Here is a 1,153,433-nt window from a genome sequence, read left to right as displayed (position 1 = left end):
GCCTAATGTGTAAGTGAAAAAAAAAAAAAAAAAAAAAAATTAAATTAATTGTTATTTTACAATATCTTCTAATATGAATAAGAGTACTTTGTATTGGTACGTTTTGTTTTTTGTTTTTTTTTTTTTAAACGGAACTGAACCTAAGTGACCGGCCTGCGGCCGGGCACCCGTCTTATTCATGTTCTAACCTAACCTAACCTATCCAAACCTTTTAAAACTAGTTTGGATTCCTTTAGACCTCAGCCCACCGGCAACTACGACGAACTAAACACTGATCTAGCTATCTGGCTTTCATCAGTGCATCAACAGCAGCATAACTAGTATTAAAATAGTAATGAGTTTTTATTAATGCATATATTCACATTAAATCTTGAATCTAAAGTCTAAAGGTGTCAAAACTAGATTTAGGTTAGGTTAGGTTAGAACATGAATACGAGGGGTGCCCGGCCACAGGCCGGGCACTTGGGTTCAGTTCAGTCGAAAATTATATATTATTTACTATTATTTATATTTGAATGAGAATAAAAAATAGCAATTATTTTGAATAGTTTTCAGAATGAGACAGACGGGTGTGGTAGGGTAAAATCTCCAATTTAAAGTTCCCTTATTGCGTATATGTTATGTGTGTTTGCATAGTAGTTTACTATAATGGTAAGCGGTTCGTGTAACGATCTTGCGCGTCTATATTTACAAGTGTGTGGGCAGTTCGTGTATTGATTATTCGATGACGAGACCTCGTAAGAGTCCCGTATCGTTATTTTTCGTCACTACCTACCCGTACCTCCCCCCCCCCGTGCAGGGAGTGGGTAATTTGCGCGCCTGCTGCCTTACTTGGATGTGGTAGCAGTTTCTCAGGCTCCCTCACCGGAATCGAACCCTGATTCCCCGTTACCCGCGACAAACAATGGTAGTCGCAGAAACTCATTCCGATTACGAGACCTCGTAAGAGTCCCGTATCGTTATTTTTCGTCACTACCTACCCCCCTACCTCCCCCCGTGCGGGGTACAATATTGATATGATATTAAAAAAATACCATTAATAAATAACATAATAAAAGACCACCACTTTTATAGAGACATAACGCCACATAATTATAAAAAGTATAGTGTGTGGATCTAATCAACCACCACTGGCACCAGACCCTCAATGCCCTTAAATTTTACCTCGTTAAAATATTTAAAGTGTACTCATTCCGATTGCGAGACCTCGTAAGAGTCCCGTATCATTATTTTTCGTCACTACCTACCCGTACCTCCCCCCTGTGCGGGGTACAATATTGATATGATATTAAAATAATACCATTAATAAATAACATAATAAAAGACCACCACTTTTATAGAGACATAACGCCACTGTGTGGCGCCGCCATCAGTCTCCTTAGACTCGGTACTTTGTCGTCGCCGTCGACTTCGCACCTTCGCCCCATATAGTAGTGGCGCGGCGCGACGGGCCTAATGTGTAAGTGAAAAAAAAAAAAAAAAAAAAAAATAAATTAATTGTTATTTTACAATATCTTCTAATATGAATAAGAGTACTTTGTATTGGTACGTTTTGTTTTTTGTTTTTTTTTTTTTAAACGGAACTGAACCTAAGTGACCGGCCTGCGGCCGGGCACCCGTCTTATTCATGTTCTAACCTAACCTAACCTATCCAAACCTTTTAAAACTAGTTTGGATTCCTTTAGACCTCAGCCCACCGGCAACTACGACGAACTAAACACTGATCTAGCTATCTGGCTTTCATCAGTGCATCAACAGCAGCATAACTAGTATTAAAATAGTAATGAGTTTTTATTAATGCATATATTCACATTAAATCTTGAATCTAAAGTCTAAAGGTGTCAAAACTAGATTTAGGTTAGGTTAGGTTAGAACATGAATACGAGGGGTGCCCGGCCACAGGCCGGGCACTTGGGTTCAGTTCAGTCGAAAATTATATATTATTTACTATTATTTATATTTGAATGAGAATGAAAAATAGCAATTATTTTGAATAGTTTTCAGAATGAGACAGACGGGTGTGGTAGGGTAAAATCTCCAATTTAAAGTTCCCTTATTGCGTATATGTTATGTGTGTTTGCATAGTAGTTTACTATAATGGTAAGCGGTTCGTGTAACGATCTTGCGCGTCTATATTTACAAGTGTGTGGGCAGTTCGTGTATTGATTATTCGATGACGAGACCTCGTAAGAGTCCCGTATCGTTATTTTTCGTCACTACCTACCCGTACCTCCCCCCCCCCGTGCAGGGAGTGGGTAATTTGCGCGCCTGCTGCCTTCCTTGGATGTGGTAGCAGTTTCTCAGGCTCCCTCACCGGAATCGAACCCTGATTCCCCGTTACCCGCGACAAACAATGGTAGTCGCAGAAACTCATTCCGATTACGAGACCTCGTAAGAGTCCCGTATCGTTATTTTTCGTCACTACCTACCCCCCTACCTCCCCCCGTGCGGGGTACAATATTGATATGATATTAAAAAAATACCATTAATAAATAACATAATGAAAGACCACCACTTTTATAGAGACATAACGCCACATAATTATAAAAAGTATAGTGTGTGGATCTAATCAACCACCACTGGCACCAGACCCTCAATGCCCTTAAATTTTACCTCGTTAAAATATTTAAAGTGTACTCATTCCGATTGCGAGACCTCGTAAGAGTCCCGTATCGTTATTTTTCGTCACTACCTACCCGTACCTCCCCCTGTGCGGGGTACAATATTGATATGATATTAAAATAATACCATTAATAAATAACATAATAAAAGACCACCACTTTTATAGAGACATAACGCCACTGTGTGGCGCCGCCATCAGTCTCCTTAGACTCGGTACTTTGTCGTCGCCGTCGACTTCGCACCTTCGCCCCATATAGTAATGTCGCGGCGCGACGAGGCTAATGTGTAAGTGAAAAAAAAAAAAAAAAAAATAAATTAATTGTTATTTTACAATATCTTCTAATATTATGAATAAGAGTACTTTGTATTGGTACGTTTTGTTTTTTGTTTTTTTTTTTTTTAAACGGAACTGAACCTAAGTGACCGGCCTGCGGCCGGGCACCCGTCTTATTCATGTTCTAACCTAACCTAACCTATCCAAACCTTTTAAAACTAGTTTGGATTCCTTTAGACCTCAGCCCACCGGCAACTACGACTAACTAAACACTGATCTAGCTATCTGGCTTTCATCAGTGCATCAACAGCAGCATAACTAGTATTAAAATAGTAATGAGTTTTTATTAATGCATATATTCACATTAAATCTTGAATCTAAAGTCTAAAGGTGTCAAAACTAGATTTAGGTTAGGTTAGGTTAGAACATGAATACGAGGGGTGCCCGGCCACAGGCCGGGCACTTGGGTTCAGTTCAGTCGAAAATTATATATTATTTACTATTATTTATATTTGAATGAGAATGAAAAATAGCAATTATTTTGAATAGTTTTCAGATTGAGACAGACGGGTGTGGTAGGGTAAAATCTCCAATTTAAAGTTCCCTTATTGCGTATATGTTATGTGTGTTTGCATAGTAGTTTACTATAATGGTAAGCGGTTCGTGTAACGATCTTGCGCGTCTATATTTACAAGTGTGTGGGCAGTTCGTGTATTGATTATTCGATGACGAGACCTCGTAAGAGTCCCGTATCGTTATTTTTCGTCACTACCTACCCGTACCTCCCCCCCCCCCCCCGTGCAGGGAGTGGGTAATTTGCGCGCCTGCTGCCTTCCTTGGATGTGGTAGCAGTTTCTCAGGCTCCCTCACCGGAATCGAACCCTGATTCCCCGTTACCCGCGACAAACAATGGTAGTCGCAGAAACTCATTCCGATTACGAGACCTCGTAAGAGTCCCGTATCGTTATTTTTCGTCACTACCTACCCCCCTACCTCCCCCCGTGCGGGTACAATATTGATATGATATTAAAAAAATACCATTAATAAATAACATAATAAAAGACCACCACTTTTATAGAGACATAACGCCACATAATTATAAAAAGTATAGTGTGTGGATCTTATCAACCACCACTGGCACCAGACCCTCAATGCCCTTAAATTTTACCTCGTTAAAATATTTAAAGTGTACTCATTCCGATTGCGAGACCTCGTAAGAGTCCCGTATCATTATTTTTCGTCACTACCTACCCGTACCTCCCCCCTGTGCGGGGTACAATATTGATATGATATTAAAATAATACCATTAATAAATAACATAATAAAAGACCACCACTTTTATAGAGACATAACGCCACTGTGTGGCGCCGCCATCAGTCTCCTTAGACTCGGTACTTTGTCGTCGCCGTCGACTTCGCACCTTCGCCCCATATAGTAGTGGCGCGGCGCGACGGGCCTAATGTGTAAGTGAAAAAAAAAAAAAAAAAATGAAATTAATTGTTATTTTACAATATCTTCTAATATGAATAAGAGTACTTTGTATTGGTACGTTTTGTTTTTTGTTTTTTTTTTTTTTAAACGGAACTGAACCTAAGTGACCGGCCTGCGGCCGGGCACCCGTCTTATTCATGTTCTAACCTAACCTAACCTATCCAAACCTTTTGAAACTAGTTTGGATTCCTTTAGACCTCAGCCCACCGGCAACTACGACTAACTAAACACTGATCTAGCTATCTGGCTTTCATCAGTGCATCAACAGCAGCATAACTAGTATTAAAATAGTAATGAGTTTTTATTAATGCATATATTCACATTAAATCTTGAATCTAAAGTCTAAAGGTGTCAAAACTAGATTTAGGTTAGGTTAGGTTAGAACATGAATACGAGGGGTGCCCGGCCACAGGCCGGGCACTTGGGTTCAGTTCAGTCGAAAATTATATATTATTTACTATTATTTATATTTGAATGAGAATGAAAAATAGCAATTATTTTGAATAGTTTTCAGAATGAGACAAACGGGTGTGGTAGGGTAAAATCTCCAATTTAAAGTTCCCTTATTGCGTATATGTTATGTGTGTTTGCATAGTAGTTTACTATAATGGTAAGCGGTTCGTGTAACGATCTTGCGCGTCTATATTTACAAGTGTGTGGGCAGTTCGTGTATTGATTATTCGATGACGAGACCTCGTAAGAGTCCCGTATCGTTATTTTTCGTCACTACCTACCCGTACCTCCCCCCCCCCGTGCAGGGAGTGGGTAATTTGCGCGCCTGCTGCCTTCCTTGGATGTGGTAGCAGTTTCTCAGGCTCCCTCACCGGAATCGAACCCTGATTCCCCGTTACCCGCGACAAACAATGGTAGTCGCAGAAACTCATTCCGATTACGAGACCTCGTAAGAGTCCCGTATCGTTATTTTTCGTCACTACCTACCCCCCTACCTCCCCCCGTGCGGGGTACAATATTGATATGATATTAAAAAAATACCATTAATAAATAACATAATAAAAGACCACCACTTTTATAGAGACATAACGCCACATAATTATAAAAAGTATAGTGTGTGGATCTAATCAACCACCACTGGCACCAGACCCTCAATGCCCTTAAATTTTACCTCGTTAAAATATTTAAAGTGTACTCATTCCGATTGCGAGACCTCGTAAGAGTCCCGTATCATTATTTTTCGTCACTACCTACCCGTACCTCCCCCCTGTGCGGGGTACAATATTGATATGATATTAAAATAATACCATTAATAAATAACATAATAAAAGACCACCACTTTTATAGAGACATAACGCCACTGTGTGGCGCCGCCATCAGTCTCCTTAGACTCGGTACTTTGTCGTCGCCGTCGACTTCGCACCTTCGCCCCATATAGTAGTGGCGCGGCGCGACGGGCCTAATGTGTAAGTGAAAAAAAAAAAAAAAAAAAAAATTAAATTAATTGTTATTTTACAATATCTTCTAATATGAATAAGAGTACTTTGTATTGGTACGTTTTGTTTTTTGTTTTTTTTTTTTTTAAACGGAACTGAACCTAAGTGACCGGCCTGCGGCCGGTCACCCGTCTTATTCATGTTCTAACCTAACCTAACCTATCCAAACCTTTTAAAACTAGTTTGGATTCCTTTAGACCTCAGCCCACCGGCAACTACGACTAACTAAACACTGATCTAGCTATCTGGCTTTCATCAGTGCATCAACAGCAGCATAACTAGTATTAAAATAGTAATGAGTTTTTATTAATGCATATATTCACATTAAATCTTGAATCTAAAGTCTAAAGGTGTCAAAACTAGATTTAGGTTAGGTTAGGTTAGAACATGAATACGAGGGGTGCCCGGCCACAGGCCGGGCACTTGGGTTCAGTTCCGTTTAAAAAAAAAAAAAAACAAAAAACAAGTGTGTGGGCAGTTCGTGTATTGATTATTCGATGACGAGACCTCGTAAGAGTCCCGTATCGTTATTTTTCGTCACTACCTACCCGTACCTCCCCCCCCCCGTGCAGGGAGTGGGTAATTTGCGCGCCTGCTGCCTTCCTTGGATGTGGTAGCAGTTTCTCAGGCTCCCTCACCGGAATCGAACCCTGATTCCCCGTTACCCGCGACAAACAATGGTAGTCGCAGAAACTCATTCCGATTACGAGACCTCGTAAGAGTCCCGTATCGTTATTTTTCGTCACTACCTACCCCCCTACCTCCCCCCGTGCGGGGTACAATATTGATATGATATTAAAAAAATACCATTAATAAATAACATAATAAAAGACCACCACTTTTATAGAGACATAACGCCACATAATTATAAAAAGTATAGTGTGTGGATCTAATCAACCACCACTGGCACCAGACCCTCAATGCCCTTAAATTTTACCTCGTTAAAATATTTAAAGTGTACTCATTCCGATTGCGAGACCTCGTAAGAGTCCCGTATCATTATTTTTCGTCACTACCTACCCGTACCTCCCCCCTGTGCGGGGTACAATATTGATATGATATTAAAATAATACCATTAATAAATAACATAATAAAAGACCACCACTTTTATAGAGACATAACGCCACTGTGTGGCGCCGCCATCAGTCTCCTTAGACTCGGTACTTTGTCGTCGCCGTCGACTTCGCACCTTCGCCCCATATAGTAGTGGCGCGACGGGCCTAATGTGTAAGTGAAAAAAAAAAAAAAAAAAAAAATTAAATTAATTGTTATTTTACAATATCTTTTAATATGAATAAGAGTACTTTGTATTGGTACGTTTTGTTTTTTGTTTTTTTTTTTTTTAAACGGAACTGAACCTAAGTGACCGGCCTGCGGCCGGGCACCCGTCTTATTCATGTTCTAACCTAACCTAACCTATCCAAACCTTTTAAAACTAGTTTGGATTCCTTTAGACCTCAGCCCACCGGCAACTACGACGAACTAAACACTGATCTAGCTATCTGGCTTTCATCAGTGCATCAACAGCAGCATAACTAGTATTAAAATAGTAATGAGTTTTTATTAATGCATATATTCACATTAAATCTTGAATCTAAAGTCTAAAGGTGTCAAAACTAGATTTAGGTTAGGTTAGGTTAGAACATGAATACGAGGGGTGCCCGGCCACAGGCCGGGCACTTGGGTTCAGTTCAGTCGAAAATTATATATTATTTACTATTATTTATATTTGAATGAGAATGAAAAATAGCAATTATTTTGAATAGTTTTCAGAATGAGACAGACGGGTGTGGTAGGGTAAAATCTCCAATTTAAAGTTCCCTTATTGCGTATATGTTATGTGTGTTTGCATAGTAGTTTACTATAATGGTAAGCGGTTCGTGTAACGATCTTGCGCGTCTATATTTACAAGTGTGTGGGCAGTTCGTGTATTGATTATTCGATGACGAGACCTCGTAAGAGTCCCGTATCGTTATTTTTCGTCACTACCTACCCGTACCTCCCCCCCCCCCCCCCCCGTGCAGGGAGTGGGTAATTTGCGCGCCTGCTGCCTTCCTTGGATGTGGTAGCAGTTTCTCAGGCTCCCTCACCGGAATCGAACCCTGATTCCCCGTTACCCGCGACAAACAATGGTAGTCGCAGAAACTCATTCCGATTACGAGACCTCGTAAGAGTCCCGTATCGTTATTTTTCGTCACTACCTACCCCCCCTACCTCCCCCCGTGCGGGGTACAATATTGATATGATATTAAAAAAATACCATTAATAAATAACATAATAAAAGACCACCACTTTTATAGAGACATAACGCCACATAATTATAAAAAGTATAGTGTGTGGATCTAATCAACCACCACTGGCACCAGACCCTCAATGCCCTTAAATTTTACCTCGTTAAAATATTTAAAGTGTACTCATTCCGATTGCGAGACCTCGTAAGAGTCCCGTATCGTTATTTTTCGTCACTACCTACCCGTACCTCCCCCCTGTGCGGGGTACAATATTGATATGATATTAAAATAATACCATTAATAAATAACATAATAAAAGACCACCACTTTTATAGAGACATAACGCCACTGTGTGGCGCCGCCATCAGTCTCCTTAGACTCGGTACTTTGTCGTCGCCGTCGACTTCGCACCTTCGCCCCATATAGTAATGTCGCGGCGCGACGAGGCTAATGTGTAAGTGAAAAAAAAAAAAAAAAAAATTAAATTAATTGTTATTTTACAATATCTTCTAATATTATGAATAAGAGTACTTTGTATTGGTACGTTTTGTTTTTTGTTTTTTTTTTTTTTTAAACGGAACTGAACCTAAGTGACCGGCCTGCGGCCGGGCACCCGTCTTATTCATGTTCTAACCTAACCTAACCTATCCAAACCTTTTAAAACTAGTTTGGATTCCTTTAGACCTCAGCCCACCGGCAACTACGACTAACTAAACACTGATCTAGCTATCTGGCTTTCATCAGTGCATCAACAGCAGCATAACTAGTATTAAAATAGTAATGAGTTTTTATTAATGCATATATTCACATTAAATCTTGAATCTAAAGTCTAAAGGTGTCAAAACTAGATTTAGGTTAGGTTAGGTTAGAACATGAATACGAGGGGTGCCCGGCCACAGGCCGGGCACTTGGGTTCAGTTCAGTCGAAAATTATATATTATTTACTATTATTTATATTTGAATGAGAATGAAAAATAGCAATTATTTTGAATAGTTTTCAGAATGAGACAGACGGGTGTGGTAGGGTAAAATCTCCAATTTAAAGTTCCCTTATTGCGTATATGTTATGTGTGTTTGCATAGTAGTTTACTATAATGGTAAGCGGTTCGTGTAACGATCTTGCGCGTCTATATTTACAAGTGTGTGGGCAGTTCGTGTATTGATTATTCGATGACGAGACCTCGTAAGAGTCCCGTATCGTTATTTTTCGTCACTACCTACCCGTACCTCCCCCCCCCCCCCGTGCAGGGAGTGGGTAATTTGCGCGCCTGCTGCCTTCCTTGGATGTGGTAGCAGTTTCTCAGGCTCCCTCACCGGAATCGAACCCTGATTCCCCCTTACCCGCGACAAACAATGGTAGTCGCAGAAACTCATTCCGATTACGAGACCTCGTAAGAGTCCCGTATCGTTATTTTTCGTCACTACCTACCCCCCTACCTCCCCCCGTGCGGGGTACAATATTGATATGATATTAAAAAAATACCATTAATAAATAACATAATAAAAGACCACCACTTTTATAGAGACATAACGCCACATAATTATAAAAAGTATAGTGTGTGGATCTAATCAACCACCACTGGCACCAGACCCTCAATGCCCTTAAATTTTACCTCGTTAAAATATTTAAAGTGTACTCATTCCGATTGCGAGACCTCGTAAGAGTCCCGTATCGTTATTTTTCGTCACTACCTACCCGTACCTCCCCCCTGTGCGGGGTACAATATTGATATGATATTAAAATAATACCATTAATAAATAACATAATAAAAGACCACCACTTTTATAGAGACATAACGCCACTGTGTGGCGCCGCCATCAGTCTCCTTAGACTCGGTACTTTGTCGTCGCCGTCGACTTCGCACCTTCGCCCCATATAGTAATGTCGCGGCGCGACGAGGCTAATGTGTAAGTGAAAAAAAAAAAAAAAAAAATTAAATTAATTGTTATTTTACAATATCTTCTAATATTATGAATAAGAGTACTTTGTATTGGTACGTTTTGTTTTTTGTTTTTTTTTTTTTTTAAACGGAACTGAACCTAAGTGACCGGCCTGCGGCCGGGCACCCGTCTTATTCATGTTCTAACCTAACCTAACCTATCCAAACCTTTTAAAACTAGTTTGGATTCCTTTAGACCTCAGCCCACCGGCAACTACGACTAACTAAACACTGATCTAGCTATCTGGCTTTCATCAGTGCATCAACAGCAGCATAACTAGTATTAAAATAGTAATGAGTTTTTATTAATGCATATATTCACATTAAATCTTGAATCTAAAGTCTAAAGGTGTCAAAACTAGATTTAGGTTAGGTTAGGTTAGAACATGAATACGAGGGGTGCCCGGCCACAGGCCGGGCACTTGGGTTCAGTTCAGTCGAAAATTATATATTATTTACTATTATTTATATTTGAATGAGAATGAAAAATAGCAATTATTTTGAATAGTTTTCAGAATGAGACAGACGGGTGTGGTAGGGTAAAATCTCCAATTTAAAGTTCCCTTATTGCGTATATGTTATGTGTGTTTGCATAGTAGTTTACTATAATGGTAAGCGGTTCGTGTAACGATCTTGCGCGTCTATATTTACAAGTGTGTGGGCAGTTCGTGTATTGATTATTCGATGACGAGACCTCGTAAGAGTCCCGTATCGTTATTTTTCGTCACTACCTACCCGTACCTCCCCCCCCCCGTGCAGGGAGTGGGTAATTTGCGCGCCTGCTGCCTTCCTTGGATGTGGTAGCAGTTTCTCAGGCTCCCTCACCGGAATCGAACCCTGATTCCCCGTTACCCGCGACAAACAATGGTAGTCGCAGAAACTCATTCCGATTACGAGACCTCGTAAGAGTCCCGTATCGTTATTTTTCGTCACTACCTACCCCCCTACCTCCCCCCGTGCGGGGTACAATATTGATATGATATTAAAAAAATACCATTAATAAATAACATAATAAAAGACCACCACTTTTATAGAGACATAACGCCACATAATTATAAAAAGTATAGTGTGTGGATCTAATCAACCACCACTGGCACCAGACCCTCAATGCCCTTAAATTTTACCTCGTTAAAATATTTAAAGTGTACTCATTCCGATTGCGAGACCTCGTGTAACACAACATAATTTGGTATAGTCCACTATACACTATAATTCTGTGTCGGGTACTAGCCATGTTTGTTAGTCTGTGGTTTTTAATGTGAGTCGGGGCCGCCATGTTGAAAAGTTGACGAACGAGACTCTCCGAAGTAAGGTGCGTAAATTGTGAATCTTAATTTAAAACTGTGATTCTTATAATTATGAACTAGATATTATTGATGTAAAAATGTGAGATTATTAATGAAGTGATACGCAACTGTAAATACATAAATATTGAATCTCGTGAATAATTTATGAGAACCATCACTATGTTCGAGTAAATGACTATTTTTCTCATTAAAACCTCATGCCTTTTATTTTGGCTAACCCTTTTGAGATGCTATTACACCTCATAAGTGGGATTCCCTAACAGTTTAAAATTGTTTTTACCAACGCCCAACCGCACATGTTTACCTTCGAACATAGTGTATTTTTTTTTAGTTATTTTAGAAATTCATACGTGCAATGAAAATAAGCAGTAATACCGAAAATACATGTAATATTATTATCGGTTAATCCCATGCACGCTTTAAATATCGCACGATATGTAAGATGCTAACGGATTTCTTAATTTATTTATTGTTATCATTCGTACAATTTGCTGGATTTTCAACAAGATAGTATGCGTTTTAGTTATTTCGTTTTACTTTAATATACCTACGTGCTGATAAGAAAAAAAATAAACATTTTAATTAATTATTTACTTTACATGAAAAAGTTAGTTCATCAGTAGTAAAATTCAAATGGACTTTTGTTTTGTGCTGATTGGATTGATTTACCCGCATATTTCTATAATACAAGGGGTAACTTAGTAGTTAGCCTAGTCACTCGCTAGTACATGTAAAAACACATTGTTGTAAGTTTCAGAAACATGAGTGAGCGTGAACCAGCGATAAACAGGCGAAGTAGCTCGCATCGTTCAGACGGACATGGCCGGGGAAGTGAAGTGTCCCGAAGCCATCGTAGCCATCGAAATGATCACCGCCCACGAACACGGAGGTCTCGGAGTGGCAGCCGTCATCGCAGTATGAGTAAAGGTACTCGTATGAGCAGTGTTCCCACCCTTCGCGAGCGAGAGCGGAGACTATCTCACGAGAGACAAAGGCTGAGAGACTTGGAAAGGGAGGTACGAAGGGAGCGCGAAAAAGTAAGTAGAGGCGACCGTAACGATCCACGGGTTAGGCAGGTAGAAACGCCTAGAACGCCGCCGGGTCCAAGTAATTCTTGCATTATAGACGAGCGCACTGGTCGTGGTCGTTCTTCGTTGACGCCAGCAAAACGGACTGCTCATAGTGATAATGATAATGACCGTAGTGATAGTAAAAAACGTAAAACTATGGCTGCAAACTTATTTGAAGAGTTCTTAAATATTATTAAATTAAACACGGGGGATCGTGAATCGTTTGCGTCTGTAAACAACGTCATTCCTGAATTTGACCCACTGTCAAAAGAACAGACGGTTAATATTTGGTTAGACAAGGTTGACGAATGCTCCGAAATTTATAGTTGGAGTGAAAAGCGAACGATTCACTATGCCCTGCCTAAGCTTACAGGATTAGCAAAGACCTGGTACCAGGGTCTACCCTCCATTAAGCATACCTGGGTAGAATGGAAAGCAATGTTGCGAGAATCTTTTCCAGCAACCGAAAACTATGCTGAACTATTAACAGATATGCTTAATAGGCGGGTTCGTCCTGGCGAGTCCTTTGAACTCTATTATTTCGCTAAAATAAACTTATTGAATAGATGTAAGATATTCGGAAGGCAGGCAGTGGATTGTATTCTATATGGGATTGATGATAAGGGAGTTCGGGTTGGTGCTCAAGCCGCAAAGTTTGATAAACCGGAAGATGTTCTTGAATTCTTTAAGACAATTAAATTCCACCACAAAAATTCAGCAGATTTCCACAAGGATTTTAATAGAGACAAACGCCCTAACACTTTTTCTGTTAACAATTCCACAAGGAACCGGGACAACAATAATTCATCAAAAAATAATAATGTTCAATCCGATATTACATGCTTTAATTGCCGTGGTGTTGGCCACCCCAGTTTTAAGTGCCCTAAGCCGATAGTAAAATGCACCACCTGTAATTTTATCGGTCACGATGCATCAAACTGCGTTAAGGGAACCAAGAACCCTTCAAAAGATAAAGTCGTCCTCGAGGTATTATTGACTGAGCGTAGCAGCGAGAAATACAAAATATTAATAAATATTAACGGAACAGACGTTAAAGCCCAATTAGACTTAGGCAGCGAGGCTACACTCATCCGTAGAAAGGACGCCATGACTATAGGACTAGAGTGGGACAGCGTTGATGGCCCTCATCTGAGGGGATTAGGCAACGTACCATATTTGCCCTTAGGCCGTACTTACGTAAATATAGGAGTACAGGGTATTCTTGAGACTGGTGTTGAGGTTTACATAGTAGACGATAAATTAATAAATTGTAACGTACTACTTGGACATAGTTTTACCGAAAGACCCACAGTAAAGATAATAAAAACGCCGACGGACCTTAAGTTTACACGCATTGGTAACGACAACGGTGACAAGATACTTCTTTATACGATTCGAGATGTCAGAGTTGATGTAGGCAAAATGGTCTCTGTACCGGTTAAATCAAATTTGTCACGGGAAGGTAATATTTATGTTGGTGGGTCCATCAGAGGACCCACAGGACAGGAATATTATCTTTTACCTGGTGAATATCAAATTAATGGCACAGAATGCAACTTGTTAATACAAAACGTTAGTACTTCTGTAATTGCTTTCAAGGAGAATACTTTAGTTACCAGAGCGCAATTTTTAGGCCCGCGTGTTGATGACCTACGTGTTTTACTGGTTCACAATGGTAATTTAACTTGCGATAAACCTGTAATTAAATGCGGAGAGCAACTTTCAGACACGCAAAAGAAACTATGCGAAGATCTTTTGGATAGGTATAAAAATTGTTTTTCTACAGGCATGAACGATTTAGGATTTACTAATATTGCAGAAATGGAGATCCACCTAAAAGATTCCAACCCAGTTGTTTACAGACCATACCGGTTACCTCATTCTGAGCGCAAATTAGTTCAGGACATGATAGGTGATATGATGGACAATGGGATCGTAAGGGAGTCTAATTCACCTTATGCGAGCCCCATCGTTCTTGTTAAAAAGAAATCGGGAGAAAAACGTCTCTGTGTGGACTATCGTGCTTTAAATAGCCGCACCATAAGAGACCATTATCCTCTACCAAGGATCGATGACTTATTAGATCAGTTATCGGGACATACGTTATTTACATCCCTAGACTTGGCTTCCGGCTATCATCAGATAGCTATAGCTGAAAACTCCCGCGAAAAGACTGCATTTGTTACGCCCGATGGGCAGTATGAATACAATCGCGTACCTTTTGGATTGGCAAACGCCCCGGCTGTCTTCCAGAGAGTTGTTCATAAAATTCTAAGCAAATCGAAAGTTGGGTACGTAGTTATATATATGGACGATATCTTGATACCTTCAAAGAGTTTTGAGGAGGGATTGGGACGTCTTGAGGAGGTACTGGGGCTCTTGCGAGGCGCAGGCCTAACACTAAAGATGGAGAAGTGTAGTTTTTTCCAAGAACGCGTTAATTTTCTTGGTTTTGAAATCAATAAGGACGGTATTAAGCCTGGGTCTCAGAAAACTGAAGCAGTATCCAAGTTTCCCACACCTCGAAACCAGCATGAAGTACGGAGGTTTCTGGGTCTCGCCAGTTTTTTCAGAAGATTTGTAAAGGGATTTGCTCTGGTGGCAAGGCCCTTGACCAACCTTTTGAAAAAGAACATTAGCTGGCAATGGGGGCAAGCAGAGGTTCAGTCGTTTGAAACCATTAAAAAACTACTTTCCGATAGACCAATTCTCGCCCTGTACGACCATAATGCTGAGACACAACTGCATACCGATGCGAGTAAGTTAGGCGTCGCAGGTATCTTACTACAACGAAAAGGAACCGATCTTTGGCAACCTGTAGCATACTTCAGTCGCCAAACATCTGCCGACGAAATGAAACTACATTCATTCGAATTAGAAACTTTGGCCGTCATTAGTTCGTTGAATAAGTTTCGGACATATTTAATTGGAGTGAAATTCACTATAGTTACTGATTGTAACGCGCTTCGTACGACATTTACTAAGAAGGATCTCATACCACGTATATCTAGGTGGTGGATCCAATTTCTGGAATTCGATTGTGATATCGAATACCGTCCTGGTGAAAGAATGTCTCACGTTGATGCGCTCAGTAGGGGACCTGTGGAACCACCGGTTACGGAAGATCTACATACTCTGGACATACTCTCTGTCAAAACTGAGGACTGGATTACCACAGTTCAGTCCGCGGATGAGGAGGTGAAACGTATTAAAGAAGTGTTGGAAAATCCTGAAACTTCTAGAATTGCAAATACTTTCAAAGAATACGTTATTAAAAATGGTCGGGTATTTAGAATTCTGGAAAATGGTGACACTAGGTGGGTTGTTCCAAGGGGAGTGCGATGGCATCTCCTGAAAGCCAACCATAATGATGTGGGTCATTTTGGCTTTGAGAAAACACTGGAACGGGTGCGATCTTTGTTCTGGTTCCCTAAGATGCGGAAATTCATAAAGAAATATGTGTCCGCATGCTTAGAATGTGCACACCACAAACTCCCATCAGGGGCTAAAGAGGGGTTACTACACCCAATTCCAAAGGTAGAAGTACCTTTTCATACGCTACATGCAGACCACCTTGGTCCATTCCCACGCAGTAGACGAGGTTATACATACATACTCGTAATAGTTGACTCTTTTACTAAGTACGTGAGTATAACACCTGTCCGCAGCACCAAAACTAAAGAAAGCATTAGAGCCTTCAAGACTCTCTTTAGTTATTTCGGGTCTCCTTCGCGATTAATAACAGACAGAGGTTCAAGTTTTACAAGCAAAAACTTTAAATTGTTCATGCAATCTATTGGAGCCAAACATATCCTTAACTCCGTTGCTACGCCAAGAGCTAATGGGCAGGTTGAGAGGTACAACCGAACGATTCTGGCATCCCTTAGCTCCATGGCCCACGATAAGAATAAAAACTCTTGGGATGAACTTTTGCCTGATGTGCAGTTAGGAATTAATACTACTGTTCACGATGTTACCAAAAAGACTCCTTCAGAGCTTTTATTTGGTAGAATTGCTTCTAATCCAGCTCAAGGTCTATTAAATAATGTAATCGATGATATAGGACAGATAAATGATAAGACGATAGATGAAATAAGATCAGAAGCCGGTGAGAAAATCAAAAAGAATCAGGTGGCTAACAAAAAAAGATTTGATAAACATAGGAAAAAGGTTACAAATTATAAAGAGGGTGATCTGATTAGAATAGTGAGAGCAATAGTATCGGAACCGGGTCAATCAAAAAAATTAGAATCAAAGTGCCAAGGTCCTTATAGAATTAAAAAGATCTTACCGAACGATAGGTTTCTTGTGGAAGACACTCCGTTAACCAGAAGGGGTGCGAGGTATGAAACAATTGTCGCTATCGATAAAATATTTCCTTGGTTGAGTTTTAGCGCCCCTACTTGCTCTTCCGGTGAAGACAGTAATGATGATACAGATAACGATTAGTGGTAGGTCTAAACAAAAAAAAGAAAAAACAAAAAGCTACAATAATATAAGCTAAAGTTATTGTAAATAGTTAATTATCTAAATTTTTATTATCTTCTTGTTAGTTGTTGTTGCTTCTTAAACTTTGAAAGAAAATATTTTTTTTAAGAATATAAGGTAAAATAAATCATAATTTGTAAGTCTACCATGTGTATTGGATTTCAATTTGAAGGACTTTAAAATTGAATTGATGGTACTATAGTGATAATTTTGTTTGCATGATTAGGGACATATGTGATTTAAGTTACTGAATTTAATACCTTGTAGCCAGTAAGGCGATGATTTAATAACATGAATTTTATGGCTACAGAATAGAAGTAGTTGGGTGAGGATGTTCTAAGTCGGGCAGGATTGGCGTATGAACTCGCCGCCCATGAGTGGCTTAGAGCATTGCAGCCGTCTGCAGGGTGTCGGTTTCGGAAATAACCTGAACTCTGTTCGGCTATAGATCGAGTGACGATTTGACGAGTCGGGCAGGATTGGCGTAGGAACTCGCCGCCCATGAGTGGCTCTAAACATGCAGCCATTGACGGTGTCAAAGCGAAGGAAGTAACTTTGATACCGCACGGCTATCGAAAACTATAGTGATGTTGATGAGGGATTTTGAATGAATTGATTATATTACATACATTTTGATTATATAACTTAAGAAAAGATACCTAATAAGTAGTAAGAATAATGATTCACTATTTTGTTATTTAATCGTATTATATTAATGTAAACTCTTGTAATTTAATGTAAGCTCTAATGATTGCTTTGAATTAAACTGATCTAATTGATGAATAGGAACGAAGGGACTCGTTCATGGAGGATGGCCGACTGTAACACAACATAATTTGGTATAGTCCACTATACACTATAATTCTGTGTCGGGTACTAGCCATGTTTGTTAGTCTGTGATTTTTAATGTGAGTCGGGGCCGCCATGTTGAAAAGTTGACGAACGAGACTCTCCGAAGTAAGGTGCGTAAATTGTGAATCTTAATTTAAAACTGTGATTCTTATAATTATGAACTAGATATTATTGATGTAAAAATGTGAGATTATTAATGAAGTGATACGCAACTGTAAATACATAAATATTGAATCTCGTGAATAATTTATGAGAACCATCACTATGTTCGAGTAAATGACTATTTTTCTCATTAAAACCTCATGCCTTTTATTTTGGCTAACCCTTTTGAGATGCTATTACACTCGTAAGAGTCCCGTATCATTATTTTTCGTCACTACCTACCCGTACCTCCCCCCTGTGCGGGGTACAATATTGATATGATATTAAAATAATACCATTAATAAATAACATAATAAAAGACCACCACTTTTATAGAGACATAACGCCACTGTGTGGCGCCGCCATCAGTCTCCTTAGACTCGGTACTTTGTCGTCGCCGTCGACTTCGCACCTTCGCCCCATATAGTAATGTCGCGGCGCGACGAGGCTAATGTGTGAGTGAAAAAAAAAAAAAAAAAATTAAATTAATTGTTATTTTACAATATCTTCTAATATTATGAATAAGAGTACTTTGTATTGGTACGTTTTGTTTTTTGTTTTTTTTTTTTTTTAAACGGAACTGAACCTAAGTGACCGGCCTGCGGCCGGGCACCCGTCTTATTCATGTTCTAACCTAACCTAACCTATCCAAACCTTTTAAAACTAGTTTGGATTCCTTTAGACCTCAGCCCACCGGCAACTACGACTAACTAAACACTGATCTAGCTATCTGGCTTTCATCAGTGCATCAACAGCAGCATAACTAGTATTAAAATAGTAATGAGTTTTTATTAATGCATATATTCACATTAAATCTTGAATCTAAAGTCTAAAGGTGTCAAAACTAGATTTAGGTTAGGTTAGGTTAGAACATGAATACGAGGGGTGCCCGGCCACAGGCCGGGCACTTGGGTTCAGTTCAGTCGAAAATTATATATTATTTACTATTATTTATATTTGAATGAGAATGAAAAATAGCAATTATTTTGAATAGTTTTCAGAATGAGACAGACGGGTGTGGTAGGGTAAAATCTCCAATTTAAAGTTCCCTTATTGCGTATATGTTATGTGTGTTTGCATAGTAGTTTACTATAATGGTAAGCGGTTCGTGTAACGATCTTGCGCGTCTATATTTACAAGTGTGTGGGCAGTTCGTGTATTGATTATTCGATGACGAGACCTCGTAAGAGTCCCGTATCGTTATTTTTCGTCACTACCTACCCGTACCTCCCCCCCCCGTGCAGGGAGTGGGTAATTTGCGCGCCTGCTGCCTTCCTTGGATGTGGTAGCAGTTTCTCAGGCTCCCTCACCGGAATCGAACCCTGATTCCCCGTTACCCGCGACAAACAATGGTAGTCGCAGAAACTCATTCCGATTACGAGACCTCGTAAGAGTCCCGTATCGTTATTTTTCGTCACTACCTACCCCCCTACCTCCCCCCGTGCGGGGTACAATATTGATATGATATTAAAAAAATACCATTAATAAATAACATAATAAAAGACCACCACTTTTATAGAGACATAACGCCACATAATTATAAAAAGTATAGTGTGTGGATCTAATCAACCACCACTGGCACCAGACCCTCAATGCCCTTAAATTTTACCTCGTTAAAATATTTAAAGTGTACTCATTCCGATTGCGAGACCTCGTAAGAGTCCCGTATCGTTATTTTTCGTCACTACCTACCCGTACCTCCCCCCTGTGCGGGGTACAATATTGATATGATATTAAAATAATACCATTAATAAATAACATAATAAAAGACCACCACTTTTATAGAGACATAACGCCACTGTGTGGCGCCGCCATCAGTCTCCTTAGACTCGGTACTTTGTCGTCGCCGTCGACTTCGCACCTTCGCCCCATATAGTAGTGGCGCGGCGCGACGGGCCTAATGTGTAAGTGAAAAAAAAAAAAAAAAAAATTAAATTTATTGTTATTTTACAATATCTTCTAATATGAATAAGAGTACTTTGTATTGGTACGTTTTGTTTTTTGTTTTTTTTTTTTTTAAAACGGAACTGAACCTAAGTGACCGGCCTGCGGCCGGGCACCCGTCTTATTCATGTTCTAACCTAACCTAACCTATCCAAACCTTTTAAAACTAGTTTGGATTCCTTTAGACCTCAGCCCACCGGCAACTACGACTAACTAAACACTGATCTAGCTATCTGGCTTTCATCAGTGCATCAACAGCAGCATAACTAGTATTAAAATAGTAATGAGTTTTTATTAATGCATATATTCACATTAAATCTTGAATCTAAAGTCTAAAGGTGTCAAAACTAGATTTAGGTTAGGTTAGGTTAGAACATGAATACGAGGGGTGCCCGGCCACAGGCCGGGCACTTGGGTTCAGTTCAGTCAAAAATTATATATTATTTACTATTATTTATATTTGAATGAGAATGAAAAATAGCAATTATTTTGAATAGTTTTCAGAATGAGACAGACGGGTGTGGTAGGGTAAAATCTCCAATTTAAAGTTCCCTTATTGCGTATATGTTATGTGTGTTTGCATAGTAGTTTACTATAATGGTAAGCGGTTCGTGTAACGATCTTGCGCGTCTATATTTACAAGTGTGTGGGCAGTTCGTGTATTGATTATTCGATGACGAGACCTCGTAAGAGTCCCGTATCGTTATTTTTCGTCACTACCTTCCCGTACCTCCCCCCCCCCGTGCAGGGAGTGGGTAATTTGCGCGCCTGCTGCCTTCCTTGGATGTGGTAGCAGTTTCTCAGGCTCCCTCACCGGAATCGAACCCTGATTCCCCGTTACCCGCGACAAACAATGGTAGTCGCAGAAACTCATTCCGATTACGAGACCTCGTAAGAGTCCCGTATCGTTATTTTTCGTCACTACCTACCCCCCTACCTCCCCCCGTGCGGGGTACAATATTGATATGATATTAAAAAAATACCATTAATAAATAACATAATAAAAGACCACCACTTTTATAGAGACATAACGCCACATAATTATAAAAAGTATAGTGTGTGGATCTAATCAACCACCACTGGCACCAGACCCTCAATGCCCTTAAATTTTACCTCGTTAAAATATTTAAAGTGTACTCATTCCGATTGCGAGACCTCGTAAGAGTCCCGTATCGTTATTTTTCGTCACTACCTACCCGTACCTCCCCCCTGTGCGGGGTACAATATTGATATGATATTAAAATAATACCATTAATAAATAACATAATAAAAGACCACCACTTTTATAGAGACATAACGCCACTGTGTGGCGCCGCCATCAGTCTCCTTAGACTCGGTACTTTGTCGTCGCCGTCGACTTCGCACCTTCGCCCCATATAGTAATGTCGCGGCGCGACGAGGCTAATGTGTAAGTGAAAAAAAAAAAAAAAAAATTAAATTAATTGTTATTTTACAATATCTTCTAATATTATGAATAAGAGTACTTTGTATTGGTACGTTTTGTTTTTTGTTTTTTTTTTTTTTTAAACGGAACTGAACCTAAGTGACCGGCCTGCGGCCGGGCACCCGTCTTATTCATGTTCTAACCTAACCTAACCTATCCAAACCTTTTAAAACTAGTTTGGATTCCTTTAGACCTCAGCCCACCGGCAACTACGACTAACTAAACACTGATCTAGCTATCTGGCTTTCATCAGTGCATCAACAGCAGCATAACTAGTATTAAAATAGTAATGAGTTTTTATTAATGCATATATTCACATTAAATCTTGAATCTAAAGTCTAAAGGTGTCAAAACTAGATTTAGGTTAGGTTAGGTTAGAACATGAATACGAGGGGTGCCCGGCCACAGGCCGGGCACTTGGGTTCAGTTCAGTCGAAAATTATATATTATTTACTATTATTTATATTTGAATGAGAATGAAAAATAGCAATTATTTTGAATAGTTTTCAGAATGAGACAGACGGGTGTGGTAGGGTAAAATCTCCAATTTAAAGTTCCCTTATTGCGTATATGTTATGTGTGTTTGCATAGTAGTTTACTATAATGGTAAGCGGTTCGTGTAACGATCTTGCGCGTCTATATTTACAAGTGTGTGGGCAGTTCGTGTATTGATTATTCGATGACGAGACCTCGTAAGAGTCCCGTATCGTTATTTTTCGTCACTACCTACCCGTACCTCCCCCCCCCCGTGCAGGGAGTGGGTAATTTGCGCGCCTGCTGCCTTCCTTGGATGTGGTAGCAGTTTCTCAGGCTCCCTCACCGGAATCGAACCCTGATTCCCCGTTACCCGCGACAAACAATGGTAGTCGCAGAAACTCATTCCGATTACGAGACCTCGTAAGAGTCCCGTATCGTTATTTTTCGTCACTACCTACCCCCCTACCTCCCCCCGTGCGGGGTACAATATTGATATGATATTAAAAAAATACCATTAATAAATAACATAATAAAAGACCACCACTTTTATAGAGACATAACGCCACATAATTATAAAAAGTATAGTGTGTGGATCTAATCAACCACCACTGGCACCAGACCCTCAATGCCCTTAAATTTTACCTCGTTAAAATATTTAAAGTGTACTCATTCCGATTGCGAGACCTCGTAAGAGTCCCGTATCGTTATTTTTCGTCACTACCTACCCGTACCTCCCCCCTGTGCGGGGTACAATATTGATATGATATTAAAATAATACCATTAATAAATAACATAATAAAAGACCACCACTTTTATAGAGACATAACGCCACTGTGTGGCGCCGCCATCAGTCTCCTTAGACTCGGTACTTTGTCGTCGCCGTCGACTTCGCACCTTCGCCCCATATAGTAGTGGCGCGGCGCGACGGGCCTAATGTGTAAGTAAAAAAAAAAAAAAAAAAAATTAAATTAATTGTTATTTTACAATATCTTCTAATATTATGAATAAGAGTACTTTGTATTGGTACGTTTTGTTTTTTGTTTTTTTTTTTTTTAAACGGAACTGAACCTAAGTGACCGGCCTGCGGCCGGGCACCCGTCTTATTCATGTTCTAACCTAACCTAACCTATCCAAACCTTTTAAAACTAGTTTGGATTCCTTTAGACCTCAGCCCACCGGCAACTACGACTAACTAAACACTGATCTAGCTATCTGGCTTTCATCAGTGCATCAACAGCAGCATAACTAGTATTAAAATAGTAATGAGTTTTTATTAATGCATATATTCACATTAAATCTTGAATCTAAAGTCTAAAGGTGTCAAAACTAGATTTAGGTTAGGTTAGGTTAGAACATGAATACGAGGGGTGCCCGGCCACAGGCCGGGCACTTGGGTTCAGTTCAGTCGAAAATTATATATTATTTACTATTATTTATATTTGAATGAGAATGAAAAATAGCAATTATTTTGAATAGTTTTCAGAATGAGACAGACGGGTGTGGTAGGGTAAAATCTCCAATTTAAAGTTCCCTTATTGCGTATATGTTATGTGTGTTTGCATAGTAGTTTACTATAATGGTAAGCGGTTCGTGTAACGATCTTGCGCGTCTATATTTACAAGTGTGTGGGCAGTTCGTGTATTGATTATTCGATGACGAGACCTCGTAAGAGTCCCGTATCGTTATTTTTCGTCACTACCTACCCGTACCTCCCCCCCCCCGTGCAGGGAGTGGGTAATTTGCGCGCCTGCTGCCTTCCTTGGATGTGGTAGCAGTTTCTCAGGCTCCCTCACCGGAATCGAACCCTGATTCCCCGTTACCCGCGACAAACAATGGTAGTCGCAGAAACTCATTCCGATTACGAGACCTCGTAAGAGTCCCGTATCGTTATTTTTCGTCACTACCTACCCCCCTACCTCCCCCCGTGCGGGGTACAATATTGATATGATATTAAAAAAATACCATTAATAAATAACATAATAAAAGACCACCACTTTTATAGAGACATAACGCCACATAATTATAAAAAGTATAGTGTGTGGATCTAATCAACCACCACTGGCACCAGACCCTCAATGCCCTTAAATTTTACCTCGTTAAAATATTTAAAGTGTACTCATTCCGATTGCGAGACCTCGTAAGAGTCCCGTATCGTTATTTTTCGTCACTACCTACCCGTACCTCCCCCCTGTGCGGGGTACAATATTGATATGATATTAAAATAATACCATTTATAAATAACATAATAAGAGACCACCACTTTTATAGAGACATAACGCCACTGTGTGGCGCCGCCATCAGTCTCCTTAGACTCGGTACTTTGTCGTCGCCGTCGACTTCGCACCTTCGCCCCATATAGTAGTGGCGCGGCGCGACGGGCCTAATGTGTAAGTGAAAAAAAAAAAAAAAAAAAAAATTAAATTAATTGTTATTTTACAATATCTTCTAATATGAATAAGAGTACTTTGTATTGGTACGTTTTGTTTTTTGTTTTTTTTTTTTTTAAACGGAACTGAACCTAAGTGACCGGCCTGCGGCCGGGCACCCGTCTTATTCATGTTCTAACCTAACCTAACCTATCCAAACCTTTTAAAACTAGTTTGGATTCCTTTAGACCTCAGCCCACCGGCAACTACGACTAACTAAACACTGATCTAGCTATCTGGCTTTCATCAGTGCATCAACAGCAGCATAACTAGTATTAAAATAGTAATGAGTTTTTATTAATGCATATATTCACATTAAATCTTGAATCTAAAGTCTAAAGGTGTCAAAACTAGATTTAGGTTAGGTTAGGTTAGAACATGAATACGAGGGGTGCCCGGCCACAGGCCGGGCACTTGGGTTCAGTTCAGTCGAAAATTATATATTATTTACTATTATTTATATTTGAATGAGAATGAAAAATAGCAATTATTTTGAATAGTTTTCAGAATGAGACAGACGGGTGTGGTAGGGTAAAATCTCCAATTTAAAGTTCCCTTATTGCGTATATGTTATGTGTGTTTGCATAGTAGTTTACTATAATGGTAAGCGGTTCGTGTAACGATCTTGCGCGTCTATATTTACAAGTGTGTGGGCAGTTCGTGTATTGATTATTCGATGACGAGACCTCGTAAGAGTCCCGTATCGTTATTTTTCGTCACTACCTACCCGTACCTCCCCCCCACCCCCGTGCAGGGAGTGGGTAATTTGCGCGCCTGCTGCCTTCCTTGGATGTGGTAGCAGTTTCTCAGGCTCCCTCACCGGAATCGAACCCTGATTCCCCGTTACCCGCGACAAACAATGGTAGTCGCAGAAACTCATTCCGATTACGAGACCTCGTAAGAGTCCCGTATCGTTATTTTTCGTCACTACCTACCCCCCTACCTCCCCCCGTGCGGGGTACAATATTGATATGATATTAAAAAAATACCATTAATAAATAACATAATAAAAGACCACCACTTTTATAGAGACATAACGCCACTGTGTGGCGCCGCCATCAGTCTCCTTAGACTCGGTACTTTGTCGTCGCCGTCGACTTCGCACCTTCGCCCCATATAGTAGTGGCGCGGCGCGACGGGCCTAATGTGTAAGTGAAAAAAAAAAAAAAAAAAATTAAATTAATTGTTATTTTACAATATCTTCTAATATTATGAATAAGAGTACTTTGTATTGGTACGTTTTGTTTTTTGTTTTTTTTTTTTTTTAAACGGAACTGAACCTAAGTGACCGGCCTGCGGCCGGGCACCCGTCTTATTCATGTTCTAACCTAACCTAACCTATCCAAACCTTTTAAAACTAGTTTGGATTCCTTTAGACCTCAGCCCACCGGCAACTACGACTAACTAAACACTGATCTAGCTATCTGGCTTTCATCAGTGCATCAACAGCAGCATAACTAGTATTAAAATAGTAATGAGTTTTTATTAATGCATATATTCACATTAAATCTTGAATCTAAAGTCTAAAGGTGTCAAAACTAGATTTAGGTTAGGTTAGGTTAGAACATGAATACGAGGGGTGCCCGGCCACAGGCCGGGCACTTGGGTTCAGTTCAGTCAAAAATTATATATTATTTACTATTATTTATATTTGAATGAGAATGAAAAATAGCAATTATTTTGAATAGTTTTCAGAATGAGACAGACGGGTGTGGTAGGGTAAAATCTCCAATTTAAAGTTCCCTTATTGCGTATATGTTATGTGTGTTTGCATAGTAGTTTACTATAATGGTAAGCGGTTCGTGTAACGATCTTGCGCGTCTATATTTACAAGTGTGTGGGCAGTTCGTGTATTGATTATTCGATGACGAGACCTCGTAAGAGTCCCGTATCGTTATTTTTCGTCACTACCTACCCGTACCTCCCCCCCCCCCGTGCAGGGAGTGGGTAATTTGCGCGCCTGCTGCCTTCCTTGGATGTGGTAGCAGTTTCTCAGGCTCCCTCACCGGAATCGAACCCTGATTCCCCGTTACCCGCGACAAACAATGGTAGTCGCAGAAACTCATTCCGATTACGAGACCTCGTAAGAGTCCCGTATCGTTATTTTTCGTCACTACCTACCCCCCTACCTCCCCCCGTGCGGGGTACAATATTGATGTGATATTAAAAAAATACCATTAATAAATAACATAATAAAAGACCACCACTTTTATAGAGACATAACGCCACATAATTATAAAAAGTATAGTGTGTGGATCTAATCAACCACCACTGGCACCAGACCCTCAATGCCCTTAAATTTTACCTCGTTAAAATATTTAAAGTGTACTCATTCCGATTGCGAGACCTCGTAAGAGTCCCGTATCGTTATTTTTCGTCACTACCTACCCGTACCTCCCCCCTGTGCGGGGTACAATATTGATATGATATTAAAATAATACCATTAATAAATAACATAATAAAAGACCACCACTTTTATAGAGACATAACGCCACTGTGTGGCGCCGTCATCAGTCTCCTTAGACTCGGTACTTTGTCGTCGCCGTCGACTTCGCACCTTCGCCCCATATAGTAGTGGCGCGGCGCGACGGGCCTAATGTGTAAGTGAAAAAAAAAAAAAAAAAAAATTAAATTAATTGTTATTTTACAATATCTTCTAATATGAATAAGAGTACTTTGTATTGGTACGTTTTGTTTTTTGTTTTTTTTTTTTTTAAACGGAACTGAACCTAAGTGACCGGCCTGCGGCCGGGCACCCGTCTTATTCATGTTCTAACCTAACCTAACCTATCCAAACCTTTTAAAACTAGTTTGGATTCCTTTAGACCTCAGCCCACCGGCAACTACGACTAACTAAACACTGATCTAGCTATCTGGCTTTCATCAGTGCATCAACAGCAGCATAACTAGTATTAAAATAGTAATGAGTTTTTATTAATGCATATATTCACATTAAATCTTGAATCTAAAGTCTAAAGGTGTCAAAACTAGATTTAGGTTAGGTTAGGTTAGAACATGAATACGAGGGGTGCCCGGCCACAGGCCGGGCACTTGGGTTCAGTTCAGTCGAAAATTATATATTATTTACTATTATTTATATTTGAATGAGAATGAAAAATAGCAATTATTTTGAATAGTTTTCAGAATGAGACAGACGGGTGTGGTAGGGTAAAATCTCCAATTTAAAGTTCCCTTATTGCGTATATGTTATGTGTGTTTGCATAGTAGTTTACTATAATGGTAAGCGGTTCGTGTAACGATCTTGCGCGTCTATATTTACAAGTGTGTGGGCAGTTCGTGTATTGATTATTCGATGACGAGACCTCGTAAGAGTCCCGTATCGTTATTTTTCGTCACTACCTACCCGTACCTCCCCCCCCCCCCCGTGCAGGGAGGGGGTAATTTGCGCGCCTGCTGCCTTCCTTGGATGTGGTAGCAGTTTCTCAGGCTCCCTCACCGGAATCGAACCCTGATTCCCCGTTACCCGCGACAAACAATGGTAGTCGCAGAAACTCATTCCGATTACGAGACCTCGTAAGAGTCCCGTATCGTTATTTTTCGTCACTACCTACCCCCCTACCTCCCCCCGTGCGGGGTACAATATTGATATGATATTAAAATAATACCATTAATAAATAACATAATAAAAGACCACCACTTTTATAGAGACATAACGCCACTGTGTGGCGCCGTCATCAGTCTCCTTAGACTCGGTACTTTGTCGTCGCCGTCGACTTCGCACCTTCGCCCCATATAGTAGTGGCGCGGCGCGACGGGCCTAATGTGTAAGTGAAAAAAAAAAAAAAAAAAAATTAAATTAATTGTTATTTTACAATATCTTCTAATATGAATAAGAGTACTTTGTATTGGTACGTTTTGTTTTTTGTTTTTTTTTTTTTTAAACGGAACTGAACCTAAGTGACCGGCCTGCGGCCGGGCACCCGTCTTATTCATGTTCTAACCTAACCTAACCTATCCAAACCTTTTAAAACTAGTTTGGATTCCTTTAGACCTCAGCCCACCGGCAACTACGACTAACTAAACACTGATCTAGCTATCTGGCTTTCATCAGTGCATCAACAGCAGCATAACTAGTATTAAAATAGTAATGAGTTTTTATTAATGCATATATTCACATTAAATCTTGAATCTAAAGTCTAAAGGTGTCAAAACTAGATTTAGGTTAGGTTAGGTTAGAACATGAATACGAGGGGTGCCCGGCCACAGGCCGGGCACTTGGGTTCAGTTCAGTCGAAAATTATATATTATTTACTATTATTTATATTTGAATGAGAATGAAAAATAGCAATTATTTTGAATAGTTTTCAGAATGAGACAGACGGGTGTGGTAGGGTAAAATCTCCAATTTAAAGTTCCCTTATTGCGTATATGTTATGTGTGTTTGCATAGTAGTTTACTATAATGGTAAGCGGTTCGTGTAACGATCTTGCGCGTCTATATTTACAAGTGTGTGGGCAGTTCGTGTATTGATTATTCGATGACGAGACCTCGTAAGAGTCCCGTATCGTTATTTTTCGTCACTACCTACCCGTACCTCCCCCCCCCCCCGTGCAGGGAGTGGGTAATTTGCGCGCCTGCTGCCTTCCTTGGATGTGGTAGCAGTTTCTCAGGCTCCCTCACCGGAATCGAACCCTGATTCCCCGTTACCCGCGACAAACAATGGTAGTCGCAGAAACTCATTCCGATTACGAGACCTCGTAAGAGTCCCGTATCGTTATTTTTCGTCACTACCTACCCCCCTACCTCCCCCCGTGCGGGGTACAATATTGATATGATATTAAAAAAATACCATTAATAAATAACATAATAAAAGACCACCACTTTTATAGAGACATAACGCCACATAATTATAAAAAGTATAGTGTGTGGATCTAATCAACCACCACTGGCACCAGACCCTCAATGCCCTTAAATTTTACCTCGTTAAAATATTTAAAGTGTACTCATTCCGATTGCGAGACCTCGTAAGAGTCCCGTATCGTTATTTTTCGTCACTACCTACCCGTACCTCCCCCCTGTGCGGGGTACAATATTGATATGATATTAAAATAATACCATTTATAAATAACATAATAAGAGACCACCACTTTTATAGAGACATAACGCCACTGTGTGGCGCCGCCATCAGTCTCCTTAGACTCGGTACTTTGTCGTCGCCGTCGACTTCGCACCTTCGCCCCATATAGTAGTGGCGCGGCGCGACGGGCCTAATGTGTAAGTGAAAAAAAAAAAAAAAAAAAAAAATTAAATTAATTGTTATTTTACAATATCTTCTAATATGAATAAGAGTACTTTGTATTGGTACGTTTTGTTTTTTGTTTTTTTTTTTTTTAAACGGAACTGAACCTAAGTGACCGGCCTGCGGCCGGGCACCCGTCTTATTCATGTTCTAACCTAACCTAACCTATCCAAACCTTTTAAAACTAGTTTGGATTCCTTTAGACCTCAGCCCACCGGCAACTACGACTAACTAAACACTGATCTAGCTATCTGGCTTTCATCAGTGCATCAACAGCAGCATAACTAGTATTAAAATAGTAATGAGTTTTTATTAATGCATATATTCACATTAAATCTTGAATCTAAAGTCTAGAGGTGTCAAAACTAGATTTAGGTTAGGTTAGGTTAGAACATGAATACGAGGGGTGCCCGGCCACAGGCCGGGCACTTGGGTTCAGTTCAGTCGAAAATTATATATTATTTACTATTATTTATATTTGAATGAGAATGAAAAATAGCAATTATTTTGAATAGTTTTCAGAATGAGACAGACGGGTGTGGTAGGGTAAAATCTCCAATTTAAAGTTCCCTTATTGCGTATATGTTATGTGTGTTTGCATAGTAGTTTACTATAATGGTAAGCGGTTCGTGTAACGATCTTGCGCGTCTATATTTACAAGTGTGTGGGCAGTTCGTGTATTGATTATTCGATGACGAGACCTCGTAAGAGTCCCGTATCGTTATTTTTCGTCACTACCTACCCGTACCTCCCCCCCCCCCCGTGCAGGGAGTGGGTAATTTGCGCGCCTGCTGCCTTCCTTGGATGTGGTAGCAGTTTCTCAGGCTCCCTCACCGGAATCGAACCCTGATTCCCCGTTACCCGCGACAAACAATGGTAGTCGCAGAAACTCATTCCGATTACGAGACCTCGTAAGAGTCCCGTATCGTTATTTTTCGTCACTACCTACCCCCCTACCTCCCCCCGTGCGGGGTACAATATTGATATGATATTAAAAAAATACCATTAATAAATAACATAATAAAAGACCACCACTTTTATAGAGACATAACGCCACATAATTATAAAAAGTATAGTGTGTGGATCTAATCAACCACCACTGGCACCAGACCCTCAATGCCCTTAAATTTTACCTCGTTAAAATATTTAAAGTGTACTCATTCCGATTGCGAGACCTCGTAAGAGTCCCGTATCGTTATTTTTCGTCACTACCTACCCGTACCTCCCCCCTGTGCGGGGTACAATATTGATATGATATTAAAATAATACCATTTATAAATAACATAACAAGAGACCACCACTTTTATAGAGACATAACGCCACTGTGTGGCGCCGCCATCAGTCTCCTTAGACTCGGTACTTTGTCGTCGCCGTCGACTTCGCACCTTCGCCCCATATAGTAGTGGCGCGGCGCGACGGGCCTAATGTGTAAGTGAAAAAAAAAAAAAAAAAAAAAATTAAATTAATTGTTATTTTACAATATCTTCTAATATGAATAAGAGTACTTTGTATTGGTACGTTTTGTTTTTTGTTTTTTTTTTTTTTAAACGGAACTGAACCTAAGTGACCGGCCTGCGGCCGGGCACCCGTCTTATTCATGTTCTAACCTAACCTAACCTATCCAAACCTTTTAAAACTAGTTTGGATTCCTTTAGACCTCAGCCCACCGGCAACTACGACTAACTAAACACTGATCTAGCTATCTGGCTTTCATCAGTGCATCAACAGCAGCATAACTAGTATTAAAATAGTAATGAGTTTTTATTAATGCATATATTCACATTAAATCTTGAATCTAAAGTCTAAAGGTGTCAAAACTAGATTTAGGTTAGGTTAGGTTAGAACATGAATACGAGGGGTGCCCGGCCACAGGCCGGGCACTTGGGTTCAGTTCAGTCGAAAATTATATATTATTTACTATTATTTATATTTGAATGAGAATGAAAAATAGCAATTATTTTGAATAGTTTTCAGAATGAGACAGACGGGTGTGGTAGGGTAAAATCTCCAATTTAAAGTTCCCTTATTGCGTATATGTTATGTGTGTTTGCATAGTAGTTTACTATAATGGTAAGCGGTTCGTGTAACGATCTTGCGCGTCTATATTTACAAGTGTGTGGGCAGTTCGTGTATTGATTATTCGATGACGAGACCTCGTAAGAGTCCCGTATCGTTATTTTTCGTCACTACCTACCCCCCCCCCCCCCCCCCCCCGTGCAGGGAGTGGGTAATTTGCGCGCCTGCTGCCTTCCTTGGATGTGGTAGCAGTTTCTCAGGCTCCCTCACCGGAATCGAACCCTGATTCCCCGTTACCCGCGACAAACAATGGTAGTCGCAGAAACTCATTCCGATTACGAGACCTCGTAAGAGTCCCGTATCGTTATTTTTCGTCACTACCTACCCCCCTACCTCCCCCCGTGCGGGGTACAATATTGATATGATATTAAAAAAATACCATTAATAAATAACATAATAAAAGACCACCACTTTTATAGAGACATAACGCCACTGTGTGGCGCCGCCATCAGTCTCCTTAGACTCGGTACTTTGTCGTCGCCGTCGACTTCGCACCTTCGCCCCATATAGTAGTGGCGCGGCGCGACGGGCCTAATGTGTAAGTGAAAAAAAAAAAAAAAAAAATTAAATTAATTGTTATTTTACAATATCTTCTAATATTATTAATAAGAGTACTTTGTATTGGTACGTTTTGTTTTTTGTTTTTTTTTTTTTTTAAACGGAACTGAACCTAAGTGACCGGCCTGCGGCCGGGCACCCGTCTTATTCATGTTCTAACCTAACCTAACCTATCCAAACCTTTTAAAACTAGTTTGGATTCCTTTAGACCTCAGCCCACCGGCAACTACGACTAACTAAACACTGATCTAGCTATCTGGCTTTCATCAGTGCATCAACAGCAGCATAACTAGTATTAAAATAGTAATGAGTTTTTATTAATGCATATATTCACATTAAATCTTGAATCTAAAGTCTAAAGGTGTCAAAACTAGATTTAGGTTAGGTTAGGTTAGAACATGAATACGAGGGGTGCCCGGCCACAGGCCGGGCACTTGGGTTCAGTTCAGTCGAAAATTATATATTATTTACTATTATTTATATTTGAATGAGAATGAAAAATAGCAATTATTTTGAATAGTTTTCAGAATGAGACAGACGGGTGTGGTAGGGTAAAATCTCCAATTTAAAGTTCCCTTATTGCGTATATGTTATGTGTGTTTGCATAGTAGTTTACTATAATGGTAAGCGGTTCGTGTAACGATCTTGCGCGTCTATATTTACAAGTGTGTGGGCAGTTCGTGTATTGATTATTCGATGACGAGACCTCGTAAGAGTCCCGTATCGTTATTTTTCGTCACTACCTACCCGTACCTCCCCCCCCCCCGTGCAGGGAGTGGGTAATTTGCGCGCCTGCTGCCTTCCTTGGATGTGGTAGCAGTTTCTCAGGCTCCCTCACCGGAATCGAACCCTGATTCCCCGTTACCCGCGACAAACAATGGTAGTCGCAGAAACTCATTCCGATTACGAGACCTCGTAAGAGTCCCGTATCGTTATTTTTCGTCACTACCTACCCCCCTACCTCCCCCCGTGCGGGGTACAATATTGATATGATATTAAAAAAATACCATTAATAAATAACATAATAAAAGACCACCACTTTTATAGAGACATAACGCCACATAATTATAAAAAGTATAGTGTGTGGATCTAATCAACCACCACTGGCACCAGACCCTCAATGCCCTTAAATTTTACCTCGTTAAAATATTTAAAGTGTACTCATTCCGATTGCGAGACCTCGTAAGAGTCCCGTATCGTTATTTTTCGTCACTACCTACCCGTACCTCCCCCCTGTGCGGGGTACAATATTGATATGATATTAAAATAATACCATTAATAAATAACATAATAAAAGACCACCACTTTTATAGAGACATAACGCCACTGTGTGGCGCCGCCATCAGTCTCCTTAGACTCGGTACTTTGTCGTCGCCGTCGACTTCGCACCTTCGCCCCATATAGTAGTGGCGCGGCGCGACGGGCCTAATGTGTAAGTGAAAAAAAAAAAAAAAAAAAAATTAAATTAATTGTTATTTTACAATATCTTCTAATATGAATAAGAGTACTTTGTATTGGTACGTTTTGTTTTTTGTTTTTTTTTTTTTTAAACGGAACTGAACCTAAGTGACCGGCCTGCGGCCGGGCACCCGTCTTATTCATGTTCTAACCTAACCTAACCTATCCAAACCTTTTAAAACTAGTTTGGATTCCTTTAGACCTCAGCCCACCGGCAACTACGACTAACTAAACACTGATCTAGCTATCTGGCTTTCATCAGTGCATCAACAGCAGCATAACTAGTATTAAAATAGTAATGAGTTTTTATTAATGCATATATTCACATTAAATCTTGAATCTAAAGTCTAAAGGTGTCAAAACTAGATTTAGGTTAGGTGAGGTTAGAACATGAATACGAGGGGTGCCCGGTAACAGGCCGGGCACTTGGGTTCAGTTCAGTCGAAAATTATATATTATTTACTATTATTTATATTTGAATGAGAATGAAAAATAGCAATTATTTTGAATAGTTTTCAGAATGAGACAGACGGGTGTGGTAGGGTAAAATCTCCAATTTAAAGTTCCCTTATTGCGTATATGTTATGTGTGTTTGCATAGTAGTTTACTATAATGGTAAGCGGTTCGTGTAACGATCTTGCGCGTCTATATTTACAAGTAAGTGGGCAGTTCGTGTATTGATTATTCGATGACGAGACCTCGTAAGAGTCCCGTATCGTTATTTTTCGTCACTACCTACCCGTACCTCCCCCCCCCCGTGCAGGGAGTGGGTAATTTGCGCGCCTGCTGCCTTCCTTGGATGTGGTAGCAGTTTCTCATGCTCCCTCACCGGAATCGAACCCTGATTCCCCGTTACCCGCGACAAACAATGGTAGTCGCAGAAACTCATTCCGATTACGAGACCTCGTAAGAGTCCCGTATCGTTATTTTTCGTCACTACCTACCCCCCTACCTCCCCCCGTGCGGGGTACAATATTGATATGATATTAAAAAAATACCATTAATAAATAACATAATAAAAGACCACCACTTTTATAGAGACATAACGCCACATAATTATAAAAAGTATAGTGTGTGGATCTAATCAACCACCACTGGCACCAGACCCTCAATGCCCTTAAATTTTACCTCGTTAAAATATTTAAAGTGTACTCATTCCGATTGCGAGACCTCGTAAGAGTCCCGTATCATTATTTTTCGTCACTACCTACCCGTACCTCCCCCCTGTGCGGGGTACAATATTGATATGATATTAAAATAATACCATTAATAAATAACATAATAAAAGACCACCACTTTTATAGAGACATAACGCCACTGTGTGGCGCCGCCATCAGTCTCCTTAGACTCGGTACTTTGTCGTCGCCGTCGACTTCGCACCTTCGCCCCATATAGTAGTGGCGCGGCGCGACGGGCCTAATGTGTAAGTGAAAAAAAAAAAAAAAAAAATTAAATTAATTGTTATTTTACAATATCTTCTAATATGAATAAGAGTACTTTGTATTGGTACGTTTTGTTTTTTGTTTTTTTTTTTTTTAAACGGAACTGAACCTAAGTGACCGGCCTGCGGCCGGGCACCCGTCTTATTCATGTTCTAACCTAACCTAACCTATCCAAACCTTTTAAAACTAGTTTGGATTCCTTTAGACCTCAGCCCACCGGCAACTACGACTAACTAAACACTGATCTAGCTATCTGGCTTTCATCAGTGCATCAACAGCAGCATAACTAGTATTAAAATAGTAATGAGTTTTTATTAATGCATATATTCACATTAAATCTTGAATCTAAAGTCTAAAGGTGTCAAAACTAGATTTAGGTTAGGTTAGGTTAGAACATGAATACGAGGGGTGCCCGGCCACAGGCCGGGCACTTGGGTTCAGTTCAGTCGAAAATTATATATTATTTACTATTATTTATATTTGAATGAGAATGAAAAATAGCAATTATTTTGAATAGTTTTCAGAATGAGACAGACGGGTGTGGTAGGGTAAAATCTCCAATTTAAAGTTCCCTTATTGCGTATATGTTATGTGTGTTTGCATAGTAGTTTACTATAATGGTAAGCGGTTCGTGTAACGATCTTGCGCGTCTATATTTACAAGTGTGTGGGCAGTTCGTGTATTGATTATTCGATGACGAGACCTCGTAAGAGTCCCGTATCGTTATTTTTCGTCACTACCTACCCGTACCTCCCCCCCCCCCCCGTGCAGGGAGTGGGTAATTTGCGCGCCTGCTGCCTTCCTTGGATGTGGTAGCAGTTTCTCAGGCTCCCTCACCGGAATCGAACCCTGATTCCCCGTTACCCGCGACAAACAATGGTAGTCGCAGAAACTCATTCCGATTACGAGACCTCGTAAGAGTCCCGTATCGTTATTTTTCGTCACTACCTACCCCCCTACCTCCCCCCGTGCGGGGTACAATATTGATATGATATTAAAAAAATACCATTAATAAATAACATAATAAAAGACCACCACTTTTATAGAGACATAACGCCACATAATTATAAAAAGTATAGTGTGTGGATCTAATCAACCACCACTGGCACCAGACCCTCAATGCCCTTAAATTTTACCTCGTTAAAATATTTAAAGTGTACTCATTCCGATTGCGAGACCTCGTAAGAGTCCCGTATCGATATTTTTCGTCACTACCTACCCGTACCTCCCCCCTGTGCGGGGTACAATATTGATATGATATTAAAATAATACCATTAATAAATAACATAATAAAAGACCACCACTTTTATAGAGACATAACGCCACTGTGTGGCGCCGCCATCAGTCTCCTTAGACTCGGTACTTTGTCGTCGCCGTCGACTTCGCACCTTCGCCCCATATAGTAGTGGCGCGGCGCGACGGGCCTAATGTGTAAGTGAAAAAAAAAAAAAAAAAAAATTAAATTAATTGTTATTTTACAATATCTTCTAATATGAATAAGAGTACTTTGTATTGGTACGTTTTGTTTTTTGTTTTTTTTTTTTTTAAACGGAACTGAACCTAAGTGACCGGCCTGCGGCCGGGCACCCGTCTTATTCATGTTCTAACCTAACCTAACCTATCCAAACCTTTTAAAACTAGTTTGGATTCCTTTAGACCTCAGCCCACCGGCAACTACGACTAACTAAACACTGATCTAGCTATCTGGCTTTCATCAGTGCATCAACAGCAGCATAACTAGTATTAAAATAGTAATGAGTTTTTATTAATGCATATATTCACATTAAATCTTGAATCTAAAGTCTAAAGGTGTCAAAACTAGATTTAGGTTAGGTTAGGTTAGAACATGAATACGAGGGGTGCCCGGCCACAGGCCGGGCACTTGGGTTCAGTTCAGTCAAAAATTATATATTATTTACTATTATTTATATTTGAATGAGAATGAAAAATAGCAATTATTTTGAATAGTTTTCAGAATGAGACAGACGGGTGTGGTAGGGTAAAATCTCCAATTTAAAGTTCCCTTATTGCGTATATGTTATGTGTGTTTGCATAGTAGTTTACTATAATGGTAAGCGGTTCGTGTAACGATCTTGCGCGTCTATATTTACAAGTGTGTGGGCAGTTCGTGTATTGATTATTCGATGACGAGACCTCGTAAGAGTCCCGTATCGTTATTTTTCGTCACTACCTACCCGTACCTCCCCCCCCCCCCGTGCAGGGAGTGGGTAATTTTCGCGCCTGCTGCCTTCCTTGGATGTGGTAGCAGTTTCTCAGGCTCCCTCACCGGAATCTAACCCTGATTCCCCGTTACCCGCGACAAACAATGGTAGTCGCAGAAACTCATTCCGATTACGAGACCTCGTAAGAGTCCCGTATCGTTATTTTTCGTCACTACCTACCCCCCTACCTCCCCCCGTGCGGGGTACAATATTGATATGATATTAAAAAAATACCATTAATAAATAACATAATAAAAGACCACCACTTTTATAGAGACATAACGCCACATAATTATAAAAAGTATAGTGTGTGGATCTAATCAACCACCACTGGCACCAGACCCTCAATGCCCTTAAATTTTACCTCGTTAAAATATTTAAAGTGTACTCATTCCGATTGCGAGACCTCGTAAGAGTCCCGTATCGTTATTTTTCGTCACTACCTACCCGTACCTCCCCCCTGTGCGGGGTACAATATTGATATGATATTAAAATAATACCATTTATAAATAACATAATAAGAGACCACCACTTTTATAGAGACATAACGCCACTGTGTGGCGCCGCCATCAGTCTCCTTAGACTCGGTACTTTGTCGTCGCCGTCGACTTCGCACCTTCGCCCCATATAGTAGTGGCGCGGCGCGACGGGCCTAATGTGTAAGTGAAAAAAAAAAAAAAAAAAATAAATTAATTGTTATTTTACAATATCTTCTAATATGAATAAGAGTACTTTGTATTGGTACGTTTTGTTTTTTGTTTTTTTTTTTTTTAAACGGAACTGAACCTAAGTGACCGGCCTGCGGCCGGGCACCCGTCTTATTCATGTTCTAACCTAACCTAACCTATCCAAACCTTTTAAAACTAGTTTGGATTCCTTTAGACCTCAGCCCACCGGCAACTACGACTAACTAAACACTGATCTAGCTATCTGGCTTTCATCAGTGCATCAACAGCAGCATAACTAGTATTAAAATAGTAATGAGTTTTTATTAATGCATATATTCACATTAAATCTTGAATCTAAAGTCTAAAGGTGTCAAAACTAGATTTAGGTTAGGTTAGGTTAGAACATGAATACGAGGGGTGCCCGGCCACAGGCCGGGCACTTGGGTTCAGTTCAGTCGAAAATTATATATTATTTACTATTATTTATATTTGAATGAGAATGAAAAATAGCAATTATTTTGAATAGTTTTCAGAATGAGACAGACGGGTGTGGTAGGGTAAAATCTCCAATTTAAAGTTCCCTTATTGCGTATATGTTATGTGTGTTTGCATAGTAGTTTACTATAATGGTAAGCGGTTCGTGTAACGATCTTGCGCGTCTATATTTACAAGTGTGTGGGCAGTTCGTGTATTGATTATTCGATGACGAGACCTCGTAAGAGTCCCGTATCGTTATTTTTCGTCACTACCTACCCGTACCTCCCCCCCCCCCCCCCGTGCAGGGAGTGGGTAATTTGCGCGCCTGCTGCCTTCCTTGGATGTGGTAGCAGTTTCTCAGGCTCCCTCACCGGAATCGAACCCTGATTCCCCGTTACCCGCGACAAACAATGGTAGTCGCAGAAACTCATTCCGATTACGAGACCTCGTAAGAGTCCCGTATCGTTATTTTTCGTCACTACCTACCCCCCTACCTCCCCCCGTGCGGGGTACAATATTGATATGATATTAAAAAAATACCATTAATAAATAACATAATAAAAGACCACCACTTTTATAGAGACATAACGCCACTGTGTGGCGCCGCCATCAGTCTCCTTAGACTCGGTACTTTGTCGTCGCCGTCGACTTCGCACCTTCGCCCCATAGTGGCGCGGCGCGACGGGCCTAATGTGTAAGTGAAAAAAAAAAAAAAAAAAATTAAATTAATTGTTATTTTACAATATCTTCTAATATTATGAATAAGAGTACTTTGTATTGGTACGTTTTGTTTTTTGTTTTTTTTTTTTTTAAACGGAACTGAACCTAAGTGACCGGCCTGCGGCCGGGCACCCGTCTTATTCATGTTCTAACCTAACCTAACCTATCCAAACCTTTTAAAACTAGTTTGGATTCCTTTAGACCTCAGCCCACCGGCAACTACGACTAACTAAACACTGATCTAGCTATCTGGCTTTCATCAGTGCATCAACAGCAGCATAACTAGTATTAAAATAGTAATGAGTTTTTATTAATGCATATATTCACATTAAATCTTGAATCTAAAGTCTAAAGGTGTCAAAACTAGATTTAGGTTAGGTTAGGTTAGAACATGAATACGAGGGGTGCCCGGCCACAGGCCGGGCACTTGGGTTCAGTTCAGTCGAAAATTATATATTATTTACTATTATTTATATTTGAATGAGAATGAAAAATAGCAATTATTTTGAATAGTTTTCAGAATGAGACAGACGGGTGTGGTAGGGTAAAATCTCCAATTTAAAGTTCCCTTATTGCGTATATGTTATGTGTGTTTGCATAGTAGTTTACTATAATGGTAAGCGGTTCGTGTAACGATCTTGCGCGTCTATATTTACAAGTGTGTGGGCAGTTCGTGTATTGATTATTCGATGACGAGACCTCGTAAGAGTCCCGTATCGTTATTTTTCGTCACTACCTACCCGTACCTCCCCCCCCCCCCGTGCAGGGAGTGGGTAATTTGCGCGCCTGCTGCCTTCCTTGGATGTGGTAGCAGTTTCTCAGGCTCCCTCACCGGAATCGAACCCTGATTCCCCGTTACCCGCGACAAACAATGGTAGTCGCAGAAACTCATTCCGATTACGAGACCTCGTAAGAGTCCCGTATCGTTATTTTTCGTCACTACCTACCCCCCTACCTCCCCCCGTGCGGGGTACAATATTGATATGATATTAAAAAAATACCATTAATAAATAACATAATAAAAGACCACCACTTTTATAGAGACATAACGCCACATAATTATAAAAAGTATAGTGTGTGGATCTAATCAACCACCACTGGCACCAGACCCTCAATGCCCTTAAATTTTACCTCGTTAAAATATTTAAAGTGTACTCATTCCGATTGCGAGACCTCGTAAGAGTCCCGTATCGTTATTTTTCGTCACTACCTACCCGTACCTCCCCCCTGTGCGGGGTACAATATTGATATGATATTAAAATAATACCATTTATAAATAACATAATAAGAGACCACCACTTTTATAGAGACATAACGCCACTGTGTGGCGCCGCCATCAGTCTCCTTAGACTCGGTACTTTGTCGTCGCCGTCGACTTCGCACCTTCGCCCCATATAGTAGTGGCGCGGCGCGACGGGCCTAATGTGTAAGTGAAAAAAAAAAAAAAAAAAATAAATTAATTGTTATTTTACAATATCTTCTAATATGAATAAGAGTACTTTGTATTGGTACGTTTTGTTTTTTGTTTTTTTTTTTTTTAAACGGAACTGAACCTAAGTGACCGGCCTGCGGCCGGGCACCCGTCTTATTCATGTTCTAACCTAACCTAACCTATCCAAACCTTTTAAAACTAGTTTGGATTCCTTTAGACCTCAGCCCACCGGCAACTACGACTAACTAAACACTGATCTAGCTATCTGGCTTTCATCAGTGCATCAACAGCAGCATAACTAGTATTAAAATAGTAATGAGTTTTTATTAATGCATATATTCACATTAAATCTTGAATCTAAAGTCTAAAGGTGTCAAAACTAGATTTAGGTTAGGTTAGGTTAGAACATGAATACGAGGGGTGCCCGGCCACAGGCCGGGCACTTGGGTTCAGTTCAGTCGAAAATTATATATTATTTACTATTATTTATATTTGAATGAGAATGAAAAATAGCAATTATTTTGAATAGTTTTCAGAATGAGACAGACGGGTGTGGTAGGGTAAAATCTCCAATTTAAAGTTCCCTTATTGCGTATATGTTATGTGTGTTTGCATAGTAGTTTACTATAATGGTAAGCGGTTCGTGTAACGATCTTGCGCGTCTATATTTACAAGTGTGTGGGCAGTTCGTGTATTGATTATTCGATGACGAGACCTCGTAAGAGTCCCGTATCGTTATTTTTCGTCACTACCTACCCGTACCTCCCCCCCCCCCCCCCGTGCAGGGAGTGGGTAATTTGCGCGCCTGCTGCCTTCCTTGGATGTGGTAGCAGTTTCTCAGGCTCCCTCACCGGAATCGAACCCTGATTCCCCGTTACCCGCGACAAACAATGGTAGTCGCAGAAACTCATTCCGATTACGAGACCTCGTAAGAGTCCCGTATCGTTATTTTTCGTCACTACCTACCCCCCTACCTCCCCCCGTGCGGGGTACAATATTGATATGATATTAAAAAAATACCATTAATAAATAACATAATAAAAGACCACCACTTTTATAGAGACATAACGCCACTGTGTGGCGCCGCCATCAGTCTCCTTAGACTCGGTACTTTGTCGTCGCCGTCGACTTCGCACCTTCGCCCCATATAGTAGTGGCGCGGCGCGACGGGCCTAATGTGTAAGTGAAAAAAAAAAAAAAAAAAATTAAATTAATTGTTATTTTACAATATCTTCTAATATTATGAATAAGAGTACTTTGTATTGGTACGTTTTGTTTTTTGTTTTTTTTTTTTTTTAAACGGAACTGAACCTAAGTGACCGGCCTGCGGCCGGGCACCCGTCTTATTCATGTTCTAACCTAACCTAACCTATCCAAACCTTTTAAAACTAGTTTGGATTCCTTTAGACCTCAGCCCACCGGCAACTACGACTAACTAAACACTGATCTAGCTATCTGGCTTTCATCAGTGCATCAACAGCAGCATAACTAGTATTAAAATAGTAATGAGTTTTTATTAATGCATATATTCACATTAAATCTTGAATCTAAAGTCTAAAGGTGTCAAAACTAGATTTAGGTTAGGTTAGGTTAGAACATGAATACGAGGGGTGCCCGGCCACAGGCCGGGCACTTGGGTTCAGTTCAGTCGAAAATTATATATTATTTACTATTATTTATATTTGAATGAGAATGAAAAATAGCAATTATTTTGAATAGTTTTCAGAATGAGACAGACGGGTGTGGTAGGGTAAAATCTCCAATTTAAAGTTCCCTTATTGCGTATATGTTATGTGTGTTTGCATAGTAGTTTACTATAATGGTAAGCGGTTCGTGTAACGATCTTGCGCGTCTATATTTACAAGTGTGTGGGCAGTTCGTGTATTGATTATTCGATGACGAGACCTCGTAAGAGTCCCGTATCGTTATTTTTCGTCACTACCTACCCGTACCTCCCCCCCCCCCGTGCAGGGAGTGGGTAATTTGCGCGCCTGCTGCCTTCCTTGGATGTGGTAGCAGTTTCTCAGGCTCCCTCACCGGAATCGAACCCTGATTCCCCGTTACCCGCGACAAACAATGGTAGTCGCAGAAACTCATTCCGATTACGAGACCTCGTAAGAGTCCCGTATCGTTATTTTTCGTCACTACCTACCCCCCTACCTCCCCCCGTGCGGGGTACAATATTGATATGATATTAAAAAAATACCATTAATAAATAACATAATAAAAGACCACCACTTTTATAGAGACATAACGCCACATAATTATAAAAAGTATAGTGTGTGGATCTAATCAACCACCACTGGCACCAGACCCTCAATGCCCTTAAATTTTACCTCGTTAAAATATTTAAAGTGTACTCATTCCGATTGCGAGACCTCGTAAGAGTCCCGTATCGTTATTTTTCGTCACTACCTACCCGTACCTCCCCCCTGTGCGGGGTACAATATTGATATGATATTAAAATAATACCATTAATAAATAACATAATAAAAGACCACCACTTTTATAGAGACATAACGCCACTGTGTGGCGCCGCCATCAGTCTCCTTAGACTCGGTACTTTGTCGTCGCCGTCGACTTCGCACCTTCGCCCCATATAGTAGTGGCGCGGCGCGACGGGCCTAATGTGTAAGTGAAAAAAAAAAAAAAAAAAAAATTAAATTAATTGTTATTTTACAATATCTTCTAATATGAATAAGAGTACTTTGTATTGGTACGTTTTGTTTTTTGTTTTTTTTTTTTTTAAACGGAACTGAACCTAAGTGACCGGCCTGCGGCCGGGCACCCGTCTTATTCATGTTCTAACCTAACCTAACCTATCCAAACCTTTTAAAACTAGTTTGGATTCCTTTAGACCTCAGCCCACCGGCAACTACGACTAACTAAACACTGATCTAGCTATCTGGCTTTCATCAGTGCATCAACAGCAGCATAACTAGTATTAAAATAGTAATGAGTTTTTATTAATGCATATATTCACATTAAATCTTGAATCTAAAGTCTAAAGGTGTCAAAACTAGATTTAGGTTAGGTGAGGTTAGAACATGAATACGAGGGGTGCCCGGTAACAGGCCGGGCACTTGGGTTCAGTTCAGTCGAAAATTATATATTATTTACTATTATTTATATTTGAATGAGAATGAAAAATAGCAATTATTTTGAATAGTTTTCAGAATGAGACAGACGGGTGTGGTAGGGTAAAATCTCCAATTTAAAGTTCCCTTATTGCGTATATGTTATGTGTGTTTGCATAGTAGTTTACTATAATGGTAAGCGGTTCGTGTAACGATCTTGCGCGTCTATATTTACAAGTAAGTGGGCAGTTCGTGTATTGATTATTCGATGACGAGACCTCGTAAGAGTCCCGTATCGTTATTTTTCGTCACTACCTACCCGTACCTCCCCCCCCCCGTGCAGGGAGTGGGTAATTTGCGCGCCTGCTGCCTTCCTTGGATGTGGTAGCAGTTTCTCAGGCTCCCTCACCGGAATCGAACCCTGATTCCCCGTTACCCGCGACAAACAATGGTAGTCGCAGAAACTCATTCCGATTACGAGACCTCGTAAGAGTCCCGTATCGTTATTTTTCGTCACTACCTACCCCCCTACCTCCCCCCGTGCGGGGTACAATATTGATATGATATTAAAAAAATACCATTAATAAATAACATAATAAAAGACCACCACTTTTATAGAGACATAACGCCACATAATTATAAAAAGTATAGTGTGTGGATCTAATCAACCACCACTGGCACCAGACCCTCAATGCCCTTAAATTTTACCTCGTTAAAATATTTAAAGTGTACTCATTCCGATTGCGAGACCTCGTAAGAGTCCCGTATCATTATTTTTCGTCACTACCTACCCGTACCTCCCCCCTGTGCGGGGTACAATATTGATATGATATTAAAATAATACCATTAATAAATAACATAATAAAAGACCACCACTTTTATAGAGACATAACGCCACTGTGTGGCGCCGCCATCAGTCTCCTTAGACTCGGTACTTTGTCGTCGCCGTCGACTTCGCACCTTCGCCCCATATAGTAATGTCGCGGCGCGACGAGGCTAATGTGTAAGAGAAAAAAAAAAAAAAAAAATTAAATTAATTGTTATTTTACAATATCTTCTAATATTATGAATAAGAGTACTTTGTATTGGTACGTTTTGTTTTTTGTTTTTTTTTTTTTTTAAACGGAACTGAACCTAAGTGACCGGCCTGCGGCCGGGCACCCGTCTTATTCATGTTCTAACCTAACCTAACCTATCCAAACCTTTTAAAACTAGTTTGGATTCCTTTAGACCTCAGCCCACCGGCAACTACGACTAACTAAACACTGATCTAGCTATCTGGCTTTCATCAGTGCATCAACAGCAGCATAACTAGTATTAAAATAGTAATGAGTTTTTATTAATGCATATATTCACATTAAATCTTGAATCTAAAGTCTAAAGGTGTCAAAACTAGATTTAGGTTAGGTTAGGTTAGAACATGAATACGAGGGGTGCCCGGCCACAGGCCGGGCACTTGGGTTCAGTTCAGTCGAAAATTATATATTATTTACTATTATTTATATTTGAATGAGAATGAAAAATAGCAATTATTTTGAATAGTTTTCAGAATGAGACAGACGGGTGTGGTAGGGTAAAATCTCCAATTTAAAGTTCCCTTATTGCGTATATGTTATGTGTGTTTGCATAGTAGTTTACTATAATGGTAAGCGGTTCGTGTAACGATCTTGCGCGTCTATATTTACAAGTGTGTGGGCAGTTCGTGTATTGATTATTCGATGACGAGACCTCGTAAGAGTCCCGTATCGTTATTTTTCGTCACTACCTACCCGTACCTCCCCCCCCGTGGGTAGTTTGCGCGCCTGCTGCCTTCCTTGGATGTGGTAGCAGTTTCTCAGGCTCCCTCACCGGAATCGAACCCTGATTCCCCGTTACCCGCGACAAACAATGGTAGTCGCAGAAACTCATTCCGATTACGAGACCTCGTAAGAGTCCCGTATCGTTATTTTTCGTCACTACCTACCCCCCTACCTCCCCCCGTGCGGGGTACAATATTGATATGATATTAAAAAAATACCATTAATAAATAACATAATAAAAGACCACCACTTTTATAGAGACATAACGCCACATAATTATAAAAAGTATAGTGTGTGGATCTAATCAACCACCACTGGCACCAGACCCTCAATGCCCTTAAATTTTACCTCGTTAAAATATTTAAAGTGTACTCATTCCGATTGCGAGACCTCGTAAGAGTCCCGTATCATTATTTTTCGTCACTACCTACCCGTACCTCCCCCCTGTGCGGGGTACAATATTGATATGATATTAAAATAATACCATTAATAAATAACATAATAAAAGACCACCACTTTTATAGAGACATAACGCCACTGTGTGGCGCCGCCATCAGTCTCCTTAGACTCGGTACTTTGTCGTCGCCGTCGACTTCGCACCTTCGCCCCATATAGTAGTGGCGCGGCGCGACGGGCCTAATGTTTAAGTGAAAAAAAAAAAAAAAAAAAAAATTAAATTAATTGTTATTTTACAATATCTTCTAATATGAATAAGAGTACTTTGTATTGGTACGTTTTGGTTTTTGTTTTTTTTTTTTTAAACGGAACTGAACCTAAGTGACCGGCCTGCGGCCGGGCACCCGTCTTATTCATGTTCTAACCTAACCTAACCTATCCAAACCTTTTAAAACTAGTTTGGATTCCTTTAGACCTCAGCCCACCGGCAACTACGACTAACTAAACACTGATCTAGCTATCTGGCTTTCATCAGTGCATCAACAGCAGCATAACTAGTATTAAAATAGTAATGAGTTTTTATTAATGCATATATTCACATTAAATCTTGAATCTAAAGTCTAAAGGTGTCAAAACTAGATTTAGGTTAGGTTAGGTTAGAACATGAATACGAGGGGTGCCCGGCCACAGGCCGGGCACTTGGGTTCAGTTCAGTCGAAAATTATATATTATTTACTATTATTTATATTTGAATGAGAATGAAAAATAGCAATTATTTTGAATAGTTTTCAGAATGAGACAGACGGGTGTGGTAGGGTAAAATCTCCAATTTAAAGTTCCCTTATTGCGTATATGTTATGTGTGTTTGCATAGTAGTTTACTATAATGGTAAGCGGTTCGTGTAACGATCTTGCGCGTCTATATTTACAAGTGTGTGGGCAGTTCGTGTATTGATTATTCGATGACGAGACCTCGTAAGAGTCCCGTATCGTTATTTTTCGTCACTACCTAACCGTACCTCCCCCCCCCCCCCCCGTGCAGGGAGTGGGTAATTTGCGCGCCTGCTGCCTTCCTTGGATGTGGTAGCAGTTTCTCAGGCTCCCTCACCGGAATCGAACCCTGATTCCCCGTTACCCGCGACAAACAATGGTAGTCGCAAAAACTCATTCCGATTACGAGACCTCGTAAGAGTCCCGTATCGTTATTTTTCGTCACTACCTACCCCCCTACCTCCCCCCGTGCGGGGTACAATATTGATATGATATTAAAAAAATACCATTAATAAATAACATAATAAAAGACCACCACTTTTATAGAGACATAACGCCACATAATTATAAAAAGTATAGTGTGTGGATCTAATCAACCACCACTGGCACCAGACCCTCAATGCCCTTAAATTTTACCTCGTTAAAATATTTAAAGTGTACTCATTCCGATTGCGAGACCTCGTAAGAGTCCCGTATCATTATTTTTCGTCACTACCTACCCGTACCTCCCCCCTGTGCGGGGTACAATATTGATATGATATTAAAATAATACCATTAATAAATAACATAATAAAAGACCACCACTTTTATAGAGACATAACGCCACTGTGTGGCGCCGCCATCAGTCTCCTTAGACTCGGTACTTTGTCGTCGCCGTCGACTTCGCACCTTCGCCCCATATAGTAATGTCGCGGCGCGACGAGGCTAATGTGTAAGAGAAAAAAAAAAAAAAAAAATTAAATTAATTGTTATTTTACAATATCTTCTAATATTATGAATAAGAGTACTTTGTATTGGTACGTTTTGTTTTTTGTTTTTTTTTTTTTTTAAAACGGAACTGAACCTAAGTGACCGGCCTGCGGCCGGGCACCCGTCTTATTCATGTTCTAACCTAACCTAACCTATCCAAACCTTTTAAAACTAGTTTGGATTCCTTTAGACCTCAGCCCACCGGCAACTACGACTAACTAAACACTGATCTAGCTATCTGGCTTTCATCAGTGCATCAACAGCAGCATAACTAGTATTAAAATAGTAATGAGTTTTTATTAATGCATATATTCACATTAAATCTTGAATCTAAAGTCTAAAGGTGTCAAAACTAGATTTAGGTTAGGTTAGGTTAGAACATGAATACGAGGGGTGCCCGGCCACAGGCCGGGCACTTGGGTTCAGTTCAGTCGAAAATTATATATTATTTACTATTATTTATATTTGAATGAGAATGAAAAATAGCAATTATTTTGAATAGTTTTCAGAATGAGACAGACGGGTGTGGTAGGGTAAAATCTCCAATTTAAAGTTCCCTTATTGCGTATATGTTATGTGTGTTTGCATAGTAGTTTACTATAATGGTAAGCGGTTCGTGTAACGATCTTGCGCGTCTATATTTACAAGTGTGTGGGCAGTTCGTGTATTGATTATTCGATGACGAGACCTCGTAAGAGTCCCGTATCGTTATTTTTCGTCACTACCTACCCGTACCTCCCCCCCCCCCTGCAGGGAGTGGGTAATTTGCGCGCCTGCTGCCTTCCTTGGATGTGGTAGCAGTTTCTCAGGCTCCCTCACCGGAATCGAACCCTGATTCCCCGTTACCCGCGACAAACAATGGTAGTCGCAGAAACTCATTCCGATTACGAGACCTCGTAAGAGTCCCGTATCGTTATTTTTCGTCACTACCTACCCCCCTACCTCCCCCCGTGCGGGGTACAATATTGATATGATATTAAAAAAATACCATTAATAAATAACATAATAAAAGACCACCACTTTTATAGAGACATAACGCCACTGTGTGGCGCCGCCATCAGTCTCCTTAGACTCGGTACTTTGTCGTCGCCGTCGACTTCGCACCTTCGCCCCATATAGTAGTGGCGCGGCGCGACGGGCCTAATGTGTAAGTGAAAAAAAAAAAAAAAAAATTAAATTAATTGTTATTTTACAATATCTTCTAATATTATGAATAAGAGTACTTTGTATTGGTACGTTTTGTTTTTTGTTTTTTTTTTTTTTAAAACGGAACTGAACCTAAGTGACCGGCCTGCGGCCGGGCACCCGTCTTATTCATGTTCTAACCTAACCTAACCTATCCAAACCTTTTAAAACTAGTTTGGATTCCTTTAGACCTCAGCCCACCGGCAACTACGACGAACTAAACACTGATCTAGCTATCTGGCTTTCATCAGTGCATCAACAGCAGCATAACTAGTATTAAAATAGTAATGAGTTTTTATTAATGCATATATTCACATTAAATCTTGAATCTAAAGTCTAAAGGTGTCAAAACTAGATTTAGGTTAGGTTAGGTTAGAACATGAATACGAGGGGTGCCCGGCCACAGGCCGGGCACTTGGGTTCAGTTCAGTCGAAAATTATATATTATTTACTATTATTTATATTTGAATGAGAATGAAAAATAGCAATTATTTTGAATAGTTTTCAGAATGAGACAGACGGGTGCGGTAGGGTAAAATCTCCAATTTAAAGTTCCCTTATTGCGTATATGTTATGTGTGTTTGCATAGTAGTTTACTATAATGGTAAGCGGTTCGTGTAACGATCTTGCGCGTCTATATTTACAAGTGTGTGGGCAGTTCGTGTATTGATTATTCGATGACGAGACCTCGTAAGAGTCCCGTATCGTTATTTTTCGTCACTACCTACCCGTACCTCCCCCCCCCCGTGCAGGGAGTGGGTAATTTGCGCGCCTGCTGCCTTCCTTGGATGTGGTAGCAGTTTCTCAGGCTCCCTCACCGGAATCGAACCCTGATTCCCCGTTACCCGCGACAAACAATGGTAGTCGCAGAAACTCATTCCGATTACGAGACCTCGTAAGAGTCCCGTATCGTTATTTTTCGTCACTACCTACCCCCCTACCTCCCCCCGTGCGGGGTACAATATTGATATGATATTAAAAAAATACCATTAATAAATAACATAATAAAAGACCACCACTTTTATAGAGACATAACGCCACATAATTATAAAAAGTATAGTGTGTGGATCTAATCAACCACCACTGGCACCAGACCCTCAATGCCCTTAAATTTTACCTCGTTAAAATATTTAAAGTGTACTCATTCCGATTGCGAGACCTCGTAAGAGTCCCGTATCGTTATTTTTCGTCACTACCTACCCGTACCTCCCCCCTGTGCGGGGTACAATATTGATATGATATTAAAATAATACCATTAATAAATAACATAATAAAAGACCACCACTTTTATAGAGACATAACGCCACTGTGTGGCGCCGCCATCAGTCTCCTTAGACTCGGTACTTTGTCGTCGCCGTCGACTTCGCACCTTCGCCCCATATAGTAGTGGCGCGGCGCGACGGGCCTAATGTGTAAGTGAAAAAAAAAAAAAAAAAAAAAAAAAATTAATTGTTATTTTACAATATCTTCTAATATGAATAAGAGTACTTTGTATTGGTACGTTTTGTTTTTTGTTTTTTTTTTTTTTAAACGGAACTGAACCTAAGTGACCGGCCTGCGGCCGGGCACCCGTCTTATTCATGTTCTAACCTAACCTAACCTATCCAAACCTTTTAAAACTAGTTTGGATTCCTTTAGACCTCAGCCCACCGGCAACTACGACTAACTAAACACTGATCTAGCTATCTGGCTTTCATCAGTGCATCAACAGCAGCATAACTAGTATTAAAATAGTAATGAGTTTTTATTAATGCATATATTCACATTAAATCTTGAATCTAAAGTCTAAAGGTGTCAAAACTAGATTTAGGTTAGGTTAGGTTAGAACATGAATACGAGGGGTGCCCGGCCACAGGCCGGGCACTTGGGTTCAGTTCAGTCGAAAATTATATATTATTTACTATTATTTATATTTGAATGAGAATGAAAAATAGCAATTATTTTTCAGAATGAGACAGACGGGTGTGGTAGGGTAAAATCTCCAATTTAAAGTTCCCTTATTGCGTATATGTTATGTGTGTTTGCATAGTAGTTTACTATAATGGTAAGCGGTTCGTGTAACGATCTTGCGCGTCTATATTTACAAGTGTGTGGGCAGTTCGTGTATTGATTATTCGATGACGAGACCTCGTAAGAGTCCCGTATCGTTATTTTTCGTCACTACCTAACCGTACCTCCCCCCCCCGTGCAGGGAGTGGGTAATTTGCGCGCCTGCTGCCTTCCTTGGATGTGGTAGCAGTTTCTCAGGCTCCCTCACCGGAATCGAACCCTGATTCCCCGTTACCCGCGACAAACAATGGTAGTCGCAGAAACTCATTCCGATTACGAGACCTCGTAAGAGTCCCGTATCGTTATTTTTCGTCACTACCTACCCCCCTACCTCCCCCCGTGCGGGGTACAATATTGATATGATATTAAAAAAATACCATTAATAAATAACATAATAAAAGACCACCACTTTTATAGAGACATAACGCCACATAATTATAAAAAGTATAGTGTGTGGATCTAATCAACCACCACTGGCACCAGACCCTCAATGCCCTTAAATTTTACCTCGTTAAAATATTTAAAGTGTACTCATTCCGATTGCGAGACCTCGTAAGAGTCCCGTATCATTATTTTTCGTCACTACCTACCCGTACCTCCCCCCTGTGCGGGGTACAATATTGATATGATATTAAAATAATACCATTAATAAATAACATAATAAAAGACCACCACTTTTATAGAGACATAACGCCACTGTGTGGCGCCGCCATCAGTCTCCTTAGACTCGGTACTTTGTCGTCGCCGTCGACTTCGCACCTTCGCCCCATATAGTAGTGGCGCGGCGCGACGGGCCTAATGTGTAAGTGAAAAAAAAAAAAAAAAAATTAAATTAATTGTTATTTTACAATATCTTCTAATATGAATAAGAGTACTTTGTATTGGTACGTTTTGTTTTTTGTTTTTTTTTTTTTTAAACGGAACTGAACCTAAGTGACCGGCCTGCGGCCGGGCACCCGTCTTATTCATGTTCTAACCTAACCTAACCTATCCAAACCTTTTAAAACTAGTTTGGATTCCTTTAGACCTCAGCCCACCGGCAACTACGACTAACTAAACACTGATCTAGCTATCTGGCTTTCATCAGTGCATCAACAGCAGCATAACTAGTATTAAAATAGTAATGAGTTTTTATTAATGCATATATTCACATTAAATCTTGAATCTAAAGTCTAAAGGTGTCAAAACTAGATTTAGGTTAGGTTAGGTTAGAACATGAATACGAGGGGTGCCCGGCCACAGGCCGGGCACTTGGGTTCAGTTCAGTCGAAAATTATATATTATTTACTATTATTTATATTTGAATGAGAATGAAAAATAGCAATTATTTTGAATAGTTTTCAGAATGAGACAGACGGGTGTGGTAGGGTAAAATCTCCAATTTAAAGTTACCTTATTGCGTATATGTTATGTGTGTTTGCATAGTAGTTTACTATAATGGTAAGCGGTTCGTGTAACGATCTTGCGCGTCTATATTTACAAGTGTGTGGGCAGTTCGTGTATTGATTATTCGATGACGAGACCTCGTAAGAGTCCCGTATCGTTATTTTTCGTCACTACCTACCCGTACCTCCCCCCCCCCCGTGCAGGGAGTGGGTAATTTGCGCGCCTGCTGCCTTCCTTGGATGTGGTAGCAGTTTCTCAGGCTCCCTCACCGGAATCGAACCCTGATTCCCCGTTACCCGCGACAAACAATGGTAGTCGCAGAAACTCATTCCGATTACGAGACCTCGTAAGAGTCCCGTATCGTTATTTTTCGTCACTACCTACCCCCCTACCTCCCCCCGTGCGGGGTACAATATTGATATGATATTAAAAAAATACCATTAATAAATAACATAATAAAAGACCACCACTTTTATAGAGACATAACGCCACATAATTATAAAAAGTATAGTGTGTGGATCTAATCAACCACCACTGGCACCAGACCCTCAATGCCCTTAAATTTTACCTCGTTAAAATATTTAAAGTGTACTCATTCCGATTGCGAGACCTCGTAAGAGTCCCGTATCGTTATTTTTCGTCACTACCTACCCGTACCTCCCCCCTGTGCGGGGTACAATATTGATATGATATTAAAATAATACCATTAATAAATAACATAATAAAAGACCACCACTTTTATAGAGACATAACGCCACTGTGTGGCGCCGCCATCAGTCTCCTTAGACTCGGTACTTTGTCGTCGCCGTCGACTTCGCACCTTCGCCCCATATAGTAGTGGCGCGGCGCGACGGGCCTAATGTGTAAGTGAAAAAAAAAAAAAAAAAATTAAATTAATTGTTATTTTACAATATCTTCTAATATGAATAAGAGTACTTTGTATTGGTACGTTTTGTTTTTTGTTTTTTTTTTTTTTAAACGGAACTGAACCTAAGTGCCCGGCCTGCGGCCGGGCACCCGTCTTATTCATGTTCTAACCTAACCTAACCTATCCAAACCTTTTAAAACTAGTTTGGATTCCTTTAGACCTCAGCCCACCGGCAACTACGACTAACTAAACACTGATCTAGCTATCTGGCTTTCATCAGTGCATCAACAGCAGCATAACTAGTATTAAAATAGTAATGAGTTTTTATTAATGCATATATTCACATTAAATCTTGAATCTAAAGTCTAAAGGTGTCAAAACTAGATTTAGGTTAGGTTAGGTTAGAACATGAATACGAGGGGTGCCCGGCCACAGGCCGGGCACTTGGGTTCAGTTCAGTCGAAAATTATATATTATTTACTATTATTTATATTTGAATGAGAATGAAAAATAGCAATTATTTTGAATAGTTTTCAGAATGAGACAGACGGGTGTGGTAGGGTAAAATCTCCAATTTAAAGTTCCCTTATTGCGTATATGTTATGTGTGTTTGCATAGTAGTTTACTATAATGGTAAGCGGTTCGTGTAACGATCTTGCGCGTCTATATTTACAAGTGTGTGGGCAGTTCGTGTATTGATTATTCGATGACGAGACCTCGTAAGAGTCCCGTATCGTTATTTTTCGTCACTACCTAACCGTACCTCCCCCCCCCGTGCAGGGAGTGGGTAATTTGCGCGCCTGCTGCCTTCCTTGGATGTGGTAGCAGTTTCTCAGGCTCCCTCACCGGAATCGAACCCTGATTCCCCGTTACCCGCGACAAACAATGGTAGTCGCAGAAACTCATTCCGATTACGAGACCTCGTAAGAGTCCCGTATCGTTATTTTTCGTCACTACCTACTCCCCTACCTCCCCCCGTGCGGGGTACAATATTGATATGATATTAAAAAAATACCATTAATAAATAACATAATAAAAGACCACCACTTTTATAGAGACATAACGCCACATAATTATAAAAAGTATAGTGTGTGGATCTAATCAACCACCACTGGCACCAGACCCTCAATGCCCTTAAATTTTACCTCGTTAAAATATTTAAAGTGTACTCATTCCGATTGCGAGACCTCGTAAGAGTCCCGTATCGTTATTTTTCGTCACTACCTACCCGTACCTCCCCCCTGTGCGGGGTACAATATTGATATGATATTAAAATAATACCATTAATAAATAACATAATAAAAGACCACCACTTTTATAGAGACATAACGCCACTGTGTGGCGCCGCCATCAGTCTCCTTAGACTCGGTACTTTGTCGTCGCCGTCGACTTCGCACCTTCGCCCCATATAGTAGTGGCGCGGCGCGACGGGCCTAATGTGTAAGTGAAAAAAAAAAAAAAAAAAATTAAATTAATTGTTATTTTACAATATCTTCTAATATTATGAATAAGAGTACTTTGTATCGGTACGTTTTGTTTTTTGTTTTTTTTTTTTTTTAAACGGAACTGAACCTAAGTGACCGGCCTGCGGCCGGGCACCCGTCTTATTCATGTTCTAACCTAACCTAACCTATCCAAACCTTTTAAAACTAGTTTGGATTCCTTTAGACCTCAGCCCACCGGCAACTACGACTAACTAAACACTGATCTAGCTATCTGGCTTTCATCAGTGCATCAACAGCAGCATAACTAGTATTAAAATAGTAATGAGTTTTTATTAATGCGTATATTCACATTAAATCTTGAATCTAAAGTCTAAAGGTGTCAAAACTAGATTTAGGTTAGGTTAGGTTAGAACATGAATACGAGGGGTGCCCGGCCACAGGCCGGGCACTTGGGTTCAGTTCAGTCGAAAATTATATATTATTTACTATTATTTATATTTGAATGAGAATGAAAAATAGCAATTATTTTGAATAGTTTTCAGAATGAGACAGACGGTTGTGGTAGGGTAAAATCTCCAATTTAAAGTTCCCTTATTGCGTATATGTTATGTGTGTTTGCATAGTAGTTTACTATAATGGTAAGCGGTTCGTGTAACGATCTTGCGCGTCTATATTTACAAGTGTGTGGGCAGTTCGTGTATTGATTATTCGATGACGAGACCTCGTAAGAGTCCCGTATCGTTATTTTTCGTCACTACCTACCCGTACCTCCCCCCCCCCCCGTGCAGGGAGTGGGTAATTTGCGCGCCTGCTGCCTTCCTTGGATGTGGTAGCAGTTTCTCAGGCTCCCTCACCGGAATCGAACCCTGATTCCCCGTTACCCGCGACAAACAATGGTAGTCGCAGAAACTCATTCCGATTACGAGACCTCGTAAGAGTCCCGTATCGTTATTTTTCGTCACTACCTACCCCCCTACCTCCCCCCGTGCGGGGTACAATATTGATATGATATTAAAAAAATACCATTAATAAATAACATAATAAAAGACCACCACTTTTATAGAGACATAACGCCACATAATTATAAAAAGTATAGTGTGTGGATCTAATCAACCACCACTGGCACCAGACCCTCAATGCCCTTAAATTTTACCTCGTTAAAATATTTAAAGTGTACTCATTCCGATTGCGAGACCTCGTAAGAGTCCCGTATCGTTATTTTTCGTCACTACCTACCCGTACCTCCCCCCTGTGCGGGGTACAATATTGATATGATATTAAAATAATACCATTTATAAATAACATAATAAGAGACCACCACTTTTATAGAGACATAACGCCACTGTGTGGCGCCGCCATCAGTCTCCTTAGACTCGGTACTTTGTCGTCGCCGTCGACTTCGCACCTTCGCCCCATATAGTAGTGGCGCGGCGCGACGGGCCTAATGTGTAAGTGAAAAAAAAAAAAAAAAAAAAAATTAAATTAATTGTTATTTTACAATATCTTCTAATATGAATAAGAGTACTTTGTATTGGTACGTTTTGTTTTTTGTTTTTTTTTTTTTTAAACGGAACTGAACCTAAGTGACCGGCCTGCGGCCGGGCACCCGTCTTATTCATGTTCTAACCTAACCTAACCTATCCAAACCTTTTAAAACTAGTTTGGATTCCTTTAGACCTCAGCCCACCGGCAACTACGACTAACTAAACACTGATCTAGCTATCTGGCTTTCATCAGTGCATCAACAGCAGCATAACTAGTATTAAAATAGTAATGAGTTTTTATTAATGCATATATTCACATTAAATCTTGAATCTAAAGTCTAAAGGTGTCAAAACTAGATTTAGGTTAGGTTAGGTTAGAACATGAATACGAGGGGTGCCCGGCCACAGGCCGGGCACTTGGGTTCAGTTCAGTCGAAAATTATATATTATTTACTATTATTTATATTTGAATGAGAATGAAAAATAGCAATTATTTTGAATAGTTTTCAGAATGAGACAGACGGGTGTGGTAGGGTAAAATCTCCAATTTAAAGTTCCCTTATTGCGTATATGTTATGTGTGTTTGCATAGTAGTTTACTATAATGGTAAGCGGTTCGTGTAACGATCTTGCGCGTCTATATTTACAAGTGTGTGGGCAGTTCGTGTATTGATTATTCGATGACGAGACCTCGTAAGAGTCCCGTATCGTTATTTTTCGTCACTACCTACCCGTACCTCCCCCCCCCCGTGCAGGGAGTGGGTAATTTGCGCGCCTGCTGCCTTCCTTGGATGTGGTAGCAGTTTCTCAGGCTCCCTCACCGGAATCGAACCCTGATTCCCCGTTACCCGCGACAAACAATGGTAGTCGCAGAAACTCATTCCGATTACGAGACCTCGTAAGAGTCCCGTATCGTTATTTTTCGTCACTACCTACCCCCCTACCTCCCCCCGTGCGGGGTACAATATTGATATGATATTAAAAAATACCATTAATAAATAACATAATAAAAGACCACCACTTTTATAGAGACATAACGCCACATAATTATAAAAAGTATAGTGTGTGGATCTAATCAACCACCACTGGCACCAGACCCTCAATGCCCTTAAATTTTACCTCGTTAAAATATTTAAAGTGTACTCATTCCGATTGCGAGACCTCGTAAGAGTCCCGTATCGTTATTTTTCGTCACTACCTACCCGTACCTCCCCCCTGTGCGGGGTACAATATTGATATGATATTAAAATAATACCATTAATAAATAACATAATAAAAGACCACCACTTTTATAGAGACATAACGCCACTGTGTGGCGCCGCCATCAGTCTCCTTAGACTCGGTACTTTGTCGTCGCCGTCGACTTCGCACCTTCGCCCCATATAGTAGTGGCGCGGCGCGACGGGCCTAATGTGTAAGTGAAAAAAAAAAAAAAAAAAATTAAATTAATTGTTTTTTTACAATATCTTCTAATATGAATAAGAGTACTTTGTATTGGTACGTTTTGTTTTTTGTTTTTTTTTTTTTTAAACGGAACTGAACCTAAGTGACCGGCCTGCGGCCGGGCACCCGTCTTATTCATGTTCTAACCTAACCTAACCTATCCAAACCTTTTAAAACTAGTTTGGATTCCTTTAGACCTCAGCCCACCGGCAACTACGACTAACTAAACACTGATCTAGCTATCTGGCTTTCATCAGTGCATCAACAGCAGCATAACTAGTATTAAAATAGTAATGAGTTTTTATTAATGCATATATTCACATTAAATCTTGAATCTAAAGTCTAAAGGTGTCAAAACTAGATTTAGGTTAGGTTAGGTTAGAACATGAATACGAGGGGTGCCCGGCCACAGGCCGGGCACTTGGGTTCAGTTCAGTCGAAAATTATATATTATTTACTATTATTTATATTTGAATGAGAATGAAAAATAGCAATTATTTTGAATAGTTTTCAGAATGAGACAGACGGGTGTGGTAGGGTAAAATCTCCAATTTAAAGTTCCCTTATTGCGTATATGTTATGTGTGTTTGCATAGTAGTTTACTATAATGGTAAGCGGTTCGTGTAACGATCTTGCGCGTCTATATTTACAAGTGTGTGGGCAGTTCGTGTATTGATTATTCGATGACGAGACCTCGTAAGAGTCCCGTATCGTTATTTTTCGTCACTACCTAACCGTACCTCCCCCCCCCGTGCAGGGAGTGGGTAATTTGCGCGCCTGCTGCCTTCCTTGGATGTGGTAGCAGTTTCTCAGGCTCCCTCACCGGAATCGAACCCTGATTCCCCGTTACCCGCGACAAACAATGGTAGTCGCAGAAACTCATTCCGATTACGAGACCTCGTAAGAGTCCCGTATCGTTATTTTTCGTCACTACCTACCCCCCTACCTCCCCCCGTGCGGGGTACAATATTGATATGATATTAAAAAAATACCATTAATAAATAACATAATAAAAGACCACCACTTTTATAGAGACATAACGCCACATAATTATAAAAAGTATAGTGTGTGGATCTAATCAACCACCACTGGCACCAGACCCTCAATGCCCTTAAATTTTACCTCGTTAAAATATTTAAAGTGTACTCATTCCGATTGCGAGACCTCGTAAGAGTCCCGTATCATTATTTTTCGTCACTACCTACCCGTACCTCCCCCCTGTGCGGGGTACAATATTGATATGATATTAAAATAATACCATTAATAAATAACATAATAAAAGACCACCACTTTTATAGAGACATAACGCCACTGTGTGGCGCCGCCATCAGTCTCCTTAGACTCGGTACTTTGTCGTCGCCGTCGACTTCGCACCTTCGCCCCATATAGTAGTGGCGCGGCGCGACGGGCCTAATGTGTAAGTGAAAAAAAAAAAAAAAAAAAAAAAATTAAATTAATTGTTATTTTACAATATCTTCTAATATGAATAAGAGTACTTTGTATTGGTACGTTTTGTTTTTTGTTTTTTTTTTTTTTAAACGGAACTGAACCTAAGTGACTGGCCTGCGGCCGGGCACCCGTCTTATTCATGTTCTACCCTAACCTAACCTATCCAAACCTTTTAAAACTAGTTTGGATTCCTTTAGACCTCAGCCCACCGGCAACTACGACTAACTAAACACTGATCTAGCTATCTGGCTTTCATCAGTGCATCAACAGCAGCATAACTAGTATTAAAATAGTAATGAGTTTTTATTAATGCATATATTCACATTAAATCTTGAATCTAAAGTCTAAAGGTGTCAAAACTAGATTTAGGTTAGGTTAGGTTAGAACATGAATACGAGGGGTGCCCGGCCACAGGCCGGGCACTTGGGTTCAGTTCAGTCGAAAATTATATATTATTTACTATTATTTATATTTGAATGAGAATGAAAAATAGCAATTATTTTGAATAGTTTTCAGAATGAGACAGACGGGTGTGGTAGGGTAAAATCTCCAATTTAAAGTTCCCTTATTGCGTATATGTTATGTGTGTTTGCATAGTAGTTTACTATAATGGTAAGCGGTTCGTGTAACGATCTTGCGCGTCTATATTTACAAGTGTGTGGGCAGTTCGTGTATTGATTATTCGATGACGAGACCTCGTAAGAGTCCCGTATCGTTATTTTTCGTCACTACCTACCCGTACCTCCCCCCCCCCCCCGTGCAGGGAGTGGGTAATTTTCGCCCCTGCTGCCTTCCTTGGATGTGGTAGCAGTTTCTCAGGCTCCCTCACCCGAATCCAACCCTGATTCCCCGTTACCCGCGACAAACAATGGTAGTCGCAGAAACTCATTCCGATTACGAGACCTCGTAAGAGTCCCGTATCGTTATTTTTCGTCACTACCTACCCCCCTACCTCCCCCCGTGCGGGGTACAATATTGATATGATATTAAAAAAATACCATTAATAAATAACATAATAAAAGACCACCACTTTTATAGAGACATAACGCCACATAATTATAAAAAGTATAGTGTGTGGATCTAATCAACCACCACTGGCACCAGACCCTCAATGCCCTTAAATTTTACCTCGTTAAAATATTTAAAGTGTACTCATTCCGATTGCGAGACCTCGTAAGAGTCCCGTATCGTTATTTTTCGTCACTACCTACCCGTACCTCCCCCCTGTGCGGGGTACAATATTGATATGATATTAAAATAATACCATTAATAAATAACATAATAAAAGACCACCACTTTTATAGAGACATAACGCCACTGTGTGGCGCCGCCATCAGTCTCCTTAGACTCGGTACTTTGTCGTCGCCGTCGACTTCGCACCTTCGCCCCATATAGTAGTGGCGCGGCGCGACGGGCCTAATGTGTAAGTGAAAAAAAAAAAAAAAAAAATTAAATTAATTGTTATTTTACAATATCTTCTAATATGAATAAGAGTACTTTGTATTGGTACGTTTTGTTTTTTGTTTTTTTTTTTTTTAAACGGAACTGAACCTAAGTGACCGGCCTGCGGCCGGGCACCCGTCTTATTCATGTTCTAACCTAACCTAACCTATCCAAACCTTTTAAAACTAGTTTGGATTCCTTTAGACCTCAGCCCACCGGCAACTACGACTAACTAAACACTGATCTAGCTATCTGGCTTTCATCAGTGCATCAACAGCAGCATAACTAGTATTAAAATAGTAATGAGTTTTTATTAATGCATATATTCACATTAAATCTTGAATCTAAAGTCTAAAGGTGTCAAAACTAGATTTAGGTTAGGTTAGGTTAGAACATGAATACGAGGGGTGCCCGGCCACAGGCCGGGCACTTGGGTTCAGTTCAGTCGAAAATTATATATTATTTACTATTATTTATATTTGAATGAGAATGAAAAATAGCAATTATTTTGAATAGTTTTCAGAATGAGACAGACGGGTGTGGTAGGGTAAAATCTCCAATTTAAAGTTCCCTTATTGCGTATATGTTATGTGTGTTTGCATAGTAGTTTACTATAATGGTAAGCGGTTCGTGTAACGATCTTGCGCGTCTATATTTACAAGTGTGTGGGCAGTTTGTGTATTGATTATTCGATGACGAGACCTCGTAAGAGTCCCGTATCGTTATTTTTCGTCACTACCTAACCGTACCTCCCCCCCCCGTGCAGGGAGTGGGTAATTTGCGCGCCTGCTGCCTTCCTTGGATGTGGTAGCAGTTTCTCAGGCTCCCTCACCGGAATCGAACCCTGATTCCCCGTTACCCGCGACAAACAATGGTAGTCGCAGAAACTCATTCCGATTACGAGACCTCGTAAGAGTCCCGTATCGTTATTTTTCGTCACTACCTACCCCCCTACCTCCCCCCGTGCGGGGTACAATATTGATATGATATTAAAAAAATACCATTAATAAATAACATAATAAAAGACCACCACTTTTATAGAGACATAACGCCACATAATTATAAAAAGTATAGTGTGTGGATCTAATCAACCACCACTGGCACCAGACCCTCAATGCCCTTAAATTTTACCTCGTTAAAATATTTAAAGTGTACTCATTCCGATTGCGAGACCTCGTAAGAGTCCCGTATCGTTATTTTTCGTCACTACCTACCCGTACCTCCCCCCTGTGCGGGGTACAATATTGATATGATATTAAAATAATACCATTAATAAATAACATAATAAAAGACCACCACTTTTATAGAGACATAACGCCACTGTGTGGCGCCGCCATCAGTCTCCTTAGACTCGGTACTTTGTCGTCGCCGTCGACTTCGCACCTTCGCCCCATATAGTAGTGGCGCGGCGCGACGGGCCTAATGTGTAAGTGAAAAAAAAAAAAAAAAAAATTAAATTAATTGTTATTTTACAATATCTTCTAATATTATGAATAAGAGTACTTTGTATTGGTACGTTTTGTTTTTTTTTTTTTTTAAACGGAACTGAACCTAAGTGACCGGCCTGCGGCCGGGCACCCGTCTTATTCATGTTCTAACCTAACCTAACCTATCCAAACCTTTTAAAACTAGTTTGGATTCCTTTAGACCTCAGCCCACCGGCAACTACGACGAACTAAACACTGATCTAGCTATCTGGCTTTCATCAGTGCATCAACAGCAGCATAACTAGTATTAAAATAGTAATGAGTTTTTATTAATGCATATATTCACATTAAATCTTGAATCTAAAGTCTAAAGGTGTCAAAACTAGATTTAGGTTAGGTTAGGTTAGAACATGAATACGAGGGGTGCCCGGCCACAGGCCGGGCACTTGGGTTCAGTTCAGTCGAAAATTATATATTATTTACTATTATTTATATTTGAATGAGAATGAAAAATAGCAATTATTTTGAATAGTTTTCAGAATGAGACAGACGGGTGCGGTAGGGTAAAATCTCCAATTTGAAGTTCCCTTATTGCGTATATGTTATGTGTGTTTGCATAGTAGTTTACTATAATGGTAAGCGGTTCGTGTAACGATCTTGCGCGTCTATATTTACAAGTGTGTGGGCAGTTCGTGTATTGATTATTCGATGACGAGACCTCGTAAGAGTCCCGTATCGTTATTTTTCGTCACTACCTACCCGTACCTCCCCCCCCCCGTGCAGGGAGTGGGTAATTTGCGCGCCTGCTGCCTTCCTTGGATGTGGTAGCAGTTTCTCAGGCTCCCTCACCGGAATCGAACCCTGATTCCCCGTTACCCGCGACAAACAATGGTAGTCGCAGAAACTCATTCCGATTACGAGACCTCGTAAGAGTCCCGTATCGTTATTTTTCGTCACTACCTACCCCCCTACCTCCCCCCGTGCGGGGTACAATATTGATATGATATTAAAAAAATACCATTAATAAATAACATAATAAAAGACCACCACTTTTATAGAGACATAACGCCACATAATTATAAAAAGTATAGTGTGTGGATCTAATCAACCACCACTGGCACCAGACCCTCAATGCCCTTAAATTTTACCTCGTTAAAATATTTAAAGTGTACTCATTCCGATTGCGAGACCTCGTAAGAGTCCCGTATCGTTATTTTTCGTCACTACCTACCCGTACCTCCCCCCTGTGCGGGGTACAATATTGATATGATATTAAAATAATACCATTTATAAATAACATAATAAGAGACCACCACTTTTATAGAGACATAACGCCACTGTGTGGCGCCGCCATCAGTCTCCTTAGACTCGGTACTTTGTCGTCGCCGTCGACTTCGCACCTTCGCCCCATATAGTAGTGGCGCGGCGCGACGGGCCTAATGTGTAAGTGAAAAAAAAAAAAAAAAAAAAAATTAAATTAATTGTTATTTTACAATATCTTCTAATATGAATAAGAGTACTTTGTATTGGTACGTTTTGTTTTTTGTTTTTTTTTTTTTTAAACGGAACTGAACCTAAGTGACCGGCCTGCGGCCGGGCACCCGTCTTATTCATGTTCTAACCTAACCTAACCTATCCAAACCTTTTAAAACTAGTTTGGATTCCTTTAGACCTCAGCCCACCGGCAACTACGACTAACTAAACACTGATCTAGCTATCTGGCTTTCATCAGTGCATCAACAGCAGCATAACTAGTATTAAAATAGTAATGAGTTTTTATTAATGCATATATTCACATTAAATCTTGAATCTAAAGTCTAAAGGTGTCAAAACTAGATTTAGGTTAGGTTAGGTTAGAACATGAATACGAGGGGTGCCCGGCCACAGGCCGGGCACTTGGGTTCAGTTCAGTCGAAAATTATATATTATTTACTATTATTTATATTTGAATGAGAATGAAAAATAGCAATTATTTTGAATAGTTTTCAGAATGAGACAGACGGGTGTGGTAGGGTAAAATCTCCAATTTAAAGTTCCCTTATTGCGTATATGTTATGTGTGTTTGCATAGTAGTTTACTATAATGGTAAGCGGTTCGTGTAACGATCTTGCGCGTCTATATTTACAAGTGTGTGGGCAGTTCGTGTATTGATTATTCGATGACGAGACCTCGTAAGAGTCCCGTATCGTTATTTTTCGTCACTACCTACCCGTACCTCCCCCCCCCCCCTGCAGGGAGTGGGTAATTTGCGCGCCTGCTGCCTTCCTTGGATGTGGTAGCAGTTTCTCAGGCTCCCTCACCGGAATCGAACCCTGATTCCCCGTTACCCGCGACAAACAATGGTAGTCGCAGAAACTCATTCCGATTACGAGACCTCGTAAGAGTCCCGTATCGTTATTTTTCGTCACTACCTACCCCCCTACCTCCCCCCGTGCGGGGTACAATATTGATATGATATTAAAAAAATACCATTAATAAATAACATAATAAAAGACCACCACTTTTATAGAGACATAACGCCACATAATTATAAAAAGTATAGTGTGTGGATCTATTCAACCACCACTGGCACCAGACCCTCAATGCCCTTAAATTTTACCTCGTTAAAATATTTAAAGTGTACTCATTCCGATTGCGAGACCTCGTAAGAGTCCCGTATCGTTATTTTTCGTCACTACCTACCCGTACCTCCCCCCTGTGCGGGGTACAATATTGATATGATATTAAAATAATACCATTAATAAATAACATAATAAAAGACCACCACTTTTATAGAGACATAACGCCACTGTGTGGCGCCGCCATCAGTCTCCTTAGACTCGGTACTTTGTCGTCGCCGTCGACTTCGCACCTTCGCCCCATATAGTAGTGGCGCGGCGCGACGGGCCTAATGTGTAAGTAAAAAAAAAAAAAAAAAATTAAATTAATTGTTATTTTACAATATCTTCTAATATTATGAATAAGAGTACTTTGTATTGGTACGCTTTGTTTTTTGTTTTTTTTTTTTTTTAAACGGAACTGAACCTAAGTGACCGGCCTGCGGCCGGGCACCCGTCTTATTCATGTTCTAACCTCACCTAACCTATCCAAACCTTTTAAAACTAGTTTGGATTCCTTTAGACCTCAGCCCACCGGCAACTACGACGAACTAAACACTGATCTAGCTATCTGGCTTTCATCAGTGCATCAACAGCAGCATAACTAGTATTAAAATAGTAATGAGTTTTTATTAATGCATATATTCACATTAAATCTTGAATCTAAAGTCTAAAGGTGTCAAAACTAGATTTAGGTTAGGTTAGGTTAGAACATGAATACGAGGTGTGCCCGGCCACAGGCCGGGCACTTGGGTTCAGTTCAGTCGAAAATTATATATTATTTACTATTATTTATATTTGAATGAGAATGAAAAATAGCAATTATTTTGAATAGTTTTCAGAATGAGACAGACGGGTGCGGTAGGGTAAAATCTCCAATTTAAAGTTCCCTTATTGCGTATATGTTATGTGTGTTTGCATAGTAGTTTACTATAATGGTAAGCGGTTCGTGTAACGATCTTGCGCGTCTATATTTACAAGTGTGTGGGCAGTTCGTGTATTGATTATTCGATGACGAGACCTCGTAAGAGTCCCGTATCGTTATTTTTCGTCACTACCTACCCGTACCTCCCCCCCCCCCGTGCAGGGAGTGGGTAATTTGCGCGCCTGCTGCCTTCCTTGGATGTGGTAGCAGTTTCTCAGGCTCCCTCACCGGAATCGAACCCTGATTCCCCGTTACCCGCGACAAACAATGGTAGTCGCAGAAACTCATTCCGATTACGAGACCTCGTAAGAGTCCCGTATCGTTATTTTTCGTCACTACCTACCCGTACCTCCCCCCCCCCCGTGCAGGGAGTGGGTAATTTGCGCGCCTGCTGCCTTCCTTGGATGTGGTAGCAGTTTCTCAGGCTCCCTCACCGGAATCGAACCCTGATTCCCCGTTACCCGCGACAAACAATGGTAGTCGCAGAAACTCATTCCGATTACGAGACCTCGTAAGAGTCCCGTATCGTTATTTTTCGTCACTACCTACCCCCCTACCTCCCCCCGTGCGGGGTACAATATTGATATGATATTAAAAAAATACCATTAATAAATAACATAATAAAAGACCACCACTTTTATAGAGACATAACGCCACATAATTATAAAAAGTATAGTGTGTGGATCTAATCAACCACCACTGGCACCAGACCCTCAATGCCCTTAAATTTTACCTCGTTAAAATATTTAAAGTGTACTCATTCCGATTGCGAGACCTCGTAAGAGTCCCGTATCGTTATTTTTCGTCACTACCTACCCGTACCTCCCCCCTGTGCGGGGTACAATATTGATATGATATTAAAATAATACCATTAATAAATAACATAATAAAAGACCACCACTTTTATAGAGACATAACGCCACTGTGTGGCGCCGCCATCAGTCTCCTTAGACTCGGTACTTTGTCGTCGCCGTCGACTTCGCACCTTCGCCCCATATAGTAGTGGCGCGGCGCGACGGGCCTAATGTGTAAGTGAAAAAAAAAAAAAAAAAAATTAAATTAATTGTTATTTTACAATATCTTCTAATATTATGAATAAGAGTACTTTGTATTGGTACGTTTTGTTTTTTGTTTTTTTTTTTTTTTAAACGGAACTGAACCTAAGTGACCGGCCTGCGGCCGGGCACCCGTCTTATTCATGTTCTAACCTCACCTAACCTATCCAAACCTTTTAAAACTAGTTTGGATTCCTTTAGACCTCAGCCCACCGGCAACTACGACTAACTAAACACTGATCTAGCTATCTGGCTTTCATCAGTGCATCAACAGCAGCATAACTAGTATTAAAATAGTAATGAGTTTTTATTAATGCATATATTCACATTAAATCTTGAATCTAAAGTCTAAAGGTGTCAAAACTAGATTTAGGTTAGGTTAGGTTAGAACATGAATACGAGGGGTTCAGTTCAGTCGAAAATTATATATTATTTACTATTATTTATATTTGAATGAGAATGAAAAATAGCAATTATTTTGAATAGTTTTCAGAATGAGACAGACGGGTGTGGTAGGGTAAAATCTCCAATTTAAAGTTCCCTTATTGCGTATATGTTATGTGTGTTTGCATAGTAGTTTACTATAATGGTAAGCGGTTCGTGTAACGATCTTGCGCGTCTATATTTACAAGTGTGTGGGCAGTTCGTGTATTGATTATTCGATGACGAGACCTCGTAAGAGTCCCGTATCGTTATTTTTCGTCACTACCTACCCGTACCTCCCCCCCCCGTGCAGGGAGTGGGTAATTTGCGCGCCTGCTGCCTTCCTTGGATGTGGTAGCAGTTTCTCAGGCTCCCTCACCGGAATCGAACCCTGATTCCCCGTTACCCGCGACAAACAATGGTAGTCGCAGAAACTCATTCCGATTACGAGACCTCGTAAGAGTCCCGTATCGTTATTTTTCGTCACTACCTACCCCCCTACCTCCCCCCGTGCGGGGTACAATATTGATATGATATTAAAAAAATACCATTAATAAATAACATAATAAAAGACCACCACTTTTATAGAGACATAACGCCACTGTGTGGCGCCGCCATCAGTCTCCTTAGACTCGGTACTTTGTCGTCGCCGTCGACTTCGCACCTTCGCCCCATATAGTAGTGGCGCGGCGCGACGGGCCTAATGTGTAAGTGAAAAAAAAAAAAAAAAAATTAAATTAATTGTTATTTTACAATATCTTCTAATATGAATAAGAGTACTTTGTATTGGTACGTTTTGTTTTTTGTTTTTTTTTTTTTTAAACGGAACTGAACCTAAGTGACCGGCCTGCGGCCGGGCACCCGTCTTATTCATGTTCTAACCTAACCTAACCTATCCAAACCTTTTAAAACTAGTTTGGATTCCTTTAGACCTCAGCCCACCGGCAACTACGACTAACTAAACACTGATCTAGCTATCTGGCTTTCATCAGTGCATCAACAGCAGCATAACTAGTATTAAAATAGTAATGAGTTTTTATTAATGCATATATTCACATTAAATCTTGAATCTAAAGTCTAAAGGTGTCAAAACTAGATTTAGGTTAGGTTAGGTTAGAACATGAATACGAGGGGTGCCCGGCCACAGGCCGGGCACTTGGGTTCAGTTCAGTCGAAAATTATATATTATTTACTATTATTTATATTTGAATGAGAATGAAAAATAGCAATTATTTTGAATAGTTTTCAGAATGAGACAGACGGGTGTGGTAGGGTAAAATCTCCAATTTAAAGTTCCCTTATTGCGTATATGTTATGTGTGTTTGCATAGTAGTTTACTATAATGGTAAGCGGTTCGTGTAACGATCTTGCGCGTCTATATTTACAAGTGTGTGGGCAGTTCGTGTATTGATTATTCGATGACGAGACCTCGTAAGAGTCCCGTATCGTTATTTTTCGTCACTACCTAACCGTACCTCCCCCCCCCGTGCAGGGAGTGGGTAATTTGCGCGCCTGCTGCCTTCCTTGGATGTGGTAGCAGTTTCTCAGGCTCCCTCACCGGAATCGAACCCTGATTCCCCGTTACCCGCGACAAACAATGGTAGTCGCAGAAACTCATTCCGATTACGAGACCTCGTAAGAGTCCCGTATCGTTATTTTAGTCACTACCTACCCCCCTACCTCCCCCCGTGCGGGGTACAATATTGATATGATATTAAAAAAATACCATTAATAAATAACATAATAAAAGACCACCACTTTTATAGAGACATAACGCCACATAATTATAAAAAGTATAGTGTGTGGATCTAATCAACCACCACTGGCACCAGACCCTCAATGCCCTTAAATTTTACCTCGTTAAAATATTTAAAGTGTACTCATTCCGATTGCGAGACCTCGTAAGAGTCCCGTATCGTTATTTTTCGTCACTACCTACCCGTACCTCCCCCCTGTGCGGGGTACAATATTGATATGATATTAAAATAATACCATTAATAAATAACATAATAAAAGACCACCACTTTTATAGAGACATAACGCCACTGTGTGGCGCCGCCATCAGTCTCCTTAGACTCGGTACTTTGTCGTCGCCGTCGACTTCGCACCTTCGCCCCATATAGTAGTGGCGCGGCGCGACGGGCCTAATGTGTAAGTGAAAAAAAAAAAAAAAAAAATTAAATTAATTGTTATTTTACAATATCTTCTAATATGAATAAGAGTACTTTGTATTGGTACGTTTTGTTTTTTGTTTTTTTTTTTTTTAAACGGAACTGAACCTAAGTGACCGGCCTGCGGCCGGTCACCCGTCTTATTCATGTTCTAACCTAACCTAACCTATCCAAACCTTTTAAAACTAGTTTGGATTCCTTTAGACCTCAGCCCACCGGCAACTACGACTAACTAAACACTGATCTAGCTATCTGGCTTTCATCAGTGCATCAACAGCAGCATAACTAGTATTAAAATAGTAATGAGTTTTTATTAATGCATATATTCACATTAAATCTTGAATCTAAAGTCTAAAGGTGTCAAAACTAGATTTAGGTTAGGTTAGGTTAGAACATGAATACGAGGGGTGCCCGGCCACAGGCCGGGCACTTGGGTTCAGTTCAGTCGAAAATTATATATTATTTACTATTATTTATATTTGAATGAGAATGAAAAATAGCAATTATTTTGAATAGTTTTCAGAATGAGACAGACGGGTGTGGTAGGGTAAAATCTCCAATTTAAAGTTCCCTTATTGCGTATATGTTATGTGTGTTTGCATAGTAGTTTACTATAATGGTAAGCGGTTCGTGTAACGATCTTGCGCGTCTATATTTACAAGTGTGTGGGCAGTTCGTGTATTGATTATTCGATGACGAGACCTCGTAAGAGTCCCGTATCGTTATTTTTCGTCACTACCTAACCGTACCTCCCCCCCCCGTGCAGGGAGTGGGTAATTTGCGCGCCTGCTGCCTTCCTTGGATGTGGTAGCAGTTTCTCAGGCTCCCTCACCGGAATCGAACCCTGATTCCCCGTTACCCGCGACAAACAATGGTAGTCGCAGAAACTCATTCCGATTACGAGACCTCGTAAGAGTCCCGTATCGTTATTTTAGTCACTACCTACCCCCCTACCTCCCCCCGTGCGGGGTACAATATTGATATGATATTAAAAAAATACCATTAATAAATAACATAATAAAAGACCACCACTTTTATAGAGACATAACGCCACATAATTATAAAAAGTATAGTGTGTGGATCTAATCAACCACCACTGGCACCAGACCCTCAATGCCCTTAAATTTTACCTCGTTAAAATATTTAAAGTGTACTCATTCCGATTGCGAGACCTCGTAAGAGTCCCGTATCGTTATTTTTCGTCACTACCTACCCGTACCTCCCCCCTGTGCGGGGTACAATATTGATATGATATTAAAATAATACCATTAATAAATAACATAATAAAAGACCACCACTTTTATAGAGACATAACGCCACTGTGTGGCGCCGCCATCAGTCTCCTTAGACTCGGTACTTTGTCGTCGCCGTCGACTTCGCACCTTCGCCCCATATAGTAGTGGCGCGGCGCGACGGGCCTAATGTGTAAGTGAAAAAAAAAAAAAAAAAAATTAAATTAATTGTTATTTTACAATATCTTCTAATATGAATAAGAGTACTTTGTATTGGTACGTTTTGTTTTTTGTTTTTTTTTTTTTTAAACGGAACTGAACCTAAGTGACCGGCCTGCGGCCGGGCACCCGTCTTATTCATGTTCTAACCTAACCTAACCTATCCAAACCTTTTAAAACTAGTTTGGATTCCTTTAGACCTCAGCCCACCGGCAACTACGACTAACTAAACACTGATCTAGCTATCTGGCTTTCATCAGTGCATCAACAGCAGCATAACTAGTATTAAAATAGTAATGAGTTTTTATTAATGCATATATTCACATTAAATCTTGAATCTAAAGTCTAAAGGTGTCAAAACTAGATTTAGGTTAGGTTAGGTTAGAACATGAATACGAGGGGTGCCCGGCCACAGGCCGGGCACTTGGGTTCAGTTCAGTCGAAAATTATATATTATTTACTATTATTTATATTTGAATGAGAATGAAAAATAGCAATTATTTTGAATAGTTTTCAGAATGAGACAGACGGGTGTGGTAGGGTAAAATCTCCAATTTAAAGTTCCCTTATTGCGTATATGTTATGTGTGTTTGCATAGTAGTTTACTATAATGGTAAGCGGTTCGTGTAACGATCTTGCGCGTCTATATTTACAAGTGTGTGGGCAGTTCGTGTATTGATTATTCGATGACGAGACCTCGTAAGAGTCCCGTATCGTTATTTTTCGTCACTACCTACCCGTACCTCCCCCCCCCCGTGCAGGGAGTGGGTAATTTGCACGCCTGCTGCCTTCCTTGGATGTGGTAGCAGTTTCTCAGGCTCCCTCACCGGAATCGAACCCTGATTCCCCGTTACCCGCGACAAACAATGGTAGTCGCAGAAACTCATTCCGATTACGAGACCTCGTAAGAGTCCCGTATCGTTATTTTTCGTCACTACCTACCCCCCTACCTCCCCCCGTGCGGGGTACAATATTGATATGATATTAAAAAAATACCATTAATAAATAACATAATAAAAGACCACCACTTTTATAGAGACATAACGCCACTGTGTGGCGCCGCCATCAGTCTCCTTAGACTCGGTACTTTGTCGTCGCCGTCGACTTCGCACCTTCGCCCCATATAGTAGTGGCGCGGCGCGACGGGCCTAATGTGTAAGTGAAAAAAAAAAAAAAAAAATTAAATTAATTGTTATTTTACAATATCTTCTAATATTATGAATAAGAGTACTTTGTATTGGTACGTTTTGTTTTTTGTTTTTTTTTTTTTTTAAACGGAACTAAACCTAAGTGACCGGCCTGCGGCCGGGCACCCGTCTTATTCATGTTCTAACCTAACCTAACCTATCCAAACCTTTTAAAACTAGTTTGGATTCCTTTAGACCTCAGCCCACCGGCAACTACGACTAACTAAACACTGATCTAGCTATCTGGCTTTCATCAGTGCATCAACAGCAGCATAACTAGTATTAAAATAGTAATGAGTTTTTATTAATGCATATATTCACATTAAATCTTGAATCTAAAGTCTAAAGGTGTCAAAACTAGATTTAGGTTAGGTTAGGTTAGAACATGAATACGAGGGGTGCCCGGCCACAGGCCGGGCACTTGGGTTCAGTTCAGTCGAAAATTATATATTATTTACTATTATTTATATTTGAATGAGAATGAAAAATAGCAATTATTTTGAATAGTTTTCAGAATGAGACAGACGGGTGTGGTAGGGTAAAATCTCCAATTTAAAGTTCCCTTATTGCGTATATGTTATGTGTGTTTGCATAGTAGTTTACTATAATGGTAAGCGGTTCGTGTAACGATCTTGCGCGTCTATATTTACAAGTGTGTGGGCAGTTCGTGTATTGATTATTCGATGACGAGACCTCGTAAGAGTCCCGTATCGTTATTTTTCGTCACTACCTACCCGTACCTCCCCCCCCCGTGCAGGGAGTGGGTAATTTGCGCGCCTGCTGCCTTCCTTGGATGTGGTAGCAGTTTCTCAGGCTCCCTCACCGGAATCGAACCCTGATTCCCCGTTACCCGCGACAAACAATGGTAGTCGCAGAAACTCATTCCGATTACGAGACCTCGTAAGAGTCCCGTATCGTTATTTTTCGTCACTACCTACCCCCCTACCTCCCCCCGTGCGGGGTACAATATTGATATGATATTAAAAAAATACCATTAATAAATAACATAATAAAAGACCACCACTTTTATAGAGACATAACGCCACATAATTATAAAAAGTATAGTGTGTGGATCTAATCAACCACCACTGGCACCAGACCCTCAATGCCCTTAAATTTTACCTCGTTAAAATATTTAAAGTGTACTCATTCCGATTGCGAGACCTCGTAAGAGTCCCGTATCGTTATTTTTCGTCACTACCTACCCGTACCTCCCCCCTGTGCGGGGTACAATATTGATATGATATTAAAATAAAACCATTAATAAATAACATAATAAAAGACCACCACTTTTATAGAGACATAACGCCACTGTGTGGCGCCGCCATCAGTCTCCTTAGACTCGGTACTTTGTCGTCGCCGTCGACTTCGCACCTTCGCCCCATATAATAGTGGCGCGGCGCGACGGGCCTAATGTGTAAGTGAAAAAAAAAAAAAAAAAAAAAATTAAATTAATTGTTATTTTACAATATCTTCTAATATGAATAAGAGTACTTTGTATTGGTACGTTTTGTTTTTTGTTTTTTTTTTTTTTAAACGGAACTGAACCTAAGTGACCGGCCTGCGGCCGGGCACCCGTCTTATTCATGTTCTAACCTAACCTAACCTATCCAAACCTTTTAAAACTAGTTTGGATTCCTTTAGACCTCAGCCCACCGGCAACTACGACTAACTAAACACTGATCTAGCTATCTGGCTTTCATCAGTGCATCAACAGCAGCATAACTAGTATTAAAATAGTAATGAGTTTTTATTAATGCATATATTCACATTAAATCTTGAATCTAAAGTCTAAAGGTGTCAAAACTAGATTTAGGTTAGGTTAGGTTAGAACATGAATACGAGGGGTGCCCGGCCACAGGCCGGGCACTTGGGTTCAGTTCAGTCGAAAATTATATATTATTTACTATTATTTATATTTGAATGAGAATGAAAAATAGCAATTATTTTGAATAGTTTTCAGAATGAGACAGACGGGTGTGGTAGGGTAAAATCTCCAATTTAAAGTTCCCTTATTGCGTATATGTTATGTGTGTTTGCATAGTAGTTTACTATAATGGTAAGCGGTTCGTGTAACGATCTTGCGCGTCTATATTTACAAGTGTGTGGGCAGTTCGTGTATTGATTATTCGATGACGAAGCCTCGTAAGAGTCCCGTATCGTTATTTTTCGTCACTACCTACCCGTACCTCCCCCCCCCCCGTGCAGGGAGTGGGTAATTTGCGCGCCTGCTGCCTTCCTTGGATGTGGTAGCAGTTTCTCAGGCTCCCTCACCGGAATCGAACCCTGATTCCCCGTTACCCGCGACAAACAATGGTAGTCGCAGAAACTCATTCCGATTACGAGACCTCGTAAGAGTCCCGTATCGTTATTTTTCGTCACTACCTACCCCCCTACCTCCCCCCGTGCGGGGTACAATATTGATATGATATTAAAATAATACCATTAATAAATAACATAATAAAAGACCACCACTTTTATAGAGACATAACGCCACTGTGTGGCGCCGCCATCAGTCTCCTTAGACTCGGTACTTTGTCGTCGCCGTCGACTTCGCACCTTCGCCCCATATAGTAGTGGCGCGGCGCGACGGGCCTAATGTGTAAGTGAAAAAAAAAAAAAAAAAAAAATTAAATTAATTGTTATTTTACAATATCTTCTAATATGAATAAGAGTACTTTGTATTGGTACGTTTTGTTTTTTGTTTTTTTTTTTTTTAAACGGAACTGAACCTAAGTGACCGGCCTGCGGCCGGGCACCCGTCTTATTCATGTTCTAACCTAACCTAACCTATCCAAACCTTTTAAAACTAGTTTGGATTCCTTTAGACCTCAGCCCACCGGCAACTACGACGAACTAAACACTGATCTAGCTATCTGGCTTTCATCAGTGCATCAACAGCAGCATAACTAGTATTAAAATAGTAATGAGTTTTTATTAATGCATATATTCACATTAAATCTTGAATCTAAAGTCTAAAGGTGTCAAAACTAGATTTAGGTTAGGTTAGGTTAGAACATGAATACGAGGGGTGCCCGGCCACAGGCCGGGCACTTGGGTTCAGTTCAGTCGAAAATTATATATTATTTACTATTATTTATATTTGAATGAGAATGAAAAATAGCAATTATTTTGAATAGTTTTCAGAATGAGACAGACGGGTGTGGTAGGGTAAAATCTCCAATTTAAAGTTCCCTTATTGCGTATATGTTATGTGTGTTTGCATAGTAGTTTACTATAATGGTAAGCGGTTCGTGTAACGATCTTGCGCGTCTATATTTACAAGTGTGTGGGCAGTTCGTGTATTGATTATTCGATGACGAGACCTCGTAAGAGTCCCGTATCGTTATTTTTCGTCACTACCTACCCGTACCTCCCCCCCCCGTGCAGGGAGTGGGTAATTTGCGCGCCTGCTGCCTTCCTTGGATGTGGTAGCAGTTTCTCAGGCTCCCTCACCGGAATCGAACCCTGATTCCCCGTTACCCGCGACAAACAATGGTAGTCGCAGAAACTCATTCCGATTACGAGACCTCGTAAGAGTCCCGTATCGTTATTTTTCGTCACTACCTACCCCCCTACCTCCCCCCGTGCGGGGTACAATATTGATATGATATTAAAAAAATACCATTAATAAATAACATAATAAAAGACCACCACTTTTATAGAGACATAACGCCACATAATTATAAAAAGTATAGTGTGTGGATCTAATCAACCACCACTGGCACCAGACCCTCAATGCCCTTAAATTTTACCTCGTTAAAATATTTAAAGTGTACTCATTCCGATTGCGAGACCTCGTAAGAGTCCCGTATCATTATTTTTCGTCACTACCTACCCGTACCTCCCCCCTGTGCGGGGTACAATATTGATATGATATTAAAATAAAACCATTAATAAATAACATAATAAAAGACCACCACTTTTATAGAGACATAACGCCACTGTGTGGCGCCGCCATCAGTCTCCTTAGACTCGGTACTTTGTCGTCGCCGTCGACTTCGCACCTTCGCCCCATATAGTAGTGGCGCGGCGCGACGGGCCTAATGTGTAAGTGAAAAAAAAAAAAAAAAAAAAAATTAAATTAATTGTTATTTTACAATATCTTCTAATATGAATAAGAGTACTTTGTATTGGTACGTTTTGTTTTTTGTTTTTTTTTTTTTTAAACGGAACTGAACCTAAGTGACCGGCCTGCGGCCGGGCACCCGTCTTATTCATGTTCTAACCTAACCTAACCTATCCAAACCTTTTAAAACTAGTTTGGATTCCTTTAGACCTCAGCCCACCGGCAACTACGACTAACTAAACACTGATCTAGCTATCTGGCTTTCATCAGTGCATCAACAGCAGCATAACTAGTATTAAAATAGTAATGAGTTTTTATTAATGCATATATTCACATTAAATCTTGAATCTAAAGTCTAAAGGTGTCAAAACTAGATTTAGGTTAGGTTAGGTTAGAACATGAATACGAGGGGTGCCCGGCCACAGGCCGGGCACTTGGGTTCAGTTCAGTCGAAAATTATATATTATTTACTATTATTTATATTTGAATGAGAATGAAAAATAGCAATTATTTTGAATAGTTTTCAGAATGAGACAGACGGGTGTGGTAGGGTAAAATCTCCAATTTAAAGTTCCCTTATTGCGTATATGTTATGTGTGTTTGCATAGTAGTTTACTATAATGGTAAGCGGTTCGTGTAACGATCTTGCGCGTCTATATTTACAAGTGTGTGGGCAGTTCGTGTATTGATTATTCGATGACGAAGCCTCGTAAGAGTCCCGTATCGTTATTTTTCGTCACTACCTACCCGTACCTCCCCCCCCCCGTGCAGGGAGTGGGTAATTTGCGCGCCTGCTGCCTTCCTTGGATGTGGTAGCAGTTTCTCAGGCTCCCTCACCGGAATCGAACCCTGATTCCCCGTTACCCGCGACAAACAATGGTAGTCGCAGAAACTCATTCCGATTACGAGACCTCGTAAGAGTCCCGTATCGTTATTTTTCGTCACTACCTACCCCCCTACCTCCCCCCGTGCGGGGTACAATATTGATATGATATTAAAATAATACCATTAATAAATAACATAATAAAAGACCACCACTTTTATAGAGACATAACGCCACTGTGTGGCGCCGCCATCAGTCTCCTTAGACTCGGTACTTTGTCGTCGCCGTCGACTTCGCACCTTCGCCCCATATAGTAGTGGCGCGGCGCGACGGGCCTAATGTGTAAGTGAAAAAAAAAAAAAAAAAAAAAAATTAAATTAATTGTTATTTTACAATATCTTCTAATATGAATAAGAGTACTTTGTATTGGTACGTTTTGTTTTTTGTTTTTTTTGTTTTTAAACGGAACTGAACCTAAGTGACCGGCCTGCGGCCGGGCACCCGTCTTATTCATGTTCTAACCTAACCTAACCTATCCAAACCTTTTAAAACTACTTTGGATTCCTTTAGACCTCAGCCCACCGGCAACTACGACTAACTAAACACTGATCTAGCTATCTGGCTTTCATCAGTGCATCAACAGCAGCATAACTAGTATTAAAATAGTAATGAGTTTTTATTAATGCATATATTCACATTAAATCTTGAATCTAAAGTCTAAAGGTGTCAAAACTAGATTTAGGTTAGGTTAGGTTAGAACATGAATACGAGGGGTGCCCGGCCACAGGCCGGGCACTTGGGTTCAGTTCAGTCGAAAATTATATATTATTTACTATTATTTATATTTGAATGAGAATGAAAAATAGCAATTATTTTGAATAGTTTTCGGAATGAGACAGACGGGTGTGGTAGGGTAAAATCTCCAATTTAAAGTTCCCTTATTGCGTATATGTTATGTGTGTTTGCATAGTAGTTTACTATAATGGTAAGCGGTTCGTGTAACGATCTTGCGCGTCTATATTTACAAGTGTGTGGGCAGTTCGTGTATTGATTATTCGATGACGAGACCTCGTAAGAGTCCCGTATCGTTATTTTTCGTCACTACCTACCCGTACCTCCCCCCCCCCCCGTGCAGGGAGTGGGTAATTTGCGCGCCTGCTGCCTTCCTTGGATGTGGTAGCAGTTTCTCAGGCTCCCTCACCGGAATCGAACCCTGATTCCCCGTTACCCGCGACAAACAATGGTAGTCGCAGAAACTCATTCCGATTACGAGACCTCGTAAGAGTCCCGTATCGTTATTTTTCGTCACTACCTACCCCCCTACCTCCCCCCGTGCGGGGTACAATATTGATATGATATTAAAAAAATACCATTAATAAATAACATAATAAAAGACCACCACTTTTATAGAGACATAACGCCACATAATTATAAAAAGTATAGTGTGTGGATCTAATCAACCACCACTGGAACCAGACCCTCAATGCCCTTAAATTTTACCTCGTTAAAATATTTAAAGTGTACTCATTCCGATTGCGAGACCTCGTAAGAGTCCCGTATCATTATTTTTCGTCACTACCTACCCGTACCTCCCCCCTGTGCGGGGTACAATATTGATATGATATTAAAATAATACCATTAATAAATAACATAATAAAAGACCACCACTTTTATAGAGACATAACGCCACTGTGTGGCGCAGCCATCAGTCTCCTTAGACTCGGTACTTTGTCGTCGCCGTCGACTTCGCACCTTCGCCCCATATAGTAGTGGCGCGGCGCGACGGGCCTAATGTGTAAGTGAAAAAAAAAAAAAAAAAAAAAAATTAAATTAATTGTTATTTTACAATATCTTCTAATATGAATAAGAGTACTTTGTATTGGTACGTTTTGTTTTTTGTTTTTTTTTTTTTTAAACGGAACTGAACCTAAGTGACCGGCCTGCGGCCGGGCACCCGTCTTATTCATGTTCTAACCTAACCTAACCTATCCAAACCTTTTAAAACTAGTTTGGATTCCTTTAGACCTCAGCCCACCGGCAACTACGACGAACTAAACACTGATCTAGCTATCTGGCTTTCATCAGTGCATCAACAGCAGCATAACTAGTATTAAAATAGTAATGAGTTTTTATTAATGCATATATTCACATTAAATCTTGAATCTAAAGTCTAAAGGTGTCAAAACTAGATTTAGGTTAGGTTAGGTTAGAACATGAATACGAGGGGTGCCCGGCCACAGGCCGGGCACTTGGGTTCAGTTCAGTCGAAAATTATATATTATTTACTATTATTTATATTTGAATGAGAATGAAAAATAGCAATTATTTTGAATAGTTTTCAGAATGAGACAGACGGGTGTGGTAGGGTAAAATCTCCAATTTAAAGTTCCCTTATTGCGTATATGTTATGTGTGTTTGCATAGTAGTTTACTATAATGGTAAGCGGTTCGTGTAACGATCTTGCGCGTCTATATTTACAAGTGTGTGGGCAGTTCGTGTATTGATTATTCGATGACGAGACCTCGTAAGAGTCCCGTATCGTTATTTTTCGTCACTACCTACCCGTACCTCCCCCCCCCCGTGCAGGGAGTGGGAAATTTGCGCGCCTGCTGCCTTCCTTGGATGTGGTAGCAGTTGCTCAGGCTCCCTCACCGGAATCGAACCCTGATTCCCCGTTACCCGCGACAAACAATGGTAGTCGCAGAAACTCATTCCGATTACGAGACCTCGTAAGAGTCCCGTATCGTTATTTTTCGTCACTACCTACCCCCCTACCTCCCCCCGTGCGGGGTACAATATTGATATGATATTAAAAAAATACCATTAATAAATAACATAATAAAAGACCACCACTTTTATAGAGACATAACGCCACATAATTATAAAAAGTATAGTGTGTGGATCTAATCAACCACCACTGGCACCAGACCCTCAATGCCCTTAAATTTTACCTCGTTAAAATATTTAAAGTGTACTCATTCCGATTGCGAGACCTCGTAAGAGTCCCGTATCGTTATTTTTCGTCACTACCTACCCGTACCTCCCCCCTGTGCGGGGTACAATATTGATATGATATTAAAATAATACCATTAATAAATAACATAATAAAAGACCACCACTTTTATAGAGACATAACGCCACTGTGTGGCGCCGCCATCAGTCTCCTTAGACTCGGTACTTTGTCGTCGCCGTCGACTTCGCACCTTCGCCCCATATAGTAGTGGCGCGGCGCGACGGGCCTAATGTGTAAGTGAAAAAAAAAAAAAAAAAAAATTAAATTAATTGTTATTTTACAATATCTTCTAATATGAATAAGAGTACTTTGTATTGGTACGTTTTGTTTTTTGTTTTTTTTGTTTTTAAACGGAACTGAACCTAAGTGACCGGCCTGCGGCCGGGCACCCGTTTTATTCATGTTCTAACCTAACCTAACCTATCCAAACCTTTTAAAACTAGTTTGGATTCCTTTAGACCTCAGCCCACCGGCAACTACGACTAACTAAACACTGATCTAGCTATCTGGCTTTCATCAGTGCATCAACAGCAGCATAACTAGTATTAAAATAGTAATGAGTTTTTATTAATGCATATATTCACATTAAATCTTGAATCTAAAGTCTAAAGGTGTCAAAACTAGATTTAGGTTAGGTTAGGTTAGAACATGAATACGAGACTAAATTAATGCGATTTAAACGTGAAATTACTGCGAAAATCCCTGGTATTGCGTGCGAACATTTTCATCCGGACAGTCTTTATAGTGCACTATTTAATACTATAAACAACGAATTTAATAGAGTATTCAACTTTAAGCACATCAATGTCAGTAATAAATTAAAATTTAGTGACTGGGCTACTGTAGGTATATATAAAAGTAGGGAGAAGTTGTATGAGCTGTATGATGAAAAACAATTTAATCATACTCCAACTTTCGTAGAACACGTAAAAAAATACTCTAAAATATTTAAGAATGTTTGCACTAATGCGAAATCGCTACACATTAAATATAGTATAATGAAATCTGATAACAAAATACAAACAACCTGGAAAATAGTTAATTACGAGTCAGGAAAAACTAAATCTCGTGATGTGGATTTTGAACTTATTGTTGATAACAATAAAGTGACGTCTGACAGGGAGGTTGCTAATACTTTCGAAAACTTCTTTCAGAATGTTCCCATTTTGTTAACAGAGTCTCTAAGCTCTTCACCAATAGCAGCTCAGCGTATATTGAGAGATAATGTTAAAGAGTGCAATGTTTTATTTAATTTTAAACATATATCTGCAATAGATATTGTAAAGAATTTCAGGTTATTAAAGTTGAAAAAAACCGGTGATCTGTGGGGTATGTCGGTGATGGTCATTTCTAACATTATTGACGTTATTGCCCCTTATCTAGCTGTAATTTTTAATGAATGTGTTGATATGGGTATTTTTCCGAACCTAATGAAATGTAGTAAATTAATACCCCTTTTTAAATCCGGTCATAAAAATGACCTTAACAATTACAGGCCTATTTCAATCTTGCCAACTCTTAGTAAGGTCTTTGAAAAAATTATACTTTATCAACTTTTAAATCATTTTAATGTAAATAACTTACTTCATCCGGAGCAGTACGGCTTCACTAAAGGTCGTAGTATAACGGATGCAGGCGCAAGACTCATAAAGCATATTTACGATGCCTGGGAACGTTCGCAGAATGCCATTGGTGTTTTCTGTGATCTGTCCAAAGCATTCGATTGCGTTGAACACAAAACGTTGTTATTAAAACTAAGCCACTATGGCATCAAAAACGTTGCACTCAATTTAATTGCCTCTTATCTAAGTGATAGAGTTCAAAGGGTATGCGTAAAAGACATAAAGTCTAAGGGATCATCTGCCTTAATGGGTGTCCCACAAGGCTCAATTTTGGGTCCCTTATTGTTTCTGGTGTATATAAATGATCTGCCACACCATGTCAGGGGCACTTGTGAGATTGTACTGTTTGCAGATGATACATCTCTCATTTTTAAGACTGATAGAAACAAAGATAATTTTGACGACGTAAACCGTGCTTTGTCACATGTGTCAGACTGGTTTACTGTTAATAACTTACTTTTAAATGCAAAAAAAACTAAGTGTTTGGAATTTGTTTTGCCTAACGTAAAAAAAATTGATAAAAACATCATAATAAATGGAGAAACACTTGAAATAGAAAACTCCACTGTTTTTCTAGGAGTGACCTTAGATTGTAAGCTACAGTGGGGTACCCATATAGAAAGCCTAGCGAGTAAACTCAGCTCGGCTGCATATGCAATCAGGAAAATTAGACAGCTTACCGATGTTGAAACAGCTAGGCTTGTTTATTTCGCATACTTTCACAGTATTATGTCCTATGGGATCTTGCTGTGGGGAAAAGCTGCAGATATTGAAAGTATATTTATACTACAGAAAAGAGCCGTACGATCAATATATAAACTTGGATCACGCGAATCGCTTCGTGAAAAATTTAAACAAATAGGTATTCTTACAGTAGCTTCGCAATACATTTATAGTAATATAGTCTTTGTGAGGCAAAATATTACTCTTTATAAATCAAAAGCTGAAATTAACAATCGACTTACCAGAAACGGTCATAAATTAGTGATATCTGCATATCGTCTGCGAAAGGTGCAGAACTCCTTTGTGGGGTTGAGTATACGCTTTTACAACATGATTCCTAAGGAAATTCTTGACCTACCAATGCATACATTTAAAAAATGTGTAAAAACGCATCTAGTACAGCGAGGTTACTATACATTTGATGAATTCCTCAATGACAAGGTAGAATGGAAGCAGCCAGCCTCGCTCTCATCTCCCGCAAGATAGCAAAATGATTGTAAATGTTGATGTTGGAAAAGAGCAACTACTGAGTTTCTTGCCGGCTCTTCTCGGTAGAATCTGCTTTCCGAACCGGTGGTAGAGTCACACAAACATGCATACTTGACGTTTCAAAAGTGCTTATAAAGTAGGCCTACTTGAAATAAATGAATTTGAATTGAATTGAATTGAATTGAATTGAATTGAGGGGTGCCCGGCCACAGGCCGGGCACTTGGGTTCAGTTCAGTCGAAAATTATATATTATTTACTATTATTTATATTTGAATGAGAATGAAAAATAGCAATTATTTTGAATAGTTTTCAGAATGAGACAGACGGGTGTGGTAGGGTAAAATCTCCAATTTAAAGTTCCCTTATTGCGTATATGTTATGTGTGTTTGCATAGTAGTTTACTATAATGGTAAGCGGTTCGTGTAACGATCTTGCGCGTCTATATTTACAAGTGTGTGGGCAGTTCGTGTATTGATTATTCGATGACGAGACCTCGTAAGAGTCCCGTATCGTTATTTTTCGTCACTACCTACCCGTACCTCCCCCCCCCCGTGCAGGGAGTGGGTAATTTGCGCGCCTGCTGCCTTCCTTGGATGTGGTAGCAGTTTCTCAGGCTCCCTCACCGGAATCGAACCCTGATTCCCCGTTACCCGCGACAAACAATGGTAGTCGCAGAAACTCATTCCGATTACGAGACCTCGTAAGAGTCCCGTATCGTTATTTTTCGTCACTACCTACCCCCCTACCTCCCCCCGTGCGGGGTACAATATTGATATGATATTAAAAAAATACCATTAATAAATAACATAATAAAAGACCACCACTTTTATAGAGACATAACGCCACATAATTATAAAAAGTATAGTGTGTGGATCTAATCAACCACCACTGGCACCAGACCCTCAATGCCCTTAAATTTTACCTCGTTAAAATATTTAAAGTGTACTCATTCCGATTGCGAGACCTCGTAAGAGTCCCGTATCGTTATTTTTCGTCACTACCTACCCGTACCTCCCCCCTGTGCGGGGTACAATATTGATATGATATTAAAATAATACCATTAATAAATAACATAATAAAAGACCACCACTTTTATAGAGACATAACGCCACTGTGTGGCGCCGCCATCAGTCTCCTTAGACTCGGTACTTTGTCGTCGCCGTCGACTTCGCACCTTCGCCCCATATAGTAGTGGCGCGGCGCGACGGGCCTAATGTGTAAGTGAAAAAAAAAAAAAAAAAAAAATTAAATTAATTGTTATTTTACAATATCTTCTAATATGAATAAGAGTACTTTGTATTGGTACGTTTTGTTTTTTGTTTTTTTTTTTTTTAAACGGAACTGAACCTAAGTGACCGGCCTGCGGCCGGGCACCCGTCTTATTCATGTTCTAACCTAACCTAACCTATCCAAACCTTTTAAAACTAGTTTGGATTCCTTTAGACCTCAGCCCACCGGCAACTACGACGAACTAAACACTGATCTAGCTATCTGGCTTTCATCAGTGCATCAACAGCAGCATAACTAGTATTAAAATAGTAATGAGTTTTTATTAATGCATATATTCACATTAAATCTTGAATCTAAAGTCTAAAGGTGTCAAAACTAGATTTAGGTTAGGTTAGGTTAGAACATGAATACGAGGGGTGCCCGGCCACAGGCCGGGCACTTGGGTTCAGTTCAGTCGAAAATTATATATTATTTACTATTATTTATATTTGAATGAGAATGAAAAATAGCAATTATTTTGAATAGTTTTCAGAATGAGACAGACGGGTGTGGTAGGGTAAAATCTCCAATTTAAAGTTCCCTTATTGCGTATATGTTATGTGTGTTTGCATAGTAGTTTACTATAATGGTAAGCGGTTCGTGTAACGATCTTGCGCGTCTATATTTACAAGTGTGTGGGCAGTTCGTGTATTGATTATTCGATGACGAGACCTCGTAAGAGTCCCGTATCGTTATTTTTCGTCACTACCTACCCGTACCTCCCCCCCCCCCCGTGCAGGGAGTGGGTAATTTGCGCGCCTGCTGCCTTCCTTGGATGTGGTAGCAGTTTCTCAGGCTCCCTAACCGGAATCAAACCCTGATTCCCCGTTACCCGCGACAAACAATGGTAGTCGCAGAAACTCATTCCGATTACGAGACCTCGTAAGAGTCCCGTATCGTTATTTTTCGTCACTACCTACCCCCCTACCTCCCCCCGTGCGGGGTACAATATTGATATGATATTAAAAAAATACCATTAATAAATAACATAATAAAAGACCACCACTTTTATAGAGACATAACGCCACATAATTATAAAAAGTATAGTGTGTGGATCTAATCAACCACCACTGGCACCAGACCCTCAATGCCCTTAAATTTTACCTCGTTAAAATATTTAAAGTGTACTCATTCCGATTGCGAGACCTCGTAAGAGTCCCGTATCGTTATTTTTCGTCACTACCTACCCGTACCTCCCCCCTGTGCGGGGTACAATATTGATATGATATTAAAATAATACCATTAATAAATAACATAATAAAAGACCACCACTTTTATAGAGACATAACGCCACTGTGTGGCGCCGCCATCAGTCTCCTTAGACTCGGTACTTTGTCGTCGCCGTCGACTTCGCACCTTCGCCCCATATAGTAGTGGCGCGGCGCGACGGGCCTAATGTGTAAGTGAAAAAAAAAAAAAATAAAAAAAATTAAATTAATTGTTATTTTACAATATCTTCTAATATGAATAAGAGTACTTTGTATTGGTACGTTTTGTTTTTTGTTTTTTTTTTTTTTAAACGGAACTGAACCTAAGTGACCGGCCTGCGGCCGGGCACCCGTCTTATTCATGTTCTAACCTAACCTAACCTATCCAAACCTTTTAAAACTAGTTTGGATTCCTTTAGACCTCAGCCCACCGGCAACTACGACGAACTAAACACTGATCTAGCTATCTGGCTTTCATCAGTGCATCAACAGCAGCATAACTAGTATTAAAATAGTAATGAGTTTTTATTAATGCATATATTCACATTAAATCTTGAATCTAAAGTCTAAAGGTGTCAAAACTAGATTTAGGTTAGGTTAGGTTAGAACATGAATACGAGGGGTGCCCGGCCACAGGCCGGGCACTTGGGTTCAGTTCAGTCGAAAATTATATATTATTTACTATTATTTATATTTGAATGAGAATGAAAAATAGCAATTATTTTGAATAGTTTTCAGAAGGAGACAGACGGGTGTGGTAGGGTAAAATCTCCAATTTAAAGTTCCCTTATTGCGTATATGTTATGTGTGTTTGCATAGTAGTTTACTATAATGGTAAGCGGTTCGTGTAACGATCTTGCGCGTCTATATTTACAAGTGTGTGGGCAGTTCGTGTATTGATTATTCGATGACGAGACCTCGTAAGAGTCCCGTATCGTTATTTTTCGTCACTACCTACCCGTACCTCCCCCCCCCCCCGTGCAGGGAGTGGGTAATTTGCGCGCCTGCTGCCTTCCTTGGATGTGGTAGCAGTTTTTCAGGCTCCCTCACCGGAATCGAACCCTGATTCCCCGTTACCCGCGACATACAATGGTAGTCGCAGAAACTCATTCCGATTACGAGACCTCGTAAGAGTCCCGTATCGTTATTTTTCGTCACTACCTACCCCCCTACCTCCCCCCGTGCGGGGTACAATATTGATATGATATTAAAAAAATACCATTAATAAATAACATAATAAAAGACCACCACTTTTATAGAGACATAACGCCACATAATTATAAAAAGTATAGTGTGTGGATCTAATCAACCACCACTGGCACCAGACCCTCAATGCCCTTAAATTTTACCTCGTTAAAATATTTAAAGTGTACTCATTCCGATTGCGAGACCTCGTAAGAGTCCCGTATCGTTATTTTTCGTCACTACCTACCCCCCTACCTCCCCCCGTGCGGGGTACAATATTGATATGATATTAAAAAAATACCATTAATAAATAACATAATAAAAGACCACCACTTTTATAGAGACATAACGCCACATAATTATAAAAAGTATAGTGTGTGGATCTAATCAACCACCACTGGCACCAGACCCTCAATGCCCTTAAATTTTACCTCGTTAAAATATTTAAAGTGTACTCATTCCGATTGCGAGACCTCGTAAGAGTCCCGTATCGTTATTTTTCGTCACTACCTACCCGTACCTCCCCCCTGTGCGGGGTACAATATTGATATGATATTAAAATAATACCATTAATAAATAACATAATAAAAGACCACCACTTTTATAGAGACATAACGCCACTGTGTGGCGCCGCCATCAGTCTCCTTAGACTCGGTACTTTGTCGTCGCCGTCGACTTCGCACCTTCGCCCCATATAGTAGTGGCGCGGCGCGACGGGCCTAATGTTTAAGTGAAAAAAAAAAAAAAAAAAATTAAATTAATTGTTATTTTACAATATCTTCTAATATGAATAAGAGTACTTTGTATTGGTACGTTTTGTTTTTTGTTTTTTTTGTTTTTAAACGGAACTGAACCTAAGTGACCGGCCTGCGGCCGGGCACCCGTCTTATTCATGTTCTAACCTAACCTAACCTATCCAAACCTTTTAAAACTAGTTTGGATTCCTTTAGACCTCAGCCCACCGGCAACTACGACTAACTAAACACTGATCTAGCTATCTGGCTTTCATCAGTGCATCAACAGCAGCATAACTAGTATTAAAATAGTAATGAGTTTTTATTAATGCATATATTCACATTAAATCTTGAATCTAAAGTCTAAAGGTGTCAAAACTAGATTTAGGTTAGGTTAGGTTAGAACATGAATACGAGGGGTGCCCGGCCACAGGCCGGGCACTTGGGTTCAGTTCAGTCAAAAATTATATATTATTTACTATTATTTATATTTGAATGAGAATGAAAAATAGCAATTATTTTGAATAGTTTTCAGAATGAGACAGACGGGTGTGGTAGGGTAAAATCTCCAATTTAAAGTTCCCTTATTGCGTATATGTTATGTGTGTTTGCATAGTAGTTTACTATAATGGTAAGCGGTTCGTGTAACGATCTTGCGCGTCTATATTTACAAGTGTGTGGGCAGTTCGTGTATTGATTATTCGATGACGAGACCTCGTAAGAGTCCCGTATCGTTATTTTTCGTCACTACCTACCCGTACCTCCCCCCCCCCCGTGCAGGGAGTGGGTAATTTGCGCGCCTGCTGCCTTCCTTGGATGTGGTAGCAGTTTCTCAGGCTCCCTCACCGGAATCGAACCCTGATTCGACGTTACGCGCGACAAACAATGGTAGTCGCAGAAACTCATTCCGATTACGAGACCTCGTAAGAGTCCCGTATCGTTATTTTTCGTCACTACCTACCCCCCTACCTCCCCCCGTGCGGGGTACAATATTGATATGATATTAAAAAAATACCATTAATAAATAACATAATAAAAGACCACCACTTTTATAGAGACATAACGCCACATAATTATAAAAAGTATAGTGTGTGGATCTAATCAACCACCACTGGCACCAGACCCTCAATGCCCTTAAATTTTACCTCGTTAAAATATTTAAAGTGTACTCATTCCGATTGCGAGACCTCGTAAGAGTCCCGTATCGTTATTTTTCGTCACTACCTACCCGTACCTCCCCCCTGTGCGGGGTACAATATTGATATGATATTAAAATAATACCATTAATAAATAACATAATAAAAGACCACCACTTTTATAGAGACATAACGCCACTGTGTGGCGCCGCCATCAGTCTCCTTAGACTCGGTACTTTGTCGTCGCCGTCGACTTCGCACCTTCGCCCCATATAGTAGTGGCGCGGCGCGACGGGCCTAATGTGTAAGTGAAAAAAAAAAAAAAAAAAAAATTAAATTAATTGTTATTTTACAATATCTTCTAATATGAATAAGAGTACTTTGTATTGGTACGTTTTGTTTTTTGTTTTTTTTTTTTTTAAACGGAACTGAACCTAAGTGACCGGCCTGCGGCCGGGCACCCGTCTTATTCATGTTCTAACCTAACCTAACCTATCCAAACCTTTTAAAACTAGTTTGGATTCCTTTAGACCTCAGCCCACCGGCAACTACGACGAACTAAACACTGATCTAGCTATCTGGCTTTTATCAGTGCATCAACAGCAGCATAACTAGTATTAAAATAGTAATGAGTTTTTATTAATGCATATATTCACATTAAATCTTGAATCTAAAGTCTAAAGGTGTCAAAACTAGATTTAGGTTAGGTTAGGTTAGAACATGAATACGAGGGGTGCCCGGCCACAGGCCGGGCACTTGGGTTCAGTTCAGTCGAAAATTATATATTATTTACTATTATTTATATTTGAATGAGAATGAAAAATAGCAATTATTTTGAATAGTTTTCAGAATGAGACAGACGGGTGTGGTAGGGTAAAATCTCCAATTTAAAGTTCCCTTATTGCGTATATGTTATGTGTGTTTGCATAGTAGTTTACTATAATGGTAAGCGGTTCGTGTAACGATCTTGCGCGTCTATATTTACAAGTGTGTGGGCAGTTCGTGTATTGATTATTCGATGACGAGACCTCGTAAGAGTCCCGTATCGTTATTTTTCGTCACTACCTACCCGTACCTCCCCCCCCCCCCTGCAGGGAGTGGGTAATTTGCGCGCCTGCTGCCTTCCTTGGATGTGGTAGCAGTTTCTCAGGCTCCCTCACCGGAATCGAACCCTGATTCCCCGTTACCCGCGACAAACAATGGTAGTCGCAGAAACTCATTCCGATTACGAGACCTCGTAAGAGTCCCGTATCGTTATTTTTCGTCACTACCTACCCCCCTACCTCCCCCCGTGCGGGGTACAATATTGATATGATATTAAAAAAATACCATTAATAAATAACATAATAAAAGACCACCACTTTTATAGAGACATAACGCCACATAATTATAAAAAGTATAGTGTGTGGATCTAATCAACCACCACTGGCACCAGACCCTCAATGCCCTTAAATTTTACCTCGTTAAAATATTTAAAGTGTACTCATTCCGATTGCGAGACCTCGTAAGAGTCCCGTATCGTTATTTTTCGTCACTACCTACCCGTACCTCCCCCCTGTGCGGGGTACAATATTGATATGATATTAAAATAATACCATTAATAAATAACATAATAAAAGACCACCACTTTTATAGAGACATAACGCCACTGTGTGGCGCCGCCATCAGTCTCCTTAGACTCGGTACTTTGTCGTCGCCGTCGACTTCGCACCTTCGCCCCATATAGTAGTGGCGCGGCGCGACGGGCCTAATGTGTAAGTGAAAAAAAAAAAAAATAAAAAAAATTAAATTAATTGTTATTTTACAATATCTTCTAATATGAATAAGAGTACTTTGTATTGGTACGTTTTGTTTTTTGTTTTTTTTTTTTTTAAACGGAACTGAACCTAAGTGACCGGCCTGCGGCCGGGCACCCGTCTTATTCATGTTCTAACCTAACCTAACCTATCCAAACCTTTTAAAACTAGTTTGGATTCCTTTAGACCTCAGCCCACCGGCAACTACGACGAACTAAACACTGATCTAGCTATCTGGCTTTCATCAGTGCATCAACAGCAGCATAACTAGTATTAAAATAGTAATGAGTTTTTATTAATGCATATATTCACATTAAATCTTGAATCTAAAGTCTAAAGGTGTCAAAACTAGATTTAGGTTAGGTTAGGTTAGAACATGAATACGAGGGGTGCCCGGCCACAGGCCGGGCACTTGGGTTCAGTTCAGTCGAAAATTATATATTATTTACTATTATTTATATTTGAATGAGAATGAAAAATAGCAATTATTTTGAATAGTTTTCAGAATGAGACAGACGGGTGTGGTAGGGTAAAATCTCCAATTTAAAGTTCCCTTATTGCGTATATGTTATGTGTGTTTGCATAGTAGTTTACTATAATGGTAAGCGGTTCGTGTAACGATCTTGCGCGTCTATATTTACAAGTGTGTGGGCAGTTCCTGTATTGATTATTCGATGACGAGACCTCGTAAGAGTCCCGTATCGTTATTTTTCGTCACTACCTACCCGTACCTCCCCCCCCCCCGTGCAGGGAGTGGGTAATTTGCGCGCCTGCTGCCTTCCTTGGATGTGGTAGCAGTTTCTCAGGCTCCCTCACCGGAATCGAACCCTGATTCCCCGTTACCCGCGACAAACAATGGTAGTCGCAGAAACTCATTCCGATTACGAGACCTCGTAAGAGTCCCGTATCGTTATTTTTCGTCACTACCTACCCCCCTACCTCCCCCCGTGCGGGGTACAATATTGATATGATATTAAAAAAATACCATTAATAAATAACATAATAAAAGACCACCACTTTTATAGAGACATAACGCCACATAATTATAAAAAGTATAGTGTGTGGATCTAATCAACCACCACTGGCACCAGACCCTCAATGCCCTTAAATTTTACCTCGTTAAAATATTTAAAGTGTACTCATTCCGATTGCGAGACCTCGTAAGAGTCCCGTATCGTTATTTTTCGTCACTACCTACCCGTACCTCCCCCCTGTGCGGGGTACAATATTGATATGATATTAAAATAATACCATTAATAAATAACATAATAAAAGACCACCACTTTTATAGAGACATAACGCCACTGTGTGGCGCCGCCATCAGTCTCCTTAGACTCGGTACTTTGTCGTCGCCGTCGACTTCGCACCTTCGCCCCATATAGTAGTGGCGCGGCGCGACGGGCCTAATGTGTAAGTGAAAAAAAAAAAAAAAAAAAAATTAAATTAATTGTTATTTTACAATATCTTCTAATATGAATAAGAGTACTTTGTATTGGTACGTTTTGTTTTTTGTTTTTTTTTTTTTTAAACGGAACTGAACCTAAGTGACCGGCCTGCGGCCGGGCACCCGTCTTATTCATGTTCTAACCTAACCTAACCTATCCAAACCTTTTAAAACTAGTTTGGATTCCTTTAGACCTCAGCCCACCGGCAACTACGACGAACTAAACACTGATCTAGCTATCTGGCTTTCATCAGTGCATCAACAGCAGCATAACTAGTATTAAAATAGTAATGAGTTTTTATTAATGCATATATTCACATTAAATCTTGAATCTAAAGTCTAAAGGTGTCAAAACTAGATTTAGGTTAGGTTAGGTTAGAACATGAATACGAGGGGTGCCCGGCCACAGGCCGGGCACTTGGGTTCAGTTCAGTCAAAAATTATATATTATTTACTATTATTTATATTTGAATGAGAATGAAAAATAGCAATTATTTTGAATAGTTTTCAGAATGAGACAGACGGGTGTGGTAGGGTAAAATCTCCAATTTAAAGTTCCCTTATTGCGTATATGTTATGTGTGTTTGCATAGTAGTTTACTATAATGGTAAGCGGTTCGTGTAACGATCTTGCGCGTCTATATTTACAAGTGTGTGGGCAGTTCGTGTATTGATTATTCGATGACGAGACCTCGTAAGAGTCCCGTATCGTTATTTTTCGTCACTACCTACCCGTACCTCCCCCCCCCCCCGTGCAGGGAGTGGGTAATTTGCGCGCCTGCTGCCTTCCTTGGATGTGGTAGCAGTTTCTCAGGCTCCCTAACCGGAATCAAACCCTGATTCCCCGTTACCCGCGACAAACAATGGTAGTCGCAGAAACTCATTCCGATTACGAGACCTCGTAAGAGTCCCGTATCGTTATTTTTCGTCACTACCTACCCCCCTACCTCCCCCCGTGCGGGGTACAATATTGATATGATATTAAAAAAATACCATTAATAAATAACATAATAAAAGACCACCACTTTTATAGAGACATAACGCCACATAATTATAAAAAGTATAGTGTGTGGATCTAATCAACCACCACTGGCACCAGACCCTCAATGCCCTTAAATTTTACCTCGTTAAAATATTTAAAGTGTACTCATTCCGATTGCGAGACCTCGTAAGAGTCCCGTATCGTTATTTTTCGTCACTACCTACCCGTACCTCCCCCCTGTGCGGGGTACAATATTGATATGATATTAAAATAATACCATTAATAAATAACATAATAAAAGACCACCACTTTTATAGAGACATAACGCCACTGTGTGGCGCCGCCATCAGTCTCCTTAGACTCGGTACTTTGTCGTCGCCGTCGACTTCGCACCTTCGCCCCATATAGTAGTGGCGCGGCGCGACGGGCCTAATGTGTAAGTGAAAAAAAAAAAAAATAAAAAAAATTAAATTAATTGTTATTTTACAATATCTTCTAATATGAATAAGAGTACTTTGTATTGGTACGTTTTGTTTTTTGTTTTTTTTTTTTTTAAACGGAACTGAACCTAAGTGACCGGCCTGCGGCCGGGCACCCGTCTTATTCATGTTCTAACCTAACCTAACCTATCCAAACCTTTTAAAACTAGTTTGGATTCCTTTAGACCTCAGCCCACCGGCAACTACGACGAACTAAACACTGATCTAGCTATCTGGCTTTCATCAGTGCATCAACAGCAGCATAACTAGTATTAAAATAGTAATGAGTTTTTATTAATGCATATATTCACATTAAATCTTGAATCTAAAGTCTAAAGGTGTCAAAACTAGATTTAGGTTAGGTTAGGTTAGAACATGAATACGAGGGGTGCCCGGCCACAGGCCGGGCACTTGGGTTCAGTTCAGTCGAAAATTATATATTATTTACTATTATTTATATTTGAATGAGAATGAAAAATAGCAATTATTTTGAATAGTTTTCAGAAGGAGACAGACGGGTGTGGTAGGGTAAAATCTCCAATTTAAAGTTCCCTTATTGCGTATATGTTATGTGTGTTTGCATAGTAGTTTACTATAATGGTAAGCGGTTCGTGTAACGATCTTGCGCGTCTATATTTACAAGTGTGTGGGCAGTTCGTGTATTGATTATTCGATGACGAGACCTCGTAAGAGTCCCGTATCGTTATTTTTCGTCACTACCTACCCGTACCTCCCCCCCCCCCCGTGCAGGGAGTGGGTAATTTGCGCGCCTGCTGCCTTCCTTGGATGTGGTAGCAGTTTTTCAGGCTCCCTCACCGGAATCGAACCCTGATTCCCCGTTACCCGCGACATACAATGGTAGTCGCAGAAACTCATTCCGATTACGAGACCTCGTAAGAGTCCCGTATCGTTATTTTTCGTCACTACCTACCCCCCTACCTCCCCCCGTGCGGGGTACAATATTGATATGATATTAAAAAAATACCATTAATAAATAACATAATAAAAGACCACCACTTTTATAGAGACATAACGCCACATAATTATAAAAAGTATAGTGTGTGGATCTAATCAACCACCACTGGCACCAGACCCTCAATGCCCTTAAATTTTACCTCGTTAAAATATTTAAAGTGTACTCATTCCGATTGCGAGACCTCGTAAGAGTCCCGTATCGTTATTTTTCGTCACTACCTACCCCCCTACCTCCCCCCGTGCGGGGTACAATATTGATATGATATTAAAAAAATACCATTAATAAATAACATAATAAAAGACCACCACTTTTATAGAGACATAACGCCACATAATTATAAAAAGTATAGTGTGTGGATCTAATCAACCACCACTGGCACCAGACCCTCAATGCCCTTAAATTTTACCTCGTTAAAATATTTAAAGTGTACTCATTCCGATTGCGAGACCTCGTAAGAGTCCCGTATCGTTATTTTTCGTCACTACCTACCCGTACCTCCCCCCTGTGCGGGGTACAATATTGATATGATATTAAAATAATACCATTAATAAATAACATAATAAAAGACCACCACTTTTATAGAGACATAACGCCACTGTGTGGCGCCGCCATCAGTCTCCTTAGACTCGGTACTTTGTCGTCGCCGTCGACTTCGCACCTTCGCCCCATATAGTAGTGGCGCGGCGCGACGGGCCTAATGTTTAAGTGAAAAAAAAAAAAAAAAAAATTAAATTAATTGTTATTTTACAATATCTTCTAATATGAATAAGAGTACTTTGTATTGGTACGTTTTGTTTTTTGTTTTTTTTGTTTTTAAACGGAACTGAACCTAAGTGACCGGCCTGCGGCCGGGCACCCGTCTTATTCATGTTCTAACCTAACCTAACCTATCCAAACCTTTTAAAACTAGTTTGGATTCCTTTAGACCTCAGCCCACCGGCAACTACGACTAACTAAACACTGATCTAGCTATCTGGCTTTCATCAGTGCATCAACAGCAGCATAACTAGTATTAAAATAGTAATGAGTTTTTATTAATGCATATATTCACATTAAATCTTGAATCTAAAGTCTAAAGGTGTCAAAACTAGATTTAGGTTAGGTTAGGTTAGAACATGAATACGAGGGGTGCCCGGCCACAGGCCGGGCACTTGGGTTCAGTTCAGTCGAAAATTATATATTATTTACTATTATTTATATTTGAATGAGAATGAAAAATAGCAATTATTTTGAATAGTTTTCAGAAGGAGACAGACGGGTGTGGTAGGGTAAAATCTCCAATTTAAAGTTCCCTTATTGCGTATATGTTATGTGTGTTTGCATAGTAGTTTACTATAATGGTAAGCGGTTCGTGTAACGATCTTGCGCGTCTATATTTACAAGTGTGTGGGCAGTTCGTGTATTGATTATTCGATGACGAGACCTCGTAAGAGTCCCGTATCGTTATTTTTCGTCACTACCTACCCGTACCTCCCCCCCCCCGTGCAGGGAGTGGGTAATTTGCGCGCCTGCTGCCTTCCTTGGATGTGGTAGCAGTTTCTCAGGCTCCCTCACCGGAATCGAACCCTGATTCGACGTTACGCGCGACAAACAATGGTAGTCGCAGAAACTCATTCCGATTACGAGACCTCGTAAGAGTCCCGTATCGTTATTTTTCGTCACTACCTACCCCCCTACCTCCCCCCGTGCGGGGTACAATATTGATATGATATTAAAAAAATACCATTAATAAATAACATAATAAAAGACCACCACTTTTATAGAGACATAACGCCACATAATTATAAAAAGTATAGTGTGTGGATCTAATCAACCACCACTGGCACCAGACCCTCAATGCCCTTAAATTTTACCTCGTTAAAATATTTAAAGTGTACTCATTCCGATTGCGAGACCTCGTAAGAGTCCCGTATCGTTATTTTTCGTCACTACCTACCCGTACCTCCCCCCTGTGCGGGGTACAATATTGATATGATATTAAAATAATACCATTAATAAATAACATAATAAAAGACCACCACTTTTATAGAGACATAACGCCACTGTGTGGCGCCGCCATCAGTCTCCTTAGACTCGGTACTTTGTCGTCGCCGTCGACTTCGCACCTTCGCCCCATATAGTAGTGGCGCGGCGCGACGGGCCTAATGTGTAAGTGAAAAAAAAAAAAAAAAAAAAATTAAATTAATTGTTATTTTACAATATCTTCTAATATGAATAAGAGTACTTTGTATTGGTACGTTTTGTTTTTTGTTTTTTTTTTTTTTAAACGGAACTGAACCTAAGTGACCGGCCTGCGGCCGGGCACCCGTCTTATTCATGTTCTAACCTAACCTAACCTATCCAAACCTTTTAAAACTAGTTTGGATTCCTTTAGACCTCAGCCCACCGGCAACTACGACGAACTAAACACTGATCTAGCTATCTGGCTTTTATCAGTGCATCAACAGCAGCATAACTAGTATTAAAATAGTAATGAGTTTTTATTAATGCATATATTCACATTAAATCTTGAATCTAAAGTCTAAAGGTGTCAAAACTAGATTTAGGTTAGGTTAGGTTAGAACATGAATACGAGGGGTGCCCGGCCACAGGCCGGGCACTTGGGTTCAGTTCAGTCAAAAATTATATATTATTTACTATTATTTATATTTGAATGAGAATGAAAAATAGCAATTATTTTGAATAGTTTTCAGAATGAGACAGACGGGTGTGGTAGGGTAAAATCTCCAATTTAAAGTTCCCTTATTGCGTATATGTTATGTGTGTTTGCATAGTAGTTTACTATAATGGTAAGCGGTTCGTGTAACGATCTTGCGCGTCTATATTTACAAGTGTGTGGGCAGTTCGTGTATTGATTATTCGATGACGAGACCTCGTAAGAGTCCCGTATCGTTATTTTTCGTCACTACCTACCCGTACCTCCCCCCCCCCCGTGCAGGGAGTGGGTAATTTGCGCGCCTGCTGCCTTCCTTGGATGTGGTAGCAGTTTCTCAGGCTCCCTCACCGGAATCGAACCCTGATTCCCCGTTACCCGCGACAAACAATGGTAGTCGCAGAAACTCATTCCGATTACGAGACCTCGTAAGAGTCCCGTATCGTTATTTTTCGTCACTACCTACCCCCCTACCTCCCCCCGTGCGGGGTACAATATTGATATGATATTAAAAAAATACCATTAATAAATAACATAATAAAAGACCACCACTTTTATAGAGACATAACGCCACATAATTATAAAAAGTATAGTGTGTGGATCTAATCAACCACCACTGGCACCAGACCCTCAATGCCCTTAAATTTTACCTCGTTAAAATATTTAAAGTGTACTCATTCCGATTGCGAGACCTCGTAAGAGTCCCGTATCGTTATTTTTCGTCACTACCTACCCGTACCTCCCCCCTGTGCGGGGTACAATATTGATATGATATTAAAATAATACCATTAATAAATAACATAATAAAAGACCACCACTTTTATAGAGACATAACGCCACTGTGTGGCGCCGCCATCAGTCTCCTTAGACTCGGTACTTTGTCGTCGCCGTCGACTTCGCACCTTCGCCCCATATAGTAGTGGCGCGGCGCGACGGGCCTAATGTGTAAGTGAAAAAAAAAAAAAATAAAAAAAATTAAATTAATTGTTATTTTACAATATCTTCTAATATGAATAAGAGTACTTTGTATTGGTACGTTTTGTTTTTTGTTTTTTTTTTTTTTAAACGGAACTGAACCTAAGTGACCGGCCTGCGGCCGGGCACCCGTCTTATTCATGTTCTAACCTAACCTAACCTATCCAAACCTTTTAAAACTAGTTTGGATTCCTTTAGACCTCAGCCCACCGGCAACTACGACGAACTAAACACTGATCTAGCTATCTGGCTTTCATCAGTGCATCAACAGCAGCATAACTAGTATTAAAATAGTAATGAGTTTTTATTAATGCATATATTCACATTAAATCTTGAATCTAAAGTCTAAAGGTGTCAAAACTAGATTTAGGTTAGGTTAGGTTAGAACATGAATACGAGGGGTGCCCGGCCACAGGCCGGGCACTTGGGTTCAGTTCAGTCGAAAATTATATATTATTTACTATTATTTATATTTGAATGAGAATGAAAAATAGCAATTATTTTGAATAGTTTTCAGAATTAGACAGACGGGTGTGGTAGGGTAAAATCTCCAATTTAAAGTTCCCTTATTGCGTATATGTTATGTGTGTTTGCATAGTAGTTTACTATAATGGTAAGCGGTTCGTGTAACGATCTTGCGCGTCTATATTTACAAGTGTGTGGGCAGTTCGTGTATTGATTATTCGATGACGAGACCTCGTAAGAGTCCCGTATCGTTATTTTTCGTCACTACCTACCCGTACCTCCCCCCCCCCCGTGCAGGGAGTGGGTAATTTGCGCGCCTGCTGCCTTCCTTGGATGTGGTAGCAGTTTCTCAGGCTCCCTCACCGGAATCGAACCCTGATTCCCCGTTACCCGCGACAAACAATGGTAGTCGCAGAAACTCATTCCGATTACGAGACCTCGTAAGAGTCCCGTATCGTTATTTTTCGTCACTACCTACCCCCCTACCTCCCCCCGTGCGGGGTACAATATTGATATGATATTAAAAAAATACCATTAATAAATAACATAATAAAAGACCACCACTTTTATAGAGACATAACGCCACATAATTATAAAAAGTATAGTGTGTGGATCTAATCAACCACCACTGGCACCAGACCCTCAATGCCCTTAAATTTTACCTCGTTAAAATATTTAAAGTGTACTCATTCCGATTGCGAGACCTCGTAAGAGTCCCGTATCGTTATTTTTCGTCACTACCTACCCGTACCTCCCCCCTGTGCGGGGTACAATATTGATATGATATTAAAATAATACCATTAATAAATAACATAATAAAAGACCACCACTTTTATAGAGACATAACGCCACTGTGTGGCGCCGCCATCAGTCTCCTTAGACTCGGTACTTTGTCGTCGCCGTCGACTTCGCACCTTCGCCCCATATAGTAGTGGCGCGGCGCGACGGGCCTAATGTGTAAGTGAAAAAAAAAAAAAAAAAAAAAATTAAATTAATTGTTATTTTACAATATCTTCTAATATGAATAAGAGTACTTTGTATTGGTACGTTTTGTTTTTTGTTTTTTTTTTTTTAAACGGAACTGAACCTAAGTGACCGGCCTGCGGCCGGGCACCCGTCTTATTCATGTTCTAACCTAACCTAACCTATCCAAACCTTTTAAAACTAGTTTGGATTCCTTTAGACCTCAGCCCACCGGCAACTACGACGAACTAAACACTGATCTAGCTATCTGGCTTTCATCAGTGCATCAACAGCAGCATAACTAGTATTAAAATAGTAATGAGTTTTTATTAATGCATATATTCACATTAAATCTTGAATCTAAAGTCTAAAGGTGTCAAAACTAGATTTAGGTTAGGTTAGGTTAGAACATGAATACGAGGGGTGCCCGGCCACAGGCCGGGCACTTGGGTTCAGTTCAGTCGAAAATTATATATTATTTACTATTATTTATATTTGAATGAGAATGAAAAATAGCAATTATTTTGAATAGTTTTCAGAATTAGACAGACGGGTGTGGTAGGGTAAAATCTCCAATTTAAAGTTCCCTTATTGCGTATATGTTATGTGTGTTTGCATAGTAGTTTACTATAATGGTAAGCGGTTCGTGTAACGATCTTGCGCGTCTATATTTACAAGTGTGTGGGCAGTTCGTGTATTGATTATTCGATGACGAGACCTCGTAAGAGTCCCGTATCGTTATTTTTCGTCACTACCTACCCGTACCTCCCCCCCCCCGTGCAGGGAGTGGGTAATTTGCGCGGCTGCTGCCTTACTTGGATGTGGTAGCAGTTTCTCAGGCTCCCTCACCGGAATCGAACCCTGATTCCCCGTTACCCGCGACAAACAATGGTAGTCGCAGAAACTCATTCCGATTACGAGACCTCGTAAGAGTCCCGTATCGTTATTTTTCGTCACTACCTACCCCCCTACCTCCCCCCGTGCGGGGTACAATATTGATATGATATTAAAAAAATACCATTAATAAATAACATAATAAAAGACCACCACTTTTATAGAGACATAACGCCACATAATTATAAAAAGTATAGTGTGTGGATCTAATCAACCACCACTGGCACCAGACCCTCAATGCCCTTAAATTTTACCTCGTTAAAATATTTAAAGTGTACTCATTCCGATTGCGAGACCTCGTAAGAGTCCCGTATCGTTATTTTTCGTCACTACCTACCCGTACCTCCCCCCCCCCTGTGCGAGGTACAATATTGATATGATATTAAAATAATACCATTAATAAATAACATAATAAAAGACCACCACTTTTATAGAGACATAACGCCACTGTGTGGCGCCGCCATCAGTCTCCTTAGACTCGGTACTTTGTCGTCGCCGTCGACTTCGCACCTTCGCCCCATATAGTAGTGGCGCGGCGCGACGGGCCTAATGTGTAAGTGAAAAAAAAAAAAAAAAAAATTAAATTAATTGTTATTTTACAATATCTTCTAATATGAATAAGAGTACTTTGTATTGGTACGTTTTGTTTTTTGTTTTTTTTGTTTTTAAACGGAACTGAACCTAAGTGACCGGCCTGCGGCCGGGCACCCGTCTTATTCATGTTCTAACCTAACCTAACCTATCCAAACCTTTTAAAACTAGTTTGGATTCCTTTAGACCTCAGCCCACCGGCAACTACGACTAACTAAACACTGATCTAGCTATCTGGCTTTCATCAGTGCATCAACAGCAGCATAACTAGTATTAAAATAGTAATGAGTTTTTATTAATGCATATATTCACATTAAATCTTGAATCTAAAGTCTAAAGGTGTCAAAACTAGATTTAGGTTAGGTTAGGTTAGAACATGAATACGAGGGGTGCCCGGCCACAGGCCGGGCACTTGGGTTCAGTTCAGTCGAAAATTATATATTATTTACTATTATTTATATTTGAATGAGAATGAAAAATAGCAATTATTTTGAATAGTTTTCAGAATGAGACAGACGGGTGTGGTAGGGTAAAATCTCCAATTTAAAGTTCCCTTATTGCGTATATGTTATGTGTGTTTGCATAGTAGTTTACTATAATGGTAAGCGGTTCGTGTAACGATCTTGCGCGTCTATATTTACAAGTGTGTGGGCAGTTCGTGTATTGATTATTCGATGACGAGACCTCGTAAGAGTCCCGTATCGTTATTTTTCGTCACTACCTACCCGTACCTCCCCCCCCCCCGGGCAGGGAGTGGGTAATTTGCGCGCCTGCTGCCTTCCTTGGATGTGGTAGCAGTTTCTCAGGCTCCCTCACCGGAATCGAACCCTGATTCCCCGTTACCCGCGACAAACAATGGTAGTCGCAGAAACTCATTCCGATTACGAGACCTCGTAAGAGTCCCGTATCGTTATTTTTCGTCACTACCTACCCCCCTACCTCCCCCCGTGCGGGGTACAATATTGATATGATATTAAAAAAATACCATTAATAAATAACATAATAAAAGACCACCACTTTTATAGAGACATAACGCCACATAATTATAAAAAGTATAGTGTGTGGATCTAATCAACCACCACTGGCACCAGACCCTCAATGCCCTTAAATTTTACCTCGTTAAAATATTTAAAGTGTACTCATTCCGATTGCGAGACCTCGTAAGAGTCCCGTATCGTTATTTTTCGTCACTACCTACCCGTACCTCCCCCCTGTGCGGGATACAATATTGATATGATATTAAAATAATACCATTAATAAATAACATAATAAAAGACCACCACTTTTATAGAGACATAACGCCACTGTGTGGCGCCGCCATCAGTCTCCTTAGACTCGGTACTTTGTCGTCGCCGTCGACTTCGCACCTTCGCCCCATATAGTAGTGGCGCGGCGCGACGGGCCTAATGTGTAAGTGAAAAAAAAAAAAAATAAAAAAAATTAAATTAATTGTTATTTTACAATATCTTCTAATATGAATAAGAGTACTTTGTATTGGTACGTTTTGTTTTTTGTTTTTTTTTTTTTTAAACGGAACTGAACCTAAGTGACCGGCCTGCGGCCGGGCACCCGTCTTATTCATGTTCTAACCTAACCTAACCTATCCAAACCTTTTAAAACTAGTTTGGATTCCTTTAGACCTCAGCCCACCGGCAACTACGACGAACTAAACACTGATCTAGCTATCTGGCTTTCATCAGTGCATCAACAGCAGCATAACTAGTATTAAAATAGTAATGAGTTTTTATTAATGCATATATTCACATTAAATCTTGAATCTAAAGTCTAAAGGTGTCAAAACTAGATTTAGGTTAGGTTAGGTTAGAACATGAATACGAGGGGTGCCCGGCCACAGGCCGGGCACTTGGGTTCAGTTCAGTCAAAAATTATATATTATTTACTATTATTTATATTTGAATGAGAATGAAAAATAGCAATTATTTTGAATAGTTTTCAGAATTAGACAGACGGGTGTGGTAGGGTAAAATCTCCAATTTAAAGTTCCCTTATTGCGTATATGTTATGTGTGTTTGCATAGTAGTTTACTATAATGGTAAGCGGTTCGTGTAACGATCTTGCGCGTCTATATTTACAAGTGTGTGGGCAGTTCGTGTATTGATTATTCGATGACGAGACCTCGTAAGAGTCCCGTATCGTTATTTTTCGTCACTACCTACCCGTACCTCCCCCCCCCCCGTGCAGGGAGTGGGTAATTTGCGCGCCTGCTGCCTTCCTTGGATGTGGTAGCAGTTTCTCAGGCTCCCTCACCGGAATCGAACCCTGATTCCCCGTTACCCGCGACAAACAATGGTAGTCGCAGAAACTCATTCCGATTACGAGACCTCGTAAGAGTCCCGTATCGTTATTTTTCGTCACTACCTACCCCCCTACCTCCCCCCGTGCGGGGTACAATATTGATATGATATTAAAAAAATACCATTAATAAATAACATAATAAAAGACCACCACTTTTATAGAGACATAACGCCACATAATTATAAAAAGTATAGTGTGTGGATCTAATCAACCACCACTGGCACCAGACCCTCAATGCCCTTAAATTTTACCTCGTTAAAATATTTAAAGTGTACTCATTCCGATTGCGAGACCTCGTAAGAGTCCCGTATCGTTATTTTTCGTCACTACCTACCCGTACCTCCCCCCTGTGCGGGGTACAATATTGATATGATATTAAAATAATACCATTAATAAATAACATAATAAAAGACCACCACTTTTATAGAGACATAACGCCACTGTGTGGCGCCGCCATCAGTCTCCTTAGACTCGGTACTTTGTCGTCGCCGTCGACTTCGCACCTTCGCCCCATATAGTAGTGGCGCGGCGCGACGGGCCTAATGTTTAAGTGAAAAAAAAAAAAAAAAAATTAAATTAATTGTTATTTTACAATATCTTCTAATATGAATAAGAGTACTTTGTATTGGTACGTTTTGTTTTTTGTTTTTTTTGTTTTTAAACGGAACTGAACCTAAGTGACCGGCCTGCGGCCGGGCACCCGTCTTATTCATGTTCTAACCTAACCTAACCTATCCAAACCTTTTAAAACTAGTTTGGATTCCTTTAGACCTCAGCCCACCGGCAACTACGACTAACTAAACACTGATCTAGCTATCTGGCTTTCATCAGTGCATCAACAGCAGCATAACTAGTATTAAAATAGTAATGAGTTTTTATTAATGCATATATTCACATTAAATCTTGAATCTAAAGTCTAAAGGTGTCAAAACTAGATTTAGGTTAGGTTAGGTTAGAACATGAATACGAGGGGTGCCCGGCCACACGCCGGGCACTTGGGTTCAGTTCAGTCGAAAATTATATATTATTTACTATTATTTATATTTGAATGAGAATGAAAAATAGCAATTATTTTGAATAGTTTTCAGAATGAGACAGACGGGTGTGGTAGGGTAAAATCTCCAATTTAAAGTTCCCTTATTGCGTATATGTTATGTGTGTTTGCATAGTAGTTTACTATAATGGTAAGCGGTTCGTGTAACGATCTTGCGCGTCTATATTTACAAGTGTGTGGGCAGTTCGTGTATTGATTATTCGATGACGAGACCTCGTAAGAGTCCCGTATCGTTATTTTTCGTCACTACCTACCCGTACCTCCCCCCCCCCCCGTGCAGGGAGTGGGTAATTTGCGCGCCTGCTGCCTTCCTTGGATGTGGTAGCAGTTTCTCAGGCTCCCTCACCGGAATCGAACCCTGATTCGACGTTACCCGCGACAAACAATGGTAGTCGCAGAAACTCATTCCGATAACGAGACCTCGTAAGAGTCCCGTATCGTTATTTTTCGTCACTACCTACCCCCCTACCTCCCCCCGTGCGGGGTACAATATTGATATGATATTAAAAAAATACCATTAATAAATAACATAATAAAAGACCACCACTTTTATAGAGACATAACGCCACATAATTATAAAAAGTATAGTGTGTGGATCTAATCAACCACCACTGGCACCAGACCCTCAATGCCCTTAAATTTTACCTCGTTAAAATATTTAAAGTGTACTCATTCCGATTGCGAGACCTCGTAAGAGTCCCGTATCGTTATTTTTCGTCACTACCTACCCGTACCTCCCCCCTGTGCGGGGTACAATATTGATATGATATTAAAATAATACCATTAATAAATAACATAATAAAAGACCACCACTTTTATAGAGACATAACGCCACTGTGTGGCGCCGCCATCAGTCTCCTTAGACTCGGTACTTTGTCGTCGCCGTCGACTTCGCACCTTCGCCCCATATAGTAGTGGCGCGGCGCGACGGGCCTAATGTGTAAGTGAAAAAAAAAAAAAAAAAAAAATTAAATTAATTGTTATTTTACAATATCTTCTACTATGAATAAGAGTACTTTGTATTGGTACGTTTTGTTTTTTGTTTTTTTTTTTTTTAAACGGAACTGAACCTAAGTGACCGGCCTGCGGCCGGGCACCCGTCTTATTCATGTTCTAACCTAACCTAACCTATCCAAACCTTTTAAAACTAGTTTGGATTCCTTTAGACCTCAGCCCACCGGCAACTACGACGAACTAAACACTGATCTAGCTATCTGGCTTTTATCAGTGCATCAACAGCAGCATAACTAGTATTAAAATAGTAATGAGTTTTTATTAATGCATATATTCACATTAAATCTTGAATCTAAAGTCTAAAGGTGTCAAAACTAGATTTAGGTTAGGTTAGGTTAGAACATGAATACGAGGGGTGCCCGGCCACAGGCCGGGCACTTGGGTTCAGTTCAGTCGAAAATTATATATTATTTACTATTATTTATATTTGAATGAGAATGAAAAATAGCAATTATTTTGAATAGTTTTCAAAATGAGACAGACGGGTGTGGTAGGGTAAAATCTCCAATTTAAAGTTCCCTTATTGCGTATATGTTATGTGTGTTTGCATAGTAGTTTACTATAATGGTAAGCGGTTCGTGTAACGATCTTGCGCGTCTATATTTACAAGTGTGTGGGCAGTTCGTGTATTGATTATTCGATGACGAGACCTCGTAAGAGTCCCGTATCGTTATTTTTCGTCACTACCTACCCGTACCTCCCCCCCCCCGTGCAGGGAGTGGGTAATTTGCGCGCCTGCTGCCTTACTTGGATGTGGTAGCAGTTTCTCAGGCTCCCTCACCGGAATCGAACCCTGATTCCCCGTTACCCGCGACAAACAATGGTAGTCGCAGAAACTCATTCCGATTACGAGACCTCGTAAGAGTCCCGTATCGTTATTTTTCGTCACTACCTACCCCCCTACCTCCCCCCGTGCGGGGTACAATATTGATATGATATTAAAAAAATACCATTAATAAATAACATAATAAAAGACCACCACTTTTATAGAGACATAACGCCACATAATTATAAAAAGTATAGTGTGTGGATCTAATCAACCACCACTGGCACCAGACCCTCAATGCCCTTAAATTTTACCTCGTTAAAATATTTAAAGTGTACTCATTCCGATTGCGAGACCTCGTAAGAGTCCCGTATCGTTATTTTTCGTCACTACCTACCCGTACCTCCCCCCTGTGCGGGGTACAATATTGATATGATATTAAAATAATACCATTAATAAATAACATAATAAAAGACCACCACTTTTATAGAGACATAACGCCACTGTGTGGCGCCGCCATCAGTCTCCTTAGACTCGGTACTTTGTCGTCGCCGTCGACTTCGCACCTTCGCCCCATATAGTAGTGGCGCGGCGCGACGGGCCTAATGTGTAAGTGAAAAAAAAAAAAAATAAAAAAAATTAAATTAATTGTTATTTTACAATATCTTCTAATATGAATAAGAGTACTTTGTATTGGTACGTTTTGTTTTTTGTTTTTTTTTTTTTTAAACGGAACTGAACCTAAGTGACCGGCCTGCGGCCGGGCACCCGTCTTATTCATGTTCTAACCTAACCTAACCTATCCAAACCTTTTAAAACTAGTTTGGATTCCTTTACACCTCAGCCCACCGGCAACTACGACGAACTAAACACTGATCTAGCTATCTGGCTTTCATCAGTGCATCAACAGCAGCATAACTAGTATTAAAATAGTAATGAGTTTTTATTAATGCATATATTCACATTAAATCTTGAATCTAAAGTCTAAAGGTGTCAAAACTAGATTTAGGTTAGGTTAGGTTAGAACATGAATACGAGGGGTGCCCGGCCACAGGCCGGGCACTTGGGTTCAGTTCAGTCGAAAATTATATATTATTTACTATTATTTATATTTGAATGAGAATGAAAAATAGCAATTATTTTGAATAGTTTTCAGAATGAGACAGACGGGTGTGGTAGGGTAAAATCTCCAATTTAAAGTTCCCTTATTGCGTATATGTTATGTGTGTTTGCATAGTAGTTTACTATAATGGTAAGCGGTTCGTGTAACGATCTTGCGCGTCTATATTTACAAGTGTGTGGGCAGTTCGTGTATTGATTATTCGATGACGAGACCTCGTAAGAGTCCCGTATCGTTATTTTTCGTCACTACCTACCCGTACCTCCCCCCCCCCCGTGCAGGGAGTGGGTAATTTGCGCGCCTGCTGCCTTCCTTGGATGTGGTAGCAGTTTCTCAGGCTCCCTCACCGGAATCGAACCCTGATTCCCCGTTACCCGCGACAAACAATGGTAGTCGCAGAAACTCATTCCGATTACGAGACCTCGTAAGAGTCCCGTATCGTTATTTTTCGTCACTACCTACCCCCCTACCTCCCCCCGTGCGGGGTACAATATTGATATGATATTAAAAAAATACCATTAATAAATAACATAATAAAAGACCACCACTTTTATAGAGACATAACGCCACATAATTATAAAAAGTATAGTGTGTGGATCTAATCAACCACCACTGGCACCAGACCCTCAATGCCCTTAAATTTTACCTCGTTAAAATATGTAAAGTGTACTCATTCCGATTGCGAGACCTCGTAAGAGTCCCGTATCGTTATTTTTCGTCACTACCTACCCGTACCTCCCCCCTGTGCGGGGTACAATATTGATATGATATTAAAATAATACCATTAATAAATAACATAATAAAAGACCACCACTTTTATAGAGACATAACGCCACTGTGTGGCGCCGCCATCAGTCTCCTTAGACTCGGTACTTTGTCGTCGCCGTCGACTTCGCACCTTCGCCCCATATAGTAGTGGCGCGGCGCGACGGGCCTCATGTGTAAGTGAAAAAAAAAAAAAAAAAAAAATTAAATTAATTGTTATTTTACAATATCTTCTAATATGAATAAGAGTACTTTGTATTGGTACGTTTTGTTTTTTGTTTTTTTTTTTTTTAAACGGAACTGAACCTAAGTGACCGGCCTGCGGCCGGGCACCCGTCTTATTCATGTTCTAACCTAACCTAACCTATCCAAACCTTTTAAAACTAGTTTGGATTCCTTTAGACCTCAGCCCACCGGCAACTACGACGAACTAAACACTGATCTAGCTATCTGGCTTTCATCAGTGCATCAACAGCAGCATAACTAGTATTAAAATAGTAATGAGTTTTTATTAATGCATATATTCACATTAAATCTTGAATCTAAAGTCTAAAGGTGTCAAAACTAGATTTAGGTTAGGTTAGGTTAGAACATGAATACGAGGGGTGCCCGGCCACAGGCCGGGCACTTGGGTTCAGTTCAGTCGAAAATTATATATTATTTACTATTATTTATATTTGAATGAGAATGAAAAATAGCAATTATTTTGAATAGTTTTCAGAATGAGACAGACGGGTGTGGTAGGGTAAAATCTCCAATTTAAAGTTCCCTTATTGCGTATATGTTATGTGTGTTTGCATAGTAGTTTACTATAATGGTAAGCGGTTCGTGTAACGATCTTGCGCGTCTATATTTACAAGTGTGTGGGCAGTTCGTGTATTGATTATTCGATGACGAGACCTCGTAAGAGTCCCGTATCGTTATTTTTCGTCACTACCTACCCGTACCTCCCCCCCCCGTGCAGGGAGTGGGTAATTTGCGCGCCTGCTGCCTTACTTGGATGTGGTAGCAGTTTCTCAGGCTCCCTCACCGGAATCGAACCCTGATTCCCCGTTACCCGCGACAAACAATGGTAGTCGCAGAAACTCATTCCGATTACGAGACCTCGTAAGAGTCCCGTATCGTTATTTTTCGTCACTACCTACCCCCCTACCTCCCCCCGTGCGGGGTACAATATTGATATGATATTAAAAAAATACCATTAATAAATAACATAATAAAAGACCACCACTTTTATAGAGACATAACGCCACATAATTATAAAAAGTATAGTGTGTGGATCTAATCAACCACCACTGGCACCAGACCCTCAATGCCCTTAAATTTTACCTCGTTAAAATATTTAAAGTGTACTCATTCCGATTGCGAGACCTCGTAAGAGTCCCGTATCGTTATTTTTTGTCACTACCTACCCGTACCTCCCCCCTGTGCGGGGTACAATATTGATATGATATTAAAATAATACCATTAATAAATAACATAATAAAAGACCACCACTTTTATAGAGACATAACGCCACTGTGTGGCGCCGCCATCAGTCTCCTTAGACTCGGTACTTTGTCGTCGCCGTCGACTTCGCACCTTCGCCCCATATAGTAATGTCGCGGCGCGACGAGGCTAATGTGTAAGTGAAAAAAAAAAAAAAAAAAATTAAATTAATTGTTATTTTACAATATCTTCTAATATTATGAATAAGAGTACTTTGTATTGGTACGTTTTGTTTTTTGTTTTTTTTTTTTTTAAACGGAACTGAACCTAAGTGACCGGCCTGCGGCCGGGCACCCGTCTTATTCATGTTCTAACCTAACCTAACCTATCCAAACCTTTTAAAACTAGTTTGGATTCCTTTAGACCTCAGCCCACCGGCAACTACGACTAACTAAACACTGATCTAGCTATCTGGCTTTCATCAGTGCATCAACAGCAGCATAACTAGTATTAAAATAGTAATGAGTTTTTATTAATGCATATATTCACATTAAATCTTGAATCTAAAGTCTAAAGGTGTCAAAACTAGATTTAGGTTAGGTTAGGTTAGAACATGAATACGAGGGGTGCCCGGCCACAGGCCGGGCACTTGGGTTCAGTTCAGTCGAAAATTATATATTATTTACTATTATTTATATTTGAATGAGAATGAAAAATAGCAATTATTTTGAATAGTTTTCAGAATGAGACAAACGGGTGTGGTAGGGTAAAATCTCCAATTTAAAGTTCCCTTATTGCGTATATGTTATGTGTGTTTGCATAGTAGTTTACTATAATGGTAAGCGGTTCGTGTAACGATCTTGCGCGTCTATATTTACAAGTGTGTGGGCAGTTCGTGTATTGATTATTCGATGACGAGACCTCGTAAGAGTCCCGTATCGTTATTTTTCGTCACTACCTACCCGTACCTCCCCCCCCCGTGCAGGGAGTGGGTAATTTGCGCGCCTGCTGCCTTCCTTGGATGTGGTAGCAGTTTCTCAGGCTCCCTCACCGGAATCGAACCCTGATTCCCCGTTACCCGCGACAAACAATGGTAGTCGCAGAAACTCATTCCGATTACGAGACCTCGTAAGAGTCCCGTATCGTTATTTTTCGTCACTACCTACCCCCCTACCTCCCCCCGTGCGGGGTACAATATTGATATGATATTAAAAAAATACCATTAATAAATAACATAATAAAAGACCACCACTTTTATAGAGACATAACGCCACATAATTATAAAAAGTATAGTGTGTGGATCTAATCAACCACCACTGGCACCAGACCCTCAATGCCCTTAAATTTTACCTCGTTAAAATATTTAAAGTGTACTCATTCCGATTGCGAGACCTCGTAAGAGTCCCGTATCGTTATTTTTCGTCACTACCTACCCGTACCTCCCCCCTGTGCGGGGTACAATATTGATATGATATTAAAATAATACCATTAATAAATAACATAATAAAAGACCACCACTTTTATAGAGACATAACGCCACTGGGTGGCGCCGCCATCAGTCTCCTTAGACTCGGTACTTTGTCGTCGCCGTCGACTTCGCACCTTCGCCCCATATAGTAATGTCGCGGCGCGACGAGGCTAATGTGTAAGTGAAAAAAAAAAAAAAAAAAATTAAATTAATTGTTATTTTACAATATCTTCTAATATTATGAATAAGAGTACTTTGTATTGGTACGTTTTGTTTTTTGTTTTTTTTTTTTTTAAACGGAACTGAACCTAAGTGACCGGCCTGCGGCCGGGCACCCGTCTTATTCATGTTCTAACCTAACCTAACCTATCCAAACCTTTTAAAACTAGTTTGGATTCCTTTAGACCTCAGCCCACCGGCAACTACGACTAACTAAACACTGATCTAGCTATCTGGCTTTCATCAGTGCATCAACAGCAGCATAACTAGTATTAAAATAGTAATGAGTTTTTATTAATGCATATATTCACATTAAATCTTGAATCTAAAGTCTAAAGGTGTCAAAACTAGATTTAGGTTAGGTTAGGTTAGAACATGAATACGAGGGGTGCCCGGCCACAGGCCGGGCACTTGGGTTCAGTTCAGTCGAAAATTATATATTATTTACTATTATTTATATTTGAATGAGAATGAAAAATAGCAATTATTTTGAATAGTTTTCAGAATGAGACCGACGGGTGTGGTAGGGTAAAATCTCCAATTTAAAGTTCCCTTATTGCGTATATGTTATGTGTGTTTGCATAGTAGTTTACTATAATGGTAAGCGGTTCGTGTAACGATCTTGCGCGTCTATATTTACAAGTGTGTGGGCAGTTCGTGTATTGATTATTCGATGACGAGACCTCGTAAGAGTCCCGTATCGTTATTTTTCGTCACTACCTACCCGTACCTCCCCCCCCCCCCCCCGTGCAGGGAGTGGGTAATTTGCGCGCCTGCTGCCTTCCTTGGATGTGGTAGCAGTTTCTCAGGCTCCCTCACCGGAATCGAACCCTGATTCCCCGTTACCCGCGACAAACAATGGTAGTCGCAGAAACTCATTCCGATTACGAGACCTCGTAAGAGTCCCGTAACGTTATTTTTCGTCACTACCTACCCCCCTACCTCCCCCCGTGCGGGGTACAATATTGATATGATATTAAAAAAATACCATTAATAAATAACATAATAAAAGACCACCACTTTTATAGAGACATAACGCCACATAATTATAAAAAGTATAGTGTGTGGATCTAATCAACCACCACTGGCACCAGACCCTCAATGCCCTTAAATTTTACCTCGTTAAAATATTTAAAGTGTACTCATTCCGATTGCGAGACCTCGTAAGAGTCCCGTATCGTTATTTTTCGTCACTACCTACCCGTACCTCCCCCCTGTGCGGGGTACAATATTGATATGATATTAAAATAATGCCATTAATAAATAACATAATAAAAGACCACCACTTTTATAGAGACATAACGCCACTGTGTGGCGCCGCCATCAGTCTCCTTAGACTCGGTACTTTGTCGTCGCCGTCGACTTCGCACCTTCGCCCCATATAGTAGTGGCGCGGCGCGACGGGCCTAATGTGTAAGTGAAAAAAAAAAAAAAAAAATTTAATTAATTGTTATTTTACAATATCTTCTAATATGAATAAGAGTACTTTGTATTGGTACGTTTTGTTTTTTGTTTTTTTTTTTTTTAAACGGAACTGAACCTAAGTGACCGGCCTGCGGCCGGGCACCCGTCTTATTCATGTTCTAACCTTTTTTTTTTTTTTTTTTTTTTTTTTTTTTTTTTTTTTCGTGGGGAATCCTCATGGATACCAACACACCCGGGGAGGTGCAATGGTTATGTCGGACTCTTACCGACTAAACCCCACGGTGTTCAAACACTTCGCCTGGTGACTGGGTTACGGGAACGCTTTCGCACACGACCGCGAATTCAAATTCTAACCTAACCTAACCTATCCAAACCTTTTAAAACTAGTTTGGATTCCTTTAGACCTCAGCCCACCGGCAACTACGATGAACTAAACACTGATCTAGCTATCTGGCTTTCATCAGTGCATCAACAGCAGCATAACTAGTATTAAAATAGTAATGAGTTTTTATTAATGCATATATTCACATTAAATCTTGAATCTAAAGTCTAAAGGTGTCAAAACTAGATTTAGGTTAGGTTAGGTTAGAACATGAATACGAGGGGTGCCCGGCCACAGGCCGGGCACTTGGGTTCAGTTCAGTCGAAAATTATATATTATTTACTATTATTTATATTTGAATGAGAATGAAAAATAGCAATTATTTTGAATAGTTTTTAGAATGAGACAGACGGGTGTGGTAGGGTAAAATCTCCAATTTAAAGTTCCCTTATTGCGTATATGTTATGTGTGTTTGCATAGTAGTTTACTATAATGGTAAGCGGTTCGTGTAACGATCTTGCGCGTCTATATTTACAAGTGTGTGGGCAGTTCGTGTATTGATTATTCGATGACGAGACCTCGTAAGAGTCCCGTATCGTTATTTTTCGTCACTACCTACCCGTACCTCCCCCCCCCCCCGTGCAGGGAGTGGGTAATTTGCGCGCCTGCTGCCTTACTTGGATGTGGTAGCAGTTTCTCAGGCTCCCTCACCGGAATCGAACCCTGATTCCCCGTTACCCGCGACAACAAATGGTAGTCGCAGAAACTCATTCCGATGACGAGACCTCGTAAGAGTCCCGTATCGTTATTTTTCGTCACTACCTACCCGTACCTCCCCCCCCCCGTGCAGGGAGTGGGTAATTTGCGCGCCTGCTGCCTTACTTGGATGTGGTAGCAGTTTCTCAGGCTCCCTCACCGGAATCGAACCCTGATTCCCCGTTACCCGCGACAACAAATGGTAGTCGCAGAAACTCATTCCGATTACGAGACCTCGTAAGAGTCCCGTATCGTTATTTTTCGTCACTACCTACCCCCCTACCTCCCCCCGTGCGGGGTACAATATTGATATGATATTAAAAAAATACCATTAATAAATAACATAATAAAAGACCACCACTTTTATAGAGACATAACGCCACATAATTATAAAAAGTATAGTGTGTGGATCTAATCAACCACCACTGGCACCAGACCCTCAATGCCCTTAAATTTTACCTCGTTAAAATATTTAAAGTGTACTCATTCCGATTGCGAGACCTCGTAAGAGTCCCGTATCGTTATTTTTCGTCACTACCTACCCGTACCTCCCCCCTGTGCGGGGTACAATATTGATATGATATTAAAATAATACCATTAATAAATAACATAATAAAAGACCACCACTTTTATAGAGACATAACGCCACTGTGTGGCGCCGCCATCAGTCTCCTTAGACTCGGTACTTTGTCGTCGCCGTCGACTTCGCACCTTCGCCCCATATAGTAGTGGCGCGGCGCGACGGGCCTAATGTGTAAGTGAAAAAAAAAAAAAAAAAAAATTAAATTAATTGTTATTTTACAATATCTTCTAATATGAATAAGAGTACTTTGTATTGGTACGTTTTGTTTTTTGTTTTTTTTTTTTTTAAACGGAACTGAACCTAAGTGACCGGCCTGCGGCCGGGCACCCGTCTTATTCATGTTCTAACCTAACCTAACCTATCCAAACCTTTTAAAACTAGTTTGGATTCCTTTAGACCTCAGCCCACCGGCAACTACGACGAACTAAACACTGATCTAGCTATCTGGCTTTCATCAGTGCATCAACAGCAGCATAACTAGTATTAAAATAGTAATGAGTTTTTATTAATGCATATATTCACATTAAATCTTGAATCTAAAGTCTAAAGGTGTCAAAACTAGATTTAGGTTAGGTTAGGTTAGAACATGAATACGAGGGGTGCCCGGCCACAGGCCGGGCACTTGGGTTCAGTTCAGTCGAAAATTATATATTATTTACTATTATTTATATTTGAATGAGAATGAAAAATAGCAATTATTTTGAATAGTTTTCAGAATGAGACAGACGGGTGTGGTAGGGTAAAATCTCCAATTTAAAGTTCCCTTATTGCGTATATGTTATGTGTGTTTGCATAGTAGTTTACTATAATGGTAAGCGGTTCGTGTAACGATCTTGCGCGTCTATATTTACAAGTGTGTGGGCAGTTCGTGTATTGATTATTCGATGACGAGACCTCGTAAGAGTCCCGTATCGTTATTTTTCGTCACTACCTACCCGTACCTCCCCCCCCCCGTGCAGGGAGTGGGTAATTTGCGCGCCTGCTGCCTTCCTTGGATGTGGTAGCAGTTTCTCAGGCTCCCTCACCGGAATCGAACCCTGATTCCCCGTTACCCGCGACAAACAATGGTAGTCGCAGAAACTCATTCCGATTACGAGACCTCGTAAGAGTCCCGTATCGTTATTTTTCGTCACTACCTACCCCCCTACCTCCCCCCGTGCGGGGTACAATATTGATATGATATTAAAAAAATACCATTAATAAATAACATAATAAAAGACCACCACTTTTATAGAGACATAACGCCACATAATTATAAAAAGTATAGTGTGTGGATCTAATCAACCACCACTGGCACCAGACCCTCAATGCCCTTAAATTTTACCTCGTTAAAATATTTAAAGTGTACTCATTCCGATTGCGAGACCTCGTAAGAGTCCCGTATCGTTATTTTTCGTCACTACCTACCCGTACCTCCCCCCTGTGCGGGGTACAATATTGATATGATATTAAAATAATACCATTAATAAATAACATAATAAAAGACCACCACTTTTATAGAGACATAACGCCACTGTGTGGCGCCGCCATCAGTCTCCTTAGACTCGGTACTTTGTCGTCGCCGTCGACTTCGCACCTTCGCCCCATATAGTAGTGGCGCGGCGCGACGGGCCTAATGTGTAAGTGAAAAAAAAAAAAAAAAAAAATTAAATTAATTGTTATTTTACAATATCTTCTAATATGAATAAGAGTACTTTGTATTGGTACGTTTTGTTTTTTGTTTTTTTTTTTTTTAAACGGAACTGAACCTAAGTGACCGGCCTGCGGCCGGGCACCCGTCTTATTCATGTTCTAACCTAACCTAACCTATCCAAACCTTTTAAAACTAGTTTGGATTCCTTTAGACCTCAGCCCACCGGCAACTACGACGAACTAAACACTGATCTAGCTATCTGGCTTTCATCAGTGCATCAACAGCAGCATAACTAGTATTAAAATAGTAATGAGTTTTTATTAATGCATATATTCACATTAAATCTTGAATCTAAAGTCTAAAGGTGTCAAAACTAGATTTAGGTTAGGTTAGGTTAGAACATGAATACGAGGGGTGCCCGGCCACAGGCCGGGCACTTGGGTTCAGTTCAGTCAAAAATTATATATTATTTACTATTATTTATATTTGAATGAGAATGAAAAATAGCAATTATTTTGAATAGTTTTCAGAATGAGACAGACGGGTGTGGTAGTGTAAAATCTCCAATTTGAAGTTCCCTTATTGCGTATATGTTATGTGTGTTTGCATAGTAGTTTACTATAATGGTAAGCGGTTCGTGTAACGATCTTGCGCGTCTATATTTACAAGTGTGTGGGCAGTTCGTGTATTGATTATTCGATGACGAGACCTCGTAAGAGTCCCGTATCGTTATTTTTCGTCACTACCTACCCGTACCTCCCCCCCCCCGTGCAGGGAGTGGGTAATTTGCGCGCCTGCTGCCTTCCTTGGATGTGGTAGCAGTTTCTCAGGCTCCCTCACCGGAATCGAACCCTGATTCCCCGTTACCCGCGACAAACAATGGTAGTCGCAGAAACTCATTCCGATTACGAGACCTCGTAAGAGTCCCGTATCGTTATTTTTCGTCACTACCTACCCCCCTACCTCCCCCCGTGCGGGGTACAATATTGATATGATATTAAAAAAATACCATTAATAAATAACATAATGAAAGACCACCACTTTTATAGAGACATAACGCCACATAATTATAAAAAGTATAGTGTGTGGATCTAATCAACCACCACTGGCACCAGACCCTCAATGCCCTTAAATTTTACCTCGTTAAAATATTTAAAGTGTACTCATTCCGATTGCGAGACCTCGTAAGAGTCCCGTATCATTATTTTTCGTCACTACCTACCCGTACCTCCCCCCTGTGCGGGGTACAATATTGATATGATATTAAAATAATACCATTAATAAATAACATAATAAAAGACCACCACTTTTATAGAGACATAACGCCACTGTGTGGCGCCGCCATCAGTCTCCTTAGACTCGGTACTTTGTCGTCGCCGTCGACTTCGCACCTTCGCCCCATATAGTAGTGGCGCGGCGCGACGGGCCTAATGTGTAAGTGAAAAAAAAAAAAAAAAAATTTAATTAATTGTTATTTTACAATATCTTCTAATATGAATAAGAGTACTTTGTATTGGTACGTTTTGTTTTTTGTTTTTTTTTTTTTTAAACGGAACTGAACCTAAGTGACCGGCCTGCGGCCGGGCACCCGTCTTATTCATGTTCTAACCTAACCTAACCTATCCAAACCTTTTAAAACTAGTTTGGATTCCTTTAGACCTCAGCCCACCGGCAACTACGACTAACTAAACACTGATCTAGCTATCTGGCTTTCATCAGTGCATCAACAGCAGCATAACTAGTATTAAAATAGTAATGAGTTTTTATTAATGCATATATTCACATTAAATCTTGAATCTAAAGTCTAAAGGTGTCAAAACTAGATTTAGGTTAGGTTAGGTTAGAACATGAATACGAGGGGTGCCCGGCCACAGGCCGGGCACTTGGGTTCAGTTCAGTCGAAAATTATATATTATTTACTATTATTTATATTTGAATGAGAATGAAAAATAGCAATTATTTTGAATAGTTTTCAGAATGAGACAAACGGGTGTGGTAGGGTAAAATCTCCAATTTAAAGTTCCCTTATTGCGTATATGTTATGTGTGTTTGCATAGTAGTTTACTATAATGGTAAGCGGTTCGTGTAACGATCTTGCGCGTCTATATTTACAAGTGTGTGGGCAGTTCGTGTATTGATTATTCGATGACGAGACCTCGTAAGAGTCCCGTATCGTTATTTTTCGTCACTACCTACCCGTACCTCCCCCCCCCCGTGCAGGGAGTGGGTAATTTGCGCGCCAGCTGCCTTCCTTGGATGTGGTAGCAGTTTCTCAGGCTCCCTCACCGGAATCGAACCCTGATTCCCCGTTACCCGCGACAAACAATGGGAGTCGCAGAAACTCATTCCGATTACGAGACCTCGTAAGAGTCCCGTATCGTTATTTTTCGTCACTACCTACCCCCCTACCTCCCCCCGTGCGGGGTACAATATTGATATGATATTAAAAAAATACCATTAATAAATAACATAATAAAAGACCACCACTTTTATAGAGACATAACGCCACATAATTATAAAAAGTATAGTGTGTGGATCTAATCAACCACCACTGGCACCAGACCCTCAATGCCCTTAAATTTTACCTCGTTAAAATATTTAAAGTGTACTCATTCCGATTGCGAGACCTCGTAAGAGTCCCGTATCGTTATTTTTCGTCACTACCTACCCGTACCTCCCCCCTGTGCGGGGTACAATATTGATATGATATTAAAATAATACCATTAATAAATAACATAATAAAAGACCACCACTTTTATAGAGACATAACGCCACTGGGTGGCGCCGCCATCAGTCTCCTTAGACTCGGTACTTTGTCGTCGCCGTCGACTTCGCACCTTCGCCCCATATAGTAATGTCGCGGCGCGACGAGGCTAATGTGTAAGTGAAAAAAAAAAAAAAAAAAATTAAATTAATTGTTATTTTACAATATCTTCTAATATTATGAATAAGAGTACTTTGTATTGGTACGTTTTGTTTTTTGTTTTTTTTTTTTTTAAACGGAACTGAACCTAAGTGACCGGCCTGCGGCCGGGCACCCGTCTTATTCATGTTCTAACCTAACCTAACCTATCCAAACCTTTTAAAACTAGTTTGGATTCCTTTAGACCTCAGCCCACCGGCAACTACGACTAACTAAACACTGATCTAGCTATCTGGCTTTCATCAGTGCATCAACAGCAGCATAACTAGTATTAAAATAGTAATGAGTTTTTATTAATGCATATATTCACATTAAATCTTGAATCTAAAGTCTAAAGGTGTCAAAACTAGATTTAGGTTAGGTTAGGTTAGAACATGAATACGAGGGGTGCCCGGCCACAGGCCGGGCACTTGGGTTCAGTTCAGTCGAAAATTATATATTATTTACTATTATTTATATTTGAATGAGAATGAAAAATAGCAATTATTTTGAATAGTTTTCAGAATGAGACCGACGGGTGTGGTAGGGTAAAATCTCCAATTTAAAGTTCCCTTATTGCGTATATGTTATGTGTGTTTGCATAGTAGTTTACTATAATGGTAAGCGGTTCGTGTAACGATCTTGCGCGTCTATATTTACAAGTGTGTGGGCAGTTCGTGTATTGATTATTCGATGACGAGACCTCGTAAGAGTCCCGTATCGTTATTTTTCGTCACTACCTACCCGTACCTCCCCCCCCCCGTGCAGGGAGTGGGTAATTTGCGCGCCTGCTGCCTTCCTTGGATGTGGTAGCAGTTTCTCAGGCTCCCTCACCGGAATCGAACCCTGATTCCCCGTTACCCGCGACAAACAATGGTAGTCGCAGAAACTCATTCCGATTACGAGACCTCGTAAGAGTCCCGTATCGTTATTTTTCGTCACTACCTACCCCCCTACCTCCCCCCGTGCGGGGTACAATATTGATATGATATTAAAAAAATACCATTAATAAATAACATAATAAAAGACCACCACTTTTATAGAGACATAACGCCACATAATTATAAAAAGTATAGTGTGTGGATCTAATCAACCACCACTGGCACCAGACCCTCAATGCCCTTAAATTTTACCTCGTTAAAATATTTAAAGTGTACTCATTCCGATTGCGAGACCTCGTAAGAGTCCCGTATCGTTATTTTTCGTCACTACCTACCCGTACCTCCCCCCTGTGCGGGGTACAATATTGATATGATATTAAAATAATACCATTAATAAATAACATAATAAAAGACCACCACTTTTATAGAGACATAACGCCACTGGGTGGCGCCGCCATCAGTCTCCTTAGACTCGGTACTTTGTCGTCGCCGTCGACTTCGCACCTTCGCCCCATATAGTAATGTCGCGGCGCGACGAGGCTAATGTGTAAGTGAAAAAAAAAAAAAAAAAAATTAAATTAATTGTTATTTTACAATATCTTCTAATATTATGAATAAGAGTACTTTGTATTGGTACGTTTTGTTTTTTGTTTTTTTTTTTTTTAAACGGAACTGAACCTAAGTGACCGGCCTGCGGCCGGGCACCCGTCTTATTCATGTTCTAACCTAACCTAACCTATCCAAACCTTTTAAAACTAGTTTGGATTCCTTTAGACCTCAGCCCACCGGCAACTACGACTAACTAAACACTGATCTAGCTATCTGGCTTTCATCAGTGCATCAACAGCAGCATAACTAGTATTAAAATAGTAATGAGTTTTTATTAATGCATATATTCACATTAAATCTTGAATCTAAAGTCTAAAGGTGTCAAAACTAGATTTAGGTTAGGTTAGGTTAGAACATGAATACGAGGGGTGCCCGGCCACAGGCCGGGCACTTGGGTTCAGTTCAGTCGAAAATTATATATTATTTACTATTATTTATATTTGAATGAGAATGAAAAATAGCAATTATTTTGAATAGTTTTCAGAATGAGACCGACGGGTGTGGTAGGGTAAAATCTCCAATTTAAAGTTCCCTTATTGCGTATATGTTATGTGTGTTTGCATAGTAGTTTACTATAATGGTAAGCGGTTCGTGTAACGATCTTGCGCGTCTATATTTACAAGTGTGTGGGCAGTTCGTGTATTGATTATTCGATGACGAGACCTCGTAAGAGTCCCGTATCGTTATTTTTCGTCACTACCTACCCGTACCTCCCCCCCCCCCCCCGTGCAGGGAGTGGGTAATTTGCGCGCCTGCTGCCTTCCTTGGATGTGGTAGCAGTTTCTCAGGCTCCCTCACCGGAATCGAACCCTGATTCCCCGTTACCCGCGACAAACAATGGTAGTCGCAGAAACTCATTCCGATTACGAGACCTCGTAAGAGTCCCGTAACGTTATTTTTCGTCACTACCTACCCCCCTACCTCCCCCCGTGCGGGGTACAATATTGATATGATATTAAAAAAATACCATTAATAAATAACATAATAAAAGACCACCACTTTTATAGAGACATAACGCCACATAATTATAAAAAGTATAGTGTGTGGATCTAATCAACCACCACTGGCACCAGACCCTCAATGCCCTTAAATTTTACCTCGTTAAAATATTTAAAGTGTACTCATTCCGATTGCGAGACCTCGTAAGAGTCCCGTATCGTTATTTTTCGTCACTACCTACCCGTACCTCCCCCCTGTGCGGGGTACAATATTGATATGATATTAAAATAATGCCATTAATAAATAACATAATAAAAGACCACCACTTTTATAGAGACATAACGCCACTGTGTGGCGCCGCCATCAGTCTCCTTAGACTCGGTACTTTGTCGTCGCCGTCGACTTCGCACCTTCGCCCCATATAGTAGTGGCGCGGCGCGACGGGCCTAATGTGTAAGTGAAAAAAAAAAAAAAAAAAAAAATTAAATTAATTGTTATTTTACAATATCTTCTAATATGAATAAGAGTACTTTGTATTGGTACGTTTTGTTTTTTGTTTTTTTTTTTTTTAAACGGAACTGAACCTAAGTGACCGGCCTGCGGCCGGGCACCCGTCTTATTCATGTTCTAACCTAACCTAACCTATCCAAACCTTTTAAAACTAGTTTGGATTCCTTTAGACCTCAGCCCACCGGCAACTACGACGAACTAAACACTGATCTAGCTATCTGGCTTTCATCAGTGCATCAACAGCAGCATAACTAGTATTAAAATAGTAATGAGTTTTTATTAATGCATATATTCACATTAAATCTTGAATCTAAAGTCTAAAGGTGTCAAAACTAGATTTAGGTTAGGTTAGGTTAGAACATGAATACGAGGGGTGCCCGGCCACAGGCCGGGCACTTGGGTTCAGTTCAGTCGAAAATTATATATTATTTACTATTATTTATATTTGAATGAGAATGAAAAATAGCAATTATTTTGAATAGTTTTCAGAATGAGACAGACGGGTGTGGTAGTGTAAAATCTCCAATTTAAAGTTCCCTTATTGCGTATATGTTATGTGTGTTTGCATAGTAGTTTACTATAATGGTAAGCGGTTCGTGTAACGATCTTGCGCGTCTATATTTACAAGTGTGTGGGCAGTTCGTGTATTGATTATTCGATGACGAGACCTCGTAAGAGTCCCGTATCGTTATTTTTCGTCACTACCTACCCGTACCTCCCCCCCCCCGTGCAGGGAGTGGGTAATTTGCGCGCCTGCTGCCTTCCTTGGATGTGGTAGCAGTTTCTCAGGCTCCCTCACCGGAATCGAACCCTGATTCCCCGTTACCCGCGACAAACAATGGTAGTCGCAGAAACTCATTCCGATTACGAGACCTCGTAAGAGTCCCGTATCGTTATTTTTCGTCACTACCTACCCCCCTACCTCCCCCCGTGCGGGGTACAATATTGATATGATATTAAAAAAATACCATTAATAAATAACATAATGAAAGACCACCACTTTTATAGAGACATAACGCCACATAATTATAAAAACTATAGTGTGTTGATCTAATCAACCACCACTGGCACCAGACCCTCAATGCCCTTAAATTTTACCTCGTTAAAATATTTAAAGTGTACTCATTCCGATTGCGAGACCTCGTAAGAGTCCCGTATCATTATTTTTCGTCACTACCTACCCGTACCTCCCCCCTGTGCGGGGTACAATATTGATATGATATTAAAATAATACCATTAATAAATAACATAATAAAAGACCACCACTTTTATAGAGACATAACGCCACTGTGTGGCGCCGCCATCAGTCTCCTTAGACTCGGTACTTTGTCGTCGCCGTCGACTTCGCACCTTCGCCCCATATAGTAGTGGCGCGGCGCGACGGGCCTAATGTGTAAGTGAAAAAAAAAAAAAAAAAATTTAATTAATTGTTATTTTACAATATCTTCTAATATGAATAAGAGTACTTTGTATTGGTACGTTTTGTTTTTTGTTTTTTTTTTTTTTAAACGGAACTGAACCTAAGTGACCGGCCTGCGGCCGGGCACCCGTCTTATTCATGTTCTAACCTAACCTAACCTATCCAAACCTTTTAAAACTAGTTTGGATTCCTTTAGACCTCAGCCCACCGGCAACTACGACTAACTAAACACTGATCTAGCTATCTGGCTTTCATCAGTGCATCAACAGCAGCATAACTAGTATTAAAATAGTAATGAGTTTTTATTAATGCATATATTCACATTAAATCTTGAATCTAAAGTCTAAAGGTGTCAAAACTAGATTTAGGTTAGGTTAGGTTAGAACATGAATACGAGGGGTGCCCGGCCACAGGCCGGGCACTTGGGTTCAGTTCAGTCGAAAATTATATATTATTTACTATTATTTATATTTGAATGAGAATGAAAAATAGCAATTATTTTGAATAGTTTTCAGAATGAGACAAACGGGTGTGGTAGGGTAAAATCTCCAATTTAAAGTTCCCTTATTGCGTATATGTTATGTGTGTTTGCATAGTAGTTTACTATAATGGTAAGCGGTTCGTGTAACGATCTTGCGCGTCTATATTTACAAGTGTGTGGGCAGTTCGTGTATTGATTATTCGATGACGAGACCTCGTAAGAGTCCCGTATCGTTATTTTTCGTCACTACCTACCCGTACCTCCCCCCCCCCGTGCAGGGAGTGGGTAATTTGCGCGCCTGCTGCCTTCCTTGGATGTGGTAGCAGTTTCTCAGGCTCCCTCACCGGAATCGAACCCTGATTCCCCGTTACCCGCGACAAACAATGGTAGTCGCAGAAACTCATTCCGATTACGAGACCTCGTAAGAGTCCCGTATCGTTATTTTTCGTCACTACCTACCCCCCTACCTCCCCCCGTGCGGGGTACAATATTGATATGATATTAAAAAAATACCATTAATAAATAACATAATAAAAGACCACCACTTTTATAGAGACATAACGCCACATAATTATAAAAAGTATAGTGTGTGGATCTAATCAACCACCACTGGCACTAGACCCTCAATGCCCTTAAATTTTACCTCGTTAAAATATTTAAAGTGTACTCATTCCGATTGCGAGACCTCGTAAGAGTCCCGTATCATTATTTTTCGTCACTACCTACCCGTACCTCCCCCCTGTGCGGGGTACAATATTGATATGATATTAAAATAATACCATTAATAAATAACATAATAAAAGACCACCACTTTTATAGAGACATAACGCCACTGGGTGGCGCCGCCATCAGTCTCCTTAGACGCGGTACTTTGTCGTCGCCGTCGACTTCGCACCTTCGCCCCATATAGTAATGTCGCGGCGCGACGAGGCTAATGTGTAAGTGAAAAAAAAAAAAAAAAAAAATTAAATTAATTGTTATTTTACAATATCTTCTAATATTATGAATAAGAGTACTTTGTATTGGTACGTTTTGTTTTTTGTTTTTTTTTTTTTTAAACGGAACTGAACCTAAGTGACCGGCCTGCGGCCGGGCACCCGTCTTATTCATGTTCTAACCTAACCTAACCTATCCAAACCTTTTAAAACTAGTTTGGATTCCTTTAGACCTCAGCCCACCGGCAACTACGACTAACTAAACACTGATCTAGCTATCTGGCTTTCATCAGTGCATCAACAGCAGCATAACTAGTATTAAAATAGTAATGAGTTTTTATTAATGCATATATTCACATTAAATCTTGAATCTAAAGTCTAAAGGTGTCAAAACTAGATTTAGGTTAGGTTAGGTTAGAACATGAATACGAGGGGTGCCCGGCCACAGGCCGGGCACTTGGGTTCAGTTCAGTCGAAAATTATATATTATTTACTATTATTTATATTTGAATGAGAATGAAAAATAGCAATTATTTTGAATAGTTTTCAGAATGAGACCGACGGGTGTGGTAGGGTAAAATCTCCAATTTAAAGTTCCCTTATTGCGTATATGTTATGTGTGTTTGCATAGTAGTTTACTATAATGGTAAGCGGTTCGTGTAACGATCTTGCGCGTCTATATTTACAAGTGTGTGGGCAGTTCGTGTATTGATTATTCGATGACGAGACCTCGTAAGAGTCCCGTATCGTTATTTTTCGTCACTACCTACCCGTACCTCCCCCCCCCCCCGTGCAGGGAGTGGGTAATTTGCGCGCCTGCTGCCTTCCTTGGATGTGGTAGCAGTTTCTCAGGCTCCCTCACCGGAATCGAACCCTGATTCCCCGTTACCCGCGACAAACAATGGTAGTCGCAGAAACTCATTCCGATTACGAGACCTCGTAAGAGTCCCGTAACGTTATTTTTCGTCACTACCTACCCCCCTACCTCCCCCCGTGCGGGGTACAATATTGATATGATATTAAAAAAATACCATTAATAAATAACATAATAAAAGACCACCACTTTTATAGAGACATAACGCCACATAATTATAAAAAGTATAGTGTGTGGATCTAATCAACCACCACTGGCACCAGACCCTCAATGCCCTTAAATTTTACCTCGTTAAAATATTTAAAGTGTACTCATTCCGATTGCGAGACCTCGTAAGAGTCCCGTATCGTTATTTTTCGTCACTACCTACCCGTACCTCCCCCCTGTGCGGGGTACAATATTGATATGATATTAAAATAATGCCATTAATAAATAACATAATAAAAGACCACCACTTTTATAGAGACATAACGCCACTGTGTGGCGCCGCCATCAGTCTCCTTAGACTCGGTACTTTGTCGTCGCCGTCGACTTCGCACCTTCGCCCCATATAGTAGTGGCGCGGCGCGACGGGCCTAATGTGTAAGTGAAAAAAAAAAAAAAAAAATTTAATTAATTGTTATTTTACAATATCTTCTAATATGAATAAGAGTACTTTGTATTGGTACGTTTTGTTTTTTGTTTTTTTTTTTTTTAAACGGAACTGAACCTAAGTGACCGGCCTGCGGCCGGGCACCCGTCTTATTCATGTTCTAACCTTTTTTTTTTTTTTTTTTTTTATTTTTTTTTTTTTACGTGGGGAATCCTCATGGATACCAACACACCCGGGGAGGTGCAATGGTTATGTCGGACTCTTACCGACTAAACCCCACGGTGTTCAAACACTTCGCCTGGTGACTGGGTTACGGGAACGCTTTCGCACACGACCGCGAATTCAAATTCTAACCTAACCTAACCTATCCAAACCTTTTAAAACTAGTTTGGATTCCTTTAGACCTCAGCCCACCGGCAACTACGACGAACTAAACACTGATCTAGCTATCTGGCTTTCATCAGTGCATCAACAGCAGCATAACTAGTATTAAAATAGTAATGAGTTTTTATTAATGCATATATTCACATTAAATCTTGAATCTAAAGTCTAAAGGTGTCAAAACTAGATTTAGGTTAGGTTAGGTTAGAACATGAATACGAGGGGTGCCCGGCCACAGGCCGGGCACTTGGGTTCAGTTCAGTCGAAAATTATATATTATTTACTATTATTTATATTTGAATGAGAATGAAAAATAGCAATTATTTTGAATAGTTTTCAGAATGAGACAAACGGGTGTGGTAGGGTAAAATCTCCAATTTAAAGTTCCCTTATTGCGTATATGTTATGTGTGTTTGCATAGTAGTTTACTATAATGGTAAGCGGTTCGTGTAACGATCTTGCGCGTCTATATTTACAAGTGTGTGGGCAGTTCGTGTATTGATTATTCGATGACGAGACCTCGTAAGAGTCCCGTATCGTTATTTTTCGTCACTACCTACCCGTACCTCCCCCCCCCCCCGTGCAGGGAGTGGGTAATTTGCGCGCCTGCTGCCTTACTTGGATGTGGTAGCAGTTTCTCAGGCTCCCTCACCGGAATCGAACCCTGATTCCCCGTTACCCGCGACAACAAATGGTAGTCGCAGAAACTCATTCCGATTACGAGACCTCGTAAGAGTCCCGTATCGTTATTTTTCGTCACTACCTACCCCCCTACCTCCCCCCGTGCGGGGTACAATATTGATATGATATTAAAAAAATACCATTAATAAATAACATAATAAAAGACCACCACTTTTATAGAGACATAACGCCACATAATTATAAAAAGTATAGTGTGTGGATCTAATCAACCACCACTGGCACCAGACCCTCAATGCCCTTAAATTTTACCTCGTTAAAATATTTAAAGTGTACTCATTCCGATTGCGAGACCTCGTAAGAGTCCCGTATCGTTATTTTTCGTCACTACCTACCCGTACCTCCCCCCTGTGCGGGGTACAATATTGATATGATATTAAAATAATACCATTAATAAATAACATAATAAAAGACCACCACTTTTATAGAGACATAACGCCACTGTGTGGCGCCGCCATCAGTCTCCTTAGACTCGGTACTTTGTCGTCGCCGTCGACTTCGCACCTTCGCCCCATATAGTAGTGGCGCGGTTCGACGGGCCTAATGTGTAAGTGAAAAAAAAAAAAAAAAAATTTAATTAATTGTTATTTTACAATATCTTCTAATATGAATAAGAGTACTTTGTATTGGTACGTTTTGTTTTTTGTTTTTTTTTTTTAAACGGAACTGAACCTAAGTGACCGGCCTGCGGCCGGGCACCCGTCTTATTCATGTTCTAACCTTTTTATTTTTTTTTTTTTTTACGTGGGGAATCCTCATGGATACCAACACACCCGGGGAGGTGCAATGGTTATGTCGGACTCTTACCGACTAAACCCCACGGTGTTCAAACACTTCGCCTGGTGACTGGGTTACGGGAACGCTTTCGCACACGACCGCGAATTCAAATTCTAACCTAACCTAACCTATCCAAACCTTTTAAAACTAGTTTGGATTCCTTTTGACCTCAGCCCACCGGCAACTACGACTAACTAAACACTGATCTAGCTATCTGGCTTTCATCAGTGCATCAACAGCAGCATAACTAGAATTAAAATAGTAATGAGTTTTTATTAATGCATATATTCACATTAAATCTTGAATCTAAAGTCTAAAGGTGTCAAAACTAGATTTAGGTTAGGTTAGGTTAGAACATGAATACGAGGGGTGCCCGGCCACAGGCCGGGCACTTGGGTTCAGTTCAGTCGAAAATTATATATTATTTACTATTATTTATATTTGAATGAGAATGAAAAATAGCAATTATTTTGAATAGTTTTCAGAATGAGACAGACGGGTGTGGTAGGGTAAAATCTCCAATTTAAAGTTCCCTTATTGCGTATATGTTATGTGTGTTTGCATAGTAGTTTACTATAATGGTAAGCGGTTCGTGTAACGATCTTGCGCGTCTATATTTACAAGTGTGTGGGCAGTTCGTGTATTGATTATTCGATGACGAGACCTCGTAAGAGTCCCGTATCGTTATTTTTCGTCACTACCTACCCGTACCTCCCCCCCCCCCCCGTGCAGGGAGTGGGTAATTTGCGCGCCTGCTGCCTTCCTTAGATGTGGTAGCAGTTTCTCAGGCTCCCTCACCGGAATCGAACCCTGATTCCCCGTTACCCGCGACAAACAATGGTAGTCGCAGAAACTCATTCCGATTACGAGACCTCGTAAGAGTCCCGTATCGTTATTTTTCGTCACTACCTACCCCCCTACCTCCCCCCGTGCGGGGTACAATATTGATATGATATTAAAAAAATACCATTAATAAATAACATAATAAAAGACCACCACTTTTATAGAGACATAACGCCACATAATTATAAAAAGTATAGTGTGTGGATCTAATCAACCACCACTGGCACCAGACCCTCAATGCCCTTAAATTTTACCTCGTTAAAATATTTAAAGTGTACTCATTCCGATTGCGAGACCTCGTAAGAGTCCCGTATCATTATTTTTCGTCACTACCTACCCGTACCTCCCCCCTGTGCGGGGTACAATATTGATATGATATTAAAATAATACCATTAATAAATAACATAATAAAAGACCACCACTTTTATAGAGACATAACGCCACTGTGTGGCGCCGCCATCAGTCTCCTTAGACTCGGTACTTTGTCGTCGCCGTCGACTTCGCACCTTCGCCCCATATAGTAGTGGCGCGGCGCGACGGGCCTAATGTGTAAGTGAAAAAAAAAAAAAAAAAAAAATTAAATTAATTGTTATTTTACAATATCTTCTAATATGAATAAGAGTACTTTGTATTGGTACGTTTTGTTTTTTGTTTTTTTTTTTTTTAAACGGAACTGAACCTAAGTGACCGGCCTGCGGCCGGGCACCCGTCTTATTCATGTTCTAACCTAACCTAACCTATCCAAACCTTTAAAAAATAGTTTGGATTCCTTTAGACCTCAGCCCACCGGCAACTACGACGAACTAAACACTGATCTAGCTATCTGGCTTTCATCAGTGCATCAACAGCAGCATAACTAGTATTAAAATAGTAATGAGTTTTTATTAATGCATATATTCACATTAAATCTTGAATCTAAAGTCTAAAGGTGTCAAAACTAGATTTAGGTTAGGTTAGGTTAGAACATGAATACGAGGGGTGCCCGGCCACAGGCCGGGCACTTGGGTTCAGTTCAGTCGAAAATTATATATTATTTACTATTATTTATATTTGAATGAGAATGAAAAATAGCAATTATTTTGAATAGTTTTCAGAATGAGACAGACGGGTGTGGTAGGGTAAAATCTCCAATTTAAAGTTCCCTTATTGCGTATATGTTATGTGTGTTTGCATAGTAGTTTACTATAATGGTAAGCGGTTCGTGTAACGATCTTGCGCGTCTATATTTACAAGTGTGTGGGCAGTTCGTGTATTGATTATTCGATGACGAGACCTCGTAAGAGTCCCGTATCGTTATTTTTCGTCACTACCTACCCGTACCTCCCCCCCCCCCCCCCCCGTGCAGGGAGTGGGTAATTTGCGCGCCTGCTGCCTTACTTGGATGTGGTAGCAGTTTCTCAGGCTCCCTCACCGGAATCGAACCCTGATTCCCCGTTACCCGCGACAAACAATGGTAGTCGCAGAAACTCATTCCGATTACGAGACCTCGTAAGAGTCCCGTATCGTTATTTTTCGTCACTACCTACCCCCCTACCTCCCCCCGTGCGGGGTACAATATTGATATGATATTAAAAAAATACCATTAATAAATAACATAATAAAAGACCACCACTTTTATAGAGACATAACGCCACATAATTATAAAAAGTATAGTGTGTGGATCTAATCAACCACCACTGGCACCAGACCCTCAATGCCCTTAAATTTTACCTCGTTAAAATATTTAAAGTGTACTCATTCCGATTGCGAGACCTCGTAAGAGTCCCGTATCATTATTTTTCGTCACTACCTACCCGTACCTCCCCCCTGTGCGGGGTACAATATTGATATGATATTAAAATAATACCATTAATAAATAACATAATAAAAGACCACCACTTTTATAGAGACATAACGCCACTGTGTGGCGCCGCCATCAGTCTCCTTAGACTCGGTACTTTGTCGTCGCCGTCGACTTCGCACCTTCGCCCCATATAGTAGTGGCGCGGCGCGACGGGCCTAATGTGTAAGTGAAAAAAAAAAAAAAAAAAAAAATTAAATTAATTGTTATTGTACAATATCTTCTAATATGAATAAGAGTACTTTGTATTGGTACGTTTTGTTTTTTGTTTTTTTTTTTTTTAAACGGAACTGAACCTAAGTGACCGGCCTGCGGCCGGGCACCCGTCTTATTCATGTTCTAACCTAACCTAACCTATCCAAACCTTTTAAAACTAGTTTGGATTCCTTTAGACCTCAGCCCACCGGCAACTACGACGAACTAAACACTGATCTAGCTATCTGGCTTTCATCAGTGCATCAACAGCAGCATAACTAGTATTAAAATAGTAATGAGTTTTTATTAATGCATATATTCACATTAAATCTTGAATCTAAAGTCTAAAGGTGTCAAAACTAGATTTAGGTTAGGTTAGGTTAGAACATGAATACGAGGGGTGCCCGGCCACAGGCCGGGCACTTGGGTTCAGTTCAGTCGAAAATTATATATTATTTACTATTATTTATATTTGAATGAGAATGAAAAATAGCAATTATTTTGAATAGTTTTTAGAATGAGACAGACGGGTGTGGTAGGGTAAAATCTCCAATTTAAAGTTCCCTTATTGCGTATATGTTATGTGTGTTTGCATAGTAGTTTACTATAATGGTAAGCGGTTCGTGTAACGATCTTGCGCGTCTATATTTACAAGTGTGTGGGCAGTTCGTGTATTGATTATTCGATGACGAGACCTCGTAAGAGTCCCGTATCGTTATTTTTCGTCACTACCTACCCGTACCTCCCCCCCCCCCCGTGCAGGGAGTGGGTAATTTGCGCGCCTGCTGCCTTACTTGGATGTGGTAGCAGTTTCTCAGGCTCCCTCACCGGAATCGAACCCTGATTCCCCGTTACCCGCGACAAACAATGGTAGTCGCAGAAACTCATTCCGATTACGAGACCTCGTAAGAGTCCCGTATCGTTATTTTTCGTCACTACCTACCCCCCTACCTCCCCCCGTGCGGGGTACAATATTGATATGATATTAAAAAAATACCATTAATAAATAACATAATAAAAGACCACCACTTTTATAGAGACATAACGCCACATAATTATAAAAAGTATAGTGTGTGGATCTAATCAACCACCACTGGCACCAGACCCTCAATGCCCTTAAATTTTACCTCGTTAAAATATTTAAAGTGTACTCATTCCGATTGCGAGACCTCGTAAGAGTCCCGTATCATTATTTTTCGTCACTACCTACCCGTACCTCCCCCCTGTGCGGGGTACAATATTGATATGATATTAAAATAATACCATTAATAAATAACATAATAAAAGACCACCACTTTTATAGAGACATAACGCCACTGTGTGGCGCCGCCATCAGTCTCCTTAGACTCGGTACTTTGTCGTCGCCGTCGACTTCGCACCTTCGCCCCATATAGTAGTGGCGCGGCGCGACGGGCCTAATGTGTAAGTGAAAAAAAAAAAAAAAAAAAAATTAAATTAATTGTTATTTTACAATATCTTCTAATATGAATAAGAGTACTTTGTATTGGTACGTTTTGTTTTTTGTTTTTTTTTTTTTTAAACGGAACTGAACCTAAGTGACCGGCCTGCGGCCGGGCACCCGTCTTATTCATGTTCTAACCTAACCTAACCTATCCAAACCTTTAAAAAATAGTTTGGATTCCTTTAGACCTCAGCCCACCGGCAACTACGACGAACTAAACACTGATCTAGCTATCTGGCTTTCATCAGTGCATCAACAGCAGCATAACTAGTATTAAAATAGTAATGAGTTTTTATTAATGCATATATTCACATTAAATCTTGAATCTAAAGTCTAAAGGTGTCAAAACTAGATTTAGGTTAGGTTAGGTTAGAACATGAATACGAGGGGTGCCCGGCCACAGGCCGGGCACTTGGGTTCAGTTCAGTCGAAAATTATATATTATTTACTATTATTTATATTTGAATGAGAATGAAAAATAGCAATTATTTTGAATAGTTTTCAGAATGAGACAGACGGGTGTGGTAGGGTAAAATCTCCAATTTAAAGTTCCCTTATTGCGTATATGTTATGTGTGTTTGCATAGTAGTTTACTATAATGGTCAGCGGTTCGTGTAACGATCTTGCGCGTCTATATTTACAAGTGTGTGGGCAGTTCGTGTATTGATTATTCGATGACGAGACCTCGTAAGAGTCCCGTATCGTTATTTTTCGTCACTACCTACCCGTACCTCCCCCCCCCCCGTGCAGGGAGTGGGTAATTTGCGCGCCTGCTGCCTTACTTGGATGTGGTAGCAGTTTCTCAGGCTCCCTCACCGGAATCGAACCCTGATTCCCCGTTACCCGCGACAAACAATGGTAGTCGCAGAAACTCATTCCGATTACGAGACCTCGTAAGAGTCCCGTATCGTTATTTTTCGTCACTACCTACCCCCCTACCTCCCCCCGTGCGGGGTACAATATTGATATGATATTAAAAAAATACCATTAATAAATAACATAATAAAAGACCACCACTTTTATAGAGACATAACGCCACATAATTATAAAAAGTATAGTGTGTGGATCTAATCAACCACCACTGGCACCAGACCCTCAATGCCCTTAAATTTTACCTCGTTAAAATATTTAAAGTGTACTCATTCCGATTGCGAGACCTCGTAAGAGTCCCGTATCATTATTTTTCGTCACTACCTACCCGTACCTCCCCCCCCCCCCGTGCAGGGAGTGGGTAATTTGCGCGCCTGCTGCCTTCCTTGGATGTGGTAGCAGTCACTACCTACCCGTACCTCCCCCCTGTGCGGGGTACAATATTGATATGATATTAAAATAATACCATTAATAAATAACATAATAAAAGACCACCACTTTTATAGAGACATAACGCCACTGTGTGGCGCCGCCATCAGTCTCCTTAGACTCGGTACTTTGTCGTCGCCGTCGACTTCGCACCTTCGCCCCATATAGTAGTGGCGCGGCGCGACGGGCCTAATGTGTAAGTGAAAAAAAAAAAAAAAAAATTAAATTAATTGTTATTTTACAATATCTTCTAATATGAATAAGAGTACTTTGTATTGGTACGTTTTGTTTTTTGTTTTTTTTTTTTTTAAACGGAACTGAACCTAAGTGACCGGCCTGCGGCCGGGCACCCGTCTTATTCATGTTCTAACCTAACCTAACCTATCCAAACCTTTTAAAACTAGTTTGGATTCCTTTAGACCTCAGCCCACCGGCAACTACGACGAACTAAACACTGATCTAGCTATCTGGCTTTCATCAGTGCATCAACAGCAGCATAACTAGTATTAAAATAGTAATGAGTTTTTATTAATGCATATATTCACATTAAATCTTGAATCTAAAGTCTAAAGGTGTCAAAACTAGATTTAGGTTAGGTTAGGTTAGAACATGAATACGAGGGGTGCCCGGCCACAGGCCGGGCACTTGGGTTCAGTTCAGTCAAAAATTATATATTATTTACTATTATTTATATTTGAATGAGAATGAAAAATAGCAATTATTTTGAATAGTTTTCAGAATGAGACAGACGGGTGTGGTAGGGTAAAATCTCCAATTTAAAGTTCCCTTATTGCGTATATGTTATGTGTGTTTGCATAGTAGTTTACTATAATGGTCAGCGGTTCGTGTAACGATCTTGCGCGTCTATATTTACAAGTGTGTGGGCAGTTCGTGTATTGATTATTCGATGACGAGACCTCGTAAGAGTCCCGTATCGTTATTTTTCGTCACTACCTACCCGTACCTCCCCCCCCCCCCGTGCAGGGAGTGGGTAATTTGCGCGCCTGCTGCCTTACTTGGATGTGGTAGCAGTTTCTCAGGCTCCCTCACCGGAATCGAACCCTGATTCCCCGTTACCCGCGACAAACAATGGTAGTCGCAGAAACTCATTCCGATTACGAGACCTCGTAAGAGTCCCGTATCGTTATTTTTCGTCACTACCTACCCCCCTACCTCCCCCCGTGCGGGGTACAATATTGATATGATATTAAAAAAATACCATTAATAAATAACATAATAAAAGACCACCACTTTTATAGAGACATAACGCCACATAATTATAAAAAGTATAGTGTGTGGATCTAATCAACCACCAATGGCACCAGACCCTCAATGCCCTTAAATTTTACCTCGTTAAAATATTTAAAGTGTACTCATTCCGATTGCGAGACCTCGTAAGAGTCCCGTATCGTTATTTTTCGTCACTACCTACCCGTACCTCCCCCCTGTGCGGGGTACAATATTGATATGATATTAAAATAATACCATTAATAAATAACATAATAAAAGACCACCACTTTTATAGAGACATAACGCCACTGTGTGGCGCCGCCATCAGTCTCCTTAGACTCGGTACTTTGTCGTCGCCGTCGACTTCGCACCTTCGCCCCATATAGTAGTGGCGCGGCGCGACGGGCCTAATGTGTAAGTGAAAAAAAAAAAAAAAAAAATTAAATTAATTGTTATTTTACAATATCTTCTAATATGAATAAGAGTACTTTGTATTGGTACGTTTTGTTTTTTGTTTTTTTTTTTTTTAAACGGAACTGAACCTAAGTGACCGGCCTGCGGCCGGGCACCCGTCTTATTCATGTTCTAACCTAACCTAACCTATCCAAACCTTTTAAAACTAGTTTGGATTCCTTTAGACCTCAGCCCACCGGCAACTACGACGAACTAAACACTGATCTAGCTATCTGGCTTTCATCAGTGCATCAACAGCAGCATAACTAGTATTAAAATAGTAATGAGTTTTTATTAATGCATATATTCACATTAAATCTTGAATCTAAAGTCTAAAGGTGTCAAAACTAGATTTAGGTTAGGTTAGGTTAGAACATGAATACGAGGGGTGCCCGGCCACAGGCCGGGCACTTGGGTTCAGTTCAGTCGAAAATTATATATTATTTACTATTATTTATATTTGAATGAGAATGAAAAATAGCAATTATTTTGAATAGTTTTCAGAATGAGACCGACGGGTGTGGTAGGGTAAAATCTCCAATTTAAAGTTCCCTTATTGCGTATATGTTATGTGTGTTTGCATAGTAGTTTACTATAATGGTAAGCGGTTCGTGTAACGATCTTGCGCGTCTATATTTACAAGTGTGTGGGCAGTTCGTGTATTGATTATTCGATGACGAGACCTCGTAAGAGTCCCGTATCGTTATTTTTCGTCACTACCTACCCGTACCTCCCCCCCCCCGTGCAGGGAGTGGGTAATTTGCGCGCCTGCTGCCTTCCTTGGATGTGGTAGCAGTTTCTCAGGCTCCCTCACCGGAATCGAACCCTGATTCCCCGTTACCCGCGACAAACAATGGTAGTCGCAGAAACTCATTCCGATTACGAGACCTCGTAAGAGTCCCGTATCGTTATTTTTCGTCACTACCTACCCCCCTACCTCCCCCCGTGCGGGGTACAATATTGATATGATATTAAAAAAATACCATTAATAAATAACATAATAAAAGACCACCACTTTTATAGAGACATAACGCCACTGTGTGGCGCCGCCATCAGTCTCCTTAGACTCGGTACTTTGTCGTCGCCGTCGACTTCGCACCTTCGCCCCATATAGTAGTGGCGCGGCGCGACGGGCCTAATGTGTAAGTGAAAAAAAAAAAAAAAAAAAATTAAATTAATTGTTATTTTACAATATCTTCTAATATGAATAAGAGTACTTTGTATTGGTACGTTTTGTTTTTGTTTTTTTTTTTTTTTAACGGAACTGAACCTAAGTGACCGGCCTGCGGCCGGGCACCCGTCTTATTCATGTTCTAACCTAACCTAACCTATCCAAACCTTTTAAAACTAGTTTGGATTCCTTTAGACCTCAGCCCACCGGCAACTACGACTAACTAAACACTGATCTAGCTATCTGGCTTTCATCAGTGCATCAACAGCAGCATAACTAGTATTAAAATAGTAATGAGTTTTTATTAATGCATATATTCACATTAAATCTTGAATCTAAAGTCTAAAGGTGTCAAAACTAGATTTAGATTAGGTTAGGTTAGAACATGAATACGAGGGGTGCCCGGCCACAGGCCGGGCACTTGGGTTCAGTTCAGTCGAAAATTATATATTATTTACTATTATTTATATTTGAATGAGAATGAAAAATAGCAATTATTTTGAATAGTTTTCAGAATGAGACAGACGGGTGTGGTAGGGTAAAATCTCCAATTTAAAGTTCCCTTATTGCGTATATGTTATGTGTGTTTGCATAGTAGTTTACTATAATGGTAAGCGGTTCGTGTAACGATCTTGCGCGTCTATATTTACAAGTGTGTGGGCAGTTCGTGTATTGATTATTCGATGACGAGACCTCGTAAGAGTCCCGTATCGTTATTTTTCGTCACTACCTACCCGTACCTCCCCCCCCCGTGCAGGGAGTGGGTAATTTGCGCGCCTGCTGCCTTCCTTGGATGTGGTAGCAGTTTCTCAGGCTCCCTCACCGGAATCGAACCCTGATTCCCCGTTACCCGCGACAAACAATGGTAGTCGCAGAAACTCATTCCGATTACGAGACCTCGTAAGAGTCCCGTATCGTTATTTTTCGTCACTACCTACCCCCCTACCTCCCCCCGTGCGGGGTACACTATTGATTTGATATTAAAAAAATACCATTAATAAATAACATAATAAAAGACCACCACTTTTATAGAGACATAACGCCACATAATTATAAAAAGTATAGTGTGTGGATCTAATCAACCACCACTGGCACCAGACCCTCAATGCCCGTAAATTTTACCTCGTTAAAATATTTAAAGTGTACTCATTCCGATTGCGAGACCTCGTAAGAGTCCCGTATCGTTATTTTTCGTCACTACCTACCCGTACCTCCCCCCTGTGCGGGGTACAATATTGATATGATATTAAAATAATACCATTAATAAATAACATAATAAAAGACCACCACTTTTATAGAGACATAACGCCACTGTGTGGCGCCGCCATCAGTCTCCTTAGACTCGGTACTTTGTCGTCGCCGTCGACTTCGCACCTTCGCCCCATATAGTAGTAGCGCGGCGTGACGGGCCTAATGTGTAAGTGAAAAAAAAAAAAAAAAAAATTAAATTAATTGTTATTTTACAATATCTTCTAATATGAATAAGAGTACTTTGTATTGGTACGTTTTGTTTTTTGTTTTTTTTTTTTTTAAACGGAACTGAACCTAAGTGACCGGCCTGCGGCCGGGCACCCGTCTTATTCATGTTCTAACCTAACCTAACCTATCCAAACCTTTTAAAACTAGTTTGGATTCCTTTAGACCTCAGCCCACCGGCAACTACGACTAACTAAACACTGATCTAGCTATCTGGCTTTCATCAGTGCATCAACAGCAGCATAACTAGTATTAAAATAGTAATGAGTTTTTATTAATGCATATATTCACATTAAATCTTGAATCTAAAGTCTAAAGGTGTCAAAACTAGATTTAGATTAGGTTAGGTTAGAACATGAATACGAGGGGTGCCCGGCCACAGGCCGGGCACTTGGGTTCAGTTCAGTCGAAAATTATATATTATTTACTATTATTTATATTTGAATGAGAATGAAAAATAGCAATTATTTTGAATAGTTTTCAGAATGAGACAGACGGGTGTGGTAGGGTAAAATCTCCAATTTAAAGTTCCCTTATTGCGTATATGTTATGTGTGTTTGCATAGTAGTTTACTATAATGGTAAGCGGTTCGTGTAACGATCTTGCGCGTCTATATTTACAAGTGTGTGGGCAGTTCGTGTATTGATTATTCGATGACGAGACCTCGTAAGAGTCCCGTATCGTTATTTTTCGTCACTACCTACCCGTACCTCCCCCCCCCCGTGCAGGGAGTGGGTAATTTGCGCGCCTGCTGCCTTCCTTGGATGTGGTAGCAGTTTCTCAGGCTCCCTCACCGGAATCGAACCCTGATTCCCCGTTACCCGCGACAAACAATGGTAGTCGCAGAAACTCATTCCGATTACGAGACCTCGTAAGAGTCCCGTATCGTTATTTTTCGTCACTACCTACCCCCCTACCTCCCCCCGTGCGGGGTACAATATTGATATGATATTAAAAAAATACCATTAATAAATAACATAATAAAAGACCACCACTTTTATAGAGACATAACGCCACATAATTATAAAAAGTATAGTGTGTGGATCTAATCAACCACCACTGGCACCAGACCCTCAATGCCCTTAAATTTTACCTCGTTAAAATATTTAAAGTGTACTCATTCCGATTGCGAGACCTCGTAAGAGTCCCGTATCGTTATTTTTCGTCACTACCTACCCGTACCTCCCCCCTGTGCGGGGTACAATATTGATATGATATTAAAATAATACCATTAATAAATAACATAATAAAAGACCACCACTTTTATAGAGACATAACGCCACTGTGTGGCGCCGCCATCAGTCTCCTTAGACTCGGTACTTTGTCGTCGCCGTCGACTTCGCACCTTCGCCCCATATAGTAGTGGCGCGACGGGCCTAATGTGTAAGTGAAAAAAAAAAAAAAAAAAAAAATTAAATTAATTGTTATTTTACAATATCTTCTAATATGAATAAGAGTACTTTGTATTGGTACGTTTTGTTTTTTGTTTTTTTTTTTTTAAACGGAACTGAACCTAAGTGACCGGCCTGCGGCCGGGCACCCGTCTTATTCATGTTCTAACCTAACCTAACCTATCCAAACCTTTTAAAACTAGTTTGGATTCCTTTAGACCTCAGCCCACCGGCAACTACGACGAACTAAACACTGATCTAGCTATCTGGCTTTCATCAGTGCATCAACAGCAGCATAACTAGTATTAAAATAGTAATGAGTTTTTATTAATGCATATATTCACATTAAATCTTGAATCTAAAGTCTAAAGGTGTCAAAACTAGATTTAAGTTAGGTTAGGTTAGAACATGAATACGAGGGGTGCCCGGCCACAGGCCGGGCACTTGGGTTCAGTTCAGTCGAAAATTATATATTATTTACTATTATTTATATTTGAATGAGAATGAAAAATAGCAATTATTTTGAATAGTTTTCAGAATGAGACAGACGGGTGTGGTAGGGTAAAATCTCCAATTTAAAGTTCCCTTATTGCGTATATGTTATGTGTGTTTGCATAGTAGTTTACTATAATGGTAAGCGGTTCGTGTAACGATCTTGCGCGTCTATATTTACAAGTGTGTGGGCAGTTCGTGTATTGATTATTCGATGACGAGACCTCGTAAGAGTCCCGTATCGTTATTTTTCGTCACTACCTACCCGTACCTCCCCCCCCCGTGCAGGGAGTGGGTAATTTGCGCGCCTGCTGCCTTCCTTGGATGTGGTAGCAGTTTCTCAGGCTCCCTCACCGGAATCGAACCCTGATTCCCCGTTACCCGCGACAAACAATGGTAGTCGCAGAAACTCATTCCGATTACGAGACCTCGTAAGAGTCCCGTATCGTTATTTTTCGTCACTACCTACCCCCCTACCTCCCCCCGTGCGGGGTACACTATTGATATGATATTAAAAAAATACCATTAATAAATAACATAATAAAAGACCACCACTTTTATAGAGACATAACGCCACATAATTATAAAAAGTATAGTGTGTGGATCTAATCAACCACCACTGGCACCAGACCCTCAATGCCCTTAAATTTTACCTCGTTAAAATATTTAAAGTGTACTCATTCCGATTACGAGACCTCGTAAGAGTCCCGTATCGTTATTTTTCGTCACTACCTACCCGTACCTCCCCCCTGTGCGGGGTACAATATTGATATGATATTAAAATAATACCATTAATAAATAACATAATAAAAGACCACCACTTTTATAGAGACATAACGCCACTGTGTGGCGCCGCCATCAGTCTCCTTAGACTCGGTACTTTGTCGTCGCCGTCGACTTCGCACCTTCGCCCCATATAGTAGTGGCGCGGCGCGACGGGCTTAATGTGTAAGTGAAAAAAAAAAAAAAAAAAATTAAATTAATTGTTATTTTACAATATCTTCTAATATGAATAAGAGTACTTTGTATTGGTACGTTTTGTTTTTTGTTTTTTTTTTTTTTAAACGGAACTGAACCTAAGTGACCGGCCTGCGGCCGGGCACCCGTCTTATTCATGTTCTAACCTAACCTAACCTATCCAAACCTTTTAAAACTAGTTTGGATTCCTTTAGACCTCAGCCCACCGGCAACTACGACTAACTAAACACTGATCTAGCTATCTGGCTTTCATCAGTGCATCAACAGCAGCATAACTAGTATTAAAATAGTAATGAGTTTTTATTAATGCATATATTCACATTAAATCTTGAATCTAAAATCTAAAGGTGTCAAAACTAGATTTAGGTTAGGTTAGGTTAGAACATGAATACGAGGGGTGCCCGGCCACAGGCCGGGCACTTGGATTCAGTTCAGTCGAAAATTATATATTATTTACTATTATTTATATTTGAATGAGAATGAAAAATAGCAATTATTTTGAATAGTTTTCAGAATGAGACAGACGGGTGTGGTAGGGTAAAATCTCCAATTTAAAGTTCCCTTATTGCGTATATGTTATGTGTGTTTGCATAGTAGTTTACTATAATGGTAAGCGGTTCGTGTAACGATCTTGCGCGTCTATATTTACAAGTGTGTGGGCAGTTCGTGTATTGATTATTCGATGACGAGACCTCGTAAGAGTCCCGTATCGTTATTTTTCGTCACTACCTACCCGTACCTCCCCCCCCCCGTGCAGGGAGTGGGTAATTTGCGCGCCTGCTGCCTTCCTTGGATGTGGTAGCAGTTTCTCAGGCTCCCTCACCGGAATCGAACCCTGATTCCCCGTTACCCGCGACAAACAATGGTAGTCGCAGAAACTCATTCCGATTACGAGACCTCGTAAGAGTCCCGTATCGTTATTTTTCGTCACTACCTACCCCCCTACCTCCCCCCGTGCGGGGTACAATATTGATATGATATTAAAAAAATACCATTAATAAATAACATAATAAAAGACCACCACTTTTATAGAGACATAACGCCACATAATTATAAAAAGTATAGTGTGTGGATCTAATCAACCACCACTGGCACCAGACCCTCAATGCCCTTAAATTTTACCTCGTTAAAATATTTAAAGTGTACTCATTCCGATTGCGAGACCTCTTAAGAGTCCCGTATCGTTATTTTTCGTCACTACCTACCCGTACCTCCCCCCTGTGCGGGGTACAATATTGATATGATATTAAAATAATACCATTAATAAATAACATAATAAAAGACCACCACTTTTATAGAGACATAACGCCACTGTGTGGCGCCGCCATCAGTCTCCTTAGACTCGGTACTTTGTCGTCGCCGTCGACTTCGCACCTTCGCCCCATATAGTAGTGGCGCGGCGCGACGGGCCTAATGTGTAAGTGAAAAAAAAAAAAAAAAAAAAATTAAATTAATTGTTATTTTACAATATCTTCTAATATGAATAAGAGTACTTTGTATTGGTACGTTTTGTTTTTTGTTTTTTTTTTTTTTAAACGGAACTGAACCTAAGTGACCGGCCTGCGGCCGGGCACCCGTCTTATTCATGTTCTAACCTAACCTAACCTATCCAAACCTTTTAAAACTAGTTTGGATTCCTTTAGACCTCAGCCCACCGGCAACTACGACTAACTAAACACTGATCTAGCTATCTGGCTTTCATCAGTGCATCAACAGCAGCATAACTAGTATTAAAATAGTAATGAGTTTTTATTAATGCATATATTCACATTAAATCTTGAATCTAAAGTCTAAAGGTGTCAAAACTAGATTTAGGTTAGGTTAGGTTAGAACATGAATACGAGGGGTGCCCGGCCACAGGCCGGGCACTTGGGTTCAGTTCAGTCGAAAATTATATATTATTTACTATTATTTATATTTGAATGAGAATGAAAAATAGCAATTATTTTGAATAGTTTTCAGAATGAGACAGACGGGTGTGGTAGGGTAAAATCTCCAATTTAAAGTTCCCTTATTGCGTATATGTTATGTGTGTTTGCATAGTAGTTTACTATAATGGTAAGCGGTTCGTGTAACGATCTTGCGCGTCTATATTTACAAGTGTGTGGGCAGTTCGTGTATTGATTATTCGATGACGAGACCTCGTAAGAGTCCCGTATCGTTATTTTTCGTCACTACCTACCCGTACCTCCCCCCCCCCGTGCAGGGAGTGGGTAATTTGCGCGCCTGCTGCCTTCCTTGGATGTGGTAGCAGTTTCTCAGGCTCCCTCACCGGAATCGAACCCTGATTCCCCGTTACCCGCGACAAACAATGGTAGTCGCAGAAACTCATTCCGATTACGAGACCTCGTAAGAGTCCCGTATCGTTATTTTTCGTCACTACCTACCCCCCTACCTCCCCCCGTGCGGGGTACAATATTGATATGATATTAAAAAAATACCATTAATAAATAACATAATAAAAGACCACCACTTTTATAGAGACATAACGCCACATAATTATAAAAAGTATAGTGTGTGGATCTAATCAACCACCACTGGCACCAGACCCTCAATGCCCTTAAATTTTACCTCGTTAAAATATTTAAAGTGTACTCATTCCGATTGCGAGACCTCGTAAGAGTCCCGTATCGTTATTTTTCGTCACTACCTACCCGTACCTCCCCCCTGTGCGGGGTACAATATTGATATGATATTAAAATAATACCATTAATAAATAACATAATAAAAGACCACCACTTTTATAGAGACATAACGCCACTGTGTGGCGCCGCCATCAGTCTCCTTAGACTCGGTACTTTGTCGTCGCCGTCGACTTCGCACCTTCGCCCCATATAGTAGTGGCGCGGCGCGACGGGCCTAATGTGTAAGTGAAAAAAAAAAAAAAAAAAATTAAATTAATTGTTATTTTACAATATCTTCTAATATGAATAAGAGTACTTTGTATTGGTACGTTTTGTTTTTTGTTTTTTTTTTTTTTAAACGGAACTGAACCTAAGTGACCGGCCTGCGGCCGGGCACCCGTCTTATTCATGTTCTAACCTAACCTAACCTATCCAAACCTTTTAAAACTAGTTTGGATTCCTTTAGACCTCAGCCCACCGGCAACTACGACTAACTAAACACTGATCTAGCTATCTGGCTTTCATCAGTGCATCAACAGCAGCATAACTAGTATTAAAATAGTAATGAGTTTTTATTAATGCATATATTCACATTAAATCTTGAATCTAAAGTCTAAAGGTGTCAAAACTAGATTTAGGTTAGGTTAGGTTAGAACATGAATACGAGGGGTGCCCGGCCACAGGCCGGGCACTTGGGTTCAGTTCAGTCGAAAATTATATATTATTTACTATTATTTATATTTGAATGAGAATGAAAAATAGCAATTATTTTGAATAGTTTTCAGAATGAGACAGACGGGTGTGGTAGAGTAAAATCTCCAATTTAAAGTTCCCTTATTGCGTATATGTTATGTGTGTTTGCATAGTAGTTTACTATAATGGTAAGCGGTTCGTGTAACGATCTTGCGCGTCTATATTTACAAGTGTGTGGGCAGTTCGTGTATTGATTATTCGATGACGAGACCTCGTAAGAGTCCCGTATCGTTATTTTTCGTCACTACCTACCCGTACCTCCCCCCCCCCGTGCAGGGAGTGGGTAATTTGCGCGCCTGCTGCCTTCCTTGGATGTGGTAGCAGTTTCTCAGGCTCCCTCACCGGAATCGAACCCTGATTCCCCGTTACCCGCGACAAACAATGGTAGTCGCAGAAACTCATTCCGATTACGAGACCTCGTAAGAGTCCCGTATCGTTATTTTTCGTCACTACCTACCCCCCTACCTCCCCCCGTGCGGGGTACACTATTGATATGATATTAAAAAAATACCATTAATAAATAACATAATAAAAGACCACCACTTTTATAGAGACATAACGCCACATAATTATAAAAAGTATAGTGTGTGGATCTAATCAACCACCACTGGCACCAGACCCTCAATGCCCTTAAATTTTACCTCGTTAAAATATTTAAAGTGTACTCATTCCGATTGCGAGACCTCGTAAGAGTCCCGTATCGTTATTTTTCGTCACTACCTACCCGTACCTCCCCCCTGTGCGGGGTACAATATTGATATGATATTAAAATAATACCATTAATAAATAACATAATAAAAGACCACCACTTTTATAGAGACATAACGCCACTGTGTGGCGCCGCCATCAGTCTCCTTAGACTCGGTACTTTGTCGTCGCCGTCGACTTCGCACCTTCTCCCCATATAGTAGTGGCGCGGCGCGACGGGCCTAATGTGTAAGTGAAAAAAAAAAAAAAAAAAATTAAATTAATTGTTATTTTACAATATCTTCTAATATGAATAAGAGTACTTTGTATTGGTACGTTTTGTTTTTTGTTTTTTTTTTTTTTAAACGGAACTGAACCTAAGTGACCGGCCTGCGGCCGGGCACCCGTCTTATTCATGTTCTAACCTAACCTAACCTATCCAAACCTTTTAAAACTAGTTTGGATTCCTTTAGACCTCAGCCCACCGGCAACTACGACTAACTAAACACTGATCTAGCTATCTGGCTTTCATCAGTGCATCAACAGCAGCATAACTAGTATTAAAATAGTAATGAGTTTTTATTAATGCATATATTCACATTAAATCTTGAATCTAAAGTCTAAAGGTGTCAAAACTAGATTTAGGTTAGGTTAGGTTAGAACATGAATACGAGGGGTGCCCGGCCACAGGCCGGGCACTTGGGTTCAGTTCAGTCGAAAATTATATATTATTTACTATTATTTATATTTGAATGAGAATGAAAAATAGCAATTATTTTGAATAGTTTTCAGAATGAGACAGACGGGTGTGGTAGGGTAAAATCTCCAATTTAAAGTTCCCTTATTGCGTATATGTTATGTGTGTTTGCATAGTAGTTTACTATAATGGTAAGCGGTTCGTGTAACGATCTTGCGCGTCTATATTTACAAGTGTGTGGGCAGTTCGTGTATTGATTATTCGATGACGAGACCTCGTAAGAGTCCCGTATCGTTATTTTTCGTCACTACCTACCCGTACCTCCCCCCCCCGTGCAGGGAGTGGGTAATTTGCGCGCCTGCTGCCTTCCTTGGATGTGGTAGCAGTTTCTCAGGCTCCCTCACCGGAATCGAACCCTGATTCCCCGTTACCCGCGACAAACAATGGTAGTCGCAGAAACTCATTCCGATTACGAGACCTCGTAAGAGTCCCGTATCGTTATTTTTCGTCACTACCTACCCCCCTACCTCCCCCCGTGCGGGGTACAATATTGATATGATATTAAAAAAATACCATTAATAAATAACATAATAAAAGACCACCACTTTTATAGAGACATAACGCCACATAATTATAAAATGTATAGTGTGTGGATCTAATCAACCACCACTGGCACCAGACCCTCAATGCCCTTAAATTTTACCTCGTTAAAATATTTAAAGTGTACTCATTCCGATTGCGAGACCTCGTAAGAGTCCCGTATCGTTATTTTTCGTCACTACCTACCCGTACCTCCCCCCTGTGCGGGGTACAATATTGATATGATATTAAAATAATACCATTAATAAATAACATAATAAAAGACCACCACTTTTATAGAGACATAACGCCACTGTGTGGCGCCGCCATCAGTCTCCTTAGACTCGGTACTTTGTCGTCGCCGTCGACTTCGCACCTTCGCCCCATATAGTAATGTCGCGGCGCGACGAGGCTAATGTGTAAGTGAAAAAAAAAAAAAAAAAAAATTAAATTAATTGTTATTTTACAATATCTTCTAATATTATGAATAAGAGTACTTTGTATTGGTACGTTTTGTTTTTTGTTTTTTTTTTTTTTTAAACGGAACTGAACCTAAGTGACCGGCCTGCAGCCGGGCACCCGTCTTATTCATGTTCTAACCTAACCTAACCTATCCAAACCTTTTAAAACTAGTTTGCATTCCTTTAGACCTCAGCCCACCGGCAACTACGACTAACTAAACACTGATCTAGCTATCTGGCTTTCATCAGTGCATCAACAGCAGCATAACTAGTATTAAAATAGTAATGAGTTTTTATTAATGCATATATTCACATTAAATCTTGAATCTAAAGTCTAAAGGTGTCAAAACTAGATTTAGGTTAGGTTAGGTTAGAACATGAATACGAGGGGTGCCCGGCCACAGGCCGGGCACTTGGGTTCAGTTCAGTCGAAAATTATATATTATTTACTATTATTTATATTTGAATGAGAATGAAAAATAGCAATTATTTGAATAGTTTTCAGAATGAGACAGACGGGTGTGGTAGGGTAAAATCTCCAATTTAAAGTTCCCTTATTGCGTATATGTTATGTGTGTTTGCATAGTAGTTTACTATAATGGTAAGCGGTTCGTGTAACGATCTTGCGCGTCTATATTTACAAGTGTGTGGGCAGTTCGTGTATTGATTATTCGATGACGAGCCCTCGTAAGAGTCCCGTATCGTTATTTTTCGTCACTACCTACCCGTACCTCCCCCCCCCCCGTGCAGGGAGTGGGTAATTTGCGCGCCTGCTGCCTTCCTTGGATGTGGTAGCAGTTTCTCAGGCTCCCTCACCGGAATCGAACCCTGATTCCCCGTTACCCGCGACAAACAATGGTAGTCGCAGAAACTCATTCCGATTACGAGACCTCGTAAGAGTCCCGTATCGTTATTTTTCGTCACTACCTACCCCCCTACCTCCCCCCGTGCGGGGTACAATATTGATATGATATTAAAAAAATACCATTAATAAATAACATAATAAAAGACCACCACTTTTATAGAGACATAACGCCACATAATTATAAAAAGTATAGTGTGTGGATCTAATCAACCACCACTGGCACCAGACCCTCAATGCCCTTAAATTTTACCTCGTTAAAATATTTAAAGTGTACTCATTCCGATTGCGAGACCTCGTAAGAGTCCCGTATCATTATTTTTCGTCACTACCTACCCGTACCTCCCCCCTGTGCGGGGTACAATATTGATATGATATTAAAATAATACCATTAATAAATAACATAATAAAAGACCACCACTTTTATAGAGACATAACGCCACTGTGTGGCGCCGCCATCAGTCTCCTTAGACTCGGTACTTTGTCGTCGCCGTCGACTTCGCACCTTCGCCCCATATAGTAATGTCGCGGCGCGACGAGGCTAATGTGTAAGTGAAAAAAAAAAAAAAAAAAATTAAATTAATTGTTATTTTACAATATCTTCTAATATTATGAATAAGAGTACTTTGTATTGGTACGTTTTGTTTTTTGTTTTTTTTTTTTTTTAAACGGAACTGAACCTAAGTGACCGGCCTGCAGCCGGGCACCCGTCTTATTCATGTTCTAACCTAACCTAACCTATCCAAACCTTTTAAAACTAGTTTGGATTCCTTTAGACCTCAGCCCACCGGCAACTACGACTAACTAAACACTGATCTAGCTATCTGGCTTTCATCAGTGCATCAACAGCAGCATAACTAGTATTAAAATAGTAATGAGTTTTTATTAATGCATATATTCACATTAAATCTTGAATCTAAAGTCTAAAGGTGTCAAAACTAGATTTAGGTTAGGTTAGGTTAGAACATGAATACGAGGGGTGCCCGGCCACAGGCCGGGCACTTGGGTTCAGTTCAGTCGAAAATTATATATTATTTACTATTATTTATATTTGAATGAGAATGAAAAATAGCAATTATTTTGAATAGTTTTCAGAATGAGACAGACGGGTGTGGTAGGGTAAAATCTCCAATTTAAAGTTCCCTTATTGCGTATATGTTATGTGTGTTTGCATAGTAGTTTACTATAATGGTAAGCGGTTCGTGTAACGATCTTGCGCGTCTATATTTACAAGTGTGTGGGCAGTTCGTGTATTGATTATTCGATGACGAGACCTCGTAAGAGTCCCGTATCGTTATTTTTCGTCACTACCTACCCGTACCTCCCCACCCCCCGTGCAGGGAGTGGGTAATTTGCGCGCCTGCTGCCTTACTTGGATGTGGTAGCAGTTTCTCAGGCTCCCTCACCGGAATCGAACCCTGATTCCCCGTTACCCGCGACAAACAATGGTAGTCGCAGAAACTCATTCCGATTACGAGACCTCGTAAGAGTCCCGTATCGTTATTTTTCGTCACTACCTACCCCCCTACCTCCCCCCGTGCGGGGTACAATATTCATATGATATTAAAAAAATACCATTAATAAATAACATAATAAAAGACCACCACTTTTATAGAGACATAACGCCACATAATTATAAAAAGTATAGTGTGTGGATCTAATCAACCACCACTGGCACCAGACCCTCAATGCCCTTAAATTTTACCTCGTTAAAATATTTAAAGTGTACTCATTCCGATTGCGAGACCTCGTAAGAGTCCCGTATCATTATTTTTCGTCACTACCTACCCGTACCTCCCCCCTGTGCGGGGTACAATATTGATATGATATTAAAATAATACCATTAATAAATAACATAATAAAAGACCACCACTTTTATAGAGACATAACGCCACTGTGTGGCGCCGCCATCAGTCTCCTTAGACTCGGTACTTTGTCGTCGCCGTCGACTTCGCACCTTCGCCCCATATAGTAGTGGCGCGGCGCGACGGGCCTAATGTGTAAGTGAAAAAAAAAAAAAAAAAATTAAATTAATTGTTATTTTACAATATCTTCTAATATGAATAAGAGTACTTTGTATTGGTACGTTTTGTTTTTTGTTTTTTTTTTTTTTAAACGGAACTGAACCTAAGTGACCGGCCTGCGGCCGGGCACCCGTCTTATTCATGTTCTAACCTAACCTAACCTATCCAAACCTTTTAAAACTAGTTTGGATTCCTTTAGACCTCAGCCCACCGGCAACTACGACGAACTAAACACTGATCTAGCTATCTGGCTTTCATCAGTGCATCAACAGCAGCATAACTAGTATTAAAATAGTAATGAGTTTTTATTAATGCATATATTCACATTAAATCTTGAATCTAAAGTCTAAAGGTGTCAAAACTAGATTTAGGTTAGGTTAGGTTAGAACATGAATACGAGGGGTGCCCGGCCACAGGCCGGGCACTTGGGTTCAGTTCAGTCGAAAATTATATATTATTTACTATTATTTATATTTGAATGAGAATGAAAAATAGCAATTATTTTGAATAGTTTTCAGAATGAGACAGACGGGTGTGGTAGGGTAAAATCTCCAATTTAAAGTTCCCTTATTGCGTATATGTTATGTGTGTTTGCATAGTAGTTTACTATAATGGTAAGCGGTTCGTGTAACGATCTTGCGCGTCTATATTTACAAGTGTGTGGGCAGTTCGTGTATTGATTATTCGATGACGAGACCTCGTAAGAGTCCCGTATCGTTATTTTTCGTCACTACCTACCCGTACCTCCCCCCCCCGTGCAGGGAGTGGGTAATTTGCGCGCCTGCTGCCTTCCTTGGATGTGGTAGCAGTTTCTCAGGCTCCCTCACCGGAATCGAACCCTGATTCCCCGTTACCCGCGACAAACAATGGTAGTCGCAGAAACTCATTCCGATTACGAGACCTCGTAAGAGTCCCGTATCGTTATTTTTCGTCACTACCTACCCCCCTACCTCCCCCCGTGCGGGGTACAATATTGATATGATATTAAAAAAATACCATTAATAAATAACATAATAAAAGACCACCACTTTTATAGAGACATAACGCCACATAATTATAAAAAGTATAGTGTGTGGATCTAATAAACCACCACTGGCACCAGACCCTCAATGCCCTTAAATTTTACCTCGTTAAAATATTTAAAGTGTACTCATTCCGATTGCGAGACCTCGTAAGAGTCCCGTATCATTATTTTTCGTCACTACCTACCCGTACCTCCCCCCTGTGCGGGGTACAATATTGATATGATATTAAAATAATACCATTAATAAATAACATAATAAAAGACCACCACTTTTATAGAGACATAACGCCACTGTGTGGCGCCGCCATCAGTCTCCTTAGACTCGGTACTTTGTCGTCGCCGTCGACTTCGCACCTTCGCCCCATATAGTAGTGGCGCGGCGCGACGGGCCTAATGTGTAAGTGAAAAAAAAAAAAAAAAAAAAAATTAAATTAATTGTTATTTTACAATATCTTCTAATATGAATAAGAGTACTTTGTATTGGTACGTTTTGTTTTTTGTTTTTTTTTTTTTTAAACGGAACTGAACCTAAGTGCCCGGCCTGCGGCCGGGCACCCGTCTTATTCATGTTCTAACCTAACCTAACCTATCCAAACCTTTTAAAACTAGTTTGGATTCCTTTAGACCTCAGCCCACCGGCAACTACGACGAACTAAACACTGATCTAGCTATCTGGCTTTCATCAGTGCATCAACAGCAGCATAACTAGTATTAAAATAGTAATGAGTTTTTATTAATGCATATATTCACATTAAATCTTGAATCTAAAGTCTAAAGGTGTCAAAACTAGATTTAGGTTAGGTTAGGTTAGAACATGAATACGAGGGGTGCCCGGCCACAGGCCGGGCACTTGGGTTCAGTTCAGTCGAAAATTATATATTATTTACTATTATTTATATTTGAATGAGAATGAAAAATAGCAATCTTTTTCAATAGTTTTCAGAATGAGACAGACGGGTGTGGTAGGGTAAAATCTCCAATTTAAAGTTCCCTTATTGCGTATATGTTATGTGTGTTTGCATAGTAGTTTACTATAATGGTAAGCGGTTCGTGTAACGATCTTGCGCGTCTATATTTACAAGTGTGTGGGCAGTTCGTGTATTGATTATTCGATGACGAGACCTCGTAAGAGTCCCGTATCGTTATTTTTCGTCACTACCTACCCGTACCTCCCCCCCCCGTGCAGGGAGTGGGTAATTTGCGCGCCTGCTGCCTTCCTTGGATGTGGTAGCAGTTTCTCAGGCTCCCTCACCGGAATCGAACCCTGATTCCCCGTTACCCGCGACAAACAATGGTAGTCGCAGAAACTCATTCCGATTACGAGACCTCGTAAGAGTCCCGTATCGTTATTTTTCGTCACTACCTACCCCCCTACCTCCCCCCGTGCGGGGTACAATATTGATATGATATTAAAAAAATACCATTAATAAATAACATAATAAAAGACCACCACTTTTATAGAGACATAACGCCACATAATTATAAAAAGTATAGTGTGTGGATCTAATCAACCACCACTGGCACCAGACCCTCAATGCCCTTAAATTTTACCTCGTTAAAATATTTAAAGTGTACTCATTCCGATTGCGAGACCTCGTAAGAGTCCCGTATCGTTATTTTTCGTCACTACCTACCCGTACCTCCCCCCTGTGCGGGGTACAATATTTATATGATATTAAAATAATACCATTAATAAATAACATAATAAAAGACCACCACTTTTATAGAGACATAACGCCACTGTGTGGCGCCGCCATCAGTCTCCTTAGACTCGGTACTTTGTCGTCGCCGTCGACTTCGCACCTTCGCCCCATATAGTAGTGGCGCGGCGCGACGGGCCTAATGTGTAAGTGAAAAAAAAAAAAAAAAAAATTAAATTAATTGTTATTTTACAATATCTTCTAATATGAATAAGAGTACTTTGTATTGGTACGTTTTGTTTTTTGTTTTTTTTTTTTTTTAAACGGAACTGAACCTAAGTGACCGGCCTGCGGCCGGGCACCCGTCTTATTCATGTTCTAACCTAACCTAACCTATCCAAACCTTTTAAAACTAGTTTGGATTCCTTTAGACCTCAGCCCACCGGCAACTACGACTAACTAAACACTGATCTAGCTATCTGGCTTTCATCAGTGCATCAACAGCAGCATAACTAGTATTAAAATAGTAATGAGTTTTTATTAATGCATATATTCACATTAAATCTTGAATCTAAAGTCTAAAGGTGTCAAAACTAGATTTAGGTTAGGTTAGGTTAGAACATGAATACGAGGGGTGCCCGGCCACAGGCCGGGCACTTGGGTTCAGTTCAGTCGAAAATTATATATTATTTACTATTATTTATATTTGAATGAGAATGAAAAATAGCAATTATTTTGAATAGTTTTCAGAATGAGACAGACGGGTGTGGTAGGGTAAAATCTCCAATTTAAAGTTCCCTTATTGCGTATATGTTATGTGTGTTTGCATAGTAGTTTACTATAATGGTAAGCGGTTCGTGTAACGATCTTGCGCGTCTATATTTACAAGTGTGTGGGCAGTTCGTGTATTGATTATTCGATGACGAGACCTCGTAAGAGTCCCGTATCGTTATTTTTCGTCACTACCTACCCGTACCTCCCCCCCCCCGTGCAGGGAGTGGGTAATTTTCGCGCCTGCTGCCTTCCTTGGATGTGGTAGCAGTTTCTCAGGCTCCCTCACCGGAATCGAACCCTGATTCCCCGTTACCCGCGACAAACAATGGTAGTCGCAGAAACTCATTCCGATTACGAGACCTCGTAAGAGTCCCGTATCGTTATTTTTCGTCACTACCTACCCCCCTACCTCCCCCCGTGCGGGGTACAATATTGATATGATATTAAAAAAATACCATTAATAAATAACATAATAAAAGACCACCACTTTTATAGAGACATAACGCCACTGTGTGGCGCCGCCATCAGTCTCCTTAGACTCGGTACTTTGTCGTCGCCGTCGACTTCGCACCTTCGCCCCATATAGTAGTGGCGCGGCGCGACGGGCCTAATGTGTAAGTGAAAAAAAAAAAAAAAAAAAATTAAATTAATTGTTATTTTACAATATCTTCTAATATGAATAAGAGTACTTTGTATTGGTACGTTTTGTTTTTTGTTTTTTTTTTTTTTAAACGGAACTGAACCTAAGTGACCGGCCTGCGGCCGGGCACCCGTCTTATTCATGTTCTAACCTAACCTAACCTATCCAAACCTTTTAAAACTAGTTTGGATTCCTTTAGACCTCAGCCCACCGGCAACTACGACTAACTAAACACTGATCTAGCTATCTGGCTTTCATCAGTGCATCAACAGCAGCATAACTAGTATTAAAATAGTAATGAGTTTTTATTAATGCATATATTCACATTAAATCTTGAATCTAAAGTCTAAAGGTGTCAAAACTAGATTTAGGTTAGGTTAGGTTAGAACATGAATACGAGGGGTGCCCGGCCACAGGCCGGGCACTTGGGTTCAGTTCAGTCGAAAATTATATATTATTTACTATTATTTATATTTGAATGAGAATGAAAAATAGCAATTATTTTGAATAGTTTTCAGAATGAGACAGACGGGTGTGGTAGGGTAAAATCTCCAATTTAAAGTTCCCTTATTGCGTATATGTTATGTGTGTTTGCACAGTAGTTTACTATAATGGTAAGCGGTTCGTGTAACGATCTTGCGCGTCTATATTTACAAGTGTGTGGGCAGTTCGTGTATTGATTATTCGATGACGAGACCTCGTAAGAGTCCCGTATCGTTATTTTTCGTCACTACCTACCCGTACCTCCCCCCCCCCGTGCAGGGAGTGGGTAATTTGCGCGCCTGCTGCCTTCCTTGGATGTGGTAGCAGTTTCTCAGGCTCCCTCACCGGAATCGAACCCTGATTCCCCGTTACCCGCGACAAACAATGGTAGTCGCAGAAACTCATTCCGATTACGAGACCTCGTAAGAGTCCCGTATCGTTATTTTTCGTCACTACCTACCCCCCTACCTCCCCCCGTGCGGGGTACAATATTGATATGATATTAAAAAAATACCATTAATAAATAACATAATGAAAGACCACCACTTTTATAGAGACATAACGCCACATAATTATAAAAAGTATAGTGTGTGGATCTAATCAACCACCACTGGCACCAGACCCTCAATGCCCTTAAATTTTACCTCGTTAAAATATTTAAAGTGTACTCATTCCGATTGCGAGACCTCGTAAGAGTCCCGTATCGTTATTTTTCGTCACTACCTACCCGTACCTCCCCCCTGTGCGGGGTACAATATTGATATGATATTAAAATAATACCATTAATAAATAACATAATAAAAGACCACCACTTTTATAGAGACATAACGCCACTGTGTGGCGCCGCCATCAGTCTCCTTAGACTCGGTACTTTGTCGTCGCCGTCGACTTCGCACCTTCGCCCCATATAGTAGTGGCGCGGCGCGACGGGCCTAATGTGTAAGTGAAAAAAAAAAAAAAAAAAATTAAATTAATTGTTATTTTACAATATCTTCTAATATGAATAAGAGTACTTTGTATTGGTACGTTTTGTTTTTTGTTTTTTTTTTTTTTAAACGGAACTGAACCTAAGTGACCGGCCTGCGGCCGGGCACCCGTCTTATTCATGTTCTAACCTAACCTAACCTATCCAAACCTTTTAAAACTAGTTTGGATTCCTTTAGACCTCAGCCCACCGGCAACTACGACGAACTAAACACTGATCTAGCTATCTGGCTTTCATCAGTGCATCAACAGCAGCATAACTAGTATTAAAATAGTAATGAGTTTTTATTAATGCATATATTCACATTAAATCTTGAATCTAAAGTCTAAAGGTGTCAAAACTAGATTTAGGTTAGGTTAGGTTAGAACATGAATACGAGGGGTGCCCGGCCACAGGCCGGGCACTTGGGTTCAGTTCAGTCGAAAATTATATATTATTTACTATTATTTATATTTGAATGAGAATGAAAAATAGCAATTATTTTGAATAGTTTTCAGAATGAGACAGACGGGTGTGGTAGGGTAAAATCTCCAATTTAAAGTTCCCTTATTGCGTATATGTTATGTGTGTTTGCATAGTAGTTTACTATAATGGTAAGCGGTTCGTGTAACGATCTTGCGCGTCTATATTTACAAGTGTGTGGGCAGTTCGTGTATTGATTATTCGATGACGAGCCCTCGTAAGAGTCCCGTATCGTTATTTTTCGTCACTACCTACCCGTACCTCCCCCCCCCCCGTGCAGGGAGTGGGTAATTTGCGCGCCTGCTGCCTTCCTTGGATGTGGTAGCAGTTTCTCAGGCTCCCTCACCGGAATCGAACCCTGATTCCCCGTTACCCGCGACAAACAATGGTAGTCGCAGAAACTCATTCCGATTACGAGACCTCGTAAGAGTCCCGTATCGTTATTTTTCGTCACTACCTACCCCCCTACCTCCCCCCGTGCGGGGTACAATATTGATATGATATTAAAAAAATACCATTAATAAATAACATAATAAAAGACCACCACTTTTATAGAGACATAACGCCACATAATTATAAAAAGTATAGTGTGTGGATCTAATCAACCACCACTGGCACCAGACCCTCAATGCCCTTAAATTTTACCTCGTTAAAATATTTAAAGTGTACTCATTCCGATTGCGAGACCTCGTAAGAGTCCCGTATCATTATTTTTCGTCACTACCTACCCGTACCTCCCCCCTGTGCGGGGTACAATATTGATATGATATTAAAATAATACCATTAATAAATAACATAATAAAAGACCACCACTTTTATAGAGACATAACGCCACTGTGTGGCGCCGCCATCAGTCTCCTTAGACTCGGTACTTTGTCGTCGCCGTCGACTTCGCACCTTCGCCCCATATAGTAGTGGCGCGGCGCGACGGGCCTAATGTGTAAGTGAAAAAAAAAAAAAAAAAAATTAAATTAATTGTTATTTTACAATATCTTCTAATATGAATAAGAGTACTTTGTATTGGTACGTTTTGTTTTTTGTTTTTTTTTTTTTTAAACGGAACTGAACCTAAGTGACCGGCCTGCGGCCGGGCACCCGTCTTATTCATGTTCTAACCTAACCTAACCTATCCAAACCTTTTAAAACTAGTTTGGATTCCTTTAGACCTCAGCCCACCGGCAACTACGACTAACTAAACACTGATCTAGCTATCTGGCTTTCATCAGTGCATCAACAGCAGCATAACTAGTATTAAAATAGTAATGAGTTTTTATTAATGCATATATTCACATTAAATCTTGAATCTAAAGTCTAAAGGTGTCAAAACTAGATTTAGGTTAGGTTAGGTTAGAACATGAATACGAGGGGTGCCCGGCCACAGGCCGGGCACTTGGGTTCAGTTCAGTCAAAAATTATATATTATTTACTATTATTTATATTTGAATGAGAATGAAAAATAGCAATTATTTTGAATAGTTTTCAGAATGAGACAGACGGGTGTGGTAGGGTAAAATCTCCAATTTAAAGTTCCCTTATTGCGTATATGTTATGTGTGTTTGCATAGTAGTTTACTATAATGGTAAGCGGTTCGTGTAACGATCTTGCGCGTCTATATTTACAAGTGTGTGGGCAGTTCGTGTATTGATTATTCGATGACGAGACCTCGTAAGAGTCCCGTATCGTTATTTTTCGTCACTACCTACCCGTACCTCCCCCCCCCCGTGCAGGGAGTGGGTAATTTGCGCGCCTGCTGCCTTCCTTGGATGTGGTAGCAGTTTCTCAGGCTCCCTCACCGGAATCGAACCCTGATTCCCCGTTACCCGCGACAAACAATGGTAGTCGCAGAAACTCATTCCGATTACGAGACCTCGTAAGAGTCCCGTATCGTTATTTTTCGTCACTACCTACCCCCCTACCTCCCCCCGTGCGGGGTACAATATTGATATGATATTAAAAAAATACCATTAATAAATAACATAATAAAAGACCACCACTTTTATAGAGACATAACGCCACATAATTATAAAAAGTATAGTGTGTGGATCTAATCAACCACCACTGGCACCAGACCCTCAATGCCCTTAAATTTTACCTCGTTAAAATATTTAAAGTGTACTCATTCCGATTGCGAGACCTCGTAAGAGTCCCGTATCATTATTTTTCGTCACTACCTACCCGTACCTCCCCCCTGTGCGGGGTACAATATTGATATGATATTAAAATAATACCATTAATAAATAACATAATAAAAGACCACCACTTTTATAGAGACATAACGCCACTGTGTGGCGCCGCCATCAGTCTCCTTAGACTCGGTACTTTGTCGTCGCCGTCGACTTCGCACCTTCGCCCCATATAGTAGTGGCGCGGCGCGACGGGCCTAATGTGTAAGTGAAAAAAAAAAAAAAAAAAAATTAAATTAATTGTTATTTTACAATATCTTCTAATATGAATAAGAGTACTTTGTATTGGTACGTTTTGTTTTTTGTTTTTTTTTTTTTTAAACGGAACTGAACCTAAGTGACCGGCCTGCGGCCGGGCACCCGTCTTATTCATGTTCTAACCTAACCTAACCTATCCAAACCTTTTAAAACTAGTTTGGATTCCTTTAGACCTCAGCCCACCGGCAACTACGACTAACTAAACACTGATCTAGCTATCTGGCTTTCATCAGTGCATCAACAGCAGCATAACTAGTATTAAAATAGTAATGAGTTTTTATTAATGCATATATTCACATTAAATCTTGAATCTAAAGTCTAAAGGTGTCAAAACTAGATTTAGGTTAGGTTAGGTTAGAACATGAATACGAGGGGTGCCCGGCCACAGGCCGGGCACTTGGGTTCAGTTCAGTCGAAAATTATATATTATTTACTATTATTTATATTTGAATGAGAATGAAAAATATCAATTATTTTGAATAGTTTTCAGAATGAGACAGACGGGTGTGGTAGGGTAAAATCTCCAATTTAAAGTTCCCTTATTGCGTATATGTTATGTGTGTTTGCATAGTAGTTTACTATAATGGTAAGCGGTTCGTGTAACGATCTTGCGCGTCTATATTTACAAGTGTGTGGGCAGTTCGTGTATTGATTATTCGATGACGAGACCTCGTAAGAGTCCCGTATCGTTATTTTTCGTCACTACCTACCCGTACCTCCCCCCCCCCGTGCAGGGAGTGGGTAATTTGCGCGCCTGCTGCCTTCCTTGGATGTGGTAGCAGTTTCTCAGGCTCCCTCACCGGAATCGAACCCTGATTCCCCGTTACCCGCGACAAACAATGGTAGTCGCAGAAACTCATTCCGATTACGAGACCTCGTAAGAGTCCCGTATCGTTATTTTTCGTCACTACCTACCCCCCTACCTCCCCCCGTGCGGGGTACAATATTGATATGATATTAAAAAAATACCATTAATAAATAACATAATAAAAGACCACCACTTTTATAGAGACATAACGCCACATAATTATAAAAAGTATAGTGTGTGGATCTAATCAACCACCACTGGCACCAGACCCTCAATGCCCTTAAATTTTACCTCGTTAAAATATTTAAAGTGTACTCATTCCGATTGCGAGACCTCGTAAGAGTCCCGTATCATTATTTTTCGTCACTACCTACCCGTACCTCCCCCCTGTGCGGGGTACAATATTGATATGATATTAAAATAATACCATTAATAAATAACATAATAAAAGACCACCACTTTTATAGAGACATAACGCCACTGTGTGGCGCCGCCATCAGTCTCCTTAGACTCGGTACTTTGTCGTCGCCGTCGACTTCGCACCTTCGCCCCATATAGTAGTGGCGCGGCGCGACGGGCCTAATGTGTAAGTGAAAAAAAAAAAAAAAAAAAATTAAATTAATTGTTATTTTACAATATCTTCTAATATGAATAAGAGTACTTTGTATTGGTACGTTTTGTTTTTTGTTTTTTTTTTTTTTAAACGGAACTGAACCTAAGTGACCGGCCTGCGGCCGGGCACCCGTCTTATTCATGTTCTAACCTAACCTAACCTATCCAAACCTTTTAAAACTAGTTTGGATTCCTTTAGACCTCAGCCCACCGGCAACTACGACTAACTAAACACTGATCTAGCTATCTGGCTTTCATCAGTGCATCAACAGCAGCATAACTAGTATTAAAATAGTAATGAGTTTTTATTAATGCATATATTCACATTAAATCTTGAATCTAAAGTCTAAAGGTGTCAAAACTAGATTTAGGTTAGGTTAGGTTAGAACATGAATACGAGGGGTGCCCGGCCACAGGCCGGGCACTTGGGTTCAGTTCAGTCGAAAATTATATATTATTTACTATTATTTATATTTGAATGAGAATGAAAAATAGCAATTATTTTGAATAGTTTTCAGAATGAGACAGACGGGTGTGGTAGGGTAAAATCTCCAATTTAAAGTTCCCTTATTGCGTATATGTTATGTGTGTTTGCATAGTAGTTTACTATAATGGTAAGCGGTTCGTGTAACGATCTTGCGCGTCTATATTTACAAGTGTGTGGGCAGTTCGTGTATTGATTATTCGATGACGAGACCTCGTAAGAGTCCCGTATCGTTATTTTTCGTCACTACCTACCCGTACCTCCCCCCCCCCGTGCAGGGAGTGGGTAATTTGCGCGCCTGCTGCCTTCCTTGGATGTGGTAGCAGTTTCTCAGGCTCCCTCACCGGAATCGAACCCTGATTCCCCGTTACCCGCGACAAACAATGGTAGTCGCAGAAACTCATTCCGATTACGAGACCTCGTAAGAGTCCCGTATCGTTATTTTTCGTCACTACCTACCCCCCTACCTCCCCCCGTGCGGGGTACAATATTGATATGATATTAAAAAAATACCATTAATAAATAACATAATAAAAGACCACCACTTTTATAGAGACATAACGCCACATAATTATAAAAAGTATAGTGTGTGGATCTAATCAACCACCACTGGCACCAGACCCTCAATGCCCTTAAATTTTACCTCGTTAAAATATTTAAAGTGTACTCATTCCGATTGCGAGACCTCGTAAGAGTCCCGTATCATTATTTTTCGTCACTACCTACCCGTACCTCCCCCCTGTGCGGGGTACAATATTGATATGATATTAAAATAATACCATTAATAAATAACATAATAAAAGACCACCACTTTTATAGAGACATAACGCCACTGTGTGGCGCCGCCATCAGTCTCCTTAGACTCGGTACTTTGTCGTCGCCGTCGACTTCGCACCTTCGCCCCATATAGTAGTGGCGCGGCGCGACGGGCCTAATGTGTAAGTGAAAAAAAAAAAAAAAAAAAATTAAATTAATTGTTATTTTACAATATCTTCTAATATGAATAAGAGTACTTTGTATTGGTACGTTTTGTTTTTTGTTTTTTTTTTTTTTAAACGGAACTGAACCTAAGTGACCGGCCTGCGGCCGGGCACCCGTCTTATTCATGTTCTAACCTAACCTAACCTATCCAAACCTTTTAAAACTAGTTTGGATTCCTTTAGACCTCAGCCCACCGGCAACTACGACTAACTAAACACTGATCTAGCTATCTGGCTTTCATCAGTGCATCAACAGCAGCATAACTAGTATTAAAATAGTAATGAGTTTTTATTAATGCATATATTCACATTAAATCTTGAATCTAAAGTCTAAAGGTGTCAAAACTAGATTTAGGTTAGGTTAGGTTAGAACATGAATACGAGGGGTGCCCGGCCACAGGCCGGGCACTTGGGTTCAGTTCAGTCGAAAATTATATATTATTTACTATTATTTATATTTGAATGAGAATGAAAAATATCAATTATTTTGAATAGTTTTCAGAATGAGACAGACGGGTGTGGTAGGGTAAAATCTCCAATTTAAAGTTCCCTTATTGCGTATATGTTATGTGTGTTTGCATAGTAGTTTACTATAATGGTAAGCGGTTCGTGTAACGATCTTGCGCGTCTATATTTACAAGTGTGTGGGCAGTTCGTGTATTGATTATTCGATGACGAGACCTCGTAAGAGTCCCGTATCGTTATTTTTCGTCACTACCTACCCGTACCTCCCCCCCCCCGTGCAGGGAGTGGGTAATTTGCGCGCCTGCTGCCTTCCTTGGATGTGGTAGCAGTTTCTCAGGCTCCCTCACCGGAATCGAACCCTGATTCCCCGTTACCCGCGACAAACAATGGTAGTCGCAGAAACTCATTCCGATTACGAGACCTCGTAAGAGTCCCGTATCGTTATTTTTCGTCACTACCTACCCCCCTACCTCCCCCCGTGCGGGGTACAATATTGATATGATATTAAAAAAATACCATTAATAAATAACATAATAAAAGACCACCACTTTTATAGAGACATAACGCCACATAATTATAAAAAGTATAGTGTGTGGATCTAATCAACCACCACTGGCACCAGACCCTCAATGCCCTTAAATTTTACCTCGTTAAAATATTTAAAGTGTACTCATTCCGATTGCGAGACCTCGTAAGAGTCCCGTATCATTATTTTTCGTCACTACCTACCCGTACCTCCCCCCTGTGCGGGGTACAATATTGATATGATATTAAAATAATACCATTAATAAATAACATAATAAAAGACCACCACTTTTATAGAGACATAACGCCACTGTGTGGCGCCGCCATCAGTCTCCTTAGACTCGGTACTTTGTCGTCGCCGTCGACTTCGCACCTTCGCCCCATATAGTAGTGGCGCGGCGCGACGGGCCTAATGTGTAAGTGAAAAAAAAAAAAAAACAAAATTAAATTAATTGTTATTTTACAATATCTTCTAATATGAATAAGAGTACTTTGTATTGGTACGTTTTGTTTTTTGTTTTTTTTTTTTTTAAACGGAACTGAACCTAAGTGACCGGCCTGCGGCCGGGCACCCGTCTTATTCATGTTCTAACCTAACCTAACCTATCCAAACCTTTTAAAACTAGTTTGGATTCCTTTAGACCTCAGCCCACCGGCAACTACGACTAACTAAACACTGATCTAGCTATCTGGCTTTCATCAGTGCATCAACAGCAGCATAACTAGTATTAAAATAGTAATGAGTTTTTATTAATGCATATATTCACATTAAATCTTGAATCTAAAGTCTAAAGGTGTCAAAACTAGATTTAGGTTAGGTTAGGTTAGAACATGAATACGAGGGGTGCCCGGCCACAGGCCGGGCACTTGGGTTCAGTTCAGTCGAAAATTATATATTATTTACTATTATTTATATTTGAATGAGAATGAAAAATAGCAATTATTTTGAATAGTTTTCAGAATGAGACAGACGGGTGTGGTAGGGTAAAATCTCCAATTTAAAGTTCCCTTATTGCGTATATGTTATGTGTGTTTGCATAGTAGTTTACTATAATGGTAAGCGGTTCGTGTAACGATCTTGCGCGTCTATATTTACAAGTGTGTGGGCAGTTCGTGTATTGATTATTCGATGACGAGACCTCGTAAGAGTCCCGTATCGTTATTTTTCGTCACTACCTACCCGTACCTCCCCCCCCCCGTGCAGGGAGTGGGTAATTTGCGCGCCTGCTGCCTTCCTTGGATGTGGTAGCAGTTTCTCAGGCTCCCTCACCGGAATCGAACCCTGATTCCCCGTTACCCGCGACAAACAATGGTAGTCGCAGAAACTCATTCCGATTACGAGACCTCGTAAGAGTCCCGTATCGTTATTTTTCGTCACTACCTACCCCCCTACCTCCCCCCGTGCGGGGTACAATATTGATATGATATTAAAAAAATACCATTAATAAATAACATAATGAAAGACCACCACTTTTATAGAGACATAACGCCACATAATTATAAAAAGTATAGTGTGTGGATCTAATCAACCACCACTGGCACCAGACCCTCAATGCCCTTAAATTTTACCTCGTTAAAATATTTAAAGTGTACTCATTCCGATTGCGAGACCTCGTAAGAGTCCCGTATCATTATTTTTCGTCACTACCTACCCGTACCTCCCCCCTGTGCGGGGTACAATATTGATATGATATTAAAATAATACCATTAATAAATAACATAATAAAAGACCACCACTTTTATAGAGACATAACGCCACTGTGTGGCGCCGCCATCAGTCTCCTTAGACTCGGTACTTTGTCGTCGCCGTCGACTTCGCACCTTCGCCCCATATAGTAGTGGCGCGGCGCGACGGGCCTAATGTGTAAGTGAAAAAAAAAAAAAAAAAAAAAAATTAAATTAATTGTTATTTTACAATATCTTCTAATATGAATAAGAGTACTTTGTATTGGTACGTTTTGTTTTTTGTTTTTTTTTTTTTAAACGGAACTGAACCTAAGTGACCGGCCTGCGGCCGGGCACCCGTCTTATTCATGTTCTAACCTAACCTAACCTATCCAAACCTTTTAAAACTAGTTTGGATTCCTTTAGACCTCAGCCCACCGGCAACTACGACGAACTAAACACTGATCTAGCTATCTGGCTTTCATCAGTGCATCAACAGCAGCATAACTAGTATTAAAATAGTAATGAGTTTTTATTAATGCATATATTCACATTAAATCTTGAATCTAAAGTCTAAAGGTGTCAAAACTAGATTTAGGTTAGGTTAGGTTAGAACATGAATACGAGGGGTGCCCGGCCACAGGCCGGGCACTTGGGTTCAGTTCAGTCGAAAATTATATATTATTTACTATTATTTATATTTGAATGAGAATGAAAAATAGCAATTATTTTGAATAGTTTTCAGAATGAGACAGACGGGTGTGGTAGGGTAAAATCTCCAATTTAAAGTTCCCTTATTGCGTATATGTTATGTGTGTTTGCATAGTAGTTTACTATAATGGTAAGCGGTTCGTGTAACGATCTTGCGCGTCTATATTTACAAGTGTGTGGGCAGTTCGTGTATTGATTATTCGATGACGAGACCTCGTAAGAGTCCCGTATCGTTATTTTTCGTCACTACCTACCCGTACCTCCCCCCCCCCGTGCAGGGAGTGGGTAATTTGCGCGCCTGCTGCCTTCCTTGGATGTGGTAGCAGTTTCTCAGGCTCCCTCACCGGAATCGAACCCTGATTCCCCGTTACCCGCGACAAACAATGGTAGTCGCAGAAACTCATTCCGATTACGAGACCTCGTAAGAGTCCCGTATCGTTATTTTTCGTCACTACCTACCCCCCTACCTCCCCCCGTGCGGGGTACAATATTGATATGATATTAAAAAAATACCATTAATAAATAACATAATAAAAGACCACCACTTTTATAGAGACATAACGCCACTGTGTGGCGCCGCCATCAGTCTCCTTAGACTCGGTACTTTGTCGTCGCCGTCGACTTCGCACCTTCGCCCCATATAGTAGTGGCGCGGCGCGACGGGCCTAATGTGTAAGTGAAAAAAAAAAAAAAAAAAAATTAAATTAATTGTTATTTTACAATATCTTCTAATATGAATAAGAGTACTTTGTATTGGTACGTTTTGTTTTTTGTTTTTTTTTTTTTAAACGGAACTGAACCTAAGTGACCGGCCTGCGGCCGGGCACCCGTCTTATTCATGTTCTAACCTAACCTAACCTATCCAAACCTTTTAAAACTAGTTTGGATTCCTTTAGACCTCAGCCCACCGGCAACTACGACTAACTAAACACTGATCTAGCTATCTGGCTTTCATCAGTGCATCAACAGCAGCATAACTAGTATTAGAATAGTAAATAACATAATAAAAGACCACCAGTAGTAGTTTAAATCTGGCAATAAAAACGACATTAACAATTACAGACCCATTTCAATCTTACCAGCTCTTAGTAAGGTCTTTGAAAAAATTATATTAAATCAACTTTTGAATCACTTCAATGTAAATAACTTACTACATCCGGAGCAGTACGGTTTTACTAAAGGTCGTAGCACCACGGATGCAGGCGCTAAACTTTTAAAACATGTGTACGATGCCTGGGAACGTTCGCAGAATGCCATTGGTGTTTTTTGTGATCTATCCAAAGCATTCGATTGTGTCGATCATAAAACCTTGCTTCTTAAACTAGCCCATTATGGTATCAAAAACGTTGCACTAAATTTGGTTGCCTCTTATCTCAGTGACAGAACCCAAAGGGTTTGCATAAAAGACATTAAGTCGCAGGGGTCGGCTACGTCAATGGGTGTCCCACAGGGTTCAATCTTGGGTCCCTTTCTATTTTTGGTGTATATAAATGATCTACCACACCATGTCAGTGAAACCTGTGACATTGTACTGTTTGCTGATGATACATCTCTAATTTTTAAAACTGATAGAGGTAGAGACAACTCTGACGATGTAAGCCGTGCTATGTCGCATGTGTCGCACTGGTTTACTGTCAATAATTTACTTTTAAATGCAAAAAAAACTAAGTGTGTGGAATTTATTTTACCAAATGTAAAGAAAGTTAATAAAAATATAATAATAAATGGAGAATCACTAAAAATGGAAGATTCCACAGTTTTTCTGGGCATGACCTTGGATTGTAAGCTTCAGTGGGGTACCCATATAGATACACTAGCAGGTAAACTAAGCTCGGCTGCCTACGCCGTCAGGAAAATTAGACAGATTACTGACGTAGAAACAGCAAGACTTGTTTACTTCGCGTACTTTCATAGTGTGATGTCTTACGGGATCTTATTATGGGGCAAAGCTGCTGATATTGAAACTATATTCATATTGCAGAAAAGAGCTGTACGGTCAATATATAAACTTAAATCACGTGAATCGCTCCGTGAAAAATTTAAAGAAATTGGTATACTTACGGTAGCCTCACAATACATTTATAACAATATAGTATTTGTAAGACAACATATTAGTCTTTATAAACAAAAAGTGGATATAAACAGTCGACTTACAAGAAATGGTCATAAATTAGTGACATCTGCATATCGTCTGCGAAAGGTGCAGAAGTCATTTGTGGGATTGAGTATACGCTTTTATAATATGATTCCTAAGGTAATTTTGGACCTACCAATCCATAAGTTTAAAGAATGTGTTAAAACACATTTATTACAGCGAGGTTATTATACAATTGATGAGTTTCTTAATGACAAGGTTGCTTGGAAGCACCCGGCTCCGCTTTCATCTCTCACAAGATAGAAAAATGAATGTTAAAATATAAAATGTAAATTTTTGATGTTGGAAAAGAGCAACTGCTGAGTTTCTTGCCGGCTTCTTCTCGGTAGAATCTGCCTTCCGAACCGGTGGTAGAGTCACTACACACGGACAGACTTGACGTTTCAAAAGTGCTTGTATTAGGCCTACTTGAAATAAATGAATTTTGAATTTTGAATTTTGAATTTTGAATGAGTTTTTATTAATGCATATATTCACATTAAATCTTGAATCTAAAGTCTAAAGGTGTCAAAACTAGATTTAGGTTAGGTTAGGTTAGAACATGAATACGAGGGGTGCCCGGCCACAGGCCGGGCACTTGGGTTCAGTTCAGTCAAAAATTATATATTATTTACTATTATTTATATTTGAATGAGAATGAAAAATAGCAATTATTTTGAATAGTTTTCAGAATGAGACAGACGGGTGTGGTAGGGTAAAATCTCCAATTTAAAGTTCCCTTATTGCGTATATGTTATGTGTGTTTGCATAGTAGTTTACTATAATGGTAAGCGGTTCGTGTAACGATCTTGCGCGTCTATATTTACAAGTGTGTGGGCAGTTCGTGTATTGATTATTCGATGACGAGACCTCGTAAGAGTCCCGTATCGTTATTTTTCGTCACTACCTACCCGTACCTCCCCCCCCCCGTGCAGGGAGTGGGTAATTTGCGCGCCTGCTGCCTTCCTTGGATGTGGTAGCAGTTTCTCAGGCTCCCTCACCGGAATCGAACCCTGATTCCCCGTTACCCGCGACAAACAATGGTAGTCGCAGAAACTCATTCCGATTACGAGACCTCGTAAGAGTCCCGTATCGTTATTTTTCGTCACTACCTACCCCCCTACCTCCCCCCGTGCGGGTACAATATTGATATGATATTAAAAAAATACCATTAATAAATAACATAATAAAAGACCACCACTTTTATAGAGACATAACGCCACATAATTATAAAAAGTATAGTGTGTGGATCTAATCAACCACCACTGGCACCAGACCCTCAATGCCCTTAAATTTTACCTCGTTAAAATATTTAAAGTGTACTCATTCCGATTGCGAGACCTCGTAAGAGTCCCGTATCATTATTTTTCGTCACTACCTACCCGTACCTCCGCCCTGTGCGGGGTACAATATTGATATGATATTAAAATAATACCATTAATAAATAACATAATAAAAGACCACCACTTTTATAGAGACATAACGCCACTGTGTGGCGCCGCCATCAGTCTCCTTAGACTCGGTACTTTGTCGTCGCCGTCGACTTCGCACCTTCGCCCCATATAGTAGTGGCGCGGCGCGACGGGCCTAATGTGTAAGTGAAAAAAAAAAAAAATAAAAAAAATTAAATTAATTGTTATTTTACAATATCTTCTAATATGAATAAGAGTACTTTGTATTGGTACGTTTTGTTTTTTGTTTTTTTTTTTTTAAACGGAACTGAACCTAAGTGACCGGCCTGCGGCCGGGCACCCGTCTTATTCATGTTCTAACCTAACCTAACCTATCCAAACCTTTTAAAACTAGTTTGGATTCCTTTAGACCTCAGCCCACCGGCAACTACGACGAACTAAACACTGATCTAGCTATCTGGCTTTCATCAGTGCATCAACAGCAGCATAACTAGTATTAAAATAGTAATGAGTTTTTATTAATGCATATATTCACATTAAATCTTGAATCTAAAGTCTAAAGGTGTCAAAACTAGATTTAGGTTAGGTTAGGTTAGAACATGAATACGAGGGGTGCCCGGCCACAGGCCGGGCACTTGGGTTCAGTTCAGTCGAAAATTATATATTATTTACTATTATTTATATTTGAATGAGAATAAAAAATAGCAATTATTTTGAATAGTTTTCAGAATGAGACAGACGGGTGTGGTAGGGTAAAATCTCCAATTTAAAGTTCCCTTATTGCGTATATGTTATGTGTGTTTGCATAGTAGTTTACTATAATGGTAAGCGGTTCGTGTAACGATCTTGCGCGTCTATATTTACAAGTGTGTGGGCAGTTCGTGTATTGATTATTCGATGACGAGACCTCGTAAGAGTCCCGTATCGTTATTTTTCGTCACTACCTACCCGTACCTCCCCCCCCCCGTGCAGGGAGTGGGTAATTTGCGCGCCTGCTGCCTTACTTGGATGTGGTAGCAGTTTCTCAGGCTCCCTCACCGGAATCGAACCCTGATTCCCCGTTACCCGCGACAAACAATGGTAGTCGCAGAAACTCATTCCGATTACGAGACCTCGTAAGAGTCCCGTATCGTTATTTTTCGTCACTACCTACCCCCCTACCTCCCCCCGTGCGGGGTACAATATTGATATGATATTAAAAAAATACCATTAATAAATAACATAATAAAAGACCACCACTTTTATAGAGACATAACGCCACATAATTATAAAAAGTATAGTGTGTGGATCTAATCAACCACCACTGGCACCAGACCCTCAATGCCCTTAAATTTTACCTCGTTAAAATATTTAAAGTGTACTCATTCCGATTGCGAGACCTCGTAAGAGTCCCGTATCATTATTTTTCGTCACTACCTACCCGTACCTCCCCCCTGTGCGGGGTACAATATTGATATGATATTAAAATAATACCATTAATAAATAACATAATAAAAGACCACCACTTTTATAGAGACATAACGCCACTGTGTGGCGCCGCCATCAGTCTCCTTAGACTCGGTACTTTGTCGTCGCCGTCGACTTCGCACCTTCGCCCCATATAGTAGTGGCGCGGCGCGACGGGCCTAATGTGTAAGTGAAAAAAAAAAAAAAAAAAAAAAAATAAATTAATTGTTATTTTACAATATCTTCTAATATGAATAAGAGTACTTTGTATTGGTACGTTTTGTTTTTTGTTTTTTTTTTTTTTAAACGGAACTGAACCTAAGTGACCGGCCTGCGGCCGGGCACCCGTCTTATTCATGTTCTAACCTAACCTAACCTATCCAAACCTTTTAAAACTAGTTTGGATTCCTTTAGACCTCAGCCCACCGGCAACTACGACGAACTAAACACTGATCTAGCTATCTGGCTTTCATCAGTGCATCAACAGCAGCATAACTAGTATTAAAATAGTAATGAGTTTTTATTAATGCATATATTCACATTAAATCTTGAATCTAAAGTCTAAAGGTGTCAAAACTAGATTTAGGTTAGGTTAGGTTAGAACATGAATACGAGGGGTGCCCGGCCACAGGCCGGGCACTTGGGTTCAGTTCAGTCGAAAATTATATATTATTTACTATTATTTATATTTGAATGAGAATGAAAAATAGCAATTATTTTGAATAGTTTTCAGAATGAGACAGACGGGTGTGGTAGGGTAAAATCTCCAATTTAAAGTTCCCTTATTGCGTATATGTTATGTGTGTTTGCATAGTAGTTTACTATAATGGTAAGCGGTTCGTGTAACGATCTTGCGCGTCTATATTTACAAGTGTGTGGGCAGTTCGTGTATTGATTATTCGATGACGAGACCTCGTAAGAGTCCCGTATCGTTATTTTTCGTCACTACCTACCCGTACCTCCCCCCCCCCGTGCAGGGAGTGGGTAATTTGCGCGCCTGCTGCCTTCCTTGGATGTGGTAGCAGTTTCTCAGGCTCCCTCACCGGAATCGAACCCTGATTCCCCGTTACCCGCGACAAACAATGGTAGTCGCAGAAACTCATTCCGATTACGAGACCTCGTAAGAGTCCCGTATCGTTATTTTTCGTCACTACCTACCCCCCTACCTCCCCCCGTGCGGGGTACAATATTGATATGATATTAAAAAAATACCATTAATAAATAACATAATGAAAGACCACCACTTTTATAGAGACATAACGCCACATAATTATAAAAAGTATAGTGTGTGGATCTAATCAACCACCACTGGCACCAGACCCTCAATGCCCTTAAATTTTACCTCGTTAAAATATTTAAAGTGTACTCATTCCGATTGCGAGACCTCGTAAGAGTCCCGTATCGTTATTTTTCGTCACTACCTACCCGTACCTCCCCCTGTGCGGGGTACAATATTGATATGATATTAAAAAAATACCATTAATAAATAACATAATAAAAGACCACCACTTTTATAGAGACATAACGCCACTGTGTGGCGCCGCCATCAGTCTCCTTAGACTCGGTACTTTGTCGTCGCCGTCGACTTCGCACCTTCGCCCCATATAGTAATGTCGCGGCGCGACGAGGCTAATGTGTAAGTGAAAAAAAAAAAAAAAAAAATTAAATTAATTGTTATTTTACAATATCTTCTAATATTATGAATAAGAGTACTTTGTATTGGTACGTTTTGTTTTTTGTTTTTTTTTTTTTTAAACGGAACTGAACCTAAGTGACCGGCCTGCGGCCGGGCACCCGTCTTATTCATGTTCTAACCTAACCTAACCTATCCAAACCTTTTAAAACTAGTTTGGATTCCTTTAGACCTCAGCCCACCGGCAACTACGACTAACTAAACACTGATCTAGCTATCTGGCTTTCATCAGTGCATCAACAGCAGCATAACTAGTATTAAAATAGTAATGAGTTTTTATTAATGCATATATTCACATTAAATCTTGAATCTAAAGTCTAAAGGTGTCAAAACTAGATTTAGGTTAGGTTAGGTTAGAACATGAATACGAGGGGTGCCCGGCCACAGGCCGGGCACTTGGGTTCAGTTCAGTCAAAAATTATATATTATTTACTATTATTTATATTTGAATGAGAATGAAAAATAGCAATTATTTTGAATAGTTTTCAGAATGAGACAGACGGGTGTGGTAGGGTAAAATCTCCAATTTAAAGTTCCCTTATTGCGTATATGTTATGTGTGTTTGCATAGTAGTTTACTATAATGGTAAGCGGTTCGTGTAACGATCTTGCGCGTCTATATTTACAAGTGTGTGGGCAGTTCGTGTATTGATTATTCGATGACGAGACCTCGTAAGAGTCCCGTATCGTTATTTTTCGTCACTACCTACCCGTACCTCCCCCCCCCCCCGTGCAGGGAGTGGGTAATTTGCGCGCCTGCTGCCTTCCTTGGATGTGGTAGCAGTTTCTCAGGCTCCCTCACCGGAATCGAACCCTGATTCCCCGTTACCCGCGACAAACAATGGTAGTCGCAGAAACTCATTCCGATTACGAGACCTCGTAAGAGTCCCGTATCGTTATTTTTCGTCACTACCTACCCCCCTACCTCCCCCCGTGCGGGTACAATATTGATATGATATTAAAAAAATACCATTAATAAATAACATAATAAAAGACCACCACTTTTATAGAGACATAACGCCACATAATTATAAAAAGTATAGTGTGTGGATCTAATCAACCACCACTGGCACCAGACCCTCAATGCCCTTAAATTTTACCTCGTTAAAATATTTAAAGTGTACTCATTCCGATTGCGAGACCTCGTAAGAGTCCCGTATCATTATTTTTCGTCACTACCTACCCGTACCTCCCCCCTGTGCGGGGTACAATATTGATATGATATTAAAATAATACCATTAATAAATAACATAATAAAAGACCACCACTTTTATAGAGACATAACGCCACTGTGTGGCGCCGCCATCAGTCTCCTTAGACTCGGTACTTTGTCGTCGCCGTCGACTTCGCACCTTCGCCCCATATAGTAGTGGCGCGGCGCGACGGGCCTAATGTGTAAGTGAAAAAAAAAAAAAAAAAATGAAATTAATTGTTATTTTACAATATCTTCTAATATGAATAAGAGTACTTTGTATTGGTACGTTTTGTTTTTTGTTTATTTTTTTTTAAACGGAACTGAACCTAAGTGACCGGCCTGCGGCCGGGCACCCGTCTTATTCATGTTCTAACCTAACCTAACCTATCCAAACCTTTTGAAACTAGTTTGGATTCCTTTAGACCTCAGCCCACCGGCAACTACGACTAACTAAACACTGATCTAGCTATCTGGCTTTCATCAGTGCATCAACAGCAGCATAACTAGTATTAAAATAGTAATGAGTTTTTATTAATGCATATATTCACATTAAATCTTGAATCTAAAGTCTAAAGGTGTCAAAACTAGATTTAGGTTAGGTTAGGTTAGAACATGAATACGAGGGGTGCCCGGCCACAGGCCGGGCACTTGGGTTCAGTTCAGTCGAAAATTATATATTATTTACTATTATTTATATTTGAATGAGAATGAAAAATAGCAATTATTTTGAATAGTTTTCAGAATGAGACAGACGGGTGTGGTAGGGTAAAATCTCCAATTTAAAGTTCCCTTATTGCGTATATGTTATGTGTGTTTGCATAGTAGTTTACTATAATGGTAAGCGGTTCGTGTAACGATCTTGCGCGTCTATATTTACAAGTGTGTGGGCAGTTCGTGTATTGATTATTCGATGACGAGACCTCGTAAGAGTCCCGTATCGTTATTTTTCGTCACTACCTACCCGTACCTCCCCCCCCCCGTGCAGGGAGTGGGTAATTTGCGCGCCTGCTGCCTTCCTTGGATGTGGTAGCAGTTTCTCAGGCTCCCTCACCGGAATCGAACCCTGATTCCCCGTTACCCGCGACAAACAATGGTAGTCGCAGAAACTCATTCCGATTACGAGACCTCGTAAGAGTCCCGTATCGTTATTTTTCGTCACTACCTACCCCCCTACCTCCCCCCGTGCGGGGTACAATATTGATATGATATTAAAAAAATACCATTAATAAATAACATAATAAAAGACCACCACTTTTATAGAGACATAACGCCACATAATTATAAAAAGTATAGTGTGTGGATCTAATCAACCACCACTGGCACCAGACCCTCAATGCCCTTAAATTTTACCTCGTTAAAATATTTAAAGTGTACTCATTCCGATTGCGAGACCTCGTAAGAGTCCCGTATCATTATTTTTCGTCACTACCTACCCGTACCTCCCCCCTGTGCGGGGTACAATATTGATATGATATTAAAATAATACCATTAATAAATAACATAATAAAAGACCACCACTTTTATAGAGACATAACGCCACTGTGTGGCGCCGCCATCAGTCTCCTTAGACTCGGTACTTTGTCGTCGCCGTCGACTTCGCACCTTCGCCCCATATAGTAGTGGCGCGGCGCGACGGGCCTAATGTGTAAGTGAAAAAAAAAAAAAAACAAAATTAAATTAATTGTTATTTTACAATATCTTCTAATATGAATAAGAGTACTTTGTATTGGTACGTTTTGTTTTTTGTTTTTTTTTTTTTTAAACGGAACTGAACCTAAGTGACCGGCCTGCGGCCGGGCACCCGTCTTATTCATGTTCTAACCTAACCTAACCTATCCAAACCTTTTAAAACTAGTTTGGATTCCTTTAGACCTCAGCCCACCGGCAACTACGACTAACTAAACACTGATCTAGCTATCTGGCTTTCATCAGTGCATCAACAGCAGCATAACTAGTATTAAAATAGTAATGAGTTTTTATTAATGCATATATTCACATTAAATCTTGAATCTAAAGTCTAAAGGTGTCAAAACTAGATTTAGGTTAGGTTAGGTTAGAACATGAATACGAGGGGTGCCCGGCCACAGGCCGGGCACTTGGGTTCAGTTCAGTCGAAAATTATATATTATTTACTATTATTTATATTTGAATGAGAATGAAAAATAGCAATTATTTTGAATAGTTTTCAGAATGAGACAGACGGGTGTGGTAGGGTAAAATCTCCAATTTAAAGTTCCCTTATTGCGTATATGTTATGTGTGTTTGCATAGTAGTTTACTATATAATGGTAAGCGGTTCGTGTAACGATCTTGCGCGTCTATATTTACAAGTGTGTGGGCAGTTCGTGTATTGATTATTCGATGACGAGACCTCGTAAGAGTCCCGTATCGTTATTTTTCGTCACTACCTACCCGTACCTCCCCCCCCCCGTGCAGGGAGTGGGTAATTTGCGCGCCTGCTGCCTTCCTTGGATGTGGTAGCAGTTTCTCAGGCTCCCTCACCGGAATCGAACCCTGATTCCCCGTTACCCGCGACAAACAATGGTAGTCGCAGAAACTCATTCCGATTACGAGACCTCGTAAGAGTCCCGTATCGTTATTTTTCGTCACTACCTACCCCCCTACCTCCCCCCGTGCGGGGTACAATATTGATATGATATTAAAAAAATACCATTAATAAATAACATAATAAAAGACCACCACTTTTATAGAGACATAACGCCACATAATTATAAAAAGTATAGTGTGTGGATCTAATCAACCACCACTGGCACCAGACCCTCAATGCCCTTAAATTTTACCTCGTTAAAATATTTAAAGTGTACTCATTCCGATTGCGAGACCTCGTAAGAGTCCCGTATCATTATTTTTCGTCACTACCTACCCGTACCTCCCCCCTGTGCGGGGTACAATATTGATATGATATTAAAATAATACCATTAATAAATAACATAATAAAAGACCACCACTTTTATAGAGACATAACGCCACTGTGTGGCGCCGCCATCAGTCTCCTTAGACTCGGTACTTTGTCGTCGCCGTCGACTTCGCACCTTCGCCCCATATAGTAGTGGCGCGGCGCGACGGGCCTAATGTGTAAGTGAAAAAAAAAAAAAAAAAAAATTAAATTAATTGTTATTTTACAATATCTTCTAATATGAATAAGAGTACTTTGTATTGGTACGTTTTGTTTTTTGTTTTTTTTTTTTTTAAACGGAACTGAACCTAAGTGACCGGCCTGCGGCCGGGCACCCGTCTTATTCATGTTCTAACCTAACCTAACCTATCCAAACCTTTTAAAACTAGTTTGGATTCCTTTAGACCTCAGCCCACCGGCAACTACGACTAACTAAACACTGATCTAGCTATCTGGCTTTCATCAGTGCATCAACAGCAGCATAACTAGTATTAAAATAGTAATGAGTTTTTATTAATGCATATATTCACATTAAATCTTGAATCTAAAGTCTAAAGGTGTCAAAACTAGATTTAGGTTAGGTTAGGTTAGAACATGAATACGAGGGGTGCCCGGCCACAGGCCGGGCACTTGGGTTCAGTTCAGTCAAAAATTATATATTATTTACTATTATTTATATTTGAATGAGAATGAAAAATAGCAATTATTTTGAATAGTTTTCAGAATGAGACAGACGGGTGTGGTAGGGTAAAATCTCCAATTTAAAGTTCCCTTATTGCGTATATGTTATGTGTGTTTGCATAGTAGTTTACTATAATGGTAAGCGGTTCGTGTAACGATCTTGCGCGTCTATATTTACAAGTGTGTGGGCAGTTCGTGTATTGATTATTCGATGACGAGACCTCGTAAGAGTCCCGTATCGTTATTTTTCGTCACTACCTACCCGTACCTCCCCCCCCCCGTGCAGGGAGTGGGTAATTTGCGCGCCTGCTGCCTTCCTTGGATGTGGTAGCAGTTTCTCAGGCTCCCTCACCGGAATCGAACCCTGATTCCCCGTTACCCGCGACAAACAATGGTAGTCGCAGAAACTCATTCCGATTACGAGACCTCGTAAGAGTCCCGTATCGTTATTTTTCGTCACTACCTACCCCCCTACCTCCCCCCGTGCGGGGTACAATATTGATATGATATTAAAAAAATACCATTAATAAATAACATAATAAAAGACCACCACTTTTATAGAGACATAACGCCACATAATTATAAAAAGTATAGTGTGTGGATCTAATCAACCACCACTGGCACCAGACCCTCAATGCCCTTAAATTTTACCTCGTTAAAATATTTAAAGTGTACTCATTCCGATTGCGAGACCTCGTAAGAGTCCCGTATCATTATTTTTCGTCACTACCTACCCGTACCTCCCCCCTGTGCGGGGTACAATATTGATATGATATTAAAATAATACCATTAATAAATAACATAATAAAAGACCACCACTTTTATAGAGACATAACGCCACTGTGTGGCGCCGCCATCAGTCTCCTTAGACTCGGTACTTTGTCGTCGCCGTCGACTTCGCACCTTCGCCCCATATAGTAGTGGCGCGGCGCGACGGGCCTAATGTGTAAGTGAAAAAAAAAAAAAAACAAAATTAAATTAATTGTTATTTTACAATATCTTCTAATATGAATAAGAGTACTTTGTATTGGTACGTTTTGTTTTTTGTTTTTTTTTTTTTTAAACGGAACTGAACCTAAGTGACCGGCCTGCGGCCGGGCACCCGTCTTATTCATGTTCTAACCTAACCTAACCTATCCAAACCTTTTAAAACTAGTTTGGATTCCTTTAGACCTCAGCCCACCGGCAACTACGACTAACTAAACACTGATCTAGCTATCTGGCTTTCATCAGTGCATCAACAGCAGCATAACTAGTATTAAAATAGTAATGAGTTTTTATTAATGCATATATTCACATTAAATCTTGAATCTAAAGTCTAAAGGTGTCAAAACTAGATTTAGGTTAGGTTAGGTTAGAACATGAATACGAGGGGTGCCCGGCCACAGGCCGGGCACTTGGGTTCAGTTCAGTCGAAAATTATATATTATTTACTATTATTTATATTTGAATGAGAATGAAAAATAGCAATTATTTTGAATAGTTTTCAGAATGAGACAGACGGGTGTGGTAGGGTAAAATCTCCAATTTAAAGTTCCCTTATTGCGTATATGTTATGTGTGTTTGCATAGTAGTTTACTATATAATGGTAAGCGGTTCGTGTAACGATCTTGCGCGTCTATATTTACAAGTGTGTGGGCAGTTCGTGTATTGATTATTCGATGACGAGACCTCGTAAGAGTCCCGTATCGTTATTTTTCGTCACTACCTACCCGTACCTCCCCCCCCCCCGTGCAGGGAGTGGGTAATTTGCGCGCCTGCTGCCTTCCTTGGATGTGGTAGCAGTTTCTCAGGCTCCCTCACCGGAATCGAACCCTGATTCCCCGTTACCCGCGACAAACAATGGTAGTCGCAGAAACTCATTCCGATTACGAGACCTCGTAAGAGTCCCGTATCGTTATTTTTCGTCACTACCTACCCCCCTACCTCCCCCCGTGCGGGGTACAATATTGATATGATATTAAAAAAATACCATTAATAAATAACATAATAAAAGACCACCACTTTTATAGAGACATAACGCCACATAATTATAAAAAGTATAGTGTGTGGATCTAATCAACCACCACTGGCACCAGACCCTCAATGCCCTTAAATTTTACCTCGTTAAAATATTTAAAGTGTACTCATTCCGATTGCGAGACCTCGTAAGAGTCCCGTATCATTATTTTTCGTCACTACCTACCCGTACCTCCCCCCTGTGCGGGGTACAATATTGATATGATATTAAAATAATACCATTAATAAATAACATAATAAAAGACCACCACTTTTATAGAGACATAACGCCACTGTGTGGCGCCGCCATCAGTCTCCTTAGACTCGGTACTTTGTCGTCGCCGTCGACTTCGCACCTTCGCCCCATATAGTAGTGGCGCGGCGCGACGGGCCTAATGTGTAAGTGAAAAAAAAAAAAAAAAAAAAAATTAAATTAATTGTTATTTTACAATATCTTCTAATATGAATAAGAGTACTTTGTATTGGTACGTTTTGTTTTTTGTTTTTTTTTTTTTTAAACGGAACTGAACCTAAGTGACCGGCCTGCGGCCGGGCACCCGTCTTATTCATGTTCTAACCTAACCTAACCTATCCAAACCTTTTAAAACTAGTTTGGATTCCTTTAGACCTCAGCCCACCGGCAACTACGACGAACTAAACACTGATCTAGCTATCTGGCTTTCATCAGTGCATCAACAGCAGCATAACTAGTATTAAAATAGTAATGAGTTTTTATTAATGCATATATTCACATTAAATCTTGAATCTAAAGTCTAAAGGTGTCAAAACTAGATTTAGGTTAGGTTAGGTTAGAACATGAATACGAGGGGTGCCCGGCCACAGGCCGGGCACTTGGGTTCAGTTCAGTCGAAAATTATATATTATTTACTATTATTTATATTTGAATGAGAATGAAAAATAGCAATTATTTTGAATAGTTTTCAGAATGAGACAGACGGGTGTGGTAGGGTAAAATCTCCAATTTAAAGTTCCCTTATTGCGTATATGTTATGTGTGTTTGCATAGTAGTTTACTATAATGGTAAGCGGTTCGTGTAACGATCTTGCGCGTCTATATTTACAAGTGTGTGGGCAGTTCGTGTATTGATTATTCGATGACGAGACCTCGTAAGAGTCCCGTATCGTTATTTTTCGTCACTACCTACCCGTACCTCCCCCCCCCCGTGCAGGGAGTGGGTAATTTGCGCGCCTGCTGCCTTCCTTGGATGTGGTAGCAGTTTCTCAGGCTCCCTCACCGGAATCGAACCCTGATTCCCCGTTACCCGCGACAAACAATGGTAGTCGCAGAAACTCATTCCGATTACGAGACCTCGTAAGAGTCCCGTATCGTTATTTTTCGTCACTACCTACCCCCCTACCTCCCCCCGTGCGGGGTACAATATTGATATGATATTAAAAAAATACCATTAATAAATAACATAATGAAAGACCACCACTTTTATAGAGACATAACGCCACATAATTATAAAAAGTATAGTGTGTGGATCTAATCAACCACCACTGGCACCAGACCCTCAATGCCCTTAAATTTTACCTCGTTAAAATATTTAAAGTGTACTCATTCCGATTGCGAGACCTCGTAAGAGTCCCGTATCATTATTTTTCGTCACTACCTACCCGTACCTCCCCCCTGTGCGGGGTACAATATTGATATGATATTAAAATAATACCATTAATAAATAACATAATAAAAGACCACCACTTTTATAGAGACATAACGCCACTGTGTGGCGCCGCCATCAGTCTCCTTAGACTCGGTACTTTGTCGTCGCCGTCGACTTCGCACCTTCGCCCCATATAGTAGTGGCGCGGCGCGACGGGCCTAATGTGTAAGTGAAAAAAAAAAAAAAAAAAAAAAATTAAATTAATTGTTATTTTACAATATCTTCTAATATGAATAAGAGTACTTTGTATTGGTACGTTTTGTTTTTTGTTTTTTTTTTTTTAAACGGAACTGAACCTAAGTGCCCGGCCTGCGGCCGGGCACCCGTCTTATTCATGTTCTAACCTAACCTAACCTATCCAAACCTTTTAAAACTAGTTTGGATTCCTTTAGACCTCAGCCCACCGGCAACTACGACGAACTAAACACTGATCTAGCTATCTGGCTTTCATCAGTGCATCAACAGCAGCATAACTAGTATTAAAATAGTAATGAGTTTTTATTAATGCATATATTCACATTAAATCTTGAATCTAAAGTCTAAAGGTGTCAAAACTAGATTTAGGTTAGGTTAGGTTAGAACATGAATACGAGGGGTGCCCGGCCACAGGCCGGGCACTTGGGTTCAGTTCAGTCGAAAATTATATATTATTTACTATTATTTATATTTGAATGAGAATGAAAAATAGCAATTATTTTGAATAGTTTTCAGAATGAGACAGACGGGTGTGGTAGGGTAAAATCTCCAATTTAAAGTTCCCTTATTGCGTATATGTTATGTGTGTTTGCATAGTAGTTTACTATAATGGTAAGCGGTTCGTGTAACGATCTTGCGCGTCTATATTTACAAGTGTGTGGGCAGTTCGTGTATTGATTATTCGATGACGAGACCTCGTAAGAGTCCCGTATCGTTATTTTTCGTCACTACCTACCCGTACCTCCCCCCCCCGTGCAGGGAGTGGGTAATTTGCGCGCCTGCTGCCTTCCTTGGATGTGGTAGCAGTTTCTCAGGCTCCCTCACCGGAATCGAACCCTGATTCCCCGTTACCCGCGACAAACAATGGTAGTCGCAGAAACTCATTCCGATTACGAGACCTCGTAAGAGTCCCGTATCGTTATTTTTCGTCACTACCTACCCCCCTACCTCCCCCCGTGCGGGGTACAATATTGATATGATATTAAAAAAATACCATTAATAAATAACATAATAAAAGACCACCACTTTTATAGAGACATAACGCCACTGTGTGGCGCCGCCATCAGTCTCCTTAGACTCGGTACTTTGTCGTCGCCGTCGACTTCGCACCTTCGCCCCATATAGTAGTGGCGCGGCGCGACGGGCCTAATGTGTAAGTGAAAAAAAAAAAAAAAAAAAATTAAATTAATTGTTATTTTACAATATCTTCTAATATGAATAAGAGTACTTTGTATTGGTACGTTTTGTTTTTTGTTTTTTTTTTTTTAAACGGAACTGAACCTAAGTGACCGGCCTGCGGCCGGGCACCCGTCTTATTCATGTTCTAACCTAACCTAACCTATCCAAACCTTTTAAAACTAGTTTGGATTCCTTTAGACCTCAGCCCACCGGCAACTACGACTAACTAAACACTGATCTAGCTATCTGGCTTTCATCAGTGCATCAACAGCAGCATAACTAGTATTAGAATAGTAAATAACATAATAAAAGACCACCAGTAGTAGTTTAAATCTGGCAATAAAAACGACATTAACAATTACAGACCCATTTCAATCTTACCAGCTCTTAGTAAGGTCTTTGAAAAAATTATATTAAATCAACTTTTGAATCACTTCAATGTAAATAACTTACTACATCCGGAGCAGTACGGTTTTACTAAAGGTCGTAGCACCACGGATGCAGGCGCTAAACTTTTAAAACATGTGTACGATGCCTGGGAACGTTCGCAGAATGCCATTGGTGTTTTTTGTGATCTATCCAAAGCATTCGATTGTGTCGATCATAAAACCTTGCTTCTTAAACTAGCCCATTATGGTATCAAAAACGTTGCACTAAATTTGGTTGCCTCTTATCTCAGTGACAGAACCCAAAGGGTTTGCATAAAAGACATTAAGTCGCAGGGGTCGGCTACGTCAATGGGTGTCCCACAGGGTTCAATCTTGGGTCCCTTTCTATTTTTGGTGTATATAAATGATCTACCACACCATGTCAGTGAAACCTGTGACATTGTACTGTTTGCTGATGATACATCTCTAATTTTTAAAACTGATAGAGGTAGAGACAACTCTGACGATGTAAGCCGTGCTATGTCGCATGTGTCGCACTGGTTTACTGTCAATAATTTACTTTTAAATGCAAAAAAAACTAAGTGTGTGGAATTTATTTTACCAAATGTAAAGAAAGTTAATAAAAATATAATAATAAATGGAGAATCACTAAAAATGGAAGATTCCACAGTTTTTCTGGGCATGACCTTGGATTGTAAGCTTCAGTGGGGTACCCATATAGATACACTAGCAGGTAAACTAAGCTCGGCTGCCTACGCCGTCAGGAAAATTAGACAGATTACTGACGTAGAAACAGCAAGACTTGTTTACTTCGCGTACTTTCATAGTGTGATGTCTTACGGGATCTTATTATGGGGCAAAGCTGCTGATATTGAAACTATATTCATATTGCAGAAAAGAGCTGTACGGTCAATATATAAACTTAAATCACGTGAATCGCTCCGTGAAAAATTTAAAGAAATTGGTATACTTACGGTAGCCTCACAATACATTTATAACAATATAGTATTTGTAAGACAACATATTAGTCTTTATAAACAAAAAGTGGATATAAACAGTCGACTTACAAGAAATGGTCATAAATTAGTGACATCTGCATATCGTCTGCGAAAGGTGCAGAAGTCATTTGTGGGATTGAGTATACGCTTTTATAATATGATTCCTAAGGTAATTTTGGACCTACCAATCCATAAGTTTAAAGAATGTGTTAAAACACATTTATTACAGCGAGGTTATTATACAATTGATGAGTTTCTTAATGACAAGGTTGCTTGGAAGCACCCGGCTCCGCTTTCATCTCTCACAAGATAGAAAAATGAATGTTAAAATATAAAATGTAAATTTTTGATGTTGGAAAAGAGCAACTGCTGAGTTTCTTGCCGGCTTCTTCTCGGTAGAATCTGCCTTCCGAACCGGTGGTAGAGTCACTACACACGGACAGACTTGACGTTTCAAAAGTGCTTGTATTAGGCCTACTTGAAATAAATGAATTTTGAATTTTGAATTTTGAATTTTGAATGAGTTTTTATTAATGCATATATTCACATTAAATCTTGAATCTAAAGTCTAAAGGTGTCAAAACTAGATTTAGGTTAGGTTAGGTTAGAACATGAATACGAGGGGTGCCCGGCCACAGGCCGGGCACTTGGGTTCAGTTCAGTCGAAAATTATATATTATTTACTATTATTTATATTTGAATGAGAATGAAAAATAGCAATTATTTTGAATAGTTTTCAGAATGAGACAGACGGGTGTGGTAGGGTAAAATCTCCAATTTAAAGTTCCCTTATTGCGTATATGTTATGTGTGTTTGCATAGTAGTTTACTATAATGGTAAGCGGTTCGTGTAACGATCTTGCGCGTCTATATTTACAAGTGTGTGGGCAGTTCGTGTATTGATTATTCGATGACGAGACCTCGTAAGAGTCCCGTATCGTTATTTTTCGTCACTACCTACCCGTACCTCCCCCCCCCCCCCGTGCAGGGAGTGGGTAATTTGCGCGCCTGCTGCCTTCCTTGGATGTGGTAGCAGTTTCTCAGGCTCCCTCACCGGAATCGAACCCTGATTCCCCGTTACCCGCGACAAACAATGGTAGTCGCAGAAACTCATTCCGATTACGAGACCTCGTAAGAGTCCCGTATCGTTATTTTTCGTCACTACCTACCCCCCTACCTCCCCCCGTGCGGGGTACAATATTGATATGATATTAAAAAAATACCATTAATAAATAACATAATAAAAGACCACCACTTTTATAGAGACATAACGCCACATAATTATAAAAAGTATAGTGTGTGGATCTAATCAACCACCACTGGCACCAGACCCTCAATGCCCTTAAATTTTACCTCGTTAAAATATTTAAAGTGTACTCATTCCGATTGCGAGACCTCGTAAGAGTCCCGTATCATTATTTTTCGTCACTACCTACCCGTACCTCCGCCCTGTGCGGGGTACAATATTGATATGATATTAAAATAATACCATTAATAAATAACATAATAAAAGACCACCACTTTTATAGAGACATAACGCCACTGTGTGGCGCCGCCATCAGTCTCCTTAGACTCGGTACTTTGTCGTCGCCGTCGACTTCGCACCTTCGCCCCATATAGTAGTGGCGCGGCGCGACGGGCCTAATGTGTAAGTGAAAAAAAAAAAAAAAAAAAAAAATTAAATTAATTGTTATTTTACAATATCTTCTAATATGAATAAGAGTACTTTGTATTGGTACGTTTTGTTTTTTGTTTTTTTTTTTTTAAACGGAACTGAACCTAAGTGACCGGCCTGCGGCCGGGCACCCGTCTTATTCATGTTCTAACCTAACCTAACCTATCCAAACCTTTTAAAACTAGTTTGGATTCCTTTAGACCTCAGCCCACCGGCAACTACGACGAACTAAACACTGATCTAGCTATCTGGCTTTCATCAGTGCATCAACAGCAGCATAACTAGTATTAAAATAGTAATGAGTTTTTATTAATGCATATATTCACATTAAATCTTGAATCTAAAGTCTAAAGGTGTCAAAACTAGATTTAGGTTAGGTTAGGTTAGAACATGAATACGAGGGGTGCCCGGCCACAGGCCGGGCACTTGGGTTCAGTTCAGTCGAAAATTATATATTATTTACTATTATTTATATTTGAATGAGAATAAAAAATAGCAATTATTTTGAATAGTTTTCAGAATGAGACAGACGGGTGTGGTAGGGTAAAATCTCCAATTTAAAGTTCCCTTATTGCGTATATGTTATGTGTGTTTGCATAGTAGTTTACTATAATGGTAAGCGGTTCGTGTAACGATCTTGCGCGTCTATATTTACAAGTGTGTGGGCAGTTCGTGTATTGATTATTCGATGACGAGACCTCGTAAGAGTCCCGTATCGTTATTTTTCGTCACTACCTACCCGTACCTCCCCCCCCCCGTGCAGGGAGTGGGTAATTTGCGCGCCTGCTGCCTTACTTGGATGTGGTAGCAGTTTCTCAGGCTCCCTCACCGGAATCGAACCCTGATTCCCCGTTACCCGCGACAAACAATGGTAGTCGCAGAAACTCATTCCGATTACGAGACCTCGTAAGAGTCCCGTATCGTTATTTTTCGTCACTACCTACCCCCCTACCTCCCCCCGTGCGGGGTACAATATTGATATGATATTAAAAAAATACCATTAATAAATAACATAATAAAAGACCACCACTTTTATAGAGACATAACGCCACATAATTATAAAAAGTATAGTGTGTGGATCTAATCAACCACCACTGGCACCAGACCCTCAATGCCCTTAAATTTTACCTCGTTAAAATATTTAAAGTGTACTCATTCCGATTGCGAGACCTCGTAAGAGTCCCGTATCATTATTTTTCGTCACTACCTACCCGTACCTCCCCCCTGTGCGGGGTACAATATTGATATGATATTAAAATAATACCATTAATAAATAACATAATAAAAGACCACCACTTTTATAGAGACATAACGCCACTGTGTGGCGCCGCCATCAGTCTCCTTAGACTCGGTACTTTGTCGTCGCCGTCGACTTCGCACCTTCGCCCCATATAGTAGTGGCGCGGCGCGACGGGCCTAATGTGTAAGTGAAAAAAAAAAAAAAAAAAAAAATAAATTAATTGTTATTTTACAATATCTTCTAATATGAATAAGAGTACTTTGTATTGGTACGTTTTGTTTTTTGTTTTTTTTTTTTTTAAACGGAACTGAACCTAAGTGACCGGCCTGCGGCCGGGCACCCGTCTTATTCATGTTCTAACCTAACCTAACCTATCCAAACCTTTTAAAACTAGTTTGGATTCCTTTAGACCTCAGCCCACCGGCAACTACGACGAACTAAACACTGATCTAGCTATCTGGCTTTCATCAGTGCATCAACAGCAGCATAACTAGTATTAAAATAGTAATGAGTTTTTATTAATGCATATATTCACATTAAATCTTGAATCTAAAGTCTAAAGGTGTCAAAACTAGATTTAGGTTAGGTTAGGTTAGAACATGAATACGAGGGGTGCCCGGCCACAGGCCGGGCACTTGGGTTCAGTTCAGTCGAAAATTATATATTATTTACTATTATTTATATTTGAATGAGAATGAAAAATAGCAATTATTTTGAATAGTTTTCAGAATGAGACAGACGGGTGTGGTAGGGTAAAATCTCCAATTTAAAGTTCCCTTATTGCGTATATGTTATGTGTGTTTGCATAGTAGTTTACTATAATGGTAAGCGGTTCGTGTAACGATCTTGCGCGTCTATATTTACAAGTGTGTGGGCAGTTCGTGTATTGATTATTCGATGACGAGACCTCGTAAGAGTCCCGTATCGTTATTTTTCGTCACTACCTACCCGTACCTCCCCCCCCCCGTGCAGGGAGTGGGTAATTTGCGCGCCTGCTGCCTTCCTTGGATGTGGTAGCAGTTTCTCAGGCTCCCTCACCGGAATCGAACCCTGATTCCCCGTTACCCGCGACAAACAATGGTAGTCGCAGAAACTCATTCCGATTACGAGACCTCGTAAGAGTCCCGTATCGTTATTTTTCGTCACTACCTACCCCCCTACCTCCCCCCGTGCGGGGTACAATATTGATATGATATTAAAAAAATACCATTAATAAATAACATAATAAAAGACCACCACTTTTATAGAGACATAACGCCACATAATTATAAAAAGTATAGTGTGTGGATCTAATCAACCACCACTGGCACCAGACCCTCAATGCCCTTAAATTTTACCTCGTTAAAATATTTAAAGTGTACTCATTCCGATTGCGAGACCTCGTAAGAGTCCCGTATCGTTATTTTTCGTCACTACCTACCCGTACCTCCCCCTGTGCGGGGTACAATATTGATATGATATTAAAATAATACCATTAATAAATAACATAATAAAAGACCACCACTTTTATAGAGACATAACGCCACTGTGTGGCGCCGCCATCAGTCTCCTTAGACTCGGTACTTTGTCGTCGCCGTCGACTTCGCACCTTCGCCCCATATAGTAATGTCGCGGCGCGACGAGGCTAATGTGTAAGTGAAAAAAAAAAAAAAAAAAATTAAATTAATTGTTATTTTACAATATCTTCTAATATTATGAATAAGAGTACTTTGTATTGGTACGTTTTGTTTTTTGTTTTTTTTTTTTTTAAACGGAACTGAACCTAAGTGACCGGCCTGCGGCCGGGCACCCGTCTTATTCATGTTCTAACCTAACCTAACCTATCCAAACCTTTTAAAACTAGTTTGGATTCCTTTAGACCTCAGCCCACCGGCAACTACGACTAACTAAACACTGATCTAGCTATCTGGCTTTCATCAGTGCATCAACAGCAGCATAACTAGTATTAAAATAGTAATGAGTTTTTATTAATGCATATATTCACATTAAATCTTGAATCTAAAGTCTAAAGGTGTCAAAACTAGATTTAGGTTAGGTTAGGTTAGAACATGAATACGAGGGGTGCCCGGCCACAGGCCGGGCACTTGGGTTCAGTTCAGTCGAAAATTATATATTATTTACTATTATTTATATTTGAATGAGAATGAAAAATAGCAATTATTTTGAATAGTTTTCAGAATGAGACAGACGGGTGTGGTAGGGTAAAATCTCCAATTTAAAGTTCCCTTATTGCGTATATGTTATGTGTGTTTGCATAGTAGTTTACTATAATGGTAAGCGGTTCGTGTAACGATCTTGCGCGTCTATATTTACAAGTGTGTGGGCAGTTCGTGTATTGATTATTCGATGACGAGACCTCGTAAGAGTCCCGTATCGTTATTTTTCGTCACTACCTACCCGTACCTCCCCCCCCCCCCCGTGCAGGGAGTGGGTAATTTGCGCGCCTGCTGCCTTCCTTGGATGTGGTAGCAGTTTCTCAGGCTCCCTCACCGGAATCGAACCCTGATTCCCCGTTACCCGCGACAAACAATGGTAGTCGCAGAAACTCATTCCGATTACGAGACCTCGTAAGAGTCCCGTATCGTTATTTTTCGTCACTACCTACCCCCCTACCTCCCCCCGTGCGGGTACAATATTGATATGATATTAAAAAAATACCATTAATAAATAACATAATAAAAGACCACCACTTTTATAGAGACATAACGCCACATAATTATAAAAAGTATAGTGTGTGGATCTAATCAACCACCACTGGCACCAGACCCTCAATGCCCTTAAATTTTACCTCGTTAAAATATTTAAAGTGTACTCATTCCGATTGCGAGACCTCGTAAGAGTCCCGTATCATTATTTTTCGTCACTACCTACCCGTACCTCCCCCCTGTGCGGGGTACAATATTGATATGATATTAAAATAATACCATTAATAAATAACATAATAAAAGACCACCACTTTTATAGAGACATAACGCCACTGTGTGGCGCCGCCATCAGTCTCCTTAGACTCGGTACTTTGTCGTCGCCGTCGACTTTGCACCTTCGCCCCATATAGTAGTGGCGCGGCGCGACGGGCCTAATGTGTAAGTGAAAAAATAAAAAAAAAAATGAAATTAATTGTTATTTTACAATATCTTCTAATATGAATAAGAGTACTTTGTATTGGTACGTTTTGTTTTTTGTTTTTTTTTTTTTTAAACGGAACTGAACCTAAGTGACCGGCCTGCGGCCGGGCACCCGTCTTATTCATGTTCTAACCTAACCTAACCTATCCAAACCTTTTGAAACTAGTTTGGATTCCTTTAGACCTCAGCCCACCGGCAACTACGACTAACTAAACACTGATCTAGCTATCTGGCTTTCATCAGTGCATCAACAGCAGCATAACTAGTATTAAAATAGTAATGAGTTTTTATTAATGCATATATTCACATTAAATCTTGAATCTAAAGTCTAAAGGTGTCAAAACTAGATTTAGGTTAGGTTAGGTTAGAACATGAATACGAGGGGTGCCCGGCCACAGGCCGGGCACTTGGGTTCAGTTCAGTCGAAAATTATATATTATTTACTATTATTTATATTTGAATGAGAATGAAAAATAGCAATTATTTTGAATAGTTTTCAGAATGAGACAAACGGGTGTGGTAGGGTAAAATCTCCAATTTAGAGTTCCCTTATTGCGTATATGTTATGTGTGTTTGCATAGTAGTTTACTATAATGGTAAGCGGTTCGTGTAACGATCTTGCGCGTCTATATTTACAAGTGTGTGGGCAGTTCGTGTATTGATTATTCGATGACGAGACCTCGTAAGAGTCCCGTATCGTTATTTTTCGTCACTACCTACCCGTACCTCCCCCCCCCCGTGCAGGGAGTGGGTAATTTGCGCGCCTGCTGCCTTCCTTGGATGTGGTAGCAGTTTCTCAGGCTCCCTCACCGGAATCGAACCCTGATTCCCCGTTACCCGCGACAAACAATGGTAGTCGCAGAAACTCATTCCGATTACGAGACCTCGTAAGAGTCCCGTATCGTTATTTTTCGTCACTACCTACCCCCCTACCTCCCCCCGTGCGGGGTACAATATTGATATGATATTAAAAAAATACCATTAATAAATAACATAATAAAAGACCACCACTTTTATAGAGACATAACGCCACATAATTATAAAAAGTATAGTGTGTGGATCTAATCAACCACCTCTGGCACCAGACCCTCAATGCCCTTAAATTTTACCTCGTTAAAATATTTAAAGTGTACTCATTCCGATTGCGAGACCTCGTAAGAGTCCCGTATCATTATTTTTCGTCACTACCTACCCGTACCTCCCCCCTGTGCGGGGTACAATATTGATATGATATTAAAATAATACCATTAATAAATAACATAATAAAAGACCACCACTTTTATAGAGACATAACGCCACTGTGTGGCGCCGCCATCAGTCTCCTTAGACTCGGTACTTTGTCGTCGCCGTCGACTTCGCACCTTCGCCCCATATAGTAGTGGCGCGGCGCGACGGGCCTAATGTGTAAGTGAAAAAAAAAAAAAAAAAAAAAATTAAATTAATTGTTATTTTACAATATCTTCTAATATGAATAAGAGTACTTTGTATTGGTACGTTTTGTTTTTTGTTTTTTTTTTTTTTAAACGGAACTGAACCTAAGTGACCGGCCTGCGGCCGGGCACCCGTCTTATTCATGTTCTAACCTAACCTAACCTATCCAAACCTTTTAAAACTAGTTTGGATTCCTTTAGACCTCAGCCCACCGGCAACTACGACTAACTAAACACTGATCTAGCTATCTGGCTTTCATCAGTGCATCAACAGCAGCATAACTAGTATTAAAATAGTAATGAGTTTTTATTAATGCATATATTCACATTAAATCTTGAATCTAAAGTCTAAAGGTGTCAAAACTAGATTTAGGTTAGGTTAGGTTAGAACATGAATACGAGGGGTGCCCGGCCACAGGCCGGGCACTTGGGTTCAGTTCCGTTTAAAAAAAAAAAAAAACAAAAAACAAGTGTGTGGGCAGTTCGTGTATTGATTATTCGATGACGAGACCTCGTAAGAGTCCCGTATCGTTATTTTTCGTCACTACCTACCCGTACCTCCCCCCCCCCGTGCAGGGAGTGGGTAATTTGCGCGCCTGCTGCCTTCCTTGGATGTGGTAGCAGTTTCTCAGGCTCCCTCACCGGAATCGAACCCTGATTCCCCGTTACCCGCGACAAACAATGGTAGTCGCAGAAACTCATTCCGATTACGAGACCTCGTAAGAGTCCCGTATCGTTATTTTTCGTCACTACCTACCCCCCTACCTCCCCCCGTGCGGGGTACAATATTGATATGATATTAAAAAAATACCATTAATAAATAACATAATAAAAGACCACCACTTTTATAGAGACATAACGCCACATAATTATAAAAAGTATAGTGTGTGGATCTAATCAACCACCACTGGCACCAGACCCTCAATGCCCTTAAATTTTACCTCGTTAAAATATTTAAAGTGTACTCATTCCGATTGCGAGACCTCGTAAGAGTCCCGTATCATTATTTTTCGTCACTACCTACCCGTACCTCCCCCCTGTGCGGGGTACAATATTGATATGATATTAAAATAATACCATTAATAAATAACATAATAAAAGACCACCACTTTTATAGAGACATAACGCCACTGTGTGGCGCCGCCATCAGTCTCCTTAGACTCGGTACTTTGTCGTCGCCGTCGACTTCGCACCTTCGCCCCATATAGTAGTGGCGCGACGGGCCTAATGTGTAAGTGAAAAAAAAAAAAAAAAAAAAATTAAATTAATTGTTATTTTACAATATCTTCTAATATGAATAAGAGTACTTTGTATTGGTACGTTTTGTTTTTTGTTTTTTTTTTTTTTAAACGGAACTGAACCTAAGTGACCGGCCTGCGGCCGGGCACCCGTCTTATTCATGTTCTAACCTAACCTAACCTATCCAAACCTTTTAAAACTAGTTTGGATTCCTTTAGACCTCAGCCCACCGGCAACTACGACTAACTAAACACTGATCTAGCTATCTGGCTTTCATCAGTGCATCAACAGCAGCATAACTAGTATTAAAATAGTAATGAGTTTTTATTAATGCATATATTCACATTAAATCTTGAATCTAAAGTCTAAAGGTGTCAAAACTAGATTTAGGTTAGGTTAGGTTAGAACATGAATACGAGGGGTGCCCGGCCACAGGCCGGGCACTTGGGTTCAGTTCCGTTTAAAAAAAAAAAAAAACAAAAAACAAGTGTGTGGGCAGTTCGTGTATTGATTATTCGATGACGAGACCTCGTAAGAGTCCCGTATCGTTATTTTTCGTCACTACCTACCCGTACCTCCCCCCCCCCGTGCAGGGAGTGGGTAATTTGCGCGCCTGCTGCCTTCCTTGGATGTGGTAGCAGTTTCTCAGGCTCCCTCACCGGAATCGAACCCTGATTCCCCGTTACCCGCGACAAACAATGGTAGTCGCAGAAACTCATTCCGATTACGAGACCTCGTAAGAGTCCCGTATCGTTATTTTTCGTCACTACCTACCCCCCTACCTCCCCCCGTGCGGGGTACAATATTGATATGATATTAAAAAAATACCATTAATAAATAACATAATAAAAGACCACCACTTTTATAGAGACATAACGCCACATAATTATAAAAAGTATAGTGTGTGGATCTAATCAACCACCACTGGCACCAGACCCTCAATGCCCTTAAATTTTACCTCGTTAAAATATTTAAAGTGTACTCATTCCGATTGCGAGACCTCGTAAGAGTCCCGTATCATTATTTTTCGTCACTACCTACCCGTACCTCCCCCCTGTGCGGGGTACAATATTGATATGATATTAAAATAATACCATTAATAAATAACATAATAAAAGACCACCACTTTTATAGAGACATAACGCCACTGTGTGGCGCCGCCATCAGTCTCCTTAGACTCGGTACTTTGTCGTCGCCGTCGACTTCGCACCTTCGCCCCATATAGTAGTGGCGCGACGGGCCTAATGTGTAAGTGAAAAAAAAAAAAAAAAAAAAAAATTAAATTAATTGTTATTTTACAATATCTTCTAATATGAATAAGAGTACTTTGTATTGGTACGTTTTGTTTTTTGTTTTTTTTTTTTTTAAACGGAACTGAACCTAAGTGACCGGCCTGCGGCCGGGCACCCGTCTTATTCATGTTCTAACCTAACCTAACCTATCCAAACCTTTTAAAACTAGTTTGGATTCCTTTAGACCTCAGCCCACCGGCAACTACGACGAACTAAACACTGATCTAGCTATCTGGCTTTCATCAGTGCATCAACAGCAGCATAACTAGTATTAAAATAGTAATGAGTTTTTATTAATGCATATATTCACATTAAATCTTGAATCTAAAGTCTAAAGGTGTCAAAACTAGATTTAGGTTAGGTTAGGTTAGAACATGAATACGAGGGGTGCCCGGCCACAGGCCGGGCACTTGGGTTCAGTTCAGTCGAAAATTATATTATATTTACTATTATTTATATTTGAATGAGAATGAAAAATAGCAATTATTTTGAATAGTTTTCAGAATGAGACAGACGGGTGTGGTAGTGTAAAATCTCCAATTTAAAGTTCCCTTATTGCGTATATGTTATGTGTGTTTGCATAGTAGTTTACTATAATGGTAAGCGGTTCGTGTAACGATCTTGCGCGTCTATATTTACAAGTGTGTGGGCAGTTCGTGTATTGATTATTCGATGACGAGCCCTCGTAAGAGTCCCGTATCGTTATTTTTCGTCACTACCTACCCGTACCTCCCCCCCCCCCCCCGTGCAGGGAGTGGGTAATTTGCGCGCCTGCTGCCTTCCTTGGATGTGGTAGCAGTTTCTCAGGCTCCCTCACCGGAATCGAACCCTGATTCCCCGTTACCCGCGACAAACAATGGTAGTCGCAGAAACTCATTCCGATTACGAGACCTCGTAAGAGTCCCGTATCGTTATTTTTCGTCACTACCTACCCCCCCTACCTCCCCCCGTGCGGGGTACAATATTGATATGATATTAAAAAAATACCATTAATAAATAACATAATAAAAGACCACCACTTTTATAGAGACATAACGCCACATAATTATAAAAAGTATAGTGTGTGGTGTTGGCCACCCCAGTTTTAAGTGCCCTAAGCCGATAGTAAAATGCACCACCTGTAATTTTATCGGTCACGATGCATCAAACTGCGTTAAGGGAACCAAGAACCCTTCAAAAGATAAAGTCGTCCTCGAGGTATTATTGACTGAGCGTAGCAGCGAGAAATACAAAATATTAATAAATATTAACGGAACAGACGTTAAAGCCCAATTAGACTTAGGCAGCGAGGCTACACTCATCCGTAGAAAGGACGCCATGACTATAGGACTAGAGTGGGACAGCGTTGATGGCCCTCATCTGAGGGGATTAGGCAACGTACCATATTTGCCCTTAGGCCGTACTTACGTAAATATAGGAGTACAGGGTATTCTTGAGACTGGTGTTGAGGTTTACATAGTAGACGATAAATTAATAAATTGTAACGTACTACTTGGACATAGTTTTACCGAAAGACCCACAGTAAAGATAATAAAAACGCCGACGGACCTTAAGTTTACACGCATTGGTAACGACAACGGTGACAAGATACTTCTTTATACGATTCGAGATGTCAGAGTTGATGTAGGCAAAATGGTCTCTGTACCGGTTAAATCAAATTTGTCACGGGAAGGTAATATTTATGTTGGTGGGTCCATCAGAGGACCCACAGGACAGGAATATTATCTTTTACCTGGTGAATATCAAATTAATGGCACAGAATGCAACTTGTTAATACAAAACGTTAGTACTTCTGTAATTGCTTTCAAGGAGAATACTTTAGTTACCAGAGCGCAATTTTTAGGCCCGCGTGTTGATGACCTACGTGTTTTACTGGTTCACAATGGTAATTTAACTTGCGATAAACCTGTAATTAAATGCGGAGAGCAACTTTCAGACACGCAAAAGAAACTATGCGAAGATCTTTTGGATAGGTATAAAAATTGTTTTTCTACAGGCATGAACGATTTAGGATTTACTAATATTGCAGAAATGGAGATCCACCTAAAAGATTCCAACCCAGTTGTTTACAGACCATACCGGTTACCTCATTCTGAGCGCAAATTAGTTCAGGACATGATAGGTGATATGATGGACAATGGGATCGTAAGGGAGTCTAATTCACCTTATGCGAGCCCCATCGTTCTTGTTAAAAAGAAATCGGGAGAAAAACGTCTCTGTGTGGACTATCGTGCTTTAAATAGCCGCACCATAAGAGACCATTATCCTCTACCAAGGATCGATGACTTATTAGATCAGTTATCGGGACATACGTTATTTACATCCCTAGACTTGGCTTCCGGCTATCATCAGATAGCTATAGCTGAAAACTCCCGCGAAAAGACTGCATTTGTTACGCCCGATGGGCAGTATGAATACAATCGCGTACCTTTTGGATTGGCAAACGCCCCGGCTGTCTTCCAGAGAGTTGTTCATAAAATTCTAAGCAAATCGAAAGTTGGGTACGTAGTTATATATATGGACGATATCTTGATACCTTCAAAGAGTTTTGAGGAGGGATTGGGACGTCTTGAGGAGGTACTGGGGCTCTTGCGAGGCGCAGGCCTAACACTAAAGATGGAGAAGTGTAGTTTTTTCCAAGAACGCGTTAATTTTCTTGGTTTTGAAATCAATAAGGACGGTATTAAGCCTGGGTCTCAGAAAACTGAAGCAGTATCCAAGTTTCCCACACCTCGAAACCAGCATGAAGTACGGAGGTTTCTGGGTCTCGCCAGTTTTTTCAGAAGATTTGTAAAGGGATTTGCTCTGGTGGCAAGGCCCTTGACCAACCTTTTGAAAAAGAACATTAGCTGGCAATGGGGGCAAGCAGAGGTTCAGTCGTTTGAAACCATTAAAAAACTACTTTCCGATAGACCAATTCTCGCCCTGTACGACCATAATGCTGAGACACAACTGCATACCGATGCGAGTAAGTTAGGCGTCGCAGGTATCTTACTACAACGAAAAGGAACCGATCTTTGGCAACCTGTAGCATACTTCAGTCGCCAAACATCTGCCGACGAAATGAAACTACATTCATTCGAATTAGAAACTTTGGCCGTCATTAGTTCGTTGAATAAGTTTCGGACATATTTAATTGGAGTGAAATTCACTATAGTTACTGATTGTAACGCGCTTCGTACGACATTTACTAAGAAGGATCTCATACCACGTATATCTAGGTGGTGGATCCAATTTCTGGAATTCGATTGTGATATCGAATACCGTCCTGGTGAAAGAATGTCTCACGTTGATGCGCTCAGTAGGGGACCTGTGGAACCACCGGTTACGGAAGATCTACATACTCTGGACATACTCTCTGTCAAAACTGAGGACTGGATTACCACAGTTCAGTCCGCGGATGAGGAGGTGAAACGTATTAAAGAAGTGTTGGAAAATCCTGAAACTTCTAGAATTGCAAATACTTTCAAAGAATACGTTATTAAAAATGGTCGGGTATTTAGAATTCTGGAAAATGGTGACACTAGGTGGGTTGTTCCAAGGGGAGTGCGATGGCATCTCCTGAAAGCCAACCATAATGATGTGGGTCATTTTGGCTTTGAGAAAACACTGGAACGGGTGCGATCTTTGTTCTGGTTCCCTAAGATGCGGAAATTCATAAAGAAATATGTGTCCGCATGCTTAGAATGTGCACACCACAAACTCCCATCAGGGGCTAAAGAGGGGTTACTACACCCAATTCCAAAGGTAGAAGTACCTTTTCATACGCTACATGCAGACCACCTTGGTCCATTCCCACGCAGTAGACGAGGTTATACATACATACTCGTAATAGTTGACTCTTTTACTAAGTACGTGAGTATAACACCTGTCCGCAGCACCAAAACTAAAGAAAGCATTAGAGCCTTCAAGACTCTCTTTAGTTATTTCGGGTCTCCTTCGCGATTAATAACAGACAGAGGTTCAAGTTTTACAAGCAAAAACTTTAAATTGTTCATGCAATCTATTGGAGCCAAACATATCCTTAACTCCGTTGCTACGCCAAGAGCTAATGGGCAGGTTGAGAGGTACAACCGAACGATTCTGGCATCCCTTAGCTCCATGGCCCACGATAAGAATAAAAACTCTTGGGATGAACTTTTGCCTGATGTGCAGTTAGGAATTAATACTACTGTTCACGATGTTACCAAAAAGACTCCTTCAGAGCTTTTATTTGGTAGAATTGCTTCTAATCCAGCTCAAGGTCTATTAAATAATGTAATCGATGATATAGGACAGATAAATGATAAGACGATAGATGAAATAAGATCAGAAGCCGGTGAGAAAATCAAAAAGAATCAGGTGGCTAACAAAAAAAGATTTGATAAACATAGGAAAAAGGTTACAAATTATAAAGAGGGTGATCTGATTAGAATAGTGAGAGCAATAGTATCGGAACCGGGTCAATCAAAAAAATTAGAATCAAAGTGCCAAGGTCCTTATAGAATTAAAAAGATCTTACCGAACGATAGGTTTCTTGTGGAAGACACTCCGTTAACCAGAAGGGGTGCGAGGTATGAAACAATTGTCGCTATCGATAAAATATTTCCTTGGTTGAGTTTTAGCGCCCCTACTTGCTCTTCCGGTGAAGACAGTAATGATGATACAGATAACGATTAGTGGTAGGTCTAAACAAAAAAAAGAAAAAACAAAAAGCTACAATAATATAAGCTAAAGTTATTGTAAATAGTTAATTATCTAAATTTTTATTATCTTCTTGTTAGTTGTTGTTGCTTCTTAAACTTTGAAAGAAAATATTTTTTTTAAGAATATAAGGTTTAAGAAAATAAATCATAATTTGTAAGTCTACCATGTGTATTGGATTTCAATTTGAAGGACTTTAAAATTGAATTGATGGTACTATAGTGATAATTTTGTTTGCATGATTAGGGACATATGTGATTTAAGTTACTGAATTTAATACCTTGTAGCCAGTAAGGCGATGATTTAATAACATGAATTTTATGGCTACAGAATAGAAGTAGTTGGGTGAGGATGTTCTAAGTCGGGCAGGATTGGCGTATGAACTCGCCGCCCATGAGTGGCTTAGAGCATTGCAGCCGTCTGCAGGGTGTCGGTTTCGGAAATAACCTGAACTCTGTTCGGCTATAGATCGAGTGACGATTTGACGAGTCGGGCAGGATTGGCGTAGGAACTCGCCGCCCATGAGTGGCTCTAAACATGCAGCCATTGACGGTGTCAAAGCGAAGGAAGTAACTTTGATACCGCACGGCTATCGAAAACTATAGTGATGTTGATGAGGGATTTTGAATGAATTGATTATATTACATACATTTTGATTATATAACTTAAGAAAAGATACCTAATAAGTAGTAAGAATAATGATTCACTATTTTGTTATTTAATCGTATTATATTAATGTAAACTCTTGTAATTTAATGTAAGCTCTAATGATTGCTTTGAATTAAACTGATCTAATTGATGAATAGGAACGAAGGGACTCGTTCATGGAGGATGGCCGACTGTAACACAACATAATTTGGTATAGTCCACTATACACTATAATTCTGTGTCGGGTACTAGCCATGTTTGTTAGTCTGTGATTTTTAATGTGAGTCGGGGCCGCCATGTTGAAAAGTTGACGAACGAGACTCTCCGAAGTAAGGTGCGTAAATTGTGAATCTTAATTTAAAACTGTGATTCTTATAATTATGAACTAGATATTATTGATGTAAAAATGTGAGATTATTAATGAAGTGATACGCAACTGTAAATACATAAATATTGAATCTCGTGAATAATTTATGAGAACCATCACTATGTTCGAGTAAATGACTATTTTTCTCATTAAAACCTCATGCCTTTTATTTTGGCTAACCCTTTTGAGATGCTATTACACTCGTAAGAGTCCCGTATCGTTATTTTTCGTCACTACCTACCCGTACCTCCCCCCTGTGCGGGGTACAATATTGATATGATATTAAAATAATACCATTAATAAATAACATAATAAAAGACCACCACTTTTATAGAGACATAACGCCACTGTGTGGCGCCGCCATCAGTCTCCTTAGACTCGGTACTTTGTCGTCGCCGTCGACTTCGCACCTTCGCCCCATATAGTAGTGGCGCGGCGCGACGGGCCTAATGTGTAAGTGAAAAAAAAAAAAAAAAAATTAAATTTATTGTTATTTTACAATATCTTCTAATATGAATAAGAGTACTTTGTATTGGTACGTTTTGTTTTTTGTTTTTTTTTTTTTTAAAACGGAACTGAACCTAAGTGACCGGCCTGCGGCCGGGCACCCGTCTTATTCATGTTCTAACCTAACCTAACCTATCCAAACCTTTTAAAACTAGTTTGGATTCCTTTAGACCTCAGCCCACCGGCAACTACGACGAACTAAACACTGATCTAGCTATCTGGCTTTCATCAGTGCATCAACAGCAGCATAACTAGTATTAAAATAGTAATGAGTTTTTATTAATGCATATATTCACATTAAATCTTGAATCTAAAGTCTAAAGGTGTCAAAACTAGATTTAGGTTAGGTTAGGTTAGAACATGAATACGAGGGGTGCCCGGCCACAGGCCGGGCACTTGGGTTCAGTTCAGTCGAAAATTATATATTATTTACTATTATTTATATTTGAATGAGAATGAAAAATAGCAATTATTTTGAATAGTTTTCAGAATGAGACAGACGGGTGTGGTAGGGTAAAATCTCCAATTTAAAGTTCCCTTATTGCGTATATGTTATGTGTGTTTGCATAGTAGTTTACTATAATGGTAAGCGGTTCGTGTAACGATCTTGCGCGTCTATATTTACAAGTGTGTGGGCAGTTCGTGTATTGATTATTCGATGACGAGACCTCGTAAGAGTCCCGTATCGTTATTTTTCGTCACTACCTTCCCGTACCTCCCCCCCCCGTGCAGGGAGTGGGTAATTTGCGCGCCTGCTGCCTTCCTTGGATGTGGTAGCAGTTTCTCAGGCTCCCTCACCGGAATCGAACCCTGATTCCCCGTTACCCGCGACAAACAATGGTAGTCGCAGAAACTCATTCCGATTACGAGACCTCGTAAGAGTCCCGTATCGTTATTTTTCGTCACTACCTACCCCCCTACCTCCCCCCGTGCGGGGTACAATATTGATATGATATTAAAAAAATACCATTAATAAATAACATAATAAAAGACCACCACTTTTATAGAGACATAACGCCACATAATTATAAAAAGTATAGTGTGTGGATCTAATCAACCACCACTGGCACCAGACCCTCAATGCCCTTAAATTTTACCTCGTTAAAATATTTAAAGTGTACTCATTCCGATTGCGAGACCTCGTAAGAGTCCCGTATCGTTATTTTTCGTCACTACCTACCCGTACCTCCCCCCTGTGCGGGGTACAATATTGATATGATATTAAAATAATACCATTAATAAATAACATAATAAAAGACCACCACTTTTATAGAGACATAACGCCACTGTGTGGCGCCGCCATCAGTCTCCTTAGACTCGGTACTTTGTCGTCGCCGTCGACTTCGCACCTTCGCCCCATAAAGTAATGTCGCGGCGCGACGAGGCTAATGTGTAAGTGAAAAAAAAAAAAAAAAAATTAAATTAATTGTTATTTTACAATATCTTCTAATATTATGAATAAGAGTACTTTGTATTGGTACGTTTTGTTTTTTGTTTTTTTTTTTTTTTAAACGGAACTGAACCTAAGTGACCGGCCTGCGGCCGGGCACCCGTCTTATTCATGTTCTAACCTAACCTAACCTATCCAAACCTTTTAAAACTAGTTTGGATTCCTTTAGACCTCAGCCCACCGGCAACTACGACTAACTAAACACTGATCTAGCTATCTGGCTTTCATCAGTGCATCAACAGCAGCATAACTAGTATTAAAATAGTAATGAGTTTTTATTAATGCATATATTCACATTAAATCTTGAATCTAAAGTCTAAAGGTGTCAAAACTAGATTTAGGTTAGGTTAGGTTAGAACATGAATACGAGGGGTGCCCGGCCACAGGCCGGGCACTTGGGTTCAGTTCAGTCGAAAATTATATATTATTTACTATTATTTATATTTGAATGAGAATGAAAAATAGCAATTATTTTGAATAGTTTTCAGAATGAGACAGACGGGTGTGGTAGGGTAAAATCTCCAATTTAAAGTTCCCTTATTGCGTATATGTTATGTGTGTTTGCATAGTAGTTTACTATAATGGTAAGCGGTTCGTGTAACGATCTTGCGCGTCTATATTTACAAGTGTGTGGGCAGTTCGTGTATTGATTATTCGATGACGAGACCTCGTAAGAGTCCCGTATCGTTATTTTTCGTCACTACCTACCCGTACCTCCCCCCCCCGTGCTGGGAGTGGGTAATTTGCGCGCCTGCTGCCTTCCTTGGATGTGGTAGCAGTTTCTCAGGCTCCCTCACCGGAATCGAACCCTGATTCCCCGTTACCCGCGACAAACAATGGTAGTCGCAGAAACTCATTCCGATTACGAGACCTCGTAAGAGTCCCGTATCGTTATTTTTCGTCACTACCTACCCCCCTACCTCCCCCCGTGCGGGGTACAATATTGATATGATATTAAAAAAATACCATTAATAAATAACATAATAAAAGACCACCACTTTTATAGAGACATAACGCCACATAATTATAAAAAGTATAGTGTGTGGATCTAATCAACCACCACTGGCACCAGACCCTCAATGCCCTTAAATTTTACCTCGTTAAAATATTTAAAGTGTACTCATTCCGATTGCGAGACCTCGTAAGAGTCCCGTATCGTTATTTTTCGTCACTACCTACCCGTACCTCCCCCCTGTGCGGGGTACAATATTGATATGATATTAAAATAATACCATTAATAAATAACATAATAAAAGACCACCACTTTTATAGAGACATAACGCCACTGTGTGGCGCCGCCATCAGTCTCCTTAGACTCGGTACTTTGTCGTCGCCGTCGACTTCGCACCTTCGCCCCATATAGTAGTGGCGCGGCGCGACGGGCCTAATGTGTAAGTGAAAAAAAAAAAAAAAAAATTAAATTTATTGTTATTTTACAATATCTTCTAATATGAATAAGAGTACTTTGTATTGGTACGTTTTGTTTTTTGTTTTTTTTTTTTTTAAAACGGAACTGAACCTAAGTGACCGGCCTGCGGCCGGGCACCCGTCTTATTCATGTTCTAACCTAACCTAACCTATCCAAACCTTTTAAAACTAGTTTGGATTCCTTTAGACCTCAGCCCACCGGCAACTACGACGAACTAAACACTGATCTAGCTATCTGGCTTTCATCAGTGCATCAACAGCAGCATAACTAGTATTAAAATAGTAATGAGTTTTTATTAATGCATATATTCACATTAAATCTTGAATCTAAAGTCTAAAGGTGTCAAAACTAGATTTAGGTTAGGTTAGGTTAGAACATGAATACGAGGGGTGCCCGGCCACAGGCCGGGCACTTGGGTTCAGTTCAGTCAAAAATTATATATTATTTACTATTATTTATATTTGAATGAGAATGAAAAATAGCAATTATTTTGAATAGTTTTCAGAATGAGACAGACGGGTGTGGTAGGGTAAAATCTCCAATTTAAAGTTCCCTTATTGCGTATATGTTATGTGTGTTTGCATAGTAGTTTACTATAATGGTAAGCGGTTCGTGTAACGATCTTGCGCGTCTATATTTACAAGTGTGTGGGCAGTTCGTGTATTGATTATTCGATGACGAGACCTCGTAAGAGTCCCGTATCGTTATTTTTCGTCACTACCTTCCCGTACCTCCCCCCCCCCGTGCAGGGAGTGGGTAATTTGCGCGCCTGCTGCCTTCCTTGGATGTGGTAGCAGTTTCTCAGGCTCCCTCACCGGAATCGAACCCTGATTCCCCGTTACCCGCGACAAACAATGGTAGTCGCAGAAACTCATTCCGATTACGAGACCTCGTAAGAGTCCCGTATCGTTATTTTTCGTCACTACCTACCCCCCTACCTCCCCCCGTGCGGGGTACAATATTGATATGATATTAAAAAAATACCATTAATAAATAACATAATAAAAGACCACCACTTTTATAGAGACATAACGCCACATAATTATAAAAAGTATAGTGTGTGGATCTAATCAACCACCACTGGCACCAGACCCTCAATGCCCTTAAATTTTACCTCGTTAAAATATTTAAAGTGTACTCATTCCGATTGCGAGACCTCGTAAGAGTCCCGTATCGTTATTTTTCGTCACTACCTACCCGTACCTCCCCCCTGTGCGGGGTACAATATTGATATGATATTAAAATAATACCATTAATAAATAACATAATAAAAGACCACCACTTTTATAGAGACATAACGCCACTGTGTGGCGCCGCCATCAGTCTCCTTAGACTCGGTACTTTGTCGTCGCCGTCGACTTCGCACCTTCGCCCCATATAGTAATGTCGCGGCGCGACGAGGCTAATGTGTAAGTGAAAAAAAAAAAAAAAAAATTAAATTAATTGTTATTTTACAATATCTTCTAATATTATGAATAAGAGTACTTTGTATTGGTACGTTTTGTTTTTTGTTTTTTTTTTTTTTTAAACGGAACTGAACCTAAGTGACCGGCCTGCGGCCGGGCACCCGTCTTATTTATGTTCTAACCTAACCTAACCTATCCAAACCTTTTAAAACTAGTTTGGATTCCTTTAGACCTCAGCCCACCGGCAACTACGACTAACTAAACACTGATCTAGCTATCTGGCTTTCATCAGTGCATCAACAGCAGCATAACTAGTATTAAAATAGTAATGAGTTTTTATTAATGCATATATTCACATTAAATCTTGAATCTAAAGTCTAAAGGTGTCAAAACTAGATTTAGGTTAGGTTAGGTTAGAACATGAATACGAGGGGTGCCCGGCCACAGGCCGGGCACTTGGGTTCAGTTCAGTCGAAAATTATATATTATTTACTATTATTTATATTTGAATGAGAATGAAAAATAGCAATTATTTTGAATAGTTTTCAGAATGAGACAGACGGGTGTGGTAGGGTAAAATCTCCAATTTAAAGATCCCTTATTGCGTATATGTTATGTGTGTTTGCATAGTAGTTTACTATAATGGTAAGCGGTTCGTGTAACGATCTTGCGCGTCTATATTTACAAGTGTGTGGGCAGTTCGTGTATTGATTATTCGATGACGAGACCTCGTAAGAGTCCCGTATCGTTATTTTTCGTCACTACCTACCCGTACCTCCCCCCCCCGTGCAGGGAGTGGGTAATTTGCGCGCCTGCTGCCTTCCTTGGATGTGGTAGCAGTTTCTCAGGCTCCCTCACCGGAATCGAACCCTGATTCCCCGTTACCCGCGACAAACAATGGTAGTCGCAGAAACTCATTCCGATTACGAGACCTCGTAAGAGTCCCGTATCGTTATTTTTCGTCACTACCTACCCCCCTACCTCCCCCCGTGCGGGGTACAATATTGATATGATATTAAAAAAATACCATTAATAAATAACATAATAAAAGACCACCACTTTTATAGAGACATAACGCCACATAATTATAAAAAGTATAGTGTGTGGATCTAATCAACCACCACTGGCACCAGACCCTCAATGCCCTTAAATTTTACCTCGTTAAAATATTTAAAGTGTACTCATTCCGATTGCGAGACCTCGTAAGAGTCCCGTATCGTTATTTTTCGTCACTACCTACCCGTACCTCCCCCCTGTGCGGGGTACAATATTGATATGATATTAAAATAATACCATTAATAAATAACATAATAAAAGACCACCACTTTTATAGAGACATAACGCCACTGTGTGGCGCCGCCATCAGTCTCCTTAGACTCGGTACTTTGTCGTCGCCGTCGACTTCGCACCTTCGCCCCATATAGTAGTGGCGCGGCGCGACGGGCCTAATGTGTAAGTGAAAAAAAAAAAAAAAAAATTAAATTTATTGTTATTTTACAATATCTTCTAATATGAATAAGAGTACTTTGTATTGGTACGTTTTGTTTTTTGTTTTTTTTTTTTTTAAAACGGAACTGAACCTAAGTGACCGGCCTGCGGCCGGGCACCCGTCTTATTCATGTTCTAACCTAACCTAACCTATCCAAACCTTTTAAAACTAGTTTGGATTCCTTTAGACCTCAGCCCACCGGCAACTACGACGAACTAAACACTGATCTAGCTATCTGGCTTTCATCAGTGCATCAACAGCAGCATAACTAGTATTAAAATAGTAATGAGTTTTTATTAATGCATATATTCACATTAAATCTTGAATCTAAAGTCTAAAGGTGTCAAAACTAGATTTAGGTTAGGTTAGGTTAGAACATGAATACGAGGGGTGCCCGGCCACAGGCCGGGCACTTGGGTTCAGTTCAGTCAAAAATTATATATTATTTACTATTATTTATATTTGAATGAGAATGAAAAATAGCAATTATTTTGAATAGTTTTCAGAATGAGACAGACGGGTGTGGTAGGGTAAAATCTCCAATTTAAAGTTCCCTTATTGCGTATATGTTATGTGTGTTTGCATAGTAGTTTACTATAATGGTAAGCGGTTCGTGTAACGATCTTGCGCGTCTATATTTACAAGTGTGTGGGCAGTTCGTGTATTGATTATTCGATGACGAGACCTCGTAAGAGTCCCGTATCGTTATTTTTCGTCACTACCTTCCCGTACCTCCCCCCCCCCGTGCAGGGAGTGGGTAATTTGCGCGCCTGCTGCCTTCCTTGGATGTGGTAGCAGTTTCTCAGGCTCCCTCACCGGAATCGAACCCTGATTCCCCGTTACCCGCGACAAACAATGGTAGTCGCAGAAACTCATTCCGATTACGAGACCTCGTAAGAGTCCCGTATCGTTATTTTTCGTCACTACCTACCCCCCTACCTCCCCCCGTGCGGGGTACAATATTGATATGATATTAAAAAAATACCATTAATAAATAACATAATAAAAGACCACCACTTTTATAGAGACATAACGCCACATAATTATAAAAAGTATAGTGTGTGGATCTAATCAACCACCACTGGCACCAGACCCTCAATGCCCTTAAATTTTACCTCGTTAAAATATTTAAAGTGTACTCATTCCGATTGCGAGACCTCGTAAGAGTCCCGTATCGTTATTTTTCGTCACTACCTACCCGTACCTCCCCCCTGTGCGGGGTACAATATTGATATGATATTAAAATAATACCATTAATAAATAACATAATAAAAGACCACCACTTTTATAGAGACATAACGCCACTGTGTGGCGCCGCCATCAGTCTCCTTAGACTCGGTACTTTGTCGTCGCCGTCGACTTCGCACCTTCGCCCCATATAGTAGTGGCGCGGCGCGACGGGCCTAATGTGTAAGTGAAAAAAAAAAAAAAAAAAAAAATTAAATTAATTGTTATTTTACAATATCTTCTAATATGAATAAGAGTACTTTGTATTGGTACGTTTTGTTTTTTGTTTTTTTTTTTTTTAAACGGAACTGAACCTAAGTGACCGGCCTGCGGCCGGGCACCCGTCTTATTCATGTTCTAACCTAACCTAACCTATCCAAACCTTTTAAAACTAGTTTGGATTCCTTTAGACCTCAGCCCACCGGCAACTACGACTAACTAAACACTGATCTAGCTATCTGGCTTTCATCAGTGCATCAACAGCAGCATAACTAGTATTAAAATAGTAATGAGTTTTTATTAATGCATATATTCACATTAAATCTTGAATCTAAAGTCTAAAGGTGTCAAAACTAGATTTAGGTTAGGTTAGGTTAGAACATGAATACGAGGGGTGCCCGGCCACAGGCCGGGCACTTGGGTTCAGTTCAGTCAAAAATTATATATTATTTACTATTATTTATATTTGAATGAGAATGAAAAATAGCAATTATTTTGAATAGTTTTCAGAATGAGACAGACGGGTGTGGTAGGGTAAAATCTCCAATTTAAAGTTCCCTTATTGCGTATATGTTATGTGTGTTTGCATAGTAGTTTACTATAATGGTAAGCGGTTCGTGTAACGATCTTGCGCGTCTATATTTACAAGTGTGTGGGCAGTTCGTGTATTGATTATTCGATGACGAGACCTCGTAAGAGTCCCGTATCGTTATTTTTCGTCACTACCTACCCGTACCTCCCCCCCCCCCCCGTGCAGGGAGTGGGTAATTTGCGCGCCTGCTGCCTTCCTTGGATGTGGTAGCAGTTTCTCAGGCTCCCTCACCGGAATCGAACCCTGATTCCCCGTTACCCGCGACAAACAATGGTAGTCGCAGAAACTCATTCCGATTACGAGACCTCGTAAGAGTCCCGTATCGTTATTTTTCGTCACTACCTACCCCCCTACCTCCCCCCGTGCGGGGTACAATATTGATATGATATTAAAAAAATACCATTAATAAATAACATAATAAAAGACCACCACTTTTATAGAGACATAACGCCACTGTGTGGCGCCGCCATCAGTCTCCTTAGACTCGGTACTTTGTCGTCGCCGTCGACTTCGCACCTTCGCCCCATATAGTAGTGGCGCGGCGCGACGGGCCTAATGTGTAAGTGAAAAAAAAAAAAAAAAAAATTAAATTAATTGTTATTTTACAATATCTTCTAATATTATGAATAAGAGTACTTTGTATTGGTACGTTTTGTTTTTTGTTTTTTTTTTTTTTTAAACGGAACTGAACCTAAGTGACCGGCCTGCGGCCGGGCACCCGTCTTATTCATGTTCTAACCTAACCTAACCTATCCAAACCTTTTAAAACTAGTTTGGATTCCTTTAGACCTCAGCCCACCGGCAACTACGACTAACTAAACACTGATCTAGCTATCTGGCTTTCATCAGTGCATCAACAGCAGCATAACTAGTATTAAAATAGTAATGAGTTTTTATTAATGCATATATTCACATTAAATCTTGAATCTAAAGTCTAAAGGTGTCAAAACTAGATTTAGGTTAGGTTAGGTTAGAACATGAATACGAGGGGTGCCCGGCCACAGGCCGGGCACTTGGGTTCAGTTCAGTCAAAAATTATATATTATTTACTATTATTTATATTTGAATGAGAATGAAAAATAGCAATTATTTTGAATAGTTTTCAGAATGAGACAGACGGGTGTGGTAGGGTAAAATCTCCAATTTAAAGTTCCCTTATTGCGTATATGTTATGTGTGTTTGCATAGTAGTTTACTATAATGGTAAGCGGTTCGTGTAACGATCTTGCGCGTCTATATTTACAAGTGTGTGGGCAGTTCGTGTATTGATTATTCGATGACGAGACCTCGTAAGAGTCCCGTATCGTTATTTTTCGTCACTACCTACCCGTACCTCCCCCCCCCCCGTGCAGGGAGTGGGTAATTTGCGCGCCTGCTGCCTTCCTTGGATGTGGTAGCAGTTTCTCAGGCTCCCTCACCGGAATCGAACCCTGATTCCCCGTTACCCGCGACAAACAATGGTAGTCGCAGAAACTCATTCCGATTACGAGACCTCGTAAGAGTCCCGTATCGTTATTTTTCGTCACTACCTACCCCCCTACCTCCCCCCGTGCGGGGTACAATATTGATATGATATTAAAAAAATACCATTAATAAATAACATAATAAAAGACCACCACTTTTATAGAGACATAACGCCACATAATTATAAAAAGTATAGTGTGTGGATCTAATCAACCACCACTGGCACCAGACCCTCAATGCCCTTAAATTTTACCTCGTTAAAATATTTAAAGTGTACTCATTCCGATTGCGAGACCTCGTAAGAGTCCCGTATCGTTATTTTTCGTCACTACCTACCCGTACCTCCCCCCTGTGCGGGGTACAATATTGATATGATATTAAAATAATACCATTAATAAATAACATAATAAAAGACCACCACTTTTATAGAGACATAACGCCACTGTGTGGCGCCGTCATCAGTCTCCTTAGACTCGGTACTTTGTCGTCGCCGTCGACTTCGCACCTTCGCCCCATATAGTAGTGGCGCGGCGCGACGGGCCTAATGTGTAAGTGAAAAAAAAAAAAAAAAAAAATTAAATTAATTGTTATTTTACAATATCTTCTAATATGAATAAGAGTACTTTGTATTGGTACGTTTTGTTTTTTGTTTTTTTTTTTTTTAAACGGAACTGAACCTAAGTGACCGGCCTGCGGCCGGGCACCCGTCTTATTCATGTTCTAACCTAACCTAACCTATCCAAACCTTTTAAAACTAGTTTGGATTCCTTTAGACCTCAGCCCACCGGCAACTACGACTAACTAAACACTGATCTAGCTATCTGGCTTTCATCAGTGCATCAACAGCAGCATAACTAGTATTAAAATAGTAATGAGTTTTTATTAATGCATATATTCACATTAAATCTTGAATCTAAAGTCTAAAGGTGTCAAAACTAGATTTAGGTTAGGTTAGGTTAGAACATGAATACGAGGGGTGCCCGGCCACAGGCCGGGCACTTGGGTTCAGTTCAGTCAAAAATTATATATTATTTACTATTATTTATATTTGAATGAGAATGAAAAATAGCAATTATTTTGAATAGTTTTCAGAATGAGACAGACGGGTGTGGTAGGGTAAAATCTCCAATTTAAAGTTCCCTTATTGCGTATATGTTATGTGTGTTTGCATAGTAGTTTACTATAATGGTAAGCGGTTCGTGTAACGATCTTGCGCGTCTATATTTACAAGTGTGTGGGCAGTTCGTGTATTGATTATTCGATGACGAGACCTCGTAAGAGTCCCGTATCGTTATTTTTCGTCACTACCTACCCGTACCTCCCCCCCCCCCGTGCAGGGAGTGGGTAATTTGCGCGCCTGCTGCCTTCCTTGGATGTGGTAGCAGTTTCTCAGGCTCCCTCACCGGAATCGAACCCTGATTCCCCGTTACCCGCGACAAACAATGGTAGTCGCAGAAACTCATTCCGATTACGAGACCTCGTAAGAGTCCCGTATCGTTATTTTTCGTCACTACCTACCCCCCTACCTCCCCCCGTGCGGGGTACAATATTGATATGATATTAAAAAAATACCATTAATAAATAACATAATAAAAGACCACCACTTTTATAGAGACATAACGCCACATAATTATAAAAAGTATAGTGTGTGGATCTAATCAACCACCACTGGCACCAGACCCTCAATGCCCTTAAATTTTACCTCGTTAAAATATTTAAAGTGTACTCATTCCGATTGCGAGACCTCGTAAGAGTCCCGTATCGTTATTTTTCGTCACTACCTACCCGTACCTCCCCCCTGTGCGGGGTACAATATTGATATGATATTAAAATAATACCATTTATAAATAACATAATAAGAGACCACCACTTTTATAGAGACATAACGCCACTGTGTGGCGCCGCCATCAGTCTCCTTAGACTCGGTACTTTGTCGTCGCCGTCGACTTCGCACCTTCGCCCCATATAGTAGTGGCGCGGCGCGACGGGCCTAATGTGTAAGTGAAAAAAAAAAAAAAAAAAAAAATTAAATTAATTGTTATTTTACAATATCTTCTAATATGAATAAGAGTACTTTGTATTGGTACGTTTTGTTTTTTGTTTTTTTTTTTTTTAAACGGAACTGAACCTAAGTGACCGGCCTGCGGCCGGGCACCCGTCTTATTCATGTTCTAACCTAACCTAACCTATCCAAACCTTTTAAAACTAGTTTGGATTCCTTTAGACCTCAGCCCACCGGCAACTACGACTAACTAAACACTGATCTAGCTATCTGGCTTTCATCAGTGCATCAACAGCAGCATAACTAGTATTAAAATAGTAATGAGTTTTTATTAATGCATATATTCACATTAAATCTTGAATCTAAAGTCTAAAGGTGTCAAAACTAGATTTAGGTTAGGTTAGGTTAGAACATGAATACGAGGGGTGCCCGGCCACAGGCCGGGCACTTGGGTTCAGTTCAGTCAAAAATTATATATTATTTACTATTATTTATATTTGAATGAGAATGAAAAATAGCAATTATTTTGAATAGTTTTCAGAATGAGACAGACGGGTGTGGTAGGGTAAAATCTCCAATTTAAAGTTCCCTTATTGCGTATATGTTATGTGTGTTTGCATAGTAGTTTACTATAATGGTAAGCGGTTCGTGTAACGATCTTGCGCGTCTATATTTACAAGTGTGTGGGCAGTTCGTGTATTGATTATTCGATGACGAGACCTCGTAAGAGTCCCGTATCGTTATTTTTCGTCACTACCTACCCGTACCTCCCCCCCCCCGTGCAGGGAGTGGGTAATTTGCGCGCCTGCTGCCTTCCTTGGATGTGGTAGCAGTTTCTCAGGCTCCCTCACCGGAATCGAACCCTGATTCCCCGTTACCCGCGACAAACAATGGTAGTCGCAGAAACTCATTCCGATTACGAGACCTCGTAAGAGTCCCGTATCGTTATTTTTCGTCACTACCTACCCCCCTACCTCCCCCCGTGCGGGGTACAATATTGATATGATATTAAAAAAATACCATTAATAAATAACATAATAAAAGACCACCACTTTTATAGAGACATAACGCCACATAATTATAAAAAGTATAGTGTGTGGATCTAATCAACCACCACTGGCACCAGACCCTCAATGCCCTTAAATTTTACCTCGTTAAAATATTTAAAGTGTACTCATTCCGATTGCGAGACCTCGTAAGAGTCCCGTATCGTTATTTTTCGTCACTACCTACCCGTACCTCCCCCCTGTGCGGGGTACAATATTGATATGATATTAAAATAATACCATTTATAAATAACATAATAAGAGACCACCACTTTTATAGAGACATAACGCCACTGTGTGGCGCCGCCATCAGTCTCCTTAGACTCGGTACTTTGTCGTCGCCGTCGACTTCGCACCTTCGCCCCATATAGTAGTGGCGCGGCGCGACGGGCCTAATGTGTAAGTGAAAAAAAAAAAAAAAAAAAAAATTAAATTAATTGTTATTTTACAATATCTTCTAATATGAATAAGAGTACTTTGTATTGGTACGTTTTGTTTTTTGTTTTTTTTTTTTTTAAACGGAACTGAACCTAAGTGACCGGCCTGCGGCCGGGCACCCGTCTTATTCATGTTCTAACCTAACCTAACCTATCCAAACCTTTTAAAACTAGTTTGGATTCCTTTAGACCTCAGCCCACCGGCAACTACGACTAACTAAACACTGATCTAGCTATCTGGCTTTCATCAGTGCATCAACAGCAGCATAACTAGTATTAAAATAGTAATGAGTTTTTATTAATGCATATATTCACATTAAATCTTGAATCTAAAGTCTAAAGGTGTCAAAACTAGATTTAGGTTAGGTTAGGTTAGAACATGAATACGAGGGGTGCCCGGCCACAGGCCGGGCACTTGGGTTCAGTTCAGTCAAAAATTATATATTATTTACTATTATTTATATTTGAATGAGAATGAAAAATAGCAATTATTTTGAATAGTTTTCAGAATGAGACAGACGGGTGTGGTAGGGTAAAATCTCCAATTTAAAGTTCCCTTATTGCGTATATGTTATGTGTGTTTGCATAGTAGTTTACTATAATGGTAAGCGGTTCGTGTAACGATCTTGCGCGTCTATATTTACAAGTGTGTGGGCAGTTCGTGTATTGATTATTCGATGACGAGACCTCGTAAGAGTCCCGTATCGTTATTTTTCGTCACTACCTACCCGTACCTCCCCCCCCCCCCCCGTGCAGGGAGTGGGTAATTTGCGCGCCTGCTGCCTTCCTTGGATGTGGTAGCAGTTTCTCAGGCTCCCTCACCGGAATCGAACCCTGATTCCCCGTTACCCGCGACAAACAATGGTAGTCGCAGAAACTCATTCCGATTACGAGACCTCGTAAGAGTCCCGTATCGTTATTTTTCGTCACTACCTACCCCCCTACCTCCCCCCGTGCGGGGTACAATATTGATATGATATTAAAAAAATACCATTAATAAATAACATAATAAAAGACCACCACTTTTATAGAGACATAACGCCACTGTGTGGCGCCGCCATCAGTCTCCTTAGACTCGGTACTTTGTCGTCGCCGTCGACTTCGCACCTTCGCCCCATATAGTAGTGGCGCGGCGCGACGGGCCTAATGTGTAAGTGAAAAAAAAAAAAAAAAAAATTAAATTAATTGTTATTTTACAATATCTTCTAATATTATGAATAAGAGTACTTTGTATTGGTACGTTTTGTTTTTTGTTTTTTTTTTTTTTTAAACGGAACTGAACCTAAGTGACCGGCCTGCGGCCGGGCACCCGTCTTATTCATGTTCTAACCTAACCTAACCTATCCAAACCTTTTAAAACTAGTTTGGATTCCTTTAGACCTCAGCCCACCGGCAACTACGACTAACTAAACACTGATCTAGCTATCTGGCTTTCATCAGTGCATCAACAGCAGCATAACTAGTATTAAAATAGTAATGAGTTTTTATTAATGCATATATTCACATTAAATCTTGAATCTAAAGTCTAAAGGTGTAAAAACTAGATTTAGGTTAGGTTAGGTTAGAACATGAATACGAGGGGTGCCCGGCCACAGGCCGGGCACTTGGGTTCAGTTCAGTCAAAAATTATATATTATTTACTATTATTTATATTTGAATGAGAATGAAAAATAGCAATTATTTTGAATAGTTTTCAGAATGAGACAGACGGGTGTGGTAGGGTAAAATCTCCAATTTAAAGTTCCCTTATTGCGTATATGTTATGTGTGTTTGCATAGTAGTTTACTATAATGGTAAGCGGTTCGTGTAACGATCTTGCGCGTCTATATTTACAAGTGTGTGGGCAGTTCGTGTATTGATTATTCGATGACGAGACCTCGTAAGAGTCCCGTATCGTTATTTTTCGTCACTACCTACCCGTACCTCCCCCCCCCGTGCAGGGAGTGGGTAATTTGCGCGCCTGCTGCCTTCCTTGGATGTGGTAGCAGTTTCTCAGGCTCCCTCACCGGAATCGAACCCTGATTCCCCGTTACCCGCGACAAACAATGGTAGTCGCAGAAACTCATTCCGATTACGAGACCTCGTAAGAGTCCCGTATCGTTATTTTTCGTCACTACCTACCCCCCTACCTCCCCCCGTGCGGGGTACAATATTGATATGATATTAAAAAAATACCATTAATAAATAACATAATAAAAGACCACCACTTTTATAGAGACATAACGCCACATAATTATAAAAAGTATAGTGTGTGGATCTAATCAACCACCACTGGCACCAGACCCTCAATGCCCTTAAATTTTACCTCGTTAAAATATTTAAAGTGTACTCATTCCGATTGCGAGACCTCGTAAGAGTCCCGTATCGTTATTTTTCGTCACTACCTACCCGTACCTCCCCCCTGTGCGGGGTACAATATTGATATGATATTAAAATAATACCATTAATAAATAACATAATAAAAGACCACCACTTTTATAGAGACATAACGCCACTGTGTGGCGCCGCCATCAGTCTCCTTAGACTCGGTACTTTGTCGTCGCCGTCGACTTCGCACCTTCGCCCCATATAGTAATGTCGCGGCGCGACGAGGCTAATGTGTAAGTGAAAAAAAAAAAAAAAAAATTAAATTAATTGTTATTTTACAATATCTTCTAATATTATGAATAAGAGTACTTTGTATTGGTACGTTTTGTTTTTTGTTTTTTTTTTTTTTTAAACGGAACTGAACCTAAGTGACCGGCCTGCGGCCGGGCACCCGTCTTATTCATGTTCTAACCTAACCTAACCTATCCAAACCTTTTAAAACTAGTTTGGATTCCTTTAGACCTCAGCCCACCGGCAACTACGACTAACTAAACACTGATCTAGCTATCTGGCTTTCATCAGTGCATCAACAGCAGCATAACTAGTATTAAAATAGTAATGAGTTTTTATTAATGCATATATTCACATTAAATCTTGAATCTAAAGTCTAAAGGTGTCAAAACTAGATTTAGGTTAGGTTAGGTTAGAACATGAATACGAGGGGTGCCCGGCCACAGGCCGGGCACTTGGGTTCAGTTCAGTCAAAAATTATATATTATTTACTATTATTTATATTTGAATGAGAATGAAAAATAGCAATTATTTTGAATAGTTTTCAGAATGAGACAGACGGGTGTGGTAGGGTAAAATCTCCAATTTAAAGTTCCCTTATTGCGTATATGTTATGTGTGTTTGCATAGTAGTTTACTATAATGGTAAGCGGTTCGTGTAACGATCTTGCGCGTCTATATTTACAAGTGTGTGGGCAGTTCGTGTATTGATTATTCGATGACGAGACCTCGTAAGAGTCCCGTATCGTTATTTTTCGTCACTACCTACCCGTACCTCCCCCCCCCCGTGCAGGGAGTGGGTAATTTGCGCGCCTGCTGCCTTCCTTGGATGTGGTAGCAGTTTCTCAGGCTCCCTCACCGGAATCGAACCCTGATTCCCCGTTACCCGCGACAAACAATGGTAGTCGCAGAAACTCATTCCGATTACGAGACCTCGTAAGAGTCCCGTATCGTTATTTTTCGTCACTACCTACCCCCCTACCTCCCCCCGTGCGGGGTACAATATTGATATGATATTAAAAAAATACCATTAATAAATAACATAATAAAAGACCACCACTTTTATAGAGACATAACGCCACATAATTATAAAAAGTATAGTGTGTGGATCTAATCAACCACCACTGGCACCAGACCCTCAATGCCCTTAAATTTTACCTCGTTAAAATATTTAAAGTGTACTCATTCCGATTGCGAGACCTCGTAAGAGTCCCGTATCGTTATTTTTCGTCACTACCTACCCGTACCTCCCCCCTGTGCGGGGTACAATATTGATATGATATTAAAATAATACCATTTATAAATAACATAATAAGAGACCACCACTTTTATAGAGACATAACGCCACTGTGTGGCGCCGCCATCAGTCTCCTTAGACTCGGTACTTTGTCGTCGCCGTCGACTTCGCACCTTCGCCCCATATAGTAGTGGCGCGGCGCGACGGGCCTAATGTGTAAGTGAAAAAAAAAAAAAAAAAAAAAATTAAATTAATTGTTATTTTACAATATCTTCTAATATGAATAAGAGTACTTTGTATTGGTACGTTTTGTTTTTTGTTTTTTTTTTTTTTAAACGGAACTGAACCTAAGTGACCGGCCTGCGGCCGGGCACCCGTCTTATTCATGTTCTAACCTAACCTAACCTATCCAAACCTTTTAAAACTAGTTTGGATTCCTTTAGACCTCAGCCCACCGGCAACTACGACTAACTAAACACTGATCTAGCTATCTGGCTTTCATCAGTGCATCAACAGCAGCATAACTAGTATTAAAATAGTAATGAGTTTTTATTAATGCATATATTCACATTAAATCTTGAATCTAAAGTCTAAAGGTGTCAAAACTAGATTTAGGTTAGGTTAGGTTAGAACATGAATACGAGGGGTGCCCGGCCACAGGCCGGGCACTTGGGTTCAGTTCAGTCAAAAATTATATATTATTTACTATTATTTATATTTGAATGAGAATGAAAAATAGCAATTATTTTGAATAGTTTTCAGAATGAGACAGACGGGTGTGGTAGGGTAAAATCTCCAATTTAAAGTTCCCTTATTGCGTATATGTTATGTGTGTTTGCATAGTAGTTTACTATAATGGTAAGCGGTTCGTGTAACGATCTTGCGCGTCTATATTTACAAGTGTGTGGGCAGTTCGTGTATTGATTATTCGATGACGAGACCTCGTAAGAGTCCCGTATCGTTATTTTTCGTCACTACCTACCCGTACCTCCCCCCCCCCGTGCAGGGAGTGGGTAATTTGCGCGCCTGCTGCCTTCCTTGGATGTGGTAGCAGTTTCTCAGGCTCCCTCACCGGAATCGAACCCTGATTCCCCGTTACCCGCGACAAACAATGGTAGTCGCAGAAACTCATTCCGATTACGAGACCTCGTAAGAGTCCCGTATCGTTATTTTTCGTCACTACCTACCCCCCTACCTCCCCCCGTGCGGGGTACAATATTGATATGATATTAAAAAAATACCATTAATAAATAACATAATAAAAGACCACCACTTTTATAGAGACATAACGCCACTGTGTGGCGCCGCCATCAGTCTCCTTAGACTCGGTACTTTGTCGTCGCCGTCGACTTCGCACCTTCGCCCCATATAGTAGTGGCGCGGCGCGACGGGCCTAATGTGTAAGTGAAAAAAAAAAAAAAAAAAATTAAATTAATTGTTATTTTACAATATCTTCTAATATTATGAATAAGAGTACTTTGTATTGGTACGTTTTGTTTTTTGTTTTTTTTTTTTTTTAAACGGAACTGAACCTAAGTGACCGGCCTGCGGCCGGGCACCCGTCTTATTCATGTTCTAACCTAACCTAACCTATCCAAACCTTTTAAAACTAGTTTGGATTCCTTTAGACCTCAGCCCACCGGCAACTACGACTAACTAAACACTGATCTAGCTATCTGGCTTTCATCAGTGCATCAACAGCAGCATAACTAGTATTAAAATAGTAATGAGTTTTTATTAATGCATATATTCACATTAAATCTTGAATCTAAAGTCTAAAGGTGTCAAAACTAGATTTAGGTTAGGTTAGGTTAGAACATGAATACGAGGGGTGCCCGGCCACAGGCCGGGCACTTGGGTTCAGTTCAGTCGAAAATTATATATTATTTACTATTATTTATATTTGAATGAGAATGAAAAATAGCAATTATTTTGAATAGTTTTCAGAATGAGACAGACGGGTGTGGTAGGGTAAAATCTCCAATTTAAAGTTCCCTTATTGCGTATATGTTATGTGTGTTTGCATAGTAGTTTACTATAATGGTAAGCGGTTCGTGTAACGATCTTGCGCGTCTATATTTACAAGTGTGTGGGCAGTTCGTGTATTGATTATTCGATGACGAGACCTCGTAAGAGTCCCGTATCGTTATTTTTCGTCACTACCTACCCGTACCTCCCCCCCCCCCGTGCAGGGAGTGGGTAATTTGCGCGCCTGCTGCCTTCCTTGGATGTGGTAGCAGTTTCTCAGGCTCCCTCACCGGAATTCGAACCCTGATTCCCCGTTACCCGCGACAAACAATGGTAGTCGCAGAAACTCATTCCGATTACGAGACCTCGTAAGAGTCCCGTATCGTTATTTTTCGTCACTACCTACCCCCCTACCTCCCCCCGTGCGGGGTACAATATTGATATGATATTAAAAAAATACCATTAATAAATAACATAATAAAAGACCACCACTTTTATAGAGACATAACGCCACATAATTATAAAAAGTATAGTGTGTGGATCTAATCAACCACCACTGGCACCAGACCCTCAATGCCCTTAAATTTTACCTCGTTAAAATATTTAAAGTGTACTCATTCCGATTGCGAGACCTCGTAAGAGTCCCGTATCGTTATTTTTCGTCACTACCTACCCGTACCTCCCCCCTGTGCGGGGTACAATATTGATATGATATTAAAATAATACCATTAATAAATAACATAATAAAAGACCACCACTTTTATAGAGACATAACGCCACTGTGTGGCGCCGCCATCAGTCTCCTTAGACTCGGTACTTTGTCGTCGCCGTCGACTTCGCACCTTCGCCCCATATAGTAGTGGCGCGGCGCGACGGGCCTAATGTGTAAGTGAAAAAAAAAAAAAAAAAAAAATTAAATTAATTGTTATTTTACAATATCTTCTAATATGAATAAGAGTACTTTGTATTGGTACGTTTTGTTTTTTGTTTTTTTTTTTTTTAAACGGAACTGAACCTAAGTGACCGGCCTGCGGCCGGGCACCCGTCTTATTCATGTTCTAACCTAACCTAACCTATCCAAACCTTTTAAAACTAGTTTGGATTCCTTTAGACCTCAGCCCACCGGCAACTACGACTAACTAAACACTGATCTAGCTATCTGGCTTTCATCAGTGCATCAACAGCAGCATAACTAGTATTAAAATAGTAATGAGTTTTTATTAATGCATATATTCACATTAAATCTTGAATCTAAAGTCTAAAGGTGTCAAAACTAGATTTAGGTTAGGTTAGGTTAGAACATGAATACGAGGGGTGCCCGGCCACAGGCCGGGCACTTGGGTTCAGTTCAGTCGAAAATTATATATTATTTACTATTATTTATATTTGAATGAGAATGAAAAATAGCAATTATTTTGAATAGTTTTCAGAAAGAGACAGACGGGTGTGGTAGGGTAAAATCTCCAATTTAAAGTTCCCTTATTGCGTATATGTTATGTGTGTTTGCATAGTAGTTTACTATAATGGTAAGCGGTTCGTGTAACGATCTTGCGCGTCTATATTTACAAGTGTGTGGGCAGTTCGTGTATTGATTATTCGATGACGAGACCTCGTAAGAGTCCCGTATCGTTATTTTTCGTCACTACCTACCCGTACCTCCCCCCCCCCGTGCAGGGAGTGGGTAATTTGCGCGCCTGCTGCCTTCCTTGGATGTGGTAGCAGTTTCTCAGGCTCCCTCACCGGAATCGAACCCTGATTCCCCGTTACCCGCGACAAACAATGGTAGTCGCAGAAACTATTCCGATTACGAGACCTCGTAAGAGTCCCGTATCGTTATTTTTCGTCACTACCTACCCCCCTACCTCCCCCCGTGCGGGGTACAATATTGATATGATATTAAAAAAATACCATTAATAAATAACATAATAAAAGACCACCACTTTTATAGAGACATAACGCCACATAATTATAAAAAGTATAGTGTGTGGATCTAATCAACCACCACTGGCACCAGACCCTCAATGCCCTTAAATTTTACCTCGTTAAAATATTTAAAGTGTACTCATTCCGATTGCGAGACCTCGTAAGAGTCCCGTATCATTATTTTTCGTCACTACCTACCCGTACCTCCCCCCTGTGCGGGGTACAATATTGATATGATATTAAAATAATACCATTAATAAATAACATAATAAAAGACCACCACTTTTATAGAGACATAACGCCACTGTGTGGCGCCGCCATCAGTCTCCTTAGACTCGGTACTTTGTCGTCGCCGTCGACTTCGCACCTTCGCCCCATATAGTAGTGGCGCGGCGCGACGGGCCTAATGTGTAAGTGAAAAAAAAAAAAAAAAAAAAAATTAAATTAATTGTTATTTTACAATATCTTCTAATATGAATAAGAGTACTTTGTATTGGTACGTTTGGTTTTTTGTTTTTTTTTTTTTTAAACGGAACTGAACCTAAGTGACCGGCCTGCGGCCGGGCACCCGTCTTATTCATGTTCTAACCTAACCTAACCTATCCAAACCTTTTAAAACTAGTTTGGATTCCTTTAGACCTCAGCCCACCGGCAACTACGACTAACTAAACACTGATCTAGCTATCTGGCTTTCATCAGTGCATCAACAGCAGCATAACTAGTATTAAAATAGTAATGAGTTTTTATTAATGCATATATTCACATTAAATCTTGAATCTAAAGTCTAAAGGTGTCAAAACTAGATTTAGGTTAGGTTAGGTTAGAACATGAATACGAGGGGTGCCCGGCCACAGGCCGGGCACTTGGGTTCAGTTCAGTCGAAAATTATATATTATTTACTATTATTTATATTTGAATGAGAATGAAAAATAGCAATTATTTTGAATAGTTTTCAGAATGAGACAGACGGGTGTGGTAGGGTAAAATCTCCAATTTAAAGTTCCCTTATTGCGTATATGTTATGTGTGTTTGCATAGTAGTTTACTATAATGGTAAGCGGTTCGTGTAACGATCTTGCGCGTCTATATTTACAAGTGTGTGGGCAGTTCGTGTATTGATTATTCGATGACGAGACCTCGTAAGAGTCCCGTATCGTTATTTTTCGTCACTACCTACCCCCCTACCTCCCCCCGTGCGGGGTACAATATTGATATGATATTAAAATAATACCATTAATAAATAACATAATAAAAGACCACCACTTTTATAGAGACATAACGCCACTGTGTGGCGCCGCCATCAGTCTCCTTAGACTCGGTACTTTGTCGTCGCCGTCGACTTCGCACCTTCGCCCCATATAGTAATGTCGCGGCGCGACGAGGCTAATGTGTAAGTGAAAAAAAAAAAAAAAAAAATTAAATTAATTGTTATTTTACAATATCTTCTAATATTATGAATAAGAGTACTTTGTATTGGTACGTTTTGTTTTTTGTTTTTTTTTTTTTTTAAACGGAACTGAACCTAAGTGACCGGCCTGCGGCCGGGCACCCGTCTTATTCATGATCTAACCTAACCTAACCTATCCAAACCTTTTAAAACTAGTTTGGATTCCTTTAGACCTCAGCCCACCGGCAACTACGACTAACTAAACACTGATCTAGCTATCTGGCTTTCATCAGTGCATCAACAGCAGCATAACTATTATTAAAATAGTAATGAGTTTTTATTAATGCATATATTCACATTAAATCTTGAATCTAAAGTCTGAAGGAAATTAAAACTAGTTTTTGGTTTAGGTTTTTAGTTAGGTTAGGTTAGGGATATGAATAAGACGGGTTCATCATACTTAGGTTTAGTTCCGTTAAAAAAAAAAGACAAAAGTATTTTCTATTTTGTACTCTTATAAATATATATTATGAAAAATAGCGATTAGATGAAATTCAATAATAATAATTCAATTGTACTTGTACAAGTACAAGTACAAGTACTGTACGTGCCGGGAGTGGGTAATTTGCGCGCCTGCTGCCTTCCTTGCATGTGGTAGCAGTTTCTCAGGCTCCCTCTCCGGAATCGAACCCTGATTCAAACTAAAAAAAAATATATTTAAACATATTTAAATGGTTTATTTTATATTGAAATATGAATATGAAAACTATTGAAACTAGTATATTGTAATGGTACGTTTTATGTTTTTTTTTTCAAACTCTTAAGTTCATTGTAAAACAACTTACCCGGATCAGCATTGAAGTCGCCTAAAATAAACACAGATTCAACTCGCGTGTTTGTCAACAATAGCACTAACGGCACTTAAACCATTTGTGAATTCTTCGAGATTATCGATTGAGTTTGCAGGCAAGTTGTAAACACACGTCACTATTATCCATGAATACAGAAATTTTGAATTTGAAATTGAATTTCTTGGCAAAAGCCTTCTATGACGTGCATTTATACCGCATATAAACCTTCCCTTTCATCACTCTATTGTTGAGAACTGCATTAAAATACGTTGTATTTTAATGCAGTTTGGAGAGACTTCGTTTACTATGTAAAGATGTGCGACTCAAGAATGCTGTCGCTTTCTCTTACAAACGACTATGTTTTTAGTTCTTAAAAACGACGTGTGGAAAATGTAATTTATCACAGTCTTTTAAGTTTAAGTAATAATTATAACTTAGTTTTAGATAAACAGCATTATCTGTGTTACTACTACCACCTGCTGCGATCATGAATCCCCCCAGAACCCCCCGTGGACGAGGCTTTCAGTCCAGCAGCGGGTTATTGATGAAGATTAGATTATAAGTCACCCTGCACGTAAGTCTATTTCACTAAAATGCACTTCTTATTGTGTTGTGTGTATTTTTATTTTATAGCATTCATTAATAGACCAAGCAGATGGCTAGCCTGATGGTAAGTGGCACTACCATCGCCTATAAACAGAGCAACAAGTTGCAGGTCAACCTGAGCCACAGTTTGTAAAACTAATGTATGGTCATAGCACGCTTCAAAATGGTTGGTGGAGAATAGATGATTTGTATTAGAAGCTATATACTTACATTATTGTTGTGTGGTAACGAGAGTCGTTTATATTCGTTATAGAGTTGTGATGAGTTGTTGGTACCTGATGATGCATCAGATCCGGACACATTTATCTATTGAAAACCCTTAGATTAACTAGAGCCCCAAGTTTCATAATAAGGCTCGAACGGTTATTGAGATATTAACGTTTGAAAATCAGAATTTTTTCTATTAACTAACAAACCTTACCTGCTTCCATATGACCTAGAAAGTTGAGTTTGGGCGTACAGCTTGCTAGTTGTGTATGTTCGCAAAAACATATCAAAATTTAAGAGAAACTTGCAGTGCAATACACTAGACTACACAAAATAAGCAATTCATTCAAAGGAAATTGTATACGATTTTGCAATAAATTACCAGATGATATCTTGGGGATGTCTCTAAAAAAGTTCAAAGTTTGTATAAAGAGAAAGCTAATAGAAAAGTCCTATTATTTTAAAATGATGCAAAGGATTACGTAAACAATCAAAAGTTTGGGTGTGGACTATTGCTCTAACAAGGTTGCTTCTTTAATATTTTCAAATGACAATGTGAGATAGTGATAACAAAAAGAACACCTGGCTAAGTTTGTTGTGGGCTTACTCTTAGACTAGGACGAATTTGGAACCCTCGTAGCTTTAGTTAAAAGTGTTCATAAAATACTGCGAAACGAATGCATGTAGGTACACATTTTGTACGTAATGAACGCATCACAAGTGCCATCCACGTTGAATGAAGAAATATTTCACTTTGGTTTGGACTATATTAAAGAAAGTAGTACCTAACTCCAAAATTAGTAATCTGATGTCAAGAATTATTCATAAAAGGCGGATTATTTAGAATAAATTGAAACTTAATATTTAACTTGGTTAGTGTTTACCAGAAAATTTAATTACGACTGAATTATATTTAATAAAGACTAGCCCACCGAATCACAAGCTTGGTTGTCGTAAGCTCATTGATGCTGAACCACAGTTGCTCTTGATTTGCGTTGACATTCACAATGATTGCTCATAAAAAACTTTGAATTAGTAGTAGGTACTCGGTAGTAACTTTCCCGAGGGATTCGATAAGTAGTATTTGTCACCCGTGCACGGCTTCACAACTGAACCGGTTTTGACGAAACTATGCATAGAATTAAAGTCCTCGAGGCGGGTGATTTTTAAAAACAGACAAGGAAAAATGTATGACGTCGCGGTCAACAACTAAGTAACTAGGTTGTCGGACGTAAAATCGAACACAAATTAACAATAAGATTTTCAGTTTTCGCCTCCGCGGGCCCCACAGTCGGCGGCGCCGCGTGGCCGCGCGATCAATCGCTCCGCGCGGCTCCGGCGCGGCGCGCTGCAGTGTGCGGCGTGACGTCACGCGCCGCGGCCCGCATTCGCGTCTCGCGCGCGCTCGCCGGCGGACGTCATGAGCGGCTCTGCGCGTCCCGGCCGGCCGGGCCCTCGCCCGCCGAGCGCGCCCGCGGCGGCCGCGCGGACATGAGCGCGGCGCGGCGCTGGGCCGCGCTGGCGCTGCTGCTGGCGGCGCGCGGCGCGGCGGGCGGCTGCGGCGTGGCGCAGTTCGCGTGCGCCAGCGGCGCGTGCGTGCGGCTGGACGCCTACTGCGACGGCGCGGCGCAGTGCGGCGACGCCAGCGACGAGCCGCCGCACTGCTCCGTGTGCAACCGCACGTACTACGGGCGCGCGGGCGAGGCGTACGCGCTGGCGCTGCGCGGGCCGCCGCGCGCGCCCTTCCTGTGCCACCTCACGTTCACGGCGGGCGGCGGCGCCCACGGCGAGCTGGTGCAGCTGGCCTTCGACGAGTTCCGCGTGGGCCGCTACGCCGCCGGCGCGCTGGACGGCTGCCCCGACGGCTTCATGCAGCTGGCGGAGCTGGGCAGGCCCTTCACGGGCGGCTCGTGGTGCGGCGCGGCCGACGGCGCCGCGCTGTACTACAGCGAGACGGCCACGGTCACGGCCACGGTCAAGCTGTTCCGCGCGCGCCTGGGCGAGCCCTTCGGCTTCCGTCTGCGCTACAAGTTCCTGGCGGCGCGCGACGCCGTGGTGCGCTTCGGCCGCGCCGACGCGCCGCTTGAGCGCGGCGACGTGGCGCCCGGCACCTACTGCACGCGCACCTACGAGGAGTGCCACCGCAAGGCGTGCCGCCTGCAGAGCCCCAACTACCCCGGCATGTACCCCAGGTAGGCCGCGCCGCGCGCGCTCGCCGCGCCGCCCGCGCTCACCGTGCGTGTCCCGCAGGAACGTCACGTGCTACTGGAGCCTGCGCCAGAAGGACATCCCCACGTGCAAGCACGCCATGCTGTCGGTGCGCCAGCAGTTCGCGCACAAGATGCAAATCAAGCGCTCCATCGCCATGGCCAGGTCAGTGCGGGTTAGTGCATGCTAGTGGTAGGCTTAGAAGTAATGCTACCACCGGTGGCGGAAGAGGCTTTAAACTGAAACAACTGTAGGCTACTCCAGCGGCGAAATCTGGGATAGACACTTCCATTTTTTTTACAATAAATATGTAAAAACTAGGCAACAGACCTACCTAAAAAGTTTCATTTATTAATCAAATAATTACGATGGGTTCGTTTCGTTTAAACTTCTACAACAACATCTCATGCAAAGCCTTACTAGATGAGACTACCTATAAATGTCTAAATAAAAGTATCTACACTAATATTCGTTCTAGGATTTTTTTTACAAAAGTGCGTGTAAACTACAGTATTAATATTAATATTATCTAGAAAATCAATGTCTTTTCTGATGCCCCATTGTCCCAGTCATGCGTGAGCCCAATATGGCGTTATTTTGTGGGGAAATAGCACTAATGTGTAGGACCTGCTTAAATTACAAAAAAAAATATACGAATAATAGTTAAAATAAATAAATAGACTCATGCCAATCTTATTTCAAAAAACTAAACATAGAAATCTGAAAATCTGCAAAGAAGAATATACAGTTTTACACTAAAATTAAAGCAAAATAAACAAAAATAAATTAAATGTCCCCTATTTCAAATGAACACTCCACAAGCAAAGTCCATACGCAATTTCTATAAAAATATTTAACCGTCTGCCTGATTTTATTACGATTCCCAATTTAATCGATTTCCCTTCTGTAAGATGTCTTACTTATGTTTTTAAATCCAAAAGTTATTTAACTTTAAAAATTAGCTGCGCTCAAACTGAGTGTAAATGTAACATTATATATTGTGCTGAATAAGTTGAAATTGAAATTAACCTTTATAAACTCAACCGATGCTACGATTGATCAACTTATGCGTATTTTTATGCGAACTACGAGTAGTTTTTTCTCGTCCAAGCTAGTTTTCACCGCACCGTCACTTCCTATTCCCTTTTATTATTGGTTGTGTTAATACATTGATATTATTTGTGAATTCATTACCATTACAAATAGCAGTATAGTAAAATGACATTAATACCAGAGTGACAAAGAACGGGTTTTACTTTTATCAACAAAAGTTTTTCTATTACGTTTTCGATCTGGCGGTCCGGTCCTACTGTTTGTCACAAATACATATATCTATGAATGCGTTCCGTAGAGGTGGATGCACATTTCCTAGATTAACGATTAGCTTAAATTCTAACAATTAGATACGCTAAATTTAGCAGCTGAAGCGTATATACGATAAATTTAGCGTAAATAATAAAAAAATCTAAGGCTGTATAATCATGTTTGTGGTATAGTTCATCGTCAAACAATTAAGTAAAATGGTCTTTTAATAAATGTTCAATGTCACTTGATATATTCCGAGGAAATGTTATTATCAATTCCATAAAGTCTGCAAGAAACGATTCTTGCAAACGTCAAGCGTCGTATTAAACGAGTAATTCCGAATAAAATTCGGCAAGAACCCTTCTCTGAAGCTCCTTCATTTGATTAGTAGATAATTGTACCTACTAATAATGAAGTAAAATTAAGGAGTTATCTCTATAATCAAAGGAGTAACCGACTTGAATTTGCAATTTTAGAATTATATTATATTAAGCAAATCCAGATTAGAACAAGTAACATTGAAATGAAAGAAACTTTGAAAAAAGTTGCGACTAAAATAGTATCGCCGGTTCAATGTTGAAAACTTACTATCAATTAGATTTTTTTTTCAGCAAAGCCACCTTTGAACTTCAGATGGACATAATTAGGTGTTTAATTTCATTTAGTGGTATTGCTAAAAAAAAGTACTGAAGTCGAAAGTATGAGCCGACCTCGAATATGCGTTTCACAATTATAAGCGCCGTCTCGTGCTCTTTGATTGTGATCTTTGTATGTACAGATCATATACTTCGGATTCCTTTTTATATAGTAGCAAGGAAAGTAAACTTGCCCACCTGACTGTTACCTACGCTACCCCAGAAAAATGTTGCGACGTCACTAGAAAATTCATTAGTATAAAATTAATAGTAATAATTTGTTTTATATAATTCGTAATGATGTTTTTTAAATAACTATATTTATGTTAAATAATTTACTGAAAACTAATATTGTAAAAAAATCTTATTGGTTCGTTTTGCTGTCAACGTTGTAAACGGTATCTGCGCCGTACCAAAGTAGAAGCATTGCAGTCTCGAAAATGCATTTGTAACGAATATTGATTAGGGGAGCATGTCCTCTACTATAGTTCAAAGGTATCGTTTACATCGTCAAAAGCTGATTCACGTCGATTGATTATGAAAAGAAGTGATTTTTTATCAGCAAGCCATCTATCATGATTCTCCTTAGACGGCTATTAAACGTCATTAGTGTTAATAATGGTCAGAGAAAGTCTAATGCGGCGTCACACAAGATGGCCGCAGCTCTCCCAAGTTGGTGCAGAGCGAGCTGCTCGCAGTACTCAGCAGCATGTTGTCGCGTTATAAATTAGCAACATCAGTTATGCTGATGGCGAGGTGCCGCCGGGTCCCTCAGTTTGCGCGCTGTCTTATCATTTGCTTGAAGGCCAAACAAATGTTGAGAAGCACTAACTATATATAACTATATAATATAAAGAAAAGCAAATTCACTGTCGTTAAAGTGGGCTGCAGTACAGACTCCTGGTACACAACTTTCTAACAGATGTATGGCGCGTAGCTGGAAAGAGTATGCAAATTCACTTACCTTAGTAAAATTGTTATAAAAAATATGAATCCAGAAATCCTTTAGTACTCGTCTCTTCGAGTCCTTTGGTCTCGTTTGTTACTCTGCGAGCAGATTAGACACGCTGTGATGTCTACATTGCAGTGACTACGTCTGCTATATTGGCGGGAAATAGTTCAAAGAGCACACATATATCAACAAAGTTTATTTCGGCGAAAACTATCTCTTGGCGACCTCGGCTTGCGAAGGCATTTAGAATGAGAAATTTGCAAGGAAATCTATGTAGTTCAGCTATATAGTTTTTCCATTTTATACTTGTAATGATCACAGAAATCCTATAATGTGTACCTAGTGAATTTTATTAAGACTTATTGAACGATTCGTAACGTCACTTTCATTTCATAAAAGTTATTTTAATGGCCTTAGAATGTAGAAAGAAATTTCTTGAATTTTTAAATATTAAGTATTTTCGAGTGCCTTACGTTTAGAATTAATTTGAATAACGAAAGGCTATCTATACTAATATATAAATCTATAGAGTTTTTTTACGGTTGTTCCGTTAAAACTATTAAATTATACATCCATTGAACATTGAAATGAAATTTTGCATCTATGTAGAGGATACATTGACTTAATGGATAGGCTAACTTTTTTATAAGTGTTAAATCTCCGAAGTGTATAGCGGGGGCGTTAATGATTAGAAAAAATCATAAAAAACTAAATTTTGAATTTTAACTCTTTTAGACATGAAATTTGGACAGAATTTTTTTGGGCTACATTACGAGCAAACAAGAATGTATTGAATGAAGTTTAAATCACAAAATCGGTTACGGGGGTGCTAACGAAAAAAAATGAAAATTTTATACTAAAATTCCCACAGACTTAAAATTTAATAAAAGTTTCACCTTTGTTAAATTAAGGTCACTTACTATCAGATTTCGAAAAATTTTAGCCCTAGAGGAGATTGTGGGGGCGTTAAAATTATTTATATAATTATAATTGTTGATAGCATCCTAAATGTTTTTTTATAGTAATAAATGATGGACCAAACTGTGGTAACCTAATGGTTTGTGAAAAACCATAATTTGATACATAAACAGAGGAACACTTTGAATGCCATGGAAGGAACACATCCTATGAAATGACACCCTTCGGACTGGAACGCAGCTTAGCAGCTTAAATAAGCATGGGGGTAGTAGGGACTTCCCTGGACAAGCTTGGCCACAAAATGCTTTAATAGGTACTACTACTAAAACTTTAAGTGCGGAAGAGTCTATGTAAGATTTGCAGTCAATGATTGCAACTATCTATAATTTCCAAATTAAATTGGGGTTGCCTCTGGAAGTAGGAGGGACATCTTTAGTGCTAAAACACATATCTATATATATAAAAATGTTATGTTGGTTTGTGTACGCTTCAAAAACTCAAAAAGTTCTGCAATGATCGGGTTGAAATTTTAGCATGATATATAATACGCATCAAGGATTGTTTTCATCTATTTTTCTCAACCATTCAATCACAATGTGCCACAGCGAAGCGTGGCAGGGTACAACTAGTCTGTCATATAGAAGCGTTCTTAATTACAAGATCACAACCGTCACCCTTCTAATGTGAGACATAATTTCCATCAGACTAAAAAGTTTTGGTATATTTTTGGAAATATATTTGACAACAATGAAACGGTAATGCCTGCAAACACACTGCCAGCACCGACTTGACTCCGATGACTGCACAAGCGGAAGGTTCATATCGTGTGGCATCATTGTTCTATTGGGTTCTATGATGATAATATTATAACTTTTATAATTAATAATAAATAATATATGTATTATGTTGTTATGGTCTAGTGGATACGCAGTGTATTAATTATATATATATTCTTAATTATGTATTTATGTGTGTATATATCATTATTTAGTGTACCACCTAGTATTGCCTGAAAGAGGTCGCTGTGTAGCAATACGATAGCTTAATTGTAACGAAATAGATTGTTAAGATTCGTAGTACTGATGATTTACAGGACCAATTTTCTGTGGAGTACGATAAAGTTGTATTAATTAATTCAATCATTCATTTGGCATGCAGTAAACCTTAATGTTGCTATTGTGTGGTGTACAATAAGTGGACGGCGCATAGTACACTTTAAATAACAATATATCTTTTATAAAATTACATTTCAAACCTCTGTATTGACTCGAGTCGGTGTTGAGTCGACGGAGTAAGCCAAGGCCCACTATTGTTGTATTTATTATTTGAGTTGTCGAATGGTGTAGAAATTTTCACGTCAGTGTTAAGTTTTACATTCATACATTAGTATTATTTCCACCCTAATATTTTACATACTTTATATTCTTAGTAGCTATTTAGCCGTCGAAGCCATCGGTTCCGATTAGTGTATTAACATGATTTATTGTCCCCGCCAACCCGCATTGGAAAAACTAGGTGGGAAACTTAGGCCTGCCCCAGGTTTAAGTTAGGTCATGTTTTAGTCTAAACTAGAACAGTTTGGCACTTTTTCTTCGGTTCAGAGTTTATTGCTTCGATTTGTTAGCCCCAACTCTGGAGCCAAATATTTGAATATCATACTGGCATACCGGTCGTAGATTAAATGCTCTCGTGGGGAAATGTATTTAAAGAGAAAACTGTATCGCTGTAAGTGCATGTCGATTTAAAATAAAAAGGTAAAGAAAGAAATATTTGGTATCAAAGAGTAGCGGAAACTTGCGCAACTAGTAGCCTTGTCGCCCGCACGCTCGCCGAACCCGCCGTCTGTGCAGCCTCAACAAGACGGGGCGCGCCGTGCGCGCGTGGCGCGAGTGCACGGGCGAGCGCGACCGGCTCATCTTCTACGACGGCGCGTCCACCGACGACCCCGTGCTGCTGGAGTACTGCGGCGGCGACTGGCTGCCCGCCGTCACGGCGCGCGGGCCCGACATGCTGGTGGCCTTCCACTCGTCGCCCTACAGCGCGCCGCCGCGCGCCGCGCCGCCGCTGGCGCCCCTGCGCGGCTTCGAGCTGGACGTGGCCGTGGTGTTCGCCGACGCCGACTCGCTGGACTACGCCAGGTGCGTGCGGGGCGGTGCGGGGGCGCGGGGGCGCAGGGCGCGGGGGCGCAGGGCGCGGGGGCGCAGGGCGCGGGGGCTCGCCACTCACGGCTCGGCTGCGCAGGGAGGCGCGGCGCTGCGAGTTCCACGTGAAGGCGTCGTCGTCGGAGGAGGAGCTGGGCGCGGGCGCACCGGCGCGCGGTCGCCGCGGCCGCCTGCGCGCGCCGGCGCACACGCTGGCGCCCAACACCACGTGCACCTGGACCTTCCACGGCCGCCCAGGTACCGCGCGCGCAGCTGCTGATGCGCCTCATTACGATGCTATCTGCGACCAGCTAATTCTGAAACAGTTGCTATCATTAAAACAGCCAGGTAGGTAGTACCTTATAACGTCCAATACTGAGTGTATACAAATAAACCGGAAGCGTCTCTTGTACGGTAGGGCCGCCGATGCGACCCCGCAGGGCCTCTCGATCTAACCGTGCTCATGGAGTAATGAGCGCTGCGCGGCGTTCTGCTACTCCGTTGTTTTAGCCTCCAAACATGCTGTTCACGGAGGACTAGGTTGTGCTTGTTAATCGTGGGTTGAGGTCTGGTAAAGGCTATCCTTCCCTTCGTGCGTTTACTTTCATTTGCGTGAAGCCATGGCTCGAAGTGCGTGGTTTGGGTTTGTTTGTGCAGCCATGTTTTGTATTCGCAGAAGGGTATGGGTATGATTGGTTCCAGTCCTACCACCTTCAATGACGTCGTCTTTTTGGGAAGGAAGATTGGCTTTAAGACCTCGCCAACTGTTTTTTGGTTCTATTTTCGATTTTGTGTCTTTAATAACCATCCTCGATCCACTCGATTCCATTCAATTTTTATTGACACCTTTTTCGCACATGAAATTCCGGATTAATTCTTATACGCTTAGATCTTGCGTATTATTCAACAAACTAAGTAATAAAAATGATAAAATAAATAAATATACTACGACATTACACACATCGCCACCTAGCCCCAAAGAAAGCGTAGCTTGTGTTATGGGTACTAAGATGACTGATGAATATTTCTATGAATATAATACACATAATTACTTATAATATACAGATAATCATCCAGACACTGAAAAACATTCATGTTCATCACACAAACATTTTCCAGTTGTGGGAATCGAACCCACGGCCACGACTCAGAAAGCAGGTTCGCTGCCCACTGCGCCAGTCGGCCGTCAAAAATGGACCTTTTTGTACCAATGCAACCTCTGCGCGTAAAATTACGGCTAATGGATTTTTTGATCTTTTAACTTGCGTTAGTAAATCTGCTGTTCAGGCGTTATCAATAATTTGAAGTACTTTCACAATAGTGTACGTCGCTATAACTTCTCAGTGCTGGTCATTCCTATTTTTAGACTTACACTATTCTGTAATCTTTTAACTTTGTACTATACCGTGTGAGCATTTTCCTTTCTTACTATGTAAATTCTATCTGTGATTGGCTATACTTGATTACTTTACTTTCATTTTTTATTTTTTGTTATAAGCTGTAAGTTTTCCTGTACAATAAAATAAACAATAAAATAAATAAAATAATGAGTTTGCTAATTTTAAAGCGTTATGTCTATTGAGCGATAACTGCCGAAACCCTGTTATGCCATCGCGTCAGTCAATATCGATTTGCATTCCTCCTAGGTGATTTGGTCTGGATCTACTTTTCGAGTTTTACCCAATACTCTCTGGTGGACGTGCGGCGAGCGGAAAGCGGCGAACGCGAGGACGACGCCGCGGTGCCCGCACGAGCGCGACCGGGAGGCGCGGGGGGCGCGGGGGGTTCGGGGGGCGCGTGCGCGGTCGAGCTGCGCATCTGGGACGGCGGCGGCGCGGGCGAGGCGCCGCTGCTTGGCCGCTACTGCGACGCGGCGCCGGCGCTGTGCGCGCGCGCAGCGCTGGCCAACGCCACGCGCGCGCCGCGGCCCTGCGCGCCGCCCGACGGCTACGTGTCGGCCGCGCCGCTGCTGGCGCTGGCCGCGTCGACGCGTCCCGGCACGGCCACGCACCCGCTGGCCTTCGCGCTGCACTACGAGTTCGTGGACGCGCGGCTGGAGGGCGCGCCGCTGCCCATCGCCGAGACGCGCGTGCGCGCCGAGCCGCCGGCCTGCGCGCGCCGCCTCACGCTGCCGGGCGCCTTCGCGTCGCCGCGCAACGCGCTGTGGTTCGGGCGCGGCGGCGCGGCGCGCCTGCGCTGCGTGTACCGCGTGCAGGCGCCCGGCGCGCTGGTGCAGCTGCGCCTGCTGGCCGCGGCCTTCGGGCACGCGCCGCGCTGCGCCACGCGCGCCGACGCGCTCAGCGGCCGCCCGGCCTGCGTGCCCGATGCGCCCGACGCGCCGGACGCGCCCGCCTTCGACGACGACGACGACGACAGCCCGCGCGCGCCGCACCTGCGCCTGTTCGAGGCGCCGTGGCCCGGCTACCGCGTGCCGCTGGGCTGCATCTGCGACAACGCGTCGGCGCCGCTGGCGCTCACGGCCAGCGGCGGCGCGCTGGAGCTGGAGCTGTCGGCGGCGGCGCTGGCGCCGGGCGAGGACCACCGCCACGTGCACTTCAGCGGCGAGTGGCAGCGCGCGCCCGCGCCGCCGCGCTGCGCCGCGCGCCGCCGCCTGGCGCCGCCCGGCCAGCGCCTGGACCTCGTGTTCCCGTACAGGTGCGTACCACCCCGGCCGGGGCGGCGGCCGGGCTAGACCGGAATGCTCGCTGAGTGGTCGTTGTAACTCATGCGGCCCGCAGCGGAGACGCGGCGTCGGAGTGCGGCGAGGCGCCGTTCCTGCTGCGCGCGCGCGGCAACCGCTCCGTGTTCCTGCGCGTGTGGGGCGCCGAGCTTGGCGCCGACGCGGCGTGCGACACGGCCAACCGCGTGCTGGTGTACGAGGCGCACTCGGCGCGCCTGCTGAAGGCCGTGTGCCCGGGCGGCGCGCGCGCCGTGCGCGTGTTCAGCGCCGAGTGGGGCGCGCGCGGCGCGGCGCGCGAGGCGGCGCTGCTGGTGGTGTGGGCGGCGCGCGAGGCGGGCGCGGCGCGGCTGGCGTGGATGGAGGTGTGGCGGCCGGCGGGCGGCAACGCGTCGGCGTGCGCGGCGGCGTGCGGCGCGCTGGGCGCGTGCATGGCGGGCGCGCTGCGCTGCGACGGCTTCGCGGACTGCCCGGGCGGCGCGGACGAGGAGGGCGCGTGCGGCGCGGGCGCGCGCCTGCTGGCGGCGCTGGGCGCGCCGGCGGCGGCGGGCGCGCTGGCGGCGCTGGGCGCGCTGCTGGCGCTGGCGGCGGCGCTGGCGCTGGCGCTGCGGCGGCGGCGCGCGCGGCGGGACAAGCGGCTGCTGGGCGCGCTGGCGGCGGGCCGGCGGCTCACGGAGGAGCTGCTGTACGACGCGTCGCGCGCGTCGTCGGTCGCGTCGTCCTGACGCCGCGAGCGCTCCGTCGAGTACATCCACGTGGACCGCGAGACCACGGTGTGACGGAGCGCCGCCGGGCCAGCGCCCTCTCTGCAGACTGAAACCATCACTGCCGACGAGTTAGCGTAGTATTCGACTCTCGCCGCGATCCCTCCTTCAGTTCCGTAGTGTCCGCGCGGGTTGCGACTGTGACGCCGGTGTGAACCTGTGGTGTAAATATTGTACAGTGAGTGCCGGGCCGCCGCGTTTGCCGCGGCGCGACTGTCGCGTTGCGGGTGTGCTTTAGGCGACTGTCGCGCCACGTGTCTGTGATCCGCCGCCGAACGCGAGTGTCTTCGAGTGTTCGTTTTGTTGTTATTGTTTTTGAAGTGTATATTCTATGAAGTTTTCGATGAACTATCCCGTCCCTCGTTTTAACTTATGTTGTGGATCGCTAATATATAAATATAAATAAGTAAATATATTATAATTCAAGACTTAAAAACTTGAGTTTTATTTTCTCTCCGCTATTTGGTTTTTTAGCAGGATGTTTCTTAATTTGGTAACTATGCTCCTCCCACAGTGACCTTCCCCTTATCAATCAGTGTATCCCGCGAATACCTCGAATACGAACCGCCAAAAAAGTCAAATTTATAAATTTCGTCAAGGAATTGCCACTTCAACTTAATCAATAGAGAACTTTCAGGCTGTGTTTTTTTGTTGTTTATTTGTTACGCGATTGAAGCAGTTTTGATTATTCTTTTTTGTGCTCTAGTGTTTAAGATTCGAAAACGACTCGATTGGGAACGAACTAATTCTCGTAGTCAGGGTTCAGTACCACACAGCAACTCGATTCACCTCGCGCAGTGCTCACGGGCCTGAGCTAGCCATCCGAGTATATAGGTGCTATTTATAATATAATAATAGTACTCTTGAATGCAGACTCAAATTCCATATTTTGTTTGTAACAATATTAACTCAAAACTACGTTAGTAGTTCTTATCTATACTTACTTATAATAAAACAGTAACTGGAAGATTTCTGTACATATAACATATTTTGACAATTTTGATCGGGGGATGCTTTATTATCGATACTGAGTCCAAAACAGATTTTTATTTATTTTTTTTCTGTATCACGTGAAAACTACGGAACGGATTTAAATACAATTTTGTATAGTGGTCAACATATAGGATACTTTTTATCCCAATAAACAATAAGTTTCCTCCGGGAAACGGGATGAAAAACTTTGTCAACATTACTTCATAGCTCCGTTAAATTTGAACCGATTTTTAATATTCTTTTTTTATTTGAAATTAAAATTAATATATTACTAACAAGCATATATTGTCTAATTTTAATGAAGATCTGATAAATATTGTCCGAGATAAAGGACATAACTCTTCACAGACACCAGCAAGTCGCAAGAAATATGGTACAACGATCGAATGCATGCGTACCATCTAACTAATATTATAAATGCGAAAGTTTGTGAAAATATAACGATGTTTTCGAAAGATCCGAGTCATATTGACTTAAGAGTCTTGCTGGCGTACGCCGCGAAAACAATTGATGATACATTAAAATAATGTACTACATGTTAAGAGTAATCATGATTATCTACAAAAGAATCCGCGAGGCTATATGTCTTACTATTATGGTTAAGTCACAAAAACTGATTTTTCTATAATTTTTCGTTCAAAACACAGGTATAGGTATTCGTAAATGGTTGACATTCCTATCATAATATTAATCTTTATCCAAATAAATAGTTTTATAAATATTAATTTTGATGATATGCCTGCAAATTCCTTTTTAAATTCAGATTTTCCGCAGTGAACTCTACGCACGTTTCGCTTCCACCGGAGCGTCCTCAGGAGATATTAACTTCACTTTCTTAGTTATTGTCAATTGTCTCCATCAACAGCTAAAAGTTCATTATATATCGAGGGATATGCTCTTTATTTTATAATAGACTAGCTGCTGCAGACTTGAAAATAAACACAATAACTACTGTGTTCATTTTCTAGTCGTCCGGCTGAAGTCGATCAACTGTTGGAATATAGGAACGAAGGTCATACTAAAATCGTAACAGATTTTAAATTTATTACAAATAGCCATCCAATTATACAACACAAAATGCATATCAGGTGTAGACACGATACTCGTCGCTCGTCATCATTTCCCTTCTCCTCGAGAAATGTCGGCCATATTTTCCACGCAAACAAACATTTGGGGTCACGCTCTAAAACATACATTGCACCGCAGCCCCCGGCCGCGCCGGTTTATATGCACCGCGCCGCACACGCGCCTGAACTGTGGCATGCCTGCGTGCTGGTGTGCCGCTTTACCTGAAGCATGTACTCGTATACCTGAGATCTGTATACGTGCCCGGCGCAGTGGCGCGCCCTTCACTCATAAATATATAGCACAAGTTATAATAAACTCTGAGGAGTCCCTTTTAAACTTGAGTGACCTTTTAGACACGTATTTAGAGAAGAAAAGTTTGTAACCTTTAATTTTTATTAAACCAACTTCATAAAAAATAGAATATGAAACAACACAAACAGACCTTAATTATGAATACTCTTAAGTCGATGATGTTTGGTGCCAGTATAAAGGTTCTGACTCAACTGAATGTTGCGGATACTGATGTAGCCACAACGCGGGTATTCTGGCAGTACGGAGTTAAGATACTCGTAAGTCCTGTACAAATGACATATCTACACTTATAATAAAACTGTAACTGGAAGATTTCTGTACATTCAATATATTGCACGACTCATGATGCGAATCATCAGAGAGTGCTTTACGATCGAAAAATTTTTTCGCCTCATTTCGGCGGCTATTTTTATTATTATAGCCTTATTAGTTCACGGAATCAAGATATTTTGCATACTATTGTCGAGATAATTTAATGGAGATTAATTCCATACTTTTAAAAAATTGATTTACTGCACTAGAATTGGAAATAAACACCAAAATAGGTCAAAAAAAATTCCTGTCCGTCATGTGTGAAACCCGAAAACACTAACTTGTGAAAAAATCCATTATTTGAGTTAATTTTTTTTTTTAATTCTAATCGACGATTGTAGGTTAAATTTGAACCGATTTAAATAATTCTTTTTTTATTTGAAAGTGTATACTATCAAGCATGTGTTGTGTAATTTTAATGAAGATCTGACAAATATTGTTGAAGATAAAGCACATAAATCTTCACAGATAACAGCGAGTCGCAAGGCATATGGGACAACGATCGAATGCATGCGTACCATCTTACTTATATTATAAATGCGAGAGTTTGTGAGTATGTATGTATGAATCTCTACATCCACCTCAATCTCCCGTAGGCTACTTTTCATAAGTTACACTTCCGCCGTGTGTGAATAAATTGCACAGGATTTTTTTATCATTATATTTCGCTAAGTGAACTGAAAGTATTTTGAAATAACTATGGCAGAAAGGGGGGGGGGGGGGGGGGTTTAGATAATATTGCCGGAGCATCTAACAAACACGTGGGTGCAAGATATGTATTTATTAAATATTGCATAATTATCGATGTGGTGTGATGTATTAATACATATTTGAGAACAACACATAAAATTAGATATTTAATCCAATATGAATTATATTTTGTTCGTCATTCACATTTTAGTGCTTCGCCACTGTGCACGTGACATATTTTTTTATTAAAGCAGTGTAACTTAAATATGCCGAAAAGAAAGTGTAGTGAGACGGAATCTTTGGATTATATTAAAAAGAAAATAAAGAAACTAGAAAGAAAGTTATTAAAAAGTAAACGACGTTCTACTTCGGATTCGGAATCATCTGTCGAACTTCAAGGTATTTATTATGTTAATTATTACGGCATACGTCTTAACGATTCGAGTTATTACATACCCTTAACAATAATTAACAAAACATCGTAACAGTTACGATAAGTTCACACACTCGAGTTCACGATGCAACGCTTGAGTTCATCTTACCCGCAGTAACGCGTCCGAACCGCTCTGTAGGTACGAGACACACCGATACCTGTTTAGGTATATCACTTATCAGTTACTCGATCTCGGTTATCGATAAATCTTTTGTTGTTGTCATCGTTCAATTATAGTGACCGATGGTTGTTGTTGAATTACAAAGAAACTCGAATACGAATTATTTAAATAGTTATTAATTGCTCGTAAATGATAATTGTGATTGCGCGGAACAATCGGGAGAAACCGACCTGATTGGGGACCTGCTGTTAGACGACGAACCCAGACCGTCGACTAGCACGTCCCACACAGAGCCCTCACAAAATGCGGAGGTTATCCAACCAACCGAAGATAATCTTGGAGAAGAAGGTCCAGCTGACCCGGATACACAATTGGATGAGTTAACCCTAGAAATATTAGGAGAAAATCCTTCAGTCACTAAAACTATCGGCAAGGATATTCAAAAAGACTTAGCAGTTCGTTTTGAATTTATAGCGACGTCGGGCTCAGCAAAGATCTTCGTAAGCAACTTATCGAGTCTCATTTGCCTCCGGCTAATTGTAAGTTGATTGATTCACCATCACTTAACCCGGAGATTAAAGCAGCTGTCGCAGATCTCGTACAAAAACGTGACAAAGCTATGCAAGTCAAGCTAAAACAGTTGGGTAGCGCAATTTCTTCATTAAGTGAAGCTATTACATTACTTTTTGCAAAAGAATATAAAGACCCCACTGTTTTAAAACTGCTAATGGATACGGGACGCATGTTATGCGACTGTCAATACAATGACTCCGTCACTCGACGTAATTTTATACTCGCCGCTTTGAAGAAGGAACTAAAGAACAGTTACGAGAAACTAAAATTGATCAATTGCTCTTCGGCGAGAAACTCGCTGATACATTAAAAACAGCGAAAGCAATAAATAAGTCAGGAGCTGATTTGAAGACCGCCCAGCCGTATAAAGGCCGTTCAAATATTCAAAAACCACCACCGACACCGCTTAAGAAGAATTTAAACTGGAAAGCTCCTCCCCCGAGCCGCAGGCCGACGGGGAGTGTCCGAGCGATAGAGCCTGCTCCTCAGCGGCAGCAGCACGCGCCCTCATCGAGAGGGTCGCGGCCGACCACCAGTCGCAGCCGCCACTAGTCACGCAGGTAAATTATGCCGGTAGATTGTCTTTGTTTTATGAGCATTGGTGCCAAATTAAATCTGAACAAACAGTGTTGTCTTGGATCAGCGGATATGAAATACTATTTTCACAATATCCCGTACAACACAACATTCCCCAAGCTCCAAATTACACAGACGTCGAAAAAGGTCATATTGATGAGGCTATAAACAGGTTGTTCACAATAGGTGCTACATCTAAATGCAGGCCTTGTACTGATCAATTTATATCCAGTATATTTTTAATACCCAAACCAAATGGCAAAACTCGATTAATTTTGAACTTAAAAAACCTCAATAAATTTATTGAAACTAAACATTTTAAATTAGAAGATTTGCGCACAATAATAAAGTTAATTTTAGAAGGTTGTTTCATGGCAAACATTGATTTGAAAGATGTATATTTGTTAGTAAAGATGCATGAAAATTCAAAAAAGTTCCTAAGGTTTAAATGGAAGAGTAATTTATGAGTTTAATGTTTTGCCATTCGGTCTCAACACGGCACCCTATATATTTACTAAACTAATTAAACCAGTTGTCAAATTGTTAAGATGTACCGGCCATATATCAACTATTTATTTAGATGATATCTGCCTTATATCACGGAATAATATAAATTGTTTAGACAATATTAAAAAAGAAATAATTAAATTCAAAAGTTAAAAAGATGTAAAATTAGAGAATTCGCCCACTTAGTAGGACTATTGGCTTCGGCTTGTCCAGCAATTGAATATGGCTGGCTATATACTAAAGAGTTTGAGAGGTACAAATATTTAAACCTAAAAGGTAATGATAATTACGAAAAGTATATGACAATTACAACAAACCTTTATTCAGATTTTGATTGGTGGATAAAATCTATTGATACCTCAGTATGTAAAATTAAATTTGATGAATATTGCTTAGAAATATACTCTGACGCCTCAACTACGGGGTGGGGTGCAGCTTTCTCCGGGGATACGGCAAGTGGCACTTGGAGTCAACTAGAAAAGATGTGTCATATAAATTATCTCGAGTTATTCTTTAGCTTCTTTCATTGGATTAAAAAAATTCGCAAAAGATTTAACAGATAAACAAATTTTGTTACGTATTGATAATACAACATCAATATCATATATAAACCGAATGGGCGGAATACAGTTCCCTCATTTAACTAAGCTTGCTAAGGATATATGGCAATGGTGTGAGGCGCGGAATCTTTTTGTTTACGCCATGCATATTCCATCGGCAGAAAACAGTTTAGCGGATGCGGAATCAAGACGAGTGCATCCTGATATAGAGTGGGAACTGTCTAACGTGGCATTATACAGAAATTTGATTTGCCTGATTGATATTTTTGCTAGTCGGATCAATAAAAAGTGTCCATTGTACACATCATGGAACAAAGGTACCAGACGCCTATACAGTAAACGCTTTTTCTGTAACTTGGTCAAAGCATTGAGAAAGATAATAAGTGACAAGGCTAAAGGCATACTGGTCGTTCCTGACTGGCCATCACAACCGTGGTTTCCTATAATTCTTTCTTATTCTAGCAACCATCACATACATCAGAGGGTTACCGTGGTTGCCGGGATATTGTGCGGCAGTCGCTATTGAGAAGAAGCATCCCACCTTCAGCCATTAATATTATTCTGGCGTCATTGGCAGATAACTCCGTAAAACAATACGACACATGTTTAAGGAAGTGGTATACATTTTGCGTATCAAATCAGTTAGATATGTATCAGGCTTCAATACCTAATATCATATATTTTTTAACCAATCTTTTTCACTCGGGAGTACAATACGGATCTTTAAATAGTAGTAGATCGGCTCTCTAATTTTAGGAACTAAAATTAGTGAAGATGACCGAATAAAACGGTTTTTCAAAGGGGTTTTTAGAATCCGTCCTCCCTTACCTAAATACGACTCCGCGTGGGATACTTCTTTAGTAATAAATAATTTAGCTGACTGGGTACCTAATGAAAATTTATCACTAGAAAAAATGACCAAAAAGTTGATCTCCTTAATGGCTCTTATCACGGCTCATAAATTCCAAACTCGTTCAAAAATTGATATAAATAACATCAGTACTTCGGCGAATGAGTACAAATGAAAGTAAAATTCCTGATTTGATTAAAACATCTAGGGCAAATACTTTAATTTAGCCACCAATGTTTGTAATCCCTTTTTTTCGCGAAAGACCTGAAATTTGCCCAGTTAAATTATTAGTAGATTTTTTACACTTAACTAGCACTTTGCGTGACAAACACTGTTCACTTTTTATAAGCCTTAAAAAGCCGCATAGAAAGGTTTCAGCCCAAACATTAAGTAGATGGATAAAGGAGACCTTAGGGGCTAGTTTCACAGTTCTCAGCACATAGCACTTGACATGCTAGTACCTCTAAGGCTCATAGACAGGGTATTAGTTTAGAGTTAATTCGGAAAATGGCAGGATGGAGTGGTACTTCAACTGTATTCGCCAAATACTATAAGAGAGATGTAAGACCTGATGCAGAAAATCAATCTTTCGCGAGAAGTATTTTAGATACAAACTATTAGTTGGTTGTGATATGGTAAATTATTACTAAAATTGTATTTGTAGAATTAAAACATGTTATAAAATGTATGTAAGTTACTCATACTTTGTGTTGGTTACAATAAAAAGCCAAAATTAAAATCATGATTTACAATTAAATATTGGTTACTGTGATATTTCCAAACTCTCAAGCTCTACAAGTGTAACATATTTTAATCTCGAGAACGTAGCATCGAAATATAATTAATGATTAAACGAACTTACCTGTAAGTGAAGTTCTATCATAATTATGTGAGATGCTAAGTCCCCCCCTCCCTGTAAATGCTGACCCTTAACTTTTGAAATATCACGACGTGCAAGTAATACTCTCAAATTAATGACGAACAAAGAATATGTCAACCCAAAGGAATCTACCTACCTACATTAATATTTTTATTTTTATTGTTTATTCTTTAAACTAAGGTGCATGGATGGCAACATTGAAAGTGGAACTACAAGTGTAATATATTTTAATCTCTTCGAACGTAGCATCTCACATAATTATGATAGAACTTCACTTACAGGTAATTTCGTTTAATCATTAATTATCAAGCGCATCCACGTAAAATAGACAATTTCTAACCTAACCAAAAATAATTTTTTAAATGTCTATAAATTCCTCCAGGTTATTATGATTTATTTTATGAATAATTTTTAAGTATTAAAATAATTCAAGTCAATAATTCGATAATATTATCTGAAAAATCAAGAATATTTCTTGATTATAATAATGTTTTGACGTGACAACGTCTTATAAATTGGTTTGCCGGGTGACACTTCAAGAAACTGCGTTACGCTCCGCTCACGTTATGCGCTCACAATGAGAGCGAGTGAGAGGCACGCGTCCCTTCCACTCGGGCATGGTTAGCCCGCCTAAGAGCGAGAGAGACAGACATAAAAAGTGAAAGGCACGCGTCCCTTTGTAGTAAACGCTGTTTCATTGTACGCAAATGTATTGCAAGTTATTGTATGTATATTTGTATATAAATACGTATGTATGTGTAAAGGTAAAAATAAAATTTTGTTAATATGAAATTCAGTGCGAGATTCTTTGTATAAATTAATGTTTTAAATATAATTCTTTGTATAAATAAATGTTTTAAATTGTTACTATTATTTCATCCTTCTTCCTATACGAATGAATATTCACATTAAAATTATTTTACCACTCAAAGTCGTTGTCACGTAAAACTTTCGCCCGTATACCGACTTTACAGGCAACCAATTTTTTTTTATAAAATTTTCTTTTTTAAAGTTAGTTTTAGCATACTTTAAAAAAAATATTATGTACTATTTATTATTGTACATAAAAGATTTTGTAACATAATTATCTTTTTATAACCATATTTTGTTAGTTATTTTCATTAATTTGTTAATTTACCCTTTCATATGGTATTAATCTTTTTTCAGTTAAATAAACTCTTTTTGCGTATGACAATCGTAATTAAGGAGTAAACTCCAGTTTGTCTAGCACAACATTAAAAAGCAGGCAAGATAGCGCATTAACTTGTCGTAAACCGTCATTCACCAGAAAGGAGTCCGAAAAGTCGGCTTGGATTTTTATTCCGCAGTCTGTTTTTTCGAGGGTCATTCTTGTCATAGATATCTATTTCGGTGGTATGTTGATATCTTTCATGGCTTGGATTAGGAAGCTTCTATGTACGTCTATGAACAGATGGTGGGTGTCGACATTAAATTTTCGAGTCTTTTCCAGAATCTGCCGCAGGCGGAACAGTTGGTCAGTAGTGGATCTATTTGGCCGGAAGCCACATTGGAATTCCCCTAATAAGGGCTCAGTATACTTTAATAGCTTGTCATACAGAACATTTGCAAAGATCCTAAAAGCTACATTGATAACTGATATATCCTTTTTTGTGTAATGGAGATATGATCGCTGTTTTCCATTCATTAGGTAATCTTTCCGTACTCCATATTTGATCTTTAAGAGTATGAATTTCTTTGTGAAGTCTCAGTCCTCCGTATTTAATTAGCTCGCCTTGTATATTATCAGAACCTGGTGATTTATTGTTTCTAAGGCGCTGGATTGCTCGTTCAACGTCTTCGAGGGTTGGTCTCGGTATCTCATTATTATCGATATTTATGTCAAGTTTGGGAGATGGGTTGGGCTGCCAGGGGTTTAGGACTATTTAAGAGATTATTGAAATGTTTTACCCACCTTTCCAAAATGTCTTCTTTATCATTTAAAAAGTCACCTTGTTGGTTTTTGCATGCAATTTTTTACGTCCCTTATTTATTCTTCCGAAAAAGTTTTTTGTTTCCTTTTGGTTATATTCCCTGCTGAGTTCTAAAAGTTCTTGCTTTTCGAAGGCTTTCTTCTTCTTTTTATGTAACCTTTTCTCGTCTCTTCGTACAGTTTTATATATTTCTTTCTTGCTCCGGGTGTTAGATGACATCATATTATTATTACATATTATGCCATGCCACATTGTTCTCCTTAGTTACTTCTTGGCATTCTTTGTCGAACCACTTAGAACGATCAGTGTGTTTTTGTACGATGAGTGTCTCCTCTCCAGCTGCATATAAAACGTTTTTTAGTCGACTTCAGTGCTGTTCAACGTCCTAATTAGTAGTAGATTAGTAAACGGTATCAATATATTACAATTGCACGTTTTTGTCACTTTTTATCGGTTCTATATTGAGTTTGGATATTCTTGTCGTTTTGCCATATTCATACCTAGAAATGCTAGCGCGTATTTTGCAAACAACAAGGTGGTGGTCAGAGTCTATGTTTGCACCTCGGTGCGTCCTTACGTCAAGAAGGTTAGAGAAATGCCTCGAGTCTATTAGAACATGGTCAATCTGGTTTTGAGTTCGCCCATCAGGAGATATCCAGGTTATTTTATGTATTTTTATGTGGGAAACATGTACTGCCTATGATCATATTAAGGGAGCTTGCCAGGTTATTCTTCAGTTATTCTTAAGCCTACTTCTAGAATTGGTGGTTACCAATTATAGAAGTAGGCTGAAAAATAACATAATTTTCATCTTAAAAAACGAGGAGTTTCTCAATTCGACTGTATGTTTTTTTTGTTAGGCGATTACTCCGCCAATATAAATATTTTACAGATTTTTTTTTGGTCTCATACCTTTGATTTGGTTTAATTTTAATTTGCTGAAGATCTATTGGAAGAATCCTGGAAGAGTTTAAGGAACGCTTCAAATATAAGGGTTCTTACCTTATAGTGATGAAATTCAAGGTTATGGAAGATGCACGGGGGCGAGAGAGGTTCATTTTCTTAATCCATTTTCCCAATATATATGAGAAGAAAGGAAATGAAATCCAATAAAACCCTCCGAACACGACATTAAGCATTCTCGGCGGTGCGCTGTTTGCTTAAGAGGATACCTTGAAATAAATACCCCCGCCCGGTCGAATGCCGCCCTCCCCCCGCTCTCCTCTGGCAGCCGCTTGTTGTTTCAGTGAGTACATTATTTACTTTAGATCGTGATAATGCTTAATGAAAACTTTTTTATTTCAGTGCGGGGTATGATAATGCAAAGAAGCATTTTTAAAAGTTTGTCTCTTTGAACCAAATGTCGGAACAGCTTATTTGCTGTTGACGAACCATTTGCATATTAGGCTTATTATCAAACAATAACTTCGACAAATTATTTTGTTGGAATACTTATGAGAACATTAAGCCTAATAATAAAAGCGGATCAGTGAACGTGTAGACGGGGATTACTGGGAGACTATTTTTGCGCTTTTTGTGATACGGAAATAAACCTCTTATACAGATTGCGTACATATTTAATAACAGTCTATACCTTAGGTTAAGCATTCATCATTATTATACGGTTCACTTGAATTTTGAAACAGTACTGTAAGCAAACTCTCGACGAGTCCAGTCAGTTCATGTGGCGTGGCCCGACTCCCGACCTCACAATAGCGCTCTGAACCGCTTTTCACTTGAGGGAAAATTTTGGATTATCCAGTTAATTAATTGAAATATTTCAAGGAATCTAAATTAAATCTTTTTCCTAATTTATACTTAGCGTTCAATTAACCTAATTTCTCTTATGCAGTGTTTTTAAAATAATATAAAGCGTCAATTACTCTTGGGGTTCAGAATAACGAAAACGAAATACCTTAGCCTAAATGATTTCAATACCAAAATTTTGCAAGAATCTGGTTTAAAGTTTTTACCAGTTTCCAAGCCCCGGTCGTCACCGCGCGGCAGCGGTCGGCTCCTCTCGTGTCTGCGCTCCGGGTCTCATGAATTACGTATGAGGGCGGCGGGCGGGGGCGGGGGCGCTGCGGGATCTTCCAAACCCTCTGATGAGAGGAATTGTTACTTAGTTACAGAAACTTTATTAATTTATCGGAAGACTGACTATTGACTAGCAGCGCGGCCACAAGATTATGACTTTGAGATGATAACCTTATTGTACTACTCGCTACAACTGTTCACAACATATCTTTACTTCGTAATTGAACTCTGCGTTGACCTTACATAAAATAAATCTAAAATCTTAAAATAAATAAAAATAAGCTTAAATCATTCAGCAACACAATCCGACTGAGGTGCGTCCCTGCATCTAGTCGGGAGCCGCTACATTAGGGGCATGGGGAAGTGTATATCCATACAATGGACCTGGCTGCAGTGCATACGGGGGGCTAGTACTCTCTGTAACACGGGAGCTGGCAGCAAACTTCACTAAGCTCGGGCCTTCAGCACATCCTGATAATGAAAACTAATTAGATGGTGACGAGAAATCCCCGTCGCCATCATGTACTTATAAGTAGCTACTAACTATTACTTATACTATAAAATGTAAGTTAAGTTAAATTGAGACCAACCTCCTTTTTGAAAGTCGGTTGATATTGAGTCGGTAGCTTTAAGAGGTGGTCAATAAAACATTGCGTTACGTTTTTGTTCGCTCGGGTGAAACCGCGTATATACGTGTGTGTATGTTAGTATGTTTGTAGGTATATGTGTGTTGTGTGTGCAGTGTGTGAGTGGCATGGAATGGCACCGCTTTCATAACGCGCGAGGAACACGCATATTTGACGAGGCAGAGCGGCGTCGCATCTCGAGCCGCCCCGTCGGAGCTCATTTCACGGGCGATAAGCTATCGCGGGCTGCGGGCATGAGATGCGACCGACATTTTCCGGAGCGTACACTTTGCTCGATGTAAAGAATAACAATTAATGATCTTTGAAACATTAGGCTACTGTAAGGTTCTTACATGTTCATCGGTAGGTAAGTAATTTAACGTGGAGCGACTCGCACATGGTGGCTCGTGCTGCAGTGGGAATACAGATTCCTAACTTAAGGTTTGACGATGACGGTTTTACACACTTGAAATAGCCAATAACAATACAGTGCAAGTACGTACCTTGGACTGCAGTTTGCACTCGTTGAAGCTCCGCCAGATAAAGGGAATTTTAGGTAGAATACGATTAGTTTTATAGCGATTAGTCGTTAGTACGGTAAATTTCTGAGTATCGCTTAGCCAGTTGGTGTCACTTTGAATACCGCTGCTCCAACTTCTGATAAGAACGACGTGCATGACAGTCGTCTGAAGCTGTGTTGCAATTGTACAGAACAACTGCCTAGCATCAATATTTCCGAGATACGAGATGAACAAATTGTGTGATAAGGGAACATAAAGTTTACTTAAAAATATTTAAGAGGCAAGAAATTGTTATAGCAATTTATATTTTCATGCTTTGAACAAGTTAAGATGACTGAAATCCGAAGCTTGCAGACTCACTGCTTGCGGACGCGGTCAAGATTATCGTTGTATTGTAGTGACAGTAGGATAACTGCGTTAAATATCACGTGTATTTTATGGAATTTATAAATATGATATAAAAACTGCATTTTGCAGTCTATTGTTTTGTATTCCTACTTTTGTGCCACAGATACGACGTCTGGCGCTGACATGGCGCGGTCATCTTGCCCTGCCATTCCAATTTCATATACATTTGAATTGTTCGTTTGTGGCGGTGGGTAAGCGACTCCAGTGCGACGTCCACGTGGCTTACGCCTTGCATCCGATAAGTAAGGGATCTCTTAGGATATGTGATATTATGAATGTTTGAATACACTTTTAATTTACATTAATTCCAGAAACATATTACATAGGTACAGGCAGAACAAGTCGACGTAAACTACAATTTAGTTTTGTGTCAGCAAATAATTGTAAGCAATATAAATGTTCTGAAGTGTTCGCTTTGTTCATTTATCTATAAGTGATGCCCGAGCAGACATGTGAAGCCTCGTGCGACTGTAGTTACACCGGCAAACACGCAATGCTGCTTAGCGGCAGAAGGGTTTGGTGGAAGTAGTTTCCTGAACTGCTCTGCTCAACTACTACTGTACTTCAACCACGACTTGATCATTTTTATGTTTTTTTAACAATCACGTCAGCAGGGCGCGAGCCACATCTGTGTAAGCATCCAGAACACACAGACACACATTCGCAATCATATAAAAGTATGGCTCATATTCTTATTTAAAATACCTTGCACAATCATTTCATCTATGACGAAAATGATAATTGGGATGAGAACTCGCTGACCCACATATTATCAGCTCATCAAACATCTCCCGAGCGTAAACACAAAGCGAATGAGCCGTCCGACAAATCAAACTAAACGTATTTTCGTATTTGTAAAGTGAGTTACTTTACAATTAATGCTTACTCTCTTTCCCGTAAATCTTATTAGAGCGTTATTTACAAACGAGCTTCTTTGAAATTGCTTTCCCGAAAACATTTCATTCGCTAAACATAAAGAGGAGCAGAATTGAAAGAGGGGCGTCCGACCCGCTGTCCGGCCTCATCTTGTTACACCATTATAACGCTCTAATTAAACTGTGCGACATCATTAAACGCTGTTCCGAAATTAAATGTAAATATAACAAACATCGCTTGATATTCCTCTACCGTATGATCGCACTCTCAGCAGAGGCCGGTTAATTGATATTATGGCTTACGACTAGAAACAATTAAGTGCATTTTACTGTTGCTAATGTTACAACTACTAGTTATAACTCACATAAATAAAGCACCAGAGAGTATAATGTTGACCCGTTACTTGGAGTCGGTGCGGAAAATAATCATAGAGGTAAAATAATGACAGTGCGAACCAATAAATATTAGAATGTATTCCATGCGTATTCTTAAAACGAAATGCTGAGTGTAACTTCTGAAGCATAGCAGCAAGCCACGGGAGTTTAAGATGGATATATTATACAGTTTCCATGGAAACTAGAACAAAATGTGCAATGTATTCTATCCCGTTCTCCCGTCTACTAAGTTAATTAAATAAATAAATAAAAAAAATATTTCCCGGAATAACACTTGCATATACATCTGGTTATATTTTATTTTTTTTAGGTGGAAGGCTTTGGCAGTGGCTAGTTACCACCCGACCGACAAAGACGTGCCGCCAAGCGATTTAGTGTTCCGGTACGATGTCGCCTGGAAACCGATTACATGTAGACTGCATCGTCACTTACGACCACGTGAGATTGCATTCAAGGGCTAACCTGCAGTGCAATAAAAACATATTTTAACTTTTATTAAATACTAGCGGACCCTCGCGACTTCGTCCGCGTATGAGTCAATCGAGAAGCTAGAATAGATCTGATGCTGACATCATAATCATCGTGGCTATGTACCTACTATTACTTTACGTGGTATACTGAATAGTAAGTTGTCATTAGTTTAGTTCATACATACATACAAACATCCATCTTCACAAACTTTCGCATTAATAATATTAGTAGGATGAATTCGATCGTTGTCCCATGTTGCTTGCGACTTACTGTTATTTGTGAAGAGTTATGTCCTTTATCTCCGACAATATTTATCAGATCTTCATTAAAATTAGTCAAAAAATGCTTGATAGTATACACTTTCAAATAAAAAAATCAAATCCAACGGAGCTATGAAGTAAAATTGATAAAAAAAATTATCCCGTTTCCCGGAAGAAACTTATTGTTTATCGGGATAAAAAGTATCCTATATGTTGACCCGGTATACGCGCTACCACTATACCAAATTATTAAAATCCGATTCAGTAGTTTTCACGTGACGGCCGGACAGACAGAAATTAAATAAAAATCTTATTTGGATTCAGTATCGATTTTAAAAAGCATCCCCGATAAAAAAAAATTGAATATGTATATTAAATGTACAGAAATCTTCCAGTGACAGTCTTGTTATAGATTAATAGAAAATTTCATTCTATTGATCAACATATATTTTAGATTTATTTTATATTATATTATTGTTCGCCTGGCTGTAGGTATACTGTTTTGAATGCTTTTCTACGCCTTGCCAACTGCCTTCCTGTGTGTAACCAGTTAGCAATAAAATTCTATTCTATTCTAGACTATTCTAGTATTGTCATCAACGGAACATAACTAATGACATCAATCAATCAGCGTTTCCCGGACGGATCCGGGCGCCGGTGGAAGGTATGAGCGTATTTATAGATACGGCGCAGGATGCACCGCTCCGCCCGCTGGCAATCATGTGCTCCGCGACCGACTGTCGACTGGCACTTTACGATGAAGATCGTTTCTACAGTTCCATAAGCGGAATAATTAGTAAGTTGATTTGTAAGTCGACGCTCGCCAACTGCTGGACTGCTCGAAACGAAACTTTAACAGTTTGATTTTAACTATTCAGACTGACACACTTTTAGGGTTGAATGGAAACCAGGAGATAGTTTCATACAAAAGTTATAGACGAAGCTATTGCACTAATGTCATAAACTAACTACGCCCGCAGTTTTTAGAGAAAGAAAAGCTACAAGCAAACGCCCAATTTATTAGGATGATTTAGTTGTTTATACTTGTTTTAAACGTTCACGGTCGGTTCCAATTAAACTTTAGCATTTTAGTATTTTGTGTTATGCAGTAGCCTAAAACACCTCTGTACTATTTTTTTGTTTTACCGCGCTTTTGGATATAAGTATGATAAATAAGCCTTCGTAGCCACAGACGGCATACAGCCCAATGCGGCCTCATTGGACTGTATGCGGTATGGGCTAAACTAACTGCCATACCCCGTAGTGTGCTTTCATCTGAGCCGCATCGCCATTCAACATCAGGGCGATAAAGCGAGCAGCCGGCGCGGTGCATGGAGCAGAAAGCCACCCTTGCACGAGCTGGGCTAATTAATGGCGCTGTCGAACGCAGGTGACCCGCAGTGCCCGCCCCGCGCCCGTCCCGAGCCCGCCCTGCGCCCCGCGGCTTCTCCTTGGATGTAGCTGGGCGCCGAGTCGTCTCGCACAAAGCGTATAGCATGCAACGATATGTGCCTCTCTGATTGGCCACGTATCTCACTTATTTACAAGTACTAATTGGGCCGCAGCTCTTAATATATCAGAGAGTATAGCGCCTTGGCTCTACAGATCCAATTGAAAGGTCTCGCGTTTACTGCTAGTACTAAAATAGAAAACAAGTAAAAATAATAATAATCAAAAGAGTACCTATATGGCCAAGATGATGACTTTTCTGTTTACTGTACTTCATGTACATGTTATGATGCACAGTAAAAGATAATTCATGAATTGAAAATAAACACGATTGCCGAACATTGTAAAGTGAAGAAATATTTAAGAACTGTCAAGTTTGCGCTCGTGCTTCACGTAGTGAGCGGCGCTGCGGCCGCGTGCCCCCGAAGGCGGCGCAGATCCGGGTCGAGGAGCCCCCGACGGCCGCACGTCGCCAATTACGTATTCCGAGCACACGTTGTGCCAAATCTGTCCCCTGGAATTAAATTGTCCCACTTTTCGGGATTTAACGTAATTTTTCCTGTGTACTTGGGTAAATAAATATAATTAACACAAACTTAGGACGCGGAGTGTGTTTTTGTTTTTAGTTTAAGGTTTCGCGACTTACGGAGGCAAGTGTCTTCATCTTTGTTTGGATACAAGAATCACTTGCACTGAATTTTAAGAAATTATTATAATTTCTAATTGAACTTTAAAATCATGTACATTTTACTGTATGATTTTTAGAGTGAAAACTTTTCTGTATTTAGCGTCCCATATTTTTTTATTTTAAGCGATAAATAAATAAATAAATATACTACGACAATACACACATCGCCATCTAGCCCCAAAGTAAGCGTAGCTTGTGTTATGGGTATTAAGATGACTGATGAATATTTTTATGAATAACATACATAAATACTAAGAATATAAACACCCAGACACTGAAAAACATTCGTACTCATCACACAAACATTTTCCAGCAGTGGGAATCGAACCCACGGCCTTGGGCTCAGAAAGCAGGGGCGCTGCAAACTGCGCCATCGGCCGTAAGGCCACCAAATTGTACTCTCTTGTATTTATATCTTTGTAACTACTTTTTGTTACTTTGGTGTACAATAAAAGTGTATTCATTCATTCATTCATTCATTTATTCATTCATTCAAATTTTTTATTTTCTAGATTTAGACAGATTATAAATTGTGCTAAATTTAAATTTCTTGAAGTGATAATATTAAGATTATCAAAGTTAAAATAATAAAAAATACATTATTCTAGTAGTATTACGTAATTGATACAATATTAGTAAACTATAAAATTCAAAAATTCAAATTCAAAATTCATTTATTTTAAGTGGGCCTAATTAATAAGCACTTTTGAAACGTCAAGTCAGTCTGTTTGTAGTGACTCTACCACATAAGATGACTATAATATCATAATTTATTTTTTATAAAGGCAGCAGAAGTGCGAAAGGCTATTCCTTTCGAATCCTTAATGCGTACTCTCACGCAGTATGTCAGTAGCGGACTAGATCAACAAACAGTTTTCTACGCGTTTAGTTCTGTAACCTTAAACCTGACGGTCAATCCCATTTGGCTTGAAACCATTGGCGCGTGTACTGAAGTGTGCGTAACTTGATAGTGGGGAAGGTAGGGGAGAGGCAGGGTTGGCTCGTGCCCAGCGCCCTGCTGGCTCCTGCCGACGGCCTCGGTGACAGCTCTGCGCCGACGTGACCTGTCGGCCGTCGACTCGTAGGCGCGTGCGAACCGCCAGTACTACGCATTATCAGCGCGGCTGGCACAACGGAGACGCCGCGTACTGGCCTTTACAGCGGCGCCGAGTGGGGAGGCCGCTACGTGTTTTGGAATCTGACCAAAAGGAACGCTTGGATTTTATGGCTCAGCTCATCTTAGCTCTTAGGCTTAAGATAAATTCTGTTAAGTGTTAATATACTTCCCGAATCTTTAGGAGGAGAGACAAAAAACTACGCCGACTTTCTTTTTGTAATACGATATAATAGTTCACTTAATACTTCGCTTAATAGTGTAGTGAGAAGGCTGTGGTTTTATAAGTGGGAGGTCCGGGGTTAAATCCCCTGCTTGCTCAATTTAGGATAAATAATTACTGAATTTTTACAGCTCTACCGACAAAGCCGTGCCACCAATCGATTCAGCGTTCTAGTATGATTTGGCGTAGAAACCGAATGGTGTAGTATGCTAGCATCCGAGACTGCACCATCACTTACCACTTGGTCAGAAAACAGTCAAGGGCTAACTTGTGTTTCCGTAATTTTTCGTACAGGATTTTCTTTAATAAATGAAATATAGAGGTACCCTTTTTACGATGTCCACACAAAGATTCAATAACAAATGCAGGCTGTGTACAAACACCCCATTAAGTGTAGCACTCGCGATAGTTTAAACTAAAGTTTGATGTTATCATCAAGGCAGCCATAGACTTTAAACTAAGATTGATTGAAGTGCAGATTGTAAGGGGTAGTAGGTAGGGGGAGCGCGGCGCGTTGCTTTAGGGCTATTGAGGGGCAATTAATCGCTTTACCGCGGCGCCGCTGATTGCAGCATTCACGCGGCGCGCTGTCACCGGATGCTCCGGCGCGATCGATGAGCGTGCGACTTGCCTCAGCGACCCGCCAGCACAGCACAGCATTCAGCAGCCCACTTTTCATCGAGTATTGAAACAAAGCTCTCAGAATTAAATGGTTATAATCTTCTGGGAGCAAATGTCCAGGCAAGGCATCTTCGAGGCACGCTCCCAACTTTGTTCGGTTAGATGCCTCGTCATCATCAAAAGCCTATAGCAGTTCACCGCTGGATGGAAAGCCGCTCCGAATGGGAGGGTTTGCCCATAATACCTAATGCCGTAGGGGACAGACGGAATCGCAGTAGATCGCATTATATTTCCTTAGTCGTCTGATCTGTCGTCACCACTCAGCGGCAGACGACTTAGTGGTTCTCAGTTTTTTTTATTCCATTTTGGGTTCCAATTTTTCAAGCATTGAGTGAAGTAAGTCGACTTATAGACAATCGTAAGTTTTTAACGTTCTTATCCCGATAGGCACTCGCTCACTTCTACGCATGTGCAAAGTTGCCACTAAAATACCATGCGAAACTTTTAAGAAGGGCTCTTCATATAATTCGAACATTGTTTCGTAGAGCGCGGGTACGTATTTTACACTTTTTCGGTGGCCATCTCGTCCTATCTCAGAACCCTGTTAAAAAAACTGTTACTACGAAATACGAATCCATGCTAAGCAGGATTTAGAATCCCGTCCAAGGAAACAGTTCTCGGACGAATATGAGCGTTCATTGAATCCTAAGCTGAAACTCGATTTCAATTTCAAAGTAAAGTATGTGCGCATTGGCTCTTAGTACGCTGGTCGCTCTCGGGGAACTTATTTGCGGCGACCGGTATTATATATTCCACTTTGAATCAGCTTTAATGAAGAGTATTGAAACCAGGCTCGGTGGTTAAACTATGTGAATTCTCGAATAGAAAGGTGAAATCGTAAAAGTGATAAGCTGATAAACTATTGATAGTACATAAAAATTATACTACATGATTAGAGTACTCATTATTACCTCACAAGTATGTACATATTTTTTATGCATTATGAATAGTTTTCTCAGCGCACACCAAGAAATGAATTTCAAAGGCAAAACGAGTAACATTATTGTAATTTTCTTAAGGGTCTCCGTTTATGTTTAATAAAGTAAAGCCATTTTACTTCGTGATAGTTTAGCTTCCCTTTGGCGAAGAAATGCTTAAAATCCGTCCAATAGGTACTTTCTGAGCCTATTTGGTACAAACAAACAAACAAAAGAAACTTTCCTGTTTATAATATTAGTTTAGATATAGACTATAGAGAAGGAAAATCATAGCGAGGAAATATGGATATTGTGTCTCTGCGTCTTAGTAATCTTGACAGCTCTCCAACCGTCGAGTTTATATAAACAGACGGAAGGATGGGCCATTGTCTTGGCGTGGCGGACGCGAGCACCAATCAATGAGGATCACTTGCGGTTTGGCAACACGGCCTCGTCGCGTCTCTATAATCAATGCCAATAATTAAATCTTATAATTAGAGATGTCGTACTGCCTGGCTCAGTAATATATCGTTGTGTGGCGATATTGCCTACTCTGTGCTTTTGCTTGAAGTTATAATTGCTCCATGTGATCACCAGGCTATAATTATTCTCACTGCCTACAAACTATGTCCTCGTCATCGCACACCTCATTTGTTTGTTAAGTCAGAATCCACAATGGTTTCAGTTTTTTGAAAATCTCACGGCATCCTTTCGATTTTTAGGAATAAAAAGGTATTTTATGTACTTCGGACTCCAGGTTGATAGCTGTTTCTTTGCCAAATCTCATGAAGCTCGGTTTAGCCATGAATTGGTACAAATGCTATTTTATAGGCGCAAAATCAGTTCCCGGTTACGTTTCCGTGGTAAAATGTCCATTCGGGATGAAAACTATGTATTGTATTTGCTTGATAAATTCTCATTAATCTGTGGTCGAAGTAATAGATAATGGCTACACTATGGATTTCCATCCTCCATTTTTTATATTTCCGCATCCTTATCTGCCCGCATCACGCCGCCAATTAGTTACACACCTATATCCGCGGCAAACGCACGTCAATCTTCCGCTCAATAAAACCACATGGTCGGCCGGCCAAAGAACCTTATACTGGACGATTAATAGTATTTAAACCTACATCAGTGCTTTAGTGTTTAGTGATAACCTGTGAAACCTTGTGAAGTGACGAGAAATCAAGAGAACTGCATTACGACGAACTGTAAGTCCACGTGCAAATACTTTTCTGTCCAACCCTAGTTATCCCTTGTTCTATATCCTTTAAAGCCATAGTTTAAACATTAAAAAGGGGAAAAGAATCCAGCAAAACCTAAAATATACAGTCCACTAAATTCACAAAGAAAATAAATACCATTTTATGGTGATGATTCCCCGAAAGTAAAAATGGCGTCACCATAAAATTTGGTCCTTCGAGCCGGATTTCATAAAAAATATTTGATCACTTCCATCGAATTTCATAAATTTTAGTCATTCGATCCGAAGATCGGCCGATTCGATTTAAATTCATAATTTTAGGATTTAAATTATCGTTAATCATTACATTCTATGACTTTAAAGTTCGGAATTATTATTAGTCTATGCAACTTAAAGTACGCCATATTGTAGGTATTCACTAGTTCAGTTTGTAAGTTTAATACCGCTAAGATATTGTCTACATAATAGATTTAACGTTTTGTTTACTAAGTAAAGAAGTACTAAGTATTTTATAATTATATATCTCTTTTCCGCACCGCTTGCTTAGTATTTCTATATAGTTTTACCCCGCTACTTAGTATTAAAAACGGATGAATCGTAGGTAAAGATATCTATTTCAAACGCATCATACCTACCAAACAATGCGCTCGGCCGCAGTCGTTTTTGTCGCTCGCTGCATTCAAGGTCACGCATGACCGCTAACTTGTTAATTGTTATACCTAGTTCTTTGCCCGGTTTAGTTTTTAAAATAGCATTATAACGCTTTTATTTAACCGCTCGCGTCTATAAAGGGGTTGTGTGTTTATTATTATAAGACTGCAACTACTTTATATATTTTACGCATTTCTTGACGCATTTGCAAACACATATACACCTTTTTTATTATATTTTTATTTTTATAATTCGGTTTACTCCTTCAGAATGAATAAACCAGAGTCGGTTTCTTCACCAAGTCCATATAGCAAGGAAGAATGTAAGTTACGGTTGTTGGAAGGCAAACGGGACGTTATATTTGCTCGTATGCAAAGAATGTTTGACACCGCTATTCAAGTCGAATCGGACAGCAGTAAGCTGCCTTCTTTATTGTCTCAGGCTTCAAACATAGACACTTTACGCAAAGAGTTTGAGTTAAATTTAGATTTATTCAATGAGGCGCAGTTAATGTTGAATCCAAAGGCTATGATTAATTACCAATCGTGGACTTCATTTGAAGAAATGTTTTGCTATGTCAAACAAATAATGGAGCGTCACTCTAATGTTAATAATACGAGTTCAGAGAATGACAGCGCACGTCCTATCTCTAGTTTTCCTAAATTAAAATCCCATCTTCCGCCTATAGACTTAATGGAGTTTGACGGTCAGTTAACTAAATTTCCTTTGTTCTACCAGCAGTTTAAAAACATGATACATGATAATCCTAACTTAACCAATAATGAAAAGGTATTTTATTTAGTTGGTAGGTTAAAAGGGAAAGCCGCATCTGTATGTGCAGGATTGCCAGCCACCGCAGAAAATTATCCTATTATTTGGGAGGCGTTAATACAAAAATACGACGATCCGCGTTCGTTAGCCTGCGCTTATTTAAACCAATTATTGCAATTTAAACCGCTTGCTAGTACTAATGCTAATTCATTAGATAGCTTTATAAATACATTTAATTCTTCAGTAGAAGCTCTCAAACAATTAAAAATCGATCTTACTGATTTTATATTCTTTCACTTAGCCACGCTTAAATTAGATGCTGATACAGTTAAAATGTTTGAGATAATAAATCGCAAAAAACAAATTCCTACCTATAGGAGTCTTATAGAATTTGTGAAGGAACAGAATAAAGTAATGTCGCGCTCTCTTAATAAAGGATTAGAATTACCTCAAAATAGATATAAGGGGAATTCGATTCCGAAGCCTTCTACCAAAAGTTTTGTAAGTACAGAAACTGTAAATACTTTAAATAGTGCAGCTTGCAGTTTGTGTAAAATTGGTCAACACACACATCTTTATTCTTGCCCTGCATTTATGAAGTTGTCTCCGCATGAGCGGCATTTACATGTAAAAAATAATAACTTTTGTAACCGATGTTTATCGACTCATCATAAAACTTTAAACTGCTCTTCTCAGCGAAACTGTAAAAGGTGCTCATCGGCATCACATCATACTGAATTGCATTTTGAACGCAACAATTACAACGCTAAAGATTTATTACCTAAAACGTCCAAATCTAACATAGGTAAACCGCCCTCATCTCCTAACGCAATTAATTCGCCTCGCGTGTCATCAGTTATTACTGAGGCACCTTCGACAAGCTCCTCTAGTGAAAATACACTAAATAAAAATAATTTTATATCTCAGACCACAAATACCACTTTGGTATGTAACGTATCATATGATTGTTTAGAACGCGTCACAACAACCACTTTGTTAGGTACTGCGAAAATAAGAGTGTATGACAAAAATAATTGTGCACATCTTATAAGATGCCTAGTGGATCCCGCATCGCAAAGAGATTACGTTTCAATTAGTTGCTGTGAAAAATATTCGCTACCTATTAACTTTCAGAGTCGTTTTTCTGAAGTTCAAGGCATCGGCGGAGTATCGCAAAAAATAATTGGTGTTTCAGAATTTACGTTTAAATCTCGTTTTAATGACGCGAATGAATACTCAATACGCCCTCTTGTAGTTGAGCGAATCACTTCTCAACTGCCTGACTCTCATGTAGACATCACAGCCATTGATGGTCTTATTAAAAATTTACCTCTGGCTGATGATGATTTCGCAGAACCTGGTCCAATTGATATATTACTAGGGGTAAATGTGTATCGCAAAATAGCAATGGCTGATAAAATAAATGGTTATGAAAATATGCCTTCCGCATTTGAAACCTCTTTGGGTTATATAATTATGGGCGATGCACCTATTTTATCTAAACCTAATAATTCCCGCGCTTTGTGTTTTTTCACGAGTGAACCTTTAGATAAAATGTTAGAGAGATTTTGGACAATAGAAGAGCCTCCTTCCCGCAAATTCTTAAGTCCTGATGAACAAAGGTGTGAGGACATATATACGGCTTCCACTGTACGCCAACAGGACGGAGCATATTCGGTAGATCTTCCCTTTAAAGAAGATCCTAATTTATTAGGTGATTCGTATTTTACCGCAAAGAAGCGTTTTCTCAATCTGGAAAAACGATTCATTAGAGATCCCGAACTTCATATTAGATATAATGAAGTTATTAAGGATTACCTTGATAAGGGTATCCTCAAACGCTTACCACCTGATGAACCTGCTTCACCAGGTTATATCTTAGCGCATCATCCAGTGATACGCGAAGACAAGAGTACCAAGGTACGAATCGTACTAGATGGTTCTTGTCCCACTGATTATTCTCTTCTTAAAATAGAAGAACCCTCCGCAAATAGGAAATTATCTTTAAATGATATTTTGTATACTGGTTGCAATTTGCAAGCAGACATATTTAACATTCTTTTGAATGTCCGCATTTTCCGCATCGCATTTTTTGCTGACGTCCGACAAATGTATTTGTCTATATATGTCAATTCTCCGCACCGCAAATATCAACGCATTATTTATCGATCTTCACCAAAGGACCCACTTGAAATGTATGAATTTACTCGAGTGACCTTTGGTCTCCGCTCATCGCCCTTTTTGGCATTACGCACACTGCGCCAGCTGGCTAGTGACGAGCGCCAGCAATGGCCTCTCGCTGCATCAGTGGTTGAGAGAGACGTCTACATGGACGACCTAGCTTCTTCCGCCTCATCTCTAGATGAAGCGGTAAAGATAGCTCAAGAGTTGATACAACTGTTTAAGGCTGGTGGATTTGACTTAGTGAAATGGACCAGCAATTCGACTGAATTGCTCGGACACATTCCTTCATTTCACCGCCAATCTGAGTCGATCTCTCTTGACACTGATGACTCTTTTAAGATTCTTGGTCTTCATTGGCTTCCCGCATCTGATGAATTTATTTTTAGAGTTTCGCAACCGCAAGGTGATTGTACCAAAAGAGCTATACTTTCAGCTACCGCGCGTCTTTATGACGTTCTAGGTCTTGTTGGTCCAGTCATTTTATTCGCTAAATTACTCATAAAGGAGTTATGGCTTCTAAAAATAGGATGGGACGAGTGTCCCCCTCAACACATATGTGAAAGATGGCAAAATTATATAATTGAACTGCCTATTATTCAGAATCTTAAGTATCCTCGTCATGTTGGAATAGAAGACACTTCTGAAATTTATCTTCTCGCATTCTCTGACGCTAGTGAGCAAGCATTTGGCTCTGTTTTATACTTATACGTTAAAAACAGAAATCAAAGGCCTATAATTACACTTATTTGCTCTAAATCCCGCGTAGCACCGGTAAAACCAACGGTCACGCTAGCTAGGTTAGAGTTAAATGGAATAGTATTGCTTGCTCGACTTGTAAATTCAGTATATAATATATTGTCAACCCGCATCAAAATAAAGGAAGTACTCGCGTTTTCTGATTCAGAAGTCGCCCTTTGTTGGGCACTCTCTTCGCCACACAGGTTTAATACATATGTGGCTAACCGCATCTCTCAAATTCATACGCTATTGACATCAATTAAGGTGAACTTTTATCACATACCTGGTGTTCAAAACCCCGCGGACTGTGTGTCTCGTGGCCTTATGCCCACACAGTTTTCAAAACACGACCTTTGGTTTAAAGGTCCCCCATGGTTGTCTTTATCTTCAGAAGAGTGGCCCATAATAAAGTTTTCCTCTCATCAGGTTTCTTCATTACCTGAGGAGAAAACTACAACGCACTTAATAATATCGCACGATGAATATACAATTATAAAGCTTGGATCTAAATGTTCTTCTTGGACTAAATTTCTTCACGCCACGATTTATGTACTCAGATTCATGAAAAAACTTCCGCGCAGAGATATTATTACAGCTGAAGATATCAATGCAGCTGAATTACTGATAATTCGCACAATACAACGCTCAGTCTTTCAGACTGATATTGACAACATTAAAAATAATAAACCATGTTCGTCAAAATTACGAAAATTATTTCCTTTTGTTTCTGAGGACATTCTTCGGGTGGGTGGACGTCTTGCTTACTCGTCGTTAGATTACTCGCATAAACACCCAATTTTATTACCCAAGAAGGGACACATAATAGATCTGTTAATTGATCACTATCATCGTAATCATTCACACGCTGGCCCTCAATTGCTTCTGTCTATATTGAGACAAAAATATTGGATATTATCCGCTCGTTGTGTGGTACGTCAACGCATACATAAGTGCAATGCATGTTTTAGGCATAATCCTAAGCCTACATTTCCACTTATGTCTGACCTTCCTAAGTGTAGGATAGAGAAAAGTAAGGCATTCCTACACACAGGTGTAGATTACGCTGGACCTCTCTATATCACATTGACTAGGAAACGCGGCATACGTAGTCAGAAGGCATATATATGCCTATTTGTTTGTTTGGTTACAAAGGCGGTTCATATAGAGCTAGCCTCTGATCTGAGTTCCTCCGCCTTCTTAAATTGTTTTAAAAGATTCCAGGCCAGGAGAGGAAATTGCGAAGTCCTGTACTCAGACCAAGGGACCAATTTCGTTTCATCCAAGGCTTATTTGAATGAGTTACATACCTTTTTAAAGTCAGAAGATTATTATAAGAACTTTAGTTCCGAATTAGCTAAATATCGTATAGATTGGAAACTTAATGCACCAACTGCAAGCCATTTTGGAGGAGTCTGGGAGAGTAATATTAAAAGTGTTAAAACTCTACTTTTTCGCGTAATCGGCAAACAAATTCTGACATACGAGGAAATGCTTACTGTACTTAATGAAATTGAGGCTGTACTTAACAGTCGACCTCTGTATGTTTTAAGTTCAGATCCCTCTGAACCCTCCGCGCTAACGCCTTCGCATTTTCTTTCAACCGTACCTTTGGAATTCATTCCAGCTCCAGACGTAACTGGAGAACGCGCTGGTCTTTTGTCTAGATTTTCTTTATTGGATTCTCTGGTTCAGTCATTCTGGAAGAGATTCAGAACGGAGTATCTGCACAATTTGCAAGTGCGTCAAAAGTGGAACACTCCCACGAATCCGCTTACAATAGGGACTGTTGTGATAGTTATTGTACAAAACGCGCCGCCCTTACAGTGGCCACTTGGGGTCATTACTAAGGTGCTACCTGGCAAAGATGGAGTTGTCCGCGTAGTTCAAATAAAAACTAAGAACGGGACTTATATCCGGCCTATCGTTAAGTTATGTCCGCTGCCAACTCAATAATTTTTATCACTAATTCTCATTTAATCTTATTATGTTTTAGTTAATTTATTTTATTTTTCTTTATGCATTACTCTTGTATAGTATACTTACAATATTAGGTCGTATTATAAGTTGCAATTATGTTTATATCCGTTTTATGAAGGGTTCCTTCATGTCCGGGGGGATGCTTGATAAATTCTCATTAATCTGTGGTCGAAGTAATAGATAATGGCTACACTATGGATTTCCATCCTCCATTTTTTATATTTCCGCATCCTTATCTGCCCGCATCACGCCGCCAATTAGTTACACACCTATATCCGCGGCAAACGCACGTCAATCTTCCGCTCAATAAAACCACATGGTCGGCCGGCCAAAGAACCTTATACTGGACGATTAATAGTATTTAAACCTACATCAGTGCTTTAGTGTTTAGTGATAACCTGTGAAACCTTGTGAAGTGACGAGAAATCAAGAGAACTGCATTACGACGAACTGTAAGTCCACGTGCAAATACTTTTCTGTCCAACCCTAGTTATCCCTTGTTCTATATCCTTTAAAGCCATAGTTTAAACATTAAAAAGGGGAAAAGAATCCAGCAAAACCTAAAATATACAGTCCACTAAATTCACAAAGAAAATAAATACCATTTTATGGTGATGATTCCCCGAAAGTAAAAATGGCGTCACCAGTATTCGTTATATGTCGTAAAGATCGAAGCTGTGTTTGAGCCGAACATAGGAACAAGTTCAACATGGGAACAAGTCACTTGGTACGTAGGATTAGTCAGCTGGGCAGAAAATAATTGGAAAGATGTTACGAGCTTTATGAGTGCGTGCCGTACCTATTCAAAGTGTGTGAATGTGCGGGCGAGCGAACGAGTCCGCGAAGGACACGCTGGAGGTTGTAAGGTAAACTGGAGCAATTGTCGCGGCGAGGACGCGCCGCAGCCGCCGTGTTGCCGCCTGAGCGCCTCGCACGCCTCGCAAGAATACGCTTTGTGCATGTGTGTGTCTGCCGCCTCGCACGGGGACCTGTTGGTGGCTCCCCCCTGGGACGCACCTCATGCGTGCCGGCGCCTCACTCGCGGCGTCCCGCGACGTGCTCCGATGCCTTCGAGCAGTTCCAACGCAACAGGGTATTGGATCCAATGAAAGCAGCTGTAGGTTAAGCAGAAATAATTTGACAGCTTTGTTGGTATAAGTAAATAATTTATTAGAATCTTTATAGTTATAACTGTTGTGCTAAGTAGTATTACAAATAGATCAAATGTTTCTACACGGAAAAAAAAACTTAGAAAAATCTATAATATTGTTAATGAAAGCTTCAAAAATATGGTTCATTGGATGACAAACATATATAGCTTCAAAAATATAGTTCATTGGATAGACAAAAGTCTAAACAAGCTGTCACTGAAAATTAGCAAGTCTAAGTTCATACAATTTCAAACTTACAATTCTCGTCAAGTGGTTAGAGCTTTGCGTCGAGAGATCAGTCAGTCAATTTAATTCAATTCAATGTTATTTATTTGATGATACAGGTAAATAGATGTTACAGGCAAAAAAAAATGCAGATCTCAACTGTACCACGCCCAATTGGCATGCAAGTTGTTGTCAGGGTAGTATTTAAAATTATAATTGGTGTTACTGCTAGGTACAATTAAGATATTGGCAATTACAAAGTTTATATACAATACAATTAATAAAATAATAAATTTCAATTAAGTTTACAAGGGCACATGTCAAAGAATACAAATAAATTAATAATTACTAACGAATGTCATTTTAAATATTCATCAATAGTATAAAAATAATCTCTATTTAAATATTGATATAACTTTCTTTTAAACATTTCATATCATTTATTAGTGACATTTATTAATTATTTTTATCGCTATAATATAAAAATGATTGTTATAGAGAGCTGTTTTATGTGCGGGGAATCTTAATCTATTTGTTTGACGTTTATTTTAAAATTTCATAAACATTGTTTTGTTGGCGGCCACAAATAAGACTACATAATAAATATTTAATGATGGAAATATTAATATGTTAAGCTTTTTAAAATGTGGCTTACAACTATCTCGCTTGCAGAATTTACAAATAATTCTCACACATCTTTTTTGGGCTTAAAATATATTTTTATCGTTGGTACCGTTGCCCCAAAATATGCCGTATCTCATGATAGATGCAAGTCACCTTTGCCTTTGCCTGCTGCGATGATCACGTCGGGTGTGCGTCCGTGTGCCTTTACCGTCAGGCTTGAATGGCGGTGATGCTGCTGCGATGAAGATCTTTTTTTTATTTTTTATATTTTTTATATATAGGCATTCTTAGTGAACACTTCGCTAGCGCGATGTAGGATTTTAGTAGCGCCATCTAGTTCTGTAATGTGGAGACTGCCACATATATATATAGATAACGAGTACCGTATGACCATACGCGTCTTTAACAAACTGTCAAAGAATATTAAAACTCTCAGTATTGAGTAATTTTAAAAAGCTAAAAATCCTGGATTTGTAAAACATATTCATTTATCAGAAAACTTATCTGACCTTACTTTTCCAATCATAGAACCCCACTTGCCATAGTGCTAGTTAATCGATTATACTACACGACACGATTATACTAACACGAATGGATAAAACATCGTACTAATATGATGTTCTATCAGAGCACTTCGGCAAAAATTTTAGGCGCGAAATGTCGCTATTGTTAACTTTGCTCGTAGAGGCGTAGCAAACCTCGCTCGTAGGCAGTGGCTACGCGCTACGCAGGGCACAGTGCGTTGTGATTGCATCGCACCAAGCAGCTTAGTTTGCGTGAAGTTCACCGCAAGCGGAAGCAATCTGATGTGGTGCAGTACAAGACACTTGCACTACTTAACCAGAAATACGTGAAATACTACTTACTATGACGATGGTGATCTCAAATATCTTTGGCTAGAAAAATATTTGCAATGAGCTTGAGTTGTTTCTTACAATTAGGAACTTTATAAGTATTTTATGAACTATACTTTTAATGTATTTTTCATCAAAGGGCATCCCACATATGGTCTCCTGAATACGCCCTCAGCTCATTTTCACTGTGTATCGCGAACTTCCGCCGCCGCAAGTAGAGCTCGCAACTTTCCAATAGTGATAGTAGAATAGGTTCGTACAATGCACATAATGCACTAACTACTTTAGTTTGCTGTCGCGATGTTGAATACAAATTAAGAGCAACATTTCGAGCTTCATCTAAATCGAAATCGCGTCCCGCGTCCCACCGCCCGCAGCCGGTGCTCCGGCGGGAATTTTATTTTGACATAAAACCGTTTTTATTTTAAAGTGTAACCGCATTCATTTCCGCCTGAACGTGATTTTTTATTTATATTTTGTTTGCACAAATACACTGTTAAACTAGTGAATATACTTTTTTGTAATCGAATGTAAATATAGGATAGTTTTCAAAACTTGTTCATTTTGCTGGACGCGTTATGTGGCCGCGTTCTGATTGCTCATAAAACATTATTACTTAAAAGCTCCACATTTATTACTGTATATTAAAACCTAGAACAAAGATGCGCAGTTTGAATATGTTAAATCCGGTCAGTCCAAAATATTCCTAGGTGTTGGTTTATAGAAACGGTTTCCGGAACCAAGAAATTAACATCGTCCACTCCTTGTCTTGACTTTGATGTTGAAATAGTGAAATGAAAATTTTCGACAAAAGCAATTTCTGAGTTACTCTCTTCTCAGTAGAATTCGCTTTTCAAAGACAAAAAGAAAAGGTTTAGTTGATTTATAATTTAAATACTTCAGTTTTTCATGAACTAGAGTCCCGCGCAAACAAAACACGATGATAGCCTAGTGATAGTGGTTTAGACTTAGGCTCTTATTTTGATTAAATTTATCGATTACGAATTTATTTGAAATAACTTTGATGAGTTTGATCCTCGACACGTCTATAACTTTTAGGAGTTGTTTGCGTTCTAAGCAATCAAACTCGCTTGTTATAACGGTGAAGAATAACATCGTGATAAAAACCTGCATACCTAAGACAATTCCATATTGTTATTAAAAGCCGGTGGTGGACTGCGGCCTAAACTCTTCTTTTTTTGAGAGGAGACGTGTGCTTGTAGTGGGCCAGGTCGACAATGATGTTGATGGTACCACTGTGCACCGCATCAAAACACATATAATAGAATCTGGACGATGATCAGCTGCAAGTTGGGTGGTCGTGCGGGTGGCCGGGTGGGCGTGCGGGTGGCCGGGTGGCCGGGTGGGCGTGCGGGTGTAGGTGAGCACAGTGGCAGAATGCGCCGCGGGATTTTAGTTTCATTTTATTTTCATTTTCGCGGAAGTTTCTAGTTCCCAGCGTCTGAAAGTTGTTCCGCTTTAAAAGCCGCCCTCGAGAGTTTTATTTCAGCCCGAGAATAACTGAATTTTTAATAACCGCTAACTAACGAGCGCGAACTCACGACCGTCGCATGTCGGACGCGGGGCTCTCTCGGATTCGCTTTGTGAGTCGCTTTGTAAAGGTTTGGCCGGACGACTAGAGTAAGTGGATTAAAGTTTTTCTTTCTTTCTTTTACCGACGTTGCAAATGTTGTTGCCGGGAAGTAGTCACTGCTCAAAACAGCATTATGGTTCTAATTGTAATCATGAGGTCCGGGTGACAGTGCTATGTAGCTCGCTGCTGAAACATCTACCGTACCGAGTAAACCGAGATATTTTTGGTTTTAAATGTTTTTTGAAATGAGATCTACAGAGGAAGCAAGTAGCTCGAAGATTGATTTAGTTTGGGTTTCCATGATGCCGGAATGGCAACTTTTTTGGCTATTTACCGGTAGCCGTTAGGGATTAACTATTTAGTCTTCTACGAGAAATACTTTCTATTGGTACTTTTTTTGGTGCAATTTATATGGAAGCAGGACGAGCTAGGTAGCGCGGTATATGTTAACCTAGGTTTAATCAAAACTACACTTTACTTAGAAAAATATGACCATTTACGATCTTTTTTAGTTAGATTGAAAGGCTACGTTATACTCATACCACAAAGATAGTAAACGGAAATTCTACGCGGCCGGAGTAAGAACTATAAATACTCGGTATCAGTAACCGCTAACAAGTAGTTGGGGCGCGGTGAGGGTGTGATGCGAAGCGGCGTGGCGAGACGGATCCCGCGCCTCTATTAACCTGATCGATCACCCGAACACTTGTGAGTTGCGAACACTCCCCTTCCCCCCGCAGGAGCGACGTCGACACGTGACCGTAATAACTTACCCGACTGTAGCGCGGAATCCACCGAATATGGTATGTGCTTATGGATGATAGATTGATCTCATGGAACAGGAATGGAAGTAGCAAAAGATCACTGGAACGTTCTCTCAAATATTAGGCGAGCTCCTCTACCCGACAGCGGTCGCAAGGCTTAGTATGGTTTAACTGTCTGTTTTTATTTGTTTGTCTGTCAGTTTGTACACATATTTTCTATTCATCTTTCTATACTGTGCCACATATTTTCTAAACTACTCGATGTTGGCTTCTAGTTAGCATCGTCACACACATATACTAAAACACGTAAAACAGTCAAAACTAGATAGATTCTGCTTTAAAAATTTCACGATCATTTTCTACCCTCATCTCTGCAACCGATTGACATCCGGTGTCCCAAAACCCACGATCCTGTATCGCTTGTTTCCAACGGCACTCAGCGACATGCATCGGCACTTTCGCATCGCGACTCGTTGGTACATTGATACCTCTTGTCACTGTTTTTCGACGGAGCTCCACATTCCTGAACTGATGAAGTAGACATGCTCCCATAACTGATAATGTAATAAAACTTTCATCAATGCATGACGGAGAGAGTGATTTGGATTTCCTTTCTTAAGCTCTTTAAAAGTAGTCATAAGTAATCCGCGCGACCGCAGCGGCCAGCTCTGGTGCGACATTGATATCTCCGTCGAACTCGGGCTTCGGTTACGTGGCGACCAGAATAATAGCCGCACCAAGTCCTGATTGAACAAAAACTGTGTTGGCGTACAACTTCTGATAAGTATCCCTTATAACCTTACATGTACTATTCTAAGCTCGCCCACCCCTGCTATTTTCGTTAGGCGGTCATTCTGACGTTCATCTTGTTAATCAAATTCTAAGGGCGTAATGTTAAATAGCTTTTAGCCGTTCTCAATAGTTGGTCCATCAAAACCGAGTGAAAATTTCATAAATTAGCACATTCCAAGTATTCGAATTAAATAGTTACTGCTGCTGTTCCTATTTTATCAAATTTCAAATAAAATTTGTCCTGTGCCCTTCAAAACGTTACATAGGTACGTGCCAACTTTTACAAAGCCATAAGATAAGTCTGTGATAACCTTTAATAAATAAATTCTGTTTTTAAATGTAGCGAGTGAAAAATACAACAGTGAAGTTTTTGAGTTGTGGGAACAAATAGTTTTCAAGATTTTGCAAGTCTACCGCACGGCGATTAATTGTTATGTATACAGAAGAAAGATGTGAAGCAGAGCAGAATATTTGATGTAAAAAGTAGTATTTGTCGCTCGCCGCTCGTCGGCGCAATTCATCTCCTTCGCGAGCGCCCATTTGTAACTGCGCTCGCCCGCCTCGCGGACACCTCGCCGCAGCATTTATGCGGCGGTAGACAACCAGCGACCAATATCACACGGAATATAAAAAACAATCTTTACTAAGCTCTTATAACAAATGAGTACATTACTTCATCTCATAACAACATTAATTTCCAACTCGCCAAAATAGATTTAAAAATAGCTACTTGGAACATTAATAAATTATCTCCCCACAAAGATGAAGTCGAATCACTACTTCACATGCAGAAGCTCGATATAGTATATATACTCATATCAGAAACCCATTGTGTTAGTAACAGCCTGATAAAAATAAAAGGATATATATACAAGCCATTCGGATGGAACTGCTCATGGAGGAACAGCCGTTTTTTTAAAATCAACAATAAATCACTATGAACTACCACAATATAGGACGGAACAAATTTAAGCAACTTCAATAGCCCTTTCGGATAGAAATGGTGACTTGAACATCTCAGCCGTGTATTGTCCACCCAAGTACAAGATATCTGAAGAGCTATTCACAGATTACTTTAGAAGTCTTGGTAATCGTTTTGTCGTTGGAGGAGACTGGAACGCCAAACACCTCCACCGGGGCTCCAGGCTGATAATTACTCGAGGAAGGGAATTGAAAAATTGTGTCGATACGAACTTTCTCACTACTATATTGCAACACCAGAACCTACACACTGGCCTACTGACTCAAACAGACTGCCTGATGTCCTTGACTTTTTCATATTTATAACAAATGAACAGACTGGCCAAAACAAAGCCAGCAAAGACCTCAAAACCACTATCGCAAAAGTTCAATGGAATCATTTTTGGAATCACTGACGGCAAGAAGTGATTCCAATTACTCCCTCTATCGAGCATGTAAACCATTAACCAACCGGCTAAGCCAAAACCACCGTTTAGATTACAGGACAACCAGTGGGCAAGAAGTCAACAACAAAAAGCAGATTCTTTTGCAGATCATTTGGCTAAAATATTCACACCAAATGAGGTTGATCATGAGGCTGGCGAATCAGAAATAGAAGAAGTCCTTAGTCAGGTTTTTCAGCTAGACTTGCCCATTGCACCAACTAACCCAAGGGAGATCATTGCTATAATCAAGCGCATGGAAGATAAAAAGGCTTCGATCTCATAGACAAAAAAGTCCTGTTAGAACTTCTCAGGAAAGCTATTGTGTTTATAACTTATACGTATGCGTATATAACGTTATACATACTTATGTATATTATTATGATAATTAGTTACTTCCTCGCACTTTGGAAAGTCTCACAAATTATAATGATCGAAAAGCCAGGCAAACCAATTCGTGAAGTCGCCTCATATAGACCAATCAGCCTCTTACCTGTAATATCTAAGGTTTGTGAAAAGGTATTGCGGCAGAGAATCTTGAAGGAACTGCGTGAGAGATCTATTATCCCAGACCATTTGGCTTTCGACAATATCATAGCACTGTTGAACAGGTTCATAGAGTATGCAAAGCCACTAGAGATACACTTGAAAAAAAGATTATTGCGCCTCTGCTTTCCTTGACGTGAAGCAGGTTTTCGATAAAGTTTGGCATAAAGGCTTACTGTTCAAAATAAAATCGCTCATACCACATACATTCTTTGGCATATTTAACTCCTATCTCTCTGATAGAATCTTTCAAGTCAAAGAAGATGACTACACCTCTACCTTTCATCTGATCGCTGCCGGAGTACCGCATCGCAGATCCTTCAACATAGCTTAATGAGATTGAAAAATGGCTGACCAAATGGAAGATGAAAGCTAGTGTTGCTAAGTCTGTCCATGTAACATTTACAATATGTAGAGGTCACTGCCCTCCTGTGTCACTACGTAATAGTGAGCTCCCACAAACTTACAGTGTCAAATACCTGGGTGTGTATTTAGACTGAAGGCTCATCTGGAAGAAGCACATACAAACAAAAAACAGACGAGATGATCTACAGATACAGAGGATTATATTGGATGCTTGGACGAAACTCTAGATTGTCCTTAGACAACCAATTATTAATACGAGTATATAAAACCATCATAAAACCAACAGGATATACGGACATACGCTTCATGGTATCTTAAAATAAGTTTGACGGCCGATTGGCGCAGTGGGTAGCGACCCTGCTTTCTGAGTGTCTGGGTGTTTATCTATATATTATAAGTATTTATGTATATTATTCATAAAAATTATTCATCAGTTATCTTAGTACACACAAGCTATGCTTAATTTGGGACTAGATAGCCATGTATGTATTGTCGTACTATATTTATTTACATTTATTTATAAGTGAGATCCATGAACATCTAAGTATCAAAACGGTAAGGGGGAAATAAAATGTAACAGTTTTAAGCACAAAACTTCCTGCAACAAAGCGGTGCAACTTACCATGACTGAAGTGGTTCGCAGATTAATAAGACGGCATATACTAGATAGCTAAATGTGACACATGTGGGATCTTCCCAATGGGAAAGCAATCTTATACTTTATGGCGATAACGCAATAACCACTTACAAAACACCTGCTCATAGTCCACCGACTGATTAATTGATAAACACAACAAAAAAAACAGCTCAATTCCTCGGTTGAAGCCAGTAAGCTAAAACGATAGTAACGTAGTCAATCTCACTCAGGTATAAACTCACCGAGCACTTATCGGTGAGTGGAATTTTTTGGGAAATTAACTTTACATGACGCTTTATCAATGCTATGTGCACTTGTAATTGACGTGCATGTCAGTCCATGTTTTTGTGCATGTGCTATTTTTAAAAAATAATATGCATTTTGTTAATGCTCCTAATAAATAAATAAATCAATGGGTGTAGCTAGTTACGCGGTACAACCGAGAGATTTGCCGTATGCATGGTAATGGTAGAATAAATATCCCGAAGTTTTTGTATAAACTAATTTATTATTCAGTATCATCGTCATTATCAGTCTTTGAATTGATCAAATGCTGCCTAGCATTAGAGAGAGAGCATTAAGAGAACTCATATAGGAGAGAGAGAAGCTCGGGCCCTACGCGTTCCTTAAGTTCAGGTCGGCGAGCTTTTAACGATACGTTTTTACCGACCTACTCGTACATGGTTTTCTAAGCACGGGGTTGGAGCTGGGCAGCTGCAATTAGAGCTCTGGGTAGGCACTGTGAATTTTTTGGCACAGACTTTTCACACACTTTTGGTTTATTACTAATAAATAACACCAGGCAATAATTAATCGTTACCTACTGATTTAGGAAAATGTCCCTAAGCCTTCATTTTGTAGTGGGAATAGATTCTTCCTGCAAGGGAGAAGGTAAATAATAATTTAGAGATAGTATTTAATTTTACACTTTTCCTAGCATAGGAGGTGTGATATTCAAGAAGCACATTTGTGGGACTTAATATATATCTCGAATGAGAGAGACGCGATGTGGTCTCCGCCGGTCTTGATCTCCCGATAACACGAGTCGTGTACGTAGCGATCCGGCGTGCAAACAGGATTATAAGTCGCTCATCCTATCACGCGCTCCGCACGCGGGGATCAATACGGCTGGTTAGTGTTTATCGGCGAGCTACGATGCTGAGCTGATTCCGCGGCGGCGCGCGGGCTCGCACACTTTGCAGTGCACGCAACCTGCACATTACACACATTTGAGATAGGCGTCCTTGCCATATTATCCTTTTGATAGTACATTATATCCAAAAAAGCCGTGAGGCACCATAATGGTGTGCGTTGATGCGTACCAAACTGTCCTTAGTACTTGGCATCGCACTAACACGTATGAAGAGTTTTGATTCGCGGTTTAAAGAATACGCTTTGCGAGCCAATTATACAACGAGAAAATTTGGAACCTGAACTATAAAGGAGGCCTTAGGTCTAAAAAAAAAATCCCCACAGTTGTATTTTGTCATTCGGGTGACGTGTGGGGGTTCGTGCAGCCACTATTGACTGGCGACACTCTGGAGGCCCGGAGGCGCCCGCCGCTGACGTTAATACAAATCCGAGCGCAGCGTATTTTCACGGTATTCTTACGCACTTGCTGATTTCAATCCGCCGCTGAAACCGGGGAATCACAAACGTGAGAGGCCGGCAGCGGCGGGCAATGCTATGGTGTGGCCCGTGACTATGTAGGACGCATAGTGTTACACAAGGGCGTTGAGACAACACAGTCTTTCAAAATACGCATTCTATGCACGCTTCGCTCCAACACTGTAGGGTTTGATTTATTTTTAAACAACGTATTATGACTTGTTAGGTGTTCTCGTGTCTGACTCGCGCTTGGTTTTTATTTGCCTTACTGTATATTGCTTCATTGCCGTCATCACTGCGCCGCACGAGAATGCGTGGCATCTCGTATCGTGGCGCACATACAAGAACTTGGCAGCACTATATTGGATAGCGAGTGTACGGCGCGAGGAAAACACCACATAAATCCATTATTGCGAGCCGGAGATGGGAAAATATGTTTTTATTGTGTTGCATCCCAGCCTCCGCCTCGACCTCGCGTGCCTGCGGCCTCGTCTGCCTCGCCTGCCTCTCCGTGGCTGGCGCGACACGTGACGTGAGTACAGTGGGACAATGCTATTCACAGGAATGGAATATCAACTGCAAACTGCGGTTTGTTTGTTGGCGCGTTCGACTCTGAGAGCACACCCATTGATTGTACCCGCTCGCTCATAAGCGGCAAATAATAAGCGTAGGTACTTATTTACGAAATCGCTTTTTCTTTTGGTCTCCTACGAATAAAGTTTCAGATATTCACCAACGTTACATTAAGGTTTGATGACTATATTTAATTAGTTGCCTGGGTATCTCCCGCCGATGCGATACGTCTCAATAAACCACAAGTTCAAAATTATCTGAGACTAATTTTTATCCAAAATGTTGTGGTCCATGGCTCAATAGGTTGAAGAGTAGGTGGAGAAGAAATAATATATTGAAGTCGCAGGGGCGTTTTGAATGGAATTTAGCCAAGTAAGTTTTGCCATTACAGACTGGTGGCTCGACTGCCATTACACTTATATACAGACTGGTTAACGTCCCGTAGTATTAATTTTCCAATAGGTGGAGTATTATTAAGGCAATTGTATGTAGTGTTTATCAAATATATAATTGTCTTCGTAATCTTAATATATATAAATCTCCTGTCACGATGTTTGTCCTAAACTACTTAACCGATTTTAAATTAAATTAGCACACTGTGAGCAGTCTGTTCCAACTTAAGAGATAGGATAGCTTAGATCTTTAATTATAGTCGCAATTTTATTTTATTGCAAATTATTTGTCTATAATTAATTCTAAAACTATACTCATTTAAGGCTTAGCGATACTGAATACTTTAAAAACAAAATCAAACGCAGACGAAGTGGCGGGCAACAGCTAGTATATTTATAGGTATTTTAACTTTATATACTTTATATCAACACACTTTGTATTGGGTTGTCTGATTGGTTACGCTGCGGCTTTGTAATACTAAGTCGCAGTAAACGAGTAAGATTCTGTAAAACCTGCCAATACATAGTTTAAATCAAAGAGAGATATAGAGTCTTGGGACCATGTTACGAAGGGTCTGACTCGCGACAGTGAGCAGGCGTGTGACGAGCGTGCCCTGCGATTGTACACGATGAGCACGCAGCGGGACGGCCATGCTAATCCGAGAAGCAATCCCCCGGGATGCCGAGTCGAACGTTACTGCCCCATAATGACTTTATCTCTCGCTTTTACCATATTTTTATTGGAAATATTATCCTGGGTGTTAAGTCTGATCCTGTTTTGTTGAAGCTTCGAAATTTATACAGAAGACGTTTCCTTTATTATCCGTTCCTATACTACCTGATGCCCGCGTTCTGGGTCCGCATTTATTACGGTTCTGACAAATCCAGTGCGAACTGTTTGTATTCCTGGGATATAAAATAGTATTCCTTTGTTAGTTTTACGTCCTTCCAACTAACTCTATGCCAAAGATCTAGTTGATTGGTTGCTTAGAAAGGGCGTGAAACAAACAAACACACTGTCACCCACTGGAAGGCACACAGCACGGTACCTTCATCGATTTTTACGCGATATCACGTACGCGAACAGCAGTAACTATATAAAGTAGACTGATTACAATGGCAGACGTCTCAGATATACGCACTGGCAGTAAACTTGGCTCGTAGATGTCGTGTTGGATATACGACGTCTGGGAGCCAAGTTCACCGATCGCCGTATATTTAATAAAAGGTCAGTAATAAAAATAATAAAATCGCTCATGTTGGCGATAAAAGCGGCTTTCATTTGATCTTCCGCGCGAGCGAGCGTCGTGAATAGCGACTACGAATGACGTCCACAGAGTCCTGTGGGCCCCGGGTTGCGGATGAGGTATTGTAGCGCGTATTACCAGTCGTTTTATGATTAAAGTCGCGTGCCGCCCGGCGCTGTTTATGTATGAGGTAGAAGTATAATATGGTAATAACATAGGGTATGGATTGTTGGTTATCAAAGCGCTGCTATATCTAAACAAGATACGACTTGGATTTTTGTTCGATACCAATATAAAGAATATCGACTGAGGTGGCTTTTAACCCTCGTAAAACTACCACAGGAGGTATATAAGAAAGCGGAAAGGTTCTCACGAAATAGTTCTAGTTTTTTCTGTAATTATATTATTATTAGATAGTCGCTCTTTCAAGGAGTCTCCTTGAGTACGGTTCAGTTGCTTTGAACGAATCCAAAAGCGCTTCCTGCATTATGTAAGTTTTGGTGATAAGTTATGTAATATTAATTCTAGCTACTTTTCCAGACTGCGGCACTATAAGTTATATTACTCTATCAGATCGTAGAAAACTATTGGACCTTTGTTTTTTATATAGACTTTTTAATAATGCCCTAGATGTGTCTGATGTACTTTGTATAGTTTCTGTCAGAATCCCAAGGCCGTTCAGTCGTGTAAAAAATTATATGCCTTTTAAAGCTGCTGTCTCGAAAACATATCTGGGGGTCTCAGCGCCTATTAATAGGTTGTTAACTTTGTATAAAAGCATTAATAAAGTGCTTGACATAGACATAATAGGGGATAGTCTTCCTGTATTTTAAAAAAAACTAAAGGACCACTTCCTATCGCAATACTGTGGTACTGTTTAAACTTAGTTATTATTTTTTTTTCCTTTACTCTTTCTTGTATTAGTTTAGCTAGATTTGTTCTATAGTATATATTGTCAACATTTTAAATATTATTTTATATATAATTTAGGTATATGTTTTTTTTAATTTATTCTAAATGTATGTTTTTGTTCGCGGTGCTAGATCCGTCAAGCTTATGTCACAGCCTGATGGATCTTACAGCTTATAAGTACTCTCATGTCTCTCTTAATCGTTTTTTCTCCTTCTAACCGACAATAAAGTTTTTATTTGCAAGTTGTGGCAGTCTTTAAGTGGGTCTACTATATTACATTTATATGTTTTTCATTTTTTGTTTCGTTTTTAAGAGTTGTTGTTGTAACCTGTTGATTGTCCCTTAAATAAATAAATAAATTATTATTATTATTAATTTAGAATATTTTGACTGTTTGTGACCTTTTTATGAGGAGCAATTATTTTGTCATTTACAATCAAATAAAAAAGCTTTATGTTATGTACCCATTCGATATTTCCAGTTGGTAGCCTTAACTTTGACATCCAGAGATAAGCCAGTAGCATACGGTCAGTCCGTATCCTCAGCGTCCAGATCTGCCCTCGCAGACAGGCGTGTCACGCTCTTAGGGGGGCAACGCCAAGGGATGGATGTGGGGAGTGGGGGTACATCTAGCGAGCTAGCGGAGGACGCACGTGGAGAGCACTTGCGCGCGACGAGCCCTGACCTTACTCACTACACACTCTACAAACATTGAAGGTTTTGTTTGTTCCGGTTACAACGTTGAAACTGAGTACCTAAGACGAGATCTACAAAGTACCACAGCTTTGTTGTGCCCTATAAAGGCGGTTCCTAACTCAAACTGTAAGCACTAATAAACCAATAGCCTCGAGACTTACTACAAAGTGAAAATATTTAACTATATCTCATTTATTTATATAACACAAATCAAATGCCCTATTTGCTATACATTGAATAAACCCATTTGAGCTTAAGGTTATCCTCGTCTAAGAAATAGATATCTTCTCGTATGCACTATTGACACTGAAAGCTCAGGCGAACGTAACGACTCTTTATCTATTGACTCTTATTAATTGAATCCTCAAAGCCGTAGCCCAAACCACATAATCAATCAAACAATGGCCTAAACTTGTCCACTGCTGGATTAAAAGAAAGATCTCTCCGGCTGGGTGGGTTTGCCCATAATCTAAACGACGGGCAGAAGGATTGGTGAAAGCTGTAGATAGTATGACAGAGGACGCCGACATTCCCCGTAGTTGTCTCGTAAGACACTCGCGGGAGGAAGTGGGGTCGTGTAAACTATATTCTGATCTTCAGCAACAACACAAGTTTGTTATTCAAATAATCACCCAAAGAATACATGAAATGGTTAGTCAAGAAGAAATAAATCTTGCCTCTAGGGCGAGCCAGCAGTCGGGCTATCGTTCTCAAATTTCGCTTAGAAAGGTAGCCCCTTAAATGAAAATGGTATTTGACCGGTCGGGTTCACATGAGTTCAGCGCGCGCTCGGAACAAAGAGCAGATGAAATGCATTGTCTGCAGCCGCGGCTGCCTAATTGGGTGACAGTGAGGTGCGACTCGTGAACGACAAGAGCTCCTTGCGGCGGTACTGCCAGCGGCGCACGCGCTGCGAGTGACCCGGCCGGATGCGTAAACCGAACAACAACACATGGCATTGCCAGACAGGTGATGTGTCTATGGGGAGCATTACACCCTATTCCGCGATTGAGACTGGGTGTTTCGCTGGTGTACCGGCAGCATCGCAGCCTCATTTTAGGGTGATTAATTGCTTGTGGTAGAACTAAGTAACTAGCAGCGGTCGATGCGTCCACCGGATCATACGTGAGCAAATCTTTACATAGTATAATACTCCTGCTGTGTGTACGCTTAGATCTATTAAACAACAACGATTTAATGTAGTTTTCAGTAATAGGTACAGTGATTCAGGAAAAAGGTTCATATATTGCAAACATGCATATTAGTATAGAGAAAAGCCAAGAAACACACATATTTTGGAGCTCTCATATTGCATACTGACTGAATTTTACGAGGAAGATTAAATAACGTACTACGGAATAGTATTATTATTCACTCCCAACTGCTCCACATAAGTGTACTCATAACCCTCGTGCAAGGCCGGGGCGGGTCGCTATTATAGAATAAATAAATTACCGGAACTTTACAACATAAGGCCATAGCATAACAGCTGCGAGAGTTCGTCAAAACATTATTTCATTCTCCCAGCGATTCGGTCATAAAATCTAAACTTTTAATGATTTCCTTTAAACTAGTACTCCGTTCACCTCCAATTTGCATTAGCGGTGGGCATGCTATTCAAAGAGACATTTCCCAGCTGCCGGGACGCGGGGCAAGTTCGGCGTAACTCCGCATCAGTTACCGAACTGGTGGCAACTAATGTCATTAAAACTACGCGCGTCGGCGCGGGCCTGGACGCCGCGGAGAAATATTATCGTGTGTTTAACATATTGTTATTATTGCATACGAGAGAGACACTGCGCCTTTGTCGACGAAATAGGCAATGAGTCCTCGTTACCACAAAAGCTACTTTTACATTATCATAACACATTCATCATTAAACTCGGTGAAATCACGAGCTGTAACAATTTACAACCATACAAACAGGTGTGTTGTAAATCCCGCGGAAACTATAATTTTTTTTCGATAAGAAGCAGCTATGTGTAAATCCAATATATAATCTATCTTGATTTAAAATTTCAGTCAAATGGGATAGGAAATAATATTATTAGTATGATTGTGTGAACTTACGTTCGCAGCTGACATATTTGTTTACAAAAGTGACTACTACTGAAACAACAGTGATGTTATAGTACCTACATGCTTGAGGCATGTTTCTTATATATAATAGGTCTTATACCTACTCTTGTACTTTGGCTATGACTAGGCATTGATAAAATGTATAATTAATATGAAAATTAAACCCTAAATTTCCCCTGGTTCATAGCAAGATTATAGCAAATTAAGCTTAATTATATCATGGATTTCCGCAAAGTAACGCCTGCTTCTATCCAATGTATAATTAATGATCATTTATCAATGCCTAGGTGTGGCCAAGGCTTGTATAATACTTTTCACTTGAACTAATTTTGTCAAATAAAATTACTTAACAAGATTAAAGACGGGATCATTGATACCGCGTTATAGTGTTCATTTGTTTTTCTTTCAATAAACAGCTTTCTGTTTGCTAGTTTAAACAAAATCTCTGACCGTTACCTCCTCGGTTGCCATGTTTCGGAGAAAAAGCTCGTTAAATTTTTAAATAACACGACTGTGTTTGGCCACGAGGATCCCAATGCTATTGAAAGTGGTGAGGAGAGTATTCTGGAACTGAGGTGCTGCGGTGTACGCGGTTTTACGCGATTAAACTGTGCAATGTTTTGTGCACCCCATTCGGGCAGTTTGTCTAAGAGACACTCAATACTCACCTATAGAAGGTAAGAAATAGTTATACGATTGTAAGAAATAAACCCTATCACGTATCGTGTGGCCTGGATTTGAACCCGGTACTACAAGTAAAACTCTCTCTTTTAACACTAAGCTATCACGTCTCTAATAAAACAGCCTAGTAGCTACTACAGTAACGTGGTAACGCCAAGAGTACGCCGATAAAGAATTCCATTATGTATTGTGGCGCGCGAGGCGATGCGAGATAAACTGAACCCACGGGGGGGGCTCATAAGAATCCTAATAAGCGGTTACTTCACCGGAAAGAGTCGAAAGCGATGCGAAACAGTTTTCCTCGTGTCATTTAGCAATTTACATGGTCCTCATGTTATACTCGCATGTAATGTTATTTCTTGGCTTTGCCTAAAAGACTTTGTTTGGCAGTGGAGTGTTAATATGAGCAAATATAAAAATAATCTTTAAAAACTAACGAAAATGGGAAAAGAGTGACCAAATACAATACAATATAATGGGCCACATCGAAGGCGTATATATCCTATACCGGTAGTGGCGTGCATAGAGGGTATGCACAGGGTATGCAGATGATGTTATAGTTATATCAAACTTAAGGATAGGCATTGTAAGAGTTATAAAAAGCCTAACCTTAAGTATTTATAACTCGTACTGGAGATTTTATTCATTTTATATCATCTGCATACCCTGTGCATACCCTCTATGCACGCCACGGACTAAACGTCTTGGAAACATACAAAAAACGTCTGAGTACAAAGACAGCAGCTGCCTAATTTTTATCGATAAGTGTTTATTAAGATGCTTATTTCACCCAAATAATGTACCGCTATAAACATTAACACCTGCCAGTAATAGGTGCAGCAAATCTCTATCAATGTTACGCTGATTTAATATAATCATAAAGTAACAAAATTCATTTGTGTGAGTTTCAATAAATTATTTAAGTAGGTACTCGTAACTGTTAAACTCGACTGCAGTACAACATTTTAAAAAGTGCAGTGTTTAAAAGCAAGGGAATAAAGATAGAAAGTAACAAACAATAGAATATACAAATTTAGTATTTACTCTTCGATTAATAAGTATGATTGAAGCGGTGATAGACCAGTGGGTAGAACTTCTGGCTTTTCTTTCGGGGGGCCGAGTTCGAATCCCAGCACGCGCATACCTGTATTTTTACTTCTACCTTAACTAACTTGAACGTTAACTGTAAGTTGTGTGCGTTTTAAGCAATATATATATCACTTGCTTTACCGGTGAAGGAAAAACATCGTGAAAAACATTCTCGAATCCACCGATCCACACTGGGCCAGCGTGGTGGACTAAGACTTAACCCCTTCTCATTGTGTCAGGAGACCTGTGCCCAGTAGTGGTTAGATATGATTATGGTAATAAATTGATGGTTAACATTAAAAACAACGCACAAAACACCATCATCATTTGTGACTGCGCGCAGGTCGCAAGTTATTGTGTAATCAAAATATTTTACTTTTGCGTACGCCATTTACCTCCTTTTTGCATACTTTTTATATATCTGGATTCCAGCAGCTCCTCAATGTAAATGAGACCATTCGCGACATGAGATTCGACTTATTCTGCAAGAAACTGTTGTTTTCCGAGCATTTTTCGCTTCGCCAGTAAATACTCGTCGCCGGCGGGTTGTAGGTCAATGGTATGATTTGTTTTGCGGAACTGTGCCGTGTCCCGGCCGTGGCTGGTTGCATTCAGCATTGTCTTTCTGTCGAAGATGTTTTTTTAGCGACCTACTTCGCCTTTGAATTCAGGCCTCCGCATCTCAAATCCCGTGCATTTTTGGCTCAAGATAAAACGTGATCCCTATTAATGCGATGTATAAACAGATTGAGTCTGATTTACAAGTATGTTCGTTTGTTTATCCTCCCTTCACGTCCTATTTGATCAGGCAATCGATATGATTTTTTTGCGTACCGATAGTTGAATAGACGGCATAGACTTCTTTATACCCAAGAATACTTAAGGTTTGTAAAAAAACTGTAATAAACGTGGACGAAAACGTAACTGAACTTTAACCGTTTACGTATCTCGAATTATTTGTCCCATGATTGCAACATTTTTCTTTGATGCTCCGCTCCTTATATTCATAGCGGTCCTCGAAAAATGGAAAATCTAACACAAAAATCATTTATAAAATCGGTTCAGTATATCCAGAGATGACCTTCCTACAACATCCCAAACTTCACCTTTTTATACTTTTAGTATAGATAATTTATTACGAGAACTTTGTTTGAGGATATATAATATCAAGATAGCGTTACGCTGCAATCCGAAGTAAACGCAACTAAATGTCAAATATTCCTGATAAACATTTTACCTCTTGCCTGCTTTTGATATCACTGTTATTAGTTTCAATGAAATGTTTTCTATTGATTAGCGCCAACCTTAGGATTTTGGCCAAGATGGTTTGGTGGTCGCTTTATCAGTGAGGTTTGCATTTTGACTTATTAATAGCTAGTTCAATCTTCGGATTTAACAGTTGCATTTGTGATCCATAAAAGGATCTCTAGTAGTTCCTACATAATCCTACTTCGTAGCTTTCCTATATAAATGCGGATATTTGTTACTCTTTAGGGCAAAAATGACAGCGCCAATTTAACTGAATTTTGGTATGAAAAAAGATTATACCCTGGACTAACACATAGGCTGCTTTCTATCCCGGTAAAATGTACGCTTCCCGCAGGATTCATGAAAATCCAAAAAACCGCGTACGGAGCCGCGGGCAACAGCTGGTTATTTATAATTCAGTGAATGGTCGTGTACATTGGTGAGAGTAGATGTGTGTTAGAGTGACGATAAACATCGAAAGGGGTATCATCCATGCCATTCACATGGTTTTGCCATTAGTGAAATGATTAATGAGAGAGGAAACCTATGCCCAGCGGTGGGATATTGTTAGGCAGATGATGATGTTATTTTACGAAAAAAGTTGAAAGGCACTCGAAACTCGCACAAAGCTATCAGTGAATCTTACATTATTCGTTGCGAAAAGCCCATAAAAATGTTTTGGCAACAGAGAAAAGATTTATGTTAGTTGTTGTTCAAGGACGCGGACACGTGGCCGCTCAGCGACTGCGTAACGTGATAGCAGGACAATGGGGATACGAGGAACAAAGTGATGGGAGGGGAGGAGAATGATTACAGCGGCTGGGAGGGGGGGGGGGAGGGGGGTGTTGGCGTGTGTCCAGCGTGCGTTTGCCAACTTTTGAGGTAATATGGAAACTCATCGTTCGCAGCGACGCACAAGCGGGCTTGCTCATCGTCCACGTCGAGACTTAGAGAATTAACACTCACTCCGTGCCCGCTTCAGCACATTTACCCAATATCAGGACCCGCAGGGCAGAATGCGAAGGATTGAGGCTTTAGGTTTCAGTCTAGTAGTTTTGCTGAAAACTCCCATAACTGAGAATAGTTACAGGTGCACCATATGATGGTGATATCACTTCGTCACTAATTGTAAGACGAAAATCGATTCCATGCTCTTTTGCTGCGTGAAGGATAGAAAAAGCAAACAAACCCGCATTCGTATTTATAATACAGTATGATTCATTCCTTGAGCACTCGAGTTCAAATACAAAGAGATGGGAGAGATCAAAGTTGGTGTAATTAATCAGCGATCGGCCGGCTCGGGAGCCGATAGTAAATGTCAAAAGTTGGTAATGAATCGGCCCGACGAGACGAGTGCTGGGGCCGCCCGCCGCGCCTGCCGAGGAGCGACCTTCAGTTGATTTAGTTGAATACGAGCGGCCAATTAATTAGGAATTCAAAGCAACTCCGCGCAGCCGGGTTCCATGCATTTTGTTACATTTTCCTGGGATTTAACTAAGTTGAATGGCGGAGTTTGTGTTGTGCTAGAGTGATTGCTACATCAACTCCGGTTAATACCTTTTCACGTTTCGCGTTGCGCATAATTGAATACCTGAATTATATCGACACAGCAAATATTACAACAAGGAAAAGCAATGGTTGGGTTTTTAACGCGGCGGAGCGGGGCGTCGCATCTAATACAATTTAAAGAAGATACAAGTATCAAGTAATTTTGTCAATAATCTAACTGGGCCTATCCCGCTCATCTCCATTTTTTTTGCTTCCAACGTGGTTAATCACACTACCACCATCATCAATAACCGATGCGAGTCCACTGCTGGACTGCACGCCTCTTGCAACGGGGAAGATTTCCCAGAACCACCAGCGCACCAGCGCGCCGCGCGCAGCCTGACGGTTTGTTGATCGCATTACATAGCAGTAGGGCGTTGCTCGAGAGGACTACGACACCCGCGGGAATAGGAGATGTGGCTCAATATATATATATAATATATCATCATTTCAACTCATTAGCGGCCCACTACACGGGCACGGGTGACCCACAGTGAGAAGGGGTTAAGGCCGTAGTGCACCACGCTGGCCAAGTGTGGTTTGTTGAATTCCACTCACCTTTGAGAACAATATGGAGAACTCTCAGGCATGCAGGTTTCCTCACGATGTATTCCTTAACCGTTGAAGCAAGTGATATTGCAATTGCTTAAAATGCACATAACTTAGAAAAGTTAGAGATACGTGCGTGAAGTCATACCCACTGCTATCACCGCTTACCTTATATACATATAACATATTCTAAGTAAACAAAACAATACGGTTACCAACAATGAAGACAGGATAGTAATCGCAGTGTTATGAATGGACGGCAATGCCGATGAGGCGATGCTTTTCAGTTTGTCCATCCAATAGGTCAGTCAGTCAAACGGCCCCGTGGAAAAGCGTGTATTACTTAGATCCATTTCTTGTTGATATATGATACGTACTCGTTATTCCCCGCCGCTTCACCCACGATAACCCAGGGCTACTTAATGTGACTCTGAACAGTTGACTGTCTTGATTTATAATTACATTTTTTGGGTGGATGTTCAAAAATGACGAAATCAAAAATGAAATATAATCAGAATTTGTCTAATTTATCACTGATAGGTAAGCCATTCTTTTGTTGTTACCAATATTAATTCTATAGTATACATAATATTTACGTTACGGATGGCAGAGAGCATCACGTAAGCCCGTTCCATCTGGGTTAAATAAATAAATAAATAATTATTACTGAAAAACATATCGCCTTTCATAATTTAAGATGACTTAGCTTTAAATGTTAATGTGTATACTGAATACACATTAACATTTAAAGCTAAGTCATCTTAAATTATACTTTCAGAGATCGTCGATAGCAAGTAAAGAAATAACCGAAAACTCTTTCCGTACCATGACGTAAAAAGTTTTTTGAGTCCCATCTGCATTTCAAGTACTTAACCACGAAATAGAATATGGTTTTAAAAATATAGATTTCGTAAGTGGGTACTTATTTCATCAAACGCGCGAGATGAAAGCCCCGAGCAGCTCGCAGGACTTCAAGCATTGTTGTATTCGGGTGCTTCACGAGTATTGACAGCGACGCGGCGCGGGCGCGGCGGCTTTGGAGCGCGTCACACAATAGCCTATTTTCTTAAGACGGTTGCTTACTTTATTTATACTTATTGTTCTGAAGTCTTCCCCTTGTGTACATACCATTGTTTAAACTCTATACTACGGAAAAGCACATCTGTCTGTGGTCTGTGGTCTTCCATACTAAAGCAGAGATCGATGGAATATTGTCAAGAATAACGTCATATACTTCTTTTGCTTCTGGGTGTTGCTTAAATCTCACTTAAGAATATTCAGTTTTTAAATCAATTTTAACACACAAGTGTTAGGTACATTTAATGTAGTGCATCAAACAAAGGCTAAAATGAAAAGATCGTGTTTTCGCAATCGCAAAATGATTTTTCATGATTTATTTGGATGAAGTGCTTGGCTTTTTGAATGTAGTTACTGTAATTACCTGCACGAGTACGCGCTAGGCGCAGGGGGCGCGGGCAGGGGCGCGGGGCGAGGGGCAGTTTGCTTAGTACACGTATAACAAGCTTCGCAATCGTGGACTCGTTTTCGACTAGTCAAGCACTGTTGTGTGTGTCATGTCAAAGAAAAATGGACCTACTGTTATCCATTTAGAGTCGCATATTCTGTATTCCTGTTTTATATATAACTAGCAACCCGCCCCGGCTTCGCACGGGTGTAAAGCTGATACTAGATATACTTCCAAATGTATATATATACAGCTTTTTTTATAGACACGCGTCGCCAGTATTTTAAACTGTAATATCTTTGAAAATATTTATTTAAATTACACGCTGTAAAGGGCTACGTCTTGATTTACATTAAATGCACAGGATATTTGAGGTACTTAATTGGATAAGGATTAATGTTATACTGCTTAATATCGCTTCGTTATTATTATCGTGATTATTTTTCGTAAAAAGTAGAGGATAATAAATGGTTATCCCTAAATGATAGACATAAACCTTTTTATATGTCTTTTAAAGGTTTACAATACTGTATTACATTACTTTGATTTATCTCGTAGGGTTCAGCATTTGCAATGTAAGCGCAAAAAAAAGTGTTTATTTACGACATCAAATTACAAACCTCTTAAATTATTAATGTTTCTCGTTTATATTATGCATGTAAACCTCTAAACTCATCTAAACTCTGTCACAAAAAACGTGGTTCCGTAGTTTTAAAGTAAGTACCCATAACACAAGCTACGCTTACTTTGGGGCTAAGTGGCGATGTGTGTAATGTCGTAGTATATTTATTTACGTATTTATTTAGTTAAAGATCTAAGCATGCAACGGACAGACCAAAGGCGACTTTGTTTTACACTACGTAGTGAGATTTAAGGAAGAATCTGAGCTTAAATACTAGTTGAATGTATTCTATTTCACTCTGACCGTATATGGCATCGATAGTCTACACCGACCTTCTGTCGGGTGCTTTCAAATGTGATACTAAGGGCACGGCTCGCGAATGTGGTGGTGGAGCACTCCGCATTACGAGCCGAGCGCGCCTCACGAGGCTCTTTCACTGTAAATGCTTAATTCACGACTACAGAGCGAACTGCCTTTTGAATAACTTCTAAGGGAATTCGCAACCGAAATGTAGAAAACCGTTTCATGTTTGTCCACATTTTGTGTAGCTCGATAATTTACGTAATATAGCGTTTTATATTAAAGCATTCTACATGTCGAATGTAAATAACTAAAGGAACTGTTTATTTTTTAAAGTACTTTTTATTGGTGATTTCAGGCGCACCTCGCTGTGGTTAATAATATATATGCGAGAAGTGTTTATCTAGTAAGGTAGCTTTCATTACTGTGTTAGCGCGTGGTTTAATTTTTTATCTTTTTACGTATTTCCACGCCGGTACGTTAAAGTGATCACTTCAAAAACGTCATCCCAATGAGGCAAGGAGCCCAGAGATGTAGCGGAACTTACTGCCAGCCCCACTCACGGTCTCCAGTGGACTCATCACTCATTGAAACGGGATGACAGGTTCTTATAAAGCTCCGCCGCACGACCGCAGGCTTCTCTTTTGTTTTCATTATGCTAAATTAAAAATGATGTTACCCTGCTAGCACTCCCCGGGGCTTTGCCTGCGTGTACCACAGTTCTTCTTCGTTGCGGCAATAACTTTTATAAATGGGAAACTTGCTGCGTACAAAACTGGCAAAATAATTAACAATACAAAAAATATTCAGTCATATTGCTAATTATTTTCCGGATGAGCAGTATCCTGAGTACCTATTACTCTAAGCCACTAGACATTGCAATATTGTAATAAGTTCGTGCAAGTACGAAACGCGATGCATGTTTCGGACAACAGCAGCGACAAATCAACTCATTTATAATACTTAACATACATACAAGCGGCCCAGCTTCGCTCGGCTCTTAATCATCATCAACAGCTATGAGAGTCCACTGGTGAACTGAAGGCGTGCGGGAGCGTTGGGCCACAACCACCGCGCTGGGCAGGCGCTGGTGATCGCTGGAGATGGTTGTAGTAGCACAGAGGACGCTGTGGCCCGTTCTCTGTTATTTTCCCTTAGTCGCCTCTTTCGAGACCCGCGGTAGTGATTTTCGATGTAAGGACACCTAAATATATTTTATCTTGGCTTTTCATCACTATAATATGCCTTTTCGTGAATCACTCTATCTATTGCTGAAATCTGAATTTAGATCCAAGCGTACAAACAGCGGGAGCGACTTTGAGGATGAGTCGGGTCTATGTTTTCTCCTTAAATAAACGTCCATATTATTTATCCCCAGCGTGTAAACTCCTGCTCTCCGCATGAACCCCGCGTCTCCCGAGGGAGCCGTCTCTTCACACATTCGTTCGTGTCCGCCGCCTCGCAAAGTTGTCGCGGGCACGTCAGCGGCGACGCGACGCCTAGATTGCTGACCCTTTTTAACTTTGCCATTTTATGAATTTTTAACTTCTCTATAGCTAATTATAAGGTAGTTTAAACTTCTAGTGCGAATACGGTTGACAAACGAGGTCGACAGACGATTAAATATTAACGATGGCACTGATGTGACGTTTGTCGGCCTGCAGGTCACCCCGAGGGTCCGTTCTGCATTACAACCCTAAGCTACGTGATTAATGTTTTGTTAGCTCACACTGTGTACTCATTCAAGTAGTATGCGACCAGTTTTTACAGCCGAAACCTGAAGTCATTCAAATTATCATTTATCATAATCAGTTTTAATTTTTACACGTAATAAGATCGCAGACTAGCCGTGTCTGTACATTAAAGATTTTTGCAAAAAAAGAAATGCAATTTTGGAAATTATTGTCTGTATGTCCGTTAGTTTTTGCGCGTGCTAAAAAATATAGGAGAATGGAAGACCAGATATTCAGATATTAACTTCAATACTAACAATGTTCAGGATGGCACTTAGATCTTTCATTCATTAACAGTATTATTGAAGCTAAATATCTATTTTCTTAGCAGTAATTATTTATTCTCATGACTATTATTCTTCATTTCTATTAAGGTATTATTGTATAAAAGATATCATTAAAGCCCACCAATCTGCATTAGAGCAGTGTTGTGGTTCTGTACTATATAATATTTATAAAAAAAGACTTATAAACACGATTACAACATTGTCATATGTCCAACAAATACATTGTCGTATGTTACGCTAGGCCCTTTGATACAAGACATATAAGACAGGTCAAACATAACTACTATGATCACTTATAACATCAGGACTTTTGGAACAAGTTGTTTGTATAGAGCAACCTCAGCTACATAAGCTATCTGCATAAAATAATGCTAGGGCTCCATATATGATACCTGAATAACCCAAAGGATATAAGAGATATACTTATCTGATGCTACATCAGGTACAACCATAGTACCAACAACTTTTAACAACTTATCTCAACTCCATCACCAGTATATACGACTCTTGTTCCGCCACAACAATATTTCGTTAAGTAAATAGTTTCCATTATAGTTTTCAGGTATTCCCAATTTGTAACGTTCTATCCACAATACTTAACTTAATCTCCTTTTCTCAATTAATTAATTTAAATCCGTTAAAATCCGTAAACCGTAAACTTTTCTTTCCCACCAATCGATCTTGTCAAACTCGCGTCACCCGCCATAGATCCTATACTTTTCTTTGACAGTCTACAAAAGGCTATTATTCTATTTTCAAAACACTATCAATGAGTAAGCCAACTATCGTTTGTTGATATATTTAATATAATCATCGGTTTTATCATAGATAAAGTGCTGTAATTCCCTATTTTCTAACACGCGCATCAGGCCATAACTACTGAACGTATTTGAGTGGCTCATTTATAGCTGATACTTCGGATTAAAATATTATATATTTTTCATCCCGAAAAACATTAGGATGCATTCGAGATAGACAATAAAAGTATGTGTCGATTTTACTTAATAGCTTAGCCATTCCTTTACCGATGTTAATATTTTTCTTTCACTGAGAATGTTTCTTTATATAATAATATGGTCCACATTTTGTGAAGTTCTGGTCAATATTGTTGGTGATACAGGACTAAACCCCTCAGCAATCGGAAAACAAAAGCACTTGAGACGTAATAAGTGCATGCCAACATGCCAGGTGAATAACAGCTTGCCTTCTGCACCTAATAAAAAAAGTTGCACATCCATTCATTTACTGACTCCAGGCAACTTTGATTACCGAGCGAACATTTAGTTTACCGTTTTAAATATTCTTCGATTCGAAATCCTGCCCATGTTGTGGGAATCCCTCTCGGAATAAAGCTACTTATTGTAACTTTCATTAATTCTAAGAATAGTACCTAATTGTGTTCATTCTACTTGGCACCGACTTAAAAATGTTGAAGAAAATATTTATTTCAAAACTTTTCAAGCTATTTCAAGTAATACTCCGATAACTATGCTATGTTTACGTGGTTGTAGTACTGCGTGTCTCGGTCGCCCTTCCCGACGTCGCCGCTGAGCTGCATAATAGAGCGGCGTCGTGAAACACTGCGAGTAGTTACTGCCCGTAAGAGTAGCTCCAGTGATCCGGACTAATTAATGAGCGCATTACACGCCAGGTGACCCGGAGTAACCCGAGCTTCTTTTACCACCCCCGCCTCCCCCGCCCCGACCCCCTCCGCGCTACCTCTCAGGATGCAGGAGTACTCATTGATAGCCCATGAAGTGTTGTTGTAAAGTTTCAAGCTATACTATGAATACCGAGTCCTTATTCTCTGTTTCATTGAAATCATAACCACGCATACAATGCATGAAGTGAAGTCATTTATAAAATCTTAACGGTTCTTTCACAGAGATCACTCGGAGAGCGGCGTGGCTCGGGCTAGTATAGTAACCGGTGATATAAACGAGAGTTAAATAAATAAATTAATCACAACAATGCTTAGCTTGTGTTACGGGTACTAAGATAACTATAGAATATATATGATATTTATATATACTTGGAAATAATAGATATACAATATTCAAAATTCTAAAAAGTTCATCTTGGACTCAGAAAGCAGCCGAAATCGGCCGTCGAGTTGACTGACTTGTCATATGTGTGCGTTGTCCTTTACGAGACCTTTACTATAAAATAATGAAGTTTGACGTCACAAATGTAAATAATCTGATCCCTGTAGCTAATTACCATCCACCAATTATGCTTGTGTTTTCTTTGTTCATAAAATAATGAACTGGGTGAATAATGCCTCTTGACTCGGTCGCTACGGCTTGGGGGTTTCTTGTTTATTTTATTTTGTGTATTGTTATAGTTTCTGTTGTGTAGTAACTCATCGTTTGGTCGGTGTCGGTTTTAGTCAAACGGCAAATCTCTTGCATCACGGCAACGTCCGCACGTACTTCCTACTGAAACCTCTTGGTGTTTACCCTTTTATTATTATTTTGTGTTCCTGGTGATTAGCAGTTTATTTATATTCTTTATAATCAATTCTAAGCTATATGGCTCTGAAACGTGGTCGCTAGCTATGGGTCTCATGTGTCACGCAATGGGGAGCGCTGTGAATTTAAGCAGGAGGTCCCGGGTTCGATTCCCGGCAGGGCCAATTTGGAAATTTATAATTTCCGAATTTTACCTGGTCTGATCTGGTGGGAGACTTTTGGGGCATATAGCTCAAAGAACCGATGGACTTTGAGGTAAAAGGCAGCGTTTGTTGACTCCCGACGAGGTGAAAGCACGACATGAAGTGAGTCGCAGGGAGCCGCTGGACCCGAGCGGCGCTACACCGTGGTATTTGACATGATGATTATTGTTAGCTAAACCAAATAAGTTGTAGTACGCATACATACTACGCATTGTTCTCGTGTCATCTTACAGAATATGCGCGAGCAAATGGTAGAGTCAACTAGCTGTACATTAAAAAGTGCATCCGATCTGTTGCTCTATTGCTGACAACCAACACACACACTTAATAATAATTAAATAGTAAGAGTACCGGGATACACGTGTGCGAAGTCGACGGCCCAAACATTTATAAGAAGCGACACACAGACATTTTCTCTCGTTATTTTCGCTTATTTCCAACCTGTCTCCACATTTTCTTCTCAAACCCCTAATATCCGTCCGCAGCACGTTCCATTCAATTACGCGCCAACAACATCTCGCATCAGTCACCCGCCGCGTCCCCGCCCGCCGGCCCGCGCGCCGCTGGATGGCGGGCTGTCGCACGCGACGCGGCGCGGAAGCCGGGCACGGTGCAATTTATCGGAAGGTGGGAGCGTACGTCACGCGGGAAAAGTGGATCACGTTATATGAGACAGTTTGGCATTCCTGTTTTATTGTGGCCCATTTCATATTTATTAGTGGTTTACTACAGCGGAGCTAAGACTAAGACAGAGATGATGCGTGTCTGTAGGAGAGGTCTACTTGTACTTGTGTTTATATAAATGTATGTTCAGAAGAAAAATTTAATACTTGTTTGGGATACGTATAACTTTACTTTACTTTACAGATCCAAGTATATTAAACGAATATACTTGTATTTGTAAAGTTATACGGACAATACACACATCACCATCTAGCCTCAAAGTAAGCGTAGCTTGTGTTATGGGTATCTGATGAATCATTTACATAAATACTACGAATATACATATAAACACCGGTATACTAAACACATTCATGCTCATCACACAAACATTTTGTAGTTGTTAGAATCGAATCCACGGCCTTGGACTCAGAAGGCAGGGTCGCTGCGAACTTCGCCAATCGGCCGTCAATTAATTAAATTAATACTTGTCACATTTATTCTTCAGTTGCAAAATTATTGCGCGTGAAATTTTGGGTCTGAAATATAGATATAAAATATAGATAAAGATTGCACGGTATTACTCCTAAAAACCGAATGGCCTTCTTATAACAAATTTATTTGATTGTTCTCTCCATCTCCACCACTCCAGTCGTATCACTCAAGATTAATCTAAAAAAAATTAGGATAAGGACGATCCGCTCTTTCGAGAGAGAAAAACGTTTCGTGAAAGTTGATGAAAAGCAAACAACTTGAGGGTAATACCGATATTGAATATTTACCAGCAAGGCTACGTCGCGACGCGATGCGAAGGTAAACGTCGATTTGGTATGATTGCCTGATTTTACGTTTACTTTATTAAGTTGATTACTTGGGGGGTGAGGGAGAGGCTGGTGGCAGCCTCCCAATCTGCCGACCTCATTTGCTAATGGCAATGGCGACTTAACAATCGCCGTCTGATTGGCCAACCCCGGCGACTACAGCTGACGACGTGTACCAAATTGCAGGATTCCACACCTACGCGGAAAGATAAGCGCCTAGCGATAGATTTCAGTACATAGAACGCCCGTCGTCGCGTCAGAGCAGCGCAGAGTCAAAGTTCTACAACCCTTCCCTGACGGAGTAGGACCATATAAAGAAGAAAAACAGTAGTTGTTTATTTTAAGTAGAACAATATTTTTCTTTTAAATTTCACTACAAGTTAGCACTTTACTGCAATCTCTTTTAGTGGGTAACGATGATGCAGCCTAAGATTGTAGCGCTTTTTATGCGGCATTGCACTGGAATACTTGCTAGGGAGCACGACTTTGAATTTATTCAGAAGTTATAAATTACAAAATGCCCCTGACGGGTTCGGAGCCCCGGATGTCAACTTAGCAGTGCCATACCGTACCATTCGCCAGCAGTCCAGCACTGAACGTCAATCGGTTGATATGATGACGATGATGATGAACTACGTACTGGGAGTTGGTTAATATTATTATTTTGCGCTAGAGAGGTCGTCAGAGGCCATGTAGGTCCATCACTGAAACCAGTACCTAAGAGTCCTTCCTCGCCCCGCACTTTGCTCTGTTAAGTCTGCTTCGTCGGGGCGCTGTGTGGCCGTCAGTACCCCGGGCTAATAGTCTGCGTGTCCCATCAATTTTTAAACAATACGTGCACCACGTTCCCACGTCTAATCTGTAAGTGCGACATAAACCATGTTTTTAAGTACCATGTTGTCAAAGACAAAATGGTTAGTTTGAAATAGATACGGTTGACCGACCGTGGAGACTAGCTAACACATATCATGCCGAGCAGCACGAGTCAATTGTATGATTAACAGGGGACTAGCTGCTGACCGCGTTCCGCACACGCGATTATTACGTTTCCTTGGGAACCGTTTGTTTTCCTGGGATGAAAGAAGCCTAAGTTACTGTCCGTCCTTTCAACGAATTCGACGCCAAACTCGAGTTGATTGGTTGCTAAGTCAGACATTTTCGCATTCATAATAGTGGTAAGGATTTAGTAAGCACGTTCGCTAGGAAACATCCATGTTTAACTCCAAGCTATAAAATACGAGTTCCGGGTTCATTTATGACGCCAGCGTATATTCAATTCAACGCATTACTACACAAGTAGACCGTGAAAAGGAAAAATATTGATACCAAAAATGTTTGCGAGGAAAAAAGAGCGCTCCTCACCCCCCCCCTCCCCCTACCTCAGGCGTCACGGCGCGCAGATACACTCAGCAGTACGTCGTCAATACATATATGCGCCTCGGCCGGGAGGTGGACATTTCCTGTCACGGCGTCTCGTTTTGTATTATCTCGATAACGTTGCTATTAAAACGCTCGTTTCTTTTTATGAGAGCCTCAGCTACACTACGTTTTAGGATTGCGTAGTCAATTAAGGAACCCTTTCAGTTACACGATGCAGTGCGCCAGTGGTTATTCATTGTCACTTCAGCTTCGTAACTCGTTGAGGAATGTCGGTAACTCTGGTTCTTCTACGAATCTCTACACTCCTGATTGTACCACATGGGAGTTGGTTAGTATTATTATTTTCTGATGAGAAAAAAAAAATTGAAAAAAAATACTTTTAAACTAACATAACAAGATACAGCCAATTTAAATGTAATTCATCATTGAGAAATGAACCCTTTGAGATTGAGACTCATCACTGGCAGGCGCCGTGTCTGCAGCAGCTGCCGATGTGGACATCATTGTTTATTGATTATTCATATACCTCTGTTGGATGCGAGTAATAAAATAATACGGCACTTTGGCGATACGCCCATCACGCCCCACACTCACGTGATTGATGAGTGTATCTTCCACTGCCATAGCCTCGAGAAATTACTCCGAAAACTTGTCTTTCATGGCGTGCGTTAGTTTTCGTGGCTGTAATGCCTGAAATTTTATCAGTATCTAGCCAGCAATGTAATACATAATATTGCGGCACCCTGTATGAGCGTGTATCTTGCATTTCCTTCGAGTTGACGAGGTAGAGCGCTGTCGGCTCCCACTCTGCACATTGATTGACATGTACATAAATATTAACGAGTGATGGCGGCAATGTATGATTGTGCTGAAATAAGTTATCTCAAAATGGTTTTTCTAACAATTTCCTGAGATTTTCTTCACATTCCTGCGCTTATCCACTGGCTGGCTATGTGTGGTAGACACGACTTTCGTCACCTTGGAAACATTGTTGTTTACTCATAGTTAACTGACTGCCTGACGTCAACACTTTTTGCTGGTAAAATGACCACTACCAGTCACTGCTAAAGTTGTAGTCACATTTTAGTAGTAGCAGAGCAACATCTCACTTATTCAGTTTTATACAATCGAGACTTATGTCCCTAACGTCATCCCCGGAAGTATATTGAGCAGTGATTTTGTTGAACCGAGATGGAGATATTTTCAATGGATGGTGTTCCAAATGACCTTGCGTTCATTGATAAAAGGCAAGGTCAAAACATTATAGCACTGATGATGCCTTGAAATATATTTGTTGACACGAAGTACGCATTTGTTGAGGCCGGTCGCAGCGACACAAGGTGGCGAAAGGCCAGTTGTCGCGACCTCGGCGTAGTCTCGGAACCACAAGGGTTTGCATGCGGGCCGCCCTCGCGGTGAATCGCTCGGCGGCGCTCTCCAAAATATCTTACAGTTAACTAATTTATTACGGTCACGTCGGCTCCCGGTTCGCTGCGGGCACAACGTGGGGTACGTGTGCGGAGGAGGTAGCAAGGAAAGCCGACTATCAATCAAGTATATTGGCGCTTCTTCGGCAGTTCAGAACCTTCCCGCGATTGACGTAAGTGGTGACAATTATATTCAACTAAAAAGCTATAAAAAGCAGCGCTTTCCAATGCTGCTTAGCACAGGACAAGTAATACAATTTCAAATTTCCAGGTCCACAATTGTCTTTGCATAGTGCACATCGTCAGCAGACAATCATGTTTCGGCGCGATCTCAAGGGCAAGTAGACGACGACTTGTCTCACATATCAGTTTGCTACGGGAAAATCTTTCTAAATGTCTGAGAACTATATCGTGTCCCGATCAGGGGCGCAGGGACCGGGCGAGCCGGGGCGCAGGGTCACGAGCTTAAGCTCGTTAGCTCGCAGTTATTAAAATTTCAGTTATTCTCTGCGAGTTGAATTAAGCCCCAGCGAAGCTTTTAAGGCTTGGGGCCTTGGAACTTTTGCGAAAATAAATACAAATCTCGACGACCTCATTGCATATGCAGCAAGAGTCGTGCGAGACATGAGCGGGAACTGCTGCGATGGTTACAGAGGGACTCGGCTCATATGTGCTGTCACTGCGCGGCTGCACCTCCCGTAATCAACGAGGGCCGAAACACTATAAGTAGTAGTAGAACATTTGCGACAGAGCTCGTCCAAGTCTATATACATTTTCGCTGATGTTTTGATATCCGTGCAAGTATTGACAAAAGATTCGCGAACGCATTTAGGTACGACGCCAGGTAATTAACATTTTAATTGAGGATCATTTGAAATATTATAATTGAGGATCATTTGATTACAGAATATCATTTGTTCTGTAGTCCTTAGATTAATTGAAAACAGCACGCTGCACCTCGGGATGAATAATATACCTTCTCTGCTACATTTTAAACCTGGAATCAGCATCAGAAGAAATGAGAAAAGTAGACAGAATAGAAATAATCGCGTCGTGATCGCATAAATCGCGCCGCGACGCGCGCGACCCATGGCGCAACGACGCAGAGCTCCAGCTGGTGAATGATTACCGACATAAAGCCAATGGCAGAGAATTGCTTTTACTTCGACTACTCATTATAGAGGACGATGAGCTATTTTCAACCTTATTTCAACCTAATAAGTCTCCCTTTTATGTGGCTCTCAGGTGAATGCCAAAAAGCTACATTACGCTGCTGCGCGGAATTTCCGATAGCAATCTGAGTAAAATTGTAGTTTGCATGACGTCACATTATAAATTGCTAGTTTTAACGATAAAATATTAAAATTTTACTCCGGAGTATTTAATGTAACAGCGTGCGAAATTCGATAATAATTATTTATTATCTTTAAACAATTTTATTTCGCGTTTCATTTTTATACTGAGTGTAAAAAATATATATTCCCAACGACAAAACATATTAGCAATTCTGTGAAAGATTAAAACCAGGATCAGAAATCATCATAGAACTATTCACAGAGACTTCATAATAACTTGGCTTATTAAATTTACTCATATATAATGATAAGTTACACCGAAGGATAATCTGGAGGTCATACTTTGGAATAAATTATTCACTTACAAAACTTACAAACGGGACGGGGAGTGGCTGGATAGGGGATGCAGAGGAAAGTGAGGGTGGTGTGTTCTCGAAAAGGCCTATATTCAGCTGAAGACGTAGACAGGCTGTTCATTGATTGATTGATAGTATGAAATACCGTAGACTGAATATCTACTTAATATATTTGAAAAGATCTTTCGGTGGTCACTGTCCTTCTGGGGCAGGCGATTGAAAATAGAGTTGTAATAGCGCGACAATACTGTATTTAATCATTGTATTCGAATTATGTAAGCCACCATCATCAGTATTATCATCAGTCTACAAGCGACAACTGCTACACGTAGGCCTCGTCTGAAGGGTGGTAGCTGGGCACGACCACACGAAAGTAGCCTTGTATACATTTGTTTATATGCCTCACCGTAGGCGCTAATGAGATGCTACTTCAGGCTGAGACGAGTGGCTGTATTCAATACTGCAATGAATTATTAAGCGCAAACTTTGGAACGGGAACGCTCGCAAGGTTATATTTAAAGGCAGGTGACCTTTACCCGGAGCGTGAAGGCCGACACCTATTTTGTGAGGCTGAAGAGAAAATTATATTCTTGATGAACATTATATTACGAGTAGGTTTGCTACATTCTACCAGAAATAAAAAATAAAAAAGCAGACTGCGAATTGAGAGTCTTCACCTATTTGAAATGAATAAGTGAGAGGTTTTTTTTTACAAAAAGGGAGGATTGATTTTGAGGGTTTGTTCTAGGAGTTGTACGACGAATGAAATAAAAACGTTTTCACTTTTGAGTTTTACAGACCTTTGACAACACGCCCTATACAAGCACTGATTTATTTTCTTTGAGGTCGTCTCGCTACGATCGCTCGCTTGTTTTACTTTTTTGTGAGAGTAAATACCCACTTTCCTTTCATCAACATTTATATAGCTTGTTCCCTCTGAAGACCCAGCTATATGCATTCATTATCAATAATACAGTCAGAAGATCACGTAGAGATACTTCGACCAAAACTTTCTTCATCGGCCGCATCGGTAAAATTGTAGTGCGTAATTCATTTTATTGTATTTACGAAAAATTGTAAAACCGTGACTTAAGTACTATGACAATTTTTACCGCAGTTGTCTATTTTGCCCGAAGGCCTCGTTATACAAATATTCAGGACAGGGCCGTTTTTGAATATATTTTATGTCTTTGTGACACAGTAGAAAATGAATAATGTGTCCTACCTATATTTGGATCCTATACTTACTAAAAGATAGCTAAGCGAACAGTTTTCCGCGGTCTCGCACAAGTTAAAGCGGTATATGAATATGAAAGCATTGCATAATTATTAACGTCCCAACACTGGGCAGAAGCCTTATGCATGTTGCTCGATAACAGTTCGGTGAATTTACATGATGAATGAGAGGAGAATATCAACTTCGAAGAATTGCCAGAAGTGCAAAGCAATTAAGCAGCACGCTTGGTAAACGTCGGCAGGAGTGATATGTTTCTGCCTGTCCGCAGGTGGAGTGCGGTACGTGCGGCGTGCGGTATGTGCGGCTCGTGCGGTATGTGCGGCGCGTGCAGCGCTCACGGCGTTTACACCGTTCACGGTTTAAGCTCAATATCAATATCTGAGCCCGCGGCGTGCAGTATGCGATGTGAACATATCGCGCGTCTGACACATCGAGCGCAAGTATATCTGACGTCACAGTTTAGCGGCCGAATAGTTGGGCCACTTAAATATTAAGCGGCTAATTACCACATTATTCATTAAAAACGATTTGAAGTTGTTGAAGTCCAGATCTATTGAGAATCTTTATTTATTTAAAATTAAAATTACCAAAAAAACTCCTTATACTTTACCTATTAAAAACACGTAATCTTCATTTTAAAGTAAATCAAAATCGACTTAGGAATAAATGTATATTCAAAATATATTTATTTTTAGTAAATAAAAAAAGATTTTCGCCTTTTCCATTTCTATAGAAAACATTTTTCTAACCTCAACACTGGCAAATATATTTTTCGTCGAGAGGCGCGGGCACTTCAGCTACTCACTGTACGATTGCTAAGCCATGCCTTCGAAACTCCACTTTTCCGCCTCGTCTATTTATCAAACTCAAACGCTCGCGTTTCCATTTTATCATTTTTAGCGCAAACGAGAGATACGACTTCAAATTGGATTATACGAGCGCGGTAAAAGTTGCTTGATGCTCCTTTTTGTTAGAATGTGTTACATAATATGGACGGTTACATAATAAAGGGGATGCCGTCACGGCTCCCGAGCCTGTGAAAGGGACATAATGTCGACAGTATACTGTGTCAAACCACCAACGAGGCTCTTCTCACGCCTTCGTACTATCAGTTTTATTTTTAACATTAAAAGCAAAAGTTTTACAACTTAGAACTGTTTAACTACAGCTATATTAGCAAATCATGATGTTTTAAGATAACGTTGTATGTGTTAGGCTTGGGAATGTGAACTGCACTGCTAGACTTCATAGTAACTCTTCCCACCAGCTCAAGTTATAAATGCGAAGAAACAGACAAGCGTGTTGTCGTAACTCAGTAGTAATGGAGCTTAACACCTACGGCTCAGGTTGATGGACACATACTTTTTTGTTGTATCCAGAAAACCCCACTAAAGTTATAAATACAGTTTATCTATTTTTTTTGTTTTATTCAAACATATGCAAATGTTCAATTCTATTACACATAGCAATATAGGAGTTTATAATTTCTGAATTTCCTCTGGTCCGGTTGAAAGCTGCGGCGATGGCTTACCACCTTAAAAGAAGAGAAATACCGCAAATCCATTTAGAGTTCCGGTGCGATGCATGTCACGTAGACCGATTAGCCCGTTATAATCTTAAACTGCATCAGCTCTATCAACAGGTGAGATTGCACTAAAGGGCAAACTTGTAGTGAAATTGGAAAATGAATACAAAAAAAATAATTGTTTAACTAATTAATACATCTGTGTCAGTATTTTTTAAGATCAGCAAATTCTATGTCCTTCTGACTTTTATTTCACAAACGTTCTGCCAAAATTGGTAAAGAACTGTATTGAAATTTGAGTTTTAATTATAAATTAAGAAAAAAATCAATTTTACTGTAATGTTCGTGTTTCGGATAGGTATTCGAAAACGACTCTCCGATTGCGTACGCTCAAATGTTGTATTAAGGGCAAAGTAATCAAGTGATGGTATTACAGTGGTGCATTCAGCTCGCATTGTGTGAGGGGTAACCCGCGCGCCGCCGGCAGCCGCGACCGCAGTCGCCGCAGACGTCGCGTCGTGCCAGCGACAGGCGGCGGGATCGGTTTACCGTTTTAATTGCGCGCCAGGGGTAATTCGGCTGTGTTTTAATTATTAAACTCAATTGGCCGTACTATTTGCTTAATATAGCACCTGCATACGTAATTAAGGAAATTTTTGGCAAAACTACAAGCACAAAAGCCTGACTAGAGTGATGCCAGATACGCGCTCAGTTTTAAAATCGTCAAGTTTTCTTAAAATATAATAAGTTCGTGACAAATTTTATAGTGACAAATTTTATTTTTGCATAAATTATGGAGATAAAAAGAAGTCAAATGTAAATGCTTATGTCATTCCTAGTCATTGATACAAAGTAATTCACCAATTATTTATTATACGATTAAAGACGCATTGCTATTTTAATTAGGCACTCGTTCTATCTAAGTTAATGTTATTTGTATTGAGTTATAATCAGAAGTTTTTTACTATATAATATTTCTTGTTAGTTTTTGATTTTCTCTCTCGTTCTGTAACGCTGACGGTGTGTTTCTGAAATTTAAATGTGACCAACTGATACCTTTCAGATTTAATTAAACGCTTTTGTATAAGATGCAGACGGCGGGCGGCAGCCTACGTATTTCAGGAAGGAAGGGAAGAACTAGGATGTGTTCGTGACGCGCGTCAGGCGACTTGACGCTCATCAGCCGGCGGTGAGCCTTTGTGCCGACGTCAGCTACACAAAGCCTTCGCAGGCACTCGTGGGCCGCTCGACGACGCGCCCGACAGTCCCCAGACACGACTCTCTCTCCGCTCTACAATGAATCGCACGACAACTACTAATTAACGATCTTTCTCCTAACCGCCACGCTGCCTCTATGCGATTCAATATTTTCAACCTTATTTTATATTACCGATTAATAAGTAGTATAAAGGATAGCAAATACTTTATTTGAAAAAATATCGATGCAAGTTCCTTTAACATATTTAAACAATCGACTTCAGTGTGGGTTATTAATATAACTGTGGTTGCTCTTGGAGCTTTAATCAACCACTATATCAAACCTTCAATCACGTAAACATTCATCGTATCAACCATCATCGCTACAGGGCGCGGGTCTCCTCCTATAATGGAAGATTAACTAATCGCAGATTACTGACCAGGGCTCACGTTTCGTCATACTTTTGATTCTCAATAATAAATGACTGAATGCGTGGCTTTAAAGTAGCGCCACGTATTAGTCGATAGCGTGAAGACGATTAGGTGTAAATCAGTCTCAACTCCTATGACTGACATAGAATAGTAATCGTTAAAGGAACAATCGAAATCGCGTCGTTACTTGATTTGTATGCTGAGGTTAACCCTCAAATCAAATCAACCAAGAAAATTTCTGTCATTTTTTATTCAGTCCTTGCCGTGATAATACAATAAATGTGGCCCTATGTATTCAGTACCATAAATGTGGCCCTATGTATTCAGTACCATAAATGTGGCCCTATGTATTCAGTATCGTTAAGCTTTAAGTGAGGGGTTTTGCTACTGTCCGCTGAGGAGTTCTGTCCTCAAACTCCAATGATATTCATCAGGTCTACACGAGATTGGGACAAAACAGTACAAAATAATTATTTAAATCGGTCAATGTTTGACGGAATTATAGTGTTAAATCGTCTCGCACTTTCCTACGTCTCCCAAAGGAACTGAGCTGAATTTAGGGATAACAAGTATCCTATGTACTACTTCGTAGTATAAACTCAGATCCCGCAAAGTTTCATTTGAATCCATTCAGTCTATTCAGTCTATCCAGCTCGATGTGCGATCAAGATACTGACAGACAGACCGAGAAAGATAAAAAGTAAAAAAAATGTCGTTATTGGCTTCAGTTTTGATGAGAGAGTCAAGGAAATATTTTGGGTAACCCGTGTGCCAACAGTGTGGAGTAATGAGACGCAGACGCAATCACCAGGAATAGATAGTTAAGAAAACGACATTTTGTTCAACATTTTTATGTGTAAGAACGTTTGAACGTATTCAAATCAATAGTAGTTCAAGTTTCCGTCGGCCATAAAACGGTTATTCCGATTTGCAAATCAACTTAACTCTTCGATCTCTACAAACCCCTGCCTCACATTCAAAGCATTGGTGCGGTCCATTTCTACATCATCCATTACTTGTTCCCTACCGAGCATCATTCGCAGATAAGAAGCTAAACGCGCGATGTAACCGCAATTGGGTGTATGTCCCCCTACAGAACGTGCCCAAGTGCAGGCGAAGTAGGTCGCAGCGACCGAGGCTCGTCGTCGGATGTTATGAAGTAGGTATACACAGTAAACACTGGCGCAGTAATCTTCGTTTTGTCGCCCTCACAATACACAGGGAAGGCTTTTGTGAAAGTTTACGAGCGAACCGCTAACGTGCGAAACTTACAACCCTTTACCCCAACGAAGGGATATTTTCTTTATTGTAATTTAACAAATCAGATCGGTAAAGTTTGTTTTAGGCTTTTTCTTAGAGTAAGGCGCATTTCAAAAACTTATTTAAAGACAGTTACTACCATCATCCCACTGCACAAGACTCATTCTAAAACAGGCACGTATTTTGATCGGTTGCATGCAGGACGCAAATTTTAAGGTCTTAGTGGCCTTAAAATTTTTCCCAAAGCCGCATGTTAGACGCTGTTTTAACTTTTTAAGATTTAACTTTGTACTATTATCTCATAGTATCATATCAAATCTATAACATAACATGTTTCTAATATAACATAACGTGCTACAGTGTACATGTTTATTATATTTAAATAAATGTTGTGTCGTAAAATTGTTTGACAATGGCGCCAATAACTCCTAATGATAACTAAGAGGTCTACAATAGTGTTGTCCTTATCAATTTAGTTAAGTTAAGACTTTTGTACTACGGAATCGGCACCATTATATGTCAACTAAATAAAGTTTAACCAAAAGATTCAAAAGAACCTATAAAGTAATTGAAACCTACTTGTGCACTGTAAACTGCACCTCTGAAGTTTGTTCTACTTCTTTCAGTACCTATTGACGTGAAGTCATTTAAATCCGTAATTTCCATACACAAGTGGGCAGCCCGCCCGCCGACCCTGGCCCACTGGCCGGCGGACGAGTCTTTGAAAACATTCGCCCACTTGTTCCAACAGCATTCTATATGAGCTACCGGATTGAGTGCACACACACTCACACACACACACGAGTGGGTTGCTTTCAGAAGAGCCTCCACCGCGCTGAACGTTAATTAATTTATTTCAATAAGATAATAGCATAAAAAGTTTATTAATTTATTTTTATTCTAACACTTATCATGACAAAATCACCATGTTCATCATAATATGAACCGATAGACGTCCACTGCTGGACATAGGTCTTTTGTAAAGAGTTCCAAATTCCAGGGTTTTGTGCCGCTTGGATCAAGCGGCTACCTGCGACGCGCCTAATGTCATCTATCCACCTCGTTGGGGGTCGACCAACGCTGCGCTTACCAGTGCAAGGATGCCATTCCAGCACCTTAGGACCCCAACGTCCATCCTTTCTCCGAACTATGTGCACATTGCGATTCGTTGAGCTATGTCGGTAACTCTGGTTCTTCTACGAATCTCCACATTACTGATTTGATCACGTAGAGATACTCTGAGCATAGCTCTCTCCATCCCCCGCTGAGTGATTCTGCGCCTTCTTATGAGGCCCATAGTTAGCGACAACGACAGAATACTTAAACCGAATGCGATAGTGTAGCTTTAAAAAAATATATTATGGTGCACGGACAAATCAAGCATGTAATAGGTTTTATATTTGGTGTGTTTAGGGATTACTAACATTATTTGTTAGTTTCTTACGAACAAACTCTATGATCTCATCATGTCAATAAATGATTTTTATTTTTTTTATTTAAAATACCAACGTTAGAGAAATATTAATGCACTGGGCTTGGCATCGTAACATGTGACGCGTACACTCAATATAAGAAGGGAAACAATAACAGAGTATAGAGTATATACGTCGCTCTCTTTATGCTTCACTCTAGTGGCGTCGGAGTTCCTGGAACACAAATACGAACTACCTATAATTCCTGTACTTATAAGCTCGATTTCACCAAAATTCATTTCACCTTACTAATGTTATAAACGCGATAGTTTTTTGTTCGCTTGTCAAACAACCAATAAACTTTGACGTTTGACAAAGATTGCAAGCTATTTAACAAAGCTATGTTATATATATTTTATGTTAATAACATAAAAGATCAGCTTACTATCGCTTAAAATGTCACTTTTTTTCGGATCGATAGAACAACAATCAAGGTTAAACATCGCGGTAAATGATACAGTAGCATGTTCAGCCCAGCCCAGCTTAACGTTTCGCAATTGTCGTGACCACTGCAGGCCTTTGTGAAGCCTTATTGCTGGAGCGGTAGAGCACAAATTCAGTCGACAGCGAACCACTCTTAGCGAGCGCGGGCGGACTGCGAGGTGGCGCAGGCAGGCTGAATTAAATATTATGATTGTTTGCGTGAACAAGCTCGGCGTGGAGGTTACTGCGTGTGTTTCGATAGTTGTTCCTATTATAAGTCCCTTTTACTAACCGTCAAGCCGTGACAGCCCTGTGATAAGGATTTCGGTCCACTTTACGCACCACTAACTATTCGAAATTACGTGCGTTTTAAGCAATTCGTATCACCTGCTTTTACGTTGAAAGAAAACACCGTGAGGAAACCTGCAAGCTTAAGAGTTCTTTAGAATGTACTCAATGTGTGAAATCTGCGCTTGGCTATGGTGGAGGACTATTGCAAAACCCTTCTCATTCTGAAAGGAGACCTGCACATGGTTTGATAACAATGACAGCGATGAGTATCCGACGTAAAAGAGAGGTGGTAAAATTGTACGCTGTGCATTTTCAACGACTCGTTACTAGTAAGGTCACTCACACTTACTAGATGGTACAAGATAATTTATGGATACGATCACGATAAGCGACTTGCTTTCCAACTAGCCTAGATAGAAAGCAAGCAAGGTGCCTAGAATATCAAGGCACTATGTTCATTATCTCTATGACATCTCAGAGTTCACCGTATAGAGTAAGGTAACTAAAACAAAACCCACCTTTGGAAAATGATAATATTATATTTGCTTTGTTGGAAAATGCAAAATATCTGCGTATTGGTTCTTGCTGTTCGAAAACTAAGATAACACTCCCACGAGATGAAAAGCGGTTGTCTGAATACAGAAAGGAGAGAATAATAAAATCCTTTCATATCAGTAAAGCGATCCCAAAAATATACGATAAGAAATAAAAGGAACTCGTGATGTTTGAAAAAGACAGCTACACCAACGATCGTCTTCTTTTGCACGCAGCTACCGTTAATCTGTGCTCACATTAATGTTTATCGTTGCTGGTTTAACTTCAGAACATTTCGACCTTCTACCAACTTTGTCTATTTTATTCGCATTAGGAAGTAATAAATGTACTTACAGTGACAATAAGCACCGAGTCATCAAGAGCGCGGCGGCGAGCGGTGGAAATAAATCACCTCCCCCGGCCGCCCCGCCCGCCCGCACCCCCGCATTGAAACCTCGTCACAGTGACACAAAGCCTGCACAAACAACAAAGATTGAACCGCGCAGGGTGAACTGATGTATATTTCGCTGGAAAAGCATTTTATTGTGTTAAGTTGTACGCCTGCTTGACGCGGCGCTCCCCAGCGGCTGACGCGATTACATCCATATACCTTTTGAAGCTTCGGTGTCATCAGTTTTCAATATATTTCGTTTACTTTGAGAGTTATGGATTATTGTTGATTGAATTATTGCCTCAGTATTCCCAAATTTTAGAGGATTTTTTACTTGGGTAATATTAATTTAGATGTCGGACTGAATTCCGAAAGATGCAAAAGAGCATGTTGAAGCATTGTTTGGTGCCTACAGGTCACTCAGACTTGGAAACAATGCATATAGTTCTAGGCATTTCAGCGACGATAGCAGTGGAATTGCTCTAATACCAAAATGGTAAGATTTTCTGAGTGGCATAAATGATCCACTGTGTGTGGAATCGAATGTTTACGACCTGCATGCAGCGGGTAGCACTGTCTATAAGTGGGAGGTCCCGGGCTCGATTTCCGGTGTGGAAAATTTGGGAATTTATAATTTCAGATTTTTTTATGGTCTTGTTTGGTGGAAGGCTTTCACGATGGCTAGTTGCCAACGATTAGGAATCCCGGTACGATACTGTACCGGACGTAGAAATCGATAAGGGCTATAAAGCCATACCCCTAACAGGTTAACCTGCTACTATCTGAGACTGCATCACCACTTGCCCCGATTGGTAAGATTACATAGCCACATGAGCCTCGCGAGAATTTCTTAAGCGAAAGAATACCCGCGTCCTAAGCAGCGTTCAAGTTTGTGTCCCTCCTGTGACCGAGCACAGATTCTTGGAATCTTGACGGGCGTACCCAATGATTAATTGCACTCTGAACGCAGGCAGGGGCGGTACTACCGTAGAAGCCGAAAAGCAAGGCTTGAGTTACAATAAAAATATCTTTTAAATGCAATTTACAAAATAATTTATACTCGATAGCAATGACCAAAAGTTTGGAAAATCCAAAAGTGCACGCCTCATAATCTCATTTTTTTCACAATAAAATTGAATTTTTTTTAACTGAAACTTTCAATGCTCATTACAAATTTTTTTTTCATATTAATTATTATTCATTTTTTGTAAACAAGACACGGGAATGTCATAATGATTGCACATTGAAAGTTACAATTAATATTAGCTAGAATAATTACATGGAAATTTAACGACAGTGAATTGAACGCTCATATTAACTAAGAAATTATGTCGTGTGTTACTATAGATAATTAAAAAAAAAATATTCCGATACGATCATTTTTTCGACCAATTTTGATGCCACATACACCCGTCCATACACGGACGTCCAGAAAAGATTATGTTTAATGTTATTATTTACTATGTTAAACAAAAAAATTGTTATTGAAATGTATTTTACGTGCCTGACAAATTATTTGACTTGATATTAGTGTACTGAAATTAATCTGTAAGTGCAATATAAATAACAAAAAATCAATTTCAGTTTCGAGAAAACTGCTTTTTTTGAAATGTCGAGAGTAGAGCACAACTTCAACGCTTCGCTTATGAGGCGTGCAATAAACACAATGGTTAAAGTTTTGCTTAATAATGTTTGGACAATGAGTATACAAGCACTTCGTTACTCTGGCAGGTAGACTCTGTGGTACCAACCGGCTGATCGAATGACGTTATTATTTTTGCTCTATGGGTACGCGACCAAATATCTCGCTTTGTCTCGTTTACACTCAATTTGGTTTATATGGGGCTTTTATTTTACTGCTTTTACTGTTAGTAATTTAAATGTACTTAGCCGAGACAATCTAGATTATTTAATAATTAAGCATGGACTTAAAATGCAAGATTATGAGTTGAAGTTCGTATAGATGAGCAGCGTTCGAATTTAAACAACTTCACGCGTGTTATGATTTGCCTTAGAACTAGATTAGTGAACAGAAGAATAATTAGTGACTGGTTAGGAGTTCATTATTGTTTTTTTTGGAGTTTAAAAAGTAGGTGCACTTTGTTTTCTTATAAATCAAATCCCGCCACTGTTTGGTATTGCTGTCACAGCTACGTACAGCAGTGCCATAGTCTGCGTCTACCTGGCGTACTCGTAGCCACTGCAGCTACGTCCGAGGCCCGCGTAGCAGCGCTGAATCCGTAGCCATATCAGAGGCATACGCGCGTGTTAGGAAATAGGGAATTACAGCACTTTATCTATGATAAACCCGATGATTATATTAAATATATCAACAAATCATAGTTTGTGTACTCATTGATAATGTATTGAAAATAGAATAATGGACTTTAGTAGACTGTCAAAGAAAAGTATAGGCGAGGCGAAGTCGATGGCGGGAGACGCGAGTTTGACAAGGTAGATTGGCGGGAAAGAAAAGTTAGCAAGGACTTTAATTAATTAATTGAGGAAAAGAAGATTAAGTAAAGTATTGTGGATAGAAGTTTACAAATTGGGTTGAGATGATTTATAATGGAAACGATACACTTAACGAAATATTGTTGTGGCGGAACAAGTCGTATGTACTGGTGATGGAGTTGTTAAAAGTTGTTGGTACTATGGTTGTACCTGATAAGTATATCTCATCCTTTGGTTTATTTAGGTATCATATATGGAGCCCCAGCATAATTTTATACCGACAGTTTATGTAGCAGAGGTTGCTCTATACAAACAACTTGTTCCAAAAGTCCTGATGTTATAAGTGATCATAGTAGTTATGTTTGACCTGTCTTAAAATATGTCTTGTATCGAAGGGCCTAGCGTTACTACATATGACAATGTTGTAATTGTGTTTATAAGTTGTTTTAATTGATTGAATAAAAGAGCAACGGTAGAGTTTCTTTCCAATGGTCTTCTCTGCCGAAGACAGCATTCCGAACTGGTAGTAGAGTCATTTGAAGGTAACAAGTAATATGAATTATAGAGAATACAGTATTACAGTCAGTCCAGTTGTTTTATTTCACTGCTTGGGAAGTCAGGTTTATAGAGTACAGACCCACAACACTGCTCTAAAGCAGGTTGGTGGGCTTTAATGATGTCTTTTATAAAATGAATACTTTAATAGGAAGGAAGAATAATAGTCATGAGAATAAATAATTACTGCTAAGAAACTAGGTATTTAACTTCAATAATACTGTTAATGAATGAAAGATCTAAGTGCCATCCTGAACATTGTGAGTATTGAAGTTAATATCTGAATACCTGGTCCTTCCCATCTTTATATTTTTTTAGCACGCGCGTCAAACGTCGTACACTACGTGCCAGGGACTAAGCTGTATTTAATTAATATTAGCACAAATAAAACCCAGTAGTTTTTTTAAGTGAAACAGCAATTGAGCGATGTCTGTCTAAATATAATTGAGCCGTAGCGTAGATACCTACTTACTTGTATTTATTTATCCATAGTGTGCAGAATTAATGAAGATACGATTTCCTCCGTGCAGGAAACAATGCGCTTAATGAGCCCGGCCGGAATTAGGAGCCGGAGAGAGCTCTCGATAGCTAGGGAGGTGATACACACACGAGCATAAATAAACACACGCAGCCTTATGTACGGTGGCATGATGTTAACTTTATCTATGTTTGTCAGCCATTATGAGGGCTTTTACAAATCCGCACCGGACCGTTTACAGTCGGCACCGCTTATTTCCTGAGACAAAAAGTAGCCCATGTTGCTGACCATCCTTTTATCTAGTGTATACCAAAAATTTAGTTCAATTAGGGTGTGAAGCAAGTACAGACTAATTTCGTTCGGTGCAATATTAAGCGATACAAATAGTGCAAAATTAATTTAAATTAATGTATTACTAAAAATTGCGCGATTGATGTCTTAATCAATAGCAAAATATTCAGTTTGGTTTTTATTCTAGGGACGATTTATTTTACCGTCACTGTGTCACGTCTCCAAGCCTACTCGCTACAAGTCTGGCTCACAAGGGGTACCACATTAGAGGTTTCACATCAAAATACAATTCCCTCGTACGTTAATGTGTATATCTATTTAATTTAACTATTAAGTATCTCATTGGCTTCGCTCATATGTAGCCTGGAAGAGATAACTGTTAGTGACAAGGGCGCCCTTTTCATATAATTTTGTTATTTTGGTTTGTCATTGATTATGCAATAATCTTTATTGTAAAAAATAATAAAAAAATATAAAACAACATATTAAGTTTGAGTTCGGCTCATGTCGATATCACTTGCATGTTCACTTGTTTACGTTGCTGGCTGGATTAGCGGCAAAAATGAACGACCCAAATACGAAAGCATGAACTAGGTAAGTATATCGTTAAACTATTGATTTGAACTCCAACTGAAGTGCTCTAGATTTTACTCTGTATAGAGAGAGCTAACATTGCAGTAGGTGAGTGTGAAATTTGTTTTTGAACAGGGGCACAGAAGGACAGACCTACGGACGGATAGGCTCTTAATCCTGATCTGGAACCTGATAAATAACATCAATACGTACCAACATTTTTAAAACAATGTATATAAAAATATAACTAATTTATAACACGACTAACGGTGTTCACGGACTTGTGTGCGGATTGGTGAACTTCACACACCTTTGAGAACTTTGCTGGTTTCCTCGCGATATTTTCCCATTTTTCGTTGTTAACGCGAGTGATATTGAAATTGCGTGAATTAAAAAAAACAAATAACTTTGAACAGTCGAGAACAGGACCGAGAGTCAAACTCGGTCCACGCGATAGGGAAGCCGAAGCTTTAACCACTAGCCTATCAACAGACAATTATACCAGCTGTTGCCCGCGTTCTTTAAACGTCCACGTTTATTACAGTTTTTTACAAATCCCGTGGTAAAACCGTTTGTTTTTCTGAGATAAATAGTAGCCTATGTTATTCTCCGTCCATTCAACTAACTCTATACCTAAAATTAAGTTGATCGGTTGCTTAATAAAGGCGCTAAGAAAGGACGAACAAAGACACTTTCACATTCATAATATTAGTATGAATTAGCTAGCAGCTAGCCGATGCCAGAAAAGTAACAGACGTGCAACTGTTTTATGTCGCCCATTATGTCTCCTTCCTTTCCGTCTACCAATATTACTATTTCCAGTGTGCGTTCGACACTGCGGCACCGTTGGCGTTGGAAACCCATGTTCGGACTTCGAGCTCTGTGTCCCGCCCACTGCCATTGCAGCTTCGGAACTCAGTTAGCTATGTCAGTAACTCTAGTTTCTCAAGGGAATTTTGTATGATTATAGTCACCTGTTCAAGCTTGAGAATTGTTATTTACAGAGATTTGGATGTAGAAAACCCTATGTTGCAGAGGAATTTTCCAGGGATGTAACTACAGATTAGCTCAAGGATAAGGATTAATATGATATTAATTATATGATACTATAAATAAATAGTTCTATAAATATTATATTTGGTTTTATACCTGCAAATTCCTTTTTAAATTATTCAAATTAAATAAATAAATAAATATACTTCGACAATACACACACCGCCATCTAGCCCCAAAGTAAGCGTAGCTTGTGTTATGGGTACTAAGACAACTGATGAATACTTTTTATGAATAATATACATAAATACTTAGAATATACATATAAACACCCAGACACTGACAAACGTTCATGCTCATCACACAAACATTTTCCAGTTGTGGGAATCGAACCCACGGGCCTGGGCTCAGAAAGCAGGGTTCTTGCAAACTGCGCCAATCAGCCGTCAAATTGAACCTATCGCTTAGAAATAGCGACGAGTATAGAAATGCATAAAGCAAGAAAAATGCAGCGGGCCGCCCGGCCGCCAATAATATAGTTTGGAAATAAAACTAGGCCTGGTAGGCAGTTGCTGCAAGTCGTTTCTAGGTTTTTTATAGATATTAAAACTTCTAATAACCGATTCGGTGCAGACGAAGTTGCGCGGGTCAGCTAGTTAGGAAATAAAACAGCAAAATCGAGCGATACGCCATGACAGGTTCAACGCCAAATAACCTCATGCCTATGAATGAATACACTTTTATTGTACACCACATACACATGTAGTCAAATTATAAGTAAAAATTTAACAGTATACAATTTGGCGGCCTTATCGCTACATAGCGATCACTTCCAGGCAACCAAAGGCGTTAAACACGCTCAAGAAGAGAGGTTTGCATGCGCATTTGAATAAACATGCATATATACAAATATAATGTATACATATAATAAACTTACAATAAAATATATAGATAGTGATAATAATATATGTCTATGTTATGAACATAGCTTGAACTTTGAAAATCTCAGCACTTGTTGTTGTATTTTAAGTAGTTGCTCAGTTTTGTGTTTTCAAAACAAAAATCAATAATCTTTAGCTATGGAAAACAGAAGTAAGACCTTACTAAGGCAGATTATATGCCTAGGACGGCATGAGTGCGACGGGGAAACTATTTTATTTTTTTTATTAGTGTTTTTACCAACACTTGGAGGAGTTAACAATTTTTATAAATTTAAAATGCATATAAAAATTTTCGGAACCGACAGGATTTGAACCTGCAACTCTCTGGCAATCGCGGCCTGAGCGCTTTCTCCAACTAAGCTACGGCTCTCCTACCGTCGATGCCGAAATTAGTATATGCCTTTTACATCAGTCTTATAGCGACGCTACAGTCGCTATAAGACTGATGTAAAAGGGGAAACTATTTGTTTTGAACATAATTTATATAAACAGAACCTTCAGTTTCTGCAAAAATAGGATAATTTTTGGATATAATCGATACTTATCAACATCATAGGGCAGTTTTTTAAAGAAGATCACCATGAATGAAGCGTCTAGAGAAAGTGTGCACACATAAAAGTTCAGGATTCGTTATAGTCTCCCTCTAAGGCTCTGTGTCGACGCATGACGTCACAGGTATTATTATAACCGTTACCTGCCCCCCGCGTCTCACCCCGCGGTCAGTGATATTCACAGCTGGTCCACGACACACCGCCCTCGTTACCTGCCCTATTTACAGATTCTGAAAACAAACCGGCCCTTGGAGGGACACATCTAAATAATCGGTTAAACAATTACTCAACCACCTCTAAAACAAAAAGTAAAGTAATAATATGCTTTTTATTTTTCATAACTAAGTTTGTTGGCTTATTTATTATATTATTGCTTGTATGAAGTAAGTGGGCTACTTCACGTTATTTCATAATGTTTATATTTACATTTAACAATCGAACCGAATTATTTCAGGTTTATCGCTCTGCTTTGATTTTTTAAACTTTATCATGATAAGTCGATGTGTTTCAAAATGAAATATAAATATATTTTAAAATGCGCAAATGGAGCTTTTCCATAATATGATAGCGCACTTGACCCAATCACCCCGCTTTAAAATTTCGACCCCATTCCAGCTTCTTGTGCTATAAAAATGATATATTTTTATTCATTATTTTAATTTACAATAAAATGCGCCAAGCTTTATTCAAAGTTGTTTTTAAGTCAATGGCATTTGTCGTTACTGAAAAGAAAAGTTGCGAGAGGGAGACAACCGAGATCACCTCTCAAGGGTTCCTTGTTCCATTAAACCCAAACATTAAAACGGGACCCTATTACTAGGACTCTGCTGTCCGTCTACAGATGTTGTATTTCGGTTGCTGCTTTAACAACAGATACTAAAAACAGGAAAAAACTAATATTTAAGGGGGCTCCCATACTACTTACTTGATTTTTATGCCTTTTTTATAGATAATGGTATGAAATCGGACTCGTACCTGGCCGGTTTTATCTTTTTTTACATTAAAAAACAGAACTAAAAAAAACAAATTATGAGCACTAACGTGTGAGAACGAAGCAATACAAAGAGCAAAATAAGTTGATTGAAGGATATTGCGTTCCAGGTCATGTAAGTTTTATTACTTTTCTACCTAGATAGAGCCTACCATCTCTATACATCGTTGCTACAAACTGACGCAGGGCTACGCTCCCGGCACGTCACGTCACGTCACACAAAATACGTCGCATCGTCATAATCATAAAACGCCTCATTTCCCTCAGCCTCATGTTTCATGCAATAAACAACTGACCTCAGAATATATAAGTAATGTGCCAGCGCCATAGCCGTCACCCGCAGATGTTGGCAGATCGTAAATCACGGCGCCAGTAGGTATTATGGCTAACCCTGAGGCTCCAGTGACCTCCTGTTGTATTTTACTGCTGGTTCTTGCGGGGTTCAGACTCTACCCTTATCGGCTTCGGCTATAGAAAAGCATTATCAAATACTTGTATTATTTCAAGCCTGTCGCCACCATCTGATCGGTGTTCCTCAGCACACAGGCTTCCTCTCTCAAAGGGGAGAAGGTAAAAAAAATACAAGCCACCATGACATTGCCTATAAACGCTATGAATGTAGAGGCACTGCCACCCAAAATATGCAAAAATCAATTTTGAGTAGCTGCTATTTCCAAGTTTAGTGACAAACTCGGTATAGCAGAAAGCAGTCAGTCCAAGTCATTAGCCATAGCCATTAGCCTTTGCACAAATACACCTAACATCTGATAACTATCGCGCAGTACGTCTTTTCAAATTCTACACATTTGATTTCACTTTGCTGATTTTATTTAAAGCGGTTCGAATTTAAAACATAAAATAGCGTCAACTTTTTTTTGTCAAAAAAAATAAAATACAATAGCCTAATCGTTTATTCACCAAATTCCAGTTTATTCAAATGAGACTTTTGTTCCGTTTCCATTGGAGTTGAACTAGTGCCTGGTGCGGCGGGATCGGAAATTGATTCCATTTCAATGAAAAACAAATAATCGAGATTCGAGAGGAACAAATAGTGGTTATGTGTTTAGTGAACTAATATTATATTTCATTAAACTTGTATTTGAAAACGAATTAAAATATTAAACAACGTTTTTAATATAATAGTGTACAGTGTGTAGTTTTTATGTTTGTATTTACTAGGTGAACTCATTTTTACATAGATTTGTTTTATTTATTAATAGGATTATAATGTACATGTATATTTTTTACCTACGCACCTGTATGGCGTTTTCTATGGCATTCTACGGCAGTCCATTTAACCGACGAAAAAGTTGAAATGTCGGGAGACGCATTAACCCCTGCAGAAGGAATATACAAAACCGAATGGACAGAATAATAACGCTAACGCTTTGTTATCGATTAGAGGTGTGAATACAATATAACTGCCGTACCCCTCCTGGTTAGGCCGTTACTGTTCTGGACTGTAGCATCCCAAAACCATGAGATTGCAGTAGAGATCGTACATTGAATCAATGGAACCGTGCGCATACAACATACATCTCAAATTGAAAAGTCTGCGGCCTCTCATCGGGCTACTTCCTTGATCTTTGATAACAATAAATCTTTTATTTGGGAAATTGAAACACCGACATCAAAAATCACGGTACAAAAAATATAAAAACTACTTAAACTGAGAAAACAAACAGTAGTTATAAAACTACAAACAAAAAATAACCAGTTGGAATAGGATAACTTATATTAAAAAGATTAAGTTCTATGAATAAAAAAAAAAAAAAAAGCACAAGCTATGTAGAGACATATCTGTGATCATTTCCTGAGTGAGAATGAAATTTTTTACATATTGGAATGTATTCCAAAACTATTCTGACACAGCAAATTTCATCGCCGATTCTAGAAATTTCACCCACAACTTATATTAAAGAAGGAAGGCGGTGAAAGCTCTAGATCTCTCTCTCTCGTATGAGTAAGGAGTGTTCTTAGTATAATAACCATCTTTAGCTGACAACGATGTCAATTTATCTGTGTTAACGGCTAAAATTTGTTCAGTATTATTTTTAAAGGAAGTTCAAAAACCTTCTTTTTCATTCGCATTAAATAATACTCGACGCAGAAGTCCCGGGAGGGCTGCGTTGTTTGCAACAAATGATCAGCGCGCAGATCACGCTGGTACAACTGTGCAATCACGCTAAAGTGATTACACGCCAATACACTAATTGCGATCATAAACTTATAATTGCGCAACATTTTAATTAGCCGGGCTGCGGCAACGGCCTAGTTCGCAATTACTGCGTTATTTATTGTTATTGCAATTAATGTTATGATAATGGAAATCCAAATTGGCTTAGATTACTGCTTTTTACCCTCGACTTTGTCCGCGGGGAGTTTTAGCTCGTATTCCCCAGACTACACCTTCATCGTCATCGTCATCATATTCAGGCCAATACCGCCCCACTGCTGGGCACAGGCTTAGGAGAGAATAAACTAGAGCATTAACCTACCATAATGCCCTGATGCAGCTGTACGTATTTACCTTACATAATAGTGATAGAAATCAGCACCGACATTAACGGCTTCAAAGGTTTTGGGACACAGGGGTGAAGAAGACCAGATTCCGACCTGATACTGATTTTTTTTACAGAAAGTCGAACCTAGGACATGAACATGCTCACCACTAGGCTTATAAGGCAGTAAACTCTTTGTACTTAGTTGAAACAAATCCAATCACAAATTGCACAATACAAGTTCAACAGCTTTATCCGCAGTTGGCCGGAGTAGTGAGAGTCTACGAAATAAATTCCGGCAAGAAAATCAGCGCTAGGTATTTTTAATTAACAATAGCTTGTTTATTGACAGCCGGTGAAAATATATTGCCCCGGTTTCCTCTCAGAGCGAGAAGGTTTTAGGCCGCAGTCCACAACGTTGGCTTAGTGCGGATTGGTAGAGAAGATAGTTTGAGAACGTCTGGACAACTCTCAGGCATGCAGGTTTCCTTACGATGTTTTCCTTCACCATTAGAGAAAGTCATATATAAATATCTTGAATTAAAAACGCACTTAACTCCGAAAAGTTAGACGTCCAGGGATCGAACTCCGACCCACCGAAATGAAGGCCGAGGCACTAAAACCTAGGCTCTCCGTCCTATAATATCCTATATTTAAGACAGCTGTGGATAGCTCCTCGATAGTGTCACAACACACAGATAGATTAGACGTTTCAAAATAGCCTGTAATGTAGCCTACTTCAAACGTTATTAGTACTGCGCGGACAGTGCAGCGCAGCAGCTCGGCCGCATCAGCGTGATATCGCCGCCGCATTGTGCCGCGCCGACAATGCCGCTCATTCAAACACCAGTTAAATTTAACGACGCAGCTGGCGGCGCCACGGAACATGTATTGTATTTTTATGCAAAATGGAAGTCGCTTCAATCAAAGCCTTCCGTTCCATCGGAGCGGCCGCTGGATTTGTCAGGTCCCATGAAAGTAATCTATTATTATGCCCGCAGTTACTAATGGTGAATACTAGTGATTTGCTGAATACGCTGATAAAACGGTTTTAACAGTCGTTTCACCATCTACTAACGTACTTACTTAGACTATGCTGTACATGCAAGTGATGGCAAGGAAAATAAACAAAAGGAATAAATTAATAATTTTGATTTTCTGTTTGAATCGCCGTCCTCCCTGGCGCATTGGTAAACACTGCACTCTTATAAGTGGGAGATCCCGGGTTCTATTCCCCGCAGGGATAATTTGAGAAACTACTTAAAACGCATAATTTGGCAGCGACAGTTGTAGACACATCGTAAATCCCATAATTTTGTATGTAGACAACTCAACGCCAACAATTAGCAATTGACAGAAAATAAGTTACCTACTGTATAAGTTAATAAACAATTCGTAAGAACATTGTAGTGTTTTATCCAAATGGATACTTCTGATTCAGTTTCTAACAGCTCTTTTCAATGCTTAATTAGATCAGTTCCCGGCAGGCAGCGAGTTCAACTAAGTTGAGTTAGTAGTGAGCGGTGTTTGCCGCGACCAGCTGTTTGTCTGCGCAGCCAGCGCTAGAGCGCAGTGGAGACGCGGCGAGCTGATCGAGTTAGCGACGAGACTTAAAGCGCTATTAGAACTATATAATGTGTAAAGACCATAGCTTTCTTGTTGTAAGCTGTCTTCTTTTTCTATCGGCACACCATGTCTTTCTACTTGAATGAATGTCGTGCCATGACTAATATATCGTATGTGTTGGCCACGGGACATCCGAGCGGCGCGAACTAGGAAGACTGAAACAAATACCGCGCATGCATATTGCACCTGTGCTCATTACACGTAAAATTAACATATTATGTATTAGATCCAATATCTTAACAAACTAGTAACCGAACCATTTGACAATAACAAACTTTTTCACCGTGACGGCGTTAGCAGAATGATTGCGGAAGCAGCAGTACAAAGGGCCATAGAAAGAAAAAAGTAGAAGCAAACCAGTCAGATTCAGATTAATATTTTCGTAGAAATGTATATACAGAAATAATATTAAGTATATTTGTTTGGAGGCATCAAGAGATGTGTGAATATTTTGCACTTCCAATAATACAACATACAGACGTGTCAAATTGATAACTTCCTTTTTGAAGTCATTGAAAAATCGGTCAAACGTCAGTCAAAAGTAGGTACGAGTAGGATGTGCGGCCTGCGATGCATCGTTTCTTTAAATTATTTTTTGGTGGAAATATAATAATTAACTACATACATACTGGTGTTTGCCGTACCGCACACACGCAATTTTATTGACATTATTTTACGTTTATTGTCTATAATATTGGCGCCTTTTCGTTTTCATTTAACTTAGAACAAAGCTATATTTCAACTTAAAAAAACAACTCAAAAAAAGACATCTTAAGGTGCTCTGTGGTTCTGCGTTGTGAGTTAGCTAAGAGTATTGAATGCGTGTCTCACACCGTAACAAGGTTGGTGGGCGCGGGTAGCACATAGCACATGTGGGCGCGCCGCACCAGGCTGCAGTGTAATTCATTTAGCGGCGTCTCGGCGTTATCTCATTAGGGCTCGGTTCGCGTCTGCAACTAAATTACGAGCTCCTGTTTTCTACTTCTTTTGTGTCCAGGCTCTAATTTGATTGTTGCCCACATGCACTGACTACGTACTGGTTCTACATTTTATTTGGCACGCAAGTAAAATGTAGAAAGTTAGTATGTATATATCATATAATTCGTATTCCTTTTTATGTAGTAGCAAGGAAAGTGTAATTTTAAAAGCTTGCACGACTACGATTCAGATCCTAGGTCTGCCAAAAAAATTGGGGCTTTCTATCAGACTCATCTCAGTGAGTTTGGCATTTGTACTCTCGTACCTCGGGAAGCTTAGGAGTGGTTCAAGTTAAAGCTGGAGCAGCTCGGTGGGTCTGAATTTAAAGCCAAAAATCTTCTCCGTCGCTTCCAATAATGAAACATATGCTAACGAAAATTGATTTCAATCTTTTAGTTTCGCTTTGATAGTGAACGCTGAACAGTATTAAATATTCTGCAGTTCAGTTTATACAGTGTGTACCTTCTGACAATCTGTTCACAGACAATTTAACTGGCGTCACGGTTCTCCTCATTTATAACTGACGCAGTACAAACGTTTCGAAGTCAGCTTGGTTCCTTTCAATGATTGGTTTGTCATTGCTGCATTGTGGTCGCTTCGGTCTGTAATTATTCATAGTTTATTATTCGATCGATTTTCTAGTCAATAGTATTTCAGAATATCAATCATTTAATTAGTCAGTTTGTTTACGCCACTTAACAACAGACTCGAATAAAACTTATAGCACAGATAGCCTGGCATACAATTTCGATATTTTTAACACCAGTAATATTTTTTTGTTAAAACAGAAATTCTAGGCGGGCGAATGGCACGAGTACTTTAAATGGAAGAATGAGTTTCTTTAGTTGTCCTTTCAGTCACGGACAATGGAGGTAGTTCAAAGGTACTTTTAAACGGATAAACTCGTAGGCAGAGTCCCACGCGGCGAAGTAAGTAGTCATAATATATAGTAAGTTCATATCCGAAACAAGCGATGCCATGCAAATCATCGTCAGCCAGCGTCACGGCCTCAGGGGGGCGCGGGGTGAGGGGGATGAATTATAAATTGAGGTAATCCGGCAGCCGGGGAGGGCGAGGTCATGTTTGCACAGTTAATTGTCTGGTTCGCCTCCGAGCGGCCAGAGTACACACGCCGGTACACGCCGGTACACGCCCGTGCACACCACCTTGTACTGCGCAGCTGTGTGTACACAGACAGCAGGCACTATGCGGAAATGGTGTTTTTGTTCAGCCTGAATCAACTTTTCCAAAAGTCTTTTCAGTAAGGATGTCTGCTTTGATACTTAATTATGTTTTGAAGTTTGCACGCCTGTGAGTCACGTGGTGCTGACAACTTATGTCGAGTTCTTAGACCAGGAAAGGGCGCGTTCGGAACTCACGCCGTCTAAGTTAAGGGATTTTGTTATCATGATAAGTACGAAAAATAACGTGATGTAGGTAATTTCATTAAAAATTGTAATATGGATATATTATATTTTTCTAATGGGAGATATCAACATTCGAATGAAGTTTTATGGTTCATTGCGAAAATTACCTTTCTAAGCAAGGTTTATATTGAAAAAACTGCCTAATATGGCTTAATGTTGCTACGAGTAAGAGGATCAACATACCGCACCTGTATCATAATGCACTTTGATTATTTTTCCAAATCTTATATTACACAACCCTCCTAATTACAAATGCTTTAAAATCGTTGATTTACGTACTTTTCCTTATAAGCTCCTACCAAAGACCGAAGCCTTGAAGTGCAGTCGGTTTGACTGGATACCTAAAAAGGGTAAACACTGTGTTTTTTTTTTAAAGTTGTTAAAACAAAATAAAATAATCATGCCGTAGGCGATACGACAAAAATGTATTTTTTACGTCCACGAACAAAAGTTGAATATTTAAATTGATAAAAAGATAGAAGTGTAAAAAGCGTTCCCAGTTCTGTTGCGAGAGGCTCCGCTCAGGTACGCTCGCGACAAGTTGTACAAGTTATACATTTTAAATGGCGGAACTACGGAGACTTGCGTAAAACAAGTTTGATAATGTAAAACAATAAGTACAGCACCCGCGCCGGCGGCTTCCGCCTCAACTTATAATTATTACGCGGAGAAGTTACCTCGTACAATCTCATCATCATTGCTACAATGTTTGTATATTATATACATTTCATACTAACTGCCTCGTCGGTCTATTAGTTAGTATGTTCCACTAGGAATCACGAGGTCCCGGTTTCCCTTTCCGAGTCGGGCCTAAGATCGTTAGAAAAATAGGCCACCCTCGAGATTGGAGAGTAGGATTAAAAAAAAAATATACTACGACAATACACACATCGCCATCTATCCACAAAGTAAGCGTAGCTTGTGTAATGGGTGCTAAGATTATTATTATATGTTATCTCTAAAATGTGGTCGTTAATGTCTTAATCAGCAGCGATTGATAACGATGTTTAGTAGTAGGTAGTGTATAGTGTGACATCAGATCCAGAAACAAACTTAATCTTTAACGACATTAACGAATGATCTTAGTGGCCATGAACGTGTTATTATATTATTTTTATGTACTCGTATTTTGTATATATAGTATCTTCAAATTTTTTTGTATTAGTATGTAGAATTTTGTTATTATTTATGAAGTATATTGTACCTTTATTTGACCTATACCACAATAAAATCATCTTACTCACATCCTGGGGTAGCTGGAAGAGATCTCTTATAGAGATAAGCTTTCCTTTGTACACTTCATGTATCCTATGTTCACAATCACAATTTATGGTACATAAATAACAAATAAATAACGTGGTCCCCGAGGCACGGACGTAAGGCAACGTCCAACTCGCTCAACATGGGAACGCTCACCAGTAATCACCTCTCCTGGTTTCCTCGCAATCATAAATATACAAATTCAGCTACGTTCGTTTGAGCCGTGCGGCAACAAATAAGTCTGTGTACACAATAACAATACAGCGGTAAAATAAATTCATGTGTCGCTTTTTCATATGTGCCCAAAATACGACATTCAGTGTTTTTATAGCGGGCAATTTCCCCGCCCGCGCCTTCGCCCGTATTTCAGCGGTAAACAGTCTTTTGCGATCGTTTCTGTGTGAAAAATATATTTCCTTCCGTATACGAATATAATCAATTATTTGTTGGCGTGAAATTGTGCCGACTGAAATAACACTGAAACATTTATGTTGTAAAGGCTCAAACATGACATTCAATTCGAAAAATACCTGCCTAACTGACGAACCGGCATGTTTTCTGGCAATGGGGGCCGGAATGCGGGACAAAAGTGTCCGCGGTCCACTCATTTGTCAGCCACAGAGCTGAGTTCTTGAAAATAAATATAAAATGTTCATTGCGATTATGTTTATTAGTCATTTCTAGTTTATTGAAGTAATTTGTAGTGTTTTAGTGTGTGACAGAGCTCGTCTGGGGAAGAACTATAACAGATATCTTCATAAAGAAAATTGTTTTCCACTTACCATCAAGATCTGCTTGGCCAGTCATTAACTGTAAAAAAAGTAAAATATATTGATAGTATTGTACCTACTATTATTCTACTACTATTATTTATTATTCTGTATGACGCAAATCGGCACCTACTCACGATTGAGCAAATTACCTATCCTCTAAGAAATTTACGTACAATATAAATCGCCAAATTGAGTAGTAATATATTATGATCTATCTAATATATCACCCTAAATCTCTCACAAGACATACTTCACTATAACATAACATGGTAGCATTTGGCGCACCTCAATAGGCATCAGTACATCCCACACGATCGTGGAAAAGAAGTGCAGCAATGAACAGTGTACTTCGCAACCATTAAGTATGTTTGTGTCATTCAAGTCGGGATTATGTTTTAAAAACCTGTTACTTAGAATAAACAAACGGTTTCTGCGTTCGAAACGTTATAATATGTATGACAGTCATTAAACACGGCGAACAAATATTTAGGTTACAAAAAGCACGCTCCAGAATCCCCCGACGGCGGCCATTAGTAAATAATTATAGTGCATTTCACATAAAAATATGTTTAAATACAACTGCCGCGATCTGGAGCAGCTTTCACGAGCTGCGGCAAAACGCTCAAATCGTTATAGTGAAATATTTCATATACTTTATAGCTAACGACTCTAACTTTGCCGCCACAAAAAATAAAATTATACACAACTAATAATAATATAAATAAATTATGAAATCTTTATTTGATTCTTCACTATTTCGTTTATCACTGCACTACTTCTAAACATATTTGAAAACAGTTTGCTCCTAGTCTTGTCTCAATATTTTAATGTCAAGCTTTGAGCCTTCAATCAGTGCAGACTGGTCCCTGGTCCATGGTCGCTAACGATGGACTTGATGAGAAACTCTAGAATTCTTTTGTTAAAGCTTTTACAATTTTTATTATAAGAAGATGAAAATTTGGAAGTTACTAACCTGAACAGAACCCTGAGATAGGAATGAGAAGCCCCTAGGTGCGCCTTAGGTGGCCAAAGGTACATCGAAACGTGAATTAACAACATATGAAAGCTCACAGTGTACTCGAACTTTGTGTGAATTCTACCAATAATTGTTTAACGTACGATGATGAACTAAATATAAATCCAACTCGGATTCGGGAAACTTCCGGAACAGTGCTTGTGCCAGTGATGACTTACGGATCTGAAACGTGACTATAGATACTATGAGAGTCAAGTAAGAGTACAAGTAAAGTAGAAATGGGTGGGGAACATAGCTCGGAGAACCGATGGATGTTGGGGTTCCAAGGTACTGGAATGGTGACCCCGCACTGGTAAGCGCAGCGTTGGTCGGCCCTCAACGAGGTCCTAGACAGACGACATCATACGAGTCGCTGGGAGCCGCTGGAATCAATCAGCCCAGGACCGTGGATTTTGGAACTCCCTACAAAAATCCTATTTCCAACATTCTACTTCCATCGGAGTGATGAAGAGACGATGATTATGATTATGGTTAACTAAGTGCCAACATGTCTGTTACAGAGGTTGGGTGGGAGAAGGAAAAGGCGACAGGAAGCTATGCTCAACAGCATAACAAAAAGGTATATTTGTTTTTGTAAGAGACTTATTAACGTCGGCGTCCCAAGGTGCTGAAGTGGCAACGTACTGCAAAACGCATTTGTAGACCTCCCAGTAGGTGCATAGACGATATAAATAGAGCCGTACAAGACCGTGTAATCCTTACAAATGTAGTAAAGTTTGTTTGTTTGTTTCTTCATCCCTCGTTTACGCCCTGCCTAATGAACTTGATGTTTGACACAAAGGTAGTTGAAATAACGGACAGTAACATAGGCTTTTTTTCACTCCAGGAATACCACCGGTTTCCACGGGGTTTGGGGAAATTCCTCATAAACGCTGACGAACAACGCGGACAGCTAGTTTGAGAATAATTACAAAATGCTTGTGTCCAGCGGTAGACGTCCGGCGGCTGATGTGATGATGATAATGAAAATTATGTCAGATTTGTTAAATTTCCTTATCTCAGGAGACGTATTGTGTAAATTTGTCGTAAACTCGGAAATCACCTTTGCGGTCAGCAGCGCTCGTCAGACGCAGACAGCCTCTGCGGCGCTCGTCCTCCATTGTGCGGCCAGCGAGATGGATGAGCGCGGGGAGATGTGCTTTATAATTGCGCTCCGTCCTCAGGCGGACCGACCATTCTTCTTATCGAGATAAAAGGCTTCCTAGACTGATTAGCTGACTCTAAATTGAGCGTTGACATATATGTCAGACGTACATGTAACATTTTATTTTCCTATTCCAGGTAATTAAAAATGCAATTTTCTTATTTTACTTCAAGTATCGCATACTCCGACTTTGAAAATACGTGAAACTGTCACCGAACCAAAGCATTGGATCGGCGCGGCGGGGATAATAGAATATGCCACGAAGATGCGCATCACCGTCCATGCATAACTTAAGCTATTCAGAAAGAAATAGATATATTTTCACCACTATTCAGACTGACATTCCGATCTTCAGCATGCAGCAGCGATATTTATAAACAGTGTTAAACTAAAAAAGTAATGTGTCCCGAAATAAGAAATTGCTTTTTTAAATATCTTGAGCTGTAAAATGCTACAAAACATGAGAATGCTCATGTGGAGAATACGCTACAGAAAGCAAAGTTCTACAGTATTATTCCTGTAAAAACTCCCGAGCAATGCAGCTTGGCTACTTTAAACTGCCGGAACCTAGGAAAAGCTGACTTTATAATAATATGCTTCAAAAGGTCTTGATATGAGTGATTTGGACAAATGAGTTCAATACATAGGTACGACAGGAATCAAACTTAAGTGTACAAAATAAACTCGTATCTGAGGAGCCAAAGTACGCTCGGCTAGGCAGGAAGTATTTCGGGTTATACTTATGTGGTATTATGCGTTTTTTTAATGGTTAAGTACTCGTATATGCTGTTTTAGACTGTTGCGAAAATAAATGAGCGTTGACAGTTCAAACGGAAGAAAGCAGTGTCTTGAGTGAGATATCATCTGCAGTGGTGAAACAAAAGCTATAGCTGCAAACAGATTGGGTAATTAACTATAATATAAATCACACTTTATCGTTCAAGTCTACTCCCACTTACAAGATCGCGATACAACAGTCAGTAACCATTGAGGTTATCAAATGATATTTTTAGGTAAAAGTCCAGTGTTATCAATAACCAGAAAATTTTTGTCCCTCTGCTAGGAGCCTCAGGTATCGAGAGTGAGGCATTGAGAGTATCGACCCTGAGATAAAGTTAATCAAATAAAATCAAATCACATTAGCCCTTCGCATACATATGCATGCAGTAGGTACTGGCGGGAGATAACTTTTATTAACACCACTGTTAATGCCTAGTTGCAAATTTTTTCGTTTTTTTTTCAAATTCAAAATTTCTTTATTCACGTAGGCCTATCACAGGCACTTATGAAGCGTTCATACATACATGTTTACATAATTGTAAGGGGATGGTGATAACTTCGTTCGCTAACTTAAACCTAAAGCAACGAAGGTTCCAAACGCGCCCTGGTCTAAGAAGAGCCCGCAACAAACTTAGCCGGGTATTTTTTCTTTTTTTTTATCACCATCTCAGTCATGCCTACAATGCAGTTTGTAAATTGAACACAAAATTGGTTGTTTAGTTCTGTTTGTATGTACATGGGTTTCCCGACCCGGCCTGCGACATTCGGAAGACAGTTTAATTTGGATGTTATCTTGTTTTTATTGAAAACAGACAACATCGCAACCGACGTAATCTGCCGGCGCGCGGTGGCGGCCGCAGGAGATCCGATTTCAATTTAGATTTGGCCGCGCGGCGTGTAAGCGCAACATGCGGTGCCCGGCTTTGCATACAGACGAATGAAAGACTGCGCGACGCATGTGGATTAGGCGAACATGGCGGAGAATATATAGTTTGAAACGGGTATAAAAATCGTGTATCTACTTGTTTCTTAGTGGTTGTTCATTCTCTACATTCATTCACTGCAAGCCATCTTTCTCGAGTTGACCCATCACAATACTGTTATGATGGTTTGTGATCTTCCGATTATTATGATACACGTAAGTCTATTAACGGGATACGATGGCTCGAGTCATGGAGGTGTACGTCACCAGTTTTCTAGCCCCCATCGAAAGCGCCGACCCATTAAATCGGTATGCTCATCACGACATTTTCTTAAATAGAACATCCAAGTAATGTGACGCTAACAAATTCAAGCAAGCGAACAACTCATGCCATTGTAATTTGTGCCGAGAGCAAATCATAAAAGCTGCAGGTTCTGGAGAGAAATTATGAGAAGGTTTTTATTAGTAGCAGAAAGTTTGTAAGATGAGCTTTATACGTCTCCTGCCTGCTAGACCGTTATATATCAGAGTTTGCCACAGTAAAAAGACAGAGCAAGAAAATTACGAAAGAGATGGGTAGATAACGCAACTTTGACTCTAGACTTGATAATTACTTAATAAAAAACTGAGAAACTCAAGACGATCTAAACTATACAAAAGTTTACCGGTGCAACCCTTCGCAAAAATTCAAACGTAGGCATAACAGGCGTGACTAAAGATATGCCGGTTGAAGTAACTCTTTATAATATCCCAGCAGCTCTCCACGTAACAGTGCATTATGACTTGTGAGGGACAATGGGCCGGTCGGGGCACTAGCGAGTGCTCTTTATTACCCCGCTCCACCCCGATTGCCGCCTAAATGCTCGCAACAGCCCAGCACTGAAATATCCTCCAAATATACTATACCAGTGGTTTCCAAACTTTATTACAAATGACCAGTTCAGTTTTAGACAATGTATAGCGGTCTCCACGTTACGTAACTAAATGGCGCCACAAAGATCCTGCATCGCGCTAGCGAAGTGTTCACTAAATAAAGACCATATTTACAATTTCCAAAGATGAATGGTTGGACCACAGTCCCCGAACATTAAAACCAGCTCGGAGGAAGATTTTCGTATTGCTACAATGAAGCGCAACACGTTAGCTCCCGTACACTTTGCATCGACAGCTTTCTCACGACAGATTGCCCTTCAGCCGCAGCCCAGAATACTTGGTACAGCTTTCAGTAAATTGCTCTTTGGCCAGTATCGAAATATCGAAAAACTATAACGTTCTTATCTCAATCCCCGAACGGAAACTTTATAAAATAAAATTCAATATACCGGAAGGTACGACTTTCAAACAACACGCATAAGGTCTATTTTACTTCGACTTGTTTACTGCTAACACGTTTACGAATCAAGTTTGCAGAGCTGGTAAACAGCGGTCCTTGTAGTCGACCTATACTTCTTGAAGCCAAGGCTTTAGACTTATAAACATATTGATAGTCTTACGCAAATAACTTGGCTTTAAATACCGGCTTGATTTCAGACTGTTCTCTCTTCTATTACACTAAAATTTAAAAATGCCATATGTAGTATCCTTGACGTTCGTTAAAAAATGTTTGAGCTACGTAGTTATGGGTTATTCTAACGTACAATACCGCCGAATATATATATATGACAACAACAAAGGCTGCAACTTTGTAGTTGTCACTGATTCGTCTATTCCATGAAGTCTTCGCTCCACTTTGCTAATTGGGAACACATTCGAGTAATGATCTGAATGTGAAACGTGATAGGAACCTGAACTCGGCTTCACTGTTATATTGTTAGCAAAACACACATTATCATAATTGGTGCTGTAAACATGTACTGTATATGTATAAGAAGATTCAGTATTCAGAATTTACTTTTCATTAATTTACTTGCTTTCAAGTACATACTAGATAGATATAAACTTAAGAGTTTAGGGTCACTCTCTATGTGGTAGGCACAAGGCTCCATTAGAGCCGTTGCTAAGTCAATGCATTTTATATGATTTATGTTGAATTTTTATTAATTATTTAATAATGAATTTGTTATTATATGAAAATCTGTCAAATTTTGCTACAGTTCATAAACAAAATAAACTAAGCTAAATAAACTAAAACATAACTAATTAAATATTAATTGTAATTATATATATTTATTAAATTAATTGTATTAATCAAATTCTGAATGTTATTAATTATTTTAAAGTTAAGATTTGCATGCCTTTAAATGGGCTTAACATTGTTCTGTATAACTTTTTGTAACATCTATAAAAAATATTTAACAAAAAGAATAAATAATATATACTGTTATAAAATTCAATTATAAATGTAACGAGGACATAGAAAATTAAATATTACTGGCTTCAACGGTACGGCAAAGGAAAACATCGTGATGTAATGCTGCAAGCTTGAGAGTGCGCCATAATGTTCTCAAAGCCTCATGATCGCCTTAACCCCGTCTCATTGTGGGAGGAGGCTCGTGCCCTGTGGGGGGGCGGTGATAGGCCGATGTGATGGTGAGATTAATCCAATAGCCGCATAATTATTGCGATCTATTATTTATTTAGCCATTGTTTTAATTTTCGGGTTACAGATCTCATTGATATAAAAGTTGAGATTCTATGTCAATGTTAAAAAATACTTTTCGTGCGCAGTAGAGATTCCAAAGCCATGGAGAATCAGCGGCCTGCCACCACTTTATTTGCCTTGCATTAAACATTTGGGAACCGCTGCCGGCGCGCCGCAATAAAGCATGCACTACTTTTATGGTAAGTGGATGCTCTATTTACATGAAAGCCTCCGCATCTCCCTGTTTGAACAAGTAGGTTGCGTTCCGATTCCACTTCCGCTTCGGTTTGTTAACAGCGAGCCGTCAAATATTATTGCCAGTTCAATCTAGGCGCGAAGCCAACATTATAGAGACATGCTCTCACTTGAATTTCACATTGGAGGAATCGCCAACGGAGAATGCTTGAACTCGCCAGTTGTCACTGACCGGTATAACATCTGGACTCGTTGTTGCATTCAAAACGCTCTCGAGTAGAGGTCACAGTGTTTTGGTTTCAGGGTTTATTTACTGTTGCAAATGGATGGATAGCATTATACGCAATGAATGAATGAACTCTAAGGTAAACATATTGTTATATGTCACACCGGACCAATCTGTGCGGAATACTGTATCAGTAAAAGCACCAGTCGACCTAATATTAAATATTATATGCAAAACGAATCTACTAAACTTACTGCTTTTACGCAGCACAACTCGTCCCCCAAAAGACATTCTCTATGGACGTTTCCGACACCCTCAGGAGATGTTGGCTTCACAACACACGATACTCAAAATACTTAAAGTTTAATGTTTAGCCCCTGTAGCACTGGATGCAAGCGAAGGAAACGAATTTAGCTAATACATTATCTAAATTCCCTTCGTTTATTACTTTCGTTATTTCAATAATCCGAGGGCTGTAAACATCTGTCATGCATACATGAGTCACGTAACTTCTGTCATACATGAGTCACAAATTCCTGTGACTTTCTAGATAGCTCGGCTTTCTTGTGCATCTCGTTCGTGTCGCAGAGCGGTTCCCTATGTAGCGACGGTCACATCGCTCACAGGTAGGCTATTAATTAAGACCTAAGACATTACGAAAATTAGTCTTTAATTAGAAATTAATAAAATGACTTAGAAAGTAAACAGACACTGCCGTTCGTAAAGGATACACGATACACGATAAAAGATAGAGTGCAATATCTGGTTATGAATTTATATTCTGGGGATGACAACGAGAGTGCGATCCCAGATGGTTATAACGCCAACTGTTGACAGAAAAGGTAAACTACGCGAACAAATGGAATAGAATGTAATAGAAAAGATCTTTATTTGAATAAAACACACGTTTACATAGATGCAATTTAAACACAAAGTACATAGTTATGTGTATTGCGATAAGATGGCGGGCCTAGGTGGAGGTGGAGTGGTGGTGGTGAGGAGCTCAGATCCTAAAAAATATACGAATTTACACACAAGAATGTAGATACATACAGGTCGAGGTACATTAAAAAAGCTTACTAAATTCTATCAGTTGGTGTTGCTTTCTTAAGTCCCTTTTAAACGTATATTTTTTTGCGTCACTACGCGTTCAATATCCCGGCAGGATTCAGTTCGGCTCGTTTGGTTGTTATTAAGTTTTTTGGAATGGCTTACATTACCTGTATTAATGATATTAATCAATGCTAAGAGGGTAGTTTAATTCAGTGTAATACTATCAACGTTGGTGGATGGCGGTGGGCCCGAGGTGCAATTAGGGTAAGTTTCGCCGCGGCCGGGGCTGTTTCGCACTTAAGAAGCAATTCCGGGGCAATTACGCCGCAATGAAGTACTTCTTGTTGCACAGCGAGTAATAAATGACCGGTTAAAATCTGGAATCCCGGTAGCAGTTACTGCTAGACTTTTTTTATTCCACTACAAGTGAGCCCGTGACTGCAATCTTTCTTGCTGGTAAGTGATAACGGACTAACTTGTTAGAGGTATGGCAGTTATACTACCGATATCACAAATCAGTTTGTACGTGTCATCTTTACGAAACGCTAGGTTAGCCACGACCGAAGCCTCCCAACAGATCAGACCGGAGAATAATGCCCTTGCGTTGTTATCACAGCACTCTCCGACCTCCGTTGCACCAAGGAGGTCGTTAAAAACTATAAAGTTAAATCGACAGCGCAATTTTGAAATTCAAAGCTTACCAGCTATCCAGGGTAGACCGATACGAGTATTTGAGGTGTCGAAATAGTGAACGTTAACTTAATAGTAGTCCGTGGTGCCAAATCGGTATCGCTACCATATTTATCGGCTTAGAGATTTGCTCTAAGCGAAACTTATTCGACAGGCCTTAGGCGGCTTCCTAAGTGGCAATCGCTCGCACGGATAAGCGATGCGGAACATGGCGTTCGATTTAATAATTTCGCGTTCGTCGCTTTCGACTAGGTGCAGCGGTGTCGCTGGAGTTTTTAGTGGGAGGGCCATTTGAAACTCATAAATTCTTCTCTGGTCTGGTCTGTTGGTAGGCTTTGGCCCTTACTTGTTAACACGCTACTGACAAAGATGTCCCGCTAAGCGATTTTGGTATGATGTCGCCTAAATTAGGGTCGCGATTAGGGTGGCTAGGGCTCACTAATATTAAAATGTGAAAGAATTTTCGTTTGTTTGTTTGTATGTCCTCCCTTAGGCAGTAACCCTGTTAATGATTTCGCAGTATTAAGTAAACGTACTCCCAAAATACCTATGTATAAAATGTATTTGTCTACGCGCCGACCTCGTCGCGTCGCTGAGTCAGGTACGAGCGCGGTACATCATAAAGTCCTCACGTACTCCGCCAACTCGCTGGAACAACATAACGCGCGCCAACTTCGTGCAAACATTACAATGAAAACATTAATGTTATGAAGTACACAAACTTTATATAATAAACATACACGTACAACACAAACATAACACAACAACAACGTGCTCAAACCATATTATCTGCACACACTTTCATATTTGGTTGAAGAATATGACAAAATTACGAGTCAAATCTATACTAATATTATAACGAGGTGACGTTTGTGAGTTTATGACGTTGTAAGGTTTAATCTCTGGATCTACTGAACCGATTTTCAAAATTATTTCCCCAATGGAAAGCTTTGTTATTGGGGAGTGTCATAGGCTATATATATCAAAATGAAAACTGAAAATAACTTTTCGTGGGAGTCGGATTTACAAAGTAAGTCGGAGAAAAAACCGACGTTCTTTTGAACGATGCCTTAGCGATGAGCGATATATGATCGAGTTCTATAGAAAAGCTGTAGAGCTTGAAAATGCCTACAAAAAAGTCCGCGATAGCATATGTATAACTATTATATAATATAAAATTCAATGTCCTCATTGACTGATATATTAACGCACAGCCACACCACACACCACTGGTGTCAGGTCGTTAAGGAAGGTCAAACAAACACACTTTTACATTTATATACATTAGTTAGGATTTTTAAGAAGCAAAAAAGGAATATAACATTGGAAGCACAAAGATGTCTGAGTTACAAACTCGCTAACTTAAGATTATGAGGATACCAGGATACAAAAGTTATCTCACTAACTGAAGTTCACATAGTTAAACTTATCAATTATGAACGATTTATGACGATCAATTCCACGTCGAGAATCGATTTTTCAATTTCACTCAAAATCAGCACAACTGTATAACATACCACATAAATTTGCTTTGAATTTTTTTTTTACGACGACGTTTAAAAGAGCCTGAATTACAACTAGCAAAGTCTGTGCAAGGCTCTTGAAAAAAGTTTCAGCAGCTCCAAAATAAAAAAAACATAACAAAAAAGTGTAACTTAATTAACTATGCTATCGCGATATATGAAATAAAAATAAGCAGTTATTTAGGAATTGCAGAAAAACGGTATGGAGCGTGGTTACTGTATCTTTTAATGGACAGGTGGTATCAATAAAAAAATGTTGGAATAGTTTTCAGAGATATAAGCTATCATCATTTTTTTATTGATCGTTCTCAGTGAATAAACTTAAAAACAGAATCAGCAGAACTGTATACCACACCATGATTTGCTTTGAATAGTTTACCCGAAGTACGCCGTCGACAGGTGCTCTATCTGTAGCGGCAAAGCGGAAGTCAGTAAAGTTCTATTAGCAAGTAAGCCAGCCCTCACCGGTACAAGTTTTATGGCTCGCTCGCGTTTATACCTCAAGTTGTCACTTCATAGCGATTTATGTCCCAGAGGCGAGAGCGGACGCGCCGCTCCTGAACTCGGGGACGTGATTTTAGAGAGAACTTTAAGTGAGCCATAAATGCGCTCCAACTTACGCGCCACACTTCGCTACCCACTTCTGGAGCCAGCTCGCACACCTCGCAGCACCAACCGCACGCGACGCTTAAAACATAAAGTAGCTGCGTTCGGGACTATTGTACAATTATTATTATAGTAATAGCTAAATGACGGACGCCGACACCAACCTGATAGACAATGGAAAACCATCGCCTATACATAGAGCAACACTTAGCAATGCCTGCGGTCCTGCAACGTGCCACCTTATGTGCATTTACCTGTATCATACGTGGGAAGCCTCATGTGCCTTTAATTACACGTGCAACCACGCTCTTAGGACTAGAACACACCATTGCAATAGTGCTGCTTTTAAATAGTGATTCTTTTTTCATTTTCCCTAAACACGTAAAGCATAAATAAAAAAACCGGCCAAAACCGTTGAAAACTGTCTTAGTTAGACACAACTCTTACTGCAAAACTTACATAATTTTCGTTCAAACTTTGTTCAAATTTTTCGTTATTTAAACGTCAGAGTAAACGAGGAGAATTTTACTTCTTTTTGATAGGTATAAAACTGAAGATGCACAACTTAAAAGGAAATAAAGTAATATTTTAGAATCTGCAAATCGAGCTCGATCATATCTGGATCCCCCCCCCCCCCCCACTGGGCCAAGTAACCACACGTTAGAATGTAGATGCAATTTTTGGATTCGATACCTACTTACACTGAAGAAAAAGTTAAGGCACACGATGAGGCCGAAATGCGGAAAACGCGCTTACTCCGTTCCTAATCATCCATAGAACTAAACGTCAAATGACAACAATAAAAGGATAAATACGGCGGACGTCATTCAAAGCGTGCGGGCTCGCCTGCTCCCAATGTGCATTCAGCTTCACCCGTGACTTTGCAACGAAGAGTTATCTTTTCTTAGTTAACAATGTAGAAAAGTAGAAGATGTTTCGTCTCGCTCGAGTTGTTTAGCGGATTTAAATCCGCGAATCCGCCGAGCGCCTCGCGTCGGCTGCTGAAATTTTGTTATATTAAGGACTAAAGTTTAAATATTAAAGTGTTTCTAAACTTGTTCAAGTAGCAACTTCGCAACTTTACAAATTAAACACTTTCTTGAACATTAAGAACAATTAATTGTTTTTGGTAACCTTGACCCTTTATTCGCTCCTAGAATTTTGTCCGTCGTAATGTTTTTTTCATTTCCCGCGATATAAGGCCACCGGGAACACTCCTTGCGAAGTTCTCGGATTGACTGAGACAGTTTAATCGTAATCTTAAGCATACAGTAAAATTTACGCCCTACAGCCCTACCATTGCCAAGGCAAAATCAAAGTCTGTGAACATCCTTCAAAAAAGTTTCAGCCATTAAAAAATAGCCTTAGAAAAAAAAACAATACAAAAAAAAAGAAAGAAAGAATTTCTTGACAAACACTATTGAGCATTGGATTGCTTAAATCTTTTAATGAGTAGCTGTTATCAATACAATAGTCTTAGTATAGGCTTCAGAAATATAAGCTATCAGCGAACTTTTATTGGTGGTATTTAGTAAATGAAAATAAAATTAAAATGTTACGTACAAAATTGACTTCGTAATATTGTGGATCAACAAGAGATCAACCGCCAAAGTAAATCTATATGATGTTTTGAGCAAACGCGCAAGTAAACTAAAACATTTTATTTGCACATGTGAAGAATTAGGTTGACATGGTTACAATTCTACAACTGCCGTAGGGGATGGCAAAGTGACACTTCTTGTATGTAGATGAAGTTGATACGGCTACAAGGAGAAGCTGGGCCCTATCAGCCCTGGCAGCTTATCTCTACGACGAGTCAAATCGCTACTAGAGCTTCGTAATAGCAGTGCATAGAGAAGCAATAATTATTCATTTAAATTGAGTCGTAACTCATTTCTTAATAAATATTGTATTTTAAAGCTGGCGTGGGAACGTGGCTTCACGTGGAGGCTTATAAAGGGATTTATTTCAATTATTCTTAGAATAGGCGGTTGTTATACGAATTCCACAATTCAAATGAAATCTTTTACGAATATTATTATTTAATTCATCAAGGTCTTCATAAGCTTAACAAATTATAATATGTCACTACACACTATTTTCCTTCCTCTCTGTTTTCCGATACTTATTGAAAAAAATAAAGCATATATTGACATATCCATCCAAGTCGGATGCGAAATACTTCAGTCGTTTCATAAGAAGGTTCGGAGTAATTTAGCGGGCGATGGGCGGGAGCATGTCTACGTGGTCAAATTAGAATCTCTAGTGGCAATGGGCGGGACCCATAGGTCGGAGAACCGACGGACGTTGGGGTAGTAAAGTACTGGATATGCGATCTAGCACGGGTAATCTCAGTGTTTTGACCCCAAATGGGCGCATGACATCAAGCGCGACGTAGGGAGCCACTGGACTCAAGCAGAACAAGACCCTGGTTTGGAACTCCCAACAAAAGACCTATTGCCAGCAGTGGACGTCCATACGTTGTAATGATGGTGATGTTAATACCTACACAGCTGTAATCTAGTATAAATATCGTATTGTAACAGAACAGACAACAGTGCTTAAACCCGATCACCTAAAGTGTCAGTAAAACTAGGAACAATACTGAGCGCTCTTCCACCCTATTTGTCTCATCGACATTGTGCAAGCCTCAACGCCGCCGCACAATAGAAGATATCCGTTAAATTACATTCGCTCGAAAGAGATTGTAATATTTTTCGTTCGTATTGCAACGATTTGTTATCCAAGAAATTGTAACGCAAATACAGGTAGAAATAGTAAAATCTATAGTTCGCGAGGCAACGGAAACATTCGGCCGTGTAGCCGGGTACACACTATCGAGCGGAAAATGATTTACGTAATTCAATTATGTACGCATATTTACAATTATGGAGCCACCGACCCTTATTCTGGACTGGGTATCCATATATAATACATACACAAATTATAGGTTATAATTTGTTCCCACTTAAAGCGCCAAATGTGGCATTCTAGTTATCTTACTATTGCCGTTTTATTAGTTCTATTATTAGTTTCTGGTACACTCAAAAATGGCGGGAATAAAATATAGACAAAAAAGTGACAACACTCTATCCAATGGTAATGATATAAGTCAGAAATAGTTACCGTAATGGTATTTTAATAATATACTACGACAATACACACACCGCCACCTAGCCCCAAAGTAAGTTATAGGAACTAAGATGACTGATTAATATTTTTATGAGTAATATACATAAATACTTAGAATATGCATTTAAATACCCAGACACTGAAACATATTTACGCTCATCACATAAACATTTTCCAGTAGTGGGAATCGAACCCACGGGCTTGGGCTCAGAAAGGGTCGCTGCAAACTGCGCCAATCGGCCGTCAAATTATTATATTAATTTTAATTTAATAAATATTAATTTGCAGCGTTCGAGAAGATTCGGTGGCGCAGTGTTTAAGCTTGCAGCGTTATATGTATGCATAGTATTATTAAAACAGTACACATTGATACATTTGCACATTGTACTTTGTATCACGGGATACGCAGTTTGTATGCGATAGATTTGTTGCGCAATTTTGTGGTTGAAGCGGTAAAGCTGATTTTTTTAAGCTTGAATCGTTTTAAGAACTAACGACAAGATAAAACCTTATATATATATTTTAATTCCAAATAACGTGTTTTATATTATAATGCATAAGTTAGTTTGTTGGAATTCTTAGGTGAAGCAATATTCGCTTATTTTCGCAATATTAGAAGCGAAATAAGCACGGGCCTCCTCTTTCATAGGAGAGAGGGTTGTAGAGCACAGACCACCCAACAGCTCTAATAGGGGGCGGGCGTGGCTTTTGACTTGCGCCTAATATACAACGGTTGTGGACACGGCTCGCTCGTTTGGACCCGGCTAGGGGCTCGCGTAGCTCCCGTTTCATCAACTGCGACGGCCGGAAGCCTGGCGGGCTGTATCCATCGATGTAGTTTACTGTCTTATACGAGACGTATTCAAATTTAGATTTATCATTATTGCCTAATCTAAGAAAATGACTCTTTTTTAGTTTAGGTATGCTTTTGTTTTTTTTTGTATAGGTAATATTGAAATTTCAGTAACTTCATTCGCCTATATTTTCCAATAGGTATTTTTCCGTTTTCATTTCTGCTCAATACATTGAGTCCTACCCTGGCTCACCACATCGCATCGCCTGCCTCTGGTATCTTTCAGTCTTCCTTTTGTATTCGTTCTGAATTTACTGACTTGTAAGCGTAATATTAATAACCTTCTCGCTACCTATGCTTTGACTATTTTCTTTTTAATATGATATTCCTTTGAATGTTTTCTGAATCTGACAGCCTTGTCTTATTTAAACAGTAGTTCCTCACTTCCTCTTCGGTAATTTTCACATATTTACTCGTCCCACCGCCCGGCGTCGCCCGCCAGTCGCGACCTACTTGTTCGCTGGAGTTTCTCTAATGTCCCGGGTTTAGTGGCCGCTTTATGGCGTTGAGTGGGTTATAAGTTTGGTGGCTCGCGGGAAGTAGGTTTATGGTGGGTACACTCCTATTACTGCAGGCGCGTCTGACCTACTTATCTGACAAATCTTTGGCTACGTTTCTAATAATGCCTCTATAATGCCACTATAAACATGGCTCATACCTTATATCATCAAACGGCTGGTTGAAGGGGAAATATATAATTATACTAGGGATATTTTAAATGAAAAAGCAGTAGTCGTGAGAAAGTGACTTCAATGAGTCTTAGGCTTAAAAACCTGAGTCATGCTGAACATCAAGATGAATAACAAATTTTTATGGGATGGTTAAGAACCACAAATTCAAACTTTAAATAAAATTTCAACAAACATAAATTCCACCTGCTTGTTTAATTTTCCACAAAATAAACCTACAAAACTATTCAAAGTTAAATTTTTGCTGAACAATACTCAACCTGGAGAGCTTTTACTTTCTTATTGGAGTAACTAAACATTATGAGTGTAAGCGGAGAAATGCGGTAAAGACGAAATTTGGCCCATTGTGTGCTGACAATGGGCTCCCGGACCACTCTTAATAGGTGGCTCCTGCCTAACTACTCTTCACGAAATTTAACAGCTTAGCTACCATACAGTTCAGAGCATTGCATAGAATAATTAATTAGCCCGTTATTAAGTAATTAAACGAATTCTTTGGAAGGACGACCGCCCTGGCGCGACGTTGAGCGCTATGAATTTAAGCGGGAGGGCCCGGGTTCGATTCCCGTCAGGGGCAATTTATTTTTAATGAATTTATGATTTCTGAATTTCCTATGGTTTAGTTACCACCCTTCAGACAAAGAAGTGCCGCTAAGCGATTTAGTGTTCCGCGGATAGAAACCAATTAGGGTTATGGCTACCATACCCCCTAACAGGTTAGCCCGCTCCTGCACCATCACTTACCACCAGGTGAGATTACAGTCAAGGGCTAACTTGTAATGGAATATAAAAAAAAGGTTTGCTTTATACTATTAACTTTACCAAGTTCCAATATAAAGTCGCATAACGCCATATAGCAGCAGGACGACTGCATTGCTAAGTTATGAATTTACATCTGGATAATAAATAATCATAAAAGAATATACGGGAAATGTCACTAAATTTTTCTGACCCTGAATGTTTGTGTCCTGTGGTAAACTATTTCATAATTATACCCATTTTTGTCCCTGGGTTGAAATCATAGGAAGCAAGGGTATGCTACAAGAGTATTTAGAAAATTCCTTGTTGGCCCACGATGTATGCCCGGTTGCGTACTGTACGATAACCGCACTGCGCCAGTACACGGCATTAGCTTCATTGTGCCGGCCACATTGTACACAATACCTCACTTAGCGTTGCTTCTGGAAATTAACCATTACAAGAGCGCGCTTTCAAATTACCCAGTGACGCGTTCCGCGGCGCTTAGACATGCGAGTACACGAGAACATGAATGGGTGGCGACTTTGGTGACTTTGCTTTTAAAATGTGTGTCTGTCAACGGAAATAGCTTTTCGAGAACGGAACCTTATGTTGGTAACGGAAACCTTGTACGATTGCTAGCGGCTGTCTGTCAGTTACTGGTACAGCCTTTTTCTTCCGCATTTACTAAAGGGGAAAGTATTTTAATTCTGGTTTACCATATGAAGGTCCGAATGCTGATTCAGGGGTGGAACATTCGTTATGACGCACATTTAGATTTAAATTAGCTGGAGATGTTTTAAATAAAAAGGCTTGGTGATGCGGTGTTTTTTTCTGAAACATTAAAAGTATTGAAAGCGTTGCGTTTCACAGACCTCGTCTGCCTTAACCGCTCCAATGTATTACCTAATTTTAATGCATCCTAGAAGTGATGGTATCCTATTGGATATGGTCAGATGATTGATTTGCTATAGTGGCTTAGGTTAGTCTTAGTAGTTAGTATTCGAATTAGTTAATGATTTGGATATTGGGAAGCCATATGAGGTAGGTTTGTTAATTATTTCTAAGCAACTCTCGTTAACTGTAGATGGATTTGGTAATCGATTACATTGATTCGTAAGAAAATACGGTCCGCATATACGTACTCATAGAGTCTCGTAAAAGTATCGACTGGACCTATCATTAAAAAAATATACGGAATACTCAGAATTATTGAAAATCTGCCAACTGACACAGTCATCTCTATATTATTGTCGATAATCTGTGTGTAGGCATCATTTTTCACCGAAATAAAGTTAGTACATAAATTCGCACCCAAAACAAAAAATATGAACCGTAGGACTTGATCGATTTTTTAAAGAATAATAGGTACATGTATAAGGATTTGAAGTGTTTAGACAACACTCGAGCGGTTAAAGTTGGCGGCACGCGATGGTCTAAACTCTCCACAACGTCTGTGTATCGTATCGGGGAGACTGCCACTTCTGTACAATTATGTCTGTGTTATGTGTGTGTGGCTCTTTTACACGCCAGCCAACTGCTCTCAGCCAATATGGTGTGTCATCACCATAATCATCATTCGAAGCCTTTACCTCCCACTGCGGTGCACATGGCCTCGTCTCTCATAGGCAGCATGTTAAGACTACTCCAATGCGGGTCGGTGGGCTTTAACGACTATTACAATTGAGTGATTATAACCGGGACCAACGACTCTCCGAGGCACGGGGGCTGACACCGCCAACTTCCTAGCTCCGGAGTGGTACCAAACTTTCTGGCATAGCAAATACACAATACCTTATGTAATTTGGCCCGACACGGGTTTTTTTAATATGAGGTCCTGCCTCGTGAGCCGCAATTGAAACGAGGTAATTAAAGCGAGGCGTGGTAACATATTGGCTTAGAATTAGTAAAGTTGTCCACGCGTTGGAAGGTCGTTCACGTTAGAACGTACAGATATTTCTCATAAATTATATTCTACGTGAATACCCCGACTGTATAGTATAACAGAACGGGGATGGCATGTAGCGTCGTTTCCCCGCAAGCCGTCGCTGCAAGGCCTCCGCGACAATACATTACAGGTCTCGGCCGCAGTCCCACAAGCTGCGGCGGCTGTCACGGCGGAGCGGTCGCCGAGAGCGAGCCCGACTGCGTGTAGCTGTCATTTAGTACAACTACTTAAACCAACTTTCACTAGCTTGTTATATACTACGACAATACACACTTCGCCATATACCCCAAAGTAAGCGTAGCTTGTGTTATGGGTACTAAGATGACTGTTGAATATTTTTATGAGTAATATACATTACCACTTATAATATACAGATAAACACACACAACAACACTGAAAAACATTCATGTTCATCACACAAAATAATTCCAGTTGTGGGAATCGAGCCCACTGCCTTGGACTCAGAAAGCAGGGTCGCTGCCCACTGCGCCAGTCGGCCGCCAAATTTTGCATTTTTACGAACCGCGCATAACGTAGGAATAGTTATGCAGTATTTTGTCTCACTTCAACTGATAGCGCCTTGCCAGAGCCTGAAAAGCACTGAGTATCTATTCCGACATTATGTCAGTTATTTATTATGAAGGCTTTTAGGGACTTATTAATGTAGTATATTATATGTATTCAATGCGTAATTGACGGATGAACTCACGTGAATTTTTATCGGAGATTGACCAACTATTTCCGAACCCGTGTTTCGACTTAATAGAAAAAAGTAGACCATAATGTTTAAAACCCCATTCAGTTAGGAGGTTTTTTCAGCGCTTGTCTATGAAATACAAAAAATGTTCGTTCGACATTCAACCCCTATAAATGCTGAATGGTAGATATTGGAGGACCGTTCACCTCTCGAATATAAATTCCAGTGTAAAAGGAATTCCCCGAATCGGTTCGAAAATAGTCAGGCAATCTTATAGTATAATTATATTTACGTCATTTTATATCTACACATACGTGTTAGTAATGTATACAAAATTCCAACATTGTTGGTATAAAACACAAACATAAATCTGTGTTATTATGCTACACTCACTGACGTAATAGTGGCTACGCTGCAAATAGAATGGCATCAATAGAATACACATCATTAATTTGCCTGTCTACGTTATTTATCTCTTTACGTATATCCACGCCAGTACGTAAGTGTGCCAATAAAGAGTATCAATAAATAAGATAGGTAGAGATACCAAACAAGTTCTCTAGTAGACGTTTATCTGAACGCAATTTCAATACAATTCATTGTGCTTACATCTGCTTGGGTGTGCTGCCTGACAAGCTAGCACAATAGCTAATAGTTGCGGCGCACAATGCTCCGCGCTCTCCAGTTACCCCTCGCCTTAGTACAACATTTAATCGCTCGCAATCGAGAAGTCGTCTTCGAGTATAAATATACTCAAACATCAGAGCGGAATGGATCTTATTTAAATTGTTTTAAAGCTCAAATATGTGTAACTACAAATTTGACCGAACGTTTGTAAAACAAAATAACAGGTTTTGAGGCTAATCGGTGAAAACCTGTCCTAAAATGCTGGGTAAATAGGAAGCACGGGAAAATAACATCACCCCTCACACATAACGTCCATCCGGATGACGCAGTGCTTTACATGACATGGTTTATTTATTCAATATGTATGTAATGTATGTTTTGTGTACACCCCACTGATGATGCCGAGCACACGTTGTTTCGTTGCTTACGATTTAGAAAAAACAGCTCCCTGTCCTACCTAACCTAAGCTGAAGAAAGGAATAGGGTGTGAAACTAGTGTGGAGAGCTACAATCATGTAGGCAAGTAGTAAGTAAAAAAAAATTGAATCTTTAATAAAACTAAAGGAAATAAACGAAAAAAGGGAGGAGAGTAAAACAGACAACAGTGCTGGATAGTTGGCCAAGAGGCAGGTTCACCGACGCTACGGTAAATCTGCTACGATTTACGGTTTTGGTCGGTTGGAGTCCGGCTCTATCCAACGGATATCCAAGAGGAAATTACCCTCCTTTTACGGTAAAGTAAAATGGACCTCTTGTATGGACCCTCCATAAAAGAGGTCCATTTTACTTTACCGTTACACTATGCTTACTACCCGACAACTCCTCGACTGCGTGCGAGCAAATCTCGTGCTAAGGCTAGCTGAGTGGGTGCATTCGCCGAGCGGGCGCGCTCGCTTCAGCGCACCGGGAACATATCATTTACTGTCGGAGGCTTCATTACTGGATCATTGAGAAGGCTTCTCCCGGATTTGTGGGCGCATGTTCAATATTGATGCCTTTATTTGTGATTCAAAACCTGAGAATTAATGTAAAAACTATAGGTACTTAAACAGCAGTAATTTGCCAGTGATGATCTCTATGGTTCTGAAACAGGGTCCCTTACTTTGGGCCTCATAAGAAGGCTCAGAATCACGATGGAGAGAGCTATGCTTGGTGTATCCCTACGCCATCAAATCAGAAATCAGGAGATTCTTCGAAGAACCAAAGTTACCGACTTAACGCAACGATTCGCGAAACTGAAGTGGCAATTATATGTGCGGCAAGGAATGATGATGATGTTGAAAGTAATGTAATAAAAAACTATGAATAAAAAAATCATAAAAAAGTATGATAGCTCTACGTCGTTCTCAGCCCGCACTTTTCTAACATGTATATATTTTTACTTTAAGCAATTAAAATGTCAATTGCTATATGGTGAAGGAAAAGATTCGTGAGGAAAACTGCATGCCTGAGAGATTCGTTTTTCGCAAGCATACGGCGTTAACCGTTCTCATTCTTCTCTTTATGAGAGGATACCCGTGCCCGGTGGTGGGCCGGTAACGGATTGATAATGAACGTAATATACTCGTAAAATATTGGATTTTTGGATAACACATATATATTTTTAAATTAATACACAGTTTAATTTCTCTTACAAACTATTGTAACGTCAAGACTCAGTAATTATTCTTTTACAATTTCCTCTACAAATAACCTTGCCTTTTAAATCCAGGGACCTAAGTAATATTTATCGAATTATCGAATACTAGTGATCTACTTGTGACTTTCCGCCCTGACTTTGCACGGGTATGAAGTCGCATAAATGTTTGCCTTTATTTATAGAATTGCTATATAAACAATGTTTGCAGCTGACTTTTCATTTCACAATACGAGAAAAATATGAAACTCAACAAAAGCTTAGCGTGAGCTGAGAACTTAGCTCTTTCTTAACTAGCACTTGAATGCAATCCCACCTGGATATAATATTCACATCACATGTCCATTTTTGATCTCGCAGAAAACCTACTCAAACTCCTAGTTTGAAGTTGTTTATTAAAAAATAAGTAAATAATCTTCATTATCTTGGGTCCTCAAAAAAATACCCAACTGGAAGACATCCCCGTGAATAAAAAAACAAGTTCGAACAAGTTCGGGATTAAAATTTCTGAGGCGCCAATTCATAGCCCGAAAAAGTTATAAGTACGAAAAACAAGTTAATTTAGAACTTGAGCAGTCACGTTCAAAGGTTAAAATTAATTTAAGTCACTAATTAAATTATGTGAGTGGTGAGCGGCTCCGGGGGGCAGGCGCGAGAGGTGCTTGAGTGTAATTTCATTGTCTTTGTTGAAATGAATTTGTGGCCGGGCCTTTGTCTGCGGCGGCTCGAGTGGTTAGAACTCTCAGAAAGACTAGTTAACCTACTAATGTATTTTTAAATATTTTAGTGTGTGAGTTTCGGAACGGATTGACCTTATTTGCAGAGAGAACCAAATGGCATAGCGTGTTTTATTACAATAAAAATAGTTCGGTATGGATTAATTTTTTTATTTCTTTCCTTAGTAAGCCTTAAAAATGCGTATAAATAACTACATAAAATAAAATACAATATAAGAACTAACTTTAAGTTAAAAAGTTACGAAAAATAACTGATTTTCTAAAACCACTAAAAAGCAAGAAATAAATAATTTACTACAACATTTTATACAACCCCCGACCCCGCACCGGTAAACGCAGCGTAAGTCGGCCCCCAACGAGTACATATGACATCAGGCGAGTAGCTGGGAGCCGTTGGAGGCAAGCCGCCCAGGACCGTGTATTGTGGAACTCCCTACAAAAGATTCATGTCCAGCAGTGGACGTCAATTGGTTGAGGTGATGATGACGATGACAACATTTTTAAACTAACTACAATTTTTAGTAGCAAAGAAACTATTTAGCAATTTACAACATTAATTAATAGACGAGGAGTTCTCTCGGCATCAGCTCCTCTACGAACGTGACGAACATAAATTCCTTATCTACTACAAGTATTATCAAAATCGAAGCGCAACTAGTGTAGTACTTATTATTTTATAAATAAATCTTAACATTATTGTCTGTCGAAAGAAAATCAGGTTATATTTTAAAAAATCGGGATCGTTCAATAGATCTTCAACAAATTAAAATGGGGCAAGGCATACCAAACACAAAAGAATCATCAAAATCGGTGTATAATTGCAGGAGTAATCGCGTAACAAGTATACAAAAAAAAAACTTTGTCGATTTTTTTGTCGGTGGAAAATTCAATCTTTTAAACTCTATGGTCATCAATTTCAATTTTAAATACTTACTCTATCCTTGTTTTAAGTATTACTGATGATAATAAAAACTACCAGCTGTAAACAATTAACGAGTGTAGCTATCTATCATCTTCCCTTACAATAATGCAAATAAATATGGCATGTACATAACAGCTTTTAAGGTGCCTATGGCGAATGAAGAAGTGTAGTGTTTGAGATTGTCCCCCCGGAGAACCGGTCCCGGGAGAACTATGTAGCAGACAAAAGCTTAGTATATTAAGTATATTCCCCATACGAGTAACAAATTAAAAGTTGTAACTATTGTTGGCGTTGCTGTTACGTCACGTCTGGCTTCAGGAAAGATCACAGACACAGCTAACATGCTGACCTAACACCCTTTCGGGACACATCGTACCTACTTGACATCGTTATATAGACTTTTGTAATTTTTGTGTATATCGGAATAAGTTTTTTTTTTACTTTTCTTTCTGTTACAGTAGCGGTCGGGATCCACTAGCAAGCTCAGCACTCCGCTTTCAGGTACCGCCCGCAGAGGTGGATAGGGCTGTCAACCTTGATGAATAATCGCAATTTAGTTTGAAGTAACTCTCTCGGATCCAGCCACTTGGAATGGTACTAATTAGTTTAATTGTAATTGTTGGCGAATTCGTTTCTGCTCCTCTTCCATAGAAGACAGAGTTGTAGGGCAATGGTGGATGGAGTGGAAAAGGTATTTCCTGTCAGACATGTGAACCTGACGCACCAGCTCTTTATATAATTAATCGATTTCTTCATGCACACAAAATAGAGAAAAAAATGTATTGTTATATTGGCACAATACCCTTTAGATATCTACTCTGATAAGGCTGTATCTGGCAACCCTAGGTGTTCCCCTTTAAGGGCCCTCGAATCAGTAGTGTCGCGAGCTGTGCAGGGCACGCATCTTTGGAGTGTAGACTTGCGGTATACCTCTAGCTATATAAACGTTATAACGCTGAAGGGTTTGTTTGGTTGAACGCAGTTATCTCAGGAACTACTACTTCCAATTTAAATAACCTTTTGGTGTTGTCGCGAGCAGAGAGCTTTCTAATTTGGTCAAGTCATGCAAGTCACCTATGCTATGGAAAACGACATGTACTTTCTATACCTATCTCTGAAATAGATTCCGTGGTAGGATTAAAAATTGTTATCAAGTGAATCTTTAGACCCAATTCTGAAGTCAACGCAGACGAAGTGTCGGGCCGAAGCTAGTGGGCTATAATTTCACGACAGGAGCAGATAATCAATGAAAAACATTACAAAAACGGGAAAGTACATTCCATTTGAGAGCCTTTGATGCGCGCCAACAGTTAGAGTTTGCCAAAATAATGTGCAACGGAATTGTTCCTCTTTAAACGTTCGATAAAAAACTGCAACAGCAGATGACGCTCTTTGAAGATTTGACAAAAGCACGGACGCAATCGCAAGGGGACCACTTGTCTCTAGCCGTAAACAATGGAAATTCAGTCAGCAACCGTAAATTACTGGATTCGCTTCAAACGGTTCCTCTATTAATATGTAACAACCAACTTAATGAACATTACATGTTGCACAGTTTGCAACGAGTCGGGCAGTCTCCGTTGAGCTGTCAATTACACCGTATATATGAACTTTACTCGTGTTACTTTAAATTCTAAATAAACTTAGCACTTTTGAAACGTAAAGTCAGACTCTACCACAGATTCAGCAAGCAAATTCTAATAGCCTGCAAGAAACTCAGCAATGCTCTTTTTCAAAATTATAATTTTGACTATAATTATTTTGTCAAAGTCAAAGTCAAAGTCAAAGTACCTACTTAAATGCAAGTTGACTAATAAAATAACAATAGTTTATTTATTTTTTCTGTTTTCTCACTTAACCTGTTTAGTCAAAAGTCAAAGTCAAAAATATCTTTATTCAAGTAGGCCCACAGGTGGCACTTTTGATGCGTACATAAGAATTACACGGTAGTGAGATGATGGCGATAACCACATTCGTAAACTTAAAACTAAAGCTACGAGGGTTCCAAACGCGTCCCGGTCTAAGAAGAAGCCCACAACAAACTTAGCCGGGTGTTTTTTTTTTTTTTTTTGTTATCGCCATCTCACAATGTAATTTTAAATTATTAGAAGAGCAACCTGGTTAGAGCAATAATTTACACCCAAGCTTTTTTATCGTTTACGTAGTCCTTTATACTATAATAGGACTTTTCTATAAGCTTACGTTTAATACAAACTTTGAACTTTTTAAGAGACATCTCCAAGATGTCAATTGGTAGTTTATTGTAGAATTGTATGCAATTTCCTTTAAATGAATTATGAATTTTATGTAACCTAGTATATTGCACTGTAAGTTTATTCTTACTTCTAATGTTTAAATTATTGCAGTTACATTTTTTCTTAAATTTAGAAATGTTTTTATGGACGTACATTAAATTTTCAAATATGTACTGACTATACACTGTCATTATTTTAAAATCTTTAAATTTATCTCTCAATGACTCTCTCGGACCCATTTTTTAGATAGAACGAACAGCCCTCTTCTGCAGCACGAAAATAGTGCTAATATCAGCAGCATTACCCCAAAGTAAAATTCCATATGACATAATGCTGTGAAAGTAACTAAAATATACCAGTCTAGCAGTTTCTACGTCGGTCATATGGCGTATCTTCTTTACCGCATAGGCAGCAGAACTAAGCCTGTTCGATAAATTATTTACATGAGGGCCCCATTGAAGTTTAGAATCTAACGTTATTCCTAGAAAAACTGTCGTATCCTCCAGTTTCAGTTCCTCATTATTAAGTAGTACAGTGGTTTTCACGTGTTTAACATTAGGTAAAGTGAATTTTATACACTTGGTTTTTTTTCCGTTAAGAACCAAATTATTAGCTTCAAACCACTGTACCACTTTAGCGAGAGAGTTGTTTACGTCGTCAAAAGCTAGTTCACGTCGATTTATTTTAAAAGTCAGTGATGTATCATCGGCAAACAGAACTATCCCGTGTTTATCCTTGGCAAGGTAAGGAAGGTCATTAATGTAAATAAGGAACAGAAATGGTCCTAATATAGACCCCTGTGGGACACCTATTTTCATAACTGATCCATTAGACCGTTTTCCATTCACGTCGACTTTCTGAATTCTATCGCGTAGATAGTTACTCATTAAGTCTAGAGCTACACCCTGAATTCCATAGTGGTGTAGTTTCCTAACTAACGTTTCGTGTTGAACACAATCAAACGCCTTAGATAAGTCACAGAACACACCAAGTGCATCACGTGACTCCTCCCAGGCTTCAAATATGTTTTGTATTAGCTCAACACCTGCGTCGATTGTTGAGCGACCCCGTGTGAAACCAAATTGCTTAATATGAAGTAAATTATACTTATGAAAATGGTAAAGTAATTGATTTAAAATGAGTTTTTCAAAGATTTTACTGAAAGTGGGTAGTACGGATACTGGTCTAAAGTTAGTGGGGTCAGAAGTACTACCCGATTTAAACAATGGAACTATTTTACTAAGTTTCATTAAGTCAGGAAACACACCACAATCTATACAATTATTAAATATTAAGGCTAAATCGGGTGCAACAATATCAATTAATGATTTGACAACGTTTACGGAAATGCCCCACAGATCATTTGTTTTTTTATTAATTAATAATTTAAAGGCTTTAATAACGTCAGAGCCACTAACATGCGTGAATTTAAAAGAATGGTTACACTCAGGCACATTTTCCTTTAATAGAGAGAGAGCCATATCTGGTGAAGAGTTTAATGATTCTGTTGTGGAGACGGGAATGTTGGTAAAGAAGGTTTCAAAAGCAGTAGCCACCTCGAAATCTGTTGTTAAGGCTTTATTATCTACATTAAGTTTAAAATTAATATTTCGTGGTGTTACTCTTCCCGTCTCCTCATTAATTATGTTCCAAGTAGTTTTGATTGCATTGCTGCTATTTTTAATTTTATTTTTGATGTATCGCGTCTTTTCTAAGTGGCAAGCGCGTTTAAAATTCTTGGAAAACAATTTAACATAATCCCCAAACTTATCACCAGTGTTAAATTGACGTTCAGCATACAATTCGTACAGCTTTTGCCTATTTTTATGAAGTTCAACTGTCGCCCACTCACTAAAATTTAATGTATCAGTAATCACAACCGACTTACTAGTAAATATACAATGAAATAGTCTATTAAAGGTATTGAAAAAGGAGCTGTACATTGCATTTGGAGTCGCCCCTGAGGGTAGGAATGGGAGGTCATTTACTAGGCTATATCTCATTTTCTCTATGCGGTTGGATGTTACAGGAACAAATGTTATTTTACGTTTAGAAACATTTTTCTTCACATTTTCAAATTGAATAATTTGACCACAATGATCAGAGTCTAATTTACTAATAATATTTTTGCTTATAGGAATTATATTTGTAAAGATGTTATCCAAACAGGTGGCGCTAGTAGCAGTTATTCTTGTGGGCTCCATGAACATATGACGAGAAACGGGAACGCAGAAATGGAAGCGCAGGTCTAACGAGAAATGGAAGCGCAGGTGTGCTTCCAAGCAACCTTGACATTTAGAAATTCATCAATTGTATAGAATCCTCGCTGTATTTTTTGGTACGTCAAAAGTTACGTCGGGAATAAAGTTATAAACATTGGAATGCTCATGTAAAGGGAATCAAATTCTAAATCTGGTCGCCAGGTTTCAGTTAAGCGAAGGGCGGCTCGCAGCGTGGTTCCCGCCGCCCCACTCGACTGATTGTGTCCCCTCGCACGGCAGCGCGTTGTTTGCTCACGTAGATTGCCTGGCGTCGTCATCGTGCGCCTTATTTGCTCACTCCGCTCCACTACTCTCCACTCCACTCCAGCCGGCACACACACCTACAGTGAAGCCTGTAGTCACGTGTCCATCCGGCTAAAACTGGTTATCAGTTTGGTTTATGTATTAGTGAACTGCTTCATGGTGGGTTGAGATTGATTAAAGCTGATATATCCAGTGAGTTCATACCGGCGCGGCGCAACACTGAACCAAACGGACGCAATTTAGCGCTGGATTGGGTACGTTCACGGGAGTGCTATTGGAATTATCTGAAATATTGCTAACAACTGAAAAACAATGAAAAATTCAGTACAGCAAGCGATACAATACAATCGATTAAAACATGAACTAAAATTGTCATACCCCTACCATGTTGACGTTCTCTCCACCAACCATTTTGAGGCGTTCTTACGTTCACAGTCAGAAATAATAGTGATTCACTCTTTATATAGCGGCGATAGTGCAGTGGGTAAAAGTTCGGCTTCCCATTAGGGGGGGAAGAGTTTGAATCGCGCCACTCACCTTTACCTTTTTGGAGGGATGTGCGTTCTAAGGACTTTAATCTTACTTCCTTTAACGGTGAAGGAATACCTCGTGAGGAAAGCTGGACGCCTGAGAGTTCTCCCTAATGTTCTCAAAGGCGTGTGAAGTGTAGGCCCGCACTTGGCCAGCGTGGCGGACTACGGCCTAAACCTAACTCATTCCGAGAGGTGACCCGTTAGCTGCGCTAGTAACTAGGCGGTGATAAAGTTTAGCACTTTGAGTTAAGTATAAAACTTTCTAACTTCAGCGATAGAATTTGGAGTTAATGAGAATATAATTAATGCGAGTTCAGCGTGCCTAATTGCTAATTCAAAACTACGCTGAGATAAGTCAGCCGGCATTATCTGCGAGCTGAGTGGGAGCCGTAAGTCACGCGTGTAACACGTAGCGCGTCCCGCGAACACGTAGTTGGCAAGAGATATTGACATAGTTTACAAATTGCGGGAACTCCGTATGTTTGACGTGTCGCCTCCAAGTTAATGCCGAGTAAACCTCCGCAGTACTATACCTACAGATGCGAACTCATTGTTTGCTTAATTCACTGGGTTCAATTAATCTTTACTAACTTGCTATGGATAAATTTAAACAATGAGTTAAAAAGATCCATTGGCCTCTAGGAAACATTTTCGGAGCTAACCTGGGTCCCTTAATCGTAACTAATAACCTATAAGGTGATGCTGCTGCCTAATTTCTAAGTCTGAGTTCATTACAGTTTTTAACAAATCCCGTGAAAATCGTTAGTTTTCCTGGGAGAAATAGGAGCCTGTGTTACTTTCCACAAATTCAACTCGCTCTATCCCAAAAAACAAGTTGAATGGTTGCTTAGTAAGGACGTGAAAGAAGGACACACAAATGGGCACATTCTTGCATATATAATATTAGTAAAAAATAGTAGGAACGTACGGTACAGCGCTCGGCAATAAAGTGCACCAATTGCGACCTAGTAGATGGAATTCGAACCTACCACCTCGTACCTACCACCTATTATCAAACGATATTGCCGTCGGGCAATCTGCGGTCGAGCCTTCAACGTAGCCATCGAAATATAAGAGTCCTGCTATACAAGTATAAAATTGAATGTTTTCAATACACCTGCGTCGTCAGTCGCGCCGTGAAATTGCTTGCCAACTTTTAATGACATCTCACTCGCAGACGCGAACAATCGTCACCGAGCCCCCTCCCTCCCCCCTCGCAGCCACCCCCTAAAGCCTCCCCCTCTCTTGAGCCAGCGACGCAACTCCAATCAACGCTCATGAGTACAACTGGATCAACTTTAATTGGAAAATAATGGAAACTAAATGAACAACTTTCGAAACGGCGGACGGATTTGTTGGAAATTATTGAAAAATTGAATTCAATCATCCAGTTCTTTATTGTGATAGTAATATCCATTTAATATGATTGTGCTGATGCACATATTTGTATTACAAATGGAATGTTGGTTTATTTACAAAAAAAACAACAATTTTTGTTGAAACAATGATTGTTCTATTTATTCTGCGGTTCCATTACTGGATATTGTCATTGAACAAGGATTTAGAAGTATTAACCCACCACGCTGTTCCAATGTGGGCTAATGAACTTAAACTATAATATTCATATCTAATAATCGGCTCAACGTGCTCTTCAAGGCACGAAAGTGGACCCCACCAATTTCCTAACTCCGGACTGGTATTTACAATTCTTATGAGATAAATCCCATTCTTGTTGGGATAAATTCAATGTTGGGTTAAATATATTGGGTGTAAATATTTATACCCAATATATTTAACCCAACATATTCGTTTGTAGGTTTATTATAATGTTATAAGTATCAAACTAACATAGAAAACAATTAGGTAACTTATTATAAATGATTTAATTATAGTACTGTTTGTTTCTACAAAATTAATAAATACATTATCTTAATCCCACCCGGGAATCGAACCTATTACGTGCAACGCGCTATTGTCTGTTAGACTTAATGATGTAATATGTTGTATTTGTAAGCTTTGTGATGTGACCACAGCCAGCTCTATGGTGTGAAGAGGAGTCAAATTGGCATGTTATTATGCATTTCATGCACAGTTAAGAATTCCCCGAATATTCCCCGTCCCTTAAATGTCCAATGTTTTCTTCTGATAGTTTTTAGTCGCCATGTAAAATTTGTATTAATTATCATAATATTACTATGATAATTAATACATTATATATGATATAAATAAAGTGTATTTGTGTCGGTCTAGTTATAATACTGACGACATGCTGCAGTCAATATGAATTACAAATGGAACTCTAAGTTAGGTAATAAGTATCTATAGCGCTATACTTATATACATATATACTTTTTACAATACCCTTTTTGGATCATCCAGTAGATAATGGATACACTTGACAATGTGCTGATGTAGCATACCTCCTTAAAGCCAAAAAACAAAACAAGAAGAAGAGTCCAATATCTTAGACAATAATTAAGCATTATTTGTAAATTGTTACAATAAGAAGGTTATATATTTAGTTCTGTTAACGGCGCGGGGAACTAAATCTATTTCCTATCTTATCAATATTGAATGAAAATTATCCGCCATATCTTGAATAATTCAAAACGAAATGTTATAACATATTGAAGTAAAGTAAACTGCGCCAAAAAAGGTCAATTCATGATGGAATTCAAAAAGCTTTTTGACAAGTGAGAGCGCATCAGCTGAACAAAGTGAAATATGGCTCGCAGGTTCCGGCGCTCATATAAAATGCTGACGGCGGGGCGGGACGGCGGGCGGGGGCGGGCGGGAACTCTCAAAGGCTACGCGATGACCGCAACTGCAACGTGCGGCGAGGGATCAACGGATCGCGGCGCAAAGGGTTTCAATGAAAGGCTCGCGGAAATATTACTGGGCAGGAGGAAGTGGGGCGGAAACTAGGCATGAGCACAAGGCGTGATGACTCTAATCAATTCGCGCTCTCAAATGTAAACAGAATCGTCGTATTTAGTGACAACATCTCCTGAGGATGCTGAATGTCGGAGAGATTGCTTGCAAACGATCGTTATTGAAGGATCTGTGTGTGTCAAATGAAGAAATCATTAGTCGTGATGTTACATCATAGCGAATGAAGCTAAATGTCAAATGTAAAACAAATAACACCTAACAAAAGGAGGCATACTTCAACCGTTCACCAAAAGTTATCACCTAAGCATTTGGTGAAGTGTTTTTTTTCTAAAGACAACGCCTAAATCATCGTTGGATGAGAACGGGTATGAGTTCTGTATCTCTGCTACAAGAGAGGAAGCCTACACGATGGCCTCTGTGATGACGATGCTATTCAGTGAGGTAATGAGGGTAAATAAGAGCATTTAACATATAAGTTGCTGCCACGCTTTTGCAATGTGCAGCATCCTGAAAATGATTGCGAGTAGGTTAGACTGTAAGAACGTAGGTCATTGCTGTGTCATGTGAAATGGAATGGAGTAGCTTTGACTCTCGTACATTCAGGACAATCTATACTTATAATAGTAATTAAATTAAATAAGTCTGTTTAGTTTTAGTAATAAAATAGAAAGTTAGTTGTTATACTAGCAAAATGAGCCTGTTAGACGCTTAGAAATAAAATTATTATTATTATTTTTATTATCAACAAATGAAGTACGCAGTAAGCAGAGAGTTATTCCGAGCAGGCGGGCAGCAATGCTACTAAATAAATGATTACATACGAGCGGCCGTCGGCTCCGCGTAATGAAATAACGAAACGTGGCGCCTTAACCGGATTACCTTCTACCGGCTACTGGCGCCGCGCCCGGTTAACCTGCCTCCCAACGCCGAGCACTTATGTTACCCGGAAACGGGAGGGCTATGATTTAAGCAGTCTGTTTGTACATACTGTCTGTCGTACAATATAATTAGTTTAATTTGACATTACGCCAAGTTTTTGTTATCCCATCTCAGCCTCATATTGCAAAAAAATATGTGCTAGTTAAAAAAGCGATAGATTTTTCCCACAATACTGATAGATTTATCTACTTATATTTATTTCAGATTAAATAAATTGCAAACTTTTGTGATTAAACGGAGAAAAGGCGTTCTTTTGTTATTTAAAAACACGATTTAAAATGTACAAATGAAGTATTTTCTTAATTCTTCCTTTGAATTTTTCGTAATGAAAATGAACATTAATTTTTTTGCTAAACCTTACGAACTGGCTTACAAACTGGTCAAACATAATGGTCATTCCAAATTTCAGGTCGATGGCATGAATAATGGTAATGGTACTCTATATGCGGTGGTGACGGATGGACAAAACAGAAGGGTGCGTTTTATCGTGTTGGTAACGGTACCTCAAATTTATCTCATTTTATTGATTTCTATGGCATTTTAGTAGACTTCTTTTAAAACTGATTTAAAAAAAAAACTCACATGAGATAACTCACTTAAGATCTAATTGCTTCTCGAAACATTCCTATTTCATAGTCCGCGGAAGGTGACTCTTCATGCAGTTTTAAATGAGACGAGCATTTTTTCATGTTTTTGTTCGGCAGAGTATTTTAATTTAACAAAATTAACATGAATGCTCCGCGCAGCATGAATTTAATTTGCACCACATTCACGTCCGATGAATAAAACATTATTAGGAGGTTATGAAAAACTATGCGCCATACAAATGTGAGCTGAAAGGATGCTCTTGCCTGCAGCCAGCTGTCGAGTAGGGGTGCGCAAAACGGCTTACTGAAAGAGAGATAGGTATATTTTGAGTTCGCGAAAGAGTCACTGTGAAGGGTTATACAGCTTACTTTTGTCAAGTCGTTTCGAAAGTGTCGATTGTTTCAGTACAACAATAACTCGTGCATTGAAAATTAATCCTACTCATACGATTTCCCCGTACCATGCTTTCTGCACTACGTCATTTTCTATGGTTTTCACTGATTCCTCATTATTATTGAACAGCCGACGCGACGGAAGCCTATCTTGGACATTAAACTGTCTTTGACTGAGGGTGTGATCTTGATGCCGCCCGGCATGGCTGGTATGCAGGACACAAATTCAAAGGCATTCACTGGCAAGGGATAAAACTCACTTGTCGAAACAGGGTAACTGTTCCACGTATAATATTTGGATATTATTTCCACGTCTATTTACGACTTTTGTACCTATGCCCGGAGCATTAAAAAAACTGTGGGATTTTGTCCTTTCTTGTGGAGAAAATATTTCCTGCCTATGGTGCAAGTGATATTAAAAGGAGGTACATCTCCCGTACAGTATTTAATCTTATTGACCAGGTTTTAGCTTTCTTATACATATTGGAAGACAAGTCATCTTTAAGTAGGATAATGTAATTGGTGGAAATTGGAAGGATATGAGCAAATATCCTTCCAGAATTTATAACATTTTTTATTCGTTTACAAGTTAGCCCTTGACTGCAATCTCAGCCGTTGGTGAAGTGATCATGCATTCTAAGATGGTAGCGGGCTAACAAGTTAGAGATGATGCCAGTTATATTTAAACCGTACCCCCTAAACGGTTTTTAAGCAAAAGTTAGGTACAACAATGTATTTAGGATAATTTAGGAATGAACAGTTAATGTTAGCACTTATTATAGGTAGATACTATAAACTAAACAAGAACGCTATTCAGCAGTTATACATAATTGGTTTTTAAGCGTGTAATAGAAAGATAAATATAGGTTTATAGATTTTGATATATGACTGAATTAGTTCAGTTTTATCTGTCGTCAGCGACATGCCGAGTCTCCAGGCGACAAGGACAGATCGCAAGTTCGCCTGAACGCCTCGCTTTGCTACAATTCAAACTACAGCGGGAAAACTTCTCTGGAAAAGTTGGAGGTAAAACATTTCTCTTTGCCTTTTCAATTGTATTTTTCTCTCTATACTTTGTTGACATTCAAATTTTACTAGAGATGCTTGCTCAGTTATTCCGAATGCTAGTATGTCAAGGTCTTCTATGCGATCCACTAATTGGTGCTTGAATACGTACAGACAAATATAGAGTAATAAGGCACTTGTATTTCTTTTCTCTTCTGTGCTTCCATGACACTATAAGAAAAAAATGCAACTGTCTTTATCTGTTATTTACTAGTCAATTACTAATGGTTAAATCACTTGAAATGGAGTTAGTTATTGTCCACCCATACGCTTAATAGATTTCTACGCGATATCGTACCGGAGCGCTCCACTTACCATCAGGTGTGATATGCTTAAGCTGAAGTTTATGTACCGTTTTTAAGCAAAAAAAAAAGCAGGCCTCCTCAATCAAAACTGGGTATATAAGTTAGTTTGGGCAAAAAAAGCAAAGGAGACTAATGTGGGCTATTTTTGTAATTCGGGAAAACTCAGCTGCGTGAGAAACAAGAAATGCGAGTAGCATATGTACATGTGGGACAAATTAAGGAACTGTGTTTGTTTTATTCACTAAAAATCCTTTCCCGTTCAAGTTAAATGAACACTGTTTATCTGTGAGAAGGTATCAAACTGCCCACAGAATTTTACTTTGCTTAAACTTCGTCTGATGTTCCTCGATCAGATCCTACGGTTCTATAGGTGTGCGCTGATATACAGGTGAGATATCCGCGTGTAATAGCATCCTTTATCCCGCGGGTATCCCCTACCCGGCCGACTGCTCATACATTATGCAGAGGGCGCTATTACAGAGCGAGCGGGGGTGTGGGGGAGGGGGCGAGGAGAGACGGGAGGCGGGGGAATCAACGATGTTTATACTGGAGCTGGATAACTTGCATTCAATACAATACAGGAATTGATTCCTTATCCCGGCACAACATGAGACGTGCTATAAGTTGGACCGCTTTGTCCGTGTGTGTCTGTGTGTCTTCGACATAGCGCGCACACAGATGCACCGATTTGAATACGATTTTTAAATTCGACAGAGTGAAGAATCGCGATGTTTCTCGGCTATGTGTGGTGAAAACCTCTCCAGACGTTACGGGATTAGTAGCTGGTACAGGATATTTAGTCATACAGTTAATACAGTGAAATCAGTTTGTTTTAGATACGAAATGGTGTCCAGACGCGTGTTGTTTTTTTCTGGCAATCTCCAGAAGAATCTTAGTCTTAATCTTATGAAGTCCCAACTAAAATCAGGCGTGACATGACCTTACTTAATGGACCTATGAACACTATAATAAAGTAACTTTTAATTTAAAGTTTAATGGTTATACTCTCCCGACCAAATAACCTGAGGGTGAGGAAAAGTCGGTGAGAAAGTGGCTCAGCTTTATTAACAATCTTATAACTCACATCAAATCTTGTTTCTTCTAAGTATTTACTACAAAAGTAAAAACCGTTTTGGTAAAATTAATTTAATTTAATTTTTATTTGGTATCTATTACGTAACAGAATAATCGTATAATGTATTTTGTTTTATATTAGACACCGGTTTCTTGAAGTGTTCTCCAGAAAGATCTATCTCTTGCTTTCTTGCAAATCGTTCCTGCCACCTTTTTAATATAATAATAGAAGATTCATCTGCCTGGAACTGAGATGACGTAAGCAGAGAGCACGTCAACGCGTGGCAGGTCAGCCGCGGAGTGGCCCCGCGCGCATCATCAGGCCGGTCTAATTCCAGGCATGTCTGTCCCCTTGCTCTAATTTCTCGCCCCTCGACCTTCGCCGCTCGCGCGCGCTCTCTCGCTGCACCACTTTCCCTCACTTAAGTATTTTTGCCAACAACTGCTATTAATAAAGTAACTAGAAATATTTAAAAACTAGCTGTTGCCGCTTTCTCCGTCCGCGTTGATTACGTCTTTTTACAAATCACCAGGGAACCGGTTTTTTGCTCTCTGTCATTCCAACACTTTATACCAAAAATCAAGTCGATTGGTTGTTTATTTAGGGCGTGGAGAAAGGACAGACAAAGAAACACACTTTCGCAATTTGTAATGTTAAGGATAAATCAACCATAAAAATCGAATTTTCAGTTTTACTGACAGTAACAGTACAAGTAAGTTTGACGCTATATTCAAAGCCTCATATTTCAATGGCACACTTCAGAAATGTTCTTTTAGTAGAAATGGCTACAGTTCAAAATTGTTTTTCTTTTTAATACCACTTGCTCAACGGTGAAGGAAAACATCATGACGAGACCTGCATGCCTGACAGTTATCCAATACGTAAGAGTACCGTGTTAAGTCTAGCTATCCGCAATTGGCCAGCGTGTTGGACTACGGCCTCAACACTTTTCATTCTGAGGGGAGACCAATGTCCTGTAGTGGGCCGATGATGGATGGCCGGACGACAATGATGATGAAGCCTACAGAGGTGGCTAGTAATACATACAAAACCTTGTAAATCTTGTCAGGTATGAACCATAGCCGGCAGTAGGTACAGTGGCGTAGTACGACGCCTCTACGAGCTCCACCCATGTCGTAGCCGGAGTGGATTATGTATGCGGAGGCGAGATCAGGTGCTTTGTCAGTGATCGGCTGACAGCGTAAACCGATTATGCAACGTGCTTCAACCGTTATTGTAAATGTTTTTACATAAGGAGGAGCGTCTCACATTCCGGGCAGTTTTTCGTCCCCCGTCGCCTTACTAGACATATAATCTGAAGCTCGGAAGTTTTCTTCCGGATCGAGTCCAGATGACCATTTTTTCTCCAATTTTTTCGAAAGCCGGAAGAATCGACCGGCTGATTATTTATTTCCTTTTTTTTGCTCGCTGTTTTTTTTGGATTTACCAAAAAAGCTCGGTCTTTGAGGTTCTAGCCAATGTTATGTTATTCATATTGCTTTCTTATAACCATGCACTCTCTGGTACGGTCTCGTGTAAAAATTGAGCAGGGAATAAAAACTGCCACACCCTTTCCAAGTTAGCTCTTCTCAAAGGATTATCAATTTCCGCAGCAATTCGGCTATACCTCCAATTCCAGTGCCGATAATTGTTTTGGACGTGCGGCTCCCTTTATTTGTGCCGCTATCAGACATGTTATCATGCTAATGCCCGCCGGGACGTGATTGTTTTAGACTTTGCATATGAATGGAAGCTGTTCACATACATTTACATGGCGGCGCTGTTTGTTGCGCCACATGCAAATTATGAATAACGGATTCAATGCGATTCTATGCGGATTGCGGATTTGTTAAAAAACTGTTTTGTTTCGGTTTCGTTAAGCCAGTTTTTATTAACTGCAGGTAACTTCGGTTAAAAAAAGATTTAACCTAGTTCAATGCACGTTCTAAGTGATAGGTAAGCTCATAAGAAACATGTTAAGTAGATAGTTTAGGAAAAGAAATAAATCATTTATTCATTCAGTGTTGTCAATTGAATTACTCACGTTCCTTAAAAAATCCCAGTAAACTAAATACCAAATTCTTAATACCCATTGGTCAAGTGACAGTAAAATCAATCAGTCTTTTTTTCAAATAAGGCCTATTTTGAAATTAGGCCTTTCAGCCTATTAATGAAATGTTCATTTGCAGGTATTTTTGTCAGGTGATAGTAACACTTGTGTGTGTGAGTGGTGAGTTTTTAGTTAACAAAGAAGTTATCTTTGTTAACTAAAAACTTAAGCTAAGAAGATTCCGATTCAAGAAACTTCAATGGCAACTGAACTTTAAAAATACTACGGTAAGCTGAAAAGTCTGCTGATAAGACGCCAGTCAGCTCGTCACGTAGATCTGTCGGAGCACGTCGCGCCGTCTCGTTACCGTTGGATGCAATAGGTATGTACGTTTTGCATTTCGGTGAAATATGTTTCTTCAAATATTTACTTCTGTCTCGTCTCTTATAGATGAAAACAATTAAAATTTATCTAAATATTAAATAGCATTCGGGTAAATTTGAACTTTATCCTGTGCCTTACAGGCAAGAGCAGAGCTTTGTAATTGAATACCTACTTACCTTAATTTACCCCTATTTTCGCAACTGTTTCTTTACATAATGTTCAATAGATATACAAATGAAAATCCTTTTGATTAGAATAAAAATTCACCTTAATTTGCTTTCTTAGATTCTTTCTCTCATAAGTTCCAAGTTTAAAAAGTAAGCTTACTAAAAATCTTATTAGAAATGTTAAGGATTACTTAACCGATAAAAAGCTGTGAATTGCTCTAACTTCATAGCTTAATATTAATTTACTATGAAATGGTGAAAACAAAAAAAAATACCTGGCTCAGTTTGTTGTGGGCTCTTCTTAGACCAGGGCGCGATTGAAACCCTCGTAGCTTTAGGTTTAAGTTGGCAAACGAAGTTATCACCATCCCCTTACAATTATGTACATATATAGGTGTATAAACGCTTCATAAGTGCCTCTGATAGGTCGACATGAATAAAGATCGATTGAATTTGAATTTGAATTATTAGTCGTGCACTCTTGACAAAGTAAGTGTGGCTGCCGAAATGAATAGCATGGCGTTAGGCTACGTTGGATCGCACGGCTTCCCGCGCGAGACTTCTCCAATTTTGGCGGTTGGTAAAATAACGGAAGCATTCCTCCACAGTTATCTGGTTAATTTGCTATGCTCCGCGATAAGCAGGAGAATCTGTACGGTATAATTTATAATTTCATCCTTATATAGGTACCTACACTCCACCAAACAAATCATCGGCAATGTACTGTCTACGCACGTTTCGCTCCGACACCGAAACATCCTCACTTAACAATTATTCACTGTTAAGTCAACATCTCCTGAAGTAAATTTTCATTGATTATCATGAAATTCCACAGAGTACGTAACGCCTGCTTCTATCTAATATTCTTTTGATTATTGATCAGTTTTGGAAACATGTTTAGTGATTTAAATATCAGGGCCAAGTCACTGTTGGCCTTAATCGCCGCCAAACTCCAGTAGGACAGACCGAAGGAGAAGAATAGGTGCAAATGTTTAGCAAATCCGTAGCCATACATTACGGCTTTCGGGCATTGCAGTAGCTGCCCCGAGCGGCTAATCCGGCGGGCCCCGGACACTCGCCGCTAATGGATCACCGGCGAGTGTTCCAGTGCACGACTGGCTACATGAAGCCTGATAATATGTCTTTCCTTTGTTGGGTAGCCGCGGAACAGGTTAGCGTGCTCTCTCAGGCAAGGAGGTGAAAAGCACCACTTTCCTAACTTATTGATTGAAATCCCCTATTTTGATTATATCAAGGACCTAATGAATTGTGATGCATAGTTGAGTATGCTTAACTTGTATCGTTATTTTATTTAAAATTTCATAGTTTTTTTTCCGAAAGTAAACCATCTCTTCGTCGTGAGTAAATATAAATAAATAAATAAATATACTACGACAATCAAACATTGCCATCTAGCCCCAAAGTAAGCGTAGTGTACCAAGATGACCTAATATTTGTATGAATAGTATACAAAAATACTTATAATATACAGACAAACGCCCAGCCACTGAAAAACATTCATGTTCATCACACAAAAATGTTCCAGTTGTGGAATTCGAACCCACAGCCATGGACTGCCCACTGCGCCAGTCGGCCGTCCAAAATATATCGCGCAACTAACACACCTACACCCTTACTAATAATAAATAGGAAGTACTCGTAGATAACCGGGATAAAGGAGACAGCTGAAATATATCCCCGACCTTGAGCCTTAGCTAGCTGCTGTGTCAGCAATTTATCATGGAGAGACGTTCGGTTGTAGCCTTTATGCCACTTGTAATAAGAGGTAGAATTAACGCGTTTACGGTGTCTGAGCATTATTGTGAGAAGACAAATTGTGCAGATGTTTTCGTAGGTGAAGTGGTGTAATGAAATTGTGGTGACGTTTTATTGTGTTATTGTTGAGTGCTATACTTAATTATAGAAATATGAATTGTTATTTTGTGCCAGTTAGTAGGACCATAGTACGACAAGGCACACATCGCCATCTAGCCCCAGAGAAAGCGTAGCTTGTGTTATGGGTACTAAGATGACTGTGAATATAATATACACACCCACATAGTTGTGACTATTGAACCCACGGCCTAGGACTCCGAAAGCAGGGTCGCTGCCTTCTGTGCCAATCGGCCGTCAAATCAACATCATCAAATCAGTAACGGGTTAAAGCCCGCATTGGGGTCTATGTTTGGGTCAGCGTTATTGGTATATGCTCTTCAAACTTCTGTCACATTTGAGAAAGGAGGCCCAGCTGTGGGGCGTTAATAGGCTGACAATTTACTTTCTAGCTTATATACCTAATTGCGTGGGGAACAAAAATCCGCGATCTGCTAGTCTAAATGTTCAACAGTTTCGTATAAATAAAGGCATGATTGAAGGTACAGTTTGAGCCCCGCATTACGCCCGGATTAAGAGATCGTTAATGACGCTGACGCGGGCTGACGTGACCGGCCGCCGGCTGCGCCGAGCCGGGTATAAATATTAATTGATTTACCGCCACGTCACATTTTGATTTGGGCTTCAGTCACTTGAAACTCCATTCCAGTGGGCCGATTTACACTAAGAATGTGGTGGCTAGAAAGCCCAGCAAGTGTCTGGAACTTTAGTTTTAAGTTAACGAATGCGGTCCGCCTTAACAATGGACACGTACTTTTAAATTAAGTATCATGTATAGAGTATGCAAAGTACTGCTTATTTATAACAATTCTCTCATAATATAGTATAATCTAGAACAACATTTTGAGGAAGTAGGTAATAAAGAAATTTTTAGATTTACAATTTTAATGTCAACTTTTTCATTAATATTCGAGAGGGAAAAAGACGCGTAAAGAATACGACAAACCGATTAGATTCTAGGGCGTGCCAAATATATATATATATATATATATACATAGTACATACTTACACTCGAAAAAGCCCTACTTACTTCTTTTGCAGTTACGTAAAAATTACAAGAAAGCCCCGTAAGAAGATCTCTTGTAAGTCGTTTAAATCTTTCGGAAGATTGTGTAATAATACTAATAGGTTTGTAGAACCTTCCAATAATAGTTGCTAGGACGTGACTGGAATACATCTAGTTGTAAGGAGAGTCCTAATTGTTGATCTAATATCCGATGATGCTGCAAAGCGGCTATCGGCTCCAGGGCGGCATTCCGACCGCGTGCCGGCCCTTCCGGGGCATAACATCGCGCGTCCGTACGGACAGACATCCACATCAACCGTTGCGGAATTATGGCCAAATTTTGCCTTTTTTATCATTATCAACTCATATCAAGCCTCTCTGGCAAGCTTGGCCGGTTTTTTTTTGTGCAACATCTATAGGCGGAGGGTAAACCGTGTTGGCGTGGCGATACGGGCCGTGGCGATTGCTTTCTTGTATTTCGTATTTAATAATAAAAATGAATATTAATTTTGTAATAAACAGTCATTTTTAACCGACTTTTTTTTATTTGTGGATTAAATTTGTAATGCTTTATCTTTTCATCATGTAATATCTGGTTCCGGTCGTAACCTGTTCATATAACTTATAGAAAACAATTTCGATGTTGCCAGGCATCCCGTGACGGCTCACACATTTTATTTTTGCTATTACCATCTCACATTTGCTATAAACATCACAAAAAGCTTTCTTATTAATTAAAAAAATAATAAGAAAGCTTTTTTTTTATCGTTTACGTAATCCTTAACATTATAGTAGGATTTTTCTACAAGCATTCAAAAAATTATATTCGGTAATTTGTTATAAAATAGACTGTGTGCGCTATACAATTTCGATACACTACAAACGTGCATATATATAGCACGGGTACAGCGAAGTGTATTTATTTCCGCCGCCTCAATCAATGCCGAATGTAACTCCGCGGGCTACATGCGGTACGTGGTCGGGATCTCCGCACACGATCGCGGGCTTGCCGTATCCCATCAGCACGAGAAATTCCGCGCACGTACGCGAGTTATAGATCCGCGATCGCGCACCGCGTCATGTTTATAACACAGATATGAGTAACCGCTCCTTGCTGTACTCATTTTGGCTGTAATACTATGAATATTTAATGTACTTATGTCATACCGGTCTATATATTTTTCAGGGGATGCCCACAACTTTGTCTGCATAGAGAAATTTTGTTAATTGAAAGTTAACTAATAGCGTGTAATAGCAACGTTACTTATGCAATATTTTTAATCTATGCACTTGTCTTTAGGTACGCAGTACTTGTGTGCCTCGGGCATCTGTCATGCGAGTTAACTTGTACCTACACTATAAGTAAATAAGGTTTAATTCTCCTATTATTATCCTTTCCTATGAAATTTTTGCGGTGAGACCGCGTCCGCCTTCAGTAAGCAAACTACAGACAAATTAAAAAGGGTCACAACATATTATACTTCAGATAACTACTCTTTATTTTCTTCCATTAATGATTACCATTAAAGTATTTAGATAAGTATAAACAAAAATAACCTACGTACGATGAAGGCAGCATTGCCCATTTGAATGAACAAACTTATTATTTTGGACAAGGTGGCAGCTCTAGAATCACCGGTAGACTCGTTAACTCTTTTTTTTAATTCTTAAAAAAAAGTTCGAGCCCCGATCCCCCAGGAATCGGAAAAAAGTTTTCATTTGTGCCGCGCAACCATTGATGTTGTCGCCTGAATGTGTGATGCAGAGTTGAGGATGTGACAGTCCATGGTGACCGTAGGTTTCAACACTGTCACCGCTGGTATCGATGAGGCAGAATTATAGAGATCCATCCTCAGATCCATCATTACCGAAAGAGCCGGGTGGTCTAACAGTTCCCAGGTTGGCAGAAGGGTAGCCATTAGCCACATTATTTTGCAGAGAAAGCGAGAAGGTATTTTTTGTATGTTTGGTCTAATAGTGTACCAAAGTTTTTTTCATACAATGTCCTCACACTGTATCTGTAAAGCATAAGAAACCGGCAAAATACTGAGACCAATTATTTCTTGCCACTGCCAAGGGATTAAATACTTTTCGACAAACTTTTATACACTATTTAACACTTCGGTAATGTAAAAATGTAGGTACTTCTTTCACCCTTATTGACCCTTTGCGATGGAATTTCAAAAAACATTTCGTAATGTCCTACTACACCATAAAAGTTTCTACCACTATGACAACAATGAATAATTGTTCTTAGTTCTAACCCCAGTGATGGACGGTACGTTAAGATCAGCTAGTCAGAACAAGAATTTTTATATGTATAGATCTCAACCAATAGGGACTTTTACCTAAACTGTGATGCTTTTATTAAATTTAGCAAACTGCAAACTGCATCTAAATTGAAATCGTGTTCCGCGGATTGCTATCCGACCGCCAGTGTTCCGGCGAGCCAGTTACATCTAGGACCTAGATGCAGCCAGGTATATAAGTGTATTACAAGGGTTATATTGATGGGCAGGTTATTCTAAAAAAAAAAATCAGCCGTCAAGTAGTCGTTTTAATTGTAGTAGAGCTGTATATGAGGGCATTGTTTCATTGCTGTGTTCCGTCTGAAGGGTGTTTTTGCCTTTTTAGGCGATAGTTATCCACTTACCATCAGCATAGCTACCATGGGCACGAGACTATTGTATCGGAAAGGATAAAAATGTATCTTCTCCTACAGCTTTTTCAACTCCTAGAGCACTGGCGCACAAGTGGAAATAATATCCAAAAGATATATGTGTAATAATTAACAGAGGTTAACTTCTCATATTCCACGTTCCCGTGATTTAGCAGGTGGACACGTTAATTATACCTTTATAGGGGGATATAACTTTTGTCCCCTGCCTGTGCTAGCCCTGCTGGCGGGCAAACTGCTTGGTTTGTCAATTATTAATATTAAAACGCATAAAACAACAACCTTCTATATTGATCTATCATAGCAACTTGATTATCTCGGTCGATGCCTGTGATCTATACATCTGTGCGTATAGTAAACGCGCTTTTTTTCTGAAACCACCTAAATATTTCAGATGTCTCTCAAAAGATTGTATAAAACGTCAGCTCATAGAAAAATCTTATTATAAGGATTACATGAACGGAAGAAAACGCCTGGGTAAGAATTGCTCTACGTAACTTCATAGCAAAATATTAACCGTGACCGTGTGTTCATTATAAAAAAAAAAAACCCAGCTAAGTTTGTTAGAGCAGGGCGCGTTTGGAACTCTCCTAGCTTCAGTTTTAAATTAACGAATGTAGTTTCGAGGTAACCATCACCTCACAATAATTGTAACATATATAAATGGACGCTTCATATCAATAAAATTATCTAATATTTAGCCTATTATTATTATAAACATAAGTGCCTGTGATACGCCCACTACATGAATAAAGAATTTTTGAATGTGATAATCCAATTTTTGAGGAACGTTATAGGCCACCTATTTAATATCCCTCTACGAGCCCTCTACGTGTGGGCGGCAAAAACACGCTGTGAGTCCAAGAGTGAAGGATAAGACAAGTTAGGAAAACAGAGAAGGTATACAGTGAGGCAATTTGTTTTTTCATGAACAATAACTCTCAAAGGCAAGTTTGTTCGTTGCTTAGCGCGATTTAAGAATATCCCTGGCAGGGTTTTATTTTAATCGCACAAATCTGTCACTTTTTCATCCAGCTAAGTAAAATAAACTGCAGGTATTTATGTAGGTAAGTTAAAGGAAGCCGAGAAAAGCCTGTTGGATGAATTTTATACGATGATAAAAATCTGTTTTCATTTTGAAGTAAGCTCGCTTTATGGGCCATTTGATCGTTAAACCTATTTTAACTAGGTGTATATTTTCGTCTTCGAAGTTATAAAAGTAAATCACCCTACAGAAGCTAAAGCAATCTATCATTTGAATTTAAATAGTCAAACATTTCAATTTTAAATAATCAAAATGGAAAAGTTCATTACAACTCTATACTTTAACTTTAATCCGAATTGGCCCTCTAGTAGCTGAGATAGATACTACAGGACGACACTGCGGGCTACGGTTGTACCTTGCTAATCACAATAAGGACCATGAAAAATATGAGATAAGTTTTCTTCTCTCTCTATCCCTTTCTCCGTCCTATTTATTTTCGTGTATTATGTCATCTCAATGAAGGAGATGGCATGAGGCCATCGAGGCACAAAAAATATATAATTTGAATAATAAGCATCGATACATCGATACATCAAAACTATTTGAAGATCTAAGAAAATTAATACTTACACGATATTAAAAAACAAACTACAGGAGGAGGTTTAAGAATTAAACCTTTCAGAGTTACAGTTGTTTAAAATTTCTTTCATTTATGATTGAACTTATTTTTCATAGATTTATTAATCTTCAAATTATAGCTAGAAAGAGGAGTACAAAAGGTACGTACGCCGCCTTAAGTAAACTGGCTACTAGGACTGTAGCATGTGAGAATGCAGTTATTAATGTAATCCCACAACTTTATCCCACACTCGTACGACTTGAGGGCAACAGACAAATGTCTCACTAACTCCGCTCCTAAGCTGTTTTAGCGGAAGATTCCTTGCCCTATTGCTGCGAGTTACACTCTAACTACTGGCTAACTAAGTAACTGGTGGATAGATGTTAAGTCAAGTAAGCTAATTGAGCTGGTTTGATTTGTAGCTGCAAGTAGCGCTTTGTATAAGAAGGACTTCCCGAGTACGAGTCAAGCGCCGGCTATATTTTAATAGCACTAATTATATTTTAAAGTAATGTTGGATAATTTAAAAAGGCTTCCCTACTAAAATGTAAGTATATAATCATTGAAGAAAGGCATTTTTTGTGGAAGGAACACCTGAAAATTGTAAACTCACAATTACTGCCTACAGAAGTACTACTTCGTTACACTGATACTGAGGTGGATCTGTCAGCCTAACGTCATAATAACATACATACTAAAGTTTATGTCGTCACAGAACTTTAGAAGTTAGCCGCTAGTATAGCTTCGTCTTAACTTGCATAAAAGGCACTTAAGACCTGTATACGACACGTATTAAACTTACATAAAAGACACTTGCGATCTGTATACGAGACCTACTAAACCTGCATAAAAGACACTTGCGTTCTGTATACGACACGTACTAAACTTGCATAAAAGACACTTGCGTTCTGTATACGACACGTACTAAACTTGCATAAAAGACACTTGCGTTCTGTATACGACACGTACTAAACTTGCATAAAAGACACTTAAGACCTGTATACAACATGTACTAAACTTGCATATAAGACACTTGCGATCTGTATACGACAGGTACTAAACTTGCATAAAAGACACTTAAGACCTGTATACGACACGCTTACTAAACTTGCATAAAAGACACTTAAGACCTGTATACGACACGTACTAAACCTGAATAAAAGACACTTGCGTTCTGTATATGAAACGTACTAAACTTGCATAAAAGACACTTAAGACCTGTATACGACACGTACTAAACTTGCATGAAAGACACTTAAGACGTGTATATAACACGTACTAAACTTGCATAAAAGACACTCGCAACCGATCTACAAGATGTACCAAACCTGCATAAAATACACAGAGTGACCGATAGCTCGCAGTCTAGGTCGCCGTACCTGTATAAACCTATTTTCGCTTATCCACGATGTGAAATCTTGAGCCGAGTAACGAGGCCAGGTACTCGTTTTGGCGACAATGAAACCGAGTCTGAGAATGAAAACTTGGTACTCGATTACTCGGTGAGAAATGTACTCGGTAAATCGCTATTAGGTACTATGTAACAGTATTCATAAGTACATAAAGAAAGTATCTAAAAAGGTGTCCATCTAAGCAAGGATAATAATTTAAAAGCTAGTTCCGCAGGGCGCAGCGATTTCTCAAGATGCTATCATCTCCGCTCCATGATTTACTGACACGATGCCAAGAGCCGGAATGGCTACGCTACATTTTAGCGCAACAAATAAATCAGCAAATAAACAATTAGATACGTCTTTTTCGAGAGCGATGGCCAAACGCTAGGGCCCTTACCAACGGGTCGATTAATTATTGACGGATTCAAATCCTTTGTCAGCACCGTCCCCTTTTATTCCCACTGGACTGGCGACATTCTTTTACAAATGAAAGCCACATACCTATATGGAGTACTCTGGAACTAAATTTACCGCATTTTAGTAATTTTAATCACTTGCTAAGAAGTCTTAAGTGATGCTCGTGCGCCTATACAAAACAATTAAAATCTTATAAACAACATATAATGAAAAAGGTAAAATGAACATTTTTGATAACACACGTTCGTCGTGTTATGACAAATATATTTCGAAACACAATTTGCTAACGGATGTTTATTTTTAACTCATATACATATTTTTATTGCTTTTAATATCATTATTGGCTTTGAGCCATGGAATTATATATAATTTCTTAATTTTGATTTCTATTATGTTTAAATAAATTAGGAGCTATACGGCTTCACACGGATATATCGGATAGAGATAGTGATAGTGATATCCAAGTGGTCAGGACTCCGGCGCGTCCTCCTCCGGGGATCGAGGTAAATCCTCGGCACGCGTCTCTAACTTTCAGAGTTAAGCGTGTTTTTAATTTACGCAAATAAAATTTCAACGTTACATGCGAGGAAACCTGCAAGCTTGAGAGTCACCATAATATTCTCAAAGGCGTGTGAAGTCTACCAATTCGCACTTGGCCAACGTGGTGGCCTACGGCCTACGCCCTTCTCACTACCCTTTAGAGAAGACCCGTTGTCGTATATACTCGTAGTGGACAGGAAATGCGTTCATAATGATGATGACTGCTTTACACACGGACGCGATGCAATTACACCACAATTAACTCTAATTAGACCTAACTTTGCCCTGTCATTAAATACCTAGTTAACACATTAGTATCAATAAAATACAAGATTATATTATGGTGACAAATTAAACAGATGAAATGTATAAGGGAAAAGTATAAAAGTAATCTGGCAACACTCCCATGTTCTCCACTCAGTTGCCATTGGCCCGCAGTGCGAATGTGATGCACTACAATACACACTAAAAATGTCTAAATGTGTCTTCGATTGCTATCAAAACCGTAAATCCACCATCTCTAAGAAGCCAGGGCTTTTCTTCGTCTCGTAAGTGCTACGTTTTTTTAAAAAGGTTTTAATAAAACAAAACCGATACGCAATGGATTTGTAAATATCAACATTAAGCTGAACTGGTGAGCACTTTGATTCTATTGGCTATTATAAAGAATTTCTGTAAAATCAGCCAATAGCTATCAAGCATAACAGTGTTCGCATTGGTCGTGCATCCGTGTCGTTGACGCACGGCGCTTGCTAAGGCTGTGTGTACAATGCCACAATAATATTCGAGTTCTTAGTATTTAAATATAATTATAATATTATTATATTTCTATATATTTTCCATTCTAGGTAACATTTTTAAATATTTATAACAATTTTTTTATCTACGTATTCTGAAAAAAAACAAAAAAATTTAACAGTTGAAAAAAATTATCCATTTTTTTTTCAATAGAAAGCTAACCAAGTAAATTTCTGGGATAAAAAGTAAATAAGTAAAATACATCCCTATCTTAATACTATAAAGATTGGCTCAGTTGTTGAGGCGAACATAGTTAAGAACAAACAAATTAACAATACAACTAAGTATGGGCTAATTTTAAATATTCATAGTAAGTCATAATGAAGAAGATATTTTTAATGAACAGTTCAGACAACAAAACAATAATATAATTAATATGATTCTATCCCAATTGCTCTCTAGGTTTGTTTTTCACCTATGTATTGTATAGGGAAAGAATATAGTATTTCACTTATTTCAATCATTCAGATTTCGTAGCGTTCCACAGCCGATATGTGATCAATTGACCAGTATAGTGGACCGAGAGAAATGCAGCCAAAATTTCAAACCAAATGCATTTAGCGTAATTTGCTTTACACATATTGCTCCTTATGAAATTTCGAAAAGTCAACTGAATTGTATAGCTTTGCCTACCATAAATGTAATATAAAATTATAGGTAGTTTTGTGTATTTAAAAAAACTTTAAAATATTCACACATGAGTTCATTTAAATTAAGAAATAGCCAACAGCAAGCTGACGTTATGCCAAATTTATTTTTGATCTGTTTAGCAAATTAGCCAGCCATGCTAATTTAATAATCAGAAAGGTCATCTCTTTTAATTAATTAAATTTGGCACTTTTGAAGGTAATATTTTCTTAAGTATTTACATGTTTAATGTTTTTCTTTTCTTTTTAAATACTTTATATAAAATAATATTTTGGAAGTGTATTTAATTTCTGATAAATTTTCTCCGTTATGTGAAAACTTTCAGATCGGCCCCCATGATGTCACAGTTATAAAAGTAGATGATGAAAGAACCAACAAAAAAGATGATGATATCATCTGTATAATAGAAAACCAAACAACTACAGAACCCAAACCTCAAACAACTGACGTAAGTATATTGACTTTATATAGTTATTTCGTAGGTCATATAACAGTGCCTATATTAGTTTATGTCAATCAAAAGTATTAATGTCGAAAAGACCTATGCATGCTGCTTCAAATTTAAAATCAGGGTTTAGAACATTAAAATTATTTTTCTGTAGGCTGTAATTAAATCAACTGGCATCAAAGGTCATGTAGGAGAGAATTGTGTTTGTTTATGTAACCTTTGGTTGCCTAATAGATATATCCTTACAGCAAAGAGATCACTGAACGGTAACCTTCTAAGTAGCACTATTACTACTGTATTTCTGTCTGTCTGTGGGCCTTTTATATGAATTACTTACTGAAAAGGGTTATTTTTTTAATAGGGGCAAGAAATAGACGTAGAAGATCAGATTCAATGGAGTTTGGTGGGGTCAAGTAAACATTTTGAAGGATAAAGTGGATAACTCAGAAAATTTCATTAAAGAGGAAAATGAAACTATTTCGGATGAAGATGTAATTATCGTAGAAGAGAAGAAGATAGAATATTTTGACAAAAGTGAGACTGAGGGTGAAAATGAATTCCACATCGAGTATTCGCAATTCCTGAATAAGTTTTACACTTTGAATAAAGTAAATAACAAGAAAAAGTCGAAACAGACAGAAACTAAGCGGAAAAAGTTGGATTATAAAGTCGGTCAGACGTCTATACCAAAAGAAGCTGTAACGAAGCCGACGAAATGTTCATCAACCTCTATAGAGTTGGACACAGCATCATTTTTAGGCACAAAACCACAATCCACAACAAAGCCAACATTCACAAAACCACATTTCGGGATAGCCACAAATGCATTAAATACTCAAAATGCATCTACACAACAATTCGTAAGATATTTACCGTCACAAAACGCAAGTACAGCACCAATCGTAATAGCACCACCAAATGTATCAACATCACAATGTCCGATAGCCCCACAATGCGCAATAACACCACTTAACATATGAACACCAAAACTCGTGATAGCACCACAAGACCCTACTAAGCAGCTACTAACATTTATAACCAATGAACTTTCGCTTTGAAGGAATAAAACGGGGTAGCGTTTTATTAAAGGAGAGAAACACGCAAACATATAATAAACAATACTGTAGCGTTGGTGAGCAAAAATCAAGATCAATTCCAACCGATTATTGTGAAAACCAAAAATATTAGTATCTTGTTGTGTTCAGTGAAGTAAAATCTAATTTGTATTAAATTAAGTCATACGTGTTGAATAACGTAATGTAGGAGACAGGAAAATGAGCCGCACTTTTGAAGTGAAGTTGCACTTTTATTTTGACCGTACCTTTATCCAACTTATCTGTGTCTTATTTATCTGATCTTGCCAGAGGAGTGGCGACGAATAGTCAAACGTGCCACAACACTTAAGTGATGACCACCACCGCTCTGCCAAGAGTGAACCGACTGAGAAGATTTATCTTAATTTTAATTTTATTTCTTCCTGCTGGGTGCAAGTATATAGGGATTAGACCCACCAAATTGCTCCACCACGCCTTGACGGGCAAAAATTTCATTTTTTCAAGTGTACTAACTTTTGAAACGTCAAGTATGTCTGTTTGTAGTCACTCTATCACCTGTACGAAAGGCAGATTCTTGCGTGAAGAAAAGGGCATGAAACTCAGCTGTTGCTTTCTTCTTCATAATTTTAAAAACTAGTCAAAAGACAATCGTATCGCATTTTAAACCATTACTTATTAATTAAGAACACTGACAACTGTTATATTTTGGTGATTATGTTTTTTTATTCTAATTACATAACATAATAATTATGTGATATGTGGCAGACTTTAGAAGGTAATTATTTTTTACTTCAGATTTTGTCCTGTGATTTCAAAATAAAATTTTAAACATTTTTTGGTCAACATGTTTTAAATTCTAAGCCTTGCCTTTTTTTAAAAATAATATTTGATTTCAAAGTCAAATGCTAGATTATAGCCAAAGTATAAAAAGTGGGTATTGAGAATATAAGAAAATAAAGCTAAAACACGCTAATCGCACAATCAAATGTTTATAGGTTTCCTGGACCATGTCAAAACAAAGCTAGCTAAACCAGAATGCTCTCGAGCTAAAATACTATTTTCGTAAAACTCATTCGAGGTTGAAATTAAAAAAAGAAACACAGAAATTAAGAAATGTTCTTGTATACTCGGCCTTACATAAGTAACGATAAAAGCTCACAGTAGCAGACCGTCTCTTTCTCTCGCACGGCGATGCCTGACGGCACACATAAGAGCGGCAACGCGGCGCATTCTCCGTTAATACGTGGATATTGTGACTGTTGTCATTGGCTGTATTGATGGCGTTTCCGCTCATTTTGCGAATTATAGCCAATAATGGAGTAGCGAGCTAGACAGTCAGAAAGCATCACAAATTGTCGGCGTCAAAGAACCCAACCGATAACTCGTTAATCGATAACTTACTACTTATTATAGAGGTAAAACTCATTGAAAGTTAGAACATAGGTGAACCGCAAGATAAGGTGAATATAAGCAATTTTATTTCTGAAACTTGATTTAAACAATGTTCCGAATGTGCACAGGTTATATAATGATGTTCTTTGTATCAGTCAAGGAATGTAGCAACATATTCAACTAAAGATAATTTACTCGTAATTTAAATTTAGGCAAAAATTACCTTAATTTTACTAGTAAAGAATATGATAAAATAAAACTTTTTCTGCCCATATTGAAATTAGAGTTTAAAAAGAAACAATTTGTTTGGGTGGGCAAAGTTTTTAGCGATTTTGGAACCTACATACTAGTACAATTCTAGACTTTTAATACTAGGTACTTTATTTTTTGAGTATTTTGTCGACATATTTCATGTGCCATCATGTTGCCTCTGGGCTTGCGCTGGTTCTTTCGTTGCATTTTATACTTACTACCTTAAAACAAAACTCAATGTTAGGTGCTTACGAGGAACCACGTTTAAACATCGAACCACGAGGCGTCGCTAAGGCTCTACGTCAAGCACATTGCTTAGCTTCCTCGTTCTACTTCGCACCGAAAAGGTCAGGAATACCGTTCCGATTTCCGTTTTCCCTACCATCTATTACGTATATAGTACTAGAAATCAAGATTGAATAGGCATCTTCTAGGCAAGCGCGCTCCGCCATGGCTCATCAATGGTGGAATTGTGATTGTAGTCAAGCGCTGAAGATGAAGCCAAATATAAAAACAAACGTGTGTGTACTTATGTAAACGCGTTAGAAGTTATATTATTATTAAACTCTTTATTTGTATACCACAACATTTAAAATATAACAAAAACAGAAACATCGAAAGAAGTAGTAATACAAAAGGCGGCCTTATCGCTTAATAGCGATCTCTGCCAGGCAACCTTAGAATACTAAGGCGTAAACTTTATACTTTGGCGTAACAAGATAAAAATCTTATCAAAAGTCTTACAATAGAAAAAAGGTATTTAATACATTGACAATTTTATTATAACGCATTATCTAGTTACTTCATTATAAGACAACCGAGATTTACGGTCAAATTTTTTTTTGGAAACCTTAAATGTCGGTTTTTCGGAACGCTATGCGCGCGCATCGTAAAAATTTTCTCTAACGCGCCGCTTAGAATATAAGATTATTTTGGCTGCAAATCTCTAATTTATATACCACAAGCGAGCCCGCGCGGTACCTAAAAAATACGTCGCCGACTGATTCTTAGAACTTTTAAAGAGTTGAACTCGGTTGTATTGATGTAACGTTTACCATTCAAGAATCCCTCAAAAAGGATATTTCAATATTAAGGATGATCGTATCACGGTCGGGATAGCTATAAGTTGAAGCGCATTTTTATATAACTTTCCAACTACCAATAAAGCCATGTGCACTACCAATAAAGCCATTACGATCTCTTTCAAACAGTACAAGTGGGTAAGGAAGAATAGGCCTTCACACAGCGATGCTTTTGGGTCCAACGCTGTTCCTCAAATATATAATATATAAATCAAACATGTAATCTGGAAAATTTAAACAGTAAACTTATATCATTTGCTGATGACATGGCTCTTCTATTCTGGGGTAATAGCTGGGAAACAGTTTAACATAATGCTTAACAGGGCTTTGATATGGTCCTGTCCTGGCTGCACGATAGGAAACTAAATACTTAACGATCTCAATTTCGGAAAGCACAAAACCCTTCTTAAATATAGCTCAACGGGTACAGTTCAGGGGTGCACACAACCCTGTCTAGAAAAGATCAGCATTAAGGCACATTCTGTTTTCTTAATTCAAATACAAGAAGCACATGTAATTGTCACTGTTTAGAAATACATAACAGTATCAAATACAAGTGTAATCATTGATAAACATCTCCAATTTGATAATCACATAAATAAATTAACAGGTAGAATCCGTAAGCTCGTAGCGATTTTTAAAAATATTCGTCACGTGGCCGATAATAAGATATTGAAATTGTTATACCTTATGTGAATTATTATTTACGTTTGTATTGATTCTTGGGGAGGTGCATCAAAAATCCGGCTTCCGGTTGAAGCGAGCACAGAGGGCGGTACTCAAAGTTAGTTCTTTTCTACCTTATACTCGTAGATTTCCCACTACTACGTTATTTAAAGATAGTAAAGTTCTTACACTGACAGTTATTTATACAAAAGTTTATTTTAAAGCAATATCAGAGAATAGACCCTAATATTCGACGAAAATTAAAAAATAAACGTCTATTTTTTTTTCTTTCCTGGGTAGTTTTTTGTACAATAAATGCAATAAGGTTCTTTCCATTGGCTCACTATCTTCCCAGAATTGTAAAAAAGAAATAAACAAGTGGCTCCTAGACTTAGATTATGATAAGACTGAAAATTTACTTTCTATACAAGAATAAAATACCTACCGTACACATACGCGCACCCATTCACATACACTCACAAAATTACTATTAATAGATAGAGATGATATTAATTATTATGTAGTTTTAAATTTTGTAATTATAAGCACAAAGCCTATGTCTTATTGCAACTGTCAACTGGGTAGAGCACTGATAACTATCATACGAGTTTATACTCCGATTAGTTATCAGGGCCTCTAGCTTTTTTATAGTTTAGCTTTGGTTACCTGTTTACATTGTTTTTTAGAAAAATAAATGTATATTATTATTTTTACATTGCATAATATTATTATGCTTTTGTCAGGCATATTTAAAAAACCGCACTCGCTGTCATTTGCGAGTTAAGTTGGCAGAACTGCATCGCGCGCCATAATTAATCAGTGACGTCATTTTTCGAGGTTGCCCGCCGCCGCGCCGGCCGGGAACTGCCCCCCTCCCGCCGCCCGCCCGCGCATGCGCGGCGCGTCTGATAAGTCTCCGCTGTCAAACGTCATACACGCCTCAGTTCAGAGGTATAACCTTTTTACAATTTGTTCCCTATTTAAATTGTTCTATATTTACTTAAAAATTGCGTGCGTGATGGCTAATGCAACCAAGAAATTACCTGGAGATTCAAAGAAGTCAATACACACTACGAAAGTCACGACCACTGAGGTAAATACTAAATGTGTACTAGTTTACTTTTCGCTAAGGTTATTATTAATGATGATAATTATAACTAAAATGAAAAGTTTATCACTACCTGGATTTTTTAATTGATAATTGGATATTAGGTACTTAGTAAGTTTAACTTTTTTCCAAAGCTTACCTAATCCTATCTGTTAGTTTTATTTGCACCGCTATGTCTTCTTTTAGCAAAAGTGCGGGAAGCTAAATATTTAGTGGAAATAATTAGAGTCAGAGTCGGGGAAGTTTAAGATCTTTCACACCTCCTTGTCAACCCACGTTTTCGTGGCAACAAGGTATTCCATTTTGAACTGAATTCAATTTCATTACACGTAATCAATGCAATAACAAACCAACATCTGTTTCTTATTTTTGCACGAAAGAATTATATAATACAGCGGAAGTGAAACTTAAAACGTTTTATTTATATAATTGGTAAATAGGTTGCTCCTTAACTAACTCTTTCTTTACTAAGTACCTACCTAACTGAATCAATGAGTATGACATGATGACTCATTTTAAAAAACCTGCACTATGATGTTCGACTATATCAAAAAAAATAACTACATATATCAAAACTTACTTAAAGGTTTAGTTAATATAAATTGCAAATTTTTTTTTTTAATATAACCGCGTAATGCCGTGAATGCCGTGAAAAACTTGCCGTGTAATGGCCGAACTCGTAACATCCTAGGCAATAAGAGCTATATAGATAGTCCTTATTCCATAACCAACGATTATTGATTTTGGTATTGATGATAATTAAAAAAAAAAAATTATAACAAATTATTACTTTTCACACCTTTTAGTACTTTTATATAATTTTTCCTTTATGTACACTAAAGACACTCACAATATTACATTTGATTTTAGATTTTAGTTTTTCATGTTTATTAGTTTCATAATTTTTGATTTTGATTATTATTTACCCCTTACTTAGATTTAACGTCATTTAGTGTTTCATGGCGCATCGCTAGATTTTACAGTGTTATTTATTGAAAATAAATAACAATCTCACTAATAATATAAAAAAATACGTTTCTCTTAATACGGGAATCATATCTAATAAGATGAATACGATACGATCTTATCTTTCTGTTTCGACTGTCATTAAAATTACGTCTTATTTATATTTCTAGTAGCTATCCTTATGGTTATTTATTTTCAATACTATGTCTTCAATGCTGGGAAATGTTGTCTATCGAATTTGACAAATTAATTACCATTACATTGGCCAAATGTTTTTTGTAAGTAATTCATATCTCTACCTGCTTATAATAAAAATGTAACGGATTGAATTCTGAACATTGAAGATGTAAAAAAAAATTTTTGGAGGGCATTCCATAACCGATACTGAACCCAAAACTGTAATTTTTGTCATTCATGTCTGGTTGTCTGTCTCTCTGCCTGTATCTGAGCCGCGCCTCACGCTTAAACTACTGAATAAATTCAAATGAAACTTTGCACAATACTAATTCATACTACGAGGTAGGACATAGGATACTTTTTATCCCGAAATTCAGCTTAGTCCCTTTAGGAGAGGGGATGAAAGTGTTTGACGATTTTACACAATAACTCCGTCAAATGATTAACCGATTTAAATAATATTTTTTACCGGATAGATTATACTATCCGTTTAGGTTTTGCCAAATTTTGTTTGGATAGAAATTTTCTTGGTTAACCTTAAGCATACGAATCATCTAACAATGCGATTTCGATTCTTGCCTCGACGATAACTATTCTTGCTTAGTGGCAGGAGCTGAAACTAGGGATACCAAATTAGCTTTGAACTTCTTGTTAAGAACTTTAAAGAGAATTTCTCTCTGAAGAACTTTAAAGAGAATTTCTCTCTGAAGAACTTAACAATGTATAAAAATTATTAACCATAGAAAATGTTGTCATTGAGTTCGACTTTTGCAAGGCGTTTTTTTATGGTTCTGCAAAGAAGTGAATTAAAAAAAATCTTGAGACACCATTAGATTTGCAGAATCCTGAAATCTCAGGAAAAATCCTAAGATTTGGTAACCCTAGGCGCAGCTAGTATGCTTTATACAATAATTATTAATTTCATGAAAGCCCGAGGATCCAGTGGAGCGGATGCGGTACAAGTACTGCGTAGTGCCGGGCTGCAAGAACACCACCAGCACGTCACCGCAGAAACTGTTCTTCAGCATCCCCACGGGGCCGCTGCGCACGCGCTGGTGCGAGGTGATGGAGCGTTGCGCGCCGGCGCACAAGCCGCTATCGGCCACCAGCAACCGGTTCTGCTGCGAGGACCACTTTGATGTAAACACTTGTAACACCTTTCACTACACTACACTAGTATTGAAATGGTGACAATCACCCACTCTGTTTCTAAGTATTTTAACTAGAGGGGCGCTCTTTCGATGCCAAATAAATCCTAGGTAACCTTCACGCGATCTAATCAGTAAAATATAAATTGAAAAAAACTTCCGAATTGATATCCTCCTTTTCAAAGTTGGTTTAAAAGAAATGCTTACAGTTTCATTTCAGCACCAAGATAATGTTTGCTAGCTTACAATTTGATGTGCTCAATGTTTCAGCTTGAACGAGACATGGAAAACTACATTCAATGGAAAGTGATGGGCACAAAGAAAACCAAGAAACTAATTTTAAAAAAGGGTATTCTTCCTCACAAGTTCCCCTGCCGCGAACAAGACGACAATACCACTAAAGAACAAGTGGAAAATACTTCAGAAGCACAAAGCAAAGGAGAACAGAAATTACTGGAAACTCAAGAAAAACCAAAAAAGCGAAAAATGATGGGTGAAGGTGAACCACAAGGTAGTCAAAAGGTTACAAAAGCTTCACCTGTAACAGAAGAAGAGATTATCCTGGAGCAAAGAAAGAAATTACAAAAGATTTCACACGTAAGCTTTACACAAGACACAGAAGTAACTACGCCAGAGGAAGACGTAGAAACATATACCTTTATGATTAAAGTTGAAGCTGAAGATGATACTGAACTAAATGGCGGTGAAATTCTTCTAGAAGAGTCAATTTTTATGGATCCTAACACTATCATTCAAGATCCCGATAATTTACTCGACGTTAAAGTCAAAGTTGAGCAATTAGACGAGGATTTTGAACCGGAAGTGATAAAAGAAGATACACAAAAATATGTAATAGAAGATGAAACTAATAATACAGTTGTAACTCAAACTCATTCCATAAAAATAGAGAATCTAAGTGAAGATCTAGGTTAAAGCTCCAACAAATTATTTCCTAACCTAACTGAAGCTCATAATCAATAAAGGAGATTTTGGTGAATCATAAAAGATGAGTACAAGAAATTATAGTGGAATTTTATTCCATGACATAAAATTCCATTTACCTACCTACATCTTGCTAACTATAAAGTAAGACTAATTCGATTAATTTTAAGTAAGTCTTTTTCTTATTTCAAAAATAATACCGAAGGTCATACGACTATTTAATCAGAAGCATAACCCAGAAAAGTGTTCCAATGTTTTGTCTGTCTGTACATTCGGAACATCCAAACCGATATTGTAAGGACTTTCACAAGCAAATCGAGGAGAAAGCAATTTAGTGAATCTTATTTATGACAGTGGTGTTAATAATTTTATTCAAAAACCACTAAACAGATAGGTGTATTAGTAGTGCCCACGTCTATAATAAAAATTAAGCTTAATTTGCTATAAGTACTCCGCGAACAGCAGGAGAATCAGTATGGTGTAATTTATAATTACTTTAATCCGTTCTCCTCAGAAATGTACCCTCTACGCACGTTACGCTCCGAAACCGGAGCATCCTCCATCACAAAGTAATTATAAATTACACCATACAGATTCTCCTGCTGTTCGCGGTGTATAGCAAAGTAAGCTTAATTTTCATAAAATATTATGGATTTCCGCAAAGTAAGGCCTGCTTCAATCCAATAGTGCCCACGTCGTCAAGATTTTTCCAGGGAAATGGTATGGCTATTTAAAGAGCATTTAAAAGTTATTTACCTATAGGCATCAACGAACTGAAATTAACTAAACACATTTAGCCCTTTGCAAACGTATGGGATAGAAGCATCATTTTACGTTTTAGTTATTTCACGCAGCGAGCAACGAAACTTTCCAAATAATCACGTTGACGTTTTGCATAGTGAAAGTTACAGAGCGGGCGAGTGTAGTCAACGAATCAGGCGAGGTAAAACAAATCCATGTAGACGAAGTGACTACCCTCTAAAAGCTAGAAAAAATCTACCTGCCATTTAAAACTTAGCTACGCCATAAAACAATAACATGACATTAGCAGGCCGTGCGGTGGGGGAGGGTGCTACCGGCGCCATAATTCAATTTTCAACTTTAATTAATTTCAACATCCTCCGCTCGTACTTCATAATACGTTACATTTCTCCGCGCCATTATTTAATAACGCGCTACTAATGTGATACCACAACACACACACGCACTCAACGTTTGAAAGTATACCTACACACATTTGCGTTTCCTCGCTAGTTCTAACAAGTTTTCCACACAAACTTTCATGCACTATTCCGCACAATGAACTCCAACCCACCACATCGCATCGCCCGCCCTATCTATTACTTCGATAGCATGGCTAGGGCTGCAGCGCTATAGCACGGAGAACCGAGGATGATGAGTTTCCTAAGGTGCTGGAATAGCGACCTCGCACCGGTAAACGCAGTCGCAGGGAGCCGCTAGAAGCATACAGCACAAGACCGTAGTATTTGGAACACCGTACAATATCTTGCTTGACATGATGCAGGTTTCACAATAACTTATCAAATCCGACAAGCAAACAAAAGAAAAATAAAACATGAAGCGCCTATAAAATTTTACACAGCAATTGTTTACAACTTCGTGTTTGCTAATCCAGCGCGTTTATTCCATATAAGTAAGCCTTTCATCATATTGTGAATCGTGAATCAATTCGCTCCAGTTTATTCTTAAAGCTATACTCTAGCTTTATGTGCCGTATACATATTCTTTTAGCATTCAATAGAAAGTTGTTATTATGAAAGGACACTTCAACTTTATAGATTATCTAAGATACATATTTTTTAATTCAATATTAATTACTGTGACGTTGCAAGTCTACACCTTAACGGTAAAGAAAGAAAAGAAGACATTCAGTATTGATCCACATAAATGTTTACATTCTGCACAAGCCCAAGGCATATTATTCTTTATCTAGGTTATCATAATCCATAAATCCACCAAAAACCAAAACCTTATTCCTCTGAAGACAGCGCCCCTAAACTTAATTATCCGCAGACCTTAGCACTATTTAACCTCCCTCACCTCAGTGCCGCAGTCCTGTGCTCTAGCCTGTTTTTAAATGGGAATCTGGGGGTTTGATGCCCGGCAGCTCCAATTTAGGGAGTTGATAATTTCTCAATTTCCATCTTAAGCATGTTCACGTATGCAGTAAAGTTAAAACGCATGCCTTGCTTCACGTTACTCCTTGCGCTTGCTTACTTACTCTTTCTGTTAAATGTATTTTTTTATAAATATATCTATAATGTATTGTCTTAAATTGAATTCTAAATTCATTCCCGTTTGAGCCTTGTTTGAGCCTTGTGACTTGTGAAACAATGCTTTTATACACAGCTAACTGGCAAACCCGATTTATTCTGCAACATTTAAAACACAAAGTGGCTTAATATGCAAATAAAATCCATTCAGTTTAGAAGCTTTACCGTCAGAAAGGCAAACGACCCGGTCACGGGTCAATCACAACCCTAAATTGTCGTTTGTGAATGTCGTTTTGTATTTTATTTTATTTCTATTTGAATTGCAGAAATCATTGTCATTGCAATATATAAATGACAAACAGTTTATTAGTACCTTTAACAAGATTTATTCGACTCAAAGAACGACATTTCGATCATAACATACCACTATAATAAATTTCATCATCTGTTTAATCTGTTTAACCTTGTACGGTAAAAAGCGACCTGTGCTCAAAATAAAGCTATCCCTTCGAGCTAAAATCGAAAATGAAGAGATCCGTAGGAGAGTCGGAACATATTGCTAGCAATTTGAAGTTGAAGGGGCCTCTACTACAACTGGATAACTAGGTATGATTTATTATGTTACTAGTGTGAGTGTATAGGTACGTAGTTAAGCTTTTTGTGACAGCTCGTCTACGGACTAGCGCCACGTTTATATTTACTGAAGAGCAGCGTTTTTGTGCTTCAGTCTTAAAGGCGTGGTTGCGTGTAATTAGAGGCACATGAGGCTTAACACCTATGCCTAAGGTTGACGGTCACAGGGTGTCACTAACATGGCTTTGCTCTGTTTGTGGGCCACCTGCTTGGTGCATCAATTATCATTATACAAAAACTTACTGTAAGGTAAAGGTAGTGTGCCAGAGAACTATTAAGTAATATGACTGGGGGGATTGGAACCGGCGGATTAATGATCCAGTTGCTTGAACTTCCATGCCAGCTTACCAAATATTCACCCTCACGCATTTCACATTATCCAACTGTTCCAAAAATGAAACGTTGAAATAAACGCAACCAAAATTGAAATAAACGAATTCTGATCACGTCTCCTAATATGGAGATGGGATTGAATGGAGGCTGGGTACGATGGCAGATGATCTAATTTATCTGAGATTAATAATGTTATTTTAGCTGACGAACCTAATCCCGTTGGCTTATTGAATCCGATATTCGACGTGCGGAGTTAGGTGCAGTACCTACTTTGATTTTCCGATAAGTCATTACGAAGGTTTCATTCGATTAGCTAATCGTGTAAAAGACTTGGGTTATAGCATTATCTGGGTAATTTAATGGAGTTATGATATCAATGTAATTCTGATATCAATCTTTTGGTAATAGTGTACCTACCTAGTTGCTACATACGTACTGTAGACACACGTTCGGTACTCTTTGTTGTCCACTGGGCTACTTGTGTATCAAAAGGTCTGTCGCTGCATTGAGACACGTCTAAAGTGATCATCAATAAATAAAACCGAATCATAAATAAAGCACTTATGCGCGAGCAAAAGCGACCATATAAGCGATTCGAAAACGTGTTAAAAAGCCAAATATTTCATACTTCTTTATAAACCACGGAATACAAACTGAATAGAAGGTTGTGACATAATATTATCTGACCGACACACACACTTCTATTATATAATACCTACCTACCCACGCTAAAATAGAGGACTAAGCTTACTATTAAGGCTCGATTACATTACGAATAACTGAGATTATCGTTTTTTTATAAAGAGTTGTCTTTGACGACACAAAATCAATATGAGTCCCCTAGTTTAAATGCCGGAATTATTTTCCATATTTGCATGTAATTTATACACAATATATTATGAATATAATATATAGCTCGTATATCTGAAGATTCGCTGTTCCAACATAATATTGTATCTCTATGTCGTATTTAATCTGAGAATAATGGTTTATGATTTTAATATCCTCGAATACAATTAGTACCTACAATGGCAGATGGCCCGAAAACCTTAGAATTGACTTCGTGTGCGTTTACGGCACGTGAGTTTACGTTACGTTGAGACCCATGGGCATTCCTTGGGTACGCAACCCTTACAATTTTATACGCCTGCGTCTACAGCCTTTTGCCATCAACTATTTACTCACTCAATCACTTGACTAATTATAAACTAGAGGCCAAGAAACTTGAAATAAATAAATAAATCAGGAGGTCGTTTAAATATAGGTACTATGTTTTTGAGTTTAGGTATAAAGACCCTTAAAAGACATACTTCTTACATAGTACTTTTATATAATATTATTATTATTATATAGTATATTTGTTTCTAGTATAGTATTTTTATATAATATATTTGTTTCTATACTAAAAAATGGGCCTTAGAAGAAGGCTTACAGTTACTCAGCGGGCGATGAAGAGAGCTATGTTAGAACTACTTACCTACTATCTACAATCAAATCAGAAGTGAGGATTTCCGTAGAAGAACTAGAGTAACCGACAAAGCTAAACGAAGAGGTGCGAATGTGCTGGAATGGCGTCCCTTAAGGTGGACGGACATCAAGGGAATCTCTAGGAGCCATTGAAACAGCTCCCTACAAGATACAATGTCCAGCGGTGGACGTCAGCGGCTCAAGTGATGATGATGAAGAGTGATGAACATGTTTTTATGTATGTTTTAAGTAAGAGTAAGAAGTTGCATAAATGCGCTCGGCGGGTCCGTAAATGTCTGGGTAGTTCTCAGGCAGAGACGAAAAGCAAAATGATAGTGTAGAATATAGTGCAGTACTGAACTACGGCGACGCGCACTCGGCGAATAATTATTTGCTGCGAAATAAACTGCATAGAGATAAAAGCAAGTTTAATTTCCTTTCATGTTTTCATTGCTCGTTGAAACTGTCTCTTTTTGTTTTTTTTATTTTACAAAGTGCTGTGACATTTAAAAATGCAAACGATCTAATTGTCTATGTACATATTTTCTTTTTATTTTGTTGTGTTAAATCGCGCTATTTATTTTACGCTCGTTTGTTGTAATAAAATAGATACAACGCTAATCAACTCCATCTTTCTAGATCTACGGAGACAACTGACTTTCTCCGCGCATATACCTATATATAATTTAAATACTTTATTTCACACAATTTAGTAAAATTGCAGTCAAGTGATGATACAGTCTAAGATGGTAAAGAATTAACCTGCCTACGATAGCGCTAGTACTATAGAAAGCCGTACCCCAAATCTTTTTGTACACGGCATCGTAGCGGAACGTTAAATCACTTGGCTGGAGGTGTTTATCTGTAGGGGTACCTAGGCAGCCGAAACCTCCTACTACCTACCTCCAAATTGTCCCTCAGAAAAAGGTATCAGAAATCTCACCGTATAACCAATAACAACTGAACTCATATTATTGCGTGTTATTGTTATAATACTTTAATCTTGAATAGTTCCTCTCGGGAAAAACAAGCGATAAAACAGAAGACGAGAAGAATTATAGCGTTGTTTACCGCCTCGGCCGACTCGACCGGCCGCGCGACAACCCCGCGCTGAGAACTTGTTACTTGCTACTGGGAGACTGATGGACGTCCATTTATTACCTTACTTCATTTATGTATACTCCGGTCCGGGATTCGCTGGCATGATATTTATGAGCCTCAAGAGACAAGAACATTCTGAATGCGATCTCACCTTTGACCTTATGTACCTATACCAATTTTCTTACTTGTCATATATAGTACGCATGTTTTTTTTATAATCTACTTTTTCGTTAAAATAATAAAATTAAGAGTGTGTGGCTTGTTCGCAATCATTAGGAATAACTACGATATAATTTATAATGTATATTAATTAAAAATATATAAAACATCAGCGTTCAATACAGTGGACATTATTCTACTCGTCAAGCCCTTTCGTTTGCTACCCATATTGAGGGAGTTGTGCAAAAATGTAATCCGCCATTAAACTTTGATTTGTTTGAGAATGTCACTAGAAGGCGCATGCTTCAATTACGCCACCCATTTAGGAGAACTGCTCTTTTTTCTAAAAGTTTTTTCTGTACGGGTTCTGAATTATTGGAATTATTATTTGTACTATAATCTATACTTATAATAAATCTGTAACTGGAAGATTTCTGTACATTTAATATATTTTGAAAATTTTAACCTGGGGATGCTTTATAATCGATACTGAACCCAAAACAGATTTTTATTTAATTTTTGTCTGTCTGTCCGGGCATCACGTGAAACCTACTGAACGGATTTAAATAAAATTTGGCATAGTGGTAGCTGGTATTCCGGGTCAACATATAGGATACTTTTTATCCCAATAAACAATAAGTTCCCTCCGGGAAACGGGATGAAGATTTTTATTAATTTTACTTCATAGCCTTATCTGCTATTGTTTTATGTGAACAAATAAATTTTCATTTCATTTTCATTTCATTTCATTTCATAGCTCCGAAAATGTATACTATCAAGCATGTATTGTCTAATTTTAATTGGGATCTGATAAATATTGTCGGAAATAAAGGACATAACTCTTCACAGATAACAGCAAGTCGCAAGGCATATGGGACAACGATCGAATGCATGCGTACCATCCTACTAATATTATAAATGCTAAAGATATAAAAGAATATAAATATTAAGTCTGATTATATACCTGCTAATTCATGTTTCAATTATTCAAATTGAACCTATCGCTTAGAAGTTGCGACGGGTATAGAATAACACGTACGGCGACGACGGGCCGCGAATAACATAGTTTGGAAATAAAACTGGACCTGGTAGGTAATTAGTTTCACAAATAAAGCCTTTATTTCCAACTATAAAACATTCGTATTCGTGTTTATAAATAAAAAAATTCAGTACATTAAACTGAGTTTCATTAAAGGGAAAAATAAATCTATATTACTTATTAGATTTCCGCATCAATATGGTTAAACCGCAAGCAACTTCATATTTCCGTAATGCTGAAGTATGCAGCTGTATAACTTCAGAACGTCTTCGTCTTTTGTACCGAAAATTTATGTTTTTTTTAATTAGGAGTATTTGTCGGACAAACAAACACAGCACCGGTAAGATAGTAAACGAAACACCATCGCCTATAAACAGATCTACACTTTGCAGGGCAGCCAGGGAACACCTCCTGCAAACTGCCGCTCTGTTTGCTCTGGAATGCTGCTTGGCGGTACAAATAAGAATGCGGTAGTACTTCCCGGACGAGCTCGATCGCGAAAAGCTGAAACCGCTGAAACTCTAAAAGCAGCTATGTCTAAAGCAAACCCGTAGTAATGTAACAACGCAGATTCGCAGCACCTTCCCCGAGTCCTGCGGGCGGCAACGGCATCATTTAATTAGCAGCAGTAATTAATTTCACCCGCACCCTTTGAGCGAACAACGCTCGCGATCGTGCTTTGTGAAGCAATTTTGCATAACCTCGTTTTTCACTTAAGTTAAGTTTTTCTCTTTCAGTTTTCATAATTGAAAGCAAAAGGATCTGTAGCGAGTACGAAGCAGCGCAGGGTCGGTTATTTCCAGTATCGGAACACTGCTACGTTAACGTAAAATGCACCTTAAAGGCACTGCTTGTTTAAGAGGGTCGTTATTTTTATTTTACTTTGCTCTCACCGTACTGTTCCATGATTCCACTGCACTAGATCAACTAACTACACATCTAACTTGATCGACAAAGTTTTTTTTATTTCGGTACAAGTTATCACGTAACTGCCATCTCACCCGATGCTAAGATTCTACTTCTTTGTCGGTGGGTGGTAATAACCACCGCAAAAGCCTTCGACCCGACCAGATCAAAAGAGAACAGAAAATACAAGCATGCCGGGGATCGAACCTGGGACCTCACAGAGCACTAAACACTACGCCATGATACGAAACAAGTCATCTTGTAAAATATGTATTTCTCACTAGTGACTAATTGATGGTGATAACTTTGTATAAGTACCTACTTATACAATGAATGAATGAATACACTTTTATTGTACACCAAAGAAACAAAAAGTAGTTACAAAGATATAAATACAAATCAAGAGAGTACAATTTGGTGGCCTTATCGCTACATAGCGATTTCTTCCAGGCAACCAATGGCGTAAAAGGAAAAAACATAGAAAAAGAAATGGAATGGTTGAAATGGTTATGGATAGTTGTTACTGTCAAATAATAATATATTTTATATCGAAAAATTATTTCTATTAGTTTTTGTAATTAAATGTAACATAATCCAAAATAAAATAATTTATAAAAAATACTCAAAGACAATAAAATTTAAATGAGTTATATTTTTAAATTCAAAACACGGTAGGTACCACCTATACAAGAATTTATTTCATATAATAATATGAAATACTAAATGTTGCTCGTGTTTTTTACGGATTTTTAAAAACTTAACACATATTTATTTATTTATTATTCACGTACCATAAATTGTGATTGTGAACATAAGATACATGAAGTGTACAAAGGAAAGCTTATCTCTATAAGAGATCTCTTCCAGCTACCCCAGGATGTGAGTAAGATGATTTAATTGTGGTATAGGTCAAATAAAGGTACAATATACTACATAAAATATAATATATAATATAATAAATAATATATATATAAGTAAACAGTGATAAATATAGTATGACACATAGTCTAGAAACCAAGTAGCCTAGGTTACTGTCCTTCCTTTCAACTCCGTCCATTCATGTGAAAAGACTATGTTACTCATTAAATAAATAAATAAATATACGACGTCATACACACATCGCCATCTAGCTTATGTAATGTGTACTAAGATAATTTTTGAATATTTTTATGAACAATATGCATAAAGAAATAATAAAGATAAACACTGAGATTCAAGTTTCCAGTTGTGGGAATCGAACCGACAGCCTTGGACTCAGAAAACAGCATCACTGCCCACTGCGGCAATCGGCCGTAACTTTCAATTATCTCTAAGCCAAAAATCAAGTTTATTGGTTGCTTAGTCAGGGCCTTAAGGAAAAACAAACAAATAAGCTTTCGCTTATATATATAATATTGCATAGTGTTAAGATGGTACATAGTTACAGCTAAACAAACTATGCGACACACATTCTTCCACTCATTCTCTATCGGCACAGCTATCGGCCTGTAATTTGAATATACATTCAGTCCGCAAATAGGCATTAGTAACAACGGTGCTCCCAGTACGCGCAATATTTCACAAAAGCTAATAAGGCCGGCGTCCATTACGGCCTCATAAGCGGCGTCAGTTCCCGGCCGTAAACACGAGCCCACCCGCGCCCGGCTGCCGGCCGCAATAAAACACGATATTAAACAACGCTATAGGCCGTTTTAGGCTTTATTACCATTACAATGTTCCATTAGCATCCACTCACACCCGGACTATGAGAGTAAGGGAATTGAGAGAGCACCTGGGTTGGCCCTCACATTTTGAAAAATATCTCTGGAGCATGACAACAGCAGCCGACTTCACTCAGGGATTTTTTTTAATTCCTCCGAATTTAAACTGATTTTCATTTAGCCAAGATGTTAACGGATGCTCTCGAATAGATGACATTATTCTTTTATCGTTTAGACTTGTTCGTGAAGAAAGAATTTTATGTATATGTAATATCAGCATACATGAAGGGATACATGCACTGCGTACAATAAATATAAATATACTACGACAATACACACATTGCCATCTAGTCCCAAAGTAAGCGTAGGTTGTCTTATGGGTACTAAGATGACTGATGAATATATTTTATGAATAGTATACATAAATACATAATACAGATAATCACCCAGACACTGAAAAACATTCATGTTCATTACACAAACATTTTCCAGTAGTAGGAATCGAACCCACAGCCTTGGACTCAGAAAGCAGTTACACACAAGTTTTTTAAAAATACTGTGGAGATATTTATATAGCATGTACCTAAGCCGCGTAAGATCTTTCACTCGTCGCCATTTTCTAAGACCATTAAGCATTAAGGCCGCTCAGCCGGAGCTGGAGTGTTGACGTTTCCATTCCCATAACTGCCGTGACCGCAGGACGAGCCGGCAACTTAGATAATGGCTTCACTGGCCGCAGACGTTATGGCCGCCTCGATTGCCTCTGGGAGTTAAAGGATTTGGGCGGGCGGCGGTTTTTAGATATATGTTGCAAGATATCACTCTAGTAAATACCAGAGGTTTTTTCTAAAATATGACCTGACAGCCAAAAGTCGGCGACACGTACCTTCTCGTATATATACAAATATAATAGTAATAATAAAACTTTTAGTACGTAAATAATAAGTATCGCAGCCAGTTCACACACACATTTTTACACATGTGAATTGAAATGTAAAAATAAATAATATAGGTACTCAGTTAAGATGTGTACGGACAGAGGTCACATAACAGCAATGAACTTACAAACAAAGCATAACAAAAAAAAACGCAATAATGGTAGTTTTCTGCCTAATAAGGGTTGCTTAGTTTCTACTTGGATAATTTTGTCTAAAAAAATATTTAGTTAAATAAAACTAAAAACCTACTGTAAAATTAAAATGGCATAATTCTCTCGTGCAAAAAAATATTAAACTGCTCTAAAAAAAACTAATTTTGCCAAAATATAAAAATATATGATTCCGGCCAGGATCGAACTGGCGGCCTTCTGCGTGTAAAGCAGATGTGATAACCACTACACCACGGAACCAGTTGAGCAGAGTGTTTAAATTTTGATACAATTACTTGATCACATAGAGACAAGTAAAAGTGACTATAATAATTATATATTATAATCGAATTACGGTCAAATATAAAATATTGAGTACTAGCGGTTGCCGCGACATTGTCCGCGTACAATCTCTATTGCGACAGTTAAATTCATACAAACTTTCATATTCTACTAAATCAAAATAAAGATGTAATTTGTAAGTTTTTTTAAATATAAAAAGAATAACCCGCGCTTTGCCCCAGTTTTATTTTCCAGGATAAAAATTACCGTAGCAAGGACGACGCAAGCAAGGTATTTCTTCTCAAGTTTTTGTCAAAAACGATTAAATAAGTATTCTTATTTTAATGTGTTAAAAACCAATAATTAATAAATTTAGGATATTTTGTGAAAAGTATTCTATTTCCTATCCTTAATGCTAAATCTAACCATGATCGGTATAATTTATTAATAAAATGAAGGTAACAAACAAACTGACACTTTCGCAGGAAACATTCTATAAAAGCGTATCTTATGAAAATTACTGAAGTCACTTTGACGAAACAATCATCCTAGATTGCATGATCAGAAATTCGAACATAAATAGGCATGATATTTGCAAGGTAAAACTGTTGGGACTTCAGAAATGCACAATATTTCCTAATGCGTTTTATATTTCATTCGATATTATTATAAGAGGACTGTATTTTCAACCGACTTCAAAAAGAAGTAGGTTCTCAATTCACCGGAATCTTTTTTTGTTTTAAAGGGCATACTTTCCAGGTGGTGCCATTTAAATTTTTTATGGAAATCGGTCGAGCTGTTATTAAAAGAATAACGATCAAAGTACTCATTTACTTACCAAAAAAGTCCGGGAGGGATATATGTAACTATAATATTTAGGTCACATTAGCGTTCGTGTTCTAAAATTTCATTCGATCGCCGGAAAAATGATGTGTCGAATGCATGTGTTAGAATATAGTCAGAGACTATAAGAAAGTATACTTATTTTAATAAACTACCCGCTTTCGTGTTCTTTTTGTCGGTATTTCACGGACTGTTCGACATAGTGGTAGAATTAGGCAAACCAAGAAAGCATCGTACAGCTTTTCAATTTAAAAGTGACGTTGTCAGTGTAGTGTGTCGAACAGTCCGTGAAATACCGACAAATAGAACACGAAAGCGGGTAGTCAGATTCTGCCCGAGACATCCAACTTGACATCTCGTACCTACGCAGTCCCCTCGTGGCCACGATCCATGCAACTGGGTCGAAATATCGACAAATCCAAAATATTATCGTGGTATGTACCCGTTGAACTATATTTAAGAAATATGATGTACTGGTTTAGTAAGATTTAAGGATAATAGTTAAAGTAACTATTTGATAATTCATATCATATTTAATTATGATTTATCGTAAAAGCATATCTCTGGTAAAGTTATTATAATATTAAAAAATTTACTTGTTATTGTGGTTCTTAGGTTACCACCTTGGATAATAACATATATTCGATAGGAAGGTGGTGGGACGTAGTTTCCCACCTACCTTTAAAGTTATAAAACACGGCGCAACTCTAAAAAGGGATCGGGTCATGTGTGATAATTGGGTGAGCTATGTCTCCATTCTGCTAGAATAAAGATAAGTATTCTTAGTGTTTCCTAAATGTTAGTATGATGTTATTTATGTTTAAATCTTTGTTTGTACCCAATTATGATTTTTATATTTATTAATAACCAGCGGGCCCTCGCGACTTCGTCCGCGTATGAGTCAATCGAGAAGCTAGAATGGATCTGATGCTGACATCATAATCATCGTGACTCGCTATGTATGCTGTCATTATTTTAGTTGTTAATAGTAGTAGGATGGTTGTGCCAGCCACAACAGCCAGTCGCAAGGCATATGGGATCGTTGTCCCATAAAGTCAAAGTCAAAGTCAAATATTTCTTTATTCAAATAGGCACATAGATGGCACTTTTGATGCGTTATTATATACAAAATGTGTACATAGCAGTGAGTAGTGATGGCGATAACTACAATCGTAAACTTAAAACTAAAGCTACGAGGGTTCCAATCGCGCCCTGGTCTAAGAAGAAGCCCACAACAAACTTAGCCGGGTGTTCTTTTTGTTATCACCATCTCACATTGTCATTAGAAAATATTTAAGAAGCAACCTGGTTAGAGCAATTGTTTACACCCAAGCTTTTTTATCGTTTACGTAATCCTTTATACTATAATAGGACTTTTCTATAAGCTTTCGCTTAATACAAACTTTGAACTTCTTTAGTGACATCCCCAAGATATCAACCGGTAATTTATTGTAAAATTGTATACAATTTCCTTTAAATGAATTGCTTATTTTGTGTAGTCTAGTGTACTGCACTGCAAGTTTATTTTTGCTTCTAACGTTCAAATTATTGCAGTCACATTTTCTTTTAAATTTTGATATATTTTTGTGAACATACATTAAATTTTCAAATGTGTATTGGCTATAGAGTGTCATTATTTTAACATCTTTAAATTTATCTTTCAACGACTCTCTCGGACCCATTTTATAGATCGCACGAACAGCCTTCTTCTGCAGCACGAAAATAGTGCCAATATCAGCAGCATTACCCCATAGTAAAATTCCATATGACATATTGCTGTGAAAGTAACTAAAATAGACTAGCCTAGCAGTTTCTATGTCTGTCAGGTGGCGTATCTTCTTTACTGCATAGGCAGCAGAACTAAGCCTGTTATATATGCCTTGCGACTTGCTGTTATTTGTGAAGAGTTATGTCCTTTATCTCCGACAATATTTATCAGATCTTCATTAAACTTAGAGAAAACAGGCTTGATAGTATAAACTTTCAAATAAAAAAAGAATTTTTAAAATAGGGTTCCAATGTAACGGAGCTATGAAGTAAAATTGATAAAAAATTTAATCCCATTTCCCGGACGAAACTTATTGTTTATGTTATGGTTTCCGAATTTGTGGTCGAATCATATTATTTATTGAAGATTTAAAACACTAATGTATTTTAATAGAAATAGAGTAATATTTTAATAGAATATTTTATTAAAAGTAAAGTAATAGACAAATCAGTAACTGCTTTCTACAATTACATTTAAACAGAAATAAAACAGTTTGGTTTTATGGAATCACCATCTTTTATATATTTCCTATGTAGGAAAACCACGCCTTTTTTACTAAGTCTTGTTTTCCTGACAACTTTGATGTGAGAGTCTAGCTATGTATCTCGCTTTACCTCTACCAAATGTCAAATGTCTGTTAATTATGTCTGTTAATATGTTAGTAGGTATAATTTTTTTTTAATAAGGTATTTTTTTTTATACTCGATAGGTTTTACGACGAAATAGTTTAAAATGCCTGAACAAATCCCGTATAAGTATAACGCATTAGCCTATTAGACTGCCGGTGCAGCCGTCGCGGCGATGATCGCGCAACTTTTAATGACAGTTGCAAAGTAGTTGCCCCGAAGTTGTGACATCGCGCAGCATTCAACTTACGGGTACACTTAGCAAGTTTTTCCGTGTGCAGTTTGTGCCATCGGTTATCGGCACTTCAAACTTGGTGTATTTACAGGAAGCATAAACTCCCGGGCCTTATAAGTTGTTACTTATAAGGCTAAAGGGAGTTATGGCCAAAGTCGCGAGGTATAAATTAACGTAGTTGTAAGTATATTTTTTATTGGATGCTCGTTACTGCGTCTTCTTAGAGTAAAAAGTACAAAAGCCAAAATACCAAGTTCTATGGACTGTGTTTTCCCTAACATGGAAATAAAATGTCAATGATTACAAACTTTCATACACATTTAATTTCCATGTTTGGCGCTGAAAGGGGGCTTGCCTTTTGGGGAGAATCTTAAAACCTAGAAATACTTTTCCTCAAGGTTAATAATTAAAAAACACATTTGAGCACGAATCAAACATGACGACGCCGACGCCAAAAGTTGTTTAGTATTATTTTTTTTGGGTAGAAAATACTTAATATTTTAATTAGTTTAGTTAGGAACTTAGCAAGACTGGTAATTATTAGGTATCCTATAAGTTCAAATAATAGCTGTGTTCCATGGCATCGTACCGAAACGATAAATCACGCAGCGATATGGCAAAGTTGATAGAAAGCCGTGCTGGAAATCTATGGCCTGGAGAACTGCCAATTTAGTAATCACAAGTATCCTTTCTTGTTCCCTTTATTGGTTGTCTGAATTTACCACAAATTGATATGATTCCGACGGTACAACGATTTCAAACGTGTGCTGAAGTAAATCACAAGAGCTTCGATATTTAGTACCTATAATAAACTCGTAGGTAGTTGGTGTCTACAAGTTTATATATGTACTACCCATCAATCGCTACAAACTCTATCGAAGTTTGCTTGTTTAGACCACTTTGCGGCCCGGCCCCATGCTGGCTGAAACTCGACCAAAGTCAACACAACTAATCGAGTGCTCTCCGTTTACTTAGGGACCAAGAAATATAAAAGACATTTGACACGAGCGTCACCCCGGATCCACTCGTGTGTCGCTTTCAATCCAGCTCATGCTGTGAGAGCGGTGAGGTCAGAATACAGTTGCTACCACCACTCGTCGCCCCGCGGTTGTCGTACGAGGCGGCTAAGGGAATAAACGGAGAACGGACAGCAGCCCATCTATTATTATTATTAAATAGACTAAGCAGCTTTCGCTGATGCGTCTATATAATTTCTTGTGCTCTTTTTCTTTTTGATGTTTCTCCAGTCTATTCTTAAACTGATTCAGTGATACTGCTGTCACTACATCTTCAGGCAAGGCATTCCACATTTGTTTAACTCTATTGCTGATAAACTGCCACGCAATTGAGAAACCTTTCATATAAGCCATGGCTTGCAAAGATTATAGTTAAAACTGCTCCCGGAGATGCCTTTAGTCCAGCGGTGGACTGTTATAGGCTATTGATGAATTATCACAATTGTAGCTAATGGCCCAATTCGCTATTACGATAAACGTGAACATGGCATTGCGATGATCACAACGTCAATGCCACTTTCGATCGAATCTCGATCAAAATCGATCTCGTGATCCTTCCTAGAAGACCTGTGCACTAGCTGAATCAAAGCTGTTGCAAAAAGCCGCCTGAGGCGATGTCCACGTTAATCATATTTCATCTTAACATTGTCTTGTTATTATTTTTATTTAACACTAAATTAGTACAGCTGTACTACTTAAACGAGCATGATGTCACGCACTTTATAGATAACCAATTACTCATAATACACCAATCGGCACTGGGCTAGCGTAGTGGACTACGGCCTAAGTCTTTCTCGTTATGTAAGGAGAACTGCGCCCTTTAGTTGGCCGATAATAGATTGATATGATGATGACGATGGTGAATTACACACAAAAGGAAAGAGAAAACATTAAAATACATAGAGTAAAGTATGGTGTAGTTATTCTCATTAAATTCTTAGAATAATCAAGTATAGGGCTATCAATTATTGGCTGAGAACAATGTCTCAGAGTACCTGAGCTATTCCACAATGGAATGGATGCTAGTAGTTATAATATGTCGCTCCTCTACCGCCGAATTAGCGTAGGTATCCGACAAATCAAAAATTTTAGAAAATAAGGTTTATTTGTATCTTTAAATAAAGCTTCTTTTGTAATAGGTTTTAGTTGTCGACGTCGGCGTTTTGTTTCTAATTCGGCGATGAAAGCTCGATGTATCACATTTTAAGTGCTTCGTTGGTCTCTGGCATCTAAGCATATCGCAATGTGCTAGGGTCATGCCACAGGCTGGGCATACAATTGGTACGACAGGATACCTGACAATTGTAGGCAGTAAGCATTTAATGAAGTGGAATCCCCTAATATTGGCCTCAGAGCGCACGTTAAGCTGTCGATACTCGTTAAATCTGATCACTTACGTACAAAACGATCTTTAAAGTCTACGTACCTCCGTTGCTCTAAGTTCTAAATGCCCTGTAGGAGAGGAAGCCTGCGCCAGCATTTCACGTGTCAAGAACAATTTTTGTTTTAAATGAAAAATTGTGGCCAGCCAAAATATTTTGATGTATGAAATGAATAAATGATTCATTTAATTAGTTTTGTGATGAAACAACGCTATAGCTTCCACGTTGCGCCCCTTGTTGTAATTAAATTTACGATTGTAATTTCATTTTTAACTTCCAACCGCGTCGCTTTATATATTTTTAACTCTATTAACACCTTTAGATACCCTTCCATATGAATAAAGAATTTTAAACAATCCTGTAGGAACTATTTGTTTTCCGGGAAAATAAGCGTCGCATAACATCTCCATAATGCAATCTATCTCTTTGCATAATGTTATCGATATGTGACAAGCGGTTGAGGCGAGCTAAAGAGACAGACAAACAGAGCTACTTTCGAATTTATAATATTATAAATATGGGTGCACGATAATAAATAGTCGGGAAGTTGAATAATGTGTACAATTGACCGAATTAGAAGCCTGTTAGCGTGGGGCTTGGTAGAATATAATTCTATATCATCCCATGGTTTTCAGAGACATTAAAATTTTATCAAAACACCTCTATTGGAAAACAAACTCCTCATTTTAAAAAACCATTCATAAATTTATTTTATAATCAGTAGACAGTAGAGTGCGAGCAATGACTATTATATACCTACTTATGCTTACCTAATTTGATCGTTCAGGCTTGATCATCCTGAATGAAAACTGAATCGTACAAAGAGCGTATCTACTTACCCCGGCGGGCCTGTCGACAGGCCGCTAAACCCTTGAGAGCCCCACTCGTACCTGCGTCCTATATTGATAAATGTTTTATTCATGGTGGCTTAAACGATTCACGTCCTACCTTTCTTCTGTAAGAAAAGGGCTACTGAAATATCTACTCCCTATGAAAGAGCTGAGGTTTGCATACGATTTGTAACCCACGGATAAGATATTTGCTCGGTGAATGGATGTGTGCGTGGCCTCGTTTCGACCGCAAATCAGTCGAGCGCTGGCGAGTGACCTGCTTTGGTGCTCCTACTTCGGCATCCACACTTCCACGTGCCTCGTACACTCGCTCATTACACGACACAATGGTAACACCTGTTATGGAATGTGGATCTGGTTTCAATATAGAAATATTTCCGTGAATGAAAAGAGAACAATCAAGCTTTATGCTATGATAACATTTATCGAGACAGAAACATATTTAAGAGTGGTTTTGACGTACTGGCGCAGCGGAGAGCGCTGTGGTTCTAACTGGATGCGATTCACAGCAGGGCAATTTGGGAATTACAATTTCTGAATTTTCTCTGGTCTTATCTGGAGGGAAGCTTCGGCCGTGGCTAGCTACCACCCGACCGAAAAAGAGGTGCCGCTAAGCGATATAGCATTCCGGTGCGTATAAGGTTATGGGTTTAATTTAACTGTCAGACCCTAACAGGGTAGCCCAAGATCCATACTGAACTGGTCATTCTCCTTAAGCCCGAATTACCGAATTCCTTTGAGCAACAAATGTAGGGCATTAGACCCACATCTAATGATCACTCATCCATCTCCCACTACAATGTAAGAGGCTCGTGCAGGTATTAATTTATCACGTAAGACCTCAGCTTCAATCTCAGCTGGTGGTGTTGATGCAGTCTAAGATAGTAGCTGGCTGACCTAGTCAGTCAGTCAGTTATGTTAACCTCATACCTCTAAATGGTTTCGTCTTCGACATCATTCCTGAACGTTTAATTGGTAAGATGGTAATTGGCCATGGCCGACCCTCCCACCAAAACAGACCAGGAAAATTGTTATATTATATCCCCGTGCCAGGTATCGAATACGGGACCTTGCGTTTATAAGCTTATCACTACGCTAGAGCCCTGTAAAGTCTAAATACTGTGATAACACTAATCTCTATCTTTTTACGGAAATATTCCATGAGTTTAACTTTTAGATACAGAGTTCAACTGAAAGTTTTATCTTCCAACTACTTATAAGTGCCCACTTAAGCGCCACTTTACAGTAGTTAAGGGATCTTACTGGTGGAATAAGATAACTGTAGTAGTCAGTTGTTTAATAATAGAATGTAAAAGATACCTCCTTCGATATTGTGATACTGTATGCTACTGAAAGTTGCAACTTCAACTCTTGCGGTAGGTACCAATGACTTACCGCAAGTTTAGCTAAAGCAAGACTCGCCTTGCCTCCTTAATCAGTAATTTGAGATAATGAATGAAGTTCCCAGTGTCGAGCTGGAGTTAGTTAAATCGGCCATTGCTCGGCTCATTGGGCCCACTGAAAAGTTTTCACATTTAGCCAACTTTCCAAATAACTTGCTACTTTGTCCGCTTAGTGATTAATTACGTCTCTCTTTAAAGGAACTAATTTTGAGAAATTCAATCTTTTAAGCGTTTCCTTTGAACCGTCAGGAAATATCTACCTCATTACTTTCATTATAATATTTTGTGGGAACCTTGCAATGCCTGATTATAATTACGCTAATGTTTTACTTACTAAAGAATTGAGCGCTTGGCCGGTTTTTAAAACTCTAATAAGTTCCGTTCTAACATAAACATGTCACCTTCATGACCTAGAAATATATGTCTATACTAAGTATGTGAAAGAATATCTATTTTAAAGGTAAATCTATTTATTAATTAACGGAAAACTATACTTGAGAGGTTCCATGAGGTTGTATCTACATTTAATTCTAGTTTCAATCATAATTGCTTCACTAGTATGAACCACTTTGATAGTTCATCTATATTCCGGAAGTAATGGATTCAAGTGTTATTTTTACTTTTTTACTTGTTTACTGATCTTAAATTGTATGGGTAAAGCCTGAAATAAACGATTATTATTAATATTATTATTTTGGTTGCAAATATTTAAGAAATAAAATAAAATTGTAAAATATGTTATGTTGCTGAGCAAAACTCAATACCTAAGCAAAAACTTATGATTCCGGCCAGGATCGAACTGGCGGCCTTCTGCGTGTAAAGCAGATGTGATAACCACTACACCACGGAACCGGTGATGATAGCTTTGAAATAATCTTATATGTTACAGCATATGTACTTATGCAAAAAGTGTCTACAAAGTTTAATATCAAGTGACTTTCTCTCTCCAAACCGGACTGCGGGTTCATTAGTCTACACAAATAAATAAAACTGTGCCGAAAATAAATGTTGCTTCCCTACAAAATCTTACAATTCAAATAATGTGCTTAATGAATAAAGCTATTTATCAAAAATCTATCGTATCCAAGAGAAGCTGCTGACTGTCGGTGGCAAACTCAGTGGATGGGCTCCTTTTCCAAAGTAAACTAGATTGTCATAAGTTGTAGTTTCTTCTTAATAAGTCCATCGCGGTTTTTTGATGATGGTCACTTATGCCACACAAAACCACTATTTCAGCGACCTCTACTGACCCTCAAACATAAAAATTAATTGATACATACGCTAGACAACCAATCGCGTTGTATACAATCGCGATCCATCCGTTTGAGCGTTAAAAACGTAGGGATAGAAAAACCGGTCAAACTTATAACAATAATCTCTTTGCGTCGGAAATAAAACATACGATCTAGTGCTTCCGGCCCCTGAGTACCCGGAAGTGCGATATGAATATGCTCGAGGCGGCTCGCTCCAGCTTTGACACTTTATAACTGAAACTTTCCTACATTTAACAACGTATTGGATGAGAAAAACTTTTGCTGACTTTGCATAATAGTATGAAAAAAGCCAACCAAGTGCGCATAAGACTCGCTTACTAAAGATTACTTACGTGGCATAGATGGTTCTGTGACATGTATGATAGTACATTATGTAAAAAGTACAGTTACCGTGTAAGCGAGCGCGATAAGAAAGCTAAGTAAGTGTACCATAAATGTTTCATACGACGATTTTCATCACACTTGTGAGGAGAAAAACAGGCTAAATTTTGAATACCTACGTTCTCAGAAAATACTCTCTTTTTTTGTGACGATCAGCTTCTGGGCAAGATGCCTTTCGCAAAAGAGAGAGGGGTAGAGAGTTTAAGAGCATAAACTCTACTCCTGTTCTTTATATTGATGATGACAAATAAAAAGCTTAGTCTATAGCTATTGCTCTATACCTACGAGTATACCATTACTATAAATTTGAAAGCTAGTATGGATGTTTGTAACTCCACCCCGCCAGAACGGGTAAACGGATCTGGATTATATTCTGAATTTGGCTTAATGTAGGGTTCCGGATTTGTTTCTGCAATTCACAGAGTAAAAACACTGCGTAGTTACAGTTCATGTGGGATAGATTTGTTTCGATGATATAGGCATACACATCAAAATTTACACGTGTACGAAGTCGCGGGCAAGAACTAAGTATTGGAATATTAAAGCAATTAGTTTTAGAATTGTAATTGTAAACTATTTTAATTTAAGTATATCATGCTAATTATACGTTCGTGAAAACAAGACGCGCACTATTCATACCTCTTGAATGAAGAGTTTCCATGTCGAAGGTTGTATTGCTGCGGTTTTCCGGCCTACGATATCAGGCTGAGAAGCCGTTTAATATAATTTCCGCTTTAATGAACTAAATTAAGGCGACGAACAAATTGCACAACTTATTCAGAACCCAAAGTCCAATTAAAAATGCAAATCAATTTGATGAATTTATTTCATTTGCGACTGAAACTGATTTAGCGGCGGCGGATTGTGTTCCGCTACAATGGCTTCATTTAGGCTTTCATAACCAAATTAAATTAAATGTTAAGTGTTGCATAAAATTCGACTGAATTATGGCTGTAATTAATTATTATCTCTGGCGAGCTTCTCAGCCCTCGAATACTGTTCTTGTACGGTGCGGGACTACGTTGTGGGACGTGTGTCAAATGGGACGTCTTAATTATTATCTCAAGATATTCTTCTTGTCTTGCTTTTAAGTTCTATTTAGGTAGGTAAAATAAGCCAATTTTGTTTCAAAAATTATTAATTCGATTTAAATGCCGCAAGCTTTGAATTAGTTTTGTTTTAATGTAATCTACTGGGCCGATGTGTCGTACCTACGTTACTTACATATACAAAATCCTCAGTGCTCGAAAACCAATGTCTTCATACCGTACATGCTGACCGCTGGGATGGGATGTGATATGGGCCTATTTTGCAAGTAATGAGTCATTTAGTTGACGATAGAGAGCTTTGCTCGGGGTATCTCTCTATGATTAAATACAAAATGAGGAAATCTTGTTATGACCCTGAATTTCTGACACATAAGCTAGTTGCGAAAAAGAAAAAGTTTGCGGGGCACGTGGGATTGATAGACTTAAGGTTTGGCGAAACCGCACCGGTGAACTCAGATTAGATAGAAGGTCAAAAGATATTCTTCAAAAATGGTTATAATATGTAGCTATAGATTGTTTAGTTCCACCTAGGTATACATATTAACCCATTTTAAGATTAGGAGACTAATTGATAAACTCTCTCTATAATAAAAACAAGTAAAAGCTGCGAGAGGTTAAATCGTAGTGTCTGGAAAACGTGATTGTAACTTGTAATCGCGAAGCAGATGTTACAGAATTTATTAAACGTACTGAGGTAATGATTATTCGGTCTCTGCATCTGGCACGTCGTAAGAGTTCCAGGAGTCGACTCGAGAAATAATTGATACCGCTCCGTATGAACAAGTTAAATTATTGGTGATCCATAGGTCGCTGGTTCAAATCCGGCTCGAAGGACCAAAAGGATGTGGGGTGTAGTCCTTTGTGGAGTGATGATAAATGATAGAGATTGCTAGAGATTGATAAGTGGACTGTATTTCCAATGATATAATTGATAATGATATGTAAATGATATAATGATATTGATAATGAGTACGCGTCGAGTGGCGGCCCGAAGTGCACTGTCCTAGTTATGGCCACGAGGCTCGACGATTGCGTAAACTGCTGACGGTGCAGTGTTCGGTACACGCAGTGGCCCGAACAAGGTGCCTCAAAAATGGAAAGCATAGCATTAGAAACCTACCGAAAGTAGGATACTTTGATAGGATAAATTGCTATTACAACAGAAGGTTTGTTAAAGTGTTATTTTTTATAGTAATAACGGACGGAACGAGTAGATGGCCCACCTTGTGGTACCTAGGCTAAGTGGATAAACAATGCCTATAAACAGAGACTCTTTGATTTTTCATTCATCAACTGTTGTGGCAGATATAACCAAGATATATATGAAAATAATGAAGTATAGGAATTTGATTCCAATCAAAACCCTTGATGTCGGGAGCTGTAGGCACGTATTCAGACGTAAGTACGTAATTACATGCGTCCCTTCTCGCCGACAATACCGGGGAATCCATTGCCTGAAATATGCGATATTTGATTTTGGATGAAGCATTGTCCGCGGATCCGCTGACCCCGAGCAATCGAATTTGACCATAGAACGAGGAAAGCTTTACGAATGTTTAATTTAAATCTTGACTTTATGTTGCAATAAGAATACATAATAAAATAAGTATAATATTAGGTATAATTTCAGCAGCGTTCTCAGTGCTACTACTACCATATAATGAGACCACCAACCCGTCTGCCCGGTGTGGTGGTTGTAGGCAAACGCTTCTGTTAGAGGCTATTGATGATAATTTAATTCTACAAGCGGTGATAGTGGACTTTAGCTTAAATCTCGGGGGGCTGAGTCCGAAGCGTGGCACGTACCTCTTAATTTTCTAAGTTATGTGCGTTTTAAAAAAATAAGACCCGTGTCATGTAGTAGGCCGGCAATGGGTTGTACGATTCGTCCTTTTTTGCTCTATTGCACAAAATATTTATAAGTCGTAGCGTTTTTGTGAAAGAGTTCGTCTAGGAAAGTTCTTATATGGTCTGAAGGGCACTGTTGCCGGTGTATTCGGGCACTTTGTAGGACGTAATCCTTACATGCCCTCCGAAGTGTTGTTTTAATACATCAATAGGCGATGATTTTCCACATACCATAACATGGGCCATCTTCTTGGTCTACCAGGTATTACTGAAAATAATTGTCCGTTTATTAAGGAGTTATATATATAGGCTTTACATAATTTGTATATAGCATCACACTAAGATTTATAATTATCGCAGTGAATACCTCGCAAACAGGTTAATTGATAAAATATATTTACAATTACCAGGAATTCTGGAGTTTCGCTGACGTAGTATTTTCAGTACATACAGTAGGTACAGTAGTTATTTCTGTTCGTATTTCACACTCATTCGCCCGAGCCGGCACCCTCGTTCCGCTTCGTTTTGTTAATGTTTCCGTTCGCTTCAGAAATTATGTTTCAATTTTACCTTTTAACATTTAAAATTATTTTCCTTTTATTGGCGGCTCACATCGATTCCGAAATACTTCACGAAGTTTGGATGAAACAAAACTTGTGTTTTTATAAAAAAAAACCAGCAGTAAAGAGCCAGCTCTACTTCACATAACTGGTTTTCCAAGCTTACTGGTACAGTTGTAAATAAATAAATATACTGCGACAATACACACCAAGGCCTCTCCAAGGTTCGACAAAGCTTTCTGCCGCAAGGCTGTCTCATCCAGTAGGGTCATCCACACGACATATCCTGGAAAATACATTGCCACTTCTTCCTTTGGCGTCTCCCCCAACATCAACAATCTTACCATTATCTACCACAATATTAATTTCTAATAGATCAGGCTAAGCAAGTTTGATAACGTTGCAGTACAGGGTACCTGGACATCCCTTCGGACTAGGGAGCGCACACTAAGGCACTGTACTAGTCTCTGCATTCTGTTCTCTCGCATCGTGGCGCGTACGTGCGGCGGATAAGTTGAACCGCGATAATGTAGAGTAAATGTCAAATAAGCAAAGCCTAAGTCGCGAGAATCTGCCTTTCGAATCGGTGGTAGAGTCACTGCAAACGCCATATTCGCCTACGCCTACACATTGGCAATCCGTAAATACTTAACTGTTTGAGAGTGTCGGAAAATATTTTCGTCCATATTAGAACCTTAAATGCAAATAAGCCAAGAATTGAATTTCCAAACATGATAAAGTCACGAGTAATTTTCCAATCCTTCCCTCACGAGAGACCTTTTCCCGTCACGCGCCAGATTAATCCCCAAATGACGTGACGTCACACGTCACTGGCACGCCGAGGGTTAGCGCCTTATCTGACGTCGCTGATAAAGCATTAAAATGTTACCGGGAAAGGTTATTAATGGCCGTACGTTATCCGATAGAAAGTAGCTATTTACCGTCTTTCGCAAGCAAGCAAGTTCTCGGTGGCTGTAAGGATTCTAATTAATAATTAATTATTCTAACTAATAAGGAAGGCTAATTCGATATGCTGGTAACAACCCGCCGTCGCAGTCTAACAGACTAAAACATACTTTGACAGTGTAATATCCTACGAGTACTTGTTATGGTGCCAAGCTGCTAATTTTATATTACAGAACCTATTTTTATGGTACGAGTATATAAAAGAGTCTTTAAGTGGATTATTTAGAGACTATTATTTGCCGATAGATATGCTCGGAGTATTTAATAGAATATCTTCGTATAATAAATTTTTTGAATCCAACCAAAAAACATAAAATAGTGTTATCTGCATATCGGCTGAGAAAAGCAATAAACTTTGCTTTTTATTGTTTGATACCAAAAGTTAAGTTAGATTTACCTGCATATGCATAATAAATCCAATCCAATATAATGTATCCAATCACATTTTATACATCGAGGTTACTAAACTTTGATGAATTTAAGGTTGCTTGTTGTTTGGTCCAAGACAACCATGTCAACCGTCTCTCAGAAGCAAAAATAGTAAATGACTGCTCTTTTTTGCTACATTGTAAAGTTGTGATGTATAAGATCAACTGCTGAATATGTTGCTGGCTTCATCACGGTGAAATCTACCGTTAGAGCGGCCGGTAGAGTCACTAAAGACAGCGAGACTTGACGTTATAAAATAGGCCGGCTTAAAATAAATTTCTTTAAAATTTGGATTATATTATCTTTTTTTGTGGTTCTTTTTTAGAGCTTTTATTAGTAATTTAATTCCGGAGGATGTCGTCGTCGAGCAGTCCGCAAGCAATCTAGCCATGAGAGCACACAGTTCGGAAAAACCGCTCTCCAGGCCCTAAACGGTTCTTAGGCGGTCTATTTGTCGGTGTCCTTCTTGTTTGCTTGTAGTTTTGTGATGATTGCTTTTTCAAGCCGATGATAATCCGTCGTGCTTAATAGAGCCTCATCATAAGCCTACATTACCACTGGATTCTACAGAACCTATGACGTGATCGAACCTACTATTAGGATAATCTGATCTGGTGTTAATGTTCGTGTAGAATCTTGTGGCGCCATCTAATTGTTAAACGTGGAGACTACAACAAAACAATAAGTTGGCCCGAGTGCTTTGCCAATAAAATACTTACCTGTCCTCCTACAATCAATGCTCCTTAGTCTCTCTTTAAACTACTGTACGCGTCATCTAATAGAAAAAAATCGTTGTTTTTATCTAATTCAAAGAGTCTTCATCATCAACATCATACCAGCCCATTACCAGCCCACTACAGGGCACGGGTATTCTTTCAGAATGGAAAGGGTACATATATAGCGGTCTGCTTGGGAATGTTTTCTGTAGCAACTGTGAGAGCAGCTTCGTTCAAATTAAAATGAATGATTTATTTAGCAATAATGATGATTATTGGGCTTTTTGATGTTTGTTTATTCCGTTCGCTTTTCAATGCTCCACTTGGGCCGTAATCCACTACGCTAGTCAAGTGCGGATTTGGAAACTTTACACGCCTTTAGGATCATTATGGGGAACTCTTAGGCATGCAGTTTTTGTTTAAAACAAATGATATTTTAATTGCTTAAATTAAAAAACGCACATAACTCCGAAAAGTTACCACCTACCTCTTTTCTACGTTTTTTCCTTTTACGCCATTGGTTGCCTGGAAGAAATCGCTATGTAGCGATAAGGCCACCAAATTGTACTCTCTTGATTGTATTTATATCTTTGTAACTACTTTTTGTTTCTTTGGTGTACAATAAAAGTGTATTCATTCATTCATTCATTCAAAAGTTAGTGGTGAGTAACGGGGCTCGAGCTCGGTATGCACGAAAGGAAAGTCAAAGCCTTACCCACTAGGCTATCATCGATTTTATTATATTATTGGTATACAATCGCCTATTTTTGATGTAGTTACTTTACTCATAGTTTGCACCAAGTCCTCAAGAGACTGTTACAAGATAAGAAAAATAGATTTTCCGTAAAAGCACCCGCAGAAAATTTTCCAATTTAAAGTTTCCAACCCGTTGTAAAACTACTCGCTACATTGAAAAATGGTATTTCCGTCCGCACGCGCGCCGCCTGCTCCGACACGTTGCGGCCACGGATCCTATGTTACACTGTCATATAACACTCCCCCGTGGCTTCGGACGTTGTTTTATTGTTCTTGAGCGAGTTCAATATAGAATTGGGAATCGGGAATACATACGTAGGTGGTTGGTCTGCCTCTTTGGTCGAGTAGTTGGTATGTGCCGCTAGTGGTCACAAGGTCCTGAATTCGACTACCGAGTCAGTTTCTGCCCTAGCGTTGTCCAACTCTGTACCCCGCGTCGGTCCGGTCTCATGAAGCCTTTAGCGACTTTAGCTCGAGTTCGACGCACCTCTAACTTTTCGGAGTTATGTGCATTTTCAATTTAAGAAATTGAATATAAGCGATATTTAATTTAGCTTCAACGGTGAAGGAAAAAATAGTGAGGTAAACTGCATGCCTGAGAGTTCTCCGTAATGTTCACAAGGGCGTGTGAAGTCAACCAACCCACACTTGACAGGCGTTGTGGACTACGGCCTAAGCCCTTTTCATCCTGAGAGACCGATGCCCCTGTCTCTCATGAGAGCGAAGGGTGCCTGGTCGTAAAAAGATGAGGTAGTTTGATGCCTACGATCTCGTAATAAACACTGACGTGGTCGCGAAAGTATATAGAGATAGCTGAGTAGATGAATTACTTTAAGGCCAGTAAGGGACATTTCTCGCACCACACTAACATAGCGATTGCTTTCTCTATCGCTCCGTTCTCTGTCCGCGTTAAAAGGCCGTAGATGTTCCAATTGGCAACCCAAACGTCAGAGGGCGCTGAGGGCTCCGAGCCCCTGCCTAGTTCCGCACGCGGCGGAATTATTAACGCTCCGTGGCCGCGTACATGAATATGTAACTACCCACTCAGAATTCATTCGTGTTATTGTTTGGAGCGTGCTACTACATCACATGTGTATACCTACGCGACATCATAAAGCCGGGGGAGCACGAGATCCCACGCCTTGGGCTGACAAGCGCGTTGAGTCTTATCTAAATAAAACTGTAACCAGTCTCTCCAAGTAAGTCGAAATCTGAACTTTTTTAATATTTTGATCACTCTACAATCGATAAATACTGAAGCCAAACTGTAATTGATTCTTAGGGTTCCCTACCCAAATGGTAAAACGGTAGGACAGCGGAGTCTTATTAAAGCGTCCTGCTCTATTACTTAGAATCCGCTGTCCGTCCGCCACTCCGTCTGTAACCCTGCCACGAGTCTGTATATCGTAAGCCATGATAGTTAGATAGTTGAAACTTTCACAGATGATGTTTTTCTGTTGCCGCTATATCAAGAAATACTAAAAAACTAAATAAAATAAATTTTTAAGGGAGCAGACGTGTTTTTTTTTTCAATTTTTACATAATGGTACGTATGCGTGTCTGACTCGCCTTTGGTCGGGTTTTTTGATCAAATAGTGGGATATTGAAGCTCCAAAAGCAAGAATAGATAGAGTTCGCATAAAGTTTGTGTTCTATTTAAGAATTTTTATATCGACATAGTACATAGTGAATCTTCTTCACACTTTTAAACGTATCTCAAAAATAACTGACCAATTTTTGCTGTTTTCCACTGTATGAAAGTTTCGTAGGCCGCTCTCTAGATTTTGGTCGAAACAGGTTATTCACTCGCGATTAGTGCCTCGATTATTATTCCTATTGCTTTACTTTCCAATTTAAACTCGACGCTTTAAATTATTAACAATACACCAAAAAGCGAACATATTAACAAAATAGTGATCACGGAAAATGGCGCGACGAGTTTTTTTTTCGCCGGCCAAAGTAAACCGACATAATATAGTGTTCGTTGCTATATTAAGAAAAGGAATATTTTCGTATTTAAAACATTTTGTGAACAATTTGATAAAATTCATTCAGTTCATTGTGATGACAAATTATGATCTTTGCATAGGATGTCATGTAATTTACGCAGGTGATACAACGATGCACAAATAGTAACTACAAAAAAAACTAAAAAGTTGTAAATAAACTACAGAACTATTTTTTTTAAGTGTGCTTGCCGATTACTTGGCGAAACATTGTACCTATACTCTAAGTATTAAAAATAAGTAACATCAATATGTTTCAAGCAAATAAACTTATTCTGTTTCTGATTCAAATCGTTCGGCGGTAAGCGAAGCTTTCAATTAGGAGTTACTTACCTCCGCGGAGCCCTCCCTCCTAGCACGTGCCTGCGAGGCAAGATGTTCATTAATTATGAACACGTCATTATTACACGTAATTGTTTACAGAGTGGTGCTGATATGTTCAAAGGCAACTCGTCAGTGATTACCCTTAGTACGCTTGCAATCGTAAAGTCGTTTTCGAGTTTCAAAACATTAAAACGATATAATGAAATGGGACTTCTTGTCATTAATTTAAAGCTCAAATTTGACAACTACAACAGATTACTGCCTGTAATAACATCGGCAACCACGGCCTTCAGACCGGTACGACGCATTGCAACAATGCTGCTTTGCGACAGAAATAAGCATGGTGTTGGTACTTGTCCGGCCGAGCTCTCTCGCAAAAAGCTCTACCTACTACTATACTAATAGATAAAGAAAAGCTGCTGATCTAATTTTATATCTTTTTAAAAATCTAGTAGGTACTCATTTTCTAAATAGTTGGCGCCATGAACGCCTTTCCAACTAAGCCACGGTTCTCGTAGCACTCGTGCTGATTTTTATATTTCAATTCTTGAACTCCGTTTAGAAGTCTTTTAAAAAAAGAGTATTTTCGTAACTTAGCAGCAGACTTCGTTTACTTTATCGTGGCCGGGAGGTCGCCCCCCTTGAGTCAAAGGGGCAGTGGTAGCGCCGCGGCCGCGGGGCAAACTATTAGCACTTTTAAATTCCTCTCCATTTTTCCCGCTTCGTTATGCAAAGTTCTCGCCACAATGTAGCGACGGTCAAAGTTTCGCGTTTTAGAGCTAATTTTATTAAAACTCACCTGTTTATAAACATATTTCAAGTCGAGGTTGAATTATAATAGACGTATTTCAAAATGCGAATGTAATCCACTTGAGCGAAGACATATTTCTGTAGCTGAGTCCCGACGTATATCATAGACCCCAACTTGTTTGTTGATTTGCCCTTCTTTTACGTAGCAACAGAGCAAAGGATGTATGTGTGTGGGGGTGGGCATTGGGTACATGTTATTTTTTCTTACCACAGTTAAGACTTTAGTGGCGCAGGCACTAGGCAGGGAACACGGGTGAAAAGTACAATATTCCATAACACCTACATTGTAAAAACTATGAATGAATGAATGAACGAATATACTTTTATTGCACACCTCAAAAAGTACATAAACAAAAAGATAAATATAACAAAACCACGTATACAATTTGGCCACCTTATCGCTTATAGAATTTGCTATGAAATACTTAAATGGTGCTTATATACATCTTAATATATATAAATCTCCTGTCACGATGTTTGTCCGCGATGGACTCCTAAACTACTTAACCGATTTTAAATTAAATTGGCACACCGTGAGCAGTCTGCTCCAACTTAAGAGATAGGATAGCTTAGATATTTAATTATAGTCGCAATTTTATTTTATTGCAAATTATTTGTCTATAATTAATTGATAGTCACATGTACTCATTTAAGGCTTCGCAATACTGAATACGATAAAAACAAAATCAAACGCAGACGAAGTCGCGGGCAACAGCTAGTATACTCATAAAATAAATACTTCAATATATAAAACAATATTTTTAACTAAAGGCAAATAAATAAATAAGTAACCAAAATAAATATAAAATATAAAAATTATATTTACCTATACTATGTCTGAATAACAAACTATTCAATCTAAACTTATAATATCCCAACTACTTATTTAAAAGCGCATGTAGGTTTATTGGTTACGCCGTAACTACTAGATTTCTACTCAACCGAAACTTTGTCTGCACTCTGTCAGGAGAATAGAAAAATGGGTACCATTAATCCAGAAGAAAACCGAGATATGGAAATATATATTTTAGAAAAAGACCACCGAATTTATAAAAAAATCAACATAAACGCGGGCGGACGGACAAATGCTAGTAAAAATGAAACAACCATAATTAGGTTTTTATAATAAAATAATATATGTAGTTACTTAAAATACATATATCATTGTTAACAATTTATTCAAGATATTACAAATTACATAAAATACATATATTATTTTATTTACAATTTAATCAAGATATTACAAATTACAATATTTAATAATGAATACCTACATATATTATTTTATTTAAAATTTATTCAAGATACGAGTATTACAAATTATATATAACACATCGTCATCACTGGCCTATGACAGTCCACTGCTGGACTCAAGGACTTCTGTACAGGAGGATTGGCTCAGCCTCACCAGGCTGGACAGACGGGTAGGTAGCAGTAGCACAGAGGACGCTGCCCGTTAATTCCTTAAGTCGCCTCACTCTGATATCCTCTAGGATATTAATTTTATTGATATTCTGTAAAGGGCAATTTTGATCATCATGAAATGCACAACGTATCTTACGTATTTAATTGGGTACAGAATTATACTGATCTCTTCAAAATGGTTTGTAACTAAACTAAATAACCAATATTTTTTTTGGAATAATTAAAGATAAAAATGTTTACAGAGAATTATTCTTAGGAGATAAACATATCGATACTGCCGCGAAATATTTAAACATTCTTTTTAAGGTATAAAATTCTATCTCGTTAGGTTCAGCCAGCGTTTGTAACGTAAGGGCACAAAAATAAGTTTACCTGCACTAAAATCCGTTGCATATTTCAAAAGACCGGAGCGACTTTGTTTTATGCTATGCAAAGATCAGAACAAAAACTGAAATATCACAGATACAATCATACTGTTAGAGGCGTGGTTGCATTAAGAGTACGACTGCCGGAAGGCGGCGTGGAAGCGCCGCACGGACTCCAGCATGTACTGGAACTCCGCCCGGGGGTGCAGGATGGTGGTGCGGAAGTGGAACGAGCCCGGCCGCTGCCCGAACCCCGAGCCCGGCACCACGCATACTCCTGGAACCGGACAAAGATAAAGATCTATCACGTTTTGTCGATCTCCCTGGCGTGTTCCGTACCCAGCCTGCTAAGCTTCTGGAGTGAGCTCGGCCAGCTGGAGTGACCAAGTACGGAGACCAGCCCAGGAGAAAGAAGACCCGCGTGTTATGTGTGATGTTTAAATTTTTTCGTTGCTTGGTGTACAGTAAAATGAATTTTTATTTCATTTCATTACGATATAGCGCACAAACAAATCAGAGGCGTATATTTAATAAACTACTATATGCGTTTGAGGTAAGGTGGCGAAATCTTAAATGGCATCGTCACCATAGTGAAGGATTATAGGATAGGAGACAAGCGCCAACTTTGAGGATTCAAAGAAACTGGTTCCACCTGGCCTCAGTACGAAACCCATCGTTTTTTTTCACTTTCATGTCATGCCATATTGTGTGACATGATGCAAAGAACACAATCTTCAAAGCGCCGATCTTTGTTTATCAACTCGAGGAATAGGTGTACAGCCACATGTGCATGCAATGACACCGGTAGCTACACCCTCTGATCGCAACACAACAATACTTCTTGGTGACAGAATTAAGCACAGCGGTAGTACTACCCCGGATGAGCTGTTCCAAAAAGTTCTGCGGATGAGATATTACAAGTTCCCCGCCGGCCAGCACCAACCTGTCTCCTCCAGCAGCCTCAAGCAGTAGAACTCGTCCGGCTGCAGCCCCGCCTCGGCCGCCACGACTTGAGCCCGCTCTGGTATTTCGATCCGAGGGAAAGCAAACATGGCGCCCTGGAGTACGAGAATTTGCATTTGTGAACAAGCAAGCAAAACTATTTTTGTCCAGTTGTAGTGTAAATAAGCGCTGTTTATAAAAGCTGGGAATATTCCTAGAGTTCAACCAGCAAACTCAAGAGTGATTTTTTTAAATAAAAAGACGAAAGTAACAAGTTTCAGAGAACGTATTAAATATACTCTTTAATGAAGCAATAACCGAATTTTATCTTTAATGATATGAATTAAGAAAACTATCTATTCAGACTCTTTATGAAACTAAACCAGCTGTTGCCCACGTCGTCTGGATCGTGTGTCTTAGGTATATGTACTCATCTACAATTTCGAGTACGGAGCTGCCAAGTATTACTGGGTGGAGCGGAACATGAGCGTTAGACATAATTTTCGTCTTGTTCATGTTTGTTACATAGCTCCTGCTAAACAGCTGCACCGATTTTGATGTAATTTTGTGTGTATATTTGGATACATTACAGTGGATTCCTGGTTGGTTTGAAATTACAATTGACCTTGGGAGGTGGCGTAGTTTATCATATGAGTTAGAATGTCATTTAAATAGATCTATTGAAAATTTGTCGATTATTTAGTGAATTGAAGGAACAGAAACAGTAGAAAGCTGCATCTGGCCAGGGTGAGCGAAACGCGGCCAGAGCGATGCCACTCACATCGATGGCGTTGCAGGACAAGCCGGGAATGCTGTTGAATGCGCGGTGCGCGCTGAGCGCCCGCGCGGCCAGGCGGCGCCGCGCGGCCTGCGCCTCGAGCCGGAAGCTCGCGTGCGACGCCTCGCCCGGCGCCGGCGGCTTCATCTGCGACCAGGAGCTGGCTCACAAGAATATCCAATTCCAAGCACTAAACCAGTCATCACAATGGCCCTTCGTAGACCAGGGCTCCAGTCAATGGCGATACCTTTTGCGTCTACTCCATCTCTCACGCTCAACTCAAGCCTCACAATTGTTGACCTCCGCCTGGCAGGTCGTGACATCATAATTTTTTTTTAAGCGTATGTCCAGACTACTGAAATCTTATATTTGTAATTGATAGTTGTACACGCTTCTGTTGAGTTACACATATTAAGGTAAGGTCTCTCCTGTTATAACCTCTGCGCGATATACTTATATATTTGAAATAATATATCTACAAATTTTATTTATTGAAAGTGAGCTTCTTATTTCGTATATATTTATTCGTCTAAAAGCCATCGACTGCAGTATTAAACGAGCTAACAGGTGGCACGGTTTAAACCCCACACGTATATATAACCAGTATTGAAGGCCATAGGGCAGCACGCTGTAGGACGTGTTTCTCGCACGATCTGCGAAATGTTGCTCTGTTTGTAGGCGATGGTTCCAACCACCCGGAGGACTCACCACGCAGTGCAGCGCGCACTGGCCCAGCACGGACGGGCACTGCGCCACGGCGCGCGCGGCCGCCAGCGCCGCCCGGCCGGCGCGCGGCAGGCGCACGGCCTCCGCGAAGCCGGCGCGCAGCCCGCACTCCGCCGCCCAGCCCTTGGAGCACGTGGCGAAGCTGGCCAGCGGCAGGCCGCCGTAGGGTTCGCCCAGCGCGTGCGCCACCTGCCGGATAGCGGCCTTGAGCTGCCGAGGAACCCTGACCCTAACCTAGCTAGCTAACCTAGCTCTTAACAGGTTGCTTTTTAAATCATTTGCTAATGACAGTGTGAGGCGGTGATAACAAAACACCCGACTAAGGTTTTCGTGACTTTAATTTAAACTTTGTAAATATATCGCAACCATTTCACAACCATGTACATATTTTGTGGGAGTCACGTCGTAAGGGAGTGAATTGACGTAGGCTTCCGATGTTCGATGTCAATGGGGTCGTCCGCGAGGTGGCGACCCCGGTCTTTAACCTGGATCTCATGAGCACGGCGGAAAACTTTAACAGAATGTGGGAATTTCCGCATCATTGGTGCGTAAGACGAAATAGCCTGGATCCATTTTTGCGGCGAGGTTTTATGGTTACCCCTTATACAATAACTATAAACTATACTTAGTAGTAATAGAGCTCTCTGTGACAGAATTCATCCGGGGAATCACTAGCACCATGCTTATTTCTGCCGCAAAGCAGCATTGTTGCAATGCTGCGTTCCGTTCTAAGCACGCGGTTGCCGGTGTAATAACAGGAACATGAGGCTAAAACTACTCCTCAGGTTGATGGACTCAGATCAGCACGTTGCAGGACCTGTTCCTGGCGCCGTGCGAAGTGCTCCTCTAAATCGCCCAACCGATGATGTTGAAGAGTAAAATACCATGCCTTGAATCCTGACCAGGTGCATTCATTAATATTATTACCACTTTTTGTGTTATTATTGAAAGATACTAATGTGTCCTATACATACATACTTACATCGTTTTGCTCGAGTAACAAATACGTAACGCTTTGTAGGGAAATTCCTGTACTAACCTTCTTAAACGAATGGAAAGGTTTGCTGATGATATTCTCTTGATATACTTCATCAGCCAATATGAAAAGCTCATGGTCGTAGGCGAATTTTATAATTTCTTCCATATTTTCACGTGCGAGAACCTGGTGGACAATACATACACTCAATACAATGTTACAAACATTTATAATTAATGACGATGAACTTTACTTTATTTGATCATTATATTCTTAAGCGACTAGGTATAATAAATTTTGAATCAATAGAAATTTTAATAATATAACTTATTGTTTCTGTACTCGCACCAGGTGGTCTGTGCTACAGTGGGAATGCTGGGTCTGACGATGACGATGTTAAATACTTGAACGAGGCAACAACAATACAATGCACGTACGTACTTTGCACCCATTGATCCAGATACAGGGACTTTCAGGTAGAATACGATAAGTTACTAAACGATTGGTGTCACTTTTGAGTGCCACGGCTCCAACTTCCGACGAGGACGACGTGCATGACGGCCGTTTGACGCTGTGTTGCTATTGCATAGAACAACTGTCTAACATCGAAAACTCCGTGGTGCTAGATATTTAGATTGTAATTAAGTTTATGGCAACGAAACAATGTCTAACCATCACAACAGGAACGAACGAAAAATAATATCCAGCTATTCGTAGTTTTATGAGCCTTGCATAGACAGCCGCAGTCAAACCTCGCCAATTTGTGTCACTCCCACCTGTCCCGTAGGGTTGCCCGGGTTGATGACCACCAGGGCTCTGACGTGGCACTGCCGGCTCGCCTCTCGCCAGCTTCTCTCCAACTCCTGAACCTGTATTGCCCAGTCGTTGTCTTCATCAAGGTAGTAGTTGGCTTGACGGAGGCCCAGCTCAGAGAGGGTTCCGGAGAATAAGGGGTACTGTGGGATCGGGATCATCACCGCTGGGGAGAGAAAAACATTTATTTTCATGCTGAGATCTGTGCCCTTTTACTTCTTCAAACTTGCAGACTGACTTTTTTTAGTTTGCGCATTTTTGACCTCTTATAATATGACGTCAACCTTGGGAATTTTTTTGACAGCCGATTGGCGAAGCGGGCAGCGACCCTGCTTACTGAGTCTGAGGCTTTGGGTTCGATTCCCACAACTGAAAAATGATTGTGTGATGAACTTGAAAATTTTCAATGCGGCGTTTTAATAATGTAGACCATCTCAGCTGGTTTTAAGCAATGTATAAAAAAAGGAAAACCTGCGAGAGGCAAAGTCATTGATGACACATATCGCGCGGTCTCACCCGGGGGTTTCCCGTCGACGTCCTGCACGAACAGGCTGAGCACTGCCTTGATGACGTCAGAAGCGCCGGAGCCGAGGTACACGTCCTCAAGAGAGGCGGCCACGCCGTCTCTTGCTTCGAGGTACTCGGCCACGCTTCGCCGCACAAGGTTGAGACCGTTAGAAGGGGAATAGGATCCAACCGAGCCTTTCCTACAGATTATTCATGGTATCACAGACTTGTAATTGCAGTAGCAGGTAGTATCTACTATCACAGAAGACGCTACCGCTATCCATCCCTAAGACGCTGGTGACAATTGCATTCTGATCTGCCACATGACATATTTATAGTACCTATAGTATAGAGCATTTCAGTTATTTTTGTGTGTAAAACAAAAGAGAATTACATAATTTATTGATATATTCACTATCTGGCGATCTAACTAAAGGAAGCTTTAACGGTTGATCCAAACATCATTTTCATAACTGGTAACAATACCTAATTTGTTTTTATCAACTTTGTAGGTCGTGCGTCCCTCACATGACGTTATAACTTCATAAATTCGGGATCAGGAAGGGACTCGGTTCGCAGTCGCCTGTCATGCTAATGCCGGTTTAGCATATGGACGTAATCAATTCACATAAATTAGCAGCGCGCGACGCGGCCGCCGCCGGGCGGATGCAAATGACAATTAATCAATTAAGTACACGCTCTCGTCATTTGCGGCCGACAACCGCTCGCCGCTCCATGAGTTGCGGTCACATTCATTATGCTAATAATTGAACCAACCAACTTCAAGCACCCGCACCCATCGTGGGCCTAGTCGATGCCCCACAGCTGGGCACGCGCACACGCCTTCTCGCTCAGGAGAGAGGGAGCTAAGAGCCCACCACGACTGGGCGACGCCGAGCATCGTCGACAATTTGAAAGATTGCTTGGAAGCAAGCTTTCATCTCGCACAAGACAGAACAATGCTTGTTGAATTGTAAAATGATGTTGGAAAAGAACAACTGCTGAGCTTATCTGCGGTAGAATCTGCATTTCCGAACCGGCGGTGACAGAATCACTACATACAGACATACTTGACGTTTCAAAAGTGATTTTATAAGGTCTACTAGAAATAAATTAATTTTGAATTTGAGGAGCTTAGCTTGCGACGTCGCAGTTTGTAGATTTTATCTGTCGATTTGGGTTGTTTTTTAAATAATGTTTCCATCCCGCAGGAATATAACTTCTTTCTCAATTAAAGGTAAGTACTAGGATATAATATTGTGCCCTTTTCTGTACTCCTGACAATGTTTAAAGGATATTGCCCAATTTTGTATGAGAGTTTGGCGAAAATCAACACTAAATTATCAAAAATGTTCTTTTTACTACACAAATAAAACAAACCACAGTAATTTGTAGTTAAAAGGAAATAATTTCAACAGGACGTAAATGGTTGTTGTTTAACCATTCGTTACACTATAAGGGCAGTTCTGGGCACTGTTCATTATAATCGGTTGAGTATTTATGGTGTGGAAGCTTAACAAATAAACAAACAAAACGCTGAAAGGGAACTTTATAATGTTTAAGCGACCAGCGACCAACTATATTACTAAAAAAATGCGTTGTTCATTTGGATTACTATTTGACCACTCCATACAAATCAGGCAGATTACGGTTCTTAAAGTCATTCTGAGTTAAACGAATCGTTCATACGTGCAGTCCTCCAATAATTCTTTGACACGCTGCTTCACGTCGTCCGGTACGTCCGGCGAGCTGGCCAGCGCTGGGCACGCCGCCAACGCCAACACCTGCGACAGAAACCGACGGTAATTGTGCTAATTCATAGATAAAGCAGATATCATACCTGAGAAGTGGAAAATCAACGTCTATAAACAAACCAACACTTCGTAAATGTAGGATAAAAAAAAATAAAAACGTAAGACCCTAATTGATTGTCTAACTACAAACATATTAGGTAAGCATTTCTGGAGGTTGTAGAGAGGGGTCGTTTCTTGGGCACAACCCGATACACGTTCATCCATTCAATCCATCCATCCATCGTCTTCATTTGAGTTTTATAGATAAAATGTTACTTGTATTAGTCGCGCTTCTATCTTAAAAATATATAATTTTTATCTCACGCAGAACTGGAATGTTATTCGGGCATCTGTTTTCCCAACAAGAGCGAATGGGTATCTTCAGGGCTGCATTATTAATTACAGGTGTTATTGCAACCACGCCCTAGTCATTAGATTAAAAAAAAAACACTATTATAACTCCAAAACCAACCTGTCTAATAAACGTTATGGGAGGTTGTCCCAGGGCGTGGCAATCGCCGATGTTGGCTCGCACCACGCGCTCGAAAGGTTTCTTTACCCCCTGGGGAATAAAAGCATATATAGAGTTATAAATAGCCGTGTATTTGTGGCGTGTGATGACGGCAGATTAGAACACCGTTGTCACCACCCCTTCTCTTCCCGCGGGTGTCGTACGAGGCGACTAAAGAAATACAATGGAGTAAAAAATTTAAATCTCTTAGTCTCGGTGCAATGTGTCTGGCAAGGTGTAAAAACCATTAAAACTGTCCGGCTATTGAGGTTACATTTTTTCATAGGTCTCCAAGTAACATATATACAATTTAGCTTTTATACTGTAACGAAAGTATAACTATAATTTATTAAAGTTTAGTCTGGCAGGGGGTAGCAAGTGTCATAGCAGGTAGCAGTGTCCGGCAATGGATGACGAGATTTCTAAAGTTATCCCTCACAAAATATGAAAATAGATACTTTATCGAATTTCAGGTACTATTTTATACACATTTACTACCAGTTACCTACCCAAGTAACCACAACGCAAACTCTCTATTCCCTGGTCGTTCTTACCTGTATAGAGGACACGCACATAAGAAGCTTTTCTTAAATAATGAAGGTCTGGCCGTCCTGGGCTCTTAGGCTATTATAACATAACCGTACAACTTAATTCACAGGAAATGAAATATGTAATTACCGACAACCGACTGTATGACAACAAATACAAATTGCATATTATAGTGTTGATGACTGCCTCAATGTGCATCGAATAAGTTTCCCAATTAATTATACAGTTAGTTTCGGTAAATTCGCTTTCCAATTACATTTATTTTACTAGTAGTCCCTCGTGACTTCGTCCGAATACATATTCTGATAAGTTTCCCACACGAACTATCTTTCGCTATTCTACACAATACATATACGCCGACTCACCGCGTCGACTCGCCCGCTGGCTATATTACCTACTTTGTTTCCTTTCCTCGATTCCTAAATGTCGTAGCGTAACCTAACTTTCTTAAAAAAATTACTAAAATTAAAAAAAGATTTTCGAAACATTTGAGAAATCCGAGTAATCGCGTTCAAGCTCTTCAGGATTTGGCGCATTTTTGGTCTTCATTCGTAACTACTTTATTAACCTTACTCTTACTATAAGAATATTATAAATACGAAAATGTGTTTGTTTGTTGGTTTATCTTGCCTTCAAGCCCTCACTAAACAACCAATTAACTTGATTGAGTTAGTAGGTTAGTGTGGCACGGGATTTATAAAAAAAACTTAAAAACGAAGGCGCAAAAGCAGAGAAAAAGAACACGGTAAACAACTAGTACTAGTACTGTGAATTAAGTTGTACTTAATAGGTTATACAGGTATACTGATGAGGAGTTGGATTTTGTGGATACGACAATCTTTTTAGGAATAACTTTAGATGCTAAGCTTCAATGGGGCCCACATATAAATAATTTAGCGAACAGACTTAGTTCTGCAGCATACGCGGTGAAAAAGATTCGTCATATGACAAACATAGAAACTGCTAGGCTTGTTTATTTAAGTTATTTTCACAGCATTATGTCCTATGGCATTTTATTATGGGGTAATGCTGCTGATATAGATTCTATTTTCGTCCTGCAGAAAAGGGCTGTTCGTGCGATATATAAAATTGGCCCAAGAGAGTCATTAAGGGATAAATTTAAAGAAGTTAAAATAATAACGGTGCATAGTCAGTACATATATGAAAATTTAATTTATGTCCATAAAAATATATCAAAATTTAAAAAGAAAATGCACTGTAACAATATAAATATTAGAAGCAAAAATAGTTGTGCAGTTTACTAGGCTTCACAAAATTGCAAATTCATTCAAGGGCAATTGTATATTATTTTATAACAAATTACCAAATGAAATCTTTGAGTTGTCTCTCAATAAGTTCAAAGTTTATATAAAACGTAAGCTTACAGAAAAATCCTATTATAACATTAAGGATTATTTAAACGATAAAAAAGCTTGGGTGTGAATTGCTCTAGCTTCATAGCTTAATTTAAATTTACTAGAAGATGGTGATAACAAAAAAATAAATTTACCCGGCTAAGTTTGTTGTGGGCTCTTCTTAGACCAGGGCGCGTTTGGAACCCTCGTAGCTTTAGATTTAAGTTGGCGAACGAAGTTATCACCATCCCGTTACAATTATGTAAACAAATATGTATGAACGCTTCATAAGTGCCTGTGATAGGCCTACATGAACAAAGAAATTTTTGAATTTGAATTTGAAAAACTATTATAACGAGGAAAGATTTTTTGTTTCTATGTACGCGAAATTCAATTTAGGTGTACGCGAAAACTTCTGGGCGTCCCACGTCATTGCTCTGCTTCCTTCAGAGGGAGTTTCAAATATGCCGCAACCCGGTGTTGGAACAACATTCCTCCGCCTATACGTAATTCGTATACAAAATTTTCATTCAACCATAAATTTAAAAAAATCATCTTGGCTAAACAATTAGAATCTGAAGGCTGTGCGACTGATATGTCAATTATATAGAGGTGGGCATGCGAGTTTCAGTTAATGTGTTATCTTTACACTAATTATATAATTGCATTTATTTATTATGTAATTAACAGTATTTCTGATTTTTTTTTTTTATTATTTTTTAGTATAATTATAACTTTGCTGCTTTTATCACTTTTATTACCTACTTTAATGGGAATAACCTGTACTTGACTTTATTTATTTATTTCATTATTTTTATTTATATATTCAGTTTGCCGTATCGTCACTCGGGTCTCAGCTGAAAATCAGCGGCATGCGTGTACTTAGGTACAATACATGGCAAATGCTGTGCTGTACACCCTTTCTGTCTGGTGTTACACACAGACATTGTATTTTGTATACTATGTTGTTACTTTATTATTATAAGATGTACTGTTTGTAACACTTAACATGAATAAATGTTTTTTCTTTCTTTCTTTCTTTCAATAGGCTCCGAGATCGTAAGTACACAACAGTAAAAATACCAACCTTCTCGAGTTCTCTCTCAATCTGTATCGCTCTCTCCAGGATGGGTCCGCGTACGGCGTACTTGATGTTCAACATGTTCTGGTTCACATTCGTCTCCGTGATGCACTTCTCCAGTTTCATTTTCAAAAACTTTTAATTTTATTTAGTAACAAAAATAAAAGCTGGTATTGAAACTTCGTTTCATAAACTCTAACTGTAGTTCCAACCTTCAATATTTTTGAGATTTTTATCAACGCATTTGCAACTTGCAAGATAACTGATCAAGTGAACGAATCGAGTGCTTTTATATGCGTAGGTGCTAACTATACTGTGATCAGTGATCGCAGTCTAGGTGATTCCCTGAAGACATTTATTCATACATTTTCCCGTTCAAATCACTGCAGTCTGTACCTACCTACTCACCTACTCTTACATCGCATACGCTTACATACGCTTTTATAATATGATTTCTAAGGAAATTTTGGACTTACCAATGCATAAGTTTAAAGAATGTGTTAAAACACATTTATTACAGCGAGGTTATTATACAATTGATGAATTTCTTAATGACAAGGTTGCTTGGAAGCATCCGGCTCCGCTTTCATCTCTCACAAGATAGAAAAGTGAATTTTGAAATGTAAAATGTAAATTGTTAATGTTGGAAAAGAGCAACTGCTGAGTTTCTTGCCAGCTTCTTCTCGGTAGAATCTGCCTTCCGAACCGGTGGTAGAGTCACTACACGCGGATAGACTTGACGTTCCAAAAGTGCTTGTATTAGGCCTACTTGTAATAAATGAATATTGAATTTTGAATTTTGAATTTTTGGTAAAGGGCTAATCTGTTAGGTTAGTTTAAACACATACCCCTAATCTGTTTCTACGCAGTATTTTACTTAACCTCAAATCTCTTGGCGACCAAACATATCCAGAAATATTAAATTACCTACCGAAAAAGTTTTAGATGAAAGAATAATCATATTTGAAAAACAAAAGTTTTAGGTCTCCTTACATTGTAATATGCTCTGTGGCGTGCACAGAGGGTTTTTGACCAGGGCCATGAAATAGAAAAATTCTTCTACTTTTTGTGACATACAAAAATTTTAGGGTAGGCAGTGCTTTTGTACTTGTATGAAGTGCACGCCACGACTATCGGAAAACGTCAAACCAATTATCGCATTGTTTCGGGCGGCAAGACGACCGGGGTACGAACCGGCTCGAGGCCACAAGTCAACGGTTTCTTATCAGCGGTACTGTACCTCAATTTGTTTATATTACAATCACATTATGTAACCTTTTCCTTAAAGAACAGTAAATGTCAATATTTTATCCGTTTAAATTATAAATTAGTACAGCACAGTAGTATCTACATAAGATCAGTTCAATATGACTAATTTCGCCCTTCCCCTCTCACTAATATCCGTAAATACTAATTATTTGAATAAATATAAAAAGAATTTCTATAACAAAACCAACTTCCATGCGTAGACTATATGACAGTAGATAAAGAAATGTAGTTTTCTCAAACATGCCTCGAAAGAGCATTATTTTGACAACCTTCTTCCGATAAATCGAAATTGCCTCGCTGGGCATATACATGCGAGTAGCGGCCGGCAAAAGTTGTATGACAATCCAACGCGGGAAAATTTTTCGTTTCGATTTGATTGCGAAAATTACTTAATTGTACAATGACAACAATCCCGTACAATCAGCATCTCATTGAGAGACAAATAGACAACAAAACAAAATGAAACACATCTTTGTCGCAAGTATAATATTTTATTTCAACAGTATTATATACGTACCTTATTAATTACAAACTCGATTTCAAAAACAACAATACGTAGAAATGTATACAAATACTAATAAATATACCTGTCGGCCAAGCGTTAAAAAACCAGTACTATATAATTACCTACCCACCTATGTTTTCCTAGTACATATTATGACTTCAAACACATTAAAAGCATTTGAAAAAATACATTAACTAACTTTTCAATCTACAATAATTACTGTAGGTACTTCAATACCGGTTAGCGATAAGTATGCTGTTTGCAGTATATTTTTGAAACGTGTAGGTACCTACGCTAATATAAAATGAGATCTTTCAAAATGGTTCAAAGAACAAAAAGTTATTTTACGCCCCCGAATCTCTTTCCGCTATACTCTCCGCGAATCGGAATGTCAATGCATAAATCTGAATGTGGTCGGCGCCCTCCGTTGCCTTGCCGTCATTTCTGGTGCCTTCCATTATGTGTCAATTTTAAAATGGGCCATATAGCTTAGCTTAAAATCGCCAAGATAAGTACTAGTGTGGTGACGCGGGCTCGAATAGTGAGGGTGAGGTTGAGTCAACATAAAATCACCAGATTCTGTCCGTTTATGCGAACTCCTGCGTAAACTTGCTGTGGAAGTTCTTGAAGATCTGCAGCATCTCCCGCATCAGCGGCGGCTGCGGGAGGATGGTGGTGCGGAAGTGGTGCGTGCCGGGCCGCTGCCCGAAGCCGCTGCCCGGGATGATGCAGATGCCTGCACCGTGAGATCAGTCAGACGGCACACAGATGTCAGGCGCCAAACATCACTTAATGATCCAAAACAGGCATAGTCTTTTTAAGTAAACAGTAGTGTATTTACTTGCCCGCAATAGATAGTGTAGGTACCGAAAATACCCTAACACTGTAACCCTACAGCAGGGCTAGCTCAGGCGGGAGATTATACCTAATTATATAACGAGTCCTACTAAAGCACTGGAACATGGAATAGGAGAAGTTTCCACACCCGTTTATTATTACACATATATTATTTGTTTGCCAACCACTAGTGCGCCAATGCTCTGAGAGTTGATATATCTGTGGAAGAATATTCATTTTTATCCTTTCCACGGGGAGATAATTGTCTCCTGCCCATGCTAGCAGGCCAAATAGCATAACAAAAATCCCAAATTTCACTCCCTTAGTTTTCTGGGATAAAAAGCTCATATTATGATCGCCTCCAGGATGCAAGCTATCTGGATTCCAAATTATGTCAATATTGCAATATAAAGCTAGCACTGTGTGAGGTACCTACTGTAGATCCAATAAAAAGTGTTATAACAATCGTCAACTTTGTTATCACTATTTATTGCAACGTACTGGTGATACTCATTTGATTGGGCTCGATTGGTATCGTCGCCTCAGATGCAATTACAGCCAAGATAATAGCCGCCCGACAGGGTGATTACGTATCTCACGAAAGCCTTCCGACAGGCGTAGGTCCTACGTAAGTCTTGCAATCATTCATTTCAGAAAACGATGAAAATTGTCATGGTAATTTTTTCTAACTAGGTAGATACCTACTAAAAAAAGAAAAATAACCATGACAATAACCATGACAATATTCTTCATCATTTCCTGAAGTGAAAGATTACAAGATTTACGTCCGTCGAAAGCCTGTGTCGTTGTTAGCCTTCCTAGATGTTGCGGAATGCATTCAACTTGGCTGATACGGCGACTGTATAAGGCGGTAACGTCACTAACCTGTTTCTTCCAGCAGTTTGAACGCGTAGAACACGTCGGGAGCTTTGCCGGCCTTCTTGGCCGCGTCAATGGCTTTAGGCGGCAGCGTGATGTTGGGGAACGCATACATAGCGCCCTGCACAGACACAGAAAAAGGGTGTGAGGAGGAGATCAAGTGGGCCTCGCAATATATTACGCAGTTTGCTGAAGGACACAGTTAAAGCTTTTTCCAGAAAAGTATAGAAAATAAAAAGCCAATGCAATGACGGGCACTGTATCATCTGCTTTAGGAGGAATCGAAATACGGCTTATTTGCGATATCGCAACCAAGCCTAACCGCCAGAGCTTCAAACCATCCGTTTTCGAAATTGATTTGGAATTACTATCTCAGACCTATATTCTCAACCGCGCTGCAAAGTTCGAGATCGGACATGAGCGGTCAATCAACCCAGTCAACGTCAATTTTGTTTTTTAAATCGTTCGAATGAATTTTGGCCCTGAGTTTGATGTTCGCTATTACTATGAGCAAGTCACCTGCACAACATTGCACTCGAAGCCCTCCATCTTGTTGAAAGCCTCCGCGATCATCTGCGCCCGCTCCTTCAGAGAGCCGAGCACGCCGCTGCGCTCGCGCTGCCACAGCTCGTGCGAGGGCTGGCCGTCCGCCGGGGGCTGGGCCTTACAGTTTACTCTGTATCATTTACTAATCAACAGTCTTGTTAGAAAGTTCAACTAACATTCCGAGAACGTAAGACTACAGCAGTTGGCCCTACCTTCAAAAATAACAATTCTAGAGGTGTGAAATGTTCTTATTTTTCCAAAATTCACCATATCAAATCAAAATAACCTGATTCAGGCCAGTTAGTTTTAAATTTCACTATGTTACATGACAAGATGTTATTGCGCTCCACCGGCAAGGAAGATAGAAAACTTTGATGTTAACCTTTAACTGAATTGAGAGTGGAATCACTTCGTTTTTGGTCAGTTATGACTCCCTAAGAGCGACAATCAACGTAGTGTAAGGAAAGTCAATATGGCTGAGCTTTAAAGCAACTCATAGATACACTGTTAATTGCTCTACAAAGCGCACTTAATTCGCCAATGGCATCGATGCTCTGCGAAATGTTGCTCAGTTTATAAGCGATGGTTTCCAACTTAGCATAACATCAGGTGGGCTGCTTGGTCCTATATTGCTATAAAAAACACATGCAGCGATACAGTATTACGGTTTAAAACTTTATCGACGTGGGACATGGGGTTGACTGCGAGACCGACGCGAACACTCACGACGCAGTCCACCGCGGTCTGTCCGAGCACGGACGGGCACAGCATGGCGGAGATGCACTTGTACAGGTTGGCCTGCACGGCGGGCTCCATGTTCACGAGCTCCATCCAGCCGCCGCGCAGCCCGCACTCGCCCATGTAGCCCTTGCTGACCGACATGAACGACGCCAGCTCCACCGCGGCGTACGGGCCGCCCATCTCCGACATCACCTGCGGACCGGCCCAGGCAGATGCGATGCATCACTCACTTCACTCGAATACTTCTACTGTCTACTAGGTATTACACCTACAATGAATTAAATCATTTCTAATGATAATTTGGCGAAACACATTAACGTCGGCCATTTCTGTGACTTTATGGAATACGTTGTATTGTAATATGATAAGCTTATCATATTATAGGGTTTCCGAAGAAGAGGTATGACAACAGCACGCTGCCACCTTTGCACACCCGCACCTTATGGTATAACTTCACATCTCCTGCATCGCCCACTTTTGGTCACGTGGAATTTCAAAATCACCTACGATCACCAAATTTAAAATATTTATTAAAGAAGTTTGTAAAAGAATCATAACATGTGCTATCCTTCATTCTTAGACTTACCACCAAACTGTAACCAAAGAAATATATATTTTTTTTAATCAGTCCATACCTATAGACTTTTTATTGTATTTTTTATTACTACAAGATAACCTTGACTATCTCCCTACCTAGCTAGCTAGCATGGGCAGGAGACAATTGTCTCCCCGGGGAAGGGATAGAAATGTATCTTCTCCCACAGCTTTATTAACTCTCAGAACATTAGCGCACGTGGAAATAAATCCAAATAATAAGTGTAATAGTAAACTGGGGTAAACTTCTCCTATTATTATTAGTTCAGGCGGATACGTTAATTATATCTCTTGTCAAAATTCAAATTCAAATTTAAATTCAAAATTTCTTTATTCACGTAGGCCTGCCTATCACAGGCACTTAAGAAGCGTTCATACATACATGTTTACATAATTCTAAGGGGATGGTGATAGATTCGTTCGCCAACTTAAACCTAAAGCTACGAGAGTTCCAAACGCGCCCTGGTCTAAGAAGAGCCCACAACAAACTTAGCCGGGTAATTTTTTTTTATTATCACCATCTCACCGTAAATTTATTAAGCTATGAAGGTAGTGCAACTCACACCCAAGCTTTTTATCGTTCAAGAAATCCTTAATATTATAATGGGATTTTTCTGTAAGCTTACGTTTTATATAAACTTTGAACTAATTTGTTATAAAATAACATACAATTGCCCTTGAATGAATTTGCAATTTTGTGTAGCCTAGCGATCTGCACAACGAGTTTATTTTTGTTTCTAATATTTATATTGTTACAGTCCATTTTCTTTTTAAATTTTGTTATATTTTTATGGACATAAATTAAATTTTATGTACTGACTATGCACCGTCATTATTTTAACTTCTTAAAAATTTATCCCTTAATGACTCGGGTAATATAATCGGGTGATATAATTTGTCTCCTGTCTGTTCTAGCCCTGCTGGTGTTTAATGTCAGCAGTCCAAGATAGTAACAGGCTAACCTGATAGGGGGTATGGCGGATGGCTACATAGGGGTATGGGATATTGTAAATATATTAAACCCATGCACCTAGTTTCTAGGCGACACCGAAGCGAACGCTAAATCGCTTGGCGGTATGTCTTTGTCGTCAGTGTCGCTTGCTGGTAACTAGCCACGGCACGACCGACGATTGAATAGAGACAAGTGGTAGCATAGATTTTGAAGAATATTCCTAGACCACGGGCTAGTGGGCCTTTAGCTTAGATATTTAATTATACCAGGAAAAGCAAATTAAACACATGTGTTTTCATCATTTATTTCAACAATACTCAACGGCGTCAATTGTCCTCTTCGACTCTCCGCAACAAATCGCTTCGTCTCGGGGACGTCCAACAGCCGCAGCTAACGAGCTAACTATAATAATTCAATAGGAAATAAAACTGTATAACATAATATTGTAAGTAAATTAATTAACATGTAGTATATATAAGTAAATCGTGCATTTTAAACAATAAATGCGACCAATGTAAATTAATTTCGCAGTATCACATTCCTTTTTCTAATATCAGTGACGTAACAAGATTCTGTAGGGAAAATTTTAAGGCCCCAGATATCAAAACCATGATTTGTATATTATTTCAGTTAATCAATATGTGCAGTTCATTTATCTGATAATAATTAAAAAAATTAAAGAATAAATACAACCACACTGTGCATGGTCATAAAAAGGGATTGACAATTATTGCTTAAAAAGAGTGTTTCTTTTTGAGTAATTGCTTTGACTTTGATTATTAACACATAAATCGAATTGAATAATAAAATATATATCTTGAACTATACGACGTTTTTTTTTTTGTGAGACTGTTGAGAGCCCTGATTATAAATCTAGGTCTGCTACGTCACTAATGTAAACAAATTCACAAAAAAATCACAATTTATTTTAACACATTTTCATACATTTATATTATAAGTAAATGACTGATTGCCATTACTTTAAGATTATTGATTTTAATAAATATAAACAAAAAATATAAATAATACGCGCAGATTTGTGCGAATCAAATGAAATGGCACGCCTGAGACTAGTTTTACCTGACATCATTTAGATGAGCAAATTCATCACTAAGTCGATGAAACTGTCTCAAACATATTGTATTTTCTTCGTTAAATAATGGTTAAATATATTGGTAACTGTTACGGTAATAAATATTGGATTTTTTTCTTCAAGTTCGATTGAAGTTCTGAACTTCTGTTCTGGTCATTTTCGAATATACAATAAAGGCAGTGGAATTAATATAAATTGAAAAATAATAAACAAATAAAGATTACAGGCAGTTTAGAAACAATTCTCAAAACCAATCTCACTGATTTAGTTAAACAAGGACAACACAAATTTCATTTGACTTTATCACGAACTTAATCTCTTACTTATTACGAAACTGTACCAATGCTGTCTATGAATCAAATAAACTTACCTAAAATCTCATAGTACAGTTATTTTGACATTACACGGTACTGACATTAAATGCTTTATTAAGTTGATTGCATATTAAAGAGGCCATTAAATGACAAGTCATTATTTTGTCTATGTGCATAAGTGAATGTAATTTAGAAAACTATAGTATGGGGCCATCCATAAATTACGTCACGCGAACTTCATGATTTTATGACCTTTATTGGACTCCCCCTCCCTAGTGTGGGGTTAATTATTAAATTAAAATAGCAGTTCTGATATTAGTTTAACACTTAGGTTATAACAGAATTGAAATGTGACGTCATGAAATTTAGGATATCCCCTTCCCTTCCCCTCCCACCCCCTTAACGTGAGACGTAATTTACGGATTTAGCCTATGTTTACTAGCATCGGCATTTTATGTGCGATCAACTTAACATACTAATATTTGCAAACATTTTCATGGACATATCAACATGGTATTTTTAAAAGTACTTGAAAGCTACTGTTACGGTGTTTCAAATGAGAATAGGATTTACACGTGACTTCTTTAGCTTTTCCAGTTTTTATTATATTATTTCTCAAAAGTGGTTTTTTTGGTATGAAAACTCTTCCTGTGAGGCTGCATTGAAATTTATGTTTGATACCCAATTTTGAAGATTTATTATTATTATCTTCTTTATGGGGGACGACAATAATTATTTATGTTCTCACCATAAATTACATTTTAAGAATTTCATTTAGGGTCAACTGGTAAATTATAATTAGAATTTTTATTCTTTTATTAATCACCTTTTTTTATTAATAACCTTTTCCCGATCGAGAGGAAATTTCGGGCAGTCTGTGGTCAATAACATGGTACTATATAGGAGGTCGTAGCACCTCGGCCGGAGTTGCCATGAACGCAACCCTTTTGAAACTCCTTAGAATGGTTCAAGGAGTATTTAGTTGACCGCTGCTAACGATCACAGTTGAGCATGGATTAAAACCGTGTTTACAATGAAAATATATCTAGGTTAAATACTCGTCAAGGTCGGGAAGTCATGCCAAATGAACCCTTATTCTCATCCGCACATCATAGTAAGTGTGAAGTGTCGGTCGCGGATGCGCGTTACGAGAACTCCTCGGTGAAGTGCGAGTGGAAGGCCTTGAAGCTGTCCAGCATCTCCCGGAGCAGCGCCGGCTGCGGCAGGATGGTGGTGCGGAAGTGGTGCGTGCCGGCCCGCTGCCCGAAGCCGCTGCCCGGCACGATGCTGATGCCTGCGGGAGGTGATAGAGTAGAGAGATTATATTGAGTATCAATGAGTGTACAAACCGTAGTTTGTATATCATAAGTATTCGCAAGCCGAAATCGAAATCCGTAATTGGAGAATGGGTATAATAGTAAATAAACTATTTTTAATGCTTGTGTTCTGAGTTTTTTTTATCTCCACCGAGTGCCACAGTTGTGTAAACACATTTGCTGTCTGTTTTTGAAGAGTTCCGTCGTCAGTCTCCGAAACTCTCTGTCAGATCTATATGAAACTTATATGGCTCCATTTCGGAATAACCCTCTTCACACAAAAAACATAATTTAGCATATCCGTCATAATCGTCCATAATTTATATATGACAGAGTATTGCACGAATACAGGGTTAAATAAAAAATACTTGCCTGTACTTGTTTACATTAAAACCAACAATTTTCGTTCTAAGCCTTTTCTTAACTCGATGGTTTGCTAAATATTAAATATTTACATAAATGATTACATAAAATACTGGTTATTACTCTGTGTTACATCGGCAACAGCGCGCGAACCACGACTCTATCGTGCGCTCGAATCACAAGTGTTTGATTTTACAGAGTGATGTGCTGTTTTTTGTATGAAATTAATTAATACTGTACGACCTAACTCCTGCAAGTTTAAACTAGATGGCGCCACTCGTTTACAGGCTATGTGCTACTGGATAGACTAACGATTGTATCTGTTCTACAATGTACGTTGTGGCAGGCGGGTCCCTCTTATCGTGAACGGGCCGTTAACAGAGATAAACAGTAGTGTTAATTGTAGCCTGAGATCCGTTACTCCAATATACTGTATTATCACCCAGCGGGCTAGCACAGGAAGGAGGTAAAAATTGTATCACCCGATGATATTCCCTAACGGGAGATATAATTAACGTGTCCACCTGCTCGAGCACGCGAACATGGGATCGGAGAAGTTCACCTCCGTTTATTATTACACATATATTTGGATATTGCTTTCTGTGGGAGGAGACCCGCGGCGCGCACCGGTGTGCTCCAGCAGGCGCGCTGCGTAGAACACGTCGGGCGCCTGCCCCGCGCGCGCCGCCGCCGCCAGCGCCGCGCGCGGCAGCCAGATCTGCGGGAACGCGTACATGGCGCCCTGCAACACACGCCCGCTCAGAACCTGCTGCCACCCGCGCCCTGTCTCGTAGAGGCATTGCAATTTCCACAGGGAGTGTGCTGCACTCCCCGCTTTAAATAACAATAAAAAAAACCCTAAAGGTGCGGAAGTAGTCATCATTTGAGCATCGATATACACTGGGACTTTTTTGGACTAGGATTGACCTTAGCACGTTCTATCGTAGATCGACCACTGACATAATTTTTGTCTAGGTGATGATGTTATCATCTAGTGAAGCCATCGGTCCCGGTTGTTCCACGTTGTTATCGAGATCATGTGAGTTAGCTCAAAATTTCTTCTAATAAAAGACAAAACGCGACCGCAGGCTCAGAATGACGTTATAACTTTGACGTGTATTCGTGTGTGCGTCTGTCTGTGATATCGTAATTCCCGAACGGGCGATTTGGCTATGATTTTGATTCAAAGATAAATTAGCCGGGAGTGTTCTTACATAAAAATCGGTCGAAGATGGAGGTCGCCCAAAACGACGGAGTACACATTATTTTTCCAACCTCAATGTCCTTTACATGGAGTACAATAAAGTACATGGCTAACGAAATAAAAATAAAACGAAAAAAACTTGAAAATTATGAGGAAAGTGGAATGATAAATGGTCCTATCTAGGACATAACTAATTATTTTCTTTTGAGCTTTTAGTACATTATATGTCGGGATTTTTTTTATTTAATTTCAAAAGAATAATTCCGTGTAGTACAGACCTGAACAGTGTTGCACTGGAAGCCCTCCATCTGGTTGAAGGTGTCTGCGATCATCTTGGCGCGCTTGTCCAGCGAGGCCAGCACCGCCGTCTTCTCCTCCAGCCACAGCGGGTACGACGGCTCACCCGGAGCGGGCGGCTTGGCCTGCAACCACGGCGCGGGGTAATGGGAAACACGTAATGCTGCATAAGTGCCTACGATAGACCTACTTCAACAATAGTAATATAGCCTTAGCCTAATAAAAATCACCAATATTTGCAGACACTTATATAAGTATATCTGGTTGGCTTACAGCTATTCATAGGAACTATAGCACATATCTTTGTTTCTCAATCACTAATAACAAACTTGGTGTCTCTAGTATATGTACGTGGGTAATGGAATGCAAATTCTGAAAGACTACAACTGTTGCCTGCTACTTTTGGATGTATTTGTTTTAAATCCCGAAACTTTTGGTTTTTTTGTTTAGTCTAAAATGATACTACAGGATGCAAGATGCTATATGCATAAAATCAAGATCATTTTAGCTGTCGAGTCACACTTATGTACCAAAGGTTATTTTTTAGGTAACAGGTGATTATTATTGGCGGACCAAATAGATTAACTTCGAGAGTAAAACTTCCATTGCAAAGGTCGACTGATGTACCAATTATGCAAACGATACGATTCTCTTCGCCGAGAAGGGAAAAGTCCCTACAGAATTCTGCCTGGTCCGACTAGCACGCACTAAGACAACCCCCTCGAAACTTCCAGGTTTGCAAGGAAACGCGTGACATTCATTGGTCCCGACCGACTTACATCTCACGCCTTTTCTTCGTTTCTAGATCTCTATTCTCTCTGAGCATCATAATGCTCCTCAATATCTGGCCATATCTTTTCCAATCCGCATCACTGAACAACAAGCGTGCAATCAGGTTTACCCCCGATCGCATGTCTTTACTAGCGGATAATTGGCTTTGTAAAAACTTGGAGCTTTTCCAATGGCAAAGAGGCAAGTATTGACTAACCCGTGACCACTAAGCGCCAACGTGAGCCATCGGTCGGGGCCTCTCCGTGTTTTCTGTTATGCAATTTCAAGTCCTGAACAAGCATAATCTTTAGGATAGATAAGGATGCTGTCTCGCACTTCAAGTGGCGACAGTTTTTTTTTGACCTTGTACAACTGGGCGAGTTCTCTGTTCATTTTATAAATAGGAATTAGTCCTGAGATCTCGTCACGGCATCAGTCCAGCATGCTCTGCAGATACCTTCATAGTTGTACCTCCATAACACTTAGTGTGCCACCGATGGCAGTTTTTTTGTTTTGCTTGCTCAAGGCCTCCGTTTTTTCTTTATAATTTAGGCATTGGTCAAGCCAAACCCCAAGATATTTAATCTCCTAGATCGGAAAGACTGTCGCATCTTTTATGTGAAATTCAATTGGGTTTCTGCCGTCCGCTAAAAACAACTGTTTTCGTCTTCTCTAACGCCACTACTTTTCCCACATCCTCCCGTATTTTTATCGAGTGCTGTATTTGCGTTAGTCTCTAGTTAGTTCTGGCCAAGACTACTAATGCTACATAATCGGAAAACCTACTAACTCAATCCCTTCCTGTTGTTTCAGCTGAAAACCCTATCATATTATTGATAATTGAGACACTCCTCTGCTAACTTTTACTTAGTCTCGCACCAGGTTTTGTATGTATCCAGAGAATCGTCTCTTTGAAGGTCCAGAACTTTCTCCCTCCAAGAAGCAGAGTTGAAGGCTTTTGACATCAAGGCAATATTAAGGCGCACGGTTTCCTGATTCTGAGAGTACCCCGCGAGTCTCCATGGCCGTTCCTACTATTATCGCAATCAACAGCTTAAATCCAAACCGTTAAGACGGTCAGAAAGCCGTGACTCTATTTAGAAGTATTTCCATTAGCTTTCCATAGCTGTCTAGCAAGCATACATGTCTTTATCTCTGTACTGGGTGTAAACTGAACCTAGCGTAACACTACCTACTTCTAAACTCCGTTGTTGCCCTCGTATTCTTCGTACCCAGGCATGTTTTTTTTCCAGGATGGGCCACTCTTTGAACCAATCTGGTGCCCTTGTTTACAGCGCATGTCGTCGCATTTTCGCCGTCTTCAGCCTCGTGACCTACATTTCCAAAATTATAGGACTCCTGACGTCCTGCTCAAATATGTCCGTCTTAATGTCTTCAAGGCTAAAAAACAAAAGTGATCTAAACTTCTCTTCTGCGCAGTCAAAAAGTTCGCCACGTTAGTCACTAGTTGTGTGAAGTGTGAAGTGAGACCGCTAAAACTACGAGAATGCGTAATATGAAAGAAGGTACTCACGACGCAGTCCACCGCGGTCTGTCCGAGCACGGACGGGCACAGCATGGCGGAGATGCACTTGTACAGGTTGGCCTGCACGGCGGGCTCCATGTTCACGAGCTCCATCCAGCCGCCGCGCAGCCCGCACTCGCCCATGTAGCCCTTGCTGACCGACATGAACGACGCCAGCTCCACCGCGGCGTACGGGCCGCCCATCTCCGACATCACCTGCGGACCGGCCCAGGCAGATGCGATGCATCACTCACTTCACTCGAATACTTCTACTGTCTTACGTATACAATGAACAAACTAAGAATGTGACATAATAAAGACATTTCTGGTGCTAATTTGGCAAAGCACAAAAGGTTAACTGAACTGGATACAAATCGATCGATGTGACGATTTTTAAACAACAATTTAAATATTAAAAGTTTGAAAATCAATACACAAAGACATCTTTTTTGGATATAGAATAAGAACTTAAAATTAATTTGAAGGAGACCGAAAATGTCGAAAAAAAACCAAAAAATAATTGGGTAAATTATGGCAGTACTTTTAATCCTTTCAATCAGTAGAAAAAAGTACTGTCTTTGAGTTATTGAAATAAAGGTATATTAAAAATCTTAAATGATACAAGTATTTCAGTAAAGGTAAACTTTGTGATGGGAGTCCGACAACCTAGCATACTACTTGGGAACAAACCGTTTGTCTGTTAAAGCTATTCCAATGGTTTTTATAAAAATTGACATAAATCTGTAAATAAGTGAATGAGATGAACACTAAAGAAAACCAAACTTAAGTAAATCTAGGAAAAACAACTATTATCATTTATATACCAATTAACTTGGAAAAAGTATGGGGTCATGAAATACGCACATAAATCGTAAAATTTAATCTAAAATAATGGACTACCTACGAAATACTTATAACTGAGGAGTAACATTATAAGGATTATCAAAATATACTCATCAAATTGAAAGCGTCCCATAAGCACAAAACATTCACGGTTTACACTTAATTGTCCAGTCTTTAGAAACCGGTATTAACCAATAAACTGAAGCTTATTTTAAGCATTATAAGCGAAACTTTAACACACTTTCGGTTCAGACCTGACACACAAACAGTAAAACTAGCAAGTAGCAACTGTACCTTATTCAGTAGGCATAACTGCACCCGAGTTTATTTATTATTTTAGGAACGCAAAAGTGTATGATATTAAACTATTATTTTTGAATAATAATGCTCCAAACGCTGGAAGCCCACATTACAAATTTTGGACTGAAGACTGTGGTCACTCCCAGACACTACAAGAAGCAAATCATTATTGCAGAAACATAAAAGTGTACATACATCCAAGGGTTGTCTGTAAGACATTGCTTTAGCAATAAGGCCGCCTTTGCATAAAACTGTAAAGCTTTTCTTCTTAGTTTGTGTATCATGAATTGTTTCTATGCATTTGCAATAAAGTTTTGTAAGTAATAAAAAAAAGAATATATGCATAAAAATAAAAATATAAAATCCGTTTAGAATCTGAATTTAAACCGATGAAGTTGCAGAAAAGCTGGACATAATGTCTACTGGAAGACTTTGTCTGTCCGGTTAGCGCGGGGTACAGTAACGCAGCATTATTGGCTTGTGTCGTCATTCTAGCAACTTGACCCATAAGCCATTACCATGTGTTACGCATCTCGTTGAGCTACGAGGAAACTCTATTTCCCCTATGAACTATTTAATCTATCTATGCTTTGGCCTATACGTCATGTTATTTGTATCTAGCTGTCCCCCGCGACTTCGTCCACATATGAGACAAAATTAAAATTATATAATAACAGACAAAATTAAATCATAGACATATGAAGCTGTCGCGGACATTTTATTAGAATTTTTAAAAGCGGAACAGTTCAGCCATACATTATTTTGGCGTCTCTTTACCCTTTACGCTTCGCACGTATTTTTGCAATAGTTTTCATTGATACTCCGCTCCTACTCGGTGATTTAATATAGTTTATGGCCTTCCTGGATAAATGGACCATCCAACACAAAAAGATTTTAGAATTCGAACCAGCAGTTTCAGAGATTAGCGGTCAACCAAAAAATCTTCGGATTTTTCGTATAGAAGTATAGATTGAGAATTATGCCAAGAATTAATATGTGTTAATTGTGAGTGAGTGAGTGTGTCAAGCTGTTGCGTTACCTTCTTGAAGGAGTAGAACTTGCTGCCCTCGGCGTACACGTTGTCCTGGTACACCTCGTCCGCGAAGATGAACAGCCCGTGCTTGTGCGCGAACTTGATGATGGTCTCGATGTTGTCTCGCGTCAGAACCTGCGCCACCAATCGCTCACGTAAATAAACAACGTCACACGTAAAGGGGCAAGGCGGGTGTGAAATTGTGATCAAAGGGAGCCTGAATTTCATGCCGTCAAATTTCAAAATCTATTATAATGTAGGTATTAAAACTGGTAGTCTCTAAAATGTGACCAACGGAATGACCCCGAACCTGACCCGAGAATCTCCACCCGTAAAAATTTTCTCAGAACTAGACGCCTGGTGTTTATTCTGTTACTACTAGTAAAAGTTAATGTTTGATGTTGTTGTTGAAGTATTCAAAATTTATTTCAAAGCGTCGGTGGCTCGGCTGGTGCCGCAGATGTTCGAGCGGCGGTTATCGAATCAATCGGGACATCAGGTGAGACGCTTATTCGTAACGTCACAATTTCTATTTAAAAACTCCAGCACGGCTAGCTGGTCAGGAGGCGAAAATTACCCTGACAGGGGAGGAAACTTATGTTTTGAATACTTTAATTTGATCTCTTGTAGCCTGAGGGATTTAATTTTCGTCTCCGGCCTATGCCAGCCGTGACTGTACTGGGCACCTGTCCCGTGGGGTTGCCGGGGTTGATGACGACGAGCGCGCGCACGTGGGCCGCGCGCTGTGCGTCGGCGAGCGCGCGCTCCAGCTCGGCCACGCTGAGCCCCCAGTTGCTGGCCTCGTCCAGGTAGTAGCTCACGAGCTGCAGCCCGTACTCCGCCAGCGACGCCGAGTACAGCGGGTACTGCGGGATCGGCACCATCACGCCTGCCGACACGGCCGCCGTTACACCCTACCCTTAGAGTTTGCTCACTCGCAATCGAGGACTCGTTTTCGAGGATCGAGATGCTTGAGCGACAGATTAAAGTGGATTTTATGCGTATTGCTTTGAAGAATTTTCGAATTAGATTATAATTCTTCAAGGAGAGCTTCGGCAGAAATTTTAAAATGAAAATTAGAATTTTACTTTGACGAATTTTACTTTTATATGCTAAAATATCCCTTTGATTCCGAGTGAGCAAATTTTATTTTAAGGCTTCTAGTGTTTGCTTTAATAAAATATTTGCCTAGTGTGAGATTTTCTAACTAAATGGCGCTCTTTCGATTCCATACAAATCGTTGTTGACTTTCACGCGATCGAAGAAGTAAACGTAATTAGAAAATCTCGCACTAGACACCCTGGGCGTGGAAATTGTACTAAAACAAGTGCGTGAAGTTTCCCTGTTATGAAACACTTATTTGAATTATTACCTTCTGTGAAACAATTGACGAAAATTAACTGATAATCCAGCAACTATTTTAATTAGCAATTATATCATTATACTCTCACAAAATTAATGAACATTTAAGTTGGATACTCGCAGTATTCAGCAATAACAAATTCAAATTCAAATTCAAAATTTCTTTATTCATGTAGGCCTATCACAGGCACTTATGAAGCATTCATACATAATTGTTTACATAATTGTAACGGGATGGTGATAACTTCGTTCGCCAACTTAAATCTAAAGCTACGAGGGTTCCAAACGCGCCCTGGTCTAAGAAGAGCCCACAACAAACTTAGCCGGGTAAATTTATTTTTTTGTTATCACCATCTTCCAGTAAATTTAAATTAAGCTATGAAGCTAGAGCAATTCACACCCAAGCTTTTTTATCGTTTAAATAATCCTTAATGTTATAATAGGATTTTTCTGTAAGCTTACGTTTTATATAAACTTTGAACTTATTGAGAGACAACTCAAAGATTTCATTTGGTAATTTGTTATAAAATAATATACAATTGCCCTTGAATGAATTTGCAATTTTGTGTAGCCTAGTAAACTGCACAACGAGTTTATTTTTGCTTCTAATATTAATATTGTTACACTGCATTTTCTTTTTAAATTTTGATATATTTTTATGGACATAAATTAAATTTTCATATATGTATTGACTATGCACCGTCATTATTTTAACTTCTTTAAATTTATCCCTTAATGACTCTCTTGGGCCCATTTTATACATCGCACGAACAGCCCTTTTCTGCAGGACGAAAATAGAATCTATATCAGCAGCATTACCCCATAATAAAATGCCATAGGACATAATGCTGTGAAAATAACTAAAATAAACAAGCCTAGCAGTTTCTATGTTTGTCATATGACGAATCTTTTTTACCGCGTATGCTGCAGAACTAAGTCTGTTCGCTAAATTATTTATATGTGGGCCCCATTGAAGCTTAGCATCTAAAGTTATTCCTAAAAAGATTGTCGTATCCACCAAAACCAACTGCTCATTATTAAGTTGTACAATGGTTTTTACTTGTTTAACATTCGGTAGTGTGAATTTAATACTCTTCGTTTTTTTTCCGTTAAGAGCTAAGTTATTAGCCTCAAACCATTGTACTACTTTAGCGAGACATATGTTTACATCGTCAAGATTTTTTTCACGACGTTTAATTTTAAACATCAATGATGTATCATCAGCAAACAATACTATCCCGTGATTGTCCTCAGCTAGGTAAGGAAGGTCATTCATGTAAATGAGGAATAGGAAGGGTCCTAATATAGATCCCTGGGGGACACCAATTTGCACAAATGACCCGTTAGACCGCTTTCCGTTCACGTCAACTTTTTGAATTCTATCATTAAGATAGGAAATCATTAAATCTAGAGCTATGCCCCGAATTCCATAGTGGTGTAGTTTCCTGATTAATGATTAATGTTTAATGTGTAACACATGTTGTATCAAATTATTTAAATCAAATCAACATTCAACTATCAATCAATCAATCAATCCTAACCGTATTCGGTCACAGCGACTGTTTCCAACTCCGGCTGAGAGCGCCGCTGGTGAGCTCTGAGATGACTCACATAACCTGATTTTGTGAAACATCGTGAGCGCTGCCTTACGTGGTTACACCCCGATACGAACCAGACGAACCGGCCAGCATCCGGGCAAGCGCTCCACAAGCTAAGCTTCATCAAGGCTTTCCATAAAGTAGAATGCCTTAAAACGGAAGCGTCCTCCTCTCTCCCACGACACCAGGTACCATATCACGTACACCGTGACAGATGACCGGCTCAGCTGTTCTTCGTCTTTTATTTTCCACTTCTTGCACACGATTCATCCATCTCTTGCGCATGCGTATGACATCGCCCACCCGGCCAGCCCAATGATGGTCGGGGCGCACTCACCGGACGGCTTGCCGCCGAGGTCGTTGCAGAACAGCTGCAGCACGCTCTTGATGGCCGTGGACGCGCCCGACGAGAGGCACACGTTGTTCCAGTCGGCCGGGTGCCCGTCGCGGCGCTCGATGTACTCCGCCACGTGGCGCCGGATCAGCTCGATGCCGTGCGACGCGGAGTACGAGCCCACCGACTGGCCCCTGCCGGTGGACGAGACATGCTTCGATGAGTTATACGGGCTCTCACAGATATGAGCCTAATACATTTTATAATATGATTCCTAAGGTGATTTTGGACCTGCCAATGCACAAGTTTAAAGAATTTGTTAAAACACATTTATTACAGCGAGGTTACTATACAATTGATGAATTTTTTAATGACAAGGTTGCTTGGAAGCATCCGGCTCCGCTTTCAGCTCTCACAAGATAGAAAGATGAATGTTCAAATGCAAAATGTAAATTGTTGATGTTGGAGAAGAGCAACTGCTGAGTTTCTTGCCGGCTACTTCTCGGTAGAATCTGCCTTCCGAACCGGTGGTAGAATCACTACAAACAGACAGACTTGACGTTTCAAAAGTGCTTATATTAGGCCTACTTGAAATAAATGAATTTTGAATTTATGACAGTTTTTTGAAGTTATACTTCTTTAGCGGCGTTAGGAAAAAATCATGAAAGTGTAATTATACGATGTAACGAAATATACATAGTTACAGGATTTCAACAGGATGAAGGCAGTTGCGAAACCGAGTGAGGTGGGCCCCCGATGTTAAGTATAAAACCATCGGTTATAAACATAGCAACACTTCGCAGGGTGTGCGAGGGGCACGCCTGCAAAGCCTGCCTGCCGCCCTGTGCGTGCACGCACGGCGGCAGTAAATAAAAGTTCTTTGACTACTAAAGCTCTTACTATCACACATCAGACTCTGTCCGGCTGCCCTTGGATGGAAGGTGTGATGAAGCGACCAGAATAATATAATGTGTATAAGGTATTCGGTGCCTGCAGGCAGCAAACGGATAACATATTTGACGTCATCATATTTCTCGAAAGAATCACTTGTCACTTACCCGCACGCATCCAGAATTTCCTTGGACCGTTGTTTTACGTCCTCCGGGAAATCACCCTTGTCGATCAGCTCGGGGTAAGATACACACGCCAGCACCTAGCACGACATGAAACTTTCAATGAGTGTTTTTTTTAAGTTTTAGCTTCGAATAACTTAGGTCTTAATAAGAATTTCTGCTATAATTGATACGCTCATTAAGTTTTATAACACAGTAATACAATCTTTAAGACATTTTTGTTTTCAAGCATTATTCAAGGGAGTGATAAAAATTTCCTTCCTCCAGTGTAACATTTCACAGGTTATATATATATATATATATATATATATATATATAACTGTCTGTTCAGCGTACCTGTCTGATAAAAGTGATAGGGCGCTGTCCCATGGCGTGTGCATCCCCGATGTTGGCTCGGATCACCTTTTTGAATGGCTTCTGTACCCCCTGTAAATGTAACGTAATTTACGTAAAATTAATCGTTCAGTACTTAGTTTTCGTTTCTTTCGTTCTTTTCTTGAAGTCATTCCAAAAATTTACTTATTTTTAATAGGACCTATTTTTTAGAAAGAGCGGGATTTCCATCCAATACTTTTTTTTAAAAGTCAAATGGTCGAAGAAACGCCGCAGAAATAAGGGAACTTTTGTTAAAAATAATTGCACCGATTCGCAAGTTAAGACTTATTGGAAATAAATTAAAATTCACCCATTCGAAACCGGTCTTGTAGACAAAAGTACTGTATTTGCTTTATTAAAGTCGCCTTGAATCACCCCAAAGTCTGGCCGATAGGGCGGCAGCTGCTAGTGGTGGCATAAATGATGATTTTCCTTGCCTTGGTTTTATTATATGCTTGGAATATTATACGTTGAGAACAAAAGTGTCCCGCAATATTCTCCAACATTTTATAAATTATACATATGTATAAATGAAATCGGTATTCGATGATCGGCTAACAAGGAAAGTGTTGATAATTAAGTTCTGAAGAGAAAGTTACCGAAATATTTTACTCTCTCATGACTGGTAAGCGTTGGGTTTCCTAGGTGCTGAAATAGAGACCCCGTTGGCTTATGTACGTTGGGACTGTCTGTCACTATCGATGACATCCTAAATTCCAAGGGGCTGAATACAAGCAGGTCAAGACCGCAAAGTGGGAAAATCCGCATAGAATAGGTACCCCATAAGAAATCGATATACATTCGGATATGGATCAGTCAATGGGGCAATACATTACATAAGACTACATTTAGTGATTAATATATCAGCCAATATTGCCTATATATTGCTTGTTATCGGACAAGTTTAACACAACGTACGTGATGTCTCTTATCATATCACATTGGCTCAATTGAGTAATGAACGACAATTTTCGCAATGCACTTCTAATAGAGCTATCAACGGCTATAGGTACATTACGGAGACATTCATATGTACATCTGAGAGGAAATAAATTACTTTACTATTTACAAACGCATAGTACCTACATAGATACTTAGTAATCTTATGAGTGTATAGAGTTTTATAACACAAGCCTTCTAAGGTGTTATATAACATTACTTTGAGTCTCAAGGTTACGTACGGTATGGATTCTTACAAAGGATATGACGCAAGTTAATGAGGATTTTATTGATTTCAAGAAGTTCTACATAGAGTTGAAGAGTTCGTAGTTAAAAATCCAACATTACACAGTAGGACTAGAATCAGTCTAGTGAAATGAGTAACTTATGATTTATTTGTTAAGGTTATCGCAATTTTATAAGGACCACGAGCATCGGCCATTTTGATCTTTGATCGATTTTACGGACTATTGTCCTAACCTTCATGAAACTATGAATAACATAAAGTACATAATATTTGGATATAATATCGCGGTACGGATAATATCGCCGCGATGTTCTGATTGTCCTTTGACGGAATTATATAAATTCCTGCGAACATTGGCGCAGGGCCGAGGGTACATTAGTGTCGGCAATCGATATCACGTGACCCCCAACGCCCGCAGCTTCTATTCAAATATCAAATAACACTCCATACAGAATATCTACATTGGAAACATGTACTCGTATTGTTTATCTTTAGCAATTTGTTTTAGCACGCATTAACGATACTTGTTTTCTGGAAATTTTAATGATAATTTAATTGAAAGCCTACAATTTAAGATAATTAAGAATAAGCCCGTTGTAAGTTTGAGTCCAGCAAAATATGAAAAGAGCGAGCGGAAGCGAATCCAATGAGCTTGTTCTTGTTGCCACAGGCTTTCGTAACAAAATGGGGCACATATAATGAACATGGCAGCCAGTGGCGTGCACAGGGTTTTTGACCAAGGTGCTATAAAATGGAAATGGGATGGCCGAAACGTTAATATAAGATTTCTCGAATGCTACGATTAATTCATACATAAAAATGAGCGTACTGCCAGATTAACCATCATATTCAAATGGTGATCATTTGCCAAATTTCAAATATTGCCTACTTTAAATCATTGATTTGATATGTTACTATCATATCCTTTAAACAAGGTCAGAATACATTTATTTTAGTCCTACATTGAGTCAGAAAAGGCCGAATGTTAGCGAAACTGCCATTGCCTGATTTAAAAAAGAGAGGCAGGTAATTGTTCAAACTGTTAGAGCCATAGCACACGGCGTATTTTATCCGCGCAGGCGACGCACAGATGACGCGCGTATACGTGCTTCATACGAGATTTGAACGCAACCTTCTAACCTTAAGCACACGGGGCGATCGTGAAACGCGCCTCTACTGCGCGTATACGCGCTGTAGTCGCTCGTAGCTTTTGCGTTTTGATCAGAAACTCCTCGAATTCAGTTGTACAATGGCGTCGGTTGAGACAACATTGCATACGCTGGCTTTAGTTCTTCTTTTAAAAAGAAAGAAACGAAAAAAAAACCGAATCTATTGGATAGACCCATTTACGAGTGAAAAAAGATTGAGTGGTCATTATCATACAACATTTAAAAAATTAGTAATACATAGAAGATGGAAGAAATATCATAAGTGTTATCCGTCCGAATGTCATATCCGTCATTCCAAGAACTTTTTTTGTATCTAAAACCGGAGTTAACTCGCCGTAATGAGATCATGTATATCGGCAGAAGAACGGTAACTCATCACATTGAGGTAAGAAAACAACCAGTATTTATTTATTTATTATGTACCTATTTATTTATTGACCAGTTACAGTTCTAAATCAATCTTAAAAAGACAAGTGCACTTTGATTATTAATAAGAGAATAAGATTTATTTATTCAATATCATCATACATGTCAGATATGATATCGGAGTCATTTGTAACCGATTCATTGCTATCCCCATTTAGGAGTGAACTGCCAGATTCATTTCTTGACGCTGATTGATTACTAGGATATTGTATAATGTAAACGCAACAATCAGCGTCTACGGCGCTGAAGACGCGCGTTCCTAATACGCGCGTCGTCTGCGCGTTAAAAATACGCCGTGTGCTTACGCTCTAACTGTTAGTTACGTTGGTCTTCGCTGCATAAATGACTAATTAACATAAATTAGTTACACTGTCGGTTGTTACGTCTCCGTTCAAGGTTTTTTTTTGTTCGTTTCTCTCATTCATTTTACTGTTCGTTTTTTATCAGACCAAGCCTCCAAGACCACGTGCTTCCATCTTAAATTCCTTACCCTAGATTATAATCTACTTGTAGTCGAATAAAATCGATACGGCAATTGTATTATATCCGTACTTACGGATAATTAGATTCTACGCACCATCGTACTGGAACTTAAATCGTAGATAGGTAGAAAGTTTACTGTAACCATCAAAGCCCACCGGATAAGACCGTAGAAAATTCTGAATTATTAATTTACAAATTCCCACCACCGGAAACAGAACCTTGCGTCCTCGAGGCAAAATGGAATGAGGTGTTGGTACCAGCTTTAGTTCAATGACCCGTTTAGAAATAACTTTTAGTGGCAGCCTAGCACGTTAACTTCATAGGTACGGTTGGCTATCGATTATGTGACTACCCATAATCGTATTATTTTCGTCAAGATACTATGGAACACTTAAGTGGAATAAGTGGAGAGCTGTTATCAGCTTATCAGTGCATGTTATCGAGCTCGTTAACAATGTTTTCAACTCTGATTTGAATCTCGTTTATCTGCTTTATCTACACATTTCTGCTATATATATATATATATATATATATTCCTAGATTTTTCCGGTACGATGTAGATATAACAAACCGAGATTTATTTTATTTAAACAAGATAATTTTTGCGCCGAATAATCCGCAAAATGTTAACATATCAGGTATAACTGCATCGGCCGCCTGCCCACTTACATGCAAGACATGCAATACAAACTCACCGCTGTCACGCAAGTCATCACAACATTTTATTGCGGAGAGGTTGTTTAAATTAACCAAAACATTCAGCATTCTACTGACGTATATTTTTTCTACAAGCTAACTACCTACTTTAACTTGACGGCAATGTCATCGGATGATGCAATCTAAGGAGCGGACTAAATAATGTGTATTACCCTCCCATACCTGAGAAAATTCTAAATTATATAGGTATTCCAAGGCACCCCTGCCTGTCACCCCTGCCCCTCGCCCCTCCAATTTGGTATGTGCCAGGGAGGTCGACCAAAACGTCTATATATGAGCAGGTATTCTTATTTCAATGAGACACTTTGACACGCGAGAGTCTTTGCCTTTTAAGTAACGTTTCCAAATTAGATTTCGCCAACACAGTGATAAAATGCATATCGGAATTTGAACAGCGGCTTGTCAGAATCATGGCAGAATTCGCAAAGCATTCTGATGATTTCGACGTCATACAGCCAGAGAAATGCGGCTTCTTATCTAATCATAGCGCAAACTAAGGCATTTTAAAAATTCTTCGAATCAATAGTCACAGAATTTCCAAGCATCATCATTCGTCATCATCTTTGAGAACATAACGGAAAACTGTACGACTACGGGGCTACTACGAGGCACGGGTCTCCTCTCAGAATGAGAAGGGTTTAGGCCGTAGCCCGCCACGCTGGCTATGTATGGACTGGTAGACTTCACACCCCTTGAGAACATTATGGTGAACTCCGAGACAAGCAGATTAACTAACGATGTTTTCCTTCACCATTAAAGCAAGTGATATTAAATTGCTTGGATTAAAAACGCATTAAATTCGGTCTAGCGACTTCCCTTACGACTAGATTAGTCATAAGGGAAGCCTTAGCTTTACTTTCGTATCACCGCTTACTGGGCAAGCATCGCTTCCTAGGCTATCACTTCTTCTTCTTCTTCTTTATGCTATAAGTTCCACTACAGATGCAACACCATTGACGACCTGTTATGCCTTTAATGTGGATGTAGATTCGATGAATCATTAGAGAATGCAAAGGAGCAAATGGATGTACCATTAGTTTATCAGCAACCATATGGGTTACCCTGCATCTTCTGTATTCCAAGCTATTTAGGGTGAGGCTATAGAGATGTAGCCTATGTCTATTTCCTCACTTTGAATTGATAAGTATCGTTTGAGACCACTGCGAATGGCCTTTACAAGTATTAATAGTTATGAAGTTTATAATGGTAACGCAAAATATTATAGCGAATTTCCCTACGGCGAGGAGTATTTATAACTCATCAGCTAGTTACATGTTTGTTTTATGATACCGCTGAACATCCTCAAGGCCGCTCTAGTTGGAGGGAAATTTTCCAAAGGTCAATGGTGTTATTGGCAAATTTTCATTTCGCTTTTACTTACACGCCTGTTCGCCTGCGTACGCTATTAATCATTTATATACGTGACTTTAAAAAAAGCTGGCTCATTTGTTGTTTCTTCAACGTTTAGAATCGATTATGCTTTGGAATAATAATATATACTTCAAAAACCAAACCATCCATGTCAAATATATCTACATGTTACTATTGAATTAAAGGTTACGGTTTACTAAACAATTGAACTGATTATATAAGTTGTTTGCTGTCTCGAGGAGTTCCGTCTTCTTTCTACAAAAACAAGCGTGTGAAGGAACTCGTGCGTATGATTAGGAATTCACTGCAATTTATTTATGTACGTGAACAGTAGGACCCTCCTAGCTACAGATCGCTCGGTGTGCACCTACTTTCGCTGTTATCACCGCTGTCCCGTGCATAAAAACGCATTGATAACTCAACTTTCTAAATGCTATTTTAACCCGCAATCCTACTTCAATGCAACTTGGTGGGTCACAATATCAGCGTAATGCAGAAAACGCATTTGTATTATTCCAAACCTTCCAAGCCGTGAGGATTAGTTTAATTTGAATGCGTTTTACAGACAAACATACAAGTGGTGCAGCTGAAGCACCACGCTTAATTTGTTAGGGTTTACCTCATTAGAATCGAAATCACTTTCAGCAATCCATTATTCAGCGCAGAGCGGTCCATACAGGTAAGCACTATTTGCGCGGTTTTGATGTCATTTCAGCAAAGCTATTTGTATTAGTGCTCTATTATTGGATCTACGTCACGTATCCAAACAGCTGCTCGAGGTTTACTGTACCTACCGAATATACGCTAACAAGGTGGTGTGGCCTTGCCTCAGCGCCAATCAAACCATTGTGTCGGCTAAGCAAACGTGATCCAAGTTGGTTACTGGATGGGAGTAGGACCACTAAGCTATTTGTAGATTTGTAAATTTGTATTTTAATCTTATGGCACTTTCCTCCAAGTGTAGGTAAACACTTTAAAAAATAAAAATTAGAGCCACTAACTCCTGTAAACATAATTTTTACTTAAGTTATATCTTTATAATATGCTGAGCCTTACCAGCCTTTAAAAACAGTTAAAAGGATTGACTTATTGTGAGAAATAGGCCTTGTTTTAGCACTATATTTGGCTGAGCAAATCAAAGTATGCCCTACATTTCTTGTGCCAGTTTGGAATGAAAATCACATTGAAAAAGTGTAGTGAGTTTCAGCACTTTTCTTCTTCTTTTCTTTTTTAAAAAGTGCAAAACAAAGTCCCGTGCTACGTCTGACTGTCTGTGTGTCTGGGCGCAAAAATCTGTAAACTACCAAATGGATTTTCATACGGTTATCACTAATGGACAGGGTAAGTCATGAGGTAGGTTTATGTATATAATTATTTTCTTTCTAACTTTTATGGTTTTCTGAAAATTCATTAGAAATATGACGATGTTTGTTGAAGATGTCGGAAAAAGTCGTACCGACTTGGAGCTTTACTGACGAGTGCCGCGAAAATTAAAAATTATACATAAAATATTGCTAAACTACATGTTTAAAGTAATCATCATTACCTACAAAATTGTCCGCGTGGCTATAATATATATAACTGGTACTGTTAAGTCACAATAACCGCCTTTTGGTCAATCAAAACATGGGTACAATCGAAACATGGTCACATTCTTATCATCATAGTAATCCTTATCCAAATAAATAGTTTAATAATTGAGATTAATAAAACGCTAAAAGTAAGACAAATGCCGCGAGCCATTAAGGCACCTATATACAATAGGCAATAACCAATTTAGTGCAGACAAAGTTGCACAGGTCAGCTAATAAAATTAATAAAAAAATAATGTCAGCTACCAAAGCTGTGATTTAAGTTGGCAAATGTAATGTAAACTAAAAAGATTAAAAAAATGTTCAAAAGGAGCATGTTCACAGCTTAGAGAGCAATGTAATTCTAAAAGCAGCTGCCAAAAAATGGAACACATGCCATCTTGATCATGCACTTTGCATTGGTGTCAATTTAAAGCAGTCATATACATCATAATATGATTATAGCAATAATAAAACATCTATCAAACATTTTACTATATCTTACATTAATCCTCGCATATATTGCTTATTATACTCAATAAAATATTAGATAACAGCTGTTTTTAGAAATCCATGTTGACAACTTATTAATACAGCATTAATAAACTTTGAGTTTTTAGTTACATCTTAGCATTGAAAGATTTTAGCTTCAGGGTACATCCTGCCAGCATGGGCAGGAGACAATTATCTCCCACGGGAAAGGATAAAAATTTATCTACTCTCACAGCAAAATCAACTCCAAAGCACTGTGTAATCATAAACGGGAGTAAACTTCACCACCTCAATGTTCCTTTGCTTTGGCAGGTGGACACATTAAACATATACCTTGTCAGGGGATATAATCAGGGTATATAATTTTGATGTCCTGCCTGTGCTAGCCCTGCAGATGTGGAGAAAATCTGATGGAGATCTGGAAGAACTCCTCTTACAACAAGAATAAAGGTAATAGTTAAGCTAACAATATAAATAAACTATTAATCCTTTGATTCCTGATGTTCTCTGTTAGAGCACAAGAGCCTTTCCTAATAAAAACATCATTGTACAAATAGAATGAACATATAGGTTGTGCTAAAAAGAACCTTTGCTGTGCAAGGGCACATTAATCTAAAGTGAAAGGATAACATTAAGTCATGTCTAAAAACATGAGTGCTGTGGCCAATATAAGCTTTAAGGAGTAAATTATGTGCATAGTTTTTGGTTTGTATAGTACTTTATATGGGCAGATTATGAAAGTGGAAAAAACCAAATGTACATGTTTAAAGTCAACAGTGCTATCATATAACATGATGATGATTGTGATGACCCATCACAATGGAACATAGGTCTTGAAGCGATTGCTAATGCTTGCTAGTTTTGTATTTGTGTGTAGTGCATGTGTGTTTGAAAACTATTTACGTAGTAATTTTTAGCACACAAGGACAATGGATAGAGTATACAATGTTGGGTTACTGGTAGTTATGAGTGATGTTTAATGAGAATAGGAAGTGAAATTGTTGGTTAATTTGTTGTAGGCTACTGCAAGTACATGAACAAACATTAATAAAGCAAAATTCATACTTTTTTTCTGACCTAGGTTATGTTCTGAAATAACTAACATTACAAAAAAGGTTGGCTATCTTAATATATATAAATCTCCTGTCACAATGTTTGTCCGCGATGGACTCCTAAGCTACTTAACCGGTTTTAAATTAAATTGGCACACTGTGAGCAGTCTGGTCCAACTTAAGAGATAGGATAACTTAGATCTTTAATTATAGTCGCAATTTTATTTTATTGCAAATTATTTGTCTGTAATTGATTGACAGTCACATGTTGTATATATACTACTATACTCATTTAAGGCTTAGCGATACTGAATACTTTAAAAACAAAATCAAACGCAGACGAAGTCGCGGGCAACAGCTAGTGTGTTATAAATATTAAAAAATATTCAGCAGTACCCTGAACTGTTTGAATATAATGTCTTATTCTAATTATTTATTATGTGACGGAAGGCGAGCATAAAAAGTAGGATATGAGTATTGATAAAAAAAAGGTATCTTTTTATGTAGGTATTAACTCCATTTTGCGATCTCTACGACTTTGAGGGTTTAGTGACTTCTAACGTGTATTACAAACTGATTTAATACCGAAATTTATGTTCGAAGTAATTACTTTCACTGGTGAAGTAATATAAACGAGTTTTGAACAATTCCGGCTTACCTTCTCTAGTTCCTTCATGATTTCTGTCGCCCTGATGACCAGGGGCCCTCGGACGGCATATTCCAGTTTTAAAATATTTGGGTTGATGTTATCTACTGTCAGTGCCTTCGACATTGTCCTTACAGTGATGAAAATGTTCCTGTTTCGAGAGACTGCAAATTCCACCGAGTCCACAGGTCTCGCAGCGCCGGTTAAGAGTCGACTGGCGGCCGCGCGGCTTATCATCATTTTCATAGATGACATTTTCCCTAATCAGTGACACTTCCACCACCAAACACTGGTATAAAACACAAAACGTCACAAGCACCACTTATAAATACTGTATATTTACTTTATTACCCCACAATTGATAATAGTTTTTTCGTAAAATCAGTTTGAATCACATTCCGATTTATGTAACACAGTCAGTACTCAGTATTCCTATTTTCGCCACAGTTAGTGCGAGCGGGATGACAAGACAAGAATGGTTACCACTCTGCTATGTTTTTTAATTTCACAGATAAAGAACAACTTTGAGTTTAATTATTATAACCACAGAATTTCACAAGTGTCATTTTAGTTTGAATAATAATACCAAGTGTATTTCTTTTTCTTCTTGTTTTGTGATGTACTATGTATAATTAATACTTTGAGACAGCACCACAGCAATCAGCACTGGCGACAGCCCCACTAGTCAGAACAAATGACTGAGATATAATTATTGAAAATATACCTATTACAGCGATATTATTATCTCTAATTAATGATAATATTTACGCTTAGATGCCCTCTAATCTAAGAAGGTTATCTATGAATTTATCTCTTCCGCGCATGAAAATATAAAGTACATAGAACCAGCAAGCAGAAAAAACATTCGTTCGCTGCATATAACCAGAGCAGGGAGGTTCACTCCAAAATCATAAAAATCATAAACATCATATAATAAAGTCACAGTTGAATTTCAAATTCAAATTTTCTTTATTTATGTAGGCCTATCACAGGCACTTGAAGCGTTTATACATATATGTTGACATATTATGAGCGTCGGCGTATTATGCCGAAGCAACAACAAGGGAACGTGGACAGTCCCACTGAGTGACGAGGCGCGAAATAAGGCAGGTATAAGAACCCTGCCTTATGTTCTGAGATGTTGGAGCACTGTCTCGTGCGCTGGTCGGCGCCCGTCTGCTATGCACTCCGCTCGTGTTCTTCGACCCTGTTACAGGTAGTCGTAGCCCGTGGTGGGAGTAGCGACACCTTTCTTCTGGTGTTGGAGGCTTTCTTTGTAATAAAAGACTTCTCAGATGTTTCTTGTTTCAATCTGGCATTCGGCCAGAGTAGCCTATTTATGTCAAATTCTCGGTCGAGAACTCTTGTTGAGCTATCGAGCGGGAAAGTACGCGACCGCCAATGGCGACTCTTTATTTAATAAAATTTCTTATACGATCTAACCGTATTACAAAATAATTGTCGACCATCTAAATAATATCTATTTTACCTAAATATCTTAAATGCTAACCGCTTATAATATTTATTTCAACTACTTTTATTGCTTATATTAATTATTATAATCTAGAGTAAAAGCTAGTCGCAAACAATTTCATTGCATCTGTTTTCTCAATAGCTTTATCTTTGACCTACTTCGATGATTTCGTTGTTGTCGTCATATAAGTCCGATTTTGTTCACGTCACAATAGATGACGTTAGCACATTTTGTGCAATTTTGCTAATTAGTACGGAAAAGGCAAAATAAACTAGACCCGTTTAAAACATATCTGTGGTAAAAGCGTCGTACGATTGTGATTATTGCGATGTGTGGCGCCGCCATTAATTTCTACTCTTTTTGGCTCCTCTTTGGTAAAGAGGATATAAACACTTGGTAGAACCAGCGAAAAAAAATTATTCGCTCGCTGGCTGGGACTCACATATAGTCATATGTCCCACTGTCCAATCCCTAGTGAAATAACATTTAACTCGAGCTTGAGGATATCACAACTGATGTTAATCGTTCCTTGTTATCTTATTAGTCTGAATATGTTTTACGCAGTCGATTTTTCAGTAATTTGTATAACTATTACTAGAGATAGGTTGGTAGTTGGTACATAAAAATATTGGTAGTAACGGTCGCATTTTAATGAGTGTATATTCAAACTAGCGCATATTACTTACATTACTTGCTTTGTAATAGGTTTTATAATAAGAATTTAAAAGATAGACATGCATATTATAACTAGCGAATTTTGGGAAAATCAAATTATAATCCCTATTCGGAAACCTTGCAAGGACCCTGTAGATTGCAATTATTACCGACCTATCGCCCTATCCTCTACTTTAGCCAAAATTATGGAGCACTTGATTATAAAACGTTTGGAGTGGGTAATAGAAAGCAGAGGTTTGCTTGCCAAGACTCAGTTTGACTTCAGAAAGGGTCTTGGCACCATAAACAGTCTTGCGTTCGACTGACATTCGTATTGCTCTAGCCCGTCGAGAATACCTTGTGGCTGTCTTCTTAGATGTAGCAGCGGCGTATGATAACGTTCTTCTTCCGGTACTCAGGCAAAAATTGAAACAGCTGAGCATTCCGCCGAGGCTAACTAGAATAATTTTCAATCTTCTTTCAGCAAGGTCTATTATTGTAAAAACTAACTCAACCAGCCTTCCCCCCAGAATTATTTGGAAATGCCTTCCTCAGGGCTCTGTCCTTAGCCCCCTTCTTTATAACATTTTCACTTATGACCTCGAATTACCTGTCAACAGATTCTGTAAGATTTTACAGTATGCTGACGATATTGCCATTTATTCTAGTTCACACTGCTTTTTTATTATTTAGGCCAATGGTTATCAGATCATGGGCTTTCATTGTCAATAGCTAAGTGCAGGCAGTCATTTTCACTAGAAAAAGGCAAATAGCCCAGCCAGCAGCCAGCATTATTGTCTATGAAGATCAACAGATTCCACTTGCTTGCAAATTCAAATTTCTTGGTGTGTTTTTGGACAGTAGATTAAATAAAATTGCTCACATAGACTACATTCTCAAAAAATGCGAATCAATATCAATATCCTCCGAGCTTTATCAGGGGTGTGGTGGGGTTCTCACCCATTTTCACAAAAACTTCTATACAATGCCATAGTCCGCAGTCATTTAGACTATGGGCTATTTGTATTAGATCCCATAAAACAAATTTGCTTTCAACAAATTAAATAAAATTCAATTCTAATGTTTGAGATTAATACTTCGAGCAATGAAATCCTCACCCACGAATGTGCATCAGGTGGAATGTATTGATCCTCCAATACTTATTCGTAGTCAATATCTTTGTGATTGCTTTATTAGTAAAGTTGTGCAGCTCTCATCTCATCCATTGCTAGACAGACTTAATGAGCTGTCTGAAGTTCTAGGATCCAACCAGGAACCTACTGGTCTTCTTAAGAGCTTTTTCAAGTTTACCCGCCTCCTGCATCCAATTAAATCCTCCCCCATACTCCCTTTGCTGGACTAACTCTTACTCCAGTAATAACGGATTTGGGTCTTGATAAACAAACTGTAGGAGCAAACACTAAATTCAATCAAATGATAAATCAGAATCGGTCAGACTATCTAACTGTTTTCACGGATGCGTCCAAGTTGTCTAACGATGGTTGTGTTGGGGCAGCTTGCTGAATTCCAAAATATAGTATGAGCTTAAAATTCAAGTGCCCACCGCAATCCTCGGTATTCACTGGGGAGTCTATAGCAATCCTTAAAGCCATCCTTTTTGTAAAATCTCATAACATTAAGCAATCCATTGTATTGACTGCCAGCAAAAATGCCTGTCTGTCACTTTAGCTTGGATACCAGGTCACATGGGTATAAAAGATAATGAGACTGTTGATGTGTGTGCGAAGTGCCATTGAGATGGGTTCTTTAGTCCATTTTAAAAATTTCCCCCAAGATCTACGTTCTCTCGCAAATACTCACCTTCGAGATTCCTGGAATGTGGTATGGACTGAATCGAAGACTATTAAAGTCAAATTCTATTCATCAGTTCAACCAGATATACCTCGCAAACCATGGTTCTTTATGTGCCGGAATATGAATCGTTGGGTGTCGTCCACAATAAGTCGGCTGCGTATCGGTCACGCCTGCACTCCAGTACATCTCAGTAAATTAAGAATAAGGGACCACTCCATGTGTGAATGTGGTCTTGACGAAGGATCGGTCGTTCATATTTTGTTTTTCTGCCCGAAACTCCTTCATAAGCTTTACAACGTCTTTCCTCCGAATATTCCCCGTCCATTAAATGTCCAAAGTTTTCTTATGCTTGTCGCTTAGTCGCTATGTAGAATTTGTATGTAAATATATTCAATCTAACAAAATTAAGCTCTAAATATATCCTATTATGATTTGTAATAAAAAAAACTTTGAATTATAACACTAACCAAAGACCACACTCCATTACGAACGCCTTATTTTGGAATACTAAGATTTATAAAAAGTATATTGCTATAGTTATATAATGTTTACCTTTTGACAATCACCTTTGTGGATCTTCCAAGTATACGTGAAATTGGCGAAGTACAACGTGCCGATTTGGCACACCTAAAAGCCAAAAAGCAGAAAAAGAAGAAGAAGAATAACTAGCGCATTCATTTTCATTGCAACGTTTGCCGTGGAAATGGTAAGCACTATTCATCACTGTCAATTTCAATAAGTTTAGAGACATCATCTGTACTACTCGAAATATTATCTCTAATATAATATATTTCGAGTGTGCAGGAGTGTGGATATACCACTAACCTCTATTTTACTACCTGGTCAGTGGGATACATCATACACAGATAACTAGGTAAACGGGCACCAGCTGCACCCTTATTATGAGATTTCCACGCTCGCAATTAATGTGGACTCCTTTTTGCTTGTCGAATCCATTATACCGTGATAGCAAAGTGGACCTAATATCTCGAATCGAATGGCAAATTTATTACAAGATATTTTTGTGTTATAGAAGTTCTGTTGAAGAATTGATGACAAATTTGAACTTTATATTTATCCTATTACTTTGACATTTCACTATTTCCAAAACGAAACATATACTATGGAGAAAAATAATAAACAGGTACATTGTAATTCATATTTAATTTATTTTTACACAATATTCTCGACTGATGTCAAACAACTAATAGTAATAATCCCAATACAAAAATATTTCATCTTCTTATTTATTATATATTGACAGTTTCTTTTTACATTTGTATAGTTATTCTCATCCTTATCAATGTGCTTCTGGTCGTAATATAATGTTATAATATAAAAATTGTTGTGATGCTTTACTTAAATAGGTATTCACATTTTCTATACATTGCGTCCAGTCGCTAATTTTACCGTCTTCTCTGATTCGTCACACATACCACATCTTTAAATGTAAACTAACGTCACAAATCTGTAAGTTTTTTAACTAAACGTTTCTTCGTGATCTACGGACCGGATACCACCTGGACGTATAGGGGCGTGAGGGTAGGCCACGTCTCCCGCGACCCGCGCCGTACCCCGCTACCAGCGTATCCGCTCTTGTATTTGTGCGTTCTATGCACAGTCGATGTAACGACAGAAGTTTTAATTAGCAGCGTACTACAGGATTGGCACTATACATACAAAACTGAGTACCTAACAATAAATAAATGTAAATACAATAGAAACTTAATTAAAACTAAGTAGCATCAATACGCCATCAAGTGAGACGGTAAAATTAGTAATCGGATCTCGTACGATATAATATATTTTAAATTTTCTATTTTAAAATGTACACATCACATACCTGAACGCACATATTTACATCGATTAAAGGCTTCTATAACAAATAAAATTGACGATAATTATTTTAACATTAAACAACAGAAACATTATCTCTCACATTTTATGGCAAATCGTCAATGTTACCACAAAGGAAAATCTAATTTACCATATTTTAATAGACAATTATAAAACACAACATAGCTATATTTTACATAGTCTTATAACGAAATAAATAAATTATTCTCTAAATAGTTACGTCGCTTATTGTCAAATGAACCTAAAACCCTAGATATAGCGGCCACGCGCGTCGCGAATCCTATCTTACTTATATATGTACTAAAATCAAAGTTTACTTTTAACACTTATCGTAGGAATGTAGAACGGTCGAAAGTGGGCTTTATCGCTTCCCATAAGCCCTTAGATTACCTCGAGCAACGCCGAGATAAACTGTTAGTCTATTTAATTTCATAATAATTAAAGTCTCATAATATACATACACCTAACGAGATGATATTATCACTTAATGATATGATTTCGATCGACGACGAACAAAAGAAGAATACTGACACATAAGTACGGCCGGAAGTAGTAGAACACGTTCGCACGGAAACAGTAATAACAGATTAAAAATAAAATATGCAAACAAAATAAAATATAAAATATTCAACAGCGGTGAACGTGAAGAAATTCGAAAACTCCCTCAAGGGGTTACCAACTGAAAAAAATATATAATTAAATTACCTTGAATAACCCTTAACTAAAATAAAGAAAACATAAATATTTGAATAAAGATGGACGGGATAGTTAAGAAAGAGTATAAAATAGTTTAGAATCGAATTAAATAGAGCAACATAGATTTGTGCAGTTCATTTCATTCTTTAGTTTCAGCTTGTGAAAATTATTTCTCTTACGTTACTTATAATAAAAAATCGCCCACATTATAAAACTTTAAACTTCTTCACAGAAGACTTTTCTCTTATTACCACCCCCTACAATTAAATTATAGTAAAGTCGGTAACAGTGGCACTCCGTCAAACGATCGATCCTAAAATTCCAGAGTACAAGAAATATGAAGAAAATATTTTTTTTATTCATTTACAATATTTGCGAGTGAGAAGCTTCGCATGAATTATTCACATTAACAATGGAGTCATTCAAATCGTAAGCATTTCCGATGCAGACAATTATTTCTGTTATTTTATTCTGCAGGCTGCGCGCCTTCGGGAATCCTTTAGCAATTCCCCACGATCACCCAAGGAATCGTACGGTTACGTCCACATAGGCGATCGCAGGTGATCGAACAGGAGGGGAGAGAGTAGCAGATGTCGGGCTTTATCCGAACGAGACGGGCACTGCGGGTGGCGGGGGCCGGGCGCGGGGCGCGGGGGCCGCTAGCAGTCCCGGTCTTCCTTGACCAGCTGCGCCGTGTCGGCGCCGGTGTCGGCCGCCGGGTCCAGCGCGCGCACGCGCTTGGTGCTGCGCGTCTCCGTGGACGACGGCGAGATCACCGCCGACACCACCTTGTCCTTCAGCTCTTCCGGAACTTCGTAGATGCCCGCTGTGGAGTGGAATGCAGGGTTAATGCTGGTAGCTCGAGTCGGTGTTCCAGAACGTTCTTTGAAGCGGAAAAGATGGCTAGTTTAGTGGTCACACTCAAGCTTTTAGTTCGGATTGGATTCGGTTAACATTTCCGGAGACCTGGGAGCGCACTTCCATGACAGATATCCACTAACCTGCACGAAGTACTCACTTGCAACCGTCGCAGGAGGCTCTCACGGCCGCCGAGCGACAGGAAAACCAGAATAACAAAAGCTAGATTTGAATAAATAACACGTTAGTGTCAGACAGCAGTTCTGCGATTGCCAACCCAGCTGTCCATAGGGCGTGCACCTATGAGTGGTGCGAGAACGAGGACACCTTTTGTTTCCGGTGTTCATACTTCATTCGCTTTGGGAACTGGTTCACTGAATACAATTTACATTTGATTTGCTCGCATTCGAGGAGTCGTTTTCGAGCACGGACGTAGCGGAAGTTCAGTTTGTTTACAATTAAATCTGTAGTTCGGGGTTTCGACACCACGCTTATAAAAAAAGCAATAATCTGAAGTGCAGCATTCGCGACTCTAGAGCAAGTGCGATTTTACTATACGCGGAAACGACTCGTCGTCCGGGAGCGGGGTGCACTCACGCAGGGGCGGCTCGGGCTCGGCGGGCGCGGCGCGCGTCACGGCGTCGTACATGGGGTTGCTGAAGTCGCGGCCCTTGCGCGCCGGCTCGCCCAGCGCGTAGGCGTCGGCGCCGCCGGGCGCGCCGAACTCCACGTTGGAGCCCGCGCGGAACGACACGGACTGCGACGACGCCAGGCTGCCCAGCGCGCCGCCCTTGCCGCTGCGGGGACGGCGGGTTAGCTTAGGGTGGTCATGTTAAACCCGTACCCCTAATCGGGTACTACGCGACGGCGTACCGGAACGCTACATCGCTTAGCGGCACGTCTTTGTCGATAGGGCGATAGCTAGCCGCGGCCGAAGCCCGCCACTAGAACAGACCGAAGAAAATACTGAAATTGTATTGACCCTGCCAGGAATCGAACCCGGGACCTCAAACTTTAAATCATAGCGCTCACCGTTGCGCCAGATGCCTTGAGTGTTATGTACTATGTTTGCATAGTTTCCTCTTGAATGTTTTTTGCTGAATGAAAATCCGATCTTTGCGAGTCGGTCCTTTCTGCTAAACTACATCCATATCGTGCAACGCCATTAGTTAAAAACAAGAAGCATATACGAATGGGCCGAGCCATTAAAATTAGACAATCTATAAATGTATTATATATTTAAGCTGGGTGAAGTCGGAGGATATTTTTCACATCAGATTGTCTCGATCATTATCATTCGGTAGACCAACTAACCAATTGGAAATGTTAAATATACAAATAAACGGATGATTGAATTTTAGGGTCAACTAAGTTCTTCAAATGTTTATATTATATTATATAACATTAGAAGTGTGAAAGTGTAGATGTTTGTTACTCAATTAGCAAACAGGCCCTTCTCGGGCACTCACAAGGGGCGCTTGCGGACCACGAACCAGCCGGCCGCCGCCGCCGCCAGCAGCAGCAGCAGCAGCACGGGCACCAGCACGGCCGCGGCGCCGGGCGCGCGCGCCGCCGTGGCCGCCGCCGCCGACGCGCACAGCGGCGGCAGCAGCGGCGCGCGGCACGAGCACTGCACGCCGCCGTCCGCGCCCGCCGCGCACGTGCCGCCGTTCTGGCACGGGCACACGCGCGGCAGCGGCCGCGGCGCCTCGATGGCTGCGGGCGTACACGGGTTAGCATTGAGGGCCTCGCATGGGGCCATGGAGAAACTGACGACACATAGCGATCGAATAAATAAATACTTTCAATTCCGACCCCGCTAAGACATTAATAAAATGTACCTAAACATACCAGGCTGCGTAAGAAGGCATCGACGAGCGAGTGGTGTGAAAAGAAATATTGGAATATCGAGAACTCTATTACTAGGAACTTGAAGTTAGTGAATTAAAACAAACTTAAAGTGTCTATAGTGAAACCGTTATTTAAAAAACACGATACAGAGGATATGGACTGTTATCAATCAATATCGATCAATTTGGCTATTCATAACCTTCTTAAGGAGGTTATGGTTAATAGGGATAAAAAGAAGCTCGTATGCGCGTTGTTCATGGACCTTACTAAGGCATTTGACTACGTTGACCATAACATATTAATAGATAAACTTAGTGTATACGGCATTAGAGGGAACGCACTGGCATTGATCAATTCATATCTGACAGGTAGGCAGCAAATGACGCAGATTACAAGTTTAGTCGGGTACAATAAAACTGAAACTGCATATTTATCAGAGTCAAAAACTGTAATAACTGGAGTTCCGCAGGGTAACCGATCATAAGATGGTTTTATTTGCTGACGATAGCACAGTGATCTTTGTGGGTGAGAATAAAATAGAATTTGAAAATGATATAAATGATACAATATGTAATATTATTAATTGGCTGACATTTAACAATTTAATTATTAATCTTGACAAAACAAAAATTATGACATTCATGAATAAAGGTAATAGTATGGCACTAGATATTAAGTATTTAGGTAAAAAAATTGAGGTAACAACAAACACAAAATTTTTAGGCTTGCAAATTGACGATAGCCTTAATTGGAAGAATCATATTGAGAATTTGTGTTTAAAATTAAACAGATTTTCGTTTGCATTATATATGCTGTCGAAAGTGGTTAATCAGACAGCGGTTATAATTGCATACAATGCGTATGTCACAGCAAGTTTAAGATATTGTATAATATTTTGGGGTAATTCGTCTGATAGAGAGCGAATATTTAAATGTCAAAAGAAGTGTCTAAGAGCTATATGTCACTTGCGTCCCACAGATACGTGTAAACCGTATTTTGAGAAAATGAAAATACTAACTTGTCCTTGTTTGTATATTTATGAAGTTCTGATATTTATCAAAAAAAACAATCACTTGTTTACATATAGTGATAGCGAACGCAGGAAAAATAAATTATGGTATAAGCCACATTCCACAGCGTTATTTGGGAATAGTATTTTCATTATGGCGCCTAAAATATACAACAAATTGCCAGCGTCACTAGCCAACAGAAACATAAATCTTGTAGATTTTAAAGATAAGATAAAAAAATTACTTATTGGGAAATGTTATTATACCATCCAAGAATATTTAACAGACACAATATTATAGGTTTGACATTTACAGTGATTATAATTTGACATGAATAATAATATTTGTACTTTTGATATCACTCTTAAATTTTATTCTTATTTTAATAATATCGATTGATTTAAGATAGTATTATTATTGTATAATTATTGTACGATCATATATATTTTTTGCATGCCATCTAAGGCGGATTGTTTGTCCCTATGTTTTGTGTACCTACCAACAATGTAATACCAATCTGCAAATAAATGATTTGATTTGATTTGATTTGATTTAAAACAGTTCGAAACCCCAACCCGTTAGTGGTCGAAGCGTCAACTACCGAGAATACTGCCAACCCAGACGTCTTTCGGAGACGGCCCAAACACGGCCTAGACAACCCTCGATGTCTTCGACGAAGACTACGTGAACGATAAAAAAGCTTGGGTGTAAATTATTGCTCTAACCAGGTCGCTCTTCTAATAATTTAAAATGACATTGTGAGATGGTGATAACAAAAAAAAAAAAACACCCGGCTAAGTTTGTTGTGGACTTCTTCTTAGACCGGGACGCGTTTGGAACCCTCGTAGCTTTAGTTTTAAGTTTACGAATGTGGTTATCGCCATCATCTCACTACCGAGTGGTTCTTATGTACGCAAGTCCAAAGGCCCACTACTCAAGCCGTAACCGTCGAGTGGTCCAGCGAACGGGCGCTCACCTGCGTCGCACGCCAGCTCGTGCGTGGCGCGCTTGGGCGGCGTGAGCAGGTCGGGGCAGGCGCAGCGGCGGCCGGCGGGCACGGCCAGGCACAGGTGCGAGCACGGCGCCCGCGCGCACGCGCCGCGCGCCGACATGTTGTAGCGCAGCGGGTGGTACACTGCGGGGGCACTCCGTTAGATGCGAGCGAACACGACAGAGCGAGCTACGCCGCGGAACCTACCTTTCACGGCCGACGGGTTGACTAGATCCTTCGATATGACGAATGGCACTCCCCTGCCGAACTTATCCTGCCTCACCAGTTCCCCCGTTTCCCTCGTGACCCAGTACAGGGACGACTCGAATACATCCAAAGATAGGGGGTGTTTCAAGAAATCGCCCTTCAAAATGACTTTACGGTTGGTTCCGTCGTGTTTTATCATTTCTATCGTGTTCAGTTTGGTGTCCGCCCAATAAATTGCGTGGTCCATGGCGTGGTCGATCGCCAAACCTGTCGGATGTCGTATATTTTCTGTGATGATCGGGCGTCTCTTGGAACCGTCCATCCACGCGGTTTCTATCTTGGGTGCCGATCCAGCGTCAGTCCAGAACATCTTACCTAACTGAGGGTCGAGGACCAAGGACGTTGGGCTTTCGATTCCTGCGGAAACGATAGCTCTTCTATATCTACCATCTGTTCTAGCTACCATAACACGTCCTCTAGGTTTCGAACCGGTTCTATCCGTTTCGGTCCAGTACAAGTTTTCGCCGATATAATCTAGAGCGATTGCCGTAGGTTTGGAATTTCCCTTCATGTTGAGATCTTGAGCGAAACCACTCTTGACTTCTCCCTTTAGAGCGTTGATCATGTATGAGCGTTTGATGGTCTTTTCATAGCTATCTGCCCAGAACACCATCTCTTGTTTGGGATCGTAATCGATAGCTTCTATCCTCTTCTCCGATGTAATCACATCGTATTGTTCATTCTTATCTTGGACGAATGCTCGTATTTCTGGGCCATTCGCGTACATTAGGACAACCTCGTTCTCGACCGCTTTGCATATACCAGATAACGTGTCGGCAAGTCTGTAAGAAAAAAAACAATTGGGTATCTATTTACGTTTTTTCTGATTGTGGAAGTCATTATAGCAAACATTCCATGTAAAACTGATTCGTCTAACAGTTTGTAGTTGTATACCTAAAGAATTTGCAAAATTAAAGAACATCATACAAAACAATAATACGTCTAAGACAAAAAGTTAGATTGAAACGAAATGCTTGTAGGTAAACGTTTCGCCTAGGCATCTTATGCAAGGCTTTCGAAATGTGCAGCAAAGAACGGAATACATCGGCGGGACCTACTTGAAGCCCTCTCGGCAGCCGCAGCTGTAGCTGCCGTTGAGGTTGGTGCACAGGTGCGAGCAGTGGTGCGCGCCCGCCGCGCACTCGTCCACGTCGGCGCAGCGCTTGCTGTCGGCGCGCGAGATGATCCAGCCCTGGAAGCACGTGCAGATGTAGCCGCCCGGCGCGCCGCCCAGCGTCAGGTTGGTGCAGAAGTGCTCGCAGCCGCCTGGAACGACGCAAAGATCAATCGCACATCCACATGGCACAGACGAAAGCGGGACTTCAGAATGTACTCCAAACGAACTACCCGGAAATGCTTGAATTTCAAAGGTGAGAATTATTTCTTGGATCTAACCACGGTCATTGACTTACATCTCCTTCCACTATTGCACTGCTACAGTCTTCAGGCCGCTCTTCTCCGCGGTTCTCTCGCGGTTAGTTATTACTTAAAACTGAATAGAAAGTAGGTTCAGTAGTAGAAAATAACTAATTGGAAAGCGAGATACATAGATTGCAGAGAGAGAACATTTAAGCACTGACCTAATGTATAGTTAAATCCTTGAAAGGAACTATCCTCTGCAACACAGGCTTTCCTACAGTAGAGAGTAGGGCATTCAATTCTCTATAACCAACAATTCTCAGGCTTGAACAAAAGACTATTATGGGTGGAGAGGGGGCTAGCCGGTACCCTTGTCGTGCGGCTCGCAGGCGTGCGCGTGGTGGCAGCCCAGCTCGTCGGAGCCGTCGCCGCAGTGGTCGGCCAGGTCGCACAGCTGCGCGCGCGCCACGCAGTTGCGGTTGGCGCACTGGAACTGCGTGAGCGGGTCGCACGGCCGCGCGCGCGCCGCGCACAGCGTCATGTTGTTCTCGTCCGAGCCGTCGCCGCAGTTGTCCACGCCGTCGCACACCTGGTACCTGCAAGCGTGCGCGCGGTCAGTCGGACGCGCCCCACTCGAGGGAGCGCCCGTGAGTACCGAAGGCTAGTTTCGTTCGCGTTAACATGTGAAACTTATTTCAGTTCCGTCTCACTTAAAAAAACTGTCTAGAGTCCCCGTCAGGCTAACCCATATCATTGCTTTAAAATTTACTCAAACAGTTATTACAAATTACCATATAACGTAAACCAACACTCACTCCGTGGGCTATGAGCTGGGTTAAGAGTTTTCTACGTGTTACCGACGTAGCTCAGCGAGTCGCAAAGTGAAGTGGAAAAGGGCGGGGCACGTAACTCGGAGAACCGATTGATGTTGGCGGTCCAAGGTGCTGAAATAGCGACCCCGCACGGTAAAACGTTCGTCGGCCGGCGTATAATAATGTTGATATTATATAATCGAAATAATAAACTTACCTTGGCACACATCGATGGTTATCACAGTGGAACCGACGCAGCGTGTCACAGTTGAAGTTGGTACATATCGAAGGAGCCTCGTCCGAACCGTCTCCACAGTCATCGGTCCCGTCGCAGAGGTCCGATTGCGATACGCATAAGTTGTTGCTGCACTGGAATCTGCTTTCAGGACAATATCTACCACCAGGATATCTCGGCGGACATCCGATTTCATCCGACAGATCTCTGCAATCCCGGTCGCCGTCACATCTGAAGTACGCGGCGATACAATGTCCTGATTTACATTGGAAGGTTCCGTTTTTACACTTGAAGCCACCGCACTCCATTTCATCGGTATTATCACCGCAGTCATCTTCGTGGTCGCATCGCCACCGGGATGAGATACATTTTCCATTGCCGCACTTGAATTCGGACTCGGAACACTCTCTGTATTTGTGTTGGCAAACCGTTTCTGCCTCGTCAGTTCCATCGCCACAGTCGTCAGTAAAGTCGCAGAGCCATTGCTTCGGTATGCAGCGTTTGTTCTGGCAGGTGAAATCGGTTTGACTGTTACAAGAGGGACAGTTCTCCGGTAATTCGTCGGAGCCGTCTCTGCAATCGTCTTTTCCATCGCAGAACAACCATTTCGGAATGCATCTGTAATTCGACTGGCCGGGACAGCGCCGCCACCCGTTCGTGCAGTTCTTCTGCCTGCACATGTAAGCTGGTTCATCGGAATCATCACCGCAGTCGTTATCGAAGTCACACATCCATAATTTAGGTATGCAGCGACCGTTCTTGCAAGAAAATTCCGAGTCAGGTTTACACGGCCGATTGTGGCACATGGCCGGATCCTCGTCGCTGTTATCTTTGCAGTCGGTATCGCCGTCGCACTTCCAGCTATCCAGTATACACCTGCCGCTAGACTTGCACTTGAACTCGAGAAGTGGACATTCGTGAGCGCACTCCGCTTCGTCACTTCCGTCGCCGCAGTCGTCCGTGCCGTCGCAGATGGTCGCGGCCGGGGTGCAATTAGTATTCTTACATTGGAAGGAGCCAGCTCTGCAATGCCTGACGGGGCACGTGTCCGGTTCGTCTGAGCCGTCCGTGCAATCTTTTTCTCCATCGCATTTCCAGAACCAAGGTATGCACTTTTCGTCGCGGCCGTTACATCTATGTTGTCCGTCGGTACAATTAGCTATACACGTTTTGTAATCTCGCGCTAGGTAGAACTGGTTGGGGCAAGCACATTTATACGTTGTGGCGCCCTCCTCTCCGTAGCCATCGATATTTAAATAGCTAGATTCATGCGGCGGAGCGATGAGACAGAGATGAGAACAGCCTCCGTTATTGTTTCCGCAAGGGTTGTTGTAGGGCAGTTGTCTCAAGGGGTGCACGACGTGAATATCGTAAGGTCGATGAGTGGCATTTCTTAGCGTCGTTATGTTTTCTCCCGAATGTTTATTCGCTTTAAGTATTGCCTTGAGGTTCCAATCGGTCCAATAGATTTCGTCATCGAACAGGCTAAGAGCAAAAACGTGCGGTACTTTTTCTCCAGATAATACGACGTGTCTGTGTTTGCCTTCTAAATCGGCCGATCCTATGTAGTCTAAATGAGCATCCGCCCAGTAAATTCTATCAGTGAAATAGTCAATGGTGAGAGCGTTAGGCCAGGCGATATCATCGTCCCAGTCCAAAACAGTAGTATAGTTAGATCCGTCCATACCCAATTTACCAATGTAGGCCTGAAGGTGCCAGGAAGTGTAGTACAAATACCCAGTCCCCGGATGAACAACGATAGCTCTCGGATCAGCGATGCCAGTTTTAAGTGTTTTCCTTCTGGTCCCATCTAACTCTGATACGTCTAAATTCTTCGAATGTCGGTCGAGCCAATAAAGCTTTCTTCCTATCCAATCGATCGCAATGCCCTCCAGGCCGTGAGAGTCGTGTCGAATTACCACTTCTTTCGTTGGGTTTGGATCAGTGTAATCGGATCGGTAAATAATTTTGGCAGATACATCGGCGAAGTACATTTTGTTTTCCTTAAAGTCAAAGTCTATAGCGACCACATTCATGAGATCTTGATGCACAAGATTGTAAAGAGATGCATCCGTGGACATGTTTCTTACATAGTATTTATTCGTAAATATGATCCAAGCGGTGATGTTGTCTTTTCTTTTACACGTATGTTCATCTGCTTCGCGTTCGTAATACTGTTCGGAACATTTGCAGTAGTAGGAGCCGGGCGTGTTCGAACAATACTGGGAGCATACGCCGGGTGTTTCCGTACACTCGTCTACATCAGCACAAGCTTTTCCGTCGCTCAGCAGCTTATAACCTTGATTGCAATCGCAGTAGTATCCGGTCAACGTGTCTATACATTTGTGCCCGCACTGGTTGATTTCTAACTTTGCGCACTCATCGACGTTGCAGTGCGCGGGCTCGTCCGAGTCGTCGGTACAGTCGGACACTTTGTTACAAACCAGTCTATTATCAATGCATTGATCGTTGTTACACTTGAACTGGCCAGCGGGGCACGTTTTGTTTTCCTTTACGCAACCCACTTCGTCGGAGTGATCGCCACAGTCATCCTCGCCGTCACATCTAAAGTGATCCCGAATACATTTGAAATTCTGACACCTAAATTCGTTCACGGAGCATTTCTTGTACTGCGTGTTACATTGCTTCCCTTCGTCGGAGCCGTCTCCGCAATCATTATCATGGTCACAGACCCAGCCCTCGTTGATGCATCTACCGTTGGTGCACTGGAATTGGTCTTCTGAACACGGCGTGGGGGTCGAGCAGTGGTGTATGGTCGTATTTTCGTCAGCGCCATCTATACAGTCGGGGTCTCCGTCGCAGAGCCATTTCTTGGGAATACACTGAGCTCTATTCCAAAACTTGTTTTCTTCGCACGTATATTCCGTTTCGGCGTCACATTTACGTTCGTTACACTGGTGTCTGTCATCTTCGTCACTGTTGTCCAGGCAGTCGTTGTCACCGTCGCAGATGTAAATTCTGGGTATGCAGTTGCCGTTATCGCAGGTGAACAGATCGCCGAAGCAAGTCCTGCCCTCCGAGCGACAGTACTCGGGCGGTTCGTCGGCGCCGTCACCGCAGTCGTCGTCTCCGTCGCAGTACCAGGTCGCCGGAATGCACCGGTGGCTGGGGCAGCGGAAGCTGTTCTGCGGACAAGTCCTCTGCGCGCAATGTAGCGGATCCTCGTCGGAGTTATCGCCGCAGTCGTTGTCGCCGTCGCACAGCCAGTACGGTTCGACGCAAATATTCGTTTTCTCGCATTTGAGATGATTGGTCGGACAAGTGGTGTTCCTCGGACATCTCTCGTGCGTTTCATCCGAGGTGACATTATCTTTGCAATCGTTGATTCCGTTGCAAACTTGTGTTTTGGGAATGCAGCGTGAGTTCTGGCAGGTGAACTCTGCCTCGGCGCACGGCGGGTAAACGCAGCCTTCCTCGTCCGAGCCATCTTTGCAGTCGTTCTCGTGATCGCATTTCCACGATTTGAATATGCAGCGGCCGTTGTTGCAGCGGAACTCGTTGGGGGAGCAGGAGTGGTAGGCGCAGTAGTTCGTGTCCTCGTCGGAGCCGTCGCCGCAGTCGTCGTCGCCGTCGCAGGACCACATCCTGCTGATGCACTTGCCGTTGGCGCAGAAGAACTTGCTGGAGTCGCACGAGATGTTCTTGGCCACGCACATGCGGCCCTCGTTGACCAGCTTGGTGCCGTCGCCGCACTTGCACTCGACGGTGTTGTTGGGCGCGGGGTGGCAGCTATGCGCGCAGCCCCCGTTGCTGATCTTGCACAGGTTAGTCTGGCACGTCTGTCTGCTCGTACTGTATATGTGAATGTCCCGCGGCGAGTCTTCGAGTCGTTTGACCATCTCGATCATGTTGGCGCCAGTGTGTTTCTCGGCTCTGTAAACGCCTCGTAGTTGTAGGTCTGTCCAATAAATATAATTTCTAAATACTGTAATCGCGAAGGGATAGATCGTTGCAGATATTAAAACTTCCCGATCGGATCCATCTAACTTGGAGCGTTCTATCTTTTCTCGCACGGCATCAGTCCAATATAACATATCCTCGTCAAAATCAATCGTGAGGCCACTCGGCTGTGAAAGATCCTTGTCTATGATAGCCTTCTTGAGAGACCCCGCCATAGTAGTCCTGTAGATTTTTCCCGATGTACCGAATCGACCCCAATCGGTGTAGTACAAAGTTCCATTGCACGGGTCCACGACGATGGCCCTGGGGCGTTCCACTCTAGCGATCATTACCAACTCGGTGCCATCCAAGTTCATCGCGTAAATAGAATTATTAGAGCTGTCGGTCCAGTAGACTTTCTTCTGGGTCCAGTCGTACGATATACCTTCGGGATTGATGTTCTTACTTATAATGTTCTGTATGCCCGCAGGGTCGGGGCTGTTCGCCGACATCCAAGCGATCCTCGCGTAAGGTCTTATTTGCGTGAAGAATAGTTTGTTATCTGCGTAATCGAATTCAACCCCTACGACGTTGGTAAGATTGCCGATAGGCTTGAACGGTATACCGGTGGATTTGGGGTCTAAGTTGACAGCACGAATTTCAGTCCTCGTTGTGAAAACAAGGTACTCATCAACGGCATCGCATTTTTTCGGGTTGCTCGCAGATATCTGACCAGTAGCACAATCGCATCTGTGTGTGTAACCTTTGTTCGCTTCGGGCGGATAGCTAAAGCAAAGTTGATCGCATCCTCCGTTTCCGAGTTTCCTACAGGGATTGTTCTCATCGGTGGGTTGATTGTTTATGTCGAATATAACGATGTCCCTGAGTTTGGGTAGGTTAGTGCGTATCTTTTCCGGCATAGACATGTTACCGGGTAGCTTGGATGCTTTGTAAATGGTTTGCAAGTTTCTATCGACCCAGTATACACTACCGGTGTGTATCGCGATGCCCATGGGGTTGGGAAGATTGGATCTGATGAGTTGTCTGTTGCCACCGTTGTAGGAGATCTTTTGGATTTGATCGAGTTTGGAATCCACCCAGTACACGTCGTGCGTTAACATGTCGATAGTTAAATCTCTGGGGTTAGATATGCCGGAGCTGACAACCGTTTGCCAGTTGCTTCCGTCGAGGTAAGCCTTTCCTATACGTGGATATTGGCCGTAATCAATCCAATACAACAATCTCTTTAGGGGATTGACGGCTAATTCTCTCGGGGCATCCATGGTGGTTTTGTAAATAACTTTTCTATTGGAGCCGTCGAGCCAAGACATCTCTACATAGTTTTCATGGGGAAAGACGTTGGTGAAATACAAGTTCCCCGCGACCCAGTCGACGGCGAGGCCTCGTATTCCGTTGCTGCCGATCCCGTCTCTCACGACATGCTGCAGGTCCGACCCGTTCGGCCTGACCCGGAAGATCCCGTTCCACTGGCCGCGGTTGAACTCCACCCAGTACACGTAGTTGTCCGCGAAGTGCGTGTCGACGTGCAGGATGTGGTGGCCGGCGCCGCTGACCGGCACCATGGCCTCGGCGCTGCTGTCCAGGCTGTAGCCGCGGATGAGGTCCAGCTGCGAGACCACCGCGAACGTCTTGTAGGGCACGCAGTTGACTTCGTTCTCCTTTCGGTACCCGATGGAGCACGAGCAAATTCTAGAGCCTCCCTCGCTAGGGATGCATATTTGTTCACAGCCACCGTTGTTTTGCGAGCAGGGGTGATGCATCATTTTTCTCTTCTGGAAGATCGTTAGCGATTTCAAATCGCTCTCGTTGTCTAATATGACTTTAATGTTGTCTCCGTTGGGTAAGTCCGCCTTGAAGATTTTTTCGTGGCGCGTATCCAACACGTATAAACGCGAGTCGAGGACGGCTATGACCTTGGGGTAGGAGATGGCGTTGGCCTCGGTGAGTATAGTTTTCCGATCGTTGCCCTCGGTGTTCATGCTGTTGATGCTCGCTGGGTACTGCGTGCTGAAGTAAACTATCTTCCTGTCGATGTCGATGGTGATGGCCTCGGGCCTCTCGATGTTGTCGACGAGGATGGTGGGGTTGCTTCCGTCCATGTTGACTTTTCCGATTTTTGCAGGAACGCCATAACCTCCCTCATCGGACCAGTAGATTTTACTGAAATTCAAGACCAAATGAATATTAATAAATATGACTTGACAGGCAATTTCTACTAAAAAGATGGAAGATATTATCAATTCTACATATATATATGTATTTTTAGCAATTTTAGTTATCTCTGTGAAGTCTGGACCGATTTTGGTTTTGTTTTTTCAGTTTTGATTCACTTTTAAACATTTTTAAAATCTGATGTTAATTTTAATAGATAGAGAATGGAAGTCACTTTCATAGCCAAACGTTTTCTTCTATCTTTTGTTTATAGAATAGTAACTACATAATGTGTATGAAGTAAAATGAATAAAACTTACCCTTCCGTGGGGTCCAAGCATATTCCCTTAGGTTTGGCGATAGACATCTTGCTGCCATCATTTGCAAAGACAATCGTCCTATATTTTACTTTGCCGTCTACTCGGATCAATTCAATATTGCTGGCGATTTTATTGGCCATGAATAAGTTTCTTCCGAGCCAATCGAATGCTATTGAAGATGGGGAGCCTACAATGCCCGTGTCCTGACCAAAGAATTCAACCTTATTTCCACCGCCATAAGGCATAGTGTAGATTGTACAGTTTTCGTCATCTTCACTGTCACCCGAGATCGATTGGAGCCAGTAAAGCATGTGTCCTTGACGGTCATAGTCTAGTTGTACGCCACCTGCAAGTTAAAAAAACTTCCCTTATATTGAGTTTGTATATTTAAACACGATTGTAAATTTGTAAAAACTCATGAACTACAAACCGCCCGTTTTAAAAATTGCCCAAGTCTCCTGACTTTTCCCAGCAGTGAACAATGCATATAGCTCTCTCTAATACTGAACCCACTAATAGTTTAAGACCATGCTGTTTAAGTGCTAACTTAATCTTTTTTTTATAAAAAAAATATGTAACATTTTTTCGTACCTTGAATACCAACCACAGGAGGTAGTTGCCCAGCCCTTCCCGAGCCATCCGTTGATAGATCAATGATTTGGGATCCTTTTAGCACCATCAAATATGAGTTCTCCTCTGAAATTATAATAAAAAGTGAATGAATGAATGAATGAATACACTTTTATTGTACACCAAAGAAACAAAAAGTAGTTACAAAGATATAAATACAATCAAGAGAGTACAATTTGTAGTGTTACTTAAAAACTATTTTTTTATTTGGTTTCTAAATTCCGAAACACTCAAATTCAGTACAACGGTTCAGTAACCGTGTAGTTTTTAATATTATAATAATAAATAAATAAAAAATATGAAAAAGTTATAATAATTAATCGACTTAATATTTTCAGAGTATTACCTTCGATACATTTTCCATCAGGCAACAGCTTGAATCCTGGCTTGCACATGCAACTATAGCCGCTTGTTTTATTCGGGCTCAGCAAGCACAGATGTTGACAAGTGTCCTTTTTACACGGAGACGGGTATTGCGGCTGCAGAGACGGATGGTGCACGTGGATAGATAGCGGCTGAGATATCAAATGCGATACTACAGTTTGATTCGTGCCCCTGAACTTGTGCGCCGATAGAACCCTGTTTAGTTGCCGATCAGTCCAGTACAGAGTGTCCTCGAATAATGTGAGGGAATGCGGATGTAACAAGTAATGACTTCCAGACAACACCTGTTGACGCCCAGTACCGTTGTAGTAGCAGAAATCGATGAAGTCAAGTTTGGAATCAGCGAAATATACTCTTTGTGTGGCTGTGTCTAAAGTTAGTCCATTGGGCCAGTATATTTTTGTTGTGATAATCGCTTCTCGGTGGGTTCCATCCATTCCGACTCTTTCGATGCGAGGATTTTCGCCCCAATCGGTCCAGAACAGCCACTTAGCGTTTGGAGCGGGGTCTAAGCACATTCCTCTGGGTTGCGTTATATTTCCACTTAGTAAAGCAGTTCTGGCGCTTCCGTCCTCTTTCGCAACTTCTATCGTATTGAGTTTGCTGTCCAACCAGTAGATGTTACCGCCCACCCAATCGTATGCTAATCCTTCCACTAAATCTAATCCAGTGGAAATAATGACTTGAGGTTCACTACCTCTGTCCAATCGAGAGATTTTCTTAAGTTTCATGTCCGACCAGAATATTGTGCCAGTGTGCATGTTGGATGCTGTAGCGACCACATTTTCCACATTTATCGGTACCCTTTCGAGGCCTTGTTCATTTAGATCCGCGACTAAGATAGAGTGTCGATTGGAGATTATGAGGAAAGCGCTGGAATGGTTGTTTGCCTTGCATGAGTGCTTATCTGCGTTTAGTTGGTAACCTTCGACGCAACTGCAGAAGTAAGATCTCTTAGTGTTTGTGCAGACTTGTGAACATAGTCCCGGAGGATCACATTCGTTGATATCTCTGCAGGTGTATCCATCTGATTCCAATTCCTCTCCGCTGGGACAAAGGCAAAGCGGCCCATCTGGCGTTTGTTTACAATCGTTGGAGCAGAGACTCGAACTAAGTTGGCAGCTCGTAAAGTCACATGCTAGACCTAAACAAAATGATCAAGATATATAATATTCTCAATAAACATTGACCGGACCGGAGATATTTTTATACAATTCATTGCATAAGCCATAAGGATGGATGTAGGTATAACTGGTAGATAAGGTCTCCCACTCAAAGTATATAGTAATGTATAGTCTCGGTATACCTTCGTCAGCGCTGTTGGGGCAGTCGAAGTTCCCGTCGCACACCTGAGTGAGGTTGACGCAGCGGTTGGTTATTCCTGGACATTGCCATTGACCTGACGGACATCTGGAAGGTAAGAAAGATAATATACGTTAGAGAAATTAGTACCGCAGTTTATAAAGTAATTTAAAAGAGGAGAATTTAAAAGTTATGGGCAAATACGTATATTCTTTAAATACGATGCTGGCCAGTACGTGGCAGTGGTGCGCTACCTGAAGGGCGGCGGCTGGCAGGCGTGCTGCAGGCCCTCGTCGGAGCCGTCGCCGCAGTCGTCGCGGCCGTCGCACACGTAGGCGCGGAACACGCAGCGCCCGTTGCCGCAGCGGAAGTGGCCCGCGCCGCACGCCGCCGCGCCGCACGTGGCCGGCTCGTCCGACAAGTCCTCGCAGTCCGGCGTCCCTGCGCACACCCCCTCTCTTATACATTCGTGTTTCGTGGCGACCGCGCAAAATCTCTGTACCTACTGTAAAATATATATTTTGCGCTCCCAATAAACCATTAACTTCATAGACCAGTGTTTCATATATTTAACATAACCCATAAATTGTAAGAGACAGAGCGCTACATGTCTGGTGGTCAATACTTGCGCTTCGAGGACGTCCTGAAACACAACCCTACATCGGGCAATATACATCGGTACAATTGCGTCGCACACGGCAATTGATATGGCGCGAAATAATGAGCGACGACTGTAAGCGAAGCATACTTTATGTAATCCGTTTATCAAAAACTGTGACGCGCGTTTCGAACGTTTAGACCAAAACCCGAATGCCAAATGTGTTGACTTTAATGCAAACTCGAGGTCGGCCGTACCGTCGCAGTGCCACGTGCGCGGGATGCACAGGCCCGACGCGGCGCACTGGAACTGGCGCTCCGCCGCGCACTGGTGCGGCGCCAGCGACGGGCAGCCCGCCTCGTCCGAGCCGTCGTTGCAGTCCGGGATGCCGTCGCACTTGTACGCCTCCTGCAAGCGCACGGACGCCGGTTACGGCACGGGTTGGCCCCCTGGACATTGTGGGTGCGGAACGCGGCCATAGTTAAACTATAGGTTTAAAAACCATCTCTTCACATCTATAGAAACTTTATCGAGACAGATTACGTTACTGGTATTTTAACTACCCGACACTCAATGCTTGTTATTTGTTAGATCATAATCTACTCTCATCCTTCTGCAGTGTAGTAACTAATGTATAAATAATGTAGTAATAGTGTGTAGATATCGGCTCGATAATCTCACTGGTCCACGTCTTCACTGTCCGGAGATCGGAACTCGACTGCCTCGACAGTCGTTCCGCCCTTCCCCACTCGACTGTGCGTGGTGTGTAGATGCGACACGACAGGTGTCTTAAATGTTTGTGTTAGTAGAGTGTAAGTTTGTATGCGTTATTTGCCTGTATGCTACATGCAGCCGAATGAAACGTCCTTTTAACCTCTTAAAGAATGCCCACTGAAACTACACCAAAAATTTGAAGTGAGAGGAATCAGTTGTTGAAGGTCACCTGGACACATTGTTTGAGATCGGCGCACTTGAACTGCGACGCGAGGCAGGACACGGGCGGGCAGTCCGCCTCGTCCTGCTTGTCGAAGCAGTCGTCGTCGCCGTCGCACACCCACGACGCCGGGATGCAGTGGCCCGTTCGAGGACACGTGAACTGTGGGGACGAACGCCTTTAGCGGTGGTTCTCTGTCTGCCGCTTCGAGCACTTAGCGCCAGACACAGTCCGCTCAGTCAATATATCATAATTGGCAAACATGTCCGCCGACTTTACAATTTTTTCCAAATCTTGTGGAAACCGTTATTTCATTTTTTTTTTATTTATTTATTTATTAGGCCAACAAACAACAGCTTTTCCATTTTTAAATGTCGATGTTGTCAGTGGTCCCGCTCACCTGGAAGTAGGCGCACGTCTTGTCGGCGCAGTGGGCGCCCTCGTCGGAGCCGTCGCCGCAGTCGTTCTCGGAGTCGCACTTCCAGGTGCTGGGCACGCAGCGGCCGTTGCCGCACTGGAACTGCGCCGAGCTGCACGTGACGTTGACGCAGCCCGTCTCGTCGGAGAAGTCGCCGCAGTCATTCTCCGAGTCGCACTTGAACGTGGCGGGCACGCAGCGCCCCGACTTGCACATGAACTCCGACGCGCTGCACGTGCTCTCTGGAAGGACGCGCGACTTTGGACCCGACTCACTTGTGACTTAACGCACAATATACACTGCCGGAGAACGCGTGTTACCGCGCAGCTGAAACGCACGTGGCGAGTTTGCCAGGCTTCAATTTAGCCAAAGTAACGCAGATGATGTCTCTATTGCGTTGTAAGTCTAGAGAGACAATTGAAACTCTGTCTAAGCGACACATTTTACATGTCTAGTAGCCGATGCGCGAGTGTCATTCCCGACCGCAAAGTCTATTTAGGACATCAAATAAGAAGACGAGTTCTTTAGATTGTGCCGTTGGGTCCGACTGCCGTGAAATATTTGCGGCAGTGTATGTCACTCGCGCATCGGCTTATATAGCCAAGTAAAAAGAGTCGCTATGTGTGTGGTTGAATTGTCTCTCAAGATTTTGTTTGTTTTCTTTTTTGTTTTGTCATCCGCGTTTGCTAGATTCAAGCCTTATAAAGTCGCCATGTGCGTAGCACGTATTAAAATTTTAGCTTGCGGTTAGGCTTGTTATTCACGTTAAACTTAAACGGGGCGTAGAATATCCACGAATACCAAAACATTAGTATGAGTAGGATATATCTACTCATACTAATAGTTCTTCTAATCCTACTTTGACACTTTTCAAGACCTTAATAGTGTAAAGAATGTATCTACGAACAAATACAGAGAATATGGCACACTGAAACTACAATGATATATTTTAATTGCACATAATTACCTAAGAATTCGGGTTGGTAATCGCGCTTTACGCTAACGTAATCATTATATTTGTGTAGACAAGCTTTACAGCGAAATTGTTAATATTATGCGGTCGGGTTCAAAACATTCAGCAGGCTGTGGTCACATACAAGTGGAAGGTGGAATCTCCAAGTGCAAGAGAGCCATTTGATATACTTTGTGACATAGATTATGGTGGGAAAGTCCTTTCTGATAGCATTTACAAAACACATTGTCAAGGACATTTTAAAAACGGACTTCGTTGGTGTCATAAAATCAAGACAGCATGCTTATGATAAAAGTTTAAAATAATTGCGCTTAAATTTTGAACCTCTAGACTAATTACCAAAAATACCAAACCCATCTTAATTCTATTTTTATGCAGAGATGTCGGCAAAAGATATCGAATAACAAAAAATGTAAAAGTATAAAAAGTATAAATAGAACAATATGTTAAAACTAACTGGTGCAGTTTTGTTCCTCGTCGCTGTTGTCCAAGCAGTCGTCATCACCATCACACACCCAGCTTTTGGGAATGCACCTCTGGTTGTTGCAAGTGAAGTCCCAGGTGTTGGGGCAAGCTTGAACTGGCGGTTCCGAGTTCGGGTCCGCGATACAACTCGTGCCGTCCAGAGCTAACTTCTCGCCGTACGGACAACCGCATTTAACCGTCAATAATTCCGTGTTATTCCTCGGAACAGCAAAGCAGAACTTCTGGCAATTTCCATTGTTTATCGAGCACGGTTGATTAGGATCAATCTTCTGAATGTCTTGACTGTACACTTTGACACCATACAACCTGTTCGTCTGAGGTTCTCTGACCATGATATCCTCTTGCTCCCCAGTCAATTTGTGCAACCGAACAATCGCATCCAATCTCCAATCGGTGATATACATAAATTCTTTATAAATAACAATTGAAAATGGATGTCTTATTAGTCTAGAATTAACGGTTTTAACGTCTGTGCCATCAAGTTTTGCATGTTGCACGTGGTCTAGTAAAGCATCACACCAATAAACTCTGTTCTCATCGAAATCTATAGACAAACCATTCGGCCAACCCAAAGTGACATTCTCGAATACCAGAAGTCCACTACCGTCAGTATTTGCTCTGCTTATGTTTGCCGGTCGGTCCCATTCTGAGAAGAATATGTATCCCTTATTTGGATGGACTACGATAGCGCGAGGTCTTTTTAAATCTTTTAGTAAAGTTCTCTTATATGCGATATTCCTTGTCGACAAAACGTTTAGCGTCCCTTTTCTCGAGTCAATGTAATATAAATTCTTTGAAGCCCAATCCACCGCTAGGCCTTCGACTCCTTCATTCTGGGATGCTAAAACGATTTCCCGTGTAGTTCCATTTCTGTGTACTCTATAAATGACATCTTGCAAAACGTCAGAGTAGTAAATATGTTCGTCTCGCGAGTCAAAGTCCAATCCTACGAATCTAGCTCGTCTCGAAACCACTGGTAGAATTGCGTCACTGAACCCTTCAATAACTGGGTTCAATACTTTTCCTTTAATAAACCTCTGCTGGGAATACATGAGGAATTCCTTAACTATATCACAGTTTCTCAGGTCAGTTTCTAACCTATATCCTATATTGCACGCACATCTATACCCTAAGCCTCCATTTTGTAAGGCAGTCACTATACACATTTGTGAGCATCCTCCGTTGTTAACGCCACAAGGATTGTTCACTGAAGTTTGCTTGAGGGAGTGAACAACAGTCAACGCTTTCGGCTCCCGGATGTCTTTGGTTTTGTAAATGGCCTGAATGCTTGACGAGCCTTCGTATTTATTAACAGAACTAATTCCTTGCTTGGTGCTGTCGGACCAATATACTCTATCTCCAAAAAGAGCTAATCTGGAAGGACTGGGCACTTGTTGACCTCTTAACACTAAAAATCGGTAGTTGCCGTCATAATCTACGGTTTCGATGTAGTCCAGTAGTGAATCGCACCAGAAAATTCGTCTCGCTATTGTGTCTACCGCTATACCAGAGGCTTTGTACGTCGCTTCGGTAACGATTGACTTCGTATGCGTGCCGTCCATGTTGGCTCGGATAATCTGAAAAGATGGACAATAGCTTAAGGAATATGTTAACTGCTTTTTACTTGGCAAACATGAAGCAGTTTTATTTTATTATTAGCAAAATTCATCCAAGTTGGTAATTGTACCCATGAAAACACGCTAACCGGTTGATCCCAGCTTTCGTTATTTACCTACATTAAAGTTAGGATAAGGATCACTTTCATTAAATTTTTTCATAAAAACAATTCGAATGAAAGCTTCTACTAACTTGACTGCTATCAGCGACGAACATCAAACCGAGCGTCGGGTCTAGCGCGATATCCGCTGGGTTCGTTAGATTGGACCCCAAAACTACAGCATGCCACCGTCCGTCGAGCTCAAACACGTCGATCTTCTGCCCCATGGCGTCGGCCACGTACAGCTTGTCTCCCACCCAGTCCACCGCCAGGGCCACTGGAGCCCAAGAACCTGCTATAGTTATGTCGTTCCCTCCGTACGTCGTGATGCCGGCTGGAGCGTTCAGTTGTTGCGAATGGATCTACGGATGAGATAATATGAAACCTGTATTATTTGAAATGTTTTTCTTACCTTAAATTATTGTTTAGAAAATCCCAGAAATTATAATAATCGTCTTGAAATTGTAATTTGGATTAAATTGAAGTTCCCCTTTAAGGTATAGCGTAAAGCGCAGCTGCATTAGAATTGCCTCGAATTTTAGTCCTCTTATCTTATTTTACAGAGGTCGACGTGCATGGCTCACCTTTCTGGTCTTGAGATCGGACCAGAACAGCAGGTTCCGGCGGTGGTGGAAGTCCAGGCCGGCGGCGCCGGACGCGTTGGCCAGCGGCGCGGGCGCGCGGCCCAGCAGGTCGAGGCGCAGCAGGCCGCGCTCGTGCGCCAGCGCCAGCCACGCGCCGTCCGCGCGCGCCGAGCAGCGCCCGCGCTCGCCCAGCGCGTAGCCGGGCGCGCACGCGCACGTGTACGCTGCAAGCGCAGAGCTCTCTGTAATACTACCGCCTCCCCCTGTTGACCCCTGGATACACCCGACGGAAGGATAGAAGCCGCAACCCGACCATAATAGAGCCTGTTAGTTGCAGCCGGGATTCATTGAAATAAACTCGTGAGAAACCTGTCTACGATCGTACGGCACTATCGTGATGAGTACGTATATAGTCAGAACGTATATAGTCCTCGGAACTAAACCCATGGCCGTTAATAGTATTAATGATTGTAAATTTAAGAACTAGTAAAAAAAATATATGTTTATAAATATTATCTATCGTTAAATAGAATAATTAAGAGAAGAAATTTGAAGATTATATCAACACATGTTACATACCTTGTCATTGAATACTATCGACTATCGCAATCGTCAGAAAAATTATTAATATATTTTGAGATTTTCAAACAAATTTGCAATTTATTTATTTTTAAACTTGAATTTTTATTCATTCTGCTATACACAATTGATCCGTTTAAAAATATTGGAAATAAATAATTCTGATATTTGCCACTAGCTGGCGTATAAGCCAAGAAGCCCGGAGTATAGGATATATACTTACGACCGATCCAAATTATTATTTTTAGATAGCGGAAACTACACAAATGTCTGACGTAAGCGTTACCTCCGTAAGAAAATAATCTGAGTTACTCCCTAGTCGCGCCTAAAGAAGTTTTACTTCGAAAACTCTAGGGTAACGAAACCGGGCAGAGCGGTAAGTCATTACTGAGAAGTGAATACTGCTCAGCGGCAGGGAACTCACAGCCGGGCGTGTTGATGCACAGCTGGTGGCAGGGGCCCCACTCGCGGCACTCGTCGCGGTCCACGCACGTGCGGTTGTCGGGCGCCAGCGCCAGGCCGGCCGCGCACGCGCACGCGCCGCCCAGCGGCGACGCCACGCACTTGTACTCGCACTCCAGCACCGGGCAGGACGACGTCGCTGCAACACACGGACAATACTTTTGAACTTTGTCACTCGTGCTTTCTGTTCAGAAGTTCACATAATGCGCAGAGTTTTAGTGGGTATTCCAGCTAAAAATTTCCGCTACTCGGTTGGCGAGTGCACCTTCCGGATTTTTTCAAAATTCAAATTTCATTTCATTTCATGTAGTTTTAGTTTATAAGCACTTTTGAAACTTCAAGCCAGTCTGTTTCTAGTGACTTTTTTCTATCTTATGAGCCATGAGAGCTGCGCGGCTTGCTTCTACTTAGAAGTTGTCGTTAAGAAATTCATCAATCGTATCATTGTTTAAACTTATGCATCGGTAGGTTGTAATTTATGAATACTTTAGGAATCCTACCCTAATAAAAGCATATACTCTGCCTTTATTCCCACAAGTAACTTATGTACCTGTCGCAAACAATATGCAGATAGATGGCACTAATTTATTTCCTGTTATTTTGCATGTGGATTCCATGGACTAGTCACCAGAAGGGATGCCTAAACGCGCCAGCAAGCAATTGGTTTTTTAAATTGATTCTTTGTGTTAATTGCAATCAATGGTTTGTAATATTTGTGTGTGTGACTTCGTAATTGATAAATGGCATCTATGTGTGTATTATGCAAATAAAGATCTATCTGTCTAAGAAAGCAAAAGCAGTGGAACGCGTGCTCACAGCAGGCCGCCTCCTCGTCGGCGCCGTCGTCGCAGTCGCGCTTGGCGTCGCACAGCTGCGCGCGCGCGATGCACTTGTGCGCGCCGCCCGGGCCGCCGCGCGGGCACAGGTACTTGTTGTCGGGGCACGCGATGGCCGTGCAGTTGCTCTCGTCCGAGCCGTCGGCGCAGTCGCGGTAGCCGTCGCAGTGGTACGTGGCGGGGATGCACAGCGCGTTGCTGCAGCGGAACTGCCCGATGTGGCACGGGGGGAAATCTGGAAAACATCAACAACTGAGCCGTTGCGCCCGTGACAGATGGCAGACGACGAGAAGCTTCTTTCCTCATTAATCGACTTGGGACTTTTGTCCTAAACTCAAATACCAACGTATCTGTAGAATATATAATTCATAGACTTCTCGCTTCGACGCTTCTTTCACCACCTTCTAAGATGTGTCGGAAGGCCTAAATGTAATTTTTGTCACTTTCTTACTTTATGCCAAAGTGAAACAGGACCTTAGCTCAGTTGTAAACAGCACAATTGGGTTAGTGATATCGCCTTAATGGTTAGGGGTGTAGCCGAAAAGTTATGAAGAAAACAAATTTCATTTTAATTCGGACACTATGCAAATCTATGACTCTTTGAATAAACCCAATGAAAGGGAAACTCGACTTCGCGCCTACTGAGCGTCGTTACGTAAACAACATAAGCGGCTGGAACTACTGCAAAAGGCTTCGTAAACACCAGCTCTTAAATATCGACCATCAGTTGTAAGAAGATAATATTGTGGTGTTGAACACGTAACGTGCGATAAAGGCAAGAGGTTGTTATCTAAACTAAAATGCATAAATCTGGATATCAAAGTAAGAGTGAATGACCCCGAGTAAGTGTGAACCAATAAATATAAGAATTCTTACTACAATTAGCTTCGTCTGAGTTGTCGCCGCAGTCGTCCTTGTGGTCACATTTGGCGGAAGTGTCTATGCACTTGTCCCCGGACGCGCACTTAAACTGGTCGAGTCGACATGCTATTGACTGCCCCGGACACTCCTGTTCATCCTTGCTTGTTCTGCAATCTAAATATCTGCAGGGGAAACGGCATACATCTAATTAAATTATTTCCTAAGATAATTATAATTTATTCCAGATTAAAAAATTTGTTTCATTTTGTGTTGCGCACGGTAACTAATTAGCTCCGTGCTTAACAATTTAACAATATTGTTAAGAAAAGTGTGTATGCGGGCTGACATAATGTTGTGTATGTACGCATACAAACCGTGCATACACTATCCGATCTAAACTTATATCTAAATTAGGGACACTTCTGACGCTTCAGATTGTCGACATCGAATATCGTCTATCACCTCGTACTAGGGGTACACATAACTCAAGAGAGAGTGCCAGAAACTCCATAAGGAATTTCAACCCTGCACGGGATGTGTTTACGCGTGTGGGGGAAAAGGGAAAATGATTTGTGTGCACGAACCCGTCGCATTTCTTCTCCTTCGGTATGCAGGGTCCCTGTGACGACACCTTCCCCGAGCCTGCGCCCTCTAGCCCGCACTGGAAGTCGTCTGCCTGGCATTTCCGGTACGCTGGAAACAACATTTTAGGTCGTGTTAAAACAACATTTTAGGCTTCATTCGTTGCTAGTTACCACCTTACCAATATAGTCGTGCCTACCGCAAAGCGAGCGTACCGGTTCGACAATCTGCGTAGACACCACATTTGTATACAGGTTAGCCCATTAGCATCTTAGACAGCGCCATCACATACAACCAGGTGGGATTGCAGTCAAGAGCTAACTTGTAGTGGAATAAAAATAAAAGTATGTTCTAGTTCGGATCACGAGGTGGTCGACCCTGTATAGTTGTTGGAATTTTGCTAAGATACACTCTTTCATAGGATTTTCTCTTAGAATAGAGGAGCCCCTTACCCAGCAGTGGGACTCTGCAGCGCTGAGGAAATGGATGAATGAAATTAATTTCCGTACTCGAGCAAGCATCTAAGTGAAAATTAGCATCCAATTTAGCGAATCCAGCACAAAGGAGTGTCTATTATGACGGGAATATATAATGAGAGCGCAGCCCGGGGAGCTACACTCAACTGGTTACTTTGCATTCGCTTTTACCAGATTTTTAAAACTTTCAATCAACCAGGGCCCCAAGTCTGCTATTTTACAAGATTTGTCATTATGACACCATTCCATTGCAATCCAATTATCATTGTGCCCAAAGTCGCTATAGTCGTAAAAATGTAATAGGCCCGTTTTGACATTTGTCATCGCGACGTAACTAGTTATGTAACCATGAGACTCTGTACTCGATACTCACGATAAATCAATTCAAGTTTGTATCAGTACTCGATTGATATTATTATGTATTGTAAAGTGTTCGTTCGTTCAAAGTATTCCTTTAACTTCACAACCAATACGCGTGACTGGCTGTTGATTATACGTCCACTTTTCAACATGTTGAAACAGAGTTAGTACTATATAACAACAAACACAAAACTCGAGTCAAATCACTATGTTTAAATTAATGTCCAAAATAGAAGAGCCATAGTTAACGTAATAGTAAACAATATATATCAAACTTAAACGAGCGCACAGTCAACTTTACAAGATGAGGAACGAAAAACTGCGCAGTGCGCGCGGGGACGCTTCAGTCATGTGCCGCTTGGTCAGATACATCATCTCAGACTCATTATTTAGAACCCATTTTAAGAACCAAGCACATTCTTTGCAGTAAAGATAACTACACAATATTTAATTTCGATATTCAGTAAAAAAATGGTTACAGCTCTAGTATAAAAAAAAAAAAGACTGAGAACGTAACTGTTTTCGGAACGTTTCGCAACAATTATAAATTGCATGCTACTATGAAGTAAGCGCAAAAAGAATACTCGCGATATATTCTTTCATATTATTTAACGTCCCAAAAAAATTTACGTATTTTTTAAAACACTGTATGTAATTGATTTTTATTTTTTTGTTTCTTTCAGTTTCGTTCCAAGTTACATTCTATGGTCTTTCACAAATGTCAAAACGGGCCTATTATATTTTTCCGACTATAGTCTACTAAATTCACAATGGTCTTACAATTGGATTGTAATTGGATGATAATTGCATTGTGGTAGAAAGAGAATCAGTGTTGCCATTTGGTCAAACTGTGTTTGAGAAGTAAAATTAAAAAAACTACCATTAATTAATAATGTCCAATTAAGCGAATTTTTGATTAGAAATATTTTTAAATGTTATTGATTTGTGTTCTAAAGACGAACTTTGTATCACATTTGGTAAAACAATCGAAGGAACCCAAAAAACAAATATTTTGTGTGCCAAATTTTGTCAAAAATAATTATTTTTAATCTGTAACTGTCGAATTGACATTAAATTTCATTGACGTTATTTTGTGCTAGTGAAAATATATAAATTATAATCAACCCCTTTCGCAGCAAATCACGATTTCCCATTATCTTAAAAATCCGGAAGGCTCTGCTCTCTTGCAATCAAAAAGGACTATTCATCTTACTGGTTTGGATTCCAAGCCACTCAGGTATTCCAGGAAACGAGACTGCTGACTCATGTGCCAAAACAGCTGTTGAGTCAGGTTCTCTAGATCATTTTAAAAATTCATCGCAGGACCTATGTACTCTTGCCAAAACATATATGGAAACAGCCTGGAAAATTTTTTGGAATGATTCCAAATTGGTTAAGGGTAAGTTTTACGCTACCATCCAACAAAACATACCAAGACAACCCTGGTTTTGTCACTCTCGGAGTACAAATCGCTGGACTTCATCCACAATTTCCCGATTGCGTCTTGGTCATGCTAGCACACCTGTACATCTGGCCAAACTCCGGATAAGGGACAACTCCATCTGTGAGTGTGGCTTGGATGAGGGCACTATAACTCATATTATTTTTAACTGTCCCAAACTTACCTATCCCCTCTATGACGTTCTTCCTCCCAAAGTCCCCCGTCCTTTGAGTGTTAAATGTTTTTTAATGTTTGTTTTCAGTCCTTATTGTAGATTTTTATGTAAATATATAGTAAGTAATAAAATTAAAGTATAATGTACAAAAAATATCCGTGTTAGATATATATGCATGTGTTGTCTGTGCTGCCTTAGGTTAAAGAGCTAACTAGCTAATAACAACTATTTCTTGGTACAAATTCAAAATTAACTTTTCATTAGTTTCACCGATCAATCTCCTTCGTGCCTTCTTCATCTACAAGACACTGGCGAAGTACCTTGTGCCCAGTTGGCACAGACAAAAGCCATAAACAAGAAATGAATTGAATGAAATTATAATCAAAACAAACAAAATGCTCCTCATCGAGCAAACTTCGTCGCTGCTTTTGGAGAGTTAGACAGATCAGCCTGGACACTGCAGCTGTACCAATAACGGACGTTGCCAGGCGAAGCGACATTGGGTTGCGTACCTACGCTCAAATTTTATAAATAAATTCCCACTGAAGAGCGAAAGTAAGTAATGCAATCTTGTACTGTTTAAGCATGATATGAAGTCTAAGTAGGTATCAAATTGGTGTGTTTCCAACAGTATCTCTGGTAATTTAATTAAAAAAAACAAATATGGGGAGTAATCAAAAATTTAATAAAATTCTTATTCTTTATTCATGTACGCTTATCACAGGTGCTAATGAACTTGTACTTATCATGGTGGTGCTAACTACATTTTTTAACTTCAAACTAAAGCTAGGAGGTTTTCATTCCATTCTATTTTCTTTTAAATTTTTTATCTTTTATTAACTTGTGGACCCATTTAAGGTATTGCACAAATTGTGACCAGCATCCCTGTAACAGAGTAAAAAATTGTTGTAGAATATTTAAAAACAATAGATTAATAGGACAAAACACTATGTTTAACCCTTGGAACACATATACTCATAATATATGCCTTTGTCCACAGTCTTTTGACAAGAGCCTGCTGCAGTGCCCAACCTTCAAGCAGACCCTGGTTTACTAGTTGAAGTCTCTGTGAACCAAGTCCTTATGAGATAGAGCTTTCCAACTCGGCTCTAATTGCGAACATTGTGATTTGCTGTTATCTGTTGAAGAATTCTGTCCTCTATCTATAAGGAACTTCATCAGATAAAATAAATAATTCTTGCAATGAATATAAAAAGGGTAACAATAAAGGTTTGGATTTCAAAATGAAATTATATCCTCCTGCTTTTATTGGAAGCCAGCTGAAGAGTCTTCATTTTTTACATGTATTCATTTGTAAACTAAATTACTGTAAATAAAAATCATTGTTCAGTGTCTTATCTTTATTAACTCGTATTATTTGTCTCCTCATAGATTTATAAAAATAACTTTAATAACACACAAAAGTTAAATGCCTCTTGCAGAAGAATTGCTTTAATTGTGTTGTGGCTTTTATATTGTGCCAAACACAACATGCATCTGCAATCTTGCCAGCAGTGCAATTGTTTAGAGCAAGTATGCATTATAATGCATACTTGCTCTAAACAATTACCAGAAAAAGATATTTGGAAATAAAACACTTGACCATCAAACTATGTACATGAATTACTACAGTTTTCAATCTAGGAGACCCTAACATGCTATCTAAAGCATTTTATTTACTTTACCTGAAACATTCTTCCAATATACTTTTACAGCGCTCTACTGTATTGCATACAGTCACAAGTTTCATGCATAGAGTAGTGTGGTGTATCTCCCCTCTATAGTATTTAAGTTGTGGTCATCATAGTTTTCCACAGAGGAAAAACTCACCTGAAAATCCAACCAATATTAACCTTGACAATTAAAAATCTATATTGGAATTAATTAAAAAAACCTTAAATAAGTAATACCTAAAAAAAACCTCATGCCCCATTATCATTTAATGGAGTTAAGTGTTGGCTGAGTGGGTGACTCTGCCACACATTGGAGTTAAGAGCAGAGCCTGGGTTGCAGGCACAATATATTTAAATCTGCGTCACAGATTGTTAAATACATTGAAGATTATTGGCTAGATATATCACATAATATTAAAATATGAGTTCAATATTAAAGTTACTATTATAACAGTTAGGGAATGCAATACCTTAGTGTTATAATATTGCCTTTCATGAACATTTGGCCTTATTATTGCCACATGTGTCCCATCTATGATATCTGAAGTAATTTTTTTCATAGAAGCTGAAAAAGCATTCTTCTTGGTAAAGTACTCAGCATATAACTGGTAAAATATAATTTCTCCCTTCATCCATCACTCCACTTCAGCATCCTTATCACTCTGGACATTTAACACTTTTTATTAAATTTGGTGTTAAGCACCTCCGTTATTTGTCCCACAGCTCTTGAGGCAGTGATCTGAGAAACATTGTTGGGGGCTCTCTGCCCAATCGTTATTTTTAGAGCCAGATGCATAAAATGCTAGTGCTACCAGTAACTGCAACCATCATAACATATTCTGAGATATAGGTACTATACTTAATTAAAAAGCAACGAAAATTAAAGTTGTTTTCTTACCGTGGTTTGGGAATGCCTAAGTGGAGCGAGCTCCCACACTTGACTCATTACAGTCTGCTTCCCAAGCAACTCCTTTTTTTATAAATTCCGCATCGGGAATATCCTAAAGTAGTCTACATTGTTTCTTAGCAAGCTGCGGGCTCGACGGCGCCTGCTACGCTTAATCAAATGGTATTGAAGAACATCAATAGTCTTAGCCAACTTAAAAATATTCCACCTTAATCTGAATATTATGATCTCACACTTCACAATTTAATTGTAATCAACAATAATATTGCTAAAAGGCAATGACTGCAGAATTGCGTCTCAATGGTCTCACAATGATCAATAGAACTGTCAAAATATTAGCAGACTACCAATTCGTGCGATCATTGAATTGTCATTGTGCAGCAGACTAGCAAATGTTCATTGAAGTGTCAGTGGTTTTCCATCGGAAAATCATAATGACACCATAATGACACCATTGTGTTAGCAGACTACCAAATATGCCAAAATTGACAATTATGAAGTCACTGATCGATCACTGACACACAATTGTAATAGCAGACTTGGGGCCCAGGTGGTAGTGAAATGGCTTGTCATAATAGTTACTTAATTAATTTTTGATTCCATTACAACTCAGTCCTTGACTGCAATCTCACCTGCAGGCCGTTTCTGTATCTCACTTGGCATTATAACTATCCCTACTATCTTAGACCGTCGCACACCCGCAGGCCTATTCTGTATCTCAGTTGAAACCAGATTTAGCTAGCCGCCGTGAAAAGTTGTTAAGTCTGTTGAGTCCATATTTTGCATTCTGAAACCGAAGTTTTCAACAGATTTAATTTCAACTGGGTTGGCAGATATAATTACGTTATGTATATTAATGCTATGGCCGCCATTCGATGGCAACTTTCAGTGGCTAGCTAAATGTGGTGTCAACTGAGATACAGAATAGTCCTACTAGTGTGTGATGGTTGAGTCTGAGATTGGAGGGGTCTATCGTTTCAGGGCTATGGTGATTAAATAAACCCATACCTCCATCGGTTTCCACGCGGCATCGTATACCGGAACGATTGACTTGGCGCGTTTTGCCGACAAAATCACCGTGTTTATATTATTTGTACCTACTGTTTGTACACTTTCATTACATTCATTAAAATAATAACAAAAAAAACTTAATTAACTAAAGAAACCCTATTTATGGTATGGTATGGTTATAGTATGGTTTCAGGCCCGTTATTCGTTGCGCCCTAAATGGGCCTTTTCATTGTTAGGGATAAAAAACTCAAATGAATAAATTAAAGTTTCGAACGTGTGATAAGAATTCTTCGCTTCAATTATTTTAATTTTTCCTTTATTAGTGATCATCAGTAATTTGAAAATGGACCGTTTCGTTTACAACGTAAATATTATATTCCACTTATTCCCCTGCTACTGCCGGAGGTTTATTTAAAAAATATGAAAGGCGAACAAAGCCCCTTCCTGTGTGTAGTGTCAGGGAGCCGGGATGCACTCCGCCATTCAGAGGCGCCCTCTATCGGGGATTTTCACACGGGTTTATATGAAAATCGCATTACTCGAGTAAAGTAGACTTGGGTTGCTCGCATAAAAATGAACAAGATATATCACTTATATAAATCTATCTTTCATTCGCGATCTAACGCACCATCCAAAGGGCTCAACGCATCAGTCAAGGAGAAAACAATGAACCAAACAAATCCGGCTGTAGCTCGAGCAACTTAATCCGGGATTATTAAATTAGGTTCTGAAAAATGCACTTAAGAAGTCTTATACGTGCAGTTTAAAAACGCTAATCATATCATAATCATATTTATTCTATAACTGGTAATGATTACTGCTAATAAAACTAGGCTTTTTGGTAATAGACGCCTGAGTTTTAAGTTTCATTCAGACTTTTTCCATTGAATTACTGAAAGTGCCTACAGATTTGCTTGATTTCGATGTAAGTATAACTGTAAATTTACTGTGTTACTGTAAATCTGACATTTTCTTTCGCATATTAATTATTGATAAACAACAAGTTTAGAATCTAAGATATTTGATTATTGATGCCTCTGTAGATAAGTTTTCACAATCGACATAAGATACCCGAAGTAGATTTTGTTTGATCACAATCGTATATTGTCAAAAATCAAGTAAATCTGAAGGAACACTCTTATAAAAGAGCGATTGTCTTCTTTGAACCTTAAGATGTGTATCTCTCAATTCTTTTGCTATTTTCATTGAGCTATTTTCCCCGCTCTGCAGCAAAGCGGACGTGGAACCGCGCAAACAGCTCCCTATAAAAACTAACACCTTTGCGCGATAAACCGCTTTCAAGAGTTTTACTTTGAGCGGATCCTTCGCCTTACAACAAACAAGCCGCAAGCTCCGATTTTGCTGACTCGAAAAATCCATTTTGTTTTCGAATTAATAGAAAAACTTTTCTTCAAAGATTTTACTAGTTCCGCTCTTCTACTGTTCGCCAACACGTTTCTAAGAATTGGTTATCTTCGCTGGAACAGTGGCCTAAAGAGGAGACAACGAGCCGTTTCTTTGTCGTGGTGTGAAACTCTTGCATTTAAGACATCAGTTAATTGATACGTAAAATATTGCCGTAAGTTTTTTTAACGAATCCAATGAAAATATCATTTATAGATATCTAATGTTTGCCTTCACTTTTGGGGGGTTGAGTTCCCCGCACCGACCTCTAAGTTACGCGCGTTTTAAGCAATTAAAATATCACTGGCTTCAACGGTGAAAGAAATCATCGTGAGGAAACTTGCATGCCTGAAATTTCTCCATATTGTTCTCAAAGGTGTGTGGAGTCCACCAATAAGCACAGACCAAGCGTGGTGGTCTACGGTCTAAACCCTTCTCATTTTGGGAGGAGACCCGGGAGGAGACACTGTAGTGGCCCTAAGATGATGACGAAAGATTGTAAATATTAGTAGAGAACAAATGATCATACACACAAACGGACAAACATCACTAGTAGAGTAAAATAATTAACCATTGTATTCGCATTCGTCCACTCGGCGTACCAGTAATTTCTTTCAGTTATTATATCAAAAAGCGCCAAAGCGTTCACGGGCAGAAAGGAATAAAAGAAAAGAAAGAACACAATAATTGCCGTCCATTAAAAGTTTCGCCAGAACATGCTTTCGTTGATATTGAACTCGAGACTGTCGTGTCCGCCATTTTTAGACTAAGGGCTCGCCCACACAATCAAGTGAGTTGATTAGTGTGGACAGGCTTTAAGTGATACAGATAATCAAAATCAAAACTATAATAGTGGCACACAAGCAAGATTACTTTTTGAATGTCGTATCAGTTAAAGGAACCGCTTGAATCAAATCGAATTTAAGTATTTGGCTTGTCAAGAAGTAAGTTTAAATAAGCCATCGTAAAATTTGTACCCAAACAGACTCATACACTTACAGACACGCAATTAAGAAAGTAGGCACAAGTTTTTGACATTTTTGTTTCGGGATTTTAATTTTAATTTTAGGGTCACGATAGTAATATAATAGATTAATGTATGGGTGTAAAGCGCAGCATATACCTACCTACGTGAGGCATTTTACTTGAAAATGTAATATAGGCACATTTTCTTTTCCGATGCGGAACAGTATAGAGACATATCATTGATCCAGTAAGTCGTGATCGTTCGGAAAATACCGCGCAAAATCATGCAAACGTATATTGGTGACACACTGGGCAGTATTTCACGTCTCACTCCAGATTTCGTATGTAAAGCACCCTCCTGCCCGAACCGGACCCTTCCCGAGGGTGCGCTGTAAACACATCTGCTTATAACGTCCAGCTTCCTTTGCACATAAAGTCCACCGTTTTCTGAATATTTTCCTCGCTTATTACGCCATTAAGTTCAAATGGCGGCCGTGCCCGATAGAAGTGACTTCGCGAGCTTGTTATGAACAAAAAAAGGGAGGTCTCATTCGATACGAATTTATTTATGACCTGAATTTCTGTTTTGCCTTTATCTGCGGCGTCCAATACCTAAACCTATTGAAAAAGTCCCGCTGAAATTTGTTTGGTATTTCTTGCAGTAAAATGTTACCTAAATTACTCCTAACAAGGCGTTTTTCCATCTTTGGGAGTCCTGTCAAAATCGGTTCAGCCTTTTAACCTTTTTGAATTATACTAATTTTCACATAACCAAATATCAGCGGCAGATTTTTTTCTAAATTCACAGATAAAAGCTGCTAATTTATTCATTTGTGTAAATAGTGACGTCGATTTTTCGTTCGTTCGTTTTCGTTTCAACGGCCTCAATTTATCGTAACGCTTTAGATTATTATTCAAAAAATTCAATAATTTCGTTTTTAATCGATAGTCATTTATTTAAAAAAAATATTGTAAGAAAAAGTGAATGAATATATTTACTTCTAAATATCTCACCTGCATCGAATCGGAGTCAAAATTAGCATTTAATCCCGACTTCCATTAGGGTTGTCAAGTCTTGATTCGAGAAACATTTGAATAGCAGTTTGATTCCCAAAAGACGCAAGTTTCAGAGCATTGCCCAAAGTATTGGGAACCCGGGTGTTTCATCATTTAATTTCAACATTACGAGTGAGAATTCCAGTATCGCGATCATTCGGAAGGTACTTAAAGCTAAATTAGCTTAAAGCTAGCGCTCCAGGCTTCTTATATACCTACAACGCGCAGGGTCGGCCGCTCATGGAGTATTGCTGGTATCCCGGGCAGGGCACCTCAATATCAACTAGATCCTTTCTTCTAGATTCAATGAAATTCAAAATCAGTTCAACTTTTTGACAATCCCAAACTCACTAACAGATTGCATGTGCGGTGATTCCACTAAGTTTTAAAATGGTACATTAAAAGAGAAAAATCTCAAAGACAACAAATTGACTTATTTCTTGCTATTTAAAAAAATGCTTTCTCAAAACCGAACTTATATAATATGATATTATGTAAAATGCTCCTAGTGTTGCCCGATTAGCCAAATAGCAGAAGCCGGGACAGACCGAGCTCACGATGTCTGTCTCTGTTACGTATGAGGAAGCTTTTTTCTAGTAGTGGAAAATATTTGATTTAAAATAATTAGAAGCGGTGCAAAACTGGTTTGTACTTGGTCTCAACCCGATCAATAAATAAGCTTATATTTAGGAGTATCAGTTTGGATTGTTGACTCAACACGTGTGGCGCCATGTGGGTGTTGCGCGTAAATTAAAACAAAGTATTAAAACAAAGTATATAGTATGTGATCACAGTATATCTGCAACTGAAATTACTTTAGAAAAAAGACGCGATTTAAGAGATCAAATGTTGTTATATAAAATAATACATAATTTAGTTGACTCCCCACTTCTTCTAAGTAATATCGATTTTGCATGTCGTAGGTTAAATGCAAGGCGTAAACCTCCCTTTGCGTGGGCTAGATGGAAGACAAGGTATTCGGCAAATAACTTTTTATCTCGTGCGTGCAATGCTTTTAACAACAAATATTGTGAGACGGACATTTTTCATGTCAAAATTGGCACGTTTAGAAAATTTATTTTGACAAAATAAGTACTATAGCTTTAAAGTTTTTGTTTTTCATTTTTGTTTTACTTACATTATTATTATTTTTTGTATAATAATTGCTTGCCAGGTACTTACTCCTAAGCAATTGTGGTTAATGTTATCGTGTTATATGTATAACCAAGTTGTGGAAACTTCATTGGTCTATGTGATACAAAAATACGGCATTACTTTTATGTATAGTTATACTGTTTGTTTCCCTTAAAAAGCTAATAAATAAATAAATAAATGTAAGAGACTGTTTCAACCCTGCTCGCTGAGTACAACAAAGGAGCCCATATTTTGCGTGGAATGCATAATGAGATGAAGTGGCTGCACACAGCACAACTCCGACTAATTCCAATCATTTAACTACTGGCAGTTTCATCAACAATGACACAGTCAGTTTCAATTCGAAATAACTTGAGTTAGCGATTGACACCAGACTGTTACCTACGCTACGCCACATTATATGTTGTAGCGTCACTACAAGGTTCATTATATATATCAAATTTCTTAAATGCTTAAATGCTTGAATAGTAGTGATATGCTTTATATGATTTAAATATAAATATTGAATTTTTTTTAAATAACATAATTTTTTAAATTACTTGCTGGAAATAGCTTATATGTACTTGCTTGCCGTAGAATAATGTTATTGGTTTGTTTTGATGTCAGTATTGTAAACTGTATATGAGCCGTATAAAAGAAAGAAGAAACCTTGCTTTCGTCATCATCATCATCATATCAACCCATTACCGGCCCACTACAGGGCAAGGGTCTCCACCCACTGTGAGACCCTTCTCATTAGCATTGCATTGCCGAACATGAACTTCGTAATAAGTATTTGAGGAAACTCTGCTCGATTAGAGATCAAAGGAAAGAAATGAAAACTGGTATTATTCAACTCCACACCGCGCTCTCCAATAATAGTCGACGTTTTAAAATTTCTAATCGTTTAAATTAATTAAAAAATACATTAATTTGAACAATTAAACATGAATTAAAACCTATTTGAATACACCTATTTTTTTATCTAAAATTTTAGAAATAAAAAGTGAAAAAACCACTCTCGTAGGAGAGTTTAAGAGTTTAATTTAAAGCTTAGACCTTCCTTCCCCGAAACGAATTTGGCTTAACTTAGTATAACCTAATTACAAGTTCTTTAGTCTCTGGGATCAGATAATGCTAATTTCCTGTGCTGAGAATCTTATAGCAGAAAATCTCTTTTTCGGCTGACCCGGAAATCGATCTCAGGACCTTGTGATCCATAGTTGAACATGCTGACAAACCAACTCTTATACTTTCCCACACATCGTCTAATCTCATAGGAGTTAAGAAGCACGTTAAATGTAAGTTTTAACAAGTTCACACGCTCGCGTCAAGACGTCCACATTCGGCTGTAAGTTTGAGCGTTTTGCCGATATCGCCTTAATTCAGTCCCTCGACTTTCCCATCCGATAGCGATTGCATAGCGAACTTCTAAACAGCTCATATGTATGTTTATGGACGACCCCACCCCCAAACTACTATCACCTGAAAATAATCGTCAGGAGTGTGTCGCCGAAGTCTGCCAACTTGTATTGGCACATCGCGGGAGGGCGAAGCTTTCTCAATGGGGTTATAGTATAATTGGACTTATGATAATGATGTTATTTATAAAGTTTGTTAGGATTTGTAGCCATATAAACTTATATTTTGTGGTTGTCATCGCGTATTTTTAATGAAAACTTTGTAAAGTTAATTCTCCAAAAGTATTGACCTCAGGAATAAGTAGTGGACCAAAAGTTTTTCATTCTTAAGAACTAGAGACCGATTTTAAATTAGAATAAAAGAGTGAGGTTAATGTAGATTTTATTCGATGATGCGGTTCAAAAAAAATATTTATTTCTGCTCAAAAAAAACTTAATTAGGATTCAGGTACTATAAATCTTCTGTGAGAAATAATCAAAACTATTTTGAAAACCGCATTACAATCTGAACCTAATCTTTCTTAATAATTAATCTTGTATACTTTAAGTATCTCGAGACATTGTGTTGCATAGAAGTTGTAGAGCTAAGCGTGATATAAATTATGATGGGTTTTCAAAACTTCCGATACGATGCTGCTTAGAACCCGTTTAAAGTTTAAATAAGTCCATACCCCAAACGATCTTGTCCGCAGACAGCATCGTCATTTACTGAAGCCCGCCAATCCGCATTGGCGCAGCGTGGTGGGTTTATGCTCTAAATCTGTCGCTATTATAAGAGCCGAAACCTGTGTCTGCATGGCATGCTAGGAATACGTCCTATACAGTCCCGCCCTGCGTCCAGTAGCCTCATGTGACTGTAATGACACCTGCGACCACGCGCAGACCGGAACACTGCATTGCTGTTTAGCGGCAGAACGCTCTGTCGCTTGGTGGCTTTGTCTGTGTGGGTGTACTCACTGCAGTCCGCCTCGTCGGTGCCGTCCACGCAGTCGACGTGCATGTCGCAGCGGTAGTGCGGCGGGATGCAGTACGTCTTGTTCCACACGTACTGGCCGCAGCTCAGCTGCCCCGCCTCGCACTCGGGCGGCGCTGGGGACAAACACACAATTTGTTAGTTTCCTAACGACAAGGTTGCTGGAAAGTATCCGGCTTATGGGATAGAAAAGTGAATGTTGCAAGAAAATAAATGACAAAAACACTGACTTCTGAAATAAATGTCATACCCTACTAAAAAGACAATGTTTTTTTTGATAAATCAAGTTTAAATATTAGGTACTACATTTAGTTTCTAGTCGCGAAAACATATGCAACTATAACAAATTTTGATAGAAAACGCAATCTTTCGCGGGAAGGTACAGGCGTGATGTTGTGTGATTACTGCTTAAGCAATGCATATTTATGGGATAGCAACAATCGCGGTTGATTTGATGTCATTCTTTGAAGATCTGTCTCCGCAACTCTTGATCAGATCTATATGAAATTTAAAAGGGACCATTTCGGAATGCACTAGGCTGGACCAAAAAAAAAATTATGGAAATCCGGCACCTCGTTATTTATAATAACGAGGCCTTAAAAAAACATCCAAAATGAAAACCTACTATTTTATGAAGGAAGTCGGTTAAAATCTAAATTAATGGCGTTGGAAAGGAGCAACTGCCGAGTTTCTTTTCGGCTTTTTCTTGGTTTTATTCAGGTAAACATCAAATAGAAAAAATAGACGTATGCGATACCCTTCTAACAACATATCATGAAAATTAAGCTTAATTTGCTATACTCCACAAAAAGTAGGAGAATCTGTATGGTGTAATTAATAATTTCTTCCATCCTTATACCCTCTTGATGGTACATTAATAAATATACTACGACAATACACACATCGCCATCTAGTACAGTATGTGTATGGGTGCTTGTGTTATGGGTACTAAAATGACTGATGAATATTTTTATGAATAATATACATCAATACGTAGAATATAAATAAATACCCAGACACTGAAAATCATTTATGCTTATCACATAAATATTTTCCAGTAGTAGGAATCGAACCCACGGCCTTGGACTCAGAAAGCAGGGTCGCTACAAACTGCGCCAAACGGCCGACATTGCCGAAGATCTGTTTGGTGTGGAGTATAAGAATTGAAGAAATTATTAATTACACCATACAGATTTTCCTGCTTTTCGTGGAGTATAGTAAATTAAGCTTAATTTTCATAATATATTACGCAAAGTAACGCCTGCTTCTATCCAATTTCAAACAACATAATGGAAAAGAACAACATGTGAGCGGTTTACGCTACCACTCGAGCCATCTCGTACGAAAGCGATTTTTTTTTTCAAATTTTGTTGAATTCATACTTGTAATCTTGACATCTGCTTATTTGTTGCGCTACCTATGTTAATTTAATTACTACGCCGATCTTTATAAACTAATAACTTATATATATAGTTTAAACAGCTATCTAAATGAGTCAGTTTTAACCAGGCTAATCACAGAAAGGTTTTGTTATAAAAATATAAATAAAGATAAAATCTCATAGATCTTTTGATCGTGGTAACCTTAACACAGGCATGCTGACAAGCTTGTTACACTTCTCTTTTCTAGGCGAGGTCAGACACAAACAAGCAAGATCTTTGAAAATAAAAATAAAGCCTTCGGTAGTCTGCAGAGTGCATCGGCTCCAAATCGCGGAGCGTCTATTGTCCGCGGAAAATCAATCATGGCCGTGAACGCGCTCACAGAATGATTGATGCGAGGAATTTGGCCACTAATATTCCATGACCATACTTGGGAGTCACCATATGTTTCTTAACAAACAGAACATTTTAAAGAGTGTTCGTATTTTATGCTACTCTATTAATTCAAAATTAATTTATTTCATGTAGTAGACCTTCTTTATGAGTACTTTTGAATGTCAAGTGTCTGATTGTAGTCTCGGAATCCGGATTCCGAGAAACACCGGCAAGAAACTCTGCAGTTTTCATCCGGCTTTATTCCAAAAGGAAAACTTGACATTATACTATCTTGAGAACCGAGGTCACCGCTTCCGAGCCAGGAAATTATAGATTTAAGATAATTTTATTTATTTGAAAAATTTATTTTTTATAGTAGTAGTATCTATTTCTATAGTAGTCCTCCTGGGATGTATTAAACTTCAGGTTTAGAACTTACGAAATTCTGACGGAAACATGTGCTGTCAAGTGCAGCTACGTTCACGCTAGGGGTGTGAAATGACGCTGTTTTTTCTCGACTATATCGAAGTAAGTTTATGGAAGTAAAAGTTCTAATGTTGTATTCAACAAAAAAAAAAATGAATTTTCACCAACATATACCAACAAGTTGCAAAGCTTAGAAAAATTGGTATTATCGTGTGCCCCAAACCAAGCGAAACAAGGAACCGCTGGATACAAGTGGCACAAGACCGTGGAGTATGGAAATCCCTAAAACAGAACTATGTGCTCTAACTGATGTCAAAATCTTATAGGACGCTCAACCCTGGAGCTCCAAGCTCACGAACCAAGTTTGAGAAGCGCTTCGTGACTGTAATGAAGATTAAAATTTAATTAATATTTTTGCCCGTCTTTTACATCCGGGGATTTTGTGATCAGTAAATGTCAAACTATCTAGGAAAATCGTTTTAATTTTGTTATAATATTTTTTTGACTCACAAGAAGTGAGTAGTAGTAGTAGGATTAGAGAGAGTTATGAATTCTCACACAAAATAATGTGGAATCCTGAGTTTTTTTTTATTGTTTGATTTTGAGCAGTTTGACTGCGGTCTCATTCGATGGCAAGTAACAATACGTTTTTTGGGAGAAGATAACCTGGAACGATGTCTCCCTATGACTCGTTTGATATCATCGGTCCACATCTCCGGGGGTCACCAACAATGAGTTTACTGGTGTGAGACCGGACCGTAACGTTTATTGTTTCTCCGAGCTATGTGCCCCGCCGATTGCTAGTTTATTTTTTGCGAGTCTTGAAGCTTTTGGTAACTCTGGTTCTTCTGCAGATACCTGCATTCCTCGATCACGTAGAGATACTCCAAGCGTAGATCCATACCCACCCATACCCGTTTCAGAGCAATAAGTCATCACTGCCATTTAAATCTATTATGATTCAAATGTTTCATCAAATATTTGGTATATCTTCCTTCCGAAGAGAAGAATATTACTTGATTCATAGGCGCTTTTATATCCCACTGTAATTTCCAAACTTTTTTCGCCACATCCACGAACAATTGGATTAACAAACGCCTTTACACTCCGACCGAGCTATAAATAAGGCCAGACAGTAAGTGGCACAACGAGAGCACTTCACGTTATTTACGCCGCCGATTGTAACTCCGCGCTAACGAAACGACTTCGGGGAGCGTGTAAACATTCACCGCACGCAGCAGGGATCAATCGTGAGCCGTCATTAGCGCAAAGGTCGGCTCGACCTGTAATCAGTGTCGGCACTCCATCAATTGAGGGTCCCGAGCGAGTGTGCGAGACCCTTTCCATGTTCGATTGAATTACGAGCCACCACGCAGAAACATTTAAAGTTTTCCTTTCGTATTTTGCCCCAGATTTTCGTTCTATGGATGTACAAGCTTTCTTTGCTAGCACGGTCAGATTATCAGCCTATTGATATCTATTAACACATGTCTCCGCACTCAAGGGAGTCCAAATATAATTTGTTTTAACACGCTATATTTACCTAGATAGTAAATTAAGGTGCTAAGTTGATCATCTATCGAATTACCGACTGAACTGACCGTTGCTGAACAAACGCAATCGAATGATTTATGCTATTGCAATCAAGCCATAATATCTTACTTCTCTTTATTACTTTATTATTCCTCTACAAGTATTGCCCTTTACTCCATGATGGTAAGTTATGATTCAGTCTAAGATGGTAGCGGGCTAACCTGTTAGAGAGTATGGTAGTTATATTAAACCCATACCCCCAATCGGTTTCTACGTGACATCATACTGGAACGCTAGATCGCCGCACGGTGGTAACTAGCCACGGCCGAAGTCTCCAGCCAGACAAAAATAGAATTTCTATTCTCGTTAAGAAATTTTAAATATCGTGCAAGGCTTTCGCTTATAATCCATCGTTCAACCACTTAATAAGATTATACACACTCTGGCCCGGATTAATGCTCCAATTAAATATTCCACCTCCAGTCAATTCAAAGGCCAACAATATGCGCAAGTCAACACTTTGGAATTAATAAATGTATACCAGCGGTTTAAAGCAAAATGCTCAACTCAACACCACACCAACATCTTTTTGATAAATACAATTTTTGGTCCCTTCCATGTATTCTATTTTCTTTACCTGTTTCGCCTAGTCATTCGGATATTGTTTTTCTCAGGCAAACAATGGTATCTGCAATACAGTGTGGAGACCAACGAGAAACCAAAATGAGACTAACTTTTTTATCACTAAAGTTTTTACTCTCTCCGCCACCGGAACATCCTCCGAAAAGACTCTACGACGGACACTCTCATAGAATCGATATCCGGTATACAAACAAAGCACGCAGAGGGATCAATTGTGTGCCGCCATTAAGCAAAGGTCGGCCGATGTGTAATCAGCATCGGCCCTCCATCAACTGAGGGTCCTAGAGTATGTGAAGCCCTTTCCATGATCAATTGAATTACGAGCCAGCATGCAAATACGACTAAATGCAAAGTTCTTCGTAATTATTTCCAGTCTGTGTGTAATTGACAAACAGCTCTCCAATTAAAGTAATCATTTGAAAGAAATGTTACGGGTGTCTCCTACACTATAACCAATATAGGCGAGAAATAATCACGGTTCAGCACAGTGCGCGATTAATCGTTCCATTGAATCATGGAAGCAGTCGGGTGTGAATGCAATAGAGGCGCGCGGAGCCGGAGCTTTCTAGGTTGAGGTGCTGTAGTGGTTATTACCACATGTACGTAATAATGCAACGATTACACTGTTAAGAATGTGATTGGCATTCATAGATGTTTAGAGCAAAAAGAGAGGCATAGAGACCGAAGGTGCCCGCCCTTAAAGCCGATGGACTGATGGAGTGGGTGATACACAAGGTTTTTGGGGTACGGAGTTGGAAGAAAGCTGCTTCTGACCTCCTTGGCTGGATATATTAGCTTGTCAAAGCTTATTAGTTATAATCGACAGATAAATTTGCAAGTTTGCACTTTATAGACACAAAAATACAACAAAATAAATAAATAAATATACTAAGACAATACACACATCGTCATCTAGCCCCAAAGAAAGCGTAGCTTTTGTTATGTGTACTAAGAGGATTATAAAGTATATGAATAAGTTTATGATTATAAACATCCAGACATTGAAAAACATTCATTTTCATCACATAAACATTTTCCCACCGCACCGAACCCACGGCGTTGGACTCGGAAAGCAGGGTCGCTGCGCCAATCGGCCGTCAAAATATGCACTGCATGAGTGTATTGCTCTAACAGAGCATCAACAGGACATGTTGACGATTCAATGTATATCTAGTGTTTTGGATGCACTGTAACTGATAACCACCATAAGTGGCGATGGGGGACCAGCACTAAGCTCGCCAGGAGTTAAGGAATAGTATCTATACAATTTTGAATAATTAAATGTATGGCCCCAATCGGAAATCGAACTCAAGAGTTCGTGTCATGCTTACTACTAGACAACACATGCAGTACATTTTCCTTGGTAGAAAATCCCCAACACCCTTTTTGTGAATATTGTGAAAGTTACAGGCGGGTAATATTCCGGCTTGGTCGAAGCACCACTACGTCTCCCGGCTGACACGTGACAATCTAAGCACCGGGTCAGTCGGCCATTTTGGCGCGGCCGGGAAAATGCGCGCGAAAAATTACACTGTCATTCCTCGCATGCAACAATGGCGGACTGGTGCTAAAGCGGCGCATTCACGCGGTTCCCAGCGGATGTGACGCTCGACACGTGTCGCTTGTTTTATGGGACGCCTCTAAAATTTACATTTATAGCATTTATATAGAACTACCGACCGACTACAAAAAAAGACGAGGTGAATGTTTGACCGTTTGTCAATCCGTCTGCGTGTGATTTTTGCTCGTTGGCTTTGGCAGCGGCGCGAAATCAAAGTATAATCTTCATTCGGAATACAGTTTCGCTAAATAGCTTATTGGCATGGCTTTGTCGATAGGCCACAAGACCACGTCAGAGAAAATTCAGATATTATAAGTTCCCAAATTGCCTCCCACTCAAAACCACAGCAATAACCGCTACGCCCGCGCCACGGAGGTTAAAAAATGATGGTAAACAATAGGTTATTATTTTTACAGGTTCGCAAGTGAATTTCTGCGTTGTTATTTAAGTGCACTGAACGCGAGTGCGTCAATATTTTGTAATCAATTAATTAGGCGGCATCATTAATCACATTACGCAACGCACGAAGCCGTCGCAGCGCCTTGTCCGCGCTATTGTACTGTACACATTGTCGAGCATCAATTATTACAATCGATCTATACTTATCATAAAACTGTAACGGGTCAAACTCTGTGCATTTTAAAATTTTGTTTGCTCTGCAACTGATACTGAACCCAACAACAACTGTAATTTTATTCATTCGTGTCTGTCTGTCTGTCTGTACCTGGGCCGCGCATCACGCCGAAACTACTGAATGAATTCAAATTTAACGATTTGAGGTCATACTACGAGTTAGGACATAGTATCATCATCATCATCATTTCAACCAATCGACGTCCACCGCTGGACATAGGTCTTTTGTAGGGAGTTTCACAATACACGGTCTGGGCCGCTTGCCTCCAGCGGCTCCCAGCTACTCGCCTTATGTCATATGTCCACCTCGTCGGGGGCCGACCTACGCTACTTAGGATAGGCACTTTATATCCCAAAATTCCGCTCAGTTCCTTTGGAAAAGATGTAAGTGTTCTGTGTTTGACCATTGTACACTATAACTCCGCCAAATGTTAACCAATTTAACTAATTATTTCTGTACTGGATTATTTCTGTATCAGTTAACTTTAGCTCAAATTTCCCGAATATAATTGAAGAGGACAGAGCTCCTCAGCGGATAGCAGCGAACCCCTCACTTAAGGCTAAACGATACTGAATACGTAGCGTTGCGATTGGATGAGGACTTCAGTGCTAGGACTAAATAAAAAATGTTAGAAATTTTTCTGGTTAACCTTTAGCATACGAATCAACTAACAATGCGATCTCGATTCTTTCTTTTGTTAGTGGTAGGAGCTAGGTCTTGGACTTGGGTCACTGGGGTCACTTGAACTTGACATTGGTTGCTTATCGTCGCTATCGACTAATATGCATTGCTGCTGTTTAGCCACATATTATTAATGCAGTCATTTGTTATAAGGAATTAAAAATATTTTTAATACGGTAAAACGCGAATCCGGCATTTGCTATGTGCAATGTTTATATGATTGCATGTTTCAAATAGTGGGTTATTGAAGTTACGAGATTAAAAACAGATACATTTGTCGTCGAAAGTTTCTTTATTTAAATAGGCCTTTATAAAGAACTTTTGATGCATACATTTTTTTACATTGTAGCTAAATAATTATTGGATAATGTAAATAATAAAGATTATACAATATACACCAGCGAACTCAAAAGGACTATTGTTAAATTCAATGCAGTACACACAAATTTTAAAGTCGGACGATTGTCAGTTCCTTTATTCCGAAGTTCAACATCCAAAAGCTGTGCCGAAAAGGCTAAACGAAGCCCTTTAAAGTCACTCAGATGTCTGTATGTCTTTCTCTTTGCCCCGGATCAGTAATTCCTAAATGGAATGGATCACAGATCATAAATTAGGTGTAGAATTATTTTTCAGTGTCGAAAATATTGCCACTTGCTATTCCTACCTCCTTGTATAAGCTGGCATTATCATTGTGGTACGGTAAAAACGAGAAATAACTACATATAGGAAGACCATGTGTGTATTATTAATATATATTGCAAAAAAAGTCCCGTGCCGTCCGGAATTTTGGAAATTAACGGTGTCCATCCCCGTGCCCCGAAAAGCACAGTAAGCCATCGATACCAGTAATTATAATAACGATATGTGGTAATAATCGTTAACGCCCGCCAATTCGCTTAAGAAGTGTAGTGGGCAATGCTCCTATAAGAGAGGAGGCGTATGCACAGCAGGCTAACGGTCGTTAGAAGTAAACCGTGGATTGCAATAAAACTAAGTATAAATTACCTTGTCTCGCGACGACGTCTCATTAATTAGCTTTTACGGTTTGCTTTCCATTTGCATTCCCTTTAATAGATTTACAAAACATCTTCAGCTTTTTATCTTTGCGTCTTTTACAGCGTAGCTTTTGAACAGATATATATCTATCTATTTACATCTTTTCAACAGATATACTTAGGTATTTAAATCCTCGCTTTTGAGCCTGGTGCTTAGAATTTTATGTCTGAGCAATTGATACTGCCAATTTGGCATAGTACCTACGCACATCGCTTCACAAGGCGATTAATACAATTACATACAATTTGTTTGTTCGTTATGTTTGTTATGTTTAATCCACCAAGTAATGAAAATTAACTAATATCGGCATGCGTCCCTGAACAGATATCTTTTACGTGACGTGACCTATATCCTCGGGTCCAATTACGGTAGAACGTTAAAACCAATTCGGCCTTTACCGTTTGTTTCAAGAGCACGTTAAATCGTGTATGGTTCTTATGACTAACTTGTTTTAATACTTGTTAAAGCCTTCCGAACCACATCAGCAGGGTCGTAGGTCATCAATAGCTTAAACCCTCTTTTTAAGCCACGGGGCTGGACACTGCTAAATTTATAGTTCCGGACTGGAACGGGAATTTTTAACAGAAAATTTTTGACCCGAACCGGTAATCGAATCCAGGCCCTTTTTATCCACATACTATTTTTGCCTAGGAATATCCTTAGATTAGGCGTAACTTATTTAGGCATTGCATTGTTAAGAGAAAACGGATATTAGGTTTAGTAGAAAAGCCATATCACATTTTCCATGTTTTGACACTCTCTTGCAATTGAAAAGTGCTGCCAGTTGAAGAGTGGCAAAACACTGTTTAACTACTGAGGAGTTATTCCACGTTTATTAACAAGGAGGTAAAGGCCTGTCAAATATGCGTCTGCAATAATAGGAAGATCCTGGAGGAATACCGGGACATTTGTTGGGGATTAGCGGCTGCCCGCTGTTTTGTCCGCTTTTGATTTCCCGCGAGATTAAGAAGTTTCATGCGATACTATGGCCGTGTACAGAAGACAGGCTACTTTTTACTTACCAATGTTTCTAGCTTCAATAATATACGGCTTTCACAAAACTTTACAACCTGACGCTCTTAGGGGTGAATTATCTAGATAAGAAATAACCTAGATTACTCTTTGTATAATTCTAAACCTAACTAAATAATGATTTAGCTGTTACGATTACGAAGAGACAGACAGGCGACAACCTTTGTTTCGATAATGATCGCATTACGTTTAAATTATCATTAACATCAAAGACAGACTCTTGAATTTTGTAGTCCAGTTAAATATGCCCTCCTGAAGACAGCAAATGTCTTTGATATTGGATCAGAACCAGTGAGCGAGAAAATGTAGCTAACAAATAATAAGGAAGAGTAGATTACAATTTTATGATGAAAATAATAATAAGGGCGTCTACTCACGACACGCCTGAAATTCATCCTCTCCCTTGTCGCAGTCGCGCTGATAGTTGCACACCCACAGCGCCGGGATGCACTTGCCCTCGGGGCATCGGAACATGCCGCTGGGACATATTGTGTCGCCTGGAACAAATATAAAATCTTTAAAACCGATTTAGTTAGTTTAAGCTATAACATACACAAATTACCTAATAAATTCATCGAAAAGTTGTTTCGTTAATCAGTAATGTCCGTATGTAGCATCCGTACTATAGAGAACAGACGCTTTACCAGATTGTGCAGATTGTACTTAATAGATACAATAATATAAAAGGTCATGCAGTTAAACGGAACGTTTAGCCGACGATAATTCTAAGGCAGGCAATTGGCGGCCTTAGAAATATTGTCAACTAAACGTTAACCACGCAATTTCTTTTTTCTGGTTTGCTACACAACCAAATATGTGTTTGGCTACAGGAATATTTGAGTTTATTCGGCGTTGAAAATTGGATCTTTCAATGAGTGTGTCAATAAGCCTTAATTACACCACACTATACCTTTATCCAAAGTAATAATTGTTAAATAGTTGGATGGATAGGTTAAATAATCTTCCCCGAGTATTAATAAATTCTCATTAGTAAGTAACAAGTATCGAAAACATTTAATATTTCCACTTCATAGACAGTTGAAACAAAACGAGTTTTCCTCTCCGATGATTTTGAACAACTACTTTAGAGTTGAGCTCGCGATGAGTCTGCCAGTTATAAAGTATTGTTTAGTTATCTACTATTAGTTACGTCCGCTACTTCTGCGTCTTTGTGAAATACCTACTTTCCCGTAGGACTAAATGGGAAAATATTTCCCTTTAATATTAGGTTCACGGGAACCAAGTCATCGCCTCTTATATGCTACCAAATGTTTGTAGGATTGGATTCCTCAGGAGTTCCAAAAAAATTCCTTACCTCTCATAGTTAAGACTAACTGGCATGTAATTTTACACAAAGGAATACATTGTTGGAAAAATTTTCCATTGCGTTGTAGTTATGTTAGTAAGTGAATCAGAAAGCTATTTTATATATTACTCATAAATACCTTTAAAGATAACTAAACTACAACTGTTACTTTTACGTTCTCATTACCCATGTCTGTTATAAAAATATAGGTATTCAATAAGTGTGTGAGGAAAATCTATAATACGCACCGCAAGTGGTGAGGCGGTTTTGCCTTTGATGTCATCACTATCTTAAAAATTCTCGTATGTCATAAACAGCAAAAACTTATTTTTAAATTTATATTGCATATGCATCCTCTATGAAAACTCGTCCCATCTTAGACATTATCACCAGAACTTTCTATCAAGAGAGGTTAACTAAAACTGTTTGCCCTTTTTGATCGCAAACCCCTATTGTACGATTTCAGAGCAAATTTTTCCAGGAGTAGATAAGAGGTCGGGGCATAAGTTATTTTTATTCTGATATCAATTCGCAGGTTGCAGGCAATGATTTTCAGTTTTTACTTTGAAAAAGCTTGAGCTTGTAAAGGAACTTGAGTGAGGAATATATTAATTTTGATGTGATATTCAATGATGTATTGTGTAACACAAAGAAAGCAAAGCTGATTAATTTTTATAGAAATATCACGACAAAATTTCAAATTCGCCGACTCAAGATACATTGTTCGGGGCCGGGAGTGAAGGAATAAGCTAAATTATTTAAAGACGTGGCGGTAAGAGGGAAACGAAGTTACGGCATAATGAGGCCTGCTTGACGGATGAATATTTTGGTCAACGTTTGTATTCACATAACTAATAGGAATATTTTTTTAAATATTGTACGAAACTGTCATTTAAAATAATAATGCTTTTTGGAGAGGACTACATTCGTCCGTAGACGCCCGTACAGTGAAATGATGATGATTGTGATGAAGCGATGATTAGTGACGTCACAAGGTTTTTTGGTATGTCGGTTGGTGTGAATGAAACTACCGTATCGCTCCGTAGCTAGTTTATTACTGCCAACTGACACAATTGACAAGCATTATATACGTCATCCCTCCAACATTAGTTTGGGAACCTGGAACAATTTACAAATAATTCCCTGAAGTACCAAATATAACATTATTTAAAATATTGTCTATAATCTATAGGTTTCCTAGACCTTTTAGAACGCCCGACTGGACTGTTTTCCGCGCTACTTGGATTACTTGATTTATTATTAACCAAACGTAATGATTCGGCACCAAATTCAGCCGGTTGGGGTTCTTCTTGCGTTACAACGTCCGCCTTTTCCTCACTATCAGCTCCCCCTTGGCCCATTACGCTATCATTACCGCTCCCCACAATAGGTACAACATTGTCTGTTGCTACCTGCACGTCCCTCTCCTCCACTACAATGGCCGGAGGAGGCGGAGGTGCAGATGTTGAGACTGGGCTCTCAGTGTGTGTCGACACGGGGATCGGTGTTGGTGATGAAAGCTGCTCTGGTAGGGTACTGCCTGATTGGTCTAGGCTTTCATCACTATTACAAAAACTAGTATATTTTCTAATCTGATCTACATGCCTGTTACAACTAGTTTTATAATCTTCAAAATAAATTTCAAACATTCGGTTACCTATAACTCTTTTAACAACGCCTACGCACCATATTGCCTTTCTTGCAATAAACCATTTAGCCCATACAGTTTCACCTACATGAAAATTTCGGCTAGGCTTTAACGCCGCCATATCTTGTTTAGAATAGTTTTCCTTAGGCGGTAATATTAAATCCAATCTTGATCTTAAATTCCGACCCATCATCAGCATCGCTGGTGTGGCACCTGTAGTGCAATGGACAGTATTCCTGTAGTTAAAAAGAAAACTGAGTAATTTCTCGTTTACATGTCTTTGACATCTGCTTTCAGATAAAATGCATTTTATCATTTTTTTACAAGTTTTAACGGAATTCTCAGCTTGCCCATTGCTAGCTGGATGGTAGATCGGTGAAGTAAGATATTGGATTCCATTCATCCGACAAAATGTGTTAAATTCCGCAGAACATATCTTTACGTCATTATCGGAAACCATGACATTAGGAACACCGAACTTAGAAAAAATTTCTTTAAGTTTAAAAATAAGCGCATTGGTGGATGTGCCACGGTCCATATAAACACATTCCAACCATTTGGAATATGCATCTATGACAATCAGGTACACGGACTGCCCTATCGACATATAGTCTATGTGCAGCCGGTGCCACGGACCCGGCGGCCGCGGCCAAGGCGCGGGCGGCGCGGACGCCGGCGCGCTTCGCACTGCCGCACACGTTTGACATGAGTTAACCCACCGTTCGATGTGTAAGTCGATCTGCGGCCACCACATTTTTCCCCGTGCTACATTTTTTGTTTTTATTATGCCCAAATGCGATGAATGCAATTCTTTCAACATCCTTTCTCTGTAGGTATCCGGAATGACTATTCTATGTCCCCGTAATAAACACCCATCAACCACTTCTAAATCCGTCTTGCATTGGAAGTACGGTAATATCGATTTACATTTGATTTTTTTAGGCCACCCCTTGTCCATATATTTCATTACCGTTTTTAGAACACTATCGGTCGCGGTGGCACGCCGTATGTCATTAAACAGAACTGGTTCCGCGTTCGACTCGAAAAAGAGAAAATATTTAGAACAGTCGTCTCCTTCGCCATCGTCATACTGAACTGATAAGGGAGCCCGTGAGAAAAAATCTGCAATTTGGTTATTTTTGCCGTCTACGTACTGCACTATATAATTATATGCAGACAATGTTACCGCATATCTCTGTAGCCGTAATGCGGCCGTGACTGATATGCCTTTTTCTTTACCAAAAATAGAAAGTAATGGCCTATGATCGGTTTTCAAAATAAAAGGTTCCTGACGGCCGTACAAATATTGGTGAAAATATTTCACCCCAAAGACAATAGCCGTTGCCTCTTTCTGTATTTGGCTATAGTTCTTTTCGCTCGTCGTTAATGACCGCGACGCGAACGCTATCGGCCGTTCGCAGCCCGAGGCGTCCCGATGTGCGAGCACTGCGCCGAGTCCGACCGGCCCCGCGTCCACGGTGAGCATGAGCGGCGCGGCCGGGTCGAAATGCGCCAGCACCCGCTCGCTCGCTAGCTCACGCTTTACGCTGTCGAAAGCCGCCTGCTGCCTCTCGCCCCACCGCCACCCTGCGCCCGCGCGCAATAACTCGTGTAGTGGGCTCAACACTGCTGACGCACTCGGAATGAAATTCCTGTAGTAGTTCACTACCCCTAGAAAACGTTTTACTCCGAGTACGTTAGACGGCGCGGGTGCGTCAAGTATTGCCGCCACTTTAGTAGGACACGTTCTTAGACCTCTCTTATCAATTACGTAACCTAAATAGGTCACACTATTTTGGAAAAAGACACATTTATCTTTCTGCAACCGCAAACCCGCCTCTTGCAATTTGCCTAAGACCTCTTTAAGCCTAGACAAATGTATTTCTTTCGTTGGCCCGGTTATACACACATCATCCAGCCAGACGCTGACTCCGTCCAACCCCGATAGCAGAGTTTCCATTGCTCTCTGAAATATTGCTGGCGCATTAGCCAATCCATACACCAATCGAGTGTAGGCAAAAAGGCCTTTATGGGTATTAATAGTCGTTAACTTTTGAGATGATTCTGATAGTTTAAATTGATTGTAAGCATTACTCAAATCAATTTTCGAATAGCATTCCCCCCCTCCTAGTCTAGAAAAAACCTCCTCTATCCTCGGTAAAGGGTACTTATCTATTTTTAAGTCTTTATTTAATGTACATGAATAATCACCGGCAATTTTTAACTTGCCATTTTCCTTCAAAACTGGAACTATAGGTGTCGCATACTCTGAGTGGTTAACGGGTATTAGAATGCCTAATTTAACTAGTCTATCGATTTCTGCGCTAACCTTGTCTTTTAGTGCAAAAGGCACGGACCGTGGTTTAAAAAATCTCGGCTTTGCATCATCTTTTAATTGTAACTCGACTTCAAATTTATTAAAACATCCTAAATCATCGCTCCAGATTTCCTGATATTGCTTTAATAGCCGTTGCACATCGTCAATAGGCTTATTTGTACAAATTAAATTATTGTTATTAGACGACGCAAAATAAATTCCAAACTGAGCCATAAAATCACGACCTAGTAAGGGTGGGCCACCATTTTTAATAACATACATTTTGATTTTTTTTGTATTATTGTTATGTTTTACCCTGCCAATGAAATACCCCAACGGCGTTATTCTATGGCCAGTGTAAACACACATTCTTAAATCACAGTTATGCAACATCATATTTTTAAAATATTTTGAGTAAAGATTTTCTGACATCACTGAGACGCCTGATCCGGAATCCAATTCCATAGGTAAGCTAACGTTATTAACGTTCACAGTCAATTTAATAGCACTATAGTCTACATACCGCATGTTAAAAAGATCACACTCCCTGCAATCACTTCCTTGAGATGTATCAGATTCCGCACCAATATTATGTAAATTAGACTTTTTAGCTTTACACATTTTTTTTAAATGGCCTTTAAGCCCACATACGTTGCACTTAAGATTTCGGAACCTGCACTTTTCCGCACTATGAAACCGGAGACCGCACACATTACAGCGCTGTGAATCTTCCTGAGGTCCGCCGCGGGACCTTGCCTGGCTTTGGCCCGGGTTGGCACTGCGCTGCTCGTTGACGCGAAATACAGGCTCCTCCTTGACGATGACGCGCGCTTGCCGTGCACACGCTGCCTTCTGTGCCACTTCCACGGCTTGTCCGAACGTCAAACTCTTAGAATCGCATTCGAAAAGTTTATCACGCTCCGGTCCTGCCCTGAATCCCAGAACGAAACGGTCCCGCATTAGCGTGTCTAACTCCGTGCCGAAGTCGCAGTACACGGCTAAGCCCCTCAGGCGCGCCGCCCACTCTTCGATGCTCTCACCATCCGATCTGCTTGCTTCATAGAATTTCGCCCTGTCTGCGAAAGTCGACCTCTTTGGTGTGAAATGACGATTGAGTACTTCTACTAGCTCACTGTAGGCACAATCTTCGAGCTTATTCGGATGCACAAGATTCCGAACCAAACGGTATGATTCATCCGACAGATGAGTTAACAAAACTGCACTTTGACTGGCTTTTGTAATATTGTTTAACTTTATAAACTGTGTCAACCGACTGTAAAAAACTTCCCATTCGTTAATTTTATAATCGAAAAGGCTTAAATTCCCGAGATAAAATTGATTTTGATTCATTTTTGAAACACACGCGGGTAGGTTTAATTAAACGTGCCTCGTCGCCAGATGGTATGTCGGTTGGTGTGAATGAAACTACCGTATCGCTCCGTAGCTAGTTTATTACTGCCAACTGACACAATTGACAAGCATTATATACGTCATTTTTAAAAGTAGGAAGCCTAAATCACAACTGTAATGAGAATGTGAATTATGAGGATATATGAAGGATAGAAATATATTATATATTATGTTACATAACGTTGATTTCCAAAACCTACATTAACGCAAGCGAGGCCGCGTGTAAAAGCTAATGTTGAAATAACTAATACATCTTGGAAAATAATACACTAAATAAAAATGACACTGTTATTATGTGGTCACCTCGACCTGATGTCGCAGAGAGGCAACCCCACATTCTTGATTAAAAATTGAATTTAATTGAATTTAAGAATGTTGCCAGTGTCTTCGAGGAAGTGGTTTCTTTCGAGGAATAAAGAAATCACATATTAATTTAAATCGTATCTTCAATTTACCATATACTCGTAATATAAAGCAAACATTTTTGCAAAAGTCAAAATTTAAGAAAATTTGGTTTTCAATATTGAATCACAGTAGTAAACCCGTCATAAGTTTACAGCCTTTTATAAGATACCTTGTTTGTGTATTTCTACATCTAGAGCTTCTGCGCAAAGTATACCCATAGTTACTTCAAGCTAACTTTTAAATAGAATAAACTTCAAGTGAACTATAAAGATGAAGAAGACTAACAAAATTTCAACTTAAAGTTACCGAGTATATTGAAAGCTGACTTCGATTTAAATGGTGAAGTCTGAGCCATTTTACAGACGCGACAAATCCTATATTTCTCGATCTCAATGACGCTTCGAGAACGAGCTCTGCAGATAGCACTGCTTGATCCTAAATATGATTTTGATGCATATTTAAGAGGTAGGTGAGCGGAGATGCAAATGAGGTCGTTTTGACATTCAAACGAATTTATTTTCAAAGTAAACTTGTGATCGACAATATGATAAGCAATGGCGGTTATAAAAATCCTGCTATCCTAAGGATTTTCCAGTATTACCTTCACTTATGGTTGATTATCTACCTCCCACCCATGCTTAGAATACAGCAATTCTTACAAATATTATGAATGCGAAAGATGCGAAAGTTATTATTTTTATTTTTAATCAACGCAGACGTCAAACGCAGTCAACTCTAATGCGTAGTCAACCAATCCGCACTGGGCCAGCGTGGTGGATTACGGCCTTAACCCCTTTTCATTGTGAGACCGGTGCCCTGTATTGGGCCGTTAATGAGTTGATATGATATGATAACGATGGATTGAGTAATGTACTAATGCGTAGTGAGGGCCCTTTTCCTGTCATGACGATTTCTGCCCGCGGGCGGACCAGGTCTGCTTGCGTTTAATAGCGCACCTGTAAATTATCTGTTAATTTTATTGACAATGAATGCAAAAACTATACAAATGGTTACCTATAAGCGAGTTGACCTGGCGCTATAGCCCCTCTTGATTTATAAAGCTTGCTTCCCTCTCTATGGTGTAGGTATCTCAATGGTCGGCGATGAATAAAAGATGCGAATGTCTCGGAGTAGGGTTAACGAGGCGAGTCAATGATAGTATTTGTAGTTAACTGAATGTAAAATTTCACTGCAATTTTATACGGTTTTGTCACTTCAGAGGACACTTGTACAATTTACTCGTAATTTGCTAATATGCAATAACTCTTTAACTATGTATTTATTTTATAGTGAACGTTTAATTATATCTACAGATCTGGATTGCCTATTTTCATTACTGCCTATAATTTAAGTCACTTAAAAGGCTGTGTGGAAAAGAAGCTTCATAATATTGTGCAAAATACATCAACGTCGATCTCAGCGACGAACACTGACATTATCAGAATACACACGCTGCATTTTGTACTGAGAAAATAGTACCTCCTCTCAGATTAAGTTAAAACTAAGACTCTGTTAAAGAACAATTTTTATCCAATAACAGTTAAACTGAACTGTGCGATGCAGCCAAGTGCACAGTTCCCGCAACTCCCGCAGTTTACAAACGGAACATCGGAAGGATTTTAGTGAAACTAACCGGGAATCGCATTCACGAGATGTTTTCCGATTTTCCTACGTATTGGGCTATTGTTCTCAATGCTTTACGCAACTCTATTACTATACCTATAGTGGAATATAAGTAAACGAAACTGAATTCTATTTATGATGTATGTTATGTGGTGACAACCTAGTAGTCCCGTGGCTTGACTTTGGGGGGGCCGAGTTAGGATCCCAGCACGCACTTCTAACTTTTTTAAGTTAAGTGCGTTTAAAGCAAGAAAATTATCACATGCCTAAGAGTTCTCTATAATGTTTTCAAGGTCGTGTGAAGCCCACCAATTCGCTTTACGCCAGCTTGTTGGACTACGGCCCAAAACCCATGTCATTGTGGGCCGGATATGAGTTGTTACGATGTAAGTTTATGTAAAAAAATGTTAGGTAATAAAAATTTACAAGTTATTTTCATTGCGAAAACTTTTGTTCTTTTTTTTGTAGTAGCGCTTTTTGCAACTGGTCTCGTCCGTGGAAGTACTACCACCATAATTTTTTCTGCCGCTAAGCAGCATTGTTGCAATGTCGTGTTCCGTTCTGAAGGGCGCAGTTGTCGGTGTCATTACAGGGCCAAGAGGCTTAACAAAAGTTAGTAACATATCTAGCTAACGACTTGGGTAAATCTACACTGTAAAGCTACGATGTTGATGGGCTTTTAAGTTTCATGATAATAAACAACATTGTTTTTACAACTTATACCTGGGATTAATACTCGTACTTTTAGAGGCTATAAGAATGATAGACACAAAGGTTTCATAAAACTTCCGCGGTGACAACTATCATATCAATCTTTACATATACAAAAGAGTTTATGGAAATAGGAAAGATTCTATTAAAACAATAATTTCCACACATGAACTTAAGTTACTTGAAGTTGTTATCATTCCGCTGTCAACTATACTTACGCGATGAACGCTTCATAAGTGCGCGATGGAGGCTTACACGAATAAATAAATTTTAAATTTAATATTTTCATTTTAAATGACAAAGTAACAAATTTAAAAATTTACACGGGAGAATACAAGGGCAAAAGGTAGTCAAAAAAAGTATCTAATCACTTTAAAAGTTTCAGAGATCCAAAGAAATCCGTCAGTTGACGTAATTTGGGCAACTGGCAATAAAGCAGTCTCTCTTTATGATGACAGTCAGGAATTTTATTAGCGTATTGTTTCTCGCTCAGCCGGCTGGCTATCCGACTAACTTGCGGACTTTACGAGCTAAAGCCACGGCTGTTAACCGGCTAATGCTATTAGTTCTAGTGATGCGTGGCGACGGATTAGGGGCAAGTTAACTACATAAGTCGCACCAAACTTGGAGTGCCCTTCCCTAAAGTGATACAATAGTAAACAATAAGTTTGATTACATGACAACGATCTTCATAAAGTTTTTTTTATAACTACTTATGTCATTCCGGTTCTAGGCTTTTCATCTGCTTTAACTACTGACATTCTGAGTCATCGCGTCATGAAACCATTTTTTTTTCAAATCGTATTGGTGGATGTTGAGATCGGTGCGTACGAACATACTAACGTACGAACTAATTATGACTTATAGTACATTTCCGATACACTTCCGTCTTGTATGAGACTCTAACGATGGAAAGATACCGCACGGTGTCTCGACCGTATAATTATAAACTTTCACTAGTAAAGCTAGCGATGCGACTTCTGTCAATATCCTAAGTATTCGCGAAAAAGATATCTACTTCTAATTCCATCATCTATCATTTGAAACCTTCTATCTTGTAAGCATTGACTCTAACAACTGCCATTACTGGGAACATTCAAGTTTTACTTCTAAGAATCATAATATTTTCATTCCCTATTCTGAACAGTTATCTACACAAACAGCCGCTAATAATCGCATGAATAGACGTGTGGCCTAGGGGAGTAAACAAAAAAATCAGTCACACATCAACATATTTTATGCAAATAGCTGCTAGCAGTTCAATAAGCACTCGGACGAAGGCGCTACAGAACTAATGGCACGTACTGTGCAGGGTGCTCCGCTAGCGCCGATATTGCAGATATGCAAATAAACGGATGAGCGAGTGTTTGTGTAGAATTGCATTACTAGCGGTGCTTCGTTATTATTGCGAGAAGCTTATGAGCTTTATTAAGTTCCTGTTGAGATGACTGCATAGAATATATTAAAGGATCCCACAGGTAAAAGGATTATTAAGCTAGTCATTCAAAATTACTCTATAGAGATTATAAAATCTTTCAACCTGCCAAATAAATCATTATGTAAGTATATATTTCAGAATCAGAAGCATCACTTATTCTCGGTGACAGAATTATGTCATTCGTTATATCTAGCTGCATTTTATTTTAATTTTCATATAGACCAGAGCTTCATTGAAATCACACTTGATTCTAAATGATGACGATGTAGCTTTGTGTAGAGCGCGCATTAATAGAAGACGCCTTTTAAGTATTTACTCTTAATCTAGAAGTTGAAAAGGCACTCCCGGTTTATGCGGTGAGAATTAGAAACGAAAAACCGAAACGTACCAGTCCATGGGATATCAACAAGTAAATCGGAATATTATAGTAACGTCCGACGATCAATTACTTACACCAGTTACACCAGTACATAATTAGTTAAAGCGCGCGGTGTTTACATGACCAATTGTTGAATATAGCGGTCATATATAATCCAATCCAGAGATTGTTGACATATCATTTTCTCAACAACGCCAATAAAGGTCTTCCACATTCATTTAATTTTGTCGGCTCAACGCCAACCCCGGCATGCACCTTTATTTTTTTCAAGTTATGTGCGTTTAAAGCAATTAAATATTATTTGTACGTCATGGTAAGAAATAATAATGATCTGCAGGACTGAGAGTTCTCCATCATATTTTTAAAAACGTGCAAAGTCCACCAATCCGCACTTGTCCGGCGTGGTGGACTATGGCATAAATCCTTACTGTGCGCGGAGACGCGCTAGTAAGGATTTATTTAGGAGAACTAGCCCTATGTCCCCCAAGGCCACTTCAGCTTCGCGACTCGTTGAGTTATATCGGTAAATCAGGTTCTTCTACGGATCTCATCATTTCTGATTTATCATGATCAAGATACTCCATCGCGCGCTGTGTTACTCTAAGCCTACTTATGAGACCGAAAGTCAAAGACCGCGGATCGGAGCCAGAAGTCATCATTGGCAACATGGACGAAAAGATGTTCCGAAGTTTCCCGAACGCTGCCCAGCCGAGTCGAATTCGACGGTTTACGTCTTAGTCGACATTGAAACAGTATGAACTGATACAGACCAAGAAAAAAACAATGTCATAGTTTTTCGGCGTCACAGAGTATCTACAACTGCTAACATGAGCGTCATCAGTATAAGTTGTCAACCGCAGTGCTGTCGGGACAGCGCGCCGCATCTCCGCACAAATGTGCCTATAAAGTTGAACATGAAGCAGTCATGAAATGCGAGTGCATCGCTTAATGGCTCGCAAACGACGCCGGCTCCGCATTCCGCCGGCTCGGCTTTCATGGATGAAACAGTTTTATGTGAAAAAAATACTCAAGGCTAAAAGAAGGCATGATACATATAAATTTATGTTTCTAGAGTTTTACCTCTAGAAATATAAATACTACCACCTCAAATAAATCAAACAAAAAACAGTTTACAAACTGTTCGTGGCCCGTTCGATAAATGCAAAAGAACACGTTTAAATAAATGAATGTAAATAGTGATACACAACTCGAATACAAGATATAGATACACATTATCTGTTCCTTTTAAACTTTAAAATTACGATTAAAATTCGCAATTTTTAGACATGTTTAGTTATCAATTTCAATTCAACATTAGGTTCGTTATTGCAGCTTATTTATAAAAGATGGTTATAGTTAGTTAGTCTTTTTATTTGTGGTGAGTGTTTTGGCAGAACCTATATACCTATGTCGTACATTAGAAAGTCCAATAACGTTGCAGGGGTACTACAAAATAAAGTGGATGTTAAGAAAACTACAAAGAAAACTGTGATATTATGTACAGTAATACGGGACACCAAACAAATCATAAACCGCGGATAAAGCGTCCACGACCACAACATAAAGCTCGTTTTCCCGTAACAAGGCTGACTTCTTTGCGAGCCATCCCCCTCCCATTTAATTCCATTGTTGCTATACAATTTTAGCCTTTATTGTCTCTTGTTTACGGCCACATTACGAAGAGAGAACCCGGGGTAATGTGGAGCAAAAGCTATTCCTTAAACATTTTATTATCCTTTCCTTGAAGGAAATTAAATGGCTATTTAATTTGTAATAGATTTTCTTATGCTGCGAGTTAAGTGCTTACTTTGTAGTTAGCTTTTGTATCATACTCTCCATCTAACTCGCTCTATGTAATAGTATTGCCTGTTTTTCTTCTGTGGTGTACAATAAATTTAGAAATTAAAAATCCCCCAGCCGGGCTTCGAGCCCGGGACCTGCTTCTTAAATTCCCAGCGCCCACCGTTGCACCAAGGAGGTTGTCGCAACAAAGTATGTCATAAGACTATTATCAGTTTCAAATTGATTGTGTTGATTTGTCTTTTTTATGTAGACTTTTTAACGCAGATACAAATCAACTAGAGAGTGACGCGGGTCGCGTCGGATGCAAAGGCGAGTATGTATGTAAATTTCCATGAAAACCATCATCAAAACAAATCTTTTGTTTTCCTATGACAAACTAACTCAACTGACTCTATGCCTAAAATCAAGTTGATTGGTTTCTCAGTTAGGGCGTGAAGCAAGGTCAAACAAACAAACAGACACACTTTCGAAATTATAATATAATGAGGATTTAAAGAAATAAAGTGACGATATTTTTAGATACTAATTTAAGGGGCTGAACTGAACTGAACTGTATATAATATTGACTTGTACGCAAACCTACATCCTATTCTACAGTATACAATTAGGATAACGTGAAAATGATACCCGTGCTATGAGCATATGTGTTGAACAGATACGATACTTATTAACAAAGTATTATTTACACAAATATTTTTTATTTAAGCGACAGAGTTCAGTTGAGCCCAGTAGTGGAGTCTAGTGGAAGATTTAAAAACCGTATTTAATTTGGTGCAGAAATAAAACATAAAAAAATATTAATTATTAATATGTTGTTCTCGCCATTTCTAACGAGATAAATCTGCGGAGCTGGTTGCAATAAGATGAGATCTGTACGTAAGCGCAATGCACTTAAGAGATGAGGCATGAGCCCGGACGGGGGATATTTCCCGGAGGGGCGGCTTTAACTGACACCGGACGTCTAGTGGAGAACAAAAATTCTAGCGGGTTTTATTCACTGAACTTGAAACAAAACATTTTTAAATGGATTTTGTTACTGGTTAACTTTTATACAATTCATGCGTACTATTGGGATAGATGATTCTCAAAGTGGTCTAAATGGACTCCCAGGGGCTATCGACGACCTGCAACGGTTCCATGTCAGCGAAAAAAAGCCGAAAGTACAGGGGATCAACCATAGTGAATCACATTAATACAGATCGTGACTTTAATTTGGGTTTTCATGTATGGAATAGTTCAAAATGTAACCTTCCAAAGTCAGCGCAATTGACTATACCACAAAAACTGATTTAAAATAGATGAATACGCATGGCGACAAATGATGACAAAAATATCTTATTTTTGCATAAATTAAACAAAAAAATTTATAATTATCCCGCGAGAACGCTCGCCAACAGTCATGGGTGTACTCGCGACGTCACAGGCAAAAAAGAGCTTTTGTAAGTCCTTGTTTCATAGCTAAAGATTATTGATTTTGGAAGTGATAGCAAAAAACTTGGCGACTGATAATTTTATATCACAAAATACTTGGTTTACGTATAATCTAAGATGAGTTTTGTCTTTGACTGACGATTAGTATCACATTGTGTTCACAGCCGTGACCTTAAAGCACTCCCCGAAGCACAGAGAGAAGTGAAAGGCTCAGTGACGGACAACACCGAATTCCTATCTATAGTCCGATACCTACTGAGAATTTTCGGACTATTGAGAATTCCTGAAAAGAGATGAATATATGATAGGTATTCCTATTTTTATGAAAACCTCTTGCAATCAAAATCCAGTCTTTGTTTTAAGTTTAATCCGTGCTTACGTAAGATTCAAGCGCAATGCACTTCACAGATGAGATGAGATCCAAGGATTGAGAAGACATTCCCGGCGACGGCTCTCTACAGCTGACACGGAAACACTTTTGTCTCAAACGAAATTAACACAGTACGGCTTTCTGGGATACTTGGAAATATTTGCAATTTCGAAATTTACTTTGAATAGTAAGATAAACTGTCTTACAATAATAAAGTATTTAAAAATTACACTCAATAGCTTTTTCTCTAAATTACTGTATTCTCTTCGTTTTCCCGTCGTATGGTGATGGCGTATCAGAATACAGTTGTCAGTTGTTACCACCTGTCCTCTTCCCGCAGCTGTCGTACGAATTGACTAAGGGAATATAGCGTCTCAATCATGGGGAATGCATAGGACAGACATCCCACAGGCGTCCCCTCAATCAATACAATTCAATACAAGTTATTGTAGTGGAGAACGCGCAGCAGCGTCCTCTTTGCTACAACTACAATTTACTGCGATCACCAACCCGTCTGCCCAGCGTGCTGATTAAAGGCAAACCCGTCGGCAGAGGGCTTTAGTCCAGCAAGGGATTGCTGTAGGCTATTGACGAAGCAGAATTCTAAAATGCTGACATCTGAACGTGCGTCAAAGTTAAAATAAAAAAGTCCAAAACATTTCATAAATATAGCTCAAAGCCTCCAGTTAAAATGATGATATAATCTTTTTTTTAAGTTTACAATATTTTTATTAATTTGCAGTGTCAACTACCTATGTTTTAAAAATATAAAAACAGACAGATATTTTAAAAAATATACTTTAAACTAAAAGAATCTGAAAATTTTGTGTACATCATAAGACAAGTCAGAAAAAAAATAGTTTAGGTATTTCGGAAAACGCTTGGCAGGCATATACGAGACAAATACGAGTTTATTTGATTGATTCACGTCGCATTTTATTTCGACCTGAATTACCAATTAGGTTGTGGCTGTGCATCAAAGAAATAACCGACGTTTAATGACTAAAGAACAAAAAAATATATACTATAAGAATTATATTTAAAACAGTGTTCTGTTCAAAAGACTATATATTCGGTTTATTATCAACTAAACAGTCAGGTAAAAACAGACCTCCAATTCCAAAGTATAAGCACATTTATAAAGTACATTCTGTTGGAATGAATAAGAATATTTTTCTTGTTCGTAGGGAGTATCATAGGGATATTGAAGCAAAGGAATAATTGAATATCTCGCCGCTACAATCAATTCCACATGTTGCTTCCCGGTGGCGATCTGTGCCGATGACAGCCCGTAATTGAGTCTGAGCGAACAACTGCAGCACAACCGACAATACAACGTGTCTTTGCACACGTCTCCAGATAAAAAAGTTATATGCAAATCATTGCACTATTAATAACATTATTAATCTTTTTTTTGTTACAGATGACCTTGAAAAGATAGCTAGAAGCGGCTGGGAGGGTCCTTCGTCCAGCTGTGATGATAGTAATATTAGTAATACTGTTTTGGATACAATAACAACTTATAGTGGAATAAAAAAAAACATGTAAAGAAATATGTAATTGTTTAAAAAATTAGATAAAGGAAAACCTAATACCTGTAATCCACATCACTTCCAGCTCTCCTAGGGCGTGAATACAAGTCTTGGATACATAGCAAAAGATACTTATGTATTTAAAAAATAATAATTATGATCGTTCTAGATTATTAACGAATAGATATCGCTTCCAGCTATGTGAATACAATTGGTTTACTTTATCCCACCAAAAACATTTTCATGTAAAATGTTACGACGAGACGAAGTTATCAGATCTCATGTTGAGCCAAGCTTCTAACTCTACATTCTACAAGTCCTAACTCTACAAGGCCTAACTTCGCACACTCTACACTTTACTCAAAATATTTGGCTTGGCCATTTATGTATATATTTCGCTACATTTATATGGGCGTAGTAGTATGCTATAAGCATCAGTAAAAATTTATAGCACTTCTAACTCGTTTCGTACGAGTATCTAATTCTCCAACTTTGTATTGAATGTCTAATTTTCGATAAAAACGTCTTTAAAAACTATTAAGTAGCTAAGTCTGTGACCGAGTGGACGCGGACCTAATTAATGATTTGATTACAAAGACATTACTCTCACTTAACCCCCCATTTCCGTAACGAATGGCCACAGATAAGCATCGCTACGAACGATCGCCGATTCTAACTACCATCTCAGGGTTAAAAGCTTTATAACTTGAAGCTGACTTATAAAAAAATTAAACAACTAATAGAACTACAAAGTGTATGCTAATAATTCTTATTTAATTAAAGAATAGATTTCAAGTAAAAATTGAAATTTATATATGATTCACAAGCAATGCTCAATGTTAATGACATTTTGTGGGTGGGTTACTGATATAAATACAAGTGCATTTGTATTAGACTCAGACCAAGTAATAGTTAAACTATTGTAAAACCACGTTTCTACTTACTTAAAAGTTACTACGTTTCTTAAAAGGCGGAAATTGGTGTAATTAAGTAAAAGAAAATGCAATTGAAACCATAATTTTATTCAGAAGTCGATAAAAAAATAAGTCTATCAGTTTTTAACATGCGAGAATAAACAAAAAAAGCTCTCAGATTAACTATTATAATAGTGGGTATAAATATAAGAAAATGTAGTGAAAAGGCCTAGTGGTGAGGATAAAACTATTCACGGGGCAAATAGGTTCGCGGCCGCAGGCGCGCTTTTTTATGAATATAAAGTGCCGCGGAACCGGCGACTACCGGGAAATCTATTCGGGTTGTGATTTAGTTTTAACAAATACCAGTCGAACTCTACCCAACGAGCACGAAGAGGTAACATCTTTACCCAATTGTAATTTTAGTATTAATCAAGATATGTGCTATACAACAAGCTTCCAGTCGCGAATATGCAACTCCTACTTATCAACTTCAATCAATCGCGGTTGATTAGGTTTTTGAAAAGTTCAAGTGTCAGTCTCCGAAACTTTTCATCAGATCTATATGAAATTTAAATGGTACCGTTTCGGAACCAACTCCTTTGGAAAAATAAAAGAATATTGCAAATCCGTCTATAAAAAACGGAGTTAAGAATAAACATAAAAAAACATCCGAATTGTTAACCTCCTCCTCCTTTTTAAGGATATTAGGTAAAAAGACTCTCCTCACTCTCATCTCTCACATACATAATAGGTACTGATTGTCAATTATTATTGATGTTTGAAAATTTGACAAGACCTTTTGAACTTGGATTGTTACATGAGGCTATTGCCGACTTCTACTCGATAGAAATGCCTACCGTACTGTTACACAGCCACTACAAATAGACAGACTTGGCGTTTCGAACGAACATCTACGTACAATCATTTTAAAATTTAAATATCGCGAGTCTCAGCAGCTTGCACACTAGTCTCTCCAACCATTAGTTCAAACGTCACTCTAATCCGTGGTTCGGTCTACAACAGACTTCTCCCCGACTTCCACTAGGCTCAACCCCAGACAGAGCTTCCGTTTCTGATATAAAACTTACATTTAATAAGAATTCATGACAAAGCCGCAAAGCTTTATATATTACGTTTTCCTTTTTAGTTTGGTTCTTTAAAGACCCATACTTACAAAGCGATTATACAGATGTGTCACACAATAGGCTTATAAAAAAATACTTAACTATTGTTTGCTAAATGGTTGTAAGTATTATGTTTATTAAAAACACTGATCTCGTGTCTGTCATTTACGCATATTCTAGTTTAATAAAAGAATAATAAGTACGAAATTTTGTCCATTATTATTATTAATGGCAGTTGCCTATAGTGCCGTGTGGTAACGGTAGATTAGAATACATATGTCACCACCCCGGATTTCGTACGAGGCGACTAAGGGATTTTACTGCAGCGTCCTCTGTGCTACTACTGCGTTCACCAAGCCATCTGCCGTGGTGATGATGGGCAAACGTTCCCGTTAGGATAGACTTTAGTACAGCATTGGATTGTTATAAGGTGTTGATGAATGACCATAGATAACAATTATTTATTGGACCTTTTTGAGAGCTTGCCTTACGGAAAGAAAAAATTTGCGAAGCGGTACTGAAATGACGAACAGATGGCAACAATAGAATTGAGAACCTCATACTAGTAAATCTGTTGTGCCGTTTATTACTAGTTACTTAAAAAAGAGCGCCCACCCTGTATCAAACGATGAAATGGAATAAAGAATATTAATTAAAAAAACACTGGTAATGCTAATTATCTTTTTCCTTGACTTCGGAACCCTAAAGGTATTCAATAAAAATAATATTTTAGGTAAGAGCTAAAAAAACGCTTTGTATGGGAAATTATAACTTAATAATGGCCGGAAAATTGAAAATCGAAAAAATAAGATACGATATGATATTTTTTTCATTTTGTAACAAATGAACCGCCAAATAAAAAGCAATATGTCCGCCGGCTAGGAAGGGAACGCGAAACAATCCGGTGGCGCAGACTACAGCAACGAGATAGATGGAACTCCTGAAATAAAACACTTCAGATTGCTTAGCAAAGTGCTCAGACCGCATGATGGCCGGCCTAAAGTTGGCACTTCGAAATGATCGCGCATGTACAATCATCATCATCATCAAACCACTCCTCTTTCAGAATTAGAAAGGTTTAGGCCTCATTGCCCCACGCTGGCCAAGTGCGGAGTGGTAGAATTCACACGACCTTGAGAACGTTATGAAGATATATGAGGCATGCAGGTTTCCTCACGATATTTTCCTTCCGGTTCCCCGAAAGGTAAGCCGAAGCCTAAGAAGAGATATGCTAGCATTTTTTTTATGCACAATGTATTTATACTACAAAAGACCGCGACAGTACCAACGCTACGCGAAGCGTACCAAATAAAGTGACTGGAATCCCATTATTTTAATTATGCATGGGCTGTATCTTATTTCTTTCCGTAAAAAGAAAATATGGCAGTAGTTTACTATAAAAATATTAGCGTTTCGGTTTCACAGGTAAGTCTCAGCGACAGTAAATAATGTACCTCTAAAGCATGCCAAGTAATATTTCGGTTTTCATTTACACGTTGTACATGGCGTTGAGTGCAATGCAACGAAACATAATAGCATAATCTGTTGCACTAGGCTAAAGATGTTAGGTTTTAAACAAGACGCTAGTGGCCCAAAAAATAACAGCTTATGCTCGCAGATAATAACCATGAGTTATAATGGTCTGTGTACCAGAGATGAAGTAGTATAGTTGCAATTTGCAGTCCAGTGGGCTGAGACTTTCAGTGACATATCCATGAAAGTCTCAGACGAGTGCAGTGTGAAGACATGCCACTTACAATAATTATTGAAATCAAATCAATAATTTATTGTAAGTGGCGTCTTCAAGACAGGCGTTTTTTATTTGTAACTTTTACTGTAAGTATTCAGACTGTTAATGTACAAGCCAACATTAAAGCAGCTAAACATATAATCTTTTTTAATTCGTTGAAACCACAATTAAATTTCTAATTCTTGAGATAAGCGCGTTAAACCAAACAAACAAACTCAGCTTTATGATATTAGTACAGATGTGAAATACAAAATATTATCATTCCTATACCATGCCACCGAGTGAACTCTTCCCTACATTCAACTTCGCTCGCGAAGGTAGCTAGCGAAGTTCACTCGCTCACTCAAATGGACGCCACATAAGTCCGTCTCACTCAATTGTTTGTCCCTGCAACTCGGTAACGAAATTTCAAAACAATCCCCTCGAGTTTGGAGACAATTTATTTTGTTATACACTTGTTCAGACTAGAGGGAAAAGTAGATAGAGCTTGACATCGTGCTCATCAAAGCTATGCATGTTGGTCAGGAAGTCCAATTTTTTAAATAATCTTTCATTACGGAAAATCATGATTATGACATAATTTTTATCAAGTAACAAATTCATATATTGCAGCCTATAAACGTCCCACAGCTGGGTAAAGGCCATCCCACCTACCTACTACAACTATAGCTACCACGCTGTTCTCATACAAGATGGTGTCCATCCCATGTAACAAGATTAGGCAAGCAGGTATCTGTCTAGCTTTTTTTTTTATTTTTACCTATTATTGAAGGTACTTTAAAACACTATTTAATCTAAATTACATTTCTTGACATCAAAGGGATTACTACAATCGCCTAAACCAGTATTATTTTGATATTGTAGACGTTCTGTATCAGAATTTTAACCCTAATTTTTAGGATTCCAAGGTATGTCATACAAACATTAATTTTAAAATAATACTGCTTTAAGCGCTGTTTGTCTTGTAATTTTTCCAGAGATGAAGTAGCGCTAACACGTTGAAAAAGGCAAGATGTCATGTTAGCGATATTGCAGGTTTTTTAATCTAAGTTGCAAGATCTGTTTTGAAAATGATAACATAAAACGTTGGGTTACATTGTCGGAAATTAATTATTAAGAAGAATTCTAAATTTACAGTAAGAATCTACATGTGTTAAGAGATTCAATATCATCATGTCAACCAATGGACATCAACTGCTGGGCATGATATTTTATAGGGAGCTCCAAAGCCTATGGTCGTATGCCGCTTTGGTCCAGCAGCTCTGCGAGTCCATTGATGTCATCTGTCCACTTCGTCGGGGTTCTAGCAACGCTACGACTATGTTAAGAAAGTAAGAGATATTATTATTTAAGCAACATATATCAAAATGCATTCGTTTACCAGACTTCATATTACTTATACTTTTAACGTTCTTACGAGAAACCCCTTTGATCATATATCTATTTCAACGCTCTATGAGCAAGTCGGTTAAAATTGCGCAATATTATAAAAACAAAACAAGTGTGAGATGACGCCATCGGATTCGTGGATGTTTATAATTTATTGTAATGCCACTGGATTCACCTCATAATTATTTATGCAAGCGGATCTAATATTAATAACATTTACGAGTAGAACAATATTAATAAAACAATCATTTAATATTCAATTGACTTCGAAAAGGAAGTTATTAATTCGATGTTAATGTTTTTTGGTAGTGTAGTAGTGGTCATTCTTTTAAGTATATCGGGTACAGGAGCTCTCGTCGGAGAGAGTGATTTAGAGGACGTACCCATCACGCTGCTCCAATACGGGACGAAGGACTTGGGAAATGAAGCAGGTACTAATGTACGACTCTTACGATCATAATCTCGATCGTATGTAAATAAATACATAATCTTTTAGAGTCGTGATGGTTATAATAAGACCCGTCGCCACGCTTCTACAAGCTTATCTTGATGCAATTTTAACTATGTGCAATCTAACCATTTACTGTGCACGCCTAAACTCTAAAGCATTTTTATCTTTAAAGAGAGGGATTAAGGGCGAGAAGGGGAGAGCCTAAGCTCCCCCTCTCGCCCACCAGCTCTAAACCCACGTAGCTCCAATGCCGGTTTGTGAGCTTTAACGACGATAATCACATGGTATTACTTCACAATGTAAATATTCATAAGAGACTACTTTTTTAAGAAAAGATATCTCTCTCTCTCATAGAATCTCTTTACTTTACTACCTTAGCTCATTTCATTAAATTCAAAATCATTTATTTCAAAAAGGCCTAATAAAGGCACTATTGAAATTACAATTCTGTAAGTTTGTAGTGACTCTACCACCGGTTCGGAAAGCAGATTCTACCGAGAAGAAGCCGGCAAGAAACTCAACAGTTACTATTTTCCAACAAAATTTTACAATTTAACAATCATTGTTCTATCTTGTGGGAGATGAAAGCTGAGCGGCTTGCTTCCAAGTAATTTTGTTATTAATAAATTCATCAATGTTATAGTAACCTGGATGAATTCAATGTGTTTTGGTGCATTCTTTTAACTTATGTTAAGGTTAATCTAATATTACCTTCGGTATACATTGAAAATATTTCGACTTAGCATATTCCGGTCGAAAACTGGTAGAACCATTGTCGAAAAAAACTTTATAAACATTTTTTACGAAGTTTAGAACACGTGGAACTTAGTTACAAAGTTAACAGGTTTTTTTCATCTTCCTCGCAAATTATTCTCTAAGATACAACTCCCTCAAGGGAAATCGCGACCGTACCACGGCACCACGCGTACTCCTCGGTTATACATTTTGTTGAAAATAAACATGGCATTTCCACAGCGGAGTGGAAATATAATAAAAATTTTATATGGCGCTTTGCATTACAATACGGAAGGAGATTCGGTTATATTTCACCGGCTGCCATTCACAGTTCTGTGTTAGGCCTAGTGCATACTAGTTATATCCATCCAAGCTAATTTTATTCCTCACAAAAAGGCTGTAACATACAAATTAACGACAAATGGGAATATATTTTCTTCAACCAGGCATTTAAAACAAATAATTTATAATAATTATTCCATTGTTCTGCTCCTTAATATTATTTAAACTATTTATTCCAGGTTTTTTTCGCAGCCGAATTTAACGAAGTGGGAATGATACTTTTTATCATATAAATTTTATATATTGATTTTAAAGCTATTATTTATTTTACTTTTAGGGAATTACATATCCTTTTGTTTAAATCTGTTAAACCTTTATCAAAATTTTAATGTTTTGACGGCCGATTGGCGCAGTGGGCAGCGACCCTGCTTTCTGAGTCAAAGGCCGTGGGTTCGATTCCCACAACTGGAAAATGTTTGTGTGATGAACAGGAATGTTTTTCAGTGTTTGGGTGTTTTTATGTATTTTATCGATATTTATGTAAATTATTCATTGAAAAAATATTCATCAGTCATCTTAGCACCCATAACACAAGCTACGCTTACTTTGGGGCTAGATGGCGGTGTGTGTATTGTCGTAGTATATTTATTTATTTATTTTATTATTAAATGTAAGTTCTATTAAAATTTTGAAAGCATTTTCTGCCGAATGAAAATCCCTAAAATATCTTGCGTGTTTATGTGTATGTAAAATCCCAAGTTTGGATGATTTTGGAATTTTAGCTCCAATCTGCCTTTACCTTTTCCACCGGGTCACGAAAGCTCATTTAGCCATCGGTTCAGGTTATTATACTCAGGAATAATCGGATATCGAGGCCTATGGCCCCCGAGCCGCGAAGAAACAGCGTAGAGGCTATGAGCTCTACTTATTCCCTTTTCCTATAATAGTCCTGTAAACAGATGTGGGACCTTGCTGAGGCCTATGTCAATGATGATTTCTTAAATAATTATTGAAGATCCGTCTACACTTCGCCTTACGCTAAGTATAGTTGAGATGTATGGGAGGTGATTTAAATACTTTTTATGGGACGTTCGCGGGCCCTCCCCAGTTACGGCATGATCGACGGAACGACTGAATGAATGGGTTCTGTTCACGAATGATGGGCCATTATTAGTTCTACATGGCCATTCGACTGTCGAGAATTATAATCGCAGCCTATTATCAATTTTGCTCCAGTTTACACCCAATATTATCGCCTCACCGTTCAATACTCTTATATGAATAACTTATTATACTATGTCACTTAGAAAATGAGTTATAGGTCCTCATACTCGATAAAGAGAAATAATATCATTTCACTGAAATCAGTTAGAAAACGTTGAAAAATTGACATGACATCACATTTACACGTGTGTGTGTGTGTGCGTATAAATGCGTGTGTATTAATTATTATTTTAATACTATCTTTCCTTTATTTTCTACTATAATGCAGGTAGGTAAAAATATAAAAGCAAGTTATGGGAAAAGATATAACCTCTACGAAAGCGGTATTATCATATCCACTGGCAGTGGACGTCTATCAAATCAAATTCCGGGGTTTTGTACCGCTTGCGTCCAACAGCTCCCTACGACCACTTGATGTCACCTGTTCACCTCGTTGGGGGTCAACCAACGCTGCGTTTGCCAGTGCGGGGTCGCCAGTCCAGCACCTTGGGACCCCAACTTCCGTCCGTTCTCCGAGCTATGTGCCCCCCTCATTGCCACTTCAGCTTCGCCACACGTTCAGCTATGTCGGTAACTCTGGATTTGATCACAAGAGATACTCTGAACATAGCTCTCGCCGTCGCCGTTATGAGGCCCATAGTTACGGAACCGTAAGACCATCACTGCAACACGCAATATTCGAAGACTTTACAATATTTTTTTTGGACGAAAAGGTGCGATGAAAAAAAGAAAAGTGTTATATGACTACGGCATGGGGAAATCCGTACTCATAGTAGACATAGTCATCCGTGGGCATAGTCGTATGTTCGATTAATACGAATACGTTATCTTGATATAGGAATGTAAATATTGACAAGTTTAAACACGTAAGTTGCCAATGTTAACCCTTCCCTCGCTCGTTAACCCGCATTTGCCGGGTGAAATATGAATGAGTCCACAACCCGTCTAGGTCCAATCCAAACATCAATCAAGCGTTATTCTGCCGCATGAACAGACAAAACTATTTCGCGCTCAAGTCACTCCGATGACCTGAATTAATGATTCCAGAATCATAAACGGCCTTCTCGTCTTCTTATATTTTTAACCGTTTGTGCAGGTTTTAATAAAATTTTATAAATAGAATAGTCTACTGGAATTTCCATCAGCATCCAATTTATTTATTTGAGATTATTTGTTTTTTTACAATATACACATCACCATCTAGCCACAAAGTAAGCGGAGGTTGCTTGAGAATATTTTTATGGATTATATACACAAATACTTATAATATACATATAAACATAAGTATTTATATTTACTAAGAAAGCAGGGCACTGCGCCAATCGGCCGTCAATCTACACCAGTGATAAAAATCATTTGGAAATTTCATCAGCATCTGATGAAATGAAATACTTATACGATTAACTGGGCCTAAGTGGGTTAAAACAACAATATAAACACCGTTTTTGGGTGTATGTTTGTTAAGGTCAATCTTCGAAAAGGGTGATTTTATTTGGATAGAATTTTCACTCTCTTCTGATCGGGTTTTAATTTCATTGATCGTGTAAGGGAGGTTCGTAAACAAATAAATATAAAGGCATATCATGAAAGTTAAATCAGAATATAATGAAATGTTTATATACAGGATGTCGTATTGGCACATATTTACGCAGTTTACGCAGCCAGTGTCAAGAGGCATTCGTGAGCCTGATTGATATTGCCGAGGAGGACACAATTGATTGGCTGTGACGCGTAACTTCGCCGGAATGTTCTAATTAAACTTAAACAAGTTTCAATTTCATTAACAAAACAGGGAAGCTTTATAAAGTTAAACCCCCCTTTGGGAATGAGAAACAGACGTAAGCGTTGTTTTATATAAGCGCTGTTTGCGCCTGATTGTAGTTTAAATATAGCATTATTACCTTTGTTAATATTAGTCTGTAGCGATACCCGTGACTCAAAAGGGTCTTTCTAAGTCATTGTCAAATAGACAGTTAAAATCTTTACTCTAAATAAGATGACAGTTGAAATGATGAATTAAACTTATTTTAGAAGTTACTGTAGTGACGCTTGCCGCTACCCTGAAGTCTAGCTTGAAGTTTGACGCTTCTACTATAGTGTATTTGAGAGTTAATTTTGTTACATATTTTGAAATCAAACTACCGCACTGCAATCTAACGAAAAATTATGATGTTGCTATACTCGAAAACTGATGGCAACTCATTTTGATATAATCCCATTAGTATGTAAGAACGTTAGTTACTTAAAACAATAAATTAAAAACCAAACTACAGGCCATAAAAATATAATAATAGTTAGAAATCACTATATCGACAAACATGAAGTATGTGAGCAGTTTAGGTAGGCTTACATAAAGGTAGTTGACCATTGAAAGAAAGTTGAGTTAAAATTATTTAACATTATATTATATTCAATATTTATATTTCCAAGAGTCAAGATAGAATAAGTCGATCATAAACCTTTAATTCGGGTGAAAGGGATTGTTAACAAACGCAAGAGAAACCAAATCCCCCGATTATTTCCCCCCTGCCAAGACACGGCAACAGGAAAAAGATCAAGTTTACCCCCTTTCAATATGACACGTATACTATTTCTTATCTAGCATAAATAATAGCATCAAAATGATCCTGTCAGAATCAGATTTAAATACCTACTGTTTTCCATTTACATCAGAACTGTATATTTTCTTCAATAACTTGTGTACCGATTTGATATGGTTTTTGCATTACGCCTGTTTTTGGCATGTATTATATCCAGCTGAATTTATCCATTTGCGAATGGCTTTTACTATTCCATATAAAACAATATAGAAAAGTACCCAGGTAAAGGAAATAATCAGAAAAAAGGCACTCACTACCTACTACGGAATAAAACACAACACAAAACAGGTAAGGTAGGTAGGGTAGAAAGAAAAATGGCAAATCACGCAATCTAAGCACCCTCTACGACGTACCTTTGAAACGTATCTTTTTAAAAAATTGCTTCGGGTACCGAGGCTTCGTGCGCCCGGTCCTGCCTGGAAACACAATGTTAGCCTTAATATAAATAAATTAAATAATGGTGACAGAAGGCCTCAAGAAAAGTTGCAGTAAGCTAGCCGCCAACCCGCATTGAAGAAGCGTCTTGGGCCTAAGCTTTACATTGCTCCCTCATATGAGACACGAGGCCGGTGGCCAACTCAACCACAGAACGTCCACTGCTAGACATAGGTCTTTTCTAGGGATTTCCCCTATTTAGAGACCTTTCTCGTAGCACCCAACGAACTAAAAAACATAGAACTAATGCTCAAAACTGCTAAGATTGGCTTATGAAGTGTGCCCAACAATCGTTTAGTTCGCTAGTCACTATGCTGACAGATTAACTGCCGGCCAATCACGGCTGGTACCGTGCTGCACGACAAACCGTAGGACCAATCTTGTTTTCGTATGACAATTTGTTAGAAAGGGCTTCTGTTTCTTTGTTCGCTGGTAACACCTGATAATTTAATTATCCATCGCTAGAATAGACGTTTAGACTTAACAGCGTAATATCAAAAATTCAAAAAATTGCGTATTTTTTTTAATTTGACATTTTGAATTGAAAATTTAATTGAATTATTGGTCTAGAAACTGCAAATAAATCATTGGGCATGTTTAAAAATTAACTAATGGATAACTTCCGCCATTTTGGATTGGACGTCGATTAAAAATATGGTAGACAGGACGAATGACAGAAATCAAATAGTGATATTGATTACTCCATTTGAAGAGAAATGTTTTATGCAATGAATTACCAGCTTCTTATTGCAGTTGGTGCGAGCCCCTCATTGATATGTATGTATACAATCAGAGTTTTTAAGAGGCTTGCATATTCAGCGGTGTACTAGGGTTTAATGAAATCGACTCGTTTACGAATTTGGGATTCACGTACAATTTACATGGAGAGTCCCACATCGGGCCCCAATTAAAGCTTCTGCACCTAAAAATAAAGCCTAAAAAATTATTATAAGAATATAAATTAATATATTTATTTCTATATCGCTGCAGATAGTGTTAGTTGTCAGTCTGATTTCAGCCTAATCTATCTCCAAGAATAATCTATATATATCTAAGATTCACCTATATCTAGAATCTAGATAGTATATCTATCTTTTGTTACATTTACAAATACCTTAACCGCATTATGAGCTTTACCCACGTCGCTAAAACATCAAGACTTTTCCATTGAATATTTAATCCGGCTACAATCTCAATAATCTGTTTGCTGAAGACGTAACATTATTATAATTATAAAAGAGAATACGTTATTAGCTGAACCTCCTCCAGCTCTGAGCTCTTACACTTATACAAACTTCGCGGCAGTTATTCGTACGGAAGTGCCATCGCTTTTAAATAAAGCTGACGTTACTTTGCGGAAGAATTTGATACATGATGAAGAACTAAATAATTCTGTCTACACATTTCTCGTTTTGTCATATATATGGGACCAGACATAATTATCTCGTGTCGTGTATGTTAGAGACAACAGTCAAATTAGACTGCCCAAAAAAATGTTATGTATTTATAGATTAGTAGGCATGTTAGTTTCTTTATTCCACAATAACTTCTAAATGCGTGGAGAGATTATGTTTTATAATGTATCGTTCGAATTACTATCCCAAATTACAGTGCCTATAATTTTTGTTTTTCTTTTTTCAAATGAGAAAATTGAGGCAGTGCTCAGCCGGTGTGTAATTTAATATTTAGTTTTTTCAGTTTAAAAAACCCCGGGGGTCTTTTAATATTTGTCTCCTCTGCCATAAGTATATAAGTACATTATAAGGTATTGTTTGCGCGAATGGTGCTCGTCTGTGATATAAAAAGATCATAAGTCTGTCTGCTAGACGCAAGCTATCCATCTGCCATATGTCACTGTGGACCATCCGTGCACTTTTCGATTTCCACTTCTTTTGCAATTTCTCGTTGCCTAAATAAAATTAAACATATCCAAAATAATATACATATTATAAATATATATAATGTTTTTATTTTATCCCAAAATATCAATGAATAACTAAAGAAACTTAATTGCAAAGCGTTAGAGGTAACTTTAAATTTATTTTCTACTTAGAATTTTTACAAAATCATGTTCAGCGATCAACCATTTTGACTGAAATATGCTCTTGTTTAAAATAGGTGCATGTTTTTTCGCTGTAAAGAAGTTAACAGATTAAAAAGTAAATACTATATTTTGTTTGAACCTCATCTTGGAATACGCAGCGAAAATTCGGCCTCATATTGCACACAATACATTTACCACATTTACATTACCTACAGTTCTGGGCCGGAGCAACTTAAATTCAACTCGTTCATTCCACTGGATTTGAAATCGAGCAGTTCAACTTGTTGACGATCTCAAACTAACCAGCAAGTCTGTAACTTCGAAAAGTCGCATCGTGCAGACGTCGATTCCCTTTGTGTGTTCTATTATCCTTCAATGACGGGGTTTGGTCAGCTTCCCTGACGCAGTTGTCCGCATCGTGGTATTATTTAAGGTGGGTTCCAAAGACGCACTAATTTAAACATAGCCTGTACAGTATAAGCCTCTGAGTCTGTATGCTAGGTACTGATATCACTAGTATAGATTCTAGCTAATTTTCTAGATCCTAAATACATTATTATTTTTTATCCATTCCATCTGCTGGCAATATTTCAGGCGTCCAAATCACCGCCTCATGAGTTGACTCGTAGCGGCCATTTGTCGTAAAGTAACAAATGTCTGCCAAGACTGCTATGAAGTACGCAATCCCAGATTTGCACACAAATATAATATATTTGTAGAATCATATCATATGAAATATTGAACTTTCATGGCTTACTTAGGTTTTCTTGCTTTCAAATGCTCTCCGCTCATATTACTTTACTAGACTTCTTAGTGTAACCTAGCCGCTAGCGATGTTATAGTACTTCTGATATCAAGTACAGTTTAAAATACGATGATTTTACCTGAAACAAACGAAATACATCATTAAATATAGTTTATATACCTCCATGTGTTCCTTATCTATAATAAATAGTAAAAGCTTTTCACCTTCATGCTCAATTTATACAGCACAATACACAATGTTACATTTATAATACTAATTTAATTATACAATGTTTTAAATTTAAATAATTCTATGAATTTCCAAGACAAAAGTAAGACGTTGTTTATAAGGGAAACCGATTCTATTGGGTCTGCTCAATATCAAAAAATCATTTACTGTATGGAACCATTGCTCTATGAGGTATTTCATTAAATACATTTTCATTTTCTGTGTTCCCAATACAATCTGGCAGATGGTTAAATATTTTTATTGACATTGCTTGACCTTAGCTCCTGATATTGCTGAAATGAAAAACTAATTTATAGACAAGAAAGTGTCTGTAATATCTTCTTGTTTACCGTATTTTTGTCTGCCATAACCGTCATATTATACATTTGGGCTATGTGACCTATGATCAGTGGCGTGCATAGAGGGTATGCAGATCATATAAAATGAAGAAAAACTCTAGGACGAGTTATAAATACTTAAGGGTAGCCCTCTTATATCTCTAACAATGACTAGCCTTAAGTTTTTTATAACTCGTACTGGAGATTTTCTTAATATTACAACATCTGCATACCCTCTATGCACGCCACTGCCTATGATCTCTACGAATAGACAATGTTCATATAGAAACGTCTGAAACAAAATTACCCTTCCTTTGATTCGCAATCGGTTAAAAATGTGCATTTGCCATTACATTCAGTGAAGTTGCCGTTCGGTACTGGGGAGCCGCGGTCGTGTTTCCGCTCCTCGTATTTATTTTATGATGGCAATATGGACGCAAAGATGGAAGTTTCGTATTGCGTGACGTTACCTGCGACTGCTACATATTTCGAATAAAAAGGTAGCGACAGCAGAAAAACTAAAGTTTTACACATATCGGGAAAAATGTGTGGACAAAATAATGAATTTTCATTGTTAAACATCTGTTTAATGAATTATTAATCACGTGTGCATCACTTCGCCAGCAGATAGCTAGAATCACACCAAACGACGGTGTTATAAAACAACACTGTTAAATTATTATATCATCAATTTTATAAATTTAAAATGCATATAAAAATATTTGGAACCGACAGGATTTAAGCCTTCGACTCTATGGCAATCGCGGCCTGAGCGCTTTCACTAATTAAGCTACGGCTCTCGAACCGTCGATGCCGAAAGTAGTATATGCCTTTTACATCAGTCTTACAGCGACTGGTAGCGTCATCTAGTAAGAAACGTTACAGTTTCGATCTACTTTTCGTCCATATTACAATGAGACACGGTCGAAACAAGAGATGAGACATTGCTTGTTTTATTATTGTTATTAGTTTTATTTGTTTCCACTGTGGATCTATATAGACAAGATATTTCGTTCATAATATTATTTATGGATGTAAAATTAAACTGCATAGTTATAAAAGTTTGAGATTTGGAAATTGCTCTTATATCGAAATAAGTAACTCGTAACAAATGATATACCAGAATCTACAGAAGACAGGAAATTATGAATGAGCCTAAGTTAACCAATGTTAATTTCACATTAAAATCTCATAGAAAGAAACAAATAACCGTCAAATTGTAAAATATCTGGTGAAAACTTTAATTTAGATAAGATTTTTCTTTAATATAATGAGTGAATATTTATTTGCGGACGGTACGTAGCGTCTTTACATCTAGAACACAATTTGAAGTCTGTTGCGGGACAAAATCTAAGTAAAGCCGGCAAGTGCTTGCTATTTGTTTGTTTTTGTTTGCTGCGGTCGGTACGCCGCGCTAGAGCAGCTCTTACTTTAAGTTAACGTTTTTTTTTGCCTTTTGTACTGCACAGAACAAATTTATCAGAAACGGTTTTAATGTTTTTATTATCACTGTCGTGGTGCTCTCGATAGGTTACCTAATTGTTATCAACGGCAAATTTAGACTATCTCAAGGTGAGGCTTAGTATAAGTAGATAGACCTATTACAAACAAAAGCCCTAAGTATTATTTACTGCTTTTTACCATTTATTATTTCTACCGCCTGAGTATTTAACTAACATCTTGTTATTCTACAAAAATAAAACTTAATTGCTATATAATTCAACATAGAAATTTGTCGTGTTTTGTTGTCTTTAATTAATAAAATAAATGCGAAAGTGTGTTTGTTTGTGTTTATAAATGTTTGTTTGTTTGTCCTTCCCTCAGGCCCTAACTAAGCAACCAATCAACTTGATTTTTGGCATAGAGTTAGGTGGAAAGAAGGAGAGGACCATAGGCTACTTTTAACCCACGAAATTTGAAAAAAAACTCATAGTAAACGCGGACAAAGAACGCGGGCAAGCGCTAGTAATTTTATTAATAATTATACCCATAATATCTGTCATATTACGTTATCTACGCACGTTTCGCGCTTAATTAATGCATTTTAAAATTAACCCAGTCCAGTGAAGTCCAACTCGGGACTTTACAGTAACAGCTCTTTTTAATTTAAATATATGTGGCAATAAGGTAATTGTATCTCTTATCATGTTACTTGTTGTTCATCTATGAACGAATACTGCAACATTTTATACATATGCAGGATCATCGTGTTCACGCGTAGTAGCCATTGTAGTAAGTTCTAACAAATAAAAAAAATATACATAAATAGAAATATACATAAAGAAATCCCGTAAATTAGGTGCCAGTGCCACTAAAAAAAAAATCTATGCTTTAATAATGTCTGATTGGCTGTGACGTAAGCAGATGGCCTGACATGATAGGCGGACTGAATGCCGACCATACGAAACCGTGCTATTGTAGATCAAATATGTATAAAATAATATAAAAAACTGTAGAACTGGCACGATTGAATTGTCTCTGCCTATCGCGGTCAGAGTGCTTTGCCAATTCAGCCATATAGATATTTCCTACACTTCCCTGACAAGGATAAAAACTTGTTTTACTTGGTATTAAAGAAAAAATTGTGCTGAGGGACGTTTAGGCCGTATTTATTAGTAGCTTTCAGAATCGAATGTGGTTAGTACATTGGATCCTTTGAAAAAGGTTCTCAATGGGGAACATTGGACCCCACATTCGTGGGGTCAACACGCACCAATCTGCATAATGTAATTAGATATTCGGGACAAACCTTTCTGCTCGCGATTGAAATGCCCGCGGTCGTGCTCTTTTAATTAATTCGATTTTCCGGTTCCGTTGTCAGATGTCACACAGATGGTATAAACAAGCCTTTCTTTACGCATTTTCCGGAACATAATATGTTGATATCTTCGCGGCTGAGCCTTCTTCCCAGGATTGTACTGATAAGCAGTCTACAGTTTAAATGGTTTTAGCAGCGTCTGAAGCAGTCCAGGCCTGTAGTTTACTTGTTTTCAGTTTTCAGTCCACCATTAATCACTAAATATACTATTCATCATAATCAACATCCTCTTTATTAATGATCCACTGCTATATAAAGCCTCTTTTCTCACATGTGAGAGGCAATTCAAACAATGATCCACCACGGCAGCTGTGTTTTTATATATAAAGTACTTAGTTCTAGTTTCTTTTCTCAATTTTATTAAAGCTAGTAATGGACAAAAGCAGCTTTTGATCCACTGTGACATTTAGTCAAATCCACACTATACGTACCTACTATCATGAAATTCTCAGAAATAGCTAGAAAATATATTCTTAAGAAGTAAAATATTTTACTGGACCGGACAACTCATATAATCTGATCTAAGGACGAGATTATCAGTTTATATAAAACAGATATTTTCGTCAACAAAACCATGTCAAAGTTTTAGAGTCAAAAGGAAAATATAATTCGTCTTACAAAGATTACAGTCGAGACCAACTGACTGCGTAACCATTTTTTGGGCGTAAAATTAAATATCGCACTAATCCCATTTATATAAAGTTTTGAATAGTAAACACAACACAAAGTCTTACTTAGATTTTTATACCTATTCATTTTCAAGGTAGGCAAAAGTAACCTAGCCTACGGTACAAAATACTTTATTTACAAACACACACAATTAAAAACGGGAGCACGCGCGCTATAATACGCACTATTCCAAACGCAAACATTACTTTTATAATTGCGTTAGTTATTATGTCTATATTTTAAGTAAGCACGTACCTCACAGATAAGGGGTTTCAGTAGAAAATTTGTTTGGAGATTCTCTATAGATTTTTATTTCTATTTTCACCGCATTTTCAACTTTCATTATAAGATTTGTTATACGCGCGCGCAATTCCTAAATCTACTTTCGAACAAAATTAAGCAACTGTGTATTCTTTGCACACTTCAAAACGCGATGAGAGCTCGTAAAGTGTGCGCAAGCATTAATTAGCGTTTCGTTTGTGGCGGGCGAGAACTTATTAGCATTTTTATGAGATCGCAGTAGCGCCATCTATATTACACAGTGGTGAACTCATTCAAATATCCTGCTATTATACATTGCTGCGGCGACGATGAAGACGCTACGACTCGACAAGCGAGAAAATAGCTTAACGCGACCTCGGATAAGACGATCAGGCCGGAAGCCATGGTGGAGGAGTGGCGCTTGTATGGAAACAGTGATGTAAGCATATTGATAACTACAGCGGGGAAATATTACTTCCCAACAACGGACAATTTCGCGGTTCCGAAGGCTTACCTTACTCATTGACGTAATTATTAAATTACCTACTTTGGATTTTTTTTCACGCTGGGCAGAACATATCCGTCTTATCTACATCGATTTTTTATTTTTTTTATATATCTTGTTCTAAATATAGTTTAATCTGAATAATTGAAATTGTTGGGGGATTTAGAATGCCTTTAATGACGAAGGCGGAAATTCTCGGCTTCTCGGTAATTAGTAATTTCACTATAACCAGTATTTAATCAGCCGTTAGTAGTGAGCCCGTAAGCAGTAAAGTCAGTATTATTTATTGTTTAATTTATATAGTAACAGTCATTTGAATGGGAGCATTTCAAAGACTGTCTCAGTGAGAGTTCACAATTAGTATAATTATTAATACGATTTCCGATAATTACCGAGAACAGCTCAGCACCGAGCGAGGTGTTTCACTTCATTTCCCCCCGATATTCACTTCATAAAACCGAACAAGCAGAGTGGCTAATTCATTCATTCAAACTCTAAATTTACTCCATTTACTTAGGTTCTTAGATCTTCTTTCAGAAGCATTTGCACACAGCGACATTTTAACATACATTTGTAATGTGTTTTTTTTTCAACCTTCAACCATATGGTAAGTGACGGTGCAGTCTATGAAGAAGACAAAGCTAGTTCAAGATGGAGGCGCATTCATTTTGCAGTTATTTAATCGACACGTGCTCTAAAATCGACCAGTAACAACGACGAATTCGTTGCAAAACCGTATTCTTTTAAGAAGATACCTAATTACGTCAAAGTAGGTGCGAGACATTGATTTAATATGTTACTACTGTTCCAAAAACATTTCTCAAATATTAACAATTAATGTTAAGTAATATAAACACTGACGGTTGTCGAAACTGAGATAGAGCAAAGCGAAGCAACTTTCAAATTAAACAAGTGATCTAGTGTGAGCGGATAGCATTCTGGACTTCTATTAACTAGCGATTTACCATGTGTTCTGGAACTTTGGACTCAAACGTCTATTTATTTATGTCTCATTAGAGTAACCGGTGGTTCTTATTCCAAACTCTCGAACTAGCAAGTAACTATATTAACATAACCCATGAGTAGGTAAATGGGAACTAAAACAAATTTTCAGTAAACCTTGCACTTTAAATAAAACATCTTAAAATTCCACCGCAAAATTTTTGAGCACACCATCAAATGTTTCAAATTTAAGCACAAGATTAACCTGACCCGACTCTGCAAAGAAGTTCCAGTTCGTCTCTCCAGCCTACGCTTAGCATAATATAAACGACATCTATAAATTCAAATTCCAAAGATTAAGGTAAAAATAAGCCTAGCCAAGTTTTACATAAGCCGAGTCAAATACGCTTTAAAAATTTCAGCTTTAGCCATTCTCCTAGAGGTCATCAACCGCAGCGCACGATTTTTCTATGCAAATGACTATAATAAAGGAGTCAATACGAAGTGTGCATCCTCGAAAGTGGATTGTAACTACACCAACTACTACTACCAAATCCGCAGCTAGGCACAAGTTAGTCTCTGGAAGAGCCGCAGGATAAAAGTTAGAAGAAGAATCTTTCAAACTTACAGGTGGACCGGGGCCAAATCAGTCTAAGGCACTATGGTTAAGCCCGACATACGTGTTTAAGTCCAATCGATCTCGCCATTTTTCTGTCGTGTATAGAGTAGGTACTGCAAATTTATGGCATGGTTCGGCCAAATACCAGCTTAATTATTATGATTCCGTGGCTCGTGATTCTGGTATTCTACAAGATAAATTTTGAGACTATACTCAGGAACTGTTGTTCCGTGTTCATCTTCTTGCTATTGTGTGATAGCTGTCATGCGCTGGTTTAAAAAATAAACAGAGGATCACTACGCAGGGCATGCAAGGAATGCATCCTGCACTGGCATCCACAGTAAATATCGTTAGCTTATACATTTAATGTGGTTTAGCTCTGTTTCCATCAAACTGCGGCATAGGTGTAAAGTCCCACTCGCATGTGATTACACCTGGCCTTAAGCTTTGTTACAGCGGCGAATCAGATGTATTTCTGACAATTAGAGGCTCCATGATGGGCGATGCAAAGAGCTATGCTAGGAGTATCTCTACGTAATCGAATCAGAAATGAGGAGATCCGTAGAAAACCTAAAGTTACCGTCACAGCTCAGCAAGTCGCGAATCTGAAGTGGCAATGGGAGGGGCACATAGCTCGGAGAACTGATGGACGTTGGGGTCTTAAGGTGCAAGAATGGCGACCCCGCACCGGTAAACGACATCAGCTGAGTCCCTGGGAGCCGCGAGAGGCAAACAACCAAGGAGCGTGGATTGTGGAACTCCCTAAAAAAGAACTATATCCAACAGTGGAGGCAAATTTGTTGAATTAATGATGTTGATTACGAGAGCTCCATGCAAGAGCTATAATAGACTTGACTCTTATAGTAAAGTGTAAATATTAAATGCTAGATGGACTTGGCGTAGGTATTCATGCAAGTCAACAAAGTTGCACGGACGGCGTTCCTCGGCAAACGTTACATAACTCCAGCTTGTAAGAGCAACTCAGAAACATATGATCAGTCACGTAGCGGACAGGAAGCTGGCAGCATCTGACTATATAACACTGCTCAGTGACATCCCTGAGATATACTACTACAAATACTAAGGCACTACAAGCGGATACTCCCTGTTACATTTCTAAGAGACTTATAACGTGGAATTGCGACATCCGGTTTCTTTTATACGCCGCCACTTCGGAATATGAGTACAAAGGACTATTTTTATCTTATAATATTACTGTTGCCCGCGTTTAAGGTCCGCGTTTGTTACAGTATTTTTACAAATCCCGTAAGAACCATTTGTTTTCCCGGGTTAAAAAGTAGCCCCTGTTACTCTCTGTCCTTCCAAATAACTCTATGGCAAAAATCAAGTCATATTATGAAAATGAAGCTGTTGTTATACTCCGCGACAAGCAGGAGAATCTGTGTGGTGTAATTTATAAATTCTTCAGTCCTCATACTCCACACCACCCAGGTCTTCGGCAATCATCAACATCCCCATAGGATACTCCGGTTTCGGAGCATACTCAGATGAAGACTTTACAATAAAAATTGTTACACTATACAGATTCTCCTGCGTTTCGCGGAGTATAGCAAATAAAGCTTAATTTTCATAATATATCATGGAATTCCGCAAAGTAACGCCTGCTTCTAACCAATATTTAATAATCAAGTAAATTTATTTCTTAGTTGCGGTGTAAAGTGACGACAAACAAACACACTTTCGCATTTATAATATTAGTATTGATTTACTTGATTCAATTTTCAAAATGCCACGTATATAAATATTTGTAAACCTATCTAGCTACGCACATAGCGCACGCTGCCCTTTTCTGCGCTTACCAATACCTGCGTTTTGAACTTCTAGTATCTATGTAAAGTAGGCAATTGAAAAGTAAGTAGGTACTTCTACTTAAAAATGTACCTAATCTTCCTTTTTTTAAGCTTGGTAAAAAGGGAACTTTCCAATATGGATACCTTGTTATTTAACAAGAATAAGAAATGAAATAAGAGTGTAATGAATCAAATATTAAAGCGTTTTAATCCTCCTTGAACATTAAGATACAAAATGAGCGCCTTAAGTTAGGTTACAATTTATTTATTGGCCAGTAGACTCTAGTGGCTTGTTTAGGAAATCGTCTTAATGGCGTGGCCACGAAGAAAGTGGGAAATTATACTAATTACTCGTTTTTTAACTCGCATAGTACGTATACAATACAGACCTTTGTAACTAAATGTTTTAAAGTAAATAATTGCATTGAATATTTTTTCACTTTCATTACTTTCATGCCTAGTATCAATCAAATTATACGTACAAAGGACAAACTATTATAACAGAGACCAACGATCCATCCTTTAAAATTCACACAATATTTGTTTCTATCTCCGGCTATTGTGGACTATTTCTAAGATTATAAGGCGCTTTTTGAAATCCTTAAAAAACAAAATTAAAATTCATTTATTTCAAGTAGGCCTACTTTATAAACACTTTTGAAACGTCAACTATGTCCGTTTGTATTGACTACAACCGATTCGGAAAGCAGATTAGTTATCTCCTCCCCTAATCTCATTTTTCAAATTGCACACGTATTTAATTAAGTTTATAGGAGTGTAATTGCGTTGGGTTTATTAAAAATATGGATTAATTATTTTTATTTAAGACTGCGTACGTACTATGTCCTTCTTTGCTTCGGTTGTTTACAAATACTCTAGGAATCGTTTGTTTTCCTGGGGCAAAAGTAGCCTGTGTTACTCTCCGTTCTTTCAACTTTGGCTTACTTAGAGCGTAAAGCAAATACAAACAAACACTCTTTCGCCCCTCTAAACGCCTCATGTAATTTAACGATGCCCCCTAAAATTATGAATTGTTTCTAGCCTAGTGGCCACACGCGCACCGCACTTAAAAGTTAATCAACCGTGCCGGGCGACCGCTACAAAGAGCGGTTCACCTGAAAAATGTGCCGTCGTAATTACTACCCGCTGCGATCAGCTGGCTCGCACTACACCCTACTGATACGCTCATTAATGCTTTTTGCTACCACCAGGCAAAGCTATTATGTATCTCAGTTGACACCAAATGTTGCTAGCCACTGCGGAAAGTTGCTATCAAGCAACGACCTACCCATTATTATACATTATGGAATTTTTATCTCCCCAGGACCTCATAAGAAGGATCAGAGTCACTCAGCGGACGATGGAGAGAGCTTTGTTGGAAGTATCTCTACGAGATCAAATCAGAAATGAGGAGAGAGCTATGTTGGGAATACCTCTACGTGATCAAATTTTGAAATGAGGACATCCGTAGAAGAACCAGAGTTACCGACATGGCTTAGCGAGTCGCGAAGCTTAAGTGGAAATGGGCAGGGTATATAGCTCGGAGAACCTATGGACGTTGGGGTTCCAAGGTGCTAATAAACTCAGCGTTAGTCGGCCCCCAACGAGGTTGACGGACGACATCAAACGAGTCGCTGGAAACAAGCGGCCCGGGACCGTGGATTTTCAAACACCCTACAAAAGACCTATGTCCAGCAGTGGATTTCAATCGGTTGAAGTTATGATGATGAATTGTATTTATCAACTGAGTTGAAATGAACTTAGTTGCCAACTTAAGTTTAAGAATGCAAATATGGATTTAACAGGTAATTTGGTCGCGACTTTCAACAGCGGCTAACTAAATACGATGACTTCATTTATCCGAATAAAAAAAAATATCGGCGCACTTGCGGGTATTAGTTAGACCATCAATGTGAAAAGTTCATTTCTATATAACTTACAGAGCTTCTTTGCTATAATATACCTAAGTAAAGAAAAAGGTTATAAACAAGGAGTGCTTTAAAAAATGCGGCTAACCATTATTCATCGGTCATTAGTTGGTTTTCTCATTAGTTAGGTTTTGTTTCGCCATCTCATCCTTTCGGCGAAAATAAGTTTTTCGTGACACCAAAAAAAAGGTTGTTTACTATTCGTTTTACTAGTCTTTTGTAGTCTCGCACCGAATACCAATAGAAACAGAATTTTATTTGTAGCTGGTTCGGAATGCTAGGGCAATAAAATAGTTGGTTTTCACTGCCGGATAAAATTTCGGAGTCCTTGGCATACTACACTCCTTTTCGTGAATCGCAGGAAGTCTGGGTACCTACTTATTTGTTTTCTGATGCGAAGCTGACGCACGTATTGTAAGTTTGAGACTTTTTTTTAAAACTATTGAGACACGGAATAAATATGTGCGGCGCAGCAGTGCGGCGCCTGTGATCTCGTGGTTAGTGCCGACAACATCATTGTCTGACAGTGGCATGCACTTTATGAATGCAAAAAAACTACCTGCCCAAAATAAACTACATAACTCAAATCTATGACGGATAGGAAGATGATTTCTCTATTTATTGCAAATAACATCCAAATAATACGAATAATAAATGGGGTAAAGTTCTCCTATTCCGTTTCCGTGCTTTGGCAGTTGGACACGTAGGTACATTTCACGCCTTGTTCAAATAATTCAAAATTCCAAAGTCACTACTGAGGCCAGTAAGGTACAACCTCCTCCTTCCTTCCTCAACCTGCTCTTAGCACACGATTGCTATATCTAGACGGGGCGGCGTCATGATTAAAGGCAAAAATAAAACTCAATAAATGTTTAAAAAGTTTTCTATGGGGCATCAAGATTATTTCCATTTCTTTCCTACTTAAGTTGATCAATAAAAAAATATACCTAATCGTATACGTCAAAAGATTTTTTATTCATATTTTTTATTCTGTTATAATAAATAACATTCTGCTAACGATCGTTTAAGGTAAACGAATATATCCAGCGGAGTTGTAAAAAATACTTTAGGTCACCTAAATAATTCAACAGATGAAATCGCGATACTCCGGATGATGTATGTGCGGATAACACAACATTTCACTCGCGCAGGCAGCGCCGGGGGCCCGCGTATTACCATAATGTGCAGTTGAGCCGCCCTGATCGATTGTTCTCCATCATTTCATATATTTAGGGACTACCCACACAGGTAAAATGACTTGAAGTTTTAATAATATTTGAAAATCATTGGTTTTCGAACAGGATAATCTATAAATGCTTCGATGGTCTAGCTGTAAACATTCACAACCAGATCACCAGGTATTGGATTCGATTCCCGGGTCTCGTCAAAAATTTGTACCTATTAAGTTTTTACTGAAAGATTAAAGTAAACTTACACGTACAGTACCAAGAAACTTATACAATAAACAACGTAAAACGAAACATCGATGGTGAAGATTTAGTTAATATAGACTGCAGAATATGGCAAACTACCATCAAAATAACAAAAGTAGGTTAGGCAGGTAAGTGACGATGCAGATACCCCGGAAGTTGGCATACGCCGTGGTAAGGTGGAAACCGGCAGCGGGCTGACGAGTCACACGTTACACACAAAACTGCTTGTGGAATAAGTTCTACTCCCGTAAGATGGAATTCTAAAACTCGTTCACACTTTTCCGTATAAGAGGCCTTCAACCTTGAGTGTTCCGAAGTATTTCGTGGCATACGCGTCGCTATGTTATGCTACGCCAATCGGACAACGTTGTGTACACATAGTGGAAACTCCGATATCTCTGACATAATGTGTAAACACACTTGTGAAAGATCATTTTTGTCTCAATCGTCTGATGACTCGTGATAGTTCACTACTCCCATTTCTCTCCTTCATTCTTATTTTTAATGTGTAAGGATAGTTATTTATTTCATTTATTATATTATTTTTAAGTAAATATCATCTTTATATTTATATTGACACTGACGAATTTCACAGTTCCGATTGCCCAAAGCCCTGGCGCTTATATGTATATGTGTGTACAGACCCTTACACGACGTAATACTCCTCGGTAAAGGCCGGGTCCGCTCGTTTTATTGGGGTATCGAATCAATTTTATTTGCATAGTTTTCGTATCGACAGCAAATATATTTTCGTATGGGCTAGAGGAAACACATAATTTAAGGTGACCCATACATGTTTCTACCCTATCCTATGAATAAAAAATACACTTGATTTGCTGTTATCTATACCTACTATCTTTACTAATATTATAAAGAGGTATCTTGTGAGTTTGTGACATTGTCGGGGGTAATCTCTGGGTCTACATATTGAGTTATATGCCTACAGAAGTCGGCGACAGCATATGTATAAGTTTTATATTTAATATCAAAAAGTAATTTTATATTAAAAAAATATATAATATTTTTAGGTCATGGTTATTGGTCATATTATCGAATATTATGAATTGTTATCAAAATAAGTTAATTCATCGTCTTAAGTATTTAAATTAATGTACTTTTACCTTTTACTGCATATAATTTGGACGAATGGTTAAAGAGATAATACGATATAGGTATGAAATCGCGACCATGTCGTCTTTTGAGTGATATTAATTCTATTAGACGGTGTTTTTCTTAGGTCAAACATGTAAATAAATAACTAAATATAAAACGACAATACACAAATCGTCATCTAGCTCCAAAGTAAGCGTAGCTTGTGTTATGGATAGTAAGATAACTGCTGAAATTCTTTATGAATAATATCCATAAAAACTTATAATATACAGATAAGCACCCAGACCGCATGGGTCTTCGTGTATAGGTTTCCTCACGATGTTTTTTTTCTCCGCTGAAGCGAGTAACATTTTATTACTAAAACGCACATAACTTAGAAAAGTTTGAGGTACGTGCTGGGATTCGAACTCGGCCCCCCGAAAGTGAAGTCGAGCTCCTACCGAGCTATCACCGCGCTCGATAACGATATTACATCTAAGTGTATAGAGAAAATGTTAACATTAAAAATAAACTTTATTTATTCAATAGTAATAATTTCATTGACTCATTTACAACCTATTAATATATAGCGTGCATTTACTCAGCTATAATATTATAAAGCTTTTGAGTTTGTTTGTTTGAACGCGCTAATCTCAGGAACTGCTGGATTGGTTTTATGGTGTTGGATATTCTTTTATCGGCTTAGGGCTTTATAACATCACGCTTCGACCAATAGCTACCACGACCACGCTACGATTATAAATAAGAAATTTTGCAAAACTGCAAAAAATATCCTTTTCGGGAGATTCTGATGCATGCGATGCTTAAACAGTAAACGTTACGCCAAAACGACGCATGTATGTAGTAAGTATGACGGAATAGTTCCTCTTTAAAATTAAAAAAAAACAGTCCGCGCAGCAAGGTTGGTTAGGGTTTTTAAAGTTTGACTCATCCGAGAAAATCGCGAAGGACCGCTAGTAATGTGTAATAAAATAAAAAGTCCAAATCATTGATTTGAGGAATTTATATTTGTATTTGATAGCCTAACTCTTGATGAAGGTTATACACGGTGTATGTGTTTAACATGGTGCTACAATCCGAAGGAATCGAACAACCGTAGTAATAGCGACAATGCGACGTATTATACAAATAGAATGTTATGCCGTTCATAGTCGTATCAACAAGAAGATGACAACTGTCCAAGGTGACAACTGTCACGAATAACGAATTGAAGTCGGTCCACCCGTTTTAACTTTACGAAAAAACAGACTCATAAAGTGGTTGAACTTATAACGCAATATTTTACGCTAGGGGTAAAGAGTGCGGCCGAAAATGGTAAAATACGTGTTAAGCGTGTCACCGGCACGTAATAAAATCGCTTATTAACGTGCAAATGGTCGACGCGTCGCCGCCCGCCAATCACACGCGTGCTGCACACTGCCCTGCAATTCGTTTGCTGGGCTACTTTTTGTAGTGTTTTAACTTTGTTCAAATTCGTTTTTAAATGCTCAACACATTGCACACAATTTGGCGACCTTATTGCTACATCATCAATATCCTCCGTCCATATAACCGTCCCACAGCTGGACATAGGCCTGGCTGCTTACCTACAGGGTTAACTGTTTTAGGACATAAACCTACCATGCTGCTCCAATGCGGGTTAGAACGCTTTAACGACTATATACTTATACACAATTCGACAACATTGTGTGAACCAAACCCTTCTAATTCGATATAAAATGGATTGATTATGATCGCTACAAAGATTTCCAAAAAGCCTAGTGCATATTTCTGGGGGATTTGAATCAATACCCATTTGGATACATGGATAGGCTGATAACGATGATACTTTGGGAGATTATCGTAAGTTTGTTCAAAGAAAATCTCAACGTTTGGTTGTGTAACAGCTATTTAAAACCAATTGACAAATGCGCTAGAACTGTCACCTGTTGCACGATTCAAATCCATAAAAATAAAAATGGACATTTTTATGGATAGGCTTTATTATCATATCAAGGCTTATCTAAATGAAGGATTTAATCAAAAGACACTAATTAATTGATTGAATGGTTTAAGTTTTTTTCACTTGTAATTAATTTACTAATATAATGTTCTGATGACGATTCTAATATTGTTAAATAATGTAAAACATTGCTAAAATCATTAATGACAAATGTATGCACGCCAATGTGGCTAGGATACGTCACACTATTAAATATAATTATAAACTTTTATTAGTGTTTTTATTTTATGAATGTTAAGATGTGAAGATTTTGTAACAATATAAATATTAGAAGCAAAAATAAACTCGTTGTGCAGTTTACTAGGCTACACAAAATTGCAAATTCATTCAAGGGCAATTGTATATTATTTTATAACAAATTACCAAATGAAATCTTTGAGTTGTCTCTCAATAAGTTCAAAGTTTATATAAAACGTAAGCTTACAGAAAAATCCTATCATAAGATTAAGGATTATTTAAACGATAAAAAAGCTTGGGTGTGAATTGCTCTAGCTTCATAGCTTAATTTAAATTTACTGGAAGATGGTGATAACAAAAAAATAAATTTACCCGGCTAAGTTTGTTGTGGGCTCTTCTTAGGCTCAACTCACACTGGCGCAGAGTCGAAGCGACGCGACGCGTCATATTTCTCCGCCTAAAGCATATTCACCTTTATTGTTCTACTATTTAAGTACAAATTTGTGCTATGTAAATATGGAAGCGCGCGTCGACGCGCGTTGACGCGCGCATTCGCGCTCCGACGCTCGGCTGGAGTCGAGCGGATTCGCGAGTCGCCGCGCGTACTCAGGCGCAGTGACGCGTCAGACGCCGACCACAACGGACGGACGACAGTGCTGAACTACGACGACAATGGACGAAGATGAAAAATTAATTTATTTAGTACAGAAGTATGATTGTCTGTTTAACGTCAAGGCGAAAACCTACAGTGATAAAAATTGTAGGAAAAATGCCTGGCAAAAAGTAAGCGGTGAAATGCAAATTTCTGGTAAGTACTATATAATTATTATTACATTTAGGTACAGACGACAGCACGTCAAACGTAACAGTTTGACCTTGAGCTCGTATTTATTCCGTTCGTGCTAATGGCGGCTTTCGTAGTGCAAGTGTTACACTTGACGTGCTGTTGTCTGTACAAAACACACACAGTTATATTTACGTAACATTATGATCACTTCTTTAACATCGTCTGATCATTTCAGTTTGCCATGGTACTGCCCCATGCTCGGATATAAAATAAGATTTGAATGTCTCTCTGATCACCATGGCATTTGTCATAGTATGGTAATCGACTGACCGTATATCTTGTAATATACTATCACTTGGCAATTCCAAGTTTTCGAGTTCGTAATTTTCTCTTACGTAATTATGCAAACATGTGCATGCAAGAATCATAGAATCAAGATGCATTGGTTGCATTTTTATTTTTTTTTGAAAAACCTCAAATTTTTGTGTCAGAATTCCGAAAGCACTTTCTACTAAGCGCCTTGCTCGGCTTAAGCGATAATTAAAAATTTTCTTATCATGATTGTCAGACACCTGATTTCCAGGATATGGTCTCATGATGTGTTCGGACAAGGGAAATGCTTCGTCTCCTACAAAAACAAGTGGCATTTCCTCTATCATACCTGGCAACCTTTTATTAGGCGGTATACCAATCGTATTATTTTGTAATCGTTGTCCAAATTTAGAATTGTTTAATATGCCACTATCGCTGTTACGTCCATATGCTCCGATGTCAACAATAATGAATTTGTACTTTGCGTCAACAACAGCTAACAAGACAGTACTAAAATATTTTTTGTAATTGAAGTACAAACTGCCGCTATTCCAGGGAGCTCTTATATTGACGTGTTTACCGTCAATTGCCCCTATACAATTAGGAAAATTCCATATGGTTCTGAACTCCTCCTCTATTTTAGTCCATAATTCTTGTGTTGGCTTCGGCATGACAATTGGCTGTAAATGTTTCCATATTGCTGCGGAAACTTCATGTACAATTGTTAAAACAGTGCTGTATCCAACTCGATAACTTTGAGCTAAGGCTTGAAAGCTAATTGCTGTAGTCATAAATCTGTAACAATTAAAAAATACACATATAATAATACATTTTATTGAATTAAAATAAGAGTTACAATTGTTTTGTGTTACGATAATTGTTTTGTGTTCCTAAAAATTATTTTGTGTTCCTTTTTCAGAGGCAGAGTGTCAAAAGCGGTGGAAAAGAATTCGAGATTGTTACAAGAAAGCAATTAGGCTAAGACAGTTTAAGAGTGGTTCTGCTAGATCAAATGATAAGCCAATAAGATTTGAAAAAGAATTGGAGTTTTTAAAACCATACTTGCAGAACAAACCACAGACGTCTAACTTAGAGAGCTCCGAAGAAAATGACGTAAACACTGATACCGACACAAACTTGTCCGTTGCGTCGCCATCTCGACCCGAATCACAATTATCCAGTCATTCCGATACTACTCGAAAGAAGTCACAACCACTATCACAAATGTTATTCGCACAATATTTGGAAAATAAGAAAACAGAAGAAGATCCAACGGACACTTTTTTTCTCTCTATGTCCAAAACGGTTAAACGGATGCCAATACAAATGCAAGTGCTACTGAAACGACAGATATTGCTTTTAGTAACTGACGCGGAAATAAAAGTTGCTTCGAATGAAATGTGCACCTTTCAACCTGAAACAACTAATATCAACTCAACGCAAGCAAATACTTCTTCATCCATCGGCTATACAACAGAACTACGAACCGAATCAGAAAGTCTTCAGCTACAATCTAATTCCACTAACTGTATTTCTAATTCCAACACTTATAAAATGCAGCCAAATACCGGGTATTATACAACACAGCTACCAACCATTTATACTCCTTCTAACACATACTCAATGCAGTCAAAAACGTCATCCAGTAGCAACAGCATAATCCCTAATCAGTTCGAAAATAGCACTTCTTCGAGATATCGTGTGGAAGATCGTATGGAAGATCTCGACCTGCCACCTTCACCATACATACCATTGCCGATTGGGACGACGACGCGGCAACAAAGGGATGGTGATAATGACTACAGTTAATGACGTTATGTATGACTGATTTAATGCCATGATTTACGGTATAAGGGACGGTTCTCCAAAAAATTATAAATACTTATTTTTTGTCATACCTACGCCTGTACTTTCCGGAAATAATGTGATGTAGATTTTAGCTTAAAATTATGTGATAGGTAGATATGCATGGTATCAGTTTTCGAAGAACTGTCCTTGTGTACTTAATAATGCGCGTAAAATTAAAGATAAATAAATCTATGTAAATTAAAATAAATGCTTTTGACTCTTCCTAATCAATTTACATTTTTTATTTTTATTTTAATGCTTTAGAATAGAATAGAATGGAAATCTAAGCTAGCTTAAAAATGTACTTACCTCAAGCATATTGATATCCGCTCTTCAACGGAAATAGGTATTCTTAAATTTGTTTCTTGCTTTTGGATGTGAGGCCTCAAAATATTTACCAAATTTTCAAACTTATCTAAACCCATTTTATAATAATCATAAAAATATCTTGGGTCCAGACTTAAATCATTACTACAGAGTGTTCTGAATTCGCCAAGTATATGTCTTTTCTTCCATAACTCGTGAACCCAAAATTTTCGTTTTATTTTTCTATCCTCAGCTGCTGATGTAAATTCACTTTCTTCCTCTTCAGCTTCTGATATTAGAGCAATCATGATAAGATCGATATCAACCATTATAATACTGTCGAGCGAGCACCATTCACGAATGTTCGAAAGTCTCTGAACTGGTTCCGTCACTACGCGCCGTCGCGCACAATCGCGCGTCGCCTCGCGAAGACGCGCGTCGCCTCGCGAAGGCGCGCGTCACCGTGCAAAACATGACGCGTCGCGTCGCTTCGACTCTGCGCCAGTGTGAGTTGAGCCTTAGACCAGGGCGCGTTTGGAACCCTCGTAGCTTTAGATTTAAGTTGGCGAACGAAGTTATCACCATCCCGTTACAATTATGTAAACAAATATGTATGAACGCTTCATAAGTGCCTGTGATAGGCCTACATGAATAAGAAATTTTGAATTTGAATTTGAATTTGATGCTATATGCATTTCGGAACCAACAAAGTCAAAAGTCAAAGTCATATATTTCTTTATTCAAATATGCACATAGATAACAGATGCGTACATTAATTGTAAAATATGACATAGAAGTGAGTTGGTGGCGATAACTAAATTCGTCAACTTAAAACTAAAGCTTAAAGGGTTCTAAACGTGCTCTTGTCTTAGAAGAAGCCCACAAAAAACTTAGCTGGTTGTTTTTTTTTATGTTATCATGATCTCACATTGTCATTTAAAACTATTAAAGAAGCAACCTGGTTGGAGCAATAATTTACACCCAAGCATTTTTATCGTTGACGTAGTCCTTAATACTATAATAGGAATTTTCTTAAAGTTTACGTTTAATACAAACTTTGAACTTTTTAAGATACATCTCCAAGATATCAACCGGTAGTTTATTGTAAAATTGTACACAATTTCCTTTGAACGAATTACTTATTAAAACAGGATTTGAAACTGCGATTCTCAATCAATCGCGTCCTGAGTGCTGCCGCATATGCATTCAAATAAGATGTAAAATTCATTAACGTCTCTATGTAAACTTTTGCATGTACAATATACTGGCAAAATAAGAATCGATTGTTACCTAAAGCACAGTCAGGCTGAGGTGTAAGACAATTGCGCTTAGGCGCGTGCAATTGCGAGGCACAGTTCGTAACGAGGTTGCGTGGGGTATGCGGTGTGTGCAGGTGGGAGTGGGGGAAGTGGGGGGCGCAAACACAATCAAACAAGCGAGCCCGATAATTGGGGCTGTTCAACTCCGAGACGGAACTTTGTAACGAGGTGTGTGTTATCAGTTTTCAGATATAAGAAGGCTCTAACGTCTTCATACGATCACAGCTTAATCCAGTTTAGCAGCATTTCATGTAGCTCAGAAACCTCCGCCGTCGGCGAATTTTAGCCAAATCTTTAACGTCGTTTCAGAGATTCGACGGTCATGAAGATACATTAGGATTATAAATATAATGACCGCTTTACTGAGTGCATTTAATTTAGCACAGTTCATGTTTGTTTTGTAAGGCTATTTTGTTCTTAATTTTGTATGTTTTTTACGCGATTAATACGCTAATTTTATACCAAATTTGCTTAATCTATTTTTTGTTTGTTATGACATACCTCACAAATCTCTGATTTCAGCAATATAGGTGCACTAGTTAAGTCAAACATAGGTAACAAAAATATAAACAGCCAACCATTTACAATAATAATTAATAGTAATATGTTCAACATGTAGAACCTACTAAGTATGGTATCTCTACTCGTAATTTGTGACAAGTATATTTACAGGTAGCTACGCTGTAGTATAACTATCTATACTACAATCAAACAGAAATTTCCAAAACTTCTCGAGTAGGCCTACTTTACAGGGTTTTTTGAAGAGTCTATAGGCACAATACATTATTAAGCGTTGCTTTGAACTTAAAAAAAATTACGACCAACTCAGCCGGGAATTATTTTTTTGTTTCTGCCGGATTACAAGGAATAAAAGGATTATTGATTGTATTGTGATACTGTAAATTTCCATAATAATATATAATGAACCCAACGACGGAATACATCCCCTTGGCGAATCCTTAGGTGCTCTGCCGACAGTTCAAGTAACGCTATCTTTCTAGTTATTTTTTCTAAATTGTTCTCTAAATAATAGAAATGCTGACCTATCGATGATATTTGTCATCTTATCACTACGTAAACAAATTATATGTGAAAATAAACGTGAAAATGAAACGAGTTTTTTTATATATTAAGAACCTAATGCTACCATTTTACTAGTGTAGAGATACGAGTATATAACGTAATTGGTAATTTCGCTACGCTGCGCATATTGTTTTTGCTTCAAAGATAATGTTGTAAAAATATAACAAATTAAACTAATGAAGAACCTTTGTTTTTGTTTGAATTTAAATAAGATAACAAAAATGCGCGCAAATTGGTTAATATAATGCTATTGATAACTATATAACAGCCAATGCCTTGTGGAGACGTCAAATCAGAATACAGTTGTGGCCAACTCTCATGCTCCCAAGCAGCTACGGAAATATAACAGAGAACCGGTAGCAGCGTCTTCTGTGCTACTACTACCATCTACTGCGACCGCAAACCCTCTTCTTGGGAGAAGCCTTTAGTCCAGCAATGGGCTGATGACAAATGGTCTTCGAAGAAATAAATAAATTTAATAATTTTGGAATAAAAAATCAGTTAGGTTAGATAGACAATTGGACGTTTCTATAGGACCAGAGCACACATAGTATGGAAGGTACATAAAATATGCATGACGCGACGTAAATTCCCGACTGCTATTGAGATCGATTGAATCGTGCGGTTAAATGAAGATGGACGTTGACAAAGGCTTTGTTTAAATAATTTCTTCATGTATAAATATTGTCAGTTAGCGATCGGCTGCGATTTCATCTGCATGTAGGTGACGATAGTGCAGTATCAGACAAAGACGTAATTTTAAAAACTCACGACAAAAGAAATTTTCCGTACATAATATCTACCAAACTTACTTAGTTTATTTAAACTTAACTTAACTTAATTATAACTTATTAGGATGCTATGAACGTTCGTAGAAAGTATATTATGAATAATGAAGGATCTTTACGGAGTGTCAAGTTTGAAGTCTGTGTGTTGTGAGTATGTCTGTCTGTGGCATCGTATCTTCTGAACAGATGAATCGATTTGAACATTGTTTGTTTTGTTTGAAAGGTGTGAATTTGTCAAATGTTCTTAGTTATGTTTGATGAAAATCGGTCCAATATTGCCCCTGACATAAAATAGCTGATTACATTTTTCTTTACAGCTACCTAAATATGGATATTAAATGAAATATCTTGTCGAGTAGAGTACTATAAAAAATTTCAAATCCAAAATGGCAGCCACCACACAATGGTGAGTTTCATTTTTTTTATAACTCTCTCAATATAGCAAAAAAAGAAAGGGCTTCACTAGAACTATAATGTATATAGTGTTCATTAAGATTTTCAAAATTTTATAAGTTTTTTTTTGAGGATAACGTTTATTAACTATCTGTTAATAGCATGGTAATACCTTAAAGTAATTTGAAACGTATAGTTTACTATGAGACATACAATATAGACACAGTTAATCTACGGTTTAACGTTGGATAGGTAACACAATGACGGTAGAAATTCGGCGTCGCTAATATTGTAGGCCTATGGATATTGGATAATCCATTTTGCACAAATTAATTATATTAGTGTTCGCATAATTAAGAAATTTATGGTGATCCATAATGTTATGCTGCAGAATTGAAGCCAATTATTGAAGGACTAGCCGAGTTCGCGGTTTTACTGGCATTCAGTAAAAACATGATATTATTTTCAACTCTTAATATTATTCAATAAAAGGCATTTAATAAATTGGATTGCTAGTTTAGGGGTCACCGCTATACTTACGAAATAAAACTTGAACGGAAATAAAGTATAAAAGTTGTGTACCTCTAATAAAAAAATTTTAGAAATGATTTTTACCCGAGGAGATTTCAAATGTTTTAAAGACTCAAAGTGTGGTAGTAGTCATATTTTTATAAAACGTATACCTACCTATTTGCATACACTGGTCATGGCTAAACTTGATGATTTTTTTACGCGATGTCGCATTAAGAATGCCTGCAATCATCATCATAATATTATTATAAACCAATAACCGACCTACTACGGGGCAAGGGTCTCCTCTCAGAATGAGAAGAGCTTAGGCCGTATTCCAGCCGCGCTGGCCGAGTGCATATTGGTAGACTATACACGCCTTTGAGAACGATATGAAAACTCTTAGGCAAGCAGGTTTCCTGAGGATGTTTTCCTTCAGCGCTTTGGCAAGTGACAATTGCTTTAAATTAAAAAGGCACACACACTTGTGACCAAGACACAAGAATGTCACCGTTTTCGCAATTACTACAATGGGCAGTTAAAACGGCGACTCGGCGTGAGAATAAAGAAAATCAGGCTTACACGAAACGTTCGCTGTAATATTGTGACGCAGAACCGAAATGAATTACAGGCACGTACGCCTGTAATCCGGCCAACTTTAATATAATAAAACTGTATTAATCGCACTGCTAATGTTGGCGCGAGTTGGGACTTGGGACCAACACTAACTGAATTAGCGAGTTTCACACCAACTTGTTATTGCGTTACGCCGGATCAACTCTGAAGTTATATAACCGAAATAATATTAACGTCCGAAAGGAATTTTTCTATGATACACATTGATTTAATATGTTACTATATTTATAAGCTCACTTATGATACATAATTATTTATACACCCAGATATTTTTTATTGTCAATCATCAACAGCCTCTTTTGTATATACGATATACAGTAACGCTCAGCGATATTCAGAATAAGTTAACTACAGCAGTCTCATAAAAATCATACATTAATTTCTGCATTTAGAAAATTGAAAAAGGCTGATCAAATTAAGAACCTATTCTAATTTTTTTTCCCGCTGCCTGAAACAACCGCAATTGATACCGCATCCGCACCGCGCCGCTGGCACTCTATAAAGGATGGTTCTTAAACACTATTAATTTCATAGTATTTTATTTAACAATGAATAGAAGACATTAGATAAATGAATAAGGTCATTGCTGTGCGAAGAAAAAAACTCATCGTGTACAGTGGCAAGAGTAAAACATTAAAATCATATTTTTTTAACGTGTTGTAACTGTCCAAACCCTAACACAGGCAATAAACAGCGTTCCAGAAGCATGAGTTATATTCATACAGGTACTTTTTCATCCCATCTTTATAAGGCATCTTTATAAGGTGGTAATAATGTAGTTTCTGTCTTAAGGAAGAAGGTACTTACCGAGCAGGTGCAATATAAAACAATTGCAAGTACTTGAAGTTGCAGCCATTTGAACTGGCCAGCAATTTCCGCTAGCTTAGAGCTTCGCTGCCAGCTTAGGCAGGACGCGGGTTCGAGCCCGGTGCACTAATCCCTCCAATTGAGGGATTCCCTCCCATTGAAGCTCTCACTGTTTGTGAGCTCTTATTGGATTTGAACCTGCATCCTGCACCGTGCGAAGTGTGGAGTGTTTGAGATTACTCCGAACGTACCCTGAATTCCACTTCGAAGGTTCAAACTTTTCAATAAATAAATCTTTCCCTTTTTATCATATTCGATAGCATAGAGCAAACAACGATTTTTTTGACTTTTTTTTTATTCTTCTATTGATAATAACTAAGCCACCAGGAGGTAGCTTTTGTACCGTGTGAGTCTTAATACCCAAAATGCACCCGTATGCATATCTAAAGTCCCACCACCAATGTGATGAACTTACCAGTAAATCAAATATAATTTGATTAAATCTGGAAATCGCATTTATTCAATTTAATAAAATATCTGGCACAAATGAAGTTTTAGATATCAAAACATTCATAATTTACCCACTACTATTTAACTTATTGATTATTTATATATAAAAAAATACTTTTATAAAATTTTAAAACTTATTTTTTTAAATTTTTTGTTTGAAAACAGTATTGGACTTAAATATATCTATAGAAACTCCAAGTTCTCCTAGGACTTAGTCCATCCTCCCATTTCTTTGCACTCGAAGATAAAAATGCAGAGAAAAACATATGTCCTACGTCCTTCACGTAGCCAGGGTGAGAAATAAATATATATAGGCTACTTTTCCATATATAGGTATTGACAACCCCAAATACATAATGTACAATAATTTACTTCATTTAAATTCAATATTCGGTTTTGAGTTAACATTCTACACCATGTCGGGTGTGTTAGTCGAAGTTAGAGACGTGTATCATACAGATAGACAAGCAGAGCCGCTGCAGGAAGTTCAACTAACAATTTGTACCTACATTGTAAATGTATCACTAATGTTTGGTTCTTGTGTACTCTTGTATGTTAAAGTCCATTCGCTTAGAAACGATCACTTTTGAGCTGTGCTTGGCCCTTTTAAATTTTTGTCAGGACGCCGCGTGTGGCGTACATCCGCAGGAGAATTTGGCATTTTATATCTAAGTGCCATGTAAGTTTATGATTTTGGCAGAAATTGTTATTTCGTGTTTGATGTACAACTACGTCGAACAATGATATTTATGCGAGGTATCGATATTTTAGTATACATTCAGAAAGTAATGACGTTGGCTCCTTTATTATAAATAGATACAGGGCAAAATGAATCCAACACATCGCGTGATGAAAAGTAGCGCCTATATTGCTTTCGTTTTTCTACTCATATTTTTCATTTAAATTCGTATTTATTAGAATACCATAAGAATATAAATTATAATAGAAAAACAATTTATTCAAACAAGTGCCTGCTCACATAAAAAGCAAAATACAAAATAACATAAATGTCAAATGCCAAATTCTCCTGCCAGTGTACCAACACCTTTGTACATATACAGTGTTGTTAGTTCTTTTACAAACGTGTAAGCCAGCATCCCCAGGACACTGGCCTCGCCAATGTAGGCTGCTGGGTTAAACTTGTGAAGTAACGGAAGTTCAAAGATATGTTATGACTTGAAATATATTTCAATTTTAGTCAATGTATTTTGATTTGCCTAACAGTTATAGGAACCTAAACTAACTTGGCTAGAACCACCTCTACAATCAAAATTATATCCCAGGTACGTGCGCCAACTTCGGCTGTGGATAAGTTTGTGGAAACTTCCCGATCTTAGTGTAGTTAACTAGTAGCATTCGCCTGCATTAGAGATTGCTGCCGATAATTAGTTTTATCGAATCGTTCGGCGGTGTTCACAGGGTACGTGATTACTATCTACAATTTAAATTTTAAAGTACCTACATAGCAAATTAATTAAAATCTTGGAAATATAATTAATACATTCATAAAAGTATTTTCATGAGACAGACGACAGCATTTTTTTGTTTCTACACGTCTATTTAAGTTTTAGCTGTCACAACGAATGATGGTTAAGTCATCAGCAATATTTTGATTTGTCGTTTGCAATATGTATCTTTACTATAGTGGTGTTTTTTTTAATATTTTTATTTTTTAATCCACGTCATGTTTTACCTCGCTGCAACATTTGTTGTGCGTTGCCACCTCGAAAAATAGTTAAGACCTAGATTTAAAGGCAGTTTCACCAGCAGACATGATCTTTTCATAATTAATGGAAGAAGAATACAAGATTTTTGGATGGAGCGGCCGAAATGACTTAGTGAGTTACGTACTTGCACTGTACGAAGTACGCACTAGTAGAAAAGGTATTATTCTTGCAAACAAGTCGCTAGAACAACTCATTAGAAAGTGAAGTTAAACGCATTCGCACTGTTTCTAAAACCTATATTAATAAAGTTTACGTTTAAACAGTCACAATGATGAAGCGACACCCGGGGCGCGACTAAACTAAAGCTAAGCTGAGCCCGTCAATGGATGGGCTCTGAACAGTGGAGACAGTAAGGAATTAAATGCAAATGCAAGCTGCACGACTACGGCGAAATTGCCATCCGTCCCGGCTCCAATATCAGATATTGTTTCCATTGCACCACGAGACTGGATATATAAAAGCGTGAAATATACTATGTACCTATAGTCAAAGTCAAACATTGCTTTATTTAAATAGGCCTATATAGACGAGTCGCGAAGCCGAAGTGGCGATGGGCGGGGCACATAGATCGGAGAACCGATGGATGGGTTCCAAGGTGTTGGAGTGGCAAACCCGCACCGGTAAACGCAGCGTTGGGCGACCCCCAACCAGGTGGACAGACGACATCAAACGAGTCGCGGGGAGCCGCTGGATACAAGCGGCCCAGAATGGTGGAGTTTGGAACGCCCTACAAAAGACCATGTCCAACAGTGGACGTCAATCGCTTTGGTGATGATAATGATGATGATAGAAGGCACTTTTATTCATACACTTTTATTCACATGGTAGTGAGATGATGGTGATAACTAAACTATATTCTTAAACTTAAGAGAACTAGAGCTACGATTCGTAAATGTTCCAACAAACTTAAAAAAATCGGTTGTAACAATTATCTCGTGTGCGTTTTACTTAAAAAAAGGTTAAACAATGGGTTCAAATGTAAAAATATTAAGGTATTTCCGTTATTTAAATTATGATTGATATTAAATTTACGTCAAATATTTATTTCAAGTAAAAAGTGAAGAAACCGGCCTAAGAACTGTCGTTATTCAAACCGTGTCGTATTGTGCAATGTAAATGAACCAGCGCCGGTTCATCGCAGAGGAAAATACAAATAGATGCATTTACATAATATGAGAAACACTACACCTAGCATTAAATTACTTAACATATATTATATCTGTATATCTTTCATAAATGGTTTCACCTGGAACAGTTTGAACACACTTGCGTTACGTATGCACTGGTACTTTTAATTCAATCTTCTAACCCTTTTGTTGTTCAACAAATATGATGAAGACATCTCAAGAGCAAAAGGCTCAACCTTCGTGGCTGAGTACGGCCACATTTCTTAACGACATTGTGACATCCACATACAACGATTGAAGAATGATGTATTCAGCCTACACCCATTTCAGTTTTCTTGATTGTCATATAGACCAACAAGTGTATTTTTCTGTAGCTGCGCCTCTAAGAATAATTCACTCCTTTTGCGCAATGTTTTGCATTTATGTCTTATTTCATTGCTAAAGTCTGCAATAGCCTGCTCAAGATCCTTTATTCTGGGTTGGATTGCAGTAAACACTATTAAACACATAGATTAATATTTTTCTGTTTTAAGAAATATATTTAAAAATTTATATTAGTTCCTTTTCCACTTAAATATTAACGTTTTTGTTCTTTGACTTTGTAGTTACATCTCTGACTAGCGGAATGTATAAGTCAAACTGACAGCGAATGTCAAAGTCCCCCTCACCTGAACGGAAACAGTGTACGGACGTGTCTAACATAAGTTAATTAATAAAGAATTTGTAATATTAAAAATATTGTTAAAATTATAAACCACCAAAGACCATAAATATTTTTATTACAACAATAACACAGACTTTTAGACTGATAAGGCAAGGAAAGCTCTCTAGTCTCCAACGTCATGTCTAAAATAATAGATTAAAGCTGGGCTACCTGTATAGAGAAACCTCGCGTTTATTAAACGACATGTTAATGAGCGGTACAAAACATATTCGAAATATAGCTAGCGATCTGTGAAGCTTTAACTTTAATTATAAACTTTTCAATAAAACAACTAATTTCAAGACAATAACCGTCATTGGATATAGAATTTTCCGCTTATAATATTTCTAGAGCACTAGACCGCTGCACGTCGGTCAAGTAATGTCAAGAGCATCGGGAGCTGATCTTATAAAATTTTATCACAATCGACCGTCGTTAAAGCGGACTATCAGGATGCGGCTGTTCCGCCTTTATTGGCGGTTTAATAGATATAGTTAACTATTAATAACCGAGATATTATAACCGATATTAAACACGTAAGTCCATAATATCGTGGTATTACATAACGGTGCAAAGGGATTGGAATTGTAATAGCCTTATCATACTCATTGTCTTTACTAACGACCCAGAGCTGGGCAAAGAACTCGCTCTAAGGATATAATATTATAAAGTCCAAACTCACTAGCTGCTCCAATGCACCGTATGAAATTCTAACTTATACATCGATTATTATCAACTAGCTTTGTAAGAATCCCGACGGAACCTTACATTTTTCCATGCGAACTTATTAAAATAGGTATAAATTCTATTTTGTTTATTATTTTAATAGTACAACAAAAATTCTGTTTACAAGTTTAAAAGGGTGTTGTGGCCGCACATTATAGACAGAGACAAAGTGAACACAAGTTGAGTTTAAAACCTAACTGTGATGTACCTCATAGTAACGTGTTTAAAATACTGATAGGTGGATACTTTCTTCTAGGGAGTTCCGCCTTTCATTTCGTACCTCTAGCATGGTCAAAGAATACTATTCAAATTTCTACGGTCAGATGTTCGTTTTTTGTCAGTCATTCAGGACATCATTATAGTTATAGATAGATATATATATACAACATAGAACTTTTTGGTCTGCAACAAAATAAAGAGTCGTATTTCTTTAAAGCGAAACCATTTTCCGCTTTACTCCAATAGCAGAGACATTTGTCAACATAATATGAGAGAAACAATTTGGCGACACAAGATGACGGACTTGATGTTGAAGTGCTTTGAGAGGCTTCCGGAGAAATGTTTTCTCGCGAACACCTTTTATGTGCCTTTAAAAGGTTTCAGCTTTTTATGCAATAAAAATATTGGCGGTGGTCCCGGTTAAGATCTCAATTTCGATTCTAGTTTTTAACCTGACGTAAGTAGGAAAGAAAAGCTCACCACTGCACCAACGAGGTCTTGAAGGTATGAGCTTGTTTTCCTAATTTATTATGATACACACATAAAACCCCTCTGAAGTAGTTAAAGTCGTTTGTTTTTGTATAATCCATCGACATAATCCATTGTTTTCGCCGACACAAAAGTATTTGAAGATGACGTTCATGTTGGCAGGAGGCGGTAGGTAACCGAGTAATAAAGGTGCGGTATCAGGTTACAAAAACATGTTTTGTCGGAAATATTGCTTATTTTTGGAAACTACGCATACAAAGCAAACAATTCATGTGCCTCGCACATCAATAACTCTACATTTTACTTATCCCTATATTTAGTTATGCGAAATTAGTTTCTGAACATATAAATTGTATTCTTCGGTATTTAAGAACAAATTACTGCTACCGATTTTTCGGTTTTAAAAATACCTTGGTAACCATTTCTTTCCAGAAAAAAAAATATCAAATTTAGACTTTTAATACGTGAGCTAATTGCTATCGCAGTGCAAAATTTTGACCAGAGTTTTACAACGAACAACTGCGAAGTAGTGCTCTTAGCTTTGATTGTAAAGGCCACATCTTCATTACCGAAGATGAGTATGAAGATTGTAGAAATTATAAATTACACCATACAGATTTTCAATCTAGAGTTTTTAGTAACTAAAAAAGCGTACGTTATAACACTTACTTAATTTTCTCCTAGTTAAATGTATAGGTAATGTTCTTAGAAGATTACCTAAAACAGAAAAAGATTTTATTAACTTATAATCACATACATACATCTTCAAAAACATTCACGTTTATAATATTACTAGGACAATACAAGTAGGTTGTATTGAGTTGAATTAAAAAAAAATAAAGCTATTGCAAATATATCTGTAACTAAATCTATCTCTCCTTGTAATTGATCTTCTATTGGCGAAACAAACATTTGGCGAAAAGAAAATCTGTCTAAATGATAAGCACTGAGAAAAGCAAGAGGTTCGAGTTCGGCTTGTATTTTCGACTGCTGTTTCTCCGAGGTTTCTTAGCCGTATCTGGTTCTCTCTTTTTTTGGTTGGCCGGAGAAACTTTCAAATAAAGTCTGCTCGCAGTCACGGTTGCGGATTTAAAGTATATTAAAATGACTAAAAGGCCTTGTACATTAATAAAATAAACACGAGCCACGTGACCAGTGAATCCGCTGGAAAATATAAAATGGCCACAAATAAGGGCAGAACGGCCATCGAGGCGTGCGTCGCAAAGCGGTCACATCGGTCACTCCGCTGCCGAAGCGAAGCCTTTTATCCGCCGCGCGCACTCTAATTAAATAATTAACATTTATATCTGTCGTGCAGGAGGGCGACCACCGTTTTGTGATGTACCGGACGTTCTAATACTGTACTGACGGCAGTAACAAGGAAAAGCAAACATTTTGTATGTATCTAATGAGATATAATTCATGTATATTCGAAGTAATTATTTTCAGTAAATAAAACTGCTAAATCTAGCGATCCGCCATGACAGGTGAAACGCTGGATTTAAAATGAGGTCACGTCCATACAAACATAATTTTGTACCGCTTAAACTTCGAAATTCTCTGCGTTTATCACGGTATTTTGTGATTTAAAACTATCACTTGCTAAGTTTTTTTATTATCAATACCAAAATCAATAATCTTCAGCTATGGAACAAGGATCTACTAAAGCTCTGATTTGCCTATGACGTCACGAGTGCTGCCGTGACACCTGGAGAGCGTTTTTGCGGGAAATAGTTTATCAAATATAATTTGCAATTTATATCTACAAAACTTTTAATTTCTGCAAAAATAAGATATTTTGGATATAGTATGTACATCACAGAGTAGTCTTTCAAAATTAGTCATCATGCGTATTTTATGCCATAAATGGCTCTTTGTGCTAATTATTACTATGTTCAATTATGGAACGCGTGCTTTCAGGCGTTATATGATACAACCCAATACCTTTAATTTTTTTATTGTAAAGTCAACATCTTATGGCGATGCTCCGTTGTCGTAGCGAAACGTGCGTAGAGGTTACACTGCCCAAGATCTGTTTGGTTTTGAGTATAAAGATTAAAGAAATTATAAATTACACGAAACAGATTCTCCTGTTTTTCGCGGCGCAAATTAAGCCTAATTTTCATAATTGAGCGTCGCGTCGGTACTGAAGTGACCATGGGATAGTTTGTTCAAGACTGTCGGTCAGCAAAACATGCAAAGTTGGTAGCCCTCACGCAGAAGTAAAAGTGAACACTTTAAAGTGTGGAAATAAGAAAAAAGTTCAACGATATCGGTTGTTATAAAATTTACATTTAAATCAATGATAAGATGAGACACCAGACGTCATCTTAATCCGTGGTCCGAGTGGAACATTATGTTCACTCCAACTTTATCAAGCTCGGGGCTCAAACTCTGGCTCAGATTCCGTGTTAACGCCACTTTCCGCTAACTCTGCAGCAACCACTTTGCTTAGCCTAATACCATTAGGCACGCGCTGAGTGGAGGCTGAGACATCTAACCAAACGCACACATTTGCACGTCGATGCGCTGCGAAAGCTAATCTGTTAATCCGGAGCGTGTGGCCGTAATTAAATCATTAACATTCATGTTCGCTCACTGACAATAGCCACTGCGTTATACGTAATAACAACTACCAACATTATCTGCGATGAGGCACAATCAACATTAAGATCGGTGCGAACCTCTTTAGGTTGTTGCCTATTGTGCTTAAATGAATCTAAATGTCAATTTTACTATTCTTTGAAAAATAAACACTTAAATAAACAAAATCCAATTTATACTAACTAACTACTTACAGACTTTCAAAATGGATTACTTCCAAAAAGACTTTCTCTGCTGATGTTACTTGATATTTCTCCGAATATGAACGTTTTTACTTTTTTTTTTTATTTGATAGGTTGTCTGGTCTAGTTGAGGATAATTTGCCTGAAAACTATGCAGATCTTAAAAATAATAGACAGTGTGTAGTAGTTATGTTTGATGAAAATCGGTCAAAGATGGCCGCTGCCACAAAATACACACAAACATTTTTTTCACTACTCCCTCAATATTAGTATCAAATGAAAGACCTTAACTAGCAGAATAATGAACACTATATTGAAAGTCGGAGTTTTCAAATTTATACTTTATATATTTTTCATTTACCTGTCTATCATTTTGTCTCAATATACGCGTATGTAGATCTACGTTCGTAGATGTACGATCTACGATCGAAACATATACCTAAAGGCACAATATAATTACCATAAACCCGATTGCTATTTGAGCTTTAAGTTAGTTTAGTTCCTAAATGGTGTCTACTAGTAGCCTTATTGTCTTTTTATTTCTGTAATATATATATGTCTTCCCACCCGAGAAGAGGTATAATATGATTAGTTCTAGAACTGAATAGCGTGCATAATTTTTAGTGAAATTTTATAGATAGGTACACATAAATATAATACTTAGGTGATGGGAAATAAAAAGGCTTTATTATTATTATTATTATTATATATATGTTTTATATACAATCTATAGTGCCAGTGATCTCTTCAAACATTTTTGCAGTTTACTATAATATCAAAGTTCAAATTCCATAGATAAATAAGCTGATGAACGCGTTACCTGTTTTCGGGTACAGATTGTCTAGTAAATTAAATTGGTCATGGTCACTGTACCCGCCAGCCCGCGCCGCTGTATCGTGCAGGGAATTAAACGATTAGGCGGCCATTTCGTAAAATAACATCGCCAAATAATTATATCTAACACACGCAATAGATTTTAAACACATAGGTTCACTTGATTGTAGGTCATTGCCACTTTGACTTTGATAATTTAATCAATCAGACACGTGCTGAATATTACCGTCTCAGTCTATGTAACTCATTCTTCTCCCATGTGTGTTGCAGTTCATCACATCAATCCATTACCGGCCCAATACAAGGCACGGGTCTCCTCCCAAATAAGTTTGTCAGTTCGTACGGAATAAGCTATTTTTTAAATTTGAAGGACTGTATTTTATTGCTTAACTAGCTGTTGCCCGCGACTTCGTCTGCATTTGATTTTGTTTCTTGATGTGGCGTTCATATTAAAGTATTCAGTATCGCTAAGCCTTAAATGAGGGGTTTGCTCCTGTCCGCTGAGGAGTTCTGTCCTCTATCTCCAACCACATTCAGATCGACACAAATTTTGGGCAAAATTAAACACATATTGTAAATTCTTTAGTACAAAAATAATTGTTTAAATCGGTTATAATTTGTCGGAGTTATGGTGTAAAATCGTCAAACACTTTCATCCCCCCTCCCAAAGGAACCGAGCTTAATGTGCGGTTTAAAAAACTTAAGCATTATTAGGTTGGCTGAGATTGCAAGTCAGAGTCTACACAAAAAAAAGACAATTCAACATGCCAAAATAATTAATTCACATGCAGCTGTGCAATGTCGGGATAAAAAGTATCCTATATTGCTTCTAACACTTCCAAGAAATGTGTACAGAGTTTCATGAGGATCGGTTAAGTAGTTTTTGCGTGAAAGCGTAACAAACAAACTTACATACACATTTATAATATTAGTAGGGATAGGGATAGGGAAGTAGGGATAGGGATAGTGACGTCATCTATTGTGAATTTAACAACCAGTAAACAAAGATACGATATTGACGAAATTCTATGAAACATGGGCACAGAGAGATACGGTTACCATTGAGAATATAACGCCATTGAGTTGATGGGGGAAATGCAAATTAAGAGAAATGCTGCTAGCCCCGAAAGCAAACCTCCATTTACCATTTATGATTTATTTGTCACATGAATATTAACGCGATAAAACACTTTGAATAGGTGACGCACAAGCGGTTAAAAACAAAAGTTAACACCTAAACCATAAACTAAAAATTGTAGTATATAAAAATTTACCGCCAAAAAACAGCGCGATATTAGATACGGACTACGGTACGGTCGGTAGTACCTTATACAAGTGCTCGTAAAATTTAAGGGTTTCCACCTTCGACAGCAATTCTTATTTACGGCGGAAAACCTTAAAACACTGCGAAGAGCTGATCAGCTTTTAGGGTTGTCTCACAAGAAAGTTACAAATATTAAAAAGAAACAATCGACCTAAGAAGCGGTTATAGCCCAGTGAGCAAGACTTCGACTTCAATTTGGAAGGGTCGAGTCGACTTTTCTGAGTAATGTGCGTTTTAAGCAACTAAAATATCACTAGCTTCAACGTTAAAGGAAAACGTCGTGAGGAAACCTGCATGCCTAAGAGTTCTCCATAATGTTCTCAAAAATGTGTGTGGAGTCCACCAATCCGCATTGGGCCAGTGTGGTGGACTACGGCCTTAACCTTTTCTCTTTGTGGGAGAAGACCCGTGCCTTGTAGTGGGCCGGCAATGGGCTGATGTGATGAATTGACACACAACGATATACCGCGAATCGACCTAAGATACTCGCATGTGTTTTAGTCGGTGCCGGCTTTTTCCCGTCTTTGGTCATTAATGGTTATTCACGTGACACCGTTCGAAACAAAAGTTATCCATGACTTAGCGTCCATTCTATTAAAATTGACAAATTTCCTTCCACAACTGCAAAATTGTTATGAAGTTCATCTGAGCATTTATTTACCGGTATATAATAAGTACAAGCAAATATGTATAATGTACATGTAAATTGTACACCGAAATTGTTGATTTTTTGGTTGAAATTTATTACTTTATAAAACAACTAAAAATGTAATGCCTTTTATATAGTAGCGAGTAAATTATCTAGTAATTTGCTACATTTTTCTTGGCACCGACTTAAAAATATAAAGTTTTTATTTTTTTTGCTTGCTTTTTAGTTGTTTTACAAAGTCTTTTCTTCTCAGGTTCTTTTTCGTCCAAAATTTTTTTGCCTGAAAATACCATGTTTAGGAAAGTCAAAGTAAAAAAAAATTTCAAGTCTACAAAGTCTTCTATGTACACTTATTTTTCAGTTACTAACTTCAGCTCTAGTGAGTTAGTTTTCATCACGCAAGAGTAACACTCAAGGGCCAGATTGGTTGCATCGTAAATATTTTACGAGGTTCTCTACTTCACTTTGGTTTTTGTTCAAGTTTCTTTTTACACTCTGTATAAACCACCCCAATGGTTTAGGGTACAAACTGAAGCCTACAAGGATTTAGGTTTATTTCGATAACCCTCCTGGCGCAGCCGTGAGCGCTGCGGTTTTAAGTGGAAGATCTCAGGTTCGGTCCTCAACACAGGCGATTTGAAAATTTATTATTTCTGAATTTTTGTTGGTTTAGTCTGGTCGGAGGCTTCGACCTTGGCTAGTCACCACCACGAAGACATGCCGCTAAGCGACTTAGCGATCCGGTACGATGTCGCGTAGATACTTATTAAGGGTGTGGGTTTATTATTACTGCTAACCCTAACAGGTTAGCCCGTTATCATCTTGCGACTGCAACATCACTTACCAGCAGGTGAGACTGCAGTCACGAGTTAACTTCTTGTTGAACCTGAGTACACCTAGCTGAAGCTTCGAGTACTCTGTCTGTATCCCACAATGCCAGTTCTCAAAAACGCTGTACACGTTCGTATATAATTGCTGAATGTCAAACGGTTGAACAAGGCGACGTGCGCGAAACGTCCTGTAACTAGTAGCGGGCTCGAGAGGGGCACACAGACGCACACTCGATCATTGCAGCGAGAACTGGAGATGTAGGTCAACAGCATCTAGACCACCTGTCGCCCGGAATGCCTAATGCTTACCTACGAGCGTGTGACATACAGTCTCTGAGACCGTACAACTGGTAGTAGTACGGTCTCAGAAACATATATCTTAACAATTGTGGTCTAGTGGTTAACGTGTGCAACTATGGATAATGAGGGTCTAGGGTAAGAACTTTCTCGTTGGATTGTCTGCTAAAGCGAAGTTCAGTTTTGCTCATCCTCTCAGTTCGTTAATGTTTTGCAGTGAAATGTATGCCCTCATTATCAACCCATTTCCGGCCCAATACAGGGCGCACACTCGGCGGGCGGGAACTCTCAGGCATGCAAGGTTTTGTGATATTTTATTGCTTTAAAATCAAGGCCTCCGAAAGAGAGACAGACGTTTTAACCACTAGGCTATCACCGCTTTATTGTACTGTTTGTATATTATGATTTCGGTTTGTATTACTATATGTTTTGTCTGTTAACTTACTAGCGTTTTAAGCGAGTAGTGTGTAGGCCTCTAGGGAACGTGCCGAAATAACCTTAAAGTTAGATTTGCGATACGACGTTAATATTGACTGAGGAGACTTACCTGCTCGCATCGCAACGACGTCTGCGCCAACTAGTTGACACGCGTCGGTTAACTTGGTGAAGTGCAAATACTTAAGTATTAACCGTAGCATGATTTACATACGATAACAAAGTTTTTTAACTTTATACAAAAGGCTCCTTTTACAACTGAATAAAGAGCCTTAAAGGTTTCAATTCAGTTGAATTTTTAATTTCTTTGTTTTGTGTGTCAGAAAACAGTCATTTATATACCGTTACTTAGGATTTATTTTATTTTATTAGAAAGCATGTAGGAACTCCTAGATATCATCTAAGAGACCAAAGAAATGTTTACATACAGGAAAGATCAGAAGAAATTGAAAAGGCACACATAGCATAGAAAATAAATAAATATTCTACTATAATACACACATTGCCATCTAGCCCCAAAGTAAGTGCTATGAGTAGATAGTTGAATACAGAGAATGTTTTATTATGAATATAATACACATATATACTTATAATATACAAATAAACACCCAGACACTGAAAAACATCCTGTATCCATCTGTAATTAATAATATCTATTAGTGACTTGTACTTTCTTCTTAGTTTTACTTTGTGAAGTGTCCAAATCAAACTCTATTGTGTATACTGTAGTAATCGTATGCTATACCGTAAAAAGATAAAATAAACATGTATGATAATTTATGCAAGAACATAATGCGTAAAAACCCTGGTAAAAATTCACCCTACCAGAGACTAACACAGAGACCCAGCACCACTGCCCACCACTTTAAAATAAGTAACCACAAAAGCAGCGTAGCATACAGCCTATAATACACTCATTTATTGAGCCAGCGGCGAGGCTTACGCGAAAATTATGGCTTCCACCGCGGGCTTTGTTTCCCGAATTTTTAATATTGCGGATTATCCCAGAGCGCCTTTGTCCCGACACCGGCTGATCTGTTCCCGCGTTACTGTATCCCGGATAAGCCACCGGCGACAGAATTATGATTAAAACGCTTCGTGTAATCCTCATAGATCGCTGCCATCTCGTAGACAGTCGAATGCTATATTTAACTCACTACCTAAGAGTTTAGAAAGAGATGTTTAATATTTATACAGCTAAAACACTAAAACGAATGTCTTGCGTGCAACGTGTATACTTCTGTGAATCTTTTTCAAAGATACTGCGAATCAGGCACGAGGAATATAGCCCCAGCTTGCGGAACTAGCAGAGTAGCATGAACTGTACTGATAGCAAAATAATATATAATCTACTAAAGGAAGCCGAAAAAATAAGTGCAAACTTTATGACAGGCGTTGGCCCTTGACTGCAATCTCACCTAAGATGATAACGGATATTCTCTACTCGGTTTCTACGTGACATCGTACAGGAACGCTAAATCGCTTGGCAGCACATCTTTGTCGGTAGGGTGGTAGCTAGTCATGGCCGAAACCTCCCACCAGACAAAAACTTGCCGGTTTAGGGCTTAACTTGGTGCCTTTTCTGAATAACTGTGCACGCTATCAAGCAGATCCTTTGGAAGCTAATTGGCTCTAAACTGGCCAGAGAAAATCGTGAGCTGTGTATCTGTTGGAGGTTAAGGTCTTCTTAGAATCGCTCAACCAGCGAAGGCGGTAACTTGAATTTATTTACTTTTCTTCTTAGGAATATTTCGGGTTCCTTGACCGACTACGTACATAAAATTAAAATTGAAAAATACGAGACAGTAGTTCTAATGATTCAAAGATAAGTAATGAAAAATGTTCGCGGCGGATATGAAGTGCCGCGTCACTTCCGCACTACGATTGCTTCCGGCTCCACGCTCATTAGCACGTGTGCTGCAGAATGTAGCGAGATAAACATGTGCGTCCACAAAGCAGGAGCTATGCTATGGATAATAGTAATTTTTTTCTTTATAGTAATAATTGTCGGGTAGATATAATTGTGCAAATATTATTTTATGCTTTATCGAGTTCTACAAGTTTTATCCAGAACTCAATCATACATCTATTAATTCATCGTTAAATTTTTATTCCGACTTAGTTTGCAAATCCGACTTCGAAGAAAAAGTATTTTAATAAGTAAGCCTGTGACATTTACTCCGTTACATGTTTTCGTCCAAAATACCTCAGTGCTTGTATACTAAAGTCTTCGAAAAGTGCGTGTTGACAGTGATGACGTTCCGAAACGTGATCGCTGACTATGGGTCTCATAAGAAGGCTCAGAGTCACACAGCGGGCGGTGGAGAGAGCTACGCTCTGAGATATCAGGAATAAGGAGATCCGTAGAAGAACCAGAGTTACCGACATAGCTCAACGAGTCGCGTAGCTGAAGTGCCAATGGACGCGACACATTGCTCGGAGAACCAATGTACGTTGGGGTCTCTAGGTGCTGGAATGGCAACCTCGCACCGGTAAGCATTAACCTAAAATGTCATGAACTTGACCTCTTTATAATATTGGAATAGATAGTATGCTAACCAATGTAGCTATAGCCTTACAACTGGAATACTACAATAAATAATTCACGGACAAAATAAACGTTCATAAACACTGATAAAATTATGCACATGTGACATTACTTCTGTAATCACGACCGCTTCCGGTCACGGAGGTATTACGTGACAGCAATAAAAGGCTTTTTATCGAACGTTTATGTCATTTACTTACCATGTATTAATGTCATATCATTATAAGTTATACGTTACAATTTTTACGGAACGCGGATTCTGTCATTTAATCTTACTATTATTAAAATGCTCTATCATTTTATGCTGACAGCCGAAGTTCCAAGGTGCTGGAACTGCGACCCCTATACAGTTGTATACGACATGGAGCCCCTGGCAGTCATGGACATCAGTGACACAAGAGGTGGATAATGGAACCCCCCAGACACCATCTCCATCGAGTAGGGGAGGTCCTCTGGTTCAGCATTGGAAGAACTTATCTCTCGACGGCGTGTTACAATAAAGAAATAACTCATATGTAAAGTAACATAAGTCAGAGTTTCTAAACGCATGTAGATTCGCAACAAATTGCAACTACAATGGTCGACAATGTGACTTGGATTACCATTTTAAAATCAACACCTCCAATTTAAATTATGCATCTCGCCAATTCCATCAAAGTGTTATTAGACGGCCGATGGGCGCAGTGGGCAGCGACCCTGCTTTCCGAGTCCAAGGCCGATTCCCACAAGTGGAAAAATGTATGTGTGATGAACATGAATATTTTTCAGTATCTGAATATTATAAGTATTTATGCATATTATTAATAATTTAAAAATATGCATCTTAGTACCCGCACAAGCTTCGCTTTCATTGGGGCTAGATGTTGATGTACGATTGTCGTATTATATTTATTTATTATTATACTCATAAATTAGCAATAACCATCGTGCTACATCCTCATCTCCAGTAATATATTGCCGTGTTTCTGGAGGGGGGAATCGTACCGATTTATTTCATCTTATAACTATTGCACCGAGCGTGGCATTAGGTACAAGATGGACTTGTATCCCAGAGCAATCTGGGTCACAATAAATCACGCGGCAATAATTGCAGGCACGTCTGCGGTATTGTATCGCTGGATCATACGATGCAGCTGCGGGGATTTATCTCGCAGCCGAGAAGCTGTGTGCCGCGGGATGACTTACGAGGACTCGACCGAGTTACGAGCACATCCTACACACCTACCGCTATGCATTACTCAAATATCAACATCATTTCTGACGGCCACAAGCGGACTTACCTGTGAGAGGTAAGGCATAAGCCTAATCGACATCGTACCGGAACGCTATATCGCTAGGTGACGTGTCTTCGTCGGTAGGTTGGTTACTTACCACCATACCAGAGCAGAGGAAATTCAGAAATTATTCCTGCCGAGAATCGAATCCAGGACTTCCCCAGCGCTCACCACTGCGACAGGTAGATCGTCAAATGACGCAAATTTCCTTGATGCTCCGTTAGTGTTTAATAACAAGGCCGACCCACGGGATAGTCATAGTATGCCTGCTAACCAAGAAGCGGTCGTATCGCATCATAATCAAGTGACGGCTAGCTTTGAATCGTGATGCGTTACCTTTTTAACAACGCTTCCTATGGGAAATAATTGTAAGACCTAGGGTAGGGAGCTCGTGTCACAAATCGGGCGAGCATAGTTAATAAGCTTAGTTTTAATATTATAACAATTAATAATGTAACTCTTAGACTAATAAATTTATATTAGTCTTAACATGTTTTTATTCTACAACCCTAAATATAAGTACCTGGTCTGGTTTAAGATATTTATTGTTTCATAAAGGAATTTCCACTGAAATGGAACTAACAGGCTAACTTACAAAAAGAGGGTAATTATAAAATTGCATCTTCGAGCGCACAATAAATAAATTGTAAATTGTAAGTGGGTAGTTTTGAAGCACCGTTGCATCAAAATCATATCGACGGTCAACTGCTGACGCGAGTCGCGGCTATGTGACTGCATAGGTAACATGGATTCATCCACAACTAGATGGTCAGTCATTTTTTTTTTGTTTTTGGGATAGAGGACTTAACCCAACAGCGATCGCAAAGCAAACCCCTCACTCAACACGTAATAAGTGCATGGAAACTTGCCATGTTTTTAGTTATGGCAATCCTAATGAAAATATAGACCGACACCTACGTTACGCGTCGCCTAGAAAACTAAATAATGTGACAGGAGTCACTTGATTTCACTTTTACATGTGATTTTAGGGCTGTATGTGATTTCTTTCAGTAAAAACTATGGCAAAAACTATTAGCGTTTCGGTTTCCCATATAAGTATCAGATACAGTAAAGAATCTCCTCTAAATCCTCTCAAGTACTATTTAAGTTTTCATATATACGTTATAAAATCAGAACAGAATCAGATGTATAAATCAGAACGATCTCTTCCCCTCGGACCTCGATCAGGAGTAGACGCGTAAACTGTGTTAATTTCAATTTTTATTTTGTATAATTTTTATTCTAAATTAGTAGAGTAATTCATTCAATATATTAGGCGTGCATAAGTGTTAAGGAGTTGTATGAAACGTAGTGGCGATAATTAAAAACCCGCTCGACGCCATTGCTGTTACACGCACCGCCCCTGCAGCGCAGCCATCTTGCGGTGGGTGTGACATAGCTGCTCACGCGCCGCCTTTTTCGAAACCATTTTGGACGGAGGTGAATCGACTATTGCTGCCCTGGTACTGCGACGTTGATACTGATAAAACTAGACACACACAATTCTGCATTCTTCGGTTCCGTGTGTAGCTCAGACCATCCACAACATAGATACTGCAAAATAGAGAGGGCTTCTTTGCTTCTCTGTTTCATTTATTATTTGTTTTTTTTTTTTTTTTTTGTGCCTTTTTCTTCGTCTCTGGTCCAATAAGGATGATGGATAAATCTCTGTCAGAAACCAACTTAGATGGTATTTGCAGTAAAGACACCACACCACCAAATTTCACATCGCTTCGATACAAAAGAAAACGGGATGAGGTTGGCTCTGCAGATTTTAGGATCTTCCAGGAAGAGATGAGAGATATGATCAAATCACTTTTTTCCGTGCAGGAACAAGAGTTAAAAAAGATTGCCCCCACACTCAAGGATATACAACAGTCGTATCAAAATATTGAGAAAACGATTGCATTCTTGTCTGCACAGAATGAAGAATTTAAAGAAAAAATTTTTAAGTTGGAAACTCAAGTTAAGGAAGACAGAACGTATATTGGTGTTTTAGAAGAAAAAATAGAGGACTTACAGAGAGGAAGTAGAAAATCAAATTTTGAAATAAAAAATGTTCCAAAGAAAAGTAATGAAACGAAGGAAGATTTAATTGAAATAGTCAATTGTTTGTCAAAATGTGTTGGTAGTAGCTTAACTAATGCGAATATAACAGACATATATAGAGTGCGTGGGAAAAGAGAGGGCATTACTAACACACCAATCGTTGTTGAAACCTCTTCTACCATACTTAAGTCTGATATCTTGAGGTTGTGTAAAATGTATAATGTTAAACACAAATCTAAATTGTGTGCCAAAAATCTAGGATTCCGCACCTCAGAAGACACTCCTATATTTGTATCAGATCAGCTTACCCCTAAGGGAGCCCGTCTTTATTTTCTTGCTCGTGAACTGGTGAAAACGAAGGCATACCGATTCTGCTGGACAGCGTTTGGGAAAATTCATGTAAGAAAGGACGAAAACTCCCCTATCATTACTATAAAAGATGAAGCTCAGATCTCATACCTATTACGTGGAGCATGACTAAGACACTTTGTTATTATTAATTTATTTTTATTAACACTAAATCTAGTTTTAAACTGCTGGTCAACTAATTTTTATTTGCTTTTTAAAAATATGTTACACTACTACAATACACACACTTGCACTCAAACATCAAACACATTACACTACAAGAATATTGATATAGTCCCGTTCAAACACACGCGTCATCATCAGTGGCTTAGCCACACACAATTCATGCTAAGAGTCATTGCATCCAGTCTTTTTCTATTAAATTATGGATAACACATCACTAACTCAATCCGACCTAGACAATGCAGAAATTTCGCAGGCAGTGATATGTGAAATATCAGATCTTCCAAATAATAATAATAATAATAATAATAATTAGATTTATTGCATAAATACTCGTAGATAATCAGATGTTACAAATTTAGCTTTTGTTGTTGAAACAGTGTATTACCATTAATTTGGCGTGCAACTTACAATCATATTATATGTAATAAAAACAAACAAGGAAAACATTACAAAAGAAATTACAACTACAATTTGGACGCAAAAATATTTAAATTAACAAAGTCATTCTTGAGTAATATACATTATATTGTTGATAGTACATGCATACAAAAATTATCGAGAATAATAATATTAAGTAAAGTCAAAAAATTCATTAATTGAGTAAAAACACTTAAATAATAGCCACTCATGCAGTTTCCTCTTAAATAAAGGAAGATTCATTCCTTTTATGGAGTCTGGCAACTTGTTATATACTCGAATAGCCATACAAAATGCATTTTCTCTATATAAGGCTAGTTTAATCCTAGGTACAAGAAGACGATCCTTATGCCTTGGTTCGTTGTCAAAATGCTGTCCTCGAGTTTTAAAGTACTCGGGATACCTTTTCACAAACAGACAAACTTCTTTTATATATATGCAAGGTAGAGGTAATATTTTTAATTCCTTGAATAAAGGTTTGCAGCTAAAGCATATTAGTATTAATAACAAAGGTCTTACTGTCCTTTCTCAAAACATTAGAAGTATTTATCGTAACTTTGATGACTTTTGTGTGACCTTGTCCCAGTTAAATCACGAACCTGATGTTTTGATTCTTACTGAATGCTGGCTGAGCCAAAATAAGCCTATTCCTCAACTGAGAAATTACATCTCTCATAATTCTACTATGCATTTAAACCAAAATGATGGTGTAGTTGCCTATACTAAAAATACAATCAATGTTAATGTTAAAGAAGTTCAGCTAGTGCATGCATCATGCTTACAATTAGTAACAAATAACAACAATGTCATATTAGGCATCTATCGCTCGCCATCTCATAACAGTGCTGATAGTTTTATTGAATCTCTTAACTCGCATTTAGAAAATATTAAATCCTACAAGAATATCACAATAACTGGTGACATAAATATAAATATTATTTCAAAACTTACTGAACACACGTACGAACGCAATAATAGAACAAATTACCTTAATATGCTCACTCTTCATGGTTTACTTCCAGGTCATTTACTACCAACTAGGGAAGATAATTGCTTGGATCACTGTATGCTTAAATTAGAGAAAACCAAACGTAGTGCTTTTATAGCTGTACTCAATACTACTGTTACTGACCATGCCATGCAACTTCTTCACTTATCAAATATAGTTGGTAGCAAATATAGATGTTCAAAGATCAAGACAATTACTGACTTTAATGAAGCACTCAAGAGTCTTGCTAATAAAAACATCTCTATACTACTACATTGCGATAACCCTAATATATTAATTGAAGAATTAACAAATAAAATTAAAGATTCTCTAGACGAAAATACAAGAACTTTAATAATTCCTAAATGTAAACGTATTATTAAACCGTGGATAACTCCAGGAGTCCTGCGTTGTATAAGGCACAGAAATAAGTTACAGAAAAGTTTTCGTGCTAATTCTTTTGATGGTAACTTAAAAATTGTTTACAAAAGATATCGCAACCATTGTAATAACTTAATTAAAAAACTAAAACGTAAATTTGAAAAAGACCAGTTGAATAAATCTACAAAAAATTATAAAGCACTTTGGAAGAACATTAAAAGTTTTACTAATCTGAATATCTCAAAAAATAAAAATACGGATCTCCTAAGTATTAAGCCTTCCCCTTCTGAATCTGTTAATCTTGTTAATACATATTTTGCTGGTGTTGGAAAAAAACTGGCCGAGAATATCCTTCTAAATAATCCGCAACAAAAGCCACCTAGGCTCATCACCTCTAACTACTCCCATTATTCATCATTTGGCCTCCTTGAAACTGATTTTAAGGAAGTTAGTGACATACTTGTGAATCTAAAAACGGGTAGTGCATCAGGGTGGGACAATGTCCCAACAGAATTTCTTAAACTAGCTAACAATTTGATTGCTCCCATCATTGCGCACTTTGTTAATCGTTGCTTCAGTACAGGAAATTTTCCTGCTATCTTAAAAAAATCGATTGTTACACCAGTCCATAAGGGGGGAACCACTAATGATGTTAGTAACTTTAGACCGATCTCAGTATTACCTGCTATCTCCAAAGTTCTTGAAAAAATAATCAACATACGACTGCTTAATTATTTAGAACAACGCAATATATTATCTGAATGCCAATACGGATTCAGACGAGGTAAGTCTACAGAAGATGCTGTATCAGCACTTAGTACTCTCATCGTAAAACAGTTAGATAGCAATAAAAAATGTCTCACAGTCTTCCTTGATCTTAGAAAAGCTTTTGATACTGTTTCGGTGCCCATTCTTATCAAAAAACTCGAATCTATTGGTGTAAGGGATACGATATTGTCTTTGTTTAAGAGCTATCTGAGTGAGCGTACCCAAGTAATCAAGATTGATGGATATATTAGTAGGGAGATAGATATTAATTATGGCGTCCCCCAGGGTAGTGTTTTGGGTCCAACCTTATTTTTAATCTATATCAATGAACTGTGTAATCTAAAGCTACAACATGGACAAATCTTCTCATACGCAGATGACACTGCCATTGTGTTCACTGGCAACTCTTGGGAAGAAGTTCACAGTCATGCTGAGAGAGGGCTCAGGGACATTTCTAAGTGGCTGGTATGGAATCTTTTGACGCTTAATACAGAAAAAACTAAATATATGTGTTTTACTATCCGTGAATGTACACAACCAGGTCAACATCTTAAACTTAAGATTCATACATGCGGACAGTTACGCAATGACGCGATCTGTGACTGCCCGGTTATACAGAAAGTTTCGACTATTAAGTACCTCGGTGTAGTGCTAGATCAACGAATGACTTGGTATTTTCATATAGATTTAGTCTCTAACAGGATCAGGAAACTAATATGGATATTCAAAAGCCTGAGACATATAGCTTCTAAAAAAATTTTGAATACGGTGTACATAACTCTTGTTCAATCAATTATATGCTACTGTATAACAGTCTGGGGTGGTGCAGCCAAAACGAAATTTATTGAGCTAGAGAGAGCCCAACGATCTCTTTTAAAAGTAATGTTCTTTAAATCTTATCTGTTCCCTACTTCACAACTCTACTCCACCTCTGGGATACTTTCAGTCAGGCAGCTATATGTTTTGAACATAGTTCTTAGAAGGCACAAATCTTTACCGTTTATAGCTTTGAATAAACGTAATCGATTTGTTGTGGCAAAACCTCTTCGCACCAGAACTGTTTTTGCGCGAAATCAATATTTCTCGCAATCAAGTTACTTATATAACACGATTAACAGAAAACTTAAAATATATCCGCAAAAATTGCATGCATGCAAAGAAATATTAAATAAATTTCTATTAACATTAAATTATAATGAAGTGGAATCGCTATTAAAACGCATAATTTAATATTAAAACAATTATAGAGGTTAAAACACACACACACACGCACGCACACGCACACGCACACGCACACGCACACACACACACCCACACGCATACTCACACCCTCACGCATACTCACAAACACGCACGCGAATTACTTTACACTTTAAATATATTGTAATGTCATTTTTCTTTAATGTTCATTTTTTAGTTAACTTAATTTCTTCTGTTAAGATGTCTATTATTTTTAATATCAACTCAAATATTTTTGTTTGTATACCTACCCTCGTTTTTATGTTTATTTCTTGTTATGGAAGAGCGGTGTCTTCTGACACAGGGGTAGTAATACTACCCTTAAAAGAAGGCTCCAGCCATTAGTGTTTAAAGTAATTTTATTTACCCAAATAAACTATTTTTATTTTTTTTATTTTTAGAACGAAGGATTCAAGTATAGAAATGCTGAATATACCTACAGCGACAGTTTATGTCCTATCCAGATAAAACATATCTTGCAGACGCTAGGATCCGGCGAGATGGCAACTGTTCCCTGAGTTATTGTCAACCACACAACAAGGCAATCAAAGTGCAACCTGCAATACATCGCCGCCGGTAAAATTGCAATCGTTCGCTACAAATTGCTGCGAAACAAAATTGCCCGCCATCTTGCTTTTGCAGCGCATCTGAAAACCTACGTGTGTCGCAATATTGAACTGTCTTCTGTATAACCTGACGTTAACGACTCTAATATTGACGGCGTATTTAATGCCTCAAGGTTCTAAGGTATTTTGCAGGCTGAATCGAATCTAGTGGCATATATCAGACGCGGTAAGTACAAACCAATTATCAACACGACGAATTATCGACGGCCGATTGGCGCAGTGGGCAGCGACCCTGCTTTCTGAGTCCAAGGCCGTGGGTTCGATTCCCACAGTTGGAAAATGTTTGTGTGATGAACATTAATGTTTTTCAGTGTCTGGGTGTTTATATGTTATGTATATTACCTATTCATAAAAATATTCATCAGTCATCTTAGTACCAATAACACAAGCTACGCTTACTTTGGGGCTAGATGGATCGCGATGTGTGTATTGTCGTAGTATATTTATTTATTGATATCAACATGGTATAGCGATTTTGAGAAGATATCTTCGTTCTAAATTACAACCATCACTTGGCGCAGCGGTCGGCGCTGTTTTAAGTTGGAGGTCCCAGGTTCGATTCACGGTGGGGGCAATATGAGAATTTGTAATTTCTGAATTTTCTCTAATCTGGTCTGTTGGAAGGCTTCGGCCTTGGTTAGTTAAAACCCTACCGACAATGAGGTGCTGTTAAGCGATTTAGGTCTCAGTACGATGCCAGGTATGGGTTTTATACAACTGTTATATTCCCTAACTGGTGGGATCGCAGTCAAAGGCATGTAGTAAATAAAAAAGAAAAAAAATTGGTTTTCCATTTGGCGTTACGGAGTAACAAACATCCAACTGTATACACTTGCAAATATAATAGTAGGATTGCAGGATAACACTTGTTCATAACCTCCTACTGTTTTTTCAAAAGCAACCTAAATGCATATAATAGTCGTGTAAATACGTAACAATCACGTAACAACGTAATACGTTGTTTCCGACCTTGCTCTTGACAACGACGCGCCGTGGCGGAACTAATGTCCGATAGGCTCACGTGTGCACCGCGCGGCCTGTGTTATCAGCATAGGATCTGTACTAACAGAACCAGTAGGCCGATCCTGTATCTCAGTTGAGACCAAATTTAGCTAGCCACTATTAAATTTCTGAGTTCATTTCAACTCGGTTGACAGAAAAAGCTAGGTAATGTATAAAGGTTTGGGCGTATTTTGACAGCAACTTGCAACGGTGTTAAGCTAAATTTGGTGTCAACTGAGAAACAGAAACGTCCTGCAGAATTATTCCATGTAATAGTAGTACTGATATCTCTTGTATACACTAAACTAGGCGGACTACAGACGTATGGGCTATGTGTAAAACGCTGCTGGCACCATTTAGGGAACCACACAGTTGCCTGAAGGGTCGGTGTATGAGAATGACTTATTTTTTTATCAATCTGCTTTAGTTTTCGAGCTTCAGAAAACTTTAGCTGACCTTTTTTTTTGTTTACGAAGTTTTTAGTTCCATTAATTTTAACTCGACATCAAAGAATAGATAATCTATGTAATATATCAATACTCAATAATATTTAATAATATAACGTTGTTGCAATCATTAGATCAAAGTGCTACAATAATTACCAAACTGCAGATCTAGCCTCACTATGCCTAGCAAGGTACTACCTACCTAATTAACACTGAAACTGGCAGAAGCAGGTAATTTGGTAATATAACTCTACATCTCCGTACAATCTATTTTACGATCTCACATAAAGTGCAATGAAGATTTTTGTATGGGGCCTGGCTTACCGATCGTCCGCCATTAGGATTTCATTTCATAATCGTAGTCACAAATAATTCTTTCAAAAAATGATAGCTAGCATCATTGAAAACAAAAAATAGCCTTGGACAAAAACTTGTGAAGTGACACATTTTCACACAATGTCGAAGTCGCGTTGGTTTTGCGTTTTTTTATCACATTTTATTACTCCAGCTTGTTCTCAATTGCGTCGCACAAGTGGATGGAAATCGTTTCGAATGACGAAAATGAGGACGAAACAGGACGGAATAGGCCGAGAAGATGATATAACGAGACGAACGATCGGCACCGAGGTCAAAGGTCGAGCGGAGGAGTCTGAGCGGGGTTGTAGGGGGAATCAAGAAAATTCCAAATTTCCGCGAAGCGTAATGTTAACATGAAGCAACACGTGCACGAGGAGACAAAGCTGTCATATGAAACAAAAGTTTTGGACTATTTAGATGCATTCCACGCGGGAGGATTTATTTTGCATAACTAGATACGCAAGGAGACGCCATTTTGGCTTTTAAGACATTTCTTTATTTATTGGACACCATCATATCATTCTTGTCAAAACCATTGCCCCGCTGGCATTCTTTAGGCTTATGCCTAATAATGCACCAATGACCTTCGAACTCGTACGAGAGACTGATAAAAGAGGTTTGATCCTCAATTGTAGTAATGTCATAACACAATTTCTTTTTTTAATCGACTTCAAAAAATAGGAGATTGTTTATTCGGATGTTTGTCTTTTTAATCTATTTTCGGGCACGAATCCGTCATCTATAGACGGATATGCAACATTTAACAGGTCAATATTCTTCTTGTCATAAAAATTTCTATCTTGTTGTTTTTTCAAATTAACTTGTTGCGCGATATATGGATAAAGCAATTATAATCCAAATATTTCATACGGTTCGGTTACGGTGGTGTCATTCTATGCCCGTTGCGTCTTCTCTCGAAGGCAGGCGCCGAGTTTCTTTTCGACTTTTTAAATAAACGTAAGGAAAATTCAAATGTGGTTAAATTATGCACTCGCATAATGTAAAATTAAAATATTTCTTGTGTTATTTCTACTTGTTTTCCACCCTTTTGCTAGCGTGGAATTTATAATTTTCTTTTCAACTTCGTGCTTGTGTTTAGGAGGAATTCTTTGATATGTTTATTGTTTAATCCTCAACAAAATCCTCTGCGGAACGGAACTACTCGTACGATTAAAATAAAAATGTTCGTTGCTATATGACTTTTCGCTCGGCAACTTCCTTTATGTGTTGTATGATTCTATGTTTTTTTTAGTATTCCATTAAAATTCGTCCTTGACTAAAATCTCACCTGGTGGTAAGTGATGATAAAGTCTAATATGGTGGCGGGCTAACTTGTCAGACGTATGTCAGTCATAATAAACCTATTTCCCCTATCGTTTTCTATTCGTAATCGTACCAAATTGCTAAATCGCTACATATTATCAAAAGTAACGTGACTACATCTGCCAAATTTGATCGTTTAGTCTAAATTTGGTGTAAAGAACGTGCTGTGACGTTTTTCCATGAAAACTAATATTAAGTCAAGAGTATAAGCTTTAGCCAGATAAATGACTTGGTGCTCGGGCTACCACGAGTGGGTATCAGGTCTACTCTCATAACGCATGGACCTCCATTACCAATAACAGCGCTGTGGAGTACAAATTCCAGGCCCGACTATGCTCGGCATGTGTGCGTACCTGTAACAATAAAAACACAATAATTAAGCGGCGTTCAGACGGACGGGACGGTTCCACGTAAATTACATTCCCGGGACCGCTAATGAAAATTTTCCGGGACCCTTACATAACCTTACTTTATACATAATGAACTAAATTATTTTGTATTAATTTTTTCGTGTACGTAAACAAGCAAGACAAGACTCCAATTTAACTTTTCTAGTATGTCTAGAAATATCTTATGCCAAATCGTTTTACCACGTTAATTACTTTATGACATAAAAACTGCTGTTTTGATTTTCACAGTTATTAGAATGTTGTATTTCTCGTAGAGCCTCCTACCTCTTTGCAACGATCAGAAATCGCTTCTGGGCCATATCAAATTTTTCCAATTCTATTCTAATATTGGTATAATTCGTAGAGGTAAAAGGTGCTACGGATAATACTTGAAATCAGAGCAGTAGATTTGGGGTTGGATGGAAATACGATTTGGCAGATGTGGGTGTTCGAGGAACGCTTGATGGACTAAATACGTGTTAGCATGAGTCTGCCATAAAATTAAGAACATACAGAAACCGTGTACACGACTCATATTGAACAACCAAAAACCCAATCTAATTTAGTAATGTTTCTCGAATAAACGGTTAGTCACTTCCTACAATTTAGCTGTTGACAGAAAAGATTTTACCTCTAATGGTCTAAAATTTTACCATAAAATGGGAAAATGGGAAAAAGTTGGTGAGCTAGCAACTTTACGCGGGTGTAAAGTAAGTTTTTAGAAACAATGCACTGCATATTGGCTGAATGAGGATTCTGAATGTTCTTAATTCTGTGGAGCCTGCCTCGTTGGTTAGCATGTTCGATTGCAGATCACGAAGTCCTGGGTCGTGCCAATTGATAGTACCTATTGGGTTTTTCATCAAGAAATTGTTAGTACCAGCCTGGAGTTAGGAAATTTTCAGTGATTCACCCCCGTGCCTCGGGGAGCACAATCTTTTTCCGATCGCGAAGGAGCTGCCATCCTATCAGAATACGAGAGTGAGGGAATAGAGAGTGCAGCTGTATGTGCGGAACCAGTTCTCTCTGGAGATTGACCACCGTGGCCTAAAACGTGGTCCGGGAAACTGTTTATATATGTCTGCAAGTGTCCCGGCTATTTCCAAGCTAACTTCGTTTGATTTCGGGGTTCATATGGAAAGAAAATAAGTATTGAGTTTTTCTCTTAATGATGTTAGGATTTTTAAGTGGAAATACGTAGCACTTTGCTACAGACAGACCAAAGAACAGTGGGGGCATGGAATCTCCCTGCACTGACAGCCGCAGTGTTAGTAATACCCTCTCCAGATGAAAAGAACCAGAGACCGTGTAGATGTCCTAACTGTAGTCGTATCAATACCGCGAACATATTTTATATTCAATACAACCTAACGGATCGTATGCATGAGCTCTACAAACGGACGTTTTGTTATGCCTCACCTATTCTATATGTAGGTGATTTTCCTAGATGAATACCGATATATTAACGTGTTCAATGGAGGACTTTAAAACTTGATTATAAAGAAATTCATTGTCATCAGTTCGTAAATAAACTATTATAAAACGAGTAAGATTACAAGATTTTGATTGAACTTTTTAATTATATAAGAATAAGACTTCGCAAAGATGGTAAAAGCAATAAATCCAAGAAGCCAACGGTGTGGAGAGAGTTATCATGTACATGTTATAGATTGTAGGTCAAAACCCTGATTTAGGTTTCTAGTATGTCTCATACCTACATTAAACCATTACGTTTGCTCGTCATTAATTCATTTCTTTCTTTATTGTTTTTTTGCAAACACAACAGGTGACTATAGGTAGATCTAAATATGAGTAATAACAAGTTTATGATAGATTGTCTCCGTGTAGCTGAAAGGCTTGTGTACTTTCCGTAAGGACACAGATACTTCCCATTTCAGAATACTCTAATAGACTTATATTACACGTCTGTCTAGGTAGTTTTTCCATTAGCAAAAGTTTGCATCAAGTGAGCCCAACAAGTAGGGTTACCATAGTTAGTACTAGGACTGTCCACTACTGTTTTTTTATAACATCGAAATTTTAATATTGAATAATTTTTATCTTCTTCTATCTTCTCCAGAGATTTGTTTTTTAGGACGTCAAACTTTACAAATCTAAAGGATTTGTCTGCTATCGCGTCTGATTTATTTATTTATTTATACACTTTATTTTTACACCACAAATAGTAAAAAAGAACAATGGACAGAATAAAAATAAACTTAAAAAGTAGCTTATCGCTTAGTAGCGATCTCTTCCAGGCAACCTTAGGATTAGGAAAACCATAGGAAACCGATTGGTGGGGTGTATTATTATTATATACATACTTACGAACAATTACACACTAATACTTATAGATTACACACATAAAATACTAATAATAATAACTATAAGAAATAATAAACTAATATATACTAAAACATACATAATCAGTACTTATATGAGTAAGAGTTAATCACTGTCGTCTTTATTGCTCAAGATAATGGGCTTTAACAGCATTTTTGAATATGTCTAGTGACCTTGACTGTCGTATGCTTATTGGGAGTGCATTCCACAGTTCAGGAGCTTGAACAATGAATGAATGCTTATAAAACAACAGTCTGATGTCGTGGGGATGGAGACAAAACCAGCTAAGTGCCAGGTGATTTTTAAACTTTATCTTTTGTTGTTAAAGCGGCGGAAGAAACTCTCTTCCAATTAAGGTTCATGAGATACAGCCTGAGAGATACATTGATAGACGAACGGAATGACATAGAGACGGCGGAGGCTAGGTACTAAAGTCTCGTTACGACCTGTCGATTACAGGACCATAATAAGACGAGAGGAGCGAAGCGCGTACCGGATTTATTATTTATCAACAGTGGTTGAACAAAGCCTCAAGGTTGATAATATGATGTATTTTTGCCGTACCGTATGCCGCGTGGTGAGGGCAGATCAGAATACAGTTGCACCTCACTTTTCGTATAATATTAGGTCCATGTTATTCTGCAGCGTCCTTTGTGCTACCACTACCACCTACTGCCTGTTTATCTGTTTTTTAAAGGCAAATAAACTTCCGTGAGTGTCCTCAGGACTTTCAAAATCTTTATCCCCATTCTTCCACAGATCAGCGAGACGCCGTAAAGTGCAATCAACACGCACGATTCGTTTTTATCCACTTTAAGACGTGCCACGCCCTCCCTGCAACTGTGTTTCCTACCACGTAGAACTTGAATAGCTTCGCGGCAACAGTGACTAGGTATTTTCTAGGCAAGTGTGCTCAAACCAAGGCTAGTTTTCTAACATGATTGGTTAAGCGCTGGCCTATCGTAAATACATTTTAAAACATCTACATTGTAGTGATTATGAGAAACGCATCCCGCTAGATGAGGCCTTAGTCCAGCAGTGGGCTGTTACAGGCTAATTATAAAAAGCAACGCTACAGACGCGAGTCGTCCACAGCCAGCGCGGCCACCCTACCGTGATGGAGTGTTGACACTTTGTTTCCTTGTACTAATGAAGTTAGTTCTGCAGCGAATGGTATATTCTCCACCTACTTTATTGTTGCAGCAGACATTATGCAAACATGAAGCAAGTCTCCGCGCCCTCCATGTCGGACGTGGCTCGGGAAAGGATTTAAAACGTTTATGAGCTCGCAAACTTTGTTTTCGACTTAATTTCGGAGACTTTATTCATAAATTGAAGCAGCCTTGGTACTTTGGGCGCTTTGTAGGGAGATGTTGAAGCTCGAGGTACCTCTTTTGTGAAAAGTTTTGCATATGATACCCACCATAAGGTTTTTTGTTAATCGATAAATGCCTTGATGTTGGTTCACAGTTTTAACAGTTTCTACAAAGTTAATAAAATAACTCATATCAGCCAATAATGTAATACCTATAAGCTCAACACTATTGAAGAATAAGGTTTTCTGACAATACATTTTTATACAAGTCCGGAGCTAATTGGCGTTGCCCAGCATTGGTCAGTGCTCTAATTACCTCTTTCCCATAAGAGGGGAGGCCTGTAGAGGCCCAGCTGTGAGAAATTAATCGGATGAGGATGATGGCAAAAGAAAACGGTAACCTATTTAGGAGCAGTTCTAAACTAAAAATCAAATCGAAACAAATAGGTAAAAAAACAGCACTCGTCAGATGTTTATATTAACTTAATTAATAGATATTAATTATTAAGTACTTTCGTTTCGAATCCATAATTTAATTATAGATTTTGTGGAAATGAACGAAAATCAGAATTAGCCAACATAAACATTATAGGAAAATATTATTAATTTAAATAAATCAGAATTAATGAATAATTTATATTTTTCTATAGGCATTCATCTTTATATTGAATACATTAATATCAATAGCTCTATCTAAACACTCTAAGGGTCACGCACACAAACAACCGTTACTTCACACACCTTTGCTGATTCCTACCTGTCACTTGTTTTCATTTACAACCAATAGAAAATAAACTCTATCACTCTATTATAAAGTCGGTTTTTTGTTATGATTTTATCAAGATGTCTCCAATATAGTGTCTACGAGAACTAAAAGCGAATTTAAATTTTAAGACATACAAATAGAAGGTTCAAATTTGGTTAGAGTTTTTCTTTCATTGAGTAGAAGCGAAGTCGTTTGAATGAAAGTTGGTCATTAGAATTTGCTCTTTAAACAGCTACGCTAAGGTTGTTTTCGTGTTGTGAAGCGGGTCGCGCGGATCGTGCCAGTCGGTGCCAGGCGCAGCGCCGGAGTGGAATACAGTTACAAATTGCTGGTGTGTATATCGATTGTACTGCGCGCTTAGTGTTCTTGGTTATGAAACTATGTTTTTGTGGTGTTTTGGTTTTGCCGGCACCATATACCTACCTACCTGCATACTTTAATCGGTTCTGTGAAGCAGTTCTACCTATAATCTGGAATTATTCGGTATAATGACATTAATACTTGAAATCGCAAGTTAAAAACTGAGAAGTCACGTCACCATCACTATTATCAGCCCAATACCGGTATACTACAGAGCACGGAAATCTAATGTCCTTCCAGAATAAGCAGGGTTTAGGCCTAAGTCGGACACGCTGGCCAAGAGCGGATTGGTATAATTCAAAGCAATAATATTCCTTCTATTTAATCCAATTTCATCCCTTGTAGGTACTTTACATGCGGTGATAGCGCAGTGGGTAGGACTTTGACTTAACTTTCAAGGGGTCGAGTTCGAATCCCAGCACGCACCTCTAACTTTTTATAGACGTGTGTGTGTTTTTTTAAGCAACTGAAATATCACTACAGCATCGTGAGGAAACCAAAATGCCTGACAGATCTCCGTAACTTTCTCAAAGGAGTGTGGAGTCCAACAATCCGCTCTGGGCCAGTCATCTACGGTCACATTACGTGAGGAAAACTTCGGCTTTCCTATCGGGGCTACCGAGTTAAATCCCCGGCAAGAGCCTCTATCAGTTCTGAGTAATGTGCGTTTCGAGAAATTAAAATCACTTTCTATAGTTCTCCATTATGTTTCGAAGGTGTGAGATGTCTACCAATCAGCACTCGACCAGCGCGCAGCATGGTGGAATACGGCACAACCATCATTCTCAGAGGAGGCCTGTGTTGGGCCGACAATGTATTGATAATGACGATGATGATGTTTGATGGAACGTAACTAATTTAGTTTGGTCTTTAAACTTTGGTCGAAACATAGGTACAGCTACATCATGGATAACGAGTTTGTTCAGTTGTGTTGTACGTAATAGCCTGCTAATTAATTCCAGCCTTGAACTCTACTTGATAAAAACATAACATTTACAAAATATTTGTACAGCCTTTCGTCTTTAGTAATTAAGTCTTGCTATGTGTTGTATATGCGATGCATTTTTTAAATTATTTAGTCTCCGGAATTTCAAGAGCGATTTGCGTATTAGTATTTTTTTTTATCGATTGAGGGGATTCGATTCAGTCTTGAAGTGTAGAACATAATAATTTTGTACTTATCGAAATTTGCACTCAAAAAACTCAATTTATATTTGTTTTCCAAAAAACAAATTAAGAGTAAGGACATAGCAAAGGCTTTTGAAGTCTCATGTTATGAAAATTATTTTATAAACAAAAGCATTGTTCTGGAAAATTCCAGTCCGTAAATTCTAATATTTCTCGCCGAAATCGTCGAATTAATTTCTATCCAGTCTGTTTCATCTCATAAAATAGGTACCTACCCACCTTAGATGTCAATTAAAATGAATGGAAACTGTTTCTAATCGAAACCCAATGAATTTAAACGACGTTAACTTCAATAATTGTGCATCTCACGATCTGCCAAAGACATCTTGATAAGAATATTGTTGCGTATTACAATCCAAACATTGAGATTTAATATCCTTTTAAATTGTGGATGTTATACCTATATTGATATAAGTATTTATGTCGCGTAGAAGCCGATTAGCGGTATGGTTTAAATAACTGGCATACCCCCTAACAGGTTAGCCCGCTACCATCTCCGACAGTATCATCGCTGACCGTCAGGTGAGTTGTCAGTCAAAGGCTAACTTAGAAATAGAAATCGAAATCGAACAATATCGCCCTTAGATTAAGCTTATCAATAATATTGCGGTTCTTGAATAGCAGTAAATCACAAAACAACAGAACTTTCTAAGACGTTTAAGCTGATACGACCTTTCGCAGTGTAAGTAGGTGCCAGAGCAGACATACAAAGATCACTTTCCCACGCACGCGGGCGCACGGTCATCGACCCACTTATATACCTAAGCCTTAACCTCGTTCGTACTACACTAGTAACTTTTCGATTTCGCGAATAATAAACTCAACTTACGTAAAACTGTTAGACTAAGTCGGTGGATGCCGTGCAAGGTGTAGTAGTGTAAAGCTCTAAAGTTTGGAACGTCGTTGCAAAGTCGCGTGTCTATCGGTGTACTAAATGATATGTTTCGTGGTGTGTGCCTAATCCATATTTTAAAGCAACATTAGGTTACAGCTCGGCGGAGCACCCCGCACCGCTTTATTTTCACGTTTCGAATACACACTGGAAGTATCTCGGATGCCCTCTTCCAGCCTCCATTTTTTCCCAGCCCCCTATGGTATCTTTAAATAAAGAGTAAAAATTAATCTTCAAGACAGGCGTGCTCTACTTTAGGAAACATTGAAGGCAATAGTTTAATCAAAAACAATGCTAAATTTATGGAAACTTGAAGTTTAACGCTTATGTATTATTTAGATATCTTATCATCCGAAACTAATGATAACGTGCTCTGGAAGTTACGGAAATAAGGTAAAAGTCAAATTCCTTCTGCATCCCAAGTTGCAACAAGACAGTTTTTTTTTCCACTACAAGTTAGTCCTTGACTGTAATCTCACCTGGTGATAAGTGATGATGCAGTCTAATATGGTAGCGGGCTCACTTGTTAGGGAGTATCGTAGTCATACCCCTAATAGGTTGCTACACGACATCACACCGGAACACTAAATCGCTTAGTTGCATGTCTTTGACGGAAGGGTGGTAACTAGCCACAGCTAAAGCCTCCACCCAGGCCAGAGAAAATTCAGAAAGTATAGAGTCCCGAATTACCACTGATGGGAATCGAACATGGCACCTCCAATTTAAATTCACAGCGCTCACCGTTGCGCCAGGAAGGTTTAAAAAAAAAATGTGGTCGTGTTTACGCAATTCGAGCTACTATTTAAATGGCAAGGGCACTGATACAATCAGTGTAACAAATGACACTAGCTGCACCTTTCTCTACCGATAAAATAAATCAAAGCTAATGCTACAATCACCAATAGTATTCGTCAATATTACTTTAATCATTGGCCAACCAAGAAATATCTAACAGTGTGCTTAAATGCATTGTACAGGTAAGTTTGAGGTACAGCCATCTACGATAGCTTTACACCAAACTTACCTGTACAAGGTAGATATGCTCTCTTAACTTTACTAGATAAACAAAGGTACGTATATATACTTGCGCGGCAAACGCATGTATTGCTGCTGACTACCCTGGCTAAGTTTGTTGTGGGCTCTTCTTAGAGCAGGGCGCGTTTGGAACACTCGTAGTTTCAGTTTAAGTTAACGAATGTGGTTATCACCATCACCTCTCAATCATGCTAGTTATATATATATATGAACGCCTCATAAGTGCCTGTGATAGGTCTCCATGAATGAAACCTCTTTGATTTGGATCACCTGAGTGAACAACAAGAGTGTATATAATATCAGAGTGTAAAGCAATACACAGGAGTGGTAAGCTAAAGAAGATTTTTGAGTCAGTTAGCTAGACTGGAACAGGGGATAGAGTCACACTCTTCCAATCAAGAGATAACTTGAAATACTAAAAAAATGTTGACGTATTTATTATTACGACTAATGGTTACATAGTTCACTCAACTATTTCACTGATAACAAATGATAAGTCGTTCTTTAATAAGGACAACCAACTAGACTCGTACACCACACAACACGTAAAAGGAATGAATGAATGAATACACTTTTATTGTACACCAAAGAAAAAAAGTAGTTACAATGTATAAATACATAGCAAGAGAGTACAATTTGGTGGCCTTATCGCTACATAGCGATTTCTTCCAGGCAACCAATGCGTAAAAGGAAAAAAACATAGAATCTTCGTACATCGTACATCTTGTACGATGTACGAAGTTATTTTAAATGTAGTAATTTAAAAATTACACAAATATATAAATAAAATATATATATATAAATATACCAATAATATATAAATATTATAGGAATCGAAGAATTGGTTTAGATTTCACGCAGTTATCCTTACTTCTAACTACTAATCTTACCTGCGTGTTAGTGGTATGGCAACCAATCGGTTTCAACAAGACACCGTACCGGAACGCTGAATCTTTAAGCGGCACGTCTGTTAGGCGTTTAGGGCTTCCTGAGGCCTCCTAACATACCAGACCGGACTAATAAAACCATAGCGTTCACCACCGACTAAATCGACTATCGATATTAATGCGACAGATTGTCTGTCTGTCCCCTATGATGATCAGATAGTTGAAGCATGTATAAATGATACTGTTCTTCTCTGAAAACTAACTTCAACAGCTAGTGAAATATAACATGACTTATCCAAATAAAACTTACAAGTCAAATATGTTGAACATTGATAACTCCTTTTGGAAGGCGGTTGAAAAGTTAAGAAAGAGTCTTGTTAAAAGCGAAGTAGTAACGAGTAGCGGCGCGGAGGTTAGACAAGAGGTGGATAACAGGCCCTCGGCCGGAGGGGCGAAGTTGACGTAATATTTTTCGCTTTCCTACGCGTACGGAGGCTTGTCGGCGGCTAGGTAAGTAAATTGTGGTGCCACTCAAAAGCTTTAGCGATCCAGCTATTTTTACGTATTTATTTTAAAATCGTTGGTTATAATTAATAACTATACCTATATAAACTTTAACTATGTTTGTATCTATTATTATCATCATTATATTGGAGTGTTTAAATTGGTCATTTCGCAATATTATGTTTTTATAATTATTAATTGATGGACCAAGTAGATGATAGCCCACCTGATAGTAAGTGGAAAACCATCGACTATAAACAGACCAACACTTCGCAGAGCAAGCAAAAATACATCCAATACGCCCAACGTACAACTTACAAATCCTCGTTCATAGTTTCAGCTAACACGCATACAAAAATTCACCTATTGTACATACACAGTGCAGACAAGCATAGCCGTTTAAGTTAAATTATGGGAAATACTAATTAAGTACCAGTTGCAATTGAAGCTTGACGCAGTGCATAGGTTTTTCTTTAAACTATCCTAAACCGGACAGCTAAAATCAACCTTATTACAATCAACAAGCATAATTTCAGTTATCAATGAAGAAGACTGACACCGATGGTTGTGCGTGCTCTCTAATTGATGGAGGAACATAAAGACAAACTTAGAACTGTAAAAGTTAGTACGTGTCTAGATAGAAACGCGATTGCCAAGAAAGGTTAAGGAATTTTTTATTATTAATGTTTTTCCATGCCCCTCTTTTTTACGAGGCAAGTCATGAGGCCAACTCGATTAACGACTCCTGCTGGTAACTATTGCTACTACCAGGGATGCGTATGGATCATAAAACATACAGTCAATCGAGTTCAAAACACACTATATCATTACCAATCGCTTCTAACTTGTCACTTGCACCAAACTTAGCGTCATTCAGCCCACGTTATCATGGGGTGAGCGACCGCGGTTATCTGACGACCGTGACCTCTCTGTTACCACAGTCTACCTGCCTCACAAGCAATCACTCCGTGTTTCCGTAATGCTTTCTACCTGTAACATTTATAGACTATGTTATTGAACAGTATCGCTAGCAATAGTTCATCTAGGTGAAGAACTTAGGTCTCCAAAGAGAAAATTTCTGGAAGCGATCAATCCTAGACAAGATATTTGGAATGAAGAAGAATAACCCGACTGAAAACATTAATCATCAGAGCATTTATTAAAGCGATTTTTTCCAACGGCAATCAATTTAACTAGCAGCCTTCAAACCTGCCATCTTCACTGCAATAATCAGATGACCTCTAGGTCTCACTCGGCTCTTTCGATCGTCCCTTTGGCCGTATAGTATCCTATAAAGGGGTTTTGTTTACCGTCGATGCCTGTAATATTCTTACCCCAGTGGTTTACTTTATAATAATGCCAGGTCAAAAGTAACGTTAATGTTGACACTATTTACTTAATGCCATATTCAAATTTAAATTCATTTGTTTCTGCAAGATCTTAATAAAATCTAATGAGATGGTCAGTCAAGTTAAATTAAAAAGAAAACAAAGTTCTTATCGTGTTTGACGTTCAAGTTACCCTCGACTGCAATCTCACTCTATCTAGCCAATACGTAACTAAATTTAGACAAATTTTACTAAGTGAAATTATTCTTTCTTACAGTTTAATCTAAAAGCTAATTTATCTAAAAAAATATCTATTCAAGCAGCGAGCAGTAGGCGTTTATGAGAAAAACGAATTTACGCAAAATTTGATCTGAAAAACGTGGAGGGTAAACGGCGTACGCATGTGTGGAACAAAGCTCTTGTTTGCTACTTGTACTTGACTTACAAACCGCTGTCTCATTTTCCAAGAGATTAATTTCAGAGATTTGTAAAAGTCGAGAAAACGCTAAGAAGTGGGAAAAGCCGCCAATGTACGAACTTTGTTTTCACCTAAATTTCGTGAGATTAAGCGAACATAATGAATTTCATAATATATAGTAGCAGTTACATAAATAATTTTCTTACTCGCTACCAAGAGGACTAGGGCTGTAAGGGGTATAGCAGTTTAACGTATTAAACCGATACCCGACATCAACGTAAAAGGAAGGTAACTAGCCAGTTTAGTTAAAATTTATTAAAATTTATTAAAATTAAGTAAGTGGTTAAGACTTCGGCTTCACTTTCGGGGGGCCGACTTTGAATCCCAGCACGCATCTCTAACTTTTCTGTGGCGTTTCTAAGCTATGGGCGTTTCAAGCATTTTTTTAAAATTGCTTATAAATAAATATACTACGACAATTCACTTCGCCATCTAGCCCCAAAGTAAGCGTAGCTTGTGCTATGGGTACTAATATAACTATTCAATATTTTTATGAATAATATACATAAATACCTATAATTTACATATAAACACCCAGACACTGAAAAATATTCATGGTCATCACGCAAGCATTTCCCGGTTGTGGAAATCGAACCCATGGCCTTGGACTCAGAAAGCAGGATCGCTGCCCACTGCGCCAATCGGCCGTCACAATTGAAATATAACTTGCTTCAACGGTAAAGGAAAACATCCTGCATGCCTGAGAGTTTCCCATAATGTTATGTCGTTGGGCCAGCGTGATGGACATCGATCAAAATCATTCTGATTGCAAGAGATCTGTAATGGATCGGTTATGGTTTGATATGATGATAAAGTAATTATTTGTTTAGTTTACAAATTTTTATACAACGAAACAGACATTATTATAAAGCTTGTTATAAAACACAGAAAATGCAATTGCAATGTTATTTTGATTTAATCCCTTATCATTTTGAACCAACCACCAATCCCAAAAATATATTGATTTGGTATCAAAAAATGCACATAATATTATTACAAAAGCTAACTGCACCTACAGTTTCGCATGCTGCCACAGCGGAATGCTGGTAGTTTTAAATTGCTAATGCAATTAATTCACTATCCGCAGCTTTAATTAGTTTGCGGGGTGCGGTGGGAAAAATGGTTTGTTATATTTTTCTCCATTACTAACTAGCTTTTATAGAATGCGAGTAAATATTGGCATATGCGTTAAGATTTGTATTTTTTCAGTATTCAAGCAGGAGTTCCTGATTACTATTACTCAAATGCTATGTTCAGCACTCAAGACAGAAGTATTGACTTAATTTTTTTTGTTATTTTTTTTACAGTGTCAACCTTTTTTTGTGTTTAACCAATTTTTTTATTCTTTCATTTATTAGTTCTAATAATAATTAGTTATTATGGTTATATAATGGTGTTTGGTAGGAATATGATTCCTAAGGTAATTTTGGACCTACCAATGCATAAGTTTAAAGAATGTGTTAAAACACATTTATTACAGCGAGGTTATTATACAATTGATGAATTTCTTAATGACAAGGTTGCTTGCATCCGGCTTTCATTTGATACATATTTTGGAACATTTCTCAGAAATATATATTTTTCTTAGCCATGAACACATTCGGTTCGCTGAGATGAAGCCAACAACATCAGAATTATTGAAATCGTCCAAATAGGCTTCACAAAACTCGAGCATCTACATAAACACGTTACACTTCTGTAGTCGGGTAAACACATATCGAACCGGTATACCGGGTATTGGCAGTAGTAACGAGCGATGATGCAGTTGAATCCGCGATAAAAAATAACAGTGACAGAGAGGGACATTTATACAATAAGCCATCGGAGTGACAGAGAGGGAAAATCAACAGGGGTGTCGAATCACAAATTGCGTATCCCGGAGGACATTACGGGCAATGTTCAAGACATCTATCTACACTGTGTTGCTTATCATCATGTTTTTATGCCCGCTTGTTTATGATGACATGTATATTATGCCAGGGACGTGACGGAGCCAAGTATAATACAGGTGTACTAAGATGAACTATTTTACAAAGTTTCACTTAAGTCACAATCTAACTTTTTAAATATTTGGTAAGGCCACTTTGAAATAGACACTGTGTCAGAGCTCTACGCTACCTTGTATTTCATATTTTTTTTTTAGCTGCGTCCCGCGGTTGCCTTCGGTCAACAAGTAGTTTAGTTGCTTTGTAGGGACGTGAAGAAAGAACGATATTTGGTGTAAATACCCTTGGGAATTTGATATTTTTCTGCGTCTTTTCAACATACTCTATGCCAAAAATCAAATCGACTGGTTTCTTAATTAGGGCGTCAAGGAAGGACAGAAAAAAACCCACTTTCGCATTTATAATATAAATATCCTGCCTGAACACAGCAATACATCTTGGCGGCAGAAATAAGTAAGACGGTAATACTTTCCCGAGAGCTCTGTCACAAATAACTCTGCTACTGCAACTTTGAGGAATATTAATTTAAAGGCAAAATATGTTATAGAGGTATTACAGCTATGGAGGTACAGGCTAGCCACCATTCACAAATAGCGCGAGGGTGTGGTTGAAGCGAACTAATGTCTTCACACGCACTCGGTCGCTGTCGGCAACAGGTGCGGGCCGACAACGCGCCCATTAGTCTACGTCTCACCTTGCCATTACTAGGTACCGACAGCAAAACGCGAAATCAAATAAACACTTTTAGACTTTTTTTTGACATGCATGATTCTATCGTTTTGAGCTTCTTCTTAGAAGCGCGTTTCGTAAAATTACAACTAAAGCTACAAGCGCGAACCTTTGTAGCTTAAGTTGTAAGTTTACGAATGTAGTTATCGCCATCATTTCACTACCATGTACTCACTCACTTATTGTGTTATAAAAAATGTCATCTATGTACATATTTGAATATAGGAAAAATTTGATTTTGACTATTTACAAAACAATGACATAAAACACCTTATTTAACAATAATGAGATCCTGGAATCCTTAAGACACATTACGAGACATTGCACTGCAGTTGATTGTAGGTAGGTTTGCAAAAGGGCTGTCTTAATTTTTGCGCAAAGGATCAGTCAGGGGCTGTTCACCGCGAAAATGGAGGCAGCATTTTTAATAAATTCCACGCGGGCATGGCTTTTACAGTAATTAGTTAAGTTATAAGTTTTGTTACAAACAGTAAAGAAAAATACAATATTTCCGATACGGTATCCACTCAGGTCACTATCTGTTTTAAAGTTTGTATAAGTTTGTAAAGTTTATTTTTCAAACCGCGCAAAGCTCTGGAACAAACAGCCCTATTGAAAAAAAATGCATTCGATAGTCAAATCTTGAAAAGGAAGGAGAGCGAGGCGATAGGCGATTCTGGGTATATTGTGTAGGATAGTGGAAGGCAGTTTGTACGGGAAACTTATCAGAAATTGTACGTGGGCAAAGTCGCGAAGGATAGTTGTATAAGAAAAAGGATCGGGGAAATTAATAATAATTATACCTATAATCCATAAACATGTAGTATGCAGGGATTGAAAAAACAACCGCCGCACTGCCTTCTCAGAACCATATAGCTAACAACATATTTTTTTGCTTAAGACGTTTGTCTGTTTGCTATAGAAAAACGTGACCGAGAGGAGGGTCGGCAAAAAAGATCAAGGTTAGAGGAAATACAACTCTTTCATTAACTTTTTGTGCGGGCCTTACAATGTGTTAAGTCATACAGCCATACGTAAAGACAATCGTATAGATGTTTAGAGATTAGCAGTATATTAACTTGATTTTTAAGTGGTGTTTCTTTTAGTGTTCCGCGCCTCAAGTATTGCAGGCCTAGATTAGAACAGAGATAATTGTTTAATTATAGAAAAATTGCTCACTTCATTTAAATATGGATATAATTTATCTAGATGCATACGATATGATTATGCCATTTGCATGGACGAGGCTTCTGAGTTTTAAGCCTGTTTGTTCATAATAATTCATTTATCAAACGCGCGAGAATCTGTCGTGTTACTTACCCACTATCACTATTAAGGACCCCTGAATTAATTTTTCAGCTATATTGGATATTTATTAGACAAATATATTGTTACGTGCTCAACACCATGTTCTCTTTTTTAGGTTATGAAAAGTGTGTTCAATGGAACTATTTCAAGAAAAGAAAAAAAAAAATGATTCTAAATGAAATATATTGTTACGTGCTATGGCTCGAGGATCTGTATTTGTCTTTTCTGCCAAGTTTCGAACACACATCCAATCGCAAGTTAATCGTAGCCAAGAAGGGTAACAGAAATAACTAGTAATCATACTTGATCACTTGTTTTATCTTGGCTTCGCTGTCAGACGAGACTGACTCAGTTCCGACGAACGCCCTTATTGTATAGTTACGCAAAGTTTTGTCTTCTCCTTTCGAATTACAAATTAATAACGAAAGAACACATACAAAACATTGTTTAACTAATCACCAGTAGTTTTAGTACAAGATTTGCTAACTCGCACTTGAGGATTCGCTTACGAGTATTAAACTCTGTATCGTCACTCGTCTTAGAGTCGCAAATACTGACTACTGGTTTTTATTTTGCAAACGTTCTATCAAAAGTCCAAGCTAAGAATTAAAGAGAAATTGAGCTTGCCATATGCAGATAAGATCCACTTCACTCTGATGTTCAAATATCCCATACTCGAAATTCGCTTCGATTGCTAGTGAGCCAATTTTATATGTATATGGTGACGCTCTTGGGGTCTAGAAACTTTTTACACTGAAATCGTAAACAATGGGAAGTTTCCAGAATCATTTATATTTATAAATATTTGAGGAATATACTCGGAATTACTTTTTTGATTGTATGTATTAGGTTTGTAGATATGTCATCAATTTGTTGACTTAGTACGTACTTTTGAGTAGGTACTCACAAGCAATTATGAACTTTAGGATTATATTTGCAGATAAGATTCTTTGTAGCAATATAATGTATCTATTTTATGTAAAGAACCTTGCAGTCTTACATTACCGCTTGATCTAAATGAGAACAATCATGAATCTAAGCTCGTAGCATTAATTTTTTGAAGCATAATAATGACGCATAATATTGAACGCACATCACGTCACAACGACGTAAAAACTTCTATGAAGATTTGCCTAATTGAAATTTTCCAACAGCGCTCCTACAGGAATGATTTAAGTCTGCCTACAAACGGCAAATTTGCCCCTCGAGGTTTCCAGACGTCGGCGACATAAAAGGAATCCTATAGTGTAAGCTACGAGTATAGAGCACTTGAAGTACAAACACATAATACGTTTTGATGCAGTTAATTAAGAGGTTTGCCCCTACCCTGTCTACTGCCTTCACTACACTACTGTTTATCTATAGTTGCCGCTACCATACAGGACATTAAACTCAAGTAAAATACAAATAAGGTACAAATTTGTTCGTAAGTGTAAAAGTCGTTTGTAAGTTTCTAACAATTTGCGGTTGGTTCAGAGTAGAGTTGTTTAAAAGTTCTGTCTGTAGATCGGGCGATACACCCGACCTTTGACATTATAACTAAGTGGATATATGTATTGCTTCACTTAACTGCCACTAATTTAAGAGGCTTTGCTGGCGGTTTCGACGAGAGACATAAAAAGATAGATTTGGCCTCATACCGAATCGCAATGTTCAAAACTCTTCTAGTAATAATGATATTGAACATACTGATGAAGTAAGTCTTATTATCATCATCACCATATCAACCCATTGCCGGCCCACTACAGAGCACGGGTCTCCGCTCACAATGAGGACGGCGTTAAGGCCACCACAACCACGCTGGTCCAGTACGGATTGGTGGATAGTCTTATATTATGGCATGTAAACATCATCCATCTTATTAACCGAGCCTATAATCAGACGCAATTGCATCCTAATAAGTTTACGACTAAGATCTAAACGAACGTTTTCCCGTGCAAATTTTTGAAAAGATTGAACTCATTTAAACGGGACTTTCATAGTAAGGTAGTTTGTGAAATAAATGAGTAATGGGTTTAACTGCGTCGTTGGTGCTTTGGTTGGCACTCCCGTGCTTCAGAGAACAGGTTCAGCCGTCGGTTCTGATTGTTGTCACTTACAGGTGATGATAATCGTTAAAGCAGTTAGAGCAGTTTGATTGGTCTATAATCTAGAACTACCTCTCACATTAGACAGGTGCTACCACAGGAACATGCGATTTAGTTAGTAGTAGTTAGATCAGTTGTACGTACGCACAGGGCGGCATGTGCAGTATTTCGCTTCCCACCAGGTAGGTCATCTGCTTTGTCTGATGGAAAAAAGTCGCCAGCAGGGGATTTGTAATACGCGGCATACTCGTTGCCCCTGAACGCACAGCGGGGTTCCTAACTGCTTAACAATGGCCGCCCGTGTATTCGAATCAGGAGGTTTCAATTATTCAGCGATCATTAAATTCGTAGACGAGTAGCCCGTGGCCAGCGCTAACAGCATCCAAATCATTGAATTGTTCAACATTTGAAACTGATTGCCCGATTGATTGTACGGTTTCCGCGGTCTAATTTACATTCACCCCGAATTCCGTAAAGGTGACTTCGTACAGCACGTAATAGCACGAGCAGTTCTCTATAATAAGTTTGTTTTTTATTCGAATATATATAATTGACGCCCCAGGGTGCGCGCTACGCACGGGTGCAATGTAGATACTAATGAGGGGCAGTTTGCAGTGTTTTTATTAATGCAATTTCATAGTAGGTACATTATTTAATCTTGCTTGTAAAGTTTATCTAGCGTTTGCAATGTAAGCTGACAAAAATATGTTACGACATCACATAAGAAATCTTCGAATTTCTTTTATTTAATATGATAAGCTTGGTTACTTGATATAAACCTTTCTTGTGAATTACTGTATCTATTATTAAGCTTATTTTCGTAATGTACATTTTGCTTGAAACTGTTTTAAAATCCGGTATGAATTAAAAGATCTAAGCGTACAAACAGCGATAGCGACTTTGTTTCATACTATGCAAAGGTACAAATATGAATGGCTATTTGAACTTCTTTAAAATATTATTATTTGATCAACTCTAGCATAACGCAATCAAGTTTTTTAGACTGTTTTTAGATAAAAAATTATCCGCCTATGCCGGCTTATCTGCAAAACGGTATGCAAGACTGGTTTTGGCGGGACTTTCACAACTCACAGGAAGTAGAAGTGCAACGAGTCATATAGATTACTTTTTACCGCGGAAAAGACTTACCTAACTGATTTTGACTACTTACTTTTATTTAAATATTCATACCGTGTGAAATAGGGAATAATCACGGGTTATTACTAGTCTCCTAATGATTTTAGGGCAAGTTGTGTTGTTATAATAGAATTGGTATTCTTTAAGCTTATACGTGAAGTAGAATTTTTTATCGTGTTTACTCGATAGATACGAGTTTTAAGTTATGTCTGGAAGCGAATAATAATTTATAAATAATATATTATATACAGTCAGCTAAGTAGGTACTGGTCGTCCTTGTATCATTGAAACTTATAATTTAAATACAGTGTAATTAAACAACCCTGGGTTTAAAATTTTTGTCAAATTCGAATTTAATTTAATTTAAAGAAGCGAAGATTTAAATTACAGATAAGATTATAATATTACATTAGCCTTTTAGACAATAATGGCCGGGTAGACTAACTTAAGGTGCTTACCAGTTACCGAAAACCTAGCAATGCATTATAGCGATTCGTTTTAATCGCAATACAAACTGTTCGTGATATCACGGCTCGTGAGAAACCACAATTAACATCACAATTTGAATGTGAACTCGGTTGAGCGGAGTCTAAATAAATCATGTGTAAATATCATTTTACTTTCTACAGAGCGATAACTGTTTAGCTGTACACGGAGTAACTGAGTCATATCATAGTGTGTGAAATAACCAATCAATTTGTGAAACTGAGCAATGGCCCAACATATCTCGGCTTGGACCAGACTAACGTTTTCAAAGTGATCGCAACTAATTCATTGGTACTTACAAATAGGTAAACAGCAGGACCACTACAATACCTTACCTGTGACAAGAGATATGTAACATAAATACAAGATTTAAATACAACATTTGAATTGATCGTCAAAAATTAAACAAACTGTAACACTGTTGAATGCTGTGTGGGGAGGGCGGATCGCGGAATCACCAAAATATGGGAAAACGAAATTGCGCTATAGCGCAAAGAACTTATCTACACAAGGCCTTTCCAAGAAGGCGCATACAGCAGTCGGGAAAAATTTACGAAAATTGGTATAATCATTATATCGGATACATCATCGTCCTCCATCCGCAACACTACCATCCGCACTTTTCAACATTTTAAACAGAAAAAAAAAATTGACGTAAAAAAACTAAAATGCAAGAAATAAATATTTTCTATAGCATTTTAAGTCAGCGAAGTAAAATTATTTTTAGATGTAAAAAATAGGCCGTTTTTTTTGTCAAAAAAAAAAAAATCCACGCTTTTTATTAGCTAGATTTGCAATTGGCCCACGATTGGTAAATAATTAACTCAAAAATAGTTCATTATAAACCACTCTGGGGCGTTAATAGTTGAGAAGTTCTCCCGGCATTTCACCATGAGCAGCTTTGTTGTGACAAGCATAAATAGAAATACATAATCGAATCGTAACCCGTGTAACACTTATTGTTGTGCAGTTCCGGTTTCCATCATCAGTTTCACTTGACCGAACGGCGGTTTCCGATAGCAAATGCTCAAGTAACTTAAGAATACTCAAATCACTATAGTTCCTATAGTAATTTCCCTAGATTTCACCACATGGGAAGTATACCTTCTCAAACAACAACTGCAAGTGAATTGAGAACTTCCTTCTTTTATGTAGGTCGGTTAACAAGAACTGCTGGTATCTCTGCCGCTGCTAGTTCTAGCTTATCCAAAAAAATCGCGTCGAATTGAGAATCTTTTGTAAACATATTCACTGCATATTACAGATAAGATTGGAATCACAAAAATGGACCACCTATTTGATATACAGATAAAATCAAAACATTGACCCTGTGGATCGTTGTCACAAGACTATGTCTATTATTTGTGATCGAAGGTTGATATTATAAGGGTAAACAAACTTTTTAATCTTGTTATTCTGCAACCAACAACGCAATTATGTTTCTGAAAACCACAATTTGGAGGATAATTGCAAAAAGTCCACATTCCGAGAGTCACGTAACAAATTACCATGTAACCATCGTGTGTCAAGGGTAATGAAAATCTGCCACATTGATTTATAGACGCGATATTCGCTCCTAAATGAAGATTTTCGCCTTTGTACCTTCACTTTTGGGAGCGGGCGTAAAGGTAATAACCGAGCAGATCAAAATAAATTACCTTCATCCAATTTTAGCTTGGTTATTGTTCCATAACGGGTGGTTGTGTGATTTTGAAAGTCTTTTAAAGACATTCAATGATCAGGAGTCTATAATAATCTCAAAGCAATCAAGTTTAAATTGAAAACTTGATTATTTTCACCACTTACTTATTCTAAAAGTTACCTTTATATTAACTAGAACTAATATTGTTAAGAGCTTGAGTAACTGGTTATATGTTTCCGGCTTTTGGGGATTTTTTTTCGTTCTTTTAAATAAAACCTTAATAAAGCTTTATGGGACCGAAGCCTTACGTATTTGCATGTTCGTAACATGCAAATCCGTAAGGCAGCGTTTGAGTAATAGCCATCCATGAAATTGCCCAGAAGTCGAATATCTAAATGTTGAATCTTCGCAACATCTCAAAGGCTTCTAAGCTTGGTATTAGTCCAAGCCGTTAAAAAAAAAACTGCATGGTGATAAAGTCCCTTGAAACAATGACAGCCAATCAGTTGCCTATTGAGGAGGGGAAGTCTAGGGACCAATGGCTTCAATTGATGACAATTTGATTGCACATCCGCCCATAGATGAGGGGACAGATTCTTACTTCTTGTTACAAGATTAGAACAAACGATGACGGTGTCTATCCCCTTTTTTTGAATTTTGAACTTAAAAACAAGGAGAGTTTTTTCAGTTATAATTAGTGTTACGCGGGTTGCGCTTCGATTATGGTATATGGCTGCTAAGCAATTTATGCTAATGACAATAGAAAAGCTACTGGTTAAGTCTTGGGGGACTCCTCAACCTCAACCACCTGGGCCTCGGGAAAAGCAATACCTTGTAAACGCTTATGAGCAGTTGACATTTGTCTATTAGGTATAACCTTACATAATTGCAAAACTAACAACTAAAAAAGAGTACTTACTAGGTACTTTCCTTGTTAGGTACTATGAAAAAGGAAACCGTATACAAAGCACATCTATACTTAGTAGTTTTACATTTAACTTGGCACCAACTTAATTAAAAATGTTGAATTTATTTCTTGAAAGCTTCATGCACCACGTGGAAGCACCATCTTGTCTTTGCTATGTTAATCAACTAGTTCTCTTACTACCTACTAGATTTTATATATTTTAAACCAATATAAGTTTTATAATGCCAATACGTGGAACGGTGACGTATGTTCTGCCTTAAATTTCCCAGTAGGAAAAACATCGTATTTTATAGCCAACTCATTGTAGAAAGGTTTGCGTTATTTCTAAGAAATATGATCCTTTTCATAATATTTTTAATAGGAACACGCGTATGTCGGTAGTAGATCTAAGGTAGATACAAGATCAAAAGCAGAAAGTGGAACTTGGAATTAGTAGACTTCTAGTGACACTACACAAAAATGGAAAATATTGCTGCTTGATCCCATCCAATAAAACACAATTTGGAAATAAGATTCTCAAAGCAACATTCTAAATTCATAAATATCAAGTATTAACATGAATGGCTTCGAATGTTTTTCTCGGAAGTTTCCCGATATTCAGCAACTGGGGAACTTTTTCAATATTCTAGTACATTATGTTATCATACACTAAAAGTATAACCATGAATTTATTCTATTAAATAACTTATTTTTTAATTCAGTTAGTTTGAAACCCCTTGAAGCAAACCCCAGCAGCCGATGAGGAAGGAAGCAAAAATATAAAAGACAGCACTTTGAAAACTCAAGCAAACTACTGAATTGCAGACGTTAATTGCTGATAAAAGTGGAAAAGAAATTACCACGAAATGCTTACAGCTTGAAGAAAGTTATATTCTGTAATATTCTGCTCCATTTGAGACAAATTCAGCATTTTCTTTAACTTGAAGACGTCTGTTTAACTTTCTTTAGTTTTGTTGCTTGAGCAAAAATTTACCCCTTTCGGGTTCCGTAGGTTATTATGGAAAACTTAAACTCATAGTATTCGAGTATTAAACTCTGTATAGTCAAAGTAAAATGGATTTAAAGTCACTCGTTTTAGAGTCGCAAATTTTGTTCTTTTTGTTTTACAAATCTCTAGTTAAAGGATTCCAGGAAAAATTGAGTTTGAACTTCATGCGAATAAGATCTATTACTATGAATATACTCAGCCGTCAGAGTATTTCCATCCTCGAGAACGACTCCTCGATTGCGAGCGAGTATATCTTGTACTAAGGCTACTTGCCATCTGTTCGCGCCATCAAGTATCGAGTAGTGTCACCACTTAGCTCTGATAATGGTTGGTTTAGGCGACCACAACGCTAGGAAGCCATGTTCAGATTATTCGAGAACTTTCCCGGATTTCACTCAACAATACCTACAACTTCCCTCGGTCCGCCGTAGTAAGGTAATGAGGTTCAGCTACTCATAATAAATAGTAACGCTGAGCGGCCGGTCGCCGGCAACTAGTAATGGAATATTTATCGAATAAGGAAAGTAAGGGTACAGCTGCTCGCGACTTATTGGATGAGTCTGCCATTGTGCCACGGAGCCGTCTGTAATTGTGTTTGTCCATAACTCGCTGCTGTCGTGGATCACTGGGTTAATGGAACGGTAAAATTCATTATTATGAGATCCATGTGAATTTAATATACTTACGTTTTACGCATAATATAAATAAATAAGATTCATTTATTTTCTCTTATGATAATTGACAGCACAATACAAAATCTGTTTTTTGAAGTGAAACTTCTTTATCGGGGTTGGAAAAAAATTTAGTGTAACATTTTTTCGTTACGCGTGACATTTTTCCGTTACGCGCCATCTTTTTTGTAAACAAAACTCAAGACTCCTCAAAGAGTTCGTACAAAATATCTTGACAGTTGACTGAAATAAGTTCTATGAATATATAAAAATATAAAAATAAAAATGTAAGGTAAGGCAACCCATTTGTATCAATCAAGGACATTTTATGTAGTTTTTGGTGCACAAAAGTCTCTTGATCCTTGGTAGTACATCCACTATAAACATCATTAGCAGTTGAAATTATTTTTTCTGAATAAGAGTTTAATATTCGATTATTATACTCAGTGACTGCGTAATTTGTATTAAATAATCCAATACCTTGAGGACACTTAGTTGCAGCTTCTTTTACGGAATAAAAACGAGATTCAATGATAGATATTTCACTTTCATTAAGACGTTCACCGTTCCCGATTTTTTAAGTATTGACGAGAACTGTTGATTTGCTTGACGCATAACTTGGTCTAGTTCATAAAATTTCAGATTTCGCCATAATATTGGTCCAACAATAGTCTGCTTAGGTACTTGACGAACGGGAGGTAATTGACGTAAGTCTCCGATGAAAATAATATCTAATCCACCAAAGTTCGATTGAAAGTTATAGAAAAAAAAAAAAAAAACATTTAATAATTTTATTAAAATGTAATAATTCTATTACGATAAATGAAATTCAATAATAATCTTTGTAGTAATAAGCTAAAATGAAATAATTGTAGAATTTGTATTTATGTCTATGATAATAAAAACCTTTTATTAAACTTTATCTAATACAACTTTATTTAACCAATTTCTGTAAAGTTGCATATAGTAAATTATTTTTTAAAAATAACGTCATAAAGAAGTTTCACTTCTTACGAGTGTACGCTAGTACACGCACACATTTTTTTAAAATATTTGGATGCTTAAGCCTTATCTATATTTAGCCTACCTTATTCTTATCAATCTATATCTAGGCTTTTTGGAGGATACTATTTCTATTGAGATGGTTCTAAAATAAGTAGTTAAATGTACGACATACCCCCTTACTTCCAAGGGGTCATATATAAATACAAGTGTAATTTTTTGCCGAAGAAAAGTCTAAATTAAGAGGAATTTGCAAGAAGGCTACTGTGTACAGCAGCAAATGTAAACTGAAATTGTTATTAAAATTGGTTTGTCACGACAACAAACTAACTTAAGTAATACGGGCGATAATTGTAAACAGCTAAGAATGGCCCGTTCACATCCCGCGTAGCGGATTACGGACTAGCAAAGGTTTAATTTCTCTCTTTACATTTATATATAGTATCATATTCTAGTCTACAAAAGAGGTAAACAGGCAGTAGGCATTAAAACTGAAAATAAAGAAAAAAAAATACCAATTGTAAAGCAATTTTTTTTTCATGCTTTTCGTAGATTGGTTGACAATTAGCACAGTTACAATACCTCAACATCAATTGCTATCACCTTGTGTTCTCCTGGTACTTCACTATCAGCTTCTTTGTCGTGCCGAGCATAAATTGCTTAATAAACATGAACAGCAATCGATTCGCAACCGTGAAGTAGCTCAAGTTCAAGTAGCCATCCATTGTCTTCATAATCAGTTTTATTTTTCCCACTGGCGTTTTTAAAAAGAAAATATCCAATAATAAAAGAAATAACCAAGTCACTATAGACGAGGCTATAATATTTGTAGATATCCTTCGATTTCTTCAGGATCCCACGTAGTAGATGTACGAGATGTGCCCCAGTAGATGACAATGGGACTACTTGGAGAGATATCGTATGAAATAACGAATGTAAACATATCAACGAATATAGGACCACCCTACGTTTCAAGCTTTGAAGTTTCTCATTGACTATCAAGGTATCTTTAACATTTCGTAATATTCTTAGAACTGCTTCAAAGAATTACTTTTCATTACAGAAAAAAAGAGCAAACAGTTTACTCCACAGAAATCGCAACAAAAGAGACATTTAGAGGGTGTTTCAGGCGCAGTTATAAAGCAGGCCATGTCAATGTTTACACACCCTGTTACGCGGTTGGCAACTCAAATAATTCGCTGTTTTGTATGGACACGGGTTTCCCCACTTATTTGTCTTTGTACGTACACTTAATCCATGGTTTAATGTACCTATATTTTTTCGTTCCAGCTATTTGCCGTACCTACCAGGAGCGGGTTGATTATCCCAAAGGTAGTAGATAAAATCCGTAGTCGGGCCAGTAAGAAAACCAAAATGTTATCAAAACAAAATGTCTTGTGATGTTTTCCTGTGTTGTGTTACCCGCATATGTTAGTGGTAAACATGTTCAACAACGGATAACAAGGTCCTTGGTTTAGTTCCCAGTTCAGTCATAATTTTGTAGTGTTGTTTCTGAGTTTTTTAAGTACTTTTTTTTAGTCATTCCATCAATTTAAAAGTAGCCAAATAAACATTAAAATTATTATATTTTACCAAACTTATAATATATTTAATATTTTAATGTAAAAGGTTATATATTACATGTTATTCAGTTTTCATGGTAACTACAACAAAATGTGTAATGTATTCTATCTCATTCTATCGGATACTTAATCCTATAAATTTATATGCTTGTTACTTTATCGTGACGCTTTTACGTTTCATCGAGTTTGAAATCACAACGATTGTACAGTAGTTTCACTTATAACAGACAGGCAGGCAAGCATACAGACACACAGAGCGGGCAACCTATAAACGCATTTAAGGGGTTAAAAAAGTGCTTAGTTACTAGGCTGCCATAATTCTTAAAGAGCTATCGAGAGAGCTCCCATGCACCAGGCTGTCGTCATTTTAAATAGAGAGCTTCAGTTACGAAGATCGGATGCGGACGTCGCGTCGTCTCGGCGGATTGATTTAATTTCCGCCTTGTCTATTGAGACGTAGCGGTGTCGTGACGGCGTAACTCATAATCATACTTTTAACCGATGTTGAAGAAGGAAGCTTGTTTGTATGTACAACTAGCAGCTGCCCACGTCGTACAATTGTGAATAGTTTGACGACCCAGGGAGGTCGTCTTGGATTTTATAGCCTTGCCGGCTATACGGCAATTCGGGAATTTATAATTTCTAAATTTCTTCTGTTTTGGTCTGGTTGGAGGCTCCGGCCGTACATAGTTATCACTACTAATCGATTTAGCGATCCGGTACGATGTCGCGTAGAAACCAATTAGGGATAAGGGTTTAACTGCCACACTCCCTAACAGGTTAGCCAGCTATCATATAAGACTACATCATATTACCAAGAGGCGAGATTGCAGTCATGGGCTAACTCATAGTGTAATAAAAAATGTATTAAATGTATATCTTACTTACAAATCCAGGACTTTCAAAAGATCTTGGAACCTTCAATTTATCCCTTGAGGGTTCGACTTTTGTGAAACCCTATCTAAGTATGGAGCCCTATCTAAGTTTATAAAAGAAACCTGCATAATGACTAATGTTTCTCCCTTTGAATAATTGTTTGATTAAAATAATACTTCTAAAAACGACAAGCACTTAAGTTTTGTTATTTGTGATTAAAGTTTATTTTAAGTTATTCTGTCTATATACCACATTCATTTAACGCCAGGGCGTTTGAGAAACTTGATTTACTACGCAAGTTTAAAAAATAATTTATTACATTAAAAAAGTTTTCACTTAAAGTCTAGATCCAGACGAAGTCGCGACTGTCTACTAGTATTGTAGGCACGTAAGTAGTCACTTGTAATTTCAACCACGTTGAACGTAATTAATGGCTCTAGAAACCCAATATTATTTTCCTGGAACCATTTACATATATGTATAGAAGCAATGGCTTGTTTCAAGATCGTAATTTCTAGAAAGTGTCTCAGGTAGGTATTGTACTGGATAACTTATTTGTTCTGATAACCCCTTAGAATAAACAATTTTGACCGAAGATGCTTTCAAAGTGTAGAAGCGTTGTCTGCGTTATGAAAGCAAGGTAATTGCCCGGCTTCATACACGACACGCATCGCAGCTACACTATTCACAAATTACCAACATACCACATGGCTAATATGATACCACTTTTTTATAGACAGGATAGTCCTTTTCTGCAACCTCCTCCAGTGGTAAGAAATGATGCAGTTGAAGATGTTAGCGCGCTTACCTTTTAGAGGTGCAGTAGTTATATTAAATACATTACCCTAATCGGTTTCTACGCGGTATCGTCTAACGCTAAATCGTTTAACAGCACGTCTTTGTCGGTAGGGTGGTAAGTTCGAAGCCTCTTTGACAAGACCTGAAGAAATTCAGAAAATATAAATTACCAAATTGTCCTTGCCGGGGATCGGTCCCAGGAACCCCCCAGTACAAGACACAGTGCTCACCACTGCGCAAGAACGGTCGACAAAGTATACCTAATAAAAAGCAAATATGGTATGCAATTAAATGCTTTTCCAAATAACTAGGTACCATGTAGATTCGAAATCGAAAAAAAAACTGAAAATCGCTTTGTATGCAATTTTTATCAAGAGCGTAAAGGCGTATGAGCCGTCTATTTATAAAACTTCATAGCACTTAACAATATGTTATAGAGCAGCGAGGGGAACCTTCGGAGCGCCGCAAAATTAGATACGGACCGGAACTATAAGATTTATTGACATTAAATTTTCCTTTAATTTTACTAAAATTCAGTATACGTATATAGTTAAGAACACTTAAGTTTATTCATAGACTGGTATACACGAGTATGTGTCTATACCTATTATAGATAGGTATACTGGCGCGACGCAAGGGAAGTTAGCTATATAGCTCTACGAGTACAACGTGTAACCGCATTGCGAAATACTGCTGAAGGGTGCAAAAGTATATTTCATAAGAAATCACCCTGTAGAATATTGAATCAAAAGAAGCTTATTAATTTTACTAATTCAAAACATTTTAAGGGTTTTTTACAACCCTATTGGAGATAAACGACCGACACACGCATAGTACCTACGCTACGTGACGCATACCGAATAAAGTGACAGCAGTCACTTTATTTTACTTTTGACGTGACAACGTCTTATAAATTGGTTTGCCGGGTGACACTTCAAGAAACTGCGTTACGCTCCGCTCACGTTATGCGCTCACAATGAGAGCGAGTGAGAGGCACGCGTCCCTTCCACTCGGGCATGGTTAGCCCGCCTAAGAGCGAGAGAGACAGACATAAAAAGTGAAAGGCACGCGTCCCTTTGTAGTAAACGCTGTTTCATTGTACGCAAATGTATTGCAAGTTATTGTATGTATATTTGTATATAAATACGCATGTATGTGTAAAGGTAAAAATAAAATTTTGTTAATATGAAATTCAGTGCGAGATTCTTTGTATAAATTAATGTTTTAAATATAATTCTTTGTATAAATAAATGTTTTAAATTGTTACTATTATTTCATCCTTCTTCCTACTATACGAATGAATATTCACATTAAAATTATTTTACCACTCAAAGTCGTTGTCACGTAAAACTTTCGCCCGTATACCGACTTTACAGGCAACCAATTTTTTTTGATGTGGAAATGGTTTACCTACTCTAAAACTAGTACACAGTAAATAATGTACGTCTAAAGCCTCTGAAGTATTATTTTGGTTTTCGTTTACACATTGTATATATCATGGTAGAACTTAATATAGTTACGCCTTAATTTAATCATTAATTAAAAACATAATCTTAAGATAGCAAAATTTAATAGTAATATCTGTTGATAAAAAATAGCCTTCCTCAATCTCCAACCTATCATTGAATTGAAGATTTGAGATTAGATTGATTTATGATTATTTATTTCACGCGTTACAGTTAAAGTTGGTTTACGTTATCATTAAATATTCGTTGTAGTAAAAATATGACGTCAGATTAGCTGCCTCTGATCTAGAATAATAAAAGATGACGCAACCTTCAAGATAATTGTGTGTAAATGTATGCAAATTCAGCTGGAAACACTCCGGCGGCGAGGCTCGCCACGGGAGTTAGGCGAAAAATTTACAATTTTATCTTACGATCTCGGTCCCTCTGAAATGCTAGAGAAAAGTGGTTCTGCCCTTGTTGGGGAGATGCAACAGTTCCCCTATTCCAAAGTACCGGACCAACGAGGACCTGTTGGTCCGGTACTGTGAAAAAATTATTGATATCAAAATTTGTCTGGGTTATTGACGTGGTTTTTTATCCGCTACGGACACGGTATAATTTTATATTCAGGCAAAGAGGTTTGATTATAAATAATGAACTGGATAAAAAATGTACTTCAGTATGTTAAAGTTTATTGTATAGAAGTTTGCGGAATTCCATGATATATTATATAAATAAAGCTTAATTTTGATTTTTGGTAGTTACGACTGTTTTTATACTTTTGAGATGTATTTAGGAAAGTAAATATAAACTACTAAACAGATTTTTTAGTAATTAACCCCTATAAAAGTAAATCCTACACACAGCACAGCATACCATGGCATCTCTTGGGCGCGTTGGTGGACGCTCAAATGATCCGAGAGGAAGAATTAAGATGATAAAGTAAAAAGGTCTCAATATCATCATGAATTATTAATAGCTTTGCTGATTCGTCTCCCGACCTTCGCAGTCTCAACACCGCAGAGAAATAAAGTGTTTCTACATTATTGCATGAAATTCGGTTTAGCTGTCGTGGGCACTCGGCAGAAGCAAAAAGTGCCTGTTATAAGATAGTCTTTTTTCTTTCACTACAAGTTATCCCTTGCCTAACCCTCCCTCCCTTTGGATAAAACGCACGTGCATCATTTGCCTTTGTGATAATTGTCAATAATTAAGACGTGCGGGAAGCCATAAACTTCGCCTTGCTCATGTTCAATCGTTGAGAAACTCAGCTAAGACCATTGAGCATTTTATTATGGTATCTCGATTTGTACTGACTTATAAGGCAAGTTTGCTTTTATAAGAATTTTTATTGATTACATCTAGCTGGTATTTGATCGAAATGAGCAATGTTTGCGCGTCCGTGCCGGGCCGTGCCGCTGCGCGCGCGCATCTCGTGACTGACTGTACCCGCCAGCCTTGGCAGACGGATACATCCGTACCATCACTGGCTGGGCCCATTCATTTGCGATTGTAAGAACCGGTACAAACGGGAATGTTAGAAAAAAATCGTAATATTAGAGTATCTGAAATAATAAACAAGGTAATAGGTCATCAAAATTTAATCCGGCGCTTTATAATACAGCTATTACCCGCGACCTCAGCCGCACTATTTTCTTTTTAAAACCAACGGGTTTCTCAGGCTTAAGAAATTTATATGTTGTGTTGCATATAAAAAAGTCGATATAAACAATCGACTTACTAGAAACGGTAGCCACGCTTTTTTTACAATACAATTTTTTTTTTATTCACACTATTATTAATTTTTTAGTTCGGTTTTCTATAAAAAGCGTGTTTTTTAGTTTAAACTATTTTAAGTCAATCCGGTTACACTATTGGTGCGTGTAAGAAGAACACATACACAGTAATATTAGAAAGGATCCTAATAAATGTGTAAACATAAAGATATATTCAATGAGCACTGATAAACAGGATGATTTTAACACGACTGGTTGAGATAGAGTGCTCGACAAAAGACGATCGACGAGATAATGCATAAAAGAGCAAGGAATAGGGTGGGGGGACAAAATTTAATGGAAACGTCACAGGCACTCTCCTCGAAGCCTCTTACGGCGAATCCATTGGAACACCCCCTAATAGGCCATGATTGCTCCTCATAAAAGGGTACAATAATCATTATTTTGAATTGCAGCTTACGCAAATATATTATGTAAATAGTACTATTTCTCAATGCCCAAAATATAATGACGTTGTCGTTGAAGATTTATTTAAGGCTAGAACTTAACATATAGATACTATTCCAAATAAAATATTAATTTATAGTTTATATTTGATCTGTTAACAATACCAGAAGTAAATTGTGTTCAAAGCACCGCCATTCATGTTTAACCAACACCCATAACCCGACTCCAATACTCATAACAACTTGCCAACCAATCCTCTAATCACATGCTTATAAGCCGGCGCTTATTAACTCGCTGCAGCTAATGATGTAGAAAGCTGGGTTCATTTTGGACTATTCTAGTCACTAAAACATATATAAAAGTTATATGTTAATTTCAATTTTTTTTTATTTATTTAATATCGTAAGGAAACCTGCATGCCTGATAGTACCTCATAGTTTTTAAAGCGCAACTGCGCAACTGTCGACACTGGATAACTTTTTGAAGGACCGAATCAAAGAGACAGGATTTAAATCTTTCCCGGTGTTCATCACTTCACCAAATGATAATCCGAGTTCGTAACTATCGGCCAAGCTTGGAGTGTTGAACTAAGTTGTGGTTCCAAACTACTTTTAAATGGAAAAGTCCCCACATTAATCTGCATCGGATTTACCAATTATAGCTAGAACAACTGCAGGTTCTCACGTACCGGTCAATCTACACCGAACGAAACAAGACCGAACTTGAGTTCATGGCCCTTAGCTCGTTCTCAGTCGACAGACAACATCAAGTGCAAAACTATGTGGTATGATAATGATGATACAAATACATACTGCTTTTTTCGTTACTTCAATTATAATATCTAATGATTACGGAATATACAAAACAAGTAAATACGCGGGAGACAGTATTAACAAGACGGCATAAGGCATACGAGTTGTTTTTTTTCCAATGTACGCCAATAGATGTTTTAATACAAAAATATGCATGTTGAGTTACTACGTTACATGCTAATTGATTTTATGATGTATGTCGGTGGCATGACACGAAACCCAAAGAAGATAAGCGTTGCAGAGTATCTCACTTGTCAAAGTAAAGTTCCACGTTAATTCATTGCGATAACTGATAAGATATCAACTTAGCAAGTTAGCAGAGGTTAGCGATGACCGCGTCTCCCGAAATTATGGACTTCACGAAAGTTTGATTTACGAGAATTATGCGCATTGAAAACTTCGGAAATTATGTTTATTTTGCTTGCGCAGTAATTTTATGTTTAGGGGCAGGTCTAAACTTTTGATATGTACTTTCAAACGTTTCCTTCCTTGTCCGTTTAACGCAAAATCTTCGCTTTTTTTACTACACTACAGATAGCCCTTGTCTGTGATATCACCTGGTGGTAAGATATGATACAGTCTAAGATGGTAGCGGGCTAGCCTGTTAGGGAGTAAGGCAGTAATTTTTTACCTTCCTAATCGGTTTCTACGCGACATCATACCGGAACAAAGACGTGCCGCTAAGCGATTTAGCGCTTAGCGGCACGTCTTTGTCCGTACGGTGGTAACTAGTCACGGCCGAAGCCTCCCACCAGACAAACGCTATTTTTAGTGTACGATAACATATTATTGATAATTTTATATGACACGAATAATTTCTAAGGCTGACTATAATAATAGTTATAGCCAGTGCTTATGATTTAACAAAACAAAATTACGATTTTCAAACCTCCTTTGCACAGTGGTGAGCGCTTCGGTGTAATAAATGGAAGGGTCTCGGTTTCGAATCTTGGCGGGTTCCACTTGTAAATGTATATTTTCTAAGTTTCTCATGGAAAGTACTCAACGCGAAAATTTGCTATAGAAGTATTCACTTCACTAGAAGTAATCACGTAAAATTAAAAAAGTGTGTGCGTGTAACCTTTACGCGCGATTGAAGTAAAACTTTTATTAATATTTATTGATGCAAGAGTAAAATGTTCCTGGGACTCAGCACTTACATTTAATATTAATTATTTAATTTTATATTCTTTCTTTTATAAATATTTTCATTTGTTAAATAGAATAATTGAGAGTAGAAAATTGAAGTTGTCATTGAATATTATAGAATATATCATCGTCAAAAAAAATTCTAATAATTATAGTAGGTAGTTAGTATATTTAGAGATTTTCAAAAAACTTTGCAATAAATTTTTTTTTTTAAGTACTGTATTTTTATTCACTTTGCTATACACAATTGATCCGTTTGAAAATATTGGAAATAAATACATATTCCTTATTGATTATGAAATTTATTTAGAAGCATGGAATATATGACATATACTTACGACCAATACAAATTATTATTTTTAAATCGCGGAAACTACACAGACGTAAGCGTTACTTCCGACAGAAAAAAAATCTGCGTTACTCCCTACTCAATCAATCTAGAGAAGTTACTTCAAAAAATTAAATTGTATAACGTTGCAAATACGTATAACGAGGTTCCCAGTAATTCAAGATATCCTCCCAGGACACACAATCCCAAAACATGCTACACCACCCTCATGCTAATTCGAACCAACATATTGGCCCCCAGAATGGGTTCAATAAACAAAACTTGTTGCCACTGTTGTCTCAGAGTATTTACCGCCGTCTTGCATCAGATGTATTGTCCCAATATTTGCACTCCACAAATTGACATAACCTTTTCCACAGTTCGACGAACGGTGGGGCAACCGAACTCATCTATCGACCGGTTGGGCAACCGGTCGTTAGGCTGCGCAATACGTTAGCGGTTAAACTATTCGAACGTGAGTTGAACTAAATAATAACGATTGATGTTTCGTAAAGTTAAGCCTTAATGGCTTGCGGTTTACGGGCCCACTGTGAAGCGTAGTATGAGAAGAATAGCTTCATTCACAATCGTGTATCGACAACAATGCCAACGGGCATCGAAATAAAAGTGAAGAAAAACGTGTTATAGCGATTTCCAGAATTTATCACTTGCTAATAATAAAACACTGATAGCTCAGTGGATAAGGCTTAGGTCTCCCTTTCGGGGGACCGAGCTCGATCCCCGGCGTGTACCTCTCACTTTTCGGAACTATGTGCGATTTTAATTTAAGAAATTAAAATATCACTTGCTTTAACGGTAAAGGAAAACATTGTGAGGAAACCTGCATGCCTGAGAGTTCTCCATAACGTTTTCGATCATACAAAAATTGCGTACACGATCAATATTGTAGCAACAAAACCACTCCACTTTAGCAGTGTTTCTAGAACAGGCGGTTAGTTACTTCACTCCATAAGCAGTTGACAGTACTTTAACCTCTAATGTTCTAAACGTTTGCCATAAAGAGAAAATGGGTAAAGTTTGTGAGGTAGCAACATTCCGCGGGTGTGAAGTGAGACGTTCGTGGGGCGATTTCACACAATCACTTGTTTTTGGACACAAAGCACTGCATGCAGTGATGGCTATTTGAGTATTTTTTATGTTCGTAATTCTGTTACCTTTCTCATTCTGGAAGGAGACCTGTGCCCGGTAATGGGTTAATAATGATGACGATAATGACCCAATAAATCAAGGTATCATCACTCTCATTACTTTCACTTGATAGATGCACAAAAGCACTGCCTACCCTAAAATTGATATATAGCTCGTATAGGAGGACGATTTCTGCCATTTTATGCAATTTTCCTGCTGTATGCATACCCTGGTGAGAAACCCAGTGCACGCCACTGCAACTGGGTAAAGGTTTCTTTGCTCATATAAGAAGTAGTATTTATTGCGAAGACCCACCACGTTGCTCACATGAGGGTTGTTGGAAATTCAAGATTACATGCTAGTGATAATAATCGGGCAGTCACCTTAACGTGGGTCTAAAAAGGGGTCACAATTTTTTCGATTGCTACTAATATGATTAGACCGGCTCCATAGGAATGTCATTTAGGTTAGACCATACTAGTTTATGGGCTTAGCTAACGACCTGACCAGATTCCTCTTTATTAACCACGACGGACCGTTTCATGTGGTCTCGGAGACAAGCAGGAAAAGGTAAAGAGCAACTTTGGTCACCCATCCGGTTATAGAAAGCTTAACATTGCTAAACCAACGTAATCTAATCATTTGTGATGTCGCGATTAGACAGTGCATACATAATACAAAGTAAGTCTCTGGACACAGCAAGAGAAGTAAAATCTTTATAAAAGAAGAAAATAGAGGCTCATCGGTTTAAACGGGAACTAGATCTCAGACAACCTGCAACTATTCACAAAATATGTAAAAAGCTCAAACCAGATTGAGCAACTTCGAGACCGTTCAATGTCGCTAGAACAAAGCTTTCGCAACAGTTTAAAGTTTAACGTGTTCTCAAAGTTAAACTATTCTTAAATGTTCAATGACTTTGCGATCAAATAAAACGTTTAAGACGATGTTTTAGATAGAAAGCGGCGACAGAGCCATTACGATAAGTGCCTGCTAAGTATTTTTGCTTCGAAGGAAAAATAATTTTCCATTAGGTACCTTCTTACCTATTTTAGGTAATATTTACACATAGATTTACGCTAGTCGCTATGTGTAGCTACGCATATGTGACTCTTGCCCCAAGTTAATCCAGAAATACTGGCAAGTTCAGACTGACAAAGAAGCCGCGTAAAAGCATATACAACGAGTAACCGAATTATGAAATACTGTTTAAGGATGCATATGTATATTTCATTAAAGAAGCATATTTATTTTTCCAAACACACTAATTCAATACATTGTATTTACTTGTAACAACCGTGTGTAAGATAAAAGACACCCGCATAGTACCTACACTACGCGATACGTACTTAGTAGTGACAGAAGTCACCTGATTTTAATTTGATGTGATGTATTTAAAAACTTTGGCAGTTGTTTACAAAAATTCAAAATTCAAAATTCATTTATTTCAAGTAGGCCTAATTAATAAGCACTTATGAAACGTCAAGTCTGTTTTTAGTGACTCTACCACCGGTTCGGAAGGCAGATTCCACTGAGAAGAGCCGGCAAGAAACTCTGCAGATTGCTCTTTTCCAACAACATTTTAAAGTTTAACAATCTTTAGAATTTTTCTGTTTTGTGAGAAATGGGAGCGGAGTGGCCTGCTTCCAAGCAGCCTTGTCGTTTAGGAATTCATCAATCGTGTAGTAACCACGATATATTAAATGTGTTTTAATATATTGTTTAAACTTGTAACTTGTAGATCTAATATTACCTTCGGTATCATGTTATAAAATCATATACCCATCCCCACAAAGGTTTTCTGTACTTTTCTCAGACGATATGCAGATATCACTAATATATGGTTTAGCGTTTCGTTTTTACATATAAGTCTCAGAGACAGTAAATAATGCACCTATAAAGCCTTCGAAGTAATATTTCGATTTTCATTTACACGTGATATAAACTTGTTATCCTTATTATCTTACCCTGTTTTGACTTGGAATATTGTATCATTTTGAGCCATTTTCTTTTATTTCGCTGCCATCTCATATTGTGGTGAGGGATGATACAACATCACTATTGATAACACTATAGTCTTAGATAGTTGCGGGTAGGCGTGTTAGGGTATGGCGGTTATATTTAACACATACCCCTCGATCTGAATTTACGCGATGCCATGCCGAAACGCTTACTCTTTTGGCGGCGTTTGCTTGTCCTATATTACACCGGAACATAAAATAATCAGGATTTGGAAATGCGTCATTCAGCCTTGACGGGGATGGAACGACCGTTAACTTTATGCCACTGCGCTCACCACTGGCAGGTCAACACATTTTAGAACTTGCATGGTGTTCTACGAATATGTAGCGGGGTAGACTAATCCTCGTTTGAGAGACGTTGCTTATTCTTACCAAATGTGAAACTAGGAAGGTAAAAAAAAAGTGTTTTTCTTGTCGTTCTCGGCCACGGTGGTAAATCTCTCGACACTGTACTCAGTCTCTAGAGAAATTTTCCAACTATGCGGGAGATATGGTGTGTGCGCAAATACAGTTAGATAGGGCATCTATAACCTCAATCTCATAATCTGACCGAAAAGATTTCAGGCGCAGGTTCGACAATTTAACTTGCTATCCACGGCACGGTAATCACGGTAAATTTAATTGAATATAACATCTTATTTATATTCAATTAAAGCTAAAATTTGCTTACAAATCTTTATTTTGAGCTTTTGACGTTTGGTTAACAAAAATTAGAAGTACAGAAGTTGCGACTCTAAGATAAGTGATATTAGGTCTATTTTACTTTGTCGATACAGAGTTTAAAACTCGAAAACGACTTCTCCATTGCGAGTGTGTAAATCTTGTGCTGAGGATAGGTGTAGGAACTGTAGGTAGGTGATGTTGGTCACAGCGCTGTCGCGGCGTGGGAACGCTTTCACCGCAGTGGCGGCGATGGGAACGTGGCAGACGTAATGATGGCTGCGATTACTATTATTATACTAGTCATAAATGTGAACTACTATCGACAGCAGACTTCCAAATATTGGCAAAGGTTACTTCAGGTAGGTGCTCTACCTAACAAGTAATTTTGGGTCCCCTTAAGTTCGCATGTTATAAATATTTGATTCAGATAATATGAAAACTGTTGAAAGTTGAAATTTAATACAGTAATAATATAAGTATAATATAAAACGCCGCCTATTCAAATATGGAAAAGATGGGATAGAAGTAGGCGTTACTTTGCAGAATTCCATGATACAAACTAAGAAAATTAAGCTTAATTTGCTATACTCCGCGCAAATGAAGCTTAATTTTCATAAAACGTGGAAATGAGTCAAAGCTGGCAGGAGATAGGTATTCGTATAACAGAACACTTTTGTCCTGCCCGTGATAGACCACTTTACAACGATTAATTATGAATTATACATTGCCGTATCATATCAACGCATCCTCAGATTTTTCACTTTTTAATGCAAAATTACAAAGATGTGTACATTTAACTCTTTGCACTACAATATCGTAAAATGCTTTTGAAATTAGTTACGTGTTGTATAAAAAAACAAGGGGCGGCCATAGCTTATCCCGGAGCATTTATCGGTCCTCTTAGCGCGGGAAACAAACCGTCCGGGGCGAAAGGAAAACTACTTTTATTGTACAATTTATTGACTTTTCTGTATCGGAAACGTTCGCATACATTCGCGTTAGGGCTTATTAGCGCTGCGAGTTCTTGTAGATACAGCAGTTTTCTAGAACACTGGTACACGGAAGGATTTTTCGTAGGAAAAAATATTAATAACACAATAATTTATAGTTTGTTGGCTCAAATGTCATTTTTAACTTTTCTGTGGATCAAAAATTTTGTGAGAAAATGGCTGCCGGTTGAAGGCAAAAAGCGGCGTTCACAACTTCAAAGACTCGGCATGTATTAAATACCCACAGTGCACATAGTTGGGGACGCGAAACCAAACAAAATTCAGAAATTATAAATTCCCAAAGTATGTCACGGGACGAAAAACCGGCAGAAAGCCGAATCACTATTGGCTTGTTGTTTTAAACAAATACATCAAAAAGTTGTTTGCTCGGACAGGTCTGACCATACTTGGCTAATAGGGTTGTGAATTTTAGTGTAGCATTTGACCTCTCAGATCTCCAAGTATATAAGGCAAAATATACGTAAAAGCAGACATAGCGATAGCAGCAGCAATAATAGCAGACATAGGGAATATTTTCTGATGTATATTTTTGAGAGTAATATTCATAAATGCTTGTAATATATATATTGATTAACATCCAGACACTGAAAAACATTCGTGTTCATCACACAAATATTTTCCAGTTTTGGGAATCGAACCCACAGCCTTGGACTCAGAAAGCAGGGTCGCTGCCCACTGCACCAGTTGGCTGTCAAATATTGTAAATAAAAAAGCGTGTTTATTTGTTTGTCCTTACTTTACGCTCATTAAACAACCAATAGACTTTGATTTTTGGCAAAGAGTAAGTTGAAAGAATGGAGCCATAGACAAACGGTTACCGCGGGATTTGTAAAAACAGTAATTAAGCCTTACGAAGAATGCGGACTACAGGTAGTTTATGAAACACTAAACTGTAAATACATACAAACACATCCATAGAAATGTTAGATTTGCATTGTGATGTCACGATCCTAAATGAATACCTATACCTAAATCGTTGGCGATTACCAATAACGAACGTTAATTAATAACCGGAATCGAATCCAGTCGTCGAATAGCCCGCGAATAACGGGACTGCGTTGGACGCGAATTATCTTTATTGGGCTTTTGGTTGTTTATTGCTGGCTATTCAGTTTTACACAAATCCCAATCGATTGATAAAGAATTGATTACTTTTTAAAAACCTAGTCATCACCTTTTTATTAGCGGCGCCATATTAAGAGCGAGGAGCTCCTCTCATTTGTTTTACATCCTGTACAAGTTACGAGCTCGTAGCTCTTGACTGCAATCTCACCACCTAGTAAGTTAAGATACAGTTCAAGGCTACCTGTTAGGGTTATTAAACCCATAACCCTAGTCTCTAATCGGTTTCTTAGCTGCACGCCTTCGTCGGCAGGGTAGTAGCTAGCCACGGCCGAAGCCTCGCACCACGTCAGGCCAGAGATAATTGATAAACTCCCAAATTCCTCCTGCCGGGAATCGAACCCGAGACCTCCCATTTAAAACCACAGCGCTCATCCTGCGCCAGCTAGGTCGTAAAAATAAAAGAGGTTAAGGTTTAGGTCCACCACGCTGGCCTAGTGCGGAGATGTCATAGCCTTTGAGAACTTTATGGAAAATTCCAGAGACTAATCAAATAAATACATCAAAAAGGCAAATAAAATTTGATATAAAAATTTGATTAAGTATTTTTATATAATATACGTAATTTGGTGTTATTCTGAATTACTAGACAGACACTTTAATTTATTTTAATACTATTTATATTCATCTGCTTGTATAGTTAAATAAAGAAACAACCGGAGACTAAATAATAGCATTTCTAAGACATCAAAAATGGATGGATGAAATCTTTATTGCTAGCTTGGTAACCTTTTGTCTATTTGTGTATAGATAAACTAACTACATTTAACATTAAAAATTTATGAACGAAAACTGTATAAACCTACTCTAGCTCTGCTCTATGCCAAAGTCGCGTATACATAAAGCGCAACTGTCCACTGCAAGTTTTCTAAGACTTGCCAGCTGCCATCCATTAAACTAATGCTTTTAAGCTGCTGCAAGCTGCGCTGGGAAGCGTTGCGATCATCTGCTTAAATCGCTTGATGCGAAGATTATTCTTTGTTAAATAACACTTTCATTTTGTACTTACAAATTTTTAAGTAGGAAATTTCAATTAAAACCTTAAAACTTTTTAATGTTACACCGTTCGCAATCCTAAGAGGAGTTTTCTAGAATTAGTTAGTGTCCTCTATCATCATCATCATCATCATATCAACCCATCACGGGTCTCCTCCCACAATGACAAAGGGTTAAGGCCGTGGTCCACCACGTTGGGCCAGTGCTGATTGGTAGACTCGACACACCTCTGAGAACATTATGTAGAACTCTCAGGCATGCAGGTTTCCTCACGACGTTTGCCACCGTTGAAGAAATGGTATTTTAATTACCTAAAAAGCACTCAACTTAGAAAAGTTAGAGGTGCTGGGATTCGAACTCGGCACCCCGAAAGTGAAGTCGAGCTTCTACCCACTTCTATCACCGCTTCACTGCGCTAAATTCAAATTCAATTTTTTTTTTAATTATTTAGACCTTATCACAGGCACTAATGTAACGTTCATACATTCAACATGTAAACTAATGTTAGTGATGGTGATAACTGCATTCGTTAACTTAAAACTAAAGCTAGGAGGGTTCCAAACGCGCCCTGGTCTAAAAAGCCCCCGCAAAAAACTTAGCCAGCTAATAGTAAAGCTAAGCTTAGCCAGCTAATAGTAAAGCTAAGCTTAGCCAGGTAATAGTAAAGCTAAGCTTAGCCAGGCTAGTACCGCTAATCAGATCGAATTGGATAATAATAATTATTAAGTATTGACGCTGCGTTAAGCACTTTGTAGACCATTATATTGTGATCAGACGGCAAAAAAAGTCAAAAGACAAAAAAAAATAATAGTTAATTGTGGGCTTTTTCTTTAAGCGGGACTCATTAAGAACTTTAGTTTTAAATCAACAAAACATTTTGTCTGGTGATCCATTTGCGCCAAATAATAATTAAAAAATAAGCCCGTCAATGACTATTTAACAAAGGTTTCCCGAGTTTAAATTTAGTTGAATTTAGTTTTGACGGCCGATTGGCGCAGTGGGCAGCGACCCTGAGTCTGAGTTCTGAGTCAAAGGCAGTGGGTTTGATTCACACAACTGGAAAACGTTTGTGTGATGAACATGAATGCTTTTTCAGTGTCTGGGTGTTTATCTGTGTATTATAAGTATCTATATATATTATTCATAAAAATATTCATCAGTCATCTTAGTTCCCATAATACAAGCTACGCTTACTTTGAGGATGGATGGCGACGTTGTGTGTTGTCGTAGTATATTTATATTTATTTCAATTTATATAATCTGCCATGTTAAGTAAAACCATTTTCATACATATAAGCCGATTAAGGCTGCTGAGGCATTCGCAAATAATAAATATTTTATAGTAATAACAACCGGGGTAAGGTTTACGGTGCTCTTCTATGGACGGGGTTGGAACGCCAATATCCCAACTCCAGAAAAGTACTGAGAACCTAGGACTTCGTAATCCGTTGTTTAACATGCAAGGCGGGTATCCACCATACATAGCTGCACAAAAAGGGCAGTGAAATGCACATAGATTATATATATATACTTATATATATTTATATATGCATTCACATGCCATAGATCGAGTAATTCAAGACGCGAATATAATACTTGGACGTAACAACGCGAACAACTCTTGCACACTTTAATAAATATCATTAGAATCGTGCAGGATTGACGGAGTTATGGAGTAATATCCTACCTTTTGAAGGCGGCTGATAAAAGCCTCACTAAGCCGTAGTCAAGTGAACATGAATAAATTAATAAACCGCCACAAGCGCGTCTCCGGACTGGCTGGGATCAAAGTGCATCCTTAATTTGTGGTAATGCATTCATTAGAGCAAAGCGGAGTTGATACTTTCCTTTACAGTTACTAGAGTAGGTATATTCAGTTAACCCCGTCGCAAAAAGCACTTCCGCTTAGTCTATCTGTCTGTATCATCGTAGCACTCAAACGGATGGACTGATATCAATGCAGTATCTTTATTTTTTCTTATTTTGATGAAAATTTTCTAAGCTTTTAACGAGACATTCCCCTGATGTCACATTATCTTAAACCGTATCTGAGAAGTGCCCTGTGTAATGGAAAAAAAACCTTATCAAAATAGGCACTACCAGAATTTTTTCAGGTAAACTAAAACAGCACATCGCATTCTTAAAGACAAAAGCCTCACCAAGAAAATTATAATGAACACAAATCTAAAGATACTGTATGTGCCCTTCTGGATAGCAAGGTTCAAGTAACTTACCTATTTCATTATGTAGTTAGAATATTGGCATTTCAGATTGATATTTAATGAACACTCATACGCCTTCTTTACCTGCAAATAAAATAACAACACAACTTGAAAAACGCAAACCTCATACTTTTATAATCGTTTAATTTTGAAAAATGGTTGATAAAAAAAAATATTTAAAAAATATAATCATCCGTTGACGTACACTGCTGAACATAGGCCTTTTGTAGGGAGTTCAACAATCCACGGTCCAGGGCTTCCAGCGACTCGCCTGATGTCAACTGTCTATCGCCTGATGCTTTGATAATTCCTTCCGCAAAGGTCCCATGCCCGTATTTTAATCACACTCGAGTAAAAAATAAAGTTTCGTCGCGACTCCAGCCTTCGCCAACACATATAGGGTTCCCACTTACTTATCCCATGCATTACAACTTGCTCAAATATCTTCATTATTTATATATCGCTAATTAATTCAAGGGCAATTGCATATTATTTTATAACAAATAACTGAATGAAATCTTTGAGATTTCTCTCAATACGTTTATATAAAACGCTATAAGTTTATATAAGCTTATTACAGAAAAATCCAATTATAATGTTAAGGATTACTTAAACGATAAAAAAGCTTGGGTGTGAATTGCTCTAGCTTCAAAGCTTAATATTAATTTACTGGGAGATGGTAATAACAAAAAAAAAAATTACCCGGCTAGGATTGTTATGGGCTCTTCTTAGTAGTTTAGATTTCAAATGGCGAACGATTTTATCACCATCCCCTTACAATTATGTAAACATTTATGTATGAACGCTTCATAAGTGCCTGTGATAGGCCTACATGAATAAAGAAAATTTGAATTTAAGGTAAACCTTTAATCCTTTCTGCTTGGAGAAATGTCTTCTACTGGAAGGTAAAGTGTTTAATAGTCTAGTGTGTATGTATAGATATACCAGTTTTCAATCCGTATATGACGAGAGTTATGCACGAACATACATTAAAAAAAACATGTGATCGGAACCTCCTCCTTTTCGGAGGAAGTCGTTAAAAAAATAATTAAATTCTAGTCTAAATTTCTGAAAACAATTCACCGGTAAAGCGATAGCGGCATTTCATAAATAAAAAGAAGCAACCCTGCTCACACTGCGGAAGCAATCAGCTCGCTCGGTGGATAAAAAAAAGTAATAGTAGGTACACCGGGCGAGTTCCGATCGCTCTTATTCCACCCTTCGGTACCTTCTACGATACACAGATAAAGTACGGTATGTACGTTGCATACTAGCTAAGGCCGCGGTATCGTCCGCATGTATCTCTTCCCCTATAACTTCTTATCATCATTTATAAATTAAAAACTCCAGAAACCCCAGACTTCCAATATGTTGTACATTATTCTTCTAGTCAAGCCCTTTCATTTGACAACCATATTTAGGGTGTTGTGAAAAATATGTGATTCGCCATTATGTGGCGGCGTCCTTAATTCAGCTTTCAAACAAAAAGATCCAAATCAAAATCCGTTTATCCATTCGCGATATACGATGACGAAGACAGACACACACGTCAAACTTATAACACTCCGTCGTTTTTGCGTCGGAGGTTGCGGATACTTAACGAATGCATTTATATATTATTTATATTTTCAGTTAACATAAACGGTAACATATTATATGTACGAAAGCTTCATAAGGACCTGTGATATGGTCTACATGATTAAAACTATTTTGAATTTGCATTTGGCGGAAAACCAAGAAATTTGATGTGGACGAAGTCGTCGGTGGTAAGTAACATAAAATCGGAAAGTTTGGTCGGGTGGGAAGCTACGGCCGTTACTAGTTACCACCCTACGACAATCCATAATTTATACGACCGAGAGTTTTTGACAACCTCCCATGGCGTAACGGTAAGCGCTGTGAATTTAAGTAGGAGGTCCCGGATTCGATTCTAGGCAGGGGCTTTTTAAATTTATAATTCCTGAATTTTCTCTGGTCTGGTCTGGTGGCCGTGGCTAGTTACCACCCTACCGACGATAGCGATGTCGCGTAGAAACCGTTTAGGGTATGACTACTATACTCCCAAACAGGTTAGCCTGCTACCATCTTAGACTGCACCATCACCCCCCCAGGTGAGATTGCAGTCAAAGGAGTAGAGGACTAAAAATTAAAAAAAAAAACAAATAGAAGCCTCTGTTGTTAAATGAAAGAATGTTACTCTCCGTCAACTAACTCTATGCCCAAAATAATATTGGTTGGTTGCTAAGTTAGGACGTGAAATAAGAACAAACAAACAAACACATTTCCGCATTTATAGTATTAGTAAGGATAGTTAGTGCATCCTGCACATAATTATGAGGGCGACGTGACAAGAATAGTCTTGCACGGAATTCTAACATTTTGTAAGAAACTAGTCGTATAAATAAGGAACTTCAAAAACTGGTTTTCACGATTTCTGTTTAAAGTGTACTTAGCAAAAGTCGGGCTCATCGATGAGTACATAACCGCTCGACTTTAACTGAGCTAGGAAAGCTTTGAGTGCGGTGACCACACTATCCGCACAACTCTACTTATACCGATTTATGAAGCTGAAGAGTTTGTTTGTTTGTTGATCTCAGGAACTACTGGTGCAATTTGAAAAATGATTTCAGTGTTGGATAGCCCATATATCGAAAAAAGCTATATGATATATATCATCACGCTAAGACCAATAGGAGCGTAGTACCAATAAATAATGCTTCAAATCAGGGTTCTTTCTTTTGAAAGTTTTGATAAAATCATGTAAGACAAAGTTGTAAGAAAGATATTTTAAGGTTGACTTAGACGGGAAGAAGTCGCGAGGAACAGCTAGTAACAACATAAATAAAACTGCATCATCAACGGCGAGAACCGAGCAGGGGCATTTGCTTGTAATGTTTCATATTGTAATAACTGCTTGCGGTAAATGGAAAACAATTACAAATAAATAAAGCTACACTTCGCAAGACATCGCTAGAAACATGTCCTAACAACGCCCTGTGTTTATCAACCTGGTGCGTAGGTGGTAAGCTGGAAAAGCAAGCAGGGTAGAAATAAGCAGATAAAAACTAGATACATTGAAAACGTTGGGATATGTCCGTATATGGCATTATTTGAATAAAAGAAGTTTTAACTTTGACTTTGGCACTAAGAATTTAAAAATTTTTTGTAAAGATCAGTAACATGGCCAGCCTAGCGATGGAAAAGTTTTTAGACGTCTTATTATTTATGACAGGAAGAGAAACACGACCAACAAAGGGTTCTCTAAAATGTATTTAAATAGAGCGCCTCAAGTCGAACAGTTTGCAAACAATTTAAAAGCTTTTAAGTTTTCGATACTAAAAAAGTCAACTGAAATGTGTCTATCGCTTAGTGCTCAAACCACTATTTTAGTGTATTAATTTTAATGGAATGGTGTCCTCGCACCGGCAAACGCAATGTCTGCAGACAGGTGGACGGATGGCATCGAGCAAGTCGCAAGGTGCCGCTGGATCCAACCGGCACAAGACCGTGGTTTATGGGATTCTCTACAAAATATCTATGTCCAGCAGACGTCCATTGGTTTACATGATGATGATGAATAAACATGGGTAGATAGACAAGTTTATCGTTCACTTATTTTGAATTAACAGGTCACCAAATCTATTAAACCACTAAAACTATCGTATAAAAAGACAAGTGAAAACAGGAAAAATCGACCTTCATTCACGACCTAACAAAGTAACCAAACGACTTTATTTTTGGCATAGAAATATATAAGAAGACTCAGAATAAAGAAGACACAATCTTCCTTTTGCAAAGTTTGTCAAATTACCACGCGAGCGAAGCCGCGGATAAAAGCTAGTTGAATTATAAAATAATTAATTTGACGTTACCTACTAAGATTTTCGTCGCTCTGTGATTAAAGTAATACCAAGAGTACACGAGTAGGTAGGCAATACTAGTTTATGTATGAAACCCTGCGAGATCGGTATTTTTTTTAATATCAAGTTGAACATTTATTGTTCTTGGAGGTTGGGTACGTAGTACCTACTATTACCTAGTCTGTGGTCCCGGTGGAAAAGCAATCAAGGCAGCACCCAAAGAGAATAAAAATAAAACTATTGATCGATACGACAAAAATTGAACTTCGGAAATGGCGGCCGAAAAAGATTCGGTTATCGACAGTTCAGCTCAACTAGTGGAAAATTACTTTGCAATATTTCGAGGAAACTGCAGCCTGCGATGGTATCGACTGTCTACGAATATAGGTATCAAGGCTACAGTTACACTTCAAATTAGATTTCAAACGAAGTAACATCTTTAGCAAACTAAGGAAACGTAAATTAAGATTACCTTATCAAACCTGAAGTCTCTAGCAGATTTCATTGAAATAACTAGAATTGCAGTGCCCGTCCGTGCTTTAAATCCTTATATGATTGTTTGAACTATGGCTTAGTGGCCGTTTTCACTAACGACAAAAAAGGCAAAGCCTAAATAAGTAACGCCTAATCTAAAGAGATTCCTAGGATTTCCATTTATCATCAATTTTTTTTCTGTAGACATCCCTAAATCATTAGGCATTCGATTAGGGCGATGTCTAGGTTTAGTGAAAACGGGAAATAGACTCGTTTAGCCTGTTTTAATATTTCGAATGGCTTTCCAATTTTGACGAAAATTTCACAGGCGTTAACGATACTAGAGCACTTTTTACGGAAGCAACAACTGCAAAATTTTTAGTGTACTTTGAGATAAAAATACTACACGAAGAAAATCGTGAACACAATGATAATTTGCTGTTTAATGAAAAAACATTGAGAGTTTAAGGTTTAAATCCCCTTCCTATCAGAAAGAAGGCATTTCTCTAGCATTAAGGCAATAATGAACTGCCTACCGAACCGGTGGTAGAGTACAGAAACGACAAAACACGACAAACAGAAATCCTTGACGTTTCTAAAGTTCACTAAGAGTTAGAGTAATTATCCAAACATTTGGTTAAGTTGAAGATGATAAGAATTTCCTTACTCGATGAAAGGGCAATTCTAACGGAAATTATTTTTTTAATACATTTTCTCAAATAGTCGATCGTTAATCTCGTTATTCTTTTGCTAAGTTTGCAAAAGAATAACTTTCCTGCTTTTTGTTTTCCGCCTGCATATTATATATGCATTTAAATGCAAGAAGGAGGTTTACAATCAAAAAGTTTTCTGTAATAAATGTTTCTATTAAATTACTATTTCAATCCAGTTTGGTAGTTTAGCCTCTACTAACATATTAAACAATAAAATTGCGAAACTCTCTATACATACTAAACAATAAAATTGCGAAAGCGTATTTTTATTTTTTGTTTATAACCTAATTTAGATGGAGCTAGGATAGCTGGTATGAAAAGGTTACAGAAAAGGAAATCCATTTCTGCGGGATTTAAATAAATAATAAAAAATTGCGGGCGTAGCCGCGGGTGCTTCTAGTTTATAAAGCTTATAATATATTAATATAGATTAAATCTTATTCTAACCTTTAGACCATTAGCTAATTTAACCTTAACCTTTATTTAAACTGAACTTATACAGTCTTAAGATTGAATATGGATAATAAATATTACTTTCGGTAATTTAATAGAATATTATTTCAATAGTGCGTAATTGAATTTCGGTTCATTGTTCATGTAATTTCAAATTGATCATATAAAATGATACACAATTTGTTTCAAAGAGAAAAATGATTCGATAAAAGTTTTCATTAAGGCAGTATTTTCTATCAAATTATATATTTCGTCGTCGAATGGACGTTGGGACTGCTTATGTTAGTATATGTATTGAACCAGTCATTCCCAAAGTTTTATACATCAACCTTTAAGAGTTGATATCAGCCTGTGATTTTCTATTTAAACTAAACAAACTGAAAAAAATCCAAACCCTCAATATTTAAAACGATTTGCACTAAGTGATTGCTTCTGAAACCAACCAAGTCTACCGATCCGCACTGGACCAGCGTGGTGGACTATGGCCTAAACCCTTCTAATTGTAGGAGCAGGCCCGTGCCCTGTAGTGGGCCGGTAAAGGGTTGAAGATGATGATGATTATGAAAACTGTATTTTTATTTACATTCGAAGTGAGATTTGTATTTATTAACAATAAATAAAATTGCAAAATCAAGTTATTTGTACCTCTAGAACTTCGACAACCAGCGAGCGGGAAATATAATTTGCAATTTATGTCATAGAGCAATTTTTCAAATTTAGTTATCATGGCTATTGAGCAACTTCAGAAAACAGTTGAGTGATATTTACATGTATTTAAATAAACAATACCACTAACATCTTTATTAGTTCAAACTTTTGATTGGAAGAAGCAAAGCCATGATCCACGTTGCCTGTCACTTGTAACAAATTTTTACGGTACCGAAATCACAGGCATATTACTGCTACTGAAATCATTTGCACTGAAATTTTTAAGCCTCCAAAGCTTAGCTCACTCTAGCCGCTGAGGCAATATTTCTCCACGTCGCCGGTGTGTATACATTATAACAAACAATAATTAATTAACGCAGTAATAGTTTCAAACGATTCCTTTGGCTATCCTCCTACCTTCTGTTAGTTACTACAACTACTTTGTTGACTGATAATCGCAATAACAATTCTACCCCAAAAAGATTACATTTTCTTTTCTACGAGATAAGAAGTTTGGGAACCTCTGTCGTTAACAGTTTCCAGTTACCGCACATTTGGCTGACTAAAAAACTGATCTCGCATTCGATACGCCACTTAAGGACTTTTAATAAGGACGACCATATTATGTCGTCAAGGTACACGTTTGATTAATTGAAGTGTGTGTGCGTGTGTCTATAAATCAGTCGAAACGTTTTGATTAAGTTTTTTTTTGTTTCAAAGGTGAATTGATCGGGAGTGTTATTAGCTATGCTTGATGAATATCAGTTTAAGCTGGCCGCCGCCACAAAATGGCGGATAACGCATTTTTTTCACAAATGGGTATCACATGAAAGGGCTTCAGTAGTAGAATAATGTGCACTATATTGAGTGCCGGGGATTTAATAATTTTAATTGTAGGTAGTTACAAAGCTAGCAAGCCCGCAATTTAGTAATATGGTGGGCCGTGGATCTACTGTGTTTCGGAATGAAAGAGGAGGGCGTATTGCACAATACAGCCTTGTCTCTGCAAGTGTTTTTTACTTTTTACTGTTTTCAACGATAAATCGTATCGTATAATACGAAGGAAGACTTCATATTCGCGCAACCAAAAACTAATTTGGACCCTAAGTGAGGTTAGTTTGAAACTACAAGGTCAAGCGGTCAGACCGGTTGCACGAGTTGGAAACACCTGGTCACTCCGCTAATGTTATTTTAAACGGACTTTCCCGGATTAGGGTTTGGCTGGCAGCTTAAGATCGGGGACTAAACTTGGCGATACATATTTTATATCATCTAGTTTTTATAACCGAAGCCGATTTGTGCCGGTAGTGATACGACGCAGACCCTATTACTAAGACTCTGCTGTCTGTCCGTCTTTCAGCGGGCTATATCTCATGAACCGTGATAGTCAGACAGTTGAAATTTTCACAGATGATGCCTTTCAACGCTAAATGCTAAAAAACAATAACATAAATATAATATAATAATAAGGGGCAAAAAAATCATGTCTTTTGTATGGGATATAGTGTTGCCCAAATGCAAGAACAAGACGAGACTTAGCCAGTCTTGGTCTTGGTCTTGCGCCAATACACCTGGTCTTGGTCTTGGTCTTGGTCTTGCGCTCCCAGTCTTGGTCTTGGTCTTGGTCTTGCAGCAAGAGTCTTGCAAGTCTTGCAATTACCTATTAGTCTATTACTATTTATTAAAGTTTACTTTAAATCTTAGAAAAACGTATTAGAATTGGAACATTGTGAGCTTGAATTAACATAGCCATAGTAAAGATCAAGCAGATTAATAAATAACTGAAGATTTGATAAGAAATTCGAAAAATCAACTGACCTATATGTCGTTTTCCATGGAAGTAACTGTTTCTTAATAAACATTTATGATTTATAAGCTTACATTTGCAAAAACATGTAAAAAAACAAATTAATTACAATAACTTGACTGTATTTTAAAGAACAATACTTATCTGTCTAGAAAGAGATTGAACCCTCAACTTATAAGAAATTTAATAAAAGAGTTTTACGATTTATCATTTATTTGAATAAAAAATAAAATACAACACAAATCAACAGCTTTATCATTAGGTTATGATACTTTATATCAATTCTTTTGACCAAGAATTAATACAAAGTAACCATCTGGCTGACTCATCACTTAACCTATTTCTATGTTTTCTAATTAATAATGATGCTTTAGAAAATAACCTCTCAGCAGGTACTGAAGTTGCAGGTATTGAGAGAAAATCACGGGCCATTTTCGATAAAATCGGATACTCTGTCTCATGCGTCCTCCACCAATCTAAAATCACCAATCTGAAACTTATTTATTCTTTGGAACACCTGTAGGTACTCTTAAAATTCGAAATTATTTTGCATGAATAGTGTCAAATGTTATGATTTCGGCGCGGCGGCAACGATTGTTTTAGATTTCAAAAGAAGCCGCCGGCGCGTGTATCATAACCATGTACTTCCGAAAAGCGGCAAATTTCTTTGAGAAGTAAGTACAAAACCTTTGATGCCGCATTATCAAAGTGCCGATGGTTAAAACATAACTATGCATGCACTCAGTTTGATTTTAATAGATATTTTTTTATTCGCTATGTTTATGGTATTAGTCGTAATGCGCATAGGTCCAGTTTTTCATATTCTTTGATATAGTTTTTTGCGTCTCATAGAATTCCTAAGCGTACCTACCTACCTATACACCGAACTGTTACACCTAACTACTCCGTGAAATAGCGCTAAGTCCTAGCTGCAAGACGCAAGAGTCTTGCAGGCTATGTCTTGTTCTTGCTCAAGTCTTGCACGGTCAGTCTTGGTCTTGGTCTTGCTAAAAATACGCGGTCTTGTTCTTGGTCTTGGTCTTGCAAAAACGCAAGAACAAGACCAAGACTGCAAGACCAAGACTGAATTTGGGCAACACTAATGGGATACGGAGAATTCTTCGTGCGTGTCTTTTAGATGGCCCACCTGATGGTAAGTAGAAGCCCATCGTCTCCCATCGGGAACCTCTGTGGTTAACAGTTTCCAGTTACAGCACATCTGGCTTTATGGATGACGTTAGACATTCAGTTATTAGATAAGTTGCCTACCTCAAGATCGAAAATGCAACTCTTAGTTACCTAAATTTAAAATTAAATAATAATTATTATTATTTCATAATAAATAAAACAAGTAATTAAGTAAACAGTAAAAGTTTTGACATATTAAAACTTCTAAAATCCTGTTCGAAAGTCTACCCACCTTCTTGATTCAACGTTGCTTGACCAACGCTATCGCAAATAGCGATGCCGCACTCTTTTATATGTGTTATCTATTTAAATGTGTTTATAGGTTTCCTAGACGTTTTATGTAACTTCACCATAATTATATTAAACGATGCATGTCCTCTGCTCGACACATGGAGTGTGGATTTCCAAATTCCACGGTCTGGTGCCGCTTAAAACTAGCAGCTTAGCAACGATGTGCTCACGGCGTGAGGTCACCAGTCCAACTCCTTTTGACCCCAGCGTCCATCACTTCTCCGAGCTATGTTCAGCTTTGCGACTCATTGAGCTATATAGCAAATATTTTTCGTATTATGAAAACTTAAGCTTAATTGGCTATAGTCCGCGAAAAGCAGGAGAATATGTATGGTGTAATTTATAATTTCTTCAATCCTTATACTCCACACCAAACAGATCTTCGGCAATGTGCCCTCTACGCACGTTTCGCTCCGAAACCGGAGCATCCTCAGGATATGTTGACTTTACAATGAGTAATTGCTAAGTGCAAAAGCACTATATATCATGGATTTCCGCAAAGTAACGCCTGCGTCTATCCAACATTTTTTTTTCTTTTTATCAGATATCGTAGTGATACTCCGAGCATAGCTTTCTCTATAGCGCCTTATAGTGCTTTTGGCATTCTTATGAGGCCCATAGTTCAGTTTTCATGCAAGTTAAAACGTAAAACCATTAAATGAATCAAACAAACGTACCTAAATCATTTTCTCGGCGTGCGTTACTTCAAGATAGGCACTTAATATGCCATTTACGACTTCTCTTATTTATTAAACACGCCTTCCAGGCTTTAAGGGAACCTCGCTCCTCTCTCCTACGCCTTAAATACCGTTTTTCTTTGAAACAAGTTATGTTTGAGCTAATTTGAGTTTCTGTTATCACAGTGTAAACTAGTGCAAGTCTTTGGCGTCTCGATAAGCTACTTGTTACTGGTAAATTAAACAAGGCGTGTGTTTAGGGAAGTAAACTTATCATCAACTTCGTTTTCGACTTCAAGCAGTTAGTTCATTCGTGCATTTAATAAAAACACATGTTAGAAATAATAATTGAGCAATTGAACATCAAAGTGGGGCTTAAATTTTAATGCTATAATCATATTCATTACCGTGGTATAAACGAGTACAAACGTAATGCTTTCAATTAAATACGATCCTTCAATCAGTTTGTGTTTCATCATCATTCCCGTTATATGAATGTCCCAGTGCTGGGCAAGTCTCCTCTCTCATGGACGATACTCCACGCCGGCAATATCAGGACGGACAGCATAACGTGCTTTCTGGGACAACGTTAATTTATCACTCCGGGCCGGCGACTGGCAGCTGGCACTGCATTTTTCCTGACAGAAAAACTCAATAGCGAACAACATTTTCCGTCACGAACCGGATATCAAAGTCAGCGCTCCGTGATCCTTAGTAGAACATGTTAATAACTAGACCTTCTATCACTTGAATACAATCATTTTTCAGATTCAATTTATTTCTGAAAGAGTAAGAAGAACATCATGTCAGCCAATGGACGTCGAATACTGGACATAGGGCTTTTGTAGGGAAGGGAGGTCTTGTGTGGCTTATGTCCAGCGGCTCCCTGCGCCTTTTTTAATGTCATCTGTTCACCTCGTAAGGTATACAACCAATGCTGCGATTACGGGTGCGAGGTCGCTTTTCCAGCACCCAACGACCATCTGCCATAGGAAAGGAAAAGATGGCACTTTTCAATTCTGCATCTACCATCTGCAGACTTTAGTTCAGTTTGATATTTAATTTCAGGCCCCGCTATGATGTTATCCGGCAGTTTAATGTAATAACGTACACGAATTTCGTATGAATTACGAACGAACGAACTGTTCTAAAATTGGATTACATTTAGGTACACTGCAGGTATATGTTTTGTTCTAATTGACCGAAGCGCGTTAGCAAAATAATAACTATCGGCGAAATGGAGTGGAACCGACGTTTTGCGGCCAGGCGCGAGCGCGGCTATGTGTCAAACTGAAATATTATAACGACAAGGGTTATTGGTCAGGTTGCGTATATCGGTTTATTCGGCCTCGTTTCTTTTGCAATCCTAATGAGCTGCCAGTAGGTGTTCGTAGACCCGGCAACCTGCATTCGATCAGTACCTTGGGTCGGTACATGGACGCTTTAGCCCAGCAGTGGGCATTAAAAAGCTTAGGATGAATTCGATTATAGTTTCTCCTGTGGGAACTTTATTAATTCCTGACTTAAAATATATATGAAATATATAAGTGTTGATTCAGGAAACATAAATTCTTAACTTCAGTATACAAACATTCTACTTATATATACGAAACGAAGGTTACTTCCATTTATTAATCGCGATAGTTCTACAATCTTGCAGTTTCGCTGCAGCGTAGCTGAAGCGTAATTCTTTTAGAACCTCTCCATACATGTTTATGGTTCAACCTAACAGAAGACGCAAGCGAAGCCGCGGGTACTTCTTGTTCATAATATTTTTGTACCTGCCACATTCATTTGTAACATTTATTCGCATAAATTAATGCACTCCCTAAGAATTATTTACCCGCCCACTAAGTAAGCAGTTTTAGAGACTCTACCTCCGTTATCTGGGACATAATTTAGGCAAAATAGTATAAATCAATGTACAAAGGACACATTCGGCAGAAAATATGATTACCAAGGATACATTATAAGGATTTGCGAACGTTTCCATATCGGGTGCAACGGGCGGAAAATTACGATCTACATCTCCACTCTTATCTCGCAAGCACATGTTGGCGCTGGGCGTAGCCCGCCGTGGGGGGTAACCGCCGTGGTGAGGGGGTGCCCTGTTAAATTCACGATTCTTGTTACAGTAAATTTATTAAGTGGGCAAATAATTAAACTTTTCATAACTATAAATTCATATTGGCCAGATATTTTATTAAATTGGTTAGGATTTCTACAAATACGCTAATAATTATTATTTAGTTAAAAGAAAGTTTAAAAGGAACGATTGAAATTATATTTGTTGTACATGACATTTAGTTGGTGGTTATTTTGGATAAATGGAAAGATACCTCCCGGTGTCATAGTCGTTATTATTCTTTAAATATAATGGATGGAAGATGTGCCTAACTGTTTTTGTAAATATAAATAGAAAACCTCGCGCACGATGGGTTCCGTACCATTATCTATAAAAACCTTCCGGATTCCGTTTTAATTTTAGAGAATGGAACCCTACTATTTTAGAAATAAAAACCAGCGCGTTCGGAACTTTCGTGCAAGATTTAATCTTAATAAGTTATAAAAAAGCCCGGCTGCACTTGTTAGCGAATGGAACCGGTCATTGTAATTCTAAGCGCGGCGGCTCCATACACGCCGGTTAATGTCAGAAATTACCGCCGTCTTGGAGCAATTAAGCTTGGGCCACGACCTTATCGTAAGTGGCACCTTACGTGCTGGCCACGGGACTGGTGTATGGATAGCAGCCGATACTTGTGGCATGTTTTGTATAAACAATAGTATATTGTACTAGCGAATACTGCAGAGAGAACTAAAGATGGGCCATACTGCTACAAGACTCGTAAGAGATGGGTGTGGTGTTTTAGCTTAATGACCCTTCCGAATCAAAAAATTAGTTAGTTTTAGTATTATATCCCGAGAGTTTGTGCAAAAATGAATATTTTTAATACTAAGTGGTGAGCGCGTTAAATGGTGTCAGCAGCGGCGAATACAGCTGGACAACATGATGATGAGTGATGTTATAATATATAACATATATCTTTTCTCAAGATTTGAATCTAACGCAAAAAGTTTGTTGATGCGATGCAATGAACATAAGACAAGTCACTCATCACCGCCGCTGCGCAAATGTATCATTTCGTGTGAAGTGAACGAATTAATATTTAATATTAATATATTATTTTGTGTAGACCCTAACCCTTCTTCTTGTGTTCATGTCCTTTGATAATTTGCTTGGTAAAGATCGCTTAAATATTACTTTCTTTCAATTGTGTATTTTATTGAGTTGTATATGGTGTACAATCAAGTGTATTTGATATGATTCGATTTGATTTTAAACACTGCGTGCGGTGTATTGCACAAACGCACTTAATACACAGCACGTTACCGCTTATGCGAGACGGTCATGGCCCAGACGTTGAGCTGGAGCTAGAATAGAGATCTACCGCCGCATAAATTGTAGTTTCTTTTAGTAATAAGTAATAACTACTCGCTGAGGGCGTCTTCGTTAGCTCTATAAAAATTAATGGAGGAAAATTCCCAACTAAGAGGTAGGTAGCTACCTTCCCACTCTTCGTTACATAGGTATTTTAAGTGTTACTATAGAAAATAGGCACCGGGGTTTGAACAGCAGTAACATTTGTACGAAATGTTCTTGGCTGAGATAGTTATTATTACTAGGTTTAGGTTAGTTCAGTTGTTATTAACTGTCATCCAAAAATAAGCGTGGTTTTCAAATCGTGTTAATTGAAACGTATATCCTTTGCCTTTGATATGGGTTGTTCTTGGATTTATAAGTTCAATTAAACTCGTTTGCAGTTATTTTTCCATTCTCAATAAATAATAACAAAATATTGTGATTTCTTCACAAATTCTTGGTCGTTTTACTTGTTACTGTACAATTGTGGTGGTGCACGTGACAGGTATAATTAATAACAACGCGTTTTTGGTTTTTACTTAAGTATAAAATGTTTAAAAAAAAAAACTTAAAAACATAAATCTTGAAATACATACATGAGTTGTATCTCATTGATACATGCAAAAAAATCTCGGCGTAGCGTCTCAGCAACACAAAACAAATTTTATTACATATCCCGAAATTTTTTATGTGTTGTCGCGTTAAAAGGTATATTCTAGGTAAGCTATACACAAACGGACAAACAGATACTCTTAAATATTTATAATATTGGTATGGTTATCAAAACTTTGTAATAGTAATGTCGGATACATATGTAGCCGATACCATCCGATACATTGCAAAATAAGAAAGAGAATGCCCTAAGCCTAAAAAGTTACTATGTTAGATTTGAAAAGCGTGATGTGTCTATGTTCTACATCCGTCTCTCCCATGAAACGCGAGGCCCGTGCCGAGCTGCAGGTGATGAATTTATATTTGACTGACAATTCCTAGAGGTAGGTATTGCACACAATATACTAGTAGTAATAATTTAAAGGGATTTCAACTGTTTTCATCTGGCATATGATATTAAAGAACATTTATTTAATATGTTACTATAGAGCAACCGCATACTTATAGTTCCAAATTCAGCATACGTGGGTGCATCCGAAGTTGAACAAATTGTTGAACGAGTAGGTACGTTTGAACAACTGGTGAGCGCGGGTAGTGGGTACAATCCGTCAATTTATTTTCAATTCCCTCGGAAGGAACTTTCGCATTGTGGGCGAACTATTTTGAATTTACATTGAATTTCGATAGCGCACCAAGTTTCTTGATATCCTTGCTTTTTAATTCGCTGATAAGTTACTGCTTGGCAGCGACTCTGCTTTCAGTTGCAAACATCGTTTGAGTGCATCATCGGTTCCCATCAATAGCCTATTGTAGTCCACTGGACTAAAGGCCTCTCAGAGCGTGAAGGTTTGCCCATAATCACCACGCTGGGTGATCGCATTGGATGGTAGTAGGTGGATGGTAGTAATAGCACAGAGAACGCCGCTGCTCGTTTTCCGTTATATCCCTTTAGTCACCACACAGCATCCCTTACTACCAGCTGTGATTGCAATCGAGGGCTAACGTGTAGTGGATTTTTATTTTTTTTAAAACGGCAACCTCAACTGGTGGTAAGTGATCCTAACTTGTTAGGATGGCAGTTATAAACTGATCGTATTGTGACGCTTAATCGCTTGGCGGCACGTTTTTGTCGGTAGGGTAGTAACTAGGCACGACCTGAGAGCCCCCAGATCAGACCAGAGAAAATTTAGATAGCAAAAATTTCTAAACTGGGATCGAACCCGGGACATCCCTGGCATTGATATATTTAAAAGTATGGCATACCCTTTCCAAATAAGCACGATTCAATCATAGGCTAAGTATCGCCACTTACAATCAGGTGAAATGGCAAGCGCAGTTAATCAACACAGTCATGCGCTAACTTGTCACCGTATAAAATATATGAACTAAGTTTAAGTAACGTTTTATATCGTGGAGCTGTAAGCGGAAGCGCCAGATCTGCGGCGGATATTAAAATATTTAATATCTTAATGCCATTTAGCAGTCGAGCTGGAAAAGCTGCTCGCACATTCAACCGTTACATGAACCTTGCTTTATTTCCTGACTAGCTGGTACTTATTTGGGAACCCTTGACTTTCCTGGGATCATAAATAGGCTATGTTACTCTCCGTCCTTACAACTAACTTGCCAAAAATCTTGGAACGCCTCGTTATAGGCCCCTCAATCTACGTGCGCAGCGCAAGAGTTTCTGTGACAACGCTCGACGTGTACCACGGACCAACATGCTTATTTCTGCCGCTAATCAGTTTTTACAATGCTGTGTTCCGGTCTCAAAAGTGTGTCGGTGTAATTACAGGCACACGTTAAAGAACACCGCGTGGCTAGTTGCAGGACGTGTTCCTTGCATGTCATGCGAAGATGATGGTTTCCTCATAATAAGGGGCCATCTACTTGGTCCGAGAATTATATTAAAATTTATTTTAAAAAAAAGATTACACTTCCACGTAACTTAAGAAGTTCTTTGGGACGTGTGGCGCGTGCGGAAGAGCAGGCGTTCACCTTTAGAAGTCTACCGGGTTACAGTGAAAAATGTTAGTGTCCCCATAAAGAAGAGTTTAATGGGGGAGCGGTGAAAACATAATTTGGTCGTATTATCGCTTGGGCGGGCGCCAGCGCCGGCCGATATTATAATTAAAATGTAGCCGATACCCGTACCCGCTGACTTTGATAGAGAGGTGGATTAATGATGAATAGGAAAATTCATTAGCTGCACTTAACACAAGTGATTACATTTTGAAATTCCCTCGCCAAAAAGTGAACTTTTGCGATATCATTTCTAAAACTCTGCCATTACTGCGCATTAAATTTGGTCTAGTAGTTTTACCAAAAAACAGCAAAAACTGTTTTGAAAACAATAGTACGCGCTTACCACCATCTGTCTTCATGAACGTAATTAATTAGTATTACTTACAGATCCTAGAACTTCTTACTCAAAGGTAGTTGTGAAAAGAGGTAGGTATGACATTTGCCCACAAATGCTTCATCAATTAATTACCTGAAACAAATTATATAAAATTAATACTCTGCATTTAATGTAGATATTATAACGATAATTTAATAGATGTAATTAATGTATTGTTACGTTTATTCTTGAATATTGGTTTAAAAAGGTTCAAAAGGAATACTTAATTTATTGGTCTCGATTCCCAATTCATCAAAAGCCCACATGGCCCGTTCTCTGTTATACAGAGCTCACCGCTACGCCAGAAGGCCGTCAGTTGATGCAGTGTTGAGGGCGTTGTTCTTTTATATTACCAATAATTTTAAAGCTTTTACTTTCGTTAGTGTCAGGTCTTCAACCTTATATATTATGTTTATGAGAAGAAGCTTTAACGGCAGCAAATTGTACCTTGTATATTTGTGATTGCAACAGTGCCATATTACCAAGTGCATAGCCGACGTGTGCACGCACCGGAAAACCCGATGAAGCCGGTTTATCTCGTAATCCGATTACCCGGCGAGCGCATCAATGCTCGCGATTACCGACAACGCACTCAGCACAATGTGCGACGTATGTAGATGGTGTTTTGGGGAATATTATTTCTCTTACATTACGTATTGACGGTAATACAGCAGTGATAGCCTAGTGGTTAGGACTTCGGCTTCACTTTCGGGGAGCCAAGTTCGTATCCCGCCGCGCACCTCTAACTTTTCTAAGTTCATATCACACAATTTAATATCTCTATCGCTTTAACGGTGTAGGCCAGCGTATTTGGCAAAACCTAACGGCCTAAACCTTTTCATTCTGAGAAGAGACCTGGGCCCTGTAATTTTGGTAATGAATGTGCAACGTCTGGTCACAGGTCTCACTCTCTTTTAGAAGAGATGGTTTTTGATGATGAACCCGCATTGTCGACCTTCAACAATTATTCACCATCATCATTTTCAATCCATTACCCAAAATAAAGTCAAAAAAATGAGCCAGCCCTTCTGTCACTGTGGTCTCTCAAGAATTTTTGGACACTCGGATTCCTCGTTCAAAGGCTCTCAGCGTCAAAAGAGTCAAATATGCTCATATTGTTTAGGCATTATATGCCCGTATTGTCTGGAGGTCGTGACTTCGATGAGGGGGCGATAGCTATCGCGACCAATCAAATAAACGGCGCCTTGGATTACCCCAAGTGTAAATGAGGTTGCGTCTGGCAAGCGGAAGATCTGCCATTTTGAGCTGAAATACCTCAGTAATTTAAGCAGTTGGGACTTAGAGTAAATACTTACACACAATTTACTTTTATAGCACAGAAACTAAAGCGCACAAAATAAACCCTTACCTATTTGTACTTCGTGCTAATAATATTGGGTTTTGATTATATTTTATGGGTAAAATTGATGATTGAAAATATTCCGATGAGAAACCTAAGAGGGTTTACAGCGCGAGTGATGTACCACCTGTTTGACAGTGAACCTTCCAAAGTCGTGACGTCAAAAGTACGTCATACGATCATCCCTTTCCCGACGCAGTACAATAGCGGCAATCAATACACACCGACGTTCATTTGTCGCTCGCTAATTGTCACGTATTTACATCGAGTTGACGTGCAACGGTACAATCAGCAAGACTTAGTCTACGTTAGAATAGTTAGCTGGACTGATTTTGCTTTATTAGGATCTATTTATAAGTGTTGACCAGGGTTTATTACACTTACTAAAACATTGGTTAGTTAAGCTCAAATGCCAATGGTAATCGTTGCAGCTAGAGACATAACGTCGCACCCCCCATTTATACGAATTTCAAAAGATGTTGCAAAAAGGAGGAGGTCCACAGTACAAAATTAACAATTACTCTTAACTTATAAACTCATTAAAATAATGTAATTCCGAGAAGTTTCAAAATAACGTACATTAAGATATACGTTAATTCACAGAATAATTCTTACGAAATATACGTTATTTCACAGGTGCGATATTATTACAAAATGTTGCATATTTGGACACATCTTTAAGGTCTGAAAATGTTTGAGTCACAAATAGTGGTTAAGAGTTACGGTAAGAATATAGAATCATTATAGATTTTAACATAGCTGCGGACGGTATGACATCTCGCCATTGTCATCAATGGCACATGGGCACATATTTTAAAATAAACAGATTTCACTTTTGTATGGTATGTCATCTACGATACTTTTATGTTAGTTAAGATTAGAAACTTAAGTTTAAGGTAATTTATATGTTGTTAGTCTATTTAAATTTTACATGATTCTATTTTAAGGAAAAAACTCATATACATATTCCATATATACCTATCTTAACAAGGTGTTTCTCTGTGTATTTTTACGCAATGTTTATTTGTTTACTACAACGGTAGTACAATTTATTAACTTAAAACTAAAGCTACCAGGATTCTAATTATTATTGAGGACGGTGGACAATCACGAGAACGCTTTTTGACAATGTGAGATGGTGATAACAAAAAGAGCACCCGGCTAATTTTGTTGTGTGCTTCTTCTTAGACCAGGGCACGTTTGGAGCCCTAGTAGCTTTAGTTTTAAATTTACGAATGTATTTATCGACATCAGTACTCAACATTATGTACACGTTTCGTATTTAATGAACGCATCAAAAGCCAGATTATTTGCCTATTTGAAAAAACGCTTTTGCACATAACCGTAGTCCAATCAGCGGCGCCCGCCGAGGCACACAGTCTTCTAAGGGGTCCCTTAAAACAACTGAGACCAGACCAGAGAAAATTCAGAAATTATAAATTCCCAAATCATGTCTGGGATCGCCCCGCCCGCGCCCTCCCACTTAAAACGACTCACCTATGCTAGGAAGGTCGTCGAAAATCACATCAGCGACAGATTTCTAAAACGGGCCTGTCAACTTATCATCAGCTCACCTTGATAGTGTACAATCGGAAGTCGCGCAGCACCAAGTTATAAGAATTCCGCCCATCAGTATCAGCAGCTGTAAAGGCTTGCGAGCTGTAGGCGAGCTTCATTTGCCGATTGCTAATTGTCACGTATTTACACGGCGCCGCTCGAGCACGGCACAATCAGACTCACTTCGACTCTAAACAATTGCTAATAGCTTGGACTATTTACTGTACTGTATAACGCTGGCTCAGGTACGTCGTTGACGTCGTGCTATCAAATACTGGACTATTTATATGGTCACTGTACTTACAGACTCAAGCGTGGGACTAAATTTCAAAATTTAACGGCCTTGAAAGTTAGAACTAAAATTTTAGAAACTAAAATCTTTTCTTATATTTCAAATGTGAAAATGTGTTTAGTTGTTTTTACATCACTCGCTCGACAATGCCTAGTATTGAAAGGGCAAGTACGTCAAAATAAAGGGTATAGAGGCTTGGCGGGTAAGTAATGTTTAACTGGAGTCACTCGGTGTCGTGTGGGGCTTGTATGATTAGAATAAGAAGTTAATAAAATCCTTTCACTCTAACTAGTGACGGCGCCACTGTCACTCACCAGTCTATTAGGCGCGAACCATAGAGTATAGATTGTAAAAGAATCTCTCAAATTGATTTATTGTCTCTCAAATTGATTTATTGATTTAAGCCTTCGTTTTGGGCGCCCCTAAAGCCCTCACTTCACTCAGGATTCTAGATGCAACACTTACTCTAGAAACCGTCGTTTGCTTGGGATTTACACCGGCGCCCGTAACGTAAGATATTGTTTTAACCCCTTGTTGAACAATCGACTATTATTTGTTGGTTACGTTTCTTCACGTCCTAAATAAGAAACCAATAACTTGATTTTTGGCATAGTTCGTTGAGAGGAAGGAGAGTAACATAAGCTACTTTTTATAACTAGAAATTAAACGGTTATCACGGGAAAACGCGGGCGAAGAAGTGGGCAAAAGCTAGTCTATGATATTTGTTATTTAAAGTCTTATAAATAAAAATAATTATATATCTGTCAGGTTTTTTTAGAAAATTTACCAAATCTTTTAGTATTTATATGAATTCCAGCTCTATTTCCCTACCAGTTATGTCAAAAGAGGTTTCTGTCCCAGCAGTGGAACATAAATCAGGCTGATGATGATGGAGTAAATGTTTACCTACCTTAAAATAAAGCTAGCATCAAAAAGCACTCCTAATCTCCGAAAATAAAGCACATAAATCTTACAAGTTACCTGGCGAGGCGCGAACAGTCGCCCGCGTGTCACGGCCTCGAGCAGACAACAAATCATACTAAATTATCCACGGCACTTGGCACTTTGTCTCAATACGCGGGACGTCGCGAGAGTTCGCCGGTAACACATGGCTAGAGTAGCCTAACACGGAAGCTCGACCCCGCGGCTGTTTGGTGGACCAACGAATTTAGGTTTAAAATTATCACATTTAGAATTTTGTACGCAGTACACAAAAAGAATTCAAAATCCTTTATCCATTTAGTGCACATCATATCTACATCCCAAGGTTATACCAATTATTCTAGTTCTGATGGCTAGGAACGAACTAGTTTAATGATACTAATGAACTAATTACTTTAATGAAATATAAAGTCAATAATAAAAAAGTCTAGGTTTGATCAAGCTTGCCTAGAAGATGTTAATTCACTATTGCATTGGCACTACTCAACATATACACAGGTGACAAAAACACGGCTTCTGAAATATCTTTGGGATAGTAAAATGCATCCAATATTAAAATAAATAAAATTACCATTACCATTAAGCAGCATACTATCCAAAAACCATCGAGAGCTTTTTGCAGCCCTCGACTGCAATCTCACCTGATGTCGAGTGATGGTGCAGTCTAAAATGTTAACAGGCTAGCCGACGGCGACGGGACGGCACACAAATGATACTCATAAACATAATCGGTTTCCACGCAACATCGTTCAGCTATGGCCAAAGCCTCCCACCAAAGAGAGTGTATGCAGAAATTATTAATTCCCAAATTACCCCTGCCGGAACGTCGTCAAAAAAGCTGCTATCAGTGTGAATAGTATCTTACGATGAAAGGGTTCTCCGATATTACGGTTAGGATGAGTTCACACGAGGACGCGCACTGTTCGGGATTATCAGAGCGTTAACATTCACGGCTGTGATTTTAATTGTCAGCATTTAGTTAAACTAAGGGCCTTTCTTCCGGTCTATAAAATACCGGTTCGCCTCCGACTATGGACTCGCGTCGGAAGGAAAATACTTCCTTCTTTAAAGCAAAGTTATAGAATAGAACTGGCTTAGCGCAAGTCGGATTCACGCACCGAGGTTTCCAAAATTTTGAAGGAAACGTGTATTTTATTTTATAGTTAAACTTACTGTTCCCAGCGGTTTTACCCACTGTAAAGGATCCGAACGTAATTGGATACCATACTCATGGATGAGAGGGGATACATATTATATACCCGTACATATTTTAACATCCTGCCAAGGGCAAGGTATATATCTACATGAGATTGTCGTTATTATAAAATGTCTCTGTTTTTATGAATTAATATTAGGATTGGAGTCAAACAAAAATTAAAAAGAAATCTTTATAAACAGAAAAAGATTTGCGTAACATCTACGAAACTAATCAACTTCAATAGTAATTTCCTCATTTTAAAAGTAATCCCTTATGATCACAGCTTAACGTGGCACTCTTTACAACATGTAGCAATTGTCAGACAGGAGCACGAAAACCGCGGGAAATTACATTTTACGTTATTACTGAGCAGCGCGGCGTGTACATACGAGAGCGAGTCATGCCTGCCGTGGCGTGCTATTCCCTCGAACGAGTGCAGCGTTGAGCTCGCTGTCGAAACCATATAAGAGAGAATAAAATAAATTATTTTATAAGCAACCTGATTACATTTATTTATTCACAATCAATAAGTATGATCTCAGCTCTCTAATTTGGGTCATTTCAAACCGACCACCGAAGCATTAAACCATCATAACAATAGAATTGAATTTTTCAAACGCTATGCCAACGCACTAATTGCTGTGTTTTAATGAGAGCTTCATTCCAATAACCAAAAATTTCAATTTTTAAATTAAGTCCCAGAGTTTCAATATTCGAAAACCACAGTACAATAATGAGCATAGTTACCTCCAACTAAGGTTACTGAGGCTCTCAGCTACAAATCAGCTCCTTATATTGAACGCGTTTATGAGTAACAGCGTATCCTGCCCAAAAGTTACTATTTAATAGGAATTTAATTTTTATGTTCTTTTGTCTACAAAATATCAGTATATACATCCTGCTTAAGTATATAATATTGTGTGAAGTATTTCGTTGAGTTTCTCAAAAACATTGCGATTGTCACAGTGATTGCCTAAAAGTAGAATGTCATTCGTCGTTGCACCAACGTTGTAAGCAAGGTTGTACATTTACACAATAACACCGCTGTTCACTTATACATGTTTGAAGCGATCTCGAATAAACAAAATAACATCATGTTAAGCTTTACTCAGACGTTTTACGTCAAAAGCTTGTACATTTGAAATGTTGCGAGGTGCATCATTTTGTAATTAATTAATGAGGATCCAAGGGTTTCTATGGAAAAAGGGAGGCGGTTTTCAATTTCACTTTTATTTCTTTCTGGCCATTATTATTATAACCAGGTATAGGTACCTACTGCCAACATTTACTAAAATGTGTAGTGATTTTGCCATAAGTGGCAACATTGATATAAGATTTGTCAGGTTTGTTAAGATGTGAATACCGTTTGTTATTTCGATTTAAATAAATGTCAATAATATTGAAATTAAGATGCCCGCATGTTGTCTAAGGAGAAGAAATTTATTTGGTCTTTGATGGAACGAGAACACAGCAAACTTTGGGTGGCGTATGTGTTCGCACCGAATCCAGTCGATCTTATCATTATAAGACCGACCTTTTCTTCTCTGATTCAGGTAAAAATACAACAGAAAACAGCAATGCGTAGAGCAAGTTAGTTTCATCATCAAGCCATTACCGTCTCACTACAGGACACGGGTCCTGTACGGGTCTCATCCCACGATGAGAAGAGGTAAAGGCCGTAATCCACCACGCTTGCACAAGGCGGGTTGGTGGACTCCACATACCTTTGAAAACATTATGAAGAACTTTCAGGCATGCCTAACGATGTTTTCCTTCACCGGTGAAGCAAGTGATATTTTAATTACTTAAAACGCACATAACTTAGAAATTTAGAGGTACGTGTTGGGATTCGAACTTTGCCCTCTGAAAGTGAAGTCGAGCTACTACCCACTGGACTATCACCTCCTACAATTCCAATTGTGTATGTCACTAAACTCGGAGGAGTTTAGTGACATACACATACAATCGGACCGGACCGATTTTAATGAATTTTTCGATATGCGTTTGGGTGGCAACCTGGATGGTTTAGATTCAAGAATCAGCCCGAGAGATGGCGCTGGGGTCGGCTAGTATATATATATATATATATATTTAATTACATACAAGGCATATACATAACATAGTCTTACCTAACTCGTATTTTAATTAAAAGAACTTAGTTAAATATCAAAATGCTTCTTTAAACATCAACATTGCTTCGTCAGACATCCTGCTATGTCGACAAGAATTAATTGTCACCTTAGGTCTATACCTACATACACGATCCTATTCATTTAAGTTGGCAATATAGTTTAAAGTGGAATGTACGCAGGGTAAGTAGGAATACGTACACGCGGAACTGGCAATTGTCACACGGAAGTATAATCGGGCCGAATGGCTCTCCCCGGGAATTCCGAGGGTTGGATTGGGAATTACAATTCACGTTAATGCCTCCGTTACACGTGCGAAGGCGCTGTAAATATGCACTTAACGAGCCGCACCTACCGTGTCGTTATACACGCTGGTGCTCGCCGAACTCGGTTAAATCGGTTAATTCTGTTAACCACATTGATATAACGTCTTATAGTGTATAGTGTTATAAATGGTGGTCACATTAAGAAAACAAATTGCTCATTAACGCTTCTTAAGAGCTTGTAATAGGCCCATCAACACAAGTTTGAGATGATTTAATATAATACGTAAGTAACGTACAATAAAAATATAATACATACTTATTTGGTTAACTACATGAATATAACGCTGATATTATAGTGATGTAATTGTTATTGCTGGTGGTCGCATAAGGCAAACAAATTGTTCATGATGCGTTAAGAGAACTATGAAGTTTTGAGATAATTTAATATAATACGTCGGTAACGTACAATAAAAACACAATGCGTACGATAAAATATACATTCGCTGACTATATTAATATGACTTTGGTTACAGTGATTGAGTTGGTATAAATGGTGGTCCCAAGTTTAAAAATTGTTCATGAATGCTTCTTAAGTGGATATGATAGGCCTATTGTAACATATTATATCAAAGGGCCTATTTCAATACATAATTTTTGAGATGATTTATAATACGTAAGTAAAGATTATCGAAAATCATATTAAATTATTAAGGTTTTATGTGTGATAAAAAAACCTGGGTATGAATTGCTCTAACTTCATAGCTAAATCAATCGACTGTGAGATGGTGATAACAAAAAATACCTGGCTAAGTTTGATGTGGGCTCTTCTTAGACTATGGCACGTATGGAGCCCTCTAAGCTTTAGTTTTAAGTTAAAGAATGCAGTCATCACCATCACTAACATTAGTGTAACATGTTAAATGTATGAAAGCTTCATAAGTGCCTGTAACAAGGTCTACATGAATAAAATATTTTTGAATTTCAATTTCAATTTAGTTTCTCATATTTATATAAAAATGTTCTTTTGTAAATATGAAAAACGAAACCTGTTTCGTGTAAAACACACATTGTATGTGTTATAAACCTAATTTAATATAAAACTTTGACTGGCGTTTATAATTTGAATGTATACAACGCTTTCTAAATTTTTGTTTCTATTATTGTGGTTCATTAGCTGATAACACTTTTTGTAAGTGTAGTAGGTTCAAATTTTTTACTATACATTGTTGCCTGAAGTTCACAAAGTCGTAAGCTTTGTAAACTTCAGAACAGTGAAATATAATATAACTGAAGCATCAAACGTGTGTACTCGCCCTAACACCTGCTGGAAAGGCAATAATATATTGTTTCCAATCAATTAATTTGCTAAACCAGCGGTTTGCACAAACAATCACAAAACAAACCTTGTACACGTTTCAATAGGGACTACATTGCAGTGACACGCACTGTGGATACAAGCTTAGGTGACACACAGTTATAGCTGTAACTGCATATACAGGGTGATATTCTAAAAGCGGTCACTGAAGCGAATATTGGAACTAGCATTTACCCGCAACTTTGTGCGCGTAGAGATTTTGTTTTCCTGTTTCCTGTGGTATAACTTAAACAAGAAACTTGCAAAATCCATTTGAAAGTTATGTTAAAATCAGTTCAGCTTTTCGCGCATTAAAAAGTAGGTTCAATTTTTCTTGGTTGTAAACGTGCCATTTACATTGGTTGGTCTAGCCAAAAAAAGACGGACAAATACATTTTAAAAACCTGTGTTTAGATAAAGCTACTTAGTTAGAAATAATCTACTCACTGAATCATTGACCTCATAGATTAATGTTTTAGTTATTTTAAAGCTCTTGCGGACACCGATATTTTATTGTAGTCTGTACTATACATATACTTGCGGTCGAATGGCGCAGTGGGCAGAAACCCTGCTCACTGAGTCCAGGCCGTGGGTTCGATTCCCACAACTGCAAAATGTTTGTGTGATGAACATTAATGATTTTCAGTGCTGGGTGTTTATATGTATATAAAAATAGTCATCAGACATCTTAGTACCCATAACACAAACTACACTTACTTTGCGGCTAGATGGCGATGTGTGTATTGTCGTAGTATATTTATTTATATATGTAAACACACTATGTGTTTATTAGCTAGTTCCATTTGGGGCTATATTAATTTGCGACATCAGAAACCCACCTACTTGTATAAGCGTTGATATATGTGTATATATATATATCGCTGGGTCAGACCTGCATGCCTGCGAGTTCTCCATAATGTAAGCACTACACTTAAAACAAATCAGAAGCAGGAAGCATTCGGTTTATAATTAACTATATCACCTCTTTTCACAATTATCAAAAAATACCATAAAACTGAAGGTATTCAGATAAATTTTAATTGAATCACCTACTCTCAAAGTCAAATGTTTTAGATTAGGTTACAGTTAAAGTTACAGTTAATAAAGTGGGTAAATATCCAACAATTTTTGATAACTATAAATTCATATTTGCCAGATATTTTATTTAATTAATCGATGTAATTATTTATTTAATCGACATTTTACAAATACCCTTATAATTATTAATTATTTAATAGATAGTTTTCAAGAAACAGTTAAAATGATTTTTGATTAATAACCGATGTTCATGATATTTAGTAGGTGGGTTCTTTGATATAAATACGGGTGCATTTTCGATACACTTCAGTCCTATATGGACTTGAACGATGCAAAGATACCTCCCGGTGTCTAAGTCGTTTATAAATTATTTCTTTAAACTAATTTATAAAATAACTAAAAATTATAATCATAGTCCTAAAATTCCTCCTGTAAGACGTGCGAAATCTAAGTATCTCAACCCCTCGCATTCGAAAAGGAACCCCGTGCGGTATGGGACTCCTCTACAGGGTAAGAACCATGCCCTGTAGTACGCAGGTAACGCTTAATTAATAATAAAGATCATGATTCCTACATTAGGAATAAATAAAGATAAAACAATTTGTCTATCATGTCCATATGTATTGGTGCACGAGTTACCAAAGTCAACAAAGCTAATAATTATAGTACCTTTAACGAATTCCACGCTCGCTCGCGTCATCGCTGCGTCGGTAATCACTGAAAGCCGGCATCCAGTAATCGAACCTCGCGCGCGCCGGGTAAATGTAATCCGATTACGGGATAAACCGGTGTAGCCGGCATTTCACGCGCCGACTTCGGGTTCTGATAATAATTCGCCATTAAAATGTTAATTGATAGAGTAATTGCAAATTGTCGCCTGTAAAGGAATTCATGCAAATTTTCTGTATCGACGTGAAGTAAATATTCTTTTGATGATTTAAAACGTGCTATCACCGCCGTTTAAATTTGTTGTTAAATAACCTTTTCATTTTTTAACATCAAAATTAAAGTGCGTCGACTTAAAAAAGGAGGAGGTTTCCAGTTCAATGTGGTATTTTTCAGGTTCCCATTCCAATAAGAAATTTCATTTTCATTCATTCATTTCATTTCATACTTTTTAACAAAGAATTTTTGTTTACACTTTTTTTTAATGTCTGTATGCTTATTGCTGTGTTGCACTTTATAAAAACTTAAGAGCAAGTAAATATCCAGCATAAGATAGTAATATAAGCTACATAACTCTTTAGAAAATTAATAATTAAAAAATCCCGACACTATTCTACTAAAAGCCTTTTTATTTTATATTAAAGGCGTTGTAAAAAATATCAAACATATGTATGAACACTTCCCACTGATTCACCTTTCGAACAAAAAAAAAACAAAAGAAAAATCGGGTCATCCGTTCGGTAGCTAAGATGCAGGCACGCACATACACACAGACACGTCAAACTTAAAACAATCCGTCGTTTTGCATAGCTGGTTAAAATTAAGGAATTTATTTGCAAATAAATTAAACAGTTGAATTTACAAAGCAAGCGTACTATAAGGATCGTTATATCATAAAATAAATATATGAATTATACTGTACGTATTTGTCGCTTATTATCTGTTCTGAACGAGTGATCATCATTACCGGCAGTAATTCGTCAAACTACCACCCATTATCGCAACAGCCGCTGATTCCACCGATGACTTCACTCTTTTGTTAAAGAGAGCGAGAAAAATCATTCATTTATAAGACCTCCCTGGTGAGCGCTGAAGACACTAGACGGTACTGAGTACGATTACCGACTCGGAATTAGGGAATTATTATATTTTTTAATTAGCTCACGTTTTGTTCCCTGGCAGTAGCTTATTAGTTTTGGCTTTTGTAATAAGGCGATAATGTAAAGACGATTATTGTTTTGATATTGTTTACAAAATACCCTACCAACAATATGTTTCTCGAATACCTACATTTTTTTTTACGACAATACACATATCGCCATCTAGACCCAAAGTACGCGTAGCTTGTGTTATATGTACTAAGATACCCTACCAGCAATAAGATGACAAATGAATATTCTTTATGAATAATATACACTGTAAAACATACATGTTCATTACACAAACAGTTTTGTTAGAATCGAACCCACGGCCTAGAACTCAGAAAGCAGGATCGCTACAAGGAGCGCCAATCGGCCGTCGAGCATGTTGACTGACAACTTAGTTTATATAAGAGGATTGTACAGTACGCTGACAAGTCGACTAGGCTTAAGGGTGCGAAGAACCTATAAAATATGTTATATTTTGATTCAATAAATAAATAAAGAAAAAAAGATATTTAGCGAGTAGTACAAAATTATGAAGCAACGTTGCCAAAGTGAGTAACTGGATGGGTAGTTAACTTAAAAAATTCTAATGTGAACGTTACCAAACCTTCGTGCCTTGGATAGTATATTAAGCCATCAGTCCTTTTGTCAGTCACACAATCGTTAACCTAGCTCATATGAGCCGGTAGAATTTCGTAGCCTATTTCTATATGCCAACCCTTTCCAAAGCCTATATTAAAAAGTTTTATATTCTGACGATGATGAGATAAGAGTCACACAAACATCAGTGGCGGTTGGGCAAAAACAATTAATAATAAAACAACAATTAAAGATAAAACATTTAAATAATGAGCTGACGAGTAAATTGTGTTCAACAAAGACTTTGTTTATACCTATACCTTCACTGGAGAGGACTAGTTTTATCTCCACCTGCAAATTATCACGTTCTTTGCATAAACGTGTTTTATACAGTTACCCTATTTCCTGCAGGGATGGCGACTCGGTGGAAAGCGAAAAATTAAGGCAAGACAAAACCGTGGCTTCTGACTTCCTATTTATGCTATTCACTCTTGAATTGAGAGTACTCATATTGCAGGTAATGGGGAAAACGGAAGCTGGAAGGGCATTCCAGATCTTAGCGGTGCGGATCAGAAACGAAGATGCGAATCGCTTCGTACGCGTCCGCGGTATATCAACCACGTAGGGATGCAGATCCTTACGGTGCCTTGCGGTTTGATGGTAAAAAGGTGAGGGGGAACTAGATCGAACAGTTCTTGGGCACACTCTCCGAAATATATTTTAGAGAGTACCGACAGGCAGGCAACCTTGCGCCGATGCTCCAAATTTTGAATCTAGACTCGGCACATTTATTCTCCAACTGCGGGGCATAAGGCTCGACTTTCAGAGGAGTCTCGTCTCTCATTTGAACTACAATATTTGTTTGAAAAAAAATCAAAAGGCTTGAAACACGGAAACGACGAATTTTACTCGTTGTATTAAAAACAATTATAAAGATGACAATTTTAGAACATATTAAAACCATTTTTATACGATTGTTATAGAAATTACTTTATTTACTCACTCGTTCGCTCGTTACACTTTTTGTGCACTTTCACAATCCCTAAAATCTTAAACGAGTGTTAAGAAGTTCGCTTTAAAAGAGTTCGCCAACCCTGCGCTAGTAGGTATTCAACGTTTTACTACTCCGATATGGAGGAAGCTAAGTACCAATAACTGTTCTTTTATTGTTTTTACGTGCTATTGATAGATTTAAAATATCAAATGCTTAGATGAAGTACTTCCTCTATTAGGTTTTCAATGATATTCGCTATTGTATTACATCTTATTGTATAAATTCAATAGCAACAAAAAGGTAGAAGCACAACTGTATCTTAAGTACCAGAATACAAAAAGCTGTTGTTTGTTTAGAAGTTCGAATCCTTCTCCCAAGATCGTCCAAAGTTAAATAGGACCAACCCGACAGTACAAGCTGTTAAATTTGCGAGAGAAAACGATGTGACATCGACGATTCCATACTATTTTAGAATAAGGTACTTTTTATCATACTGGTCAGCAAGGAGTATTCCATTAGCACCGCGGTGTGCATCTAAACCACATCACACTCGCTGGGGTTTAGTGGGTGTTGTGGCTCGCCATTGGGTTCCTGCAATCTTTCCTGGTGGAATGCACTTACGTGTACCTGCGGCGATAATGCATTTCACAGCTCAAAAAAAATAATACCGTATCGATATTTTAGCGTCCTTCGTTTAGTAAATTATATTATTAAAGTTTTTGCGTTTGTTACGGTTTTAGGGTTCCGTATCCAAAGGGTAAAACGGGATTATCAAGACTTTGCAGTCCGTCCGTCTGTCTGTCTGTCTATCTATCTACCGCCAGGCTGGGATATCATAAACCGTGATAGATAGACACTTGAAATTTTTACAGATGACGTAATTGTTTTGCCGCTATAACAACAAATACTAAAAACACTGACTCGCACTCGGTCAGCTTTTTTTTATACCTGATAGGCTCGCGCATACCTGATGTAAAGCAATGATAAGATTTGTTTTGTGTCTGCCGAGGCGCGCTTGCCTAGAAAATACCTATTCACTCTTGCTTTGGAGGAATTCTGGTTGCGCTTGGCCGGAATCACCATTCAACCTTATTGACTTCGGCCAAAGGTCTGCTATGAGACAGAGGGTTCGACAAATCAAGCCAATCAAGAATGGGTTTGTTGTCGTTTGGAATGCCGATTCTTTTGAGAAAAAAACCGCGGACGTTTTTCAGTAAGTGGGGTAATGTACCTAACGAACTTCAACTTCTAAGCAACATTTTGGCAGAGGAACGGTACCGGCCAAATTCGGACCACGAAAGTCGTTCACCCGTGTAATTAATTATTAAGATAAATCTCTCTTGAAATAGCCATAAAGATAGATAAATGAGTGTCTTGAAATATAATGCTGTACATAAAGCAGTTTCGTGCGGCGCAGATCGGCGCGTGACGAGTTTCCATTTTTATAACAATTTCTCCGAACGAGTGTTGTTTGGGAGCGCGTCTTGACTTTCACTTCTGTGTCGTTATTTTGTGGACGACCTCCTTTGTCTAAGATTTTGGATTCAATTCTCGCTCGATGTGTCTATTTTTGGTACATCGTTATCAACCCATTACCGGGCCACTAAAGAGCACGGGTCGTACAATTAGGAGAGTTTTTTCATTGAGGCTGTAGTCCACCACGCTGACCAAGTGCGGATTGGTAGACTTCATACGCCTTTGAGAATGAGAATGGAGAACTCTCAGGCATGGCCTCATAATGTTTTCCTGCACCGTTGAAGCGAGTGATCTTTTGATTGCTTACTCGGTCACCGCTTTTTTAAATAACCGACGCCAATCCATACTTTTCAAAATTCATTTATTTCAAGTAGGGCTAGTTTATAAGCACATTTGAAACGTCCAGTTAGTCGGTTTGTATTGACTCTACCACCGGTTCGGAAGGCAGATTCCACTAAGAAGAGCTGGCAGCAGATTGCTCATTTCCAACATCCTTTCATAGTTTATAGTTTTATAGTTTAATTAAGATATTTCGAAAATACTTTCAAAGTATGGGTACGATAGTCGTTTGTTTTTTATGTGAGAGCAAATAACCCTGTCAACTCGCAATTAGGTAGCCTGGCGGGTCTTAGCTCTAAATCTCTCTTTCATGAGACGAGGCCGGACTTGCCACGTTTCACAGTGCAATTTTTTTTATTGTATGTATCTTTTTGCACAATCTTGTTAACATCTAGTAGTGAAAGTTACGAGCCAATTATAAAGATTATTTACGTTGCCAGTCACTCTAGTGGCGATATAAAAACTAAGGTAATTGCGCGGCACTAGGCACCGTCCTGTGTCGTGTCTATAAATCACCATCCAACCATCATTTCGGGGAAATGCGTTACCATTCCTTATGAATTAAGTAAAAAAAAAGAGATGGACCTGGGAGAAAAGCCAGTAACGCTACCCCTATTAACCCCGGTGTTAGGTCGAATCATGGGAAGGGCTAGTAGCAGCTGGAGTGTAGAGTTAACAGTATTAAACCTCTGTAGAATAGTTTACATTGAAAATGGGAGTACTAGTGCGTTCAGCGCCCTTGCACTTTAACCTAGGGTTGCCACCGTTCACAAATTGATAGTCGAAGGAAGTTTGATCACCGATGCTTATAATTTTGCGACAGTGCGATTCAGGTTTCATACACAACTCCATTGGAGCAACAATGTGGATCCAAGCCGTATTAACTCTCTCCTATGATAGAAAAAGGGTCAAGTGTATATATCAGAGGGAGCAACCAAATTGACATATTGTATAGCTTAAGAAGTAGTAGTAGTAGAAGCGTAGATGCTCTACTCATAAAACAGGTGTTTGTTTTGGTTTCCAGGCGTAATGACGTGTCCATTAAGCGTCTTGTGGTGTGATCTACCGGGCAAGGAAAGCAACCATTGTGGAAGAGTGGCGACGGATTGTAAAGCGAGATTCCACAACATCCAGATGAAGACCACGACCAGTCAGGCGAGACCGTAACGACTAAGAAGAAGAAATACTAACAATGTCACTTTACCCTAATTAGGGAGTTCATTATACATACACAGCCACTTATTACTGTAGTTTCCCATGACTTATTTGATATATATACTCGTATGTGGGGGTTTGTCAACGCTAATTTTCCAGTTATTTACTGTATTCCAGTGGTTTTTAATTAAGCGAAGAAAGCAGATATTTACCGCAAAATACCGGACTGCCATTTTTCTCTTCTTTTTCGTGTGCGAAATCAGCAAATTATACTTCACCAATGTCACGTATTGTTAAAAAAAAAAAAACCTTTATCAAAACCTGTGACTATGAGAAGTGCCAGCCCTACATCAACCGCTTGGATTCTCTAGCAATTTAAACTATGCATTAGCATAAGGGCTTGAATAACACTCCGACGGGTTTATATACATTTCATTTAGTACCTACACTACATTAACTGATTACACGGCGGGATTCAGTTGTCTAGAATTCCAGGAAAACCAACTTAACAGGGTTTGGTATTTTTTTTTTATTTTGACAAGCACAGCCACCCACCGACAACGTTACTCCAATGGGGGTTGATTAGATTAAGGATAAGCTCCAAAAACGCATTTAGGTCGAAAACATTTGATATTCAATAGCCTCTTTTTACATTTAATATGAATTCATACAAAGAAAAGAGTTTATTGTAATATGTAGATAAAAATAGAATAAGTTTATGTAGATAAATCTTGCCATTTATAAGCACATTATTTGATCACTTAGCATGATTTAATGAAAAATGTATATTAAGGGACGCACGGGAGGTGGGAAATATAACATTACGTTACTGTGAAACCTGTCGGAACAGTAAGTAATAGATTATAATACCACCTGGGTTTTTTTTTCTCTAATCCTGGCAAAAAGGGTCCCCTGGCAGAGATCCCAATAAGCGGTAAGGCCGTGTTTAGTATACTACTTCCTAAGGTTCCGATTTTCCCGTTGATGTTATGTTGTAAGTTTCCCAGTCAAGTCTGAGTCAGTATGCACGTTAATTCAATGTTTTTTAGCGTATTTCAAATCAGTATTACAAGTTTATAATTCATATATATTGTATAAAGCAATATTTTTTGCTAAATGAACAAAACGAGCGCACAGAAGAAACCCAGTTAAAGCAAACGAGATTGGAAAGTGTATAAACAGCATGAATCTGTTAATGTCCGTGACTTCACTGTAATAAGGCCCGATTGGTCGCGCTGCTTACAATCGCCGTAACAACACGTATTGTACGTACATCAGGTCGCTACAGAAGTCAGTTGTTAAACCTTTAATATTACGAATCCTTCGTTTAATTAATTTACTAGGTGTTGCCCGCGTCTATCTTTCGCGTTTATGACAGTTTCTTAGAAATCAAAAAGTAGCCTTTGTTACCCATATTTTACTTTTTATTAACTCAATGCCAAAAATCAAGAAGATAGGTTGCTTAGTAAAGGAACGACAAAAAAACAAAAAAGAAACAAATAAACAAACACATTTTCGCATTTATTATAATAAAAACAAACAGTACCTACTCGTGACTTGGTCGGGGTTTTTCCACTATTCCGAGATATAATAAAGTATCTTTGAAAACTTCTTGCGCCGTCCTTCTATTCAAGTACTTTACTGAAAATTGCATGAAAACAAATATTTATAATAAACGAGATTTTCTTTAAGAATTTGTGTTTCAATTGTTTTACGATTTATTTCAAAACGAATTTCATATATTTGGTATAGTTTCTTTATCTCCAGAAAAATTTATAAAGTGTAAGTCATACAAGACATTCTGTCCGCCACTTCGTCCGCCTGAAATGGTTTTCAAGGAACAAAAATTAGCGCATGCCACTTTAATTAGGCTAAAGAAGTATAAACTAAGAAATAAACACTTTGCATTTTTAACATTAGTAAATACTAATGCTAAAAATGCAATGTAATATTATTATATCAACGAGTCCCCTTGGCGCTCGGTAAGGCTACCGGTTCAGAATTTTAATTCCCATCAAAACCGGCCCGCTAAGTAGGCGCTTTTATAAAGACAAGGTGCCAAGTTAAAATAAAATATTCCATCGCTAATGATATTCGTGTCAGATAACACCCATTAAACTTATACTGTTCGCCATCTTGAATTTGTGTGACGTTATCGTATCCACGGTGAGAACAAGACCAAAGAAACCAATAACATCTAGAATTAAATAAACATAAACACCAGAAAACCAAACATATAAATAACAAACTATATGTTATTTATTATAGCTAGGTATTTAGTACCTTGGTGAGGAAAGTTTCAGCGAATATCTTAAACGCGCACTCAAGAAAAAGACAAGATAATCTTATAACAAAAACAAAATAGCATTTTTCAGAAAAGTTACAAAAGGAAAATCATAGCAGACGAGTTCCAAAAGTGATTTAAACGTAGGTCCATACTTGCATTTTTATTCATCTATGAAAAGAGTACTTTTAGAATTCTTAGGGTAAACAACAACGCCGGACATGTTTGAATGCGATTCAACTGACGGTAAGTGATAATAACAATTATTGTTTTTACGTAAATTAACAGTACGTACTCTCGCTCGAATTGCAAACTTTAACCAATGGTGGAATAGTGTCAGCCAATCAGAAAGTATAAAGACTGTACTTTGTAGGAGTTTATCAACTTGTTACTTTTGTTTTGCACAAGATTTACTTTTAAAATCATAAAGCGAATTGGTAGACTTCACACACCGATGTCCGACACCCTTCACTGTTAAAACAAGTGATATTTTAATTGCTTCAATTAAACATTAACTGTTTTATAAATTTAAAATGCATATAACAATTTTCGGAACCTCCAGGATTTGAACCTGCGACTCTCTGGCAAACGCGGCCTGAGCGCTTTCTCCAATTAAGCTACGGCTCTCCTACCGTCGATGCCGAAATTAGTATATGCCTTTTACATCAGTCTTATAGCGACTGTAAAATCACTAATAAAAATAATAAAGTTATAAACATTAACTAACGCACATCACGAAAAGAAAAGTGAGAAGCTAGGATCAAAATCCCCGAAAGCGAAAACTTTACGCAATTGTTTTTAAATAACAGATAACTTTTAGTGAAATGCGAAATAACAATTTGCTTTCGCTAGACAACGCCACTCCGTGCTCTTTCTTTATCGTAGCTTCATAAAATCATAGGCTTTCCTTTTTTGCACAGATTATCCATCGTAAACTCCGATTTCTACAACAGTTTTTCTTTTATAATATCGCATGAAGCAAAAGCGAAATGCCCACAAAAAGCTTGTTACAGAACGGTGGGCAACAAAAAGCGAAAAGAGTCGTTTTCACCAATCGGTAACCCACATAGCCGCGACCCGCAAACAAACCCAAATTGAATAGCCGAGTGGTCGCGCGACGCCCGGCTAACGGTTTAATGACCTCCGCCGCGAGCCACGAACGACAGCGATGTTGACGGGTAAGTATCGTGGAACACTCAGATTGTGAATAGCTGATATATGGGATATGGGATGCATAGGCCGAGACAAGGTGGCATAAAACAAATAATTGAGGTTTACATGACAGAGCTCCTCCGTGGAACTCCGCCATGCTTGTTTCCGCCGCAAAGCTGCATTGTTGTGTTCCAGTCGGTAGGGCATGGTTCCCGGTGTGAGACTTAACAGCAACTCCCCAGATTGATGGGCATATCCCACGCATACCGTGCGAGTGCTGCTCTGTTTATAGTCGATGGGTTCCAACTTACATTCAGGTGGGTCATTTGATTGGTCCATAAAATATATAATTCATTCATTTCATTCGGGAAGCATTTTCGACAGCTAATACACTTTGTAGAAAAGTCGGTTCTAATTTGGTCGTAGTGACGCTCCAACCACAAGCGGGTTGGAGTATCGGACGGTAAAGTAATCCATTAGAAAGTTGTCTTAAATATATATTTTTTTTATAACTTTTTTTAGATACAAATTTTTTTGATAGTATTATGGAAATCTCCTTGAAAATCCTCTTTTTAAATACTTAACTGAAAATGTTCCATAAAAGCCTAGCCTGCATCAAAGCAAAAGATTCTCTACCAGTAGCAGAACTGATCTTGAAAGTTGGCTCAGTGATAGCTTCCATTTTAGAAAAGCAAGCAAGATTCTTTTTACCCCGTATACACTACGGATTCATACATTATAGAATTTATTATAAGACAGTAAAATCGAATTATTTTATTGTCTGAGGGGTACGAGTCGTGTGCATTATTGTAAAAAGAAAACATCTTACGAGGTGACTCAGATACGTAAGGTTACCTTAACATTTCACGTCACACGCGGACGAAGCTAGGGGAGTAGCTAGTTTTTCAATTACATTACAACAATGACACGACATATTCGAAAGTAACAATCATCGCACAAAAAACTGAAACACGCCATTTCTTATAACTTAGACGTTATATCATAGGTAACGGTTCGAGTCGCACGCGCAGCCATGCCGTCAATCCAACACGCCAGTCCCCCTCACTCAACCGCGTGCAGCGATATGAGCGAGGGAGAGGGAAGAACAATCGCCATTGAAGTCTGAGAAGGAGATTATATTGTAATTATGTGCATGGTATGCGATTAAATCGATATGGCAATTGTTATAGGAGATGTAGGCCGTGACAATACCCCTATTGGAGGTGAATAAATGTTTGAATAACGACTTAGAGGAGTGAGGAAGATGAATACGTAGGAGACTGGTGGAATACGACTAACACGAGAATCCTATGCGTACACCCTCACAAGCAAAATATTTCTTTACAGAGAAATAAAAGAATTTGTATGTGATCTCGTTTAAAAGATTTCTCAGAACATAAAACAGGGTAAATGTTTGTCGGTCTGCTTGTCCGAGCGGTATTGGACTTTGAAAGGCTGAATCGATTTCGATGAAATGCTTTACATTAGGAATTTAAAACGGAAACGGACTACATTGGTTCAGACGTAGGTATGTATTGTTTTTAGTAAAAAGTAAGAATTTCGTGATCGAGAAACCCAATACAATCTGCTGGCCTGACTCGGAATGGAATACAGAACCCTTCAGGCAAATCTTGTACTAGGGCTACAGACCAACGAGGAAGAGATTCATAATTTCCTCGTACTTTTACAAGTAGGTAGATATTCCAATATGTTTCACCGATTGAGCCCGAGGACGTGGATGTAATAAATTAGCCAGATTTAGTACCCACTTTGAGTTATACCTAGCGATCAATCCGCACGGCTCAATTTGGTGGCCGGCTAATTTATTGAATACATATATTAATGTGTTTTGCTTCAGGGATTCTATGACTTACAAACGAGTTATTTTAGCAAACTGTCACAGGAAACTATCCCCACACAGTTACTGGGTATAGGTATTCTACAAGAATTTCTACTCTTCACGGTCTCGTGGTGATTGTGTGCAACCCTTGCGTCTCTTCGCCGGCAGAAGGTGCCTGACTTGAAGTCATCCGGACGTTGGCTTGCGCCACCACCTCGGAGGCGTGCGGACTTATCACCGTCCGTTTCTCTGTCCACAAAGGGAAGGGTCGATTTTTCCAGTGAGAGTCGTCGAGCTCAATTTAGGCCTTTTTATTATTATACTAATTCCACTACAAGTTACAAGCCTTTGACTGTAATTTCACCTGGTGCTCAATAACGATGCAGTCTAAGATGGTAACGGGCTAACCTGTTAGCCCAAACCAAACCTCTAATTGGTTTACGCAACATCGTACTAGAACGCTTAATCAAACAAGACCGTGGTATTTGGAATTCCCTATTTAATACAGAAGTGGTTGTCACGAAGATGATGATGATGATTTGTTTTTATGATTTGTTCATGTATTTGATAATGTAAAAAAAGGCCCCAGCTTATTTCGGTTTAGGTTTTACAAGTCTTACAAACTTTACTTTGCTGAAGGAAACCCTATCCTAAATAAATAAAGTAGGTTATCATAAGAATAATCACTTAAATCAAAATGGCATTTTGATGACTTCATTTTACATTAAAATTTCGAGGAAAGTATTTATTATGTACCGTTTTATCTTGTCAAGCCAGTCCTTGCGGGATTAATGGAGTCTTAGCATGGATATACAGAGCCAAAGATACAGAAGCTCCGTACAAGAATTTTTTTATTAATTTCGTACTTCGTTACAAAAATTACATTAAAACGAGCTGTGCCCCGCGGATTTATCCGCGATACATAAGTCGTTTGGTTGCTTTATTAGTATGTGAAGGGAATTATATTTGGTGTAATAATACGAATGATCCTTGGGAGTCAAACAAGTTGATGATTTGATTATTTTTCAGTACCAAAAAACACTCCATCTTTCGAACTCTATCTCGTCTATCTTATCTTCAAACATAGAATTAGTTGGAATATATAAAAATCAAGTTTCCTTGTCAGGTCGTGAAGTCAACAAACACACTTTATTTATAATACTAGTATGGATATATGCTTCTTGATTACATGTTAATTATTATCATGTAACTTGACAATGTGATAAATTTGAATATTTAAAGGATGATTTTAAATTAAGGTTTATAAAAACTACACTAAAAGTCCAAATAATATCCAATGCTTTTGGATTTTGTCCGTAAGAAAGCGATGATGAGGTCTAGGTTGCAGCACGCTCGCCTAGAAAAAGCCTTTTAACTCTTGCCTTGAAGGTAGTTCAATTATACGTCAAAGGAAAAATTTAGTATTTGGTTGTTTGTTATTATCTTGGATTTCGTATGGCGATGGTAGACTCCCATATTATAAATTAACATTTCAAATTTTAGGATCAAGGCTTTTCGATAGCGCAAATGGAGCTGCCAATTGGGTGTTACCGTGATTTCCTGTTAAGTCCCTTCCGCCCGCCGCCCCGCGCCCCGCGTCCCGGCCCCAGGGCCCAGCCGAGCACAATTCTGATAAATGGAGATTTTAGATAGTCCCTATTTGTATTGATTTCGGGTGCAGACATCGAATGTATTGTATTTTTCGGTTGGCACATTTGAACGTAATCAGATGGTTAGTAAAAGGCTGTGCTTAATTGGCGGAATTCCGTGACAACAATATTACTAGTAAAACCCTCAAGATTGGTCAGATCAGATAAGAGCGGCAGTCGACGCACCCATTTGTAGAATCATACGTCCACTCGTTGCATTGGTAGAAACGGCGGACAATCGTAAAGGTAGTCAGAATCCTCAAATTTGAATAACGATGCGAGAACGTTACGTTACTTATGCTTAGTCGTGTGGCTGAGGTTTAAGATGTATTAGCTATCAAATATGAAAAGAGTCAAAACTTCATTCCTCAGAAAAATATAAGGATGAGCGACTTAGGTTCTACACGTCGCAGCTAAGGATTTACCCAAGTTTCCTATAGAAAATTTTACTCAATCGTTTAAACCGATAAACATTTCGTCAGAAATATGTTTAAGAATGACAATTTATTTTTTTGCTGTGAATTAGTTCTAAATGAACTAATTCACAGCAAACACTCACTTAGCAGCACTCAGGACTGACTTAAGAATCGACAGCTTTGTGTTTAAATTGACTATAAGTATGGCCCACTACAGGACAAATATTCATGAATAATTCAAACGGAAAAAATTGCCTGTTTGAATAAAGAAAATTTGATCGGCAAAAGAACCTCTATCTTGGCGTTAAGTTTCGGACCCGTGAAGGTCACATCTGAACGGGCAATAACTCGCAAGGCGTCCCGGAAGTAGTACCGGCGGGATTGCGTTTTAATCGCATTAGGGATATAAACCGCGTGTCCCGGTTTATCGGGACTCTCGTAAACCACACCCGGCGCGAAACGACCGGGGAGTGCTGCGGACTTCGATCATTATGTACGCTACATTTTGAAAAATACACTTTGGGTACATGGGTTCAATAACCTGATCTGCCACATGGTCCCAGATGGAAGACATAATATTTTCGTTTGAATCTTTTCTGTATTTTTAGGGCCAGTGACGTATATTAATAAATTTTATTTGATACCTAGCCGTTAGGGTTGGAAAACAGCATTGCAACAATGCTGTTTAGCTGCAGAGTAAAGAACAAAATCATGTCACAAAAGTTTCTAGTTGTCTAGATTCTGGTGACGTCACTATGGCCGAGATTTATATAGTGTACTTTGACTTTACTCCGACTTAAGAAGCAGTTCATCATCATCTTTATCATCATCATCATCTTTATCATCATCAGCCCATTACAGGTGAACTCCCAGGCGATAAGGTTTCCTCACGATGTTTTCAAGTGAAGTTAAAAAAGTTTCATAAAACGGACGCCTAAAAGTCATAGGCGCGTGCCGGGGATGGAACTTGGGTTCCCGAAAGGGAGTCTGAAGTCCTAACCTAAACTAGGCTATCACCACCTCATACAAATAAACAGTTAGAAAGAGACAAAGCGATGTGTCTGACATAAATCTGTGTCGTTTAAACACTTTGACTGAGCTAAATCAGTACTCTTAAAAGATCTCAGTCTAAAAGGAATATGACGTAAGCTATTCTATACGTGGAATAAATCTTACAAATTCCTTTTTACATATTATGGTAAATAGCTATGGTATGGTTGTAGCTGATGATTCCCAAAAATGACGTTCATTAGGGAATGGGTTTTTAGTCAACTTGAAGCTAGGATAGTGCCACTTTAGGATTCCTAACAATTAACCAAGTTGTTGAAACTAAATCAGGAAATAATCTTAAATCTGAGTCACAAAAACTATCTTAACAAAAACCTGCCAACTACTTATACTTGAAAGTAATCGAGGAAGTCAGCTTTAAGGACTTTATTATAAAAAGTAAGGAAAAATTACAAATAATACCAATTCATCTATGAGGAGTATTATATCTTTATTCAGGTAGGCTAATCGGTGGTAGCCTAGTGGTTAAGAGTTTTCCATAATGTTCTTAAAGGTGTGTGGGGACTCCGCACTGGGTGGTGGACGACGGCCTTAATCCCTTTTCATTATAGGACCTGTCCTGTAGTGGTTGATATGATTTTTGATAGAAGAGAAAATTCAAGAAAATCAAAGATTTAAACTTATTTTAAACTTATTTTTGTATGCTTACAAATGCTGATCTAACCTTACGAGATAGATAAAATGAGTGTAGTACGGAATAGTATATCTTAAGATTATTTGATTGGTAAAAAGTTTTTATCTTTGGCAAATTATAATTTATTAGTTATGGGTACAGTATGTGCTATTCTTTATCCAATTCAATACTTTACATCGGTATGTTTAGGGCATGTTTTTACTAACATACAATGCGCATTCATTCATTTATCATTAAATTAAATATTTTGAAGATATTAGAGATTAAAAAAAGCAGGGGCAGAGCGCCTTGAGGGCGTAACAATTAAACTCTAGAGCTAAAATGACATACATTGCAACCGTGCGAAGCTGTGGCGGGTCGCTAGTTACATAATATAACCTACGAGTGGTTAGCTATTACTTATGAAAGCTTTTCAATCATTTTTCAAGATAACTCAAGAGTTTTCGAGGTGAAAAAGGTAAAGGGTTCTTGTGAAAAGGGCGCGGGCCTCCGAGTCGTAAAGAACGCTTAAATATCCAATAAAATTACCCAACAACACGTGAGCGGCGTGAATAGTTTCCCTGAGTTATTTGGTTGCCAGTGAACGGCACACAGGGGTGCGCGCAAAATGGCTCCCTGACTGAGAACAAGAGAGACCCGAATCTTTCAGGCAGTGAACCGCATCACTCATGTTTGTGTTTATGAAAATGAAAGTTATCATGACAGTTAATAATAAATAAATAGTTTGTTAAATCAATCAGTAAATTTACAACCGCGAAAAAGGCTTCACTTACTTTTTCAGTTTGGTAACAATTCCACTTTTTGCTCTAAGCTTCAACGGGAAACGAGAAATAAAAACACAGCGCAGACGAAATAACAGGTAACAACTAATAACGATAATTCTGTCACTTAAGTTCAAACTCGTTTTAAAACTTCTCCCCTTTTGTTGTATTTAGTATTTGTTTAAGAAAATAAAAGTTGAAATGACATTTAATAATAAATAAATAGTTTATTAAAATTGAGGGTACTTTCTATCCTACCGAACACAAAGCGGCCAGCTTGTAAGGAAAGCACTCTATACTCATTCAAAGTAATATTTTCTGTGCCTGGTATTATGCTGATTGCTGATGCTCGTTCAGCTGTACGCTAATTTACGCAATTAAATTGACAATGCCTTGCCATACTTACATTAAAAAACTTTACTTACTACTTTACTAGTAGTAATAGAGCTATTTTTATGACAGAGCTCATCTGGTGAAGTTTTACCGCCATGCTTATTTTCTACCGCCAGGCAGGATGGCTGTGTTCCGGACAAAATGGCGTGGTTGTCAGTGTAATTACAGGCATATGAGGCTTACCACCTACGCCTCAGATTGATGGACACGGGGCGGCTATGCATTACGAATTAGCACTAATGAGCGACTTCGTTAGTGCAAGAACTATAAACAAAGAGATTGACATTGATATAGTTCATTTGTGTCGCTCGTTCGCGAACGCCCAATCCCGGAAATATAGGAGAGAAACGTCCGGGAAATGTGGGCTAAATTCGCAATTCGCGAAATTTTCAGCGCGCCCCGCCACACACACGGCGTGTTACAAGACTTATTTATGCTGATATATTTTCTTGTTTTACCTATATGTATAGGGTGATATTTTGGGAACGGTTAGCGAAGCAAAATAGTGGACCTACTATTCGAGGGATTTAGTCAAAGCGCTTATATTTTGACAGAAATAAAAACAATTATATTTTTTTGGAGATTGGCAGAAATTGTTGTATTTTGTAGATGCACATTATGTAACACTTTATAGAATACATGCATCTCATCCGAAAAAAAATATGAAGTCTTTCAAAATAACAAAATTAAAGAATAAAGAAATAGGTATGAAAATAAATTTGATTATTAATAACAAATTTTTAGACCACTCTATATTCAACCTTTGATAGGTTGCTTGATTGGCAAAATATTACGAAACATTCATTAATACTTCCAATTATATACTAAATTCAGTGAGGAAAAGAGTAACTTATTAGGAAAAGAGAAGGAGTTTAGGGTTTCGCTTAACTGAACGCTCTCAAAGTCTCACCCTGTTTACCAGTTTGCTATTTTGTATCCTTGCGATTTATACTCATAAATAGTTTGAACAAAGCATTGCTGTTTTAGGATTTATCACGCTGTAGCATAGTTTGCGACGGATTTAAATTAGCTGTACGCATTTTATAGTCTGTGCTCTGAATTAAATATACAATTACCTTTTTTATTTTATTTACAGCTAAAAAGTATAATCTTAATATATATAAATCTCCTGTCACGATGTTTGTCCGCGATGGACTCCTAAACTACTTAACCGATTTTAAATTAAATTGACACACCGTGAGCAGTCTGGTCCAACTTAAGAGATAGGATAGCTTAGATCTTTAATTATAGTCGCAATTTTATTTTATTGCAAATTATTTGTCTATAATTAATTGACAGTCACATGTTATATATATACTACTATACTCATTTAAGGCTTAGCGATACTGAATACTTTAAAAACAATATCAAACGCAGACGAAGTCGCGGGCAACAGCTAGTAGTATATAATAATATCCTAAGCCAACTGACGAATTAGTTGTAAATTGTATTCATAAATTCCACGCGGACGTACAACACAATGGCAGCTAATATTTAACGAAAATGTCCTCAACTTGAATGATGTATCTGGTTTCGAAAGACTTCCCTTTTTAAACTCATATTATGATCACATAATTTGAAAAACTGCAAATGCAAATAAAAAAAATATTTCTTCGCCCGTTTGTCCAGAGGGCTAAGCTTATAACGCCTAAACCCTAATTTTACAGGACTTAAATAATCTGTAGACGACTTTGCAATCAGTATATGTATTTACAAACGCGAAATATACTTAACAGATTCCGGCGGTACTTTTTCAGTTCGGTTAGAATTCGAAATTCTGTTCTAAGCTACTTCACACCGCGGGAAACGGGAAAACAAAAAACTGACGGAATAACATGTAACTACTAGTAAAATCCTGACAATTTAAGTTCAAACTCGTTAAAACTTCTCCCCTGTTTTTAATTTGAATTTTTTTTTTTTTCACACGGTTCGACTCGTATTGGTAAGTTGAAATTTTATTCAAAATTCGAGCCCCTTAATTATCAACCCTTCACTACAGGGCACGATGAGAAGGTTTCGGTGCAGTTCACCACCAAGTGCGGATTTGTAGACTGACTTGCCGGAGATCGAACTCTGTCCTCTTGAAAGTAACGCCGCAGTATTAACCATTAGGCTATCACTGCTCAGGGGTCACTTCTCCCGTTCTTAGGGGTAATGGGCAAAGGAACCCCCGATGTGTAAAAGCTATCTGTATAGAACATTTTAGTCCGACCCGTCACCTTTTCCTGTTATGTATATGTATATATAATATCGACCGTTTTCGTGGTCGTTCAAGCATGCGCAACCGATTATTTTAAATAGTCGGCAAAGCGTGCGAAACTTACCATTGTATAACGGTAGATCAAACACAATACACATTTTACTTAATGTAGGTAGATACTTATATTCTTAGATTTTTATGAGACTTCTTTGTCCGAAAATAATAATTCTTTAACAATGAAATGATTGTTCCGTTAAAAGTGTTAACAAAGGGATATTTTAGATTTAGTTCAAAACCTCATTAGCGACATGTCGGTCGACAAAAGTTGCTATTTGGCCAAAGAGGGGTTTACCCATTTGGCCAAAACGCAATGGTGCTGGTACGCTATAGTTCAGGCGGCCGTTGATGGCCAAAGGTCATGAAGCTTAAATGGAACTATCATACTTATATGTTTATAATATATGTTTGCTATTTTATCCATCTTTAGCAAGGGAGCAACAAAAAGGGATGGAAATAAATACGGGAGGACGAGTTCACGTGGAATAGCTAGTATATTGTAACAACAATGCCTGATCTAGACAAGATATGATTGTTTCTGTGGAAACGAATCTTTTCTGAGCAGACTATATAGCGAGTGAGACACAAATTATTATATACGTAAACATAGTATTTGTCTAGCTGTTTGTTCTTGCATTATTGCTTTTTGTTTTGTTTCGTTTGTGTGCGGTAACTCGCGGCGTCAAAATTCGTACGATACACGCTGTGCGCCGGTCGGTAACCTCGACTATGCTAACGCGTGTGTCGCATTGTTTTGGGTCAATCACTCTGCCGGGGAAGAGTGCTAATCAAATATGGCGACAGGTTTTCCACGTAGAGGTTTATAAGGAAGAATTTGACGTTTTTTTTCAATAACAATCTTCTTTTCGAGCGATAATTAATAACTTTTCAAAATCTATGCTTAAAGTCGTGGTGAAATAAACCTTATATTAATTTTACCATACTTCCTTCAAAAAGGAGGATCAATTCCGTTATTTTTGAGTATATTGGGGGCATAGACCAATTTGCAATGTTTTTTTAATTCAGTTAATTATGAAATGGTCCCATTTAAATTTCATATAGATCTGATGATGAGTTTCAAAGACAGTAAATGGAACAGCGTGCATTATAAGTGAAAATATCACTGGTGGTAAAATGGATAGATTCTTGGAAACACTTATCCATCATGATCATCTCACCACCATGTCCACATTTCTCATGTAATGTACGCATAAGTGCTATCCATGGGTCTACATGAATAAAGATATTTTTGGCTTTGACTCTGATTTTATGAGGTGCTCGTGCTTCGTGCTTCGTGGCGCAGTGGTAAGTGATGTGAAAATTCCCAGTTTCAACTCCAGCAAGAGCAGTTTGGGAATTTCTTATTTTAGAATTCTGCTCTGGTCTTTCAAAAAAAAATGAAAAATTATATTTCATCAAGCTTGTTATTGTGCGCGCTAGCAAGTCTCGATTTGTCAGTACCTTTTACCGAAAAAATCGGTAAAAGGTCACAAAAAATGTGTGTGTGTGTGTGTGTGTGTGTGTGTGTGTGTGTTGTGGTAGTAGCTAGATGTTCTACCAACTAAGACATACAACCAAGCGACTTAGCGCTTCGGTACGATGACGCGTGAAACCCGTCATAGACTGCACCATCACTTAGGAACAGGAAATGAAATAAAAAAGGCGCTGTGAGCTTTGTTTGGTTTGTAACTACACTTAACTTTTTAGAATTTTAACATTTCACGGTTGACACCAGAGTGAACACCACCACCACTAGTGTACACCGGAGCAGCCACATCCGGCGAGCGGTGACGTCACCGGTCGACCACCCCGCGCATTGTATGCTAATACACATCTCAAGTTGTAATAAGTACATTAAACAAATGTGCTGATGCGTACCGCAATAATGTGTTAACACTCATACCGTTCGTGGTTTAATCTTACACCTTTACTGTTCTCTATCTTCAGCTACAAATATAGGTTTTATTGTTAAAATTTAGTTAGTTTTCATTTTTGTTATAGGAGGCTACCGATCGAGATTTACAGCGGTCCATCTCTACTACTACAATATAACCTGCCTTAGCAGGTGGTGGAAATCACCGCCCCAATCGTTCTGATTATTAGTCCCAGATGAAAGGATATCGGTATCTTTAGACTGGGGTCTCAGTGGGGACTCTGGCAATTAACCTTACCAACTTTTTTGCGACCCTGGGAAAAAGACAACTTGTCGTGGCAGCAGTTACCGTAGCCCGGAGCGGGACACATGAGCTCGGGTGATTACTCGCTCCCCGGACGGGCTCTACGGTACGTCTTACACGGAAGTCCAAGTGGCGTTGTTAAACGTTTCCTACATAGGGGAGTTATTGTAAGAAAAAATATTATTTTTATTCACCTGATCACTCCGTCAGGTATCTTTAAAAAAGACCCCCTACTCCCGAAAACTAATAAATTATATAAATTCGAAATTTTGTTTGTTTGTATATTTGTTGCCCATGTTCGGCTAAACCACTGCACCGATTTTTTTTATTGATTGCCTCTACTACACACGATAGAAGCGCTCAGTCCTCAAGAGATGGAAGTAAGTCACTGACGATCAGATCACTGCTGGCAACGGCACCTGTCACTTCCCCTAAGCCTTCACACACATCATATCACCTAAGTCGAGGTTCAGCCTCATAATTGGCACCTGGCCGAGGATCCCTTGTTAGTTTAAGCCTTCGGCTCTTCTCAGGTTTACTTCCGGCTGAACCTCTGGCTCGCCACCTTGCTCATTTACTTTGTGTAAATGAACATAAAAGCATAGTCATCGTCAAGCTCAGCATTGATGGATCAGATCGTTGAGAATCGTACGAGAGCTTCGCATCCGATTCACGCACAGCTCATAGGAAAGTCTTAAGCCGACCCACCATTACTTGAACTCATTGCTTTGAAAGGTTTAATTAAACTATACAAAGCCGAGAAAGTTTTGATCGTAACATAGGTTCGGGAATGCTTGCGGCTGATAGCCACCAATGATTTTTGATGCCCTCTCACTTAAATACCTACTTTTAATTAACGAACCCCTTGACTGTTCTTAAAACTCAAGAACTGGGCGTAATCACTTTTGGAACAATCCGAATTTAAATGAATTAGTTTTATTCTTATTTAAATAACTAAACCTAAACACGCTTTCTTAAGTAATCTTTTAAAATTGTCACAAATACTTGTATTTTCTTCTTCTAGTGGTTCCTATCAGAGGTTGGCAACTGGGGCTAACTTTATTAATTTATAAACCACTGGCGTACATTTTTCAGCCAGGAAATTCGCCTTCGACCAGACCAACGCTTGCCCTTCATCTTGCCTTGTATAATGAATTGGAGCAGGTCGTACTTTGGACTACGCATTATAGGTCCCAAAGACTTGTAAAGTTGTATAACTGAGGATATCATTTAAAAAAAAGTGTGCTATCATGGGTCACCAAATAGGAACGTAGTTCCTTATTACATAAATATTAATTTAAAGTTCCAGTCGAGATAAAGGAAAATTATAAATTACATCATTAGTATCCAGTTCCACTTTTGAACACCACACATAATCACATAACGATAAAATACTGAAATGAAATAGTAATAATAACAGTCACCACGTTACGAACGTTTTTTGTTGTCGGCTCTCCGGATCGTCCCATAAGGAACTTCGATGCAACAATTTTCTCTACTTGAGGGACCCGGTAAAAGGGAAGTACAAGGACTATTTTCAAACGTTCCTTGCATCAGTGTCACACTCGCTCATTTTTTTTTTGTCACATCAAACTTTAACTGACAGAACGTAGCTTGGTTAAAGTCGTGTTACAATACGTTCTCTTACTCGTAGCTCACAACAAAACCTATATTGTCCTTAACCCTAGGAAGGTAGGAATGGGTTATACATCCGTACCTTCAAAGTGAAAGAGTTCTTTAGAAGAAAGCGCTTAACAATCACACAATGAAGGGCGACCGCTCACTCTTGACCTCGATTGCACACGCGTTTAGTAAATGTACAATTCTTTACACATTTCGTTCAGGAAATTATTAAACACCATGATGAACGAGCAAAGACGTTATCGTTAAGAGATTATTAGACTTAGACTACTCGTATGACCAAAATCCTCCTAATTATTTTTATAACGAATAGTTTAACTGAAACATTTTACTGAACAGTAGAATTATGCTAGAAACAAACGTATTATTAAATATTCCAACACGTCCTCAGGCTCCGTAAACGGGCTCTTTTATTGTTCTGACGGTTACCTGAAAAGAACAAAAATTAAATTAGTGATGTTAAAGAAAAAAAAAATATAAAAACATATTATGTCGGGACGTGTGTAATGGTGTTTAATACAATTAATCAAGTCTCCTCTGGCCGACTGGCCAAGCAGATGGCCCACCTGATGATAAGTGGAAAATAAACGTATATAAACAGCTACCTTTCAGGATATGCAGTACACGTTCTGAAACGTGCCGGCCTATACCCATCAACCTTATGCGTAGCCTCATGTACCAACCTGTAATTACACTGGCAACATCGCGCTTCATACCGGAGAACTGCATTTTATTAATGCATGCTCCGCGGCTGCTTGACGAGCTGTCAAAAAAGCTCTAGTCTCTACCATAACACAGAAATTTAATTAACTCGCCTACACAATTAGCCAGGGGTCTTTGACTTGATTGGGCACGACTGTTTTCACAAATTCACAACCTAAATACTATAAATAGTTTATCGTTATACCTTGTCTCCTAATATAGAAGACCGAATTCATAACCACATGAAAAACAAATATAGGCGTATTCGAGTTGAGCTATTCAATGAATTTAATATTTTTATATATTGTCTTTTGTAAATATGCTAACTATTAATAAATGATTGAACACGATGAATTTTGTTGGTGACATAAAGGGCTTGGTAAATAGTCAACACGGCACATAACGTTCCGGATGGCACATTGTTGTACAGGTCATGATATATTTATGCATTAAACCGCACACGTAAAAACAAAGGGACAATAGTCAATTCATGAATGTGTACAAATGTGAGGCGCAATCAATCGATTGCGTTGGTTAAGCAGCGAAACGGCGCCAAAACACATTAAAAAGCAGCGTTGGTAGCTGGCAGAGTTCGACAGAGAACTCAACAAGATACGAAAAAAGTCATTGGCCCGCATATGCAAAGGAAGGTGGTGGGCGTAAACTCTTTACCCTTCTCTTTGAAGAGGGGTAGACCCAAGCCCAGATAATTCGGCTAGAGTGTTTCAAATCGTAGTCTTAGTTAGAAGTTATATAAATAAAGCTACGGTTCTAAGCTAAAAAATAATTGATTTATGAACGCTTCATAGGTGTACTACCTGGACTTGTTTACTAAGCCATATATGTAGACAAACGCAAGCGAAGTCTCAGGCTTGCACATGGTCATCAGATAGTAAAGTACACAAACCGAGATTCCACAACACTGCGCATTACTCAAGAGTAAACCTCGATATATGAGTCAAACGCTATTACTACACTGAGTAGGTACATGGATACATTACTCTAAACGTCAGGATTACATGAAATTCTGTGAATTGCTCTTATGACATCCAGTGAATATGACAGCCCATAAAGTATAGCACGCGATATGAAATAAACGTCTATTTGATGTCCTTTTTAGTGCACAAACTTGCGGAAACCGGGCTAGATGTACTACTTTGTTTTTATTGCATTTGCACGCTCGCGATCACATAGTTCTAAATTTCCTGTGGTCTATTCTTGTGGGCTTCTGCAGGGGCTAGTTTTTACCTACCTTGTCAATAAACATCGTTCTTTTATAAATGCACTGTGGAATGTACTCCCAATACCTAAGCATACGACCGTAAAAGTCACTAGATATATTCAAACATGCTGTTAAAGCCCATTATCTTGAGCAATTAAGACGACATTTGGTGATTTATTCTTACTCGTATTTAAGTATATATTAGTTCCATATTTTTATTTATTAATATTATTATTATTTGATGTGTGGAATCTGGATAAGTATTACTGTGTAATTCGTAATTATGTCTATAATACACCCCACCAATCGGTTTCTCTTTGTTCTCCTATTCCTAAGTTTGCCTGGAAGAGATCGCTACTAAGCGATAAGGCGATTTTGTATATTACTTTTTAAGTTTCCTGTTATTGTGTCCATTGTTTTTTTTTTCTTTTTGTGGTGGTCGAATAAAGTGTATAAATAAATACATATGATGCCCCATAGAAAACGATTAGTGGCATACTAATACTACCAGTAAAAGGCTAACCTCTTGTGAAATAAAAAAGGTATATCTTAGGCGCATTCTGTTCCTATGCGGCTTACCGGAACGTTATAACAGCTTGCTGAAATTCTGAATCTAACCAGACGACTTCCTAACAGCCGTTGAGCCTTTTTAAACAAAGAAAATCTGTTTAATTATTTTTATCCGACGTGCAGGCGTGCACTCCTCAAGGTCGCCGCTATCACACAAAGACTGTTGTTAGCGGTACAACAGCCTTCCATCTGTCACGTAGGTACCTTGTTTATAGGACAAATGGCTTTTCCGCTGTTTCACTCGTAAATATTTATACGGGATGTTAATGACCAACATGTTCTATGAAAACAACAGATCTATCCTTGATTATTCTAAATATGATCCCCCTCACAGAAAATGTATGAGTTCTGTTTAAAAATGTATGTATCTTACAGGCAGACAAAAATGAAAAAAAATAACAGCTTTGGCTTTTGGCTTCAGTATCGATTATAGATGGTGAGTAAGCCCATGATGGTGTGTTCGCATTTGTTTGTTTTTTTTTAATTCCGGTCGTAAGTACGGATGGCATAAAGCCGAATATCTAGGTACAAGCAAAAAGTAGCAAAAAATTCTAAACACGTTAAAACTGTGTTACGTTGTTAGAACCGTTATGACAGCCAAATCATTCATTGTTATAAGCACTTTTTTATACCCTGTGGTTTGCGTTCTTTCCTCTCACAGTTCTAGCTCTTTGTGCTAGTTTTATTACAGATAGCATTATAGGTAATGTTATTTCAATGTATCACATGGTCTAGAAATATGATAGTGCGATCACTTGGCACCCGCAGCACGTAGCACGGAAGCACGTGCTCGCCGGCTCGGATAGGCGAATTGAATTCGCCGTCTGATCGGAGCGCGCAACATCAGCGTTGACTGTTGACAAGATATATGCTGATCAGGAGCGTTAGCTTCCACGGTCAGCGCTAATGCAGTTTGGTGAATTATTGCTGTTATTTTTATTCCTCTAAAAGTTATTCAATGACTGCTATCTCACTTCTGTAAGCGATGATGCATTCTAAGATGCTAGGGAGTCAATCTGTTAAACCGATTACTGACATACCAGACCAGAGAAAAGTCCGAAATGACAAATTCCTTGCCTTTGTCGGGTCACGAACCTGGAACATCCCATAGCCCTGAACCCAGCGAGAAGAGAACGACACGATATAAGAACGTAACGAACGATCGCTTTCATATATTAATAATCATTGTTAAAACAGCGTAAGTATGCACCTACGTAAGTAATGCTTTTCATATTTAACAGGAGAGCTAGAAGATGAATTTGCGAAAATAAAAGAATCAGCCTAATTTCATGACCTTATTTTTATTTTATTTTTTTATTACACAAACTACTAAAATTCTAATTCTTCGCATCCTGAAACTCACATGAGTTTAAATACTCCCTTGTGTAAATACTTTGTGTTTTATGCGTGACGTTATCTTTTACCTTACAAATTCATAATTAGCCACTAGTAGTCGGCTTAGCTTTCGGGGTGCCGAATTTGAATCCCAGTACGCACCTCTAACTTTTCTAAGATATGTGCGTTTTAAGCAATTAAAATAAAATTTGCTTTAAAGGTGGAGGAAATCAGCGTGAGGAAATCTGTATGCCTAAAAGTTCTCCATAATGTTACCAATGGTGTGTGGAGTCAGCCTGAGCCCTTCTCATTGTAGGCGGACACCCGTGGCTGTAGTGGGCCAGTAATGAGTAAATAGGATGATGACAGGGGGCTCCAGCTCGTTTTAAAGAATTGAAAAAAAGGGTTAACGAGTCTACCGGTGATCCTAGAGCGGGCAGTTACCTTGGCCAAATAATTAGTTTGGCCATTCAAAGGGGTAATGCTGCCAGCATCTTAGGAACTACGCCTCACTGCGTTGGTCACGAAGACATTTTATATTTTACGGGCCCCCTATAATATTTGATCATTGTATTTTTAAATATATGTTTGTGTGTGCGTGAGAGATAAAGTGAGTTTGTATTATAAAATGAGGTAAGTATATGTTGAGGTATTCATTTATTCAGAGCGTGGCCTGCGAGTACCTAATTACATCGAAATAACTACGCAGTTATTCGAGTAAGGATACGAGGACACGACGTAACCATAGTATATTGTATTATTTATTACTTTTATATATGTACCAGCTACTTACGGTTTAAGTGGCACTGCGAAATCGTGATCCTATATCCATAAACCAATAGCTGCAGCGGCTCCTGGTGGCCTAACGTGACTAATTATATAGTTCTACACAACTTCTAGATTTTATATTAACCTTAGTTGTATTCAAAATATTCTCGCCAGTAATGGCTGAATGCATGTACATTTTTGTGTTCACAAACAACATATAAATTATTAAAAATATACCATATCTATGAGCGAACTACACTGATACCAGTGTTCAACTCATGTAGGATTTAGCGTTAGTGGAAACGCTGATTCCGCCTGCTACCGTCTTTTACTGACTGCATCATCACTTGCCACTGTCATTGAGAGAGAGGTACTTGGAGCACAGACCTACCACGCTGCTCAAACCGCGTTTGAGCAGTCGCGTCTTTGTCGGCAGGGTGGTAACTAGCCACGACCAAAGTCTCCCACCAGACCAGACCAGAGAAAATTCAGAAATTATAAATTACCCCTGCCGATAAACAAACCCGAGATCTCCTTCTTAAATTCACAGCGCTCACCGTTGCGCCAGGGAGGTCGTCAAAATGTCTGAAATAACCCGAATTTGAATACTTACTCCTGCGAGGTACTTAATGAATGAATCAGTGCCATTTCTAAATTCTATAAGATTTTTTATTTTAACATCCAAGTTTTACACTTACTCGAAAGGACAACGAGCCACGTTCTAAATAATTGAGATACCGTACGTTTCTGTTACTTGCCGTGTCGAAGTTTCCGCACCTAACGGGCCACATACAAACAAACACGCGCTCAAAGGGTAATGATATTGTCTTAGCGCCGCCTGTGTCGCGGAGATAGCTCGCCCTAATTAAACACACAGACATACAAAGTTACCAATTATAACGAGCACGCAGATTTAGTACGAAACCTGCATACTGCATATTACCTTGGTAATTTTGCTCAAAACTAGATGCACCGTCACTGTAAACAAATGAATTAAATTGAAGTGTATGTCCCTGTGTTCGAAATAACTGCCTCGAATTAGCTCATATGGTTATTTGAATAAAAGCATTAACTGCCAGTAGTAGTATTTTTGTGACAGAGCTCCTATAGGGGAGTACTACCGCCATGCATCATCGCTTACCAGGAATCTACCACTATTAATCTACTTTTGTTATAACGGCATGGTATATTATCAAAATTAAGCTTCATTTGCTATACTCCGCGAAAAGCAGGAGATTTTGTGCATCCTCAGGAAGTGTTGACTTTACAATGAATAATTGTTAATTGTTGTCTTAACAATTATTATTCATTGTAAAGTCAACATCTCCTGAGAATGCTCCGGTAGCGAAACGTGCGTAGAGGGTGCATTGCCGAAGATCTGTTTGGTGTGGAGTATAGTAGGATTAAAGAAATTATAAAGTACACCACACAGATTCTCCTGCTTTTCGCGGAGTATAGCAAATTAAGCTTAATTTTGATAATATATCATGGATTTCCGCAAAGTAACGCCTGCTTCTATCCAATATATAACGGCATGGGCTAAGAAATCGTTGTACTACTGTCCAGGGGACAAGGGGACTTTCTATGGAAGCTTGCTATATTGGATTGAGCAATACGTCACTTAATTAACATTCTCAGTCATCCAAATAATAAGTGTGTGCGAAATGCCAGCAGAGTATATTGCGGATAACTGGTTGATTCACATAATACCTAATAACCGACGTGTAAAAAAACAAAGCAAATCCGTTGGTAACAAGAAAAGACTAGACAAAACCTAAATGGTTTTTCACTTAAAAGCCTTTCATAATGTAATCAGTGACTGCAGCCATTGTCTCCGGTTCCCACCAGCATAACGCAATGCTAGAGCTCTCAGATCTGGCGACGGACAATAGCTGATGTCGACATGTGCGCAAAAACTATACATTGTGAGGAAACTGGTGGCTAATTAATTATCAACCGATTTCAAAAAAGGAGGTTCTCAATTCGACTTTGTGTTTTTTTTTGTACATGTGTTACGCCGATTAAAAACCGATTTTGTTGATTCTTTATTTTTGGTACGTTATCGAATTGATAGATAGTCTCCTCACAGAAATCGATTGATAGTCAACGTATCAACCGATAGATGTCCACATGCGTCCAGCGGCTCCCTGCGACGCGCTTCATGTCGTCTGTCCACTTCGTTGGGGATCGACCAACGCTACGCTTCCCAGTGCGGGGCTGCCATTCCAGCACCTTGGAGACCGAACCTCCATCCGTTCTACGAGCTATGTGCACCGCCCATTGCCACTTCAGCTTCGAGACTCGTTGAGCTATGTCGGTAACTCTCGGTCTTCTACGGATTTCCTCATTTCTGATTTGATCACGTAGAGATACTCCGAGCATAGCTCTCTCTATCGCCCGCTGAGTGGCTCTGAGACTTCTTATGAGGTAACACAGAAGTCGATTGATAAGTACAAATATTTCAATTGAATAAACACATTACCAACCACTTCGCTTGAATATGGTCCCCCCCCTTTTTAACCTCCGACGCAAAAACGACGAAACGTAAATAAATAAGAATGACGTGTCTATCTGTGGCAGCATAGCTCCCAAACGATTTTGTTTTTTTTTCATTTTAAACATGAATAAGTCGGCTAAGAACTCTAGCTATGTTCGATGAACAGCGGTTCAAGATGGCCGCTATCACAAAATACCGTTTTTTTGTGAGGATGGTTTTTTAAAATTATAATTTAATGTTTTGTTATTTAAAGTATATTAAAACTCGTATAATGCTGGCTATTTTTCACGAGCAGATTGGCTGAGCGGCGTGAACCTTGACCGCGGAGTAAAAGGGTGACCTTGGTTGAAACTCTCAGCATAATAGAATAATATATACATAACACGGTTACAGAGCCGTCATACCTACTGCGTACTGGGAAAGAGTAAAGGCCAAGGACAGATCTCAGTAGACTAATCGTGGAATTTTTAAAGTCTACTTCTAAAATACGCTGCTGCATTAAACCCGCTTATCCGCATGTTTGGTGGTTTTATCCCTAAGGAACTTATCGATTACTAAGGAATCGTTAAAATCTTTTGTACCACTAACGCCACTTTGGATTTCTTTCAATAGGTGCACCAAGGTGGTACGAAGTTCAACGTGTCATCTAGTTATTTTATAAAAATAAGTAAGTTTTACTTAATAACTCATTAGGTTTAATTAAAATAATAAATAAATATATTACGGAAAATACACTCATCAGTGTTATATGTACTATGATGACTGATGAATATTTTTATCACTAATATACATAAATACTTACTCGTATATTATACAGATAGACCCCCAGACACTGAAAAACATTTGTGTTCATCACACAAACATTTTCCAGTTGTGGGAATCGAACCCTCAGTCTTGGACTCACAAAGCAGGGTCACTGCCCACTTCGCCAATTGGCCGTCACATTGATTAATACTCTTGCAGTTTTTAAATCTCCTTCTCAATACTATATACTATACTTCATAATTTTCATCATTAACACAAGTGTTAAATGACGAAAACGACCGTCAGGATTAGAGCAAGTGACATTTTAAGAGGCTTATAACTCTGAAAAGTAAAGGTTCCTCCGGGGATCGAACTCGGTCTCCACGAATAGGAAGCCAAAGCCTTACCCACTACTCTATCACAGCTTTGATTTAAAGACATGTTTATTCAGCTTTTATTTTCGTTGTCCGCAGTAGCCCCAAAGGTTTCCGGCTTGCACGAGGTTAGTAAACAAGCAGCGAAAAGGTTTGTTTACTCGCCACTCGCCTAATCGCGCGGTGCAAGGAACGATTGCTACGTACACAAGCACGTTACGTGTCTGATTATAGAGGTATGCGCGCGCGCCGTGCCAGGCTGTGCCAGGCCGCGCCTGCCGCGGTCACAGGCTGCCAGCGTCTGTACCAATCCTCACTCGAGTTATTTTATTCATTCTGATGCGAAAGTTCGTTTGCTTGTCCTTCGTTCAACGAGCAATAGAACGATATTCAACGCGATTTTTTGGATAGAGATTAACTGCCTCGTCGATCTAGTGGTAGATGACCAACAGTATTGGGTTCGATTCCCGGCAGGGACGCATGGCTTACTTATAGTAAAAATAAAATAATTAATGTATTTTTAGTATTAGGTGATGTTTATATACTTTCAAATAATTCTAATTCAAAATTTCTTTTTCATGTAGGCTTATGAAGCGTTCATACATGTATGTTTAAATAATTGTAACGGGATGGTGATAGCTTCGTTCGCCAACTTAAACCAAAACGAGGGTACCAAACACGCCCTGGTCTAAGAAGGGCCCACAAAAAACTTGACTTGGTAATCGTTTTTTGTTATCACCATTTCACAGTAAATTAATATAAAGCTATGAAGTTAGAGCAATTCACACCCAAAGTTTTTTATCGTTTAAATAATCCTTAACATTAAAACAGGATTTTCCTGTGTAATATTTATATATATATATTTTTTTATCTCAAGCTAAAGCTGTGTAAAGCGTAGCTATAACTACAATAACTTTACGATTGTTAGTCAAACAAAACCCACGGCGAGTAAGTCAAATAATAACTCGCATTCGTATAGTTTATACGTACAGCACAATGTGGAGTTGTGTCACGTCTATACCTGTCGCATTGTTATTTGATTGCTGACCTAGCGAAGCAAGCCCTCCGACTTTACGTGGGGGAATGAATACTTTGTCCGTCCGTTAGTGCCATAAGTCACTATCGCAATAACTAACGTGTTTTACCAGATTCAAATAAGAAATACTACCTCGTTGGTCTAGTGGTTAGCACGTTTAACTGGGGATCAACAGATCCTGGGTTCAAATCCCGGGCCGGACCAAAAGTTATTATCACTAGCTTGTGACAAAAGTCGTTAAAGCCCACCAACCCTCATTAGAAAAGCGTGCAGGGTTTATGCTCTTAAACCGTCTCATTTATGAGAGTGGGTGCCTGTGCCCAGCAGTGGGACGTTAATGGGCTGCGGATGATCATGGTTGGTAGACACTATACATGATCCTACTTCTTCATATATATAAATTACGCGTCACGTTGTTGGTCCGCGATTGACTCCTAAACTACTTAACCGAGTTTAATTAAATTTACACACCGTGTGCAATTTGATCTAACTTGAAAGATAGGATAGCTTGTATCGCCAAATTCAGCTTAGTTTCTTTGAGAGAGAGGACGAAAATGTTTGACGATTTCACAACATAGGAGTTATGGTCAAAAGTAATAATAATAATAATAATTTATTTATTTCATATATAAAAGTGTATACAGCAGAAATCTCCTAATGGACACAGTGATACTCTATTTTATTTATTTGTGCACAAAGGAGTGCTTAAACACTCGCACTAAGGTAACTTGTGTTACGAGTGTCGCCACCTTCCTTCGGACCCATTACAACAACGTGAAATTAGGCAGATGCAAACATCGCAATACATAATAAGTTAATTACAATGATGTGATTGTTTTTTTTTTGTGGAATTGTAGTGTGTGTGTGTGTGTGTGTGTGTGTGTGTGTGTGTGTGTCTGTGCATGTGTGCGTTTAAAAAGTGCGTAAAATACGAATCATTCTATGATTTTAAGTAGCTCCTCTGTTTCCTTGTATGTCAAAGTTTTTAACCACGACGTAAGTATTTGCTTGCATTGATTCCGTGGCTTGGAACTAATATTATTATGTATTTTGTTAATTTTATTATATATTCGAGCACCAAGAACACAACTGTGCCGACTGGCAAAAGCAGTTCGATATTGTTTAACGGCACAAGTGCTCCGTATACTGCGTTTTCTTGGTTTTAAGTGAGATTCTGGTGGAATTTCGGCATGCTTCCTTAATGCTATATTAAGGATATATAGCTGCCTGACAGTGAGCAACGCACCTTCTTTATATAGAAGATGCGTTGGATGTCGCACTGGTTTCTTATAAATGACTTTTATTATTGCTCTTTGTGCTCTTTCAAGACGGAGTATAGTCGTTGCAAAGGAACCCCCCCAAACCGTTAATCCATATGCAATCTGAGACTGAACCAGAGCAAAATAAGCGGCTTTTAAAACGTCTTCGTCTGCTGTTTTTGTAATTTTTCTGAATATATACATAAGCGAAGTACAAATTAATACAAAAGTGAACAAATGTTATTAATTAAAATTATCAGTTTAATGTAGCCCCTCAGCAGACAGCAGTAAACCTCTGAATTAAGACTTAACTTTACTAGATACATAAAGTTTTGCCACCTCGGTATATAAGGCCTGCAACGCAAGGCCTAAACGCAATTAAAATATTTAAGAAATTTTCTGAATTACATTTCCGATTTCCTAACTGCGATGTTGACTCTTCCTTTAACGTTTTCTGTTATTTGTTAGGGATAGGAGCTGAGCCGGATGGATGCTAATATTCGGTGCAGACGAAGTTGCACGGGTCAGCTAGTAATATATAAACCTGATTGTCATTGTAACTTGAACCCTACCCCAAACATTTTTAAACACAACACGTTGTGTGTTGTGTTATATAATTTTTAACACACACACACACAATCACACACACACACGCAAGCACACACACACATACAGACACACACCATCATTTTCTTTTTTTGTTACAATTAAAGCTACATAATAGTAATGTCTTAATTTTAATCTGTCTATGTATGTTCCGGGGGCGAGGGCTGGTTATCCTTAACACAGATAAAATCTAGCTAGGATAGCCAGTTCGTCAACTCATTATATGTACAATTTTGATATTTATTATTTCGAACTATACAAATACTAGTAGCATCAAGTATGACTTGCACGTTGACTAAGGCTGACAGATTTTCCGAAGAAATAGAACAAACGTATTTCTACAAACCGTGAAGATCGCATTGCTTCGTTTTACAAAGGCAATGCGTTGCTCACTAATTGCCCATAATTGTTTGAATTCAATTTACCTGATCATTATACTTTTTAAAATTCACTTCATTTGAATATTCATGTACCTACACTTGGCCAGAGAGCCGGCTAACGAATTCTGCACTAAATTAATTGAACGAGACTGAACCCAAATGATCTTATTGATATACGCTTTAAACCAAATATATAAATTGTAAATGCATATGAAAAACTGGCAGTATTGGATCCACATCTCTCCGCCAAATCCCAACGTAAATATATAAATGCAAGGACTTTAAATTTATATATTTAATTTTTAAAAACTCTTAATTAAATTAAAATAATGTCTAGCAATACATTTTACAATTTTTTACTGTTCATGAAAATAAACATTCAAGTTGTTCAAAAAAGCATTATATATTGTTTTAACTTTTAGGGATTGAAATAAGTCCTTTAGTGAAATGGGCTTGCCACTGGCATTGCCAATACGCACCTGGCAAGCGTGGCCAGAACTACGGCGTATTTAAATTCTGAGTGGAGACCCCGTGCCGGCCATTACGGGTAAAATGAAGAAAATAATAACATGCGAATTCTATGTATGCTTCCATATCCGAGTAAGAATATGGAATCATTTTAAAAGATTCCCAATATATTCATCAGTTTATTTAAAAACAATATATTGTTAATATTAGTTATAACTTCCTCTCTCAACGTTCTAGTAACTAGATGTCACTGTCCGTTTCTCCCATGACAGTTACACACTGAAATCTTATAAAATTCATTTTCATTTCAAGTGTTGATATTATTGTGCCAGGACGCAGAAAATTTAATTTGTAACTGTTTTTTTTATTTTTAAATTGCATATTAATAATTAATGTAAGTATTTATGATTTAGTTTGGTTTTTAATTATTCTATTTATGTTATAGTGTAGTGTGTAGTAATAGGTCATAGATACCAAATAAATTAATAAAATAAATATATTAGTTAGCGGACACCTATAAATTCAGCTCTGGAATCCTTACTAATAAAGTAAATGCGAGAGTGTGTTTGTCCTTCCCTTGTGCCCTAGTTAAGCAACCCATCAGCTTGATTTTTGGCGAAAAGTTAGTTGATAGGACGGAGAGTAACATAGGTAACTTTTTATCTTACGAAAACGAACGAATCGCACGTGATTTTACAAAAACCGTTATAAACGCGGACCAAGAACACGGGCTAGTATTAATACAAAAAGACAAGAAATGAGCATTTGATTTAAAGAGTTTATAACACAACTGTCCCCGGGGATCACGGCTTGGTGTCATCGCGGACTACAAGTTTTAATACTTTTATTTCGCCATGCCAACAATGTTAAGGTCTCTTCAAATCCAATCACCTATTTTACTGTCGATCATGGGAGTTTGCAATCGAACTTTGCAAAGTAATAATGAACTTCGCACAAAGTAACATCATCTCGATACAAATAAATACAAGACTCCACATTGCCGCAGTCGACACTTGCGTCATACATTGCCTTATGCTTGGTCTTATCTCCGATGATAATTTGGACTACTCCTGTGGCTATTCAATTATCGTATTATGAAATCCGCATTATATTGTGAAAATGAAGCTTAATTTGCTATACTTCACGAAAAGCAGGAAACTAATTCCCATTACATACATTTACACATGCATTTACAGAACATACATTTTTCGAATAAAAAACATCTTCCTTTTTATAAAATCAGTTAAACCGTCTTCAAAATTTTCAACGAGAGTAATTAAAAGCATCAGCAAAATGATCCTTCGGAATGGTTACGCCTATCTCTTTTTTAATTGCTCCAAAGTTTCTCATCTGAGTCACAGAGACGGGGTTTCCAATTAAAATTTTTTGGTCAAATAGTTTCATATTATTTTGCGAAATGAAGGCTGTTACAGTTCCTTTTAGAGATTCAATTTGAAACGGGCTACCTCTGCAGATACTGTGCATCGAACAGATCTTTAAGACCCAAAATCTAGGGCATAAATTGAAGCCAACAACTCGCCCACCTTGCTTTGCTTCGAAACCTGTAACTTAGTATCCCATGAAAAAATATTTCACATTGGTGTACTTTTAAAAATTTATATGTATTTACTCAGAATGAGATGTGTAAACTCGCAATAAAATAGTTTTTCTGTATCCAAACACTATGAGCGTCTAAGTAAAATGGATTTAATTTACACGCATTAGAGTTTCTAATTTCTTACTCGTTTATTCTTTTTATTACAAACAGTCTGATCTGACAGCTGAAATTCGAAAAAATGTTAATTGCTAATCTTGTATGAGAATTTTCACTTCGAATTACTTTAAATTTTGGCGTTTTATAGGTTTTCCGAACTTTACCAGGTCACTAGTATAAAATAAGTTACATTTCACTCTTATCATTACAATAGATACAATATATGGATATAGTAGATTGGAAATTATGTTTTTATAAGAAACGATTGTTCGTAACCAAGTAGGTAATGATTACCTAATGATTATTTATATTTGCAGTTAAAACAGTGTTGCTATCACGTTGCACGTCAATATAATTGTGGATGTTACCCAACTGGGAAACGTAGTGCTCGTTAGGCAATGTCGGTTAAACTGTTACATTATAACTATATGCAGCAGCACTCGATCGGTGAAACTTCGGGAAGTCGCATTACGGTGCGGTTACCGAGTGGGAACTAGTACAAGATTTGCCCGCTCGCAATCGAGGAGTCGCTTTAGAGTATTAAACATTGTTTCGGCAAAGTAAAATGGACCCTATGCCACTCATGTTAGAGTTGCAATTCCTGATTTTTGTTTTAGAAACGTTCCGTCAAAAGCTCGAGCTAAAGAAGTGCGGGCAAATTTGATGTTTAACATAATGCAAATAAGATTCATTTCACTCCGATGTGCAAGTATTTCCAGGCTCGAAAACGACTCGATTGAGAGGGAGCAAATCTAGCACTAAGGCTACTGCCGAAAGTATAACAGCTGCAACCTATGCGGGATGCTTTGTTTATAAGCCCCGACGAAAGGCAGGCGTTTCAAGTTTGACCGCTTGTTCTGTGCACGGGTCATTTATTGTTAATTTATCAATAATATTTTTTTCTATATATGTAGTTATAAGTTTTATATATACATCATATTAACCCATTATTGACCCAGTACCTAAATGGCACGGGTGTCCTTCCAAAACAAGAAGGGGTTAAGGCCGTATTCCACCACGCTGGCCCAGAACGGATTGGTGGATTCCACATACCTTGGAGAATCCTATGTAGAACTCTTAGGCATGCAAATTTCTTCACGCTGTTTTCCTTAACCGTTTTAGCAGGTGATATTTTATTGCTTAAGACGCAAAAAACTTTGACGAGTGAGAGCTGCGTGCCGGGATTCGAACTTCCCCCCGAAAGTGAAGTCGAAGTCCTACCCACTGGGCTATCACCGCTTCTTTTTATTATACAGTTTGGAAGAAAATAATGAATTATTTATACTGACTATTGAATTAAACATTCTATTTAATTTATTGTTACGTGCCGTATCCAGATCAGAATACAGTTGTCTCCACCTCACCTGTTCCCACGAGTATAGTACGAGGCGACTGAGGCAATATAATGAACCCGTCTGCCCAGCGTTTATGGGCAAGTCCTCCAATTGGGAGAGGCCGTTAGTCCAACAGTGGAGTGACAGGCTATTGATTGTCGACTTTACAACACACTTCATTCGTTGCAGTTGACATATCCGCAAGATGTTATATCAGAGCGCCACTTTTATATAAACTGTATTACTTAGACTGTAATTAGAAAACCTGTGAGGTGTTGTTATCGAAAAAAATTAAATTGCACCGGAGATTTTGAAATTAATTTGCATTTCTTATGCTTATTGTTATATTATAAGGTTTTTATATTAGACATGGGTCTAACACGTGGACGCTTCGTGAGAGAGTTAATCTAAACTGCGAGACGGATACATAAACCGGATCTTATTCTCTTATAAATATTAAATTATAGGCTAGATATAATTGATTAATTAAAGAAAAGCGGTCTCTATAGTTATATTTTTTTGGACTTGTTGCGAAAGTCAAATATTTATATATTCAAGAAGATATAGTATAATTTGGCATTTTCTGCATCGAAAAAACGTATACATGGTAGTGAGATGATGGCGATTACTACATTCGTAAGCTTAAACCACCGAAATTTACAAACGCTCCCTGATCTAAGAAGAAGCCCACAAAAAACCCAGCCAGTTGTTATTTTCGTTATTACCATCTCACATTGTTATTTAAAATACTCACTGAGTTTTCATACCCAAGCTTTTTTTTATCATTTAGGTAATCCGTACAACCATAATAAGACTTTTCTACAAGCTTACGTTTAATAAAAACTGAACTTTTTAAGAGACCTCTCCAAGATGTCAACTGGTAGTCGAAACTCAAAATATAAAACCACTTCCATGCAGAAAGAAGGAGGAATGAAACCCAATGAAATAACTTGTATAATATTACGAATTTGCGGTACAATACACGCTCGGCAAGCACTGTCAATGTCACTATAAAATCCCTCAAGAGCTCGGTGGTCACCTACCCATGCACCTAAACCATAAAATTGTTGCGAATCAATTATTTTGTTCAACATACATTGATCGGTCACTACACTATCCAACACGGTTATCACGAACAAAACCAGTAATGGATTGTTTACGCTAAAATTATTCTGCCGAATGAAGGGCGGTCAATGACACCGAAACCAGTCGGAAAATTTTATACATGAGCGATAGCTTTTTTGTACCTTATGTAATGGGGATTGAGGTCAGTATAGCTTGCATTGGAAAATGCGAAGGATTTAAAATAATCGTGGTTTATTATAACCGACTTTGAAAAGAGGACTTTACTTTGATCCTCTCACATGACTTGCAGTTCTAGTGCGGTCTACCAATACTTAAGTCATCGTGTCATCTTGTTCCTTCTATGCTAGATGAGCGAAACATATCCAAATAATATCTTCATCTTGTCTCGTGTTTTTGGCCTTGGTTAAAATGCCCAGATGTCATTTAATCAATAACGTATCGTCGCGTTGTGTTGAATCGAAAAGGATATCTCGCCTCTATACCTAAAACCGGGACTGTGACTAATTTCCAAAAATGAAAGACCAGAATAGAGACTAGGGTTATCTTTTTAAATCATCCCTCACAGGATATAAAAATTTTAGAGATTTTTATACTGTAAATTATGTTAAAAAAAGAGCAATCTCTTAAGTTCCTTACAGGCTACTTCACGATAAAATCTGCATTACGAACCTGTGGTAGTCACTTGACGTATCAAAGGTGCTTATAAAATAGGCATGCTTGAAATATATTAATATTAATTAAATAAAAAATATATTATTTATATATGTGGAATTTCAAATTTTTTCTTCCTAAATTAAATAAAAACTCTCGTTATGCATCAAGACGACCGATTAGAAGTTGCTAGTGTTTAAATACCTCCAAGTTTAAGTTGAATAATCTTTATCACCTCCTCACAATGATGGAATAGTATTCTGAAGTGCAGTAATACTTCAGTCGGAAGAAATCTTACTGTACATTATGAAGCAAAATTGAAGCCATTAATTTGGTAGTAATTTTAACTTCATCATGAAAAAAATAATGTAGGAAATATGAATTTAGACGATGCACAACATGTTTTGTTCTATTTGTTTTGTTTTGTTCTATGAACGTTGCAAAAGTATGTTTAAAATACAAATAGCCTTTTAAGAGTAAAGAAATGTTGAGTTTGAGTTAGCCGTAAATCGTAGTTTTTGAGTTGGGTTTCAGTTTGAACTTTATCTTGTTTGAATTAGCCGTTTGACTTTATAAGTACTCCCTAAGGGTCCGTTCACACAGACCGGCTCGGAGAGCATCGGCCTGCTTTTTTCTTTTCACACAGACCGGGTCGTATACGCTTGGAATTGGCCGGAGCGGAGCCGCCAACTATTTCACATCGACCGGCTGGAAGAGATCTGAAAGCGGGTGCGGCTGCGCGAGCGAGAAAGAGCACGCAAGCGGAGCCGGTCGGCTCCTTTTATTACTTCACACGAAGCGCGTTCAGGCATTTTTAATGACAAAAAAGGTGCAAATGCAAAAATAAACTTTACTACAATCACTCAAAACACTGTTTCCAACGTGATAAAAATCTGCTCTCCTCTCCGAGCCGGTCTGTGTGAACGGACCCTAACACGCCGCGCGCGGTAAAAGTTAGGTACAATATCCAATTATGGCAGTAGGTACCCCTTTCGCCGACTTACTTATAAGACTAGCTCCCTCTCGCGTGTTCAAAATATGATTAATACCCCACTCTCATCGCTTGGGTAACTTATTACAAACTTGCATTACGTCGAAAGTCAAACAATATTAAATAATAACTTACAGTTAAGTTACACGCTGATGAGTGCGAGTTATACTTTGTTTCCACAAACTGCTTTGTTAAAATAGGTGAGTGGACTATAGTCGAAGGCTGGGCGGTATTAAGAAAGATACGCAACCGACGTAGATTCCCTTCGTTTCTGCAATTTTTTTATATGTCATAGTTCTTTTTAGGGTTCCATAACCGAAGAGCGCCTCCGCAATTCTACTGCCTATCGGCCTGTCTGTCTGCCAGGGTTGTATCTCGTGTTATGTTTCAGTTAATGTGTTATCTTTATATACAAATCGTATTATATTATATTTTACTATATTAACACTAATTATATAATTGCATTTATTTATTATGTAATTAACAGTATTTCTGTTTTTTTTTTTTAATTATTTTTTAGCATAATTATAATTTTGCTGCTTTTATCACTTTTATTACCAACTTAAATGGGAATAACCTGTACTTCACTTAATTTATATATTCAGTTTGCCGTATCGTCACTCGGGTCTCAGCTGAAAACCAGCGGCATGCGTGTACTTAGGTACAATGCATGGCAAATGCTGTGCTGTACACCCTTTCTGTCTGGTGTTACACACAGACATTGTATTTTGTATACTATGTTGTTACTTTATTATTATAAGATGTACTGTTTGTAACACTTAACATGAATAAATGTTTTTTCTTTCTTTCTTTCTTTTTTTATACTTACAATTAAAGGACCAAGCACACAGTAACCTCAAACTCATTACCTCGACAGCTACACCCTTTAGACCGGAACACAGCAATGCTTCTTGGCGGCAGAAATATGCATGGCGATAGTAGTTACTTCCCCGGACGAGCTATCACAAAAATCTACTAGCAACATCAAATAAAAAAAATACCGAGACATATTATATTACACTTGTTTTTGTTTTTGATTCATATTACACCATGATACGGAACCCTTCATGTGCAAGTCCAACGCGCACTTACTGGTTTTCCTTATTTGTTTTATGTGAACAATTTTTAATCACTTTTAATAAACATAGTCATAAAGAAAAAATCTTTTTCATTTTATTTTAACGCACAATTTACACAAAATAGAAATGAAGTTTTTTTTTATAAGACAAGCTAGACAAAATTGTGCTATTAGAAACATTTCTAAGTATTTTGTCTTGTGGACAAATAATCATGACTTAAATTATTCACAGTACGACCCGTCCGTAATTTTATACGCCATACAAGCAAATTTATTTGATCGCTCAGCTAACTATAGTTAAAACGCATAGCACAGGTAAATAAATGTAGCCATGTAAGCGAAAACGTCAATAGTAACCTACATTCACGTTTGATTGAGGTCAACCGCATCGCGCTCGGCGCAGCAACTCGCCTAATGTGGACCGAGTGTCTTTGATCGCGTGGCATTCATCTGTCTGTCGGTGTGTTCGCTGTTATCTTAGTTTATCCCGATTGACGACTTTGGTTGTGTCCAAAAACTTTTCATGACCTACCTTTTTGCCGTTTCGATTCGAATTGTGTGGATACTTTATGGCCATATGTTGAATAAAATTCCAAATATGTTTAAAATATTGAAATGCCTATTTTATCTAAAAAAAATGTTATTTTTATATAACAAGTTTATAATAGGTATATTTATATATACATATGCGTTTTATTATGCCTAAAAAATATTGGTTGTGCCTTCTCTTTTTAAAACTCAATCATCGAATTGATACATCACGCTCAGTGGCGTGCACTTCATACATGCAGAAAAGCACTGCATACCCAAATTATTTTATATAACTCGTTTTGGAGGGGATTTTTTTCCATTTTGTGCCATGTACCTGCTTTATGCATACCCTGGTCAAAAACCCTGTGCACGCCACTGATCACGCTGTACCTAGTTTTAACCCAGACTTCAGTTTATGGCCCTATATAATTAAATCGCAGAATTAAGAATCGAACCCTGGACTTGTAACAATTCAGCCAGAGGTCGTCAAACTGTGACTGGAGTTTTTGTGTGTAAGTCGTGAGATATAAAGTACCACGTAACCTCTGGCTAGTTGACAGCACCACGCGGACCACTCAGCACCTTATGTGAGAGCAGTAAGGTGCACATTAGCGTGGCGGCCGCGCCGAGCAACGGAAGCGGCTCGTTGAGCGGCGACACGTCGAGACGAATCCACTTCCGGCGGTCAATGTCGAATGTACTCGATGCTGATGACTGTATTACACTTTATATTGTAACACTTTACAAGTCCTACTGACGGCCGACCGGCGCGGTTGGCAGCGACCCTGCTTTACGAGACCAAGGCCGTGGGTTCGGTTCCCACATGAATGTTTATGAACATGAATGTTTTTCAGTATCTGGGTGTTAACTGTCTAATTGTTTATTTACAAAAATCATATCATAACTTTTTTGTGTAAAGTGTGTTTTTAAAATATAATAAGTTACAATTGTTTTTTTTTTTATCTCAACTGTTGGTAAGTGATGATGCAGCCTAAGATGGTAGCGGGCTTACCCTATTAGGGAGTATGGTAGTCATACCCCTGATAGGTTTTCGAAATCGAAAGCGAAATGGCACCGGAACACTAAAGCGCTTAGCGGCACGTCTTTGTCGGTAGGATGATAACTAGCCACGGCCAAAGCCTCCCACCAGACCATACCAGAGAAAATTCAGAAATTATAAATTCTCAAATTGGTCCTGGCGGGAATCGAAAAACGTTTACCATCCACTTGTCATTTAAATTGTATTAGGATCTATAAAGTATTTCAGTTATGCTAGACGGAACTCCTCAACGCACACTAGCGTTTCACTTTCAATCAATGCAAAAGTAGATTGGTATTGTTTATCATACCTACATAACAATACGTAAACAGTGTAGTAAATAAGCTCAAGAGTAGCTCAATAGTAATATTGCTCTCTGGCAATATAATTTTAATTTTGCATAAAATTGTCAATAACACTGACGTGTGTATGGGAAGCCATCACATATAACGGGTTGCGTTTATAATCGCGTACGCATATGTCGCGTACGCGTTGATGTCTTTTGAACGCGACTGCTCGCTCGAGCATGTCGAGTGAACGAAATTGTTATTTTATAAACATTCAAAGTGCTCACATATTTAAAATATACTTTTTTCAATATGTTTCAAAATTATAAAAATATTTTCCTATTGTGAATTTTGAAATATTCAAAACATGTTGTAAGTTGTGTGTAAGTTATCATTTTAATTGATTAATTTGCCACTTAAGTTATTAATTTTTACTATAGGTAAGTTACGAAATTTAAATTTAATTTAGTTAAATTACAGAACTACTACTAATAAGTAGGTAGTCGCTACAGATACGTTTATTTTTTCAAGTATGGGTAATGTATACACACGGATATAATCGTGCTGACAGAAGCTTAAACTAGTCAAACAGGGGTCAGGGTACGCGGGACTACGTATGACCTCACGTCCACTCCGGTGAGTACAGTACAAACAACTGTAGGTACCTATCAGCCTACCCGATATATACTATTACTACCTACGCTTCCAGAAGGTAAGTTCGTCACCGCAATGCTTCACTCTTAGCTATTCGGTATGCCAGACTCGTCAACACGCTGTTTGTTATTCTATAGTGAGGAAAAAGTGACTGTCGTTATTTTTTTTACAACTTGAGGTGCATAACATCGTTCTGGCTAACTGGTTTTTTTAATATGCTACCATCAATAACAGACACAACTGACTTCTATACAGAAATAGTATTAGTAGAAGCCATGTATTATTTTTGTTTTATTTGCACCTTAAAGCGACATTCATTTTTTCATAACCTTAGAAAATATTCGAATTCCATTGGAAATACTTTAGAACCTACTATGAATTATTAAAGTACCTACCAATATTAAATCATGTCATAACGTACCTATAATAGGTAGTTACCTACCTAGCTAGTTTCGAATTACTAAGACACGCGGCATAAGTTGAGAACTAAATAAGAAACTTCAGAAACATCCTAGGTTTGATTAAAAAACTCTACGTCCAAAAGTACGATAGCATAACGAAGTTATACAAAAATTACACGGCACAAATTTATATAAAATAAACAAACATACCTACTTTAGTTAAAAAAGTGTAATTTGTTTTCCCACTATGTGTCTTACCTAATGAACATAATTGAACACCGTTCCTAAACTATGAGCGATTTATAACTATTAAAAAGTCGGTAGGAAACCACTCAACGAAAGTAGTAAGAGTGCATACCTCTTATAAACTTTCTAAGAATATTATGTCAACTGACAGTCCGACACAACCGCGACAGTCGAATCTACCCTACTTATTACTTACTTTTGTCGAATATTGAAAAGAATTTCATTTCAATTACATTTTAATTAGGCTCGTAATGACTTTAAACAACACGAAGAAAATTTTAATGATAAACCAAGAATTAAACTGACAATCTTATAAGAAAAACGATGTAACGGCAATTGAATTAATTACAACTTTGTTGTTAATAATATTGAGTTTTTTACTTAACTTCGTATTTTTTATTATTACAATTAATTATGCTACTAATTTTACAATAATTATAGAATACTTTAACAGCGAGAGTTTAAACTTTAAATCAATGAAATGCAGTGTAGGTTGGTGGTTTTTTATACCACAGACTACAATGGCTTTCTCGAGACACTGACCTGATAAATGCCTCGTGTCGACCTGAGCCGCGGCTGCCGTGACCAGCACCAGAAGCCAGAACGCCTCCCAGGCGCCCCGCATCTTCAGCAACACCACATCCACACCATAAAACACTAAAACAACACTCTCCTCCAAACAGTAAACACTATATCCACGCACAAAAACCGATTTTCAGTTTAGTTAGAAAGTTCGTTGGTTTGGAAAGTTGGTGACGTGTATTTGCTCCGCTCAGCGGCAAAGATGCGTCTTAACCGAGCGCGCGGGAGCGACTGGTGGAAAGGCTTGCATCGCCGGCCGGCTCAGGTAGGGTGGCGAGCGTTGAAACACGTAACTTGCTCACCAACTCTAACTTAATTTATCTCAGAGTTCAGTAGACGTAGTTAAAACAATAGATATTATTGGGAATAGATTAAACTTTAAAACTATTAGAAAAGGCTGAAATCACATGAAATCGGGTTAAACGAGTTGGTAAAAATATAAATACTTGTATGTAAGTAAAATCTGTAGGTAATGTAAATGCACAATATATTTATTCATTTATATAAATAGAGGTATTTATGAAGTAATTGTGTACGTTTAGATACCAACTATAACGAAAGTTAGACCTGGACTGCCATAAGTTGGTAGCGGGCTAACCTGTCAGGAAGCATGGCAGTTATACCATAACGATTCCCCTAATCGGTTCCTAAGCGAAATCGTACCGGAACGCTTAATCGCTTCGTCGGTAGGGTGGTTAATTAACAATTAATCATTTCAAAATGCATTATTTACAATTAAATTTATCCATTATATTTCGAAAATATTATTTATTGTCTTGTCCGTCGAAACGCATCGCTTATTACAATTGCGGTCGAATTGCAATTGTAGGCTGTGCTTTTTGTATTTTCCTGCAATGGAATTGGATGATTTGTCTTAGAATGGGTTTATATTATACCATATTATGGTATAATATATAAACCAAAACACTATCTAGATTAATATTTATTATTTTTGGTACAGAAATTAACAGTACTACTGAATATTAAAAAAAGTCAGATATTGCCAAGCCTAACAGCAAACGACAACTATTATTTTGTTAATCTTTTCTGTGTGCCTAAAATCAAACATTCTCTATTTGCTGAATGTGGTGCAATAGTGGTGTTCGTTGATCGTTTTTTATTGCTCACATTTTGTCACTGGATTAATAATATTAGTTTAATATTTTTTAATTAAATTTATCCGAATTTCAGAACATTTAATAAGCGTCTGTACAGATGTAAAATAAGATTTATGTACTTACATATCTACACACCTTGATCTTGAAACAAAACTATAACCAGCATTATAAAATTAAAATAAAACATCAAATTGGCGTCTAGAAATGCCGGAGAAAACGGTTTAACATAAAAATATGTTTTGTGGTCCATTTTCCCACATTTGTGGGGAGATTTTCTAGGCTGGCAACTGCAATTCGCACAGGTGGTCGTCAAGTCGGCAGGTAGCGCGGCGAGGCGGCGAGTAAACACCAGCCCCCCGCGCCCCGCGCACCGCACTCGCAAGTCGCGACATCGGCACCGGACACCGCTTTTGAATCGCCATTTTTTTTTCATACAGCTTTTTTTTACATATCACGCTTCTGGCCTAATTTTTCCATTATTATTATATCGATTACCTTCTGAAATTTATTATATCCTGATCAATTAATAATTGGACTATAACATAAACGTGCCTATAGTAGCTACCTAATTTGATTGGTTTACCCGACCGTAAGCAATAACTTAGCAACTAACATAATGACAGGTACAGTAGATATAGAAAAAATACCGTAATGGGCAATAAATTGAAATGAAATTTCTTGTTTTCTCTAAAACTTCCATAGGTACTAGATAATGGTTTTAGTTAAAATGCAATATACCTAGGTACCTACTTTGTTATCTTAGCATGGAGCTGTACTGAACTATGTATCATTCTTGAAAATACTAATCATACATGTGAAAGTACCTAATCATGACCGATTTTATACATTTTTATTACAACCCCAAAAGGTATATGCAACGAGGGTGGAATTTTATTTAAAAAATAAATATAACGGGGTGTATAAAATTATTTAAAAATATAAAATGTTCCGAGAAAGCTTACATAATGGACAGTTACTTAAAAATGGAGTAGGTACCTACTATTTTTTTTTTAAGTATTCATTGACGGACCATGCAGAATATGTGGCCCATAAGTGGTGGTGAGCGGAAACCCATCGCCTATAAACAGGCAACACTTTGCAGGTAATACAAGTATCACGTCTACAAAGTGCCGCCTCATGTGTCCACGTAACTGAGGCGTAGGTTATAAGTCTCATGTGCCTGTAATTACACCGGCAACCACGCCCGTTACCGGTTCAGACCGGAACACAGCATTGATGAGAAAATGCTGCTAAGCGGCAGAAATAAGCATCTCCATAAAACGATCACTTTGTAAATGACTTTAATAAATCGATTTAGAGAAATGGTTGTAATATTTTTCCCCATAAAACTTCATACACATGTATTCTTTAAATAAAGCTTAGTTTGTTTAGCTTAAAATAGAAAAATAAACTCAATTACCTCGATTATTATAACATATTCGAAAAAGTCATGACAATGCTTAGTTTTAAAATACAGTAGTAAGTTAAAAATTTCAATTATTTCAAAAAGTCAAATTATTGTTTTTATAATATTATCTAGTATATTATGAAAATTAAGCTAAACTTGCTATACTCCGCGAACAGTAATATATGTATTAGTAATAAATTATGGATTTCCGCAAAGTAACGACTGCTTCTATCCAATATTTATATTAGCCATTAGGTATCTAGGGCAAATATCTTTTTCAAAGGTCAAAACTGAAATGAAAACAGCGAATGGTTGTCACTGCGTTTTTTTTCATGACATGTACAATTTTGTTTAATATACTTACATAGTTTTATATTTTTTCTGAAATATTTTTACCTACCTCAAAGAAAGGGTTTGGAAATGTCAAATATAATACATTAGCAGATACACTAGCAGGTAAACTAAGCTCGGCTGCCTACGCCGTCAGGAAAATTAGACAGATTACTGACGTAGAAACAGCAAGACTTGTTTACTTCGCGTACTTTCATAGTGTGATGTCTTACGGGATCTTATTATGGGGCAAAGCTGCTGATATTGAAACTATATTCATATTGCAGAAAAGAGCTGTACGGTCAATATATAAACTTAAATCACGTGAATCCCTCCGTGAAAAATTTAAAGAAATTGGTATACTTACGGTAGCCTCACAATACATTTATAACAATATAGTATTTGTAAGACATCATATTAGTCTTTATAAACAAAAAGTGGATATAAACAGTCGACTTACAAGAAATGGTCATAAATTAGTGACATCTGCATATCGTCTGCGAAAGGTGCAGAAGTCATTTGTGGGATTGAGTATACGCTTTTATAATATGATTCCTAAGGTAATTTTGGACCTACCAATGCATAAGTTTAAAGAATGTGTTAAAACACATTTATTACAGCGAGGTTATTATACAATTGATGAGTTTCTTAATGACAAGGTTGCTTGGAAGCATCCGGCTCCGCTTTCATCTCTCACAAGATAGAAAAATGAATGTTAAAATATAAAATGTAAATTTTTGATGTTGGAAAAGAGCAACTGCTGAGTTTCTTGTTCTTCTTCTTCTCGGTAGAATCTGCCTTCCGAACCGGTGGTAGAGTCACTACACACGGACAGACTTGACGTTTCAAAAGTGCTTGTATTAGGCCTACTTGAAATAAATTATTTTGAATTTTGAATTTTGAATTAAAAATGCAAATAAAAATTTCGATTACGAGTTGAATCTGCACCTTCGCCATTGCCAGAGACATGGGGGTCCAAATCTTGCCGGATGGATTAAAATACTCAGCATCTAAGTCCTACGAATCGTGACGAAGCAATGGTCACTGAGGGTGTACACCGTGCTGATTTTTTGAAGTAGCCGACGCCCGCGACGCGTCCACGTTGCAGTCTCCGCAAGCGCGCAAACTATCTAAGCAAACGAAATATACCAACTTATTGTAAGTACTACTAAAATAATTTACGTCGTAGATCATAATGAGTTTAAAATATAAGGATAATAAAATTTATTCTCATCTTCCTTAAAGCTTCGATGCTTAATAGTTACACAGTAAAACCACTGAATTGCCACAGTGTAAGAATACTACAGAGGTTCTCAACGTTTCATTCTGCTTTAACTAAATAAACCAAACATTTCAGTTTTTTGGCAGCATCGTCAAAATTTCATCGTTAAATCGTCAAGTTCTCAGTAATGCACAACACCATCATCAGAGAGCAATGTTGAATTTTTTCAATTACGGGAAAACGTAAACGATACAGTGATCATATTGTAACGTGCTGAGGTTTGAGAATATAGCCATTTATTTAGTTTCCAGATGGTGATAGAAAACAGAAAAATTAACTCTTGGTTGCCCGAGCATTATTTTAAGTCATTAGTTAAAAATTTCACTGAACACAATAACAAAATGCACACTTTCTTATTTTCTTGGTGGTCCCTTTACTGAATAATATGCATGCCCTAATAACAACCGTGTACTATTGTACGTGTAACGTGTGTTTATTTTCGTACACGAATACTACACTAACTGTACGATACCTAAGCTGTGGTATTTATATTGCCTGACACTACCATGCACGAAATGGATTAAGAAAAAGATAAGGCACAAACGCAGATCTATTTGGATGCCAATATAGATCTTATGTCAATGAAGATAAAGAATAAAATGGTATGGAATATTCCTCGGATCCTGGGTTACTCGGCAGTATTTCCTCTTATGAAAATGTATGTTTGCAATACCCTTCTTAGTTTTTATTTGATTCGATATTATGATAGCGCTTCACTGCCACTTCATCTGGCGGAAAGTGGCCATGCAAGATGGATTCGACGTGAATCACATTTCATTGTAAGAAACTATCCTATAGGCATAACTTTATGAAACACTGTCAAAAAATAAGACTATTATACATTTTTTATGAAACACCAAAAATAATGCCCAATATATTTTTTTTTTTTAATTTGAACGACAAAAATTTCACTTGCTTTAACTCTGAAGGAAAACATCAGAAGGTAACCTGCAATGCCAGGGAGTTCTCTAAAAAAATATTTTAGCCGTGAGAAGACTATCATTCCACACTTGGCAAGCGCGCAACGTGGTGGACTGAGCCCTAAACCTTTCTCATTGTGGAAGGAGACCAGTGCTCTGTTGTGGGCCGGTAATGGGTTGACGAAGATAGTGGAAGTGGAATAGCTCTATTAGCGATTTTGAAAACAATGCATGAAGGTGTGCAATTCACGAGCATTTTTCCCGATACTTATCAGCATGGGCCGACGGGGAGGGGGAAGGGGATGAACAATTTGGGAGGATGTTACTCGACTGCCAGAAATCGCATGCGGGCGAAAACGCGGGCAACTTTTCTAGTACCTACCTTATAAATAATAAATCGGTCTACTTGCCTGGCGTTTATTTTTTAATTGAGCGAAAAAGAATTATTCGCAGATTACTGTTTAAGAAACCGGCGTGTTCTTAATCCACCTGTCCACCACATGAAATGGTCTCTACGGGAAATTATTTAGCATCGAACAATTGTTCTGATGATTCAATTGCATTGATGTTACTTTAATAAAATATATCATATCATCTGTCTCATAAGGAAATGAAGATGCAACATTTTCCTCTACAACAAATGTTAATGAACTACCTGCTTCGCAAACAGGATTTCCGCGTCTAGCTCTGTCACCACTACTTCCTTCTGTTTACCTTGTTCAAATTTTGTTTTGTTGTAATAAATATATACATACGAGTACGTAGTAAATAATATTAATAATGTACACAGTTAAAGCAATCAAATGTATTGTATTCTATTGCGTCGATATATTGTCGTGCCCAAGATTTCCGATAGTCCAAATACTTACTTGAGAATAACAACAAAACTCCATTTATTAGCTCTGGTCAAGCAGTCGAAGAGATGGTAACAGGGCAATGCCCACTAAACAAACACCTCTTTATTCTAGGTCATAACAGACACTTACGTGCGCAGATTTTATTTTTTTGTACATAGACGAGCGCTTCACTGCAATCACACCTCAGGGTACCTAAGTGATGGTGCAGCCTATAGTGGAGCACGCTTGCCTAAAAAATACCTATTCACTCTTGATTTGACGGTTGCTGTTCGCAACGCGGTTCGCAACGCGTCCATGGTATATCAAACACGTAAGGATGCAGATTCTTACGGTGCTTTGCGGTTCGACGGTAAAAAGGTGAGGGGGGACTAGATCAAACAGTTCTTGAGCACACTGTCCGAAATATATCTAGGACGAAACACCCATACACGTAATGCTCCGTTGTAATATGTATCCTGGCTCCTCAGCATCACCGTGAGTCTCCATGGTGAGCTCAGTTTGTTGGACTAAACCAGCGGACGGTCCCAGCCAGGTCTCGACCAACTAAGGAAGTACAGTCGCAGGCCCAGGGATAAAAATGGAGGAATGCAATACTGTGGGCCACAATTAATTGTTGATAATACATTTTTCTAATTTTCAAATCTGACTGGCAGTTCTAGAGTTTAGCAAAATTAAAATTGATAAATATATATATTATATAGGATAGCTTTTGCCCGATGCTCACAACCTCTATGCCAAAAATCACACACACAACCAAACACACTTTCGCATTTATAATATTGAGTACCTATGTATATAAAAGATAGGTATCCTTATGAACAAGCAAAAGAGATTTTGATTTCTGTACAGAAATGACTGAAATGTTAGGTATATTATAACCTTGAATATGATTGAAATGTTATTGTAGGTATAATTTAATTTTTTGGACAGTGTGCGCGCAGCCTTAGAGAACAAGAATGTCAAAATAAAGATTTATTTAAGTCTCACCAAGCAAGCTTATTATTTTTTATCTTCAATGTTGATCCTACGTAGAAAACCACTTTATTTGAATGTTAGGCAAAATGTGTGTAGGAAGTTTCATTAGATAAATTTAATTAAAGTATACAAATCATCTATGGTGTTTTACTTCAAAAAAGCTAGAACCCACTGTTGAAATAGACATGACACAAAAATTTTCACATTTCAGTTGGCTGTACGGTGATATATGTTTGCCTTTTCTCAGGATATATGAGAATAGATTAAAAAAAAATCAAAAGTAAATGTAGATATATTTTATCTGTGGCATACTACTTGTTTGTAAAATGCTGTTTTCGTTTCAGTTTTGATGAATAAAGTTTATTTCAGTGAGTTTAAAATATCATTTGAGATTAAAATTAATATTCTGCAATCTAAAAGACACTGCTTACTTTTTTTTATAATAGCCTATAATGTCCTAAAGGGTCGTGGTTTGTGAATAGCAAGATGAGCGCCGATCAGCCGGATCTTTTATTTTTCGACACCTTCTCGCATGATACTAGCGAGGTAAGAAAGATCACTTTATATACTTATCATCTTATATTTCTTTAACATTTCAAACCAAAATTGTAGATAGATTCAGATCCCCGACGAAAAAACTATTACAAAATTAGATACACTGGCTTTCCAAGAAATATTTATCTAAAGATACTACCAAACATATTGTTGTACATACCAATACTAAATGTAGGAGGTTTTATGCCAATAATGTGTACCATCAACTGGTTAATTTGATTGGCACCCTGCAGGTAATACAATATATTTCTGTACAAACTGAGTAAACTACTGAGCAAGCACCCCAAAAGTTGATAGGTAAATGTTAACTTAAAATGTTCAGTATGCAATAAAAGTTTGATTAAATCATCAGATCCTGTAATGAGCATTTCACAGCATTTTCTTAAAATACTTGGCTCAACAATTACATATGGTAACTCAGAGTTGTTGGGCCAAATCTGTTTTAGAGTTCCCATCTGAAAACCACGCTACCCTGTATCACTTTTCACTCAACAATTTTGTAGAACTAATCTTGGTTGCCACTCTTTGATCCCCAGATTAAGCAGTTCGTACAAATATTTTATATGACATACGACAATCAATATATTTAAAGACAACCTGGCCAACTTCAAAAATAAGCTACTAAAAATACTTGGCTATTCAGAGTATTAATATTGTTTTTTCTTTTTTTTTACTGTTTAATTACTAATAATCTTATACTTGTAAATATTTTGTCACTGATTTTACATTGTGGTTATACATACATTCTTTTTTTTTTTTAATTTTTAATTTTATACTTATTTAATAATATAATTGCATGCCTACTGTGGGTATACTGTTTTGAATACTTTCCTAGGCCTTGTCAACTGCCTTTCTATGTGTAAAAAGTGAACAATAAAATTCTATTCTATTCTAGCCTATTCTACTCTTTCTTTTCAAAATAATTAATACAGAATTAGATTGCCTTTTTTGTAAATTTTGTATATTTTTATTTTTAATTTCTTTTCATGTAATAAAGCCTTCAACTAACCCTCCTTTTGTGCAAATATGAAGAGCTTGAAGTAACATTAACTATTACTGATCTAGTTACCTTAGGTTACCAAGTAAGCCTCCAAAAATTATTTATATAAAAGAATATTATAATAATTCTTTAATATAAATAATTATATAAGTCTATACTTTTGAGTGGTTTAATTCCAGTTGGTTAATGTAACAGTTATATAGATAGAGATTCAGTAATAAACTACTGCAACATCTTTTCAAAGTCTTAATATTCACATTAATAGATATTAAATACAATTAATTGCTTTGGCTCAACTGCAGCAGTGATTGTGACTTAAGTTTGCAAAGCAATAGCTTGCACTTGATAGGGTCATGTTTAGCCCAAAACAATAGTTTCTTGTGAGATTTTTTTTCAAAACTGATACAATTGCCTTGGAAATGTTGGCAAGAGCTGGTAATACATTTTCCATACTTCTAATTCAAAACAATTGATTTCAGGAACTCAATTTAGATTTAGTTCAATTTCCAAAATCAGTTTATGTGCGAGAGTTACGCATCATACCACTTGGAGCTCGCGTAGAAGGTGACTTTCCAGGCGGCGTCAGGTTAGGAGCTACCAACCCTACAAAGTTTCACATTGACTTCTTTGTGAATGACTTGAGCAAGCCAGGAGCCTCCACTTTTGAAGCCCTTGGTAGTATTGATTATTGCCAGAATGGGCAGATACATATGGAGTGCATGTCAAATGTGGATCAGCCAAGAATACCTACTGATGGACTTGTTCTTAGGGGTAAGTCAGACTATAATTCATTAACAAATAATAATTGACTTAGATGAACCTTTGACAATGATGAAGAACCTTTTCTCTGAAGGTGCCAAATGTTCATCAACCAATACATACAGATTAAGTAGCAACCAGTGAACCACAGCATAGTTTATTTCAAAAAGACAGTCATCACAATTTTATGTATTTAATTGCAGGCTGGTACACAACAATCACATTGGCTGTGTATGGAAATCTAACCCAAGTCTTACCAGAAACTCCAATAGCTGTCAACCCACCACCAAACATCCCAAGGCCAGTGACCAGAGAAGTTAGTGCTCTTCCTCCTAATGTACCACAAACATCTGAGTGGAACCCAGAACCCTCCAACCCAATTCCAGCATATACTGGTAATGTCACAGTGAGCAATCCAGAAGCATATGGAAGTAACTACCCTGAAAATTACGATAACCAAATGTACCGAAACGAGTACTATGATAATGAAGCTCCAAAAGACCCCAGAACATATCATCATTTGGAAGATAATGAGTGGGAGAAAGGAAGGGATATTAGTTGCGAGAGAGAGGGAGATAGATTGAGGCATAGCCCTAGGCCATTAGAGATTGACAGAGATAGAGAAAGACGTGAAGGAAGAAGTCGTAGACGTTCGATTGAAAGAGGGAGAAGTCGGGAATCATCTAGACTTCGCGATAGAAGTAGAGACTTAGAAAGACTACATTCGAGATCAAGGAGTCGTGATAGAGAATTCGTAGTTAAAGGGGAATATAGACCAGTAAGCCGATCACGATCTAGAAGCGTTGACCGCGAATGGGATAGAGGATCATATAAAAAGGACGATTACCGTCGTAATCGTGATGCTTCGTACGATAGATCGCGTGGTGGATCTTATGAACCACCTCCATCTTACGAACGTAAACTTCCCTACGATAAATGTGCTTCATATGAGAAACGTCTATCACCATTTGATAAACGAAGTTCGTCCTACGAACAACGTGCTCCTTCCTACGATAAACAAACGCCATTTGATAGAAAGAGACACTCTCCTTATAATCGTATGAGAGACTCTAGTTACGGAAGTCGATCGCCCAGCCGTGATGATCCAAGAAAACGTCCTAGAACTCCTCCCGGAGAAAGGCGACCGATGTCTCCAAGAGAAGGTGAATCAAGTCCTATCAATTCGGTACGATCAGAAGAAGGCCCCGAATTCGATAGAAGTGGCAAACAAATACCACGAATAGACTTTTACCATCAAAGCTATAGACACAAGAGCTCTATTAGAAGCCCCTCTCAAGAAGTTGATACTGCTTACGTCGATCCACAACATTCTAGTTTGGTGACTGTACCAATTGTTGACACAACACCACCTAAAGTTATTGAGTCACCTAACCGTAATCCAGAAGATGACAGGTCAATGGATGCTGAACCTTTCGAACCAATATTATCTGATGAAGATATTTGTGATGATCTAGAAGGAAATTCGTACATAGATGCCGAATATGATGTAAACGAATATTGTGGAGTTGATGACATTATAAAATATTTCAATCCTTTTAAAGCTGAGTGGAAAAAATATGAATATGTGAACAAAATAACCAGTCTTGCCGATGTCAAAAGTGAAAATGTTAAAGATGTAATGAGTTCCAGTTTTGATGAACTATGTCACGCTAGTACAGATTTGTCAAAGATGTATGAAATAACTGTTGCAGCCAAAAAAAGGGAGCAGAAGTTTTTCTCCAACACCTTTTTGGAAATTGATAATTCATCTAGAGAAGATTGGGTTCTTCAATGTGAACAACTATATGTCTCTCTTACAAGTCTTTGCAAAAACACCGATATAATACTTAGAATATTTCGCACATATAACAGAATGGAAACTTCGGATGAATTTACTGATGTTTACAATTTACTTGTCACCTTTTGTAGAATTGGCTTAAATTACGAATTCGCGTTAGCACAGCAGCAACCTACATTCAAAATAAGACATATGAAATGTGGTATTCGCCTTGCAGAAGCCTTGATGTCACATCGACATTGTGGGCAGGTTATGAAAATGTTGTTAAATAATGGAATAAACATGACAATGCAACTCATTGAGATGTATTCTAAAGAATATATGGCACTGAGTATTCGTTTGATAATCTTAAATACTTTGAACGTCTGTTTGTCTTCAAAGGAAGCCATTGATCATTTTATGCAGGATGCAGTACACCCTAAGTTTGATAAAAAAGACCCTGATAATATCCGGAAGTCCATGAACGGTTACCAGGCTCTCATAGCTATGATGCAGGCTAATCCCTTAGGCAGGATTAAGTTTGCGTTAAGCGCACTAATCAAAAAGTTTAATATATATGAAGTTTTAGGGAAATTACATGATTTAGTTTTCAAATTTAATAATAACGCAGCGGAAAACAGTCGTCCGGAAGATAACGAATTATCAGAAGGCGAAGTTAATTTTATCGCCGAATCTCTCGAAGAAACACTGTACATGTATCGGTCACAATGCTTCCATATTTCTCAACCAAAGAAATTCTTACCCGCATCAGCACAATTTGAAATTAATAAAGAATGTTCAAACGAAATCCTTCTCCAGTTCTTCGACATCCATCGAATTCTAGAAGTGTGTTTGTACTTGCTTACTTGCCCAACTACTTGCAACAACTTGGTAGTCACTAGCCCCATTCATGATCTGATATTTGAATTGATAAACTCACAAAATGGTTTAATGTTTCTGTATAGGAATATGGAAAAGTGTGAATTGATATTCAAGGTTTTAGAATATCCTTACGGACAGCAAAACACTGAAGAGGTCCCGTATCCACATGATAGCACTATAAGTACCTATAGCGATTCACAAATTGCAGGTCTCGAGCTTGCATATAGACTAAAAGCTGTGTACTATTTGAAGTCTATAAGCGACCTTCAAGCGGGAAAATTGGATGAAAACGAGCTTATTGATAGATTACAGTCTTTATACTGTCTTAGTTTTGGTAGTATTGGAAAAACTGCTGTCCCAAATGTTGTTGTATTGGGAGATAACCCTGAATGTCTCATAAAGGTATTTGAAAACGATGTTAAAACAAAAGGTAAAACCGATTCGCCTTCGAAACATAAATCACCTGCTAAAGGTTATGCCATAGAGCTAATTGTTTCCGCTGTCAGATACGCAGCTAATGTTCCATTTTTGAAGAAATACGGCCAGAGATTGATAAACGTTTCCAAAGATCACGATAGATTTGAGCCGAGCGTATCCAGTGTACTGCAAGAAGTGATTCCATATTTGAAACCTGTTGAGAAGCCTAATGTTCTATCGGGCGAAGATTTAATAGAATGTGTTGAGATGCTTAAAACTAGTCTAGAACACTCTGCGGACTTACCTGGCGAGCTAATGACCTGTCTAAGAATATTGCGCCATTTCTGCATATCTGACTACGAGAAAAACGTCTCAATCGTGTGTGAATCACCAATTGAAGATTACGTGGAATTAAAATACAAGTACAATGTTCTACAGTTGTTTTCTTTGGACGGTGTTGCGCATATTTCGGGAATATTGGATCGTTTGGCAATACATTTTGATCAACCGAGTATGCATACCTCTTTCTTTGCTTCAATCAGAGGCTTGCAATTGGCTCAAATGTTGCTGCCATGCTTGAATTTACTGGACGATATGCTGGCACGAGTAGTACGTTGTCGGGGACCCCGATTCAGAGATTTAACTGCTGCCCCGATAATACTGAAGACTTATGGAATCGCAAAAGCTTTTCCTGTCGGTTCTATCGGATATAGAACCGCAGCGAAAGCGGCTGAAGCCGCAGTAAGAGCATTACTATCATACGCTCAACCTATAGCGGATGACGCGAAAGACGGCGATTCGATCCGTAGAGGTCCGTGGACGTCTTTATGCTCGGAGGTAATCTCCTACATAATGACAGCCCCATATACGTTCGTCCCCGGTTTACTTGTATTTTCCGAATTATTACCTTTGCCTTTACCAATGCAAACAAAAACAGCGCCTTCTGATCGAGAGCTAGCTGACGCGGCGAACGAGAGGCGTATGTGGTCCGCACATTTACACGCTTTATCAAATGATTTGACGGATATGATACAGATTATATGCATGTCGACGTATAGACCAGTGGTGCATATGCTGCGGCGAGTGTGTGTCCAGATTGCTGACTTGGCGCCCAATACAGCCGCCATTGTGGCTAGGGCAGCTGTCGGGGCGGTCATGCGCGAATTGAAGGAAGGAGAATCGGCCAATGCAAGTTTAACTCGAGTTTTGGGGTTCTTAGCATGTTTAGTCTCGCATGCTCCCGTAAAGTGTGCAGTTTTACATACAATTAGCGCAGGAGGGCCTAAATCACACGAAGTTCAAACTGCTTTATGCAACATCCTAGCTCTGGCAAACGCATCCAGTGACCATGTGACGGCTCAGGAATACGCCTCCCACGCTTTAGCAGCATTCTGCGATGCTGAAATCACTTTGACACCATTAAGTTCGGCTACAGATGTGCTTTTAGGGAATTCGTTGCCCAATAAAGAATCGTTAGTCGCTTTCTTGGACGCCTCCGCTGCGTGCCTCGAGTCATCCACCAAAACGTGTGCAGTAGCCGTCTCAGTTTTACGTGCGTATTTCGTTTTGACGGAACATGAATACGGATTTCAACAATTTCGGAAATATGTGACGAGGAAACGGGAGAGTCTTGGGAAATATTTCAAATGGGCTCTGGAAGGGTCCGGAGAGGAGAGAGCGGAGTGCTTAAACTTGTATATTGATCTCATAAAGATTTTGAAAGTTGATGTTGGAGAAGGCGCATTGGGCAGGAAAAGTGTTCTGACTTTAAACGAGATGGCCGATATGGTGGGATACACATCTGCGGATGAAGAGCATCCGGTTATGTCTTTGGAAAAAATTTTGAAGGTAAGTAATTGTTTTTTTCATTGGTTTGTTCATTTTGCCTGATTCTTACAGCACAACACATGATGAAAATTAACCATATTTTGAACTCTGGTTTCGTGATTTTAATATAGTATGTAAGGTCAGAAACTAGAGGATGGTTTTATTTTTTGCCAATAGTGAGACGAAGACAGTGGGAAATTTACCATAGAAACAAAAAAAAAATTGATTCTTGTATTGATTGTTGTATAGTGTCATTAATGACATTAGATACGTCTCTTCAATCTATAAACACTATATTAAATTAGCGTAGGGTTCCTGGTGTAAGAAACTCCAATTTGTTACTTTATTTATTGTACATTTTAGTTTTTTTTATAAGAACATAATATTTTATTTAGTTAAACAATAGTTTAAAAATATGAATTTGTAGTTTATTTCATTATTGATATTTTCAGGAAAGAAACTCTGAAGAAGAAGTCCTATTTAACGCAAATTTCTTAATAACCCATTTGCAAAAGCTCAAATCTTCCGAGGAAGCGACCCCTGCTGAGGTCACTGAGTTGGCTCCCCCGCCCCCAGAGCCCTTGGTGGCGCAGTTCGCTGCGAGGCTGATCTACTGCATCGGGGACGCCAGCGACGAACGCCTCACCACCGGCTACTGGCTCAACGTGCCCTTGGCCAGCGGCGACGATGACGTCAACGACACGGAGCTGGTGAGTGTGGCGTGACCGGCCTGAACACGTAGAGGTGTTCCACGTGACCGAGACTTCTGCGTGTCTTACCTCCTTTTATAGATGGGTAATTTAAAAGGAAAAGCAATCAATTTAAGAAATATGTTGTGCATGGAATAACTTATGACCATAAAAACGCCTTGTCTCTTCAGATTACTCGTATTCATAGCAGCGCGTGCAGCGAATCACAAAAGAACTGAAATTAAAGTTTTTAAAACCGATTATTTTCAATCCATTGAGTGAATTAAATAAGAAACGGTTTCTTGGTTAAACCGGTTAAAACACGAAACCGAAACCTTAACTGAAATAATTCCAATACCGGGGATAATGATCGAAACCGGTTTGAATTTTTTCCCAGTTTCCGAGCTCTGCTTCACTCTTTACTTTACTACTTTACATACAGAATACTGCTTAATCGATTTCGTGACACTCGCTCCGTGTACCCTTCTGATCGCCGAGTGGTCCGTGGCGCAGGTGTCGTGCGACGTGATGGGCGTGGCCGACGGGCACCTGTCGGGCGGCGCGGAGTTCCTGGCGGCCGGCGTGCGGCGCCTCGCGGGCTGCCTCGACGCGCGCCCCGAGGCGCTGCCCTGCGACGACAAGCGCCCGGCCGGTGAGATCAACTTACCTTCGTACCGGAGGAGCCGATGTATATAAGTCGGCATCCGTCGTGACAGACTCGGTCTGCTCTGAAAGCCACCATTCCGTGGAACCTCGTCCTCGGGGCCGAGCGAGCCCGCCGGTGTGAGTGCCCGTGTGGTTGCAGTGGCGCTGAGCCGGGTGCGCGCGGAGGGCGGCGCGGACGCGTTCCGCTCGCGGCCGCCCAACACGTCGCGCCCGCCCTCGCTGCACGTGGACGACTTCACGGCGCTGCACCAGCCCTACGCGCCGCCCGGCCGGTACGTGAAACTGCCAAACGGTGCCAATATACACACTGTCCTGCCCCATGTCGCTACACCGACTTCTTTGGTACCTTCCACTTAAGGCTTATGCTTTGGAGTAATTTGCCTGCTGTCTTTGAGTGAAGTGACTTGAAAAAATAACGTTATTAATGTGTATTATTTTTCTTCTTTCATTATATAATTAAATATATCTATTTATTTTCTTATATATATGTATATATAATTGCGTTATCCCGCTCACTTGCAATTGTTCTTTCTGCCAGAGGTTGCCTGTGAGAGATTGCTCGCAGCAATAGGGCCGCCTTTGCATGCCTACAATGTTCTTTTTGTTTATTCTCGATTTTATGTGTATTGTGATGTTTGTGTGCAATAAAATATTTCTTCTTCTTCACTATAACTTTAAAATAAAATGTCTACAGTATCAAATTTGGCTAATAAACCACAAAAATATATAATTGACTACATTGTTATGGGGCATCAAATCGATGGTATTCATATAGACGTAAGCGAGGCATTCGATCGACTCGATCATTCATCTTAATATCCAAATTACATGATACTGGTATTCAGGGAAGTTTTCACTCTTGGCTCTCGTCTTATTTATCGCGTAGGCAGCTGAATGATGTGGTTTGTTCTTAAGTCCGATCCGTCCAAGGTTCCATCTGGCGTCTCAAAAGGATCCCACGTAGGGCCTATTATTAGTACGAAAATACGTTACTTTTAGTACAAATTTATTAACAATGTGTGTGATTAGTATAAAAATCTTACAGTTTCACGTGGTTTGCGCATAATAAATTTTTTTTTAAAGCTGTCACAACCCTATTTGACTCTGCTTCAGAATTTAGTAAAATTTCAGACTGGTCTGTTAAAAGTTCTTATTTTAGTAATAATTTGTTGCTCGACGACGTGTTTGACTTTGACGTTTAATGCACAGATAGAAAAATTTATTAGTAAATGCTACAAATTCCTGGAATTTGTTTGGCGTTATTGCAAAACTTTCAAATTAGGGTTTGCTCTCGAAACTCTTCTCGAAAAGTCTCTTAAAGTATGGCTCCAAACTAACACACTCCAACACTTTATATGGATCGGATTTTAGGAGTTGTGTGCATTTTTGAAGTGAAACTTCTTTATCGGAGTTGGAAAAATTTAGGGTAACATTTTTCAGTTACGCGTCACATTTTTTCGTTACGCGCCGTCTTTTTCTTGTCCCAACCACGGTTGATTCGAGTTTATTCGAACTTCAAATGCATTGCAAAATCTAAACGGCTGAAGACGTAAGCATATATCATAATACTAATGTTGTTGTTAACATTGTAACTTCATCGATAGATTTTTCTGTTCTTTCTCCTGACTTATGTATGGCTCAATGCCAAATGGAAAATAGGATGAATATTTTGATTGTTGCACTTTATATATCTCCAAATCAGAAGTTGGACGATATTATTAATTTTTTCTTCCTCCTCCCTCTTCGTGCCTCTTTACTCGGTTGCAATAATGATAAAAAACCCATCTGCATCAGAAAAATCTTTGAAGCTAGTTGAATTTTTGAAAGATTATTTGAATTTTATATATTATTAAAAAAAAGTCCTCAAACATTAACAAGATCCGGCACTAAAATTGCTGGAGTTTTTATGGAATGTAAACAATATTTGACGGCCGACTGGCGCAGTGGGCAGCGACCCTGCTTTCTGAGTCCAAGGCCGTGGGTTCGATTCCCACAACGGAAAAATGTTTGTGTGATATACATAAGTGTTTTTCAGTGTCTGGGTGTTTATATGTATATAATAAGTATTTTATTTATATTACCTATTTATAAAAATATTCTTCAGTCATCTTAGTACGCATAACACAAGCTTACTTTAGGGCTAGATGGCGATGTGTGTATTGTCGTAGTATATTTATTTATTTATATTTATATTTCACATTTCAGTTACCATAAGCCATAATAATAATATTACAATTAAATTAAAGCTGTAATAATCTTATAACGATGAAGAAAACATCGTTGAGGAAATCTGCAACCCTGAGGGTTCTCCACAATGTCCCTACGGTACGGGGGCCTTTTACTCATCCCCAGAGGATACCAGCCCCTAGCAAACCTACAATAGGCAAAATATTTTAATATCTGTAAAAACGCGGTAGAATCATATTATCTTGCTCAATAAAGATGATTGATTGAGTAAAAATATATTAATTTATGATTTGTGCTCGTATGTAGCTATTTGAATGTAGGTTTTAATAATTTTCACCAACTGGGAAAGGATACCTTGGACAACATAAGCGAGGACGGATTCTCGCTCATTTTATCCTAATCCTAAGGTTGCCTGGCAGAGGTCGCTACTAAGCGATAAGTACTACCTTTTGTATTCTACTGCCATCATTGTATCTCCATCTTCTTTTATTTTCCTAACTTCGTAGTGTAAAAACACTGCGCGTGGATTGTTAACGATGGTTGTCACAGAACTGAGTAGGTATTATTGAGTAGCACGACTAAGGCTCGGTGGCGTGTCCGCAGGGGCGTGCGGCGCGGCGCGGGCGCGGAGCGGGGCCGCTTCGGCGCTCCGCACGCACACTACCGCCACCTGTGAGTACACGCACATACAATTGATCCATTAATTTTTTGGTCCTGTTATGTGTTATTATTTTAGACAGCACTTACTTGACGCACGATTAGCTCTGAAACCGGACACTACTTAATCAGATGTACACTGACTGAACATGTAAATAAAGACATAAAAAATTGTCTGGATGTAGCATAGCTGTAATTGTAAATCACAGTTTCCGCGAAATATCGCTATTTCCCCAGTATCTGATGTAATATTTCTGTGTTAATAGTATTTATATGTGTTTAACCACATCTGTATGTCCAGGCGCGGTCGAGGCGCGTGGGAGGGCGCGCAGCACTTCGGCCACTTCGCGCCGGCACACTACGTGGCAGGTCAGTACCGGTGATCTTTATGCTTACTATGTCCAACGCCAAACAACATACATACTATACCATATAAAAATTATATACTAGCTCTTCCGAAGTACTTTTCGTGATTTGCGGGTTGACTCACGACAGGCTTGCAACAACCGCAAATCTTGCATTATTAAAGATGATTCGCTACCTGATTTCATTTTATTTTAAAATTTATGCTATTTTACGCTATTTACGGTATAGAGTAAAAGGCATTATCGAAAGTGCACCGTCTCATAATTCGTCTCTAATACTTAAATTGCACTAAACCTTTATTAAGACTACTTAAAAAGCATTTTATACCCTAATTTATTTTGTTGTTTTTTTTTTACAGCTGTGTAATTTTAATTTTTGTTATTGGCTTATATTTTGTATGATATATTGCTTAGTAATTTTAATTTGGTTAAATTTCATGTATATTTCATATTACTCTCTCTCGTGTACAACCTAACCCTGTAATCTTAAGTGTTTTTTCTGTTTTTTTGTTTGGCCTGGCAGAGATCGCTACATACATCGATCGATAAGGCCGCTCATTATACTTGTTCAGTATGTTAGGTGTATAATAAAATGTATTTTTTTTATTTCCTGCTGCACTGGTGCCCCTGTTATTATTAACGTCGTGTGTGTGTGTGTGTGCAGCGGGCATGGGCTGGGGCGGAGCGCGGATGGGTCGCGGGCCGCGGCACCGCTCGTTCATGCGCTAGGCGCGGGAACTTCAATAAACACTCATATTTACTGACCGTACTGTCTTTTCATTTCCCTTCTCCTACTCTGTGCCCCGATAATGTTACACCACTGAACAGTTAAGAATCGTAGTCGCGTTCCGTCAGTCTAGACTAGTGTTTCAGACTTCAAAAATTACTTAGTACAGTGTATTCTTATTAATATATATATTATTTAATATAATTATTAATATATATATATATTAATAATTGACAGACCAAGTAAATGACCCACCTAATAGTAAATGGAAAACCATCGCCTACTAAACAGAGCTGGAGGTGTTGATAGCTCCAGTGGCTCCGGCCTCCCTTTCGAGGGAATGAGTTAAATCACCTCTATTTTTTAATGTTATGAGTATTTTAATTTAAGGAATTTGAAAAAATGGATGCTTTTTAGCTAACTGTAAAAATTTTAGGCTAGGTTATTCATTATAAAATGTTATTTGGAATAACATTTTAGTAGGACTGGTAACACTACTATTACAACTCGTAATAGTAATTTCATTTTTAAATTATACGTTTTAATTCCTCATTATCAACCCATTGCCGGACCACTACTGGGCGTGGGTGTCCTCTCAGAATGAGGCCGTATTCCACCACGCTGGTAAAATGCGGATTGGGAGTCAATAGTTTTAATTACATAAATTGCAATTTGTTCTGTATTTACTCGATAAACTTCTCATAAGTGTTGGTTAAATGGATGTACAAACCTCGGTCTGGCCGGTATTCTATATCCAGATCGACGTCTAATCTAGTCTTAGGCTAATATCTGGAAATTCTTTACCAGTAAGAGCTATATTGATGTTTTCCTTTCAATCGGGTTGATGAATTTTTAAGCACCTTAAACATTATGCTTATGATATTCATTTTATTAACTTCCTTCTTCCTTCGATGATGATAGCGCGTGGCGAGAGGTTTAAAAATAAAACAATCTTAGAAAATTTAGAAACAAATCAACTTTATTTATCAAGATGAAAAAGATCAAATCATATTGTTATACATAAGCTACGGCAGATATGTACGCTGCGGCGCACTTACTGCAAAACAGTGACGTCACTACTCGGTATGTCACGTACAACCCGGTGGACAGTACTACCACTCGGTGCCAAGTGTGGGACTTTCTATCTTATTTCGAATCTATAAGTGAAGCAAATAAAAGAGCGCCATCTAGTGAAAGTGTGTTGTATCGCGCTCCCTTAATACGATATAAACTGTAGTTAGCTTCAACACGATCGTCGAATAAGTTATAAGATTGAAGAGAGTAATGTAACGCTTTAAAATCAATGAAATATGAGCCTTGTTGCTTTACTTATAGATTCGAAATTCAGCGACAGGGCTTGTACTATATCACTCACAAAAATAGTGACCACGTGACAAAACCAATAGCGAACCAACGTTGCTCTTTATATTTTTTAAAGCAGCACTTGATTGCAAACTCACCTCTTTATGATGCAGTCTAAGATGGTAGAGAATTAGATACAATCTATTATGGTCGTCGTACTGGAACGCTGAATCTCTCAGCGGCACGTGTTTGTCTGTAGGATGGCAACTAGTCAAGCCTCAACCGGACCAGACCACAGAAAGATTATCTATGATGTTATTGCATCTAGCAATGAAATCGTAACTAATAATATTAGTAGTACTGTACAAGGTTTTATACATAAGATACCAGACAAATTCTACAGTCACAGCAGGATCGCACTAAGAGTCAATTTACTGGATTTGAAGCAAGAAACAAACGTACAGCGCTTACATCTTACGAATACTGTTTAGTTGGTATATGGACATTTGTGTGTGATGCTCTTACATGAAGCATTTTTTTAGTCTTCGTGAGTTGTAAGGGCTTTAAGCATATTTCAGTCGATAATCTCGTCTACACTTGCACGGTTTTCTCTTTAGATCGCGACTTGCGCTTTTCGTGTATTAGATGCAATTGAGCAATTATTTTATGCATTTTTTTTATGCTACTACATGATGGCCCTTGACTGTAGTCTCACCTGCTGGTAAGCGATGTTGCAGTCTAAGATGGTAACGGGCTAACTTGTTAGAGGTAAGGCTGTTATATTAAACCCATCCCCCTAGTCCGTTCCTACACGAATTTGCATGAGTTAGGAATACGAGATGAAAACGCACAGAGATTCTGTAGAGAGTAAGGTTCTTGCCCTCACGAGTTACGAGAGATGAGTTATTTTAAAATGGATACCTTAGTTACAGGCAACACGAGTAAGACATTTTGCTGTGCCGACTTTTCGTCGAACATACAATATCTTCGTCTAGTAGCATCTAGCAATTAGTTTAATATTATTATTTTACTCTTTATTTGTACACAACATCAAGTTAAGGATATATACAAGAAATATCGAGAAATAAGAAATACAAAAGGCGGCCTTTTTGCTTCATGATCTCATGGTCAGATGGACAGCCGTCTTGTTGGTGGAGCTGCGGCCATTTTTTTATTACTTCATTTATTAGGACCCATGTTAAACTGTTGGCCTCGAATAATAATCTCTTTTTTATTTTGATATTATATTATTGATAGTTTTAAGATATAAGATAATAAATGGATAAGAAAGAAAAAACCGAAAAGATTTCAAACCCCGATTCACAAGATATCGGAGTAATTAAATTTGTATAGAGGCGTGCACACAAAGCTACGTGATACACACTGACGACACGTAAATGTAGTGTTACAAGGCCTCTACAAAACATGTGTGGCATGCAATGAAATGGACAGCCAGTTCAGTGCTCATAATAAACACTTGAACGTACAACTGTCAATAAGGACGTCACAAATGGTAGTGACGATTGTGATGACTGTCGTAAAATCTAATCACACTATTTGCAGACATTGACACAGCAAATATCGGCACGACAAAGTTTCCATTTGTGCTGTCTGTTCGTTTCATATCCATTTTAAAATCACCTGCTCCCATCGTTACTGCGCGACGAGCGTGTGGAAGGCGACAAGACGGCTCCGAGTGGGTCCCTATGACGACTGCGTCGGAAAAAATAAAACGTAACGATGTAAAATTTTCAATGATAATATTTCATACAATAATATAATACTCCACCGAGAAATTCCCATTAGCGTTTACTATAATATAATTGTCTTTGTATTTTTTGTTATTTTTGTTTTCATTTTAATTGTAATTCATTAAATGGTAAAACATCTCACTAGCATACGTTTATATTTACAAGGCCCGTGGGCGCAGTCACTTCATTGTATAAAACTATCACTCGCGACAATGGCACTTGTTCGGACACGTTCGGTGGGCCGACGCCACAGTCCGGCTCATGGCGCGTCAGGCCATGGCGTGGCGTCGGGCCATGGCGTGGCGTCAGGCCGCGCCGTGTCGTGAGGCCCGGCGGAGGCCTGGCGAGGCCCGGGGCGATGCGCGCGGCCTAGTCGCCGGGGTGCTCGGGGCACGATCTGTTCACTTCGAACCATTGGTCTATACATCTGGGGATTGAAAACGATACAAGTTAGATGAGTTATACTGTGACCAATTATAAGTGGGCGCTCACACAAATTAACTTAACATTAGCAAAAGTGGCTTAAGGTCATGTTTTGCATTTCGAATATACGCAGTGTACTTTTGTTACGAGCGTAATTATTACCGGCTTTATTTTTCCATTTTTCCTACATCAGTTTCATTCCGTGTTCCTCCCTCTATTTTTCCGTGCAAAACAAGCAAAAATTTACATTTATGATAATAAGAATTAACTTTGCAATGCATTATTATAATGTTATGCAATAATTAGTCTTATCAAATAAGCAAAATCCTTGTTTCTTGCCAACGAATTAAGATATTTGAGGAAAAATACATTTATATATAAAACCTGTTTACTCAGTTTAGGTACCTGCCGTGCAAAGTACCGGCCCATGCCTACGTTTTGATCATCTTATTATGGCTTCTTAAAGATGCTTGAATTAAACAGTGATATCTCAAAACAAATACGGAAGTCAAATACCAAATTCATTTCTTTCATATATACTTACTTAATCTATAAGCATTAGGCACTTGAGAAACTCAGCAGTTGCTCTTTTCCAACATAAACAAAAATATTATAATAACCTTGTTGTGTATGGCGACCCCTATGGTAAGGATATACATGGACAGGCGATATCAAGCGAGTCGCTAGAAGCCACTGGTAACAAGCAGCACAGTTGTATTTGGAACTCCCTACAAAAGACCAACGTCTAACAGTGGACGTCTATTGGTTGATATGCATGATGATGATGCATTAGTTAGTTGTTAATAACCCAGAGAATGAAATAAAGTACAGTTGCTTAATAGTCGCAGCGTTAAAATCTCGTTTTAAACGTTTTATTTATGCGGTGTAGTATTCCCCATTGTTTGCGGTTACTTCTCCAACTCGAGCCGCAAGTAGACAAAGCCTGCGCGGCGCAGCGCCGAAAGTGGGTCGACTGCGTCTTTGTGACGCCTCTGGGAGGATCCTTTGAACGCTTCCACTTGAGCTACGGCTGCATTGTCGCACTTTTTACAAGCCAGCAGGCGCCGTAGACTGCGCCGTTTAGCATAAAGCGTTGCCCACACTGAGGTGGTCGTGGTCAGATGTGGTGGAACTAAGCGGTGGTATATGGACAACTAAACAACACAGAACGCGTTATGTAGATACCCGGACGCATGCCTCGCATTAAATCAAACAAAGCTAAAAGAATAGAGTCTTGCCCTATAACTATTCATACGATTTTGGTATACCTTAGTAACTAATTAAACTTCAGTATAAGACGATTCTGCTAAATAAGGATGAAAAAACTTAAAACCATTATTAATTTATTCTAATTTTAATTATTTATTGTTTTTTTTTTATTTTTTTTTTTAAATCTGAGTGTCTTATATTCATTTTATCTTAATCTCTCAATTTTGTATATGGGTCCCCGACATGAAATAAAATGTTTTTTTTTTAAACTACTTATATATGTACTTGAATACGAAGTAACTGCTACTGTAAGTTTTTTCGAAGGTGTCAAAATATATGTCGTCGAGACTCCTAGACAGCAATAGAAATTGCAAAAAACATTGCAAATGGCAAAGCTGTAAACTGAATAGAATTGAAATCGAATCTTGGGGTCACGTCTCAACGGTTAAGCTCAAGTACGTCAACATTTTCTTAGACAGCACACTGAGATGCTCTCAGGATTAGCGACTGCAAAACTAGGGGCAAAAATTTCCACTTTAATTAACCGCTATGCCGTTTCGATATTCGATGCAAAACTTGTACTTAGGGTACAGGGTGTGTTACCATGATGACCGTTGATGTTGGAACTAAACATCAGCCGCTGGCCTGTTACATCAAGCCGCACGGCCGCCGCGCTATTGTAAACCCCCGTGAGGCGGGCAGATTGCGACCGCCCCGCCCTGGTGAGAGTGGCTTTAAGAAACGCAGAATTTTCTAGAGATTCTACACAATACCGGACTCGTCTGAGTATTTAATGCACGTGAGTAGTTACAGACCTATTTTCGTTTGAGGATAAAATTGCTCTTGGCTGTAATCTGACTGAGCATGCCTATTCTGTATTTCTGTACAAATTAAACTAGTAAGTAAAGTAAGTTGAATTAATCGTCAAACTAGTTGCAAAAGAATGAAGTCACAGGTTCTAATCCCATCGTTTCTAACGTAATTTCGTATCCATTAATATATAGTAAATAATAAATACCTCGTCACGCTCATTGTTAAAACGATGCAGTCTAAAATAGAAATTGACTTACCCGGAAGGGGTAAAAAGAAAACCATACCTTCCTTTATCTTTTGTTAGCCGTCTCACTGAGGCACATGTCTCATAATGATTTTAAAATTCAAATATTCTTTATTCATGTAGGCCTATCACAGGCACTTATGAAGCGTTCATACGTTAACATAATTGTAAGTAATTTGTTATAAAATAATATACAATGGGAGAGAGTGTTTCAAGGCATAGACCGACCATACTGTCCTATAAGGGGTTGCCTCGTGCAGGCAGCGCAGGTTCAAGCGATGATGATGATGATGAACAGTGAAGACGTACCCCTTGTGGTAGATGCAGAGGCAGGGCAGGCGTGCGATGGTGTCCCCGGCGCACAGCTCCTCCAGGCAGATGACGCACTCGCCCTTCGAGTCGCTCAGCACGTCCTCTGTAATCAGCAGGCAGTTCCATTAGCTACACGACTACGTGCGGAGTAAATAAATATACTACGACAATACACACATCGCCATCTATCCCCAAAGTAAGCGTAGCTTGTGTTATGGGTACTAAGATGGCTGATGAATATTTTAATAAATAATATACCTAAATACTTATAATTTACAGAATAACACCCAGACACTGAAAAACATTCAAGTTCATCACGCAGACATTTTCCAGCTGTGGGAATCGAACCCACAGCCATGACTCAGAAAGCAGGGTCGCTGCCCTCTTTGCCAATCGGCCGTCAGGGATGTCAACGCGGTATATAGTACTGCTCAGTCATAAACTTTGTATTTTACTGAATACTTCAATCTAACACATATATGCATTTCAATGTTACAGTAATTTGTATAATGTACTACTTGGACACTAGTGCAAGTCGTATAGCGCAGTAGGACGTCGCCGCTGCAGCTCTGATAGGTGGAATCCTAAACTACACTTAATCTATACTAATAATAAAGCTGATAAGTGCGTTCAAACAAACAGTGTTTGAACGCACTAATCTCTGGAACTATCAGTCAGTTCAGAAAAATCAATTTTGCGTTTGATAGCCTCTTTCTTTTGGGAATGCTACAAGGCCCCGCCAGGTAACGACCTTTAGGATCAGTTTAGACCAAACGGAAAAAAATCTGCATCAATTTCGATACTCATACAATTTTCTACTTAATGCTTTAGATATATCGTCCTATTTTCAATGGAGCTAGTGAATTGCTCTGTCTGAACCGACACTCCAGTCAGTGAGCAACGATGCAACGCGGTGGGTCGTAGAAATAACGTTTGTATGGGACAAATTTCCTACAGCTATGGTTAGTTATACGACATAAGACCGGTAGAACTAGACGAATTCATATGGTGTACAACCATTAAATGTATGCTGCAATTACCTCGAGCTTGTGAGATCCGAGTATAATATAGGCGCAGGTTATTAAAACAACGCACAACTTTTTTCTCAGACGAGACTATTTTGTTTCAGCAACATGTGGAAGCAAACTTTAATCTTAGCTTTAATAACAAAGCGACTGAATTTATTCAACTGCCCGATGTGTTTCTCTGTTTGGATTTTAAGAATATGATGCAAAAAGAAAAGATGTTTTCTTGCTTCTCCTTCTGCTAGGGCAATGCAGCATTCATGCTAATGAAAAACCGTTGTTTCACATATTTCTCTTGTAAATCCATTTTATCGTCTAATCACCTAGAAATATGAGGATAGTAGGTATGGTAGATATAATTATCTCGGGGCGTGGATCTTAGTCCTTCTGGGATTCATATTTTAAAATAAATAACATATAAGGCAGAATGAGTAATGGATATTATGGCAACAGGAAAAAGATTAATCCAAATAATATTACTACAATAATAATACACCCACACGCTCGCGCTTATTTACTTAGACGTGTCAACGTGGCATGTTATTGCAATTAGGGTTGACAACTTTTTTTCAGGTCACTTTTATGTATATGAAAAATAAAGTGACTGTTTGTGTTACTTGTATTTGAATTATTTATTTAAATCGAATACATTTGATTTTGTACAATGTTTCCCGTGTCTTGATTAAGGAAATGTAACTCAGAACGGGTAGCAGTCAACAGCGTCTTCTGTTCTACTACTAGCATAGAATGCAATCAAAAACCTGTCTGCCCATATCGTGGTGATTATTGGCAAACAATCCCAATGGGAGAGGCCTCAAGTCAAGAAATCGACTGTTACAGGCCATTAATGATGTCTGAATTACCTTGTATATTCTCAAATACAAAATTTTTTTATCGACCCCGCCGGATATCGACGGGGTGTTATAATTTTGACGTTCGAAAGGTGAATTAGTCTGATGAAAATCAGTCCAAGATGCCATGCCCACTAAATAATGCCCAATAAACTAAAACCATGATTTGTTTTCTCTGCTCAAGGCCTAGATTGATGAGGAGAGTGAAGTATGAATGAATGAATGAACGAATACACTTTTATTGTACAGCACAGAGAAAATTTACAGAGATACAGATACAATATAACAGCACAATAAGGTAGAAAGTTCAATTTGGCGGCCTTATCGTTAAATAGCGATCTCTTCCAGGCAACCAAAAGCATACAAGAAAATGCTATACGAAATTAGTAGGTGGTACAACAAACATTAGTGAAGTACCCAAGACCTTACCAATTAGTTTTATTAGCTTGTAATTTTTTTTTAATTTTAAATACAATTGATACAGAAGAAAGAAATATTACGCACCGTTATATGAGAGTCTCGGCCTCGTGAGGCACATGACGAGGTGGCACTCGATGTCGTCGGGCAGCACGAACTTGCTGCACACGGGACATTTGATTCCTGCAACGGACAGACGGCACAAGTTAATAACAAGACATTCAATATTTTTCTTTTTAAATAATAATTCTAAATCTTTAATTTAGAATAAATCACATAATTTGTCATTGACAATATTAACTTAAGACCTATTTTAGTATTCTTAAAAATACTTGCGCCCCCTGATGAGCATTGTTCAAGTAGTCCAGAGAGGACTGTGTAGTCTATAATTAATAAAGTCGTCGCTCAATTTACACACTTTCCACACTTGCTGAAAAATGTACTAAAAATTAGTTCGTCTCACATCATCCAATTACGGTAGATTCACTTCAAAAAAGCTAAGGTAAAGCAAACTACTTTTATATGAGTATATAAATCACGAGGTTTTGGGTTCGATTCCAGGGTCAAGCAAAACATTGATGCACGAAATTAACATGTGGGTAAACAATGTTTCAACCCCGTGCCTCGCAGAGCAGGTTAAACCATTCGGTTCCATTTACGAGTATTATTGCTAGCTATAATAACAGCGCTAGATAATCTAAGCTCAAAATCAGTTTCTTCTGTAAGAGAGAACTATGCCCAGCTGTGGGATATCCGTTATAAGCTGAGATAGTTGTTTAACACCGCGACCCTGCCGTAGTCTGCGATGAACTACAAATTCCTTATTGCTTGTATAACAATGGGTTTAATATAACACAATCCATTAATGTGCTTCAGCCGACAGCCTTTGTTACATTAACCTTGAAAGTGTCCAGAAAAACGAAATGAATTACAAATATAATATCGTTTCTCATATACAGTCGCTATAAGACTGATGTGAAAGGCATATACTAATTTCGGCATCGACGGTAGGAGAGCCGTAGCTTATTGGTGAAAGCGCTCAGGCCGCGATTGCCCGAGAGTCGCAGGTTCAAACCCTGTCGGTTCCGAAAATTTTTATATGCATTATAAATTTATAAAAAATAATAACATTTATGGTTAACAGATTCATCACTATCATCAAAAATTAAAGCCCACTCATCATCATATAAACCCATTACCGTCCCACTACGGGGTACGGGTCTCCTCCCACGAAGGACCACTGAGTAAACCCAAAAGCAGTTTGGAAGTTTAGTTCAATACTCCAAGCTCGGTGCCGATAGTAACGAACTCTGATCAATGTGGTGTAGTGGCCCGGGAAAGATATAAAAGCCTAGAATGCCTCGTTGATCATAATGTTAAAACTGAATTCGGCCCTCGGTTAAGCAACGTTTACCGCGTCATAATCATTGATCATCACGGGTTTGCTCCAGAATGAGAAGGGTTTAGGCCGTAGTCCACCACGCTGGCCCGGTGCGGAATGGTAGATTCCATGCACGCCCTTGAGAACATTATGGAGAGCTCTCAGGGCTAAGGTTTTCTGATGATGTTTTCCTTCACCGTTATATGATGTATCCAAGTGCAGATTGGAAGACTTGGGGGGAATCGGACTCGGTCTCGCCGAAATCCCTTTAAATGTGAGACTAGGAACTTATACAGGCAAAGGTATTTTTGTTTACCAAATTAAAATACGCCTTTAAAACGTTTCTTTAAAGCTTTGCAATAATATTTATGTATTGCATTTTCCTGTTTCAAACGAGTCCTAGTCGGAGGAAAATCACGAAACATATTATTTTCGTAATTACCATAACACTATGTCACTAAGAGCTACTCGTAAGTACCTAATTACAGCATTTAAGTTTATGTAATACTCTAAGATAATAATACGCTTTTTGATTAGCCTACTTATAATTTTTTTAAATATTCTGAATTTCTCTGGTCCGGTCTTGTGGGGGCTTCGGTCGTGGCTAGTTACCACTCTACCGACAAAGCCGTGCCGCTAAGTGATTTAGCGTTCCTGTACGATGTCCCTTAGAAACCAATTAGGGATATGGGTTTCATATAACTGCCATACGTACTACCTAGCAGATTTTTCAGCTACCATTCTAGACTACTTCATCACTTACCACCAGATGGGAATGCAGTCAAGGGCTAACTTGTAGTGAAAAAAATTAGACTGACGTGGATCGTATGTAAACCGAGGCCAAGCGAAGCTTTAAACTGTACTTTGTTAAAAGTTAACTGGGATTTTTAATCCCAGCCGAATCCTATAATTTGATGCCAACTGAAACGTAAAAGACACAACAAATAAAATCCTGACAATATCCCTGCAGCCGCTCTGAATATCCCCCCACTTTTCACAGAATAAGAGACTTGTTAGTAAGTTAGCCATAAAGCAAATTTCGAAGTAAGGCCAACTGAACTCCCGTGCTAACTATTCGGATCTGTAAAATGTTTAATCTCCAAAAGAATGAATGCCCAACATTGGCTAAGATTATAAAACAGCATTTTGGTATTCCTAAACATATAAAAAATACCGCATAAAAAATAGCTTAACCAAAAAAACTGTAACCTTGGAGAAACTCAAGTAAAAAGTTTTTTTTTTTTAGATAGCCCATGGACAAAATACCTCTAAATAAGGTATGTTTGAAAGCCCAGACCACAATTTTATAACGATTTTTTTTTGAATTTTGACAATCTCCTCAATACCTACTTCCAATTTTTTTTATCACTTCTAATTTAATTGAGTCTTAAACAACTTATTCACTTTACTAGATCAATTAGAAATCTTAAATTATAAAAAAAAATTGCTTTTACACACGTACATAACGATTTCGATCAGTTTTTATAACACCATTGTAAGCGATCAGATTTCATTGAACGGAAGTGTATTTGTCATACCCATAACATGGAAACGTTTGTCAAGTCTGAATGTACCTACTCTATATTCATAAGCCGCGGGGTGCAGCAGTGGCCCGGCGCGCGGGGCGGGGCGGTTGGAATCCGTTTTCCCCAACAAAAGCCACAACTTGATACAAATTCCCCATGACAATTGCGATGTATACAAACGTTTTGATACATGTATTCAACTCTGATGATATATTTTCATATCAAGTCATACTTGCCTCGGCCCACTACAGGGCACGGGTCTCCCCCCACAATGAGAAGGGTTTGGGGCGTAGTCCACAACGGTCGCACAGTGCGTACTGGTGGACTTCATAGGCCTTTGAGAACATTATGGAAAATTCTCAAGCATGCAGGTTTTTTCGCGTTGTTTTGTGACAAGTGACATTGTAATTGCTTATAGCGCACATAACTTAGAAAAGTTAAAGGTACATGCTTAGTCCTAACCGGTATAACTAAATTTTCTAAAGCTTACATATTGTGAGCAGAAACATATTTATAACTAGCAGTTTCCGTGACTTCGTGTTAGATTCAGTAGCTATCTCAGAATGAATCAGCCTTGAGCACTCTTTGCGCCTGATATAATGACCACGCTGGGCAGAGATTTGGTGACCGCAGGACCACAGAGAACGCTGATGCCCGTTCTCTGTTATTTTATTTTAGTCATCTTGTACGACACCCACGCGACGGGTCGAGGAGTGATGACGACAACTGTATTCTTATCTGCCGTCTGCAAATGTCACTTACATATAAATATGCTATAAACTATGCCATCTATGAAATAAAAATATGATAGAGAACCCGAAGAGAGTTAACAAAAAAAGCGCTTTTAAATATATGGAACATGGCTTCAAACTTTTCCAAGATAAGTATTTAAGTTTGCTCTCGACATTTTACTTCGCAACAGTCTGCAACTTCCAACTTACAAGTGCAAAAGTAAACGGCTAAACTACTGTTGCCACGTTAGGTAACTACTCGCTACCTGTAATTACCTGAAAGAATGAAATTTGTTAAATGCTAGTCTATATACGTTCAAGAACTAAGAACGTGGCCTATTTATTATATAAAAAGGATTCCTAAGCGTTCCGTAAAATAATGTGTGTTATATGGTAATAAATCAAACATTAATTTAAATATTGATTTTTAAAGTGAATGTGAGTGATATTTTGACTCCAACTTTCTTTCCGTTACTAATCGAAATTTGATTATGTAGAAGGCAGTGTCCAAAGGTTTGGGCTCATAGTTGTTTTGAATAAATAAAATACCAGGATACCAGAAGAACCTGTGTGTAGAATTAATGTTGTGAAGTAAAAAAATAGCAAAGGTCGCCCCAGACACCTACCGTTCTATTAAATACTTCCGTGAAATAACAACGTTTTCTACGGAAAGAGCTATTACTTCCTGTCCGGAAACGTATACCGCACCCGCAGTTGACACATATCGCAATGATTTCCGTGGAGACGCATGTTATGTAGGGAAAAGTAATACAGCGGTGATATAATCTGCTCGCACGTGCCAAACTTTAAAGTGGGAGATGGACATGGTCTGTATAAGAACCAGTTGCAGAAGTAACTCAAAGAATCTCGAAGCTATCATGGGCGGGCGGGCAATCAAGTCTTAAGATGCTGAAATGTTTACTCTGCATCTAACCTAAACGTAACGTAGCGTTAGCGGACCTTCCACGAGGTATATTGACAATATAAAACTAGTTATATAGTTGGTTAATAATTAAAAATGCACAGGAACCATTTACAGTGCAAGTAAAGAAAAGTAATAATTAAACAACCAGAATAAAAAAACTAACTTTTAAACCCATGTGGATGCACGAAGTGAAGATGAAGACAACATCGAGCGAGTCGCTGGGAGCCGCTGGAAACAAGCGATTCAGGATCGTGGATTTTGGAACTCCCTACAAAAGACCTATGTCCAGCAGTGGACGTCAATCGGTTGAATTGATGATGAAGATGGTCAGATGTACGAGACGCTAAATCTTGTATGGCGATTATTCTTAAAAAGCCTATATATATATCACATGATGGTCAAAACCACAAGAAACACCAAAGTCGATAAAGGACAAAAAGGTGTACATCAACTTAGCGAAACCTTCTTTTGGCAAAACAAGATGATTCACTTTTTTATTTTAAAACAAGTGTTAAATCGCAGACCGAGAGAGGTTTAAGTGTTATTTCAGGCGAGTCACATGATGTTAGTTGAATTCAAACGAATCCATTTCACTGAAAGGCCGTAAGGTTTTATGGCATTCCGTAAAACCAGTGCGTGAATTTCAGTTAAAGTATTCAACATTCAGTCAGCACCACTCTACGATAGTACATTAAACTGGATTCGTTCGCAAACACCCAGCAGTGCACGTTTAAATAATTCACTTCAATTGTAAATAGTACTTGATAGTCAACACAAATTCAATTGGTAGAGTTAAACAGATTTAAAAATACAAACATTGATACTCAAATGTGTTTATTATGTAAATAAATGTTAATGTTGATAAATAATTATTTTCCAACTGAAAGTAAAAAAAATAGCATGTGGCAGTAAAGTGGGTTTATTCTTATGGAACACACAAACTCAGGTTTTACGTAAGTTAAATATAATAAATTAATAAGTAACTTTACTTCTATAAGCAGGATATGTTTTTAAGAGAGACCTACACACAGCTGAATATAGGTATAATTGTTTTTAGAAAAAAATCTCAAGATATCTGAACGTATTAAAACTGCACCATTCTCAACTCTCACCATTGTCAGGCTGGTAATGTCTTTCAGCTGAGGGCTCACCTCGTCTCCTAGAGAATAATAAAAATGAGGACGATTACTATCACAAGCATGTGTCGTACGTTCGTGGACACAGCCAACTTCCATACACTGTGGAGCGCTGGTTAGGTGTTTAGAATTATTTTGACAAAAACCCGTATATCTAAAAATGATTGTCCCGATCCGAAGTCGAATATGCTGAAGACTAGACTAACAAGGCAGGTAGGGAACCTGCAATTGATGTCTGTCATTTCATGTACATAACATAGACGCCTTCATATTTGCGCTAAGATCTACGACACGTTGGGAAATTCAAATCCTTGTAGACCTTAATATTCCACATTAGACAGATAATGATCTCCAATAAGATGTTTTTAAATTTCACGTATACAATTGATAGAAATATTGCTTTTTGGTTTGATTTTACAATCGTCAGATAACCTGCCAAAGGAATAAATCTAATAGGTACTAGTTTCTATATCAGCTGCCATACGCCAAATTTAATTCTCAGTTAAAGATCATTAAGCCGTGGTAACCGCAGAAGTTATCACGATCCCTCAGTCTCCCGCGGATATCGTACATGACGACTAAGAAAAAATAACGGAGAGCGGGCAACAGTGCCCACTGCGCTACTACTAACATATACTACGATTACCTACCCGTCTGCTCCACTGGGTGGAGTGGTATTATGCTCAAACCCGTTGAGAGAGGGTTTTAGCTCTTAAGTGGACTGTTATATTGATGATGAAAGATCATTTGGCGATTAAAAAAACATGATATTCCAGAATGCTAACTGTACTGTTCTTAACTTGGCTGTCAATCCTGCCAATCGGTTCCGGCATCATCAACTGCCGCATAGCCTGCAGAAGTTGCAGGGAGAAGGGCGAACATCCCGATATGCTGGAAGTGTATTGTGCGATGTGTGATGAGTGCAAGGAACGGAGGAGGGAGTGGCTGGAAGGCAGGCCGAGTTTACTGAGAGTTGAAAACAGCGAGGATTACATGACAAATTATGGTCAACAGGATTTACAAGGTACTTAAAACTCAGTTTAACTAAAGCTATTAACATCATTTCCTCAGTCACTTATACTTGGTTAATTTCCAGATGATTGTCCAACAACGCCTGTGGACGAGCCCTGCGATTCACCACAACTTCTAACGCAAAGAGTTACTACTACAACATCGACTACAACTCCGACTACTACTACAACACGTAAACCATGCCCTCCTAGACCTTGCATTACATCTACTAGATCGCCGTGCCCTGGCATAACGTGTCCCATACCCATGGCTATACCAATATGTCAAATGTGTCCTATGCCAATGACACCATCTACTGAGAGTTCTTCTACGACGGAGCCAGCTGTGAGGGCGTTAGCAGGAGTATCGTCTGCTACATCAGGTTTATATTTTTATCTTGGTGTACCAAAGAAGTTGTTGAAACAGTTACAATTATCTGGATCATAAAAATAAATAATCTAGTAAAGATGCCAAGGTGACTATTTATTTTTAAATCTTTATGCCAAACTGATTATACGTCATCATTATCTTATTCTTGATCTAGAATGAATGAATGAATACACTTTTATTGTACACCACATAAACATAACAAATTAAAAGTAAAAATTTAACAAAAGGTATACAATTTGGCGGCCTTATCGCTACATAGCAATCTCTTCCAGGCAACCAAAGGCGTTAAAAACAGCTCAAGAAGAGAGGTAGGTTTCATCTGTTCCTGGGCCTGTCCCAACCGAGCTCACTCCAGAAGCTTAGCAGGCTGCCCAGGTTGCCGGCTGGTCATCATCATCATCATCATCATCACTTCAATCGATTGACGACCACTGCTGGACTTCTGAATTCCAAAATTAGCCTCTAACGGCTCCCAGCGACTCCTTTTATGTTGCCTGTCCACCTGGGGGCCGACCAACGCTGCGTTTACCGGTGCGGGGTCGCCATTCCAGCACCTTGGGTTACCAGTGACACTAGGAGAACAAGCTAGTAACAACAATCTATTCATACTGGGTGCATCAAACATCCAATTACACAGCTCGATGGCGTCGTTTGATTGCACACCTTAACATGGATTTGACAAGCTTGTGTACCTACTTGCCTCGTTTGGCCGGTGAAGCAAGACAGTCATAAACAATTTGCTTAGTCAATCGGTCTTCTCCATTATATGACCTTTAAATTGCATTTGCATTTGTGTCTTTAATATAGATGCGTTAATAACAAACAAGCGTTAGTTATGATATTTCTAATCCCTACTAATATTATAAATGTGAATGTAAGTTTGTTTGTTAAGCTTTCATGCAAAAACTACTAAACCGATCATCACGAAACTTTGTACACATATATATATATATTCCAGAAGGTATTAGAAGTAATATTGAATTGCTTTTTATCACGAAATTAAGCTCAGTTCTCTTGGCGAAAGTGTTTGACGATTTTAAACCAGGCTTAGCTATCCTAAATACAAAAAGTGCTACCACATTTATAAGGCACATGTCTTTCGAAAAACAAAAACAAAAGCGGACGAAGTCGCGGGCAACAGCTAGTAGTTTATAAAAGTAAAACTAGAAAGAAGTACAACTAATTCTTTGTATCTATCTACGTATAAATAACTTTTTCTGGAGTTTAAAGCCGTGAAATTATTTAGGTTTCTGTATCATTGTTAAATAAGTGGGATATAATTAACTTGGTTTTAAACCCCCAACGCAAAAACAACAGAGTGAATAAGTTTTACGTTTCTGTGTCTGTGTGTGTGTGTGTGTGTGTGCGTTTGCGTTTATGTGTATGTATATGGATATTAATTGGAAGGGCTTGAATAGTAGAATAATGTACATTATATTGAAAGTCGGAAGTTTATACAATTTTAAATTTATCACCTTTAAATGAGGTGAAGCAAATAAAATGTAAAATGTTATACAATAATTATTTATACGCTCATTGTCACGTACATAATACATAGATAATAGAATATAATCAATATTTCTAATTACAACATCTCAAGTATAATATTTTGAAATCATTGTTTTTTAGAGTTAAAGACTTTAAGAACTATTGAACTACGCATTCCACGTAGATATTAAAATTTTGAGTCTATAATATGTTTATTTTATGAAACTTCAAAACAATTATTGTTTGTTTCATGAAAATATTTACTTTATTCCACTTTAAATACCATTCACCCCCACCACAAGGTTGCCCGCCCGTTTCCACGGCAATCATTTCTGTATGTAATAACATAACTTGCATGTTTAACATCTCACGCTATGTTCTTTTATAAGAGGTATGGATTAAGTCAACCCGTTACCATAACATAGCATCTGCACTAACAAGCACGTGAGATTGCATTCAAAGGCTGACTTATAGTGGAATAAATAAAAACATAAAATATTGCTCGCCGTTTTACAGTAAAGAGCGGTTTAAAGCTTGCAAATATATACCTCTTTAAATAAAAAGTAAAGGCTGTTTTATCGGCACTTGCATTAAAAAGGGGCACGCTAATCGGCCCGTGAACCTCGGTGACATCGGTGTAGAGACATGAAAGCACACGGTTTTGAAAACCTCCCTATTTTGAAGTTCGTAAAATGTGAATGTAAAGTAGCGGGTTTTATAGCCCCGGCATAAAACCGCGGGGGCTATAAACCCAGCTAGCCTAGATACTGTTATCATTACAACCAGTATCGATTGCCGGCTCTGGGCGGCACTCAACAAGTGTTCGCGTGTGTCTAAACGCCTCCGCCGCCCTCCGATCGAGAGCAGCGGATGTTTGAGTACACACATACATTCCTGTCAAGAGGCGACCTCCCTGAAGCTGCGGTTACGCTGTTGTTTTGAGCGGCAGGTCCCAAGTTCGGTTCACGGCAGGGACAATCAGGGAATTTAAAATTTCTGATTTTTTTCTGGTCTGGTGGGAGGCTTTGGAGGTGGCTCCCTACCGGTACGACGTCGTGTAGAAACCGATTAGAGGTATGGGTTTAATATAACTGCTAACTGGTTGGCTCGTTACCAACTTAGACTGCATCATCAATCACCATCAGGTGATTTTACAGTCAGGGTTCGCTTATTGGAATAAAAACAAAAAAGTCAGTTCATCGGGCGATGGACAAAATTATGCTTAGAGAAAGGTACATCTCTACGTGATAAAATTGGAAACGATTAAGGCGAGTTATAATAATACAGTCTTGCCTAGAAGAAGGCTATTCACTTTTAATTCGGAGGTACTCACATTATATATAACAATGTGGTCAGGAAGACTGAAGTCGGAAGGCCATTCCAAATATTTGCAGTGCGTAGACACGAGGACGCACAGCGCTTTATCCGTGGAATATCAATTGCATGAGGATCCAGATCCTAACGCTGCCCGCGGTTCCATGGTAGAAAGGTAGAAGGGACCATGGTAGCAACGTGTATTTATTCAATACAAAAATAAGCTATGACACTCTCTTTCATAAACTATAAATATTCAAAATCAATTTATCACCTCAGTCGGTTGTTCCGTTGCTGCGTGAAAGAACAAGCATACAATAGAAAAATAGAAATTCAACAGATTTGTGGAGCTAAAAGTGGCGAGAGGCGGGGCACATAGCTCGAAGTTCAAATGGCCGCGGATGGTTGCAAATTGGTGTGATATTGTGTTGTAATAAAATTATATTATGTCCGACTGTACATAGTGAGATAATAGCACTACCTGCGGATTAGGATCTATTATTTGTAAAAAGGCATTCGTGAACGTTATTCCAAGATCCTTGAGATAAAATCTACATCCAAACGTAGGTTCGTCTAATAAATATTAAATAATGTACAAGCGACTGGATTGTAAAACATTAATCTGGTTTCAAATACCATATTAACTTTATTAATCACTTTTATAATTATAACTGACAGGTATAAGATATATAATATTGATAACAAATAAATAGTAATTATTCATTTTTATATTATGTTAATTGAAAAAAAAAAAAAATGCGAGTGCTAATTATTTGTTATACTTAATACTACCTGTTTTATAGATCGCATCCTAAAGATTTTTTCAAAGAATTTAAGCCGTTCTTTAAAAAAATCTTTCCAAGTTGTATGTCGGTAGGTGTAGTTATGGTACGTGGTCAAGCGTACCCATACGTGGCCGGAGTACTTAATGGATAATTAGCAGCCGGCTATGGCGGTGCCATAACGTCCGTTTACCTTGCGAGCCTTCTTTGGAGCCAAGGTGAATTCCGAATGGGCTTGCTACAGTCTGTTTGAATAGAAATAATAATATTTTTCTCCTTCTCATTGGATATTTCTGTCTCAATTCTGTGATATATCACGTAAATATCACGTACCACGTTCCCAGATAAAGTGTACAATTTCAGACTGAGTTATACTGAGTGGGAATAACATATGATATTATTTTATAGTAATAACTGACGGACCAAGCCGATGGCCAACCTAATGGTAAGTCGAAGCCTACATCGCCTTTAAACAGAGCAACGCTACGCAAGGTATGCATTGGCACACGTCCTGCAAAGTGGTGTCCTGTGTGCATTAATCTGAAGCGTAAGTGTTAAACCTCATGGCATCCAAGACTGCCTCGAGCTCTGTCACAAAAAGTTCTTTAATATCTACTATATATATACATAAAGAAAATTAAGCTTAATTTGCTTTCCTTCATTCCGAAACCGGAGCTGAATGCCCACAATTATTTTAAGCCGGTTTCGCTTAACAATTATTCATTGTAAAGTCAACATCTCCTGAGGATGTTCCGGTTTCGGAGCGATACGTACGTACGTACATTGCCGAGAATCTGTTTGGTGTGGAGTATAAAGATTGAAGAAATTATAAGTAACATCATACAGATTCTCCTGCTTTTCGTGGAGTATAGCAAATTAAGCTTAATTTTCATAATATATCATGGAATTCCGCGAAGTAACGCCTTTACATTTATCACGGCTGTTCGCATATCTAAATAATTAAACAAATGTTTTTTTAATACTTCGAAAGCAATTTAGCACATAACTTAACGTATTAAAAATGCTCATTTTGGATTACATGATACATCCCACCGAGGGGGTCGAAAATTTGGCAAAACTACTTCATGTATTTATTAAATGTTCGTGTATTTATTCTAAAAATCATATACTCTAAAACCAACACTTGGTGGGACGGGTAAAAAAGCACAGTATAAAATGTAAATCTAGGATTGTTTACATAGTTGGTAATGTCTATACAAACGCGGTTATCGTAAGTTCTAGACTTTTTGTCGAGTACCTTGGAACACCAGCCCCATAACGGCGACCAGTAAATCATGCTCATGAGATCAAGTCGAGTTTTTGTCAAGTTATCATGTATAACTTTAATACAATTTAATCATTGTAAAACAAAACATTAATCTGTATAAAAAAAAGTGGATATAAACAATGGACTTACTAGAAATGGTCATAAATTAGTGATATCAGCATATCGTCTTAGGAAAGTACAGAAAACCTTTGTGGGGCTGAGTATATGCTTTTATAACATGATACCGAAAGTATTATTAAATTTACCATTACATAAGTTTAAAGAATGTATAAAAACACATTTAATACATAGAGGTTACTACACTATTGATGAATTTCTTAATGACAAGGTTGCCTGGAAGCAAGCCGTTCCGCTTTCATCTCACACAAGATAGAACAAAGATTGTTAAATTGTAAAACGATGTTGGAAAAGAGCAACTGCTGAGTTTCTTGCCGGCTTCTTCTTGGTAGAATCTGCCTTCCGAACCGGTGGTGGAGTCACTACAAACACACATACTTGACGTTTCAAAAGTGCTTATATTAGGCCTACTTGAAATAAATGAATTTTAATTTTTTTTACAAGGCATATTAAGTCTATTTTACAGTGACGATGACGCTTGCAAGGTTCAGGACCCTGATTCTTTTAATACGTTTAAACCTTAACACCATCCGTCAATGCAGCCTGGCAGAAGGTTTTTTTAATAATTATTTAGCTTTTTTTAGTCTCGCATGAATACTTATAACTTAATATGAACACACTAACATAATAAATAACACACGCTCCATTTCCTTATAGGTAATGAACCTATTTCAGTTTTCCACGTTTTAGATGCAGTTCGTATAAGTTCGTGTCAGATGCAACCATCATTTCGTTTTCATACAATTTATCGCACTTATTAAGTTTTTTGTGACTATTTTTTTTTTTTTAATTTTATATTAATTTCACCAGAAATCTAACTAATTGGATAGGAAGCGGTGATAGCCCAGTGGGTGGGACTTCGGTTTCACTTTCGAGGGGGCGAGTTCAAATCCAAGAACACACCTTTAGGTTTTCTAAGTTATGTGCGTTCTACGGCCTTTACCCCTTCTACCATCCGTGTACTGTAGCGGCCTTGTAATGGTTTGATATGATATTGATGATGATGAATAATTGGAATTTTAAAGGTACATTTTATAGCCAATAATTGCTGAAGTTCGCTTGTGGTACTCACTCATTGTAAGGCAATTCTACTTACATTTATATCATTAAAGAATTCAAGCATATAAATACCTTTCTGGTTCTGACTAAAGATACTTGCGGAAGACTTTACAAATTAGCTTGTACGTATACGGAAGAGAACCAGCGAAAAATCAGCATACCTATTCATAAACCACGACAAAAGAATCAGCAAAGATATGAATGCGCGTGGATAATCAATATTAAATCACATTCGCTAATCAACATTTGTCACTGATTACCCGCGAGCTGTGTCCGCCATACCTCACTCTGTACAACAGACCATAGACTACGTCTGCGTATTTTGTTTATGGCCGTGTAGGCGACAGGTTGATGGATGTTTAATTAATGTTTTATTTTACGCCATTTTACTGAATCATCATCGTCATCATTCTTAGTGTCCCGCACATGCGTCTTGGTTCTTAAGTTCACCTGCGTAAGTATACCTGCGAAGTTCGATTCCCAGGTCGGTCCGAGAATTGTTAAGTAAAAGTATTGAAATTATTTAATTTTGGTAATTTGCGGTATCCATTTCCGTGCCTCGCAGAGCACGTCAAACGTCAAACGCCCCGTTTTACTTAATGTTAATTGTCGTCAAAGCCCACGAACCCGTGGTAGGTCTACACCATCAGACTAAAATTCTTTGAGCAGGGCGACTTTTGCAATGCAGCTGCGATCTTAGTAAGGCTTTATATTAAAAGATCCAAGCTGATGCCCGAATCTTGGTCAGCATTGAATTTCGGGTTTTTTCATAAAAAAATTCTATATCCATTTCCTGGAAGTAAGCTATCAATGTGCATAAATTCTCTTAAAAACAGATTTGCGGTTGATACATTAACAAACAAACAGACACACACACAATTTATTATAATAAAATGGTTAAGTCACGGTTAGGACAGTGTCTGAGGTGAGCTTGTTTTGAGACTGCGACGTTACCTTCAGTCCTTATCCTAAATATGAACTACAGAGTCTTTAGTTTGATCATCATTATGAGCCCATCACCCACCCACTACAGGGTACGAGTCTCTTCACAAAATGAGAAGAGCTTAGACCGTAGTCCACAACCCTAGCCAAGTGCGGATTGGTAGACTTCACATGCCTTTCAGAACATTCTGGAGAATTCTCTCACCGTTGAAGTATTAGGATTAAGACACATATAACTCTGAAAAGTAATAAAGAAGTGCGTGATGGATATGGAACTCGATCGTCGAAAGTGAAGCCAAAGTCTTGACCACCGCTGTAGATACTGTAGAAATCAGATAATATTTACCATATAAAATCCTTCTGGGAGGCCGCCGGAGCTGTGGCCCGTAGGCCGCCGAGTCGGGCTCCGAGTCGGGCACGCAGGTCCCTATGATGATCCCCATCATAACACTAAACCTCACTTCGCAGTCCACGTCCGGATGAACATAACACAATAGTCCACTATTAACACTTTTAATTAACGCATCGAATTATCATTTAATAAAGTAGGTTTCTATGTGGATGCAAATAGGGATTTCGGTTAATATATAACTGTTAATTGCCTAACTTATTTTGCGTTCAAAAAAAACGCGTCTAATTTTATAAAACCTATGACTTTTCTTATTAAAAAATATGTGATGTGCGTAAGTCTAAGTAAAATACATATGGAAACGAAAAGTGCATGCTACAATTTTTCTGTTATGCTTTAAACCTGCATAAAAATCATGTGCGTCAGTCTTAGCAGCTCAATACTGTTACACTTTACACATGAGGGCACGAAAACCGTACGCCACTATTATTTTCTTTTTTCTAATTTCATAAAGAAATAAAAAATAAAACTTGGCGCACGCTCGTCACGGCCGAACAAATACAACTGGCTACTGGTACTGGGTAGAGGCCACCGTTCACCACCAGTCAATCGACTCTGTCACATTTGGCACGCGAGCTGTGACGTCTCGCCGGTAAATGTGCGTCACCTGACACTAGGGTTGGCACAGGTCTGAGGAAATCGAACAAAAAACCTTCCTGAAAGATTTATACGAAAAATAGGAACGAGGAAAACAAAAAGGCACATATTTAGTCGGAAACAAAACAGCTTGCATATTTAGCATTCATACTTGCTTTGAATTCTAAGGTACCGGGAAGCAGTGTAGTTTATATTATTGCCTTTTATATTTTTCTTGGTTTGCAGTTATTCTTTCTTCAGAGTGGTACTAAAAATATGTAACTTATAAATTATATCATTCAATTAATAATATTTTTTATTCCAAGTAGGCACCGGTTCAAAATGCCGAATCTACTGAAGCCAGTCTGAAACTCAGCAAATTGTATGTATATATTACTATATATACATACAATTTCATCAACATCTTTGAGTTCATGTACAGAATCACTCATACTATTGTATGTACTAATGTACATAAACAATGAAGAACAGAAAGCATTAAAAAAATAAGGTTAACTTTGATTTAAAGGTTTTTCATTGGTTTTGGTAACTTCGCTTGTATAAATAAAACAGAAATCTTAATTATAAACTTAAGTGGCAACCCTGTACAGGGCCAGAGCAATAACACGCTCCGAGATACAGCAAGTCGCCTTTAATGCGTCGGTAATAAGATCTAAATTATGTTATAATATAAAGAGTGACTTCCGCGGCGCCTGCTCTAAGGGTAACGACTGTGGCTGGCTCGGGGCTCACTGTCGGACGTGTCAACATGCGAGGCTGACGAGTTAAGAATAGATGGTAGTTGCTACAAATGGACATTGTTCTCTATAGCCCTACAACTTCAGGTGAACGCTCACAGAAGTTAAATACTAAGTACTTCCAGTACGTTAGTAATTTGTATCGTAACTGTATGGAAATAAAATATAGGGATTTTCAACAAGATAGATCCCCTTAAGACTTAATTATGTCGGTCTTAATTTTAGTTCCTTCCATATAGAAACAGGCGTAATCCATATCGATGATATGAAATTGTGTTAGAAAGTTGTTACCAAATAACCGGTTAAACCTCTGTTGACAAACGAGACTCAATGTCTATTTAAGTTTGGTGTCATCAGTCCTGTTGGTACCACCGGTTAGGTGTCACAATTTATTATTTTAGACATTAAAATAATTACAGCTATTCACACTTTCTAAATAAATATCCACCGAGTTAGAGTATAAGCACATGGCTTTTTTCAACATTTTATTGATTATTGACTAAAAATTAAACGGTTTGTTACAATTAAAAAACTCTACATTACTTTCTAAGATTAACGCTTTTAATGCCAGAAAATCGAAATCTATAGGAAGCGAGTGTTAAAATCCGAAATAACATGCCTTACCTCCTTTCTTAAATTATTTATATCCCCACCTCGTTTTACCCCTTTCATCAATGGACTCTCTCTGAACGAGAGATTTCGCCTGAAGTCCCCGCGCTGGGCAGACGGGTTGGAGATCACAGTAATTGGTAGTAATAGGACGCTGCTGCCCGTGCATTGTTATAAAAATGCTAAACTTGCTCCTAGACCCATAAGTTTCATTAAGTTGATCTTCTGAACGTCTCTAACCGTAAACTCTCCAATAAAATGTGAGAAATCGTCAAATTAGCATCTATTTTCGCGTAAGCTAATTACATGTACGCGGGTGTACCGTCCAAGCGGATTAACATCACATGTTCGGCGAATTTAATACGATTACTGTAATTAGATTGAACTAGCCTCAGAGTGGTACGGTACGTAGCGACGGTGGCTGTATGTATGTAGTAAAAGCCAGGTTTACTACCCCAACTCATAAGTATACGTAGGAACTGCAACGGCTGGTGAGCATGTTCGACTGCGATCACAATGTCCTGGGTTCGGTCCACCTTTTGGGTTTTCTATCAAGAAATTTCACCCCCGAGCACTGTCGCTCCTGCGTCTGACCGTTTTGGTCGTGTCGGAGCTGCCATCGGACTATTAGAGTGAGAGAACCAAGAGTTCACCTGTGTTTGCGAAAACCCTTGTGCACTATAATATCTTTCGCTTTAGTTACAAAATCTCTCTGAATCGATCTCTTTTTCTGAGTCGTCCCCGGTTTCGATTTCCGACTATGGTCAGTTTGAAAAATTATCTTCAAATTGGCATAGGTATGATGATAGAGGCAGAGATAGAGGGTCGGGTGGAACTGCCTCGTTGGTTCTATTGGCTATAATTCGTTTTTGCTTAAAGAAACAAAAAGAAAACGTGGAAAATTTAGGTGAAAGTGTACCTCGATTAAGAGACGTAGTTAGGCGTAAGGATCGCGTGCCGCAAATCTTTCCAACGCTCAGACAATTACGGTCGCCACTAGAGGTCGCCCTTGAGTTAATAATCGAGGGTACCAATAGAATAAACATTAGCTCGATTGTTAGTGGACACGAAACTAACATTCCGGCCCTTAGACACACACTCGCACACACACACACACACATTTTATATTCATAACTCAATTCAATTCACATACACATTTTAATTATTTCTATAAAAATATGGTGGACCAAAACAGTAAATTTATGTTATTTCGTCGATTTCAACACAAAGATAATAAGTAAGGACATCTAACAATGTTGTTGAAACGAATGTATTATTAACATAGAAAGTAATAATTTTTCTATTCTAATATTTATTTATGGTATAGAGAAATGTGGTACATAAATGATCTAGCCGCCCAATACGTTTATTGTTTGGGGGAAGTTGTATCTGATTGCTGTTTGTTTTACCGTCGATATTGACCCTTCAGCCGCGTCATAGCCCAGAGGTCTAAACAAACGAAATCGTGTAACTTTCAGCTAACATTTGTTCGTGGAAATAAATAAAACAACCTTTTTTTGTAATCACGGACTGACATGTTTTTGATGTCAAAATAAAGCAAACCAACAATATTAGTAAAACAAAAAAATGTTATGCGCACTGCACACGCAATACCAATGAAACTGAAGATGCCTTTTACCATCAGCCTCATCATCAGATTACCAAGGATTACATGGCTAAGGTTAAGGCTTTTGCATAAGGGGCAGTGTTGTGTTTGTGCAGTTGTTTTTATGCATTTTTCTTTTCTTTTTTTTTATATTAATAGCGGGCAAACGGACAAGTGGGTCACCTGATGATAAGTGATCACCGCCACCCATAAACATCAGCAGCACCAGAGGTGCCACCGATGCGTTGCCGGCTTTTAAGGAATTTGTTTATCCGCCCCTTGAATAACCCCAGATTGTATTTTTGAGGAAACACATCAGATGGGAGATTGTTCCATAATTTGCAAGTGCGCGGTAGAAATGATCTGGTATTTCGAACAGGCATCCAGATGATGATTTCTACGGCGTGAGGTGCGCTCAGAGAACAGGGAAGGAGGTATCAACGCAAACGACTCTTCGGAACACTCTCCATTATAGAGTCGATAGAACACACAAAGGGAGCTAACATCTCTTCGGTGCCCCAGGGACTCCAAACTGCAAGTCAATTTGGGATTGTCAACAAGTCGAACTGCCCGCTTTTGTATCCGATCAAATGGAAGGAGTTGGTAAAGAGGTGCATCAGCCCAAAGATGCGAGCAGTACTCCAAGTGACGTCTTACTTGCGCTTTATAGTCTATGCTTTGACGCAAAGTAACGTTTTGCTTATGTTATCATCACGGATTCTTAAGAAGCATAGTCAAGTAGAATTAGGATTAAAAGTTCACAAACTAAAACCCGGCAAAAGAGAAATATAATTTAATAATGGAAAACTAAAACTGGGCTTCAAGTTGAACCATCATAAATACACTGTTATACATATATTTAACATTTCGTAGTCAAGTAGGTACAACAATATTTCGATTGTGAAACGTGTATAGAAGAAGTAAAGGGGCTAGGTGAAACCGACCAAAACGTTTGTGCCCAAGTTTGTCCTGATTACTTCCTTGTTTCCCCTCGATATTGTCAAACGATCGGATTAGAAGGCCCGTGTAACCGAGAGTCTTTTTTTCTGGTTTCATTTAGACGATGTATTTCCTCGTACTTTTGCTACATTCGGTTAATTTGCGAGCAACTTACCTCTACAGCTCATCGGTTTACGGAAACGCATTGAATCCAAAGGGCTCATAGATTCCTATTTCACCAATTGGATTATTGTTGTGCTCACTTCTAGCAACCTCTCACTACTTAGATGGTAGCGCAATGTGTTCACGGGTTCGTTTTCTAAAAATACTCTTTAAATGGCTCCCAAATGGAGGTTCCAAACTTGAAATGGTATTGTTCTTGGTTATGATTGTTAGTAATTAAGTGTAAAGACCATCTAATTGGTCCCAACTAAATTTAATAAGAAGAAGTTACAAAGCCCCAGCGCCCTCTAGTGGCAAACCTATGTAATGTAATCAAATTGCACCACTTCTTTGAAGTAAAACAAATCCAAGAAACTAACACAACTGATGCGAACAAGCATAAAACCGTATTTAAATAAATACAACGCTACGATACGATTGTTTACTGGTAAACCAAGCACCTCTCTCTTTGCGACGAAGGTTAGTAATTAAGGAAGAAAGTGACAAAGGTAAGAACTTTGTGAACCGGAATTTTCCCTTTTTGTTTTTGCTTAAAATAATGGAGATAATGTATCTTAATTTACCAAAAAAATGTCTAGAGCGGAAAGAAATAGCACGGTAACGTTTTCTGGAAAAAGAGATAACAGAAGTTAATCAAGCTTGCTAATCCTCTACTCACCGGGGAAGGGACATTTTTATAAATCGACCCTTACATTTATTTCATGAATCGAATTTTAAATAAATTGTAGAGATCAGTCCTACGAAATATGTCTACACGTATTTATTGATACTGGTTACCTTTACTGATAACATTTTTTTATTATTTTAACAAAAAAGAGCTTTTATTGTAAAGTAGGGTTACCTGCGACTTCGTCGTCGTCGTCGTCGTCGTCGTCTTATTTATGCTAGCGTACCTATAAAAACCCTTAATCTATTTTATTGAAAACTATACAGATTTTAATGCCCCATGTTAAAAAACATAGGATTTTTATACAAAACGAAACTCTTTCTTAGCGGATATTAACATCGTAAAATGAGCCTACGACCGATACAGGCACGGATACTAAAGTTTGAAAATATGGATTTTTTCTTAATAAAACAGCACAAAAATATTGGACTCTTTAAATACAGTCTTTGAACCCCATTTAGGTAATTTTCATTTTAGGGGAGATTTCACATATTTTTTTTGTTGAAATAATTATTTCATATTTTTCTATTTCTCTCAGAAGAGATGAGTCTTTATTTTAAGGTCGCATAGGTATTGCATAAGATCTTAGCTCTATAGCTAAGGCCTCACATTCTGCAGCAAAGCGGGATGGCGGGCTTAAGCAAGTAACTCATCAGCGCTCTCTAGTAGTTATGAATTAATTACTTAGCTTGAACTTAGATCAAATAAGCAATATTAGAAAATAAAATAATAATAAATGAATTATATACGTTTAATATACGTTTAACTACATATTAATGTTTTTGGAGTTCATCTCCAATAGTCATCACCATCATAATTGCTAGGAATAGGCCTCCCCTCATAGTGAGTGAATATAGTGAGAATAAAGTGTAAATACATTGTTGTATTCTTAACGTGGATTTTCAGTATTTAATCTATACGTAATCTGTAGGCTTGGCAACGTGGTTATTGTCAAAAAATATACATAAAATTTTTAACAAATAGCAGCTTTGCTAAGCGGCTTAGCGACGGATAGAATATTGAAAGCGGGCGTAGGTAGATAGGTACATGTCAGTTCTTAGTCCCCATTTTTGTTTTGTTTATCACTTACTTTTATATCTGTATCAATTACATGATCAAGCTGATACATATTTGTATTGTTCTCATGTGTTACACCTCCAATTGACAAACATACAGTACATGGTATAATAAGATTAATTAATGAACAGTGTACGTAAGTTGTAAGTGTAAATAAATAAATAGTACTCAGACGGAGTGACCCATCTCACAATCAAATGATTTCTACTGCCACACCCATGTCATACACATTTTGATTGGGATACACAAGCGAAAAATTACATAATCTACCCCATCCCTAGCTTGTTTGCTGATTTTCTCCCATTGATGGAAGGTGGCTGAATAGAGTGAGGCGTAACTGGATTGCCAGCCTGCAATTGACGTTTCACAAAGTAGGTGTTTTTATATCGTCCCACATCGACAGTGTCTTTGATCTACCCAATGTAAAGTATCTCTATGCAATATTAAAAAATAATGTTATGAATACATTTTTATCTCCCTCAATATTGCACCCCACCCCATAGATTCCGATGCCGTAACGACAGATCAGAATACGGTTGTAGTCACACCTTTTCTTCCCGCAGGAGAGGACTAGGGAATATAAAAGAGGCGTTTTCTGTTCTAGTACTACCACCTACTGCGATCACCAATCCGTCTGCCCAGTGTCGTGATTATGGGCAAACCCTCTCGTTGGCCTGAAGCCCAAAAGTCCAAAAGTCAAATTCAAATTCAAAATGTCTTTATTCATGTAGGCCTATCACAGGCACTTATACCAGAAAACCTACGGAGTGCGATAAAAACAAGTACATATAATAGGTCATTATGTGTAAGGGGCCTGTTGTGTCGGGTACTGCCAAACTTATAATACAATCTCCAATGTCGGTAACATTGCATCGAGTCATTCGCGCCAATGGGACAGTGCTGCCATCTTTGCAACACACCAATGTCACCTCTTTGTAATAAAAATCTATATTTGTTTTATGGAGAGTACCTTTCTCTAGTATAATTTATATTCAGCATATCAACTCAACTCGATCGAAAACCAATAACAAACGTGTCAAAACATGATTAATGTTTTAATCATTAATATCACGTTAAAGAACTCTATTCCTTCCCTGTGCGCGTACCAATACGAAACACTAATGATACAGTAATGATTTCACACTAAATGCGTTAAAAGGAAGTGATTCCAAAGCACATAGACGTCTACGGAGTAGTTATAAATTACAAAGAACAAATTTGAATACGGGTGTTTATCATTGTCTATGAACATTACATTGGTGTGTGTTTTAAAATTATTTTGTCTAATTAATTCTGAAGTCAAGCGGCCTTTGCCAATGCAAATGCATCGTACAACTCGTAAAACTCTGTATTGTAAAGCATCTATACATATATGTCACTAGATATATGTATAGATGCTACTACTATATACAATACAGAGTTTTAAGAACTGTCCAAGTTCGTGAGATCAATATATTAACTTAGATCATGCGAATACCGTGAATAATATAAAGAAGTAGGTATTACGACAATACACACATCGCCATCTAGCCCCAAAGTAAGCGTAAGCGTGTTATGGGTACTACGATAACTGAATATTTATGAGTAATATATATAAATACTTGTAATATACAGATTAAAATCCAGACACTGAAAAACATAAATGTTCGACGAACATACATTTTCCAGTGGGAATCAGAGTCAGAAAGCAGGATAACTGCTCAAATCGGCCGTCGATATTATAAGGTACAGTAAAATTAAACATTAGTCTTTATAAAAAAAGTACAATTAAAATATCGATTGAGGTACCTACCTACTAGAATCAGAGATAATGTGATAACTGGATATGGTTGGAAATAATAGAAAACCTCTGTGGTTCTATGTATACTTATGCGTTTATAACATTACTAGTTGTTGGGCCGCGTTTAAGTCCGTGGGAACTGATTGATGTCGTGGGATAAAAAATAGCCTGTGTTACTCTCTGTCAAAACTCCGTACAAAATCAAGCTGATTGGTTTCTTAGTTAGGGCGTGAAGGACAAACAAACGCACAAACACATGCATATTGAGGAACCAAATGGAAAATGTAGTTTAAATAAAAGTGACATTGCGTTTAAACAAGGTATTAAAACACAATTATATCGAGGTTACTGTACAATTTAAGAATTTCTTAATGACAAGGTTACTTTCAAGTGCTTGCTTTTAAATAAGGCTACTGGAAATAAATGAAATTTTAATTTTATTAAATTGCAGTTGCCAAGTACTTAGTTCGTGCAAATATCTGTTTTCCCGTTTCCCGAGGTGCACAATAAAGGCACTGTATTAACAGTATACCTTGCGAAACGGGCTACTAGCAATGATGATTAAATTAATTATTTTGACGAGATTTAAATTAAGCTAGATTCTCATGTTCTTGTAATTTTTTTTAATTTATACGAACAATAGCATAACGTTAAAACTTTTATAAAATTGTGGTTTCTATGTTCGATACGGCTTATATATTATGACGGTACTTTCACAGGCAGCTAGAGAAAATAATTGTGATTGAAAGACAATCAATTTTAGAGTTCAAGTAAAAAAAAACCAGAAAAGAGAAAAGATACTAAGTACATATTTTCAAAACCAGGAAAACAGAGACACTAGGCCAGTCGAAAAACTGATATTCAAACTGATAGACAAAAAGAAAAATTGCCAAATGGGTCGCCTGTGTCATTGACATATATATATTTAGAGTTATTTTGAAAGTAAATAACAGAAGTCACGGCACGGTGCCAAGCGTGATCATCAGAGTTCAGTAACATCAAAAAACGGTGTTTTGCGGTAACGTATCAGATTTATCGGTAATTTTTATACAAACAATCCAGAATAATTTTACTCTTTGGATCTTTTTGTTCCGTTTAGGGGTTAATACCCCAAACATAGGCTATGACGTCAATGAACATCGGAAGTTAGATACTGTATATCGATTGGAGGTTAGTACGGTACGGCTTTCTGGGCTGGGACGTTTGACGCTGTGTACCAATAATAAGAGAGGCCCCAAGTTCGATTGCTGGCACGGGATCAGGGTTAAAATTGGTGCAGTTCTGATGGGGTAATGTCAGATGTACACCCAAGTTTATCGTAGATGAAAACCTATAGGATGATAAAAAATCACTACAGGACATGGGTCACCTTTCAAAATGAGAAGGATTTAGACCGTAGTCTACCAATGGCAAAGTGCGAATTGGTAGACTTCACACGGCCTTGACAATATTATGGAGAACTCTCAAGCATGCAGGACTCATCACGTATTTTTCTTATCCGTCGAATCAAGTGATATTTAATTTCTTAAAACGGTAATAACTCAGAAAAGTCAGTGCGTGCCAGGGTCCGAACTCGCCCCCCTAGAAGAAGCCAAAGCCGTCTCCACTAGGCTATCACCGCTTCCCCTCTTGGAGGCTCTAGGCTATTATGGATATCATCATCATATCAACCCATTACTGGCCCATCACAGGGCCGGTAATGGGTTGGCCCACTATAGGTCTCCTCGCACAATGAGAAGGGGTAAAGGCCGTAGTCCACTACGCTGGCCCAGTTGATGGAGTCCACACACCTTTAAGAGAATTACGGAAGAGAACTCTCAGGTATGCAGGTTTCTTCACCGTCGAAGCAAGTGATATTTAATTGCTTTAAACGCACATAACGCTATATAAAGTCACTACATAACAGGGAATGAACTCGGATCCTTGGAAAGAGAAGCCAAAGCCTTCTCGACTAAGCTTTCAACGCTTCCACTAGGCTATAAGGGATATATGTTTATCAAAACCTTGCATAACCCAGCCAGAACATTAGACTGTTTAAGCTAGAGTTTATCCCAAATGGGATACAAATTTTACGCTCTCACGAACGCGGGCTAGGGGCTTTGGACCTGATTAGCTTTGTGATTAGTTAGTCAGTGAGTGGTAGCTGTAAATCTTCGCAGGCAACCAAAAACCAATAAGTCCTATTTCAGAAAAAGATAGGTACCCATATGGAAGGTGGACGGTATAGCAACCAACCTGCAGTGGTTAACCGCCCAGCCTCGCCAATCGCTGCACGCCATAGCAAATACCGTAAATAGAAATAATTATTGCTGTAGGTCAAGTTCACTACATGCTTATAGTTTGTTACGACTAACGATTTCAACTTGAATGGCATTTCCCTCGAGGTCAGAATAACACCTTATTTTCGCAAGGTGAAAACTAAAAAGATTTTTTTTGATAAGATATTGTTTAAAATGGGCTTAAGTTAGAAATAGAATTGAAAAAAAAGAGTTTTTTTGAGACCTATTTTTTGGTCAAAGTAGACTGCTTATTAGATAAAGTTCTGCACTGATTAAGAGTTATTTGCTCTTGACGTTCAGGAGTTCCAAAGATCTTTATCAGATCCATACAAGATTTTGCTTTCTCAACTGTATATTTTCGTAAATTAGCCCTTCTTACAAGGTTTTGAAGAACTTCTTTGAAAGATATGACGTAGGTAGTTATCCAGGGTATATCACAATCATAATATGTATTCTAGGACTTGAACTTATTTGTTGGTCGATGTATGAAAAATGTTGGTAAGCACTTAGCAGTTGGCACTTGGACCATATCTATTCACTAGCTGTCCCCCGCAACTTCGTCCGCTTACAACTTTTGATAAGTATTCCACTTTCTTTCGTTATTTTACACAATACCTACCCCAGCTCACTGCGTTGACTAGCCCGCCTGGCCTATTTCTTGGTTTGTTTGGCTCCTTAGGCTCGTAGCGTGATATCAAATACCCTTTATCCCCTCTGGAGAATTTAGCTATGAAATGCAAAAATATTTTAAAATCGGGTTGATGTAATATATAAATAATAATCACCTATTGGGGGTGGAAACTACCCTTTTGGGGGTGGAATTTTTATGAATCCTGAAACACGCATTTGAATTCGTAACCTAACTTTCATCCCCCATTAAACCCCTTTAGTTGTTTTTTCCTCTAACATAACCCATCAGTGAGATACTTTATTGCTTATTACAATCTAGTCTATTTATTAACTTAAACTTCTACTTATAAACAGTTACAGCTTTTGTTCACATAGAACAATAGCGGATAAGGCGAACTTCAGGTTTCAAGTCTAAAACCTGTCAACTTCAAGTTTAAAACCTGTGCCAGAAGATCTCGCTCTTCCATTACAAAACACATTTTTATTTAAATTTTTTTATAATAGATTTAGTCCAATAACTGAACTCAGTCTCTAACTACGATTTAGCGTTCACTTTCTTCACGTGAGCTTATGTCTTAGCAAACACTAGTTTTATTCACTGGACTAATCGACATTGGATTTTACTAGCTCAAAAGGTTTTTTTTCTTTTAAGCTTTCTCACTATATGTTCGTTATTGAGAAGATTTGAGGCCTCTTGATCAAAATATTCGTCCATAGCCCTTCCTCGTCAAGTATTAAGCTATCAAATGCAAGAAATAACGTGTTAAAAAAACAAATGAGCACCTATCGATTTATATCGACGAATGGTTCTAAAACTTCTAAAGCGACTGATTCCTGAAAAGCTTTACAAGGCCAAATAGAAAAATAGTGAAATAGAAAAACAATAAACACTGTCAGTCTGTCACCGATGGGTCGATTGATGGACGCGTGTATTTGGGTCAGCGGCTCCGACTGAGGGGCTGTTTGCGTCAACCCCTCTGGTGGACTGGCTGCTAATGTAAACGAGTGGGCACCGGCCGATAACGGAATAGAAACAAACACAGACGAGATCACACAACAACCACAAGACGAGTGCAGAACCCTTCGAGATGGCTTTTACTCTATCTTATGTAAATTAAACAAAATAAAAGGAAATAAATTTGCAGTCAACTACAAGTGCCTTTGACTGCAATCTCACCCGATTGTAATTGATGATGCAGCCTAAGATGAAGCGGGCTAAACTGGCAGTTGATCGGATTCTGTACCACATTGCACCGGCATGCACGCTATTGCCTATCGCTTCACGCCACGTGTTTGTCAGTAGGGTAGTAACAAGCTACGGCCTATAAGCCCTCTTCCCCCCACTAGGCCAGACGAAAGAAAATTTAGAAATTATAAATTCCTATATTGCCCCTCCCGGAAATCGAACCTGGGAACCTCTCATTTATATGACCACATCCTCTGCCCCAGGAAGGTCGTAAAAATTCGTAAACAGAAATAATGAAACAACTACATATTTATAATAACACCAACGTTTAAAATGTCTCAAAAGGTCAAAATTTTACAAACACATACTAGTTCCCGCGATGATTAAAATTTATCTCTCCATTTCCACAATAGAGCTTCTGAATTGAGTTACAAACTGCATTGTCGGTAACATTTCATCTCTTGAAATAACACAAGGCATTGCGACGTCAATAAATGGCGTAAGCCGCAATCAGATCAGGGAAGGCGTAACTCATCTCTGTAATCTCTTAGCGTTTCAGAACACACTGTATTTCAACTATGCAACAATATAGCAAACAATCGATAGAATGTACACAGAAAACCGATAGCTCTTAACTTCTAAAGCATAGTAAGTAGCATCAAATAATATTTAATTACAGTCCCTGAAGGATCCACCAACAAATATCGCCATTAATCTTGAAGGTCGCAAAACAGAAGAAAAATTAACTGATATAATATTTAGAGCCGGTATGTATGGAGGCGTGTAACATGAGGCCCCAAACAATATTACGAGTTTGTTTACAAAGTTATAGCATTTTCCGGGAGTCATTTACTGAATTATAAAGTTGGTACATTTTAGCCATGGAAAATTCCGGGGATAAAAATACTTGTGCAAAAAATGTGACATCCTTACTAATATTATAAATGCGTTAGTGTGTTTTTTGTTTGTTTTTTTTTTCCCCGAAATGAACTAAGCGACCAATCAACTTGACTTTTGGCATAATGAATCAGACTCTCCACTCTCAGGAGCCCCATGTTCTAAAATGGGCCGCTTATGGGTTGTTAATTATGAATGGCGGCGGTGGAGTGGGCAGCGACCCTGCTTTCCGAGTCCAAGGCTGTGGGTTCGATTTCCACAACTGGACAATGTGTGTGTAATGAACATGGATGTTTTTTACTATCTGGGTGTATATCTGTATATTATTCGATCTAGTTGAAAGAATGGAGAGTAACTTAGGCTACTCTTTATCCCACGAAAACAAATGGTTATCACGGGATTTGTAAAAAACTGTAATAAACACGGACGCGGGCAACAGTAAGTAACATTATAAAGAAGCTTTTGCCCGACCCTCCGACATTTAGTAGTTTACTAGATATTAACTTAGTTGTACTTAGAACTGACTTTCTTTTTAAAATTTCCTTATTATAAACTTGTACTACGCTCTTAATTCGTTCTCGCGGTGCACACTCAGTAATTGTAGTCGAAGTTACCCAACTAGTGCTCATTATGTGTAGTGTTTAGTGTAAGGAGTGCATATTAATTAGAGATGTATAGCGTGTTAGTTTGCTAGCCCCCCGCTAATTGGAGGAGCCGCTAACAGGCGCTGATTTGCGTACAAATGGCTCCATTACTTTTGTAAACACACTTTGTAGCAGACAGACGTACATGCATACCCATATAAACAGTGAAGAGTGGCTTTGATTATTGTGCGATATACGCGTGTGTAATGTTTCCTTATGGGCAGTCGCGTGCATAGAGGGTATGCACAGGGTATGCAGATGATATAAAATGAAGAAAATCTCCAGTAAGAGTTATATAAAACTTAAGGATAGGCTTTGTAAGATTTATAAAAAGTCTACCCTTAAGTTTTTTTAACTTGTACTGGAGATTTTCTTCATTTTATATTATCTGCATACCCTGTGCATACCCTCTATGCACGCCATTGCTTATGGGGGTACAGGATTGAAGAAATGGAATTTATTAATGCAGAAATGGAATTTATGTAGGATAAATTCAAATTCATAATTCAATCATTTCAAGTAGCTGTACTCAATAATATACACTTATGAATTATGAATTGACTATGAATTATATAGTCAATTCATAATTCATAATTTCTATTTGAAAATCTCTTTTGTGAAGTATAACGAGATACAAGATCTGTAAAATTTCAAGTTAGCCTCAATATTACGTTTGTGTTAACGAGTAAAATAAGGCCGGCCGCAGGAGCTTTTTAAAAAATATACTTTTATTAGTAAGACCATCGACGTTATGTATTTATAAAAGTTACCATAACAGTAAGACAAATGACGGCATACTATACTGTCCTATCACATTAATAAATCATTAGAGAGTTCCAGTGCCCACCCCCTGCTTCCATCGACATATTCTGCCATAAAGTGTAATGACTAATGAAACACCGTTTCGTCCATAAAAATCATTAATCACTCTACGTACGTTATATACGGGCACCATTTTATTTTGCTCATAGACACCGTTGCTATGGTAACCAAGAGTGCTTACGCTTGCTTGTTCGTTTCAATATTTGCGAATTAGGTCCCCAATCTTTTTATCCTGTATGAGGGATCATAAATAGGGAACGTCAATGCCATAACTCTTGTATTTTTAAGTCGGGGGTTAAAAATATTAAACGGGCGCCAACCAGGACAGTACTCGCCTTAGAATTCCGAAGCATTGTAACTGACGGGCCGGTTTAACTCACTGTCCTTATAATAAATCTATGCTGAGTTCTTCTTTTTTTTCTGAAACCGTCACGCTTAAATTATAGAGTCGTAAGCTCGGTATGATGATAATAATCGATCTTCTTAAAATTGCCGTAAGATAGGCAGTGTTTTTTTTTTAATTTGTAGGTGCGTTCTGGGATTCGAACTCTGTCCCACGAAAGGGAAGTCTACTTAACTACCACTGGGCTATCACTGCTTCAAATGAATTCAATGAAATGTTTACATAAGTTATATATCTTTGTGGAAGGACAAAGACGTAGAAGGAGACCAAAGAACAGATGGATAGAAGATGTGTACACGAAGTAAAAAGTAAGTTGACGGCTAATAAAAGTGAAGGAAGCAGACATGTTATACCATAAAAGCTGTTTAAAGGCTAGAAAATAATGTCTTACCGAAAAATCGTTTGGTTTAGGATATAAAACCCATTTTGTTTTCCACCATTTTTGTTAGGTACTTGCCATTTACGATAGCGTTGCATGCCATTGATTTAACTTTTTAAATTTTATTGTAACATCATGCTACGACTATCCAAACGAATTAAAAGTTGGTGGTAAGCTTTTTAAAATCGGATCGGTACCTCGTGAGATTAGTGCGTTTTAAGACTCTGACAAATTCTTCAGTTTTAGTTATTTTTTTATTAGCTTTTCAAGGGAAACAAACAGTACTATTACACATGTTTTCATATCATAAAACAATGAAGTTTCCACAGCTTAGTTATAGGTACATAATCCATAACATTAACCACAAATTGCTTAGGAATTAAGTACGAAGCAAAAATAACACAACAAAATATAATTTAAAAAAAAACAATAATTTAAAAAGCTTATAATACTTATTTTGCCATAATTATTTTCCTAAAAGTACCAGTTTTGAAATGAAAAATGTCGGTCATTTAGAATATAGATACGACGGTATTTGATTACAATGATGTATATATAATTGATAACATTTTTTTTCTATATCTGTCTCTATGATCTTAGAACTGGTCAATTGTAAACATAATAAAGTGGAGGAGACATAGTTTAAAGCAGTTTAAATATATATATATAAAGTCAGGTTTAAATTGGTAAATGAGTAAATAAATTAGGCAGATTATAACCAGCCGCTAAGGATATTCTGAAAAGTTTCCATATGTATCTTCTTTGATGTATAAAATTTGTAGCACTATCTTACGACCCAACAAAGACATTATGAACGCGATGCCTTTGTAATAAGCTATTTTAACTCCATCGTAACCGCGGAATATCCTGTAATCCCCAATTTCACCTTACCCTCCCAATAATTCATATTAATAAATGTCGTAATAAGTTTGTCATTGTTTACGTGTCCTCATAAACGGAATTTTGATTAAACATTAAATACTTTAAAAACATCGCTCACAAAGAGAAAACCTATAAAGAGAATTTTGAATAACGCAAAATACCTCTTGCTTCATGAAATATTATAAAATGTGAAAAACCGTTTTAATGAAAGAAAATTCCACTTCAATTTAATCCCACTGAATTTCATGCTCCGGGCGATATCTAGCGTCACTAATTAACGGTCTTTTGACCATAAAATTAACTTATAACACTCATGTCTTTATTTAATTTGATTGGATAATTATAGTGGTCTGTTTTTAATTCGATTTACCGTCATATATGCTTAAAAATATTGTTTTATTTTACGACCGGCAGCCGTGGATGCGACCGCCCACGGCCAGGGCCCGCCGCCGACTGGCTGGGTAGAGGCTGAAGTCGGGGAAGTAGACAATAGGTAAAACAGCATAATTTCCCCTTGATGCCGGATCACACTATAGACATGACGCCCGACAAAGTGTAAATCAATCAAAGTAACCCAAGACTTTAAAAAATGCTTATAAGAGGCAATGCAGTGGAATAAAAGTTCCTCTACATACAACCAGTATTATAAATGACAGATTGACTTCTCAACCAATTATATTTCTATATAAAAAGTACGTTACTAGCAAGCCAAAACTAATGCGTCGAAAAATTTCCACCCACCCAGCTTGGATACCAGGATAAGTTTTCCGTTCCCTGATTCCGTTCATCTATCGAGTGCCAAATAATAGGCTAAATAACTTTGACATATTTTTTGATACTCTTACTAATATTTTAGAGTCCATCCGTTTAAAAAATAAAAAAGTTGTTATATGCGGTGACTTTAATATTGATATCCTTAAACAAAATAATACGGCTGATTATTTTAAACAAATAATTACATCCTATAACTTACACTTTTCAGTAAACGAACCGACTAGAGTAAGTAGTGGAACATGTATTGATAATATTTTACATAATGTTCCAAAAGGTAAGACGGAGATTTGTGAATTGGCACTATCAGATCATTCTGCACAGATATTTAAATGTCCTGTTAAAAAAAGCTGTCTAATTCAATACTGGTTCATAGAAAAAAGAGACTACTCTAAGCAGAACATGAACAAATTTGTAAATTGCATTTCAAGTATAGCTTTTGCCGATGCAAACAAATGTAATGAAGCTTTTAATAAATTTTATGATACATTTACTATTACTATTCTATGATCTTTGTTTTCCCACTGTAAGAGTTAAGATCAGTAATCATAGAAGGCCACGTTGGATATCAAAAGGTATAAAACTAGGATGTAAACGCAAAAGAAAACTCCTTTGGAATTATAGAATAAACTCAAATAATGAAAATAAATGGATCTTTAAAAACTACTCAAAACGATTAAAAAAGATCATTTGTTTAACGCAAAAATCTCAAAATAACTACTCGATAAATTGGTCTAACAATAAGTCTAAGGCAATGTGGAACATCATAAACCAACCGAAAAATAATTATCCAAGAGAATGTATAACCCAAATTAAGGACGGAGATGAGGTATTGAGAAATCCTATTGACATTGCGGAAATTTTTAATGAGTTTTTTGTATCTCGTCCTAAAAATATTAATAATCAACATTGTGTCAATCGTATTTCCACTAATATTTCTCATTCACTTTTCATATTCCCAACATCTACTCAAGAAGTACATTCAGTCATAAAACAATTAAAAATGACACATAGTACTGGATATGACGATATATGTACAAAAATTATAAAACATGTTTCATGCATCATCTCACCTGTTTTATGCCACATAATCAATCTGTGTTTAGAACAAGGAATATTTCCAGATAAATTAAAAACATCTATTATAAAGCCGTTGTTTAAGAAACAAGACAGAGAAGATATCTCATGTTACCGACCAGTGGCCTTGATTCCAGTGTTCTCTAAAATCATTGAAAAAATTATATACAATAATTTTTACAATTTCTTTGAAAAATTCAATATATTCAATGCAAATCAAATGGGTTTTAGGAAATCCAAAACTATAAATACGGCTATATATAACTTTATTTATAATGTAATGACGAATATAGATAATAAACTAATTGTATCATCATTGTTTATGGATTTAACCAAAGCGTTCGATTATGTTGACCATAGCATACTATTGTCCAAATTAAATTGCTACGGAGTTAGAGGAAACGCATTGAATTTAATAAAATCGTACCTTACAGACAGATTTCAAATAACACAAATAGATAAGATTAATGAACAAACACGAATAGAAACTAAATACTTCTCTAAAACACTAAAAGTTACTTGTGGCGTGCCTCAAGGAAGTGTGCTAGGGCCGCTGCTCTTCCTCATATATATCAATGACCTGCCACAAGCGACAAAACACCCTATGGTGCTATTCGCAGATGATTGTACGGCAATTTATATTAGTAAAAATGTTAAAGAACACGAGACTGCAATAAAGAACAGTTTATCGGATATAGTAAAATGGTTAGGTGATAATACTCTAAAGCTAAACTTCAACAAAACAACGGTTATGACATTTCAAAATATACGCCGTAAAACTTCATATAATTTAAAAATTAACTATTTAGGTAAAAAAATTGAAGTAACGCACTCAACTAAATTTTTAGGCTTAAAAATTGACGAAAACCTTACCTGGAAATCACACGCTGAATATATTTGCTCAAGACTAAATCAATTTTCCTATTCACTATACATGTTGTCCAAGAAGGTTGACCAGAAAACATTACTAGTAGCATATCATGCCCAAGTAGTTTCAATTCTTAGGTATGGCATAGTTTTTTGGGGAAACGCAACAAATATTAACAGTGTGTTTGTTGCGCAGAAAAGGTGCATAAGAGCGATATGCGGAATCAAAAAAAGAGAAAGCTGCAAGCCATTCTTCAAGAAACTTAATATTCTCACTGTCCCATCCTTATACATATTTGAACTTGCTTTATTTCTAAGAAACAATGAGAATTTATTTGAGCGGCATAAACGAGAACGCTGTAGGGATAAGTTTAGGTTTCCCCCTCACAAAACCGCGTTCTTTAACAAAAGTGTCTGTGTGATGGCTATACAAATATATAATAAGTTACCAAAGATCGTAAGGGAAAATAATTTAATTAATTTTAAAAAGAGTGTTTTAAATTTTTAGTTAACAACACATTTTATAATATTAATGAATTTTATAATTAGTTTAAATATGACATTTAATGTACTAGTTCTAAATAATTAACTTTAGTCTGTAAAATATAAAACCTACACTGTAATTGTTGCACGCCCAAAGAGGCAATATACATTGGGACTTCATACTTATAATTCTATCCAACCTGACCTGTAATATGCAATAAATGAATTTGAATTTGAATTTGAATTTGAATTTGAATCTGACTGATATTGTTAACTCACTCAGTATGCCAAATAAGTTGGCTTGGCAACGTGGTGAAATGTAAGTAAATCATAAAAATACGTATGTGACAACTAGGTTATTTGTTTTTTGCAAGCATATCATACTAACAGAACACCGCTTTGTTAGTATAAAGTATGAAGATTTAAGTACACGATTCAATGATTTAAAACTCTACTTATAATCATTCGTACGTCCTCACAGTAACTCACTCAGCATGAGGTGGACACCATTCCTCTAAAGAGTTTCATACTTTTGATTTTATTGGTATCACCTTAACTTGCCGAAAACTAAACATGTAAAAGAATGTTTGCGTTTGGCTTTTTGGGCGCGCCGAGTAAAAGGATTATTTTTTAATTTATTCATTTCATGAATTTCCATAAAGAATTGGGTTTAGCGTTTTGTCGTGGGATATGTCGCTAGTGTGATATTTTCCTAATTCAAAAGAGTATGATTCTAACATTAAAGCGCGACGGAACTTCAACATACTAACTATCGATAATCAATTACCTATAAACTGAAGTTTTACATCGATAATAACAGGGGCGTAAGCCCAGCTTTATAGACTCACTATAGAAAAAGGACACAGATACTATATATATATAGAATAACTATAGAAAAAGGATACATTTTGAGACCTGAACGTATCCATTGTTATTTCTAATTGTGAAAATTGTGACAATTGTTTTGAAATGAAAAACAGCATCAGTCAGCTCAGATTTGCTTGAGACATGGCAACTGACGTTGGTCTACCAGTTAGCATATTCGACATGGAATAACAGGTTCGATTTCCGGATCCGGTCAAAAATTGTTAAGTATTGGGTGTATTGGAATTAATCTAACAGCCCGATTTCCTAAGGTCAATATAACTAAGATGTGATAATAATTCATAGCAGTGTGGTGGATTAGGGTCTAAGATGGTAGCGGGTTTACCTGTTAGGGGCACGGCATCCATACCACACGTATTTCTAAGCGGTACCCCTTGGATCGTTTGGATCCAAGGATGGATGGAGGCAAGTCTTTGACGGTAGAGTGATAATTAGCCACCAAGCAAATACAATGCAACATTATCGCAATATAATACATTTGTATAGGTATTTTTATTGATAGCCTGCTTTTTTTTTAAGAAGTCGGTTTAAAGGTATAACATTTTCCTTTCAACTCAACGTTGGCCCATTAGTGTATTTACATTCACTCAGGTACATAATGTGATTGGGTAAATACAAATTAAGGGAAAAGATTCAGATGTACGTTTTCCTCCCGGCGCTCTTGTATTCCAGGAATCATCGAACTCCTTGGCAACGGTTCTGTAATTTTGGTAATCAAAATATCAGTTAGCGCTATTTCGGGCGCCGCGTGTGACGTCACAGCAATTTGCGGGCTCGCGGGATAAACAAACCGATACCGCCGATTTATATGTTTAACTCAATCACATGTTTCCATAGGGTAAAGGAAATAATTGTATGGAATACATTATGGTTTCTTATTCATCTAACAATGGCTGTCTAATTGAATACGTTGAATGTCTCCTACTTATAGGTTTAAATAATTAAATAAAACAATTTCAAATATTTCAATTTGTTATTTTAATAGAGTAAACTAGCTGTTTTCCTGGGAGAAGACTATGTTACTCTCCGTTCAATCAACTAATTCTATGCCAAAAAATAAGGTGACAAGGTGAGATATTTTGTTAGGGCATGAAGGTAGGGCAAAAAAATAAATAACAAATATAACATTCTCGCATTTATAATATTAGTAAGGAAAATAAAACAATGTGCATATTAAGCACAATGAATATCGAGTTCGGGAGAGTTGCGGAGGTAGCTATCAGTGTTCCTGCCATTTAACTTTACGGAATTAGACTACATCCTATGAATTCGAAAAGCTGTTCCAAACTCTATTAAAGATGTCAATTTTGTATAACTTTTTAATAGCGTTCTCCGTTACAATTGCTTAGTCGCCTCGTATGACACCCGTAGAAAGAGGTAGGAGGGTGGCAGCTGTATCTGCCGTCAGCATACGGATTCAGGATGCTAGCCGATATCTTTGCCAAGTTTCGCCCAGATAAGTTCAGCGATTGAACCGTACATTGGTGCTAAATGACCAAACCAAAACAATATACCAATGCCTATTTTGTAATATTAGCAAATGTGGTCAGAAAAATAAGTTACATACTCACATCCTTGGGACTGACTCCCAAGCTTAGCTACTAAGTCATCAAAATAGAAAGGTTTATTCAATTACCTGCAACAAAATAAAATAACTTAATTGAAGTCCATTTATAAAGCAACATTAAACATGAAATGCAAAATATGACGAAACGCACCCGTAGTAGTAACAACACATAAACACACACAAGCGGGTCTGGGCGTCGTCGTTAAGAACGCATTATAAATAAATTACGAATACAATGTCGAAAATAACTTCTTGTTTATACCTCCACATAGCATATGCGGGCGGGGAAATTCATAAACGATATTTTCTCCAACTGCCTTTTAGGTCTAATGGTAAGCATATTCGACTTCGGATGTAAGGGCCTGCGTTCGATTCCGAGGTCGAACCAAAAATATTACATGAGAAGTCTTGTTGTTAAACTTAAGAGCTAAGCTCTTGTCGTTGTAGCCTTATTAATTATTTATTTATTCATAAGACACACCAGAAACTAATTGTAACTACATGCATAAAAAAATTCAATTATGTGTTAGAATTACAAATTCTGTCTAGTATCATTACAATAATCAATTATAGGTGTATACAGCATTATTTTATCCAACCTTCTCTATCCATGGCCCTCTCTTTTACCTCTTTATAAATCCCCTCCCCCACCTTTTGTTTTATCTGTCCCATAAAAGCCAGATGTATTCAAGAAAATTTACTCATGCTGTTAAACCCAACACGCCGATTTAATATCACAGACGGGTTTATTGAACACAATATTTTTCGTGTTTTTTGAGTTTAACTGCCATCAGTCATAATTATAAGCGGATGTGTTTAGAGGGGTTTCACATTAATAATAAATAAAAAAAATTGTTCCTCGATACCCAACAATTTCAAGGATTAGATAATTGTTACTTTAGTATTAAACTCTTCATCAAAGTAGATTTGACCTAATGTACCTCGTTATATAGTCGCAAATCCTGAACTTCTGATTTATGTTTTACAAACGTTCTGTCAAAAGGCTGAGCTAAAGAATTGTAGGAAAATTAGAGCTTTAACGAAATGCAAATAAGATCCATTTTACTCCAATGTTCAAGTACTCCCATACTCGAAAACTGTAGTTTAATCTCTTAACTAAAATACAAGGACAGACCTAAAAGTAGTATTTTCCTTTGGCCAATTAAAACTAGTGTTAGAACTGTCAATTAGTGTAGATTTGTACAGTCGAAACGGCATCAACAGTGGCACCAACAGTAAACATCCGTCCATTACAATACCCGGTGTCCCTACAAAGAATGTTCTGCTTTATTTTTCGAAAACCTTAGAAAAACGGAAAAAGAAAAGAAATCCTCCAATCGTCATATATCTTGCATTCGCAATAGCTTCCGGAAGGCCGGCGCACACTTACTCGTAAGTAAGGCTTGCTTTCCATTTGAGCATTGCGATTGCGAGGTAGTGACGCTAAGCTTTTTTTTAACCCCCATCATAAAAGAGGGGTATTATTAGTTTCAAAGCTTCATGTGAGGTTCGGTTTTTAAACTTAGTTTAGCAGACAAAACAAAATATACTTTGGTTTTGCCTAGACTTAATAAAACAGTTAACGGTATAGAATATTAAATAATATAGAATATTTCTGACGATTAGGTACGTGTTTTTTTTAAATTCGTCGTGTTGACATGGTTTCCATTCAGAGGGTGCCAACAGCATAAAGTTATATATAATAGGATTCTCTTAATTTAAAACGTTATCCATCTTAAAACTCTAAGAGAATCTAATATAGAAGAGTGGGTTTCTCATAATTGGAAATCCCATTTTTAGGGGCCTTAAATTGAAAAGCACCTAAGTCGTTGCTCCCGATAACAATGTCACTAACTTGTGATAGTGATAGTTGAAATCTGCCAACCTGCGATGACGCAGATGGTATATATGCTCTGAATTCTCCTCTTCTTTAAGAAATGTAGCGTGTGACGAGCTGTATAACTAAGCCACAGGCTTAAGAGGAGAGGATAATACGATTTAGAAAATAGATCTATTTAATGATAAGTTCATCTTTGGTTAGATTAGATTAGCTCTAGTGGAAAACACCCTATAAGTACATCTCTGAATTGCTCTGTACATAGATATATATTATGTGTAACATATAGCAATCTCTACTAGTTAGTCGGACGGGGAACACCTAGGAAAGAATAGTGAACGTCGTTTGTACAGTCGTCACCAAAAATGTATATTACAGGAAATTTCATCGACCTCAGTGGAACTGTAGTCTAACCGTGAGAGGTGCCAGGTTCGATCCCGGCAGAGGAAATTGGAAATTATAATATCGGAATACCAACCAAAGCCAGATAATCCAGCAACCATCTTAGACTGCATCATCACCGTAGTCCACCACGCTGGTCAAGTGCGGATTCATAAACATCACATGCCAGACATAACTGTGTGAAAATAGTCAGGCATGCAGGTGTCCTAACTATGTTTTCCTTCATCCTTAAGTATAGCATATTTTTATTGCAATAACGACACAATGCGTGCCGGGGATCGTATTCGGTCCCCCCGAAAGGTAAGCCGAAGTCTTACCTACTAGGCTATCACCGCTTACACACAGGCAGAAGACAGTACACGCGCTTATAATATTCCCTACACAGGCACAATACCATTTCAACTCTTATTGTTTATTCTTCGCCGTAATTGGCTAAGCTTTAATTAAAAACCCTTGGTTCTTAAGGCTCTTTTGTCCTTTCTACACGGTCGTGTATCCCTCGGCAGCATTATTTGCAAGCCGCCTGTACAGTGGCCACTGCACAGCTAGGGCTCGCCTCCCGGCGTCGCTCGCGATCGATACGGCGCGACTGCCGGCAAGTGCTCTACGTAGCCAGGCGCCATTTTGATTTAAAAAATGGCCCCGGAAGTTAGAATATACAGGAATAGGGTCGAGACTTGAATGCTACAAACAGCTAGACAATGGTATTACTGAAATTCACGTGTATTATGCAGCGCCAAGAGAAATGAAGTAGTCTATATAAGTACTATACATAGAGTATGTATAGTACTTATAACATACATATTTAACACAAAATTAGAATGTCTGTCTGGGATTTTCAAATGACTGTCTTTTAGTAAGTTTATGTAGTTGTTTAACTCCAAACATACATTTCCGTAATAGTTTTCGGATCGGTAGCAGCGACTAATTATTTCGAACCATAACTAACCCAACTATAGTGACAGGGGCTCCTCCTCGAATGAGAAGGGTTAGGCCACAGTCCACCGCTCCAAACTTCTCACGCCTTTAAAAACATTATGGGAACACTCAGGTATGCATAAATTCATGCCCATAGCCAATAAGGCAGGTTTTTTTTTATTCCACTACAAGTTAGCCCTTGACTGCAACCTCACTTTATTAAGCTTATCCCCAAATCGATTTCCACGCGACATCGTACCGGAATGCAAAATCGCTTGGCGGTACGTCGTTGTCTGGTAGGGTGGTACTTTGCCGTGTAGAAACTGTACACGGCTGTACACTTTGGTTTTAATATAACTGTCGTACCTCTAAACAGGTTAGCCCGCTAGTATTTTAGGCTGCATCATCACTAATAGATTAGATTAGCTTCAACTAATAAAAAAAGTCTACGCTATGTATTAGGATAAATGGCAACTATACCAAAATGTGTAGGTACTGAATTCTGTCATTCTCTCGTCGACTGAATCCTATAAAAAAAACTAACACATAGATTTTTTTTTTATCGTGACGCATTTCCGTTACATCTAGTTTCAAATCACAACGATTGTAAAGAATCTACACTACAAAAATCATCCTCCGCCTATTCACACTTCAAATACAGCTATAACACAGGTTAAATGATTTGTATCACAATGATTTTGGGAGAAGTAGGTATCTAACTGTACTTGAGTTACGAGTTGACGAGTAACGTGACGAATTAACACATAACGTGAAAAATGTGTGACTTTTGTTACAATATTTACATGACCTGATTGCCAGAGCTGTAGAACCGTTTCTCTACTTTTCGATACAGTTTCATGGCCACGTTTCATCTTTTTGTCTTTCACTTTGCACACGTGTTTTGAAGTCCGGTACCTACTTGGAACGAGGGAACCATCGTTTTTACAATTTGCTTATATTACTATACTCTGTGGTGCAGTTGGCATCTAATCACACCGAGAAAACATCAGGAAGATTAGTTATAAGATATATGATGAAAAAAACTATAAAAATAAAATAGATTTTTATACTTTCTTTAAATAGCTTTCGAGTGTACTACAGGTTTATTCTTTTGTTATCTTAAATTCCAATCACGAATTCTTCTTTCGTGTTATTATAAAGAAGTATAAATATCTACGTCACAAAATGCATGCAAGGGCAGTCAAGATATCAATTCTATAAAGGACTAGACCAACCAACGATGGTCACATGGGGAAGGGCCTAATTCTTGGGCGTGAATTAACAAATTTCCCATCTATTTCTCGAGATTTAAAAAGCGTTAATGATTAAAGAGAGGCATTAACTTGGCACAGGGCAGCCCCCATTCCTGGTCAGCGGGTGTAAGATGCTTACATTGATGTATCTTTCGGTACTAGTAGAGCTTTTTGTGACAGAGCTCATCCGAGGAAGTACTATAGACATCCTTATTTCTGCCGCTAAACAGCATTGCTGTTTAGCGGCCTCAAGGGCGTAGTTGCCAGTGTAATTATAGACGCATGAAGCTTAACACCTACACCTCGAATTGATGGACACAGGAAAGCATGTTGCAGGACCTGCTCCTCGCATACAAGACAGGCCAGAGTACCTGGTAGTACCTACTAGACAATCCTTTTATGTACCGCGCTACTCGTAAAGCTTCCATTGCTAGGCTCTGAATGGTTAATGGGGAATGATGAAAAGTGCGTTCCATTAAGCGAATTGCTGCAGACATTGTAAGCTAAGAGCCCATTTATGTCTGGAAAGTGTTTGAGACAATACGGCAACTGGATGGCGTTGCAAAATCTTAAAAGCGCTTTAGCAAACGTCGTCACTTTTTGTTACCGCATAGCAAGCGGCTACCAACTGAATATTTTATTTGCATATACTATGACATATTTTACTTGCAATGTCATTTAACTTTGACTATAAATAGAACTGAAGTGGCTGTCTGTAATTTCGCAATAACTAACTCCAAATTAACTCATACTTTCAATACGATTCAATACGATTCATCATCGTCATCATATCAACCCATTTCCGGCCTACGCCAGGGCACGGGTCTCCTCCCACAATGAGAAGGGGTTAAGGCCGTAGTCCACCACGCTGGCCCAGTGCGGATTGGTGGACTCCACACACCTTTGAAAACATTATGAATGCTAAAAACGCACATAACTTAGAAAAGTTAGAGGTGCGTGCTGGGATTCGAACGTACCCCTTCGAAAGTGAAGTCGAAGTCCTACCTATTGGGCTATCACCGATCATATTCATTGAAGATTTTGAATTATATAATAATAATATGATTATTTAAGTACAACTAAAGTTATTGACGATTTTTAACGAGTCTCGAAGCACATACATGGATGAACCGATGGATGTTGAGGTCCAGAGATGCTGAAGGGCGGACGACCTAGCACTGATCAACTCAGTAATGCTCTAACTCCAACGAGGGGACAGGCGACATCTAACAAGTCGCTGGGCGCCCCTGGAAACAACTTACCCAGGATCGCGGATTTTAGAGTTAACCTTTGTCCAGCAGTGGACGTCAATTGATTGACGTGATGTTTATGATTATTACAACGAATGCATAGCCCAACCACACGTTTTTATTTCACGTCTACCTGCGAGCTGATCTTTCGAGCGGCTTGAGCGGTGTTCCTAGGACTTTCAGGCGCTGATTTTAGATTAGGTATAAAGAGAGGAGGGAAGCAATTTTTACACGCTTTATATTAGCTTCGAATATATGTTTGTAACCGACCTTTGGACTTGATTTTGATCTTTTCAGACGTTCTGATTTCGTTCGAACTTTGTAGATATATCGAGGACGGATGACAATACCCTAATTTGATAAGATTATTCCACAGTTCAATTTGCAAAATAAGATCTTGTTCATTTATATAATTTGCATCTATAGACCAGAAGGCAGAAATAATGGTAATTTTAATTTCCAACCATGTTTAGCCGATTTCTCTAATACTTATTAACAAATTCGATGGTGAATGGGTAACCGATTAATGTGACATTTAGTTTTTTTTTTTTGAAACTATTAACTAAAACAAAGTCGCGGCAATAGCTTTTAATATTCAAAACAAAAGGCAAGGCTCATGTTAATTTGAATTTACCTAATGCGCAGTAAAACGAACAGCGTTATTTTTCACATTTAATGACGATAAATGTAAAAATGTTTGATGCCATTTTTGTTACCTATACTCAATAAGACGTACAAATGAGATCAACTGATTTGAATGAAATTTGGACTAGAGCATCTCCTGGATATGCTTAAGTAGCAATTTTCAATTTTTTTATTGTGTCATATATATATATACCTGCAAAACTTTACAATGATAAGGAATGATAAAAAATTAAAACGGAAAATAAGTAAATTTAAGTTATGTTACTACATGTTTTGAATGAGGCCAAAGAACTAACAAAAATTACACGGTTGTTTCTGTATGCATTTAAAAGTGAGCAAATTCGAAAGACGGGCGCATGTTGTCCTGCCTTGGTCCGACAAAAAGGAAATTAGTATTCAATATTTTTCTCCTCAAACTATGAGACTATCTTATCTTATTCTATCTGAAAAACTTCCTAAGCTTGCTGCTCTAAAAGAGCGTGTTTATATTTCCTATTTTCGGCAATTACATCTCAAATGTATGTGAAATGTAGAAATTCGCTGATTAGATAACAAATTGTCGATACAGATACCCACACACAGACAAATAGATAAGCTGAGTATGGAAATCAAATGAACGTCACGTATCAACAAACTGACGTCATAGCCGACTTTACAAAAGTGTTTATTCATTTATAAATTAACAAATGTTTTCGACATCAGGAGTAAGTCTATGGCGAAATTTCCAGAGATGGCAGCACCAAAAATACGAAATTTTTACGAAAATGTGATGTTCAAAATCGAGCGAGATGTGTTGTGCCAACGGGTCTGCCACATTAATTAATAAATTAGGTAAACATTATCTGCTACTAAACATTCCGCATTCCGAAGAAAGAGAAAAAAAAAAGAACAGTTTACTTTTTCTAAGCAATTATTGACGTACTAATCAGTTGACCTACCTCATGGTAAGTGGAAAGCGATTGCTTATAAACAGAGCAACACTTCGCAGGGCAAATAAGAAAAACATTCAACACAATGCTGCCCTGTGTCCATCAATTTGAGGCGTAGGTGTTAAGCCTCATGTGCCTGTATAAGGCTGCCAGTCCACTGGAGCGGAGCGAGGCAGCGGAGCCGTGAAACGGAGAAATATTAACCAATAGGATTGCACAAAATCTCCGCTACTCTTAAGTGAACCAGACACAGTACGCAACTGCGCTCCGCATTAGTCCGTTTCTCGGCTCCGCTGCCTCGCTCTGCTCCGGTGGACTGGCAGCCTTACACCAGCAACCACGCCCTTCAGACCGCAACACAGCAACGCTACTTAGCGGCAGAAATAAGCATGGTAGTTCTTCCCCGGATGCAGATAAGCGTAGCTCTGCCACAAAAAGCGCTACAGTTTCATACCCGCTATATCATGTAGTAGTATAAATGTTTTCAAAACTTCAATTTAATGTATATAGCCTGAATTCCTGCGGCGCAGCCTCGCTAAAGATGGAGCTATGAGGGGGGTAGTTTGCATTTTAATAATGTTACACTGCAGTTTTCATCAGACTTTGGCGTTCCGACGTATCGAGAAAAGAAATGAACGACGTAAACGGAATGAGCTTGAGGTTGAGTAGGATGCGTATGTTGTTTTTAACGATCCATATTACAATGAGACACGTTTGAAATAAGAGATGACACCTTGCTTTTTTATATTTTTATAATTTTTTATTAGTGTTTTTACCTACACTTATTATCCTAGGTCCATATATTTTTATAAATATATGGACCTTTGAAAAAAGTAGATCGAAACTGCAACGTTTCCTACTACATGACGCTACAGTCGCTATAAGACTGATGTGAAAGGCATATACTAATTTCGGCATCGACGGTTGGAGAGCCGTAGCTTAATTGGTGAAAGCGCTCAGGCCGCGATTGCCCGAGAGTCGCAGGTTCAAATCCACATCTCTGCTGAAGTTGGTTAATCTTTTTTAGCAAATCCTAGCTACTCGGAAATTTCAATTTAAACTGAAGCCGAAGTCAATCCCGCGGCGCCATCTCGCTGAAGGTGCTCGCAGCTGTGGGGGGCGGATCGCATTTAAATAATGTTGCGCTGCAGTTTTCAATGTGGGCGAACTTGTTGTGGCAAGTTGTAGCGTGCCCCAGGTGATTGCATTGAAATATGAAAATGTTTTGCATTTTCCATAACTTTTTAATTAACTTATAAGTAGATACCTATACAACGTGTAAATGAAAACCGAAATAATACTTCAGAGGCTTTAGAGGAACATTATTTACTGTCTCTGAGACAGAACAGATAATGTTAAACCAAAATAAACAATTCGTTTGTCTTGAAATATAAATATTATTTAATAATTTTACAGGGCGATTCCTTATGAAATAAACTTATACACCTTCAACATTTCTTAATTCGGTTACACATTGTTTAATTAACTAGCGAATGCCAGCAAAATTTTCTGCGTAGATATCCCTTGAATACTCAAGGGAAATTACCCCCGTCCCTAGAAATCAGGCTAAAGGCAAAGGTAAAAAAATAAAACTCAAAATCCATTATTTCGGGAATACCATTAAAAATTTATTGCGTTTTTACATACAACACTTTATATCTTTAGTTTCACCCGACAGCCGAAATACCACGATGAGTGCATGGAAAATAAAGGATTTTCATTAACCATTTTATCAGATTGGGTTTAGTATTTTCGAAAAACTGCGATAAACCTATGTGTATTCATAAGCTCGTAAGTGGGTACCTCCCCATAAAACTATAAAAAATTTAATACAAACGTTTTTACCGCTCTCCCAACCCAATCATCCGTTTGCTGCACTTGGTTGGCTCGCTCGCTCGTTTCAGTTTTTGCGAGTATGGCCCCATTAGCGTCCTCCCTATCCAAGACTATTTATAATATATATAACGAATTTAACAATAAGCAAAGAAAACAACCAACTCCCATTCGGAAATTTTAATTTGCTTAGGATGGAAATAGCTGCGAAAGGTTTGGTAGGCAGGCTACCTTCAGTACGTCAGTTAATTGGCATAGGTATGTGCCCTTAGTGACCCGTATCAAATTAACACCCTATTATAAATGATGAGAGGGAACAGTGTTGACCTTTATTTCCCCCACCGCCGCATGAATAGCGTGTTTTACATTTCAATTTGAAGTTATTAAAGAAACCTGTAAGATAATACATTTTCACAAGCAAAACCGTTGGTGTGAAAATAACTACATTATTAAAACGCTGAAAAACACGGTTGCCGAACACTGCACCAATTTCCTTTTTTCAACTCGTCAAGTTAAGCCATTTCAATCATAGCTAAAAAAACACTCCTAAATAATTGTCCTTTCAAGCAAAAAAAAAAAAGTAATTAAAAATCGGTTCATCCGTTCGGGATGTACGATGCCACAGACAAACACACAAGCAGACACGTCAAACTTATAACACCCCATCGTCGTAGCGTCGGGGCTTAAAATATGACAGCCAGTGTCACTTGGGATAATTAAAGATTCCAGTCAGGCATTTAGATTAAGAAGAACTTACATACATACATCGGACAGTCCGTTAAATAAGACCAATGTCATTATCATATGATATGATAAGGAAGAGTATTAAGGAAGAGTGTTCAAGACAACGAAGCCTAGCCTGAACAAATGGATCCTCAAAGCTTTGGAAGGAATTTTTTTTCCACCATCTTGAAACTTTTATCTCATGCCTTGAGATTCTATTCAATGTACATTTATGTTTTAATATTATAATAAAGCTTATTGTTTTGTACTGGTAATGCAAAGCTTTCTAAGTTATGTGCGTTTTAAGTAATTGAAGTATCACTTGCTTCAACGGTGAAGGAAAACATCGTGTGGAAATCTGCATGCCTGAGAATTCACCATAATGTTCTCAAAGGTGTGAGGATTCCACCAATCCGCACTGGGCCAGGGTGGTGGACTACGGCCTTAACCCCTTCTCATTGTGGGAGGAGACCCGTGCTCTGGTCGATGTGAAGAGCGCAGAGCAACCGACACAATTCAACTATTCACTCACTGATAAGAAAACATAGCTCTTGTCTGTCAACGGTATGTTAGATCATTAGCTCGTCACCCAACCGGAAATATAAGATAGAAGGTTGCAGAGCTTAAACCCATCACCCAGCTCTACGGATTGGGTTCATGTAATAAAAACGGAAGTAAACTATCAATAGGTCGGTAATATTGCTATTGTACCGTATATTGTAGGTAATCCATTACGGGCACAAACGATTACCACGTGACCAGGGTTTAGTGCCCCTATAAAATATTTAGTTCTCAATAACCTGCCGGCTAACTGTGTGCGCCATGAGTTTTGGGTTTGTACGGATAAGTCCGTAAGTACAGCTAGTCAGGGAATGAATGAATGAATACACTTTTATTGTACACCAAAGAAAAAAAAGTAGTTACAGAGATATAAATACATAGAAGAGATATATTACATATAAATACAAATAAAATATATAACATAAATACCTATATAAATAGATAACAAATAACATCCTCAATTTATATGAAATACATAGGTAATTAAAATTACCCACTTAAAATGATCCGCTTCAGCGATGTTCGGCTGATAGAGACAAATAATGATCCTAGTTTCTTGAAGGCCCCAGTCGATTGTGCCTCACGGATATCTAACGGCAGGGCGTTCCATATTTTAATAGCCTGAACCGTAAATGATCCGTTGAAGAAGGAGGATTTGTGTGGGAAGTACTACCGCCACGCTTATTGCTACTGCCAACTGTGGTTTCCGATGTCATTTCAGGCACATGAGGCTTAACTCGCTCACAGGGTCACTCTAATCTCAAGACTAATAGGCACTTTGTAGAACATGTTCCTTGGATGCCTTGCAAAGGTCCGCCATCTGCTTGGTCCCTTAATAGCCGGCTGCACGCACGAAAAAACATGACAACATGCGGCGTTACCTCGCTCTGAGGCGTTCCATTCAAGGCTTGAAGTGCAAGCGAGAGCGCGGAACGAGCGGCAAAGAGGCACAGTCGGCGTTCGACATCTGTCTCTCTCCTACTTGAGTGAGCGATGCGTCCGCGTGGACAGCTTCTATACAATAATACATTTACATGTTTTCGGCAAGGATGAAGTGCAGTGAAAAGTGAATCTGGTGTCAATTGTTTATAACAACGATAATATCTATCAAACAAATAAAATTAAAATTTTCTTTTGAAAAATGCAACCATTCCATCAGTATTTTCTAACGACGTTGTCACGTTCAACTATCGTCAGTAAGCCGAATTTACAGACAACCAATTTTTACTTTAGATTAGCGGTTGCTCACGACTCCATTAGCGTTCAAGCTGAGATTTCCCATGATATTAAGAAATTCCCCGCGGTAGAATATTACCTCCTTTATGTTACTTTACCTTGGGAGAAATCTAATTCATCAGACATTTTACGTGACAGCAATCAAACCGTTACGAGATAATATTGTTACATACGATCAGTAATACAGTAGCGCATGGTAGTATAACGACACGATGTTCTCACACGACGCAACGGTAAATTATATATTTAAGAAATTCAAACAGGACGGGATTCTCAACTCAGCCGTATCAACGGTATTCAAAACTGTATGTTTCCGAATAATATAAAAAAAACGTCGTGTCGAAGGATATCAAATAGAGTGGCACCGTTATTGTCGTGACCACCCAAATGGGAATCCGCCAACGGAGTTATACATAGAAATCTTACTCCGCGCATTTTAGTTGACATTTTTTTGTCAGCTAGGGTACTCATAAGAAACTTCGTTCCAAAACACTAATTTTAGACATCATCACTTTTAATGTTGGCTATTAAATATCCAGGAAGTTGAAGCTATAATTATTATCAAACTGTAGTTTGATGAAAATTATATAGCACCTGTCATGGAATAATAGCAATTATGACGGTGCGCGTCGTAGGATCCACCTTTTATGGTATGGATCAATGTTACTTTCAAATCGGTTCATCCGCTCCGATTTCAAGGAAATTTAAATTCTATTTTTACTGAAACTCTGAGCAATCAATTCTTAAATTGTTGTTAAGAATTAATTGTGATGTTGTTCAATAACTATAAAACCTAGATTAAAAAAAAATATATAGGTAAACGTATTTTAGGTATTATGGCCACCCTGACCTGAAGACGCAGGTAATGGCGGCTGTCATAACTTCTCCGTGATGATATCGACGCCGGACAACCTTGCCACAACAACTATACTTTGTTCGCGACGAGTTAATAGTTTGCTATCTCATTACGTGATTATGTCGCATGAGTATGAGATTATTTCATTTCACACTCGTCGCTACACTACTGGGGTAAGCCAATGGAGGGATAAGGTGTTAGTTTATTATACACACATCCAACAGATGGGAATGGATTTGCCCTTCCAGCTTCCGTTTTAACGCGATACTTTAATTTGTGCCTTTTTTATTTTTGTATTCCACTACAAGATGGCCCTTAATTGCAATCTCACCGGCTGATAAGTTATTACGCAGCCTAAGATGGTAACGGGCTAACCTCATAGGCGTATTTTAGTTATATAAACCCTTACGCCTAATCGGTTTCTATGAGTCATCAGACCGGAATGCTAAATCGCTTAACGGCACGCCGTAGTCGGTAGAGTGGTAACTAGCCACGACCAAACCCTCCCATCAGAACAGAGGAAATTCAGATATTATAAAATTCCTAAACTGCCCGATTGAACCCGGGACTCACACTTAAAACCACAGCGCTCACCAATGCGCCACAGGGGTCTGCAAATACTACGTGTTATCTCTTAACAGGCAATTAGGTAGTTCTGCTGTAGGCAAAGCAATCAAACAGTGCGGCGACTTCCTTGTCAACTAATCTATTTTATTGAGCATGCTTAGCACTGCTTATCTTATCCTGGATGAGGGGGATAATGGAAGCCGTGTTTCGTGTGTAACAACTCAACAAGTATTTTATATTCAGTACTAAACCTAAGGGAGTACTCTATTATTTGACTGCCTTCAAGTGCTAAAGTCGCATCTCTGTAAATGAAAATGGTACACTACAATCTATCCGTCAAAGAGCCAATTAATTTATGTAGAGTTCCGGTACTATAATGTGTAGAAACCGATTTGGGACATGGGATTAATATATTAAATAGTAAATCGATAAAAAAGCTTGGATGTGAATTATTGCTCTATAAGATGGTGATAACAAAAAAAACATCCGGCTAAGTTTGTTGTGGGCTTCTTCTTAGACCAGGACGCGTTTAGAACCCTTACCTTTAGTTTTATATTTACGAATAAGGTTATCGTCATCATCTCACTACCGTGTACTTCTCATGTAATGTATGCATCAAATGGGCCACCTACTTGTATAAATATATAGATTTAGATAGATTATTTATTTATTTTAGATTTTTTAAATTATATAGATATTTTTGATGATAACTTCATCTGATCAACAACGGTAATTTAACCTGTTTCTATTTATAATCAACTTCACAAAAAGGAGGAGGTCTCAATTCGGTATTAATTTTTTATGTTGATGAATGAACTTTGTCATTTATAACCGTTTTGTTTTTCAAACCGTGTCTCCTTCCCAAGTGGCCCCCTTTTCATCAGCTCAAGATATATCGGAGGGCTCCTAGAGAAATCGAGGCAACTCTTCATTTAATAGACACAATATTTTCCACAACTTTGTGAGTGCCAAGTAAAATGTAGAAAATCACCATGTACTTTCCTTGCTCCTGTATATAAGTGAATGCTATGCAAAGTACTTCTATAAACTGCATTAACAAATGTTGATGTTGATGCTTGTCGATAATCTTTATATATATATTTCTTGTGTGCGTGTGTATGTCACTGAACTCCTCCTAAACGGCTGGACCGATTTGAATAAATTTTTTGGTATGCGTTTGGGTGGCACCCTGGATGGTTTAGATTCACAATTCAGCCCGACAGATGGCGCTGGGGTCCGCTAGTTCCATATTATTCATCGAAACATAATATCTCTGCAAATCAATACAATTTTAGTGTCTGATTGTGTTTTTCAAATAACTGCTTTACTTTGTACTTTATTAAGATTCTTGACTCTTGTCCTAATGTCTGAAACGATTATGATGGGACTTACAAAGACCGTGAGAGGATTTTTTATATTGGGAAATACAGAAACGTTTAAGATGAAACTTTTCCAGAAAAACACATTTAAAATCGCGCTCGTTTATAAAACAGAAGTAGCTATACAGAAAGGCGTAACCCATGCGTATCCTTAGTCATCAAGTCACATGTCATGCGGGAAATCCTACCCCTCAAACTATCGGGCTTATTTAGGGGTTTTTAATTTCGAAACGCACGCAACATTGCAGGCAACCCTCAATGCAAACTCCCTATGCCGGACAATTGACTCACGTATGGATGCGTGCGCATTCAATTTCATTTCTTTCATAATAACCTTCAAATCAAAATGTTTTTACGGATGTGTTTTTCGTTCCTAATTATTGGGGTAATTTATCGGTTTTTTTTTCCATAATCCGACAACTTGAGGGTTAAATTTCATATAGATCTGATCATAAGTTTTGGATACAGACAATGGAACTCTTAAAATTATAGCAATCAAAATAAAGTACATCGGCGTGAAACCTGATTTTCTATGAAATAAAGTAGTAGCTGCACATTTTTTGCACCTGACAGCTAGTTGTAGCACATAATAGTATTCAAGCTTGATATATAAAAAATGTATTTACTTTTTAGATGGTATAAAATGAATAATAATAATAATATTAAGTTACCGACAAAGCTCACAGTTGAAAAGCGGGGACATAGCTCAGAGTACCTGTTAAGATTCCGAGACGCCGAAGTAGTGATCTTGTACCTGAAAGCGTAGCGTTGCTAGACATAGATGTCATATTAACAATCTGATCATCTCATAAGCTCGCTCGCTCGTTTCAGTTTCTGCCCCTGCTGAACACCCGTGCGATAAGAAGTTTCGCCTCAACAATCGATGTATTCAATGTTAATAAACTTAATAGATAAATCGATTGTGGAGTGCGTAAACAGCGCAATAAATAAAGTGTATGTTTGTATGTACAGTGATCGAGCGATAAGAGTTCGTTAGCAGGCTGCCCGGGGTCTATCGTTCAGCACTTCATTGTGTCTACAAGAATATTGCTATTTACTTACATTGATCTATTGTAGAACGGTTAATCGCACATTGCCACAAAAAAATGCAAGTGGCTTAAAACTTACACCTACTAAAAACCGTTGTTGGTTTTATATACATATAGTATGTCCCTAATGGTGTATTAAGTAAGTTTAAATAACGACCTCGCGGTATTTTGCAAACAATTTGAAGGGATATTATAAACTTTTACCTTTTTCTTCTTAAAAAAAAATAAAGCACAGCAATAAATAGTGTAGGGATATTTAACATGTCCGCCACACTAGGGCGAACTCACCACCTAACGAGCTGGCCTAGATAGTGAGCATGCAACCAGTGACCGCTGACCCTGCCGCGCGGCTAATTGTACATAGAACCGACTGGACACACGGTGCCTAGTTATACTGGACCTATTTACCTACTGTGATTATTTATTAGGCATTGCATTAGGTATAGAATAGAAAGCGAAGCGATGAATGAGACTGGAGTGCTTACGTTTTCACCAAGTTTGTGTGTACCTATAACGGTTGAATGAAACATAGAACTTAAAAAAATAATTAATAAATATACTACGACAATACACACATCGCCATCTAACAAAGTAAACGTAGCTTGTAAGTAACTAAGAAAACTAATAAATAATTTTATGAATAATATACCTACATAAATACTTTTAACATATAGATAAACATCCAGACAATGAAAAACATTCATGTTCATCACACAAACATTGTCCAGTTGTGGGAAGCGAACCCACGGCCCTACTATATAGGTAGGTACTCAACCAAATTATTATTATATTATATTTTTTGATGTTTTCCGCACAAGCTCGGCGCAATCTTTATTGTTTTACTATAAGGAATACAAAACTATGTATGTCATATACTCGTATTTATACAAAAAAAGTTTTATAACAAAAATAAACAGACTTTGTTCGTTCATACACAGAAATAAATGCTACTAAGAAGGAAACGGTAAACATAGAAGGTATATACATACTTAGCTTCTTAATTGTTTTAAAGTAGTTTTTTTTTTAATTCAATTACAATCACCTATGGGGCGCTTTCATAGTATCTCTTATTTCTTAGAACATCTGGCTGCCTTCTCACTTTACAGGCGATCATCATTGGTGTACGAGGGAACTTCTTATCACAGTTTCACTTCGCAACCTCGCACAGTAGGTACCAATGGGCAGCACGTCATACGCAAGGAAAGTAATAATATCCTTAATACATGCAAAATTATAAACACTATTTTTATGAAATTGCATGTAGCACTGGTATTTTTAAACCTTTATTCTAGTTTTATTTCTAGATTAATTATGCCGGCTTTAACTATTCATATTAAGGCTAGCAACGCATTGAATACACGCCACTCTATCCATGATTTAGCTGAAACATACTACAAATGTCCACCAATCCGCACTGGGCCAGCGTGGTGGACTCCGGCCTTAACCCTTTTCATTGTGGGACAAGACCCGTGCCCTGCAGTGGGCCGGTAATGGGTTGATATCATGATGATGATGACGATGTTACTACCTATCCTCACAGCACTGCAGCTGATAATAATTTGTAAAGATGGTCACTACCGGATCGGATATCCATGATATTGTGTTTCTGGTCATAGATAATGGGATTAAAACCAAGTCGACGTAAATGTGCTTAGAAATTACTGTTGTCTGTGGTTTTTCCCGTTCCCAGATTTTTGTAGACCTTTATTTTAATTCATATGGGGCCAACTCTGAAGGTATTCATCAAATAAAGTAAGAACAATTTAAATGGGTCCTCTTCAAAAAAAACCTCCTGCCTCTTTTTGTCGCAGCTCCCTGGCGCAGCGTTGAGCGCTGTGGTTTAAAGTTGGAGGTGCCAGGTTCGATTCCAGGCAGGGGAGATTTCCGAATTTTCTCTGGTCTGGTCGGGTGGGAGGCTTCGGCCCTGACTAGTTGCCTCCCTACCGACAAAGACGTGCCGCTTAGCGATTTAGCGTTCCGCTATAATGTCTTATATATTTAACTCCCATACTCCCTTACAGGTTAGCCTGCTACCATCTTAGACCGCATCTTACCACCAGGTGAGATTGCAGTAAAGGGCTAAGTTGTAGTGCTATAAAAAATACTATAGAACTAATATATGAATACGTTGTTTGGCTGCTTTGTTGGGACGTTAACGATGAACGATATTTGGCGTGAAATACCAATGATATGGTTATCACCATACTCTTATAGCCAGCTATGAGGCCAACTTAATAAACATATTTTGATTTTGACTTTGACTTTGAATAGGAATACTGCTTCTTCAGATGTTTGATGTTTTTAGGACCAATTGCAGCCTTTGCTACTCGCCGTCCTTTAAACTAACTCTATGCCACAATAAATAAACATATTTTCGCATTTATTATATAAGTCATCATCATCATAAGGCCCACTACAGGACACCGGTCTCCTCGCACAATGGGAAGGGGTTAAGCCCGTAGTCCACCACGCTGGCCCAGCACGGTTTGGTGGACTTCACATACCTTCCGACTACATTATGAAGCACTCTCAGGCATGCAGGTTTCCTCGCAATGTTTTCTTCACCGTTGATGCATGTGATATTTTTAATGTCTTAAAACGCACATAACTCACTAAGTTAGACTTGACTCCCCCCCCCCCCCCCCCCAATGAAGTATAGCTCCTACCCGCTATCACCGCTTATATAATATTATAATATTTGTACCTACCTATGTATATTTCATAATATACTGTACCCCGGCCATTGTGCATAAGTCAGGACGGGTCAGGTCAGGGGCGAAATAACAAAACGCTATTAAAGGCGCAAAACGGCCATTGTAGTTAGCAGAGTAATGATTCCATTTTAATTAGTTTTATCGCTTCAGTCGCTTTCAAAGCACTAGAGCTCTAAATAAATCTGTTTTAATTGAGATTTAATTTTAAACCTGCAGTTACTCGTGACTTCGTTACAATATCTGTTTTAATACGTAATTTGAAAACTTTGTCAAAATTCAAACTCACAGTACTCCTCGCAAAGTTCAAGAAACTAAGTAGTTATATGGAGCCATTAAGAAATCTAGAAAGAAAGAAATTTTAGATTTGCCCACATAATTCCTTACAATTGTATACAAAAATATAACTAACAAAAATACGAACAGTAAGCATGTGGACAAATAGGATTCCGCCTCAGCACGAAACCGCAGCGAACTACGTCGCTGGTTTTCAGGGGGACCCTGTGTGCTCACAGACGTGCTTGCGACTGCTTCATCCATGCCAAAACCTTCAACCAATGATAATGCCACGTTTATTAAAAAAGCTGTAATTGTTAAGTTTTGACTAACTTATCAGGATGAAATTCTACATTTTCCTGTAGCTTTCTGGAGAATAGAATAGGCTACGAAAAAGCACGAAAATTTCACGTGAAATTAGAAATTCTATAACTAATTTTGAAGCATCAAAAACCATTCCACTTTAGAATGGTTTCTCGAACAAAATATTCAAGCTAAATAAAAATTGATTGATTGAATAAACGGTTAGTCACTTCATATATATTTTTTTTTTTTTTTTGCGTTAAGTGAAGATTTTATTTATTTCATTTATTCAGAATATTGGTAAGGGTACAGAATTGACACAATAAACATGGTGCCACGATAACTGTTGCAGTAGTATAAACTGTGTCTCAACAATTAACGCCCACCTCCAACAATAAATGTATAGCGATCGCGGGGCGTTTTCAGTGTTTTTGGACACAACAATAATGGCTGAATGAGGATTCTGTAGGTTCCTAATTCAATGGTTGCAACAATGTCGCCACAATAGAAGTTGTCGGATCAGTCGGCCGCGTCGTGAGAAGTGATGTGGCAAATTGACAGTTAATGGACTGTAGGTATGCGCGCGTGTGTGTATGTGTGTGTAGCTACTGGCCTGCAGTAAAGTGTTTGGATTGGATCACACTTGTTTGAAATGCGATAGGTAATTGAATTGGAGTGGTTTTCACTCAATTGTTTGCGGTGGAAAATGCGCGATATGAAATTGGCTTTAGAGGTCATTCTGGTTTATGCCTTTGACAGTTGACACGGCTTGCGACGGTAAGTATTTGCGTTATTTATTTTCAGTAATTGCATTAGTTACGTTCTAGATACGTTTGCTCAAAGATAAAGGTTTTATTTTAAATTTTCTCGCGTTTTTGGTACTATGCGTGAGGTACTAAATACTGAGGCAAGTTGTAATGCGTGAAAGAAGGATAAACTATCATAGGCATTCATATTATTAGAAGAGATAAGAGGTATTTGTAGTGTTAATTATCGGTTTCCACGAATTGCTTATTTACGCAGTACTATGTTCGCCCAAGTTATTAAGTTTATACAAACTAGATTGCCGCAAAGTGGTGGGTCTAAGCTCTATATACCTCTCTCCTTTGAGAGAAGACGACAGTACCTAGTAATTCATTAAATTAGACTAATGATGCAATTTTCCAATAGCGAGTTCGCAAAATCACTGTCTCGGTATTATTTCAGCAAAACACAACAGAAGGGTCTTATTTTTCAATGATGTGTAAGGTCATCAATAATAAGGTAATTAGCGTGCAACTTATAACGACGTTATCTAATAATAAAGCTGAAGAGTTTGTTTGTTTGTTTATTTGAACGTGCTAACCTCTGGATCAACCAGTCGGATTTGAAAAATAGCTCGATATTGATAGAATTGTTAGCTTAACTCTTGCAAAAGGTAAGGCGGTAAGGTAATAGCACACGGTCCATGGGAGCCGATTAAACCGTTAAAAAGCATAGGCGGACTATGCGACGCGGTACATTGAGTAGAACGCGTCGTGGGGAACGGCCCGTCACAAATAAGCATGTAGTCCAACCGAATAGTTGCCGTTTGGCAGTCGCCATGGCATTGGGGCATAAAAGCTGGCACTAGTCTTAGAGACATAAAGGCACGACAGAATATGTTGATCCGCCCGCCCGGATGGGCGCCAGGCGGACGCCGCGAGGGCGGCAGTTCCGCCATTTACATTTTAATACCGCTTGCACTTAATTCACTTATAGGCGCATAGAAGCGACTTCTTCTGTGTACTCTCTGTGCCTTATCCCTTACCCCGCGTAAGGTCAGGTTATCACGCGCCTATTATTTCGGATTATTTCGTTATTACTATTGGTTTCAACAGCGTGAGGCGGGTTGGTTTGTTGGTTAACACTAAAATGATATTAAAAAGAGCAATCTGCTGAGTTTCTTGCCGGCTATTCTCGGTCAAGCCAGGTAGTAGAGTCATGACCAAAATACTAACTTGACGTTTCAAAAGTAGGCCTTATAAAATAAATGAATTTTGAATTTGAACTTGAATTTGACCAATGAGGCAGTTGCCAAAACTTGTTTAATGTGATAAAACATTAAACATATATTCATATTATAAATGCAAAATTGTGACTCTTTGTTTGACCTTTTTTATTTTGATAAATTAACGATTAAAAGGCCAAGAGATATCTAAAAATACTACCTTATAAAAAATATTATACTTTTGTAAAGTTCTGACATATCCTGTACTTAAAGAACAAATATTAATTTATTAATACTACTTTATACTAAATTTATTTTTTATTAAACATAGGTAACGTCTACGTAATCGTAATCGTAGAACATTTTGATGCAGGCATACTATTTTCTTTATATACTTCCGCGCGGTAATATGCCCGGGCTTCACTTTCGAGGGGCCGAGTTCGAATCCCAGCATGCACCTTAAACTTTTCTAACTTATGTGCGTTTTTTGTAATCAAAATATCACATTCTTCAACGATAAAGGAAAACATTGGAAGGAGGGGCATGCCCGAGGGTTCTCCATAATATTCTCAGGCGTGTGAAAGTACAACAATCCGCACTGGGCCAGCGTGGTGGGCTACGGCCTACACCCTTCTCATAGTGGGCGGAGAACCGTGCCCTGTAGTGGGCCGGTAATGGGTTAATATGACAATTTTGATACCGTCATACTGATATTATAAATCTGTATGTCACTTCGTAAATGGTTTGAATCCTGGAGATGGATATATGATACTGGTACATTTCCTGCCGAAAGAATATAGCCGCGGATGTTGGGTAGGTACCAATTTGAAAGGGCAGTGCATGCATTTCAATAAGTCCTCAAATTCTAATGTTCTTTATTCATGTAGGCATTGTAAGGTGGTGATGACAACCACATTTGTTAACTTACAACTAAAGCTAGGAGGGTTCCGAACGCGCCCTGGTCTAAGAAGAGCTCACAACAAACTTAGCCGAATATTAAAATAGGTTTTTCTATAAGTTATGTTGTCATTTCTAGTAGATGCTAAAGCCGCAAGTTAGCTAACATTTAGTCCATTTATTAAAGAGCACGGGTCACTGCGCCATACATGTTGTTTTGCAAGCGGCTCAGGCTATAATTAATTGGACGCAAATAGAGTCAAACCAAACACCCTTTGTGGCGTCGTGACTCAGCCACTCAGCGGATGCGAGTCGTTTTATGTCTGCGCTAATGACCTAGAGCTTGAGACATTGCTGAATGTGACCCTTTGCCAAAACAACACTTATTCATTAAACATATTTTAAAATTTTCTGTGACATCATTATGGACCCGTCAGAATTATTCGAACCCTCATCTCTCGCAGTGGGAGTGCCTAGAACCAATTCAGTCACGGTTACGTCAGTGCAGAATTTTAGATATGATTTTTTTATTTCAAACTTGTCTATCACTCTCGTCTAGAAGCGAATGATATTGTAATTTACCATTCTACTAATAAACCTTCAAATTTACCATTAGTTAAGATTGTAATACATTTGAATTACATACAAAATCTTTATATATAATATAAAAATTTAATATAATTAAATACCTCGGAAAAATATTAAAAGTTATTTTGTCATCCACCTTTGTGGTGAGAACAGTGGCGTGCACTGGGTTTCTTACCAGGGTATGCATACACCAGTAAAATTGCATAAAATGGCACAAATTCTCCTCCTATACGAGTTATATATCAATGTTAGGGTATGCAGTGATTTTGTGCATGTATGGAGTGCACGCCACTGGGTGAGAAGTAGGTATTTATATTAATTAATCGTAATTACCGTGATCGACCTATTACCGACCCACAACAGAGCACGCTGGCCCAGTGCGAATTGGTAGACATCACACACCTTTGGGAACGTAATAGAGAACTCTAAAATTTTAGTTCTAAGCGATACCACGGAAACCTGACACTGATGATTTCGTCTTACTAATAATTATTTATATTGATGCCCACCTTTATTTGTACCTACAGCTTTTATTCGTGGTCCCTAGTATGGTAAAAAGTAAAAATGGTGGACAGTAGGTAAAGCCTGGCTCTATACAAACATGTTAAAACCTAAAATAAGGTGCTTGGTACCTAATCCGAATGTCGCGGTCGCTGCGGTATGATAGCTTGAACCTGATGCAGCAACTGGTTTACGGACTATCAAACGTCGACAACCTGCTACCGATATATATCTTGTTTCAGCTTTTTATATAGTCTGTTATCTTTTTATGATGATGGTGAGCATAGGTTAAGATGTTACTAAAACGTCTAAAACAAAGATTTTTATTATTACACTAAGCTTGATGTACCTTGTAATTACTATAATTAATTTAGTTTAGTGTAGAGATTTTGTACATCAGAATTAGTACCAATATTAAACCCAAGTAAATATCTAAAATACGAAAAGTAAACTAAAAATTTTTCATCAAAAATGTGCATTAATTAGCTAGACAGGTAATTACTTATTAAAGTTTAATTACTTATTCAAAACTAGAAGCTCATCACTCCAAGTAATTAATGTAGTTGGCCAACTATTTACTGGCAGCTTCTACATATCTAATAAGTTGTCGTACATACAGTGACCAGGGTATGCTGTGATCCATAACCATTATCCTGTCAACCAATGAAAGTCCACTGCTGGACATAAGTCTTTTGTAGGTAGTTTCAAATACCACAGTCGTGTGCTACTTGCTCCGAGTAATTCGTTCGTTATCGTCTGTCCATCTACTCGGTTGCTTTCTAGCACCTTGGGACAAAAGTCCATCGGTTCCCCGAGCTATGTTCCCCGCCCATTGCAACTTCAGCATCGCGACCCGTTGAGTTGCATCGGTAACCCTAGTTCTTCGAAGTATCTCCTCATTCCTTCGATACTCCGAGTATAGCTGTCTGCATACTACGCTGCGTGACTCTGAGCCTTCTAAGAAAGATCAGATGATGTTCTTAGTTTAATAATAGTAGTAGAACTTTTTGTCCCAAAGCTCTTCCGGGGAAGTACTACTACCTTGCATTACCGCAAAGTACCCTTGACATATGCTGTCTTCCTGTTTGAAGGATGTCAGTATAATTACAGGCATTTATCACCAACGCCTGATGTAGATGAACACAGGGCGGCAGGTTGTAGGACGTGTTGCTTGTATGCCCTGCCAATTGCCCTCAATGGTTCTCCAGCGAGAAGCAAGAAGCTGCTACAACGAGCAGGTTACGCTTGTTTGTTGTTTCACTTATTATTATGTTAGGACCCCATGCTGAACTTCGCGAGCGGGTGTTAAGTAGCTTCTTTTTAACAGACTTCCTTCAAAAAGAAGGAGGTTATCATTTCGAAGGTTTTTTTATGTTCTTGCAAAACTCCGTCATTTATAGGAGTCATTTTTTTACAGTAAACCAACCGTGATTGCAGCTGTCGCATAAATATGCATTGTTTACTCAATCACACAACATAAGATAACGCCTGTAAACTCGAAAAAGTTATGCAGCCGTATTCAGTTTATCAGGATACACCCACAGTTTCTATCAAAGCATAGTTGTAAACTTATTCACGACTGAAATCTAGTTGCATCACATAGTGCTTATAAGCTGGTGTAAAATACGAGAAGTCGGTTTTTTTTTGTTAAAAAAACATCTCTCGTTATAAGGTAAAGTTAGGCAACTGTCTCGTAAAGGCAAATTGCTTTCGTGATAGTATAGATATCTTTAGCGATAAAACCTAGTGTTAAGTTTAAGTTAAGAAATAGTTAATTGCTTCAGTAATTTTATTTCCATAATACTTATTTTTGGTTTTGAATTTTTTAGTATTTTACATTTTTGTATATTATTTTAAATTTTTTTAAGCTGTTTACAGCAGCGTTATTTACTGAGAAGACAAAATTGTATACACTTGCCGAATAGTGCTATTGTTTATATTAGAGTAAGCAGTGACATGCTGAACGCAGTAGCTTCTCGTCAAAATAACCGCCGCGTCCTCGCTTTGGAAGTCGGTTGATAATTAATATATAAAGGCACTACAATCTCCGCAAGTAGCTTGTTGTTCAGCTGCTCAGAGCTCGCGGACTCATTAAAAGTGGCCTACATTCTCGGCAGTTTCCCCGAGCTGCCACTGGGAGCTCGATTTTCAACTAGTGGCTTATCTTGTGATTCAAGGGAATATTGATTTGCAATGTGTTCACTACATACATTTGTTTACATGGCAAGAGCCGTATCTTTGGCTGACACGTTTAACATGACAAAAACTCTTGTTTATCAATAAAGATTAAATTAAAAATTTAAAAAAAACCCCGACATACAATACTGTACATTATTCTACTATTCAAGCCCAATTTCCTCAATATGGGTATCAAATAAAAGGTCGTTTGATATATATTGAGGAAGTTGTGAAAAAAAGAAATGTAATTCGCTATTTTGTGGTGGCGGCTAGCTTGGAAAATTTATCATATGTATGGTATTCTACCAGTCAAGCCCTTTCATTTAATGTCCATATTGAGGGATTTGTGGTGTGATGGCCATCTTAGACCGATTTTCATAAAACATAGCTAGGAACACGCCCGCCTATTTTAGCTTCAAACAATAAATAAAACGAAATCGGTTCATCTCTTCGGGAACTAAGATGCCACAGCCAGACACGTCCAGCTTATAACACCCCGTCGTTTCTGCATCGGGGTTAAACACAAAAGGTGTAAACTACGTTGTTATCACACCAGTATCTCGTTCACATAAGGCTTCAAGTAATAAGGTTAAAAGGCCATAATAAATCGAAAAGCCAAGCTTCCGATCCCACACATCCTCAGAATTTCGTCTAAGACATGCAGTTTCCAATATTTTCCTTAGCATAGAAGAACGTGAGTATTTCAAACTTAATAACTGAAGGCACCTCACATTTGCGGCTGGTTGATGATTTAATTAAAGAAATAGCACTAAATATCTCCGTAGGTATAGTTATTTCTTAAATGTACTTTCACTTAATACTCACAAAGACGCGTAGTTTTTTGACAGGAAGGTAACGCAAGATACATACATACCTGTAACAAAATAAATTAAGCTATATTTATGTCCTACTAACCTTATAAATGCGAAAGTTTGGATGGATTTTTGTTAGTCAATCACGTAAAAATGGCTGAACGATTCCGGATGACATTCGGCACATAAATATTAATACATATACATATAACTACGACAATACACACGTCGCCATCTAGCCAATCAAAGTAAGCATAGCTTGTGTATGAACACAAAAATATACATACATAAATACTTACATACCGATAAGCAGACACTGAAAAACAATTATGTCTATCACACCAACATATTATATTTTTTTCATTATAGATAGATTATAGTCTGGAATTTTTCACATATTCCGTCACGTTTTTTGCATAGTGGTAGTAACATAGACAAACATCAAAATTTCCACGCGAACGCAGTCGCAGGCAGCAACTAGTTTATCAATTATCATCAAAACCAAAAGTTATGGAGACCTTAACGTTTGTAGCCAATAAACATTTCTGGCACGAATTCTAAGCACGATTTAAATACAGGATGGACTGCGTTAAAACTCGTATTTTTATTAGGTATGACTAAATATAGGTTCATGTTATAGTATAAATCAAGACTAAATTAACGTTTCTAAATATCTAGTTAGACTAGTTTTTAAACCATCCGGGGCCCGCGAGGCGCAATCTAATTTCAAGAATACACTAGAAATATTAAAAACTAAAAAATATATATGCAGATAATGTTTTTAAATTATTTACAGATGGAAAGAATTTTTAACTGTTAAGAGATTGTAACAATAAAAAGTAATGAGTTATTACTAATGTAACCAGACCGTAAACGCGACGGCCTGATAGTCAGTTAAAGATCTGGGTTCGATTAATAGACAGGTCCAAACATAATATGATTTGGTTTTGCATATTGATATTTTAAATATACCAACCACTAAATAACCAACTATTAATATTATTATTTATCGCTCTTTTTTATACCTACATAATATGTATGTCTGTATATAAATAAATATATCTATTCCAAGTATCTCGGAAACGGCTAAATCAATTTCTGTCAAGTTTGACATTTGGATATGGTTTTGTTGCTAAGCCCATCGATTTACCTAAGCATCTTCTTACTTCTATTTTAGTATTTAATACTAGTTTAGCACACTGAATTTGTAAAACGTTGCAGCTAGCCATCAAGATCAAAAGTAATCTGAGCAAAGACGCGTGCAAAACCATAATGAATGACCGGCTCGAATGTTTCCGCAATAAAAAAATAAATTATATCAGCAAAGCAAGAAATAACAACTTTTTGTCTTACTGTCGATTTGACGTCAGCTAGATAAGAAATAGAGAGTAAAAAAAAAAAGTATATTAAATAGTTTTAAAGTAGGTATTTTCATTACATCAACTTTCCAAGCCAGTGCGCTAATTGTTTTGCCTTCATAAACAAGATTCTTAATTAAGTAAGTATTTCAAGTTTTTTTTTCAAGCTTGTCGAAATTACAAAGATAAAAAAATTGCCACTAGGTATGTAAAAAAGCATTTCAAAAATCCTGCGACGCAATCACCTTTCCCCACACTGAAATCTATTCTGATACGAGTATGTTATATATGTACGTGCTCTGTAGTGGACCGGTGCCGGGTTGATAATGATGATTTCAAATTGAAATTCAAAATATATTTATTCATGTCTGGCCTATCACAGCACTTGTGAAGCGTTCATACATATATGTTTACATAATCGTAAGGGGATGGTGATAACTTAGTTCGCCAACTTAAACCTAAAGCTACGAGGGTTCCAAACGCGCCCTGGTCTAAGAAGAGCCCACAAAAAACTTAGCCGGGTATGTTTATTTTGTTATCACTCACAGTTTATTTATATTAATTAAGCTATGAAGCAATTCACACCCAAGCTTTTTTATCGTTAAAGTTATCCTTAATATTATGATAGGATATTTCTGTAAGCTTACGTTTTATATAAACTTTGAACTTATTGAGAGACATCTCAAAGATTTCATTTGGTAATTTGTTATAAAATAATATACAATCGCCCTTGAATGAATTTGCAATTTTGTGTAGCCTAGTAAACTGCACAACGAGTTTATTTTTGCTTCTAATATTAATATTGTTACAGTCCATTTTCTTTTTAAATTTTGTTATATTTTTATGGACATAAATTAAATTTTCAAATATGTACTGACTATTTTCACTTCTTTAAATTTATCCCTTAATGGCTCTCTTGTGTCCATTTTATGTATTGCACGAACAGCCGTTTTCTGCAGGACGAAAATAGAATCTATATTGCTGATATAGCATTGCCCCATAATAAAATGGCGTAGGACATAATGCTGTGAAAGTAACTAAAATACACAAGTTTCTATATTTGTCCTGTGACGAATCTTTTTAACCGCGTATGCTGCAGAACTAAGTCTGTTCGCTAAATTATTTATATGTGGGCCCCATTGAAGTTTAGCATCTAACGTTATACCTAGAAATATTGTCGTATCCACCAGATTCAATTCCTCATTATTAAGTTCTACAATGGTTTTACTTGTTGAACATTAGGTAACGTGAATTTAATACACTTGGTTTTTTTTCCGTTTAGAGCTAAATTATTGACCTCAAACCATTGTACTACTTTGATATGATATGATAGTACGCGTATTGCCGACTATATTTCTTGGTAGAGTCACTACAAACAGACTGACTTGACGTTACAAAAGTGCTGACAAACTAGGCCTACTTGGAATAAATGAATTTTGAATTTTTGAATTTTGTAAATAAGATTACTAGATGCAGTAGGTACCTAATGATAATAACTGTCGCTAGAAGTTAAATAATGATGCGCACTTAGCTTATGGTTTGGGTTATATATACGAATGGTGTTTCAACGTTAGGTTATTAAATATAATATTACAATACCTACATTACACACATCGCCATCTAGTCCCAAAGTAAACGTTGCTTTTGTTATGGGTATTAAAATGACTGATGAATATTTTAATAATTATATACATAAATACTTATAATATACAGGCTAACACCCATACACTGAAAAACATTCATGTTCACACAAAAAAATTCCAATTTTTGGGAATCGAACCCACGGCCTTGGACTCAGAAAGCAGGGTCACTGCCCAGTACGCCAATTGCCGTTTATTCGTTCTTTCCTTCAGGTTCGGAACCATAAAAATTTTATTCTTACTCTAGGAAAATAAAACGGTAATGTCATGAATTCGCGAGAAAAGAAGAAATGCTAATGACCCTATATAGCCAAATATCAATAAAGATTTAACAGAAATGTATGAATGTTAATGAGATGATACATGTTTGTTCATATTCTAAACAAATCAGGTTATATTGAAACTATTATAACACTGGTGCTTTGTTTTCACAAATCCCAAACTAAACACTAGCGGATTTAGGAGTACTAATTAAATTAATTAACGAATAACAGGTTGATTACCAAGTACAGAGAAACAGCAATTAATTACTTACTCTAATTAACGTTTATTAAGTAACTGTCGGGTCTTAAATTAGCGCCTTTCTTTGACGCAGGGACTATTGTATAAAGGACGGCAGGGACGTGCACAAAGTCCCAGGCCAGGGTATACATAAAGCAGTTACATGGTATATAATGGAAAAAAAACCCCTCGAATGCGAGCTATATAAAATAATTTGGGTAGGCAGTGCTTTTGTGAATGTATGAAGTGCACGCCACTGAAGAACGGCATTACCTACTCCTGATTATCCTGCACGTATAATTTTTTTTCAAGTGTCGGAATACTGTAAAGTCGAAGTACAAATTTTCACTCTAATACAATTAGCGCTCCTAGTAGACAAATTAAAACATTTAAATCAATATCCTAGATTTGCAGCAGAGTAGAGAACAAAATACAAGAAATAGTTACAGCAATTTTACGTGCTAGTGTCTAAAAAAACGCTGGATGTTCTAAAACAATGTCGTTTTAAAGCAACAAAATAACAAATTGCCAGAGAGCAAATCGGATAGATACTAACGAAACGAATATGAATGATAAAAAAGCTTGGGTATAAATTGGCCTAACTTCATAGCTAAATATTTATTTCACTGTGTGATGGTGATAACAAACTTACAAATCGTTTATTAACAAGAACAAATAAATACGCATCTAATTGAGAACATCCGCAAATTTTGCCAGTCGGTTATAAATATATCCGCAATATAACGCATTAAAAAATCAATTGAACGATAAATTCCGAGCACACGCATTTACGCATTACATTATCAAGTCGCGCGGAGTCACGGTCGTTCACGGTACAAATACTGACAGGGATGTCATTTCTGTTTTTATTTATCAACTCTTTATTTATCAACTACAAGTTATCTAACAAACACAAGATAATAAAAAGAAACAATAAAAGATAGAAAATTATATTTAAAAAAAAAGAAAAAAAAAGAGTGTGTGTTTAAGACCGCACGGTTAAGCAAAAGTGAAAACAATAGCTGTGATTTTATAATCTTTAATGTTTTTCAATACAGGTATAATATTATTAGCACGATAAACCGCTAACTACACACACAAACCTCACAATGTAAACCAAATAATTGTTTAAATAATTATTATTACGTACCATTTACTATTAAATTAACAAAGACAATTATCAGGTATGAACTGAATAAACACAGCGACACTACAGCGAAGAGCAGCTGACTGTATCTTTCTTGTTCGGGTACACTCGGCGCGCCCGAATTCACCCGATCGAGCCTTTCACCTCAGAACGTGACGGTTCAGCCTAACTTACTCCTAACGTTAAATAAAAATAAAAATCCCTCCTAAAAATAAAACGATTTCTGAAATAATTGAAGGTATTCCAACGTACATTTTTGCATAAACTTTTTGCTAAAACTAGCTTATTATTTTATATAAAAAATATGTAACTACTAACTTTTGATAGAAAATATGGGTTTAGCTACCATACACTGAATACAGCGTAATTCTTTTGAATTTTTGACCAAAAAAAGAAATTTACAAATCCTTCTACACATGACGGAGTTATGCTTGAACATACATTAAAAAAAACATCAGCGTTGATGAACCTCGTGCCACATCTCTTTTATTTATATGTAAGCCAACTCGAGTCTAGTTTACGTTCGATTACAGAATGCCCAGACTACCCACCATAATTTTGTTTTTTTTAAATACCCACGTTTTCGAATTAAAAATTTAACCCGGCAATAATATATCATCACCATCATCATCATCATTATATTATCCCATAACCGGCGCCACTACAGGTCACGGGTCTCGGCCCACAATGAGAAGGGTTTAGGGCCAAGTGCGGATCGGTGCATTCCACACACCTTTGAGAACATTATAGAGAACTCTCAGGCATGCAGATGTTTTCCTTCACCGTTGCAGCAAGTGATATTTTAATTGCTTAACTGGGATTCAAACTAGGCCGCACGAAAGTGAAGCCGAAGCTACCGCAATAACATATGCTTACACTAAATATTACGAAAAATTAAATCTCAACGTTTTGTTTCAGGCATAATGTATGTCATACAAAGGTGCTTTCTCCAAGCGACACCAACGCAGTTAATTGTGCCGTGTGAAAATGTCAAGAATCCATTAACTAAAAGAAGAAGATTTATTATTCAAACATTGATGTCAGATGAATTTGAAATGTATTTCTTCTTTAACTAATATTAAACATGTATAATTTGACGGCCGACTGGCGCAGTGGGCAGCGACCCTGCTGAGTCCAAGGCCGTGGGTTCGATTCCCACAACTGGAAAATGTTTGTGTGATGAACATGTGTGCTTCTCAGTGTCTGGGTGTTTATATGTATATTACAAGTATTTATGGATAAGGTATATTATTCCTTAAAACTTTTAATCAGGCATCTTAGTACCCATAAAACAAGCTACGCTTAATTTGTGGCTAGATGGCAATGTGTGTGTTGTCGTAGGAAATTTATTTATTTATGTGTGTACATAATATGTGTGTTTGTTTGTTCGTGTGATCGTCCTTCACGTCTTAACTAAGCAACTAGAACTAACTAGATCTTTCGCATGGAGTAAGTTGAAAGGACGGAGAATAAAGTAGGCTACTTTTAGACAATTACGAAATTATGAAATTCCCAAGTTTAACTATTGGCGTGTACTTCATACATGCATAAAACCTCTGCCTACCCCAACATTTTTGTCCATTTTATGGCATCTTCCTTCTTTCTGCATAGCCGAGTCAAAAACCCTGTGCACGCCATTGAGTTAAACTCAACCTACAATATACAATTTTTTTTATTGCAATTAAGTGAACAGACTTATTCAGCTAGGGTAATACCGAGGGGCGCAGTTAGTTATAACGTGTATTTTTAAACTGAGTAGATGTCTAATTAAATGTCAAATTGGATGTTACAACCCTACTATAGTTGTACAGGCAGGCATGTAATAATTCAATTGTATTCGAACAAGAACAATTATAGGAATACGTTTTCACTGGAGGCTAGCTTGCTTAGATGCCATGGTTAGTTACCCCCCTGGTGCCACTAAGATATTGTTGTTTCGTTACCGCCGCGTAGAAACCGATAGTGGGTTTATCAGTTTAATATAAATGCCGTACCCCCAAGAGGTAAGCCAGTTACTTCACCAGTACATCGTACACGTTACTTCACAAGTAAAGGCTAAATAGAATAAAAAGTACGTACTTAATAACATACGTACTTAGAGTAACTTCTTTTTTTTCGTTTGTACATGTGAGTTGAAATTAGTAGTCAAGTCGAAACTTGTGAAATAGATATTACAAAGCATAGAGTGTTGAGTTACCCATCTGCCCGGTTGGCTACACGGTATGTCTACATGTCGTATAAAAATATGCAAATCGCATGATAACAAAGGCTTTGTCGCCGTACAAGTGTTCAACGACAGCAATTGTCGCTCTCAAGGCCTCGCAGCCGCGGAGCCTAGCCGCCTTGTTGTACATATTTTGCGACTCATTTTTCTAAATTCGTTATTAAGATTCCGTACCCAAAGGGCAAAACGGGACCCCATTACTAAGACTCCGGGCTGTATCTCCTGAACCGTGATATTCAGATAGTTGCAATATTCACAAATGATGTATTTGTGTTGTCGCTAGAACAACAAATGCTAGAAAATGGAATAAAATAAATGTTTAAGGGGCTTCCATACGACGGACAAGATTTTTTTCGATAATGGTACCTACGTAAGTGCGCGAGTCCGACTCGCACATGGCCGATATTTTAAAAATCCAAATCGAAATATCGTTTTTCCGAAATTAGATGGGCTAATTTTAATGAGCTTATTGATGCTTGTACAGTCACAGGCAAACCTAAACAAATATTGTTTATAAGTTACCAGAATGCATGCTATCTCAAAGCGGAATAGCGCCAAGGTCATTTTAGTTGTGAAGCATTATAACCACATATATTTATATATATAACCAAGGACCTTTTGATTTAGACCCCCGAAAATGGTGATTTGGCGAAATTCACTTATCTGGTGTTTTTCCAGGAAGAAAAATAACCTATGCTGCCCATCCTCAGGACACTAGCTTTACATGTGCCAAGTTTCATCAAGATCGGTGCAGTGATTTAGCCGAAATTAAGTAACTAAAAGACACACTTTCGCATTTATGATATTAATATGGATAAGCGATAACGCCGCCTATCGCAGGTTTCATTGTTGATAAATATTTCTTTGACTTGGTAGTTGTTACGTTGGTTTATCTATCTTAGCTCTAAAACCCATCCTTCTATGAAGAGGGAGTTCAACAAAAAAAATTATTTGCAATCATCAATATTTTGTCGTTTTCCAAATATTGTAGAATTTGGACTTGAGGATCTTGTGTCTGGTGGGGAAAAATACGAGGCAGCTGTGTTATGAATTGTGTTCTCCTGCTCTCTACGGTGCCAAAACGTGACACGTACTTGAAATTTCACTGTCAATAATAGTCCAAAGAAGTTATAGAATCGGCGTCTAAGTTTCTTTCGTCACTTTAAAGAACTAAAGTATTCTCCCGTCATACTAACGCCTGCAATTTCCCTGTACCTACATGCTATAATATACGCCCTCAAGGTCTCTGGTCGAGCAGGCCTGTTATTGAGGCATCCGTTTCAAGTCCATAAACGCGTTTGTTATTTTGATACCTTACAGTGTCACTGCTTTTAAAATATTTTTGGTCGAATCACAATATGATATGGTCTTTTAATTCCCTGGATAAAATAATACTTCATCTATATAAAGGATCAGATCGTCCGTTGCCCCATTGCTTCGTAAACGGGCTATCAGGCAAAACGGCAGACACTCTTTCGATTTTATAATATCAGAACTTATGTATTTTTATAGATAAATCAAAAGGTGACTGTATACGTTAAATGTGATTTCAATTAAACTTTCTTTTTTCAAATTAGCCTTTGAAACATAATATTCTCTTTTTTAGTGAATTTGGATGTTGTAGGTTCTTTATGCGAAACATCTGTTATTACCTGGGCGGTAAAATCGACCCGTATGCCGTCACGCCATACGACATGACGCCGTCACGTCACCGATTACAAATCACCTGTGTGTGAGCGAACGTTTAACGCGTCATACCCATTGGCGTGACGTAATAAAACTTTACATGTATTAAAAACCTTTTTCCTATTGTTAGTTTCGTGTTTTCTACGAACGTAGAATAGGTTTCTACGAAAGATAGAGAGAACAAAATAAGATTTTTATCTTGTTACGCCAAAGAAGTATAACTTCTAAAGCGTTAATATAAGTACACACACGTTTATTTAATTTATTTATTATGGCATGGGCCAGTTAAGATTTCTTTCAATAGATGGCGTTGTTTAGGTGATACGAAGTTCACCAGTTCATCTAGAACTAGATAGGAACTTTAAAGTTTCTGAAATGTTAACTTAGTATAAGTCACAACAATGCATATGAACACGATATACTTATTATATGCGTCGATTAGCATTTTTATTTATAGACTTTTTATAGTTGTTTACGTAATTATATATTTTTCCAGTTGATTGCCCAGACAAACAATTAGCTTATAATATCAATAATACCAATGTGTTAGTAGTATTACCCAGATATGCAGAATCTAAACAGTCTGTATGATAACGCCAATAACAACTTACATACGCGCAATTCTTTATCTTCACTTCGCTAGGAACGACACGTTTTGCGACTTACTTTATAAACGCAAAACGTCGTAATTATATTAATAGGGAATAAAAACATAATATCATAATTATGATTATTCTATTAACGATCCAATACTGGGCAAAGGCCTTTTTACTTATATAAAAGAGGGTTTAAAAACATAAATGCACTACGCTGCTCCAATTCGGGATGGATGGGCTTTAAAAATACTATTACATGTTAGTCACAATAACAGCCGGCTATCTGACAGCCGGTTGGCGCAGTGGACAGAGTCTTCTGCCAGTGCTTTCTGAGACCAAGGCCGTGGGTTCGATTCCCACAACTGGAAAGTGTTTGTGTGATGAACATAGATGTTTTTCAGTGTCTGGGTATTTATCTGTATATTATAAGTATTTATGTGTATTATATTCGTAAAAATATCCATCAGCTATCTTAGTACCCATAACACAAGCTTCGCTTATTTTGAGGCTACTCTATTCTCAGACCTACAGAATACGCATAACAATTTCATAAGAATCGGTTGACCCGTTACGGAGACGTGTGTCCCGAACACTATGACAATTTTATACATTAGATTATGTTTCCGTAGAGTTATTATGTAATAAACGAAAATATATGAAACGAAGACATTAAATATTTTACGAGACGTGTACGTGACAGTGTTACGCTTTATTCAATTTACATGTGTGCGAGAACGTTCTTGAATTTTATATAAAAATAACAAAACAACAAACGACATGGCAAAAAATACAATCGGTTATTTTTTGTGCTATCAAGAAAATAAAGCGAACATTGTGAGTAACCTTTATATTATATCCCTGTCTCCAAGATACAAGTCAAACCAGGTGCTTTTCCGAAATAAAAAGTATTATAAAATAATAGTTTATTTCGGTAAGAAACAAAGTGGTATTAATATATCGTTGAAGTCTAATTTTAAGAGTAGTATTACTATCCCTGTGTCAGAAGACTCCGCTCTTCCATTAGAATTAAAATAAACTAAACAAATTACAATAAAAGGAAGGTAGATTATACGAACAAAACAAGGTATACAATGATATACAAAAGGATAGACAAGTTATACAGAAATTCATTTGTTTATATAAATCATAAGCCATTTAGTATGCTGGCTTTAATAACTCACTTCAGTAAGATTAGTAGTAGACTATAAAAAATGTTGTTCAATGTCTAACCGAATTTTGGACGGCCGATTGGCACAGTTTGCAGCGACCCTGCTTTCTGAGTTCAAGGCCGTGGGTTCGACTCCCACAGCTGGAAAATGTTTGTGTGATGAGCAATAGGTGTTTTTCAGTGTCTGGGTGTTTTTATGTATTTTCTAAGTATGTATTTATGTATATTATTCATAAAAATATTCATCACTCATCTCAGTACCCATAACACAAGCTACGCTTATTTTGGGGCTAGATGGCGATGTGTGGGTTATCGTAGTATATAAATTAGATGTAACTGTGGGATATGTTATTGTTATTGAAGTTCACAATCATCATACAAATACTCGGTGCTTCTAGAAGTCAACGGTATTTTGACAATTTCGAGTGTTATCTATATATGACGATGTTTACCTTATAATATATCTTCTCAACCTGCAAAACATAGATTAGGCGTGATAACCGCTTGGCATTTAAAAGATAATAATATAATAATTGTATCATTTATATCCAAATATTTATATGTTACATATGAGTGTGTAAAACCCGGTCACATATATCTTTATAACCATATTTTGACTGGCTTTCATTGAAGGAGGTCATCTATTCTGCACGAAATTTTTTTTGGTGGTGTTGCTGCGTATTTTTCGACCTCCCTAGCGCAACGGTGAGCGCTGTGAATTAAAGGCGGTCCCGGGTCCGATTCGGGTGCGATGTCGCGTAGAAATCGATTAGGGGTATGACTACCATACTCTCTAACAGGATAGCCCGCGACCATCTTAGACTGCATCATCACTTACCACCAGGTGACATTGCAGTCAAGGTATAACTTGTAGTGGGAAAATAAGGCCTCAAGTCGTAGTATAGTAGTAGTAAGGCTCTTTGTGGCAGAGCTCGCCCGGGGAAGTACTACCATCATGTTTTTTTTTTTTTTACAATACACACATCGCCACCTAGCCCCAAAGTAAGCGTAGCTTGTGTTATGGCTGCTAAGATGACTGATGAATAATTTTTATGAATAATATACATTAATACTTATAAAATACATATAAACACCCAGACACTGAAAAATATTCCTGTTCATCACACAACCATTTTCCAGTTGTGGGAATCGAACCCACGGCCTTTGACTCAAAAAGCAGGGTCGAATGCTGCAATCCTGTTTAGTTTGGCTCTACCACTGTCGATCTCGATGAAATTGACGAACCAAGCTGCTGCCACCTGCCGGTGGAAAGCCATCGCCTACAAAACAAAGCTAATCTTCGCAGGGCATGCCATTCCGCATGTTGTCCTGCAACATGCTGCCCTGTCTCCGTGAACCCGAGGCGTAGGTGTAGGCCTCATGTACCTGTAGTTACCCCAGCAACTACGGCCTTCAGACCGGAATACAGCATTGCAACAATGGTGCTTAGCGGCAGAAATAAACATGGCGGTAGTCCTTCCCCTGTCCCCTTCCTACTGCTACAATATACTGCTATATCTTGTAGTAGTCTCAAAGTTTTCAAAGTTCAATTTAACGTTAAGCCCAAGGAATTCCTGCAGCGCCGCCTCGCTTAAGATAGAGCTATTAGAGTAGTTTGCATTTTAATACTGCAGTTTCCATCAGACTTTGACGTACCGACGTATCGAAAATGCTGCTAAGCGCCAGAAATGAGCTTAATGGTAGTACTTCCGCGGACACGCTCTATCAATAAAAACTCTAATACTACCGTAATGTAACGATTGAATAAAAATAAAATTTGATAAGTTTTGCGTTCGCAACGTCATGGAATAATTACGAGCATGTTGGTAGTGATGACTTTCTAGACACTACTTACTTCACTACGCGCCCCCCCTCACCCCCCCAGAGCGATCGTAATCGTCAACGATTCGGCAGATATTGACGCGAAACCTAATGTTGATTCCGTATATCTAGATTGTTGTTTATCTATATCAAGGATCTACCTATATAGTCGCTTTATTACTCACGACGCGATATCAAGCGGTGATAGCGCTGTGGGTAGGAGCTCGTCTTCACTTTCGGGGGGCCGAGTTCGAATTCCAGCAACGCACCTCTAAATTAAGTTATGTGCGTTTTAAGTTATTAAAGTATCACTGGCTTCAACGGTGAAGAAAAAGATCGTGAGATCGTGCAGGTCGCATGCCTGGGCCAGCGTCCACTACGCTGGTCCAGGCATACGGCCTTGAAACCTTCTCATTGTGGGAGGAGACCTGTGCCCTGTAGTGGACCGGTAATGGGTCGAAATGATGGTATAAGTAGGTACGTGAATAAATTTACCATAGCTGGCCACTGTTTAGAGTATTTCTAAAATCTTGTCTTTTCCAATCTTATCTTTTCTCTGGTGGGAGGCCTTGGCCGTAGCTAGTTACCACCCTACCGACAAAGACGTGCCGCTAAATGATTTAGTGTTCCGGTGCGATGTCGCGTAGATACCGATTAGGGGTACGGGTTTTGTGTAAAAACTTAAAGCAAAGTTCCATTTAAAAAGGATGAGGGCATGATTCCAGCGATGAGGGCAAAAGTAGCTCTAAATGGTTTTGTAATATAACACGGTAGCTACGTCGCCAGTGGCACACACACACAGTGACTTACTTTAGCTGGCACATTGGCTCTCACGCTGTCGCGTTTTTAGATAATTAATATGCCGACAAATTAAGCTTTAAAACAAAGTCCTTTTGCAGTGACGTTTCAATAAATAAATAAAAAATAAATATACTACGACAATACACACATCGCCATCTAGCCCCAAAGTAGGCGTAGCTTATATTATGGGTACTAAGATGACTGATGAATATTTTTATGAATAATATACATTGTTACTTTCAAGTTCATCAAACAAACATTTTCCAGCTTTGGGAATCGAACCCACGGCCTTGGACTAAGAAGCAACGTCGCTGCCCGCTGCTCCAATCGGCCGTCAACAATGGTTCGATACTCGTAATCGATTGCGATTGTGAGCGTAACAATCTCACGCTGGGAGGTCGTCCCACACTGCGCTCATCGATTCGACCGACTCCACTCCAGAACGCGTCTGCCCCAACGGCCATCGGTCCTACGACAGACATGACCGACCCACTGCCACTTCAACTTGCTTATTCTTTGAGCTATGTCGGTGACTTTGGTTCTCCTACCTTAAATATTTATCATTTGAATGTTTATGCGTTAATATTCCAAGAAGTCGGAGATATGTATTGACGCGGGTCGCGTTTCAGCAAATCCCGTTCTTTCGAAACAGTAAGGTTAACCGGGTGACACCGTTAATTCCCAAGGCCTTATAAACAAATACATTTTGGAAACACTCATGCCAATATAATACATCTATACATTTTGAGAAAATATTTTATTTTATAGTAATAACTAGCTGTTGCCCGCGACTTCGTCTGCGTTTGATTTTGTTTTTTGATGTGGTATTCAATTGGAATTCAAGTATTGCTAAGCCTTTAATGAGGGGATTGCTGCTGTCCGCTGAGGAGTTCTGTCCTCTATCTCCAACTACATTCATCAGATCTGCACAAAGTTTTGGCCTCTGTAGTCCAAAAATTGTTATGGTGTAAAACTGTCAAATACTTTCATCGCCTCTCCCAAAGGAACCGAGCTTCATTTCGGGATAAAAAGTATCCTATATTATTTCTAACACTTCCAAGAATATGTATACAAAGTACCATGAGGATCGGTTTAGTAGTTTTTGCGTGAAAGCGTAACAAACAAACTTACATTGACATTTATAATATTAGTAGGGATAGGGGGATTGATGGACCAAGCAGATGGCCTACCTGATGGTAAGTGGAAAACCATCACCTGTGAACAGAGCAGCATTTCGCAGGGCATGCGAGCACGTCCTGCAACATGCCGCCTTATGTCCATCAATTTGAGGCCTAGGTGTGTGAGTCTCATGTACCTGTAATTAAACCGGCAACCACGCCCTTCAGACAAGAACACAGCATTACAACAATGCTGCTTAGCGGCACAAATAAGCATGGTGCTAGTGCTTCCCCGGACGTGTGTGTGATGGTGTGTATGTCTTTTTTATGTTTGTTACATCTACAGTAACAGTGGTGTTATTTACCAATTTTTTTTTTGTAAGTAGGCATCTTAAAAATTGTTACGTCTCGTGTTACTTTCAGTTATTGAAATAATTTAAAATATTTACCAAAAAAAACAATACATGTTATGATAACGTTCGGCATCTACGCATATTGTTGCAACGTAATGATAACCTTATAACGAATACATATTAATTTAATTAAAATAATATAAAACGAAAACATTTATTATCTTACCCACGAGTACAGATAAGAAATACTGTAATGGAACCAAAAAACCTCTGAAATACCTAAGGCCTTAATAAATATAAGATTATTATACGTATTTAGTGCCTAATATTTGAATAATTTACCTACCTACTTTTTCTACTACAACTTAGCGCAGACTCAACCTAATAAATAATTAATAAATAAATATACTACGTCACTACACACATCGCGATCTAGCCCCAAGTAAGCATAGCCTGTGTTATGGGTACTGAGATTACTAATGAATATTTTTATGAACAATGATAAACACGCAGACACTGAAAACCATTCAAGTTCATCACACAAACATTTTCCAGTTGTGGGAATCGATCCTACGGCCTTGGAATCAGAAAGCAGGGTCGTTGCCCACTGCGCCAATCGGCTTTCCAATAATGGTAATGTTTAAATTATATGCATATAAATTAAATATAAAGAAAACCTGACCATCAATAAAGTTTACGTCATTCAACAAGTCGAGCCCTTTTATTTGATATCAATATAAAGTCAGTTGTGAAAATAACAATTAAATTCAACATTTCGTGACGGCGGCCATCTTTAACCGATTTTCATCAAACATAGCGAAAAGCAGGAGAATCTGTATGGTGTAATTTATAATTTCTCCAATTCTTATATCCCACACCAAACAGATCTTCGGCAATGTACCCTCTACGCTTGTTTCGCTCCAGAAGCATCCTCAGGAGATGTTGACTTTACAATTAATAATTTTAAGTGAAAAATTAGCCAAATGTGTCGCCTTTTATAACTTTCTTACCCTCACCCCCCTACCCTACCTTATAGATTTAAGGCTTAGATAGATTAAGCTTAATTTTTCATAATATACTTTTGAAACGTTAAATCAAGATAGGTTTGCTGTCTGTTTGTAATATCTGCACCACCACCGGTTCGGAAGGCAGATTGTAATGAGAAGAAACAGTTACTCTTGTCCAACATGTCTACTACGACGCACTGAGTTTTTACCATTATTAATAGCTCGATTGTTTATTCACTTTTAGCGTTATATTCCGAAGCTGTTAAGCAGTTTTACCGGGGAATAACTACCGCCATGCTTATTCTGCCGCCAAGCAGCATTGGTGCAATTCTTTGTTCCGCTCTGAAGGGCAGAGTTGCCGGTGTTATTACAGTCCCATGGAGCTTAATACCTACCCCAACGATAGATGGATACAACTTACAAGCACGTTGCAGGATAATACAATCAAGGAAAAGCTGTAATTAATAAGAAAAGCCTAAGTATATAATTTTGTTATTCCTTTAACCTTTATTCCCAAAGTTCTCTAAGTTTATAAAACGACATTAACGATTCAAACATATTCCAATTGCCGACAAATCATTATAAAAATTTTGCTCGCTCGCCTGAACCTGTCTGTACATTGTACCCGCAGGTAGATCTCACCCACAGAATTTAGAATTTACAGAATCCGTGTACCAGACAAATATTAAAGCATCAAAAACCTCTCCACTTTAGAACTGTTTCTCGAACAGGCGGTTAGTCAAGTCATAGCAAATGACAGTAATTATTTTACCTCTAATGTTTTAAGCGTTTAACATAAAAAGGGAAAATAAAGTTTGCGAGCTAGCAACATACCGCGGGTGTGAAGTGAGACGAGCGCGGGGTGTTTTTACTGTTTTTATAGAAAATGCACAGCATGCAATAATGACCGAATGAGGGTTCTGTGTGATCTTATTTCGGTGATCTCATCTATATCCACTGTACTTGACAAAAAATACGAAGTAGCTATTCAAAGTAGCAACCGAGAGGCACGTCCCAACTGATTTGGAGGTCACGTTCTCAGCCAATGTTCAAATACCTACTTCGAGATACGATTACTATTGGAAATAAATTGTTAAGTAAATACCGGGAAAATATATTTATTGAACTACGAGTATATAACTCTAGCTTTTGTTTAAAGTTAACGAATGCAACTATAACCATCGCCATACAATAACAGAAACATCATTTGTGTAAACGCTTCATAAGTGCCTGAGATTTATTTTTTTTATTCCAATATAGGTTAGCCCTTGACTACAATCTCACCTGGTAAGTGATGATGCAGTCTAATTCTAGTCATACCCCGAATCGTTTCCCCGCGACATCGCACCGGAACACTAAAACGCTTAGCGGCCCGTCTATGTTGGTTGAGTGGTAACTAGCCAATGCCAAAGGTTCCCACCAGACCAGACCCCTACCGGGATCGAACCCGGGACCTCCTACTTAAATTCACAGCGCCATTGAGGTCGTCGTCTGTGATAGATGAATTAAGAATTTATGAATTTGAAACGAGCTGGCTCGGCAGAAGCTGTCCTGCTCTGTATAAAATTACCTAGCAACCTAGCATCTAAGCCGATAGGATAGGATGGGGGTTATCAGGGGACACAACTGATTGCTATCATCCAGCGCCACGAACCGGTTACAATATTATCGCGAAATATGAACCTTCTAGAACAGGGTCCAGCTAAAACTAAACCCCGAAAAAAGACTTTATATAAGTCAAATAACTTGCATTACATAAAGATAATTTGGTAATACTGTGTATAAGCTGCTAATCACACCCTTAACAATAAAACATATGGTCTACACCAAAAAAAGTTTCACCGCTTTGGGGGTAGGTAGAAAGAAGAACTTCACTTTCTAATTTTAAGTTTCTAGTTCCTGAGATTTAACTTTTAGTAACTATGCAGTGAGCGAGTGCTGTTAAACTTACATGCTACCTATCTACGTAACATCTATGTAATTCACTTTTTTATTAACACTACCATAAGATTACGTCATCCTGACCTGTCCACGGCCACGAGTGTTAAAATTGGCCGTTACGTCTCTAGAGCGCCAATAATGAACAAACTTACATACATATATTAAATGTCATAGGACGGGCAAAATAAACGTACATAATGTTATATCATATGTCATACATATAAATATTTAATTGAAGTGTGCCTGTAGTTCCAAATAACTGTCTGTTATTAGCTATTATCTAACAAGATATTTAGAACTATAGCATAAACTAAGGCCTAAAATAATCTAAGCTATTCAGTAGAGCTGAGAAGATAAACGTCCACTCAACTGATTTCAATGGTTTTTTTTCAATTAGGAAGAACTTTGCAAGACTTCTTCATACCACGTAATAAAAATAATTAAAAAGTAAAGGGTAGTTAAGTACAAGGTTTTGAAAACCGAAATTATAAGTATTATAACTTTAGTAGGATAGCGATGAGGCCACGTAAAGATGCAAATAAACATACCATACAAATATCACTTTATTAAATTAATTTATAAACTAGGACAATATAAACATATCGTTTTACAACCTCGCAATTCACTCCATAACTCTCTAAAAAGAACGATCCAAGCCGCCAAGAAGAAAACCCAATTTCCCGCCAAAACTCATAGCGTCCAGGTAGAATCCAAGCAATTTGATTGGTTCCCGCCGTTATGCGTCTACCAGCTTTAACCAATCGGAGAATGACAACCGATCGTCTCGTTCAAAAATAAGATTAAATTAAAAAAATAACAAAGAAGTGGAAATTATAATGCTATTTAAATTTAAATCCTAACATAAGCGAATCGCGAGGAGATACGTAAGGATTAAATTGTAACGACACGTGGCGTTTAACAAAAGCGCCTACACCAAAACACAAAGGTTTGTACATGACGTGAAAAGTGATGCGTGAAGTGCTAAACCGATATCTTTACAGCATACGAACTAAGCTTCGACGCCATAATGCCGCCATAATTGTTTGTGCAAAATATGGATCGACGACAATATGTTATATCGCTTAGTATATTAAGTTATAAAATGATGACGCGTATTCTGTTACTTTTAATATCATCAATGCAGGGCACGGGTCTCCTCTCAGACAGAGAAGGGTTTAGGCCCTAGTCTACCACGCTGGCCAAGTGCGGATATGTAGACTTCACACGCCCTTGAGATCGCTATGGAGAACTCTCAGGCACGCAGATTTCCTCACGATGTTTTTCCTTCTCCGTTTAAACCAAGTGATATTTAATAAGCTTGAATTAAAAACGCACTCGAACTCGGTCTCCACGAAAGGAAAGCCCTAAGCCTTACCCACTAGGCTATCACCGCTTTTATTACGGTATATTCTATTATGGTATCAAGGAAAAGTTTTTTTTTTACATTCATACTGGACCTATCCAAACATAATATAAGTAATCTCTTATATATGTTTTTTCTTAATGTAAGAACAGGATTCCTACGTTATGGCATTTGTGTACACTGATGTGTACATTACATGATGACACTATGTTTTTGCTTATTGTTAGTTAAGTTCATTGATTTACTATGCTACCATCGTGAGTTGCTTTTACTAATCACAGCAACTATGTCCGTAAAAGTAGAAACGAGTAATCTAACGCAGACTGTAAATGGAGGACTTCTTGCTTTAACTTTAGTTAAGAAAAACAGCAAACAAATGCTCATTTTATGCCTCTCAATAAAATCTTGAAATGACGCTTGGCACAATACACTCAAGAAAAAGAGAGAACTAGAAATGAGATAGAAACAAATTATTGGCTCATTGGTTAAAACTACTCGTTGACAACTATAAATGAGATAGTCTTATTACAAACAAGTCTTAATGCCAGTGTGGGGGGCCTATGGTTGACAGCTATGGGGATGTACCAAACTAACTAATATATTAAGAATCCAACGATTTCATAATAAAATACTAAGACGAATCGTCAAAGCTGCCTGGTATGTAAGAAATGAAGACATTCATCGGGATCTGCGAGTGGACTTCATAGACAAAGTTATTAAAAATAATATAAAGTTTATTCTGCTAACTTTTATTTTTATATAAACACTCTTTTCATTACTATTTAGCATAAATTTTTTTGAATTGAAATATAAAAAAACAAAAACGTGTTAAAATAAATAGAAACAAATAAATTAAAAAAAGAGATATATTCTTGATGAAATAAAGGCATACAACCTTTAAAATATTTTAAATTAATATGTTCAAAGCAATATTTACTCAAAAAATAATGTCAGAAACAATGCAATTTATATATATTTTCTTACCAATAACATCCGTGCAGGTGTATCGCTGTACCTCATGAAAATGCTAGTACCTACTGTACACGTGACGGGATGAAATAAAACCATCCACAATAATTACAGCGGAGTGATTCACGTTGATAATATCACAGCCGGAGCACCGATGCAGTAATGTAATGTAAATACACTGCAATTATCAGTGAATCTACGTTTGTGGGAATAACAACACGGCGATATATATCAACAGCACTTGATTGGATCATAGGCTTTGTAATTAAAATTATAACACAGGCCTATTTTATTTACACTTAGCCTAGCTAGCATAATAGTAGCAATCAAATAAATAAGTCACATCAAATTACAGCCTGTTAACCTTTGAATGTCATGAAACTTTCCACAGGTGACAACACTTTAGAATTCCAGCTATACGAATATCTAATGTGCTTAGAAAGTTAGACGTATTTTGCATTCAAGTGTTATATTAATTGTACTAATATTTCTTTTCAATATTTTTAAAGAGGTTCTATTTGGAAAGAGGTTACTAGAGGTTATTCATGATACTGAAAAAACTTTTTTTCACGACGATTAATCAATACTTTAAGAAAAATAACAGAATTCCTTAAAAAGTACGCGGTGACAATATACTATCAGCTGTTTTACATTAAATGTGTCTGTTTAAGAATTTTCAGTACCAGCCCCCGGTGTGCTCAGTAGTGTGACGTTAGCAGGTTGCGGATGATATCTTAATTATGTTATTAAAAAGATATAATATATACTGTTAACTGTCGAGCTCATTGCTACAGTGTGTCGGTCTGTATAATGTGCTTTTAGTAATTGTTGTAGGTCGTGGAAAAATCCTAATTGTAGCACTAATGAGCTGCGACGCGTGTAGAAATAACTCCGAAGCGACATTATTGTTGAAAACCACATAAATATATATGTACCGAGACATTACTCACTCACTCATAATGTAACTTACTACTAATTATCCGCTGAATTATGCGCACCGCTTGTTACTTATTTACTTACACGAAACGTTAAATATATTATATTTTTTAAATTTATAAACAAAGCAGAAGGCTGATCTAATGGTATGTAGAAACTCATCCAACATAAACAATGGTAAATAGAAGCTCTTGGAGGGACGCGTCCTGTAAACTGCCGCCCTGTATCCATAAATTTAAATTTAATAATTTCAATGTAATCTACGTTTTTGATACGTATCGCTAAGGTGTGGGACGCCCTTCCGACATCTGTGGTTGCTGTCCTTTCGAGAAAAGTTATAGACAGAACAGCTGTCTATAACTTGCCTCGAAAGGGATTTTCTAAATCAAAATCAAAATTCATTTATTTCAAGTGGGCCTAATATAAGCACTTATGAAACGTCAAGTCTGTCTGTTTGTAGTGACTCTACCGCCGGTTCGGAAGGCAGATCCTACGGAAAAGAAGCCGGCAAGAAAGTCAGCAGTTGCTCTTGTCCAACATCAACAATTTACATTTTACATTTTAACATTCATTTTTCTACTTGTGAGAGATGAAAGCGGAGCCGGATGCTTCCAAGCAACCTTGTCATTAAGAAATTCATCAATTTTATATACGAGTAACAGTTTAACAGTAACACATTCAGTGTTTTAACAAATTCTTTAAACTTATGCATTGGTAGGTCCAAAATCACCTTGGGAATCATATGCTAAGAAAGGGAGATCCGCTAATTGTAGCAAAAGAATAAACAATCCTAGGTACTTTGTTATAATTCAGGTTTACTCCATGGCGCACTTGGCTTCCTATCACTGTGTGGTGGTTAGTTGGGAGAGGCCTTTAGTCCACTGCTGGACTAAAGGCCTCTCCCAACTAACCACGCTGGGCGCTGGGCAGACGAACTGTTACTCGCATTAGAGGGTAGCATTAGGACAGAGGACGCCCGTTCTCTGTTATAATCCCTTAGTCGCCTCGTACGACACCCGCGGGTAAAGGAGGGGTGGTGACAACAGTGTTCTGATACGTTATCACGACACGGAAAACTTGATTGCTGTAATGTTACAGAGAACAATAAGCAATTCGGTGGATTAAGAAACACCCTACGACAAGTGTTTTTTTTAAATCACTAACTTAGTAACCTTGAAACATTTACAATTTTACCAAGTGATACTTTAGATCGGTTCCATTCATGCCAATATAAAACAATGAAAAAGTAACCTTGTATATAACCCGTACAGTAACTCCTACGCACTGCTAAGATAAGCGCTTACAAACACGGAAAAAGAAGTCTCATTTCACAGTAGATACAATTATTATATGTTCAATGACCTTTCAGTTTATGAAAAAGTCAAAACTTTAATCATTCAGACAGTTTTGATATGTATCTGTTTACCAATATTGCCATTATAGTGAGACGTTGATAATAAATGCATTAGTTTTATGATCATCGTCATATCAACCCATTCCTGGCCCACTACAGGGTTCGGATCGCCTCCCACAATTGGAAGGGGTTAATACTGTAGTCCACCACGCTGACTCCACTCCACACACCTTTCAAAAAATTATGGAGATTCTGCAGGTTTCCTCGCAAGGTTTTCCTTCACCATTGAAGCAAATGATATTTTATTTGCTTGAAACTCACATAACTTAGAAAGTTAGAGGTGCGTGCTGGGATTCGAACTCGGAAACCCCCGAAAGTGAAGTCGAAGTCCTGTCATCGCTGCATTCGTTTACTTCAAGCTAAAGCTACGAGGGTTCCAAACGCCTATATACTGAGTATAGTGATAACCGAATGTCTGTTAGTTCAAGTGGAAGCGATAAAGCCTTTTTGACAAGCCATCACGCTTGAAACACACGCTACTATGTAGTCACAGCTGGGGGCTTACAACCATCGCTTAAAGCAGTATTATTTTAATACTGTTGACGCTCTTGAAACTTGCTAAATCTTACGTACCTTTTCGACGACCTTCCGGGCGCCGCGGTGCTGTGAATTTAATTACGCGGTCCTGGGGTCGATTCCCGGCAGGGCCGATTTCGGGAATTTATAATTTCTGAATTTTCTCTGGTCTGGTCTTGTGAGGGGCTTTGGCCGTGGCTAGTTACCACCCTACCGACAAAGACGTGCCGCTAAATGATTTAGTGGTCCGGTGCGATGTCGCGTAGATACCGATTAGGGGTAGGACTACCGGTTTTTAGTTTGGGTAAACGAGTCCCACATAACCTCTGTCCTGCCCAAAAGGACATAGGTAGCCATAAAGCTTTTCCCCCAGGACAAAAAAAAAGGACTACCATACGTAGCAATAACAGGCCATAACAGGTTAGCCCGCTACCATCTTAGATTGCATTATTACTTACCACCAAAAAAAAGACCTGCGTGTCAAAATCTACCAAGCTATTAAAACTCGTGTTTAGCAGTTAAAAACAGCAGTTATAATATTGTATAGAAGCAGGCGTTACTTTGCGGAAATCCATGATATATTATCAAAATTAAGCTTAATTTGCTATACTCCGCGAAAAGCAGGAGAATCTGTGTGGTGTAATTTATAATTTCTTCAATTCTTATACTCCACACCAAACAGATCCTCGACAATACACCGGAGATAAAAAATCTCCTGATGATGCTCCGGTTTCGGAGCGAAACGTGCGTAGAGGGTGTATTGCCGAGGATCTGTTTGGTGTGGAGTATAAGAATTGAAGAAATTATAAATTACACCACACAGATTCTCCTGCTTTTCGCGGAGTATAGCAAATTAAGCTTAATTTTGATAATATAGCAGTTAAAATAATCAAGAACAGATTCTTTATATAATATAGATGCATAATATATCCACATAACTATATATTGCATCTATTTACTCATGCAACTGATTTGATGCTATTGACAATCGCTAGCCAAGCTGCAAAAAGGGTAGACAGTAAACAAAATAAAAACTCGCATTATAAAACTGTAGAGCTGTATCAATTATACGTGAGTCCACTGGTGGGAGAAGGTTGAATAGAAACACTTTCAAACATAAAAACAATCAATTTCAATGGCTGAGAAGACACGAAAACCTTAATCATTAGGTACTATTGAATTAGATTTTATTGGAAAGAGTTTAACAAACACACATACATACATACATGGCTTTTATAGCCTTTAAGAATTTCCCTCGAAATCCCCTCAATATCGGATCATGACTTTGTTCTATTGGGACCACCTCTTGTCAAACAATAAAATGTATTTCAAAATCAGCGCACAATTCACGGAGAAATAACAAAAAAAACAAACGTAATAAAATATGAACAAACATAAAAAAATACATACTCCTCCTGAACTTCCAACTATGACGTAGTTTCGATTTTGAAATTGGTTAAGTTTTGACGGAGGTAAGGAGAAACATTTCAAAACAAAAAGTGAGTAGGTAGGTAGACGGGACGCGTCGAATCTGATAACCTCTCGACTTCCATGTGTTTATGTAGGTGCTTATTATTATAATGGTTCAAAGTTTACTGTTTATTTAACTATTGCATGGTTTGCTGTTGCCAGTTGATGAGTTCCGAGACCTGAAAAGGACCTTCTAACATAGAGGATATCAGATATGAGAAGATCCTCATCAGATCCACATGCAATTTTAGTTGTATAAATAATACGGTAGAACTTTATTAATAAAAAAAATGCCAGATTAGGCTGTAATACGGTACGTTATATTCCATTTCAGTATAATAATTGACATTTTGTAATCGGGTTGGTTGACATCATTATTCTCATCATCATATCGGCCCATTATCGGCCCACTACAGGGCACGGGTCTCCTCCCACAATGAAAAGGGGTTAATGCTGTAGACCACCATGCTGACCCAGTGCGGATTGGTGGACACCACATACCTTTGAGAACATTGTGTAGAACTCTCACGCATGCAGGTTTCCTAACGATGTTTTCCTTCACCGACGAAGCAAATGAATATCACTTGCTTCGACGCTGGTTTTAATTACTTAAGACCCACAAAACTTTAGAAAAGTTAGAGGTGCGTGCTGGGATTCGAGCTCGCCCCCCCGAAAGTGAAGTAGAGCTCCTAGCCACTGCGCTATCACCGCTTCCGGTTCACTAATAGTTTAACATAATAGTAAATGAGGGCCAATTGTTCACTAGCTCGTAGAAATTACTTTTTTTCAAATCCGACCGGTAGTTCTAGACATAAGCGTGTTCTAACCCCCACAAGCTACTTTCGCTTGTATCAAGCATTGCTTTTCGTTGCCGGGGGATTTAAAAAAAAATCCTTTGTAACGGGCTTCACAAATAGCCTAGACTAGCCTAGAGATAGCCTGCATCCTGGAGACGGATATATTATTGTGGGCAAAACTGGAAATCAAAAAAGAATTCCAACAGGGTAGGAGCGAGCTGTCAATGTCTGTTTTTGGCGCGAGGTATTTAATGTATGAAAAGAGGTTTTACGTGATGATTTGATATAATATAGTGGTTTAGAGAGCCAGTGTTTCATCTTTACATTGTGATAGTTAATTGTTAAAACTAAATTACCATAAACCAAAGTCGCGTGCTACAGCTAGTATATATCCAAACTTTATCAAAGAGTTTAATGGTCTGTGTGTTATGTACACAATGCACAAAAAATTAAAAAATAATTGGTTTCAATCGTCATTTTTAGTTTCGTCATAAAATATGTATCCGTACAAAAACGGGTTAGTTTATGATCAAGACAATCCTTAGTAGATACTTTGTCCTACAGCATTTTATTTGAGATGATGAAACAAGGGTAAGGTGTCCACGTGGCCAATGTACAATCACAGCTAGCAAATGATAAAGGCGGGCCACTTGACGCTACAGTAGTATATCTAGATGATGCACAGGATGCAACAACTAACAACTGCAATTCGCAAGAGAGCGCTCTGTTTCGCAACAACAAAAGTCATACCGATTTCCTTTCTCACGTAATGCCGGTGCTCGCCATTGTGCGAGTTCGTGCCGAACGACTGCCCCATCTTGTGCACTCACTAAAACCACTAGCTTTACTAATATTCCTAGTGGGAACGGTATCAGCTGATCACTCGCGTAACTCAACGGTCTGTGCGCCTGCGTACGCCGCGCGGTACGTGCACGTCGATAAACGTTCCGATCGGTACTGACGAGTGAGCGAATACGGCGAATACGGCGCGTTCGGTGAGCGACCGGGGAGAGACCGGTGACCGATAACGTCGGTCTGCATGCTACGGCTAATGTGCTCGGCTGTTTAATACCAGCAGCGACCAGCCTCCGTACTGTGGACCGATTCTGACAGTCATGTATCTATTCATCATCAATGGTCTGTAACTAAGGGCCTTTCCCAACGGGAGGGTTTGCAAATAATCACCACGCTTGGTAGCCGAGTTGGTTATCACAGTAGATGGTATTAGTAGCACTGAGAACGCTGCTGCCCGTTCTCTGTTACATTCTCTTAGTCGTCTCGTACGACACCCGCGGGGAGAGAGGGGGTGGTAACAACTGTATTCGGATCTGCCGTCGCTCTGTATTTTTGTTTGGATTACAATAACAGTGTACCTTTCATTCATTCAAGATGGCCCCTTTTGTCTTTGCAAAAATAAAATCAAATTTGAGCCATCACCTCGTGATCTGCGGATACATATTTTGAGATTCTGGGTAAAAAGAAACATCAAAGGTACCTTTAATAAAATTAAGTAAATAGGTCAAATACATGTAGGATTGAGAGTAGTAAGAAATGAATAATACCCGACTTTCGAGTTTGGACGCTACCGTCTTTTCTTTTCTGATCTCGGCTTACCACATTGCCGTGTTTCTACATCCCACAAATGATTTTTTCACAGACAGTTTGACGATTTAACGTAGGTATATAAACAGAAATTTACAAATAACTGTAACACAAAGAGCAGTCTATATCTATCGACCCAATTGATCGTATCTTTATTTGTAAGTATATCGCACCGATAACACAAAGATGATCATCGATCTGTGCAGTACACTGCCAACGTTGTGTAGGTCGTCGCTTTGTTCACATTGTAATGTTTACGTTGTGCAGGTCATTGCTGTGCACAGCGTCACACAACACTCGCAGTGACGGGCGCAGCAGGCATTGTTTGAATGATATGCTACTGTTGACAGAACATTGCATATTACACGACAGACTATGTAGTCCTGTAATTCGAAGTCGAACATTTTAACCACAAGCGCCCTCAATTAATAAACAATCTAATCAGTTGCAGTGTTTGCGGCGAATTCTCATTTACATGATCGTTGCTCAATACAGTTTTTCCAATTATTCCTAGGCGTCTATCTCATCCCGCACATTCTAAATATTCATTCCAATGTTCCAGTTCCGGATTGGACCGTGGTTGATGGGCGCGTGGAGACGGCCATAATGTTTTTGGGGGTAGTCGTTTGCCCGCCGCACGCTCGCACCGCTTTATTTTAATCGATGTGCCAATATAGTCTAGACCATCAAAATTAAATTGCTACTCTGCTTTCTGTGAAGTGCTCATTTAGTTTGTAGAAGAAACAATCCATCGTCGAGAGGAAAACTCGCTGCTACTAAGCCGATAGCTTTTCTTCCCTTCTAGATTTCCTTTCACTGTTTGATAGTGATTGACTATACCAAATTTATTTCCAAATACCTATTGAGCAACCATAATAACCGAGAAGTACACTTTCATTTAAATAATTTTCATAAAAACCGCGCCGCCACTATTCCTTTCCTACTCTCCCCTCAAGATAAAGATTTCACAACTAGATTCAACATGCCATCTGAGAATTTTGGATCCGATTGATTTTTAACATACTTTTATACTATAGAACAACAGTGCAAATATCTTCCTCTTTTTATCCGTCTCTGTGGTAGTTCCTTCATTGCAAAAAGCTAGTGGTCCTTCTGTTTGAGAGGCTATGTCGGCGATAGTAAAGAATCTGCACGAGTTAGAATTCTAGCTGTTCAGCCCATCTCGTTAGTAACTATTCTCTAAGTTTTTTACCTTAGGTGATGTTGGTAATCAACATGAGAGCACCAACTCTGATCTGTGACAGGATCTCTGTCTCTCTAAGCCTCCTGTTTGAGGCTATGTCGAATATATTTGTGCTCCAGCATTACACGTGTATCCTTTGCCTTTCTTTCGCCTTGGTGGTCCACGTTTCAACTCCATACATGAATGGAGGAAAATCAAGGACCAGGCGACTCTTGGTGTCGATTGTTATGCCTCGATTTATAAGTCGTCTAGCCGTGTCATAGCACACTTCGCCTTCGCTATGCGTCTCTCTGTCTCCGCCACGCAACTACGGTCGTTGTAAATCCCACACTGAGCTTCATAAGTAACCTTGGTATGAGATTTGCACGCTTGCGATCGCATAATCTGCCTCGTTGATCTACTTATGTGATTACCACCGCCCATGAACATCTGCAGCAATGCTAGAGAAGGCAATTTTTATAATGATTGTATCTGTGATAGCCTAGTGGTAAGAGCTGCGCACGGCACGCTCCTCAAACTTTTCTGAGTTATGTGGGGTTACAATTTAAAGCAATTAAAATATTACTTATTATTACGGTGAACGGAAACATCGTGAGGAAACTGGCTTAGGTTCCTGGGGGTTCTATCTTCATTTGACGGCCGATTGGAGCAGTTGGCTGCGACCTTGCTTTCTGATGTTTTTCAGTGTCTGGGTGTTTATATGTATATTATAAGTATTTATGTATACTATTCATAGAAATATTCATCAGTCATCTTAGTACCCATAACACAAGCTACGCTTACTTTGGGGCTAGATGGCGATGTGTGTATTGTCGTAGTATATTTATTTATTTATTATCTATACATAGTCCCGTTTCTAATATATCTACTCGTAAGTTGGCAGTAGGAGTCTCAATTTAATACACGTCGTAGGAGGCCTCTGCGTTGGTAATGAATCAAAACAAGTAATCTCATCAACGGACAAACAATGAAATGGATAAATATAGGCAGTGCAATAGCAGCGTTACGCAATCGTGTCGAAAGTACTCGAGAACGGTGCGCGCACCCGCCACCTCGCAATGAAGGCCAGCTGTTTTGAAAGGCGACGCTTTTGCGAGGCTGATAGCGTATCAACACTATTAACATAATAATATAACAAGGATTTAAAAAAAAACATAACTAAAGATATACAAACCTACTTACTGTTTACCAAGCACGCTGTTATGGCACAGCGTGGTGAGTCTAATATAAATTCATTTATTTGAAGTAGGGCAACTTTATATGCATTTTTGAAACTTCAAGTCTGTCTGGTTTCAGTAAGACAGGAAACTCCGCAGTTGTTATTTTTCAACATCAACACTTTACAATTTAAAACGGTTATATCTAATTCTAACCCATGTGACCATGCAAATGAAAAAATGTTTTTTTTTTCAATTGGTTTTGCTGGAAATAGGGAGTGGCAAAAAAAAAACAAAGATTAGTTTTTGAAATAATCTCAAACTATTATTGCAAATGGCGGAGATCTCTTCTTAGCGATAAGAACGCCTTTTCTGTCCTCCTTCTTTATGATCTTCTTATCTTCTTTTTTCCTATAGATGTCCTTAATTTTGTGTGGTGTAGAAATAAAGCTCATATTGTTAGCTTGCTCAACCACGGATCACTAACATTATAATAATTAAAGCCCGCCAAACCGCATTGGAGCAGGGTGATGGATTTAAGTTCCGCATACCTGTCTCCTATAGGATAGGAGGCTTATGCTCAGATCATAAATAGGCTGGGAATAAGCAGATTTACATATTAACTTGTTCATGATAATTAAATCAGATTTCTAGATGGCTCTAAATCCCCTATCGTAACTTCAGAGAAAGCGGAACAAGATGTTATTATCACCTGTTCCCTGGAATTCAGCACTTCCACGGAACATTTAGTTTACGTTCAAACGCCTTTGACTCATGTCGACATATATCTCAAATGGTTGCCGGTCGGGTTACTTCCGAGAAGTTTGTCATGACTCAAGAGATTCGATGACGTCTGCAGGCATTCGGTTTGTGGAGTGGTAGTTGTTTGCGTCACTTTATAAAGTATGATACCATAATATGTCATACGAGTACAGAGATTACAAGTTTCTTTCAAAGTTTTAATTTGTTTTAGTAATAAATAGCCGGCAAAGGTAAAGTGCGTCGACCTTAAACAAATAGTAAAAGTGATAAACAAATACAGAAAACCTCGTAGAATATTATTTAATTTTAAATGTAATAAATAAATAGGCACAAAAAACACGTAAGTATAGGTATAGTTTCAAGATGAAAATGGACTGAGACTAATAAGTACTCTTTTATTAGCCCGTAGTTGAGTAATCATAAAGAGAAGCTAAAGGAAAAAGCCATTTTGTAAAAAAATCTAAAATTTAATATTTCATAGCAAACCGAATTTCTTGTAGCAATGTTGCAAGTATATTTAATTGCTATTCGGTTTTCCGCAGGCGCTATTATTTATTTTAAATGTGTTGTATATCTGGTGCAATATTTCAGAACCTACATCCCTAGAACAACTAGGTAGCTACCAAGGCAAGGAGGCTTAAACTCTTTATTACAAGCTTTAAAAGCTTGCCGTTAACAATGCCCAAAACTAGGTTAAGCGGGGATCACAGTAGCTGTTCTAAAATACACCTACAAAATGATTTACATTAGCTAGCTAAAACCACGTCCACGAGGATTTTGTAGATTTTTTTTCTTCGCGGTTTCGTCTGTCTTTCTGTGCGTGAGTGTATTTGCCTCACAGGGTGTCACGTCATAGGCCGATTTTCATGTTTTATTTTTATATTACGCAGTTTTTCTGGATAATTTTACGGCTTTATTCTAGAAAGAATACGTGACAATTTGATGAATCGCCGATTTCAAATCGATTTATACAGTTTAGCATAGAGGGTATGCGGATGATATAAAATAAAGGAAATCTCCAGTACGAGTAATAAAAAACTTAGGATGGGCATTTTAAGAGTTTTAAAAAGCCTACCCTTAAGTATTTATAACTCGTACTGTAGACTTTCTAGATAGTATTCTTAAATGAAGGCGCGGCATCCTAGTAGTATTAGTTTTAAGATAAAGATTTACATGTCACCGTCATCTTACAATACTGGATATTTATGTTTCTGGTGATAAGCTTAATGGAAAAAATTGTTCATTAAAGTAGTTTCCAATGTTATTTTTGACAGTGCACCAGGGGGCGATGCGGAGCAGCGTACATTACGTGTTTGGTGGGTGTTTTAAAATTTGAACTTATTTTTTTTCTTTTTTAATAGTAATTTAAATTTGAATAGCATATGGCCCGCCTGCAGCCTGATGGTACCTTAACGCCTTCACAGGGCATGCAAGAAATACATCCTACAAAGTGCCGCGATGTGTCGATAAACCCAAAGGGTAGATGTTAAGCCACATGTGTCTGTAATTAGGTACACCGGTAACCACGCCCTTCAGACCGGAACACAGCAATGCTGCTTATCGGCTCTACTACTCGTAATGCTACTACTAAGCTTGTTCCAGCACACAGTTTCACCGGCGGACCGGATGTTGTATTCATCAAGTGCATGCATTGCAATATTGGATATTGCGGTAATATCCCCCTCCCCCCAACTTCCCGTTCGTTAATACAACCCCTCCTTTGCTATTCAGTTCCAGCATGTTTGCACTTGAAATCGATTTCGTCGAATTAACGAGATCTGTATTTCGAGCTGAAGAGATTCCTATATCACCAAATAATGAGATTAAAAACTTACTTAAAACAAACTCTTATGTGTTTTTTTATAGTAATTTATGACGGACCAAGCTGATGGCCCACCTGATGGTAAGTGGAAAACCGTCGCCTATTGACAGAGAAACACTTCACAGGGCATGCAAGGACCACCTCCTGCAATATACCGCCCTGTGTCCATGAAATTGTTAAGCCTCATGATCTTTATATTACCCCGGCAACCACGCCCTTCAGACCGGAACAGAATTAAATAAATAATAATAAGCATGGCGATAGTACTTCCCTGGACGAGCTCTGTCACAAAAAGCTCTACTACTACATAAAATCAATCCTTACTTAATGTTAATGTTGACGGCCGACTGGCGCAGTGGGCAGCGAACCTGCTTTCTGAATCGTGGCCGTGGGTTCGATTCCCACAACTGGAAAATGTTTGTGTGATGAACATGAATGTTTTTCAGTGTCTGGGTGTTTATCTGTATATTATAAGTATTTATGTATATTATTCATATAATTATTCATCAGTCATCTTAGTACTCATAACACAAGCTATGCTTAATTTGGGGCTAGATGGCGATGTGTGTATTGTCGTAGTATATTTATTTATTTATTTATTTATTTATTTATAAATGCAAAATGTGTTTGTTTGTTTGTCCTTGATTCACACCTAAAGTAAACAACCAATCAACTTGATTTTTGGCATAGAGTTAGTTGAACGGACGGAGAGTAACATCGTCTACATTTTACCGCAGATAAACAAAATGGCTCCCACAGGAGATGTAGAAAACCTTAATAAGTATACGAGGACTAAGCACGCGGGCAACAGATTCCGCCAGGAATTTAGAGTTAAAACCCTCCACGCTGCTTGAATGCAGGTTTGCGGGCAAGGAAACACATCGGTATAGGAATCGGTTAATTTCGCTTTTTTAGGAGTCGGAATAAATCTTATTCTACATCGGTTTACCAGAATGCAATTGCTGCGACCGAGGTCGGCGCCCCTAACCACGAGCTTTGGGTCCACCGAAATCGCCCAACCCAAAACGTGTGCAGCGATTTTTGGCGATAAGCAAACCGGTCGCTTCCTTCTACCCACCCACACGTTACTCTTAAGGTGCTCGCCCACAGTAACAGACCACGCCGCAAAGTATTGCGTAAAACACTGGATTAAGAAAAAAACTACTTTCGAAATAAATTGTATGCTAATTAAAAATTCAATAAATTTTAGTATAAATCAAGCTTGTATACTATGTGCTACATTTAGTTTCTAATCGTGAAAAAGTAGGCAACTACTAGTTTTTTTTTCTCTTTATTTAAGAGCTTAGTCACATAATGTGACTTTGCCGCTGTGTTAGTTATGTACAGATATTTATTGTCTAATTCTAAAATATATTCTAACTAATTTATAAATCAGTTATGATTCTGATCTAAGAGGAAACACTAAAAAGGCTATTTAAATCTACTATACCCACTTAAATACTAAACTATCTAACTAAATAAGTCTAAGTCGTTGATTCCGAACACATTACTCAGAACGTGATTACGTGATAACTCTAATAGAAAATGTGGTTGCATCCAGGGCCCCAAGTCTGCTATTACAATTGTGTGTCAGTGATCGATCAGTGACTTCATAATTGTCAATTTTGGCATATTTGGTAGTCTGCTAACACAATGGTGTCATTATGGTGTCATTATGATTTTCCGATGGAAAACCACTGACACTTCAATGAACATTTGCTAGTCTGCTGCACAATGACAATTCAATGATCGCACGAATTGGTAGTCTGCTAATATTTTGACAGTTCTATTGATCATTGTGAGACCATTGAGACGCAATTCTGCAGTCATTGCCTTTTAGCAATATTATTGTTGATTACAATTAAATTGTGAAGTGTGAGATCATAATATTCAGATTAAGGTGGAATATTTTTAAGTTGGCTAAGACTATTGATGTTCTTCAATACCATTTGATTAAGCGTAGCAGGCGCCGTCGAGCCCGCAGCTTGCTAAGAAACAATGTAGACTACTTTAGGATATTCCCGATGCGGAATTTATAAAAAAAGGAGTTGCTTGGGAAGCAGACTGTAATGAGTCAAGTGTGGGAGCTCGCTCCACTTAGGCATTCCCAAACCACGGTAAGAAAACAACTTTAATTTTCGTTGCTTTTTAATTAAGTATAGTACCTATATCTCAGAATAAGTTATGATGGCATGGCTGTAATGCTGGTATTTCTGTTGCAGTTACTGGTAGCACTAGCATTTTATGCATCTGGCTCTAAAAAACGATTAACGATTGGGCAGAGAGCCCCCCACAATGTTTCTCAGATCACTGCCTCAAGAGCTGTGGGACAAATAACGGAGGTGCTTAACAGTTAACACCAAATTTAATAAAAAGTGTTAAATGTCCAGAGTGATAAGGATGCTGAAGTGGAGTGATGGATGAAGGAAGAAATAATATTTTACCAGTTATATGCGTACTTTACCAAGAAGAATGCTTTTTCAGCTTCTATGAAAAAAATTACTTCAGATATCATAGATGGGACACATGTGGCAATAATAAGGCCAAATGTTCATGAAAGGCACGATTATAACACTAAGGTATTCCATTCCCTAACTGTTATAATAGTAACTTTAGTATTGAACTCATATTTTAATATTATGTGATATATCTAGCCAATAATCTTCAATTTATTTAACAATCTGTGACGCAGATTTAAATATATTGTGCCTGCAACCCAGGCTCTGCTCTTAACTCCAATGTGTGGCAGAGTCACCCACTCAGCCAACACTTAACTCCATTAAATGATAATGGGGCATGAGGTTTTTTTTAGGTATTACTTATTTTAGGTTTTTTTAATTAATTCCAATATAGATTTTTAATTGTCAAGGTTAATATTGGTTGGATTTTCAGGTGAGTTTTTCCTCTGTGGAAAACTATGATGACCACAACTTAAATACTATAGAGGGGAGATACACCACACTACTCTATGCATGAAACTTGTGACTGTATGCAATACAGTAGAGCGCTGTAAAAGTATATTGGAAGAATGTTTCAGGTAAAGTAAATAAAATGCTTTAGATAGCATGTTAGGGTCTCCTAGATTGAAAACTGTAGTAATTCATGTACATAGTTTGATGGTCAAGTGTTTTATTTCCAAATATCTTTTTCTGGTAATTGTTTAGAGCAAGTATGCATTATAATGCATACTTGCTCTAAACAATTGCACTGCTGGCAAGATTGCAGATGCATGTTGTGTTTGGCACAATATAAAAGCCACAACACAATTAAAGCAATTCTTCTGCAAGAGGCATTTAACTTTTGTGTGTTATTCAAATTATTTTTATAAATCTATGAGGAGACAAATAATACAAGTTAATAAAGATAAGACACTGAACAATGATTTTTATTTACAGTAATTTAGTTTACAAATGAATACATGTAAAAAATGAAGACTCTTCAGCTGGCTTCCAATAAAAGCAGGAGGATATAATTTTGTCTTTAATTAGCAAATTTCATTTTGAAATCCAAACCTTTATTGTTACCCTTTTTATATTCATTCCAAGAATTATTTATTTTATCTGATGAAGTTCCTTATAGATAGAGGACAGAAGTCTTCAACAGATAACAGCAAATCACTTTGTTCACGATTAGAGCCGAGTTGAGTTGAAAAGCTCTATCACATAAGGACTTGGTTCACAGAGACTTCAACGAGTAAACCAGGGTCTGCTTGAAGGTTGGGCACTGCAGCAGGCTCTTGTCAAAAGACTGTGGACAAAGGCATATATTATGAGTATATGTGTTCCAAGGGTTAAAAATAGTGTTTTGTCCTATTAATCTATTGTTTTTAATTATTCTACAACAATTTTTTACTCTGTTACAGGGATGCTGGTCACAATTTGTGCAATACCTTAAAGGTCCAAGGTTCAAAATTAGGGTCCACAAGTTAATAAAAGATAAATTTTTAAAAGAAAATTGAATGGAATGAAAACCTCCTAGCTATAGTTTTAAGTTAAAAAAGGTAGTTAGCACCACCATGATAAGTACAAGTTCATTAGCACCTGTGATAAGCGTACATGAATAAAGAATTTAAGAATTTTATTAAATTTTTGATTACTCCCCATATTTGTGTTTTTTTTTTATTAAATTACCAGATACTGTTGGAAACACACCAATTTGATACCTACTTAGACTTCATATCATGCTTAAACAGTACAAGATTGCATTACTTACTTTCGCTCTTCAGTGGGAATTTATTTATAAAATTTCAGCGTAGGTACGCAACCCAATGTCGCTTCGCCGGGCAACGTCCGTTATTGGTACAGCTGCAGTGTCCAGGCTGATCTGTCTAACTCTCCAAAAGCAGCGACGAAGTTTGCTCGATGAGGAGCATTTTGTTTGTTTTGATTATAATTTATATATTTTCACTAGCACAAAATAACGTCAATAAAATTTAATGTCAATTCGACAGTTACAGATTAAATATAATTATTTTTGACAAAATTTGGCACACAAAATATTTGTTTTTTGGGATCCTTCGATTGTTTTACCAAATGTGATACAAAGTTCGTCTTTAGAACACAAATCAATAACATTTAAAAATATTTCTAATCAAAAATTCGCTTAATTGGACATTATTAATTAATGGTAGTTTTTTAAATTTTACTTCTCAAACACAGTTTGACCAAATGGCAACACTGATTCCCTTTCTACCACAATGCAATTATCATCCAATTACAATCCAATTGTAAGACCATTGTGAATTTAGTAGACTAGCGACTTTGGGCACAATGATAATTGGATTGCAATGGAATGGTGTCATAATGACAAATCTTGTAAAATAGCAGACTTGGGGCCCAGATATACTTAAAACATCTGCGTCTACCTTTTCGAGGGTACATGCGTGATGTTACTCGTATGACAATGATCATTTATGCGATGGCAGCAATTGATTTGATGTAATTTTTTAAGAATTCCGTTATCTATCTTCTAAACTCTTCATCAGATCTATGTTAAATTAAAATAGGACCATTACAGGTTAAATCGTTTTCGATCAAAAAAATAATTAAGCGAATCCGTCTTTAAATGACGGAGTTATGCCCGTGGTTCAGCCCTCAGATTAGAAGAGATCAGATAGGACTTTATTCCAAATGCCCTCCGTTGAAGCTATCGCGGTGGTCGACTTATTACTCCGCACGCCTCCGCCGGGTCCGTGTGCACGAGTCTTTAAACCGCCTACACCTGTGTGTTTACCGCAAAGAGCAAAAACCCCCACCCGACTGGGTTAAGCAATTAAGTGCATTTACCTGTGTGTTAAAATATTGACCTGCGTCTAAGGCAAATTGGTTCACCCAAAGAGGCAACATATAAATAAATAAATAAATAAATATGGCATAAAATTGAAAAAGCCTCCCACTTTATGGGTTATACAAAAATCCTTGGAAAGGACATGTACCTTGCATGACATGCGAAGTGTTGCTCTGTTTATATGCGATGGTTTTAACCTCGCTATCTGCTTAATCTGCTAATTATTATCTTCAATATGAAAAAGAAACGACGCAAGACCTTTGGAGTCCCTACAAAAGATATATGACAGCTGCTTATGATTCAATTAACGAGACAAAGGAGATGTATCAACCTCCATTATCCGTGGAACTGGATACCGCCCTACTGCGAATGGATCGAGATGGCAGAAACAAAGACGCTTTAAATAAACACACAAGGGCAGCTATTAAAGGAACCCGTGGCCCAGAGGCTTTGGAGTCGTTTGTTATGTTGTATTTAGCTGAGCGTATTCATGGAGGATGTTTTGGAAATTTGTTCTGCACAAATTAGTTTCACAAGTCTGGATAACGTTTAATAACAACAATTTAAGACGAGAGGTAACAGTGATCCTAAAATAAACATAAACGAATACAAATGATATTAAGTGTAAATCTGCGAAAGTATATTTGTTTACAAGTTTCTTTAATAAGCACGCGTCAAACGGCTTTCGGACGAATTTAATAATTAATTTGTCTACTAGATACTTCTATTTTTGTTTTGTTTTTATTTTGGTCAACGTGGACAGTCGTCAAGAATTAGTAATAACGTTAACGCTTGGCCCTTTTAGTACATATGCAAAAAAAACATATGTCAAACATTACAGCTTGTAGTAAACAAACTTCATCACTTCTTCAACCCATTACCGGTCCAATACACGGATCTTCTCCTACAATGAGAGGGCGTTCAGGCCGTAGTACACCACACTGGCCCAGTGCGGATTGGTGGACTCCACACACCTTTGAGAACATTATGTAGAAGTCAGGCATGCAGGTTTCCTCACGACGTTTTCCTTTACCGTTATAAGCAAGTTATATTTTAATTACTTAATTTCGCACATAACTTAGAAAAGTTAGAGGTGCGAGCTGGGATTCGAACTCGGCCCGACGAAAGTGAAGTCGCGTCGCTTACAAACAAACTAACTAAACCAGCAGTAAAACAAAAATGCCTTTAGTATTGTATAGTCTGTGGAGCGCTTGTCGGATCGCGTCGGAGTCTTTTAATTCCGCAACAACCAATCCACGCAGACGTAGTAACACTTCAGAATTAAAGATTGTGGGAATTTGGGAAAGGTGTATGCATAACTGCTTACCACGCAATAGAATATGCAGTACCGACAGGTAATTTGGCTGCAAATGTAGGGCTACATTATAACTCATCGCTTTACGAGTTCACTGACACGAGCAGTTCTGGCAGCGGGTCGGATTTGTGCGTACCGAGGTACATCCAGTAGATCGATTTAGTACACTTTGCAATCAAAGGAGGCGTATCTGCAATTTGATTGGGTTTGCAAGAACTTGTTTATCAAACTCAATTTAATATTCACTTTAATTTAATACATGTAAAATTACTAACTAATTCAACAAGTATTGCGAAGTCTGCCACTTGCATATGGCCAGCGTGGACTACGACCTAAACCCCTCAATCGGAAAGGAGACCCGTGCACTGGTAATATAAAATGACATACCCTGACAAATGTATGAACCTCCAGACTGAACCTCTGAACAAAAGAAAGCTGAAATTTCGACAGTAATTGATACCTCAGATAACCAAGCACTTTCTACATCGGAAAGTTGTATTAAAGTTCCAAGTTTTGAAGTCAGTGACGTGAAAATCAATATCGCTAGGTCAATAGTTATAAATAATAAATTACCGGTACACGTCGTGTTTTGAAACACTCTTTGAGGCCTATCCACTTTGTGGTTGTTGAAATAGGGGATGATACTTTATGAAGATGCTATTACTACGCCTACTACAAACGAAATTCAAAAATTCGTTGCTATAAACAGGGCAACACTTCGCAGGGCAAGCACAGAACATGTCCTGCAACGTGACGCCCTGTGCCCATCAGCCCGAGGCGTATGTTTAAGATTCGCATTTGTTGACACCGGCAACCACGCCCGAGCCACTTCAGACTGGTTTCCAGCGGCTTCGAGCGACTTATTTACATTATGCCTACCTATATAAAACTACTAAACAACCTTTCCACCCAATCAGCGAGGTAGACTACGGCCTAAACCGTTCTCATTTTGAGATACCTTCGTTATAACTCTTGTCTGCACGTTCATTAATTAACACGCTCGCTCGTTACATTTTTAACGAGCTTATCCCCCATAAGTCCGGCACGTGCGTCAAGCAGCGTCGCTCAAAAAGCAAACAGGGGCGGGTTGGCGCGCATCGGACCGGAACCGCGGGTGCATCCAAAATAGCGGAGTCCCACTTCCACAAGGTCGCCACAGGCCGTCCGCAGTACGCGATTTGGTCGCGTGTGGTTTTATTTTCAGCACAACGGAGCTGCTTGCTGACAGATGAACGGAAGCCGTGTGGAACTAACGATACTTTATCGTAAAACTGGCTGTTGTTCGCGACTTAGTACGCGTTTATTTTAGGTATTTAATGATCATAAAGGGTTCCCAGGGATAAAATGCGAGAGACCGAAGAGAAGTCATAAAGCAAATTCTGCAACTTAAATGGAGATGGGCGGGTCACATTCAAAGATGTCAATATGGTAGATGGACAAAAATACCAACTGGTATCCTTCTGATTTTAAACGAAAACCCGGTAGGTCATTGAAAAGATGGGAGGGCAAGCGGTACTCTAGCAAAGGACAGGTACAAATGAAAAATATGGAGGAGGCTTGTAAAATTATATAAATTTTATAAATTATATATTGTAAATACAATTAGAGCAGTATAATACTTACTTAATAAAACATCATAAATAGAAAATAAGATATTAGGATTAACTAAAATTATATTTAACTCTGTCTTCAGCCAGTAAGTTAATAAAATGTAAGTATAGCTTATTATAACATGTAGGATTCCTAGGGATAAAATGTATCCAGGAAGCAAACTATTGAGTTACGCGGTCAATTCATACATAGCAGCTTTTCCGGTATAAATATTATCCTATGCCCATCCATCGCTAGACTGCAAGCTACATGTGTGCAAATCCATTCGGTTCAACGATTGAGCGGAACAGAGGAAATAAACAAACACACTTGCGTATTTATAATATTAGTATGAATAGCTTTTGTTTCCAAGTTTGTCCGTATAACTATGCTATTTTCCCGCGGGAACTGTTTTTGTCCAAGGGTTCCATCGGCCAGTCTCTAGGTTGCAAGCTTAATATTTGTGCCCGGTTATGTCACGATCGGTTCGGAGTCCGAAAGGTTCTTTGTTGAAAGCCCGTGAGAATAATTTGTCTCAATTTTATTTTTCTTAGCCTTGTTCGTCATTTCTCTACTGTTATCGATTATAATTTCACTGGCTATTAAATGACGTCACGAAAATGTAATTTAAACCGGGTTTAATTCTTTCATACGAAATACTTATTTATCCTATTTGTATCAAATTTTCGAATACTTCACTCGAAATCATACGCAAAACTCGTTCTTCCGAATAAACAAACATTATAATTTTTTATTTTGTCCGATGGGCAGATGAAATTGAGAGTGTGGCTGGCGAGAACTGGCTTGAAAGAGCGCTAAACAGAGCTGAATGGCAGAAAATGGAGGAGGCCTTTACCCACAAGAGGTCCTTGGTTTTTATAACAAATTTGCAAACGCTTATATTCTTATCTATTCTTCTGCACTTTAATCAAGAAACAATAAAATGTTTTTACTGCCCCGTTGGTCGCACGTGCATCTACGGATACCTAACGAGGACGTGTGTTCGATTCATGGGACGGCAAAAAAAATATCTGTGAAGGAGATGGCTGTCCACCGTGGTATTATCACTATTAAAGCCCGCTAATCCACATTGGAGCAGTATGGCGAGTATGAGCTCTTAATCTTTGCAAGACTCCTCTTGCAAAGATTAAGAGCCTGCACCCAGCAGTGGATCATTAATGAGGATGATGTTAAGAAAGTACTTACTTGAAATAGAGTATTCTCTAGCTCTTTTTGTTCGATCTACTTTAATGTTGAACTCTCGTTTAGTTGGAAGTTAAACTCTATATAAATAGTCGGCCCACTTGCTCAAAGCTCAAAGGCGCTGAAGGTCAGAGTGGTCGGCTCCCACGTCACGGCTGGTGGCGTTAACTCGGCGTGGTTATTGCGCTTGACCTGTTTCCACGAGTTACGTAGATACCCGCATGGTGCATATCGCACTACAGACTATAGTGTACCTACATCAACGATTAAAATAAAGCTTGATCCGCTATACCCCCAGGGTATTTCTCCGTCCCTCTACTGTTAACAAATTTACACCGGCAACCACGCCCTTCAGGCTAGAACGCGGCATTGCAACAATGCTGCTTAGCGGCACAAATAAGCATGGCGGTAGCACTTCCTTGTACAAGTTCTGCCACAAAAAGCTCTAAAACTCCTAAAAATATTCGCACATTCGCATTCGCATTTACTTTGATAAAATTAGGCCTATCTCAGATACCTATGAAGCATTTACCCATGTAACGTTTTTCACCCCGGCGCAAAAACGACGGGATTTCTGTCTGTGGCGTCATAGCTCCCGAACGGATGCACCGATTTTGATTTAGTTTTTTTCGTTAGATAGGTGCATTGGTCGGGAGTATTCTTAGATATTTTTGATGAAAATCTGTCCGAAATGGCCGCCACTTCAAGATGGTGGATTAAATTTTCTTTCACATTTCCTTATTTAATTGAAATAAATAAATATATTACGGACAATACCCCCAAAGTTAGCGCGGCTTGTGTTATAGGTACTATGATAACTGATGAATATTTTTAGAATAATATACATATTTACTTATAACATACAAATAAACACCCAGACACTGAAAAACATTCATGTTCATCACACAATTTTCCAGTTGTGGGAATCGAACCCACAGCCTTGACTCAGAAAGCAGTGTCGCTGCCCACTGCGCCAAACGGCCGTCATAAGGGCTTGATTAGTAGAATAGTTTACACTATGACTAATTACAAATTCAAGATGGCCCGTGGCCGGCACAAAATTTTTACACTGCGAATTTTTGCTCTTGACGGGGGTTTTTTATTTATTTTTAATTCCATATAGATTAATTTCCAATACTATGAGCCGGCTGCAATAGGTATGTGCTGCCAGTCGAAGGCAATACGGGTTGCATGTGGCAAATTAAGCGCACGAGCCTGGAAGTGTGCAAGGTCGGTGTTAACATAATCACGACCATTTACTTCATTAACAGGCTATTGAGTTTTACTGGCTAAAATTAGCAAGTTCATAGCCTAATGCGAACATGGCTTGCATTTTTAATGCCGTAAAAACGACGGGGTGTGTGTGTGTGTGTGTGGGCTTGACTAGTAGAATAATGTACACTATACTGAAAGTTGGAGTTGAAAAATTGAATTTGTGAAAAAGCTCGCTCGGCGTAGTACCTAATGCCGCCATGCTTATTTCCGCCGCTTTTTCTGCTATGCCGCTAGCTTTGCATTGCTGTATTCCGGTCTAAAGGGCGTTGTGTCCGGTGGAACTACAGGCACAAGTGGCTTAACACCTAGCATTAGGCTAATAGACACAGGGCGGCACTATGTAGGACGTTTTAATTATTTCCATAGCTCGCTCGCTCGTTTCTATATTTCTTAACTTCTCACCATTTCAAACGTATTTTATCATGTTCGTTATACGTAGACTTAATTTTTCTAATCCACTTACTGAGCGACATTTGAAAGTATCAGCTTACCTGAAAATATATTAATACACATCAATACGAGAACAATACAAACGTTAGATAGTTATTATTTATTACGTGCACAAAATTGCAAAGTCAAACTTTTTACTTTGGCAAACTACCAATCCTGTGAACCGACTGCGCCTGTCAAACTTCTAAAGAGTGAAATGAAAAATGACTATGGTTTTGGCAAGAAAAAAAATGTCAGTGTCACTGGTCAACTAACTGGGCTGAATAAGTATACAGCATTGATGAGACGGGATCGCTTAACCTTTGTAGCTAAGTACAGTAATCTAAGATCAGGAGATTCTTAACTTTCGCAAAATTTTGAATAGAACTATTATTTCTATTAACGATCAAATCGGTTTATGGGGCCAATTAAAGTTGTAGATAACTTAGGTACTAGAATTGTCAAAAAAACTTTCCCATTCATTTAAAAGGGAATCACCATCGAGGCTTTGATAAGCATAAAACTAAAAACTAATCTACAACTTCTTATCTTACTAAAACACACACGTCAATAAACTGAAAAAAAATAATTATTATTCTATTTCAATCCTTGATTATATATGATGCTAAAATTTCAGCTCGATCGGTGCAGAACTTTTTGAGTTTTTGAAGCGTACACAAACCAACATAACATTTTTATATATATAGATATGCTGTAAATATTTCACATTTTTTTTCTATGGGAGCCCTGTATATTCTGTATTTTAGTATTAGTTGTTATAGCGGCAACAACATTTACATCATGTGTAAAAATTGCAACTGTCTAACTAAAACGGTTTGTGAGATACAGCCTGGGAACAGACGGACATACAGAGACCGACGGACGGAAAGCGGAGCCTTTGGGTACGTAATCCTATTGGAAATTTCATACAAGAGGTTTCAGTGTAGTCAACATATCAACCCACTACCGGCCCACTACAGGGCACGGGTCTTCTCCCACAATGAGAAGGGATTAGGTTGGTTTAGTCCACCATGCTGGCCCAGTGCCGATTGGTGGACTTCACACGCCTTTGATAACATTATGCAGAACTCTCAGGCGTGCCGGTTAACTCACGATGTTTTCCTTCACCGTTGAAGCAAGTGATATTTCAATTACTTAAAATGCACATAATTTAGAAAAGCTAGGGGTGCGTGATGGGATTCGAACTCGGCCCCCGTGAAGTGAAGCCGAAATTTAGCGAATTAAGCGTCGCAAATGCTATGTACAACACTGGTGACATAACATTTGCGACGGTGATGGTGACACTTTTCAACTGAGTTTTTGATTTGACTAGCATGGCGTAGAGGCAGAAAGAAATTAAAAGCTCGTTTACACGTGGCGAGTGCAACAACTGAGTGTCATTCAGTAATCAGCTCACGGTTGACGCCAGTTCGTGCCAATCCGATATCTCGCCTAATTGGACGCTTCCCGTCGGGTTCAGTACGCGGGGCGACGTGGTTAATTGAAAATGGCCATTTTATTTGAATAAAACGTGTCAGTTAAATTAAATAATGTGTACGCTTTGTTTTATCTGATTGTTGCAAACATCAAATTATTTTTTAACGACTTCGAAAAATGCGGGGGACTCAATTCGAATTTATGTACATGTATGGATTGTTAATTCTGAGTAGCAGGCCGGAGTTCGTAAGTTGACTACTAAGTAGTAAGTAGCATAGTAGTATATTAGTAGGATTATCAAATCGTTAAAGTCTATGATCTCACATTGAAGCATGGCGGGCTATAAATCCGCGGCTTTGGGAACTTGTGCAGATTAATTCAAACCTAATGGTAAATAAATAATCAAAAATTAATAGATATATTCCCATTTTTATAACTGACGAACAAGGCAATGTCTAAATAGGTAGCGCCTAATCTAAGGAGATTCCTAGACATACATCAACCATTCACCAACAGTTATCACCAAAGAGTTGGGGAAACCAAAATATGCCTAAATCCTTAAAGTCGGTGAAATGTTTTTTTTCTATAGACATCGCCTAAATCTTTAGGCAGTCGAATAGGCTATGTCTAGGTTAGTTAAAACGGACATAAGACTAATAACTATACTGATATTCCTACTAGCTAGGGAGGGGCTATCAGTATAGCCCCTCCCTAGCTTGTACTAGTAAACAAGAAATATAAAAGTGGCGGATTTGAATGATAGCCCCTCCCTAGCTTGTACTAGTAAACAAGAAATATTAAAGTGGCGGATTTGAATCTAGGACCTCTCGGATGTTATTCTACTGGCCACCGTCCGAACCGTTGAACTATCGAGGCTATAATTGTAAATAGACGCGTAGTGTCGGTCATTGCCAAGGAAACACTTTTCTTCCGCCGTCCGCCACGTCCGCGGTTTATTAAGGGGACACTATTCGAATCGAAGTTTGGCACCATTTCGCAGCTTTGTTTCGTCGGTTAGGGTGGAGTTTCGAGAGCCGTGTCTATTGCGTCTGAGATGAATGCGTAAAGACTTTTATGTATAACACGTATTTTCCGGTTTTACACCGTGTATGTTAAGTAATTATACCGGATGCAAGCTACGAGATCTTGGACAAATTTCGCCAAGATCGATGCAGTGGTAGCGAACATAGATAAGAAACAAACACCTCTCTAACATTAGTATGGATAACAGTCCATCCGTACGTACTAGTAGGTGTGATTTAGTAAAAAAAAAAATGTTAATATTTTTTGAATTATCTAAAAATTACTACGCTAGTCAAACACATGGTTGAAGTCCTTTGATACCCTAAGTCACCGGTACCCCAATTAATCTGGTAGCTTCATTTTAAAATTACGTTTCACTCGTTTTGGCCTCGTGCATAAAAACACTGTGCTAGTTACAGAAAGAGAAATGGCTATATATTTTCTGTTATAAATACACCAATTTCTACTACTATATTTCAGTTTTTTCAATTCCCAAAATTCGGATATAAAGGGGAGCAATGGTGTTAGTAATTTGAAGCGGTGATAGCGCTTTGGGTAGGAGCTCGACTTTACTTTCGAGGTCAGAGTTAGAATCCCAGCTAGCACCTCTGAATTTTCTAAGTTATGTGCGTTTTAAGTAATTAAATAATCACTTGCTTTAATGTTGACAAAGGTGTGTGGAGTCCACCAAACCGCACTGGGCTAGCGTGATGGATGTGTTAAATTTTCCCCCCTATTCACTGTAGGAGCAGACCTGTGCTCTGTGATTGGCTGGTGATGAGTGAGTTCTAAAACTTCGACAGGTATACAAAACACACATCATCACATCAAGAACATAAGAAATCCTGCCAATAACGATCACGAGTTAATGTTACCGGGGTTATTCTCGAAAGCGTACCTTAAAACGATAAAATCCAGCGAACCGTGTTATCTTGGGTCGATGTCGTAATATTCAAATGTAAACTTTGCGACGAGGAGGAAGCATAACATTTTCAGATGCTATCAGCAAAATATAGGAAATAGACTGAAACACGCTTTCAAAGGGTAATTTTATCTCATATCTCTATTTTTTTAAAACATCATATATAAAGCGTACAAAAGAAAAACATACAATGAATAGGTACGCGGTAACAAATCACAATATGCAAAAAAGGTGACCTTATCGTTAAAGGTTATCTCTTTCAGGCTACTGATACGAAGGATCGCGGAGATCAAGGAGGTATAGCATTGAAAGACGGAGAATCGTTATCTTACCGTGTGTATGTTTGTTTGTTATGAAAATTATTTCTTTTTCTTTATTCAAATAAGCTATTATACGGCAATCTTGATGCGCATATACAAATTGTAAGTTACACAATTGACTACGTACCTCTAGTTATTTTATGTCCATTGTTAAACGATTTTATTGTTATTAGTTTCCATCTTTTGCCCTTGTTCTACGCCGGCGTTTATTATGGTTTTTTAAAAATTCCGTGGGAGCCGTTCGTTTTCCTTGCATAAAAATATGTATCTATGTATATAAATTACTATCCGTCCTTTCAACTCAAAAAGAATTAGTTGAGCGGTTTCTTAGTTACAACGTAAAGGAAGGACGTACAAACAAATCATAATATTAGTAAGAATGATAGAGCAAGAGAAGAACGTGTGTCGTCCTAACCTACCAGGGATGCGGGTAGCGGAGAAACGTCAGTTTAGACATTTGATTGCAAATCATAGTCGCTTCTGACGCACAGTAGCAAAAATCAGCCGTTAAATTCCAGCCTAGATTTATATGTACGATCCTTGAAGCCCTTTGTTGTGTAATCAGGGTCAAAAAACTTTATTAAACTTAAAACTAAACCTACATAGGTTACAAATGCGCTCTTCTTTAATGAAAAGAAAGGAATGAAAACAATATCATCATTATCACATCAACCGATAGAAGTATACCTAGACCTAGTGTCTTTTGTAGGGAGTTCCCAAACCCACGGTTCTGAGCCCCTTGATTCCAGCGGCTCCCAGCGACTCGCATGATTTCTTGTCTCCATTTCCATAGAGGTTGACTAACGCTTCGTTTACCGGTGCGAGCTCGCCATTTCAGCACCTTGGGACCCTACCGTCCATCGGTTCTCCGCATGTTGCCACTTCAGCTCAGCGAATTGTTAATATATGCCGGTAATTCCATTTGGCGGCCGATTGGCGCAGAAATGTTTGTGTGATTAACATGTATTTTCAGTGTCTTGGTGTTTATTTGTATTTCATAAGTATTTATTTATAAAAAAATTGAGTAATCTTAGTACCCACAACATTAGATTAGCTTACTTTGGGGCTAGATCCACAAATTTTTTTCATATACCATTTACTAAATCCCATCTCGGAAAACAAGCGCCTATTATACGTATTTGTGCGAAATACAACGAGTTATCTATAAAGATACCTGGCATCGATATCTTCCATGACTCACCCACAGCTTTTAGAAAAAAACTCACCGAACACTTATCGGTAAGTTAAATTTTGTGTTAATTTTTTTGCAAATTAAGTTTATATGACGCTTTGTCAATGCTATGTGCACTGGTCGTTGACGTGCATATAAGTCCATGTGTTTGTGTGTGTGTGCTATGTTTAAAAAACGTGTAATATGCATGTTGTTAGTGCACTTAAATAAATAAATAAAATAAATAGATGGCGATGTGTGTCATTTTCTACATATCTCGTCAGTTCCGAATTGATCACTTAGAGATACTCCGAGCATTGCTCTCCCCATCGCCCGCTGAGTTACTCTACTGTCTTATAAGGCGCCCAGTAAGCGACCACGTGATGACAAAGCCTTTAGTCTTCGAGCACTGAGAGATTTAGCACAAAAAGATGTCACGAAGTTTCCCGTTCGGTAAACAATTTCAAAGCAGTTTTTTTTAGCAATACGTAGGTACGTATTCGTAGTGGTTAAGTTTTAGCTTTTTCAAGCGTACAGGCCACCAGGGGGCTGCGTAAATGTGTTGCCTTTGGGGTATTTAAAATCGGAACTATTTAAACGAGCGATGAATTCATATTAAAAGTATCGTAATTACTGAATGTGGCTTACTAAAAGAGGAAATCCAACGCGGAAGAAAACCAATGTTTACGTAAGGATCAGTTTTACAAGTAAATTTAAAAAGTCTTTGAAAAAAAAATGTCGGTTTAAGAGAAAGCTAAAAATATCGGCGACACCGCTCGTCGCCATCGCGCAGTTTGGCACCTGACCTTCGCAGCGTTTTTATATTCCGGCAACCGCTGCAGATCGATCCGATAGATACCAAAAGTCTAGACTCACTACAAACTATAGATCACGAAACGTCTTCTAATATTTCGTAGAGGTTTTTGTACAACACTCGGACCATTTTTTACGTCGTACAGCAGTGACCCAGCAGCTATTCAACGGTAAAAAATTACCATCACTACAAGTTAGCAATCTTACCAGATGACCGGTGATGTTACAGTTCTTTTTAATCCATACTCCTAATCGGTTTCTATGCGACATTGTACCGAAACGCTAAATCGCTTACGCACTTCTTTGTTGGTATGGTGGGCCAAACTAACTAGCCACAGCGGAAGGCTCCCACCAGACCAGAGAACCCAGCTTAAAACCACAGGGCCCACCGCTGATCCAGGGAGGTCGTCAGAAGCCAATAGCCTATAAAAGTCCACTGCTGGACTAACAGCCTCACTGAAATATTTACCACGTTGGGCGTACGGATTGGCATTAGATGGTAGTACCTAGTAGCACAGAGGACGCTGCTGCCCGTTCTCCGTTATATTCCCTTAGTTGCCTTATACGGCATACGCGAAAAAAGCAGGGCTGGCGACAAATTAATTTGATCTGCCGTCTGCCACACGTTAAATCAAAAAGATAATTACAAAAAATAAAAAATTCATAAAGATTTAAAAAAAAAATTGTCGTACTTAGTTTATCGAGTGTAAGCAGCGCGGTGCGGCGTTTGATGCAGCAGCAAAAATATTCGAAAAGTTCTTCATTCGATTAGCTATGTTTTAAAATTTCTAAGTACAGAAATTAATGTTTTAAAATATACTAGGCTTTTATAATATACTAGCTATTGCCCACGTTCTGCGGCCTTATTAGTTTCAAACCCATTCAAGAACCCTGAAAGGGTGCGAAACTAGTCGGGCAATCCCCGACGAGAGTTCACGTGAGTTCAGCCGTCTTTTACAGTTAATATGTATGTGTAAAGAAAGTATATTTCTTTAGAGTTTCATTAATATCAAATTTAAATTTTCGCGCGCTCCAAGCAGAAATATTACACGAAATAGATCATAAACTTATTATACATGTAACATCATCCTTTCCATCTAGATAAAGCGTTTGATTCGGCAACAGGAACAATAACATCTACCAGCCATCTAGGTAGACAGAAAATCTTTATTTGCACATACAAAAAAAATTTAGCAAATGAAAAAGCAAGTAAATATATATGCGCAAAGGCGGCCTTATCGCTTGAAGCGATCTCCTCCAGACAACCTTTGGTTGACGAAGTTAACTATCTCTAGGTAACTATCCCAGTGCAACATTCAATTTAAAAATAAATAGTAGTTTAGGTATAAGTTAGAACAAAAAACAGCGTTTTAAAATATATGGATTTATCAGTCAGGCGACAAATCCGGTTAGCGATAGTGACCGTGACAGGTTGACGGGTGAATTGAGACATTACTTCCGCATCCCCTCAGAAATGTATATACGCTTTATCATTCTTGGCACTGAGATGATGGGACTAGTATTGAGTATAAAGTCTATATTGTATTGTTTCATAATTTCTTCGAGGCTCAACTTCCAGAAAAACTTCCGCGCACTCAATCTCATTGCAACTAAATGGCTTATAAATTACTTGCATTACGTAGACAATAGCATTCATTCCAATTGATGACTGAATTCATTGGATCCATGTGATTGGACTAATGTATTACGGTCATTATAGTTAACTAAGACGACTCAAAAATGCGGATTTATTGGTCAGGCGATAGTAACAGTGACAGGTTGGCGGGTGGGTTGAGACATTATTTCCGGCGCCTCTCAGGAATACACGCTTCATCATCCATGTCAGAGTTGAATGGACTGGAAATTATTATTTTATTGGTAAAATTGTGTATTATTTTCCCCGACGCAACTAACGTCTACAAAAATGTGTGGATTAAACAGTGCCGCTTAAAAATTAATGGCATTTTTAAACTTAATCCAAAATCTTAAATGGTTGAAATGTGATAAACTTGTCATTGAGTCGGTGGACACGGGCGACAAATAACTTTGGAGTTTGGAAATCCCTACAGAATTAATAGTTATGTCTAGCAGTTGACGACTGTTGATGGACATCATTGGTCTGTGACCTAACTCAGGAATAAACTTGGGTTATTTCCCATACAACAATCGGTTCTTGGTAAACTCGCCATCAAAATAGCTGTCCACTTTGGCGAGCTATTACTTTTAAAGCTTTGGACAGAAGCAGAATACTTTGCGGAATTCCATTTTATTTATTGAAAATTAAGCTTTATTTGCCATACTCCAGGAACAATAGGAGATTAATATTTATACTCCACGGCAAACAGATCTTCGGCAACGAACTCTCTACATACTCTCTAAGATGTTGACTTTACAATGAACAATTGCTAAGGACTTTTTTTAGTTATTTGGTGCATCCAATTGTAACAATAAATTTCAAAATATGGTATCAGAATGTTGCCTTTAACCTTTAAACTGTATGAATGTGGAAGTTTATTCAACAGCTGTATTTGAAAGACTTGGAATAATCTCATGCGACCGCCCACCCTGTCCATCGGAGCGAGTTCAATTCCTGGTGTGAGGAGTTCAGAGACCGGGGGAATTAATCGCGGTGAGCCTGGCTGCCGTCCAATATGATGCTCTGGTACTAGTATAGTTGCATTGTTTTATATCTTTGTACAGTAAAGACATCGTCACATAACTAAAACTGTATTTGAAAACATTTTCTTTGACGGAATGTGCACTAAAAATTAAAAATACCCCTGCTTTTCAATATACTCTACATTAGTCTACTAGTCATGGCCTTTCATTTTATATTGTGGGAGTTGTGAAAAAATACGAAATCCGCCATTTTGTGGCGGTGGCCATCTTGGACCGCTTTTCATCAAACATAGTTAAAAACACTCCCGACTAATTCACCTTTCAGACAAAAAAGCTGAATCGGTCCGTCAGTTCGGGAAACAAGATTACACAGACAGACAAACAGACACACAGATACGTCAAACTTATAACACCCCGTCGTTATTGCGTCGGGGGTCAAAAACAAGCTTTTCGATAAGCGATCTGGAGTATCGATATATGCGTAAGCTCCAATATAACTAAAATTTAATTAGATAGGTAATCAAGAAAAACTTCTGGACCCGGTGAATTTGGCCCACGCATAACCACTCAGTATACCTACGCAAGATTTGCATTGTCATTCCAGCCATTCATCATTTACAGTAATAATTTTCCGCCGTAACCTTATTCATTAATGTCCCAACGCGAGAAAAGATTAAAATTTTTCTTAACATTTCCCCCGTGGTTCGATGCAGGTCAAGTTTAGCGGGTGTTTTTCTGGGATAAAAATTAGTCTCGTTTTTTTGTTTTTTTAACTAACTCTATGCGAAAAATCCATCGATTGGTTTCTTAGTTCGGGCGTACAGTGAGGTAAAATAAACACACTTTCGAATGTATGAAATATTTTTTTTATTTTTAACTAACTTTTGTGACTGTAGACATGTCTAACTTTCTTAATTTAAGAAGATTCTCAGGTGAATCTCTAAGGGTAATTAAACCGATATATCCAACAACGTGATATCACGTCCAATATGGTGATAAAAAATAAAAATTTATAAATTTAGTTTGTTGTGGGCTTTTCTTAAACCAAAGCGCGTTTGGAAAGTTTTCACCAATTATGCAAACATATATGTATGAACGCTTCATAAGTGCCTGTGATCCTAAGGCTGTATCTCATGAACCGTGATAGTTAGACAGTTGAAATATTCACAGTTGATGTATTTCTGTTGTCGCTACAACAACAAATACTAAAAAAACAGAATAAATATATAATTAAGGGACTTGCACTTATTATATAGTTTTTAAATCAGAGGAAATACCTTAATTACAGATTGTAATATCAATAACATGACATCTCGCCAATTTGTCAAAAATAATCGAAAAGAAATGGGCAATCCTGGCAAAAAGAAGTAAACTAAGATCCTGAAGATTAGATAACTTTATCTCTATACAAAGTTTTTCGAGATCGGTAACAAAGACTATTTTATTGAAACCGCGGTAACGATTCCCGGATTCCGGGATAAAAAATATTCTATGCCAAATATTTATATATACAACGTGTGAATGAAAACCGAAATAATACTTCATAGGCTTTAGAGGCGCATTATTTACTGTCTTTGAGACTTCTCTGTGAAACCGAAACGCTAATAGTTTTTAAGTCAACCACTGCCATAGTTTTTACTGAAAGAAATCAGATACAGCCCTCACATCACACTTTAATCAGTAGGTACGCGTCGCGTAGCGTAGGTACTATGCGCGTGTCGATCTTTCATCTTCAATAGGGTTGTCATAATTAAACACTTAGAATGTTTTGAATTTGTTTGTACTGAAAAATAAATATTCTTCTTTTGATTTAATATTTTTACTGAGTGTTTCCTTATGAAGTATACTTATGCATCTTTCAACAATATTCAACAAAAATTCATTCAACATTATTTCGTAATTCGATTACACGTTGCAGTAACAAGGAGTCGAACGGACACTACCGCATTTATAATATTAGTATGAATTTTTCTTCATCCTTGGGCCAAGACTTTCTCCCATAACTGTGTCGTTTCCCAGTAAAATCGACAGCTGCCAATATGACCGCGGGGAGCGGGCTGGGGGAAGCGCTCACGCACTATTTAAAACCGATGTAGGCAGGTCAGTGGGGCGAAACGCGAAACGGCGATTAGGCCAGCGCTGCCACGCTATTTCAGTCAAGATTTAGTTACAGTTAATTTTGTACTGAATAATTGCTTACAATGATATTATAAGTGGCTCAGCGCAATCTCAAACATCCGCCGCGAATATAAATTAAACTATGTAGCTAGGTACATTGTTTAAAGAGTCGCTATACACAAATCCACACTACCGTAGTACAGCTGGGTCTAGTGGTTAGCATGTTGGTGTGCAACTCACGAGGCCGTGGATTCGATCCCCGAGTCGGGCCAGTGAATGGTTTTGGGCTTTTCTTATCAAGAAATTCATCATACCAGCCCCGAGTTTGGATATCAGCGGTGATTCGCCCCGGTGCCTCGGAGAGCACTTAAAGCTGCCGGTCTTGCGCATGCTCTCTTTCCGGTCGTGTCAAAGCTGCTGTCCCATCGGATTATGAGAGTCAAGGAATGGAGAGTGCATCTGTGTTTGCGTGCACACTTGTGCTATATAATAACGCCCGCGTAGTTGGAAAATCTCGGCCAACGTCGGTCAGGGAAATTGTATTACTTGGTCCGAACAGAATTTCAGATTTAAGATGCCGAGTGGTTGAACAAAATTGTTCAATTTAATTTCATTGATTTGTTCCAATATAAAAGGTGATCGTATAGACAGTTACGAAATTTGAAGTGGCCTCTACCCGATCCTATGGTGGGATGGAACTAAATAAAATGAAGAATAAAAAAAAAACCAATCTAATCTATTAAAAAATGGTTCGTACAGATAGTGTTACGGAGCCAACATGTTTTTTCAGCCGACGCAGGCCGCCGGGAAACTATTTCCCTAGTTTCCTATCCGCCGCCAGATGGAAAACTATTTCGTATAGAAAATATGCACAAAAAGATGTTAGTTGTTTATTAAAAGAAAAAAAATATAGGGCATTTTATAAAATAAAATTTTCATATATTTTTAGAATAAGAATATTCTTTAATTATTTGATAATCTATTAAAAGTTAAGCTTGATTTCACGCCAACTGTGCCTTGCAACCGCAACAGCCGGTCTAACGCCGCCACATAAGATGCTTTAAAACCAAAACATGCTTTTAAAGCTTGTTTTTAAAATAAGTGACAACCCTATTCCAGCATCCGTTATCAAGGATGCCCGTCGCCACTTTAGTTATTGACGCACATAGTGGCGGGAAACGAGCTTTGGCACCGGAGAGCTTTTTACTTTATTTACCGTAATAAGCTGACGCACACAAATTAATAAAGATAAAAAATAACCGCAAAAATGACATCAGCATGCACGTTTAGAAACAAAGACAGCATCGGCACAGCTTTGGTCCAGTTTAATGACCCCTCTATTTAATTGTGCTGAGGTACAAATAGTCGTCTTGTAACCTACAGGTCTCTGAATCGGGGTAATTCAAGATTAAAGCCCGCGCCAGGGTGATCATGCTGGTGTTTGACAACTTTAATTAAATACATTAATTACCGCCACAGCATGCAAAAAAAAAATTAAAACACTGTATAGATGGCCACCATGCATTGTGTAAATTCTGGAAATATGTACTCAAATATTGGTTTAAGAGAATATCAACTGTTATTCCGTGTATACCTACTCAACATTTCGTTCTGTCACTCCATATTTTTATGGATTTATTTATTTATTTAAACTCTTTATTTGTACACCACCACAGTTAGGAAAATAAAGGGCGAATAGAGAGAAATCTTAAAAACACACTAATAAAATCGTTTTTTAAACTATTCTATAAAAGTGTAGTGTTTTTATAGGACGATTGGACCTCTATATAAACTGGCATGTACACTACTAGCGTATGAGTAGTTAACATGAAAACTTACTAAAGCTCTGTAGATTAGCGTACGTATTTTGTAACTTTCTGACCGTTGCTAATTCGTGGTGATCTTTCATCTCAATTCTACCGCTGTCAAATAATGCGTTTATGAAGACTACCATTTGACCACCTAGTACAAAAGCTACTGAATACGGCAACATATCATCCTACTTATAATTCAAATGCTAAAGTTTGTATGCATGGATCGATGGATGTTTGTTACTCTTTCTCGCAACAACTACTGAACTGATTATATATACCCTGGATTAACACATAGGCTTTTTAACCCAGGAAAATGTACGGTTCCCTCGGGATTCATGAAAAAACAAAGAACCGCAGCAGCTAGTAAGATTTAAATGGGAACAACGTAAAGATGAAAAATACATAGAGGTATCATTGTTGATATAACGCCTAACAATGTTGCAACATAACGCGTAAGTATACTTCAGCGAATTTTACAGGAGCGCCAGAAAATTTAAAAGATAATATTTCACTTCGTTCACAAAGTGACAACGGTCTTTATTATAAAATAGCTTTTGCCCGCAGTTTTCGTCCGCATTATTACGGTTTTTTTTTTTGCAAATCCTGTGCGGTTTTCCTGGTCTACAAGCTCTATGGTAAAAATCCAGTTAATAGGTTGCTTAGTTAGGGCGTTAAGAAAGGCCAAACAATCACACTTTCGCATGTATAATATTAATTAGATAGTTCCTAAAGAATGTTGCTACGAGGTATGAGAATGTAAATTACGATACTCGTTAAATTGATAAACACCTTCGCTTCTTGAAGTCGGTTTAAAAATACAAATCTGACATAGTTCTGAACGTGAGACCTCGTTCTAACCGCAACGGTCTATTTCGCCACATTGTCATCACGAGTCAGACTGTCAACTTCATTGAAATTATGTTGACATTTTGACTTGACAGTTGACGGCTGTTCATTTGGACGAAAAGCGTTTAATCTGGTTGGGTTATTGTTAGACTGCGATCTCATTTGATGCTAAGTGAAAATGCAGTCTAATACCGAAGCTTGCTAATCTGAGAAAAATATTCAAATTCCGTATATTAAGCCTCGATGAAACTTTTAGCTTAAATTCGTTTATTATAGACGTTACGAGAAGTTAAAGTTTTAAATTCACAATTTCAGTTTCTTCAACTCAACCTTTGTCTTCAATATATAAATAATGCATCTTCAGTTTTAAAGGGATTATTCTTCTTGGTTTCAAAATTCAGTGAAACACAAATTGGACTTTCTTATAAGTATTATTGAGGAAAGTTCACTGACTTCGACAAGGCTCATAAGATTTATTGCGTCTCATAAAACGTACTGAAAAATACTCGAATTATTTTCATATATGCGATATTTAATATATTTGCAGTTCTAATGACATTTTAACATTTTATAAATAAAAAAAAACGGGTTTTATATGAAAACAATAATATCCCTGTATAATATATCTTTTCTAAACATCGAGAGAAAGACCCAACTTAAGAAAAGATTGAAAAAAGATTTAAGTGCGATTTAAGACGTAAGTGCTACTTAGGTCTTAAAACTACTAAAGCAGCTCAGTAGCGTTTTTTCTAATGGCTTGCCTTGCAAATACCATTATTTCAGGCTAAATTTTATTATTACCGAAATAACATATAGATTTTATTACTTCGAGAAAAAGAACATCCCAATGGTGAAAGTTTTAGTAGTAGAGTTAGAGTTTATCAATTACAAACCCACAATCCTTACCTATTTCTAATAAAAGTAAGGTTAGTACCCATAATAAGTGGAAAATTAAAATGTGGCGCTGATAATATTTATTAGTGTGCGGATACTCTAAAGAGTACATTTGTCAGATTAAATCTACGAAACATTCGTCATGAGATTAATTATTTTTACACAGGCGAAATCGCGTCAATCAGATTTGGCATGGTTACAAAACATAGAAGCTAGATAATAGTATTTAAAATGAAAACTAAACCTCCAATAGTTCGGTACCTAACACTAATTATAAGTTCCATCTTCTGTCCCCATCTTCTACCACCGTAAAGTGGTAATAAAGCATTCTGAGTGTCAGCAGATGATGTCCAAGTGGTCTTATATCGAATTCTAGGGGTCGACAAGGACAAAAATTGTCCATGGTAATCAAAGAGTAATGAACGATAGAGGATATCATTTAGGATGATATTCAAAGTGGTCTTATGTCGACTTCCAGGGGTCGACAAAGACATAAAAACTTACTATGGTTGAAGAGTAAAGAACGATAGAGCAGATTTAAGCAAATTGCTACTTCCAAATGCAGTGAACAACACCACACTACACTTCACTACAGGTTTGGAATGAAGTGTAGTGTGGCAATGACATGGTAAGGACCTTAAATAAAAAAAAATGGGGACCTCTGGTCTAAAGACTACATAATTCTATCGACTCTTCTATGGGAAAGACGTGACCCGAAGTAAGACCAACTTGCAGTAGAAGAGAAGAGAGCAAACCTAAATGAAAACACTAAATTATTAGGATTTACTTGTAGTTGCCCAGTAATTGTAGTCGCAATATGTCAAATGTATTCCTGGATATTAGATAATTTTTAACTGTCTTACCCGACATTCATTGCTTTGTTTGCTCTTTGGTATCAAAAATCTTTTATTCTAGGTACAACTATTAATATCACAAGATACTATGACGCTGTATAAATTTAGACAGAGGAGTATTTAATCGCGATGTACTTCAGCTATGTTTGATGAATAGTGGTAAGCAGTTTGAGGATTATCAGCTGTTCTCTCAGCTTGTGTGTCTGTTTCTGTCATACAATTAAATTTAGAAGTTTCCACCCGAGTTTTGAAGTCAAATCTGGCAATCTTAATGGAGTTTTGAAGTCAAATCTTAATGGCACTGAAATAATAGTTCTCTGATGATGTGACCAGGCAGTTTTCAGCACTTCTTACACCGTACAGAAGTCGTTCGTTTTTTACTCTAGTCTTTATGGAAAGTTTTAGTGCAAGCAGTTATCATGAATAGTCTGATAACAAAGCAAGTTCTGACAGTTTTTTTTTCGCCGTTGTGTTGTTTCTCAAATTTTCTCAGTTGGCAATATCAATTTTGATGAAATTAATCGCTTGTTAATCGATAGTGATGACAGCCGGTTCGTGACTTACCGCCAAGAAAATTAAAACACACGTCATAATTTTCATTTATACTAGTTCTTGGCGCCGCAGAGATCGTCTAAATATAGGCTAATAAGAACATTTTAGACTAGATGAATATAACTATTAACTAATATTAAAATTGTAGCTACGAGACGAGGGGCAAAGGCCTCATATATTTTTCACCGCCTCAAGTACTATAAGCCAATCAAGGCCACGTGAATGACGTACCTATCGTCTTATAATGGACAATTTTTATATTTTTCTCTGTTGTCTTCGGCCGTGGTTAGTTACCACATTACTATCATAGGCGGGCCGCTAAGCGATTGAGCGTTACTGAAAAGTGTCGCTTAAAAACCAATCAGGGGTATGGGTTTTATTACTGCTATTCCCCCGTATATCTTGTAGTGGAATAAAAAATAAAAAAAAATAAAAGATCGTGACACGCTCATCAGATGATTATTATAAATATTGACAGCAACACTGATTGCGACGATCAATAACAATCAGATGTTTCATAACCTCATGTAGTGACGCAAGACACGGCTTCGCTTTGGAGGAAGAGAATTTTCCGCGAAACAGTAAATTCATTTAATATTGCTAACGTCGAAAACGATAAGTGCCATGCTTTGTAGCTTGTTATATAGGTTTATGAGAATATAAAAACATATACTTCTATCGCATCCCAATGCTGTAATTAATAATTTAATTTAGACGACATCTCACGTCATGTGGAAATTATTATGAAATTTAAGAGGCCCGTTGGATAATGCGCAGGGTACACGTGTACTTATATGAACGTCATCATAACTCAGGCTGAGTTCAACAACTTAAGGCTTAACATGCTCTTCGAGGCACGGGATGATTATGGGTACACGGCAATTTTCTTACTAACACGAACGTATTTTAAATAAGTGCCCAAACAAATTCAGTGTTACAACTATAACCACTCGAATACTCGGTATAGATGCTAGTGGGTTTGACATTCTAGACACATAATGATTCGCGTAAAACTGAATCTCTGTTAGTGATCAATCATTGCCGATGTGACCTTTTACAATTCTGGGACAGATCTCCCAACTTAAATTACAAACTGCGATGAAGTAACATGACATCTCAACAATCTCGTCAAAGTGTCAGCGTTTTCTCTAAAAAACACAAGATAGATGTCAATAAAGCTATCGCAAAAATTAGTTTAAAAATAATAGATATGCTGTTAACACTAGCTAACCATTTGATAATCATGATTGCAAGTGAATAACATTGCATTACGAATGTCTAGCAGACGTTCGACGAACTTGTAAAGTTTTTAATAAGCTATTAAAACTTTTACTACACATCGTGGCTACATAACTAAATGTTAGAAATCACCATGTCTGTAATATAGTTTACTGCGTAGTTAGATGTCGATTTTAACATCGTTTTATATTCATATACGATTCAGTATTAACACTATCGTCTTGTTAATGTACCAGCAGGGCTAGCACGGGCAAGAGACAATAATAATAATAATAATAATAAAATAGTTTATTCACAAGAATACATACAGTTTTTATAATGTAAAGTAGTTATTATAATATTTATACAAACAAACGCGTGCCTCACAAATTATATTGGTGCCTATGTAATAAATGTATGTACTGGTGCCATTTAAAATCTACTGTCCCTGATATAACTATATCCCCCGATTATATCCCCTACCAAGGGATATAATTAACGTGTCCACCTGCTAAAGCACGCGAATATGAAGTAGGAGAAGTTTAACCCCTTTTATTATTACACATATACTATCAGGATATTATTTCCACTTGTGCACTAAGCACAGATCTTCTCTTTGACCCTACAAGCTACTTTGACGCAGGTCGGCGGTATTTCCCGGTTGTCATCACACACGGGACCCAACGACTTAGCGTGCTCATGTCATGCGGTTGGTCATTGGGCACCAATTTTCTAGATTCGGATCAGAACTGGGTAAGCTTTTTCACTTTAAGTTAGCCACTGACTACAATCTTAACTGATGTTAAGTGATGATGCAATCTAAGATGGTAGCGGGCTGACCTGTAAGGGATGGTTCATGGTATACATAAAACACAATATGTCCCTAATTCGTCGTACCGGAACGCTAATTTGCTTTGTACGTCTTTGTCGATAGGGTGGGAACTAGCCAAGAAAGAAATCTCCCACCAGACGAGACCAGCACTAAAGATTGCGAGGTTGTAGGGGTAATCTCTCGATCTACTGAACACACTTTACAAATTATTATACCGGAAAAAACGGGCGAACGACAACCTTTCTTACAGACGCTGCCTTAAGGTTGGGAGATAATATACGATTGAGTTTTAGAGAAGAGTATAGAACTTGGTACTGCCTTCAAAAAAGTCATGTCACAAAGTCACATTTTTATAAAAATATTTTTCAAATTTATTATTTTTAACCCGTGTAAAAACGTGCTGGTAAACAAAATTAAATACTTACATACGGGTTGTACCGACAGAAATTCGGGTATTCTATTGTGCCCCAGACTAGAAAGTAAAGTGGTTCTAAAACTTGCAAATACGACGAGGGTAGTTGTGGTAACTATTAAGCGGATCGCAGTGCACAAACAAGTCAATATTTCAAGCCAACGAGAAACTGGGGCAGAAATGGGGCTTTGAATTTATAACTTAAGACTGCTTTCAACCGGCATTCCCTATTCATATAACCTCGACTAGTGGACGCGCCAGCGACTTTGTCTGCGTGGAATTTCCCGAAAGATTAAGCAATAATCCCGCGGTGCCTATGCCACGCCTGGAAGCAAGCGACTATAAGTATACTATATACTAATAACTTCAAACACTTAAAATTCAATGAAATACTTTCTTTAAACTTTTTCATGATACTTTCATTTGAATGGAATTTAAATTTATCTACAAAAAAATAATTCTCAATTCGGTTGATCTTATTTTTTTTTTTGTTAGATCTGAGCTCTGTTATTGATAACCCGTTTTTTTTTGTTTGAGACGGTATACTTGTGGTACCATTTTCATCAAGTCCGGCTTAAAACACGTATTCTGATCGAGTCCGCGCACAAAGCAAGTCATAAAAGCTCGTAAATATTGTTTCCTAATCTTATTTCTATTTTATAGCGGATCCGAAATTCTTTTTATTCAATTGAAGGCTGTTTTATTAAACAAATTTATCATTTTTGTCCAGATCAAGACGAAAATATTGAAATTTACAAAGTTTTCAACGTATGCATTAACAAATGCATCATAAACCTTCGTAGCTCTATCTATAGTTAACCCTAAATGAATTAACTAATTGCTTTTCGCGAATCGCGGTAGTCTCAGGTGAATCCATTAAAAGTTTAGAACTTTGTCAAGCTAGGGAACTCTTATTTTAATTAGTTACATACCAAGTACCACGTGCAGCTAACAATTAAAGTTTAACGCTTTTAGAACTGTATTATAACTATTATTCACTTTTTCCGTAATCAAACTAACAGTGCTCCTATTTCTATTATTTCTGTCTGCCATTTAACTCATATTGTTTAATCGTAGTATGCGAGCGTGGTATTGTGTGGTACTTTCGAGAAAACATCAGTAGCTCCCTAGAGCAAGAAAGTTGGCGTTCCCCACCCCCCGCGATTTAAGATTTAAGAGTTATGTTAATATTAAATATTTTGTTTTTTTTAAATCAACTGGCAATAATTTATAGTTAGATAAATAGCAAGCCAATCTGTTTTTGAGCCTTCAACCCGGCTCACATAGGCAGAGGAAAAAAATATATCCAGCCGTGCGGCCATGCTTGAGAGTTTATAAAACTGCGGGAGAAGATAATAAAATTGTCCTGCCCCATGAAGAAAAATGTCTTCTGCTAAATCACTGTCTACTATGGGTCAGGACACCTCTCTCCCGCAGTAGGACGTCAATAGGCTTAGAACGATGTTGATTTACTGACATAGCATGACAAGTGGTGGTCATGATCAACACCGAGGCTGCATGCACAGCACACACACACACAGACACAGACCTTGCGCGGTGCCGGCGTTTTCATACTTCGTCTTGAGCTTGGCTGCGGTGGCGCGTGCGTCAGACCTCACGGTATCTAAACGGTGACATTACGAGAGCGTTCAGTGGGACGAAAACATGAAATATTACAGAGACATTTGGTTCAAGGAATGTTTGTGGAAGGCGTCGACTATGGTTAGTTGTCAATTACTACCCTAAAAGCCCTAAGCCATACTGCTACGTGACGCTACGTAGAACTCAAATTCAGATTTTTATGAGTAATGTCTTTGGCAGGTTAGCAACTGGTCGTCTCCATACAAAAAAAATCTGCTTAAAATGGTATTAAACCCGCGAATTTTGTAAGTACAACAGGTAGTCCCCCTGACGTAGTTATTAACCGAAGAAGTATCAAAGTAAATCAAATCTGCGCGATTGCAACTTAACTTACCATCGGTCAATCTTTACTGATCAAATCGTTAGATAAAATTTAAATAAAAACTTCACTATTGCTTCAAACACCATTTAGTAGTCTCGAAAACAAAGTATGTTAGAAGAGATCGCAAGACTCCAAAGAAATAAGTAACATCAACTTTTAGAGAAAAGAAAAACTGCATTTAAATACTTTCTAAATAATTTATTTTTTAATGGAAATTAATAATTTAAGAATGATATAAACGACAGACAAAAACTTTTTAGAAAACCTTTTACTTTTTGTGGGAATTTATTTTACTTACTTAAGTCTGTAAAAAGAGTTCCAATTTCTGATGTTCAAAATACGAATCGATAAATTAGGTTGGGCGTAATAGTAATATATTTCGTAACCAACTTAGAAAAAAGGAGGGGGTTATTTAAACATATTGTTAATAGTATTACTAAGTTATTTTTGTTTGTACATAATTCGTAGCTGTCATGTTTGATTAGGTCGTATCAATGCATTTCTGAATGAATGAAAACACTTTTAACGTACATTAGAAATGCCTTAATTTATTTATTTTCAATATAAAAATGCCTTTTCCATTCATAAACTTAAACCAAATGCTCTGTTACCGTTAGATTTTTAGTTTTATTTAGTTTTCGCGCCAATGAGTGCTCTTAAAATCTCACCCTGTATCGTCGAGGTACGTGAACTGAACGAGAGGGTGGTTGAAAATGTAGACGAGAACGATGACCCCAGGCCTAAACCCAGGGTGGTACGATAGCGGCGGCGGTACATTATTAACGTCTTGTCACGTTAGCGCCTCGCGAACGACTGAGCTTTCCATTGCGTAGGCGCGGCGCAACCCGGAAAACTGTCCGCCATATTTTATTTATTTATATTCCGGGACTCAGGATATCTAGTGCTAGACGAATTGACGCACAGAAAAGTTTTATTGACTAGTACTGTGTTTTTTATTGCTGTCGGAAACTGTATTTCCGATGTAATCACAGAGACTCAAAATGCAGCAGATTTTAATTTTTAAGAATTATGCATATTATATTGAACATTGTATCCAAAACTTAAACGAGGTTATTAAAATACTTTATTGGCTGTACACTGACCAAGCAAGCGAAGAAAGTTGCACTTTGTGGGAGTGCCATTGGACGTTAAGTCACAACAAAAATTAATATGATGGACGAGCCACCAAAAATCCAGTAGTCGTAGTAGTAGTATAGACGAGATATCGATAGATTTGTCTAAGCTGATGAAGTGAGAGTTAGGAGACACTGGGTGGGAGCAGCCACAAAAAGAAAATGACTTGGAGGAAAAAAAATGCATTTATTTTGAGTTGACCTACTTTAAAAGCATTTAAAAAACTTCAAATCTATCGGTTTCTAGTGACTAGGAATTCAATGGAGAAGCCGATCAGCAGATACTCTTTTTGAACGTTACCATTGTACATCTTGTGGGAAGTGAAAGCGAAGCTAGCTTTTTTTTTTCATTCCACTACAAGTTGGTCCTTGGCTGAAATCTCATCTGGCGGTAAATGATGACGCTGTCTAAGATGGTAGCGGGCTAACCTGTTAACCCCAACAGGTAGTCAAACCCCTAATCGGTTTCTACGCGACATCGCACCGGAAAACTAAATCGTTTAGCGGCAAGTTTGTCGGTAGGGGTAATTGATAATTATAAATTCCCATTTTCAATTCATTCAATTTCGCCTTAGGTTGCCTGGAACAAATCGCTATGTGGCGAAAAGGCCACCAAATTGTACTATCTTTCTATATGTTTATATCTCAGTAACCATTTTCCCTTCATTGATTCCCAAATCTGCCGGGAATCATCACAACAATCACAGCGCTCACCGTTGCGCCAGGAAGGTCGTAACTGTTTCCATGACACCGCACAATTAACATAATTCATTAGTTACTTAGAAGTAATAAATAAGTTGAAACACATTGTTTAAACTTATGCAATAATATGAAAATTACCTTCAGGATCATTTTTTAAAAGAATAATATACACAATCCCACAAAGCATTGTAACTTATACTATATAATGTCAATTTCTATGTCCAAGTCGATTGTTTCCCTCCACTTTTATAAAATATACATTTATTTTAAATAAAACAGTGAAAAGAAGAATGATATACTTACTTAACAATATAATTACTTAGTGAATGAAGTCGTAGGCGGACACATTATGTTTACAGTTTTTACTCTTATATCAAACGGTTGAAATAACCTTCAGCGCAAGATTTTAATTTAATTGTTAAATTATAATTTTTTAGTTAAGTACGCTTTTACAAAGCCGGTTAATTTTTATTCAAACCAATAAATACTATTACAAATATCGATAAAAATTGTTGTTAGCCATCTCGAAACGCTATCGTCCTATTTGCATTCGGTAAAATTCAGCCAAATAAATTAGGCCACCGGTGTGGACACAGGGTCAGATTACTATAAGGTTACATTGTATAATATTAGGTAAAATGACAAATCGCTAAGAAACCTCAGCATAATATCTCTCTGCTTATTAGTGTGTGCATTCTGGACGGAGTAGTCATGACTGCCGAGATGTTTATGTCTTAGGCTACATAGCGTAAGGATTCTCTCTTCTCTGCGCCAGATATGATATGTTATATACATAAACATTATACAACGTGTAAATGAAAACCGAAATAATGCTTCAGAGGCAAATAGAGGTACATTATTTACTGTCTCTGAGACTTATCTGTGAAACCAAAACACTCAGTTATTAGGTAAAACATTGCCATACTGAAAGAAATCAGATACAGCCCTAACATTACATGCAAAAGTACAATCAAGTGACTCTTTATAAGGTATGTGCAGCGTAGCGTAGGTAAGATTTGTCATAAGTAAAAACTTAGAATGTTTAGAATTAGCTTGGATGGCAAAATAAATAAGCTTTGTTTTAATATTATACAGGATGATTTCTTATGAAATATACTTACGCATCCTTTAATATTCATTCGTTATTCGGTTACACGTTGTATAACGCCATCGATCAGATCATTATGTAGTGAATTTTCTCTGGTCTTGCTGAAGATTTGGCTGTGGGTAGTAGCAGTACTAACCTACCGAAAATGCCAAGCGATTTAGTTTTCGGCAAGATGACGCGCTAAACCTGACAAGGCAGTTGTTTAAAACCCATACCGGTTTTAAACAACTGCCATATCCTTAACAGGTTAGCCCGCTACCATCTTATACTGCAACACCACTTACCACCAGATAAGGTAGGTGTAGGTAGTGTTATAAAAAAAACTGTACAACGTGTACTAAGACGCAAGGAGAAAAGGTAAAAGGCATATTCGGCCATAGACCATCGGTCACCTATCCACTCCACAACGAAACCAACGGCAATCAACGATTGCTACCGCAACGAGGCCCCACCACCCTCGTGGCTCAGCCTCAAGCACAATTAAATCAATATCGTCAGCGTTGGCAACATGCCCACTGGGACGGAGGTGGGCTAAAAATTGTATAACAATATATTTTAAACTAGCAGTTACTAGCGACTATGAGCAGTATTTGTCATTTCACGTATTCCTAGCACAGATCACTCGCTCTTACAAACATCCCTTAATATGAATATTAAACTGAAAAGGTTACATTAAAAATGTGTTTAATATTTTGCATAACAATTCACCTACGCTTTTAACTGCTCTCACAGGCCTAATTCAATAAGTTCAGCTACAACTTACAAAACAAATTTAAAAACCTGTTAGGTATCCACTTGGCTCACTTATGCTTGTTTAAATAACGCTATCCAGCTGATACCCGAAAGTAATTTTAAAGTAACAGACATGTGCTTAAGCTGTATCCATTTTAATTAGTCGAAGGTGGTATTATTACATACAGATCCTTAATAATCCTACTCGCCCTCAACCTCTTTTTAAATTATGTAAATTTTGCAGCACAAAAGGCAGCAATCTTAATTTTCAATAAAAGCTGATAGGTCTTAAACAGGTGCCATCCTCGGTCCAATGTTGAAAAGAATAAACTTACTTAACCAATATAGAATCAATAATGAAACTATGTTTAACTTATTATATTTTCTTAACTCAATTAATTTTACACTCCACTTATTAGTTCAAACACGTCATGAGAGTATCTAAGACAATAAAACATATATATAGCAGTGATTCTACCATGTAAGGCTTCAATAAGGCAGTTTTATGTCTTAAATAATAAACAAAACAACGTTATTAAAAATCAAAACACATGGACTAACTCCCGTTTTCACAAGGCATCGCAATGAATCAAATGCCTCAAGATTATGCGATGGCTCAAGAAAAAAAATGTTTCACCAACTCTTAGCTAATAACTATTGGTAAACGGTTGATGTATGTCTAGGAATGCCCTAAGATTGGGCGTTACTTATTCAAGCAAGCACAAAATGATTTATGTCTATGTTTAACATCATAACACTTTTCTAACGTTAAACAAGGGTTTGCTTTATACTTAAAACAAATTCAAAGAACCAGCTGACTTTACTGAAGCATAAAGAAGTTTTTTAATTGCTCTGTGCAGAATACTAAAAAAGAATACAAAAGTCAACATCATCAACAAACTTTTATTTTTCCGCTGATAGCTTCCTTTCTTTAGACTTAGGGATCAAGAACTTAGATTTTCCACACTGCCTTAATGCTAGTCAGCTTAAGTCAACATGTATTTTCATATTAATTTCTAACATGAATAAATTGATAAAAGATATCAAATAGACTATTCAAGAAATTAATTAATGAATACTCATTTGGGACAAGCAAGCATTATATATTTATAGAAGATAATAATGTTATGATTACACAGTGATATCAGACTGTTTAAATGAATCTAAATTGCACAGCGTCAAGCAATATGCTCTGTCATGTGATAAGATGATATTATCGTGACATGAGCATACTATAAAGTATAGTAGGTTTCATAGGCAAAAATTGCAGATGTTCAAAATATGGACAATTTGTGCAATTCAATGCAAATAAGTAAAATATTGCGCAGGTAAGATTATATTGCACTGCCAGTAGATGCTTTTATGCTCATAGGTGTCATATAGCAATTTTAGGTATTTGTTTGTTTGTCTCAACTACTGTACTAAAATTAGCTCAAAATTCGGATTTAATATAGCTCACATCCTGGAGGATATAGGATACTTTTAATCACCGTTGTGCCCAGTTATTAAGGGACCAACCATTGGGCTTTAATTGTAAAAGTCCACATACCTGCTTTGGAGCACCAAGGAGGGGTTTTAAACTATTCCCCTACAAGAGAGGAGAACTGTTCCCAGAACTGATTATTAATAGGCAGAGAAAGTAGAGTATTAAAGGCCAAATATGGTCTCCAAAGCCAGCACATAAAAGAGGTGAAGATCATATTATAACATCACAAGTTCTTACTTAGATTACTTGTTGTTACTAAAGATAACTTGGATTAAGTTCTCTATAGCAACTACAAGTAATCTGTTGGACGGAATAATTAAAATACTTTAGTGATTAACTTTTTCTATGCCAAATAGGGTAAATAGTCTATTCTATTCTAAATGCATGACCAAAGAGTTAATTAAGCAAGACAATGGACTTTTAATCCCATGAAAAAACTACAAAGACAAAAGTATAATCAGCACATCACCACATCACCATCCGAAAAACATGAACAATCATAAAAATAATATTTCTGATGAACACTTTTATAATATACTAGCTGTGCCACATTGTTTCATCCATGTTATAGTAAAGGAAGCAAAAATGTAGTCTGGAAGGTTACCACAAAATACATTTTATCTTGGTATTGAATCATATTTTGCATGTAACTCTAATATGTATATACAGTATTATAGTAATTGTACCATTGGTGTATGAATAATTGAACTCTTTAAGGGGTTCAAGATCAAAGCACAAACAAATGGGGAATTCACTGTTTGTATTACAAAGTGGTAACAGTAATAAAATAAAGATATGACTTATGAGGAAAATAAATAAAAAGATTCAAACAATTAAATAGGATTATGAAACAATTATTTGTGAATGCATACAACCTAACAAGTTTAAATTAACAAAAATAAATAGCTACTTGATAAAAAACAGGAAGGCCAATGAGAATCCTATAAGAACAGTATCTATTGGAGCTATCCCCATAATTTTAGTTACTTAGATTGTAGCTTCAGATCTCTCTCTTCTCTTGTGTCAGAAGAAAAGGTTACATAAAACAATACTTAATAGGTGTTTAAATATTGTAAACAGCTATTATGTATCTTATTATAGTGACTTATATTTTAAGTAGTATAATATAATAACTTTATAGTTTATATTTTAGGTTGCAATAATTGTCCTTAAATGAAGCTGTGTGCCCACAAGTCATCTTTCAGTGGTATTGTTTGTGCTGGTTAAAAAGGAGAATTAAAATCAAGTTAATGTATTAGACTCTGGAATCTTTGGCCTCATGTTTATCCTGCTAGGAACAGGTCTCTTGTAAGTGACAGGAGCACAGATCTAAAACTCAAATTGGAAAGCTGGATTTAACATTTTGTTACCAGGACTAAGATTTTTGACATTTCAGAAACAGAAATCTACATAACAACTTACCGTTTAAAGACCAAATATGTGACGGTAACGAATGCGCTGCGTACACTCGACCAAGCGCCAGAGACGTGCCCGCTACCGCTACTGGCCCCGTGTCTTCGTTAGAACTGGAGTCCGTGTCCGGGCTTGCAGCTGCAGACGCCTCGTAGCTCTGCGAGTTCGCAGGAATGGCGATAGCTTCGTGAGAGGCGTGCAAATCTGGCACTGACGACAGAGATCTCGCGCGCTGCCTATCGTTCGCCATCTGTATGCCCGGGATCGCTCGCAGCAAGCTAAACCCAGCGCCTCCGGACACTACGTCAGAGCTAGAGCTGGTCGAGAATGTCCTGGCCCGCGGGCTCTGCTCCCCGTTCGCAGTGCTAGCCTTAGCGCCCATGGCTGCGTTACGCAAATCCACCCGAAACAAATCACAAACCACGATCAAGAGCACAAACACACGACACTAGCGGCTCCGGGAGACATTGTACAGAAAACGGAAGGGAAAAAAAACAATAGCACTATGCACAACAAACTCGAAAACGTCGCGAATTGCTATTGTAAACAGCGTTGCATGTGCCCCTTCCTGCAAAATTTTGACAGTTCTCATCTGTAGTGTGAAATCGATTTGTTCGATAAATCGATTTTGATAAGTCTCGAATTTTATAATAGTTAAAACTCTTGCTTCAAATTTCTTTGATTACTAAACAAAAAAATTTAACTTATTGAAATTAAAGTTTTGTATTGAGGGCCAATTGATTATTAGGGGGTAAACAATCACGAAGAAGAAAAGGGAATCGAATTACTAAAGTTTGTTAATATCGATTTAATTCTAGCATCCATGAAGATCATAGCAGTGCGTAGTTATGATAAATTAAAAATTTGGACAGACTACTAGCTTCATTTACGTTGTGATGTTCTCATCTCATCTTGTCTCTTTAGCAATTTATGTTTTATGTGAAACTTGGAAAACCAGATTTCTCAGATTGAGGAGCTAGGTACTGTCTGAGCCAGATTTTTAAATTTTCCATGGTCTATAGACAAGAGTTAATAAGAGAAATACTTGAGATTTTAACTTTGACAGTGAAATATTGACGTTTCTCTTTATTTACGTGGAATGATGGATGTTTTGTTGATCGAATCTGTAGAATAATTCACTAAACCATCTTTGAAATTTAATTAAAAGTATATCTTATTGTTGCCAGCACACTGCACAGACAGGAATATAAAACAGTTGATAATCAAAAATGAATTCTGCGACAGTAAGTAAAATATCAAATGATTTATCTTGTTTAACAGTGAAATATATGACAAAAGTCGAAAAATAATTCCTAGTCTGATACAATAAAGCTTTAACACACACATCATTTCATCAAGTAATATGACATACTTTGTGTGCATTGCATACTGCATGTTTCAAATAAAATATATCAATGTTTTAATAAAAGACATAGGGTTCATGTAATTTGAAATTGTTTAATTGATTGTTACTCTTAATGTGGCTATAAAGTCTATGGAACATACCCCTTTTAAACATCGGACAAGGCCTATGTATAACTAGAAGACTGCCAGATGAAGAATTCTATTTAGAACCCTAGGTTATGCCTAGAGGGGCATAACCTAGGCTATGAGGGTCATAATTTATATTGTATTTATTGGGTACCTAACATCGCCAGAAAGGTTCAGTTCTATATAAGATCCGTCCTACATAAGAACCGTTTCTTCATATCACCATTTTTGAGACATAAGTTGTACTGGTGTCCTGGCAGTCCTACTAGTCCCTTTTATGAATATAAATTTTAATATCCCCTTTAGAGAGGTTAGTTGCAGCTTCTGATATCCTTACAGTTCCTTACCACCACTTAAATGGGATACTTAGCTGTGAAGTAAAAGCTAGTTTTTAGCTCTCCACATTCTTTGATTATCTGTGATTATTGTGAGATGTAAGATTACTGCTTTACAAAATATCACAATATTGTGCCACTTGACAGATAGATCTTGTTACTCTTGTACTAGAAACATGATGTTTATTTATATCTGAAACTTTTCTATACCTCTGCTTACATTATTTGTTTAGACTACCATTCTCTCCAATACTAAACATTGATATAATAAGAGAAAAGCATGCAAGATATATTCAGAAAACTGAAAACTAAGCAGTATTACTGTAGAATTCAAATGATGTTTATTATTGTGAGTATGCACAATTTTCAGTGTTACTAAATCTTTGAAGCATGATGATACTTTAATGATTTAGTTCAAATAGTTGAAAATGATGTCAGTGAGTTTGTTGATAAACCTGTGGGTATAATAATCAAATTAAGTAATCAAACTGTTAGCTAATCCAAAAGGTTTGAAAATGAAATACGCACTTGGAATAAAATAGAATAGAGTTTAGAAATTTAGAATTACTAGTTTACCATTAAAATTAAGAATTATATAGGCCAAAACTAGTAAGAATTGTAAAACCCACCCATATCAAAATAACTCCACACAAAATTTAGCCATTTCATCCCCTTAGACATGGATTTTCGGAAAATTCATTTTTAGGGTTTTATATAATTATGACAATATATTTCTTTAACCTTACACCCCCCTAAGGTGCAAGATTTAAAGAAATATATTGTCATTAATTTTAATCCATTTCAACTGGTTTAGGCATTGTATTGCCAGTCAGTAGAGTGCCACAGTATTGTTTTATATTAGAAATTTTAATTTATGAGATTAGACTCCAAACAACCATACAACATACACACAGGACGACGTATGACTCATATTGCAAGAATGATTTGATCAGACCACTTAATTACCCTCATACAGCTGTTATAATTTGCAACTTTAACAGTATGTAGTAATATAATAGATGTTGGTTTTGCTTTGCACGGCTTGAGCTCATGTAGTTGTGATGCGGCATTACAGCCAGTCGTGCCGCAGGTGCCGCTGCTGGACGATGACACCATCGCCTTTGGTGAAGAGGACAACGCAAACAAACAATTTGTGTAAGTTCTTATTATTGCTGTTTAGTGAACCACACTTGGATGGGTACTGAGTGCCCAATGTGAGAGTTTCTACCTACGTTTACTTATTCGATTACTAAAGTTAACTTAGTTTTATATGGTATCGAAAAAGCGCCATCTAGTGACAGTTCGGTTTCCCAGTATCCCAGCACTAGATGGCGCTAACTAGTAGTTGGCTAACTTTCGTCAAATAAGTTATGTAGAAAATTTCACACTTTGCACTCAGTTCTAGAGTTTGAACTCTTTTGCTAAAATAAAGAAGTATCAAAATTCAATGTAAAAGGCAACAAGATATATTCAGTCAGTTTAATGAATGTTATACGTTGATTCTCATCAAAATTTTCAATTCGTTAGTGCAGATGGTGGTTGGCACCAAAGGATAATTTTAAGGATGATAAGAATTATCTCTCAATGACAGCATCTTTTTTGGGTAAAATTCAGCTTGGGGATTGCTGCATTTTTTAACTTTATTATTTACCGTTATGTTTTCTATGCGTCCCAAATGTTTATAAGCTTCATTTTAAAGTAGGTACCATCTTCCGGCTCAACCTCTGTCCTTCTTCACTTCCTTTTTTATCGCAATTCCACGTTCTCTTTTTTTTCACATGCTGTCCTTTCTCTAATTTAAAAAATATCACATTAAAAACTATTAACTGTCATATTTTTTTAATGTAATTTATACAATAATACAATAATATTATAAATGCGAAAGTGTGTTCGATAGTTGGTTTGTCCTTGCTCTAAGCAACCAATGAACTTGATTTTTATCTAGTGGTATAATATTTGCAATAAATTATTTAATTTTAAATTTCAGTTTATGTAAGCTTACATTAACATTACGTATATGCTACAACGGCAATTTTGTATTCCAGCCATCCCTACATAGTGTTCTTCCACCTAATATTCCGAGGATCGGCTATAGTGGTCTACATCCTTTGCGGCTGGTTCTCTGACTCTTTCATTGCCAGCTTCGTTTTGGTAGTGCTTTTGCTATCTGCAGACTTCTGGACTGTTAAAAACATAAGTGGTGAGTATGATACCTCTATAAAAACTACCGGTTTTCATCTTGGGGATCCAGGATAAGTTTGAATATAACTTTATACAATAACTTTATTAAAACAAAATGTTTTATAAAAATCTCTTGGTGTGGGATTACTAATTTTTACGCTGACGAATATTGTCAAGTAACTTCCGTTCTTTGAAGAGCTGACATATTTATATTATCTATGTTAATACAGTCTAAAATTAAATTATAAATATGTTGTGTATACAATTAAAATATCTTTATAAAAACTTATACTATTACTAGCTGTAGCTAGCAACTTCGCCGGCGCTTCTTTGGGTTTTTAATAATAAATATTTTAGGGTCCTAAATCGTAAAATAAATATAATAAAAATATGGGGTGGACCGCCCCTATCACTTAGGGGTTGAAAAAAAAGATTACGGCCGATTCTCAGACCTACCGAATATGCAAAAAATCGTAAGAATCGGTTAAGGCGCTTTGGAGAAGTGTATCCCCGTACACTATGACATGAGAATTTTGTATATTACTAATAACTTTGTTATTAACATTCTTAATCATTGAGTTTGTATATCGCATATTTTTTTTACTCTCACGTTAATTACATGACCAACACACTACCCAGACTCGATCGATCGATTATTCGTGTCGGTATCAGATTCATAAAAGATATGTCTCCGATTTCAGGTAGACTGCTGGTTGGGCTGAGATGGTGGAACTATGTAGATGATGAGGGCAAATCGCATTGGGTCTTTGAATCCAAACAGGTAAAAACACAGGTAAAGCTTTTCTTACCTACGTTGTTGTGATCTCAAATAGTGGACGTAGGACGACCATAAGTCTCTTGGGAAATTGACATAAATCAGACACTAGACGAATACGGTAAAAGACGTCCGTGTATCAAGCATTGTATCAAGCGTTTCCTTCCCTACTCACAAAAGCTTTTTGTCTGTCTGTTAATTTTGTGGGAAATCTCCTAACACTGCTTTACCCAGCAGTTAGCGCTGTGGTTTTAAGTTCGAGGCCCCGTGGAGTTAAGGTTTTCTCTCTGAAACGAGACCAGTCTGGGCTTGAAGTGGTTCTGATAAACACGATGATAATATATCTCTCGTATTTATTCACTTTATTGCAACACCAAAAAACGGTTTACAAAAGGCGGGCTCAATGCTAAAGCATTTTCTACCAGCCAACCTTCGGACGTGCGGGGCAAACTAGTCAGGGTGTGCCAAAAAATATTAGGAAAAAAAACAATAATATATATTTAAATGTAAAATACGTAAAAATATGTGCAACAGGTAAATGAAGACCGAATAATATTTCAGAGGCTTTAGAGGTACATTATTAGTCTCTGAGACTTATCTGCGAAACCGAAACGCTAATAGTTTTAGAGTAAACTACTACCAAAGTTTTTACTGAAAGAAATCAGATACAGTCCTAATATGCAAAAGTAACATCAAGTGACTCCTGTCATTTTATAAGGTACGCGTCGCGTATTGTAGGTACTATGCTCGTGTCGGTCTTTTATCTTCAATAGAGTTGTCATAAGTAAACACTGATAAGTTTTTGAATACGTTTTAATGGAAAATATGCTTCTTTTGATTTTATATTTTTACACAGTGATTCCTTATGAAATATACTTATGCACTCTTTAACAGTATTTCATAATTCCGTGACACGATGTATTTATATACATAAATAAATATACTATTTATGTATATAAATACATTGAGTCACGGGTATATAAAATTAAAATTATTTGAAAGTTTATTCCACAATTTAAAAAAGTTAGTTACGAAAAAGAACTACTGTATCTAAATTAAAGTTTGATGCGTGTCGTCAGCTACTAAAACTGTCGTGTTCCAGAACCGGGTGAACCGCAACGAGAGCCGCCTGTTCTGGCTGGGACTGCTGCTGTGCCCACTCATCTGGTCCGGGTTCTTCATCATCTGCTTGTTCGGCCTCAAGTTCAAATGGATGGTGAGTATTGGAATGCCTACTTTTTTTAAAATATTTATAATCAACGACACGTCCCAGCGTTTTTAAAGTTATACTTCGTTGGCGCGTTATAGAAAAATGATGACAGTAAATTTTTACGATGCGCGCGCACACCGTCACAAAAAACCGACACCCTGAAGTTAGCTATGGTCAACAATTTAGTTTGTCGAAAAAAGAAACTTGGTTGTCCGATAGTGAGATATCTAGATAATGCGTTATAATAAAACTTTCAATGCATTAATATTTTTGGTAAGTTAAAAATATATAATTATAGATATAATTTATCTTTCACCTTCTCTTCTACGTTTGTAGGAAAAACGACACTAACAATAAAAAAAGGTATCTTTTCTCTATGGTTACTTCTGATTACGCCAAAGAAGTATAACTTGTACCGCGTGGACATAAGTAATCACACTTTTTTTTTTAATGGTAATAATTGATAGCTCAGTGGGTAGGACTTCTACTTTACTTTCGGGAGGCCCAAGGAATCCCAGCACGGAAAACCATCGCCTATAAAACTGAGCAACACTTCACACGGCATGCTAGGAGAACGTCCTGTCAAAGTTAATAGTTGCATATTTCGCGACTGGAATCTGTTTATAGCACATATCATTCAAGCTTGATGTACACAAAAACATATCAATGAGAATATAAACAAAAAAAAATAAGATCTAATAAGATCTTATTTTTTTTTTCTTTATATTAGGTAATAATAATAATATTAGGTAATAATAATATTAGGTAATAATAAAATATTTAATAAACTAAAAACAAACAAATATGGCATAATCCAGTGTAACGTTAACATATCTGTGGTGTTGTTTCTCCCACAGAGAGTATCCTCAGCGTTTTTCTGTAGCAGTGGTATAGTACTTATATTTTATGAACTTTATTAACTATATACTATAGTTGGTATAGTATTTATTTCAGAAGTGGTTTTTTTTTGCTTTTTTTCTTATTAGTCCGTTTGTTTGCCAGCTGCTGGTGCTGATAGCGCTGACGCTGACCGGGGCCAACCTGTACGGTTACGTGAAGTGCAAGTTCGGCGCCAAGGAGAGCCTCAAGTCCGCCACCACGGACTTCGTGAAGAAGCAGTTCCTGCAGAACGCAACGTCCTTCATGTTCACGCAGCCCACGCCGGCAAACACGGCGAACACTGGCGTCGTCTAGCTTCACCGATACCTATAGGATTAATGTTGTGTTTAGATTAAATTATGAACAATAAATTATCATTTTAACACTATTATCAGTGGTATTATTAATTATTATTATTACAATTTTGGCGTTCAAACTGAACTGGATACCCTGGACTGTAAAGTTCGCAAACTGTTGTCGTTTTACCGTATGCATCACCCACGTTCGTTTGTATTGAGTAGTACATCCCACGCTAGTGTGGAGGACGTGGTTTTATGAATGCCGAGAACCTCCATAATCGTGAGCAATCTTGGAGATCATTTTCTTAGAATGAATGTGGGTATGTATAAAGATGTCGTTGCAGTAGATAAGGATCCTACTCCGCTATTCCTTGGCTAGGTGAACTAACGCAAACCCATAAAAGATACTTAATATTTAGATCATGTGGCGGTTTGGAAGAGTAACGAGTTGCATGGCAGATTCTAGAAGGGTCCTGGGTTCAACTCCCAGGTCTTGGAAATAAAGTAGGTCCGATTTCGAGAAAGAGGTGAACCACAGGGCAGCGTTCGGGAAACTTAATCAGTGCCTGAATACCAAGGACTTCGAATAGTGATGATGATAATGAATCTACTGTAGATAATATTAAGATCAGTTTCTCAGTTTATTGAAAGATTAGGTAGGTACACCTAAATCATTGATAGCGCGTCACACGGTGGGTCGATACAGGACATACAGCTCTTCGGAGTTGGAGTAGGAATAACTATTTGCAAACTCATTGCTCTTTGTACCTACATAGCCTTATTAAAAAGCCTTTAGCCATATTAGATAGAGTTTGTTTGATTCATACAAAGCTTAGTAATGCGAACGAAGATTCCTTCTCGGTGACAAGGATAATTCACTCTATTTTTAGACATTTTTTAGTTTATTAGGAATTCATGTAGGTACAATTAGCATCAATATATTCTGTTGAAGTATGACAGTAGGCAGGGCTTGAATAGACTAGCATTTAGCCACAAAATCATTTTGCCATTCAAATAGTTCATCGAATGTGAATTACATTAACTTTTCATTTCGATATTGTTTTTTATTATTTCAGTAATTTATATTTTTAATAAAAATAAAATAAAAAAGGTTAAATAGTTGGTCAAAAAATTATGCTCCAGGTGAGGCTCGAACTCACAACCCCGGCATGTCTCACACAATCTACTGTCTTATAAGTACCGTGCGCTAACCAATTGCGCCACTGGAGCTATGGTTGCATTGTCCAAATTACAATACCTTTTCTGCTGCCTATATTTAGTCAATTTCTATGTTTTTTTCTTGAAATGTCAAGTGAAACTGAAAGTCGATCATTGAAATTACCAAAATAATTTATATTTCTTGTTATTTTATGCTGTCGTAAATTTTACAACGAGTTATTTAAATTCAAATAAAGATACTGTATTTCCCATAAACAGTAAACTATGATAATAATTGTGTGAACTGTGAAGATAAACACGAAATGGAATGCTGCAAACGTCATTTGAAGAAACTCGAGTTGTGATTTATTTTTTCTGTGATTTTTTGGAAAACAATACGAAATATTTGTGACTTGTGTGCTTTTGTGCTAAACACGACGTTTTCTTCAAAACGTTATACGTGTCTAATGTGTTTAAAATATGAATTGGTTCGATACGTCGGGGTTGACGAGCTTAGCCAAGTCAGCATTGAAAGAGGCACAGAAGACTATAGATAAAGCTTTAGATATACAAGAAGATAGCAGTGAAGAACAAGAAGACGAGACAAATGCTCCCTCAAGTACTAAATCTTCGCCCGGAGGCGGTAACGTACCACAAAAAGATAACTCAGATTTTTTTTCCTCTTGGGGCTTAAGCATGAGTGCTGAGGGCGGAAAGTCCGAAGAAACAGGCGAAAAAACCGTAGTGACAGAGAGCCCTTCTAAATCTAGCTCCCAAAGAATGTGGGGTTCTTTTGCTGGTTCTTTTTTTGACCAATCGAAATCTGATACCAATGCCAAAGTATCTGATACAAATACCGTAATCCGGCCTCCAAAAGCTAAATCTATGAATGTTATTTCTGATAAATACGATAGTCAAGATGATTTGTTTTCGAAAAGTCAACTTGTTATGTCTGATGGTGCTGAATGTTTGAGTTTAAAAAAGGAGGAGTCACCTAAAATGGATGATAGACGAAATTCTTCAATGTCAAATGTATTATCCTTTGTATCAAGCAGAAACAGCTCTGACTCAGTTGAGGTTCTGTCGCAAAGTTTGAAGTCCACACCTGATTCTGAGGCAGCATCTTGCCAATCCATATCACATAGTAGTAGTGCTGGCTTAAAGCTCAATTCGGAATCTGTGGAGATCTTACCTGATAGTCTAGTAAGCCCCAGTTCAATTGAATGCTTAGGTTTTGATAGCTATGCAAGTGATAAAAACAGTAGCTCTTCCTCCAATCTGTCGGCAAGTTATTTATCAGATAAGAAGTCGACACCAGTTGGTGAGCAAACTGAAAAAGCTGACACGGCAGACAGTGTGAGTTTAGTTGCTGACGATGATGAGGATACAATGTCTTACAACTCTATTTCAGAATGTACTGCACCCACTGTTTTAGATACTGATGATAAACCTCTAAGCCCTTTCCCAAAAATAGCTAGAATTGAAGCTAGGAGACCTACTGATAAAGAATTTTCAAATGTTGATCAGCCGTTGCTCATTTCTCACAAAATGCAAATAAGTGAAAACTCATCAAATGATGGTTCATGGTCTGATAGGACTTTAAATGCAGACAACGAAAGCATTTCACACGAAAATTCAGCAGACGAGCAGAAAAAAGCTACAGACCAAGAAGATGTATTAATGGAGAAATTGAGTGATTCATCCTCATTTTGTAATATTAACGTATCAGCTGATTTGGTGGCGTCTGAAAGTTCTGCTTTCGTTAATATTCAGAATAAGCAGTGTAGTGTGCCAGAAAGTAGTGAATCATCTCAGAAAGAACCAAGTGTAAAGGAACGGATATCACCAGTCAGTTCAGAAAGTAAAAGTGATTTAGTGAAAATCGGTTCCGACAGAACATCTGGTCACACATCAGGGGATGAACTAGAAACAGCTACATCATCGGACATAGAAATAATTCCTAGTCCCAATGGAGAAAGTAGCAATGGATGCAGAAATAGCCCTGGGAAATATGGCTTAAAACAAAAAGTTGACGGAGCATCGTCACCTAATTTAGTAGACTTGGTCCTTGGTAAAAGCTTAGCAAGTAAAATCCGTGGACACAATAGGGAATTGTCAGAGGCTTCAGTACAGAGCAACACAAGTGATGAAAGCCAGTCAGAGAATGATAAATTAATGCGCAGATTGTGTGAAATGGCAGAAATATTAGATGCTAGAGAGAATAGACTGACAGAACTTACTAGAAATAATGCAGAGTTAACTGAATCTAACACTAGTTTAAAGCATCAAGTTGAAGCTTTAATGGTGAAGCATGAAGGAGGGGATATTAATACAATAACTGAGGAATACACCCAGAGGTTGTCAGCACTTGAGAAGAAATTTCAACAGGTGATTAGAGAAAAGGTACTTTTTATTTTGTTTAATAATTGTTGAAAAACTAGCCTTTTGATTATAATAATAATAAATAAATAAAGGCATGTTCATCTGGAAGTAAACCTCTTGCCATGTCTTTGCTGTTAGAGTATATTTACTAACTGCATCTGTAGGTGGGGTAACTCGCTGCAACCGTAGGTTCAAACAAGTCAAAACATGAACCAATTTTGTAAGTTTAAATGACCGCTATTGTCTAAAACTTGGTACCTCGGGCCTGCTATTTATAGATAGATACATTCTTCACTATGTTTGTGTACCCATCAAACAGTATCTAGTGTACATATTTAGATGGGGTTGAATAAACTTTGAATAAACATTAAGTGTAATAGAGAATGAGATGGCCCATCCCATGGTTCCATCAATCATAGTTTAAAACATTTAAATTAGACTATAATTAACATTATTTAGCCAACACAACTGAATTATTCACTTGATATACCACTGCATCCCAAATGTGTTCAAAATCAGTCTTGTAGAATCTGTAATGAGGTTTGAGATTGACCACAAGGTTGACCCACAGAGGACAAAGGTTAGTAAAAGAACCAAATTGTTCGCATAATTACGATTATACAAGTAATGAGATTCATATTTTATTGTGTATTATTTATGTAACTTCTAGAATTCAACTAGAAAAAATTTAAATGTCTTTCCTTATTTTATTTAGGCCAAGATACTTCATCAAGTATTTTCGCATTTATCAAGAATGATTAATTCACAAGGTTTGTAACAATAGCTAATCATTACCTTGGTTTTTATTAACATTGGTTGGGATGTTTTTAACTAGCTTTGATAAAATAGGAAGAGGAAACAAGGTTTTATTATTTTCCAAGCATTTTCGCCAATAACTGATAATAGTGTAAAAGGTGAACAAATATGGAACACGCGAGCGAAGCCGCGGCCAGATCTTGTTAACATGTAATGTAACAACTAACATGTTGCTTTATCATATCATCATAATTGAATTAGTATTTTTATCTTATCCTAATTTTATATTTATGTTTTGCCACATCCTATATTAAAAAGCTTGGAATAGTGTTAGTTGTATCAAATCATTCTCCTAAAATACTACCTATATAACTATTAAGTGGTTTAAATATTGCTTTAAAAGTTTTTTTTTCATTTTATTTATAATCGAATTTCAAATATTTTGTATACCCATAATTCATGAGTAGGAAATTAATTAAAATGATAACATGTAATTGAAATTCTAGGAAACAAAATAATTAAAATATTTAAAAATCTTTCTTTTTCTCATTTTTTATAAATTTTAATTCTTAGTGTAGCAAAAACAAAGTGTTTTAGTGCAGTCCTTTGTTGAATAAGTATGCACATATATGAAAAAAAAACAAAATATTATGGCCTATTCTCAGGATCAGTTAAGGCATCGTCTAGACAATTACAAAACTGAAGTATGCCGGAAGAACTCTTCGGAATTTGAGAGCAGCTTAAAGGAAAAGGAGGAGATCATAGCCCAGCTACAGGAGGAGGGGGAGAAACTTGCACGCCAGGAGTTGCAGCATTCCAATATCATCAAGAAGTTGCGGGCCAAAGAGAAGGACAACGAACAAGTTATTAAGGGTTTGAGGTGATTCTTCTCTGATGATCACACTTAGCTATTAGTCCTTATTTTGTAAACATATAAAGAAACTTTTCTTTTTAAGCTACATTTTTCATCAATTCAATTATTATGTGCAGAATATCATACCAGATTGTAAGAAAAAAAATGAAACTGTAAGAACAATATTGTGTTTATTTTCTACAGAGACAAACTAGCAGAGCTGACATCGGAGCTAGAGCGTGTCAAGCGATCAATGGCGTCCAAGGAAGAGGTGGAAGTTACCCAGATTGAAGCCGTGTACCGGCTGACTAATGCCAACAAGAAGCTGGAGACTGAACTTATAGAGGTAAATATGACGATAGCTATGACTATTGGGTGGCGGAATGGTACGATATCTTCTTTGAATTGTTTGGACTGTTAAATCCTAAACTTTACAGGAGATTTGCAGCTTGCATCCGCGTCATAGCGAAATTTACCTAAAATCACTAGTTTTAGAGTCGTAAATTAGGTACAACAAATTTTTATTTAACAAATGGTTTGCCCAGAACACAAGCTATAGAATTGTGGATCCATTCGAGCTTTAAAACTATAAAAATAAGTTCAATGTTACCCCAGCTTTTGATACCCGAAAACTACTTTTTGGATGGGACCGTACTACTCTCGCACTAAGGGCTTTTTCACTCAGCACATAGGCACAAAATACTATCATGACGTCGATTAAAAATTAAATAGTTTCGTTTATTGGCAGTGAGGCACCCGCTCGGGTGTTTTTATGCATTCGTTTGCTTAAGTATTCCCTTCTTAAGCAAACGAATAATGTTAAAGAGTGCAATGTTTTATTTAATTTTAAACATATATCTGCAATAGATATTGTAAAGAATTTCAGGTTATTAAAGTTGAAAAAAACCAGTGATCTGTGGGGTATGTCGGTGATGGTCATTTCTAACATTATTGACGTTATTGCCCCTTATCTAGCTGTAATTTTTAATGAATGTGTTGATATGGGTATTTTTCCGAACCTAATGAAATGTAGTAAATTAATACCCCTTTTTAAATCCGGTCATAAAAATGACCTTAACAATTACAGGCCTATTTCAATCTTGCCAACTCTTAGTAAGGTCTTTGAAAAAATTATACTTTATCAACTTTTAAATCATTTTAATGTACATAACTTACTTCATCCGGAGCAGTACGGCTTCACTAAAGGTCGTAGTACAACGGATGCAGGCGCAAGACTCATAAAGCATATTTACGATGCCTGGGAACGTTCGCAGAATGCCATTGGTGTTTTCTGTGATCTGTCCAAAGCATTCGATTGCGTTGAACACAAAACGTTGTTATTAAAACTAAGCCACTATGGCATCAAAAACGTTGCACTCAATTTAATTGCCTCTTATCTAAGTGATAGAGTTCAAAGGGTATGCGTAAAAGACATAAAGTCTAAGGGATCATCTGCCTTAATGGGTGTCCCACAAGGCTCAATTTTGGGTCCCTTATTGTTTCTGGTTTATATAAATGATCTGCCACACCATGTCAGGGGAACTTGTGAGATTGTACTGTTCGCAGATGATACATCTCTCATTTTTAAGACTGATAGAAACAAAGATAATTTTGACGACGTAAACCGTGCTTTGTCACATGTGTCAGACTGGTTTACTGTTAATAACTTACTTTTAAATGCAAAAAAAACTAAGTGTTTGGAATTTGTTTTGCCTAACGTAAAAAAAATTGATAAAAACATCATAATAAATGGAGAAACACTTGAAATAGAAAACTCCACTGTTTTTCTAGGAGTGACCTTAGATTGTAAGCTACAGTGGGGTACCCATATAGAAAGCCTAGCGAGTAAACTCAGCTCAGCTGCATATGCAATCAGGAAAATTAGACAGCTTACCGATGTTGAAACAGCTAGGCTTGTTTATTTCGCATACTTTCACAGTATTATGTCCTATGGGATCTTGCTGTGGGGAAAAGCTGCAGATATTGAAAGTATATTTATACTACAGAAAAGAGCCGTACGATCAATATATAAACTTGGATCACGCGAATCGCTTCGTGAAAAATTTAAACAAATAGGTATTCTTACAGTAGCTTCGCAATACATTTATAATAATATAGTCTTTGTGAGGCAAAATATTACTCTTTATAAATCAAAAGCTGAAATTAACAATCGACTTACCAGAAACGGTCATAGATTGGTGATACCTGCATATCGTCTGCGAAAGGTGCAGAACTCCTTTGTGGGGTTGAGTATACGCTTTTACAACATGATTCCTAAGGAAATTCTTGACCTACCAATGCATACATTTAAAAAATGTGTAAAAACGCATCTAGTACAGCGAGGTTACTATATATTTGATGAATTCCTCAATGACAAGGTAGAATGGAAGCAGCCAGCCTCGCTCTCATCTCCCGCAAGATAGCAAAATGATTGTAAATGTTGATGTTGGAAAAGAGCAACTACTGAGTTTCTTGCCGGCTCTTCTCGGTAGAATCTGCTTTCCGAACCGGTGGTAGAGTCACACAAACATGCATACTTGACGTTTCAAAAGTGCTTATAAAGTAGGCCTACTTGAAATAAATGAATTTGAATTTGAATTTGAACTTCTCAATGGCTTGTTTATGACGTTGAGCTTAAATCGTTAAATGGTGCCAGAAGCGATGCTCGTGTGAGTTTCCAGTGCTTATGTTAGGGCTTTAGTATAGGAATTGTAGATAGGTAGATAGTCAAACTCGAATAAACTTATACATGGAAACGAAGATAGGATTGAATGCTAGGGGGCAAAAGTGGCCTTTTCACCTAAAAGTGATAATTTAAATCAACTGAGAGTTATGTGAGTAATAAAAAGTAGTGATGGATGGAGTAATGTATCAAAATTATAAGTAATATTCACGGAAGAAGAGTCGTAATTATTTTCGTACAAATTTTAAGTTTGATATCTCTTCATGGACTGTAGCTTTTTATTTCATAATTTGTGATACGAGGTTCATGGCCCTGGCTGATTTTTATTAATAAGAACGATTGTTGGCTTTTAAGCATATCTAAACACATTATGTTAAAAGGTTGGGCAGTTTGCATGTTTGTTACTCCTTCAAAACACAATGACAGTGCCGATTTGGCTGAAACTTGTAATCTAAATTCAAAATGATATTTTAAATCTATATAAATATAAACTATAGCTTTATTTTCTGATTCGGCAGAGATTCAGAATGGAAATAGCTTATTGCATCTTGAATGTCATAGGCTTAATTTTATCCCGAAGAATCCACAGCTTCCCGCAGGAACAATGTAGCGTTAGAAGGGTATATATTTCTATCACTCATTTTTATAAGTTATTCGTAAGTCTACATAGGCGAAACTTTGGGCAAAAGATAGTATTACATAAACCCGATATTACAAATTATGTTTATTGATTTAAAGTACACATTATCTCGTGATTTTTATTGCAAATCTCAGGGTCTCAAGTAATATTCGTTTCTGTTTATACGTCGGCTGTAATTTATGGCTGGACTGTCCTTATCTAATCTGGTGTTTATTAACATCAGATGACAAAGATACATTCGTAGATAATGTTTAATTATTACTTTATCAGGCAAATGTGAGGTTTTGTTTTTTAAAGTGATATTTAACCGATTGTTTTACATAGACAATGTACATTTTAAATATGTTGAACATTTTGTAAAAAGGCGAGGGGGCACCGTAAGGATCTGCATCCCTACGTAGTTGATATACCGCGGACGTTCAAATCCGCACCGCAAGGATCTGGAATGTCTTTCCAGCTTCCATTTTCCCCAGTGCCTACAATGTGAGTAACTTCAAATCAAGAGTGAATAGGCATCTTCTAGGCGAGCGCGCTCCAGCTTAGGCTGCATCATCAGTTACCATCAGTGACTGCAGCCAAGCGCTCGTCTGTAAACATTAACAGAGAATACTGTCGTCAGACCAAGGGCGCGCTGGACGACGCGAGTCAGAAGCTGGAGGGCGCGCGCACGTCGCTGGACGCGCTGAAGCACGAGCTGGCGGACGCGCAGCGCGGTGCCGCTGAGCGGCAACAGCAGCAGGCGGCGGGCGCGGCCTTGGCGGACAAGTGCGAGCGCGCCGAGCGGGACGTCGCGCTCTTGCGCCACGAGCTGCGACAGCTGCGCGACGAGCGAGTCCGCGGTGAGTGAGTGACGTCATTGCCGCTTCCCGTTGTTCTATGACACTCGACTCTTGTCACCTTGCAAGTAGGACACGGTATATCAGCGTGTACTATTACCATTCCCTAGTTAAACCTCACCGTGATTATCTCATAGCAGTATGTGTAGCAGTGCAGTGAATTTTGATAATTCGAAACCGAATTATCAAAATTCTTTACAACTATAATTTTCTTGCACTAACAAAAAGGATTTTTAGCAAAACTAAATGAATGAACATATAACAACTATATTACTTTTTATGTATATTCCGGGGGACAGGGCTGTTTATCCTTAACACAGATAAAATCTAGCTAGCATTATCTAACTACATTAAAATAAAACAAATTTTCAATATTAAAAAAAAAGCTTCAAACCTTCGTAATTGATGTGGACCCGAATGCGGTCCTGGCTATATGAAGTATTTATAAATTTATCCTCAAATTTATCCTCAATATCTTGGTTTATGAGCCTTACACCGATGTAATAACGCGTCCGGTTGATGAGTGACGAACAAGTGAATAGTGAGTGTGTTGGCGCGCAGAGGAGCAGCGCTGGGTGGCGCGCGCGGAGGCGCTGCGGCGCGAGGCGGCGGAGGCGCGCGAGGCGGGCGAGGCGCGCGCGGCGGGCGAGGCCGAGGCGCCGGCCGCGCTGCTGCAGCAGCTGGCGGCGCTGCAGCGCGGCGCGGTGGAGCGCGAGCGCGCGCACGCCGCCGCGGCCGCGGGGCTGGCGGCACAGCTCGGTGAGCCGGCGAGCGACCCGCACTCACGACTGACCTTTCATGTAGCATTGTCACAGGCCCTTATTACGACATCCATTTCATTTTCAAATATGGTTCTTTGCATCATTATTGTAACTTCTTTCAATTTACTTATTATGCACCTCATTATTTTCACTCCTATTCATTTATCCCTTAATGACTTTTCAGCCTTCCTCTGCAGTAAAAAATCAACAGCAATACCCTATAATAAAATGCTGGAAAATTATGTTTGTTATTTCGGTATGCTACAGAGCTAAGTTTGTTTGATAAATTATTTATGCATGGACCCCGTTTTAACGTTATTCCTACAAAGATTGCCGTATCCACCAGATCCAATTTCACATTCTGGAGCCATAATTGTCCTTAGCAAAGTAAGGTCATAAATGTAAATGAGGAACAAAAAAGGTCCTGAACCTGATATAGACCCGTGAGTGACACTTCTTTTCACAAATGACCATGAATTAGACCAATTTCCATTAACGTCAACTTTTTGAACTCTATAATTAAAATAGAATATGATTAAATCTAGAGCCACCAATATTGATTAATCCACGAATTCCGTAGAAGTGCAATTATCTGATTAACGCCTAAGGTGAAACACAATCAAAAGCCTCGGACAAATCACAGAAAGCGCCAAGTGCGTCACGTAAAATATATTTTGTATTAACTGAAGAGTCGCGGTCACTGATAGACAATCGTAATAGGAAGACCGTCTTCCGAGCGGGTGTTCGTGTCTGGTGACCGAGGTCCGACCATTCATCTTTGGAAGTTGTATATACGGTCATTGTTAGCGAAAACTTCGCTAGCGTGATGCAGCATCTCGGTGGTGGCATCTTGTTAGCGACGTTGAGCTCGTCACGTTCATAATGCCATCGTCCCGCGCCGCCAGCGGAGGCCGAGACGCAGGCGAGCAGGGCGCGGGAGCGCGAGCGCGCGGCGCGCGACGAGGCCGCGGCGCTGGGCTCGCAGCTGGCGGCGGCGCACCGCGACCAGCTGGCCGGCAGCCGCGCCGTGCGCGAGCTGAGCGAGCGGTGCCGCGCGGCCGAGGAGATGCAGGCCGCGGCGCAGGAGTTGCTGGACCGGTGAGACGCGCTGCTCGCAGCTCGCAGACTGCTGCTCTTATTTTACCATTTCCCTGAGGTACCCTACTAAAAAGCATTGATTTTTGTCTGCATGTTTGCAGGACAGTCTTTGGGGACTGCCGATAGAAGAGAAAATTAAATACTATTTTTTTTTTCGAGTCTCGTACCAAAATATGTAAGCTTATAATGTTTTTTAAGAGTCCCCCGCAAATTGAAGGTCAAAAAAATTTTTTTAAGGGTCCAAATTTTTTAAAATTTCAAAAAAAGTTTTTTTTTTATTTTTTTCTCATTAGGTATTTCATTTTTTTCTACAAGAAAAATGATAAAGATCCTGAAAATCTCAAGTCGAAATTTTAATATTGAAAGATTGCTCCAAATTTTTTAAAGTTTCCAAGACCAGTACTTTATATATATATCTTTTAGACCTGCTTCTGAATATAGAATAATATTTAAACTTAATTTTTTGGGGCCAGCCTAATATACACAGTACACATATAGCTCATGTGAAGCGTACGGTGACGATACCGTGAATTCCATGATCGTTGTTCACCCAAAAAATGCTCAACGCGCCTAAAGAAGTTATTAATATACATTGAAAATAGTATTAGAGAATCAGTCAAGAATCTATAATTATGAAAATATTGTTTCAGCAAGAGCAACGAGATGGAGAGCTTGAAGCAAGAATCCGAGACAGAAATAACGGCGCTCAAGGCGAGAGTGAGCGAGATAGAAACACAACTAGCCGAATGTCAAAGTATTTTAGAGACTGAGAGGAAACGGAACGCTATATTACAAGTACTCATCCAACATTAATTCATTCTTTCAAAATGACTTCAAATTTCTCTTCTCAAAAAAAAGGCATAACCAGCAAACAACTAAGCTTTGACGATTGCCTTCAACTCCCAATGCCAAAAACTGAGTAAATTAAATTCGTCTAAGTTATTTTATAATTACAAAAAATTTTTACATGAGTTCAATGTGCTACTATATGTATATTATATTATGAGGAACTAAAAGTTAACATTCAAATATTTGTTTCGCACTTTTCCAGTTTGTTTGTAACAGTTTTATTATAACATTATTAGATCTTTAATGTTCAGCGACTCATAACAAAATATTTTGATACTTTTTAACGCGCAAAATTGGAGTTTTTATTCCATGGGTTTTCATCATACCGGTCTTACAATAATTTACTTATCTTTTGTGTTATGGTTTCTATGATATTTACCTAAGGAGATTTTGCTTTTATTTTGTTTCGTATCTTTACCCGTTAGTATGGTGAAAAACGATTTTGTGTTCCAGGAACAAGTATCCACACGTGGAGACGTGTCCCCCTCCCAGTCTATCGCGTCAGACTCATTCTCCACTTCGTTTTGGCAAACGGTGCGTATTGTTTCTCCCCTGTACCGTGGATGTGGTATAAGGCAAGACCGAAAAATCAAAATACGGAAGTTAAAATTTAAATTTTTATTTCTTCTAAGTGTAGGTAAAAACAGATTTCATTTATGATGGAACTCGGCGATTCCTGGAATGCTGAATAAATTGCAAAAAAAATTGGAAACCCGATTTTTTACCCGCTTTGTTCAATTTTTAAAAATCCCACGAACGGAACCGTGTGTTTTCCTGGAATAACAAGAACCTTATGTTACTTAACTCTATGTCAGAAATCAAGTTAAAGTGCTAAGTTAGGTCGTGAAAGAAGGACAAACAAACAAAAATTTCCTCGAAGTTAAGGTAAACAAAAAGAGTTGATAAGAGGTCCTCTTCGTTGGTTACACATTCAAAAAAAAAAGTTACGATTTTAGACAATTTTAAATCTGATTTGTCCAGTTTAAGATATATATTTTATTATTCAATTAGATTGCGTTGCGTTGAGTCAAAGGAATTATTGCTCCAAAAGTATTTCTTCCTGTAATTTCGACTCGCAATGATACTCTTAATTAATTAGGTTGTGTTAATTTTTAGCTAAATTAATATAGTTTGTTGGTACCATTAATACTATAAAATAAAACGAATATCATATGAAACAGCTAATGGGTGAGAAATGCTGATCGCAAAAGTGTGTCCGCAGGAGGAGGGTGCGGGTGCGGGTGCGGGCGCGGGCGCCGGCGCGCTGTCGGCGGCGGGCGTGGAGGACGCGCTGGCGGCGCTGACCCGCAAAGAGGGCGAGCGACGCGGCCTGTCCGCCGCGCTGGCCGCCATGCGCGAGGAGCGCGCGCGCACCAACGACCGCCTGGCAGACCTGCAGGCCAAGCTGCAGGACTACCAGGTAGACTTCTCGCTTCCAATCACACACGCTATAAACCTCTGGCGGATACGCCGTTTGCTTACCGCCTACCCATCTAAAGCTAAACTGAAGCTATTCACTTCACTAGCGGCGCTGCTGGCACCATTTAACGAACCTTGCCGGCCGTTGTTTGCCATTCGGTATATGTTGTTTATAGCCATCAGCGACAACTTTAATCAGTTTATTGCTATTATTCTATTTCTCAAACATGCTTTGAAATTTATGCAGTATTTTGACAACCTTCTTCGAGATAAATCGAAATTGCAAATCTGTCGTGGTTTAGCGGCCAAATAAATTACAAAGTAAACTCATACATGTCATGTAATTTAAAAATTGAACGATTATCAAAGGTTTAATTTATAATGAACTATAAAATTGGTAGTTCCACAAAGACGGTAAAAACACTTATTGTTTCTCGTTTCACGTCTCATTGTAATATGGACCTACTAGATGGCGCTACAGTCGCTATAAGACGGATATAAAACGGCAGTTACTAATTTCAGTATTTAATATCTAATAATTATCATCAGTAACATACAAGACTTTATCTACTCCCATAACATGAAACGTCGAAAAGATTCTCAAACAGTTAGCTTACTGTTATCATTAAAACAGCCAGTCTACCAGGACTGGCTGTTTTAATGATAATATCACCCATTATTTAGTATATACAAATAAACTAAGAATTACCTATCAATGCAAGAATTATTTATTGTAGTAGTAATTATTTATTGTGTATAATGCAATTATTTGAACACACTAGAATATGTTCTAAAATGTTGAAAGGTTCCGATTTCGATGTACTTGGCGGAATGTCTATATTTGCCACTTCACTATTCTCATTTATCTATGGAATTCGAAAAATATAATTATAATTTGAAAATACCTGGCGGTGTGCTGTCAAAATTTGAACCGCTATTTTTTTTGTAAACATAACCTTAAAAGTATTGATGAAAAATGGCGGGGATTTGAACAACCTACTTTTTTTTTAAGGCGCGGCGTTCAGCCGGCCTCGTGCGTGAATGAAATTTTTTTTGAAATTCATACAGCAGCATGAGCAGTAAAAAATTGTCTGTCTGTGTGAAAACATTTGCGCAGTTTTGTGTAATCATATAGTTTATAATCTGAATAAAATATATAAATTAAAAAATTATATATATGTTTGTCTAAATGTCTAAATTTGAATTTTGCATACTATCAAATTAGTTGAGTGTTTGGGAGTCATAAATGATTATTTCGATCCCCACAACTGGAAAATGTTTGAATATTAATTTTTTTCAGTGTCTGGGTGTTTATTTAAAAATGTATTTATATGTATATTAATAATAAAAATATTCATCAGTCATCTTAGTACCCATAACACAAGCTACGCTTAATTTGGCGCTAGATGGCGATGTGTGTATTGTCGTAATATTTATATTTATAATTATTATTATGAATTATTGTAACATCGAAACATGTAGCACATTCTAGCAAATAAAGTAGTTCTATTCCATTTACTTCTATTGAGAAGGGATGATGTAACGGATCCTGTGACATCGCGTGTTCGTATCCTCTCTGGAGCGTCGCCGGCGTGTGGTGTTGCAGAGCCTGCAGGAGCAGTACGACGCGCTGCTGCAGATGTACGGCGAGAAGGAGGAGCAGCTGCACGAGCTGCGCCTCGACCTGCATGACGTCACGCAGCTCTACAAGGCGCAGCTGCACGACCTGCTGGCGCTGCGCCAGGCCGCGCCGCGGTAGCGCCCGGGCCCCGTCTACACACGACTCCTAGGGAAAACAAGGCGGATCGTGAAGTTCTTGGGACACTTGACAGATGAAAAAAGTATAAATTCGTTCTTTTGGTAGTTATACTTCTTTTGGCGCGTTAGGGAAAAATGTTGAGGGTAAATTTTTACGATGCGCGCACCGCCACAAAAAACCGACACCCTGAAGTTAACTATAAGTTTTGACAGTGTGCACACTTTCAATTGTCAACGTCTGCGGGCGCATTCGGGTTTTAATTTTAATGTTGGTTGTCCGATAATGAGTCTTAATAGTATTACTAATGTAATTATGTTTATTATGTCAATTTCTTTAATTATATAAATATATCTTTTTTTTGTGATATTTAAATAAACTTTATTTAACTAACTGATATTGCGTTATAATACTATGTATGTATGTATGTAACTTTCAATGTATGTAATGTATGTACCTTTTTCTACAAACGTAAAATGAGGCGAAAGATTAATGTTTTGAAAAGATTTTAAATTTTTATCTCGTTACGCCAAAAGAGTATAACTTCTAACCTTGAGATTCCATACGAAAAATGAAAATATGATACAAACACAAAATCGGTATTTTGGCACCAACAATTCTATGGCTCCTAGAATCATAGAAAGGTAAATTCACTAGTCTATGATTCTAGACTAGTGAAAATCGATTTGTGAATTGTAAATGTATGTAAATGCCTTTTTTATTTAGCGTTTCGTTTTCCATTGTTAGTGAAAACGGACGTTCATTATTTTTATTTAAGATAACCCTGGACTGCAATCTCACCTGCTGGGCTAGTGACAATGCAGTGTAAGATGCCGCCTAACCTGTTAAAGTTGTGGTACATTAAACACATTTCTCTAATCGTGGTCGCTGTGTCCACCTCGAGCAAGCAAGCGTAGTGTGACACGCCCTGAAGCACGATGGAACGACGGCATCAAGAGAATGATGGGAGCGGATGGATGAGGAAGGCTGAGGACCGGGTGTAGCAGCGCTTCTTGGGAAATTACTATGCTCGGCAGTAGACGTCCGCAGGCTGAAATGATGATACCCCTAATCTAATCGGTTGCTACGCAACATCGTACCGGAACGCCAGATCACTTAGCGGCATGTCTTTTTCGGGGCTCAGTGGACTGGTGGCCCACCTGCCGTGCAGAAAGGAATAACTTGCGAGCAAAAGTGAAGTACGGGGGAAGTTGGGGCACGCGAAGTAATCTTAGATTGAGCCATAAGCAAAGCATTTGGTACAAACCTAGAATTCTGAGGTTATCGAGGAAATAACAGCACGAGATGCAAAAACATTGGAGCTTCATCTCACTTCACAAGATTCAACATTGGAGCTTTCAACTACTGAGGACAATGTCAGTGTAAAAAAAATTGGTCAAATACAATAAATAAATTTAATAAAGACTGTAAAGACGAAGCGCGATTCAGAACGTTCAACTGTTTTTTTTTTTTTTTTTATAGAATAATTCGTCACGTTCGATTTTTGAATGACCTAACTGGTAGATATTAATAACACGTCACAATCTCATTGGTGGAACGTTTTAAGTGTTATTTTGTGACCACAAGTGTGACGTGAAGTTTCGGCTTTAGTTTCAATTAGTGATAAAATATGGTAAGATTACAGTCCGATTGAAACTTTGTGTCGTCGCGGAAGTTAGCTGCGAGTGTAGCGTAACAAACTGTCTAAACGAGCCGGATGTACCCACGAGTGACACCTTATAAGAATCTAATTTGACAAGGCTAGTTGTGAAGGGGGTCTGATGGAGTATTATAATATTCATTAAACACTTTTATCCAATAACTACTAAATGGGATCAATACGTTTATAAAAATAAGCAGTGACAACCATTATATATCAAATGGGGTCTCGTCGTACTATTGCAACAGCAAAAATGCTATGGGTCCTAAATAATACTAAAACAAGGTCATACGCGCACACGCGAGATCATGTCGTCACAGTCAAGTTACTTTTATATGAAAACTGAATTATAATAATTCAATTCAATATCTCTAAATATAGTTTATTACATTTTTTGTCCTATACCCCCTTTCCAGCTAGCGATGTAGATTATATTAAACACTTTTACTGAAAGAAAACTACCTACATTACTTATGAATTCAACGCATATAATATGGCTTTGAATATTTTTTATCACACCATTTAAAATATAATAAAATAGTCATGGATATTTTATTATATTTTTTAATATATCTAGATTCCTACGTATGCTACACGAATAAATAAAAAATGAGGCAACGTTGATATAGTTTCGTGTTTACACATGAAGCAGTATAGATATTCGAAATAGATATTTTCAACAGTTTACCTTATTGCCGGTTAAAATGGCGGGTCGCATGTACTAACAATGTGTATACACGATTACTACGCAATAAGTTATGGTAAATTGATATTCAATGATCAGAATAAGTGGGGTTTAAAAATATTTTTATATACAACGTGTAAAAGAAGTACAAAATAAAATTGAGGGATGCATAAGTATGTTTCATACACACACAGGGAAAGCCCTGTAAAAATATTAAATCAAAAGTAGAAGCATAAAATCATATTTTTTCCATACAAACTAATTCAAAATATTCTAAGTGGATACTTATGACAACCCTATAGAAGATGAAAGCCCGACACGCGCATAGTACCTAGGCTACGCGATGTGTACCTAATAAAGTGACAGGAGTCACATGATTTTAATTTTGCAAATGATGTTACGGCTGTATCTGATTTCTTTCAGTATAAACTATGGCAATGGTTCACTAAACTGTTAGAAACTAGGTTTTCGGTTTCACAGATAAGTCTGAGAGACATTACATAATTTTCCTCCAAAGCTTATGAAGTATTATTTCTGTTTTCATTTACACGTTGTATGTATACAATATACATATAGCTAAAGTTTGCAAGTAACCTCTCCAACTTTTACTCGCTACCTATTCTCATCACTCATGACAAAGTAATATATAGGAATAAATATAATATTCTTCGGAGATATTAGTTATTTTAAATCATACTGTGGTTCCTCTAACGTGATTACGATGAAAACGAAATATCATTTACGTATTCTATTTAAATAAATAATTTTATTAATGTACTTACAAAAATATTACTTATTAAAACTAACTTTAATAACTTTATATAATCGCATTATTTAGAAACCAAATATGTTAATAAATATGATTTAATGAATATCGACTTAGCCATAGAAATCTAAAATTATACCAACATTAGACACAAACGTAAAACTGTAAATGCCATTTATTTGTTTCAAATAGCTAACAGTGGAAACTTTGTTAAATTACATTTTAGATGATAAGGTCGTAGATAGAGCAAAGCGTTCCCAAAACAGTGGAAAATAGAAAAGGGGTTGTATTACTTAGCTAATTTTTACAAAGCTAAAATAATCGAGAGCTCTTCTTCTGTGTCTAAACCAGGGGATCATGAAGTTATTGAAACCTAAATCAGCTACTGACCGTGCAGCCGGGCCGAGCGGGCCGAGGGGGCCGTACCAGCATCGCTCCCTTGCTTGGGGAACGCTTTAAAAAATAAATTATACGAATAATTAAAGAGCTATTTGTATAATTAATACTTGTCATAAAAATCTATGCCTAATATATATTTGTTTGTTAATTTCTTCCTATACAATGAAAATTATTAGTTGCTTATAATAATATGCACGATGCGTTTGATGTAAATAGCCTTTATTGTGATATAGTAAATTATATAATTATTAGATATTTTATAAATTGGGAGGTTACATTAAGTTTGTACAAGACCACGAATGGGGTAAGGATGCATTTTAGAAGTTTTATTTTTGTTAGTACGGGAAAATACATAATTTTCCCGTACGCATAAATAAATACTTATTAGATTTTATAAAAAAAACGTGTCATAAGCTTTGCTATATATGATGTCACAAAAATTCAACATGATAAATACGCAATAGAGAAATAAAAATTAAACAAATATATCGAATTGGTTACAAATAGTCTAATTAAGAAAATACGAGCATATTTAAAGCAATCGATTAAGCAGTTTGGGTTTCGTTTCAGGACCGTGTTTTGTTAATAATACAATCGTGAGTAAGAAAATATTCACGCGAAATAACATAAAAAACTTATTCTTTAACCATAATTTATTCCAGAAACTTAATTCCACAAATGCTGTATTCTAAGTCAAATTCATGACAGTAATTTACCTCGCTGCTGCAGATCTGAAGCCGCGCGTCTGAATTTAAGGTTCCACATCTTGCGTACACGCAACAAAACGCAACGACTACATTATTTTAGTTTTGTTGGCTCCTACTTTTTTTTGTATACTCTTACCTGTCAAATGTCATGCAAATGTGACTCAACCAGAACAGCTTTTTTATTTTAGTCGGGCTTTATCCCTTTATACAAATACTCGCATGTTTGACGTCGCAAATTTCTTACTCACAAGTGTGTTATAACATTCGAATTTAATGTATATAAGATTTTTGTCATATCTAATATAAATAAGGCCAGGGACAAACCTAGGGGAAAAACCCGATTAAATTTTTTTGTGGATACCATTATTTGTTGTATAATATTTTGGTTTTTTTTTATTTTCGCGTAAGGGGTCAAGGTTGCAAACTAAAAAGTATGCATTGATACTGTAGAACTTGAGTACAAATTGTGAGATATTCTACCTACATTTACTTAATCGATCGAGTAAAAGGTAATTAAGACAAAGTGACAGAAGGGTTTCCCAGTATGGTCACTAGATGACGCTCCTTCGATATCATTAAGGTCGCAGTTGATTTTCACGCGATTAAAATATAATTAAGCTTGGTAGTAAATTTCACACTTGGCACTCTGCAATTGATTTCTACACTCCTTGAGCTTTGAGGACCTTAAAGTGTCCTAATGGAATTTTTGTTTTACATTTCAGTGATGAAGCGAAATTTTGCTGGCGACTTTCAGTTCGTTAGATTTGTCTCTGGCCTTACTGCACTTATCTAAAAAATATTAAAATTACTCAAGTGTTTATTGCCACAGTACGACTTTTATTTATAAAATACAAAAATATTATATAATTCATGTTTTATTTCATTCATCTGATATTCCTCCATAAGCAAAGTGGAGTGCTATGAAGATATGTCTAAGGGCGCTTACTGTAGAAACGCGACAGTACGGCGAGAAATAGTTCCAGGAACTTATGAAGAATTGACACAATTATTGTATAGAAGCAGGAGTTTCTTTGCGGAATTCCATGATATATTATGAAAGTTAACCTGAATAATTGTCAACATCTCAATAAGTACTGAATACTTGTTAACACTGTAAAGTCATCATCTCCTGAGGATGCACCGGTTTTGGAGAGAAACGTGCGTAGAGGGTACATTGCCTAAGATCTGTTTGGTGTGGAGTATAAGGATTGAAGAAATTACACCATACAGATTCTTCTGATTTTCGCGGAGTATAGCAAATTAAGCTTAATTTTCATAAGTGACACAATTGGACATCACAAAACGCATAAGTTGCGTGGCTACGGTTTAAATTACTTACAGTATGAATTCCATCTTTTCTAAATCAACTTATACAAGTCAATCGCCCAATTGGAAATCAAACTATTAAAAAGGATAGGTATGTTTGTAAATAAAACAACAAACTGACATACACCATTTATTATTATAATATTATATGAAGCGACACAAACATACAAGGGAATGTATTTTTTTTACTAACTATTGAATAATAATGAAGAACAAAAACATTTATTTCTATTTTTAAACTATTGTATACTATGTCTAAACATTTTTCGCAGCTTATTAGGCATTATTATCAAGTGATTCATTTACGTGTATGACAAACAGATTAAAAGATGTCTAATTTATTCATCAACATTTAAACCAACTATGAACCGCGTCAATAGCTAAATGTGGCTAGAGAAATATTTGCTTACTGCAACTAACTTCTATGTACTGATATATACCTATATCAAGTTAACTTCATCAACATCTAGATATTTTTAAAGGATTTCGACATGGTCAAGACCATTGAGAAATCGAAGGAATTCCCTAAATCGTTTGTTCTACAACTGTGCAAGTGGCGTGCGTGCATACGTTCACAGACCAGTTGATTGCAAGCACTGTTGAATCTAAAAACATTTAGGTACATAGGGAACAATTAGATAGTTATCGTTGCACAAGAAAAAAAGGAATGGCCAACGACAGGCAGCATGAATTATGTCTCAGGTGTTTCGGTTAAGCCGCAAGTATATGCAAATAAGCCACAGAACAAATGGTAATTAGATCAAGCTGCGGAAAGTGTTTCGGAAGTAAATGTGCGTTCAAGGACAATTGATTGAAATGCTGGGGAAATGGGGCAACATGTGTATTGGAAGTAATGTTCGTATTTATAGAACTTCTTTCGTTTAGGACTTTTTTAATAGGTCAATGTTTGTCGATAGTCGAGAGCCCTTTGGCTTGTCTAGACTTTTTGTTGGGAGCCGAAATGGATGACTCCCCAACGCGCTGCACAGTTAGAAAAATCTATAGATTTGGGAAACTTATTTCGCTACCACTACTTTGAAATGTGTAATTGCAATCTTATGAATATAACCCGGCGAAGTATGACATCGTATGCTTTTACACACATTTTTTCTAAAACTATTAATTTAGGTGTTACACAGACCAAAGGAAATGAACGAAGCCAGTTTTATACAAGATAGTTTCCAAGCTATAGGTTTTTTGAAATCGGCTTCTCTGGCCATGGTTAATTTACGGCTCATTTTATGTCTACGATTTTAGTCCGTGCATATGTATATAACTTTAAATTCTTTAAAGTTAGATGAAATATAGTAGTATGTATAAAGTGATTACAATACACTCCCTGCCAAACACACATCTAGTAGTATATATATACGTAAGGATTACATTTTATTTGCTCCTACCTGTCAACTTTCATACAACAAGCACATCTAGAATTGAATGCATATATAATTATAAGAAGAGCTTATTTTCGGTACATCATTGGAATAAATTCTGTTATTAAATAGTTTATTCAATAAAATATTAAATGTTAGAATAATGAAAAACTCAAAGCTTCCATTATTCCTTATCTGTAATTCATGACACTGTCGAACTCAGTGGAGCCTGGTATTTAGATCGGTTGACTCGTGACGCGATTTATAGGTCGCGTCTTTATTTTATACTGGCGGTCGGTAGTAAAAAATAAGCAAAAACAATAACAAGTATGTCTTCACGCTTGAAGAATACATGTTGTGCTGACCGCACCAGCAACGCAACGTGGGATAAGAACAAGAGGAAGGGTGTTTTTCTGAGAACTAGAGCGTCCTTATTTCGAAGTGATAAAATTACTTTTGGAAATAAATGAATTTTGAATTTTGAATTTTTTGAATTTTGGATTTTCTGTATATGTAATTATGAGATATCGGAGAAAATCCATCATCATCATATCAACCCATTACATCCTCTCACAATGAGAAAGGTTTATACGCTGGCCCAGTGCGGATTGGTGGACTCCACACGCTTTTGAGAACATGCAGGTTTCCTCACGATGTTTTCCTTCAGCGTTGAAGCAAGTGATATTTTAATTGCATAAAACGCACATAACTTGAAAGTTACAGGTGCATGCTGGGATTCGAACTCTGCCCCTCGAAAGACAAATTAAATCCATCATGTGGCCACCGGCAACCACGCCCTTAACGGCAGAAATAAGCATGGCGGTAGTACTTCCTCGGATGAGCTCTGCCACAAAAAGATCTACTACTACTATTTATAAAGTGGGCTTCATGATATTATATAGTCTGTTTGTTAAACATCACTACAAAACTGAATAACATCGTCCTTGTTGTGTGTTGTGATTATGCAGAGGCGTATGATAAATAATAAACCCTAGCGCGCAGAGTTAAGGTGCAATTTAGCTTGACCGTGCTATGCTTAGGTATTAAATAAAAAGATAAATAAAGATAATTTCATGATAGGTACTTTCTATGTGATACACTAATTTGATTTTATATAAGTTATAATTACAGAACCGTGTCATTTAAGACTTTTATTCGGGGAAAACAATCCCTCGATATCGCTTCATACTTTCAAAATATTGCGGGATTCATTTGTGTTTGATTATAAATAATTGTATATTAAAAATTCATTGAACTCGTAAATAATTTATTGTTTTTTTGTAAATAATCTTAATTTTCTTAACTGTAAATAAAAATCATGGGTTTTTTCGATTCTGTCGGTGGCGTTACACAATTTCATACCTGGGTAGGGATGAACCAGGAAGTTGGCATCGAGTGGTAGAAACATCCTCCTACATCCATAGTATATTTTTTAGGAGAGTCAGTGATATATGAAGTGACCGCCACTCTGTTGCGTCATACAATCTTTTTTTTAATTTATGTTTTTAGTAAAGTAAAAGCATTCCGAAGATTATACCTATTTTGCCAAGAGATAAAGAAATTCAGATAGATGGTAAAAAAGTAATCGAAAGTAAATAAAATTTAACACCCCGATCCCTAATGTAATCCAGGGTAATGTTCTGGTGAATTCAGAAACCCCAAACCTCTTGAACTGCGACCAATGGAATAACAGAAAATAAGCTCTCGTCTAAATATGATAACATTAAAATACGCGTGAATACATATGCCATAGTGTTAATATACTATTAAGTTTACTATAACATTCACTCGTCGTCAGGATACAATGGACACGGTGTTCTGATCACCGCGTTACAATACAATGAAGTCGAATATTGAAAATTCTATCAAAAATTGTGGAGTTTTTTTTAGTCAATATCAAGAGAAAGCATTTTTTTTTTAATTTAATAGTATCTTGTCCACAATTTTCCAACGCCTACGATCTACACGTTCGTCGGTAGATATCGCTGCTACATAGAGTAATATATTTCGTAAGCCGTACTAATAAAACAATAAATCTAACACTAAATACTTCGGCCTGCCGTCTGCGGTCTTCTTTTCCGTTTAGGTTACGTTGAAAACTGTTATATTCTATACTTTAATCGAAATTCCGTACTGCTATTTAAACATTTTGAATTTCAAGTTATTAAAATTTTGGACTTTTTTTATATAACAGGGTTGTAGCCTGAATTAAATAGGAAGTAGAAGGGGGTTTACTACATAAATGATTGCACGATGAATAGACCGTACATTAGAGGGAGATAGCTGTATTTACTCATAATAAAAAGTAGATGTAATATAAGAGATCTTATAGTAAATCTCAGACACTCGCACGTTTCCGCACAAGCGCATCTACGCATCATTCTAAAGTTGCGTCTACATCAAGATACTTCGTCTATAGGCGCTCGTATTTCGGCAATCTGTAGACGCACCCACGCAACTCAACATTGCTGGGCTACAAGCTACAAGTTGTCAGCAAGTCGCGACGTGTAGCCCTTTACGTGCTAACGCGATACATATTTGTGTCGTTGTCTGACGGCGGCCGAGCCGAGTGACCAAGTAATGGGCGCAAAGTCGATACTTTCTGCCGTCATCGTCGGAGAGTCCGCCCGGGCCGCGGGCGCCGGGCGGGCCGGGGGCGGCGGGGGCGCGCGGGCCGAGGGGCGCGGGCGGCCCCGCTTGCCGGGGGCGTGGGCCGTGGGCCGGAGGGCCGGGAGGGCCGCGGCCGCGCTCAGACCCACGCCATCCAACCCTCGTACATCAGGCACAGGTTCTCTGCGCTCATCGCTTCCGTTATTATGTAGTCCACCTACAAATCAGTTCATGAATATATCACTTCATTTTGCATTTTAAATTGTATGTGTGAATTTTTGGTAAGGACATATTTAACTACTCGAACATCTAGATAATAGAGCTTAAAAGTCTAACTCCGAAATAGTTGCAGACGTCGGATTTATCATTTGATAGCACGATTCTTGAGGAAACTTAATATTTAATCTAAAATAAATACTAATAAAATTATGCCAATATAATTTACAAAAAGTAGTAGAAAAAAATATTAGGACTATTTACATTATATAATTTTTAGTCAACATTTTAAGCTATATTATAAGAACTAAAAACAAATAGTTAAGTGATGTGGTAACAGTAGTTATTTTGCATAAGACCCAATAGTCCAGTATACCTGGTCTTGAGGCTGTGGTCTACGCGCGGGGGGGTCACGGCCCTCCAGCTTGAGGCGCACCCGCTTCCACACTCCCGCACCGGTGGCACTTCGTTGCTCTCCCACTGGAACAGGCACACAAACATACGTAATTTTCCATGCAAACAATACCAGCTGTATTGTATCCTTTGTCTAGAAAATGAAAAAAATGTAAATTTTAACAGAATCAATTCCGTTGCTTACAGCATATTAAGATGTATAAAATTTTAAATGTGATTTTGATTCCTACGAGTGAGAAGGCCAGCCTTGCGATTGGGCTACCGCTCATGACGTACCGTGTCTCGTAGTCGCTCTAGAGAGCGCGGCTTGTCTCATCAGCTTGCGGTTGGTGTCCGCCGAGCCGCCCGGGAGACTGGAATATGTTCAACACATTGATTAAATATTGGATAGAAGCAGGCGTTACTTTGCGGAATTCCATAATATATGAAAATTAAGCCTAATTTGCTATCCGCAAAAAGGAGAAGTCACATGGACTTAACAATTATTCATCGTAAAGTCAACATCTCACGAGGGTGCTCCGGTGGCGGAGCGAAAAGTGCGTAGAGGGTCCATTGCCGAAGATCTGTTTGGTGTGGAGTACTTATAAGGATTGAAAATTATAAATTAGCCATACAGATTCTCCTGCTTTCAGCAGAGTGTAGCAAATTATGCTTAATTTATATAACGTATTGATTAATGTGCCGTTTGATGACGGTAGATCAGAACACAGTAGTCACCACCCCCCTGTGGGTGTTACCAATTAGCTTGGTGATAGTGGGCAAACCCCCCCCCCCCCCCCCTTTTGGAGAGACCTTTAGGCCGCCAGTGGAGTGTTATGGACTGTTGATAATGATGATGATAAAATAAACATCCATTTTGAATCAGTAAGGGATACATTTAAAGAAGTTAAAATATTGAAGGTGCATAGGCAGTACATATTTGATAATTTAATTTATGTCCATAGCAATGTAACAAAATTTAAAAAGAAAATGGACTGTAACACTATAAATATTTGAAGCAATAATAAACTCGTTGTGCAGTTTACAAGGCTACATAAAATTTTAATTCATTCAAGGGCAATCGTATATTATTTTATAACAAATTACCGAATGAAACCTTTGAGATGTCTCTCAATAAGTTCAAAGTCTATGTAAAACGTAAGCTTACAGAAAAATCCTGTTATAATGTTAAGGATTACTTGAACGATAAAAAAAACTTTGGGTGAAAAATTTCTCTTACTTCATAGCTTAATATTTATTTACTGTGAGATGGTGATAACAAAAAAAATAATTTACCCGGCTAAGTTTGCTGTGGGCTCTTCTTAGACCAGGGCGCGTTTGGAACCCTCCTAGCTTTAGGTTTAAGTTGGCGAACGAATCTATCACCATTCCCTTACAATTATGCAAACATATTGACAGTGGGCGGTGACCCCGCTTCCCGAGTCCAAGGCCGCGGGTTCGATTCCCACAACTGGAAAATGTTTCTGTGATGAACATGAATGTATTTCGGTGTCTGGATGTTTATCTGTATATTATAAGTATATATGTATATTATTCTTGAAATTATTCACCAGTCAACTCAGTACCCATAACACAAGCTACGCTTACTCCGGGGCTATATGACGATGTGTGTATTTTAGTATATTTATTTATATATGTATGAGCGCTTCATAAGCGCCCGTGATAGGCCAGCGTGAATAAAGATATTCTGGATTTTAATTTGGAAGGTTAACAGCGACGTTCGGGTGTCTCCGTACGCGACCCCGACGGGCGCGTAGTGCGCGACTCACTCGAGCAGCAGGCGCAGCAGGCGCGGCAGGTCGGCGTGCAGCGAGCGCGCGGCGCGCGCGGCCGCCCGCACGCGCGCCTCCGCGTCGGGCTCGCCCGAGATGCACTCGATGTGCTCCGACACGCCGCGCCACAGCGCCGAGAACTGCTGCGCCGGGTTGTCGCCCTGCGCACGCGCCGTTTGCGAGGTCAGCGAAGATTTCCTTCCGCGAATATGCTTGGAAATATCAGCATTAAATAATCGAAATTGCTGCACCGGCCAAATGCATGCGAGCAGCGGCCGGCAATAGTCTTGTGATAATCTGTTGTGCTTTATATAATATCTGACGTGTAATACCAAAATGCAATGCTCTTTTACTTCGAAACAAAGCTTAAGGAATGGAAAAGGAGGTAGCTCATCCCAGGGTCTGTGACAAATGAATGCAAAATTATTATTGAACGTCATTCGTTAATTTTGAAATGTAGTCAAAGTAGTATTAGACGAAATGATTCAAGTGAAGAAAAAAAAATAAGAAATTTATGGACGAACTTTGTATACACACTGTGATATATTATCATACTTTTCATTTTTCATATGGACTTAAGGTTACATAATGCACTGGCGAATCGGTTACGTATCTTTAGATGGCGCCTTACTTAAGAGTTGTTATATTATGATCTAAACCATTAGGTGTGCGACGGAAGCGGTTCCTAGGTTTAGTGGCACTCACGTCGTTGAGCTGCAAGAGCGCCTGTAGCGGCGCCTTGAGCTCGGCCAGCAGGCAGTCGCGCGCCAGCGCCGCGTTGGCCAGGCGGTCGGCGGCGCCGCGCAGCGAGCCGGCGGCCTGCTCCAGGCGGGCCAGCGCCGCCACGCGGGTCTCCTTCATCGTGCTGGCCGTCTCGCGCACCAGCGCCGACACGTTGCCCACCTGCCGGATACCGACACGTGTGACACGAACAGACAAACCAAACACGGCGTTTTGCCGACAATGGTCTTCACGGCACGTACACCATAATATAATGGGAATTCAACGGTCGATGTTAACTGTGCGTTGTGTAACTAAACCAACTGGGTCCTATTAAAGTTCTCTCCGTAAGGATTCATAATTTTTTAAATCACCCACCTTGTTGTCCCATAATAACTCGAGACTTTTAAAGAGTCAAAAGCAACGAGTTCAATGGCATGAAAATAGGATCTAGATATCCACTAGATCCCATTATCAACATCATGTCTCCATCACCTCATCATTCAATACATCATAGCATATTCAACTTCATCTAACCACTCCAGGCATTCATGTCTCCGTTAAACGGCATAGTGGATTCACTATGTATCACTTCTTTCTCTTAGTACAGGAAGAAGTCTTTATGACACCATTATCTCTTATTGAAATAATGGTAGTTACGAGCCCCAACACACGCTGCGCAACGGTAGACTCCTACCCGAGCTCGGACTAGAAACAAGTTCGATTGTGAAAATAACCGAAACTAGAGACGTACCCATTGCGTGTCGATGTTTCCTTCTGGGTGCAGCATATCCATGAGGGACTCCTCCGTGGGCGATACCTCCAGGGAGTATTTCTGCGCTAACGTGCACGCCTGCAACCAATTGGAAGGACCGTGATGGTCTATATTACAGTAAATAGAATGACTGCCATTATCAGTCACGAGTTGAACTGGGAAGCCGCATCTATATATACTACTTACTCGATTACTCGATTATTATAGGTATAAAAACCATTGTAAAATAAGACATTGATTTCAAAGGTATTCTGAGAAATGTGGTTACGACAGTTATTTTCATAATTTTTTGCGTGTAGCCTTTATGATCAGTCACCTTTTCTATTACTAAATGACTACAGACGGACTAAGAAGACGTAATAATCCCTACTACTGTTAACACTTCTAATTTGATAAGTCCGAGTTGGTACTGAGATTTGAGTAAAAATTCACATGATATATGAGAGCTATTCCTAGCTTGACCTGGAATCGACCCTCGGATATAGTAACGTTTTCTTAAACGGGACCCTATTACTAAGACTCAGCTTTCGTCTGTCTGTTCGTCTGTCATCAGGCTGTGTCTCATGAACCGTGCTAGATAGACAGTTGAAAATTTTCACAGATGATGAATTCTGCGGCCGCTTTAGCCATTTACTAAAAACACTATAAAATAAATATTATGTGTAATGGTGCGAGTCAGAATCGTAGTTGGCTAGTTTTTCAATAGGTGTGATTAAATGGATGTACCTGTATAGTATAAATGGGGCAGTGGCGTGCATAGAGGGTATGCTAATGATATAAAATGAGTTATACTCATCCAGTACGAGTTATAAAAGTATTATGCCTATCCTTAAGTTATTGATAGCTCGTACTGGAGATTTTATCATTTTATATAATCCGCATAGCCTGTATACACCCTCTATGCACGCCACTGAAATGTGTCGGTGAGCGCGGCGGTACCTTCTCCCAGTGCGCGAGCGCAGTTTTGACGGTCTTGGCGGCCTTGGCAGCGCGCGCGGCCTTGGCGGCGCGGGCGGCGGGCGCGGCGCTGAGCGCGGCGGCCACGCGCGCGTGCGGCGCCAGCTTGGCGGCGGCGGCGCACACGTCGCGCGCGCACGCGCTGCGCCCGGCCCAGCCGCCCTCCAGCGCGCGCACCACGGAGCGCAGCGCGGGGTTGGCGCCCGCGCCCCACTTCACCCTGCGGGGCGGCGCGCGTTATTTTTTATTTGGGCTACAACGAGCTGAGCGTACCCTTCGATTATTTCGTAGTTCTGTTACACGTTGTACAAACTTTGAACTTGTTGAGAGTAAAACGGTTCTACGAAGAGAGAGAAGAGTAAAAGATAGAACGCGTCCTTTCTACGAGAACTTATGGGCGTCCGGCGAGTGTCGTGCGAAGTAAAAAACCGGAGTGAAACCAGCTTCGCGATATAAATCACCGACTATCCGCGCAACAATATAAAATAATAAAGTTATTACGTTACAACAGAAATCTCATTTATTATAAAAAGGTAACGCTTAAGAGTTTGTCACGTTGTAAGGGGTAATCTCTGGATCCACTGAACCGATTTTCAAAATTATTTCACCAATAGAAAGCTATGTTAATGTGGAGTATCATAGGCATATATAATACTGAAAACTGAAAATAATTTTGCGTAGGTGTCAGATCAGCATAAACGATCGAACTAAAACGTTCCTTACGAACGCTGCCTTAACGATGAGTGATATATGATTGAGTTCTATAGAAAAGTTGTAGGGCTTGATAGTGCCTACAAAAAAGTCCGCGACAGCATATGTATAACTTTTATGTTTGAGTAACAAAAAGTCGTGTTTTACTCATACGCAGTACAAGTCGCGAGGGACCGCTAGTTTGTTATATATTTATTTATTAGGTTTACCAACAGATTATACACTGAAACAAGCTCAGGAACTACAAAATTGGGAAATATAAAGTTGTAGTGTAAACCCAATTACTGGAAAACCGGTATGCGTACCTGTATAACACAAGTGCGGGTTCGCAAGTTTACAATGATATTATTGTTGTAACGCAGGAAACACTGTATAATGAAGTGGAAAGCAGAAATAAAAACTTAAATTAAAACAAAACAGAAATGTACGAGGAAATTATCAGCTAGCAGTGCTAATGTATCGTTGCGGAATTTTTTTGTATTACTGAAGAGAACATGAGTGGATGGCGGCACGAGTAGCTTGGCAGATCCTAGCCAGGATACCGTGAGCGCCTACATTCGTTCTATACAACTTGTTTGTATTTATGGCAATTTACATCAAACTTTATCACCATTTTGTTATTATAAAATTTCTTATGTATTATTCATTATCTTGTACTTAATCGTAATCGGTATGAAAAAATTGTTTTTGATACTGGAGTAAATGACGTACCTATTGTTATTAGTGTTAGTGTTATTGTGTCATCAGTAATTTTATTGTAAGCAAATGTATCATGCAATGGGTATATAAGAAGAGTATGTGTGTAGCAGATATGCACTTTAAAGGTAGCAATAATTGCATTTGATATTACTGAACCGTTTGTGATGTAAATTGTTTTTGTAAGGTGGAATTTTGTGGATACAAGTGGATTGTACTTGTATATATATAGTTCGCCTGGGCGATACGACAGTTTTCGGCGCGTCTCTGCTTGTGAAACACGGTGTATCAATGATGTATGTGAGACGATTTTAAAATAATGACAGTGTATAGTCAGTAAATATTTAAAAATTTAATGTACGTTCATAAAGAACATTTCTAAATTTAAGAAAAATGTGACTGCAATAATTTAAACATTAGAAGTAAGAATAAACTTACAGTTCAATATACTAGGTTACATAAAATTCATAATTCGGTTAAAGGAAATTGCAAACAATTCTACAATAAACTACCAATTGACATCTTGGAGATATCTCTTAAAAAGTTCAAAGTTCGTGTTAAACGTAAGCTTATAGAATGGATAAAAAAGCTTAGGGGTAAATTATTGCTCTAACCAGGTTGCTCTTCTAATAATTTAAAATGACTGTGAGATGGTGATAACAAAAAAAAAACACCCGGCTAAGTTTGTTGTGGGCTTCTTCTTAGACCGGGACGCGTTTGGAACCCTCGTAGCTTTAGTTTTAAGTTTACGAATGTGGTTATCGCCATCATCTCACTACCGTGTAATTCTTATGTACGCATCAAAAGTGCCACCTATGGGCCTACTTGAACAAAGACATTTTTGACTTTGACATCTTTCATTTCGAGTACTCCCGGTGCCACCCCAGGGTACCTAAGGATTACCGGGTACCTCAACGAAGTTACCGGGGCGAGCATTTTTAAACGGAACTTGGGCAGTTGATGTTGTCGTGCCAGTGCACAATCCCCGGTACCTCTGGTGCGCGGCGGTGACGAGTGTCTGCGCGCGCGCCGCGGCGGCGTCCAGGCGCTCGGCGGCCGCGCCCAGCTCGCGCGCGCGCCGCGCCAGCTGCGGGCTGGCCTCCGCGCCGCCGCTCAGCACCTGCCGCACACGACACCGCTCAGCCGCCGCCTGAGGTGCTAGCCGGCTAGCGACACCGGCACCAGCCGTGCGGAGTTCCCCGTTCCATTTGCAATTAATACATTTTATAACAGACATAATCATTATGGAAACTTTTTTCTTCTCTCTTATTATTATTACTAGTTGCGTTTCGCTGCTTCACCCGCGTTCAAAATTAATAACGTTCTTTTCGAGTGTTTCATCACAAGTTGGTTAGCAAAATTAAACTTTAGTACCTTTCCTGCCCCGTACCGTCTGTCTACCTTACACACCAAAAATGGTGTATGGTTGTGCTTGATCATTATTTTAAAACTAAGATATAGATCTCTTTGAGAGTAACAATCCCACCATTTGCGTGTGTTAGGAAATAAGGAATTACAGCACTTTATCTATGATAAACCCGATGATTATATTAAATATATCAACAAATAATAGTTTGTATACTCATTGATAATGTATTGAAAATAGAATAATGGACTTTAGTAGACTGTCAAATAAAAGTATAGGATCTATGGCGGGAGACGCGAGTTTGACAAGTTAGATTGGCGGCAAAAAAAAAGTTAGGACGGATTTAAAGTAATGAATTGAAAAAAGGAGATTAAGTAAAGTATTGTGGATAGAACGTTACAAATTGGGTTGAGATGATTTATAATGGAAACGATACACTTAACGAAATATTGTTGTGGCGAAACAAGTCGTATGTACTGGAGATGGAGTCGTTAAAAGTTGTTGGTACTATGGTTGTACCTGATGTTGCATCAGATAAGTATATCTCATCCCTTGGTTTATTTAGGTATCATATATGGAGCCCTAGATCAACTTTATACCGACAGTTTATGTAGCAGAGGTTGCTCTATACAAGCGGCTTGTTCCAAAAGTCCTGATGTTATAAGTGATAATAGTAGTTATGTTTGACCTGTCTTAAAATATGTCTTGTATCAAAGGGCCTAGCGTTATTACATATGACGTTGTAATGATGATGTTGTAATTGTGTTTATAAGTTGTTTTAATTGATTGAATAAAAGAGCAACGGTAGAGTTTCTTGCCAGTGGTCTTCTCTGCCGAAGACAGCATTCCGAACTGGTAGTAGAGTCATTTGAAGGTAACAAGTAATATGAATTATAGAGAAGCTTAATATACAGTATTAGAGTCAGTCCAGTTGTTTTATTTCACTCCTTGGGAAGTCAGGTTTATAGAGTACAGACCCACAACACTGCTCTAAAGCAGGTTGGTGGGCTTTAATGATGTCTTTTATAAAATGAATACTTTAATATAAGAAACTAGGTATTTAGCTTCAATAATACTGTTAATTAATGAAAGATCTAAGTGCCATCCTGAACATTGTGGGTATTGAAGTGAATATCTGAATACCTTGGCCTTCCATTTTCTATATTTTTTTAGCACGTGCAATTTATACAACACCATACAAAGATGTTTAACCTATATTGTTGCCAAAATCCGTTTAGTAGGTTTTGTGTAAATGAGTACCAAACGTCCATATAAACTTTCGCATCTCTAATAGCAGTAGGAAGCAGCTTATCACTATCGCGTCGTGGCTACCTCCGCGTGCAGCTGCGCGTGCGCCGCGGCGCGCAGGCGGGCGGCGCGCGCGGCGGCGCGGGCGCGCTCGGCGGCGCGGCTCAGTAGCGCGGCGCGGTGCGCGCGGGCGCGGCCCGCCTGCAGCGCGGCCGCCAGTGCGCCGGCGCGCGCGCGCGAGCGCGGCGACCCCACCACGGCCGCCTTCTCGCACAGCGACTCCAGCGACACGCTCCACGATGCGCCTGCGCAACCACACACACACCTGTGACACCCCACACCATAGACACGGGCCTCCTCTCACTGAGGAGAAACATTATGCTGCTCCAGTGCCTTGAGAGTTCTCCCTAGTGTCCTCGAAGGCGTATGAAATATATTAAGTAGATTTATAGATTTCACGCACTTGACCACCGTAACTACGGTCTTTGGTACCCCGCTGCCCCGTACGCATATCTATACCGTTGACAATTACTTCCTTCGTTTCGTGCCGACTCAACATATCCGCACAATATTACTGCATGATTCGTCACTTCCTTCATCTCACCTCGTCGAAGGCGGACACCGTTTCTAATTAATTATTGCTACTTAATATTATTACCAGACTTCAAATGTAAAATACTTCAGTTAGCCTCTCGAACCAACGGTAAGTCAATTCATGCCATTTAGCAATTGAAAGTAATTGAATAGTTTAAGAAATAATAAAGTGTCTTTCGACCGTCGAAAAATACGAAATTTACGTGCGCACATTGCGCGTGCGCGTGTCGCGCAGTCCAGTGAGGAGCACACTGTGGAAATTTAGTGAAAAATGACCAAGCTCGAAAAAGACTCATCGCCTCAGCTGCAGCCTTAGCACAAAGTACTAGGGCTGCAGCAGTGCGCAGGGGCGAGGCGCCGCCATGCTCACCGATCTCCTTCTGCTCCACCTCGGCGTGCAGGTCGAGGCGCGCGCGGCGCAGCAACAAGCACAGCGCCGCCGCCAGCGCCGCCGAGTGCACGCCCAGCACGCAGCGCGACACGTACTCCGCCGTGTACCTGCGCACGTGGCAGCCATGAAACTCACAAAGACTCGCTAGAATGTCGTATTTTTATTTGCATTCGAACAAAGATTGGTGTTTATTTAAATATATAAAACTGCGTCTTTCGATCCACCATGACAGGGGAAACGCCAAATTCAAAATTATGACGTCACGTGACACGTCTATATAAACATAATTTTGTACCGCTTTAAATAAGAAAATTTCTGCGTACATCAATTATTTCGTCAAACTATAATTTGCTAAGTTATTTTTTAAATCAATACCATAATCAATAAATCTTTAACTATAGAACAAGGACTTACTATTAAGTAATTACCTATAGCCGAATAACTCTTAATTTGCCTATAACCGACAGGTTATTCGGTAAGCGGAGCGGTAGAAATAGTTGGTCGTTTTAGAGTTCCTTAATTATTAAGCTTTTCAAGAAAAATAAATAGTAGCGACATGTCTACACTGGACATTGATTTTACAAAAAAAAAAATCTAGAAGCATTATCCAAAGGTACACATTTGTATGAGGAGTCCCGCCTAAAATTCCTCTCAAGGACCATTTACATGGTAATAGTTCTGGAAATGGCGCGTACCTCCTGACGGGCTTGCAGAGTGCGGCGTCGTCCAGCATCATGGCAGAGGGCGGGGCGGCGGGCGCGTTAGCGGGCGCGCCGCGGAACACGCACGCCATCTGTGCGCATAGAGAGAACACTTCCGCCGCGGTCTGCACGCGCCGAACGATAAAGATGTCCTCCAGGACCGACCGCAGCGCCGGACTCTGCAGTGCCGCCTGCAATAAACGGTTCAGTATAACAGTAATATATTTAAGCTTAAAAAAAACCCCCGGTTTGTATCGTGTACATTATTATTCTACTAGTCAAGACCTTTCATTCGAGAGGCAACCCATATTGCGAGAGTTGTGAAAAAAGTGAAGCTTCTTTGTTTTGGCGTCCATCTTACACCGATCCATCAAGCATAGCTAAAAACACTCCCTACTTGGGAGTGTTTTTAGTGTTTTTTTGACACACACAGAGGCACGTCAAACTTGTAACACCCCGTCGTTTTTGCGTCTCTAGATATATTTCGACCCACCGTGTCGCACCGGCCGCCAATGGTAGAACTAAGTTTATGGTTAGAGTATTTTTGACATTGCTCGGCAATACTAGCAGCACTCACCGACATCCGCATGGCGTCGTTGATGTGGTCTATTTTCCTCCACGCAGGGGGCGTGGGCGCAGCCAGGTGCTCCGCCAGCTCACGGCTCCGGAGCTCCACGGCCGCGAACAGCCCGTTGAAGCCCATCAACAACATGCGCCCCGCCGATTGGCTGTCCGCTTCAGATGTTGAGGATAGCAGTGCTTCGTATCTGGACCGCAGTTTTGCTGCGATGAGTGGGGCACTAGCTGCGGGAGACTGCAATAAAAATTCAATTTACACTTAGTCAAAATTGGTAATTCCAAAACATTTCATGAAATATCTTGGCGACGAAGCTGTTGTTCGTTGTAACATTTCAAAAGAAGAGAGCGAGAAGCGACACAGGTAAGTGGAGTTGTCTGTTCTGCTCTCCCAAAAGTCTGTTAAACGCACGTGTTAGGAAATAGGGAATTGCAGCACTTTATCTGTGGTAAACCCGATGTTTATATTAAATATATCAACAAATCATAGTTTGTATACTCATTGATAATGTATTGAAAATAGAATAATGGACTTTAGTAGACTGTCAAATAAAAGTATAGGATCTATGGCGGGAGACGCGAGTTTGACAAGATAGATTGGCGGCAAAGAAAAGTGAGGACGGATTTAAATTAATGAATTGAGAATAGAAGATTAAGTAAAGTATTGTGGATAGAACGTTACAAATTGGGAATAGATGATTTATAATGGAAACGACATACTTAACGAAATATTGTTGTGGCAAAACAAGAGTCGTATATACTGGTGATGGTGTTGAGATAAGTTGGTACTATGGTTGTACCTGATGTTGCATCAGATAAGTATATATCATCTTTTGGTTTATTTAGGTATCATATATGGAGCCCTAGCATAACTTTATACCGACAGTTTATGTAGCAGAGGTTGCTCTATACAAACAACTTGTTCCAAAAGTCCTGATGTTATAAGTGATAATAGTAGTTATGTTCGACCTGTCTTATATGTCTTGTATCAAAGGGCCTAGCGTTATTACATATGACAATGTTGTAATTGTGTTTATAAGTTGTTTTAATTGATTGAATAAAAGAGCAACGGTAGAGTTTCTTGCCAGTGGTCTTCTCTGCCGAAGACAGCATTCCATCTGGTAGTAGAGTCATTTGAAGGTAACAAGTAATATGAATTATAGAGAAGCCTAATATACAGTATTAGAGTCAGTCTAGTTGTTTTATTTCACTCCTTGGGAAGTCAGGTTTATAGAGTACAGACCCACAACACTGCTCTAAAGCAGGTTGGTGGGCTTTAATGATGTCTTTTATAAAATGAATACTTTAATATGAGAAACTAGGTATTTAGCTTCAATAATACTGTTAATTAATGAAAGATCTAAGTGCCATCCTGAACATTGTGGGTATTATAGTGAATAAGTGAATACCTTGGCCTTCCATTCTTTATATTCTTTAGCACACGCAAGACAATTTAAAGTTATATTTACCTCCATGTCCATCACAAGGTATCTGAAGTGTATTTCCAGTTGTGCCAATAAATCATTCAACGGCACCGGTGTAGTCAGTATCACGTTATTCAGCTCATTTATCATTAATAATGCAGAAGGATCTTCCGAGTGCACTTTTTTGAGTGCCTCAGGTAGGATAATAGTGCTAAAGTTATAATTTAACTCCACCAAGTCTGCTAGGAGTAAGTTAGCATTTCTGACGCATTCGACAGCAACGGGTAAAGCGGAGTCTTCTACTGATGCAGATTGTAGAGGCAGAAGAGACAGCAGCTCAACTGCTTGCATTGATAACGAACTCATATCATCGAGGAACCATTCTCCTTCCATAGAAGTCAAATCTACCAGACAATCGCCTGCACTTTGCGCTCCATTTTCAAGCATAAGATATCGTCTATTTAAACTGCACAGCATTCCAATCACGACATTCTCTAACACCGCTGCAGCACCTTCCTCTGTCCGCACCCAATTACTGATATTGTTTTTAGCCTCCGCATAAGCGTCTTGTGCTGTAGTAATCGCCTCTGGGCCACCCTCTTGTTGCAATTTTTCAACACATTTGTTCAAATGCGCAGTAGCGTCAGTATTTATTTGTTGCAAACGGAAGTTGTAAGCGACGATTTGTTGCGAATCGCCACAATTAGAGTCAGAGTTGATTAGAGCTGTAACCTGATTGGACACTTCGCGACACACTTCAGGTGACTTGCTCTCTATGGCCGTGGCGAGATATTTACGCAATACCACTATGCGGTGATACTCTGTCTGACTTTGTGGGTAATATTGGGAGACTGCGACATATTGCGTAAGAAGATCGAGGCATGATTTAATTTGAAGAATAGTCTGCTTCAGGCTTTGGTTTAATTCGAGTTCAGCTTGTTCGCATTGGGATATCATTGAACTCTGTCCTGCATTCGTTAAAAACTCTTTTATATGTTCAAATATTTGAATATCGTCCTCTTCTTGCGGGCCAGAGAATTCCTGCACCCACGCCATCAATTGCGGCCCATTTAAGACGTCATGAGTAGTGGAAAAGGTTTCAATTTGTGTATCAAAGTCCTTAAGAATCTTAACGAGGGCTTTCATAGAATCCTCGACAGCATTCTTGGCTTGTTTGTACGAAGTATACTTTTGGGAAATAGAGTGTAGCGGATGATTGTTAAGATTGTTACCGTAGGCTTCTATTTCTTTTATTAGAGCCATTTGCTGATGACACAATTGAAGTTTTGATTCAATGTTTTTAAACTCCTCATTTTCTTCTAACCATTTCTCTGCGCTTTGTTTAACATCGGGAAGTATGGCCAAAAGTTGATCTCTGAAAACGTAACGAAAACGAAAACAACAATTAAAACTTAGATTAGGATGAGGTGTCGTAAATATTTAAAGCGGATGTTATCCATAAACACAGTAAAGTTTTAATTTAAGGTGTGCTCTGGGAAATTTTAATTAGAATTCTCTTCAACAAAATAAATTATTTACAGTTAGTACATCCATAGTCGTATGGATATACGGAGTACAGGGAAAACACGACAAAGCTATTATTTAATCATTTTGTAAATGATAGCTGACTTCGGTGATCTTAAAATTAACGGACATTTTGTAACACTTGAAGAATCATACGTGTCAGATACCAATACAAGTACCAGCAATAATCACCTTTATGCTCACGACATTCTCTTGCGCAAGACATGTGTGTTACAGAACTTATCGCTGTTAGGGCAAAAGAGGTCTTTAATGGATAGCGTGTGCTGATAAACATAGCGTAGGACGACCTTCTCGATTACTTTAAAAGGTTGGCGATAAATAGCTACATGAGGAAAACGGAGGATCGCGCACGTAGACATACTCTCGGATAAGTGTTCTTGGGCTGTTAAATCTTTGAACGTAATATAATATAACGTAATAATATTATATAGCCAGGCAACAGATTAAATAACCTTAAGATATTTACCGTAACAAAGGTTACGTAAAGACTTTATAAATAGTTTTATTGCCGGCGCACATAAAATATCAATATTTGAAAGCTTCAAGTTACATAAAAGGTGTTCTATCGTTGTTACGGAGGGTTCAAATTCCAGCATATTTGGGCGGGTGTCATAACTAAGGCTATAAATATTTGTGTTGAGCACTTGTCAAGGCATTATCTCCGTACACGCGTGCTCCCGCTCGAGTGGCAACTCGTAAAGATACGCCCTTTGTATTTATTGCTTCCCGAAATGGGTGCGAATAAGAGAATACGGAATCATGTTTTCCTCGACGGCCATTATTGTCTGCAATAACCAGACTGTTGGTGGAGCGGAAACTCCGAGACGAGCTGTTTATCAAACGCGTTAGTACGGTAGGTATACTGTGGGTGTAAATGTTATCACATTTATTGTTTTCAAGCCTGTTATATTAACAGTTAATATTAACTTATGACGTAATTTGGTTGATGTTCAAGTCGGTGCAATCTCTATGTAGAGTTGTTGATGTCTTATCTATTGAGATGGCGTATATATCACAGAACTAATGTACAAAAAAGGTGTACACCAATTATAATCCTTTTCCGATTTGCAAACTATTTTATTTAGTTGAATAGAATAACTGATTTGACAGCGAGGGTTGTGCATGCGTCACAGTATGGTTTAGAGAATATAGCGAAGATTGGTTGCCGTTATTTAGCTGGAATAAAAATACAGTACATCAGATAGATTTGAACAAGAGTATGGCCTGGTCATATGTTACCAGGGCAGCATGTCCTGTAGCAGTCATACACAAAAGGAGATAGGTGCCTCAGTAAACAACTCACGTGACTTCGCTAGCGGTGTGCTTGAGCTCGCGCACCCGAACCGCGAGCATGGCCCGAGCAGCACGCACGTGCCGCACGCCGCGCCGCCGCCGGCCGCCCCCCCACTCCACTAGGGGGTCATACACGAAGGCCTCTAGCAGGGTCAGCAGAGTCTCCCGCCCGCGTCGCATCGTGCGAACCACGTGCTCGCAGGCCAGCCGAAAGATGCCCTGCAAGAGAAACATACAAAGTCAGGTTTATCTAACAATTAAAATTTAAAAAAATCCACAACACATACAACGATCACCACGACAAATACACCAGTGAAAACTGTGGAAGGATATAAAATCCTGTCCTGCCCCCTACGCTAATAACTACTAGAAAGTACTAAAATATTTCCTGCCCATGCGAGCCGTGTAGATCAAAAGCTTACTTGTAAAAAAAACTAATCTTAGAGCTCGTGATTGCTGTTCCTAGGGGCCGCCGAGGGTGTTTGGTTACTGAGTAACTGGACAACTCAGATGACCATCTTGAAACGTCTTGGGTGTTGTGCAACAGGCGTGCGAGCTTGTCAGGTCGTAGGGGGTGTTGGAAATGAGTTTTGTGTATAACTGAAGTTTAATGTTTAATACGTCCACAAGACGTATTAGCATGCCGCGATGTATCCCACACGATATGGTCTGTGGGTGCGGGGTAAGCAAACCAAGTTTGTAACTAGTTTACGGCACCTTACATTCTAGATGCTAGTTTACTCATTTACAAATATCAACTTCAAAATGGATTCAAGTTTGGAGAGTTATGTATCTTACATGGCGTTATTACAAATATTTAATTTGTAATATTCTTCAATGCTAATCCTTTTGTCTGTTGTATAAACTTTAACTTGGCCCAATATTTCACTCCTCCGTACGCATATTAGAATTGGGTATGGAATTAAAAATGGGTAGTTATACCATTTTCTCTTCACGTATTCATTTATTTATTTATTTAACTCTTTATTTGTACACCACAATGAAGTAAGGAAAATAAAAAAAACAATAGAAATACAAAGACAAAAGTAGAATACTAAAGGCGGCCTTATCGCTTAGTAGCGATCTCTGCCAGGCAACCTTTGGATTAGGACAAGATGAGAGAGAGCAGACAGGTGGTGTAAAATTATTATATACGTACATTCAAATAGCTAAATACAAATACATAAACAAAATTGCACAAATAAGAAAAATATAATAAATAAATATAAAATAATAAAATAATATATTCTCAATCATACATTGTAGCCTGTGCTAAAATCCGTAAATTAATCGTGCTACGAAACAAAGGAGTCGAAGTGTTAATAGCAAGAGCGGACGCTGGATCGGAGTGGTCATATTGTATTATTGTTATTGTCATATTCAAATTCTAAATTCATTAAATTGAAGAAGACCTAAAGGAAGACTCATCAACAAGAAAAAACTCAGCAGTTTGTCTTTTTCAACATAATCTTACAGTTCAACAAACTTTAGAATTGATTACTTTATTAGAGAATAGAGCGGAGAGGCCTGCCTCCAAGCAGCCATGTCCTTAAGAAATTCATCATTCGCTTAGTAACCACGAATTATTAAGTGTGTTTTAACATACTGTTTAAATTTAGGTAACTGTATATCCAATATAACCTCCGGTATCATGTTATAATAGCATAGTCAAAGTCAAAGTCAGAAATATCTTTATTCAAGTAGGCCCATAGGTGGCACTTTTGATATACCCATCCCCTCGAAGGATTTCTCATCTATGATGATATGCAGATGTCACTGTGTAGAATAGTAAAAGAGTACGTAGAGTAGTGTTGCGGTGACAGCGTATAGGACAGGAGCTCGACTTCCCTTTCGGGGGGCCGAGTTCCACTCCCAGCACGCACCTCTTACTTTTCCAAGTCATGTGCGTTTTAAGTCATTAAAATATCACTTGCTACCACGGTGAAGGAAAAACATCGTGGCCTTAACCCCTTCTCATTGTGGGAGGAGACCCATGCTCTGTAGTGGGCCTTTAATTGGTTGACGTTATGACGATGATGTAGAGTACATATAAATGTTAGTATGTGAAATATGTACTTATTGTAAGTTATATGCCGATGAAGTAGCGGTGAGCCGCTAGTGTCTTTATAAATAGACGGCCCCAAAACGCTAGTTTGCATATAGTTCGCCGCTGGCATTCCTAGGCCATAATCGCCGCAGGCTGGCCGGCATCCAGCCTGGATGCCGAGCATTGCCTGACTAGCATACCTACCTGCCACGCACGAGCTAAGACTTCATGCACTACGAATATTCTGGAAATTGTAGAATACATGCGAACTAAATATTTCTATATTCATTGTTCTGTGATTGTTATTAAAATTTAAATCTATACCAATAAATATCACAACGAAGAATTGTCCACCAATCCGCACTTTGCCAGCGTGGTGGAATACAGCTTTAACCCCTTCTCATTGGTGGAGTGCCTGTAGTGGGTAGATATGATGAAATAAATATCACTTTAAGTAGTAGGAGAGAGATAAATGGAGCTGAAGTTGTTTCACTGCACCGGTTGGATTTAATGATTTATTTGCATATACACATCCACATCTAGTAATCGAGATATTTGTAATCTACTGTTACAGTTATTTTATAAATGGGTAACTAATCAAACTTTTGATAACTATAAATTCATATTGGTTAGATATTTTTTTTAATTGATTAGGTTTTTTCACAAATACGCTAATAATTATTTTTTAATTAATAAATTGTTTTCAAGTAACAATTAAAAATATATATATGATGAACCAATGTTCAATGATTCAAAGATAACATTATAAATGTAAAAATGTGTTTGTTTGCTTGTCCTTCCTTCACGCCCGAAACTAATCAACTTTATTTTTGGCTTAAGTACTGTTAGTTAAATGTCGGAGAGTTACATAATCTACTTTTTTATCCCAGGTTTCCACGGGAGTATTAAAAAACCTAATAAAAGCGGACGAAAAACGCGGACAATTTTTGGCTTGGCACTCGGGAATCTAATCCAGAGCCCTGAGAGTCAAGAACCGTCAGCGAAAGCAATAACCAAAAGTCCAACAAGAGCAAGATGAATGAGAATCCATTGTTGTATTTTAATCGAAAACGCGATATAAATTATTAATATACCGATCATCTAATTATTATCTATCGCGATTATTAATAACCCTTTGCTCACTAATAATATATATCGTCGATTGCGATATTAATCACACTAATAATTAAAGTAATGAGCAGACCTAATTATTTATTAAAGTAAACAATTAGAAACCGTATTAATTGGAGATGTTACAATTTATATCGGTACAATGTAGGTACATAACCTATATGCGGCCTTGAATAATTTATTTCTTGTTTAGTTAACTTTTGAAGTTACCGAATAGGTGAGATACGTAACTACCTACCAACCTACTTTTAGTAAATATATTAATTTTCATAGTATATCATGGAATTTCGCAAAGTAACGCATGCTTCTTACCAATATTGATGAACTGATGTAACCGAGTAACGCTATGCCTAGTTGTTACAGTAAATTTTGTTAATATACCTCATATAATCGTACGTGTTTGTTGTAAATAAATCTATTAAATATCTATATTATAAAAATGATATCTCTAATAGTGTTTCATTTATTTTACACATAAACAACAGTCTCCATGTACTTTTGTGAATTATTTCGGCCGAACTCTTATAAATTCCAATGTATATGCTAAGACTGTAGCAAGTCTAAAAATGCTAAAACGAGAAGTTTTAAATTCGTTGCGTATTAATCCTATTTATTTTACAATTCGGACATAGTATTGTGACCTGTCTTGAACTCAGATTATATCATGAGAGAAGTAGGTCCGCAGTCTCAAGTGATCAAAACAGAAATTATGACATTCGTCGAAGAACCATGCCTACTGACATCGAGTTTAACGAAGCAAAGTTTATTTGGCAATGGGCCGGGAAAATTGGAGAATGGATGGACGCAGGCGTTGGTAGACCTCGACTGGGTCGGTAGGTTGAGACGGAGGACATGAGACGTGTCGCCGAGAAACGCTGGACGCAAACGGCACATGGTCGTTAGATTCAGATTTCTCTACAAAATACTGCTAAGTCCAGCAGTAGACGTCCATTGGTAGAAATTATTACGATAGGTATAGGAATTTAAATTTTATTTTGCAAGGATCCAGTCGCGGCACTCACCGATAACATTTTATTACACTTGACATTGATTTTAAGGCGAAGGTTCTTCTTCTTCCTCTGGGCTTGTCTCCGTACTTGGTCGGCCGGAACCTTCCGTTGTACGTGAAGGATATATCACGTCTTCTAATTCTTAGGACGTCGTTTCGTTTCATCATCATGATCACCATGCCAACCTATTAACGGCCCACTACAGAGCATGAATTTCCTCCCAGGATGCGCAGGCCGTAGACCACGCTGGCCCAGTGCGGATTAGTGGAATGTCCACTATGCACGCCTATGAGAACATTCCGGGGAACTCTCAGGCATGCAGGTATCCTCATGATGTTTTCCTTCACCGTTGACGTGAGTGACATTTAAATCACTTAAAACGCTCATATTTTTGAAAAATTAGTGGTTCGTGCTGGGAATTCGAAACCGGAAGCCTTATAACTGAAAAATTGCAGTTGCGTTTTCCAGTTGCGTCACTTTGGTTATGTTAGCGATAGTTGCACATCATATAACCGCAGAATAGCTGACGCTGAGCGCGGTAATTATTTGAAGTGCTCATAAATAACAGCCACTGAGGCGCGCTGGGATAATTGCTTTACACTATAATTGTACTCTGATATTGGTTAGTAACTGCCACGTTGGTTAAGTGGTTGGCAAGTTCGAGTACAGAGCACGAGGGCTTAGGTTCGAATCACTGGTCAAGCTTCACAATTTAGGTATAAGTTTTTTGTACAGAAACTCTTAGTAGTATATATAGAATTAGGCATTGGCATTAGGGTTGAGCCCCCATTTGGAGAGAATGTTGAGCTGTCTAAATCGGTAAAAATTTCTTTATACTGAAACGTTAAGTCTTTCTGCCTGTAGTTACTCTTACCACCGATTCGGAAGGCAGATTATACCGGCAGGTGTCCGGCAAGAAACTCAGCAGTTGCTCTTTAATAATATCAACAGCTGGCATTTTAACATTCACTTTTCTATCTTGTGAAAGATGAAAGCGGAACCGCGGAGTCTTCAAAGCAACCTAAACCTACCAAATTAAACGCTGAAAAAAAAACCAATGCGTAATAATCGAGCAATAAAATAAATAAGAGTTGTAGCATGTTCGGCTGCAGATAAGTAGATATCATTTACCCGAACCGATCACCGTATCTGCATTACACCATGGGTAATGTTTGTCTGGTGAACACGAAATTATTCATAAGTTATCTTAGTAGGTACACAAGCTACGCTTACTTTGGGACTAGATAGCGATTTGTGCATTTTCGTAGTTTTTTTTTTTATAACCGATGCATTCGCCGTGCCGTATCAAGCTTCATAGCACATTGTGGACGCCTTTCAGTTTACTTAGTTTTTCATCAAATTATCCAATTTCGTGTCAGCTCTTCTTAATCAGACGACAACAAACTTGGCATGAAACGGGGCGTATCGCGTATCATAATAATATCATAAAGAGCGGCGTATCGATACCGCGGATTATGGCAGCCTATCTCCATTAACGGATGATGAGTCCTGCTCCTATGAAATCATTACTTGGCCGATATATATTTTAAAAAGTTACGAATCTCGAGAGGTATATCAGTTTTTAAAAAAATTATAGCAATAGGAAATGTATTTCCTTTAAAATCAATGAATCCATATAATATATATATATATATATATATGTATGTGCTTAAATTCCTCTATCTTCTGGTATAAAATTTGAACAATGTTGATAGAATATTGGAATATTATATTCTCTCGAACATGAGTACAAAAGAATGTGTCATTCTTGTTAAAACGTTTCCAGCAGGCATTATTCGAAGCGTGTCTAGACTTCAACGTTGTACGACGTTCTACAACGTTCCACCAGTGGATGCACCACGACACGGGCTAAAAATATTTTAGGTCTATCCCTAAGGGACGCGGGACGTGGTCGGCTTAAGGGTGACCTCCAATTAGACTCGTAACAGGACACTGTCTAGTAACTTGACCTATTTTCCGTTCATTTCAAAAATCTACACGAATTTAAGTTCCTAAATCTAAAAATGCAAGTCTCTTTTTGTATGCGGCTGTTAAATCAATCTTCCTCGTTTGTCTACTTCGACACATCTCTAATATTTATTCCTGCTAGAACTCTTGAACTATCCGATATAATATGCATGTGTTAATTCGGGGTATTAATTACGTTTTTCTTCCTAAGTTTTTCTTTGTCTCATCACTATTCGCCTTCTGACCTATTTAAACTCTTCGTTGTATATTTTCCTTGGCGTCTATTGGCTTTTAACTATCTTTTACTGTAATTTAACTTCTTCGTTTTGTGTTTATATATTTGTAAGAATTAATGCACATATTTATGTATGCATATAGTTCTGTTTACAACGTGTAACGTAATTACGAAATACTGTTCAGGGGACAAAAGTATATTTCCATTGAAAAATAATAAATCAAAAGAAACATATTTATTTTTCCATACAAACTAATTCAAAACATTCAAAGTGTTTACTTATTACAACCCTATTGAAAATAAAAGACCGACACGTGCATAGTACCTACGCTACGCGACGCGAACCTAATAAAGTGACAGGAATCACTTGATTTTACTTTTGCATGTGATTTTAGGGCTGTATCTTATTTCTTTTAGTAAAAACTATGGCAATGGTTTACTCAAAAACTATTATTATAAGCCTTTCAGATAAGTCTCAGAGACAGTCAATAATCTACCTCAAGTCCTAGAGAAAAGATCGATGGATTTTGTGAAAAGAGGAGTGTATTGTAAAATGACGGCTAATAGATATAGGTGCAAGGAAAGGGGATGTTGTGCGGACCCGATTAAGCGTAAGTTGTGGAAAAGCAGATTCTTATTTAGGAACATTCTTCCTTTCACTCACCGTGAGAAGTCACCTTAAGATAGATAGCATATAGACCCTAATATGATATTCATGGACACTTTACTGGGATACGGAGACTGGAGGCAAAAGTAATAATGCCGAATGTCGAGATAAGCCCTAGCATTTTAGTGGAATATAAAACGGTCTCGCCTTAGCATTCAGATATTGATAACATGTAAATTTCATTTTGTATATGTCTTATAATAAATTAGCTAAGTTACTCGTAACAGTACAACAGACGAGTTGGTATATAGAGATGATTTGTCAACTGAATTAGTTATTTTTACTTATATTATTATTCTTAGACAAATTAGCGTTGAATGGCGTCCTGTCTCACAAATTCAGGGTGAAATTGGATTTTCAAGATACAAGTAGGTTTGTAGGGATCATTTGTCAAATATATTAGTTATTTTTCACTTTTATTTCATTAGAGTTCAAATTAGTTCTTGACTGCGATTTGATTTCTTGTGAAAGAACGTATACCTCTTAAAGTACCACGGTTTATTGAACCCATAGTGCTATTCGGCTTCGGAATTAAGGAATATCGCATAAAATGCATAGTTGCTCAGAGAAAGTTATTGCTCTGTAGAGTGGGAACTAGCTGAAGGATTCACCATTCACAACACAATAATATAATAAGAAGAAATATAAATACTTTATGTCACACAAACCGCAAAAGTGGTTAAAAAAAAGGTAGGCATGCAAAGGCGTCCTTATTGCTGCATCAATATCAAATCAAAAGGGAATCTCTGATAGAGAAGACCAGCTGCAAAAGAGCGATATAAGTTATTTAGGAGCTAATATGCTGGTAATTGTGTGCGATTCTGTTGCACACAAATCTAAACACAGGTCACATATCATCTGAACTAAATGCAGGTAAATGTAGTGTTGTATTTGTCACACTCTTTGTTTGTCCTCTGGAAATAGAAAGCACTATTTCTAGACACGTCAACTAGTTCAGTTGAAGAGGTTTGTGTAAATCAAAATTGGCTCAAGTGTCAGATTTTTTACGTGACCGAATATGGCCTTAAAGATTGGACTTTATTTTACTTTATTCTGCTATTTGTACGTTTCATTTCAATTAATTAATTAAATTATTACTGTTGACGTCACTAGTACAACATTGATAGCTAACTAATACAAGATTTGGTTTTATACCAACTATTGAAAGCCGATTGGCGCAGTGGGCAGCGACCCTGTTTTCTGAGTCCAAGGCCGTGGGTTCGATTCCCACAACTGGAAAATGTATGTGTGATGAACATGAATGTTTTTCAGTGGGTGTTTATATGTATATTATAAGTTTTTATGTATGTTATTCATAAAAATATTCATCAGTCATCTTAGTACCCATAACACAAGCTACGCTTACTTTGGGGCTAGATGGCGATGTGTGTATTGTCGTAGTATATATATATATATATATATATATATTGTCGTAGTATATATATATATATATATATTGATTAACACAACTTATTGCGTGGAATGCCAAAATACTCAAAATCCTTACGAGGTTATTCAACATCTTTTAAATAAATTAACGTCATCGTCATAAAATTCGCCCCAGAACTGAACACTGTCACTCTTCTGAGGAATATTAAGATATATAACAGTTAATTACTCGCATTACAAGTTAATTAATACATATTTATAGCATAATTACTTAACCCTTCATGAATTAACTGACGAAAATTATTAATTACCAAATATAATGACGTCTAATTAATTTTTATATTGCATCATCAAAAGTTGAGGAGACCTTTCGAACTTTTTTCATGCGGCTTTGTAATTTCGCTTTGCGAATACCAACTTGATTGATAGGTCGCGTCATGGAAATGCGCAATGTGAATAATTGTATGGGAGAGTCGCGTGTAGAGTCGCGCGCCGTATCGCCGGTCGCTGCTACCCGTGGCATGCTTGCTATATTTTCCCTACTAATATTATAAATGTGAAAGTGTGGATGTTTGTTACTCAATCACGCAAAAACAGCTAAACGGATTTGGATGAAATCTGGCATGCATGTAGACTATGACATGGAAAAGAACATGGGCTACCTTTTATCCCGGGTTATAAGAGAGTTCCCGTGGGATTAAAAAAACCTTAATCCACGCGAACTAAGTCGCGGGTATCAGCTAGTATTTTCATACATTTGTTTAGTCACTAGACGCTTCACTAGCCAGAGAACACAAAACCTATAAAGAGGTGACAGCCTAGCAGGTGTGACTTCGGCTTTACTTTCGAGAGTCCGAGATCGAACCCCGGCCTCCTGCTCTAACATTTCTAAGCTATGCGCGTTTTAAGCAATCAAATTTCACTGGCTTTAAAAACAATGTGAGGAAACCTGCATTATTGAGAGTTCTCAAAGTCGTGTAAAGGCCACTGTACCTACAGGCCACACTGGGCCAGCGTGGTGGACTGGGCAATGGACTGATATGAGGATCACGTGGACTATTTATAAAACTCTCATCAATTAAATCGAATAGCTGACACCAGTAACGTATGTAATTAATGGTTTCCGTAATCCGTGCAGTTCCTTAGCCATATTGCGAGTGTCTCGGCGACACGAGATGGACACTAATAGCACTTTAACCTCAATTACTCCGCACGTAACTAGATTTGGCTTAAAACTCGATGCAACATGCACAGTTATGTGAGTATGCCGTAACATATGCTATTAATATGAATCTGAATAACGTAATTGAATAAACTGAATATATTTATATCCGATGCTCAACATTTTTCTACGTGTTACGATTTTGATTTGTTAAATATAAAAAGCCGTTTTTAGTAATTGCTCATTGTAAAGTCAATAACATTTAAGTAAAAGAAATCCCATATTCATATCTTACAACGTGTAATCGTTTAAGTATCTCTAATTGCAACATGGCACATAATAAACTCAAACATCAATCTATCTGAACTTATATCACACGGTTAATTAACTGCAAAGATATAACTTCTTTAATCTTCCCTTGACACTTCTGTCTGTACTCCCCTGTACCTCTATTTTTCCCGCCATTTTATATTATTTCATTTGATCTGGGTTCCTGTCGTTTTAAATTTCTACACCAACTTATAACGACCACAGATTATGCATAATTTAGACCAGTCTGAACGAAGATACCTTTTTAACTCAAAACTTTAGAAACCCGTGACTTTCAATATAGTGTATGTTATTCTACTAGTCAAGGCCTTATATATGATAACCATAACTTTAAGGGAGTTTTGAAACAAATATGTAATTCGCAATTTGTGGCGGCGGCCATCTTGGACCGATTTTCAACAATCAGAGCACTCCCGACTAATCCGTTACCTCTAACTTTACTAAGTTATGTGCGTTTTGAGCAATTAAATATCACCTGCTTAAAAGGTGAAGGAAAACATGGTGGGGAAATTTAGGCGTTTAAGTCCACTATTCCGCACTTGGCCAGCGTGGTGGACTGCGGCCTTAATATGGGGGGAGACCCGTGCACCGTGCCCGTGTTTGATATGATGAATAGAAGTCGATAATATTTCATAGAGTGAGTAGGATACTGTTGTTTTAAAGGTTTACCTAAGATATTGCTATGGCTCTGTGTTTTATGTATGAGATAATCATTCCCGCATTAGCAATTCACGTAAAGGTAAAAGGGTGAACTCTTATCAAAGACCGAGTCAGTGACTTGCGTGAACGTTGATGTTACGCAGCGTCGATCTGTCACGAGGGTTACGTCACGGTCTGCTGAACATGAATGTGTAATATGGAATAGTTATAATTAATACAGTTTTGGGGTAAGCCGATAAAGGCCTAAAGCGGAACTACACTGCACTGCACACGGAATTACACGATTTTTTTGCCAAATAAGTGCGAACTCTGATCAAATGAGTAGTCGAAGTGTGAGCAGTCCATGCGCATATTCGGCGTTATATATTATGTATATATGGATATTAGCTATTAGCGTTATGCATCTAATGTGTGGAATAAAGCTAATATAGACATACCATAAACAATATTAAGAGCCAGAACGGCGCGCTAGTGTAAACTTAAGGTTAAATAGAAGGTAAGCAGGTGATGTTAAAAAATGCAACAAGATAAGCTAATAAAATTCTTTATTAATTACTATACAAAAAATAAATTATTAAACGAAACTTAATATCAAACATGAACTGGTTTACAACCTCCGATTTATATATTAAAACTAGCATTTTGTATTTTCTAAAATTTTCTCTTAACAAACTTGGCAGTTTTAGTCTTAATTTGCTTGAATATCTTTGGTACACGCCATCTCTTTTCCTCATTATTAGGATATTCTTCAAACTCTTCCCCACTTGGTCTGCTGCCAGGTTCATCTTCAGTGAAATCGTCCAAGTTATCATAGGAACCTCCATATCCGCTACTACAAGGACTATTCGTTCTAGTAGAGCCAATGGTGTCACTGCTTACTGATTCCAGATCACTTTTGGAAGGAATTCTTGATATTGATATATTCGCAAAGGAATCGAGCCTCTCAGGTTTACACCTTCTGTTTCCAATATCCCGTATTTTCTGTCCTCTTCTAATTGTTTTCAGGAACTCATCGGAGGAGAACGTGGATGTTTCAGCGTCTATAATAGCTGGTACGCAGGGTGCACTATCAAACGACGTATCTAATACGTCTAAATCTACAGGGGTGCCCCATTTCAGATCTAAAGCACGGAAGGCGAATGATAAATGTAAATGGAGGTCCATATTGGTCAGTGGTAAAATAAGAAATGATATATTTTGATTGGTATTGGCTGATATAAATACAAATTTTCCATCCCCACTCCTTAATTGATGGGTTTAATGCGTCTCGTTAATTAATTAATTAAAAAAATATAAATAATTTGCGCAACGAATTACGTAATGGCACGGTAAAGGGTTTAATGATTGTGGATTAATGTGTAATTAATGCGATTAGCTAATAGTTATCCGCGAGTTCGGCCGGGCCGGAATGTCTGTTTTTCCGTATCCCGTGGTATAATTGGCCTAGATTACTCAGAAAAAAAAAGACAGACAGATAAAATTAAACAACCCTTTCCAATCTCACTAACACTTAAAAAAAACAAACCAACTTTTTTTTGTCATGTAAAACTGAAAATCGAAAAATGTTTTGCCTGTTTACTAAACGGTTCAAACAATTTTGATTGATTGACTGTTTAATAAAAATAACAAAACCCGATTTACCGATACGACTTTTTTAAGCGAAGTTAAGACGTACCGCCAAGACATTTAGCGTTCCGGTACGATGTCGTGAAGAAACAGATTAGGGATTTGGGTTATAACTGACATACCCCCTAACGGGTTACGATCTTATCACATTTTAACTTTCCACCAGTTGAAATTGCAGTCACGAGCTAACTAGGAGTGGAATAAAAAAATTTAATAGTTAGACTTAAGAAACGAAGGTATATTTCAATCTGTGTTTTATACCAAATGAAACAATTGAGGCTTCTGCGCATGTGTAACTCGTACATATTTGATGCGAGGACAAAGAGAACGCATGCTGTCATTACAGTTGTACATTTTTTATGTACCTACAGCCCTACAGCCTTCTCAGCTGAAGGCTTTCAGGGCTAAGACTACGATATAAGGAAATGTTGCATTTTACTGCTACTTAATTTAACATAACTACAGCGAAGGACATACTTTTGATATCTATCGATTCTTTAAAACATTACGCATTTACTAAGTATGAATAAATATATTTCATTTTAGCGTCTTTGGTAGGACGCGTTTAGTTTTTTGTTTTCGTCTGATCGTTAAGTGTTTAGTTTAACTTTAATAATATACATAAAATACTCTGTCCGGACTGACAGAAAATCGACAATCTAAACAGCTGAACGTAGAAATATGAAATTTCGAGCCCCGTAGAAGTGTACCTACTCGGAAAGAATTTAAACCGAGGAAGAAGGTTTGCGTGATGTCATGAAAGTTTGACATTTTTCAAGTTATATTCAGGAGAATAGTAATAGGGTTTTCGGTAAAAAAAATAAGGAAAACTTATTTCAAATGTTATTATAAAATAGAAGTACCCAAAATGAGTGCCCGTGGCTTGTTTTCGGACGATATCGGATATTCGAACAAAGAGGCAGTTTTGCCGATACAATGTCACCTTTACGTTGTGCATGTGCATCTTTATGATTTCCTTCTATAACGGGGTGAGAATAGCGACTTTTTGTGGACTTAAATGTCGCTAATTCAGCCTTGGCCTCGTGCAACTAAAAGCTAAAGGCGATGAGACGAGGCCGCGGAAACTTTAAACTTTGCCGGGTGATGGAAAGCTTGTTTACTTGGATGCGAGCAAAAATTTAATGACCTGACACAAGTCTGTTAACACAAACATTAGGTTAACAGTTCAAAACATACACGTCGTAAATATTGTGAACTTTCATCCTGGAGCAATCATTTTCATGTAATAGAATTAGTTTTTGCGCACTTCTTCAACATTTTTGGCGGGATAAAAGTTTAAATTTAATTCAAATTTTCAGTACGTATTCGGGGAAATGTAGAACAAAATCCTCACATCCCTACTTTACTTTATTATACTTAAATATTATAAATGTGAATGTAAGTTTGTTTGTTACGCTTTCACGCAAAAACCACTAAACCGATCATTATGAAACTTTGTACACATATTATTGGAAGTGTTAGAAGTAATATAGGATACTTTTTATCCCGACATTAAGCTCGGTTCCTTTGGGAGAGGGGATGAAAGTGTTTGACGATTTTACACCATAACTCCGACAAATTATAACCGATTTAAATAATTATTTTCGCACTATAGAGGTTATAATATGTGTTTAATTTTGCCCAAACTTTGTGTAGACAGAACTCCTCAGTGGACAGCAAACCCCTCATTTAAGGCTTAGCGATACTGAATACTTTAATTTTTGTTAGGACTACAACTAAATTGAATGCCACATCAAAAAACAAAATCAAACGCAGACGAACTCGCGGGCAACAGCTAGTCATTTATAAAGTAATCATAATAATAATAGCAATTATCCACTGTGAAGACTCACAATAATCTATGCTAATATTAGAAATGCGACACGGTGTTTTTTTTTTTATTCTATTACTAGTTAGCCCTTGACTGCAATCTCACCTGGTGAAAAGTGATGATGCAGTCAAAGATGGTAGCGGGCTAAACTGTTAAGTAGTATGGTAGTCATACCCCTAGTTGATTTGTGCGCGACATTGCACCGACACACTTAATTGCTTAGCGGCTCGTCTTTTGTCGGTAGGGTGGGAGCTAGCCACGGCCAAAGCCAGACCAGACTAGACTAGACCAGACCAAATTCAGAAATTTTAAATTTCCAGATTGCCCCTGCCGGGTATCGAGCCCGGGACCTCCTGCTTGAATTGACAGCGCTCGCCGTTATAAATAAATAAATAAATACACTACGACAATACACACATCGCCATCTAGCCCCAAAGTAAGCTTAGCTTGTTTCCAGTTGTGGGACCGTTGCGCCAGTGAGGTCGTCACACTGATAATATTGGTAAGGATTATCGTTTTTAACCACATTAATGGTTGCTTGTTGAATTTCATTTCATCTAATGTCACCAGGTTGCAGCGTTTGATGAAAATAAAAGCAGATATGTTTTCAATTGAAGCGGATGATATAAGTTTACGTCCAAGCAGCGAGTTGGATCAATATCACACAAATAACTTCGCTTCACCCTGGCCCCGCCAGCTTCGTAATAGCGATCAATTCAATTAATTAGCTTTCATCATCATCATCATATCAACCCATTACTGGTCCACTCCAGGGTACGGTTATCCTCCCACAACAAGAAGGGGGAATCAGCTTTAAGTAAAGTATAACAATTTAATATAATTTTTTATTATAAATTTTAATGTTTTTATAAGTGCCCTATTTGAATTTTTAACTATTTATTTATTTTAAGCTTGTATTTAATCATTTATTTATTTATTATTTATTATTTATGTACCATAAATTGTGATTGTGAACATAAGATACATGAAGTGTACAAAGGAAAGCTTATCTCTATAAGAGATCTCTTCCAGCTACCCCAGGATGTGAGTAAGATGATTTAATTGTGGTATAGGTCAAATAAAGGTACAATATATTTCATAACTACTAAGTATATTTAATATATCTAGATAATAACAAAATTCTACATACTAATACAATAACATTCGAATATACTATATATACAAAATACATAAAAATAATATAATAAATATTTATATAATATAAATATAAATATATATCTATAATAAGTAAACAGTGATAAATATACTATAAATATACTATGACAACGATAGATAATGCTCCTTTACATTGTGTTTAAAAGAGTGCACCGATCGGCAGTGTCTAATATGTTCTGGTAGTAAGTTCCAAAGGTGTGTAGCGTGGACGGAGAAAGATTTCTGGAAGAAAATAGTATTATATGAAGGGACATCAAGAGGATTTTTTGACACGCAAGACCGCAAGGGTCTCGTAGGCGGAAGACATAGCTTTATACGCTCACACAAATATCCAGGAGAAGAAGAATTATATAGGATGTTGTAAAGGACAGTTAAAATATGCACATTCCGGCGAAAACGAATTGGCAGCCACTTTAATTGACGACGAAAATCAGAAACGTGATCGAATTTGCGCAATCCGAAGATAAAGCGAATGCACAAATTCTGAAGTCTTTCAAGTTTGTCAAGTAGCTCTTCAGTGGCATCCAAATAGCAGACGTCGGCGTAATCAAGTATTGGTAGCAATAAAGATTGGGCCAACATAATTTTGGTATGAAGCGGAAGAAAATTCTGCAGCCTCCTCAATGAGTGAACGACATAGTGCATACGTTTACTTACCTGGTTTATATGAGCTGACCAAGTTAAATTACTGTCCATTATAAGTCCTAGATTTTTTGAAGTGCACGAATACACAATTGGTATACCGTTATAAGAAATCGGAGGCAAATCATTAAAAGTCACACGACTCCTTAGCTGTCTACTACCAATGATCATAGCCTGTGACTTATTAGGGTTAACTAGTAGGCCGAACGATTCGGCCCAGTCTTTAATTGCATTCAGATCCTCGTTAATAGCAAAAATTGCAGCGTCCAGATCCGTTAAAGTTGCATGCCTATAAAGCTGCAAATCATCAGCGTAAAGATGGTAGTACTTTAATCATAATACTTTATTAATTTAATTTAGTTATTCTTAATTTTACACAGTTAATTAATGTTAGCTTTTTATGGTAATTTATTGGTATAATGAAATTTTATATATTGCATGCACCGGATATACATTTTTTTATTTTGAGTAGTTGTAAGCTAGTTGAACACTATTTATTTGTATGAGGTGTTAACCTATAAGTATCGGAACATTGTGTCTTCATACTCTATAAGCTAGTTTAAATGGTTTTTTTTTTTAATGTAAAGCTGTTGTTGAACCAAATAAATTTAAATAAAAGAACTAACTTAATTACCAAAAGTATTTTCATTATTTGGAGCCCATATTCGTTCTTAAAAACAATCAATAGGTACCAAATGAATGACTAAACCAAGAGCTCGCGCAGTAAGGCAAATATATGATTAGATTTTTAACGAAACACCGCGGTACTCTACTATAACGTTGCAAATTAAAAAGCAACCTAATTACATATAAACTATATTTTTATTTTGTCCCAAAATTATAAGGAATAAATAACTAAGAAAACCTTACTTCACATTTTATATGTGTTACTACGCTATTTATTCGGAAGGCAAGACTAAGTTTATGCCAGACTGACGGGCAGATGAACGAAATGCAAGTAAACAGAAACACCAAGCGGATAAAATTGTGGGCTTCGACTAGCTAAGAATAAACATTGAGAATTTGAATTTCGTAATATCATATTATTACAATAATTTGAAATGCAAATAGATTCGTCCGACCGTTGTCATCATTTAGTCAAAAATTTTATTTTCGTGTTTTGGATTATATTTCTATTATGATTAATTATTTATAACAATTTTCGTAGAAAGTTCGATGAATGATAAATCTATATATATATATACATATCGTTTAATTCAAAGTCCCGACTATCAATGCACAGCCTAAACCGCTGGGGTAAGAAACTTGTGATTTGGAACAGTAGGTTTCTAATATGACGTAACCGCACACGAAGAAAAAATCCACCCCTAAGAGGGTTGATTGATGAGGGTCTTAAAATTAAAAAAAATAAGGAATGATATACGACGAAAAATTCAACGCACAGCCTATACAGCTGGTTACATATATATTATATACAGTGGCGTGCATTTACGAGAGCGTTTTCTTTATAAAGTGTAGATATCTCCAGAGAAAGGATTTTTTGAAATTCCCCCCTAATATATTGTAGTACTAGTAGTAATTCCCTAATAGTTGATTACATTTACGATATCGATTATTATATGGATATAGATATGGATAACGATATAGATTTAATTATCGATTACGGTTATCGATGGTGATATCGGAAACAGTTATCGAGTACCATATCGATTACGATATCGATATCCGTAATAGAGTACCAAATTGATTACTCATCGATTATGATATTTAAATGGATATTCAAATCGATTTTAATATCGATCGATCGATATCGTTATAGATATTCAAATCGATTTCGTAATCCATATTAAAATCGATGTCAAAATCGATATTATAATCGAAATCGAAAACGATAACTGTAATCGATATTAAAATCGATATCGCTATCGATATTAAAATCGATTCCTATAATCAATATTAAAATCAATGTCATAATCGATATTAAAATCGATGTCATAATCGATGTTAAAATCGATGTCAAAATCGATGTTAAAATCGATGTCAAAATCGATATTAAAATCGATAACTGTAATCGACATCGTTATCAATATTAAAATTAATAATAAAATAAAATCAGTAAGGGATAAATTTAAAGAAGTTAAAATGATGACGGTGCATAGTCAGTACATATTTGAAAATTTAATTTATGCCCATAAAACAATAACAAAATTTAAAAAGAAAATGGAATGTAACAAATAAACTCGTTGTGCAGTTTACCAGGCTACACAAAATTGCAAATTCATTCAAGGGTATATATTATATAACAAACAAGGGTATATATAAGTAAATTATTTTTTAACAAATAACCAAATGAAATCTTTGAGATGTATCTCAATAAGTTCAAAGTTTATATAAAAAGTAAGCTTACAGAAAAATCCTATTATAATATTAAGGATTACTTAAACGATAAAAATGCTTGGGTGTGAATTGCTCTGGCTTCATAGTTTAATATAAATTTACTGTGTGATGGTGATAACAAAAAAAAATTACCCGGCTAAGTCCAACACAGTAATCAATTTCAATATAGATTGTGATATTTATATTGATATCGATAACGATCTCTGATAATCGATTTTGAAATCGATATGATTTCAAAATCGATTGCAGTTATCAATCACCATATCGATTTTGACATCGATTATAGTAATCGATTTTAATACCGATAAAGATTACAGTTATCAAAGTCAAAAGTCAAAGTCAAAAATATATTTATTCAAGTAGGCCCATAGGTGGCACTTTTGATGCGTACATCAAATATATATCGATTTCAATATAGATTATTACATCGATTTTAATGTCGATTATGACTTCGATTTGAATAGCGATTATAGTTATCAATTACGATATCGGTTAGTCATTGATTAAACCGGTTTTTTATAATTTTCTTTTGACTGGAAATGTTTTATTATTAGTTTGATTATGTCCACATTTTGTGAAGTTCTGGTCAATATTGCTGGAGATACAGGACTAAACCACTCAGCCCAACCCCTCACTTAAGATGTAATAAGTACATGCAAACAAGCCAGAGGAGACAGAGCGTGCCCGCTAAGCAACCTAATAAAAAAAGTTGTTCATGCAACATGACTTCAAGTTTGACTAACATTTGACACTTCTACTGCCATTGTCAAAGTTTATTCGATTGAATCTCCGATAAGTATTTTATGCCCGATTACAAAGAGATAAGATTTTTTTGTTTGTTTGTTTGTACCGAATAGGCTCTGAAAGTTCTGGATACATAGATTATAACTAATTTCCCGAAATAAAATAGTTTATAGTTAATATTCAAAAAAATTGGAGATCCTTAAGAAATTAACACGAAGTAGCACAATTTTGTTCATTACTTCGCGTGCGCTGAAAAAACTATTAGTTAGACAATAACAATAGTTACGTAAAACAGTCATATAAAATATGTACTACTTGATTAAAGTACTCATTATTACCTAAAAAAAGTTCGCGAGGTAATTCGGTGGTTAAGTCACAATAGCAGCTTTTGTGTATCAAATTTTATTAGATTGCCGAAGGAAACAAAAGGTTATCGCAGTATTAAATTTTATTGAAATAAATAGTTTTATTATCAAGAATATTAGAATTTTTTACATTTATATAGCAGTAAAATACTCATCCATTTTTTTCTGATCGGACAATTAATTTAGAAATTTTCGTTAATTAAAAAAGTCATTTTTAAAAATGACTCCTGTTTCTGTCCACGAATACACAAATATAAATATCTGAAACTACACCAAAATTGGAATGTTTTTACAGAATCCGTATTTTTATGTTGTCTCTTAATGTAACAGTTACTATTCGATGTTAATGATTTAATAATAAAAGCTGAAACCGACCTAAACCGAACCGAACCTACAAAGTTGGCCTTATCCATTTACTGATTTCAAAAATTTCTCTCTGAAATGAACTTTTTGTAAGGGATGCTTTAAAAACAGCTAGTTTTTATAATAATATACATATTTTTCATATTTTATATTTAAAATATCAATGCCCAGTCGCGTCGCGTCGGTGCCATGTTATCTCTAATGATGTATATTGTACACGAAAGCAATTAATAAATAAATACTAAAACCTACGTGATTTTGTATAGAGACAGCTATTGAGCCAGAGAGTGTGATAGACTATTTTATATTAAAAGGTTTATTATAATAAATACTAGCGACCCGCCCCGTCTTCGTGCAGGTAAACGTTTATACTAGAAAGACAATATTACAACTCCGTAGTACACTAATTACATCTAACTCTTTAGGTTAAGCGCACAAAATAAAATCTTTGTATATCTTTGCTTTTGTCTACATATGCGTGTTCATTATATGCATATTAAAGCAGACATTTAAACCTCTTACTTGAATCACTCTATATATCTGAAAACTAAATAAGAACCAGTTGTATAGGTCAGCGTACAAACAGCGGGAGCGATTTTGTTTTACATCATGTAAAGAAGACGTTTAAATAATCGTCATAATTATTATTATGACGTAACCACTACAGGGCGCGAGTCTTCGCTCAGAATGAGAAGGGTTTATATGACTAGTTTTACATGCTGGCTACATGCGAATTGGTAAACTTCAAACGCCTTCGAGAACATTATGGAGAACTCTAAGGTAAGTTTGCGGACGTTATTTTCCTTCATTGCAATATTATAATTCATTGCGATATTAAATTGCTTCAAATGAATATAACTAAAAGTATACGTACAACGGAAGGTTCCGGCCGAACAAGTGCGGAGACAAGCCCAGGGAAAAAAGAAGAAGCAGATAACTAAAAGTAAAGAGGTGCGTGCCGAATTCGCTATTTCCCGAAAAGGCCGCCGAAGTCTTGCCCACTAAGCTATTACCGCGTTTGACCCTTTTTTAATATTTCACAGAAAATAAATCTACTCAGAAGATCGCGTGATAAAGTTCGACTTTCATAATTCGAAACTAAAGCTGCGAGGCAAACTTCGCCCGAGGAATAAAGTCTTAATTAGAACAGTAATTTTATGAAAATAAACGACAAAGATTTTTACTGACTTGTTGTTGGGCCAGCATAATAACTGCATGCTAAAGCTCAATAGGGAATAGAAGTTGTTTACCCCCGTTTATAATTACACGTATGTAACTCGTATATATATATATTATTTCAATGAACGGCGAGTTGATAAAAGTGTTGAAGAAGATAATACTACGCCCTAACTCCGTGCCGTTGAGAGAACATGAAGTCACACCTTAATTGGAGCAGCGTGGTAGGCCTATGCTCTAAAAGCCCCAGTCAGATGGGGGGACGTTAACAGGCCATCGTATAATGCAGTAATGCAATTATGGTAATCACATCAACATTCAACAACTAAAATTGTAATAAAATTTCATCTTACCTCATCGTGTCAACCCATTACCGGCCCACTATTTACAGGACACGGGTCTCGGGCTAAGGCCGTAGTCCACCACGCTGGCTCAGTGCGGATTGGTGGACTCCACACAACTTTGAGAACAAGCAAGTGATATTTTAATTGCTTAAAACGTGCATAACTTATAAAAGTTAGAGGGACGTGCTCGGATTCGAATTCGGCCCCCGGATAGTGAAGTCGAAGTCCTACCAACTGGGCTATCACCGCTTCTCATCAGGGTTATCATCTTACCTACGTAAAAGTTAACTACCTACACACCTCGTATTTATTTAACAAGGTTGACTTAATAAGGTATGTACGGTAAGTAAAGTACACACTTATCATTTTCTAGAGTTCTAAGCTTTTTATACGAGTGTATCTCACATATTTAACGGAAACAAGGGTCAATAAATTAGTTAAATCTAACCTTTACTGCTGTTTTAATTTTTGAATAAAAGAAAGAAATACATAAATTAAGAGAAAAACAAAGAAATAAGATATAAATTATATGGTTACCATTGTTTTAAATTACCTTTAGCACATTAAAACTCTCCCTCAAATGACTTTTCCTTTTAACCTGTCACGGAGGATATGCAGTTGTCACTAGTTTATGACCGTTTCTAAAGAGACGGTTGTTTAAATCCACTTTTTGTTTATAAAAACGAATGTACCTTACAGGTTATTATGAATGTTTGATGAAGCTATTTAAACTTGGCGTTACATCATTTTATACAAAGGTTTGTTATACGGAACACCTAACCTCCAAGGTAACGTCTCCCGATCGTAGAGCTCAAGTCGGGCACGAACTTAGCGCCAAGTTTTAATGAAGTGTCGGCGACAAATAACAGCTGACTTGCTTACCGACTTCAGTGAACTCGTCTAGGTCGCGCCAACTTGCCGTTGACACTGCTACCAAAGCCGCGACGGATAACAAACTATTATTGTCGCTAACCAGTTCGCAATCTATAATATTATCATCACTGACGCAAAACTGGTTTTACCTGCAGCATTATTACAAGATCGCAAGCTCGCTTGCAATCGCTGAGTTGTTATCGCATAACAAACACTGTATCGTATATGTAAAATGGGCATAATCTTGCTCGTTTTAGAGTCGAAAATCCTGTACTTACTTCTGATTTTTTGTTTCACAAACGTTCTGTCAAAAGAGAGAACAAATATGAGCTTAATACCATTCTAATAAGATCCGTTTTACTTCGATGTTCAAGTATTACAATACTCGAAAACGACTTCTCCCAAATTACACCCCCTAGTGCACGATATCAACTCGACTTCAGCTCCACTCAAATTAAAGCATGGGAAAGTGTAAGTGTAAGTTTCTATAAAAACTGTATTAAAATTAAACAACGGCACTTGTAACATCGAACGCTCGTTCACCGAATTCACCGCGCGCTCTTATGGTATTTGCAATAGTTGATTATGAGTAGCGGGTTGTCCACTGGTCGGTGCCGCGCGGGCATCTAGTGGAGTATAGGTATAGGTTAATTGGAGTGAAAAGTTAATATAATAGCATAAACTAAAACCTAAAATACTAAGTACCACATAGCGCGGCTCGGTGGTTTTTTGGTAGCGAGTTCCGAAGTGTATAAGTCGCCCCTTTAATCAAAATGCTCACGTTCGTTTAACCCAACATTGTTATTGTTAGAAGCGATTAACCTTACGTAAAGGATCCAAACGATTTAATCTCCGATTTAAGAGACTAAGCCTCCATTAAGGCAAAATTCCGTTATTTTTACGTAAATCCCGGGGCAGGTAACAACAAAGGGTATTTAGGTTTCATTTTAGAAAGGCTTCCACAAAGCGTACGCTTTCACCGTTATTTCGTGAAGGCCTTTTTGCCTTAATATTACAACTTTTACTTCAACGTCGGAAAATCTCGATGAAAATTTTGCATTTTACTCGATTGCGCTCCAATATTGTTATTTTATATAATACGAACAATAACGGCGAGCGTAAAACTGAACATAGTTCTTAAATATAGACCTGATAAGAAAGCTATGAGTATCTCAGCGGATTTGGCTCCTCAGCAACACTCCATGAAGCACTAGGCGACCTGGGCGGCCTGCTAAGTTTCTGGAGTGAGCTCGGCTGGCTGGAGTGATCCAGCGGGGAGCCGCATCAGTGGCCATACGTACAACGGACGGTCCCAGACCAACAAAGTGCGGAAAAGGCCCAGGAACAGAAGAAGAAGAAGAAAATCTCCAGCCAAGAGCCGCTTGGATCCAGCGGCTACCTGCGACGCGCTTAATGTCGTCTGTACACCTCGTTGGGGGTCGACCAACGCTGCGCTTACCAGTACGGGGCTGCCATTCCAGCACCTTGGGACCCCAACGTCCAACCTTTCTCCGAACTATGTGCCCGGTCCATTGCCACTTAAGCTTCGCGACTCGTTGAGCTATGTCGGTAACTTTGGTTCTTTTACGAATCTCCACATTTCTGATTCGATCGCGTAGAGATACTCCGAGCATAGCTCTCTCCATCGCCCGCTGAGTGACTCTAAGCCTTCTTATGAGGCCAATAAGAAGTTATGGATTAAATAAAACAAAAAAACTACAAAAAAAAAACAAAATGATACTTTTCCAAGCTTCTTAATGCAGTAGAAAGTGGCCTTCGGAAGAAAAGGGATCACGAAATCTGGGCTTACATTTACATTTCTTCACTCAGGTAAATGGCTAGAAGTGCGAAACGAAAGAATAAATAAATAATTCATCGCCAAGCGGCCCCCACTTTGCATGTCAACAAGATCTGTTTATGATGATCACAGGAATATTTTATTACATTAATACATGAGCAATGAGGGCCCTGTAACTGATCGATATAAGGTCACGCAGGATAAGCTTACGAAATTGACCGACTGAGGATTACCGACGACTGGTAATCCATATAAGGTGAGTATAAAGACGCTATTTACGAGCTTAGTTTACTTTTTATCTAACTACACTTGTATGATCTTCCACTAAAAATGGGATGTAATCGAATCGTTTATATCCGAGTACGTGTATAGTGTACAAATAAGTAACATATTAAATCAATGGTGTAATAGAAATACTGGAATGAATAGCTTTAGAGTCATTATGACGTTATTTTATCCTACATTAAGTCCTTACTGTTATCCGCTAAGGAGGTAATGGAGCCAACTACCCTACGACCCCTGGCACGGCGGTGAAGGCCGAGGTTTTAAATAGAGGATTGTACAATATGGGAATATATAATTTCCACATTTTCTCTGGTCTGGCACGTCTATGGCCGTGGCTGGTTACCATCCTACCTGACTAAAGACTTGCCAAGCGATTTGCGTCCCGAGCTGTTCGACGTAGCATATACAGTAGGGGGTTTTTTTTTTAGTAGGGGGTTAGCCCAGTACCATCTTAGACTGAATCATCACTTACTACCAGAGCACTGGGCTAGCTAGAAGAGATTAACAAAAAATAACAGTTGACGCATTGAAATTAAATAAAAATATCATCAATAGCTTTGTTGTGACATTTATGAAAACTAGAAGTCTCCTTATTACACATATGCTTAATTAACATTGGCTTGTTAATTACCGAGAACAATCTAAGTTGTACAAACAATATTAAGCGTTTAATAATAGTTCCAAGTATACCATATAACTAAATTGTAATAATTATCTACACTCCGCTAATTACTACGCTACGGGCGCTACGCCGTAGCCGAGCTACGATTGCATTATGTTCGAGCTACGACGTTACCTCTTTGACTTTGTGAATATAATATTGCCTGCAATAAGGTATTATTGACAGCTAGTTCATCGTAAAGACTTAACTGTAAATCGATCTACTGTAGGAATAGTTTTATGTGTTCATAACGTGTACCCTACTAATTAAGCTGAAGATATTGTTTTTTTGTTTATTGCGCTAATTCCTAGAACTACCCTTTGGATTACCAAATAGCTTTATTTTCTCTGAAAAGCCGAGCAAACGTGTTATACGTGTTATAGTTATACGTGGCTGAGCATAGCGGTGGATCGGGGTATATCGTCTAAGAAATCCGGGGAATAGAAAACATACGACAAGGGCGAACAAAAAATAGCAATTTTTCGTCCTCTAGCGTAGTGGTTCGTGGTGTGGTAAGTAAGTGGGAGGTTTCGGGTTCGATTCACGGCAGGGTCAGAGTAAAATTTATAGTATGGTTGGAGGCTTCGGGCGTGGCTAGTTATCACTTAAAACGACAAAGAGCGCGCGCCGCCGAGCTTATTTAGACGAAGAAGACGGCTGGATGAAAATTCAAACACACATTCTAAAATACATAATAAATATATTATTTATAAAGGAGCTTCGCTTGCACAATGAAATACAGATTGTTAAATAACTTCAACGTTAAGTTAACATCAAGATAATGCCCCATTTAATAAATCATCTGCCGAGAGGCTTTTGCAATAATGAAAAAGCCCCAACATATCTGTGACGTCTGTACGACGCAAGCATTTCCATAAAGAGTTTTCAATTTTCTGCATATCGTTAGCATATGTTTAAATCAGATCGTTTTATGTCCGCACAATGCTGCCTTTTCTTCAGAGACCGACTTTGGGTGATAAAATCTTGAATTCAAGGTATGGAAAATGAAGGCGACATTTTTTTCTATAGTAATAATTGGCGGACCAAGAAAATGGCACACCTGATGGTAAGTGGAAAACCGTCGCCTATAAACAGACCTACACTACACAGGGCACGCAAGGCGCACGTACAAAATGCCGCCCTGTGTCCATCAATTTGAGGCGTTGCGGTCTTAGGCCTCATGTGCCTGTAATTACACCGGCAACCACGCCCTTCAGACCGGAACAAAGCATTGCAACAATGCTGCTTAGCGGCAAAAATAAACATGGCGATAGTATACATATAGTTACCTAATTGCGGAAATCATTTACCTGCGACCACTGATCCATGTTTGAGCAGTGTGATGGGTCTCTCTCAATTAAATCTCTCTTTTTTTAAAGATATGAAGGCGTTAAACTTTAATGATTTTGGTGATCGACGACACTTTAAATTGTTAGTTTTTGGATAGGATGCTAATGGGACCGTAACACTGTCCGTCTATCCAGCTGTCTGATTGTCTGTCACCATTTACAAAATGTCAATTTCTATTGCCGATGAAAGGCACGTGTTTTTGCTCACTTTGAATAATGTTAAAACGATAAAACAGAATAGAATAGAATATCTTTATTTTTCAAAATACAGAGTAATGTTTGCCAAACCTGGCGTGTAAATTCTAAGACAGAATATAACGGGAAACAATAGTTGAATAATAAAATTTTAATCATGAATTTCAAAAGTAATAAGGTCTAATGAAAATCATCAAAATTATAATATTTTTTATTTCTTTAGTTTAACTAAATTGTATCATTGGAAGTACTTTTATGTTAGTAGGTAATTTATTAAAAAAAAATAATGCACATAGCGTACCAATTTATACGCTGTCTTTGAGAGTCATACATCAACCTTTTTCTATTTCGATTTCTTACTGCTCTTTCTTTAACATTATCAGGAATCGTTTTAAAAATGTGAGGGTTAATATACACAACCTTTGCTATTTCTAAATCATACACACAACGAAGCGGCAACATAATGAGGTATGTTCTGATTCAAATTACACTTCGTGTGTAAGTACAACTAGCACTCAGCCGGTGTTTTTAATAAGTTTTAATTAATCTGCGTTGCTCGTGGTTTTCCTGGTTCCATATTCGTCCGGATTCGTATGGACACAAGGCCTGGTCTGATGATGATTAATGAGTAGACATAGTAGGTACAGGATTTGAACTGTGCCAGTATTAAGTTTGAGAAATTGACGGCCGATTGACGCAGAGGGCAGCGACCCTGATTTCTGAGTCAAGGTGATGGAATAAATGTTTTCAGTTTCTACCCACACTTAGACAGAATATTCGTATAATATAAGTGTTTATGAATATCTATTTTTATATAAATGTAATGTTGGTTTGTGTACGCTTCAAAAACTCGAAATTTTTTGCACCGATCGAGCTGAAATTATTTATAAAAACGTACATCTTTGTACCCATAAAATAAGCTACGCTTACTTTGGGGCTATATGACGATGCGTGTAGTTTAGTAGTATATTCATTATTATTATTCTTTAATAAAAAAGAAGCCAGTAAGTTTTAAAACATAATAAGCCTTTAATCTCACAGTTCTACTATACTCTATTATATGCCAACATCGGAGTCCTATCTCTTTCAATTTTACACTTTTCTACACATGTACCAGTTAGACGCATTTCTACACTTCAAAGAAAAATTAAATTACGAAGTAGAAAGCCTTTTGTGCAGAGAATAACCCTCATTACAAGACCTCTGCTCTACAAAAGAGATCAGATTTCTTCGGGAATTTGTTGAAATATTCCAAAACACGCGAACGTGGTCCTAAAGAAGGGCATGGACCCTGACACTGTTTGCTATTGAAGATAGTTTATTTTGTACAGGAAGAAAAAATAGACAACTTAATGAAGCGCGACGTTGAACCAGCTATAATTAGTCCACGTTTTTTGGTTGGAACACAGCAATGCTGCTTGGCTGCAGGTAAGGATAAATAGCAGCAAGTACTATGTATAGAGCTGTATGTTGAATTTCTGAATAAAAAGGTTGCGTGGGAGCAATCGAATTCATCCCTTGCAAGAAAGAAAACTTAATTAAAAAATTTAAAATAAGTAAGCCTTTTACTACATGAATTATTTTGAAAAAATAAAATAAAAATTGAGGCAGTAGTTCGCAGATAGTATATGTAATCGAGTATCGAAGCATGCCACTCGCAAATCTATGCAATATAGATATGTAGAAATCGTTCCTAGGGTTACATAGCAAAATCGTAAAATTCACAGTCGATTGTATTGCTAGCAAATATAGCTATATGAAATGAAGTTTTTTTGGCTCAAAAACAATACTGACAATAACATACATAATATTTTTGACATATCGCAAAAAAAATGTAATGTACTACTCCTAATCTACGAGTACCACCAAGAAAAGAAATTTAGTATATTGGTTAATGAATTTAGAATTCCGCAGGAATCCTTGGCTTTCCTGGAATACAAACCGTGAAATAGATCCCTGCTAATTCTCATCAAGATCATCTGATCTTCCATTTGTTCGGAGTGATAACCGCATTTACTATAGATTTAAATGTTATGCGGCCACGTGAATAGCCGACCTAAAAAATATAAAATTAATTTATTTCTTTCAAAAACGTTTAAGGCACCAGAAAGAAAACTAATTACATAAAAATGAGATATGATTTGGTTAAACGATTTGTTCCATTGAAAAAACGATACTGCGAATAAATATTAGAATTGTGTTAAATATTTTTGTCTATTTGTTCTTTTTAACGCAGTAACGGGGAAATCACACCGATCTAGGTGTGATTTTTAGCAAAGAGATAACTTAGTAAGTCAGGTGAGTAATGCGCATAAACTGATCTTAATCGGGAATTGAACCCAGGAATTACATGCCACAGTGCACTTGCGGCCCCGGTAGCGGCAAAGGGGTAATTTAAATTTTCTGAAGTATCTGTTCTAGAGGCCCTTGGCCGTGCCTAGTTACCACCCTAGCGACAAAGAAGTGTAGACGCTCGTATCGGGTTTCATATAACGGTTTGACAGTTAAAGTTAACCCCGATACCATCATATCTTATCAAGACTTACTTCTAACTGAGATTGCAGTTATGGGCTAACTTGTGGTTTAATAAAACAATGTGTAATTTTGAAAGAACAGTTTAAATAAACGAAAAGAACTACTTGTACAAATTTTTACCAAATAAATGAAAGATTTACATTTTATATTAAAGCTAGTAGTAAATGCAATATGCAAAAATACTAGCTTTAGGAAACCTGCATGCATTTGAGAATATTATGTAGAGCTTTCAGTGCTACATAATGTTGTCAAAGGTGTGTGGTGTCCACCAATCCGCACTGGGCAAGCGTGGTGGACTACGGCGTTTCCTCTTCTCATTGTGGGAGGAGAACCGTGCTCTGTTTTGGGCCGTTAATGGCTTGATGTAATGACGATGATTTCAGAACTAACCTAAAATCATATCATTTTGCAAATCCGTATATAAGATGGAGTTATGCCCAATATGAAATACACATAAACAAAAACAACAATTGAATTTATAACCTCCACCTTTTTAGAGTCGGTTCAAGAGAATTTTGGTTTAAATATAGACTATCATCACGAATAGAAATATTATGTAACTGAAATGGGCGTCAAGTAAATTTCAGCATTCAATTTTTAACAAGTTCAATACGTGGGGCTTTGTTTCTAAAACGAAAACGTTAAACAAAGGGTTGAAAATAGCAAACGTGACGAAAGTTGTTACAAGTGATGTACGATACTCTTAGTATAGGCACGTTTACGTAGTGTCATGCAAAAAGGGGACTGACGGAATGGAAAATTCATACAGATACATATTTCATTTAAGAAACCTTTTTTATGGAATTAAATAAAAAAAATTGGAAATCTTTAAAAAATGATTTAGTTACTCGATACGAATGACAGAAGCTAGCGCCAGGTACTCGTAAGCCCTAGTATTTGTGTCCAATTTGACTTTTTTCACTCACCATTGTAACAACTGCTTGTTTGTAATAACTGTGGCTTAAGATCTAGATATATCCTCAAAGATTAGTCTTTTTAGACAAAATCGTGTGCAAAAGCTATTGTGTTATCAAGAACTCATTCGCAAACACAATTTGACACTGGCTTATCACGATGACACTCTTTTTACGTAACACATCTTGTACCTACAAGAAATGAAATTAGAAATAGGTATTTTTGTCGTAACTTTCGCGACATCGGACTTTATGAAACTTCTTTAAGGGAAATTCAATTTCCTCAATTTTCTTTTGTGTAGCAACTTAAACCTTCCCAGCTTCGCTAGAGAGTGGCAACAGCCCTCGGGTTGCCATGTTGCGTCATACATTTATTTGCCGTCGTGCATTGTGTCGAAGATAACGTAGTGTTCGTATTCTCTTAAATCCATATTGACATTAAACATGTGAAAGTGTCTGTTTGCTTGTATATAACAAATGTTCACTTTAGATTTTGATGAAAGCTGGCTCGTTGAGGAATAAAAAATAAGGCACGAAAATAGATGAGTTATATCTCCGCATATCTTAGTCAGATATACACTAAATTGGTTAAGATCTTGAAAAATACGAATCAAAACATACCCATAAATAGGAGAATAATTCAAAAACTCCTTTTAGAAAGTCAATGTCCGGTTAATGGTGCTGCTTTACCACATAGGAAATATCGAACCATACAAGATAAATCCTATGAGGTGAATATCAATAAAAAAGGGAAAGGTGAAAATATTACGTACGTAGCTTCCACGTAGCTACGAACGTAGAGACGTAGGCAACGCGCTTTTAAAACTATGTAGACGCGCTACGAACACGTGAAACGTTAATCCTTTTGTAGGATATGCGAAATTACCTGCGTTACAATATAAAAAGCACTGCAAAGGACGTATTACAACTCAGTTTTATAAAAGAATAGCAAAATGATAGTCCTATAATATTACAGTAAAATCTATTTACTAACGAAAAAATTAAATATTATTTTTATATAATATATAGAAGATGTTATTAATATTTTTTTTTTTTTGTTTATTTGGTTGTAACTTTCGTTCTGCTCTACCGCTACACCGCTCTTGACGAAATTTGGCACAAAGATAGCAGGAAATAGGCTGCTTTTTGACAAGGAATCGTACCCTTGAAATTGAAAAAAAACTTCTAACTTAAATAACTAAATTACTTTCATTAGGTACCTATGCACAGGTTAGGAGCTATAGAGATCGAAATTTCTAGTACACGTAGCACGAAGTAACAGCCTGGATGTGTTCGAAATTATATGAGAAATAATTACTTTACAGAACTTCTTACGTTCACTTTGTCGCCGGACAAAGTCACAGGAAACCGAGTGTATATAGTGGATTCCTCGATGGGAAATAACACACAATCAGCGCAAAGGTTCAGTAATCATTATTATTTCAAATTTAATTATATAAAATCCAATTTAACTTGTCATTATTTTTATCATAGTTTCGTTGACGAACTTTACTGTCAACATTGGAAAGGCAAATAAATAGAAAATAAAACACTATCTTCGAACAACAGTGAAAAGAGTGTCCAATCAAGTAAATCACAATTACCTCGAACCACCTGGTTTCTGTTTACAAAGGAACGGTAAAAATACCATTTCTAATTTCCTTTTTGCTTCACTCGCTCAACCCAACTGAATCCAGTTTCCTGCTCTTTTATTAAGATTAAACGGATTCTTTACGGAATTTTCACACTTTTTGTTTTTCTGAGTGAAAATAAAATAAGGTAATTCCCGTTATATTATGTGACAGGATATCTTCTTTCGAGTACCTATTATATTTATAGATGTATTTGTTAAATAAAAACTTCAACTAAAAATAAAGGAGAAGGACAATACAAATGAATAAATATACTACGACAGTACACATCGCTATCTAGCCCCAAAGTAAGCGTAGCAAGCGTACTAAGATGACTGATGAATATTTATATGAATTATATACATAAATACTTATTATAATTTACATGACCAGACCCACTGCGCCGATTGTCCGTCAAAATTGTTTCAGCGCGCTGATCTCTGGAACTTCCATTCAGATTTATAATAACTTTTTCCTAATTCTCGAGAGTGTTAGATATAGGCTGTTTAACTTAACAGCCCGGATGGGTGCAAATTTATATGAGAACGATTTACTTTATACTGAACTGAAATTTGGATAACTTCTTGCAACGTTAAAAATTATACTCCGATAGGGCATTCCAAAGCGCCTTCAAAGATTTTATTGATACCCGTTAGAATGGTTTTTGCCAAAGTGCGTAGATAGTAACGGTACATACTTCGATTAATAAATCGCAATTAGGTTCCACCTTTACAAAACGGAAGTTTCATATGTAAGGATCCAATATTATCAACCTCCGTAAGAATCACCATCACCAAGTTACATAACCGCACAAAATAATCATCGATAAAAAGTCCGAATTACCGACGGTGCTGTTGGTAGGCAAAGTTCGCACATATAATTAGAAAATGGCTCAACGTTACAACTTTTAACGTTTAATCAACATTCGAGATTCAGTAGCGGCATAACATGTAACATGTGTGCGCATTGATAGGGTCTCTTGCTTATATCAGACTATAGCCGGGTGTGAAACGAAAGCATCAAGGTCAAGTTCGAGTCGCACCGGCACACGAAAGGTTCCGTACTATTCTTCTAAAAATTATGGCACTCTGTTAAAAGTTGTAAAGTATTGGTCTCATCTACTTACATCCATAATTTACTACAATTCGCCATCTTGGTTTATTTTGCACATTGTTAATTTTAACCAATTGCACAATTGTTCCTTTTTTTTATTGTAATAATTCACCGACCAAGCAGATAGACGACCCGATGGTTAGGGTAAACCATCTCCTGTAAACAGTGCAACACTTCACAGGGCATCCAAGGAGCACGTACTGCAACATGCCGCTCTGTGCCCATTCATTTGAGGCGTAGGTGTTAAGTTTCGCGTGCCTGTAAACACCGGCAACCACGCCCTCAAACCGAAACACAGCATTAGAACAATTTATTTATTATTTTATTTAAACTATTTATTTGTTAACCACTACACAGTTAGGAAAATAAGGGACGAATACAGAGACGAGAGAAACACAAAAGGCGGCCTTATCGCTTAAAAGGGATCTCTGCCAGGCAACCTTAGGATTAGGAGACAACGAGAGCGAGAACAAATAGGTGGTGTAAATTATTATAAACCTACACTCAAATAACTACATACGAATACATAAACAAATATACACAAATAAAAACATAAAATAATATATATATATGACAAATAACAATGATGCTTAGGGAGAAAAGCATGGCGATATTACTTCCCCGGACAAACTATATCACAAAATGCTCCACTAATAAATTGATAAATAGTATTTTCACTATCTAGGTTTTTGATTATTTGTAGTTCTATCGGCAATAGAAATAGACGATCACACTGTGAACATTAAAACTCTTTAACTATTACTGTTCATTAGATAAAACCAGATCACAGACCGACGGGTAAACCGCGGAGGCTTAGTAATAGGGTTGACACTCTTTGCGTATGCATCCCTTAAAACCTCCTGAGTAAACGCAGCGAAAGCGATGATGGTCTGCTGTATGGAAAAGTCCCCACCAGCTTAAGGACCTGTATTCTTTAGTATGCAATTTGTAAATGCATAATCGAAGGTTCACTTCGACTATCGATACTCTGTAACGTCATGATTAAAACGGAATATGTATAAGTTGTTTTAAAAATCAAAATCGATAAAGCTACTACTCGTAACTTTAAGCTCTTTGGACAAAAAAAAACACTTACAGAATTTGCGACTGTAACATGAATAATATAAGGTACATTTTGCATTGACGTTAAAGTGTTTCGATACTCGAAAACGACGACACGATTGCGAGCGTACAAATCTTATACAAAGCTTACATCATGCGAATGTTGTAATCGCATTGTTAGCAACCGTTCTGAAAACAGTTTTACTTCCTCTAGATATTTACTTTGAGTCGCTCATTGTTTTCTCTCGTGAATAATGCATGTACAGTGTAAACGCGGCAAGAGGAGGAGCAAGGCGGGTTAGCGCGCCTCTTTGAGTTCGAGCGTTTATAATATTAACATTATAGGTTATGTCTAAAATAATCTCTGCAGCTAAAGTACTGTTGCTGTCTTAGTTGCAAGGACGCGACCCCACGAGTGTTGCGTTTTTAGTAGAAGTTGAGCTTGTAAAAGAGCTCGTCCGGGGAAGTACTACTACCAGGCTTTTTTCTACCACCAAGCTGCATTGCGAGGACGTGTCCCTTGCATAACCTGCGAAGAGATACTGTTTATAGGGTTACAAATAACACTCACCACTTCACATACCTTTTGGCTTCCTTGTAACAATGCACAAACTTAATTTCACTTTCAATTATTTAACTGAACGTAAATAATTGCACTGAAAGCCACCATTCAACCTTTGCTCTGGCGTCGCGTACTAGGGTCCAGACTCCACAGTTTGAAACATTAGTATTGAACAGATTATTATCGCTAATTTATCTGCGTTTAATTCAATTACACAAAAGCAAAATTACAATTCAATATGTAGGTACTTTGCTATAGTATAAATAAATATAATTTCATGAACTAGTTTAATTTTCTATTCACAAAAGTAGATACCAACTAGCTGATCCGCGCAACTTCGTCTGCATCAAATATAATAATTTGACGGCCGACTGGCAAATGTTTGTGTGATGAGCATTAAGTGTTTTTCAGTGTCTGGGTGTTTATATGTATTTTCTAAGTATTTATGTATATATAATTCATAAAAATATTCATCAGTCATCTTAGTACCCATAACACATCCTACGCTTACTTTGGGGCTAGGTGGCGATGTGTGTATTGTCGTAGTATATTTATTTATTTATTTATAATTAAAATATTTTTAAGCATTTCTATATCCGTCGTAACGTCTAAACGATAGGTCCAATTTGAATAATTTAAAGAGGAATTTGTAGGTACATAATCAATTTTAACTATAAAACTATTTATTTGGATAAAGATTTGATAAGAACGTCACCATCTTAAGATAGTGTTTTGATTGACAAATTATAACAAAAAGCGGTTATTGTGCCTTAACAGTTAGACATTTAGCCTCCCGGACTTTTTTTAAAGTAATAATGATTACTTTTAACATCTCCATCGATTCATACATACATACTCACAAACTCTCGCATTTATAATATAAGTAAGATGGTACGCATGCATTCGATCGTTGTCCCATATGCCTTGCGACTCGCTGTTATCTGAGAAGATTCCTTTATCTTCAACAATATTTATCAGATCTTCATTAAAATTACACAACACATGCTTGATAGTATACACTTTCAAATAAAAATTATTTAAATCGGTTCAAATTTAACGGAGCTATGAAGTAAAATTTGTATAAAGCATCCCCCAGTCAAAATTTTCAAAATACAACAATATTAAATATACAGAAATCTTGCAGTTACAGTTTTATTAGAAGTATAGATTGTTACTTGAAAATTAGGTAATAAGTGACCAATCGGGTCATCAGGTCAGCAGGTCAACGCGGGTATTGGGCATAGCTTCCAATCAGCGCTGTAACGGTTCAATTCAAATGTACATTGCGAACGATGGATAGGGAATGCAGGCTGAAATGGAACCTGAGTCCATTAGTCAATCAGGCTTCACTCGAGCGGGGGCGGAAATAACGCAGCTGCGTTTTGAACGAGCCTCCAAAAGCAACGCCATGTTTCGCGGTGTCATTTACATTAAACGTCAGAAAAAATTAATGCGGAGACGTACATTTGGACACTATTCGCACTGAAACTGACAAGGGGAAATAACTATGTGGACGTAAAGAGCCATTGTGATAAGAAAAGGAGAACGCAGGGTTTGACATTTTCACACCTACTTATACAGGGCTTGTAGCAAAGGTATATTTACAATACATATAATAACGAAAATTTAGCAGTAGGTAGTAGCGCTTTTTGTGACAGAGCTCGTACGGGAAAGTAGGTACTATCGCCATGTTTATTTCTGCCGGTAAGCAGCATTGTTGTCATGCTGCGTTGCGGTTTTAAGGGCGTTGTTGCCGGTGTAATTGTGTAATTACAGTATCACAGAAAATACGCAGAGAACAACCATAACGATTGACGGCCGATTGGCGCAGTTTGCAGCGACCCAGCTTTCTGAGGCCAAGGCCGTGGGTTCGATTCCCACAACTGGAAAATGTTTGTGTGATGAGCATGAATATTTTTCAGTGTCTGGGTGTTTGTAAGTTCTAAGCATATTATTTATAAATATTTTCATCAGTCATCATAGTACCCATAACACAAGCTACAATTACTTTGGGGCTAGATGGCGATGTGTGCGTTGTCGTAATATATGTATTATTTATTATTATAACATAAGGCCGTACGTGTTGACGACACGACAGACAAAGAGTTATGGTCCTAGATAATATTAAAACGATAACTGACACCTTACGTTCATACGTCATTTGAAAATGTGATTTTAAGTATTTTAAATTAGTTAGTACTGTAAATTTGTATTTTACGTTACCTTTGTATGTAAACTTTGATTTTTGGCGATCTTACTGGCGCAACGGTGAGCGCTATGAATTTCAGAAGAAGGTCCCGGGTTCGATTCCCTGCAGGGGAATTTGGGAATTTATAATTTCTGAATCTCAATTTTCCGGGTCTGGTCTGGTGGGGGTCTTTGGCCGGGGCTATTTACCACTCTACCGACAAAGACGTGTCGCTAAGCGATTTAGTGTTCTGGTGCGAGGTCGCGTAGAAAGCGATTAGGGACATACCATACCATAACAGGATAACCCGCTACCATCTTAGTCTGCATCATCACTTACTACCAGGTGAGATTGCAGTCAATGGCTAACTTGTTATGCAATAAAAAATCTACTATTAACAAGGGTGGCACTGCAATAGTATAGATTTAGTGTATTTTTGTGTGTGTGTGCGTATGTGTCTGGGTGTGTGCATGGTTAAATTTATATTATAGATACGTACTACGGGATGGATATGGATGTCATATATTTGAACTGTTTTCTTATTGGCTAACGTTGTTGCACTAAGGATGTGTAACAAAATTTTTGCGAGCGTACTATGTGTTCAGTCAATAATAACAATTGCAGTAATCTTGTAGAAGCTCGAGCTATTTGAAATTCCCGCCGCAAGCCGTGCAACTCGCAATGAAAAACATTTAGCCCGGCCGCGCGCGGTAACCCTCCTATCGAGGCAAAAATAACATTGAAGAAAGAGCTAAAAGTATTTATATATTTAATTTTAAAAATATAACGATATAAATTTTGGTATTGCACGCCTCATAAGCGAAGCGTTGAGGTGGGTATGACTGTCAGTTTACGCACACCGAGTTATTCTCAAACTTAAAATGTCACTTTTTTATTCCTTATTAATCGGTGAAAAAATTAAAAAAAAATACAAATAGAACTTCACCGATTAAAATCGACGAGCATGCAAACTTCATGGTGAGGCTACTTCAATGCAACTAGTAAGTACTTAGTACCCACCTCACGGGAATGCTTCGTACTCGCGCTGCGCGTATACTATTGTACAGTTTGTATTATGTTCTCGCTCGGGGTTACTGCGAATGCATAATTCAAACGTACCCACTTCGCATCGAGTGAGTGGATCACCATTTTATAGCGTATTTCAAATTACAACTGCATCTCCGTTTATTTATTCATTCGTTTGGTTGAAAGGTCACACAAATAATAGCTCTCTGGTACTTGTTTGAATTACTGCATGAGTTTTATTTATATTTGCATTTTTTTTTTTGCGTACGTTTAATATTTTTTTAAGAAATAAATTGAATTTCATATGCGTTGATGAGGCCTGATTGGGAAGAGTCACGATATACTTTCGAGAACAGCGTTGCATTTGAGCTATCGTCAGAGTCACACGCCTGTCAAATAGTCCTAGTCCCCCGCTAGTGAGTTCACTATTACTAGAGTGCAGTTGCATAGCTCAGCTACTTCGCGCATATTTCATCTGCTTGGCTCAACTTTGATTGCAAGGTTCGCATAGTTTCACATCTTAGCTTCACATTCTCGCACTGGCCAGCTGTCTCGCAGAAACAGTGTTACTGTCTTACGTTTAACTTTGAACAAAAAGTTAACAACTTAGATTTTCTGTAGAATTGAATTAACAACAAGTACGGTACAGAGGACGCTGTGAAGGTCACGCGGCCCCACATCGGGCGCCACTTCGGAGCACATGTCGCCTTAACGTAATGACCGTTCTCAACTCTGCGGACGGCAGTCTCACGGTAACGGTGGGAATTAAACTTCATTGCTTCCTACACACTGTCTCTTGTGCTAACAACGCGATATTTGTACGCAGGAACAAAATCTTCTCTGCCTTTTCTAATTGTATTGCGATTTAGAAAAAAACATAAGCATAATCTTATTATTAAATAACACACGGTAGCCCAAACAATCGGTTGGGGTAGTTGGCAGACGTCCGGGAGATATACGACGGGTTCCCCGGGCGTCTAACAAAGCCAACAAGAGGGCCATGCCGTGATGGTCTTAATTTGGGTATGCCCCCTTGAGATGGAGGAGTCCCACATAACCTCCATCCTGCACAAGGGTCGAAGGTAGCAATAAGGCTTTTCCATCAGGTCAAAAAAAAAAAAAAGTTTACGTACAGTAAAATTAATTGAATCTTATAGAGTAATAATTATATAATAAAAAGTTACGACTGACGTGACCATTAAGAACAATTACCAATAAATTGATTGTGATTATAATGTCTAATCTCCTCATTGTTTGAAAAAGGCATTCATCGTATTGTTAACATAGTAAACCTTTTCTCTACAATTGAATTACCAACAAGTACAGCGCCGAGGGCATTGTGAAGGTCACACGGCCCCACATTGGGCGCCAATTCGAAACACATGTTGCCTTCACGTAATGAGCTTGTTCAGCTCGGCGGAAGGCAGCCTCACGGTAGCGGTGGTCATAAAACTTCGTTACTTCCTCCACGCTGTCTCTTGTGCTAACAACACGTTATTTGAAATCAGGAAAAAAAGTTTATTTAGTTGTACTATGATTTTTAAAAAATGATATGGGTTGATAACCTCGCAGTTAAAGATATTGAATTTGTTAACAACTTCGGTAATTTTCTTCAGCTGAATAAGAAAGGTCACGTGGCCCCATATTGGGCGCCAATTTAACGATCAATGGACGGCGGCGGTCTGAAATTAATCTTCATCTTTTATGTATATTGCGATGTTTGTGTGCAATAAAGTATTTCTTCTTCTTCTTCTTCTTCATTTCTTAGACAACACTGTATCTTTTGCTAACAACGCGTTATTTGCACACAGGAACAAATTGTTCTCTGCCTTTTCTATGTATTGAGGTTTAAAAAACAAAAACCTACACGTACTTTAATTTGTTACATATTTCAATCGATACTGAATAAACGTCCTCCTGAATTCTTCTAAATAAATGTGTGAAACTTTTAGAGTTTTATTTTTATTGTTTAGTAATAATTGACGCAGCAAGCAGATGGCTTGAACTGATGGTGTGAAAAAAAACCATCGACTATAAACAGGGCAACTGTCTGCAAGGCATGCATGGAACAGCTCCAACAACGTGCCATCCTGTGTCATTCAACCTGAGACGTAGGTGTTGAGCCTTCTGTGGCAACCACGCCTTTCAGACCGGAACACAGCAATGCAACAAGTACCCTGGACAACAGAAATTACAACTAAATGACATATACAGAATGCCCTGGTTTCTGAGTCCAGAATTTTTTTTTGTGATAAGTATGAATGTTTTTCAGTGTCTGGGTGTTTATTTGTATATTATAAGTATTTGTGTATATTATTCATAAAAATATACATCAGTCATCTTAGTACCCATAGCACAAGCTAGGCCTACTTTTGGGCTAGATGGCGATGTGTAACATACATATGTAACATCGTAGTATATTTATTTATTATTATTACTTATAGAAAAAATAATACGTAAGATGCGGCACAGCTTATAGAATAAATGTTACACGTGGCGTGCCTTGGTCGTGCTCGACCCACAGAAAGCTATGTTAGCGTTTTGCTCTAAAGAGCTCTGGTTGACTGGAACAAATTGTCCCATCGACGGTCTGTTGTGTCGATTTTACTACAAACAAACGACGGAAAATAGTTTTAATAAAGTTAACGTTTCATCTATTTTATCGGCCGTGTTAATTCTGTTGCCAGTCGACATTTATGATAACCGACAGGAATATCGACCGGACATGTCGCTTGGAATAACGAACGAACGACGAATTTAACGATATTTCATGGTAACTGTTTTAAACCTGATAACATTTACCCAAAGTTCAACGAAAAGGGTACAAAGTATAGGTATGTGTTTGTATTCATATTTGTCCTACATTTGACCTGGCGGTTTACAAGTGTTTATATGATTAAAATAAAATGTAAACGTTGCAGCATGATTGGTTGACACGAAACATGTTATAAAAATTTTGAACAAGTGGATTTTTTGTAAAACTCAAATAGAAAGAAGAAGAAAAAGTCTTTATTGCACATACAATTAGAAAGCCAGGTTAACAGAAAAAGATACATGATAGTATACATATGCACAAAGGCGGCTTTATTCGCTTGAAGCGATCTCCTCCAGACAACCCTTGGTTGAAGAAACATATTACAAATATGCTATCATCAATACCATATGACGGACCACTGTTGGACTATAGGCCTCTCCCAACGGGAGGGTTTTGTCCATAATCACCCCGGTTGATGATTGAAGAAGATGGTCGTAATAGCACCGCTGCCCGTTTTGCTGATATATCCATAAATATATATAAATAAATATATATAATACTACAATACACACAACGCCATCTAGCCCCAAAGTAAGCATAGCTTGTGTTATCCATGGATAAAGTTAACCTTTTTTTTAAACAGAGAAAATGCCTGACGCATACCACTCCGTTGGGGGAAACTGAGTAGTTATGTGGGACTTGCACCCACTAAAAACTCTGTGTGTCCCTCGATAGACTAGAAGTGAGTGCACGGGATTCACGGGTTTAGACCCCCCAATGCATGGCGGGTCCCATCGTCAATGGCCTGATTCTGCCAAATCCTCCAGAGAGGCGTACACTACACGGCACACCACCTTCTTAGGCCTGTCATTAGTTGGGTGACAAACTTTCCCTTTAATTCGCCACCCGAGATAAAATAAACCCTTGGCAATCTCTCCTGGTGGTAAGTGATATTGAAGTCTAGGGTAATGGCGTGCTAACCTTAAAAAAAATTTAACGTATTTTGCGCAAACTATTTTTTTGGGGCCTTTAGTCCAGCAGTGTATATGCTATTGATAATCATCGTGATTCCGCCATCAAGTGAAAACAATAGTCCAAGAGGCTCAGATCCGTCAGTCGCGAGTGAAGTGGAAATGGAGCATAATGTTAGTCATAAATCACGGACTCGTGCAAAGTAACGCCTGCTTCTATCCAATAATTAAGTTAGAGCCAGTTGCATTGCGCCCGCCCAAGCGATAATTACTTTAGTCTCACAATTTATTTTTGTCCCAGTAATAAAGGTGTCCTAAAGGCGCTTACAAACGGTCTCATTTTAAGGTTTATTGTTACGTGTGGCGGTCTCCACATCACCAAAGCAGATGGCGCCACATAGATCCTGCATCGCGCTAACGAAGTGTTCACAAAAATTTACCATTCAACTTCCAAAGCTGAATACATCGATACACTAATGTTGAAATACTGATCTTAATTTAATAAATATCCAACATACATACAAGTGTTTCATACGCATTATCCAACGAGCCTCTTATATTACTATCGTGTTTGTGTAAACATACGACGTTAATAGACACGGTGACGTCACATCCTAAAAACATCCTCGCAGTGGAAGGTTGCAGGCAATCACAACAACTTGATGGATCTGTTTAACTTTGCCTACCCGCCACCCGTACATTATCGTATTGTGTGATGTCACGCCACATTTATTGTGTCTCCCTTCTATGACAACTATTCATAAATTTCGAGTCAACCTTGAAATCTTTTCTTTCTTTTTATAGTGATGGTTGACGGACCACGATAGACGCAGATGGCCCGTCTGATGGTGATTGGAAAACCATCGCCGATAAATAAGCCAAAACTAAGCAGGCCATGCAAGGAACTCTTCCCGCGACATGCCGCCCTATTTTCATTACAATGCGAGATGGTGAAAACACAAAAAAAATAACAACCGGCTAAGCATTGGTTCTAAGTTGACGAATTTAGTTATCGCCATCAATTAACTTCTACGTCACATTTTACATGTAATGTTCGCATCAAAATTTCCATCTATGTGCCTATTTGAATAAAGAAATATTTGACTTTGACTCACGCCACTAGATAATGTTGTGTTAGCCATTATGGGTACAGTTAGAAGCAGTCGCAATGAATAAGAAATCCTAACTTATATTATAAATGCGTGTGTTAGTTTATCTGTGTTTCCTTCACGCCCTTACTAAGCGACCAATCAACATGATTTTTGGCATAGAGTTTCCTAAGATGACGGAGAGTAACATAAAAACGAACTTTTCCCATGGAATTTGTAAAAGACTGTAACAAACACGGACGAAGTACACGGGCAACAGCTAGTACTGTAATAATGTCCCATCAGATATTCTTATCAATGTAAGATAACTCTAAGTACCCAATCCGAAAGCCGCCTAAGTGCAGCGTAGTACATTAGCGCGCGAAGTCGTCGGTTAAGTGCAGTGTAATCAGCTTAGCGGTAGGCAGTACTCGCCTCTTGACAGATTGCCCCCGGACTACGAGTAGCCTGGATTACGAGCAGAGGGAGTAATTGCGAGCGACTTATTTACTTAGGCCTAACTGTATTAACCGACACTAATTATAATTCAATACTTTGACAATTTGTAAGCATGACGATTGACGACCTGCCTGGCGCAGCGCGAAGTTTAAGTCCACGGCTGGACATAGGTTTTTTGTGGGGAGTTCCAAAATCCACGGTCCTGGCCGCTTGCTTCCAGCGGCTCCCAGCGACTCGTTTGATGTCGCCTGCCCACCTCGTTGGGGACCGACCAACGCTGCGTTCCAAGGTGCTGGAATGGCGACCCTGCACCGGTAGGTCGCCATTCCAGCACCTTGGAACCCCAACGTCCATCGGTTCTCCGAGCTATGTGCCCCGCTCATTTCCACTTCAGCTTTGCGACTCGCTGAGCTATGTCGGTAACTCTGGTTCTTCTACGTATCTCCTCATTTCTGATTTGATCAAGTAGAGATACTCCCAACAATGCTCTCTCCATCGCCCGCTGAGTGATTCTGAGCCTTCTTATGAGGCCCATAGTAAGCGACCACGTTTCGGTTTTTGGCTTTTGGACAGGTTGGGTACTGCTATTTGTGTAACAGAAAACCTGACAATTTTTGGCAGAACCACCGGCCAAAAATTGGTATTGAGGTGCCCTAGCCTAAAAGTACACATTAAAGTGGGTAAAAAATTTACAAGACATCGCTAACACGAAGCGACAGTTATAATTTTTATTATTGTAACGTATTAAAACCCCAAGGAACCTGTCAGCCATCTCTCGCTCTAGGGCGAGGGACATTGTTTACTGAATCTCAAATGAGCGTTTCTCAGGGACGCATTTCATTGTCATTGTGTCACCTCCATGTTACTTATAAAGTTTCTCGTATGAATTATTCCGCGCACCGGGCGAAACAAATAAGATGTTTATTCAAGTAGCCCTTTACAATAGGGCAGATAATAAGTAAACAACGCAACGAGTTTGTGCCGAGCTACATTGTGGACTATCTGTTTCTATGTTACTAATACATACTAACTTGAATACCTACGTATTTTCATTCTTCTTATACATGAAACTTAGTAGAGTGTAAACCAAACCAAACACTTTTATCCAAAAAACAACGATCAAAGTGTCATGAAAATTAAGCTAAATTTGCTATACTCCGCGAACAGCAGGAGAATCTGTATGGCGTTATTTATAATTTCTTAAAGGCTGCCTACGCCGTCAGGAAAATTAGACAGATTACTGACGTAGAAACAGCAAGACTTGTTTACTTTGCGTACTTTCATAGTGTGATGTCTTACGGGATCTTATTATGGGGCAAAGCTGCTGATATTGAAACTATATTCATTTTGCAGAAAAGAGCTATACGGTCAATATATAAACTTAAATCACGTGAATCCCTCCGTGAAAAATTTTAAGAAATAAGTATTCTTACGTAGCCTCACAATATAGTATTTGTAAGACAACATATTAGTCTTTATAAACAAAAAGTGGATATAAACAGTAGACTAACAAGAAATGGTCAAAACATTAGTGACATCTGCATATCGTCTGCGAAAGGTGCAGAAGTCATTTGTGGGATTGAGTATACGCTTTTATAATATGATTCCTAAGGTAATTTTGGACCTACCAATGCATAAGTTTAAAGAATGTGTTAAAACACATTTATTACAGCGAGGTTATTATACAATTGATGATTTTTTTAACGACAAGGTTGCTTGGAAGCATCCGGATCCGCTTTCATCTCTCACAAGATAGAAAAATGTAAATTTTAAAATGTAAAATGTAAATTGTTGATATTGGAAAAGAGCAACTGCTGAGTTTCTTGCCGGCTTCTTCTCGGTAGAATCTGCCTTCCGAACCGGTGGTAGAGTCACTACACACAGACAGACTTGACGTTTCAAAAGTGCTTATATTAGGCCTCCTTGAAATAAATGAATTTTGAATTTGAATTTTCTTCAATCCGTTACTCCACACCAAACAGATCCATGGCAATGTACCCTCTACGAACGTTTCGCTTCGAAACCGGAGCATCCTCAGGAGATGTTAACTTTACAATGATTCATTGTATATACGGATTGAAGAAATTATAAATTACGCCATACAGATTCTCCTGCTGGTCGCGGAGTATAGCAAATTAAGCTTAATTTTCAAGACATAAAAAATAACAACATGCATATAAGTTTCAAGCTAGTATGAACTTAATAAGATACAGTTTTTTCTGAATTCAAATAATACACTTCAACTTTATTTAAACATCCACATAGAATATAATTTTTATCAAAAAGAGATTGAGAAACATTTTCCCGTCTCGCAAATGACACACAAATGATTAAAACCGGCCCAATACAGCCTTCGCAAAAGTGGAACATCTGTACAAACAAACTGTGGTATCTTGTACACAAAAACAAAAAAAACATATTGAACTCTTATTTCTTCATTTTATTTTAGTACCAAGTTAAAAAATGGCAGACTTTCATACACTTGGATTTAAAAAATCCTTCCTGAATATGCTGTTACGTCATAAAATAAACCCACTGACATATTTCATGTTTCTAAGCCCGCGGTTTAGGCTTTGCGTTGATATCTCAGACAGTCAGGATTTAGACCATTATATATATATGTACAAAACACTATTACGAAGTTATAAAAAAATATTATAGTTAAAATGATATTATTATAATTTGGTTTAAACACGTTGAATACGGTCCGTTAATGTAAGCTCGCCTTGCACGGCGACGGATGTTTACAAGACTAGCCCTTAGCCCGCGACCCCGACCCCCTCGAGGGGGTCACGAACGCTCTACTAACGAGCTGAAAGCGGCTTATAACGGCTCTAAAAACAAGTATTATAGCAACAGGCTACAAATATCACATTTCTGGACCAAGTCCTCGCTTACAACATTACGTCATTTGATTAATATTGCCCCGATCAGTTGAAGTGGGTAAAATACTGCATAGCTGTTGCGACGGTAGGCGACGTTTATTATTAATTCCACCAACCCACATTGGAGAAGCGGGGTGGGAATTTGCTCGAAAACCCATTCTCCTATTAGAGATGACTCCTAAGCGTGTCAATATTGCATTTATGAGTGTATGAAAATCCTATGCATTTATTAGTTATACAAAAATTTTAAGGTAGGCAGTGTCTTTGTGCATGTATTAAGTGCACGCCACTGCCTATGCCCAGCAGTGGGACGTAAATAAGTTGCTAATGTTGTCGCTTAAATAACGCAGTTGGCAACTTATCCACAGTTCCCTCATAATAGACTATAGGTGTAATAGCTAAGAAGGCTAAAGGGAACGCAATCCGGCTCAGAGATATCAGCGCTTCCACACCAGCACACCTGCCAATTGCCTACCTATTGTTGCGAACGCTATGATGCACATTAAGTGCACGTTGCTTTTGAAACATGATAACGAAGGTTATATTAGATCTACCTTTACCTAAGTTTAAACAATATATTAAAACACATTTAACCAATCGTGGTTACTACACGATTGATGAATTCCTTAACGACAAGGCTGCTTGGAAGCAGGCCACTTGGCTCTCATCTCTCACAAAACAGAACAATTCTAAAGATTGTTAAACCATAAAATTATGTTGGAAGAGAGTAATCCGCTGAGTTTCTTGCCGGCTCTTCTCAGTGAAAGATGGATCTGACAACGTTAAATGCCTTTTTACATGAGCAACACATTCAGCAATGTAGCTAAACTAATAGGAATCTAATTTCTGATTCATGTAGATCCTCCAACCATTTTCTCTGTCGCCCGCTGCTTTACTTTATACCTTCTTATTAGCCACACATTACAGTTAGCGACCATGTTTTGCAACCGTACGACTCTATAAAAGTAATCTATTTATTGCTAAATTGTGAGTACTAACAGTCCAATGGATAGTGATATTATTATTTAACGTAAACTGTATATTAGTTTCGATTGTCGTAAAGTACCTACTTAATTAAACCTTGATGTAAAACAAATTACGCCTTAAATTAATTTTAAATTTAAGGCGTAATTTGTTTACAGATTTTATAACCTTCTTTTATATCAATTATGTTTCCAATAACTTACTTCTATATAAATTCGATATGACGAAAGCACCTTGTTGTAGTTGTTTTAGAAAAAACTGCACATACCTGAAACAAAAAAATACAAGCCATGAACAAATCATCATTTGCAAATTAATTCTCGTTAAAATGCCTTCATATAGCAACATTTGAAGTTATTATTTTTTTTTATCTTTATATATATATATTTCTTGTGTGCGTGTGTATGGCACTGAACTCCTCCTAGACGGCGTTTCGGTATGCGTTTGGGTGGCACCCTGGATGGTTTATATTCACAAATCAGCGCGACAGATGTCGCTGGGGTTAGCTAGTTTATATTTATAATTCCCAAACTAGAAAAATTGTTATGTTGGCGTCTCGAAACTGTTGTGAGTTTATATAGACGCTGCGCATTGCTCTTCAATTAAATAAAATATCAATTTTATAGTTAATAATATATCAATTTTATAGTTCTTTTATATTTTTATGTGATAGATAAACTCAGAAACTTTTGAACTAAAGACTTAAAAGTTAAGGTGGCAAGAATGATGTCAAGATAAAATTATTGTTGAAAAAAACTAACTCGGTTAACTCGGTTTTTCTATTAGGATATTTTTTGGATAAAAAAAGGTATTTGTTATAAATGGTAACAAGGAGCTCGCTCACTGCACGTAGTTATCTGCACCTTTGAGTTTAGCTTAAAGAGTTAATACAGCTCGCGATGGCCTCCTGCGTAAAAGTTGTGTCCCGAGGTGCCCCAGTTTGCACCGTGTTGTTAAAACACGTTTAGATGCCTCGTGCTGCAGCGAAGTGGAAAGTTGGCTGAACTTGCTATATTTATGGAAATTATCATAACTCAACCAGCGTCAGAGAAGCGTTTTCTCTTTTAGGAATAACACCTGTAACCAGTGGTGGACTTAGTTGAGATACCTCAAAGTCGATTATTTATTTTAAACACAAAACTATTCATCAATTGCCTTTAAAAGTCCACTGCTGGACTAAAAGCCTCTCCCGTGTCTGCTCATAATCACCGCGCTGGGCTGACGGGTGCTCCTCCTTTATCCTGGGCTTGCCTCCGTACTTGGTCGGCCAGAACCTTCCGTTGTACTTACTGCCACTTGTGCGGCTCCCCGCTGGGTCACTCCAGCTAGACGAGCTCACTCCAGAAGCTTAGCAGGCCACCCAGGTCGCCAAGTGCTTCAGGGAGTGATGCTGGGGAGCAAAATTGTACTATGCGATGCTCTGCTACTTCTCTACATCGGAGAATTAAGTATGTCGGTGTTTTATCTACCTCCATGCATGAAAAGGTGTTTGTTTAATTGGCAATGCCCTTTTATAATGCTTAGTGTGATCCAACTTAGTTGGTGGGCTGGGCAGACGGGTTGGTGATAGCAGTAGATGGTAGTAGTAGCACAGTGGATGCTACTGACCGTTCTCCTTTATATTCCCGTGCGACACCCGCGGGAAGGAGTTAACAACCGAAGAGGTGTGTTAACAACCGTATTCTGATATGCCGTAACCACACGGCACACAAACCTATTATCAAGACATAAAATCAATAAGTCTTAATCTAAGTTCAATAATGCCCTTTCCGTTTGACTGCTTTCCACAGCAGCTGGGAATTTCACTCGATTAAAGAATCGCCTTACAATTGCCCCTTGGATTCTTAGTACAACTGTTGATACGTTTTCAAATCGAAAATCGACTTCGTCATCGTTCCTTACTTGAGTTATTTCAGTTATAGCCGTTATTGAGCTTTGTCCACACTTCTTGCTTTATTTGCATCGCAGGTCATCCCTGAAAGCGGCCCCTAGAAATTAATTTAAAAGAACAGAGGTCCAATTTGCTTTCACCTTATACCTGCATGATGACATATAATATGTTCGTAATAGAAGGAAATATACTGATTGCAAAATATACTGTTGTCCGTTAAGAATTTCCATTCTCTTTTTGGGAAGATAGCATTAAAGTCAAAAACAAAAAAAAAAAAAACAAAATTGAAAATGTATTTATTTCTAGAAGGCCTACTTTATAATCACTTTTGAAACGTCAATTATATCTGTTTGTAGTGACTCTACTAATTGTTCGGAAAGCAGATTCAATCATTTTTCTATCTTGCTCCCCGCATAAGAGCGAAGCTGGCTACTTCCAATCTACCTTGTCATTAGAAAAATCATCAAATGTATAGTGACAAGTACAAGTAAGTCAAAATTTCTATTTTTAATAGGCCCATAGATGGGCATTTTGATGCGTACATCACATAAAAAATGTGTACATGGTATTAAGATTCCATTTATAATGACGAAACTCGCGATTAATCTAAGTTTTTCCGATGTGCGATCACGTACTAGGATAGTGCAGCCAAGTCGTACCCCGTCGTGTCCCAGTTTACTCCGTATTGTTAAGACACGTTTAAACGCAACGTGCTGCAGCGGAGTGGAAAGTAAACTGAAGTTCCTTTATTTATGGAAATTATTGCTCCACCGGCGACCTTTTAATTGCACTTTGTTTCAGTTAACTTTAGAGAAGGGATTTACAAACATCTAGCATTTACCCTTGGGGCTTTGCTCTTATTAAAGGAGAATGCCGGAACACGGTTTCGTTTGGTGCCTCATTTTAATTGGAATCAACAATTAAGTTTTTATTTAAAAAAAAAACTTTAAAAGCTTTAACTTCGACGGTTAAAAAAATCTTTTAATGAAATATCTTAGTGGTTCTATTATATTGTGAACAGTACCATCAATAGGTAGGTACACTAAACGCATGTGTCAAAAATAACCTTAACTTCATTTGCAAGTAACTCTGAAATCCGGCGAACTAGAGTTTTAATGTTTTTGGTAATGTATTGTAATTATTAAATCGAAGGGTTTAATAATTACAATACATTATAATACTTACAATGAGATAAACGGTATAATAATAACAATGAGATAAATTCCAAGAAGGCCCCTTATAAGTACTTAGTCAAACCAAATCCCATACTACATCCGGCATTCTCCTTTTAGTCAAATTGTATTTTGGATTCTTGTAGTCCCTCAGAGCTGAATGATGTCTTTGGTGAATCTCAAAAGTATATTTTAAGAATTAGTGTGAATATTGTCTTAATACTTCCTGGGCTCTCACATACCATACCATATCATTACACAAACTGAATTCGCTGCAGTAGGTAATTTGTTGCATTTCAAGCTCCTTGGGAATTCAGTGTACAAGTTGGGAAGTTGAACAATAGGGTGCACTGAGTACAGAATTAGTAATATTGCTATTGTATTGTACTTCTTTGTATGTTACAAGAACAGTATGTTATTTTTTAATTATAGTTGATCAATCGATATACAAAACATTTTTATTATTTTTAAGAGTCATCATCATCACCAAACTATTACCGGCCCACTACAGGGTCTATTCTCAGAATGAGAATGGTTTTAACCGCAGTCCACCATACGGCCAAGTGCGGACGAGTGGTCTTCACACGACTATCGAGAAATCGAGAATAATATTCTCGATGTGGAACTCTCTGGCATGCAGGTTTCCCCCTGATGCTTTCCTTCACCTCAACGGTGAAGGAAAGCATCAGGGAAGAATAACCAACATAAACTATTAAAAGCGACTATACCTTAAAACAAATATAAATACTTGAGACGCATAGAAAATTAGTACCCTGATTCACGGTTCCGGTGACTCGGTTAACCGTGTTCCTGATATGCCCGTACAGACCCTTAGGGAAATAAGTAAAAGTACAAGTAAAAACTGGTGAGACGTCAGTCGCGGCGACGCTCGATAAGGACGCGGGCTGACGTTTAATTGGTTCCCCAAGCCGCGCAACTCCCACTGTGAGCCTGAAAAACGTTTTCTGGGTCACAGTGACATATTGAAGAGCCAGCGAGATCGAGTGGCTAATGACTCCAGTTTGTAAGAGTTAAAACTTTAGCACACAGTAGGTATACGACAACCATGCAATGAGCATTTAGCTTGATTAGTTTTTTTTTTATAATTATTAATTGATGGACCAGCAGATAGCCAACCTGATGGTAAGTGGAAAGTGGAAATACAACGCCTAAAAACAGGGCAACAGGAACGCAATCTGCAAAGTGTTGCCCTGTGTCCATCAACCTGCGGCGTAGGTTTAATTAAGTAATTACTCCGGCAATCACGCCCTTCAGACCGGAACACAACATTGCGAAGATGCTGCTACAAACAAACACACAAATAGTTATATATGTTAATCAATACATGGTATAAAACGAAGTCGCTTCTCGCTGTCTGTATGTCCCTATATATGCTTAGATCATGAATGCGGTTATTCAATAGATATAGTGTGTCAAGAGGAAGGTTTATATTTATACTAGCGGACCCCAGCGCCATCTGTCGGGCTGATTTGTGAATCTAAACCATCCAGGGTGCCACCCAAACGCATACCGAAATATATATATAAAGATGTTATATTGTAGAATACATGCATAATATAGTAGAGAAACACTGAGTTTTAGGGGTTTTAAATCATCATCATCATCATATCAACCGATTACCGGCCCACTACAGAGCACTGACCTCCCACAATGAGAAGGGGTTAAGGCCATAGTCCACCACGCTGGCCCAGTGCGGATTGGTGGACTCCACACGCCTTTGAGAACATTATGGAGAACTCTCAGGCAAGCAGTTTTCCTTCACCGTTGAAGCAAGTGATATTTTAATTACTAAAAACGCACATAACTTTGAGAAGTCTGCCCCCAGAAAGTGAAATATAAGTCGTGCGATGCCGGGGTGAGTGGCTAGTGTTATGATCAATTCCCCTTCAACTTTTTATAATATCTTCTAAAATACATACGTTTGGTTTTTTTAAAACATACTTTATTATTCCAGTACAATAAGTATTCGACGTCTATTTTCAGGTTTAAAGTAGATACTCTCTATGCAAAAACAGATAAAAATAAAGAACACGATTCTATCGACGTGAAAAGTTTTAAACATAGACTTGAGCATGTTATATCACATTGCTTGCAGAGGTCACTTGTTCTCAGCAAATTTAGTTCTAAGCTCTACACACGAAGAACCATAGAGTGACCACAGAGTTAAGATCTAGGAAAAAACCTATCAAAATAGGTTCGTAGGTTAGTTTCGTAGTAACTTGAATGGTAAATAGAAATGTCTGGTGTGGCTTCCTAACTCTTAGGACCAGACGAAAAGATAAACATTTTGTTAATTATTATGTCATGTTAAGAACGCATTTAAATCTGTCAATCCGTTTAAGCTCTACAATGGCACTCACTTAAAACTCTCAGCTTCTACAGCTCAACTGGTAGCGTCGTCGGTTCAAAAAGTATAACGAAATACAACCATACAATACTTTTCAAGAATCCTCAAAAAATACCAGCCTGACATTTCAGCGACCAGACAATACCATTATAGAAACAAAAAACAGCGTGAAAAATAATAAACATAAATAATAAGAAAATATAACCAATTTCACAAACGAGGGAGGGGAGGTAGGTAATAACCGTTTATTTGGCGCCCGACCTGGGGCAACGCAAATGAAACTACCCCCCACTTTTATCAAAACAAAACACAGCGTTCACGTAGGCCTTTGTTTTCAGTTGAATAATGTAACGCGTTATGTCTTTTATTTATGACACAAACACGTACCTATACGACGCTAAGTAATGAAATGCTAACGTATCTCACGTAACCTCGATGTTATTTAACATAATATTATATCTTATATTACTCTAATATATATTTTAAGGCTTAAAGCTTATTTATCACGTAGTACCTTCGTTAAGGAAAAATTATGTTTTTTTTTATTAAACTACAAGTTAGCCCTTGACTGCTCCATCACCTGATAGTGTGGTTTTCGGCGAACCTGTTATGGGAGTATAAAACCCAACCCCGGGTCTACTAGGCATCGTACTAGAATGCTAAATCACTAGGCGGCATTCCAATGTCGGTAGGATGACAAGTAGCCAAGGCCGTAGCCACCCACAGAAATCTTAACCAAAAAAAGCGGCCGAAAGCGGAGGCTAGTAACCGATGCGACAAATTCAACGATGCCTCGCCGAATGAGCACGTTTTCAGTGCTTTAATGGAGTGGATAATGCTTACCACGAGGGGTATATTTGGCTGATTTGCATTTAGATTTAAGCTTTGTTAGCATGTTATTAAACTATCACGTTAATAGCTAGAATGACATTTATAAAAGCGGTTTTAGCTGTAAACAGTTTCATTTTTATGGTAGCACTCTAACCATTTCTGAGAGATACATACCCTTAATCGGTTTCTACGCGATCGGAACGTTTTATCCCCTGGCACACATCGGTAGGGTGGTAACCAGTCACGGCCGTAGGCCTCTTCATAGGAGTAATGCAAGTCCACATCCTGCAAAGTGCCGCCCTATGCTTATATAGTAGCTTCATATGCCTGTAATTACACTGGCAACCACGCCCTTCATACCGGAACACGGCAATTCTACTTGGCGACAGGAATACTGCTTTGCGGCAGAAATAAGCATGGCATAAGTACTTTCCCAGACGAACTCTGTCACAAAAACTACTCTCTCTACTGACGTCTAGCCCCAGATTGGGGAGAATGGCAAATGGGGACAAGGACGTAGAACAAAGAACTTGTAGGGAGTCAAGAAGGTGACCCGGGAATACGCCACGAGCAAGTACCGGTCACCCTCCCGCAGGTAACCGTATAACCGCGAGGTTGGTGGGGAGGTCATGGGTACTCTTAAAGTTTTCCACCAGAAAAATTTCTTAGTGACTGAAATAATGTGAAATGTTTTTTTTTTTTGATGGATATATCTGTAAACATTTAAATGCTATTTTAGGGCAGATTCTTAGACAAATAATAGAGGCACATAGAATCGTGGATCATAGAGCCACAAAGAACTTTTAAACGCTATGAAAACGGCTTTATGTAGGTACATTTTTCCAGTAGTGTAAATAAGTTTATCTTTTACAACAAAGTCTGTAATCGAAGCATCTGCCTGCACCTTCAGAAGAACTGCTTCAAATATTAACTCATATGGGAAAACTCATATGGACCGGCTCATTCCGGTCAAGATCTTTCACAGGCAATCTAGAACGAGTAAGATTTTTCTTTTCTTTTGAGTGAGAAAGAGGAAATATTGTACAATCATTATTTATACGAGGCAAAAATAGTATGCGAACGACGTCGCAGGTAGCCGCAAGTTTGAGTTATTATTGTGTTTAGATTTATGTCCATTTAAGTAATTGAATACTTATAAAGGAACATTTTATTTCATATTCCATTTAACGAAATAATTTTGTTACGTAAAAGCATTTAAGTTTAGAATAAAGCCGGACAAGTGAGAGTCGGTTTCTCGTAGCGAGGGTTTAAGTTATGATTTCCGTGTAACAACAAAACAAAATAATCATAAATACATTATTAATATTATCAACCCATTACCGACCCACTACAGAGCTTTGATAACAGAACAGTGAGAAGGGTTAAGGCAACCACGCTGGCTATCTGCGTATCGGAAGACTTTACACGCCTTTGAGAATATAATGGAGGTCTCTGAAGCATGCATGTTTCCTTACGACGTTTCCTCACAATGTTTAATATGTACTATGTTTTATGTTTATTTTATGTTAATTTAGTTTTAAATCCTAATATTTTACTAATGTTTGTTGTACCACCTACTTATTTCTTATAGCATTTTTTTGTATGCCTTTGGTTGCCTGGAAGAGATCGCTATTTAGCGATAAGGCCGCCAAATTGTACGTTCTACCTTATTGTGCTGTTGTATTTGTATCTCTGTAAATTTTCTCTGTGGTGTACAATAAAAGTGTATTCATTCATTCATTCAATGTTCAAAGTTAAAACAAGATAATTGAATAACAATCTGGAGAGAGGCCTTTGCAGTTAGAAAAAAAGATGCGGTTGCCGCGAATATAATTTGACATAAGCTATATTATAAATAATTTACGTTATTATAAGTATCCAAAAAAAGGCTTGTATACATTATTGTTATGAAACATGATATTCAAAAAAATATTTGTTTGGCTACATAACAGTTTGACGACTTCGAAAATACTAAATCACATAACTTATTTTCTTCACAGGTTATTGTGATTGTGATTATTGCTAACTCAAAAAACAAGTGAGCAGTCATGATCGCTAAGATTTTTTTTACTGCAATACTGAAATCAATTTTCAATAGAAATTATTTCTGAAGTTTTTTTGCGAACAATTTTGGTTTAATACGTGACTGATAAATCGCACCATATGGTGTCGGTCAAGCGAGTTATTCAGCCAGCATTCTCTTTTGCTGTGCGGAACTCTACAAAGTTGTGAACAGCAATGTACCCGTCACAGCTCGTAGTGGGAGTATTCAAGTGCAGAATGGCGTCATTAGTCGCGGCCTGTGGCATCTATTGCATTTTAAATTCTCTAAAATTAATAAAAGAAGCGGGTGATCGCTCTGAATGGAGCTGCTGCGCTTAATTATGCGACCGCTTTAGGTATACTTAAAAAGATGACCCCGCGCGCGTAAATAATATACTCTTCATCTTTCTTCCTCCGGCGCTACAACCATTATTGGGTGTGTACTTCCTCAACGACCTTTCTCTCTTCCGCTTCCTTTTCCACAATTTCTAGTATTGTGTAGATCCTCTTCCATATAATCCATCCACTCTTTTCTGGCTCTCCTTTGAGTCCATCACCCTGACTCCTTTATTGATCGGAGGATCTAGACATGCTGCCCATTTCAGGCCTTACAGGATCTACATTATTGTATAACTGGCAAATTAATATCTTGTAAAATCCTCTATCCATCTACGATTAAAATTTCGGCGTTTCAAAGTACAAACAGCCATACTGTTTGAAAGCAAATTAATGTATGTGTCAGATTAAGGTTAAACAATCACACTCGTAGGAGTTTTAGATGCAAAGTATTACAAAATGAGGTCCAAACTACATATACTATTATTATTAAGAAGTTACTAAAAGCTATACGTTATTCTTGGCCATAATGCTGTCAGCTCTACACGATTAAATTAAATATTCTCGACAGAGATGGCAGTAAGATTTTTTTAATTACTAAAATTTCAAAAAAAGTAGTAGTACGCTGCTTTGCTTTTTCACTGTGTAAAATAACCAGAATCGTAAAAACTGTGAACGGCTCTGAACCGTCGATGTGGCGGTGAAAGGCAAACAAAGTCGTCGAAAGCTCGGCGTCCCCGGAAGCAGTGAGCGGTGTGACGCCGCAATTAAAATGCTAATGGAGGTGACCAGCGACTGGCCACGCGACACGCGTCGTGGTAGATCAAACATCGTGCTTTATTTATGAAGCAATCATTAACGCTCGTTTTCACTAAAAACGAACGGGAATTCCTAAGTAAATAACGCCTATTCAACGATGATTCAGAAGAAATACTTCAGATCCTTTAGAGAGACTTATCTGTGAAACTGTAACGCTAGTAGTTTTAGCGTCAACTACTGCCATACACGCCCTGACAGGGCATCATGTGTATGTACTATAGTTGTAAGGCATGTACATGGAAGCTATGAATAAATGAATTGAATGAATTGAAAAAAAAAAAAAAAAAAAAAATAGTTTTTACTGAAAGAAACCAAATACAGCCCTATAACCAAATACATGCAATATTAAAATCTATCGACTATCGTGACAAACTACGCGCGTGTCGGTCATTTATCTTTATAATAATACGGTTGTCATAAGTTAACTCTTAGAATGTTTTGAATTACTTTGTATGGAAAAATAAATATGCTTGGAAATCAGAGAGAAATTAAAGAGTTAATTAATTCCTAATGAAATGTACTTATGCACCCACCAACAATATTACTTTATTCGGTTACGCGTAATATAGTTCGGGGAAAATATAATCTTACACTTTATGGATAACTAAATGTGCCCTCTTAAATTACGACGCAGTGTGACCTCAATAAATCAGACACAAAACGTAACAGACAAAAATGAAATTACAGTTTGGGCTTCAGCATCGATTTTCAAAAATTTCAAAAATTATTTTCAAAATATCTTCAATATACGGAATTTGATCCGTTAGTTTTATTATGAGTATAGATTTAATTGTTTTGTTAACTAAAACTGTAACACCTATTAACTGAACATGTAGACTCATGGCGGTAAAAGCTTAATAAATGGGATAGTTCCCCAGCTGTGCCTGGAAGCAGCGAGCGGTGTGACGTCTCAATTAAAATGCAAATCGAGCTGACTGGCGATTGGCCGCGCGACTAGCGGCGGGCTAGCTTAAAAGCAGTATGGTTTATTTATAAAGCGGTACTTAAATGTTCCAAGCAGTAAAGAAGAGAGTATCTTTATCAAATTATCTTGAAGAAGTAATTTTTTTTCTAAGCTTACATAGAAGCTTTTTAACTTCGCATACTTAACTTCTACTAGAAGTAGATATCACAATTGTTCGACTGATCGGGATATAAACCCATAATATTGTGGATATCAGGTTTTTTTCACTCCAAGTTTGGTCTAGCCTTATTTATTTATTTATTTAAAGGGTCTACCAGTGATTTTACATAAACAAAATATTTCTTATAATTATTGGATATTGGATAGAAGCAAGATACTTTGCGGAAATCAATCAATCAATCAACAGATCTTCGGCAATGTACCCTCTACGCACGTTTCGCTCCGAAACCGGAGCATCCTCAGGAGATGTCAACTTTACAATGAATAATAATTGTTAAATTAACATCTTATACTCAGTTTTTTCTAATCAATACATTACACAAGGTATGCAAAACCATTTAAAGGTAAACAATTCGCTTAAGAACTAATTTGATGAACGCCTGGGACACGGGAACACTTTAGCACACATCCGCGAAACTGCTATTCCACTAACAGGTTAAGCCTACCATAGGCGGCAACATCATTTAAAATCAAGTGATATTGCAACCTGAATAATTTGAGCACTTTAAATATCCCTTGCTTTAAACGATGAAGGAAAATATTGTGAGGAAACCTGCATGCCTGAGAGTTCTCCGTAATGTTCACAATGGCGTGTGAAGTCTACCAATCCGCACTTGGCCAGGGTGGAAGACTACGGCCTAAACCCTTCTCGTGATTCTGAGAGGAGACCTCTTCTTTCAAAAGAGAAAGTGAAGAAAAAGAAAGTGTGTACATGCACTGTTTACGTGACATAGCTCACTTACCTACGCACTGCCAAAGGTTAAAGGCAGTTTCGCGGAAGCTATCAAGTAAGCCCGATACAACAACATTCTATTTATAGACGTAAATCGACAGCGGGGTTATGAAAACGACTCTAGATTGGAAGGCAGCGACCCGATGAGTTCCATGATTGAGGGTTAATGATGGAGGGGGGGAAAACAATACGAAATAAGCATCCCCTGGTCTGATATTAAGCCTTAGTATGTTTTTTTTTAAGCCCGTAAGTAAACCGACTCCTATGAGTTTACTAGACAGTGAGGCACTAATGGCTTAAGTTTGCAGTTAAGTTGACTATTGTACTGAGTGCAAGTTATTTGATGCACTCAACTAAGGATTTCCGTCATACATCCATAAAGACCTAGATCAACTGTATCTATATTTAAAGGACCTATGAAATAAGGAATTCTATACAATTCCTAGGAAATCTATTGAATTCCAAAAATCGATAAGAAATGGCCGATATTAATAAATAATAATAAATATTTATAAACCACAATAAATAAATTACAACATACTACAAGAGGACAGAGAAAAAGAAAAAATATATATAATAATTTAGGCGATTTTCAGTAGGGACCAAAGGTCACGGGTTTTCGCGAAACTGCAGCGACATGGTCTGACGTAGTGTTTGTATACTGTATGAGTATTCTATACTTTTTCTAGTTTTCCACAGATTTCCTTTAACATACAGGTACACTTATATGATCGAATAATAATTTCAAAATTCATATAAAATTAACTTAAATTATATATAATAATTTGAGTGTGCAAACGTGTGTGAACGAATTATTGTTTTATATTATTTTTATTATTGAGGTTCGTGCATCGCGACACAATGAAACTATCATTTTAATTAGTAACATTTTTACTAGCTTGAACTAGTCTTGTGTAGTACGTAATCCAACGTTAACCTTTCAAAAACCTCTGAAACAAAACTCATTAAAATATTAAACATGTAACAAGAAAGTAGCAAAATATTAAATTTCAACTCACTCCCTCTCCATCCCGAACGCGAAAGTCCCTCCCGAGGGCGGCGTCTCGGTTAATTTGCCCGCCGGCTTGCACGAATTATAAAGATAAAGGGCTCATTGTATGAACTAACCGCCGCGAAATCTTTACAATTACCCATCCCCCAGAAAAGTTCATAGTATCTGTTCGTGAACTACGCTCATTATCTACTCCCACTACTAAACACAAGTACCGTGGTTAATGGTAATTTTGGTCATCCAACGCCTTAGCCACAGGATATTCGACCAAGACGCTTCGCCGTTCGCATGTCCCGTGGTTTACGAAAGACTTTAATCCGATTAAGACCACGTGCGTCTGACACTAATGTGCAAACAAAAAATACAACTGTTAGAAGATATTATAAATTCGACATCACAAAAAGCATAGCGCGTACCACCGTTTTCAGTGTCACGATGAATCAAGGCCGTGTGCATTCCTTACCAGTGATAAGACGTGGAATCGATAGCAAGCGGTAACCTCGCGGCTGGCATAGAGCCAGCGCGGTCAAGGCCCCCCCCCCCCCGAGGACCGGCGGCGCCTCGGGGCCTTGACGCAGGCCTCGGACATTCGTTACGCCCGCCCTAACATACGGGGCAGCGGCGAGCCACTTGCGGACACTGGTTTGTTTACTGAGAATAGCGGGCGGGCTGGTCATCCTCACCAGCCCTACACAATGAAGCAATATGTAAAATATTAAAAAAAAAAAACACACTTACAATGTTTGCCTACACTCTAGACTAAATTAAAATTATTTATAAATGAATTCAATAAAACTTCTACTTATAGATGCGTACACAAAATCGTAAGGTGTACGTAAATATAACAAGTGTATAGGTTTCGATTGATTCGATATGGAGACCAACTATCCTAATAAAACATTGCTTGATATAATATTTAATACTAAAACTACAATATCACGGTTGGCGGAGATATTATAACATTTATATACCATACGTAGCTCCCTTCTTTTTTTAAGTCGTTTGTTTCAAAATTATATAAAAACATTCATTGGGTCTATGAGGAAAAAAAATATCAATCTTCGCAACAAATAAGAGAAAAAAAACAGCGTAACATTGCTCAGCAATCTAGAGACAAATTACAGTGGGCCCTGGCAAAGGTTATGAAAGAAATTGTATTAGAAAAAATATAGTTACGTTCTTGCTATATTAATCTTGTTACCAAAAGGCTTACAAAAAAGCTTTTATTGTATTAATTGATCAACGGCTGAAGGTAAAAGACTCAAAGTCTTATTAATATTGTATATTGTGCCGATGACGGTAGATCATAATACAGTTATACCCGCCCATCCCCTTTCCGCGGGTGTGGTACGAGGCGACTGAGGGAAGCTGCATCCTCCGTGCTACTACTACCAACTCCTGCGATCACCAACCCGTCTGCCCAGCGGGGTGACACTGGGTAGTGACTGTTAAAGGTTTAAGGTATTGTTAACATGTATGTAATGAACGCTTCATAAGTGCCTGTAATAGGCCTGTGTGAATAAAGAAATTTTTTTTCACACTTTAATTTATAATTTCTGAATTTTCTCTGATCTGGTCTGGTGTGGGGCTTTGGACTAAGACGTGCTAGCTGCACGTCTTAGTCCTTAGTCCTTAGCTATTTAGTGTTTCGGTGCGATGTCGCATAGAAACCAATTAGGGGTATGAGTACGATACTCCCTAACAGGTAAGCCCGCTACCATCTTAGACTGCATCATCACTTACCACCAGGTGTGATTGCAGTCAAGGGCTAACTTGTAGTAAAGCTACAAAAAAAAAAGTGCAATTTTTAACCTTCAGTTTTATTTCTCGTGAAATATGAAAACGGAGTCGGACGCTTCCAAGTAACAGATGTTTCAAGTAGCGTTTCCAACATCTTGAACAAGGCTGTGATATTGTGTGCTAACCGAGATCACTGGGTACTCAAAGTGTTGTAATTTATAGCCAACAAAGTTTGTAGAACGCGAAACACTTTGTGGGTGCCCAAATAAATCTTACAGTTTTCGAGTTCAGCTGAATACAGAGATTATGTAGTAGGTGTAATATTATTAATGTAATATAATGTGATGCAATGCGTCTCTCGGGTTGAAACGCTAAGACTGTAAGGCGGTGTGTTTTTTTTTTTAGTTTTGCTTGTTGTTGTGGAACAATTGAGCCAACCCGCTCTGGCAGTTTTTGATTGTGTATTAAGACAGTGTGTAAAATACACCTTACCATGCAAATAAGTTATGTTTTATTTCATTACCGTCACGATGAATAAGCCTATTATCTGTCAGATAATTCTGAGAAGATGCCGACATTAAGCCGAGCGCTCATAGCCCAGAACGTAGGACTTCGACATCACTTTCGGGGGGCCGAGTTCGAATCCTCCTACTTCCTACCACTTACTTTTCTAATTTACGTACGTGTGAAGAAATTAAAATATCACTTGCTTCAACGTTGAAGAAAAACATCTTGAGGAAACCTTTATGCCTAAGAGTTCTCCATAATGTACACAAAAGGTTTATGGAGCCCACCAATCCGCACTGGGCCAGCGTGTTGGACAACGGCTTTAACACCTTCTCATTGTGGGAGGAGACCCGTGCCCTATAGTGGGCCGGAAATGGATTGATATGATTATAAAGCTGAAGAGTTTATGTATTTTTGTTTGTTGTATGCCACGAAACTTAGATTGCAAGAGGCATAGCTTGGAGAACGAATGGACGCTGTAGTCTCAGGTGCTGGAATGGTAGTACATACAACTGACGGTAGACTGACTATATCAAACGATTTGCGAACAGTAAAAATACCCTAAAGTTCAAGACTTAGTTTACGTGTATTTTTGTTAGTAGCAAACAATAAAAGCTTGTTTATTATTTAATTTATTTATAGTAGATAAATAAATTTAATTTAATTTATTTATTTATCTACTATAAATAAATTTAATTTAATTTATTTATTTATCTACTATAAATAAATTTAATTTAATTTATTTATTTATCTACTATAAATAAATTAAATAATATATTTATAGTAGATAAATAAATTTAATTTAATTTATTTATTTATCTACTATAAATAAATTAAATAATAAACAAGCTTTTATTGTTTGCTACTAACAAAAATACACGTAAACTATACCCTAGTATACGTGTATTGTTGTTTGTAGCAAACGTTGATGTGCCCTGCGGCTTCGCCCACGTAATTGTGGGAAGCAGCGTACTGCTACATAATCTACACCTATAGTCATAAGAGATTTTTTCAAAAAAAAAAATTTATCTTACGTTTTTTATCAATGAGATGTATACTATGTTATTTCTAATACCTCCAAGGATATGTATAAAAAGTTTCATGAAGATCGGTTTAGTAGTTTTCGCGTGAAAGCGTTACAAACAAACTTACATTCACATTTTTAATATTAGTAGGGATAGGGATATTATGATTGGTAAAACAAGTTATCAATCAAATTTAGTTATCAATCAAATTTATACGGCCGCCGTCATCCATAGAAATCCTGTATTTCCAAAGACAGTTTCACCTCAGAATTGACAATTGTCAAGTGATATGCGGGGAAAGCGCGGGGACTTTGACATCTATAAACAATGTACATACTGATAGCAATGCTTCCCAATTGGCTGACGACCGTCTGTTAAACATTGTCATAATATAAATTGCGAAAATGTGTCTGGTTGTTCACTTATCACATTCGCTTCAACTCAAACGCTTAACCGAGACACCGCCACAGAGATTGCTTTTATCACATGCACTTTTCGACATCATCATGAATTCATTACCGGCCGAGTGGCGCAGTGGGCGGCGACCCTGCTTTCTGAGTCCAAGGTCGTGAGTTCGATTCCCACAACTGGAAAATGTTTGTGTGATGAACAGGAATGTTTTTCAGTGTCTCGGAGTTTATCTGTATATTATAAGTATTTATGTGTATTATATTCATAAAAAAAATATTCATCAGCTATCTTAGTACCCATAACACAAGCTACGCTTAATTTGGGGCTAGATGGCGTTGTGTGTATTGTCGTAATATATTTATTTATTTATTACCGGCCCACTAAAAGGCACAGCTCTCCCCTAAGAACTTCTTCTGGTGTAGGTCTTAGTCCACCCCGCTGGCAAAGGAGGATTGGCAAAATTCAAATTCATTTATTTCAAGTAGGCCTAATATAAGCACTTTTGAAACGTCAAGTCTGTCTGTGTGTAGTGACTCTACCACCGGTTCGGAAGGCAGATTCTACCGAGAAGAAGCCGTCAAAAAACTCAGCAGTTGCTCTTTTCCAACATCAAAAACAACAACCTTGTCATTAAGAAACTCATCAATTGTGTAATAACCTCGCTGTAATAAATGTGTTTTAACACATTTTTTAACTTATGCATTGGTAGGTCCAAAATTTCCTTAGGAAACATATTATAAAAGCGTATACTCAATCCCACAAATGGTAGACTTCACACGCCTTTGAGAACGTTATGAAAACTGTCACGCACGCAGGTTTCCTCATGATAATTCCTTCATCGTTTATGCCAGTGATATTTTGATTGCTTAAATTAAAAAAACGCACATAACTACAAAAAGTAAGAGGTGCGTGCCGGGGGGCAAACTCGGAACCTCTGAATGAAAAGCCGAAGCCTAAACCCCTAGGCTATCACCGCTACTTGATTAAGATTGGAAATAAAATATCACTAATTTGCTGCACTTACAAGATGGTGGATGGAGGCACCTGATGCAGCACAAAGCCCACTTGTATACACAATCCATAAACGCGCTAGTATTTACTACGCACAAACAGAACAACGGAGGCTTCGGCCACGCTATACCTACTCGTATAAACAAACATGACGACGTGAGCAGAATACCGAATTGCAGTCTGGGGCTTGAGAGACCGCAAGATCTTGACGAGCATACCTACGGTGGAGATAGCCTATCTATCTATTAAAAGAACTTTTTGAATATATTCGTCACTAGCTGATGATTCGATTTTCCACGAGAACCAGCTTTCCCCAGGTCCGACTCCGGAATGCAAGCTATTCCTATGCAAATATTCACCAAGATCGGTTTAGCTGTCGCTTTAAATAGCTAACAAATGCTATATTTTTACATTCCCGGAAATTCTAACCCTGGTGCTTTTTCGGGATACAAAGTATCCAGTGACGTCCATAGAGGGTATGCACAGGGTGTGCAGATGATATAAAATGGAGAAAATCTCCAGTATGAATTATAAAAACTTAAGGAAAACATTGTAAGAGTTATGAAAACTCTATCCTCAAGTATTTATAACTCGTACTGGAGATTTTCTTCATTTTGTATCAACTGCATACCCTGTGCATACCCTCTTTGCACGCCACTGAAACTATCCTATGTCCATCCCCGGGTCAAAGGACCATCTTTAAAAGTTTATAACATTCCACTGCCGGACTAAAGGCCTCTCAAATTAGAACGGTAGGGCCATAATCATCACGCAGGGAGACGGGTTGGTGATCACAGTAGATAGCAGTTATGGTGCAAGCAATATATGTCCTTAATTTCCTTATAATAAGAGCTGAGCATAAGTATAGGAACTTGTATGGGCCCACAGAAACCCGCCCGTCGCGAGATGGTTTCCATGACGATTCCCCAAAAAACTTGACGCTATCGATCATACTTCGACCACTGTGGTCAGATAATCAGCACACTTTTCCCGTGACACGACTTACCACTGTATCTTAATTGTATTTCATGAATGGTGATATCGCAGTGTTTACGAGCGAAATAGCGAATTAATTAAGTCCACGGCGGGCTGATTACCGCGATAACCGATTACGATTGCGTTGCCCGACAAACGCGATAAAATAATCGATAGCTGGCTGACTACACGCCGCCTACGAACACGATGACTTCGGGCATACAGGTACATTGAAGGCCTTCGCTCGATGATCTACTTTACATATTTCTAAAGACGGTTCGTCTAATACTTTTTACTCTCTTCATCGTCAATAATTCGCATACTAGTTTGTCGAAGGGCCGACTGTCGCCCTCGAGTCGTCAACGAGTGGAAATTGCCTTGTCAACCAGTCCACGTCACTTAATAAAGAAGAATTAAACTTAGTTCTCAAAGGGGATTTTGTCCGATTAAAGTAATATATCAGTTCGATTAAAGTAATATATCAGTATCCTGTTGATTGCTGACCACAATACAAAGAGACCTAACTTTTAAAATCCATACTTTTTCATGCCGATGACCGGAAAAAGTGTGTATTTTCATAAAAAAAAGCTACCTAATTGATCTCCAAATTAAAACATCAATAATATCTAGCGATAAATAGAATTGTCTCAGCCTACAATTGTGCATTTAAAAAAGCTGATTTAGATATTTTTCACAATTCCGCTCCGAGTTATAAGCGCAAAATTAAAAAACTGTTTGTTACGTAATCCTCTTTTATTTTTATTTAAGTTTGCAGTATCTTTAATATTTTTTTTTAAATTTATCTCTTTAGTTTTAGGTTCTGTATATTGAAGAACGTCTATATATCATGATGCATGCAGAGTTAGCCTGTAAGTGGTGTATACAATGTAAAATTCAGAATATTACTGTTATGTTTATAATAATTTTAAGACATTGTATATAACGTTGGCTTCCTATATAAATAAATAAATAATTTATGACTGACAGGTGGTTGGCGCAGTGGGCAGCGAACCTGCTTTCTGAGTCCAAGGCTGTGGGTTTGATTCCCACAACTGGAAAATGTTTGTGTGATTCTATCTGTATATTATAAGTGTTTATGTATATTACTCATCATTCATCACTTCATCTGTTATCTTAAACATAACACAAGCTATGCATATTTGTGGGCTGGGGCTAGGTGGCGAGGTGGTATTGTAGTAGTATATTTAATTATTATAGTTTAAAAACCATCGCAAGAGATACTTATAGAGTTAAATAACAGATCATACGATCATATTGTTAAAATAAATTAAATTCAAAATCACGTAGCTAGTTTACAGCTAATCTAGATTAAATAGCCCAAACATATTTTCGTCGGAGCGAGTCGTATTTATTTTTGGCTAACTTTATCTTGTTGCAGTCGTGTTAATTAGTTTCAAAATAAAATTGTCAACCTTTACATTAATTATTCTCTCAGCCGCACCGGTTTCGCTGAAAGGACCTCTCTGAGAGATAGTACTTTAAATATTAACTTTTTCCTTAAAAATTCATCGTGGTAATGCTTTACATCTGTAACAACACTTAGTTTAAAGGTCATAAAACATTTGCATACCTTTGTAAAGGAATCTTCTTGAATAATGTGGATGCGGATATTTTTAACCCCTCTACGGAAAGGTTATCTTTGTAAGATTAGAAGATTATCATACTCATCATCATATCAACACCATGCCTCCTCGGGGCACGGGTCTCCTCTCACAATGAGAAGGGGTTAAGGCCGTAGTCCACCACGCTGGCCCTGTGAGGATTCGTGGTCTCCAGACACCTTTGAGAACATTATGGAGAACTCTCAGGCATGCAGGTCACGATGTTTTCCTTCCACGTTGAAGCAAGTGATATTTTAATTACTTAAAACGCACATAACTTTGAAAAGTTAGAGGTGCGTGCTGGGATTCGAACTCGGCCCCCGGAAGTGAAGTCGAGCTCCTTCCCACTAGGCTATCACGGATTCAGATTTAAGAAGACGCTTATCCAGGTAATACTATCATAACTTAAAAGTTACGATAATTTAATAAAGTGAAATCAAGAAAACAGTATTTGTAAAATAACGTAGATTTTGATATTCGCAACAATGGACAGAGATTTTCTCTACCTACCTCGCTTTATTAAAAGCACAAGAAATTAAGAGTACTTGACGGTTGAGTGAACCTTTGAACAGGGCAGTTCAAACTCAAGTGCTATTAATATTCAAGAACGGTACCTAGGAAATATCAAACCAACCAAGTGACCATCAGAATTCCTTTTATTATTTTAATTATTAATTATTATTGACTAGCAGTTGCCCGCTTTCTTTGTCAGAGTTTTTTACGGTTTTATACAAATCTGTCCTTTTAACTATGCCAAAAATCTAGTTTATTGGTGTCTTAGTTAGGGCGTAAAGGAAGTGCAAAGAACAAACACACACACACACACTTTCGCATTTATATTATTAGTGAGAATTATATTATTCTAGCGGCTCGCAGCGACTCGTTTAAGATCGTCTGTCCAATTTGTTGGGGGTCGTCCAACGCTGCGTTCTCGACCCACAACCCGTCGTTCCCGGCCCGTCGGTTCTCTGGGCGACCTAAGACTGTGGTTTTTGGAACTCCAAACAACCCGCTCTATAACTCCCTACTATGACAGTGGACGTCAAAACCATTTTCCAGTTATGGGAATCGAACCCTCGGGCATGGGGTCGCTGCCCACTGCCCCAATCGGCTGTCTAAAAGTTCAACTGCTGGGCATAGCCGTGCTCTCTCAGAGGATATAATTATTCAGAGCTTAGATCGAAATAGCGAGCGCTGTGGTTTCATAAGTGGTAAAACTCAAACCTAAGAAGTTTCGACCCGATTCGGGACCCAGGACTAGTAATCCATAGTCAAACATGCTAACCACTGCAGCAACGAGTCAGTCCGCAGAAATGTTATATCCACCTGTAATTGCATCGCAGCCGCAGTTTCCCGAACTCCGTTTATTAAATTCCGCAATATATGGCCACTCGGCGTGTAACCATGAGTTTGAGCCATTAAACCGCCGCAAAAACTGGAACACCCCTTATTTGGGTCACGACTACCCGAATATAGATTAAAGCCCCAGCGAATTTTTTAATATACGAACTGCTACTAGTACATGGGGATAGTTTTTCTGATTATTTATTTGACTTTTTGATTACATATATCAATATATCAATTGATGGACTGCTGGACATAGGTCATTTTCTCTCTCTGTGACTCATATGATGTCTGTTCTCATATGATGTGTCATATGATGTCTGTTTACCTCGTTGGAGATCTAGCAACATTGCGTTCACCGGTGCGGGGTAGCCCTTCCTGCACCTTGAAACGCCTACTGTCACTTCCGGGTAGTAATTCCGTCAAAATTGATTTCTACGAGCTTTAAAAAATCCAATTGCATTATTTCTAGAAAAAATTCAATGAAGTTTACTGTAAATCGTGTGAAGAATAAAACATAGGAGAGTACGGTATTCAGCATCAACTCCCTGTCTGAATTCATTGTAAGTGAATTAATTCCAATCCGCTTTTAAAGCGGTTAACGCTCCGTTAGCTCCGCGTTAACAGAAGCGATCTAGTTAACAACTTCTTGTTTACCACGCCACTGAATTTGAATATCATTTTAGAAAGCCTGCATTTGACAGACTAACTTTTCTATGATAAAACTGTGTTTAACTACAGAGCACTAATAATAATAACGAAAAGGAAGTCAAAGTCAAAGTCACATTTGATGCTTTGATAACATACAAAATGTGAACATAGTACTGAGTAGTGATGGCGATAGCTACATTCGTAAGCAAAACTAAAGCTAGACAAAGATTTGTTGCGTGCATGGCGACTCGCTTGATATTAAGTGAAGGGTCAACTCAGTTGCCTTAAACATTGTGTGCAAAGGTAAGTTATCTCACAATAGGTCCAGATGTACTTTTCTAAGGAAGGGTTATTACATATAACAATGAAATCTTCAACATCTTTCTCTTAAATGTAAACATGGCTCACAACTTTGAACATTTAAACCTTTGTACATTATTTCATTTCTTCTTATGTAATATTTTGCATGTTGATTTAATATTTTCTGGGCTCTTTGTTTATTTAATATTGAGAATGCTGTAACGATTGTATTGTGTATTTAGGGCAACGACGGCTTTGTTTTTGCGTTTTAACCTAAATTATATGACGGCTATAATACAAAGCATAACTTTATATTTTTTCACAGATTGTTTGTCCAGGCGATGGTTACATATTCGGCCATTTTGAAAAATGTTATTTATTTATTTATTTATTAAACTCTTTATTTGTATACCACAACATTTAAAATATAACAAAAACAGAAACAGCGAAAGAAGTAGTAATACAAAAGGCGGCCTTATCGCTTAATAGCGATCTCTGCCAGGCAACCTTAGAATTAGGAAAAAAAAGAAGAGGAGAATAGACTGCTGGTGGTACAAATATTAAAATACATACATGCAAATAACTACATGCTAATACATAAACTAGTGTGCACAAATTGATAAAAAATATATAATATAATAAATAAATAAATATAAAAATAAACTAATATATATAATAACAACACTTACATAATTAAATACTTATAATATATGTTAATTTTATTTCGCTGTATTGCGATTTGAGTGATGTTATTCATAGATCGTTTATATAAACGACGTCAACCTCACTCAAGCATAAGGAGAAGACTCCATTCATCTCAACTTGACGTCATCGTCGATACACAAAAATGTGAAACTAACAAAAAGGTGCTTACATCTTGTTAGCTGAATTTATATTATTTAGATTCGAAGCTTCGTAATGTTGGATAAAAGTCTTCGACATTTAGAATCGTCGTAGAACCTAATACACCAATTCTTCTTTTGTCTTTATTAAACTATCCATTAATTGTAAACCATAAAGTGTCTGGTGGTAAATTTATGAATTCAATTTGAACTTTCTCGTCACTCATCGTTTTCGTTAACAATTCGAATCGTAAAACATCTATAAATCCCAAACAAAATTTGAATAAATTGTTTGATTGGAAGAAATATTTATGGCATTCGCACACATGAGGTGGTGATAGCCTAGTAATTAGGACTTTGGCCTAACTTGCTTTAATGATAAAGAAAAAGATCGTGAGAAAATATCTCAGAGATCTACTATCTTTAAAGGCGTGTAAAGTCACCCAATCCGCAAAAAAAAAAAAAAAAAAAGCTAAACCCTTCTCATTCTCATCCCTGTAGTGGGTCGGTAATGGATTGATCATTTTGTCGAAGGATGACCTTCACACGCCATTTGTTGGTCCCACAATTATTTGCATGCGCGTGTAAAATAAGTTCTGGTAAAACGGCTATGGCTTTCTAGCCACGTAATAAAAACATTTTCCCAGTGCACTTCCTATCCGTACAAAATACCAATATGTAGAATGGAGCTGAGTAGAACGTACTTACTGGGATTCACATGGGGACACGCACTTTGGAGGTAGTGAACGGAATCCTGCGAGGTCGTTTAGCTGTTTTCGCAAACCAATAACGTCCGTCCTCGATACACGTGGTATCTTATCGCGCATACGTATCAATTCGCACATTGTTAATAGGTTATTTACTAGCATTTACACGGTTTAACGTGTTATTTTACCTTCCACGCCTTGATAAAGTTTGTTGCTAATGGTATTTTTCATGTTTTATACATTTTCGTATCATATGCATAGCTAGGTGAGAAAGGAAAAATTAATACTCATATTGGTGCATATATTTTGTATATTCACCACATTCACATTAGTTGTACTCATACAACTAATGTGTAAGTATGGTTCATATTTCATATTTTAACTTCCACATTAGCATTTTCATAATTAAAACTTTCTATGGGATAAAAGCAGGCGTTACTTTGCGGAAATCCATGATATTAAAATTAAGCTTCATTTGTCGCTCCAAAAACGGAGCATCCTCAGGAGATGTCGACTTTACAATGAATAATTGTTAAGTCATTTTGTGTTCATTGTAAAGTCAACATCTCCTGAAGATCTATTTGGTGTGGAGTATAAGGATTGAAGAAATTTTAAATTACACCACACAGCTTCTCCTGCTTTATGCGGAGTATAGCAAATTAAGCTTAATTTTCATAATTAAAACTTTCTTTTAATAAAGATCTTACACAGTATACAGCTTACACAGTATAGGAGTAAAAAAGTTTTCAAATTACGGGTCAAACAAAGTCGCAAAATTCGGGATTCGGAGCGCTGATTGCCGGGAAAAATTCTATAGCCCCCGAACGTTTCTACCGGAGATGATCTGTTTTCGAACGTCGACTAACATTCACTCTCGTTTAAATCTGTTCCAATCTTTCTTTTCCCACTATGACGTTTTTTCAAACGAATTGTTAATTTAATTGAATTCGAAAAGGAGATTTTGGGTCGGTTTTTATTTCAAATAGTGTATTTCCACTGATTCCCACTGATTAGGCGGTTACTTTAGAAAAGTTTAGTTTTCTGATATTCATAAGATAATTTTATTTTTTTGTGCCTTTAGGATATTTGGGTTTTAACGTCTAACACATTTTTTTTGTGATTTGACACGCAATAGTTCTCGCTCAAACTATTTCGTTCCATTTAGCAGCAGGGGATTTTGGGAATTTATAATTTCTGAATTTTCTCTGATCTGGTGGGAGGCTTTGGTAGTGGCTAGAAACCCTGCCTGATAAAGACGTGCCGCCAAGCGATTTAGTGTTCCGGTGCGATATCGCGTGGAAACCGATAAGGGGTATGACTACCATACTCCCTAACAGGTTAGCTCGCTACTTGTACTTGTAAAAAATTAAAAAAAAACGATGCCAAACCTACGAGTATATAATATGACCTAGCTACCCGTCACTTAACAAGTCTCTCTACTCTCTGTCTATCGGTGGATTAGTCTGTCTGTCGGTTCAAGCTGTTCCGATCTCCTCCTTGTAAGTGCGGGAGCCCGGGAAACCGGCTGGGGTGGTCGGAAGTGTAAAACTGGTCCCCGGGCGTCTAACGAAGCCAACAAACAAGACGGAAAGGGGTATCCTTTAAGATGCAGAAGTCCCGTCCTGCTAAAGGCTTTCCACTAAGACAATTAGTGGAAGTTTATATATACGAGTACGTTCGTGTCTAACAAGTACCTACCGCAGTTTTATCAAACTCGGACGTCACATCGCGGTGCTAGTCCCGCAATAATTGCTCTAATTTGCATTTTAACAAGCTCTCTGTTTACCGACCGCGGGCCGGGCGCCCCCCCCGAAACAAAAATACGCGGACAAAACATTATTGGCGAATTTCTTTTTTGGAATCGTAATTTATTTCTAAAGCAAGTGAAAGTTCGTATACAAACAGTGTACTTCCTAAAAACAGAGGTGGAACCAATGTAATCCCAATTCACAATAATTAAAAGCAGGATCAGTGGAATAGGGCTACAATAGATCGAGGTGTAACTAAGGATATTTTGATTTTTCCAAGATAACATGCTACCGATGTTTAAGTTTATTTTTCAAGTTAGAAGACTTTTTTGTAAATGAGACAGAATGAAGGAAACCTAAAGCACGTTAGGTCACTCGATTCTGCTTTCGGAATATCCACATATATTTAGATTAGAAAGTTTTAGCGCTGGTTACCGCACATTATCACAGACGGCCGACTGTCGCAGTCGGCAGCGACCCTGCTTTCTGTGTCCAAGGCCGTGGGTTTGATTCCCACATCTGGACAATATTTGTGTGATGAACATGAATGTTTTTTAGTGTCTGGGTGTTTATCTATATATTATAAGTATTTATGTATATTATTCATAAAAAATATTCAACAGTCATATTAGTACCCACATCACAAGCTACGCTTACTTTGGGGCTAGATGGCGATGTGTGTATTGTCGAAGTATATTTATTTATTTATTTATTTATTGCAGGTCAGGTATTGAACAGGTCTCTAAATTTTTGGACGTACCTACTTCGATAGATTTTTTTTTGTTTAAGCAACCATACTACCATCGCTTAAAGCAGTTATAACAATATTGCCTAATGTGATGTTAATATTTTATGCCTTCAGGTCAATCTTACAGACTACTCATAAGGTAAAGTATGAATAAATACATAAGGAGCGTTTTACCATTAACTAAAATCACGAAATATTAAACACAAAATTGCTTCAGCAGCAAACTAGTCTCTCTAAAGTTAGCTCAAAGCAGATGCGGGATAGAAAACGGCTACGGTAGAAATCTAATCCAAAGTCTTCAGACGGCAGATTTAATTTATTACTGCTATCCTTTTCCTACTCCTCCCGGTTGATAAGGATCACTATTCAATTCAATCCGTCATTTGAAGATTTCGGATAAGATAATAATTTCGGGCTTTATTCGATTATTGCTGGTGACTTCATTGATTTAATATGTACGTTAAAGAATTTGTATGAGTCTTCGTACTTTTTGCTGACCACCCTAGGGCAGTGACGATCGCACCGGTCTTAAAATAGGACGGTCCCGGGTTCGTTCTAGGGCAGGGGTAACGTTCCCAGGGGAATTTTAAAGACTTACCTTTACTGCTTATTTTACAGCTACATAAATAAATATACTACGACAAACCACACATCGCCATCTAGCCCCAAAGTGAGCGAAGCTTGTGTTATGAGTACTAAGATGCCTGATGATTATTTATTATGAATAATATGCGTAAATACTTATAGTATACATATCAACACCTGGACGCTGAAAAACATTCATGTACGTCACACAAACATTTTCCAGTTGTGGGAATGGAACTCACGGCCTTAGACCCATTATATAAATGCATACAGAAATGCACTTACAGAAACTTGCATCCTGGAGACGGACTTATGCTAAATTTTGTCCTGTAAATAACGGTTTCAGCATTTCTAATAATTTCATCATGCAATAAAAAAACACGAGTCTAACAAGAATGGGTATAACGTAGCATCGGATACGAATGTCGATCCCATTCAGCCATAACTTTATAATGACAGCAGCTTAGCAGACGAGCTTCACGGCCGTTAAACGGAACAGCGGGCCCCCGAGCCGCTACATTCGTAGGGCTGCGCGGAAATTACACGAGAACACTGCATGTTAACCTTTACATTATATGTTGTTACACTTCTCTAGCGCAGCAATCAGTCTGGAAATGTAAGATTTATACTAGACCAGAATTGTCTGGTCTCGTTGAACGGCTTCCTAACGATTATACATAAATTTAAATTCTAAACATTGTACAACTGGAAGATGATGAAGAAAAAGAACAATCTGCTGAATTTCTTGCCGGATCTTCTCGGTAGAATCTGCCTTCCGAACCGGTGGAGTCACTGCAAACAGACAGTCTTGGCGTTTCAAAAGAGCTTCTAAACTCAGCCTACTTGCAAATTAATGAACTTTGATTTTTAAGATAAGTGCGTTACAAAATTAATAGAACATAAACATTTGGGGCAGCGGGTGACTGCGTGCTTTCATTTGTTACCATTTTCCTAATTCCCGGTACATATAAGAATATGCGTATCCAGAGTTTAACCGTCGAAAGTTGTTGCTACCTTATATAATGTAGGTACTGTACGGAAATTATTATTTTCAGTAAAAAGTTAAATTGAAGACTAATCCATAAACCATATTATATTCTGTAAAAGTAAGGGATTTTTGAAACCCGCGTTAAACAATAAACTACCATTTAAAAGAAAGTCTAGACTCATCTTTTTTTAAAAATTCTTTACAGATTAAGCACGTTTTAGAAATCTAGATAAATAATTGCCTGCCAGCTCCGTAGCAATTTTGTAACTCAACAAATAAAGGCCTGATCAATAAAAAGCTGATATCCCATCTGAGAAGGAAACTTTATCATTAAAGTATTATATAAACGATCATCATCAATAGAATATAACCGTCCACTGCTGGACTAATGGCCTGTCCCAACAGGAGAGTTTGCCCATAATCACCACGCTAGGCTGACGGATTGATGATGGCAGTGGATCGTAGAACTAGCACAGAGGACGCTGGTATCACACCCGCGTGGGGAGGAGAGGTGGTGAAAACTGTAATCTGATCTGCCACACGGAAAATTTAAAAACTAACAAATTTAAATAATAATCTATACTTATAATAAAACTGTAACTGAAAGATTTGTGTTATATTTTGAAAATTTTGACCGGGGGATAATCGAAACAGATTTTTATTTCATTTTTGTCTGTCTGTCGTGAAAAATACTAAACGAATTCAAATAAAACTTGGTGTAGGGGTAGTTGATATTCTGGGTCAACATATAGGCTACTTTTTATCCCGATAAACAATAAGTTTCCTCCGGGCAATGGGATGAAAACTTTTATCAATTTTACTTAATATCTCTGTTAAATTTGCACCGATTTTAATCATTCTTTTTCAAGCATGTATGGTCTTATTTTAATCAGGATCTGATAAAAATTGTTGGAGATAAAGGACATAACTCTTCACACATAACAGCGAGTCGCAAGTTATATGGGGACAACGATCGAATGCATGCGTACCATCCTACTAATATAATAAATGCTAAAGTTTGTGAGGATGGATGGATTAATGGATGGATGTATGTATGTATGTATCAACTAAAATACCACGTAAAATAATAGAAGGTACATAGCTACCCACGATGATTATGATGTTAGCAATAGATATATTCTAGCTTCTCGATTAACTCATACGCTGACGAAGTCGCGGGGGTCCGCTAGTATTTATATATAATAATAATAATCATTTATCTGCAAGAATATTTATACAATATCAAGATGTTAGCTAACAATACAGTCAGTTTAGAGGGCATCACATTCTACTAAATTAATAGTGTGCAAAATTGGTTCATGGAGAGGTCTTCATTTGAAATTGCCTAATTATTCAAAAATTTACAAAATCAACCTTAATTATATGTCAAATTAGATTAAAATAAAAACTGCATAACATAAAAAAAATGATAATAAATTAATTAATAACCAATCCAATGAAATTATATTACGAATGAAAATTATTCAGTTTATAATAAATATTCTTTGACATCATAATAACATTTGTCGAGAAAAATTTTACTGAATTTAATCTTAATCATATTTAGATTAATGTTTATATAAATAAACAGGAATAGACATAGGAAAAAAAATAAAGCGTAAGGTAAGTATTTATAGAGTAAAAATAACGGTAAAAGATATTGCCGTAAGGAACAATGATTTAACGAAGATGTCCGAATGTGTAAATGTTCGAACAATATCGATTTTTTAGCTGGAAACTCTCGAAGGTTGGTGAAAACAACTGTAAATTGAAACGCAGTGATCCGATGATATCTGCGGGTGCGGGAGGGGTGGAAAAGCGGGGGAGGAGGTTGACGGTAGAGGGGGCTTACGATGCTCAAGCGACGACTTAATCAGGCTTTTGTATGACAGATGCTCAACTCAAAAGCCTGATAATTTTTACGTTTGCTCTTTTGTCAATACCAATATTTTAAATGCGAAAGTATGTTTGGTTTTTGAAAGTATGGCTATTTTGTCCTTGCTTCACGCTTCAACTAGGCATCCAATCTACTTTATTTTTGGCTTAGACCCAGTTGAAAGTACGGGCTACTTTTTATCCCAAGAAAACAACGGGCCGTTGCCACGGGATGTGCAAAAACGCAGACGAATTCGTAGGCTACTTAAAAATATATATTGTTACAAATAACATTATTGCTAGGAACTAATAGTTTCTAGCAATAATTTATTTTATAGTTTGATCTTTGGCTTTGGCTTTGGCTTTGGCTAGTTTACACAACCGACAAACACCGGCCGCTAAGCGATTTAGCGTTCCGGTACAATGTCGCATAGAAAACGACTATGGGTGTGGGCTTAATATAACTACCATAACCTCTAACAGGTTAGCCCGCTACTACTTTAGACTGAATCATCAAATACCAACAGTTGAGAATGCAGCCAAAGGCTACTTTATAGAAAAAAATAAATGTGTGTACTTACGTACACGCGTTGGAAGTCATACTTCATCAAAATTTCATCTTTCGCATTATTCAACGTTGATAGGAAAACGAAAGAAAGAAATATAAAAAAGGTATTTAAAACATTGATAGTTTTTTATAACGCATTATCTAGTTATCTCATTATCGGATATCCAAGTTCCACTCAACATAATATTTTTTTTTTTATTCTTATACAATTAAATCACTTAATGAGCCCGCGAACTTGGACAGTTGAAAGTGTAGACTGTCAAACCTTTTTTTTTGAAAAACTAAAATGTTGACTTATGTCTAACTTCAGGGTGTCGGTTTTTTGTGACGGTGTGCGCGCGCTTCTTAAAAAATTACCCTTATAATTTTTCTCTTACGCGCCAAAAGAAGTATAACTATTAAAAAAATATTAAAAATCCGCAGATGGCAACTTTATAACAACCCTCACTGTCTATTTTCGCACATCTTAATCTATAAACAATTATGAAGTTGTTTCTGCAGTTCGCAAACTAACTCCGATCGGTCGTATTCAGGGTAACTCAGTAATCCGAGTGGATGGTGGATTAATACAATTAAAAGCCAAAAGGCAACGCGCGGTCTTCTTTATTGCAGGGGAGAAGTTATATGCAAAACTCCAAACAATCTATTTTTTATTGGATGACAATTTAGTGCTTCGCATGCCATCTTATGGCACGTAATGCGGTCTTCGCCGGGAAGGGAATATAGATATTAAATAAAACCCATCGATTTATTCCTATCGCGTGATCTTGAAAACATTCACCCTCGAAATGTGTTAAATGTCATTTAATTCCTAAAAATGATACCTAGGAAGCAAATCCTAATAAACTTCAGGGGCATACTTTTAACTTTGATTATTAAAATAGCTGTCCTTTGGTGTCCGAACCGTGCTTGCATCGGCCCACTGGGTCTTTAATAGTATATTGTTCAACAAGGAGGTAAATCAATGTCTTACGTTACGGGCGCCGCGATATATTAGGGCAAAGCGAAGGCACCTTTAAACCTGAGTTGAATACTCCACTTTTCGCACCTCGCGAGGCAATAAAATCAAGTTGTGGAGGGATTTTTTTAACAGTCTATACTCTATGGTTCGTTCTTCACAGGCCCGGGTGAGTGACAGGGACGCCTTGATAAGTTAGAGCGAGATAGCAATATTAGAATAAACAGATTTTATTCAGATAAGCCGTGCATAATGTTCCTTATTCAAATCATAAAAGCCCCTAGGACTCCATTACGTACCCGCTAAGCCTATAGGATGTATTGACCTTGGATAGAAGCAGGCTTTGCGGCAATCCATGATATACTATGAAAATTAAGCTTAATTAGATATACTCCGCGAAAATCAAGAGAATCTGTATGGTAAAATTTATAATTTGTTCAATCGTAGATCTACTGATGCCGTGAAAATAAATACTACCTGGAACCTGGATTTTTTAAAAGCGACCGAACAGAGAGCTCTGCTCGAAAAGGTCATAATGGCGTGTTAAATGAATTAAACTACTCGTATCTTCCGCATGAAATAGGGCAAGAAATATAGATACCGACGAGAGAGCCATGTCTACTCGTGAGCGTGTTGCTGGATGATTAAAAGCTCCTTCGGAGGTTTCGATTTTCGAAACTTTACTAGTGATTAATCGACCGCAGGACGTACTTTCGGTCCACTAATCTTAGGAATGAATAATTATAGTCCGGTCGCAAGATCGAATATCGATGTGTTTTATGATTAAGAATCTTCCTTTAGATTTTCAATTAATGAAAGTTCTTTGAAAATTTTAATTAAGTAAGTTTTGACTAAGCAAGCGGTGACAGCGTATTAGGTAGGAGCTTGCCTTCAATTTCGGGGTGCCGCGTTCAAATCCCAGCACGCACCTCTAACTTTTCTAAGTTATCTATGTTTTCAGTAATTAAAATATCACTTGCATCAACGATGAAGGAAAACATCGCGAGGAAACCTGCATGCCTGGGAGATCTACATTATGTTCTCAAAGGTGTGTGAAGTCCACCAATCCGCACTAGGCCAGCGTGGTGGACTACGGCGTAAACACCTTCTCACTGTGGGCCGGTAGTGGGAAGTTTTAACTTTATAAGAGTTTTATTAACATTGGTTTAGTACGAGTAGCATGTTCGGTTTTAGATTACATATTTTATTTATTTATTTATTTAAATGTTGAAAATCCAGAAAGATTGATCTTATATATAGTTTCAAAGACCGCTATCTTTTTAAAAAGCTGTTATGCAATGTGCATTAAGATTTTCAATCTGTGATCACAAAATATACAGATTTTACCACGGAGAAGATTCAAACCAGTTTTGAAGAAATTGCTCTTACAAAATTAATTTTATTCATATGGACGTCGATGGGAACGACAAAATTTGCGAGGAACCCAAAATGATAACATCTATATATGTGTTTAGTACCTACCATATTTTTATTCAAATATTACCATTTTTTATTTAAACCATATTTTTTTTCAAAGAATTTGAATTTGCGCGCCTCAGAGTTTTCTATAATGTTCTCTTTGGCGCGTGAAGTATTCCAACCCGCACATGGCTAGCGAGGTGGACTACGGCCTAAACCCTTCTCATTGTGGTAGGAGACCCGCTCCCGTGGACCGGTAATGAGTTGATATGATGATGATGATGATGATAGCTAAAGCAATAATAATAATAGGTAAAACTGATTATACAATTTATGTAGGCTTTTTATATCGAAGTACATGCTCCTTTGATAAAAGAAACGTGCTTAAAATATGTTGAAAGTTGAAACAACACCCGTTCTCTGGGTTAACATTAGGTACATATTACAATAATGTGTAACAACCGCCGCGGGAATTTATCCAATTTAATGGAGGTAATAAGAGCGGACTGCCGTGGTGGGAGCAAACCTCACAAATTAAATTCCTCTGTGCCATAATGAAAGCTAAACAAGTTCAATGCACACACGCTTCCGCAGGGAGAGGGGACTGAAACCGTGCGAGTACATACTTCAATACTGAGATGTTTTTATAAGTGTAGCCGCGTTATAATGCGAAAGCGTTAGCGTTACCAGCTTTGCTCAGGTTTCAACCAAGTTAACTGGGAGCCGCACCAAGATCCTAGAAACCCTGAATATACTGTTTGTATATCACACAAATATATTTTCAAAGTCGATTAATGAGTTTGTTTTAACATAAAGCCAGACGGCCGATTGGCGCAGTGGGCAGCGACCCTGCTTTCTGGGTCCAAGGCCATGGGTTCGATTCCCACAACTGGAAAATATTGGTGTGATGAACATGAATGTTTTTCAGTGTCTGGGTGTTTATATGTATATTATAAGTATTTATGTATACTATTCATAAAAATATTCATCAGTTATCTTAGTACCCATAACACAAGCTACGCTTACTTTGGGACAAGATGGCGGTGTCTGTATTGTCGTAGTATATTTATTTATAATTTATACTTATAAACAGCTTTATTATAAATTTGGATGCTTATTTTTACTTCTAATGTTAAGGTTTATTTCATGTCAATCATGGATGTGGTAGACTTTTGTAAAGACGACCTACTGCCAACCTGCTCTTGGATAGGGAATAAAACATGTTTCATTACATTAAGAAACCACAATTTAATCACTATATTTCATGTACCGTATCTTAGACAGTTTCCAAGACGTTATCACATAATGTAAACCTAACCTGGCTAAGTTTGTTGTGGGCCCTTCTTAGACCTAGCCGCGTTTGGTTTTAAATTAACGAATGCTGTTATCAGCATCACCTAACATTAGTGTTAACATGTTAAATGAATGAACGCTTCGTAAGGGCCTGTAATAAGGTCTAAATGAATAAAACATTTTTGAATTTGAATTTGACTTGGAATTTGTGTATAGACGTAAGATTCATACAAAACTCGTTTTAGGACAATAAACATAAACAAAAGCCAACATAATGGCATTACCGCGAATATTTGATTAATATTTATTCGGTCGTATTTCCTTCCTCCCATAATCTTCCCTCGGGGAGCTTTACTTTAATTCAAGTAGATTTATTTCTTACGTGCGTTTGGGTCAGTATCCCGTCACGTTCGCTTATACGAAGCTCTTAAATGTAAAATGAAGATAAGATACACCACGAAGCTTTTTTTATTTCAACACAGAGGCCAATAATAGACTACTTTTTATCACATTTAAATTAATATAAATGATATTATTTTAAAACGGTAACAGTGATAAACTAGTAGTTAGCGATTCAGCATCCCCGGCACGCACCATTTCCGAGTTATGTGCGTTTCAAGCAATTATATATTACTTGCTAATTCTAATATCGAAGCTATCAAGATCACACTATGTACCAAAACTTTCTTCATTACTGCTTTTTGCGCCGGGACTTAGAAAAAGACCCTTGTAGGTAGCTTCCCTTTTATTATTATGCCGTCTAAGTTTAGTTAAAGGATAATATTATTTGTATTTAAATGTTATAAAACTAACGTAAAATTCCGCTTTCAATTGCAAAGCGGATAAAAATAACGAGAAATGTCTGACCAATAAAACACCAACGATAAATATCTCCTACGCTGAAAATAAATAACGTACGTCGTCTCGTTACAATCGCGCCCTCATTAGTGCGAGCACGCCGTAGATATATATAATAGTTCATTAATGTAATAAGGCAGTGTGCATAACTCCCAGCTGCCAGCGTTTTTCCCTGCACTTTAAAGATGATCGCACATCGCACAGCTCGAGCATACAGCGCATCCCTTGCGCAAATGGTACCTTGTTATACGGTATGAATTAATTTTCGATGGCGCGTGAATCAACTTTCGTTTTCGAATTCGTTTTCTTCAAACAACTGTTTTTTTAAGAGAAGATTTTAGACAATCTCTTAGGGGATAACAACACCCTAAAAGGGTCAAAACATTAATGACATTGGCTTTGCAATAAATTGGAACTCTCATGCAATCTTTCCACCCCCATTTTTATGGATATTCAGATGATGGTGTTTCAATACTCCAACAGTGAGCGTGCAAATCAACTTAGGTACTTACCGACGGAAATCTTTAATTCGGTATCAAATTTTGTCCTTGTTCCCAACAACTGCAAACGGCGTCCATTGTGCAGTAAGGAAATTCTTGACCTACCAATGCATACATTTAAAAAATGTGTAAAAACGCATCTAGTACAGCGAGGTTACTATACATTTGATGAATTCCTCAATGACAAGGTAGAATGGAAGCAGCCAGCCTCGCTCTGATCTCCCGCAAGATAGCAAAATGATTGTAAATGTTGATGTTGGAAAAGAGCAACTACTGAGTTTCTTGCCGGCTCTTCTCGGTAGAATCTGCTTTCCGAACCAGTGGTAGAGTCACACAAACATACATACTTGACGTTTCAAAAGTGCTTATAAAGTAGGCCTACTTGAAATAAATGAATTTGAATTTGACCTCTTTGTGAAATAGTTTACAGCCACGCCACAGATAAAGTCGCGAAGGCAGCGAGGTTTTTGTGAATCCAGTCTGTTGCGTTAGTAGAGCATATTTGTAAAAGGAGTGTCGTCATAATCACTAACCACCCATTACTTGACTACTAGTAACAGGGCACGGGTCTCCTTCTCTCAAATTCGCTAGGTTGCGGCCAAAACTAGAAGTCGAGCCAAATATTCGATGACGAAATGTTCTTAAAAATCGCGGATAGATTCAACCTTTCCTTCGGGAAAATCAAGTTCAATGCGCGGCGGGCACCTCTATTTGGAATTATATGCGTTTTAAGCAATTAAATATCACTTGCCTTAACGGTAAAGGAAAATATCGTGATCAAGCCTGCATGCCTGAGTGTTATCCATAAAGTTGCCACAGGTGTGAAGTCTACCTATCCGCGCATAGGTTGGGCAGATTGGTGACTGCGCCCTGTACCCTTCCCTGCTAGGAATCGGACCCGGGACCTCCTTCTTAAAAAGTCGTCCAAAATAATGGTGATGATAAAAGGTTACTGCCTCAATCTAATTTAGGCCTGTAAGTATGAGTATTTTTTAAATTTTGTATGCAATCATTGTTTAGCATTTCAAAGACAGATTACAAACATTACTTGTACTCAAAAATAGCAAAACTTAACGATCATTTAATATTATTGAAAAAAACACACGCACGATGTGTCGATGTAGCGAAAAGTTCTCTATTATGCGACTTCAAAGGCAATACATCTAGTGAAGAAAACCTTTTTAATATCACGAGAAGGGATGTCGATTTCTGATCATATTTTCAATATTTCAATTTGGTTGCACATAACAAAAAATATCGATATATCGGGAAATTTTTACTATAACTAGTTCAAAGCTAGTAGGAGAGGGCGCTAGTATGCGTGACAGTTGAGTTCGTCTCCGTATATTTTATTTGTTTTCTTTTTCGAAAAGTGTTGAAGCAAACTAAAAATTGTAAAAAAGTGTGCTACAAAGAACGTTACACAAGTGAAAGTGTTATCCAGCCTTAAAAATCAAAATACTCCACAAAAATTCAAAAATAAACACTGTAACGGCTAGACATCTTAATACCAAAATAGTGAATAAAACCAAGAGTTTTTGTGTTTATAGTTTTTTCTTCAGTGACTGTACAGTATATACAAGTGCCTGTGTCTGAAAAATCTAATATTCCCGAACTTTTAAATAGTTTCCACTAAAATAACCATTTTTTTATGCATGGTCATTACATCCAGCGCCATCTATCAAAGAATAGCAAAAATTTTCAACGCCATCTATTGACGAATCGATACAGATTGCTCTTACAATTTTTCTAGATTTCACTAGAGGGCAGTATCATCAAATCATCATAGAAGATCTAAAGGAAATGCTTAAACAAATTCAGAAAGATATAGCCGAACAAAAAATAGAAAAGGACAAAATGAAAGAAAATATCATCGACCAAATTCTACAAACGAACATAAATATAAACGAAAAATTTAATTCGATGGAAAAAAAAATCTTTAGAATTGGAAAATCGACTTGATGAACAGCAATTTTTAATAGAAAAATTAGAACAACAATTAAGACATAGGAACGTGGTATTTTTCGGTATACAAGAGACTGAGAGGAACTATGGAGAGCTGGAAACAAACATTTTGAACATAATAAACGACAATATGGAACTTTCCTATAGAGAAAACGACATTGAGTCTTTAAGAAGACTGGGGAAAAGGGGCAGTAATGCCAGACCAGTAGTAGTAACCATGTCTACCCTGGGTCGTAAGATAGAGCTCCTAAGAAACAAACACAAACTTTCCAAAACATCAATATATATAAAAGAAGATTTTTCACAAAAAACATTACAAAAGAGAAAGGAACTCCAGGAGGAAATTAAAATTAGAAGAGGTCAGGGGGAAAATGTAGTACTCAGGCGCGACAAAATTATAAAATTGAAGATAAATAAAAATATATATAAAAATAAAGAAGGTAGCGGGCGCGAGTAAGACCGTTCCAAGGACTGTTATACGCGTAACAACAAGAGGAAACCAGAGTCGCCACCTACGACTCTGCCAACACAATACAATAGAGCAAGCTCGTCTCAATTTGCAAAGAAAAACAAAACTACCATAGATTCGTATTACTACAAGAAGCAAACGGACTCCAAACAAAACTCAATAATAAACGAATAGGAAATGTCGCCCCCTCTATGTGTCCCACCACGGCTGGTCCCCGCGGGACATTTTGACCAATACCCTCTAGCAAAAAATCATCCCAGATTTTTTAATGCACCCAACATGTCTAAATTTAAACGAAATAACCTTTTCATTGCTACACTAAACACCCGAACTCTACGAACGGAGGAGAGCCTTTCTGAATTAGAATTAGCCCTACAATCAATAAAGTGGGATATATTGGGTATTAGTGAGATGCGTAGATTGGGAGAATCAATAGAAGATCGCCACAACTATGTGATGTACTATAAAGGCCAAATAGCAGGGCACAGAGGTGTTGGATTCTTAGTAAAATCCCACTTAAAAAATAACATTCTCGAGTTTATTGGCTTATCAGATAGATTAGCAGTACTAAACATGAACTTGCCTTCCTACAAAAAGGACTGGACTATTATTCAAGTATATGCTCCAACAGAACAAGGAACACAGGATGATTTAGAATTATTTTATGCTTGCCTAACTGACACCATAAGAATCCACGTAAATAACAATATAGTCGTAATGGGGGATTTTAATGCCCAACTTGGCACAAAATTAAACGATGATGAAAAACCTATTGGCAATTACGGGCACGGAAAAAGAAGTAAAAACGGACAAAAAACTTTAGAATTTCTACAAGAAAACAATTTATCCGTACTTAATACATTATATAAGAAAAACGCCAAAAGTAAATGGACATGGATCTCTCCAGACGGAAAATATAAAAATGAAATCGATTTTGTTACTACAAATCACCCCAAAGCATTTATTGACACCGTGGTGATTCAGAATTTGAACTTTAATACTAACCATCGGATGGTCCGCAGCTGCTTACGACTTAACCCCCCAAAAAGGTCAAGAAAACACATTACCTCACACGATTCCAAGTGCATTAGCAAGGAAGGAGTTGAAAGGATTAACGCTGCACTCTCACTTTTATCATCCAGAGATGACGGAAACATAATAAATGTGTATGACAAATTAGAACATATTTTGACTCAACCTTATAAAATTGAGAAAAATTATAAGAAGAAATACACCATGAGCGAAACGACTTTGCAATTAATACAGGATAGAAAACTTCTATTAAGCCAAAACGGAAAACGAGCTCACAAGAAAATAACCACATTAAGTAAACAAATAAATAAAAGTATTCGAAAAGATCTTAAGTGTACTAGACTGAAAACTATAGAACAACATATCACAAAAAATGGAGGGGTTAGAAAAGCGCTTATGGAACTAAAAGACGCAAAAAAGCAATGGATTCCAAAAATGAAAAGCAAATTCCGTACTGTCTCTAAAAGAGCTGACATTAAGGCCCTAGCTACTAACTATTTTAAAAAACTCTACACTAGCGCTACATCAAGCACTGACTACTCAGAACAATACCAAATATTATCGAATGACATAGAGGAGATAGAGAAAGAGCCACAGGTATTGGAGACGGAAGTGAGACATGCCATAAAAAGTCAAAAACTAGACAAGGCCCCAGGGCCCGACAATATAAGCAACGAACTGCTACAGGGCTGTATTGATAGTGTAAGTCCTTTGCTTACCAGGATCTTTGACAAAATTCTTAACACAAGTGAAATTCCTGATCAATGGACAATGTCCCATATAATACTCATACATAAAAAAGGAGCGAAAGACGATATTGGTAATTACAGACCAATAAGTCTAATGTCCAACATCTACAAGATATTTTCCAAAGTTATACTTCAAAGAATCACTAGGCAACTAGACGACAATCAACCCCGAGAACAGGCCGGCTTTAGGAGAAACTTTTCAACCATTGATCACATCCACACAGTGAAGCAAGATATCGAGAAATATAGAGAATACAGTAAACCACTTTACATAGCGTACATAGATTATAATAAGGCATTCGACTCATTAAAGCATAGTAAAATATGGTCTACTTTAGAAAAACAAGGCGTTAACAGTGCCTACACGAGTATCCTTAAGAAAATGTATGATAACAGTAAAGCCAAAATACAACTAGAGAGTTTAGGAGAACAGTTTCCGATAAAGAGAGGCATGCGGCAGGGGGACCCCGTCTCTCCAAAGATTTTTTCAGCAGTCCTCGAAGATGTTTTCCGAAAATTGGACTGGTCAACCTATGGGTTAAATATAGACGGAGTGAACCTCAACCATCTATGATTCGCCGACGATTTGGTACTCTTTGAGGAGAGTGCAGTAAAATTAGAAGTGATGGTCCAACAGCTCTCTCAAGAAAGTGCAAATGTCGGTTTGTCGATGAACACTGAAAAGACGAAAATAATGACAAACTCTACAAAAATTAATATCACTGTAGACGGATACAGTATCGAATACGTAGATGAGTATATTTATTTAGGCCAGATCATATCACCTACAGATTCAATGTCTAAAGAAATTGACAGGAGAATAGCAAATGGTTGGAAGAAATACTGGGCAATGAAGGAAATTATGAAAAGTAGAGATCTTGGTATGCCGATAAAGAGTAGAGTTTTCAACACTTGTATTTTACCCTGTCTTACTTACGGCTGTGAAACTTGGTCTCTAAATCTAAATCATAGAACAAAACTAGTTACTTGCCAAAGAGCAATGGAAAGAAGCATGATAGGAGTGAAGAGAAAAGACCGATATAGTAGCCACAACATTAGAAATCAAACTAGAGTTATTGATATTCTAAATAAGATTGACATACAAAAATGGAGATGGGCAGGACATTCACAAAGAGATAGACAGGAAAAATGGAGCAAAGTCGTCACAAACTGGTACCCACGAGATGGAAAGAGAAATAGAGGCCGACCATATAGGAGGTGGGAAGACGACATTAAACAGACCGCGGGACCTAACTGGCGCAGAGTAGCGCACGACAGGAAGCAGTGGCGAGAGCTAGAGGAGGCCTTTGCCAACAGGCAATCCGAAACTCGGGACATAATTAATTAATAATTTAAGTACATAATTTGAATTCAATATTAATGTTAATATAATACCTAACCTAACAATTCAATATATTAATGTTTATTAAATTTAAAAGTATAAATGTTTATTAGTGTGTATGAAATAACGTTTTGGAATTAAAGGCTATTTTATTTAGTTCAAAGCTAAATCGACTCCCGCGACGGCTACCACCACTACACAGTGATGCCAAAATTTGGCTTTGACAACGCATAACTAACATAAAAAGGTACATACAAGAAACATGTTTTTCATAGTATTTTTGCTCGATTTTAATAGTTTCAATACGATGTAGTGCCTCATATTGCACCTCGATACGCAACCCTTAATGAATTACGCTAAGTAACGCCGGCTTATATCCAAGGCAGTCGGTTAAAAATTTAACCCAAGTGTCCTAATCTGCACCACTGTAGATCATTAAGTTACGAAATGTGACTATGTTACTAGTATACATGTCTCGTTTATCCCTTTAAAATGTTGGGAGACACGATGGAGATCTTCGGAGATATAGACTCCGCAATAAACAACTGCAAGTTACTGTTAATCAGCGTAATATGTTATAATATAATATACTATCAATCATTCGAAAACCTATATCAAATTAGATAGTTGTAGAGTGCCTGTAGACGCCTACGCAATTCGTAGAGTCCCTACGAAACGCTACGATACGGTGTGCAAATGAAGGTCTGGAAACGTAGTTTGTAATATAACTGTTCACACTTCAAGAGATCCGATACTAAAATGGTAAAAATTAATCTTAAGTGCTTCTGCGACTATAGACTATAGTATAACTTACCGCTGCTCTAAAGCGGGTAAGCGGCGTTTAAAGATTATATTATAGTCAGTCTTGTGCGCATAGTTGTCCAGTGTGCACGCGTACACATTCTACCTGCCAAACGCCAGTGCAGTTGCGTTGTAAACAAGTGACAGTGGTTTCAAACCTTTCGTCTGTAAAAATGTTTTTATGTGGAAAATGTAACAATGATACAGAGGAGGCTATTCAATGTTGTGTCTGCAAGAAGTTTTTTGACTATCCTTGCTCAGGAATAACTGAAATAGGCTACCGCAAGCTGGGTGATCGACAAGCTACTTGGAAATGTGCGACATGCAAACATGTTCAAGGTGCGAAAAAACAGCCGGGTTCGCCAGTTCCTTCTCCGACATCTCTGTCAATGGATACTGTCATGGCGGAGCTCACTAAGCTGTCACTCCAGTTGCAGCCCCTTCCAGAACTTTTCAAGGATATTCATTGCATTAAATCGGATATGGCTGCACTTTCGACTTCCACTCAGGAATTGATCAGTAGAATCGATAGACTGGAAAAAAGGATTGATAATATTGAGTCTGTAAGTGACGCCATGCCTGAGTTGAGGGTTGCCATATCTCAACTTCAAGAGCAGATAGATGAGCAGGATCAGTGGCTTCGATATAATAATATTGAGATAAAAGGTGTACCTGTAAAGCACAATGAAAACCTTTTCGATGTTTTGTCTAAAATAGGAACAAAGATAACCTTCCCTGTTTCTAAAAACAATATAAACTTCATCGCGCGTGTGCAGTCCCGAAATCCTTCTGAGAACAAAATCAAGCCTATAATTGTGTCTTTTATTAATAGATATCTTAAAGAAGATTTCGTAGCTGCTGGAAAGGCATTGAAGACACTCATAACATCTGATATCGGCATCCCAGGCAATACTAGAATCTTCATTAATGATCACCTGACGGTCAAAAATAAACAGCTGTTATCTAAAACGAAACTCCTTGCTAAGGAGAAAAATTACCGTTTTGTTTGGGTGAAGCACTCCAAACTATTTGTAAGAAAAAACGAAACGTCCCCCGTCTTAAGTATCAAAGCAGAGAAAGATTTGACGAAAGTAAAATAAAGTTAGTAACTAAAATAACATTTATTAGAAGTATATACCTAGAAATAAACTTTAATCTTAACCTCATACCTCTTCGTACCGCAAGGTTGGGAAGCACTGGCGTTCTTATCTCGCTCCTTTGTTCGATGGGCGCAAGCTATTCATTTGTAATTCCGAGCGCCTCCGTAGTTTTTGCAATGAATATTGCTAAGTTTGAACGGTGTTATGATAATTTATATTATTTCTACTTACGTTATGTAATTCATTCGAAAATATTGTTTTTTCTTAACCGAGTATTATTTACTGTTTGCATTGGTTACATTTTAATTTTATACACTGTTTACCATATTCAGGGCATTTGGAAACTAGTTGCGTATATTATTGCTATTAGAAGACGTCGATTTCTATTACACTATTTTATAGTTGTTAATGGATTACTATTAAGGTACACTGCAGAATTAAGAAGTGCACTTAAGTATGATAATACAAACAGTAGTTGGTGTAAGTTTCTCCATTGTTTATGTTTAAATACAACGTTTTTTACAAGAAACGGACCTACTATTTCTATTAATTTCAACATATTGTCATTGATAACCTATGTTGGTGTTGCAACTAAGTCGTGTGTATTTGGAAGGCTGCAGTATTCTTATTATTGTGTATTAATTACTATGGTCTATAAGTGGATTACTTTTAGGCTTATTTGGTTTCTTTATAGTTATTGTGTGCAGTGTTCACTCTAGCTAAACTCAACATTTATCACCAAAATGTTAGGGGATTGCGGACCAAGACGGACACTTTTTCCAGAAATATTTTATTGAATGGTTACGACATAATTACAGTGACGGAAACTTGGTTGCTTGATAGTGTTTCGGACACGGAACTTTTTGACACAAGATACTCTGTATGGCGTCGTGATCGTGATTACAAGCAAATGTGTCAGACAAGGGGAGGTGGTGTAGCTGTGGCTACTAAAAAGAGCCTGAATGTTGAATGTAGGTCGGATTGGCAATCCTCAGCTGAAGACCTCTGGGTTTCAGTCACTTATCACAACAAAAATCGTAACACTTCGCGTATTCATATTTGCACTATATATCTCTGTGCGGAGAATAAAGGTAATTCATTTGATCAACAATTGGATAACTTTTTGATCAATCTTGAAAAATTAACTAATGAACATCCTAATGATATGTTCTTAATTTTAGGTGATTTTAACATGAGTTCCATTCGATGGAATGAAACTGAAGAGGGCCTTCAAGCTTATAATTTAAATGATAATAATTCAAGGAACTTTATTGATACATTAAGTTTATGTAACCTTAATCAATTTAACAATATTAAAAATAACTTCGGTCGCATATTGGACTTAGTCTTATCGAATGATTCAGTGACTGTTTTACATTGTGATGACCCTCTAGTACCTGAAGATCCATACCATAAGGCCCTTTGTATCAATTTACCGTTCTTTTCCATCCAGACACTACCATTGTCATCTAGAACTATGTATGCATATAAAAGAGGTAACTTTTCTCAGATTAATGAAGCCTTATCGAATTATGACTGGGATACTCTATTGCATGTCGGGGATCTTGAATCTGTTGTCAAATCGTTCTATAAAATTTTGTATGAACTGCGAGATAGATTTGTTCCCTTAATCAAAAATAAAAGTAATAAATATCCATCCTGGTATAGTATTCCACTTATTAAAGCAATTAAAGAGAAATACAAACATTTAGTTAAATATCGTACGTATAACAACCTAGAAGACAGGCTTTCATTCGATATACTAAGAACCAGAGTCAAACTACTTGAAGATAACTGTTACTCATATTACATTAATTCACTTGAAGAGTCTCTCACGAAAGATTCTCAATTATTCTGGTCACATGTTAAGCGTAGTATTGCCAAACGTGCAACTAGCTTCTATCCTAAGTCTATGACTTATTCCCATTCTAAATCTGACACTGGAACAGGTATATGTGAACTCTTTTCATCATACTTTCATTCAACCTATCAACAAGTAACTTCTTTATCTTCGCATGTGCAGCCAGGAGATTCTATTACAACTGACATTTATACAATTGAATTCATTCCCCAAGTTATAGAAAAAGCCCTAAAATCTTTAAAACCTAATAAATCAGCTGGCCCAGATGAAATTCCTGCCATTTTTCTGATTAGTTGTGCGCATAGTTTATCAGTTCCCCTTTCTATTCTTTTTCGGAGGTCTATATCTGAAGGATATATGCCTTCTCTTTGGAAATCTGCTTATATTACCCCTATTCATAAGAATGGCCCATGAAATATGGTAGAGAATTATCGCCCAATCTCTAAACTTTGCCTTGTGGCCAAAGTTTTGGAACGTATTGTATATAATCAATGCTATAATGTCCTAAAGTCGCAATTTAGTCAGAACCAACATGGTTTCTTAAAGGGTAGATCTACGGTCACAAACTTGGCACTATTCTTAGATTTTCTTACTGATAAGTTAGATAGTCGTGACCAAGTTGATGCTGTATATACTGACTACAGCAAAGCTTTTGACAGGATTGACCACATCTTGCTTCTAAAAAAACTGGCCTCCCTTGGGATCAGAGGAGATTTGTTTCGCTGGTTTTCTTCTTATATTAATAACAGACTTCAAACAGTTGTGTTAAATGGTTTTAAATCAAATTGGATGGCAGTACCGTCGGGTGTGCCCCAAGGGTCCTTGTTGGGACCCTTTTTATTCACTATTTTTATTCATGATATCGATCTCTGCTTTATACATTCAAAATTTTTACTTTTTGCTGATGACTTGAAGGTATTTCGTACAGTCAATAATGTTAAAGATGCGGAACTTTTACAAGCTGACTTGTTTAGATTAGATGATTACTGCATTCAAAATAAACTTGATCTTAATGTCTTAAAGTGTAACTCTATATCTTTTACTAGGAAAAGGGAACCTTTTCTCTATGATTACATTTTAAAACATCAAAACCTTAACAGAACTGATATTATAAGAGATCTCGGGGTACTCCTCGACACTAAACTAATTTTTGATTATCATATAGATGCTATTGTGACCAAAGCATTTAAAGCTTTAGGTTTTATTATACGTGTTAGTAAACCATTCAAAAAAATCAAAACCATCAAAATCCTCTACTGTTCACTGGTCCGTAGTCAACTAGAGTATGCTTGCCAAATATGGAATCCTGCGTATCACATTTATATCAATAAATTAGAAAGTATTCAAAAGAAATTCATTAGATTCCTTAAGCACAAATTTCACCTTCCTAAAACTTCCTACGAAATATCATGTTCGGATTTACACCTTGTACCCCTTCATACACGTAGAAACATTGCCGACGTTTGTCTCTTACTTAACATTGTTAGAGGGTCAATAGATAGTCCGGAATTACTTACTAAGTTAGATTTATTTGTACCCTCGCGATTACCTAGGCATAAAAAGATTCTGCACGTACCCTTAACTAAAACTAAGAATAGATTTAATTACTTTTTAATCCGTGTCTCTCGCCTTCTTAATTCTGTTTACAATGACCCCGAAATTGACCTATTTTATGGTAATATGAATAGTGTACGTCGCAAATTAGTAGATAAACTGTTGCATGCTAGGTAAACTTAACACTTTGTTTTAGTTTGCTGCGTTTCTGCTGGGTTCTATCAGGTACCCTTGTTTATATAAGACTTATCTGTGGAAACCTGTTATTAGTTTTAAGTCAATCAATCTGTTAACTAGTTAGTATCTACAACTGTTGGTTTTCCAATTAAAGAAAAAATAAAATAAAATAAAATAATTGATGGGTCCATAGCTTTTTCATTGTATTTTATTGTAAGAGTGAGGCCTCCTGATACCGGTATTTTCTTGCTTACTAGGTTAACATGTATCATTTACCAATAATATGCCGCGCCGCGCCGGCAAGAAACTCAGACAAACCTATTATGCTACAGTCCTTTCTTATCATATTTTAAAGTTTTTTTTTACTCTACTAAAGCTCTTAGTCCTTGACTGTCACAATCTTACCAGCGGTAAATGATGATGCAGACCAAGATGGTAACGGGCTAATCTGTAAAGAGTATGGTAGTTATATTAAACCCATACTCGTAATTGGTTTCTACGCGACATCGTACCGGAACGCTAAATCACTAAGCGGCAAGTCTTTGTTGGTAGAATGATAACTAGCCACAGCTAAAGCCTCCAACCAGATCAGACCAGACAAAAATCAGAAATTATAAATTTCCAAAGTGCCGGGGATCGCTCCCGGGACCTCCCACTTAAAAACCAGAGTGCTCACCGCTGCGCCAGAGGGGTCGTGAAAGTTAGTTAAAATAAAGAGAATTTCCTTCAGTATCTAATTGTATGAAACTTTATCAGGGACAAAATAATGCTCATTTCGTCTCCGCTGCGGTCGCGGAAAATTAAAGGGAAATAAAATTGCACATTTTCGCTCTTTCATTTAACTTCGTTTGCCCCGGCAGCGCTTTAAATTCATCGGACGCTCGCGTTAGACGCCACTGTAATGTGTTTGTAACTAGTTTCTTGCTTCACAGTTAAATCACCGGAGATTTGCTTTTTTTATATTTATTATAGACTTGTAAAAAAAAATACTGTAACAGAATAAAATAAAATATGTATAGGTCTTTTGTCAAGACATCAGAACATAATAAAAAAAACCTGTATTTAATTCGATCAAACAAGAATAATGTAGCTTTGTTTATAAACGTAGCTCAGCTGCAGGAGATCTCTTAAAGCGATATGACCGCCTTTGCAAAATTTATAGTTTTTTTTTTTTTTTTGTTTCTGTTATTTCTTGTTTCCTCTTTGAATTCGGGCAAAAAAGACTTTATCAATATATATCTCTCTATCCTTCAATAAATAATTAAACACCGCAGCAAACATTCACCCCACCGAACTACACATATTGTTGAGGTTGTGCTGTAGGGACATATATTATGTGTCATGATATTTTACTGCAACTTTATATATATTTTTTCTTAATTTAACAATCGCGTGTCCAATTAGCGAGGTAAGGGAGCCAGGTGTGTCGCTTGTATCATTCCCGCTTTGAAAGCGTTTCGTAATAACATGGCTCGGCTGAATCCTGTAGGATAGGCTCACAAAAAGTGTACATATTGAAATTTTTCGAAGTACTACCCGATTATGAAACACGTTGTTAGGAAAATAATAAAGGTTTTTTAAATCAATGCTTGTTAAAACGTTTTTGTTATAATAATTTAAATTTTACTTATGGAATTATGGTCGATATTTATTGGAAGCATATGAAAGCTACGAAATCTCTGCCAACCTCTCCCATGGTATTTCCATCCCGAAATATTAAAAATCTCGCGGAAACCGTTACTTTCCTGGTTTATAGTCTATAATGCCAAAAAGTAATCCAGATCCTTTCAGCCGTTCTAAGGTAATAAACATCCATCCATCGGAACTAATACATTTCTAATAATAGTAAGATTGGAGGACAGGAGCCGTGTATGCCATCACTGTGATCCAATCGTCTAAAACACGACACGAATACGGTCCCGATCGTGGCGCGTGCATTGTTTGCCAATATTAAACTAGGCCTGAAATTACCCGCACAGAAGTTTCGCCTCTCGTCACATCTAAAACCTAGTCTCAACTGTATAGTTGAAAAATATAAAATGTTTGTGTGTAGCACCCTAAGTGTGTACACTGTTATGTCAGTAAAACTTCCTAAATAAACTCTAATTAATATTATTGTCACAATACATCTCACTCTTTATCTATATTAATCACTTATTTAGCTGCGAATGCGGTGAATAAGTATGCACCTACACGTTATATTTTACTGACTGTTGCCCGCGTTCTATGTTCATTTTTAAACGTATTTTTACAAATTCCGTGGGAACCGTGAATATAAACCGGGAATATAAAAAGTGGCCAACGGTACTTTCCGTTCCTTGGTTTGATTCTATATTATTTCGAAATTAATATTATTGCTTAATCTTTTCCGGGATAAAAATATTCTAGGTCCATTTCCAGGACGCAAACTATAGATGTACCGAATTTCATCACGAATCATTTCCTTAACAACATTAGTACTATGGATGAATAATGATAACAAATGTTTAATATATGCGTTCTATATTTTTCAATCCAAATATGAATACTTACACACGTAACAACATACAGTCCGTTTTGCGCACTAAGCCTTAATCTGGCAAAACAGTATATAAAATAATAACGCGATTCACTCGGAGATGTCTAGTGCAGACGGAATCTCCTGCGGGCCTCTTACATAGTGCTACAAATAATAACTAGGACTCGAAAATTCAGTCCGATGGAACAATGTAAGCCACAGCCGGCTGGATAACGTAATCACGTAAAATTCAGTTAGTTACGTAAGCTTCTGACGTTGGACCCGTTTTACTTAACTTACATGAAATATAATACGATATCAATAATAATAATAGAAAAGAAAAATATCCTAAATAAATCTCTAAATTTAAACTTGAATTAACTCTTCTAAAAATAATCATGCTGTCCAATTCTATTGTATGTATATGTATATACCACCCCTGTCAAGAGTGAACGACTAAGGAGGATTCTATTGTAACACTAATTTTAGATTGATTTCTTGTGATTGTTTCTATTTTAGCTCTAATTTTAAATTCAGTCTAGTGTACAGATAAGTACGTCTATGTAGACGCACCATTTATATATTAGTTTATTGTTTTTATATTTTTTCATATATATATTTTTTAATATGTTTAATTTTTGTTTATGTATTCGTATATAGTTATTTGAATGTAGGTTTGTAATAATATTACACCACCTATTTGTTCTCGCTCTTGTTGTCTTGATCCTATGGTAATGTAAGGTTAGATCGCTTCTAAGCGATAAGGCCGCCTTGTGTATTCTTACTCCAGTCTTTGTGTTTCTCTGTATTCGTCCTTTATTTTCCTAACTGTGTAGTGCATTAGCAGCAATATTTAACTGGCAATATATTAAACAGCAAACTTAAAACAACTTTACCACCGTAATATTTTTAAATCATATTAATATTAACTACCGAATGAAACTAACATTGACTAATAGACAACGCGCACATGCTCAATAAATATAATGGGAACCAGGTACTAACTTCAAGACTACCAGATGTATAGGATGGCACATGGATCAAAATTACTGGTACTTTCCTTGCTACTATATAAAAAGGAATAAGAAGTATATGTTCTATGTTTAGTAAATATCGACGTTTTACTTGACACCGACTTAAAAATGTTGAAGGAAACATTTTTTCCTTGCTTTTTGAGTTGTATAACAAAGTCGGTTAATATATTATTGAAGCTAAATACCTTGTTTCTCAACAATATTTTTTTGATCTCATTAATATTATTCTTCCTTACTCTAACAAGAAAATAGTTTCTCTACCTTCACAATTATCTCATGCGATATATTATATAAAAAAAAAATATATTTACGTGTAAAGGTTGCAATTCGATGGATTGTTTTTGTTACTATGTTTCGACGGGAGCGGAAATTAATTTCAGAGTGAGCCATAGATAGGTTTATAGAGTATACGCTAAAAGTATCGCGGGAAAATACTTTTTTCCTGCGGGAAAACTTTAACCAGAACCTAGCCGCGGGTGTAAACTAGTAATAAACATTACAAGACGACAAGTTTACATTGTTATAAGAAACATTAGGAAATTTATTATAGAAAATACGTAAGTATACAACGGGTTCCCCGGTCGTCTAACAACCAACAAGAGGGACATGCCGTGGTGGTTTTTAGTTCTGGTATACCCCCTTTGGAGGGGAGAGTCCCACATAATCCCACAGTCCTGCCCCAGGGTCAGTGGTAGCTATCAATCCTTTTCACCATGCGAAAAAAAATAATAATATTAATAATAATTTATAAAAAGGTGTACAAAAAAGTATAATTCACCTTTGCACGAACTTTCAATATTTACCGTAGTTATATCTCTGCAATCAAAAAAAGGCAAATACAAAATGTAATTATCAAGTATCCAATGAGTGTACTACTGGACACGAATTTATATATCTTATTCGAAGGCCTTTCACAAACGTTGGTACATAGTTTTAACTTCACGCGAAATACGTGCTTAGAATTTAATATTTCAACTACACAAATAAGAAGTTTACTTCCTAAATACAACTGAAAAAATTAGCGGTACTTATAACGTGAATGATTTAAAGAAAAATGGTTGTCTGTTAGTTCCGGGTAATCTTCGAATAGCTGGACTGATTTCGATGTTACTCGGATTTCAAAGCAGGTAACAATTCTACTTTTTATTTAGGAAATCAACTAGTTCAAAGATGAAAGTACTTATTCTGAAGTTTTTATAATATACTATCTCTATCTCTGAAAAAAAAATTGTATATAGAAACCCTCAAGATAGAAAAGGATAGGGTATAAGAATGGTTTAAACATCATCACCAACCCATCACCATGGCTTGTTAGTCCTAGCGCGAGCACGCTGGCTAAGAGCAGATTGGTACGCACCCGAAGATTATAGAAAACTCTGTATAGCACGCAGGTTTTCGATAATATTTGCCTTCACCGTTAAAGCAAGTGATATTTAATTGCTTAAAACACACATGATTCACAAAAGTTAGAGACGCGTGCCGAGTTTCGAACTCAGCCCCCCTGAAAGCGAAGCCGGAGTCCTAACCTCTAGGCTACCACCACTGCTTTTTTCAGTTGGTCTATCCGTGTAATATTCTCGTAGATAAGACTCGCGATACACGCTACTAAGCATTAATGCGAATGCGAATTAATTCGACACTAGCAAACACAGCGTTCTGCAATGGTGTCCGGTGTCGCTAAAAATGGTGTCTACGTTTGCGCAGCGCCTTACTGTAAACACTCATAATGTTAAAACAAATCACATACGATCGTTCGCGCGTTTATCGGTCCGCATTTTTTTTACAAATGTATGAGATGGCGAAGTTGGTAATATATTTATTTAGATATGGCCTTAAAGAAGTTGTTTAGTCACATCTGCCATTCATCAGCAGCCTATTAAGGTCCCTGTGCGAAACACATGCTCTTTCTTCCTCAGACGTTTTGAAAGTATAACATTATGTATTTTAAACATTTCATAATCGAGGGTTGCTATAAAATTGGTAAATTTCTAAACGGGAACAACATATGGTAGCTTAAACTACTTCCGCACAAGATTGAAAATGTTTTTTTTGATAGCGGCACGTTTTAGATTGAACAGCGGTGAAGAGCAGAATCTTTGCTGGATATCTTGTCGGCTTTTCCTCAATAGAATATGGATAGCAAATAGATTAGAGTCACAGAAAACTGACGGACTCGTCTATTCCAAAGAGTTTATAGGCTTGTGTAACATAAATTACTTACTGGTAAAGAATATGCTAATTTATTTTTATCACAATTACCTAGGTGACCTAGGTATCCAATTACGAACGTATAGCGTAAATAAACGAAGTCTGTTTGTCTGAAAGTTTGAGGGTCAAAGAGCATCATATAACATATCAAATGAAAGGGCCAGTCGTCGCGTTTCGGTTTACAGAACGCTTTGATGAATAACTTCAGATTCTAAAACGTGCGCTAACAAGTAGGCACGAACCAACGGGGCTACGCGCGTACCGTGGCGTGCAATTAGTCCGCGGATAAAAACTGCATAGAGCCACGAATTGTCAATTTTCTTTTTTTTTCTCAAAATATCTCGGAACATTATGCGCGAATATTCCGACCTTTGTTAACTTTTTTTTTGTACACTAGTTGACTCGTCTTGAACAGAAAAATCCCATAAAAGAAAGACCGAGACCGAGACGAGACCATATGACTCGCACTATCAGAGCTCTCTCTAGTTTCTGAATCTACACGCCCTTACTCCACAAGGGATGACTTCACAAACTATTTAAATGAGTGAAAATATGTGACTTGGCCTTTTTGCAGTACCCACGTACGTCACCCGTGGACTGGTGACAACGGTATTCTGATCTGCGGTCACCACACGACTTGCTTTCTTTAAAATGCATAACGAGTCGATATTAACACAGGGGTTTGCACGTGTATTGCGGTGTGCAATCAGCATGCGATGCATAGAGCCGCGCATGTAGAAAGAAATATTTTCGTAGTTGTTTTTTTGCATAGTGCGGATTTTTTTTGTGGCACAATTACTAACTAACTGATTCTATAAAACATACGGCGGCTGCATACACTCGTTACAAGCTTTATAAGGCAATTGCACGTTGTCGCCTGTTATGAGATATTTGTTTTTACAATCTCTTAGGTAAACGTAAAACGAATAATTCAATCCTATGCTTTACAATCCTTTCTCTCCTAAAAGCCGAGATACTAAAGATTATCGACTTGAAATAGCTTATTGTTGTTTGCGATGATTCTGCGTCTCGATCTCCATCAAAGCTTTTCTAATTACGATAATTTTTATTAATGTTTTTACTGTCAAGGTAGCCTTAACATTTTTTGAAGCATTGATTGCTTTCCCTAGTCGATAAATTATTATCATCGCCCTGACACCGTTGGAAGTCCAATGCAAATTCAAATTAAAAGTTTTTTTATTTTAAGTAGTATGTAATATTTTGGAACTTTTGAAACATCAAGTTTGTCTGTTTGTTAGGCCACTACAACTACCGGTCCGGAAGGCAGATCTTTGTGACGTGAATAAACTACGACAGTACACACATAACCATATTAGCCCCGAAGAAAGCGTAGTCTGTGTTATGGCTAAGATGACAGATGAATATTTTTATGAATAATATACTAGTACATAAATACTTATATTATACAGTGAAGCACTCAGACACATAAAAACAGCCTAAGACTCAGAAAGCAGTGTAGCTGCCCACTGCGCTAATCGGCCGTCAAACATGGTTTTTGTTAATTATGGAATGAGAAAATGATATTTTATTTACATAAATGGGTTTTCCGTCCATCGGTTCGGCTCCAAACTCTGCCTTGTTCGATACCACTTTACTTCACTTGTTCAGCTACACTACAACTTCACATGTTCTTCAATCAAGAGATCCCATTTCTGACTTGATCACGTAAATACACTCCCCTACACCCGTCGCCAGCAGAGCAACTCTTGAGTAAGTATAAGATTGCACACTATATAAGTTCTCTGCATTTCAATTGCAAAGAACTTATACTTCTTTTGAATAACGAACACCCTTTTGGGGTAATTTATTATCTTTTCATTGGGTTTTTTGTTTTTTTTAAATTGTTTTCATTTCTAATTTTTATAAATATCCGATGTGGGATATTTGTCGCATGTCACACAGGATAATTATGTTGGCCAAATTAAATATCTCTTTCCATCCGAGCAATGCTATGAAAATCTAAAACTAAGTTAGACTTTTTCGTATGTACGACTTAAATTCCTGCAACGCGGAACCGTGTATGTTTACCTCTAATAAAATTTCGTTAGCGCAATGAAGAATTTTCGCTTATATTTAAAAAGTTCTAAATTTATTTTTCACAATCTTTGCGCTAAGAGCGCTATCTCAAATTCAAAATTCAAAATTCAAAATTCATTTATTTCAAGTAGGCCTAATATAAGCACTTTTGAAACGTCAAGTGTGTCTGTTTGTAGTGATTCTACCACCGGTTCGGAAGGCAGATTCTACCGAGAAGAAGCCGGCAAGAAACTCAGCAGTTGCTCTTTTCCAACATCAACCATTTACATTTTGCATTTTAACATTCATTTTTCTATCTTGTGAGAGCTGAAAGCGGAGCCGGATGCTTCCAAGCAACCTTGTCATTAGAAGATAAGTATTTTTTAGTCTGTCATACGAAATTTAATTAAGTACTCTAAGGGTAGCTACATGTTTTAAAGCTGAATTCGTCACGTAAGTGTAATAAAGTCGTCATAACTTGTCTAAAAATAGATTCTCTAGCTTTGGCCAACCTCAGTTAATATCGCATGCAGGTTGCTGAGTGGATCGTGTTAGGCAGAGCATTAGTTACACGGGTCAGCTTTTATTTATTCATGCCCTTCAAACCGAGCTACCGTGGTGAGCGCACATGTGCTGATAGCGTACGCACCGCAAAATTGTTCATTAAGTTCAGTATGAACATTCAAATCGAAACGAAATCCACTTTTATACCTAGATAAGAAATTAGGGGATTAAAATAATAAGCAACAGGCTATTCTTTTTAATTTGTTTTTCAATAATCATCAGTTGCAACTTTTGCACAAATCGCAAGTGATTTGCTTGTCCTTTTAAAATGGAAAATGGTACGTCTTAACCCTGATTCTATACTATGACATTCAAATCACAACACAATCGTGATACGTACCGCTAGGTGCCACATATAACTTGAGTTCCTTTGAGGCAAGAGTGAACAGGCTTTTTCTAGGCAAGCGTGCTCCAACCTAGATCATTCCTCATCATTGCTTTCTAACGGGCATAATTGTTATCAAGCGCTGGCCTATCGTTAATAAAATTAAAAGAAACAATCGTTACAGTAACTTATGGCGACCACCTCGACATTTTTTTTTAAACGAATGTAAAATTTGAAAAAAAAATTAAAACCTATTTTACTACAACTCTCCGAATACAGAATTTCAAGATTCCTGATAACCGTGCACTTAGCTTTAGAGTCAGTGATCGATAAGCAGAAACATATTCATTAATTAAAATTTAATTTTAGCTCAATGCGTGCGTCTCTTTTCGCACGTGCAAATCAGCGATCTGCTTTAGCGAGTCTCTATGTTTCTCATTGCCCGTATACCCGCATATGAACCGAAACGCTCCCAAACAAATCGATGACCTAGAAACACTACATTTAAATTTCATCTAGCGGAAAATCGGCACGACCATATTTTGAATTTGTTACACAAATGAAAACAAATTATTTACATAGAGCCAACGTTCGTACTTTTTGGTTTAAGGAAGGTTTTTTATCTAAATTTTCCTGTATGATGGTTTGATAGTCTATGATCGAATTTTGTGGTAGATTATTTATTCTCAGTTAGCTACATCTTAATTTATGATATCCCGAGAGATTAAGAAATTTTTTCGCGAAGCCTATGTCTCCGAAATACCTACAGGCGAAGGTAAAAATAAAAAAATGTTAAATTAAAAATTTTCGTGAAGATTATTTATATATTATTGTATTTTCAAAAACTTTTTCATGAATATTTGGTGATGAATTAATTACGCGAATGATAATTATCATTCAGATTGTTAAAAATAACCTTCTCCTAAAAAGCTCCTGAACGCAGCTTAGGTACTTTACGTGTTGGTGTCGGGATAAAAGTTATTTATAATATCAACCCGTTACAGGCCCACAACAGGGCGCGTGTCTCCTCCCACAATGAGAAGACTCTGAAGGCTTTTATGCCGTAGTCAACCACGCTGGCCCCGATTGGTGGTTGAAAGTACTTACAATGCAAAAATGTAATTCCGAGCATTGGCGAACTTCAAAACGTTTCTAGATCAACCCTTTTGTTTACTTGTTTCCGATTTCCGGGAAAAGAACGTTCTAGGCCTCCGAAGCTATATGTATAGCGGATGTTCGACGCGACCGAGTTAGTTCTTACTGTGAGAAGTGAAGTAACATCGAAGTGATACTTTTGTGAAACAAGCGATAAGTGTGTAATATAGGGAACTTGGCTACCATTCTGAACTACAATTGACCTGCCATTGGAAGTGGGTTCAGAAACTTTGTTATGCATAAAAAATAAAAGTCTTACAAGAGTCATTGGGTGTTCTTATTTCAAATATATCAAATTAACGAACCCTAGCACGTAAAACAATATTACCCAAGCACAACACACACATAATAAATCATTTAATCGAATCCTAAAGACTGTTGTTAAACTGTCGCAAGTAAAAAGTACACAGCAACTAAATGTAATTAGCTGATCTCAAATATAAAAACTTTCCTGGGCTAATCTCTCTTATATTTAAAAAATAAACTCATTAAAGCACAAGAGTGAGATAAGCTCATAACGTGTACGTTACCAAGAACTTGGCAAATTAATGCATTAATTTAAAAGTAAACGGCTAAGTGAAGCTAGCTTCTTAGTGTATCTTTGGTTGTTGTGACAATGCAAATCAGTCGATAGCGCTGGTCCAAGTGGATCACGCCCTACTTTAAAATCATAAAAGAGACTGAATCTTTTCTTCATGTTTCGGAGGGCACGTTGGGTCATTACCACAAGTTTACCTGATTTTAATCGCTAATAACGAAATTATTCTGGATCGAATCCGCTTAAACTGATAGATGGAGCCACTAAAAGCAGATTGACTTTCTAAAGTTGTTATTTCAAAAAAACAAATGTCTGCGTCTACTAGTGTACACACGTAAGAAGTGAAACTCTTTTATGACCTTTTTTTTCAAAAAACGATGTACTATATGCAACTTTACAGAAATTGGTTAAATAAAGTTAAATTAGATAAAGTTTAACAAAAGGCTTTTATTATCATAGACATGAATACAAGTAATACAATTATTTCATTTTTCCCTGTTACTATTAAGATTATTACAGCATTTCATTAACTGTCATAGAATTATTACTATCATTGTTATCGTTATTATATATTTTTGTTATTAATGGCTTATGCTAACTGAAATATGAATTATATTGTTTACATTCCACAAAATTTAGTAACCAAGTAAAAACTCCATCAATTGTGTCTTGTGTGCCGGATCTTGTTGTTGACGTTTGAGGATTGTTTAAAATAAAAAAAAGGCTTGTTATACTCCGCGAAAAGGAGAACACAGGTGTGCTTTTCGCGAAGTATAGCAAATTAAGCTTAATTTTCATAATATATCATGGAAACACGCAAAGTTACGCCTGCTTCTACCCAATATTTAAAAACTATAATTTAAATACATCTGTTCAGAGTTTAACCCTTAAGTATGTGTATGTGAATAATAAGTGGTTAGAAATGTAGAAATATATGATTGCATTTAGATCCGTAGGGTCTCCCTATGGAGTAATAAGAACATTGGATCGATTCCCATTTTTCAAAATGTAATTATATTCAATAATGGTCCAGCTGAGCATACACAAGGGTATACATATAATCGGCTATTAGTGCACGTTTTATGGCGGGCTTCTCGAACACGCAATAAAGTTATCGACCGCAATAAAAAATTGTGTGCCATCGAGGCGCCACCTTGCTGAAGATAAGGGAGCATGTTATGGATATAAAATTGTGACACGTTTATACGCTTTTCAACAGCCTGAATTAGGGTAAGTGCAGTGGCGTGCATAGAGGGTATGCACAGGGTATGCAGATGATATAAAATGAAGAAAATCTCCAGTAAGAGTTATCAAAAACTTAAGGATAGGCATTGTAAGAGTTATAAAAAGCCTACATTAATGACACGTACTGGGGATTTTCTTCATTTTATATCATCGGCATACCCTGTGCATACCCTCTATGCACGCCACTGGGTAAGTGTCCCCGCACGCGGGCCACTGGCCACTTCACCGGCATATTTTCAGTAGTAAGAAGAAACGACGATTTGTAGCGTATGACGGAAACCAGCTTCCCAGTGCGAGGTCGTCAATACAGCATCTCTTGGATTAGATGGACTCCTAGCGTTAGTGTGGACGGATCCACCTGAGCAACAAAACACATCTTATTTTCGATATTGCCACTTTCTTATAAGATGACAACTTCGGTTATTCTATGATCTCCTTATTACTCTCTTGGAGAGATACTCTGAGCATCAGTGGCGTGCATATAGCTTTTGACCAGGGGATTCGGAACCCCTGACAGGAGAGCAAAAGCCTTACTTTAGCCATTTGGCTATCACCGCTATGGAATACCTTAGAAGTTTTTTAATTGCGTACACTAGATGCCAAACAAGTCTGTTATTTCAGCAGCTGCAAAGCGCTTTTTTTAAACACAAGAAATATCAATGTTCAGTCCCACATAGAATAACAGCGGATCCGCTTTAACAAAACGCAATCGCACAAAGCGCTTCAGAACCTGGCCCCGTGTGGTGCCATTGACAATGACCCCACTTGGCAGCGCGCCAACGGAATACCATAACTACCGCGCCTTCGCGAAACAAAAAGCATGCCAATTCCAACCTTATGCCATGGCAAATAAAGAGTCATAACTTTATGTAAGTTAGCCCCTCACAACAACTTACAGTAATGTGACAATGCAGCAGGCTTAAGAGCATGACGTAACCAGATTCGATTTCAGAACCTTTCGAACTAAAACCCGCCCTAAATGCTACGTAGCCGTTCTGTTCACTTTCCTATTTTACACATTCCACTTTTTAACGCAATTTATATTTGCTCAAATAATAATACGAAGCGGTGATAAGAGTGGGTAGGCGCTGGACTCCATTTTCGGGGGGCCGAGTTCATGTCCCAGCACGCACCTCTAACTTTGCTAAGTAATGTGCGTTTTAAGTAAATAAAATATGACTTGCTTCAACGGTGAAGGGAAACATTGGGAGGAAACCTACATGCCTGAGAGTTCTCCATAATGTTCTCAAAGGCGTGTGGAGTCCACCAATCCGTTCTGGGCCAGCGTGGCCACCCCTTCTCATTGTTGAAGGAGACCCGTGCGCTGTAGTGGGCCGGTCAATGGGTTGATATGATTATGAAAATTTGCTATACTCCGCGAACCTATATAGCAAATTAAGCTTAATTTTCATAATATATTATGGATATCCGCAAAGTAACGCCTGCTCCTATTCAATATAGGTTAATATGATGATGCTAATGATGGAAATGGTCTTTATTTTAACCCAAAATGTTTTAAATAGCCAAGAAAGTAAAGCAGATTTTGGAATAGTTGTAGAGCTTTTTGTGACAGAGCTGGTCCGGGGAAGTACTACCGCCACGCTTATTTCTGCCGCCAAGCAGCATTATTGTTGAGCTGTGTTCCGGTCTGAAGGGCGTTGCCGGTGTAAATACATTCAAGCCTCATGGCTTAACACCTACGCCTCAAGTTGATGGACACAGGGCAGCACGTTGCATGCTCTATGAAGTATTCTCTCTTCTGTGTTTCTTATTTATTGACGTATCAACGTCTTATAATTCGATGGAGCCGGCTGCACGCACGAAAAAACATGACGTATGCGTTACCTCGCTCTGAGGCGTTCCATTCAAGGCTTGCGAACGAGCTTGAACGAGCGACAAAGAGGCACAATCTTCCTACTTGAGTGAGCGATGTGTCGGCGTGGACAGCTTCTATACAATAATAGATTTACATGTTTTCGGCAAGGATGAAGTGCAGTGTAAAGTGAATGTGGTGTCAATTGTTTATAGCAACGATAATATCTACCAAACAAATAAAATTAAAATTTTCTATTGAAAAATGCAACCATTCCATCAGTATTTTCTTACGACGTTGTCACGTTCAACTATCGTCAGTAAGCCGACTTTACAGAAGACCAATTTTTTTTATTTATTAATTAAAGGAACACCAACAGCTTTTTCACAATACATAGTAAAGAAAAATTACAAATATTTTGTTTCTAATCAGTGTGACTACTTAAAGGTGTGCACAGCATTTAACTATAATAAAAATACGAAAAGTTAAACAAAACTAATATTACAATAAGAAAAATAACAAAAGAAAACTAAAAATTACAGTCCAAAAGTGCAGACAAAGCAGAAATAATATCACGTTTAAAAACCTTTGGCCCATGACAAAATAGATCAATATTGTTATTTGCGCGAGTAAGATCATTATAGACACGAGTTAGGCGATTTAGAGCTGCATTCCTACCCAAATTCGTTCTACCGCTGTTTACATAAAAAGCTTTGCGCGTAGCAACTCTAGGTAATTTTTTCTTAGCAGACAATGAAAGGGCATGCTAAAGTTCAGGAGCTTCCAAATTACCATTTACGATCTTCTGTAAAAAAGTCATATCAGTAGTGCACCGTCGGTCAACGAGGGAAAGCATATGGTGTTATGTTCATAGGCGATGGTTTACAATCGATGGGTCAGCTTTACAGGTCTGTCAATAATTCCAAAAAAAAAAAAAAAAGTTTCTAAATTTCTACTGTTGTTAAATATGGTCAAGAATATTCTCTCCTTTTGCTGTGGAGAACTACGAAGATTGAATATTAATAATAGTTTATGTTGTTTCCACCTAACTTTGAAATATGCAGCATCTTAAGATGAAAACGCGGTGTGAAAGGGTACTTGTATTTTACGGCCAGTTTAAGAGTTACCCGTTAGCTTTAAAATTATACCGGTTTGATATTTAACTAGATAAAGGAAGATAGGAGCAAAAGTGTTTTTTTTGGCGTTTTAGGAATTAGGGAGGAAAGTAGTTTTAGCAAAATGAACCGATAATGTTAAGATTGGAATAGTGTAGTTTCTATGTCTGCTTAAATGTAACCCAATAAGACTTATGTTAGTTAATTTTCTAGTTAAACTTCAACTAATATAATAAAATCCGCGAAATTTTTCTACTGTTTTTTAGTGTTCAGTTTATTGGTGTTATCCACCTCCTCTCTCATGGGACAGACGGTTTTAGAAAATAAACCCACCACGCTGCTCCAACTCGGGTTCGGTGGGCTTAAGTGACAATAAACAGGACCGACGAATTCAGATAGATCTATGAAACTTAATCTTACAGTACAAAGTAACAAGTAACTAGTTTTACAGATGTTACCAAGCCGGCATATAATTTTTTTTTTCTACTAGGAATGAACCTTGACCTTAATCTCACCTGGTTGTACCAAAGCGATAATGTAGCCTAAGGCGGTAGCGGGCTAACCTGTTCTGGGTATGAAATTTTAAGCTCACACCTCTTATCAGTTTTTACGCGGAAACATACGGTAACGCTTAGTCACTTTGCGGAGCGTCTTTGTCACTAGCCACTGCCTTTCAGCAGACCAGACCAGAGTACATCCAGAAATTACAAGTTCCCTAACTGTCACACGCTCACCACTAGGCCACGGAGGACGTCAAGATGGCCCTGGGAGCATGCTCGGGGGCGTGCAAAGGGTATTTGACCAAGTTATACAAAAAATCAAAAATATAAAACAACGAGGAAAAAAACACCACGGGTTTTACAAAATGTTTTAGTGAAGTAATGTTCTATTACATCTATGGAATACACATACACCGCTGCTGCTTAGTCACGAATCGGTATCGTAGTGTTTGATTCTATTGTTTCCAAAACCATAATAGGCTCTAAGGGTAGGTTATGCAGTGCCCTTATGCGTTTATGCAGTGCACGCCACTAAGCATACACCATTATATTATTCCTACTCTTATAATTTACTTTGGATATACAGAAATCAACTGTCCCTAAGCTAGGTATAAACCTGTGTTTTAGGCGACAGTGCGCTCCTTATAAATATGGCTCGTTTAAACAAAATGAAAAAGATTTTAATTCGCAGGTAACGCTATATTCTTGGCTTATTTCAGTTCGGCAATAGGTCGCGTGTCGGAACGCGAGCACGCACAATTGGTATCCACACGCAACATTCGTCATCACAATAATTCGGAGAGCGATCACTTCTAATGGGCTAGCGCTGCTCTTGGTCGCGTGGCATTGACATTAGCGCGACTTGGCAACACGCCACGCGCTACCATAATATCCATTTTCCACGAACGAGCCAAAATCATAGGACCTTCAACCTTATTTCCATTGAACAAATGCCTACATTATAACATATTCTTTACGGACATGTGTGGACATCCCGCCATTGACGGACTAAGCAGATGGTCCCTACATTATAACATATTCTTCACGGACATGTGCGAACCCGCTATTAACGGATAAAAACAAAGTTACACTCCGCGCGACATGCAAGCAATATGTCCTAAAAAATGCCGCTCCGACGTAGGTGTTAAACGTCATGTCCCTGTAATAACAGCGGCAATTATCCCCTTCGGAGCGGAACACTGAACACATTGCTGCTTGCTTTGCGACAGAAATAAGCAAGCCGCGCAACTTAACACAAAAACTAACAGTAAAATCACGATATTTTTCACCTTTTTCTTTTTGAAACTACAAGTATGGTTAACTTTTTCACAATGCTCCCCGTGGAAAAGGTTAAGGTGCTTTTACACCTTCCAATTAATTTGAAGATTTGTGTATACCATAACTGGCACTATTGTCTTTCTAAATATCCAGTTACATTCAGAAATGTATGTCAGACAATTATTCCCCAAAAAAGTTGTGAACAATATCGAGTAACCGCGTTCCCTCTATACAACGCGATACTCTAATGTGGATACGTATTTTCGCTACGCCGAGTAGATAACTGGAACTGACAGAGAAAGTTACTACAAAGCGCTTCACAAGCAGTTCTACGTCACGCGCCATTGACTCTCGCAGCACCTACTTGGCGCCGCGCCACGGGATCGGTAAAACAACCATGCAATTATAACCAGTCGCACGACAAGACAATTTCGACCTTAAAAACTGCAACTTTAAGGTCGCAACGGTAACGGCATGCCAATAAGGCTAGTTGTCCACCGTGCACGAGAATTCTTAGCGATGGATGTTTGAAACCAGGCGACAGTGTGACGAGGAAAGGTAAAATATTTATATTATTTACTATCGGCGATCTAATTAAAATGAGAACACAAAAGCTTCTTTTGCGACTTAACTATATGTATATTCCCTCGCGAACTTTTTTGTAGTTAATAATAATTTACTTTAAACTTTTTTAAAAATCAAGTTTTCGCAGCACAAGCCAAGTAGTTCCCTAGTATATATTATTCCTCGAAGATGTTTTTTTTGTAAGTATAAAGTATCTAGATATTGAACTAAAATAACTATATAAATATTTCATACTTTTGCCTCTATTTACTTATAACAAAATTTGTGTTTTTAACAAAAATCACATTAAAACTTATTGAATAATATAGAAATAAGGTCTCATAACAGTTCATGCCAATAGCACGGTTTTTTGTGCTTCGCTTGTGTCAGGTGGCCCAAGACACCTAACTTTTAAATATTCTGAGTGAATTATGTCTCGGTCCCTTCAGTGAGAGTGACATAGTACGTATGTGCAATTAATGTCTGTAGAATAGGAAAAAGACAAAGTCTAATATTTCTTTATTCAAATAGGCACATAGATAACACATTTGATGCGTACATTAGATTAGAAATTTGTATATATGGCGATAAAAACATTCGTAAACTAAACTTTGCTGCCTCGCATAGCTTAGCATCAGTAGTGGATAAGATTCCTGAATCGGAGAGATCTTTAATGTCCTCACTTCGGAATGAATAGTTTCAGTGAAACATTTGGATTTTATGCTAGTTTAAGGGTTAGCCTACATCACGTAGCTGGCCGTAAAATCTATCCAAGATAGAGGCAAATGAGTTTCAAATGGTTTCAACTTCAACTATTCCCACGGAAGCGGTGGTAAGGGCATCGGTTTCAGTTTCGGGGTACCGAGTTCCCAGCACCTCTAGCTTTTCTGAGTTATGTGCGTTTTAGTAATTAAAATATCACTTGCTTCAACGGTGAAGGAAAACATCGTTATTCTCAAAGCCATATACATTGAGTTCCATAAAAATAAGTTACTTGTTTATTCCACTACCTTACCTTAAGAATAACGCATTATAATTCGAAATCAGTTATTTTCGTATTAGAATATTGATCCTTACAAAAAATAAAATGAATTGAACAAATAAGAGTAATAAAAGTAAATAACATATGTATAGGAAGGGTAACCATTAAACATCACATACGATACAACCCTTAGTTGCGGCGGATGAAACCGCGGGAAACAATAAGCAATAAATAAATTAGACGGCCTTCGGTACCGTTATGCCAAGGCCTACGCTTTAAATCGAATTAATAACCTATTTATACGTCTACTTAACTCTTGTACATTAAGGATGCCCAATTCTAGTTACTCGTTAATATTAAAACGAACACTTTTGAGCGAAAGGTATTTGAATATCTTTGAAAAAGCTGAAATTTTAAGCGGATAACCATTTAGTCAGTCATAGTTCTCAATAACAATATATCTATATCGCTGTGAAAACTAGAAAAACTATTAATAGTTATGTTAAAATCGTTTAGAAGCATTAACCACATTGAGATAGCTTTTATTTCTCTTATTTTTATATTTCTGGATTTAAATTGTAATCTATTTTGGCACCTGATTGTTATATGATTTTAAATTCCTAGTGAGGCAGAGATTAAGTATTATAATCTTTGAATTTCAGCTCATAATGATTTGTCTATATACAGAGCGTACTATAAACCGAAACTTGGTCCCACGCACAGCCGTGCGCCTTGATCTAACAGGCGAACAAAACTTGGAATAGGAATTATTTTGCTAGTAGCGCTTAAAATACAATTTAGCTTGACTTATGTCGGCTAGTAGAAGCCAAATTGGGCGATTAAGATTTAAAACCTGTAGCGTTTTTTGTCAGACGTCCAAAAATGTATAGTAACTAAAGGTTCCCATTCACTGATCAACCGTCGCGGCGATCGATTGCACGCAGATCGCAGGGATCCATCGCTTGATACTTCTATCCACATAACTACATACAATCTGTCGATCGCTATGGCTCGTTTGCATCGGTACGTGGCATCACAGAAAACTCGTGCAAGTTAGAATGCCCCGGTCAGTGACTTGAGTAAATAATAGATAATATGTGCATGTTACCAGTTATATTTGTATTATATTAACGGACACTATGTAAACAGTTAAACCATGATATGAGTTCGATTTGTTCGACACGCACCTATAACTTTTTTAATAAAAGTTCCTAATGTGCTATAGGGCGTTTTAAACGCCGTCTACCATTCCGCACTTGGCCAGTGTGATCCGTCATCACTTCAACCGATTGACCTGCTGGATATAGGCCTTTTGTAGGGGGTCCAAAAATCCACGATTCTGGGTCACTTGTTTCGTACGGCTCTCAGGGCCGCTGGTTTCCTGCGGCTCCCAGCTACTCGTTTGATGTCGTCTGACCTCGTTGGAGGTCGACTAACGCTGCACATACCGGTGCGACTCGTTGAGCTATGTCGGTTACTCTAGTTCTTCGACCTCATTTGATCACGTAGAGATACTCCCAACATAGCTATTTCCATCGTCCGCTGAGTGACTCTGAAGTCTTTCTATAAGGCCCACAGTTAGCGACCACGTTTCAGATCCGTAATTCATCACTGGTAACACGCACTGTTCCAAGACTTTGACTCTGTACTCGAAATTGAAGACGAGTTAAATACCACGGACACACGATCCAGATAGGTAAGTAAAATTTCGAGGAAGAGGTAAACCGCCGAATCCAACTCGGATGGGCAGCGTTCGGGAAACTTCGTGACATCTTTTCGTCCAAAACCCCTTAGTGCCTGTAGTGGATGGTTAAAGCATGGATGTACTTATGTTAACAGTATAGCAGGAAACTTGCGCAAGACTTACACGAGTGGATTTGCACGCCGAAACGCTCTCTTGCGGTGGATTGCCCCGTTTATGGACTCCTTTTCAACTAATTGACTAAGTGAGAAGGTTACATGTATTTCATGCTACTAAGTTTAAATGTATGTAATGAAAAAAATATATAGATTTACAAAATGCAGAACGAATCATTCCATTTTAAATTTTTACATGTAATTATGTAAAATGTTTACTGGCATAATTCTTATTACTCTGTTTATATTATGTTTTTTCATATTTGTATAATTCCTTTGAACGTTATTGGTAATTTAGAATTAATGTTATCACAAAATTGTATTGTTGTAAATTTACAGCTAAGGTAACCTTTAATGCCAATTGGTTTTTGAGTCGCTTAATAGGCACCTACTTGGTCACACCTCGAAAAACAGCTTACCTGTAACAAAACAAACATAGTTTCTTCAATATTTTAATACAATTTATTCTATATTTATAATTATCTAATTTTATAATTTGTATTAGTGTTTTTACCTACATTTGCTTCCAAATTTAAAATTATGTAAAAAAAAATTATCCGCTTTTATATCCTGACGGTTCCGACAATTTTTATATGCACTTTAAAGTAATAATTATCTTAATAAAATTGCATACATAAATAAGTGCATTCACATCGTCCTCATAAGGTATGCTATAAGCTTTCAATGCTCAAGAGGGCATGAGCCTCTTTTCTTATAATAGAGGGTTTAGAGCATAGACCAACCACGCTGTTCCATTGCGGGTTAGTGGGTTTTAACGATTATCATCACATGTTTGTGATCCTCACCGGGTACGACTGCTTAATGAGCTATCCATGGCATGAATTTTAAACAGTAACCTCAAAAACTAACAATTCTTGGCACGACCCGAAAATCGAACTCAGGTCCTCGAGATCCGTAGTTAACCATGCAAACTACTAGACCATTAAAGCAGGTAGTAGGTAAATAATGCTTGAATATAAAAATTATTAGCAAAATAGTATCAGTTTTTTCTGGGATCCATATTTTAAGAAAACATTACAAAGTTAACATAAAAATACTAGATGGCAACCATAACATCAGCTTTGCATTAAGTTTTAAGAACAACGATTAATCTCGTAGTTAGTAGGTGTTAGAACGATTGATTTTGAGCAATAGATATGTACGCAAAATAAATTAAAAACACAAAATTAAAATAAAGATACCTTTTGAAAAGCTGTTAAACGCAGTCATCCGAGATAATAGATATAATAATTACAGGATTACAGGACTAATAATTGTCATTAGTTAAAACAAAAAATGTTTAATACATTTCAGAAATAAAACGTTTGATGAGATGGAGTAGGTAGTAGTCATTGCGAGCCAATCACTTGAAGAATCGCTCGGGTAATGGACCGACTGTAAATGAAGTTAAATTATGGTGATCACTGTAAATTCATTCACTGACACCTACTAATAACGTAAATTAATTATACGGTTTGTATTCCGTCCGTCTTGGAAGCTACGTCCCCAGGCAGTTAAATAATTAACGAGCAGCAATGGTGCTGTAAGTTCGGGGCGAAGAAAGACCCTTTCTGATCTCTGTAGCAAGGGACATAGTGTATGACACTATGTAGACGTTGGCGACATTCAGCATGAGAACAAAGGCCTAAAATGAATTATTATAAAATGTTTCAGAAAGGAAATTGCTGCATTATCATCATCATCATCAGCATCAGCAGCAGCAGCAGCAGCAGCAGCAGCATCGTAATAATCATACATCATCATTCTACTGCTGGACAAAGAACTTTTGTAGGGGATTCCAAACCCCTTGGTCCTGGGCTGCTTGTATTCAGCGACTCCCAGCGACAGCGACTTCTGTGTCAGTCCACCTCGTTGGGGTCGACTAACGCTGCGTTTAAAAGTGCGGGTTGCCATTCCAGCATCTTGGGACCTCAGCGTCCATTATTTCTCCGAGCTATGTGCTCCATTAAGTACTGCATCAGCTTAGCGATTCACCGAGCTATGCTGCTAACTCCAGTTCTTCTACGGATGTCCTTATTTATGTATGGATTAAGTAGAGAACTTCCAGCATAGCTCTCACAAAAGAGTGAGTCTGAGCCCTCCTATTAAATAAATTTAAATGAAAGGCGTCAAACTTCTTTATACTGTGGTATAACAAAGAAACCTAAGTTGGCTATACGACATCACCCTACGACCCATCGCCTAGGCGGTACGTCTACGCGGATGATAAATAATGATACTCATTATTTCTCCGCGTTCAATCCAATATCACCCAGATTTACGATGATGAAGACAGCGCGCCAATCTATTTCTGTTGTCTTACTGCAGGCGGTTTAATAATACCACTTCCTTTATCCTGTGGCCCTGGTACAATTAAAAGTACTTGTTTTAATAAAAGAAGAAAAACTATTTATATGTCGTACAAATTTAAAGAAAAGTCTTTTAGCTGCTCTGTTTCACTGCCCTATAAATATCTACATCACAATATATTTTCATTGTGAAATCGGAGGCTAACGAGTGAAAATGTTGATAAAATTAATGTCATGATTCTTATTTTACGCCATTAAATAGATCGTAAATCCGAATTAAATAAAATACACTCATGCCCGTTTTTACTAAACCTAGGAAACGCTTAAATTGGATGTCCACCTCTAATATTTTTAAGTTATGTGCGTTTTAAGCAATTTAAATATCACTTGCTTCAACGGTGAAGGAAAACATCGTAAGGAAACCATGTCTGAGAGTTTGAAATAATGTTCTCAAAGGCGTGTGGATTCCACCAACCCATATTGGGCCAGCGTGGTGGACTACGGCTTAACCCCTTCTTATTGTGGGAAGAGACCCGTGCCCTAGAGTATAGTAGAGTCACTCTAAGTACTGGACAGTTTTAATGATATTTCGTATACTCAGAGTTGATATAATGAATAACTTAATAACATAAATTTTCCTCTGGTTTTACATTGAGGAAAATTTTATCCCAAAAAATAACAGGTTTCCCTCAGGCCTTCCTTTCAGGAAGCTTCCTTTTGTTTATCTTACATCATAGCTCTGTTAAATCTTTAGATATGTCATCAATTATTTACTGCTAGAAAAGTATTGCTAAAATTTTCGGAATCGACAAGGGTGAAACCGCAAGGCACAACTAGAAGAGAATATAAAGGAAGTGTGAAAATAATAAGAGTCTGGAAAGGTTAGGCAAGGTGTCTAAGAGAGGTCGTAAAATCCGGTCGCCTTAATCTCGTCTACTTAAATAATGAATGAATGAGATTGATGAACTCAATCCCCAAAAACGTTCCCGCTCGGATACTGAGATTCAGTTAGCTACACCTGCCTCGCTGGATTGCTAATGAAAGTTTTTTGTATAGGCCAGTTCACATAACAACAGTCGCCGAGTTAATTCCAGTGCTTGCAGATAGGTTCTAATAGGTCGCAGTGGCGATTTGCGTCTCTAAACAAAATTTCCGTCGTGCCTAAAACAGCTACTGTAAAATTATGTTTATAATACATATCGAAAATGCTTGAAATAGTCCACAAAAATTGGCAGAATATGCGTAATTAAATCATAAATTATAGAAACAAGGAAAAATAGTATTATTTTTTTCAAAATCAGCATATTATCAGTAAATTATCATTTGATAGGCGATAATAGGGTACAGTAACATTATATGACATTACAATTATTTAAATTTTTTGTAAACGTTCCAAACGCGTACATCCCTACTATAATATTATAATTTATGTCAATGTAAGTTTGTTTGTTACGCTTTCAGGCAAAAACTACTTAACCGATCCTCATGTAACTTTGTACACATATTCTTTGAAGTGTTAGAAGTAATATAGAATACTTTTTATCCCGACATTAAGCTCGGTTCCTTTGGGAGAGGGGATGAAAGTGTTTGACGATTTTACACCATAACTCCGACAAATTATAATTATTGTTTATTAATGTGGTTGGAGATAGAGGACAGAACTCCTCCTACAACTAAATTGAATGCAAAAAACAAAATCAAACGCAGACGAAGTCGCGGGCAACAGCTAGTATTTTATATGTATCAAAGTCAGGTACGCAAGTAACACAAATTGTGTTACTGCTCTGATAGTTGCAGAAGCATCTATTCACGTTGACTAGGGCACGCTGGATTAAGGCATTAATCACCGTTGCTGTTACAGATCCCGGTGTACAACTTTTCCAGTCAAATTCAAATTCTACCAAACTCGCATAGAGTTGACTAATCATTTGAATTTCCTTTGTTCGCGCTTGGAGATTAATAATTGGCCTTTACTTTACCTCCCAGAGTACAAAAGCAGCGACCGTATCACTGAGCACATTTAAGATGTTGCTGCAAGTCCCTTATGCCTAGTAATAATCTTAGCTAAGAGTGTAGGTGCTTTAACAAAGCCCGCCAACCAGCAGAGCTGTACACATCGAACATTACATTTCAAACTATCGTTGTAATGGAATAATGTAAATAAGCCTTTATACCAACACTCTGTAACAGCCACACGGTGTGAATTGTTAACCAATGCAATAATTGGGACATTCTGACTCCGTTCCCTATTACACAATAGGTATTTGAAGCTTAAACAACTGGATTCTAAACAGATTCTAAACAGGTTCGAGTAAATGTGATTGTTTCACTATGTAATCTAATAAGTGGCGTTATTTACAAATTACAACAGGTATACGTGCAGTAAAGGACAATAAAGTTAAATAAAATGTACAAACACACTTCGTTCACTTGTAGTTATTTGTTTTGCCAATTTTTCAAAATTTCATTTAAAATTTATTGATAAGCGTATCTTGGCGCTGAGGGCGCTAAGGTTATTATATTAGGACAACATTTTTATTGTGTCCGTCCATTGGAGCCCTATAACTTTCGAACCAAGTAGCATATTACTTCAAATTTATAAGCGCAAAGTCAAAGGTCCAAACTTTTGTTATTCAATTCCTATCACAAAGATATAACAATCTTTGTGACTAAGACAATTTTTTAGCCTATATTTAAAGGCTTGCAAATTATAACACAAAAAAGTGAAACAATAACCAGATTCAATTTAAGGCAATTAAATAAAACTAAAATGTAAAATTTAGTGATATATAGTGATTGAATTTTATTTCAGAAATTTTGAAGGAAGTGCCTTTGCAGCAAGTCCCCTTACATGTTTGAAGTACCAAAACAAGTGTGCTTGTATGTAGGGAGCACTTTCTGTTGGTCTAGTGGCCTGCTCGACTGCGGATCTCGACATCCTGGGATCGGTCCGAAAAATTTTTAGGTATTGCGTTTTTGACCAAGTATATTTTCTTTGTCTCCGCCTTAGGAGATGAGCAGCATGAGAAACGCGGCTAAAGCTTAAGTAGCACAACCTTGTATGTATAACAATTTGAAATCGTACAAACTTAGATCACGCGAATATCTCCGTGAAAAATTTAAAGAAATAGGTAGATTTACAGTAGCTTAGCAATATTATTATAACAATTTAGTCTTTGTAAAACAACACTTTAATTTATAAAAAAAAAAATTGGATATATAAACAATCGACTTACTAGAAACGGTCATAAATTAGTAATATCAGCATATCGTCTTAGGAAATTACAGAAAACCTTTGTGGGGCTGAGTATATGCTTTTATAACATGATATTAGATCATCCATTACATAAGTTTAAAGAATGTATAAAAACCATATTTAATACATCGTAGTTACTATACTATTGATGAATTTCTTAATGACAAGGTTGCCTGGAAGCAAGCCGTTCCGCTTTCATCTCACTCAAGATAGAACAATGATTGTTTAATTGTAAAATGATGTTGGAAAAGAGCAACTGCTGAGTTTCTTGCCGGCTTCTTCTCGGTAGAATCTGCCTTCCGAACCGGTGGTAGAGTCACTACAAATAGACTACAAAAGTGCCTTAGGCCTACATGAATGAAATGAATTTTGAATTTTGAAATCAAAGTAGAACATGCATCACGATTATCTAGTTATTAACGAGGAAACATAGGCGAGTGTCCGAGACTGACCGTGAAATCCGCTCCGGGCCTAAATCTGCCCGCTTGAATAATTAATGAACCACGATTAATGAACTCTACTCTCTACTCTCTTTAACCTAGCTTTATGGCGGACGGAAACCTTCATTTCAGCTAGTTTATTTCAGGATTTTTCGCGTAAATCCTTATTAATTTTATGAGCTTCGACTAAGTATAGAATAAAAAATCAAAACTTTGAAATGCAAAAACATTACGTCATGTGAGATATTGTTTTTAGATTTGCGTGACGCGTTGTCAACGAGTGGTCCACTCGTGGTCCAATAGTTATAAACTGCTTGCAGAAAAATATAAAAAAGTTTGCTTTATAACACATAACAAAAAACTCCAATGCTATAATTTCAGCCAACCTGACGTGAGTCGATCTTATGGCGTTTCGTACGCCATTATTGTACACCGCCGAGAAAAATAACAAAATTGTAAATTCAATAGCAAGTAAGAGAAATAATACAATTTGACGGCCGTATTGTTATATAGCGATCTTTCCCAGGCAGAAAATTCGCAAAAAGAAAAATCTAATGCAGGATCGTGGTGTGATTTTTATTTACATTAAAAATATACAATACACTGGGTATTGTAAATGCAACCAAAAGTAAAATACTATAATCTAAAACCTTGTGCACGCCACTGTATATGTTCTACTACCAAAGCTGTATTATTCAATTCATCAAATAGCCTATGACAGTCCACCGTCTCCCAAAAGAAGGGGTTGTCTATAATCACCACGCTGGGCTGGATGAGTTGGTGATCACAATGGATGGCAGTAATAGGAACAGAGGACGCTGCTGTCCGTTTTCCGTTATATTTCCTTAGTCGCCTCGTACGACACCCGCGGGAAGAAAATGCGTGGTGGCAACTGTATTCGGATCTGCCGTCGCCACATGGCACAAGAGCTTGTTTAAGCGCGCTAATCTCTAGAAATACAAGTCGGATTTGAAAAATACCTAATACTGACACTTTTGCCAAGTCCTCGTTCCACAACCTAAACTTTGCAGATTTTTGACATTGAAATTTGTTTTTTATTGCGATTACAATCTTTTGACCCTCGTTGCATCCTCTTCGGAGTAAGATTTTAAAGAAACTCTTTCTTAGATGATACATAGCCCCTTGAAGGCGCTTACCTTAAATTATAATGTCCCTGACTTTCCAAATAGACTCTCGTAAATATTTCCATCCACCATTTCATCCCTTGATGGCCAACACACACAATATTAATGGACAACTGGGCAAAGCATTTTTTTCAATTTTAACTATTACATGACTGGTAGTAACAGGATTAAAGGAAATTACATTAATTAGGGACACCACGCAAAGAGAATTCTCTAATCATTAGAATCTGCATCTGAAGTCCCACCCAAGACAGCAAATGTCACATTGATCGGCAAGATCGGTAACGACGCTGCTGGTGAAAACATTATTATGACTACACCGGTACTACGTCGCATATCCGCCTGGGAGGGCTAAGCTGATCCCCGGAAGCTCCAGCGCTGCTGGACAAGTGTACCGAGCATAATCCCGGCATTAGGTGACACGCTCGCGTGCACAAACTAAATGTAGGAGCATTGCCTCTTACCGAACTATTTATACTTATATACAAGTAGGTTAAGTGAATCTTGTATTATTTTTAGAACACGTACCTCGAAAACAGAAAATAAAGTTACTGAAACGACGTAGGTACACGAAATGAAAAATAAAATTACTTTCAGAGTCACAAAAGCTTATGAAATGTAAGTTTTATGATTTCGAACATCTTTGAGCCGGGGTTAGCTGAGACAGACTAGTAAGTGGTTATTTACTGGAGCCGTAACGGGTTCCCTCAATCCTTGATCACATCAGCAAACCAAAAGCAAAGACCCCTCGTAGCTTAAGTTTTTAGTATAATGTGCCTATTATAATAAAAACGATACGACGAAGCGGTGATAGCGCTTCAGGTACAATGTCGACTTCACTTTCAGGAGGGGCGCGAGGTCGAATCCCACCTTGCACCTCTAACTTTTCTAAGCTATGCTATGCTATGTTTTTAGTAATTAAAATATCACTTGCTTCGACGGTGAAGGAAAACATCGTGAGGAAACCTGCATGCCTGAGAGGTTCTCAAAGGTCCACCAATCCGCAATGGGCCAGCGTGGTGGACCCCTTCTAGTTGTAGGAGAAGACCCGTGCTCTGTAGTGAGCAAGTAATGCGTTGATGAGATGATGATGATGATGAATGTCCCTATTTGACTTTGACTTTCCTAAAAGACCTTTGAGCCCGACAAACTATCAACTAATTAAAATAAATAAGTATTTTTATATGGGCTGTTGCTTTGCTTTGTATATTTTTCGTTGGTAGAGAATGCTCTTGACCAAGTCCAAATTCAGGTAACATTTGTTATTCACAATAAAATATACATAACGTTGTTATAATTGTGAAAAAATAAGCTTTTTAATAACAGATGCAGATAGAGGACTAAAAAAACAAAACAAAAAAAACGAAAGTGACGGTTCTATTCGGCATCATATTCCCACGCACCTAAAAATTCGCGGGCGCACTATATCGCGATATTGCCACTATAAATCACAGTTAAGCTAAAACCAATAATCCCCTAGTTTTCCTACTATTTAAATGTTGCGTGAACAAAAAAGGGCCGAATATGGTGTTGGTGGCCTGTTAAATAAACTGCAGGAATTACTTGTATTCACACAAAAGTTTTTTTTTTTAATGGCACTACAAGTTAGCCCATGACTGCAATCTCACCTGATTGTAAGTGATGATGCAGTCAACAAACAAACATACAGAAAATATAGTTAAAAAAGTGATAAATTACTTGTTTAAAATAAAGATTATTAATAAAAAAAAATATTATAACGTGTATATATGTTATAATTTTTTAATTCAGTAACAACTTACAAACACTCGAAATAAAAGATTTGCAAAGCCCGTTCCCATCTTCGCCACCATGTGAGATTGCAGTTAAGAAAAACTGTCAAACCAAAAAAGATTTACTGATTATACTCGTAGCAATCTAAGTCCGTAGTAACTTAGGCCGTAGAAAGAAATCATGTTGCATGACATACCTCTGCAATCATCTACTGTGTTCTCATAGAAATACATGATCAGTTTAACGTTTATTGTATATCATTGTCATTACAACCTAAACGAAGTTTCTTAGCTAATGTAAGATGGTACCGCGAGTCTTATTTTCTCTGTGTGCCGGATGAGGGGGGATTTCAGATTAAATTTAATTTCTTTGAACAGGTGTGAAGGTAGATTTCGAGCAAAAATGTCAAATTCGTAAGATATTTAGTGGGTCAACAGCGGCTTAGTATGTGAGAGGCGAGCGCTGGAATATTATTTACGCTTCTGCAACTGAGCACTAATGACACGATCATATAAATGGATATTCAGAAAGAGGGTTCTATGCAGATGGGGTATTACATTATTCGTGACAATGAACATCATTTTCGACAACCTTAGCTTAGCGTTGAGCGTTGTGGCTTTAAGTGGTAGATCTCTTGTTGAGCCAGTTTTGGAATTATAATTTCTCAATTTTCTCTAGTCTGGTCTGGTGGAAGGGGCTTCGGCCGAGACGAGTTACCACCCTACCGAAAAGACGTGCCGACAAAGTCCGGCCAAAGCTTTTCACCAGACCAGACCGAAGAGAGTTCAGAAAATATAGTTCAGAAATAAAAGGGATGTTTTAAAATAACTTTACAATTAAATACGGTTTAAAAGACTTTAAGGCCAAGTTATTTTCAGAGCACATTAACGCTTCTAACAAATAAACTTTCAACCCCAATTCAACCGTTTGGGGGTAGAATTTGGAAAAACAGTGGAGCACTTTTTTCCACCGAAAGCAAAAGTACCTGGACATAATTTGAAAAACAAAGGGCTTTAATAGAAATTTCGACCCATATGGGATTCATAGTGGGTGCTTATTTCATAGCTGATATCTACTGTCAACATTTTAAGTTCCTGACTCTACTGGCTGAGCGTTGATAGATCAGTCGCTCAGAACAAGCCTTCTTTTTCACAGAGATATATCATTTTATTTCGCATATAATATAGTGGAGTGTTCGTGATAACTTGGTACTATATTATTAACGCGAATGTAGTACAGTGTCAAGATTCAATTATGAAAGATAACTGATATGTCAATTGAAACTCGATAGGATCTGCGAGATACTGCGTTAATAAGAAGTCTTCATATAAATACATTTAGAGGGAGAAAGCTTAGGCACTGCGCTTATAAAATAATAAAATGCTTGGCAAATTCAAATTTAAGAGCATGAGGTATCTCTTTAGTGTAGTTGTTGGTATATTCAATAAGATCGCGGAATATTATTTATTGGTTTGATTCCCGAATCGGGTCAATAATTTATTATTTCTATTAACTGTTAAAAAATTAGGGAAATAGGTGTCAAGCCCAGTGCCGCGTGAAGACGTCGATCCCGATTATTATTATTACTGTGTGGTAAATGTCAATTCTGATTCTGATTCTGGAAAATTATTGAAGATGCCCCTGGTCTGACCAGTAATTCAAACACAAGATTTTATATCGTGTACAACGTGTAACCGAATTGCGAAATACGGTTGAAGGGTGCATCAGTGTATTTCATAAAGAAATCGCCCTGTCAAAATATTAGTAAGTCCGAAGAAGCATATTTATTTTTCCTTACAAACTAATTCAAAACATTCTCAGTGTGTATTTATGACAACCCTATTGAAGAGAAAAGAACGGCACGCGTCACTAGAGTTTAATTTTGCATGTTATGTTTATGTATCTGATGTTTTTCATTAAAAAATATTTCAGTGGCTTACAAAAAAACTATTAGACAGATAAGTCACAGAGACAGTAAATAATGCACCTCAAAACCTGTGAAGTAATATTTTAGTTTTTCATAAACACGTTTTATATGACCTTTCTACGTTTAATATAAACTTTGAACTTTTTAGAAGTCATGATGTCAACCGTTAGTTTATAGTAAATTTGTCATTAAAACCCGTCAACCCGCATTGGAGTAGCGTGCTGGAACTACGCTCTAAATCCCTCCCTCCTGTGGAATAGGAGTCCTGAGCTCCAGTAGCGGAACGTTATTGGGCTGATGATGTAATGAGACATCATATGCTAGTTCGGCTAACCCGCGCGTCCCTCGTGTCTTACAATAGATGGCAACGAACGCAGTGCAATAAACTTGACAAAGTATCCATATTTAAACCTTTCTGGAAATAAATATATTTATAAATCGACAATCCAATAAAAATACGAAGGAAAAAAATTAGAATCTTTATGAATAGGTATGTTTTGAAATCCTAACCAGTATAGTTTTCTTTGTCATTTTGCTTAATTTAATTTCAAGTGAAGAAAATGTATTTAAGTAAAGTAAAAAATATCACTTGCTTCAACGGTGAAGGTGGGAGGAGACCCGTGCCTTGTAATGGGCCGGTAATGGGTCGATATTACTATATGAAAGTAAATTTCATAAAACAAATGTTTAATTACGAAGTATACGGCTAATGGGATAGAAACTATAGTTACTATACCTACTATACTCGCATAAATCCATTCAACAATTAAAACCATTGAATTGCTAAGCGAACACTTCACCGGGTATCACATATAAAAGATCAAACGTCTGCCGCTAAACTAAACACACACAAAAAAAATAAAGGTGAACAATATGAAAATAAACAAAACTTTCCCCTTCGTTTCGCTCTACGTAAATCTACGACCTTTGGCACTAGTGTACACTAATGGTCACAGAAGCCTCCAAATTCAAGTTTGGAAGACGTCGGCACCCGCAGCCGGCGTTAGTTGCGTGACGACCACCGAACAGAACAGACGTGCGCTGTGGTCTTCGCGCAGAGCCTTCGCTACCAACCGTAAATAAAAAAAAGTGAAAAAAGTTCGAGTGTTACCGCAGTGTCATTGAATTCTATGCAAGTGTTGTATGATCTAGGATCCATTGTGATGGTTGATTGTTTTGGCGGGAAGCGCATTGGTTTCACGGTGTTGGGACAAATGGCATTGCTAAGGTAAATATTGTCGCTGGACGGGATTATTTGGGAATCCGAGCAGCCGTAGTCCGCTGCACGAGTTTTTGAGTATTTGCAAAGCAATCAAGTTCGCAACGATAGTATTTATACAAGTAATTAAATCGGATAGGACGCGAGATTGAACAAAAATCTCTGTACCGTGGGAAGAGTATATCAAGTCTTCGAACTGAGAAAATATCTCACGGATTTTATCAGCTGTATTATAAACCGCTCTTATGAGTTCAACTGATCCTGCACTGTTGCTTTAATTAAAGTATATTTACGAAAATATTGCAATTTAGACAAAAAAAAATCTTCAGTAAGAACTGAAAATTCGACCAAGTAATGTGGACTTTCTTCATCAGCATATAATACTCCCAGTGTTGAAAATCGTTTATTCTATAAAATACGATCATCGTCATGTATTGGTTATATGTGGCAGACAGATAAGATATATGAAACATTCAGTAAATGCAATTTAACCGCTCGCTGTCAGGGTGGGATGCATTCAATATGCTAATGTGGGGTCGCGAACGGCACGTAAACTGGTATGCCGTTGCGAAATACGAATTAAAACAGCTCTTACTGAAACTTCCACTTTCCAGACGTCCTTACGTAAGCTTTCAGCAGGCTTCACCCCACCCCCCCTTATGTAACCGTTCGGTTTGGACTGTAGAAGGTAGTAACTTATCTCAATTTTCAATTTCAGTTCATTTTGGTGGAAATAATATTATTAAACTAGTTTCTCGCCCGTGACATACTCGACGAAGAATTTGGGTTTTTTTCCATAGAACTAAGACAATTGTTACAAAAATTGATAGTCTATTTGCGGGCTGAATGGAGTTCAAATCAGTACAGCCGCATCAGATTAATTGTTAACAAGCATAAAAAATCTTAACAAACACACTAATTTATTATACTAATGTGATAGCGGACTGCGATACTATCGGCTGAAATTCGTAGATATACTGGATTTTGATCAAACTTCGCTCAGTATTTAAATCTCATAATGTGTTTTACAACCACATAGTTTTGTTTGAATCTAGTTCAAGTTCGAGTCCAGTTTATAAACCGGCGTTTGACTGCTATCACACCCGAAGGTATCTGATTAAGTGAAGATGTAGAGATGAGTAGATTTTTAGGTCCCATAGATTTAAGAACAGAAGCCTCATCTGGCTTCCGTTTGTATAATATCTTAAGATTTACTCTTACTTAAGGATAGTAGGTGATTAATAAAAAAAAGTTAGCCGGGATCCTTTTGTTGGAAGGAATGATTTACGACAGCTGTCCTAGGCAAGACTCTAGCTTGCTCCAGTCTAATTCATTGTTCTCACTAGTTGCGGCACGGAATAGAACAAAAATGTCCGTATTGCAATCTGGGACGGGATAACCTTGGGGGTGTACCCGCGAAATAGTTTTTCATAACACGTGCGAACTGAACGTACCCGATAAAGCGGTTACTTGGAGAATTTCCAAACCTACATTTTGTAACTAAGTGATTGTGGGAGCGTTGTCGGTGTAACAATTTTCGGGTTAACAAACACCGGGATTAATTCGTACGCGATTTTAGCATTGTAAAGTGAACCTAAGAATATTAGACAATACTTATAACGGCTAAGGTTGAAAGCAGACGAGAAAATCTACATAAAACAAATTTTTCCTTGTAAAATTTGTGATGGTATATCGATGATTACTACAGTGAACTACCAAAACATCTTGACTATGTTTCTGAATAAGTTCAAAGTTTTATGGAATGCATATATATATAGTTTAAAGGAAAATCCTATTATGAAATTTTGGGATGGGGATATATAAAAAAAAAAACTGGCTTAGTATGTTGTGGGCTACTTCTTACAACACAGCGCGTTAAAAACTATAGCTTTAATTTTAAGTGAACCAGTTCTGAAAGTTATCTACAGTGGAAATATATGTAAGCATAATACATTCCTTCTTTCGGTATTTCAATAAAGAAAGTTTCAGTTTTGGCTTTGTTTTTCGACTTAGGGATGGATGATGCACGCTGAAGTTTCAGCCGGCGTGTCGCTAAATCCTATCTGTCACTAATGCACGATTGAATATCTTAGGCGTTATCGATCGCTACATTCCACGTGCCAGATGTTAGCGGAGAAGATAATGCATTCGATAGCGCAATTTTGGCCGCACTGAGGCCAAGAGATTTGATCTAATGATCCCAATATGCACATAACTTGTTAAAAACTCCCTGACACCAAACCCATCTGATAAACATTATTCACCAACATAATCTACATAATCACTTACCTACACACGTTGATCTTGAATTGATTAATTTACCGAGAAGAACTTGTAAGAAAACCGGGAGTATAGACCTTTTTTACCGTTTAACACAAGTGAGGTGAATCTCAATTTGACGTTTCATTTTAATCTATATTTTGGATTTAAATACTTGTGGTATTCGGAAACGGAGAATGGAACTCAGTCGCAGACAAACATTACTGACAGTCAATGAAAGTTTGCAAAACAGTTAACTTCTAATATATTAGAAGTAGAAAGAACGCTACTTTTTATGTACACTTAGTCAAATAGAGGGTCCATCTTTATCCAATTCAGTCCGTTACCTCAAATAGCAAAGTAGATATTCAAAGCAATCTCCGTGCAAGATAGAAGTGTACCCTACAACGTACAAGTATTAGGCGAAATTCCTACCTACGTATTCAGACAACTCTACCGACAAAATTATTCGTGATGAAGGAGAATACAATACACTTTATGAAGAAACTGTATGCCGGCTGAATGAAGATTGTTACAAACGTTTTCAATCACGATTGAAATAAATGAAAATGTGAAAACAATTAGTTCAATACACTCCTGTGCTGTCATGGATAGCCCGCTAGGCTGTTGGTCCCGATTATTATCACTATTATCTGACGATAATCGTTAAGCCTTGTTCGAACATAATTCGGGTAGATATGTGCTACTGCTTTATCTTTATTATCATGTTTTGAAGGTTATATGACCAAACATTTCTAAGCAACTGCAAAAATATCCAGTCTGACTCGAAAATGAGATGATTGTGAAGATGAAAATATGATATAGAGTCTAAAAAATGGAAAACTAAAATAAATTTAACAAAATAAAGCTCGAAGCGTTTAAAGATATATTGATAATTTTCAAGGATATGGCGTTATAGAACAAGTTACGTCAAAGTCTTGTAATACTACCACTGTCTAGACGGTAAATTAAAAACGAATAAAAGGTAGCTTCTATATAGGATCCCTGTTTCTTAGAAAATAGATGGACTCACTTCGGTTGCTCCAAAACGGTTTGGCGAACTTAGGCGACATACTTTAACACTTAGGTAACCATTGGCGTGCATAGAGGGTATGCACAGGCTATGCAGATGATATTAACTGAAGAAAATCTCCAGTACGAGTCATAAATACTTTAGGGTAGGCTTTTAAGAACTTTTACAATGTCTATCCTTAATTTTTTTATAACTCGGGCAGGAGATATTCTTCATTTTATATCATCTGCATACCCTGTGCATACCCTCTATGCACGCCACTGTAGTTAAGTAATAGTTAAGTGATAATGATGCGAACCAATGACTTAAAGTGCCCTCCGAGACACGGAGAAAAGGTAGATTCACCCACACGATTAATGCCTTCAATGCTAATTTTCAATAAAACTTTATTCTTTAATGCGGTTCATTGTATAGATTGACATAGTTGTACCGGGAAACAATTTGCCGCGAGGAACGTCGACCATAAAGCCAGTAAGCCACAAGTTACAGCTAATCCCGTATGTCTCGGGACCATCCTAGCTTTTATAGATCTGTTTCAACACTGACGTCAGAGAGAAATTACTGATAACATCGGGGCAGCCACGACCTTTACAATGAGGGCGAACTAAACCTCATGTTGTAAACCATGGGCTCACTTTCATATAAATTGAACGTACTGATTCCAAAAATGAGTTTTTCAACCTAAGCGTATATATCTCGTTCAGCGATTTTACTACGGTCACCACTGATGGTAAGTGATGATGCAGAGCAAGATGAAACGAGTGGTCCTATATTCTAGGTGTTGGAAGCCGAAAGACATTCCAGATGTTTGCAGTGCGCATTAATAACTAGGAAAAAAAACCAAAGCTAAACAGTTTTGAGCATACTCTATCAAATTTGATGACGGTCTTTATCGATAAATAATTGAAATAAATGAGTTATTTAATTAATTAATATACACACAATACACACATTGAGATGACTGACGAATAATATACATAAAAACTCACAATATACAAATAACACACACAACACTGAAAAATATTCACTTTCATCTCACAAACATTTTTCCAGTTGTGGGAATCGAACGCACATCCTTGGACTCAGAAAGCAGGGAAAAAAGAAAAAACCAAGAAAATAAAGAACTTACCAAGAAATACTTTGCAAGCAGCACAGTATATTGTAACGATTACTACCCAAGAAAGATAGTCGTGCGGACCCGGCCAATTACAGACCTATTGCCATCACGTCCATACTCTGTAAAACTATGGAACGTGTACTCAATAACAAGCTCCTCTCATACCTAGAAGGAAACGATCTTATATCAGACCGACAGTATGGTTTCCGTAAGAACCGGTCTACTGGTGATCTTCTAGTGTATGCCACTCATACATGGGGCGAAGCCATTGAGAAACACGGTGAGGCACTTGCTGTCACTCTGGATATCCCCAAGGCTTTTGATCGGGTCTGGCACGGCGGCCTTCTCAGTAAGCTTTCTGCTTACGGAATACCTGCTGGCCTTTGCAGCTGGATATCTGATTTTTTGAGGGAACGGTCTTTTCGAGTGGTTGTTGATGGCCACTCTTCTGACCTCATGGCTGTCAATGCCGGTGTTCCTCAGGGATCTGTCCTCTCCGCTACTCTCTTTCTGCTGCACATCAACGATCTTTTGAATCCCAATCTTTTTGGGTACGCTGATGACAGCACCGTTACGGAGAGGTACTTGTCCAGCCCTAGGGCCAGTGCTAATGATATCCTTGAGCATAGAGAGTCCTTGGTGGAGCGTATTAACTTGACTCTAAAAGAGGTGTCTGATTGGGGTGACGCCAATTTGGTTAAGTTCAATGCTGCCAAGACGCAGTCGTGTTTATTTTCCGCAAAAAAGAGCCCTTTCACCTTGGCTCCCACTTTCCGGGGTGTATCCGTTCCAATTAGCGACCATATTGAGCTCTTGGGTGTCAACATCTTTGTCAACAATCATCAATCAACAATCTCAATTTTGGCAAATGCATCGAGTCCAAAGCCAAAGTGGCAGCTAAAAAACTTGGTATCCTCAATAAGGTTAGGCGGTACTTCACGCCAGGTCAACGCCTCGCACTGTACCAGGCTCAAGTGCGAACCTGCATGGAGTACTGTAGTCACCTGTGGGGTGGCTCTGCCAAGTACCAACTTGAAGCTTTGGATTCGGTGGATCGTCGCGCCAGGAGAATTATAGGCGACAATTCGTTAACGCAAGCGAAACTACATAGTCTCCAGCACCGACGCAATGTTGCCTGTTTATCGGTTTTTTACCGGATATACTTCGGTGAGTGTGCTCAGGAACTTCACAATCTTGTTCCCCCTTCCCCGTTTTACCACAGAACAGCGAGACACCGAGAGCGGTGGCATCCTTATGTGGTTGATATCCCATCAACACGCACGAAACGTTTTTTATCCACGTTTCTGATACGTGCCGCTAAGATGTGGAACGCCCTCCCGGTAACTGTGTTTCCTGCCACGTATAATTTAAGTACCTTCAAGGCTAGAGTGAATAGGCTTTTTCTAGGCAAGCGTGCTCCAACCTAGACCTCATCATTGCTTTCTAACGGGCATGATTGTCGTCAAACGCTGGCCTATCGTTAATAAAAAATAAAAAAATAAAAACGATTTAGTATTGTGAAATATCATAGAAGAACACTTGTCAAATGTCCTAATTATAATCGACTAACAAATGCAACTCATTCGCAATTGAGACTGCAATTATCAATTACTCAGCTTGAAAACTATAAAAATTATAATTACTGTCAATATTCTTTATACAGACCCATGAGAAATATAAAGTTTGGCAAAAACCTCTTAGCTGATAACGATGTTGGTATACCGTAACCTTTAATGTATACCAGAAAGATAGTTTCTGATGTTTTATGCAAAAATCAATATCCATTACTGAAAGGCAATTTATATCAATGATAATAAATATAGTCCATAGTCAATAGTAATAAATATCTCTCTTCATAGCCATTATGGCCTCCATACTAACATGATCAGCAGAAATATAAGGATAAAGGCACTGCGAGCGATGGAGATACTCACTTCCACGAACAAGTTTCGAAGTACTAAACCTAACTGTTAGTACTATGTTTGTCATACAAAATATTTACAAAGTGGTTTAGTCCGGTTACCTATTTGAGTATTACGATCGATAGAAATTTAATCTAAATGACTTTTTGATATATTCATACGTATCGAGATCATAAAGCCTAGTGTTATAATGAGACTATATACCACCAATCCGCAATGCGCCAGCGTGGTGGACTACGGCCTAAACCCTTCTCATTGAGGTAGGAGACTCGTGCCCTGTTGTGGGCAGGTAATGATTGATATGGTGATGATGATGATTAAGCCTGCGTGAAATGCGGATTACTTTTTTAATTCTGAGTGTAATTACGGATTTTTTTTTTTTAAACTTGCAGCCATTTGTACATGTATATAACAAAAATCCAGCTATCGAAACATCTTCAGTCACATGAAGCGATAAATGTGACCAATTTTGCGCAACTAATATAAAAGTTTGTTATTAATCTTGAAAGTTTCGAGTTGAGTGGACGAAGCCTATTTGGTCAGCTGTGTAGAGTGTAGGTTGCTCGACTGGACCACATCAAATAACAGAGATGTACATGACATTGAAAACTGATTACATCTACAACTCTTCAACTAAATGGAATGCCGCGTGCATTAGACTCCATTATTGAAAGTTTCATACACTTTTTGTAAACGGATTATAGTAAAAGATTATAATAAAACTTTCATATCATAAAGAACCGACACTAGATCCAGTTTAAGCCATAACTTTGTTAATAGCTCATTATTCTTAAGAGTGTTGAAAAAACATTTCTGTCAAAAACAATACTTAAAATACATCCGAATATCAAATAGAAAACAGATGAGATAAAAAAGTAATATAGGCCGACTCGATAGTTCGGACTAACAGGCAATATCTGAAAGCAATAAAGCTTCTCATCCATCAGAGCGAGCTTCCGGTTAGGACAAACAGTATAAACGACGAAGAATTTAGATTCCTACAGTGGCAAGCTCTATTTAAAATGCATTGTAAATAATCCGTTGAAATGCAATGAAGAAAAGGGGATTCGCAGGAAATTGGTGGGTCGAAAATGTAACTGGACTGGAAAAAGGACTGTAATTGTCTATTACTTCAACTCATTACGTAAAAGGTGACGCGCACACCAAAAATGTTGTGTGTGTAATGCGTTTTATTTTATGTAGGTACACCGATTTATCCACAAGTAAATTGAATTTTTTCTTCGGTTTAGAAACGAATTTCTTTCGGATAGGTCCCAATAGCATATCGTTAACTGTGTCAAAATCAAATCAAATTTCTTAAATCATTTTTATCTATCATCAATATTACTTCTGCACAGTAAGTAAGCATATTCCCAAAAATTTTAGGAGTAAACCTCTTTCCGTTGTTGCATAACTGTAATTTTATATTCTGATAGATTAAACTAATTTGACGTAGAGTTACTTTACTATATGAATATGAATTTCCTTCGGGGAAGAGAATTTAATGAAAGTTAAGTCATTTGGAAACTCGTAGGTAGGTACGTGTTTATCTTTTAGTTTTCGTCAGCTTTTACAACAAAAGCAATAAGATTTACCACGATAAATTTTTACTTGGCTTATGTAGGTAGCACGTTCCTATTTTTGTAAAGTTAAACTTTGTTATGATATCGTTTTATGGGTGCCGTAAAACAATAGCGCTCAAAGGGAAGATCTGAACTCTTAGGTCAATCATGAAAGGTTTGGGGCTACAAATCAGATATTCACTCCTAAGTAATATATGAGAATGTAATGTAGGCCACATTACACTTGAAGAACTTTCCTAAGTTCACACACTCATTGTATGCGAACGGTTCGTTTGAAGTTTCAGTACAGAGCTCTGATTGTGTCTGAAATTGAGTTTATAACTATGCATTTTATAACGTGAATTTATGAATTTAACTCAACGACTCTGAAGGTTAACGTCACAAATTGCATAAAATTTCAATGTCGGATGATCGCAGCCTATTTCACTACAGGATCGACATATTAAGACATTATGTGGAATGTCTTAATGATACAACAGAAGATAAAAGTTTATAGTGAAGGTAATGAATATAATATGGCAGATAGAGCGATACTATACTTTTTTTTTAATCTAACGGATACTGCCCAGACAGCCAAGTGAAATTGAAATCTTATCGGCTAAAAAACCTGGTTGAGGCCACAATGAAAGACAACTGATATCGAAAACATTTGCAAGCATTACAGACAAAGCTCAGTGATTTCAACTGTCATGAAGTATGTAAATGTAAACAGAAGCATTGTACACAGACACTGTGAAACGTTATTTCCATGTTATGACATTTCGGCGCGATACTGTCCATTGTTATCGTAAACATTTAACCAAAAAGTGATAACGTTTTATGGGGGGTGTAAAATAATAAATCTAACTTGACGTCAGACTCCAAAGGTCAATAATAAATTATCTTCGGATTATTGAAACTAATTTAATGCAACGTACATACGACAGAATCAGAATTAGCATCCGACTGCGGGTGGAGGCCTCCGCAATAATTAGGAGGCCTTTTTTGTCGGTGCGAGGCTTCAGCGAGTATTCCATCATTGAAAGGTCTCTGAATACTAGAGTAAGAGCAAGCATTCGAATCCGAAACACAACAAATAAACGGTGCAGTTTAGAAACTAGAGGGGACAATAAAACTGCATACACAGAGAAAGTAGCAATCTCACTTGCCCCGATAACATGAGACGAGAAATGTTCCCAACAATACGTGAATAAAACTTTCCTTTGTTCGATGCATTCTGTCGAATATATTTAAATCCGAAACTATAAATGTACATTTGTTGCGAACAACAAGTGTATTCTACATAATATATAGTATTAAAACAGTCAAAGCAGTCTGAAACAGCTGTTCGCTTAAGGTGCTCCGTATCATCGCAAACTCTCAAAAAAAGGTATTTTTCAAATTGTACAACTGACTCCTTAAATTTGTGAATTCAAGTATACAAACATTAGGATATTAGTAAGTATTGACTTGAAAAAGACAGTCACTTATAAAATAAAAAATATAAAACATGATATTCGCCATAATCTACATCATGGTACCTATTGTTTAAATTTAACTGGAACCACTCATCCGATAATATTCGAGCTTGCCAAAATCCTAATAATCGAAGGTAATTTATTGCTTTAGCATCGAACTTTCCACAATAGCTGAACTAATTTCGTATCGAATCTTGTTCGCAGTTGCACGGCAAACTTTATCTAAGAAACAACATTTATGTACAACAACTACGGGTTCTCAGTAGAATCACATTATACACGTTGACTTTTTGTTGTCTTGCACCAGATGATAATTTAGTTCGAAGATTTGAAAAAAAAATATGTATTCATAACGACAAATTCCAGGACCAGCGCGGAATTAAGAAATCTGCAGTTAGCAATTATTATCACTAACAAGTAATAAGTAATATAGTTAAAGCCCACCAACCGGCATTGGAGAGCGTGATAGGTCTGAAACTTGGGCTATGTGCCCAATAGTGGGAAGTTAATAGGCTTACGATGATGATAATAACTAACTTAAGTATGATATAATCTTGCCACAAATATAGAATATTCTTTCTTTATTACTTCTTTGCACTTTGTATTTCAAGAAAAATATCGTAGTAGTTTTGAAGGTGCATACGGCCGAAGTTATTTGCTCTTAAGTGAGCACATAGAGAGCGGCTCGCCGTCGCACAATAACGCCTCGTTACAGTAACGAGGGGGCTAAAGAAGCGTACGACACGTGCGCACTTACCGACAGTCCCATCATAAAGAGCTAAAGGGAATAACAAATGAAACTGCAGGGATTTGACCTAAATAATTGTCATAGTTAGAAATATGAAAGAAAAAATAAAACAGCTGAATACTTCTCTAACACCAAAAGCCAAAACTTCTTAAATATAAATAGTTTATACACGTATTTATTAGCGCACTCGAATACGAACTGTTTGTCGGATGTTAGCCAGGCTAAATGTCTGAAATTTCAGTAGGCTTAATTAAGAGGTACATTTGGAACGTCTAGTATCTTTTTGTATCGACTCGTAAAATCGATTCCGATGAGAATCCGGCAAGGCACTCAGCAATTCTTTTTCGTCAGTCACATTTCACAATTTAACAATTTATTTTATAGCATCGCTATTTCTTCGGAGATGTTAAACCAGACACATCAACACACTCACGGACAATTTAATGCCATTTTAGCGGAATATGTGAAAAAGATAAAAGACTTTCCAATAGTAATCCAATTATATCGACATGCGAATACTACCTACGAGAAAATACAAAAGTAAACGAAATTTTTGGTCAAATCGGGAAGGATTCGACGAAATTAATGTGAAAAATTCTAGAGCGTTCGAATAATATAAGGAATGTTAACAACGATCAAACATGGCTCATGCTTTCTGAATTTTAGAAGATGGGCAATATTTATTCATATGACGAATAAGTACAACAACTTTTTCTTTAAATAACTTTGAAGAATCCTATCAAAACATAATGTTACTTTCAGGGCAAAGTTTCCACAAAATAATTCAAATCGAAATCACCGTCAAGACAAAAAGCTTATTTTATTGCTTAAAACGTATATGACTAGGCAATGTAAATGATTTTTTTTAAACTAGTAGATATTTTTCTGGCTCATCTTTTAAAGGAAAAAAGATCAGATTGTCAGTAACACAGATTAGATAATCAAAATGGTTACGGCCATTGTGTGTAATTAAGCGAGCGCGTGTGATTCATTCATTAAAGAGATGTCAACATGCCAATGGTTAACCGTTAATATTAACCCAGCAATATGGTGGGAGCTTAGCAACTCTTTGCTGATAAATAATCGATTTGTTAGATAATCAATATTGTTAAGTCCGGTGTGCGAATATATTAATATTACAACTTTATTGTTATAGATACGATACGTGGAACAGTAACCACTTTGAATGATTATAGAAATAATGTAAGGAATGCAAATCAATTAATGAATTAACATCTAACACCATTGGGTACTTCTTTAGTTGGTTTGCGATAACCTTTATAGTAGGAAAGGTATTATATTTGCTAACTTTGTCACATTCAATACAAATGAATTTATTTCATTTTTTACCTAATAATCGCGCTCGAGAATACAAACGAAATTAGAATCCTGAACGCTATAACAAACGAATTCTAAAACTCTTTTAAAAAACTATAAAGAATAAAAGGGACATAGAACAGGTGAACATCCTAATTCACGGAGTTAATTCATAAATTAGAGATCCGCCCTACCTAGCAACATTGACGCGAAACACCACATGAATCTGTAATGCCATCACCCTTGAACCACCTTCCGAAAATCGACCAGCCGTGCACCCTCCCTAGCAACGGAACATGAATTTAATATAAGTACCACTTGTTTTGATGTCCATTATTTTTGTAATATATCGAGGCAGACTTGAGCTGACTACACGGGCCTAGCAAACTTACAGCCGTGGCTAATGGCAACAAATCAAAACAAATATTGAAGTTGCCTAAATTATCAATGACTATTGCCTACTTTTTATAAAAATTAAAAATCTTCTATTTTTTGTGTTACATTACACATGTTTTTGTAAACATGTTTTTGTAAACGCAGTCAGAGTTCGTTTCAAATCGCTAACAACCGTAACCTCCACCTAACCTAAGCCACGTAGTAGTGAAAGCCCTTTGAGACCCATGAATCTGTAATGCCTACGTAATCCCTGAACTACCAACGAAGTCAACAAAGCCCGTAGCTTGTACCAAAGAAACATGAATTTGTTATAACGCCCTCTCATTCCGATGTTATTTCTAATATAACGACACTTGAACTGAATATTGAAAAAAATAAATCATAATTGCACACTGTACATCAATATTTTTTTTTCAATTAAGTGTTCGCTTACGATTAACAAGAGAAGCATACGGACCATCATGCTCGATTATTAACTTTATTGTTATGAGATTGGTTAGTTAATTCAATGAATTAATCTTTTGATAGGCCTTTAAAGTCATGACAACGTTTTTAATATGAACGTTCAGGAAGCAAATAGATTGTCATCAACAATTAAGATTAGTAACCTTAGTTGTTGGGTTGATTAAAAGTGACTAAACAAGAGTGCCGCTATATCTTTGTAGCTGAGCCGCTTTCTGCTTGACATCATAGCAGTCACGAAACCAGATATATTCGTTATTACGAATTTATTACTAAAATATTCTATTGAAAAAACGAAAATTGATTGATTAACATTTTAGATAGGGGTATTCTAAGTGTAAGACAAGAAAATCTTTATTAGTTTATTTGAATAAAAACTTGTATTTTATTTGGTCTGATGATTCCATATTATGTAGTCTAAATTTACTGACTTTAAGATTATGCATGCCTATTTCCTCAACTCTCCTAGTTGGATTTTGTGTTCGTGCCAATAATCTCATCAATTACACAAGATACGTATGGTTGCGTGCGGTAAGCCTACTTTTACGTAAACCCGGATAACGCTATTAGTCAGCTGGGTGCCCCAACTGTTGTTTTAGTTGCTGCACTAAAGTTAATAGCGCATTAAATTATTATATTAGTGAATGTACTACTACCAATACAATGCTTGCAGTAAAGAAACTTAAAAGAAATTGACTGTTCGGTACACAGACAACTAAAACATTATAAAAAAATAAACTACAAATTCACAGAAGCAGAAAGACATCCATCATTCTAACAAAACTAAACCAGACCAGGCAGCTAGTCAACAAAGAAATCAGTCCACTTTTCCGACAATATTAGCGCCACAGCAACGTCCTTCGAACGAATCGATCCGTTACTATTAACAATAATAGACAAATCGACAAAGTTAGACAACAGTGACATGATATAACACACGGCTCCTGAATAAAGAATCGACATTGGCACTGGATTCCAATATCTGGCTAACTATCACCCACATCACGTATTAGTCGTATAAATCTATGCGATAAATTGTAGAAGCCGTTGCCTTATGGGCCATGCGAGTAAAAATATTTCATAGAACATGTGCTTTTGATATAAATTGGTTCAAATAAACACATGTAGATGTACTTCTCCAAAAAATCTTTATTTTTTTAATTTATGCTAACAACTTATTTAATCTTTATGAAGTTTTTAATAGAGGAAGCCTGACTCTAGAATCGGATATAGGAAATATTTCAGAAGTCTACCGTTCATCCACACAATGACTTAAAACTCAATCAAGTATAAATGAACGCAATCTGCCGTATGGAGCATTAAGATTAATGACTGATTTTATATTTTAATCACATCGCGTTAAATAATACACAATTATCCTACTACACGGAGACTGGCGTATGAGCCCTAATAGTATGGTATTACCATGATTATGATGAAACTGATGAGTTACATTAGCAGCTAATTCAAATCTGTTGAAGTAAAAATTGTTTAATCTCCAAAGAGAGTAGAAATTAATTTGTCGTTTCAGTAGTTTTTATATAGTCACAATCATGCAATACATTGAAGACTTGGTGTCAATTGTATTCAAGTAATCAATTACTCCAGTTTACTCTAAACGATTTCATTTAACGATACTTCCTTAATGTTTGTTTTAATTGTTCACAAGTTTCCTCAAACTCGTGATAATTGCTAGAAGCGTAATTGGTCGCTTTGTTTGAATGCGTCGAGACAAATTCAACGCCATTTACAAATTTTCGAAGTGATTTTAAAATTGTTTGATTATTGCATCAACACATTTGTTTTTAAAACCACGATTTTGTTTTAATTAAGTCATTCACTATGACTAATATGATACGATTCTATACCGAAGAGAGGAGATAGCTTCATGTAACAAGACGCCTTTTCCGTTTTGAATTACTTTTTCTTAAACATCAATTTTACTTTACTTTTTATATTTAGCTTTAAGCAATTAATATATAAACATTTTTGCATAGGATGGAGTCCCAGAGTCACAGACGTTAAATAACATCAGGACTTGGACGGGAATTCACTATCAATGACCTAAATGTAAAACTATATTATATAGAACGATAGGCTTACCCTTTCAGTAAGTAATTAGACAAATAAATCCAAATCGAGCAACTAAACTGGGTCTTAGTAAACTAAGACCCAGTTTAGATACGATTCTTTAGACAGAGACTCTATAGACTTTTATTCGATACGAATCAATCGCTATAGAAAATAAAGCAGTTTCAGAAAAGGTGAGAAAGAATCCTAATGCGAACTAAATCACGATTAGGTACAGTAATTTTATGGCAACTGACCATTGCTTGGAATAGTTTCATATTGTCTTTGCTGCCTAGATTATAGTTACATTATAGTTTAGTGCTATCCGCCTGCCCACCGATGACAGAAGTTGGATATGCATACGCGATATCTTACCGTCAAGGTCCATATTTTGGCATATAATATCTTTCATATTCATATATTCCAAATTTCATATGTATAAATCAAATTTATGCCTTTCCTGTTTCTATTCTCCGTTAAAATATTTATATATTTACTCGTGCCTGACATATTATCTACTCGTGTACATTTTTTTGACTGCTTGCTTTATGTATAAATGAAATTATGCTAAAATTCTACTTGTGCTCGCTCAGGTTGTCTATTACCTAGTCGTAAATAGTAACGTAATTGAGACTGGAAAGTGATTTTTTAATAGAATTTTACTTAGTCATACTAGATATTATCTGAAGTATAACCTAACCTAACCTAACCTACACGAGTGTATAGAACGTGTGTGTAAACACTTGCACAACATTACAAACTTAAACCTAAAGACGAAAACACAATGTAATGTGGTATGTTATTTATTTTATCACTAGCTGTCCTTTTGCACTTTCCCATTTGCCTTATCATAATTCTCTCGCAAAGAGTTCTCTGGAGAGGAAAGCTTCAAGCGATAAGCTTTTTTTATTATTTCATTTAAAGTTTGAATCTTTTAGTACGCAGACTATCTGTAGATGCTATTTTATGACACCCATTTAATTCCTTTTCTTGCCCTATCTTAAAAAATTGTAAAGGCATTTCCAAATCAAAAATGTGTGAATTTATTAATTAAAAAAAAAATACGCTGAACGACGTCTGCACAATGCACATGCTTGTATGTGGATGAACGAGCATGACGATATTTTATCCCGGGAAAATAACAGATTTCTGCGATATTTATGAAAACATATGTCTAACCTACTGACTACTTTATGGCACCTTTGTGCTTTTATAATTCGTGTTTGCGTTCTACGTTATTAATGATTCGGTTATCGACACGAATCTAATTTGCAATAACATTTCGGTAAAATTGTTCAAATGATATATATACTTCATCATATTTACGACCGAAGATATTGACAAATTTTACGATGCACTTGCAACAATAGAATATGACACCATTCTTGATAGCTTCGCTTACAATTTATCGTCAAGAAGTAGGAGCTTCAAAGGGGTAACATTAATTTTAAATATTAGAATGGACGTTAGTCCAGTATCGCATACTAGCAGTTAATCGTCAGTGTAGAATTTATTCATTTTTTATTCCTTTCTTGACAAAATTGGTAATTTTTAAATCACATTTGTAGATGTTGCTACCGTTCACATAACTACATGGGCTTAACAAGAGTATATCATACAGAGTACAATTTCCGATTCAACCAACACATTGTAAATGTAACCTCCAAGAGTTCAGGCACCAACCTGAACCTTGAGTCGCGGCTGATCGATTCATATCACAAATGTAATCGACCGTTTCTTATTGAGCGGAACGGATGTACATTCAACGTCATTGTTTGTGGCTGTCCCGAAATAAAATCGATTCGTGCTATTTATTATTGTAACTTTTAATTCTTTCTCTCCCGAATTTTTTTTGATAACTCTAGGCTTTCATACAATCCTCCCTATTGTACAGCTTCAAGTAATGCTGTAAACGTATCACTCCGTATAATTCTGTATCTATCTGTGAAAGTCTCGCAAAAATCGGTTCAGTTAGCGACAACAATCAGATAGCCTTAAGGGACCGAAAAAAATCTTAAAATTGTATACTATACTTGAAATACATATGACCCTAAAACAAAGCAGTTTCAAAAAATTACAACTATTTTCTTTTATTTTTATAGATTTAGATTACTGTGAGACGTAATCCTTGTACGACCTTTTGATCTCAAGACATTAAGAGTGTTTTTGTGTTTTTTTTTTGCTTGAATGTGCTACATTCTGGAGCATTTAGATGCACTGTGCGACTTCATAGTAATATTTTTGAATACAGAATTGAATATTGTTTGTTTTGTCACTCAAACTGTTCGATGATTTACGCAACCAAAGTCATTGTACAGTATATTAAATTTTAGCTTACAGCGTGCTTTAAATTAGGTATATTTCCACGATACTTTTAATATGATTAATTACCAAATTTTACTTTTAGCGATTTCAATTACATTTCCGCATTCGTTCCTAATCTTGATCATTATGATTATGAACGAATCATATTAGTTCGCTTGCTTGGCGCAGGCCCCCTTTCCATATGAGAAAGATAGTTAGAGCTTTCCTTCACGCTCTTACAATAAAGGTCGCGGACTTTAAACGCTTACACGTTTTGCTGTCCTATATTAAACGAACTTAGGACTTTTTGTTCAATAGTAAAGCTACCTACTAGACCAAAGAGGCACTTGCATAGACCTCATTGGTTATGATTAATTGGCAAATAGGAACATATTGCACTGAGACATGCGACATCACGAATGATTTACGAATGAGCCAGTCAAAAGCCTACGTTGAATTCCAATTAATCAAAATTCTGTTTGACATGTTCTGTTGAAATGAACCAAAGCTCTGATCCAAGAGTTATCATTTAAAGAGTAGTAAAAAACTATAAAAGGTATTTTCAAGCTTCTTGCATATAGATTGTTCACCAAGTTAGCAAGTATTTGTTACAAAGATTTTCTTGTGAAATAGAAAAGTAATTCAAAGGATACAAGTTAAGATAATGGTTCGACAGAACACAATAATAAGAACACTGTTGTAATCGGAAAGCATAGAAATGAAATCGATTTTTAGGCGCACTTTTCTACAACAATAAGCAGAAAGGCAAAAAGATATATTAAGTTGCGTTCAATATAGTTTGTAGTTTGTATTCAAAGAATATTTCACGCTTCCAGAAAGATAACCTACTTCTGCTGGTCTATTAATAACTTAATATGTTCATCAATTCCAACCCTACGTAAAAATGTTATTATCGACAGGTCACTAAAAGCTTTTACGATGCTTGCTAATAATTCGTCGATATATGGATGCTCTAGGGAGGCGACCTTGAACTTGTAATAAATTTATTGCTCCCAAAGCAAGCAAAGTTTAATACATCGCCCTTCATATTCTAAATGTACCATGTACCCGTTCGTTACGCTATGATTTTTAAAGCAGTTTCGTTCAGAACGGAATATTTAATTGCGGCGGCAAGGTTCAGTTCGATTATTAAAGTTATTTGATAAGATTTATGTTGCTTTTTCTTTCTCACTTCTGGATTTTTTTCTGGAATAATTTCGCTTTTCCGTGTATCTAAATTTTACTTATTTTATACTTGAGTATAATATTGTGCCTAAATAATATGCCATCTCTTAACGACAGTTATTTTTTAAAGAGATCTTTAATAAGTCATTATTTGTTACAGGTGCTGTAAACATCGAAAATGAGACTGTTCTCGCTAAAAATGTTAATCGAGACCGTAGTAATAAATGTGAGTGCTCACGAAACGCGAGTGATGTTGAAACTTAAGACAATGTGCGTGTAAGGTTCGACCACGACGTCGAATCAGTCGTTGTGGGGGTCGCAGGGGACCGCGCCCCGCGATGGAATGGACGTTGTTCTGGGGAACGCCAGCGAGGAGTGGGCCGACCAGTGGAACTCAACGAGGGGGCCGGAACACCCGGACCTCTACAACTACTGGGCATGGAGCATCGTGGACGGCGCGCTGATGTTGCTCATCGTCAGCGGCAACACCCTGACGATCCTTGCCGTGACCATGAGCCGCCGCCTGTCCTCCCTCGTATCCAACCAGTTCGTGCTCAACCTGGCCATATCCGACCTGATGGTGGGTCTCACTCTGCCCTACCATCTCGTGTTCTACATAGACGACGACTTCGGCCAGATCAAATGGTCTTGCCTGATGAGGTTCATACTCATAATACTCGCGTGCCTAGCATCCATTTACAACATCATCGCAATCGCTGTAGACAGGTAAGAAAATCATATAAAACATGCATACCCCAGTTATATAAAGCTACTTCGCTTAAATTTACTGAACTCTTTTAAAAAGTTACAAAGTACTCGTAGTCTACATCCGAACCCAGAAAGCAAAGAACGGACTACTGATGAGTTTAAAATAAATCCCGTTATAACTCCACATAAAAATTTAAAAACCAATTGGGGTAAAATTTGCCTGCAAGGGTTTTCCCCAAGGTTTAGTAACTCGTACGGCAAACAATCTAACAAGACGTAAAATAACCGCAAATATATGCATGGTTACATTGCATCACGCTATGTGAACTTAAAATCGATACATGAGACAAGCGATACCACGGTCTGAAATTTTTGGTGTTGATTCTGTAAATAGTAATCTGATACAGTTCGGCTTTAAACGGCTGGAATGCTCAAATGTCACTAGTGCCCCAGAGTTTACTGAAAAAAACTTAGTAAATAAGGCGCAAACATATACTGCACCGATTTTTCTGGTTCTATTCAAAGTAAGCTTTCCACAAACATTACTAATAAGTCAGCTATTGCCACCGACACTGTGCAGTTAAAGTTCCACCAACCAGCATTGAAAAATTCGTTATATTGCCAGCTTTCAGTTGTCTAAAAAATACTTATTACCCTTCGGTAATAAAGAAGGGTAATAAGTATTTTTAGATAACTGAGAGTGACTTGGCACTTGAAAAATAATATGTTTGGTCGTATAACAGGTACATAGCAATAGTGCATCCGCTACACTACAGCCGCTATATGACTAAGGTGATAACGCGGCTGCTAATGAGCGCAACCTGGTCTGTAGCGGTGTGCATTAGCTGCATACCGATGTTCTGGAACGATTGGGAAGAAGGCGTTGCTTGCGAGATGAACGTGGTACGTACGAAAAAACATCACTTTTGGAACTAAAAGTAACATAAAAGTACTAAACATGACGTATGTTCTATTTAAGCTCCCAAGTTTTAAGACTTAAGCAAAGTAGTACATACGACAATAGTCAAATTGGTGGAAAGTAGGACCTACGACGTTACGTATTATTGTCCTTAAACCTTTCAAGCAAGTGAAATGGGCTACTTTTGAGTAAGAAATTGTCTTCAAATTCCAAAACGCACATTCGAGCAATGTGGTAAAATAACTCTAAGCTTTGAATTTCTCTTTCCTGTGAGGATGGACTCCTGTGCCTATCATTAGTCTGATGACTATAATTATGAGCCACTAAACAGTTAAAAAAAACCGGACCTTACATCGTGTCAAAGTATTGTGAACGCAGTGATATAACTTTGCTATGTTGTAAATTCCAGGTGGTGCCAAAGAAGTACACGACCAGCATCCTGGCGCCCATGTTTTCTCTCATCTGGATGGTGATGTTCATTCTGTATTGGCGGATATGGCGCGAGGCTACGTGCCACGCGCGCCGTATGCGCGCCAACACCTGCTGCCCCACCAGTGCTAACGATTGGAAGAGCATACAGGTAACGACAAACATTATAACAGAGCATCCACATGAAGTTAAACTTAAATTTGAGCATCGGTTTGAAGTCTAACCTAAACTTGAGCAACCAGCCCACGTCAAACTTAAACATGAGCAATCGGACAACGTCAACCTTAAATTTGATTATTTTTCACATTTAAAACAAACAGCACCTTTCGTGATGTTGTAGAATGGATTGTGTCTAACAGAATTTTATGTAACTACAGCTCTTTTAAAAATAATAGGAAAACTGTAATGCGAATTACAGACCCAGTAATTACCTAACTATACGTCACAATAACCCTGTTCTCTTGCTCTTTTAGCTATAAGTGGCTGTGACCAAAATTCGAGTTAAAACATCGTAATTTATTCTCGACTATAAACTCCAACTTGTGTAACTTTATGAATGACGAATTTATAAAACTTTATGAGAACAATGGATTTATAAAACTTAATAAAGTTACTAAAACATGGATCGACTAACTATTCCTGAAATTAACTCTATATTTATACTCGTATTTTATCTATAATTTCAGGTGGTTCTGCTCGTCTTAGGTTCATTTTCGATCTGCTGGATGCCTTTCGTCGTGGTAGCCTGCGCTCAGACCCTGCCTATCGAACCTCTGCACAACCCAATCGTTTACCGGCTAACTTCATCACTCGCTATGTCTAACTCTGGCATTAACCCTTTGATTTACGCATGGAAGAACGCTGGGTTTAGGGCTGCATTCGCAAAACTGCTGCGATGCAAAAAGCCAGACACTTCGGAGTACAGAGGATCGCCTGCACCGGAGAGGAAGCGTGGTTCTGTGGCTTTACGCGAAGGATCCATCACTCGGACACCGACCGGACTATCCACTTTAGGAGGAAGACCAGCTCGCCTGATTTACGTTGAACGCGAAACTGACACAGCCAGGTGTCGCATCATTGAAAACGCTGGTTATGTAGAGCAGGAAAGGGGTGATGCCAACCCTTCCTACGCCCCGGACGGACCTACGCCTGTCCACAGGCCGACATCGCAAGCGCCTGACGTAGTGTAGTGCAACAAAGTTACCATAAACGATAAACGTTCAGTGGGAAACGTGAAACGCTTCTAGAGTTTAAAGTTGTTAGTGCGTAGGTACCCCGTCGCATTTAAAGTATAGTTGCGCTGAGCCAAGCTCGTAGCTGAACTCATATGAGAAAACCTTGCAATGCAAATTGCTTTGGAATATACATTCCTGCAGCTCACACACGGCGAAATTCGTCAAAACTAGTTTTTAACTGTGACGCAAACGGATATATATATCCCAACGCAATAACTAATGTTCCTAGTTTTAAACTTCGAATTCTTCCATACATCAACAGTCCAGACCACCATATACCATAGCAGAAACTTTATTTTTATTAACTTATATCGTTAGTATGGAATGCACCACTTTAAAGCAAAGACCAGTTCATCGAAGCACCAAAGATTCCGAGATATGCTATCTCGTGCTAAGGTTACTGAAATACCGGTGTTAAAGGCGCCCGTTGAACGTCTTACTGAAACCGTGACTATGTCGTCTCTACTAGTTACTGTGAAAATAAACCTATACTATGAACCTGCGTGTTTTTATTATTATTTAAGTCGTACACTGCAGAAGTAAAACTAATGTCGATATTCTAATCTAATTATGGTACTACTAATTTTATAAGTTACTATAATGCCTTCGGTGCACTTTATTTATGTACTATATAGGTATACTATGCAAGGCACATAGCACACCACATTAACGGGCAAAACATCCTTGTCCTTTGTTGGTGTGTATACACGTTATGGCTTTAAGTCAAGATAAATGAGTCACATGTAGTTTTTGGAATCTAAATGTAACAAGGTCTATATTTGATTGCTGTTAATTTTAAGAAGAGGTTAGATTACTCTTTTCTGCGCTAAAGAATATTGTCAATGTGATTTATATAATTCGTAGTATTGTAAAGTTTTTGTGCAGCTGTTACGATAAATAAAATTTCTGTATTTCTTAAAAATTATCACTCATTGTGGAACCACGCTGTAGTTGAGTTCACGCCCCGCAAAATATATCATACAGTTCTCTTTATTGAAACATATAGAAGTAGTTCCGTTGCGGTAATAGATTCAATGAAACGTCCAACGGAGTTTCTGCGTCAGCGAGTTTTCTGTAGTCTTAACACTTTGCTCGCTTGCAATCGACAAGTCGTTTTCTCTCATCAAACTGTGTCTTTAAAATAAAATGCACCGAATATTGTTTGTTGAGTGATTTCTATTTCACAAACCTTCCATCAAAAGCCCGAGCGATAGAATTGTAGACAAATTAGAGCTTCAATGAAAAAATTCATTTTGCTCCGATGTTCAAGTATTTTGCTACTCGAAAACGACACCTCGGGTGCGAGCAAGAAATCCTGTACTACTGATTTTATTTCACAAACGTTAGGTCCAAAGTCCGAGCTATAGAATTATAGGCAAATTAGAAGTTTAATGTAATGCTAATAAGATCTATTTTGCTCCGATGTTCAAGTAATTTGCTACACGAAAACGACTCCTCGGTCGCAAGCAAGAAAATCCTTGTCCTAAGGCTACTGATTTTAGCATTCTGCAAGCTCACTAACGCTTTTGAAAGCTAAGCAGCTCGGCTGGCTCAACTATTTTTAACGTTTTTATGTAATGGTTATACATGTGAACAAATATGGTCGATACATATTACATCCGATATTTTATTGATGATCGTCGATTATTTGCTAGCAAAGCAGCTGGAATTTGCTAGTTCTACTTAAATTAATGTTACAATGTTTATTTAATCGATAATATAATTTATCGGATATTGGTAGGTTATTGATACTGAGAAAAGATAATTAATTTAATATTTTATAATATTTTTGAGAATTATTTAAGATTGATTGACAGATTCAGTAAAAATATGAATGAACCGGTCTGATTGATGTAGCCTATAGATAAGAAAATTTATAAGATGCTATTATGAAATAAAATGTTTCGCCGTTTCTTAAATAATTAACAAATTTATGGCAAGGCTCAGACGGACTATAAATACTGCAGAAAATTGTCGTTATACAGGTCTCAATATTCATCATTATTTGTTTTCAGTTTTTACATTTCGTCACTTCGATCGCTCTTCGTCGATTTATCATTTTATTAGAAGATACTTAAAGACACATGTCACACTTATTATCATATTATACATTGTACATAATACACTACGACCCACTGCGTCGCGTCGCCCACCCGCACTATTAAGTACTATGTTTGCTCGTCTTCTAAATGTCGTAGCGTGGAGATTCAGACTGTTAGTTCCAGATTAACACGTTCGACCAAAAGAACAAGAACGCTATAAACGCTTTCTATACTAACAATTCATTTTCGACGTATTGTTAGTAAAGAAAGCACACGATTGCAAATTAGCTTGCCAATTGTAATATGTGAAGTCAGCATTCCCGTAGGATGTACTAATTTTCTGTTTCGTTAAACTGTACCTTTTTAAGACAGGTTGTAGACACTACTATGTTTATGTTATCGAATTGAACGCGGGTGGAGCTATATGGGGTACATCTAGTAGAAAGACAAAACGTTATACGTGTACAATACTTGGTTAGGATCACGAATTTATATATATTCAAAATATTTATTGATCGTCTGCGCCTATCTATTATAAGTCCTCGTACCTACCTGTTCAAGTCTACGCTCAAGTTTTATGAAAGCTTTATTGTTGATTTTTTTATGAAAAGATTCATATACTTTTTTTGCAGTATGATTAAAAAGAGTTAATAGTTATATAATAAAAATATGTCTATAATAAATGAAATGTTTTAAAAAAATAAACAATATAACTAAAATGTTCGTGTAAAATAAAAAAGTATATTTAATGAGATGCGATCAGACTTTCATTTTTCACGCACTGTTAGGTTTTGCTACACTAAGGTGAGTAGCTTATACAAACAGATATAAAGAATAGATATTTCATAGTGATTTTATCATTGAAACTCCACCAGTTAGCACGTTGACTTAAATCTATCTAATTTACGCCCCGATTGAGGATTCAAAATTCAATCCAGATACTGAAACTCATAATAGAAATAATTTGAAGCGATCATAGCTTAGTTGCTAAGACTTCGGCCTGTCCGTCGAGGGAACCGAGTAAGATCATCGCCATGCACCTATAACTTTCCAGAACTATGCTAGTTTGAAGCTATTAAACATCCCTTGATTTAAAGGTGAAGGAAAACATCGATGCCTGGGAGTTCTCCAAAATGTATTAATGGTTCTGTGAAATCTACCAATCCGCACTTGGCCGGCGTGGTGGACTAGGTATTCAAAAAGGAGGCCTACGCCTTTTAGTGCGCCGGTAAATAATGCGTTGATCATAGAATATAGGACATACAGAAACATCATCCAGCCATTACTGCATGCTGTGCGCTGGGACAGTGGTAACACCCCGCGTGCATCTCCCTTCACAGCCCCGGAATGTTGCTATCTCACAAAACTTTTCACATTTTATGGCAAACGTTGAGAACATAGAGGTAAAATTACTACTGTCAATTGCTGAATGGTATGAAGTGACCTCTTGTTCGAGAAACAATACTAAAGTGGAGTGGCTTTTGCTGCTTCAATATTAGTCGTGTACACGGTTTCTGTGTGTTCTTAATTCTGTGGGGTTTATATTAATGATGGAATCTAAGATGGAAAGCACTATACTGATAATGACCATAAAATATTTAGTTATTTAATTTAAGCTTAATGTTAGTGCCATCGACTGTCTAAGTCATTATTTCCAAAACCGAATAATTATGGTTACCTTTAAGTCGGAGTTCATTACCAAACATGCCAACATTGAAACAGCGTGGTGGGTCACAGCTCTATATCCCGGTCTCGTATGAGAAACGACGCAGTCCCAATAGTGAGACATAAATAACCTGATGGTAATGGTAAAAAGAAGAACTACTATAATTTTAATAAGTATACATTTTCACAACTTATGCATGTAAATGAAATGGTTTTAAACAAAATGAAACAAACAGCACCATCTATGTCTTAATGAAAAACTACAGCTCTACTAGCTAATACTGCCCTCTATGTCAGTTTACCCAGAGATCTAAATAGACACTAGGTGGCGCTTTTATAAATTATTGTTATTTTATCTATTAAATTATCTTTACAAAAATCCGTTATTGAACACGGTAATGTATATATAATATTATGTTTTTGAACGATTAAACTCATACATAAATTCCGGCTTAGAAACCCCAATGGATTCCGATAGATAACCATTACGCACTACTGTTGTTACGTATTAAACTAATTTTAGTACATTCAACTCAACTTATATCATCCAAATAATATCGCAAATTCAGATACAGCTAATGGTAGCGGTAATGGAATGGTAGCGGTGTTAGCCCAGTGGGTAGGAGCTCGACAGGACTCCGAGTTCGAATCCCAGAACGCACTAACTGATCTAAGTTATGTGCGTTTTAAGTAATTAAAATATCTCTTGAAACGGTGAAGGAAAACATCGTGAGGAAACCTGTATGCCTGAAGAGTTCTCCATAATTCGTTCTCTCAAAGGTGTGTTGAGTCCACCAATCCGCTGGCCAGCATGGTGGACTACGGCCTTAACCCTTTCTCATTGTGGGAGGAGACTCGTGCCATGTAGTGGGCCGGTAATGGGTTGATATGATGAGATACAGCTGTCACTTTATAGAAAAAAGGCAAACAGACTCACCTCAACTCCAGTCACGCCGAGGGCTGTCACCAGGTTTGGAGTCATCCTAAACGGCACCTTCTCCGGCACGCGCAAGGTTTTCCCCTTCTCGAAGCACACATTATAGTCAATATGCACCACCTCACCAGAAGTCAAGTCCACTAACACATTGTCCAAATGTCTATCCCCCAAACCGATAATATAACCGATGATACTCATCACGGCAACGGAATAACTGTAGCGACGCGTCATTTGCCACCACTGTTCGGGGTTCACGCTACTGCACCAAAGCTCTCGGGACAGCAAATCGTTCGGAGTCTCCGCGGAGAGCTCTTGTAAAACTCGTTTTAAGATCGACACCGGCCATTCTTTTCTATTCTCCGTAGATACGCCAGCTTCTTTCAACAACGGATTGAGCTTATTGTAAAAAAGCTCGGAAGGTCTGAGAACGTTAACTGGTTTGTTAGTTTTTGCCGACTGCATGGCTGCTTCACGATTTTGCCAGCGCTTGTATAACGCAAATAGAGGCGTTACGTTGTCCACCCAACTGATTAAACCCGATCGTGGCCCGAGAGGAATGACAGAGTAGTGGCGAGCTCTGTATGTTTGATTATCATTATTTTCAGAATCACGTGCTAACATGGTGTTCGTTATAGATAGCAACTGCATTATTCTTTCATCCAAATGCAAGTCTTCGAGACCTTTGAACAGGTAAGTGTAGGATTTACCGTCGGATCCGTAAAACACCAACTTCTTAGGTCTCGTCTTGGTTGGTAAAATAGCAACGTTGTTTTCTATTGACTTTATCGTGATTCTCACAGTACGTTGGTTTGTGTGTAGGCCCGGCATAGTAATAACTGTGTTCTTCATATCAGCCAACACAGGGCTAATATCGGACATTTTCAAAATGTAAGATGTCCTCTTATTAACCTTTTGCTGTAGCTTAATTTGCAGTTGTTTGAACGGTGCCCATGATTCTTGGGGTTTTTCGGGATTAATTGGATTTTTTAATTTATCAATTACATCGACAATTATACTTTGGAATCTAGCCTGGAATGCTGTTTCGTGTGGTGTTTCGGGTGTAGCCGAAGTTATTTGATTGAGCTGCTCCAAAACAAAGACGACGGGTTCGAATATTATACGATGTTTTTCTTTAATAAGTTTTTCTTTCTCTTCGGGTGTAAGATTTGTGTTATTTTTCACCTTTACGATTTCAGATTCCAACTGAGTTAGTCGTTTGCTGAATTCCGAATGGTGTTGAACAAGCGTGCCTAGACACAATTCATCCCATAGTAAGTTTATTCTTTGTAACTCTTTAACCAATAGCTTAACTTGTAAAATGGTTTTTGGAGCCTGTTTTGCCAATGTTTCCACCATATCTAAGAAACAAGAGTTCAATTCATTGTTTACCACTTTGTCGCTGGTGGTGTCTTCCAATTCCAAATTGTCGTCATCACTGTCGGCGTCGTCGTTGGACAAGAAGGATCTTGGTACGTGTAAGTCTGTTATACTGTTTTGTTCATTTTCCACTGCGCCTACTACTGCGGGAAAAGTGATAAGATGCGGTGTATCTTCTGCCAATCTACATAACAAGTCAGAAACGCATTTTCTGACATATGTTTCCGGGTGATTAAGTCTTGAAAATAGCTGTGGAATGATAACTTTCCATGGTTGAGTAGGGGTATTGGCTAAACCTGATTCGAGGACGGTTTGTAGCTCCATAGCATGTTTAACAATCAACCGGAGAAGTCTGAGGGTCGCAGTGACGACAGCGTTTTCTCCGCTATGATTTATGTAATCAGAAGCACATATCAACTGCAAAAACTTGAAATAAGCATCTGCTGATAATTCGAAATATGAAAATACCCTTTTTTGAGCTTGACGCCAGATGTCAACGAGCAAAGCGAGATGTTCAGGGAAAGCATTGTTCAATGATGGAACTGTACGCAATTGACTTTCAATCATTTCAGATGTGTTAATTTCATTCCAATCAATATCTTCTTCATCACATGTTGCCTTAGTTTTCGATAGTATTTCACACACTGCTTCAAAATCTTGTGGTGAACATCCAATCATAACACTTTCTATCTGGAGCTTATCATTATCTGTGAGTTGCTCCCGAGTTTTAGAGCTGAATTCGACCATTTTACGGCCCCACCTAAAACACCAAGCGGCGAAACTGGCCCAAGCTTTTGCTAGACCAGGGCACTGATTAACTCCAAACTGCAGCAATTTACCAACGGCAGCGTCAGTTAGCGGAATAACGTTTACTGAGATGTTATTATCTACCAAACCAATTTCTGGTAATGCTGCAATCAGTTTCATTAAGTGTGAATCTTTGACTAAAATATTTTCATTTTCATTTTGCACCCATTTTGAGAGAGTCAATAACATTCTCGTACCTTTTTCCCGGAGCTCGTAGCTTTGCTCGCCCAGTGCTATTCTTTGCGAAAACCCTAGAGATATACTTGCACATAGGTTAATAGCTTGCAGTTTTAAATCTTCCCTGGCATAGGTAACTTTACAGAGTTCTGTTAATGCAGTGGCATTGTTTAGTGTCCATATATCTAAATCATACGTAGTGTTGGACAACAGAAGGACATCACTTACTTCTTCTAAGCTGTTGACAGTGAAACATAACTGAAAAGCTGAATTATTTTTAAAGTGTTTCAGAAGCTCTCTCTTACACATTTCTGAGTTGGCATTCTTTCTTGCACTTCTTATTACGTCTAGTCGCAGACATTCACTGTAAAACACATTTTCGTCAGTCATATTGAATTTCGTAAAATACTGATGCCACCATAAAACTCGCGTTAAATTTTTCAATTCGGTTCCATAAATATTTTCCTTCAAGGCTGATGGTTTAAATGGGTTGGGACTAGCCTTTTCATTTTTTAAGATGTTCAACAATCCCTGGTTTGCTAACTGCATTACAGAAATATCTTTCAGAAAGTGGACGGCGTTGGTCCTAGCGAATTCTTCTGCACTATTATTTAATAAATATTCACAGTCATTTAATAGTACTTTATATTTGTCATCATAATCTTTGTTGTATAAGTTTATTGCAGAAAACATCAATGTTGTCTCAATCTTATCAAAAAGACCCTGAAATGAAGAGGTATTTTTTGACATATCTGTGGCTTCAGGATTAAGAATGTTCCAATCTCCTAAGACAGGAATCTCGTTATGTTCATCAAATTGTTTTAGATCTATTAAAGATTCCCAATTGGAGCTATAGCCACATCCCTGTTTGATTTCTTTCCATTGTTCCATATCTTCCCAACTTTGAATATTCTTGTAACTCTCATATATTTGCTCGTTTACAAATTTAAGTCCTTTTGTGTCCGACAGAGGAGTTTTGATGTCATTATCAGTATCATTCTTAGTTTCGTCATACAAAACTTTGTAGAAGTCTGTGGCAATTTCAAAACGTGAATTTGCTTGTTCGGCTGCTCCTTTTAACCATGGTAATTTAAGGGCAAACTTTTGTTTTATCCAAACATATAGGCCACGCAGAACTTCTGGTTCATTGATCTTAATGAGGACTCGGGATACACTCATTGTTATAGCCTCTATATCAATATTAGTGCTTGAGCTTGCAGCGTTTTGCAATATTAGTGATGCATGATATATCGCTGCTCCATAATTTCCGCCATAAACACTGACTGCAAGTGCTGCAGGACGCACTCTATTTAACCATTCTCGACATGTGGGCCAGTTGGTGTGAAAAAATGTCTTAGCGGGTTTTGCAACTGCTGGGAGAACAGTGGCAGTGCCTTCAGCAGCATTGTAAGTGTACTTCTCCAAAAACATCATAAATTCAATAAGCCAACGCGAGCGAACTTGTTCTGCTATAACCACATTCAGTAGTTGTTTGTGTTCTTTAGCAATATATTTTGTTTCAGCAGAAGATATTTCTCTTGCAACTCCCTTTAAGGTTCCTTCTATCTTTGTAAAAGTCTCTTGGGGCTTGCCTAGTACAGTTCGAAGTTTTAATGATACACACGTGTGTGCCAACTCTGAGAGAGCCCAATTAACGCGAACAGATGAGAAATTTGATACACACTGTCTGAAGAAATTTAAATTATTTTCATCTGCATCATAACTCTGTACTGGCCAAGAGGATATGAAAATGTCAAGCAGGAAATCTTTTTCATCAAGATTAATTTGTGTAAGGCAGTTAATTATAGCTTTGAAGTGATGATTAGGTAGCATGGAGAATGATCCTTTCATTAGGTATTCTTTAAATGAATTTAACTTTGTGTCACAGTTTATAATCATATGAGTAAATTTACGGCTGGTAAATATCCTAACAGTTTGCTTATCAAGTTCCTGCTGAACTATATCCCATGGAAGCTCAAATAATACTTCCTTGCACAGATTTGACAAAGCTCTATTTTGGTTATCAATGTGTAAAGTACATAAAACTGCTATAGTTTTGAGGAGGAGCATATTTAATACCATGTTTTTGTTCTTCAGTAGAAAATGGAAGTTTTTGATTACAAGCAAAACTATATCGCTGTCAAAACTATATGCTAGGGTCAGCATATTTGTAAGTAGAACATGGAAACCTTCTGACATATTGACTATAGGCAAGTATTTATCCAATTGACGAAATATATCCGCCACCCAAGTCAAAACAAGGATTAAGCTTTCATTAGGCATTTGGTCGTCCAGCACAATACTAAGTATGTTTAATATGACTGCTAGATGGCCTGATGTAGGACTGGAACTAGATACCTCTCCTAGAGTAAGGTTTGATAACCCAAATAGATCATTTGCTCTCTGTTGAGAGTCCATCACTAGGTCACTTGAGGCTATAAAATGATTATTTTTCTTACAGTGGGAATACAAAAGGTATAGTATTGCATATTGCAGAGCAGGTCTCTCTTTCATCAAAACTTCATCATGCGGACACATCTTTATGGCGAGTAGTTCTAAAATGCTTGGCTGCAATGCCCACATGCCAATAATAGAGTTACTAGCATTTGCCAGCTCAGATAAACTTTGAAGATAGAATATAACATTCTTCTCTGCATCATTTTCGCTAATTGTCTCTGTGTACTGAACTTGTATTATCTGTATATGTGGTAATATAACAGTATATGAATTTTGAATGTCTGTCAAAACATATTTGTATGCCTCTTGCAAAAGGGGAATGTTTTTCAAATTGAGTAAATTACTGTAAATGGACATAACACCAGTCAAAACCTGACCACTCTCAGAGAAGCGTAACGAACGTAACAGAGACTGTGGCCCAATAACTTGTGTTATAAACTCCAGTGTTAAGTTAGATGCAATTTCTTTTATTGCTGTTGATATCAGATTTATTATGCTGAGACATAGCTTTTCATCAGCTTGTAAGTAAGTACTCATTTCAACAGACATCAAAGCAAACAGTGCAGAAAGACAAGAAGTTGATTTCATCTGTAAATATTTTATAAGTAACATTATGCAATCATTGCCTGCAAATATAAGCTCAGACTTAGCATCTTCCTTAAGCGCATCTGTCATAACCTGTAGAACTTTTGATAGTGAGTCCGTCAAGAAAGACCATGAAACTGCTTGAGAAACATTAGGGTTTAGTAATGTCCCTAAACTTTTCACAACAGTGTTGAAAACATTCAAAAAAGATGCAATCTTTTGCATGCATTCTTCATGGGAATTTGCATCCCCATCTTTATCACTTTTATTTGAATCCAACTCATGACAGTAAGCCACCATGTCTTCAACAAATTGATTGAGTAAATTGACTGAAAATCCAACATCTGCTTGCCAGTGGCGGCTTAATTTAAATAATGACTGCAGCGCAAATTCCCTTATTTTATTCGGTTGAGCATTATCAACATGCCAGCCCACCAATATGTCTACAGTGTCAACAAAATGATTAGCAAAATTTTCAGGGTAGGAGTTGGACATCATTATCATAGCATTAATAGCTGCCATGAATACATCAGCTGAGTCTGTGGCTTCAATGATACCTTGAAGCTTCTCCAATGTTGTTTCGGCAAAGTCACCCAAGCTAGGAGTTTGATAGTCAAGCTGAAAAGTCTCAGTGAATGAAAGTACAAGCAAGTGCTTGATTGAAGTGTTGTGCACTGAGTATGTGGATAAAATCCAATCTATGTGTTTCCTGAAATCAGGGCCCATAACAAACCCAATCCTGCCCAAAACCACAGCCGCATTCTCCTTTGTTTCAGGACTAGGGGCATCGTAAAGTACATCCAAAAGTGATTCTACTAAGATATCATAAGATCTTCTGATATAGCGTGCATTTTCTGGCAGCATCACAGCATCCTGTAATTTGCTGCAAATAACTAGTGATTTTTCCACATCCACTTCAGCGCAGAGTCGACGTAAAAGCTTTGATATACGAGGGTCCTCAGGAAGATTGACTACTAAGTCCGACCTATCGTAGAATTTATTGTTTCCTTGCGACCAGCTGTCGCTGTTTGTCGACCCTAGCGGTTCGTGATACTTGTAAGAGTTTTCGTCGCGATCGAACGTCGGTCGTGGCGGGAAACCGCCGCGGCCGCGGGGACCACCCCGGCCACCGCCCCGGGAGTGGCGGAACTCGGTAACACGACCGCGAGACCGGAAACGCGGATCTCGAGGACCTCCGAATGACGAAGACCCCTCATATGAGCCAACATAACCTCTGACCTTATCGTCCGTTGTGTTTTCATGTCCCAAATCATCCCGATCTGAATTTTCAATATTCTCCGGCACCCTTGAACCTTTCACTTTACTATTTGCCGTGGATAGCATCACTAAGGTCTAAAGTCGGAGTATATATTTTAAAACACATTGCCGTAAGTAAAATCGCAAAATAAAGCCAAAATTTTGGACACAACACAAACGCAGAACGCTTCACCAACAGAAAATGACAGTTGACACTTGTGACCACAGAAATCCTACCAACGTCCAATTTAGGCTGACAATAATTTTGGAAGGTGACGCCCGTCATGTTTCGTTTTCTTCCGATAAAATATCAAAGTAACATTTAAAGTAAATGTAAAATATAATAAAGATAATGTCCTCAACTTCATTGATAGGTACCCCACACTTAGTGTATACCACGCTTAAACAGCAGAAAACTATGGCAGAAAACAACTATCGAAAATCGGTATTGAAATAAAATAAATCGAACATTTAAAATAAATATTTTTTTTTTTCAATATAAATTTAAATTTAATTTGAAATACCAAATTAAAATTGCAATATAAATATATAACCTAAAATAAACTATTTAAAACTAAATAAAATTTAAAACGTCTTCGAAACCACCGCAGCGAGGTACAGTTCCTAAGATGCTGGCAGCATTGCTCCTTTGGATGGCCAAACTAATTCGTTGGCCAAGGTAACTGCCCGCTCTAGGATCACCGGTAGACTCCATAACACTTTTCGATAATTCTAAATGAAATTTTGTATTTTTAAGTAGACAGTAGTAACTTAATAATCTGTGGTAAAACTAAACTTATTTCAAATATTTATAGCCTTTGCTGGAACCTAAAGGCGTTCCGTAAAGCAAGTAAAAAAAAAAAAAGGAAAGGACAATAAACATAACCTCAACTGACAATCGTATTGCTAAAATTAAAATAGCTACAAAACTATAAATTACAATAAGCCTTATTAGTTGGACATTGATGTTAAATTTTATTGTGAAAATACCATACTGCTGTTCGATACTATCACTTTATAAAATATGAAATCCACCAAACGAACACATGAGTTCAAAGGTAAACATTATAATAATTTTGTGTTTCAGTGAGCCTACAAATATGATATGATACGATAGTAACAAATTAAGTCAATGTGTTTAAAATTTTTCTAAATGTATACTTTTGTTTTAGCTCTGGAACTAAAATTTAACGATCAGTCTACTTCCCCACATACAATTTATTTTAAAGAACACTCTGTAAGAGATCACGATAGTGACAAACCCTCTGGAAGAACGTTATTTATAATTAACGTACCCCCGTACGCAAATGAAGACGGACTGAAAAATGCATTTTCTGAAGCAGGAGTAATAATTTCTGTAATTTTCAATATGAAACCCATTTCAGTGACTCAATCTATTAAGTTCATGAAAGAAACATGCAAGCCATCTTTTAAAATATGTTACCTGGTATTCAAAAAAGTTTCTGAGCTAAATAAAGCACTTGAGTTAAAAAAGTTGCACCCCTTGAATTCCAATGACCAAGAAGTTAATATAGGTATGAAAAAATGGATACAGGAATATAACAATTCAGTTGAACAGCCTAAACTTTTAAAAGAGAGAATAGAAACATTCATGAAAGAACATGATAAAAAAATAGATTCAGAACAAAAACAGGAAAAGCAATTAGAAAAAGAGGATGACGAAGGATGGGTAACAGTCACTAAGGGAGGAAAGGTCCAAAGCTTTGCCCGCACTGATAAAGTTGAAAGCAAAATCATGGCTAAAGAGGAATCAAAGAAGAAAAGGAAGGAATTGAAAAACTTCTATACCTTTCAAATCAGAGAATCCAAGATGAAGCACATTGTTTCACTTCGACAAAAGTTTGAAGAAGACAAAAAAAAGATTGTACAAATTAAACAAAGTCGTAGATTTAAACCATTTTAATGAAATAATTACTTTGTACATTAAATATTTGCTGCTTACAGATTTATAGAATATCTTAACTTAATAAAATGCTTGTAAGCATTGTATTTACAAAGTTGATGGAAGTTTTTTTTAGTACCTACAGCTTTAACTATGCAATCAGGTTAACATGGGCAGGAAATATTTTTTCCCTGGGGAAAGGATACAATTTTAACTTCTCCCACAGCTTTATGAACTCTCGGAGCATGGGCATACAAGTGGAAATAATACCCAAATAATGTATGTGATTCAATAAACAGGGACTTCTATTGCAACAGGCAATAGATTATGCTTTGGCAAAATTAATTTTTGTCTCCTGCCAATGTAAAGCTGTTTAAGATGTTGCCTCTTGCTTAAATAATATTATTGTTTTAAAAGGCATAAGAAATAAACATGTAATTATAAAAATTAAGTTTTCTTATCGGGCCTAAAACAGCACCAGGTGAGTGATAGTTGTGTTGATCATATCCTTATAATATAAATTTACCTAGAAGAACTTTATTCATCTTTTTTGACTCTGTTTAATGGTGATAGTCAACAAAAAATACAATGTGGGTAAATCGTCTCAGCATGACAGTATGGATATTATAGCTTTAGTTGCAAATTCCATACTTCTGATTTACTTAACCCTAAGACTGAATATTTACAAGGTCACATTTATAACATATTATCTGTTGCCAGTCTTTGTTTGCATGCAAAATTTACCTTACCACTAAGCAAACAAAAGTATTACATACATTTTTCAGGGATATAAAGTGGCTTTTGTGCTATTTGTGTGAGTATAATTTATCTCTGAGCTTAATTTCATCTAAGGGCATTCAAAAGTTCTTGCAGGATTGATTATTACAGACATGTGCTTCACTGCAACCAAGGTTTGCCATATCTCTATAACATTGATAAAGTCTTGTTAGAGAAGAGTACAAATCATAAATTTTTGAATATTGTGAAGTTATTTCAATCCTATTATTCTTTAATAATTATTATTGCATAAGTACTTATGTTGGTTGACCCAAACATTCCAATACAGTCACTTTTTCTAAAACCAATCATTACATAAACTTAGTCACTTTTGTTATAGATCCCTCAATGTCAATTTCACTATTCTCTCCTAATCAGAGAACTTGTCATATACTCTGCTGATGACACTTGATGATAATGCGCAGAAGTCTGTTCTCTGGTAGTGTGTCCAATGCAGCAAGCAGATTGCTAATGTTACCATACACACAACCGTTGGCAAGGGCCACTTGCACTGATTGTCCTATTCTATCTAAGCAATCCTGTGAAAGATTTAAAGATTTAATTAAAAAAAAGTGAATTATTAGGTAATACTGCACTTACTAAAGATAAGTAAATTGCAGTTAGTCAAAAAGTATATTAATTTAATAAGAGGTAACTTATAAGGTTTACTTTGCAAACTCTTTCATTTATTAAGTTAAAGTGTAGGTGGGTTTACCTATTTAGTAGGTTGGTTTTGTATTTTTTTTATTATGTAAAGTTAATAGCCTTCTGCCATAAAGTAATACATATATAACTACCTATATATTATTTTAATAATAATAAGAGATGTACCTGTAGTTTAGTATCATTTTGCAACTTAATACCACACTTCAACAATTGATGTGCATAATTTTGCACTAATGGTGTTAAAGCAGCTAAATGTTGAGCATTGACAGCAGTAGGAGGGCCGTGCGTTCGTCTACCTGCACGCAAACTGTTAAGAACTCCTAGATGTAGCTTGACATACAACTCTGCCTCTGTGAGAGACCAGCTCGTTACTGATTTGATGATTGGGAACTTTTCATCCTCTAGTTTAATCCTCTTTATAGGCAGTTCTTCCAATTCTGTACCTGTAATATTAAATCAGAGAATTATTTTTGTGGGATTTAGTATATGCTATCCTTAAATGTTCCCAAAGGTAACCTGCACCTGCCAATTGGACTCAATGTGTGCAATAGATGAATTTCTTAAGCCTTCATTATTAAAGATAAGATAGATGCTGGCATTCGTAAAGGTGCAGTTTTAAAAGAGTCACTTCTTCAGATGGAGTAAGCACATTTAGAAGGTGTAACTTGAAATAAATTATTTGTAAATGAATATTATCCAAAATTCGCCGTAAGCAGATAGATAGATGATGGAAAGTGGAAACTATCGCCAATACATAGACCAACACTTCGCAGGGCATGCAAGGAACACATCATACCATGTATGTGTAAAATTACTGGTAACCAACCCTTCAGATAAAAACAATTAATTACCTATCCAAAGCTCTCTATGTGACATAGCTCTAATTCACATAGAGGTCTCATTCTACCAAGTTGATGCAAATTTTTTTATTGCTTACAAAAACTTAGTAACAATGTTTTTTTACCTTCGTCAATATAAAGTGGAGCCAGTGCACACCAGTGTATAAGGCCAGCCAGTGGTGTGACAGCCCCCATAGGTATTGATCCATTGGGTAGAGAGGCTGGATTTAACTGTGCTGACATACACAGTGTGGGGTTTGAGTACACCTAGAAATGCAAATAATAAAATTATAAATGTATTTTTAAAGAAGTTTTTGCCATATAGATATACAATTTTAATTTTTAATTCTTAGAATTTGCATGATTCCTATAGTTTATTAATACTTGAAATTAGGTCAAATTAGGGTTTACTTTATTCCTTTTAAATTTTCCTTCCCTTACAATTCTATGAAAGTCATAAATTTCAGAACTAATACAATTTTCCTTAAGTGTTGTAAAGTATATAGTATATAGTATAGGTAGGTATTTCTTTTTTGCTTTAGATTCTTTACACAGGTATTGTTATAAAACTAGCTGCTTACCCATGAAGTTATAATTTCCAGCAAGTTCTTAGGTGGCATCTTCTTAACCCCTTGTATGTCGTGCATATACAACTCTGTTACAGCTGTTATAAAGTTTGACACAAACTGAGGCGCTGTCTTTGCTAAGACCTTGAGAGCAGTCTGATTAGATGTGTTTAGGTAAAAGTGATCTCTTATGACATTTTCAACTAATTGCAAAGATTGAGGTGATGAGGAACCCATCTGTTGGAGCCATACACCTACAGCTAATAACACCTGTAACATCAAATTCAGAAAAATAATTAAGTTAATAATGTTGCTCATGATAGAAAATTGTATTTTTTAAACTTTGCCCACTTTGATATAATAATATATCAAAGTGGGCAAAGATAAATTGGCATATTTTTGTATGTTGCTCAACTATTCTAATATTTCATTTACCTGTTGCAGATTTCTTTCCTCATCTGTTGTAGTTGATGAAAAATTTTAAACAAATAATATGATGAAGTTCAAGACAGGTAATTAATTGTATGGATTTTTAATCAACTACAAGTTCTGAGGAGGCAGTAGTGGATTCAAGCTTTAAGAGGGATTTTTGTCAAATACAAACATGCAACTTATATTCTCCGTAAAACTAAGAAGGCAAGCCATCACATCAAAGAGGATTTAGTTCTAAATTAGGGACAGATGTCTGGATAGATCTTGAGAACATGATGCGCATATTATAGTCACAAGGGGTGGCCAATGTGCAAACTAATTATTACTTCACTGTTCTTGGAAAAAAGATTGTGCTTAAACAAAGAATACTTAAAAGAAACAAGAATTGTAGTGACTGCATTACTAACTTACAGGTGTACTAGAAGCTGAAACAGCCATGCTGGCCAAAATACTCAATATTTTCAACTTTCTTTGGCTCTCCATACTTCCAAACAGAGATAAGAAAATCGTATTCTTGGTGGTATCATTGTTACAAGCAGAGATGTAGTGACAGATAACATCTATTAGCTGTAGCTCCTGCAGGGGGTTCAAACCACGTCGGTTCCCGCGTCTATCGGTCTCGCAGAAAACGAACTCCGATATTATATCCATGGCTATGTCGAGCTGTTTGTTGGTAGGCGCTGCTCGTCCAACCAATAATTGTTCTAAAATGAACGTAAAAACTGAGTTAAACAGAAAAAAACTAATGATAAAATTGAAAGCCAGCCTGGTATAATCACCTATCTTGGTAAGAGCTTCTTTGGCACAAACCGGGAAATCATACTTTCTCAAAGCATGTTTTAGATCGGAAAAAGACATTTTGGTTTGGAAATTGTCCAAATAGCAGGAATTTTTTAAACAAACTTTAATTCTTGAAAACAATAATACACAGACTCATTTTCTATTTTCTATGACAATGACTTTGACAATTAAACTCGTTACAGCATAGACCCGTACTCAAAATATCAAAGGAAGTTCAATAAACTGCTTTTTTTTATTCAGCTTTCACACAGTCTTGTTCTGTTTTGTTCCGTAATAAGAGTTGTACAACTAACCACTAACTCTGAACTCATAACTCAAGCTGACCACTGCCATTAATTGACAAATGCTGTGCACGTATAAATATAATAATAATAATAATAATTGGCCAATACTCAGAATGGATGAAAGACCGGGTCTCGTGGTACAAAGGAGCTCCTCATCATTGGTACTGCTATTTGCCAGCAGGTTCGGCGAAACAGAAATAACCTCACGGCTGCTTGGATTGACTACAAGAAGGCTAATGATTCGGTGCCTCATTGGTGGCTTGGTTGTATAAGTTCGATGCACCGTTCGTCACCCAGGAGCTGTTCAGAACTCTGTATCGACTGAACCGATAGGAATTAGGCGGGGTATTTCCCAGGGTCACAGTTTGAGTCCTTTATGGTTTTGCCTAGCCCTTAATCCTCTCAGTATCTTACTGATGGACTCGGGACTAGGATTTCGCCTTTGCAGGGGTGGTGAGCTCATTACTCACTTACTCTATATGGATCACCTCAAGCTGTTTGCATCAAAACGATCCGACCTTATGGCATTGTTAAAGATTACTCAGAGCTTTAGCAGTGACATAGGGATGGAATTTGGTGTAGCAAAGTGAGCGGTAATTAATGTAGAGCGAGGTAATGTTGTGAGCTCTGAGTATGGTTATTTCAGAAACTATTATTCTCAAATCACTTCGTGAAGGGGAGACCTATAAATATCTTGGAATGTCAGAAACACTTGGTATTGAGGTAGGGCACATGAAACAGGTAGTGCAGGAACGCTTCTTTAGCCGCCTGAAAAAAGTAATGAAGAGTCTTTTATCAGGTGGTAATAAAGCACGTGCCTTTAATAGCTGGGTCATGCCCTTACTCATATACACTTTTGGCATTCTAAAGTGGACTCAAACTGAACTAGACACCCTGGACTGTAAAGTTCGCAAACTGTTGGCTGTGTGATGCCATCACCCACGTTCGTCTGTAATGAGGTTGTACATCCCTACTATACTTAGTTACTCAGATCGTGTGGCGGTATGGAAGAGTAAGGAGTTGCATGGAAGATTCGACAAGGCCCTGTCGGGGCCTGATGTAGATCAAATCGCATCTCTATCCTGGTTACAGTTCGGTGCCTTATTTGGGGAAACCGAGGGTTTTGTCTGTGCAATTATGGACGAAGTCATCAAGACGAGAAACACATTATGAAAGATGGCACTCTAGACATATGTCGAGTGTGTCATCGCCCTGGGGAGTCGTTCAGGAATATAGTTTCCGTGTGTTCTCATCTTGCTAACGGCGAACACTTGCACAGACATAATCAAGTAGCCCGGATAATTCATTAACAACTTGCTCTTCGGTATGGCCTTATCGATTTTGAGATGCCTTACTATAGGTACGACCCAGCGTCAGCGTCATTGCTCTACTGGGATCGAACGATTATCACTGACAGGTATATTACAGCTGATAGACCTGATATAGTGTTAGTTGATCGATCAGTACGCCGTACAATAATTGTAGACATTACTATTCCACATGACGATAATCTCTGACGTTATTTTATGTTCATAAAGAAACAAGAAAGCTATTTTATCAATTGGATTTGTGAATTTCGTTGTATTTTTATCGCTATAAAGGTCAAATACCGGCACCACGTTTTAGCCATTTTCATGCGATTTCGGTGCAAGTTGACGCATTCTTTACGATTTTTATATATTTCATTGAAGACTTATACTTCTATAAATAGCACTATGATAAAGATAAATTATTTAGGAAGCCAATGCCGTCTACAGAATCATGAAAGGTGGGATGGATATTTTTTTATACGCATTTCCCCAAAAAGTGTCGTAAATGTAAAATTTTTAAAAAAAAGAACGCGTTCCAAATTTGATCTTTTTGAAACTGACATTTAGATTTTTGAAAATGGGTTCAGAGGTTAAGAAATACTTGGACCTTGCTCACGAGATTACTGCCATGTGGAATGTTGAGTCGACAGTTATTGTTCCAATCGTCGTTTCAGTCAATGGTCTTCTCGCAAAAAGCTTCGACCAACATCCTAAGAAGCTTTCGCTTGGTTTCTGAATCAAGGGTCGGATATAGTAGTCCTTGAAACGGCGCGTATTGTGAGGAGGTTCCTCACTCTGGAGCCCTAACCGCCGGTTGCTTGGGCATTCAAAAGCCCCGCAAGCGGAGAGTGGTTTTTTTAACATATAAATTTTTAATAGTGTTTATTGTTTTTGTAAGCATTGTTAATACAGTATATAAAGCCATTCTCCTAAGAAAAGAAGAAGACTTAATCTGTTTGATGTGGATTTGGGACAAAGATTGTCTGTGGTGTTGAAATTGACGTTTCAAGTATCGCGATATCACGAAATTGTGTTTTTCTGCAAATTTTAAATTGTTTTAGGTGTTTTAGATTTATAATAATCATATTACCATGGAAATTTTAGTTGCCAATGTTGATCATATGAAATTTGATATAGATTACGCTTTAGAACAACAATATGGAGCTTTACCTCTACCTTTTCCCGGGATGGACAGTAAGCCTTCTTTTGATATTGAAAAATTACTAATGAATTATATGAGTGATGTTTTAAATATTGGGTAATATATTGCTACGAGCGATCCTTTTACTATTTAATGAATGTGTAATTGTAGAGTCGACAGCAGCAGTATGCGAATTCTTCAGTCAACCGGGGGGGTGCAATAATGGACCCCAGTGTCCCTACCGGCACGTGAGAGGGGACCGGACAGTTGTCTGCAAGCATTGGCTTCGTGGCCTATGCAAGAAAGGGGACCAGTGTGAATTTCTCCACGAGTATGACATGTCAAAAATGCCAGAGTGTTATTTCTATGCAAGATTTAACGCTTGTCATAATAAAGAGTGCCCTTTCCTTCATATTGACCCAGAGAGCAAAATTAAAGATTGTCCATGGTATGTTTGATAGAGTATAATTTTAATAATGCTATATTTTGGATAGAAAATAAGAATCTCCACTTAGTCTACTGCAGAGAAACAGAAATGTTTTATAATCTCTGAAGGCTATTTTAGTTAATAATATCAAAACTAATAAAAAAAATTCTATGACTTGATAGTTTGCAAAATATTAAAGAGAAGTAAAAATATAATATCATAAAACCTTTCGTATGATTCTTATTGATGTGGCATGGCCATACAAGGAGTATGGTTATTCTTCTGCTGAAGCTGTTCCTGAGGGAAAATTTCTAGGATAAAAATATGTAGCCTGTATGTGTTAATTCAGTTCATTAGCTGTTACCACTTAAAATTTCAGCCAAAACTTTCTGCCAAGTTCTTGTGGGGTGAAGGAGTAAAAAACACCCATACATTCAAATTTTCACATTTATTAAAATAGTGACATGAGTTTTATTACTTATTCTTTACTATTAAATTATACTATTTGCAGGTATGACAGAGGTTTCTGTAGACATGGCCCTCATTGCAGACATAGGCATGTGAGAAGAGTGCTATGTATGAATTACCTATCAGGGTTTTGCCCTGATGGACCTAGCTGCAAGTACATGCATCCAAGATTTGAACTACCTGCACCACCTGAACAGACAAAAGATGCTAAACGTTTGCCTGTATGCCATTACTGCGCTGATGTGGGACACAAAGCTTCTTCATGTAATAAGCTTCCCCCAGAAGTAAGTTTTTTTTTACCTAACTACAGAGGGTTTCAAATTCTGATGTGTATTTTGCATGTTGGTTGATCTTTATTACTTTTTCATGAATATGGCTATCCAAGATATTAAATATACATGTTTTCTATTTTATATTACTCATGTTTTATAATGTCTAAGAAAGGGTGTTGGAAAATATGGTTTGAAACACATTTGAATTGATAATTACCAGCAAGTTATTATGGGTGTGAGTTTAATATGGTATACTAGTATCATAATGTACTATTATATCATTAGTTGCTAGCTTGATCCGACAAATGTTTCTTACTGCTTGTGTACCTCCATACGCAAAAAAGATGTCTCTGGTAAAACTGAAAATATGGTATTTTTGGCAGTCAAGAAACCAAACAGGGAACCTGAGGTAACTATATAGATCAGCGTTATGGTTTGTAACACAATAAAATACCTAGCACACATTCTGATTGAGCATCTGAAGGTTAAGTGTACAATAATCATGTTACATTTAATAAGAGAATCTAATCTTTTCTTATTTATATTAAATATAACTGAAATATTATATTGATATAAAATATATTACTATTTTAAAGTAACAGAACAGCACCATCACTTTCAGGTTGTGTTCAAACTGTGCTACTGACTACCAACTACACTGACACTGATATGTGATAAATTTAAAATTACAAAATTAGAAAAAAAGAAAAAGAAATAATTACCATTATACAATACCACATTAAAAATAAAAATGCAATATAAATAAAAAATAAAAAAATTAATTAAAAAGACAAAATAAGAAATTACAATGAATGATGATAATTATTAAATAAAAATTAAAATTCAGTACATGTTGCTCCGCGTGTGTGTATGATGAATATTTATTAGAAAACTCATTTCAGCTCCGGGAAGCCGCACAAAAACAGGAGGAAGCCAGATACAGAGCATTGGGTTACATTAAACCTGCAAGTGAAAGCGACGAAGCTCGCATTCATCCAAGACTATTACACAAACCTTTAGAAGAAGTTACATGTTTCAAATGCGGTACTAAGGGCCACTACGCCAATAAGTGTCCTAAGGGCCATCTCGCCTTCCTGTCGAACCAACAAGGCAACCAGAACAACCATGTGTTTAAAAAACCTAACTAGTATAAGTATGTGAGGCCTAACTAAGGCTTCAACAAACTTTAGTAGTGTGACAATATTTGTGTATAGGAGTGAAAGTTATTGAGTTTATAATTTTAATATACACACACATTGAACAAGATAAACTTTTGACACGAAAGTTGTGATAAGGCAAAGCCTTTAAGTGGATTTCCCATCTAGCAACATCATACTGATGACGTCCTTTTACGACAGTTTTCAGGCCTTCCTACACATACATTTTTTTAATCAAAACAATTTCGTAACTTAGTTAATCCGCGTCGAAGGACCAAAATTTTAAAGTGAACATGTATAAATGGTAAAAGAGTGAACCGTCGATGATACTCGAAAAGCGGGAAATTACTGTAATTTATGACGTATTTGATATACTTAGGAATTGTACCTAACACGCACAGACAACAGAAATAACCGATTGTGCCCAGATTTTAGCGCGTGAATTTTAAATTACAAGCGCGTGTGCTAGGTTCGCCTTTAAGCGATAAGGCCGTTGTGTTTCTCTCTATTCGTCCTTTATTTTCCTAACTGTGTAGTGGTGTACAAATAAAGAGTTTAAATAAAATTATGTTATTAAAGTGTAACAATGTGTCGGAAAGAGTGCGGCCTAGCTCTTATGATAGATTATTATCATGATTACAGTAAAAGTAGTTTTATAAGTTACAACGCCTCCCGCCGTAGAAATATAACATCCTAACCATCCGGATGCGTGGTAGTCTTCTACTATTCGCAATACCAGATAATTTCTACCGCGCACTTGCAAATTGTGTAACAATCTCCCATCTGACGTTTTCCATTAGATTTTCATTAGATTCCAAATTGCAATTTAGAATTATTCAAGGGGTGGTTAAACAAATTCCCTCAAAGTAGGGAACATACAGATAGCTTTAAATTTTTAGCATTCAATTTAATCGGGTTGTAATTTTTGTAAAAAGGTTTATTGTCAGTGTCGAAATATCCAAATACAATTAGTGTAATATTGTAATCCTTCAGACGAAATAATTAGAGCTGGGCATTCCAGCTTAAAATAAAAATCAGCATGTGTTTTTATCCATAAAGTAACTTTTAGTAACTGCTTAACTGCTTATTAGTTTAATAAAATTTTTCGTTGAAAAATGTGAAGTTACTTATAAATCATTAAATTAAATGTTGTTTGCTAAACTTAGGTACATAACTAATTGTATTTGGCTCTTGGGTCGTATTCAAATTATTGTCAATAATATTGCGTCTGTGCGTTTTGTCTTAGGTACCAGATCGCATTGTTTGTTGATGTTTTCCTTTTATATGCAATCGGAAAGCAATATATGCCTTATTGTTATTAATAATTAGTATAACTTAAAATATAGTTAAACGGACGGAGAGTGAAGACCCATTTTAATCAATAATAGGACAGGTTCTTAAGATTACCGCGTTCAAACATAAATACAAACATAACATAAATTATACACACTAATGGCAAATGAGGCCAAAACTTATTTATGATATAGGTAATTAAATATTCAAATCTTTGCTCATTGCTATCATTCGGTAACAGCGACCTGTCATCTCCATCCAAAATACCTTGGAATATTCATCTATGAAATGTTTTCGGAATATTCAATTTATATTTTAATAGTTTTTAGATATTGAATTTCCAAAGTATTTAAGAATTGTTAGTTTAAGACATAAATTTATTTTGAAGTCTGGCTTCTTCGGAAACATGACTAGGTATGTCTAACAGTTCATCTCTTTCCGACGTACGGAACCCAAAAATGCTATATAAAACGTAAAGAAATATTCATTTATCATTATTGAGAAGGTCTGAAATAGATATTTATTTACGAAAATGCGTATTATTTTTAGTCGCATAAAAACTCTAGTTTGTATTAAAAGAAGAATCTGTATAATCCGGCTAAATTTAAAAATGGTCCAACTTAATACACAGAAGTTGCAGTGGGCAAACTTAAGTTAATCGGGACAGCTTAAATATAACACAAGTGCGGTAATTTTAATAAAAGTGTTTCTTGGGATTATGAGCCTTAAATCGATATTATTTGTATTGTTATTTTACCTACATTAATAACGATGGCTGTAAAATGCTGTGTTCCGTTCTGACGGATGTGGATGCCGGTATACCTAATTACAGTTACATGAGGCTTAACACCCTCGCCCCAGGTCGATGGTCACATGGTGGAACATTGTAGGTCGTGTTCCTTGCATGCCCTTCGAATTATCTCTCTGTTTATAGACGACCGTTTTCAGCTTACCGTCAGGTGGGTCATCTCGTTGGTCCAATTCAACAAAAAAAAAACATTTATTTCAAGTAGGCCTAATATTATAAGCAGTTTTAAAATGTCAAGTCAGTTTGTTTGTAGTGACTCTACCAAGAAGCCGGCAAGAGACTCAGGAGTTGTTCTTGTCCAACATCATTTTACAATTTAACAATCATTTTTCTAACTTGTGTGAGATGAAAGCGGAGCGGCTTGCTTCCAAGCAACCTTGTTACTATTTAAATACTATAAAAAAACTAATAGCACATTTTTAAAAACTAGAACTATTTTGTTAAAATTAAAGATTATTTGCAAATTTATCTAAACCATATAATGTAAGTAAAAGAATCTTGGTATTTTTATTATAAAAAAAACATGTAAAAAGAAATATTTCCATATTTAACTGATTAAATCGATTAACAGTTTCCAGACTTTTTTATTCTGAAAAGTAAAAAAAAAAGTTTGTATTTATGAGGTTGGTGCTTGCCAAGCACTTGTTAAGTTTGGGATCGAATCGTAATCAATAAATTAACAGATAAGCTGTCGGATATACACCGAAAAACAAAACGGCAAGAGGGAAAGGAAGAGCGGAGAAGATACCCAAAAGTTCTCTATATATTCTAAAAGGCTTGTCATTGCATGTACACTCCATTTTTTCTGACTTGTCTTACAACGTAAACCATCTTTCCAGTGTGGCATTCAAATTAACACAAACAAAATAAAAAGAGATTATCTACAGGCAAGTGTGTCTTAAGATTGCTTACATTATAAGGCAGGTAGAAACAAAAAGACAAGTCCTACCAATCTGCATCTGGCCAGCGTGGGGCCATATCCCTTCTCATGGTGAGAGGAGATCCGTGTCCTCTAGTGGGCCGGTAATAGGTCATGATGACAATTATTACGATCAATCTATTTGGGAGTCCAGCAAGAATATTGGATAGAACCTGCACGGTCTTAACAATTATTCATTGTAAAGTCCATCTCCTGAGAATGCTCCTGTTTCGGAGGAAACGTGCGTAGAGGGTACATTGCCGAGGATCTGTTTGGTATACGGATTAAAGAAATTATAAATTACACCATCAGATTCTCCTGCTGTTCGTGGAATATAGCAAATTAAGCTTCATTTTCATAATGTACAGTAAGAAAACCTAGACTGAAGTATTCTTATTTTATTTCAGTTTAAATTAGCCCTTGACTGCATTCTCACATGTAGGGCTAGCAAAGGCAAGAGACAAAAATGATATCCCATGACAAGGGATATATTTAACATGTCCACCTGCTAAAGCACGGGAACATAGAATAGGAGAAGTTTACCCCCGTTTATTATTACACATATAATATATCAACACACTTGTGCACCAATGCTCAGAGGGCTGTTAAAGCTGTGGAAGATACACTTTTATCCTTTCCGTGGGAAATAAATTAATAAATTAATGGTAAGCAATGATGCAGTATGAGATGTTAGCGGACTAACCAGTTAAGGGCAGTACTGTAGTATGGCATTTATGTATATTCTACCCATAACCGTAACAGTTTGCTACGCGGATTCGTACCCGAACGCAAATATATTCACGCGAGTGTACTGAGGAACTTCATAATCTGGTTCCTCCGGCACCGTTCTACCACAGAACAGCGAAAAGTCCTGAACGGTGGCATTCATGGTTGACATTAAGCTATGGGGGGTAAGGGGAAGAATGACTATAACGCCTAGTCAACCCCAAATGCCAACCTCACCTGCTCGTGGCTCCCTGCTGGATAACAGACGAGGCTAGGACGGGCAGGAGACAATTATCTCCCCGGGGAAAGGATAAAAATGTATCTTCTCACACAGCATTATCAACTCTCAGAGCACTGGCGCACAAGTGGAAATAATATCCAAATAATATGAACACGGGTAAACTTCTCCAATCCCATGTTCCCGTGCTTTAGCAGGTGAACACGTTAATTATATACCTTGTCAGGAGATGTAATTTTTGTCTCCTTCCTCTGCTAACCCTGCTGGCGACCGATCAGTGGCGGAATATCCATACACCCGTCCGAGTAGCTGGATGGAAGAGGCTTCAGCGGCTTTGGGGATATAAATGACTCCTAAAATGTCTGGTGCAGAACACATGGAGAAACCAATGCACTATGTTCCCAAGAGAGAAATGGTAACACGTACGAAGTTCTTTTCATCCACGTTTTTGATACGTACCGCTAAGGTTTGGAACGCGCTTCCGACACCAGTGTTTCCTACCTCGTACAACCTGAATGCCTTCAAAGCATGAGTTAATAGGCATTTTCAATTTAGGTGAGCGTGCCCCATCTTAGACCTCGACATTAAAATAAATAAATAAATAAATTACGACAATACACACATCGCCATCTAGCCCCAAAGTAAGCGTAGCTTTTAACTAAGATAACTGACGAATATTTTTAATTATAATATATAAATACTTAAACAAATAAACTTGCTTATATAATATACAAATAAACACCCAGACACTGAAAAACATTCATTTTCATCACACAAACATTTTCCAGTTGTGGGAATCGAACCCACGGCCTTGGACTCAGAAAGCTGTCTCGCTGTCTGTCGTCAATCGCAAGCGCCTACTACTTAGCTAATGTTTAAAAAAAACAACCAAACATCAGAAATATGCATGTAACTCCATAGGTTCCACACAAATTTTAATTTTGCGTAAAAATAAATAATTATAAACACTTAATAAACCTTCATTATTATACAATTTATTTCGTTATTTACATGATATTAATCTATCCTATTTTAAAACAATTTTCTAGAATTAAAATTAAAATATGTTGATTCATAATATAACATTCTCATTTTTACATTTGTCAACTCTAACTAAAGCTACCAGTGCCCCTAGTGTAATACCATCATCGTCTTATTGAGATGGAAGTTCTCTGCTGGACGTAGGTCTTTTGCAGGGACATCAAAAACCGTCGATCAATAATATACTAGATATGCAGTTCCATACAAAATAGTTTTTAGTTTTAGCTATAGTTTTTTAAATTGTTTAGTGTTTAAAAATATTCAATATTACTTATAGTATGTCCTTATTAAAAATATTTCCTATATTAAATAAAGATTTCCTTTTAATGATAGTTCGATACTAAAGCAGACTCACAAAGGTTTACTCTCTGACAAACTAACGCAAATTGGTTATATAATCGTAGGTGAGAGCTTATATCACTTTAAAAGTTAAGAATAATCCCATTTAGACTACGATACTGCAATTATATTCTTCATGCCTAGTTCCACTTTATAATACTATTATTGTGTCCTTTTACATACAACTTCAGTGTATATGTATCCTTTTATAGGGTGCGCCGGGATCTTTATTTTTATTTTATATAACAGATAGTAAACTAGAAATTTACACTAGGGACACAAACTCTGAGAAATCCACAGTACAATCAGCTAACAATTTTCAATTATTTCTCTCTGTGAAATGTATCAAAAACGTATTCATTTATTCAATTAAACTTAAAACTAGTTGGAGCAATATATTACATTTTATCTACTTAATACTTAAAAACTACAAGGTCAGGTGAAAAATTTTATTAAGCAAGTAAATAAACCTCTGAGTAATAGAATATTTCGGTATGTACTGCACGAATCACTCAAGAAGTTTTATAAAAATACATTTTTTTTTATTGAATTATCACCCTGGTCAAATTCAGTATTGGCATATTTCATTGGAAGTCTCTAGTATTCATTCTCTGGCCTTTACATGTCTATATATTCCACTCACTTATATTGGACCCAAAGCCTAACACTGTACTCTCGGTGTTAGGCTTTGGATACAATGAGCTCACCTTCATAATATAATATCAAACTTGCAATCCATTAAGTCCCCTTCATTGAAGTAATCAGTCCCCTTCATTATAAGATTTATTTTAAGACGTTTTAATTAATAACTAATAAGAACTACTAAAGACTTATAATTACTACGGAAGACTTCTAAGAGCCATTTTTAAGAAATGTGTACATTAGATTAAAATTTGTGACTTAACTGATTCGTATCATACATAAACGATCACTATTTCTATGTTCAATGTTTGTGACTAAATTGATTAGTGACAAAACCTCATCATCATAATTGTACAAGATGTAGTTCCATACAAAATCTAAGAGAAGTATTTAGTACCTTTATTGCTTTTTCTGATGTAACACCCACTGAAATAGGCACCCCCACTAGCAAACTAACAAAAATAGGTTCCCAAATCGTGGGTGAGATCCTACTTTTCACGGTCAATATTTGACAGTTGACAGCATATCTAGTTAATTATTTATCGAAGCCTTCTCACAATAGATTCAGTATAGCTTTATCTCTTCAATTCTCAGGGAATTGTTATGACAGCTCTGATGCATAGTAAATTATCTCAGTGCATCTAGCAGTTATGAATTAGTGCACGGCTTCCAAACTGCGCGCTGCGGCTTCTTTTACAGCTTCTGTCATCATCATATCTCGCTCGATGGCAGTGGGTAGGTGAAGTGAGCAAATTCATTTTCTGACATATATTTTGACAGCTCTTGACACAAGAAATGAAAATTTTATGTCACAAATTGCGGCTAAGACCAGTCGAAATAATTTCGTCATTTCAATTTGAATTAAATTGAACCGGTTTTCTATTTAATCTGACTTACATGTAATATTAATCATTGAATCGCGCCAAACCGCATAGTAGCAGCGTGTTGGGCCAATGCTCTAATTCCTCATGGCCTATGTGAGAGTTGGTCCTCCTCTCTTAAAGGAAATTATTGACCATTACTTTTTTAATGATACCGCACACATCTTCATTATTTAGATTAACTACTTGGCTCCCTCGCTTGTTTACTTGCTTAATAGATTTTGCATGCATATTTTAAAAGTAAGGCATCAGTCGCAAATCATTTAAGGAAGTGTGTAAATGCTCTAATTCTATTTACTTGAAATAATTACTAAGCCCATCCACCAACTTGCTAAATCGATTATGCACGTTTTGAAGCGGCAAGGTACCTGCGACAAAACCCATTCAGCAAGTTGATGGATGCGCTTACACTTTATGCTTAAAAGTTAATCAGCAAATCCACAAACTTGCTAAATAGATTTCTCGCGCACGTTATCAAACGGCAAGGAATCTATGATAAAACCCGTTCAGCAAGTTTATGGATGCGCTAACTTTCTATGCATAAAAAGTAACCAGCACATCCACCAACTTGCTAAATCAATTTCGCGTGCACGTTACGAAACTGCAAGGTATATAGATACCTTGACAAAATCCGTTCAGCAAGTTGATGGATGCGCTAACACTATGCTTAAAAATTAATCAGCACATCAACCAACTTGCTAAATCGGTTTTGCGCGCGAGTTAACAAACAAGGTATCGGTGACAAAACCTATTTAGCAAGTAAGCAGATGAGCTAATCCTATTTGTTCAGAAATTTATTTAGCACATCCACCAACTTGCCGAATAGATTTTGCCACTGAGCCTGTTGCGCGAGCTCGCGGCGCCGCAGCCGCAGGTGCTCGGAGGCGAACACGCGCATCATCTGGCGGAAGCGGTGGTCGGAGTCCGCGGCGCGGGACGGCGCGCGCCGGCCCGGCCCGCGCCGCTGCGTGCGGCAATACACGCGCCCCGGCCGCGGCGAGCGCCCCGTGCGGCCCGGGCTCGCGATGGGCGAGCCGCCGTCCACGCTCATTTCCCACGCGATGGGCGTGGACTGCCCGCTGCCCCCGGGCAGGTTGCGATCCACTGGAAATTACACTCCGCTTTTGACTTGTTTTGCGGAGCGCTCTACCACCCTCACTCTAAACACATCCTAACATTGATGTACGAGCATATATTAATAAATTATAAGAAAGAAAGACAGGAAAACTTTTATTTTGCTCACATTAAAATTAAAATACAACTTATAGTCTATACAACAATTACAGGTATGGTGTATCCCAAAATGATCTTCACTCAGCATGTTTTCTTTGTCTGTTAATATATAAAAACTATACTATATGAAGCGGTGATAGCCGCAGGAGCTCAACTTCACTTTCGGATTGCTGAGTTCAAATCCCAGCATGCACCTTTAACTTTTCAAAGTTATTAGGTTTTCAACTGTGAAGGAAAACATCGTGAGAAAACCTGAATGCCTAAGAGTTCTCTATAATGTTCTCAAAGGTGTGCAGAGTCCAATCTGCACTGGATTGGCACTGTAATTAGTCATATATTACATTTATCATTTAATGAAGTATTAAATAGATCTATTAACTTACAGTTATGGAGTTTTACATCGTCATCAGATGTAGAGGACTTGGAGGATAAGTTCTTTTCCACCAACAATGTATTTTGGCCCGGCCAATCGTTAGTTGGCACTACATACTGCAAATTTATAATAAACATACATTATGAGACAGAAAATTAGTAATAAATAGTATTATAAAATAGTACAATTTATAAGAATAGAACTTAGAAACACAATTTTTTCCATTGCTGACTGGTGGGTCAACAGTTTAACTTACTCTCTAAGGCACATAGGCACGCCATATCAAATACCACTACCAATTTCCTGACTCTAGCCTGATTGACAGATAACCATTTGGTTTCCATTTTATTCACAACCCCGAAATTTTACTCAGGACCTTGTAGTCTAGAGAACATGGTGTAACTAGTTTTTAAAAATACAGACTACAGAAATTTAGGTGTATAACACACCCTTTTCTTTTTTGCTTCTAACTAATGTCCCACAACACCTCATTTTACAATACATAGTTCTCAAATAATACTAGTTGCGGACTTGGGCGCTTGCTTCATTGATAATTTTGCTTTACAGCTTCATCATAGGGGTATTACATAACAAGGCAATAGCAGCTAATATGGATAGGTGTTCCAACCTCCTCTTGGTATAGTTTGCATATTTTGAGAGCCTAGAACTTAATGTTGACTACCAAAATCCACAGTGCCCACTATGTGTAGCCACTACAACACATACCTGTTTCATAGGCAAACATTATATCTACCTCCACACCGGAATCTTGTGCACCCATCATACTGGAGTTACCAGAGGTTCCTGTAAGACGTAACACTCTACTCTCCAGGTCTGACAGGGCCAGCTTTGTAGCACTTGTTCCACCAGCAGCTTGGATCTTTGCAGACTTCCGCTTTGTGTTATTTTTAAAGTCACTCCACACCTTGATAACAATAAAAGGCAAATTGACTTAAATGTTCACACTAATATTATTATATTGTTTTTCAAGCCTTACAGTTAAACAGGTAGCTAAATATTTCATTGTGTTTATGCAATGGACAATAAATTTTGTATCTACCAATAAACAATTCAAAAAGCAAGTTTCTCTACTAATTATAAATAACTTAAGTATATCGTACCTTTTTCCATTTATCAATGCTTTTTGAGTCACCTGCAACGTCCAAATTCAAGAGATTGCATAGGTCTTCCCAGAGCTGGATAGCTCGTACCCTGCCCTGAGGCCCATCGGCAATCTTATTTAGGTCACCGTGACTAAACAAACAAAAAAATATAAACAATATATTCCTGAACTTTATATGCCATCAAACAAGTATTTGTAATCACCGCTCCATGAAGCTCACTAGGGCATCGAATTGCGATGCACTAGTCCTCATTTTGTGGCTCAGAGATGTTGACTGGAGACCATCTGGAAACTGCAGTAACCAACTGCTTATAGTTTCTGAAGTTAACCGTAAAACTGTAAATAATAATGCATCGGCTTTAGGACCTAGCTGTTAAATTGCAATGTGTAATTAATTTTTAGGTAGACAAGTACCTACCTAGTTGTTTACGTTTATTATTGGTCACAGAGTACCTACAGACCCATAACCCAAGATCACAGAGTACAGACTCATGATAAGTTGGTTTGACACGGATTACGTTTCAGTTGTACAAGTCACGGACTCGTCAAAACATTTAGACTAACATTTGTATCGAAATTTTCTTTTCACCCTAAATGTTTCTTTCCTCTCATATTAGAAATGCGAAAGCTTGTAAGGACTGATGGATAGATGCTTGTTATTTATTTAATGGTCTATAATTCACGCAAAAACTAGTTAACGAATTTTGGTAAAAAAATTCAAAGGTTGTTCTTTATAAATTCTATGCAGCCAAAGTCATGCTTGCCACAGCATCTTCTTCTTCTTCTTCTCAGTCGGTTCGCTCTTGTCAGAGCGGTCGTGGTCGTCATTTAAGGCCACAGCATACATACATAGTATTGAACATTCATATTCAATCTCATTGTAAGGCGTTAAGTAATGTAACTCTTAAATATTCAAATCCAATTTCATACTAAAGAACAATGTATTCTTACATAATTTTGTAAGCTTCCGTATTCTTGCTAAAAGTTGTTGTTAAAAGCTCTAGAGTAGTGCATGGGATAATATTTGTCAGTTTAAAAGTGCTGTTTAAAAATCGCTTAATTTATCAATGTATGGGAAAAAAGGCGAGAACTGGCAAATACTGAAGACATGGCTTGTCTTAGTATGAAATTGGATATGAATATTTAGGACTGAAGACATGGCTTTACGGTGACGTACCTTTGCCTTTTCCCTTCGGGAAAGGACGAGGAAAGAAAAAAAAAACTGTCAAATATGAGGCACAGATTATTATTTGAGGATTTCGAGGTTAGCGTTAGTTCGTGATTTCAGATTTGGTTGAAACGAAGTTGATGATTGTGATTTATAAGAATAAAAAGTGATTCAATTATAAAGTATTTTGGATATCTAGTTGCGCAGTCCCCACATCGTTACGAAATCTAAAATATTAATTTGTTTGAAGTTCAGTCTTTCATCTATAATATTATTCTTTTCCTCAGTGACGCGAGTAATCGCTGAGAGGTCCAAGACTTCAAGTTATAATCGAAAAGAATAAAAAAAAGCAACAATGGTAAGCAAGAAGTTATAGAACATATGAAAGATTATGTACTTACAATTTTTTACCGCGCTTATATGCCGCACGTGCGCTCTAGGTTATGTTTATAAACATGCTTGTTTTGTACGAAACTGCTAAATTTAGGATACATCCTATCTATGGACAACGCGATGCAATATGTTTACTGCATTTGTGCTATTCCGGGCGTTTGTTCCACACAGAGTGAAACCATCGGGCAGTCTAGCCATACTTAGATGATCCTGTGAGCGCTCTACGCGTCTTATAAGCCTGAGGCATTGGGGTAGCTTATCTGGTGGCTGTTTATGATTCTTTGGAATAACTTATTCAGTGGCTGTTTCATTTCCTTCTAAGACAGAGAGTGAAGATTAAGATGCTACAGTTGCCAATAATTTGAGCCTTATGAATTTTATCAATTCTATATGTGGATGATTTAAAAATTCCAAAAAATCTAAATGGCTTGCAATGTTTGTAAATTAAAAAATATTATCTTCAATAATTTTAAACCAATTAATTCCATTTCAGGCGGATAATGAAACTGTGAATCCAAAAGCGTACCCTCTGGCCGATGCATCCTTAACTGCAAAAATACTGAACTTAGTTCAGCAGGCTGCAAACTACAAGCAACTGCGCAAAGGAGCCAATGAAGCAACAAAGACTCTGAACAGAGGTCTATCAGAGTTCATCATAATGGCTGCAGATGCTGAGCCTTTAGAGATTGTGCTACACATTCCTATATTGTGTGAAGACAAGAATGTGCCTTATGTCTTTGTTAGGTCTAAACAAGCACTGGGTAGGGCCTGTGGAGTGTCCAGACCAATTGTGGCATGTTCTATTACTATAAATGAGGGGTCACAGTTGAAACCTCAAATAACAAGTATCCAGCAAGAAATTGAAAGACTTTTAGTGTAAGTGAAAGGACTATTGGATGTGTTATTTTTGTAAATACATTCTGTAATAACTAAAACTGGTTTTAACTTTATTTTCTTGCCATATCCCTTTTAATTTTGACTATTATCCAAATTCTAACAACCACCCTTCCTTCCACTGACCAACCTGCATTCCTTAATAACTGACATTGCTAATTCTGTTAAACTTAATTAACAAGTCTACAATTAGAGAGTCCTATTTATCACATAGTCCTATTTGGGCATAGGGAATGCCAAAGGATAGCACTATTCTTATGGCTAGTTTGTTCTGCTATAGATTTCTGTACAACTCAATTTGCATAAATAATAATTAGTCTTAGAATCTTAACAGATGTAATGGCAATGACTAAAGTTGAAGGATAGTTTGATATTTGTGTAAAAATGTCAGGCCAACATAACAATAAAATATACAACTAGGTATATTTGTAAATATTAATATATTCTTCATAAATTCTCTATAATAAACAAAATATTGCAATGTATCACATATTCACCTAATAAATTGCTATCTAACTCAATTCCTATAAAATTACTCAAAAAACTTTTTAGCTCTCAAATTCCAATTGTCTTCCCATCTATTTTCCTGGAACTGTATTAGTTTGTCTTTTATATTTTCTACTATTTCATTTTGCTTGGTATTATTAGGAAACTCTTCAAACCAAGATACTATTTGCTTTGATAACTCATCACTTGTTTTAAATACATAGCCATTTTCGCCATGTTGCACTAGTTCATCAAGGCTGTAATAAAAATAATAAATTTCTTTATATACAATTTTTAATAAAAGGCTCACTAGTCAAAAGCTTCATTACAATTTTGAAAAGGTTTCATAATTAAGGAGAATAATTATTGTTTTTCTTGACATACATCAAATCTAAACCAAATATTTATTATCTCTTCTATTACTAGCTCTTCATTTAAAAGAGAACTTGCTTTCTTGGCAAACACTATTTTTATGTTTTTTATTAAAAAGTATACCTATCTTAACAAAATTAAAATAAAAGAAAAATAAAAGTCTATCTTAACAATTATTCATTGTAAAGTCAACATCTGAGGATGCTCTGGTTTCGGAGCAAAACGTGCGTAGAGGGTACATTGCCGAGGATCTGTTTGGTGTGGAGTATACGGATTGAAGAAATTATAAATCAAATGAATATAACAATATACAGATTCTCCTGCTGTTTGTGGAGTAAAATTAAACTTAATTTTCATAATATCTAGTTTATCTTCATATAAAACAATACTTACCAATTAAAATCACAAGCCAGAACAGGTAACCCTGCTCCAAACATGTCAACAACCTTCATAGGAAGATCTAAACCAGAGGAGCTTGTGTGTAAACAGACCCCAAGGTCTGCACTGGCCACCATAGTGGGATAGTCGGCAGCCTCAAGCCATGGAGTCACCACACTCACATGCTCCCAGTTGCGTGAAGCAATTTGTTTTTTAAAATGTTCTTTCATAGGTCCCTTGCCAGTTATCACACAAATAAGTTTTGGCAGTTTTTTTGATAAGTTGTATGTTCTTTCATAGACTGAAAAAGATACATCAAGTAGTTTTATAATAATAGTCTTGGAAGAAAGATAAATATACTAAATAAATAAATATACTAAGACAATACACACATCGCCACCTAGCCCCAAAGTAAGCGTAGCTTGTGTTATGGGTACTAAGATGACTGATGAATATTTTTAGGAATTATATATAAATAAATACTTAGAAAATACATATAAACACCCAGACACTGAAAAACACTTATGCTCATCACACAAACATTTTCCAGTTGTGGGAATCGAACCCACGGCCTTGTACTCAGAAAGCAGGGTCGCTGCCCACTGCGCCAGTCGGCCGTCAAACAAGATGGACCAACAAATTCCAAACTGCACTTAAAGGTTAAAACTTACCTACAGAAACCAACTTTGGTGCTAGTTTAGTTCAGTCTTAATGGTTTAGCAATAGCTATGCCACATATAGTGTATTTAGATTTATATGCTAGACAAATATATTGTAAACCACACAGCATAGGTGAGAGAAAATATCAACTTATTTCAAATGATTTTAAGTCCTAATCCAATAAACAGAGACCTTAAGCTTAGAATCCTTTCACTGCTCCTGTGGTTTCAAAACTATTAAAATGTCACTTAACTTTAAGTAAACAGAAATAGCATTTTTTGAAAGTCACAAACAATTTATAACCCAGCCTGGGAAATTTTATTGTAGGTAGTTGCTTCTGTTGATAATTTACAATCAACAACACAATTTACCTAAATAAAGAGCTATTCTTAAATACCATAGGTTAGATCAAATTATATTATTGGTTACAATTTCAATTTTATAATTTGAACTAAGTAACCCTTTCTAATTGTGGGAGGAGACCTGTGACCTGTAGTGTGCTATAAAATGAGTTTATATGATGAAGTATCACCTTGTAATGCCTCCATCAATATACTGAAGTCTTCATCTGGAGTCCAGCTGGTGCTGCTAAATAGAAGGCCTGGCCTATCATATCTCACTCTCACAGTATTCTCTATTACTTTAGTAAATGCAGTCATAGTATTTGAATCCCCACATTCATGCTCTGAACATCTAAATTCTTCATACTGCTGCCCTATTTTGATAAACCAGTCATGTTTTTCTTGCAATGTGATTGGGTGGAATATTTTCGGAGGCCTATCATATAAGACTGTAGCTCTGAAACATAACAATTACTTTATTTACCTCCTTCTTAAATCAGTACATTAATGGAGCAACTCAATCTGCCTTAGGTAAGGTGAGATATAAGCATTTCACCTGAGCCTGTGAGAGAATTATTTTAATAAAACGCTATTTCTTTTCATTTAATTTAATGCATACATACTAACATTATATTCCAATTTTCCAATAAATCCCTCTTCATTGCATATGTCACACATAAATTATTATCAGACGACTGGCCAAAGCCCTTTTCTATGTAAGTAGATATTTTTAAGAGTGGGTGATTAGAACTTAGAGAAAGCGCCATGATAGAGCAGGCATAATTATGCCAGTCAATTATTAACTTTGTTCGTGTGACTAGACAGTAAAATCGGCACACCGGCAATGTAGGGATCGCGGGGGGATTCTGGCAGAGTATATAGCTACATTTCCCCGTAACGAATAACGTTAATAATAAACTTATAGACTGCCATATCGCTTTTAAGATGTACCGTAAAATTTTCGGGTAGCTTTCGACTTTCAAGGGGTGAAGTTTCGTTACAGTTATTAGCGGGTTCTGCTCTATTTCGGAAAGTGGTTTTGTTTCCACGTAACCGATAAGATTGACGCTATGCCCCGCACCGGCAAGAGAAAGTGCATGGTATTGCATGCGTGGACTTCTGCCTATATCTCCCAAAACTACCACTTTCACAGGTTTCTTAGGTGGTGGATCCGACATGGTAGTTAATTAGCTAAATAATCATGTTCTATACTAAAGTTGAGAAATCTTAAAAATAAAAACAAACTTTTGAACTTGTAGCGAGTACTTGTTTGACGTATTTATTTTACGGCAAATTAGGGATGTGAAAAAATTCGATTTCGAATCGATTAATAATTGTTTTTTTTTTATAATCATTCAATCAATTATGACTGATTTTTCATCTTCAACCCCCCGATATTAAGTTTGCTTTTTTAGCCCAGAACCTGGAACGCTAACTGCCATTGAATAATATCTCCATAATATTACATTAACGCTATCTATGCATCTATGATGGCATTCCTTCTGTGCTTATGAAACAGTTCAGAAGATTCATTTGATCAAAAATTCACTAGTTGTTTCGTTTAATCGATTTTTCTGGGTAAGAAGAAAAACCGATTCATTGAAAAACGTTTTTTTATGTACAATGTCACATCCCTACCGGGCAAATACGACTACAGAGAACAAACAGCGTAAACACAAAATAAAAAGGTAAAACGTAGGAAAGTTTAATCATAGAAAAAGCGCGGGAAACTTCGAATTTGGCGGACGTGGTTTTTAGATTTTAATTTTTAATTATTGAAAAAAGTGGATCAGATAAGGAATTTAGTGTTTAAGAGTATTTAGTAAATTGTTTCTAGATATTTATTTTATTATTTTGTGTTATTATTAGTGTATGTATTAATTATTGAGAGTTGGTAAGTTTTTTTTCTTTATATGGGGGTCGATCCCCCGGACGACCCCGGAGGTCCGGGGCCTGGCCCTGGTCCTCCTGTAGGATATAACATAGTCATTGATGATTCGTCAATGGACACTGAGGATGGCTTTGTTCCTGCTTCACAACGTAAACGCACGAAACCGCGAAAAAGGTGTCGTCATTGCAACTGTAAAAAACGAAAGAGTAAGGATGGAAAATTGTATGCCCAAGCATGTCAGTGCGAAGACTCTGACGAAAAATTATTCCAATTGTTTTAGATGATATTAAAGATGAGAACAAAAATATGTTACCTCCTAAAAGCCATGCCCCACCGGTCAATACTGGTGCCAACATGACTCAACCCACTACCTCGGGTCTCTCACAACCACTACCTAGAAAGTATGTTAGCACAGATTCCGGCCCTTTCACTGTCCACATACAAAGAATCACCTCATCCCCAAATGATCCAATAACTTTGCATCCAATACAGTTTGGCAAAGATTTGAAAAAATATAAAATAAATAATATTGTTAATGGCAGTTTAAAACGCATAGGCAGAAATAGATTGTCCATGGCTTTTTCCAATTATGAGGATGCCAACTTGTTTACAGAGAGCTCATTGATAGTGGGCCTCTCTTACAAAGTTTTCATTCCTAGCTTTACTGTTACACGAGTGGGTATAGTGAAAGGTGTGCCCCAAGACTGGACGGAAGAAGATATCCAGGAAAATATCAATGTTCCTATAGGATGTGGTAAAATCATAAAGGTAAGACGTATTAAAAGAAAAATTATGATGGTACAGCTTCATTTTCAAATACAAACATGGTTGTATTGACGTTTGATGGTCAAATTTTACCAAAAAGGGTTTACATGTGTTATACAGCACTCCCTGTTGAATTATATATTTTCCCAACCATCCAGTGCTACAATTGTTGCAAATTTGGCCACACTAAAATTCAATGCAGATCCAAGCCCCGTTGCTTTAAATGTGGGGATGAACACCCCTCAGACACTTGTGCCGTTGTCTCTGATAATGCTCGTTGTCTTCATTGCACAGGTCGCCACTTTACGACTAGTAAGTTGTGTCCAGAATTTTCTAGACAGCAGAAAATCAAAATTTCAATGGCCCAGAGCTGCATATCATATGCAGAGGTGGCTAAAGTCCATCCCCCTTCTACATCAAAGTCTTATGCTGATGTAGCTGCTACCTCTCCTCCACAATCTGAAAATGAAAATCATCCTTCATCAAACTTCAATTCATATGTACCATCAGCACCAAACAGTTCTCATAAAAAAACTGTGTTTGTTCAACGTCGTGTACCTCCAAAACAAACTGGAGGATATGACCGTTCCATGCATCAATCGATTGAAAGTGATTACAATAATGCTAATTCTCAGATGCCTGATGGTTATGTCTTAAAACAGAGATCATCAAATACAATCCCACAACAATCCATTGCAGAATTAATTTTGGAACTTATAAAATTACTCTCTAATTCTAGTTTAAATAACACTTCTAATACTATCTCTTCACCGTCCAACGTCGCAAATTCTTTATTGACAGCTCTAAACCAAATCTTTAATTATGGACCTCAAAATCCTTCAGTGGAACTGTAGGAGTGCCATAAGCAAAAAAACTGATATTCTTTACTTGCTAAATAAATATAAGCCTATGGCTATGTGTCTCTCTGAGACATGGTTAAAACCAGAGTTCTCTTTCAGGATCTCTGGTTTTGTTACTGTGAGAAATGATAGGCTTGATGGATATGGTGGAGTGGCCATACTCATTGCCAAAGCTTTCTCCTATAAAATTTTTTCACTCCCTCCCCTCAGTGATGGCATTAATGCCATTGCTGTGATTGTAAATAAAATTTGTATTATTTCTGTTTATATTCCTCACCCTTCTTATACCTTATATAATGAGTTTAGTCATTTACTTACTACTTTACCTAGTCCATTTTTAGTACTTGGGGATTTCAATTGTCAAAATCAGTCATGGGGTAGTACTAGTTCTAATTATTATGGTGATTTGATGGCAGATATTTTAGACTCTCAAAATATATGTATTTTGAACAATGGCACTCCAACTCGACGTACTGGTCCTGGTGAATGCCTTAGTGCTCCTGACCTATCTCTTTTCTCCAAGTATGGCCTCTCTGATATCCTGGAGTGTACTTGATCATTCTTATGGCAGTGATCACTTACCACTTGTTCTTACTTTACCTATCTCTTGCCCTCCTTCTAACCTACAATACAGTTCTAAATTAAAACATAAGCTGCCAGATGACTGGACTACATTTAAACATTATGTTGATTCAAAAATATCTAGCCTTCCTACGGTTAAAGGTGGTAATGAAAGAGGCTGAGAAAAAATATTGTTCCATGATGACTACGGATAATTTTGAAAATTATTCTCAAACAGTTTCTACAACTCGTAAGCTCCTCAAAAAGAAGAAATTTGAGGGTTGGAAACGATTTTGCGAGTCCATAAGTCCTGATATTTGTCCATCGGTAGTTTGGAGAAATATTAGAAGGTTTAAATCAGCTTTCTATGAATCTCCATCTGGTGCATTACCTATTGAGCTAGCCGACCAATTTATGGATAAGTTGGCTCCTCCATCAGTTCCTGACTTTAATAATGTCCAGTGTTGTACTTTTTCCTCTAAAGCTTGTAGTTATACAGACCTCAATGCTCCCTTTTCTTTGTCTGAACTAGAAGGGGTTTTATCTTATGTAAAAGATTCATCCCCAGGCGAAGACGGCATTACTTACTCTTTCTTAATAAACAGCAGTGTCGCTTCCTTGAACTACTATTTGAGTATTATTAATGCCATTGTGTTGTCTGGTAATATTCCTTCTTCTTGGAAAACCCAAGCTATAATTCCCATATTAAAACCAAACAAACCAGCCTCTGATGTTTCTTATTTTCGCCCAATAGCCCTATCCTCTGTTCTCGCTAAAATAGCTGAGCATCTTGTTAAAAACAGGTTAGAATTTTTCATTGAAAATAATAATATTTTGACAGCTAATCAGCTGGGATTCAGAAAAGGCCGTAGTACCATAGACAATATTAGTATTTTGGTTTCGGATATTCGGCTAGCTTTCTCGAGTAATGAGTCGGTTCTTGCGGCCTTTCTTGATATCAGCTCAGCGTATGATAATGTGCTGATCTCAGTAATGCATAGAAAACTTCATGACCTCCATGTACCACAATTATTAATTACATTTATTATCAATATGCTTTCTGAGAGGTGTATTAAATTAGACCTACATAACGGTATTCAACTTTTTAGGCTGGCATGGAGAGGTTTACCCCAGGGGTCCGTCCTCAGTCCATTACTGTATAATATTTATACATATGATTTAGAAAAATCATTAAACTCTGATGTAAATATTTTGCAATATGCTGATGATCTACTCTTATACAAGTCGGATAAGTGTATTGAAAATTCTAGTAACTGTTTAACTACAACTCTTAAAAAGCTAAATTACTGGTTAGATGTCCACGGACTGGAATTGTCTGTTAATAAAAGCACTGTTGTTCTATTTTCTAGACGGAGAATCTATCCCGATTTCAACGTCCTTTATAGGGATAATCCTATCCCTGTAAAGTCTGAAGCGAAATTCTTGGGCGTTATTTTAGACTCCAGACTTACTGGAGTCCCTCACTGTAACTATATTGTAGCTAAGTGTGAAAAAAACTTAAATATGATCAGGTGTCTAACCGGTGTCTGGTGGGGTGCTCATTCTTTTTCCTTGCGTCTTATTTATAATGCCCTTATTCGTAGCTTATTAGATTACGCCACTTTTATTCTAGAGCCCTGTAGTGCCGTTGCTCTTAGGAAATTAGATAGCGTGCAGGCAAAAGCGCTAAGGATCATCCTTGGTGCTATGAAATCTACTCCTATCAATGCTATGCAAATAGAGGGCGTTGAACCCCCTCTATGTTTAAGACGACCATTTCTAGCTGATAGATATCTTTTTAAAGCTATGCAATTTTCACAGCATCCTTTACGTGATAAACTTCAACTCCTCTTAGAATTTATATATACTTGTTCGTACTGGTCACATAAATCTGACCCGTGTCTTATCAAAAGCTATCGAATGTTTTGCTCCATACAAGCGCCGATCTATAGTACATATTGCTATCCTACTTTTTATTCTAAATATAATGCATTAATAATCTCTCCGGATGTTAGAATTAATCCAGGTATTCCAAGAAACCAGTTGGAAGCTCCTCAATATGTAAACATATTAAAAGAAAATAAATTTTCTGATTTTCATTATATGTATAGTGATGCTTCTAAGCATTCACCGGATGGCCCGGTTGGAGTTGGAGTTTTTCATGTTCAATATAATATTGTCCAGAAAATAAAACTTCCACCGGAATCATCAGTTTTTACTGGAGAATGCTTTGGTTTGTTAAAATCTGTTGAATATATTCTTCTTGCCAAACTTAAGGAATCTATCATATTTACCGACTCTATGAGTGCTCTGCAAGCTTTATCTAGATTTCCATTTAAGTCTGCCCAGATAAGCCATGTTATTTTAAAAATTAGAAACCTCCTGCTTACTTGTAATGAAAAAGGCTATACAGTGGTGTTTTCCTGGGTACCAGGTCACACTGGAATTTCTGGAAATGAACGTGCTGACCAGCTTGCCAATGAGGCTATATCATGCGGAGATATTGCAGACTATTGTAACTATGCCTATGATTTATGTGCACTGCCAAAACATTCCCTTCAGGAATCTTGGAAAATGGCTTGGTCGATTTCTAGCCAGTCAAAGGATAAATCTTTCGCTAGGATTCAAAACTCTATTCCGTCAAAGCCATGGTTCTCGGGTTTAAAGTTGAGCAGGAGAGTGACATGTATCTTGACGCGTATGCGTTTGGGCCACGTTTGTTCTCCTGTGCAACTGGCGAAATTTGGAATTGTGGATAGTGATTTGTGCGAATGTGGTGAGGTGGGGGACCTGAACCACATATTCTTATCATGCTCAAAATATAACCGGGATTCATTTTACCAGGGTCTTATTAAGTTAAACATCCCACTTCCTACTTCCGTTGACATCCTCTTGTCCATTAATGAACCATGTATATATAAACTTTTTTCCTCATTTATCCTATTGTATGATATTAAGTTGTAAATAAGTAGCTAGTTTAAGTATTTCATATTATTAAATTATATTATTATTAAATCCATATTATTATACTATTTAATCCTTTCCTGATCCTATTAATTCTTTTCGAAATTCCGTTTCCTTTTTATAAAAAACTTAGTTTTTTTTTCAATGTAAAAAGTTTCCTCGTTTAAAAAAAAAATTATAAATAAGAACAACACTTGACCACAGAATAAGCAATTGACTATGGTTCAATCGCTCAGCGCGCAGAACCAATAAACCAAAAAGAAGAAGAAGTTTAATCATAGAATACATACAACACGTAGTGGTCTGCTTTTACACTCCATTGGAACCCAAAGCCATTAAGCAAATTTAAAAAAGCAGTCGAATATGGAATGTGAATTATTGTGATTATTTACTGTTGTGTTTTTCTTCTACATAAAATTCCATTTCTACTTTTCGAAATATCAAATTTTTTTTTGTTCTATTATGATATTTTCCAGAAAATCAAATTGTGACTTAAGTTCTGCCAGATTTAATCACGAAACATGTCTAAAGTGCTAATAATCAAACATTTACCATCTATGTTGTCTTCTGAGGACAAACAACAATTATTAAAACATTTTGGAGCTGAGCAAGTTTGGGAAACTACGAAGAAACGTGACTATGTGTTTGCTTCCTTTTCTACTCTAGAAAAGGCTAAATCTTCATTGTCACGTCTTCACCAACTAGAAATAGCCAACAGACGGTTGGTTGTAGAATATTCTTTCGAAAAAGTACCAGTAGAACAAACTAAACACAAAGAGGACATCAATTCATTAACTACAAACCTAATAAAAGAATTTTTACGTGCCCTTAATGCATGGAATCCATCAGTAGACTTTTACCAGCCGCCACCAACACATATTAAATATGAATATCCTAAAGTAACTTCTAAAACAGTTATTAACATCATTCGCGCATTATTTACACACAAACCTTTTTATATTCAAACCTTACATTTGATGAATAAGATGTCACTCGATAATCCATTTAGTGAGAACAGTACCGCATTAGATTTTTTTAAAGAGACATTTCGAGAGTATTTTTTTGACGAAATACCTATTCTTCCCCCGAGTGAGCCTGAATCTGAAATATCAAGTGATGAAACCAGTGAAAAGCAGAAACAACCTTTACCCTCAGTCACAAAGAGAAAACAGACTTTACCAAAAACTAGAAAGCGACCTGCAGCAGTGCTCTCTGCAGCAACAATACCTAAAACAAAAAAACCTCATATTGTTATAGACCAAAAAGAAGTATTTGAAGGGACTCCAATTATTGTAGAGTCAAAAAAAATATCTTTATTTGTATCACAGGATGCACTAGCTAAGAAATCTGAAGAGCCTGAAGTTATCGGTGAACTCGGAAAGTTCCAGAAAGAAGATCAACCTGCAGAGGATGTAGTCACATCATCAGAACCTGACCAACCAACAATTACTAGAAAGGAATTGTTAAAGAATAGAATTTCTTATAGAGATATGAAAGTTCTGCCTGTCTTCAAAAATTATCACCCTGGAGAGTCATCCATGAGGTTGTACATTAAAAATTTAGCTAAAACCGTTACCGAACAAGATGTAAAAAGAATATACAAACGTTATGTGGAACACATACCTGAAGATGAGCAAATAGGCTTTGATGTGAGAGTGATGCAAGAAGGAAGAATGAAAGGGCAAGGCTTTGTTACATTCCCCTCGGTAAGGATAGCAGAGAATGCTTTGAATGAAACAAATGGATATTTACTAAAAGAAAAACCAATGGTTGTACAATTTGCTAGGGCATCTAATAAAAAAACTATTGAATGATACACTCTTTTACTTGATTGTCTTTGTTGGACCAGATACAACTGCTGTGATTGCAAGATTCTGTAGTTTTGTATTTATTCATGTCACAATTGTTTCATTTTTATTTTTGTTGTTATAGTAATAAATAATTAACGGACCAAGTGGATACCTTACCTGATGGTAACCGGAAAACCATTGCCTATAAAAAGAGCAACACTTCACAAGGAGCACATCCTGCAACATGCCACCCTGTGTCCATCAATTTGTAATTACAATGGCAACCATGCCCTTTAGACCAGGAAACAGCACATTGCACCAATGCTGCTTGGCAGCAGAAATAAGCACGGCGACAGTACTTCCCTTGTTGAGCTCTGTCACAAAAAGCTCTACTACTACTACTACAAGACAGTTTCTGAAATATTTCAAGGTTACCTCATGTTGCTTACCATCATATTTCTATTGATGATGAATAATTATTGTATACCACACAAAATTACAGTTAAATATGAAAAGCAATACATATACATATTATCACTGCATCTTAATCTCTTCCATCCAACCAGAAATTAATATAATGTTTAATGAATTGCTTGTTATAGTGGTAGCTTATGTTGCCAGCATACTGGAAATACCTAAAAATATACCAGTTTTTAGGTAAATTCATTTCCGACTTGAAGTCTGCGGACAAAATAAAATGCACCAAAACTATTTTCATTGATGTTTATTACATGAATCCTAAATTACATTTAGGATTAATCTTAGGTAGTAGGTAGTTCAGCTCAATAAAAACTAGGTATCATAAAGAAAAAATTATATATTTATCATCTCAATTGTATATGGCAATGTTTCTCTATCATTTGGATCAGAATATGTCCCTGATACAATTTTATGTAACATGGGTAAAGTGCTATCAATTACAGTTAACTGATCTATAAGGTTTCCAACAACATTTTGCACATTATTTAAAACATCAGAGACTTTCTCATCTTTAGTCAACAAGTACTGTTGGTAAAAAGAGTCCATCAGTAGTGTACACCAATCAAACAGTTTACTTTCATAGTGTGAATCAATCTTTATATCTGAATCAACAAGTAAATAAGATATGTAATTCAATAAAAACAATGCACTATCAAGTGATAGCCCATTCCTTAAATATGGTATCAACATTGCATCACTGAATACAATCTCAAAGAGATACTGAAGTAAAGTAAAACTTTTACTGTCATTTTTACAAAATTTCACAAATTCTTCATGATTTGTAATATCAATGCTAGCTGGATTTATATTCTTTATAGCATAATTAAGCAAGATAACCAACACAGACTCTGGAACATCTACAAATTTTCTTATAACTTGATTAATATTATTAATATCATCTTCCTCCACCAACTTTCCAATGACTTGTGCACACATACTCCTCTCTGTTAATCCAAGTTTTAGTAGACTTTTCACCTCCTTGGGATAATTGAATAAGGGATCTACTGGTGTGTCCCAGTTCGCAATTTCTGTATGGTTATTTTGTTTTATTTCATGGGACCCTAGAAGACTTGATAGATTTCTATTGATCTCTAAAACGTATGGCAACATGCCAATATGATTTGATGCTTCAAGAATGATTCTACCATTAAAACAATAGAGCTTGGCATTTTCAGAGTACATTTTCATTGGGTATCTGCAGGACCCAACACCTAAAATGATGTTGTAGGCCACAATGATGGCTCCATCTTGATCAGTATTGCTCCCAAATAAGATGAGGTGATCTTTGCCCATCCAAGCAATGGATACACTTGTAATAGTAGATATCCATGGTACAGTACCAATAGTTTTCCATGTTTTTTTAATTAAGTCATATTCTGTAATTGTAGTATCACTCCCTGGAATTAAAAAAATATCAGTACTACCTTTATTATGTAATGTAAAGACAGGCAGAATCTTTAACTACACAAGAAATAAATATTTCATGCTGTGATAACAAAATTACTTCTGCATATATTGTTTTTGTGGCTGCTCCTTTTACATGTTTGAATGAATTACTCTAGATCACAACTTTTAAGAGCTCTACCCCAGCGACACCTGCATTTGCATGAAGCAATGTGGAATTTCATTTAAAATAGATTAAAAACGACTGAGTATTGATACTTTGACATCACAATGCACTATTGGAGCTCTTAAAAGTATTTCTATGAAGATTGCAAAAAAAAAAATTGAATAAGTTTTACCAATTTTAAAACTGAGATGTCTATATACTGCAGACTTAGATACTAGGTTTATGGTATGTAAAAATTTACTTACACATAAAATAAATGGCAGGATTCTCATCTGCACTAATAAATTTTCCAACAATATGGGCTTCTTTAGAATCGGCTCTAACTACTTTAACCCTATTTATTTTTGATATCTCCATATCACCTAGCTCTTCTCTTATTGGGCATGTTATTATTTCATACAAATTCTTATTCCTTTTAATAACATAGCAAATGTAGTCTGTTTTTTGTACCTTATAACATGCTATCTCTACTATAGTTTCAGAGTCTTTTACAAGTAGTTTATTTTCATATGTTTTTCTATTGTCTAGTGCATAGGGTAGAGAGGCACAGTTGCCATTTTCAAATACTATGACTGATGGTTCATCCTCTCTTGGTATAAGCTTCATGATGTTAACTGAGAACTGCGAAAATTATTAATTACATAATTGCAACATTGCAAATTACACAATTGGTTTATTATTATTATTTTCTATAATTTAATGATTTTAATTTTTTTTTTTATTTTTTATTCTTAACAATGCTTAAAAATAAATTAAAAATTTATAAAAAAAAGCATCCACCCTCCGCTTGCTGGGCTTTTGAATGCCCAAGCAAGGAAACCTATCAATACGCGCTGTTTTAAGGACTACTGCCTTCTGTATCCGACCCTTGATCCAACAACCAAGCGAAAGCTTCTTAAGATGTTGGTCGATGCTTTATTATTATTATATAATAGACTAAACAGCTTTCGTTGATATCACGTCTATATCATTTCCTGTGCTCATTATCCAGTCTATTCTTAAACTGATTCAGTGAGGCACACAGGCAAGGCCACATTTGTATAACTCTATGCATATGTGAAATGCCTTGCCTGAAGATGTAGTGACTGCAATATCACTGAATCAGTTTAAGTATAGACTGTACAAACATCAAAAAGACCAAGAGCACAAGAAATGATATAGACCCATCAGCGAAAGCTATTTAGTCTATTCTATAATAATAATAATAACAACAGCTCTATTGCTGATAAAGTGCTTGGAGCAATTGGATGATGCCTACTGAATCCAAGTTGGATACCATAGCTAAACTATACTGTTTGTTAACTAAACAGTGTGTGTTGCCAGTGATGACTTACGGATTGGAAACATGGTCATTAACTATGGGCCTCATAAGAAGGCTCAGTCACTCAGCAAGCTATGGAAATAGCAGGCAGGGCACATAGCTCTGAGAACTGATGGAAGTTGGGATCCCAAGGTGTTGGAATAAAAACCCTGCACAGGTCAACGTATATAATATACAGATAAACACCCCAACACTAAAAAACATTAATGTTCATCACACAAACATTTCCACAACCGTGGGAATTGAACCCACAGCCTTGGGCTCAGAGGGTTATTGCCCACTGCGCCAATCGGCCATTAATCGTTTTATTTTATTACCTTAAACTTTTTACTCTTATCCAGACTGCAAGAGTCATCTTTCCATGTTTTAATGGTATTCCTGTTGAATACTCCAACATACGCATCTTGTTCCTTGTCAAATATTACTGCTGAGGTCAGATGATCCTTCGATGTCCAGCCCCCTATTTGTTTCTGATCTGAAAGCTAATAACCTCAATAAAATAAACAGTTTTCAATCGTTATTCTCGGACGGTGTTGCATGGTTGACAGACGTATTATTGGGACAGTTATATTACACGAAAAATTTTTTTAAGCTTCATCACATTACTTTTATAAACATAAAAACTTATTACTCGATATTTGTTGACGACATTGCGGCCTAAAGTAACAATAACATTTTCATCGTCCCGGTCTCGTGCCACTCCTAAGAAACTGTTTTGATCAATTAGCGGACACAGTACATAGTAATTATGTAGTTTCGCCATTGTCGTGTGTTAGATTATATCATTTATAGAAAAAAAAATCACAAACAAGCGTGGTGAACATGCCCATTTGTTAATAATATATATAATGTATACACTGTCTTTGTCATATGTCAATTTTGTCAGTTTTTTTTTTTTTTTTTTTATGGCTTGCGTTTGTACCAATTGGGTACGATTTACTTCGCCAATGTCACGTGGTATGGAGGAGACACGCTTTTGAGAATGATCGGTGAAATATAAGGAAGACCAAATTTTAATCTTGACGCATTTAAATAAGTAGCAGATTTTTTTTTTTTTTTTTTTCTCCTTTATGAGTTAATTTCCAACAGAAAAACAGATAATTAGAATGTTAGTCGGTTGGAGATAGGAAGGTTCTTACATATATATTTACAACTTAATATTATTACACTTAACATATTTACATAGGAATCTACAGAATGGGCTATTTTGTCAGTTTTCTTCTTGGTGAGCAGCTGTAGTGTGCAGTCTGTCTTGGTCTCAGATGAAACAGCTATATTTAAGTTATTTTAAGCATAGACAATAGTTTAATACATGTACCTAAATAATTAATGTTTATAAAATAACGGCACTGTAAAAATATAGGACCAATAAACAGGCTATCAATAGATTTAGATTATTTTAAATTAGATATTAATAAAAGAAAAAAAAATCATGAATAAACTTGTAAAGTGTAGTCTGCCAGCCACGCTAGTTCACTTTGCATGCGCTTATTATCAATTACATGCACCGTGTTCAAGCACCTCATTTGGTTTCATTTTCAAGGTCCTTTGCGGTTATTCGTCATTTCGGTCCGGTCAAGATCAATTAAACTACCAAGACGTCAAGATCAATTAAACTACCAAGATAATAGGTGTTTTGAAATAATTAACATAAAGTTTAGAATTCCATTTACGTATTAGCGAGTTCCATCGTTGTGGGTTTGAAGTTGAAAATTTTTATAGCTCTGTCTTGCACATATGTTTCCTTATTTCCCATCTCATCTTGCATCATTGAATGATGTAACGAACGTATAAAGTTTGTGGTAGGTACTTCTTAATACGATTCAGTTTTGGTTTTATTATTATTTGAATGTCAATGTTATCTTTATTCTTTATTTATCAAGGGTATTGATAAGTTGATTAGTTACATTTTATTCTGAGTGACAAGGTGACATGTGTTTACGATTTCATAAATTTAATTCAATAATGGCCGATGTGATAAAGTATAACTAGGTTCGGCGGGAAACTTCGTACATGGCGGACGCGGTTTTTTCAAATTTTTCTTTGATTTTATTGTAAACTCGTCTTGAAAAGGATTTGGTGTTGTTTATATTGAACTGTAACTTGGCCTGTCAATTTGTGCACACGTGTTAGTGAGATTCCGGTGTAATTTCGGTGTTTTATGTGAATTTACACAGCAGCAGAAATAGTTGTCATTGGTGATATTCGTATAAATCTAACCGTATTTAGTGTTGGTTAAATATTTATTATGTGTCTGTAGTTATAGTGTTTCCAGTAAAATGGATCTAGATACACCTCCTGAGCCGCCCGACCCGGGGGCATCAGCCTCGTCTCGCAAACGACAAGGAGAGGATACCAACGTATATACGGCCAAAAAAACTATAACTGATCCTACTCAGGTAAACCCATCCGTTCAAAGCCTTTACATACATCCTTCCTTCACCGAAGGCGCCAAGTCATACTCTGACGATGATAATGGGCCTTTTATCGTCCAAGTCTCACGGGAAGTGGAGGACCCATCCTCTGGAGCGTCATTACGGGCTATAAATTTCGGTCAATTCTTGCACAAACACAAAATTGGTTCAATTATCCACGACGGCGTCAAAAATATAGGCCGCAACAAAATTACTGTAGAGTTTACTTCTGCCCAAGCTGCCAACAACTTTCTGGTTAGTCCAGTTTTGAAGTTATGCAAATATAGAGCTATAATTCCCACATACAACATAACCAGAATGGGGCTGGTGAAAGGAGTTCCCGTGGACTGGTCGATGGACGAGCTTGTTGATTCGCTAGAGCTCCCGCCTGGCTGTGGTGAGGTTCTGAAATCAAGGCGACTGAATAGAAAATCTGTCACAGAGGGTGTCATCACTTGGGTGCCTACCCAATCTGTTGTCCTAACCTTCAGGGGGCAAATGCTTCCTGCTAAGGTATATTCATACCACACCTCACTGCCAGTTGAAACATATAAACTTCCAACAATACAGTGCCAGAACTGCTGCCGTTTTGGCCACATTAAAACAATCTGCAGATCTAAGCCCAGATGCTACAGATGTGCTCAGCCCCATACAGGTGACTCATGTTTGGTCATCAAGGAATTATCTACATGTTTACACTGCTCTGGTAGTCATTTTGCTACTGATAAAGACTGCCCAGAATTCTCCAGGCAGCAATCTATTAAAATGGTCATGTCTCAGAATAATAAATCTTACATTGAAGCATCATCTCAGTTTCCTCCTGTCCGCAGGTCCTATGCTGAGATAACAAAAGAAATGTTTACTCCTACTAATGTAACTTCCTCCAAAACCTCCTACCGGCAAACAGTTTTCCGCTCTCCTCGTCCCCGAGCTCCTCTAGCAAAGGGCTACGATAAAAAAGCTGTTCAGACTATTGTCGGTGATTACTCCTCATCCCTTCCTAATGGATGCGCTCTCAACAACAATGTTGAGAACCCTCCCTCCCAAGGTAAAATGCTTGAGTTTATCTCCGAATTTCTACTTAGTATTGTCGCTCCATGTAGTGAAATTCCCTTACCGCCCAACGTTGCCAAAAACTTAAGCCAACTTTTTAAACTACTCCAAAATGGGCCCAATAACCCTGCTACAGTGGAACTGTAAAAGTTTACGTCCCAAGAAACATGAGTTAACCTTCATAATCCCACCATTCTTCCTCCCAAAGTCCCCCGTCCTTTGAGTGTTAAATGTTTTTTAATGTTTGTTTTCAGTCCTTATTGTAGATTTTTATGTAAATATATAGTAAGTAATAAAATTAAAGTATAATGTACAAAAAATATCCGTGTAAGATATATATGCATGTGTTGTCTGTGTCCTTAGGTTAAAGAGCTAACTAGCTAATAACAACTATTTCTTGGTACAAATTCAAAATTAACTTTTCATTAGTTTCACCGATCAATCTCCTTCGTGCCTTCTTCATCTACAAGACATTGGCGAAATACCTTGTGCCCAGTTGGCGCAGACAAAAGCCATAAACAAGAATTGAATTGAATTGAATACATTTTATTCTTATTACTATTACGTGTAGCAAGCCAGAAAATGTCTACAGCCGGTCAAGTTATAAAATGCAAAGCTGCAGTGGCCTGGGAAGCCGGAAAACCTTTATCCATCGAAGAAATCGAAGTGGATCCACCGAAAGCTGGCGAAGTTAGAGTCAAGATACTTGCAACCGGTGTATGTCATACCGATGCTTATACTTTATCGGGTAAAGACCCAGAGGGGGTCTTTCCAGTTATTCTAGGCCATGAAGGTGGTGGTATCGTAGAAAGTATCGGAGAAGGTGTTTCAACGGTGAAGCCAGGTGATCATGTTTTGCCATTGTATGTCCCTCAGTGCAAAACATGCAAGTTTTGCCTCAACCCAAAAACTAACCTTTGTCAAAAGGTACGTGTCACTCAAGGTCAGGGTGTGATGCCAGACGGTACAAAACGATTCCGCTGCAAAGGTCAAGAACTGTTTCACTTCATGGGATGCTCCACATTCAGTGAATATACAGTGGTTCTAGAAATTTCCTTGTGTAAGATTGCAGATGTTGCTCCGTTGGATAAGGTATGCTTGCTAGGATGTGGTATTACAACTGGTTATGGAGCTGCCCTGAACACAGCAAAAGTTGAAGCCGGGTCCAACTGTGCTATATTTGGCTTGGGGGCTGTGGGTCTGGCTGTTGCTCTAGGCTGCAGAGTGTCTGGTGCAAAACGCATAATTGGTGTGGATATTAACCCAGATAAATTTGAAATAGCCAAGAAATTTGGTGTTACCGAGTTTGTCAACCCTAAGGATTACGATAAACCTATACAGCAGGTCCTTGTTGATTTGACTGATGGGGGATTGGATTACACTTTTGAATGTATCGGCAATGTAAACACTATGCGTGCAGCTTTAGAAGCAGCTCACAAAGGTTGGGGAGAGTCTATAATCATTGGAGTTGCTGGTGCTGGAGAGGAAATCAGTACACGTCCATTCCAACTAGTGACCGGCAGAGTTTGGAAAGGCACAGCCTTTGGAGGGTACAAAAGCAGAGACAGCGTTCCTAAATTAGTAGACGATTACCTCAACAACAAACTACCTCTGGATGATTTTGTTACCCATAAAGTACCATTGGATGAAATTAATGAAGCATTTCATTTGATGCATATTGGAAAGGCTATTCGTGCGGTTATTGAGTTCTAGAATTAGGAACTGTTTTGGGTTATATAATGACATAACTATTAAGCATTTAACAATTTGTATATTATGTAAATTTATTCAAAGTTTGTATTACATCTTTTGTCTATAAAATATATTGTGGTTTCTGTACATAGCTGTTTCCATTTCAAAATTAACCAACATAACAAAACTATTATGTTATCTGTGTTAACAGTGGGTGGAAACAAAATTTTTATGGATATGGGCTACCTCATTAGGGTAAGTAAACTCCCCTCATGCAATGCTATAATACTTTACACTATCTCCTAAACTGTGTTTATAACATGCCATGTGGGCCAAAGTTTATCTACATATGGTTGTCATGATAAAAAAATTACTATTAAAGTAGTATCTATCTTTTACACATAAGCACAAACAATAACTACCGACAATGTGTCCCGATTAAGTAACGCACCGCAACGCGAAGCCTACACAGTGTCTCTTCGCCGGTGAAGACGAGGGTCCCGATTTCTGAAGACACCTGAGAATATGGGTCGTTACCACGGTCACAAGCGTTCCGACTATACCGTTGTCTGACTAAACCATCCCAAGTCCGAAACGTCAACCCAAGCTGGGGTCAGAGTCTCCGCAGGAGGCATACTCGGGTCGACGTCCCTCCTTTCCCTCGATGTAGTCGAGCCCTGGGGCTGTCCAAATGGCGAGCTTTCGCGCTCCCCCGTCACCCTTGTGACGCTGTTGCAAATCTTAAGGTGGTTTTCAGGTACTATCTTTAGACGACCTCTCTGGCGCATCCCTCCCTAGCGCAGCAGAGAGCGCCGTGGTTATAAGTGGGAGGTCCCGGTTTGATTCCTGGTCGTTCCCTGGTCTGGACTGGTAGGAGGTTGCAGCCGTGGCTAGTTACTTCTAACTTTTGGAGTTATAAAAAATTAATGTTGATCTAAGTCAGTAAGATTAGGCCTAAAACTTATGGGCGATTTAGGTGATTTTTATATAAACCAAATTTCACAGATTCATTTTAGTACATAGTAAATATACAACAATAATTACATTATCTACATTTTATCTTCAGATTGAATTAAATTTATCTATATATCTATAGTTAATTTTTACATAACAAGTGTCAAAACGTGAATACCTAGTCATCTTACGTCATATTGACCCCTGGACCTTCACATTATGATTCAGAAGTCAGCTGCTTGTAGTAGTCTATGTAAATGTCGCATTGTTCAGCTGAAATAGAAAAACATAAATTTTAGAAGCGTGGTCTACAATATTATTGGATTGTGAAACAAGTGCATAAAATAGGTTTTATCACAACTTGCTCTTGCTAGGCATTTCTTTGAATGAATTTATACCATACTAGTACCATACTTTAGTCCGCGGCTTCGCTCACGTTAAGTTCAATTTTTGATTTGGTAAATTTAACTACAAAGGTTTAAAAAAATGTCTTGCTGCTAAAAGAAAATATAAACGTATATTACTTAAAAAATCGAAAATTTTATCATCCTTTAGAATTTTTCTGTTTTGTGAGAGATGAGAGCGGAGTGGTTCCAAGCAGCCTTGTCGTTAAGGAATTCATCAATCGAGTAGCAACCACGATTTGTTAAATGTGTTTTAATATATTGTTTAAACTTAGGTAAAGGTAAATCTAATATTACCTTCGGTATCATGTTATAAAAGCATATACCCATCCCCACAAAGGATTTCTGTACTTTTCTCAGATGATATGCAGATATCACTAATTTATGTTTCTAGTTAGTCGGCTGTTTATATCCTTTGCTTTTTATATATATATAGATTTGCCTTTTATATATATATATATATATATAGATTGTGGAATCATGGAATCATCATGAGGTTATCATAAAGTGGTTGTGGAATTGATGGAAACAATTCTGTTTTATCTATAAACGTACTTATTTGGCACACAAGGTTATAAAGCGGTTTTGTTCAGCTCAGCTCTAACGTGAGAATTGAAAATAAAATTCTACCATGAAAGTTGCCTTTAGGTACTTATTAGTACTCATGTATATGTTTGTAATCATGACACATATTTTTATATTAAAGTTATGTTATTGCAAGATAGCATTAAGACCTTTATTGTTTCAGGACTTACAGAACAGTGTTCGATACAGCATCGATTTCAATAGTTGGTCTGTTGAAATCGATGATCTACAGCTTATGGGATTCTACTATACCGTAATAAGTCAAGCTATACACGAATTACATAAGTAAAGGTTTGCATCCATTCTGGCGATTCCTTTGAAAAACGTTGCTTTCAGTTCACATCCCATTCCGAAAATGTTCCAGACGCTATTCAATAATATCTCTGAGTTGCACACAGTTGCCGACGATGTCATCTCCATACGGGTATACGGGAATTTATTATATAATATGTTACGGGTAATGCTAAGGATGTAGTAAACCTAGGTTTACACGGTTTTACTAAGTACTACCCAAACGTTTTGGGTAAAGTTCGAATAATAAGTAATATGAATTTTATTTCGAATTTTACCCATACTCACCTATGTCTCTCCCACTCTGGTCGGTTAGGTTAGATGAGTTATGTTACGTGATTTTATTATTATTTTGACATTGATTAAAAACCTTAGGTAATACTAAAGAAACCCGGGTAAACCTAAGTTTTTCCAACTTCCAACCCTACCCGTAACATATTTATATGTGTATGTATTTATTTCTGTATTATTTGTATTTGTATTAGCTGTTTATGTATTATTGTTATATATAGTAGATGTAGTTTATGTTATATATTTTTAAAATTGCACTATCCCGTTTCCATACTCCTTTTCTTGTTTCATTAAGGGTTGTCTGGAGGAGAACGCTTAAAGCGATAAGACCGCCTTTGCGCATTTTTATTCTTCTTATATTTATGTTTTCAATTTATATTATAAATTGTGTGCAATAAAGAATTTATCTATCTATCTATCTTTCTATATACCTACACTATTTAGATGTCACCTGGCTAGGATCTAAAGAGTGTAATCTAGAGTGTAAACGCAAGGTGGCTCACTCTTGAGGAAGTGCGGCGAGCCGCGGGTGCGTTCGTTGCGCGCCAGCAGCGCGTGGTACACGGCCAGGAAGGCGGCGGGGCGGCCGCGGGTCTGCGCGTGCGTCATGGCGGCCGCCAGCAACTTGCGCGGCGCCATGGCCAGCCACGCGGCGCCCGCCTGCCGCGCCGCGCCCGCCGCGCCCAGCGGCTCGTCCCAGCTCAGCAGCACCTCCACCACGTCCTGCGGCAGGCCGGGTTACTCACGCGGACCAGCGTTGTGCGTTTGGGATGGGACCTTACTTAAAAGAGAGACTGGGGATCTAATACAAAATAGTGTGAGGAGTGGGGGTGTAACTCAAAAGAATGTGAGGCGCGGGGAGCTAACTGTAAAGAGTGTAGAGTATGGGTCTAACTCAAAAGCGTGTGCGGAATGGGGATCCAGCACGAAATAGTGTGCGGAGTGGGGTGCAACTCAAAATAATGTGGAAAGTGGGTACTTAACTCACAAGTGTGTGAGGAGTGGGGAATTAACATAAAATAGTGTGTAGAGTGTGGATCAAACTCAAAAGAGTGTGGGGAATGGGGAGCTAGCACAAAATAGTGTGCGGAGGGGGGGGGGGGAACTCAAAATAATGTGGAAAGTGGGTACTTAACTCACAAGTGTGTGAGGAGTGGGGAACTAACTTAAAAGAGTGTGTAGAGTGTGGATCTAACTGTAACCTAGGTCGCCACAGTTCGCTGATCGAGCTAACTCAATAGAGTTCCAGGAGTAGGGACCAAATAGCAAAAAGTTGGAATCGGTCAGCTTGTTACTATGGCTGACCTAACTACCAAAAGTGAATCGAGCCAACGCGGCAACCTTCAGTTAGAGCTGGTCATATCGTTCTATGGCAACCGGTATTGATAAATTCGATTGGTTTTCAACTTTTTCTAACACTGTACAGGGGTGTTTTTTATACTAATAAATGGCCTACCCGATAATAACAGTAAAAAAATTAACCAATTAAGAGAATAACTTCACAAGGCATGCAAGAAACATCCTACAAAGTGCCACCCTGTGTCCATAAATACTAAAACACACATGTGTAAAACCACTGCTATTGTAGAACCATTGTCGAGCACTTCTACGGATAGCCATAAACTACATCTACATAGAAACAAGCAACGAAGAATGCTAAACTATATATTTTTTAAAGGTCTAAAGACACTTTGTTTATTTAAGACAATCAAACTATAAAAAACTCTTCATGTTTGTTGGGTGAACCACGGGTCACGAAATCTTACTTCTTCACACTATTAGTACTAACTGAAATTGCAGTCTAATCTTTATAGCCTAATCTTTTAGCGAATACCTTATAGTAAAAAGTTGTATCCGTACCCCATAAGCTTTTAATCGCCACATCATATCCAGGGCTATTTGTGCCGCGGCGGGGTCTATATGACCCAGGCTTAGCAGCTGGCACGCCAGGGGTTTGGCGTCCCCGAGACACCCCCTACGGACTAGGGAGCGCAATCTGCCGCAAGCGTTGCGGGTCACAAGCGTTCGTACGCACAGTTCGGCCACTGGGTGTTGTACCACCATGTCATGCCGGGACAGAGATGCAAGGTAGGCGGTCACCACCTGTAGAGACAATTATTTATTACTTCCGTTTGCCGTGTTATAAATAAACAAGAAAAGTATTTTTCATTGAAACCTTCTTGAGCTTGCCAAATTGTACTTATATGGGAAAAATACGTGTGATGCCGGGGAATCTTCATCGGGAACGAACTATCAGGAACGTCTACTCCGAGTATATGTGCCTTTTTTGATGTAAACGAGAGCCGAAGTTGAAGTGGCTCGGAGAACTGATGCACGTCGTTCCTTAACGCTGCTGGCAGTAGGAGTAAACCTGTGAAATCGTCACGAGAGGAAAAGCGCTATGTCCCCTCCATGCGAGTTGTTTGTTACGTCGGGCATAATTCGGATATTATCATCATATCGAACAATGGACTTCCACTGCTGAACTTCTTTGTCCAGCGAGACTGCGACTCGTTTTATTATATTTGTCCACCTCGTCGGGGGTCTACCAACCTTGCGATTAGCGGTGCCATTCTTGCACCTTAGGAATAAAACGTCCGTCGGTTTTTCGAGCTATGTGCTCCGAAGGTTTCCCATTTCAGGTTCGCGACTCGCTGAGCTATGTCGGTAACTCTAGATCGGGTACGGATCTCATTTCTGATTGGATCACGTAGAGATGCTAGGAAGCATAGCTCTCTCCATCGCCCGCTGAGTGACTCTGAGCCACCTCATGATCATCTTTCCTCACTTCTCACAAATTAGTAATCATTTATTTGGGTTAAAAATAATGAATACAATATTTACATAAATGCTCTACCCTCTGCGGAAAGAATACCTGTGTAAATGCAAGTAGGTTACAACAAATGTACATATTATAGACAATTTCAAAGGGGAAAAAAGGTATAAGTAAAGAATGAATTGTGTAGTGCGCGCGTGTGTGTGTGCGCGATCGATATATAAACTTAGATCACGCGAATCCCTTCGTGCCAAAGTTAAAGGAATAGGTATACCTACAGTAGCCAGTAGTAGCAATATATTTAAAATAATATAATCTTTATTAAACAAAACATAGTATAAACAAAAAGTCGTTATAAACAGTCGACTTATTAGTAACGGACATAAATTCGTGATATCTGCATATCGTCTGAGAAAAGTACAGAAATCCTTTGTGGGGATGGGGGGTATTTGCTTTTATAACATGATATCGAAGGTAATATTCGATCTACCTTTACCTAAGCTTAAACTACATATTAAAACACATTTAACAAGTCGTGGTTACTACACGATTGATGAATTCCTTAACGACAAGGCTGCTTGGAAGCAGACCACTCCGCTCTCATCTCTGACAAAACAGAAAAATTCTAAAGATTGTTAAACTATAAAATGATGTTGGAAAAGAGCAACCTGCTGAGTTTCTTGCCGGCTCTTCTCAGTGGAATCTGCCTTCCGGACCGGTGGTAGGGTCACTACAAACAGACAGACTTGACGTTTCAAAAGTGCTTATTAATTAGGCCTACTTGAAATAAATGAATTTTGAATTCTGTGTGTGCGAGTGGAAGTGGATGCGTCTGTGTGTGCGAGAAAAACATTCAAAAATTATCTTACAGAAGCATGATTTCGAGGACCGGTGTATAATGTATCACCTGCACAAGGTGTTGATCGTCCGCGTGCGCCTGCAGGACGCGCGTGCACACGTCGGCCTGCGCGATGAGCACGGGGAAGTGCGCGCTCAGCTTGGACGAGTCGACGCTCTGGCCGGCCGTGTTGCGCGCCACCTCCAGCTCCGCCCACTTCCTGCGCGACCACTGGCGTCAGTCAGCTCGATGTTATGGGTATATAGCCCATATGGCCCCGCTGGGCTAAAGGCTTCTCCTATAATCAGCACGCTGGGCAGACGGGTTAGTGATCACAGTAGATGCTAGATCACAGCGGACGCTGCTGCCCATTCTCCGTATTATTTCCTTAGTCGCCTCGTACGAAACCCGTGGGGAGAGGGGTCGTTGCAACTGCATTCTGTTTCGCCGTCACCCCACGGCACTGGTTGTATAAATGTACGAGTATATATCTACCTCAAACTGGTTTGCCAGTTTTTTATACGTGTTCGGAAAATCTACTAGGTATATCAAAAAAATATCGTATTTTTGCAGAAATCATAGGATTGTTGGTATAAATTGCAAATATTCCGCGAAAACGCTCGCCGGACGTCATGGGCAAATAAGAGCTTTAGTACCTAAGTAGTAAAATAATAATATATTCATACATACAGAAATTTTCAAAGTTCAAGCGGTACAAAATTATGTCTACATAGACGTGACGTCATAATTTTGAATTAGGCGTTTGAACAGTCATGGCGGAGCGCTAGATTTTGCAGTGCGAGTTTTATTTGTTAAGAAGAGAAGGAATACCAATAATTTATATATAAAAAAACGTTTTTCATAACACATGAATCATATCATATTCTACTGTCATCATGTCTATAATGAGCATTAAAAAAAAACTTACTGGTTAAAACTACTTATAGGCGTGATAGTGGATGAATAAGTGATTACCTGTAAACGGAGTTGATTTCGTCAAAAGACTTCGCAAGCTCCACCAGGTAGTCCCCAGCGTCCGTCACCAACTGGTTCAGTATCCTGTAGATGGTGTCCTTACCGTTCTTGCGTCTCAATAGTACTGCTACAATTTTTGGTACTTCGTCTTTCAACACCTGCAGTGGCAACAAATATACAGAGTTAACACCGTCATCCATACAAGTTTTATAAATACGAAAGATTTTTTTTACAACCTGGAATGCAACCACGGTGAGTGGTAAGTGATGATGCAGTCTAAGATAGCGGGCTAATCTGTTAGAGAGTATGGCAGTTATAAATAAATAAATAAATAAATATACTACAACAATACACACGTCGCCATCTAGCCCCAAAGTAAGCATAGCTTGTGTTATGGGTACTAAGGTGACTGATGAATAATTATAATATGAATAATATACATAAATACTTATAATATATAGATAAAAACCCAGACACTGAAAAACATTCATGTTCATCACACAAACATTATCCAATTGTGGGAATCGAACCCACAGCCTTGACTCAGAAAGCAGGGTCGCTGCCCACTGCGCCAATCGGCCGTCGAACCGTTATATTCAACCTAAACACCCCTAATCGGTTGCTACGCGACGTCGTACCGAAACGCTAAATCCTTGGTGGGGTGGGGTTGTTACTAGACATGGCCGAGGCCTTTTCCTCCTTAGTCGTTCACTCTTGACTCTTGAGTTGTCGTGGTTGACGATGATCCATTTTCTCTGGCGAATGCAGCCCCCGCGAGCGCATTTTGTTACGTTTCGGGAATATTGAACTACAGAGGTTTGCGTTCCAGTTTACCAAGGCCTTCTACTAGACTGGAAATTCTGAAATGATGAACTCTCCAATCGTCCCTGTCGGTAATCGAATCCGGGGCCTGCAACTTAAGAGGTCGTTGCAGGTCGTCACGAAGCCCACCTGGTGCGCGAGCCCCGCGGGCAACAGTCGCACCTGCCACAGGCAGCCCAGCCGCGCGTCGATGATATAGTCCGGCTGGAACACCACCCAGTTGCCGGAGTCTGGGCAGCGCTGAGGCCATTATTCATTTATTTATTCATTTATGAATATCCTTAGTATACTTACAGCTAGCCTAAACGTATACTAGGTCAGTTACAGATGTACATTACAAAAATATTAGTTCATTTGTCTGAATATAATTTAGGAACTTAGCTAAACTTATTTTTGTTTGGATTATATTCTTGGTATGGCAACACCGTCTATAACAGCTGTTCAAAGATCTCTGTACTTTATTTTGTTATTTATTTATTTTGTGTATTTTTAGTGCCCAAATCCAATTTAATCGCCTAATTTATATAATAAAGTAGTATATATTAATAGTTTAAGTGTTAAAAGTGCGTAAGAAAAGTGACAGCTAGGTTAGTAAAACTTTAGATTTAAATTTATTTTAGTAAGTTTGTTAGTAAAACTTTAGATTTAGATTTTTAGATTTAAATGGCATGATGTTAAAGGATACACATAGGACACAGTTGGTCGTCAACCATCGCTGGCTTCATGGACACCCCTTGCACTATTGGTATGTGGATGACCACGTTGTTCTCTGGCTTCGACTCTTCCATTATGTCGAAAATTTGAGAGGTTTGACTGGACTGTAAAAAAAACCTTGTGTTAGGATATCCTTTTTTGTTCTATCGACTTTGAAAATGGGAAGTGGTTTTTATTCAATTGATGAATTTCTGCAATTTATTTAATTTTAGAACTAGAATGTTTATATATGGACGACCATGGACCAAATTTTGTATGTTGGGTTTGCCTGACAGTTATGCTTTATTGTTTATTGTTATTACACAAAACAGGTAATAACTAAAAGTAGATCTAAATATAAGTACTTAATAACAAGTTTTGTTCTAAGCTACGACCCAAAGTATGTATACACACCTTGGAATTAAATTAAACAAAATGTAAAGATAAAATTAAAGTTGAAACAAAAAAGAAACACTTAAAAAAAAAAAAAAAAAATATATATATATATAAGATTTTCCTAAAGATTATGTGGAATAGTGCTTAATAATTTGCCTGATATGTTGCTACTTTTTATTTTGTCAAGAACATTTTATCAAATATTCATACAAATAAATACATTGCATTTCATTTTAACCCACGACACAAAAACGACGGGGTATTTGTAGGCAATACATAAATAAATAAATATACTACAACAATACACACATCGTCATATAGCTCCAAAGTACAGCACTTGGCGACCTGGGCGGCCTGCTAAGCTTCTGGAGTGAGCTCGGCTGGCTGGAGTGACCCAGCGGGGAGCCGTACCAGTGGCACTAAGAACAACGGGAGGTTCCGGCCAACCAAGTACGGAGACAAGCCCAGGGAGGAGAAGAAGAAGAAGATAGCTCCAAAGTAAGCGTAGCTTGTGTTATGGGTACCAAGATGACTGATGAATATTTTTATAAATAATATACAAAAATACACTTTTAAAACACATATAAACACCCGGACACTGAGAAACATTCATGCTCATCACACAAACATTTTCCAGTTGTGGGAATCGAGCCCACGGCCTCGGACTTGAAAGCAGAGTCGCTGCCCACTGCGCCAATCGACCGTCAGAAATGATTATATCAGTTAATTTACGTAATCGATATTTCGAGCGTTTGGAACCCTCGTAGCTTTAGTTTTAAGTAGACGAATTTAGTTATCGCCATCAACTCACTTCTATGTCATATTTGACATGTAATGTACGCATCAAAAGTGCCGTCTATGTGCCTATTTGAATAAGGAAATATTTGACTTTGATCAAAAAGCTTGCGTGTGAATTATTGCTCTAACCCAACCAGAGTAATAATTTGCAAGCTCAAGCTCTTCTAATAATTTAAAATGACAATGTGAGATGGTGATAACAAAAAAAAACACCCGGCTAAGTTTGTTGTGGGCTTCTTCTTAAACCAAGACGCGTTTGGAACCCTCGTAGCTTTAGTTTTAAGTTTACGAATCGTGGTTATCGCCATCATCTCACTACCCTGTACTTCTCATGTAATGCATGTTTGCAATGCATCAAAAGTGCCATTAGTCAAGTATTCTAATTTATTTCATTTTATATTAATAATCAATTAATTTAATAAGGGTATTTTATAAATTTGCAATTAGTATATACCTTTTTATATCAGGCCTAGAGCGATAAGGCTGATATAAAAAGGCCTAGCGAGAGTAGCAAATCCTGACGGTTCCTCCAATTGTAGATAAAAACACTTATAAAAATTATAAAATTAATTGATTGAGCTAAGTCTGTTCTAGTTAACAAAATAATAAATAAATTAATAAAAAATTATCAAAAAAAAAAAAAAACAGTGTGCCAGAGGTAGAGAACAATGACTACGTCATTCGGTTAACATGACGATGATCTTAATCAAGTCAAAGTCAAAAATATCTTTATTCAAGTAGGCCATTATTAGAAGAGCAACCTGGTTAGAGCAATAATTCACACCCAAACTTTTTTGTCGATTACTTGGTCCTCTATACTATAATAGGACTTTTCTATAAGCTTACGTTTAATACAAACTTTGAACTTTTTAAGAGACATCTCCAAGATGTCAATGGGTAATGTGTAATGAGGTATGTTCACCTGATGATGTATCACGAGCAGGTGGTCGATGACGCTGACGGCAAAGCGACCCATCAGCCCAGTCTTCAGTACGTGCTGGGCGCCGCCCCCGCCCGATATTGGCATCAGCCACACCTGGAGACCAATTATGTTTGAGGACGTGCGCCTTGTGTCGAACGAACAAAGCAATGCCTAAGTTAGTGTCGCCTAATCGATTCGATAGAAATTCCAAACGAATCGAAAAATATTTTTGTTTCATAATGTTTCTCAGTATTGTAACTAGATGGCACTCTTTATATTCCATACGAATCGAAAATGCGCCATCTAGTGACAATATTGTTTCCCAGAATTGTAACTAGATGGCACCTTTTCGATTCCATACGAATCGAGAAAACGCCATCTAGTGACAATAATGTTTCCCAGAGTTGTAACTAGAAGGCCCTCCTTCGTTTCCATACAAATCTTCCATGCAAATGGCAATAGCGACATCTAGTCACAATACTGTTTCCCATAACGGTAACTAGATGGCGCTCCTTCGTTTTTAATGCAGTAATGGGTAGAAAATCTCACACTAGGCTCGCACGCTTTTAACGTCTGGATCAGCAGGCCCGGTCCCAGGCTGGAGCCGATAACTCTGTTACCACTAAGCTACCACCGCTTTTTTATTCGCAGCATGCTGAACGGTAAACCACCGAGTCCATTTCGCATCAATCGCTTCTTGCGACACGATAAAAAATTTTTAATTAGCACGAGTTTAATTTAACTGCCTCAATATGCCGCCTTAGTACAATTAAAGATTAAGTTGTAAGCTCACCTCGGTGGGTCCGGAGACCGTGGGCGCGGCGGCGGCGTGGCGGAACACGGCGCACCACGCGGCCCCGCACAGCCGCAGCACAAACACGTCGCGCTCCATGACGGGCCGCGACCACTCCACTGCAACACGCTGCCTCACAATACTTCTGCCGTACTCACATTAAATAAATTCTAATAAAAAAATCTCTAAGATAAACTTAATTATTCTCAAACTGGCTGTTGCTCGCGTTCTTCGTCCGGGCAAAACGGGACCCGATTACTAAGACTCCGCTGTCTGTATGTCTGCCTGACTATCCCTCCGTCACCAGGCTGTATCTCATGAACCGTGATAGTTCAGTTCGTGAAATTAAATCCTAATTCTATAATTATTGTAAATCGAAATTATTCTTATGTTTTAAGTTGACATATTCTAATATTTTTTTTTAGCTTTAAATTAACATTCCAATCAATTGCAGTAATAATAATTTAATTTGAACATAATAATTTAAATTCAGTAAAGGAATAAAAATAATTCGGCAAATTTTATTGCAATGCCCGGCGGGGCGTCATGTCTGTGTACAATTAATAAACAATAGTTACAATTGAAATTTTCACAGATAACATATTTATAAATGTTTCAGGGGGCGGAGGTGCAAATGAATTAATTTTTTGGGCGGTTTAAAATGTACGGAATGGAAATGCATTAAAAACTGAAATAAAGGGATTCAGATTGGAAGTAGCAAACTTGAGGTATGCTGGCGATACTGTACTGCTAGAAACTTCTTATGAAGACATGAGTAAATTGCCAAGGGCTAACTTGTAAATGTAAATAAAAGCTGACAAAATCTTGCATAGAGATTGCTTGATAACTGGATGATATTGTCCAGGACAAAGAAACAGTATCTGCAGTACCAAGTTGGGGGAAACAGCTAGTAACTATTTTTTTATTCTTTCTTCCTCAGATCTCTTCAACATTGGGACCAGAGACTGTTATATGTAGGCACTTGGATATGCTACATTGGTTGCTTTGCGTTTGCTATATTATTCTTTTTTTGCAGCATGTATATTGTGCAGAGTCTACCGGTCTAATATTCCTACCTTCTAGCTTCTGGAGCTTGGTGATTGTGGAGTTGTTCAACGAGAATGGTTGCAGTAGTGCACCGTTGTTGCCAGCCAACAATATAATATTGCTTTGAGCACACCATGAGAACCACGCACCACTGAAATTATATTTAAGTTGATTGTCAAAAGAGATATTCAGCAGTTAATGCCTTAATTTGGAAAATTATATACTTTTGCCATTGCCATTGCAATCAAGTCAGTCTTGGCAGAATTTGAAGAAAACTTTTTAACAGTGTCCATGTGAATAGGTCTTATTTAAAATCAATTGAAATCTATTAAAAATAATTTAGGTGTCTGAGTATATGTGCAAAAAAAATGCAATATATGGTTTTGTATAAAATTCATAATGGAATAGAGAATTTACTATAACAGGTCAAGTTGAAGAGTCTCATCTTTAATAGTTCAGTAATGCATCTTTTTGGCTAAGAAATTAAACTGTATAGTTTAAGCTGCAAGTTTAAATTAACAAGAATAGTAGCAAATTAGTATGGTCAGTTTCATTCTTACCTAAAACCAGTGCTCTTTATAGTCTTCAATTGTTTCTTATCTGGTAATACTTGCAAAAGTTCTATACCATGGTCAGTTATGAAAGCAATTTCATTAACCCTTGGCCAAACAAACCCTAATATCTTTGCATTCTTCCATTTGCAAGTGTGTGAGTACTCAACATTCGTTGGGACTAGGTCTTTGAAGTTAGCAAATTCAACTGTGGCATTTTGACCTTCAAGATTTCTTTGTATTGCAAGTATTTTGTGGTCAGGTGAGAATTTTATTGATATAATTGGACCTTTGTCTTCCATCCTAAAGGAAGTGCACTTTTTATCATCCATTCCATTTACAGTGACTCCTGTCACACCCCCTGATCTTACAGTAAAAACCTGCAAATATATATGAAGAGTATTTAGTTTGTTTGAATATATACAATTGAAGTGTCTTTTCTGTGTATAAGCGATAATTGCCTTAAGTCTGATATTCAACCTAAGCAAGCTTTCGCAGGAGGCATTTTTTAATCAACATTACCCCTTCCTTTGGAAGTTGTCAAGCCCTAATGCCTTGGTGCTGGCTGCTGCTGATGGGCTGACCAAATAAAGGCTGCAGTGGCTGTCCCCTTACATGAGTGTGCAAGAAAGGCAGCTGCCAGAGAGGAGTGGCGACGAATAGTTAAGAGTGCCACAACCCTTAAATGACGACCACGACCGCTCTGACAAGAGCGAACCGACTGAGAAGAAGAATGCCTTGGTGACGCTGTTGCAACGTCTAGGGTGGTTATCAGCAACAATCCTTCCGAAATATATTCTTTTTAAACCGTACATGTTTTTTTTACCTGACATATGATAGGCAACTTCTAGGCAATCGAGCTTCATCTTAGGCTGCATCATCACTTACCATCAGGTGTGATTGCAGTCAAGCACTTGTCTATATATTAAAATTAAAATAAAAAATATCCAGTCACACATTATAATTAATATTAATAATGATTTTTTTATTTTTATTTTTATCAAATTTTGATTCTAAATAATTTCGTTCTCAATCGCTTAGTGGAAATCATAATACGGTAACGGATAAGAATACAGACAAAAACGCGTTCAATACTTTACCTGCCCATTTGTGTCGTCAAAGAAAACATTTGTAACAGGACTATCAGCGTCAAATCTTTTCGGCTGCTCAGAGAGTGACAGATAATATTCATCTGAATCTTTTAAAGAGAATCTCGCCATGTTTTAACCACTTCCTAATAAAACTTCTACTAGAATTTATAAATAAATAAAGTTCAATTCAATTCAATTCTTGTTTATGGCTTTTGTCTGTGCCAACTGGGCACAAGGTACTTCGCCAATGTCTTGTAGATGAAGAAGGGCCGAAGGAGATTGATCGGTGAAACTAATGAAAAGTTAATTTTGAATTTGTACCAAGAAATAGTTGTTATTAGCTAGTTAGCTCTTTAACCTAAGGCAGCACAGACAACACATACATATATATCTACCACGGATATTTTTTGTACATTACACTTTAATTTTATTACTTACTATATATTTACATAAAAATCTACAATAAGGACTAAAAACAAACATTAAAAAACATTTAACACTCAAAGGACGGGGGACTTTGGGAGGAAGAACGTCATAGAGGGGATAGGTAAGTTTGGGACAGTTAAAAATAATATGAGTTATAGTGCCCTCATCCAAGCCACACTCACAGATGGAGTTGTCCCTTATCCGGAGTTTGGCCAGATGTACAGGTGTGCTAGCATGACCAAGACGCAATCGGGAAATTGTGGATGAAGTCCAGCGAATAAATAAAGTTAAAGTTGTTTTATTTACGACTTGTTGACAGGTATGCCCTGTGACAGTGACATTACATTTCATACCACAGAGTAGTTTTGGAGTATTTGCACTAATTTTCACAGAGTTGAGAGTAACCTACTTAACGTTCTTTAGATTATCTGTTTTGCCAACGTAATACAATTGATATATCGTACAAAGATAATTTAATATTAGTACTTTATGAGGATCACTGATGAGGGTTGAATATGGAATTAGGTTAGGTACACTTATTGTACGTTTTACGTAAAATATCTACTACCCGTGGGATTTATAGGCAGGGCAAGCAACAAGTTTACAAGGAAGCTTGCTATCTTTGTTGCTATGGAAACGAAATCGATACAAATGTACAATAATTTATTTCTGCATATAGTGGTATTTTAAAATGCTTTAAAAATAAATTACTCTCGGTATTTCACTCTGATTGCAATATGTAAAAATGGGTGAACCGATGGAGTTGCAACCTCTTCGTAAAGATAAATATAACCAAAGTGATTCCGAGGATTATCACGAAATTGGCCATGAGGCATTACAAGAAGCTCTATTGTCACCTAAACGTCCCGTTACACCGGTCAAAGAATACGATTTTTTTACAAACTACGACACAGGTTCAAGAAAACAGTCAACAAAAAAGAGGAAAAAGAAAAAAGACAGTAGACCGAAGACTATAAGAGATGTAATAAGTTTAGAATTGGCAAACAAAAGTCTCCTCATTGAGAATAATATTATAAGAGAAGATTCTGAAGAGCAAAATGGTTATATGAAACAAAAAACAAGACTTCACAAAATCTTGAAGTCAACTGGATCTCAAAATTTAGATCGTGAGAATGGGTAAAGTATGGTAGTAAAATTCACACTGCACTTCAATTGCTATTGTATTAATTTTTATTGGTCATGGTCAGGCATGCGATGATTTCACAGAAGATTTGCTGGTGCATTTACATAATTTCTCTAGCGCAGTAGTGAGCGTTTTGACCTTATTTGCGGAAAGTCCCTAGTTCAATCCCCAGCAGGGTCAATTTGAGAATTTATAGTAAGCATCGGAATTTTCTAAAACTTTGCGAAATCTGCACACGTGCAACCGCCAGATTACGAACTTTTTAATAATTTGCTTACTGGGTCGTCTTTGTACAAAACGCACATTCATGTAAAGACAATGGACATAAATTTTGTATAGAGCTGACAGTTATGACTTAACCACTGGTTAGTAAAAGTCAGTAGCATGCACGGGAATTTTGAGCCAGGGTAAGCATAAAGAAGTAAAACGTCATAAAATGGCAAAATCCTCCTCCGTTGCCAGTTATATGAAAATGTTAGGGTAGGCAGCGCTTTTGTGCTTGTATGAAGTGCACGCCCCTGGCAGCAATAGGTTCTCGCTTTCCTAAAATTGACTATAGTTGTAATGTTTATTGATGGCATGGGTTATCTTTTTTATTCTTACTTTCAGATTAAATGAACTTCAAACTGATCATATCAGTCCAGTTTTTCCTCAAGTACTTGAAAACAATGGAAGCAAAGAAATCCATATACCAGTACAATACGTAGAACCATCATTGTTTAGCGATGTTGTAACGGATTACCTAGAAAGTGGCACTAAGCAGTCTCCTAAGTTTTTTGATATAATATTAAAAAATATTAAATTTAAGCATCACCATGAGTTTTCCCTTGAAAAGCTGTATTCTCTAAAGTTAATTCAGTATTATAGAAAATATGAGACCTCTGTAAATTCATTAAAAGAGCTGAACCAGAAAATTGATATCAACAGAAGAACTATCATAAGTTTGAAAGAAAAACTACTTCAAATAAGTCCTTATAGTAAAGAGGAGATTAGATTTGACAATAACGTACTAAAGTATACAAAAACGTTGCTAGAATTAAAGGATACATTTTATCACACCTTAGAAGAGCAGAAAGAAAATATTCATCGCGTTATATGTCTCTGGGCGGATATTGAATTCATTAGAGAAAAAAGTGGTATAACAAAAACAGATTTGTTTCTTAAAATTTCTGAAAACAAAATAGAACAAAATGAGTTTGAAAAACAATGGAATCAGGCGTTTGAGGTGGAGTATTCCGATATGATACTTAAAATTGAGTACGATTTCACAAATAGTTATATTGAATACAAAGAATCCAAACGTCTAAGTGGTAATGTGCATGAAAGGAATAAAATTGCTAAACCGAAATTAGAAATTGATTATGATAAGTTAAAAGAAAATGTAGAATTATTAGTAAATCGTATAGTATCGAAAAAAAATATTGATTTATTATTAAAAATGGATAGAAGCCTAAAAAGCAATGCAAATCAAAGCAAAACTTCATTTGTGAATTACTATTGTTTCAAAATCTACGTAGATAAAGTGTTTGTTTGTGAATCTGAAAGTTATGTTTGTGAGAAAGAACAAAGTGACGTAGATTTCATCGAATATTTGTCGATAGAAATTCTCCCACAAAACGAATCTTTGAATATTGTTTTGTTTGAAAATGATGAAGAAGTGTCTTCATTTCAAATTAACCTTTCTGATATTAAAAAAAATACTATTCTAACGAGTTTAAAGAATACTTTTGTTTTTGATAAAATTGAGGCACCCAGCTCCAAATATATTGGTTGTGGGTACGATATTAGAGAAATTGCTGCGAAAAACAAAGTGAGATTAAAAACAAGCAATTTATTTAAAGGCAAATTATTAACGAACTGTGATGTAAATATTCAGTTTGGTTGGAATAATAAGTACAACGATAGTCAATTTGAATCTATTAAGTCACATATGAAGTTTGGGCGCCAAATAAAGCAATTACATCTTGGTAAAAATGAGCCACGTCTAAATCAAATAACGGAAATAATTAATAATTTGTATAATACAAATATAGAAGATAACCAGATTTTGATGATTTCACTTAAAAATATTTGCAAAAGCAGACTTACAAATGATAATTGTTTTAATTTTAATGGAGAAGACTCTGAATACCTTAGGCTTAAGTTATTACATCTTAGGTCCAGCGGTGGTCTTTTTGATTTAGAAAATAAATCTGTTCCTTTATTTGCAAATCAAATTTCAACTGAACTGTTATGCTGTTTACAAAATAGTGAACAAAAAGATCTTGATTTTGATGATTTCAAAAACGAAACTGATAATTTGATTGATGTACAAAGGTTTATAGGAGTAAAATTTGTAGAGAAGCTTAACAAAAACGTTATGAAGAAAGTAAATGATCACCTTTTAAAGATAACACATAAGGATGTTGTAAGAGACTTCGAGGAATTGAGTTTAAGGTAAATAAGGTTTTTTGTGCGTAAGTAGGTAATTAGTTTTACAAGTTTCGGTTAAGTAGGTATTTTATATCAAATTCTCTATTTTGTAGAGGACTTGTCACAAACCAAACTAATCTGATGTTGGGTAAAGCTACTTGTATATCAGGACAGACACTTATTAAAGATTGCTTGATGAAGGATCAAGAAATACATGTAACAGTTTACAAAGCATATAACTTGTCATGTAGAAGTTCAGCTGCGATAACAAAAGAAGAAAATGATTGTGATAATATAGCTGGTAAGTGTATGTTTCGAAAAATATTATTATGAGTTAAAAAAACTTATTTCAAGAAATGTATATTTTAATGTATTACACAGGTTTTAAGGTCCATCCGCTAAGACCGTTTGTACAAGTTAGCTACCGTGCCTTGACCGCGCAAACTGCTACAGCCGTTGGTCGTCACCCATCTTGGAATCATACTCTCAAAGTTAAAACAAGGTATTGATGGCCGAGGTCACAATTTCACAATGGGTCACAAATGTTGTCACGCGCTATTGTGAACTTTAAGAATCTTGTAATAAGGTTCTTTGTAACAGTATAATACTTATCCCTAACATAATTTAATTAAACATTTAAGTTTAATAGTTTACTTGTAAACTTTCTTTTTTAGATTGCAACCACTTTCGTCTATTCATATAAATATTTACGATCAATGCAAGGAACATCTCAACGAAAAATACACCGATGATCAATCTCAAAGTACCGTAGTTTATCGGAAATTTAACAAATGGCTTGGAGCTATCGACATACCGATGCACACCGTACTGAGTTTGGGAAATGTAACCTGTTTTTACTTTGAAATAGTAATATCTGAGTTGTAGTTCAAAAGTTTATTTAGATGATAATGATTTTAAAAATTCTAGGTCAGAGGTTCATTTAAAATGAACGTTCCACCATTGATTTTTGGGTATGAAAACTCACCGTCAAAACAACCAGAATCAACATTTTCGGAATTAAATCATCTGATAAAGAAAGAATCAACTTTTTTGGCTCTCCAAGTGACGACAAGCTTGTCTCATTTAGGGGAATTTCAGAACTATCGCCAACCAATAACTAATGATTCTGAAGCCGATTTTATCATACGGCATCTAAATGAATTTGTGACTGAGTATATTAATGACTTTCCCGCAAGAAATATTTCTTTAACGTTTATTGATAGCGCAGGGAGGAATAAGTGCGTTTCGGAGTTCTTGCAAGCAATCCCAGTTCCAGATTATGAGTGCTTTCCAGTAGACCCGAGGAAGTCAGAATCAGCTCGATCTAAAAGTTCCGGTTACTCAAAGAGTTCCTCATCTAAAAGCAGTAGAAAGAAGTCTTTAACTGATGATAGGGAATCCGTGAGTGTTGAAACTTGGAAAAGTGGTGAAATTCAATTGAATAAGTATATAGATGCGGTTGTGAGATACGTATCTCTGATACCGACGTATGAAAAGGTGGAGCCGTATGTTGTCACTTTGATGGGAGTGGTAATATTTGTTCCTTTGTTTTTGTTATATTTATGGAAAAATTTTACAAATTACAAATAAAGTTTTGTCCCTTTACCGTACCCGTTACCTAGAAGGTCTTCACTCTACTTTAATTTTTTGTTTTTGCCAATTAAATTGCGAAAATATTGACATGGTTTTATAATTTTCAGGAACTCTTGAAAGTTTTATACGGCTCTCCTTTGGATCACACAATTTTACTAGCAAGTTTTTTTTTACATTTAGAAGTAAAATGCTGGGTCATTATTGGGTTTGCCTTACCACGTGGACTAAGCAGTTATGTCTTAGTGCAGTACTATAATAATAAGATATTAAAGAGTAACGATCTGTTCAAAGCAAGGGGGATTTGTGGTGGAAGCGATGGATTTACTTGGTACATATACGATGCAGTTGCTGGTGAGAGATACGAGTTGAGAGAGATTGGATGTCCGTTGAAAACAGTCAGTTATGTTTTTGATTCAGAAAATGTAAGCATATTATTTTGCGCGTTTTGGAAATATTTGAAACTTTATTAAGAAACTTTAGACAATTATAAGAAAGCAATAAATTTTAGAAAACCAATTAGCTGCTCTTTGATTCCAGATATGGGTGAATACTCAGCCTGTGCAAGATTGTGAAAGCGTCTCTTTTAATTTTTCGAAATCGTCTGATTGGCAGACTGTAAGTATCACGTCAGAAAAAATTAATTTCTTATCGTAAAATAACTCGCACACTTCCATTGGATTGCAATTTTTATTTGGTCAATTTATTAACAGCCTCGAAATAAAGGATATTTCAACTCCTCATTTCTGTAAATAAATCAACACGAGAATTGAAATCATTTAGTTAAACCATAGGAAGTTCTTTAATGGTACCAGATAAAATAAAATGTTCCGTTTTCGCTTATGAGTTTCGTATTCGCGTCCCTGAAATATCAACAGCAGTTTTTTTTAATGGAGGTTTTCTTAACATTTTGTTACATTGGCTCAGTAGGCAGCGACCCTGCTTTCTGGGTCCAAGGTCGTGGGTTCGATTCTCACAACTGGAAAATGTTTGTTTGATGGACATGACTGTTTTTCAATGGCTGGGTAAAATATTCATCAGTCATCCTAGTAACCAAAACACAAGCTACGCTTACTTTGCAGTAGTATATTTATTTTTTTATATTGAATGTACCTACTTCTTTAATCGATATTTATTGTTTTAAAATTACAAAGTACATGTTTAAAGATATTAACGTACTAAGGGTAGGTACCTCAGTTCTACAGCTACCTTTGGATCGATTCGACTTTCAGGTTTTCAACAAGCCTTTATTCACCACGAGACCCTTAACCGAAAGTCCGTATAGCAAACCGGAAGATGTCGAAAGTCTACGTGTAAACTTGGAGACAAAAATTAAAAATAAAATTCAGAAATGGCGTTCGCACATTAAGACTATTTGGAACAGGTAAGTGTTTTAATTAGAAGGCACGCATGGGTCCTAGAGTCCGGGTGTACCACAATTAAAAAATACCATTTACAATAGTCGCTTAAACTTTACATGATACCGAAAGTAATATTAGATTTAACATTACATAAATTTAAAGAATCTATAAAAACACATTTAATACATCGAGGTTACTATATTATTGATGAATTTCTTAATGACAAGGTTGCCTGGAAGCAAGCCGCTCCGCTTTCATATCATACAAGATAGAACAATGATTGTTAAATTTTAAAATTATGTTGGACAAGAACAACTGCTGAGTTTCTTGCCAGCTTCTTCTCGGTAGAATCTGCCTTCCGTACCGGTGGTAGAGTCACCACAGACATACTTGACGTTTCAAAAGTGCTTATATTAGGCCTACTTGAAATGAATGAATTATGGATTATTTTTTTGAACTTTATAACAATTATTAATGAGACTACTAAAATGATTTTGAATAGGCACCATTTAGTAGAGTTTAAGGGTACCTTTTGAAATAGTCTAACATAAAATTAATTGTTTATTAAGATATTGCAGCACACTATTACGTGAGATGCTGCCGCACTGGGAATATTGGTCATTTAATCCGACAGAAACGCGCACGAGTCCCGGACATCGTTTGAAACAATTTATGGCTACGTACAAGGTACATTTTTAGACATTTTCGCAAAAAAAGGTATCTCCCATGTTAATCAAAATTCTCTTAGCCAGGGGTTGCCAACCTGGGCACCGAAGAAATTACAGGGGTGCTCCAAAGGCACTCCTTAAGGCTGTGCTTCAATATTATTTATAGTTTTGTGCAGATGTATCACGAGTTTATCCCACACTGAAAGCTCAGCCATTTTATTTTTCTTAATTCCTTGTTATAATTCAGTATTAATATGGTTTTATTAGTTTCATAATGATATTGTTTTAATGTTTTCCGCCTATCTGTCTCACTGACAAGTACCTATCCATTTTAACTGTCACCGCCGTGACGGATTTATTAATCTTGAAGTGCGACGCTGGCTTAATCCCTTGCTCTTAGCTATTATTTCCATTGGTATTAAAAATCACTTTAATTTTCTGTTTTCGGAATAATTGGGTTGTCTATGGCTTTGTCAATATTTTGTATGAGCATTGCGCAGATCCTAGAAAGATAGATATATAGATATGTACCAATCTTCATAATATCCTTGTAATTAAAGAGAAGTAAAATCTCTCACTCTGTCTGTTTACTGGTGCAGCTACAGCAACAGACGGATCATAGTTACAAAATGCCATAAAACATATAATTAAACATTTACGAGGTGTACTCACATCTTGTTTTTGAAAAATACCTATTAATATCTTTAAAACTACGATGAAGCATCACCAGTAGATTAATAGCATTTCGTTGCGTTCCATTTTTCAGATGTTCGGCTTCCCACTGAATATGGCATATTTAAATTCAAAGCTTATAATCTCGAGGATAAAATCCACAGCAATACATATAAACGATGATCCGAATGCGGAATTTGGTCTGGGAGTTGAGGTTTACGCCTATCCTAACAATGTTTTGAGCGTTTGGGTGTTTCTAGCCAGTATTATAAGAATTTAGAAAGAAAGAATGTTTTATTTTTACTTTGTACCAATACCGATACAAACTTTGTACAATACCAACGACACTACGTATGTTATGTGTGGCACGACCTAGACAGTGCCAGTTCAGCGTTGGGAGCATACAGCGCTGATTTTCAGATGGAACCTTGTACGAGGTACCTACCACGAAAATACGAAGCCATTCGCGGACCAAATTTTAAGATTCTAGCCATATAAAAGACTAAGCTAAAATTTCATACAAATTATAGTAGGATAATAGGTATATCTAACTTATGACATACATACTGGGTGTTCCCAGCGTTAATATAATGCAAAGCATACTATTATGAGGCGTGCTAGTAACCTGCTTATAGTCGTAAACTTTCCGCCTTAAAAATCTTCGGGGACGCCTACTGTTTAGGAAGCCAGCCGCAGATTAAATATGTATCATAGATTTACTTAATATGTACCTACTATATTTTTTTATTATATACTAAACTATGAAATCAAATTATATATCGTATAGGGCAAGGTTTATCTAGTTAAATAAAATCTCCTTTCATATTTTAATTAATGTAGAACCTAAAAAAAGCATTTCATGGCGAAAGATTATTATTAAGTATAGAATGGTTTTCTTATACAAAAATTAGCGAGACAATTTTATGTAGTTAAACCTTGCTATAAAATAACTATGGCGTTCGATCGCGTGGGCAACCAAGGTGTACACTCAGCATCACTGAAGTCTATTGTCAGGTTTTCGTCTCTGAGTACAGGGTTTTTAGTATTAACACGTTAGCTGCCACCCCGGTCACCGGTGACCGGACGCCTACCTACATCTACGCGCCATTACGGTCACCGGTGACCTCAAGGTAAACCTGTTTTTGGAACGAATTTGTGCGCCGGAGGATGCGTTTCTAATACATTTTATGTACTGAAGTGACCGGAGTGGCGCTGTAGAATACTTCATTGCCGTGGTTCCTGCCTACCTAATTTTATTTCGAAAATATTTCTAAAATGATGAACATGACAGTTTGTGATAAGTAAAAAACAACTTGTTTGTGCTTTTATCACTTATCCATAAGCTTAATTTTAGTAAAACTTAGCATAGGGATAGCTTATATGATAGAATAATATAATAGAATAATACTATTTCAATCTCAAATGTTCTACACGTACTTATGAGCTCAAATCATAAGGGTTGAAATTTTAGTTGAAGGAAAAATAAAACAACTTTAGTATGAAAATCACAGCGCATCAATTATTATATTCAAAAGTATCAATCAAAAATAACATTAAAATGTCGAATTAAAAAGCTTAACCATAACGATGAAACTTATTAAAACAAGCCAAACAAAAATATGGTTCATTTGGACATTCTTTGCAGTATGTCGCAACTTTCTTTGTTTTATTCTTGGCAATTTTATAACCGAGTATTGCAGTGTTTTTTTTGTAGCATACTGAACAGAAACGTCTTGTGTTTCTAACATTGCCCTCTCGCTTTTCCAACTGGTGCTTCAGTCGTTTCGGTCTTTCAGTATTTTCGGGGTTTTCACTATCCTTTCCTGAATCTACCAGATACTCCACTAACTGCCTTCTGTACTCTACTATACTTTCTTTAACTTTTTTATTTTCAGTGTACATAATCCATCCATTTACAACAGCTGTATTTAAAATAACTTCAATTCCTAATTTCTTGTACCATTTTACTGTTTTTCTTAATGGCGACGAATACGCAGTCATCTGGTCACTCATATCGACCGCTCCTTTTGCTTTATTGTAAGCTATTATCATTCTTGGTTTTCGAATTGTCCTGCCCTTTTTAGTAACCTTTGAGAACCCTTTTGAGTGCTTTGTCGATAGCATCAACACATCCCGTTTGTCTTTCCATTTTAGCACACATATGCCACGTTCATTTTCCATTGCAATATATTCACCTGGTTTTAATTTAGCCTCTACCACTGCTTTAGGCAAACCTTTCCTATTTTTCCTCAGGGTTCCGACCAAATGAGTATCTTTGTCAAGAAGTTGGTTTGCCAGGTCTATACTAGTATACCAATTATCTGTTGAAACTGTATGTCCCAAACTTAATATGTGGTCACATAAAGACATCACAACTTTTGTGGGTGAGGTATTTAAAACCTCGTTATTTTTACCTGCATACAATTGCAATTTGCATGTATAGCCTGGTATTGTACATAGTTTAAATAATTTCATTCCATACTTGTGTCTTTTGCTCTTATTATATTGCCTAAAGATTATACGGCCTCTGAATGGGACCTGCGTTTCATCGACACAGACATCTTCCTTAGGCCCATAGTGTTTTTCAAAGTTCTCGTTTAAGATTGCGATACGTTAGTTAAAGCGGGTGGACACGCGAAAAGCATTTAGGAAATTATAAACCATTCCTAATAAGTGCCTTCTGTGACTATAATGATGACTTACCCTTATTTTAAATATTTAGTTTATTAATGTATGGTCTTTTGTACTAAAAACACAAATCAACTATGAAAACAAAAGAGGTTTGAAATAACGTTACGTACAAGGCAAGTGTCATTACACTTGCCTTGTACGTAACGTTATATACTTAGTTAAGGATTGGAAGTAGGTAATGTAAAAACGAAACCCCTTACAGAAGAGCAATATAAAATTTATTCTTTAAAACTCATTCAGGAATTATAGTAAAAAAACTGATCAAATTAATTTAGTAAGTAAAATAAAAAATATAGAGATTGAATGTCTTTTCGCTTTAATGCTAACAAAATTAAATTAACATTTACTTATTTCATAACCGCAATATGTATAAAAATAAACGTAAAATAGAAATGAAAGAGGCATAGAAGAGGGATGTTAAAAGTTACGTGTATCTAGCGATTACAGTAAAGTTGTCCGCCATTGCCAAGCAGGTGTACAGACAACAAAGCAATAGAGAATTTGCAGTACCGTCTTACTCTCTTATGACTGCCGCTTACAACATGTCCAAGTTTTATATGCGTTCAGAAACGTTTCTAAAGTGCCAACCGAAATTGATGGCTAAATAAACATTGAAAAAAAAAAAATCTGGTATTGTTGCATTCCATAGATAAATGGTCCTTAATCATTATAGTACATCAATTATTATTCTTAAACTGTTAATTGAAATGGCTAGAAGCTAGAACTAAAACTAGTTAAAAATAAAAACAACTAGCTTACTGTATTACAAATTTATAGCACAGTCGATAAAATTTATTGCAATATTTCTAATTGTAATTAAAAATTCAAACTTAAAAAGTATTTTAATTGTCCTAATACATGTTCAGTTTTTTACAGTTGGATATCCGATACTAAACGAAGCTTTGTTAGAGATAAGTCTTTGAGCACCATCTAGCGGCGTGGACAAGCATCCGCCACAGAGCCTTTAGTAAAAAAAAAAATATTGTTTTATTACAATAGTAATCATCTAAAGTGCGATCGTAATAATTAATGCACTGGAGTTATCTGACCGGTGCTATACCGGCTGCTGACCGGTGAATAGTGCTTTTCTAATTGTCAGTACAAATTAAGTTTATGGGAACATACCTAACATTAATAATAATTTTAAATATAAATTATATCTAGGTGTTAATAATTCATTGTTATACAGCTTGATTTATTTTAAGAATTAATTGTTAACTATGCAGTTATTGTATTTAAAGTGAAGTGAAGTGAAGTTAATGAGTAAGTTTGATATCTATTTATGTCACAACACTATTTTTGTTCTTTAAAACCGGTGAAATATTAAAGTCAGATACCTCTAGTGGATTATTAATAACACTTTAACGTGCATCGTAAAAAAACAGTAAAAATAATGTAAAAGTTATCCATAGATTTTGATTGGGTGCCGGCTCATTTCGCTCATTTTTAAAGACAGACTCGTTTGTATTGCTATGTCGCAAATAATTGACCATGAAAGAGAAGTGAAAACGGACATAACTTATCTATGAATTGTTGAAGAACGTCACAAGCAATGGTTCAATGAACATCTGAAGTCCTAACTGTGTTTTACAAAATGAAGCCAGTCGATTCTAAATTTAAATCCTCGTGTTAACACTTCATAGATAAGTTATGGGCGCTATCTGTTATTTAACCTTTAACCCGCAGGGGTATTACGTATCTCGCCACATGCTTGCGATAGACGTAAATCTTGCAATCACTGCTGTCAAACGTCACATTTGTTTATTTATTGTATTGAAAGTGACGTTTGACAGCAGTGATTACAAGATTTACGTCTGTCGCAAGCCTGTCGCGAGATAAGTAATCACCTGCCGAACGTTTAACAGATCTAAATTCCTGAGTCGTTTCATCACATTAAAATTTGGTATACTTAGCACATTGTTAGAAATCATTTTGCTCAATTGAAACTAAAAGTTTTTCTAGTATTCGATTTTCATACATTGGAATTACTTGAATTCGCGTGAATTCATTGTTTTTGTTTTTTTTTTGGTAAAATATTTCAAAAGCCTTTAAGATTTCGAATCGATTCCTTATTACGGAATAGCAATTTTGGTAGGCCACTGTTACATCTTCCTATTTTCTATTTACCAATCTGTTCCAAAACCTTTACAGGAGATGGCAGTTGGTAATTAATAATAACCTTTTTTAAATAAATGTAGGAATTATCGTACATACGTAGCTAAGTCGTCAATACAGCGTCATGTCATAAGTGGCCTACTAATATGGTTAGACTATCTTTTCTGTCGCTTGCTTGATTTACTGACTCGTTTGTGTGAGCGAGAGAGCAATATGTCTGTAAGCATTAAATTACGTTAAAATACATTCAACACATATTTATTTAAGATGCATCGTTTATTTAAGCTCTGTTGACACAGAAACGTTAACGAGGCTTTCTGGTCGATACAAAACAATTCAAATAGAGTATTTTTAATAAAGTTTGTAGCAGGAATCAATGTATCAAATCAAATCGGCACGAAACCGGTTCTGTGCAGCCAGAGCTTAAAACTATCCATAAACTTGACATTTCGTAATAAGAAATTAAAAACAAATTATAAATTTTTTGATACAGTTAACCAGTTGTTATATTTCCTTATATTATATAACGATAGAGGCACGGTTTCAATCGCTTGATTTCTTTTTTTTAATCTTGTCTATACCGAGAGCTTAGAAACCATACAGTTCAGAAATCAACGTACTCACATATTATACGGCAAAATGGTGAAGCGTGTGTACGGGTGTTTTGTAACAGTCGACAGTTCTGAACTGTATAACCTCTAAGATGTTCTAGCAAGTTCTTGGTATTAGCAAGGACACATGCAAATTCACTCACATTAAGTTACTCTCAATTCCTTAAATAGATAAGACGCGTGAACATAGCACCTTAACAAGCTGTGCCTAGACTGATTGGCGACTTTATTGACGCCATTATGTTATTCATAACTGTTCGGGTTTATTAATAGTGTTGAATAAATATACTTAATAGATCCTAAGCTAAATTAACCAGCTGGTATACGCATTAAGTAAAGGCTTTTTTATTAAGTCTAGTTTCAAGTTTGGAGAACTAAATTAGCACCGATAGTGAACGTTTTTTTTTTGCTTTATTGTTTAAATTAGATAGGTGTATTAATTTATTACCATTAATCTGTCTTACTATTAAAAATCGAACCGGCTTTCCGAAATAAAAGTCCATTATTAATCTAACGTCATCGACAATTAAGCTTTTTTTTAATTATCTAGTACGCCAATCAGTCCACTGTCCTGTCCTTAACGTAATATGGTAGCAAATTAGTATTTCTATAAAGGTATCTTAATATTTTAAATCAAATTTAATCAGAGGATCATAATAAATAAACATACCAATATCATGTTTTAAAGGTAAGTCACCATTCTATAAAAGACCTGGATAAAATAGTCAATTGGGTATTTTTTTTAACCCTAGAAGCGCAACCAATTTTAGGTACTATCTATGAATTAAAAATCGATTACCAGAAATAACTAAGTTATTTTATTTATCTGTGTCGACTGTATTAATAAATGTTTGTCAAATGTGTATGCAAAGTATAGAAGTGCCATTATATTTATGGCTTGAGCGACAAACAATTTTTAAAGTTATTATTTAAATCATTTATTTTCATTTAACATTCTTATAATAAATCTCTATTGGTTTCTGCGAAGGATGAAAAATTATCTTAGCGGTTAAATGCACATTCGTAATTTGGTATTATAAAAACAAACTAAAAGTCAGGAATGTCTTTAAAACCAAAGAAATCATAATAAAATATTGATATTGCATTAATATTTAAATATTGCATGAGAGTTGTATAGGCTTATTAAATAAATGAATTCTTATCTCAGCATTTAGAGAGAACGCTTGGTTTTTCGGAACGTTTCAATTATTTATATAAATAATCTATTCTATAGAAGAGATGGTCGAATTCATTGTAAACCTAATCCATGCTTAGGGCCTTCTAAAAATCAAGTTAGAAGTCGTGACGAGCGTGGCGAAAAGTTATTCAAATATAAAAAGAATAAAAAATTATGCTTTAGTTGGTTAAACCATTTTTTCAAGGTAACTTAAAAAAAAAAGCTATAAAATTCAAAAAATAGAACATGACTACAGCACTATAATTTTTAGTCCTTACTTGCCGTTGATAAACCATGGGAATAGAATCGAAATTGTATTTAAAATATGTTTTTTTTTTGCCTTAATTGTACAGAATTAACACGTAAATAAGTTACATCGACAATATTTGTTGTTGGTGCAGTAATCTGAAGACTAAAATGATTAATAAATTACAATGAAATACAGGGTAACATACGGACGTATGTTTAGATTTGAGATACAATTCACAACGATATGTGAAATCGTCGAGCAGCGCACGCCCAATCAACAACAACCAATGGCGTATGAAGATGTTTTTCGCGTGTAAATGATTGGTTAAAATATTTTGATGCCAACAAATGTTACATCTGCACGGGTATATTGTTGTAACTTATAAAAGTTCTTTGTCTAGCTCTTAACCCGAGGTAGTACTGTAACAAAATTAGATTGAACTTCCAAGGTTGAAATTAAAATACCCACTGATATCAGGACCGAGCAAAAGACGGCACTGCACAGGTCTAAAGCCTACAAGACGCAGTGCGTTTATTCTGATCTTAGCCTATTGTCCACTTCAAATAGCTTGTCGCTTTTTAACATTTCACTTGTCGATTATTGTTCTACATCATGTTTCGCTGTCGTATAGAGGTACAGTATTCTACAATCTTTTCAAAGTGAAACTTCTTTAGAATCGTTATGATTTGTAACTCGATGAAACGAAAATGCGTCACGATATAGATACAAAAACAAATACATGGGAGAGAATGAGATAGGGAAATATTACACATTTTGTTTCAATGGTTTAAAATTAAAATATTAAATTATTGATAAAAATAATAAAGATTACATTTATCCTTATACTCCAGAGCCAGATGCTCAATAAACAGCTCAATCTCTCGTAGTCTACTCTTCAGAAGTTTCAATTTTGCCGAATTGCTTACAGGATTATATTTTTTTGCTTACTAAATTTACACAGAAGGCGGCCAAAAAGTTTGCAGATTATTCTTTTTTAACGCCCTGGGACTACGCGCATGTTCACTTCAGTGCGACCACAAAGTTTGGCGGCTATTGAAATATTTGATTGTGATAACGAGCATCATTTTGTTAAAGTATCTATAGAATGCAATCGATTTAATTGTACGTCACAACTGAAACTGGGTATTGAAACTTATATTATCTGTGACCTATGACAAAATAATGAGCACTTGGAGCAAAACGTTTTTCCTAATTATATTATTTCAAAATGGGAAAGGAACGAAAGGACGAAATAGAGAGATAAATATTAACGTTGTAATATTATAAGCAACACCCTTAAAAACATAGGTATTTCGAACATATTTTTTTTTATCAAATTTCCAATTTTTTAGTTCTACGAAAACGGAGAAATATTTTTTAGCTTACGCCTTCAGTGGTCCCAAATAAATATGACTCAGGTGCGATGCAAACCTTTCGAGATGGAGAAAAGAAGTCTACAATGAACCGAAAATTACTTGCGATCATTGCATTACAATAGTTTTTTAAATCCTTATTGAAATCTCATCTTGAGCTGAACAGGACCTATCTGGAATTGCCAGTTAGTCTTTGACAAGCTGAGTGGCATGCTAGGTGTCTAGAGTAACGTGGACTACAAAGAATAGAAAGTCCACTTGACTTTCTTTTCCTTCAGCATGCTTTAGGTATAACTGTGAAAACAGCTCAGTAAAAAGATGCCTTAACTTTTTTTAGTAGGTTAATCAAACAGTTGATCTATAAACTGTCCTATTTATTAGATTCTTTAGTTCAATGTATTGCTTTTAATAACCTAAGTACTCCAGCTCTCGTTTTCAAAGAAATCTATGCGTTTATTACATTTACAGGTATTCATTAAGTATTTGAATACACTGAACATAATTTTGAAATTTATTTCATTTACGTGTCTCTGCAAGATTCAGACTGATACATTTGTTAGTCCAGTAGTCCACAAAGGATAGGACAAAAACTATCATCACTATGGCCCCTGTGTGTATACAACTGGACATTGTCAGTGTCTATGTATCTATGCAATCAGTTGAACACTATCTGCGCAGGTATTGAACTAGTACTGATTGTATTCAATGATAGATAGATATCAAATTGTCTGTTTGCGCAATGCCTTTTACATGTCAAATGAATACTCAAATATTCTATACAACAGTATTACATTGGTAAAACAATGACAAGCACGTTAAAAAGGGACTATAGCACCACTATCGTCTAAGTTATCTGGTCACAAAAAAAATGTAATTCATCTCGCCCGCACACATTAGCGCTTATAGAGCAAAAGTAAGAAATTCTGACGTTTATAATGGGACAATTCCACTGACACTGAACTGGCTGTCCATAAACGAGTGACAGTAGAGTGTCCAGGAACTAATAATATATGTTCTGTTTTCGTAATTCTAATTTTAGTTCCTCGAATAGTCATATGGCAACCAAAATAACAATGCCTCTAAATTTGAAGAAATCCTGTGCCAACCCCACATGACTAGTTTTAGGATACTCGTATTGCAGCGTCACATGTACAGCGCGAGAATGGAGATCTATAGGCATGATGACAGTAACAGAGAATCTCTCAAATATTGCATTTATTTAATGATATATATGATTCACGTTTTACGATAAACTAATAAACTTCCCAATGAAGTCCCATCGTCACACGTCAATATTCTGCATATTGAGAATAATATTGCCAGCAAGTATTGAACAGTTTAAGTATTGGTTAAAAATATTGACTGTGTGTACCGATAGGTTTCCCCACATTTTTAAAACCAATAACCTTCTGGTAATGATATTTCAGGGACAGGACCAATTGAAGTAATTGTTCCTAAATAGCCAGATATTGGCCAATGTTTGCTTGGTCCTAAGGAGTTTCCAGTCAGTTTTCCATGTTTGAGTTACTATCTACTGGTATTTTAGGGCATAGGGTAGTTTTTCAAAATGAGTCATCATGCCTATTGAAACTGAGACAAATTGACAGCCTGTCCAGTGGTGTAGAGGTCTGTGGTGGACTCGGACAACAGTGGCACTAAACGCAAGTGAAACAAAACTGCGGGGGACCGCTTAGCTGCCGGGCTCGTCAGCGCCGCCCGGCTTCTGCTTGGAGCGCTTGAGTTGCTGCAGGTAGTGCCGCTGGATGGGCTTGTGCAGCGCCAGCTGGGCCAGCGCGTCGTCGATGCTGAACCACTGCCGCTTGCGCCCCATCAGCCGCGAGTCCTCCCACTCCGCGAGCTCTTGCGTCACCGTCATCACGTATACCTCTGTGCGGTGCTTGTGCTCCCGGTTCTGGAACAGAACACGTTACTGTAATCAACATTTTTGTGTGACTTTATAATAGTCGTTATTTTTTTTTCTTTGGATGTGAAACGTGGGTTTTAAAAAAAGGAAGCGAGCAAACCAACTTCAAGCATTCAAAATGTATACCAGGCATCAAAATGCTCAAAATCAGGTGGCACAGTTTCACATCCAATAAGTAAGTACTAAAACTAGTAGGAAAAGACTGAGAACTGATGTCACCATTACCATTATGCGCAGAAAAGTAGCTTTCCACCTACAAAGAGGAGACCAGTTTTCCTTTCCAAGAATTGTACTAGAAGGTTAAATAGATGGGAAGAGATCTTCCCAACTCAAACTTTCAATCAACACAAAGATTAAAAATAGTCTTCACCTACTTTTATTAAATGTTTCATCAACCTCACAGTTCTAAAAATCCAATAAAAATAACACTAGCAAGAAAGATTATTGCTTAGTGACAGAAAGCAATTAACTTAGTGTTTAAATCTATAAAATCAACCTACAAACCTTTTACTGAGAGATTAGTGGCACAACACACTTTCATAAGCTGCCAACATAATTACAAATTATAACATTAATTTTACTTTGTTTTATTTAATTACCTATCCTAGAAACTATTGCATGATTTACAATAAAAAACGGTGGTCTTATTATTTAGAAAACCTCTTCCAGACAATCTTTAGTTACACACATCATTAAAAATGGTTTCCACTGCAGGATGGATGTCATTGTAGGGGTTTTTAGACTCTTGACAGCAGCATCTTGATAAGCAAACCATACTATTGGGGGTGGCCTTTAGTACAGCAGCAGTAGTTATAGGCTACTGATGACTAGAAATTTAAGTAATTTTATAAGCAGTATATGGAGGACATGTAAAAATAAAACATCAATGACATGTTATATTGCAGAACTTTTAAGCAAGTGGTTTGCAGCTTACTGTATTTTTCCATTATATAATTTGCAGCTAAGGAGTCAGTTAGCCAACAGTCAGTCATAAATTATATGACTAATGGGGTCACATCTTTAGTGAAACATATTATACAACTAATATCTTATTTGTTGTCTTAAATTCTTTCATTATTCAATGTCATTAAATTCATATTAACCTATTTGATTTTAATTAATCACAGTATTTGTATATACATAAATAATAAGTTATATACATCTTTTAATTATAAAACTGCAGGTGGTCTAAATAGAATTCTAAAAACATGTACAGCTATCTCAATTACTCAAATCTATGTAGGGCTACCTTTATTGTAAACATTGTTGTATTATAAATATTTCTAAGATGACCATTTTACTAAAGACTAGTTTAATGAATGAATTTTTCATTTAATTTGATTAAGTTTGAAGAAGTTAGTAAGCCAGTATCAGGCTGGCTTGTAAAGTGGAGTTGATAAATAAAATCAGTTGATTACATCAACATGTTATTGTCTGTCATCATGTTCTCTTTCTCTGAGAGGTTATGTCTTGTAGCACTCACCTCAAACACCCCGAGGCACCTGCCCAGCTTGCCGATGACGCCTGCCTCCTCCAGCACCTCACGCATAGCGGTGACCGACGGCTCTTCTTCGGGCTCCACGCCCCCACCCGGCACTATCCAGTTGTCAGGCCGTCGGGAAGACGTCACGAGCAACACCTGAGCACAAAAGGCATCTTAGCACCCGCAACAAGCATAAACAAACAGTTACATACATGAGAGTAAAGTGCTAACCTCAGTTTCGGCTTCCGATCGCACGCATATACAAGCGGCACGCCGTCTGAAACCCTCTTCATCGTAAATCCTTATAGAATTAGGCTTCTCCTTCACCATCTTCACTAAACACGTAAACACGAACAAAAGATACGATTAGAAACGAAAAACAGACATCAAATTGAAAGATAACTATCAACCGAACGAAATTATTTAGTGATCAACAAACGCCATAACCGAAGTATCCTAAGATATACGTATCCATTTTCGATTAATTTATGAGTTACACAATGTACATATAAAACGAAACTAAAGTAACAATAACACTACAATTAGAGCAATATTTCAGCTATAACTAGCTTTTGATAGCGTATTTCAAGCCCATGTTGAATGGTGCCTGACGTTTTCGATGGGAAAATCGAAATAGGTTTTGGAAAGCAAATTACGACGAGTCTATTATCAGCTGACAGCCGGAAGCTACAAATATTATTGCCACTATATCATTGATTTGTACAATGAGTATACAAGCATTGTAAATTTGTATGTTGGAATTTAACTCATAAGAAGTGTTCAAAACCATAATTGTTCATTAACTTAATGCATACGACATATGACCATAATTAAGGCTTTAAAATGAATAGAATACTTTTTAATTTCCTAATTTTTTAATCAATATCTGCCAACCGTTGATTTACTACTGTCATGAGTACAAAGCTTTGGTACCAAGCATAGCTATTTTAATCGATGTTTTGTTTTGACTACCTATGTGCAATATTTTATCTATGGCACGAAGTTTGTTGTGTTTGTGGTCTAGTGACAGTTAATTTGAATTTTATTTGGTTTCTAGTGTTTCTACTTTTTAGTTGTTTCTTTTCTTTTTTTTCCAGGTTCAAGCAAATAAGAAATGGGTAAGAAATATGAAATAGTTTGATTTAGATAAGACATCATTAGTTTTAATTGGTTGACATATAGATAAATCAAGGTAAAAGAAGAAGCCTACCAAAATGCATACTGAATATATTTCAGATAAAAGCTTCAACTTCAGTGATTTGTTGCGGATGCAGACACATGAGAATAAACATAAAGTGAAACCTACACAATTCATAAGCGTAGCTGGCGGGGTATTGTATTTCATTCACTCTTTTTATGAATTAAGAATAACACTGCTAACGTTTGCTTGAATGCGATCATTAATTGTTCCTATAGGGGCATTAATTTACTTACTGGTCATTCGTCCCCGAACGTAGACCTCACCTAACTTGCGTTTTAAATTTTTTAAATTATGCTGTTTATTGCCTGTTAGGTCTGTTTTGATGCGTTCAACCTTTGATTGTTTGACTTTTATTACTAAGCAATTACTAAACAATTTTGAGTGGTGGTTTTATTTGTCTATAACTAACTATTTCCAGGTAAAAAAACGCTTGGAGACTAATATAAAGAACAAAAGGTGGACTAGGTTAACAAATTTCGATAATTTTAGAAATTTACCAAAATGTGAGACACCAGTACGAGCCCCACTAAGCAAAGTGGAACAGAGAATGATGCAGTTACAGAAATGGAAAGTTGAAAAGGAAAAGAAGAAAACTGAGGCCAATGCTCAGAAAAGAAAGCCATTTCTAACAGGTGTACCGAAGCATACTTTAAAATTTGAACCTCCACCTTCATTTTCTCGACCCAGTTCATCAGGAAGGGTGACTAGGTCACAGTCAACAAGAAATAAGGTCACCAGTAATGAAAGAGAAATACAAAATGCATTTAAATTTGCACCCAAGAATGCTGCTTTTAATCCAGTTCTAAAAGATCTACCTATGCCGTCTTTATCTGCTTTTGAGGGGGAAAACGCTGGGCCTCTTAAAAATCAAAAAATAAAAAGTCCAAAAAATGCACCAAAGCCAGTGTTGAGGAGCTTACGAAGCAGAACTAAGTTATCTGAAAACACAAATGCTGCTTCAAGTACAAAAGATTTAAATCTGAGAAAAAATCCTGTACCAAAGAAAACCATAAGAAAACCAATGTCAGATACAAATGGGACTAAATTAAAACCAAAAAATAGTTCATCAAGTGGTTCTGACTCATATGAAAAAGAAATTTTGGTGCCTAAAGTTAAAAGCATTACAAAGTCTAATAAATCAGTAAAAGAAAGAAAATCGATTAACTCTACAAAAAAAGAAAATAAAAATATATCTGCTAATACTGATAAATGTAACAAGTTGAATTCTTCTACTAGTACAGAATCAGAGGTTGAGAATCCACCAAATACACAAAAGACTTTAAAAATAGCTTTAGTAAGAATGAAAGAAACCCTAAACACATCTGTAAATACTGAAAATCTTATTAATCTATCTAATTACGTATCTAGTATGGAAACAGATGTTGCAAAACCTCCTCCATCTACACCTAAAAATCCAAGAAGATCCACTAAAAATATGAACACACCAAACAAACCCAATAATACTATGCAAGATTTCATCACCTTTACACCTAAGAATCCAGTACCGAAAAGTGAATCAAGTTCAGAAGAAAGGCTGCGGTCCCCAAAGTCTACAGATGCACCTATGACACCTCAACAGATTACCGAGGAGGCGAAGAAGATAAGCCCTCGTGTTTATTTATCCAGAGGGAAGGAGAATGCGAGGAAGGAGATGAAGAAAAAGATAGATGAGGGTAAGAGTATAGTTGTTTGCATTTACTTCTTTAAGTGAGTATTGTGATCAAATCACAAAAAAATTGAGACTTATTTATCTCTGTTATGTTACTGATATGTTAATGATAGTGGACTATATCTTAGAAGATTGTGGCTTTCGTTTTTGTTGTTCTATGAATGAAGTGGTTTGAAATTTAACTCTTAAACAGTGTGTTAATACTAACCAGCTACAATGTGATCTTGCAAATGATTTGTTGTATATACTATACTTCATTTTATTTACATACTAGCTGTTGCCCGTGACTTTGTCTGTGGTTGATTTTGTTTTTTGATGTGGCATTCAATTTAGTTGTAGTTCTAAAAAAATTTAAAGTATTCAGTATTGCTAAGCCTTAAATGAGGGGTTTGCTGCTGTCCGCTGAGGAGTGTTTATGTCCAACCACATTCATCAGATCTACACAAAGTTTGGGCAAAATTAAACACATATTATAACCTCTATAGTACAAAAATAATAATTTAAATTGGTTATAATTTGTCGGAGCTGTGGTGTACATTTTTTGATATGCATTTTATATTTGCATTGGTAAGATCGTCAAACACTTTAATCCCCTCTCCCAAAGGAATCGAGCTTAATGTCCGGATAAAAAGTATCCTATAGTACTTCAAACACTTCCAAAAATATGTGTACAAAGTTCATGAGGATTGGTTAAGTAGTTTTTGCGTGAAAGCGTAACAAACAAACTTACATTGACATTTATAATATTAGTAGGGATAGGGATAGTAGGGATAATATTACATCTAATTTTAAGGCTGTAACAACTTGACTTTATTTTAATTATTGATTGATATTATTATTATAAACAATGTATGATGCTTATAAGTGCTGTAACTATAGCCTAAACTGAATAAAGATTTCATTGATTGATATACTTAGGTCAGTTGGATCTGAGGAGTTAATCTCTCATATCTCACTAACCTAGGTATATACAGTGAAATGTGAAAAGATGTTTTTACTTTTCCAGGATTACTGGATGACGATGCATGTGATATGAGTGTGGATCACTTCAGAAAACAGCTGGATTCTGAGATCAAGAGGATGTCAGAGATGTGCGACACTTGGGACAAAATTAACGAACAGACAGTGTTACCAGATGAAGTTCAGGTTAGTTAACTATTTCAATTATAATAACAAAAAGAATCACCCCTCTTGTAGTATGTTTGGAACCCTCTTAGCTTTAGTTTTAAAGTCAGAAATGTAGTTATTGCCATCATCTAACTATCATTTTTTATGTAGCGTATGCATCAAAGTATGGGCATATATGAAAGAATAATTAGATTTTGACTCAATCTATGAATCTTTATCTATACAACTGAATAACATTAAAGTTATAAACTGCAATTTCGAAATATCTGCTTGATTATTATTTGAACAATATCATAATGCCATCATTCAAATAATCATACACATTTTCAAAACCCACATCCTATACATTTCAAAATGTTTTTTTGTCTAATTCATGATTTGTTTTAACAAATAGTTGTGTTATATTTATATTACTAGTAGTTCCTACTTCCTTGTTGTTTTTGTTTATAGAATACAGCTAATAACTTTTTAGAATACAGCTTAAACCCTTCTCATGCTGAGTGCGAAGTATGAGATTTTCGAACTACGTTTACTTATTGGATAAGTTACTTAGGCGCTCTGAGAGGAGACCCGTGCCCTGAAGTGGGACGTCAATGTTGGTTTTGATGGTTGTTTTGAAGTATAGAAATACTTGAACATCAGAATAAAATTGATCTTATTTGAATTGTATTACAGCTCAAATTTTCATGCAATTCTTAAGCTCATGCTTTTTACAGAACGTTTTGTAAAACAACAATCAGAAGTACAAGATTTTGCTCTCTTGCACGCAAACAGAGCTCAAACTTTTTTTTTTCTCTCTCTCTCTCTCTTGCTGCTCTCTTGCTAACGAGGAGTCGCTTTCGCATAGCAAACTCTGTGTAAAGTAAATTGGATCGGATGATTGGATGATAAATTGGTTGGTTTTAGAGTCGCAAATCCTGTACTTCTTTTTCAGTACGAGTAAGATCCATTTTACTCCGATGTTCATGTATTTCCTTTCTCGAAAACGACTCTAGTGCAAGCTAGCAAATCCTGTACTAAGGCCACACGATTTGCGACCCTAAACATAGGCTAATTAGGTCTATTTTAATTTGTAACGGTGATAGCGAATCCCAGCACGGGATGTGTTGGGTTATTATTTATTTAAAGAAAAATATATTTTTTTTATTCTTTAACAAAAACCCAATCGGGTTTATCGGTATATATATATATTATTTTTCTCTTTTAAAAATTTATTATATTAGTTATTAGTAGTATGTACTTTAATGTGTGAATTTATGTATTGTTTATTGTAATTGCGATTTCCCGTCTCTCATCTTTCTATCGTTAAGGTTACCTGGCAGAGATCACTTTTAGTGATAAGGTCGCCGTTTGCCTTTTTTTTTTTTTAAAGTATATTTTTAATTTCTCATTTATACTAGGTACGTAAAGATGTTTAAATAAAAAATAAATAAAGATATAAAATCTTAGGTGCCATAACAAATTTTTGAGATTCATGCTTTTTAAGAATTCCTATATAATTTATTGTTCTTACTAAATTATTTCAAAAAAAGAACTAATGAACTGATAGAGCGAACTAGTTCATCCGTGGATTATGAACTAAATTGAGCTCTGTGGTATTGGATAGAAGCAGGCGTTACTTTGCGGAAATCCATAATGTATTATGAAAATTAAGCTTAATTTGCTATACTCCACGAACAGCAGCATAATCTGTATGGTGTAATTTTTAATTACTTCAATCCATATACTTACTACTACCTCTACGCACGTTTCGCTCCGAAACCGGAGCATCCTCAGGAGATGTTTACTTTACAATGAATAATAATTGTGTTAACAATTATTATTCATACGTACGTAGAGGGTACATTGCCGAGGATCTGTTTGGTGTAGAGTATACGGATTGAAGTAATTATAAATTACACCATACAGATTCTGCTGCTGTTCGCGCAGTATAGCAAATTAAGCTTAATTTTCATAAGAGCTCTGTGGTGACCGGTCAGGCCCAAGACTAGAAGATGGTGGTACAGTGTTGCATGTGGTCCGTGCAGGAGGTCTGTGGTGACCGGTCAGGCCCAAGACTAGTAGATGGTAGTGTGGCTACAGCGGGAATGTGTGCAGGAGGCCGTGTTGGCGGCGGTGGGGCAGGCGCGGCTGCTGATGTCGCAGAAGATGCAGCAGTTCGCGTCGCTGGTGCGGCGCTGCGAGCGGCCCGAGGCGGGGCAGGCGCTCGTGACCCGCGGAGACCTGCAGGGCTTCTGGGACATGGTGTTCATGCAGGTTTGTATTTTTTGAATCTCGAACCGGATGCAACGGAAAAAACGCCAGGTAAGAGACACGAATACAAAAATGTATAGGATTCAGCCGACGAGAGAATGAGATAGAATATACGTGTTTGCGCCTGCGTATGAGTAAGTTTTAGTATGAGTGTGTTGATGTTGTTGATGAATTTTTATTTGTGTCAATATTTGCATCTCCTTGATAAATTAATTTTAAAATTATGCCAAAAACGAAAAAAAAAACCGCGCACTACGGAGTTATATTGTATTGCTTTGTGTTATAATATTTATGGAAGGGAAATTAGAAACGTTGTGATTTTAAACTAGATGTAACGCAATATGCTTCACGATCAAGAAAGCGACTGATTTATAGAGACATGTATGGTTTATATGCTTCATATTGCACATTAAAACATTTTTGGGATTCGGATATTCAAATTCAAATTCAAAACTTTTTTATTCATGTAGGCCTATCACAGGCACTTATGAAGCGTTCATACGTATAATATGTTTACATAATTGTAAGTTGATGGTGATAACTTCGTTCGCGAACTTAAACCTAAAGCTGCAAGGGTTCCAAACGCGCCCTGGTCTAAGAAGAGCCCACAACAAACTTAGCTTAAATTTTTATTTTTTTTTGTTATCACCATCTCACAGTAAATTTATATTACGCTATCAAGTTAGAGCAATTCACACCCAAGCTATTTTATCGTTAAAATAATCCTTAGCGTTATAATAGGATTTCTCTATTTTAGTGTGAGGATGTTCAAAAAAAAAATTTCAACATTCAAAATTCATTTATTTCAATTAGGCCTAATATAAGCACTTTTGAAACGTCAAGTCTGTCTGTGTGTAGTGACTCTACCACTGGTTCGGAAGGCAGATTCTACCGAGAAGAAGCCCGCAAGAAACTCACCAGTTGCTCTTTTCCAACATCAACAATTTACATTTTACATTTCAAAATTCATTTTTCTATCTTGTGAGAGATGAAAGCGGAGCCGGATGCTTCCAAGCAACCTTGTCATTAAGAAATTCATCAATTGTATAATAACCTCGCTGTAATAAATGTGTTTTAACACATTCTTTAAACTTATGCATTGGTAGGTCCAAAATTACCTTAGGAATCATATTATAAAAGCGTATACTCAGTCCCACAAATGACTTCTGCACCTTTCGCTTTTTTTATTGTTGATGATGTTCGCAGGTTGAAGACGTGGACATGCGGTTCAAGAAGTTGGAACAGTCTCGCGCCCGCGGCTGGCTGGACGAGCAACCCGTGGCGGCCGCGGGGCCACAGAAGAAAAAGCCGCCACAACCAAAACCGCCCGTCCGCGCCTCTCGGCTCGCAGCCAGTAACCACTTGAAGGACGTCATTGCTGGTAACTTTATTCACCTAACTTCATATTGCCGATTTTGATATTAGACGGCCGACTGGCGCAGTGGACAGCGACCCTGCTTTCCGAGTCCACCGCCGTGGGTTCAATTCCAACAACTGGAAAATGTTTGTGTGATGAGCATGAATGTTTTTCAGTGTCTGGGTGTTTATATGTAAATTATAAGTATTTATGTGTATTATATTCATAAAAATATTCGCAAGCTATCCCCATAACACAAGCTACGCTTACTTTGGAGCTAGGTGGCGATGTATGTATTGTCACAGTATATTATTAGTATATTGCCGTACAAATCGATTTTCAATAAAAAATTAAATAAATAACTAAAACCACTGTAGCCCCCCTCTCTAGGTCGTACCATTGCATCATTATATCATACCACCCCCTCGCTAGGTCGGACCACTGCGTCTTCACATTATACCACCTCCTCGCTAGGTCGTACCACTGCTTCAATACATCATACCACTACCTCGCTAGGTCGTTCCACTACTTCATTACATCATACCACCTCCTCGCTAGGTCGTACCACTGCTTCATTACATCATACCACTCCTTCGCTAGCTCTTATCACTGCGCCATTATATCATACCACCCCTTTGTAAGGCCGTGTCACTGCGCCATTATATCATACCACCCCTTGGCAAAATGAGTTCTAGTGAAGATATGTTTGAAAAAATGTCTATACAAGTCATCGCCACAACTAGGCATTGCTGAACTTACGTATTTTTACACGTTCTTCCATAAATACATCTTATGCTGACCGCAGCAGTAATATACTGCCGACGGTCGATTGGCGCAATAGGCAGCGACCCTGCTTTCGAGTCCACGGCCTCGGGTTCAATTCCAACAACTGGATAAATGTTTGTGTGATGAACATTAATGTTTCAGTGTCATCGTCATCTTCATGAACAATTCAACCAATTGACGTCCACTGCTGGACATAGGTCTTTTGTAGGGAGTTCCGCAATTCACGGTCCTGGGCCGCTTGCTTCCAGCGGCCCCCAGCGATTCGCCTGATGTCGTTTGTCCACTTCGTTGGGGGCCGACCTACGCTGCGTTTACCGGTGCGGGGTCGCCATTCCGGCTTTTAGGACCCCAAGGTTCATCGGTTCTCCGAGCTATATGCCCCGTCCATTGCCACTTCAGCCTCGCGACTCGCTGAGCTATGTCGGTAACTCTAGATCTGCCACGGATCTCATTTCTGATTTGAAAACGTAGAGATACTCCTAGCATAGCTCTCTCCATCGCCCGCTGAGTGACTATGTATGTACATATATCTATAAATATAAAAGAGAAAGTGTGTGGGTATGTTCCGTATAGGCTCCGAAACGGCTGGACCGATTTCAATGAAACTTTCAGGGAGTCTCCGGATTGACCTGGCGAATAATCCTGTAAAGTTTGTTGACGATCGGAGCACTCCTATTTTTGAACTGTCAAACTGCCAAATACAGCTTTTATTTTCTATGATTATATTCTATTGTTTGGTGTACATGGGTGGGTGTAGAACTTCACCCGCTCGAGAAGAGAATAGAAGAGAATGAATACGGAGATAAATAAATGATTTAATATATTATGAGACTTAAATTAAAAATTTAATGATGTAAGTTTATTGTTTTAATAAAACAAAGCAAAATCTAGCCCGGCGAAGCGGGCTGGGTACGCTAGTTATTTATAAAAATATTCTTCAGTCATCTTAGTACCCATAACACAAGCTACGCTTACATCGGGTCTGGATGGCGATGTGTGTATTGTCGTAGTACATTTATTGATTTATCATTTATTTCTACAATTCGTCCGCAGCGGCCCGGCGGGCAAAGAGAGCCCAGCAGCCCAACACCAAGACCTTCGAGGCGGGCTTCTTCTGCGTGCAGTCGCCGGTCAAGTCGCCCGCCACGCCCGCCGCCAAGCCGAGCCTGCTAAAGAGCGTGCTGTCCAGCGAAGCCAAGAAGGCCTCGTCTAAAAAGGTATCATTAAAAAAAAAAGCAAATCACACACCGCGCAAATGTTTGCATTGAATGTTTTTTAGTGTCTGGGTCTTTACCTGTATATTATAAGTATTTATGTATATAATTAAAATACACTATTCATGAAAATATTAATTAGTCATCTTAGTACCCATTACACAAGCTACGCTTATTTTGGGGCTAGATGGCGATGTGTAATGTACTCTATCTCATTCATCTTCATCTCCTATCATGACGAATTTTCTTTCCATAGAAAATATTTTGTTGGCTCAGGGAGTTGAACAGTTTTTTATTACACGGTATCGTACGACAACGCCTAATCGTTTGCCTATATACAATGAATACATTACGCCTAATTTGCTATACTCCCCAGGAGATGTTGACAATTCACTATAGGCATGATGACAGAAACAAAGAAACGCTTAAATATTGTATTTGATGATATAAGATTACGGAAAACTTCTTTAGTACTATTTATAAATGCTATACTTTTATCAATGATGAGCAGGTTGTGCGGAAGCTCCAACAGAATTTTAAAATTATTAAGCAAAAAATGGGAAAATCCCGTTATCGAGCACTGGTTTGGTACACACTCATATACCAAGTGCTCGGATTAGGAGATATGTTTTGCCAATTTTAATTTAAATAGTTAATAAGACAATTGTTACAAGCTATGGAATTTTATCAGAACGAAATAAACGTTGTTATTATTCTTATTTCTATCTATCATTTATTTAAATACTTATTTTTGAAATTTTCAACAGTGAAATTATAAAAGAAAAATAAATAACACTATTCAAAATTTATAAAAAAAAAAACCACTCCAGCCTATTATAAATTGTTATTATTATTTTGTGATCCAACCATGTTTAACTTTATATTTTCATAACAGAGCTCCATTGCGATGCTGCGGGCCTCCTCCATTGGCAAACACATGGACAGCGAAGACTCTTCGCCATTTGAGGTAGACCATCCTTGTATTTGACTCTTGCCTGTTATAAATAGGATTTTTTATTATCTCACTTCCAACAATGAGAGCAAGAAGCTAGTAATAAGGATTATATTTTTTTTAATGTTAGAGTTTGATTTTTATTAATTGTTATAGGCAAGTGTCGTGCCACTAACTCCCATAAACTATGGCGCGACCCCGGGGAAGAGTATATTGAAGTCGAATAACAATACTGCTACTAAAGCATCTAGCAAGATTTCATTTAAATTGTTCCCCGACAATGACATTAATGCAGACTCCACTCAAACTGAAGAAGATATTGTTCTATCCGATGCCCAGAAATCAGAAAATTTGGATACTACTGATATTTCCCAGAACTCTGTAACTTTAAACTCTGAGAAGCTAGAGAAGTTAAAAATATCTGCGAGTTCACCGAGTCGCCTGGACAGTTCCGTATCCATGGACGCAGATAAGGTTGAAGAAGGAAAGGAGAACAGACGTACTTCTAGAAGGAAATTGAAATTGGAACGTCAAGACGCCGTAGAAGAAACTACTCCAGTGATGACCAGAAGTAGGAGGAAGACCATACAAACCCCGGCCAGTGAAAACTTGGATATTGCTCGTTCTTCTAGAAGGAAGAAGACCTTGGTAGAAGTTAATGAAGTGAAGTTACCTGTGACTCCATCCACTACAAGGTCCAGGAGACGAGTTTGAACGATATTTTGACATTTACTGTGAATATTTTTGAGTGTAATCTCAAAGTATGGCCATATAGAGGCATACTTTTATTGTTATTTATTTTATTGCATAAATAGATAAAGAGATGGTTGGAAGCTGAGGAGGTCATTCTAATGTTTGTGAAATACAAGTTATCCTTTAGAACCAATCCGATCTGGCCACTAAAGTTTAATTAGAACGTTTAAATTTGTAAATCTATACTATTAACTTTCTTTTATCGAGCGCTTTCTTTATTTATCCTACTATCTCTGAGGACAGTTTTTTATAATACTTAAGACAAAAGTCTGAATATATGTGTCGATGAAGCATTTTCTTACCTTTTAATGAAAAGTATGTATTTCAAAAATGAAACAGAAAAAAAACATGTGCTTAAAATGATTTATTATTCTTGAAATATTTTTAAATCGTTTTTGAAACAGAAAGGTATGTTTGTGAAACAGAAATAAATATGTGCTTAAAAATGATTTATTACTCTTGAAATATTTTGAAATCGTTATATCGAAATATGATTAATCTTTTAAATTCACTAAATTGTACTAAAAAGTTTTTTTAAGATAAAAAAAAGTAAGAAAACTAATGACCAAGCGATGCTGCCATTTAAAAAATAAAGTAACCCTGTTACTTTATATTAATAATATTAAAATATTATTTTTATTGCTTATTATAAAGGAACAAGGACAAGAAATTTGTAACTTTTAATATTTTTATCAAGTTGACCAAGAATGTTTAGTTATAAAAAAAAAACAAATAATGTTATATAAGTAGGTTGGTTGTAGGTACTACCACTTTTAAAAGTTACATCGACAATATCCGTTAGTCTAGAAAGAAGTAACTCTAATGAAATATAGACCTTGTTGCGTAAACGTTAAGATGTGAAATACAATACGCAACACCCAATAGCGGATGATTGAGATTTTTCGCGCGTAAATAAGTTGCGTTGTGATTGGTTGAAATATTTTTGCGATTTACACACTAGCGATAATGTTGTAATTAATAAAAATGATAGTATAATATTGTACGCGAGGGTGCGTTTCTTTGAGCTGAGTGGCGACTTGGGAAGAACTGACATCGCACTAGTTTCTACACTTGTCGATTTATTTAAATAGATTTATGTAAAATTGTGTTTCACGGCCATTCAGTGAACCTGAATGTAAATTGGTGTACAATTCTTCGGAGAAATCTTGTTTTTCATGGGCACTTCTAGTATATTGTTGATTGAAGGCTTTTATACATTTTTTTATGAAAGACTGATATTGTGATAAGATTATCACTTGTCATATACCCCATAATCTGTTAGGTATATTCCTGGTTTCCGGTAATATATAATCTTCGCTCAGCTCGACTCTGCTTCAGCTGAAACTAATAGATATAGCAAATTGTGTATGTTGAGTACAACCATTTAATTTGAGCGTGTGATGTGCCTTATTATAATTGCGAATTATGTTATTTTTTTAATAAAAGAAAATACTACATGTATTATACGTTTTTTATTGGTATCATATCATAATCATCATCATGTCATCTAAAACCTCCACTGCTAGACATAAGTAGGTCTTTCGTAGGGAGTGCCAAATAGTGCCAATAGGTCTGGTGCCGCTTCGGCGATTGATCTTCTTCGGACTGGGCCGTCCGCCAGCCTTACTTATTCTAGAAACTTAGCAGGACAACTAGCTTGCCAAGGACTGACATGCCATTTCTTGGGTCATTGGCTATGGATACACATTAGATCGCGCGGTGTTCTGCCACGCCTTGGCGGGTTATACGATTGGTATTAAATAAATTAAGCGCGAAAAAAGTAATAATTTTAATAACTTTTCTAAGTAGAGTAATAAAGATTTAAACATTTTTTTACGTAAAGCAATGCCGCTGCATAGATACATGCGTTGATTTCATTTTTTAAAATCGTCCATTCACTCGAGAGTTGAAGGCATTTTGTTCAAAGCCAGGACATAGCCGAATGGTCAAATTATTCCAGAAGACGGGAATGCTATTGGAATAACGTGATATTCCATGCCAGAAAAAATACAATAATAAAGTTGGATGGTCAGATCGCATCTAAATAGCAATAACCATAATTCGATATCCGTTTTTTCGCGAACGAATCGCCGGCCGGCCGCCAACTCGTGTGATAAGACGCCGCCGGCTAGCACCGCTGCCCTATTTAGCACGGAGCCAAATTGTCAGCCCCACGCGGATATTGGACTACGCTGCTGGAAGGGGCTGGATGGTAATAGTGGAATAGGAAAGTAGAGGACTTGTTCATCATCATCCGCAGCCTATTAACGTTCCACTACAGCACGGCTAGCATGGACAGAAGACAATAATAACCCCGGGGAAAAGGAACAAATTTATATTCTCCCACAGTTCTTTCAACTACTAATTCCACTTGTGTGGTAGTTGATAAAGCTGTGGGAAAAGATAAACTTCTATTCCATGTTCCCGCGCTTTAGCAGGTGGATACGTTAAATGTATCCTATGTCAGGGGGGATATAATTTTTGTCTCCTGCCGGTGCTAGCCCTGCTGCAAGGCTGGCTGTACACTAGTGTAGCTGGGCACATAGGAGAGATGGTTTAAGAGCGGATGGTGACTTTTATCACAAAGTCCCAACGGCAAATGGGTTCTCCGGAGAGAACACTACACGAGTACACAGGGGGCACTAAGGTTTGCACTGCCATTTTTCTAACTCCGGGCTAGTACTGAAAATTCGTACCAGAAAATACACAATACCTATCAATTATTGGCTCGACCCCTGGACAAATGCCCGGTCCATTGCACTACATCCGTGTAGAAATTTGGGTTGCAGCCAATCGTGGGTTAAAAGGCTCAGTGTATATTGTCCTGGCAGGTACCTCCGAATGATAGCACTTTATATGTTTAACTTTCAAATGGAAAAGTTCAACTTTCCGAATTAGGAGATTTTTTTTTATTACGTTTGAAACTGGGCTGGCATACTGCATAATATTGTTCTAGTTTATCTATGACTTTACTTGTTTTTTAATGGTTTAATCGCGTCATATGACGATCTCTTTGGCGCAGTGGTCTTATAAGCGATAAGGAGGGGGTGGGAGGAGGGAGGGCAATTTGGGAATAGCTCAATTTTCTCTTGTCTGATCTGGTGGCAGGCTTTAACCGTTCACCATTCACCATAATTTCGCTGTCATGTTGGTACCTACCTACTGTATCCTGTATATATATATTTTACTACTAATATTATTAATGCGAAAGGATGTTTTTTTGTTTGCTTGTTTGTCTTTCCTTCACACCATTCCTAAGCAACCAATAAAATTGTTTTTAGGGATAAACTTTAGTTTGAAACTAGACTTTAGTAGATAAGTTGAAAGGAAGCAGAGTAACATAATAACAAATTCCCAAAAGTTTGCTTACAGGAACATTCGTATTTTCACTCCAAAAATCGTCCTTCCTATTAAAGCAACAAAATGTATTGCAAAGCAACCAAACCTTGAGTGAAATATAATAATAGGTACGCAATATCCACGTCCCCCACCGCCGTGTCGCAACAAATAAGTCGCCCCAGCCTCCAGCGTGCAGCCTCCAATACAAGATGTTGATAATATGAAAGGAGTCGCGTGCCGGAGAGTAAATCCAATTTTTAATAAACTCGCGCCCCGTGCTTGTAGGTTGTGTCGATGATCGCATAATGCAGGATATACCTACTCATCATATCAACCCATTTTTTGAAAGACATTACATTATATTCTTGATGTTTCATTGTACCTAAGTTATGCTATTAAATATTAGAATATTCTTATCCTTGCACTCACTATAATGCACAGTATCAAAAAGACAAATGCCAATAATCACCAAGCTTGGCATGAGGTTGGTAATCACAGTGCTAGGCCTCTCGCACCGATAACGCTGCTGTCCGTTACTGTCAGTTGATTTAAGATCAGCTAAAAAGAAAAATAACCACCATTGCTCGGTCGTCCGAGCCTGGTTAGTAAGTCGGCAGGGTGCACTTCAGGCAGGTGAGGTTGACTGTTCGGGAGGCAGACTGGTACAGGTCCCCCATTACGTATATGGATCATATTATTATGGTAATAATCATATGTTGTCCACCAATGCACGTCCGCATTGGGCAAGCGTGGTAAACTACGGCCTAAACACC

At 38.2% G+C, this 1,153,433-nt stretch overlaps 27 protein-coding genes, 3 long non-coding RNA genes and 3 other non-coding genes across 42 annotated transcripts; 14 read left to right on the top strand and 19 right to left on the bottom strand.

The window, feature by feature from the left end:
• Nucleotides 1-367,937: 367,937 nt before the first annotated feature.
• Nucleotides 367,938-371,140, top strand: LOC120630442. Its single transcript, XR_005659029.1, has 3 exons — nucleotides 367,938-368,056; nucleotides 369,280-369,402; nucleotides 369,764-371,140. It is a non-coding gene; the product is annotated as an uncharacterized LOC120630442 (long non-coding RNA).
• Nucleotides 371,141-374,772: 3,632 nt separating this feature from the next.
• On the top strand, nucleotides 374,773-378,321 carry LOC120630500. 2 transcript variants are annotated; one of them, XM_039899749.1, is made up of 3 exons: nucleotides 374,773-374,800; nucleotides 377,031-377,240; nucleotides 377,519-378,321. In XM_039899749.1, exons 2-3 carry the CDS (start codon nucleotides 377,052-377,054, stop codon nucleotides 378,179-378,181), a joined length of 852 nt encoding a protein of 283 aa, XP_039755683.1. In that variant the 5' UTR covers nucleotides 374,773-374,800; nucleotides 377,031-377,051; the 3' UTR covers nucleotides 378,182-378,321. The 2 variants fall into 2 exon arrangements, with proteins under 2 accessions (XP_039755683.1, XP_039755682.1); XM_039899748.1 differs by having other exon boundaries at nucleotides 374,789-374,942.
• A 10,716-nt stretch (nucleotides 378,322-389,037) lies between these two features.
• Trnav-uac lies at nucleotides 389,038-389,110 on the bottom strand. Its single transcript has one exon. It is a non-coding gene; the product is annotated as a tRNA-Val (tRNA).
• Nucleotides 389,111-398,034: 8,924 nt separating this feature from the next.
• Nucleotides 398,035-398,107, bottom strand: Trnav-uac. The gene has a single exon. It is a non-coding gene; the product is annotated as a tRNA-Val (tRNA).
• Nucleotides 398,108-410,202: 12,095 nt separating this feature from the next.
• LOC120630481 (alanine aminotransferase 1-like) lies at nucleotides 410,203-420,430 on the bottom strand. Its single transcript, XM_039899723.1, has 10 exons — nucleotides 420,202-420,430; nucleotides 417,172-417,261; nucleotides 416,596-416,690; nucleotides 414,916-415,106; nucleotides 414,363-414,565; nucleotides 413,650-413,772; nucleotides 412,593-412,799; nucleotides 411,888-412,031; nucleotides 411,108-411,222; nucleotides 410,203-410,441 (listed from the first exon to the last, which is right to left on the bottom strand). The coding sequence occupies exons 1-10, from the start codon at nucleotides 420,319-420,321 to the stop codon at nucleotides 410,293-410,295; spliced, it is 1,437 nt and encodes a 478-aa protein (XP_039755657.1). The 5' UTR covers nucleotides 420,322-420,430; the 3' UTR covers nucleotides 410,203-410,292.
• A 1,633-nt stretch (nucleotides 420,431-422,063) lies between these two features.
• On the bottom strand, nucleotides 422,064-424,325 carry LOC120630232 (alanine aminotransferase 1-like). The gene is made up of 3 exons (XM_039899380.1): nucleotides 424,205-424,325; nucleotides 423,692-423,806; nucleotides 422,064-422,705 (listed from the first exon to the last, which is right to left on the bottom strand). The coding sequence occupies exons 1-3, from the start codon at nucleotides 424,256-424,258 to the stop codon at nucleotides 422,557-422,559; spliced, it is 318 nt and encodes a 105-aa protein (XP_039755314.1). The 5' UTR covers nucleotides 424,259-424,325; the 3' UTR covers nucleotides 422,064-422,556.
• Nucleotides 424,326-424,592: 267 nt separating this feature from the next.
• LOC120630233 (alanine aminotransferase 1-like) lies at nucleotides 424,593-425,288 on the bottom strand. The gene has a single exon (XM_039899381.1). The coding sequence runs from the start codon at nucleotides 425,159-425,161 to the stop codon at nucleotides 424,856-424,858; it is 306 nt and encodes a 101-aa protein (XP_039755315.1). The 5' UTR covers nucleotides 425,162-425,288; the 3' UTR covers nucleotides 424,593-424,855.
• Nucleotides 425,289-426,806: 1,518 nt separating this feature from the next.
• Nucleotides 426,807-450,118, bottom strand: LOC120630231 (alanine aminotransferase 1-like). Of its 2 annotated transcripts, XM_039899378.1 has the most exons (10): nucleotides 449,445-450,118; nucleotides 440,281-440,370; nucleotides 439,930-440,024; nucleotides 438,875-439,065; nucleotides 436,264-436,466; nucleotides 435,584-435,712; nucleotides 433,411-433,617; nucleotides 431,087-431,230; nucleotides 430,232-430,346; nucleotides 426,807-429,219 (listed from the first exon to the last, which is right to left on the bottom strand). In XM_039899378.1, exons 1-10 carry the CDS (start codon nucleotides 449,685-449,687, stop codon nucleotides 429,071-429,073), a joined length of 1,566 nt encoding a protein of 521 aa, XP_039755312.1. In that variant the 5' UTR covers nucleotides 449,688-450,118; the 3' UTR covers nucleotides 426,807-429,070. The 2 variants fall into 2 exon arrangements, with proteins under 2 accessions (XP_039755312.1, XP_039755313.1); XM_039899379.1 differs by lacking the exon at nucleotides 430,232-430,346.
• Nucleotides 450,119-454,522: 4,404 nt separating this feature from the next.
• On the bottom strand, nucleotides 454,523-698,525 carry LOC120630550 (low-density lipoprotein receptor-related protein 2). Its single transcript, XM_039899804.1, has 26 exons — nucleotides 698,271-698,525; nucleotides 503,746-503,865; nucleotides 494,031-494,162; nucleotides 481,052-481,160; nucleotides 480,483-480,649; nucleotides 479,587-479,841; nucleotides 478,733-478,909; nucleotides 477,730-477,953; nucleotides 477,238-477,507; nucleotides 475,400-477,005; nucleotides 473,952-474,211; nucleotides 473,561-473,713; nucleotides 472,875-473,025; nucleotides 472,274-472,460; nucleotides 472,024-472,127; nucleotides 470,680-471,861; nucleotides 470,295-470,399; nucleotides 469,704-470,049; nucleotides 463,294-469,392; nucleotides 462,634-462,860; nucleotides 461,964-462,171; nucleotides 460,846-461,687; nucleotides 460,624-460,782; nucleotides 458,256-458,502; nucleotides 457,384-457,583; nucleotides 454,523-456,754 (listed from the first exon to the last, which is right to left on the bottom strand). Exons 1-26 carry the CDS (start codon nucleotides 698,350-698,352, stop codon nucleotides 456,588-456,590), a joined length of 13,779 nt encoding a protein of 4,592 aa, XP_039755738.1. The 5' UTR covers nucleotides 698,353-698,525; the 3' UTR covers nucleotides 454,523-456,587.
• On the top strand, nucleotides 548,933-551,442 carry LOC120630552. Its single transcript, XM_039899806.1, has 2 exons — nucleotides 548,933-549,089; nucleotides 550,300-551,442. Exons 1-2 carry the CDS (start codon nucleotides 548,954-548,956, stop codon nucleotides 551,187-551,189), a joined length of 1,026 nt encoding a protein of 341 aa, XP_039755740.1. The 5' UTR covers nucleotides 548,933-548,953; the 3' UTR covers nucleotides 551,190-551,442.
• Nucleotides 549,083-551,897, bottom strand: LOC120630551 (protein ALP1-like). The gene is made up of 2 exons (XM_039899805.1): nucleotides 551,538-551,897; nucleotides 549,083-550,175 (listed from the first exon to the last, which is right to left on the bottom strand). Exons 1-2 carry the CDS (start codon nucleotides 551,861-551,863, stop codon nucleotides 549,281-549,283), a joined length of 1,221 nt encoding a protein of 406 aa, XP_039755739.1. The 5' UTR covers nucleotides 551,864-551,897; the 3' UTR covers nucleotides 549,083-549,280.
• A 6,994-nt stretch (nucleotides 698,526-705,519) lies between the features above and the next one.
• Nucleotides 705,520-717,745, top strand: LOC120630247 (protein virilizer). The gene is made up of 9 exons (XM_039899399.1): nucleotides 705,520-705,745; nucleotides 707,234-707,525; nucleotides 707,717-712,437; nucleotides 712,869-713,126; nucleotides 713,619-713,757; nucleotides 713,911-714,043; nucleotides 716,562-716,630; nucleotides 716,917-716,984; nucleotides 717,645-717,745. Exons 1-9 carry the CDS (start codon nucleotides 705,686-705,688, stop codon nucleotides 717,707-717,709), a joined length of 5,805 nt encoding a protein of 1,934 aa, XP_039755333.1. The 5' UTR covers nucleotides 705,520-705,685; the 3' UTR covers nucleotides 717,710-717,745.
• A 918-nt stretch (nucleotides 717,746-718,663) lies between these two features.
• On the bottom strand, nucleotides 718,664-857,616 carry LOC120630212 (E3 ubiquitin-protein ligase ZNRF1). Its single transcript, XM_039899350.1, has 4 exons — nucleotides 857,056-857,616; nucleotides 726,142-726,237; nucleotides 723,759-723,864; nucleotides 718,664-721,187 (listed from the first exon to the last, which is right to left on the bottom strand). Exons 1-4 carry the CDS (start codon nucleotides 857,426-857,428, stop codon nucleotides 721,130-721,132), a joined length of 633 nt encoding a protein of 210 aa, XP_039755284.1. The 5' UTR covers nucleotides 857,429-857,616; the 3' UTR covers nucleotides 718,664-721,129.
• LOC120630213 lies at nucleotides 823,276-823,646 on the top strand. The gene is made up of 2 exons (XR_005659014.1): nucleotides 823,276-823,338; nucleotides 823,429-823,646. It is a non-coding gene; the product is annotated as an uncharacterized LOC120630213 (long non-coding RNA).
• Nucleotides 857,617-858,121: 505 nt separating the features above from the next.
• LOC120630679 (uncharacterized Golgi apparatus membrane protein-like protein CG5021) lies at nucleotides 858,122-864,308 on the top strand. 4 transcript variants are annotated; one of them, XM_039899951.1, is made up of 6 exons: nucleotides 858,122-858,290; nucleotides 859,963-860,027; nucleotides 860,918-861,072; nucleotides 861,755-861,846; nucleotides 862,931-863,044; nucleotides 864,041-864,308. In XM_039899951.1, the coding sequence occupies exons 1-6, from the start codon at nucleotides 858,276-858,278 to the stop codon at nucleotides 864,230-864,232; spliced, it is 633 nt and encodes a 210-aa protein (XP_039755885.1). In that variant the 5' UTR covers nucleotides 858,122-858,275; the 3' UTR covers nucleotides 864,233-864,308. The 4 variants fall into 4 exon arrangements, with proteins under 4 accessions (XP_039755885.1, XP_039755883.1, XP_039755886.1 ...); XM_039899949.1 differs by having other exon boundaries at nucleotides 859,948-860,027; XM_039899952.1 differs by having other exon boundaries at nucleotides 858,123-858,290; nucleotides 861,755-861,834.
• Nucleotides 864,309-865,351: 1,043 nt separating this feature from the next.
• Nucleotides 865,352-865,446, bottom strand: Trnai-uau. Its single transcript has 2 exons — nucleotides 865,409-865,446; nucleotides 865,352-865,387 (listed from the first exon to the last, which is right to left on the bottom strand). It is a non-coding gene; the product is annotated as a tRNA-Ile (tRNA).
• Nucleotides 865,447-865,563: 117 nt separating this feature from the next.
• LOC120630424 (TATA element modulatory factor) lies at nucleotides 865,564-879,568 on the top strand. Its single transcript, XM_039899650.1, has 10 exons — nucleotides 865,564-867,777; nucleotides 869,178-869,392; nucleotides 869,570-869,711; nucleotides 873,308-873,527; nucleotides 874,086-874,283; nucleotides 875,191-875,383; nucleotides 876,034-876,178; nucleotides 876,686-876,766; nucleotides 877,455-877,652; nucleotides 879,258-879,568. Exons 1-10 carry the CDS (start codon nucleotides 865,855-865,857, stop codon nucleotides 879,408-879,410), a joined length of 3,468 nt encoding a protein of 1,155 aa, XP_039755584.1. The 5' UTR covers nucleotides 865,564-865,854; the 3' UTR covers nucleotides 879,411-879,568.
• Nucleotides 879,569-889,020: 9,452 nt separating this feature from the next.
• On the bottom strand, nucleotides 889,021-1,061,355 carry LOC120630685 (serine/threonine-protein kinase SMG1). Its single transcript, XM_039899959.1, has 15 exons — nucleotides 1,054,513-1,061,355; nucleotides 904,343-904,551; nucleotides 901,540-902,869; nucleotides 900,072-900,308; nucleotides 899,489-899,685; nucleotides 898,773-898,900; nucleotides 897,893-898,113; nucleotides 896,187-896,314; nucleotides 893,770-894,007; nucleotides 892,810-892,908; nucleotides 892,041-892,238; nucleotides 891,333-891,496; nucleotides 889,840-889,916; nucleotides 889,526-889,629; nucleotides 889,021-889,150 (listed from the first exon to the last, which is right to left on the bottom strand). The coding sequence occupies exons 1-15, from the start codon at nucleotides 1,061,257-1,061,259 to the stop codon at nucleotides 889,073-889,075; spliced, it is 10,155 nt and encodes a 3,384-aa protein (XP_039755893.1). The 5' UTR covers nucleotides 1,061,260-1,061,355; the 3' UTR covers nucleotides 889,021-889,072.
• On the top strand, nucleotides 1,028,543-1,050,362 carry LOC120630684 (D(3) dopamine receptor). The gene is made up of 5 exons (XM_039899958.1): nucleotides 1,028,543-1,028,733; nucleotides 1,046,738-1,047,303; nucleotides 1,048,029-1,048,188; nucleotides 1,048,614-1,048,784; nucleotides 1,049,320-1,050,362. Exons 2-5 carry the CDS (start codon nucleotides 1,046,921-1,046,923, stop codon nucleotides 1,049,821-1,049,823), a joined length of 1,218 nt encoding a protein of 405 aa, XP_039755892.1. The 5' UTR covers nucleotides 1,028,543-1,028,733; nucleotides 1,046,738-1,046,920; the 3' UTR covers nucleotides 1,049,824-1,050,362.
• Nucleotides 1,061,356-1,061,999: 644 nt separating the features above from the next.
• Nucleotides 1,062,000-1,063,190, top strand: LOC120630401 (ribosomal RNA-processing protein 7 homolog A). The gene is made up of 2 exons (XM_039899626.1): nucleotides 1,062,000-1,062,230; nucleotides 1,062,345-1,063,190. Exons 1-2 carry the CDS (start codon nucleotides 1,062,197-1,062,199, stop codon nucleotides 1,063,094-1,063,096), a joined length of 786 nt encoding a protein of 261 aa, XP_039755560.1. The 5' UTR covers nucleotides 1,062,000-1,062,196; the 3' UTR covers nucleotides 1,063,097-1,063,190.
• On the bottom strand, nucleotides 1,063,078-1,067,292 carry LOC120630400 (uncharacterized protein C7orf26 homolog). Its single transcript, XM_039899625.1, has 6 exons — nucleotides 1,067,135-1,067,292; nucleotides 1,066,767-1,067,059; nucleotides 1,065,939-1,066,193; nucleotides 1,065,483-1,065,624; nucleotides 1,064,684-1,064,961; nucleotides 1,063,078-1,064,391 (listed from the first exon to the last, which is right to left on the bottom strand). The coding sequence occupies exons 1-6, from the start codon at nucleotides 1,067,211-1,067,213 to the stop codon at nucleotides 1,064,239-1,064,241; spliced, it is 1,200 nt and encodes a 399-aa protein (XP_039755559.1). The 5' UTR covers nucleotides 1,067,214-1,067,292; the 3' UTR covers nucleotides 1,063,078-1,064,238.
• Nucleotides 1,067,293-1,069,746: 2,454 nt separating this feature from the next.
• On the top strand, nucleotides 1,069,747-1,084,327 carry LOC120630228 (NHP2-like protein 1 homolog). 2 transcript variants are annotated; one of them, XM_039899373.1, is made up of 5 exons: nucleotides 1,069,747-1,069,944; nucleotides 1,070,063-1,070,339; nucleotides 1,070,830-1,071,070; nucleotides 1,071,961-1,072,023; nucleotides 1,083,886-1,084,327. In XM_039899373.1, the coding sequence occupies exons 1-5, from the start codon at nucleotides 1,069,842-1,069,844 to the stop codon at nucleotides 1,084,270-1,084,272; spliced, it is 1,071 nt and encodes a 356-aa protein (XP_039755307.1). In that variant the 5' UTR covers nucleotides 1,069,747-1,069,841; the 3' UTR covers nucleotides 1,084,273-1,084,327. The 2 variants fall into 2 exon arrangements, with proteins under 2 accessions (XP_039755307.1, XP_039755306.1); XM_039899372.1 differs by lacking the exons at nucleotides 1,069,747-1,069,944; nucleotides 1,070,063-1,070,339; nucleotides 1,070,830-1,071,070; nucleotides 1,071,961-1,072,023 and adding an exon at nucleotides 1,083,096-1,083,357.
• Nucleotides 1,077,220-1,082,368, bottom strand: LOC120630227. Its single transcript, XM_039899371.1, has 6 exons — nucleotides 1,082,250-1,082,368; nucleotides 1,082,035-1,082,167; nucleotides 1,081,830-1,081,962; nucleotides 1,081,463-1,081,633; nucleotides 1,080,719-1,080,824; nucleotides 1,077,220-1,080,206 (listed from the first exon to the last, which is right to left on the bottom strand). Exons 2-6 carry the CDS (start codon nucleotides 1,082,082-1,082,084, stop codon nucleotides 1,079,881-1,079,883), a joined length of 786 nt encoding a protein of 261 aa, XP_039755305.1. The 5' UTR covers nucleotides 1,082,085-1,082,167; nucleotides 1,082,250-1,082,368; the 3' UTR covers nucleotides 1,077,220-1,079,880.
• A 380-nt stretch (nucleotides 1,084,328-1,084,707) lies between the features above and the next one.
• On the bottom strand, nucleotides 1,084,708-1,087,817 carry LOC120630697 (chitobiosyldiphosphodolichol beta-mannosyltransferase). Its single transcript, XM_039899981.1, has 4 exons — nucleotides 1,087,151-1,087,817; nucleotides 1,086,715-1,086,980; nucleotides 1,085,538-1,085,823; nucleotides 1,084,708-1,085,029 (listed from the first exon to the last, which is right to left on the bottom strand). Exons 1-4 carry the CDS (start codon nucleotides 1,087,699-1,087,701, stop codon nucleotides 1,084,819-1,084,821), a joined length of 1,314 nt encoding a protein of 437 aa, XP_039755915.1. The 5' UTR covers nucleotides 1,087,702-1,087,817; the 3' UTR covers nucleotides 1,084,708-1,084,818.
• Nucleotides 1,087,818-1,088,324: 507 nt separating this feature from the next.
• Nucleotides 1,088,325-1,091,459, bottom strand: LOC120630745. Of its 2 annotated transcripts, none has more exons than XR_005659034.1 (3): nucleotides 1,090,992-1,091,459; nucleotides 1,090,358-1,090,662; nucleotides 1,088,325-1,089,638 (listed from the first exon to the last, which is right to left on the bottom strand). It is a non-coding gene; the product is annotated as an uncharacterized LOC120630745 (long non-coding RNA). The 2 variants fall into 2 exon arrangements; XR_005659033.1 differs by having other exon boundaries at nucleotides 1,091,189-1,091,459.
• A 2,378-nt stretch (nucleotides 1,091,460-1,093,837) lies between these two features.
• On the top strand, nucleotides 1,093,838-1,095,436 carry LOC120630673 (RNA-binding region-containing protein 3-like). The gene has a single exon (XM_039899943.1). The coding sequence runs from the start codon at nucleotides 1,094,086-1,094,088 to the stop codon at nucleotides 1,095,376-1,095,378; it is 1,293 nt and encodes a 430-aa protein (XP_039755877.1). The 5' UTR covers nucleotides 1,093,838-1,094,085; the 3' UTR covers nucleotides 1,095,379-1,095,436.
• Nucleotides 1,095,437-1,096,153: 717 nt separating this feature from the next.
• Nucleotides 1,096,154-1,099,586, bottom strand: LOC120630568 (nucleolar protein 11). The gene is made up of 4 exons (XM_039899828.1): nucleotides 1,099,357-1,099,586; nucleotides 1,099,043-1,099,207; nucleotides 1,097,650-1,098,025; nucleotides 1,096,154-1,097,231 (listed from the first exon to the last, which is right to left on the bottom strand). The coding sequence occupies exons 1-4, from the start codon at nucleotides 1,099,486-1,099,488 to the stop codon at nucleotides 1,096,168-1,096,170; spliced, it is 1,737 nt and encodes a 578-aa protein (XP_039755762.1). The 5' UTR covers nucleotides 1,099,489-1,099,586; the 3' UTR covers nucleotides 1,096,154-1,096,167.
• A 662-nt stretch (nucleotides 1,099,587-1,100,248) lies between these two features.
• LOC120630302 (alcohol dehydrogenase class-3) lies at nucleotides 1,100,249-1,104,015 on the top strand. Of its 2 annotated transcripts, none has more exons than XM_039899485.1 (2): nucleotides 1,100,249-1,100,527; nucleotides 1,102,764-1,104,015. In XM_039899485.1, exon 2 carries the CDS (start codon nucleotides 1,102,775-1,102,777, stop codon nucleotides 1,103,903-1,103,905), a length of 1,131 nt encoding a protein of 376 aa, XP_039755419.1. In that variant the 5' UTR covers nucleotides 1,100,249-1,100,527; nucleotides 1,102,764-1,102,774; the 3' UTR covers nucleotides 1,103,906-1,104,015. The 2 variants fall into 2 exon arrangements, with proteins under 2 accessions (XP_039755419.1, XP_039755418.1); XM_039899484.1 differs by having other exon boundaries at nucleotides 1,100,249-1,100,632; nucleotides 1,102,736-1,104,015.
• Nucleotides 1,104,016-1,104,141: 126 nt separating this feature from the next.
• On the bottom strand, nucleotides 1,104,142-1,118,872 carry LOC120630301 (regulator of MON1-CCZ1 complex). Of its 2 annotated transcripts, XM_039899483.1 has the most exons (13): nucleotides 1,118,819-1,118,872; nucleotides 1,118,121-1,118,286; nucleotides 1,117,030-1,117,400; nucleotides 1,116,499-1,116,620; nucleotides 1,115,423-1,115,541; nucleotides 1,114,630-1,114,743; nucleotides 1,112,506-1,112,638; nucleotides 1,111,950-1,112,050; nucleotides 1,110,999-1,111,156; nucleotides 1,110,093-1,110,243; nucleotides 1,108,270-1,108,512; nucleotides 1,106,913-1,107,132; nucleotides 1,104,142-1,105,111 (listed from the first exon to the last, which is right to left on the bottom strand). In XM_039899483.1, exons 2-13 carry the CDS (start codon nucleotides 1,118,238-1,118,240, stop codon nucleotides 1,105,056-1,105,058), a joined length of 1,908 nt encoding a protein of 635 aa, XP_039755417.1. In that variant the 5' UTR covers nucleotides 1,118,241-1,118,286; nucleotides 1,118,819-1,118,872; the 3' UTR covers nucleotides 1,104,142-1,105,055. The 2 variants fall into 2 exon arrangements, with proteins under 2 accessions (XP_039755417.1, XP_039755416.1); XM_039899482.1 differs by lacking the exon at nucleotides 1,118,819-1,118,872 and having other exon boundaries at nucleotides 1,118,121-1,118,291.
• Nucleotides 1,118,873-1,119,282: 410 nt separating this feature from the next.
• LOC120630659 (protein CC2D2B) lies at nucleotides 1,119,283-1,126,815 on the top strand. The gene is made up of 11 exons (XM_039899923.1): nucleotides 1,119,283-1,119,674; nucleotides 1,120,291-1,122,117; nucleotides 1,122,207-1,122,394; nucleotides 1,122,475-1,122,595; nucleotides 1,122,768-1,122,936; nucleotides 1,123,021-1,123,623; nucleotides 1,123,794-1,124,108; nucleotides 1,124,224-1,124,301; nucleotides 1,124,916-1,125,067; nucleotides 1,125,614-1,125,731; nucleotides 1,126,479-1,126,815. Exons 1-11 carry the CDS (start codon nucleotides 1,119,283-1,119,285, stop codon nucleotides 1,126,662-1,126,664), a joined length of 4,149 nt encoding a protein of 1,382 aa, XP_039755857.1. The 3' UTR covers nucleotides 1,126,665-1,126,815.
• A 1,144-nt stretch (nucleotides 1,126,816-1,127,959) lies between these two features.
• On the bottom strand, nucleotides 1,127,960-1,128,754 carry LOC120630658. The gene has a single exon (XM_039899922.1). The coding sequence runs from the start codon at nucleotides 1,128,752-1,128,754 to the stop codon at nucleotides 1,127,960-1,127,962; it is 795 nt and encodes a 264-aa protein (XP_039755856.1).
• A 2,338-nt stretch (nucleotides 1,128,755-1,131,092) lies between these two features.
• On the bottom strand, nucleotides 1,131,093-1,138,661 carry LOC120630678 (diphosphoinositol polyphosphate phosphohydrolase 2). Its single transcript, XM_039899947.1, has 3 exons — nucleotides 1,138,240-1,138,661; nucleotides 1,138,009-1,138,164; nucleotides 1,131,093-1,136,513 (listed from the first exon to the last, which is right to left on the bottom strand). Exons 1-3 carry the CDS (start codon nucleotides 1,138,336-1,138,338, stop codon nucleotides 1,136,292-1,136,294), a joined length of 477 nt encoding a protein of 158 aa, XP_039755881.1. The 5' UTR covers nucleotides 1,138,339-1,138,661; the 3' UTR covers nucleotides 1,131,093-1,136,291.
• Nucleotides 1,138,662-1,139,043: 382 nt separating this feature from the next.
• On the top strand, nucleotides 1,139,044-1,150,782 carry LOC120630358 (disks large-associated protein 5). The gene is made up of 9 exons (XM_039899565.1): nucleotides 1,139,044-1,139,126; nucleotides 1,139,245-1,139,339; nucleotides 1,139,628-1,140,882; nucleotides 1,141,885-1,142,024; nucleotides 1,144,104-1,144,262; nucleotides 1,145,466-1,145,640; nucleotides 1,147,456-1,147,619; nucleotides 1,148,512-1,148,583; nucleotides 1,148,725-1,150,782. Exons 1-9 carry the CDS (start codon nucleotides 1,139,123-1,139,125, stop codon nucleotides 1,149,280-1,149,282), a joined length of 2,622 nt encoding a protein of 873 aa, XP_039755499.1. The 5' UTR covers nucleotides 1,139,044-1,139,122; the 3' UTR covers nucleotides 1,149,283-1,150,782.
• The last annotated feature ends 2,651 nt before the right edge of the window (nucleotides 1,150,783-1,153,433 follow it).

This window comes from Pararge aegeria, chromosome 16, assembly GCF_905163445.1.
Source record: "Pararge aegeria chromosome 16, ilParAegt1.1, whole genome shotgun sequence".
In the NCBI taxonomy this organism is placed as follows: Eukaryota; Metazoa; Arthropoda; class Insecta; order Lepidoptera; family Nymphalidae; genus Pararge; species Pararge aegeria.
Note: the sequence above shows the minus strand (reverse complement) of the source record. Positions and strands in the feature narration are given on the sequence as shown.

Bases quoted from the DNA above. Each gene is read 5' to 3' on its own strand.
- LOC120630500 (XM_039899748.1), top strand. From the start codon at position 374,868: ATGGCTAATGCAACCAAGAAATTACCTGGAGATTCAAAGAAGTCAATA. The intron at 374,943-377,030 runs GTAAATACTAAA...ATTTCATGAAAG, and splicing joins CGAAAGTCACGACCACTGAG to CCCGAGGATCCAGTGGAGCG. The intron at 377,241-377,518 runs GTAAACACTTGT...TCAATGTTTCAG, and splicing joins GCTGCGAGGACCACTTTGAT to CTTGAACGAGACATGGAAAA.
- LOC120630481 (XM_039899723.1), bottom strand. From the start codon at position 420,321: ATGAAACTGGAGAAGTGCATCACGGAGACGAATGTGAACCAGAACATG. The intron at 414,566-414,915 runs GTGAGACCGCGC...TTCTCTCCCCAG, and splicing joins CGTCGACGGGAAACCCCCGG to CGGTGATGATCCCGATCCCA. The intron at 413,773-414,362 runs GTGGGAGTGACA...ATTGTCCACCAG, and splicing joins CGGGCAACCCTACGGGACAG to GTTCTCGCACGTGAAAATAT.
- LOC120630232 (XM_039899380.1), bottom strand. From the start codon at position 424,258: ATGATCGCGGAGGCTTTCAACAAGATGGAGGGCTTCGAGTGCAATGTT. The intron at 423,807-424,204 runs GTGACTTGCTCA...GTGTCTGTGCAG, and splicing joins TCGAGTGCAATGTTGTGCAG to GGCGCTATGTATGCGTTCCC. The intron at 422,706-423,691 runs GTTAGTGACGTT...CTCACGGTGCAG, and splicing joins CAAACTGCTGGAAGAAACAG to GCATCTGCATCATCCCGGGC.
- LOC120630233 (XM_039899381.1), bottom strand. From the start codon at position 425,161: ATGTCGGAGATGGGCGGCCCGTACGCCGCGGTGGAGCTGGCGTCGTTC.
- LOC120630231 (XM_039899378.1), bottom strand. From the start codon at position 449,687: ATGTCATCTATGAAAATGATGATAAGCCGCGCGGCCGCCAGTCGACTC. The intron at 436,467-438,874 runs GTGAGTGCGCCC...CCGTGTCGGCAG, and splicing joins CCTCGGCGGCAAGCCGTCCG to GCGTGATGGTGCCGATCCCG. The intron at 429,220-430,231 runs GTGCGCGCCGCG...CACCTCCCGCAG, and splicing joins GCGCCTGCTGGAGCACACCG to GCATCAGCATCGTGCCGGGC.
- LOC120630552 (XM_039899806.1), top strand. From the start codon at position 548,954: ATGGACGAAGATGAAAAATTAATTTATTTAGTACAGAAGTATGATTGT. The intron at 549,090-550,299 runs GTAAGTACTATA...TTCCTTTTTCAG, and splicing joins CGGTGAAATGCAAATTTCTG to AGGCAGAGTGTCAAAAGCGG.
- LOC120630551 (XM_039899805.1), bottom strand. From the start codon at position 551,863: ATGGTTGATATCGATCTTATCATGATTGCTCTAATATCAGAAGCTGAA. The intron at 550,176-551,537 runs GTAAGTACATTT...TAATTGTTACAG, and splicing joins CGGATATCAATATGCTTGAG to ATTTATGACTACAGCAATTA.
- LOC120630550 (XM_039899804.1), bottom strand. From the start codon at position 698,352: ATGCGGGGCGCCTGGGAGGCGTTCTGGCTTCTGGTGCTGGTCACGGCA. The intron at 477,006-477,237 runs GTTAGTAGAAGC...CCATCTTTTCAG, and splicing joins TCGTCGCTGATAGCAGTCAA to ATTATCCGAGCCAACATGGA. The intron at 458,503-460,623 runs GTGAGCGCCCGT...GTACGCCCGCAG, and splicing joins CGAGCTGGCGTGCGACGCAG to CCATCGAGGCGCCGCGGCCG.
- LOC120630247 (XM_039899399.1), top strand. From the start codon at position 705,686: ATGAGCGCCGATCAGCCGGATCTTTTATTTTTCGACACCTTCTCGCAT. The intron at 712,438-712,868 runs GTAAGTAATTGT...TGATATTTTCAG, and splicing joins CTTTGGAAAAAATTTTGAAG to GAAAGAAACTCTGAAGAAGA. The intron at 713,127-713,618 runs GTGAGTGTGGCG...TCCGTGGCGCAG, and splicing joins ACGTCAACGACACGGAGCTG to GTGTCGTGCGACGTGATGGG.
- LOC120630212 (XM_039899350.1), bottom strand. From the start codon at position 857,428: ATGGGCGCTAAGGCTAGCACTGCGAACGGGGAGCAGAGCCCGCGGGCC. The intron at 726,238-857,055 runs GTAAGTTGTTAT...TGTCCGTTGCAG, and splicing joins ACATATTTGGTCTTTAAACG to GAATCAAATGTCCCGTGTGC. The intron at 723,865-726,141 runs GTGCGTAATATT...TGCTGATTACAG, and splicing joins GCCGAGACTCTCATATAACG to AGGACGTGCTGAGCGACTCG.
- LOC120630679 (XM_039899949.1), top strand. The intron at 860,028-860,917 runs GTAAGTTCTTAT...TTTGTATTCCAG, and splicing joins AACGCAAACAAACAATTTGT to CCATCCCTACATAGTGTTCT. The intron at 861,847-862,930 runs GTAAAGCTTTTC...GTCGTGTTCCAG, and splicing joins CCAAACAGGTAAAAACACAG to AACCGGGTGAACCGCAACGA.
- LOC120630424 (XM_039899650.1), top strand. From the start codon at position 865,855: ATGAATTGGTTCGATACGTCGGGGTTGACGAGCTTAGCCAAGTCAGCA. The intron at 874,284-875,190 runs GTGAGCCGGCGA...CCGCGCCGCCAG, and splicing joins GGGGCTGGCGGCACAGCTCG to CGGAGGCCGAGACGCAGGCG. The intron at 876,179-876,685 runs GTACTCATCCAA...TTTGTGTTCCAG, and splicing joins AACGGAACGCTATATTACAA to GAACAAGTATCCACACGTGG.
- LOC120630684 (XM_039899958.1), top strand. From the start codon at position 1,046,921: ATGGACGTTGTTCTGGGGAACGCCAGCGAGGAGTGGGCCGACCAGTGG. The intron at 1,047,304-1,048,028 runs GTAAGAAAATCA...GTCGTATAACAG, and splicing joins ATCGCAATCGCTGTAGACAG to GTACATAGCAATAGTGCATC. The intron at 1,048,189-1,048,613 runs GTACGTACGAAA...TGTAAATTCCAG, and splicing joins TTGCTTGCGAGATGAACGTG to GTGGTGCCAAAGAAGTACAC.
- LOC120630685 (XM_039899959.1), bottom strand. From the start codon at position 1,061,259: ATGCTATCCACGGCAAATAGTAAAGTGAAAGGTTCAAGGGTGCCGGAG. The intron at 899,686-900,071 runs GTGAGTGCTGCT...CGTTTATTGCAG, and splicing joins ACGACGCCATGCGGATGTCG to GCGGCACTGCAGAGTCCGGC. The intron at 891,497-892,040 runs GTGAGTGCCACT...GCGCGTGCGCAG, and splicing joins CGCTCTTGCAGCTCAACGAC to GGCGACAACCCGGCGCAGCA.
- LOC120630401 (XM_039899626.1), top strand. From the start codon at position 1,062,197: ATGAAATCCACCAAACGAACACATGAGTTCAAAG. The intron at 1,062,231-1,062,344 runs GTAAACATTATA...CTTTTGTTTTAG, and splicing joins ACGAACACATGAGTTCAAAG to CTCTGGAACTAAAATTTAAC.
- LOC120630400 (XM_039899625.1), bottom strand. From the start codon at position 1,067,213: ATGTCTTTTTCCGATCTAAAACATGCTTTGAGAAAGTATGATTTCCCG. The intron at 1,066,194-1,066,766 runs GTAAGTTAGTAA...TTGATGTTACAG, and splicing joins TTTCAGCTTCTAGTACACCT to GTGTTATTAGCTGTAGGTGT. The intron at 1,065,625-1,065,938 runs GTAAGCAGCTAG...TTGCATTTCTAG, and splicing joins TGGAAATTATAACTTCATGG to GTGTACTCAAACCCCACACT.
- LOC120630228 (XM_039899373.1), top strand. From the start codon at position 1,069,842: ATGGAAATTTTAGTTGCCAATGTTGATCATATGAAATTTGATATAGAT. The intron at 1,069,945-1,070,062 runs GTAAGCCTTCTT...GTGTAATTGTAG, and splicing joins ACCTTTTCCCGGGATGGACA to AGTCGACAGCAGCAGTATGC. The intron at 1,071,071-1,071,960 runs GTAAGTTTTTTT...AACTCATTTCAG, and splicing joins GTAATAAGCTTCCCCCAGAA to CTCCGGGAAGCCGCACAAAA.
- LOC120630227 (XM_039899371.1), bottom strand. From the start codon at position 1,082,084: ATGAGGACTAGTGCATCGCAATTCGATGCCCTAGTGAGCTTCATGGAG. The intron at 1,081,963-1,082,034 runs GTGATTACAAAT...TTGTTTGTTTAG, and splicing joins CTAGTGAGCTTCATGGAGCG to TCACGGTGACCTAAATAAGA. The intron at 1,080,207-1,080,718 runs GTAAGTTAATAG...TGTAATTTCCAG, and splicing joins CGATGTAAAACTCCATAACT to TGGATCGCAACCTGCCCGGG.
- LOC120630697 (XM_039899981.1), bottom strand. From the start codon at position 1,087,701: ATGTCGGATCCACCACCTAAGAAACCTGTGAAAGTGGTAGTTTTGGGA. The intron at 1,086,981-1,087,150 runs GTTAGTATGTAT...GTTATGTTTCAG, and splicing joins TTGGAAAATTGGAATATAAT to AGCTACAGTCTTATATGATA. The intron at 1,085,824-1,086,714 runs GTGATACTTCAT...TATCTTTTTCAG, and splicing joins ATTGATGGAGGCATTACAAG to TCTATGAAAGAACATACAAC.
- LOC120630673 (XM_039899943.1), top strand. From the start codon at position 1,094,086: ATGTCTAAAGTGCTAATAATCAAACATTTACCATCTATGTTGTCTTCT.
- LOC120630568 (XM_039899828.1), bottom strand. From the start codon at position 1,099,488: ATGGCGAAACTACATAATTACTATGTACTGTGTCCGCTAATTGATCAA. The intron at 1,098,026-1,099,042 runs GTAATAAAATAA...TAATTTTCGCAG, and splicing joins ATAAGAGTAAAAAGTTTAAG to TTCTCAGTTAACATCATGAA. The intron at 1,097,232-1,097,649 runs GTAAGTAAATTT...TTTTAATTCCAG, and splicing joins TCCTGCCATTTATTTTATGT to GGAGTGATACTACAATTACA.
- LOC120630302 (XM_039899485.1), top strand. From the start codon at position 1,102,775: ATGTCTACAGCCGGTCAAGTTATAAAATGCAAAGCTGCAGTGGCCTGG.
- LOC120630301 (XM_039899483.1), bottom strand. From the start codon at position 1,118,240: ATGGCGAGATTCTCTTTAAAAGATTCAGATGAATATTATCTGTCACTC. The intron at 1,112,639-1,114,629 runs GTGAACATACCT...TTTTTTTTACAG, and splicing joins TGCTCGTGATACATCATCAG to TCCAGTCAAACCTCTCAAAT. The intron at 1,107,133-1,108,269 runs GTACGGATACAA...GGCCTGCCGCAG, and splicing joins GGCGATTAAAAGCTTATGGG to GACGTGGTGGAGGTGCTGCT.
- LOC120630659 (XM_039899923.1), top strand. From the start codon at position 1,119,283: ATGGGTGAACCGATGGAGTTGCAACCTCTTCGTAAAGATAAATATAAC. The intron at 1,122,937-1,123,020 runs GTAACCTGTTTT...TAAAAATTCTAG, and splicing joins CCGTACTGAGTTTGGGAAAT to GTCAGAGGTTCATTTAAAAT. The intron at 1,125,732-1,126,478 runs GTACATTTTTAG...TCCATTTTTCAG, and splicing joins AATTTATGGCTACGTACAAG to ATGTTCGGCTTCCCACTGAA.
- LOC120630658 (XM_039899922.1), bottom strand. From the start codon at position 1,128,754: ATGTCTTTATGTGACCACATATTAAGTTTGGGACATACAGTTTCAACA.
- LOC120630678 (XM_039899947.1), bottom strand. From the start codon at position 1,138,338: ATGGTGAAGGAGAAGCCTAATTCTATAAGGATTTACGATGAAGAGGGT. The intron at 1,138,165-1,138,239 runs GTTAGCACTTTA...TTTTGTGCTCAG, and splicing joins GATCGGAAGCCGAAACTGAG to GTGTTGCTCGTGACGTCTTC. The intron at 1,136,514-1,138,008 runs GTGAGTGCTACA...GTTCTGTTCCAG, and splicing joins GGTGCCTCGGGGTGTTTGAG to AACCGGGAGCACAAGCACCG.
- LOC120630358 (XM_039899565.1), top strand. The intron at 1,140,883-1,141,884 runs GTAAGAGTATAG...TTACTTTTCCAG, and splicing joins GAAGAAAAAGATAGATGAGG to GATTACTGGATGACGATGCA. The intron at 1,147,620-1,148,511 runs GTATCATTAAAA...TTTTCATAACAG, and splicing joins AGAAGGCCTCGTCTAAAAAG to AGCTCCATTGCGATGCTGCG.